The sequence below is a fragment of the Phyllobates terribilis genome, unplaced genomic scaffold, assembly GCF_046119375.1.
Source record: "Phyllobates terribilis strain yellow unplaced genomic scaffold, ASM4611937v1 Scaffold_1__5_contigs__length_1240528914, whole genome shotgun sequence".
Classification (NCBI taxonomy): Eukaryota; Metazoa; Chordata; class Amphibia; order Anura; family Dendrobatidae; genus Phyllobates; species Phyllobates terribilis.
The window spans coordinates 104685782-105839214 of NW_027362761.1; the positions used below are offsets into that span (position 1 = coordinate 104685782).

A 1153433-nucleotide genomic window follows, 5' to 3' on the forward strand; every position below is an offset into this window, starting at 1 on the left:
ATATCAAGGTATAATATTATTAAACTTCCTATGACCTGCAAAGGCTTAGGACAGTTGATCCTACTGACAGATTGCCTTAATAACGCAGTCTCATTTTTCAAATCTGACATGTGTCACTCTGGAATGCTTCAACATATCCCAGTGAATCTCAGACTGTTTCTTCAAAACACAATGTCCCCAATTCATCATTTTCTTTGCGCCTATTTTATGTTTAGTTGTGTGTATTTTGCACAGTTTTTTGTTTGCACCCAATTCATTATTCTTTTTTTGCAGTCTATTTTTTATGTGCTCACTTGTTTTTGTTTTTCACTTTGTTGAGTTTAGTGATTGAAGATGTTTTCAGCTGATTCATCAATTGTGAGTTTTTAAAACATGGCAAAATTTGGGGCAACTCTACTCCAGTCTCCCGAGGTGTAGTTTTAAGCACGTTTTTCAAAAAGTTGTATGTTTTACAGCATTCTGAAAACAATGCAACTTTTTTCTAAAATAGATGCAAAAATGGTTAATGACAGGAAAAAGACCATTTGTTACTTTGCAATAAATTCATGAACTGCATGAGCCATTTTGACGAATTTGGTGCAAAAAAAACATCAGGGAATACCATAAGACAAAAAAAGAAAAAGGACTTAAAAAAAATAATTATGAAGCGGGGCCATTGTATTTTATGTTAGTAGTAAATGCAATATGTTTTGCATTCCCTTGGTTAAAATATCCAAAATTTGATGAAAATCATTAAAAATTTCATTTTTGGATAGCAAATTTGTTTGGAATAGATTCTGGACACCATATAGCATTCTCGGAGCTTCTGAGGTGCCAGAATAGCAGAAATATCACCAAAAGTGACTCCATTTGGAGACTAGACAGCTCAAGTAATTCATCTAGGTTGTGTTTTGATCATTTTGTACCCATAAATGAAAAAATGTCTTTTTTTTATTCCTGTAAAATGTTGATTTAGAACCAAGTTTTTAATTTTCACAAGGATTAAATTATTGGAATACAAATTTGGTTGGAATTGTTGGATTGTGGATGTCATGTCTCATTTGCAAAGCCCCTGAAATGCCAAAACAGCAGAATCCCCAATTAGACCCCATTTTGGAAAGTAGACACCTCAAGGAACTCAATTGGAGATGTGTGGAGTATTTTGTACTTTAACTTTATTTAGATCTAAAAACAAAACATTTTTCCAGTAAAATGTTGTTTTAGCCCCAAGTTTGTAATTTTCAAGAGTGATAATAGGAGATAATGAACCCCATAATTTTTTACGCAATTTATTCCAAGCACGGTGATACCCTACATGTGGTAGAAAATGAATGCTTTTCCAAGGCCTTTGGAATATGGAAACACTCCATATTTCCATTGACAGATGATGAACCTGATGGGGGACCTGTTGGGGTACATAAGATGTTTTGATTGTCAGTATAAGGCATGGATTATATTTATTGTTGGAATCTATGTTGTTTTATTTTTCGGCCATCTTTTTGTGGTTTGCTGGCTTCTAGTCTTTCCTCTGGTGCTGGGTGTCTTGGTCATGTGATCACCTCACTCTGTATTACTCAGCACCTGTCTCCCATTCCTCGCTGGACATCAGTGTTGTTACGCTTGTGCTCTGGCTAAGTTGCCTTGTTAGTTCTTTGTGCTTAGGACAATTGATATCCTGGGACTTCTTGTTCCACCAGTTTTGTTTCCCTTTATCTTCGTTTCTGCAACTAACTTTTCTTTGAGGAGGTCTCCTGTTTTTCTCCCAGTCCTTAGATCTTTTAGGGACACCCTTTCCCCTTCCTTCAGGTCTTCGTTTGAGTTCAGTGCAGGTGTGTCAGTGGGGCTATTCACAAGGAATAGGGCACCCACCCCAGCGTAGGGTTTAAGCTGAGTCTCAGTGCAGGGACAGCTTTTCCCTCCTATTCCTTCGTTCTTAGTTGCAGAACATAACAGTATGTCCAGCCCCATTTAAAAAAAAAAATAATAATAATTTTTTGGGTTTTTTTTCATCTCCTTTTCCTGGGTTTTCTTCAGTATGAGTACCATCCAGGAGCTTGCTCAACGCTCTTGCAAGGGTTGACTCTGGAGGTTGCCGGTCTTCAGCAGTACATGAGTAAATACCCTGCAGAACGCTATGAAGAATCTAAGGTAGGATTACCTGAGTGTTTCTCGGGGAAACAACAGGATTTTCTCCAATAACCCCCAACGACAGCACCAAAGGATGATGTCACCCCACCCTAATAGGGACAGGAAACACAAAGAGGTTAAATAGCCCCTCCCTCATCCTCCCTCTAGTGTTTTTTCCTGTCCCTGTGGGAATAAAGAGGTCATCCTGGGTGCTCTGTGCCGGCGGCAGACACCTAGCATACCTTTAAGCCAGGCAGCTGGGACCAGGCAATTTTTCTTTTCCTTCCCTTATGCTGCTCCCATCTCCTCCGGGACTCGGGACCCCTGTCCCCACCGAGTCCGCGCCTGCGGGTAAGGTCCAGTGGGTGTCGGGCTGGAGGCCTCCTCGAGCTCTCCAGCCCTGCTCCTCCCCCCTCTCAAGGCGGCCTCCAGCAGTCTCCATAGCGGAGAGACACGTGCTGAATCCCGGAAGTGACGCGGACCGCCGATAACGTCACTTCCGGTGTGCGTTCCACCCTGGAACGCAGTAACTTGGAAACGGCCGGAAAGTGACGTGGGACACCGGAAAAGGGTCCCTTAAGTCAGTGGTCCCCAACCTTTTTTGCACCAGGGACCGGCTTGAAGCAAGATCATTTTTCCATGGCCCAGCAAGGAGGGGGTGGGGTGGGCGGGGCTTTGGTCATATGGGGGCGGGGTAATGGAGGGATTTGGAGTTTAGTGCATACTTATCATATAGTGTAGACCAGGTCCCCGCCAGGAGCTATGCCAGGAGCCCCACATAATGTGCTGTGCCAGGAGCCGCATCACTGAGGCCCCATCACGCCCTGCAGCAGGACAGGGCAGCTGTCCTGACAGCTGCTGTTCAGCTGCATTTACTTCATCCCAGGGGCGGACACAGACTGTAGTGGGCCCCTGTGCAAGAAATTTTTGGGGCCCCCCCCCGCCCTTCATAAGGCAACAAAGTTATGTAAACATAACCCCCCCATGTGCATCTCTCACCCCCCCATGTGCAGCTCACCCCCGTGCATCTCTCATCCCCCTCCGTGCATCTCTCATCCCTCTCTGTGCATCTCTCATCCCCCTCCGTGCATCTCTCATCCACCCCCCGTGCATCTCTCATCCCCTCCGTGCATCTCTCATCCCCTCCGTGCATCTCTCATCCCCCCCGTGCATCTCTCACCCCCCCGTGCATCTCTCATCCACCCCCCGTGCATCTCTCATCCCCCCCGTGCATCTCTCACCCCCCCGTGCATCTCTCATCTCTCCCCTCCCTCCCATGTGCATCTCTCATCTCTCCCCTCCCCCCATGTGCATCTCTCATCTCTCCCCTCCCTCCCATGTGCATCTCTCATCTCTCCCCTCCCCCCCATGTGGATCTCTCATCTCTCCCCTCCCCCCCATGTGGATCTCTCATCTCTCCCCTCCCCCATGTGCATCTCTCATCTCTCCCCTCCCCCCATGTGCATCTCCCATTCCCCCCACTCCTAGTTAATTGTATTTAAAAAAAAATAAAACTTGTTATACTTACCCCCATGCGATCCCTGCAGAATCCTGGCGCTCGTCCAAATCGCTGACACCAGGTTCTCCTGACTTCCGGCCATGTGACGGCGCCGTCACATGACCGGAAGTCAGGGGAATCATGAAGGTGCTGCCGCAGCAGCGCAGCGCTAAGATGTCCCGGACCCGGCGCTTAGCATGCGGCCGGGGGCCCCATGAGGAGAGAGACGCACAAGAGGGGGGCTCCGAGGGGGCTCCTACCGGCCAGGCCCCATACTGGAGTCAGGGCAGTCATGCCCTGATGGCGGCCCTGCTGGAGGCTGGAGGGGCCCCCTCTCCCCGCGGACCGGCTGAAAAACCCCAACGGCCCGGTCCTGGTCCGCGGACCGGCGGTTGGGGACCTCTGCCTTAAGTCACTTCTGGTCCGTTTGGGCTCTCAGTAGAGAAAAAAAAAAAAAAAGGCGAATAATAAATAACCCCGCAGGTGTTCCTGCTTCACCAATTGGACCAAGGGGGAGGAGCCATGCCACCCCCTCCCCAGGGAAAGAGGGAGAGCGCTGAGTCCAGTCGCCTATATAAGAGCCCTGGACTGAAGACATCTAAGGTAGGACCTAATCCGTTTTGTATTGTTACATTGGATGGTCAGGAATCTATCTTCTCCATGTCTGCGGAGCCCAGCGCAATTCCAGTCCCAGTAAGTCTGGCACTGGGGGTCCTTTCCTAGGTGCAGGTTAGATTTGATACATTAATTACCCTTCTCCCTCTTTTTTAGGGGGACAACGATCCTGCACCAGGAAATAAATCTAGCCGAAAATGTGCTATATGTTCAAAAAAACTATCTTCTTCAAGCAAAAAATATTTATGCCAAAAATGCACAGAGAAGATTTTGAGGGAAGAACAGCCATCCCTCTTAGACGAGATCAAAGGGATAGTCGGTCAGGAGGTTCAGTCTTCATTGGCCTCCTTTTCCCGCTCCACTTCTGATTCGCCTCCAAAGGCAAAAAAGAGGAAAATTTCCCGGGAAGAAAAAGAAGACTCAGACTCCCAGGACGAGATGTTCCTTCCAGAAGACCCTATAGAGGAAGGTGAACTTAGTCCAGCAGAGGAAGGTCTGGAAGATAAGAAATATTATTTCTCAATGGAATTTATGGAAGACCTCCTCTCAACAGTAAGAAGAACGATGGAAGTGGAAGAAGAGAAGCCCACTAGATCAGTCCAGGAAGAGATGTTCGGTGGTCTCCGCTCAAAGAAAAAGATGGTGTTCCCAATACATAAAAACATTCAGGATCTAATCCTGGAAGAATGGGAAAATCCTGAAAGACGACTGAATACACCAGCGGAATTGAAAGACAGGTTTCCCGTAGATGAAGAAACCTCAAAATGTTGGACCCAGATACCTAAGGTCGATATTCAGGTGGCAAGAGTCGCTAAAAAGACAGTATTGCCATTCGAAGACTCATCACAACTAAATGATCCTCTGGATCGCAAGATGGACAGCCTTCTCAGAAAATCCTGGGAAACATCAGCAGTCCTTCTGAACTCAAACGTAGTCTCCACGTGTGTTGCACGGTCCATGTCAAGATGGCTCAACCAGCTTGAAGAGCACCTAGCTATGGGCACATCCAGAGAGGAGATACAAGCTTCCCTACCTTTACTGCAGAAAGCCACTGACTTCCTGGAGGATGCTTCAGCAGAATCTGTGAGGGTAACTGCCAGGGCAGCAGTCCTATCGAACTCCACAAGGCGAGCACTATGGCTGAAATCGGGGAGCGGTGACGTGGCTTCTAAAATAAAACTTTGTTTCATTCCCTTCAGGGGAGAATATATGTTTGGCCAGGCCCTTGACGACCTCCTGGAGAAGGCGGCTGATAAAAAGAAATCCCTGCCTGAACCCAGACACTACAAGAAGACCCCCTTTCGCCCCCCTCGGGAACAGAATCCCCAGTATAGGGGGAAAGGCAAGTCCGGTCGGTGGAGCTACCCCAAAGCGGGGAAAGATAGGAATATTTTTTTCCCAAAAGGACAGCGACAACAGAAGCGGTGACGCCAGAGCAGTGGGGGGACGAATCATGAAATACCTTCCCCAATGGCAAAAGATCTGCTCCAATCAATGGGTCTTGAAGGTAATTCAAGAAGGGGTAAAGATCGAATTCTCCTCATATCCTCCAAGAAAAGTAAGGATAACTCGTCTAACCTCCCCGAGATTAAGAACCGCACTAATGTCCGGCCTAAAAGACCTACTATCCTTGGGGGCTATTTCACCGGTCCCAAAAACAGAAAGACACACAGGCCACTATTCAAGCCTGTTTATGATAAAGAAACCAAACGGCACCTACAGAATAATAATAAATCTGAAACCCTTAAACCAATACATCATCTACCGAAGATTTAAAATGGAGTCCATCAGATCAGCAGTTCCCTTGATAGGACAAGGATATGTGATGGCAACCATTGACTTACAGGACGCATACTATCACGTCCCTATACATTCAACATACTGGAAACTTCTAAGGTTTGCGGTGGTTCAAGAGGATCAAACGTTGCATTTTCAATTCAACGTATTGCCGTTCGGGATATCCTCAGCACCAAGAATATTCACCAAAATTATGTCAGAGGTAGTGGCTTCAATCAGAAAAGAAAAAATCTGCATCATTCCCTACCTCGATGACTTCTTATTAGTAGGTCCCTCGGTGGAATCACTCCAGGAAGATCTGCAGAGAACAATCCAAATCCTGACCACCCTAGGGTGGTTGATAAATCATCAAAGTCAGACCTGGTCCCTGCCACAGAAAAAACATTTCTGGGTGTTCTACTAGACTCCACCAGACAAACCTCCTTCCTACTGAAAGACAAACAGATACTTTTGAGATCCAAGATATCGAATCTGAAGGCCCTTAACAGAGTGTCCCTAAGGTCTGCCATGTCAACCCTCGGCTCCATGACAGCCTGCATCCAATCCGTAGCCTGGGCTCAGGCTCACACCAGGGTGTTGCAAACCCATATTCTTGCACAGTGGAACAGATTCCCAGACTCCATAAACAGGAAGATCATGATCCCTCATTATGTGAAGACATCCCTATCATGGTGGCTCAGCCCAAAAAACCTAGGAACAGGGGTTCCATGGTCTCAGTTGCCTCTGATAACAGTCACGGTAGACGCCAGCAAGACGGGATGGGGAGCCGTCGTTGCTCAAACCCCCTTCCAAGGGGTCTGGACAGAAGAGACCAGCAGGAGATCCTCCAACTTCCGCGAGTTAAAGGCAGTGGAGGAGGCACTCAAAATGTCGGCTCCAATCATTACGGGCAAACACGTAAAAGTCTATTCAGACAACATGACTACCGTAGCTCACCTGTCCCATCAAGGGAGTACAAGGTACAAGAATCTAAAAGGTATCTCGGCAAGAATATTCTTCTGGGCAGAAGGACATCTTCGTTCCTTATCAGGTCTGCACATAAAAGGCTCAGACAACATCCAGGCCGATTTTCTGAGCAGAAGGAATATCCATCCGGGGGAATGGGAGCAGGACTCAGACATTTTTCACATGCTGACCAGACAATGGGGTCGTCTGGAGGTGGACCTCTTTGCAAGACGCCAGAACATTAAGGCAGGAAAATACTTCTCCCTAGATCCAGACGACGTATGCCTGGGGATAGATGCATTCGCTCACCCTTGGCGTTTCCATCTGGCTTACGCTTTTCCCCCAATTCCATTGCTAGCCAAGACCTTACAGAAAGTAAGGACCGAGGAGATCAAGGTAATTTTGATAGCCCCACTTTGGCCCAAAAGGAGCTGGTTCTGTGCACTAAACAGTTTAAGCATAGAGGGACCCCTCATTCTGCCAGCAATCAAGAACCTTCTCCATCAGGGTCCAATACTCCTTCCAGATCCAGAGAACCTCAATCTAGTGGCCTGGCTTCTGAGTTCACAATCCTGAAGGCCAAAGGACTCTCAGACCGAGTAATTCATACCCTACAAAAAAGTAGGAAACAAATCACAAACTCCATATGCAGCAAGATATGGAAGACCTTCCTAACATGGTATAAACCAAATATACCAGATCTTCGGCATCCTGACATGACCCAGATCTTGGATTTTCTACAAGAAGGGCTGGAGAAGGGCCTTAGACCCAGCACCCTCAAGGTTCAGATCGCGGCGCTGAGTATTTATTTCGACCAGAGCCTAGCCGAACACCGATGGGTAAAAAGGTTCATGACAGCAGCTACTCGCCTGCGTCCCAGAATAATTAACCACGTTCCCACCTGGGATCTTAATATCGTCCTTAAAAGTCTGACACTACTACCGTTTGAACCTTTGGCCTCAATAGAGCTGGATAAATTAGCCTGGAAAACAACATTTCTAGTAGCGATTACCACTGCCAGGAGAGTGGGAGAAATCCAAGCCTTCCCAGTGAATGACCCATATCTGAGAATTCTGGATGATAGGATTATTCTACAATTGGACCCATCTTTCTTGCCAAAGGTAGTCTCAGACTTTCATAGGTCTCAAGAGATAATTCTTCCTTCCTTCTGTCAAGACCCAAAAAATAAAAGGGAAGAAGAATATCATACTTTGGACGTAAGGCGGGTTGTTCTTCACTACCTCCAAAAAACAGAGGCCTGGAGGAAGGATCAGAACCTCTTTATTCAGCCATTTGGTCAGAACAGAGGGAAGAAGGTCTCAAAGGTTACCATCGCCACTTGGATCAAGAAAGCAATTGTGGAATCATATCAGATCCAAAATCTCTGGAGTGGCCGAGGCCTGAAGGTTTGAAGTCCGTACAGAGGTTTTTGGGGTTTGCCAATTATTACAGGAAATTCATAAAGAATTTCTCTGTCATCGCTAAAGCCATTACTGATCTCACCAAGAAGGGTGCTAATACTGTCCAATGGTCCACTGAGGCCATTGAAGCTTTTGAGTATCTTAAGGAGAGGTTCAGCTCTGCTCCTGTTCTTTTCCAGACGGATGAGACCAAGCCATTTTTGGTTGAAGTGGATGCCTCATCTATAGGTGTAGGGGCAGTTCTGTCCCAGGAGGGAGAGGATGGGGTGCATCCATGTGCTTTCTTTTCAAAAAAATTTTCTGAGACAGAGCTCAACTATGATGTTTGGAATCGTGAGTTGTTGGCTATTAAACTCGCGTTCGAGCATTGGCGACATTTTTTGGAGGGGGCTCAACATCCTATACAGGTTTTCACTGTACCATCTTAGACCTCAGTTCACATTGCTTGGTTTTTTGTCTTGTTTGCATTCTGTGCAAATTAAGGGTGTGGCATCCCCTTTGTTGAGCTGATTAGTATATATGTAGCTTACCACGGGCCTAGGTGGTCTGAAGTTGGGACCCGGTCCTATTTGTCTACCCTTTTATATGCATTACTTCAACTTTGATATACAGTAAGGTTTTTAATATAGACAGTGTAGGTACCGTCCCAATTTAGGGTCACCTTGTCGCTGGTCGGACGGCTTGTATACTCTTTTTGATCAAAAATAGTTCACTAAGTACCCTATATTTAATATGCAACTTTGCTTTACATTTATATATAATGATGGTAGGGTATGAGATATATTTTTTGTCTTTTGTAGGTTTTAAATTGGAGAAGTGTCAGTTTGCTGTCCGGAAAATTAGTTTTTTGGGTTACTTTGTCTCTTGTGATGGTTTTGAGATGGACCCGGTGAAAGTTCAGGCTGTGCTGGAGTGGCCGAGGCCTGAAGGTTTGAAGTCCGTACAGAGGTTTTTGGGGTTTGCCAATTATTACAGGAAATTCATAAAGAATTTCTCTGTCATCGCTAAAGCCATTACTGATCTCACCAAGAAGGGTGCTAATACTGTCCAATGGTCCACTGAGGCTATTGAAGCTTTTGAGTATCTTAAGGAGAGGTTCAGCTCTGCTCCTGTTCTTTTCCAGACGGATGAGACCAAGCCATTTTTGGTTGAGGTGGATGCCTCATCTATAGGTGTAGGGGCAGTTCTGTCCCAGGAGGGAGAGGATGGGGTGCATCCCTGTGCTTTCTTTTCAAAAAAATTTTCTGAGACAGAGCTCAACTATGATGTTTGGAATCGTGAGTTGTTGGCTATTAAACTCGCGTTCGAGCATTGGCGACATTTTTTGGAGGGGGCTCAACATCCTATACAGGTTTTCACTGTACCATCTTAGACCTCAGTTCACATTGCTTGGTTTTTTGTCTTGTTTGCATTCTGTGCAAATTAAGGGTGTGGCATCCCCTTTGTTGAGCTGATTAGTATATATGTAGCTTACCACGGGCCTAGGTGGTCTGAAGTTGGGACCCGGTCCTATTTGTCTACCCTTTTATATGCATTACTTCAACTTTGATATACAGTAAGGTTTTTAATATAGACAGTGTAGGTACCGTCCCAATTTAGGGTCACCTTGTCGCTGGTCGGACGGCTTGTATACTCTTTTTGATCAAAAATAGTTCACTAAGTACCCTATATTTAATATGCAACTTTGCTTTACATTTATATATAATGATGGTAGGGTATGAGATATATTTTTTGTCTTTTGTAGGTTTTAAATTGGAGAAGTGTCAGTTTGCTGTCCGGAAAATTAGTTTTTTGGGTTACTTTGTCTCTTGTGATGGTTTTGAGATGGACCCGGTGAAAGTTCAGGCTGTGCTGGAGTGGCCGAGGCCTGAAGATTTGAAGTCCGTACAGAGGTTTTTGGGGTTTGCCAATTATTACAGGAAATTCATAAAGAATTTCTCTGTCATCGCTAAAGCCATTACTGATCTCACCAAGAAGGGTGCTAATACTGTCCAATGTTCCACTGAGGCTATTGAAGCTTTTGAGTATCTTAAGGAGAGGTTCAGCTCTGCTCCTGTTCTTTTCCAGACGGATGAGACCAAGCCATTTTTGGTTGAGGTGGATGCCTCATCTATAGGTGTAGGGGCAGTTCTGTCCCAGGAGGGAGAGGATGGGGTGCATCCCTGTGCTTTCTTTTCAAAAAAATTTTCTGAGACAGAGCTCAACTATGATGTTGGGAATCGTGAGTTGTTGGCTATTAAACTCGCGTTCGAGCATTGGCGACATTTTTTCGACATCCTATACAGGTTTTCACTGATCATAATAATTTGATTTATCTGGACGCAGCTAAACGTTTGAATGCCCATCAGGCTAGGTGAGCACTGTTTTTTGCCTGGTTCAATTTGTCCGTAACCTTTGTCCCGGGGACAAAGAATGTTAAGGCTGACGCTTTGTCTCATAGTTTCTCTCCAGCGGTGAATGCTGAGAGGGAGGAGTGTATTTTGCAGAGAGGGGTGGTGGTGGCCGCATTGGATTCTGAGTTGGAGAATAGCATCCTAGGAGCTCAGAGTGTGGCACCAACTAACACTCTGTGTGGTAAATTGTTTGTGCCTAGAGCCTTGAGGAGAGCGTTGTTTGTTGAATGTCATGAGTCTCGGTTGGCGGGTCACACAGGGATTTCAGAAACTAGGAAGTCTATCGATCGGAGTTTCTGGTGGCCAGGATGGCAAAGGGAAGTCATCAAGTGGATGAGTCAGTGTTCTGTGTGCGCTAGGTCGAAGGCCTCTCACGCTCCGGCGGCAGGGTTGCTGTGCCCCTTGGAAGTTCCTAGTTCGCCATGGATGCACCTTGCCATGGATTTTATCACTGATCTGCCTGTATCGGAGGGTTTTTCTGTCATCTGGGTTGTTGTGGACCGGTTTAGTAAAATGTGTCATCTGGTTCCGTTCAACAAGTTACCGTGCACCAAGACTCTTGCTAAGGCTTTTGTGAAGGAGATTGTCAGGCTCCATGGTGTTCCCACGGACATTGTTTCCGATAGAGGACCACAGTTTGTGGCTCGCTTTTGGCGTGCTTTTTGTGACAGATTGAAAATTCATTTGTCATTCTCGTCGGGGTATCATCCAGAGTCCAATGGACAGACTGAAAGGAAGGACCAGGATGTCGAGCAGTTTTTCAGATGTTTTGTGGCAGACAATCAGGATATGTGGTCAGAATTTCTACCACTTGCAGAGTTTGCCCTTAATAATCATACTTTTCCTCGGCTGGGTGTTCTCCTTTTTTTTGTTGTACTAGCAGGTATCCATCTTTTGGTCCATTTTCCAAAGTTGGGGCTGCTGTACCAGAGGAGGACAATTTTTCTGGTGATTTGGAGAGGGTTGGGACCAGTGTATGCCTGAATCTTAAAGAGGCTAACAGGAGATCAAAAAGGTATTTTGACAAAAAGAGAAAGGAGTTCTTGTTTGCTGTTGGGGACATGGTTTGGTTGTCCTCTAGGAATCTTCGTTTGAAAATTCCTTCTAAAAAGCTGGGGCCTACATTTGTGGACCCTTTCAAAGTGGTTCAGATTGTCAACTCGGCAGTGGTGAGGTTAGGCATTCCATCGTCCTGGAGGATTAATTCTGTGTTTCATGTGTCGTTACTTAAGAAGGCGGACACGCCTCATGACCAGGCGATGTCTACTGTTCCTCCTGTTGATGAGGACGGTGAATTTGAGATTTCTCGCATTTTGGATTCCAGGTGGCATAGAGGGAGATTACAGTATCTTGTGTCCTGGAGAGGTTTCGGCCCCGAGGATAATACCTGGGTGAAGGCCGAGGATGTCTCAGCCTCAAAACTAATTAAGGCTTTTCACAGGAGATTTCCTGGTAAGGCCCGGCCTAGAGGATAAAAGCTTCAAATTTTATTCTATATATTTTTTTGGATGTGCCGATCAACTTTATTTTTCCTGGACATATTTTCTGGCGGTCAGCTGTACTTGATAAAATCTGCCATTTATGGGAGATGGGTGGCTTTTCATTCATTAGAGAGTTGTGGGATTTCTTCCAATTGATGGAGCATTCTATAGTTTGGATGCACGCAACGATTGTGTCAAGATGAGTTGTAAAGACCTCTGCAGAATTGTTACTTGCCAGCCAGTCATCCAAAATAGGGAAACAATTATTTACTCTTCTCTCTCATCAAGATTATTGTTGCACTTTTGGTTGGAGAAATCCCAACACTCTCCCTCCTTCTTAAGAGAAACAGTTTTTGAGGTTCATACTGAACATGACACCAACCTAGTCATTATCAAAAATCTAAGACAATATGTACATATGTACAGTATCCTTCAAATCTTTGCTGGAGAGAATATTCCCTTCCTCTAGGATGAATAGGACAGACTGGATCAACTTCAAATGAAGTTTCTTTCTTGGGATGAATCTGTTCAGGAATCTGAAGTTTATGACCTATATTTATTCTGAGACTTTGGAACTGAAAAGACCGTGGAATTCACTCCTAACCTCACTAATCTTTCAGAACTTCTTGTAAGACATTATGTAAATAAAGTCCAGTATAGATCTTTCTAACAGGAGCTGCTTTGAAGAAGACATTATTGAAGCTGCTCCTATCAGCCTGGAGAATATGCAGATAGTTCTATATGATAACTATGATTTACCATATTGAGCATCCACAGATCTTATATTATGCATTTCTATTGGGGAAAGAAATGTGCCCATTTTCTGTCCAGAGGCTGATCCAAGACATCAGAAGAATTTTTAACTTTGCCTTGTGAACCTGACTTCAGAATAGAATTTGTCAGTTATGTCCTCCATAAAGGAATCTAGCTCAGCTTCAAAGAGCCTATATTCCATAGAACAGAGGGTATATACATATATTTTTCATTTTTGCGTGGACATCTGCCACTCCCATGGTTTGATCAAGAGATACCTTCTGACTGCAGTATTATGCCATTGAACTGTAGTGAATCTAGTATGCGGGACAGCAGAATCACATAGAAACTCAAAAGCTAAAGCCATCTGCATATCTGCAACTTTTACCACCAGAAGGAGTCAAAACCTAACATTTATGGCAAAAGCAGGATATATGACTCTAGTGGATTGCACTGTGATTCATAGGATCAGAAAAATTAGAACTGTTCTCATTGGGAACAGTAGTGGACCTGAAGAGATTAGATCACAGCTACATCAAAATGAGGGGGATCACTCCCATTCATGCTCCTGAACCTGTTCACAATAGACATAATGTAAAATCTTATTAGAATTAGAAATATATTAGGAGATCTCCATTTATAGTCTTTGACCCTCTAGGAAGGAGAAAACTTCATCCTGATTCGTTATATGAGGATCTGAGAGGATTCCTCTGTCATGGTCTTATCCTGGGATGAGCATTTTTTTAGCATCTTTAATGGTATCATGAACTAAATACTTAATCCATAACATCATCTTTCTATAAGAGAGGTTGATCATCCACAGGGAAATTGTTTAATCTGCAACAATAATATTTGCTGCCATCTGGCAGTGAGAATCTTGAGACATCTGTGGAGAGAGAAAAAAATGCTAAGACTATAAGAATATATCTGCACAATATACTGAATTTACCTATACAACTTGGCTGTATACAAAAGTCTATAGCAGACATAAATAATAGACCTTGTATGAAAAGAAAAACAAAAAGTAGCTTGGCAGAATGAGATCTTGACACAAGGACTACAAACAGGGGCGGACATATAATTGGTGCAACCTGTGCAGCTGCAAAGGGGCCCAATAGGTAAGGGGGTCCACTTCTTCCTTCAATGCTAAAAGTAGCTTTTGTCACAGATTCAGGGGGTCCCAAATATGAACAGGGGTCCTCTTTTGTCTGTACCCACCACAGAGCAACAGTGCTAACCGCTGAGGGAAATCACACCCCCTTGTCAGGCCACACCTTTATTCAGACACCACCTAGTTACATGCTCCTCCCTCATCCATAAATTAAAAGTAATGGTAACCAAAATTAAAGGTACATTTTCCTGCAGGTAATGTGGTAGATGTTGCCTGCAGTCCTATGTAATACCACAAATAACACACAGTAATGCCTCTTTGAGTATTGAAAGGTGTTATACAAATATTTTACAGGATTACATAAACTAGCGCCTCTTCACCAATCGCCGCACACGAAACTCACCCTGTCTTTCCCTGGCATTAAGCCCTGGCTAGGGAAGGGAGGGGGATGAGCACTAGTCGATCCCCACTGACAACTAAAGACAACAAGGGGGAGCAAACAAGGGAAGATAACTTAGCTTTTAGTTTACCTCAGAGATATGAACACCCGTCCTCAAAGCTCCAGAGAGGATGAATTAATGCACTTGCTCCGAGCCTTCACAAAGGGTAATAGGTATCGCCGGCACCTCCCTCTAGCAGACAGCAGGTATTTAAACACCCAGGCGAGGGTGTTAATTAGCCAGAGGAAGGTAGCCGCTGGGTCCTAGAGAGACAGCCTCTAAGAAGGTGTCTGTAATGCCAAACGTAGAGATCTCCTGCAACCAACTGCAGGGAGACTGTCTGTCACTTCTGACACACCAGTGACAACCAGGCTCTCCATGTACAAAGTCCATACACAGTGAACTGCTTAGTTGCGGGACTAGTTTAACGCAATGTTAATCTCTTAGTGATAAATCCTTCACAGTTAGTAAACAACAGTACGCACTTAGACAAGTGACACATCCTTGATGACAGATTCCCTTTAAGCTGTCCATGGTATGATTATTCATTTTTCATTTTTAGTTTTTATTACTGTAAAGACAAAGTTTCTCTTTCACACTCTCCTCGCCTTATTCCAGTCTACAGAGTTGTCACCCCGCACCGTCAACTCACTAGCATCTAACTACACCCAAAATCATGATGTCACAAACCCCTGCATTATGGGCAAAGTATTAAAACATCAAACAACAAACACATGCTCCGGGGGAGTACAATAGGTAGGACTAAAGATTTAATTCCAATATGGAGACCAGAAAAAGAAATATCTATGCCTGGAACGGAGGTAAAGAAAGTCATTCAGCCCACCTATACTTGTATAACACTATTATTATTATTTAATATTACTTTTATACTGATTGTGGGGGGGGAAATCCTGTAATGGTACTTTAAAAATAAAAGTTAGAAGACAATTCAGAGCCATATGCCTTTACTATCAGCAGTATAAGTATAGGATGCACAGGTACTTTGTTTTTATTACATTAATAAAGAGAATGTGCCACAGGAGAACAACTGCCTGTTTAAGCGTCCGTTCTCAAGTTTTTCTTTCATACCATTTATTCAGGGCTGAATCAATAATGGTGGAGGTTACTATGTTATTTGTTCTGTCATGATATTGTGATCATGTATGCCACACACATAGTGCTATATGATATCACTGACTAGACTATAGTAGTGATATATAGTGTAGTATACCATAGTACTACACTATACTCAATCACAGTGCAGAAGAAACCTAAAGTAAGGCAAGGTGGTGCTCCTAACAGAGTGACAAAGTTTAGAATATACTCCGCCAGAGCAGTGTATTGTGGCTGCATTATACTGTGAGGTTTTATCATCCAGTCCTGCTTTTACATCCTTTTTTTTTTAGACTTTTTTGTTCCTCATACTATGATCAAGCAAATTACCTTATTTCCTCTGGCGACAACTTGTAAACTCATGGATATATAAACACTGCCATATGCTGGTCCTATTGTTCTATATATACAGGGTGAACCATTTATATGGATACACCTTAATTAAATGGGAATGGTTGGTGATATCAACTTCCTATTTGTGGCACATTAGTATATGGGAGGGGGAAAACTTTTCCAGATGGGTAGTGACCATGGCGGCCATTTTGAAGTCGGCCATTTTGGATCCAACTTTATTTTTTTTCAATGGGAAGAGGGTCATGTGACACATCAAACTTATTGTGAATTTCATAAGAAAAACAATGGTGTGCATGTTTTTAACATAACTTTATTCTTTCATGAGTTTTTTACAAGTTTATGACCACTTATAAAATATGTTCAAAGTGCTGCCCGTTGTGTTGAATTGTCAATGCAACCCTTTACTCCCACTCTTGAAACACTGATAGCAACACCGCAAAAGAAATGCTAGCACAGGCTTCCAGTATCCGTTGTTTCAGATGCTGCAAAACTAGCAGGCTGACCACCACCAGCATGATCAGGCACATGGCAGAAAAGCACCCGACTAAGTGGGCCGAACCCCATGGTCCAGTAACAGTGTCTGCGGGTGACACCACCGCTTGTTCCGCTGTTGTACGTGCACGCCAATCCCCTGTCCATGGCGCATGCCACGATGCCTCCCGCCCTGCACCTGTCGTTGCACACTCTCAACTAGCACCATCAGCAAGCACGTCCATGTCCTTGTCCCAGCACAGCGTTCAGTAGTCCCTACCCCAATCCTTGGAATGCAAGCACAAATACACAGCAAATGCCCCACAGGCCACACTACTAAATTCACACATTTCGCAAATGCTTGCACTCGAAATATTGCCTTTTAGGCTCGTGGAGATGGAAGCTTTCTGCAACCTAGCTGCGGTTGCCGTCCCTCGGTACTCGGTCCCCAGCCGCCACTATTTCTCTCGGTGTGCAGTCCCCGCATTATACGAGCACGTGTCACACAACATTAGCCGTGCCCTCAACAACGCAGTAACTGGGAAAGTCCACCTAACCACAGACACGTGGACAAGTGCTTGTGGGCAGGGACGGTACATCTCGCTGACGGCACACTGGGTTAATATAGTGGAAGCCGGGACCCAGTCGGACCTTGGGACGGAACACATCCTCCCGACGCCGAGGATTGCGGGCCCTGGGTCAATCAGGGTTGCCCCCATATTCTACAGCTCTTGCACCTCCTCCTCTTCAGCCTCCATCTCTGAAATGACCACATGAGTCGCAAGCTGGAAGCACTGCAGCACTGCCTCGGCCAAGCGGCAACAGGCTATGCTGAAGCTAATATGCTTAGGTGACAAACCGCACAACGCTGAAGAGTTGTGGACAGCTCTGAAAGAGCAGGCAGATCTGTGGCTGACACCGCTGACCTTACAGCCATGCATGGTTGTGTGTGGCAATGGCCGGAACCTGGTTGCGGCTCTGAGGTGAGGCGAGCTCACACACATACCATGCCTGGCCCATGTCCTTAACCTCGTGGTTCAGCGGTTTCTCAAAACCTACCCGCATCTGTCGGAAATGCTTGTCAAAGTACGCCACCTGTGTGCCCATTTTAGAAAGTCAGCTACAGCTTCCGCCGCCCTTGCCGTGCTTCAGCAGCGTTTGCAGCTTCCAGCTCACTAACTTATCTGCGATGTCCTCACACGTTGGAACTCTACAGTGCAGATGTTGGGAAGGATTTGTGAGCAGTAGAGGGCAGTTGTTGACTACCAGCATCAACAAGGCCATCGGTATTCAGGTCAGACTCCACACATAAAACCTCAGGAGTTGACATGGATGTAAGACATATGTACCATCCTCCAAAAATTTGAGGACTCCACCAAGATGGTGAGCGACGATGACACCATAATTAGCGTCACCATCCCACTTCTCTGTCTTCTGAAACACTCTCTGCTCACAATTAAAGAGGATGCATCCTCATCTGAAAACGCTGGCGGCAGATGTCACAGTTCGTTGGACAACCAAGGAGTACAGGCAAGAGAGACACAAATGCAATCCAGCAGAGGCAGGGGAACACTGTCAAAGTTCTGGGACAGTCTTCTCAGACCTTCCCATCACACAGGCCCTGAGGAGCGGGGTATTCTCCCAAGGAAGGAAAAGTTCTGGAAGATGGTGAGTGAGAACCTTGCCGACCGTACCAACGTCCTCCGTGATTCCTCTGTGCGTTATAATTATTGGGTATCCAAGCTGGACACGTGGCATGAACTAGCTCTTTATGCCTTGGAGATCCTGGCCTGCCCTGCCGCTAGCGTTTTGTCAGAGCGGGTTTTTAGTGCTGCCGCTGGAATTTTAACTAATAGGCGCATATGCTTGTCAACTGAAAATGCTGACAGGCTGACTCTTATAAAAATGAACAAGGGCTGGATTGGGCCAGACTTCTCAACACCACCGAAAGATAGCAGCGTAACATAAACTCAAATACAGTGTCTTTTTTTGGGAGGTCTAACTCTATTCCCATCCACCTCTGTCTTCACACCCAGACATCGGTATATGCTTCCTGATTTTGTCTATTTGCTCTTGTCCTCCTCTTTCTCCGCATCCTCATTCTCCACCACCATATCACCACCATTTGTACCATATCAACATATCTACGTCTCTAGCAAGGGGCATTGGAGTTCCTCTAAATTTTAGGCAGTCGTTGCTTCACTGCATAGGCAAACAGTATGGGAGACACACTTCCTAATAATGGGAGCATTTTTTGCAGGAGGCCCTCCGACTTCTACGTCTCTTGCAAGGGGCATTGGAGTTTCTTCAAATTTTTAGCAGCCATTGCAGTAACAGTATAACAGTATAGGAGACCCACTCGTTGATAATGGGAACAACAAAGCATAGCCGATTGCTGGCCCTTTAAGAATAGTAAAGGCCGCCTAAAGGCCCTATAAAAATAGTCTTTGAGTCCCTCCATCATAAATGAAACAGGATGTGTCTGATGATGTGTCACACACCACATAGCCAGAAAATGTTGTAAAATGTTAAAATTACATTTTCCGGTGAATGCATTTGTCTTGGTTGAAAGCAATGCAAAAGTGCAAAAATGCATCAAAAAAGCAACTTGTGAACATAGCCCAAGGTGTGGAGGAGCATTTTTGTTTTTGTATACAGTACAGACCAAAAGTTTGGACACCTTCTCATTTAAAGATTTTTCTGCATTTTCATGACTATGAAAATTGTACATTCACACTGAAGGCATCAAAACTATGAATTAACACATGTGGAATTATATACTTAACAAAAAAGTGTGAAACAACTGAAAATATGTCTTATATTCTTGGTTCTTCAAAGTAGCCACCTTTTGCTTTGATGACTGCTTTGCACACTCTTGGCATTCTCTTGATGAGCTTCAAGAGGTAGTCACCGGAAATGGTTTTCACTTCACAGGTGTGCCCTGTCAGGTTTAATAAGTGGGATTTCTTGCCTTATAAATGGGGTTGGGACCATCAGTTGTGTTGTGCAGAAGTCTGGTGAATACACAGCTGATAGTCCTACAGACTGTTAGAATTTGTATTATGGCAAGAAAAAAGCAGCTAAGTAAAGAAAAACGAGTGGCCATCATTACTTTAAGAAATTAAGGTCAGTCAGTCTGAAAAATTGGGAAAACTTTGAAAGTGTCCCCAAGTGCAGTTGCAAAAACCATCAAGCGCTACAAAGAAACTGTCTCACATGAGGACCGCCCCAAGAAAGGAAGACCAAGAGTCACCTCTGTTTCTGAGGATAAGTTTATCCGAGTCACCAGCCTCAGAAATCGCAGGTTAACAGCAGCTCAGATTAGAGACCAGGTCAATGCCACACAGAGTTCTAGCAGAAGACACATCTCTTCAACAACTGTTAAGAGGAGACTTTGTGCAGCAGGCCTTCATGGTAAAATAGCTGCTAGGAAACCACTGCTAAGGACAGGCAACAAGCAGAAGAGACTTGTTTGGGCTAAAGAACACAAGGAATGGACATTAGACCAGTGGAAATCTGTGCTTTGGTCTGATGAGTCCAAATTTGAGATCTTTGGTTCCAACCACCGTGTCTTTGTGCGACGCAGAAAAGGTGAACGGATGGACTCTACATGCCTGGTTCCCACCGTGAAGCATGGAGGAGGAAGTGTGATGGTGTGGGGGTGCTTTGCTGGTGATACTGTTGGGGATTTATTAAAAATTGAAGGCATACTGAACCAGCATGGCTACCACAGCATCTTGCAGCGGCATGCTATTCCATCCGGTTTGCGTTTAGTTGGACCATCATTTATTTTTCAACAGGACAATGACCCCAAACACACCTCCAGGCTGTGTAAGGGCTATCTGACCAAGAAGGAGAGTGATGGGGTGCTACGCCAGATGACCTGGCCTCCACAGTCACCAGACCTGAACCCAATCGAGATGGTTTGGGGTCAGCTGGACCGCAGAGTGAAGGCAAAAGGGCCAACAAGTGCTAAGCATCTCTGGGAACTCCTTCAAGATTGTTGGAAGACCATTTCCGGTGACTACTTCTTGAAGCTCATCAAGAGAATGCCAAGAGTGTGCAAAGCAGTCATCAAAGCAAAAGGTGGCTACTTTGAAGAACCTAGAATATAAGACATATTTTCAGTTGTTTCACACTTTTTTGTTAAGTATATAATTCCACATGTGTTAATTCATAGTTTTGATGCCTTCAGTGTGAATGTACAATTTTCATAGTCATGAAAATACAGAAAAATCTTTAAATGAGAAGGTGTGTCCAAACTTTTGGTCTGTACTGTATTTATTTTGCCTTATATACAAGTCATTACCCTGGAAAGGATGTTCCTTAACATATTTCCCAGGAAAATTCATTTTGATTTCGTTTTTGTGTTTTATTGTGAGTCCGTAAAAGTGGCGTAATACCTCTGACAACATTGTTGACAGCAGTGACCTGGGAGTCAGAAATGCTTCCAGCGGTCTTCCCAATGCTGTTACCATGTTTTTTGAACACTGTTCCCATCGATTTGGCAATTTTTCGGCCCTATGCAGACTGCCGGGGGGACCCGCCGGAAAAATGCTCGAGTTTCCCATAGACTTACATTGGGCTCATTACTCGGTCCGAGCACTCGAGCATTCCAGTTTGCTCGACTCGAATAACGAGTACCCAAGCATTTTAGTGCTCGCTCATCACTAATCATTATCCATTTGTAGAAGCCATCCTCTTTTCAACTTCAGCTTTTTTTACAGATGGTGTTGTTTGCATCAAGAAATGGTTGAAAGTTCATTGAATCCATTCTTCCCTCTACCCGCGAAATGTTCCCCGTGCCATTGGCTGCAACACAACCCCAAAACATGATTGATTCGCCCACATACTTAATGGTTGGCGAGATGTTCTTTTCCTGAGATTCTGAGCCCTTTTTCTACACACATACAGTTGAAACCAGAAGTTTACATGCACTATATAAAAAGACACATATACATGTTTTTCTCAATATCTCACATGAAATCAGAATAAACCTTTCCCATTTTAGGTCGATTAGGATTACCATAATTTTTAATATATGCCAAATGCCAGAATAATGAGAGAGAGAGAATGTTTAAAGGCATTTTTATTACTTATTGCAAAGTCAAAAGTTTACATACATTTCATTAGTATTTGGTACTGACGCGCCCCCTGGGCCGTGGGGTACTCGGTAGCCGGGCCGGTCGGTGCTGGCGGATGTCACGGTGGCAGTGACCCGGTCCGTGACCCAGGGCGGTCAATTAAAAGGAAAGTGAAAGGGGAATAAAGTTTTTAGAGATAATTTTCGTGACGCCACCTGTGGTACGCGGCTATATGGGGTCGCCGCTGCGGTGAAAATCCACTGAAGCTGATGGTGACGCAGCAGAGTTGGTTCAGCTCTCCACAGGCAGGGCTAAGCTCCAGGGCAGTGTATGATGATGTTATGAGGTAGTTGTTGCTGGTGCTGTCTAGTGCATTGCTGGTGATGGCGCAGCAATAATTCCAGGACACAGTGGGGTGCAGTCTTCAGGTTTTACTCACAGTTGTTCAAGACTCCAGGTTACCAGGGCCAGTGTGTAACCTCCCATGTCGTCCTGTGTCCTCCAGGGAAGGGGTTCAGCAACTTTCAAGTCTCTCAGGAGTACTTAAACGGGACTCCATTCTATGTGCCTTTCCCGGTCGTCTTCCCTGCGCTGGCTCTCGCCCTCCTGCCCTGCGCCTCACAATCAGTGTTCCAAGCCAGTAGCCTCGGGTCTTGTCGGGCGATGTGCAGTCCCCTGGACCCTATGCGGCCACCTTTTTTGCGATGTAATTGTGGCTGTTGGCTGCAGCACCTTGAAAATGCAGCAGCCTCCGGTTATCTAGCTGAGCCTGGTTGTTCTCCACTAGTTAGGGACCGGTCCCCTTTCTGCGGCCTGATCCCTCCACGTCAGCGTGAATTCGGGCGCACGGGTGGCCTCTCCACTCACTGTGCCCCTGGGATCCCCTCTGTTCCTCCTGGAGACCTCCTCACTGCTCCTCTCTTCACTCTTTCTCCTGGGCCTCTCTGGGCCCTGCTCCTTTCTCCACACCTCCTGAGCAGAGCTGCTCCTGAGCTCCTGCTCCCAGCTCTCTCTCCTCTGTACTGTCTGCTTCTAGATGGTTCCCCCTTCTTCTTATACTCCTACTCTCTGTGCTCCACTGATCTACTTCCTCCACCCACCTCCTCTACCTAGTTCCACCCTCCAGCTAGGGACCAGGGACTGTGCTCCCCCTTAGGAGCAATCTCGCCCTTCCCTACTGAAGTGGAGTGTATTGGATGTGGGTGTGTGGGTCCCAGGTAGTACTCCCTCCTTACCTGAGAGTGGGGTACCACACCTCTGGGTGAGATGTAGTACCTCTGTGGCGACTAAACCCACAGGGGCACCACAGTACCATTGCCCTTAAACTGAATGACTTGGGTCAAACGTTTGGGATATCCTTCCACAAGCTTCTCACAATAGTTGGTCGGAATTTGCGCCCATTCCTCCTGTCAAAGCTGGTATAACTAATCCAGGTTTGTAGGTCGCCTTTCTCACACCTGTCATTTCTGCTTTGCCCATAAATTTTCAATAAGATTGAGGTCAGGGCTTTGTGATAGCCACTCCAAAACATTGACTTTGTTAACCTTAAGCCATTTTGTTACCATTTTGGCAGTATTCTTTGGGTCATTGTCCATTTGGAAGACCCATTTCTGCCCAAGCTTTAACTTCCTGGCTGATGTCTTGAGATGTTGCTTCAGAATTGCCACATAATCTATTTTGTGAAGTGCACCAGTCCCCTCCTGCAGCAAAACAACCCCAAAAACATGATGCTGCCAAACCCGTGTTTTACAGTTGGGATGGTTTTCTTAGACTTCCAAGCTTCTCCCTTTTTCCTCCAAACGTAACGATGGTCATTATGCCCAAAAAGTTCAATTTTAGATTCATCAGATCACAGGACATGTCTCCAAAAATTAAGGTCTTTGTTCCTGTGTGCATTTGCAAACATTAATCTGGCTTTTTTATGTTTCTTTTGGAGTAATGGCTTCTTCCTGGCAGAGTGGCCTATCAGCCCATGTTGATACAGTACTCTTTTCACTGTGGTTATTGACACAATCTTACCTGCATCTGCCATCATATTCATAAGTTCTTTTGCTTTTGTCCTTGGGTTAGATATGCATATGTCAGACCAAAGCACGTTCATCTCTGGGACACAGAACTCATCTCCTTCCTGAGCGGTATGATGGCTGGACATTCCCATCTTGTTTGTACTTGCGTATAAGGGTGCTTTCACATTGTGTTCTGTGTCCCCATCGGGGCATACATCCCAAATTCCCCGCAAAACGGGGTCTGGACGTATGCTCTGACGGGGGCCATAGACTACAATGGTGATGGCAGAGTGAACGTGAGCTCTGCTGTGTACTTTTTTCGGGAGTGTGCACCCACAGAAGGCGGACACTCAGACGTAGGATGCTGTGTAAGCTGGTAAGACTGTGTTTTGCGGGGAATTTGGGACGTATGCCCCAATGGGGACACAGAACACAATGTGAAAGCACCCTAATTGTTTGTGCAGATGAACGAGGCACCTTCAGGTATCTTGAAATTGTACCCAACGATGAGCCAAACTTGTGCAAGTTCTCTTCCTGATAACTTTGCTGATTTCTTTAGACTTTCCCATGATGCTACACAAAGTAGTAGTGTGTTTCAGGTGGGCATTAAAATACATCCACAAGTGTGTCTCTAATTAACTCAGATGTTGCCAAAAAAAAACAGAAGCTTCCAAATACATGAAATCATCATATGGGCAGTCCAGAATTGTTTAAAGGCATAGTAATCTTAGCGTATGTAAACTTTTGACTGTAGCATCGGCATCTCTGTCCCCTGACAGGCAGAGACGCCGTCCCCCTTACCGCCGCGGTCCTGGTCCGGCGTCTTCCGGCCTCCCTGCTGCTGCTGGTGCACACAGCTTCCCGGGCGCTGTGCTTAGGGCGCGCGCGTTCCCTCCCTCTTAAAGGGGCCGCGTGCGTTGTCCTAAAAGTCCCTGGCCAGTGGCTGGAGGACTTTCCCTATTTAAAGCACCTCCTCCAATATGGAGGTGCCCGTGCAAGGTTGTTGCTCTGTGTTCTTACTGTTGCTTCAGCCCTCAGGTTCCCCTGAAAGTCAGTCCTGTCCGCCAGTCTGTTCTTCAGTCCAGCCCGCCAGTCTGACTACAATCCAGCCCGACAGTCTGTCTATGGGCTCTGCCCGCCTGCTTACCTGGAAGCACCTGCCAGTTACCTGCCGTGTTGGCCAGCCTGCTTACCTGGAAGCACCTGCCAGTTACCTGCCATGCCCGTCAGCCTGCTTACCTGGAAGCACCTGTCTGTTACCTGCCGTGCCTGCCAGCCGGCTTACTTGGAAGCACATGTCAGTTACCCGTTGTGCCCGCCAGCCTGTCTACCCAGAGCACCCGTCTGACTATCTGCCGAATCAGCCTGCTTATCTGCTGTACCGGTCAGTTCCTGCCATCTGACCCGTGGGAGTCACCTGCTCTCATACAAGGTCGGTCCCAGAGTGGCACCTGGTCCCCCTGCTCGGTCCCTCCCTGGTTCACGGAGTTGACTGAGCCGCCGTGCGACCTTGGTCAGGCCGAGTAGGCACTTAGTCACGCCCTTTTGGTCCCTCCTTGCACCGCAGCATAGATGTTCCACCACCCAGATCCGTAACAGTTTGCACGGGCCATGGAACCCGGTGGCCCCCAGGCTCCTTCACTCTCTGACCAGTATGAGGAGGTCTCACGTCAGAAATCCCAACAGGAGACTATCCTGACCTATCTGCGGAATGTCAATACCCGCCTGGACACGCTGTCCACCCCGTCTGTGTCCGTCTCTAGCCGAGCGGCACCAGCTCCGGCGGCACCTCAACCTATTGGTGCTATGGCACCCCGGCTCTCTGCGCCTCCATGTTTTGGTGGTGAGCCCGTCTTATATCGGGGCTTCCTAAATCAGTGCACGCTGCACTTTGAACTTCTGGCACATCAGTTCCCCTCCGACCGGGCCAAGGTGGCATTCATCATGTCTCACCTCACCGGGGAGGAATTGGCATGGCTAAACCCTCTGTGGGAGAGAGGGGATCCCCTGGTGTCCGATCTTCCGGCTTTCCTCACTGCCTTCCGGAAGGTCTTTGATGAGCCCGGACGAAAAACTTCTACTGCCTCGTCCCTTCTCCGTCTCCGCCAAGGGAGTCTCACCGTGGGCCAGTATGCCGTACGTTTTCGAACCCTCGCATCTGAGCTTGCCTGGAACAACGAGGCCCTGGTGTCTACCTTCTGGGAGGGTCTTTCTGGACGGATCAAGGATGAGCTAGCCGGTCGTGACATCCCTACCACCCTGGATGACCTGGTGTCATTAGCTACCCAGATTGACATCCGTTTTCAGGAACGTGCCAAGGAAACTACCCGGGAGAGGAGATTTCCTCATCTCATCATGTATTCCAAAAGCCTGCCTCTCAACCAGCAATTCCCCGGGCATGTTCGCCTGAGCGCATACAAATTGACCAAACCAAGATGGTCAAGTTTCACCAGGAGACGCGCCGAGCAGAGGGGAGTTGCTTCTACTGTGGCAGTAAAGAGCATCTGATCCAATCCTGTCCGGTGAGGCCGGGAAACTCCAGTGTCTAGGACTGCTCAGAGAGGTCGTCCTAGGCAAGAGTAAATGCTCTCCGTCCTTGACCCTATCTGTTTCCATTTCCAGTGGTGAAATCCACTTCTTCGAGACTGCCCACCTGGATTCCGGAGCCACTGGGAATCTCATTTCACAGGCTGTAGTGGAGCGGTATCAGATTCCTACCATACGTCTGGCTAAACCATTGGCAGTCACTTCCGTGGATGGGAGACTTCTTCCGGAGACCATCTTGCTCGTCACAGAGCCTTTAACCCTTCAGGTGGGAAAGCTGCACTCGGAGAGGATCTCCTTTCATGTGCTGTCTGGTCTCTCTCACTCCCTCTTTCTTGGTCTACCCTGGTTACAGAGACATTAACCCGTCCTGAATTGGCGATCTGGTGAGGTGTTCCATTGGGGGCAGGATTGTCATGAGTCCTGTCTGGTTGCAGTTCGTCCAGCTCGACCCTCGTCCACTACGGCTAATCTACCTGGTCTGCCGGCACCCTTCTGGTCCTATGCGGACGTCTTCGACAAGAAGGAGGCTGAGACACTACCACCTCATAGGCCATATGATTGCCCAATCGACCTGGTACCCGGTGCTTCTCCTCCCCGTGGGCGTATCTACCCCTTGTCACTGGCTGAGACTCAGGCCATGTCTGAGTAAATAGAAGAGAATCTTGCTAGGGGATTCATCCAGACATCTACTTCCCCCGCTGGAGCAGGGTTCTTCTTCGTTAAGAAGAAAGACGGCTCACTACGTCCCTGTACCGATTACAGGGGTCTTAACCAGACTACCGTCAAGAATAAGTACTCCCTGCCCCTCATCTCGGAGCTGTTCGACCGCCTAAAAGGCGCGAAGATCTTCTCCAAGCTCGATCTTCGTGGGGCGTACGATTTGGCCCGGATCCGCCAGGGAGACGAATGGAAAACGGCATTCAACACCCGGGACTGTCACTATGAATATCGCGTGATGCCCTTTGGTCTCTGCAATGCCCCAGCCGTCTTCCAGATGCTGGTTAACGACATCTTCCGTGATCTCCTGTATTCTTGCGTGGTGGTGTACCTGGACAATATCTTGGTCTTCTCTCCGGACGTGCCCACACACCGGAGGGATGTTAGTCAGATTCTGCTAAGGCTCCGCCAGAATCGTCTATACGCAAAATTTGAGAAATGCCTCTTCGAGCAGACTTCCCTTCCTGGGATATATTATCTCCAAGACTGGTCTACAGATGGGTCCCGAGAAGGTTTCCGCCGTCTTAAAGTGGCCCCGACCGGAGGGGTTGAAGGCGATTCAGCGATTCCTGGGCTTCGCAAATTATTACCGCCTCTTCATCCCCCATTTCTCCTCCCGGGACGCTCCCATCTCCGCGTTCACCTGTAAGGGAGCAAATCTCAGGGAATGGACTTCCGAAGCAGAGGAGGCTTTCGTCTCCCTTAAACAAACTTTCTCCTCTGCCCTTGTGCTGCACCGTCCGGATTGCAACAAGCAGTTCTTCCTGGAGGCTGATGCTTCCTCCGGAGCGGTGCTCACCCAGAAATCTCCGTCCGAGAAAATGGTAACCTGCGGCTTCTTCTCCAAGCTCTTCTCCTCGTCCGAGCGCAACTACTCCATAGGAGATCGTGAGCTGCTAGCCATCAAATTGGCGCTGGAGGAGTGGCGCTACCTGCTGGAGGGGGCTCTGCACCCGATGGTCATCTACAGTGACCACAAAAACCTGGCCTATTTACAAAACGCCCATAGACTCAATCCGCGTCAGGTCCGGTGGTCTCTGTTCTTTGCCCGATTCTGTTTTACTCTACACTACCGCCCTGCGGACAAGAACATTACAGCCGACTCTCTATCCCGCTCATTCCTGTCTTCCAACCAAGAGGAGGAGCCTCTGCATATCACTAACCCCTCCAAAGTAATGACTGTGGCTCCGTTTGACCTGTCTCGCCTTCCACCCGGTAAGACCTTTATAGCGGTTCCGGATCGTAAGAAGGTTCTTCTCTGGGGCCATTCATCAAAACTAGCTGGCCATGCTGGCCAGAGGAAGACCTTCCTGCTCATCGCCCGGAATTACTGGTGACCTTCCCTACGCAAGGATGTTGCGGATTTTGTCACGGCTTGTTCCTCCTGTGCCCGTAACAAGGTGCCCAGGCATCTTCCAGCCGGCCGTCTCCTTCCTCTTCCCATACCTTCCGCTGCATGGCAACACATTGCTATGGACTTTATTACGGATCTCCCTGTTTCTGCAGTGCCGGTTGTACTGTCATCTGGGTGGTCGCTGACCGCTTTTCTAAAATGGCCCACTTCATCCCGCTGCCTGGTCTCCCGTCTGCATCTGTGCTAGCTAAGGACTTCATCCATTACATCTTTCATCTCCACAGCCTACCCCTCCACATTGTGTCTGATCGCGGGGTCCAGTTCACTTCGCACTTCTGGAGAGCTACGTGCAAGCTGCTGGATGTCTCCTTGGATTTCTCCTCTGCTTATCATCCTCAGTCCAATGGTCAAGTGGAACGTATCAACCAGGTCCTTACCAGTTTCCTTCGGCACTTCGTCAACGCTCACCATAACGATTGGGTTGAGCTCCTACCCTGGGCCGAGTTCTCCTATAACAACCATGAGAGCGAGTCTTCTTCCAAATCCCTGTTCTTTGTGGTCTTCGGTCAACACCCCCGGATTCCGTTTCCAGTCTCTTCTTCAGTGGACAATCCTGCCGCAGAGTCTCTGGTCAGCGAATTTTCTGCTATTTGGGAAGACACTAGATCCGCACTTCTTCAGTCCTCCGAGCGGATGAAAAACATGCTGATAAGAGACGTCTGGATCCGCCTCAATTCCGTACGGGAGACAAGGTCTCCCTCTCCTTCAAATATGTTCATCTCAAAATACCATCATATAAGTTGGGTCCGCGGTTCATCGGCCCGTTCGAGGTTCTGAACCAAATCAATCCCGTGGCTTACATGCTAAAACTCCCGGGCCATCTTACGGATTCCCAACTCCTTCCACGTATCTCTCCTCAAACCAGTTGTTCTTAATTCTTTTTCTGACGATCCAGGTACCACCCCAGCTCCGGTCTCCGCTGAGGAGGTCTATGAGGTAGAGAACATTTTGGCCACCAAAACGGTAAGAAGAAAAAAACTTTTTTCTGGTGTATTGGAAGGGGTTTGACCCAGAAGAGAGGTCTTGGGAGCCCAGGGAGAACATCCATGCCCCTCTTCTTCTTAAAGAATTTCTTGCAAGCCTAAAAAAGAGGGGGCGTAAAGGGGGGGTACTGTAGCAGGCAGAGATGCCGTCCCCCTTACCGCCGCGGTCCTGGTCCGGCATCTTCCAGCCTCCCTGCTGCTGCTGCTGGTGCACGCAGCTTCCTGGGCACTGTGCTTAGGCGGGCACTCCCTCCCTCTTAAAGGGGCCGCGCGCGCTGTCCTAAAAGTCCCCGGCCAATGGCCGGAGGACTTTCCCTATTTAAAGCACCTCCTCCAATAAGGAGGTACCCGTGCAAGGTTGTTGCTCTGTGTTCTTACTGTTGCTTCAGCCCCCAGGTCCCCCTGAAAGTCAGTCCTGTCCGCCAGTCTGTTCTTCAGTCCAGCCCGCCAGTCTGACTACAATCCAGCCCGACAGTCTGTCTACAGTCCAGTCCGCCAGTCTGTCTATGGGCTCTGCCCGCCTGCTTACCTGGAAGCACCTGCCAGTTACCTGCCGTGCCCGCCAGCCGGCTTACCTGGAAGCACCTGTCAGTTACCCGTTGTGCCCGCCAGCCTGTCTACCCGGAGCACCCGTCTGACTCTCTGCCGAATCAGCCTGCTGATCCGCTGTACCGGTCGGTTCCTGACATCTGACCCGTGGGAGTCACCTGCTCTCATACAAGGTCGGTCCCAGAGTGGCACCTGGTCCCCCTGCTCAGTCCCTCCCTGGTTCACGGAGTCGACTGAGCCGCCGTGCGACCTTGGTCAGGCCGAGTAGGCACTTAGTCACGCCCCTCTGGTCCCTCCTTGCACCGCAGCACAGAGGTTCCACCACCCGGATCCGTAACATTGACTTTACAGTAAGTAATAAAAATTCCTTAAAGCACTCTCTCTCATTATTCTGGCATTTGGCAAATATTAAAAATGATGGTAATCCAAATTGACCTAAAATGGGAAAGGTTTACTCTGATTTCATACGGAGCCAAAGCGGCAGGAGCAGCCTGGTCTATTTGGATGTGTGAGGACCTGCGGTTATCCAGCCACCGGGTTAAACTACTGAGGACCTGCGGTGACGTGGTATCTGGTCCGGCAGGATCGTGTGACCACTTGAGGAGCACAAAGTTGCGAGGCAAACACCGACAGGACGGTACTACAAATAGAGGTGACCCGGAGCCTCATTAATCACACGCTTAATCTTGGTTGTGTAGACGTACACAGCCATCACAGGTGAGTGTACTGGCACTTTTTAAATTATTTAAATAGCCCTGTGAGTCTACACATGCGCCCTTTCTTTTCTTTTCGTACTCTGATTTCATGTCAGATATTGAGAAAAACATGCGTATGTGTCTTTTTATAGTGTATGTAAACTTCTGGTTTCAACTGTACCTTTGATTATTGTGGCCAAACAGTTCTATTATAACCTCATTGGTCCACAGGACTTTTCCAAAATGCATCAGGCTTGTTTTGATGTTCTCTTGCATACTTTTGACTCTGGATTTTATGGTGAGGACGCAGAAGAGGTTTTCTTCTGATGACTCTTCCATTAAGGCCATATTTGTGCAGCTGTCTCTGAACAGTAGAACAATGTACCTCAACTCCAGAGTCTGCTAAATCTTTCTGAAGGTCTTTTGCAGTTAAGCAGGGGTTCTGATTTGCCTCTCTAGAAATCCTACAAGCAGCTCTCACTGAAATTTTGCTTGGCCTTCCAGACCTTTTCTTGACTTCCACTGTTCCTGTTAACTGCCATTTCTTAATTACATTTCGAACTGAGGAAAGGGCAACTTGAAAACGCTTTATTATCTTCTTATAGCCTTCTTCTGCTTTGTGTTCCTGCACCATTTCAATTTTCAGAGTGCTAGGCTGCTGCTTAGAAGAACCCATGGCTGCTGTTTTTTGGAACAAGGTTAGAGGAGGCTGGGTTTTTATAAAGCTGAGAAATTTGCATCACTTGGCTTTTCCTAACAATGATAGTGAACAAGCCATAACCCTAACCGGCTAATTAAGGTCTGAAACCTTGGTCAAAGTTATCAGAGCATACAAATCTGTAAGGGTAAAAAACCAAAAGACAGAAATACAATACACAAATACCCTGCAGTAAATAAATAAATCAAATAAATCGCAATAGTGCATGAAAATAATAAAGGGTACTTAGTTAACATAATTTTGATCAAAATAATGCGAAAGCCATCCCGCCTTATCCACATGTATGTCACTTAGCAAACGGTAAGGTTTTAACCCTTTCGCAACCTTGAGATTTGTCGTTTTTGCATTTTCGTTTTTTGCTCCCCTTGTTCCCAGAGCCATAGCGTTTTTATTTTTTGGTCAATATGGCCATGTGGGGGCTTATTTTTTGCGGGACGAGTTGTAATTTTCAACGCCATTACTAGTTTTACCATATCGTGTACGGGAAAATGGGAAAAAAATTCCAAGTGCGGTGAAATTGCAAAAAAAGTGCAATACCACAGTTGTTTTTTATTAATTTTTTTTACCACGTTCACTGAATGCTAAAACTGACCTGCCATTCTTATTCTCCAGGTCATTACGAGTTCGTAGACACCAAACATGTATAGGTTCTTTTTTATTTAAGTGGTGAAAAAAATTCCAAAATTTGGTTAAAAAAAGAAAAAATAGCGCTATTTTCTAAGACCTGTAGCGTCTCCATTTTTTGGGATATGGGGCTGCGTGAGGGCTTATTTTTTGTGCTCCGGGCTGACATTTTTATTGATAACATTTTGGGGTAGATCCAATGTTTTTATCGCCCGTTATTGCATTTTATTGCAATTTTGCGGCGACAAAAAAAAATAATTCTGGAGTTTAGAATTTTTTTCTCGTTACGCCGTTTACCGATCGGATTAATTCTTTTTTTACATTGATAGATCGGGCGATTCTGAACGCGGCGATACCAAATATGTCTATGTAGGGTTTTTTTTTAATTATTTTATTTTGAATGGGGCGAAAGGGGGGTGATTTTAACTTTTATATTTTTTTTTATTTTTTTTAAAAACTTTTTTTTTTCACTTTTTGCATGCTTCTATAGTCTCCATAGGAGACTATAAGCAGCAACTGTCTGATCGCCTCTGCTACATACAGGGGATCAGCAGATCCCCTGTATGCAGCAGAAATGGTCCTGTGCTATGAGCGCCGACCACTAGGTGGCGCTCATAGCGACCAGCTCATGACAACAGAAGTCGTCTGCTGCAGACCCTGGGTTGTCATGCCCACCCATCGGTGACCCGCGATCACGTGACGGGGTCGCCGATGGGCGGGGCTTATGACGCGCAACCCGGAAGCACGCGTTAAATGCCACTGTCGGAGATTGACAGCGGAATTTAACATGTTAACAGCCGCGGGTGGATCGCGATTCCACCAGCGGCTGTTGCGGGCACATGTCAGCTGTAATAATCAGCTGACATGTGCTCGGTTCAGTGCGGGCTCACCGCCGGAGCCCTCACTGAACCGGAGGATTACAGTCTGTGCATACTAATACGGCAGAGTTAGGACTGTCCCATAAGTGTCGCCATGATGAGGCGGGATGGCTTTTGCATTATTTTGTTCAAAATTATGTTAACTAAGTACCCTTTATTATTTTCATGCACTATTGCGATTTATTTATTTACTGCTGGGTATTTGTGTATTGTATTTCTGTCTTTTGTTTTTTTTCTGTTTAGTGGCCGTGTGTGAACATGCTTTTACATGCTGTTTGCACACCAATTTACATTCCAGTTCAGTTCTCTTGGCTTTTTAAATCTGTAAGGATGCCCAAACTTTTACATCGGCCCATTTTCCTTTTTGAAATTTTTAAAATGTAAAGAATGACTATATACAGGTGCTTCCCACAAAATTAGAATATCATCAAAAAGTTAATTTATTTCAGTTCTTCAATACAAAAAGTGAAACATAGAGTCATTACAAACAGAGTGACCTATTTCAAGTGTTTATTTCTGTTAATGTTGATGATTGTGGCTTACAGCCAAAGAAAACATGAAAGTCAGTATCTCAGTAAATTTGAATACTTTATAACAACAGCTTGAAAAATGATTTTAAAATCCGAAATGTTGGCCTACTGAAATGTGTTCAGTAAATGCACTCAATACTTGGTCGGGGCTCCTTTTGCATCAATTACTGCATCAATGCAGCGTGGCATGGAGGCTATCAACCTGTGGCACTGATGAGGCGTTATGGAAGCCCAGGATTAAGAAAAGGCCATTCAAACATTTGGGGGAGATTCACAATGAGTGGACTGCTGCTGGAGTCATTGCTTCAAGAGCTACCACACACAGACGTATCCAGGACATGGGCTACCAGTGTTGCATTCCTAGTGTCAAGCCACTCATGACCAATAGACAACACCAGAAGCGTCTTACCTGGGCCAAGGAGAAAAAGACCTGGACTGTTGCTCAGTGGTCCAAGGTGTTGTTTTCAGATGAAAGTAAATTTTGCATTTCATTTGATATGCAAATTGCCTCTTCAGAGAAAAAGAGGACTTGTATTCTATAGCGCCACCTATTGGAAGTAGCAATCCTACAAGTCATTTCATTTGGAAATCAAGGTCCCAGAGTCTGAAGTAAGAGTGGAGAGGCACACAATCCAAGCTGCTTGAGGTCTAGTGTGAAGTTTTCACAATCAGTGATGGTTTGGGGAGCGATGTCATCTGCTGGTGTAGGTCCACTGTGTTTTATCAACACCAAAGTCAGCGCAGCCGTCTACCAGGAAATTTTAGAGCACATCATGCCGACAAGCACAAGCACAAAAGCACATCTGCCGACAAGCTTTTTGGAGATGGAAATTTCATTCTCCAGCAGGACTTGGCACCTGTCCACACTGCCAAAAGTACCAATACCTTATTTAGAAACAACAGTATCACTGTGTTTGAAGCACCTATATACCGTATTTTTCAGACTATAAGACGCACCGGACCATAAGACACACCCCGAATTTTGGGGTGGAAAATAGGGAAAAAATATTTTTTATAAGATGGGGGTCCATCTTATAGTCTGAATAGGCACAGTATCTTACCTGGGCGGCAGTGGAGCGAGGGTCACAGGAGGCAGGGTCCTTCAGGAAGTCGGTGCTCCAGCAGCGGGGAGTTGCAATGGAGCAGGATCACAGGTTCCCTCCCTCAGGAACCCGGCGGCTACAGCAGAAGAGGTGAGATGCTGTGGGGCCTGTGCCTAGCTGGGACACTTAACCTGGCTGGAGCCTGTGCCATGCCGGGGCCTGGCCAGGTACCTGTGCCAGGTTGGGTTCCTGTGCAGGGCTGGGGGGCCTGTGCTGCCAGGGCTGGAGGGCCTGTGCTGGGCCTGTGCTGGGCCTGTGCAAGGGCCTGTGCAGGGCTGGGGGGCCTGTGCTGCCTGTGCAGGGGCCTGTGCAGGGCTGGGGCTTGTGCCAGGCTGTGAGCGGCGTCGGGCGATGAGGCAGAGCGGCGTGTGCAGGTCTCTGGTGGCTGCCACCATCTTCCTAAAGCTGTGATCTACAGTAAAATGGCCGCCGGAGCTTCTGGTCTGCGTATGCGTCTGCTCTGGCGGCCATTTTCCTGTAGATCGTGGCCTCAGTAAGATGGCCACGCACACCAGAAAGCCGAGCAGGCCGCTCTGCTTCATCGCCCGATGCCGCTGACAGCCCGACACTGGCCCCAGCAGCTATGCCTCACCGCCGCTGCCGCCACCTCGTTCCTGAAGGAGGGAGGGCACCCCCACTCCACCACCACCGCAAGTATCCATAACATTCGGCCCACAAGATGCACCCCCCATTTTCCTCCCAATTTTGGGGAAAAAAAGTGCATCTTATGGTCCGAAAAATACGATTTTTTATATATATATATATATATATATATATATATATATATATATATATAGTCACTCAGTTGTACATGGAGGTAGACAAGAGAACACTTACTCTTTAAGTTCTTCCCAGGTTTATTGTACATGCAACATAAACTGAGGTTAAGTAAAAATAAACACGGCCCTTTGAGCAAAAACAGGAAAACAAACAAAACTCAATGGTAATACCCTGCACAGTCCTTGTGGTAGAGGGGATCCACCAGCTCAGGGTTCAGAGAACACACTGTTTAGGTTTAGCTCAAAACCAAACGTTTGTCTGGAGCTGGCCTGTCCAGATACTGAGCACCACATGACTCAACAGGCTGGCTATTTATATCCCAGACCACATCCCATTGTGGAGATATGGTTAACAGCCTCCCACCCATTCTACAGCTGTTGACATAAAACCCGGCCCATTAAAAATGGCTGATTAACCCTCTCGGCTCATAACATGCTGGAGAAAACTTCCAAGTTTCACATCACTGAAGCCAACAGCCTCAGTGAAACATATCTCCCCTCCAGCACTCTGCCAGTGACTTTGTCACAATATATATATGTCAGGGAAATATTGAGGAATATTGAAAGTCTGTCATAAATATTGACCATTTCTCCCAAGCCTCTCTTCACCCCCTCCCTTATCCCCCTCACCACTTGTCAGTACAAGGACTATCTCTATAAAAATCTCAGCACAAAGCCCCAATTAACACAGTCATGAGTAAAGCTTCGTACACAAATGCTGGCCAGATAGGTGTCACCAGCCTACTTGAAATGCGAGCATCTTGTCCCTGGCAGAGGCAGGGGGTAATTAGTGGCAGGATTGCAGTAATTTGCGTGTAACTGAGAAAGCTTGCTTCCAGAGCTTCAAAAAGAAAATCTCCAGAAACTTCGACTCCGATATGAAATATGGAATAACTAATGTTCTATAATTCTGATAATGGGACCTATATTTTTAGGGGTAGGACCAGCTAGGGATGATAGTGATATTTTTCTGTCGCTTAAAAACGCTACGTAGAGCTGTAGCGCAAAAACACCAGAATAGCAGACTGCAACTATGCAATGTGAGGTCTCTAAATGAAGGTAAAATCTTAACAGAAAATATATCACTTTTGGGCTTCTGGGATCAACGCGCAATGAGTTATCCCAAAAAACATGTTTTTAATACACATTTGAAGGGTGGAGCCAAGCCCCTGTGATATCATCACAGGGGGGTCTCTCACTTCAGCATAAAATAGTTTGTTGAGACTGAAGCCGTGTTCTTTGTCTGGGAGTATATGTCTATCATAGCGGAGGACCCTGTTCGATAATAGTAGGCGGAGCGTCTGCCCTCCACCTATATTGAATCGTTGCAGCGATCTTTATAGCGTAAGTTTCTCCTTTTATCCTGTTTTATTTGTGTAACTGCTTATGTATGTTAATGTCTCCTTTGTAACATACTTGTATATTTTTTTCCTAAACACTGCCTCCCTTTTGGATTAAATATAAAATTTAATAGTTCTGTTTATTTTGTCCTATAATCGTTCCCTTCCCTGAAGCCATATATGCTATCAGAACTCATGCATCCGGCCAAGCCTGTAGTATATTTCAAACTCGGCCGGTGGTGGCAGAGAATAATAATAATTGGGCTATCATGAAGCTGACAGTGACCGTACGAAGGGTATAAACACGTATTCAATGCTTTGGAACCCAGAGGTGAGACGCCATACGCTCACTGGTCGCTTGTCGATACCTAAGGAGTGAGTAGTCCGGATCGTGAGCTCGCAATTCCGGACAAAATATTGACATAGTGACGACACGGTGAGATATCGCGTGATCTCCCCGGTGTCGTCGCTGTGGGAATTCCTGACATATATATATATATATACAGCTCTGGCAAAAATTAAGAGACCACTAAACAGTTTTCTGTTGGAAAGTATGGAAAGACTGGAGGAAAGCATGCCAAGACGCATGAAAGCTGTGATTAAAAATCATGGTTAGTCCACCAAATATTGATTTCTAAACTGTTCCTGAGTTAAAACATGAGTAATTTGAGGTCTGAAAGCACTGTTTCTTTTTTATTATTTTGACGCTTTATCATTTGCTGCAAATAAATACAACATTTTTAGCTTTGAATTTCGGATACATGTTGTCAGTAGTTTATAGACTAAAACAACAATGTACATTTTACTCAAAAATATACCTATAAAGAGAAAGATCTGAGAAACTGAAAATTTTGCAGTGGTCTCTTAATTTTTGCCAGAGCTGTATATGTACTGTGTGCCGAATTATTAGGCAAATGAGTATTTTGATCACATGATACTTTTTATACATGTTGTCCTACTCCAAGCTGCATAGGCTTGAAAGTCAACTACCAATTAAGTAAATCTGGTGATGTGCATCTCTGTAATGAGGAGGGGTGTTGACTAATGACATCAACACCCTATATAAGGTGTGCTTAATTATTAGGCAACTTCCTTTCCTTTGGCAAAATGGGTCAGAAGAGAGATTTGACGGGCTCTGAAAAGTCCAATATTGTGAGATATCTTGCAGAGAGATGCAGCAGTCTTGAAATTTCCAAACTTTTGAAGCGTGATCACCGAACAATCAAGCGTTTCATGGCAAATAGCCAACAGGGTCGCAAGAAGCGTGTTGGCCAAAAAAGGCACAAAATAATTGCCCATGAATTGAGGAAAATCAAGCGTGAAGCTGCCAAGATGCCATTCGCCACCAGTTTTGCCATATTTCAGAGCTGCAACGTTACTGGAGTATCAAAAAGCACAAGGTGTGCGATACTCAGGGACATGGCCAAGGTAAGGAAGGCTGAAAAACGACCACCTTTGAACAAGAAACATAAGATAAAACGTCAAGAATGGGCCAAGAAATATCTTAAGACTGATTTTTCAAAGGTTTTATGGACTGATGAAATGAGAGTGACTATTGATGGGCCAGATGGATGGGCCAGAGGCTGGATCAGTGAAGGGCAGAGAGCTCTACTCCAACTCAGACGCCAGCAAGGTGGAGGTGGGGTACTGGTATGGGCTGGTATCATCAAAGATGAACTTGTGGGACCTTTTCAGGTTGAGGATGGAGTGAAGCTCAACTCCCAAACCTAATGCCAGTTTCTGGAAGACAACTTCTTCAAGCAGTGGTACAGGAAGAAGTCGGTATTGTTCAAGAAAAACATGATTTTCATGCAGGACAATGCTCCATCACATGCATCCAACTACTCCACAGCATGACTGGCCAGTAAAGGTTTAAAAGAAGAAAAAATAATGACATGGCCCCCTTGTTCACCTGATCTGAACCCCATAGAGAACCTGTGGTCCATCATAAAATGTGAGATCTACAGGGAGGGAAAACAGTACACCTCTCCGAACAGTGTCTGGGAGGCTGTGGTGGCTGCTGCACGCAATGTTGATCGAAAACAGATCAAGCAACTGACAGAATCTATGGATGGAAGGCTGTTGAGTGTCATCATAAAGAAAGGTGGCTATATTGATCACTAATTTTTTTGCTTTTTGTTTTTGCATGTCAGAAATGTTTATTTCTAAATTTTGTGCACTGATATTGGTTTACCTGGTGAAAATAAACAAGTGAGATGGGATTATATTTGTTTTTTATTAAGTTGCCTAATAATTCAGCACAGTAATAGTTACCTGCATTAACAGATATCCTCCAAAGATAGCCAAATCAAAAAAAAAACACTCCAACTTCCAAAAATATTAAGCTTGGATATTTATGAGTCTTTTGGGTTGATTGAGAACATAGTTGTTGATCAATAATAAAAATAATCCTCTAAAATACAACTTGCCTAATAATTCTGCACACAGTGTGTATATATATATATATATATATATATATATATATATATTAATATATATATTTGCCTAAAATACAAAGGAAACGTGTCATCTTTAACTTTAGGCCTTTTAGAGATCATTTTATCTTCAACTTGCTTAACTATTCACAATAGCAGTAATTTTGACCAGGGGTGCCAAAACTTTTACATGCCACTGTACCCGTGGTATCTCTTTTAGATGCATACACGCCATTATTGTTTTAATGGATATGTTACCTGTGCCTACATTGTGTTATTATGGGCATGTGCCAGTGTATCGTGTTGCGTTGTTTATATGCTGTCATGGATTTATGGGCGTGTGCTTTATTTCTTTGCAACGCATAAGTGCATGTGTTCCCTTCAGCTGGTGTTCATTGTGCTTGCACTATTATTTGCTGTGAGATATGGGACTGGCCTTATATCTTAGCAGAATTTCACCAATATCCAGCATGCAACTCGCTGTTTTTTGATCGATACTTTGAAGGCAACATCAAACCTGTCAGTGAGCGGCAATGCATGTGCTCGCTAATGCATGTGCGCGCTTAGCACAATCATGATTATACCAACTGTAGTCTCATTCTTGGGTGTAGCCATAACAGCATTTCTCCTTACTTGTAATTCACTTCTCCCCTGAGGAAGCTGCTTTGTTTTGCCGCGATACGCATGGGGTTTCCCTATTGATCCCTCCTTGGAGCCAAGGGTCTTGTAATATGTGTCTTCTATTGATTATTTCCATGTGCTCTGGATAGTAACTCTTATTTGTGTTATCCTTTATGCATATTATGAATACTTTTCCACAATTGCATTCATGCACACTTGCTGACTGATTTCACTATTAGCACTTTTCTGGTGCTCTCTATATATGTTTATATCTATAATCATGATCACTGCTGTTGAAATATCAGACATATTTAACTTTTTACACCATACTGTGGAATATAATGTCATATGGTTTTGGTCTTGACCATTATCTATTTTACTCAAAGACTCATTAGTGCCTCTATGGTCATATTGGTATGTAATTGATTGCTTATATTTCAACTTAGAGGGATCTTACAATATATGTTATATATTTATTATTTTTGTATTTCATTGTTATACAGTAATTTATACATACAGTGGAGTGAAAAACTGTTTGCCCCCTTCTTGGTTTCTTATTCTTTTGCAAGTTAGTCACAATTAAATGTTTAAGATCACAAAATCACAAAAGAAATTTAAATATTAAACAAAGATAACACAAGTAAACACAAAATGCAGTTTTTAAATGAAGGTCTTTATTATTTTTATAGGAAAAAGAAATTCAAACCTACAGGGCCCCTTTGTGAAATAGTGATTGCCCCCCCCCCCCCCCAAATCATAAATTAACTGTGGTTTATCACATCTTTGGGAAGATGAGTTCAAGTTCCCTAGCCACACACAGGCCTGATTACTGCAACACCTGTCCTCAATTAAGGAATCAATTAAATAGGACCTGCCTGACAAAGTGAAGTAGACCAAAAGATACTCAAAAGCTAGACATCATGCTGCGATCCAAAGAAATTCAAGAACAAGTGAGAAACAAAGTAATTGAGATCTATCAGTCTGGAAAAGGCTATAAAGCCATTTCTAAATCTTTGGGACTCTAGCGAACCACAGTGAAAGACATTATCCACAAATGGCGAAAACATGGAACAGTTGTAAACCTTCCCAGCAGTGGCCATGTGACCAAAATTACCCTAAGATCCCAGCAACGACTCATCCAAGAGGTCACAAAAGACCCCACAACAACATTCAAAGAGCTGCAGGCCTCACTTGTCTCAACAAGGTCAGTGTTCATGACTTCACCATAACAAAGAGACTAGGCAAAAATGGCATGCATGGCAGAGTTCCAAGATGAAAACCACTACTGAGCAAAAAGAACATAAAGGCTCATCTTAGTTTTGCCAGAAAACATCTTGATGATTGCCAAGACTTTTGGGAGAATATTCTGTGGACTGACGAGACAAAAGTTGAACTTATTGGAAGGTGTATGTCCCATTACATCTGGCATAGAAGTAACACAGCATTTCAGAAAAGGAACATCATACCAACAGTAAAATATGGTGGTGGTAGTGTGATGGTCTGGGGCGGTTTTGCTGCTTCAGGACCTGGAAAACTTGCTGTGGTAAATGGAACTATGAATTCTACTGTCTACCAAAAAATCCTGAAGGAGAATGTCCGGCTAACTGTTTGTGACCTTAAGTTGAAGCGCAGGACAATGATCCAAAACACACCAGCAAGTCCACCTTTTAATGGCTTAAGAAAAACAAAATTAAGACTTTGGAGTGGCTTAGTCAAAAGCCTGACTGTAATCCGATTGAGATGATATAGCATGACCTTAAAAAGGTGGTTTATGTTCAGAAACTCTCCAATGTGGCTGAATTACAACAATTTTGCAAAGATGAGTGGGCCAAAATTCCTCCAGAACGTTGTAAAAGACTCATTGCCAGTTATCGTAAACGCTTGATTGCAGTTGTTGCTGCTAAGGGTGGCCCAACCAGTTATTAGGTTTAGGGGGCAATCACTTTTTTATACAGGGCCCTGTAGGTTTGGATTTTTTTTCCCTTAATAATAAAGACCTTAATTTAAAACTGCATTTAGTGTTTACTTGTGTTATCTTTGTCTAATATTTAAATTTGCGCTGGTCCTGGTACGGTTAGAGGTACTGATAAAGAAGGCTATGAGAGGGTGAGGTTAAAATTAAGATAATTTATTTAGTGGTTAAAATGCTCAAATAATACTTAGTCTAAAAACACATGTATGATAGAGTCATGAGTTTGTCAGGCTGGAAGTGACTGATCAAATTCAATTTAAAAACACATAATTGATATATTGCTGAGTGGGTCGGGTAGAGATGCTGTTCCAGAACCCCCTATAATAAACCAACCATCGACCCAAGAAGCCTTCGAAATTATTGATGAAGTAGAAGGGAGTCCTGGCCAATCAGAAGATAGATTCTCCTTTCACCCTACCTCTGACCATGAATCTATTTCTAGCCCCCCTCCACCAACCGCCCTTAGACTACCCACTCCCAGCGGTATACCGATACAAAATTCAACCACTCTTGAAACTCCAATTGATATACAAAACAGATTCAACATCCTACATAACCTACCAAGTACACTACCGCCTCCTTTGAGACCCCTATCCGAATCCTATAATCAACAGGCGCATACCAGCAGTCTCCATGCCTCCACATCTTATCAGAGTACCTCCCAACATGTACCTCCCACAGGTACCTCCCAACATGTACGGAAAAGACAAGCCAACTCAAATTTTTCACAAGCCTCACAAAAAAACGCCAGAGGGGCTGCGGGGGGGGGGGGGACTCACCAAAAAGAAAAAGCTACAATTTCAGAAATTGTACCAGGCTAATTCCTCCATCTTTAATCTTAGCCATTACATTCTAAAACCAGACGAGAGCAAACTCCTAAACAAGGGTCTGAAATATGCACCAGCATCCCAATTTGACAAATTCGAGGCCTTTATTGGGGTCAAAAAATTGATGAGACAACTCTCAATTAAAAAACACTTCATGAAAAACAAGACTATGAGTACTCCAACTCTAACTAATACAACCACTCATAATTTTCACCATACCACCCTAAAAAAAAATCCAACTTCCATCCCTTAAATGAATATTCATAATCCATGGAAGCATTCCAGAAAAATGTAATAGACGATATCCATCGAATAAAAGAGAAAAAATGCTCTAAAATTAAACAAAATCTCACTAAGGGCGAACGCAAGGCAATCCAAACGTTATCACAAAACCAAAACTTGGTAATAAGCCCGGCCGACAAAGGCGGGGGCATTGTGATATTAGACTACTTGCAATACCACAATGAATGTCTGAGACTCTTAAACGACACAAAAACTTACGAAATGCTGCCCTCTGATCCTACACCGAAATATGTCCTGGAAATGAAACAACTACTAAACAAAGGCCTAAGGGAAGGTTTCCTTAATAAATGTGAATATGAATACATATTCACTCCGTATCCTAGGCTAGCCATATTCTACCACCTCCCCAAAATCCATAAATCATTGAATAATCCACCTGGCAGACCTATCATATCTGGCATTCAAAGCCTAACATCAAATTTATCCAGATTTATTGATAGCCATCTACAAAATTTGGTCCCTCTCTTGCCAGCCCATCTCAAGGACACTAAACATACCCTACTACTATTAGACAATATTAAATGGGAGAACCATTATATAATAGGGACACTGGACATTACGTCACTTTACACGGTGATTCAACACCAAAAAGGCTGCCAATCAGAAAAAATTTTTTTAAAAAAACACACCACAATGCCAGACGAGCAGATCAATTTTATTGAGGAATGTATGCTTTTTATTCTAAACCACAACTCTTTCAAATATGAAGACAGACATTATAGACAGAGAAGGGGCACTGCGATGGGTACTAGATTTGCGCCCAGTTACGCCAACCTATATGTGGGCATGTGGGAGCATCACACCATATTCCCTGATGGCGAAATGCACCCGAGCCTGGTGCTTTGGCGCCGCTTCATCGATGACGTTCTTTTCATTTGGTCAGGAAGCCAGGACTCGCTTAAACAATACCTGAGTGACATTAATAATAACGATTTGTACCTTAATTTTACATACACAATAAGTACCGACCAGGTGAATTTTCTTGATTTAAACATCTACATTAATGAAGGTCAAATCTGCACTCGCACTTTTTTAAACCTACAGATACCAACAGTTTTATACATATGGACAGCTGTCACCTCCCAAGCTGGCTCCTAAATGTCCCCAATAGCCAATATATGAGATTACACAGGAACTGCTCCAAACTCAGTGACTTTGAGAATGAAGCAAATCTCCTGAAAAACAAATTTCTAAATAAAGGCTATGACCCAATGCTCCTAGACAATGCCAAAACTCAGATAAAAAGGATTCCCCGGGCAAAACTTCTGGACACGAGAGAAACTATTAATTTAGACTCAGATGAAATGACTATTGACATCCCAATTATCACTACATATAACTCCAACACCTATCTTCTAAGGAAAATCGTCAAACGCCACTGGAATATCCTCAGGGAAGATAAAACAATAGGAGATCAGATCCCCTCAGAACCAAAATTCATATTCAGGAAAGCAAGGAATCTTGGCAACATAGTGGCCCCGTCCAAAAAAAATCCCCCACTAATCTCTCTACCTAAAAGTCCATTCTCTAGCCCTACTGGCTTCTACCCATGCAACAAGTGCACGGTTTGCAGGAACCTACACACCAAAAAACAAAATACAATATCTCATGGGGATATCGAATTCCCTATCAAGGACTTTATTACGTGCACTACTAAGGGAGTCATTTATGGACTAAAATGCCCATGTAAAAAACTATATGTGGGACGCACAATACGCCCCTTGAATAGAAGACTAGGAGAACATTTGCGCAAAATACTCAATAAGTATCCAAAACATCCTCTTTCCAAACATTTTTTGGACAAACATGAGGGGTCACTAAAAGGCATACAGATCACAGGCATCCAGATCATCCACAAACATTGGCTGCAAGGTAATTATATTAAGCAAATGTCTAGAACTGAAAGCAGCTGGATATTTAAACTAAACTCACTGAGACCCAAAGGTCTGAACAGTGAGATAGAACTCTTTGCCTTTAACTAAATGACCCAACCAAATAAGAAAGCACTGGCAATTGACATCAATCAAGACAACTCTTTCCATCTATCACCCACCTAAAATCAATTAGCATAATGAGGACCAAGTACTCACGTATAAAAGGAAGCACTCAGCACTGATAGGACCATCCCTGACAAAGGATTCCGTGAAATCCGAAACGCGTAGGAAAGGTCCTCAGTGCTATCCGTACCAACCTTAACTCGAGGCATCACGTGACCTGACGTCACGCAGGTCCTTGCCCGCACGAAAAGGTACCGCTAATTGCCGGGTGCCCGCCTCCACTGGAACCTCCGGCCGGGACTCCGTGTGCAGCGAGACACCGACACTGCAAGAGCATCAGACGCTCCCACTTGCAGGTCAGTAAAGCGACAGGCTCCTGGAACGACTCCGGAAAACCGCCGGCTAATACCGCTTCAAGAAGGTATGTAACCAGTACCACCAACCTGCCGTCTACCACGCGGCACCACCGACCTCAGCCATACAACGTATCACCGACCACTATCAGGACATTAACGGTAGTTAACACTACCTCTCAAGCACAGGCGAACCGCCACTGGCTGCCTATCCTTGTCAGCAACCAGCTGACATACCACCTTGGATTAACAGAACAGAATCACAACCTCATTCGTTCTGCATGCAGCAACCAGCATCCTTCACAGCAATAATCCGCCAATCCAGGACTCTACAGGATCGCATTCCCCAGGAACTAAACCTCTCCTGTCATTGACCCACGGGTTGGACTGCTGAAGATTGGGGAACCTAGGGTACCCACCAACTTCCACCACAAATATGTGCACAGTAATACCGACCGGATAACCGGTTACTCTTGAGAAACCCCACTTACCAACCCAGGGTAACTCACCTTATTACTGTTTAGCTACTATTCTAAATGTACTATATTTACTGAGACTTATAACTCTCTAAACCTTACCCAGATTACAGCGCACAGCCTGGTACCTCAGTGGTTTTGGAATCAACTGCACCTGTGTCATCACTACCTTTCAAAAACCCAGGTAAAATCCTTACAGATCGCCATTATCTATCAACCATTAGTGTGCTTCTTTTGATCCCCCCCCCTTTTTCCCTACAGTCAGTCGACACACAGCATCCACACATGGATCTGAACCACCACAAGAGTTGCCATCTCACACCAAGCAGGTAACAATCTGCATCAACAATACAACCTATGTGTAAGTAGAAAAAAAAGTGATTAGGGTATCCTCTAACCACATTCCCCTTCCTTTCAGGTGACCTTCATCCAACATTAAGCTCCATACCCACCAGTCCCATCTAGCCTGACCCACTCAGGAATATATCAATTATGTGTTTTTAAATTGAATTTGATCAGTCACTTCCAGCCTGACAAACTCATGACTCTATCATACATGTGTTTTTAGACTAAGTATTATTTGAGCATTTTAACCACTAAATAAATTATCTTAATTTTAACCTCACCCTCTCATAGCCTTCTTTGTCAGTACCTCTAACCGTACCAGGACCAGCGCAGATATCCCATATACCTATTATTTAAATCCTTGCAGTCTTTTTGGTTTACTGCCCGTATCCGCAGCAGGTCTCGGTCGTAAGTCTAACAGCGCCCCCTCTATATCTACCTATATCCCTATTTGTAAACCATATAGGAGGCTGCTAAGACTCACCAACCAAGGCACCAACTATTATTATAATCACTTATCTCCCGGAACAACCGAACCATGGGAGACTTATGGACTGACAGGACAAACAGGATCCAAAATATCCAAAAATTCTTTAATACTACCCACCATCGTCCACCAAATAACCCTAATACAGAGAACCTTGACAGGATCAAGGAATCATTAAAAACTCTTGAACAACTCCTACTAAAAGAGATGCGTAACCTATGGGAAGTAGCTACACTGGAAAGGTATCTTGCCTAGAACATCACTCCCACAGGACTTTGTGTAACTAAACCACTATCAGGGGATATAGCTGATCCAATCACGCTATCAGAATGGGACACCATGTTTAAAGGATTCTCAAAACAGGCAGTCTCATTCATAATAGATAAAAGAAAAAAAAACGTAAAGGAAAACAAAAACCATATATCAAAACTATATAAGGAAATAAAACCTTATCATAACCATCCAGAAATTATTAACCTAACAACATCAGAAACAGGATTCATATTAAAGAAAAAGAAATTGTTCTAAAGAAACATAGGAAATTTGGTAGAGATGCTGTTCCAGAACCCCCTATAATAAACCAACCATCGATCCAAGAAGCCTTCGAAATTATTGATGAAGTAGAAGGGAGTCCTGGCCAATCAGAAGATAGAATCTCCATTCACCCTACCTCTGACCATGAATCTATTTCTAGCCCCCCTCCACCAACCGCCCTTAGACCACCCACTCCCAGCGGTATACCAATACAAAATTCAACCACTCCTGAAACTCCAATTGATATACAAAACAGATTCAACATCATACATAACCTACCAAGTACACCACCGCCTCCTTTAAGACCCCTATCCGAATCCCATAATCAAGAGGCGCATACCAGCAGTCTCCATGCCTCCACATCTCATCAGAGTACCTCCCAACATCCACAGGTACGGAAAAGACAAGCCAACTCAAATTTTTTTCACAAGGCCCCACAAAAAAATGCCAGAGGGGCTGCAGGGGGGGGGGGAAACTCACCAAAAAGAAAAAGCTACAATTTCAGGAATTGAACCAGGATAATTCCTCCATCTTTAACCTTAGCCATTACATTCTAAAACCAGACGAGAGCAAACTCCTGAACATGGGTCTGAAATATGCACCAGCATCCCAATTTGACAAATTCGAGGCCTTTATTGGGGTCAAAAAATTCATGAGACAACTCTCAATTAAAAAACACTTCATGAAAAACAAGACTATGGGTACTCCAACTCTAACTAATACAACCACTCATAATTTTCACCATACCACCCTAAAAAAGAAATCCAACTTCCATCCCTTAAATGAATATTCAGAATCCATGGAAGCATTCCAGAAAAATGTAATAGACGATATCCATCGAATAAAAGATAAAAAATGCTTGAAAATTAAACAAAATCTCACTAAGGGCGAACGCAAGGCAATCCAAACGTTATCCCAAAACTTGGTAATACGCCCAGCCGACAAAGGCGGGGGCATTGTGATATTTGTAACGGGTCTGGGAGGCGGAACCTCTGAGCAACTATACAAGGGGGCGGTCCTTGTAAGGAAGCGGGTGGCTCCCAGGGAAGACGGGCAGGTAATCACGGCAAGTGACAGGGACAATCTCTGGGTAGAAGGGCAGGTAGTCACCGCAAGTGACAGGGACAGTCTCTGGGTAGAAGGGCAGGTAGTCACCGCAAGTGACAGGGACAGTCTCTGGGTAGAAGGGCAGGTAGTCACGGCAAGTGACCGGGACAGTCTCTGGGTAGAAGGACGGGTACTCACGGCAAGTGACAGGGACAGTCTCTGGACAGGCAGGTGGTCACGGCTAGTGACGGCAGAGCCTCCAGGTAGGCTAGCAGGCAGGTAGCAGGTGAGCGCTCCCAGGTGAGCAGACAGGAGTCTCTGGACAGGCAGGTGGTCACGGCAAGTGACGGCGGAGCCTCCAGGTAGGCTAGCAGGCAGGTAGCAGATGAGCGCTCCCAGGTGAGCAGACAAGAGTCTCTGGACAGGCAGGTGGTCACGGCAAGTGACGGCGGAGCCTTCAGGTAGGCTAGCAGGCAGGTGGCAGGTGAGCGCTCCCAGGTGAGCAGGCAAGAGTCTCTGGACAGGCAGGTGGTCACGGCAAGTGACGGCGGAGCCTCCAGGTAGGCTAGCAGGCAGGTAGCAGACGAGCGCTCCCAGGTGAGCGGGCAGGCTGGTCCATAGACAGACTGACAGGTGTGGGAAGGCAGACCGTCGGACCGCAGGCTTGCAAGCAGGTAAACGGATATCTGGCAGGTATCAAGCAGGAATCTGGCAGGTGACTGGCAGGTAACAGGCAGGAATCTGTCAGGTGACTGGCAGGTAACAGGCAGGAATCTGGCAGGTGACTGGCAGGTAACTGGAAACAGGACCTGAGGGCTGAAGCAGAGTGAAGGCTTTGCAACAACATTGCTCGGGCACCTCCATTTTGGAGGAGGTGCCTTATATATGGTGAAGTCCTCCGGCCATTGGCCGGGGACTCCTTAGGACGGCGCGCGCGACCCCTTTAATAGAGGGGGAGCGCGCGCGCGCGCCCTAAGCGCGCGCTGCCAGCAGAGCGGAGAGGTGAGGGGAACAGCGTCCCTGCCTAGCAGGAGGCAGGGACGCCGACGCTACAGTACCCCCCCCTTTAGGCCTCCCCTTTTTTAGGCCAGACAGAAATTTATCAAGGATGAGAGGGGTATGGATGTTCTCCCGGGGCTCCCATGTTCTCTCCTCAGGACCAAACCCCTTCCAATCTACCAGAAAAAAGGTTTTTCCTCTTACCCTTTTGGTGGCCAGAATGTTCTCTACCTCAAACTCGTTCTCAGCGGAAACCGGAGCAGGAGGCGTACCTGTAGACTTGGAAAAAGAGTTAAGTACCACGGGTTTGAGGAGAGATACATGGAAGGAGTTAGGGATCCGTAAGTTGGCCGGGAGTTTTAATTTATAGGCCACCGGGTTGATCTGTTTGATAACTTCCAGTGGGCCGATGAACCGAGGCCCTAACTTGTAGGAGGGAATTTTGAGCCGGACATATTTGGACGAGAGCCAGACTTTATCTCCAGGACAGAATTGTGGAGGATCCAGGCGTTTCTTGTCAGCGTGTTTTTTCATCCGTTCGGACGACTGAAGGAGTGCGGATCGGGTGCTCTCCCAAATGGAGGAGAATTCGCGAACGAGAGATTCCGCAGCCGGATTGTCCACCGAGGTGGAGACGGGAAATGGGATCCGAGGATGCTGACCGAAGACTACAAAAAACGGGGATTTGGAGGAAGATTCGCTCTCGTGATTATTGTAAGAGAACTCGGCCCATGGTAGGAGATCCACCCAGTCCGAATGGTGGGCATTAACGAAGTGCCGGAGGTAACTGGTCAGGTTCTGATTGATCCGCTCCACTTGACCATTGGACTGTGGATGGTAAGCGGAGGAGAAGTCCAGAGTGACGTCAAGCAACTTACATGTGGCTCTCCAGAAGCGTGAGGTGAACTGAACCCCACGATCTGACACGATGTGGAGGGGCAGGCCATGGAGACGGAAGATGTGGCGGATAAAGTCTTTAGCCAGTTCGGGTGCAGACAGGAGACCCGGTAGGGGAATGAAGTGCGCCATCTTGGAGAAGCGATCAGCGACCACCCAAATGACCGTACAACCGGCAGAGACAGGAAGATCCGTTATAAAGTCCATAGCAATATGCTGCCACGGGGCAGCAGGTACTGGAAGAGGAAGAAGGCGACCAGCTGGCAGGTGTCTCGGAACTTTGTTGCGGGCGCAGGACACACAGGCAGAAAAAAAGTCTATTACATCCTTGTGCAGGGTAGGCCACCAGTAATGCCGGGTAATGAGCTGGAGGGTCTTTTTCTGACCGGCGTGGCCAGCTAGCTTAGACGAATGACCCCAGTGTAGGACCTTCTTCCGATCAGATACAGTTACAAACGTCTTACCGGGAGGGAGACGATTTAGATTCACGGGAGCCACTTGCATTACTCTGGCGGGATCAATGATGTGCTTAGGTTCCTCCTCTAGATCAGACACCAGGAAGGATCAGGACAAGGCGTCAGCTTTGATGTTTTTGTCTGCCGGGAGAAAATGAAGAACAAAATCAAAGCGGGCAAAAAACAAGGACCACCGGGCTTGGCGCGGGTTAAGTCTCTGGGCGCTCTGAAGGTAAGCCAAGTTCTTGTGGTCCGTGTAAATTATTACCGGGTGAAGGGGCCCCTCGAGCAGGTAACGCCACTCCTCCAGTGCCAGCTTAATGGCTAACAATTCACGGTCTCCAATAGAATAGTTGCGCTCAGAAGAGGAGAAGAGTTTGGAGAAAAAACCGCAGGTTACCATTCTCCCGGAAGATGACTTTTTGGTAAGTACCGCCCCGGCTCCGGAGGAGGAAGCGTCAACTTCTAGGAAGAATTGTTTGTTGCCGTCCGAACGATGCAGCACCGGGGCGGAGGAGAAGGCCTGTTTTAAGGAAAGAAAGACCTCCTCAGCTTCGGGCGGCCATCTTCTGGGATTAGTACCCTTACGGGTGAGCGCAGAGATAGGGGCAGTCCGGGAAGAGAAGTGCGGTATGAAGAGGCGGTAATAGTTGGCGAAGCCCAGGAACCGCTGAATAGCCTTCAACCCCTCTGGTCGGGGCCACTTCTGGATGGCAGACAGTTTCTCAGGATCCATTTGTAGGCCGGTCTGAGAGATTATGTAACCCAGAAATGGAAGAGAGGTCTGCTCAAAGATGCACTTCTCATATTTAGCGTAGAAGTGGTTCTGCCTGAGCCTGAGCAGGACCTGACGAACATCCCTCCGGTGAGTGGGAAGGTCCGGAGAGAAGACCAAGATGTCGTCCAGGTACACCACCACGCTGGAGTAGAGAAGGTCACGGAAGATGTCATTGACCAACTCTTGAAAGACGGCAGGAGCGTTACAGAGACCGAAGGGCATTACAAGGTACTCATAGTGGCCGTCCCGGGTGTTGAATGCCGTCTTCCATTCATCCCCCTGACGGATACGGACCAGGTTATACGCCCCACGGAGATCCAGTTTGGTGAAGATTCTAGCCCCCCTCAGGCGGTCAAATAATTCAGGAATGAGCGGGAGGGGGTATTTATTCTTCACTGTAATCTGGTTAAGGCCTCTATAATCTATACATGGACGGAGTGAGCCGTCCTTCTTTTTGACGAAGAAGAAGCCTGCTCCCGCCGGGGAGGTAGATTTCCGGATAAATCCCCGGGCCAGATTCTCCTCAATATATTCTGACATGGACCGGGTCTCCGCTGCGGACAAAGGGTAGATACGCCCACGGGGAGGAGTAGAGCCGGGAATCAGGTCAATTGGACAATCGTATGGTCTATGAGGGGGTAATGTCTCTGCTTCTTTTTTATTGAAGACATCCGCATAAGACCAATAGGGAACCGGTAGACCGGGTAGACTGACTGGGGTAGGAGAAGGACGAGCAGGATGAACGGGAACTAGACAAGTCCTATGGCAGTCCTGTCCCCAGCGAAGGACTTCTCCGGTCTGCCAGTCAAGCACGGGTGCATGTTTCTGGAGCCAAGGTAGGCCTAACAGGAGTGCGTGAGAGAGTCCAGGCAGAACATGAAAGGAGATGCTCTCAGAATGCAGCATTCCCACCTGCAGAGTTATGGATTCGGTGATGAGCTGGATGGGATGTGGTAAGAGGCCCCCATCCACGGTGGCGACAGATAAAGGTACGGCCAGAGGTTTGGTGGGAATGCGGTATTTCTCTACCAGAGACTGAGAAATGAGATTTCCAGCAGCTCCTGAGTCAAGTTGAGCCAGTTCGAAATAGCGGTTCTCTCTGCAGGTGATAGAGACTGACAGCATCAGAGATGGAGAGGGTTTACTTTTGTCTAGGGCGACCTCTCTGAGCGATCCTAGACACAGGCGTTTCCCGACCTCTCTGGGCAGGAACGGATCCGGTGCTCCTTACTGCCACAGTAGAAGCAGCTCCCCTCGGCACGGCATAAGTGTTGACGGGTTTTGACCATCTTGGTCTGGTCGACCTGCATAGGCTCAGGTGAGTGTGCCTGGGGAGTAACGGAGGGAGTGACGGTGGGGGCTAGACGTGGAAACCTCCTCTCACGGGTAACGTCTTTGGCGCGCTCCTGGAATCGGATGTCAATCCGGGTGGCAAGTGTTATTAAGTCGTCGAGAGTGGTAGGAATGTCCCGACCGGCGAGTTCATCTTTAATACGGCCGGACAGACCCTCCCAGAAGACAGACACCAGAGCGTCGTTATCCCAGGCCAGCTCCGAAGCAAGGGTACGGAACCGTATGGCATATTGGCCCACGGTGAGATCTCCTTGACGGAGGCGTAGCAGAGACGATGCGGATGAGGTCTTCCGTCCGGGTTCGTCGAAGACTTTCCGGAAAGCCGTGAGAAAGGCTGGCAGGTCGGACACCAGGGGATCTCCTCTCTCCCACAGAGGGTTTAGCCAAGCCAGAGCCTCCCCCGTGAGGTGGGACATGATAAAGGCTACTTTGGACCGGTCGGAGATAAACTGGTGGGACAAGAGTTCAAAGTGCAGGGTGCACTGGTTTATGAAGCCCCGAGCTTGAGCGGAGTCACCTCCGAAACGAGGAGGTGCAGAAAACCGGGGTCCGGGACAGGATACCATGGTATTGGTGGGCAGCGGCGCTGCCGGGTTGCGAGTCATGACACTAGCGGTGGTTGCAGGTGGAGCAGACAGAGTGTCCAGGCGAGAGTTGACACTCCGCAGGTGACTCAGAATGGACTCCTGTTGGGACCTCTGACGGGACAGTTCATGACATAGGTCCGAGAGCGAGGGAGCTTGGGTGCCACCGGATTCCATGGCCCGAGCAAACTGTAACGGGTCTGGGAGGCGGAACCTCTGAGCAACTATACAAGGGGGCGGTCCTTCTAAGGAAGCGGGTGGCTCCCAGGGAAGACGGGCAGGTAATCACGGCAAGTGACAGGGACAGTCTCTGGGTAGAAGGGCAGGTAGTCACCGCAAGTGACAGGGACAGTCTCTGGGTAGAAGGGCAGGTAGTCACGGCAAGTGACCGGGACAGTCTCTGGGTAGAAGGACGGGTACTCACGGCAAGTGACAGGGACAGCCTCTGGACAGGCAGGTGGTCACGGCTAGTGACGGCAGAGCCTCCAGGTAGGCTAGCAGGCAGGTAGCTGGTGAGCGCTCCCAGGTGAGCAGACAGGAGTCTCTGGACAGGCAGGTGGTCACGGCAAGTGACGGCGGAGCCTCCAGGTAGGCTAGCAGGCAGGTAGCAAATGAGAGCTCCCAGGTGAGCAGACAAGAGTCTCTGGACAGGCAGGTGGTCACGGCAAGTGACGGCGGAGCCTCCAGGTAGGCTAGCAGGCAGGTAGCAGGAGAGCGCTCCCAGGTGAGCAGGCAAGAGTCTCTGGACAGGCAGGTGGTCACGGCAAGTGACGGCGGAGCCTCCAGGTAGGCTAGCAGGCAGGTAGCAGACGAGCGCTCCCAGGTGAGCGGGCAGGTGGGTCCATAGACAGACTGACAGGTGTCGGAAGGCAGACCGTCGGACCGCAGGCTTGCAAGCAGGTAAACGGATATCTGGCAGGTATCAAGCAGGAATCTGGCAGGTGACTGGCAGGTAACAGGCAGGAATCTGTCAGGTGACTGGCAGGTAACAGGCAGGAATCTGGCAGGTGACTGGCAGGTAACTGGAAACAGGACCTGAGGGCTGAAGCAGAGTGAAGGCTTTGCAACAACATTGCTCGGGCACCTCCATTTTGGAGGAGGTGCCTTATATATGGTGAAGTCCTCCGGCCATTGGCCGGGGACTCCTTAGGATGGCGCGCGCGGCCCCTTTAAGAGAGGGGGAGCGCGCGCGCGCCCTAAGCACAGTGGCCGGGAAGCAGCGCGCGCTGCCAGCAGAGCGGGAGGAAGACGCCGGGCACAGAGCGGAGAGGTGAGGGGAACAGCGTCCCTGCCTAGCAGGAGGCAGGGACGCCGACGCTACAATATTAGACTACTTGCAATACCACAATTAATGTCTGAGACTCTTAAACGATACAAAAACTTACGAAATGCTGCCCTCTGATCCTACACCGAAATATGTCCTGGAAATGAAACAACTACTAAACAAAGGCCTAAGGGAAGGTTTCCTTAATAAATGTGAATATGAATACATATTCACTCCGTATCCTAGGCTAGCCATATTCTACCACCTCCCCAAAATCCATAAATCATTGAATAATCCACCTGGCAGACCTATCATATCTGGCATTCAAAGCCTAACATCAAATTTATCCAGATTTATTGATAGCCATCTACAAAATTTGGTCCCTCTCTTGCCAGCCCATCTCAAGGACACTAAACATACCCTACTACTATTAGACAATATTAAATGGAAGAACCATTATATAATAGGGACACTGGACATTACGTCACTTTACACGGTGATTCAACACCAAAAAGGCTGGCAATCAGCAAATTTAAAAAAAAACAAAACACACCACAATGCCAGACGAGCAGATCAATTTTATTGAGGAATGTAAGCTTTTTATTCTAAACCACAACTCTTTCAAATATGAAGACAGACATTATAGACAGAGATGGAGCACTGCGATGGGTACTAGATTCGCGCCCAGTTACGCCAACCTATATGTGGGCATGTGGGAGCATCACACCATATTCCCTGATGGCGAAATGCACCCGAGCCTGGTGCTTTCGGGCAGCTTCATCGATGACGTTCTTTTCATTTGGTCAGGAAGCCAGGACTCGCTTAAACAATTCCTGACTGACCTTAATAATAACGATTTCTACCTTAATTTTACCTCCACAATAAGTACCGACCAGGTGAATTTACTGGATTTAAACATCTACATTAATGAAGGTCAAATCTGCACTCGCACTTTTTTAAACCTACAGAAACCAACAGTTTTATACATATGGACAGCTGTCACCACCCAAGCTGGCTCCTAAACGTCCCCAATAGCCAATATATGAGATTACAAGCTGTCACCACCCAAGCCGGCTCCTAAACGTCCCCAATAGCCAATATATGAGATTACACAGGAACTGCTCAAAACTCAGTGACTTTGAGAATGAAGCAAATCTCCTGACAAACAAATTTCTAAATAAAGGCTATGACCCAATCATAGAATCATAGAATGGTAGAGTTGGAAGGGACCTCCTGGGTCATCTGGTCCAACAGATGTCTGTCCAGCCTCTGTTTGAAGACGTCCATTGAAGGGGAACTCACCACCTCTCGTGGCAGCCTGTTCCACTCATTAATCACCCTAACTGTCAAAAAGTTTTTTCTAATATCTAATCTGTGTCTCCTCCCATTTAGTTTCATCCCATTGCTTCTAGTCTTTCCTTGTGCAAATGAGAATAAAGATGATCCTTCTACAATGTGACAGCCCTTGACATATTTGTAGACAGCTATTAAGTCTCCTCTCAGTCTTCTTTTTTGCAAGCTAAACATTCCCAAATCCTGCAACCGTTCCTCATAGGACATGGTTTGCAGACCAGTCACCATTCTGGTCGCTCTTCTCTGAACTTGCTCCAGTTTGTCTATGTCTTTTTTAAAATGTGGTGCCGAAAACTGTACACAGTATTCCAGATGAGGTCTGACCAAAGAGGAGTAAAGACCGATAATGACTTCACGTGATCTAGACTGTATGCTTCTGTTAATACATCCCAGAATTGTATTTGCCTTTTTTGCTGCTGCATCACACTGTTGACTCATGTTCAGTCTATGATCTATTAGTATACCTAAGTCTTTTTCACATGTACTGTTGCTTAGCTCTATTCCTCCCATTCTGTATATGCTTTTTTCATTTTTATTGCCCAGATGTAGTACTTTGCATTTTTCCCTGTTAAAAACCATTCTGTTGGTTGCTGCCCACTGCTCCAGTTTATTTAGGTCTTTTTGAATCCTCTCTCTCTTCTCTAGTATTAGCTATCCCTCCTAGCTTTGTGTCATCAGCAAATTTAATCAGTTTACCCTCAATTCCTTCATCTAAATCATTGATAAAGATGTTGAACAATACAGGTCCCAGGACGGAGCCCTGTGGTACCCCACTTGAGACATTCATCCAGCTGGATGTGAAGCCATTTACAACCACCCTTTGAGTCCGATCACTAAGCCAGTTATGAATCCACCTAACAGTTGCCTGGTCCATTGCATACTTGGTCATTTTTTCAATAAGGATGGTGTGAGATACTTGGTCAAATGCTTTGCTGAAGTCAAGATATACTATATCTACAGCATTTCCCTGATCCACCCAGTCAGTGATTCTGTCATAGAAGGAAATTAAGTTAGTCTGACATGACTTGTTAGTTACAAACCCATGCTGACTCTGGTTAATCACTTCATTCTTATCCATGTACTTACATACATGTTGTTTAATAATTTGTTCAAAGATCTTTCCTGGTATAGAAGTCAGACTCACCGGCCTATAGTTCCCTGAGTCCACCTTCTTCCCCTTTTTGAAGATAGGAACAACATTTGCTCTTCTCCAGTCTTCTGGGACTTCTCCTGTTCTCCAAGAATTTTCAAAGATTATGGAGAGTGGTTCTAAAATTTCTTCTATGATCTCCTTCAGTACTCTGGGGTGTAATTCATCTGGACCTGGAGACTTGAACTCATTTATGTTAGCTAAATATTCCCTCACAATCTTTCTGTTTACAGATAACTTGGATTCCTCTGTTCCTTTAAAAGGACAGTGAAGATCAGTTGATGTTACATTTTCTTTCTGAGAGAAACAGATGCAAAATAGGAATTAAAAAGTTCGGCCTTCTCAACATCCTCTCTTACCATTTCTCCATTTTCATCCTGTAAAAATCCTATAGCATCTTTGACTTTTCTTTTACTTTTGACATACCCCCAAAATCCTTTTTTATTGCTTTTGACATCTCTTGCAAGCCTTAATTCATTGTCAGCTTTAGCTAACCTGATACGTGCCCTGCAGGATCTGCAGACTGCATTATAATCTTCTTTAGATATGCCTCCCTCTTTCCATTTAATAAACATTTCTTTCTTTCTTTTTAGCATGTGTTTAAGTTCTGTGTTCATCCATCCTGGTTTCCTTAAATGCTTCCCATTATTCCTACTTTTCGGGATTGTTAACGATTGTGCTTTGAGAATCTCATTTTTAAAAATTTCCCATCCTTCCTGGACATTTTTGTCCTTAAGGACATCCAGCCATTGGATCCCTCCTATTCTCTTTCTGAGTCTCTTAAAATCTGCCTTTCTAAAATCTAACCTTGAAGTTTGAGTCTTCACATGTCTTCCTCCTCTAGTTATCCAAAATTCTATAATAGCATGATCGCTGCCTCCTAGCGTCCCAGCCACCTTTACCTCCTCAACCATTTCCTCCCTGTTTATAAGGATTAGATCCAAAGTAGCAGATCCCCTTGTTTTCTCCCCTACCTTTTGGAAGATAAAGTTGTCAGCAAGAGAGGATAAGAATTTGCTTGACCTGTTAGTTTTACTTGAGAGAGATTCCCAACAAATGTCTGGATAGTTGAAATCTCCCATGACCACTACGTCATATTTTTTGGAGAACTTGGTCATTTGATACATAAAGAGTTCATCCATATCTTCAGCTTGCCCAGGTGGCCTGTAGTAAATGCCTACAATGGTGTCCTTTCCGTTGTTCTCTCCTTGTATTCTTACCCAAACAATTTCCACAGAACTCCCAGTCTCTGAAGCTTCAATCTCTGTGCAGATATACGCTTTTCTAACATACAATGCGACACCTCCTCCTCGTTTATCAAGTCTGTTTCTTGCAAATAAGTTGTATCCTTTTAGCCTTTTATTCCAATCATGTGTATCGTCCCACCAAGTTTCAGTGATTCCAATGACATCATATTCCTTTTCCTGCGTTAGTAGTTCCAATTCTCCTTGTTTGTTGCCCATGCTTTGTGCATTTGTATAAAAACATTTTAGTTTGTGATTGGTTTCTCTTTCTCCCATATTTTTATTATTTAAATTGTTTTGTCTTTGTTCTTCCTTTCCACTTCCAGTAGCAGAGATCTCAATAGTATTTGTCAGCTGTATGGCTTTTTCTGGCCTTTTGCTTCCCTTCCCACATTGTTCTAGTTTAAAGCTCTCCTGATGAGTGTAGCAAGACGACTTCCAAATACATGTTTTCCAGTCTTCGTAAGGTGTACCCCATCTCTAGCAAGTAGTCCATCGTATAGGTAATTCATTCCGTGATCCAGAAATCCAAATCCTTGTTGACGGCACCATCGACGTAGCCAGTTGTTCACCTGTAGAATCTTATTCCACCTCATTGTTCCATAGCCATCCACTGGGAGGATGGATGAGAAGACCACCAGCGCTCCCAATTCTTTCAATTTCTTGCCTAAGTCTTCAAAGTCACTGCAGATGGTTTCCAGGTCCTTTCTTGCGGTGTCATTTGTCCCCACATGTATTAACAGGAATGGGTAGTGATCTGTAGGTCTGAAGAGTCTTGATATCCTGTCAGACACGTCTTTAATTTTTGCTCCTGGAAGACAGCACATTTCTCTTGAGGTTATGTCATCCTAGACAATGTCAAAACTCAGATAAAAAGGATTCCCCGGGCAAAACTTCTGGACGCGAGAGAAACTATTAATTTAGACTCAGATTAAATGACTATTGACATCCAAATTATCACTACATATAACTCCAACACCTATCTTCTAAGGAAAATCGTCAAACGCCACTGGAATATCCTCAGGGACGATAAAACAATAGGAGATCATATCTCCCCAGAACCAAAATTCATATTCAGGAAAGTAAGGAATCTTGGCAACATAGTAGCCCCGTCCATAAAAAATCCCCCACTAATCTCTCTACCTAAAAGTCCATTCTCTAGCCCTACTGGCTTCTACCCATGCAACAAGTGCACGGTTTGCAGGAACCTACACACCAAAAAACAAAATACAATATCTCATGGGGATATCGAATTCCCTATCAAAGACTTTATTATGTGCACTACTAAGGGGGTCATTTATGGACTAAAATGCCCATATAAAAAACTATATGTGGGACGCACAATACGCCCCTTGAATAGAAGACTAGGAGAACATTTGCACAACATACGCAATAAGTATCCGAAACATCCTCTTTCCAAACATTTTTTGGACAAACATGAGGGGTCACTAAAAGGCATACAGATCACAGGCATCCAGATCGTCCACAAACATTGGCGGCAAGGTAATTATATTAATCAAATGTCTAGAACTGAAAGCAGCTGGATATTTAAACTAAACTCACTGAGACCCAAAGGTCTGAACAGTGTGATAGAACTCTTTGCCTTTAACTAAATGACCCAACCAAATAAGAAAGCACTGGCAATTGACATCAATCAAGACAACTCTTTCGATCTATCACCCGCCTAAAATCAATCAGCATAATGAGGACCAAGTACTCACATATAAAAGGAAGCACTCAGCACTGATAGGACAATCCCTGACCGCCACTGGCTGCCTATCCTTGTCAGCAACCAGCTGACATACCACCTTGGATTAACAGAACAGAATCACAACCTGATTCATTCTGCATGCAGCAACCAGCAACCTTCACAGCAATAATCCGCCAATCCAGGACTCTACAGGATCGCGTTCCCCAGGAACTAAACCTCTCCTGTCATTGACCCACGGGTTGGACTGCTGAAGATTGGGGAACCTAGGGTACCCACCAACTTCCACCACAAATAGGTGCACAGTAATACCGACCGGATAACCGGTTACTCTTGAGAAACCCCACTTACCAACCCAGGGTAACTCACCTCATTACTGTTTAGCTACTATTCTAAATGTACTATATTTACTGAGACTTATAACTCTCTAAACCTTACCCAGATTACAGCGCACAGCCTGCAGTACCTCAGTGGTTTTGGAATCAACTGCACCTGTGTCATCACTCCCTTTCAAAAACCCAGGTAAAATCCTTACAGATCGCCATTATCTATCAACCATTAGTGTGCTCCTTTTGATCTCCCCCCCTTTTTCCCTACAGTCAGCCGACACACAGCATCCACACACGGATCTGAACCACCACAAGAGTTGTCATCTCACACCAAGTAGGTAACAATCTGCATCAACAATACAACCTATGTGTAAGTAAAAAAAAGTGATTAGGGCATCCTCTAACCACATTCCCCTTCCTTTCAGGTGACCTTCATCCAACATCAAGCTCCATACCCACCAGTCCCATCTAGCCTGACCCACTCAGGAATATATCAATTATGTGTTATTAAATTGAATTTGATCAGTCACTTCCAGCCTGACAAACTCATGACTCTATCATACATGTGTTTTTAGACTAAGTATTATTTGAGCATTTTAACCACTAAATAAATTATCTTCATTTTAACCTCACCCTCTCATAGCCTTCTTTATCAGTACCTCTAACCGTACCAGGACCAGCGCAGATATCCAATATACCTATTATTTAAACCCTTGCAGTCTTTTTGGTTTACGGCCCGTATCCGCAGCAGGTCTCGGTCGTAAGTCTAACAGCGCCCCCTCTATATCTACTATTATTTAAATTTGCTTTGTGATATGAAACATTTTAGTGTGACAAACATGCAAAAGAATAAGAAATTTTGGAAGGGGGTAAACTCTTTCACACCACTGTATCCATGGGGTTGACATGGTTTTAATTGTTTTCAATCGTGGAGTTATATGGTGTTTAATAAAATTCATTGTGTTGTTTCTCTGGGTGTGCACCTTTTTCTATATGGCTTTTTTTCTTTATCTGATCATTAATGGTCCCCAGCAGGTGTCACCAAATGTCATCTCAGCCAGCCTATGCATCATGGGTCTTGGGGCTGCGAGAGGAATAATTTAGAGGGATATTCACAGAATATCAATCATAGCTCATTGGTTAAACTCTTTAAATGCAATTTCCAAGACGCTCACTGCTCCAGGTTTTATCCCCTGAAAAATTATTATGTCAGAGACTTTTGCAAACCTAGTTGCCGATTGATATGTCCCATAGTTCTATCATGACAGGTCATGAATGTGCATTCGATACCTACTATTTTTCTATGTAGCAAGCGCGTAAGTACCAGTCTCTAAAGCGGCAATAATTTTTATCATTATTATCATGAGTACCTATGTCCATATTTGTTACAATTAACATCCTCTACCTATTAATACAATATAAATTCATTGAACCTCATTTATCTATACTGTTTAAAAGAGAAACTGTCTTTATTGCCCACAGCGACCAATTAGAGCTCAGCTTTTATATTTTAAACAGCACTAGTAAAATGAAAACCGCACTGTGATTGGTTGCTAAGGACAGCAAAAACAATTTATAATGCAAGACGAGAGCAGTGGGGGAACAAGGAAGTGAGGTGAATATTGTGGGTTTTCTTTTTTTAAATCAGTGAGAATATTGTGGTGGCCAGAATACTGTATGGAGGACTATACGGAGGGCATTATACTGTATGGAGGACTATCGAGAATACTTTAAAATGTATGGAGGACTATGGGGGGTGCATTATATTGTATGGAGGAATATGAGGGTTGCATTATTACTACAGTTATATGAAAAAGTTTGGGCACCCCTATTAATCTTAAGCTTAATGTTTTATAAAAATTGGTGTTTTTGCAACAGCAATTTCAGTTTGATATATGTAATAACTGTTGGACCCAGTAATGTTTCTGCCTTGAAATGAGGTTTATTGTACTAACAGAAAATGTGCAATCTGCATTCAAACAAAATTTGACAGGTGCATAAGTATGGGCACCTCACCAGAAAAGTGACATTAATATTTAGTAGATCCTCCTTTTGCAAAAATAACAGCCTCTAGTCGCTTCCTGTAGCTTTTAATGATTTCCTGGATCCTGGATGAAGGTATTTTTGACTATTCCTCTTAACAAAACAATTCCAGTTCAGTTAAGTTTGATGGTCGCCGAGCATGGACAGCCCTCTTCAAATGATCCCACAGATGTTCAATGATATTCAGGTCTGGGGACTGGGATGGCCATTCCAAAACATTGTAATTGTTCCTCTGCATGAATGCCTGAGTAGATTTGGAGCGGTGTTTTGGATCATTGTCTTGCTGAAAGATCCATCCCATGCGTAACTTCAACTTTATCACTGATTCTTGAACATTATTGTCAAGAATCTGCTGATACTGAGTGGAATCCATGCGTCCCTCAACTTTAACAAGATTTCCGGTGTCGGCATTGGCCACACAGCCCCAAAGCATGATGGAACCTCCACCAAATTTTACTGTGGGTAGCAAGTATTTTTCTTGGAATGCTGTGTTCTTTGCCGCCATGCATAACGCCTTTTTGTATGACCAAACAACTCAATCTTGGTTTCATCAGTCCACAGGACCTTCTTCCAAGAAGAAATTGGCTTCTCCAAATGTGCTTTTGCATACCTCATCCGACTCTGTTTGTGGCGCGCTTGCAGAAACGGCTTCTTTCGCATCACTCTCCCATACAGCTTCTCCTTGTGCAAAGTGCGTTGTATAGTTGACCGATGCACAGTGACACCATCTGCAGCAAGTTGATGCTGCAGCTCTCTGGAGGTGGTCTGAGGATTGTCCTTGACTGATCTCACCATTCTTCTTCTCTGCCTTTCTGCTGTTTTTCTTGGCCTGCCACTTCTGGCCTTAACAAGAACTGTCCATGTGTTCTTCCATTTCCTTACTATGTTCCTCACAGTGGAAACTGACAGGTTAAATCTCTAAGACAGCTTTTTGTATCCTTCCCCTGAACAACTATGTTGAATAATCTTTGTTTTCAGATCATTTGACAGTTGTTTTGAGGAGCCGATGATGCCACTCTTCAGAGGAGATTCAAACAGGAGAACAACTTGCAAGTGGCCACTTTAAGTAGCTTTTCTCATGATTGCATACACCTGGCTATGAAGTTCAAAGCTCAATGAGGTTACAAAACCCAAAAAAGTGCTTTAGTAAGTCAGTAAAAAGTAGGTAGGAGTATTTAAAACAAGAAAATGATAAGGGTGCCCATACTTATGCACCTGTCAAATTTTGTTTAAATGCAGATTGCACATTTTCTGTTAGTACAATAAACCTCATTTCAAGGCAGAAACATTACTGTGTCCAACAGTTATTACATATATCAAACTGAAATAGCTGTTGCAAAACCACCAATTTTTATAAAACATTAAGCTTATGATTAATAGGGGTGCCCAAACTTTTTCATATAACTGTATATGGAGGACTATGAGGAGTGCAGTGTACTATATGGAGGACTATGGGGAGTGCGGGATACTATATGGAGGGCTATAGGGAGTGTGGGATACTATATGGAGGGCTATGGGGAGTGTGGGATACTAAGGAGATTACAGTTTACTATATGGAGGACTGCGGTAAACTATATGGAGGGCTATGGGGAGTGCAGTATACTATATGAAGGACTATGTTTTTTTTTATACTATATGGAAGGCTATGGGGTGCATCATACTATTTGGAAGGCTATGTGGGGGGCTTTATACTGTATGCAAGCAAATATACATTGTGAAGGTTTGTGTTGGCATCCATCATACTGTCTGGAGGGCTGTATTGGGGCTATTATACAGTGTGGAGCCATTATACTGTTGCACAGCTCTGGATACCCACAGTTGCAGTAGAAAACTTCACAGAGCAGATTACATGGGATAACAAGCTTTTACTTCTCAGAAAATGAGGTAAAGGAAAAAACGCACAGTCACACAGTACTGCACCAGGAAGTAAGAACAAAACAGAAAGTACAAGAGAGACTTTTTTCTTTTACAATGCAGTAAACAAGGAAACGTTACACAACATCGCCATCTACTGTCAGATCAGCATAAAGTCCTCCTTCACACAAACAAAGAAGTCCACAACTGTTGCATATACCAACACGTATTGTCAACAGTAAGGAATTTTTCAGTCAAACCTAATTTCTTCATTAGTCTCTGATGTTTTTCAGCATTTAATGCCTTTGTGAAAATGTCTGCTGTCATATCTTCAGTTGGACAATATTCTAATTTCAGGATTCCTTGTTCCTGATGGTCCCTCAAGAAATGATACTTTACATCAATGTGCTTGGTTCTTGGGTTAACTCTTTCCATCTGAGCAAGAACAAGACATCTCCGATTGTCCTCATTTATTTTTGTTGGTTCCAACTGTGCTTGTCCTAGGTCTGTTAGCAATTGTCTTAACCATAGAACTTCTTGACTCGCATGTGCTGCTGTAACATATTCTGCTTCTGTTGATGACAGCGTTACTATTGATTGTTTTTTACTAGTCCAACTAATTGGTCCACCTGAGAGAAAGAAAAGATAGCCACTGGTAGATTTTCTGTCAGTTGGATCTCCAGCCCAATCTGCATCAACGTATCCAGTTAAAATGCATTTATCACTTGTAGGCAGTTTCAGTTTAACATTGCCTGTTCCTTTCAAATAACGTATTACTCTCTTCACAGCATTCCAATTCCGCTTTATTTGGCTTGGACACTTTTCTACTCAGAATTCCTACTGCTGCTGCAATGTCTGGCCTTGTAACAGTCGCTAGATACAGTAATTTTCCTATCGCCATTCTGTACTCTTCAGTATTTGGTAACACATTTTTCTCACTACTCATCTCTTTAAGATAATTATTTTCCATTGGAGACTTTGCAGGTTTTGCATCCTTCAATCCAAATATTTTGGTTGTGTCTTGAATCATGTGATTTTGATTAAGTAGGAAACTTCCATCTTCTTCTCTTTCTATCTGTATTCCTAAGTACTGTTTCACATTTCCCAAGTCTTTGATCTTGAAATGTTGATTCAGGATTTTTAGTATGTCCTCTTTATCCCTTTCTTTTTCAAAACAAACTAAAATGTCATCAACATATATGAGTACATAGATCCATCTGTCCATTAGTCTTTTTTGTGTACAGGCAAGGATCAGCTTTTCTTCTTTTAAATTTTTCATTTGTGAGCACCTCCTTGATTTTATCATTCCACGCTTTAGCAGCTTGTTTTAAACCGTATATACTTTTCTGTAATTTGCAAACCATGTTTGGGTTACTTTCATCTTTGAATCCTGGAGGTTGTTCCATGTAAATATCTTCTGTTAAACTTCCATTCAAAAATGCTGTCTTTACATCCAGATGTTTCAGTTCCATTAGTTTCATTGCTGCAACTGCAAACAAAGTTCTTATAGTAGTATGTTTGACAACTGGAGCAAATGTTTCGTCATAGTCCTCTCCAGATTTTTGAGAATAACCTTTAGCTACGAGTCTTGCTCGGTATTGTTCAGCTGTGCCATCTGTTCGGTACTTTACTTTAAAAACCCATTTACATCCTATAGCTTTTCTTTCTTCTGGTAATTCTGTTAGTGTCCATGTTTTTGAGTCATGCATGGATTTTATTTCTATTTCTGTTGCCTCTATCCATTTATTGGCTTCTTCTTCAGGAAGTCGAGATATGTCTTCCCTAGAGGAAGGCTCATAAATTTTACTTGTACTTGCGTTGTATGAAAGGCGTATTGGTGGTTTTCCTTTATTTTCTCTTATTGAACGTCTTGGTTTGGTGTCTGTTTGTAGTTGTTTCTCTTCACTTTCAGTATTCTGTTTTTTATTAATTTCAACTTCTTTTTCATCAGATATTTCTTCAGCTATATCATTGCTGTTTTTCTCATTTTTTGTTTCCAGTGAAATCATAGTGTCTTCATTTAGATCCTCAATGAATGTCACACTGTTACTCACCATAACTCTGTCTGTTTTGGGATCTAGGATTCTATATCCTTTGCAATTTTCACTATATCCAACAAATATTCCTTCCATGGACCTATTTTGAAGTTTGGAATGTTTTTCTGTTGGAATGAATACAAAAACTTTACAACCAAAAACTCTTAAATGATTTACACTTGGTTTCATACCTTGCCACAGTTCATATGTTTTTTTTTTGTTTTCCAGGAAAAAGTCAGTTCTGTAGATATGTAGCTGTCATTGCTGCTTCACCCCAAAATTTCTCTGATAGTTTGGAATCTGTCAGCATACACCTTATCATTTCAGTCAGAGTTCTGTTTTTCCTTTCTGCTACTACATTTTGTTCAGGTGTGTATGGAACAGTCTTTTGATGCTCTATACCATTTTTTCTTAAGCAGTTTTCTATTTGGTGTCCTGTGAATTCACCTCCATTATCACTTCTAATGACAATTGGCTTCCTCTGAAATTTGTTATTCGACTTTGTCACGTAGTCTACTAGTTTATTGAAAACTTCGCTTTTGTTCTTGATCAAATATGTGACTGTGTATCTTGAGTAGTCATCTATAAAAGTAACCATATATCTATCGCCTCCTGATGTAGTCACTTTCATGGGTCCATATACAGTACAGACCAAAAGTTTGGACACACCTTCTCATTTAAAATTTTTTCGTTATTTTCATGACTATGAAAATTGTACATTCACACTGAAGGCATCAAAACTATGAATTAACACATGTGGAATTATATACTTAACAAAAAAGTGTGAAACAACTGAAAATATGTCTTATATTCTAGGTTCTTCAAAGTAGCCACCTTTTGCTTTGATGACTGCTTTGCACACTCTTAGCATTCTCTTGATGAGCTTCAGGAGGTAGTCGCCGGAAATGGTCTTCCAACAATCTTGAAGGAGTTCCCAGAGATGCTTAGCACTTGTTGGCCCTTTTGCCTTCACTCTGCGGTCCAGCTCACCCCAAACCATCTCGATTGGGTTCAGGTCTGGTGACTGTGGAGGCCAGGTCATCTGGCGTAGCACCGCATCACTCTCCTGCTTGGTCAAATAGCCCTTACACAGTCTGGAGGTGTGTTTGGGGTCATTGTCCTGTTGAAAAATAAATGATTGTCCAACTAAACGCAAACCGGATGGAATAGCATGCCGCTGCCAGATGCTGTGGTAGCCATGCTGGTTCAGTATGCCTTCATACAGTGAGGGTGAGGTACAGTAGGGTCATCATACTGTGCATGTGGAGTGTACAGTGGAGAATTCACTGTGGGGGTATCTTACATTGTTTGTGGAGCACATTTGTTGACGTCATACTATACGAGTGCAATGAAAGGGGAATCTAGTTCTCCAGAAGGAAGAAAATTACTTTATAAAGGCTGCAAAGTTGTGAGATATGTTCTTCTGTGACACCACCAAATATTTTTTTTTTTGGGTGGGGTGGGGCAATTAGAACTTCCGCTATGGGGCCCCATGATTTCTATGTACGCCCCTGCTTGCATTACTATTACATTTATTTGCTACTCTAAATACTTCTGTAAAGTATTATTATTTTCCTCTCAGTTAATTGTATAGAATGACCTGAAAATATCAAAATGTAAGTTTAATGAATTTGCTTTACCAACATTTTTACACATCCGTAAAAATCCATCAGAGGGTTGGTGCTCCATAGCAAATACATGGAGCAGCCATTTGCAGTAAAAGAGCACATACAGTAGATAGTGTTCTGTTCACATTTAGTTTCAGCCTTATGTTTGCAGTATATTCCAGAAAAAGTCAGAGGGTATACATCAAATGGATACATGGAGCTTCATCCATGCGACAATGGCCGAAAGTGTGTCCTTTTGTCTTTTGTCAGACTGGCAGTATACAGTGTACCTTATTATTTTACTAACAAAACTGTAGTCATGTAAGCTTTTCTATACAGATATCCCACAAAAATAGTATACTTTGTAATCTATTTTTTAAAAGAATGCTGAGTTATCAAATCCTCTGGAAATGCCCTAAAAGTCTATCATGTTCAGAACTCGCTTGAAGCAAGCAGCGCCTGTAAAGTACTACACATGGAGTATCAGTAGATTTCTCGCTTTTAATTGTTCAGGACAAGTATGCCAGTCACAAACCCTTATGCATACAGATATAACAGATCAATAGGGCTACACATTGGATGTGTCATCTTTATACTAAATGTGCTGCTGGAAAAATATGCACTGTCCATAGGGAAATTACAGAAACCACCTGTTACATTATCCTGCTCTGAAACAAGACAAATGAATACATTATGTATATTTTATCTGCTACTCAATGTTGGTGATATTGACACCCACAGCAAGCTTTGGTTCTACGAGAAATTCAACTGATGTATGACTTAGATGTGCTTTGCATAGTGAAGTAGTAGGCAAATCCTACTATTATGTCAATTTGCAGAATTTATGCAGTATATTAGTTTATAGAAAAACTGGTCTAAAAATGTTTTCATATTTTCATGTCGCTAATATGCACTTATTAACCCCTTCATGACCAAGCCAACTTTTTGGAAATCTGACTAGTGTCACTTCATGTAGTAACAACTCTGCAACGCTTCAACGTTTCCCAATGATTCAGAGATTTTTTTTTTCATGACACATTGTACTTTATATTAGTGGTAAACTTAGATCGACATGGTTTGTGTTTGTAAAAATATGGGAATTTTGTTGAAAATTTTGCAATTTTCAAACTTACAATTTTTATATCCTTAACCCCTTTCCGACATATGAAGTATATATACACGTCATGGATGGAAATTACTTCTCGACCGATGATGTATATATACATATCATGGCGATCGCCTGTGCACAGGAGGCTGTGAGAGGGCGATCGTCGCCAGGTGTTCAGCTGACCCCCAGCACTCACTGCCAGGAGTGGTGCCCACAACGCTCCCAGCAGTTTAACCTACTAAATGCTGCGATCAATATTGATCGTGGCATTTAGAAGGCAGGCAGAGGGAAGGGGCTCCCTCTGCCCACTGATCGGTGCCCCCGCGACATCATCGCGAGGGGCCAATTGTTGCCATGGTGACCCGATGTCGTCATCATGACATCATGACATCTGGGTCACCAGAGCTAGAAAACTTGTTACACCATGCTCATGCATTGCTATGCTTTATAAGTGATTAGTCCCATGTGAAAGTCCCATAGAGGGACTTAGTAAAAAAAAAACAACGCAAAATAATTTAAAAATATATATATTCAGCTCTGGCAAAAATTAAGAGACCACTGCAAAATTTTCAGTTTCTCAGATCTTTCTCTTTATAGGTATATTTTTGAGTAAAATGTACATTGTTGTTTTAGTCTATAAACTACTGACAACATGTCTCCGAAATTCAAAGCTAAAAATCTTGTATTTATTTGCAGCAAATGATAAAGCGTCAAAATACTAAAAAAGAAACAGTGCTTTCATACCTCAAATTACTCATGATTTTTAATCACAGCTTTCATGCGTCTTGGCATGCTTTCCTCCAGTCTTTTCATACTTTCCAATAGAAAACTGTTCAGTGGTCTCTTAATTTTTGCCAGAGCTGCATATATTGTACTCATAAATAAAAAAATTTAGAAAAAATAAATAAATAAAAAAATTGGTATCTCTGCATCCGGAACGACCCGACTTATATAACTGTCCCACTAGTTAACCCCTTTAGTAAACACTGTAAAAAATACAACAACGATTCTTTATCCTCATACCGCCGAAAATAGTAGAATAAAATGCAATCAAAAAGACAAATGTAAATAAAAATGGTATCACTGAAAATGTCATGTTGTCCCAGAAAAAAACAAGCTGTCATACTGCTCCATCAGCAGAAAAATAAAAAAGTTACAGCTCTCAGAATAAAGCGATGCAAAAATATATTTTTTTCTATAAAATAGTTTTTATTGTGTAAAAGCGCCAAAACATAAAAAAAACAATGTCTGGCCTTTGATCTGGTGGTGTCCGTCTTTTTAAGCATGCATAAAAGCGCGGTCGGCCACAGTATTGTGCACTTCTGAAAAGAAGGACAACGCTGAACAGAGGCCAGAAGGAGTCCAGAGTAACTCTTTTGCCTCATTATAGTGAATGGATGCCTCGGTGGTTTCATCTGAATCACGTCACTTGGAGATTTAGATAGAACCACAAAAGTAAGTGCTCAGTGTAGAGAGCAGGATAAATGTGATCTCAAACTTTATGTAAAATGCTACCAATAAAAGCTTCAACTCAATCCAAAGCTTCAACTCAATCCACAAAAAAAGCAAGTTCCCACTCAGGCCCGTCATCTATTAATGGAAATATAGGGGGCTTCCACGTTACTGGTAGTACAAAGGCTCTGGAAAAGTGAAATGGCTCCTCATCCCCCAAAAGAAATTCAGGAAGTTCTGCTCTCCCAAATCCAAATGCCTCCCTCCCTTCTGAGCCCCAGTGTGCCTAAACCACATTTAGCATCCACATGTTTGGAATTTCTGTAGTGATGAGTGCCTGCCTAATTTACGGGTGTGTGTCTGCAGAAGCATGGGCTAGGCACTACCACGTAGTGGGCACTACAACATATTGCAGACTACAACGTACTGGGCACTACAATGGCAGTTTGCAATTTTCACTCAGCAAAATCCACTGATGCATGTTTCTGGAAAACACACATGGAGTCAAAATAGTCACTACACCTGTAGATAAATTCCATAAAGCCACGGCCCTACTATCAGTATTTCGTCAGTATTCGGTCAGTATTTTTTCTCAGTAGTCGGAGCCAAAACCAGGTGAGGAACAATAAGAGAAAATCTATAATAGAAACAAGTGCATCAATTCTGCATTTATCACCCACTCTTGGTTTTGGCTCCCACTCCTGAGAAAAAATACTGACCAAATACTGATAGTGGGGCCGTGGCTTAAGGGGGATAATCTTCAAAATGGGGTCACTAGCTGTGGATTCTACTCTTCGAGCACTTAGATGCTCTGTATATGGAGTCTGCAAACACTATTTTAGGAAAATCTGCGCTCCAGGAAGCAAACAGTGCTCTGTCCCTCCTGGAAACAGTGTTCTGTCTCGCCGTATGGCTAAGCAGTACTGTACAGCCAAATATGGGGTATTTCTACATTCAGCAGAATTTGTGGGACAAATTTTGGTGCCATTTTTACCCATTTTCAAGTGTGAAAATGTAAAATCTGGGGCTAAAACTAAATTTTGGTGGTAAAAATGTAATTTTTTTTTCTTCACTGCCAATGGTCTAAAATTCTGTGACACATCTGTGCTGTCAAGATGATTACTGCACCCCTAGATTAATTCATTGAGAGGTGTAGTTTGTAAAATGGGTTCACTTACGGGGGGTTTTGCTCTTATGGCACCTCAGGGGCTCTGCCAATGTGAGGTGGCACCCTCAAACCAGTCCAGTCCACCAGTCCCATTGCCTTTTGGCTATGTTTCTAATTGAATTATTTGGGGAATTTTTAAAGCTCCTTTGGCTGTTCTGTTTATTTTACTGTAGTACAGGGACTCGCAAGACAGTGAGGACCCTTGACGTGGGTTATAAGCGTGCGTATTTTGGTCAAAATATTAACTAATACCTCCTATTTTATATATATATATATATATATATATATATATATATATATATATATATACACAGTGCCTACAAGTAGTATTCAACCCCCTGCAGATTTAGCTGGTTAACACATGCGGAATTAACTTGGCATTGTGACATTTGTACTGTAGATCAGCCTGGAAGTGGGAAATGCACAGCAGCAAATTTTTTATTTTTTTTTTAAACGTAAAAAGTTAATTCAGAGTGTCATTTATTATTCAACCCCTCAAACCACAAGAATTCTGTTTGGTCCCCCTAAAGTATTAAGAAGTAGTCCAGGCACCAAGAATAATGAGCTTCACATGTGTGGATTAAAGATCTCTTTTGCCAGCCTTTTCAGACTATTTAAGACCCTCCCCAAACTTGTGAACAGCACTCAGACATGGTCAACATGGGAAAGACAAAGGAGCATTCCAAGGCCATCAGAGACAAGATCGTGGAGGGTCACAAGGCTGGAAGGCTTATGGAACTACTGTTAGCCTTCCACGGCCAGGACAGCCTTTGAAAGTGTCCTCCCGTGCCGAGGCCAGGCTTGTCCAAAGAGTCAAGGCTAACCCAAGGACAACAAGGAAGGAGCTCCGGGAAGATCTCATGGCAGTGGGGACATTGGTTTCAGTCAATACCATAAGTAACGTACTCCACCGCAATGGTCTCCGTTCCAGACGAGCCCGTAAGGTACCTTTACTTTCAAAGCGTCATGTCAAGGCTCGTCTACAGTTTGCTCATGATCACTTGGAGGACTCTGAGACAGACTGGTTCAAGGTTCTATGGTCTGATGAGACCAAGATCGAGATCTTTGGTGCCAACCACACACGTGACGTTTGGAGACTGGATGGCACTGCATACGACCCCAAGAATACCATCTCTACAGTCAAGCATGGTGGTGGCAGCATCATGCTGTGGGGCTGTTTCTCTGTCAAGGGGCCTGGCCATCTGGTCTGCATCCATGGGAAGATGGATAGCACGGCCTACCTGGAGATTTTGGCCAAGAACCTCCGCTCCTCTATCAAGGATCTTAAGATGGGTCGTAATTTCATCTTCCAACAAGACAACGACCCAAAGCACACAGCCAAGAAAACCAAGGCCTGGTTCAATAGGGAAAAAGTCAAGGTGTTGGAGTGGCTTAGTCAGTCTCCTGACCTTAACCCAATTGAAAACTTGTGGAAGGAGCTCAAGAATAAAGTCCACATGAGACACCCAAAGAACCTAGATAACTTGGAGAAGATCAGCATGGAGGAGTGGGCCAAGATAACTCAACAGACCTGTGCCGGCCTGATCAGGTCTTATAAAAGACGATTATTAGCTGTAATTGCAAACAAGGGTTATTCCATAAAATATTAAACATAGGGGTTGTATAATAATTGACCCACACTTTTATGTTTAAAATTGAATAAAATTCAACTGAGCAACATAACTTTTTGGTTTGTAAGATTTATGCTTCTGTTCATAAAACCTAATCTCGTTTGCAGTTTGAAGGCTCTAACTTATTTGCATCTTATCAAACCAGCTAAATCTGCAGGGGGTTGAATACTACTTGTAGGCACTGTATATATATATATATATATATATATATATATATATATATATATATATATACATATTTTTCACTTTTTTATCTTTCCAGAGTGCAGCCAGGCCTATCAATGTTGACCTTGTAAATTAGGGGCTTGCACCTCTGATGCACTGATGGGGTGCCGAGCAATCCGCCTAACCGAATAGCAGAGGCGTGTAATAGGCTTCTGGCTAAGCTCTGTGCTACATGTGTGTGACTTGCACCCTATTGCAAGCTTCATCTGTGTGCAGTTATAATGCTAGGCAATCATCCCCTCCATGCATTAGGAGGTTGAGAATGGTTGTTCATCAGTATTCTGCACCTTTGTTACCTTCTTCTAATAAGGGGGTCCGCTGCATCCTGTTTGTGCATTTTTCCTTCAGACCTTGGCTGGTAAATACCATTGCCTTTTTGCAATGTATCTCACCTACCAACCAGCAAGAATTCTGTCTCTCACAGACCTGTTAGTTTTTCTTTAAGAAGCCTTCCTACTCTGCACTCATTACCTATATTAATTGTACCTGTTTAAACTCATTACCTGTATAAAAGACACCTGTCCACACACTCAACCAAAAACACTCAAACCTCTCCACCATGGCAAAGACCAAAGAGCTGTCTAAGGACACCAGGGACAAAATTGTAGACCGGCACAAGACTGGGATGGGCTACAGGACAATAGGCAAGCAGCTTGTTGAGAAGGCAACAACTGTTGGCGCAATTATTAGAAAATTAAGGAAACACAAGATGACTGTCAATCTTCCTCGGTCTGGGGCTCAATGCACGATCTCACCTCGTGGGTGAGAAAGGTCAGGAATCAGCCTAGAACTACACGGGAGGACCTCGTAAATGACCTGAAGAGAGCTGGGTCCACAGTCTCAAACATTACCGTTAGTAACTCACTATGCCGTCATGGATTAAAATCCTGCAGGGTACGCAAGGTCCCCCTGCTCTGTTCTTCTATTGTATCAAATACTTATTTCATGCAATAAAATGGAAATTAATTCTGTAAAAATCATACAATGTGATTTTCTGTTTTTTATTTTTAGATTCTGTCTCTCACAGTTGAAGTGTACCTACGACAAAAATTACAGACCTCTCCATTCTTTGTAGGTGGGAAAACGTGCAAAATCGGCAGTGTATCAAATACTTATTTTCCCCATTGTATGATGTCTTTATTTTAGACGCCTAATAAATCTGCCACCAATCTGCCTGAAGGACAAACTAGGAATACTAGTTTATTATACCTATAGGTAATAATTTATCCTTTACATTATATTACCAATGAGGTTGGAATCGCCCATCTATTACACTAGAACACCAGGAAAGTTGGCAGCAACCCCTTCACTACACTAGACATCACAGTCCAAGGAAATACTTGATTTATCAAACAGTTTGCAACAGAATTCTGTCAAAAAATGGTTTGAAATTTTTGTCCAGTGACTAATTGTTTAAAAAAAAAACTTTCAGACCTTCTGAGTTTTTATGTCAAGAGTGGACAACAAATGAATCATTTACTCAACAAAAATGGTTCATTTCACACAAAACCCCAAAGATGGGCCGGACAAAATTTTGGGCACCCTCAACTTAATATTTGGTTGCATACCCTTTGGAATAAATAACTGAATTCAATCACTTCCTATAACCATCAGCAAGCTTCTTACACCTCTCAACTGGAATTTTGGACCACTCCTCTTTGGCAAACTGCTCCAGGTCTCTCATATTTGAAGGGTGCATTCTCCAATTTTAAGATCTCTCCACAGGTGTTCAATGGGATTTAGATCCGGACTCATTGCTGGCCACTTCAGAACTCTCCAGCGCTTTGTTTCCATCCATTTCTGGGTGCTTCTTGAAGTATGTTTGGGGTCATTGTCCTGCTGGAAGATCCATGAGCTGGGAATCAAACCCAGCTTTCTGACACTGTACATTACATTGCGACCCAAAATCCGTTGGTAATCTTCAGATTTCATGATGCCTTGCACACAGTCAAGGCACCCAGTGCCAGAGGCAGCAAAACAACCCCAATACATCTTTGAACCTCCACCATATTTGACTGTAGGTAGTGTGTTCTTTTCTTTGTAGGCCTCTGTTTTTGGTAATCAGTAGAATGATGTGCTTTATCAAAAAGTTCTATCTTGGTTTCCTCTGTCCACAAGACTCTATGCCCGAAGAATTTTGGCTTGCTCACATTTTGGCAAACTGCAGTCTAGCTTTTTTATGTCTCTGTGTCGGCAATGATGTCCTCATGCGTCTCCTGCCACAGCATTTAATTTTATTCAAATGTTGAAGGATAGATCGGGCTGACACTAATGCACCCTGAGCCTTCAGGATGGCGTGAATTTCTTTGGAACTTGATTGGGGCTGCTTATCCACCATCCAAACTATCCTGCATTGCAACCTTTCATCAGTTTTTCTCTGCCGTCCAAATAGCTACAGTGCCATGGGTTGTAAACTTATAACTTTGAGATTGTTAATATTTTTCAACAATTTTGGCTCTCAAGTCCTCAAACAGTTCTCTTCTCCTCTTTCTGTTCTCCATGTTTAGTATGGCACACATAGACACCCAATGCAAAGATCGAGTCAACTTCTCCCCTTTTTATCTGGTTTCAGGTGTGATTTTCATTTTGCACACACCTGTTACTTGCCACAGGTGAGTTTGAATGAGCATCACATGCTTGAAACAAAATTGTTCACCCACAATTTTGAAAAGGTGCCAGCAATTTTGTCCGGCCCATTTTTAGGGTTGTGTGTGAAATTATTTCCAATTTTCCTTTTTTTCTCTGCTTTTTTTGTGTTGCTCCAATACACACAAAATAAATAAACATGTTTCCTAATAATACATACAAAAAATAACATATCTAAATATAAAACTGTAGTGTATCACTTCTGGGCCCTTTTATAGTGAAGAATTTACAGAATACAGATAAATAAATGAATATAGTCAATGTCACATAGCTTCTATGTGCACTACAGTAGACCCCTCCTGCTGTCATCTGAAAACAGCCACTGCTGATACTCACTGGAGTTCAAAGATAGGCCTCAAAGATTCAGCCAAAATACACTGATCTTTCCTTATGCTCTTCAGCAAGTCCTGCTGTGATGACAGAGATCCTGCCCTGGGCAAGAACTGAACATGACCTAACTATGTACTGTAATGTAGCAGTTATGCGCTGTTTGCTTTTTCTCAAGATCATTTCTGAAATCCTGGTCTGTGCCAGTTCTTGTTACAGAAGTACAGATCACGGTTATCTGCATCTAAAATGTTCTCTCTTTTGTACTACCGCCTTAAAATTGGATGAAAATAGCTAATGCAGTCAGGTATATATTTCTATATATTTGAGGGTTTTAAAGGTAATTTGTATACATTTCCTTTTCATCAGACAGAACCTAAGATGAAAACAAAATGAGCCAATACGATTTACTTACTACAGGGTAATAGTACATATAAATAATATAGGGTACTTAGTCAACATAGTTTTATAAAAAAGTATAAAAGCTTGATCAAAAGTTTTGACTAAGTACCCTATGTTATTTACATGTACTAATACTATTTATTTACTTACTACAGGTAATCAAGTATAATCAACCTATACAGGTAATCAAGTATAATTAACCTATACATTATTATTATTATTTATTATTATAGCACCATTTATTCCATGGCGCTTTACATGTGAAAAAAGGGGTATACATAGCAAAAACAATTACAATAATCTTGAACACAATGTGACAGCGACTGGTACAGGAGGAGCGAGGACCCTGCCCGCGAGGGCTGACAATCTACAAGGGATGGGTGAGGATACAGTAGATGAGGGTAGGGCTGGTCGTGGCGCGGTATGGTGGAGTGATGGTTGATGCAGGTTGTAGGCTTGTCGGAAGAGGTGGGTCTTCAGGCTCCTTTTGAAGGTTTCCACAGTTGACGAGAGTCTGATGTGTTGGGGTAGAGAGTTCCAGAGTAGGGGGGAAACACAGCATAGCACAGCACATTAGTATGCATCACTGTATACTAATGAACCCAGACTAGTCCAGACTAATAAGGTTAGACTAGTCCAGATTCAGTAGCTGTGGTGACGACCCCTGACCATGACTGATAGTCCTTGCACTGCTGGTGCCTTCACAAATTGTGAGTTTTCCTGTCACAGCCATGCTAAAAGCCCACTGCAGAGCAGAGCAGTGATGGGGGAACAAAGGTGTCAGGAGGGGCGCAATCTGTAAACACATTGGCAGAGCTGGGACTTTCAGTGCTGGTCTGGGCTTATGACTTAAAGGGGTTTTCCCACGAAAAAAAGTACATTTTAATCAATAGATCTTGGAATAATAATAACTTTCACAATTGGATGTGTTTAAAAATAATGTTCCTTTGCTGAGATAATCTTATAAATGTGCCCCTGCTGTATACTGTGTAATGGCTGTGTCTGACTGTACAGGTGCATGGTCTGATCATACCACAGCTCCAGGACAGGGGAGGAAGCAAAAGAGTATACAGACATTACAGCAGGGGATCGCTGGATCGAAAATAATAAAGGGTTCTTATTTAACATAATTTTGATCAAAATAATGCGAAAGTCATCCCGCATTGTCACAACGACCCTTATGGGACAGTCCTAACTCTAATATTTAAAACCTTACCGTATGTCAAGTGACATGCATGTGGATAAAGGCTTGGGAGAATGAACCCAACTAGTGGACACAGAGACCTGGGAAGCAAGATGAATAAACTTTCCAGCTCAAGGAAAGGGCGGCCACACCCTTATATGCACTTGTGCACATTAGATTGAAAAAAACCTGAAGAACTGAACTGAAAAAAAAATAAGCAGCATGTGCATGAAATTTAAGAAATCTCATTTATAAGTACTGTAAAGTGCAGCTTTGAAAAATGTGCTGCAAAAAAACGCAGCATGTGAACAAGTCCTTAAGGTGCACTTATACAAATGCAAGTATTCTGCATTGTTCTTTAAATGTATGTTGTGAATGAATAATGCCAGTCTGTACAAATGTAACTTACTTAATTATAATGTAGCACAGGCTTTGCCTCAAGGTGCTTCCATGGTTAGCATTCTGTATTATTTCCCAGGCCCAATTATGACACTATGTCTAACCACAGGAGGGCTTTCTTTAAAGTCAGGGTGATTTTAATATAAACATTGCACTTGAGCCAATTTCTTTAGCAAAAAATATATTATCAATGCTAGAAGTAGCCACGCTGCTTAATAATTTAACTACATTGTATATTCATGTAATCCTCTGAGGTTTGAAAGATATGTAGTGTGACATTGACGTCTCTTATACTGGAGACTCTGTGCAGCATAAATTGTATAGGAAAAGGGAAAATGTGACAACTAAATGTTCTATATTTTATAAACATATTGGAAGAGACGCTAATCGTTAACTGACATACCGGGTACTTCCTTACAAATAAAATGGAATCTGGATTTATATCCTGATAACCACTAATGTTACTAGAGGTGTCATGGAACGTCGGGGTCAAAAGTGTAACGGACGAAAGGAATATCAGTTTCACGTGTATTCGAGAAAAGAGTGTTAACAAAAATGTATAATTTTTTATTTTTTTTTGTTAGGTAAAACCCATGTATACTGAATATAAATTAAAGAAGGCCTCTATCAAGGACACAAAAAGTCACTTGCAAAATAGACCAAAGATACCAATCGTCTAGAAATATCTGGACAGTCCGTGAAAAGAAGCCTTTCTTTCTTGGGTCTGTAAATTTTTTAAAGTTGAATAAGAATTTACAGAATATTGTCTTCAGACATATATAGCTTATTCATCTTAAGGTGTTATTCATGTTACACTATAGTTAAACCCATTTGATAAACACAGTAAAAAAATAATTAAAAATGTGGCAAAAAAACTATGCTTTTCATAATACTGCCAAACAAAAAGTGGAATAAAACGTGATCAAAAAGTCAAATATTTAAAAAAATGGTATCGCTAAAAAGTTATTTTGTCCAGCAAAAAACAAGCCGCCATACAGCTCCATCAGTGGAGAAATAAAAAAAACTATAGCTCTCAGAATATAGTGATGTAAAAACATTTTTTTTTATAAAATTATTTTTATTGTGTAAAAGCAGTAAAACATTAAAAAATTATATAAATGTGGTGTTACGGTAATGTTACTGACCCGAAGAATAAAGCTGTCTTATTAATTTTAGCATAGAAAAAAATTCTTGAATTGCTGACTTTTGTTTATTCTGCCTCCCAAAGATCGGAATAGAAAGAGATCAAAAATATTATGTGCCCAAAAATCATACAAAAAAACCCTTCAACTCATCCCGCAAAAAATAAGCCCGCACATGACTGTCAGAAGAAAGATAGAAAAATCATAGCTCTCAAGATATGGCAATGCAAAAACTTTTTTTTTGCAAAAAAAAGCGTTTTTTTAGTGTGTGATAGCTGCCAAACATAAAAAAATTTATATATAAATCTGGTATCGCTGTAATTGCCCCAACTCGAACAATAAAGTCGTCATATCACTTAAACCGCATGAAAACTGGTGTAACAAATAAAAACAATTCTTGACCTGCTGCTGCTTTGTTTATTCTGCCTCCGAAAGATTGCAATATGGCTCGGCTCACAATTATCCTGCGCTCAGCGCTAACACCAGGGTTTCCATGTAAATCTCTCAAACATGTGATTCAGACGGAACCCCCGGCGAAAGATTCCCTGTAATGAGACAGATGGAGGCACTGTGGACACTGTCTGGCCTGTGATCCAGCAGTGTCCGTCTTTTTAAGCCTACATAAAAGAGAGATCGTCCATAGTTTTGTGCACTTTTGAAAAGAAGTACACTGCTGAACAGAGGCCAGACGAAGTCCAGAGTAACTCTGCTGCATCATTATAATGAATGGATCCCTCGGGGGTTTCATTTGAAACATGTCACTAGCACTTAGGGGCTCTGGATATGGAATCCGCAAACTATTCTAGGAAAATCTGTGCTCTGTAAAATAGCGCTCTGTCCCTCTCGAGTCTCGCCGTATGGCTAAGCAATACTGTACAGACTTATATGGGGTATTGGCACATTAAGCAGAAATTGTGTAATACATTTTGGTGCCATTTTTACCCATTTCAGTGTGAAAATGTAAAATCTGGGGCTAAAGCAACATTATTGTGGTAAAAATTATTTTTTCATCACTGCCCAGTGGTATAAAGATCTGTGACACCTGTCAATATGCTTACTACACCCTTAGGCATCGCTCCCACTTGGGTATAAATACGCTGAGTGCAATGCGATAAAAAAACATTGCAATCGCACCAATGTTATTCAATGAGGCAGTATTCATCATCGGGCTGAGGAAGAATCGCAGCATTTACTTTTGAACGACATCACTGGTTTTACAATTTTGTTTACTGGAAAAAGGGAAAAAAAACTCCAAGTATGGTGAAATTGCAAAAAAAAGGTTTTTTTACCCGTTCACTGAATGCTAAAACTGACCTGCCATTATTATTCTTCATGTCATTACAAGTTCGTAGATAGCAAACATGTCTAGGTTCTTTTTTATTTAAGTGGTGAAAAAAAATCCAAAGTTTGCTAAAAAAAAATGTGTAGCGTCTCAATTTTTCATGATCTGGGGCCGGGTGGGAGCTTATTTTTTGCACACCGAGCTGACGTTTTTATTGATACCATTTTGGGATAGATATGATGTTTTGATCGCCGTTATTGCATTTTATTGCAATGTTGTGGCGACAAAAAAAACGTAATTCTGGTGTTTAGAATTTTTTTCTCGTTACGCCGTTTACGATCGGATTCTTTTATTTACATTGATAGATCGGGCGATTCTGAACGCGGTGATACCAAATATCTGTATGTGTGTTTTTTTTACTGTTTTATTTTGAATGGGGCGAAACTTTTATATTTAACTAGTTAACAGCCGCGGGTGGATCGCGATTCCACCCGTGGGTGTTGCAGGCACATGTCAGCTGTATAGATCAGCTGACATGTGCCCGAGAAGGTGCGGGCTTTGGCGCTGGGGGGTTATGACGTGGGGTGCACTATTACAGGTCTGTGAGAACCAGAATTCTTGCATATGCAGTGACTGCAAGGGCTACCAAAAATTTGGAAGCACTCCAATGCCCCTTGGAAGAGAGGTAGAGGAGGGCCCCATTAAAAAATTTTTCCCATTATAAAGGAGGGGGTCTCCTATACTTTTAAGTGCAAGGGCTGAAAAACATTTACCCCTGGGGACTATACATGAACATACTGTATATCATACAGAATGTTAGAGGTAGGCATCTAAAAAAAATTCCTACGGGCATCAGAATAAAAAAAAATAATGTGGGTATTGCATCACGGTCACCATCTTGATATGGTGGTGGAGGATGAGGCTGAGGAGAAGGACAACAGAAAATAGACAAAATCAGGAAGCGTATACTGATATCTGGGTGTGAAGAAGTGCATGGGAAAAGACCTCCCAAAAAAAAGACACTGGACATGAGTTTATGTTCCGCTGCTATCATTCGTTGGTGTTAAGAAGTCTGGCCCAATCCAGCCTTTGTTCATTTTTGTAAGAGTCAGGCTATCAGCATTTTCAGTTGACAGGCGGATGCCCCTACAGTTATAATTTCCCCGGCGACACTAAAAATCCGCTCTGACAAAATGCTAGTGGCAGGGCAGGCCAGGACCTCCAAGGCGTAGAGAGCCAGTTCATGACACGTGTCCAGCGTGGATACCCAATAATTATAAGGAATCACGGAGGATGTTGGTACGGTTGGCAAGGTACTCCTTCAGCATCTTCGTAAAATTATCCCTCCTTGTGAGAGTACCCCGCGCATCAGGGCCTGTGCGATGGGAGGGTCTGAGAAAACACTCCCAGACCTTTGAGAGTGTTTCCCTGCCTCTGCTGGATTATATTTGTGTCTCTCTCACCTGTACTCCTTGGTTGTCCAACGAACTCTGACCTCTGCCGCCAGTTTTTCAGATGGGAATTGTTTTAATAATGCCGCAACAAGGGCCTTCTGGTACTGCACCATTTTAGTAGACCTGTCCGCCGGGGGAATGAGAATTAGAATGTTCTCCTTGTAGCGTGGGTCTAGAAGTGTCACCAACCAGTAATGACTGTCACCCAAAATTTGGACAACGCGAGGGTCACGGGAAAGGCAGCGTAATATAAACTCAGCCATGCGTGCCAGACTTCTAACAGGCAAGACTTCTGTGTCCTCAACAAGAGGAAGACTGACCATGCTCTCCTCCTCATCATCCTACCTCTCCTCAGACCATCCACGCTGAACAGACGGTATGACAGTTATGTGGGTAGCACCGTCTATAGCCGAGGAAACTAGCTCCATTTCTTACTCCTCCTCTTCCTCATCGTCACCCAATCCACGTTGGAATGAGATAAGGCTGGGCTGTGTGGAATCACCCTGTATGGTTCCTTGCTCCATCTTATCATGTTCCTCCTGCAATGCCTCCTCTTTAATTGTGAGCAGAGATCGTTTCAGAAGACAGAGAAGCAGGATGGTGATGCTAATTATGGCATCATCGACGCTCACCATCTTGGTGGAGTCCTCAAAGTTTTGGAGGATGGCACAGATGTCTGACATCTATGCCCACTCCTGAGCTCTTATGTGCGGAGGCTGACCTGAATACCGACGGGTGTTTTGAAGCTGGAACTTAATAACTGCCCTGTGCTGCTCACAAATCCTTCCTAACATATGTAATGTTGAGCTCCAATGCGTGGGGACATCGCACACCAGTCGGTGAGCTGGAAGCTGCAAACGCTGCTAAAGCACGGCAAGGGCGACGGAAGCTGTAGCTGACTTTCTAAAATGGGCACACATGCAGCGTACTTTGACAAGCAGATCCGGGTAGGTTTTGAGAAACCGCTGAATCACTAGGTTGAGCACATGGGCCAGGCATGGTACGTGAGTGAGCACGCCTTGCTTCAGAGCCGCCACTAGGTTCCGGCCATTGTCACACATCACCATGTGTGGCTGTAGATTCAGCGGTGACAGCCACAGATCTGCCTGCTCTTTCAGAGCTGTCCACAACTCTTCAGCGGTGTGCAGTTTGTCACCAAAGCATATTAGCTTCAGCACAGCCTGTTGCCGCTTGGCTTAGGCAGTGCTTCCAGCTTCTGACTGATGTGGTCATTTCGGAGACGGAGGCTGAAGAGGATGAGGTGCAGGAGCTGTAGAATGTGGGGGCAACCCTGATTGACCCAGGGCCTGCAATCCTCGGCATCGGGCAGACGTGCTCCGTCCCAAGGTCTGACTAGGTCCTGGCTTCCACTATATTAACCCAGTGTGTCGTCAGCGAGATGTACCGTCCCTGCCCACAAGCACTTATCCACATGTCCGGGGTTAGGTGGACCATCCCAGTAACTGCATTGTTGAGGGCATGGTTAATGTTCTGGGACATGTGCTTGTATAATGCGAGGATGGCACACCGGGAGAAATAGTGGCGGCTAGGAACAGAGTACCGAGGGACAGCCGCCACCATCAGGTTGCGGAAAGCTTCCATCTCCACGAGCCTAAAAGGCAACATTTCAAGCACAAGCATTCATGAAATGTGTGTTAGAACCTTGCTCTTAGGTTTTTTCCTTTGCTGGTCACATGACCTTGTTGGCCTATTTAATCCTGCTCCGCCCTTCTGGCTTTGCTGGACTTCATTGTATAACTACTTTCTAGCTAGCCTGTGCTCTGTATCTAACTCTGTTAGTTTGCTTGGTCTACGGACCTCTATGTTCTATATATTTTGTTTGTTCGTCTGTCTGCTACTATTTCTGTTAGGAGGTGTCCCATTTTCCTCCCAGTCCTTAGTACTTGTAGGGATTCCTTCCCCACATCTATAGGTCTCCGTACAGACTAGCTTAGGACTTTAGCAGGTCTGATCGCAGGATCAGGTTCCCTGTTACATCGTAGGGATTCAGCTGAGTTCTATCGTAGGGACAGATCTCCTCTCTTTCCTTAGCTCTGGTAGCAGAACATAACAGTAAGTCCAGCCTGCAAATTCTCTAAGGAAAGATTTTTCTGTTCCACCATGGTGTCGGTTCAGGATTTGGCTCATCGCCTGCAGGGACTCTCTCTGGAGGTGGCCGAGCTCCGTCAGCACGTGAGTAACTGTCCTGGAGCACATTTCTTGGAGCCTAAGGTATGTTTGCCGGATTTATTTTTTGGTGAACACCGAGAATTTTTTTCATTTAAAAATGCTTGCTTATTGTATTTTCGTTTGAGACCCAAGTCCTCTGGGGATGAATCCCAGCGCATAGGGTTCATTATGTCACTTTTGCGCAAAGAGCCTCAGGAGTGGGCCTTTTCTTTGCAACCTAGTGATACATGCTTCAGATCAGTGGATAGTTTTTTTTCTGCTTTGGGACTATTATATGATGATCCTGACCGTGTCGCATCAGCTGAGACTGAGTTGAGACGTTTGAAACAGGGATCAGGTAATGTGGAAAAATATTGTACTCATTTCCGTCGTTGGTCTACTCAAACAGGGTGGAACGATTCTGCTCTGAAAAGTCTATTTCTTGCTGGGCTCAATGAAAGGGTTAAAGACCTGCTAATTGCTTATCCTACACCTGAAGATTTGCAACAGGCTATGCAATTAGCTATACGGGTGGATAGGAGACTGCGTGCAAGGGTTAATGAGAGCAAATCCTCTGCTATGTCAGTTTCTGGTTATGAGAATGTGTGTACTAACAGTGGTGAACCGATGGAGATTGGATCGGTGGCACCTCGCTCTCAAGAAAAAGACCGTAGATTTTCTGAAGGCTTGTGTTTCTATTGCGGAAAATCTGGTCATTTGATTAAAGGCTGTGAGCTTCGTATGAAGAAAGAAAAAAAAATGGTCAGTCATGCCCGTATTGCCTGTTTAAATTCCAAGGGTGTATTTTTAGCTGCTTCCACGATTGCTCAGGAAAAATTAATGGAATTTCGGGTGTTTGTTGTTTGTGGGTCTACTCTGAATGTAATTGATGGGGGATTCTTGGAAAGACTCAATTTAAAACCCGAACCTTTATCATCCCCCATTGCTGTGGTTTCTGTGGATGGTTCCCCTTTGAAGAATATTACTCTCAAGGTCTGTGAATTTCCTCTCACTATTAATGGTGTTCACCATGAGAAATTGGATTTGGTAGTTTTGAATAACTTGCCTTCTCCAGTAATATTGGGATTGCCCTGGTTAAAATTTCACAATCCTGTACTGGATTGGTCTACCAGTGAAATTAAATCCTGGAGCCATAAATGTTATGACAAGTGTTGTAACGGGCGTATTGCAGCTTTGGATAGGGGAGAATTGCCTGTTCCTATTCAGGATTTTTGGAGAGTTTTTTCTGAGAAGGAATCGCAGGTTTTGCCTCCCCATAGAGACTATGATTGTTCTATTGAATTTGTCCCTGGAGCGACTCTTCCTAAAAGTCGTTTATTTAACCTTACTATTCCTGAGAGGAAGGCTTTGGAGGAATACATACAGACAAGTTTGGCCGCCGGTCACATTAGGCCCTCTAAGTCTCCTGTGGCGGTTGGATTTTTTTTTGTAAAAAAAAAGGACGGCGGTTTACGTCCTTGTCTGGATTTTCGTGAGATTAACAAAATTACTGTACGCAATCCTTACCCACTGCCATTGATTCCTGATCTGTTTAACCAGTTAATGGGGGCCAAGTGGTTCTCTAAAATTGACCTTAAGGGGGCATACAATCTGTTGCGCATGAAGGAGGGTGACGAATGGAAGACTGCTTTTAACACTCCTGTGGGTCATTTTGAGAATCTGGTTATGCCTTTTGGTTTTACTAATGCTCCTGCATTTTTCCAGAATCTTATTAATGACATCCTTAGACCTTTGATCGGCAAAAATGTGGTTGTGTATTTGGATGACATTTTGATTTATTCGCCGGATCTGGAGTCTCATTGGCGGAGCGTACGTGAGGTATTACAGTTATTAATGGACAATTCGCTTTTTGCTAAGCTGGAGAAATGTGAGTTCGCTGTACAGAGAATTAGTTTTTTGGGTTACATTATCTCCAGTGAAGGTTTTGAGATGGACCCGGTTAAAGTTCAAGCTGTACAGGAATGGCCTAGGTCTATTGGTTTGAAATCGATACAGAGGTTTTTAGGTTTCGCCAATTATTACAGAAAATTCATAAAAATTTTTTCTAGTATGTCAAACCTCTGACCGATCTCACCAGGAAAGGTGCTGATGCGGTTCAGTGGTCTTCTGAGGCCATTGAAGCTTTTGTGTATCTCAAGGAGAGGTTCACCTCTGCTCCCATCCTTAAGCAGCCTGATGTGACTAAGCCGTTTTTGGTTGAGGTTGATGCTTCCTCTGTGGGGGTTGGCGCAGTATTGTCTCAGGATAACGGGGATGGATTACATCCCTGTGCCTTTTTTTCAAAAAAATTTTCGGAGACTGAACTGAATTACGATATTGATAATCGGGAATTATTGGCTATTAAACTCGCATTTGAACACTGGCGCCACTTCTTGGAAGGTGCGGAATTTCCCGTTCAGGTTCTTACGGATCATAAAAATCTGATATATCTTGATGCTGCCAAGTGCCTGAATGCCCGTCAGGCTAGGTGGGCACTGTTTTTTTCGCGGTTTAATTTCTCCGTTACTTACATCCCTGGTACTAAGAATGTTAAGGCGGATGCCTTGTCTCGCAGTTTTTCTCCCATAGTCGGTGCTGAGAAAGAGGAGAACATTTTACAAGAAGGTGTTGTGATAGCTGCTTTGGACTCCGTTTTGGAAGATGAGATTCTTAAAGCACAGGAGAATGCCCCATCTAACACTCCTCATGGGAGGTTGTTTGTGCCTGGGACCTTTAGGAGAGATTTGTTTGTTGAGTGTCACGAATCTCGGTTGGCAGGTCATCCCGGAATCTCTGAGACCAAGAGACTGGTGGGTCGCAGTTTTTGGTGGCCTGGATGGCAGAAGGAAGTCATTAAGTGGGTGCGTCAATGTACTATATGTGCTAGATCTAAGTCCTCACATACTCCTGCTGCAGGGTTGCTTTGTCCTTTGGAGGTTCCCAGTGCTCCTTGGACACATTTGGCTATGGACTTTATAACTGACCTTCCCCCCTCTGAGGGTTTTACTGTCATCTGGGTGGTCGTGGACTGTTTTAGCAAGATGTGTCACTTGGTTCCCTTCGTCAAACTGCCCTGCGCTAAAACTCTCGCTAAGGCCTTTGTCAAGGAAATTGTCAGACTTCATGGCGTTCCTACTGACATTGTTTCTGATAGGGGTCCTCAGTTCGTGGCTCGTTTTTGGCGTGCCTTTTGTGACAGGTTGGGAGTTCATTTGTCGTTCTCGTCCGGATATCATCCTGAATCTAATGGCCAGACAGAAAGGAAAAACCAGGATGTTGAGCAGTTCTTGCGTTGTTTTGTGGCAGACAATCAAGAGGGGTGGTCTGAGTTTCTGCCACTTGCTGAATTTGCTCTGAACAATCATACAAATTTGCTCTGAACAATCATACATCTTCTTCTGCTGGTTGTTCGCCTTTTTTTTGTTGTTCTGGGAGACATCCGTCGTTTGGGTCGTTCTCCAATTTGGGATCTGCCGTGCCTGAGGAGGAGAATTTTTCCGGTGATTTGGAGAGAGTTTGGACGGATGTGCGTGGTAATCTTCAGGAGACCAACAGAAAATCTAAAGACTACTTTGATAGGAAACGACAGGAGGTTTTGTTCGCTGTTGGTGACATGGTTTGGTTGTCCTCTAGGAATCTGCGGTTGAGGATTCCTTCTAAGAAATTGGGTCCCAAGTTTGTAGGGCCCTTTAAGGTGCTTCAGGTTGTCAACCAATCTGCTGTTAGGTTGGAGGTTCCTACCTCCTGGAGAATTAATCCGGTATTTCATGTCTCTCTGTTAAAAAAAGCTGTTGTGTCGGATGGTGACGCCTCTGCCTCTGTTCCTCCGGTGGTGGAGGACGGGGAATATGAAATTTCTCGCATCCTTAACTCTAGACGGTATAGAGGTAGTTTGCAGTATCTTGTGGCCTGGAAAGGTTTCGGACCCGAGGATAACTCTTGGGTGAGGTCAGATGATGTTTCCGCGTCCAGACTTATCAGAGCGTTTCACAGGAGATTTCCTGATAAGCCTGGTCCTAGGGGATCCAGAGGATCCTCTTAGAAGGGGGGGTACTGTTAGAACCTTGCTCTTAGGTTTTTTCCTTTGCTGGTCACATGACCTTGTTGGCCTATTTAATCCTGCTCCGCCCTTCTGGCTTTGCTGGACTTCATTGTATAACTACTTTCTAGCTAGCCTGTGCTCTGTATCTAACTCTGTTAGTTTGCTTGGTCTACGGACCTCTATGTTCTATATATTTTGTTTGTTCGTCTGTCTGCTACTATTTCTGTTAGGAGGTGTCCCATTTTCCTCCCAGTCCTTAGTACTTGTAGGGATTCCTTCCCCACATCTATAGGTCTCCGTACAGACTAGCTTAGGACTTTAGCAGGTCTGATCGCAGGATCAGGTTCCCTGTTACATCGTAGGGATTCAGCTGAGTTCTATCGTAGGGACAGATCTCCTCTCTTTCCTTAGCTCTGGTAGCAGAACATAACAATGTGTGAGTTTAGTAGTGTGGCCTGTGGGGCGTTGGCTGCGTATTTGCGCTTGCATTCCAAGGACTGGGGTAGGGACAACTGAACGCTGCGCTGGGACAAGGAAGTGGACGGTGATGGTGGTAGTTGCGAGTGTGCAACGACAGGTGCAGGGTGGGAGGAATCTTGGCATGCGCCATGGACAGGGGATTGGCGTCCACGCACATCAACGGAACAAGCAGTGGTGTCACCCGCAGACACTGTTCCTGGACCCTGGCATTTGGCCCACCTAGTCAGGTCTTTTGCTGTCATGTGCCTAAGCATGCTGGTTGGTGGTGGTCAGGCTGCTAGTTTTGCTACCCCTGCTGATGCTGGTGTGGCAGATGTTGCAAATGGCCCTTTAGGGGTTACCTGCAGAGTCTTTAAAAAACAACCAGACTCAGGAAGACCTAACAGTAGTACTGGCAACTTCCGTTGTGTTGGTGTTCCAGGGAACGGTTGCCCGCCTTGTGTCTGTGGCCACCACAAAGCTTGTTCCTGCCTGTTGTGGTGCTACACCTCCCTCTCCTTGTGTGCTGCTTTCCTCGCTCTGCATGTCACCTTGCCAGGTTGGGTCAGTGACTTCATCGTCCACCACCTCGGCTTCCACTTCCGCACCCTGGTGTTCCTCCTGACTTTCTGGCAATTGTATCTCATCATCATCCATCTCTTGTGACACTAATTGCACTTTCCCACTGTCACCTTCGTGTGACCGTGGCTGCTCAAATATTTGGACATCGCTACATGTGATCTCCTCTTGCCCCACTTGAAGCTAGCCGAGCGAGAGGCCCGAATCTATAAATGGAAAAATGAACAGCTCTTCGGAGTGTCCAAGTGTGGGATCACTTGTCTCCAGGCACTCAGCATGGTGGGAAGAAGGAGGATCAGGGTGAGGAATATTCAGTCCAGACTCACGGCTACTGAGACTTGACCATGTGGAAGACAGGGTGGTGGTGGCAAAGTGACTGGAAGCATTATCTGCTATCCAACCAGCAACCTTTTGACACTGTTCTCGGTTCAATAGTGGTGTGCTGCGGTCCTTTAGTAATTGGGACAGGAAGGTCGGGCGACAAGATGTGGGTGTTTGTTGTGGCACAATTTCAGCTTGCCCATGGCCTTAGCCTCTGCATGCACCATCACCATTACGTACACTTCCCTGTCCCTTGCCACGCACCTTGCCCAGTTTAAATGGAGGATAGTATTTTGCACGGTCGCTACAAATCGCCGGATAAGTACCGCGGCTATATGTGATACGTCTAACGCCCACGGTTTTAAATAGCGGCCTTGTAGTTTACTATTATTGGCAGCGACCACGTGTGAAGTTTCACTCATATACTGCTGCCAAACTGTAAACGGAGTACAATATTTTCCACGGTCGCTACAAATGGCTGGATTTTTATCGCTGTAATATTGGATCACGTCTGATAATTGAAAAGATCTGGCTGTATTCTGCAGTGCTAAAAAGCAAATGGAGCAGTAAAATGTTGGACTCTATTACTTTTAAAGAAAATAATTAAGAGATTAAGAGAAAAAAAACCCTGTTATCTAGTCAAATGGCTATTTGTAGTAGGCAGAAGTAGCAGACAGAACGTGCAATGGACACTATTGTGCCGTATAGTGCTCACAATCTCTGCCTGCCTAACTCCTGCTATCACCACTGAATATATGCAGCTGGATTAGTCCTCAGAAGGACTGTTAGTTCAGACTGATATGTTTCCTGGTGTGGAATATCTATGCATAACTATTACACCGCTAATTCTGTCCTTCACACAGCAGCACCTCTCCCTACTCTGCCTGAAGGTTAGACTGTGAAGAGCATAGCGTCACTAGGTCTTATATAGACCCGAAGACGCTATGTGGCCAGCCAATCACTGTAATGTCTCAACCAAGATGGCTACAGCATTACAGTGAGTGGCAGACAATTCTTGCATGTTCATTGGCTCTCTAAAGAGCACCAAACATGCAGAGCTACCACCCGAGACTCCCTGAAATACTCGCCGAGCATCTCCAGCAGTGAGACGCTTGGGCGAGTACAGAGCACACTCGCTCATCACTAATTGTCACTTATAGGTTGTAATTCTATTTTAGGTTCCTATCCACTGGTGTCTCCTATGTGGCACTTCATCTTGAGTTTCTTATTGAGAAATCTACCATCGCAGGCATTGTTCATTCAACTTGTCCAGAAATCTGGTCCGGCTTTCAGAATTCAGTTATGCCCGAGCCTAAACAAGGAGGCTGGCTGCAGATAGCCCTTGACTTTGAGCAAACATGCCAGCTCCTCAACTGCATTGGATCCCTGGATGGCAAGCACATCCGAGTTTGTAAGCTGCCAAACTCAGGGTCCAAATATTTCAATTATAAACTATTTTTCCTATTGTGCTGTTGGCCTTGGTTGACAGCACATACAGGTTTATAATTGTCAATAATGGGGCCTATGGAAGAACTGGAGACTCCAGAGTCTTCAATTCTTCCATAATGGGTTGGTGGCTGTGAACTATTGATTTGTGTATCCCACCCCCAAGGTGTTCTACCGGGTTCACGTTTGGAAGCAGTTCCTTATGTAATGGTTGGTGATGAGGAATTTCAATTGATCATCTATCACGCACAAGGCGATTGGTGCAGTCCGCCTTTGGGATCCTTTGTGCAAAATGGAGGGTCATGATGTCAGCCATCCAATTAAGTGAAGCTAATGTGATTCGTGTGTTTAAGGCCTATGTCATCCTTCACAATTTCACTAGGATCCATGAATGTTCACCAAATGATGATGACGATGGAGAATATCGGAATAATGGCAGACCTACAACACATGTTGCCAATCCACATCGTCAGCCCTCTGGTCTTAAAGTTCAGGACATATTTACAAATTATTTTGAATCACCACAGGGATCTACTCCTTGGCAAGACTATGCTGTGTCTATGTTATAATATTCTGTGTTTCCTTTATTTTGTAAATAAAATGTTCATGTAAAAAGTGTATGATGTCTGTTTATGTTACAAAGTATACCTTCTAGATCTGAAGCATAAAGTATATATTAAAAATTACAACACGGGTTATTTGGATCAAAACAGGCATATTGTAATCATATGCCAAATTTTTTTTATTCAAAAATGTAAACACGAAGAGAACAAAAAAGGATATTAGTCCTGAATACACTATTTATTACAAATTTTGATATGAAAGTGGTGATGATGGCGGAGAGCAAGCATGACTTGTTTGTTGAGTTTGGCTTAGTCGATTATTTGGCCCCTGGGAGGTGGATGAGGCTGGATTACGGGACAAGGGAATGATTATTTGTGGGCCCTGTTTTGGGACATGGTATTGGCCACTTGGGTAAGGGTAGACAGACTCATGCTGAATTTGGTTTGGAATTTGGCTAAACCCCCCAGAATGGCCATATCAACCATACCTATGTTGAGACCACTGTCAGGATCTAGGCCTAGAACCTGTAGTTTTTTTTGCCCCTAGTTAACATGGATCTTTATGTTTCACATCGGCCATCTTGCTTCCTGCCAAAGCTATATTAAAAGTCAGGTCAGCACCTGTTCTGTTTCCTTGCTTGTGTATTATGTTTTGGACCTTGTTCCTCTGCAGTCTCAAGCCTGGACTTACGATCCCTGTTGGTCCTTTCCTAACGGCGGAGTCCTCTACCGACCTGCACGTCTGGATCCCCGCCTGGTGACCGAGTGATTGCTAACACCTGACTTCAGAAATCTCCGACCTGACTACACCTGCGGTTATGTAAGAACTCCCGCCAGCTTGTGTTCCTCTGCTCCGCAAGAGAGTCTGTCAGTGCCGGACATCTTGGTGCTCTTATTGCTCAGTGACTTTGCATGCTATATTGCCGAGTGTAAGCTCTGCCGCTATTGTCTGTTGGATTGGCTAAAGACTCGTATGAACTTCTATGCTGTATTGCATTCAAAACATCAATACAGTATCGCTTGTTTAACCCTTGTGTCTGCAGTCTCTTTGACCTAGCTACTGGCGTCCAGTTGTATCCACTAGTATCGTGACAGGATACACAAGCCAGCTAAAATGGATGCCGCTGGGTCAGAGACTTTGGACTTGCGTGTTAAGAAGCTTAATAATGTCACTGCCGCTGTACACGCTGAGATGCAGACATGGAAGAGCAGAATAGAAGGCCTAGAGGGTCAAACAAATCATGATGTGCAAGTACTTAGTCAGACCATTCAGGAATTGCATGCCCGGGTTGCGGCCCTGGAAGCACAGCCCCAAACTTCAGTCCCTGCCATCCCCAAACTACCGCCATTCAGGTTTGGTGGTGACCGAGATAAGTACCGTGGATTTCTGAACCAGTGTCGTTTATTTTTTGCTGCACATGCCACACAGTTTCCTACGGATCGATCCAAAGTATTGACTATCATCATGTTGCTGACTAACAAGGCTCTTGCCTGGGAAAACCCCTTGATAGAAACGCAGGATGCATGTCTGAATGACTTCAATATGTTTATCACCGCCATGGGGCAGATGTTTGAAGATCCGAACCGTAGCCTTCCAGCGGAGACGGCCCTGCTGAACTTGCGTCAAGGTAAAAGCCCAGTGACTGAGTATGCTATGGATTTTAGAAGGTGGGCCCAGGATACCCCCTGGAATAGTGCAGCAAAATACTCAATATTCAAGAAGGGGTTGTCCAGTTCTATCAAGGATGAGCTTGCACGTTTTGAGGCCCCCACCGCTCTAGGCGACTTCATCAATCATTGTATTCGCCTAGATGCTAGCATCTCCGAATGAAGACTAGAGAGGTGGTCTGAGATGAACCTTAGCAATAAATCGCTTCTACCTTTCCTTCCCAAGGAGATTCTGGATCCAGGTCCACAGGAGTCCGCACCCGAACCGATGCAGGTAAATTCCCTATGAAGTCGAGCAAGTGACGAACGGAAGGAATTTCGTTTAAAGGAGAATTTATGTTTCTACTGCGGAAAGTCAGGACATTTTATTGTCAATTGTCCCAGCCGTTCTCGCAGAATAACCGCAGCCGTAGTAGAAAGCGACTTCTCAGACTCACGCTCCGTGGTTTCCGAACCAGGGCCACCCGGAATTGCAGCAACTGTTCCGGACTATGACTTTTCAGACATGAACTCTATTACATCCGAAACGGTGCTACCTATCAATGCTGTTATTTTGTCTTCTGCAGTTTCAGACCTCTACAGTAAGAAAAAAGACTCACATTGCTATCTCCCTATCAAGATCTGGATTGACTCACATTGGGTGAACAGTTCCGCCATGATAGATTCTGGGGCCAGCGGTAACTTCATGGACACCTCCTTTGCTAATGAATATGGAATCTGATCACAGAAAAGAGCATCTTCTATTCTGATGGAGACTGTGGATGGCTCTCCTTTGGCCTCGGGGCCAGTGGACCTGCAGACTGAGCCCCTGAAGATTCTCATGGGAGAGAAATTGCCCTTCCTTCTGATTTCCTCCCCACACTTCCCTATTATCTTGGGTTTACCCTGGTTGCAGGCTCAGAATCCCATTATTGACTGGGAGACCAAGAGATTGCGCTTCCCAGCTAGGGAGGTAATTTCTGGGGATTTGAGTGGACCATCTTCACGCAACCCATCTTCGGATTTAAGGTTACCGGCAGTTTATAAAGAATTTTCGGATGTGTGCGATAAAAAAAATGCAGACAAGTTGCCACCACATCGCCCTTATGATTGTACAATCGAGCTCCTACCTGCTGCTGCCATTCCCTTTGGAAATATTTATCCTTTGTCCGGAGCTCAAGACCCTCAAAGAATACATTGATGAGAATCTGTCCAAAGGTTTCATACGCCCCTCATCCTCTCCAGCCGGCGCACCCATTTTTTTCGTTAAAAAGAAGGATGGATCCCTCAGACCCTGTGTTGACTACCGGGAAATTAACAAAATGACCATCAAGAACCGCTACCCCCTGCCATTAATTCCGGAGCTTCTCGAGAGAGTCCGTCAGGCCAAGGTCTTTTCAAAATTGGACCTACACGGGGCATATAATCTAGTCCGTATAAGACCTGGAGACGAATGGAAGACCGCATTTAGGTCTCGATATGGACACTGAGTATCTGGTCATGCCATTTGGACTTTGTAATGCCCCAGCGACCTTCCAACATTTAGTAAACGATATCTTTAGAGATATTCTGGACCTTTTTGTCGTAATCTATCTGGATGACATTCTGATTTTTTCTAGCTCCATGGAGGAACATCAGCAACATGTCAAGACTGTCCTGCAGCGTTTGAGGGAACACCATCTATACATCAAGTTGGGGAAATGTGAATTTCACAAGACTGAGGTCCAGTTCTTAGGATATGTAATTTCTCCACGGGGTCTGAGTATGGATAACAGTATGACCAAGGCGATTCAGGAGTGGCCGATCCCCAAGAACGTCAAGGAGGTCCAACGTTTCATCAGGTTTGCTAACTTTTACAGACGCTTTATCAAGAACTTCTCTGACATCATCTCGCCCATCACCCGGCTGACACAGAAGAAGACAGCGTTTATTTGGTCCCCTCAAGCCCAAGAAGCATTCTCTCGGCTCAAGATCAAGCTCACATCGGCACCAGTACTGATCCACCCTGATCCGGAACTCGCCTTCATTATTGAAGTAGATACCTCAAACTGTGCCGTCGGTATCTACTTCAATAATGAAGGCGAGTTCCGGATCAGGGTGGAAAACTTACTTCATCCTTGTGCTTTCCTTTCCAAGCGACTGTCTCCAGCCAAAAGGAACTATGATGTAGGAAATAAAGAATTACTGGCTATCATCACCGCCTTCAAGGAGTGGAGATATCTTCTCCAAGGAGCTTCACAGCCGATCATTGTCCTCACGGATCATCGCAACCTCGAGTTTATCAGGTCAGCAAGATGTCTGACCCCACGACAGGCCCGCTGGAGTCTTTCCCTTAACCAATTCAATTTTGCAATCTCTCCGAGGGAAAGAGTGCGATTTTGGTGGTGGTCGATCGCCTGACCAAGGCTGCCCATTTCATCCCTTGCTCCGGCTTACCCCCTGCGAAGGACACTGCTGACCTAATCATCCAGAACATCTTTCGTTTGCACGGGGTTCCAGATGAAGTTGTTTCTGACTGTGGAGTTCAATTTACTTCAAAGTTCTGGCGAAGCTTTTGTTCGGCATTAGGCATTGAGGTTAATTTATCTTCTGCTTTCCACCCACAGTCCAACAGGCAGACAGAACGTACCAATCAAACATTGGAGCAATACCTTCGCTGTTACGTTGGCCATTTACAAGATGATTGGGTAAGACTACTCCCATTGGCCGAATTTTCGTATAATAATGCCCAGAGTGCTTCCACCAAGCAGTCACCATTTTACGCTAACTTGGGATATCACCCTAGCATTCTTCCCAGATTACCGCTAGATACATCGTTACCAGCAGTTGCCGACAGGATCTCTTCACTTCAGCAGAACCTTGAACTTCTGAAAGAGACTTTGGTTTCCACACAAGATAGGTACAAGAAGGCAGCTGACAGATTTCGCAAACCAACACTAACATTCAAGGTAGGAGATTTAGTCTGGTTGTCTACAAAAAATGTAAAGATAAAGATCCCTTCCCCTAAGTTGGGACAGAAGTACATTGGTCCCTATAGGATCAGTGGGTTGGTAGGTGCTGTTGCATGTCGCTTAAAACTCCCAAGAACTATGAGGATACATCCTGTCTTTCATACTTCCTTACTTAAGGCTGTAGTACCAAATCCTTTTCCAGGACGTTCATCTCCTCCTCCCAATCCCATTCTCGTGGATGGTCAAGAACAGTTTATCGTTGAGAGGATTCTGGACTCGAGAATTTACAGAAATCGATTGCAGTACTTGATTAAATGGCAAGGCTATTCTTCAGAGGAGAATTCCTGGGAACCCGTGGATAATATTAATGCATCCTGATTGATTGAGCAGTTCCATCAAAGGTACACTGGCAAGCCTGGTCTGGGATCGTCTTGAGGCCGTTCTTGAGGTGGGAGTAATGTCAGGATCTAGGCCTGGAACCTGTTGTTTCTTTTGCTCTTAGTTAACATGGATCTTTATGTTTCACATCGGCCATCTTGCTTCCTGCCAAAGCTATATATAAAGTCAGCACCTGTTCTGTTTCCTTGCTTGTGTATTATGTTTTGGACCTTGTTCCTCTGCAGTCTCAAGCCTGGACTTACGATCCCTGTTGGTCCTTTCCTAACGGCGGAGTCCTCTGCCGACCTGCACGTCCTCTGCCGACCTGACTACACCTGCGGTTATGTAAGAACTCCCGCCAGCTTGTGTTCCTCTGCTCCGCAAGAGAGTCTGTCAGTGCCGGACATCTTGGTGCTCTTATTGCTCAGTGACTTTGCATGCTATATTGCCGAGTGTAAGCTCTGCTGCTATTGTCTGTTGGATTGGCTAAAGACTCGTATGAACTTCTATGCTGTATTGCATTCAAATCATCAATACAATATCGCTTGTTTAACCATTGTGTCTGCAGTCTCTTTGACCTAGCTACTGGTGTCCAGTTGTATCCACTAGTATCGTGACAACCACTCTCCTACAGTGGGTATGTTCAAGTGGCCATATTGGGCAGGAGCAGCTGGATTTTGGAAGTAAGGTTGCAGTGGTTGTGGTTGGAGTTGTTGATAACGTCTTTGTTGTGGTTAAAATTATGGGATCCGTGGTGGAGGTGGTTCAGGGAGTACTATGGGCTCTTCATCCCTGCTTCCTGGCATATGTAGGTGTTTGTAAGTAGACATCTGCCATCTCTCAAGGAAGTTGAAAACGAGTCTTGGATTGTTAGGTGCTGTACAGGAATCTACACACATGGTCAAAATTGTTGGTACCCCTCGTTTAATGAAAGAAAAACCAACAATGGTCACAGAAATAACTTGAATCTGATAAAAGTAATAATAAATTAAAAATCTATGAAACTGAACAAATGAAAGTCAGACATTGCTTTTCAACCCTGCTCCACAGAATTATTAAAAAAATTTAACTCATGAAATAGGCCTGGACAGAAATTATGGTACTCTTAACTTAATATTTTGTTGAACAACCTTTTGAGGCAATCACTGCAATCAAATGATCCCTGTAACTGTCAATGAGACTTCTGCACTTCTTGACAGGTATTTTGGCCCACTCCTCATGAGCAAACTGCTCCAGTTGTCTTGTGTTTGAAGGTTGCTTTTTCCAGACAGTACGTTTCAGCTCTTTCCAAAGATGCTCAATAGGATTTAGGTCAGGGCTCATAAAAGGCGACTTCAGAATAGTCCAATGTTTTCCTCTTAGCCATTTTTGGGTATTTGGGTGTTTTTGGGTCATTATCCTGTTGCAAGACCCATGAACTGCGACTGAGACCAAGCTTTCTAACACTGGGAAGCACATTTCTCTCTAGAATCCTTTGATAGTCTTGAGTAGTGTTGAGCATTCCGATACTGAAATATAGGGAATCGACCGATATTCGCGGTATCGGAGTTCTGATACTTTTAGAATATCGAATACCGGAATCAGAAGTTACCATAATGCCTGCGCTCTGCAGTGTCTCTGAAGGATGACAAGCTGGATGGCAGCGCTCAGCTTACTGTACTTGTCATTTAGTGTTAAAGGATTTATTTAAAAAAATAATACTGTTTTCATGCACTGTCTCTTTAAAAAAGCCGGCCGGCAATTCAGCAGCGGCATACACCAGTACCCGACAATTTAGAACAGAAAGAATAGAGCATCACACATAGATTAGATAGATAGAAACATGTCAGTGACATATATAAGAAGTACAGTGACAGTGTTGATTACTGTACTTGTCATTTAGTGTTAAAATAAAGGATTTATTAAAAAAAAAATTGGCGTGCGGTTCCCCGTAATTTTAGTCTCTAGCGGAGGTTAAGCAGACGGCTGGGCCAGGTGTTTGAAGCCTGGGAAGGGGGTAATACCCACGGAGCTTCCCAGGCTACTAATATCAGCCTTTACTAGCTATTAAAATGGGGGACCCCAAAAGAAATGATGTGGGGTCCCCCCTATTTTAATAGCTAGCAAAGGCTAGGCAGACAGCTGGGGGCTGATATTAATAGCCCAGGAAGAGTGCCATGAATATTGGCCCCCTCCCAGGCTAGAAACACCAGACGTCAGCTTTCGGCTGCGATCCAGCCTGTCATGTGAATGTAGCAGAGCTGAAGCTGTCGTGGGAACCATGGAAAGGTAAGGATGATGTTGCTTTATTATTTTACTTTTATTGCAGAAGACATTGGCTTCAGCTGGAATGGGGGTGATGGTAAGTATGGTTTAATTTAGAACAATAAAGAATTGTGTCTTTATTTCAATTAAAGGACTTTATTCTGGGTGTTTGTGTTTTTTTTTTAACTTTGACTATGTGGTTAATAATGGGGGTGTCTTATAGACGCCTCTCCATTACTAACCTGGGCTTGATGTCAGCTGGCATTATAAGCTGACATCAAGCCCAGCCCTATTACCCCACTGCCACCGCTACAGGCCAGTGGGAAGAGCGAGGCTAAGTGCCAGAATTGGCGCATCCTATGGATGCGCCATTTCTGGGGCGGCTGACGGCTGGTGTTTCTAGCCTGGGAGGGGGCCAATATTCATGGCACCCTTCCTGGGCTATTAATATCAGCCCCCAGCTGTCTGCCTAGACTTTGCTAGCTATTAAAATAGGGGGGACCCCACGTCATTGTTTTTGGGGTCCCCCATTTTAATAGCTAGTAAAGGCTAGGTATTCAGCTGGGGGCTGATATTAGTAGCCTGGGAAGCTCCGTGGGTATTACCCCCTTCCCAGGCTTCAAACATGTGCCCCAGCCGTCTGCTTAACCTCTGCTAGAGACTAAAATTACGGGGAACCCCACGCCAATTTTTTTTTTTAATAAATCCTTTATTTTAACACTAAACGACAAGTACAGTAATCAACACTATCACTGTACTTCTTATATATGTGACTGACATGTTTCTATGTATCTAATCTATGTGTGATGCTCTATTCTTTCTGTTATAAATTGTCGGGTACCGATGCTGAATTGCCGGCAGGATTTTTAAAGAGACGGTGCATGAAAACACTATTATTTTTTTTAATAAATCCTTTAACACTAAATGACAAGTACAGTAAGCAATACTGTCACTGTACTTCTTATATATGTGACTGACATGTTTCTATCTATCTAATCTATGTGTGATGCTTTATTCTTTCTGTTCTAAATTGTCGGGTACCGGTGTATGCCGCTGCTGAATTGCCGGCTTTACATGTAATACATTCTACATTATTCTTAGTTGTTTTCCGTCATGTAGAATTAACCTACAAGGAAAGAAAGGGTTTATTTTCATTCCGATATTTGTGTCCCATTGACTTGCATTGGTTTCCAGTATCGGAATCGGCGATATCCGATATTTTTTGGGTATCGGTCCGATCCGATATTTCCCGATATCGGAAGGTATCGCTCAACACTAGTCTTGAGATTTCATTGTACCCTGCACAGATTCAAGACATCCTGTGCCAGATGCAGCAAAGCAGACGGAGAACATAGCAGAGCCTCCTCCATGTTTCACAGTAGGGACAGTGTTCTTTTTTTATATGCTCCATTTTTCCGTCTGTGAACATAGAACTGATGTGCCTTGCCAAAAACTTCCATTTTTGTCTCATCTGTCCATAGGACATTCTCCCAGAAGCTTTGTGGCTTGTCAACATGTAGTTTGGTAAATTCCAGTCTGGGTTTTTTATGACTTTCTTTCAACAATGGTGTTCTCCTTGGTCATCTCCCATGAAGTCCACTTTGAATCAAACAACGACGGATGGTGCGATCTGACACTGATGTTCCTTGAGCTTGAAGTTCACCTTTAATCTCTTTAGAAGTTATCCTGGGCTCTTTTGTTACCATTCGTATTATCCGTCTGTTTGATTTGTCATCAATTTTCCTCCTGCGGCCACGTCCAGGGAGGTTGGCTACAGTCACATGGATCTTAAATTTCTGAATAATATGTGCAACTGTAGTCACAGGAACATCAAGCTGCTTGGAGATGGTCTTATAACCTTTACCTTTAACATGCTTGTCTATAATTTTCTTTCTAATCTCCTGAGACAACTCTTTCCTTTTCTTCCTCTGGTCCATGTTGAGTGCGGTTCTGTGGAAGCAGGGTTGAAAAGCAATGTCTGACTTTCATTTGTTATTTTCATAGATTTTAAATTTATTATTACTTTTGTCAGATTCAAGTTATTTCTGTGACCATTGTGGGTTTTTCTTTCATTAAACGAGGGGTTCCAACAATTTTGACCACGTGTGTATTGCAATCTGCATTGCACACCTGGCACGCAGCCGTCTCTAGGAATTGGGTGCAAATACCGAGCCAGGCTCCGCACATAGGCCTCCTCCCCATCATCGTTAACAGTGCGTGCTAGGTATAGCAAAACACCAATGTCTACTTGGCGCCTGTTACCAGTGGTGGGGAGCTCCCTCCTGCGCCGGGCACGGTGTGGGATGGCTGCAGCCTGTGGTGACATATCCGGGGGGAGCATAGGACTATTGCTACGTCCACGTTCATCCTAATCTGGGTTGGGCTCATGTCCTACCGAAGGTCGTTCTGGCGCTGATGGGCCACAAGAAGCTCCGACCTCCTCTTCGACTTCTCCAACAGGCTCCAAGATCGCCTCAAAATCCGATGCTGTCTCCCTTTCTCGTAGGTTGGATTCAGTTCTGATTTTGTTATAAAAAATTAAAATCTTATTTAAACATTTGAAGTTGGAAAACAAGCATGCACTTACTGTCGGAGTTCCAGAATGGGAGCTAAAAATTCAAGCGGTCAAAATAAATGTACTTCCGATTTTTTGAGGCTGCTGCACCACTCCTGGTACGCTGCTGCCGCTCACAGTGGTATTTATTATGGCAGCTGTGCCACCTTCTTGTCAAATCAGTCACTGCGAAAAAAACCCATAAAAAAGTGTGAACACCTTGCTTGCGTGTTGATTGATAGATTACATTGTCAACGTTCATACAGTTTGCCAAGTGGATTAGCAAATATGACGGATATTGACAATAACATCATGTTCACAAATTAATTTACACATTAAGTAGATCTACAGACACAAATGCAGTATATAAATGTTTTGCACTTACTAATTTCCTGCTGCACCTCTCATCTACTTTCCTAATAATTGGGGTACATCTGGCAGCATATGCGTCTCCAAGCTGCATCCTTTTTACTGCAGTCCACATAGTTGGCATTGCAAGAGTCCCAGATTTGTGGCCTCTCCGGCACCAGGACAATCAGCATTTCGACATTGATATGTCTGGTCATGTTGCTGGTATCCGTGGAGGCGTGTTCAGGGTTTTTTATAGGTTGCCAGGACAATTTGCATAAAAAGCTTCCTGTTCTTGGCTGATGCAATTTCCTGGCTTTAGGGAGATGTGTGCGTATTTGTCGCATGCTATAAGGATGGTCCGTGTGCCGTCTGATTTTTTCTTGCACCTGTAGGCTTGCATTGGCGAGTCTCGCACGATATACGCGTACAATCGCAGCATGCTGCGATTCTGCAAGCACGCCGAATGTACCTGAGAAAATAAACAGTGATCTGAGATGGCCCATAGAATAACACTGGGCTGAGAGCTGTGGAATGTTTTATTGCATAGCACTCAGCCGTGTTATACGATAGTGTGACTCCGGCTTAAAGTAAGAAAAACTCACAATGGTCACTGAAATAACATGAAACTGATAAATGTAAATTTCAATTTAAATTCAAATCAACTAATGAAAATCAGGCATTTGTATTGAACTGTGTATCAACAGAAAAAGTGGAAAAAAAACATGTCCTGAACAAAAATGATAGTACTTATAATTAAAGGGAACCTGTCATGTCAGTTGGCGCATGTAAAATGCCCCCAGGTTGTTGTTAGTGATGCAATATGCATCACTAACATGCTTTTTGCATTAAAATAGGTGCTGTAATCTTTTGTAAAAATAACTTTATATAGTTATATCTTATTTGCTTGTTTAGTCATAGGGGTGTTCCTTTCCATATTCAGTCCGGCTTGTCCTGCCCATTCAATCTGAATTATACCCCCGTTGTGCGCCGACGTCACGTGAATAGGCTTGCTGTGGTCACGCTGATGCTGTGACCCACGCTTGCACAATGTGTATTGAACGGCCGCGCGTTGCCACAATGATCTGCCCACGCGGGAGCCGATCATCACTGCGCACGCGCTGGGGCCGATCATCACTGCGCACGTGCTGCGGCCGGTCAATAAGCATTGCGCAAGTGTGGGTCACAGCATCAGCGTGACCACAGCAAGCCTATTCACATGACGTCAGTGCACACTGGGGGCATAATTCAAATTGAGTGGGCGGGATAAGCCGGACTGAATAAGGAAAGGAACACCCCTATGACTAAACGAGCAAGTAAGACATAAGTACACAAAGTGATTTTTACAAAATATTACAGCACCGATTTTAAAGCAGTTGTACAGTACTCTATATTACCCCCCCCCCAATGTATCTCCCCGGGGCCCCTTAGACTTTCTGTAATCACCTTACGTTGCTGATAATGCCTGTGAGCAGCGCTATCGTTGGCCACTCACAGGCATCATGTGACGCCGCGCTGACGTCACGACAAGTGAGGCGTAACTAAGCACTGGGGTGCCCGCGGTGGCTGCTGGTTTATGGGCGGGGTTACGCCCCGCGTCACACCCAGCATCCACAGCGCGCTTTCCCAATGAATGGGGAGAGGCAGAGTGCACGGTTGATGCCGGGTGTGATGCGGGGGGGACGACCCCGCTCACAGCCTGGCATCCACCTGGAACGCGGAAGACAAAGACCCCCGGCTGCTGCCAGCACTTGTCGTGACATCGGCGGATGTCAGAGCCGGCTGGAGCCGGGGGTCACGTGATGCCTGTGAGCGGCAAGTGATAGCGCCGCTCACAGGCATTATCTGCAACGTAAGGTAATTACAAAAATTCTTAGGGGCCCCGGGGGGATACATTGGGGGATAATATAAAGTACTGGACAACCCCTTTAATGCAAAAAGCATGTTAGTGATGCATATTGCATCACTAGCAACAACCTGGGGGCAGTTTACATGCTCCAACTGACATGACAGGTTCCCTTTAATCACTTAGCCTATTTAACCCCTTCACCCATGGGCAATTTTCCGTTTTTTCCTCCCCTGCTTCTAAGAGCCATATCTCTTTTATTTTTCTGTCCATGTAGAAGTATGAGTGCTTTTGCGGGACGAATTGTACTTTTGAAGGACATCATTCATTTTATTATCTGGTGCACTGAAATTCAGGAAAAAGAGGCAATCAAAACATTATATGTACCCCAAAATGGTATCAGTAAAAAAGTCAGCTCAGCGTGCAAAAAATAAGCCTTCAAATAGCCCCATATACTGAAAAATGAAAACGTTACGCATCCCAGAAAATGGCGACAAAAGCAAATTTATTTATTTTTTTTCAAAATTTCATTTATACCACTTAAATAAAAAAATGGCAAAAACTATACATGTTTGTTATCTGCATACTTGTACTGACCTGGAGAATCATATCGCCAGGTCACTTTTACCATATAGTGAACATGATAAATAAAACCTCCAAAAATAGTTTGTAGAATTGCACTTTTTTTTTGCAATTTCAACTCACTTGGAATTTGTTTGTAGTTTTCCAATGCATTACATGATAAAATGAATGGTGTCATTCAAAAGTACAACTTGTCCCACAAAAAACAAGCCCTCATATAGCTATGGGGACAGAAAAAAAGTTATGGCTCTTGGAAGAAGGTAATATATAGCCCAAAAATCTGTGTTTTACAATACAGATTGAAATCCTCGAGAATATCACATATACAAGTAGCATGGAGGATATCTTTTTAAAACATAACTGGTTAAGGGTCTTAATGTCTGTATGTTCTTGCTGGATTACAGGGGTTTGGAGTGCAGGAGGTTTAAAGGTATTTGAGAATACCCTATACCTTTAAGACAATTTTTCCCTTTTTTAGTAATTGGAATTTACCGTATTTTTCGGAGTATAAGACTCCCTTTTTTCCTCCAAAATTTAGAAAAGTGGGGGGGTGTCTTATAGTCCAAATGTACCTTGTTGCTGTGGCGGTGGATGGGGGGGCAGCAGTGGCGAAGGAGCAGGGCACAGGAGGCAGGAGCCGACTGCTGCAGCCAACGCTGCTAAAGAAAATTTATATTCACTGCTCCCCACACCCATGGGTGTGTAGAGCACTGAATATTCATTCTCCTTAATAGTGCACACCGTGTCAGCCGCAGCCATTGGCTTCCAGCAGCGGCTGGGAGATCACTTGTGCCCGTTTCTAAAGAGCATAAATATTCAATACTCCCCATGCCCATGGAGGATACAAGAATGTACCGCATCTTAATGGAACTAAAGCCACTTCTGAAAAAAATGTGCACAATTGGACAGCGACATTTTTTTTTCTTATCTAAATGCAAAAAGGAGAATCTAATTCCCCAAAAAATTATAAAACCCAATTCCTCATACCTACAATACTCATTATGCACAAAACCTTTGTCACAGGACTTCTGAGAGACTAAGGAACCACCTTTTACATGTCTTCTACAGCATCAAGAGTAAAGCCCAAGGGCAATTTGAAACTCTGAGGAAAACACTTACAAAAAACACAGAGCAAAAGTTACAGCTATACTGCAACAAACTACAGACCCTTCTGATTCATAACAAGGAAAAGACACTACATAGGTAGTGACGCGCCCCCTGGGACATATTCCTTTTTGAGGGGAATACCCGGCACCGGATCAGATGGGGGGTTGTAGTCTCCGAGCGGCTGTGACCCGGTCCCGTGCCCAGGGCGTCAAGCTCAGGGTTATGTGGCAGTCTTTACTGATGTTATTAAAGTTCGTTGTGTCGACTACGCCACCCGTTGTGATGCGGTCACTGTGCCCGCCGCTGCAGCAGGGTCCGCTGAGGCTGATGGTGGATGCGCAGCTTGGTGGGATAACCCCCAACGGGAGGGGTATAGCCTCAGAGGGGACAGGCGCAGAGGATGGGGGTTGTGATGGTGCGGTGCAGCCGGTAATGATGACAGACTCGGGTTGTGCAGTTAAGGGTCTTTACTTACTGCAGATGTTCCTGGTCACTCTAGCTCCAAGTGACCTCCCGAGCCGTGCTGCGTCCACCAGGTCCTGGATCCGGCCAACCCCCAAACAAGTCCGGAGCGTGGCCCTGAGCTCTCCCTCTGTCCTTCCTTCAGCCGTCCCCACCAGTGATTCACCTAAATCCAGCTCCCTCGGGCCTTCTGTTGGGCAACCTTTGGCCTCAGGTTCCCTGACCCTCCATGTGGTGTGCCTTCAGGGTGAATGTAGTGGGTGACCGTGACAGACTCTGCCCACGGTCTCCGGTCTCTGGCTGGGGAATGTCTTTACCCCCACCAGCTTGGGTTCCGGTACCCTTCTGCTGACTCCTCACCCGGTGTTCTTATTTGGGTTCTTGGGTCCCTTCTTTGTCCCCCTCTGGGTCTCCTTCTGCACTCCACTCTCTCTCCAGGGCTGTTGTTTCTTTCTGCAGGCTTGTCCTCTGCATCTGACTTACTCTCTGCGTCTGACCCTGATCCTCGTTGGTGCCCTCCTTATATATCCCTCTATGTGTGAGCTCAGGTGACCAGCACCCAATGAGCTCCTACCACTACCCAGACTGCTCCCCCTATCTGCCCCTACACTACATGGGATGTTCCTCCCCCCTCCCACTCCAGCCAGGAACAGGCTCGGTCGCACCTGCACATTTCTAAGTGGGAGTGCCGTCGGCCTGCTCCTCTGGAATGGGATGTATGTAGTGCATGCAGTCTATCTGAGCTCAGTTCCACACTCCTTCCTTACCCGGGAGTGGAATATCACACCTCTGGGTTGAGGTGCAATACCCCTGTAGCAGCCGAATCCTCAGGGTGCTACATTCCCCCCTGGTAAACCACAGCACGTCCTCGGGCTGCAAAGACAAAAACACCAAAACATACAAATTTTTATAAACATATAAAACATTATATAAAACAGTAGATATATTTATATAAATAACATTCTCGTCGTCTCTTTCTTTCTTCCTCCTCTGGTCACCGTGCAACTCGTGACCAGGTAAAGTGCGACAGTCTTTTGAAAAGCAGTTCCTTATAAAACCAGTAGGGGGCGCCTTAGGAAGCGCAACTATATACAGGGGAATTTGGCCGTTCTCAGTCCCCGGCCAAGTAAAGGGAAAGGGATGGCTGCTCACAGTCCTCAGCCTGGTTTGGGTGAAGGGGTTAACGGGTAAACAGTTCACTGGTCCCAACGGGGACTATTTTAGCAGCAGCAACAGTTCCAGTTCCTTTATACCCTGATTGGGTAACTATTTACAACACCTGCTCTGCCGCACTCAACGGCGTCTTCCTCCTGCTCTTTGCTTATAGCTGGTTGTTACTTCAGACCCGTCCGGCCATGTGAGCTGGCTGAACAAGTCCTCTCCCAGATGTGGCACCCTTGGTATTGCGGGCGCGGGCGCGGTGGTGGTGGCGCCCGGGTTGCCCAGGCCTTGCGGCCAGGCCTGGGGCACCTGGAAGGTGAAGGGCACCGTTAGGACGGCGGCGCCCTGGGCTACCTGGCCTTGCGGCCAGGCCGGAGGCTCCGCGGAGGTAGGGGGCGCTGTTGGTGATGCGGCGCCCGGGGGTACTAGGCCTTGCGACCAGGCTGGTGGTACTTCCTGCTTTGTCACACTCCGGGTCGAGGCGCGTGACGTCACAGGGGTCGCTGCGGCGGCTTCCGGTCGGGGCCTAGTCCATGGCGGTGACCTGGCGGCTACGGGCACAGCAGGGGGACTTTCGGGCTCTGCGACGGGGAGCTGGGGCAGGTGAGCGGTGTCACGGCTTGGGGTATAGGCGTCCCCTTTACCTGCCTCCATGCGTTCGGCTCCCTCCTCGGCGCCGTCTCCGGCCTTGGGTCCTCCCGCGCCATCCTCAGAGGCGGTCTGCTTCCTCTTCCAGGGTAGCGTGCTCCGTTGACTGGTCTCTGGTTGCTGGGCCATCTCCCGGCTCCACTCCGCCAGTATCTCGCGCTGTACCCAGGCCATCCTCCTTGCGAGGCCCTCCAGGGCAGTTTGTGCACACTCCCGGTCTCGGGGGAGCTGCGCTAGGATCTCCGCTAGACCTAGCGGGGTTGTGGACTCTAGCAGGCTCCTGACCATCGGGTCGGTGCTGCTCTGCTCTGCTTCCGGCAGGCTCCTGGCCAGCGGGCCGGTGCTGCTCTGCCCTCCTTCCTCGGTCTCTAGCAGACTCCTGGCCAGCGGGCCGGTGCTGTTCTGCTTTCTCTCCATCTCCGAGTGAGCTCCTCCGCTACTCCTTGTTAGACCTCTTGCCTCCGGGTGCGCTCGCTCCAGACTGCTCCAGGCGGCACCCATCTTCTCTCTTCTCTTTCGTCTCCTCCCACTTCGAGGGCGGTCCCGGGGCAACTCGGTGACTGTCAGCTCCAGGGGTAGTTCTTTCACGCTGACAGACACCTCCAGCATCACAGTCTCTGTTGGTGGGGGCGGTTTCCACTTTTGGCGCCATTTTCTGTCCCGGCCCACGATGGGAGGTGGCCTCTTGCCCTCCTTTGGCACGCCCATAATGGCGTCCGCTGCTCTTCCAAGGCGGGAAATCTGCGGTTTTGGCGGGAATCGCTTCCCAGTGGCGGGAAACTCTGCAGATGGCGGGAACAAGCTGGAAATGGCGGACAATCGGCGGGAAACGACTGGTGATGGAGTCCGATGGCGTGGACCCTCCGGAACCGGCAGGAGTCTTCTTTCTGAGGTAAACTTGCACTTTTCTTCAGGCACGCAGTACCCGGGTGTTGCGGGCACGTAATCCTGCCGACTACGCCAAAGTTGACGCGCCCCCTGGGACATATTCCTTTTTGAGGGGAATACCCGGCACCGGATCAGATGGGGGGTTGTAGTCTCCGAGCGGCTGTGACCCGGTCCCGTGCCCAGGGCGTCAAGCTCAGGGTTATGTGGCAGTCTTTACTGATGTTATTAAAGTTCGTTGTGTCGACTACGCCACCCGTTGTGATGCGGTCACTGTGCCCGCCGCTGCAGCAGGGTCCGCTGAGGCTGATGGTGGATGCGCAGCTTGGTGGGATAACCCCCAACGGGAGGGGTATAGCCTCAGAGGGGACAGGCGCAGAGGATGGGGGTTGTGATGGTGCGGTGCAGCCGGTAATGATGACAGACTCGGGTTGTGCAGTTAAGGGTCTTTACTTACTGCAGATGTTCCTGGTCACTCTAGCTCCAAGTGACCTCCCGAGCCGTGCTGCGTCCACCAGGTCCTGGATCCGGCCAACCCCCAAACAAGTCCGGAGCGTGGCCCTGAGCTCTCCCTCTGTCCTTCCTTCAGCCGTCCCCACCAGTGATTCACCTAAATCCAGCTCCCTCGGGCCTTCTGTTGGGCAACCTTTGGCCTCAGGTTCCCTGACCCTCCATGTGGTGTGCCTTCAGGGTGAATGTAGTGGGTGACCGTGACAGACTCTGCCCACGGTCTCCGGTCTCTGGCTGGGGAATGTCTTTACCCCCACCAGCTTGGGTTCCGGTACCCTTCTGCTGACTCCTCACCCGGTGTTCTTATTTGGGTTCTTGGGTCCCTTCTTTGTCCCCCTCTGGGTCTCCTTCTGCACTCCACTCTCTCTCCAGGGCTGTTGTTTCTTTCTGCAGGCTTGTCCTCTGCATCTGACTTACTCTCTGCGTCTGACCCTGATCCTCGTTGGTGCCCTCCTTATATATCCCTCTATGTGTGAGCTCAGGTGACCAGCACCCAATGAGCTCCTACCACTACCCAGACTGCTCCCCCTATCTGCCCCTACACTACATGGGATGTTCCTCCCCCCTCCCACTCCAGCCAGGAACAGGCTCGGTCGCACCTGCACATTTCTAAGTGGGAGTGCCGTCGGCCTGCTCCTCTGGAATGGGATGTATGTAGTGCATGCAGTCTATCTGAGCTCAGTTCCACACTCCTTCCTTACCCGGGAGTGGAATATCACACCTCTGGGTTGAGGTGCAATACCCCTGTAGCAGCCGAATCCTCAGGGTGCTACAGTAGCGCCTCAATTCAGGACTCTAACAAACAGTTACAAAACAAAGCCGAAACCTGACAACGTGGACAACTTATCCATTCCAGACACAGAAGCATCTAACGGTGCCATCAATCTCTCAGATTATAAACCTAACAAAGTGGAGCTGGCCATGCTTTCTAGAGGACTCTCATTTTGTCCTACTAAGGCCCTAGATAAAACTGAACTCTGCAATGATATGGAAAATTATTTCAGGAGACTGTGCCTGAGGGAATATTTCAATGATAGAAAAAGATTCAGAACCCACACGAACTGAAGGAAAAGGGACATTGACAACCAAGAAGAGGTCAGACTGGACACCTTCACCTGGATGAAACCCTCATTTGGATAAATATATAGACTCCTTCAACATTTGATAAAATCCACCATCAAAGATACAAACAGGAGACAAGCATTCAACATCAGTACCCAGGAGAGCAAGGCCATACAATCTTTGAAAATCAACAAAGAAATAATCATTAAACCTGCTAACAAGGGTGGTGCAATAGTCATGATGAACACATCAGACTACATAAAGGAAGCAAACAGACAACTCATGGACACATGCTACTATAAAAAATTGGAGTCTGACCCTACACAGGACTATTACAAGGAACTAAACAAGTTGGTATCTTGTCTGCCTGACAAATCCATAAGAGCCAATGACCTGATACCAGAAAGTTCAAGAATTGGGACATTCTATATGATTCCCAAGATAAACAAATCTGGAAATCCAGGAAGACCAATTATTTCATGTGTGGGCACTCTTACTGAGCAAGTTTCAGGATGGTTAGAGGGTGTTCTTAAAACCATGGTAAAGAATACAACCAGCTACATTCAGGACACAATGGACCTATTGAATAAACTAGCAGCAATAGGTCCTCTACCAGAAGGAACCATCCTGGCCACCATGGATGTGGAATCTTTGTACTCTAATATCCCACACCAGGATGGATTAAATGCCTGCAAAATCTTCATGGAAAATACAGGAACTGATGCGGATTCTGTGGTAAAACTTACAAAATTCATCCTCACCCACAATTACTTTGAATTTGATAACAACATATATCTACAGGAGACTAATACAGTGATGGAAAGTAAAATGGCTCCACAGTATGCAAATCTTTTTATGGCCAAGCTTGAAAGTGACTTTTTGTCCTCATGTCCCATCAGGCATCTGGCCTACTATCGTTACATTGACGATATTTTAATCATCTGGACGGAGTCTGAGCAACAGCTAAAGACATTCCATGAACAAGTTAATCAATTTCATCCCACCATCAACCTAACACTCAACTACTCCTGTATTTGGATTAAATTTTTGGACACCATCATTAAGCTACAAAACAATGAAATAGAGACATCCCTATACTGGAAGCCAATTGACCGTCCAACATACCTTAAATGGGACAGTTTACATCCAAAACACATAAAAAACTCTATTGTCTACAGCCAAGCCATCAGATACAATCGGATATGTTCCAACTCTATGGACAGAGACAATCACCTTGGTGGCCTCAGAAATAACTTTTTCAATCAGGGCTACCATCCAAGTACAATTGAGAACCAGATTACAAGAGCCACCATAATATCAAGGAATCACCTCCTACATTATAAAACTAAACAAGAAAGCAACCGGGTGCCTCTAGTAGTCATCTAAAATCCAAAGCTGTAGGTACCAAGGAGAGCTGCTCGGAAACTACAACCTTTACTACAAAAAGATGCCCGATTACAATCCATATTTCCAGACCCCCCACTTCTGTGTTTTAGGCAGCCCCCAAGAAGCATCATTGTCAGAAGCTCCCTGTCCTCTCCACCAGCAACAGGAACCTTTCCCTGCAACCAGAAAAAATGTAAAACCTGTCCATTTATAATGACCACAGACAAGATAAAGATTCCCAACTAACATCAGGACTACAAGATCCCAGGTACTTCCAGCTGCATCACATCTAATGTGATGTACTAACTTATATGTATCAAATGTCCAGCTGGGGGTCTGTATGTAGGAGAGACAGGGCAAAAACTTGAAACAAGGATGAATTCTCATCGCCACACAATAAAAGAAAAAAGAATAGATCTACCTGTGGCAAAACATTTTTGTAAAGGTAATTTCAAATCTCACAGAGACAAAAGAGTCTGGGAATATAAACTTATTACAACCTTTGACACACTCAATGCAGGAATGAATGTGTTGCATGGATTTATGTCATTCTACATCAACTAAGGAATGTGCTCCTCAGACCTGTGGGGTCAGCACAAAACTCGACCAGACTCCAATCACAGACCAATAAAGCTTTCACACTTCTTATCTATAAACTGCTCCAATATCTATGGCCACAACTGTTTATCCTTCTCCCATACTCATAGTTCTGATTCACGTCACTTGTCTCATCTATTGTATTATTTCTGTGTCCTATTGTGTATAAATATGTGATTCTTCAGATTTTGTGTTATACTATGCCTGATGAAGAGACCTGAGTAGTCTCGAAAGCTTGCAATTTGTTACCATCTTTTCAGTTAGCCATTAAACGTTATCAACCACTGATGACTCTCAAATCTAAATATTTTACTTTTTGTGGTAATAACTCTGGAACGCTTCAACGTATCCCTGTGAATTTGAGACTGTTTTTCGTGACACATTTTACTTCATGATAGTGGTAAAATTTGTTCAATATGACTTGCACTTATTTGTGAAAAAAAATCGGAAATTTAGCGAATTTGCAAACTTTTAATTTTTATGCCCTTAAACCAGAGAGTTAAGTCACAAAAAATAGTTAATAAATAACATTTCCCATATCTCTACTGTATATCAGCATCACTTTTAAACACATTTTTTTTGTTAGGTAGTTAGGAGGGTTAAAAATGTAATCAGCAATTTTTATTTTTCCAACAAAATTTACAAAACCAATTTTTCTAGGAACCTCATCACATTTGAAGTGAATTTGAAGGGCCCAAGAAGTAACACCATTTTAAAAATTGCACCCCTCAAGGTGCTCAAAACCACATTCAAGAAGTCTATTAACCCTTCAGGTGATTTACAGGAATTAAAGCAATGTGGAAGGAAAAAATGAAAATTTTATTTTTTCTTACAAACATGCTGCTTTAGCCCCAAATTTTGCATTTTCACAAGAGTAACAGGAGAAAATGGACTCCAAAATTTGTTGTGCAATTTCTCCGGAGTACGCCGATGCCCCACATGTGGTATCATTTGTGGTGAAAAACTACTATTTGGGCGCACAGCTTGGAAGGGAAGGAGCACCATTTGACTTTTGGAATGCAAAATTGGTTGGAATCGATAACGGATGCCATGTCGTGTTTGCAGAGCCCTTGATATGCCTAAACAGTAGAAACCCCTCACAAGTGACCCGATTTTGGACACTACCCACCCAAGGATCTTATCTAGATGTGTAGTGAGCACCTTGAACACTCAGGTGCTTCAAAGAATTTTGTAACGTTGATCCATGAAAATAAAAAAAATCACATTTTTCTCACAACAATGTTGCTTTAGCCCCAATTTTTTTGATTTTCACAAGGGTAACAGGAGAAAATGGACAATACAATTTGTTGTACAATTTCTCCTGAGTACGCCGATACCCCATATGTGGTGGAAAACTTTTGTTTGGGCGTACTGCCAAGCTCCAAAAAGAAGGCATTATGTTTTGGAGCCCAGACTTTGAGGGAATTGGTTGGCACCATGATGCATTTTCAGAGCCCTTGAGGTGATAAAACAGTAGAAACCCCCCACAAGTGACCCTATATTGGAATTGATCTAGGGTTTTCCTGGTATGTGAATTTTATAATGTGGTGGCATATGTGAGTTTTGTAGAGTACATCAGGTTGGCATATGAGTTTTGTAAATAAGTAATAAGTAAATCAGAAATGAATTTAGTAATCAATGGATGAGTGGTACACTTTGAAACAGTCTTATGTGCAGGCCAGGTTTGTTGGGGCAGGTGCCACACTGAAAAATGGTGTCCTATCTTATCCCCCTTCTGTAACACACTTTGCTTCTTTTCTGTGGCCTTCCTATCTCTTCAGATTGGGGGACTTCACCGGGAAAGTGTTGCCCTGATACTATACGGGAACTTTCAGTTCAAGAGGTACTTGGACCTTCCCCTCCTTGACTTTCAAATATTAGGACCGTCATCACTACCTCCTGAAACTGAAGGAATGTGCCAGTCATGGCTTGCACTTCATGATAGCACGTAAGCGATATACATTACCATTTGTATGATGTACACGGCCAGCTGTAGGACTTGATCAGAGAGATCAACTCCCCCAATGTTCTTATTGTACCCCAGAACACTCTGGCTTGGGCACCTGTGTAGCTGCATCTCGTACAGTGGTGGGAGTACAGCCATTACCATGTACGGTGGTTAAGAAAAGGACATTCCTCTTGTCCTTTTCTTAATGTAGATATGTGGTCGCTACATTGGGCTCTGCTCTCACCTTTTCTGAGCAGCTACCCAATTAGCGACCTAGGGAGTCCTCTCTGGTTTTGCTTACAGTAAGGCATGTTCTGGTAGCTCTGGCAGAGAAGGATTTGAAGAGTGGGATGCTGGTGTAGAAGTTATTTACGTAGTGGTGATAACTCTGATCCAGAAGTGTGTGCAACAATTCCCACACTAACTTCCAAGACAGGGGGGCATTCAGGGGGTTTAATCTGGGTGTCCCTCCCTTCATAAACTCTAAATCTTTGAGTGGACACTGAGGTACTCTTGCACAGCTTGTAGAGTTTACTTCAGTACCTGTCCCTTTTACTGGGCAGGTATTGCCAGAATCTATGCCTTCCCTTGAAGTGCATTAGGGACTCATCTGCGCAGATGTTCCTTCGGGGAATGTACACCTTATCAAATTTGTTGCTGAAGTGATCAACAACCGGCTGAATTTTGAACAATCGGTCAAAATTGGGGTCATCTTTGGGTGGACACTATGCATTTGTCAAGCATGCAGGTGACGCACCTGGTTCGTGAGCCCACTGTGCCATGGGGCTGAGCCTACCTAGAAAGGGCGTAGCCAAGCAGCTACCTGGTTTTCACTGGAGCTCCTGATGGTGAAGTTAAGCTTGAGTTGCAAGTAGCCGCCAGGTACCACACCTAGGCAATCCCTGGTAGGGATCAGGTACGCTGAAACTGACTAGGCTCGGAGTAACTGGCAGGACAGGATTCAGACTCTGTTCAGACTACATAGGTTCTGGATCCTGGGGTAGAACGGATAATGACACGGAGTAACAGACAGGGCTGGATTCGGATACTGGACCAGGCTCCAACATTACGGACTCTGGAACACTAACCAAGACTGACACAGGTGCAGGTTCTAGTAATGATGGAACGGTTACAGGGTTCAGCTACCACCAGTGTGGCTTCAGGCTACAGGGACCGCCAGGACCAGTTTCAGACTGAAGGGACCCCAGGTTCCCTCCTACTGGGGAGGGTACCTTTTATACAAGATGCCTCCCAAATATTGGCTGGGGGCATTTTCAAAGTGCACGCTTCCCCTTTAAGAACAGAGGGTCATGCCAACGGGAAGCCTGTGCGGCGTGCAAAGGAAGCAGGAGACGTGGAGATCACCACGTGCCGGGGCGATGAGTATGTCTGTGTCCCTGCATGTAGGGGGAAGGGGAACCATGCAGGGGCGCCGGCAATAGTGTTACAGCATTATTGCTGTAATGCAAAAACTTGTGAATGGCCTCAAAGAGTGTCCTCGTTATCGCCATGCAGTAAACTGTGGTGTTATATACTGTATAAAATATCAGCACTCCAATACTGCCAAACTTCTGACTTCTTCACTATCCCTATGTGAATAATAATATAATAATAATAATTTTTATTTTTATAGCGCCAACATATTCCGCAGCACTTTACAAATTTTAGGGGGGACTTATACAGACAATACAGAATAAGCATATCTCATATCGAAATGAGTGAGGGCCTGCTCGCAAGACCCCAAAAAGTCATAATTTTTACTGCGTCTACAGGAGTCCAATTGGCATATGATGAAGTGGTGTTACGGGTTCGGGGGGTGGAACCTCTGTGCTACGGTGCAAGGAGGGACCCAGAGGGGCGTAACTAAGTATCAACCCGGACCGACCCTGGTCGTACGGCGGCTAACGACTCCGTGACCAGGGAGGGACCGAGCCGAGGGACCAGGTGCTACTCTGGGGACGACCTTGTAAGGGAGCAGGTGACTCCCACGGTACAGATGGCAGGGACTGACCGGAATAGCAGGTAGGCACAGCAGGCAGGCTGGCGAGCAGAAGCCTCCAGGTAGGCTGTCAGGTAGACACGGCAAGTGACGGCAGGAGTCTCTAGGTGGGCTGGCAGGTGGTCACGGCAAGTGACGGCAGGAGTCTCTAGGTGGTCACGGCAAGTGACGGCAGGAGTCTCCGGGAAGGCACGGCAGGTAACAAGCAGGTAACAGGCAGGCAACAGGCAAGTGCTCCCAGGTGAGCGGACTGGCAGGCACGGCAGGTAACAGGCAGGCAACAGGCAAGTGCTCCCAGGTGAGCGGACTGGCAGGCACGGCAGGTAACAGGCAGGCAACAGGCAAGTGCTCCCAGGTGAGCGGGCTGGCTGGCACGGCAGGTAACAGGCTGGCGGGCAAGACTGGTAGCCAGGCTAGCAACGGGACCTAAGGGCTGAAGCAGAGGTCAGAAACACTGTGCAACAACTTTTGCTCAGGCACCTCCATTTTGGAGGAGGTGCCTTATATATGGGAGGACCCTCGGCTATTGGCCGGGGACTCCTTAGGACGGCGCGCGCGGCCCCTTTAAGCACAGTGCCCGGGGAGCTGCGCGCGCTGGCAGCAGGAAGAGGAGCGCTGGTGAACGCAGAGCGGGGAGTGCGGTGAGCGAGGAGGTGAGTGGGACGGCGTCTCTGCCTGGCAGGGGGCAGAGACGCCAATGCTACAGTACCCCCCCCTTTACGCCGCCTCTTTTTTAGGCCAGAAAGGAATTTTTCAAGGAGAAGCGAGGCATGAATGTTCTCCCTGGGTTCCCAAGTTCTCTCCTCTGGGCCAAACCCCTTCCAATCCACAAGAAAAAGGGTCTTTCCTCTTACCCTCTTAGTGGCCAGAATGTTCTCTACCTCAAAAACATCCTCAGCGGAAACTGGAGCAGGGGGAGTACCTAGATTGGAAAAAGAGTTAAACACAACTGGTTTGAGGAGAGATACATGGAAGGAGTTGGGAATCTGTAAGGTGGCCGGGAGTTTTAACTTGTAGGCCACTGGGTTGATTTGTTTGAGAACTTCAAATGGACCGATAAACCGAGGACCCAACTTATGGGAGGGTATTTTGAGTCGGACATGTTTGGAAGAGAGCCAGACTTTATCTCCCGGGCGGAATTGAGGCGGATCCAGACGTCTCTTGTCAGCATGTTTCTTCATCCGCTCGGAGGACTGAAGAAGTGCGGACCTAGTATTTTCCCAAATGGTGGAGAATTCGCTGACAAGAGCCTCCGCAGCAGGGTTGTCCACCGAGGCGGAGATGGGAAACGGAATCCGGGGATGTTGACCATGGACCACGAAGAACGGGGATTAAGAAGTAGATTCGCTCTCATGGTTGTTGTAGGAGAATTCGGCCCATGGTAGGAGCTCCACCCAATGGTATGGTGAGCGTTAACAAAGTGCCGGAGGTAGCTGGTAAGGATTTGGTTGATACGCTCCACTTGGCCATTGAACTGTGGATGGTAGGCGGAGGAGAAATCCAGGGTGACAGCCAGTAGCTTACAGGTAGCTCTCCAGAAACGTGAGGTGAGCTGAACCCCTCGATCCGATACAATGTGGAGGGGTAGGCCATGGAGACGGAAAATATGATGGAAAAAAATCCTTGGCCAGCTCCGATGCCGACGGGAGACCAGGCAGAGGAATGAAGTGGGCCATCTTAGAGAAGCAGTCAGCGACCACCCAAATGACTGTACAACCGGTAGAAACAGGGAGATCAGTAATAAAGTCCATGGCAATGTGCTGCCACGGGGCAGCAGGTACGGGAAGAGGCAGGAGGCGACCGGCTGGAAGATGTCTGGGAACTTTGTTACGGGCACAGGACGAACAGGCCGAGACGAAGTCTACCACATCCTTGCGCAGGGTAGGCCACCAGTAATGCCGGGTAATGAGTAGGAAGGTCTTCTTTTGGCCAGTATGGCTGGCTAGTTTTGACGAATGACCCCAGTGAAGAACCTTCTCACGATCTGGTACCGCTACAGACGTCTTACCGGGTGGAAGACGAGTCAGATCCAAGGGGGCCACATTCATCACTTTGGAGGGGGTCGATGATGTGCATAGGCTCCTCCTCTTGATCGGAGGACAGGAAGGATCGGGATAAGGCGTCGGCTTTGACATTCTTGTCCCCCGGGCGGAAATGTAGGACGAAGTCGAAGCGGGCGAAGAACAAAGACCACCGGGCCTGACGCGGATTGAGGGGCGTAACTAAGTATCAACCCGGACCGACCCTGGTCGTACGGCGGCTAATGACTCCGTGACCAGGGAGGGACCGAGCCGAGGGACCAGGTGCTACTCTGGGGACAACCTTGTAAGGGAGCAGGTGACTCCCACGGTACAGATGGCAGGAACTGACTGGAATAGCAGGTAGGCACAGCAGGCAGGCTGGCGAGCAGAAGCCTCCAGGTAGGCTATCAGGTAGACACGGCAAGTGACGGCAGGAGTCTCTAGGTGGGCTGGCAGGTGGTCACGGCAAGTGACGGCAGGAGTCTCTAGGTGGTCACGGCAAGTGACGGCAGGAGCCTCCGAGAAGGCACGGCAGGTAACAAGCAGGTAACAGGCAGGTCACAGGCAAGTACTCCCAGGTGAGCGAGCTGGCAGGCTCGGCAGGTAACAGGCAAGTGCTCCCAGGTGAGCGGACTGGCAGGTACGGCAGGTAACAGGCAGGCAACAGGCAAGTGCTCCCAGGTGAGTGGGCTGGCTGGCACGGCAGGTAACAGTCCCTAAGCACAGTGCCTGGGGAGCTGTGCTCGCCAGCAGCAGGAAGAGGAGCGCTGGTGAAAGCAGAGCGGGGAGCGCGAGGAGGTGAGTGGGACGGCGTCTCTGCCTGGCAGGGGGCAGAGACGCCGATGCTACAACTGGGGTTTTGGGCAAGAAATTGGTGGGCGTAAAAATTTGTCTGGGCCACCATGAGATTCACAAAATCCTCAGAGAAAGTCAATTTCTGTGATGCCGGCAGTGTCAAATTGGATTCGTGATTGGATCACAAAAATCAAGAATCTAAGGCTCACAATTTTAGAGAAGTGAGGTCCATAGGGGGTCACCAACGGTGGGCACTGGCTCATTTGCTGTCCTGGGGCATCTGCATGGGGGTTCATTATCACTGGAGGAAGAAGAGGAAAAATAGAGGAAGGTGGGATCCTCTCCCTCCATATCAGTGTCTGAGGCAAGGAAGGCATTCGCCTCCTCGGCTGAATACCGTGATTTGGACGAGTGGGACATTTTATTTTTCATGTGCGTTGTGTTTTGTGTGTGTGTAAAAAAAGCTAATATTATTCAGGTGTGTGTGTTTGGTGTAAACTTTTTTTAATTTATTAATTTATTAGTATTGAAGAAAGAGACAAAAAAAGAATATAAAAAAAAATCTAGAAAGAAAAAAAAATAAAATGGAGAATATAAAAATTTGGTAAAATAAAAAACAAACTTACTAAACAGATGATAGTAAAAACAATTACTGCGCGACTGCAACTAAATTACACTAACTGTAATTCTATGTAGTAGAAATAACTGTAGTATAATTACTACAATAATTTTCCATTACAATTCTGAAACGACAACTATTAAACGGACGTCAGTAAAAAAAATTACTGAGCGCCTGCAACTATCTGACACTAATCCTGACTATATTTAACTAAAAAAATATTGTAGTATAATTTGATTACTGCAGCATATTTTTACTGCGGATTACACTGTCCCTGATCTAGCTCTATCAACTACGGCAAATTGTTTTATATTTTTTTTACACTTTACTATATGACGCTAATTATGACTATATTTTAACCCCCAAAAAAATGAACTGGAGTATAAGTTGATATGCATGCAAAATAGGAGCATGTTCATGTTGCATGCATACCAACTTATACTTCATTTTTTTTTATAAGCTTCAGGATTCTGTAGTTAGTGTAGATAAGGGTGTGGTCTCCAATTCTTTGAGCTCACCCATTGATGAAGAGTTGGTCCAAAACGTGAGTCAGGGTTTGGCGCCACACCACCAGCAGCTCTCATTTTACTCTGGTATGTTATTCTTATCTTACCATTAGCGGTGTTACTATGCTAGGTTATTATCCCTGCAAAATGTGCTTCATTAGTTGAGTTATATACCTGGATTATGCTGCAGTGTATAATTATTGGATTGAGATCGGTGCTGTTATAGCACTGATCATAGCTGGACATCGATCTTTCATTTGCCGAAACATTGAAATTGCTCTGATTGGCTGTTCAGAATTGAACAGCCAATCACAGTAATCATAGTTGCAAGGGGGGGGCACGAAACTCCGACAAGTCCCGGTGGCCTGCCAGATACAGAAAACATCTTCCTCCGATCACCATATCTGGATAACCGGAAGGTCCCAGGACGTAAATTTATGTCAGTTTGTGGGAACCCCTTCCCGACCATGATGTAAACTTGATGTCAAATGTCGTCAAGGGGTAAACAGCATAATAAAATAAAAGAACATTTGAAAAATTATGCTGACATGAAGCAGACATATTGGAAATATTTTTTTATTAACTAGTTTGTGTGGTATCTGGTTTAAATGGCATATACATTCAAAGTTTGAAAATTGCTAATTTTTCTTAATTAGATTAGATTTCAGATTTAAAATTTTTAATAAAAATAACACAAAACATACTGACATAAATTTACTGGGATTTGTTGAAGAATTATAGAGTTGTTAGCACATAAAGTAACATGTCAAATTTGAAAAATGGGGTTTGGTCATTAAAGATGTTGTCCACTACTCGGACAACCTCTTCTCAATTGCTATATTCCCCCATGTAAAATAGCAACAGCATGTACTCACCTCCGGTATCGGCGCCAGCATTGGATCTCCTGGGTATCGTGTGACGTTGTTATGTCACGTGAGCACTGCAGAAAACTGTGTATGAGAAGCTATAGGGCCATCATACTGTATATAGGGAGCTGTGGGGGCCATCATACTGTATATATGAAGCTATGGGCACCATAATACTGTATATAGAGGGCTCTGTGGCAATCATGATGTTAGCTTAGCAGTCAAAATGACAAACATTAAGGCCCCAAATCATTAAAAATGCCGTTTTTTTCTGCCAGTCTTAATGAGGGGTGTACAGGAATAAGATGCACTGAATTCATTAAGAGGTACAAGATACTTAATGAATTTGGCACATCTTGTCAGTGGCGTGCACCTGGAGTAACATTTCTGGTGTAAAAAAACTCCGCCAGTATTGATGAATTTAACGGGCGAGCGTAGCCATGCCTCGTCCCCTTCGCAGCGCTGTTCATTTTGCGTGTAAACAACTAAAAGTTGCAATATTTTTGCACAACTTCGCATTTAACAGGGACTAAGTTTACAACCTTTGATTTATCATGTAGAGCTAAGGCCCCATTCACACATCAGTGTTTCCAGAACGTGTGGTGTTTTTACATGTATTGGAGACACTTATGTTACGGATCCGGGTGGTGGAATCTCTGTGTTGCGGTGCAAGGAAGGACCAGAGGGGCGTAACTAAGTATCAACTCGGACTGACCAAGGTCGCACGGCGGCTCAATCGACTCTGTGAACCAGGGAAGGACCGAGCAGAGGGACCAGGTGCTACTCTGGACCAGTCCTTGTATGAGAGCAGGTGACTCCCACGGGTCAGAAGGCAGGGACTGACCGGTACAGCAAATGAGCACGGCAGGCAGGCTGACAGGTGATCCGGGAAGACGGACTGGCAGACACCACGGGTAACTGGCAGGAGCCTCCAGGTAGGCTGGCTGGTAGGCACGGCAGGTAACTGGTACGTTCTACGGGTAGGCAGGCAAGCCGGGCCCATAGACAGACTGGCGGGTTTGGACCGTAGGCAGACCATCGGGCAGGAGAGTGTACTTGGCTGGCGGACACAGGTAGACAGGCTGGCGGACTGGACTGGTAGTCAGGCTGGCGGACTGGACTGGTAGTCAGGCTGGCGGACTGGACGTCAGGCTGGCGGACTGGACTGGTAGTCAGGCTAGCAGCGGGACCTGAGGGCTGAAGCAGAGTTTAGAACAAAGAGCTACAACCTTGCACGGGCACCTCCTTGAAGGAGGTGCCTTTTATATGAGAGGTCCTCCGGCCATTGGCCGGGGACTCCTTACGATGGCGCGCGCGGCCCCTTTAAGAGGGAGGGAGCGAGCGCGCGCGCCCTAACCACAGTGCTCGGGAAGCTGCGCGTGCCGGCAGCAGCGGCAGCAGCAGCAGCAGCAGGAGGGACAGAAGACGCCGGGCCAGGAGTGCAGCGGTAAGGGGGACGGCGTCTCTGCCTGTCAGGGGGCAGAGACGCCGATGCTACAACTTACACACGCACACCCATCATAATTTATGGGGCTGTGCACATATCGTGTGCTAACAGTGACCGTGTGTACTACACGTGGACATGTTCATTTTTTCCTGGCAGCACAGAAATCAATACGAGCACACGGATGACAAAGTGTGACATCCGTGCGCACCATCCATGTGACATCTACCGGTTTAGAATGCAGAATAGAAATTACAGATGTTTAGGTGTTAAATATGCAAAGATATAGATAGATAAGTGTCATACATGTGTAGTTTACTGTACTTGTATTTAGCTAATAAATAAATGTATGAGAAAAACGACGTTGGGTCCCTCTATTTTTGATAACCAGCAAAGTTAAAGCAGACAGCTGTGGGCTGATTTTATCAGGCTGGGAAGGTGCGGGCAAGGTCACTGCTCAGGTTGGTGGCAGTGATACACGGCTGAGCTCTAACGGTGCGGGCAAGGACACTGCTCGGGTTGGTGGCGGTGATACACGGCTGAGCTCTGCCAGTGTGGGCAATGCCACTGCTCAGGTTGGTGGCGGTGATACACGGCTGAGCTCTGCCAGTGCGGGGAAGGCCACTGCTCAGGTTGGTGGCAGTGATACACGGCTGATCTCTGCCAGTGTGGGCAATGCCACTGCTCAGGTTGGTGGCGGTGATACACGGCTGAGCTCTGCCAGTGCGGGGAAGGCCACTGCTCAGGTTGGTGGCGGTGATACACGGCTGAGCTCTGACAGTGCGGGCAATGCCACTGCTCAGGTTGGTGGCTGTTAGAAGGGCGGTTGCAAACAACTTTATTATAATGGAACGCAACCAACCCCGGGTTCCGCGATGCAGCCTGGTGGACTGCTGCCTAACACTTTCCGGGTGAAAAGGAAAGCAACCAACTTAATTGATAAACCCTTCCGTGTTACAGCATACTGGAACGGGTATAGGAATTCGCACTATCTCCGTTAGCAGCACGAGAGATATGCGGTGAAAAACTATCTGTAGTCCTGTTACAGCACAGGGACTACACTGGCGGCGCTAGGATGCGTGTGTGACTACGCCGATGGGTACACGTGCCTCCAGCTGGCGTGCTACCGGACTGAAGGGTACTACTCCACGTGGCTGACAGGCGATAGCCGAGGATAGGACATCTGCAGGCTGCTCGGGGTGTTAGGCGACCCCTTTGGCAGAGCCAGACTGCTAGACGAAGCTACCTGCCTATTTCCACTACACCTGCCTATGGAAACTACGTGGAAGACAGTCGTCCACACAACAGCATCACTTGCTCAGTGATCAGAGCGCACCGCCATGTTTGTGGGCGGGCCTTTTAAAGACTAAGCCCTGCCCACCGTCGCACCATTGGTAACGCCACCCGTGGACCAATCAGGCGGTGCCAGGTCACCGGGTCAGGTGGTTTCCAAACCACCAATCACGGTCCGCCAGATCACAGGCATGCTCAGTGCGGCAAATCCTGGACTTAGGCTCCAACAGCCCTGTCTCCCTCCGCAACCTATGCTTAACATTGCTAGGCACAAATACCCAAAAGACAATCTGTACATCTCGTGGACCAGCTAAGCGTTGGGGCTGATGATGATGCTGTGCAGCATCAGCCCTGGCTGGACTGGAATGGGAGACCACAGAAGGTTCTGGACCCATTTTGAATCCAGCAACAGCCTGACACCTCACAGGTGGCAGTGATACATGGCTGAGCTTGGACAGTGTGGGCAAGGCCACTGCTCAGGCTTGTGGTGGTGATACACAGCTGACCTCTCACAGTGTGGGGAAGGCTACTGCTCGGGTTGGTGGTGGTGATACACAATGTCTGTTCTTCACTCTGAGCACACAGAAGCCATGAGTGGCACTTGTTGAACCCTTTGCATGTTGCAGTAAACAGTGGAAAACAATATGGGGGTCACCTTGAGAGAGAGAGAGTGTGTGTGTTTTGAAGGTCTTTTCATATTGTTTAGTATCAGGTTATACATTCAAGTCAATGCATAGAAAACGCAGTTTGTGACTAGGAAGATTCAGGCGATTGTCTCAAGCGAGTGTTTCTTCATGTGGTGTGACTGCACTCAGAGCCCATACAGTTACCAGCTGTGTGTGACGGCATTCCCAACTGCAGCTCCCTCCGCTCTGCACTAAGCCTGTGACAACCGCTGTGTAGCCATAAACAATGCACGCTCCGCCAATCACCGCTGTCGTCGCTCAGTGACTCAAGGAAGAAAGCTGAGACGTGATTGGTCACTATAGCAGAGTCTGGCTTGTGATTGGCCGCACAGAGGCGGGCAGGACGAGCGGGGAACTGTACGCGCTGAGTGCTGGAAATGCCGCTTCCGGCTGGTGCAGGGCTGTCATTACTGCTCTGTCTCCTCCTGTAACGGCGCCGCCGCCGCCGCCGCTGCTGCACGGATCGGTAACGGGACTGCACGGCATTGCTATTCTAGAGCGAGGTATTGTGAGAGCACTATGGAAATAAGGGGGTTCCATGTGTAAACGAGCTGTGTGCTCATGTCACTCAACTTTCCCCTCTATGGGGCATGCGGGAAGGATTTCTCCTGCCCCCAATCTTTTAAAGGGTGTGTTCACACTGTTTGATTAGGATTTTGGAACATTGAGAAAAGCAGGAAAAGAGCTATCATGTGACTGCCAAAATGCTAATCACATGAGAGATCACATGATGACCGCGCCAGCAGAGTCCTGACTGCGTGCGTATTGCAGACTGTTAGTGCATGTTCACACTGCTTCTTTTTCTGCATTTTTTTTGTTGGTGTCCTAAAAAAACAAAAACCACTAACATAATAATCAAAAGAATTATCCTATTAATTTATATGGGAAAGCGACTTGCCGTGCGCATGATCAGGCTGTTCAGCATCTTTTACCTGATTCAGGCTTTCAAAGATGCCGGGCATTTACACATGCACATAAAACTTCATGACTAGTTTTTTTTATATACTTTTCTGGAAAGTTAGAACAAAAATACAGATATTCTGGCAATTTAGTTTTCTTGTTACCACCTTTTCTGCATAATGTGATAATTTGATAGTGTGGATTATTACAGATGTAACAATATTAAAAGGTATTTTCCTGGTATGAGAGCAAAGACTGCAGACTTCTGAGCCGTGAGAGCCTCATGCTGTTGTGGTGGGCTACTGGGAGGCGCCAGATGTTGCAGAAGGGCCAGCTGGGGTATGTAGTCTCACTGGCAGCAGATAATGTCACGGTATCTGGAGTGGGTCGCTGGATCCCTCAACGCTTCCCTTGTGTCCACAACAATTTCAAAGGCGGGAGATGGCACTTGTGGATGGTATAGGACCCCCCCCCCCCCTGGGGGCACTCCTGTAGCGGTGGCGTCTAGGTGCAGGTTTTGGAGTGCCCGTGATGTTTGTGCAATCTCAAGCAGCCAAACACGCAGGTGAACTTGTAAACATAACAATTTTACTGAAAGAGGTAACGGGGTACAGTCTCTCTAAGGCTATGTGCCCACAATGCAGAAATGCTCCGGATTTTTCCTGAGCGTTTCTGCATCTCCCCTGGCAGAAAAAACGCATGCGGATTGTACATGCATTTTTCCTGCCAGGGACAAGCGGAAGTGACGCGTTCTTCACATGCATTTCCGCATGCGGGTTGTCAAGAGCTTTCCAAACGATTTTAGCATCACTTGGAAAGTGCTTGACAACTTGGTCACACTATATAAATCCATGCAAAAGGCATGGATTTATATACTGTGACCCCAAAGAATGATTAAAAATAAAAAAATAAATATATACTTACCTTCTGATGGCCCCCCGGTGTCTTGCTTCCCTCCGTTCTCCCTTGCCGGCAGCGGTACACTGAAGGACCTGCCGACGTCAGTGTCGCGTGACCCGTCACATGACTATGACGTCAGCGCAGGTCCTTCAGTCCATCGCGATCTGCCTGCATGAGAGGAGGAGCGCACCGCGGGCCGCCAGAAGGTAAGTATATATTTATTTTTTATTTTATTCTTTTTTTTTTTTTTTTACAGGTTCTATGGTACCTGGGTCCGGAGGAGAGTCTCCTGTCCTCTAGACCTGGGTACCATCCGCACATTAGAACGCATGGAATGCGCATCTACATATACAATGATGCGGAATCCTAGCAATTCAATGCAAGTCAATGGCGTCGAGAACGCAGCACTTCCACAAAATAATTAGTGCTGTGTTTTTTTCCGCAATGATAATCCGCAGCGGAAATCTCCGCAGCTGTGCAGAGCACATGTGGATTATTATTGGGGAACATTGCGGACCTTCTACCAAGCGTTTTTTAAGCGTTTCTGCATCGTTTTTGCCGCTGCGGAAACGCTTAAAAAACGCATCGTGGGCACACAGCCTAAAAGGCAAAGGTCACAGTATATTGTGCATATGAAAGTAATGGTTCTCTCCTCATGAGACAAGCATTGTTAGTGTCCAGGGCGGCTGGAGTAGAGGAAATGCTATGCACAGTCCAGGAAATATTACACTGATGGAGGGACCTTCACAGATTGGCTCTCTGTGGAAACACACTAAAGTGGGGATGTACCCACAGTTTTTATCCCACCGTTTCCTCTTGCAGGGGGTAGGTTTAAGCAAAGTCGGTAGTGTGGCAGCCACGAGGATCTGGTCCTGGCTAGAAGCGATCAGGATAACCAGTGTGCAGGAGAGCCCATGTGCAGGGTTATCTCTCCTGACTAGAAGACACTTCACTCTTTTTGTGAAGGAGATTGTGAGGAAAAATGTCCCCTCAGCGTAGACTGGCATTGAAAACTCTTCTCGGAGAGCATAGTGTCTCTCCTATCTCTTCCTTAGTCAGCTTGAACTGCCCACAACTGGTTTGTAGCAGTGCTCAGTCAGTGTGTGCCCTGAGCTGGGAGGCTCCTCCCAGCCATTGCTATGGCCACCACTTGTGAGGAGAATAATCACTTATCTTTCATATACACACATTGGCCAGTAGATGGCAGGAAAGTACAGTTTACATTGCAATGTATTATATCACCTAACTCAGTACCCACACTGGAACAAATGTACTACCACTGTCTCATTTAGCAGTAGTGGAACGGGTACCGGGATACCACACTGTCACCATTCAGAAGTCTGCAGTCAAATAGACTTTGCACTCAAACCTGGAAAACCCTTTTAAGTTTGTATAAGTATATTTCTTACTTTATTTTTATTTTAAAGCTTTTTATAAAAAAAAAACAAAAAAAAAAAAAAACAGTGGCAAAGTTGCAGATTTTATCGCACTTGGTACACTCCCCCCCCCCATTCTCCAGTACATTATATGGTAAAATGAATGGTGTTATTAAAAACTACAACTCGTTTTGCAAAAAAAGAAGAACAAGTTTTTATACAGCTAGGTAAATAAAAAAAATAAAGTTGTGGCTCTTCTAAGAAGGGCAAGGAAAATCGAAAGCACAAAAAATGAAATTGGCTGTGGTATTAAGGAGTTAAAGAGTATTTTGGCTTTATTTAAAAACTATTTCTTTATAAAGTAGCAAACTACAAAATTCTGATATAAACAAGCTTAAAGGACATCTGTCAGTAGGAAAAACCCTTCTAAGCCGTCTATATGGCCACGCAGGTCATAGGAAGCTGAATAAGTGATATCTGTGATCTGATGTCTTATTGCAGAGAAATCCAGTAATCCACTTTTTTTTTACAGACATGTAATGACTGACAGTCTGCTCTCTTGATCTACATGTCTCACACTAAAAAAAAAACAAAGAGCAGGAGTATAAGTTGTTTGCATGCAATGTATAGGAGCATATACACACTGGCCATTAAACAGACAAAACCAAAGATAGAAACAAAATGAGCAAAAACCCTGCTGTAAGTAAAAAGTAATAGTGCATATAAATAACAAGGTGTACTCAGATCAGACATTATGTTTATATAGCTTCCCATGACTGGGGGTCCACAGTTGGCATTTGCCCCTGCTCTGCCCTTATTCACACTGAGTTTGTTTGTGACACATGGTAAGGTTTTAATATTGGAGATAGTATATGTAGGACCCTCCCGATTTGGGTACACCTTGTTGCAGTGGGATAGCTTTTATGTTTGTTTGATCAATGTTTACTAATTACCCTATGTTATTTATATGTACTGTTACTTACAGCAGGGTATATGCTCATTTTGTTTCTATCTTAGGTTTTGCATGTCTTATACTAGTAATAGCCCCTTTTCATTTAAAAAAAATCTGTCCCAAACTCCAGTCCTCATGGCCCCCAACAGGTCATGTTTTCAGCATTTCCATAGTGTTGCACAGGTGAGAGATTCCTGATACTTTTGCCATCTGTGCAATACTTAGGAAATCCTGAAAACATGTTGGGGGCTGGGAGGATTGGAGTTTGGGAAGCACTGATTTAAAATAATCTCTGGAGGCAGATTCTCAGGGAGATCTATGTCCGGCCCATAGATCTTAACAGCTCAATTACATATAAGAAAACCATGGATTTCTCTGGAATAAGACATCGGTTTGCAGATATCAAGGTATCATGTTATTCAGCTTCCTATGAACTACATGCCCATATAGATGGCTCAGGAGGGTTGATTTTACTGACAGATTACCTTTAAAATATTGTGTGCTTACCTTACTCATTCAAATCCAGTGGACGCCACCTCTGTCTCTGCAGGCGAGACTGCCATAGCCAATGCTTGTTTATAGGACTGAATATGGCTACATAGCCCCCTTATATTGAGTCTCCTTTATCCAGAAAGAAGGTTATTTGACTTCAGGTGTGTGAACGCTGTGTCTGTATGAATGTGGGGAATGCAGTTGGTATGGGCAGACTTCTTGTGTTTATATATAACATAATAGGAGCTACAGTGCTTTCCACATTTACCCAATACATGTGCCCGGCTTGCACTTACGCCACTAAAGGACTCGAGCTGACTCGCCCAGGGGGAATATAGGGGACTCGGTACCCGGGCCTTGACCTTCTATGGGATGTCACGGCAGTCGGCTCCCGGGCCCGTACCCTGGGGTCACTCTTTAAAAGGGGGTTTGTTAACAGTTTTTGTCTCGTGACGCCACCTGTGGTTCCCGGTAATGAGTACCGGCGCTGCTGCAGACCTCCGGGGGTGATGGGATGGCAGCTGGGATGTTTCTGCTCCCCACAGGCGGAGCGGGCCCCCGGGGCAGGGTTGATGAAAGGGATGCAGGTGAGAGGTGGCCCGGTCGGGTCAGGGGGAATGACGGACACGCACACAGGGAATTAGCTTCAGTACCTTTACTGGTGTAACGGCAGGTATGGTCCAGGGTACCTAGTAGGAAGGGTGCACTTCTGGACTCTCCACAGTGAGCGGGTAATAGGCCTCCTGGTCCGTTTCTTCCTTTCTCTAAAGCTTCTGGCCAGCCTGGAACTAGGCCTAGCTTTTATGCTGTTTCACTCTCCCACCTGTCTGCTTGTAGTAGAACTTTTCTTTGGCTATCACTATCCCTGGACGCTGGGGCCTTCGTGGTTCCTAGTTCTGTAAAATGATGGTAGATTCAGGTTGACCAGGGATCTGGAATCCTCCTGGTATGCCGGTTGTCCCTACTGGGTGTAGAGGACCCTGTAGGCGCGGACCCGGTGTCTGGCTTGTGTCCTGGGGTGAGCTTCAGATGCTCCTCTGTCCCCTTAACTCCTGTCTCCTTGCCTCGGCCACACTCGGGGCCCTCAACACAGCAGCAGACGTGCTCTGACACTCTGACTACCTAACTCCACCCTCCAGTATATATCCCTAACAGTGCTCCCTCTGGTGGTATCAGGTGGAAGGGCGGAGGTGTCTGTTATGTAGTGAGGGCCTCTGGTGGAAAAGTCCGTCCATGCACCCTTTTGGGTTCTGTGGTACCTGGGGGTAGCAGGGTACCACATTCCCCACTAGTACAACTCGGTACTCCTGGACTGAAACATTTTAAACAGGTAACAACAACAATTATGATAACAATAGCACATATTAAAGTTACGGTGAGTCCCATAACTGGTGAAGGTGCAACATGAGCAGCATGAGGGACCCGTCTGAAAACCCTCAACGTAGGCCCTGGACATGGCTACAGGGCATTGGTGATCCAGGTGTTGGACCACGTCTTCGGCCACGCCAAACGGGTTTTTGTTTAGTGGTCTTTTGATATAAAACTAATAGGGAGCACTTTAATAAGTGCAACTATTTACAATGGAAAGTTCTTTGGTTATTCACCGTCCATAACCTACAAGTCTTTATACCTTCACGGCTAACTAAAGGCACACATTATTTTTAGTTCACACACATATAACTGTTTGTACCCTTACGGGTAACTATTTTACACAGTAGGCATTTTGCACCTTATTCCCTATACCTGGTAGGGATTTGGCCTTGTGTGCTGCGTGTGGATCTACGTAGCACTGGGGTGATACTGGTGTCTGCATGCACTATCCGCTAACCTATCAGGTCTACGTGCAGGTAAGTTATAGAACTGCCTCAACAACTCTATAGGACTGGCAAGTGCACTGTTTACTGGACCCTCAGGTTCTGCTTCAACTGGCGACCCTCTTACTGGGGACTCTTCCTGTTCCTGAGCAGGCTCTTCTGGGGTGCTCACAGGCTCTTCTTGTGGTGGAGGTTCTTCTGGTGGCTGACAGAAGTGTATCACTGGTATGACAACTGCTCCATCGAGTTGAGGCCAGTCTCCGGGGAAGTCTCCTAGAACTGTATGAACTACATCTTCCTTGGGTTTTTCTGGTATTATAAGAGGTACTTCTTCCTCCTGCGTCTTCAGTAGACCTGGGCACAATTTCAAGTGGTCTCTTGAGACTGTTGTGGTTGTCCTACCTCTATCCTTGCTGATCAGGCAAGTTTTGGTGTGGTCAAATTTGGAATTTAACACGGTATAGGGCTCTCTTTCCCACTGGTCATCGAGCTTGTGACCTCTTCTTTTCCGCTTTAGCACTATTTCTCCGGGTGCCAAGGGTTCTGCTGGTGCATGCTTGTTATACTGGTCTTCCTGTCTTTCCCTGACTTTGTTTAGGCTGTCTTCAACACAGGCCTGTACTCTCCTGTACTGCTCTTGCCGATTTGTGTCCCAGTCTTCAGTGGACATATCCGCAGCAGGTTCGACCACACCGAGTTCCAAGTCCATGGGCAATTTTCCAGGTCTTGCTCTCATGAGGTATGCTGGGGTACAATTAGTAGAACTCACAGGTATGTGGTTATACAGGTCCACTAGGTCAGGTAGCTTTTCTGGCCACTGGTTCCTCTCCTCCAAAGGTAGGGTTTTTAACAGGTCAATGACGATGTTATTCATTTTCTCGCACATACCATTGGTTTGAGGATAATACTGCATAGTCCGGATCTTCTTGCATCCGTACAGGTGACAGAATTCTTTAAACAGCTCAGCTTCAAAGGCAGGGCCTTGATCTGTTAGCACCCTGTCCGGGTATCCATGGGGCCTGCAGAAGTAGGTTTGGAACGTTCTTGCTGCAGTTTCTGCTGTCAGATCCTTGACCGGGGCCACCACCAGGAACCAGGAATAGTGATCCACCATGGTCAGGGCATAGGAATAGCCTGACCTGCTGAGCGACAGTTTGACGTGATCCAGAGCGACAATCTCCAGGGGTTGGGTTGTTTTGATGGACTGCAGGGGTGCTTTTTGACTCCCGTAGTCTTTCCTTCTGAGGCTACAGGGCCCACAATTCTGGCACCACCTTTCTATGGAACTCTGCATTCCAACCCAATAGAACCGGTCCTTCAGCAGGGTTTCCAGCTTCTTCCAGCCAAAATGACCTGCTTGGTCATGGTAGGCCTCTAGCACCATCTGGATATTCGTCCTGGGTACTACAATCTGCCACACCATTTCATGGGTTCTAGGGTTGACATACCTCCTGCACAGCTTTTAACTGTAGATGAACAGCCGGCTTCTCTCATTCCACAGATGTTTGGCTTGTGGAGGAGCATCCTTCTCCAGGTGAGAACCTTCTTGGGTTATCAGTCCTTTGATGAGGCTGACAACCGGGTCACTGTCCTGGGTCTCCTTCCAACTGTGATGAGGTAAAGGGTTTAGCGTCTTACCATGACGTCTTCTGGAGGTGCTTTGCTCGTGGACCATTCCATTTCTGTGGAAAGCAGGTAATTCAATTTCTTCTAGGTCATCCACTTCATCCTCTGTGTCCAACTGGTGGGGCATCCTTGACAGGGCATCAGCATTGGTGTTCTTGTGACCTGCCCGCTACTTGATTGTGAACTGGTAATTCGACAATCTGGCCACCCAACGCTGTTCCATGGCTCCCAACCTGGCTATCTCCAGGTGTGTCAATGGGTTATTGTCGGTTGAGGCTAGGTAATGTTTGAATCTTTCAGTGATAGCCCAGACCAAGGCCAGGAACTCCAGCTTAAAGGAACTGTAATTCTCCGGGTTCCTCTCAGTAGGCGAAGCTTCCTACTGGCATAGGCAATTACCTTTTCTCTGCCGTTTTGCTTCTGGGACAACACAGCTCCCCAGTCCCTCGTTGCTGGCATCTGTATATAACAGGAAAGGTTGGCTGTAGTCGGGGTAAGCCAGGATCTCCTCACCGGTTAGGGCTTCCTTCATCAATGCAAAGGACTCAGTCTGTTCTTTGCCCCACTGGAATGGGGGACTTTTACCTCTTTTGGACTGTCCTACTAGGAGATCTTGTAAAGGTGCTGCCTTTTTGGTGTAGTCCTTAATGAACCTCCTGTAGTACCCGACCAGTCCCAGAAATTGACGTACTTCTTTGACCTTCCTTGGTTCAGGCCACGTCTGGATGGCAGTGACCTTCTCCTGGTCTGGTGCTACCCCCTCTGAGCTGACTATGTGTCCCAGGTACTGAACCTTCCGTTTAAGCAGGTGGCACTTGGAAGGTTTTCGTTTCATCCCATACCAGGACAATGCCTCAAATACCTCCGCCAGGTGCTTTAGATGGTCTTCATACGTCCTCGAGTACACGATAACGTCATCCAGGTATAGCAGCACTGTCTCAAAGTTCCGGTGTCCCAAGCAACACTCCATCAACCTCTGGAACGTTCCGAGTGCGTTGCAGAGTCCAAACGGCTTGCTGTTGAGTTCGCATAATCCAATCGGGGTGGTGAAGGCTGTCTTCTCCCGGTCTTCCTCAGCAACAGAGACTTGCCAGTACCCGCTAGTGAGATCCAATGTAGAGAAATAATTGCCAGATTTCAGTGTAGCCAGGGATTCCTCTATACGGGGTGAAGGGTATGCATCCTTATGTGTTATTCGATTAATTTGTCTATAATCTACACACATCCTCATGCTACCGTCCTTCTTTCTGACCAGGACCAGGGGAGCTGCCCAGGGGCTACAGCTATCCCTTACTACCACTGCCTTTTTCATGTCATGCAACATTTCTTTTGCTTTTTGGTAATGTGCTGGTGGTATGGGTCTGTAACGCTCCTTAATGGGTGGATGGTTACCTGTGGGTATGTGGTGTTATACTCCTTTGACCCTTCCAAAATCAAGTGGGTGTTTACTAAACACCTGTTCATATTCCTGAACCACTCTGTAAACACCATGTTTTTGATGGACAGGAGTGGCATCGGTTCCAACATGGACCTGTTGACACCATTCCTCCAGCTGGGTTTCGGAGTCATTGTCCTCCACTGTATCTGGTGGGGTCAAAGATTCCACGGTGTGTATGGCATTATTATTCACAGTATACAGTCTGGCAACAGTGGCGTATCTTGGCAATTTCACTTCCTCCTCCCCACAATTTAGGAGGCGTACGGGTACCCTCCCATTGCGCACATCAACTACCCCTCTAGCAGTTAGGAGTGTAGGTCTGTGCTGTGAGTTTATGGGCTCTACTACCGCCTGTTAGTTCTGTCCCTTGAGACCTATTGCTGCCCTACACCAAATCAGCATTTCACTCATTGGGTGAATCACAATGGGTATCGGGTCTGTCACCCGTACATTACCAATCTCATCACCTGTTAGTTTTACCTGTTGCTGGTACAGGAGGGCTCAAATCCCTCTCTGGAGTACCTTCCTCTGCCCTGGTTTGGCAGTGTCAGCAATCTGTTGGAGTAAAAACAACACTTCTCCCAAACAGTTACCAACAATATTTGTGCCAAGTATCATATATGGGTTTGTATCACCAGGGTTAGACTCTATTACAATCAGTCCTTGGTCCTTTAGTTCCACTCTTCCCACCTTCACTGTCACATTCTTAACCCCGACTAGGTTAAGAGGAAGGCCATTGGAGGCATACACAGAAAGGTTTGGGGCTGGCGGGTGGAGTTCATCTATGGACCAGTACCTTTTGTAAAGGACATCAGGTATGATGGTTACCTGTGACCCGGTGTCCACTAGTGCAGGTGTTGCTATGCCGTCCAGCATAATAGACAGGAAAGGTCTTCCTCCTAAAAACCGGTCGTACCAGCTCGATGGGCCTGGTTGATCTACTCCTGGGTGTCGGCCCTTGGCCCCAGGGTTTGCCCATTTAAAGGACAGATCCGTGTGGTGTGGCCTGCCTTGTGGCAACGGTAGCAAATGAGTTCACCTGGAGGGCGAAGTCGGTCCTTGGTCCTCCCACGGGGTGGCGCTGTCCTCCCTCTTCTCATCCAGGGGACATCCTCAAGACTGTCGGCGAGTAGGATCCTTCCTTCCGGCTCGGGCTCCGTGTGTAGCTGCAGGGCGCTCAGGACAGTGGCCAGGGTTTTACTTAGCTGACGCACTTCAGAGCGCAGACTGTCCAGCTCGATAGGGGACGCTGCTTGCACTTTTGCCTCAGCCGCTAATGAAGGGGCAGTGAGTGCCGTGGTCATTGGGGTGGCCACACCCTGGTAACGCTGGATAGCAGTATCTGATGTTTCCAGGGGCTGAAGGCCCTTAATAGCCATGTCCTTCAGGGCGTCAAAGGTGGCACTTGGATGATCTAAGGCCCACCACCGTACAGTTCTGCTCTCCTCCTGGGACCTTAACCCCCGGATGAATTGTTCTATCAGCATTTTGTCTTCATCATGTATGCTGGCTGGACTAACCTGTTTCAGGGCCCGCAGGGCCTCTTGTAAACGCCAGGAATAGTCCCGGATGCTGTCCTCAGGTTTCTGGGTACAGTGGTAGAACCTCATCCGAAGATCTGTCTCAGTGCGGTTTTCAAAGACAGTTTGCAGTCTCTTGAATATAATAGATACTGATTCCTGGTCTGCGGCTGGCCAGGTTTCAATTTCCCGCTCTGCGGCACCAGCCAATTGTCCCAGCACAACAGCGGCTCTCTGCTTACCAGTCATTGAGTACATGTCCAGTACACCGCATATTTTCCTTTTGAACCCAGACAGGGTGTCTGGTGTGCCGTCATACTGAGGAAGCCATTTCGCTCTGGGGACGTACAGCAGGGCCATGGGTATCACTGGAGTCATGACCCCTGCTAGTGGGGCGGCCGCTCCGGCCTGAGCAGCGCCGGGCGCGGGTTGTGCATCGGGAGCATTAACCAGTGCTCTGGCGTTTTGCTGGTCGTCGGCCATGGTTGCGCCCCCCCTAGTAAACTGTAGCCTACCTTCTTTACTTTTATCAGGTAGGCCGCAGCTCCGCAGATCACGGTCTCCTTCCAGGACCTGACGCTTCCTGGTGCTGCGTCAGAGTGCTAGGCGGGGCTTGAGCTTTGCGCGCTACTAACGGTCACACCTCTCTGGTTCCCGCGGTTATGCCCCTCTTCTTTCCGCACGGCGACGCGGTAATGGCGGCGATGTTCACCACAGTTAAAACACAGTTCAAATACGGCACACAGTACCCGGTGGCAACGGGCACGAAATCCTGTTCGTGACGCCAGGAAGAGCTGACTCGCCCAGGGGGAATATAAGGGACTCTGTACCCGGGCCTTGACCTTCTATGGGATGTCACGGCTGTCGGCTCCTGGGCCCGTACCCTGGGGTCACTCTTTAAAAGGGGGTTTGTTAACAGTTTTTGTCTCGTGACGCCACCTGTGGTTCCCGGTAATGAGTACCGGCGCTGCTGCAGACCTCCGGGGGTGATGGGATGGCAGCTGGGATGTTTCTGCTCCCCACAGGCGGAGCGGGCCCTCGGGGCAGGGTTGATGAAAGGGATGCAGGTGAGAGGTGGCCCGGTCGGGTCAGGGGGAATGACGGACACGCACACAGGGGATTCGCTTCAGTACCTTTACTGGTGTAACGGCAGGTATGGTCCAGGGTACCTAGTAGGAAGGGTGCACTTCTGGACTCTCCACAGTGAGCGGGTAATAGGCCTCCTGGTCCGTTTCTTCCTTTCTCTAAAGCTTCTGGCCAGCCTGGAACTAGGCCTAGCTTTTATGCTGTTTCACTCTCCCACCTGTCTGCTTGTAGTAGAACTTTTCTTTGGCTACCATTATCCCTGGACGCTGGGGCCTTCGTGGTTCTTAGTTCTGTAAAATGATGGTAGCTTCAGGTTGACCAGGGATCTGGAATCCTCCTGGTATGTCGGTTGTCCCTACAGGGTGTAGAGGACCCTGTAGGCGCGGACCCGGTGTCCGGCTTGTGTCCTGGGGTGAGCTTCAGATGCTCCTCTGCCCCTTTAACTCCTCTCTCCTTGCCTCGGCCACACTCGGGGCCCTCAACACAGCAGCAGACGTGCTGCTCCTTCACTGATCTAAAGTGTCAGCACACTCTGACTACCTAACTCAACCCTCCAGTATATATATCCCTAACAGGGCTCCCTCTGGTGGTATCAGGTGGAAGGGTGGAGGTGTCTGTTATGTAGTGAGGGCCTCTGGTGGAGAAGTCCGCCCATGCACCCTTTTGGGTTCTGTGGTACCTTTAGGTAGCAGGGTGCCACACAGACACCATAAATGGAGCATGAAACAGTTTTAAGAAGCCGCACACACGTCGTGTGTAAATGCACTTGTTGATTCACTCAAACCATGGCTGTTTTAGACTTTCACACTAAAATAAAAAGAAATGATGTCCAAAGCACATAAATAACAGGGTACTAGATATGGACATTTTTATTGTTAATTTAACTTTTTTTAACCAAAATAATTTTTTTCTTTTTTGAATTACTGCATATATATTAAGTGGAAATTTACTCGGGACTACAGAACAGGAGAAGGACTTGGGTTTTCCGGTTACACTTAAGCTGAGCAGCAGTACTCAATGTCAAGCAGCAGCCGCAAAAGCTAACAAGATTTTAGGGTGTGTGAAAAGAGTGTTAAAATCCTGTATTAATCTTCTATTAATCACTTGTAAGGTCACATCTAGAATATGAGATCCAGTTTTGGGCTCCACATTTTAAAAAGGATATTGGGAAATTAAAGTCAGTTCAAAAATGTGCAACTAGATTATTACAAGGGATGGATGACCTCTCATATGATAAGTTGGAAAACTAGGGTTCATTTAGCGTATAAAAAAGACTTCTCAGAGGAGATCTAATTTATATGCATGAATACACGTGTGGTCAGTACAAAGGACTTGTGTGTCATTTATTCCTTCCAAAGACCATACAAAGGACCAAGGGGCACTCATTACGGGTGGAAGAAAGGTGATTCCGGCAGCTAAACAGGAAAGGGTTCTTTACAGTCAGAGCAGTCAGACTGTGGAATGCCCTAACACAAGAGGTAGTAATGGCAGATACTATATCTGCATTTAAAAAGGGCTGGATGCTTTTCTTGCAACATATGGCATTATAGATTATATATAATCTAGCAATAGAGAATGTGGGGAAAGATTGAACTTGATAGACCCGTCTTTTTTCAAGCTAGATAACTATTGTGGGGTTCCAGCTCTTTGATAGGAGTGTGGATGCGCACAGGCACAGGGTTTTTATATCCAAACAAAATAAAGTTTGTCCTTCATAAACTTTACAGCCCCAAAACAGAAACCGCTTTCTTCAGCACACATGGATAAAAAACAGTCCTTTAATCTGGGTAAGGCCACGACCCCACTATCAGTATTTGATCAGTATTCGGTCAGTATTTTTTCTTAGGAGTGGGAGCCAAAACCAGGCGAGGAACAATCAGAGAAAAGGTATAATAGAAAGAAGTCACCAATTCTGCATTAATCACCCACTCCTGGTTTTGGCTCCCATTCCCGAGAAAAATACTGACCAAATACTGATAGTGTGGCCAAGGCCTAAGGCACAATAAATCATAATGATGTCACAGGTCACAGAAACCTCTCAGGCTGTAACAGACTGAGCTGGTGAATACTCTTTCTCCAGCCTCAGCACACTACACTCTGTTAAGCTAACCCTGCTTCCTGTTATTAGACTTGTAAGACCTGGACAGTTGTATTGGAGCAACCTTTCCCACCTAGGCTCTTTTGGTTGCTCCTATATCCCGAACCCAAAATCCAGTCAAATGAAAACCCTCACAGTAACCTAGTGTTACTGGTAGAGACTTCCTGGGACTTGCATTACCGAGGCCAGCCACCTCGGTGACACATACCTGGCATCCAGGACCTTACCTCCTGCCTTCTTACACTATGAATTCAGATATATCTGCTGAAAGCTTATCTGCTCAGTATGTAGGTATATTTTTCAACTGTTTATTGTAGGCCTTATTCTTTTTTTCAGGTACCTTTTAGGTGGTAGAAAAAATGGCTGCAAAGCAGAATGCTCAGGAACGCATACTGCAACTTGAAGAAGAAGTAAGCAATCTGACTGAAGAACTGTCCCAGTGCCAGGTAATTTGTGCAATTTGTTAACTCATGTTGATATGAGAAGTATTTTCATACCTTTAAAGGGAATCTGTCATTAGGTTTTTGCTACCTCATCTGACAGCAACATAATGTAGAGAAAGCGACCCTGATTCCAGCAGTGTGTCACTTAGTTTACTATGTGCATCAGTTGCAATAGTTATCCTTGGCAGGAGAAGATAGGAGGAAAAAAGAACAGAGAGTGCTGCCTGAGCGTAGTAATTAGTTGTAACACTGTGGAGAGGTGAAGTGTATGGAATGAACTCACCCAAAGTGGTTGTGCTGGACAGGCACAGCAATGGCTGAAAATTTAGAAGACGCGCCATCCCAAGTTCTTTTTTCCTTGTGTGCATCAGTTGTGATGCAATCAGAGTTTTCTCTGCTGTACAGTTAGGTCCATATATATTTGGACAGAGACAACATTTTTCTAATTTTGGTTCTAGACATTACCACAATAAATTTTAAACAAAACAATTCAGATGCAGTTGAAGTTCAGACTTTCATCTTTCATTTGAGGGTATCCACATTAAAATTAGATGAAGGGTTTAGGAGTTTCAGCTCCTTAACATGTGCCACCCTGTTTTTAAAGGGACCAAAAGTAATTGGACAGATTAAATAATTGTAAATAAAATGTTCATTTCTAGTACTTGGTTGAAAACCCTTTGTTGGCAATGACTGCCTGAAGTCTTGAACTCATGGACATCACCAGACGCTGTGTTTCCTCCTTTTTGATGCTCTGCCAGGCCTTCACTGCGGTGGTTTTCAGTTGCTGTTTGTTTGTGGGACTTTCTGTCTGAAGTTTAGTATTTAACAAGTGAAATGCATGCTCTATTGGGTTGAGATCAGGTGACTGACTTGGCCATTCAAGAATATTCTACTTCTTTGCTTTAATAAACTCCTGGGTTGCTTTGGCTTTATGTTTTGGGTCATTGTCCATCTGTAGTATGAAACGACGACCAATCAGTTTGGCTGCTTTTGGCTGGATCTGAGCACACAGTATGGCTCTGAATACATCAGAATTCATTTGGCTGCTTCTGTTCTGTGTCACATCATCAATAAACACTAGTGACCCAGTGCCACTGGCAGCCATGCATGCCCAAGCCATCACACAGCCTCCACCATGTTTTACAGATGATGTGGTATGCTTTGGATCATGAGCTGTACCACGTCTTCACCATTCTTTTGTCTTTCCATCATTCTGGTAGAGGTTGATCTTGGTTTCATCTGTCCAAAGAATGTTCTTCCAGAACTGTGCTGGCTTTTTTAGATGTTTTTTAGCAAAGTCCAGCCTAGCCTTTTTATTCTTGATGCTTATGAGTGGCTTGCACCGTGCAGTGAACCCTCTGTATTTACTTTCATGCAGTCTTCTCTTTATGGTAGATTTGGATATTGATACGCCTACCTACTGGAGAGTGTTGTTCACTTGGTTGGCTGTTGTGAAGGGGTTTCTCTTCACCATGGAGATTATTCTGCGATCATCCACCACTGTTGTCTTCCGTGGGCGCCTAGGTGTTTTTGCATTGATGAGTTCACCAGTGCTTTCTTTCTTTCTCAGGATGTACCAAACTGTAGATTTTGCCACTCCTAATATTGTAGCAATTTCTCAGATGGGTTTTTTCTGTTTTTGCAGCTTAAGGATGGCTTTTTTCACCTACATGGAGCGCTCCTTTGACCGCATGTTTACTTCACAGCAAAACCTTCCAAATGCAAGCACCACACCTCGAATCAACTCCAGGCCTTTTATCTGCTTAATTGAGAATGACATAACGAAGGGATTGCCCACACCTGTCCATGAAATAGCCTTGGAGTCAATTGTCCAATTACTTTTGGTCCCTTTAAAAACAGGGTGGCACATGTTAAGGAGCTGAAACTCCTAAACCCTTCATCCAATTTTAATGTGGATACCCTCAAATGAAAGCTGAAAGTCTGAACTTCAACTGCATCTGAATTGTTTTGTTTAAAATGCATTGTGGTAATGTCTAGAACCAAAATTAGAAAAATGTTGTCTCTATCCAAATATATATGGACCTAACTGTAGATGTAGCAGAGCTCAGAAAGCTGCCCCCGTCCACATTCCTGATCAGTAGCTTTCTGTGTACATTGTATATTGACATTAAGCTGCTTAACAGGGCTGGGGACTTGGTTGGACCAGCCTAATAAATGACAATGCAAATTTTCAACAAGCAGTGCAGCTTGCCGAATTCAAACAGTGTTTAATTTACACACATACTCGCTGGTAGGATTCATTTCTGTTTGCCGATTCGAGTGGTCGTGATGTGGCTGCGAGTATCTGATTTGCAAACTTGCTTTAAACAAGAGTAACTGTTAGGCTGCGTGCCCATGATGCGTTTTTCAAGCGTTTTCGCTGCGAAATTTCCGTAGCGAAAACACTTAAAAAACGCTTGGTAGAAGGTCTGCCATGTTCCCCAATGATAATCCGCATGTGCTGTGCACATGCTGCGGAAATTTCCGCTGTGGATTATCATTGCGGAAAAATACGCAGCACGTCCATTAATTTTGTGGAAACGCGGCGTAATTGCCGCCATTGAATCGCTTAATATCCGCATGACTACATGTGCACATGCAGATATTAAGCGATTCAATGCGCGGATGGTACCCGGGTTTGGAGAAGAGGGGACTCTCATCCAGACCCGGGTACCATAGTACCTGTATAAAAAAGAAATTAAAATAAATAATAAATATTATACTTACCTTCTGATGGCCCCCGGTCTCCTGTACGGTGCGTCCTGGCTCCCCGGCGGCTCGCGGTGGTATATAAGGACCTTCCATGATGTCATTTAGTCATGTGACAGGTCACGCGACCGCTGACATCGGTGGGCCCGTGACCTGTGACATGACTAAATGACGTCATGGAAGGTCCTTTTAAACCACCGCGAGCCGTCGAAGACACTGGAGGAGGAGACCGGGGGCCATCGGAAGGTGAGTATAATATTTAAATTTTTTTAAATTTTTCACCATTCTTTTTTTTTTTTTATTTTTTACTATTGATGCTGCTATATAAATCCATGCCGATTGCATGGATTTATATAGTGTGACCCAGTTGTCAAGCACTTTCCAAGTGATGCTAAAATCGCTTGGAAAGCGCTTGTCAACCCGCATGCAGAAATGCAAGTGAAGAACGCTTCACATCCGCATGTCCCTGGCAGGAAACCGCATGTACAATCCGCATGCGTTTTTCCTGCCAGGGAGAAGCAGAAAAACTCTGGAGCATTTCTGCTTCGTGCGCGCTTAGCCTTTGGGTTCGCTCACACCACCGTATTAATTGGAAGAGTGCTATCCGATATTTTTTTTTTTCTCCCAGATATGCAGTAGGGCAGTGCGCTCAATGTTTTTGTGTCCTACCAATTCGGCATGAGAAAAAAAATCGCACCATTCTGCTATTTGACATGTAAATTGGACTAGACTCACTCATTCTAGTCTATGGATGCGTGGAAATCATCGGGCTACACTTGGATGACATCTGAGTGCAATCCGATTTCTGTGGACTCGGAGTGGAGAAGATGGAGGCATTTTTGTTCTCCACCTTCTCATAGTGTGCTTTTATTCTCACATCCAAGAGAATTGGATCACACTGTACTGACACTCAGGTCAAACTCTAAATAGAGTGTCATTAGCATAATCACCTCCTTTCTCTCCAATAAGAGAATCTGCGGTCATGTGACCCTGGTCTCAGGAGCATTAGTAGTTAAGTTACAAATGTTAAGAAATCCTTAACCCGAATGTGTCATCAAAAAACGTTTGTTTTAAACAATTGCAAAAATCAAAAGTATTAAGGTTTTAATTTTTTTTTTAAATATTTACCATATTTTCAGACTATAAGATGCACATTTTGGCAGAAAACTGGGGTGCATCTTATAGATGCTGGGGGTCCTGCGCTTGGAGGAGGGGGTGTCCGGAGGTACGACTGTGCGGGGCGATACTGCGAGTCCCAGGGTGGTAGGAGGGGGTGTTTGACGGTCTTCGGCAATACTCGTTGCTGCGGGGGCTCAGCTGACATTTTGTGAAATCACTTCCATTTTTCCTATGCGGTGGACTCCGGGAAAATGGCCACCGACGGCGCCTGCGTAGACTGAGACCTCAGCACTGAGCTCCCAAGATCACAGCACTGCCGGAGTATCGCCGAGGACCGTCAAACACCCCTTCCTACCACCCTGGAACTCGCAGCAGCGTACCTCCGGACACCCCCCTCCTCCAAGCGCAGAACCCACAGTATCAACCGACTCTTGCTGCCGAGGACAGCGGAGTAGCCCCTTCTTCCAGCCTGGGATGGGACTCGCAGCATCGCACGTCCTAACACCTCCTGTGTCTCCGCACCACCACCGCGGCCGCCCCCCGCCGGTAATCTGAATTCAGACTGTAAGATGGACCACCATTTTGACGCATTACATTTTTTTTCCCCTATTTTCATCCTGAAAATTTGGGGTGCATTTTATGGTCCGGTGCGTCTTATAGTCCGAAAAATATGATACATTTTTTAATGGTATAAAATAGTAAATATTTAAGAAGTTTTGATATTTTCAACTTTTAAACACTAGGGGGAGCAGCTGCTGACATTTGCCATGAAAACCTAGTGTACTGTTAGCTCACTTTACGACTACAGTAAATGTGGGCAGGATCTGCTGACATGTCTGATGTTACTCCTCCCCTTGGTGTCTGGGCATTTGTAAAAGGAGGGGGTAGGCTAAAGTTTAGGATCACAGTGCAGCGCCATTTTGTTGGTGACTGCAGTGTGACACAGAGTATAACTGAGGACGACTGGCAGCACAGATTCTGGCTTTTCTACTAACTGTAGCGAAAATTGAAGTGGCGTCCCCTCCCTGCCGTGCAATATAAACATGCAGGGAATAAATAAAACTCCTCCGTTTTTTTTTTGGAGGTGGGGGAGACTTATTTATGGCATTCGTTGTATGGTAAAAATGACCTGCTAACCTCATTGTCCAGTATGATTATGGAGATGTCAAACTTGTATTCATTTCTTATTTTTAAAATTTAATGTTGATAAAAAATCTGAAATTTAAAAAATATAAAAATCTGGTTTGTGGCACCATATTTGACATATAACACTTCTATTTTTCTGTCGATGGAGATACACTAAGGCTTGTTTTCTTGCGTGGTCAGCTGACTTTTTTTATTATTACAATTTTAGGGCACATGCAATGTTTTGATTGCTTGTTGTTGCATTTTTTTTTTGTTAGGGAGGTGGGGTAGCAGAAAAACGCAATTTTGCCATTTTGATTATGGCATTTACTAGACCGGTTTGATAGACTGGACTTTTCCAAATGCGGTGATACCAACTATTATTTTTTAATGGTCTAAAAAGAGGAGGTGATTCAAATTTTATTTTTCCTTCTTTTTTTTTTTTTAAATGTTGCACTGGTTACTGCGCTCTGCGGAGTGTTGTAGCCAGTGCCAAAATCATCTTTTGTGATACACTTTGCAGACGCAGCATTAAAGCCTCATTCAGACAAATATATGCATGATATGTCTGAATGAGTCTTTCAAATGACGTAGCAGAGCACAGCAGCGTGATGATTTCATGTACCGTGCTCCAATCACTATCGTTGATAGAGATAGTAAGGACATGTCGGGTAGCCTGACATTGTACTAGTAATGCTAGGCTACTGACCTGTTGGCGGAAGTCACAGCCGCAGCCCTGATCTGAGCAGCGAGAACAGGGCTGCGGTGATGACGTCTTCCAGAGGTAAAGACAGATTGGCAGCCTGACATTAGTAGTATAGTATCAGGCTGGCCAAAATGTGAAAAAGGATCAGCTCACCTGTCCAGGTGCACAGCAAAATACGTGTGAACTTGGCCAAAAGAGGGTATACAGATAGGACAGCATGAGATCGCAGCTGCTCTTTTCTGTGAGGCCACGTTCACACGATCAGTATTTGTAGCCAAAACCAGGAGTGGGTGATTAATACAGAAGTGATGACGTATTTCTATTATACGTCTCCTCTAAGGGCTCGCTCACACTGACTAGTAGCATTTGATGATTCTCTCATGTGAGAGCATCGAATGCTGTATGCAAATGACCCTCGGCTCAAACTCTGCTGCTAGAATCGGATCACAGATGCGGAGAAGACGGAGAACTTAATTTTTCCATCTTCTCCATTGTGTGTGTTGGCGTTATACACACACCCATTGACTTGTATGAGTGTGCGCCTTCCGAAATATGCTGCCAAATGTTTTTAAACATACAGGGAAATGTTTTACCTCACATAAAGAATCAGCTTTGATCCAGTGCTGTCCTGTCTGTATACTCTTTTTCTTCTTCCTCTGCCCAGGAGCTGTGGTATGATCAGACCATGTCCCTGCATGGTCAGACACAGGAATGCTTTTTTTTTTTTTTTTAAACACATCCAATTGTGGAAATTATTATTATTCCAAGATCTATTGATTAAAATGTACTTTATTCGTGGGAAAACCCTTTTAATTATTAAGATAATTTTTTTTATGTATCCATAAAGTTTAGTCAAAGTTGGGCAGCACGGTGGCTCAGTGGTTAGCACTTTGCAGTGCTGGGGTCCTGGGTTCAAATCCCACCAAGGACAACATCTGCAAGGGTTCCCCGGTTTCCTCCCACACTCCAAAGACCTACTGATAGGGAATCTAGATTGTGAGCTCCAATGGGGACAGCGATGATAATGTCTGTAAAGTGCTGTGGAATAAATGGCGCTATAGAAGTGTGTAAAATAAGTAAAAATAAATAAAGCGAAATACCAGGAAGTGTCAAAAACAAAGCAACTTTATTTAAAGCATGCCATAGCAACAGAAGACAAAAACCACAGTGTCAAAAGTATGTAAAATAAATGCAACGAAAAAACCTAATTAGTGCAGAAAATCTGCCACATCAGAAACTCGCCAAATCCTCCTGGTGGGAACTTGGCCCTAGAGGAATGGTAGTGGTCTCGTGCTGCTGATGGACGAGCAGATGACTGTGTCATCTTTGTGTTTTGCCTCATTACACGTTTCCATTGTAGAGCCAATGCTATGTATAGTAAGGGAACAATAGATATATTTAGAGCAGCTCCGGTCCTCTTGTAGTGCGCGCGTGGGTACTGTTTAACCTGCCGTACCATGCAGTGCAACAAAGGAACAATGACTCTTCTTTTGGCAATGTCCTATTTTTTTTTTTTATTGTGCGTATATCTGCTTTCCTAACCCGAACCATTGAGTAAACAGGTAGCTGCCATAAACGATTACAAAGAACGCCCTTTCTTCTTCTATAATCAGAATGTGCACGAAGACGTCTGTGATCTCAATCTTCCAAACTTTCTTTAAACTGCCAGAGCCTGAATAACAATCCAGTCTCAGTGGTACGGCTGCGTGCCTAAGCGTCCCTCTTTTGTCAGTTTCCATTCCACAGTAACTCCTTCTTTAGCTGCATCCATTATTAATGGGAACAACACAAAGGGAAATTCTTTAAATGGAAATGATGAAAGGGAAATGTTCTCTCATTTATTATAATTCAATATGATGATGCGGCTGGTGGATGAACTGCTGCTGCCGCCGGTAGCGGGTGACATTCACAGCTGCCGCTCCACTTTATCTAATAGACGGAGTTTTATCTGCAAACTGTCTTCTGTTTATTTCTGCGCGCTGAGAACATATATTCTTTTGCAAATAATGTCATTCAGGGAAAGACTTGTGAAATGCTTTAGTCTCGTGTATGAGAAAAAAAAAAGTATGAAATTCTTTTAAAAAAAAAAAAAAAATTGAACATTGACTAATCATCATGCAATGATTTTAACAAAAATATATTTCTAATGTATTTTCTTAAAATCCCTGTATGTTGAGTAAAGTATACATTTTGTGGGTAGCATTGACTTTATAGTTGTAGATTTCACAAAATCGTCCCTATACCCAGACATTTTGCTGTGTATTGTCTAATTATAAGGGCGTACTTGTATATACTTCTATTTTATGGACGTGGAAGTACAGTACAGGTTGATCTTTACAATTACAATAAAGCTGATGCAGCGTTAATTGGGCCTGCTATATTTTTAAGGCCCTGTTCACACTGCATTTATGCAGTGCATCTGGCGGCTTAGGCTGAATCCCTGAAAAAATGTGATTCAGACAGAGCCATAGACTACCATGGGGCAAAATTTTTTTGTGCCCATCTGAAAAGCAGGGCTGTGGAGTCGAAGTCGGTATAAAATAGACCAACTCCGACTCCTAAAATATATAATAAATTGCGTACAGTAATTCAATGCAGTTTGTGGGGAATATTTTTTCCTAAGAATTTGGGAAAGTTATGAAATGTCCCATAAATATATGTCCTATTCCTGATCTAAGGGTCTAGACTTTTAGCTGAGATGAATCTGTGCTGCAGTAAATCTATCACTTAATCATGAGCCATGTATGAGGGAGTCGGAGTCATGGAAATTGAGGAGTCGGAGTCAGAGGTTTGGCTTACCAACTCCACAGCCCTGCTTAAAAGACAGACTCGGTCATAAAAGGCCACTTTCAGTATTTGGTCAGTATTTTACATCAGTATTTGTAAACCAAAATCAGGTGAGGAACAGTCAGAGGAAAAGTATAATAGAAACACGTCACCCACTCCTGGTTTTGGCTACAAATACTGCGGTAAAAAATTTAACCAAATACTGTTAGTGTGAACATATAAGCACAAATGAAGTCCGTTTTGACTCCTCTTGTGTAGTCCATGTCGCCCGTGGGAGTTATGTGTGAATCCCAATTTTCTGCTTGCATCATTTATGGCATCATGTCCTACCGAAGAAACAGCACCTTTTGGGCAAAGATAGATGACTGCTGTACTGCCATTTTTTTTGGCAAAGACAGAAAAAATATAACCGCAGTTTACCCATGTGGCAAATATACCATTAGCCAAAAGAAGGTCACCCACCATATGAAGTGCAGTATACAATTTTGTAGCTATATTAAAAAAAATGAATAAATAGTCCATAATTAACCTCTTGGTGACGAGGCCAAATTTTTGTAATCTGAAGTGTCACTTTATGAGGTAATAACTCTGGAATGTTTCAACAGATCCCACTGATTCTGAGAGAGTTTTTTCGTGTTACATTGTATTTTATGATAATGGTAAATTTAAATCGATATTTTTTGTGTTTATTTATAAAAATATCAGAAATTTGACCGAAATCTCAAAATATTTCAAAATTGTAATGATTGTCCCTTTAATCCAGACCGCCATACCACACAGAAACATTAATAAATAAAATTTCCCTCATGTCTGCTTTACATCAGCGCCATCTGGAAAATGTTGTTTTATTTTGTTAGCTTTTTAAAGGGTTTAAAAATGTAGCAGTAGTTTTTTTTCATTTTTTTTTCCAAGAAAATTTTCTAAACTTATTGTTTTAGGGACCTATTCAGTTTTGAAGTGACTTTGGGGGTCCTATATATTGGAAAACCCCCAAAAGTGATATCATTTTAAAAACAGCACCAGTCACCATATTCAAAACTGCTGTCGGGTAGTTTATTAACCCTTCAGGTGTGTTTCAAAAATGAATGCAAACTGACATGACAAGAGTGAAAACATTTATTTTTACCACCTAAATGTTACTACTGAACAGGTCACTATAGCCGGCAGACTCTAAGGCCGTTATTTGGCTGTAGATTGCCATGGCAAACATCAGGACCACACAATCATAATTTCAGAGTGCCGATGGGGTTAAAGAGGGAGACATTTTTTTTTTTTCATTTTCTTTTTTTTATCGTTTCATTCCAGGAGCCATAATATTTTTATTAAAACATAGCGATATGAGGGCTTTTTTTTTCAGGATTTGTCAGTGGCAGCACTTTGGGGTTCTCATCACTTATTACCTAACTTTTATGAATTCTTTATGTGGAGAAATAGAAAAAAGATAGCAATACTGTTATTCATATGCTGAACAAATAGTGTTAACTTTATTCTGTGAGTTGGCATGATTATCTTGATGCCAAATTGTATATAGTTTTATGTTCTTTCTACTTTTGTACAATAATTACGCTGTTTAAAAATTAGTTTTTGTGTCGCTATATTCTGAGAGACCGATGCTATTACAGTTTTATGTCAATGGACCCCTATGAAGGCTTATGTTTACATTATAAAATCTATTTTTCATTGGTCCTGTGATTGCTTCTTGGTCACTTTTAATTACATTTTCTTAGGTGGAATGTACAATAGAAATGGTAATCCTGAATTCTTTTGAACACTGTTCACTATTCAGTTTAATTGAAATATTAACTTTATTCTGCAGGCCGATAAAATAACAATACAGAATTTATATAGTTTTTCTTTTTTCTTAATTTTTTACTACTTTTACACACACACTCACATACACTTGAGTGGTTCGCCATTTTAAATGATCCATAACTTTATTTCTCTAGAGACAAGGCGGAGTTGTATGAGGCCTTATATTTTGAGGGTAGTGTAGTTTTCACTGGTGCCATTTTTGGTTCCAAACAACTTTATTATCACATTTCATTTATTTATTTTTTTTCTGAGGATTGTTGAGGATTTTTGTTTTTAGAGACGCAAAAGCATTTAAGTGAAAAATATACCTATCTGCAATCAAGCAGCCATGCTCAGGTTCATGCTACCTGCGATTTGGGCAGCTTGAATCAGGTGATAAGTCCACTTTTAATGGATAATACTGAATAATGGAAGTGACTTTCCATTTATAAGACTATGGGTATGTGCACACGTTGAGTCCTTGCAGCAGAAAAATCTGCTGTAAATACTGATGTGTTTGTAGGAAAAAGGCTGCTTAAAATATACATGGTTTTGCGAGTGTTTTTGATGCCTTGTTTCCCATTTATTAGAATGACTGAAAAACACAAAAAAAATCACAAGCTGCAGATATGAAACTGCTTCAAATCTGCAAGGAAAAATAAGCAGCGTGTGCATGAGACTGCAGGAATCTCCTTCACTTTGCTGGTACTGTAAAATGCTGCGTTTTTGCAGGAAAAACATGACAAAAATTGGACATACAGTCCTGTGTAAATCTGGTCTTAGGCAGGTTTTTGTGCCTCACAATAGTGTGTTTGTGCCATAAGTCAATGTTCTAGTCTATGTGGCCATTAACATGTCCGTGTATTTTCTTCGGACCAAATCATGGGGACATGACCAATCTTGAACCAATTATGAGATCAATGCAGGTCCATGGATCTGTGGGAAAAAAAAAAAATCTGACCGCACTCGGATGCCATCCATGTACTCTTCGTTTTTCGTAGACTGTTATGAAAAGGTTGAGAAGCTTTAATCAATTTATTTTCATCGTTCGAGAAAAAATAATCAAAGTCTGACACGCTGATCAAAAATACTGATTTAACTTGGACCGCTTTTTGCATGCGAGAAAAATCAATGATGTCTGAATGAGGCATTCTGCTGTGGTTTTTGGCTTTTCTTTCTTACTCTCTTGGGTTATACAACATCTAGCATTGTATGTATGGTACTATAAATTTACATTTCTCTTCACACTTCTCTGTTCTACTCTGCAAATGTGAGTTGAAATAAACCTGACTTTTGACTAATCATTGTGGCTATCATTGGGGACCCCCATCCACCAAAACCTCTGAAGCCTCTATTAGGCCACGTGCACACGTTCAGTATTTGGTCAGTTTTTTACATCAGTATCTGTAAGCCAAAACCCGGAGGGGAACAATCAGAGGAGACGTATAATAGAAACACGTCACCACTTCTGTATTTATCACCCACTCCTGATTATGGCTACAAATACTGAGGTAAAATACTGACCAAATACTGAACTTGTGAACGTGACCTAACATGCCTGAAGGTTTTAGCAATGCACGGACCCTTTCAACATCATTATCTGTTATGGTACATAGCTTGTTATTTCTCACCTGGTGGGGTGGTTTCTAGAAGACCTTGGCCTGGATGAGCAGTTGTTTGGCAGTACAGACCGATCATGTTGGTGCAGCACTGAGATCCAGATGGAATAACAAAAGCTGTTGTGACAGAATGGCAACAGGACGAGCAAATAGCAATAACAGACTGATGAAGAAGAGTTGAGAAAACTGCAACGGGCATAGAAGAGTTGTAGTCTACAGAGAAGCAGAGGAAACTCTGTTTGGCTGAGTTCACACGATGCGTATTTCATGCGTTTCCGCGGCGTTTTTGCAGTTGCGTAAACGCCGCGGAAGCGCATGAAAAACGCATGGTAGAAGGGCAGCAATGTTCCCCAATTGAAATCCGCATGTGCTGTGCCCATGATGCGGATTTTTCCGCAGCGTAAACGCTGCGCTCAAAAATCCGCAGCATGTCATTTAATTTTGCGGAAACGCGGCGTTTTCGCCGCCATTGACTTGCATTAGAACGCGCCAATTCCGCAAGACTGCATCTGTACTTGCGTTATTGGCGCGTTCTAATGTGCGGATGGTACCCGGGTGTGGAGGAGAGGAGAGTCTCATCCACATCCAGGTACCATTAAAAAAGCTGTAAAAACATGAATAAAATAAAAAATATATATATACTTACCATCTGTCGGCCCGCGCATCGCTCCTGCTTGCTTCCCGGCACTTGCAGTGAGTTGTAGGACCTGCGGTGACGTCAGAGTCATGTGACGGGTCACGTGACGCTGACGTCGGCAGGTCTTTCAATTCAAAGTTGCCGGCAGCCGGGAGAACGGAGTGAGCAGGACAGCGCGGGCCATCGGAGGTAAGTATATACACTCTCTCGGGTCACACTATATAAATCCATGCTGTTTGCATGGATTTATATAGTGTGACCTAGTTGTCAAGCACTTTCCAGGTGATGCTAAAATCGCTTGGAAAGCGCTTGTCAATCTGCATGCGGAAACGCATGTGGATCCGCATGTATTCTGCAGGAAAAACGCATGTACAATCTGCATGCGTTTTTTCTGCCAGGGAGATGCAGAAATGATGCAGAAATTTTCTGCTTCATTTCTGCATCGTGTGCACATAGCCTTATGAGAAGTTTGTGGAGTTGAGTTACAGAATGATATAGAAAAGCTGAGATTTGTCACAAGGTCCAATGTGGAGCTGGCAATGGAATGGCAGAATTGCCTCCGTGATCTAGCAGGGCTGAGTCTGTCACATGGCCAAGGCAGAGCTGGCCTACAAATACAGCTGAGTGCCCAGCAGGGCTGTGGAGTCAAAATAAAATGGACCAACTCCTAAAACATATAGGAAATTGGGTACAGTAGTACAATGCACAATGTGCTGTATATGTTTTCATAAGAATTTGGGAAAGCTATGAAATGTCCTATAAATATCTGTTCTGTTCCTGATCTCGGCTTTTGGTTGATATGAATCTGTGCTGCACTTTATGTACACGCTCAGTAGTGAGGCCGTGCTGTGGAGTCTGAGTCTGAGTTGGATTTATGTGTTGGAGTCGGAGGATTGGCTTACTGACTCCACAGCCTGGTGCCCAGCAAAGTAGCAGAGTTGAGTTTGCCAATAGATTCAAGCACTTATTAGTCCTGAGTAGCGTTGAGGATGTCAACTACCTGAATACTCAGTTGGCATGGTGCCACCTGAGCAATCCTACAAGGCTTGGAAGCATGACCTCTGAGGTGTGTGCCGGATTTCCATTGTATTTCTTATTTATTTTGTATATATAGCGCCATCATATTCTGCAGCGCTTAAAAGACATTATCATCACTGTCCCCACTGGGACTCACAATCCAAACAAGGGGAGAACACACAAACTTCTTGGACATGTAGTCCTTAGTGGGACGTGAGCCTAGCACTCCAGTGTTGCAAAGCATCAGTGCTAACCACTGAGCCACCATTGTATCCTGACATGAGGAGGATGCAGCGCCCAGTACTGGATCCAGGAACAATTAGTCACACTTGTAAAGCATTGCAGAATATGTGGCCGCTGTATAAAGATTATATTTGTGCTATAAATGACTATACTAACTGTTCACTACTACAAACGATCCTCCGTATTCCTGTCTTTCCTTATATTACCTGTTCTCATCCATCGGTGATGTTATTTATGCTCTTTGGTCAGCACAGCAGGCACAGCAAATGTTTTCCTTCTAGTATGCCGCTGATAAACTTCTACTATGCAGACCTGTGCTCTGATCAGCAGGCGTGAAGCAAGTATGCTCCACAATCCTTAGGTAGGCTGCAGATTGATTCCTTGCAGGCCTGGACAGCTGGAAAACCTGCTTCCTGTGCCAATTTCAGCCGGGATATAGAGCTTTCTTTCAAAAGATGTTGTTTGGCTCTTGTAACCATTCAGGGAGCAATTTTAGCGTCTCTATTAATTGTGCCAAGATGTTTGAAAAGCTGTTTAATAATTAAGCGAAATAAATACTTGCATGCCAGAGCTCCTAAAGATGCCCATTCACAGCCAGCTTAGTGTATTGACTTGTAAAAAAGCATTTAACTTACTTTTGATTAAGATAGCTAAAATTGCTCATTTACAGTGGGAGCACATACTGGAAGATGTCTGGCTGAAGAAAAAAATATTGTAACAATAGGCTGGAAAGATTTAAGAAGAAAAAACACAAATTCCTCAAGGCCTTAATTAAATATTGTTGTTTTATCAGAAATTTGCATAGATCCTATTTCCATCTAATTATTAGCATATTGTTTTATTTTCTCCTATCAATTTTTTTTTTATTTCTGAACACTGGATTATACGTTTTTTCAGGCTGTGACATTTTTAGTAGCTTCATAGGGTACCATCTGTCATCCAAGTTCTGGTATAACCCATGTAATCAAAACTGCGATGAGCCAATTCTGGTGGGATGAACACATGAAGAAGTAGTATAATGTCACCATTATTTGTCTGTGTCTGGGAGACTGACATTGCTTGCAGAAAAGTTTTGGGAATTTTATTAATAAAACTTCATTTCTGTGTTGTTCAAAAATATTTCCAATTTTGAAAAGATATTTCCAATAAAACCGGTAACGTGTAGCAATAAATTTATGCCAATTTCTCACTAACCTGAAGTATTCTCTCCCTTATTGACCACATATTTACTCTCCTACTGAAAACTAATTATTACTGTTCAGTAATTAATAAATATATATATATATATATATATATCAAAGCATGTGTCACTGAAAATTGCCATACTATATCATACAAGGTACTGTAAAAACAGCAGCCAATTTACAGGTGCAGACAGGCCCTAATTGTATAAGAAGGGGGACATATGGTTGTAAATTGTTGATGATCACCCACTCTCACCCCTATGATATATTAGAGGGTGGATGCACTGTACCCTAAAAGTACTTAAAGGGGTTGTCCACTACTTTATATTCCCTCTCCCTATGTATTCCCCCGGGGCCCCTAAGATTTCTTGTAAATACCTTGTGTTGCAGATAATGCCTGTGAGCGGCGCTATCACTGGCTGCTCACAGGCATCTCATGACCCACGGCTGCAGCCGGGTCTGACATCCACTGATGTCACGACAAGTGCTGGCAGCAGCCAGGGGTCTTTGTCTTCCGCGTTCCAGGTGGATGCCAGGCTGTGGGCGGGGTTACCTCCCCCCGCGTCACACCTGGCGTCCACCGTGCGGTCTGCCTCTCCCCATTCATTGGGAAAGCGCGTGGTGGATGCTGGGTGTGACGCGGGGGTAACCCCGCCCATAAACCAGCAGCCACCACGGGGACCCCAGCGCTGAGTCACGCCTCACTTGTCGTGACGTCAGCGCGGGGTCACGTGATGCCTGTGAGCGGCCACCGATAGCGCCGCTCACAGGCATTATCTGCAACACAAGGCAATCACAATAAGTCTTTGGGGAGGGGGGGAAATAAAGTAGTGGACAACTTCTTTAAGGGGAACCTGTCATGTCAGAAACGCTATTAACTTGCACATATGGGGTTAATCTGCAGGTTAATAGCTTTCTAAAGCTGTGTGACTGACGCACTGAAAGCCTGGCTACTGGGAGTAAATTAACTTTATTCATGCTGGCAGCCTCTGGCTTTCAGTCATAGAGGGACAGCCAGCTCAGCTTCAGTCACCGCTCACTATATAGTGAGCGACGGCCGTAATCACACCTGTGACTGACTGACAGTCGGCTCTGCAGTGCATCAGTACAGAGGCGGCTATCAGTCACAGTCACATTCGGTCTGTGTTAATAAATAAGTAAGTTGGCAGTTTTTTTCCAAAGGGGCATATTGGCCAAACGAACGGTCATGTGAACGTAGCCTCAGAGACACAGACAGAAGAGGGACCATGTGTAAGAACAACATATGAGTTCTTTGCCACCCAATAGCTCATCATAATGCTTTGGAGGTAGAAGTGGGCCCCCTTACCTCTTGGGCACCCGCTGCGGCCTCACAGGTTGCACCAATGATATGCCTTCCCCTGCCTCTGAGGTAACAGCAGGGAGAGTCTTGTACACAGAGCTTAATGGCAGATACAGGTAAAAAAGTATCTCGCAGAGGACTTAGAAAACAGTACACAGAGGAGGAAAGCGCATGAAGAAGAATTAGCAGGACAGAAGCTGCTAATATTTCAGCTAATGAACATCTCGCATCAAGTCTATATTACTAGGGGAGACACTCTCATAAATAAAGAAAACAAAAAAAAAAAAAACCTGACAAATCTTGGATCAGGCTACAAACTGCAAATCAGAGGTCTGCTCATGAATGAAAGAAGATTGCGGACTGAAACTTAGTGGTCACTTTTAGTTAATAAAATTGCACTAACATACGAAAAGGAATTTTGGTGCACTCATCTTTGCAAAAATGTTATAATTCAGCCACATTGGAGAGTTTTTGAGCATGACCCGCCTTTTTAAGGTCATGCCACAGCATATCAATCGGATTAAGGTTAGTACTTTGACTAGGCCACTCCAAAGTCTTAATTTTGTTTTTCTTAAGCCATTCAGAGGTGGGCTTGCTGATGTGTTTTGGATCATTGTCCTACTGCTTAACCCAAATGCGCTTCAGCTTGAGGTCAGATGAGCGGACATTCTCCTTCAGGATTTTTTGGTACACAGCAGAATTCATGGTTTCATTTACCACAGCAAGTCTTCCAGGTCCTGAAGCAGCAAAACAGCCCCAGACCATCACACTGCCACCACCATATTTTTCTGTTGGTTTGATGTTCCTTTTCTGAAATGCTGTGTTACTTCTACGCCAGATGTAATGGGACATACACTGTAACGGGTCTGGGAGGTGGAACCTCTGAGCTACTATACAAAGGGGGCAGTCCTTGTAAGGAAGCGGGTGGCTCCCAGGGAAGGCGGGCAGGTAGTCACGGCAAGTGACAGGAACAGTCTCTGGGTAGAAGGGCAGGAGGTCACGGCAAGTGACGGGAACAGTCTCTTGACAGGCGGGTGGTCACGGCAAGTGACCGCAGGGTAAGAGTCTCTAGACAGGCAGATGGTCACGGCAAGTGACGGCAGAGCCTCCAGGTAGGCTAGCAGGCGGGTAGCAGGTGAGCGCTCCCAGGTGAGCGGGTAAGAGTCTCTCGGCTGGCTGGCAGGTGGTCACGGCAAGTGACGGCAGAGCCTCCAGGTAGGCTAGCTGGCGGGTAGCAGGTAAGCGCTCCCAGGTGAGCGGGTAAGAGTCTCTCGGCTGGCTGGCAGGTGGTATCAGGCAGGTGCTTCCTGATCCGCCGGCGGACTGGTCCATAGACAGACTGGAGGATGCAGGTAGACAGACTGTCGGACCGAAGGAATGCAAGCAGGTAGACAGAGCTGGAAAGCAGACTGGCAACGGGACCTGAGGGCTGAAGCAGAGGTGAAAGGCTTTGCAACAACTTTGCTCGGGCACCTCCATTTTGGAGGAGGTGCCTTACATATGGGAGCTCCACCGGCAATTGGCCGGGGACTCCTTAGGGCGGTGCGCGTGCGGCCCCTTTAAGAGAGAGGGAGCGCGCGCGCCCTAAGCACGGTGCCCGGGAAGCGGCGAGCGCTGCCAGCAGCGCGGGAAGAGGACGCCGAGGACGGAGCAGGGAGGTGAGAGGAACGGCGTCTCTGCCTAGCAGGAGGCAGGGACGCCGACGCTACATACACCTTCCAAAAAGTTCAACTTTAGTCTCGTCAGTCCACTGAGTATTCTCCCAAAAGTCTTGGTGATCATCAAGATGTTTTCTGGCAAAACTGAGACGAGCCATTATGCTCTTTTTGCTCAGCAGTGGTTTTCGTCTTGGAACTCTGCCATGCATGCCTTTTTTGGCTATTCTCATTCTTATGATGGAGTCATGAACACTGACCTTAACTGAAGCAAGTGAGACCTGCAGTTCTTTAGATGTTGTTGTGGGGTCTTTTGTGACCTTTTGGATGAGTTGTTGCTGCGCTCTTGGTCATTTTGGTTAGGCGGCCACTTCTGGGAAGATTCACCACTGTTCCATGTTTTCGTCGTTTGTGATAATGGCTCTCACTGTGGTTCGCTGAAGTCCCAAAGCTTTAGAAATGGCTTTATAACCTTTTCCAGACTGATAGATCTCTATTACTTTGTTTCTCATTTGTTCCTGAATTTCTTTGGATCGCAGCATGATGTCTAGCTTTTGGGCATCTTTTGGTCTACTTCACTTTGCCAGGCAGGTCCTATTTAAGTGATTTCTTGATTGAGAACAGGTGTGGCAGTAACCAGGCCTGTGTGTGTGGCTAGGGAAATTGAACTCAGCTTCCCAAAGATGTGTTAAACCACAGTTAATTTATGCTTTCAAGGGCGGAGCAATCAGTTTTTCAGACAGGGCCCTGTAGGTTTGGATTTCTTTTTCCCTTAATATTAAAGACCGTCATTTAAAAACTGCATTTTGTGTTTATTTGTGTTATCTTTGTGTAATCCTTAAATTTGTTTTGTGATCTAAAACAATTAAGTGTGGCAAACATGCAAAAGAATAAGAAATCAGGAAAGGGGCAAACCCTTTTTCACTCCCCTGTGGTAGACTTTCTCTTTTCTTTTTCTCACCCTGCCTTCCCCAAATATTGAGGTAAAAGTGATCAAAAAGTTATATGTATCTATATATCTATCCATATCTATAGTATGTGTATATACACTGCTCAAAAAAAATAAAGGCAACACTTAAACAACAGAATATAACTCCAAGTAAATCAAACTTCTGTGAAATCAAACTGTCCACTTAGGAAGCAACACTGATTGACAATCAATTTCACATGCTGTTGTGCAAATGGAATAGACAATAGATGAAAATTATTGGCAATTATCAAGACACACTCAATAAAGGAGTGGTTTTGCAGGTGGGGACCACAGACCACATCTCAGTACGAATGTTTTCTGGCTGATGTTTTGGTCACTTTTGAATGTTGGTTGTGCTTTCACACTCGTGGTAGCATGAGACGGACTCTACAACCCACAGAAGGTGCTCAGGTAGTGCAGCTCATCCAGGATGGCACATCAATGCGAGCTGTAGCAAGAAGGTTTGCTGTGTCTGTCAGCGTAGTGTCCAGAGGCTGGAGGCGCTACCAGGAGACAGGCCAGTACACCAGGAGACGCGGAGGGGCCATAGGAGGGCAGCAACCCAGCAGCAGGACCGCTACCTCCGCCTTTGTGCAAGGAGGAACAGGAGGAGCACTTCCAGAGCCCTGCAAAATGACCTCCAGCAGGCCACAAATGTGCATGTGTCTGCCCAAACGGTTAGAAACCGACTCTATGAGGGCCCGACGTCCACAGATGGGGGTTGTGCTCACAGCCCTACACCGTGCAGTACGCTTGGCATTTGCCACAGAATACCAGGATTGGCAAAGTCGCCACTGGCGCCCTATGCTTTTCATAGATGAAAGCAGGTTCACACTGAGCACATGTGACAGACGTAACAGAGTCTGGAGACGCCGTGGAGAGCGATCTGCTGCCTGCAACATCCTTCAGCATGACCAGTTTGGCAGTGGGTCAGTAATGGTGTGGGGTGGCATTTCTTTGGAGGGCCGCACAGCCCTCCATGTGCTCGCCAGAGGTAGCCTGACTGCCATTATGTACCGAGATGAGATCCTCAGACCCCTTGTGAGACCATATACTGCTGCGGTTTGCCCTGGGTTCCTCCTAATGCAGGACAATGCCAGACCTCATGTGGCTGGAGTGTGTTAGCAGTTCCTGCAAGATGAAGGTATTGAAGCTATGGACTGGCCCGCCCATTCCCCAGACTTGAATCCGATTGAGCACATCTGGGACATCATGTCTCGCTCCATCCACCAACGTCACGCTGCACCACAGACTGTCCAGGAGTTGGCGGATGCTTTAGTCCAGGTCTGGGAGGAGATCCCACAGGAGACCACTCATGCTATAGGATGTTGTTGGCAGCAGATCGCTCTCCACGGTGTCTCCAGACTCTGTCACGTCTGTCACATGTGCTCAGTGTGAACCTGCTTTCATCTGTGAAGAGCACAGGGCGCCAGTAGCGACTTTGCCAATCCTGGTCCTCCATCCACCAACGTCACGCTGCACCACACACTGTCCAAGAGTTGGCCTATTCTTTTGTCCAGGTCTGGGAGGAGATCCCACAGGAGACCATCTGCAACCCCATCAGGAGCATGCCCAGGCGTTGTAGGGAGGTCATACAGGCATTTGGAGGCCACACACAATACTGAGCCTCATTTTGACTTGTTTTAAGGACATTACATCAAAGTTGGATCAGCCTGTAGTGTGTTTTTCCACTTTAATTTTGCAGGTGACTCCAAATCCAGGCCTCCATTGGTTAATAAATTTGATTTCCATTGATTTTTGTGTGATTTTGTTGTCAGCACATTCAACTTTGTACAGAACAAAGTATTCAATGAGAATATTTCATTCATTCAGATCTAGGATGTGTTATTTGAGTGTTCCCTTTATTTTTTCAGCAGTGTCTGTGTGTGTGTATATATATATATATACACAGTACAGACCAAAAATTTGGACACACCTTCTCATTGATTTTTCTGTATTTTCATGACTATGAAAATTGTACATTCATACTGAAGGCATCAAAACTATGAATTAACACATGTGGAATTATATACTTAACAAAAAAGTGTGAAACAACTGAAATTCTATATATTCTAATATTGAAATAATTTGATAATATGAAATTCTTATATTCTAGGTTCTTCAAAGTAGCCACCTTTTGCTTTGATGACTGCTTTGCACACTCTTGGCATTCTCTTGATGAGCTTCAAGAGGTAGTCACTGGAAATGGTCTTCCAACAATCTTGAAGGAGGTTCCAGAGATGCTTAGCACTTGTTGGCCCTTTTGCCTTCACTTTGCGGTCCAGCTCACCCCAAACCATCTAAATTGGGTTCAGGTCTGGTGACTGTGGAGGCCAGGTCATCTGGCGTAGCACCCCATCACTCCCCTCCTTTGTCAAATAGCCCTTACACAGCCTGGAGGTGTGTTTGGGGTCATTGTCCTGTTGAAAAATAAATGATGGTCCAACTAAACGCAAACCGGATAGAATAGCATGCCGCTGCAAGATGCTGTGGTAGCCATGCTGGTTCATTATGCCTTAAATTTTGAATAAATCCCCAACAGTGTCACACCTCCTCCTCCATGCTTCACGGTGGGAACCAGGCATGTAGAGCCCATCCGTTCACCATTTCTGCGTCGCACAAAGACACGGTGGTTGGAATCAAAGATCTCAAATTTGGACTAATCAGACCAAAGCACAGATTTCCACTGGTCTAATCTCCATTCCTTGTGTTCTTTAGCCCAAACAAGTCCCTTCTGCTAAGGACAGGCAACAAGCAGTGGTTTCCTAGCAGCTATTTTACCATGAAGGCCAGCTGCACAAAGTCTCCTCTTAACAGTTGTTGTAGAGATGTGTCTGCTGCTAGAACTCTGTGTGGCATTGACCTGGTCTCTAATCTGAGCTGGGGTTAACCTGCGATTTCTGAGGCTGGTGACTCGGATAAACTTATCCTCAGAAGCAGAGATGACTCTTGGTCTTCCTTTCCTGGGGCGGTCCTCATGTGAGCCAGTTTCTTTGTAGCGCTTGATGGTTTTTGCAACTGCACTTGGGGACACTTTCAAAGTTTTCCCAATTTTTCGGACTGACTGACCTTCATTTCTTAAAGTAATGATGGCCACTCGTTTTTCTTTACTTAGCTGCTTTTTTCTTGCCATAATACAAATTCTAACAGTCTATTCAGTAGGACTATCAGCTGTGTATCCACCAGACTTCTGCACAACACAACTGATGGTCCCAACCCCATTTATAAGGCAAGAAATCCCAGTTATTAAACCTGACAGGGCACACCTGTGAAGTGAAAACCATTTCCGGTGACTACCTCTTGAAGCTCATCAAGAGAATGCCAAGAGTGTGCAATGCAGTCATCAAAGCAAAAGGTGGCTACTTTGAAGAACCTAGAATATAAGACATATTTTCAGTTGTTTCACACTTTTTTGTTAAGTATATAATTCCACATGTGTTAATTCATAGTTTTGATGCCTTCAGTGTGAATGTACAATTTTCAAAGTCATGAAAATACAGAAAAATCTTTAAATGAGAAGGTGTGTCCAAACTTTTGGTCTGTACTGTATAATTATATGTATTTGGTATTTTCGTTATCTTACTACCTCAATTGATACGTATCATGTCATTACAGTGGTAAACATTGAAAAATAAAACCCAAAACCCTTAAGGGTTGTCCAGTACTTTTAAAAATATGCCAATGTGTTTTAATGATAAATAGAAGCTTCTTTGTAATTACCTCCTGGTGCTGTTTCTGCCTGTGAGTGGCACTATCGGTGGCCACTCAGACAGCATGTGACCCCCGCTGACGTCACGTCAAGTGAGTCGTGACTAAGCGCTGGGGTCCTCGCGGTGGCTGCTGGGTTGTGGGCGGGGTTATTGCCCGCATCACACCCAGCATTCACTGCGCACTTTCCCAATGAATGGGGTCAGGGAGCGCGCGCGGTGGATGCCGGGTGTGACGCACGGGGTAACCCCGCCCACAACCCAGCATCCACCGGTGGAACGCGGAAGAGGGACCCTCGGCTGCAGCCTGAACTTGTCGTGATGTCAGCGGATGTCAGAGCCTTCTGCAGCCCCCCCGGCTGTCTCCCTGTCCCCACCGATAGCGCCTCTCACAGACAGAAACAGCACCAGGAGGTAATTAGAAAGAATCTTCTATCATTAAAACACATTGGCATATTTTTAAAAGTACTGGACAACCCCTTTAACTTCCAAAAGTTGTAAAACTGTTTTGTTGTTTTCTTTTCTATTCACCCTCCGAAAAATGAATAAAATTTTTTATTGTAACGAGGATAAATAGGCTTCTTCCATTTAAAAGTAACAAACAGCTAATGCTTGAACTGAGGTATGTTCACATGTGTATGTCCATTATTATGTTGTAGATTGAAGCCTTACTTTAGATGCTATAATTTGCTTACTAAAGCAATCTATTATACCCTTAAAGGGAATCTGTCACCCCCCTGGGCGATATCAGACTTCTACTATGGGCATACAGGTGATAGAAAAGTAAATCTATTCTTACTTGTGTGGCCATAGTAGAGGTCTGATAACTCCCAGGGGGTGACAGATTCCCTTTAAGCAAATGTAATTTTCTAATTGTTTTCTTTTCCACTTTATAGGCTGACAAAGAGTTTGTGTGGTCACTATGGAAGCGCCTTCAAGTATCCAATCCAGATGTAACACAAGCCATTGCATTGGTTGTTGACAGGTAAGATTCTGACATTTTGCAAGATGTTTTGAGCCTAAACGGGAATGTAAGGTGAATGCATTTCTCCCATTGTTATTTGTTGAAGAACCAAAAGAGGCACTGAGATGAGGGTGCTGTTGGCAAAAGTATCCGCGCTAAATGACATTTGTGTGACCATCTTCATACAGCATCTTTTGGAACTGCAATTACTTCCTGCTCCCAGCAGATTATTAGTGCCAGTGCAGGACACATTGCTTCTTTTAAGGGAATCTGTCAACAGGTTTCGATATGTGATCTGAGAGCAGTTTGATGTATGGGGCTAAGACCTTGATTCCAGTGATGTGTCACTTACTGGGCTGCTTGTTGTAGCTTTAATAAAATCAGTGTTTTATCAGCAGGAGATTATCTCTAGAGGACTAGGTGTTTCGTGCCTCCTATTCAACTGTTTTGTGTAGCCGTACCCCCATAAATTATTAACTACAGTAATCAGTGGTGTGGGTGGAGTTATATAGGGCTCAGCATTCAGAGACCTGCTAGATCTGCAGTAGAGAAAACAGTGACAGCAAGCAGCTTCGTAAGTGATGCATCCCTGGAATCTGGGTCTCAGCCCCTACATCATGCCGCTCTTGAATTACTGCAAAATAGTGGTGACAGATGCCCTTTATGTCATGAGTCAAATAGCTCTAATCATCATGTGACTATGGTACGTGTGCCTCTGTCATGTAGTACTGGTTTAAATGGATAACAAACCTTCAAGGGGTTGTTCGCCTTTTGGAACATTTTATTTTTTTGTTAAATGCTTGTATTTAGGGATAAAAATAATTTTTGCAACTGGGTTTAATTAATGTTGCACAGTTTTGCTTTTACAGAATCTTTCTTTCTCTGCACATTCAACATTAATGTGGCCTGTAGTCATAAATCAGCTGAGAGGAGCTCTGAAAAAGGCATATAAGAGTCACAAACTCCTCGTCAGGCCATCATAGCAGACTGACTAATGGATTCTCAATAGTGTTGAGCGAGTATGTTCTGTTAACCCTTTCGCCGAGTATGCTCGGGCCGAGCTCCGAGTATTTACAGCTGCTTGGTGATATGTTTGAACGGATCCCGTGTGCATGATTTGCAACTGTTTGACAGTTTTATTACATGTGAGGAATGTCTATTTCTTACACATTCCTCACATGTAATAAAGCTGACAAACAGTCGCAAATCATGCACACGGGATCCATTCAACCATATCACCGAGCAGCTGTAAATACTCGGTGCTCGGCCAGAACATACTCGCTCAACACTAATTCTCAATTAATTCATTCTACAGCCAGAAAAAGACAGTGCAACATTAAACCTATAGAACGCAAACCCTGCAAACATTTGAATGAAACCCAATTGTAAAAATGATTTTTAGCCCAAAATACTTTAAAAAAAAAAAAAGTCCTAAAAAGCAGGGCTGTGGAGTCGGTAAGCCACGGTTGCGACTCCGACTCCGACTCCTGGATTTTATCAGGTTCCGACTCCGGCTCCGGCTCCTTCATAAATAGCCAATTCATAACAATAAATTTACTGTTGTAAAATATTAACATCGTGCTTATTCAGTTTCTCACCATCATATAAGTAATCAGACCACTTAGAGCAAAAACTATATTTATTAGAATACAATTAGAATATAGCAAATAACTTTTATAAACTTTTCTAAACTCTTGTAAGTAAATATGCAATAAACACTGTTATGCAGTTAATAAGAAGAAATCTATAAATTTGTCCTCAGAAAAAGTATTGCCTCTGTCAGATCCTCCTTCATGGATGCCCTCAAATCTGATCTAATTATTTTGAGCAGAGAACAACCTCTCTACACTAACTTGGGTTGGTGGCAAAGCAGTAACTACTCGGGCAACATCTCTGACAATGTCAGGATTCAGAGGAATCGCTTGTTGCACTGTTATTTTTGATGAACGGTCAAATTTCTCAATTTCTTTTAGTGCACATGAAAAATTCTGCTGAAATGTACTGGCTGTGTTCTTTGATGGGGATGACTCTTCTTCTATGCGGGAACGCTTTGCATGGTCCTTGTGATCCAAATATTTTTCGAAATTAAATTCTTCATCAGTTGATGATGAGGGTGAAGATGTGGCAGGACGACCAAATTCTTCTTGTTCCTCCTGACTGTTCTGCAACCCTTTCATCCTTACTGCTATTTCAAACAGAGCTTCTTTTCCTTTAGTTAGTTGTTGATCATCTAGAAGAATCTGATGCATTGGGTCTACATAAACAGCTGCCAAAAGAATGTTATTTTGTAATAGTAGCTCCTCTCTCGTTTCATTGATGTAGCAATGCCACTTGCAATTAACTCTCCTCTTTGGGACAGGCGAAACATCAGGTTCTTCCACTCCTTTAAGAAAATACCTGGAGTTAAGTCCTCTGCTTGTAATTTTTTAGTCACTGTAAATGGGTGCTCTAGCAACTTTTCCAGCTCAGTCACCTGATTCCACTGACTTTCATTTAGCATCAGTTGAGGGTTAGCCATGTCTACAAGAAAGGTTTTCAGTTCAACCAAGCGCTGAATCATTAAGTAAGTACTGCCCCATCGTGTGGCTTGATCAATAATTGCCCCTTTTCCAGCACGTCTCTTCAAAATGGAGTCAACTTTAGGGGTTCTGGCAACAGTAGCCAATTTTCTCACCTTGCCAATCAGTGCAGCAGCATGTCCTTCTTGCAGACTGTCTCTTATAGCCAGCTGTAGCGTATGCACAACACAGCGCATGTGATGAATGAAAGAACGTATTGACACAGTTTCAACAAGATCATCTAAACTATCATGTTGCTGTTCATCTGAAGCCACTTCAGTTTGCTCCTCAGTTACAATACTGTGTTCCTCTATTTCAAACATTTCTGTGTCTGTGGACCCAGAATGTTCTTCTAGCTGCTGGTCACCATCATTACTCTCATTCATTAGCTTAATAGTACTTATCATATTTGAAGCATTGTCAGTTATGACAGAAAGAACTTGCTCTTTTTTAAGTTCATAGTCTTGCAGAACCTTTTCCACCAAGACCTGGAGAAACTCACTGGTGTGATGAGCTTTGGTGTCTTTTACTGCCAATGTCTTGGTAACTATTTAGTTTTTGTCACAAACAAATCGGACATTGATGGCAAAATAGTTCACTCTATGACGTGTGCAGGCATCCATTTTAAGAAACAGAAAGCGTCCCTTGAGAGTTTTTTTAAGTTCTTCCTTTTGTTTAAAAGCTTCTTCGATTACTAATTTTCTAATACTCTCTCTCTCCAGAGAAACACCAAGCTTGCGGGCCATTTCCCCATTCAGACACATAAAAGCTGGTCGTGAAAATAATGAAATAGGTACACTATCCTTTACAACAAGCTCTATGATCTGTTTTTTAAATGTATCTACTGTCATTGTCACAGTAACTTTGTCACTGACAAAATATCTTGCAACTGATGGCTGCAAAGTTCTCTGCTCCTTTGTTTGGCTGGAAGAGCTGGGCACTGGTTCATTGGTTTGGATGCAGTCTTTCTCATCCACTGCTTTCAGTACTTCTGGATGAAAGCGCTGTAAATGTCTCTTTAGATTAGAAGCTCTGGTAGGAGCATTTTTATCTTTGCCTGAATATGCACTGATCTTGGCTTCACAGCATTTGTTTTCGTCTGGATCATTTGTCATACACTGACAGACATAATGTTTTCTATCTTGAGTGATGGTGAAATGTTCAAATACAGCTGATTTAATGTGACGCTTCTTTGACATTCTCCGGTTTTTAATTCTGCATTCACAATCCAAATGACAATTGTTTTTCCTAAAAACAATTGTACAAAATTATTGCCGGGTTGTACAACTGATATAGTGGTCAGTAATACTGTTATTCCTCATGTACTCACAGTTAACTGATGCAAAGTTTGTTGAAAGGATAATACTTAGTCTTCCTCTTCTGATTAGCAGCTGTGAGATGCTTGGAAGACGCACACCTAGTATACATCTAGTCTAGAGGAGGAGCTTTACTACTAAGAATTTGCAACACATTTTCACTTTCAGTTTCATACATTGTAAGTAGGGGGATTGGGGCAGCATGAGGTTAACCAAGTATAAGATTAGATAAGAGCAGTGGAGAACAGTGACACACAAGAAGTAAGAAATGTCTCTATCTCCAGCAGAACTGCTTATCGCTGTTGTTCATAGTTTGATAGAACATATGTATTTGAGTAACATTTATAAAATTCATATGAAAGTTCAATTATGAAATATTAATACATTTTTTTTTAAAGCTGGAGTCGGTACATTTCTACCGACTCCGACTCCACAGCCCTGCTAAAAAGGTGGACAACCTGATTGGCAAAAAGGTTCCCTTTTTTGCCAAAATAGTGCTTTGCTATACTGTTTTTTTATTTTTTATAATCATTTTGAGTGATTTTATTTACTTTTTGGGATTATTCTTGTCTTTGGAAACAGACAGCACTTAAAGTCCACTTCTGGTGCTGGGGCCAAACCGCTTAGCTCCAGGGTTGTGTTTTATTAGGAAGCAAGTTTAACAAGGAAGCAAATTAACCTGTATACATAAATGGAGAAGAAAATAATGATGTAAGGCAATATCAAAATGTTTATTAGGTAGGCAAGGTATTGCTGCTCTGTATGAATTCTCATTTTCACCATTCTACACACAGCCAATATATTCAAATGCCAGTATGACTGCTGTTCCACAGAAAAACTGCTTAGTCTTTGCTAACGTAATGTATAGACCGCAGCATTGTGCGCCCCAAGGGACTGACTCATCAAGACTGTCATTTTATACACCAGTCCTGGTGAACTGTGCACTGGCCCAAGATGCGCCAAATTCATTAAGAGACATGCGCATCATAGTGAATTTGGCACACATTTCATGGACTGGAATACATTGCTATCTTAATTTATGCCACTTTTGTGTCGTAAATTATGATTAATTTGTTGGGCTGTGCTCTTAAATGTCCTCTCTGCTAAGCTACGCCAACTTTTTAAAATGTTGGTGCAATTGGCGTGAGTGGTGCAAAACTTTTGCAACATTTTGAGCTACACTGCTCAAAAAAATAAAGGGAACACTTAAACAACAGAATATAAATCTAAGTAAATCAAACTTCTGTGTAATCAAACTGTCCACTTAGGAAGCAACACTGATTGACTATCAATTTCACATGCTGTTGTGCAAATGGAATAGACAATAGATGGAAATTAATGACAATTATCAAGACCCACTCAATAAAGGAGTGGTTCTACAGGTGGGGACCACAGACCACATCTCAGTACCGATGCTTTTTGGCTGATGTTTTGGTCACTTTTGAATGTTGGTTGTGCTTCCACACTCGTGTTAGCATGAGACGGACTCTACAACCCACAGAAGTTGCTCAGGTAGTGCAGCTCATCCAGGATGGCACATCACTGCGAGCTGTGGCAAGAAGGTTTGCTGTGTCTGTCAGCGTAGTGTCCAGAGTCTGGAGGCGCTACCAGGAGACGTGGAGGGGGCCGTAGGAGGGCAACAACCCAGCAGCAAGACCGCTACATCCGCCTTTGTGCAAGGAGGAACAGGAGGAGCTATGCCAGAGCCCTGCAAAATGGCCATGTGCATGTGTCTGCCCAAACGGTTAGAAACCGACTCCATGAGGGTGGTATGAGGGCCCAAAGTCCACAGATGGGGGTTGTGCTCACAGCCCAACACTGTGTAGGACGCTTGGCTTTTGCCACAGAACACCAGGATTGGCAAAGTCGCCACTGGCATCCTGTGCTCTTCACAGATGAAAGCAGGTTCACACTGAGCACATGTGACAGAGTCTAGGGACGCCGTGGAGAGCGATCTGCTGCCTGGAACATCCCTCAGCATGACCGGTTTGGCAGTGGGTCAGTAATGGTGTGGGGTGGCATTTCTTTGGAGGGCCGCACAGCCCTCCATGTTCTCGCCAGAGGTAGCCTGACTGCCATTATGTACCGAGATGAGATCCTCAGACACCTTGTGAGACCATATGCTGGTGTGGTTTGCCCTGGGTTCCTCCTAATGCAGGACAATGCCAGACCTCATGTGGCTGGAGTCTGTCAGCAGTTCCTGTAAGATGAAAGCATTGAAGCTATGGACTGGTCCGCCCGTTCTGCAGACCTGAATCCGATTGAGCACATCTGGGACATCATGTCTCGCTCCATCCACCAATGTCACGTTGCACCACAGACTGTGCAGGAGTTGGCGGATGCTTTAGTCCAGGTCTGGGAGGAGATCCCACAGGAGTCCATCCGCAACCTCATCAGGAGCATGCCCAGGCATTGTAGGGAGGTCATACAGGCACGTGGAGGCCACACACAATACTGAGCCTCATTTTGACTTGTTTTAAGGACATTACATCAAAGTTGGATCAGCCTGTAGTGTGTTTTTCCACTTTAATTTTGGGGGTGACTCCAAATCCAGGCCTCCATTGGTTAATAAATCTGATTACAATTGATGATTTTTGTGTGATTTTGTTGTCAGCACATTCAACTTTGTACAGAACAAAGTATTCAATGAGAATATTTCATTCATTCAGATCTAGGATGTGTTATTTGAGTGTTCCCTTTATTTTTTTGAGCAGTGTATTTTATACCATATTTCAAACTGATGAACAGTCTAGACTTTCATCCAAGATACATATCGGGAACCTAGAGGCATACAGAAGTATACGTCTTTGTAAAAAATTGATATTGCATGGTTTACATTTTTTAGCGGTGGCTTAAGGTATAGGTAAGTTCTATTTGCTGCTCTTTCCTGTACAAAAGGTATCATGGCAAATTATTTGCCCTTTGGGTATTTGGTGTTTGTTATATGGACACATATCACCCTGACGAAGACCAGTACTCTATTGGGTGGAGCCTTATGGATACTATGAACATGTATACCAGGATTCGTTCCTGGCGTATACTTTAAACATATGACTCAAATGCAGTATGCGCAGATGATGATTTGTCTCTATGGGTTTCACAACAGGTGTTATCTGGGACTTAGCCCAGTAGGAAAAAAAACATAAGAACTTACAGGCCGGTGGTTGCAAACTACCTGCCTGTCCTACCTTGCGAAGATCTCTTCCAACTCGAATGGTGACTCTCCTGCTTCTTTTGACCTCACGTCAACAGAGCATCTCTTCCTCTTCTGCTCTACTCTGTTGATGGGGCGCCACTGCCGACATCATGATGATTGATAGCCTGCTTCCAGCAGTTAGGCAGTGGGAGTCGGCTGCCAATCAAAATGACATCGGCAAAGATGTCCTGTCGACAGAGCAGAGCAGAAGAGAAGCTGCTCCTTCGACATGACTTCACCGGGAGAAGGAAAATCACTGGCAGGAGCAGTCCGTGACTGCTCTGCAATGGAACAGATTGTTTTTGGGCAGAACAGTAGTTGTGGGTAGTTAATAACTACCTGCCTGTAAGTTCGTAGCCCCAAAAGAAAAAAAACAACTGTCCTGGAAAACCTCCTTTAGGTTAAGTGCACAAGTAGCGTTTTTGATGCGTTTTCGCAGCGTTTTTCCCGTGTGGAAACGCCGCAAAAAACGCATGAAAAATGCTCTGCCAGCTATAGCAATGGTAATCCTGATGTGCTGTGCACATGATGCGGAAATTTCCGCTCAGGATTACCATTGCGGAAAAAAACGCAGCTTGTCCATTCTTTGTGCTTTTCCGCCGTGAATTTGCGCCCATTGAATTGAATTGAACCGCAGCAAATCCGCAGGCATAATATTTATACCTGCGGATTTGCTGCTTTTCAATTAAAGCCAATAGGTGCGAATTTGCGGCTGAAACGCGGTGCGGGTGGCACCTGGGTCGGGAGAGGATAACTACTACTCCTCTCATCCGACCGCCGCTGCCGATGATAACAGCGATAGCGGCGCTGCTGGGGGAAGCAGTAGTCTGCTCTGCCGAGCCGGCGTGCCCACGATGGTAAATTTTTTTTTTTAAACAGTAAGAATTAAAAAAAAAAAAAAAAAAAAAAATACTATACTCACATGTCCGGCGCTACCTGTGTCCTCCTGGTTCCTCGGCAATGTTTTCCTCCCAGCGGCCGACAGTACACTGCAGGGAGCGCGCTCGCTCCCAGCAGTGTACTGTGCTGCCAGGACCTGCGGTCACGTGAGCGATCAGCTGATCTTACCTCACCGTGGCAACATTCTGAAGAATGTTCCCATGGTGGTGAGCTCACCGGGCTGATGAGCTGATCTTCAGCTGATGAACCCCAGTGACCTCACTCCTGCAGCAGCAATGTACACTGACTGGAGTGATTTTACACCCCTGTCAGTGTACATTGCTGTCTTCTACAGCAGTGACATCAGTGATTGCTGATGTCACTGCTGTAGAAGTGACCCAGATTGCCGACGGACAATCGTGGCGGAATCGTGGACTGCGTCGTGACGGCGGACAAGTGAGGGATATGGTGGTTTGTTTTTTTACTTTTTTTTCAGAAGATCGAGGGCTTCGCGGACAGAGTACAGTAAAAAATTTTTTTAAAGCCATGTGTTTTTTATTTCATTAAAATGCTTTATTCTGGCTGTGTCTTTTATTGAAAAGGTGGTGATAACTTTACTACGCAGTTAGTAATGAGGGCGTCTTATAGACTCCCTCCATTACTAACCTGGGCTCCACGTCAGCCGCCACTACAAGACTGACTTTAAACCCAACCCCATTACCCCACTTGCCCCTGCTACAGAGCAGTGGAAAGAGTGGAGGCTAAGTGCCAGATTGGCGCATCTTATGGATGCTCCATTTCTGGGCCTGCTGAGGGGTAATATTAATAGCTGCAGAGGGGGCTAGTATCCATGGCCCCTTCCCTGGCTATTAATATCAGCCCGCAGCTGTCTGTTTAGCCGTTTCTGGTTAGATTTTATAGGGGGACGACACATTAATTTTTTTCTGGGGTCCCCTTGTAATCTAGCCAGTAAAGGCTAAACAAACAGCTGTGGGTTGATATTAATAGCCAGGGAACATTTTTGGCTAATGGCCCCTTACCCAGCTACTGATATCAGCCCCCAGCTTTCGGCTTTCCCTCTGCTGGTTATAAAAATGACGCGGGAGCCCAGAGCCATTTTTTTTTTTATTTTTTTTTTTTACATTTTGGGATCTGTGCCCACGATCCAGACGTAGCAGCGTTTTGGATGCATATTTTTTGCTGCGTCCAAAACGTTGCATTCTATTGAACGTGGGTTAATCCGCATGTGTTCACTGAACCATGCGTATTTACCACATTCTAGTGGTCAAATTTATGTTGCGGAGACTAGCGACTCTGCAAGAGAATTTGACATGCTGCGCTCCTGAAAGACGCGCCACATGGCAGAGTCCACGGGTGATCCGCAGCCTCAGATGCACGCATAGTGTACATGGGATTTCTAGAGATCCCATCCTCGATGATGTTCCATCTTGACACTGGGGGTTTAACGCTGTATAAATGCGCAGCGTCAAACCTGCAGCTGCTCCTGATCGTAGCGACATACCCAAACTCACCCGCAGCATGTCAATTTCTGTAGCGGACACGTTAGTCTCTGCTGCAGATTTTGACCGATTAAAGTGGATTCACATATACCGACAACAAAAGTGCGGCATTAGAGCACTGCATTTTGGACGCAGCAAAAATACACTGCTTCCAAAGCGCTGCTGAGTTCTGATCGGGGGGACGTAGCGGCTAACAAAACAGCTGTGAGCTGTTAATAATAACCAGGGACCATGTTTGCAAATTGCACCTTCCTAGGCTAAAAATAGCAGCTCACAGCTGCCACATAAATTACATTAATGGAAATGCTAATGAGATTGGGCGAATGGGATTAGCTGACACCTAGCTCTTTCGTTTGGTGATGACAAGGTGTCAATCAGCCCCTTTCATCACCAAACCTAATTAAAGTAAAGTCAAGAGTTAAATAAACACACAGACAAAGAGTAAACAATTTATTTGAAATACAATAGACACATTCTTTAATCATTTAAATTAACCAATATACTCACCCAAGTTCTTACGGTAATCCAAGGGGTAAAGCAATGCCCCACCAAATAACTTTATTTAGCTCCAAAAAGCATTCATTGATGTACAAAAGCGCTTAAAAAAATGCTTCAAAAACCGCATCCAAAAACGTGACAAAACTGCACAGTTTTTCCGCAGCGGTTTTCCTGCCAAGGAGATGCAGGAAATTTCTGCTTCAAATCCTGAACTTGCACACATAGCCTTAAGTCATAAAGATTGACAGAAGCTTTTTGGCTGTAGAAATGTAATGATAAGCTTATTGGTGTAGCAGAACTAAGTACTGGAGTTTGTAATGCTGTCCGAGCCACTGACCTCAAGAATTGGCTACAGATATCAGACATCGGGAGCAGCGATGGAGCTTCAGAGCTAGACCTGGGGAGGGCAAGTAATGCGAGTTTTTTTTTTTCTTTTAATAAATTGCGCTTGGTAATAGTGGTTTTCTGAAAGGGGACATCCGCTGTAAGTTCTTAAAGGGCAATTAAGTTTGGTCACTTAGGATTAAGCAGCTCTATCCACTTGTAGAGTAGAGTTTAGGCAGTGTACAGTCAGATTCAATGTGCAGCCGTCAAAACTTCTTCCAGTTTTTGACTTACTTCAAATCAGTCTTTCCTACAAGGAGAAACCATGTTCCAGCATATTGTTCCTGTGAGCAGTTAGATTGAATATTCAGAAATAAATAGCAAAACCAGGAACGTCTTTGCTGTGCAAATGAGCAGAAGCCTTGGGGACACTTGAAAACCTCCAGGTACTTCTATCAAGCCATTGTAACAGTCTGTAATGTACTTCCAACTACTTGAAATACTATTGATCTTTGTAATATGCAAACAGGGTCACTTGTTTTCTTTGTTGCTTTGTGATTGTATCATAGAAATAGGTAGAGGGAATAGCTAGTGTAAATCCACCTGGACTGATCATCTGCACAGGAGGCTTTTTTAGAAGTGCTCGGCTCAGCCCTTTTCATTTTTTTATCCTAATTTCAGAAATCTATGACAGTGTGCAATCTGAATTCATTTAACTTGGAAGGAAAACTTCAGTATACTTTTTTTTTTATATTTTTTAAAGCATTTCTTGATATTATATAGATCAAGGAAGAATCCTTACTTTTCTGTTTCTGCTAAAGCTACTAATCTTAACAGCTTTCGACTGAAAGGAGTATTCAGGCCATGGACAAAATTGGGCTTAACCATAGGAAATTCAATAACTGTCTGTCAAATGATAGTCTCACTTCTGGTAACCCCATTTTTTTTAGCTTTTGCAGCAGAGAGCTAGCTTGCATTTCTGTGGCTATGTACTAGAGATGAGAGGATCAATTAGCGGGACTCCGGTCCCACGTCCAGGTCAGTGGTGCCTGGCACCTAGACGGGAAAATCACGATTCTCTTGCTTTCTGGTGTCCCCGGTGAACCTTTTGATTAGTCGGGACTGGCGCATCGTTGGTCATTTGTGCGTCACTGACCTAGACTGTGGACCTGAGTCCCATGAATCGATCTGCTCATCTTGTGCCAAACACTAGCTCAGCTTACGTTTTGTCCTTACAGACCAACATTTTTCATGCATTTAAAGGGAACCTGTCACCAGGTTTGACCGATATGAGATATGGCCACCACCTTTCAGGACTGATGTACAGCATTCTATAATGCTGTATTTATGCCCCCAACCCAACCTGCCAGAAAAGAAAAATAACTTTTATTATACTCACCTGGAGGAGGGGGTTGGTCCAGTCCGAGGGGTGTCGCTGGTCTTCGTCCGGTGCCTCCCTTCTTCTTGTGATGCTGTCCTCCTTCTTGCTTTGCGTGGATGACGCGTCCCATACGTCATCCACACAGTTTCCCCCTGAATCACTTTCCTTCGCAGGCGTACTTCTATGCACTGACTAGGGGCAGAGTAAAGTATTGGAATGTGCATGCGCTGGGGCTCTTTGACCTTTTCCGGTGCACTACAGCACTTTGCTCTGACCTCGTCAGGGCAGAGAAGTATGCCTGCGCAGGAGCGCGATGCCAGGGAGACTGTGTGGATGACGTAGGGACGTGTCATCCGCAAGAAGGAGGATCCTATCTCAAGAAGAAGGGAGGCGCTGGACCAAGACGAGCGACACCCCTCTGACCTGATCGCCCCCCCCCCCCAGGTGAGTATAATAAAAGCTCTAAAAGCTATTTTTCTTGTTTTGCAGGTCGTGTTGGGGGCTTATATGCAGCATTATAGAATGCTGTATTTGAGGCCTGAAAGGTGGTGGCCGTATCTCATATCAGTCAAACCTGGTGACCGGTTCACACAAGGCAACATATTTTGCATAAAATTCTTTATACACCTCTTATTAGGGTAGAACAGGTTAGCCTCTGATGTCCTGTAGATCTGAGTAAAGGCTAATGTAGTTGTCCTATTCCCACCATCCTGCTCCATGACAAAATGATGGACAGACTTTTTTTTTTTTTGCAGTGTTTTTTAATTTTATTTTTTTGTACACACCTTTTTTTTTTCCTGACTGAATTTGAGAACAGCAGCTTTTTTGAAATCTGCAGCATGTCAATTCTTTCAGTGTTTTTGCTGCATTTTTTCAGCCATAGAAGGCTATGAGAAAAACGTTGCAAACAGGTTTTGCTGTGTTTTTAATGCATAAAAGCAACTTTATTAAAGGCAATCTATCACCCCCTGGGACCTATCAGACCTCTACTATGGGCATACAGGGTATAGAAAAGTAAATCTATACATACCTGTATGGCCCATAGTAGATGTTTGATTGCAGAGAAATGTGTTTTTATAAACTCCGTTTTGCACAGGCTTGGCGTCCCCCGGCACCAAGAAATCCCCGCCTATGTGCTGCTTATTCCCTGAAATCCCCGCCTATGTGTGTATTTATCATATCCCCCCCCCTCCCGTGCACGTCACAGGGCCCTGTGACAGACCCTGTGACGTGCACTGTTCTCCCTCACTTGCCGGACTTGCGCAAAGCACCTCTCACATACAGCTCGCTTTGCTTCATCCCTGCCCGTCTCTCTGTGCACTGCGCCGCAGGGTTCTATTGCACAGGTGCCGGATAGTGACAGTGACTCCCCGGCAATAGAACCCTGCAGCGCAGTGCACGGAGAGACGGGGCCGGGATGAAGCAAAGCGTCCTGTATGTGAGAGGTGCTTTGCGCACGCCCGGGAAGTCAGGGAGCACAGTGCACGTCACAGGGCCCTGTGATGTGCAGGGGAGGGGGGGGGATATAGTAACTAAGCATCTAGGCGGGGATTTCAGGGAATAAGCAGCACATAGGCGGGGATTTCTTGGGAGTCCGGGGGACGCCAAGCCTGTGCAGAACGGAGTTTATAAAAACAGATTTCTCTGCAATCAAACCTGTACTATGGGCCATACAGGTATGTATAGCATTACTTTTCTATACCCTGTATGCCCATAGTAGAGGTCTGATATCACCCAGGGAGGTGACACATTCCCTTTTAAACATGTATTGTAGACAAATCACACATGTAATCCGCACCATAAAAAAGTTGCAAAAATTCAGCAAGGCCTGCATTTGAACATAACCTAATATTTTTCAGATGTTTTATATCTCTTATGTATTCTTGTTGCTATGTACAGGTAGTTTTTATTTTTTTTTTGGAGGGGAGGGTTGTAAAGGAACTTTAAACCGATATAAAAAAAATGTGGACTGTGCACAATATAATATAAAGGTAGTAAATAACAGACCATGTCGGATGCACCTTGCATGAGTTTATCAGACTATGGCTTAAAGGGAGTATGTCAGCAGGTTTTTGCTATGTAATCTGAAGACAGCATGCTGTAGGGGTTAAATTACAGATTTCAGTGATGTCTTTTATCAAGCTCCTTTTGTTTACTTGCAATGATTGTTTTAGCACCAGGAGATTATTATTGCTGGGACACAGCAGTGTGTGCATGGTAGTCTGACACGCCCTCTTCTGTGATAGGCACTTTACTGTCTATAGACCATGTATATACAGAGCCTGGTGTGGGTGGGGTTAGTTTTCTCAGCTCTGCTTCATGCTAAATCTAAGAACTCTGTTTCAGAACAGCTGCACCCAGTAAACTGAGTGATACATATCTGGATTCAGTATCTCTTTGCCTACATAATGTTGTTCTCATATGAAGAAGCAAAAACCTGCTCACAATTTCCCTTTAAAGGGGTAGTCCAGTACCTAAAATGTCCTTTCTAAATATTTATCTTTACACCCTTACTACTTTTGTAATTAGCTTTATTATACAATACCCTACAGTTCTCCCTGTCTAGCTAATCCCTACATGTATTTTTTTTTAACTTCTCTTCCTGTGACATTTCATTTGAGAGGTGTCTCAAACAGGACGTCACAGGAGGCTGGAGCTGCACACACTTCCCCGCATAGTCTCACACTTCTCCCCTCCTGGATAAGGACCTCATCATGGGGAGACACTGCAGTTTCTTGCATCATTGCCCTCTGAAGATGTCCTGGATCCATGGTGATAGATTATGTGGGAGAGCACCCTCACTCTGTTTCTATCTCCTTTGCCGCAGCTTCTAACTCTGAAACAAGACATCACAGGTTGGAAATAGAAGTAGTGAGTGACACCAGCACCGCCCCCTAATGACGATTCATTTGAGGGTGGTGCTAGAAGCCGTGGTGTCACTCACTGCTTCTGTCACTGCCTCATGATGACATCTTGTTTCACTGTTAGGAGATGTTGCGGCGATAGAAGCAGAGTGCTGGCACTGCACTCATCTCTCCCACACCATCTATCACCATGGATGCAGGACATCTTCAGAGGGTAATGATGCAAAAAACTGTAGTAAGTTACCTAAGTTCCACCTGCTGACGTCCCCTTTCAGAAGGGGCAATAGGCGCTGCAGGGAAGTGAGTGCAGCCCCAGCCTCCTGTCATGTCCCGTTTTAGACTCCTCTCAAATGAAATGTCAATGGAAGTACAGTAAGAAAAAAAACAAAACTTTTAAGGGTTAGATAGATGTGAAGAAGTGTATATTTTATAATAAAGCTAATTAGAAAAGTTGTTAGGGTGTAAAGATAGATGTTTAGAAAGGACATTTTAGGCGCCGGTCCAACCCTTTAATGAATAAGCTTTTGGTACCCATTACTGCTCTGTTGTTTGTTTATCCTTTGGTCTTTATTAAAGGGGTATTTCCATCTCCAAGATCATATCCCAATATGTACGAGGTGTAATAATAATAATATTAGCAAATACCTCCAATTAGAAATGTATAGTATTTTTGATTTGCTATGCCACTTACCTCATGTGCAGGCATCACAGGACCTTAGGTATCCATGGTTACGACCACTAGCTACTAGCTAACTAACTGTCACTATATTAGTGGTCGTAACCATGGATGCCTAAGGTCCTCCAATGCTTCACATGAGGAAAGAGACATAGCGAATCAGAAAAACTATACTACATTTCTAATTGGAGGGATTTGCTAATATTATTATTACACCTACTACATATCGGGATAGGATCTTGGAGATGGGAATACCCCTTTAATTTACTAAAATGCATTATCTTTACATAGCAAAAGAATGCAGACCAAATATGTTCTTTATATAGGGATTATTACTGGAATATTTTTTTTTTCTTACTAAAAAGGCTTTCTCAGGAAAATGGTAACAAAAGAAGTTCAGTAAAAAGACAGTGTATAGTGGCAATTGTCTATATCCTATGAAATGTTAATATCTCGTTTCATTAAAAATTCCCCTAGCATCAAACCCAAGTGAACATTCCATGTCGGATCGGAGCATTCTGCTGCCCGCATATCTGCATATTGGAGCACAAAATATTGACATGATAATTGCAGTCAAGCCTGAGTGAGCGGTGGCCACTGGGATTTCAGCTGGTGTTGTACCAACTGGATGGCTGCTCAGGACACAGTTTGAAATTCAAGGTGCAAGTTAGCACTTTATTCAGCTCAGGAAGGCATCATTTAGAATTCCTCCGGGGATGCCCTGGTGAAGCGCAGATGTTAGAGCAGTCTGTTCACAAATGCTGAGTTTTTTTTTCTGTTTTTTTATTTTTTTCAAAAACACTTGAAGAGGATTATATTCCTGTATGTAAAAAAAAATGCCCATCACCCGCAATGACAACCTGATATTTCTATTTTATGGGATTCTTGACATTCTGCATTTAAAGCGGATTGTGCAGCTATGTATCATAGCGTTCTAATGCACTCTCAGCATGCTTTTACTGTGGCGTGTACTCTCTATTAACCAGAATAGTAAAGCAGTGCTTGGGGCTGTAGTTACAACATTTGCATCAGCATAGTTTGTATGTAACAACTCTTGACATGTGGATGACAATTCTCCTGTAGTACACTGGTAAAACGAAGTTCAATTGTTGGTATGTCTTTTGGGGTATTTAAATTTAAAGCATAATAGAGATATCATGATCTGGACATCATAACATCGTTATACAGTGTCGTGAAAAAGTATTCATGCCCTTTGAACTTTTCCACATTTGTTCACTTTACATACACAAACGTAAATGTTTTCTATTGATATTTTATGTGATATACCAACACAAAGTAGCAAGTGTTTGTGAAATGTAAAGGAAATAATGCATGGTTTTCAAATTATTTAAAAAATAGAAATCTGACTATTGTGTTGTGTATTTGTATTCAGCCCCCTGAGTCAATACTTTGTAGGACCATCTTTCTCTGCAATTAATGCTGCAAATCTTTTGGAGTATATCTCGATCAGTTTTGCACATTTAGAGGATGAAATTTTTGCTCATTCTTCTTTGCAAACAAGCTCTAGCTCAGTGAGATTGGATGGAGAGCGTCTGTGAACAGCAGTTTTCAAGTCTTGTCACAGATTCTCAATGGGATTTAGGTCTGGACTTTGGGCCATTTAAACACATAAATATGCTTTGATGTAAACCATTCCAGTGTAGCTTTGTTAGTATGTTTAGGGTCTTTGTCCTGCTGGAAGGTTAACCTATGCCCCATTCTCAAGTGTTTTGTAGGCTCTAACAGGTTTTCCTCCAGGATTGCCCTGTATTTAGCTCCATTCATCTTCCCTTCAACTCTGACAAGCTTCTCTGTCCCTGTTGAACAAAAGCATCCACACAGCATGATGTTGCCACCACAATGTTTGACGGTGGGGATGGCATTTTCAGGATGATGTGTAGTGTTAAGTTTTCCGCCACACATAGCATTTTGCTTTTAGCCAAAAAAATTCTACTTTGGTCTGACAAGAGCACCTTTTCCACATGCTAGCTGTGCCCCCTACATGGCTTTTTATAAACTGCAAACAGGACTTCTTATGGCTTGCTTTCAAAAATGGCTTTCTTCTTGCCACTCTTCCATAAAGGCCAGATTTGTGGCGTATACGACTAAGAGAGTGGTCAGACTGCTGTATCACTCACTTGAGGATCGCACTGCAGTCCTCATACTGGCCGTCAGCTCTCCTGACCTGAGCGTGATAGAATGCATTTCTATGCAGCTGTCACGCTCAGGTCAGGAGAGCCGATGGCCAGTCTGATGCAATCCTCGCATAAGTAATATGGCCGTCTTATAGTACTCCTGTGAGCAGATTCTCCCACCTCAGCTGTGGATCTCTGCAGCTCCTCCTGGTATGTTCCGTACACAGTCAGACACAGACCATTTTTTTAAAATGAACTTTTGTTCGTGGGCAAACCCCTTCAAATAAGAACCTCATGTTCAGTTTTGAAAATGTTTGCTTAGCCACAGTAGATCACTCTAATATTTGGATGTGCAGTCCGTGTTGTTTTGTACAGTTATGTTGCATAATATGTTCACTCATTTTTTTGTTTTCCTTGGTATCAGTACTCCTTTTTTTTTTTTTTAAATTAGTCTGAGACTTTAAAAGTGCTCCCACCTTTTTACTTCTCAGCTTTTTGTCTGAGACCACATAGAAGGTGAGTTTTTAAATCTATTCACTTGGTGTTGATTCTTTGTGATAGCAATTGTTGCTATGTCTGTGGGATGGTGTGACCTAGAGCCATGGGTGCTTTGCTTAACAGCATGGGTGCTGTGGGGCACCTAGGTCGCTACCTCTGCTTGCGCGGGTTTTCGGTGTTCAACCATTTTAGGAACCATTGAGGGGTTCGCTGTGACTTGGCAGTTGGCTTAAATATTCTGATCAAATTGTTAACTAAGAACCTTGTTTTCAGGTTTGTAAATTTTTGCTTAGCCCTAGTAGATCAATGTATAAAATTTGGATATGCTGTCCATGCAAATTTCTGTTCCGTTTCCTGTCCTGTTTCCTTCAGTGAGTTTCCTTTGGTGGTTTGTATATTTTTGTTTGAGTTTGTGGCAATATGGACTAAAAGTGCGAGTAAAAATTACGACTATTCGCACAACAAGGTGGTTAGCACAGTAATTCAGTCTTTTTGTCAGTTACTTTTAGTAACCGAAAGGAGAAAAACTGCCAGATCTTAGTGGCCCAGGCCCCAAGTAACTTCTATTTTTTTTAATTTTTTTATTGGTGTTGGGGATCACAAGAAACAATTCACAAATCTGCAAAATGTCTAATATTCTTGGATACTTGTAACTTTGTCCTCTGTTTTGATGTTATAACGTTCATTGTTAATACTTTGTCCTGTTTGTTGATTGTTCATGATTAGAAATAGTTAACTGACAATTAAAAAGTGAACAAACAAAAGCTTTAGAGAGAAGATCTAATTGATTAGTCTTCGATGGTCATATGTTCAACATAGTTATCTTTTTGGAAGTATTTTCAAGCCATAAGCAATATGTTAATTCATTATATCGATATTGTCTGATGGCAGGATTTATTGTCTTCAGGCCAAAAGCTTAATTAGCTTCTCTCCCACTATAGTTGGACTTCTTCAACACGATATGATCCCCGGAGAGAAGAGTGACTGGATAATTTGGGCAGTACATTTGAGATAAAATCAATAATGAAGAAAATCAGAAAATTACAGAAGGATCTTTATTTCCTTACCAATCCTTTATTATTGTGAATACAGTGGAAATTAATGCATCACAAGCAATTGCTACAGTAACCATTGAGGGTGTGAAGCTTATTCTCCAAGATGGGTACTGTTACATAGGAGACGTTGTTGGACCACACTGATTTCCATAGGATTTAGAACTCTCATTACGTTGAGATTTGACCTTCTAATGGGGATGATGTTTGATGACACATGAAAGCACATCGGTCAACTGAATATGCACTCCTGTGTAATTGCAGCATGTTTTAAGGATGGTCTATTCCTCTGTAACCTATAATGCGCCTTTGTCATGGGTGTGTCAGGGTTGACAGACAGTCATACAGTGTCCGGCTGTAGAAGATCACTGCGTTTGGCCTTAAAAACATCTCCCTGATCTTTTTATGATTCCTCTCTTTAGGACCCAGCGGTGATTCTCACGTTGCTTGGGGATTATACCTTTCAGTTTAGGACCCTGAGATATCCTCACCTTTCTGCTGTTAATCAGCACTTCCTTGCTGTGTCCTTAAATACACTCAGATCCTCAGAGTTGCTGGTGATAGCGTGTTTTACCTCTTCAGGCCTGGGATTCTAGTAGTTGGTTAGAATTACCTTGGAGTTCCTTCATGGATTGTTATGCTCTGGGTTCTCTCCATACCTAGAGTGACAGCCTCTCCCTGTTTAGCCACTGCATGCACAGCAGACAGCCATTAAGAGTACATAAGAAATGTGGGGTATGTTTCCATAATGGACAAAGCAAATTTAGAATCCAAAGAATATATATTTATTTTCGGTTGCTTGCACAACACTGACGTATTCGACAACACTGTACATATTGTCACCATCCATATCAATCCCTGTCGCCTTTGGGGCTCATGCACACTAGAAGTGATTTGATTAGCTCTATGTGTATTTGGTGTGATGGAGTCAGAAAAATCTATGTAATTTCTTTTATGCCCAGAAAAGACAAAAGTATTTTATTAGTGATGCCTTTATTGGCTAAGAAAAATTATGTTAGCAAGCTGTAGGAGGAAACTAAACAAATATTGTGCAGACATACACAAACTGTGTAGGTGTAGGTAACATTTCTCCTTGTGGAGAGTGACATACCGGCTCTGGCATGCCAAGGTAAGGAGGCTTATTCGCCATGCAATGCTTCTGTCACGGGTGTGTTGCCACGAAGATCGTCTCGAGTACACAGCCTGACTTCTCGCAGCTGACTTGTTGGTGCTTTGTGTTTTCTCGGCAGTGTAGGAGTTAATTCTCTCTCTCTCTGGGCTAGCTGAGGTCCAGCCTCGCCCAGCTGCAATCAATTCTTCTTTAGTGAGACTCCTTTATATTCCTGCAGGTCTGTTTGGGAGGTGTCGGTGAAAGCTTTTCATTCAGACTTACAGAGCGGATCGTGGTGTTTGGAGTTGCTGAGATAAGTGTATTTGGAAGTGTGTTTTCCCTTTCCTCGCTTTATCATTTATCTCCTTTCCCGTTGGTGTTCCCTCTGTTGTAGTTGTTTAGAAGTTGTATGCAAGGTGGTTTTGGTTTTTCCCTTGTACTGTCTCGTTCGTCTAAATACTGTGTGTGGGCATATTATTTCTGGTTCCCTATTGTTGTGATCGGGGTCCTTCTCAGGACTAGATTACTTAGGTGCAGGGATCCTCAGAAGGTAGGGGTTACGCTGGCGGCCTGGACCTCTGTACCTTTAACAGTACCTCCAGGATGAGGGATTAGTCAGGGCCCCAGCTTAGGGTCAGCTTAGGCCCCCTACCTCCAGTATTCTGTGACAGTGTGACATTTTCACCGACCCACTTAGTTTTTCTCCAGCTACCATGGATCCAGTAGCCGGTCTAGCTCGGCAGTTGCAGAGTTTGTCCATGGGGCTGGCGGACGTTAGGTCCAAGGTTTTGCATCCTCTGGAGCAAGCCGGACCAGAACCTAAAGTAGCTCTCCCTGACAGGTTCACTGGGGGGCGGGATAAGTTTTTTGTTTTCCGGGAGGCATGCAAATTGTACTTTCGGCTGCGGCCTCGGTCATCGGGCAGTGAAGAACAAAGGGTGGGAATTGTCATCTCGCTCCTACAAGGGGACCCACAATCTTGGGCGTTCTCTCTTCCCCCAAGCTCCCCGGTTCTCCAGTCAGTGGATAGGTTTTTCGCTGCTCTGGGACTCGTATATGATGACCCAGATCGGATCTCCCTTGCTGAGTCTAAGTTACGTAGGATTCAGCAGGGAGATCGTCCGGCGGAGGAATTCTGTTCGGAGTTCCGTAGGTGGGCCACGGACACCCAGTGGAATGACCCGGCTCTTAGGAGCCAGTTTTGTCATGGTTTATCCGACAAATTACAGGATGTGTTGGCACAGTATGACTCTCCCGCGTCACTGGAAGCCGCTATGGCCCTTGCTATTCGCGTTGACAGACGGCTTCGGGAGAGGTGCGGGATAACTCTACCCCCTGTAATGTCTCCACCTCCTACAAGGTCCCCTCATATGGTGGTTCCCCTGGTCAGTCCGGAGGAGCCTATGCAATTAGGAGGGACATCATTTCGGGGAAGGGGACCGGTGGTGCGCCATAAGACAGGAAGGTGTTTTCTCTGCGGGAAAAAGGGACATTTTATTGGGGGGTGTCCATCCCGTCCCTTGCAGAGTAAAGAGTCGTCGAAAAAACTGTTGATCCCAGGTTGTGTGGTGGACGGCAATCTGGGAGTAGGTATTTCGTCCCTAGGTTCGTCTCAGTTTCTCGTACCGGCGGAGGTGGTGGTGGGTACGAGAACTGAGAGGATATCTGTTCTTCTGGATAGTGGGGCCGGGGCTAATCTGGTTGATGCTCGGTTTGCCCGGGTTCAAGGTATGCGATTGAGTGAGTTGGCTAAACCCATCCCCATATTCTCGATCGATGCCAGACCTCTCGGTCAGGGAAGTTTTTTGCAAGCTGTGCATGGCGTAAAACTTCAAGTGGGGGCAGTACATAAAGAACTGTTGTCTTGCTACGTGTTGGAGGGTCTTCCCACTCCTATAGTGTTGGGCCTTCCTTGGTTAGCTAAGCATAACCCGGTTATTAATTGGCAAACCAGAGAGATAAGCCAATGGAGTAAATTCTGTAATAAAAACTGCATGAACACGGTCATCGGTGCGGTTACTCCTTGGGTCTTACCTCCATTTCTGGCGGACTTTGAGGATGTATTCTCGGAGAATGGGTGTCAGGAACTACCTCCTCATCGCGTGTATGACTGTTCTGTAAAACTGCTCCCTGAGGCCAAGTTACCTAAAGCTAGGTTGTATAACCTTTCTGGTCCTGAGAGGCAGGCCATGAAGGATTATATTTCTGAAAGTCTGGCTAAGGGGCATATTAGACCTTCATCTTCTCCGGTGGCCGCGGGGTTCTTCTTTGTTAAGAAGAAAGATGGAGGCCTACGCCCTTGCCTGGATTTCCGTGAACTTAATCGGATTACGGTCCGAGATCCGTATCCGCTCCCACTTATTCCCGATCTCTTTAATCAGATCGTGGGCGCCAAATGGTTCTCTAAGTTGGATCTCAGGGGGGCGTACAATCTGATTAGGATGAAGGAGGGGGATGAGTGGAAGACGGCTTTTAACACTCCGGAGGGGCATTATGAGAACCTTGTCATGCCATTCGGTCTGACTAATGCCCCGGCGGTGTTTCAACACTTTGTTAATGATATTTTTCGCCACCTGGTGGGACAGTTTGTTGTCATATATCTGGATGATATCTTAATTTACTCGCCGGATCTGGTGTCTCATCAGGAGCACGTTAGACAGGTGTTACAGATCTTGCGGGATAATAAACTGTATGCCAAGTGGGAAAAGTGTGTGTTCGCCGTACAGGAACTCCAGTTTTTAGGCTTCCTGGTTTCAGCGTCCGGTTTTCGTATGGACCCTGGGAAAGTGCGGGCAGTTCTTGAGTGGGATCGGCCGGAGAATCTTAAGGCACTACAACGTTTCCTGGGGTTTGCTAACTATTACCGGAAGTTCATTCGTAATTTCTCGTCCATGGTTAAGCCTCTCACAGACATGACTAAAAAGGGGACGGATTTTTCTAGGTGGTCTGACAAGGCTTGTCAAGCATTCTCCTCCTTGAAAAAATGTTTTGCCTCGGCACCCATACTCATTCAACCTGATGCGTCTCAGCCATTCTTTGTAGAGGTAGACGCTTCCGAGGTAGGGGTGGGAGCAGTATTGTCACAGGGTTCCTCCCCTGGTAAGTGGCATCCGTGCGCCTTTTTCTCTAAAAAATTGTCGTCCGCTGAGAGGAATTACGATGTCGGCAATAGGGAACTCTTGGCCATTAAGTTAGCTTTTGAGGAGTGGCGCCATTTTTTGGAGGGGGCAGTTCATCCGGTCACCGTCATCACCGATCACAAGAACCTGCTATATCTGGAGTCCGCTAAACGTCTGAATCCCAGACAAGCTAGGTGGTCATTGTTTTTTACCAGGTTTAATTTCGTCGTTACATATCGTCCTGGGTCTAAAAATGTAAAGGCGGATGCCTTATCTCGTAGTTTCCCTGGGGCCGGGAATACGGACGACCCGATTCCTATTCTTCAGGAGGGGGTGGTGGTTTCGGCAGTATGCTCTGAGCTGGAGGAGGAGATATTGGAGGCTCAGGGAGACGCCCCTGTTGGACCTCCAGGGAGACTGTTCGTTCCAGATCAGTTGCGACAAAAGGTGATCGAGGCACACCATAACTCAGTTTTTGCAGGACACCCGGGGAGTAAAGCAACTGTGGATCTCCTCTCGCGTCGGTTTTGGTGGCCTAACTTACATAAAGAGGTGGTAACTTTTGTCGCGTCCTGTGGGGTTTGTGCGCGCTCTAAGACCTCACATACCCGTCCGTCTGGGGCCCTCTTACCTTTGAAGATCCCGGAGCGTCCTTGGACTCATCTGTCTATGGACTTTATTACTGACCTCCCTCCGTCTTCGGGTAAAACGGTCATACTCGTTGTAGTGGACAGGTTCAGCAAGATGGCACATTTTATCGCTCTTCCGGCTCTCCCTAATGCTAAAACTCTTGCGCAGGTGTTCATTGGGGAGATTGTGAGGCTTCACGGGGTACCCTCCGAGGTGGTGTCTGATCGGGGGTCTCAGTTTGTGTCCAAGTTCTGGAAGGCGTTTTGTGCACGGCGGGGGATGCATTTGTCATTCTCGTCGGCTTTTCATCCTCAGACCAATGGTCAGACGGAACGTATGAACCAGAGCTTGGAGACATATCTTCGGTGTTTTGTGTCAGAGAACCAGGAGGATTGGGCTTCTTTCCTACCTCTGGCAGAGTTTGCTCTCAATAATAGGCGGAGCGAGTCCACTGGTAAGTCCCCGTTTTTTGGGGCATATGGTTTTCACCCCCAGTTTTGTACTTTCAGTAGGGGGGGCTCTTCGGGGGTTCCGGAGGAGGAACGATTTTCCTCATCTCTCGCTTCAGTATGGAGAGGGGTGCTGAAGAATTTGAATACTATGGGGAACCGATACAAACGTATGGCTGATAGGAGGAGAGTGTCTGGTCCGGACCTAAGTGTGAACGATCAGGTATGGTTGTCTACCAGGAATATTAAACTTAAGGTTCCCTCCTGGAAACTGGGTCCCAGGTTCATCGGGCCGTACAGAATCAGTTCTGTTATTAATCCGGTGGCATTCCGTCTTGACCTCCCCCCTACGTTTAAAATTCACAACGTGTTTCACAGATCATTGCTTAAGAGGTATGTGGCGCCGGTGGTACCGTCACCTTTACCTCCCCCTCCTGTGGTTGTCAATGGTAACTTGGAGTTCCAGGTATCGAGGGTCATTGATTCACGCTTTAATCGCCGGTCCCTTCAGTACTTGGTTCATTGGAAGGGGTATGGTCCTGAGGAGAGGATGTGGGTTCCTGCGTCGGATATTAACGCAGACCGATTAGTTCGGGCCTTCCACACGACTCACCCGGATAAACCTGGCCCTGAGGGTCCAGAGGCCCCTCGTAGAAGGGGGGGTACTGTCACGGGTGTGTTGCCACGAAGATCGTCTCGAGTACACAGCCTGACTTCTCGCAGCTGACTTGTTGGTGCTTTGTGTTTTCTCGGCAGTGTAGGAGTTAATTCTCTCTCTCTCTGGGCTAGCTGAGGTCCAGCCTCGCCCAGCTGCAATCAATTCTTCTTTAGTGAGACTCCTTTATATTCCTGCAGGTCTGTTTGGGAGGTGTCGGTGAAAGCTTTTCATTCAGACTTACAGAGCGGATCGTGGTGTTTGGAGTTGCTGAGATAAGTGTATTTGGAAGTGTGTTTTCCCTTTCCTCGCTTTATCATTTATCTCCTTTCCCGTTGGTGTTCCCTCTGTTGTAGTTGTTTAGAAGTTGTATGCAAGGTGGTTTTGGTTTTTCCCTTGTACTGTCTCGTTCGTCTAAATACTGTGTGTGGGCATATTATTTCTGGTTCCCTATTGTTGTGATCGGGGTCCTTCTCAGGACTAGATTACTTAGGTGCAGGGATCCTCAGAAGGTAGGGGTTACGCTGGCGGCCTGGACCTCTGTACCTTTAACAGTACCTCCAGGATGAGGGATTAGTCAGGGCCCCAGCTTAGGGTCAGCTTAGGCCCCCTACCTCCAGTATTCTGTGACAGTGTGACAGCTTCTCTGGGAAATTTGATATGCAAATTGCCTCTTCAGAGAGCAAGAGACCGTCACTCTCCGCAAGGAGAAACGTTACCCCTTAGACCTCAGTCCAGAGCCCCTCACCTAGCAGACACCATGTCTGCAAATTGAGATTCTGATTTGGCTATTATCCTAAGTCATATTGCACGACTCGTTAAAGGGTTGATTATGACTTGTAGGATTACTGCTTCCAACAGGTGGCGCTATAGAGTACAAGTCCTCTTTCTCTCTGAAGAGGCAATTTGCATATGTAGATGTAATCGTTGATCCCTGGTCAGTTTCGAACCCTGGGTGTCAGTGCTGCAAGTTAAGACACATAGCCACTGTACTGTTCAGATAGGCTGACTAGAATGCTATGTGCACAGAACGATCGTTAACATGATCGTATCATGATATTGGCTGTACATCACATGTTTACAATGTGCAGGCGACTATGATGTTTTTTTAGCTCCTCAATATGTAGGGTGAACGTAATGGTCTCATAAACAATGTCCACTCCTTACCAAATGCTCATATTTCTGCTTTCTAATAATTTAAATGCCACTGTCAATCACTTACATTGACATTTATATGCAATGATTCCCATTGGCCTGGCCATGATGCAATTGCGGGAAGCTGATTGGTTACTATTGATGCTGGGTTCCTAGTGAAGGCTCCAATTGCTGCCATCTTGGTCCTCATATGAAGCCATTAGTTACACTATACACAGCAATACTGTAGTATTTAAGTATATAGGACATGCTATCAAACAATCACAGGTCCATATGTCCTAAGGGATTAAATACATTTAAAAAATTAAGAAAAAAAGGTTTTAGTTTTATAAAAAAAATATATATATAAAAGTTTTACTTTTTAAAAATACATTTAAAAAAAGTATCATATTTGGTATTTTCTTGTCAAGTCAATACAAGTCCAATTTCTGAAAATATAAAATTTAAACCATATGTTATACATAGAATCATAGAATGGTAGAGTTGGAAGGGACCTATAGGATCATTGTGTCCAACCTCCTGCTCAATGCAGGATTCACTAAATCATCTCAGACAGATGTCTGTCCAGCCTCGGTTTGAAGACTTCCATTGAAGGAGAACTCACCACCTCTCGTGGCTGCCTGTTCCACTCATTAATCACCTTCACTGTCAAAAAGTTTATTCTAAAATCTAATCTGTGTCTCCTCCCATTCAGTTTCATCCCATTGCTTCTAGTCTTTCCTTGTGCAAATGAGAATAAAGATGATCCTTCTACAATGTGACAGCCATTGAGATATTTGTAGACAGCTATTAGGTCTCCTCTGTCTTCTCTTTTGTAAGCTAAACATTCCCAAATCCTGTAACTGTTCCTCATAGGACATAGTTTGCAGACTGGTCACCATTCTGGTCGCTCTTCTCTGAACTTGTTCCAGTTTCTTCATGTCTTTTTTTTAAGATGTGGTGCCCAGAACTGGACCCAGTATTCTAGATGAGGCCTGACCAAAGAGGAGTAGATGGGGATAATGACTTAACGTGATCTAGACTGTATGCTTCTGTTAATGTAACCTAGAATTGTGTTTGCCGTTTTTGCCGCTGCATCACACTGTTGACTCATGTTCAGTCTATGATCTATTAGTATACCCAAGTCCTTTTCATATATGCTGTTGTTTAGCTCTATTCCTCCCATTCTGTATATGCTTTTTTTCATTTTTCTTTGCATTTCTCCCTGTTAAAAAACATTCTATCTTGAAAAGAAACAGAAATCCAAATACCAGAATTGCGGCTTTCCTGTCTTCACATTTTCCCAAAAAATCCAATAAAAGGCGAAGACACGACACTTGTTAAGTACTCCAAAATGGTGTCAACAAAATGTTACAATTCGGTATCCAAAAAGCAAGCCCTCACACAGTGGTTTCTCTTATTTTTCATGTCCATTGACAGAAAAATAGAAAAGTTGAGAGTCTAAGAAAATAGTGTCACAAACCTAACCACTAACATGTAATAAATAACCCTTATTTAAGCATTTTGTACTTATGTTTTTGATAATTTATTGTTACTGGATGTTCCAAAGTTTGCTTTTTATGTTAAAGCCAGGTCACATTGTAGAGTTTATTTAGGCCTCGGAGTTGCCAGTTTTGCTTTATTGTTATGGAAGAGGCACACTTCATTTTAAAAAAAACAAAAAAACACAACAACTTGTGTTCATTGAGTTTTACAAAGTACATAAACAAGGGGTACAGAACAGCCAATAAAGTAAAAATGTGAAGTGTTAGAAGCCAACATGAAATTCAGGCAAGACTTGTGATATTAGTATGGTAACATTATAATACATAGAATAACAATAACCCTACTAAGGTGCTTTACATCAAGATCCCCAAGAGTAGAGTTCACTCGTTGGGAATCCATTAACCAATAATCAAAAAAAAAAAAAGTAAAAGAAAGGGGGCAGTGGAGAGGTGTTTGTCCATGACTCCCTGCATGCTTCTATTTTCCAAAGGCACTTTATGTGGGTTGAATGGGTGTGTCTTCTAGTAGTTCCTTTTTCCAGTAGCAAGTTGTGATCTGGAAGTGTGTTTTGACTTTGTTCTGGATTGTAGATGGTGGGAAGGCTATCAGAGTAAGAGTTTTCTATGCCTCTCTTCACATTTGTTTTTCCTGAGCTCTACCCATTTGACTAGGTCCCTGAACATGTTGAAGGGTTCCAAGGTGGTCAAGCGTGTCAGGATTAAGTGCTTAATTCTTAACCAAAATCTCTAAACCACCTCTTATGACCACTGGCTATATGTAATGTTGACTTGGGGAGAGACACGTTTTGAAATGTGCTTGTCAGAACAATACCCATCTTCTAGCTCCTACTTGGAAAAATGTATGATCAGCGAAAAGATTTTTAAGGTCACCTCCACATACCTAGCACATGGGAATTTTAAAGGAATAAGTCAGCATTGACTAAGTCCGAGATGTCAGGTTCAGGTAACAAGTCTCTAGCCCGAAAGGCCTGTTCTGGTGGTACTGTAGTCAGTGGGTATGAGAAGGTATTTGTAAAGCTCATAAATATAGCCCTTTGTTATGGTGGAAGAGTCCACAGCCCTATGAAAGATGAATTGAATGTCTGAGGGTTTCACCTACATAACTCGCTATCTGTAGGGGGTCAAATAATGGGATGTGTTGCTCGGTGTAATTCTCCCAAAGAATCTGGAGTAAATGTATTTTGATGTGTGGTCCACAAAAAAGACCCTATTGGTAACTTGTGTGAAATTTTGTTTGGGGGTTGTCATTTTGAGAGTCTGCTATTGTCTATTACTGCAGCTTAACTCTATTCACTTGAAGCGATGTGGTCCTTCCATGTACTACTGTATGACAAATGTCCTTCTACAGCCTTAAATGTATTACAAAACATTGATTTCAGCTTTTTTGGAGAAGAATATTGCTATATTGCACATTTTTTGTCTAAATGGCATTGCATAAATAACTTTTTTTTTATTACACCTCCTTTTCGTTAATGTTTTTTTCCTTAATGTTTTTGTCAACATCCCAACCCATCTTCACTCGTCATTCACAAATAATGATCATTCTATGTCTATAATATTTCATCTTTGGGCTTCTCATTAAAAATGGGCCAAGACCCAGGAAAACCTGATGCTTAGAAGTTCACAGACAAGATCGCGTGTGCTAAAGCACTTAGAAAAATAGTCTGTTAATGATGTGGAATAAATTGTCAGATTTGGGGAGATGATGAAAACTAAATATGGATAATTCTTGTGGCTCAGTTAAATGTTTAAAATGTTAGCCTCAGGGGAAAGTGATTTGGTGCTTAAAAGTTTTACAAATTGACAGCATCTCCTTACTCCATTTTTCATCCTAAAGAAGTCTGCAAATATCCGTAGCTCAAGTCATTATGGTACATCAGTGATTCTAATTAGCTAAACAGGAGTTTGTTTCAGTCATTGATCTTCATAAACCTCTTGACAGAGCCTAATTTCTTGGTGTTTTTTCCCCTAATCTCTCCGCCTTTTTTAGTAGGACATGTAGGATTTTACGCGAAAGAACAAAAATTAATAAAGTAGACTATGTAATTTGGGTTTCATACCAATTTATTTTTTATGTATTCTGTAAAAATAGTCATGCTTAGCCAAAAAAAATGAAAAAAAATACAACCCAATGTTTTCTTTTTTTTGCTAAATTATTTTCTATTAACATAGTAACATAGTTTTTAAGGTTGAAGGAAGACTAAGTCCATCTAGTTCAACCCATATCCTAACATGTTGATCCAGAGGAAGGCAAAAAAAAAAAAAGCAAACACTAATCTCCACATTGGTGAAAAAAAGTCTTTCCTGACTCCATACGACAATCAGACTAGTTCCCTGGATCAACGCCCTATCAAGGAATCTAGTGTATATATAACCTGTAATATTATACTTTTCAAGAAAGGCATCCATGCCCTTCTTAAATTTTAGTAGTGAATCACTCATTACAACATCATGCGGCAGAGAGTTCCATAGTCTCACTGCTCTTACAGTAAAGAATCCGCGTCTGTGATTATGATTAAACCTTCTTTCCTCCAGATGTAGAAGATGCCCCCTTGTCCCCGTCTCAGGCCTCAGAGTACAAAGATCAGTAGACAGGTCTTTGTACTGTCCCCTCATATACTTGTACATAGTAATAAGATCACCCCTAAGTCTTCGTTTTTCCAAACTAAATAACCCCAAGTGTAATAACCTGTCTTGGTACTGCAGACCACCCAGTCCTCTAATAACCTTGGTTGCTCTTCTTTACACCAGAGACCACAACTGTACACAGTTTTCGAAGTGTGGTCGCACTAGTGACTTGTATAGAGGTAAAATTATGTTCTCCTCACGAGCATCTATGCCTCTTTTAATGCATCCCATTATTTTATTTGCTTTGCAGCAGCTGCCTGACACTGGCCTCCAAACGTGACCTTGTCTTCCACCAATACACCCAGGTCTTTCAGTGACAGTTTTGCCCAGTGTTTTACAATTAAGCATATAATTATACATTTTATTTCCTCTGCCCAAGTGCATTACCTTACATTTATCCCCATTAAAGCTCATTTGCCATTTATCAGAACAAGCTTCTAGTTTACATAGATCCTTCTGTAATATAAAATTGTCCTCCTCTGTATTGATTACCCTGCAGAGTTTAGTGTCATCTGCAAATATTGAATTACTACTCTGTATGCCCCCTACAAGGTCATTAATAAATATGTTAAAAAGAAGCTGGCCCAATACTGACCCCTGTGGTACCCCACTGTTAACTGAGACCCAGTCTGAGTGTTTTCCATTAATAACCACCCTTTGTTTGCTATCACTGAACCAGTTCTTAACCCACTTACATATATTTTCCCCTATCCCCATTGTTCTCATTTTATGTATCAACCTTTTGTGTGGAACCGTATCAAAAGCTTTTGAAAAGTCCATATACACAACATCCACTGCATTTCCTTGGTCCAGTCCGGAACTTACCTCTTCATAAAAGCTGATCAGATTAGTTTGACAGGAACGGTCCCTCGTAAACCCATGTTGATATTGGGTCATGAGTAGTGTTGAGCGATACCTTCCGATATCAGGAAATATCGTATCGGATTGGATCGGGCCGATACCCAAAAAGTATCGGATATCGCCGATTCCGATACCGGAAACCAATGCAAGTCAATGGGACACTAATATCGGAATGAAAATAAACCCTTTCTTTCCTTGTAGGTTAATTCTACATGAAGTAAAACAACTAAGAATAATGTAGAATGACATGAAAAGCCGGCAATTCATCAGCGGCATACACCGGTACCCGACAATTTACAACAGAAAGAATAGAGCTTCACACATAAATTAGATAGATAGAAACATGTCAGTCACATATATATGAAGTACAGTGACAGTGTTGCTTACTGTACTTGTCATTTAGTGTAAAGGATTTATTAAAAAAAATATTAGTGTTTTCGTGCACCGTCTCTTTAAAAAAGCCGGCCGGCAATTCAGCAGCGGTACCCGACAATTTATAACAGACAGAATAGAGCTTCACACATAGATTAGATAGATAGAAACATGTCAGTCACATATATAAGAAGTACAGTGACAGTGTTGCTTACTGTACTTGTCATTTAGTGTAAAGGATTTATTAAAAAAAATATTAGTGTTTTCGTGCACCGTCTCTTTAAAAAAGCCGGCCGGCAATTCAGCAGCGGTACCCGACAATTTATAACAGAAAGAATAGAGCTTCACACATAGATTAGATAGATAGAAACATGTCAGTCACATGTATATGAAGTACAGTGACAGTGTTGCTTACTGTACTTGTCATTTAGTGTAAAGGATTTATTTAAAAAAATAATAGTGTTTTCATGCACCGTCTCTTTAAGAAAGCCGGCCGGCAATTCAGCATCTGTACCCGACAATTTAGAATAGAAGGAATAGAGAATCACACATAGATTAGATAGATAGAAACATGTCAGTCACATATATATGAAGTACAGTGACAGTGTTGATTACTGTACTTGTCATTTAGTGTTAAAATAAAGGATTTATTTAAAAAAAAATTGGCGTGGGGTTCCCCTTAATTTTAGGCTCTAGCGGAGGTTAAGCAGACAGCTGGGGCAAATGTTTGAAGCCTGGGAAGGGGGTAATACCCACGGAGCTTCCCAGGCTACTAATATCAGCCCCCAGCTGAATACCTAGCCTTTACTAGCTATTAAAATGGGGGAACCCCCCCAAAAAAATAACGTGGGGTCCCCCCTAATTTAATAGCTAGCACAGGCTAGGCAGACAGCTGGGGGCTGATATTAATAGCCCAGGAAGGGTGCCATGAATATTGGCCCCCTCCCAGGCTAGAAACACCAGCCGTCAGCCGCCCCAGAAATGGCGCATCCATAGGATGCGCCAATTCTGGCACTTAGCCTCGCTCTACCACGCTGCCCTGGTGCGGTGGCAGGGGGTAATAGGGTTGGGGTTGATGTCAGCTTATAATGCCAGCTGACATCAAGCCCAGGTTAGTAATGGAGAGGCGTCTATAAGACACCCCCATTACTAACCCCATAGTCAAAGTTAAAAGAAAACACAAACACCCAGAGTAAAGTCCTTTAATTGAAATAAAGACACAATTCTTTATTGTTCTAAATTAAACCATACTTACCATCACGCCCATTCCAGCTGAAGCCAACGATCTCCTGCAATAAAAGAAAAATAATAAAGCAACCTCATCCTTACCTTTCGATGGTTCCCAGGACAGCTCCAGCTCTGCTACATCGAGATGACAGGCTGGACCGCAGCAGAAAGCTGCCATCCAGCCTGTCATCCCGCAGACACTGAGAAGCGCAGGCATGCTTGCGCTCCTCAGTGTCTCTCTGTGACGTCATCCAGATGAGCCGAGTTCATGTCCAATGAACTCAGCTCACCTCATGCACGTCACTGACAGCGTGGGAAAATTCTCCTGCACTCAGCGCTTCAGCGTGAGAATTCTCCCACGCTGTCAGTGACATACATGAGGTGAGGTCATGTCCAATGAACTCAGCTCACCTCATGCACGTCACTGACAGCGTGGGAAAATTCTCACGCTGAAGTGCTGAGTGCAGGAGAATTTTCCCACGCTGTCAGTGACGTACATGAGGTGAGCTGAGTTCATTGGACATGACCTCGGCTCATCTGGATGCCGTCACAGCCAGACACTGAGGAGTGGAAGTATGCCTGCGCTTCTCAGTGTCTGCGGGATGACAGGATGGATGGCAGCGTTCTGCTGCGGTCCAGCCTGTCATCTCGATGTAGCAGAGCTGAAGCTGTCGTGGGAGCCATGGAAAGGTAAGGATGATGTTGCTTTATTATTTTACTTTTATTGCAGGAGATCGTTGGCTTCAGCTGGAATGGGCGTGACGGTAAGTATGGTTTAATTTAGAACAATAAAGAATTGTGTGTTTATTTCAATTAAAGGACTTTTTTCTGGGTGTTGTGTTTTTTTAAATACTTTACTAGAAATTCATGGTGGTCATGTCTAATATTGGCGTGACCCCATGAATTTTGGGCTTAGGGCCAGCTGATAATGCCAAGCTGGCCTTAACCCCTTTATTACCCAGTGAGCCACCGCACCAGGGCCCTGGATGAGTTGGGTACAGCGCCAGAAGATGGCGCTTCTATGAACGCGCCATTTTCTGGGGCGGCTGCGGACTGCAATTTGCAGCGGGGGTGGCCCAGAAAGCTTGGGTCTCCCTGCGCTGCGGATTCCAGCCCCCAGCTGCCTAGTTGTATCTGGCTGGGCACAAAAATAGGGCGAAGCCCCACGCATTTTTTTTTTAAATTATTTCATGAAATTCATGGAATAATTAAGAAAAAAAGGGCTTCCCTATATTGTTGTGTCCAACCAGGTACAAATAGGCAGCTGGTGGTTGGGGGCAGCCCATTCCTGCCTGCTGTACCTGGCTGGACACAAATATAGTGCGAAGCCCCACGTCAATTTTTTTTTAAATAAATCCTTTATTTTAACACTAAATGACATTTGAGGAGTTAATAAAGATGCAGTCCCTAAATTATTATTTATTTTTTAATTAATTTTTCCCAAAACTTTTGACGTGGGCTTCGCCATATTTTTGTATGCCAGCCAGGTACAGCATCCAGCTTCTATGAACGCGCCATTTTCCGGGGTGGCTGCGGACTGCAATTTTCAGCGGGAGGGGGGGGGGGCAGAAAGCTTGGTCCTCCCTGCGCTGCAGATTCCAGCCCCCAGCTGCCTAGTTGTACCTGGCTGGACACAAAAATAGGGAGAAGCTTCACGTATTTTTTTTTTTTAATTATTTCATGAAATTCATGAAATAATTAAGAAAAAAAGGGCTTCCCTATATTGTTGTGTCCAACCAGGTACAAATAGGCAGCTGGTGGTTGGGGGCAGCCCGTTCCTGCCTGCTGTACCTGGCTGGACACAAATATAGGGCGATGCCCCACGTCAATTTTTTTTAAATCATTTCAGGAAATTCATGAAATAATTAAAAAAAATTGATGTGGGGCTTCGCCCTATATTTGTGTCCAGTCAGGTACAGCAGGCAGGAACGGGCTGCCCCCAACCACCAGCTGCCTATTTGTACCTAGCCGGACACAACAATATAGGGAAGCCCTTTTTTTCTTAATTATTCCATGAATTTCATGAATTTAAAAAAAAAATACGTGGGGCTTCGCCCTATTTTTGTGTCCAGCCAGGTACAACTAGGGAGCTGGGGGCTGGAATCTGCAGCGCAGGGAGGCCCAAGCTTTCTGGGCCCCACCCGCTGCAAATTGCAGTCCGCAGCCGCCCCGGAAAATGGCGCGTTCATAGAAGCGCCATCTTCTGGCGCTGTACCCAACTCATCCAGGGCCCTGGTGCGGTGGCTCACTGGGTAATAAAGGGGTTAAGGCCAGCTTGGCATTATCAGCTGGCCCTAAGCCCGAAATTCATGGGGTCATGCCAATATTAGACATGACCACCATGAATTTCTAGTAAAGTATTTAAAAAAAACACAAACACCCAGAAAAAAGTCCTTTAATTGAAATAAACACACAATTCTTTATTGTTCTAAATTAAACCATACTTACCATCACGCCCATTCCAGCTGAAGCCAACGATCTCCTGCAATAAAAGAAAAATAATAAAGCAACCTCATCCTTACCTTTCCATGGCTCCCACGACGGCTCCAGCTCTGCTACATCGAGATGACAGGCTGGACCGCAGCAGAACGCTGCCATCCAGCCTGTCATCCCGCAGACACTGAGAAGCGCAGGCATACTTCCACTCCTCAGTGTCTGGCTGTGACGGCATCCAGATGAGCCGACAATGAACTCTGCTCACCTCATGTACGTCACTGACAGCGTGGGAGAATTCTCCTGCACTCAGCGCTTCAGCGTGAGAATTTTCCCACGCTGTCAGTGACGTGCATGAGGTGAGGTCATGTCCAATGAACTCGGCGCACCTCATGCACGTCACTGACAGCGTGGGAGAATTCTCACGCTGAAGCGCTGAGTGCAGGAGAATTTTCCCACGCTGTCAGTGATGTGCATGAGGTGAGCTGAGTTCATTGGACATGACCTCGGCTCATCTGGATGACGTCACAGAGAGACACTGAGGAGCACAAGCATGCCTGCGCTTCTCAGTGTCCGCGGGATGACAGGCTGGATGGCAGCGTTCTGCTGCGGTCCAGCCTGTCATCTCGATGTAGCAGAGCTGAAGCTGTCCTGGGAACCATGGAAAGGTAAGGATGAGGTTGCTTTATTATTTTACTTTTATTGCAGGAGATCGTTGGCTTCAGCTGGAATGGGCGTGGCGGTAAGTATGGTTTAATTTAGAACAATAAAGAATTGTGTCTTTATTTCAATTAAAGGACTTTTTTCTGGGTGTTTGTGTTTTTTTTAAATACTTTACTAGAAATTCATGGCGGTCATGTCTAATATTGGCGTGACCCCATGAATTTCGGGCTTAGGGCCAGCTGATAATGCCAAGCTGGCCTTAACCCCTTTATTACCCAGTGAGCCACCGCACCAGGGCCCTGGATGAGTTGGGTACAGCGCCAGAAGATGGCGCTTCTATGAACGCGCCATTTTCCGGGGCGGCTGCGGACTGCAATTTGCAGCGGGTGGGGCCCAGAAAGCTTGGGTCTCCCTGCGCTGCAGATTCCAGCCCCCAGCTGCCTAGTTGTACCTGGCTGGACACAAAAATAGGGCGAAGCGCCACACATTTTTTTTTTTTAATTATTTCATGAAATTCATGGAATAATTAAGAAAAAAAGGGCTTCCCTATATTGTTGTGTCCGGCTAGGTACAAATAGGCAGCTGGTGGTTGGGGGCAGCCCGTTCCTGCCTGCTGTACCTGGCTGGACACAAATATAGGGCGAAGCCCCACATAATTTTTTTTTAATTATTTCATGAATTTCCTGAAATAATTAAAAAAAAATTGACGTGGGGCTTCACACTATATTTGTGTCCAGCCAGGTACAGCAGGCAGGAACGGGCTGCCCCCAACCACCAGCTGCCTATTTGTACCTGGCCAGACACAACAATATAGGGAAGCCCTTTTTTTCTTTATTATTTCATGAATTTCATGAAATAATTAAAAAAAAAAAAAACGTGGAGCTTCTCCCTATTTTTGTCTCCAGCCAGGTACAACTAGGCAGCTGGGGGATGGAATCTGCAGCGCAGGGAGGCCCAAGCTTTCTGCCCCCCCCCCCCCGCTGAAAATTGCAGTCCGCGGCCGCCCCGGAAAATGGCGCGTTCATAGAAGCTGGATGCTGTACCTGGCTGGCATACAAAAATATGGCGAAGCCCACGTCAAAAGTTTTGGGAAAAATTTATTAAAAAATAAATAATAATTTAGGGACTGCATCTTTATTAAGTCCTCAAATGTCATTTAGTGTTAAAATAAAGGATTTATTTAAAAAAAAAATGGCGTGGGATCCCCCATAATTTTAGTCTCTAGCGGAGGTTAAGCAGACGGCTGGGGCAGATGTTTGAAGCCTGGGAAGGGGGTAAAACCCACGGAGCTTCCCAGGCTTCTAATATCAGCCCCCAGCTGAATACCTAGCCTTTACTAGCTATTAAAATGGGGGACCCCCCCAAAAAAAATGACGTGGGGTCCCCCCTATTTTAATAGCTAGCAAAGGCTAGGCAGACAGCTGGGGGCTGATATTAATAGCCCAGGAAGGGTGCCATGAATATTGGCCCCCTCCCAGGCTAGAAACACCAGCCGTCAGCCGCCCCAGAAATGGCGCATCCATAGGATGCGCCAATTCTGGCACTTAGCCTCGCTCTTCCACGCTGCCCTGGTGCGGTGGCAGGGGGTAATAGTGGTGGGGTTCATGTCAGCGCCAGCTGCCATGAAGCCCAGGTTAGTAATGATGGCCGTCTATATGACACCCCCATTACTAACCTACAAAGTGTTAAAAAGAAAAAACACACTACACCCAGAAAAAAATAATTTATTTGAAATAAAACACCATTTTATTTAATTCTTAGTTTACTAAAAAAAAATAGTTACCTGTCCACGTTCCTGCGCTGATCTCCCATGCACAGCTGTCACTTCTGGAGATGGTGACAGCTGTGCATGGCTGCTGTAAGCTCACGCTGCCGGGAACACGTCCGCTCCCGGCAGCGGGAGCCACTGACTGAGGTCACCGGAGTGCATTCAGGCAGCGCAGCTCCGGAGACCTCCTTTACGGCAGTGCTGTACCGTGGGAATTTCTCACGATACAGCAGTGCCGTAAAGGAGCTAACCGGAGCAGCGCTGCCTGAACTCCGGTGAACCCTTACGGCCCAGTCATTCTAGCGGCGGCAGCGGTTCAGAGCGGTCACATTCTATGTGGCTGCTCTAAACTGGAGATCTTCGTGGGACACTCGTGGACTGCTACGGAGGGGTAAGGATAAGGTTGTGGTTTATTATTTTATATTTTATTACAGGAGATCGATGGCTTCGGGGAATTAGGTGTCTAGGTGAGTATAGGTGTAGTTTTTTATTTTTTACTTTATTTTAGGTGGCGATCGGCGGGGACAGGTAATGTATGAACTAATTTCTTTTAGGTAACCACTGGCCACCAATGACATGTATTTAAAATTTATTGGGGACACAGTAGGGCAATTTAAATAGCAGGATCAGGCTGATGCGAACTACTGCTCCCATCGAGCTGATCCTGCTGGCAGGAGTGGACAGGGGACAGACATAGGCCGATGGGAGTAGTAGTGTCACATCGGCCTATGTCTGCCTGCACGCACACACACCCCGCACACACACACCCCGCACACACACACCCCGCACACACACACCCCCCGCACACACACACCCCCCGCACACACACACACCCCGCACACACACACACCCCGCACACACACACACACCCCGCACACACACTAATCATGACGGGTCCGGGAGGTGAGGCTGACCTGTGCGGCCGTGGGAAAGTTGATGTGAGTTCATGCAGTCAAGCATGAACTCACATGAACCCTCTGAGGGCACCGCGGCTACTTCAAATGAACAGCTGATCGGCATCACCTGATACCTCAGCTGTTCATTTGAAATAACCGGCGGGAAAGCGCAGCACAGAACGGGAAAGCCGGCGGTGAAGTCTTTTCACTGCCGGCTTCCCCGCCCGGGTCCTTCGCTCCTTGGTGCTGCGCTCCCCGCCCGGTCCTAATTTACGATTGGGATTGGAGGTGGCGAGGGGAGCGGAGGATCGGGGTGGGAGGCTGCGGGGAAGCAGTATGGGGCTGCGTGATTGTTTAAAAGCCGGCGGCTTTTTACCGCGCGCCGGCTTTTAAACAATCAGGAGAATTCTCCCACGCTGGGATGGCATTCTGATGACAAGCTGGATCGCAGCTGAGCGCTGCCATCCAGCTTGTCATCCTTCACAGACACTGCAGAGCGCAGGCATTATGGGAACTTCCGATTCCGGTATTCGATATTATAAAAGTATCGGAATTAAGTATCGGAATTCCGATACAGTGAATATCGGCCGATACCCGATATTTCAGTATCGGAATGCTCAACACTAGTCATGAGGTTATTCTTCGGATACTCTAGTATAGCATCTCTTAGGAAACTCTCCAGGATTTTACCCACAGTAGAGGTTAAGCTTTCTGGCTTATAATTTCCAAGTTCAGTTTTTGTCCCCTTTTTGAATATTGGCACCACATTTGCTATACGCCAGTCTTGTGCAGACCGTGTTATTATGGAATCTTTAAAGATTAAAAATAATGGTCTATCGATGACATTACTTAATTCCTGCAGTACTCGCGGGTGTATCCTATCCGGGCCCGGGGATTTGTCAATTTTAGTGATTTTTAGACGCCACCGTACTTCCTGCTGTGTTAAGCAAGTGACATTTAATGGAGAATTTTTGTTATCACTGATCATGTTTTCTGGCATGCAATTTTCTTGTGTAAATACTGTTGAAAAAAAAATCATTTAGCATATTTGCTTTTTCCTCATCCAACATTTCACCCAGACTATTTTTAAGAGGGCCAACACTATCATTTTTTATTTTTTTACTATTTATGTAGTTAAAGAATATTTTGGGATTATTTTTACTTTCTCTGGCAATGAGTCTCTCTGTCTCATACTTTGCTGCCTTGATTTGGTTTTTACAGAATTTATTTAATTTTCTGTATTTATTTAATGCCTCATCACTACATACTTGCTTTAGTTCTCTAAATGCTTTCTTTTTGTCACTTATTGCGCCCCTTACAGCTCTATTTAGCCATAGTGGTTTCCTCACATTTCTAGCATGTTTATTCCCATAGGGTATATATTGTGCACAGGTCCTATTCAGGATGCTAATAAATGTCTCCCATTTGCTTTGTGTAGTTTTATGTCTCAGGATATCGTCCCAGTTTATTGCACTAAGATCATCTCTCAACCGTTGGAAATTTGCCTTCCTGAAGTTTAGTGTCCTTGTAACCCCCAGGGGTGGATTAAGATGAGCTACCATAATCCTCCTATACACAGCAGGAGGCCTCACTGCGCCATCTATGCACAGCAGGAGGCCGCACTGCGCCATCTATACACAGCGGGAGGCTGCACAGCGCCATCTATACGCAGCGGGAGGCTGCACAGCGCCATCTATACGCAGCGGGAGGCCGCACAGCGCCATCTATGCGCAGCGGGAGGCCGCACAGCGCCATCTATACTCAGCGGGAGGCCGCACAGCGTCATCTATACTCAGCGGGAGGCCGCACAGCGTCATCTATACTCAGCGGGAGGCCGCACAGCGTCATCTATACGCAGCGGGAGGCCGCACAGCGTCATCTATACGCAGCGGGAGGCCGCACAGCGTCATCTATACGCAGCGGGAGGCCGCACAGCGTCATCTATACGCAGCGGGAGGCCGCACAGCGTCATCTATACGCAGCGGGAGGCCGCAAAGCGCCATCTATACGCAGCGGGAGGCCGCACGCAGTCACGCACACACACACAAACATATATACAGACACATAAATACACGCATAAACACATTTGAAACACAAAAATACATATGAACAGACATCACACAATGATATCTGCCTGCACACACACACACACTCAATCACACACTTACCAACTCCCGGCTCGGCTCCAGCCGTCCAGCTCCTCTCCGGTGCAACAGTGCAGGGCGCACACTGCGTGACGTCACACTAGCAGACATGGCCGTGCACAGTGCTGTGTCTCCTAGCTGTGACGCGGCTGGGCCAGCACACAGGGAAGTTAACAAGTGCAGTGCTGGCCCGGCCGAGGAAGAAGCAGCGGCCCTGCGCAGCTGCTGGGGGAGCAGTCCGTGGGCCCCCCGCCTATGCCTGACGGTATGTGCCGCATTGGCGCCGGCGCCACACATATTATGATGAGGGCAATCTGGCCATGGGCCCCGGGCAGTAGCCCAGATTGCCCTCATTCATTATAATCCGCCTATGGTAACCCCTCTACTACACATCTTATTAAAGGATACATGAAAACTTATTATTTTGTGATCACTATTACCCAAGTGACCCCCAACTCATATATTTGATATGTTTCTGGCCTGTTGGTTAATATTCGGTCTAGCAGTGCCCCCTTCTGGTTGGGTCCTGAACCAGTTGTGAAAGGTAATTGTCTCTCATAGTTGTCAAAAACCTATTACCTTTGCTGGAACTACATGTTTCTGTCCCTCAATGTATTACAGGGTACTTGAAGTCTCCCATAATAATGACTTCTCCTTGAGTCGCTGCTTCATCTATTTGCTTTACGAGGATATTCTCCACTGCTTCCATTATTTTTGGAGACTTATAACAAACCCCTATCAGTAATTTATTATTTTTCCCCCTCCCCTTATCTCCACCCACAGGGACTCTACATTTTCATTAGATTCACATATATCCACCCGCAAGACAGGTTTTAAGGATGATTTTACATATAAACACCCCCCCCTCGCTTGTTTGTACGGTCATTTCTGAACAGACTATAGCCCTGTAAATTAACTGCCCAGTCATGGCTCTCGTCCAGCCACGTCTCAGATATCCCTACCATGTCTTAATTATTTTCCAACAAAATTAATTCTAATTCCTCCATTTTGTTGGTGAGGCTTCTGGCATTAGTGTACATGCATTTTATGTATCTCCCTGTACCTCTATTCCTTCTTACCTTATTGACTGTTCTAACCCCACCCCCAATTTCATTATTTGTGCCCAGGTCACTATCTGCACTATCTTCCCCACCTATACAATGAATACCCTCCCCCCCAATCCCTAGTTTAAACATAATAATATAATAATAACAACATAATAATAATGCAAAAAATGACAAGTACTACCCGAGGAACATATTTAAACCCTAGATCTAAAACAGAAGGAAAAAGAAGAAAAAAAAAAATCTTTCAATTTATCTATTCTAACTATGATCATCATATATCTAAAACACTATTGATTTACCCACTTATTAAAAGTAGAGCTACTTTTTTATAACCACTTATAACTTGCTCTAATTATTTTTTCCAGAAACATAGGCTAATCTACAGAGAAATGCAGTCTTCTATTCTGCCATCCTATGATTACAAGATATAGAATATAGAATTTTGGGGGTCATTGAAATAATAATATTACATACGTTAGGCTACATTCAAACAAACATTTCTATTACCGAGTCATTTGCTTTTGTGTCTGCATTTCTGTGCTGCTCCATACTCATTAAGATCATAGACTTGTCAGTGTACTTTCCGTTTGCAGTTTGTTGTGCACATTTACACCACCCATACCAAAAATACATTTGGCTGAATGTAGCATTAAGGGGTGGTCCGAAACTAACATTGATTTTAATTTTAAATGTATGTCTATTTAATGTAATAATCTAATATTTGTTCTAATATAACTTAATTAAAAAGTCCATACTCGGACAGAACATACTCGCTCAACACTAGTTAGAAGGCTACAAAATGGAATCTTCCGCCAAACAAATTTCAAATAACTTCAAGTCAGACTCCAGTTATTCATCAAAAACTTTTGGAAGATCTGAACAAACTGCTTTAACTAGAAGCCATTACTTATTTATTTTACTCACACTTATAGCGCCATTTATTCCACAGGGTTTTACATACATTATCATGGCTGTCCCCATTGGGGCTCACAATCTGCATTCCCTATCAGTATGTCTTTGGAATGTGGGAGGAAACCCACCAAACACGGGGAGAACATACAAGCTCCTTGCAGATTTTGTCCTTGGTTGGATTTGAGCCCAGGACCCCAGCGCTGCAGTGCTAACCACCGAGCCACCTTGCTGCCGTTCAGTTTCCTTTTCGAAAGAATACGAACACCTCTATCCAAAAGTATTCCTCATAAGGAAAAAAAAAACTATAGTTTCTTTCAGAACAATTATAAACCTAAATTTCTTGAAAAAGTGGATAGAATACAAAAGATTCAATCTGGAGACAATCAAAACAGTGATGTATCACAATGCCGTGGTGTGCGTATTATCACATTCCCATTTTCCCTTTACCTGAGAAATACCTCAGATTTACTGATAATGGAGTAACTTAAAATCCCTTTCTATCAGTTTCAGGCCTTTTCCTTCAGCATTTCTTTTGTTCCATGGATTTTCAAGGCGTTTCTAATAACTCATCATAATTCTATGCCTAGCCGTCTTCCTTTTGGTAGCAGATGCAGCACAAATTCTCAAATCCCATGTCTCCGGAACTTCTTTCTTAGGCTATATTGACACATACATGTAAGCTTTACCATAAAGGATCGGACCCCTTTTTCTTTCTCAAGTGATGCTCTAGTTTTATTTGCTTCTTTTTTTTCCCTCATCCAATTTTTTCACTGAAGACTGTTTTTTTTTTTCTCTATGTACTCATAACAATGTGTCGGTTAAGAACCAATGAATTTGAAGATTAACTGTGAAGGACAAAGTAAGTCTTAGTTTCATCTGTGTCTTGCAGATCCCCCATAGATTTTAATAGAAGGTGGTCTACTGAACCGCAAAGCGGATGAGATGACCTGCTCGGAGTCTCCTGGAGACATGGACATGTTTTAAAATTGGTTTGTGTATGGGTCAGTGTGCTGTCCGAGGAAAAAATGGATAGTATTAGGACTTGTCACATGGATGTGTGAATGTGGCCTTATTATATCTAGGCCGAATTATAAACTAGGAAAACCTCAGATTTGTTCCAGAAACAAACAAAAAAATCTTTCCGATAGTCCTTTTAGATTTGGTTCATCATCTTTTCTACCCCTTGCAATACATGAACTGATCATAGGAAAGAAATGTTTTTTTCAGGAAAAGACAAAGGGCCTGATTCAACAAAGCTTTCAATACAGAATTCTGGCATAAAAGTTTTGAAAAGTCTCAAAATTTAGGTACAACTTGAAGCTGCGCCTAAATTTTGCAACGTCTAGTGTCTGTTTGCCAGTTTCTCCCAGCTCTGCCGAAATAGGCAGGGTGTGGCGACCACCGTTCATCAAATTCATGACAAGTGGCTGCGTTAGCTATGCCACAAATCTACGCCACTGTAGGATTTGCGGTGAATGCACACTAAGGTGTACTACAGTCGTCCGGCACTCCTGAATCTTGTAGGGACTCCAGCACGCCCCCTCACCAAGACCAGCAGGAACAATGCTGGTCTTGATAAATCGGACTCAAAGACTTGATGAATGAGAAGTTTTGGTCTTATGAAGTTCCTTATCCAGTGTTTAATACCAGGGATCTTCATAGATGAATTCTTTCTTCATTGGACAAAACTATAAAATCTCTGAATGTAATCTTTTCTTCTGGTTTCTATAAAAAAAACTCTCTGACCTAATGAATATCGTCCTTAAATCTTCAAATTTTGATTCACTGAAATACATACTTCACCATACATCATAATGACTAAAGACACCAGTCTCAGAGGATGGGCAGCAAAAATACAAAAGTCACATATGTTCAGGGAAATATGTTCAAAACTATATCCAGCAAATATCCTTAAAGGAATCCATCACCAGATTTTTGCTACCTCATCTGAGAGCAGTATAAGGTATGCAAAGAGACCCTAGATCTAACAATGTATCACTTAGTTTACTGGGTGCAGCAGTTGTGATGCAATCAGTTTTTAGATTTAGCAATGCAGCAGGACTGAGAAAGCTAGCCCCGCCCACACCAGGCTCTGTATGTGTATAGCCTACAGACAGTGAGCTGCTTATCACAGAAGGGGCGGAGTCGGGCTTGCATGCACATGCTGCTGTAGTGGAGACAGTGATAATCACCAGGAGATAAAACTTTCAGTGTAAGTAAACAGCACACAGCTTGACATGTCACATATTATTGAATTATGTGTTTTAACCTCTGCAGTCCTCAGATTACATAGCAAAAACCTTCTGACAGATTCTCTTTAAATTTCATAGAACGGAGTGCTTTAGTGGACATAAAATGTCTACAAAACTCCTGTTAAAATGGCAGGTTTTTGTCATGTAATATAATCATTCCAAGAAGAATTATTTCAAAACTTTTTAAGCCATTAACCCTTTCACCTATACGTACAAGTTCGTCTCCCTGCATTTGATGCGGGCTCCTGCACATGACAGCTGATCTGATCAGCTAACAGTATCTAACAGCCACGAGTGGAACCGCAATCCACCCGCTGCTGTTAAGGGATTGTCTGGTCCAAATTGATAAGTCTGCAGTCACTCTGTGTGACTACAGACTTATGAATCACCGCAGCGCCCAGTGCATACGCTTGTATGAAGCGAGGTCACACCCACTGGCCGGGAGTATGTATAACACATACATACCCTCCGGTAGCACGTCAGAAACGGGCGAATCCCTACAGAGCACAGTGCGTGCGCTGGGGGATTCATAAGTCTCCAGTCACACAGAGTAACTGCAGACTTATCAATTTGGACTGGACAACCCCTTTAACATGTTAAATGCCGCTATCAATCTTTGACAGCGGCTTTTAAGCCCTTCACCACTTTGGGATTTTGTGTTTTTGTTTTTTGCTCCGCTTCTTCACAGAGCCATAACTTTCTTATTTTTCGGTCAATATGGCCGTGTGAGGGCTTGTTTTTAGTGTGACGAATTTTACTTTTCAGCGACACAATTGATTTTACCATATAGTGTACTGAAAACCGAAAAAAAAATTAAAGTGCGGTAAAATTGCAAAGAAAAGTGCAATTGCACAGTTTTATTTTTACCATGTTCACTAAATGCTAAAACTGACCTGCCATTATGATTCTCTAGGTTATTACTAGTTCGTAGGTACTAAACATGTATAGGTTATTTTCTATTTAAGTGGTTAAAAAAAAAAATCAAATGTTTGTAGAAAAAAAAAAAAGGCGCCATATTCCGAGACGCGTAGCATCTCCATTTTTCGGGAACTGGGGCCGGGTGAGGGTTTTTTTTTTGCGCACCGAGCTGACATTTTTTTTGGTACCATTTTGGGCCAGATACGATGTTTTGATCGCCTGTTATTGCATTTTATTGCAATGTTGCGGCGACCAAAAAAACGTAATTTTGCCATTTTGATTTTTTTTTCTTGTTACGCTGTTTACCGATCGGATTAATTCTTTTCATATTTTGTACGGCTGTTTCTGAACGCACCGATACCAAATATGTGTTGTTTTTTTTTTATTTTGAATGGGGCAAAAGACAATTTGGCGTTTTTTATTCATACCATTTTTGTTTGTTTTTTTACATATGACTTTTTGATTGCTTTTTATTTAATTTTTTGTGTGTCAATATGATGAAAAAGTAACATTTTTGGTGTTTTTCCTAATATATTTTTTTTCATAGAGAAGGGAGAGCTTTTGTCTGTCTTGCTTTTGTCTCCTCCCGTCATGTGACACAAAAATGAATAAAACAAGTATATATTGTACATCATAAAAATATGTACTAATTTGGTACTGCATCAGTTAAACTCATAGTCATGGAAAAAATAAACTGGAAACTAATTTTTACGCGGCACTGTGTATCCGCTAAAAAGACATGATGCCATTTTTTATTTCATAACATCCTTTACTTTTTTTTTTTTTTAAATATAAAGAAAATTTGTAAAATCATAATTGTAAAAATTGCAACTCCTCTTGCAAAATGTGAGCCCACTGTATATCTCCTAATTGTTATGAAGATGAATAATTTTGACTTTCATAAGAGTTATAATTTTTTTTTTTTTTTTTTAAATGTTTTTATTGTATAAAAAGTAATAAAACCATATACACATTTGGTATTTTCTTCATTTTTACCAATCTGTAGACTGTAAACAGTGGTGAGAAAGAAAATCATTTCGCACCGCAATTCCCTCCATCTGTAAACATGGTTCTCCAGGTCAATATGATTGCTGAGATGCTAAACAGATATATATTTTTTCTATTTTATTGGCTTAAATTCAAATTTTTTAAGAAAAAAAAATTGAATTTGTGTCGCCATTTTCTGAAACCTCGAAGTGCTCATTCAGACGTGTGTGCAAATTGGTCCAAGATTGGACTGCAATTCACGGACTGGCCGCGGGTCTACTGACCCGAGTGTGACAGCTTCATATATTTCTATGAGGCTGTCACGCTTGGGTTGGGAGAGCCGGTGCTAGTCTGTGTATTAGCGGTCGGTGCTCGGATCTATTTACACTGACGTCTGTATGAGCCCTAACTTTTTTATATATTGCCAACAATGAAGCTGTATGAGGGCTTATTTTTTTATTCAGCGTGGTGAGTTATTTCTAGTTATACCATTTTCGGGTACATACCATGTTAATTATTGTATTTTTTTTTTTTTTTGCGTTATTTCAGCAACCAAAAACAACCCAATGCTATTCTATTGCTTTAATTTTTTTCCTCTTTACAGTGTTTACCAATCGGGTTAATTAATTTTTTATTTTGGTAGATCGGACTTTTCTGCGCGCCATGATACCAAAAACGTGTATAATTTTTTACATTTTTTTATTGTTAACTGGTAAAAAGGGGCGTGATTGAATTTTTATGTTTTGAAAAACATTTTCTTTTCTATTTTTTACTTTCTTAGTCCCCTTAGGGATAGCTTGATTGACTGTACTATATACAGCAATACAGTAGTATTGCTGTACATAGTAACAATTACAGCCTATTATGTTACCTAGCCACAAGCTGGATGTTATACAAGAGATCACATGACAGGCAGGGGAGATTTGTTGGCCCCCGGCTGTCATGGCAAACCATTGGCTCCCTATGATCACAGGGTGGGGGGCGATGGGCGCCCCAACAAACGTCCGAGATGGATCACTGTGCTTAAATGCCACTGTCAATGATTGACAGCCACATTTATGAGGCTAACAGGATCGATTGGCGGGTGTCACGATTACTGCTGTTAGAAACAAATGTCAGCTTTGTAATATAGCTGGCATCTGCCCCATGTGGAGCAAGCTCAGCTTGCCCCACAGTACCTAACACGCTCCATGTCGTATATATCCAGGCATTAATTTTCGCCTTTTCTAATATCCGTTTCATATACTGTAAGTTTGCTTTTTCAATATTTTCCATTGTAGTAGGCTTTTGGGGTTTACTGATGTTTTTAGCTGATTCATCAATTGCGGCTTTTTAAAAAATTGCAAAAATTTTACACTGATATTCTCCAGTCCCCTTCTGGAGTGATTTTATGTAACTTTGAATTTTTTGCCCAAAAAATGTGTATGGAGATTTCCTGACTGTTCCCAGACAGATGATATCAAAGAAGAGAAGGACTAGGTAGTTAACATCTCAAAGCCCAATTCTTTTGTTTTCGGGTCAGATAAGCTGCTGCTGGTGCTTTTCCCTTCACCCATGACAGCACACCTGAGAGAAGGATCCGCCCACCAAGGACAGGAAACCTTCCGAAACAAAAGGGCGGCACCTGTCCCCTTTTAAGTTGTTTTTTTGTCCTTGATGGAAACCCTGTGCTGAAATGGCAGTGAAGAGAAAAAGACGTTTTTTTTTTCTTACCCAGGCCTGTCACGGTGTCCAGAAGAGCAGGCTGCGTGCCTTTGGCCTGGCCTTCAGGGTGCTTGTTGCACCGTTCTGAGGTCCAGTGGGGGCTCTGATGAACGTCCGGGCGTGGGCAGTAGAGACAGGGATGCACTGCATGTTTCCATCTTCCGCGCCGCCCCCCCCTCTAGCGATTCCCCACTTCCTGCTGTAGCCCCATGTTCTGCGTGCCGGCGGGGCTGCATTTCCGGGGTCGGCGTGCTCCGCTGACGTCACAGGCAAAACACAGTGGGAATGGGCGTGCCTGAGTGACGTCGGTGGGGGCGTGACCGGAATAAAATGGCGGTGCCCTAGGCAAAACGCCGGCTGGGACGCACGTGGATAGTGCTTTCTGGTTTAAGGGCAGGTGGAGGGGGGGGAGTTGGGAGGGAGACACTATAGGACCAGAGGAGGTGGGACTTCCCTTAAAAATGGGATTAATCCACAGTGTCAGCGGTTTTTGCTCTGAGCTCACCTCTATCATGGAGGATGAACAGCTGCAGGAATCACCTCCAGCTCTCCAGCAGCATGCTTGTGGCAAAGGCATCAGCCGTTCGAGTGGCAAGAGCGGCAGCCATCTCAGCCAGAGGAGTGGAAGGTCGCTGGACTCCTCGGTATCCAGAGGGGTTTCCAAATAGATCCCAGAACAGCCTCCGAATCCGGTACCCTTAAAGTGACAGCGGGGTGGTGCGTGATCTTCGTGAATGTCATCATTTTTTTAATAGGGCCCTCTTCTGTGTTTGTCACCAATAAGCTAAAATAGCTAGCACTAAGAGGAGGAATAGAGAGTGTGCCCTATGTAAGAATCTCTGCTCAGATTGCATCTATAGAACAATCAGTGAAGAGACCCCAGACATTACTGCATCTCTTAAATCCACTATCCGGGCTGAGGTAGGAGGCTTCCTAAAAACCCTGTTAAAAAAGGGAATAAAAGACATAGAGAAGTGTCCACTCATTCTGACGATTCCCCACTATCAGAGGGAGAATACTGTAGTGAGTCCTCATCATCCTCGGACAGTGATATGGGGGGACAGACCATGCTTTCTGGCGGCTGAAATAGTCAGGCTGGTGAAAGCCGTAAGGTCGACAATGGGCCTAAAGGATGAAAAAGCATCAGAGTCCCTTGGGGATGTGATGTTCGGAGGGTTGGATGAAAGGAAAAAGCGAACCTTTCCAGTAAACCGTAAAATCCAAGCACTTATTAACCAGGAGTGGAAAAAAACTGAGAAAACTTGTGCCTGGCCCTCATCCTCTAAAAGGAGGTATCCTTTTGAGGAAAAGGACTCTGAAATATGGCATAAGGTCCCTAGAATTGATGGGGCCTTAGCTAAACCATCAAAGATGTCGGCCCTACCCTTGGAGGATTCCGGGGTGTTAAGAAATCTGCTAGACCAGAAAGCGGATGGTTATCTAAAACAGGGTTCCCCAACTCCAGTCCTCAAGGCCCACCAACAGGTCATGTTTTCAGGATTTCCTTAGTATTGCACAGGTGATAATTACATCACCTGCACAGGCAATAATTCCATCACCTGTGCAATACTAAGGAGATCCTGAAAACCTGACCTGTTGGTGGGCCTTGAGGACTGGAGTTGGGGAACACTGATCTAAAACACACCTGGGAAGCAGCAGCAGGGGTTCTGAAACCGGCAGTCGCTGGATCCTGTACCGCCTGCTCTCTTATGATCTGGCTGCAACAAATGGAGGACCAACTCAAGGACAAAACCCCAAGGGACAAAATTTTAGCCAACATGCCCCTGTTTCATGGAGCTGCAGCATTCCTGGCGGACACATCTGCAGACTCAGTGAGGCTAGCGGCCAGGTCTGCAGGGTTATCTAATGCTGCAAGACGAGCCTTATGGCTTAAGGGTTATCCAGGAGATTTGCAGTCAAAAAACAGACTATGTGCTATTCCATGTGATGGCCAATTTTTATTTGGAAAAAAATTGGACGACATCTTGGAAAAAGCCAGTGACAAAAAGAAAGGCTTTCCCGAGTTCACTAGTGACACGAGGAAGTCTTCCTTTCGGAGGAAAAAAATTAATAGGGGACAACCTCCAGGCAAAAGAAGGAAATGGGAGTCCAAAGGTAGAAAGGAGGCAGGGTTTATGTTCGGCAGTCCCTCTTCAACTTTCAAAAAGTCCTCACAATGACGCGGGGCTACCAGTAGGGGGGAGGCTTTCCCTCTTTATCCAAGCATGGGAGAACATCTCCCTCAGTCGCTGGGTTCTGGATTTAGTAAGGGAAGGGCTAAAAATAGAATTTTACAAGCCGCTGCATCAAACTTTCATAGTAACCCCCCACAGAAAGTCGTCATAGGCACAACTAGCCAGAAATCTTGGGCCTGGTAAGAAAGCAGGTCCTGTGCGAGATTCCGGAGGAGGAAAAGGGAAGGGGATTTTATTCCCCCCTTTTTCTGATAAAAAAAACAAACAGTTTCTTTCCGAACCATAATCAGTCTAAAAAACCTCAACCTGTGGGTAAAAAATCGCACCTTCAAGATGGAGTCGGTGAAAACTGCCATAAAACTGCAATACCACAACTGTTTCATGTCAGTCATCGATGTAAAGTATGCTTTTTATCACATCTCAATCCATCCAGACCATCAAAAATACCTGAGAGTAGCCCTGTACGTTCAAGGAAAAATTGAACATTATCAATTTAGAGCCCTTCCATTCAGGTTGCTGATAGCTCCGAGGATCTTCACCAAGGTGATATCAGAAATGACCGCTTATCTTCGCACTCGGAACACCGTTATCATCCCTTACCTGGATGACTTCCACATAGTGGGAAGATCGGAAGAACACTGGGCATCACAACTGACAGATGTGAGAGTCATCCTAGAAGATCTTTGCTGGATGGTGAACACTCAAGTCAAGACTAACACCAGTGAGGATACAGTCTTTCTTAGACCTGGTCCTAAATTCCGAACTTCAAACATGTTTTCTACTCAATGAAAAAATAAACAAAATAGTAAACCTTGCCTCAACAGCAATAAGTCTTCCAAAGATGACCATAAGGAAGGCAATGTCCTTTTAGGAACCCTGGATGCCTGCATCCCAAGCCGTAAGATGGGCCCAGTTCCACATGAGACAACTTCAGTGGGAAATCCTGTCTGCACAGAGATCGCTGAAAGGACATTTAGAAGGGAAGTGTCACGGGTGTGTCAGATGTAACAGACAGTCGCTCTTCATCTGGCTACAGAAGGTCACTGCGTTTGGCATTGCAAACGCCTTTTTAATCCTTCTGACTTTTGGACCCAGTGGCAACTTTCCTCCTGCTCTGATTGACACACTCTGGCCAGGGTGTTTATAAACTCTGTCTGCTTCAGGGAGTCGCCGTTGATATTCACACTTTCCCTTGTGAAGGCTTAGAGCTATAGCAGTTGGCTAGCTTCCTCTCTGGTGCCCTTGGAGGACGTTTGGTACCATCTCTCTGGTGTCTGCTCGAGCTAAGATTTCCCCCTTTGTTTGTCTCCCTTGTTGTCTTTAGTTTATAGTGGGGACTGACCAGTGCTCACCCCCTCCCTTCCTATCAAGGGCCTAGCTCTAGAGATATACAGGGCTTAGGTTTCCTGCTCGGCGATTGGTGTGGAACCAATATAGGGACGGTAGGGTAGGCAGGGTATTATTAGATCAGCCTAGGGGTCTCCACTCCCCTTTTCCCTAGTGTCTGGGCTTCCTTCCCCCATCTCTTCATGTTGCACTTAGCCTTTCCCACACTGTGCATGGCAGGAAGGTGGAACTATGTTTAGATGTCAGAAATTCCCCCTCATGGTGGACAGACAGAGCAAACTTAACTTCAGGGGTCCAATGAGTAAGGCAGGTAAAAGACATACTCACAACCGATGCGAGCAGCACAGGTTGGGGGGCACACCTAAGGAATCATACGATTCAGGGGACATGGTCAGCTATCGAGAGAGATCCGAAAGAACTGTTGGCCGTGGAAAGAGCTCTGAAAGGCTTTCTTCCCTTCCTTCTTGGTCGTCATGTCAGACAACCGGGCTACGGTGGCATATATCAATCACCAGGGGGGAAAAAGGTCCAACTCCCTAATGATAGCAGCAAACAAACTCTTTTAACTGGCAGAACAACACCTTTTGTCACTTACCGCACTGCATATAAAAGGGGTAGAAAATACCTAGGAGGACTTCCTGAGCCGCAACAGACTGAAACAGGGGGAATGGACTCTCAAGACTCAGGTCTTTCAGCAGATAGCTCTTGCATGGGGGTTACCTGAAATAGACCTATTTGCTGACAGGCAGAACAGAAAAGTAAAAAAATTCTGTTCACTGAACCCCAGAAAAAACCTGTATGTAGTAGAAGCCCTTCAGATTCCCTCAAGCTGCAGTATTGTTTACGCCTTTCCTCCGATAGCGATGATTCCAACAGTCGTGAAAAAGATCAGGGAGGATCAGGCGAGGGTGATTCTGATTTGCCACATTCTGGCCAAAAAGACCGTGGTTCTCCCTTTTAAGGATAATGTCAGATCCATGGATCCTGCCAGAGATCCCGGACCTTCTGACTCGGGGCCCAGTATTCCACGCTCAAGTAAAGGGCTTCCATCCTGCAGTGTGGAATTTGAAAGGGAAATACTGAGTCGGAAAGGTTTCGCACAAGGGGTAGTCTCCACCTTGTTAAAAATTAGAAAGCCTATAGCGACAAGGATCTATGGCAGGACATGGAAAAAATTCCTAGAATTTACAGGGCAGCCTCTAGGGGAAAAAGCTCCAATAGGTCCCATTCTAGAAATCCTACAGTCAGGATTTGATCTAGGATTAGCAACCAGTACCCTCAAGGTTAAAGTATCCGCCTTGGGTGCGTTCTACAACTGTAGTCTGGCGGCCAACAAGTGGGTGTCATGATTCATAAAATTCTGTAGTAGGTCCAAATCAGTCTCAATCCCAAGAATTCCCCCATGGGATCTAAATCTGGTTTTAGAAGCTTTAACCAAGGAACCGTTTGAGCCTCTACTGGAGTTGTCAGCTAAGTTCCTTACGCTTAACCCCTTTACCCCCCGTGGGTGGTTTGCGCGTTAATGACCGGGCCAATTTTTAGGCTATGTGCCTACGATGCGCAAATGCTGCATATTTTTTCCGCTTCTCCCTGGCAGGAAAAACGCATGCGGAATTTACATGTGTTTTTCCCGCCAGGTATAAGAGTTTGTCAAGCGTTTTTGCATGCATTTCTGCATGCTTGTTATCAAGCGCTTTTCCAAGCGATTTTAGCATCACTTGGAAAAGTGCTTGACAACTTGGTCACACTATATAAATCCATGCAACCCGCATGGATTTATATAGTGTGACCAAGCAATAGTTAAAAAAAAGAATAAGACTGATAAAAAATAAAGATTACACTTACCTTCCGATGGCCCCCGGTCTCCTTCTCCGATGCGTCCAGTCTCCCCGGTGTCTCGCGGTTGTGTAAAAGGACCTGCCATGACGTCAGCGGTCGCGTGACCTGTCACATGACTAAATGATGTCATGTCAGGTCCTCACACCACCGCGAGCCGCCCAACACACCGGACGCATCGCTGAGGAGGCCGGGGGCCATCAGATGGTACGTATAATCTTTATTTTATTTTTTAAATTCTTTTTTTTTTTTTACAGGTCTCCTCTTCTCCAAACCCGGGTACCATCCGCACATTGAATCGCTTCATATCCACTTGTGCGCATGTAGTGATGCGGATATCAAGCGTTTCAATGCAAGTCAATGGCGGCAATTACACTGTGTGTCCGCAAAATTAATGGACATGCTGCGGATTTTTCCGCAATGATAATCCGCAGCGGAAATTTCCACAGCATGTGCGCAGCACATGCGGATTATCATTGGGGACCATGGGGCACGTATTACCAAGCGTTTTCGCTGCGGAAATTCCACAATTTTGCAATTTTCAAAACTTGAATTTTTATGCCCTTAAATCAGGGTGATATGTCACACAAAATAGTTAATAAATAACATTTCCCACATGTCTACTTTACATCAGCACAATTTTGGAACCAAAATTTTTTTTTATTAGGGAGCTATAAGGGTTAAAAGATGACCAGCGATTTCTCATTTTTCCAACAAAATTTACAAAACCATATTTTTAGGGACCACATCACATTTGAAGTCACTTTGACGGTTCTTTATGACAGAAAATACCCAAAAGTGACACCATTCTAAAAACTTCACCCCTCAAGGTGCTCAAAACCACATTTAAGAAGTTTATTAACCCTTCAGGTGCTTCACAGGAATTTTTGGAATGTGGAAGAAAAAAATTAGCATTTAACTTTTTTCACAAAAATGTTACTTTAGACCCAATTTTTTTTATTTTCGCAGGGGTAACAGGAAAAAATGGACCCCTAACTTTGTTGTGTAATTTCCGCTGAACACAGATACCCCATACGTGGGGAAAAACCACTGTCTGGGCGCATGGCAAGGTTCGGAAGGGAAGGAGCGCCATTTGACTTTTTGAATGTAAAATTTGCTTGAATTTTTAGTGGACGCCATGTTGCGTTTGGGGAGCCCCTGATGTGCCTAAACAGTGGAAAAACAAGTGACACCATTTTGGAAACTAGACCCCTCAGGGAACTTATCTAGATGTGTGGTGAGCACCCTGAACTCCTAAGTGCTTTACAGAAGTTTATAACATGGAGCCGTGAAAATAAAAAAATCAAACTTTTTCCACAAAAATGATGTTTTAGCCCCATTTTTTTTTATTGTCACAAGGGTAAGAGGAGAAAATGGACCCCAAAAACTTTTGTGCAATTTCTCTTGAGTACGCCAATACCCCATATGTGGGGAAAATACAGTGTTTGGGCGCATGGCAGAGTTCAGAAAGGAAGGAGCACTGTATGACTTTAACTCAAAATTGGCTGGAATTGAGAGCGGATGCCATGTCGCATTTGGAGAGCCCCTGATGTGCCTAAATAGTGGAATTAAGGATTTTATCAAGGGGTATAGTGAACGTTTTGAACCCAGAGGTACGACACAGAATTTGATAGCATTAGGTCATCATATTGAATAGGTTATATTAGTCTTGAGCGCAAGTGGTCTCTACTTGAGTTTGCATCAGGTACACGGGTATGCACCATGTATCGCGGGCGCTTGAGTGACATGCTCGAGTCCCAGCTCGCATGTTTCATGGTTATTAGTCACCCAAAAAAAAACATGTGGGGATCGCTCATGCATGGCAGGCAATCCCCGCGAGGTTTTTTTGGCCACTAAGCATATGGGACAGAGACTCGAGCATGTCACTTGAGCACCCGCGATACTCAGTGCATACCCGAGCACCCGATGCAAACTCAAGTAGCGTGCACTTGCGATCAACACTAGTTGCAATATCGTCATCTTTTTTTTTTTACTTTTGAAAAAAATCCCTAGACCAACCCTAACACAACCCTAACCAGGGCCGGCTCCAGGTTTTTGTGAGCCCCGGGCGAAAGAGTCTCAGTGGGCCCCTTTAGCACATACCACGATTCATGATGCACAGATACGGCCGAGAAATATAGGTATACAACACAGGGCCCAGCCTGCCACCTCATCCTTCACATATGCAAACATGCATGCACACACACAGTATGCAGACACGCACGCACACACACAGTACGCAGACATGCACGCACGCACGCACGCACACACACAGTACGCAGACATGCATGCACACACACAGTACGCAGACACGTGTGCACACACACAGTACTGTAATGCAGCGGCTTGCTGCATTGCTAAAATGTCCAGGGGGTGTGTTCTGGCTGACCACTTACCTCCCCCTCAGGTGACTGATCACATGACTGTGACATCACAGGTCCTGTGTGCACAGAAGGATATATAAATACTGGTGGTTTTAAAACAGAGAGAGGGAAGGCAGGAGGCCTGGTCCCTGGGTGGGACTCCACTAGCCGGGAAGGCAGAGGCTAGATCCCTGTGTTTGAGATACCAGTAGCCTTGGAAGGCACGTGGCTTGGAGACTACTTTTGGGAAGCCTTAAAGCCACAGCTGTGGCAGAACCGAGCTGATAGAAGCAGCTGAGACCCGGCAAAGGTAAAATCGGCGCTTTAAGTGAATATTGTTGCTGTACCTTGCAGAAGTCTGTATTTGAAGCCAAGCGGGCATAGCTGCCACTGAAAAGGCTCTAGGATACCTGTGTAACATTCCTGCGAGCCACTGAGATGGACTATGTTTGAGCGGTTTATGATGTGTAATAACATAGTAACATAGTTTGTAAAGCCGAATAAAGACTTGCGTCCATCAAGTTCGACCTGTTAGTTCTGTAATTGCTAAAGTTGATCCAGAGGAGGGCAAAAACCCCAAATGATTTAGCCAATCTTCACCTGAGGAAAAATTCCCTCCCGACTCTGAAACCAGCAGTCAGAATAAATCCCTGTATCAACTTACTATTTTATTTTATTTTTAAGTATACGCTGAAATCTGCCTGGTATCTAGAAATGCAACCAGTCCCCGCTTGAACTGGTGTAGTGAATCTGACATTACCGTCTCCTCACTCAGTGAATTCCATATTCTCACTGCTCTTACCGTAAAGAATCCCTTCCTATGCTGGTGCTGAAACCTTTTCTCTTCCAGTCTTAGTGAATGCCCTCTTGTTACCGTAATGTCCCTCCTTTTGAACAAATCCCGGGCAAGATCTCTATACTGTCCCCTAACATATTTGTACACATTTATTATGTCCCCCCTCAACCTTCTCTTTTCCAGGCTGAATAGTCCTAGTTTTGCCAACCTCTCTGGGTATTGCAGTCCCTCCATTCCCTTTATTAATTTTGTTGCCCTCCTTTGTACCTTTTCAAGCTCATTTATATCCTTTCTATATATTGGGGCCCATAACTGAGCACAGTATTCCAAGTGTGGTCTGACCAGTGCTTTGTACAGTGGAAGAACAATGTTCTCATCCTTTGCAGCTATACCTCTTCTGATACATCCCATTACCCTGTTTGCCCTTACAGCAGCGGCCTGACTTTGGGCACTCCAATTTAGTTTGCTATCAATCAAGATGCCCAAGTCCTTCTCCATCTCTGAATTCCCCAATGATTTCCCATTCAGTGAGTACTGGTGACTTCCATTTTTCCTTCCCATATGTATGACCTCACATTTCTCCTCGTTAAACCTCATTTGCCATTTAATGCTCCACCTACCCAGCTTATCCAAGTCCCTCTGTAGGTCTGCACTATCCTCTTTTGTATTAATTGTTTTACATAACTTTGTGTCATCTGCAAATATTGATATTTTACTATTTAACCCGTTGACTATGTCGTTAATAAAGATATTAAATAACATTGGGCCTAGTACAGACCCCTGTGGTACCCCACTAGTGACGCTTACCCAATCTGAGTATATTCCATTTATAACCCCCCTCTGCCTTCTATCCTTTAGCCAGTTAGCTACCCACTTACAGACATCCCCCAGCCCCATCATTCTCATTTTGTATACCAACCTATTATGTGGCACGCTATCGAATGCTTTTGAGAAGTCGAGATACACGACATCCACTGGTTCCCCCTGATCTACTCGAGAGCTAACCTCCTCGTAGAAGTCAATCAGGTTTGTTTGGAGGAGCGATTCCTCATGAACACATGTTGGTTCGGGGTTAAAAGATTATTAGCATCAAGTTGCTCCGTAATTGCCTCTTTAATGAAGCTTTCAAAAATTTTGCCCACAACGGACGTCAGACTCACCGGCCGATAGTTTCCGGCGTCACTTTTTGCTCCCTTTTTGAATATTGGCACTACATTCGCCTGTCGCCAATCAAGTGGTACAGACCCAGTCTCAACAGAGTCCTTAAATATAAGATATAACGGTCTGTCTATCACATTACTTAGTTCCCTTAGTACCCGTGGGTGTATGCCATCAGGTCCTGGTGATTATTTATTTTAATGTTACTGAGGCGTTTCTGTACCCCAACTTGGGTTAGATTAGTCATACTTAGTGGAGGATTAAGCTTGTCACTTCTCATTTCGCCTGTTAGTTCTATTTCCTTTGTGAAAGTTGTCGAAAAAAAATGATTTAATGGATTAGCTTTATCCTCATCTTTCTCTATGATTTTGCCTTCCTCACTTTTTATCGGTCCAATATTATCCGATTTAATCCTTTTACTATTTATATACGTAAAGAACAGTTTGGGATTTGATCTACTTTCCCTAGCAATACATTTCTCTGTTTCCTCCTTCGCTATTTTTATTTGTTTTTTGCAGGTTCTCGTTTTTTCCTTGTAACACATTAGTGCCTCCTTACTGTTTTCCGGTTTTAATCTCTTGAATGCCTCTTTTTTGCTATTTAACGCCCCTTTTACGTTCTTGTTCAACCATATTGGTTTCCTCTTATTTCTGGCCCTTTTATTCCCATACGGTATATACCTCTTGCACTGAGTATTCAGAATTCTTTTGAAGGTTTCCCATTTACTATTCGTATTCCTTTGATTAAGAACTTTGTCCCAGTCAATAAGTTGAAGGTTTTCTATCAGCTGATCAAACTTCGCCCTCCTAAAGTTTAATGTTTTTGTTGTTCCCTTATTGATAACCCTACTGAAGGGCATTTTGAAGTCGATAATATTATGGTCGCTATTACCTAGGTGCCCCCCTATCTGTACCTCAGTTATTCTATCAGGCCTATTAGTCAATATTAAGTCCAACACTGCCTTCCCTCTCGTTGGTTCCTGCACTAGTTGGGAGAGATAATTATCCTTGATATTTGTCAAGAACCTTTTTCCTTTCTGCGATCTACAGGTTTCTGTTTCCCAGTCAATATCCGGGTAGTTGAAGTCCCCCATTACAATCACCTCATTATGTTTTGCTACTTTGTCTATTTGTCCTAATAGCAGATTCTCATTCTCCTCTGTTATATTTGGTGGCTTATAGCAGACCCCCAGTAATATTTTATTATTATTTTTTGCCCCCTCTATCTCTACCCACATGGACTCGACCCCCTCTTCTCCCTCTCCTATATCTTCCCTTAGTCTGGGTTTTAGACATGACTTTACATACAAGCAGACTCCTCCGCCTTTCCCCTGTTTCCGGTCCCTTCTAAATAAACTATAATCTAATAAATTTACCGCCCAGTCGTAGCTATCGTCTAGCCAAGTCTCTGTTATACCTACGATGTCATACCTCTCCTCCGATATAAGCGCCCGCAGCTCATCCGCCTTATTGGTCAGGCTTCTTGCGTTGGTCAGCATGCAAGATAAAACTTTGGGGTTATTTAGCATCCTATTCTTCTCTAACGATCTAACTGTACTATCCCCACCCCCCTCTCCACCCTCATTATATTCACTTCTCCCCTTCCCCCTTGCTTGCATCACATCCCACCTATTTCCTTGTCCCCCCCCCCCCCCCGTCTCTAGTTTAAATACTCCTCCAACCTATTAGCCATCTTCTTCCCCAGCACCGCTGCACCCTCCCCATTGCTGGTCTTCATATTACCGGAAAACGTTGCATGTGTGCTTTAATGGATTCGGTGAAGCGAGTACCCTGAGCGTGATGAATAGCGCTACCTTACAGTACACACACGCGCACACACACACACACACACACACACACACACACACACACACACACTACGCAGACGCGCGCACGCACACACACACAGTACGCAGACGCTCGCGCGCACACACACACAGTACGCAGACGCGCGCGCGCACACACACAGTACGCAGACGCGCGCGCTCGCACACACACAGTACGCAGACGCGCGCGCTCGCACACACACAGTACGCAGACGCGCGCGCGCGCACACAGTACGCAGACGCGCGCGCACACAGTACGCAGACGCGCGCGCGCGCACACACAGTACGCAGACGCGCGCGCGCGCACACACAGTACGCAGACGCGCGCGCACACACAGTACGCTGACGCGCGCACACGTACACTACGCTGACGCGCACACACGCACATGAACATGGTACGCAGGCATGCACACACATGAACATGGTACACAGATATACACATACATATTTGAACACATTCTTAAAAACACATAAAACAGACATAAATATATATACACAGCATACACACTGACATACACAGACATTCACATCATACATGCACACACACACAAGAAATATTTTTTATATGGGGATTGGGGAAGCTCGCTCACCTGCCCCCTGGCCTGTGTCCCATACAGCTCCTCAGTCATGTGGCAGTGCAGGGCCTCAGGCGTGTCACATGGCCCTGGACCATCAGGGGGCCCCACTTGCCGTCAGGGCCCGGGCCGCTTCCCCGGCATCTGTGCAGGACCGCAGGTTCTGTTCAAACCCTGCTCTGCTTCATGCAGCAGCAGCAGAGTGCGGTCAGTGTGCTGCTGCTCCACCAATCAGGCCCAGTGCTGTCACTTTCCAGACATGGCCGCGCGCTGTTCGGCTGTGTCTGGTAGTAATGACGCGGCAGGTGCGACACACAAGCACAAATAAAGGTGCAGTGTCGCCTCTGCATGTCATTACTACCAGACAGAGCCGGCCCTGACCCTAACACTAGCACAAGCCTAACCCTAGAGTTTATTTTTTACTATGTTCCTCATGCGGTATAAGTGCTTAGACGACTTTATTCTTCGGGACGGTGCGATTACAGCGATACCAGATCATATCGGGTTTTTATGATTGACAGCTGTCACACACTAAAAGATGCATTTTTTTTGTAAAATCTAGTTTTTGCATCGCCATATTTTGAGAGCTATAATTTTTCCATATTTTGGCCGACAGAGTCATGTGACTGCTTGTTTTTTGCGGGATGAATTGACGTTTTTATTGGTACCATTTTCAGGCCCTTGACATTTTTTGATCGCTTTCTATTCCGATTTTTAAGAGGCAGAATAAACAAAAACCAGCAATTCCAGAATTGTTTTTTTTTTTTTCCTTATGCTGCTCCGCGTGTGGTAAAATTGATAAGGTAGCTTTATTCTTCGGGTCAGTACGTTTACAGTGGTACCACATTTATATAGTTTTTCTATGTTTTGGCGCTTTTACACAATAACAAGCTATTTTTTTGCATCGCTTTATTCTGAGAGCTATAACTTTTTTATTTTTCAGCTGATAGAGCTGTATGGCGGCTTGTTTTTTGCAGGACAAGATGATGTTTTCATGGTACCATTTTTATTTATATTCGTCTTTTTGATCGCGTGTTATTCCATTTTTTGTTTGGCTTTATGATGATAAAGCATTGTTTTTTTGCTTCGTTTTTTATTTTTTTTTACAGTATTCACTAAAGGGGTTAACTAGTGGGACAGTTTTATAGGTCAGGTTTTTACGGACGCGGCAATACCAAATATGTGTACTTTTATTGTTTGTTTTTGTTTTTTTTCATAATATGTATTGATGGGTACATTATATTTTTATTTTTGGTGGATTATTTTTTTAAAAAAAATATTTTTACACTTTTTTTTATTTTTATTTTTTCATTTTTTTAACACTTTTTGGACTTTCATTCTGTGTCCCACTATGGGACTTTCCCTTTTTTTTATTCTGATTGCCAGTATAGCACAGGAATGCAGCACCATCCCTGTGCTATACAGGCTGTCAGTGCTGCAGATGCAGAAGATATTTTGGTCATGCACTGCTCATGACCAAAATATCTTCCTGCTGTCTAGTGACCCGGATGTTGTCATGATGACATCGGGTCGTCATGAGAACATCCGGGAAGCAGCGGCAGACGGCGTTGGAGGCCGGGGGAGGAGGTGAGTATTGCGATCACCTCTCCTTGCCCCCGCAATGCTGCGATCAACTGTGATCGCATCTTTGAGGGGGTTAATGTGCCAGGAGTGGTGCTGAACTGCTCCCTGCACATAGCACCGGTGTCAGCTGTGACTATCAGCTGACACCTGGCGGCGATCGCCCCGCATCGCTTGTGTGCGGGCGCGATCGCCATATGACCTAATAATACGTCATTGGTCTAATCGGCCCAGGTCACCATGACTTACTATTAGGTCGTACGTCAGAAAGGGGTTAAAACCATTATATTAGTCGCGCTAACATCAGCTCACAGGGTGAGAGATTTACAGGCCCTGTCCATATGCCCTCCTTATACATCGATATTTGACGATATGGTGATACTGAAGCCTAATCCGGCCTACCTTCTTAAGGTAGCTTTAAAGTTCAATCGAAGTCAAGAAATCATCCTCTAGGGGAGGAAAGATTCCATAGGTTGGATGTTAGAAGAACTCTTCTAGAGTATATGTCTATGACAAGTCAGTGGAGGAAAGACAAGTCCCTATTCGTAGCCTTTCAGGGTAGCAGAAAGGGATACAGGGTGTCTAAAAGTACTAATGCTACGTGGATCAGGGAAGCCATTAGTCTGTCCTACTCTAATGGTGCTCCGGTTCCTGAAGGCATTAAATGCTCACTCCACCAGAGTTGTGGCGACATCCTGGGCAGAGAATGTGGAGGTATCGATTGATCAAATCAGTAACAACGCTACCTGGTCCTCACCATCTACCTTCTTTAGGCACTATATACTGAATCTATCCTCCTCTGCTGACTTAACCTTTGGTAGAAGGGTGCTGCAAGCGGTGGTCCCTCCCTAAGGTGTTTTAATTCTCCAAAAATCTCTCAGGTGTGCTTTCATGGGTGAAGGGAAAGCAGCAAGGTTACTTACTGGTAGCCGGTTTTTCCAGAACCCATGACCGCACCCGCATTCCCCCCTTTCTCACCATATGGGTGTGCACTATACATTGGGTGATATATGTATAACCGACACCAATCACACATATTTTTTTATGGAGGTCCTCTCAATGCTCTGTAACCAATTGAAGCGAGGAAGAGGTGCCGCCTTTTTTTTTATTCAGAAGGTTTCCTGTTCTTGGTGGGCGGATCCCTCTCTCATGTATGCTGTCATGGGTTCTGGAAAAACCGGCTACCGGTAAGTAACCTTGGTGTTTTTCCTCTCTCTCTGTTGAAAACTTCCTCTTTCTGACCGCCACCCCATACACAGTGCTCATGTGTAAAAGGAAGGGGGGGTTATCAAGAGAGATGGCTATTGGCCAACTAACGAACGTTTGGCAGACGGCTATCTTGTGTTTGGTTAGCCTTATGGGTATGTTCACACTAGGCTTTTTTTCAGCTTTTTTTTTTTCTGCAATAAAACCTGATCGCTTGTTAGGATACTCAGGTTTTGATGCATTTTTTGGTGCGGTTTTCAGAATCCCAAAGTTCAGCTTTGCTTCCACAACAGAAGCATGAACACAGGTCACCAATGCAAGACATATGTGAAACCATATTAACCAGAATTTCAAATGTAACAGTGGGGGTAGGTGAATTGTTCAGGATTAGTTTACCAAAGTCATTGGCAGAGCATTGAGTTTGTAGAACACTATTTATTTTCACACTATGGTCTGTCTGGGATTGTTCAATTGCACACCTCCGCCAATGTTTATGACTCGCCCCCTGGGCCGTGGGGTACCCGGAACCAGGTTTCAGTGCGGTGATGGGGGTAGTAGTGGCAACCCGATCCCGTGGCTCAGGGTGGTCAGACCAAATGCTGTGGCAGTCTATTTTTAGAGTTATGGATGTCCGACTACGCCACCCGTGGATTGCTGTCAGAGATAACCGCTGCTGCAGGGCAGACCACTGAGGCTGGTGTTGGTGTGCAGCACTGGGATGGGATAACTCCCCACGGGAAGAATGTAGCCTCAGGGCAGTGTAATAGGATGCTGGGGGTGATGGTGCAGACGCATCAGAAATCACACAGAGTCCAATAATGCAGTCCAGGGTCTTTTACTGCAGATGTTATTACTGACCCAACAGGAGTACCGGGTAGGAATGGGCCTGGGTATCTGAGAGCATTTGGGCAAGCCCCACTGGTCAGGGTGAGTGTGAAGGCCTTCCGTTCTCTCTCTCTGCCCTTGATGACTATCCCACTTATCGTGGTGTGATAGCCCACGTCCCTGAGCTGGCCGTGTACTTCGCCTGTATGGCTTGCCACTCGGGCCTTGGGTACCTTAGCTTCTCCGTGCTGTACTGGTCCCTCTGTGTGGCGGAGCCTCCAGGCTTCTTAGGCCAAGGGACCTAAAATCCCTCGCGGGTTGGTTCTCTGCTGCTGGGCGTGCAACCCTGTCAGCCTCGGACCCCAATGTCCGGTAGTGTAGTTCTCTCAGCCAGGACCGGCTCTCGTCGCCTCTGTCCCTGGCTTGCAGATCCTCCTCTGCCTCACGGACTCCTCAGCTGCAGCTGAACTGTCCCTGCTTCTCTGGGACCAGTCTCAGTCCTGAGCTAGGTCATCCAGTTTTTCTCTAACCCTGCCCCCAGTACCAACTTTTATAGGGGCAGCCAGCTCCCCCTACTGGCCTGGGACAGGAGGTGCTGTATGCTAATTGTCCCTGACCAGGGAACCTCCCTCCTGCTCTCATATACAGCCTTTAATATTTGTGGCATCCAGGCCTGGGTTGACACATTCCCCCCTAGTAAAATTTAGTACTCCGGGACTAAACAGGAAACACAAATACAGGGTATAAATGCATGACCATAAACACAACAGGGAAAGAAATAACAAACAACATCACATATTGAGTTGTTTAGGTCACAGTGTGGTCTGTGACCGGGTGTCCATTTCACCCAATAAGGCGAAGTTTTTGAGTGATGTGGGGACCTGTCCCTATAAACCCCAAGTTCTTGGCCTTGGGCGTGGCGGCAAGGCTGAGCTACCTACTTTGGACCACAAGGAGGCCACGCCGGACAGGTTTTTCTTCTGTGGCCAACTTCTCAAGAGGGCACCAGGTGCAACTATCTACATGGTAGTTCCGGTTATTCTCTGTCCATAACCTGTCGTCAGTCCATTGCATCTAGGAAAACTGGAGAAACATTATTAATAACCAGGGTACAAACATAAAACATTAAATATATACACTGTGCATTTAGATCTTCCAGCGAGCTGGCATTTGACCCTTAGTGCTCCTGGTTGACCTGCGTAACCCACTGTCTGGTGGTGGTCTAACCTGGCTTTCCCCACTAACATTTAGGGTACAGCTACTAGCTGGGTTTACAGGCAGGCAGCCGTCTGCGGGTCCTTTGGCTTACCGCAGGCATGGCAGGCTTACTGTCAGCAGAGGGTTGACTCTCCTGGGCTGCTGGCATGGGTTCTTCTGCCTCCGGGGCTGCTTGTTCTTCTTGATCTTCCTGCTCTCCTGTAGGCTCCTGCTGGGTAGGTTGAAGGAAGTATAGGACGGGTACCACTATGGCATCCTTTATCCAAGTCCAGGACCGGGGGAACTCACCGAGAACGGTGCTGACCATTTCTTCCTTGTCCACTGCGGGCTCAAGGTCATCTTGATCTTCTCCTGCACTCTGTAGTTGCTCGGGGCACCTTTTTAGGTGGTCTCTGGGGACAGTGCTGGTGGTTTCTCCTCCATCCTTGGTAATTACACATACCTTCGGGTTGTTGTGGTTGGACGGCAGTACTGTGTACGGGTCTCTCTCCCACTGGTCATCCAGCTTGTGAAGCCTTCTCTTCCGTTTCAGGACCTGCTCACCAGGTTCCAGGGGACCAGCAGGGGCGTGTTGGTTGAAGAGCCTCTCTTGATTTTCTCTCGCTTGAGCCAGACTCCTCTCCACACTCTCCTGTACCTTCTTGCACTGTAGCCGCCGTTCCGTATCCCAGTCTGCGTCTGGGGAGGTGTCCTCAGGTGTCAGGACTCCCATCTCCAGGTCTATCGGCAGCTTACCTGGTCTTGCTCGCATCAGGTAAGCCGGGGTGCAATTTGTAGCATTCACCGGGATATGGTTGTACAAGTCTATTAGGTCTGGCAGCTTCTCCGGCCACAGGCTGCGTTCTTCCAGGGGTAACGTCTTGAGGAGATCAATGACGATATTGTTCATTTTCTCACACAGCCCGTTGGTTTGCGGGTGGTAAGGCATTGTCCGAATCTTCCTACAGCCGTAGAGGTTGCAGAACTCCTGGAATGCTTCAGCCTCAAACGCTGGACCTTGATCTGTCAAGACCCGTTCCGGATACCCGTGTGGATGGCAGAAGTGTTGCTGGAAGGCTCTGGCCGCTGTTTGGGCTGTCAGGTCTTTAACAGGAACAACCACCAGGAACCGGGAGTAATGGTCCACAATCGTGAGGGCATAGGTGTAGCCGGACCGGCTTGGAGCCAACTTCACATGGTCCAGAGCTACCAACTCAAGAGGCTGCCTGGTGACGATGGGCCTCAAGGGTGTCTTCTGGCTGGTACGGTCCTTCCTTCTGAGGTGGCATGGGCCGCAGTCCCTGCTCCACTTCTCTATGGCCCCTCTCATACCGACCCAGTAGAACCGCTCTCTCAGTAGGAACTCCAGTTTCTTCCACCCGAAGTGTCCCGCTCTGTCATGGTAGGCCTCCAGGACCATTGCTGCATCTCGCCTCGGGACCACTACCTGCCAGGTCAGCTCGTGCGTCCGGTGGTTGACAAGCCTTCTGCACAGCTTACCTTCGTAGAGGAATAGCCTGCTCTTCTCCTTCCATAACTGCTTGGCTTCCTCTGGAGCGTCCGGGCCAGGGCTAGCGTCTGCCTGGGTTAACATGTCTTTCATCAGGCGAATCGCAGGGTCACTATCTTGCATTTCAGCCCAGCCGTGGTGGGGTAAGGGGTTGAACATGATGGTGGTTAGGTCTGTCTCTTTCCCGGTGAGAATACTGAGTGGCCCCATACCGGTGGAACGCAGGGAGCTCTACTTCCTCCTGCTCTTCCGAGTCGTCTTCTCCTTCGGGGAGGTGAGGCATTCTTGATAGGGCGTCTGCGTTGGCGTTGGTTCTGCCTGCCCGGTATTTGATTGTGAAGTCATAATTTGACAGCCGGGCCATCCACCGCTATTCTAGGGCACCTAGTCTTGCATTGTCCAGATGTGTCAACGGGTTGTTGTCCGTGTACACGGTGAACTTTGCGGAGGCCAGGTAATGCTTAAACCGTTCTGTGATGGCCCACACCACTGCCAAGAATTCTAGCTTAAAGGAGCTGTAATTCTCCGGGTTTCTCTCGGTGGGCCTCAGCTTCCGGCTGGCGTACGCGATCACCCTTTCTCTACCCTGTTGGTTTTGTGACAGTATGGCTCCCAGCCCCACATTACTGGCGTCTGTGTGGAGGATAAAAGGCTGGCCATAATCGGGGTAGGCCAGGATCTCATCCCCCGTGAGGGCCATCTTCAACTGGCGGAAGGACTCCTCTTCCGGCTTGTCCCACTTGAAGGGTGGCTTTTGACTTCTGGACTTGACCTATCAGGAGGTCCTGCATTGGAGCCGCCATCTTTGTGAACCCGGGGATGAACCTTCGGTAGTAGCCTACCAACCCGAGGAACTGCCTCACTTCTTTGATGTTTGAGGGGCTTGGCCAGCTCTTGATTACTGTGACCTTGTCGGGGCCCGGGGCTACTCCTTCTGCACTCACCACGTGCCCCAGGTACTGTACCTTCGGCTTTAACAGATGGCACTTGGAGGGTTTCACTTTCATGCCATAGCCTGCCAGGGCTTCGAACACCTCTGCCAGGTGTTTTAGATGGTCCTAGTAGGTCTTCGAATAGACGATCACGTTGTCCAGGTAAAGTAGGACCGTCTCGAAGTTTCGGTGCCCTAGACAGCATTCCATCAGCCTCTGGAAGGTCCCGGGTGCGTTGCAGAGCCCGAATGGCATACAGTTGAATTCGCTTAATCCAATCGGGGTGGTGAAGGAGGTCTTCTCCTTGTCAGCCTCTGCCACAGGAACCTGCCAGTACCCGCTAGTAAGGTCCAAAGTAGAGAAGAAATTAGCTGATTTTAGTGCTGCTAAAGACTCCTCTATCACAGGTAACGGGTACGCATCTTTATGGGTGATACGATTGATTTGTCTATAGTCCACGCACATTCTCATGGTACCGTCTTTCTTTTTTTACCAGAACCAAGGGGGCTGCCCAGGAGCTACAGCTGTCTCTAATGACCCCAGCTTCTTTCATTTCTCTCAGCATGCCCTTTGCGTTCTGATAATGTGCAGGGGGTACAGGTCTGTGTCTCTCTTTTATTGGTGGGTAGCTCCCCGTGGGGATGTGGTGTTCTACTCCCTTTACTCGGCCGAAGTCTAGCGGGTGCTTACTAAAAATTCTCTCGTACTCCTGAACCACCCGGTAGACTCCTTGTTTTTGGTGCAGGGGAGTGGAGTCAGCACCCACATGGAGTTTCTGGCACCAGTCCTCCTTAGGTTTCTGGGAGCCATTACCCTCCACCGGGGGAGATGGAGGCAAGGGTTCCAAGACCGTAGAGCATGGTGTTCGACGGCAAACAATTTGGCTAGTGTAGCGTACCGGGGCAAGTGTACTTCCCTTTCCCCGATGTTTAAGATCCGGACGGGCACCCTTCCATGTCGGACATCAACCACCCCCCGGGCTGTCAAAATGGTGGGCCTGCTGTCTGAGTACACGGGTTCTACCATGGCTTGGTAGTCTCTCCCTCTTAACCCGATTGCAGTCCGACACCAGATCATCATTTCACTTTTGGGAGGCATGGCAATGGGGAACGACTCACTCATCCTCACGCTACCGATCTCACCACCAGACAGTTCTACCTGTTGCCGTCTCATCAGGGCTCTTATCTCTTTCTGGAGGACCCTCTGTTGGCTGGAGCTCGCATTCATCGCCACCTGCTGCAAAATTACAATCACTTCTGAAAGACCATTTTCATTCTCGTTAGTACCGAAGGTTATTTTAGGGTGACTTTCTCGACGGTCAATGTCCACAATGATCACTCCCTGTGCCGGCAGTTCAACTTTACCAATCTTAATGGTCATCTCTCTGAACCCCACCTTCGGCACGGGCTGGCCATTGCTGGCGATGATGCTCAAGTCACTGTCTGGATAGCGGGTTATATCCGCGTCACTCCAGTACCACTTGAAAAGTACGTAGGGGATGGTAGTCACTTGAGACCCGGTGTCCAGCAGTGCACTCATGGGGATACCGTCCAGCACTACGGGTAAGACCGGGCGTCCCCCCACGTACTTATCACGCCAATTAGACGGGCCTGGTGACCTTATGCCTGGGGGTTGGCCCTCTGCCCCAGGTCGGACCCATTTAAAGTACAGTACCTGGCTATGTGTCCTGGCTGGCCGAAACGGCAGCAAATCGGCTGTCCATCCTCAGTGTAACGGTCAGCGGGCCTCCCTCTGAACGACGGGATCCTCCTCTGTCGACGCCACGGGACATCCTCCGGACTGGAAGCCAGCTTGATTGGTCCTGACGGGTCCACCTGTAACGACTGTACAGTCCAGGTCAATGCAGTAACACTCTTTGTCAGTTCTTGGACCTGATGGTGCAGGTTTGTAGGCTGGGATGGATTTAGTGCCTGTGCATCAGCCCCCACAAGGTCTGTGGGATAGGGCGCCGCCCCCTGGTGGTAAGTGATGGCAGGGCGCCGGGAAGCTACAGCGCCACCTGGTGCTGGTTCTCGGAGCACCCGGATGGCCCTATCCTTGAACTGCGCAAAAGTCAAATCGGGGTTCTGTAGGGCCATGAGGCGCAGCTGGGTTCTGTGGGCGCTGGACAGCAGACCTTCTGTGAACTAGTCAGTCAACAGTTTATCGGTGTCCTGCACGCTGCCAGGGTCGGCTTGTTTGATTGCTCCCAGGGCTTCTTGCAGGTTTAAGGCATAGTCTCTGATACTATCTTGGGCTCGCTGCTTACAGCCATAGAACCGCATTTTGATCTCTGCTGAGGTACGGGTGTCAAAGGTACCCCGCAGCCAGGTCAGAATGTCCTTTACAGTCCTTTTCTCCTCATCTGACCATGATTTCACTTCCCGCTGGGCTGCATCGGTTAGCTGCCACGTCAGAATGCTCACTTTCTGTTCTTCTGTGAGGGGATAAACTTTAAATAAACTGTGCAGCCTTTCCTTAAAGTCAGTTAATGTATGGGATTCCCCTGAGTATTGGGGCAGCCAGGCTGCTCCGGGGATGTAGGGCATGGAGAACGGCATCACCGCTGCTGCAGCCACGCTGGAGGTAGAGGGTCCCTCCGCGTCCGTCATCTTCCTCCCCCCTAGTTAACCGTGGCCTACCTTCCGTTGATCTTCTTCCGTAGGCCGCAGCTCCGCTGGTGCTGCTCCTGGCGAGGACCTTGCGTCGCGTCCTGGTGACGTCAGCGTCGCTCTCTCTCCTTCCAGGACCTTGCGCAGCGTCGGTGCGTATGGCGGGGCTTCAGGTCTCGCGCGGTTTGGACGTCCACGCCCCTCTTCTTCCCACACGGCATCCCGAAGATGGCGCCCGATGGCGGGAAAACGGCTGAGGATGGCGGGAAACGGCTGAAGATGGCGGGAGATGGCTCCGGATGGCGGGAAACCTCTTTTTAAGGTACGTATACAGTCTTTTTCAGGCACGCAATACCCGTTTGCGGCGGGTTTGTCACAATCCTGCTGACTACGCCAAAGCTGACTCGCCCCCTGGGCCGTGGGGTACCCGGAACCGGGCTTCATTTAGGTGATGGGGGTAGTAGTGGCAACCCGATCCCGTGGCTCAGGGTGGTCAGACCAAATGCTGTGGCAGTCTATTTTTAGAGTTATGGATGTCCGACTACGCCACCCGTGGATTGCGGTCAGAGATAACCGCTGCTGCAGGGCAGACCGCTGAGGCTGGTGTTGGTGTGCAGCACTGGGATGGGATAACTCCCCACGGGAAGAGTGTAGCCTCAGGGCAGTGTAATAGGATGCTGGGGGTGATGGTGCAGACGCATCAGAAATCACACAGAGTCCAATAATGCAGTCCAGGGTCTTTTACTGCAGATGTTATTACTGACCCAACAGGAGTACCGGGTAGGAATGGGCCTGGGTATCTGAGAGCATTCGGGCAAGCCCCACTGGTCAGGGTGAGTGTGAAGGCCTTCTGTTCTCTCTCTCTGCCCTTGATGACTATCCCCCTTATCGTGGTGTGATAGCCCACGTCCCTGAGCTGGCCGTGTACTTCGCCTGTATGGCTTGCGACTCGGGCCTTGGGTACCTTAGCTTCTCCGTGCTGTACTGGTCCCTCTGTGTGGCGGAGCCTCCAGGCTTCTTAGGCCAAGGGACCTAAAATCCCTCGCGGGTTGGTTCTCTGCTACTTGGCGTGCAACCCTGACAGCCTCGGACCCCAATGTCTGGTAGTGTAGTTCTCTCAGCCAGGACCGGCTCTCGTCGCCTCTGTCCCTGGCTTGCAGATCCTCCTCTGCCTCACAGACTCCTCAGCTGCAGCTGAACTGTCCCTGCTTCTATGGGACCAGTCTCAGTCCTGAGCTAGGTCGTCCAGTTCTCCTCTAACCCTGCCCCCAGTACCAGCTTTTATAGGGACAGCCAGCTCCCCCTACTGGCCTGGGACAGGAGGTGCTGTATGCTAATTGTCCCTGACCAGGGAACCTTCCTCCTGCTCTCAGATACAGCCTTTAATATTTGTGGCATCCAGGCCTGGGGTGACACATTTACATTGTGCACATCACTAATTTAATGAAACTGTCGTAATCCAAACTGCCATCTCAGGTGATCAAGACAAGATGGTAAAATCACAAAAATAAATGAGTTTCACATAATATTCTACTTGCTTTTTTTCCCTAAAACCACAGCAAAACCTGATAGCTATGTTCATGCTAGGCATTTTTCACTACACATTACTTTCAATGGGTGAAAAAACGCTGAAAGAAATGACATGCTCTATTGTGCAAAAAAACATGCAAAGCACAAATTACTGATGACACAAAAAACAGGGTGTGAGCATGAGATTTCTGAAATCTCATAGACTTGACTTTGCTGGTACTGTAAAATGCAGCTGAAAATTTGCATAAAAAAGCTGAAAAAACACCTTGTGTGAACATGGCCTTAGACTTTTCTGAATTCATTGGGATCAGCTATATTTTTGCGTTCCTTGTAGTGTTTTTTATTTATTTTATTTTTATAAATCCCTTATAGTAGGTTACTTTTTTTGTAGTGAACAACTTTTAAGTGTTTTGATTCTTTTAATGCTGAACTTATGGTTTCAGATCCTGCCTATACTGTGAAACAAAACGTCACATCTACCAAAGAAAGTGATTTACTGCTGCTTACCATATGCACGATGATTTGTTTTGTGGAGGCTACTGGTCACAGATCATTTTATTCTTTGCTCTTTAAATTTGTTAAAGATTAAGGAATTTAAATTATTAAGTACAAATTAGAATTAATAATGTGTAACATAAATCTTCTTTGCTTTTCATCAGGGAAAAAAATAAAGCAGAGACCAAAGACAGAAAAGTTCTGGAAATCTTGCAAACCAAGGACAGCAAAATACAAGCACTAGAAGAGGTTTGTATTGCCTACTATAGCTGGATAACTCTATAGATTGGCGCATGTCACTTGCACCATTGTAATGCCGGTACTCTTTTGATGATAAATATGTCTTATTTAGCTTGTTAAAGTAAACCTTTCACCAGGTTTTTTCTATTTAAAGTAGGGCCAGCACTTGTAAGTAGAGATGAGTGGTGTTCGACTAGAACTGTTCGCCAATCTCAAATTCGAGCTGTTTTGGGCGGTGTTCGAGTTGTTCGACGAACCCGAACGATTTGCAAAAAATTCGGCTGTTCGAGGTTATGTTCGATAACTGTTCGTGCACCAAAAGCGTGTCCTGCATGTCTGGCGCTATTTAGAGCACCAATCATGCAGGGATTGTCTGCCACTCACTGTAATGCCACAGCCATGGTGGTTGTGGCATTAGAGTGATTGCCAAAATCGAAGGGAACTGTGCTCACAGTGAAACATGAAAAGCCGGCAATTCAGCAGCGGCGTACACCGGTACCCGACAATTTAGAACCGAAAGAATAGAGCTTCACACATAGATTAGATAGATAGAAACATGTCAGTCACATATATAAGAAGTACAGTGACAGTGTTGATTACTGTACTTGTCATTTAGTGTAAAGGATTTATTAAAAAAAATAATAGTGTTTTCATGCACCGTCTCTTTAAAAAAGCCGGCCGGCAATTCAGCAGCGGTACCCAACAATTTAGAATGGAAGGAATAGAGCATCACACATAGATTAGATAGATAGAAACATGTCAGTCACATATATATGAAGTACAGTGACAGTGTTGATTACTGTACTTGTCATTTAGTGTTAAAATAAAGGATTTATTTAAAAAAAAATTGGCGTGGGGTTCCCCATAATTTTAGGCTCTAGCGGAGGTTAAGCAGACAGCTGGGGCAGATGTTTGAAGCCTGGGAAGGGGTAATACCCACGGAGCTTCCCAGGCTACTAATATCAGCCCCCAGCTGAATGCCTAGCCTTTACTAGCTATTAAAATGGGGGACCCCCCAAAAAATTGACGTGGGGTCCCCCCTATTTTAATAGCTAGCAAAGGCTAGGCAGACAGCTGGGGGCTGATATTAATAGCCCAGGAAGGGTGCCATGAATATTGGCCCCCTCCCAGGCTAGAAACACCAGCCGTCAGCCGCCCCAGAAATGGCACATCCATAGGATGCGCCAATTCTGGCACTTAGCCTCGCTCTTCCCACTGCCCTGTAGCGGTGGCAGTGGGGTAATAGGGTTGGGGTTGATGTCAGCTTATAATGCCAGCTGACATCAAGCCCAGGTTAGTAATGGAGAGGCGTCTATAAGACACCCCCATTACTAACCCCATAGTCAAAATTAAAAATAAAACACAAACACCCAGAATAAAGTCCTTTAATTGAAATAGACACAATTCTTTATTGTTCTAAATTAAACCATACTTACAATCACGCCCATTCCAGCTGAAGCCAATGATCCCCTGCAATAAAAGAAAAATAATAAAGCAACATAATCCTTACCTTTCCATGGTTCCCACGACAGCTTCAGCTCTGCTACATCGAGATGACAGGCTGGACCGCAGCAGAAAGCTGCCATCCAGCCGGTCATCCCGCAGACACTGAGAAGCGCAGGCTTGCTTGCGCTCCTCAGCGTCTCTCTGTGACGGCATCCAGATGAGCCGAGTTCATGTCCAATGAACTCGGCTCACCTCATGCACGTCACTGACAGCGTGGGAAAATTCTCACGCTGAAGCGCTGAGTGCAGGAGAATTCTCCCACGCTGTCAGTGACGTGCATAAGGTGAGCTCATGTCCAATGAACTCAGCTCACCTCATGCACGTCACTGACAGTGTGGGAAAATTCTCCTGCACTCAGCGCTTCAGCGTGAGAATTTTCCCACGCTGTCAGTGACGTGCATGAGGTGAGCCGAGTTCATTGGACATTAACTCGGCTCATCTGGATGCCCTCACAGAGAGACACTGTGGAGCGCAAGCAAGCCTGCGCTTCTCAGTGTCTGCGGGATGACAGGCTGGATGGCAGCATTCTGCTGCGGTCCATCCTGTCATCTCGATGTAGCAGAGCTGAAGCTGTCATGGGAACCATGGAAAGGTAAGGATGATGTTGCTTTATTATTTTTCTTTTATTTCAGGAGATCGTTGGCTTCAGCTGGAATGGGCGTGACGGTAAGTATGGTTTAATTTAGAACAATAAAGAATTGTGTGTTTATTTCAATTAAAGGACTTTTTTCTGGGTGTTGTGTTTTTTTTAAATACTTTACTAGAAATTCATGGTGGTCATGTCTAATATTGGCGTGACCCCATGAATTTGGGGCTTAGGGCCAGCTGATAATGCCAAGCTGGCCCTAACCCCTTTATTACCCAGTGAGCCACCGCATCAGGGCCCTGGATGAGTTGGGTACAGCGCCAGAAGATGGCGCTTCTATGAACGCGCCATTTTCCGGGGTGGCTGCAGACTGCAGTTTGCAGCGGGGGTGGCCCAGAAAGCTTGGGCCTCCCTGCGCTGCGGATTCCAGCCCCCAGCTGCCTAGTTGTACCTGGCTGGACACAAAAACAGGGCGAAGCCCCACGTCAATTATCTTTAAATTATTTCATGAAATAATTAAGAAAAAAAGGGCTTCCCTATATTGTTGTGTCCGGCCAGGTACAAATAGGCAGCTGGTGGTTGGGGGCAGCCCGTTCCTTCCTGCTGCACCTGACTGGACACAAATATAGTGCGGAGCCCCACGTCAATTTTTTTTTAATTATTTCATGAATTTCATGAAATAATTAAAAAAAATTGAAGTGGGGCTTCGCACTATATTTGTGTCCAGGCAGGTACAGCAGGCAGGAACCGGTTGCCCCCAACCACCAGCTGACTATTTGTACCTGGCCGGACACAACAATATAGGGAAGCCCTTTTTTTCTTAATTATTTCATGAATTTCATGAAATAATTAAAAAAAAAAAAATACGTGGGGCTTTGCCCTATTTTTGTGTCCAGCCAGGTATAACTAGGCAGCTGGGGGCTGGAATCTGCAGCGCAGGGAGGCCCAAGCTTTCTGGCCCCCCCCCCCTGCTGCAAATTGCAGTCCGCAGCCACCCCGGAAAATGGCGCGTTCATAGAAGCGCCATCTTCTGGCGCTGTACCCAACTCATCCAGGGCCCTGGTGCGGTGGCTCACTGGGTAATAAAGGGGTTAGGGCCAGCTTGGTATTATCAGCTGGCCCTAAGCCCAAAATTCATGGGGTCACGCCAGTATTAGACATGACCGCCATGAATTTCTAGTAAAGTATTTAAAAAAAACACAACACCCAGAATAAAGTCCTTTAATTGAAATAAACACACAATTCTTTATTGTTCTAAATTAAACCATACTTACCATCACGCCCATTCCAGCTGAAGCCAACGATCTCCTGCAATAAAAGAAAAATAATAAAGCAACATCATCCTTACCTTTCCATGGTTCCCATGACAGCTTCAGCTCTGCTACATCGAGATGATTGGCTGGACCGCAAGAGAACGCTGCCATCCAGCCTGTCATCCCGCAGACACTGAGAAGAACAGGCTTGCTTGCGCTCCTCAGTGTCTTGCTGTGACGGCATCCAGATGAGCCGAGGTCATGTCCAATGAACTCGGCTCACCTCATGCACGTCACTGACAGCGTGGGAAAATTCTCACGCTGAAGTGCTGAGTGCAGGAGAATTCTCCCACTCTGTCAGTGACGTGCATGAGGTGAGCTCATGTCCAATGAACTCAGCTCACCTCATGCACCTCACTGACAGCGTGGGAAAATTCTCCTGCACTCAGCGCTTCAGCGTGAGAATTTTCCCACGCTGTCAGTGACGTGCATGAGGTGAGTTCATGTCCAATGATCTCAGCTCACCTCATGCACGTCACTGACAGCGTGGGAAAATTCTCCTGCACTCAGCGCTTCAGCGTGAGAATTCTCCCACGCTGAAGCGCTGAGTGCAGGAGAATTTTCCCACGCTGTCAGTGACGTGCATGAGGTGCGCCGAGTTCATTGGACATGACCTCGGCTCATCTGGATGCCGTCACAGCGAGACACTGAGGAGCGCAAGCATGCCTGCTCTTCTCAGTGTCTGCGGGTTGACAGGCTGGATGGCAGCGTTCTGCTGCGGTCCAGCCTGTCATCTCGATGTAGCAGAGCTGGAGCTGTCCTGGGAACCATCGAAAGGTAAGGATGATGTTGGTTTATTATTTTATTTCTATTACAGGAGATCGTTGGCTTCAACTGGAATGGGCGTGACGGTAAGTATGGTTTAATTTAGAACAATAAAGAATTGTGTGTTTATTTCAATTAAAGGACTTTATTCTGGGTGTTTGTGTTTTTTTTTTTAACTTTGACTATGGGGTTAGTAATGGGGGTGTCTTATAGACGCCTCTCCATTACTAACCTGGGCTTGATGTCAGCTGGCATTATAAGCTGACATCAACCCCAGCCCTATTACCCCACTGCCACCGCTACAGGGCAGTGGGAAGAGCGAGGCTAAGTGCCAGAATTGGCGCATCCTATGGATGCGCCATTTCTGGGGCGGCTGACGGCTGGTGTTTCTAGCCTGGGAGGGGGCCAATATTCATGGCACCCTTCCTGAGCTATTAATATCAGCCCCCAGCTGTCTGCCTTGCCTTTGCTAGCTATTAAAATAGGGGGGACCCCACGTCATTTTTTTGGGGGGGTCCCCCATTTTACTAGCTAGTAAAGGCTAAGTATTCAGCTGGGGGCTGATATTAGTAGCCTGGGAAGCTCCATGGGTATTACCCCCTTCCCAGGCTTCAAACATCTGCCCCAGCCGTCTGCTTAACCTCCGCTAGAGACTAAAATTATGGGGAACCCCACGCCAATTTTTATTTTAATAAATCCTTTATTTTAACACTAAATGACAAGTACAGTAACCAACACTGTCGCTGTACTTATTATAAATGTGACTGACATGTTTCTATCTATCTAATCTATGTGTGATGCTCTATCTTTCTGTTCTAAATTGTCGGGTACAGATGCTGAATTGCCGGCCGGCTTTTTTAAAGAGACGGTGCATGAAAACACTAATATTTTTTTAAATAAATCCTTTACACTAAATGGCAAGTACAGTAACCAACACTGTCACTGTGCTTCTTATATGTGTGATTGACATGTTTCTATCTATCTAATCTATGTGTGATGCTCTATTCCTTCTTGTCTAAATTGTCGGGTACCGGTGTATGCCGCTGCTGAATTTGCCGGCCGGCTTTTTTAAAGAGAGTGTCTTCTGAGCAGTTTGTCAGCTTTTGGACACCTTTGCAGGTGTTTTCTATGTGTTTCTAGGTGTTTTAGTTTGCCTGCCATTGGTTTTAACGGTGTTCTAAGGTGTTCGACGAACAGTTCGACGAACAGTTCCTCGAACATCCCGGTGTTCGACGAACCCGAACACTACGGGGGTGGCTCAACACTACTTGTAAGCTCTCATATACAGCATTCTCGAATGCTGTACAGTATATAAGTCCCCAGAGCGCTCTCCATAAATAAAAAATAGCTTTTATTATACTCACTCACCGGACTGTCCGGTCCGGTCAAACGGGTTTTGATCCTGCTCCTCCTCTCTTCTAGCGATTGCCGTCCTCCTTTTTGCTTCATGCTTTTGACGTGTCCTATTTCACAGCACAGTGTCCTCGGCATCGCACTCTTTTGTGGGCGCACTTCTCTCTGCCATGCTGAGGGCAGAGCAAAGTATTGTAGTGCGCATGTGACAAGGGGGTCTTTCACCCCAGCCCCCCACATGCGCATTATAGTACTTTGCTCTGCCCTTGGCAAGACAGAGAAGTGCGCCTGCTCAGTAGCGCGAAGCCCAGGACACTGTCCCTATGGTGAACAATTCATCATCCACAGGAAATAAGAAGAGAGGAGGCACCGGACCAAGATCAGCGACACCCAGCGGACCGGACCGTGCCTTAGGTGAGTATAATAAAAGCTATTTTTTGTTTTATAGAGAGCGCATTGGGGACATATATACATCATTCTAGAATGCTGTCACATAGAGCTGACAGGTGCTGGCACTACTTTATATGGAAACAACCAGGTTCCCTATAACATCAAAGATTTAGTAAATGTATCTTTGTTGAAAATGGTTTCCTACAAAGAACATTTATTGCTAGGATGACAAGGATCCATATGACCACTTGTATAAGGAGAGTCTTTCTTGCCTTTTACCAGCACCTCCATGTAAAGAGGAAGTCTTTTGGTGGGGTGGAACAAAGGACTTAGGGATTGGGATGGTCGAACAAGTATAATTTACTATCCATTGTTTAATTATTCATATTTTTTTACCTATTGCATCTCACATCGCTACTGCACCAACTAATTTGAAGTGCAATATAGCCACTTCTTAATATGTAGTTAGGACATGATGGGTAACATCATTTACATTTGACTACTTGGTTCTTTTTGGTTCGCTGAAGACGTTTTTCTGTTATAGTGGTATAATCATTTATAGTATTTTATGCAGGTGGGCTACAATCTACAATGATGATCCTTATCAATTATTAATTAGCAGTCATAAATATATCCAGTGGATCATCCTTAATAGGAGTTGTCGTAGGGGAGGTCTCTGAAATGGATCTGTTTATGCATGGCTATCAATAAATAATTTGTTTTACTGGATGTGGTGTGCACAGACTAATTATACCTGCTTATAATTGCTGTTAGAAGCAGCATGAGTCATTGTAAGCATTTTCTGCAGCATTCGGAATGCCTTAGGAAAAAAATATATTGAAAAATATTCAAGTATATTTAATTTTTAAATGTAGGTATTGCTTAAATTTAGGTAGTTGTTTTTTATGATGGATTTTTAGCTGGATGTTTATAACAGCAATGTAATGCCATGACTTTTTATATAAAGTGCTAGACTTCTAATTTCCTTTTTATAAGCAGAGCGTTAGTTTACAGCTCAGACGATCATATTCTCAAGTGAATAAGATTGGACCTTCCTCATCACTGGCTGCATAACATGAACGACATGACTTGTGTGTCTGTATGTTTTCATCACTAAGGATTGTGCATCTGTTCAAGCTATATTAGATCTGGCTGTGGAGTTTTTTTCCGAAATGAGGGGAGTGTGGGATTGTCATAATTGTCGGAGTGGATTGCAGGTAAATTTTGAGGGCAAAATGGAAGATAGAACATACTCTACATTTAATAATTACTTTCATGTCGTACCACACCCTGGAACTTGGGTGTACTTGCAGTCCCTATAAAATATGGACAGTTCTGGAGTTAACATATATTATACTTTGGTTTATCATTTAAGAGAACAGATATGATAGTTTAGGAGTAATCTTAGTCATTATTAGTCACAAACATTACATAGTTAGATATAGTACAGATGGGTGGATTGTTTGAAATTCAAATTTGTCAGCTTTGCCACATTTTCTAAAAAAGAATTATTTTGTTCACAGCAAATCTTAATACTGCAAAATCTTTAGTTGCCCCAAAAATGCATATTTTCAGAGGTTTTCTCTGACTATATTGAACTCTCTTTGAGCTCTTTAATACAAACATAGCCTTCTTAATGTCCAAGTGACCTCAATATATCTGGCTAGGGTTAAATGGATGGTAACTAGTGATGAGCGGGCATGTTCGTTACTCGAGATTTACGAGCATGCTCGCGTGTTTTCCGAGTATCTTTAGCGTGCTTGGGTTTTATGTTTTAGTCCCTCCATGCACATGATTTGCGTCTTTTTGACATCTTTAATACATGTGAGGAATGCCTGTTGGGGGGATCATGTGACAGATCTCTCAATTCAGGGGCACTGGACATGTCACGAAATAGGGGCATCATCGAACCTAAAACAACTTTGGGTGGTGGAGAAATCCCTGATAGACTTCCTTCCCCAAATTCAGGGTCACCATGTCCAGGTCAGGTCCGACAGTTGGACAACAGTGGCTTACATAAATCAGCAGGGAGGAACAAGATCACGCACCCTGATGGTAGTGGCAAACGGAATCCTGCAACTAGTGGAACAGCATCTCCCATCCCTCAGTGCTCTTTACATCAGGGGGTAGAGAATTCAAAGGCAGTTTTTCTCTGTCGCCGCCCTTTAAGACAAGGAGAGTGGGCCCTAAACCTGATAGTCTTCCAGCAGATTATCCAACTATGGGGGCCACCGGACATAGATTTGTTTGCCCCCAGGGAAAACAGGAAGGTGGAGAGATTCTGTTCACTAGACCCGACAGAGAATCCCTATGCTGTAGACGTTCTCCAGGTTCCATTGAATTCAGAAAGGCCTATGCTTTTCCCCCGATAGTAATGATTCCGGCTATTGGGAGGATGGGGCAAGGATAATTCTAATAGCCCCTTTTTGGCCAAAAAGACCCTGGTTCTCCCTGCTTCGTCTAATGTCTGTTTCAGATCCCTGGGTCCTGTCGGAAAGGCCGGACCTTCTCATCCAGGGGCCGGTATTCCACTTACAAGCCAAAGGATTCCATCTGGCGGCGTGGAATTTGAGAGGATAGTTTCTACCCTATTGAGTAGTAGAAAGCCCATAACAACTAAGATTTATAGCAGAATCTGGGGAAAATTCCTGAATTTTATAAATAACCCTTTATCAGATAAACCTCCAATTAAAGATGTCCTGGAGTTTTTGCAGAAGGGGCGTGACCTGTGGTTGGCTACAGGAACACTCAAAGTTCAGGTGTTCGCTCTTGGGGCGCTCTATAATTGCAACCTGGTGGGGAACAGGTGGGTCTCTAGATTCATTAAATCCTGTTCCAGATCTGGACCAGTTTGGACTCTAAGAGTTCCTCCCTGGGACCTGAATTTGGTCTTAAACGCACTCTCTGGCGAACCATTTGAACCCCTGCAGTTTAATGTCTCCAAGGATCCTCACCCTTAAAACCATTCTCCTAGTGGCCCTAACATCAGCCCGTAGGGTGAGTGACCTGCAGGCCCTTTCCGTTGATCCTCCGTACACCCAAATTCATGATGACAGGATCATCCTACGTCCAGATCCAGCATACCTTCCTAAGGTAGTGTCCAGATTCCACTGTAATTGAGATTGCCCTACCCTCATTCTGCAGCAATCCAAAAAACCCGGGGAGGTTAGATTCCACAATCTGGATGATAGAAGAACCTTGCTACAGTACATAGACATGACTGGTCAGTGGAGGAAGGACCACTCCTTGTTTATGGCCTTTCAGGAGAGTAGGAAAGGTCACAGGGCATCAAAGGGGACTATTTCTAGGTTGCTTAGGGAGGCCATTTTTCTACCTTACATATCTGCAGGAGTTCCGGCACTGGACGATATTAAAGCTCATTCCACCAGAGCTATAGCAACCTCCTGGGCGGAGAGAGCAGACGTCTCAATTGATCAGATATGTAAAGCTGCTATCCTCCTCTGACCTCACCTTTGGGAGAAGGGTACTTCAGGTGGTGGTCCCTCCCTAGGGTGCTGATATTCTCCAAAATTCTCTCAAGGTGTGCTGTCATGGGTGAGAGGAAAACACCAAGGTTACTTACCGGTAGCCTTTTTTTTCCTGAATCCATGACAGCACTTGTAGTTTTCCCACCCTGTTTTTCACACCCTGGTGTGCACTTTATTTTTGGGGTGCTTATTGTATATGTTGGTTATATGTCTAACCTTTTCTGGAGGTCATCTCAATGCTCTGTAATCAACTGAAGCGAGGGAGAGGTACCGCCCTTTTATTTCAGACGGTTTCCTGTTCTTGGTGGGGCGGATCCCTCTCTCAAGGTGTGCTGTCATGGGTTCAGGAAAAACTGGGTACCTGTAAGTAACCTTGGTGGTTTTTGTTTTTAGTTTACAGATTTTTTTTTTTTCGTTGTTCTAAATTCATCCCGCCTTAACAAGAATTCCATAACTCTAAAAACTAAGTCGCTACATAGGTACACTCACAGAGAATAATTTGTGTCAACAGACAGAAGTATTGTTTTGGCTTGTATGGTTGTTAAATTCGACTAGTAAAATAGTTGCAAAGCCTTTTTTTTGTAATTTTTTTTTTGCAAATTTAATTATCCTCACTCTTGAACAAAAATGTAAACCTAAAAAACTACATTGTAAAGTAGCTATATGTAGGTTTGCTTATAGGAATCAACATTCTACAACAATATTTAAGTATGGTTTTTTTTAATTTATATTTAAAACAGTTATTCAGTTAAAATTAATGTGTCCTTTTTTTCAAAGATTAAAAAAACATATGCTTATTAGTTAACATGATATGTGGTAGAAGTTGTCATCATTCCTCTGTGGAAGTGAGTAACATGATTTACAAGAGCGTCGTCCCTACCGGCTCATTTCAAATTTTGCACATGTGCTCAACATTTTGCCTCTTAGGTGATGCATAGTGAAGCCGGGTGTGCACTCCCCGGCTTCATTGGTGAGCTGTGCATGCCCAAGGAGGTGACATCGCTCTTGCAATTCTTGAAAATCATCATAACATTTTTACCCTTATGTGGAATGATCTGTGCTCTCTGACCTCCTATCCTTACGCTGTAAAATCCTAAAATGGTGCTGCTTTGCTTAATCCTCTTCTTTTATAGTGGCTGTGATAACCAATAATCATGGACTGTGTGATGTGTGGCTGGGCCTGACGCCATTAGCCCGCTGTCCGAGTCTTGAGCAGTGTGAAATGATACAAAAAATGTGCAGTATTTTATGATCCCATGGATTCGCAAAGTGTTTGATTTCGCAGGGTCCTGCAAAATTGAGGATATTTCACACAAAGTTGATCCTCTGTGGAACTGCTCTTCAATACTGTATAGGTTGATATACAGTAGTTTTCAAAATAATATTAGTGTGTTCAAAAACATGAGTTAGGCTACTGTAAGTGCCCACAATGCAGAAATGCTCCTTATTTTTCCTGAGCATTTCTGCATCTCCCTGGCAGAAAAAAACTCATGCGGATTGTACATGCGTTTTCCTGCCAGGGACAAGCGGAAGTGAAGCGTTTTTCACATGCATTTCCGCATGCGGGTTGTCAAGCGCTTTCCAAGCGATTTTAGCATCACTTGGAAAGTGTTTGACAACTTGGTCACACTATATAAATCCATGCAACTGGCATGGATTTATATAGTGTGACCAAAAAGATTAAAAATGGTAAAAAAAACAAAAAAACATTATACTTGCCTTCTGATGGCCTGCTTTCTTTTCTCCGCTGCGTCCAGTGTCTTCGGCGTCTCGCGGTGGTGTGAAAGGACCTTCCATGACGTCATTTAGTCATGTGACTGGTCACGTGACCGCCGACGTCAGCGGTCGCGTGACCCATCACATAACTAAATGACGTCATCACATAACTAAATGACGTAATTTTAGACCATCGCGAGCTGCCGGCAAGCCAGGACGGATCGCTATGGAGACTGGGGGCCATCAGAAAGTAAGTATAATGTATTTTTTTATTTTAATTCTTTTTTTTTAACAGTTTCTGTGGTACTCGGGTCTGGAGGAGAGTCTCCTCTTCTCCAAACCCGGGTACCATCCGCACATAGAATCGCATAATATCCGCATGTGCACATATAGTCTTGCGGATATTAAGCGATTCAATGCAAGTCAATGGCGGCAATTACGCAAAATAATTGATAGTGCTGCAGATTTTTCCGCAATGATAATCCGCAGCGGAAATTTCCGCAGCATGTGCACAGCACATGCGGATTGTCATTGGGGAACATGGCAGGCCTTCTACCAAGCGTTTTTTAAGCGTTTCTGCAGCGGAATTGCCACTGCGGAAACGCTTAAAAAACGCATCGTGGGCACACAGCCTAAAGCACAAAATCTTTATACTAGTTTTTATTTCCATGCATTGGTAACATTGCACACTGTTTTCTAATACAAAGCATGAAGAGAAATGTATATCATATTTAACTACTATACAGAAAATAACAAAAAAATGAACATTGGGCTGTTCTAAAAAAAATAGCAGTGTCTGCATTTGTCTTACAAACTCCCAATACAGTGGTGGCCAAAAGTATTGGCACTCCTGCAATTCTGTCAGATAATACTCAGTTTCTTCCTGAAAATGATTGCAATCACAAATTCTTTGGTATTATTATCTTCATTTAATTTGTCTTCAATGAAAAAACACAAAAAGAATTGTCCTAAAGCCTTATTGGATACAATTCCACACCAAACCTAAAAAAGGGGGTGGACAAAAGTATTGGCACTGTTTGAAAAATCATGTGATGCTTCTCTAATTCGTGTAATTAACAGCATCTGTAACTTACCTGTGGCACCTAACAGGTGTTGGCAATAACTAAATCACACTTGCAGCCAGTTAACATGGATTAAAGTTGACTCAACCTCTCTCCTGTGTCCTTATGTGTACCACATTGAGCATAGAGAAAAGAAAGAAGACCAAAGAATTGTCTGAGGACTTGAGAAACCAAATTGTGAGGAAGCATGAGCAATCTCAAGGCTACAAGTCCATCTCCAAAGACCTGAATGTTCCTGTGTCTTCCGTGCGCAGTGTCATCAAGAAGTTTAAAGCCCATGGCACTGTGGCTAACCTCCCTAGATGTGGACGGAAAAGAAAAATTGACGAGAGATTTCAACGCAAGATTGTGCGGATGGTGGATAAAGAACCTCGACTAACATCCAAACAAGTTCAAGCTGCCCTGCAGTCCGAGGGTACAACAGTGTCAACCCGTACTATCCGTCGACGTCTGAATGAAAAGGGACTGTATGGTAGGATACCCAGGAAGACCCCACTTCTTACCCCGAGACATAAAAAAGCCAGGCTGGAGTTTGGCAAAACTTACCTGAGAAAGCCTAACGTTTTGGAAGAATGTTCTCTGGTCAGATGAGACTAAAGTAGAGCTTTTTGGCAAAAAGCATCAACATAGAGTGTACAGGAAAAAAAAGAGGCATTCAAAGAAAAGAACACGGTCCCTACAGTCAAACATGGCGGAGGTTCCCTGATGTTTTGGGGTTGCTTTGCTGCCTCTGGCACTGGACTGCTTGACCTTGTGCATGGCATTATGAAGTCTGAAGACTACCAACAAATTTTGCAGCATAATGTAGGTCCCAGTGTGAGAAAGCTGGGTCTCCCTCAGAGGTCATGGGTCTTCCAGCAGGACAATGACCCAAAACACACTTCCAAAAGCACTATAAAATGGTTTGAGAGAAAGCACTGGAGACTTCTAAGGTGGCCAGCAATGAGTCCAGACCTGAATCCCATAGAACACCTGTGGAGAGATCTCAAAATGGCAGTTTGGAGAAGGCACCCTTCAAATATCAGGGACCTGGAGCAGTTTGCCAAAGAAGAATGGTCTACAATTCCAGCAGAGCATTGTAAGAAACTCATTGATGGTTACCGAAAGCGGTTGTTTGCAGTTATTTGGCTAAAGGTTGTGCAACCAAGTATTAGGCTGAGGGTGCCAATACTTTTGTCTGGCCCATTTTTGGAGTTTTGTGTGAAATGATCAATGATTTGATTTTTGCTTCATTCTCTTTTGTGTTTTTTCCTTGCAAGCAAATTAAATGAAGATAATAATACCAAAGAATTTGTGATTGCAATCATTTTCAGGAAGAAACTGAGTATTATCTGACAGAATTTCAGGGGTGCCAATACTTTTGGCCACCACTGTATGTACTCTTTTTTTTGAGAATTTAGCATTACTGAGAATCACTAACCTTTTTTTAGAACTGCTTCACATCTATGTTGCATAGAGTCAATCAACTTCTGGCACCTGTCAACTGTTATTCCAGCCCAGGATGCTTTGACTACATCCCACAAATTTTTGGCATTTGTTGGCTTTGCCTCAGAAACGACATTTTTGATAACACCCCACAAGTGTTCTATCGGATTAAGGTGAGGGGATTGGGCTGGCCACTCCATAACCTCAATTTTGTTGGACTGGAACCAAGATTTTGCTCGTTTACTGCTGTGTTTAGGGTCGTTGTCTTGTTGAAACACCCATTTCAAGGGCATATCTTCAGCGTAAGGCAACATGACCTCTTCAAATATTTTATTATATGCAAACTTGTCCACGATCCCTGGTATGCTGGTCCGGCACCATAGTAAGAGAAACATGCGCATATCATCATGCTTGCACCACCATGCTTCACTGTCTTCAGAGTGTACTGTGGCTTAAATGCAGTGTTTGTGCGTCTTTTGACGAACTGTCTGCGACCCTTGGACCCAAAAAGAACAGATTTACTTTCATCAGTTCACAAAATGTTTCCCCATTTCTCTTTAGGCCAGTTGATGTGTTCTCTGGCAAATTGTATCTGCTTCAGTACGTTTTTTTTTTATTTTAACTGTGGGACTTTGCTGGGATTTCTTGATAAGAGATTAGCGTCACACAGGCATCTTCTAACTGTCACAGTAGTCACAGGTAACTTGAGACTGTCTTTGATCATCTTGGTGCTGATCATTGGCTGAGCCTTTGCCATTCTGGCTATTCTTCGGTCCATTCGAATGGTAGTCTTCCGTTTTCTTCCACGTCTCTCTGGTTTTGCTTTCCATTTTAAAGCATTGGAGATCATTTTAGCTGAACAGCCTTTCATTGTCTGCACTACTTTATAAGAGTTACCCTTTCCAATCAACTTTTTAATCTAAGTACACTGTTCTCCTGAACATTATCTCGGACGACCCATATTTCTGAGGCTTTCCAAGGAGAAATGCGTGTACAACATGTCCTGGCTTCACCCTTTAATAAGGGCCACCTGGTTCACACCTGTTTATGACCTCGATAATTGAACTCCACACTGCTATCATTTGAACATATCCCCTTTCAATTAATTATTCAAATACACAGACTCAGAAACATGCAGATCATGAATGCTGAGTCTGTTGGTTTTCTTAGAATCTACTACACCAACTGGTAACTTGTTTGACATGTGGTAATATAATTTATACCAACAACAGTGATTAATCTAGTTAGTCATATTGAACTGCTATTATTTTGAACACTATTGTATGTAAGGCTCATCCATAAGACTTTATTACGAATGTGTTTTTTAGCAATAGGTACGTACCTCAAGAAACAAGACTCCATTTATCAGATATTGATGGCATATCCCACGAATATACCAACAAATTTTTGTGTTGAGACAAATCCTTTAATGCATATGCATACATAATGGAATTGTCACAGCTTTTGATTCTTGATTTGTGTGTAGATACAAAAGACTTCCACCTTCCTTTTATACTAACAAATGATCAATATACAGTTGTGCTCAAAAGTTTACATACCCCGGCAGAATTTTTCCTTTCTTGGCCTTGTTTCAGAGAATATGAATGATAACAAAAAAACTTTTTCTCCACTCATGGTTATTGGTTGGGTGAAGCCATTTATTGTCAAACTACTGTGTTTTCTCTCTTTAAATCTTAATGACAACCAAAAACATCCAAATGACCCTGATCATAAGTTCACATACCCCAGTTCTTAATACCGTGTATTGCCCCCTCTAACATCAATGACAGTTTGAAATCTTTTATGGTAGTTGTGGATGATGATCTTTAATTTCTCAGATGGTAAAGCTGCCCATTCTTCTTGGCAAAAAGTCTCCAGTTCCTGTAAATTCATGGGCTGTCTAGCACAAACTGCGCACTTGAGATCTCCTCAGAGTGGCTCAATGATAATGAGGTCAGGAGACTGAGATGGCTACTCCAGAACCTTCACTTTGTTCTGCTGTAGCCAATGACAGGTCGACTTGGCCTTGTGTTTTGGATCATTGTCATGTTGGAACGTACAAGTACATCCCATGTGCAGCTTCCGGACTGATGAGTGCAAGTTTGCCTCCAGTATTTGCTGATAAAGTGCTGCATTCATCTTTCCTTCAACTTTTACCAAATTTCCTGTGCCTTTGTAGCTCACACATCACCAAAACATCAGCGATCCACCTCTGTGCTTTACTGTAAGAATGTTGTTCCTTTCATCATAGGCTTTGTTGACCTCTCTCCAAATGTAACGTTTATGGTTGTGGCCAAAAAGTTAAATTTTGGTCCCATCACTCCAAATTCCCTTGTACCATACGTTTTGAGGCTTGTCTCTGTGTTGTTTGGCGTATTGTAGGCGAGATACTTTGTGGCATTTGCGCAGTAATGACTTTCTTCTGGCGGCTCGACCATGCAGCCCATTTTTCTTCAAGTGCTTCTTTATTGTGCATCTTGAAACAGCCACACCGCTAGTTTTCAGAGAGTCCTGAATTTCAGCTGACGTTATTTGTGGGTTTTTCTTTGCATCCCGAACAATTTTCCTGGCAGTTGTGGCTGAAATGTTTGTTGATTTACCCGACCGTGGTTTGGTTTTTACAGAGCCCCTGATTTTCCATTTGTTAATCATAGTTTGAACGCTGCTGACTGGCATTGTCAATTCCTTGGATATTTTTTTGTATCTCTTTCCTGTGTTATACAGTTCAACTACCTTTTCCTACAGATCCATTGATAATTCTTTTGCTTTCTCCCTGACTCTCAATCCAGAAACGTCAGTGGCTGGATGAAATATGCAAGAGTCTGTCTGGATCCCAGAAACTCACTCAGCTTTTATGCACACACACTGATTACAAGCAAACAGGTCACAGGTGATGTTACCTTTAGTAGCCATTCAACCCCATTTGTGTCAAATTCTGTGCGTGTTATCAGGCCAAAATCACCAGGGTATGTGACCTTTTGAAAAGGGTCATTTGGATGTCTTTGGTTGTCATTAAGATTTAAAAAGAGAAAAGACAGTAGTTTGACAATAAATAGCTTCACCCAACCAATAACCATGAGTGGAGAAAAACTTTTTTTTTGTTATCATTCATATTCTCTGAAACAAGGCCAAGAAAGGAAAAATTCTACCAGGGTATGTAAACTTTTGAGCACTAACTTTATCTATTATCTACCCATGACTTCTGCAAATGAGCTCACGCTACCTTCCAAAGACCATTTCACATACTAAAAGCAGAAATGATATTCATATCTGGCCTTATTTCACTAACTTCTAGTAATGATGTATGCATGTCACAGATTGTCAGTGAGGTGCTGTGGTCATAGTGTCTGTAGTACTTGTATTCCATTTGTTATTGGCCTGTGAAAATTATGTTTTACTTGCCTATTCCCTCCCACCCCCTCCCCCCTTTGGCATTTTTTGTATTTTGCTACTTTGCAACCTGAAATTTCAGTTTTTTGAGGGTTTGCATCAGTTCATGTAAAGAACAACTATGAACGTTTGGTTGTCTTTTTATTGTGAAACATACAAATAAGACACAATAACTGTAAAATTTCAGTGTGCATAACAATTCACCCCCACCCCCAAAGTTGCCATTCCTCAAGGCAAAACTGCACCTCCTTCAAGTTAGATGGTTTCCTTTGGTGAACAGCAATCTTCAAGTCTGACCACAGATTCTCAGTTGGATTAAGGTCTGAGCTTTGACTAGGCCACCCCAAAACATTTACACGTTTCCCCTTAAAGCACTCAAGTGATGCTTTTGTAGTATGCTTTGGGTCATTGTCTTGTTGGAAGGTGAATCTACATCCCAGTCTCAAAACACGGACAGACTGAAGCAGACTGAAGCAGGTTTTGCTCAAGAATATCCCTGTATTTTGCACCATCCATCTTCCCCTCAACTTGGCCCATATTCCCTGTTTCTGCTGACGAAAGACATCCCCACAGCATGATGCTGCCACCACCATGTTGCACTTTGGTCAATGGTGTTCTTGGGGTGATGAGCTTTGTTGGTTTGGCACAAGAAATACCTTTTACCTTGGTGGCCAAAAAGTTCAATTGTTGTCTCATCTGACCACAGCACCTTCCTCCATACATTTGGTGAGTCTCTCACATGTCTTTTGGCAAACCCAAAACGAGCCTTAGAATTTTTGTGCGTAAGTAAAGACTTTTTTCTGTCCATTCTTCCATAAAGGCCACATCTATGGAGTGTACGACTTATTGTGGTCGTATGGACAGATACGCCAGTCTCTGCTTGGGAACTCTGCCTCTCCTTCAGGGTTATCTTTTGGTTTCTGTGCTGCCTCTCTGATTAATGCCCTCCTTGCTGAGCGTTTCGTTGGGCGGCCCTCTCTTGGCAGGTTTGTTTTGTTACCATGTTTTTTCCATTTGAAGATAATGGATTTGATGGCGCTTTGAGGAATCATCAGGAAATGGGATATATATTTTTTTTATAGCCCAACCCTGACTTCTACTTCTCAACAACTTTGTCCCTGATGTGTTTGGAGATCTCCTTGGTCTTCATGGTGTTTGGTTAGTGGTGCCTCTTTCTTAATGGTGTAGCAGCCTTTGTGCCCTTTCAGAAAAATATTTAAATGCAGGTTGTACTGTAACAACAAAACTATATATATATATACAGTATATACAGTTATATGAAAAAGTTTGGGCACCCTTATTTATCTTAAGCTTAATGTTTTATAAAAATTGGTGTTTTTGCAACAGCTATTTCAGATTGATATATGTAATAACTGTTGGACACAGTAATGTTTCTGCCTTGAAATGAGGTTTATTGTACTAACAGAAAATGTGCATTCTGCATTCAAACAAAATTTGACAGGTGCATAAGTATGGGCACCCTTATCATTTTCTTGTTTTAAATACTCCTACCTACTTTTTACTGACTTACTAAAGCACTTTTTTTGTTTTTGTAACCTCATTGAGCTTTGAACTTCATAACCAGGTGTATGCAATCATGAGAAAAGTTGCTTAAAGTGGCCACTTGCAAGTTGTTCTCCTGTTTGAATCTCCTCTGAAGAGTGGCATCATGGGCTCCTCAAAACAACTGTCAAATGATCTGAAAACAAAGATTATTCAACATAGTTGTTCAGGGGAAGGATACAAAAAGCTGTCTCGGAGATTTAACCTGTCAGTTTCCACTGTGAGGAACATAGTAAGGAAATGGAAGAACACAGGGACAGTTCTTGTTAAGGCCAGAAGTGGCAGGCCAAGAAAAACATCAGAAAGGCAGAGAAGAAGAGTGGTGAGATCAGTCAAGGACAATCCTCAGACCACCTCCAGAGAGCTGCAGCATCAATTTGCTGCAAATGGTGTCACTGTGCATCGGTCAACTATACAACGCACTTTGCACAAGGAGAAGCTGTATGGGAGAGTGATGCGAAAGAAGCTGTTTCTGCAAGCACGCCACAAACAGAGTCGGCTGAGGTATGCAAAAGCACATTTGGAGAAGCCAATTTCATTTTGGAAGAAGGTCCTGTGGACTGATGAAACCAAGATTGAGTTGTTGTTTGGTCATACAAAAAGGCGTTATGCATGGCGGCAAAAAAACACAGCATTCCAAGAAAAATACTTGCTACCCACAGTAAAATTTAGTGGAGGTTCCATCATGCTTTGGGGCTGTGTGGCCAATGCCGGCACCGGGAATCTTGTTAAAGTTGAGGGACGCATGGATTGCACTCAGTATCAGCAGATTCTTGACAATAATGTTCAAGAATCAGTGATAAAGTTGAAGTTACGCAGGGGATGGATCTTTCAGCAAGACAATGATCCAAAACACCGCTCCAAATCTACTCAGGCATTCATGCAGAGGAACAATTACAATGTTCTGGAATGGCCATCCCAGTCCCCAGACCTGAATATCATTGAACATCTGTGGGATCATTTGAAGAAGGCTGTCCATGCTCGGCGACCATCAAACTTAACTGAACTGGAATTGTTTTGTAAAGAGGAATGGTCAAAAATACCTTCATCCAGGATCCAGGAACTCATTAAAAGCTGCAGGAAGCGACTAGAGGCTGTTATTTTTGCAAAAGAAGAATCTACTAAATATTAATGTCACTTTTCTGGTGAGGTGCCCATACTTATGCACCTGTCAAATTTTGTTTGAATGCAGATTGCACATTTTCTGTTAGTACAATAAACCTCATTTCAAGGCAGAAACATTACTGTGTCCAACAGTTATTACACATATTACAAACTGAAATAGTTGTAGCAAAAACACCAATTTTTTTAAAACCATTAAGCTTAAGATTAATAGGGGTGCCCAAACTTTTTCATATAACTGTGTATGTATATATATATATGTGTGTGTGTGTATATATTATATATATATATATACAATACAGACCAAAAGTTTGGACACACCTTCTCATTTAAAGATTTTTCTGTATTTTCATGACTATGAAAATTGTACATTCACACTGAAGGCATCAAAACTATGAATTAACACATGTGGAATTATATACTTAACAAAAAAGTGTGAAACAACTGAAAATATGTCTTATATTATAGGTTCTTCAAAGTAGCCACCTTTTGCTTTGATGACTGCTTTGCACACTCTTGGCATTCTCTTGATGAGCTTCAAGAGGTAGTCACCAGAAATGGTCTTCCAACAATCTTGAAGGAGTTCCCAAAGATGCTTAGCACTTGTTGGCCCTTTTGCCTTCACTCTGCGGTCTAGCTCACCCCAAACCATCTCGATTGGGTTCAGGTCTGGTGACTGTGGAGGCCAGGTCATCTGGCGTAGCACCCCATCACTCTTCTTCTTGGTGAAATAGCCCTTACACAGCCTGGAAATGTGTTTGGGGTCATTATCCTGTTGAAAAATAAATGATAGTCCTACTAAACGCAAACCGGATGGAATAGCATGCCGCTGCAAGATGCTGTGGTAGCCATGCTGGTTCAGTATGCCTTCAATTTTGAATAAATCCCCAACAGTGTCACCAGAAAAGCACCCCCACACCATCACACCTCCTCCTCCATGCTTCACGGTGGGAACCAGGCATGTAGAGTCCATCCGTTCACCTTTTCTGTGTCGCACAAAGACACGGTGGTTGGAACCAAAGATCTCAAATTTGGACTCATCAGAGCAAAGCACAGATTTCCACTGGTCTAATTTCCATTCCTTGTGTTCTTTAGCCCAAACTTGTCTCTTCTGTTTGTTGCCTGTCCTTAGCAGTGGTTTCCTAGCAGCTATTTTACCATGAAGGCCTGCTGCACAAAGTCTCCTCTTAGCAGTTGTTGTAGAGATGTGTCTGCTGCTAGAACTCTGTGTGACATTGACCTGGTCTCTAATCTGAGCTGCTGTTAACCTGCGATTTCTGAAACTGGTGACTCGGATAAACTTATCCTCAGAAGCAGAGGTGACTCTTGGTCTTCCTTTCCTGGGGCAGTCCTCATGTGAGACAGTTTCTTTGTAGCGCTTGATGGTTTTTGCAACTGCACTTGGGGACACATTCAAAGTTTTCTCAATTTTTCGCACTGACTGACCTTCATTTCTTAAAGTAATGATGGCCACTCATTTTTCTTTACTTAGTTGCTTTTTTGTTGCCATAATACAAATTTTAACAGTCTATTCAGTAGGACTATCAGCTGTGTATCCACCTGACTTCTGCACAACACAACTGATGGTCCCAACCCCATTTATAAGGCAAGAAATCCCACTTATTAAACCTGACAGGGCACACCTGTGAAGTGAAAACCATTTCCGGTGACTACCTCTTGAAGCTCATCAAGAGAATGCCAAGAGTGTGCAAAGCAGTCATCAAAGCAAAAGGTGGCTACTTTGAAGAACCTAGAATATAAGACATATTTTCAGTTGTTTCACACTTTTTTGTTAAGTATATAATTCCACATGTGTTAATTCATAGTTTTGATGCCTTCAGTGTGAATGTACAATTTTCATAGTCATGAAAATACAGAAAAATCTTTAAATGAGAAGGTGTGTCCAAACTTTTGGTCTGTACTGTATATATACAGTGCATTGTGAAAGTATTTGGCCCCCTTGAACATTTCTACCTTTTTCCACATTTCTGGCTTCAAACATAAAGATATAAAATTCTAATTTTTTTTGGAAGAATCAACAACAAGTGGGACACAATCGTGAAGTGGAACGAAATTTATTGGATATTTTAAACTTTTTTAACAAATTAAAAACTGAAAAGTGGGGTGTGCAATATTATTCGGCCCCCTTGAGTTAATACTTTTGTAGTGCCACCTTTTGTTGTGATTACAGCTGCAAGTCGCTTGGGGTATGTCTCTATCAGTTTTGCTCATCGATAGGCTGAAATTCTTGCACATTCTTCCTTGCAAAACAGCTCAAGCTCAATGAGGTTGGATGGAGGGCGTTTGTGAACAGCAGTTTTCAGCTTTTTCCACAGTTTCTCGATTGGATTCAGGTCTGGACTTTGACTTGGCCATTCTAACACCTGGATACGTTTATTTTTGAACCATTCCATTGTAGATTTTGTTTTATGTTTGGGAACATTGTCTTGTTGGAAGATAAATCTCCATCCCAGTCTCAGGTCTTTTGCAGACTCCAACAGGTTTTCTTTCAGAATGGTCCTGTATTTGGCTCTGTCCATCTTCCCATCAATTTTCACCATCTTCCCTGTCCCTGCTGAAGAAAAGCAGGCCCAAACCATGATGCTGCCACCACTATGTGTGACAGTGGGGATGGTGTTTTGAGGGTGATGAGCTGTGTTGCTTTTACGCCAAACATATCGTTTTGCATTGTGGCCAAAAAGTTCGATTTTGGTTTCATCTGACCCGAGCACCTTATTCCACATGTTTGGTGTGTCTCCCAGGTGGCTTGTGGCAAACTTCAAACGAGACATTTTATGGATATCTTTGAGAAATGGCTTTCTTCTTGCCACTCTTCCATAAAGGCCAAATTTGTGCAGTGTACGACTGATTGTTGTCCTATGGACAGACTCTCCCACCTCAGCTGTAGATCTCTGCAGTTCATCCAGAGTGATCATGGGCCTTTTGGCTGCATCTCTGATCAGTCTTCTCCTTGTTCGAGATGAAAGTTTAGAGGGACGGCCGGGTCTTGGTAGATTTGTAGTGGTCTGATACTCCTTCCATTTCAATATGATTGCTTGCACAGTGCTCCTTGAGATGTTTAAAACTTGGGAAATCTTTTTGTATCCAAATCCTTCTTTAAACTTTGCCACAACAGTGTCTCGGACCTGCCTGGTGTGTTCCTTGGTCTTCATGATGCTCTCTGCACTTGAAACAGAACCCTGAGACTATCACAGAGCAGGTGCATTTATACGGAGACTTGATTACACACAGGTGAATTCTATTTTTCATTACCAGTCATTTAGGATAACATTGGATCATTTAGAGATCCTCAATGAACGTCTGGAATGAGTTTGCTGCACTTAAAGTAAAGGGGCCGAATAATATTGCACGCGACACTATTCAGTTTTTAATTTGTTAAAGTTTAAAATATCCAATAAATTTCGTTCCACTTCACGATTGTGTCCCACTTGTTGATTCTTCCCCCCTAAATTCTAATTTTATATCTTTATGTTTGAAACCAGAAATGTGGCAAAAGGTAGAAAAGTTCAAGGGGGCCAAATATTTTCACAATGCACTGTGTGTGTGTGTCTATGTGTATATATATGACGCGCCCCCTGGGCCGTGGGGTATCCGGAGCCGGGCCAGTAGATGCTGGGGGATTGTAGTCACAGTGGCGGTGACCCGGTCCGTGACCCAGGGCGGTCAATCCACGGGGTTATTTGTATATGTGGGTTTTATAATGTCAGACTACGCCACCTGTGGAGTGCGGCTAATGAGGCCGTTGCTGCGGAACAGTCCTCTGAAGCTGATGGTTTGGCAGCACGGGTGGTATAACTCCCCACAGGAAGAGTGTAGCTTCAGGGCAGTGTGGGTGGATGATGGTGGTTGTAGTGCAGGGAGTCAGTAATAAACACAGAGTCAGTGTAATGCAGTCTCAAGATCTTTACTCACAGTTGTTGCAGTTCTTGTTACAGGGACCCATGTAACGGCCCTCGTCGTTCTGTGCTCACTCAGTGAGGGGTTCAGCCGACCCCCAGGTAACTCCGGAGTATTTAGCAGGACCCCCTTCTGTGTGTCCTTTCTCTGGCCTTCTCCCTGCACCTCACACCCAGTGACACTACTATCCGGTACCCTCGGGCCTTGCCAGGCGACGTGTGTTCTGTCCCCTGAGTCCTATGTGGCTACCTTCTTAGTGAGACTGGTGTGGACTTTTGGCTTACGGTACATAAAGTGCTGCAGCCTCCGGTTTCTAGTTGAGCCTTGCTGTTTCTCCGCTAGTTACGGGACCGGTTCCCCTTATCTGGCCTGACCCCTCTACCTCCTGGTAGCAGCGGGCGTACGGGTGGCCTTCTGCACGGGCCGTACCCCTAGGGTCCCTTCGGTTCCTGGAGCCTTCCTGGTCCCACTCCTCTCTTCTCTCCTTCAGTCCTGGGCCTCACAAGCTAGGCCCGCCTCTGGAGCAGAGATCATACAGAGCCTCTGCTCCTGTCACCTTCCTCCTCTGACTGGACTGACTGAACTCCCTCTCCCACTCTAAGATGGTGTCTCTATTTTATACTGATCCTACTCAAGTGCTCCCAGTATCTACTTCCTCCACCCCATCCACTACATGGTTCCCCCTCTCTAGGTGGTTCCCCCTCTCTAGGTGGTTCCCCCAACTCCAGCCAGGGATCAGGGACTGTGCTCTCCCGTAGGAGCAATCTCGCCCTGTCCCCCGGAAATGTGGTGTAGTGAATGCTGGTGTTAAGACCCTGAGCCATACTCCTTCCTTACCTGAGAGTGAGGTACCACACCTCTGGTTGAGATGCAATACCTCTGTGGCGACCGAACCCTCAGGGGCACCACATATACATATAATATAAGTATTGTGGTAGAGCAGCTTGCTCGGCTGTACACGGAGGTACTGTCTCTTTAAGTTTCGAGTTGGTTTATTAAAAAATGACATATACCAATCTAGAGTTCATGAAGTAAACACAGCCCATCCGGCATAACTGCAAAGCAAAATAAAAAGATACAGCACAGTCCATATGCCGGCCGTGGTTCGGCCACTCAGGATTAACCACACACGGTTCAGATTTAGCACAACAAGTGCAAAATCCTTTCTCTCTGGAGCTAGCTTCTCAAGATGCTAAACACCCCATTGCTCAACAGGCTGTTTATTTCAACCCAAGACCACACCCATGGTTGGTGATATGGTGAACGACCTCCCATCCGCTCTATAGTCATTCACAAAAAACTGGCCCATTGAAATATGGCTGATTAACCCTCTCTGCACCTACCATGCAGTAGAAGACTTCCAGGTTTCACATCACTGAAGCTCCCTCTGCTTCAGCAGACCACGTGTCCATCGCCGTCTTCATCCCTTTAAGCAGGTCTGTCAGGGGTGCAGCTATTATGGTGAAATTCGGGATAAATCGCCGATAGTATCCCACAATTCCCAGAAACGCCCGAACCTGTTTGTTGGAAACTGGTTGCTGACAATTTTGGATTACTTCCATCTTATTTACTTGCAGCTTGATTTCGCCTCTTCCAACAATGTAGCCCAAGTATTTTGTCTCTTTTTTTGCCATGACGCACTTCTTTGGGTTTATTGTGAACCCGGCCTTCCTCAGCGCATCAAGTACCGCCTGCACCTTCTACAGGTGACTTCGAAATCCGGCTGAAGATCACAATGTCGTCCAGGTAAGCTGCGGCGCACTCCTTGTGCGAGGCTAGGACCCGGTCCGTGGCCTTCTGGAAGGTAGCTTGGGCTCTCTGCAGACCGAATGGCATCCTGGTGTACTGAAAGCATCCATCAGGTGTAGAGAAGGCCATCTTCTCCTTGGCCCTTGGTGACAGGAGAATTTGCCAGTACCCTTTTTTCAGGTCCAGGGTAGTGATGTATCTGGCTGGCCCTAGCCTCTCAATAAGTTCATCGACCCGGGGCATGGGATATGCGTCGAACTTGGACACCTCATTTAGCTTCCTGTAGTCGTTACAGAACCGCCACTTTCCGTCCGGCACAAGGACAATGGGGCTGGACCAACCACTCTTTGACTTCTCAATGACACCCATGCTCAACATTCTCCTCCCCTCCTTAGAAATCACCTTGTGGCGGGTTTTGGTAATCCGGTATGGCTTTTGGTTCACCCTCACATGCGGTTCCGTCAGGATTTCATGCTCCACCACCTGCGTGCAACCTGGCAGTTCTGAAAACAGGTCCCGGTTACGCTAGACTGTCACTTAACTTTTCAACCACCTCGTATGGCCCTTGCCACTTGGCCAGGAATTTACTTTCCACCTTGGCATTAACACCAACACCCGGTCCCCCGGGGTTGAACTGTCTCAGTCTCACCGCCTGGTTGTAAACCCTGGATTGGGCCTCTTGGGATTAGAGGAGGCTCTCCCTCACAATCGGCATCACCTTCTCGATCCGGTCCTGCATTTGGGCCACATGCTTGATGACGCTCCTGGGGGGTGTCACCTCGGCTTCGCATATCTCCTTTGCAATATCCAGAAGTCCGCGAGGATGCCGTCCGTATAGCAGTTCGAAGGGGGAGAAATCCCGTAGAGGCCTGGGGAACTTTGCTAACCGAGAACAGCAGGTAGGGGAGTACGCAAACCTAGTCTCAGCCATCCTTTTCTACAACCTTCTTGTACATAGATTTTAGTGTCTTGTTAAACCTCTCCACGAGGCTGTCCGTCTGCGTATGGTACATTGACTTCCTGAGTTGTGTAATTTGGAGAGCGTTGCACAACTCCCTCATCACTTTTGACTTGAAAGGAGTTCCTTGGTCTGACAGAATCTCTTTTGACAGGCCCGCCCTGGAGAAAATATGTACTAGCTCTCGGGCTATACTCCTGGCAGAGGAGTTTCTCAGTGGTACCACCGCCGGGTACCGTGTCACATAGTCCGTCACCACTAAAATGTACTGGTTCCCCCTGGCGGACTTAACCAGGGGACTGACAAGGTCCATGGCAATCTGGTCAAATGGGACCTCTATAATGGGCAGTTGCACTAGGGGACTTCGAAAGTGGGTTACTGGAGCAGTTAGTTGAGAGTTAGGGCAAGACCAACAGCAAATCACAATGTCTTGGTGACATCCAGGCCAGTAGAACCTCTGCAGGACCCGCTGTTGTGTTTTTCCTACTCCCAGATTCCCACCCAAGACATGAGCATGGGCCAGATCTAATACCTTACGCCTATAGGGACCCGGCACCAATAACTACTTTATCACTTCCCCTCTGGGTTCTGTGACCCAAAAAAGCAGCTTGTGTTTGAGTCACTTGGTACACCCGCTTTCCACCATAAATCCCAGAACAGGCTAAAGTCCTGCCCTATTATTACCGGGTGGATCCTTAACCACCCCGACCTCATGGGACTCAGCCCCACAGTCAGTTTGTATAGTCACTCTGGCAACAAGGTAATCTTTGACGACTTTGTGAATGCATCGTATACCCTCTTTTTTCCCGGGGATCAATTGGTGGGGGAGTGTGGCCCTTACCAGAGTCGTCAAACTCACCGAGTCCAAGAGTCCCGCCACCAGCACCCCATTTATGGTCATGGGACATGTTTTGGCCCCTCACCGGTCTGGTACTCCACACTGCACGCAGGGTAGGCATAGTAAGTGCCCTGGTGAGATTCCCAGTATGGAGTGGGCTGCTTTCCCAAGGAACCCTCGACCCCTGATACCTCTCAACCAGTCCAACCAGTTCATCGCCGTTCCAGGGATCACCCTAGGCAACCCAAGTCTGTATTGGCCTTGGCAGGGTATGCACAAACCCGTCCATAACCACTCGCTCTACCATCTGCGCAGGGGTAGAGGACTCTGGCTGCAACCATTTTTGGACCAGGTGCAGTAAGTCAAACATTTTGGGAGCGAGGGGGTTTCTCATGGTGATATGCCCAGCAGTGGACACGCTGCGCCCTGACAGTCCTTGTCACCCCCCCCAAGCGCGCTAAAATTTCAGTTTTTAATTTTCCATATTCCTTGGCATCTTGCAAGGCCAAGTCATAGTAAGCCTTCTGGGGCTCCCCTCTCAAGTATGATGCCACCAACTCTGCCCTTTGCTCTGGTGGAAGTTTCTCCCTCTCAGCGACCCTCTCAAATACCATCAGAAAGGTTTCTACGTCATCACCTGGGGTCATTTTCTGCAGAGCTCAGCTTAACGCCTTCCAGATGGAAAAGTCGTCCACTGACCTTGGAGTTGGAGCTGTTGCTGTGCCATGAATCTCCTCAGTAAGCAAATCAATTTGCTGCTGCTGTTGGTGCTAGTCCTGTTGCTGCTGCTGGAGCTGCTGCGTAAGCTGCTTAGTAGTCTCCTCTTGCGCCATCTGTTGCTGCTGCTCCCTGTGCAGCTGCAGTTGCTGCTGGTGCTCTTGGTGCTGCTGCTGTGCTTGCACCTGATGCTTAATTAGGTCCTCCATTTTGTCTGACATCGCTTGCTGGCTTATGGCAGACTTCACCTAGGACATGCAGCACCTTTTATAGCGGTCACGCGTGTTCGCTGGGAATGCTGCCTGAATTCTCCACAACCTGTGGTAGAGCGGCTTGCTCGGCTATACATGGAGGTAGGCACGGAACACGGTCTCTTTAAGTTTCGGATTGGTTTATTAAAAAACAACATAAACCAATCTGGAGTTCATGAAGTAAACACAGCCCATCCGGCATAACTACAAAGCAAAATAAAAAGATACAGCACAGTCCGTATATCGGCCGGGGTCCGGCCACTCAGGGTTAACCACACACTGTTCAGGTTTAGTACAACAAATGCAAAATCCTCTCTCTCTGGAGCTAGCTTCTCCAGATGCTGAACACCCCATGGCTCAACAGGCTGGCTATTTAAACTCCAAACCACACCCTGGGGTGGAGATATGGTGAATGACCTCCCAGCTCTGTAGTCGTTTACAAAAAAACTGGCCCATTGTAATATGGCTGATTTACCCTCTCTGCACCTACCGTGCAGGAGAAGACTTCCAGGTATATATAATTCAGTACCTTTATTGTGTGACATAGAAATCTCAACAAGCTTGCTTATAACAAATACAACCCAGCAGGGAAATACTATGTGTAGGAACTCTGCATTAATTAAAGAAATAGTGATATGTAGCACCCCGAGGACTCGGCTGCTACAGGGGTATTGCACCTCAAACCAGAGGTGTGGTATTCCACTCCCGGGTAAGGATGGAGTGTGGGACTGAGCTCAGTTAGCTGCATGCACTACACTCACCCCATTTCCGGGGGACAGAACAACGGTACTCCCACTAGGTAGATGTGCAGGTACGACAGCGTCTGTCCCTGGCTGGAGTGGGGAGGGGGGAGGAACATCCCAGTAGTGTAGGAGCAGATAGGGGAGGGACTCTGGGCATTGGTAGGAGCTCATTGGGTGCTAGTCACCTGGGCTCGGGTGTCAGAGGGAGTATAAAGGTGGGCACCATCTTGAGACAGTGAGTTGAGCCTGAGGAGAAGCTGAGGGAGAGTTCAGCCAGAGAGGGCTGACAGGGAGCTGTGGCTCCGGCTGGGCCCAGCTCCAGGGCCAGGCCTGAAGCGCAGAGAAAGAGGAAGAAGAACTAAGACCAAGTGAAAGGCCCAGAGACGCAAGCAGAGGGAACCCTGAGATCCCACAAGTGAACTAAGACGGGTGAAGGGTTGGCAGAAAAGGGTACCGGATCCCAAACTGGCAGAGGCTAATCATCCTTAGCCAGGAACCGGAGGTCGTGGACAAGCTTTGGCGCGACCCCTCACCATATCCACCCGGAAGGCATACCACGCATAGGGTCAGGGAAGCCGAGAAAGGTTTCGCCACCAAAAGGCCCGAGGGAGCCGGACATAGGTGGGTCCCTGGTGAGGACGGCCAGTAGGAAGGAAGAGAGGGGAGCTCAGGACCACGCTCCGGAACTGCCTGGGAGTTGGCCGAGTCCCGCACCTGGTGGACGCAGCACGGCTCGGGTGGTCACTCTTGGCCGAAGTGACCGGAGCAACACCTGTGAGTAAAAGCCTTGAAACTGCACCACACGTCTCTGAGCTTCCTTGCTGCACCATCACTACCACTATCATCGTCATCTGCTGCCCTGAGGCCATACCCCTCCCGTTGGGGGTTATACCATCTACGCTGCACAACCATAGCGGCGGCCTCATAGCTGCAATCAACGGGTGGCGTAGTCGAACATTTCTAACATCTACTGCTAAACGCTGCCACTCAGTTTGACTCCCTGGGCACGGATTGGGTCACCGCCACGAGACTACTACCCCCATCTGATCCGGATCCGGGTAAGCTTCCCCGTGCGCGCGATGCCGCGCGACGCAGCAGGACCAGGGGCGCGTCAGATACATATAAAAAAAAAAAAACATCCACTACTTGGGTAACATTTGCTTATAACTGAGACTATAGTGAAATCTTTTATTCCAGCTGTGGCATGACAGATGACATCTCCGCAGTCACACTACATAACATCTGTGGGTACCCTGCATGTGTTATTTTCCTTTCCATTGTTGATATCTGTTTTTGCAACTGCTAATATTTCTATAAAATAAAAGGGTTTTCTGCAGTTAAGAAAAGCACATGAAATGGAAAGATGACTGAAGTACTGCAGGGGCATTATCTGCATTGCATTGTCTTTCTTTTTTGTTCTAGAGAGCATCCGGACTGCAGCAGGAGATAAACAACCTTGTACAGAGAAAGATTGCTGTTGATGAAGAAAATACTTTACTCAAAAAGGAACTTGATGACCTCCAACAAAAATTAAAAGATAAAAGTCAGGAGCTTAAGGTGCCTTGCCTTGTACACATTTTCCAGTTGTCTTGCTGTGAAGCGCTGTGCTTCATGCTGTGTCATCAAGTGTGACATAGAAAGGGACATATGCTGAAAAAGAATTGCCTGAGGCCTCGCTCTGCTTTGCAGTTATTCCTCCACGCGTAGCACTGCTTTAAAGTCGAAAATCTGAGGCTTATAACTTTCAAATAAATACTTAATGATGGATATGGAGCTAGTGAAAGTAGTGTGAATATGTGGCTTCTTTTTAATTACATTCTGATGGGACTGGTATTATTAATTGATAAAGCCGAGGTCTGGAATGATATGTCTGTGCGGGTCTCAAAAATAGCTGGGGACATCATCAAAGGCATCTTGATCAATTAAAGGATTCCTTGCATATGTGTGCTCATCAGAGCTGTCAAGCAGTTAAAGCAATAAGTCCCTTCCACCTGCACGACTAAAATAAAATGGTAAAAGCCGAATCTTAAGACTTAATCCACAGCTCTGGGTCGCTGTTACTTGATTGTTTGGAGCACATGTAGGTATTTTGTGGCGTAATGACTTTATCCAACAGGACACTAGGAAGAGCTCGCGAAAAGAAGAGGAGCAGAGGGCAGACCTTTTTAAAAATGTGGAACAGGAGAAGGAGAATTTAAGCAAGAAATGTGCCGACCTGCTTGACGACCTGGAGAAAGCGCGGAAGCAGGAGGCACAGTGGAGAGGAGAGAAGTCTGGCATTGATGCCAAAATCAAGGTATGCTGCAGAGCGGCTGGATTCCCCCGCATGATTTTTCAAACTACATTGTGGCGTGCACTTATGCTTCGTGTTATTTGCTGTGATAACAACTTATGTATTCAAACATGCCAGTTGGGACCTGCATTCATTTAAATTCCTACACTTAAAACCCACAGCTCTTTAAAAATTGATGCGGCAAAGCAGGAAGCTGACATCAAATAGCCATTCTAAAGTCTAATCATTAAACAGTACAACAGACTTCATTCTCACATAAAACTTAAAGAATACATATGTTATGAATGCAAATATGAAGAATCCGAAAATATGCTTCACTTTTTTTTTTATTTTACCCTGGCGCCATTCATCAACAGTGTTCAGGCACAGATGGATTATTTTGGTTGAGAAAGGAAAAGAGATGATAGATTTAAGGCTTATGGTGCACTTCTGGAAGGTGTATGAAAAATACTTAATGTAGGAAATGTGGAAACCTATATATTCACACTGACGGCGCTTCTACATCATATGCTTAAACAGTTGTACATTCACCGTAGACCCATATGATACTTAGCAAGTATAAGTTTAATGTGCCCTTGTTCTTTTTTTTTTTTTTCACTGCTGCTTTTATAAAGGCGTTGGAGTTGAATTTAAAAGAAGCTGGTCACCAGATGGAGGCGATGCATAGTAAAATAAATGGCCTGTCATCGCAAGTTGCTGTCAAAAAATCTGAGCTGGCTCAGAAAGAACTAGATGTGGTCCGACTGAGGTGAGTGGATAACATGGCATAATTTTGCAAATTGTATTTATTTTTCAATATATGTTATTATTTTCTGTAAAAGTGCATACAATAGACCACAAAGCTTTAAAGAGAACCTGGCAGCACAATTTTGGAATGTAAAGACATGGCTGTAATCGTGCTGTATCACTAATTAAATTGATACCTTTGGTGAAGAAATTGTGGTTCTTCTTTAAAGGAGTTGTCCACTACTTTAGATTACCCCCCCAATGTATCCACCCGGGGCCCTAAGACTTTTTGTAAATTCCTTGCTTTGCAGATAATGCCTGTGAGCGGCGCTATCACTGGCCGCTCACAGGCATCACATGACCCCTGGCTGCAGCCGGCTCTGACATCCGCTGATGTCACGACAAGTGCTGGTAGAAGCCGGGGGTCTTTGTCTTCCTGGTTCCACGGTGGATTCCAGGCTGTGGGTGGGGTTACCCCCCCCGCGTCACACCCGGCATCCACCGCGCGCTCTGCCTCTCCCCATTCATTGGGAAAGCGCGTGGTGGATGGTGGGTGTGATGAGGGGGATAACCCCGCCCATAAACCAGCAGCCACCGCGGGGACCCCAGAGCTGAGTCACGCCTCACTTGTCGTGACGTCAGCGCGGGGTCACGTGATGCCTGTGAGTGGCCACCGATAGCGCCGCTCACAGGCATTATCTGCAACAGAAGGTATTTACAAAAAGGCTTAGGGCCCCCGGGGGGATACATTGGGGAAATAAAATAAAGTAGTGCACAACTTCTTTAATCACCATTTGAAGTTTTCTGCTAATTAGATGTTGGTGCACTGGGTCGTCTCCTCTCTGTCTGTGATTGCCCGACCCATCCGCCTGCCTCCGGTCTTTGATTGACAGGTCCCTGCGGATATTTCAAACAGAGGAGGCAGGTCATTCACAGATCAGAGGCAGACGGAGGGGCTGGAGAATCACAGACAGGGAGGAAAAGACTCCGACTACAGTCCGTCCCCTGTGCACCGAAATCTAATTAGCAGAAAACTTAAAATGGTGATTGCGGAAAGCAGATTTCTTCACCAAAGGTATCAATTTAATCAGTACTACAGCACCATTACAGCCATATCTTTACTTCGCATTACAATATTGTGCCGACAAGTTCTTATTAAGGGGGTTCCCTGGTCATCTGATATTGATGACTTCTCCTTTGGATAGATCTGATTGGGGATCTGATACCTGGACAAATCAGCTGCTAGCATCTCTGGTGGCAGCGGGATATAAACATTTAAAGCACCACTCCAGCGGGGATTTTTTTTTTCAGCGCTGGAGTGGCTCATTAAATTTAAAGTCCCCAGTCATATACTCACCCCCGGCGTCTTCACCGTTTTTCGGTGCCGCTCCGGTCCCACAACGCCATCTTGTGAGCACAGATCCTGGCTGGCTGGAACTCAAAAGCTACATCACACGATCTCAATATGCGTATATGAGAGCCAGAACTAGGCCAGTACGTGGTTCTCATAGACTTGTATTGAAAAGTGACCTCTGCACAGCTCCATGAAACACTGGAGCAGCCGGCAGGCCACTTTTCACCGGAGACTGACAGGAGCGACGCTGGAAAATGATGACGATGGCGGCAGGTGAGTATGAGGCAGAGGGCAGGGGAATTACATGTAAAGCACCACTACAGAGGTGCAATAAAAAAATACACTGGAGTGGTGCTTTAAAGGTGTTCTACTATGCAGCGCCATTGAGTTTGTATAGGTACTGTTCTACAGTACCTGGCAGCAGCCGTTAAACATTGGATGGTGCTGGGCATTGCAACTCCATTCATTGTTTACATACAGCTGCTGTCCCAGCTAATACCAGTTGATTGGTGGGGGTGTCAGGTGTTGAACCCCTATCAATACTTATCATCCTAAGTATAGGTCATTAATATCAAATGCCCTGGGAACCCCTTTAAAGAGTAACTGTCTGCTTTCATTATTTGTCTATTGTATTAAATACTTGTCTTTATAAAATAATTCTGGAACTACTTTTATGCCATTCCAATGTTATTCCTGCTAGAAATCTGTGAATAAATTGACAGCTGGGAATTACCAATTGAGGGTGTTTCTGACATTGCCCAGTCAAAGCTGACAGTGTAATAACACACCCCTTTGACAATGAGAATGGTATATGTTCATAAATTTCCTGAAGGAATAACCGAAAAGATAAAACAACAAAATGCTGAGTTAAGAGAAAAGACGCTTTACAATAGTCATTTAACCCCTTTACAGCCTGAGACGTATTAGTACGCACCAGGCTGTAACCCCCGGTTCAGTGAGTGCTCCGGCGGTGAGCCCGCACTGAACCGGGCACATGCCAACTGATTCTTACAGCTGACGTGCCCGCAACAGCCGTGGGTGGAATCGCGATCCACCCGCGGCTGTTAACATGTTAAATGCCGCTGTTAATCCCTGACAGCGGCATTTAACATTGCCGCGCCGGAAGCGCGTCACTTACCCCGCCCATCGGTGACCCCGTCACGTGATCGCAGGTCACCGATGCGTGGGCATGACAACCCTGGGTCTGCAGCAGACTCCAGTGGTTGTCATGAGCTGATTGCTATGAGCGCCACCTAGTGGTCAGCGCTTATAGCACAGGAGCATTTCTGCTACATAGAGGTGATCAGCTGATCACCTCTATGTAGCAGAGGCGATCAGACAAGTGCTGCTTCTTCTATGGAGACTATAGAAGCATACAAAAAGTGAAGAATGTTTTTAAAAATATTAAAAAAATATAAAAAGTTTAAATCACCCCCCTTTCTCCCCATTCAAAATAAAATAATAAAACAAAAACTCACATACACATATTTGGTATCGCCGCGTTCAGAATCGCCCGATCTATCAATATATATAAAAAAAATTAATCCGATCGGTAAACGGCGTAACGAGAAAAAATTCTAAACGCCAGAATTACATTTTTTGGTCGCCGCAACATTGCAATAAAATGCATTAACTGGCAATCAAAACATCAAATCTACCCCAAAATGGTATCAATAAAAACTTCAGCTCGGCGCGCAAAAAACAAGCTCTCACCCGGCCCCAGATCCCGAAAAATGGAGACGCTACGGGTCTTGGAAAATGGCGCATTTTTTTATTTTTTTTTTTAATTTACTTTGGAAGTTTTTTTCACCACTTAAATAAAAAAGAACCTATACATGTTTGGTGTCTACGAACTCGTAATAACCTAGAGAATAATAATGGCAGGTCAGTTTTAGCATTCAGTGAACGTGGTAAAAAAAATAAAAAAAAAAACATCTGTGGTATTGCACTTTTTTTGCAATTTCAACGCATTTGGAATTTTTTTCCTGTACACAATATGGTAAAACCAGTACTGTCGTTCAAAAGTACAACTCGTCCCGCAAAAAATAAGCCCTCACACGGCCATATTGACCAAAAAATAAAAACGCTATGGCTCTGAGAACAAGGGGAGCAAAAAACGAAAATGCAAAAACGGAAAATTCCAGGGTTGCGAAGGAGTTAATAGGAAGTAAAATAAAAATGACAGAAACAAAAGTGTTAGGAGTAGTGATGGGTCCATAACCTCCCCAGAACATTTTTCAATATGGAGTCAAATTACTAATTTAAGTTGCCCCAAAGCACCACTCCAGCAGTGTTTTTTTTATTTCTGCGTTGGAGTGGTGTCATTAATCTAAGTTCCCTGAACCTAGTACTAAACTCTCCAGCTGCTGTCTTCAGCTGTTCCCGGCACCGCTCCGGTCCCGACACGCCATCTTGTAGACGCAACTTCTGACTGACTGGAAGTCCTGAGGTAACAGTCACAAGCTCTCAATGTAAGTTGATGAGAGCCTTGTTCTGGCCTTATCATAGAATGTTAACCCCAGAGGTCCCTTCCAACATTATCGTGTTCAACCCCCTGCTCAATGCAGGATTCACTAAACCATCTCAGACAGATGTCTGTCCAGTCTTTGTTTGAAGACTTCCATTGAAGGAGAACTCACCACCTCTCATGGCAGCTGTTCCACTCATTGATCACCCTCACTGTCAAAAAGTTTTTTCTAATATCAAATCTGTATCTTCTCCCATTCTGTTTCATTCCATTGCTTTCTAGTTTTATTTGTGCAAAAGAGAATAAGAATGATCCATCTACAGTGTGGTATCCCTTCACATATTTGTAGACCGCTATTAAGTCTCCTCTCAGTCTTCTCTTTTGCAAGCTAAACATTCTCAGATCCTTTAACCGTTCCTTGTAGGATATTTTTTGTAGACCGGTCACCGTTCTGGTCGCTCTTCTGTGAACTTGCTCTAGTTTTTCGATGTCTTTTTTAAAATGTTGCACCCAGAACTGGACATGGTATTCCAGATGAGGTCTGACCAAAGAGGAGTAAAGTGCGATAATGACTTCATGTGATCTAGATTCTATGCTTCTGTTAATACATCATAGAATTGTGTTTGCCTTTTTTACTGCCGCATCACACTGTTGACTCATGTTCAGTCTGTGATCTATTAGTATACCCAAGTCTTTTTCATATGTGGTGTTGCTTAGGCCTATTCCTCCCATTCTGTACATGCTTTTTTCATTTTTCTTGCCCAGATGTAGTACTTTGCATTTCTCCCTGTTAAAAGCCATTCTGTTAGTTTCTGCCCACAGTTCCAGTTTGTTTACATCTTTTTGAATCCTCTCTCTCTCTTCTCTAGTGTTAGCTATCCCTCCTAGCTTTGTGTCATCAGCAAATTGAATCAGTTTACCCTCAATTCCTTCATTATAATTATTATTTATTATTATAGCACCATTTATTCCATGGCGCTTTACATGTGAAAAAGGGAGTATACATAGCAAAAACAATTACAATAATCTTCAACAAAAACGCGACTGCGACTGGTACAGAAGGAGGGAGAACCCTGCTCGCGAGGGCTCACAAACAATCTACAAGGGATGGGTGAGGATAAAGTAGGTGAGGGTAGATCTGGTCGTGCAGCGGTATGGTGGAGCGAGGGTTACTGCAAGTTGTTCGCTTGTCGGAAGAGGTGGGTCTTCAGGTTCCTTTTGAAGGTTTCCACCCACGGTAGGCGAGAGTCTGATATGTTGGAGTAGAGAGTTCCAGAGTAGGGGGATGCATTGGAGAAATCTTGTATGCGGTTGTGGGAAGAGGAGATAAGACGGGAGTAGAGAAGGAGATCTTGTGAGTATCGGGGGTTGCGTGCTGGTAAGTACCGGGAGACTAGGTACATCTAAATCATTGATAAAGATGTCGAACAACAGAGGGCCCAGGATAGAGCCTTGTGGTACCCCACTTTAGACGTTCTTCCAACTAGATGTGCAACCATTTATTACCACTCTTTGGGTCCGATCACTAAGCCAGTTATGAATCCACCTAACAGATGCCTTGTCCATTCCATAGCTGGTCATTTTTTCAATAAAGACGGGATGAGATACTTTGTCAAATGCTTTGCTGAGATATACTTTATCTACTGCATTTCCCTGATCCACCTAGTCAGTGATTCTGTCATAGAAGGAAATTAAGTTAGTCTGACATGACTTATTAGTTACAAACCCATGCTGGCTCTGGTTAATTACTGTATTCTTATCCATGTACTTACATACATGTTGTTTAAAGATGTTGTCCACTACTTTTACATTGATGCCCTATCCATAGGATAGGTAATCAATGTATGATCGGCCGGGGTCCTGCACGCGGCACCCCCGCAGATCAGCTGTTATCGGTGCTGGTGGTCGCTGGCCGTAAGTACTCCCCTATGGGGCTCTGCTGTCAAGTGGTACGCGTGCGGGACTCCGGCCGATCATACATTTGATGCCCTAGATAGGGCACCAATGTAAAAGTGGTGGACAACCCCTTTCATGATTTGTTCAAAGATCTTTCCTGGTATAGTAGTAAGGCTCCCTAGGTCCACCTTCTTCCCCTTTTTGAAGATAGATACAACATCTGCTCTTCTCCAGTCTTCTGGGACTTCTCCTGTTCTCCAAGAATTTTCAAAGATAATAGAGAGAGGTTCAATAAATTCATCTGGACCTGGAGACTTGAATTCATTTATGTTAGCGAAGTATTCCCTCACTATCTCTCTATAGATAGTGTGGATTCTTCTATTCCTTCAGTAGTGCAGTGAAGATCACTTGATGTTACATTTACTTTCTTAGTGAACACAGAAGAAAAATAGGAATTTAAAAGTTCGGACTTCTAAGCATAATTTTTTACCACTTTACCATTTTTATCCTGTAAAAATCCTATAGCATCTTTGACTTTTCTTTTACTTTTGACATACTCCCAAAATTCTTTCTTATTGCTTTTGACATCTTTTGCAAGCCTTAATTCATTATCCACTTTAGCTAATCTGATGTGTGCCCTGCAGGTTCTGCAGACAGCATTATGTTCTTCTTTAGATATGCCTCCCTCTTTCCATTTGATAAACATTTCTTGCTTCCTTTTAGCATGTGTTTAAGTTTTGTGTTCATCCATCCTGGTTTCCTTAAATGCTTCCTATTCTTCCCTCTTTTAGGGATTGTTAACGATTGTGCTTTCAGAATCTCATTTTTCAAAATTTCCCATCCTTCCTGGATATTTCTGTCCTTAAAGACATCCAGCCATTGTTCTGGTTCTCATAGACTTGCACTGAGTTTAGACTTACAGCTCGCCCAGCAACCACTGGAGTGATCTGGCAGGTCACAAACTGCTGGAGACTGACCAGAGTGGCACTGATAACAGCAGAAGACGGCAGCTGGGGAGTATAATACTGGGGGAAGGGAACTTAGATTAATGGCATCACTCCAGCGTTAAAATAAAAAAAATGCTGAAGTGGTGCTTTAATATTATTAAATTGCTTCAAAATGTAGATATGCAATTTCATTTTTGTATATGTTTGCAAGTGTCACATATTTGACTATGCTAATTAAGGACAAGACATCCCATGTGGTCATGTAATTCTACAGAAAATATACTTATTAATTTCATTGTATTGAGGTCTTCTGGGCTGACCATAATGGGTCCTTAATAGTGTTGAGCGAGTATGTTCTATTAACCCTTTCGCTGAGTATGCTCGGGCCGAGCTCCGAGTATTTATAGCTGCTTCGTGATATGTTTGAATCGCTCCCGTGTGCATGATTTGCGACTGTTTGACAGCTTTATTACATGTGAGGAATGTCTAAGAAATAGTCATTCCTCCCATGTAATAAAACTGTCAAACAGTTGCAAATCATGCACACGGGAGTGATTTAACCTTATCACCGAGCAGCTATAAATACTCGGCCCGAGCATACTCGTACAGAACATACTTGCTCAACCCTAGTCCTTAACGCTAATGCACCAGATTAGGGACTGCTCGAACATCTTGTACTCGTTATTCACTCTTCTTTATAGAGTATAAATTCTGGAACGTTTTCTGAAGTAGCTTCGCACGTTTTTGTGGCATTTAATTTCAGCTTGAATTTATTTCACTATATTAACAAGGGCGTAGAAATAGACTGAAAAATGGAAGCTGGTCTCCATTTAGTAATCCACCTTTTTTTAATTAGAAAAGAGGGTTACAGTACAATAAAGCTGCAGCATTGAGGAAAGTCAATTAAGGGAGTTTTGAACAGAGTCATTAGAAAAAAAAACGTATATATGCCATTTTCTCCGTTTAACGTCGTGTTGCATTTGTAAACCGGTACTGATACATTCGTAAATAAGGGGAAGGTAATGTCTCAATCAGGCACTAAACAGGGTAAGTAATCAAAAAGATTTTTCTTCTTAAGGAAGCCTAGGTCCACATTCAAGAGCAGCGACCCAAATGAGAAATTAAGTCTATATTCCTATACTCGTGACCCTGGCTCATTTTCATATCCAGTCCTAATATCCCAAGCTCATAACTATTACAAAAATATAGAAACTGCATACGAAGCTTAAAGGGATCAGTGTAAAGAGGTCTCTATTCCCAGGATTCTAAAACGGGCAGTGTGAATTTCCTTCAGTTTGATGCAAAGTATGCAGGGAGATGGTGTAAAGAAAGATTATGGGTTCAGGTATATAATCTCTTACCTTTTTATATTCTGTGCAGTTTAATTTTAAGCTCCTTGCTACTTTAACTATTCCCAGCTCATTGAATTCTTATCTCGCTCTTCACGATACTTTGCACTCTCTCACTCTCTATTGGTTCAAAGTTTCTATCATGCAATGAAGTTTAATTTGTGAAATTTATTTTTTTTAATTGTTAAGTGTATACCAAACATAACATTTCATAGGCTACAGTGCCCTTACATTGGCCCATTTACTGTATGAAGTAAGCATTTATCGTGTTACTTCATCAAAGCATAATGCTCCTAACACTAGAGGCCCCAACTGTCAATGCTAGAAAAAACCCTTCCCTATAGGCTAGTAAGCGTTCCTTGTGATTTTCCACATTTCTCTGACAAGTGCTCATGCAGTTACAAAGTCTTGTAATCCTGTTGAACAATGTACATTTTGTGCATAAAATTCAACTTTGCGTTAATAATTTAAGAAAAAAACATATTTCTTTCGACAGTTGCCCAATTGTGTCAAAAAAAGAGAAGCTGCAAAGGTCCAGCAATAAAATAAACTGTACTCACTCACATTAATGCTGTCAACCTCTAAACAGCACTTTATTGAAGGATTTGTCCACCACGGAAAAGCTTTTCTTAAAGGGAATCATTCGGCAATTTTTTGCTATGTAATCTGAGGGCAGCATGAGGTAGCAGCTGAGACACAGATTTCAGGGATGTGTCACTTATTAGACTGTGTGCTGCTGTTTCCTTACAATGATTGTTTTGTCACCAGGAGATTATCACTGCCCAGACTAGCTCCCTCAGCTAAGTGGTCTGACCACGCCCCCTCCTCTGATAAGCAGCTCACTTTCAATAGACAATGTACACAGAAAACTGTGGTGTGGGTGGATTTATCTTTCTGCTACATCTGAAAACTCTTTTTCACTCCTGGTGCACCCAGTAATCTAAATGATAGATCATTGGAATCAGGGTCTCTTTTCCTACACTTTGCTGCTTTCAGATGAGGTATCAAAAACTTGTTACAGATTCCCTTTAAATTCTGTAGTCCAGTTTAAAAGAAAAAGAAACGATACTCTCCTCCGACACCTGCTCCAGGCATTGTTGGAGCATGACCGGTACGGGAGGTGAATTATGTTTTATTTTCTTTGTTTCATTTTAATTGGTGGAACACTGCATTTAAGAAGGGGTTTGCCAAATATTAGACAGCCCCCTTAATGTTTGCATGTTTCCTTTTCCTGTACCAGATTTCTGTTTTAATTGAAATGTTGAAGATTCTCCCATATAACCTCCCCAAGAAGTTAAAACCATGGCATTATATAATGACCAGCTGTAGCTGAATGGTTCCTTAAGACAGGATCAGTAGAGATCAGCCAATCCCCTGGTCCTTAAATAATTAAAAAGGGTTGACTTTCTGATACAACGCCTTTCAAAGAAAATGTTCATTATGGTCTAAAAAAATTGAGCTTCTTTAGTGTTGACCGTTTGGCTTTTTTGCACTGTCCATTTGGCCTCAGTTGTGATCAGCGACGGACTCATAGGTGTATTGTCTCTTCGGAGTCTGAAGTAGTCAGAGAAGACAACCTCATGCCTCATCAAAGTCTCAGACTGTTGCTCTATCCCTTACCAGGTCCTTGCCACACATGCTTTGGCATGTGAGCTTCAATAAGGTGAATCTGGTGCTCCACTTAACAGTATTGCATGAAACTTGGTTTGCAAGACTACACACTGTAGTTAAACCCATACGAGTGAAATATCAAGGCTTATTGCAATATTTTATGAGAAACTGTAGATATTCTTGGTAACAGTTATAACATTGCATAGAAATAGGGATGGTGTTACTGATTACAGTCAAACATTACGTTTTAGGCTGCTTACTGCAATTTGGATACAATCACTGTTTTATCTGCTGCAGATCTAGCAGTTCTCTGAATGCTGAGCTCTTTATAACCCCACCCACACCACTGGTTGCCAGTTTTATGTGTACACTGTGCATAGGCAGAAAGCTGCCAATTAGTCCTCCAGCGACAATCTCCTGCTGATAAAACAATGATTTTAAAAAAAACAACAGCAAGCAGCCCAGTAAATGACACATCGCTGCAATCAAAATCTCTTGTCTCTACATTATGCTGCTCTCAGATTACAGAGCAAAAACATTGTGGCAGATTCCCTTTAATAAAACATGCAAAATCTGTTGCCATTTGGGTTAAATAAAAATCCCTCATGTTGAATTATGCTAATAACTATGGTACATTTTCAGCATGGGTAGTTACTTTCTTGAGCTTTGCCATTTAAACGGAAGCAGACCGCAGAACATTCCATAAGCATCACAATTCTCTGTAATTAAGACTAATTTTGGAACAAATTTGCTCTGGTTATGGTAAACGCTTGCAAGAATAGAGGCACTGTTCATGTCTTTATCTAATCATTCCCAATAGTAATATAAAGTAACCTCACTATTTCAGGTTGAAACTAGATCTAACGTAGTGTAAAGCTTTTTTCTAATGCCTTTTGTACAAAGTTCCATTAAAGCTGCTATGATTTGACAGGTTTCCTCCGATTAGATACAGTGTCCTGCTGTTTGGCCGCTCTTCTGCTTTGTAGAATGTAATGACTGCTCTCTGAGAAAGTTCACCCTATACGGAGAGGCCTTGACTTGAGCAGCAGTACGGATGGCCTGCAGAAGCTCGGCATTATAAAGTGTACATCTGAAAATCTTTTATGGGCACATCTCACCATCGTAAGATCTTTTCATGAGCTGAAATTCTAGGGGAATAAAGATCTTTTTCTTGCTCTAAAGTCTAGGTCTGTTCTACCTTTGCTAAGAGAAAATATCTGCTCCTCACAACAAGTATACCTTGGAAATATATACTGTATATTAGAAATACTTTGAGGCATGTTGTTGTGAATATGTAAGAAACACATACTATTATGTGTATAATTATATATGAGCGCTCTGCTATTCTTCTTCCTTGGTGGGTTCTTGTCAGCTAGACCAGTGTAATGTGTACCATAAATGTAGTCAATGACAGATCTGGTTACAAACCCCTGAAGCCTCTTCCACAGTGCATCCAAATGGTGACCATCAGACTGGTTGCTTGAATCCTTTAACAACCACTGATATGCATTTTTACAGCAGTCCTTGAGGGACCTTAATCCTCCGTATCATAGAAAGTCATCACTGAGGAAATAGTAAATAGCACCCCCTACCCTCAATGGGCAAAATTTAGTGGGTGTATTTTGGCATTGGCCATGTTTGCTGTCAATTGGTTATTAATTCGAAGACCCCAATGTAAATTCTCAGTGTAGAGCACAGGATAACTTTGAAACTTGCACCCTATTCACATTTACTTCAACCTGTACATAGTAGTTGGTCAGTTTTTTGTTTTTTTCAAATCTACAATTCGTCCTATTTATAGGTCTTGGAAGAAAAGGAGGAAAATGGAAAGAAGACATCTCGCTGGACTTTTTAAATTTAGCTGAGTACCTTCTCCAATTGTCAGTGCTTCACTTTGTATGAAACAGTTTTTCTTTAATTTGGAGCCCTTTCTTTCCAAACTTATGCCACCTCATAAAAATAGTGCGAATTTTCTCTAAAACCAACGGGGCGTATACTACAAAATGTCTTTGTGGGTGTAACCACATTCCGATTGGCCAGCATTAGAATAAAGAAAGCAAACGTCCACTTAGAAGTTCTGGGGTAAACGCCAGTTGTTGAAGGGAAAATTTGCACCATTATTACAGGGGGGCATGACTTAAGAACGGAGGGGCACAGAAAAAAAGAAAAACTGTTGCACAGTCAGTGTAGCCGCACCAACTGGAAAAGGTACTCAGTTTAAATAAAAAACAAAAATAATTCAACCATGTGCATATGTTTCGGCTTATTTTCAAGAAGTGAAACATCCACATTCTTCTGGCATTTTCTGCTTGGAAGATGCTTTGTACTTTACAAAACCAGTCAATGGGAAAGCTTGGAGGAGGCCCAGACATATTTTGGAGCCTTTTTTTCATTGCTTTTTTTAAAAATACTAGAGGTCTCTTCATTATTCAATGGAGTGAAAAAATTACCATAAAATATCAGTAAAAAAAAGATATAAGAAAACTATCCCAAAAAAATGTAGTTGGCCAAAACTGTCCAGAAATGACAGAAGAAACCATACAAAAGGCGCTTAAAGAAATTTTCTGAATCTTTTCTGCTTGAAAAACCTCGGCAGGTTCAAATACACATTTATACATTGTTTAATTATTCAGAGCTGAAAAATTATTACATGAGAAGGTTTTCCTTGCTCAAGGGGAAAAGTAGAATTCCAAAGATCCCATCTAGTGTGATATTTTTATAAAGTATAGGCAAATTCAAAAGTTGTGAATCGAAATTCTTTTAATGATATTGTTAAGAGATGGGACTTCAGCCGGTTTCCATTTTGATCCAGAAAGATTTTGTTACTGCAAAGATATGTAACAATCTATTAGTTCCCCTTTCCCTTTTCCCTTTCCTATCCTGTTTCTTTCCCTTCCATTTGTCCCTTTTTTTCTTCTCTTCTCTTCCATTCCCTCCCCCACCCCACCTCTCTTCCTCTACCCTCCCCCACCCCACCCCCCTTCCTCTACCCTCCTTCTCTCCCTTTTGTTTTCCTTTGTTTTTTCCTGTATCTCTTTTAGGGTTGACTTGTAAATCGTTAATTCATATAAGGTTCAATAGTTATTACTTTTCATTTTATTCATGCTTTATACATCTCTTGCCTCCTTCCAACCCCCCTAAGGTCCGTTCCCTTAATCCCTTAATAAAGATTACCTTTGCAATAAAATAAAAAACTCGGTAGGTCTCGGTAGGTTCACCTAAGTTTTAAGACGTCGTGCGCACATACCCAAAGGTTGTCTCACCATAGATACCTTTTAATACACAGGCTGCGGTTTTGATCGGCTACTTGCTGCAGGACACATTCATATTAAAGGGGAGCCCTCAGCGATAGGGTTCCTTAACAGCTTATTTTTACAGATTTGTCTTCATATGTAAAATTTCAATAAACAGCAAAATGGTAAATGCTCACTGGTTAAGCAGTCTCCGCTAATATTTACACTGGCCAGTGAATGTGAACTTTTATTCCAGGGTATTATATTTTACATGATTATCACTTTGTGTAAAAGACCCTTTAATTCTCTGGCAAACCAGATTTGTGTTGACCAAACCATTCTGAGTGTAACATTATCATTGTACTTCAGAGATTTGATGCATATTATGGTTGTATTACTTTAGATTGATAAAGTGCCTCCAAAGTGTACATAATTACCTTTATAAAAAAAAATATTTGAGAGTTCCAGCATGATGTTGGGATTTATATTAGATGTAGCAGTAGCAAACTATGCCTTATCAGTGTGTTAGCCACTCTTAATTACATTCAAATTTATACAGTGAGGATAGTTTTAGCATCTGAGTTGCAAAAAGCTTGATTTTAAGTAGAGAGCCTAAATGCGTCAACGTTTCTTTTTTTATTCAATTTAACAAAACCAATAGTTTTTTATTTTTCCTTCGCTTCTCACTTTAAACCATTTATCAGCTGTTAAGGTACTAGGGCTCAGGACATATCCATTTGTCTCTAATGGTATTTAATGATTTCACGGATACAGTTTCCCCACTGAGTATTGACGTTTGGTGACATTTTTTGCAGGTCAATGGACCTGGAAAAAGAAGAGTGGAAATCAAGCTTTAAATGTAACGTGTCAAATGCCTTACTCTACTAACCTTTATTGAGAGAAGTTGTCTCTTAAGTAAATGCACTTTTGGTGACATCATAGAAAAAGTAGAAGCTCTTGAAAGTACAGCTTAGTATGTATACTAATTGACTTGTGGTCTGTTAAGTAACTCCTGAAAGAAAAGAAGAAAAAAAAGGGATAAAAATATATATGCACATATAAATAAAAAATATATGTAAATTTATAATATAAAATACAATACCATTCAAAAGTTTGAACACCGCTTTTCATGCCGGCTTTATTTTATTCTTATTTGAATGGACACATTATGTATGCAGACTGATTGCAGCAAAACCACATTGATAAACATATAGAAACAAGAAATAAAAGAGAAACACATGAAACATAGCAGAATATGTGTTAATCCGTGGTTTCTCAAGTAGCTTCACCAGGTATGGCAGAATGGCTTCTAATGAATAGGCATGCCTCGTCAAAAGTTCATTTGTGGAATCACCTGCCTTTTGAAAGGGTTTGAGACCATTAGGGGTGTTTTTTTAAAAGCCGGATGGGTGCACATTTTCATACAGTGATGAGCCCTACTCCACAAATGTTCTAAGCCAGAATATGGCAAGAACCCCGCAACTACATAGAAAGAAACGACAGTCCATCATTACTTTTAGACATTGCATGTGTAGGACGGCTGGTTTGGAAGCAGTCGGCTGATTCCACAGACACTGAAAGCCTGTATTACTGTCACGAGTGTGTCAGGGGTTGACAGCCAGCCATACGGTGTCCGGCTGTAGAAGGTCCCTGCGTTTGGCCTTGCAAACATCTCCCTGATCCTGTTAGGATTCCGCTCTCTTTAGGACCCATCGGTGATCGTCACCTTGCTTGGGGATTATACCTTTCCCTTTAGGACCCTGAGGTATCCTCACAATTCTGCTGTTAATAAGCACTTCCTTGCTGTGTCCTTAAATACACTCAGATCCTTAGAGAGTTTGTGGTGATAGCGTGTATACCTATTCAGGCCTGGGATTCTAGTAGCTGGCTAGAATGACCTTGGAGTTCCTTCTTGGATTGTTGCCGTGATTTCTCTGTTGTCATCTTGTAGCTAAGCGTATTCCCCTGTTTGTTTCCCCTGTGTGTACTTTAGTTTGTAGTGGGGCTGACTTAGTGCTCACCCCTTCCACCCTACCTAGGGCCTAGCCTTAGGGTCAGCTGGGGCCAGGTTTCCTGCTTGGCAATAGGTTCAGAACCTATTTAGGGTTTATAGGGGAGTTAGCTCCATTTAATAGTCTCCACTCTCCCTTTTCCCATCGTTATATGCTGGGTTCTCCCCATACGTAGCGTGACATTTACCTATGTGAGTGGCATCTGGGCAACTCACCAAGTTTAAGTCCCACTTAGCTATTGCTATACATTGATCTCCTGGCAGTGGGCTTCAGGAAAATGGCACCGAAGGCAGCGCATGCGCAGAATGAGATCTCATCTCGTTATTGAGCCGAGATCTACATCTTTGAAAGTAGCGCCATTTTCCTGAAACCCACCGCTGGGAGATCAAAGTGCGCAGGAGGGAGTCAGTTCCAGCCTCGCACCGCTAATATTTTCCTGAAGCCCACCGCCAGAAGATCAATGGCTCCTGCCTCGCACCGCTGGGACACCCCCTCCTCGCAACCCAGGGCCCGCAGCATCGCCCCACTCCTGCCGCTGCGACCCTGCCTCCTGTCAGATCGTTCCGTTGCTGCCCCCTCCTCGGTAAGCTACATTTGGACTATGAGACACACCCCCATTTTCCTCCCAAATTTGGGGGGAGGAGGAGTGCGTTTTATAGTAATCTGTGTTTTTCCCACACTTTTTTTTAACTTATTGTTTCCATATGTGTTGATTTGTGATTTTGCTACATTTAGTCTGAAATTACAATGTGCACATTCCAATAAGAACAAAGAAAACCACTGCATGAACAGATGTGTCAAAACTTTTGACTTGTAATATATAATATATGTGTATAAATACATAGTACTGTGCACAAGCTTTAGGAAGGTGTAAAAAAAAATTCTGCAATGTAAGAATGCTTTAAAAAATAGAAGTGTTCAAGGGGTTGTCCACTACTATTGATAATGCCCCAATGTATTTTTAAGGTGGAAATAAGATTTTTTTCTAATTACCTTGTGCTGTTCTTCTTGCCTGTGAGCGGCGCAATCGCTGGCCACTCATAGGCATCACATGACCCCGGCTGCAGCCGGCTCTGACATCCGCTGATGTCTGTCAAGTTCCAGCTGCAGCCGGGCTTGACTCATTTCTGCTCTCCCCGGTGAATGATGGGCTGTAGGTGGGGTTACCCCACGCTTCACACCCAGCATCCACTGCACGCTCTCCCTCTCCTCATTCATTGGGAAAGCGTGCGGTGGGTGCTGGGTGTGACGTGCGGAATAACCCCGCCACAGCCCAGCACCCACCGTGTCACTGATGTCACACCTCACTTGACGTGACATCAGTGGAAGAAAGCCGGCTCCAAGTGATGCCTATGAGCTGCCAGTGATGGCGCCGCTCACAGGCAAGAAAGACTACGAAAGGTAATTACAAAAACACTTATAGTTACAGGGTAAATACATTGGGGCAGTTGTAAAAAGTACTGGACAACTTCTTTAATAAATAGAACTTTTTTAATTGATAAAAATAAAAAAAACCAAAGAGAAATCTAAATCAGATCAATATTTGGTGTGACCACCCTTTGTCTCTAAAACAACATCAAAGCATCAATTCTTGTAGGTTCACCTGCACACAGTTTTTGATGGAACTTGGCAGGGTGGTTGTTCCAATCATCTTAACCACTAACCACAGAGCGTCTGTGGATGTAGGTTTGCGCACATGCTTATGTCTCTTCACACAATCCTATACAGACGCGATTATATTGAGATCAGGGCTCTATGGGCAGCATATCATCAATTCCAGGACTCTTCTTTTTTATGCTGAAGATAGTTCCTAAAGGGGTGTTCTGAAATTGTCTCTTGAGCAGCTCAGAGCTATGCAAACCCCTTACAGTTTCCTCACGTCCTGGTTTCTGGCAGGGCGGGCTCTTCTCCTTGAGTGACACTTCTGTTGATCAGCAGAAGTGTAATATTAGTAGAACTATAAAGCTTAGCACAAGTTCTGCTGTAACACAATCAGTGGTTTGTCCTGGAGTCCTAACTTAACACTGTGTATACATATTGAGATAACAAGGAATTTTAACAAGCACACAGCTCAGACATGATTAGGAGAATTGCTTGGATATTGGAATGTAACTACTGCACATTCTCGGTCTTGGTCTGGCAAGCGCTAGTGGCGGAGATCAGTCTAAAACAGCTGTACACTACAAAAGATAAAAGCTCTCATATCAGAACTACAGCAGATAGAAAAAGTAAGGCAAATGCAAACTTTCTTATTTTCATGCTGAATAACTAGCAAAAGCAATTTAATAACTTGAGAATACCCCTTTAATGATATTTAACTGTGTGTTTGGGGTTATCTCCCTGATGGTACTGCATGATGCATCGGTATCTGCCTGTATTTCTTCGCATTGAGAACATTGAGAAATGGACAACGTTGAGGACAGTAAATGCAGTGTTCAGCCAAGGAATATTTGTACAGCATATGAAAGGCACACCATGCTTCTCTTCAAAATCAGAAGATGTCCAACAGTGTCATCAGATTAGATCTGGCAGTATCCGTTGGGTCCCAGCTACATCCATATACTGTATGGAGAAGCCTGGCCAGACGAAGAATTGGAGCCAAAAAACATATCTTCAATATGGAAACAATACCACGTGCCTTAGCTATGCATGAAAACATAGTAACTGGATTGCAGTGAAATGGCACCAGATGCTCTAGACTTATAAATTTAAATTTGAACTATTTGGCTGTAACTAAAGGCAGTTTGTTTGTTGAAGGGCTGGAGCCTGGTACAGTAATTAGTGTCTGCAAGCAATAGTGAAGCATGGTGGAGGTTACTGAAAAATTTGGGGCTACACTTCAGCAAATGGAATTGGGAATTTGGTCGGAATTACTGGTGTCCTCAATGCTGAGAAATACTGGCAGATTCATAATGCAATACCATAAGGGAGCCATCTGGTTGGCTCCAAATGTATTCTGCAGAAGGAAAATTACTTAAACATATAACCAATACCATTAAGAACTACTGTATGTTCAACCTAGTGAAGAACAAGGAGTCCAGGACATGATGAAATGGCCTCCACAGAGCCCTTAGCGCAACATCATCTAGTCTGTGTAGGACTACATGAAGAGACAGAAGAATTGTTGCAAGCTGTAAGGCAGCGCTAGTCATCATAATGGAGGATACTTGCTTCGCTGTGACAATCAATGCACACGTGCAATGTCTTTACATTTTTCTCACAATGCTGCAGTTTATTACTTCATAAGCCACAGTTCACCGGGTCCAACTCAGTGGCACGCCGACACACATATCTATAATATTCACGAGCCAAGTGGCACACAGGCCCACTTGCTCCAGGTTACAGCCTACAGCAAGGTAATAAATTATCAATGTCCATAACACAGTCCATGTAACAAAGTGTATTACCGTTGCCGGGTTTAGTTGCTGCAGTCCATTTAATCTGCCACCACTGTGGCTTTGTGACTTCCCAGGTAGGGGTCTCCAGCCGTCGTTCCCTCAAAGGCCACTGACATCCACACAGGATCCAGGCTTTGCCTTTCAGGACTCCTCACCAAGCCGGCTCTCCCTCAAAGGCCACTGACATCCACACAGGATCCAGGCTCGACCTTTCAGGTACCAAGCTTCACTCCAAAGCCGCTGCCTTCCAAGGCCACTAGCATCCGCACAGGATCCAGTCTTTGCCTTTCAGGCTGCCAGGCTTCACTCGGCCTCACTAGGCCTCTCACAAACGGTGTCCCACACACACGGAGCACAGGCCTCACACCGAACACACCTGTCTCAAATTACCAGGGTTTATATATCCTGTGCACACACACACAAACTGACAGGACCTTGCTGATGTCACAGTCATGTTATCAGTCAGCTGTGTGTATAGGTCCTGTGTGCTGTCCCAGTCATGTGTACAGACCTTTACTGTGCATACAGGACCTGTGTGATGTCACAGTCATGTGACCAGTCAGTTAAAGGGGAAGGTACATGGTCAGGTAAAACACATCCTGGACCATTTACAGTAATGCTAGCAAGCTGCTGCATTACAAAGCCTACATCCACAGAAGATCTGAAGTTAGTTCTCCCAGATATTTGGAATGGCCTCCATACTGTGTTAATTTAAAACACGTGAAATACGTGTTTCTCTTTTCACTCACTTTACATTGTTATCTGATAAAAAAAACTATTTACACTTCTATTTTAGAAAACATTCTTACTTCACAGCATTTTTTACACACCTATTCAAAACTTTTGCACAATACTCTATACTATAATTCTATATATACAGTATATGTGCACCCCTCCACATTGAAATTGCAACATCCAGAATGTCAAGCTGTAAGGTTATTCAAATTGAAAAAGTTGCTGTAGCGTCGGCGTCCCTGCCTCCTGCTGTGAGGGGACACTGTTCCCCTCACCTCTCCGCTCCGTGCCCGGCGTCCTCCTCCCGCTCTGCTGGCAGTGCGCGCTGCTTCCCAGCCACTGTGCTTAGGGCGCGCGCGCTCCCCCTCTCTTAAAGGGGCCGCGCGCGCCGTCCTAAGGAGTCCCTGGCCAATGGCCGGAGGACCTCACCATATATAAGGCACCTCCTCCAAAATGGAGGTGCCCGAGCAATGTTGTTGCAAAGCCTTCTCTCTGCTTCAGCCCTCAGGTCCCGTTACCAGTTACCTGCCAGTCACCTGCCAGATTCCTGCTTGATACCTGCCTGATATCCGCTTACCTGCTTGCAAGCCTGCGGTCTGACGGTCTGCCTTCCGACACCTGTCAGTCTGTCTATGGACCAGCCTGCCCGCTCACCTGGGAGCGCTCACCTGCTACCTGCCTGCTAGCCTACCTGAAGGCTCTGCCGTCACTTGCCGTGACCACCTGCCAGTCCAGAGACTCTTGTCCGCTCACCTGGGAGCGCTCACCTGCTACCTGCCTGCTAGCCTACCTGGAGGCTCTGCCGTCACTTGCCGTGACCACCTGCCAGTCCAGAGACTCTTGCCCGCTCACCTGGGAGCGCTCACCTGCTACCTGCCTGCTAGCCTACCTGGAGGCTCTGCCGTCACTTGCCGTGACCACCTGCCTGTCCAGAGACTCTTGCCCGCTCACCTGGGAGCGCTCACCTGCTACCTGCCTGCTAGCCTACCTGGAGGCTCTGCCGTCACTTGCTGTGACCACCTGCCCGTCCAGAGACTCTTGCCCGCTCACCTGGGAGCGTCCACCTGCTACCGGTCTGCTAGTCTACCCAGAGACTGTCCCTGTCACTTGCTGTGACTACCTGCCCTTCTACCCAGAGATTGTCCCTGTCACTTGCCGTGATTACCTGCCCGTCTTCCCTGGGAGCCACCCGCTTCCTTACAAGGACCGCCCCCTTGTATAGTTGCTCAGAGGTTCCGCCTCCCAGACCCGTTACAGTTGCAGATGTAACTACGCTCTTCAGATGATCAAATTTACAAGCACCTACCTCCAATCTGTGGAATGTGGGAGAGATATAAAAAAGGCATATCTAAAGCAATTTTTTTCAGGCAAATTACCCCTCAAAAATTGGACCAAGTCTTGTGGGATGATTGTGAGAAACCTCGTGTTTGTTGAGGTGCCAGTTATCGCTACTTGTCGCTAAATGAGAGGGACGGAATCCTTGACTTGAGACACCTTGGTTTATCATTCTGGCATATCACTACGCACATACACCGCGTGCAGAATTATTAGGCAAATGAGTATTTTGATCACATGATACTTTTTATACATGTTGTCCTACTACAAGCTGCATAGGATTGAGAGCCAACTACCAATTAAGTAAATCTGGTGATGTGCATCTCTGTAATGAGGAGGAGTGTTGACTAATGACATCAACACCCTTTATGAGGTGTGCTTAATTATTAGGCAACTTCCTTTCCTTTGGCAAAATTGGTCAGAAGAGAGATTTGACGGGCTCTGAAAAGTCCAAAATTGTGAGATGTCTTGCAGAGGGATGCAGCAGTCTTGAAATTTCCAAACTTTTGAAGCGTGATCACCGAACAATCAAGCGTTTCATGGCAAATAGCCAACAGGGTCGCAAGAAGCGTGTTGGCCAAAAAAGGCGCAAAATAACTGCCCATGAATTGAGGAAAATCAAGCTTGAAGCTGCCAAGATGCCATTCGCCACCAGTTTTGCCATATTTCAGAGCTGCAACGTTACTGGAGTATCAAAAAGCACAAGGTGTGCGATACTCAGGGACATGGCCAAGGTAAGGAAGGCTGAAAAACTACCACCTTTGAACAAGAAACATAAGATAAAATGTCAAGAATGGGCCAAGAAATATCTTAAGACTGATTTTTCAAAGGTTTTATGGACTGATGAAATGAGAGTGACTCTTGATGGGCCAGATGGATGGGCCAGAGGCTGGATCAATAAAGGGCAGAGAGCTCCACTCCGACTCAGATGCCAGCAAGGTGGAGGTGGGGTACTGGTATGGGCTGGTATCATCAAAGATGAACTTGTGGGACCTTTTCGGGTTGAGGATGGAGTGAAGCTCAACTCCCAGACCTACTGCCAGTTTCTGGAAGACAACTTCTTCAAGCTGTGGTACAGGAAGAAGTCGGTATCGTTCAAGAAAAACATGATTTTCATGCAGGACAATGCTCCATCACATGCATCGAACTACTCCACAGCATGGCTGGCCAGTAAAGGTCTAAAATAAGAAAAAATAATGACATGGCCCCCTTGTTCACCTGATCTGAACCCCATAGAGAACCTGTGGTCCATCATAAAATGTGAGATCTACAGGGAGGGAAAACAGTACACCTCTCGGAACAGTGTCTGGGAGGCTGTGGTGGCTGCTGCACGCAATGTTAATCGAAAACAGATCAAGCAACTGACAGAATCTATGGAAGGCTGATGAGTGTCATCATAAAGAAAGGTGGCTATACTGATCACCAATTTTTTTGTTTTTGCATGTCAGAAATGTTTATTTCTAATATTTGTGCACTGATATTGGTTTACCTGGTGAAAATAAACAAGTGAGATGGGATTATATTTGGTTTTTATTAAGTTGCCTAATAATTCTGCACAGTAATAGTTACCTGCACAAACAGATATCCTCTTAAGATAGCCAAATCTAAAAAAAAAACCACTCCAACTTCCAAAAATATTAAGCTTGGATATTTGAGTCTTTTGGGTTGATTGAGAACATAGTTGTTGATCAATAATAAAAATAATCCTCTAAAATACAACTTGCCTAATAATTCTGCACACAGTGTAGGTCGAGATGTCAGGACTATTCATCGTTGCATGTTCCAGTGGTTGGGAGAATAATGACAAACAGCAATAGCATCAGGGGGTGCACAGAGACAAACACCTGGACGGACAGATTGTCAGATTAGAAGGATGGCACATTGCTATCCATTCTGTACTGCAAGTAGAATTGGACATCACTTAACTAGTGTAAGGTGTAAAACCGTGTCTACACAAACCATCAGAAGGTATTTGACATTTTGCAACGATCCAGATGTCCAGCGAGAAATGTGTCCAATGTCCTCACGCCACCGCTCTTAAAGGTTATCATGATACAGAGCAAGATGGTAGTAGAGTCTGTAATGGAGTCTATCCACTTCTATGATGAGTCCCGCTTTTTTCTTGGGCACAATAATAGCCTGAGATTAGTTTGGAGGCCACATGGGCAACACCATGAAGAAGCCTTCACGAAGGCATGTTGCATCAGTGTTACTCCTGGAATAATAATCTGGTGTGACCTAATATATGATAGCAAGAACCCTCTAGTCTTCATTCCAGGTGCACTTACAACTCTGCAGTACATTGATTTGATTGGAGAAATGTCCGTAGCACTGGTTACACTGTGTCCAAGGAGCCGTTTTTTTTAACATGACACATGCCACGCCTAATGCTACTGTGAGTACTAATCTGGCTTAATTATAATAACATGGCCTGCAGCCTCTTTAGACTTGTCTCCCATCGGGCACAGCTGAGGACATCATTGGTCAGCAGTTGTAAAGAGAACTGCCAGCAGTGGATCTTGTTGGTTTTTGTATGCCAGTGCATTTAACATATCAGAACATTCCTCGAACAGCCATTAATAACCTCATTAGAAGCATGCCAAGGCATATAAGTATGTGTATTTCTGCACGTGGTGCTCCTATTTTACATTTATAGATATTGAAAAGTTTTGAAAATCTTGTTTCAATATTTTCATCACTTGCATATTATCATGTCTATTGATCCTGTGATTTCCATAGCTCCACAACTTTTCCTTCTTGGTGTTGCGATTTCAATGTTGTGGAGGGTACATTGAAGCATCAAGTCTCTATTCTCTACTTTTTGGGGGGTAGCAAAAGATTAAGGGTTAGACACTATGATTTGATTGAAGAATTACAATTTTTATTTTATATTTCAATTTTGTCTGAAAACCTGTTTGCGTGGCAAGAAAAAAGTTCTGACCATACAGTGATTGACAGCTTTTCCTGTATACACACTCGTATAAGAAAAACTGTTCATCGATTAGTGTCGGTAGGAAATAGTAAGATGCAAAAGCTCCTCCTGGCAGAATTTACATTGTAGTCAAATCATGGAAATATATCTATATATACTTGAGCTAAGCTTTTCCTCATTGAGTATTTGTTCTCAAGGTCAAGTAGTAGATCTGACTGAGGCACAATAAATTGGTTGTTTGTGATTTTTGTTTTGAGGGCTGGTAATGTGTTAATGAAGGATCACTCACTTAGGTAACCTCCATGCTTGTGAAGGCTTGGAGCTGTTGCAGTTTGCTTGCTTCCTCTCTGGTGCTAAGAGGTCGTGTGTGTAACCTCTCTGAAGTCAGCTCAAGCTAAGTTACTTCCCCTGTGTCTGTCTCCCTTCTTGTCTTTAGTTGTTAGTGGGGACTGACTAGTGCTCATCCCCCCTCCTTCCCTATCCAGGCCCAAGCTCTAGGGAAATACAGTGTTTTAGGTTCCTGTGCGGCGATTGGTGATGAACCAATATAGGAACGATAGGGGAGACAGGGTGATATCAGATCAGCCTAGGAGGTCTCCATTCCCCCTTTCCCTAGTGTCTGGATTACCTTCCCCTCATCCCTTCTTGTTGCACTTAGTCTTTCCCACACCTTGCGTGACATCAAGCTTTTGTTACTCCGGAGATTCCTACAGTTCAATTTATTTTTTTAGTTTTTGGGACCACTTGCCAAACGTCCTCCTCTCTGTTGCCAACCGCTTGCCTTGGCTGTGATGTCTACATGCACAGCACAAGACCTTCGAGTCTAGAGTTATCTTTTACTTACGGTTTTCTGCCAGTTGGGATTGATATGGAAACCTGTATGGAATGTTTCAGGAGAAACTCAAGAGGTCTCACATGTTTGCTAGTTTTGATCAAATCAGGGAGCCGATCAGAGACAAGAGCACACAACCATTGTCAGTGTAGGGGCTTGTCTGCTCTCAGATGCCCAGTCACAGGTCTTTATTACAACCACAGAGAGATGAAAAGGGGGATGGCTTTACATTACCTAACATAGAAACTATGTAAGTTGGGAATAACCATGTCATCAGTCATGGAAACTGTTGAATTACTTGAAAAATGGTTCTACCCAGCTTTTCCTATGTCTTCTATAACAAAGAAAACTCAAGACAAAGACACCTGTATATCAGAGACGACGCGCTGTGTTATTGCTTTTATGAATAACACTTATAAAGCTAATACAAAAATACAAAATTATCCAAGATATATGAATTGTCTAAATAATAATCGAAGCAAAGTATAAATATTTATCATAACAGGATTGAAATAGCCAAAGTATGTCATATGATTATATGGAAAACCTAGAAAAGGCTCACTAGGCAATATATTTTTGTTTTCCAAATTGTACATCTTACTGTACTTTATATCTGTTTCAGCACCACAGTGAACATGTTAGAAGCAGTTATAGGAGCCCGTATTGCTAGATCCCAGGGTGCCTTTCATTTGCCATTTAGGCTATGGTTAATTGCGATTTTCACCATGATGCCATAATGAAAGTGAATGTAGTCATGACTTTTGACCTGCAAATCACAAGAAGGCACTAGAAGCCCAGCAGGTGTTCATGTCTTGAGATATTTGGGTCATAACTCAACTGCATATTATGTGTTCTGTGGCCAGTGTTGCTGTATAGTGTCAGCATAAAGCCTAAGCCTTGTGTACTAATCCAAGCGGGGGGCCCGACTATCGCGCCCCTCTGGGTACATGCTCATGAGCTGATTCACCAAAGGCAGTTGTCTCCAAATGCATGGCAATGGATGCATCCTTCTGCCCCAGACAAGGAAGAGCAGCTGTGGAGCATGATCCTCTGCATTAACCATCAGATAACTGAAGGGAAAGATGTTTTAATGATTATTGTTGATAAATTAATTGGTATTCATTTGATTATAGAGTCTGTATGAATCCCTTAGGAGGCGAGAAGCAAAAGCATATAACATGATAGGGCTATGTACTATGCAAGTCATCCACTATCCATAGCATAGGGGATAACTTACTGATCGCTCGGTGTCTGGCTACTGGGTCCCTCAAAGAATCCAAGAATGGAGGGCTAGCCATTTTCATCAATCCCATAGACCATAACTGAAGCTGAGGTGCAGATTTGTTACTTTAGTCAGACAATGCTTTGGAACCTCTTTCTCGGCGTAGGTGAGGGTCTCAACCATTGGACCTCTAGCAATCAGATAGGGATAGCAAACGTTCGGGGATAACTTACAAACTCGGTAGCTTTGCGGCTTCAATACAGCTTCATTTCGGAAAATACAGGAAAGAAACAATATGATTTTAAAACTGTAACTGTAAGACTTTGTTCACATCTGCATTACTGACTCCATCAAAAAATGCCAGTGCTGTTCTTTTCAAATGGAAACTCGATGGATGTATTACAGTCAATAGTGATGTATCCACCCAGACTTTAATCTAATCTATTTAGATTAATAGAAATCCCAGCTTCTTTGTCAATATAGCCTAGGAGGGGTGGTACTATACTGCATGGTGGTCTTCAACCCAGCTGTTGTGAAACTACAACTCTGAGAATACCTTGTCAGACAAACTTTAAAGACCATTTATTTAACTAGTGAGGTTTTTCAAATTGATTGTCTTGCCAAGTCATATGGACACCAAAGGTTGGAGGTCTTCGGGATACTCTAGAAGACAGAGCAGAGACCTCTTAATTATCAGTAGCCTTATACACTATTGTCTTTACATGTGTGTCCACAATGACTCCAATACACTAATGGAAGGTATTCCCTGATATTTACTGTTAATAATATATTTAATTGTTACAGCTTTTTAAGTCAGATTTTATACATTTGCCTAGACGTTTCATCTTACTGTGCATGTGTTAGGTAGGAGGTAGCTGTCGGTATATGAACAGTGAATCATTTTGGTTGGAGAGGGTATGTACTATAGTTGCATGCCTGAGACTCTTAGCTCTTAATCACCTATGTTTCTGCTTTCCAGATGTAAAAAAAAAAAGTCTGTGACTTCACTTCTTATTTCTGTTTAATTCCATGATTCCTTGTTTCTAACAGGAAGGAGTTGAATGAACTTCAGAATCTTTACAAACAAGGCAACGAACATGCCGCCCAGCAGGCAGGGCTCATACAGCAGCTGAGGCACTCAATATGGACACACAAAAAGTATTGAGGAATCAGGAAGATGCCCACATCACGGAGACCATCTCATATCAAAAAGTATGTAGGTTTTATTTGTATTGTTCTTTTTTTCTATAACTAAAACTAGGTCTGAACAGTCACCACATTGCATACAATGCCAGCCGCAATAGTGTTAGCCGAAATGCCCGTGTGCTAGCCACAGCCACCCAACTGCAGGAGCCAAGCGCTTGCAATGTCAGAGCGCATCTCCTCACCTGTCAGCATCAGCTGCCCGCTGCTGTGCAATCCTGTGTGTAGCAAGCAGCCGCTGCAGACAGAACAGGTGGAACCATGCAATTTCCGTGAGTGCAGAGCTGAGGACTCATCCAAGGGGAGGGCATAGAAAGATAATCGGGAGAACGGTGCACTGAGCTCTTGGCCACACCAAGGGTGCACCGAAGCCCCCTCATTTACATATTCAGTAAAACAGTTGTTACATGAAACAAAATAATTAAAATCTGCACCGCAAGTATAATATTTTATAGGTGCCAAGTCTTACAGTGGGGAAAAAAAGTATTTGGTCAGCCACCAATTGTGCAAGTTCTCCCACTTAAAAAGGTGATAGAAGCCTGTAATCGACATCATAGCTAGACCTCAACTATGAGAGACAAAATGAGAAAACAAATCCTGAAAATCACATTGTCTGATTTGGAAAGAATTTTTTTCAAAATTTTGGTGGAAAATAAGTATTTGGTCACCTACAAAAGTTCATCTCAATACTTTTTTATATATCCTTTGTTGGCAATGACAGAGGTCAAACATTTTCTGTAAGTCTTCACAAGGTTGGCACACTGTTGCTGGTATCTTGGCCCACTCCTCCATGCAGATCTCCTCTAGAGCAGTGATGTTTTGGGGCTGTCGCTGGGCAACACGGACTTTCAACTCCCTCCAAAGGTTTTCTATAGGGTTAAGATCTGGAGACTGGCTAGACCACTCCAGGACCTTGAAATGCTTCTTACGAAGCCATTGCTTCGTTGCCCTGGCTGTCTTCTTGGGATCATTGTCATGCTGAAAGACCCAGCCACGTTTCATCTTCAATGCCCTTGCTGATGGAAGGAGGTTTGCACTCAAAATCTAATGATACATGGCCCCATTCATTCTTTCATGTACACAGAACAGTCGTCCTGGTCCCTTGGCAGAGAAACAGCCCCAAAGCATGATGTTGCCACCCCCATGCTTCACAGTAGGTATGGTGTTCTTTGGATGCAACTCAGCATTCTTTCTCCTCCAAACACGACGAGTTGTGTTTCTACCAAACAGTTCTACTTTGGTTTCATCTGACCATATGACATTCTCCAAATACTCTTCTGGATCATCCAAATGCCCTCTAGCAAACTTCAGACGGGCCCGGACATGTAATGGCTTAAGCAGGGGGACACATCTGGCACTGCAGGATCTGAGTCCCTGTCGGCGTAGTGTGTTACTGATGGTAGCCTGTGTAACGTTGGTCCCAGCTCTCTGCAGGTCATTCACTAGGTTTCCCGTGTGGTTCTGGGATTTTTGCTCACCGTTCTTGAGGTTATTGTGACCCTACGGAGTGAGATCTTGTGTAGAGCCCCAGATCGAGGGAGATTATCAGTGGTCTTGTATGTCTTCCATTTTCTAATTATTGCTCCCACAGTTGATTTCTTCACACCAAGCTGCTTGCCTATTGCAAATTCAGTCTTCCCAGCCTGGTGCAGGGCTACAATTTTGTTTCTGGTGTCCTTCGACAGATCTTTGGTCTTCACCATAGTAGAGTTTGGAGTGTGACTGTTTGAGGTTGCGGACAGGTGTCTTTTATACTGATAACAAGTTCAAACAGGTGCCAGTACTACAGGTAATGAGTGGAGGACAGAGGAGCCTCTTAAAGAAGTTGTTACAGGTCTGTGTGTTTGTAATTGACCAAATAATTATTTTCCACCAAATTTTGAAAAAAATTTCTTTCCAAATCAGACAATGTGATTTTCAGGATTTGTTTTCTCATTTTGTCTCTCATAGTTGAGGTCTACCTATGATGTCAATTACAGGCCTCTCTCATGTTTTTAAGTGGGAGAACTTGCACAATTGGTGGCTGACTAAATACTTTTTTTCCCCACTCTATGTGAATGTATAAATGGTGTAATTTGATGGATGGCAGACTCTAAATAGGTTGGCCCCTAAACAACATTTAAGATGTAAGCATGTGTGACCACTGCTTCATTTACTGTCCCTCGGAGTAGTCCCACTACCCCATAGACAAAATCTGAGCAGTGGTCACTCCATTTGCACAGCTGAACTTGGGACCCGCCATCAATCGTGAGTGTATGTATAGATTATATACATATATTATTTATAAAATCTATAGTCTCTCCTGCTTTTTATAGGACACCACCTTGACAGGAATTTTGGGTGAAAACGGCCATATTTTTTTCCAGTGTTCACTCTAAGCATTTACGTGTAAACCTAATAACTGCTCTATTACAGTGTAACTTGTAAAATGTTCTTTTTTTCTGAAACCCTTTCTACCTATGAGTACTAATCATTGCTGTTTCCCCACTGTCAGCTTTATAATGACTTGAATGCATGTTATGAAACGACAAAGTCCAGCGAGACTCAACTGCGGCAAAGTAATATTGCTCTTACTGAGCAGCTACATCAAAAGGAACAGCATATTAGTCAACTGCAAGTGAACCTGCAAGAGGCCCTCAATGCATTACCCCAGTCACCTCAAGAACCTCAGGTACAGCATTAGGAACTGTAATGTGTTTATATTTTATGAGTGGTTCACCAGACCAGCATTATTACAAGATATGTGTTCAGTCTTTCCAATAGTGAGTATTGACTTTTTCTTTGAACCTCTTGACTGCAAACAGCACACACGTTAAAGAATAGTCTGTACAGTGACTGTAAAGTCCATTAGCTGTTCATTCCTTAATGGCTGTCACATTGTTCTGAGCGGCATTTTATGTTTTACTTTCTCCCTTACTTCACCGTATTTATCTTCCAAGTCCCAATAAGTTCGAACTAAGCGAGGATAAAATAAGACATGTTTAGCATCTCCGAAATAAAAATGAAAGTATCGTCCTCAATACATTTGTTAGCCTTTTTTATTTTTTCTTGCACAAAAATTGTAGAAAAATAGCTTCTTGCTTCAGACAATGCAAAATGAGGCTGAAGGTTTGGGACTGTCCGGCCTCCTGTTACTTTAGGGTACGACACTGTTATAATGTGGGTATGATTGGAGGTGCCTTCTGATCTGTTAGTTGGCCGAGTTCTGATATCTAATGGCCAGAGATGATGATGATGATGATGGACATTTTGGGTAAGCCATGGGTTGTATAGTTCCTCTTTATTCTTCCTGGGTATGTATAGATAAGTTGACAGCTGCTTTTTATCAGTCCCCTTGTTAGTAGGGTTGATCCATACAAGGGGATTGATCACAGCTAGATGTTCCTTTTTTAACAGATATCCAAATGGAAGAACAGAAGAGTAACAATGAATTCCAGTATTTCCTAAACCAGACACGTCAGAAGAGATGACAGGTCCTAATTAATTATGGTGCTCAGGGGGTTTTCAGGCACACAATACCCCCGGAGGCTAAATAGTCTGTGTGGCGCCCTGACTTCCCTCTTAGTCTGTGCTGTCTGTATGCATTACTCTTATTTCATTTCCTGTAACACATAGCAGGGCATGTACCCATGTTGTTCTGCGCAGCCTGTGACTGGTTGCAGCAGTCATGTGTTTTGGATGGGATGTCACTGCTGTAGCCCTGAAGAGTGGCAGAGAGGAGTGTCAGGGGTTTTAGCCGATAACTAATTCTTATTTTAGTGGGAATCTTTTATCAGACTTTTGACACCTAATCCAAGAGTGGCATAATGTAGGGTCATTGAGCCTGATTCCAGTGATGTGTCACATACTGGGCTGCTTGCTGTAGTTTTAATAAAATCCGTGTTTTATCCGCAGGAGATTATCACTAGAGGACCAGTAAACCTGCTGCCTGGTAGTTCTCCATATTCATGAGCTCTGTATATCCCCGTCCCATCCGTGATTGGCAGCTTTCTGCCTATGCACAGTGTACAAAGAAAGTGTCAATCAGTGATATAAAGAGCTCAGTATTCAGAGAACTGGTAGATTTTCTGCAGATAAAATAGCTGTTTTATCAAAACTGCAGCAAGCAGCCCAGTAAGTGATATGTCGCTGTAATCAGGGTCTCTGCCTCTACTTCATGCTGCTCTCAGATGGGGTAGCAAAAACCTGGTGACAGATTCTCTTTAAAGGGTAACTGTCAGTACAGAATGACTGTTCAAACCAAGTGCGGGCGCTCGGAGCACCCTTGGTGTGACCAAACATTTTAGTACACCTTCCCACCTACTTATTTTCACTTTACGTCCACTCCCATCTCCTGTTCTTTGAGTGACCACTCTGGCGTGTTAGAGCGAGAGGGATGGAGATAGATGGGAAAACAAGTAGGTTGGAAGGTGCCCTTAAATATTTGGCTGTGCCATAGTGGCACTGTGCGCCTGTACAAGGTTTGAACAGTCATTCTCTGCTGTCCCTTTAAGTGTATGTCATTCTGTTTGTAAGGTTTGCAGTGCTACCTCTTCAATTTGCTCAATTGCATTGTTGGGCAGTGATCACATCAATAAAATCAGAATAGCCATTTCCTCTCTGGCTTCCTGATATCATTTTGTATAATGGCCACCTGTTAAAATAGAGTTTAGTGTGAAGTCACCGAATGGGAATTGCTGAATCACTTGAGGCTTTATTCTCCGCATTTGTTTTGTCGGTTTTCTTCTGACATTGCCTGTGAAACTCTATTTGGAAATCTTTTACAATGGCAGAGCCAGAGTAAACCGTTGATTTGGGATTAGAGCGAGAACCAGGAGTGAGACTTTCTTCATAATGTACAAATACAGCTGTACTCCAACTTTGCTTCTGCAAATCGCAGAACCCAAGAGCTCTACAAAGAATGTCAGCAAGGATTACCCCTCTGTCTCCAAGTGCTCTGTATTACAAGATGTTATTAGCAGATTTAGCCCTTTATTGCTGTAGACAAACGGCGTGCATATCACCCGCACTTGCTTACACATCTTCAACCCTTGTTTTTTGTTCTAAGGTGTAAGGCTGAGAAAACGAAAAGCATAACATTGAAGAAGCGCGCCCGCTAACTTTCTTATGCAGTAAAGGTGTGAGTGTATTAATGTACTCACCTACCTCCAGTGTACAGCGCCATCACTGCTCTGCAGACCGTCTAGATCAGAGGTCCCCAACCGCCGGTCCGCGGACCAGGACCGGGCCGTTGGGGTTTTTCAGCCGGTCCGCGGGGAGAGGGGGCCCCTCCAGCCTCCAGCAGGGCCTCCAGCAGGGCATGACTGCCCTGACTCCAGTATGGGGCCCGGCCGGTAGGAGCCCCCTCGGAGCCCCCCTCTTGTGCGTCTCTCTCCTCATGGGGCCCCCGGCCGCATGCTAAGCGCCGGGTCCGGGACATCTTAGCGCTGCGCTGCTGCGGCAGCACCTTCATGATTCCCCTGACTTCCGGTCATGTGACGGTGCCGTCACATGGCCGGAAGTCAGGAGAACCTGGTGTCAGCGATTTGGACGAGCGCCAGGATTCTGCAGGGATCGCATGGGGGTAAGTATAACAAGTTTTATTTTTTTTTAAATACAATTAACTAGGAGTGGGGGGAATGGGAGATGCACATGGGGGGAGGGGAGAGATGAGAGATGCACATGGGGGAGGGGAGAGATGAGAGATCCACATGGGGGGGAGGGGAGAGATGAGAGATGCACATGGGGGAGGGGAGAGATGAGAGATCCACATGGGGGGGAGGGGAGAGATGAGAGATGCACATGGGGGGGAGGGGAGAGATGAGAGATGCACATGGGGGGGAGGGGAGAGATGAGAGATGCACATGGGGGGAGGGGAGAGATGAGAGATGCACATGGGGGGAGGGGAGAGATGAGAGATGCACATGGGAGGGAGGGGAGAGATGAGAGATGCACGGGGGGGTGAGAGATGCACGGGGGGGTGAGAGATGCACGGGGGGGTGAGAGATGCACGGGGGGTGAGAGATGCACGGGGGGGATGAGAGATGCACGGGGGGGATGAGAGATGCACGGGGGGGATGAGAGATGCACGGGGGGGATGAGAGATGCACGGGGGGTGGATGAGAGATGCACGGGGTGGATGAGAGATGCACGGGGGGTGGATGAGAGATGCACGGGGGGGATGAGAGATGCACGGGGGGTGGATGAGAGATGCACGGGGGGTGGATGAGAGATGCATGGGGGGGATGAGAGATGCACGGAGGGGATGAGAGATGCACGGGGGGTGGATGAGAGATGCACGGGGGGTGGATGAGAGATGCACGGGGGTGAGCTGCACATGGGGGGGTGAGAGATGCACATGGGGGGGTTATGTTTACATAACTTTGTTGCCTTATGAAGGGCGGGGGGGGGGCCCCCAAAAATTTCTTGCACAGGGGCCCACTACAGTCTGTGTCCGCCCCTGGGATGAAGTAAATGCAGCTGAACAGCAGCTGTCAGGACAGCTGCCCTGTCCTGCTGCAGGGCGTGATGGGGCCTCAGTGATGCAGCTCCTGGCACAGCACATTATGTGGGGCTCCTGGCGGGGACCTGGTCTACACTATATGATAAGTATGCACTAAACTCCAAATCCCTCCATTACCCCGCCCCCATATGACCAAAGCCCCGCCCACCCCACCCCCTCCTTGCTGGGCCATGGAAAAATGATCTTGCTTCAAGCCGGTCCCTGGTGCAAAAAAGGTTGGGGACCACTGGTCTAGATCACTCTGCTCTGCGTGACCCAGAAGTAACTTTTACTATGAAAGCCTATGTAGTGTCAGAACAAGGCTCCATAGGCTTACATGGTAAAAAAATAGAACGAGCCAGCTAGTCTGAAGTGCGCTGACCTCACTAAACAGAGGAGCAGAGCGGCGCTAGACACCTTAGAAAGTGGCTTCAGGTGAGTATATTAATACACTCACACTACATAACATGCATGTACACACATTTAATAAATATGAAAGTTACTGGAAGTTCTTAAATGGCAGTTGTCATTTTTCTTTTATGTGCAATATAAAGTTAGCTAATATTTCTGTGTGATGGCAATTTAGGGTGCAAATCCTCACTTTAAAGGGCTTGGCTGCTTTATCTTTATTTTATCAGATCTGATTTTGTGGCACTTGGGCCTCATTCAGAAGTCCATTTTTCATGTACAAGTTCGATCTATAGTTTATAGTTTATGGGGCTGTTCATATGGCTGTGTATTTTTGCTGACTGCATGTCCACAAACAAATCGTGGGTACAAAAAAACCAACAGCACTCGGACCAATGTTATTCAATGGGGCGCGGTGCAGATGATCAATTTTTTTCATTGACCAATTCTGCGTGTGAAAAAAATCTCTGCATGCACTAGTGTCTTCTGTAAATGAAATGATGCACTCCCTTTTAAGTCTATGAGTAAGTAAAAAAAAAATCGGATACCATTCAGAGTATTTAATGCGTTTCCGCGGCGTTTTTGCAGTTGCGTAAACGCCGCGGAAACGCATGAAAAACGCATGGTAGAAGGGCAGCAATGTTCCCCAATTGAAATCCGCATGTGCTGTGCCCATGATGCGGATTTTTCCGCAGCGTAAACGCTGCGCTCAAAAATCCGCAGCATGTCAATTAATTTTGCGTAAACGCGGCGTTTTCGCCGCCATTCACTTGCATTAGAACGCGCCAATTCCGCAAGACTGCATCTGTACTTGCGTTATTGGCGCGTTCTAATGTGCGGATGGTACCCGAGTGTGGAGAAGAGGAGAGTCTCATCCACACCCAGGTACCATTAAAAAAGCTGTAAAAAAAGAATAAAATAAAAAATATATATATACTTACCATCTGTCGGCCCGCGCAGCGCTCCTGCTTGGTTCCCGGCACTTGCAGTGAGTTGAAGGACCTGCGCTGACATCAGAGTCATGTGACGGGTCACGTGACGCTGACGTCGGCAGGTCTTTCAATTCAAAGTTGCCGGGAGAACAGAGTGTAAAGCAGGACAGCGCGGGCCATCAGAGGTAAGTATATACACTCTCTCGGGTCACACTATATAAATCCATGCTGTTTGCATGGATTTATATAGTGTGACCTAGTTGTCAAGCACTTTCCAGGTGATGCTAAAATCGTTTGGAAAGCGCTTGTCAATCTGCATGCGGAAACGCATGTGTATCCGCATGTGGATCCGCATGTATTCCGCAGGAAAAACGCATGTACAATCTGCATGCGTTTTTTCTGCCAGGGAGATGCAGAAATTTTCTGCTTCATTTCAGCATCGTGTGCACATACCCTTATGGAGACATTGCAATTCTGTAAGATAGGAAACTGTAACTGGTCCTGTAAATGATTAATAGCTGCTTCTGTAAAAAATGGATTGTATACAAACAGCATGAATGACAAGTGAGAAAAAAATTGTCCCAGTTTTCTGGCTGAAACTCTGAACGATTTTTTTACACACTCGTGTGACCTGCCTAAGGCCCCGGCCCCACTATCAGTATTTTTTCTCAGGAGTGGGAGCCAAAACCAGGAGTGGGTGATAAATGCAGAATTGGTGACTTGTTTCTATTATACCTTTTCTCTGATTGTTCCTCACATGGTTTTGGCTTCCACTCCTTGTGGGGCCATGGCCTAAGAGACAGTCATGCCACTCACTTTCCAGATGCGGTTTGTGCTTCATTTAATTGTATCCTTTCAAGTAGTAGGGCTTAGTTTTCTTTTTTTCAGATTCTGTTCCCCTTTAAACATTAAAGTGTCACAAAGGTACTACAAGATTAGCCTCTAAAGTTGTTTATTTTGTTTAGGCTTAATCCGAGGACAATTAGTATCTAAGCATAACATTTTTCCTTACAACCCTACCATGAGAATGTGGCTACCTGCTTCTTTTTGAAAAGTGATAATGCAAAGGACTGAGCAGTTTGTTTCATGAAACTGATGGAGGCATCTCTACTGCTGAATTCAGAGGGGTGTAAAGTTTTTACAGTACGGGTTTGTGGTCATTGAGATTTTCTGCTTCAGGTCTTCCAGCACAACTCTTCACCTGAGCAGTTTTTCTATTCTTTTTTTTTTTTTTTTAGGAATTATTATATTATAGGCAGCGCCTGGTATGGAGGGCACAACTCTGTAATGTAAATTTACTTATTTACTAAATCTGACAAGCCACGAGAGCTGTCTGGTCCTAATAACTCCAGTATACACAGTCAGATTAAGTACCTCCTCCACACAATTAGTGTGTAGACTAATGGGACATTATTCTTTTACCAGTTTCCTGAAATTAACAATTTATTTTCTAAATTTAAAACAAAATTGTTCTCTATGCACAAAAATCCATTAGCTTCAGGTTACCTACATACAGGTGCTTCTCACTAAATTAGAATATCATCAAAAGTTAATTTATTTCAGTTCTTCAATACAAAAAGTGAAACTCATATATTATATAGAGTCATTACAAACAGAGTGATCTATTTCAACTGTTTATTTCTGTTAATGTTGATGATTATGGCTTACAGCCAATGAAAACACAAAAGTCATTATCTCAGTAAATTAGAATACTTTATAACAACAGCTTGAAAAATGTTTTTAAAATCCGAAATGTTATCCTACTGAAATGTATGTTCAGTAAATGCACTCAATACTTGGTCGGGGCTACTTTTGCATCACTTACTGCAACAATGTGGCGTGGCATGGAGGCGATAAGCAGCTCAAGCAGCTTGGATTGTGTGCCTCTCCACTCTTCCTCCAGACTCTGGGACCTTGATTTCCAAATGAAAATTGCAACTCTGGGACCTTGTGGAGTGTGTCAATGACTGCCTTCTGGACATCTGTGAAGTCAGCAGTCTTACCCATGCTTGTGGAGCCTACTGAAACAGACTAAGGGACCTTTTTAAAAGCTTAGGAAGCCTTCACAGGTGTTTTTTGTTAATTATTTTAATTTACTGAGATAATGACTTTTGTGTTTTCATTGGCTGTAATCCATAATCATCAACATTAACAGTAATAAACACTTGAAATAAATCACTCTGTAATGACGCTATATAATATGAGTTTCACTTTTTGGATTGAAGAACTGAAATAAATTAACTTTTTGATGATATTCAAATTTTGTGAGATACACCTGTATTTATGTAAGAGGATTGCTTTGCGCAGCCCAAGTACACGGTCTAGGTAAATACTTTCTGGCCATGGGCAGGAGCTCAAATTTCATAACCTTCCCAGGCTCGGCTTATGATTACTCGGGCTTGTGAGATGTCACCTGTCCACCGTACAGATGACATCACACCAGGCCGACGACTCAAACGCTGTGTCATGGAACCCTGTAAGATCAGGAAATTCACACAGCTCATCAGAGATCACTGCCCTGGGTTTGCGCAAAGCGACACTCTCATCTTTAATATTAAGCTGTACAGTCTATACAAGAAAAAAATTAAATATATATATATATATATATATATATATATATATATATATATATATATATTAAATATTTTACATACAGATGCCATTTTTTTTTTTGCACCTTCATTTGTTATAACGGTTGGCAGCATACTTTCATACTTTGTTATTCTGACCATCAAAGAACAGGGGAAACATGATGGAAAATAATTCAAGCATTCAAGCAAATGTCATTGGAGTCTAAAAAGAAGTTATATTGTGTTTATTTTTCTTTATATACAATTCTCCAATTGCTGCACTTCTTTTTCCCTTCACCCATGACAGCACACCTGCGAGAGGATCCGCCCTTCGAGGACAGGAAACCATCTGAAATAAAAGGGCGGCACCTCTCCCCCGCTTCAGTTGGTTTACAGTCCTTGATAGGAATCCTCATGAAGTAATCAGGCGGCTGTCATGCTGAAGAATCTTACCCAGGCCTGGCCCGGTGCTGGAAGAGCGGGCTTTTGTCCGTGGCGCCGGCCTTCAGGTGCTGGTAGCGCCGTCCGCAGGTTCCCCGGGGACCTGTTGTACGTGCAGGCGCTGGCGGTGCAGAGGTCCTGGGCTTCCGTACACCGCCGCGCCGCCCATGTGACCGGAAATGACCGCAGTCATGTGCCTCTGACGTCATGGCGCGGAGCATGCTGGGTAGGGCGTGCCTCGATGACGTCGGGGGCAGCGCCGGAGAAAAGATGGCGGCACCCTGTATAATGCCAGCCGGCATGACAAAACGCTGGCGGCGTTTGCGCTGGGGAAACGGCCGCCAGGGGGACGGGGTTAATCACCGGAAGGAGACCACAGGGACCTGGGGGTGGCTGACCCCCCCCATCTCCCTATATTAAGGAGCACCTGGGGTCAGAACGCTGCTCAAAGTCCTGACATAATGTCTGACATGGAGCAGCAGCAGCTGACGCCACGGCCACAGTCGCTACCACCTTTATCACCACCTCCGTCTGCTCGCCGGTCTAGAGGGTCCAGCGGAAGGACCAGCAGTCGTTCCAGTCAGAAGGGTAAAGCTTCTCAGGACTCCACGGTCTCCAGGAGGGATGCGTTGCGTATCCTGAAACCGTCTTCAATTCCGGTATCCGCAGTGGCTGGGTGAGTGATCTTCGTTAATGTCACTAGATATATTTGCTAATGGGACTCCTATTGTGTGTTTAAATCACCAGGAGGAACCCAGGAAAGTTACCCCCAAGAAGAGGAACAGGGAATGTGCGATATGAAAATGCCCGCTAGCGATAGACTGGCAGAAGGAGCTCTGCTCAGACTGCATTCAGAAAATCATTTGTGAGGGTACCCGGATTTTGCAGCTAGCCTCAGGTCTGTCATCAGATCGGAGGTAGAGGGTTCCCTTAAAACAATTTTGAGAAAAAGAAAAAAAATCATATCTGATCCTTCTTCTGACTGACTCCTCTGTGTTATTGCATAGACAGTGTCGTAGTGGGGCCTCATCCTCATCCTCTTCAGACAGTGATAGAGGGGAGAGACCATGCTTCCCTATAGAAGACACAGATTGGTAAAGGCTGTCAGAACCACTATGGGGTTAAAGGAAGATATATCTGTTAAGTCCCTAAAAGACCTCATGTTTGCAGGGTTTGGAGAAAAGAAAAAACGCACCTTCCCAGTGAATGATAAGGTCCAGGCACTTATCAACAGAGAATGGAGGAAGCCTGAGAAAGTAGGAGCCTTGCCTTCATCCTCAAAGAGGAAGTATCCCTTTGAACTAAAGGACTCTGAAAACTGGGATAAGGTGCCAAAAATTGACGCTTCAGTGTGTAGATCATCAAAAAGATCAGCACTCCCTCTTGAAGACTCAGGGGTACTTGGAGACCTCTTAGACAAGAAGGCGGATACCTTTTTAAAGCATACTTGGGAATCCGTAGCAGGAGGTCTAAAGCCAGCCATTGCAGGAACATGTACCGCTCGTTCCCTTATGATGTTTACAGCAGTTGGAAGATCAGCTGAAAGATAAAGAGACCTCAAGGGAAAAAATTCTAGCCAACCTCCCCCTGTTACATGGTGCAGCTGCCTTCCTGGCAGATACCTCTGCTGACTCAGTAAAACTGGCAGCTAGGTCGGCTGGTCTATCAAACGCGGCTAGACGAGCTCTGTAGCTCAAGCGATGCCCTGGGGACTTACAATCAAAGTCTATATTGTTTTCTATACCCTGTGACGGCCTATTTTTCTTTGGCAAAAAATTGGCCGATGTCCTTGAGAAAGCAAGCGACAAAAAAGGAAGGTTCCCTGGGTTTTCGGCGGACGCCAGGAAGATCTATTTTCGGAGGGGGAAATTTAGTAGAGGTCGCCCCCTGGGAGAGAAAAGAAAGTAGGATTTTAAGAACAAGAAAGAGTCCTGATATATGTTTGGGGGTCCCTCCGCCGCCTCCAAAAAACCTCCACAATGACGCCAGGCCACAAGTTGGAGGGAGACTTTCTCATTTTGTTCAGGCCTGGGAAAACATTTCCTCCAGTCCTCAACATAGTAAGAGATGGACTAATGATTCAATTCCTTCAGCAACCACGCCGCTCGTTTGTGATCACTCCTGTAAGAAAATCCCCAGACGAACAGCTGGCCTTAGAATCAGAGATCTTGAGCCTGTTGAACAAACGAGTGCTATGCGAAGTTCCGGTCAGTCAAAAAGGAAGGGGATTTTATTCCCCTCTCTTTCTAATAAAAAAAAACGGACGGTTCGTTCAGAACTATTATAAATCTAACAGGCCTCAACCGATTTGTAGACAACCATACATTCAAAATGGAATCGATAAATTCAACAATAAAGCTTCTTTTTCACAATTGCTTTATGGCATTGATAGATCTCAAAGACGCGTATTATCACGTCCCAATTCACCCAGATCATCAAAAGTATCTAAGGGTTGCGCTTTACATCCAAGGAAGTTGCAGACAGTTCCAGTTCCAAGCTCTTCTCTTCGGGTTGTCGATTGCTCCAAGGGTATTCACCAAGCTGATAGCCGAGGTGACAGCCTTTCTTCGCATTCAAAATACAGTTATAATACCATATCTGCACGACTTCCTTATAGTGGGGAATTCAGAGAGCCACAGTATTTCACAACTGAATCAAGTCATGGCTGTTTTTCAGAACTTAGGCTGGATGGTCAATACCCAAAAATCAAGGCTAGAACCCACAAGGGTCCAGGCCTTTCTGGGGTTTACTCTAAACTCCAAGTGTCAGACTTGTCTTCTACCCGAAAGCAAAATAGACAAAGTCAAAAATTTGATCTCAGCAGCCATACACACCCCAGACATGTCCTTAAGGAAGGCTATGCCCCTGCTAGGTACTCCAACATTCTGCATTCCGATGGTCAAGTGGGCCCAATTTCACACAAGAAACCTTCAGTGGGAAATCTTGTCAGCACAAAGATTGTTAAAAGGGTATTTAGAAGGAAAGGTACATCTCTCCTTGCGAACCAGGAACGCCCTCTTGTGGTGGACAGACAGGTCAAATTTATCTTTGGGGGTCCAGTGGTACACACCAGTACAAAACATCATCACGTCCTACACAAGCAACTCAGGGTGGGGCGCACACCTAGAAAATCACATAATTCAAGGCTCTTGGTCATTCCTAAAGAAAAAGGGGTCATCAAATCTAAAAGAGCTATGGGCAGTGAGGAATCCTTTAGAAGGCTTCCTCCCTTTACTCCTGGGTCGTCATGTTCGGGTTATGTCGGACAACAGAACCACTGTGGCCTACATAAACCACCAGGGGAGAACAAAATCTCATTCTCTTCTGGAAGCAGTAGGCAGGCTTTTTCAAATAGTGGAGCAAAATCTTCTATCACTTACGGCGCTACATATACGAGGCATAGAAAACACGAGAGCACATTTCCTAAGCCACAGCAAGTTGAGACAAGGGGAATGGGCCCTGAATCCCAGAATATTCCATCAGATAGTACAGCTGTGGGGTCTACCAGAGATAGATTTGTTCGCCGACAAAAACAACAGGAAAGTGGAGAAGTTCTGCTCACTAGACCCAAGGGGAAACCCATTGGCAATAGATGCTCTCCAGATTCCTTCAAACTTCAAGTTGGCCTATGCCTTCCCTCCAATAACTATGATACCTCTGGTAGTGAGGAAGATCAGAAAGGATCAAGCGAGAGTGATTCTCATAGCTCCCTTCTGGCCAAAGAGACCATGGTTCTCCCTTTTGAGGATGATGTCACAATCAGACCCATAGATCCTACCAGACACACTGGACCTTCTATCTCAGGGACCAATATTCCACTCTCAAGTGAAGGGTTTCCACCTAGCAGCATGGAATTTTAGAGGGCATTATTGAGGGGCAAAGGTTTTTCATCAGGTTTAGTGTCTACTCTATTAAAAAGTAGAAAGCCTATAACCACCAAAATCTATGGTAGAACATGAAGAAAATTTTTAGATTTCCTAGGAAAGCCATTAAGCCAAAAACCTCCAATTAATTCCATCTTGGAGTTCTTACAGAAAGGGTTTGAGTTAGGTCTGGCTACCAGTACACTTAAGGTCCAGGTTTCTGCCTTGGGTGCACTATGTAACCATAACTTCGCAGCCAATAAATGGATTACAAGGTTCATTAAATCTTGTGGTAGATCTAGGCCAGTCTCAATACCCAAAGTTCCTCCATGGAACCTAAATTTAGTACTTGACGCCCTAACTATGTAACCCTTTGAACCAGTTCAGGAGTTGTCTGCAAAATACTTAACTCTCAAAACAATTGTTTTGGTAGCTTTAACATTAGCCCGTAGAGTAAGTGATTTGCAGGCCCTATCCATAAATCCTCCATATACACAAATATTTGAGGATAGAATAGTATTGAGGCCTGATCCAGCCTACCTTCCTAAGGTTGCGCTCAAGTTTCATAGATCTCAGGAAATTGTTCTGCCATCCTTTTGTAACAGCCCAAAGACCCCAGGGGAGCAAAAGTGTCATAAACTTGACGTTAGAAGGGCTCTATTAAAATACATAAACGTAGCCTTCCAGGGGAGTAGGAAGGGTTATGGGGTGACAAAAGCAACTATAGCCAGATGGATTAGGGAGGCCATTTGCTTAGCCTACTCGACTAGGAACACCCCGATCCCTAACTGCATCAAAGCTCACTCCACCAGGGCCGTGGCTACCTCCTGGGCAGAGAAGGCAGAGGTATCGATAGATCAGATCTATAAGGCTGCTACATGGTCATAATCATCTACCTTTTTCAAAACACTACCATTTGGATCTATCCTGCCTATCTGACTTAACCTTTGGTAGAAGGGTGCTGCAAGCCGTGGTCCCTCCCTAAGGTGTTTCTTTCTCCAAAATTCTCTCAGGTGTGCTGTAATGGGTGAAGGGAAAACACCAAGGTTACTTACCGGTAGCCATTTTTTCCAGAACCCATGACAGCACTCGTATATTCCCCCCCTTCTTTCTCACCATATGGGTGTGCACGCTTGTTGGGTGTTATTTGATGTGGTGTTGGATTTTGTATATAACTCTCTTTTTATGGAAGCCCCCTCAATGAATGCTCTGTAACCAACTGAAGTGGGGGAGAGGTGCCGCCCTTTTATTTCAGATGTTTCCTTTCCTCAAAGGGCGGATCCTCTCTCAGGTGTGCTGTCATGGGTTCTGGAAAAACCGGCTACCGGTAAGTTACCTTGGTGTTTTTTTTTTTTTTACTCATGATTTACCTAGTCTAGCAATTAAACTAGGGGCGGATGCAGATAGAAGAGGACTCCTGTACAAGAACAGTATATAGGCCCTTTGCAGTCCAATGGCTCATTATAATGCACCCCTCTTTGTGCTGCTTTGGAGGTAGATGTGGGCCCCTTTATCTCTCGGCTGCACAGGTTGCACCAATGGGCTGTCTGCCCCTGAATTAAACCTCATTATGAAATACCTATTGATTTGATAGCATTTTCAGTGGAGAATATAGCCATTTTCATTGAAGCTCCGGACCTAAAATGATCTTGCAAGTTTTATTTAAATATAGACCTCACAATTATTACCATTTTAAAGGTATAATTAATTTATATAGTCATCATTCATTTGCAAAACTGCATATATCATATTGTGAGACGGAGACGTTAATTTGGAAATGTATTCTCTGGAATATAAATTTTATCTGCGTGATTAATATTTGATAGTGTTTACTGAACAAATGCAGTTGGTGTCTAGCTGTCTTGTATCTTAAGTTTGTACATGTACCTGCTGACATCAAAGACCGATTTAGTAGTCCAGGCATCCACGGAAGCACTGTAATTAACTTGAATTGAATATTTTTATTTGTAATGGAAGATCTGACAGGTGTATGCTTTTTCCTGATATAAAATTCTGTTGCAACTATTAAAACATTCTTTTAAACTCTCTCCGGTTATTCAGGAATTGGCTATTCGTAGGAATTGGCCTTAGTGAGAAATGGCTACTGATATGTTCAAAGGCTCGATCAGTAGGAAGCTCAGCAAGTTGCAACTTGGACCTTAATCAATACTATGCTGTGTGTATAAATATGTTTTTGTCTACGTATACTTATTAGCTATTCTTGTTCTGTAAAGTTTTCTTTTTTTTTAAGTAGCTTTTTTCTGTACATCCTTATCTGGGAAAATTGGGGGCCACCCTACAAAGTCAGTATTCTATGTCTGAGTTTGTACCAATCTTTACCTATGGCATAAATGGCATGTTTTTTATGGACCATGTGACCTTAAAGAAGCACTCCTCCCATCAAAGTTTTTATCCTCTTAATATATTGCAATAACCATATTATATAGCACTGTGTACTTACAATTGCTCATTTTGCCCCTCTACCCTGCTAATACTTTTTTTTCCATTAGGTCTATGACCTCATGTGATTAAACACTGACTAGCTGAATCCTTGTCTATGTTGAAACAGTGGGTCAGTTTTCCCTGTATGAGTCATAAGTCACTGCAAATGTCCCTGGCATGGGGAGGGTGCAGCTGGGTCAGGAGATAAAGAGGGGAATGATTTTTGCAGGGAAAAGAGACTTATTATTTATTATTATTATAGTGCCATTTATTCCATGGCTCTTTACATGTGAAAGAGCTATACAAAGCACAAACAATTATAATAATTTTGAACAATACAAGTCAAAGACTGGTACAGGAGGAGAGAGGACCCTGCCCGCGGGGGCTCACAATCTACAAGGGATGGGTGAGGATACAGTAGGTCGGGGTAGAGCTAGTCGTGCAGCGGTATGGTGGAGCTGTGGTTACTGCAGGTTGTAGGCTTGTCGGAAGAGGTGGGTCTTTAGGTTCCTTTTGAAGATATCCATGGTAGGCGAGAGTCTGATGTGTTGGGGTAGAGCATTCCAGAGTAGGGGGGGGTACACGGGAGAAATCTTGTATGCGATTGTGGGAAGAGGAGATAAGAGGGGAGTAGAGAAGGAGATCTTGTGAGGATAGGAGGCTGCGTGCAGGTAAGTACTGGGAGACTAAGTCACAGATGTATGGAGGAGACAGGTTGTGGATGACTTTGTATGCTATGGTTAGGGTTTTTAACTGCAGTCTCTGGGTAATGGGTAGCCAGTGAAGGAATTGACAGAGAGGAGAGGCCGGGGAATAGCGGGGGGACAGGTGGATTTGTCGGTCAGCAGAGTTCAGGATAGAATGGAGGAATGCGAGCGTGTTAGAAGGGAGGCCACAGAGCAGGAGGTTGCAGTAGTCGAGGTGGGAGATGACGAGTGCGTACACTAGTGTTTTTGCAGATTCGTGGTTGAGGAATATGCGTATCCGGGAGATATTTTTGAGTTGGAGTCGAAAGGCAGTGGAAAGGGCTTGGATATGTGGTTTGAAAAGAGATCAGAGTCCAGTGTTACCCCAAGGCAGCGAGCTTGTTGGACTGGGGAGAGTGAGCAGCCATTGAATATGATGGATAGGTCAGATGGGGGGGATGAGGTGGGATGGGATTGGGTCAAGTTCGCAGACGGTGAGGTGTGAATTGGAGAGTAAAGAGGAAACTTGATCTTCCGTAATGGTGGAGAAGCTGATTTTGGAGGAGGAGGGTTGAGTAGATATGAGGAGGGGCTGTGGAGACTTTAGGCAAAAGCTTTGTCTGATGGTGTCAATCTTCTGCTTGAAGAATGAGGCAAAGTCTTCTGCTGAGATGGGAGGCGCTGGGGGGACGGAGGTGAGAATTGAAAGTGTTGAATTGCTGTTTAGAGTTGTGAGACAAGGAGGATATGAGAGATGAAAAGTATGTTTGTTTTGCTGCAGTGAGTGTGGACTTGAAAATGGTGAGGGACTGTTTGAATGCGATGAAATGCTCGTTGGAGTGGGACCTTTTCCATCTCTGTTCAGCAACCCTGGAGGCCCTTCGCAGTTCTTTAGTCAGGTTGGTGTGCCAGGGTTGCCTTTTGAGTGTGCGAGCTGTGGTATGTGTGAGGGGGCCGACCGATTTGAGAGCTGCTGCTGTTGTGGTGTTATATAAAGTGGCAGCAGCATCTGCATTGTGTAAGGAACTTATGTCTGTAAGAGGGAGAAGGGATTCAGAGAGTGAGTGTAGGTCAAGGTGTTTGAGATTTCTGCGAGGGTGTGCAAGTTTGTGGAGTGGGGATTGTGCATCAGGAGTGGGAAGAGAATGTAAGTAGGTTGTGGTCAGATAAGGGGAGAGGAGAGTTAGAGAAGTTAGATAGGGAACAGAGGCGAGTGAAGATGAGGTCCAGTGTGTGGCCATCTTTGTGAGTGGGGTTAGAAGACCATTGAGCAAGGCCGAAGGAGGAATTGAGGGATAGAAGCCTAGAGGCAGATGAGTGGGAAGTGTCAGTGGGGATTTTGAAGCCATCCATGATAGTGGGGATGTCAGCGGAAAGGAAATAAAGCAGCCAGGTGATGAATTGGTCGTAGAAAGAGGTGGCTGGTCCCGGGGGGTCGGTAAATGATGACAGGTTGGAGGGGGAATAGATGTGCACAGAATGCACCTCAAAAGAGGGGAGGGCAACGAAGGATGGCAGTGGGATATGGGTGAAGGACCAGTTGTCTGACAGGAGAAAACCTACTCCTCCACCATTCTTGCCGTTGGAGCATGGTGTGTGAGAAAGATGGAGTCCATCGTATGAAAGTGCAGCTGGTGAGGCTGTGTCGCAGTGGATGAGGCAGGTTTCAGCGATGGCGAGGTAGGAAAGTTTGTTAGTAATGAAAAGATCATGCATGTAGAAAAGTTGGTTGCAGACGAAGCAAGCATTCCATAGAGCTACTGTTAGTGGGACTGGGAAGCAGGGGCTGGGCGGATGGGTATAAGGTTTGAAAGGCTGTGAGAGTTTGTGACAGATCGTGGATAGAAGGCGGAAGTGACTGAGGATGTGCTGAGAAGGCCTAGGATTTGGAGAGATATTGCCTGCAGTTAGAGCAGGGAAAGTGTTAGTAGGTATCCGCAAGAGAGGGCATGAGGTGGTTGTCTGTGTTTGGAGACACAGGAGTGAATATTGAGAAATAGTTCCGAGGAGGAGGTGAGATGAATGGGGAGGATGGAGGGAGAGATGTAGAGTTCCTTACTAGGTGTAGGGATTAGAGGGGTTAGTAGAAAGTGAATGACTATAGGGGAGAGAGTGAAAGCAAGCAGAAACATTGTTTACTTTGCCTGGGTATCCAGTTTCCTTCGGTTCAATTCACGTCTAATTCTTCAATATGCCACACTTGTATGAATCAGACTTGGCGAATTCACACTGGCCAGACTACGTCAGCAGACTTAGTCTTCACAATATATATGCTAGCAAGTGCATTCAGGTGTTCAGGAGAGGGGATAATTACAAATTGGCCTAGATGCAGGATATAACACAAGCAACTTAAAACAGGCTGGCCATAAAGAAAAGAAAAGTGTTGAACAGGGGTCGTTCTGTGGTCCGCTTACAAACATACCAGGTTAGTGCAAACAGGAATGGCAAGATATATCACACACATGGAAAGCTGGGTGTCGTACCTGGCAAGTTATATTACACACATGGAAAGCTGGGTGTCGTACCAGGTTAGTGCAGACAGGAATAGCAAGATATATCACACATATGGAAACCTGGGTGTCGTACCTGCAAGAAGAATAGACAAATGGACATGCTGATTAGAGTGCGATGATCATAGATGACAACATGCAGACTCTATACATAGTATTAAATTCAGGTCTAATTCTTCAATATGCCACACTTGTATGAATCACACTTGGTGAATTCACACTGGCCAGACTTCCTGTTTCTACAGTGCCTACAAGTAGTCTTCAACCCCCTGCAGATTTAGCTGGTTTGATAAGATGCAAATAAGTTAGAGCCTTCAAACTGCAAACGAGAGTAGGTTTTATGAACAGAAGCATAAATCTTACAAACCAAAAAGTTATGTTGCTCAGTTGAATTTTATTCAATTTTAAACATAAAAGTGTGGGTCAATTATTATACAACCCCTATGTTTAATATTTTGTGGAATAACCCTTGTTTGCAATTACAGCTAATGATCGTCTTTTATAAGACCTGATCAGGCCGGCACAGGTCTGTGGAGTTATCTTGGCCCACTCCTCCATGCAGATCTTCTCCAAGTTATCTAGGTTCTTTGGGTGTCTCATGTGGACTTTATTCTTGAGCTCCTTCCACAAGTTTTCAATTGGGTTAAGGTCAGGAGACTGACTAGGCCACTCCAACACCTTTACTTTTTCCCTATTGAACCAGGCCTTGGTTTTCTTGGCTGTGTGCTTTGGGTCGTTGTCTTGTTGGAAGATGAAATTACGACCCATCTTAAGATCCTTGATGGAGGAGCGGAGGTTCTTGGCCAAAATCTCCAGGTAGGCCGTGCTATCCATCTTCCCATGGATGCATACCAGATGGCCAGGCCCCTTGGCAGAGAAACAGCCCCACAGCATGATGCTGCCACCACCATGCTTGACTGTAGGGATGGTATTCTTGGGGTCATATGCAGTGCCATCCAGTCTCCAAACGTCACGTGTGTGGTTGGCACCAAAGATCTCGATCTTGGTCTCATCAGACCATAGAACCTTGAACCAGTCTGTCTCAGAGTCCTCCAAGTGATCATGAGCAAACTGTAGACGAGCCTTGACATGACGCTTTGAAAGTAAAGGTACCTTACGGGCTCGTCTGGAACGGAGACCATTGCGGTGGAGTACGTTACTTATGGTATTGACTGGAACCAATGTCCCCACTGCCATGAGATCTTCCCGGAGCTCCTTCCTTGTTGTCCTTGGGTTAGCCTTGACTCTTCGGACAAGCCTGGCCTCGGCACGGGAGGACACTTTCAAAGGCTGTCCAGGCCGTGGAAGGCTAACAGTAGTTCCATAAGCCTTCCACTTACGGATGATGCTCCCAACAGTGGAGACAGGTAGGCCCAACTCCTTGGAAAGGGTTTTGTACCCCTTGCCAGCCTTGTGACCCTCCACGATCTTGTCTCTGATGGCCTTGGAATGCTCCTTTGTCTTTCCCATGTTGACCATGTCTGAGTGCTGTTCACAAGTTTGGGGAGGGTCTTAAATAGTCAGAAAAGGCTGGCAAAAGAGATCTTTAATCCACACATGTGAAGCTCATTATTCTTGGTGCCTGAACTACTTCTTAATACTTTAGGGGGACCAAACAGAATTCTTGTGGTTTGAGGGGTTGAATAATAAATGACACTCTGAATTAACTTTTTACGTTTTAAAAAAAACAAAAAAAAAAAATTTGCTGCAGTGCATTTCCCACTTCCAGGCTGATCTACAGTACAAATGTGACAATGCCAAGTTAATTCCGCATGTGTCAACCAGCTAAATCTGCAGGGGGTTGATTACTACTTGTAGGCACTGTACATAGAGCAGAGAAAAGAGAAGAATTAGCTGGGTAGAAAGCCAAAATGAGCAATTGTAATAGCACAGTGCTATATAATATGATGACTGCAATATATTAAGAGGATAAAAAACTTTGATATGAGCGCTTCTTTGAAAAAAACGGAGACATGCCTACTTATGATCAGACTCGATAATGGGCCTGAATTCTTCAAGACTGGCATTTTTCACGCCAGTTTTGATGAGGAGATATGCTGGACTCAAATTCCCACAACTGTAGGTGGGGGCAGTCTGAAACCCCTTTGGGAATCTGTGCTGACTTCAAATATTACGTATCCTCACAAATATGCAATACTATGCAAAAGTTTCAGGCAGGTGCAGAAAAATTGCTTCAAAGTAATAGTGCTTTAAAGCACAACTCGAGCATTTAATTTCAGCGCTGGAGTGGTGCCACTAATGTAAGTTTCCTGTCCCTAGTGCTATACTCACCAGCAGCTGTCTTCATTTGTTATCGGCGCCACTCCCGTCGTCTTCTGCAGGTTTTGACCTGCCGAATTGTTCCAGTGTTTGCTGGGCGAGCCCGAGGTCTCTACTCAGTGTAAAGCCTCATTCAGATGTCTGGTATTTGCGTACGAGTTCTACCTGTGATTTTCCCGGATAGCACTTGTACCTCTGATAATCTATGGGGTCATTCACATGTCCGATTTTTTTTTTTTTCTTCCGACCTAGTGGTCCTTGCAAAATATCAAAGACCTGTCCAATTTTGATCAGAGGGTCTGATCAAAATCTGCAATGCAAGTCAATGAGTCTGTGAAAAAATCGGACTGCACTCGGATTACAAAATGAACAGATCGGTTCACTGACTTGGAGTCCAATTTCTTGAAATTTGCAGGTGCCTTAAATCCCTTTGTCAAGGACCTTCATAAAATCATCATCTTTATTAGTTAAGTATAAAAATATGGCTATTGCACAAAAGTCATAACCCCATTGGGGGATATTCTATAGCAAACGCGTTTCAGACAAAAAGGTTTTTAATCATTGCAATGATTAAAAACCTTTTTGTCTGAAACGCGTTTGCTATAGAATATCCCCCAACGGGGTTGTGACTTTTGTGCAATAGCCATATTTTTATACTTAACTAATGAAGATGATGACGCTGGAATCCTTCCTTTCAGTACACTTCCCTGCGGCACTGCCGGTCTCCATGCCTTGGATTTCTAAGTGGGTGAGCTGACTTTTCCTGTTTGTTTTTTTCTCTTCTTGATTCCTTAAATCCCTTTGACGTCTGTGATCCAGTGGTGATTATGTTCTCTGTAATCAGGTTGTGCTATCTTATTCCATGAGGAGGTGCTCAGCCGATGAGAAAGTGTTCCAAACATTCGTGTCAAGGATGAAGAATTTCCAGCGGCACTCTCCAAATTTGATATGTCTTCTTTATTATATCATGTTAAAAGCGAGGTTACAGGCAAGGCGAAAAACTGTAACACATATGCCTGTAGATTAGATGGCATTTTCATAGTGACAGGTTCCCTTTAAGTCACTTAAAGTCTATACATAAATAATACTATACCAGGCTAATGTTTCTTTCACACAATTATAGCTCATCCCGTGAAGATATTTTTTTTGGCAGTTTTGAAGTAAACTCGTGCTGCTCAGTGATTTTAGCAGTAAGCTATTTCTCTGTACTTAATAAATAAGTCATAATAAAAATAATTAGGTAAAATTGTAATAATAAGTGAGTTATATAAACAATAATGTAACCAGCTGCTGTGCAGCGCGAGGTCTGAATGTGAGCCCTTCACTATTGTGCTTTTCCTTCTATAGGGGCATAATACATTGATTCACTCTGTTTCCTGGGCTATATTGTGAATCTACCCTGTAGTTTTATTTTATGTGCTTTTCTAGAAGCATCATTCGCGTTTAGCTATAGTGGGATCACAGCCTGTGCATACGAGCGGCTGCCACACCACAGGGTAATTATACGGAAGTTTACCTACCTACTTTGTAGAGGTTCGGCTTTGTTTCGCTAATGAAATGCAGAGCCTTTTTTTTTTGTATGTAATTATTCAAAATGTTATTACCCATACTGAACACTCAATGACTTAAGGTGGATTAATTAAACTGTAGCTGGTTTGCCATCTGGGTGCAACATATTTAGCTGCTTTTCTTTAAGGAGGATTTTTCATTGAATAAAGTGTTTTTGAGAAGGTGGTTGCCAGGTTGTGTTCTCTAAAAGATAAATGTTAGACCCAGCTTCAATTAATGCCATAATAACGGCAATAAAATGCGGCTGCTGCTGGATGTTTTTTCACCTGCTCGCAGTTTGCACAAAAGGGGCTAATACATTATTTGGGAGATGATGTTCCGGCTTTTTTTTTGCAGAAGCACAGAAGTCCATTTAAGTTCAGTACGCTCATTTCACACAACAGCAGAGGATGATGAAAAACCACGCCGAGATGACAGGCATAAACCTAATCTGATTTTTATGGCTCAAGCGGATTCATTAAATTAGAGCGCTTGGTGTTCATGTTCATTAATGAACTGGTGCCATATGTTTTAACTACCCTGGTCAATAGCTGATAAAGAAAAGCTCTTGTTTGGGAAAAAAAAAGACTAAAAGGCAAAAACAGCTGGATAAAAAAAATTCCCTGTTTTGGATTTGTATCAGAGGAGTTGCTTTGATTTCAGTAAACTACAACCGAGGCAATATGGCTCACAATTTGTGACCCAAAGGTAGTCATACATTACTGGAATCCAGCCTACTGCGCCTCACATTACACAGATGTGAAGGCCTGATTATAGCTGCTTCATAATTAACAGTGATCCGATTTGTTTTGTGGCATAAATGGTGCATGTGTAGAACATTAGCCATGGCACTCTCATTCAAATTCAACTCGAGGGCTCAGCGGCAGGCGGGTCACGAGCTTCAGGGAGTTGAAGCACAAGCTCCTCCATATGTTCTTGCTGCATCTTACTATGGCTACGAGTGCAAGTTAAGTTCCCTAAAGAACCTAATCGTGTTCTGTAATTACAGCGCGGCTTTCTGCTGGCTAGAAATGAGGGAAAAGCTAAAACACTCCCTCATCAGATAATTTGTAAATTACTTTACATGGCGGATGCCTAACTCAGTTGGTTTTCAACTGCTGAAATTATAAATAATTGTAACAGATGTGGCAATATGGCTGGTCTCCAATAAACGAGGCCCTTGGTAATTTGGCCGACCCTTTGACAGGCCAATTTAATAAAATGTGAACAAAATCTTCTTGCTAATAATTTATCATCCTTTTTCCCCACTGAATAAACTTAATTACCCTAGCAGTTAACAAGGTCACACCCAGATGCCAAACTCTGCTACAGTTTTGATAATGCAATCAGGAATTGAGAGGTGATGACAGTGTTGTTGTTTTTTCATTACCTGGCTCCATATAAACACAGGTGGCGTAGCTTCCTTGTCAGTTTTTAATAATTACAGGCTATTATGGAATGCATAGTTAGCAGATTGAAAACCACACTTTAGAGTATTTGTCTGAGTATGATGGAGATTTTCCTGTATGGGGAGGATGATCCCTGGAATACGCTCCGACAGCTCGCGGGTGACATCGGGAACGTTCTTTAACTATGATCCTGACATTTTCATGACCCAGTGCGATTTAACCTCTGTTTAAAGCTGTTCTATACCATTTAATTGGCTCCTAAAGTGACACGCTTGAAGACGCAGCATGGACACTGCAAGGTTAAAGGTTGATGTCTTCTAACAGGAGGTGACACCATACTGCTTTGTATTATTGCAATGTCTGCAAACTGCAAGATCCCCCTCCACCCACTTGATTTTCTTTCATTTTTTTTCCCGTTTATGAAGATTTTATTATAGGAAACCGGTCATCAGGATATTACAACCCTTATTACTGGTTTGTGAGAAATGGGCCTTTAATCATTATTAAATCCATATCTTGCTTCTAGAATTTTATTTTGACATCTTAGAGAAAGTTTTAGTCGCAAGTGCATGGGTGGTTCCAGTTCTCCTGGCTCTCTCCCTATTTCCGCGCCGACTCCCGGTCTCTGATGGATGGGTCACTCTTGCCTCAGTGACCGGTCTCCATTGCCTGAGAATTTGCGCAGGTGCCATAATTACCCTATGGTCATCTTCTCAGAGGGAGCAATGCATGTGCAAATCAATAAGCCGATTCTCACAATGTCATCAGGCGCATGCGCCAAGGCAATAATAGCACCTGAGCAAAATCATGGGCGGTGGAAGCCGGTTACTAAGAAAAGATTGGTGACCTGTCCGTGAGAGACCAGAGGCCAACTGCAGGCGAGGAAAAGAGAGAGGCATTAGAGCTGGAAATGCAATGCCCCCCCTGCAATTGCAACTAAAACTTCAATGCTGGATTATTTCTTGTAGACCTCAAAATATAACTCTTTACACAAGGTATATACTTAACAAAAAAGACTTTTTAAAAAAAGACTGCAAAATTTGTCACAAATGTACCCCAGTCTTCTTCAATAAGTGATTTTATGTATGCCAGAAAGTTTTTGCACAATCTGTGATATTTAGCGAAACATGCAGTTCTCTGCTGAAAATTTGCAAAAAGGCTTAAAGATAATTTTTGACTTTGCGTAACATTCATGAACTGCATGCGTCATTTTGATGAATTTGGCACAAAAATACAGCAGTGAATACCCAAGCCCAAAAAAATGAAAAAGTGACTTAAAAAAACGCACATTATGAATTATCATGGCCTTTGCGTTTGTTTTTATGGACTGCTTTCACTAACTGGGTTTTCCACTTTAAGCAAATTGAACGCCAAACATTTTCAGGAGTGTAAAATGAAAAAAGATATTTGCCTTCCACCTTACCAGCATCGGCTGTTTGCTGCTGCTCTGTGCTTTGGCTGCAGCTGTGAAATTGTGCATCACCGCTGCAGCCAACCATTGATATGAATATGGCACAAACTGCTCAGCCATTGACTGCAGCAGTGATGCACAATGTTAACATGATGTAAGTGGAGCAGCTGCGGAGAGCTTGAGCTATGGATGTTAACTATCGTCTGGCTTTCTTATTTTACAGGCCTGCAAGCATTTGGGATCCACTATGTTTAAAGTGGAACACCCCTTTTAAGTTTAGATACAGGTATCAAGTCCTTACATGCTACCAGCAATACTTTGCACTCTTCCTATTTTAGTTTTGTTTTGAAGGCATGTATGTATGTAGATGTGTGGTATGTTTGAAGTTGAATACTTGGGTCAGTCTTTAGATTTTCATGCGCTTTCACAAACTAATCATTGTCCCAAAGTTGCATTAAAGGGAATTTCAGTTGGATCAACCCTCCAAAGAAGTGTATATGACCATGTAGGGCATAGAAAGTTGAATAAAATGTTACCTTGATGTCTTATTACAGAGAAATCCACATTTTTTCTTATATGTAAATGAGCTGTTAAGATCTATGGGTGGGCCATAGATCTCCCTGAGAATCTGCCTCTAGAGCTTATTTTAAATGAAAGGGGGTGTTATCCGTTTGAGACATGTAATGACTGACGGTCTGCTTTCCTGACCTACATGTCTCACACTGGTAACAGTCTTTCATTTAAAATAAGCTTTAGAGACAAGTTTCTCAGGGAGATCCATGTTCTGGCCATAGATCTTAACCGCTAATCTACATAATAAGAAAAGCAGGGATTGCTCTGGAATAAGACAACGGATTGCAGATATCAAGGTATCATTTTATTCAGCGTCCTATGACCTACATGCCAATATAGACTGCTTCGGAGGGTTCGCCCTACTGACAGATTCCCTTTAAGGATATTTATGGCTGTAAATTGCTAGGTATTACTTTCTTATCTACTTTATTGAAATAGATGTTTAATTATCTATCAGGTTTACCTTAGGTTTGTATCCTAAAAGCACACATTAGTCTCGTTAATTCCGACAATTTCTGAACATCACTTCATGTAATGTGGACATAAGCAGCAGGGAGGAGTAGTATATTGAATGCTCAAGGGGATGTAAAATTCAAAATTTCAATTTGGCTGTCAACAAACATTTACAAAATACAGCTACTGTGTAAGGGGTGATTTTTATATTTCTGCTTACATTTATTTGATTTTTTTGTTTTAAAATTTTCACATATCCAACACAATGTTTACAACAGAGGTGCAAAAAGCACAGCAAGCTCTAAGATCTAAAGGGTTAAATATCTAGGCTACTAAGTATTTAATAATGTTATTCCTGAAAATCTTGTAGAGTTTAATTGTGCTCAGGCATTTTGTTCATTTGCAGAGAGTAAATACTTTAAAGTGTAAGGTCAAATTCTCGTGCATAGTGGGCAGCACTTCTGGAAATATAGTTCATCATTTTTAGGCTGAGCAAACATCTATAGAGCTTATACTTCTAGCGAATAGTAGTTGGGAAATAATGGCCTTTTCCTGAAATGCGTGTGTTCTATTAATCATGCCATATAATTTCCTTTTTAATTATGATTTTAATTACTGCAGGACTTGGAACATCCATCCCTTGTGGAACTGGAACTCATAATAGCTTCACAGAAATCAGAAATAAAATTTCTACAGGACAAACTTAAAGCAGCGGATCTCGAGTTAACACAAGTAAATAATTGTAGAAGGGATGCACTTGAGAGCAGCATCCTGAGGGCTGGGAGAACACATGAGGTAAGAAGTCTTTTATTGTCTGGTGCATTTGTGTCAATTCGAGGTTATTCGAATCAAAAAGCTTTTCCCACTAGGATTTCAGGAACTAACTTTTTTTAATAAGTCTACCTTATAATTTTTGCAACTGCTTGGAAGAATGATTAAACCATTTGCCAAAGGCTTGTTATGTTTTGTTACATGGGATGATTATAACATTTACAATGAACATTCTCTGAAGCTGCTGCACTCTCTGCCATCAATGTTTTCCCTTTCATTCTATATTCGTTTCTTCACTGCACTGAACTTTTTTCAGCGATTTGTATACTTATAGGTGACCACTCAAGTGGTACTTATACAAGTTTATTCTGAAACCCAAATTACATGTAGGAACATTGAGGAAATGCACAAATTATTGAGTGCATTCATCCTCGAGAACAGCTGTCAGCTGCTATGTCACGAAGTCCACAAGTCTCCTGAAGATGTCCTGTGGCTTCTGAGACCAGCAGGTGCTTTAAGTCCCCTTCATGGATAGGACTTGTTTTTCCAGTACATCCCACAGATGAGCTATCAGATTGAGATCTGGGGATTGAGACTTTTTGTTTGTCTTACCAAAGTAAATAACTTACACAATTGTTGGCATTTTGGTTGTAGACATAGGTCATCATGGGCACTGTGACTGATCTGCAACATAGCAGCACTATATGTTGAGCGCTAAGGTACAGAAACCACAACATTCTAATCACTGTCAGAGAAAATGATGGATAATCACATACAAGGCATTTCTCATGGTTAATGTAAAAGTTTCGATCCATCGGGACCTTGATCATGGAATGGTGCGATGTAGAATAGTGTGCAAGATGATAGCACAGTCCTGTTAGCCATTGACTTGAATACTATTCTACATCACACCAGGCTATGACCTAGGTCTATATGGACAAAAAACTTTCCCTTGGCCACCTCTTTGATAGGGCAGAGTATGACATTCAAATTATTCTACTATCAATAAAGCTATAATCTTCACTGCAATCTACTTGAGTGCCATGATTCTCTGTACTCTGATTAGGATCTACACCTTACCACTGCTCACCACCAAACCTAAAGACTTCCTACTATCTTCCTAATACCATATTTTCCATTTTACCATACCTTTTCAATTAAAAACAAAAGAAAAAAGAAAAATAAAGAACAAAAATAATGTGGTTGCATAAATGTGCACACCATTAAACTAATACTTTGTTGATGTACCCTTTGAATTTGACAACATTCAGTCTTTTTGGGTAGCAGTCTATCAGCATGGCACATCTAGAATTGGCAATCTTGGCCCACTTTTCTTTGCAGTAGCGCTTCACATTTGTCATATGAGGGCAGCTCTCTTCAGATCAACCCACAGATTTTCAAATGAATTCAGGTCTCAGCTTTGGCCAGGCCATTCTTTTCTTGATTTTGAGCTATGCTTGGGGTCGTTGTCGTGCTGATAGGTAAAATTCATCTTCAGCTTTTTAGTAGAGGCCTGAAGGTTTTGTTGCAAAATTGACTGATATTAGGAACTTTTCATAATTCCCTCCACTTTGACTACAGCCCCAGTTCCAGGTGGCGAAAAGCATAATGCTGCCTCTACCACTCTTCCCTGTAGGTATTGTGTTCTTTTGGTGATCCGCAGTGTTGGGTTTGCGCCAAACATATCTTTTGGAATTATGAGTAAATAGTTCAACCCTTTGTCATCAGACCATAACACGTTTTCCCACATGCTTTTGTCAGACTTGATGTAGGTTTTGGCAAAACATATATACAGTACAGACCAAAAGTTTGGACACACCTTCTCATTTAAAGATTTTTCTGTATTTTCATGACTATAAAAATTGTACATTCACACTGAAGGCATCAAAACTATGAATTAACACATGTGGAGTTATATACTTAGCAAAAAAGTGTGGAACAACTGAAAATATGTCTTATATTCTAGGTTCTTCAAAGTAGCCACCTTTTGCTTTGATGACTGCTTTGCACACTCTTGGCATTCTCTTGATGAGCTTCAAGAGGTAGTCACCGGAAATGGTCTTCCAACAATCTTGAAGGAGTTCCCAGAGATGCTTAGCACTTGTTGGCCCTTTTGCCTTCACTCTGCGGTCCAGCTCACCCCAAACCATCTCTATTGGGTTCAGGTCTGGTGACTGTGGAGGCCAGGTAATCTGGCGTAGCCCCCCCATCACTCTCCTTCTTGGTCAAATAGCCCTTACACAGCCTGGAGGTGTGTTTGGGGTCATTGTCCTGTTGAAAAATAAATGATGGTCCAACTAAACGCAAACCGGATGGAATAGCATGCCGCTGCAAGTTGCTGTGGTAGCCATGCTGGTTCAGTATGCCTTAAATTTTGAATAAATCCCCAACAGAGTCACCAGCAAAGCACCCCCACACCATCACACCTCCTCCTCCATGCTTCACGGTGGGAACCAGGCATGTAGAGTCCATCCGTTCACCTTTTCTGCGTCGCACAAAGACACGGTGGTTGGAACCAAAGATCTCAAATTTGGACTCATCAGACCAAAGAACAGATTTCCACTGGTCTAATGTCCATTCCTTGTGTTCTTTAGCCCAAACAAGTCTCTTCTGCTTGTTGCCAGTCCTTAGCAGTGGTTTCCAAGCAGCTATTTTACCATGAAGGCCCGCTGCACAAAGTCTCCGCTTAACAGTTGTTGTAGAGATGTGTCTGCTGCTAGAACTCTGTGTGGCATTGACCTGGTCTCTAATCTGAGCTGCTGTTAACCTGCAATTTCTGAGGCTGGTGACTCGGATAAACTTATCCTCAGAAGCAGAGGTGACTCTTGGTCTTCCTTTCCTGGGGCGGTCCTCATGTGAGCCAGTTTCTTTGTAGCGCATGATGGTTTTTGCAACTGCACTTGGGGACACTTTCAAAGTTTTCCCAATTTTTCGCACTCACTGACCTTCATTTCTTAAAGTAATGATGGCCACTCGTTTTTCTTTACTTAGCTGCTTTTTTGTTGCCATAATACAAATTCTAACAGTCTATTCAGTAGGACTATTAGCTGTGTGTCCACCAGACTTCTGCACAACACAACTGATGGTCCCAACCCCATTTATAAAGCAAGAAATCCCACTTATTAAACCTGACAGGGCACACCAGTGAAGTGAAAACCATTTCCGGTGACTACTTCTTGAAGCTCATCAAGAGAATGCCAAGAGTGTGCAAAGCAGTCATCAAAGCAAAAGGTTGCTACTTTGAAGAACCTAGAATATAAGACATATTTTCAGTTGTTTCACACTTTTTTGTTAAGTATATAATTCCACATGTGTTAATTCATAGTTTTGATGCCTTCAGTGTGAATGTACAATTTTCATAGTCATGAAAATACAGAAAAATCTTTAAATGAGGAGGTGTGTCCAAACTTTTGGTCTGTACTGTAGGTGGCTTGGATATTTTTCTTTGTAAGGACAGGCTTGTGTCTTGCCATCTTAACCCACAAGCCAGACATATGAAGAATGCAGGTCAATGTTGTCACATGTAGAACACAAGCAGTACTTGCCAGAAATTCCTGCAGATCCTTTAATGTTTCAGTAGGCTCCTTGGCAGCCCCCCGGACCAATTTTCTTCTTGTCTTTTCAGTTTTTGAGGGTCTTCAGGTTCTGAGTTATGTCACTGTTGTGCCAAATTTAGACCAAATCTTCATTACAGTCTTCACAGTGTCCCATTGTATATCTAATGAATACAAAGAGAGAGAGAGCGCAAAGACCAATAGAGTTTCACCTGTAGACATAGGAATGAATAATAAAAAGGTGGTGCTCACCTGGTTTGGTTGTGTAAGGACACAACCACCATAACGTATAAAAAGCAGATGCAGCGGATCTCCAATGGGTGTCCCACAGGACCAGAATAAATCCAAAGGCGGTGAAAGTAGAGATATACGTCCGCGCCGCTGAAAGATCCTCAAGTCAGGAACATGTAATAATATCCTTGTTTATTGGTAAATGCCTACGCGTTTCTGGGTTTTCCACACCCCTTCATCAGGGCACCAACAGATATATATCTGTTGGTGCCCTGATGAAGGGGTGTGGAATACCCAGAAATGCGTAGGCATTTACCAATAAACAAGGATATTATTACATGTTCCTGACTTGAGGATCTTTCAGCGGCGCGGACGTATATCTCTACTTTCACCGCCTTTGGATTTATTGTATATCTAATGACTTATAAATTCATTGGTACTCTTTTCCTGACTGATAACTTTCAACGTTGAGATCCCTCTGCTGTGTTGTAAGCTGTTTACAGTCCATGGTGTTTGCTTTAAAATTCAACTATGAAAATGTCAGGAAAATCCTACTAGAACAGTTAAACTTTATATGGAGTTGATCACAATCACTATAAATGATGACAGTTGTGTACTGACTACCAGGCAACGTGTTTAAATGTGTTTGGTTAATTCTGAACATAACCACATCCCTAATTATAAGAGGGTGTTGACACTTTAACAACCACATTATTTTATTATTGGTTTTGTTATTTCCCTCTCAAAATTATTTCAGTTTTTTTTGTCATTGGATATGTACAGATATTGGTGACATTAAAGGTGAAAAAAGTTCTGAAATGATTCTTCTTGGTATGATTTTTTTACATGAGAAAACCCAGCATTCTACAGGTGTATGTGGATTTTTTATATCCACTGTATATGGTGGGATATCTTCCTTCACTACTGGTTTTTACCTTATGATTATTTCTCTTGTTAACAATCTCCTTGGACTGTTTTTTTGTGAAAACAAGTCTCAGCATAGCAATTGCTAACATTTTAAAAAAATATATAAAAATTGAATGCTTTTAATAATATATTTCCATTATATGCCACTATGTAGTAGAACCACTTTTGGAAGCAATTGCAGCTTTTTTCTTTTCTTTAAACCATCACCTCACTGATAATATAGAAGTATGAAAACTATCTTGCGACCTAAAATGAAGGACTTTGGAATTCATTTCCAAGCCATAAATATGGTCCATCATAATAGAACCCAAACACACACTTTTTAACCAAAATTTCATTGTATTATTTTTTGCAAAATGGTTAAAGGGCATTGCCTTTATTTACCTTTTTCCTTTTTAATTCTATGGGCTTGAGGAGGTTAAAAAAAATACATCTGCCACTGTCCCCAATCTTTTCTGCAGCTGTGGCTTCAGCAGTGACTTCATGATCAAACAGCTGAGCCCAGTGATGTAGAGATCATGTGTGGTATGGTCAGGATGTCAGCTGTAGCTTGTCAATAAAGACTCGGTGCAGTGTCAGAGAGGCATAGTAGCAATGATTGATTGTAGAAGTGTGTTATTTTTGACTCCACAAAGCCCTACAATAAAAAATAGAATCATAAAAAACCCGCTTAAGTTTCTGACCATTTACATGGAACCATTAGGATGTTGTCCAAAGTTCCTCAACATGATCATCCAGCTACTGTACATGCAGGTGAGCCTGGTCAAGTCACATACATCAATGACTACTCAGAACCCAAGAAATAATGGTGTAAAACAAGGCTTTGTTGCCTGCATCAACTTTCTTCACAAATTTCTTTACCTTGTTACTTCAAAGGGCCATAGCAGACCTCGAAAATGACAGTCTGCTCAACCTCAATTGACTAAAGGCCCACACTAACACCATGATACAACTTGTCTGAGAGCTTCTATTTTCCGGTGATGCTTCCCTTGTCTCCCGTACAGAAGCAGCCCTACTTTGTGTAACATTTTGTTTTGCAAGAGCTGCCAAATTAGAAGTCAGGCTGAAGAAGACAGAGGTCCTTTTATCAGTTTCCACCCCTGGAAGCTTCCCCCTCTCCACACATCACTGTTGGTGAACTAGAGCTAAAGACAGTCCAGCAGAGTAGCAAAAGTATACATTGCATTTGGTAGACTATATAACAAGTCTGGAAAACAAGCTTCTGAAGAAAAGCAAAAAAATGTCAAGGTTTACAACGCTGTCATATTATCCATCCTGTATGGATCTGAGATATGAATTATCTACCGACACCACCTACGACCTTTCGAGTGCTTCCATCAGCGATACCTCCTTACTATCTTGAAAATTGACTGCAAGGATTTCACCACCAAACACTGCTGTTCTTCACAGGCAGGCAGAACATCAAGATCATAATGCTGAAGGAGCGGTTGTGCTGGGCAGGACATATCTCTACTCAAGATTTCATTATATGGTGAACTCACCACATGACAGCTGAGTACTGAAGAAGAAATGTAAGGACACCCTGAAGTAATCCCTTGATGCCTGCCATATTGACCATAGCCTGTGGCCTGCTCTAGCTGCTATCTGCAGGCGTTGGATACATAACACCCACAAGGCTGTCTCCTCCTTTGACAACACATGACAGGCTACCATCAAAGACAAGACAATGGTGCAAGAACCAAGGCAACACCATGCCCAAATGGTGTAAAGGTACCGTCACACTTAGCGACGCTACAGCGATCCCGACAACGATACGACCTGGCAGGGATCATTGCTGCGTCGCTATGTGGTCGCTGGTGAGATGTCAGTCAGATCTTCCCAATGACGCAGCAACGATACGGCGACCTGTAGAACGATGTCGACGGTTGTTGGGACCCTGTCACATAGCAGCTACTCTGACGATTCAGACCTCAATGAGGGACGATTTCTCAGTTCTGAGTCGCCAACGAGGTCGTTGGTAAGTTGTCAAAGACACCGATGCATGCTACCCAGCGGGACCTCAACGATCGAAAAATAGTCCTGTCCATTTCGACACAACCAGCGATCTCACAGCAGGGGCCTGGTCGCTGCTTCGTGTCAAACGTAGCGAGATTGCTGCTGAGGTCGCTGTTGCGTCACAAAACTTGTGACTCAGCAGCGATCTCGCTAGCGATCTCGCTTAGTGTGACGGGGGCTTAACACCATGGCCAAATCAGATGTTTACTGCACCACCATGGCCAAATCAGATGTTTACTGCACCACCATGGCCAAATCAGATGTTTACTGCACCACCATGGCCAAATCAGATGTTTACTGCACTACCATGGCCAAATCGGATCTTTACTGCACTACCATGGCCAAATCAGATCTTTACTGCAACACCATGGCCAAATCAGATCTTTACTACAACACCATGGCCAAATCAGATCTTTACTGCAACACCATGGCCAAATCAGATCTTTACTGCAACACCATGGCCAAATCAGATCTTTACTTCAACACCATGGCCAAATCAGATCTTTACTTCAACACCATGGCCAAATCAGATCTTTACTGCAACACCATGGCCAAATCAGATCTTTACTGCAACACCATGGCCAAATCAGACCTCTCCCTGTAGCCAGTGTTGCCAGAACTGCTTATCCCACATTGTCCTTATCAGCAATGAACGAGCGTGCAGTCAACATGGACATTGCCCTCCCTTCACAAAAAAAATCTTTGTTCGCAAAGCTAAGCAATGATGGCTATCTTTTGATCAGTACTAGCACTAACAACATTCTCTCCTATCTCGGCTAGGAGAATCTTGTAACTCCTTCACTATTGGCATATTTTTTTGGTGACCTCTTTAATTAGAGTACTCCTCTGCCTGGTTCATACATGGCAGAATGTTGCATTAGTGATCCACTTCATGTCTGTACTTTGGCTAAATTGTAAAAACCAAATACAGAAACATAATACGCAAATACCATGCAATAAATAAATACATTTATTCATTCATTTATTGCAGGGTATTTGCGTATTATGTTTCTGTCTTTGTTTTTTTCTGTTAAGTGGCCAGTGTGAACATGCTCTTACATGCTGCATGCACACCAATTTATATCCCAGTTTATTTCTTTAAGTTTTGGGCTAAACCGTGTATAAATATACTCTTCAAGTTTTACAAAAAAACTGTTTGAAATGTCACTAACTATGTGCGACTTTTGATTTTTTTTATGCTTGCTTTGCAACTTTTACCAAAGTAGAGGAAGCTTGTTGGAGTCAGCTATGACGAGCACAGTCTGACAAATTCATCCTAATTTACTCCACAAATGTGGCGTATACTATGACAAAAGTACTCCAGTCAGTGATTGGAGTATATTCAATGGATTTGACACGTCTTACCCTAGTGAGCCCTGGATCAAGACTGGTGTGCATAACGCCAGTCTTGATGAATCAGCACCATTGAGTTTTCTTCTGTGGTTTTACACAGGTGCTGCTAAGGTTCTCCCAAACCATATAAAAAATGCACTAGGCATGGGTGGTGAAAAAATCTTTTTATTTGGCAGTGTGTGTACATTGCATTGATTGCAGCTAACTCATCAATACCTAAAGCTGGATTTCATGATATCCACTTCCTACATTAGTTGTTTTAGGAAAGTGTGGGCACATCATGTGCTTAGAAATTAGCTTTATATCTATAATAACTTAACAATCTTCCATTCTATCAAAATGTTCTGTGTTAAAATATAAGTATATTGTAGAAAACATGTTACTGGGGTTTGTCTCCTTGTCGGAAAGTGATGGTTCTATACTGAAGTTCCCTGCACAGTTCTTGGCCAGGATTGTCCCTTTTCGGTGGGGGGAAAACCAAGACTATTTTGCAGGTTAATTCTTATTTATTCCCAACAGTCAAATTCCCACTGATGAGAAAGTGATTACCTATCTTAGTCATCAATTTCTAAGATAAGAAAACCCCTTAGAGTCTAAAAAAAAAATCCAAAAAATCCTCATTGCATATAGAGAACAATGCCACCTTTCTTAAGGAGGAGAGACTGAAATAGTGACAGTAAAATCATTTTATTGACTCACGTGGAATTAGTGTGTAAATTAGAGTCTTGTGTGATGTCATTAATTAATGGATATCCAGATCTGTTCCCATCACAATGTGAAATGGCATGGCCTTGTGTATATAACGTCTCATATAGTAGTGAATTGTCGTATTTCCTAGTTATTTGTTCTGCTATTAGAATCCTGCTTCAGTGAACAAGTTATCAGGCTGAGAACCATAGCTGGTCTTACACCCAGCAGTTATACTATGCGGAGGCCAAATATTTCTAGTCAAGCACCTAATCTTTGCCCATTGCTAAAATGAATTGTAAGCCAAAGGTGACCAACGTTTGGCTTGGCATACCATTAGCAGGCCAGGTTTCAGCGGTTCATCTGCATGCATTTTTCTGTAATGAGTTTAGCTGTAATGAGTGCAATTTGCATTTGTAAATCCCAATCTGTTTGTGACACTGCTGTTCCAAGACCATTCACTATTACTGTAAACTGAAGCTTTTGTTTTTCTTTATTTTATTTGACTTTTAATCCATTTTAAAAATAGTAATAAGTTATTAGTATGTTACAAATTTAAAATGTTTCACATTTCTGAATATTTTTTTGCAGCTTTTGCTTCCATACCAATAAACATTTCAGTTGTATACTTTTTGTCTTATTCGTAGGGTATTATTTTTGCTTCATTATAAAACGTCTTGTCCCACTGAATAGATTTATCACCTTTTTACAGGATGGATAAATATATGATTCCTGGGACACCACTGATTTTGAGGGCGAGGGTCCAAAAGTCCCGTGTATATAGAGTGGTAGTCCTTCATTCCATTTACTTATATGGAACTGGAGTAGCTAGCCATTCCATTTTAGGTGTAGTCACTAGAAATGTACACACTCAGATTCCAGCTTTAACCCCTTCATGACCGGAGCATTTTCCGTTTTTGCATTTTCGTTTTTTGCTCCCCTTGTTCCCAGAGCCATAGCGTTTTTATTTTTTGGGCAATATGGCCGTGTGAGGGCTTATTTTTTGCGGGACGAGTTGTACTTTTAAACGCCATTACTAGTTTTACCATATCGTGTACTGGAAAACGGGAAAAAAATTCCAAGTGCTGTTAAATTGCAAAAAAAAATGCAATACCACAGATGTTTTTTTTTTTTTTTACCACGTTCACTGAATGCTAAAACTGACCTGCCATTATTATTCCCCAGGTCATTACAAGTTCGTAGATGCCAAACATGTATAGGTTCTTTTTTATTTAAGTGGTGAAAAAAAAATCCAAAGTTTACTAAAAAAAATAAAAAAATAAAGGCGCCATTTTCCAAGACCCGTAGTGTCTCCATTTTTCTGGATCTGGGGTCGGGTGAGGGCTTATTTTTTGCGCACCGAGCTGAAGTTTTTATTGATACCGTTTTGGGGTAGATCCGATGTTTTGATCGCCCGTTGTTGCATTTTATTACAATGTTGCGGCGACCAAAAAAACGTAATTCTGGCGTTTAGAATTTTTTTCTCGTTTCGCCGTTTACCGATCGGATTAATTCTTTTTTAATATTGATAGATCGGGCGATTCTGAACGCGGCGATAACAAATATGTGTATGTGGGATTTATTTTTTATTATTTTATTTTGAATGGGGTGAAATGGGGGTGATTTAAACTTTTACATTTTTTTAATATTTTTAAAAACATTTTTTTAAAACTTTTTGCATGCTTCTATAGTCTCCATAGGAGACTAGAAGCAGCACTTGTCAGATCACCTGTATGTAGCAGAAATGGTCCTGTGCTATGAGCACCGACCACTAGGTGGCGCTTATAGCGACCAGCTCATGACAACCACTGGGGTCTGCTGCAGACCCCGGGTTCTCATGCCGACCCATCGGTGACCCGCAATCACCTGACTGGGTCACCGAAGGGCGGGGCAAGTGACGCGCTTGCTGCGCTGTTAAATGCCGCTGTCAGAGATTGACAGCAGCATTTAACTAGTTTACAGCTGCAGGTGGATCGCGATTCCATCCGTGGCTGTTGCGGGCACATGTCAGCTGTAATAATCAGCTGACATGTGCCCGGTTCAGTGCGGGCTCACCGCCGGAGCCCTCACTGAGCCAGGTGTCATGATACAGGACGTATTAATTCGTCCTGTGTCATTTAAGGTTAATACAGCGGGTGAAATAAATATTTTAACATGTCACCAATTTTCCAAGTAAATATGTTTCTAAAGGCACTATTGAAATTAACCAGATGTCTGTAACAACACATCCAGTCCACACAGGCAAAGAAATCAAACCATGGATGTCCATAAATTATGTGTAATAATGTGAAAGGACACAGGGAAAAAGTATTGAACACGCTTACTGAAATTTATTTAATACTTCATACAAAAGCCTTTGTTGGTGATGACAACTTCAAGATGCCTTCTGTATGGAGAAACTAGTCGCATGCATTGCTCAGGTGTGATTTTGGCTCATTCTTCCACATAAGCACTGTTCAAATCCTTAAAGTTTATTGGGCGCCTTCTATGAGCTCTGAGCTTTAGTTCCTTCCATAAATTTTCTATTGGATTCCAGTCAGGTGATTGGCTGGGCCATTCTAGCGGCTTTATTTTCTTTCTCTGAAACTAATTGAGAATTTCCTTGGATGTGTGTTTGGGATCATTGGCTTGCTGAGATGTCCACCCTTGTTTCATCTTCATCATCTTGGTAGATGACTGCAGATTTTCATCAAGAATGTCTTGGTACACTTGTCCATTCATGATTCCTTCAATTATATGAATTTTGTGTGGCGCCCTGCTGTGCATTGGTGCCACAGATCCCAGAGGAGTGCATGGACGGACTTCTCCACAAGAGGCCCTCATAGCATTCACACACCTCCACCCTACCTCCTCAGACCACCAGAGGGAGCCCGGATAGGGATATGTATACTGGAGGGTGGAGTTAGGCAGTCAGTCTGGTCTCCAGTCTGTGAGAAGTTCAGTCTGTGAGAAGTTCAATCTGTTGAGTGGAGCTCCTGCAGAAGCTCCTCTTGAAGCTCATCAAGAGAATGCCAAGAGTGTGCAAAGCAGTCATCAAAGGAAAAGGTGGCTACTTTGAAGAACCTAGAATATAAGACATATTTTCAGTTGTTTCACACTTTTTTGTTAAGTATATAATTCCACATGTGTTAATTCATAGTTTTGATGCCTTCAGTGTGAATGTACAATTTTCATAGTCATGAAAATACAGAAAAAAAATCTTTAAATGAGAAGGTGTGACCAAACTTTTGGTCTGTACTGTGAATGACGGGCTGTTGGCGGGGTTATCCCCTATCGTGTCACACCCAGCATCCACCGCGCGCTCTGTCATTGAATGAATTTCCCGGCCGCAAGTGTGAAGGGAGGACCGGGGAGCGAGGCCGCCGGTCGGGGTACTTCTGCTGCGAGCAGCCGGGAGAGGACCGGCTAGCACCGGTCATCGCCCGGCTGCATCGCCGCTGATCTCCGGACTGTGGCCTGCGTGTTTCAAATCCGGCGCCAATTCGCAGTGTTTTAAATTTCGCTCCAATATCGCCACGACCAATCAGCGAACCGTGTTAGTGAGGACCGGGGAGCGGCGCTGCCTGTGCGGGTACTTCCGCTGCGAGCGCCGGTCATCTCCCGGCTGCATCGCCGCTGACCTCCATGCGGCTACCGTCGGGAGATCAGTGGCTAGGGCTGCTGATCTCCCGACGGCAAGTGTGAAGGGAGGACCGGGGAGCGGCGCCGCCTAGGCCGCTGGTCGGGGTACTTCTGCTGCGAGCAGCCGGGAGATGACCGGCTGGCGCCGGTCATCTCCCAGCTGCGAGCAGCTGACCTCCGTGCGGCAGATGAGCGGCTAACGGTCGCCATCTTGTTCTGAAATCCCGCATCGCTGATTGGCCGTGGCCGGACCAATCAGCAACGTGGGATTTCCTGGACGGACAGACAGACGGGATAAGCCGATCATATAGTGTGTATGTGTATATATATATAATATATTATATATATATATATATATATATATATATATATATATATATATATATATACATACATACAGTGGTGGCCAAAAGTATTGGCACCCCTGCAATTCTGTCAGATAATACTGTTTCTTCCTGAAAATGATTGCAATCACAAATTCTTTGGTATTATTATCTTCATTTAATTTGTCTTCAATGAAAAAACACAAAAAGAATTGTCCTAAAGCCAAATTGGATACAATTCCACACCAAACCTAAAAAAGGGGGTGGACAAAAGTATTGGCACGGTTTGAAAAATCATGTGATGCTTCTTTAATTCGTGTAATTAACAGCACCTGTAACTTACCTGTGGCACCTAACAGGTGTTGGCAATAACTAAATCACACTTGCAGCCAGTTAAAATGGATTAAAGTTGACTCAACCTCTGTCCTGTGTCCTTGTGTGTACCACATTGAGCATGGAGAAAAGAAAGAAGACCAAAGAACTGTCTGAGGACTTGAGAAACCAAATTGTGAGGAAGCATGAGCAATCTCAAGGCTACAAGTCCATCTCCAAAGACCTGAATGTTCCTGTGTCTTCCGTGCGCAGTGTCATCAAGAAGTTTAAAGCCCATGGCACTGTGGCTAACCTCCCTAGATGTGGACGAAAAAGAAAAATTGACGAGAGATTTCAACGCAAGATTGTGCGGATGGTGGATAAAGAACCTCGACTAACATCCAAATAAGTTCAAGCTGCCCTGCAGTTCGAGGGTACAACAGTGTCAACCCGTACTATCCGTCGGCATCTGAATGAAAAGGGACTGTATGTTAGGATACCCAGGAAGACCCCACTTCTTACCCCGAGACATAAAAAAGCCAGGCTGGAGTTTGCCAAAACTTGCCTGAGAAAGCCTAAAACGTTTTGGAAGAATGTTCTCTGGTCAGATGAGACAAAAGTAGAGCTTTTTGGGAAAAAGCATCAACATAGAGTGTACAGGAAAAAAAAAAGAGGCATTCAAAGAAAAGAACACGGTCCCTACAGTCAAACATGGCAGAGGTTCCCTGATGTTTTGGGGTTGCTTTGCTGCCTCTGGCACTGGACTGCTTGACCGTGGTCATGGCATTATGAAGTCTGAAGACTACCAACAAATTTTGCAGCATAATGTAGGGCCCAATGTGAGAAAGCTGGGTCTCCCTCAGAGGTCATGGGTCTTCCAGCAGGACAATGACCCAAAACACACTTCCAAAAGCACTATAAAATGGTTTGAGAGAAAGCACTGGAGACTTCTAAGGTGGCCAGCAATGAGTCCAGACCTGAATCCCATAGAACACCTGTGGAGAGATCTCAAAATGGCAGTTTGGAGAAGGCACCCTTCAAATATCAGGGACCTGGAGCAGTTTGCCAAAGAAGAATGGTCTACAATTCCAGCAGAGCATTGTAAGAAACTCATTGATGGTTACCGGAAGCGGTTGTTCGCAGTTATTTTGGCTAAAGGTTGTGCAACCAAGTATTAGGCTGAGGGTGCCAATACTTTTGTCTGGCCCATTTTTGGAGTTTTGTGTGAAATGATCAATGATTTGATTTTTGCTTCATTCTCTTTTGTGTTTTTTCCTTGCAAGCAAATTAAATGAAGATAATACCAAAGAATTTGTGATTGCAATCATTTTCAGGAAGAAACGGAGTATTATCTGACAGAATTGCAGGGGTGCCAATACTTTTGGCCACCACTGTATATATATGTGTGTGTGTGTGTGTATGTGTATATATATATATATGTGTGTGTATATATATGTGTGTGTGTGTGTGTATGTATAATAATAATCACTCGTTAATACTGTACAAATCAGTTTTATAGGAATTTAGTAAAGTTTATAATATAAATATATTTAGTGGTCTTCAGTTGAAGGCACCTATTTATAAAAAAAAATGGTTAACCAGGATGTTCTAGCGGTAATAGAAAATCAATTATCACAGCTAATGTGTGTGGTGTTCTATCTAAGAAACCTCATTATTTACCTAATGGTGAGAAAAAGCCTGATGTTAACATTTTATTACAGTAAGTTTGTATTAATCTATTATTGGCAATTTATGAAGGCGTCAGAGCCTGGAGAATTAGAGGGGAAGGAGTCCAAAATTTGGTTTAAATAATATTTGTACCAAAATCCACATGAAAATTGCTTCTATTGAACATCCACTAAAACTTTTTTCTCAGTGAACATTTCTCTGAACATTTTTTCCTCTGTGATTCGTCCAAAAAAGAACGATACTGTCAAACCTTGTCTGCATGATTTTCTAACAAAGTTTTTCAGTACAAAACACCAAAAGAAATAATTTGGCGTTTTGAAATAAAAATACTTCTAGGATTGACAAGTGCATTTTCTATGTTTTTAGGTCTTTATGTTTATCGCGCTAATTAATCTAGAACCAAGTAGTGTGTGAATTTTACTTTTTTCCATTGGATGCTTGTTTTTATAAGTTCAGTTAGTGTTACTTAATATTCTGATTGACATATATTTATGACATATCTGTTTTATTAACTGTTATAACATTTGTATTTGTGTCCACATCCCCATAGATGTATTGACCTATTAACACTTATGTCTTGAAAAATCTGCTATGTGTATCCGGTATGTATTGCCATACAGTTGCATAAGTCTTAGCTTGACCTTCCCCAGTAGTTGCTTCTTTCTTTTTCTATGCCCTTGTTTCACTAAGCATAGTCAAGTACTCTTTCCAAAAATTACATAAAAGTTGTACTGACACATACCAGCTAGAAGCATGGCAAAAGAGGACTCTCTGGATTACATCTGGTCCATAGAAGTTTATAGGTATATTAGAACATATGTGAATGAAAATTTCCCATTGTGGTGTAGACAGACCTACATGCTACAAGTCTTGTTTGGAGGTTACCCTGCCTTTCAAGGGTTTAGACCTTGGATTCTGTCCTGTAACCATTAGAAGACATGATGTACAAATGCATAGTTTCACTCAGAATAGATGAAGCATTAATTTCCATTTTTACTCCGTTATGCCAGGACCTCCCAAAAGAAAAAATAACTTAAATCCCTAATTTTACCATGCAAACTGCATACATTATTAAATAAATCTTAGACCCGATGAGACTGGAGTGCTTATTTTGAAAGTGCACTGTGAATGGCTGTTTAATCCTATTTGAAAGTTTTACCTCCTGATATTAAAAGGAACAGTTTGAATCCAGCTAGAGCTTATTTTTTTTAAAAACACAGCCATTCTGACAAGGATTTTCAAAGTAAGTACATCCTAATCAGGTGTCGGAGATCTATTTAATAATATATGGAGTTTATATTGTGACGACTGGTCACAGATTATCTTTAAAATATTATCTGGACCATTGCCTATTACATGAGGGATTCCCTGCTGTCCTTTGTGTCAAATAATTATTTGCTACTTTCAAACTATGCAAGTTTTTATACAGCAAAGCTCCTGATCCATTTCCTTGGTACTTTCTTAAGAACAACATAGTCTAAGTATTGTAATCTCCCAATTGGCCTGGCAAGACTTTATATATTATGCTGCCCATGGAGCTGTCTGCTTCTGCCCAGAATCTATGGCTTCTTATGACCTCCACAACTACACTTTATGGATTATCACTTACCTACCCATTATATTTCATATTGTGCATGTATAAGTCTTTCTATGAATTACTTCCTATGGTTTGAGTTTTAACAACTGCTGTCTAATAAAGCATATCTTAAAAAAACATATCTTTCCCCCTACTCCCATGACAGCACCACCTGACAGGGTATCTGCCCATCAAGGACAGGAAACCTGCTGAATAAAAGGGCAGTAACTCTCCTCAGCATCAGTTTGTTTTCCTGTCCTTAAGGGAACCTAAAGTATAGGACGGTACTGAAGATTAACTCACAAAGCCCTGTCTGGTGTCCGCCGAGTCTGGAACTCTGTAAGGTCTGGAGGTGCCACTGCCAGCCAGGAAGTTGGTGGTGTGCGATTACGTGCAGGCGGAGACCTCTTTGCCGAAAATTCTCCTGAGACATGGCTGTAAAATGCTGGGTCTGCGCATGTTCAGGGCTTGCCTGACTGCTCCCTGCACACAGCGCGCCGGAGGAAGAAGTCTGACCCTAAAATAAAGGGATATTTCCGGGGGAGGTCCAGCACTGGAGGTGTGGCTATGGTGGTTCTTTTAGGTATATAATATAGGTATGAACACCAGAATGCGGATTGCTCTTGCTTTCCTCTTGGTGCTAAGCATGGAGATGCTGGAAGAGTAGTTGCAGCAGCAGCGTCATCGTCAAGGACGCAGCAGAGGCAGCCGTAGGAGTGGCTGCATGACCTGCCAGAGGAACAGGGCAGGTCGTGAGTCCAACACCTCCAGGGAAGAATGGTCGTGTGAACTGATCCAGCCTCCAGCTCCGGTACCCTAGACTGAATGGCAGAGTGGTGAGTGATCTTCGTGAAAGTTCACCATGTTAAATAGGTCCTTTCTCTCTGTATTCTTTACTAGGAAAGGCCTAAGAAGTGTAATGCCAAGCTAAAAAAAATAAGGAATGTACTCTGTGCTTATCCAGCAAGTATATGAAGAGACTCTTTCCAGATTGTATTCAGAAGACTATCTCTGAATAATCCCCCAACTTTGCCATGGATTTAAAATCCGTAATTAGGGAAGAAGTTAAGGAGTCCATTAAATCACTGATTCAACAGGAAAGGGATAAAAGGGAGAAAAGATCCAAACGGCAGACAGCTGATTCAGACGATTCTGTAATATCTGCGGATAAAGACGAATCGGACTCCTCTTCTTCCTACTCGTCCTCCTCTGATAGTGGTACAAGGGATCGGCTGTGTTTTTCTGTGGAAGACACGGATAAGTTGGTGTAAGTTACTATTGGCATATCAGATACTAGAGCCCCCAGAACAGTCCAGGACATTATGTTCTGGGGGTTTGGAGCAAAAGAAAAGATGCACATTTCCTGGTAATGAAAAAATAAAAATGCTCATTAATAGTGAATGGAAGAAGCCAGAGAAGAAGGGTCTGATGCCCTCATCATCCAAGAGGAGGTATCCATTTGATGAGGATGAAGCTTCTATGTGGGGCAAGACCCCTAAGATAGATGTGGCAGTGGCCAAATCGTCCGAGAGATCTACCTTGCCCTTTGAAGATCTGGGCTCTCGAAAGGATCCTCTTGATATGAAAAGCAGATGTATATCTGAAATAGTCATGGGAGTATTCGGTGGGGGCATTTAAACCAAGAGTTTCTGTAACCTGTACTGCCAGATCAATGATGATTTGGTTGCAGCAGTTAGAGGATCATATTAAGAACAATGTCCCTAGGGATAAGATCCTGTCTAATCTCCCGTTAATGCAGGTAGCAGCTGCTTTTCCCTCATCAGCAGACTGTGAGGTTGGCAGCCAGTTCAGCAGGCCTATCAACTGCCACCCGTAGAGCACTGTGGCTCAAGAGCTGTCTGGGGTATATTCAGTCCAAGGCCAAACTATGCTCGATTCCATGTGAAGGACAGTTTCTCTTTGGATGAGCGCTGGATGATATACTAGACAAAGCGGGAGACAAGAAGTGTATCTATGCCACAATGTAGGAAGTCCTTTTGTAAAATAAAATGCAATCGGAGCCAGTCCCATGGAGATCAGGGGAAGGGTAATGATAGGAAACTAAAAAGTGGAGGTTTCATGTTTGGGGGTCTTTCCTCGGAGCCAAGGAAGTCTTCCAAGTGACCGGTTTCCCCAGGTAGGAGGAAGGTTGTCCCATTTCCCTCCTGCCTGGGAAAAGATATCGTCCAGTGCCTTGGAATAGTACGGTCAGGGTTAAGGCTGGAATTAAAGTCTTTTTACCGGCACACCTTCAGAATATCATCTCCCAGGGGTTCCAGGCAACAATTCGCTCTAGAAATGGAAGTTTTGAACCTGGTGCAGAAGCAAGACCTGACAGAGGTACCTGTGCAGGAGCAAGGGAAGGGATTTTATTCCCCCTATTCCTAATATAAAAAAAAAAACACAGATGCTACCTTCAGGACCATAGTGAACCTAAAGGGGTAGAAAACATTTCTAGTCTACAGGCGCTTCAAAATGGAGTCTCTAAAATCAGCCATAAAGATGCTATTCCCAGAGTGTTGCATGAGCGTGATAGACCTGAAGGACACCTATTACCAAGTCCTGATCCATGTGAAAGATCAGAAGTGCATCTCCGGGAGCAGCATACCCTAATAATCCCATACTTGGACGATTTTCTAGTGGTCGGCACGAAAATAGAGCACTGCAGTTGTCAACTGATGCAAGTCAGGACGAGCCTGACCAGGCTGGGGTGGCTGTTAAACCTAGAAAAATCGAAACTGGAACCACGGAGGGTTCAGTCTTTCTTAGGGCTTATCATGAACTCAAGACATCAGACCTGTCTACTGCTGGAAAAAAAGAAGATCAAGGTCATGGCCTTAGTCTCAGTGGCAGTCACAAAACCTACCATGACTCTAAGAAGGGTAATGTCACTACTAGGGGAAATGACTTCTTGTATTCCAGCAGTCCAGTGGGCCCAGATACACTCCAGGGCATTCTAAGGGGCAAAAAAAAGACTCAAAGGCTGTTTTTAGGGAAAGAGAACACTTTTCTCTGTGACTATCGATTCCATGACATGGTGGTTGGAAATAGAAAATCTGTCACAAGGAGTCCCTTGGTCATATCTAATCGAGTATATAACAACGACAGGCGCAAGCTCACATTGATGGAGAGCTCATCTAAGGGATTGTGTGATCCAGGGAATCTGGTCGAAAACCGAAAGAGGTTATTTGTCAAACATGAAAGAGTTGCTGGCAGTAAAAAAGCAGTTTCCTTCCTGCAAGGGCATCGTGTTCCTATCTTGTCAGACAATCGGACAACAGTTGCCTACAGTAGCCATTAAGGGAGCACGAGATCACACTCTCTGATGAAGGTGGCGGAAGAGATCCTTCAGATTCCGGAACAGCATCGTTTGATACTGACAGCACTTCACATAAAGGGGAAGGAAAAGAAAGGAGCAGATTTCCTGAGTTGGAACCGAATAAGACAAGGCGAATGGGAACTAAATCAGGCAGTATTCCAAAAGATTGTAGATCATTGTGGCCAGCCAAACATATACCTGTTTGCGAACAAACAAAACATGAAAATAGGAAAGTTCGGCATTCTGGATCCAAGAGGGAAAACCCTACGCAGTTGATGCTCTGCAGATTCCTTGGGACTTCGACCTGGCCTGTGCCCCATTGATGTTGATTCCCGCAGTGTTGAAGAAAGTTAGGGAGGAGCAAGTGAGGATCATTCAGATTGCTCTGTTTGGGCCCAAGAGACCATGGTTCTCATGGATAAGGATGATGTCCGTATCGGATGCATGGGTCCTCCCAGATGTTCCGGATCTCCTCAGTTGGGGTCCAGGTTTCAAAATACAGAAGTTGGACCTTCACTTGACAGCCTGCAGTTTGAGAGGGCATTATTGATTTGGAAAGGGTTCTCCCTGAACTTAGTCTCTACTCTTCTTAAAAGCATAATGTAACATCCCTGGCGGTGTGCTTGCATGGTGCACCACCTCCCACCATGCAAGACCGCAATCTTACCTGTCAGTCCATGCTGCACTCTTTGTTTCAGTACCTGCTGTGTCCATGTCTCTTGTCTGATTGCTTAGGGCGTCGGCGCGGCTTTCTGCTTGTTTCTTATAGCTACTGTGTGCACAGTCCTAATGCGTCCCCAGCCTATTGCTGTGAGTCACTGGATACTTAAACCCCCTCCACCCAGTAGGAGGTGCCTGAGCAACACTTTCACTCAGTTTGTCTTTTGCAACTGAGTTTCCAGGTCCTGTCCTGTATCTAGTCTGTTCTGCCACCCTGGGGGCTGAGTACCCAGGGCCGCTACCTGTATCTCTGACTTCTTGTCTGTTTCCGCCACCCTGGGGGCTGAGTACCCAGGGCCGCTACCTGTATCTCTGACTTCTAGTCTGTTTCCGCCACCCTGGGTGAGGAGTTCCCAGGCTCGTTCCTGTATCTTGTTCCCGGTTCAGTTCCTGTCTGAACAGTGTCCTAGCCCGTTACTTGTTTCTCTCTATGTCCGTACCTTCCCTTTTCCTGCAGTGTCTGAACCTGCACCTAACTCCAACTCGTTGTCTCTGTACTTCTGTTTGTGAGTTTTGTGTCCACTCGCTACTTCATTGTAAGTACCTTGTGTGTATCTGGTTCTGCTTGTCCCCTTTCCCTGCCTCCATATCTAACTACTGTGTTCTTACCATCCTCCGGTATTTTCTAGTCTGTTCCATGTGAACTGAGCCCTGTCCTGTCTGCCTTCACTTTCTACTCCGTTCTGCTCTGCTTGTTCACCGCTCCGGCGGTTCCGCTCTGCTCCACTTGTTTAACGCACCTGCGGTTCTGTTCTGCTCTGCTTGTTCACCGCTCCGGCAGTTCCGCTTGTTTACCGCACCTGCGGTTCTGTTCTGCTCTGCTTGTTCACCGCTCCGGCGGTTCTGCTCTGCTCCGCTTGTTTACCGCACCTGCGGTTTTGCTCCGCTCTGCTTGTTCACCGCTCCTGCGGTTTTGCTCCGCTCTGCTTGTTCACCGCTCCTGCGGTTTTGCTGTGCTAGTCCACCGCACCTGCGGCTCTGTTCCTGTATCCCAGTCTGTACTGGTCCCTATCCAGCCTGCGTTCATACCTGCCAGTATCTGCCTGTCTGCATTCCAGCCGTGCCTGTCAGCACCCGCCTGTCTGCATACCAGCCGTGCCTGCCACTACCCACCTGCCTTCTTACCAGCCGTGCCTGCTAAGTACCCACCTGCTGTCATACCAGCTGTGCCTGCCAGTACCCACCTGTCTGCATACCAGCTAACCTGCCTGTTCCTGCATTCCCCGGTGTGGGTCAACAGCTGTGACCGGGGTCTGACCTGGAGTAGCACCTGGCCCCTCTGCTCGGTTCCTCCCTGGTTCACGGAGTCGACTGAGCCGCCGTACGACCTTGGTCGGATCGGGTTGATACTTAGTTACGCTCCTGCAGGCACTCTTTGGTTCATGGTACAGTGGGATCACTAATCACGCTCACGCCAGTCAGTCTGGGTGCGAGCGTAACACATAAAACCAGTAACAACTAAGATATGTGGTAGAACCTGGGCAAAGTTCTTGGCTAGTTTGGTGAAAACCTCGGAAGGTAACATACCAATAAATGCCATATTAGAATTCCTTCAGAAAGGTATGGGAATGGACTTAACTACTAGCACTCTTAAGGCGCAGGTATCGGCCCTAGGGGCCTTATATAACTATAATTTGGCTTCTGATAGGTGGATTGTTAGATTTATCTTTAACTTCGGCCCGTAGAGTCAGCGACATACAGACGTTGTCGATTAACCACCCATTTACGCAGGTTGCTGAGGATAGGATTGTCTTAAGACCAGACCCAGCCTATCTCTGGAAAGTGGCCACCAAGTTCCATAGAAGACAGGAAATGGTTTTGCACTCCTTTTTTAATAGCCCTAAAAATGCAGAGGAGCAGAGACTTTACACCCTAGACGTTAGACGAGTTCTGGTAAAGTACTTGGCTGTGACGAAACAGTGGAGAAAGAGTGAAGCTTTGTTTGTTTCCTTCCAGTGGGTTAGGAAAGGCCTCAAGGTAACAAGAGTTACCCTAGCTAGATGGATCTGGGAGGCCATTAGATTAGCCTACTCATCTAGTAATGTGTCAGTTCCAGAGAACTTGAAGGCTTACTCTACCAGGGCCATGGCGACCTCCTGGGCAGAGAAGGCGGAAGTGTCTATTGACCGGATATGAAAGGTGGCAACATGGTCCTCTCCTTCCACCTTCTATAAATATTACCGATTTAATCTGTCTTCCTCTGATCATCTATCCTTTGGGAGAAAGGTGTTACAAGTAGTGATCCCTCCCTAAGGTGTTTGTTCTATATAAATCTCTCAGGTGGTGCTGTCATGGGAGAAAGGGAAAAATCTTAATTACTTACCGGTAACGGGATTTTACAGAGCCCATGACCGCACCCTTATATTCTCCTCCTTTTAACTCTGGTTGGTGTGCACTACTTTATTGGGTGTATAGTTAGGAATTGTGATGTTTGATTGGTGATGATTGTACAAATAACTGTCTGGAGGTCCTCTCCTGCTCTGAAACCGAACTGATGCGGAGGAGAGGTACCACCCTTTTATTCAGTAGGTTTCCTGTCCTTGATGGGCAGTGTCCTTCTCAGGTGGTGCTGTCATGGGCTCTGTAAAATCCTGTTACCGATCAGTAACTTTTTTATTTTCTGATTATTTTTTTCTGTATTACTAAATCTAATCTCAGTGTCGCTTTAGTATGTGGACACTTCATAACGTGAAAGTAAAATAAGTTTAAATGGATTGTAGTTCAGAGTCCCATGACTGCACGTGGAGTACAAATGATCTGGCTAACTAGGCGACGATTTAGGGTCATGTGACTTACTGTAAGATCCAGTTTCCCGCTGCCATAATCAAAAGAAATGATAGTAAATGGTGTCATGCAGAAATCCAGCAGGTGCCTGCCACTTGGGGGTCACTATGCTGAATGTCTTTACTTACAATGTGACCAAGCAATCTTATGCACCTTGCTTGATCCTCTGATTTTAAAGGGGTTGTCCCATGAACAATGTACATTTTAATCAATAGATCGTAGAATAAAAGATGTTCCTGCCCTGAGATAATCTTATAAATGTGCCCCTGTTATGTACTGTGTAATATATGTTTCTGATCGTACCGGAATATTGCTGGCACATACCACAGCTCCTGGGCAGGGAAGGAATCAAAAGAGAGTATACAGACATGGCAGCACAGGATCGCAGCTGCTGCCTTCTGTGAGGTATTGTACCCCGGCTTGTTTTATCAGATTAACAAGTGTTTCTGCCCCTTCTACAGTCTCATCAGCTCATTCTAAATCCAGTCATTGAGGTAGGAGCTCCGGCTGCTGCGACCCTCTGCTGTCCTGTCTGTATACTCAATTTTGCTTCCTCCCCTGACCAGGATCTGTATTATGTGCCCCCCATATTCTGGCACGGTGAGGCACAGCTATTATATAGTACATAGTAGGGGCCCATGTATAAGATTATCTCAGCACAGGAATATATATATATTTTTTTTTATTGATTCTATTTTCGATGAACATGTTCACAACTTGTACAACACTTAAATTCGTATTGTGTTGAATTATTTTCGATGAACATGTATAATGAATTAAAAAAAAAAAATTGTAAAGTACTATACAAGTCTGTTAAATAGTTGCCCGTTTTATAAAACTTCTTTAAGGTACATACCTGGAAACTGAACATATGTTGGGCATCTATATTAGTGTTGAGCCACCCCCGTAGTGTTCGAGTTCGGTTCGGTTCGTCGAACACCTTCGAACACCGTTAAAACCAATGGCAGGCAAACAAAAACACATAGAAACACATAGAAAACACCTTCAAAGGTGTCCAAAAGCTGACAAACTGCTCAGAAGACACAACTAACACATCGAAAAGTGACAAGTACATATAGTCATGCGAAAAGAAAAGAGGTGGAGGAGTAAAAGGAGGGGGAGACACAGATATAGGCATGTCATGCCCTTCTAAAATCCAAAAAGTGAGAAGCCGACACGGCCAGTCCGCTCCTGCCCGTGCCACCTCCGTGTCGCCGGGTTTGTGCCAGAGCCGCGGTGAACCCTGACGGCCAGCCCCCCTCTCCCAATACTGGTGCCTGTCCGCTGGTGGGTCGAGCGAGCCCCCCTGTGGTGGAGGCAGCTCTAAGCTTTTTAATTTAAATTGTCTCTCTAATTTGAATGAATACACTTTAAATCCATTTACAAGGATCTATTGGAGGGCAAGTCTCATGCCAGCAGCCGCGTAATTCCAGCTCCAGTAGCGTCCACTAAAGCTGCTGCAGTTAAAAAGCTTTTATAAGGATCGAGCTCGGCTGTCCACCGCAAGGCATCCTACTGCCAGTCCCAGCCCCTATGCCTTGGGGTGCCTCCTGATGCTCTTCACTGAGTATCCCGTGATCCCGAAGCATTTCCTTTGAAAAAATTAAGTGTCCAAACTACAGGTGGTGTAGCTTGCTTAACAGCCGGGATAATCCGCTGACTAGCAGACACTGCTACTAGGCACAAAGTATTTCCTGGGCTAGATGCAGTTAAAAATTTGTAATTAGATACTCTCGTTGGATGCTGAGAAAGCATTCCATAGAGTCTCCTGGCACGCCATATATGATTCTCTTAAAAAGCTTGGGGTAGGGGTCTAGGGGACCCTTTTATAGCCAAAATCACGGCCCTGTATCGCAATACGTCACCTAGGCTGAAGATAAATGGAACTGTAGCACCCTGAGGGCTCGGTTGCTACAGAGGTATTGCACCTCACCCAGAGGTGTGATATCTCACTCTCAGGTAAGGATGGAGTGTGGATCAGGACCCGACACCTGCATGCATTACACCACATTGCCGTGGGGCAGGGCGACCAATATGCCCCTGAGATGGGCACGACAGTCCCTGTCCCTGGCTGGAGTGGGGGGAGGGAACACTGAGGAAGGGGAACCCTGTAGTGCAGGAGCAGGGAGGAAGCAGTTCCTGGGTGCATTGAGAAGGGAGTATAAAAGGTGGGCACCATCTTAGTTCAGTGCAGAGAAGTCTGAGCAGAAGTGACAGAGAGCAGGGGCTCTGCATGAGCTCTGCTCCGGAGGTGGGCCTAGTAACAGAGGCCCAAGCCTGGAAGAGGGAGAAGGAAAGAAGAGGAGCGGAGAAGGCTCCAGGAACGAGGAACGAAGGGATCCCAGGGGTGCGGACGGGTGAGTCGCCACCGCACGCCCGAATCCACCTGCGTGGAGGGGTCAGGCCAAAGGGGGAGACCGGTCCCCGAAACTAGTGGAGGCAGGAAACGACCCTCAGCTAGAAACCGGAGGCTGTGACATTTTATGTGGCGCAGCCCCTCGCTACACCCGCTAGGAAGGCACCACATAGGGTCAGGGAAACTGGCGCCAAGTTTACCAAGAGGAGGCCCGAGGCAGCCGGACAGAAGGGTTGGTAAGAAAGGCCAGACAAAGGACACACAAAGGGGGTCCTGTGAAGCGCTCCAAAGTTATCTGGGAGTTGTCTGAGCCCCTCACCTGGTGAGCACAGTACGACGTGGGCAGCCGTTACCTGCAGACGTGGTCTGGATAATAAGAACTGTGAGTAAAGGCCCTGGACTGCATCACTGACTCCGTGTCGTTACTGCTGCTGCCCTGCACCATCACCCCCATCCTCCGCATACACTGCCCTGAGGCTATACTCCTCCCGTGGGGAGTTATGCTACGCTCTGCTGCACCCACAACACCAGCCTCAGCGGTCTGCCGTGCAGCGGCGGTTCACTCCCGCAATCCACGGGTGGCGTAGTCGGACATTTAAACATCAAAACCACATAAATAGTTCCGCCACTGATTTGACCGCCCTGAGCCACGGAACCGGGTCGCCGCCACGGAGACTACAACCACCAGCATCCACCAAAAAGGGTCCGGCTCCGGGTGTCCCAAGGCCCAGGGGGTGCATCAGAACATTTTCATCACCTTTCACAATCACCAATGGGACAAGGCAGGGATGTCCTCTGTCCCCTCTCTTATACATCCTAGTGACGGAGCACCTGCTCTCATCAATTCGCCGTAACCCCAATATTAGGTGGATTGAGGTGGGAGGCAACGAGTACAAGTGCTCTGCATTTGCTGATGATGTCCTAGTATATATCACTCAATCACATATATCCATCCATGCTGTTATGGCTGAAATAGATCACTTTGTTACATGGTCAAATTTTAAAATCAATGCAGCGAAGTCTGAGGCCCTCGATGTCTCCCTCCCCAAATCCATACAGGATTCCATCCAGTCCAACTTTCCCTTTGCCTGGCCCTCACAGGGTATCAAATACTTAGGAATTCCTATTCATAGAGACCTCTCCCATCTATGTTATCTTAATTTTGGGCCCTTTATTGAACAACTCCATACAGACCACGGTTGGCAAGTTAGAACTGTAAGATTCACTACGTGAACCACTGGTGTTTTGTGGAAAAGCACATGTACACTGTGTTCCAAATTATTATGCAAAAAGTGTTTAGGAGTGATAAGGGAAGAATTTGTTTGTTTGTCAGTTAAACTCATTGATGGTGATGTGTGTCAGGGCTGTTTATATCACTGTAAGCAATTGCAGACACCTGTGCTAATTAGTTTGGCAGGTGTGTCCAATGAAAGGCAAGACTACTTAAGAAGGCTGTCCCACATTATTAAGCAGCCTACATTTTCTGCCAAAATGGGAAAGAAAAAGGATGTGTCGGCTGCTGAGAAGCAACAAATTGTGGAGTGTTTAGGTCAAGGCATGACTACAAACAACATTGTGCGATGATCAGGATGAAGTGTCTGGGCAATCAAGAAGTATGTAGCTGATTCACAGTATACACGTGTGCGTGCTGATAAGGGCAAATTGAGGACTCTTTCCTACAGGCAATTACGTCAGGTTAAAAGAGCAGCGGCAAAAAAGCCTCGTCATAGCAGCAGACAAGTTTTTGAAGTTGCTGGTGCCTCCAACGTCCCCCGAACAACAAGATGCAGGGTCCTTCAGAGGTTTGCAGCTGTGCATACACCATCCTGTCGACCTCCTCTATCCACTTCACACAAGCAGAAACGGCTCCAGTGGGCCAAACATTACATGAAGACTGATTTCCAAACTGTTTTGTTCACGGATGAGTGCCGTGCAACGCTCGATGGTCTAGATGGATGGAGTGGAGGATGGCTGGTTGATGGACACCCCACGCAAACACGGCTACAGCGCCAACAAGGAGGAGGTGGAGTAATGTTTTGGGCTGGAATCATGGGGAGAGAGATTGTCGGCCCCTTTAGGATCCCTGAAGGGGTAAAGATGAACTCCATAATGTATGTGGAGTTTCTCAAACAGCACTTCCTGCCATGGTTCAAGAAGAAGAACCGTGTATTCCACAGCAAGATCATTTTTATGCATGATAATGCACCATCTCATGCTGCACATAAAACATCTGCATCTCTGGCTGATATGGGCATAAAAGGGGACAAACTTATGGTGTGACCCCCATGCTCCCCTGACCTCTACCCCCATTCAGAACCTCTGGAGCATCATCAAAAGGAGTGTCTATGATGGCGGGAGGCAGTTCACATCTAAGCAACAGCTCTGGGAGGGTATTCTGTCCTCATGCAAAACAATTGAAGCAGAAACCATCCAAAACCTGACAAATTCAATGGACGAGAGAGTTCAGAAGCTCCTTTCGAACAAGGGGTCCTATGTGAAAATGTAACATCACCTAGAATAAAGTTTTGAGTTGAAAACTGTTTGATTTCAGTTTCTAATAACCTGCTAATGCTTATAATTTCAAAAATGACCATGTTTTTGGTCTTTATTAAAATGAAAAGGTTGATCGAAAAGTTTGGGGGATCTAAGAGTGTGGCAACCCAGTAGTCAGGATTACTTCGAATTCTGACAATATGAGGGTCATGTTGCAGGTAGTGCAGCAAGAAGGCACTTATGTGTCTTGCGCATCTCGGAGCCCCAAAATTATTTTCCGGGCTAGATTCAGCTAAAAATTATTATTAATTTTAAATCTGGTGGAGCTTAGTATAGATGGCCTAATAGAATCAGTGCTGCACACTGCTACAAAGCCCAAATTATTTTCCAGCCAAGGTACAGATAAACATGATTAGTAATTTTAAATCTGGTGGAGCTTAGTATAGATGGCCTAATAGAATCAGTGCTGCACACTGCTACAAAGCCCAAATTATTTTCCAGCCAAGATACAGATAAACATGATTAGTAATTTGAAAGCTTAAAACGGTTGTGAGGTGATTTTAACCAATCATCAAGCTTTTACTCTCCCCAGGATGACACAGGGGTAGAAAAGTCGTTTCGGATCCATGATTTGTTCATCTTTATGAGCGTGAGTCTGTCTACATTATCAGTGGAGAGCCGCGTGCGCTTATCTGTCAGCACACCACCAGCAGTGCTGAACACACGTTCAGACAGAACGCTGGCTGCGGGGCATGACAAGATCTCCAAGGCGTAAGTGGCTAGCTCCGGCCATTTATCCAGATTGGAAGCCCAAAAAGAGCAAGGGTCCAGTGACACAGTCATGGCTTCAATGTTTACTTGGAGATACTCCTGTACCATCGTCTCTAGGCGTTGACTATGTGTCAGACTTCTTGTCTCCTGTGGCCTTGCAAAGGATGGGCTAAAAAAGTGGTGAAATGATTCCGCAAAATTGATGTTACCAGCAGATACTGTGGTTCTGTTACGGTTTGAGTGCTGAACACTCGACGGTCCCACGGTTGGCAAGTTGGAACTGTGAGATTCACTACGTGCACCACTGGTGTTTTGTGGAAAAGCACATGTAAGATTCTGCAACAGTCTCTGCTGATACTCCTGCATGCGTGCATCCCTTACTATGGCAGGAATAATTTCTGCAAATTTACTTTTGTACCGGGGATCTAACAGTGTGGCAACCCAGTAGTCAGGATTATTTCTAATTCTCACAATTCGAGGGTCATGTTGCAGGTAGTGCAGCAAGAAGGCACTCATGTGTGTTGCGAATCCAGGAGCACCAAGTCCCTGTTGTGTTGGTGGCGAGGTAACAATCATGCTTCCTTCCTCTGTCCTCTCCCCCCAACCTCGCACAACAGAAATGTGATCAAGGTCTCCCTCATCTGATGAGTCTTCCATCAGTTCGTCCTCCACTTCTTCCTGGGCTCCTGCACCTTCCTCACTAGTTTGGCTGCTACCATGCGCCCTGGTAAAACCATCTCCCCCACCCTCACATGCCTGCCGCCTTGGTGCTGCCGACCGTCTGGACCTTGCAGATGTTAGCCCTTCCGCATACAACTCCTCCTCCTCTACTTCCTCCACCTCCTCTTGTGCCACCGCCTGACTCCGAATTCTGTTTAACATGTGCTCCAGCATGTAAATCACCGGAATAGTCATGCTGATAATGGCATCGTCATCACTAAACATCTTCGTCGCCATTTCAAAACTGTGCAGAAGGGTGCATAGGTCCCTGATCTGAGACCACTCCTCCAGCGTGATTTGCCCCACCTCTGGATCTCGTTGGCCCAGGCTATACATCAGAACGTATTGCACCAGGGCTTGTCGGTGCTGCCACAGTCGCTGCAACATGTGCAGAGTTGAATTCCACCGGGTAGGCACATCGCATTTTAGCCGGTGAAGTGGCAGGCCCAACGACTTCTGTAGAGATGTAAGTCGCTGAGCTGCGGGATGCGAATGGCGGAAGTGAGCACACAGCGACTGTGCCCTCTGCAGAAGGCCATCTAGTCCGGGATAGTGGGCTAAAAATTGCTGGACAACCAGGTTCAACACGTGAGCCATTCAAGGCACGTTTGTGACATTGCCCCGGCGAAGGGCCGCACCCAGGTTTGCAGCATTGTCGCACACGGCCTTCCCTGGTTTCAGGTCCAGTGGAGACAACCATTCATGAAATTGGTTCTCCAGAGCTGACCACAACTCCTCAGCTGTGTGACTCACATTTCCCAGACATTTCAAAGTAAAAACCGCCTGATGACGTTGAGCCCTACTGCCAGCATAGTAAGGAGGTGTGCAGGATCCCTTCTGCGCAGTTAGAAAGCTTGTGGCATGACCAGACAGGCTTTGGGTGCAGGTGGAGGACTGAGAGGAGGTTGAGGAGGCAGAAGCAGTGGAGGAACTTTGAGATAGAGGATTGACGCACAACTCGTGGGGACGAGCTTGTCCTGCTGTCACCATAGTTACCCAGTGCCCAGTCAGCGACATGTAACGCCCCTGTCCATGCCTACTCGTCCAAGTGTCTGTGGTGAAATGCACCCTGTCACACACAGAGTTTCTCAAAGAAGCGGTGATGTTGTGTGCGACATGCTGGTGGAGCGCAGGCACACCTTTCTTTGAGAAGTAGTGCCGACTGGGCATCTGACACTGGGGCACTGCGACGGACATAAGGTCTCGAAAATCCTCTGTGTCCACCAGGCGGAAAGGCAGCATTTCTGTAGCCAAGAGCTTGCAGATGGTGAAATTCAACCTCTTAGCTTTCTCATGGCTAGGAGGAAATGGTCTTTTACTTGTCCACATCTGAGGGACCGAGGGCTGGCTATTGTGCTTAGACGGGGTTGATAAGGGTGTCCCCGGCAAACTGCCGGTCTGTGAGGAAGATGCAGGTGGACATGTTAGGTTGCCTTGATCCAAAGGTGGTGCTATCGATGTCGGACAGCGCTCAACACCAGCTGGTGTTACCACCTCCAAAGAAAATGATGACCTGCCAATCACGCTGGCTGTGGCAGGTCTGCGCCCCAAAACAGGTGTGACTGCTGTCCCCCCAGTCACAGAGGATGAAGAGGCCGCGGATGCACAAGATATGGCAGACGGTGGTTGGCCCGGCCGGCTAGGCCGCATTGTAGCACAGTGAGCTTCCCACTGCAACTTATGCTTCATGTCCATGTGCCGGTTCATGCATGAAGTACTCAAACTATGTATTTTTTGGCCTCTACTTAGCTTTTGCTGACAAATGTTACAGATAACACGAGTTGGGTCATCTTTATCGATCTGAAAAAATGCCCAGGCTATGCAAGGCTTAGCACCCATGCGACCTGAAGAGCCACCACGACTTGCGGTGAGAGGCAGAGTTGTGTTTGAGGATGCAGTTGTTGACGTGCTTCCAGTACTACGTCTCTGTCCAGCAAGGCGCAACCTGACCTCGTCGTCACTAGCATCCTCCTCCACCTCCTCTGCTGACCTCATCTCTTGGCTGACTGTGGGTTGACAGTAAGTGGGATCTCCAACCTCATCATCATCACCCTGTGCGTTATCACACCCGTCGTCCTCAGAGCCAACCTGTTCCTGCCCTGACAAAAAACTAAAGTTGTCGCTCCAATCAGGTATTTGAGTCTCATCATCGTCTTCCTCATTGTCTCCACCAACAGGAGTTACAGTTTGGGAATGAGGGTCTACATTATGGTCAGAACCTTCTGCGTCTGGTCCTGGATCCGACTCATAAAGATTTTGGGCATCAGTGCAGATCATTTCCTCGTCTGGATTCACAGAAGCGCTGCAGTCGACCTCTGATTCCCAGGCTATAGTATGAGTAAACAGCTCTGCAGACTCAACCATCTGTTCTACCTCATACTCAGACGGGCAGCTGGAGATTTGGGAGCTGTGAGGAAGCAAGTGCGATTGGGGTGACACCTTTGAGGACTGGAGTATTTGTGATGTTGAAGTTGATGTGGAGGAGAGCCCACTTAAAGGAACACTTGATATCCGTTGAAGCACCTGCTGTTTTTGTGCCTCATCTGGAATTTGTAGCGATTGGTGTGGCCGTAAGAAAGGGATCTTGTCACATTGTCCGCTAAAAGAAGTAGACATTTTAGTTTGGCTGGAAGATGGTCTTTCTTCTGCAGATGTTACTGTTGCTTTAACACCTACCCCACGGACACAACCTTTTTTCCCCTTCCCAACACGCCTATTCCCCTTTCCACCAGCAGCAGGCCTTTTTCCACTCATTTTGGTGGTTAACTAATTCACAACTCTGGAGTTGTTTGCACAAAAAAACAATGGATGGGAACCGAGCAGAGCTGAGTGGCCAAACTGTGGTATTAGGCCAAAACTATTGGCTGGGTTAGATGCAGAAAAAAATTATATTCAATTTGCAACCTGATGGAGGTCAGTATAGATGGACTAATAGAACAAGTCCCACACACAGCTAGAAGCCCAAATATTTTTTCAGAGGTAGATGCAGAAAAAAATTGTATTCAGTTTGCAACCTGATGGAGGTCAGTATAGATGGACTAATAGAACAAGTGCCACACACAGCTAGAAGCCCAAATATTTTTTCAGAGGTAGATGCAGAAAAAAATTATATTCAGTTTGCAACCTGATGGAGGTCAGTATAGATGGACTAATAGAGAAAGTCCTACACACTGCTAGATGGCCAAATATTTTTTCAGAGCTAGATGCAGACAAAATATTATTTTTAATTTGCAACCTGATGGAGGTCAGTATAGATGGACTAATAGAGAAAGTCCCACACACTGCTAGAAGGCCAAATATTTTTTCAGAGCTAGATGCAGACAAAAAATTATTTTGAATTTGCAACCTGATGGAGGTCAGTATAGATGGACTAATAGAACAAGTCCCACACACAGCTAGAAGCCCAAATATTTTTTCAGAGCTAGATGCAGAAAAAAAATATATTCAGTTTGCAACCTGATGGAGGTCAGTATAGATGGACTAATAGAACAAGTCCCACACACTGCTAGAAGCCCAAATATTTTTTCAGAGGTAGATGCAGAAAAAAAATATATTAAGTTTGCAACCTGATGGAGGTCAGTATAGATTGACTAATAGAGAAAGTCCCACACTCTGCTAGAAGGCCAAATATTTTTTCAGAGCTAGATGTAGAAAAAAATTATATTCAATTTGCAACCTGATGGAGGTTAGTATAGATGGACTAATAGAATGATGCTATGCCCAAAAGATTTTACTTCACTAAGTGCAGTAAAAAAATTGGTATTCTATACACAGGTGGTGTAGCTTGCAACACAGATAGGCTACTCCACTGACTAACACACTCTGCAATAGGCCAAAAAGGATTAGCTTTGCTAGATTCAGCCAAATGCTGTGAAAAAAACTTGCACGGCACTGGCACAGACCTGCCTGGCAAAAACTGATAGGAACTGATGTAACCTAGTCCTGAAAAGGACTGCAATTACAATTAGTCTTTACTCCCACAACCTATCTATTTAAGAGCACAGACCTCCCTGATAAAAGTCATAGGAAATGCTGTAACCTAGTCCTTAAAAGGACTGCAATCACAACTATTCCCTACTCCCAAGCTATCTGTATATTTGTGCGAAAATTGGCTTGAAATTAACAAGGTATAGCGCACACAGCAACAGCGGTGCCGTCTAACACGCAGCTGCAGCAGTGAGAAAATGGTGGCGACGGGGAAAATGGCTTGGTCTTATAGGGCAAGGACATGTGACATACACTGCCAATGACACATGCCCTTGCTTGTGTGAAAAAAAGCACTTCGCTCCGTGTGTGCGCTGCTGATAGGCTGACAGATTGCACCTCCCCACTGCAAATGCGGGAAAGAGAAAAAAAAATGGAGATCTTCATTGTTCCTGCCGAGATCCATCCCCTGCCCCTCCCCCCACCCCGCTGTACACTCAAACTGCGTATTAACATTAATTTTCATCATTACTGAGAAAAAATCCAGTTATGATTTTGGTGCACGAACAGTTATCGAACATAACCTCGAACAGCCGGATTTTTCTCAAATCGTTCGTGTTCGCCGAACGGCTCGAACACCGCCCAAAACAGCTCGAATTTGAGATTGGCGAACAGTTCGAGTCGAACAACGCTCATTTCTAATCTATATGATTATTTGTATATGGTCTCCTTTTGTTTTGTAGCCATTATGTCAGCAAATAGGATTGTACTTCTGTCTAATGGATTCTGTAGAAGGAAAGTGTGTAAGGCACAAAAAGTCATATATAGTACAAAAATAAATCGTAGATTAATCACCTTACTTTTTATATATCTGTTACCAGATTGTTATACAAAGCTGTATATAATGGATACACACTTTCATGTCTCTAGTTAGCTCCATTATACTTAATGACCATATGGTCATTACAGTATAAGATGCACTGTCTGTTGTATTTATATTCCTCAAGCATATTGTTCCTTCTTCTTCACAGTGTGTTAAACTATTTCAAAGGGAAAAAAAATCCTTTCCCTCTTGTTTCCGGTTGTCCTATCAAGTGTAACCTTGGACCCTTATAGAGCAATTAGACCATCCTCTATCCCCTCCTTTGTAATGAGGTTTCTTACATTCCTGAGTCTATAACCCTTTAGTCTTCCCTAATGGGACATCATTATTCTGAAAGAAACAATGTAAATGTAAATGAATATTCTCATTAACGAGTCACAGAGAAACCTTTAGCGGTAGCACTGTGGTAATTCTGCTTGTTATTTCTCCAGTATTCCAGGCAGGATTTTTTTATAATTCATTATTAGTATTCTCAATTACTTGTTCTTTAATTTTGCATGTCTTTCATAATCCAATGTTCAACTCCTTCAACCATGTCCTTGTTTTATTCTCCAGGTGCAACCTGTGAAACGTTCAAGGTCTTTGTCCCCAAAGGGCTTTTCCAGAGAACCAGAAGAGTTAAAGAAGCTTAAGATAGCAGAAAAGCGGATAGAGCATTTAGAGAAGACATTGCAGCTTAAGGTGAATGCTATAAAGCCATATAAACCTCGGCCTACCTGCCTAAAACCTAGTTCTGCAGTTAGTCAAAAATAGTTCTCTAATTGAGCTTTGGGCATTACATTAGAATAAATGGTAGACTTAGACCTTAGGCTTTAACTGCACTTTTTAATGTAGCTCCAAATACATACGTATATGTGTGTGTATGTATATATGTGTACGTACAGTACAGACCAAAAGTTTGGACACACCTTCTCATTTAAAGATTTTTCTGTATTTTCATGACTATGAAAATTGTACATTCACACTGAAGGCATCAAAACTATGAATTAACACATGTGGAATTATATACTTAACAAAAAAGTGTGAAACAACGGAAAATATGTCTTATATTCTAAGTTCTTCTTATATATGTGTGTGTATTTGTATATGTACACGGTACTGTGCAAAAGCTTTGGGCAGGTGAGGAAAAATGCTTCAAAGTAAGAGTGCTTTCAAAAATAGAAAAGTTAATAGTTCATTTTTATCAATCCACAAGATAAGAAGTGAATGAACGAAATAGAAATCTAACTGAAATTAATATTTGTGTGACCACCCTTTGCCTTCAAAACAGCAACAAAGCATCAATTCTTCTATGCTCACTTGCATAAAGTCAGGGACTTGGTAAGATTATAGTCAGGTGTATGAGTAACCATTGATACCAAAAAGTTGTTAATTAATCATCATTTTTATATATTGGTTGAATCAGAGTCATTAACTGAAACAGAAACAACTGTGTAGGAGGCTGAAGACCGGCTGAAGAACAGCCAGACTCTGATACAAATGTTAAACTGTAAAAGCCAGTTCATGTTCCTGTGGTCATGCCGCCTTTCCACCAGCACTTCCCTATCTTACACACCTCTCCAAAATGCAATCTATGCATCTGCAGAAGGCCTAAGTTATTGATCGAAACGTTGTATGTATAATTAACATGCATATTGGACTGCTAATAAATTTCACCTCAATTTAACTAGAGTGCCTAGTTCTTTAGATCTACCATAAGGGGTAAGGACCGTACTAGTGCACCACTTAATTGGAGTGCTGTGATCCGCACACAGTTGCATGTAGAGGGGGTCTCAGGAGCTGAGCTCCCTCTACACTCTGCTGACGCTGGTTATATCAGCCAATGTCAGAGCGTAGTTCCAGCTTTGGCTCTTAACCATTAAGATGTCCCTGTTAATCTCTGACATCAGTATTGAAATAACATGTGCCCCGGCTTCAATTGCAACTTTCCGCGATGTGATTGTGTTGGACCTATAAATTACTATGACAGCCAAGGGCTTGCTGAAGACCCACATTGCCATTTTGGTTTTCCTCTGAAGCTCAACCAAGATATACACTATTTACTACTATACCATGGTATTGCAGTGTATAGTACCAGAGATCAGATTATTGAAGGTTCAAGTTGCTAAAGGAGACTAGAATATAAAATTAAAAAGTGAAAAAATACAAAATATAAGCATGTGAATCACTGCTTTTTTCCCACCCTTTAAAAATGAAGAAATTAAAAAATATAAAAATATATATTCATGTTTGGTATCGCTGCATTCATAATTCTGATCTATCAAAATCTAAAATTAATTAGACCGATCGGTAAATGCAGTAATGACAAAAAATATTAAAAATGTCAGAATTACATTTTTTTTGTCACCACACCTTCCTAAAAAATAAATTAAAAAACAATTTAAGTATGGTATGTACCCTAAAATTCATTCACCCTTTTCATTGTTCATTCCGGTTCTTGTCTGACCATCTATGAGACTAGACTAACATCAGTTACTATTTAATTATAGGATTCAACCAGACAGCCTAACACAAGAAAACAAATCCCCCCTAATAAAATATAAATACTTTATTGAATATACATTAAAAACATGCGTAAAGAAAAATTAAATATCACCATGTCCAAAAAGGAAGAAAACCCCACATAAAGCTCATGTCCCAATAAGTCACAAGATGCCAGCCTAATATGAAATGCAAACGATACTATAAGATATACAAAAACATGGCAAGTGGCCCATGAGATTGCAAGATTAAATAAATTTCCAAGAAAGCGGCAAACTCATTTTAAATGGATAAAAAATAGATAAATTTTCCTGAAAAAACATCCATAATGGCCGCAACGCAATTCCCCTCCAGATTGCAGTTCATCAGGAAGCCCAGAAAAAGGGGACTGGCAAAGAGGGACTTCATAATTTATTTAATCTTGGAAATGGTGATGCTTATTTTTTATTTACGTATGTTTTCTATGCATTTTCATTAAAGTATTTATAATTTATTAGGGTTTTTCCCTTGTTAGACCACCAATGAGACTAGCTGGATCACACAATGTCTTCTGTTAGGTTTGAAAGTCGCTTACATCTAGGCTGTGCTTGCTATTGCTAATCTTTACGTGCCAATGCAAAGTTTTGATCATTAGAGGGGTATGGAGCTCAGTAATTGCTACAGTGGACGGACACAAATGCTCAGATGAGTTCCATGCCCCTTAGAACTGGTTAGCAGCGTACATACTATATACTCTTTATAGCCTGTACTAGCATTCAAGATGAGATCCATAGGGACACTGGACTTAGCCAGATACTAAAACCTTTTCATTATAGTGATATTTGGGTACATATCAGAACCGCTGACAGTCACGTCTGAACTATTTTACTAATAAATAAAGTTACAATCTGTAGTGCTATAGCATGCAAACCTGAAATATATGAAATTTTAGTTGCATTACTGCTCTAGAAAATAGAAAAAAGGAGAGTACTTAGCACATAAATTGGCCAATTCATGTGTACCCAGCAGCCGCGATAAGGTGATTCTCTTTGCTGGGTCCTAACCTAATGTGAGTCCTCTCCTGGGCTGATAGCCTACATTTATATGGGTAGGTAGGATCCTGCTGTGCTTAAAACTGCCATAAGCTGATGGAGGAGTGCTCAGTCAGAGGGCTTGTGTATACAAATATCAAAAGACTGACCGTCACTTCTGAAACAGAAAACAGGTGTGTACAGGTGCTTACTTAGAGTACCCATCAACATATATATCTAACAAATAAAGTTGCACTCTGTAGCGCTATAACATGCAAATATGAAATTTGAATTGCATTACTGCTCTTGAAAATAGTAAAAAAAAAGAGAATACTTAGCGCATAAATTGGCCAATTCATGTGTACCCAGCAGCCGTTTTACTGCTGGATGAACTGTTTTACTAATATATTAAAGTGCTTTTATAAGATATAAACATATTTTATACTCTTCAGATTAGTTCAGATAATACCTGTTTTACGTGACTTATAGTTATTTAATTTCTCCTTCCCGTACTTGAAATTCTTGTAATTTATCCATGTGTTTAGTGTAATAATCTGCATATCATTCTGTTAAGGCAAAGGAGAATGCAGAGCTACGAACTGCACATGCGCAGCGTAAGCAGAGGTTGGTGACATTACAGACTGCTTACAGGACACTGAAGGAGCAAATGGAACAGATGGAAGATGGAGGAGCCAGGTGAGTGATTTATGTTTTTAAATCTTTAAAATGAGTATTTGTTCAATAAGACCCCTCAATGTTTCAAATAAATCTTTTTATTGGTTATGGACATAGCTTTCATTTTTTATGGGGTTTTCCATCCATAGCTAGTTTTTAACATAGTGCCAGTAAAGGGAAACCTTAATTCTTGAGTATACCAAGACATTATGGACAATAGTATGCTTCAAATGTTATGGAGCAGTGCACCAGTGCACAAAACAAGGTCCATTAAGGCATGGTTGGGTGAGTGAGGCATGGAAGAACTTGACTGGACCACACAGAACCCCGATCTCAATAATGAATTTTTGAAGACACATTCCAAAATCTTCAAGAAAGCCTTCTCAGAAGAATGAAGCTGTTACTGCTCTAAAGGGGGACCAACCTATTTTAATCCATATGAATTTAGAATGGGATGTCACAAAATCGAATACACAAACATTCTGTGGTTAAGACGTATTCTCTATGGCTAGACAAGGGAATCTGTCAGTGGGATCAACCCTCCTAAGCCGTTTATATGGCCATGTAGGCCATAGGAAGCTGACTAAAATGATAACTTGATATCTGTTGTCCGATCTCTTATTACAAAGAAATTCATGTTTTTCTTAATGTGTAAATCAGTAGTTAAGATTTACGGCTCGGTTACAGATCTCCTTGAGATATCTCCAGATGTGTTTGTAATAAGACATAGCTTAGCTCCGCTGTTCTGTGTTAGTTGTAATAAAACACAGCACTGCAGTGAGAGCATTAGAGCAGCCATAACATGTCTCATATTGGTAACTCCCCTTTTTGCATAAAATAATCTCTGGAGGCAGATTCTCATGCAGATCAGTGTCCGGCCCATAGATCTGAACAGCTCATTTACATATAATAAAACGTGGATTTCTCTGGAATAAGACATCAGATTGCTGATATCAAGGTATCATTTTATTCAACTTCTGATGACCTGAATGGCCTTATTGACAACTTAGGAGGGTAACTGGTTAATTCAAGTATTATTCCCATGTTTTTAATTAGAAGCGCATTGGTCCCAGCAAGCTGACTTTCTGATTGCTGGTGCATGGACTCTCCTTAACAGTTCATCTTTACGCCGCTGGTCCAAACGTTACACTCCTGATGCTGCTGGTACCTTTCCAGTGATTACAGCCATCTTCAGAGCATTGCTTATATGTTTTATTGGAAAAAGCTTGTAAGCACAGCGTTGTGCATGTTCAGCCACCTTTGCTAGATTGCATTGGTGTCTGATTCCTAGGCAACAAGCTATAAAAAAAAGAAGAGGAAATTTGCAGAATTTTAATATATAGTAAATTAGTGTTATAAGTATAAAAAGTGTTTGTATTTATAACCACTATCCAAAAAATACCCATCAATGCAGATGTGATTAACCTTTTTATATTTTAAAGTGCAGTGCTTGTGCACCATTGCACGAAGGATCTATAACATTTTTCACCCCTTTGGCTAATACTCAGAAATTGCATTATCTCTATTACTCAGTGTACAGCTGTCAATTCACATTGATGGAGCTCCAATAAACACATCCCTGTACAGAACATGCTTGTCTTTAAAAAGATATTTAATCAAACTTGGAAAAAAAAAATGTTTTTGATTGGTCCATATCAACATTTTATAGAGACTTTTCTTGAATCACCTCTCTCATATAATCATTTGAATGAATTTATGTTGGATTTGATTTATACAAACCATATAGGAAGAAGTTTTATAAAAATCGGCCTACACGTGCAGATCCTTCTCAGCTTAGACAAGAAGACTCAGATGCGGTTTGGAATGAACTTGCCCACTTTAAAAGGGAAAACAAAAAGCTACTGGTTGAAAAGTAGGTGCTGCTTTTTTATCATATTTTATGAACACATACATTTGCATAATATTGTATCTTAACAGGTTCTTATTTATTCGTTTCTATTCATGCCACCTCCTCTTTGAAGTTTGTCACATCTGGTTTTGATTACGGAGGGTTCACATCATGTCTGGCCCTACATTCAGTGGCTACGTCTGGACCCCTACAAAACTGGATAGTCACAGTCACAGTCACAGTGCTCTGTCATGCATCATTTTCGACCGTATACAACTATTGGAGGCCGGCAGCAAGATACAGCTGACTTTGTCTTAATGTCCACCTCAGCTAGGCGTATATAGCCGAAAATGATGTGTAACATTTCTTTTTCTTGGATGAGTAAGGCTGTGTGCCTACTATGCGTTTTTTAAGCATTTCCGCAGCGGAAATTCTGCTGCAGAAATGCCTAAAAAATGCTTGGTATAAGGTCTGCTATGTTCCCCAATGATAATCCGCATGTGCTGTGCACATGCTGCAGAAATTTCCGCTGCAAATTATCATTGCGGAAAAATCCGCAGCACTACCAATTATTTTGCGTAATCGTGGCGTTTCCGCCGCCATTGACTTACATTGAATCGCTTAATATCCGCATGACTACATGTGCACATGCGGATATTAAGCGATTCAATGTGCGGATGGTACCCGGGTCTGGAGAAGTGGAGACTCTCCTCTCGACCCGGGTACCATAGTACCTGTAAAAAAAAATAAAAAAAATTGAAAATAAAAAAATACATTATACTCACCTTCTGATGGCCCCCGGTCTCCATAGTGATGCGTCCTGGCTTCCCGGCAGCTCGCGATGGTGTAAAAGGACCTTCCATGATGTCATTTAGTCATGTGACGGGTCACGCGACCGCTGACGTCTGCGGTCTCGTGACCTGTCACAAGACTAAATGACGTCATGGAAGGTCCTTTTAGACCACTGCGAGCCGACCAACACACCGGACGCATCGGATAAGGAGACCGGGGGCCATCGAAAGGTGAGTATAATGTTTATTTTTTACCATTCTTTTACTATAACTTGGTTACACTATATAAATCCTTGCTGTTTGCATGGATTTATATAGTGTGACCAAGTTGTCAAGCACTTTTCCAAGTGATGCTAAAATCTCTTGGAAAGCGCTTGACAACCCGCATGCAAAATCGCATGTGAAAAACGCTTCACATCCGCATGTCCCTGGCAGGAAAACAGGGAGATGCAGAAACGCTCAAGAAAAATCCGGAGCATTTCTGCATCGTGGGCACATAGCCTTAATCTTAACAAAAATATATAAATTGTGAATTGTCATTATCGTTTCAACTTTCAGAATAAAGTCAATTAGACTGAATAGTGAACAATGTTTAAAAAAAAAAAAAAACAACATAATTCTTGTTTCTTTTGTTCATTACACCTCCAAAAAGTGTAATAAAAACTTGTATTTACCAGAGAATGGCACCACTAAAAACTATTACTTATCAGGCAAAAAGTAAGCCCTCATACAGCTTTTGTCTGTCCATATTGTAACAGTGTATTTATTGTAGAAAAGTAGTAATGCATAAATAAAGCTATATAAATTCAGTGATATGCGGAATAGCGACAGAAATTTCCTGTGCAGAGATCTATCAGCAGTTGTCCAGGCCAAACCTGGTTGGATCATGCATTTTATGAAGGGTTAATCTAAGATGGACTTTGATGCTGACCAACCTTTCAAGTGTCACTGACAGCCCTATCAATTCTTTTCCCCCTTCGGGTAAGGTAGTGATTAAAAAATGGTGCTGGGACATGGCTGGTCCCTCAACTTCTACCTAACTCTTTCCCCTTAAGTGACAGTTCTCATCCTAATGAAGTCACACTATGAATAATCTGTAAGGTTACCTTCTAAATATGTTTATGATGGTAGAAATATGTACATCTTATGAATGGTACTTAGAGCACAAAAAATGAAAATAGGATCAGGGTTTTAGTTTTAAAGTATTTTATTGAGGTTGTAGGAAATCTAAACTGTGGCAAATTGATGAACATATAGGATTTGTGGCTATTTTCAGTTCTTCTTTTCTTGGTTGCCTTTTTCAATTGAAAACTTCTGTATGAAACTGCAGGTGTAAGGATGTACAGGCTACCTTGAGTACTGTATTACTGCTGCTTACAACCTGCAGCTTATATAAAGCCATGATATCACCATAGACAAGAAGTAAATGAAGATTATTGAATGAGTGCTGAGGTGCGCATCTAAAGTCTGGTCACTGCCATATGACACCTCCAAAGATGTGCAGTGGTTTATATGATACTTGTGGCCTAACGCAGTGGTCCCCAACCTTTTTTGCACCAGGGACCGGCTTGAAGCAAGATCATTTTTCCATGGCCCAGCAAGGAGGGGGTGGGGTGGGCGGGGCTTTGGTCATATGGGGGCGGGGTAATGGAGGGATTTGGAGTTTAGTGCATACTTATCATATAGTGTAGACCAGGTCCCCGCCAGGAGCTATGCCAGGAGCCCCACATAATGTGCTGTGCCAGGAGCCGCATCACTGAGGCCCCATCACGCCCTGCAGCAGGACAGGGCAGCTGTCCTGACAGCTGCTGTTCAGCTGCATTTACTTCATCCCAGGGGCGGACACAGACTGTAGTGGGCCCCTGTGCAAGAAATTTTTGGGGGCCCCCCCCCCGCCCTTCATAAGGCAACAAAGTTATGTAAACATAACCCCCCCATGTGCATCTCTCACCCCCCCATGTGCAGCTCACCCCCGTGCATCTCTCATCCCCCTCCGTGCATCTCTCATCCCCCCCCGTGCATCTCTCACCCCCCCGTGCATCTCTCATCTCTCCCCTCCCTCCCATGTGCATCTCTCATCTCTCCCCTCCCCCCATGTGCATCTCTCATCTCTCCCCTCCCCCCCATGTGCATCTCTCATCTCTCCCCTCCCCCCATGTGCATCTCTCATCTCTCCCCTCCCCCCATGTGCATCTCTCATCTCTCCCCTCCCCCATGTGCATCTCTCATCTCTCCCCTCCCCCCCATGTGGATCTCTCATCTCTCCCCTCCCCCATGTGCATCTCTCATCTCTCCCCTCCCCCCATGTGCATCTCCCATTCCCCCCACTCCTAGTTAATTGTATTTAAAAAAAAATAAAACTTGTTATACTTACCCCCATGCGATCCCTGCAGAATCCTGGCGCTCGTCCAAATCGCTGACACCAGGTTCTCCTGACTTCCGGCCATGTGACGGCGCCGTCACATGACCGGAAGTCAGGGGAATCATGAAGGTGCTGCCGCAGCAGCGCAGCGCTAAGATGTCCCGGACCCGGCGCTTAGCATGGGGCCGGGGGCCCCATGAGGAGAGAGACGCACAAGAGGGGGGCTCCGAGGGGGCTCCTACCGGCCGGGCCCCATACTGGAGTCAGGGCAGTCATGCCCTGATGGCGGCCCTGCTGGAGGCTGGAGGGGCCCCCTCTCCCCGCGGACCGGCTGAAAAACCCCAACGGCCCGGTCCTGGTCCGCGGACCGGCGGTTGGGGACCTCTGGCCTAACGTGCGCACAATTCAATTTATATATAGTGTAATATACGTTACTGTAATATACTCACCGATCTCAGTCTTTCCTGGTTTCCAGTACCGCTCTGGTCCTCTTCTGGGTCACGTGACTTCTATTCCAGCTTTCCAGATCACACTGGGGTCTATGTGTGAGCCGGAGATCTCTTTTACAATGTAAGGCTATGGTGTGTCAGAACGAGGCTAGTAAAAAAGTTTCATGGGTGTGCTTCTAACAGTTGTTTTTACCAGAAACTTAATGTGGAACTTAGGTGGAATGAAAGATGCACGCTATAATTTGTTCCTCTTTACACAGACAACTGAAACTATACAGGCCGGGTTTAAATGACTGACCAACTATATAAATCAGTTTTTTTTTATTTTTCTCACCCTGTCTCACCTCTGTTTACACACAAATTTAATTGTTCTGCACCTACTTGGCTCAACAAGTTGTGTTGTCGGAACACAAAATGGGCACATTTTTAGTTCAGCTCCTCCAGTGTGCAAAGATGACAATTGATAATAAAGTTTTCTTTTTTCCTCCTTTTTAATCCTTGTATTTTTCTCAATTCAGTGACACATATGGCAAATCAGTAGCTGAAATAATACTGTACTATTCAGGGATTGTGTTAATTAATGTGGCTCTCATCTGTTGGAGGTGTCGCTCTTCATTAGTCTGTATTTTACACACTGCCTTGCTTCATTTCGGGAACGAGGTGGTGAGGGGATAACCTAGGCAGCCATGCTCGTTTGATCTCCCTGATACATACGCAATGCAGAATGCCTCAGCTCTCTTGGTTCCCTGCCCTGTCCTGCTAATCCCAGCTGAGCTCATTATGATGTTGCCTCGCTGCTACTCTCCGAGCCAGATCTGTCCAAGCTAATTACTGCTACCAGCAGAGCTGCCTGTTAAGGGTCTGGTGTGGATCTGCTAACATGGTCCTTGGTAGTGACCTGCAAAAAGCACGAGGGAGTTTGCTCTCTTTCTTGCTTCGCACCGCCTGTCCTTTGGGCTTAGTGCTTATCCCCATCACACAGATATCTTAGCTGCAGTCAGAGGAAAAGTTGAGGAAGAAAACTCATGCTTGTGAAAACATGACACTCACTGCTTTGATCTTTCCTAAATCGGACAGTTTTAAGCACATCCTGGAAAGACAGAACTTCTTTTTGTTATTTTAAAGGACGTCAACAGAAAACCGTTTCGTCCTAGCTGTTGATTTACCTTCTTAACATCTTTTATAATTTATACTGTGTACATAAAATAGTTTTTTTTTCCTTTGACCATGCAGTATTATAGCTTAATGAGCACTCAGTAAATTAACCATACATGCAATACTGATTTGACAGAGTACAGTATTTGTCGCTGACAACCTGTTATATTAAATCAGCCTTCTTCCCATTGCTTATTTTTTCTTCTTTTTACCTCATATTATTGGTACATGCTGTTGTTTTGCTGACTGTCCGAGAATTTATAGAAAAGCTCCTTTGGCATGCTCTTAAATACACATCTCAGGCTATATTAATCATTGGCTTGTACACTTTCTCTTTGATGACATTCCCACCATCATCATGGTTGACTTCAACATCCCCACTGATACCCACCAGTCGGCAGCTTACTGTTGCTTGCATCATCCTTTGTTCTTACTCAAAGGTCCTCTACAGCCACCCACACGGGCATTAGACCTGGTCTTCACCCCTCTCTGCTCCCTGTCTAGCCTCACAACCTCACCTCTCCCCTTATCTAACCACCATGTACTCACTTTCTCATCCCTATCCTCCTCACATGCCCCCCCATGTCCAGCTACTTACACATCCCTGCAGAAACCTCACACGCCTAGACATTCACACACTTACTGACTCTCTTCTACCGCTGTCTTCCATATCTTCACTCCACGACACAGACCGTGCCATCGTTTTCTGCAATGCCAAATACACATCAGCTATTGACTCGGTCGCCCCTCACATGAATGGCACAACATCCTCACTGAAAAGCTTCAGTAAGTGTCCAGGGTTGCGGAGCGACGTTGGAAGAAAACACACTCACACGAAGATTTCACCACAATCTGACAAGAAACTTTCAATTTAAAGTTGACCCTCCCCTATGCTAAACAGGACTACTTCACAACCCTCATCTTCTTTATCCCACAACCAAAAATATGATTGACCAAGCAAAGCAAATCTTTAATACTCAACCACCATAAACCCCTATGTATAACAGACCACTGCCCTTCCTCCTCAACATTATTGAAGGCAAGCTTACTCATCTTCTCTCCAAATTGCACCTCACTACCTGTGCACTTAACCCAATCCCATCCCACCTCCTCCCCAACCTCACCACCATGCTTATCCCAGTCTTTAAAGCGAAGCTGTAACCAAGTTTGAACAATATGAGATACGGCTACCACCTTTCAGCCCTCATATACAGCATTTTATAATGTTGTATATAAGCCCTAGATCCGACCTGCAGGACAAGAAAGAGAGTTTTTATTATATTCACATGAGGAACGGTCTGGTCCAAGGGGTGCCGTTCGTCTTGATCCAGCGCCTCCCTTCTTCTTGCATGCCACCGTCCTTCTTGATTCATGTGGGTGATGCGTCCCTACGTCATCCACACAGTCTCCCTGGCATTGTGCTGTTGTGCAGGTGTACTTCTCTGCCCTCACGAGGGCGGAGTAAAGTACTTCAGTGCACATGCGCCAGGGTTCTTTGACCTTTTCTGGCGCCTGCGCACTGCAGTACTTTACTCTGCCCCTCGTCAGGCCAGGGAGACTGCGTGGATGACGTAGGGACACGTCATCCACATGAAGCAAGGTGGAGGATGACAACACAAGAAGAAGGGAAGCGCTGGACCAAGACTAGCAACACCCCTCGGACCGGATCGCTCCCTAGGTGAGTATAATAAAAACTCTTTTTCTTGTCTTGCAGGACAGATCAGGGGCTTATGTACAGCATTATAGAATGCTGTATTTGAAGGCTGAAAGGTGGTGGCCATATCTCATATCGGTCAAACCTGGTGACAGGTTCCCTTTAACCCATCTCCTCAACATATTGTTAACTACTGAAACTTTCCCTTAAGCTTTCAAACATGCCACAATCACACCTATCCTGAAGAAACCATCCCTCGACCCGACCTCTATGTCCAGGTATCATCCCATATTGCTGCTCTCGTTCGCTTACAAACTCCTCGAACAGCATGTCCATGCTGAACTTTCCTCCCGCCATTTATCTAACTCATTCTTTGACAACCTACAATCCTACTTCCGCCACCACCACTCCACCGTAACTGCCCTAAACCAAAATTACAAACGACTGACTTTTCTCTATACTCCTCCTTCTAGACCTGTCCTCTGTGATTGACACAGTTGTTCACTCCCTCCTACTACAGATCCTCTTTTCCCTTGGTGTCACAACTTTGCTCTCTTCTCGATTGGGAGCATCTGACTCTAGCACGCCCCTCGTCAATACTAGCGTGAACAACGCCAGCCTTAGTCAATTTGGCCCTTAGTCCTTTTGTCCTCTCCAGAGATAAGCCGATGGAGCTCTCTGCCAGCAGCTTTCTCCCCTTTCCCTATTAAAAACCCAAAGATGCTCGGCTAAACAGAACATTTATGTATATGGGAGAATTTGAAGAAAGAGCTGTCAGCTGAATGAGCGTTCAGTAGACCGCAATCTAAAGTGTCTAGCCAGTTTTATTTTACTCCTTTTTTTAATCATTTTTTATTTATATGTATTAGGGGTGCAATATCATAATTTTTTTTCCTATAATCCTGTTCATCTCTAGGTGCTTCTAAACTACATTCTCATACACAGAGCATGGTATATGCTTTCCAAGCATTCCGTAGTTTTTTAATTAACTTGTACATATCCCTGATGCCTCAAAACATACATTTTTAATTCTGACATTCTGTGCTGTCAGTTCTAGTATTGCAATGATTGTCTCCTAAGCAGTGAATGCAATGTATATATAAGTTTGTATTGATTTGATAGGTAGAAAGAATGATGGCTAACAGGATAGATCACTAGTTGATATGTATAGTTGTGAAACCTTTGATAATAATAATGTGCTGTGCTTTAACAGAACCAAGATAGCTAACCTATAGGATGGAGTGAGACTACTCTGCCTGCTAAGATTACATTTTATTTTGTGCTCCACCTACTACATCAGCTCCTGCCCTGCTCATCATCATTTCTGCCCTGCTTATTTACCAGTTAAACAGTTGAAAAAGAGGATGGCTAAAACTAAATCTTTAGGTATTGAGCTTCTGTATTGTAGCCCAATTTTGTGTTCAATTTTCATTTTTTTCTCTACATGAGACAAATCCATTGTAGACCAGGTGAGCTCTTTAAAGGGAATTTGTCAGCAGAATTTCACCCCCTAAACTATTTACATGTGCGTGTATCTATTTCAAAGACAAGTCCAGTAATACCTTTACATGGCAAGTCTGTGCCTACATTACTGAGAAATCAATTTGAATTAATACGCAAATAAGACTGTTGATCTGAAACCTATGTCACTCCAGCTCTATTCCTCGCCCAGCAGCAGCTCCTCCTGCTTAACTAGCAGCCGCTATGCTCTAGGCTAAGGAGCCATTAGTCAAGCAAGAGGTGGTGGTGCTAGGCGAAGTGACAGAGGTTTCACACCTACATATAGTTCTCCGGCTTCATTAGCATATCAACTCAAAGGAGGATTTCTCAGTAACAGAGGCATGAAGTGGTCATGTAAGTGTACTGCTGGACTTGTCTATGAAAGTGCCATATCTGCATATAAATAGTTTGAAGTATAAAAATCCTGCTGACAGATTCCCTTTAAAATAGGTAGGACAGTAATCTTTAACTACATGGTATTACTGAATAGCACCCAATGTAAACATTAACTTTCTCAAAGTTCAAATTGCTCAAAAAATATTTTTGCACCTCTATAACCTAAAATAATTTTCTTTGTTTGTTGACCAAGTTAAAAAAATATATATAGAAAATTATCCCATGTAAAATTATGTATAGCTTCAGAGCCTCTCACATTTACTCTGTTATTATTATTATTATTTATTATTATTGCGCCATTTATTCCATGGCGCTTTATATGTGAAAAAGGGGTATACATAGCAAAAACAATTACAATATACTTGAGCAAAACATGACTGCAACTGGTACAAGAGGAGCGAGGACCCTGTCCTCAAGGGTTCACAATCTACAAGGGATGGGTGAGGATACAGGTGGGGTAGGGCTGGTCGTGCAGCTGTATGGTGGAGCGATGGTTACTGCAGGTTGAAGGCTTGTCGAGTTCTTTTTGAAGGTTTTCACGGTAGACGAGAGTCTGATATGTTGGCAGAGAGAGTTCAAGAGTAGGGGGGATGCACGGGAGAAATCTTGTATGCGATTGTAGGAGATAAGAGGGGAGTAGAGAAGGAGATCTTGTGAGGGTTGGAGGTTGCGTGCAGGTAAGTATCGGGAGACTAGGTCACAGATACAGGTGCATCTCACTAAATTAGAATATCATCAAAAAGTTAATTTATTTCAGTTCTTCAATACAAAAAGTGAAACTTGTATATTATATAGAGTCATTACAAACAGAGTGATCTATTTCAATTGTTTATTTCTGTTAATGTTGATGATTATGGCTTACAGCCAATGAAAGCACAAAAGTCATTATCTCAGTAAATTAGAATACTTTATAACAACAGCTTGAATAATGTTTTTAAAATCTGAAATGTTGGGCTACTGAAATGTATGTTCAGTAAATGCACTCAATACTTGGTCGGGGCTCCTTTTGCATCAGTTACTGCATCCAAGTGGTGTGGCATGGAGGTGATCAGCCTGTGGCACTGCTGAGGTGTTATGGAAGCCCAGGTTGCTTTGATAGCAGCCTTCAGCTCGTCTGCATTGTTGGTTCTGGTGTCTCTCATCTTCCTCTTGACAATACCCCATAGATTCTCTATGGGGTTAAGGTCAGGCGAGTTTGCTGGCCAATCAAGCACAGTGATACTGTTGTTTTTAAACCAGGTATTGGTACTTTTGGCAGTGTGGACAGGTGCCAAGTCCTGCTGGAGAATGAAATTTCCATCTCCAAAAAGCTTGTCGGCAGAGAGAAGCATGAAGTGCTCTAAAATTTCCTGGTAGACGGCTGTGCTAACTTTGATCTTGATAAAACACAGTGCACCTACACTAGCAGATGACATGGCTCCCCAAACCATCACTGATTGTGGAAACTTCACACAAGACCTCAAGCAGCTTGGATTGTGTGTCTCTCCACTCTTCATCCAAACTCTGGGACCATGGTTTCCAAATTAAAATTGGAACTCTGGGACCTTGTGGAGTGTGTCAATGACTGCCTTCTGGACATCTGTCAAGTCAGCAGTCTTCCCCATGCTTGTGGAGCCTACTGAAACAGACTAAGGGACCTTTTTAAACGCAGGTGTTTTTTGTTAATTATTGTAATTTACTGAGATAATGACTTTTGTGTTTTCATTGGCTGTAAGCCATAATCATCAACATTAACAGAAATAAACACTTGAAATAGATCACTCTGTTTGTAATGACTATATAATATATGATGAGTTTCACTTTTTGTATTGAAGAACTGAAATAAATTAACTTTTTGATGATATTCTAATTTAGTGAGATGCATCTGTATATGGAGGAGACAGGTTGTGGATGGCTTTGTATGCCATGGTTAGGGTTTTGAACTGGAGTCTCTGAGCAATTGGGAGCCAGTGAAGGGATTGACAGAGGAGAGGTCGGGGAATAGCGGGGGGACAGGTGGATTAGTCGGGCAGCAGTGTTTAGGATAAATTGGAGGGATGCCAGAGTGTTGGAAGGGAGGCCACAGAGCAGGAGGTTGCAGTAGTCGAGGTGGGAGATGATGAGTGAGGGCGTGCACTAGTGTATTTGCAGATTCTTGGTTGAGGAATGTGTGGATACGGGAGATATTTTTGAGTTTGAGTCGGCAGGAAGTGGAAAGGCTTGGATATGTGGTTTGAAGGAGAGTTCAGAGTCCAGTGTTACCCCAAGGCAGCGAGCTTGCGGGACTGGGGAGTGTGAACAACCATTGACGTTGATAGATATGTCAGATGGGGGGGTTGTATGAGATGGTGAAAAGATGATGAATTCTGGTTTATCCATGTTAAGTTTTAGAAATCTAGCATAGAAGAAAGATGAAATAGCAGACAGACATTGTGGGATTTTGGTTAGTACGGAGTAGATATCGGGTTCAGAGAGGTAGATCTGTGTGTCATCAGGACAGAGGTGATATTGAAAGCCGTGAGACTCTGAGCTGTCCCAGGCCGAATGTGTAAATGGAGAAGAGCAAGAGTCCTAGAACTGAACCTTGGGGGACACCGAAAGATAGGGGGTGAGATGAGGAGGTGGTGTGTGAGTGGGAGACACTGAATGTCCTGTCAGTTAGGTATGAGGAGATCCAAGATAGGGCCAAGTTTTTGATGCCGAGAGATGAGTCTGTAGTAAGAGGGAATGGTCCACTGTGTCGAAGGCAGATGACAGGTCCAGGAGGAGGAGGACAGAGTAGTGCCGCTTGGATTTGGCGGTTAGTAGGTCGTTGGTGACTTTAATCAGGGCAGTTTAAGTAGAATGGTGCAGTCGGAAGAGAGATAGTAGGTGGTCAAAGAGGCAGCAGGAGGAGAGGTGGGAGGACAGTTAAAAATGGACATGTTGTTGTTGGGAGTAAAGAGGAAAGTTAATCTTCCGTAATGGTGGCGCAGCTGGTTTTGGAGGAGGAGGATTGAGTAGATGTGAGGAGAGGAGGGGCTGTGGGGACTTTAGGCAAAAGCCTTGTGTGGTGTCGATCTTCTGCTTGAAGAATGAGACAAAGTGTAGCGCCGGCGTCCCTGCCCTCTGCTAGGCAGGGACGCTGTTCCCCTCACCTCTCTGCTCCGTGCCCGGCGTCCTCCTCCCGCTCTGCTGGCAGCGCGCGCTCCTTCCCGGCCACTGTGCTTAGGGCGCGCGCGCGCGCTCTCCCTCCCTCTTAAAGGGGCCGCGCGCGCCGTCCTAAGGAGTCCCCGGCCAATGGCCGGAGGACTTCACCATATATAAGGCACCTCCTCCAAAATGGAGGTGCCCGAGCAATGTTGTTGCACTGTTCACTACTCTGCTTCAGCCCTCAGGTCCCGTTGCCAGTTACCTGCCAGTTACCTGCCAGATACCTGCCAGATTCCTGCCAGCTTGCTGTCTTATTCCTGCCTGATTATCTGCTACCTGCCTGCTAGTCTGAGGTCCGACGGTCTGCCTTACTACTCCTGTCAGTCTGTCTAAGGACCAGCCTGTCCGCTCACCTGGGAGCGCACTTCAGCCACCTGCCTGCTTGCCTGAGGTCCGACGGTCTGCCTTCCAACTCCTGTCAGTCTGTCTATGGACCAGCTTGCCTGCTCACCTGGGAGCACACATCTGCTACCTGCCTGCTAGCCTACCTGGAGGCTCCGCCGTCACGTGCTGTGACCACCTGCCTGTCCAGTGACTCCTGCCCGCTCACCTGGGAGCGCTCATCTGCTGCCTGTCTGCTAGCCTACCTGGAGGCTCTGCCGTCACGTGCTGTGACCACCCGCCTGTCCAGAGACTTCTGCCCGCTCACCTGGGAGCGCTCATCTGCCGCCTGTCTGTTGGTCTTCCTGGAGGCTCCGCCGTCACATGCTGTGACCACCCGTTCATCCAGAGACTCTCGCCTGCTCACCTGGGAGCTCACGTCTATCATCAGCCTCCACAGGTCGTACCAACCCTTTACCCAGAGACTGCCCCGGTCACTTGCTGTGACCATCTGCCCGTTCATCCAGAGACTGCCCCGGTCACTTGCCGTGACCATCTGCCCGTTCATTCAGAGACTGCCCCGGTCACTTGCCGTAACCATCTGCCCGTTCATTCAGAGACTGCCCCGGTCACTTGCCGTGACCATCTGCCCGTTCATCCAGAGACTGCCCCGGTCACTTGCCGTGACCTCCAGCCCGTTCACTCAGAGACTGTCCCGGTTACCTGCTGTGACTTCCTGCCCGTCTTCCCTGGTCGCCACCCGCTCCCTTACAAGGACCGCCCCCTTGTATAGTAGCTCAGAGGTTCCGCCTCCCAGACCCGTTACACAAAGTCTTCGGCTGAGAGGAGAGGGAGGAGGCGCTGGGGGATGGATGAGAGAATTGAAGGTATTGAATAACTGTTTAGGGTTGTGAGACAGGGAGGATATGAGAGATGAGAAGTATGTTTGTTTTGCAGCCGTGAGTGTGGACTTGAATGCGATGAGGTGCTCGTTGGAGTGGGACCTTTTCCATCTACGCTCTGCAACCTTGGAGACCCGTCACAGTACTTTAGTTAGGCTGGTGTGCCAGGGTTGGCTGTTGATTGTGCGGGCTCTGTTAAATAGGACATCATATACAACCTTTCATTAATTGTATTTTTTTTTTTTTATATACAAGAAAATTTTGAGCACTGTATCATAAAAACACACCAAAAAAATAAAGATATACGAAGATTTATCAGCACAGAATGGGGCCTACAATGGACATGATGACCAGGTTGATTTACTTTAAAGTGGATCTGTTACCAAATTTAACAGTACATTCTGCATACATTATTAAATAGACTCCTGAGGCCATCTGCACACGATGTCCATTTCATGCGGATTCCGCCTGAAAAAGCGCCACAAAAAAACCTATGAACTGAATATAATGCATAGCAATGTCAAAACAACATTGCTGTGTATATGTTTCGCCTTATGTCACTACTTTGGAAACCCTGAAGCAGTTACAAGTGATGACATGTTCATTCTTTGGACGACATCCACCCAGAAGCCGCCCACTCTCTGTCCTTCACAGTATAGAGTAAAAGACGGTGGTGGTGGACTCAAGATTGACGGCAAAACCAACAGCGGTTCCCTGAAGCGGTATTGCCTGAGAAATTCTGCAGCTGTACCGGCGTCTAAAAGACGCCATATGTACAAAGCCTTAGACCTGATGAGGGAAGTGTAGGAAAGGCCGTGCTAAAAGCTACATGCTATCAGCACTGCTACCCGCCATTGCCAGCCAAACACCGCCACCGGAGATATACCGGCTTCCACTTGCAAGCTTATTCAAGCCAGCACCATTTGGATTAAGAGTTTACCTTCAAAGGGGTCCTACCTGCTTGAATACGCAGCTTAAATCCCACACATACATACCATCCAGTAGAAATAGCGACTGAATTGAATAAGGCTGGTTCGGGCCGAAACGTCTCGCTATTCGCTATATTGTCGCCACCCACCTCTGGTTTGGTTTAATTATCTTAATTTATGCTGTATAAATAAATTACACCTTTCTTAACTATGAGAGTGCGATGAAATAACTTTATTGTAGTCGCCAATACAAGACTGACATGAAACCCAACCCTATCACCCCACTTGCCACCACTACACGGCAGTCGGAAGAGCGGAGGCTAAGCGCCAGAATTGACACATCTTAAGGATGTTCCTTTTCTGGGGCAGCTGAGAGCTGATGTTTTTAGTCTGGGAAGGGGCCAATATCCATGGCCCCTTCACTGGCTATTAATGTCATCCTGCAGCAGTCTGCCTAGCCTTTGCTGGTTATTGATTATAATAACCCAACGGCCCAATGTCAATTTATTTTTTGGGGGTCCCCCATTTTAATAACGAGTAAAGGCTAAGTATACAGTGCATAAATTGGCCAATTCATGTGTGCCCATCAACCGCGGCAATGTGACCTCCCGTCTGATGGGTACTGCTCTACCCTAAATGCCACTTTTGGGCTACAAGCCTACAATTAAATGGACAAACATGTCTCTCCTTGGCTAAAACACCTATTTAAATGGGCAAGTAGAACTGATTACACATCACCTGCTGGTCAATGGGAGGAGTGCAGAGTCAGGCAAGAGGTAGTTACAACCTCCATAGTAATATACAATATAAAATTGACCAGCACCCCCTAAGTGTGAACTGGTGCCAGCTGCCGTAACTGCACTCCTTCTATTATCTATCTATCCAAATATCTATTTATCTATTATCTACCTATCTAATTATCTATCTGTGTATCTATCTATCTATCTATCTATCTATCTATCTATCCATTTATCTATGTAATTATCTATCAATTTATCTATCGATCTGTGTAAATAAGAAATAGAGGTGCAGCACTAGCAAAGGTAATTTCTAAATTTGGGTGCAAAAAAATGCCTTTCAGGCAAAACCAAACCTCGCAATATCCAAAAATGAAAAAGGCAGCAGTCCATAGCCCAATAGGTGAAAATGTATTGACCCATCATGTCAGGGTGACGTTTCGTTCCACACTGAGGAACTCTTTCAAGTTTTGAATCATTGTACAAAAACCATATAAATAGGTGTTCCGATCATTTAGTGATTAATATATAAATACAATTCCACAGAGTTAATACATATACAAGGTGCATAGTGCAATAGATTTGTGCCATATTTTATATACCTCAAATAAATTTTGTATTTCATATCACATTCCTCACATATCCATATTTTAGCTTAATACTAATCGTCACACCGGTGCATAGCTTATAATAATCAATATCACTCACCCCACCGTTAGCAACCCATACACTTGCCAACATGAACCCACGCTGTTCCCGGCATCCCGGAAGTCGTAATGCGCATGTCTGAAATCAATGTGAGTAAACACCTCTCCCCTGCTATTGCGCATGTGTGGCAACATGATGTAGCACATGGGCACTGTTTTTCGGTGGATAATTTCTAATGTATATGCCTACATTGGCGCCGCATGTATAGGAAACATACCACGCATTAACGCATGTGCACTAGACAACCGACAACCACAGCGCCATATTTACTAAGGGGCCACCCAATCCATATTATTCAACTCACAATTGTAAGATTATCGTAGATATAATGCTTAAATATATTGATATATCTATCTGTGTATCTATCACTCTATCTATATATCTATTATCTATCCATATATCTATTTGTCTATTATCTATCTAATCCTTGCTCATTAAAAGGTATTTTTATGTCTAGAGGATCTAATTGTTTGTTAGAATTTGCTGAATACCCTGACATTTGACTGTTTTTTTCTGATCTGACTATCTATCTAGCTAATTATTTATCTATCCATATATCTATCTATTATCTATCTGTATATCTATCAATCTATCGATATATCTATTATCTATTTTTCTATTCATCTATCTATCCATACATTTATCTATCTATCTGTCTATCCAATTATCTAATATTTATCTATCCATCCATATACAGTGGGGAAAAAAAGTATTTAGTCAGCCACCAGTTGTGCAAGTTCTCCCACTTAAAAAGATGAGAGAGGCCTGTAATTGATATCATAGGTAGACTTCAACTATGAGAGACAAAATGAGAAAACAAATCCTGAAAATCACATTGTATGATTTGGAAAGAAATTTTTTCCCAATTTTGGTGGAAAATGAGTATCTGGTCACCTACAAAAGTTCATCTCAATCCTTTGTTGGCAATGACAGAGGTCAAACGTTTTCTGTAAGTCTTCACAAGGTTGGCACACACTGTTGCTGGTATGTTGGCCCATTCCTACATGCAGATCTCTTCTAGAGCAGTGATGTTTTGGAGCTGTCGCTGGTCAACATGGACTTTCAACTCCAGGACCTTGAAATGCTTCTTACGAAGCCACTCCTTCGTTGCCCTGGCGGTGTGCTTGGGATCATTGTCATGCTGAAAGACCCAGCCACGTTTCATCTTCAATGCCCTTGCTGATGGAAGGAGGTTTGCACTCAAAATCTCACGATACATGGCCCCATTCATTCTTTCATGTACACGGATCAGTCAACTTGGTCCCTTGGCAGAGAAACAGCCCCAAAGCATGATGTTGCCACCCCCATGCTTCACAGTAGGTATGGTGTTCTTTGGATGCAACTCAGCATTCTTTCTCCTCCAAACACGACGAGTTGTGTTTCTACCAAACAGTTCTACTTTGGTTTCATATGACCATAAGACATTCTCCCAATACTCTTCTGGTTCATCCAAATGCTCTCTAGCAAACTTCAGACGGGCCCGGACATGTAATGGCTTAAGGAGGGGGACACGTCTGGCACTGCAGGATCTGAGTCCCTGGCGGCGTAGTGTGTCACTAATGGTAGCCTGTGTAACGTTTGTCCCAGCTCTCTGCAGGTCATTCACTACGTCCCCCCATGTGGTTCTGGGATTTTTGCTCACCGTTCTTGAGGTTATTGTGACCCTACGAGGTGAGATCTTGTGTGGAGCCCCAGATCAAGGGAGATTATCAGTGGTCTTGTATGTCTTCCATTTTCAAATTATTGCTTCCTCAGTTGATTTCTTCACACCAAGCTGCTTGCCTATTGCAGATTCAATCTTCCCAGCCTGGTGCAGGGCTACAATTTTGTTTTCTCATTTTGTCTCTCCTAGTTGAGGTCTACCTATGATGTCAATTACAGGCCTCTCTCATCTTTTTAAGTGGGAGAACTTGCACAATTGGTGGCTGACTAAATACTTTTTTTCCCCACTATATCTATCTATCGATCGATTCATCCATATATCTATCTATCCATCCATCCATCTATCCATATACCTATCTATTATCTATCTAGCATATATATATATATCCATATATCTATGTATCCAAATATCTATTATCTATCAATCAATCAATCCTATCTGTATATCTATCAATTTATCATCTATCTATTATCTATCCAAATATCCATTTATCTATTATCTATCCATCCATATATCCATAAATCTATCTATTATATATCTATCCATATATACAGTACAGACCAAAAGTTTGGACACACCTTCTCATTTAAAGATTTTTCTGTATTTTCATGACTATGAAAATTGAACATTCACACTGAAGGCATCAAAACTATGAATTAACACATGTGGAATTATATACTTAACAAAAAAGTCTGAAAAGACTGAAAATATGTCTTATATTCTAGGAGTTCCCAGAGATGCTTAGCACTTGTTGGCCCTTTTGCCTTCACTCTGCGGTCCAGCTCACCCCAAACCATCTCGATTGGGTTCAGGTCTGGTGACTGTGGAGGCCAGGTCATCTGGCGTAGCACCCCATCACTCTCCTTCTTGGTCAAATAGCCCTTACACAGCCTGGAGGTGTGTTTGTGGTCATTGTCCTGTTGAAAAATAAATGATGGTCCAACTGAACGCAAACCGGATGGAATAGCATGCCGCTGCAAGATGCTGTGGTAGCCTTGCTGGTTCAGTATGCCTTCAATTTTGAATAAATCCCCAAACAAGTCTCTTCTGCTTGTTGCCTGTCCTTAGCAATTGTTTCCTAGCAGCTATTTTACCATGAATGCCTGCTGCACAAAGTCTCCTCTTAACAGTTGTGTCTGCTGCTAGAACTCTGTGTGACATTGACCTGGTCTCTAATCTGAGCTGCTGATACCCTGCTATTTCTGAGGCTGGTGACTCCGATAAACTTATCCTCAGAAGCAGAGGTGACTCTTGGTCTTCCTTTCCTGGGGCGGTCCTCATGTGAGCCAGTTTCTTAGTCCGCAAAAGGTGCTGCTTCCCTGCATTTTTAATGGAAATGGAATAAAAGAAGATTTTATTACATCAGTGTGCCACCTCGCTTTCTTCATGTATGAATTGTGACTTACTTTGTTTCTGGAGGGAGTTGCACCCGATGGTAAGATTGATTGCTCCAGCTGATGAGGTCGAGCTTCTGGAGTCTCTGCACAAGGACTGAGTCGCTGCAGTGCTGGTTGCCTGTGCATTTGTATTCAGTAGGACTATCAGCTGTGTATCCACCAGACTTCTGCACAACACAACTGATGGTCTCAACCCCATTTATACTGCAAGAAATCCCACTTATTAAACCTGACAGGGCACATCTGTGAAGTGAAAACCATTTCCGGTGACTACCTCTTGAAGCTCATCAAGAGAATGCCAAGAGTGTGCAAAGCCGTCATCAAAGCAAAAGGTGGCTACTTTGAAGAACCTAGAATATAAGACATATTTTCAGTTGTTTCACACTTTTTTGTTAAGTATATAATTCCACGTGTGTTAATTCATAGTTTTGATGCCTTCAGTGTGAATGTACAATTTTCATAGTCATGAAAATATAGAAAAATCTTTAAATGAGAAGGTGTGTCCAAACTTTTGGTCTGTACTGTATATACAGATAGATAATTGAGATATGGATAGATAGATAGCTAGGGCGGCACGGTGGCGCAGTGGTTAGCACTGCAGCCTTGCAGCGCTGGGGTCCTGGGTTCAAATCCCACCAAGGACAACATCTGCAAGGAGTTTGTATGTTCTCCCTGTGTTTGCGTGGGTTTCCTCCGGTTTCTTCCCACACTCCAAAGACATACTGATAGGGAATCTAGATTGTGAGCCCCGATGGGGACAGCGACGATAATGTATGTAAAGCGCTGCAGAATATGTTAGCGCTATATAAAAATTTATTATTAATATAGATAGATAGATTTATGGATAAATAGATTTATCTATTATCTATTTATTACCTATTTATCTATCTATCTATCCATATTTCTATTATTTATCTAACCATATACAGTGGGTATTTAGACCCCTTTAACTTTTTCACTCTTTGTTTCATTGCAGCCATTTGGTAAAATCTAAAAAGTACATGTTTTTTTCTCATTAAAGTACACTCTGCACTCCATCTTGACTGAAAAAAAACAGAAATGTAGAAATTTTTGCTAATTTATTAAAAAAGAAAAACTGAAATATCACATGGTCATAAGTATTCAGACCCTTTGCTCAGACACTCATATTTAAGTCACATGCATGCTGTCCATTTCCTTTTGATCCTCCTTGATATGGTTCTACTCCTTCATTGGAGTCCAGCTGTGTTTAATTAAACTGATAGGACTTGATTTGGAAAGGCACACACCTGTATATATAGGACCTCACAGCTCACAGTGCATGTCACACCAAATGAGAATCATGAGCTCAAAGGAACTGCCCAAGGAGCTCAGAGACAGTATTGTGGCAAGGCACAGATCTGGCCAAGGTTACAAAAGAATTTCTGCATTGCTCAAGGTTCCTAAGAGCACAGTGGCCTCCATAATCCTTAAATCGAAGAAGTTTGAGACCACCAGAAGTCTTCTTAGACCTGGCTGTCCAGCCAAACTGAGCGATCGTGGGAGAAGAGCCTTGGTGAGAGAGGTAAAGAAGAACCCCAAGATCACTGTGGCTGAGCTTCAGAGATGCAGTTGGGAGATGGGAGAAAGTTCCACAAAGTCAACTATCACTGCAGCCCTCCACCAGTCTGGCCTTTATGGCAGAGTGGCCCGACTGAAGCCTCTCCTCAGTGCAAGACATATGAAAGCCCGCATAGAGTTTGATCAAAAACACATGGAGGACTCCCAGACTGAGAAATTAGATTCTCTGGTCTGATGAAACGAAGATGGAACTTTTTGGTGATAATTCTAAGCGGTATGTGTGGAGAAAACCAGGCACTGCTCATCACCTGCCCAATACAATCCCAACAGTGAAACATGGTGGTGGCAGCATCATGCTATGGTGGTGTTTTTCAGCTGCAGGGACAGGACGACTGGTTGCAATTGAAGGAAACATGAATGCGGCCAAGTACAGAGATATCCTGGGTGAAAATCTCTTCCAGAGTGCTCTGAACCTCAAACTTGGCCGAAGGTTCATCTTCCCACAAGACAATGACCCTAAGCACACAGCTAAAATAACAATGGAGTGGATTCAGAACAATTCTGTGACCATTCTTGACTGACACAGCCTGACCTAAACCCAATTGAGCATCTCTGGAGAGACCTTGTAAATGGCTGTCCACCAACGTTCACCATCCAACCTGACAGAACTGGAGAGGATCTGCAAGGAAGAATGGCAGAGGATCCCCAAACCATGTGTGAAAAACTTGTTGCATCATTCCCAAGAAGACTCATGGCTGTACTAGCTCAAAAGGATGCTTCTACTCAATACTGAGCAAAGGGTCTGAATACTTATGACCATGTGATATTTCAGTTTTTCTTTTTTAATAAATTAGCAAAAATTTCTACATTTCTGTTTTTTTTTGTCAGTCAAGATGTGGTGCAGAGTGTACTTTTAATGAGAAAAAACATGAACTTTTTAGAATTTACCAAATGGCTGCAATGAAACAAAGAGTGAAAAATTTAAAGGGATCTGAATACTTTCCGTACCCACTGTATGTATAGTCATCAATTGTTACTGCATGTATTCATACAGTACGGAGGACTATGTGGGGTTCATTATACTGTATGAAGGACTATGTTGGGCCTATTATACTGTATAGAAAGATATCTGTGGCCCATTATGCTGTATGGAGGACTATGTGGGACCCATAATACTGTACGGAAGACTATGTGGGACCCATTATACAGCATGGAGGACTATACTGTATGTACATAATACTGTATGGAGGACCATGTGGGGCCCATTATACTGTATGGAAGGCTATGTAAGGACCATTTTACTTTATGGAAGGCTATGTAGGGCCCAGTATATTATATGGAAGGCTACGTGGCTGCCTATTATATTATATGGAAGGCTAAGTGACTGCCTATTATATTATATGGAAGGCTATGTGGGGGGCCCATTATGCTATATGGACAAGTATGTGGGAGGCCATTATACAGTGTGAAGGTTTGTGTGGGGTTCATCATACTGTATGGGGGCCACTGTACTGTATGGAGGCCATCATATTGTGGGTATAGGGCTGTGTTAGAGTTACAGTTTGGCATCATACTGTGGTGGGGTCACCATAATTTGCCAGTTGGTACAGTAGGGTCATCATACTGTGTGTCTGAAAGGTACTATGTAGGAATTCACTGTGTAGGTATCATTCATAGACTGTAAGCTTGCGAGCAGGGCCCTCACTCCTTTCGATATGAGTTATGTTTATTCTGTATTGTCTGTATAAGTCCCCCCTAAAATTTGTAAAGTGCTGTGGAATATGTTGGCGCTATAAAAATAAAAATGATTATTATTATTTATTATTATTATTATTATCATACTGTGTTTGGGGGGCACTTTTGTTGGCATCATACTTTAAGGGCAATGAAAGGGAAATTTAGGGCTTCAATGGGAGAAAAAATGCTTTGTAAGCTGTAAAGTTGTGAGATATGCTCTTTTGTGTCCCACCGCATATAATTTTAGTTTTTTGGCTACGCGTGTGTGTGGGAAAAGCCACAAGTTTTTTTATGGACGCCCTTACTTAAATACCATCATAAAGTCCTAATTACTGCCTCACTTATTCAACACATTAACCAATTAATAAAAAAAAAAGAAAAAAGCCAAAGGGGAGAAAATGGTTTTACCACTGTAAACGAGAGATTCTTTTGCTGTCCTGTATGGTATTTGTCCTCAGGCTTTTTTCTGTTGATCATATAAAGCTTACGTGTGTTAAAAACTTTAGGCCTTGTCTTCTCTTTCTGCTCCAAGATCTATTGCAGCCTGAAATCAAAATACACATTAATCCACTATCAATAAGAAAAATCATTGCTCAACTTGAAAAACGGTACCCCGCCGAGTGTGACCACTACAGACATGATTTTCAGACTTTGAATTTAATGAAGTGTAATACATTTTTATATGCTCATTTCCAATTCATCTAGACTGCTAATAGGTATTAGGAGTAATAAATCTCTGTTGCTAAAGTCCATGGTGAATATTTTGACTTTGCATAATTCTTGATACCATACTGTTAACGTCAGTCACTTTAGGGTTTCATGAAGATGAAGTTGAAAGAAATGAAAGACCTTTATGTACTCTGTGTCGTACATTTTAAACTATATGTTAAGGTCTATACAGACATAACATTTTAGGCTTCAAATAACGCTGTAGGTTTACTTGTAGTTGCATAAAATATAACATTTACAACAAAGGCAAAAAAAAAGAAAAATGCTACACATAAAAATATTTCTAAGAACAGCTTCTTTTGAAAGACCAAATTTGATCAAGGCAAACTGCAGTTTTGGAAGAATCCGCACACTCCATCCGTATCACTGCAGCTAGGTATGATCCCAGCCTTTTGCTTCTCTGTAGCAATTCTGTTTTAGGTCTGTCCAAATCTGGAAAGACTTTGTAAGTGATGAAAAAGGTATTTCTATCCTTTTCAAAAATAAAAAACTGCTTCATTGTAGCTGCTCACACATCTATTGATAACCATATGCTTTTCTGATGCTGCAGAGAAAACCAGTTGTATATGGCCTTATAGTGCCAATTTATTTTACTGTAATGTACAGATTGTCACTACTTAGATTACCTCTTGTCCCCCACTGCAGTTCACAATTTAATTTCCCAGATTTTTTTCCCCGGAGGAAATCCATGCACATGCTAAGAGAACATATAACTGTTAAAGGGATTGTCCCATGAATAAAATACATTTTAATCAATAGATCTTGGATTAATAATAATAAGTTCCACAATTGGATGTGTTAAAAAATGTTCCTGTGCAGAGATATTCTTATAAATGTGCCCCTGCTATGTACTGTGCGTTAGCTGTGTCCAACCATGCAGAACTGCTCCAGTTCATGGTCAGTATATACCACAGGATCTGGCCAGGGGGGAAATCCTAAGTCACTTTTGATAAGTGAAAACACAGACAAAAGGGCAGTGGCTCACAGCTTCTGATTTCTGAGGTAGCACAATTCCCTACCTGTTTTATCACAGGAGTTAATGTTTATGCTGCATCACCAGTCCTGTGAAAGCATCATAAATCAAGACCTATAGGCTCAGCGGGAATAGAGCTGAAGATTGTGCTGACCATGAACTGGAGCAGCTCTGCATCGTCAGACACAGGAAATAACAGTGTATAGCAGTGGCTTATTTAAAAAATAATCACAGCACAGGAACATTTTTTTTACGACATTGTGGAACTAATTATTATTGCAAGATTATTGATTAAAATGCACTTTATTCATGGGAAAACCCCTCTAAGGCCCCCACACTCACAACGGCTGAATGAACTTTGAGCAGGGGGTTGGACCAGATGACCCAGGAGGTCCCCTCCAACTCTACCATTCTATGATTCTATGAACTCCCAACAGCTATCTCGCCCTACATCCCTATATCCATGAGACAAGAGGGGATTATAGGGAGAGAAAATAGGAAGCGCAGGCTTCTAAGTGTAGTAGTTAGATTCCAAGGATATATACTCAGTATAAATCCACTCACCTATTTGGTGTCTTAAGGTTCTGCATGTAAATCCAATCAGTGGATCACTCCATTCCTCTTTCCATTCAGTTTGCTGCAAAAATCTGGGAGCTGATGAGAGCACTGGACAGAGCTTTCATAGGCGATACCACTTAGTAAATGTTTTTCCCAGCAATATGCGCTCCTAAAGGATGATGATGGAACTTTGATATTCGGATTCAAAGATAGCTTTTATTTCAAACTAAAATACAACCGGTTTTGACTTCTTTGAGCCTTCCTCAGGTATAATATCATACATATAAACAGATCTATCTAAACACATTTTATAGCAGATATCCCTGCTTGTCATTTTGGGTGGGGACCTGAGGAAGGCTCAAAGAAGTCGAAACCGGTTGTATTTTAGTTTTTATTTCAAACTATCTTTGAATCCGAATATCTAGTTCCATCATCATCCTTCAGAATCCCTATATCCAGGAATGCTACGCCTAGCGTTTCTTTGTTTGTTTTGAGAGACCTGCTACAAGATGACTGTGGCAGCGGCTGATCTCCCACAAAACAAAAGGATCAGCTGATAAAATTCAACAGTCCAGATCCTTCTCTATCCAACATTATCTTTCGGGGGAGACTCGAGAATCCTTTAGGGCTCATTCAGACGTCCCTTTTCGCGTACGAGTGCTGTCCATGTTTTTCACAGATAGCACTCTTAACTACAATAGTGAAGGGGTAATTCACATATATTGAGGAGACATGTCCGATTTTGATCTGAGCGTCAAATCAAAATCCGCAGTGCAAGTCTAAGGGTCCGTGAAAAAATTCTGATGCCATCTGAGTGCAGTTTGATTTTCACAGACTGTTAGATGGTGTATGGAAGACGATGGAGAAATCCCCCCCCTCCCCCCCATATGATAGAAACTGATCAAACTCTGACCGAAATCACTGATGAAGCTCCTTCCATTTTCTTGTACTTGAAGAAAATGAATGTCTGAATGAGGTGTAACACATTAAATGGTCATTTTTTTCTGCCGATTTCAGGAGGGTTGGATGACTTTAGTCTGATGCATATGGAGGTCTTTATTCTTAGCGGGAGTCAAATGAAATACCCCAGCACCACAAGTGCTAACTAGTGCCTACCATGCTAACATTTTAACACGGTTACCTCATACACCCAGCAGCAAGACCCCAAGTATTCAATTACTGGGAAAAGATTGCACATGCAGAAGATAATAAATTGCAAACAATGTTGCATAGAACCTTGGATGAACAATATAAAAAACAATTGAAATGGATGTTGTCAGTATGGATAAAAGCTCCTATCAGGGTACAACCAGGATGGTGACAGGCGAATATTTGTGTCATTCATGTTTGACTTTTTTTTTTTTTTGTAAGTAGCAAACAATTCCATCTTATAGCCATATAAAGCACGAGTGGTGAACAGTAAATCCTATCAATGATAGTTAAGGATACAATATTTTTTGAGAAACTTAACCTGTTTGTCAAAACATTCAATTACATTGGAAGCTTTGGAATTCTATCATACAGATAACCTTTTTTATCTTAAAGATTTAAAGAAAAAAAAAAAAAGTCTTTTATCATGTGAAATAATCTGCAATATATCTTCCACTAAGTAAAGAACATAACGCTTTCATATTCTACATGTTCTGCGCTTAAAATTTTATTGCCACTTTGCAGTGATTTAATGACCATTATGTGAAACTCTTACAGATTGAACTTGGAAGAAGAAATAGATCAGCTTAAAGTGCAGGCTTCAGTAGACAAAGCCACGATACAAGAATTAAATGTTTGTCTTCAGCAAGAACGAGAAGGTACAGTTTTTATGTTTGTACACAATAATCTTCTTGCTCATGTAGTTCTGCGATACGAGCCGGACAGCTGATTTGCAGTGAGGTCACATTACAGGCCAGCTGTCAGTCACACAAGGAGGCAAAACACAATATTCAGAGCTAAAAGTATGCAAAATTACAGAGAGAGACCTTTTAATTATTGCCTTTATGGTTATATGGCTGTTTATTTAAAGGGATTATCCAGCATCTCTCACCTTGACATTGGTTGGTGAGAGCTGCTTATAAGGTTGTATCATACGGATAGGACGTGTGCATGATGCATGCCGGCTGTGCACATGAACTGGTAGATACCTGTTGATGCAACATCATCAGCGTCCCTTACCTCCCAATGCGGAGCATGATGTGCTGGAGATCCCCTTTAAAGGGATCCTGTCATGTCAAAAAACGCTGTTCATCTGCAGGTTAATAGTATTCTGAAGTTGTACAGCCGCCACACTGTAAGCCCAGCTACTGGGAAGAAATTAATTTTATACTTCCTTGCAGCCTTGGGCTTTGAGTCATAGAGGCGTGGCAGGCTCGGCTTCAAGTCATCACTCAGTGTACAGTGAGTGGCCACTGTAGCCACACCCCCGACACTGACTGACAGCCATCTCTGTACTGAGGCATTGCTGAGCCGGCTGTCAGTCAGTACCATGGCATGATTACAGCCGCTGACTATGCAGTCACTATACTGATCGGTGACTGAAGCCACTATGACTGAATGATGATCACACAGGACACGTCACTCTGCTTGATTTGAAAAAGGCTTCATGGATAGGAGATCATTCCACACTTAAAAAATACCAAATCACAGCACTCCTTAGAGGAAATTAATTGATGAAGTAGATAGTAATAAGTGGTCCAAAGCATCAATTTCATTTAATGTTTCAGTCAGACAAGACCTTCTTCAGAATAATGCAGACCAGTGTTATTATTCTGAAGAAGGTTTTCTATGACTGAAAGGGTGAGATTGCTAGGAGGAATAAAGTTTATTTTCTCCAGGCAGCAGGGGCCCTCATTGCGGCGGCCACGCTGCGTCAGAGCGCTATTAACCTGCAAATTAACCCCATATCTACGGGTTAACAGCGTTTTTTTTTTTACATAACATGTTCCCTTTAACGATCGTGCTATTCTCTCATATATAATAATTACATCTGAAAACATTAAAAATAACAGAAGTTTTGTCTCATCACTCATGTCTTCTTACAGAAGAGTGTACATATTACAGTTTTTGCCTGGGGTGTGTAATGCTTATTAGCTCGTTGTTTCCACTGCACATTAAAGAAGGAAGTTAAGTCTCAAAATCTAATAAAATATAAGAAATGAAAGGAAGTAATTGTTACATTAGATTTTGGTAGGTAAAAAAGTATTATTTTGTATTTTGTTCCCTTTGGTGACATTTTGCTTATATATTTAGAAATCTGTAGCAATTGCTGGCTTTCAATCTATAGCTAAAATCTTTTTTTAACCCCTTGGCATTGCAGCCAGTTGGACTTTCATTATGCAAATGGGTTTTATTTTTCTCAATTTTTTTTTTTTTTTTTTTTTTTTTAAAAAAAAAAAAAAAATTATCCTTCATGCATTTATTTTTCTGTCAATATGAGTACTTTTTTTTCTGGGAAAAAGTGGTATTTTTTCTGTCACCCATGACAGTACCAACAAGAGAGGGGATCCACCCTTCAATAACAGGAAACCTTCAGGATAAAAAGGGCGGCGCCTCTATCCGCTTCATTTGGTTTCCTGTCCTTGACGGGGAAGCCTTCTTGGACGGCGGCAGAAGAAAAGAAGACAGAAGAAAAGTTCCCAGACCTGGGCCGTTTGTTATCTGGCAGGGCACAGTATCGGCCGGCGCTGGGGGGCTGGAAGAGCCGCTGGGCTTCCAAAGGGGTCTTGTCCATCGGACGAGCGTGTGTATGTGGCACCATCACCACTTTGGTGACCGGCAGCCGCTCGTCCCAGAAGCGCAGTCACAGGATGCGGACCAGAAGTCGTGCCTTGATGACCTTTCTCCCAGGATAGTACTTCCAGGGGAGATAACGGAAGCTGCAGGAGCGCGCAGGCCGGCGGATCACCCTTGTTGTCATTACTGTTTAAGGGTAGGATCACCGGCCAGGCAGGGCTCGTGTGTACCACCATGGATACACAGCAGCCCTCGCAGCAGCAGCATTCAGAGCCGGAGCATCAGCCACAGTGTCTCCAGCCACTTCGTCAAAAGCAGCTACAGGAAAAGGTACGGCAGCATCAGTGGCGGTCACTCAGGCTGAGTACGCAAGACCAAGGATCCCGGGTCGGCGCAGCTCTAGCAGAATAGAAGATTCTGCTGTCTCCAGGGGAGATTTATCAGACGAGATTCTCCCTCATGTTCTGGTACTCTCAATATCCTCTGAATAGTGAGTGATCTACATGAAAGTTCAGCCTGTTAATGAGGTTTTTCTTTCTCTTTTTCTCTCTTCCCGTTCTAATGGTCCCAGGTGGCCCCTAAAAAATGTTCTTCTAAATCCAACCACACAGTCTGTGCTCTCTGCGGTCAGGGGTTAGCTAGGACGTGGGCTAAAAAATTATGCTAGTCCTGTATGGACGAGACTGCTTTTGAAGAGACCCTGAATCTCACCTCTGGTTTGAGATCCCTCATTAAAACGGAGGTAGAAAACTCTGAGATCCTTATCCCACTCAGCAAAAGCAACACATAAAAGCAGATCTACAAAATCTTCCCTATTGTCGGACAAAACCACTGAGTCATAAGAGGGGGTTCAGTATGATTCTTCTTCAGATAATACTTCATCGGAAAGTGACATGGGGAGTGGTCATTGTTTACCACTAGTAGAGGTGGACAATTTAGTAAAGGCGGTAAGGTCCACAATGGGATTGGTGGACCACAAAACTAAAAAATCTGTACAGGATATAATGTTTGGGACTCTGGATCAGAGAAAATGTGAGACCTTTCCCATTAATGAAAGAGTGTAGGGGCTCATTGACATCAAATGTGGAAAACCAGACAAAAAGGCTTCCTTCCTTCTTCCTTCAAGAGGAAATATCCCTTTGAGGAAGAGGCTACAACGTCCTGGAACAAAGCCCTTAAACTGGACGTTGCTATTTCAAAGGCCTCAAAGAAATCTTCAGTTCCCTTTGAGGATATAGTTTCCTTAAAAGTACATGGGAATCTTCAGCAGGGGCGTTAAAACCAGCCATAGCAGTGACATGCACAGCTAGGTCGCTTACAGTCTGTTTGAATAATTTGGAGGATCAGCTGAAGAGTAACGTGCCCCAAGATTCCATCTTGGCCACATTCCCAGTAATGAAAGAAGCAGCTGCCTTCTTGTCAGACGCTTCAGCAGACTCAGCGCGGTTAGCAGCCAGGTCCGCAGCATTGTCTTACGCAGGAAGCAGACCCGTCTTGTTAAAGGACTGGCCAGTAGATATCAAAGCAAAGGTGAAGTTGTGCTCTCTCCCATGCGAGGGAGAATACTTGTTCTTACAACCCTGAGTGACATCCTAGAGAAGGCTGGGGATAATAAAAAAAAAAAAAAAAAAAAAAAAGAAGTTCCCAAAATCTCCCTTTTCATCCTTTAAACGGCCCCTTCGGAGGAAGAGGTTCAGCCAAGAGAAGACATTCAGGGAACAGGGTAGGTGGGATGATGGCTCCAAAAGAAATAAAGGATTCCTTTTCGGCGGTCCCTCTCAGGAGGGCAGAAAACCATCCCAATGACTTAATTTCCCAGGTAGTAGGGGAGACTCTCTCTTCCTTCCAGCCAGGGAAAAAATTTCCTCCAGTGTCCGCATCTTCAATCTAATAAGATCAGGCTTGAGGCTGGAGTTTTAATGGCATCCACCAGAGAGATTTATCACGTCATCTTCACGAAAATCTCCACTAGAACAACTGGCGTTAGAGATGGAAGTCCTAAATCTAGTAGAAAATAACTTCTTACTAGAAGTCCCACTGAGAGAGGTGGAAGGGATTCTTCTCCCCTCTATTTCTCATAAAAAACGGACAATACTTACAGGATGATAATCAATCTAAAAACTTAAACAAGTTCCTAAAAATTCCCACATTCAAGATGGAATCAATATAATCAGCTTAAAGCTGCTCTTTCCTGGATGTTATATGGCAGTACTAAATTTAAAGGATGCCTATTGCATTCCAATACATGTGGAATTTCAGAGATTTATCAGGGTGGCAGCAACAATGGGGGGAGAGGTGTGGCATTTTTAATACAAAGCCTTTCCCTGTGGCCTAGCAGTAGCACCATGAGTTTTTACAAAGTTCATATCGGAAGTTACGGCCCACCTCAGAGAAAAAAATCAAAATGATTATTCCTTATCTGGACGATTTCCTGATAGTAGGAAGCTCATTCGATCATTGTCAGGGACAAGTGGAAGAAGTATGGAACACCTTAATGAGCTTAGGATGGTGTTTAAATCTAGAGAAATCAAGTTTAGAGCCACAAAAAGCACAAATCTTTCTGGGTTTCATGTTGGACTCCAACCTTCAGGAGTGTCATCTTCCAGAACAAAAAAGGGAAAAAATAGTCACTCTGATCGCTATGGCAATAGAAAATACCGTAATGACCCTCAGGAAAGCAATGTCCCTTCTAGGTTCCCTCACCTCCTGTATCCCAGCAGTGAAATGGGCCCAAATCCCCACAAATGGAACATTCTAGAAAAAGAGATGGCTTTACAAGGACATTTGGAAAGCAATCTAACACTTCCCCAGGCGGTAGTCCACTATCTTCTTTGATGGCTAAGGATGGTTTCAGTCCTAGTGTGAGTGCCTTGGGTTCCCAACATCACCAGGGTAGTCACCACAGATGCCAGTCCCAGGGGGTGGGGGGCTTATCTGGACAACCATCTAATCCAAGGAACATGGTCAGAGAAAGAGAAGGTGGGATCCTCAAACATGTGGCAACTTTCGGAATATGCACTAAGCAGATTACTATCCCTCCTGCAGGGCCACCACGTGAGATGGCTGTCGGACAACCAGGTCACTGTCCCATATGTAAACCACCAGGGAGGTACTTGCTCCAGAATCCTAATGTTGATCACAAAGCTAATAGCAGAAGCGAACTTCCTGTGATTATTAGCCCTACATATCAGAGGGAAAGACCATGTCAAAGCAGATTTCCTGAGCCGAAAATCAGTGTTCGACCAGTTTGTGGCCATGAGGGGTTATCTAGAAATGGATCTCTTCTCAACCAAGCTAAACAGCAAACTAGAAAGGTTCTGTTCACTGAATCTGAGGTAGAACCCTCAGATGGTAGACGCCTTTCTGATCAAATGGGACTTCAGCCTTGCGTATGCTGTTCCTCCTATATGTCTGAATCCATCTGTTCTAAGGAAGAACAGAGAGGACAGGGAGAGGGTGATTCATATAGCCCCCTTCTGGCCCATGAGACCTTGGTTTTTCTGGCTAAAGAGGAGGTTGATCACAGACAACTGGATTCCTCTGGAAGATCCGGACCCTCTCTCTCAAGGGCCAATATACCATCCTGAAGTGACTGGGCTACATTTAACAGCCTGGAACTTGAGAGGTCGATACTTGAAGGTAAAGGGTTCTCTTCTAATTTAATCTCCACCTTACTCGGTAGTAGAAATCCAATCACCACTAAGATATTCGGTAGACCATGGAAAAAATTCCTATCTTCTACAGGGGCTACTTTAAGGGGAAAGTGCCTCTCAAGGATATCCTAGAGTTTCTTCAGAAGGGGCTAGAACGAGTCCTTTCAGTTGGCACCCTAAAGGTTCAAGTATTGGCCCTAGGGGCGCTGTACAATTGCAACCTTGCAGGCAACAAGTGGGTGTCTAGATTTTTTAAAGCATGTACTAGGTCCAAACCTATCCCTATATCAAAGCCCCTCCTTGGGATTATTTGGTATTAAATGCATTAACTGAATCACCCGTTGAACCTCTAAGTTCAGGTTCTATAAAAATAGTCACCCTTAAAACTATACAGTACTACTGGTAGCCTTAATATTAGCCTGTAGGGTGTGTGACATACGGGCTCTATCAGCTGATTCTTGATTTACCCAAGAGGGTAATTTTGAAACCAGACCCGGATTTTATACCTAAAGTTGTTTCTAAATTTCATAGATTACAAGAGATAGTTTTTAACATCCTTCTCTACTGATCCTAAAACTCATAAAGCAGGAAAGTTACATTCCTTAGATGTTAGGAGGTGCCTATTGTTGTATTTGGCAGTCATAGAGTCGTGGAGGAAGAGTAGGGCTCTATTCATCTCCTTTCAGGGCCCTAGAAAGGGATCATGGGTTTCGAAAGGTACCTTATCGACATGGATAAGAGAAGCCATCAAGATGGCCCATTCTACAAGAGCGATGCCAACGTCCTGGGCAGAAAAGTCAGACATCTCCATCGAACAGATCTGTAAGGCGACAACATGATCTTCCCCCTTCTACCTCTTAGAAGCCCTATAGGCTGGATCTGGCTTCCTCCTGTGACCTCACGTTTAGGAGAAGAGTTCTACATGCTGTGGTCCCTCCCTTCATAATTGTCTGTAATCTCTCGTTGGTGCTGTCATAGGTGACATAAAAACACATAAATTACTTACCGGTAGTCTCCCCATTGAGAATTAAGTTTCGTAAATACTTGCCCACATCCCTATTTTTGACAGCAATAACACATAGACATAGCAGCAAGTCCCAGATTCCCCTCTTCTCTACTGATGAACATTTAACTCCTTAACGTTGACTGTAGATGTAGAGTAGTGTGCTATCACTGTATGGAGTAGGCTTAGGAGCTCAGCTTGCACCTTGCAGCATGGGTATTGTCTGTGTTACATAGCCAGCACGTGACAGCAAGTGTAGCGATTGCATAAGTTCAATCACAGTGGCTCAATGGTTAGCACCATAGCATTGCATCGCGGAAGTCCTGGGTTCAAATCCCACTAAGGACAACATCAGCAAGAATGTTCTCCCTGTAAGCAGCCTGTGGTCTTCACAATACAATACTATATGTTCTCCCTGTGATCAGCCTGCTGTGGTCTTCACCATGCAATACTATTTTAGTTTATTTTATAGGCAATAAAGAAGTTTCAGGTTCAAGTCCTCTGAGGAGACAAATTAACAATGAAAAAAGATTTGTATATACAGTACAGACCAAAAGTTTGGACACACCTTCTCATTTAAAGATTTTTCTGTATTTTCATAACTTTGAAAATTGTACATTCACACTGAAGGCATCAAAACTATGAATTAACACATGTGGAATTATATACTTAACAAAAAAGTGTGAAACAACTGAAAATATCTTATATTCTAGGTTCTTCAAAGTAGCCACCTTTTGCTTTGATGACTGCTTTGCACACTTTTTCCATTCTCTTGATGAGCTTCAAGAAGTAGTCACCGGAAATGGTCTTCCAACAATCTTGAAGGAGTTCCCAGAGATGCTTTGCACTTGTTGGCCCTTTTGCCTTCACTCTGCGGTCCAGCTCACCCCAAACCATCTCGATTGGGTTCAGGTCTGGTGACTGTGGAGGCCAGGTCATCTGGCGTAGCACCCCATCACTCTCCGTCTTGGTCAAATAGCCCTTACTCAGCCTGGAGGTGTGTTTGGGGTCATTGTCCTGTTGAAAAATAAATGATGGTCCAACTAAACGCAAACCGGATGGAATAGCAAGCTGCAAGATGCTGTGGTAACCATGCTGGTTCAGTATGCCTTCAATTTTGACTAAATCCCCAACAGTGTCACCAGCAAAGCACCCCCACACCATCACACCTCCTACTCCATGCTTCACGGTGGGAACCAGATATGTAGAGTCCATCCGTTCATCTTTTCTGCATCGCACAAAGACATGGTGGTTGGAACCAAAGATCTCAAATTTGGACTCATCAGACCAAAGCACAGATTTCCACTGGTCTAATTTCCATTCCTTGTGTTCTTTAGCCCAAACAAGTCTCTTCTGCTTGTTGCCTATCCTTAGCAATGGTTTCCTAGCAGCTATATTACCATGAAGGCCTGCTGCACAAAGTCTCCTCTTAACAGTTGTTGAAGAGATGTGTCTGCTGCTAGAACTCTGTGTGGCATTGACCAGGTCTCTAATCTGAGCTGCTGTTAACCTGTGATTTCTGAGGCTGGTGACTCGGATAAACTTATCCTCAGAAGCAGAGGTGACTCTTGGTCTTCCTTTCCTGGGACGGTCCTCATGTGAGCCAGTTTCTTTGTAGCGCTTGATGGTTTTTGCAACTGCACTTGGGGACACTTTCAAAGTTTTCCCAATTTTTCGCACTGACTGACCTTCATTTCTTAAAGTAATGATGGCCACTCGTTTTTCTTTACTTAGCTGCTTTTTTCTTGCCATAATACAAATTCTAACAGTCTATTCAGTAGGACAATCAGCTGTATATCCGCCAGACTTCTGCACAACACAACTGATGGTCCCTACCCCATTTATAAGGCAAGAAATCCCACTTATTGAACCTGACAGGGCACACCTGTGAAGTGAAAACCATTTCCGGTTACTACCTCTTGAAGCTCATCAAGAGAATGCTAAGAGTGTGCAAAGCAGTCATCAAAGCAAAAGGTGGCTACTTTGAAGAACCTAGAATATAAGACATATTTTCAGTTGTTTCACACTTTTTTGTTAAGTATATAATTCCACATGTGTTAATTCATAGTTTTAATGCATTCAGTGTGAATGTACAAATTTCAAAGTCATGAAAATACAGAAAAATCTTTAAATGAGAAGGTGTGTCCAAACTTTTGGTCTGTACTATATATATATATATATATATATATATATATATATAGATAGATAGATAGATATATAATAGATAGATTTATGGATATATGGATAGATAGATAATAGATAAATGGATATTTGGATAGATAATAAATAGATGATAGATTGATAGATATACAGATAGGATTGGTAGATATACGCATAGATAATAGATATTTGGATACATAGATATATGGATATATATAATAGATAGGTATATGGATAGATGGATGGATAGATAGATACAGTGGGGAAAGAAAGTATTTAGTCAGCCACCAATTGGAAATACAGAAAAATCTTTAAATGGAAGGTGTGTCCAAACTTTAGGTCTGTACTAATATATATATATATATATATATATATATATATATACACACACACACAGTGCTATGCAAATTAATTGGGGCAAAGGAAAAAAATACATTTTTTTTAATAATGAAATGTTATAATGCACTGTTACATACTAATTTTAGTAAGAAATATGTCCTCCTTTAGCAGATATGAGATTTTCAGTGCGTTTTGGCATTGATACTACCAAGTTTTTGCATAAATTCTTCAATTCTTCATCATGGAACCACACTTGTATGGCACTGTTTATCATGCGTTCTTTGGTTGTACAGTCCATTTTGCCAAGACGCCACTTCACAATGCTCCACAAATTTTCTTTAGGATTTAAGTTTGGTGAATTGCCAGGCCAGTCCAGCACTTTTACTTTATTTTCTTCCTGGAATTTCTTCACACACTTGGAATTGTGGCATGGAGCCAAATCTTGTTGGAATGTCCCTTCAACTTTACGCATGAATGGCACAATAAAACATTTTAAAACGACTATGTATTTGGATGAATTCATCATACCATCAACAGGAAATAAGATCCCTATACCATCAGCTGTAAAAATGCCCCAAAACATCTGTTTTTGAGGGTGTTTTACAGTTTGTTGAATATGATCTGCTCGCAATGGTTCATTTTTGCTTCTTCTAACAACACTTGCTCTGTACCCTTCAACAAAAAGATGGGTTTCATCACTGAAAATTACCTTTTTCCACTGGCTAGTTGTCGAAGATTTATATTTTTTTGCCATGCGAGTCGTTTTGCCTTCATTGGAGATGTCAGAAGTTGTTTCTTTACTGGCTTTGTTGCCCTCCGACCAATTTCCAGAAGCTTGCCCCGTACAGTCGAATCGCTAATATCAATACCTGCAGCAAATGAGTCTCTTTGGAGGTCTTTACTTGTTTTTCTTGCATTAATTTTACTATTTTTGATAAGTGTTTTATCAGTTCTTGGTGTCGTTTTCCATTTTCTTCCACATTTCCCTTTTCATTTTGGAGAAAACGGTCCAATTTCATTGTGTCCGCAAATTAAAATTATTCTTGAAACGGTAGATTTTCCAATACCAACGGTGGAAGCGATGTCTCTTACAGTCAGACTTGTATGTTCATTTAGAGTAATAATTCTAGACCTCTTCCGTGGAGTAACATCCATTTTTACAGGCACGAATCACACTGAGAGAAAAAGTACACTAAACCACTCCTCACAGAAACAAGCTCTCAACTGAAGCTGAGGGGGCAGCTAGCTGTTATTTTCTGACTAAAACCAGTCAAACCACATTTTGTTACTCAAGGTTGTACACTCACACCTGTTCAAAGCAGTTAAAACTGGTTTGAATGACTGACTGGTAACCAACTTACGATTTTACTTAAAAAATGCTTTATATATACAGGTTTGTCCAAAAGTAGGTGGACAGAAAGAGTAATAAGGTTATGAAGGGTGATATTTATCAAACATGGTGTAAAGTGAAACTGGCTCAGTTGCCCTTAGCAACCAATCAGATTCCACTTTTCATTCCTCACGGACTCTTTGGAAAATGAAAGGTGGAATCTGATTGGTTGCTAAGGGAAATGAGCCAGTTTCACAGATCTAGTTTTCACAGATAGATCTCCCCCAAATCTTGTTTTCTTTTCAGATAATTCAGATAACACGATAGCAAATAATTTAAATACAGATCAAAGAAAATGGATTTTAACAGAGTAGTGGAAATCTCAAAATGCTGAAACCGTTAGAGCAAATTGGGTTGAAACATTTGGTACTCAAGCCCCAAAGAGACAAACCATTTATCGCATTTGTGACAAATTCAATGCCACTGGCTCAATCCTTAATGCTCCAAAAACTGGTCGACCGAAAACAGTCTGTACAGAAGATAATAAACAACTTGTTGCTGAAACATTTGTTCAGAGTCCAAAAAAAGTCCACCAGAAGAGCTTCTTTGGAATTGGGAATTTCACGAGCTCCTATCATGCGAATCCTGAAATCTATTGGGTGGAAAGCTTATCGTCCACGTCTAATTCATGGTTTATTGGAGGATGATCCAGACAGGCGGCTGCAATTTAGTGAGATTATGCTTAACGAAATTGAAGAAAATCCAGTAATTTTAGATAACATTATATGGAGTGATGAAGCTTCTTTCAAATTATCCGGCCATATTAACAGACATAATTGTATTTACTGATATAATGAGAACATGCATTTAACATTAGAGCAACAACTAAATGAGCCTGGTGTCAATGTTTGGGGTGGTATTTCAAGTTTTGGTGTTTTAGGACCAATATTTTTTGATGGAACAGTCACAGGAGATAAGTATCTCGAAATTCTAATGAATCAAGTTGTTCCCCAGTTACAGCAACAGCCTAATTCAAATGACCTTTATTTCCAACAAGATGGGGCCCCTCCACATAATTCAAGAGTAGTCCGAGAGTATCTTGATGAAACATTTCCTAATAAATGGATTGGCCGAAGAGGCCCACTTGATTGGCTGGCACGTTCACCAGACTTGACCCCAATGGATTTTTTCTTTTGGGGATTTCTCAAGAACAAAGTTTATAGTCGAAAACCAAAAAGTGTGAGTGATTTGAAAAATTACATAAGAGATGCATTTCAAGAAATTAATACCCAAAGAGACTTGTGCAAAAAAATTTGTCGAAGCGTAACAGGCAGACTTCAAAGCTGTGCAAATTGTAATGGAAAACAGTTTGAGCACATTGACAATGTTATGCTTGCGTTAGTAAATATAATTGTATATATAAATAAATGTTATTATTTTCTGGCCTCCTACAGTGTGAAACAACTGAAAATATGTCTTATATTCTAGGTTCTTCAAAGTAGCCACCTTTTGCTTTGATGACTGCTTTGCACACTCTTAGCATTCTCTTGATGAGCTTCGAGGTAGTAACCGGAAATGGTTTTCACTTCACAGGTGAGCCCTGTCAGGTTTAATAAGTTGGATTTCTTGCCTTATAAATGGGGTTAGACTGTTAGAATTTGTATTATGGCAAGAAAAAAGCTAAGTAAAGAAAAACGAGTTGCCATCATTAACTTTAAGAAATGAAGGTCAGTCAGTGCGAAAAATTGGGAAAACTTTGAATGTGTCCCCAAGTGCAGTTGCAAAAACCAGCAAGCGCTACAAAGAAACTGGCTCACATGAGGACCGCCCCAGGAAAGGAAGACCAAGAGTCTCCTCTGCTTCTGAGGATAAGTTTATCCGAGTCACCAGCCTCAGAAATCGCAGGTTAACAGCTGCTCAGATTTGAGACCAGGTCAATACCACACAGAGTTCTATCAGCAGACACATCTCTACAACAACTGTTAAGAGGAGACTTTGTGCAGCAGGCCTTCATGGTAAAATAGCTGCTAGGAAACCACTGCTAAGGACAGGCAACAAGCAGAAGAGACTTGTTTGGGCTAAAGAACACAAGGAATGGACATTAGACCAGTGGAAATCTGTGCTTTGGTCTGATGAGTCCAAATTTGAGATCTTTGGTTCCAACCACCGTGTCTTTGTGGTACGCAGAAAAGGTGAACGGATGGACTCTACATGCCTGGTTCCCACCGTGAAGCATGGAGGAGGAGGTGTGATGGTGTGGGGGTGCTTTGCTGGTGACACTGTTGGGGATTTATTCAAAATTGAAGGCATACTGAACCAGCATGGCTACCACAGCATCTTGCAGCGGCATGCTATTCACCCGGTTTGCGTTTAGTTGGACCATCATTTATTTTTCAACAGGACAATGACCCCAAACACACCTCCAGGCTGTGTAAGGGCTATTTGACCAAGAAGGAGAGTGATGGGGTGCTACGCCAGATGACCTGGCCTCCACAGTCACCAGACCTGAACCCAATCGAGATGGTTTGGGGTGAGCTGGACCGCAGAGTGAAGGCAAAAGGGCCAACAAGTGCTAAGCATCTCTGGGACCTCCTTGAAGATTGTTGGAAGACCATTTCCGGTGACTACCTCTTGAAGCTCATCAAGAGTGTGCAAAGCAGTCATCAAAGCAAAAGGTGGCTACTTTGAAGAACCTATAATATAAGATATATTTTCAGTTGTTTCACACTTTTTTGTTAAGTATATAATTCCACATGTGTTAATTCATAGTTTTGATGCCTTCAGTGTGAATGTACAATTTTCATAGTCATGAAAATACAGAAAAATCTTTAAATGAGAAGGTGTGTCCAAACTTTTGGTCTGTACTATATATATATATATATAATATAATATATATACACACACACACACACACACACACACACACACACACACACACACACACACACACACACACACAGGGTGGGCCATTTATATGGATACACCTAAATTAAATGGGAATGATTGGTGATATCAACTTCCTGTTTGTTGCACATTAGTATATGGGTGGGGGTAAAGTTTTCCAGATGAGTGATGACCAAGGTGGCCATTTTGAAGTCGGCCATTTTGGATCCAACTTTATTTTTTTCAATGGGAAGGGGGTCATGTGACACATCAAACTTATTGAGAATTTCATAAGAAAAACAATTGTGTGCTTGGTTTTAACATAACTTTATTCTTTCATTAGTTTTTTACAAGTATATGACCACTTATAAAATGTGTGCAAAGTGCTGCCCATTGTGTTGGAGTGTCAATGCAACCCTCTTATCCCACTCTTGACACACTGATGGCAACACCGCAGAAGAAATGCTAGCACAGGCTTCCAGTATCCGTTGTTTCAGATGCTGTACATCTCGTTTCTTGATGGTATGGTGTGGTATATGGGGTACAAAGATAGTGGGGCGATTTTTCATCAATGGAAACCTCAATGCCACTGGATATCTAAAATTGCTAAATGATGAGGTATTGCCCTCTTTATGCACTGAATATGGCACGTTCCCTGAGTTTTTCCAACAAGATGGTGCACCACCATATTATGGGTGTCAGGTCCGAGCGTTCCTACATGAACAGTTTCCTGGAAAGTGGATTGGTCGTCGTGGGCCAGTTGAATGGCCACCAAGGTCTCCCGATCTGACCCCCTTAGACTTTCATCTGTGGAGTCATCTGAAGGCAGATGTCTATGCTGTGAAGATACGAGATGTGCAGCATCTGAAACAACGGATACTGAGGTAGCCACACTTTGGTATCACCATAATCAAACTTACCTGGAAATTCATGTTGTTGGTAATTTTTAACGCATATTGAATGCTGTAAAAAGAACAATATTCTAAAAACAGTCATGGAATTGCGTTATTATCACCATTTTACCCCACTTGGAATTCAGTTCCCGGTTTTTTTTTTATGGTTTTTTTTTTAGTACATTATATGTAAAAAAAAACAAAAAAAACTTATAACTTGTCCCACAAAAAACAAGCGCTCTCGTACGTTTATATTGACGGAAGAATAAAAAAGTTATAGCTCTTGGAAGAAGGGGAGGAAAAAACTTAAAGCAGCAGAAAGTCCATAAGGGGCTAAAAAATCACGAGTGCTGGTTTTCCAACTTTACCACCATCTACAAACTGCATTGGTCTCCACAAGGATTTGAGCATGCAACATCTCTTAAACCCAGCCAAACCCATCAAGTCTTTTGAGTGGAACTCTGTTGAGGATTTAAAATAGACACTAGATGTCTTCCATCTGTCTTTTTGGGCTCCCTATAGACTTCTTTATTTAGTTTGCGTCTTCCAAGCAGAAGAATGATCAGGTCACTTCTTTTAACCGCTTTGTGTTTTTCGAAACCTGCAGCTGTTAAAATACGATCAAAAGATAGAACATATGAAGCAAGATGTTTTCACATAGGAATGCTCATGTTCACTCTTTTGAGCATTTATAGGGTGCTATTTCTGGGCAAATCCGCCTGAAAAAGACACTGTGGGCTATTCATCAAGACTCTCGAATGAGAGGGTGTTTTTTAGCGGTCTCTCCTGATTTCTTAAGAGGCGCGTGTCTCTTAATGAATCAGGTGAGGTGAGTAGTGGCGTGTGACTCGCCACAAATCTGCTTTAGTAACATTTATGGCATAGCGAACGCTGCAGCTAGTCATATGATGAGAGGGTGTTGCCACTCATCACTTTCACCCACTTTGTTGGAGCTGGGGCAAGAATGGTGTGAAACCGACAGAAGTCGCATTTTTTTGTGCAACCTCCCATTGCGCAAAAAATTGCAACTTTTCAAAGCGTTTTAGGCAAAAAAGATTTGATGAATCGCCCTCATAGAGTGCACACACCCTAACCCACTCACCCTACAGTGATAAATGTGTCCTCTGGAATTGCTCTAAAAGCTGATCTCCAAGAAGAAAGTGACGATTTGCTTTATAAGGGTGGCAGATAGCGCCCTCTTTGCTTTCTGTATATTGTATCACTTGCTGATTGTTGGAAGTCTTCAAACAGTAAAGTTAAATGCCAGAACTTGAAAAGTAACAGGTATCATGAATTAGCATTGACTGCGTGTTGTAGCGAGTGAGATGTAATGTATTCAGCTGTGTTTAGCTGTGGGACTAGACTGAGAAATACAGTCCCATAGAGATAAACAAAGGATATTAATGTAATGGTACCTATTGTAGCCTGCTGTGTGTTTCATGTTTTACCTGTGTTCCTTGGTAACATCTTTTGAATAATGCTTAATTTAGTTTACACACATATTTTGTAATTGGCCCTGACACAATCCTGAGACAAAAGAAATCTCTAATTCAGTCTAACAGAGTCACTGTTTCTACCCAGAGGACAACGAATCTGTGGAGCAAAGTGATACTTTCTTCTGCTTTTGTCTCGGAAACCTCATGGAGATAGACTGCATGAATGTGGGAATTTTAATTCAAATTATTCTTTCAAATTAAATTCATCCAGGATCAAGGTTCTTATTTGTAACAAAGTAAATGACATAACTCGACTTATCAACTTTAACAATTCGAGGCGTCCATGGGTTACAATGATTTCATTTTTTCTTTTAAACGTTCTAAGCTGGTGTATATGGTGCTGGAATTCTACAGCAGGCTATAATGTAGGTAGTACCGTATATACTCGAGTATAAGCCGAGGCACCTAATTTTACCACAAAAAAATGAGAAAACTTATTGACTCGAGTATGAGCCTAGGGTGGAAAATTCAGCAGCTACTGGTAAATTTTCCCATCCTGGTAAGCATAGCCCCCTCATCCCCAATCCTGGTAGGCATGGCCCCCTCATCCCCGAGCCTGGTATGCATGGGCCCCTCATCCCCAATCCTGGTATGCATGGGCCCCTCATCCCCAATCCTGGTATGCCTGGGCCCCTCATCCCCTATCCTGGTATGCATGGGCCCCTCATCCCCGATCCTGGTATGAATGGCCCCCTCATCACCAATCCTGGTATGCATGGTCCCCTCATCCCCAATCCTGGTTTGCATGGCCCCCTCATCCCCAATCCTGGTATGCATGGCCCCCCATCACTGCACACATGAAAAAAAATAAACACGGGGGCGTGGCCTGGCTATGGAAGAGTGAAGTCGCATGGTTAGCTGCTCCCTTCCCTAGACCAGCTTCAGGGCATGCCTACCACTTCAAATCGGGCCAAAACAATGCCAATGCCGGCAAAAAAGAAAAAGAATACAATGCAGACCAGTGTGAGTACTCAGTTGGCCCCTCCAACAAATATTACCCGCTACTTGAGAAGTACGTCGTCTGCCTCTCCTGTGCGAATGGAATCAAAGATGGCGTCGGCTGTCCTTGCCCAGCGCTCCTCAGTTTCTGCATCGGAGGACCAAAGCTCCCAGAGTAATTGCTCCCCCACATCAACGTTAGCAGAGCGGACAATACCTTCATCGGCGGAGGATGCGGGCCTGACTCCTCTGACTTGGGGAGCCGTGGGAGGCCTTATTGCTGATGCGGGGGATCTCCCTCAATCCAAGATGTCGGATCCCGGCTTCGCACCTTCAGCGCTCAGGTGCGTGGTAGAGGATCACCTGGGGCCCCTGGACACACCAGATCGGGCAGTACTTACCTCTGCTTCGGGCCCTGACCTGGAGAGGTTCCAGTCGCATACTGATGCCCGGAGTTCTTCTGAGAGAGGCTCCTTGCCTGCATTATTGCGTTCTTCCCCTGGCTGCTCAGAGGAGAGCCAACAGGATAACTCATTACAATGTGAGGCAGTGTGGAGGGACCTCAGAGCCCGAATACGAGCCATTCCAACCAGGGAGGACATGGAGAACTATATGTCTGGACTGCAGTCCTCTTACAGGGCTGAAGCAGCTTCCATTAGAGGGGACATGCAAGTGTTAACAGAAAAAGTGTCTGCTGCTGAATCACATGCAGCATCCATTGCTCAACAAGTAAATACGAACAAACTTTGTCTTCTCACTCATCCCAACTCATACCTAACAGATTTGATAGATGATATTGAAAACAGAGAAAGGCGCAATAATATTAGGATCAGAGGACTTCCAGAGACAATTGAACACCATAAATTGGATGAGAGACTACTTCATTAACTCAATTTTGCGTCTGCCCTTAGAGAATGAGTTGGAGCTAGATAGGGCCCATAGATCCTTGGGCCCCAGATCCTCTGATGTGACAAAACCTCGTGATGTGATCTGCCGGGTTCACAAATATAAAACAAAAGAAAGCATCTTAGTCAAAGCCAGAAAAATGGACTCCATTTTATATCAAGAATATCCTGTTCAACTCATGTCTGACTTATCGCGTCACACACTGCAGAAGAGGAAGGCATTAAAGCCGCTATTAGAGGTTCTGAGACAGCAGAACATTTTATACTTTTGGGGATTCCTTTTCCGTCTACAGGTCCCCCATTCAGGGGCTATACATGTGGTATGTTGCCCTGGAGACATTCCGGCTTTTATTACAGGTTTGGGGATTCCTCATGTATCAATATCTCCAGAGGATTGGCCGAGTCTCCCGGGAGGCCCCAAGTCGGATCTCAATCCACAACCACAAGGAGCAACAAGAAACAAACCCAGAGAAAAATATAGGGGAGGGAACAATGGAAAACACATCCCTCACTCCCCAGATTGAATCGTCTCTTACAAATGATCCTGTGGTCAATACGCTAACCTTCAGCGCTAGTCAATCTTGTGAAGGATATTAGAGTGTTATATTCCTCCTCTTCAGCAATGAGTCTAGTTGATATTACGAATAATTCATTTATATGGTTGGTTCTCAGTAATGAGATCTGATTATATTATGTCAATAATATTCCTTTCTTGGACTTTATTGATATTACTTCATAAGGATATGTGATATACTGATTTAACATGAAATATAATGATAAGTAGATGCTAATCTTTGACAGCTTTTGGCTGCTTATCTCTCATAGGTTTTAAGGCAAAAAGGTATGGCCTGATTGGTTTTGGGAGGGCTCCCCGGCAGAAAGCCCGTCCTTCCAGGGGGTTTACACTGTGCTGCGCAGGTGTAAAATATATCTATTTCCCCTCATCAGATTGCTCTTCTTTCATTTTGTTGTACAATTTTGTTTTTCTTTTTCTTTATATCCCGTTCTTTCTTCTTAGTTTTCTGTGTTTTTCAGTTTCCCATCTTGCCCCGCTCCTTACCTTCCCCTTGGTAATCGTGTCCTCTGTCAAAGTAGGCTCACTGAATGTAAGAGGCTTTAATATCCCACAGAAAAGTTCACAAATTTTGTACTCTATGCACAAAGAGTCCTGGTTCTTATGTTACAGGAAACGCAGTTTAAAACTGGGCATATGCCTGTTTAGGGAGATGGGTATTACTCTTGGTGTTTTCACAGCACTAATCCGGATTCACGCTCTAAGGCTATGTGCCCACGTTGCGGAAATGAAGCATATTTTTTACGCTTCTCCCTGGCAGGAAAAACGCATGCAGATTTTACATGCGGTTTTCCTGCCAGGTAGAAGCGTTTGTCAAGCGTTCTTCACATGCATTTCCGCATGCGGGTTATCAAGTGCTTTCCAAGCGATTTTAGCATCACTTGGAAAAGTGCTTGACAACTTGTTCACACTATATAAATCCATGCTACCGGCATGGATTTATAGTAGTGTGACCAAGTTAGTTAAAAAAAAGAATAAGAATGGTAAAAAATAAAAATTTATACTCGCCTACCGATGTCTTCCCGGTGTTTTGTCTGCTCCGTCCGGTGTCTTGCACTGCTTGCGGTACTGTGAAGGACCTGCAGTGACGTCATTGAGCCATGTGATGGGTCACATGACTCAGTGACGTCATGGCAGGTCCTTCACATCAACGCAAACATTGCAAGACACCATCCTGGAGCAGACAAAACACCCGGAAGACATCGGTAGGTGAGTATAAACTTTATTTTTTATCTTAAATTCTTTTTTTACAGTTTTCTATGGTACCCAGGTCTGGATGAGAGTCTTCTCTCCTACAGACTTGGGTACCATCCGCACATTGAACCGTGTGATATCCGCATGTGCAGATGCAGTGATGCGGATGTCACGCGGTCCAGTGCAAGTCAATGGCGGTGATTACGCTGCGTGTCTGCAAAATTAATGGACATGCTGCGGATTTTTGAGCGCAGCATAAACGCTGCGGAAAAATCCGCAACATGGGCATTGAAAGTGCAGCTTGTCATTGGGGACCATGGGGGGCGGATTGCCAAGCGTTTCCCAGGCGTTTATGCTGCGGAAATTCCGCAGCATAAACGCTTGTAAAACGCTACGTGGGCACACAGCCTAAGGGTGTATCCATAGCCATACACAAGTCGTTGGCCTATACTCTCATAGATTCTCTCATTGATGATCAAGGCAGATATGTCTTTCTCAAACTCACAATAGCAAAATCCACATGTACAATAGCAAACTGGTACCTCCCTAACAAGGATCAGATCTCCACGTGTAGGTCCTTTCTAACGTCCCTCTCCGATTTTGCAGAAGGAGTTTTGATTGCAGGTGGAGACTTCAACTTCACATGGAATCCCGCGTTAGACTCCTCTTCTGGAAGGGGTGCCGTCCCACTGATACAGCTCCATTCATTGAAATGGGTCATCCATGCCCTCAGGTTGCCAGATGTTTGGTGCATTTTAAATCTTCAGGGTAAGAGTTATACATATTTTCCTCTACCCATGGCTCATATAGTTGCATAGATTTCTTCCTGTTGAGTCATCACGCCCTCTCATGGAACCCATTTGCTACAGTAGGTGACATATTGTGGTCTGACCATGCCCCAATTTTCCTATCCATATCCATTCCCTCTCTTGTCCAGTGTTCATGGACATGGAAAATGAATGATCACCTTCTAAAAGACAACCTTTGTATGGCAGAATTAAAGGATTCTATTGATTCTCTCTTGCAGATTCATAAAGCAGATCAGATTTCAATACCTTTGCAATGGAAAACTTTAGGCCATGTGCCCACGTAGCGTTTTTGTAGTGTTTTTACGGCTGCGAAAACGCTTGTAAAACAGTCTGCCATGCAAAGCATTGTGAATTCGGATGTGCTGTGCACATGATGCACTAATTTGCGTGCCGAATTCACATTGCGTTGCAAAACGCAGCATGACCATTTCTACTGCGATTACGCTGCAAATTCGTGGCCATTGAGGAACATTGAAACGCAGCAAACCCGCTGATATATGTGGATTTGCTGCGTTTCAATTACATTCAATGGCCGCGAATTTGCAGCGTAATCGCGGTGCGTGTGGTACCCAGGATGAAGAGGAGACTACAACTCCTCTTCATCCCGGCTACCACGCGGTGAAAAAGAAATAAAAAAGTTAAAAATAAACAAAACCTGTATATTCACCTTTTCGGCGGCCCCCGGTGTGCTCCCGGCCACTTCCTCTCTCCTCGGCGTCCCGCGGTGTACTTTCAGGACCTGCGGTGACGTCATTTAGTCACCTGATGGTCACGCGACCTCTGACGTCGGCGGTCAGGTGATGGTCGCGTGACCATCAGCTGACTAAATGACGTCACCGCAGGTCCTGACAGTACACTGCGGGACACTGATGAGAGAGGATCGCAGGATCGCCGCCGGGAGGAGACTGGAGTAGACCGGAGAGGTGAGTATACAGGTTTTTTTTTATTTTTAACTTTTTAATTCTCTTTTTTTTTACTATAGATGCTGCATTTAAAGCATCAGTTGTTCACACATTATAAATCCATGCCGGTTGCATGGATTTATATTGTGTGACCAACTTGTCAAGCACTTTTCCAAGTGATGCTCAAAATATCTTGGAAAACTGCTTGAAAAAACGCATGCGAAAACGCATGTAAAAACGCTGAAAAAATGCTTCTCTCACTGGCAGAAAAAACTCATGTAAATCTGCATGCGTTTTTTTCTGCCAGAGAGAGGCAAAAACGCTCTGCATCAAATCTGCTACGTGGGCACATAGCCTTAAAATGTGTCATGAGGGGCGTGTTGATTAAGCATGGTTCAAGACTCATAAAGGAGAGAACTTTAAGGGTAAATGACCTATTGAGGCAGATTACACACACTTGAGGTTTCGCATAAAAAAATGTTATCGCCTAACACTCTTGCGGAATTCTCAAAAAAAAGGAATGATCTCAAGGTCTTGCTAGACCAGAAATATCTAAGGCACAGGGAGAAAATTAAAAACTTTTTTATGAATCGTCAGATAAATGTGGACAGGCACTCTCAAGGTTGCTTCACCCTCGTTCTGTGGTGGCATACATTCCATATGTCAAAAAACAAAATGGGGAGTATGCTCGTAATCCTAAAGAAATCATTCACATATTCCACTCATACTATGAGAAGTTGTACAATATTAAAGGGCAATACTCTGATCTCTCTCCTTCTGACCTATCTGTCTGAATTAAGGAGTACATACAAGACACTTCTTTACCCTTTTTAGATAGTCAGGTCTCTGAGGCACTGGAAAAGGACATTACAGAGGAGAGTTCAATCTTGCAATTCAATCTACACCATCTGGTAAAATTCCAGGCCGAGACTTATTTACTCCAGCATTCTATAAGTCCCTTAAAACTCAGCTGTTCCCTTTTATGAACAAAACCTTTAATTCATTAAATGATAAGAAAGGTTTTGTCCCCCAATCATTGGAAGCTCATATTAGCGTTCTCCCTAAACCAGGTAAGGATCTTACAATCACCGCTAATTATAGACCCATATCATTAATAAATGTTGACATTAAAATACTCTCAAAAATACTAGCAGAAAGACTTGCCCCATTGTTGCCCTCTCTCATAAATAATGATCAAGTAGGATTTATTCAGGGCTGAGAGGCTAGAGATAACACTATTAAGACCATGTTGCTAATCTCTAAAGCTAAAGGCCCCGTCACACTTAGCGACGCTGCAACGATCCCGACAACGATATGACCTGTCAGGGATCGTTGCTGCGTCGCTATGTGATCGCTGGTGAGCTGTCAAACAGGCAGGCTCACCAACGATTGGGGGAGCAGCGACATCGTGGAAAGAATCTTTCCACAATGTCCTGCTCCTGGTTAGCAGCCTGCTGAAGTAGGAGCAGGCTGGTAACTATGGTAAACATGGGGTTACTAGGGGCACACGTGCTCCTAGTAACCCGTTGTTTATCATGGTTACCACTCTGCTACAGTGAGCGGGAGGTTACCGCTCACTTTAGCAGGCTCGTAACCATGATAAACAACGGGTTACTAGGTGTGCGTGTGCCCCTAGTAACCCGATGTTTACCATAGTTACCAGCCTGATCGCTGCTCCCGCTGGTCACACACAGAGAGCAACGACCAAAAAATGGTCCAGGACACTTTCCAGCGATCAGCGACCTCACAGCAGGGGCCTGATCGTTGCAAAGTTTCACACATAGCGACATCGCTGATGAGGTCGCTGTTGCGTCACCAAAACCGTGACACAGCAGTGATCTCGCTAGCGATCTCGCTATGTGAGACGGGGGCTTAAGAGTAGCTCCGTATCTATGGGCCTTTTATCTGTTGATGCAGAGAAGGCCTTCGACAGGGTTCATTGGGGGTTTATGAAGGAGGCATTGCGTCAAATAGGCATTGGACCATGATTTTTACAGTTAATATTTTCCCTGTACTCTGGCCCTACTGCTAGAGTCAGGGTCAATGGAACCTTGTCCTCACTTTTTGTGATACAAAACGGGACTAGACAAGGGTGCCGCTGTCCCCCCTTCTGTACGTGATAGTGATGGAACTCTTGGCTAATGCAATAAAGAAAAACAGCAATATTCACAGGGTTACAATAGGTTCCAGGACATATAAGACAGCATTATATGCAGATGACCTTCTCTGTCTCTCGGTCTCAGACATCACTGCCTTCTTTAATGAAGGAGTTTGATAGATTTGGGTTCCTGAGTAATTTTAAAGTTAATTATCCAAAATCTGAGGCATTAAATGTATTGTTGTCACAAAGAGAGGTTGAACATGTAATGGTTTACTTCCCTTTTACATGGAAGTCGGAAGTGATAAAATATCTGGGCGTGCTCATTTCTCCTGACTTTTCTAAACTTTTTACACTAAATTACCAGTCGCTTTTGGATCGTACTTATAAAGACCTACTGAATTACAGTGAACTGAGATTATCTTGGTTTGGGAAAATGAACGCGGTAAAAATGAATATATTGCCCCGCTTTTTATATATTTTTCAAACTGTTCCCATTTCTCCCCCATGCAGCTTCTTCAGCAAATTACGTAGAGCATTAACCAGGTTTGTGTGGGGTAAATATAGACCCAGGATAAGTATGCAGCCATTAAACTGTTCTGAAATTGCCGGCGGAGCTGGATTTCCGAAATTTAAAGTATACTTCTAAGCTTCTGTTTTAGGTCACTTTATAGACTGGCATTTCCACTCACTGTCAAAGCAATGGGTCACTATTGAGCAGGAAGGGGTGGGTGTTCCTCTGAAGCATCTTCCTTGGCTTTTTTCCTCTGATGTTTTCTCAGTAGGGGGCTAGACAGAACTGACTAGGGGAACAATTAACGTTTGGCATGCAATTAGGAAAAAACACCATCCCTCTAGAACATTCTGCCCTCTTACACCACTGTTCTCTAATCCTTCCTTTCCTCCTGGATATTTGCGAGACTCTTTCTTAGGATGGAGAGCTATGGAGGACACCCGCCTTCTACAGATATTGGGAAAAGGTAAAATGCCGTTATTCAATACATTACAGGATAGGTCTCCGTCTAGAAAGTTGCTGTGGATGGAATACTTACAGTTGCAATCATTCTTGTCTTCTCAGAGGATGGCACTCCCATTCCAGTGTACACCCTCTTCTTTTGAGAGGTCGTTCTTACAGGAGTCTACCCCCCCCCCCAATCATACAATATCCCTGCTTTATTATTACTTGATTAGGGAGGGTATCTCAGGAAAGTTACAATTTCAACACATGTGGTAACAATAATTAGGGGTTGTCATATCTTCAATAGATTGGGAAAAATGATTCTTATTTACACACAAAATGTCGGTCACATGTTATGCACAGGAGAAAAATTTTAAAATCATGGCAAGATGGTATCAGTATCCTGTAAAACTTCACTCCATATTTCCGGCAGCCTCATGTTGGCTTTGTAAAATGGAAAAGGGATCTATGCTTCACATATGGTGGGAGTGTAGTAAGATCAAACCTTTGTGGGAAAAAATATTTTCCAATTATAATCTAATCACCGGAAGTAGGGTCGAAAATCGTCCTGAGATAGCTCTACTCTCCATCCTGCCCTCATCAATCGGGTCTCAAAAAAGATATCTTACGCTTCTGTTTAACAGCAGCTTGTACGGTGATCCCATGTTACTGGAAATCACCTCAAATTCCCCAAATTTCACAATGATATAATGAAATGGTTAATATCTGCAGAATGGAGGAACTCTCTGCTGACTATAATGGATGTGCTAATAAATTCAGGAAGATCTGGATTCTGTTTCAGGACTCATCGGAGTTTTATAGGCTGTTTGAGTGAGAGGCCGATGAATTGGTGCGCTGAATCCGGGTTGGTGCTGGGAACTAATTAGAGAGTCTAAATGAGCTTTAGTATATGTCTCCCTTTTCCCCTTCCATCCCCCAATCCCTCCCTCCTTTCTTATCATTCTTTCTCTTCTTCCTCTCTTTATGTAGTGGTCTGCACTGTTGGATATGTTAAAATGTAATGTTTTCATTATTAGATAAGAGGTGTAGGAGTCTTTTCAGAGAAGTGATAGAGAATGTGTTATTTTGATCATCATGACTAAACACCAGCATTTATTAATGTATGTTATATGTGTTAATGTCTATTTCTAACTCAATAAAAAGAGATTATACTAAAAAATAAACAGTTCTACTCACCTTTCTTCCCTCTGCACCAGCTCTGTGTCCTGTTCTCAGCCGATCTCCGCTTCTGAGCTGCACATGACATCACTGCCATTCGCCCTCAGACGCCGAGGTGAGCTGCCGGGATATTCACTCCTCTCCGTGCCAGGACCACTGGAGTGGAGAGGAGTGAATATCCATGTTCGTTAATAGCGGGCGCACACTGTCAGCAGCACCGCAGCTCCCGCTGCGGCTCAGCGATCCTCCGTGCCCGCTACTAAAGAGAATGAATATTCACTCTTCTCCACTCCCATGGGAGTGGGCAGGAGTGAATATTCATACTCTCTAATAGCGGGCACGGAGGATCGCTGAGCCCACTGCGGCTCTGCTGACACTGTGCGCTATTAAAGAAAATAATATTCACTCCTCTCCACTCCCATAGTTAGCAGCGGGCACACGTGGTAGCTGCTGCAGCCGGCTACTGCCTGTGCCACCGCTCCTAGGCCGCCGCAACCCACCACTATCCACCACCGGAATGTATATACTATATAAAGTATAAGCCGAGGGGGACTTTTTCAGCCTAAAAAATGTGCTGAAAAAGTCGGCTTATACTTGAGTATATACGGTGCTTAGTGTAGGTGTACCTATAAGTAGTCCTATTTACAGTTATATTGTGAATTGTTCTGTTTGACCTGTGTAGTCATGTGGATACAAGTTGGCTCTGAATTGTATAAATTACATAAACTTTAGAGTATTGTGCCTGTAGTTTAGTTTTGTTTTTGTTTTTTTAGTAGACTCAAAACCTTTTCCTGCGGTTTACCGGATATCAGGGCGGAATTCTCTGCAGCAATGTTACCAACATGACATTACTTACTTATTTATAGCTATACTAGGAGTTTCTGGACACTAATAACAAATACCCAATTGGGATATTCGGTTAGTAATCGGTGTGTCTGATAAACACCTCTCCATTACCAGGGCTTGATGACAGCTGTGATTTTTGACAAATTACACCTGACATCAACCCCAAGCCTCAATAGCCCGATTACCAGTGCAATCGGGAAGAACGAAGGCAAAGCGTCAGAATTGGCGCATCTAATGTGATGCGCCACTTCTGGGGCAACTGATGGCTGGTATTTTTAGGCTGGGAAGGGCCCAATAACCATAGACCTTCCCAGCGTGATAATATCAGCCAACAGCTGTCTAGTTTGCCTTTGCTGGTATCATAAAATGTCGTTTTTTTCATTATTTATTAGGTTAAACAAGGATAAACAACACCCTTTAGTGCCACATGATAGGCACTAAAGGGTGCAAGTTTATTATATGTAGGAGGCTTGTGAAATTATATATTTGCTGGATATCTTTCCATTCTATTTATGCATCTATCATCTATTCTGAGGTTTCTGGCTGTGAACTTCCTGTGCTTTGCTGATGAAATGTCATGGTTCCTTTTGAGATGTATGCGTAAAAATCGGATGGCATATGGATTGTCCATGCACCGTCCGATTTTTTTTCTCACACCCATTGACTTACATTGGTGAGTCTCCGCCGATATACGCGCCATAAGCAGCATGCTACTTTTTTTCTTTTCCTTAGCCCTATCCTAGCTGAGGAAAAACTCGCAGATGAACACTGTCTCATTACATAACACTGGTGCGAGTACAATGCGATTTTTTTTTTTTTTTTATCACATTGCACTCGGGGTATTTATGCGCAGATGTACGCTAACCCAAAGTCATAGAAAATTGAATAACATGAAACTTTGGTATCTGCAATCAGATATCTTATTCCCAAGAAATCTACTTTTTTATATGTTAATGAACTCAAGATCTATGGGCTGGACACTGATCTTCATTAAAATCTGTTTCCAGAGATTATTTTAAATAAAAGAGGACACTACAAATGTGAAACATTTAGTGACTAAAACTTTGCTCTCATAATTACACACTGTTCTGTAGTGAGTTGAGAACTAACACAGTACAGCAGAAGTGAACTTTGTCTCATTACAAATACATTTGCATCTACAGTTGTACTCTCATAGTGCTAGCAGTTATACTTCAGAATTGTGCCTGATTATAACCAACACAGTACATCAGAGCTGAACCTTATCTCATTACTAACACAACAATCACATTTGCAGTTGTCTTCTCACAGAGCGGTCAGCTCTGCTGTACTGCCCTTCCCCCACACAGGCTGCCTGTGAGATGAAAGCTGAAGCACCGAGTAGACAATTGCAAATGTTTTTGTAATGAGAGAAACTTCACTTCTGCTGTAGTGTTTTAGCTCTTCTGTACTGTGTTATCTCTCAAGTACTGTTAGCTCTGCTGTGCTTTATTTTTTATCTCTGTAACACCCCTTTAAGCTGGCTCCGTGGGCAGGGTGTCCGGTAGTTCTCACCTCAATATGCCGCAGTACCTCCACCCGAATCTTGCTGGAGGATCTAGGGGGATACAGGAGGGTCTTGCTCTTCTGCCAGGGATCAACTCGGGAAAACCCTGTCCATGCTCCATACACACTCACAAGAGATGAGATTAAAACAACCCAACAAGTTTATTTTACAAAGGTTAAAAGGTGTTAAAGGCCAGGTGTGTATAAAGGAACAGTGGACAAAGGATATCACACAAACATAGCAGATATGCGACCCTCTTAAAGGTAAAGCATGTGCTAGGTGTTGAGATAGCATAGGGTAATCCCTGGGGAAGTTCAACAGTACAGCAATCACACACAACTTGTCCATTTCTACCCACGCTGGTTGCTGCAAGCAATTGACTCCGGGAGCTACAGCGTTGACAAAAAAGAAATTCCGTTCATTACATTTAAACATTAGAACCAGTGAACCAGTCAATATCGACAGGGCCATCTGAAAATCTTTCCTGATGTTGGAGGAGAGAAGAATTTAGCCTCTTCACTTTCCAACAGCCAGTCCTTTTGTTTTCCACCAGAGATGAGCCATGGTCATAGGGGTCTGGCAGTGGCTCTGTCATACAGAACACAGAAATGCTTAGAGCATTTCTGTATATGGAGATGGAAGAGATAGGCGTTGGGCAAACGATTATTTGACTGACACCTGCCTAATATGTATAAGAGCCTCTAAAGTTTAGTAAACAGTATGTTGTGCATTTTTAGTAGCTGTTCACACTTGCTCATTTAAAAGGGTTGTTTTAGGAAGGCAACCCTGGTCCTTATGTCCTAATGGCATATGAACATCACAGAGTGGGGTCTGCCTCTCATGACCTCCCTCCATGAGTCCAAATGGAGATCAGATCCTGTTCTTGCAGCGTTTTGCGGCGATGTAATGGTATATTCCTCCTGCTGCAACGAAAATGTCTCCATTTACAGTAAATCGCCCCTTTAAATATAGTTACAGCTTACACCAACTCTCCTGCCATAATTTGCTCTAATGGGAAGATTGGAGCACCCATTTTCTTCCTTTTGCCTAGTATATTAAAGAGCAGAGAAGAATCCCGCTGTTCTTGGCATGTGCAGCTTTTTTGACAATCACATGGTAGTACAGTCATGGCCAAAAGTATTAAGAATGAGCCAAATAGTAATTTTTCCAAAGTTTACTGCTTCATTTTTTGTAATGGCAATTTGCATATACTCCTGAATGTCAAAGCATGATCAACTTAACAGCAATTACTGTACTTGCAAAGTCAATATTTGCCCAGAAAATGAACTTTAACCCCCAAAACACATTTCAACATCATTGCAGTCCTGCCTTAAAAGCAGCAGCTAACATCGTTTTAGTGATTGATCCATTAACACAGGTGTGGGTGTTGATGAGGACAGGGCTGGCGATCAATCAGTCATGATTAAGTAAGAATGACATCACTGGACACTTTAAAAGGAGGCTGGTTCTTGGTATCATTGTTTCTCTTCAGTTAACCATGGTTATCTCTAAAGAAACACGTGCAGCCATCATTGCAGTGCACAAAAATGGCCTAACAGGGAAGAGTATCGCACCTATCTATCGCATCATCAAGAACTTCAAGGAGAGAGCTTCCATTGTTGTCAAAAAGGCTCCAGGGCGCCCAAGAAAGACCAGCAAGCGCCAGGACCGTATCTTAAAACTGTTTCAGCTGCGGGATCGGACTACCAGCAGTGCCGAGCTTGCTCAGGAATGGCAGCAGGCTGGTGTGAGTGCTTCTGCACGCACTGTGAGGCGGAGACTCTTTGAGCAAGGGCTGGTTTCAAGGAGGGCAGCAAAGAAGCCACTTCTCTCCAGAAAAAACATCAGGGACCGACTGATATTCTGCAAAAGGTACAGGGAGTGGACTGCTGAGGACTGGGGCAAAGTCATTTTCTCTGATGAATCCCCTTTTCGATTGTTTGGGACATCTGGAAAACAGCTTATTCGGAGAAGAAGAGGTGAGCGCTACCACCAGTCTTGTCTCATGCCAACTGTAAAGCATCCTGAAACCATTCATGTGTGGGGTTGCTTCTCAGCCAAGGGAATCGGCTCACTCACAGTCTTGCCTAAAAACACAGCCATGAATAAAGAATGGTACCAGAATGTCCTCCAAGAGCAACTTCTCCCAACCGTCCAAGAGCAGTTTGGCGCCCAACAATGCCTTTTCCAGCATGATGGAGCACCTTGCCATAAAGCAAAGGTGATAACTAAATGGCTCATGGAACAAAACATAGAGATTTTGGGTCCATGGCCTGGAAACTCCCCAGATCTTAATCCCATTGAGAACTTGTGGTCAATCATCAAGAGACGGGTGGACAAACAAAAACCAACAAATTCTGGCAAAATGCAAGCATTGATTATGCAAGAATGGACTGCTACCAGTCAGGATTTGGTCAAAAAGTTGATTAAGAGCATGCCAGGGAGAATTGCAGAGGTCTTGAAGAAGAAGGGGCAACACTGCAAATATTGACTTGCTGCATTAACTCATTCTAACTGTCAATATAACCTATTGGTACTCATAATATGATTGCAATTATATTTCTGTATGTGATATAAACATCAGACAAACACTAATAAAAACCAGAGGCCAGCAGATCATGTGAAAATATAATTTTGGTGTCATTCTCAAAACTTTTGGCCATGACTGTAGGCAAGCTTGTTTTTCAGCAGCAGAAGGGAAGGAAGGGAGACACAGATTCTCTACTTCGTGGGTAGGCGGAGCCCCATAGGATAGTCACCTCAGATTGGAAAATGACGACCGGCCCCTCCAGTATATAGGCTCCTCCTACTCCCATGTTCATCAGTCTTTTTATCTGAGGTCTCAGAGGATAGTCGCTGCTTCGGCAGCTCCTCAGAAGAGTTTGTTATTTTATATCCAGCGAGTCCTGGACCCCCCGTGGTCTAGAGGTCTCTAGGGGTCTCAGCGCTGCTGAGACCCCTGACCCTCCCCTGGCAGCTCTGTGTACCCCTTGAGGAGGTTCCCACTTATGCCTGCCGACCCCGGGGGATACAGGGCGCTCCCTGGCGGAGGCGCACACCACACATCTGAGAGGGTCCCTGCGTGCTCCGCCATAGGGGGGAGCAAAGGGCCATGGCGCCACACATCCCTGAGGATCCTTGTGGCGTTCAGCCGGGTAAGTGCTCTTTGGTCTAAAGAGTATCTTTGACGGCTACGGCAAGTGTACTGCCTGTGTGTTTCTTGTCTATTTCAGACGCTGCCTTGACTGGGGAGCAGAGACGGAGGGCAGTAATTTTTATTTTTTATTTGCGCATGCTTTTTCGTTTTTGCTTCCTGCCTTCATTGAGGCAGGAAGCTCCCTGTATTTGCGCGCGTTTCCTTGCTTTTATTGACTTGCTTCCTGCCTTCATAGAGGTAGTAAGTTTTCTGCCCTCGTTTTTTGAATAAGCGCGGGCTTTGGCGGGGGCGTGGCCTAGCGGGCGTGGCCTAGTGGGGGCATGGCTTAGCGTCTCCTGGCTTCCTGCCGTCATTACTTAGACAGGAAGTGCTTGGTTGAGCACGCGCTGGCAGTCCCTGCTTCTCCCTCCGGCGTCCAGCGGCATCTCCTGCTCTCTGCTCCCCGTCCGTCCATCCACACACTCAGGAGGAGCGGTCGCCGCAGTACCGGTGAGTCCCCTCTGCCTCTGGCAGAGGTTCGTTGTCAGTGCTGTCACTTCGGCTACCTATTAGGCGTCCTCGTGAGCACTGCCGCTTTCCCTCCTAAAGCTATTTACTCCACTGACCTTTTTAGGCAGCGTAGTATTATAGTTGCTGTGATGTTAACCCCTTCTGAACAAGTGGAGCTTTAGGGGAAACACATGGTGTTTAAGGGAATTTCTCCCTTTGATTTTTTGCTCGGCATTTCTGGGGTAGCTCTTTTCTAAGAGTGAGCTTTAACCCTTCAGAGCCTGACGCATATATATAAAAAAAAAAAAAAAAGTGAAGCGACACACTCAGGAGGAGCGGTCGCCGCAGTACCCCCTCTGCCTCTGGCAGGGGTTCTTTGTCAGTGCTGTCACTTCGGCTACCTATTAGGAGTCCTCGTGAGCACTGCCGCTTTCTCTCCTAAAGCTATTTACTTCACTGACCTTTTAGGCAGCGTAGTATTATAGTTGCTGTGATGTTAACCCCTTCTGAAAAAGTGGAACTTTAGGGGAAACACATGGTGTTTAAGGGAGTTTCCCCCTATTGATTTTTGCTCGGCTTTCTGGGGTAGCTCTTTTCTAAGGGTGAGCTTTAACCCCTCAGAGCCTGACGCATATATAAAAAAAAAAAAAAAGAGTGAGTTTTGAAAACAGGCTGTGCAGCTTTTACACTTTTTTTGCCATCCTTGTTGTACATCCTGGCATCTGGTGTGGGTGGCATGTCGGATCAGGGGCCTGGGAGTGCGGATCGGTCTCCTGATCCGTTTCAGGTTCAGTCGCACGCCTCTGATACACTCAGGCCTTCTACTACATCAAGTTCAACGCTCAGTGATGTTAAAGTGGAGGCGCTCACTCGCTCCATTGATAGTCTCTCTAGTCTCCTGGGACAGTGGGTGTCAGCTAGATCACACCCAATGCCACGAGGTAAAAACGCCACAAGACTATGGTGGCGTTGTCTCCCTCTCAGAGCGCATCAGAGGCTTCGGATTCACCAACAGATTCGGTTGATGAAATTTCTGAGTCCGAAGAGGAGGATCAACAGGATCGCTCTGTTTCTCTTTCAGGTCGTGTAGATGGGCTTATTAAGGACATGCGGGAAGTATTAGAGCTGTCTGAAGAGCCGACAAGACCGTCTAGGTCGGCCCGTCTGTATCAGAAGACGCACCGTGTTCGTTCTACATTACCTGCGCATGAGGAACTTAACGAAGCGGTGGAGAAGGAGCGTCAGTGTCCGGATAAACGCTTCCGAGGAACGCGTTTTTTTGATGCCCTATATCCCTGTGCCAAGGAGATGGTTATTAATTGGGTTCCCTCTCCTGAGGTGGATATATCTCTGTCTCAGCTGACCAAGTCTTCCCTGCTTCCTGTTAAAGGGAGAGCCAATCTTCAGGATCCTTTGGACAGAAGATCGGAGTCAGCGGCGAAATCCATCTATGAAGCCGCAGGTCATGGTTTCCAAGCGGCCTTGGGGGCCATGTGGGCCGGTGAGGCTTCTCTGCGGTGGTTGGATCAGCTGCGTGCGGCGTGGCAGGATGGGACTTCGCGTTCAGAAGTGGAAAAGCTTTTTCAGCGAATGGAAGAAGCTATGTGTTATGGCAGAGATGCAGTACTGGACACTGCTTCAATTCTATCCAGGGCTCAGGCTTCGGCAGTCACGATTAGAAGAGCTCTGTGGCTTAAACAGTGGACCGGAGATGCGGTATCTAAACAGGGATTGCTTAGTCTGGCATATAAGGGCGGTCAGCTCTTTGGTTCAGATCTTTCTGAACTAATTGCCAAAGCTAAAGCTAAGGATGTTACTCTGCCTGGGAAAAAGGCAGTGGCATCCACAGCCAGCAGGACAGGGTCCGGCAGAGGTCTTCGGTCCTTTCGGGCCAGGGGACGATTCAGTCAGCCTTCTTGGAGATTAGGTCGTCCCTCATCCTCCGGCAGATCCGCCCAGAAATCTCGTACTCCCTGGAAGCAACGGTCCCGTCAGGACAGACGGGAGGTTGATAAAAAGTCCGCTAAGGCTGACTGACGCCAGGGATCCCCCCGAGGGCTCTCGGGTGGGAGGTCGTCTGCTACAATTCGGGTCGATCTGGGCATCCCACATAGCAGATGCCTGGGTGACACGGGTTATGTCGGCAGGCTATTTCATAGAGTTTCATTCTCTACCTCCAGACAGGTTTCGTCTGACGGGCATTCCGTCCGTGCCAAGACTGGCTGCCGCACTGTTTCAGGAGGTCGACTCTCTCCTACAGCAGGGTGTGGTGGTTCAGGTTCCTCCGGAAGACCAGGGAAAGGGTTTTTATTCCAACCTTTTTGTGGTCCCCAAAAAGTTTCGTCCGGTGCTGGATCTCAGGGATTTGAATATTTACGTCCAGACACGGAAGTTCCGCATGGAGTCTCTCCGATCGGTGATAGCGACCCTGTCGCAGTACGATTTCTTGGTGTCGATAGACATCCGCGACGCCTATTTGCATATCCCTATCGGCAGGGCTCACCAGCGTTTCTTGCGTTTCGCTATAGGTCAAGCCCATTACCAGTTTGTGGCCCTACCCTTCGGGTTGGCCTCAGCTCCCAGGGTTTTTACAAAAATTCTGGCTCCTCTCATGGCGCTTCTTCGAAGACAGGGGGTTACGATCCTCCCCTACCTGGACGACCTGTTCATAGTGTCACCCACAGCAGAGGAGGCAATAACGGTTCGCGATCTCTCCCTTCAGTACCTGATGGACTTCGGGTGGCTGATCAATTGAAAGAAATCGTCATTGGAGCCAGCACAGTCCATTCTTTTCCTGGGGATGCAGTTCGATACAGTTCGGGCAGTTGTGTCCCTGCCTCCTGTCAAACAGACGAACCTTCGTCTTCTGGTCCAGGCTATGAGGTCGGCGATGTCAATGTCCCTTCGGGAATGCATGCGCCTTCTGGGTCAAATGGTGGCAACTATGGAAGCAGTACCGTTTGCACAATTTCATTCCCGGGATCTCCAAAACCTTATTCTGACCCATTGGGATCGATCGCTAACTTCTCTGGATCGCTCGGTCATTATCTCCCGCAGGGTGCGAGAGTCTCTTGGATGGTGGTTACGTCCGGAGACTCTATCCGTGGGGAAATCCTTCCTTCCCCCGAGATGGTCGGTGGTGACAACCGATGCCAGCCGGACAGGCTGGGGGGGAGTTTGGAACGACCTCTGGATTCAGGGGGTCTGGTCGCCAAAGGAGTCGTCTCTCCCGATCAACATTTTGGAGTTGAGAGCAATATTTCTCTGCCTCCAACATTGGACGGTCTTATTAAGCGGTCTACTGGTCCGGATCCAGTCGGACAACGCTACGGCTGTCGCGTACATCAACCACCAAGGCGGGACGAGGAGTTCCAGTCTCATGTCGGAGGTCTCTCGAATCCTGGTCTGAGCCGAGTCCAAAGTTCCAGCAATTTCTGCAATTCACATTCCAGGGGTGTTGAATATCTCGGCGGACTTCCTCAGTCGCGAGCAAGTGGACCCTGGGGAATGGAGTCTCCATCCAGAAGTGTTTTCTCTGCTGTGTTCCCGTTGGGGGACTCCTCAGGTGGACTTAATGGCATCCAGGCTGAACGCCAGGGTTCCGACGTTCATGTCCAGGTACAGGGACCCGGTGGCGGTGGATGCTTTAGTGGCCCCGTGGGGTCAGTTCAAGCTGATCTATGCGTTTCCGCCGATATCCTTACTGCCTCTGGTGATCCGACGGATCAAACTCGAAGGGGTATCAATAATTCTGATAGCACCAGACTGGCCGCGGAGGACATGGTATTCGACGCTGGTGTCTCTTCAGGCGGCACCTCCGTTTCCGCTGCCCCTTCGCCCGGACTTGCTCACTCAGGGGCCCATTCGTCATCCGGACCTGAGGTCCCTTCGTTTGACGGCGTGGCTCTTGAGACCGAGGTCTTGACCCGTCGCGGTTTTTCGCCCAAGGTCATTGCTACCTTGCGGGCGGCCCAGAGTCCAGCTACGTCCAGGATTTATCACAGAACTTGGGAGTCTTTCTATTCATGGTGTTCTGGATCCTCAAGAAACCCGAGGGTTTTTTCCATCCCCAACTTCTTGGCCTTTCTGCAATCTAGTCTGGCCAGGGGTTTGGCAGTAAGTACGGTGCGGGGACAGGCTTCTGCTCTTTCCGCACTTTTTAGGAAGGCTATTGCCTCTCGCAGGGATGTTCGTTCTTTTTTTCGCGGAGTCACACGTCAGTTTCCGCCACGGAGGGCAGTTGTGGCTCCATGGCGGCTTAATCTACTCCTGGAAGCCCTTCAGCATAGGCCTTTTGAGCCTATGGATTCTGCTAAACTTTTACTACTTTCTTGGAAGGTGGCCTTCTTGGTGGCAGTCACCTCTTTGAGAAGGGTATCGGAATTGGCAGCACTTTCTTGCTTACCTCCTTTTCTGGAATTTTTTCCGGATCGCGTGGTGCTTCGTACTCGTGAAGATTTTTTGCCTAAGGTAGTGTCACAATTCCACATTAATCAGGACATTGTGTTGCCTTCGCTTTGTCCAGGACCTAAGAATCCAAGGGAGCGGGCCTTGCACTCGTTGGACTTAGTGCGGGCATTGAAGTTCTATCTTACGATCACTCAAGGTTTTCGGAAGTCGGACTCTCTTTTTGTAATTCCGGCAGGTCATCGGCGTGGTCAACGTGCTTCCAAAGACACGATAGCTCGGTGGATCCGTTCAGCTATCCTGGAAGCGTACCGGCTCAAGGGCGAGCCTTGTCCGGTTAAAGTTAAAGCTCATTCCACGAGAGCCATTGGCTCATCGTGGGCTTTTCGTCAGGGGGCCTCGGCAGCGCAGCTCTGCCGGGCGGCCACCTGGCGCTCCGTTCACACCTTTACTAAGTTTTATAAGGTGGACGTAAGTGCTTCAGCCGATGCGGCCCTGGGACGCAGGGTCCTGCAGGCGGCGGTAATTTAAGTTATCCCTTTATTTAGTTTTCCATTATTTAGCGCGGTTTGCGCTCTTGCCTAAGTTTTGGGGTATGGAAGCTTCTGCCTCTATTTCCCACCCTTAAGTAGGTACTGCTTTAGGACGTCCCACGAAGTAGAGAATCTGTGTCTCCCTTCCTTCCCTTCTGCTGCTGAAAGATGGATTTTGGTAAGAACTTACCTGTAAAATCCTTTTCAGCGAAGGAAGGAAGGGAGACACAGCACCCTCCCAGGGCAGAAGTGTGTTGTTGTGTTTCTAGATGCAGCGCGTCTCCTTCCTGATGTCTATCTTCTGGACTGGGTTTAGCGCTCTACGGCTCTCCTTCCAGTTTCGCCAGCTCTACACAGTTGTCAGGTCCAATGGGGTATGCCTAAGACTGTGTGTTTCTATTACATAACCTGTTTTCTCTCATTTCTGAAATTTCAGAAGGGGATATGTTGTTCTGCTGGTTGGTCTGCTCTTCCTTAGCTTGTGTACGGACTGATGAACATGGGAGTAGGAGGAGCCTATATACTGGAGGGGCCGGTCGTCATTTTCCAATCTGAGGTGACTATCCTATGGGGCTCTGCCTACCCACGAAGTAGAGAATCTGTGTCTCCCTTCCTTCCTTCGCTGAAAAGGATTTTACAGGTAAGTTCTTACCAAAATCCGTCTTTCATGCGATTGTTTATAGAGCTGCACATGGTAGTATAGTTTTAGTCTATGTGCCCACGATGCGGAAATGGTCCGGATTTTTTCCTGAGCGCTTCTGCATCTCCCTGGCAGAAAAAACGCATGCGAATTGTACATGTGTTTTTTCTGCCAGGGACAAGCGGAAGTGAAGCGTTCTTCACATGCATTTCCGCATGCTGGTTGTCAAGCGCTTTCCAAGCGATTTTAGCATCACTTGGAAAGTACTTGACAACTTGGTCACACTATATAAATCCATGCAAAGAATGGTAAAAAAAATAATATTAAACTCACCTTCTGATGGCCCCCGGTGTCTTTAGTCGATGCGTCTCGGCTTGCCGGCAGCTCGCTGTACACTAAAGGACCTGCTGACGTCAGCGGTCGCGTGACCCGTCACATGACTAAATGACGTCGTCATGGCAGGTCCTTGAGTCCACCGCAATCTGCCGGCAAGCCGAGACACATCGAATAAAGACACCGGGGGCCATCAGAAGGTAAGTATAATGTTTATTTTTTATTTTATTCTTTTTTTTACAGGTTCTATGGTACCCGGGTCCGGAGGAGAGTCTCCTCTTCTCCATCCGCACATTGAAAGGCATGGATTCCGCATGTACAGATGCAGTGATGCGGATTCCATATGTTCCAATGCAAGTCAATGGCGGCAAAAAACGCAGCGCTTCTGCAAAATAATTGGTAGTGCTGCGGATTTTTCCGCAATGATAATCCGCAGCGGAAATTTCCGCAGCTGTGCACAGCACATGCAGATTATCATTGGGGAACATTGCAGACCTTCTACCAAGTGTTTTTTAAGTGTTTCTACAGCGGAATTGCCGCTGCGGAAATGCTTAAAAAACGCATAGTGGGCACACAGCCTGAGTCCGTTTTACTTCTCTCTATAATTTGCAATAGCTGCACTAATTAGTTAGGGCTTGTTCGTGTTTTTCAAGGGTAAGAAACTCTACAATTTACTGTAACAGCAAAGTGAATGAGTTTTCTGAAACCTCACGCACATGCTGCTAATCTTTTCCTTGCGGCTATGATCCATTAAAGTGTATGATTTTTTTTTTCATATCTGCAGCATGTTTTTTTTTTTTTGGGGGGAGCGTTTTTCATTTGTTCAAATGAATAGGTAAAAAAAAACACAAGTTAACCCCTTAAGCCCCGCGGGTGGTTTGCACGTTAATGACCGGGCCAATTTTTACAATTCTGACCACTGTCACTTTATGAGGTAATTACTCTGGAACGCTTCAATGGATCCCCCTGATTCTGAGATTGTTTTTTCGTGACATATTGTACTTCATGATTGTGGAAAAATTTCTTCGATATCACTTGCGTTTATTTGTGAAAAAAACGGAAATTTGGCGAAAATTTTGAAAATTTTGCAATTTTCAAAATTTGAATTTTTAAGCCCTGAAATCAGAGCGATATGTCACACAAAAGAGTTAATAAATAACATTTCCCACATGTCTACTTTACATCAGCACAATTTTGGAACCAAAATTTTCTTTTGTTAGGGAGCTATAAGGGTTAAAAGTTGACCAGCGATTTCTCATTTTTCCAACAAAATTTACAAAAACATTTTTTTAGGGACCACATCACATTTGAAGTCACTTTGAGAGGTCTTTATGACAGAAAATACCCAAAAGTGACACCATTCTAAAAACTGCACCCCTCAAGGTGCTCAAAACCACATTCAAGAACTTTATTAACCCTTCAGGTGCTTCACAGGAATTTTTGGAATGTGGAAGAAAAAAATGAACATTTAACTTTTTTCACAAAAATGTTACTTTAGACCCAATTTTTTTTATTTTCACAGGGGTAACAAGAAAAAATGGACCCCAAAATTTGTTGTGCAATTTCCCCTGGGCACGCAGATACCCAATATTTGGGGAAAAAACACTGTTTGGGCGCACGGCAGGGCTCGGAAGGGAAGGAGCGCCATTTGACTTTTTGATTGTAAAATTTGCTTGAATAATTAGCGGACGCCATGTTGTGTTTGGAGAGCCCATGTGTGCCCAAACTTTGGAGCTCCCCCACAAGTGACCCCATTTTGGAAACTAGACACCCCAAGGCACCTTTCTAGATGCATAGTGAGCACTTGGAACCCCCAGGTGCTTCACAAATTGATTCGTAACAATGAAAAAGTGAAAAAAAAAACACTTTTTCATTTTTATGAATCAATTTGTGAAGCACCTGAGGGTTCCAAGTGCTCACTATGCATCTAGATAGGTGCCTTGGGTGGTCTAGTTTCCAAAATGGGGTCACTTGTGGGGGAGCTCCAATATTTGGGCACACAGCGGCTCTCTAAATGCAACATGGTGTCCGCTAACAAATTTAACGCAAAATTGGCTCAAATTGTTAGCGACACCATGTTGCGTTTGGAGAGCCGCTGTGTGCCCAAACATTGGAGCTCCCCCACAAGTGACCCCATTTTGGAAACTAGACCCCCCAAGGCACCTATCTAGATGCATAGTGAGCACTTGGAACCCCCAGGTGCTTCACAAATTGATTCGTAACAATGAAAAAGTGAAAAAAAAAACACTTTTTAATTTTTATAAATCAATTTGTGAAGCACCTGAGGGTTCCAAGTGCTCACAATGCATCTAGATAGGTGCCTTGGGGGGTCTAGTTTCCAAAATGGGGTCACTTGTGGGGGAGCTCCAATGTTTGGGCACACAGCGGCTCTCCAAACGCAACATGGTGTCGCTAACAATTTGAGCCGATTTTCCGTTAAATTTGTTAGAGGACACCATGTTGCATTTAGAGAGTCCCTGTGTGCCCAAACATTGGAGCTCCCCCACAAGTGACCCCATTTTGGAAACTAGACCCCACAAGGCACCTATCTAGATGCATAGTGAGCACTTGGAACCCCCAGGTGCTTCACAAATTGATTCGTAACAATGAAAAAGTGAAAAAATAAACACTTTTTCATTTTTATGAATCAATTTGTGAAGCACCTGAGGGTTCCAAGTGCTCACTATGCATCTAGATAGGTGCCTTGGGTGGTCTAGTTTCCAAAATGGGGTCACTTGTGGGGGAGCTCCAATATTTGGGCACACAGCGGCTCTCTAAATGCAACATGGTGTCCGCTAACAAATTTAACGCAAAATTGGCTCAAATTGTTAGCGACACCATGTTGCGTTTGGAGAGCCGCTGTGTGCCCAAACATTGGAGCTCCCCCACAAGTGACCCCATTTTGGAAACTAGACCCCCCAAGGCACCTATCTAGATGCATAGTGAGCACTTGGAACCCTCAGGTGCTTCACAAATTGATTCGTAACAATGAAAAAGTGAAAAAAAAAACACTTTTTCATTTTTATAAATCAATTTGTGAAGCACCTGAGGGTTCCAAGTGCTCACAATGCATCTAGATAGGTGCCTTGGGGGGTCTAGTTTCCAAAATGGGGTCACTTGTGGAGGAGTTCCAATGTTTGGGCACACAGGGACTCTCTAAATGCAACATGGTGTCCTCTAACAAATTTAACGGAAAATCGGCTCAAATTGTTAGCGACACCATGTTGCGTTTGGAGAGCCGCTGTGTGCCCAAACATTGGAGCTCCCCCACAAGTGACCCCATTTTGGAAACTAGACCCCCCCAAGGCACCTATCTAGATGCATAGTGAGCACTTTGAACCCCCAGGTGCTTCACAAATTGATTCGTAACAATGAAAAAGTGAAAAAAAAAACACTTTTTCATTTTTATGAATCAATTTGTGAAGCATCTGAGGGTTCCAAGTGCTCACAATGCATCTAGATAGGTGCCTTGGGGGGTCTAGTTTCCAAAATGGGGTCACTTGTGGGGGAGCTCCAATGTTTGGGCACACAGCGGCTCTCCAAACGCAACATGGTGTCGCTAACAATTTGAGCCGATTTTCCGTTAAATTTGTTAGAGGACACCATGTTGCATTTAGAGAGTCCCTGTGTGCCCAAACATTGGAACTCCCCCACAAGTGACCCCATTTTGGAAACTAGACCCCCCAAGGCACCTATCTAGATGCATTGTGAGCACTTGGAACCCTCAGGTGCTTCACAAATTGATTTATAAAAATGAAAAAGTGTTTTTTTTTTCACTTTTTCATTGTTACGAATCAATTTGTGAAGCACCTGGGGGTTCCAAGTGCTCACTATGCATCTAGATAGGTGCCTTGGGTGGTCTAGTTTCCAAAATGGGGTCACTTGTGGGGGAGCTCCAATATTTGGGCACACAGCGGCTCTCTAAATGCAACATGGTGTCCGCTAACAAATTTAACGCAAAATTGGCTCAAATTGTTAGCAACACCATGTTGCGTTTGGAGAGCCGCTGTGTGCCCAAACATTGGAGCTCCCCCACAAGTGACCCCATTTTGGAAACTAGACCCCCCAAGGCACCTATCTAGATGCATAGTGAGCACTTGGAACCCCCAGGTGCTTCACAAATTGATTCGTAACAATGAAAAAGTGAAAAAAAAAACACTTTTTCATTTTTATAAATCAATTTGTGAAGCACCTGAGGGTTCCAAGTGCTCACAATGCATCTAGATAGGTGCCTTGGGGGGTCTAGTTTCCAAAATGGGGTCACTTGTGGGGGAGCTCCAATGTTTGGGCACACAGCAGCTCTCCAAACGCAACATGGTGTCGCTAACAATTTGAGCCGATTTTCCGTTAAATTTGTTAGAGGACACCATGTTGCATTTAGAGAGTCCCTGTGTGCCCAAACATTGGAGCTCCCCCACAAGTGACCCCATTTTGGAAACTAGACCCCCCAAGGCACCTATCTAGATGCATAGTGAGCACTTGGAACCCCCAGGTGCTTCACAAATTGATTCGTAACAATGAAAAAGTGAAAAAAAAAACACTTTTTCATTTTTATGAATCAATTTGTGAAGCATCTGAGGGTTCCAAGTGCTCACAATGCATCTAGATAGGTGCCTTGGGGGGTCTAGTTTCCAAAATGGGGTCACTTGTGGGGGAGCTCCAATGTTTGGGCACACAGCGGCTCTCCAAACGCAACATGGTGTCGCTAACAATTTGAGCCGATTTTCCGTTAAATTTGTTAGAGGACACCATGTTGCATTTAGAGAGTCCCTGTGTGCCCAAAAATTGGAGCTCCCCCACAAGTGACCCCATTTTGGAAACTAGACCCCCCAAGGCACCTTTCTAGATGCATAGTGAGCACTTGGAACCCCCAGGTGCTTCACAAATTGATCCATAACAATGAAAAAGTGTTTTTTTTTCACTTATTCAATTTTACGAATCAAATTGTGAAGCACCTGGGGGTTCCAAGTGCTCATTATGCATCTAGATAGGTGCCTTGGGGGGTCTAGTTTCCAAAATGGGGTCACTTGTGGGGGAGCTCCAATGTTTGGGCACACAGGGACTCTTCAAATGCAACATGGTATCCGCTAACAATTTGAGCCGACAATTTGTTAGCGAATACCATGTTGCATTTGAAGAGTCCCTGTGTGCCCAAACATTGGAGCTCCCCCACAAGTGACCCCATTTTGGAAACTAGACCCCCCAAGGCACCTATCTAGATGCATAATGAGCACTTGGAACCCCCAGGTGCTTCACAAATTGATTCGTAAAATTGAATAAGTGAAAAAAAAACACTTTTTCATTGTTATGGATCAATTTGTGAAGCACCTGGGGGTTCCAAGTGCTCACTATGCATCTAGAAAGGTGCCTTGGGGGGTCTAGTTTCCAAAATGGGGTCACTTGTGGGGGAGCTCCAATGTTTAGACACACAGGATCTCTCCAAACGCGACATGGTTCCAATTTGTTAGCGGACACCATGTTGCGTTTCGAGAGCCCCTGTGTGTCTAAACATTGGAGCTCCCCCACAAGTGACCCCATTTTGGAAACTAGACCCCCCAGGGAACTTATATAGATGTGTGGTGAGCCCATTGAACCCCCAGGTGCCTCTCAGAAAATCATAATGTTGACTTGTGAAAATAAAAAAAAAACATTTTTTCCACAAAAATGCAAAAAAAAATATTTTCACAAGGGTACTAGGAGAAATTGCACCCCATAAGTTGTTGTGCAATTTCTCCTGAGTACTCATATACCCCATGTGTTGGAAAAAAACTACTGTTTGGGCGCATGTAAGGGCTCGGAAGGGAAGGAGTGACGCTTTTGAACGCAGACTTTGATGGAATGGTCTGCGGGCGTCATGTCATGTTCTCAGAGCCCTTGATGTGCCTAAACAGTGAAATGCCTAACAAGTGCCCCCTTTTTGGTAGTGTTAGTTGATTTTTGAATTTTGTAATGTAGTGTTATACATCAGTTGTGTAGGACAATCTGACGAACACTACACAACTGATGTATGACAACCTGACGAACACTACGTCAGCTGTGCAGTGTTCGTCAGGTTGTTATACTTCAGAAATTACTTCAATAGTCCATCGAAGTATGGTACCTTTTGAAGCAGTCTTTCATACACAGGCCAGGTTTGTCAGGGCAGGTGTCACATTGATAAATGGTGTCCTTGCGTATTCCACTTTTATAACACACTCGGCACCTCTTTTGTGACTTTCCTTTTTTTCCGCTGTGAGGGATCTGCCCTGGGAAATGCTGGCCTGGTACAATCCTTGGTCCTTCAATTCCAGAAGTACTGGGGCCCTCTCTGTCACCGCTGCCAAATATCAGGGCCTTGATAACTGTTTCCTGAAACTGAAGGTACGACGCAGAAGTCTGGCCTGCACATTGTGACAGAAGGAAAGCATTGTGCATTGCCATCTGTACAATGTGCACGGCCAGCTTCTTGTACCACACTCTGGACTTTCTCAAAGCACTGTATGGCTGGAGGACTTGATCAGAGAGATCAACTCCCCCCATGTACTTGTTGTACCCCACTACACAGTCTGGTTTGACGACCTGTGTAGTGGAACCTCGTACAGTGCTGAGTGTGCTGCCATCACCATGTATGGTGGTCAAGAAAAGGACATCCCTTTTGTCCTTGTACTTGACCATCAACAGGTGGTCGCTACATTGGGCTCTGCTCTCACCCCTCTTGAGCAGCTGCCCAATTAGCGTCTTTGGGAGGCCTTTCTGAATTTTGCGGACAGTACCGCAGGCTGCGGTACGTCGCGCAGAGAGGGACTGGAAGAGCGGGATACTTGTATAAAAGTTATCCACGTAGAGGTGATAACCTTTATCAAGCAGTGGGTGCACCAAGTCCCACACAATTTTCCCACTCACTCCCAGAACAGGGGGGCATTCAGGGGGTTCAATCCGGGAGTCCTTCCCTTCATAAACTCTAAACTTGTGAGTGTATCCTGAGGTACTCTCACAAAGTTTATACAGCTTGATCCCGTACCTTGCCCTCTTACTGGGCAGGTACTGCCGGAATCCAAGCCGCCCCTTAAAAGAAATTAAGGACTCATCCACACAAATGTCCCTTTGGGGCACGTACACTTCACCAAACTTGTTGTTGAAGTGTTCGATGACCGGCCGAACTTTGAAAAGACGATCAAAGTTCGGGTCATCGCGTGCAGGACACCTTGCATTATCTTGGTAATGCAAGAACTTGTAGATGGCCTGAAAACGTGTCCGGGGCATGACCATTCGGAACACTGGAGTGTTATACAAAACGTCAACACTCCAGTATTGCCGAAGCTCGGGCTTCTTCAAGATCCCCATAAGAAGGACCAGGCCCCAAAACTTCATCATTTCTACTGCGTCTACAGGAGACCAGTTAGAAAATGATGAAGAGGGGTTTTGTTCTAAAAATTGATGAGCGTATAAATTAGTTTGGCCCACCATGAGGTTTATAAAATCCTCAGAGAAAAAGACTTTGAAAAAGTCTATTTCTGTGAGGCCGGTGGTGTCAAACTTGATTCCTGATTCCGCTACGAAATCAGGAATCAGCGGCTCATAATTTTCAGGGGGCGAAGTCCATATAGGCTCAGTAGTGGGGGGCGCTGGAACATCTCTCCTGCGACGACGGCGGGGCGGGCCAGCAGAACCTGAGGAAGAGGAGGAAGAAGAGAAGGAGGAAGACGACGAGGAGTCGGAAAAACAAAGAAATGTGGGATCCTCACCCTCACTGTCAGTGTCGGAGGCAAGAATAGCGTATGCCTCCTCCGCTGAATAATGAGTTTGGGATGAGCTGGACATTGTTTGTTATGTATGTGCTGCGTGTGTGTCAATTCTTTGAGAGTGAGTGTGTGGAAAAAGGAAATACTGTATGTGGTGCAAACAGCGAGCACGAGTGTGGATTGGTGAACTATGCCACCGATCAATACTCGGCGGCTGCTGGATGTGCGCACAAATGTGTGGGGAGTGGGAAGAGGGGAATTGGGTTGGATGAGGGGAGATCAGATTACTTACCAAAGTCCTCTCTGTTCTTTCAGGACCGGGAGCCCGTAGCAGGAGCCCGGCGCTGGTGACCGGGAGCCCGGAGCAGGAGCCCGGAGCAGGAGCCCGGGAGCCCGGAGCAGGAGCCCGGCGCTGGTGACCGGGAGCCCGGCGCTGGTGACCGGGAGCCCGGAGCAGGAGACCGGGAGCCCGGAGCAGGAGACCGGGAGCCCGGAGCAGGAGACCGGGAGCCCGGAGCAGGAGACCGGGGGTCCGGAGCAGGAGACCGGGGGCCCGGAGCAGGAGACCGGGGGCCCGGAGCAGGAGACCGGGAGCCCGGAGCAGGAGACAGGCGCTGGTGACCGGGAGCCCGGAGCAGGAGACCGGGAGCCCGGAGCAGGAGACCGGGGGCCCGGAGCAGGAGACCGGGAGCCCGGAGCAGGAGACCGGCGCTGGTGACCGGGAGCCCGGAGCAGGAGACCGGGAGCCCGGAGCAGGAGACCGGGGGCCCGGAGCAGGAGACCGGGGGCCCGGAGCAGGAGACCGGGGGCCCGGAGCAGGAGACCGGGAGCCCGGAGCAGGAGACCGGCGCTGGTGACCGGGAGCCCGGAGCAGGAGACCAGGAGCCCGGTGCAGGAGACCAGGAGCACGGAGCAGGAGACTGGTACTGGAGCTGGAGATCAGAAGCAAAAGAATTAACAGGGACACTGGGGTGAGGCGGATTGGGATGGGAAGGGGGGTAAAAAGACAGGGGAGTGGGAAGAGGGGTAAAAAGACAGGAGAGTGGGAAGAGGGGGATTGGGGTGGATGAGGGGAGATCAGAGATGGACTTACCAAAGGGTCAGCAGGACTGGAACAGAAGACCCAGAGCAGGAGCCCGGAGCAGGAGACCAGGAACCCGGAGCAGGAGACCAGGAGCCCGGTGCAGGAGACCAGGAGCCCGGTGCAGGAGACCAGGAGCCCGGTGCAGGAGACCAGGAGCCCGGTGCAGGAGACCAGGAGCCCGGTGCAGGAGACCAGGAGCCCGGTGCAGGAGACCAGGAGCCTGGTGCAGGAGACCAGGAGCCCGGTGCAGGAGACCAGGAGCCCGGTGCTGGAGCTGGAGATCAGAAGCAAAAGAATTAACAGGGACACTGGGGTGGGAAGGGGGGTTAAAAGACAGGGGAGTGGGAAGAGGGGTAAAAAGACAGGGGAGTGGGAAGAGGGGGAAGAGGGGGATTGGGGTGGATGAGGGGAGATCAGAGATGGACTTACCAAAGGGTCAGCAGGACTGGAACAGAAGACCCAGAGCAGGAGACCAGGAGCCCGGAGCAGGAGCCCGGAGCAGGAGACCAGGAGCCCGGAGCAGGAGACCAGGAGCCCGGAGCAGGAGACCAGGAGCCCGGAGCAGGAGACCAGGAGCCCGGTGCAGGAGACCAGGAGCCCGGTGCAGGAGACCAGGAGCCCGGTGCAGGAGACCAGGAGCCCGGTGCAGGAGACCAGGAGCCCGGTGCAGGAGACCAGGAGCACGGAGCAGGAGACTGGTACTGGAGCTGGAGATCAGAAGCAAAAGAATTAACAGGGACACTGGGGTGAGGTGGATTGGGATGGGAAGGGGGGTAAAAAGACAGGGGAGTGGGAAGAGGGGTAAAAAGACAGGAGAGTGGGAAGAGGGGGATTGGGGTGGATGAGGGGAGATCAGAGATGGACTTACCAAAGGGTCAGCAGGACTGGAACAGAAGACCCAGAGCAGGAGCCCGGGAGCCCGGAGCAGGAGACCAGGAACCCGGAGCAGGAGACCAGGAGCCCGGTGCAGGAGACCACGAGCCCGGTGCAGGAGACCAGGAGCCCGGTGCAGGAGACCAGGAGCCCGGAGCAGGAGACCAGGAGCCCGGAGCAGGAGACCAGGAGCCCGGTGCAGGAGACCAGGAGCCCGGAGCAGGAGACCAGGAGCCCGGAGCAGGAGACCAGGAGCCCGGTGCAGGAGACCAGGAGCCCGGCGCTGGTGACCAGGAGCCCGGCGCTGGTGACCAGGAGCCCGGCGCTGGTGACCGGGAGTGGAGCTGGAGACTCGGACCAGAGCTGGAGACCGCTGCAGGACGCAGAAAAAAAAGGTAAGGGGGGGTAAAAAGAGGGGGGAGGGGGGATTGGGGTGGATGAGGGGAGAACAGACTTACCAAAGTCTTCTCTGCAGGATCAGCAGCAGGCTCTGGAGCAGGAACTACAGCAGGTCAGGAGCAGAAGATCCAGGACGCAGGAACAGAAGATCCAGGACGCAGGAACAGAAGATCCAGGACGCAGGAACAGAAGATCCAGGAGCAGCGGCAGCAGCAGCAGCGACTGGAACAGTGAGAATATTCTGTGGCACTACAAGGCCCAGAACAGACACATCAGATGTGATCGCTCTGTAGAAATCCTCACCAAATGTGAGGGTCTGCAGGGCGGTCACAGGGTGATGATGGGCTGGTGACAGGTGGAGGTAATCTGATTGGAGCAATCATTGATGACATCGATCGCTCCAATCAGAGTACCTGAATACAGGTGACCAGGCGGTCACAGGGAGGTGTCACCCCTCTGTGACCCCCTGTGGTGCATGTTGTGCCCCAGCCATCTGATTGGTGACACTGATTGCACCAATCAGACATGGCTGGAGCAGAGCACGCACCACAGGGGGTCACAGAGGGGTGACACCTCCCTGTGACCGCCTGGTCACCTGTATTCAGGTACTCTGATTGGAGCGATCGATTTCATCATTGATCGCTCCAATCAGAGCAGTCTGGGGGCTTGAGTCACATTACAGGGGGTCATGGGGCGGTGACAGGCAGGTCACAAGCCGGTCACCGCCCCATGACCGCCCTGTCACCGCGCGGTCGCGCTACGATCGGTGCGATCGATGTGATCGGCGATCGCACCGATCATAGCAGTCCGGGGCCAGGGCTGGGGTGTCCTAGCAACAGTCTAGGATCGGTGCTCATAGGAGCACCGATCCTAGGCTGCAGATCACTGTTTCTGGCAATCACATTGCCGGAAACAGTGAGAAATGCTGTGATTGGCTATTCAGATTTGAACAGCCAATCACAGCGATCGCTGGTGCGGGGGGGCGGCGACAGCCCCCGGGATGATGACGCCATCTACCAGGAAGTAGGATGGCACCGTAACTTTAATGCTGTCACCGCGACTTAAGTCGCGGTGCCGCATTAAAGATATGACGTACTAATACGGGTCTGGCTCTTAAGTCCCAGGGCACAGACGCGTATTAGTACGTCAGATGTTATTAAGGGGTTAAAACGCTTCAAAAACTTGTTTATTTTATGCTGCTTTTTTCTGGCAACACTAAGTTTTTTGGTACAGAAAAATCTGCTGCTAATAATCAATGTGTGCACATACTCTAAGTGGTTCTGTTCTCCCCAGTTTAGCAATTAAACAAATGAAATCCCCAGCATTGACTAGAGGACATGCATCCTCAACTACGTTCATTTATAGGGTAGTGGTACAAGGCCTTGCAAGTTCTAATCATAGTATAGAAGCAATATTTATGTGAGATTTGCCATCATTTTCCATTTAAAGGGAACCTGGCACCAGGTTTTTCCCATATACCCTATTTAGTATTCTAAAATGCTGTATATATGACTCCAATTCGTCGTGTCAGGCCAAAAGATTACCTTTTATTATACTTTACTACCCGCCGGTCCAGACCGATGGATGTCGCTGGTCTTCATCTTGCGCCTCCTCTTTTCTTGCAATGCCATCCTCCTTCTCTGTTTCATGTGGATGACACGTCCTAGTTCATCCACATTGTTACCCTTCGCACTCCTGGTCAGGCATACTTCTCTCTACCCTGCAGAGCGCAGAGCAAACTACTGTAATGTGCATGCGTTGTTGCCCTTTGGCCTTACTCTGCGCTTGCACAGAACAGTACTTTGCTCTGCCCTCGGCAGGAGAAATGCACCTGCGCAGAAGTGCAAAGGGGAACATTGTGGATGACGTAGGACGCGCCATCCACAAGAAGCAGAGAAGGAGGACGGCACAGGATGAAGACCAGTGATGTCCGGACCAGACCTGCTTGTTGGGGAGTATAATAAAAGGGCTTTTTTGCCTTACAGGGTGAATTGGAGTCATATATAGGGAACTTAGATTGGGAGCCCCAATTTGGATGGTGGTGATAATGTCTGTAAAGCGCTGTGGAATTAATGGCACTATGTAAGTGGGTAAAATAAATATATACAGCATTTTAGAATGCTGTCACATGGAACTGAAAGGTGGTAGGTCATATCGGAAAATCCTGGTGACAGGTGCCCTTTAAGTGTTTAAAGAGGTTGTCCACTATAATGTGAGGTGGGCGATTGATTTAAACCTTGGAAATAAGGCTTTCTTCAAATACCTTGCATTTCCAAATGTGCCTGTGAGCGGCGCTATCGCTGTCCACTCATCCCCATGACGTGACCCCCGGCTGCAGCTGCCTCTGATGTCCGGTGATGTCATGTCAAGGTCCGGAATTGGAAGCTGACCTCGCATCACCGAGGCGGGACAGTCTCCCTGAGTGACTGAGCTGTGGTCGGAGTTTCACCTCACATCACAGCCCAGCATCGCACGGCCTTGTGGCGCTTTCTTAATGTAAGCAGTGCAGGAGAGCGCCGCTAACAGGTACATTTGGAAATGCAAGGTATTTGAAGAAAGCCTTATTTCCAAGGTTTAAATTAATCTGCCCAATACACATTATAGTGGACAACCTCTTTTAAGTGTTTTTTTTTCTTTTCTTTTCTTTTTATAAGCAAATATTTTTTTTCAGATTTGCAGGAAGGCTAGGGGACATATATTAAAATCCTAAAGAACTAATATAGAAATGTACTCATCCGATACTCTAGAAAGGTCTGCAACATTTTTATTTTAGAAGTTAACCCCATATGATGGAATGATATAGAAATACAGTTTTATTCAGCTGATTTTCCACTGGCTGTGCGGTTAGGGGTATCGGATAGGTGTTATGTCAGGTCTTACTATACCGGATTTCATTTTGCCATTTTAGCTTTAATAGTTTTTTTCTCTCTAAGTGTGCTCTGTTATGATAAAATAGGATCAAATGAATTTTGCAGGAATTCCTCGATGTTATACCAGTAACTACACATCCATTAATGGAATAGGACGGACGCCAGTTGGTAATATATTTTATCATTAACAAATAGGGTTCCCAGACATTGTTGTTTCTAAATCACTGCGCACTTTCACCATTTCTTATAGATTTACCTCTTTGGTATTTGCATCCTCCATTATAGAAATCTGTGATTGTCTGAGTAGTATTTAATATTGGTCTAGTCTTCCAAGTGAGGATCCCTACTTAGCATCACTTTAGGTAGAATCTTTGAAAGGTAAGAACACTTTGCTCGATACATTGTTCTTCTATTTTATTGACAACCTGTACACATCATAATAATGCAGCAAGAAAGCATGAAATGGTATAATATTAGCACATATCTGAACCAAAGTGGTAGAGATTGAGAAGTATTTTTTTATGCAAGATTATTTTACTAAACCTATAAAAAAAAAAAAGACTACACATACCATAAATAATTCATATACAGTCATGGCCAAAAGTTTTGCGAATGACACCAAAATTATATTTTCACATGATCTGCTGGCCTCTGTTTTTTATTAGTGTTTGTCTGATGTTTATATCACATACAGAAATATAATTGCAATCATATTATGAGTACCAATAGGTTATATTGACAGTTAGAATGAGTTAATGCAGCAAGTCAATATTTGCAGTGTTGCCCCTTCTTCTTCAAGACCTCTGTAATTCTCCCTGGCATGCTCTCAATCAACTTTTGGACCAAATCCTGACTGATAGCAGTCCATTCTTGCATAATCAATGCTTGCATTTTGCCAGAATTTGTTGGTTTTTGTTTGTCCACCCGTCTCTTGATGATTGACCACAAGTTCTCAATGGGATTAAGATCTGGGGAGTTTCCAGGCCATGGACCCAAAATCTCTATGTTTTGTTCCATGAGCCATTTAGTTATCACCTTTGCTTTATGGCAAGGTGCTCCATCATGCTGGAAAAGGCATTGTTGGGCGCCAAACTGCTCTTGGACGGTTGGGAGAAGTTGCTCTTGGAGGACATTCTGGTACCATTCTTTATTCATGGCTGTGTTTTTAGGCAAGACTGTGAGTGAGCCGATTCCCTTGGCTGAGAAGCAACCCCACATATGAATGGTTTCAGGATGCTTTACAGTTGGCATGAGACAAGACTGGTGGTAGCGCTCACCTCTTCTTCTCCAAATAAGCTGTTTTCCAGATGTCCCAAACAATCGAAAAGGGGATTCATCAGAGAAAATGACTTTGCCCCAGTCCTCAGCAGTCCACTCCCTGTACCTTTTGCAGAATATCAGTCGGTCCCTGATGTTTTTTCTGGAGAGAAGTGGCTTCTTTGCTGCCCTCCTTGAAACCAGCCCTTGCTCAAAGAGTCTCCGCCTCACAGTGCGTGCAGAAGCACTCACACCAGCCTGCTGCCATTCCTGAGCAAGCTCTGCACTGCTGGTAGTCTGATCCCGCAGCTGAAACAGTTTTAAGATACGGTCCTGGCGCTTGCTGGTCTTTCTTGGGCGCCCTGGAGCCTTTTTGACAACAATGGAAGCTCTGTCCTTGAAGTTCTTGATGATGCGATAGATTGTTGACTGAGGTGCAATCTTTGTAGCTGCGATACTCTTCCCTGTTAGGCCATTTTTGTGCAGTGCAATGATGGCTGCACGTGTTTCTTTAGAGATAACCATGGTTAACTGAAGAGAAACAATGATACCAAGAACCAGCCTCCTTTTAAAGTGTCCACTGATGTCATTCTTACTTAATCATGACTGATTGATCGCCAGCCCTGTCCTCATCAACACCCACACCTGTGTTAATGGATCAATCACTAAAACGATGTTAGCTGCTCCTTTTAAGGCAGGACTGCAATGATGTTGAAATGTGTTTTGGGGGTTAAAGTTCATTTTCTGGGCAAATATTGACTTTGCAAGTACAGCAATTGCTGTTAAGCTGATCACTCTTTGACATTCAGGAGTATATGCAAATTGCCATTACAAAAAATGAAGCAGTAAACTTTGGAAAAATTACTATTTGTCTCATTCTCAATACTTTTGGCCATGACTGCACATATAGCTTTATTATTGACATATAAAAACATTTAAAACGTGCATGCAGACACAGTCTGACGAATATCAACTAAGAAATGAGTGGTTATGTTTACATTAATCTAATGAACAAAATATATTTAAAAAATGGCTACAAAATACAGAAATTGATGGTGTTACAGCAAAAAAATAAATAAATGATAGTAAATTATTGGAAGGATGAATTCACTAAACATGGTAAACTTTCCTAATGTATAGATTCCAATCTATAATAGTACAATGTCACCACTACCAGCGGTAGATATGTAGGGGAAAAAAAGTGCTTTGTGTAATAGTATTTCATAGAAAATTAATTGTATTAATAAATATATATACACATACATATTATACAGTATATTACACAAACATCCAATAAAGTGCAATAATAAGTATGCAAAAAGTGCCTGCAAAGTGCAAAACGAGTGCTACATATAATGTGTTGCATACTATGGCATAAATGACTATGTCTCCATCATAGGCATATAATAGGTGAGCCCATCCAGATGTGTCCATATAAGACCAAACTGGGACAAAAGAAAAGAAACCAATGGTAAGACTGGATCAAAAAAGAAGGAAGGAAACCCTCTGCCTCAAATAACTATTTAGATGCCGCTGTTGCTACTGACAGCGGCATCTAAGGGGTTAAACTGATGTGATCAGTACTAAATCCATTACTAGATATAAAGGCTGAACTTTGGCAACCGTCTCACAGTTTTTCAGTGAATAGTTGAAATTTAGTATAAGAGAAATTTTGGACTAAACCAAACTGGACAGATATTATATTACTGTAATAAAAATTTGTAAATCTAGTACTCTTAGCTACTTGATTGCTCAGCATGTAATATGAGTTTTACAAAGTATATAAGCTCCAGTCAGATAAAGATGTTTTATTCCTTAGAGCCATGAATGACTAATATGTACAGTACAGACCAAAAGTTTGGACACACCTTCTCATTTAAAGATTTTTCTGTATTTTCATGACTTTGAAAATTGTACATTCACACTGAAGACATCAAAACTATGAATAAACACATATGGAATTATATACTTAACAAAAAAGTTTGAAACAACTGAAAATATGTCTTATATTCTAGGTTCTTCAAAGTAGCCACCTTTTGCTTTGATGACTGCTTTGCACACTCTTGGCATTCTCTTGATGAGCTTCAAGAGGTAGTCACCGGAACTGGTTTTCACTTCACAGGTGTACCCTGTCAGGTTTAATAAGTGGGATTTCTTGCCTTATAAATGAGGTTGGGACCATCAGTTGTGTTGTGCAGAAGTCAGGTGGATACACAGCTGATAGTCCTACTGAATAGACTGTTAGAATTTGTATTATGGCAAGAAAAAAGCAGCTAAGTAAAGAAAAAAGAGTGGCCATCATTGCTTTCAAAAATGAAGGTCAGTCTTTCTGAAAAATTGGGCAAACTTTGAAAGTGTCCCCAAGTGCAGTTGCAAAAACCATCAAGCGCTACAAAGAAACTGGCTCACATGAAGACCCCCCCAGGAAAGGAAGACCAAGAGTCTCCTCTGCTTCTGAGGATAAGTTTATCCGAGTCACCAGCCTCAGAAATTGCAGGTTAACAGTAGCGCAGATTAGAGACCAGGTCAATGCCACACAGAGTTCTAGCAGCAGACACATTTCTACAACAACTGTTAAGAGGAGACTTTGTGCAGCAGGCCTTCATGGTAAAATAGCTGCTAGGAAACCATTACTAAGGACAGGCAACAGGCAGAAGTGACTTGTTTGGGCTAAAGAACACAAGGAATGGACATTAGACCAGTGGAAATCTGTGCTTTGGTCTGATGAGTCCCAATTTGAGATCTTTTGTTCCAACCACCGTGTCTTTGTGCGATGCAGAAAAGGTGAACGGATGGACTCTACATGCCTGGTTCCCACCGTGATGCATGGAGGAGGAGGTGTGATGGTGTGGGGGTGCTTTGCTGGTGACACTGTTGGGGATTTATTCAAAATTGAAGGCATACTGAACCAGCATGGCTACCACAGCATCTTGTAGCGGCATGCTATTCCATCCGGTTTGCGTTTAGTTGGACCATCATTTATTTTTCAACAGGACAATGACCCCAAACACACCTCCAGGCTGTGTAAGGGCTATTTGACCAAGAAGGAGAGTGATGGGGTGCTACACCAGATGACCTGGCCTCCACAGTCACCAGACCTGAACCCAATCGAGATGGTTTGGGGTGAACTGGACCGCAGAGTGAAGGCAAAAGGGCCAACAAGTGCTAAGCATCTCTGGGAACTCCTTCAAGATTGTTGGAAGACCATTTCCGGTGACTACCTCTTGAAGCTCATCAAGAGAATGTCAAAAGTGTGCAAAGTAGTCATCAATGCAAAAGGTGGCTACTTTAAAGAACCTAGAATATAAGACATATTTTCAGTTGTTTCACACTTTTTTGTTAAGTATATAATTCCACATGTGTTAATTCATAGTTTTGATGCCTTCAGTGTGAATGTACAATTTTCATAGTCATGAAAATACAGAAAAATCTTTAAATGAGCAGGTGTGTCCAAACTTTTGGTCTGTACTGTATGTATAAACTATGAGATTACTAGAAGAACATGAATAATATAACATAAGGATTGGAAAAGTAACTTAAATAATTATGCATGAATGTCCAAAAAGATATACAGGCCAAACATACCTAATTCTGTAAAGTGTAAATTTCTCTTCACTTAGTTCACTGTGCATAACTTTGTTATTTCAAACTCATCCAAAAATGATAGTGTACTTTAGCATGTAATATGTAGCTCAACAATAAGCAACAGGACGCTCTAAGAGGCAGTGTTTAGTCTTAAAAAAAACAAACACAAAAAGCAATTTTTAAAAGATTTAAATGGGCAACATGAAGTTCATGTCCTTTTGTTGCAAGTTCAACCTTTTTGGTCTAGTGCTGAGCAAGCACTTCAGCTCTCCTCATTAAACCCCTTCTCAATACTTCCCCCATTGCCTTTATTGACGGCTCCACCGCTCCAACAGGCCCTAACTCTTGTGCATATACTCTCCCTGCTGTGGACAACAGCCTCGCTGACATGGACAGCACATCATTGAGGCAGTTGTCCACAGCGGAGGCAATGCAACGCTTTATAATTCAGCAACCAACATATAGTTTTACCCAAAAAAGAGAGCCCCTTTTACATTAACTATGTATTCTGGCATATTGATCGTAGAGGTTAAGTTTTATAGCCCATGGCTGTCCTGAAAAACTGCAAATCTGGTCCAATAGCCTTTTTCCTACTCCTTATTAAATACACATATTCTGTATTGATATCTATTCATATATCTGTATATAAACATCTCGATTCCATATTGAGAATGAGCGCCGCATGCAGAAATACACGTAATTACACGCCTTGTCATGCTATCAGTAAGGTTATTAATGATTGTGTGAAGAATGTCCTGCCACACTGACTGCACGTTGCATGAATTTGGTGATGTAACCAGTAGTACTGCCCTTTCTCCAGGGTTCCCACTAGAGGCATTGTTCAACACAGGAATTCCAATTTTTAAATTAATTTTTTCAATAAAATTCCTATGCGTTTTAAAGCTACACCTTTGTTTCTCCTGTTTGACATAAAGTACGGTATATGTAATGTGCTACCTGGACAATTCTTATGTGGGTTTTTTCGTTACATACAGTATAGGGTTATCTGATCTTTTATTACAGTAACAGTCTCTAACATTATAAGAGATAAAGCAAACAAATATTTTTGTTAAGATTGTATCCAGGCATTATTATGTTCATAAAATCTGATCTTAAAGGTGTTATCCACTTTTTGAGATTTTTTTTAAATGCTTGTAATCGGGGCTAAAAATCACTTTTGCAATTGGGTTTCATTCAAAATTTTGCACCATTTGCCACCTATAGCTGCTGTGTTGTACTATGTATTCCTTGCTGAAGAATGAGTTAATGGAGCATCTATCAATTAAAAACTAATGAAACACACACATACATATATTTTTATAATCTCTAGAGTGGATTACAAATCCATGTACACTTGTCAGATGTCTGCAAGGGTGAGCCCGAGCACAATAATCTAAATCTTTAGGCTCTGATCTAATGTTATTCATGATATGATACTTGTCATAACTTTGATTCCTTCATTTCTTTGTTTTTTGCTATTTTATGATTGTTGATTAGAGTCGTAAAATCTGACGCCTCACGAGCCGAGATTAGTATCTAGCAGATCAAAAATCCTAGTGATCGTATTAGCTCTTGTGTATATGTTGTATCATATTGAGATACTTACAGATTACAATCACAACTGTGACCTTTTTGATGATTGAAATTTGGCCTATGCTTTGGTGTTACACATTCCTTAATCGATGTGCTTTCCTACAAAGCAATGATTTATCCTACAAAGAGAGAAATATTTTAACTGAACATGAGAGAAAAAAAAATAAGTTTAAAGTTTCACTCCGTCTAATTCTGTTACTATTTGCTTTGTTCGACAATCACTCTGATCCTCCTAGCAGGGGGACAAGACCTATAGAATAAAACTGGCCAAGACTATAGATAAAAAGGCAATGAATTTTGCTTTCAAGGCAAAAGATGGTACAGTCTATAAAAGAATGAAAACAGGAATAAAAGTACAGTATCTTTAACCTGCAAACGCATTGTACCTTTGTAAAGTTCGTACTGTATAACAAAAAAAGGAAATCACTGTGATGTTCCAAAGGCTTTGTAATTGTATGGCACTAGACTTTAAAAAAAGGTCAGTGCTTAAAGACTGTCCAAAAACTTGACAAGAAAATAGATCAATTTATTCAGAATAGGTAAAGTGTGCGCTGTTTGTTCATGACATGACAAATCTGTCATTGCTGGGTCATTGTAAGGTGTCTTTTTATGTGTGTTTTGTGTTTGTTTTTTTCATGATTATTATTACTTTTTACAGAGTTGCTGTTCAGGCTTTGCAAGGAGGAAGATGTCAGGAGCAGTACTCCAAAGAAATTTGTAGGAGAGAATTCACGGCATACTTTAAAGATGGTACTTCCTACTTTATTTACAGTCCAACTTCTTAATTACAGCTTACACAAAATATCATTTTTTCTCTTCTTGGGCTGTCCTAAGTGTAATCTTTTAATTGTATGATTGTTCAGTGTAAATGATTAAACATGAACATACTGGTTATGTTCTACTGCACTGTATTGCTAGCTTGATCTAATAGTCAAGAAAAATTATTTGTGTTGTGTATTATGTGATTATGATGACCCCTTTTCGACATTAGCTGTACATGTGTGGTGGTTGTCATGTGTGGTCATATTGAGCAGGCTCAAGAGTTGAGCCTGCTCCAATCACAGCAGGTGGTAGCTGTATTATACAGGTGACCCTTCCCTCTAGCTGAGCTAGATGAGAGCTGGCTCTAATCTTGGCAGTTTACCCTTTGTATGTTACGATAAGTAGCAACTCGATCATGGAATGCTGAAGGGTTGTCATGGCGGGTGGGAGTCTACTGAAGGTCTGGCAAGCTTTAAAGTTGATCAACACATTGCAGTATATTGTAATAGTGAACAAGTGATCACATTTTAGTCACCTAGGGAAACCTTTTTTTTAAAAAAAAAAACTAGTTAAAGCACCACTCCAGCGTTTTTGTTATTGCAGCGCTGGAGTGATGCTACTAATCTAGGTTCCCTGCACCTGGTCTCACTCTTTGCAGCCGCCATCTTCATCTTTTCTTGGTGCCGCTCCAGTCAGTGTACTGCAGCTTGTGATCTGCCAGATTGCTCCACTGCTTTCTGGGCAATACAGAAGTTACAACTCATTGTAAGTCTTTGAGAGCCAGAACAAGGCTCTCATAGACTAACTAACATTAGGAGCTTGTGACTGTCACCTCTGACTTCGGTCAGTCACAGGTTGCCATCACGAGATGGCGACGTAGGACTGAACCTGCACCCGAAACAGCTGAAGACGGCAGCTGGTAAGTATAATAATAGGGTCAGGGAATTTAGATTAGTGGCACCACTCCAGCTCTGAAATAAAGAAAGAAAACGCTGGAGTATGTATGTATGTATACATATATGTATGAATGTATAGATGTGTGTGTTTGTGTGTGTGTGTATATATAATATATACACTGCTCAAGAAAATAAAGGGAACACTTAAACAACATAATGTAACTCCAAGTCAATAACACTTCTGTGAAAAATCTACCTGTCCAGTTATGAAGCAACACTGATTGTGAATCAATTTCTCCTGCTGTTGTGCAAATGGAACAGACAACTGGTAGAAATGATAGGCAATTAGCAAGATACCCCCTATAAAGGAGTGGTTCTGCAGGTGGTGACCACAGACCATTTCTCTGTAATCATCCTTTTTGGCTCTTGTTTTGGTCACTTTTTCATTTTGCCTTTGCTCTCACCCCTAGAGGTACAGTAGCATGAGGCGGTGTCTACAGTACAACCCACAGAAGTTGCTCAGGTAGTGCAGTTCATCCAGGATGGCACATCAGTGGGAGCTGTGGCAAGAAGGGTAGCTGTGTCTGTCAGCACAGTGTCCAGAGCATGGAGTAGGAGATGTGGAGGGAGCCATAGCAGGGCAACAACCCAGCAGCCAGGACCGTTACCTCCTCCATTGTGCAAGGAGGAACAGGAGGAGCACTGCCAGAGCCCTGCAAAATGACCTCCAGCAGGCCACAAATGTGCATGTGTCTGCACAAACAATTAGAAACCGACTCCATGAGGGTGGTATGAGGGCCCGACGTCCACAGGTGTGCTCACAGCCCAACACCATGCATGACGCTTGGCATTTGCCACTGAACACCAGGTTTGGCAAAGTCACCACTGGCGCCCTGTGCTCTTCACAGATGAAAGCAGGTTCACAATGAGCACATGTGACAGACGTGACAGAGTCTGGAGACACCGTGGAGAGCGATCTGCTGCCTGCAACATCCTTTAGCATGACCGGTCTCCTGTGGGATCTCCTCCGAGACCTGGAATAAAGCATCCGCCAACTCCTGGACAGTCTGTGGTGCAACGTGACGGTGTATGGAGCGAGACATGATGTCCCAGATTTGCTCAATCGGATTCAGGTCTGGGGAATGGGCGGGCCAGTCCATAGCTTAAATGCCTTCATCTTGCAGGAACTGCTCACACACTCCAGCCACATGAGGTCTTGCATTGTCCTGCATTAGGAGGAACCCAGGGCCAACCGCACCAGCATATGGTCTCACAAGGGGTCTGAGGATCTCATCTCGGTACCTAATGGCAGTCAGGCTACCTCTGGCGAGCGCATGGAGGCCTGTGCGGCCCTCCAAAGAAATGCCACCCCACACTATTACTGACCCACTGCCAAACCAGTCATGCTGAAGGATGTTGCAGGCAGCAGATCGCTCTCCACGGCGTCTCCAGACTGTCACGTGCTCAGTGTGAACCTGCTTTCATCTGTGAAGAGCACAGGGCGCCAGTGGCGACTTTGCCAATCCTGGTATTCTGTGGCAAATGCCAAGCATCCTGCACAGTTTTGGGCTGTGAGTACAACCCCCATCTGTGGACGTCGGGCCCTCATACCACCCTCATGGAGTTGGTTTCTAACCGTTTGTGCAGAAACATGCACATCTGTGGCCTGCTGGAGGTCATTTTGCAGGGCTCTGGCAGAGCTCCTCCTGTTCCTCCTTGCACAAAGGCGGAGGTATTGGCTCTGCTGCTGGGTTGTTGCCCTTCTACGGCCCCCTCCACGTCTCCTGGTGTACTGGCCTTTCTCCTGGTAGCGCCTCCAGCCTCTGGACACTACGCTGACAGACACAGCAAACAGTCTTGCCACAGCTCGCATTGATGTACCATCCTGAATGAACTGCACTACCTGAGCAACTTCTGTGGGTTGTACAGTGCGTCTCATGCTACCACGAGTGTGAAAGCACAACCAACATTCAAAAGTATCCAAAACATTAGCCAGAAAGCAATGGTACTGAGATGTGGTCTTTGGTCCCCACCTGCAGAACCACTCCTTTATTGAGTGTGTCTTGATAATTGCCAATAATTTCCATCTATTGTCTATTCCATTTGCACAACAGCATGTGAAATTGATTGTCAATCAGTGTTGCTTCCTAAGTGGACAGTTTGATTTCACAGAAGTTTGATTTACTTGGAGTTATATTCTGTTGTTTAAGTGTTCCCTTTAATCCTTTAATTTTTTGAGCTGTATGTGTATGTATATATATATATATATATATATATATATATATATATATATATATATATATATATATACACACTGTGTTCCAAATTATTATGCAAATAATATTTTCTCAGATTTTCCCAAATTACCTATATGAATTGCAGTCATTGTAATTTTCCAGTCAAATAACTATTAGAGTACAATTGAAAGGTTTTTGTACAAACTGCCTATGATAACAGTATATTTTTAAAAAAATAAAAAGCTCAAACTGCACTCAAAATGCATGTTCCAAATTATTATGCACAACAGAGTTTTCAACCTTTTCATTTTAATAAAGAACAAAAAAATGGTCATTTTTGAAATTATAAGCATTAGCAGGTTATTACAAACTGAAATCAAACCGTTTTCAACTCAAAACTTTATTCTAGGTGATGTTACATTTGCACATAGGACCCCTTGTTCGAAAGGAGCTTCTGAACTATCTCGTCCATTGAATTTGTCAGGTTTTGGATGGTTTCTGCTTCAATTGTTTTGCATGAGGACAGAATACCCTCCCAGAGCTGTTGCTTAGATGTGAGCTGCCTCCCGCCATCATAGACACTCCTTTTGGTGATGCTCCAGAGGTTCTCAATGGGGTTGAGGTCAGGGGAGCATGAGTGCCACACCATAAGTTTGTCCCCTTTTATGCCCATAGCAGCCAGAGATGCACATGTGTTATGTGCAGCATGAGACGGGGCATTATCATGCATGAAAATGATCTTGCTGCGGAATGCACGGTTCTTCTTCTTGAACCATGGAAGGAAGTGCTGTTTGAGAAACTCAACATACATTATGGAGTTCATCTTTACCCCTTCAGAGATCCTAAAAGGGCCGACAATCTCTCTCCCCATGATTCCAGCCCAAAACATTACTCCACCTCCTCCTTGTTAGCGCCGTAGCCGTGTTTGCATGGGGTGTCCATCAACGAGCCATCCTCCACTCCATCCATCTGGACCATCGAGATCATTTCATGCATGATAATGCCCCGTCTCATGCTGCACATAACACATCTGCATCTCTGGCTGCTATGGGCATAAAAGGGGACAAACTTATGGTGTGGCACCCATGCTCCCCTGACCTCAGCCCCATTGAGAACCTCTGGAGCATCATCAAAAGGAGTGTCTATGATGGCGGGAGGCAGTTCACATCTAAGCAACAGCTCTGGGAGGGTATTCTGTCCTCATGCAAAACAATTGAAGCAGAAACCATCCAAAACCTGACAAATTCAATGGACGAGAGAGTTCAGAAGCTCCTTTCGAACAAGGGGTCCTATGTGCAAATGTAACATCACCTAGAATAAAGTTTTGAGTTGAAAACTGTTTGATTTCAGTTTGTAATAACCTGCTAATGCTTATAATTTCAAAAATGACCATTTTTTTTGTTCTTTTTTAAAATGAAAAGGTTGAAAACTCTGCTGTGCATAATAATTTGGAACATGCATTTTGAGTGCAGTTTGAGTTTTTTATTTTTTTAAAAATATACTGTTATCATAGGCAGTTTGTACAAAAACCTTTCAATTGTACTCTAATAGTTATTTGACTGGAAAATTACAATGACTGCAATTCATATAGGTAATTTGGGAAAATCTGAGAAAATATTATTTGCATAATAATTTGGAACACAGTGTATATATATATATATACACACACACACAGGGTTGGCCATTTATATGGATACACCTGAATTAAATGGGAATAGTTGGTGAGATCAACTTCCTGTTTGTGGCACATTAGTATATGAGAGGGGGAAAACTTTTCCAGATGGGTGGTGACCATAGCGGCCATTTTGAAGTCGGCCATTTTGGGTCCAACTTTATTTTTTTCAATGGGAAGAGGGTCATGTGACACATCAAACTTAATGAGAATTTCATAAGAAAAACAATGGTGTGCTTGGTTTTAACGTAACTTTATTATTTCATGAGGTTTTTTACAAGTTTATGAGCACTTATAAAATGTGTTCAAAGTGCTGCCCATTGTGTTGGATTGTCAATGCAACCCTCTTCTCCCTCTCTTGACATACTGATGGCAACACCGTAGAAGAAATGCTGGCACAGGCTTCCAGTATCCGTTGTTTCAGATGCTGCACATCTCGTATCTTCACAGCATAGACAATTGCCTTCAAATGACCCCAAAGATAAAAGTCTAAGGGGGTCAGATCGGGAGAGCTTGGTGGCCATTCAACTGGCCCACGATGACCAATCCACTTTCCAGGAAACTGTCCTTGTAGGAATGCACGGACCTGACACCCATAATGTGGTGGTGCCCCATCTTGTTGGAAAAACTCAGGGAACGTGCCATCTTCAGTGCATAAAGAGGGCAACACATCATCATGTAGCAATTTCAGATATCCAGTGGCATTGAGGTTTCCATTGATGAAGAATGGTCCCACTATCTATAGATGGTACGATACACAGTTTAGTTATTAAAACATTTTAAAAGTTCCGGGTCTCATTTAAATTTTTTATTTTTTACAAGCAGTAAACCAAAAGAAAAATATATGAATTTGTTTCCATATTGGCCTAACGAATTAAGTTAAAGGGGTTGTCCAATACTCTAACAATCTCCATTGTTATGCCATGTGAGCTGTGCACCCTATCATCTCTCGCTTGCTTCAGTTGAACTTTGGATATTCGAAGGAAGTGCGAGCTTTGGAGTCCATTAGCGACCGCTGATTGGTTGCAGGGTTCACATGATATAACAATGTCATGCAAGACACTGCACTGATATTGCTGGAACAGCACTAAGATGGGAGAGGAGTATAAGGTGTTTTTATTTTACATTCGGGATTGTTGTATTTAAAGGGTTTGTCCGGTCAAAACCGATAAGTCTGCAGTCACACTGTGTGACTGCAGACTTATGAATCCCCCCCATTACCTCCCCAGCTCACGCACTGTGTACTGCGGGGATTCAGCGGTTTCAGACCCGGGACCAGAGGGTTATACATACCCCTGGCCAGTGGGTGTGGCCTCGCTCGCCATACACTTGCATGGAGCTCAGCCACGCCCTCTAGTAGACCACACCCTCTAGTCAGCCATGACCCCTGGTCGGCCGCGTCACTAGACGGGGTGCAGCCTTGGCTCAATACACGTGTATGGAGCGTGGCCAGGGGGAGTGTGTAACTCATACATTTTCTCGGTTACAGGGTCTGAGACCGGCAAATCCCCGCAGCGCACAATGGGAATTCATAAGTCTGCAGTCACACAGAGTGACTGCAGACTTATCGCTATTGACCCAACAACCCCTTTGAGTAGTGGACAACCCCTTTAACATTTCCTTTTTACTGCTATGAGAACTGCATAAAAATTAAGCTCAAGCAACAATGGACTAAATCCATTTTTCTCCATTCCACTTCCCAAGATTTTTTTTGTTTTGTTTTTTTGAGTACTTGATGGCATTCAAAGCTACAACTTGTCTTGCAAAAAACGACCCCTCACAAAAAAATAAGAAATGAGCACTATTAGAAGAAGGAAGATAAAAAAAAGAAAATTGGTTGCATGGGAATTTATAGTCTGCTATTGTTAAATTTTTTGCTGTGAGAAGATTTATTTCCCTTTAAGTGCACCATCAATGTGAAGAATTGGGAAGTAATGTGTAAAACAATGGCAGATATGTCATTAAATTTTTTTTAATTTTTTTATTTTTTCAAAGATGCTTCTGAATCAAGTGAAAAATTGTACGGTCTCTCATGAAATCTGGAAATAGTTTACACTTATAGGTAAAAGAATACATAGCTGGTGAAGGGACACTATGACATGAACGCATTTTAATTTGAAACCAAGAAATACAGCTTTTTTTTTCCCAAAAATACTTCATGGATATATTCTATGTTGTTTGGCACAAGAACTTTTTCGCCAGTCCTGCATTTTTCTCCATATATTGCTTGCTGCTCAGATCCACTGATGACCCAGCTAGGGCGGTTGCAGCCAGATTGACTTTGTGAGAACATTTATTGGTGGCTGTTTCCATACACAACTAAAATAGGTGAGCAAAATTCCATCTGATCGTCTTTTCCTAATTATTCTACATGTCGCAACACTCAGCTCCATGAGACTTTTTAGCCTGAAATTTGTCTGTTCTATCTACTGCACATAGAGCAGTATGGTTCCGAGGTACTAATAAGAAGATGGAGGTTGTATGCTTGACTACTATACACAGAGCAGTATGGATCTGAGGCACTAATAAGAAGATGGAGGTTGTATGCTTGACTACTATGCACAGAGCAGTATGGTTCCGAGGTACTAATAAGAAGATGGAGGTTGCATGCTTGACTACTATACACAGAGCAGTATGGTTCCGAGGTACTAATAAGAAGATGGAGGTTGCATGCTTGATTACTATACACAGAGCAGTATGGTTCCGAGGCACTAATAAGATGGCGATTGCATGCTTGATAGTCTTATGGCTTCATATGGTTGCCTTTATACACCTATTGTTCCATAATAGAGTCCATAAAAATGCTGTAGTCTGCACATTAAGGAATATCCAAACTGTCAATAGCCACAAGACGTTTTTTCCATCCTCTAATACAATTTACAAATCATTAAGACATTATCTTAGTATTGTTAGCCATGTCCTTTTTATACATATTTTTGAAGGTTTCCAATTAACAGATTTTATTTCTATTAATCATTTATTAGCAGGAAGTTATTAATGTGATTGTCCAGTTGAGGACCTCAGCTGATCTCATATTGATAACCTATCCATTGGATAGATCATCAAAATGGTGTCACTGGACCATTTTAAATTTCTCATTTAATTTCTAAGACTATTTTAAGAAAATGATGCCCTCAGAAGGTAAATCCACCTGATAATGCTTACCACAGACTGAAAAAGGTTGCACATCCTTAATTAATCTCTCTGATCATTCTGACCCACAAAATCAAGTTATGACTTTATTTTTGCTGCACAATGAATAACATTTAAAATGTAAAACATAAATATTGGTGGCAAATATGTACCCCAAAATGATGTCACTGACCAATACAGCTCATCTTGCACAGAACATGCTTACCTACAACTATGTTAAAATATAAAATATGGCTCTTGAAATGTGACAATAAAAAAAAACATGCTTTGTCCTAAAGGTGCAAAACACCAAGGTTACTTACCGGTAGCCGTTTTTTCCTGAACCCATGACAGCACACCTTGAGAGGGATCCGCCCCATCAAGGACAGGAAACCGTCTGAAATAAAAGGGCGGTACCTCTCCCTCGCTTCAGTTGTTTACAGAGCATTGAGAGGACCTCCCAAAAAGGTTAGACATATAACCAACACCTACAATATATATAACACCCCAAACCGTGCACACCAGGGTGTGAGAAACAGAAAAATAGGGGGGAACAACTACGGGTACTATCATAGGTTCAGGAAAAAATGGCTACTGGTAAGTGTTGGTGTTTTCTGTTAAGGGGACGGTTGCAAACAACTTTATTGAATAATGGAAAGCAACCGAACCCTGGGTCCGCGATGCAGCCTGGTGGACTGCGGCCGAACACCTTCCTGGTGAGAAGGTAAAACAACCAACTTAAATAACAATCCCCTCCGTGTTACTGCACACCGGAGCGGGAATAGGGAGTCGCACTTTCTCCATTAACTGCACGAGAGATGTGCGATAAATAATGCAGGCAGTAGGATGCGCGTGGGTGCTACACGCCGGCGTATAAGTGCTCCCAGCCGGCGTGCTACCGGACTGAGGAGTATCTCTCGACGTGGCTTACAGGTGGTGCCGGGAATACGGCATCTGCAGACTGCTCGGGGTGTATGGCGACCCCTTTGTCGGAGCCAGACTGTCAGACGAAGCTACCTGCCTCTCTCCATCTAAGGCTGCCTATCCCCCGCTAAACCTGCCTGAATCAAGCTAAAGCACACGTGGAGCTCAAACGACCAAGCGTCCACACAACACCATCACTGCTCAATGATCAGAGCCACAGCCATGTTTGTGGGCGGGCTTTTTAAAGATTAAGCCCTGCCCACCGTCGCACTATTGGTGACGTCACCCGCGACCAATCCGGGGGTGCCAGGTCACCGGATCAGCTGACTCCCAAACCACCAATCACGGTCCGCCATGTCACGGGCATGCTCAGTGCAGAGAATCCTGGACTTAGGCTGCAGCAGCCCTGTTTCCCTCCGCAACCTATCCTTCACGTTGCTAGACAACCTGTACATCTCGTGCACCAGCTAGGCATTGGGACTGACGACGATGCTGAGCAGCATCTGCCCTGGCTGGACTGGAATGGGAGACCACAGAATCCACTGATGGTTCTGAACCCATTTCGAATCCAGCAAACGCCCGACGCCTAACATTTTCCCCTCACCCATGACAGCACACCTTGAGAGAATTTTGGAGAATTATGAGCACCCTAGGGAGGGACCACCACCTGAAGTACCCTTCTCCCAAAGGTAAGGTCAGAGGAGGACAGATCCAACCGATAGTGTTTATAGAAGGTGGATGGCGTAGACCAAGTAGCAGCTCTACATATCTGATCGATTGAGACATCTGCCCTCTCCGCCCAGGAGGTTGCGACGACTCTGGTAGAATGAGCCTTGACATTGTCCGGGGCCGGAACTCCTGTGGACATATATGCTAAACAAATGGCCTCCTTAAGCCACCTAGAAATAGTACCCTTGGACACCCCGTGACCTTTCCTACTCCCCTGAAAGGCCAGGAGCAAGGAATGGTCCTTCCTCAATACACTAGTCATGTTAATGTACTGTAGAAGGGATCTTCTAACATCTAGGTTATGGAATCTAACTTCCCCTGGGTTTTTTGGATTGCTGCAAAACGAGGGTAGTACAATCTCCTGGTTACAGTGGAATCTAGATACCACTTTGGGAAGATATGCTGGATCTGGTCGCAAGGTGACCCTATCATCATAAATTTGCGTGTACAGAGGATCAGCCGAAAGGTCACCCACCCTACGAGCTGACATTAAGGCCACTAAGAGGGTTGTCTTAAGGGTGAGGATCTTTGGAGAGACGTCCTGTAGGGCCTCGAACGGGTCACTGGTAAGTGCGTTCAAGACCAAATTCAGGTCCCAGGAAGGAACTCTAAGGGACCGAACCAGTCTGGCTCTGGCACAGTATTTGATAAATCTAGAGACCCACCTGTTTCCAGCCAAGTTACAATTATAGAGCGCCCCCAAGGCCGACACCTGAACCTTAAGAGTCCCCATGGCTAGACCCAGGTCACGCCCCTTTTGCAGAAACTCCAGGATTCCCCTGATTAGAGGCTTGTCTGATAACGGAGCATCTATAAAAACTAGGAATTTCCCCCACACTCAGTTATAAATCTTAGTCGTTATTGGTTTCCTACTACCCAGCAAGGTAGAGACTAACCCTGGTGAAAACCCCTTGTTACTTAGTAGTGTCCTCTCAAATTCCACGCCGCAAGATGGAATCCTCTGGCTTGGGCATGGAATACTGGTCCCTGAATGAGAAGGTCCGGCCTCTCTGGTAGAACCCAGGGATCTGAAGCCGACACTAGTCGAAGCAGGGAGAACCAAGGCCTCTTGGGCCAAAAAGGGGCTATAAGAATTATCCTTGAGCCATCCTCCCGAATCTTCCTCACCACTGCTGGAACCATTACTAACGGGAGAAAGGCATAGGCCTTCCTGAACTTCCAAGGAATCTGGAGGGCATCTACAGCATGGGGATTTTCTGCTGGGTTTAAGGAACAGAATCTGTCTACCTTCCTGTTTGCTCTTGTGGCAAACAGATCTATGTCTGGCTGTCCCCATAACTGGACAATCTATTGGAAGACCCCCGGGTTTAAGCTCCACACCCCCTGTCTTAGGGTGTGGCGGCTGAGAAAATCTGCCCTTACGTTTTCCACCCCCCTTATGTGAAGGGCACTGAGAGATGGGAGGTGTTGCTCTGCCAGGTGTAGGATTCTGTCTGCCACAGCAATCAGGGAGCGTGACTTTGTTCCTCCCTGGTGATTTAAATAGGCCACTGTTGTCTGGTTGCCGGACCTGACCTGGACGTTGTGTCCCTGAATGTGAGGAAGGAAGCCTATCAGGGATTTCTCCACTGCCCAAAGTTCTTTTAAGTTTGAGGATGCCCCCATCTCGTGGTATGCCCAGTGACCCTGTACTGAGAGCTCTGCTAGATGACCCCCCCCCCCCCATCCAGAGCCGCTCGCATCGGTTGTAATCACCCGGTCTACTGGTCTGGACCACTGCACGCCTGATGTCAGATTTTTCCTGTCTGTCACCATGAAAGGGAATCTACAGCTTCTAGGGAGAGAGAAAACTTGCTTTCTAAACGCCCGTTGAAGGACCTCTGCGCTGACAGGACCTCAGACAGGCCGTCATAGAGCCCAGGAATGACATTGCTTCTCTTAGGGACATCACGGAGACCTCATGGCTTTCAAGACTAAATTGATTATTTTGCGGACCTTGTCTTCTGGGAGGAAGCAGGCTTGGAGACGAGAATCCAGGATTAGACCTAGGAAGACCTGAGTCCTTGAGGGGGTTAATTTTGACTTTTGGGTATTTACCAACCACATATAGTAAAAGGAAAGTCAGCTCACCCAGTACTTATAATCCAGCTTGCATGGAACCAGGTGGATCCACACCAGAATATGCTAAAAAAAAAAAAAAAAAAAAAAAAAAAGGATAGTTGTTCCAGGGTATGGTAAAATAATTATTTTATTTTTCGTCCAATAAAAAATTGCAAAAATTACAAAGGTTGCATAGACAGGGTAGGGGAGCAAGACGCGTTTCGAATGCTCGCTTGCGTTCTTTAACACTGCAATGCAGTGATAAAGAACGCAAGCGAACGTTCGAAACGCATCTTGCTCCCCTACCCTGTCTATGCAACCTTTGTAATTTTTGCAAGTTTTTAATGGACGAAAAATAAAGAGAGAATTTTTTTACCAGACTCTGGAACAACTATCCTTTTTATTTACCAACCACCCTAGCTGTTGCAACACCGCCGTGACTTCTAGAAGTTGTCTGGAGCAGTGGACTTCTGATTTTCCTATTACCAAAAAGTCGTCTAAATAGGGAACGATCACTACCTTTTTGTTTCGTAGAAAGGCTGTTACTTCCGCTATTAACTTCGTGAATATTCTCGGGGCTATGGAGAGGCCGAATGGTAGGGCAGTAAACTGAAAATGCCTCAGCTCTTTCTGAATGAACAGGGCTACTCTCAGATATTTCTGGTAGTCTGGATGAATTGGGACGTGATAATATGCGTCCATTGTTTTTTTTTATCATGAACAGAGGGAAATAGAATCCCTTCCTCCTTTATGATATCGAAACTTCGAGAAGGACCCGTTTCTCCACTAGCCCTAATATTTCTGACTCCAGGGCGATCTGTTCTTCCTGGACCTTCCTCTTGGGGGTAATCATAAAGGTCCGGCGAGGAATCTGGCTGAACCGTATCTTCAGGCCACCGCTCACAACATTCAGAATCCAGGGGTTTGATGTAATGGCTTCCCAAGCTGGAATAAAATGGGAAAGCCTCCCCCCTACCTCCGGCCTGGCGTCATTGGGAAGACTTTTTTGTATTGGAGGACGGTCTTCCAAACATATAGCCTGACTCCTTCTTGGATTTGGACTCCCATCTTCTCCCATCTCCCGGAGGGCGACCCCGATATAAATTTTCTCCTCCGAAAACTAAACCTTTTTGAGTCCCCTGAAAATCCTGGGAACCCTTTGTTCCTATCGCCAGCCTTCTCTAAGAGGTCATCCAGCTTCTGGCCAAACAGGAGTCTGCCATCACACGGGAGGGAACATAACTTATGTTTGGATTGTAGGTCGCCTGGACAACCCTTGAGCCACAAGGCCCGTCTGGCAGCATTAGATAGACTTGCTGATCTAGCCGAGAGTCTAACAGAGTCCGCTGAAGAGTCTGCCAGGAAGGCCGACGCTGCTTGCATCAGGGGCAGATTTGAAAGGATTCTATCCCTAGTGATCTTTTTATCCCTAAGTTGGTCTTCCAATTGTTGGAGCCACACAGGTGCCAGCTACCGCAGGCTTCAGGCCTCCTGCTTCAGCTTCCCAAGTGTGACGTAGTAAAGAGTCAGCCTTTTTATCAAGGGCATCCTTTAGGACGCCTGAATCCTCCAAGGGTAGGGAAGATTTTTTGGATGACCTGGCTACAGTCCCGTCAACTTTGGGGATTTTATCCCAAGGCTCAGAGTCCTTCTACTCAAAGGGGTACCTTCTTTTAGAGAAGGAGGGTAAGGCCTCTGATATCTCTGGTTTCTTCTTTCTTCCACTCTCGGTCAATGAGGCCCTGAATTTTAGTGTTTACTGGGAAGGAGCGTCTCTTTTTTTCTCCAAGGCCCGCAAACATTACGTCTTCCCGGGTTTGGATGCTTTCTCCTCCCCCAGACCCATGGTTGATCTGACTGCTCTGACCAGTTTGTCCGTACCCTCAATGGGGAAGCAGGGTCTACCGTTATCCGATGAGGAAGAGGATGATGAATCACTCAGCCATAAATCCTCGGACTGGGGGGAATCAGAGCTGGAGGAGACATCTCTATGGGATCTTTTCTTTCCTCTAAACAACCCCTTCAGGGACCCCTGAACCTCTGCGTGGACTATGGATTTCAGATTGGATGCGAAATCCTGAGAATTTCCTGCTATTGTTTTATTAATGCAGTTCAGGCAAAGCGGCTTTTGCCAATCTATGGGCAGGGAAGTTTGGCATAGGGCACAAATCCTGTGCTTTTGCTTGGCGCTACTCTTCTTAGGCTCCTACAGAAGGAAGCACATAAGAGACTTCCCATTACTAAAAGGTGACATTCACGAAGATCACTCACCCCTGAAGTCACAAACGGGTACCGGATTCGGAGGCTGTAGCGGAACACGCGATGATTCCTTTCTGGATGGTCCAGAGGTGTTTGAAACCTTGCTCCTGCGGCTGCCACTGCGATTGCTTGAGCGGCTGTTCGTGTGAGAGGCGTCCGTCTGCCTCTTCCGTTGCTGAGGTGGGGGGGTTAGCTGCTGCTCTTGACTATTCTGGTCAGCCATCTAGCAGAAGCGTGCCACGCTCCTAGGATAACCCCCCCCTATAATATAGGGCCATCCAGAACCTCCTCCGGTTCAAGGGCCCTCCCCCTCCTTCCCAGGCCGAGGCTCCACAGAAAAACCGGCCCAGGAGCGCTTTACAGGGCACCGCCATCTTGGATTGGGTGCCTCCCCCTGACGTCACCCGGCACGCCTCTCCCAGCAAGCCCTGCGCCGTGACGTTAGGCACGTCATACCCGGAAGTTGCCGCTCCGGAACGCGGCAGGGGGAGGGCGGCGCAGCGGTCTACGGGAAGCCGGAGCCTGCCTCACTGCGTGCGCCTGCTCGGACGCAGGACCCAAATGAGCTGCGGACGGCGCTTCTGGAGGCTGGAACCCGGTGCACAGGCCAGTGCCCGCTCTTCCACACCGGAACAGACCCAGGTAAGTGTTCTTTTCCAGACAGGTTCCCATCAAGGACAGAAAACCAACTGAAGCGAGGGAGAGGTACCGCCCTTTTATTTCAGACGGTTTCCTGTCCTTGATGGGGCGGATCCCTCTCAAGGTGTGCTGTCATGGGTGAGGGGAAAATAAGTCTTTCCTGAATATATGACAAGGACAGTAGAGAGAATCATGCCGAGGGTGCTTAATTATAGGCCCTGGGGCCAGATTAGTTTGGGGGAATAGACACCCTGCAGGACTAGTCCTTACTAATTTGCATATAACGAGCAGCATAATAAAAGTGATTATAGCACACAGATTGTTTTGGGATATCAAGGACTTCAATAAAATACAGAAATAGGGCTTTGACGCATAATGATGGCAGTTTGGCGGACCCGACAGGTTCTCCTTAAGCACAATTAATATTGATTCTTAGGGGGAAGAATATTTGTGAAAATGTATGCCATCTCGTAGGAGAGATTATTATTTTTCATGTCCTCAACAGCTGCTTAACATGTCACCTTATTTTTTGGGGCTCAAAGGGAACCTGTCATGTCGCTAAACATTATTATCCTGTAGTTATAGGGTTAATCTGCAGATTAATAGCATTACAATGCTCTCTTGCCGCTTTACTGAAAGCACGGCTCCCAGGAGGAGGAGCCACCAGTACTTTGCACACCCTGGCTCTCTGACAGCTCACTGCACAGATGTGCTGCAGAGCAAGCTGTCAATCAAAGTGCCAGGGTGTGCTTATAGTCTCCACTTACTTTGTAATGAACGGTGACTGTAGCCACTCTGCACTTTCAGTAAGGTGGCCGTACAGCATTGTAACACTATTAACCTGCAGTTTTATCCTATATCTGGAGGTTAATAGTGTTTGGGGGCATGACAGGTTCCCTTTAAAGGGAAGGCTCAACATAGACTCTGATTCATCCATATAAGTTACTGGGCTACTTGCTGTCATTTTGATAAAATCACTGTTTTATCTGCTTGCTATCTCCCAGGTTATCTAAATTTTGTGCTTTGTATAACCTCACACACAACACTGATTGGTACCCTTTACTCAGGTACAGAGTACAGAGAAAGCTGCCAATCAGTGGTTGGGGCATGGTTGGATTACCTGGCAGCAGCTTTACTAGTCCTCTAGTGATAATCTCCTGCTGATAAAACACTGATTTTATCACAACTGAAGCAAGCAGCCCAGTAAGTGACACATCGCTGGAATCAAGGTCTCTGCCCATACATAACCAGGTGATAGATTCCCTTTAAATTTACAAAGTGAAAATTTTTTTGTAAAGTGGTATTGTACAATATTGCAGAGACAGGGTTTATTTGATAACATTGTAGAAAATGCCACAAGTTTTTAAGTGTTCACTAGAAAGAAATGATTGATACGGAGATATTTGAGCATTTTATACTAGTAGTAAATGTGCAAAAAAAACAATTTCCAGTTTCTGCTGTATGCATACAGTAATTTCAGTGAAAAAATGCACACTTAGTTACACAGACCATAATTACAGAGCCAAATATCCGTGCATTTCTGTATGAGTTACGAAAAAAATACAGTAATTTGGAGCAAATGAGTTCATTGCTTGTAGTGGTAACAAATGCCATATGGTCAGGTAATGAATGCTGTCATCTTGTTATTATGGCATGACAAACATCATGTTAAAGTAATAACTCAGCAAACAGGAAGCGCTCACATTCATTTACGTGAAGGCGCACGGAGTAATTGGAATCATTTGAGTGCTGCAGTTTGGAATGTCACCCAGTTTGTTGGAAGTTATCATCTTTATATCCCATCTCTAATTTTATTAGCCAGGTATAAATTTTCATCTCTGCAGATGCAAAGTGCTACATTGCTCCGAAAGGGTCTAAGCCCAGAGGGCATTTTCTGTGTTCTTTTAATCATCTTGACTGACTTGCGGTGTATAACATTATGCAGATAGGAAAAAAAAGAAAACATTGAAACGAATTGAAAATACCAATAGCTTAAGGGGACGGCATTGTGTGTTAACGATCCTCGGCGTTCTGAAGGATGCGCTGCCCCAATTCCAAGTGCTGGAATGTTCCAGGTTTGCTTTCAGGAGTGCCGTTCTTCTTTTTAAATATCGTAATTTTTATTCTTGGTCAATATTACTAATAAATCCTAGACAGAGAAAGACCGGAAGGTGTCTTGAATGAACGATTCACATTTTCATAAAGAAGTGGCTGATTTAATTAGCTTTGCTGTCTGACTTTGCTCTAATACAGTTCCACAAAAACAAAAAATGACTGAAAAATTAATTAAAAAACAAAACCACTTTTAAGCCAATCATAACTAGTTGTGTTATGCGTAAAGTGTAACTTTTACATTTGTTATTTGTAACATTTTTCTTGAACTGCAGTACATTAAATTACATATTTTTAGAGGGGCATCCCAGGGAATATTTTTTTTTTTAAATGCGTAAGACAACTTAAAGGGAATCTGTCACCAGGTTTTTCCTACCTCATCTGAGAGCAGCAAAATGTAGGCAAAGAGAAGCTGAATCCAATGATGTATAACTTAGTTTACTGGGTGCAGCCGTTCTCACACAATCAGAGCTTTTAGATTTAGCATGAAGCAGAGCTGAGAAAGCTAGCCCCGCCCACACTAGACTCTTTATATACAATATCCATAGAGAGGTGCTTAGTTGCAGGACTAGTCCTGCAATGTTAATCTCTTAGTGATAAATCCTTCACATTAGTAAACAACAGTACGCACTTTGACAAGTGACACGTCCCTGAATTCTATGTTTCAGCCTCTATCTCCTGCTGTTTTCAGATTACATAGAAAAAACCTGCTGACAGATTCCTTTTAAAATATACATATATAAAATAAATTCCGCTCCCTCTCCTCGATCCCCTGTTCTAGATCTCACCAGGTTTCTGCTTTCTGGTCCTACCCTCCACATAATGTCAATTAACAGAAATGCCTGCTCAATCAATTGCTGGCTGAGGCAGATCACAATTGCTGGCAGCTAATGGGTGGGTAGGCATTTTTTTATTTTACTTGCTTGTATTCCACAGCTCTTTACAGACATTATCATCACTGTCCCCATTGGGGCTCACAATCTACATTCCCCATCAGTATGTCTTTGGAATGTGGTTAAGAAAACTGAGTACCCAAAGGAATCCCACACAAATATAGAGAGACCATACAAACTCCTTGCAGATGTTGTCTTTGGTGGGATTTGAACCCAGGACACCAGGGCTGCAATGAAACTGAAGTTCCTAGAGGAAACCCAGACCAAACCCAAGGAGAACATACAAACTCCTTGCACGTGTTGTTCTTGGTGGGATTTAAACCCAGAACAGCAACGCTACAAGGCAAGAATGCTGACCCACCGTGCTGCTTATTTGTGACCATTTCTGTTATGTTTACGGTGGACCCATGAAGTAGACACCAGGCAAATCTGGAGAGGGTCCTACGGGGGATTGAGAAGGATGGGTATAATTTTTTTGATTATTTTAACACAATCTGACACATTTAAAAATATATATTGCCTGGAGAACCCCTTTAAAATAGCTTTTAGTTCAATTATTTACTTGTGCGTCTGATATGAAATAAGGATCTAAAACTGTGCCGAATGTTATTTTATCAGTCTTCTACAGATGTACCCAACATGCTGACAGTGAAGCATAATATAATTGGGACAAGCAATAAAGTTCAGATCAGAACTTAACATTGAATCCTTGTGATTTGTCGTAGGTAAGCTGTTTGGAGAGGAGACTGATTGACTTAGAGGATGTGGCTAAGAAACTAAAGGAGGCCAATGAAGAGTTAATGGAACAGAATGTCTTCCTAAAGACTTCTATTAATGGTCTACAAAAAGATGCAGATTTAAGAGAGCGAAAGATGCAGGAAATGAATAGGAAAGTTCTGGAAGTAAACCAAGCCAGAGAGGCTCTGGAGTGGAGGAAGGATGACCTGAGCAGGGAAGTCACATCCCTGAAGAAACTATTGGCAGGCAACAACAAGCTGAGAAGTACAAATCGGGAACTGGTGATGCAAGTTCAGTTCCTACAGGACACGCTAGACAAGGCCATAGCATCAGCCCCTACTGTCCCTAAAGAAGTGAACAGGCAAGGCCGAAGGAAAGAATTGGGAACCAAGGTTAAACAAAATGAAGCCAGGAAGATCTCCCGGAGACGTCACCAAGCTTTTCTTAATCAGTCTATCAAGGTTATGAGCAGCGTGTTTGAGAACTTTAGCAAAGACGGCTGGGAGGATGTGAGTGAAGACAGGTACGGCTCTCATTAACTCTGCTCTGTGGAGGGGACATTGTGCATATGCAAAGTACAGGCAAATGGAGATTGAATTTCAACTACTGTCGATTTGGTATTCAGAAAAAAATGCTGTCAGATCCTTTGAAATATCTTGGGAGGTCTTGTTCTGAGCTTATTGACTGAAATTTGCATGCAAAATTAGCCACGACTGTATGAGCAGTTGAATAGGTGCCAGGAAGCCCAAAAGAAGGCGATGCTTGATTTCTTCCAGTGATGCTATTTTCATGCAGTCATGAGGCTTGAAATTGACAGTTTGGCAGGTTGATTTAATTTGCTGGCCCTTTGCATATTCACCACTGACAGCTAAGGATTCCCAGGCAAGCCTAGTAAGTCCATTTAGTTATCTTGTGACATGTCGATCCTGGAGGAAATGCCGCCTCCCCCCTTAATTTAGTTAGATAAATTTTAAATGACCCATTTCAGCTTGCTACCAGATGTCTACAAGCTGTTTAACATCTCTTAAATTAAGACCCATCCACACTAATTATTTCATGTATGTTTTATGCACAGTCATTGTGCTAACTTTAATTGAACGTTTCATAAAAAAAAAAAAAAACTTTTATCTAGTTAGGGCTCTTGCTTCTCAGTGCTCTGTAGTAAATACATGGAAGGGTTTTTTTCTGTACTGTAGTTAATTATTTTAGTATTACTTTAGTTGTTTTTATGTGATAATAGCATAAAGGTCATACTAACTGTCTGAGAAATTCAGCATCAGCCAACTATTAATCACCATACGCTGTGGATGCTACGCTCAAATACTTGTCAACTCCGCTACTAATTCCTCACCCTAATATAAATAAGCGGTGTATTTTATACACCATTCACATGATCCAGAAAAAAAATCTGCATATTCAATATTTTCTTAGATTCAACACACAAAAAAAAAAACCACGGATTGAATAACAGTGGCATGTGTCGTCTTGTAAAATACATGTTGAATTTGCCATAAAGCATTCCCATTAGCATTCCCATTAGCATTCCCATTTTGTCTGAGCTGTAGACATCATTTTTCTTCCGAAATGAGAACAATGGAACCAAAATAGCAGCTGCTGATTGGCTGCAGCGCTCACATGATGCCCTTGCTGGATGTTGATCCTGCCAAGAGTTGCAGCTTGGAGTATGGAGAAGCAGCACTGGTCCAAGAGGGTAGCATCAGTTTTTTACTTTCTGAGCCCATTAATAAGAGGTTGTCCATAAGTGGACAACTCCTTTAATAAGTAAGTAGTATTTTCTACATAGTTCATAATTGTGGAGAATTATATTTATACTCATGCAATCATAATTTTTAAATGACCATTAAGGTGTTTTTAAGTGCCACAATGGATCGGTACTCCTCGCAAATATAATCATTAGGGCTGGAATGCTTTAGAAAACTTCAGTCGTCCTTTCTACTATTCCCCATGCATATTCCTTGGCCTGATTCATCACAGCCATATTTGCCAGAATTCGATTGTAAATTGCTTTGAAAAGTTGCAAAATCCGTCTGTTTCTACCAGCTCTGTCAACATTCTGAGCTGTGGCGTTACTTACAACAGAAGTCTTACTTCAGTTAGAGACTGGAGTAAGATTTCTGGCGTGGTCCATGGGGACAGACGCCACTCCCCATTCCTAATGAATCAGGAGGGTCTGACTCAGAATCATTGTTCGTGGTGAATCGTTGCCATAGTCTTTAGATCTTGCAGTATAATCTATACTTTACTGCTGTCAGATTACATAAAACACATCTGACTGATTCTCTTTAACCAGAAATATTGGGTTTCTAGTCCATTTTTTGCATATTACATGGTAAATTAAATGATGGCATTCAAAAGTGCAACTTGCCCCACATAAAAAGTATTTTGGCAAAAAAAATAAAAAAAATTCTGGGACCGATTCAACAAGACTGGCTTTAGCGTAAGCTCATGCTACACCAGTCTTGACAGTACTCCTCTCCCAATTCATTAAAAGGCACACGCCACTTAATGAATTTGGCGCCTCTAGTAAGTGGTTTGCACTGCCCCAGAAATGCTATTCCAATCAAGAACTGGAATAGCATTTCTGACGTGGAAATCGCCGGCAGATTTGATGAATTCACCGGGGAGGGAGGTGGGGGGCTCATCCACTGGTTTGCCCAGTTCGGGTGATATGAATCCTCCAAAATGCATCATTTTTTGTGCAAACATTTTTGTGAATTTTCAAAGCTTTTGTGCCTTTTTTTGCGGCATAAAAGCTGTGATGAATCAGTCCCCATGTCTCTTAGAAGTTGTGGATTAAAGAGACTAGGCTCATTAGGCAGCCAACTCTTTGGACTGTCGTGGATTGAGTGGAGCCCTGTCTTTCCACTCCACCAATACCCACGACAATATCACATTATAGACATAACATGCTGTATTCTTGTACCTGCCTCAATACATACTGTATATTACTGACACTTTTGTTATCGCATATATCTTATATGATAATATGGTAAATAATGCCATACTAATACCTCTCTGATTTGTTACTTAGTGATGTCGAGAGTGAATCATCTGAAAGTATGGGAGAAATTATTGTAAAAACGGCACTTCAAACTACAAGTTCGTCTGCAGAGGAAAGCAGTGCCGTGGAGGAAAGAAGTAGTGCTTGGAGAATGAAGGTAAGAAATGGAAATATTTATGTATGTATATTTCTTACTGCAATGTTCTCATGAAGGAATAATAGAACCCTACATGTAATGATTTGAGCTAATTAATTCACAGATTTGCTTAACCTAGAAGTCCCAAGGAATTCCAAAGCTTTTTGCCTAAGGTTTTACAATCAGTGTTGTGTTTTTATTTATGAACATCTTAGTAAACTTTGTTTACAGCGACCTACCCATAAAGCTGGGTTCACAAGTGGCAGAATATGGTCTGCGATCATCCCATTCATTAGAATCAGACTGGCAGAAATTCCATGCCCAACCTATTTAGATGAATGGAGCTGATGGTCACAGAAGTTACTGAAACAAAAACTTCTCTAAAGGTGAAGGTCAATGGAAAAATACAGAGACAGCATAGGGTAGTACTTGTAAGAACTCTTAAATTAATTCAAAAGTGAAGATGCTACCCTTTCTGTTGTTTCATACCCACTATAAGAACGTGGGTGTATGAAATGTCACAGCAGCTGGTGTATCCCGGAGAGGCCGCCTCTAGGTCGAAGACCGATGCCAGACATTTGAACAGTATGTGAAGAGTAGAATGGAAACTTGTGCAAAGACAGGTTAAAAGCCATACTTCAGCACTTCTTAAGACCATAAAATCTATTGTTTTTACAAGAAGCAGAGCATGGATACTTTTTTATGCTTGCTTGTATATTCCATATTTGCAAACATATTCCATATTCGATACATCAAGGCCAGCGTTGTTCATCCTGGTCTTTATGAGGCGATGGTCCGGAGTCTGACCTTTTCATGAATCAAGAGTGTCAGATGAATGGCTTCTCAACAACATATTACTCAGGGGGTAAATGGACGCAATATAAGGAATGCGCTAAAAACTGACTTTTATTAATTTTCGTTAAAAAGTGGTCTATACTTAAAATTACTATCGTGGACATGTATTGTTCCAATATATAAGAGGGTTTCCTAATGTTGGAACACCTCTTCAATCAGCTACAGATACTCAACCTTTTTATATATGCATATATTTAACTATCTAGATCATGGCTACAGCCCATGGATCTATGTAGCGCTTTATGGACAATATATCTATTCATTTCTTACAGGTGCCACATAAGATGCTAAAAAAAACACACATGTATAACTCCCCCAACCAGTTTCACCTATACAGGCTTCCTCAGGGGGCTAGTGTGGCACCCCAGGGGTCCGGTTGCCACAGTGGCATTGCCTCCGTCACAAGGGGTGATGCCATGCCTGGAAGCAAGCAGGGGTCCCCTAGTCAGGTATACTAGCATGCAACACTTTCCTGCCTCCATACCAGTAAGGGGAGCTCCTCTCCTTAGAAACTAGTAACTGGAATCTGGAGGTGGGGTTAGTTAGAGTTAGTGAGAGGAGTTGAAGACAGTACTGTAAAGAGGAAAGGCCTTGGGAGTGGAGCTACACGGCAGCTCACCCCAGAGAGGAGCGTAGAAGAACTGGACACCGGAGTCCGAGGTTGTGGGGCACTGAAGGCCCAGCAGCAGAAACCGGAGGGCAGGAGACTGCAGGTCTCCTGGCCCAATCAGACGCCTGGAGGCTCAGCAGCAGATAGGGCCCAGCACCGCCACGTGGGAGCGACACTCCAGGAAGGCCCGAGGTGCCTGCCATACGAGTGAGCACAAAGACATTTTACTCAGGGACGAGGGCCACAGCATAGCTACCAGCAGCAGGGCCAAAGAGATTAGCGCAAAGGGAAGGCCTCCAACTTCACCTGGCGAGGTGGATTCCCAACTTGCTTCCAAGCCGCCCGGAACCTCTACTACCAGCTAGTACCCGGGCCCCGGTCTGCCTAACCACCGCAAGTAAAGATAAGAGGAAACCGCCATTAAGTTGTGGACTGGTTATTATCTGCGCCACCCCCTGCACTACACTGCACAGCAACATCTATAACATCACCATTTCCTGCTCTGGAGCTAAGCTCTGCCTGTGGAGAGCTGTCCCAGCTCTGCTGTGTCACCATCGGCTCCAGAAGATCTGCACCGCAGCGGCGGCTCCATATAGCCGCATACCACAGGTGGCGTCACGAACATTAACCCCTTCCCGACCCGTGTCACACCGTTTGTGACATGGAAAACAGTTCGTTCCCGACCCATGTCACAGCGTCTGTGACATGGAGGGAAAGACCCCCTGCAGCGCCTGCGAGCGGGGTCGCTCAGGTGTCACAGTTGCTACTGCAACTGGACATCCTGAAGTCGACCCCCCGGGGGGTGGATTAACCCCCCCGTGCCTGGGACCCCTCCGATTGGCTGTTTCATTTTCACTTTTAATGAAACTGCCAATCGGTATGAATTAAATATTTCACCAATGAAAATTGGTGTAATATTTAAATCTGGGCATGGCCTGATGCTTACAGCATCAGCCATTGGCTGGGGGGAGTGTCACCTCTGTCCCCCCCTCCCCCCAGATCTGATTGGGGGGCTAGCGTCACATGGATACTAGCCCCAATCAGATGTGGAGGGAGTTTTTAATGATGGCCGCAACTGCCCGTCCATGGATCGGGTGCCGGCCGTTGTGGACCCTCTGCTGCTGCCTCCTGTGGACCCTCTGCTGCTGCCCCCCCGTGGACCCTCTGCAGCTGCCCCCCCGTGGATCGCCTGCTGCCGCCGCTGATCGCCTGCTGCCGCCGCTGATCGCCTGCTGCCGCCGCTGATCTGCATCAGGTAGTATTGCCCCCGCTCCCCCCCGACCCCCCCCTCCACTCCACCCTGCCCCCCCCTCCACCCCCGACCCCCCCTCCACTTTCATACCTGCACCCCGACCTCCGCTCCCTCTGCTCCCTCTCCCACGTCTTCATCCACCGGCTGCTGCTCTCCTTCTGACAGCCGGTGGACTGTGATCACAGCAGCAGCAGGCTCAGTGTAAATGCCCTGCTCCTGTGATCAAACCCACCATCCCCCAGTCCCAGTGATATCACCCCCCACCTCCCAATAATCACCCCTCCCCCAGTGTTCACCCCCCCTGTCCCCAGTGTTCACCCCCCCTGTCCCCAGTGTTCACCCCCCCTGACCCCAGTGTTCACCCCCCCAGTGTTCACCCCCCCTGTCCCCAGTGTTCACCCCCCCTGTCTCCAGTGTTCACTCCCCATCCCCAGTGTGCACCCCCCCATCCCAGTGATCATCCCCCCCCCCGCAAACCCAGTGATCACCCCCCTTGCTGCTGCCGGCTCCTGCCCCAGTGATCACCCCCCTTGCTGCTGCCGGCTCCTGCCCCAGTGATCACCCCCCTTGCTACTGCCGGCTCCTGCCCCAGTGATCACCCCCCTTGCTGCAGCTGCTGGCTCCTCCATCTCTTCAGCCCCCCCCCTACGCCTGACAGCCCCCCTACGCCTGACAGCCCCCCTACGCCTGACAGCCCCCCTACGCCTGACAGCCCCCTACGCCTGACAGCCCCCACACGTGACTGCAGAAGGTTACACCAAGCACACACACACACACACGTACACTCACACTATAATAAAGTTTCGATTTTTTTTTTTTTTTTTTTTTTTTTTTTTTTACACACGCACACAACACACAAAATGTCCCGCCCGTCCCACTCATCCCAGTCTAGGGCGTACTCAGCTTAGTAGGCTATGTCAGGTTGGTGTGTGTGTTGTAGTGTGTGTGTGTGTGTGTGTGGTGTATCCACTACAATATACCACACCGCACACCAACCTGACATACACTACACAATGGTGTCCACTAACAAATTGGAACCATGTTGCGTTTGGAGAGTCCCTGTGTGCCCAAACATTGGAGCTCCCCAACAAGTGACCCCATTTTGGAAACTAGACCCCCCAAGGCACCTATCTAGATGCATAGTGAGCACTTGAAACCCCCAGGTGCTTCACAAATTGATTCATAAAAATGAAAAAGTGGAAAAAAAAACACTTTTTTATTTTTACGGATTAATTTGTGAAGGACCTGGGGGTTCCAAGTGCTCACTATGCATCTAGATAGGTGCCTTGGGGGGTCTAGTTTCCAAAATGGGGTCACTTGTGGGGGAGCTCCAATGTTTGGCCACACAGCGGCTCTCCAAACGCAACATGGTGTCTTCTAACAATTTGAGCCGACAATTTGTTAGCGGACACCATGTTGCTTTTGGAGAGCCGCTGTGTGCCCAAACATTGGAGCTCCCCCACAAGTGACCCCATTTTGGAAACTAGACCCCCCAAGGCACCTATCTAGATGCATAGTGAGCACTTGGAACCCCCAGGTGCTTCACAAATTGATTCATAAAAATGAAAAAGTGGAAAAAAAAACACTTTTTTATTTTTACGGATTAATTTGTGAAGGACCTGGGGGTTCCAAGTGCTCACTATGCATCTAGATAGGTGCCTTGGGGGGTCTAGTTTCCAAAATGGGGTCACTTGTGGGGGAGCTCCAATGTTTGGGCACACAGCGGCTCTCCAAACGCAACATGGTGTCTTCTAACAATTTGAGCCGACAATTTGTTAGCGGACACCATGTTGCTTTTGGAGAGCCGCTGTGTGCCCAAACATTGGAGCTCCCCAACAAGTGACCCCATTTTGGAAACTAGACCCCCCAAGGCACCTATCTAGATGCATAGTGAGCACTTGGAACCCCCAGGTGCTTCACAAATTGATTCATAAAAATGAAAAAGTGGAAAAAAAAACACTTTTTTATTTTTACGGATTAATTTGTGAAGGACCTGGGGGTTCCAAGTGCTCACTATGCATCTAGATAGGTGCCTTGGGGGGTCTAGTTTCCAAAATGGGGTCACTTGTGGGGGAGCTCCAATGTTTGGCCACACAGCGGCTCTCCAAACGCAACATGGTGTCTTCTAACAATTTGAGCCGACAATTTGTTAGCGGACACCATGTTGCTTTTGGAGAGCCGCTGTGTGCCCAAACATTGGAGCTCCCCCACAAGTGACCCCATTTTGGAAACTAGACCCCCCAAGGCACCTATCTAGATGCATAGTGAGCACTTGGAACCCCCAGGTGCTTCACAAATTGATTCATAAAAATGAAAAAGTGGAAAAAAAACACTTTTTTATTTTTACGGATTAATTTGTGAATGACCTGGGGGTTCCAAGTGCTCACTGTGCATCTAGATAGGTGCCTTGGGGGGTCTAGTTTCCAAAATGGGGTTACTTGTGGGGGAGCTCCAATGTTTGGCCACACAGCGGCTCTCCAAACGCGACATGGTGTCCGCTAACAAATTGAATGGAAAATCGGCTCAAATTGTTAGCGGACACCATGTTGCGTTTGGAGAGCCCCTAATGTGCCTAAACAGTGGAGCTCCCCCACAAGTGACCCCACTTTGGAAACTAGACCCCCCAAGGCACCTATCTAGATGCATAGTGAGCACTTGGAACCCCCAGGTGCTTCACAAAATGATCTGTGAAAACAAAAAAGTACTTTTTTTTTCACAAAAATTTTCTTTTAGCCTAAATTTTTTAATTTTCACATGGGTAACAGGATAAAATGCATCCTAAAATGTATTGGTCAATTTCTCCTGAGTACACTGATACCTCATATGTGGTCGTAAACCACTGTTTGGGCACATGACAGGGCTCAGAAGAGAAGGAGCGCAATTTGACTTTTGGAGCTAATTTTCCATTCAAAAAGTAAAATGGCGCTCCTTCCCTTCTGAGCCCTGCCGTGTGCCCAAACAGTGGTTTATGACCACATATGAGGTATCAGTGTACTAAGGAGAAATTGACCAACAAATTTTAGGATGCATTTTATCCTGTTACCCATGTGAAAATTAAAAAATTTAGGCTAAAAGAAAATTTTTGTTAGAAAAATAAAAATGTTCATTTTTTTCTTCCATGTGGCTTTAGTTCCTGTGATGCACCTGAAGGGTTAATAATCTTCTTGAATGTAGTTTTGAGTAGCTTGAGGGGTGCAGTTTTTGGAATGGTGTCACTTTTGGGTGTTTTCTGTCATGTACACCCCTCAAAGGGACTTCAAATGTGATGTGGTCACTAAAAAAATGGCTTTGCAAATTTTGCTGGAAAAAAGAAAATTTGCTGATGAACTTTGAACCCTTCTAACTTCCTACCAAAAATTTTTTTTTTTTCAAAAATTGTGCTGATGTAAAGTAGACATGTGGGAAATGTTATTTATTAACTATTTTGTGTCACATCACTCTCTAGTTTAGCAGAATAAAAATTCAAAATTTGAAAATTGCAAAATTTTCAAAATTTTTCCCATATTTTTGATTTTTTCACAAATAAACGCAAATATTATCGACCTAAATTTAATACTAACATGAAGCCCAATATGTCACGAAAAAACAGTCTCAGAATCGCTAGGATCCGTTGAAGTGTTCCAGAGTTTTTACTTCGTAAAGGGACACTGGTCAGAATTGACAAAAATGCCAAGGTCTTTAGGGTCAAAATAGGCTGGGTCCTGAAGGGGTTAAACTATAAAAACTATAATCCCCTTTTATTGACCGCCCTGGGTCACGGACTGGGTCACTGCCACTGTGACATCCCCTGCACCGACCGGCCCAGCACAGAGTACCCCATGGCCCAGGGGGCGCATCATACTTGGCGTCACAAACAGGATTCACGAAGCCCGGTGTAACCGGGTACTGTGCACCATAGTCTTTACTGAACGGTGTGATCATGTCACGTGCGATCCGGAACCGCCGGGTAAGCGATCCCTCCCGCCTGCAGAGCAGCATTCTGGTACGTCGGCAGAAACCCCGGACCTGGCTTAGGTTCACTAGTGGGGAGGAAAATGCCCAACCTGGGAGAGGATTCAGCCGCAGGCGCGGACGCCGCCACTGTAAAGCCGTATATACCAGGGGCGGCGTGGTTGCCCCAGTACTCAGGGGAGTCGCACACCCTGAGCGACTTTGAGGAGAGACTGCGCAGTTTGTTTAAAGTGTACCCCCTGTCTGAGGAGCAAAAAGTCAGTATCCTCATAGGCCAGCTAATCGGTGCAGCCAAGAGAGAGGTGAAGTCCTGGCCGGGCAGGGACAAAGGCACTGTTAAGGAAATACTGGCCCGGTTGAAGGATACCTTTGACACCCGCACAGCAGCAGAGATTAAAATGAAGTTCTACAGGTGCAAACAAAGGGTGCAGGACAGTGTACGGGACTATGCTCTAAACCTGCAGGAGGCGCTGCGGGCAATTAAACAGGTAGACCCCGACGGTGTGCGAGACAAGGACTGATTGCTAACTGAGCAGTTTATTGAGGGGCTCCTGTCTAACACCCACCGGACACAGCTGCGCATTATGGCTCTGCAAAACCCTGATCTGGACTTTGCGCAATTTAAAGACCGAGCCATCCGGGTGCTACGAGAACCAATCCCTCCGGCTCCTATCACATACTACCAGGAGGTGGCGTCCTTTTCCCCAGCACCTGTGGAGGCTGATGCGCAGACCCTAGATAATGACCCCTCTGCAGACCTACGCCTTCAGGTCCAGTAGCTGACCAAAAGTGTGGCTACGCTAACCAAAACCGTGCAGGCCATGCAAATGTCTCCAAAGGAAAGAATCCAGCTGGCTTCCAGTCCAGATGACGTCCCGTGGCGACGGCAGAGAAGAATTCCACCGACCAGAGGGAGGAACAGCGATCGCTATAACCAGGACGGAGAACCCATCTGCCGTCGCTGTAAAAAGGTGGGGCACTTCGCAAGATTCTGCAATTTAAAACGAGTAACCCCTGGGGCAGAGGGCCAACCCCCAGGAGTAAGACGACCAGGCCCACAAAGCTGGCGAGACAAGTACGTGGGAGGACGACCGTTCCTACCTGTCGTGCTTCATGGCATCCCGATGAACGCACTGCTGGACACTGGGTCCCAGGTGAAAACGATGCCATATATCCTTTATAAGCGATACTGGACTGATTCAGACATTACCCGCCTTCCAGATGAACATCTTAGCATCTATGCCAGCAATGGTCAGCCCTTGCCTCAGGTGGGGTATAAAGAGGTGACCATAAAAGTTGGCCGAGTAGAATTGCCATCACAAGGAATGATTATTGTTGATATTGATCGCCGATAAAGTCATCCTATGACAACTATAGGCACCAATGTGAGAATTGTCTTGGGGAAATTATTCTTTTGTTGCAACAGGTCGCAGAGACTGCCAGTTCCAGTCAGCAGCGAGTTCTGCAGAAGGAAATCAGAGCCCTGATGAAAAGACAACAAGTAGAGCTGTCTGAAGGAGAAGTTGGCAGTGTCAGAATGAGTGATTCATTCCCCATTGCAATGCCCCCTAGGAGTGAAATGTTAATATGGTGTCGGGCAGCAATACGTCTCAGGGGTCAAGATTATCAGGCCCTGGTAGAACCCGTGTACTCTGATAGTAGGCCCGCCATCTTGACAGCCAGGGGGGTAGTCGATGTCCGCAAGGGGAGAGTGCCGATCCGCATCCTGAATTGTGGGGAGAAAGAGGTCCATTTACCCCGGTATGCTACCCTTGCTAAGCTATTCACTGTCAGTAACAACGCAATAAAGACAGTGGAACCCTTGCCTCCATCCAAACCGGCGGAGGATAATGGCTCCAAGGGGCTGATGGAGGATTGGTGTCAGAAGCTAAAAGTGGGCACTGACTCCACCCCTTTGCACCAAAAGCATGGAGTATACCGGGTGGTCCAAGAATGTGAGTTAGTCTTCAGCAAACATCCACTAGATTTTGGGCAGGTAAAAGGGGTCCAACATCATATCCCCACGGGAGATCATCCGCCTATTAAAGAGAGGTACCGGCCTGTACCCCCAGCTCACTATCAATGTGCCAGAGGAATGTTACGGGAGATGAAGGAGGCTGGGGTGATCAGAGATAGTTGTAGCCCCTGGGCAGCTCCATTAGTTCTCGTTAGAAAGAAAGATGGTAAAATGAGGATGTTTGTTGATTATAGGCAGATTAACCGCATTACACATAAGGACGCCTACCCATTACCCAGAATTGAGGAATCATTAGCAGCTTTGAGATCAGCTAACTATTTCTCCACTTTGGATCTCACCAGTGGGTACTGAGAGGTTCCTGTGGCAGAGGTGGACTGAGAAAAGACCGCTTTTACAACACCAATTGTCCTCAGTGAGTTCAACTACATGCCATTCGGGCTCTGCAACGCCCCAGGAACCTTCAAGCGGTTAATGTAGTGTTGCCTAGGACTCAAAAACTTTGAAACCGTTCTGCTGTACCTAGATGACGTAATCGTCTACTCAAAGACATATGAGGACCACCTGGAGCACCTGGCCGAGGTGTTCGAAGCCCTATCTGGTTATGGCCTGAAAGTAAAGCCATCCAAGTGCCATCTGTTAAAGCCCAAGGTGCAGTACCTAGGTCATGTGGTAAGCGCCGAAGGTGTAGCACCAGACCCTGAAAAAGTCACTGTGATCAAGGACTGGCCAAGACCCTCCACTATCAAGGAAGTGCGGCAGTTCCTCAGGCTGGTAGGCTACTACAGGAGATTCATCAAGGGTTTCACCAAGATAGCGGCACCCATGCAGGACCTCTTAGTGGGCCAGTCCAAGAAGGCCAAGAACCCGAAACCTCCGTTCAAATGGGGTAAACCAGAAGACGAATCTTTCACTCAACTGAAAATGGCTCTTACTGGAGACGAAGTCCTGGCCTACCCCGACTTTGGCCAACCCTTTATACTCCATATGGATGCCAGCAACGTGGGATTGGGAGCGGTGCTGTCCCAGGTACAGCAGGGCAGAGAGAGAATGATTGCCTACGCCAGCAGGAAGCTCCTTCCTACGGAAAGGAACCCCGACAACTATAGTTCCTTTAAGTTGGAGTTTTTAGCCATAGTCAGGGCTGTAACAGAGCGCTTCAAACACTACCTCACCTCCTCTAGATTTACAGTCTTCACAGACAACAACCCGCTGACTGGAGACTGCAAAGCTTGGTGCCCTAGAACAATAGTGGATGGCCCGACTGTCTAACTACTAGTTTACCATCAAGTATCGGGCGGGGCATAAAAACACAAATGCTGATGCGCTGTCCAGGATGCCCAACTTGCCAGATGGGGGAGAAGATCTGGAGGAGATAGAGCTACCCTCTTTCCATTGCACGAGGTGACCCAGTGCTCCCACTCTGTGAGGGACAAGCGCTCCGCCAACAGAGAGGCCACGTTCAACCCATTGCCCCACCATGGATGGGCAGAGACGTAGGATAGCGACCCGGCTGTCCGCCTGGTAAAGGAGTTGCTGACTCTCACCCTGATCCAGATGCTCCACAGGAGGTCCAACAGTTGTGGAAGGAGAAGGGCAAACTGTTCATCTACAATGGAAAGCTGTGTCGAAGAAGTATCAACTCCCGGACACACGAACTGGTCTGGCAGGTGGTGGTCCCGAGGCGGGATGCGCCAATGGTCTTAGAAGAGTACCACGATGGAGCAGGACACTTCGGGTGGAAGAAGTTGGAAGTCCTGCTACGTGAGCGATTCTACTGGGTTGGCATGAGGAAAGCAATCGAGAGATGGTGTCGAGAATGTGTTCCATGCAACCTGAGAAGGAAAGACCGTGACAGCAGAGGGCTCCCCTGCAGCCAATAATCACCAAACAACCACTTGAACTGGTAGCCTTGGACCATGTGAAGCTAGCCCCAAGCAGGTCAGGCTATGTCTACGCTCTCACCATAATAGAGCACTACTCCCGGTTCCTGGTAGTAGTGGCAGTGAAAGATCAGACGTCAGCCAAATCGTTTCAACAACACTTTTGTCGCCCGCACGGTTACCCTGAACGAGTGCTTACCAACCAAGGTCCAGCCTTTGAAGCAGAAGTGTTTCAAGAATTCTGTAACTTGTATGGCTGCAAGTAAATAAGGACGACGCCGTATCATCCCCAGACCAACGGGTTGTGCAAGAAGATGAACCAGGTGGTGATAGACCTGTTGAAGACGTTGCCCCTTGAAGAACATAGCCTGTGGCCAGAGAGGTTACCAGATTTGGTGGACCTATATAACCACATCCCGGTGAACTCCACCAACTATACACCCGCTTACCTGATGAGAGCAAGACCTGGCAAGTTACCCATTGACTTAGACATGGGAGTCTTAACACCAGAGACATCACCAGATGCAGATTGGGATACAGAGCGGCAGCAACAATACCAAAAGGTGCAAGAATGTGTGGAGAGAAGTTTGTCCCAGGCAAGACAGAAGCAGGAGAAAACTTACAATCAGCACGCACCTGCAGTACCCTTATCACCTGGAGAACAGGTACTCAAGAGGAAGAGACGAGTCCATAAATTAGATGACCAGTGGGAGGTTGAGCCATACACCGTCCTACCCTCGAATTACGGTAACACTAAAGTGTGCCTCATCTGTAAAGATGGAGGGGAAACTTCAGCGGCAGTCTCAAGAGACCACCTGAAGATATTCCCTGAACAGTTGAAACACAAAGAAGAAGACCAAGACAGCCCTCAGCCCATAGAAAAAGTGGAGGAAATGGTCCAGACAGTCCTTGGAGCATTTCCCTGGTCTTGGACGCAGGTGAACAAGAGCAATTGTGGTATCGGTCCTGACCTTTCTCACCGGAAGCTGCAGAGGCTTCAGAACAGCAGGGAGACCAATCGGCCCCAGAGACAGATGCTTCATCAGCAGCAGATCAGGAGAATCTACCCTCTGCTGGCAGTGAACCTGTCGTACCCAGGATGAGCCAAAGAATTCGTAGGAGATTACCCAGCCTACCGGTGTTACCTCAGACTACACGTAGTGTAGTTCACACTGAACCCACCACACCAGCTATAGACACTAGAGACCAGGGTAGGTCAGTGGCAACAAGTGTACTGCGTAGATCAACCCATAGTACTAAAGGTCAGCTCCCTGCCCGCTGGAGGAACTAAAGTGTAAGAGAATAAAAATGTATGTTATATAGTTGTAACCGTTAAATAATCCTGGATATATATAGTTGTAAATGTATGGACATTTGGACCACAGGACTAGGTGTGGTCAGGACAATGTTGAATATAGTTAATAAGTGGCCTTGAAAATAAACCGCAGGCGTGGCTGAAGACCAGGCCCAAGGACAGAGTGCCCTGAAGCCACGCCCAGGGACGATATACAAAGTGGGTTGATGCAGTTCCCACCAGCCAAATTTCAATTATCCGGAAAAAGACAATCCCCGGATTGTGGCTTAAATACTAAGCGCCACAATGACTGCTATAAATTTTTGGTTGGGTTGTTTTGTATTTTTTGACTTTGTAAACTATTTGTAATGTGAATTGTTATTATTGTTGATTGTTAATTCAAAAAGGTATCCTCAGTCCGGGAGTACTGAATTTAACCAGGGGGGAATGTGGCACCCCAGGGGTCCGGTTGCCACAGTGGCATTGCCTCCCTCACAAGAGGTGATGCCATGCCTGGAAGCAAGCAGAGGTCCCCTAGTCAGGTATACTAGCATGCAACACTTTCCTGGCTCCAGACAAGCTAGGGGAGCTCCTCCTCTTAGCAACTGGAATCTGGGGGCGGAGTTAGTTAGAGTTAGTGAGAGGAGTTGAAGACAGGACAGCGAAGAGGAAAGACCTTGGGAGTGGAGCTGCATGGCAGCTCACCCCAGAGAGGAGCGTAGAAGAACTGGACACCGGAGTCCGAGGTTGTGGGGCACTGAAGGCCCAGCAGCAGAAACCGGAGGGCAGGAGACTGCAGGTCTCCTGGCCCAATCAGACGCCCAGAGGCTCAGCAGCAGATAGGGCCCAGCACCGCCACGTGGGAGTGACACTCCTGGAAGACCCGAGCTGCCTGCCATACGGGTGAGCACAAAGACGTTTTACTCAGGGACGAGGGCCGCAGCAGGGCCAAAGAGATTAGCGCAAATGGAAGGCCTCCAGCTTCACCTGGCGAGGTGGATTCCCAACTTGCTTCTAGGCCGCTCAGACCTCTACTACCAGCTAGTACCCGTGCCCCGGTCTGCCCAACCACCGCAAGTAAAGATAAGAGGAAACCGCCATTAAGTTGTGGACTGGTTATTATCTGTGCCCTGGAGCTAAGCTCTGCATGTGGAGATCTGTCCCAACTCTGCTGCGTCACCATCATCTCCAGAGGATCTGCACCGCAGCGGCAGCTCCATATAGCCGCATACCACAGGTGGCGTCACGAACATTAAACTATAAAAACTATAATCCCCTTTTATTGACCTCTCTGGGTCACGGACCGGGTCACTGCCACTGTGACATCCCCTGCACCGACCGGCCCGGCACCATCACTAGGGCTATATAAATGTTCATGCCGGTCTTCATGAGGCGATGGTACAGAGTCTGACTTGTACACCTCTTCATGAATCAAGAGCGCCAGATGAATGGCGTGCACCTCGCCACAAATCCTACTCCAGTTCCTGTTGGCGTAGTGAATGCCACTGCTCGTCATGCCACGGTACGCCCACCTTGTCGGAGCTGGGCGAAAATGGTGTCAGAATGCCAAAAGTCAAATAATCTTAGCGCAGCCGCCAGTTGCGCCAAAGTTATGCAATTTTTCAAAGCTTTTTATGCCTGAATACGAGCATTAATGCTTAGATGAATGGGACCCATAGTCATCACTGTTCACAATCTAAATTCCCTATCAGTATGTGCTTGGAGTGTGGGAGCAAACAGGAGTTTCAGGAAACCCACACAAATGTGGGGAGAACACACAAACTCCTTGCAGATGTTGTTCTTGGTGGGATTTGAACCCAGGACCCCAGCACTGCAAAGCACCTGTCTTTGCACAATTCGACTCTTCACCAAATCTGCTATGTATAAATCTACCTAATACAAAATAAATAAACTCACACAAAAAGCAAAAAAAAAATAGTCAATCATTTTAAATTTTCATTAGAATTATTAAAATATACGGCCTCTTGATATTTTTGTGTTTGTCAACCTGAAGACAACCCACAGGGCACAGTACATTAATTTATAATACTCTTATGTAAAAGCCTGCGGATGCCACTTAAAATTTTTGTTTGCTCCTGAGGTCACATGCAGTCATACTTATCAGTGTGCCATTGACACAATAGGTCATAAATGCAATGAGATGGCCTTGTGATGATAAATTCAATAGTTACATTCATGGTTCACTATGGTTAGTTTATTTCTAACTTGATTTACATTACTGTTTTGTATTACCATATCAAATTTATGTAATTGATTATGGGAAATATGTTTAATTCAAATTTAATTGCTTTCCTCAACCACATTTTTGGCTAGTGGCAAACTAATTAGGAGTTAAAATATTTCATTTTGAAACCATGTTGTTCTGTCATGGAGACAGTGTCTTTAGTTCTGGGAAAAATAAGTGAAGAATATGGTTCTGTTGTGTTTTACAGGATTAACTTCAAATTCGGAAATATGCTGATCTAACTTATCTGTGTCTCATGTTCAAATATTCAAATAAATAAGAGGTGGATGTGCAGTACCCGGCCACGGCCACTATTCTGTCGACGAAGCTGTGCAACTCCGCAACTGAGCAGTTCCGGCTGACACAAAGATCAGATGATCTTTGGGGGTGCCTGGTGTTGCACTCCCACCGATCAGACTTTGATGACCCATCCTAAGGATAGGCCATCAATGTTAGTCTTGGACAACCGCTTTAATATTTCAACACTTCTGTGCTGTGTAATATATCTTCAGTGTTTATTTAGGCTGCACACGCCGGCTGACAGGACCTGTGGATTCAGGTGATGTGACCCTGATGAGATCATCACAGGTCGTTATGCACTTCTGTGTTGATGCCTGTTTATGATTGGTCAACATCATGCAGGAGGCAGAAGTACACTCCCCCAGTGAAAACTATCTAATAACACCCGCTTGGAATTAAGTTAACTCATTAAGTACCAAATATTTGATTGCTAATATCTCTGCAACGGAGACGCGGAATAAATAAGGATTTGTTTATTATTCCGCTCTGCAGCTACTATTACATCGTGTGTGTAGTTCAACATGAAAAATTTGGTGAAAGGTCCTGTCATGCCAGATGTGGGGAAGACATAGTGCAACACAAAGGGAAAGGGAGCCCAGACACTAGGGAAAGGAGGGAAGTGGAGACCTCCTAGTCTGGTCTAGCGTCACCCTGTCTCAACTATTGTCCCTATATTGCCTCCTCAGCAATCGCCGCACACGTCCCTCGCTCTACTCTCCCTGGGGTAAGGCTACAGCTAGGGATGGAAGGAGATGAGCACTAGTCAACCTCCACTAAATTCTAGACAACAAGGGTGGACAAAACAGGGGAAATGGCTTAGCTTTAGATGAACTCCAAATAAGCACACGGCCTCAAGCTCCAGAGAGGACGAAGTACTGCTTCTGCTAAGCTTCACAAGTAGAAATGGATATAGCCGGCGACTCCCTCTCAGACACACCAGGTATATATGTAGCGCCCCGAGGGTTCGGTCGCTACCGAGGTATTGCATCTGAACCAGATGTGCGATATCTCACTTCCAGGTAAGGATGGAGTGTGGATCAGGACCCTGACACCTGCATGCATTACACCACATATCCGGGGGGCAGGGCGACTGATATGCTCCAAGTGGAGCACGACAGTCCCTGTCCCTGGCTGGAGTGGGGGGGAGGGAACACCGAGGAAGGGGGACCCTGTAGTGCATAGGAGGGAGAGGGCAGTTCCTGGGTGCACTGAGAAGGAGGTATAAAAGGTGGGCACCATCTTAGTTCTGTGTTCAGTCAGAGGAGAAGACAGGGAGCAGAGACTCAGACCGAGCTCTGCTCCGCAGGCAGGCCTGAGAGAGCGGCCGGAGCCTGGAGGAAGGAGAAGGAAGGAAGAGGAGCGGAGGAGGCTCCAGGAACAAGGAACGAAGGGACCCCAGGGGTGTGGACCGGCGAGTCGCCACCGCACGCCCGAATCTACCTGCATAGGGGGGTCAGGCCAAAGGGGGAGACCGGTCCCCGAAACTAGTGGAGGCGGGGAACTACCCTCAGCTAGAAACCGGAGGCTGTGACATTTTATGTGGCGCAGCCCCTCTCTACACCCGCTAGGAAGGCACCACATAGGGTCAGGGAAACGGCACCAATGTTTACCCGAGAAGGCCCGAGGCAGCCGGACAGAAACGAGGTCACTGGTGGTGTATGACAGGCCAGAGAAAGGACACACAAAGGGGGTCCTGTGAAACGCTCCAAAGTTATCTGGGAGTAGGCCGAGCCCCTCACCTGGTGAGCACAGTGCGACGTGGGACGTTATGACCAGCTGGAGTAACGTGGATAAAGAACTGTGAGTAAATACCCTGGACTGCATTACAGGACTCTGTGTCGTCACTGCTGCTCCCGCACACTATCACCCCCAACATCCGCACTCGCTGCCCTGAGGCTATACTCCTCCCGTGGGGAGTTGTACTATCCTCTGCTGCACCCACAACACCAGCCTCAGCGGTCTGCCCTGCAGCGGCGGTTCACTCTGACTGCAATCCACAGGTGGCGTAGTTGGACATTTAATCACAAAACCCTATAAATAGACCGCCATTTGGGTTGACCACCCTGAGCCACGGGACCGGGTCCCCGCCACGCAAGGACTACAACCCCAAGCATCCACAAAAGGTCCGGTTCCGGGTATCCCCACACACACACGGCCCAGGGGGCGCGTCATATATACACCCAGGCCAGAGAGCTAATTAGCAAGAGAGAGGTAGCCGCTCTGTCCTAAAGACAGCCTCTTATCTAAGAAACTGTCTGCAATGCAAAATGTAGAGATCTACTGCAACACACTGCAGGGCAACTGTCTGTCACCTCTGACCCATGACAGGTCCTCTTTAAAGGGGTATTTCCATCTCCAAGATGCTATGCCAATATGTAGTAGGTGTAATAATAATAATAATATTAGCAAATACCTCCAGTTAGAAATGTAGTATAGTTTTTCTGATTCGCTATGTCTCTTTCCTCATGTGCAGGTATTGCAGGACCTTAGGTATCCATAGTTATGACCACTGATATAGGGACAGTTAGTTAGCTAGTTGCTAGTGTTCGTAACCATAGATACCTAAGGTCCTGCAATGCCTGCACATGAGGAAAGAGACATAGCGAATCAGAAAAGCTATACTACATTTCTAATGGGAGGTATTTGCTAATATTATTATTGCCTACTACACATTGGGAATAGGATCTTGGAGATGGGAATACCTCTTTAAATCTTTTCCATGTGTAGCCCTTGCCTGATGAATGTCTTAGGCCACAGCCCCACTATCAGTATTCGGTCAGTATTTTTTCTCAGGAGTGGGAGCCAAAACCAGGTGAGGAACAATCCGAGAAAAGGTATAATAGAAACAAGTCACCAATTCTGCATTTATCACCCACTCCTGAGAAAAAATACTGACCGAATACTGATAGTGAGGCCGTGGCCTTAAGGTATTATTTATGTTTTCTGCTAATACCCAAGTTAACCCATTTAATTTTTTTTTTAATCCTTTACTTTTTTATTGTTTCTGTTATTTCATTATAAAGCTGTGGATTTTTCAGATGTGTTTTGGCAGGTTCTAAAGTACCCATGTTTAATCAGCAGCTGAGTTACTTTGGATGCCCATACACCATAGATAACTGTCTGGCCAAATGGTTGTTAATCCCACAGATATCACCCGATTCCCCCATACATATGAATTTTTGCTTTGTTTAACCATTCATTTGTCTCACAAAGTGTGACGTTGGGAAACCGCTTGAGATGAAGTTATTGTTATCTGGCATTCATGGGGATGCTCAAACATTGCTTGTAAAAAAATAAATAAAAACCTGCTCTCTAGTAATGTGGCTATTGCTCTTATTGGGGTTAGTCTAAACATCCCTGGAGAGCTAGATGAGGTAGACTTTATTATAAGCTTTTACTTAATTTCAGCAAAAAAGTTGTAAAACAAGGCGTTCGTGAAGTTACCATAAATTTTATGTTCATACGATTACTCAATTCTGTTTATTGAGGCTGTATAGTAACAAAGTCAGACATTTTGGGAGTAAATGGAAAAGTTCTGTTATTCTGTTCCTAATGTTTTGAAAGATGTATATTTGTTTCTTCTTCTAAAGGATGGCCTACCCTTCAAACGATCCAAGAAGGCCAGCGGAAAAAGATGCAATTTGAAATTGAAGTGTAATCCATCAGCAGTCAGAGGCATGTATCCACTTGTCATTGAGTTTGAGTTTATTAATGTCACAAATAAAGGAACATTAATGGGAACCTGACGGACCCTTAGAGGGTAGTCATGTCAATCAGGATTTTTTAAAACCTGTTTGAAAAATGGCTTCATATTTGTCTTTGCTCGATTATATATTGAATCCATGACACTTATGTGAACAGAGTTTGATATTGTGAAACGAGAAGAAGGTCGGATTCTCTCCAGTCTAACCTGTCAAAAAAAAAAAAATCTTACTTGTATGTACAAACTCCATGTAGGTATTTTTTTAGTTGGGTCCAACTTTAGAGCACAGTTCTGCAATACTTATAAAGTATGTATGCAGAATTCTTATTTTGTGATCTTGTGTTTAGCACGGAAAGAAATAAAGCCAAAAAGTCACTCTGGCATTTCTCCGACATCATTGCTGGGAAGAGTTGCATCCTTACAACACCAAGTATCAGCGTTACACAAAGGGAAGCAGGCAGCGATTGCTTCTATGAATGAATTGAAGAAAGATAAAATAAAACTAGCGTCTGAACTGCAGCTGGCACACCAAAGACTTCAAATCAGCAAGCAGATGGCAAAGGTAAGGAATGTACTTTGCTTAGCAAGTAACAGGAAGATTATTACTGAAATAATTACTGTGCTTAAATAAGACACCAAGCACATCAATATTGTGCTTTTTATGTTGGGCTCTGTATTTCTCGGCCTCTAGCAGGCAAAAGAATATTAATGTAACATGCACTTTATTCCCGTCAAACAAACGAGTAGATAATTGACCCCGGTGCTTTAATGTACTGCTATATGCTGTTCTAGCACCTTATGTAATACCATAAACATCCTTATTTAAGAATCTTTCTGCAAGTTTCCATCTGGTCACAGACCCTTGTCTCCCCTGTTGTAGTCAGTAGAATGGATTTTCTCTTGAGGCACATGCTATTTGGTGGGCAGCTGTTGTTTCTGTTGATGGTGCGCTGAGTCTGCACTTTGATAAGTAACGGTAGCACCGCCGATTACTCACTATGGTGCAATGTCTTCTATTACTATAGATGCCACATCAGCATATATTACTGTGGCAAGAAGTAAATGCTACATAAAAATGCTAACATGAAAATACATCTGGGGAATGGGGGGTGTCAGTTATTGCACCAAAATGCTGCCATTTTCTTCTGGAGTTTAATATTTCTGCACTTTTATTTTATTTTAATATATTTATTTTTCATGGACTCCTGAGCTTTCCTTAGACTATTTTATATGGCACCATTCTCAAAATTGTATAAAATCGTATGTTTATTAGGCCCTCTTTTCTGTTCACATTGACATCATTTTTGAAGAGAAGACTAGCGTACCTTGCTGCCCTGTTCTACTCAGTGGGAAAGTTTGTGAGATCCATAAAAATCTCATGTAAAACAGAACCGTTAAGATTTATTACATTCTACGGGGGGGGGGGGGTTCTGCTTACTGACCTGACATGGACAAAAATATTGGGACACACCTCTTAATCATTGAATTCAGGTTTTCCATTCAGTCTCATTGCCAGAAGTATGTAAAGTCAAATACCTAGCCACACAGTCTGCGTCTACAAACATTTCTTGCTGAATTCATACGTGGTACTATAATACGATGCCACTGAAATATGTCCGTTTGTGAAATTTCTTCCTCCTTTAATATTGACTGTGAGTTGTAATATTAAAAAGTGGAGGTGTTTAGGAACCATAGCAACTCATCCACTAAGTGGCAGACCACAAAAACTTAGAGAGTAGAGTTGCCGAGTTCCAAAACTTATGTAGCATAAAACTTCTCTAGCATTCCGACTTCCATGTAAGGCTAAGTGCCCACGATGCGGAAATGCTCCGGATTTTTTCCTGAGCGTTTCTGCATCTCCCTGGCAGTAAAAACGCATGCGGATTGTACATGCGTTTTCCTGCCAGGGACAAGCGAAAGTGAAGCGTTTTTCACATGCATTTCCACATGTGGGTTGACAAGCGCTTTCCAAGTGCTTGTCAACTTCACACTATATAAATCCATGCAACCGGCATGGATTTATATAGTGTGACAGAAAGAATGGTAAAAAATAAATATATACTTACCTTCTGATGGCCCCCGGAGTCCTTGTCTCAGCTTGCCGGCAGCTCGCGGTAGATTTTTAAGGACCTGCTGATGTCAGCGGTCGCGTGACCCGTCACATGACTAAATGACGTCACCCCAGGTCCTTTAATCTACCACGAGCTGCCGGCAAGCCGAGACAAGGGCTCCGGGGGCCATCAGAAGGTGAGTATAATATTTTGTTTTTTATTTTATTCTTTTTTTTACAGGTTCTATGGTACCCGGGTCTGGAGGAGAGTCTCCTCTTCTCCAAACCCGGGTACCATCCGCACATTGAAACGCATGATATCCGCATGTACAGATCCAGTGATGCGGATTACATGCGTTCCAATGCAAGTCAATGGCGGCGAAAACGCCGCTTTTACGCAAAATAATTGGTAGTGCTGCGGATTTTTCCGCAATGATAACCCGCAGCGGAAATTTCCGCAGCATGTGCACAGCACATGCGGATTATCATTGGGGAACATGGCAGACCTTCTACCAAGCGTTTTTTAAGTGTTTCTGCACCGAAATTGCCGCTGCGGAAACGCTTAAACATGCATAGTGGGCACACAGCCCAAATTGGTCTGAGATCGAACCCCAATTCATGGATGCCACGGATCTCCTGACCCAAGCGTAACAGCGTCATATAATTCTATGAAGCTGTCACACTCAGGTCGGGACACTGAGATTAGCACGGACGTCTGAATGCACCCTTGACATCAGCAATCAAACTATGTGTCAGAGTTACATGCAAGCATTACATCACCAAGCACAATGCTGTCGGATAGAGTGGTATAAAGTATTCCGCAAATGGGAATGTATAGAAAGACAAATTATGCTTCTTTTAAGTCATAAGTAAAACTAAGTACACGTTCATTAAATTTTATGGTTTATATATCAGGACATAATATTTAAAAAACAAAACTGGTTCTTGGAAGGTCTTAAAATCGGGAAAATACGACCTCAGATGAATAACACATAAATTATATACTCTCATATATTTAGGCCAAATGGAGAAACGTACACCTCATGAATCAATAGTTTTTTAGGCTACCTTTTAGAAGCAATAACTTGAAAATAGTCTTTTTGTGTATGAATTTTGGCTTACTCTTTACAATATTGGTTAAGACCATTGAAGTTTGAGGGCATCTGTTTATGCACACATCTCTTTAAGGGTTTGTCCACTACTAGGACAATCCCTTCCTGATCTAAATATTTGCCCCCGATAAAAAAAAAAAAAAAAGAGTAATACTCACCTCCCGTGCCAGCGCTGTTCTTAGCATTGTCGGCACTCGCGGTCCTGGGGCCTCCATGCTGTTATTGTGACACGTGAGCAAGGCACCCAATCAGCGCAGGCGTCACTGTCCCCGTTTTCTGTCGAATTGAACATGAAGGGGAAGTCCGGGCTGCAGCTGCTCTTTGACTTCCTCATCATGTTCAATTTGTTCAAAGACGGGGATAGTGACGCCAGTGCTGATTGGGCGCCTGACTCATATGTCCCAACAACCGCACGGAAGCCCCGAGAACGCGAGTGCCGACACCGCGGGAACGGAACTGGCACTGGAAGTGGGGGGGGGAGTATAAGCTTTTTTATTTCATCAGGGCCAAGCGTGGGGTATGAGGATGAGTTGTCCAAATAGTGGACAACTTCTTTAAGGTCCCGCAACAGCATTTCAATTGGGTTGAGGTCTGGCGATTACTTTCCATTTTCAGCCATTGTGATGTAGATTTGCTGCTGTACTTGGGATAATTGTCCTGTTGCATGATTCCATTTCGGCCATAATTTAACTTTTGGATAGATGGCCTAACATTAAACTCTAAAATACTCTGCCGTCTTTGAGTCAACCATCAACTCCTTCTGTATAGCAAAGTACCCAGGTCCTGAAACAAGCCCAATCATCACTCCTCCACCACCATGCTTGACAGTCAGTATGAGGTGTTTATGCTTATATGCTCTGCTTGGTTTTTCACTAATTATGGCGCAAGGCATTATTGCCAAACATCTCCACTTTGATCTCCTCTATTCAAAGAACGTTGTTCCAGAAGTTTTGTGGTTTGTGCAGATCCAATTTAGCAAGCTTCAGTCGTCCTAACATGATATTTTTAGAAAGAAAAGGCTTTCTCCTGGCAACCCTTTCGCTCCTGGGAAGATTGTCAGTTGTCTTGAATGTTTTCCACTTGTGAAAAATCTTTCTTGCTGTAGAATCATGGACTCCAATGTCTTTGGAAATAGCTTTATAACACTTTCCAGATTAATAGGCAGCAACAATCTCTGTAAGATCATTGATCATGTCTTTTTTTCTTGGCATTGTCTTAACAGGCTTCTGATTGCTCCAGACTAGAAAGCTGCCAGATCATCTTCTTTTAGGGATTGCTGTCGCTGGTATATAATACGAATGAGTGCAATGCAAGAAAACATCGCATTGCACTCTGACCAATGTTATTAAATAAGTCAGTGCTCATCTGCAAGTTTTTTATCAGCTTGGATAGGACAGAGAAAAAAAATCTCAGCATGCTGCGATTGTCTGAAAGAATAGGATCGCACTCACCAATGCAAGTTAATGGGTGCGAGAAAAAAATTGCACCCATCACGGAACATGCGTGTGCCGTCCGATTTTTACACACACATCTCAAAGGAAGCCCGAAATTTCATCATCCAAGTACAGTAAATTCACAAGCTGAACCATCAGGATAGAATGGATACATACATGTATGTAGACTAGATAGATGTAATGTTGCAATTTAATGTCACATGCCCACTACATATAATAAACTAACACCCTTTAATACCTTTCATGTGGCACTAAGGGGTATTTAGCCTTACTTCACCTATTAAATAAATAATTTTTAAAAAAAAATGACGTTGGGTCCCTCTTATTTTTCATAACCAGCTAATGGAAAGCAAACAGCTGCGGGTTTATATTATCAGACTGGGAAGGGCCAGATAACCATGAACCTTCCCAGCCTATTAATATCAGCCCACAGTGATATGCGTTGCCTTTGCTGGTTATCAAAAATGGAGGGGACCCTAAAAAAAATGACATGGGGTCAGCCCCATTTTTAGTAACCAACTAAGGCAAATCAGATAGCTGTGGGCTGATATTAATAGGCTGGGAAGGTCCACGGATATGTGGCCCTTCCCAGTCTAAAAATACCAGCCCACAGGTGCCCCAGCATTGGAGCATCCATTAGATGCTTTGCCTCAGCTCTTCTTGATTGCCCTGGGAGCGCAGCAGAGAAACCGGCGGAGCACAACGTGAGAACCGGCATTGGCTGCTGCTCCAGTCCATGGAGCTTCGTTCTCTGAATGGGGCTCCATACAAGAAGAAGAAGGGAATCGTCGTGGGACCTCCATTTTTTGGATTACGGCGGACCAGAGTGGATTATTTTTTTTAAATAAATGGGTGAAAGAGGGAAATTGTCAGAGAATGATTTTTTACAAATAAAGGACTTTTCTGTGTGTGTGTTTATTTCTTATTTTTGCCAACACACCAGGGCAATCAGGAAAAGCCAAGTCTAAGCTCCACATTTGGCTCATCTAATGGGTGTGCCATTTCTGGGGCGGCTGAGGTCTGGTCTTATTATGCTGGTTAAGGGGCCAATATCCATGGACTTTCCCAGCCTATTAATATAATCCTACAGCTCTCTGCTTAGCCTTTGCTGGTCAGAAAAAATAGGGGTGACCCCACTTCATTTTCTTTAGGGTCCCCCCTTTTTAATAACCAGTAAAGGCTAAGCAGACCACTGTGAGCTGATATTAATAGTCTAGGAAGCTCCATGGTTATTGGGCCCTTTCCAGCATAATAAGACCAGCTCACAGCTGTCTGCACACACACGGCACTAATTATGTATCTCACGGACATCTTTCTATCTATCTATTTATTGTATTTATCTATTCTAGCTATATCTGTATATAAGATTGCGTTATTAGTTGGATAACTAGCTTTAAATTACAGAGAATTACAGTATGTAAAAGATGATGTTAAAAACGCATTTCATACGGATTGCATATGCATGTCATTCGGATGCTAGGTGACAAAAATCGCATTATAAGCACATGACACTCGTCCTACTTTTCTGGATCATCATCGGACCGATTTATTTTTATACACTAGTGTGACTCCAGCCTTATAGAGGTAATCACACTTGCTGATGAACAGTTAATTATGGATGTTTGCTTAGCAGCACTTGGCTGCTACTGAGAGTCCATTTACACTGACAAACAGTCAGCACTAAGCAACCACCAATCAGTAATCCTTTACTGATCGGCAGTCGTTTAATAGGCTGTTTACACAGGCAGGCCAAAGCAAACGATGTGCACTGACCCATTTGTAGTAGATCGCCCAGTATGCATAGGCTGCCATGGTTGTTGGCAGTGCGAGTCCTGTTTATACAGAAAAATGCACCACTGTGCATCGAACGATGATCTTTTGCAGTGTGCAAAACATCATTTCACTCAATGAATGAATTGCTTGTTCATCTGGTGATCGGCAGCCTGTTTACGCTGAAAAATTATCATGAAACAAGCACTATTAAAAACAGTTCTTCACGATCATCTTTCAGTGAAAATGCACCCTTACACTCTTAATTTCAATGGATACTGTAAGGCTGTACTTGACAAAAATGCAGAAGCAGTGTGTGCAATATTAATTTTTTCCATTATAATGACATTGTAATTTGTCATTTGTTGTTGTTCAACTGAGGTTACATTTAACCAATTTTAAGACCTTTTAAAGATATATATATATATATATACTGTATATATACCGCGTGCAGAATTATTAGGCAAATGAGTATCTTGATCACATGACACTTTTTATACATGTTGTCCTACTCCAAGCTGCATAGGCTTGAGAGCCAACTACCAATTAAGTAAATCTGGTGATGTGCATCTCTGTAATGAGGAGAGGTGTTGACTAATGACATCAACACCCTATATAAGGTGTGCTTAATTATTAGGCCTTTCCTTTGGCAAAATGGGTCAGAAGAGAGATTTGACGGGCTCTGAAAAGTACAAAACTTTGAGATGTCTTGCAGAGGGATGCAGCAGTCTTGAAATTTCCAAACTTTTGAAGCGTGATCACCGAACAATCAAACCACTTCTTCAAGCAGTGGTAAGTAAGAAGTCGGTATCGTTCAAGAAAAACATGATTTTCATGCAGGACAATGCTCCATCACACGCATCCAACTACTTCACAGCGTGGATGGCCAGTAAAGGTCTAAAAGAAGAAAAAATAATGACATGGCTGCCTTGTTCACCTGATCTGAACCCCATAGAGAACCTGTGGTCCATCATAAAATGTGAGATCTACAGGGAGGGAAAACAGTACACCTCTCGGAACAGTGTCTGGGAGGCTGTAGTGACTGCTGCACGCAATGTTGATCGAAAACAGATCAAGCAACTGATAGAATCTATGAATGGAAGGCTGTTGAGTGTCATCATAAAGAAAGGTTGCTATATTGATCACTAATTTTTTTGTTTTTGCATGTCAGGAATGTTTATTTCTAAATTGTGTGCACTGATATTGGTTTACCTGGTGAAAATAAACAAGTGAGATGGGATTATATTTGGTTTTTATTAAATTCCTAATAATTCTGCACAGTAATAGTTACCTGCATAAACAGATATCCTCCTAAGATAGCCAAATCTAAAAAAAAACACTCCAACTTCCAAAAATATTAAGCTTGGATATTTATGAGTCTTTTCGGTTGATTGAGAACATAGTTGTTGATCAATAATAAAAATAATCCTCTAAAATACAACTTGCCTAATAATTCTGCACACAGTGTGTGTGTGTGTGTATATATGTATATATATATCACCTGGCCTCCACAGTCACCAGACCTGAACCCAATCGAGATGGTTTGGGGTGAGCTGGACCGCAGAGTGAAGGCAAAAGGGCCAACAAGTGCTAAGCATGTCTAGGAACTCCTTCAAGATTGTTGGAAGACCATTTCCGGTGACTACCTCTTGAAGCTCATCAAGAGAATGCCAAGAGTGTGCTAAGCAGTCATCAAAGCAAAAGGTGGCTACTTTGAAGAACCTAGAATATAAGACATATTTTCAGTTGTTTCACACTTTTTTGTTAAGTATATAATTCCACATGTGTTAATTCATAGTTTTGATGCCTTCAGTGTGAATGTACAATTTTCATAGTCTTGAAAATACAGAAAAATCTTTAAATGAGAAGGTTTCTCCAAACTTTTGGTCTGTACTGTAAAACCATAGTATTCACTCATTCAGAACTTCGATTTTCTCATAACCTGGCAGGCTGATGGACAAGTCTGGGTTTGGCAAATAGGAGGACAACTCTACCTGCCTGACAGCGTGGTGCCACATGTAAATTATGCTGGAGAAGGAATAATGCTATTGGGGTTTTTTTTTCAACGGTTTACCTAGGTTACTTTTTAACACTAAAGGGAAATCGTTATGCTACAGCATACCAAGACAATTTGGACAATTCTATGTTGGATTATGGTGTGAAAGAACTTGACTGGACCCCACTTTGAGAGACCTGACCTCAATTCCATCAAACACCTTTATGACGAACTAGAATGAAGTCAAGTCCTCTCATCCAACATAAGTGTTTGTCCGCACAAATTCCCACAGACACTCCGCAAATTGTCTCTTCAGAGAGGAAGAGAACTAGAACTCTAGTGCCACCTATTGGAAGTAGCAATCCTAAAAGTCAATATCGACCCTTTAACGAGCCTTGTCACATGACTTAGGATAAATGCCAAGACCAGAAACTCAATTTGCAGACACTGTTTTTCGGGGTACTTCCCCTCGTCAGTGCAATGTGTGAGCGGCGTCAGACCGGTATCTAAGAAGTAACGTTTCTCCTTGCGGAAAGCGACATGCTAAGCACGTCAAGGTGAGGAGACTTTTCAAGCCGCACTGCTCCTCTGGGAAATATGCAAATAGTCTCTTCAGAGAGGAAGGCACTCCACAGACACTCCAAAATTTTGTAGAAAGTCTTCCCAGACGAGTAGAAGCTGTTCTAGCTACACAGTGTTGCCTATTTCCATATTGATGCCTATGGATTTAGAATGGGATGTCATGAAAGCTTTTTTAGGTGCCCAATCCATTTGTCCATATAATGTTGAATGGGTTTGTCAGATTTTTTTTTTACGCGAACATAATAGTCTTAACAACTTTCTTCTCTGAACATCAAAAAGTCTGTTTAAGGGTACACTCACACTAGCGTGTAAAAAAACGGTCCCATTCTCCTCCATCGGTTTATAATCTGCAGCTATTAATCTTTTACAGGACCATTTACAGTTTCATATGCTACAGAATAGTGATGTATCCTTAAAAATCAGATGCCATACTGATGGTCCGCATGGCATGTGATTTTTTTCTCTCGTACTGTACGGATTGCGGAGTGAAATTGCAGCATGCTGTGACTTTTTTCTCATGCTAAATACAGCTGAGAAAAAATATGCAAATCTGCATTGTCTCAGTGAATAACTTTGGTCCGAGTGCAATCCGATTTTTTTTTTATCCTATTGGGATAAACACTGTGTGCCATGGGCCTGCCTTCTCTGTGCCATGGGCCTGCCTTCTCTGTGCCGTGGGCCTGCCTTCTCTGTGCCGTGGGCCTGCCTTCTCTGTGCCGTGGGCCTGCCTTCTCTGTGCCATGGGCCTGCCTTCTCTGTGCCATGGGCCTGCCTTCTCTGTGCCGTGGGCCTGCCTTCTCTGTGACATGGGCCTGCCTTCTCTGTGACATGGGCATGTCTTCATATATTGCCCTTATGAGACAATGCCTTGTAAAAAGTTGAATAGTGGAAGCCTCCAGAAATTTGCTGCTGGCACCAATGTATTTTATCTACTTTTTATTACCCACCTATTAATCATATTGCTAAATTGACTCCTAGCTTAGACTTGTTCCTAAAGGTATGCTATAGATTTTCTAGAGGAAACCAGGTTGATCAGGTTAGGAACGCTGTTTAGAGTAACCTTTCAGCACATTTTACATATGGAAGTAGTGGTATAGCTGTATGGGCAATAGAAATGATAGTTTTTGTAGAAATCTGATTTGCCAGTCATTAGAAATCGAGCATACAAGCCATATGTAAATCAGAATGGAAGCGCACTGGGGTCGTGTCACTGTACTCGGACTTCTCTTACCACGCCCACAGTGCACTTTCTGCTGGATTTTCATACGGACTGTACTATAGATTTCTTATGACTGACATTTCTGTTCTCTACGAAAAAAATAGTATAATTTGTATTGAGTGACAAGCGTCGGTAAAGGCATACAACTACCTCTATATGTAAAATCGTGCTGACGAGTGCCCTATAAAGGAAATCTGTCACCAGACAGGCCCCCTTTTAATAAATAGTTTATCTGCTCATAGTATGACTCTTGAGTCAGTACTATTGCACCTGCTGCAGTGTGCTGCTCCCACCCATCTTGCCACTCCAGGGTGTCCGCTGCATGCTAATTATATTGCCTTCAGGCTTGATTGGAAAAGATGCACTACATGACTAAAACCGCATGGTGCCTTTCCAGTCATGAGACACCGTAACTAGCATTCTTCAATGGCGCCCTGAACTCTATAGCACAATACTAGGAGCATCTTATAGATTCACTTTGTAAAACCATGACAGATTTACTTTACATCTTGCACTTAAAGTATCATTTGTTAGAAATGGTCTGGTGCCTGTCATTGATTAGCGCTCATAACCCGATATGAAGTCCATGTACCCAATAGGCACTGCTTTCTACTAACTTTAGCCAGTCTTTGCTGTCAATGTGAGTGAATCTATACAGGGCTGTGGAGTCAGAGTTGGTATAAAATAGACCGACTCCTAAAATATATAATCCATTGGGTACAGTAGTACAATGCAGTATGTGCTGTAAATTTGCTCATAAGAATTTGGGAAAGTTATGAAATGTCCTATAAATGTCTGTTCTATTCCTGATCTGTGCTGCACTTTATGTACATGCTCAGTAGTGAGGCCGTGTTGTGGAGTCGGGAGTCAGGGAAATTGAGGAGTCAGTCGGTGATTTGGCTTACCAACTCCACAGCCCTGGATCTATAGATTCCTAACCACTTGCTACTAGGTTTGAATAAGTCCTATATACTTTTTACTATTGCAATTAAATAACCAATGTATTTACTATCAGGATAGCTTTTAGCTTTTTATGTACCCATTCTTATAGTGAACCACTTAAATCACTAAAACCTTTCAAAAGCGGAGGCTGTAAATATATTTGTTGGATCTACCTTCGCACTTCCAGAACAATGGGGTGTATCGGCCTCTAGCCTGCCCATATACAAAATTTGATTGTCCTCCATGTGATATTACAGTCTATATCTGCTGAACCCCCCTCCCCCCAGATATAAGAGCTAATCTCACCAGGAAATTTCATGGCCAGTGTATTGTATATTTTACAGAGGGATCAAAATGTAGTATTCTGTATTTTTATGTCCAATTGTTAATTTGGGGTGTCACTAATATCTGCGGATACTAGATGGTAGTTTTTTGTGTTGGTTATAATTCTTTTTCTATGCAAGAATAGAAAAGTTAATTCTTCAAGTGAATTAGTGTTCACATTGTTAGCTGTGTCCTTGACCATCCCTTTTTTTATATATAACATAATTTGTATCCTTCTTATTTATATTCAGATTATTGGTTTGCCCGAAGGTTAGAAGGTTAAGGTCTTTTCCTTTAAAATGGTTAAACTGAGCTGAGAGCGTGGGCTGTTCTGTGGAACGTGGCGCTCTTTATCAGGTTTATTTGTAACAACATATGCGTCTTTCATATCCAAATCGCTCAGTGATCCCCAAAAGATGGTTTTGTTGGCAAAGGCTAGAATACTATAGACCGAGACAGATGTTTTTCCAGTCAGTAGTTTTCAATCCACTAAAAGTCCCTCAAGGCAATATCACATGTAGATGGTAGATTTATAAATGTTCCACAAGTTTTAACACAGATTTTGTAGTTCACTTAAGCTGACTGATGACCAATATATTGTACGATATTCATCAATAAATTCAGTTTTTTTGTCTTACATTATATCCTTTTATGTACAAGTCCATTGGAAAAAAAACTAGTTTGTAATGGAGACACAACACGTGTATAGAATGCAGACATACCTGGAGCTTCTCACAGATGCCCTTATGTCCATTATTTTTTAATCATGGTTAAACAATTTGTCATTCCCTTTTGAACTCCTTCCAACCCACATATACAGTGGCATGTAAAAGTTTGGGCACCCCTGGTCAAAGTTAGTGTTATTGTGAACAGTTAAGCAAGTTGAAGATGAAATGATCTCTAAAAGGCCTGAAGTTAAAGATAACAGATTTCCTTTGTATTTTAGGCTAAAAAATATATATTTTTTAATGTTTTACATTTTAAAAATGACGAAAAAGGAAAATGGACCAATGCAAAAGTTTGGGCATCCTGCATGGTTAGTACCTAGTAGCACCCCCTTTTGAAAGTATCACAGCTTGTAAAAGCTTTTTGTAGCAAGACAAGAGTCTTTCAATTCTTATTTGAGGGATTTTCATCCATTCTTCCTTGGAAAATCCTTCCAGTTCTGTGAGATTCCTTGGTCATCTTGCATGCACTGCTATTTTGAGGTCTAGCCACAGATTTTCATTGATGTTCAGAAGAGGGGACTGTGAGGGCCATTGTAAAACCTTCAGCTTGCACCTTTTTAGGTAGCCTATTGTGGATTTTGATGTTTGTTTAGGATCATTAACCATTTGTAGAAGCCATCCTCTTTTCAACTTCAACTTTTTTACAGATGGTGTTATGTTTGCATCAAGAATTTGTTGAAATTTCATTGAATCCATTGTTCCCTCTAACCGTGAAATGTTCCCTGCACCATCGGCTGCAACACAACCCCAAAGCATGACTGATCCACCCCCATGCTTAATAGTTGGCGAGATGTTATTTTCCTGAAATTTGGTGGCCTTTTTTCTCCACACATACCTTTGATCATTGTGGCCAAAGACTGTTATTTTAACCTTTTTGGTCGACAGAACTTGTTTCCAAAATGTATCAGGCTTGTTTAGATGTTCTTTTGCATACTTCTGATGCTGAATTTTATGGTGAGGCTGCAGGAGAGGTTTTCTTCTGATGACTCTTCCATGAAGGTCATATTTGTGCAGGTGTCTCTGAACAGTAGAACAATGAACCACAAAGCTAGAGTCTGCTAAATCTTTCTGTAGGTCTTTTGAGGTTAAGCGGGGGTTCTGATTTGCCTCTCTAGCAATCGTACGAACAGCTCTCACTGAAATTTTGCTTGGTCTTCTAGACCTTATCTTGACCTTCACTGTTCCTGGTAACTGCCATTTCTTAATTACATTTCAAACTCAGGAAAGGGCAACTTGAAAACACTTTGCTATCTTCTTTTAGCCTTCTCCTGCTTTATGGGCCTCCACCATTTTCATTTTCAGAGTGCTAGGCAGCTGCTTAGAATAACCCATGGCTGCTGATTTTTTGGCATAAAGTTAGAGGAGGCTTGGTTTTTATAAAGCTGGGAAATTTTCATCACCTGGCATTTCCTAACGATGGTAGTGAACAAGCCATAACCCTAACAGGCTAATTAAGGTCAGAAACCTTGGTCAAAATTATCAAAGCACACAAATCTCCAAGCGTGCCCAAACTTTTGCATAGGCCCATTTCCCTTATTGTAATTTTTTAAAATGAAAAAAAAAGACAATATATATATTTCAGCAGCAGAAGGGAAGGAAGGGAGACACAGAATCATTACTAGTGGGTAGGCGGAGCCCCACAGGATAGTTCACCTCAGATTTATAAAAAGTGACGACCGGCCCCTCCAGCCTAGGCTCCTCCTACTCCCATGATTCTCCAGTCTAAAATTTGAGGTCGCAGAGGATAGTCGCTGCCTTTGCAGCTCCTCAGAAGATTTTTTTTTATTTTTGTCCCGGAGACCTGGACCCCCCGTGGTCTAGAGGTCTCAGGGGGTCTCAGCGCTGCTGAGACCCCCACCCCTCCCCTGGCGGATCTGCGTACCCCCTAAGGCGGTCCCCGCAGAACCCTGCCGGCCCCGGGGGATACAGGGCGCTTCCTGGCGGAGACGCAAACCGCGCCTGTGGGGTCCCTGCGTGCTCCGCCGTGAGGGAAGCTAAGGGCCACGGCGCCACACATCCCTGGGGGTCCCTGTGGCGCTCAGCTGGGTAAGTGCTCAGTATGTATGAGTCCTTCAGCGGCTGCTGCGGCAGCCGCTGTTACTTTAATCAATGCGGTGGCTGCTGTTTTTTTTATCCGCAGGTGGAACCCCTGCAGTGATGTGTCAGACGAGCGGGAGCGGAGGACGGAGAAGCCGCGCGCTTTTTTGAACGGCGGCGGGGGGCGTGGCCTCGCGTCCCCTCGGCTGCCTGTCTTTCGCGGGCAGGAAGAGCTCTAAGCGCGCGCCGGAGCGGTTCCCGCCCCTTCCTCTTCCGGCTTCTTCATGCGCGGTGGCCATACAACGCGGCGTCCTCCTGCTCCTAGCTCGTCTCTCATCTCTCATCATTCCGGACGGTCCACTTCAAAAAAAGACCGGGAAGAGCAGTCACCGCGGCCAGCTGGGTGAGTCGCTTCTGTCTTTAAGGCAGAAGGTTCCTCTCTCACCTCCGCAGCGCGGGGCACCTCTCTGCAACCCAGTTAAGGTAGTCAGACTGTGCTGTACCTGCCGCTGTTACCTCTCAGCTGAGGTATTTCTCGGGCTCGCACACCTCTTTTAAAAAAAAAAAAAGCAGAGGTTGTCCGCAGTCTGCAGCATTAACCCCTCGAAGGCAGTTAACCCTTAAATCCTGCTCTGTCAGGCAGCTGGGGTAGCTTTCTCTCCTAGAGGAGCTGTAACCCTTCAGAGCTTGTTTTCCCCTGGGAAGAACAGGCTGTGGTACGGGATCACTCTGTCCTAGTTACTGACCACACCTTTAAGGGGTTATTCAGCCTTACAAAATTCTGTGTGAGGGCATGTCGGATCAGGGTCCAGAAGGTGCGGACCGCCTCCCAGGTCCGCTTCAGGATCTGTCTCGCGTATCTGAAACGCAGGAGTCCTCAACGGCGTCAAGTTTAACGCTGGTCGGGGGGCTCAGTGATGTTAAAGTGGAGGCGCTCACTCGCTCCATTGATAGCCTGTCTGGCCTTCTAGGTCATTGGCTATCAGCTAAATCCCATCAGACTTCTCGTGGCAAGAAGCGCCACAGGCCGGTACTGTCCCCTCCGCACAGCGAGACGGAGGCCTCAGAAACTCCGACAAGCTCTGCTGGGTAGATCTCCGATTCTGACGAAGATGATCGGCAGGGTCGCTCTGCTTCGCTTGTGGGCCGCGTGGATGCCTTTATTGTGGCTATGAGAGAGGCGTTACAGTTGCCTGATGAGGTATCGAGACGCCCTGGTAAGTCGGCCCGGCTGTTTCAAGAGTCGTGTCGGACTCGGTCGACTCTGCCATCGCTCGATGAGCTTAGCGAGGCGGTGGAGAAAGAACAACTGTGTCCGGATAAGCGTTTTCAGGGGACACGGATTTTTGATGCTCTGTACCCCTGTTCCACGGAGACGGTCGCTAATTGGGTTCCCTCTCCTGAAGTGGACATTCCTTTATCTCAGCTGAGCAAATCTTCTCTGCTTCCTGTTAAAGGGAAGGCGAGTCTGCAGGATCCGCTAGACAGAAAGACAGAGTTAGCGGCGAAATCCATCTACGAGCCCGCGGGTCATGGATTCCGAGCGTCCTTAGGAGCCATGTGTGCTGGTGAGGCGTCTCTACGGTGGTTGGATCAGCTACGGACGGCGTGGCAAGATGGGACCCCGTTATCTGAGGTAGAAAGGCTCATCCAGTTGTTGGAAGAGGCGGCCCGATATGGCAGAGACGCAGTTCTGGATACTACTTCGGTTCTGTCCAGAGCGCAATCCTCGGCCTTCACAGTCAGAAGAGCGCTGTGGCTTAAGCAGTGGACTGGAGACGCTGTATCCAAGCAAGATTTGCTGAGTCTGGCGTACAAGGGCGGTCAGCTTTTTGGTTCTGACCTCACGGAGCTGATTGCTAAGGCCAAAGCAAAGGATACGGCTTTGCTGCAGCGGAGAGCAGCGGCGTCTACGTCTGGCAAGTCTAGTGTCGGTGGTGGTCGTCGGTCCTTTCGGCCCAGGGGACGGTTCGGTCAGCCCTCTTGGGGGTCGGGTCGTCCCTCGTCTTCTGGGAAGAAGACCTCTCAATAATCAAGTACTCCCTGGAAACAGAATTTCCGTCAAGACAAACGGGAAGCTGACAAAAAGCCCGCTAAGGCAGACTGACGCCAGGTGCTCACCCGAGGGTTCCCGGGTGGGGGTTCGTCTGCTCCAATTCGAGTCAACTTGGGCATCCCACGTATCGGACGCCTGGGTGACGCGGGTTATGTCGGCAGGCTATTTCATAGAGTTTCACTCTCGACCCCCAGACAGGTTTTGCCAGTCTCGCATCCCGTCCGAGCCCAAGCTGGCAGCTGCTCTGCTGCGGGAGGTCGATTCTCTTCTGCAGAACGGCGTAGTGGTTACGGTTCCACCAGAGGACCGGGGAAGGGGTTTTTACTCCAACCTCTTTGTGGTTCCCAAAAAGGAGGACTAGTTTCGCCCCATTCTGGATCTCAAAGAGTTGAATCTTCATGTCCGGACCCGGAAGTTCCGCATGGAATCTCTTCGCTCTGTTGTGGCGGCCCTGTCACAGTACGATTTTTTGGTGTCAATCGACATCCGCGACGCCTATTTGCATGTCCCCATTGGAAGGGCCCACCAGCGCTTCCTGCGTTTTGCCATAGGTCAGGCCCATTATCAGTTTGTCGCCCTGCTGTTCGGGTTGGCCTCGGCGCCCAGGGTTTTTACAAAAATTCTGGCGCCACTTATGGATATTCTCCGAAGACAAGGGGTTACGATTCTTCCCTACCTGGACGACCTGTTGATAGTGTCATCCACAGCGGAGGAGGCGGTGACAGCTCGCGATCTATCCCTTCAGCACCTGGAAGACTTCGGGTGGCTGGTCAATTGGAAGAAGTCATCTCTGGAGCCGTCACAGTCAATCCTGTTCCTGGGAATGCATTTCGACACGGTACGGGCAGTGGTGTCCCTGCCTCCGGACAAACAAGCGAACCTTCGTCACCAGGTTCAAGCCATGAGGTCGACGACGGCAATGTCCCTTCGAAGGTGTATGGCCTTCTGGGTCTGATGGTGGCGACAATGGAGGTGGTACCGTTTGCTCAATTTCATTCCAGGGGTCTCCAAGATCTCATTCTGACCCGTTGGGATCGATCGCCGGCTTCGCTGGATCGCAGTGTCATTATCTCCCGCAGGGTGCGAGAGTCTCTCGGATGGTGGTTACGTCCGGAGGTGTTATCCCTGGGGAAATCTTTCCTCCTTCCACGGTGGTCGGTCATAACCACCGATGCCAGCCTGACGGGCTGGGGGGGAGTTTGGAACGATCTCTGGATTCAGGGAGTCTGGTCGTCAGAAGAGTCTTCTCTGCCGATCAATATCCTGGAGTTGAGGGTGATTTTTCTCTGCCTTCGCCATTGGACGGTCCCTTTGAGCGGTCTGCCAGTCCGAGTTCAGACGGACAATGCGACAGCGGTCGCATATATCAACCATCAAGGCGGGACGAGGAGTTCCAGACTCATGATGGAGGTCTCTCGGATCATGTTATGGGCCGAGTCCAGGGTTCCAGTCATCTCCGCGATTCACATTCCAGGAGTGCGGAATATCACAGCGGATTTTCTCAGTAGCGAGCAAGTGGATCCGGGAGAATGGAGTCTTCATCCGGAAGTGTTTGCACTGCTGTGCTCCCGTTGGGGAACTCCCCAAGTGGATTTGATGGCATCCAGGATGAACGCCAGGATTCCGACGTTCATGTCCAGGTACAAGGACCCGGAGGCCGTGGCGGTGGATGCTCTAGTAGCCCCGTGGGACCAGTTCGAGCTGATCTACGTATTTCCACCAGTATCTTTACTACCTCTGGTGATCAGATGGATCAAACTCGAGCGAATCTCGGCAATTTTGGTGGCGCCAGATTGGCCGAGGAGGGCGTGGTTTTCAACGCTGGTGTCGCTTCTGGCAGCACCTCCGTTTCCACTACCTCTTCACCCGGACTTGTTAGCTCAAGGACCCATTCGTCATCCGGACCTGAAGTCTCTTCGTTTGACGGCGTGGCTCTTGAGACCGAAATCTTGACCCGACTAGGGTTTATCACAAAACTTGGGAGGCCTTCTTTTCGTGGTGTTCTGGATCTTCAAGAAACCCGAGGGTTTTTTCCATTCCCAACTTATTGGCTTTCCTGCAATATGGATTGGACAAGGGTCTGGCAGTCAGTACCTTGCGGGGTCAGGTATCTGCTCTATCCTTGCTTTTTCGGAAAGCTATTGCCTCGCGCAGGGATGCGCGTTCCTTTTTTCGCGGGGTAACACGTCAGTTTCCGCCTCGGAAGAAATTTGTGCCTCCTTGGCGGCTTAATCTGGTCTTGGAGGCTCTTCAACACAGACCTTTTGAGCCTAAGGATTCTGCTACGCTTTTTTTGCTTTCTTGGAAGGTGGCCTTTCTGGTGGCGCTCACCTCTTTGAGAAGGGTTTCTGAATTGGCGGCACTTTCTTGCTCGCCCCCTTTTCTGGAATTCCACTTGGATCGTGTGGTGCTTCGCACCCGTTGTGACTTTCTGCCTAAAGTGGTGTCACGTTTCCATGTTAATCAGGACATCGTGTTGCCCTCACTCTGTCCAGAACCGAGGAATTCAAAGGAGCGGGCCTTGCACTCGTTGGATTTAGTGCGGGCTTTGAAGTTTTATCTTTCAATCACGCAAGGGTTTCGGAAGTCGGACTCTCTTTTTGTGATTCCTGCTGGTCGTCGACGTGGTCAGCGGGCGTCCAAAGACACTATAGCTCGGTGGATACGGTCGGCTATCCTAGAGGCGTACCGGCTCAGAGGCGAGCCTTGCCCTATTAAGGTTCGGGCTCACTCCACTAGAGCTGTGGGGTCGTCGTGGGCCTTTCACCAAGGGGCCTCGGCAGCTCAACTCTGCCGGGCAGCTACCTGGAGTTCCTTTCACACTTTTGCAAAATTTTATAAGGTGGACGTCAGTGCTTCCGCTGATGCAGCCCTAGGACGTAGGGTCCTGCAGGCTGCGGTGGTTTAGGTTATCTCTTTAACTTGAGTTTAGCGCTGGTTGCGCGTTTATCTAAGTTGTTGGGGTGTTGGCGATTCTGCCACTGTTTCCCACCCTTAAATTCTGGACTGCTTTGGGACGTTCCACTAGTAATGATTCTGTGTCTCCCTTCCTTCCCTTCTGCTGCTGAAAGACGGATTTTGGTAAGTCCTTACCTGTAAAATCCTTTTCAGCGAAGGAAGGAAGGGAGACACAGCACCCTCCCATGGCAGAAGTTTATTATTGTTTTCAGATGCGGCGCGACCCCTCTCTGATGGCGGTTATCTGGGTTGGGTTTGGCACGCAAAGGCTCTGTTCCAGCATTGCCAGCTCATCGCAGTTGTCAGGTCCAGTGAGTAGTACCTGGGACTGTGTGGTTTCTTCTGTTATATGCATAACCTGTTCTCTCATTTTTTCTGAGTTTTCAGAAGAGGTTATGTTGCTCCGCTGGTGTTATCTGCTCTTCCTTAGCTTGTGTACGGACTGAAGGACATGGGAGTAGGAGGAGCCTAGGCTGGAGGGGCCGGTCGTCACTTTTTATAAATCTGAGGTGAACTATCCTGTGGGGCTCCGCCTACCCACTAGTAATGATTCTGTGTCTCCCTTCCTTCCTTCGCTGAAAAGGATTTTACAGGTAAGGACCAAAATCCGTCTTTATTTGCCCTAAAATTCAACTGAAATATGTCATCTTTAACAATATACCTTTTAGAGATCATTTCATCTTCAACTTGCTTAACTGTTCACAATAACAGTGATTTTGACCAAGGGTGCCCAAACTTTTACATGCCACTGTATGGCCATGTAGGTCTAGAATGCCTCTATAGGCCCAAAGTGCTGCTCCATTGCTTAGAATTCCTGTTCTGAACAATAGTCTGGAAGTGCATGGGGTGGCCCAATGCACATTGAGTATGTCGGTTTTCTTCATTGCTCCCTGCCCAGCATCACCTTCCTCTCCTTGGTTACCAGGTCCGTTCTTCACTGACTAAACATCTAACCCAACACAGGGTGGAGCTGTAAATCAAGAAGTGGAAAGGGTCATCAGGTAGGAAGTAAAAAGACTAACGCTTCAATTTGCCCTCCAGTACACTGCCAGCCTCATTGGCATTTTTGTCTAGAATGGGATTTTTCAGCACTGGATCAGGCCTTTGGGGCCATACTGCTATCCATTTACCTCTTTTCAAGATGTGTATGGCCATGAATTCTGTTGCATGGGGTTATTGAGGACAAATTCTCTTTATTGTATTAGCTACTAGATTTGTCAGAATTCATGAGTAATTTCAGGTTACTAAAAGATTCTTGGCCAGGATGTGGGTCAAGCAATCAACAAATCTTGGCCAAACATGGTACAAATGGAATGCTTTGCCTGTCATGGTTCCTCCTAGTGAAAAAGGGATTCTCCCATGTAAAAATATAACTCAGATGATAGAGTTCAATGAAAAGATTTGCATGACTTTGGACCGGCGTCCACGTTGGCAGGTCGTTGCCGCTGGACCAATGAACCCTGTACACTTTGAACCTCCTACCTCCGCCGCCAGGCCTTTTGTTAAAAAGAGGTCCAGGGATGCCAGCAAATAGGAGCCAATTTGCATAGCTCAGGTTTAGCAGACATGGACTACCGATATGACCTCCGGACCAGAGTCCTTTTAAATCTTTGCTCAGCTTTATATGATAGGACTCTGAAAAGAGTACTGAGGAGAACACATAGTAACATAGTTTGTAAAGCCGAATAAAGACTTGCGTCCATCAAGTTCGACCTGTTAGTTCTGTAATTGCTAAAGTTGATCCAGAGGAGGGCAAAAACCCCAAATGATTTGGCCAATCTTCACCTGAGGAAAAATTCCCTCCCGACTCTGAAACCAGCAGTCAGAATAAATCCCTGTATCAACCTACTATTTTATTTTATTTTTAAGTATATGCTGAAATCTGCCTGGTATCTACAAATGCATCCAGTCCCCGCTTGAACTGGTGTAGTGAATCCGACATTACCGTCTCCTCACTCAGTGAATTCCATATTCTCACTGCTCTTACCGTAAAGAACCCCTTCCTATGCTGGTGCTGAAACCTTTTCTCTTCCAGTCTTAGTGAATGCCCTCTTGTTACCGTAATATCCCTCCTTTTGAACAAATCCCGGGCAAGATCTCTATACTGTCCCCTAACATATTTGTACACATTTATTATGTCCCCCCTCAACCTTCTCTTTTCCAGGCTGAATAGTCCTAGTTTTGACAACCTCTCTGGGTATTGCAATCCCTCCATTCCCTTTATTAATTTTGTTGCCCTCCTTTGTACCTTTTCAAGCTCATTTACATCCTTTCTATATATTGGGGCCCATAACTGAGCACAGTATTCCAAGTGTGGTCTGACCAGTGCTTTGTACAGTGGAAGAACAATGTTCTCATCCTTTGCAGCTATACCTCTTCTGATACATCCCATTACCCTGTTTGCCCTTACAGCAGCGGCCTGACTTTGGGCACTCCAATTTAGTTTGCTATCAATCAAGATGCCCAAGTCCTTCTCCATCTCTGAATTCCCCAATGATTTCCCATTCAGTGAGTACTGGTGACTTCCATTTTTCCTTCCCATATGTATGACCTTACATTTCTCCTCGTTAAACCTCATTTGCCATTTAATGCTCCACCTACCCAGCTTATCCAAATCCCTCTGTAGGTCTGCACTGTCCTCTTTTGTATTGTTTTACATAACTTTGTGTCATCTGCAAATATTGATATTTTACTATTTATCCCGTTGACTATGTCGTTAATAAAGATATTAAATAACATTGGGCCTAGTACAGACCCCTGTGGTACCCCACTAGTGACGCTTACCCAATCTGAGTATATTCCATTTATAACCACCCTCTGCCTTCTATCCTTTAGCCAGTTAGCTACCCACTTGCAGACATTTTCCCCCAGCCCCATCATTCTCATTTTGTATACCAACCTATTATGTGGCACGCTATCGAACGCTTTTGAGAAGTCGAGATACACGACATCCACTGGTTCCCCCTGATCTACTCGAGAGCTAACCTCCTCGTAGAAGTCAATCAGGTTTGTTTGGCAGGAGCGATTCCTCATGAATCCATGTTGGTTCGGGATTAAAAGATTATTAGCATCAAGATGCTCCGTAATTGCCTCTTTAATGAAGCTTTCAAAAATTTTGCCCACAACGGACGTCAGACTCACCGGCCGATAGTTTCCGGCGTCACTTTTCGCTCCCTTTTTGAATATTGGCACTACATTCGCCTGTCGCCAATCAAGTGGCACAGACCCAGTCTCAACAGAGTCCTTAAATATAAGATATAACGGTCTGTCTATCACATTACTTAGTTCCCTTAGTACCCGTGGGTGTATGCCATCAGGTCCTGGTGATTTGTTTATTTTAATGTTACTGAGGCGTTTCTGTACCCCAGCTTGGGTTAGATTTGTCATACTTAGTGGAGGATTAAGCTTGTCACTTCTCATTTCTCCTGTTAGTTCTATTTCCTTTGTGAAAGTTGTCGAAAAAAAATTATTTAATAGATTAGCTTTATCCTCATCTTTCTCTATGATTTTGCCTTCCTCACTTTTTATCGGTCCAATATTATCCGATTTAATCCTTTTACTATTTATATACGTAAAGAACAGTTTGGGATTTGATCTACTTTCCCTAGCAATACGTCTCTCTGTTTCCTCCTTCGCTATTTTTATTTGTTTTTTACAGGTTCTCGTTTTTTCCTTGTAACACATTAGTGCCTCCTTACTGTTTTCCTGTTTTAATCTCTTGAATGCCTCTTTTTTGCTATTTAACGCCCCTTTTACGTTCTTGTTCAACCATATTGGTTTCCTCTTATTTCTGGCCCTTTTATTCCCATACGGTATATACCTCTCGCACTGAGTATTCAGAATTCTTTTGAAGGTTTCCCATTTACTATTCGTATTCCTTTGATTAAGAACTTTGTCCCAGTCAATAAGTTGAAGGTTTTCTATCAGCTGATCAAACTTCGCCCTCCTAAAGTTTAATGTCTTTGTTGTTCCCTTATTGATAACCCTACTGAAGGGCATTTTGAAATCGATAATATTATGATCGCTATTACCTAGGTGCCCCCCTATCTGTACCTCAGTTATTCTATCAGGCCTATTAGTCAATATTAAGTCCAACACTGCCTTCCCTCTCGTTGGTTCCTGCACTAGTTGGGAGAGATAATTATCCTTAATATTTGTCAAGAACCTTTTTCCTTTCTGAGATCTACAGGTTTCTGTTTCCCAGTCAATATCCGGGTAGTTGAAATCCCCCATTACAATCACTTCATTATGTTTTGCTACTTTGTCTATTTGTCCTAATAGCAGATTCTCATTCTCCTCTGTTATATTTGGTGGCTTATAGCAGACCCCCAGTAATATTTTATTATTATTTTTAGTTCCCTCTATCTCTACCCACATGGACTCGACCCCCTCTTCTCCCTCTCCAATATCTTCCCTTAGTCTGGGTTTTAGACATGACTTTACATATAAGCAGACTCCTCCGCCTTTCCCCTGTTTCCGGTCCCTTCTAAATAAACTATAATCTAATAAATTTACCGCCCAGTCGTAGCTATCGTCTAGCCAAGTCTCTGTTATACCTACGATGTCATACCTCTCCTCCGATATAAGCGCCTGCAGCTCATCCGCCTTATTGGTCAGGCTTCTTGCGTTGGTCAGCATGCAAGATAAAACTTTGGGGTTATTTAGCATCCTATTCTTCTCTAACGATCTAACTGTACTATCCTCACCCCCCTCTCCACCCTCATTATATTCACTTCTCCCCTTCCCCCTTGCTTGCCTCACATCCCACCTATTTCCTTGGTTCCCCCCCCCCGTCTCTAGTTTAAAAACTCCTCCAACCTATTAGCCATCTTCTTCCCCAGCACCGCTGCACCCTTCCCATTGAGGTGCAGACCGTCCCTACGGTAGAGCCTGTAGCCGACCGCGAAGTCGGCCCAGTTCTCCATGAACCCAAACCCTTCTGCCTTGCACCAACTCTTTAGCCACTTATTCACCTCCCTAACTTCCCGTTGGCGCTCCTGTGTGGCTCGCGGGATTGGTAGTATTTCTGAGAAAACTACCTTGGAGGTCCTTGCCCTAAGCTTCCTACCTAGGTCCCTGAAATCATTTTTAAGGACCCTCCATCTACCACTCACTTTGTCATTGGTGCCGATGTGGACCATGACCGCTGGGTCTTCGCCAGCCCCACCCAGTAACCTGTCAACCCGATCCGCGATGTGCTGGACTCGAGCGCCAAGGAGGCAGCACACCTGTTCAAAAGGCCTGCTGGCTCTCACAAAGATAGAAGCTGGTAGCTGGAGGACAGAAAATGTTAAAACTGTACAATATACCATAATACCAGTGGTACTGGGACAGAAATAACTCAGAGGGATATCAGACAACCCCTTTCTGAAGGACATATATACAGGTGAATCTCACAAAATTAGAATATCATCAAAAAGTTAATTTATTTCAGTTCTTCAATGCAAAAAGTGGAACTCATATATTATATAGAGTCATTACAAACAGAGTGATCTATTTCAAGTGTTTATTTCTGTTAATGTTGATGATTATGGCTTACAGCCATTGAAAACACAAAAGTCATTATCTCAGTAAATTAAAATAATTAACAAAAAACACCTGCAAAGACTTCCTAAGAGTTTAAAAAGGTCCCTTAGTCTGTTTCACTAGGCTCCACAATGATGGGGAAGACTGCTGACTTGACAGATGTCCAGAAGGCAGTCATTGACACACTCCACAAGAGTTCCAATTTTCATTTGGAAATCAAGGTCCCAGAGTCTGGAGGAAGAGTGGAGAGGCACACAATCCAAGCTGCTTGAGGTCTAGTGTGAAGTTTCCACAATCCGTGATGGTTTGGGGAGCCATGGCATCTGCTGATATAGGTCCACTGTGTTTTATGAAGACCAAAGTCAGCGCAGCCGTGTACCAGGAAATTTTAGAGCACTTCATGCTTCTCTCTGCCGACAAGCTTTTTGGAGATAGAAATTTCATTCTCCAGCAGGACTTGGCACCTGTCCACACTGCCAAAAGTACCAATACCTGGTTTACAAACAACAGTATCACTGTGCTTGATTGGCCAGCAAACTCGTCTGACCTTTACCCCATAGAGAATCTATGAGGTATTCTCAAGAGGAAGATAAGAAACACCAGATCCAACAATGTAGATGAGCTAAAGGCTGCTATCAAAGCAACCTGGGCTTCCATAACACCTCAGCAGTGCCACAGGCTGATCACCTCCATGCCACGCCGCATTGATGCAGTAATTGATGCAAAAAGAGCCTCCACCAAGTATTGAGTGCATTTACTGAACACACATTTCAGTAGCCCAACATTTCGGATTTTAAAAACATTTTTCAAGCTGTTGTTATAAAGTATTCTAATTTACTGAGATAGTGACTTTTGTGTTTTCATTGGCTGTAAGCCATAATCAACATTAACAGAAATAAACACTTGAAATAGATCACTCGGTTCGATGATGTCCTGGAACCGGTACATTGATCACGCAGCATCAGCAGGAGCTCACTGCACAGGTGCCCTCCCTTCTTCCTTCTTTACATCCAGTGGATGAAGATCTTTTCTGGTGACATGGATACAGGGGCACGGATTGTTACATACCTGTACTATAATGAGTCATATCTGTGTGTCCATCACATCACCAGGGCAGCCATTTCTGACAGAATAAAAGTAAGTTTGTTTTTAACTTTCCCGTTTTCATTCAGTTATGTGCATGACTTTTGTAATTATTAAAAAAAAGATGTATATGTGAGTGTGAGGGTATTTAGGATGTATGGATTATCCAGCATATATTTGTAAAATCATCCCATGGTTACTCTCTCACGTATGCAATGTACTCTGTATTTGTCTTGGTACCTGGTAACTTGATGGATGTATTAATAGTCCTGTTGTTACCAGTAATGGTTAACTGCTATCTGGAAAAAAACTTTTCATTGAATATCTTTAAATCAACCTAATGATGCTTTCGGTAAAATGTAAGAATTCTGAGCAGGCTTGACTTGATCAGCTCTACCCCCTTGCTTGCTTTCCTGCTTAATCTTTTGCTTTACTCTGCCTGCCACACTTTGTCTTGGATTTCTGTTGGTGTAATTGGTCTACTTAAGAATGTTGAACCATATGACTTTGAGAGGAGCCAAAAGATTTAACATGCAAAGCACTGAATTTAAGTAGAATGAAAATAGTCTCACCTTTGTAGATATTATATCACATTCAATCTGTACAAAGTTCTTGAAATACCTTTTCCCCCCCAAGTTATAAAAAATATATAATTATTTAAATATAATTTATTGTCCTTTGTTACATATGTATATTTTATTTTTTTTATCATTTAAGAATAGGTGTTTGGATACCCAGTTGGCAGAGATTATTGAGCATGTCTGACGTTATTTACGGATTTGTAGCCTACTTAGACATTTATGGCCTTGCCTTAGGTTAGGTAATCAATATCAAATTGGTGGGAGTCTCACCCAGCACCCCCACCAGGACACCGTTCCATACACTGTGTAGTGCCTGTTCATGGGTACTGCAGCTCAGCTCCTGGTGAAGTGAATAGGAGCTTAGCTGCAGTACCTGACAATGGTCACTATTCAGTATGCTTAGCCATGCTGTTTTAGTCACCTTGCGACTTCTGAAAAAAAGCGTATGTTGGGGAGCAAATTTAAATGATGAAGATGATACCGGTCTATTATTGCTCTAAATTGTCTTGGACAAATGTTGGAAAAGTAGAAGCAGTGAGAGCACAGCAGCTAAATAGTGGCTACTGATTTGGCTGCAGGGCTCAAGTGGCATAATAATGTCACACAAGCCCCAGGAGACACAGCTCTGACAAAGCTGGAATGGCACCGGTCCGGTAGGTAAGTACATGTTATTTTTTATTTGCAAGGGGGACTACTTCATTTAAAAAGGATTTGTCCAGTTAATGGATGACCACTTTAAACAGGGGATATTTGGTAAGTGAAGAATAATTTAAATTAATTTATTCAAAAGGCTTACATTAATCTTATAAGTTAGGAGAAATTATTTTAGGCACCAGACTATTAAACACTTGTTGAGATCATATACCTTCATTCTGAATGACGTCAGCCTGGTTGGATTCATGGTGGTGCTCAGACCAGATCCAGTATAATTGCATGCAGTGTACAGAGAAAAGCTTCACTCGCCAAAGCCTTTTTCATAAAAGTCCTTTTTTCCATTGGTTGGAACATTCACATGGTACGCAAGGGGACCTGTGTATGCGGGAGAATGAGAGGACGACAGCCATTTTGCGTCTCCTTGACTTTTCTACAGATCCATGATGTATGGATGTAGGATTTAGAAAAAAAATAAAAATAATGGAAAAAATAAAACAATTAAAAAAAAATAGAAAAAAATATTTTTAAAATTTTTCCACTTGGTTTAATTTTTTTTTCTAAATCCTATTTTTTTCCTTTCATTTTTTCTTCATCTTTTATGCTTTTCATCTATTTCCTTTATGTGGCTGTTATATATCTACTTTGTATGAGTTTTTCCTTCACTTGCGTTTTTATGTATGCATTATCATATATTCAGATTTATTTGCATTTTTCTAAATTATGTTTTTTTTCCTTATATTCCTTGTAGTCTGTATTTTTATTTTTGTGCAATTATGTGACTGTACTTATTTAAGCGTTTTTAATAAGTACATTGTGTTTATGTAATTGTATATATTATTTTTAGGCCGTGATCAAGGTCTATGGACTGAAAAGTAGGCCTTTCTACCTGTACAAAATTTTTGCTGCACCTTTTGCAATTAAATCTCACATCAATTCATTTGAGTGCTCTGGTATTCTATGATGTATAATACCAGTATATGAATGGTTGGAAGTAAGAAGTGCAGTCACATTTTGGGAAATAAAAGTAGTACACAGGATGCATTTGCATTAAAAATGGTTTTCCCACAAAGTACATTTTAATCAATAGATCTTGGAATCATAATAATAACTTCCACAAATGGATGTGTTAAAAAATGTCCCTGTTCTGAGATGATCTTATAAATGTGCCCCTGCTGTATACTGTGTAATGGCTGTGTCTGACCGTGCAGGAACATGGTCTCATCATACCACATCTCCTGGGCAGGGGAGGACGCAAAAGACTATACAGACATTACAGCAGAGGATCACAGCTGATTTTTTCTGTGAGGTAAAACATGTTTAACCCCTTAAGCCCCGCGGGTGGTTTGCACGTTAATGACCGGGCCAATTTTTACAATTCTGACCACTGTCACTTTATGAGGTAATTACTCTCGAACGCTTCAACGGATCCCCCTGATTCTGAGATTGTTTTTTCGTGACATATTGTACTTCATGATTGTGGAAAAATTTCTTCGATATCACTTGCGTTTATTTGTGAAAAAAACGGAAATTTGGCGAAAATTTTGAAAATTTTGCAATTTTCAAAATTTGAATTTTTAAGCCCTGAAATCAGAGCGATATGTCACACAAAAGAGTTAATAAATAACATTTCCCACATGTCTACTTTACATCAGCACAATTTTGGAACCAAAATTTTTTTTTGTTAGGGAGCTATAAGGGTTAAAAGTTGACCAGCGATTTCTCATTTTTCCAACAAAATTTACAAAACCATTTTTTTAGGGACCACATCACATTTGAAGTCACTTTGAGAGGTCTTTATGACAGAAAATACCCAAAAGTGACACCATTCTAAAAACTGCACCCCTCAAGGTGCTCAAAACCACATTCAAGAACTTTATTAACCCTTCAGGTGCTTCACAGGAATTTTTTGAATGTGGAAGAAAAAAATTAACATTTAACTTTTTTCACAAAAATGTTAATTTAGACCCAATTTTTTTTATTTTCACAGGGGTAACAAGAAAAAATGGACCCCAAAATTTGTTGTGCAATTTCCCCTGGGCACGCAGATACCCAATATTTGGGGAAAAAATACTGTTTGGGCGCACGGCAGGGCTCGGAAGGGAAGGAGCGCTATTTGACTTTTTGATTGTAAAATTTGCTTGAATAATTAGCGGACGCCATGTTGTGTTTGGAGAGCCCATGTGTGCCCAAACTTTGGAGCTCCCCCACAAGTGACCCCATTTTGGAAACTAGACCCCCCAAGGCACCTTTCTAGATGCATAGTGAGCACTTGGAACCCCCAGGTGCTTCACAAATTGATTCGTAACAATGAAAAAGTGAAAAAAAAAAAACACTTTTTCATTTTTATGAATCAATTTGTGAAGCACCTGAGTGTTCCAAGTGCTCACAATGCATCTAGATAGGTGCCTTGGGGGGTCTAGTTTCCAAAATGGGGTCACTTGTGGGGGAGCTCCAATGTTTGGGCACACAGCGGCTCTCCAAACGCAACATGGTGTCGCTAACAATTTGAGCCGATTTTCCGTTAAATTTGTTAGAGGACACCATGTTGCATTTAGAGAGTCCCTGTGTGCCCAAACATTGGAGCTCCCCCACAAGTGACCCCATTTTGGAAACTAGACCCCCCAAGGCACCTATCTAGATGCATAGTGAGCACTTGGAACCCCCAGGTGCTTCACAAATTGATTCGTAACAATGAAAAAGTGAAAAAAAAAACACTTTTTCATTTGTATGAATCAATTTGTGAAGCACCTGAGGGTTCCAAGTGCTCACTATGCATCTAGATAGGTGCCTTGGGTGGTCTAGTTTCCAAAATGGGGTCACTTGTGGGGGAGCTCCAATATTTGGGCACACAGCGGCTCTCTAAATGCAACATGGTGTCCGCTAACAAATTTAACGCAAAATTGGCTCAAATTGTTAGCGACACCATGTTGCGTTTGGAGAGCTGCTGTGTGCCCAAACATTGGAGCTCCCCCACAAGTGACCCCATTTTGGAAACTAGACCCCCCAAGGCACCTATCTAGATGCATAGTGAGCACTTGGAACCCCCAGGTGCTTCACAAATTGATTCGTAACAATGAAAAAGTGAAAAAAAAAAACACTTTTTCATTTTTATGAATCAATTTGTGAAGCACCTGAGTGTTCCAAGTGCTCACAATGCATCTAGATAGGTGCCTTGGGGGGTCTAGTTTCCAAAATGGGGTCACTTGTGGGGGAGCTCCAATGTTTGGGCACACAGCGGCTCTCCAAACGCAACATGGTGTCGCTAACAATTTGAGCCGATTTTCCGTTAAATTTGTTAGAGGACACCATGTTGCATTTAGAGAGTCCCTGTGTGCCCAAACATTGGAGCTCCCCCACAAGTGACCCCATTTTGGAAACTAGACCCCCCAAGGCACCTATCTAGATGCATAGTGAGCACTTGTAACCCCCAGGTGCTTCACAAATTGATTCGTAACAATGAAAAAGTGAAAAAAAAAACACTTTTTCATTTGTATGAATCAATTTGTGAAGCACCTGAGGGTTCCAAGTGCTCACTATGCATCTAGATAGGTGCCTTGGGTGGTCTAGTTTCCAAAATGGGGTCACTTGTGGGGGAGCTCCAATATTTGGGCACACAGAGGCTCTCTAAATGCAACATGGTGTCCGCTAACAAATTTAACGCAAAATTGGCTCAAATTGTTAGCGACACCATGTTGCGTTTGGAGAGCTGCTGTGTGCCCAAACATTGGAGCTCCCCCACAAGTGACCCCATTTTGGAAACTAGACCCCCCAAGGCACCTATCTAGATGCATAGTGAGCACTTGGAACCCCCAGGTGCTTCACAAATTGATTCGTAACAATGAAAAAGTGAAAAAAAAAACACTTTTTCATTTTTATGAATCAATTTGTGAAGCACCTGGGGGTTCCAACTGCTCACTATGCATCTAGATAGGTGCCTTGGGGGGTCTAGTTTCCAAAATGGGGTCACTTGTGGGAGAGCTCCAATGTTTGGGCACACAGGGACTCTCTAAATGCAACATGGTATCCGCTAACAAATTGAATGGAAAATCGGCTCAAATTGTTAGCGGACACCACATTGCGTTTGGAGAGCTTCTCTGTGCCCAAACTTTGGAGCTCCCCCACAAGTGACCCCATTTTGGAAACTAGACCCCCCAAGGCACCTTTCTAGATGCATAGTGAGCACTTGGAACCCCCAGGTGCTTCACAAATTGATTCGTAATAATGAAAAAGTGAAAAAAAAAACACTTTTTCATTTTTACGAATTAATTTGTGAAGCACCTAGGGGTTCCAAGTGCTCACTATGCATCTAGATAGGTGCCTTGGGGGGTCTAGTTTCCAAAATGGGGTCACTTGTGGAGGAGCTCCAATGTTTGGGCACACAGGGACTCTCCAAATGCAACATGATATCCGCTAACAATTTGAGCCGACAATTTGTTAGCGGATATCATGTTGCATTTGGAGAGTCCCTGTGTGCTCAAACATTGGAGCTCCCCCACAAGTGACCCCATTTTGGAAACTAGACCCCCCAAGGCACCTATCTAGATTCATAGTGAGCACTTGGAACCCCAGGTGCTTCACAAATTGATTCATAAAAATGAAAAAGTGTTTTTTTTTTCACTTTTTCATTTTTACGAATCAATTTGTGAAGCACCTGGGGGTTCCAAGTGCTCACTATGCATCTAGAAAGGTGCCTTGGGGGGTCTAGTTTCCAAAATGGGGTCACTTGTGGGGGAGCTCCAAAGTTTGGGCACAGAGGGGCTCTCCAAACGCAATGTGGTGTCCGCTAACAATTTGAGCCGATTTTTCCATTCAATTTGTTAGCGGATACCATGTTGCATTTAGAGAGTCCCTGTGTGCCCAAACATTGGAGCTCCCCCACAAGTGACCCCATTTTGGAAACTAGACCCCCCAAGGCACCTATCTAGATTCATAGTGAGCACTTGGAACCCCAGGTGCTTCACAAATTGATTCATAAAAATGAAAAAGTGTTTTATTTTCACTTTTTCATTTTTACGAATCAATTTGTGAAGCACCTGGGGGTTCTAAGTGCTCACTATGCATCTAGATAGGTGCCTTGGGGGGTCTAGTTTCCAAAATGGGGTCACTTGTGGGGGAGCTCCAATGTTTGGACACACAGGGGCTCTCCAAACGCAACATGGCGTCCGCTAACAATTTGAGCCGATTTTCCATTCAATTTGTTAGCGGACACCATGTCGCGTTTGGAGAGCCCGTGATGTGCCTAAACAGTGGAGCTCCCCCACAAGTGTCCCCATTTTGGAAACTATACCCCTCAAAGATTTTATTAAGGTGTATAGTGAACATTTTGAACCCAGAGGTACGGCACATTATTTGTTTACATTAGGTCATCATATTGAATAAGTTTTCATTATTCTTGAGCGCAAGTGCTCGCTACTTGAGTTTGCATCGGGTACTCAGGTATGCACCATGTACAGCGTGTGCTCGAGTGACATGCTCGAGTCCCTGCTCCGCATGTTTCACGGTTATTAGACATCCAAAAAAAAAACATGCGGGGATCGCTCGTGCATGGCAGGCAATCCCCGTAAAGTTTTTTGGCCGCGAAGCATATGGGGCAGAGACTCGAGCATGTCACTCAAATACCCACGATACTAAATGCATACCAGAGCACCCGATGCAAACTCAAGTAGCGAGCACTTGCTCTCAACACTAGTCGCCATATCGTCATCTTTTTTTCTTACTTTTGAAAAAAATCCCAACCCCAGCCCTAACCCTAGCACAACCCTAGCCCCAGCACAACCCTAGCCCCAGCACAACCCTAGCCCCAGCACAACCCTAGCCCCAGCACAACCCTAGCCCCAAACCCAGCCCTAACCCTAGCCCAATCCTAACTCAAGAGTTTATTTTTGACGCCGTTCCTTGTGCGGTATAAGTGATTAGACGACTTTATTCTTCGGGTCGGTGTGATTACAGCAATGCCAGAATCATATGGGGTTTTTATGACTGACAGCTGTCACACACTAAAAGACGCATTTTTTGTAAAATCTAGTTTTTGCATCGCCATATTTTGAGAGCTATAATTTTTCCAAATTTTGGCAGACAGTCATGTGACGGCTCGTTTTTTGCGGGATGACTTGACGTTGTTATTGGTGCCATTTTCAGGCACGTGACATTTTTTGATCGCTTTCTATTCCGATTTTTGGGAGGCAGAATAAACAAAAACCAACAATTCAGGAATTGTTTTTTTTTTTTTTTTTTATTCTGTTCCGCGTGTGGTAAAATTGATGAGGCAGCTTTACTCTTCGGGTCAGTACGTTTACAGCGGTACCACATTTGTATAATTTTTCTATGTTTTGGCGCTTATACACAATAAAAGCTATTTTATAGAAAAAAATATTTTTTAGTATCGCTTTATTCTGAGAGCTATAACTTTTTTATTTTTCGGCTGATGGAGCTATATGGCGGCTTGTTTTTTGCGGGACGAGATGACGTTTTCAGCGGTATCATTTTTATTTATACGCGTCTTTTTGATCGCGTGTTATTCCACTTTTTGTTTGGCGGTATGGTGATAAAGCATTGTTTTTTGCTTGGTTTTTTTTTTTTTTTTTTTACCGTGTTCACTGAAGGGGTTAACTAGTGGGACAGTTTTATAGGTCAGGTTGTTCCGGACGCGGCGATACCAAATATGTGTACTTTTATTGGTTTTTTTTTATTTTTTTTATAATAATATTTATTGATGGGTACATTATATTTTTATTTTTGGTGTATTATTTTTTTTATTTTTTTATAATATTTTTGCACATTTTTTTTTTTTTTTTTTTTCCACTTTCACACAGTTTATACACTTTATTACTTTGTCCCACTCTGGGACTTTCACTTTTTTTTTTCTGATCGCCTGCATGGCACAGGAATGGAGCACCATCCCTATGCCATGAAGGCTGTCAGAAGTGCACAGTGTGAAGATTGCTTGGAGATGCACTGCGCATGTCCAAGCAATCTTCCTGCTCTCTGGTGACCCGGATGTTGTCATGACGACATCGGGTCGTCATGGCAACACCCGGGAAGCCTTTGCAGACTGCGCTGGAAGCCGGAAGAGGAGGTGAGTATCGGCGATCACCTCCCCTTGCCCCCGCAATGCCGCGATCGACTTCGATCGACTTCGATCGCAGCATCGCGGGGGTTAATGTGCTGGGAGCGGTGCGTGACCGCTCCCTGCACATAGTACCGGGTGTCAGCTGTGACAATCAGCTGACACCCGGCGGCGATCGCGCCCGCACAGCCTGTGTGCGCGCGCGATCGCCATGACGTACTAATACGGGTCTGGCTCTTAAGTCCCAGGGCACAGACGCGTATTAGTACGTCAGATGTTATTAAGGGGTTAAAAACAGACAGGGAAATGTTTGCCTTACGGAAATAATCAGCTGCGATCCCATGTTGTCCTGTCTGTATACTCTCTTTTACTTGCTCCCCTGCCCAGTAGATGTGGTAAGATCAGACAATGTTCCTGCATGGTAAGACACAGCCATTACACAGTACATAGCAGGAGCATATTAATAAGGAGGAAACAAAAGTATGTACAGAAAAGACAGCATTGGATTGCACTTAATTATTTCTGTGAGGTAAAACATTTCCTTACCTGTTTTATCACATCAGAGAGTGTTTCTCCTAAGTCTCCAGCCCTCTGAGTTCATCATAAATCATGTCAGCAACGTAAGCTCGGTGGAGCATGAGCTCCTGCCTCACCTGCTTGATTTAGGCAGAGCTTGACGAGATGAGACGCGTTGAAAACAGTCACTCGTGATAAAACAGGTAGGGACTTGTTACCTCACAAAAAGAATCTTTTTCGATCCTATGCTGTCTTATCTGTATACTCTCCTTTCCGTCCTCCCCTGCCCAGGAGTTGTGGTATGTACAGACCAAGATTTAATTTTTTGTAGTAGTAAGTGTTCTATCCAATATTAACCCCTTTCCGGCCCAAGGTGTACTAAAACGTATCTGTGCCCTGGGCCTTATGGGCCAGATACGTATTAGTACGCCTTGGCGATTTCGCCCGCACACAAGCGGTGCAGGCGAGATCGCTATGTGCTATGTGTAGGGAGCAGTCCCTAGTCGATCGCAGAATTTCCGTGGTAAGAGGAGGTAAGCGCGATACTTACCTTCTCTGCCGGCATCCCGCGACGTCTGAGTCCGGTCCTGACAACATCTGGGTCACCAGGAGGCAGGAAGTCACTTTGGTCATGCACAGTGCGCGACCAAAGTGACTTCTCCCTGTGCAGCGCTGACAGGCCGCATAGCACAGGGATGGTGCTGCACTCCTGTGCTATACAGCCGATCAGGATGAAAAAAGTGAAAGTCCCAGAGTGGGACAATGTGTAAAAGATCAAAAAGTTAAAAAAAAAAAAAAAATTTGTAAAAATATTTAAAAAAATATAAATATATATATATACAGTAAAGACCAAAAGTTTGGACACACCTTCTCATTTAAAGATTTTTCTGTATTTTCATGACTATGAAAATTGTATATTCACACTGAAGGCATCAAAACTATGAATTAACACATGTGGAATTATATACTTAACAAAAAAGTGTGAAACAACTGAAAATATGTCTTATACTCTAGGTTCTTCAAAGTAGCCACCTTTTGCTTTGATGACTGCTTTGCACACTCTTGGCATTCTCTTGATGAGCTTCAATAGGTAGTCACCGGAAATGGTCTTCCAACAATCTTGAAGGAGTTCCCAGAGATGCTTAGCACTTGTTGGCCCTTTTGCCTTCACTCTGCGGTCCAGCTCACCCCAAACCATCTCGATTGGGTTCAGGTCTGGTGACTGTGGAGGCCAGGTCATCTGGCGTAGCACCCCATCACTCTCCTTCTTGGTCAAATAGCCCTTACACAGCCTGGAGGTGTGTTTGGGGTAATTGTCCTGTTGAAAAATAAATGATGGTCCAACTAAACGCAAACCGGATGGAATAACATGCCGCTGCAAGATGCTGTGGTAGCCATGCTGGTTCAGTATGTCTTCAATTTTGAATAAATCCCCAACAGTGTCACCAGCAAAGCACCCCCACACCATCACACCTCCTCCTCCATGCTTCACGGTGGGAACCAGGCATGTAGAGTCCATCCGTTCACCTTTTCTGCGTCGCACAAAGACACGGTGGTTGGAACCAAAGATCTCAAATTTGGACGACTCATCAGACCAAAGCACAGATTTCCACTGGTCTAATGTCCATTCCTTGTGTTCTTTAGCCCAAACAAGTCTCTTCTGCTTGTTGCCTGTCCTTAGCAGTGGTTTCCTAGCAGCTATTTTACCATGAAGGCCTGCTGCACAAAGTCTCCTCTTAACAGTTGTTGAAGAGATGTGTCTGCTGCTAGAACTCTGTGTGGCATTGACCTGGTCTCTAATCTGAGCTGCTGTTAACCTGCGATTTCTGAGGCTGGTAACTCGGATAAACTTATCCTCAGAAGCAGAGGTGACTCTTGGTCTTCCTTTCCTGGGGCGGTCCTCATGTGAGCCAGTTTCTTTGTAGCGCTTGATGGTTTTTGCAACTGCACAGGGGGATACTTTCAAAGTTTTCCCAATTTTTCGGACTGACTGATCTTCATTTCTTAAAGTAATGATGGCCACTTGTTTTTTTTTATGTTATCTGCGTGACAGCTTGGCAAATCAGGGATGTTCATGGACGGAGCCTTTTTTTTGCGCGAACAAGCCGGAACACCGAACTCGAATTTGAAATGCCGAACAAATTCGCTCAACACTAATCATCATACCACCAAGCAAAAAATGGATTAAAACGCGATCAAAAAGACGAATGTAAATAAAAATGGTACCACTGAAAACGTCATCTTGTCCCGCAAAAAAAAAGCCGCCATACAGCTCCAACGGCCAAAAAATAAAAAAGTTATAGCTCTCAGAACAAAGCGATGCAAAAACCATTCTTTTTTCTATAAAATAGTTTGTGTAAAAGCGCCAAAACATAAAAAAAATATATAAATGTTGTACCGCTGTAAACTTACTAACCCAAAGAATAAAGCTGCCTTATCAATTTTACCACACGCAGAATGGCATAAAAAATAAGAAACAATTCTTGAATTGTTGGTTTTTGTTTATTCTGCCTCCCAAAAATCGGAATAGAAAGTGATCAAAAAATGTCACGTGCCCGAATATGGTACCAATAAAAAGTGTCAACTTGTCCCACAAAAATCAAGCAATCACATGACTCTGTCGGCCGAAATATGGAAAAATTATAGCTCTCAAAATATGGCGATGCAAAAACTATTCTTTGCAAAAAAAAAAAAAGGGAGTTTTAGTGTGTGACAGCTGTCAATCATAAAAACCCAATATGAATCTAGTATCGCTGTAATTGCACCGACCCGAAGAATAAAGTCGTCTAATCACTTATACCGCACGAGGAACGGCGTAAAAAATAAACTCTAGGGTTAGGGTTGTGCTAGGGTTAGGGTTGTGCTAGGGTTAGGGTTGGGGTTGGGCTAGAGTTGCATTAGGTTTGTGGTTGTATTAGGGTTGGGGTTGGAATTTTTTCAGAAATAAAGAAAAAAAAATGACGACGATATGGCGACTAATGATGAGCGCAAGTGCTCGCTATTTGAGTTTGCATCGGGTGTGCACCGAGTATAGCGGGAGCTTGAGTGACATGCTCGGGTCTCCGCCCCATTGGTTTTGCAGCTGTTATACAGCCAAAAACAACTTGTGGGGATTGCCTGCCATGCACGAGCGATCCCCGCATGTGTTTTTTTTGGGGTGTCTAATAACCTTGAAACATGCGGGTTGTAATGCACACGCCCGGGCTGAGCGGCGTGTGCGTGTGATTGTAGTGATTCCACTGGACCGTGCCGGAGAGTGAATGCCTGGAGGGGCGTAACTAGGTATTCACCCGATCCGACCAGGGTCGCACGACGGCATACGACGCCAGTGCACCAAGGAGGAACCGAGCAGAGGGACCAGGTGCTACTCCAGGACAGACCCCGGACACGGCTGTTGACCCACACAGGGGAATACAGGAACAGACTGGTAGGCTGGCACACAGACTGGTGGGTATAGGCAGGCACGACTGGTATGCAGGCAGGCGGGTATGCAGGCAGGGGGGTACAGGCAAGCACAGCTAGAGTGCAGACAGGGAGGCACTAGCAGGTAGGAACACAGGCGGGATAGGACCCAGTACACACTGGGACTCAGGAACAATACAGGCAGAGGGGTACAGGCAAGCACAGCTAGAGTGCAGACAGGGAGGCACTAGCAGGTAGGGACACTGGCGGGATAGGACCCAGTACACACTGGGACTCAGGAACAGAACCACAGATGTGGCGGACAAACACAGCAGAGTGAGGCCGCCCAGAGAGGTGAGCAAGAACAGGGCAGGACAAGGCCGCCTGGAGCGGTGAGCAAAGGGTCAGAGCTGAGCGAGACTGCCGGAGCAGTGAGCAAGAGTAAAGCAGGACGAGGCCGCCTGGAGCGGTGAGCAAGAGTGGAGCAAGACTGCCGGAGCAGTGAGCAACAGGATAAGAGCGGAGCGAGACTGCCGGAGCAGCGAGCAAAAGGATAAGAGCGGAGCAAGGCTGCCGGAGCAGCGAGCAAAGGAGTCAGAGCAGGCTAGAACCGCCGGAGCGGTGAGCAAAGGAGTCAGAGCAGGCTAGAACCGCCGTAGCGGTGAGCAAAGGAGTCAGAGCAGGCTAGAACCGCCGGAGCGGTGAGCAAAAGGAGTCAGAGCAGGCTAGAACCGCCGGAGCGGTGAGCAAAGGAGTCAGAGCAGGCTAGAACCGCCGGAGCGGTGAGCAAAGGAGTCAGAGCAGGCTAGAACCGCCGGAGTGGTAAGCAAGGCAGAGCAGGGGGGACAGGGCTCTGTTCACACGGAACAGACAGGAAGAGAAAGGCAGAGCCAGATACCCACAGGATACTTGCAGTGAAGTAGCGAGTGGACCACAAACTCACAAACGGGAGTACAGAGACAACAAGCAGGAGTTAGGTACGAGTTCAGACTCTGCAGAAAAAGGAAGGGAACGGACATAGAGGCAAAACAGGTAAAGGATAGGAGAGAGTTCAGACTGGAACTGAGTGTACGGAGGAGACCGACACTGCAGCGGGATACAGGAGCGGGTCTGGGAATACGGCCCCCAGAGAGGCGGGACGAACAGGCAAGGAGCGTGTTCAGACAGGACAGACAAGATACAGGAACAGGTCTAGGTAATCGGCCCCTAGAAGGCGGGAGGAACAGGCTAGGAGCGAGTTCAGACAGGCCTGGAAATACAGCCTCCAGGATAGGCAGACAAGAGAACACAGAAAGGACTCAGTTCAGACACGGGAACTGATACCGCAAGGCAGGAGACATAGACAGGACTCAGTTCAGACACGGGAACTGATACCGCAAGGCAGGAGACATAGACAGGACTCAGTTCAGACACGGGAACTGATACCGCAAGGCAGGAGACATAGACAGGACTCAGCTCAGACACGGGAACTGATACCGCAAGGCAGGAGACATAGACAGGACTCAGTTCAGACACGGGAACTGATACCGCAAAGCAGGAGAAATAGACAGGACTCAGTTCAGACACGGGAACTGATACCGCAAAGCAGGAGACAAAGAACGGGACCTGGCACCTTCAGAGTGCAAGCACACACTGAAAGAAACACTATGCTCAGGCAGGGATAGATGGGAGCAGCTGAGCTATATACCAGGTGACAGACAGCGATAGGCTGAGGACGCACAAGGGGTGTGACCCACAGCAGGTACAAAAAGCAGGAAGTGATCGGGCGCCGCCCTTAAGCAGCAGAAACAGACACAAACAGACAGCATGGAGGGAAGCCAGAGAGACATTCTGGACTGGAGATCAAGTGCGCGCTCTTGCACAGTGGGAGATGGACCACCATGCAAGAACGCCGCCAGGTATGTTACACGGGTGAGGACTCGAGCATGTCACTTGAGCACCCGCGATACTTGGTGCATACCCGAGTATCCAATTTAAACTCAAGTAGCGAGCACTGCACTCAAGACTAATGACAACTTATTCAATATGATGACCTAATGTTATCAAATTCTGTGTCATACCTCTGGGTTCAAAATGTTCACTATACCCCTTGATAAAATCCTTGAGGGGTGTAGTTTCCAAAATGGAGTCACTTGTGGGGGGTTTAGTATTCAAGCAAATTTTACATTCTAAACGTCAAATGGCGCTCCTTCCCTTCCGAACCCTGCCGTGCACCCAAACAGTGGTTTTCCCCCACATATGGGGTATCGGCTTACTCAGGAGAAATTGCGCAACAAGTTGCATGGTGCAATTTCTCCTGTTACCCTTATGAAAATGCAAAATTGGGGACTGAAAAACATTTTTGTTGGAAAAATGTGAAAATTTTATTTTTATGGCTCAATGTTATAAACTTCTGTGAAGCACCTGGGGGTTCAGGGTGCTCACCACACATCTAGATAAGTTCCCTGGGGGGGGTCTAGTTTCCAAAATGGGGTCACTTGTGGGGGGTTTCCACTGTTTAGGCACATAAGGGGCTCCCCAAATGCAACATGGCGTCCGCTAATTATTCAAGCAAATTTTACATTCAAAAAGTCAAATGGCGCTCCTTCCCTTCCAAACCCTGCCATGCTCCCAAACAGTGGTTTTCCCCCCACATATGGGGTATCAGTGTACTCAGGAGGAATTGCACAACAAATTTTTGAGTTAATTTTTTTAATGATACTCTTGCGAAAATAAAAAAATTGGGGTCTAAAGTAATATTTTTGTGAAAAAAAAAATAAATGTTCATTTTTTCTTCCACATTCCAAAAATTCCTGTGAAGCACCTGAAGGGTTAACCCTCCGTCACATACAATATCGGTTCTAACGAGTTCACATACAATGTAACTGTCAGGCACAGGCTAGAAAAATACCTATAATATCTAATGTTTGCAATTTCAGTGCTCTAAAAGTGATCAGTGACCTTCATAGGGATGTAATAAAAGAGACTACACATAATCAGGTGCAAAAAAAAAACATTTACTTAACATAAAACTAATAACTCTGAAATACAAACATTTCAAAACTCCCGCCAAATAGTCCCCAGTTCGACTGTCAAAAAACTCTACAAAGAAAATTTATGGAAACAAACTTAATTTTAAGGTACCTTAAGTACTATTAAACACATATTCAATCAGAATTAGATCCTGAAGTTTCCCCAGAAAAATTACACTTGCAGAGCAAAGAGCAAGAATTACACATCATTTTTGCATGTGTCAGGCAGATTGCATTATGACATTTGTGACATTCATAATTAGAAAGCCTTCTGATTCCGCTTTCCGTGGTGCAGGTGGTGCATCTCCTTCTTTTGGGAGGTGGTGCAGGTGGTGAATTTTCACTATCATCTTCTGGGCGGAATCTTTTGAGCTGAACTTGAAGGCGAGAGGGGATACCGATTGTTTTTATACTTCTTCTGCGTAGCTCTCCAAGCACTAGTTCATGGGCCAATTTTTTCAGATAGAATCGTCTACGGAGTGGTTCAAGCTTGTTTTCAAGGTAAATGACTTGTGAATTTATACCACCCAAATTCAACATAGCAAAAAATATGACCATTGGCCAGCGTTTGGTGTTTCTGCTGACGTTGAAAGTTGAGCACATCTGATCAGCTGTATCAACACCCCCTTTGGTTGCATTATAAAATGTAATTATCTCCGGGTTTTTTTGTGCCTCAGTCCCAGGATCGATGGCATCATCATCATGAAGTCTTGATAGAAGAAGTACAATTTTTTTTGCTTGTGGTACATAGGAAACCAAAACCTTTCCATTATGGAATGCAAACATACTGCTGTACTGTTGTCTCCCTTTCTCACTTACAAACTGTGTAGGCAATTCTTTTTTATTTTTTCTTACAGTTCCGACATATGAAAGCTTCTGCATTTTCAGATAATCAGATCACAATTTGAAAACCAATTGTCAGCTGTTATATTGCGACCCGATCCAAATAAGGGCTCAGCCAGTCTTTTTACAACATCACTGGGTTTGTTGCTGACACAGTAATGGTTGTTTTCCTGCATAAACTTCCAGGTTGTAAATGTAGGTCTTACTGGCATCAACAAGGGCATACATTTTTATTCCATATTTGTTAGGCTTTGATGGAATATATTGACGAAAGGCACATTTACCACGAAAACCAGGGAGCATTTTGTCAATAGTGAGATTCTCCCCAGGGCAATAGCTTTTTTTTACAGTTTTCAACAAATTTTGGGAATATATCACGAATTGGAGCAAGTCGGTCATGTGTTTTACTTTCGGTTCGGGTAGTTCTGTCGTCAAACCGAAGGCAACGAATTAGAAGCTTGAATCTGTTTATGGACATAACAAGGCCAAATTTTTCAGCTCCATCCCCATCTTTACTCCAAAGTTCCTCCAAACTTTGTCTATTTGCCCTATAAGCTCCTGCAAGGTATAATAATCCAAAAAAAGAACGCAGTTCTATTTCATCTGTGGCCTTGATGGTTCTGTTGCAGATGAACTTGTCTTTTATAATGTCTTTATATTGGTTGGTATATGTGACAATAGAGTCCAGAATGTCATCTGTGAATAAACTATTCCAGCATTCAACTGCAGTTTTTGCATTACTTGCAGTTCCTATAACTGCAGGAAGATGAGTAATAATGTTTTGAGGTTCCCTACGTTTTTTCTGGAGTGGCTTCTTGTTCCATTGTTTTTTTTATCTTTTCCCATATAATAAGATTCTACATCTTCATCCTCATCACTGTCACCATCTTGCTCTGTTTCAGAATCCACTTCACATACTTCCACCTCATCATGAGAATCGATCTCACTTTCCTCTCCTAAATCCTCATTCAGTGTGGGGTCTGCATCATCTAACAGCATTTTTGTTACTTCCTCAACATCAAGGTTTTTTGATAAATTGTACATTTTCCTCTCCATTTCAGCAGATAATCTGAAGTAAGAGAAGGAATATGTGTTAGGGAACTACTGTATATGCCTGAGCAGCACACTTTCTTTTTTAATCTGCCTTATTTCTATGAAATATCCTCACACTTTGTGCTATACATTCATAAAACAAGCTAAATAGACAATTGTGATGAATAAAAACATAAAATACCAACCTTATTGAGTGTGACGTGTTCACATACAATGAGCCTGAGAGATTAGCGCAGTTATATCTGTCCTCCTGAAGCTCTGCAATACAACTGTGGTATGAGATTTCACAGAGCTGCTAGAGACAGGAGACTACCTGGAGGGAGGGGATTTCCTCACAATCTGGTGAGGAAGGAGAAATGAAAGTAAAAGAGATGTGCCTGTCAGGCCTATTGTATGTGACGGAGGGATAATAAACTTTGTAGATGTGGTTTTGAGCACCTTGAGGGGTGCAGTTTTTAGAATTGTGTCACTTTTGGGTATTTTCTGTCATAAAGACCTCTCAAAGTGACTTCAAATGTGACGTGGTCCCTTAAAAAATGGTTTTGTAAATTTTGTTGTAAAAATGAGAAATCGCTGGTCAATTTTTAACCCTTATGGCTCCCTAGCAAATAAAAAAAATGTTGGTTCCAAAATTGTGCTGATGTAAACTAGACATGTGGGAAATGTTATTTATTAACTATTTTGTGTGATATATCTCTCTGATTTAAGGGCATGGAAATTCAAAGTTGAAAATTGCGAAATTTTCAAAATTTTTGCCAAATTTCTGTTTTTTTCACAAATAAACGCAAGTGATGTCGAAGAAATGTTACCATTATCATGAAGTACAATATGTCACGAAAAAAACTGTCTCAGAATCAGGGGGATCCGTTGAAGCATTCCAGAGTAATTACCTCATAAAGTGACAGTGGTCAGAATTGTAAAAATTGGCCTGGTGCAAACCACCCTCGGGGGTAAAGGGGTTTTCCTACGAAAGAAAGTTCACTTTAATTAACAGATCTTGGAATAATAATAACTTCCACAATTAGATGTGTTTAAATAAAACTTTCCTGTGCTGAGATAATCTTATAAATGTGCCCCTGCTGTGTACTGTGCAATGGCTGTGTCTTACCGTGTACAGAACAAGGTCTGATCATACCACATCTCCTGGGCAGGGGGGGAAACAAAAGAGAGTATACAGACATTACAGCAGGGGATCACAGTTGATTCTTTCTGTGAGGTAAAACATTTCACTGCCTGTTTTTAAACAATGTTTTACTTCAAATAAAGAATCAGCTGCGATCCCCTGCAGTAATGTCTGTATACTCATTTGTGTCCTCCCCTGCCCAGCATATGTGGTATGATCAGACCATGTTCCTACACTCTCAGACATAACTGTGCCCCTTCTGTGTACTGTGTAATGGTTGTAAGATTATCTCTGATTAGGAAAATTTTATTTAAACACATCCAATTGTGGAAATTATTGTTCCAATATCTATTGATTAAAATGACCATATATTTCGGACTATAAGACTCACTTTTTTTCGCCAAAATTTTGGAGGAAAGTGGGGGTGCGACTTATAGTCCGAATATATATACCATATATACTGTGGCTGTGTTGGGGGAGTGACAGCGGCGGAGGAGCGGGGCACAGGAGGCAGTGGCCGGCTGCTGCATCTTACACTGTGCCCGCTGCTAAAGAAAATGAATATTCACTTCATGGGCATGGTAGCAGTGAATATTCATTTTCCTTAATAGCGCGCTCACTGTATCCGCAGCGCGGCTCCTACTACAGCTCTGCGGTCATGTGTGGCCACTATTAAAGACAATGAATATTCACTACAACCCACTCCCGTGGGCGTGGGGAGTAGTGAATATTCATGCTCTTTAATAGCTGGCACATGAGACCACAGAGCAGGAGCCGCACTGCGGGTACAGTGTGCGCACTATTAAGGGGAGTGAATGGTCACTGCTCCCCACGTCCATGGTCCCGGCATGGGGAGCAGTGATTATTCCGGCACAGCATCTCACAGTGTGAGCCGGGCATGGCAGTGACGCCATGCGCGGCTCTCACAGTGAGATCAGTGTCAGCAGCAGAGCAGGACACAGCCCTGGTGCAGAGAGGAGGTGAGTATAATTGTTTATTTATTTTTTGTGTGCAGCGTGTTGGGCATTAGGGGGTGCCAAGCACACAAGGAAGAGAGATGAGGGGTGCCATACATACCAGGAAGAGGGATGAGGGGCCATTCATACCAGGAAGAGGGATGAGGGTGCCATGCATACCAGGAAGAGGGCTGAAGGGGGCCATGCATACCAGGAAGAGGGATGAAGGGTGTCATACATACCAGGAAGAGGGATGAAGGGTGCCATGCATACCAGGAAGAGGAACGAGGGGGGGGCATACATACCAGGAAGAGGGATGAAGGGTGCAATACATGTAGTGAAGGAAATAATTATTTGATCCCTTCTGTGTTTGTAAGTTTGCCCACTGGCATGGACATGAACAGTTTATACTTTAAGGGTAAGTTAATTATAACATTGACAGTTAGAATATCCAAAAAAATCAAGAAAATCACATTGTATAAATTAGATATATTTTTTTTGCATTTTGCAGTGAGAAATAAGTATGTGATTCCTCTGGCAAACAACACTTAATACTTGGTGGCAAAACCCTTGTTGGCAAGCACAGCAGTCAGACGTTGTTTGTAGTTGATAATGAGCTTTGCACACATATCAGGAGGAATTTTGGTCCACTCCTCTTTGCAGATTATCTCTAAATCATTAAGATTTTGAGGCTGTCGCTTGGCAACTCGGAGCTTGTACTCCCTCCATAAGTTTTCTATGGGATTGAGGTCTGGAGACTGGCTAGGCCACTCCATGATCTTACTGTGCTTCTTTTTGAGCCACTCCTTTGTTGCCTTGGCTATATGTTTTGGGTCATTGTCTTGCTGGAAGACCCAGCCACGACCCATCTTCAATGCTCTTACTGAGGGAAGGAGGTTGTTGGCCAAAATCTTGCGATACATGACTCCATCCATCTTCCTTTCGGTACGGAGCAGTCATCATGTCCCCTTTATATAAAAGCACCCCCAAAGTATAAGGTTTCCCCACCATGCTTCACGGTTTGGACGATGTTCTTAGGGTTGTACTCATCCTTCTTCTTCCTCCAAACACGGCGAGTTGAGTTAATGCCAAAGAGCTCAATTTTGTCTCATCTGAACACAGCACCTCCTTCCAATAACTCACAGAATCATCCAGGTGTTCATTGGCAAACTTCAGGCGAGCCTGCACATGTGCCTTCTTGAGTAGGGGGACCTTGCGGGCGCTGCAGGATTTTAAACCTTTAAGGCTTAATGTGTTACCAATGGTTTTCTTGGTGACTGTGGTCCCAGCTGCCTTAAGATCATCAACAAGTTCCCCCCGTGTAGTTTTAGGCTGATCTCTCATGATCTAGGATACCCCACAAGGTGAGATTTTGGATGGTGCCGCATATCGATGTCGATTGACAGTCATTTTGTATTTCTTCCATTTTCTTATTATTGCACCAACAGTTGTCTCCTTCTCACCCAGCACCCAGAACAACTTGCAAGTGGCCACTTTAAGTAGATTTTCTCATGATTGCATACACCTGGCTATGAAGTTCAAAGCTCAATGAGGTTACAAAAGCAAAAAAAAGTGCTTTAGTAAGTCAGTAAAAAGTAGGTAGGAGCATTTAAAACAAGAAAATGATAAGGGTGCCCATACTTATGCACCTGTCAAATTTTGTTTGAATGCAGATTGCACATTTTCTGTTAGTATAATAAACCTCATTTCAAGGCAGAAACATTACTGTGTCCAACAGTTATTACATATATCAAACTGAAATAGCTGTTGCAAAAACACCAATTTTTATAAAACATTAAGCTTAAGATTAATAGGGGTGCCCAAACTTTTTCATATAACTGTATATGATACACAAGCAAATACAGAAACAAAAATCTGCTATAGAAACCGAAGTCAAAAGTATTAGAACACACATGGAAACTAATCCGAACTATCCCAGGAAATATTCTGTATAAAGCAATGGCACAAAGTAACTCCGTATAGACTTTCTTTTTACAGATGTTATTGAAGTTAGCTTTGTTCATTTTTAAGGGCTAGTATTATGATTTTTGTATAAACCGTGTAAATATTGGTAAGTCTCTTAAGCTACCATCCTGTAGCTTATGATATTCCAGCACAGCACTGTGCGCGAGACATATTTTATAGGTCATTTCATTTCTATATGTCAGATTCTCTAGGGTCATGGCTTTTGCCAGACAGTGTACTTCTTGTATATTGAAGCTGATAAAACACAGTGCTATTATTGATCTGTACATGACACAGCCTGTCTTTGCCGGCTGAGTGTAGCAACATTTATCCAGGAATTTGTGAAATGTCACTCGGATCATGTTCACAGGGTAAACTGTGCACGAAACAGGTTGTGAGCGGTGTATCCACGTGGAGTAGGACGTGACTGCCCTAATCCAGCATCCTATCAACTTACCAAGACAAGGTTATTTGTTAATGGAATGTCAATGCTTTCTGCTGGATCCTGAGAGAAAAGCATCATAAGCACTCAGACTGTCATGTTATGTCAGGGCTCTCGATTCCCATCCATAACCTGATTCTGTATAGCTACAATGAGACAATTTTAGTTCTTCCTAATACATACGTTTTTATGGTGCAACAAAATCAATGTTCTCAGCTTTCAAACTTATTTCTTTGTAGTCGAAGGAAATTAAAAATGTTTATTTTTTTATTCTCAAATGATATCTAATTGTTCTGCAGTTAAAATGTAAATGCCATTTCTTGAATTGATACGATAGGCACATTAATAATAAGTGTCATTGGGATGCGTTTTCTATAGTTAGCAAAGATGCATAACGGCTTTTGGCACAAGTTCTACTTGGTGAGGCTTGGTCACTAAATCGAAGATTTATCCGACATATTGCTGGCAGATCAGAGTTAGAAAATATTCTACATTATGCAAGAGACATCAGACAAAAAAAGAAAGTTTATTTACACATTACAAATAGGCCGCAAAGCCACGTCCCATTTCAATCTCCAGATTTTTTTCTTTCTAGCAAGAGCATTGTGTGAAATGGCAATAATATTAGTATTAATATATTAAATATTAATAAGAAATATGTTCACACAGTTTTACACTTCAATTTGCATGAGAAGATTGGTAACAAATCAGAATTTGCAGTCTTTATCAGGCCGGCATTAGATGATGGAATGTCTCCTCTAGCTGGAACATCTTCTGGTCTTTCAACCTGTTCAGTACAGGTGTAATGTATAGGTAAAAAATACTGAGCACAAGCACATTTCTGGTTTAAAACCTCCTTCAAATTGCCAGGACATATATACAACACATACAGACATGTCAGAGTAAATAACAGTTACCCAGAATTAGGAAAGGGGGTCACAAAGTGCTTATAGCAAAACATAAAAGTATACATTAATATACACCAGTCTTTAAGAATCAAGGTAATTTGTACTATCTAAAAGGTAGACAGTTTTAGTAAATCTGAAATAATGAGTTTCGGTCAATATGAACTTACTGAATATAAACTAATGAAAATAAGACATTAAAGGGAACCTGACATGCCCCCTAAATCACCAGCATTTGTACATTCCTTTATAAATTCCCTGCCGAACAGTCCTTTTATACTGTTTGACACTTTAACAGATCTTTAGAAAAAGCATTTCTAAAGTCCATTTTTAATATGCATATTAACCTTTTAAATAGTCCATGGGGCGTTTGTTTCCCCAGACTAGTCATCCCACTGAGCATGTTATCACGCCCTTGTGGATATAACATGATTTGCAAGAGCCAGCGTCATCGCTTGCTTTCTGCAAAACTCACGCATGCGCATGAGTTTTCTCTAATAACCCCCCACAACAGCACACACAGGAGTATGTAACCCCACCCTAATAGGGACAGGAAATACGAAGAGGTTTAAATAGCCCCTCCCACATCCTCCCTCCAGTGTTATTACAAAGGACCACAAGTGTTATTTCCTGTCCCTATCAGGGATGAAGAGGTCATCCCCGGTGTGCTGGGCCGGCGACAGGCACTGGGGGAAAGCTACTAGCCGGGCAGCGGAGGATCGAGCGGTCTTTACCTCTCCTCCTCAAGGCGCTGCTCCCGTCTCCTCCGGATTCGGGACCCCCTCCTGCAGTCCGCGCTCTCGGGCAAGGTCTGCAGGATCTTCTGACCAGAGGCCTCTTTGAGCTCTCCGGTCCATCTCCTCCTCCTCTCCCCCGCTGGATGCGCGGGCGATGCCGGCTCCAGGATGTGGAGCGTACGCCGCAACGTCAGAAGTGACGCTGGGCGGTGGGTGATGACGTCACTTCCGGCAGTTTGCGTTCCACTGTGGACCGCATCAAAAAGCTATGGGGGAAAAAGAGCGGAATGCGCCCGGTGATCAGAAATCTTCACCTGGACACCGGGGGAGGAGCCCTCTAAACAGAGGGAGGCGCTGGTCCGGTCGCCCATAAAAGGAGCCCTGGACAGGAAGACATCTACAGGTAGGACAAAACCATGTCTGTTGAAGCTTCTCGCTCTGCATCTGTGGAGCCCAGTGCCGGTCCGGTAAGTATGGCACTGGTAGTCCATCTCCCAGATGCAGGAAATAGTGATTATAGCTCCCCTCCCCTTCTCCCCTCTCTTGTAGGGGGACAAGGTACTTGCATCTGGAGAAAAAGTTAAACCGTCACGCAGATGTCCCATCTGTACAAAAAAACTAGCGTCCTCCCATAGAAAGCCCCTATGCAAGGACTATACGGAGAAGATTATCAGGCAGGAACAACCTTCCTTAATGGAGGAGATGAAGGGGATTGTACGTCAGGAGATCAAATCCTCCTTAGCCTTGGTCACTCTCCCTACGCCCTCACCTAGTCAGGGTTCTACATCTACTCCCTCAGCAGCCAAAAAGAGGAAAATTAGCCCGCCAGAGAGAGGGGAGGAAGACTCTCAAGAGGAGATATATATCTCGGAAGATCTTCCAGAGGAAGGTGAACTAAGTCCAACCCCTGATAACTCCCAACGAGAGAGATATTACTTTCCATCAGGTAGCTTGGAGGAACTCCTCATGGCAGTAAGGAGAACTATGGAGGTCGAGGAAGAAAAAGTGCCCCAAACAGTACAGGATCAGATGTTTGGGGGTCTACGTTCCAGGAAAAAATTAGTGTTCCCTATACACCAGAGTATTAGGGACTTAGTCTTAGAGGAGTGGGAATCTCCAGAAAAGAGATTAAATACCCCTACAGAGTTAAGGGATAGATTTCCTGTAGACAATGAGATGGCAGAATGCTGGTCTGAAGTCCCAAGAGTGGATATCCAAATTGCACGAGTAGCAAAGAAAACCACACTGCCCTTTGAAGATTCCTCTCAATTAAAAGACCCCTTGGAACGCAAAATGGAGGGACTACTCAGAAAATCCTGGGAGACCTCGGAAACACTATTAAGCACCAACGCAGTCTCTACGGGCGTAGCTCAATCAATGGCTTGTTGGCTAGATCAACTGGAGGAACACCTAGTTTCAGGCACCCCCAGAGAAGACATCTTGGCATCCCTACCGCTTCTACAGAAAGCTACGGGGTTTTTAGCAGACGCCTCTGCAGAATCCGTGAGAGTGGCGGCAAGAGCATCTGGGCTATCAAACTCTGTAAGAAGAGCCCTATGGTTGAAATCCTGGAATGGCAACGTGGCATCAAAAATGAAGTTGTGTTCCATCCCCTTTAAGGGGAAATACATGTTCGGGCCAGCCCTAGATGATCTTCTAGAGAATGCCTCAGACAAGAAGGCCCTCCCGGAACCTAGGAATGTGAGGAAGAGGCCTATTTGTCCCTCCCAAGAGCAGACCCCTCAATATAGGGGTAAATGCAAAACAGGACGATGGAGCTACCCAAAAGGTAGAGAAGGCAAAAATCTTTTTCTCTCCCAAAATCAACGTCAGAACAGACCATGACGTTAGGACAGTCGGGGGCCGCATCTCGAGTTTTCTCCCTCAGTGGAAAGAAATCTGCTCAGACCCATGGGTCCTGAGGGTTGTCGAGTTCGGAGTAAAAATAAATTTCTCCTCCTATCCTCCAGAGAGGATAAGGTTAACACTGCTCTCCTCTCAGTCGTCAGGCCACCCTGATATCCGGTCTTACAGACCTATTGTCCTTAGGGGTGATATCCCTGGTTCCTACAAGAGAGATAGGCACAGGACATTATTCCAGACTCTTCCTAATAAAAAAAAAAAATGGATCACATCGAGTTATAATCAATCTAAGGCCACTGAATCAGTATATCCACTACCAACGATTCAAGATGGAATCCATCAGGTCAACGGTCCCCCTGATAGGACAGGACCATGTCATGGCCACAATCGACCTCCAGGATGCATATTACCACATCTCCATACATCCACTTCACAGGAGGTTCCTAAGATTTGCAGTGGCTCAGGTGGATCAAATAGTCCACTATCAATTCAATGTTCTCCCATTTGGAATTTTATCAGCCCCGCGAATATTTACAAAAGTCATGGCAGAAGTCATGGCTTATATCAGGGGTCAGAACATTTCAATAGTACCATACCTCGACGACCTGTTATTAATCTGGCCCTCAGTACCAGTACTCCGAGAACATCTACAGTTGACCACTCAGATCCTATAGTCTCTGGGCTGGTTAGTGAACCAGAAAAAAATCAGATATGGTTCCCTCCATGACAAAAACATTGCTAGGAGTACTATTGGATTCCCACAGCCAGATGTCATTCCTGCCCAAACAAAAACAGGTCATGATAAAAACAAAAATCAATGTCCTAAGGAGCAGAAGATTAGTATCATTTAGAGACGCCATGTCGGTCCTCGGGTCTATGATATCCTGTATTCACATGGTGGCCTGGGCTCAGGCGCATACCCGAACATTACAGACCCACATTCTTACGACTTGGGACGGATCCCCATGGTCTCTGAACAGGAAAATCCCTATACCACCATGAGTAAGGACCTCTCTATTCTGGTGGCTGATCGGAAAAAATCTGAACAGAGGAGTACCATGGATCCAGAATCCGCTGGTAACCATAAAGGTGGATGCCAGCGAAAAGGGATGAGGAGCCATGGTCTCCCAAGAGCTATTCAAGGGTATATGGACCAAAGAGGTGAGCCAACACTCATCAAATTTCAGAAAACTAAAAGCCATAGAGGAAGTCCTCAGAGCAGCAGAGCCTCTGGTCCAGAAATCTCACATTCAGATATTTTCAGACAATATCACCACGGTAGCCCACCTTTGTCATCAAGGGGGCACAAGATACGAAAACTTAAAAGCAATCTCAGCAAGAGTATTCTCCTGGGCCGAAGCACATCTTCTATCCTTGTCGGCTCTTCATATCAAAGGTTCAGTCAATATCCAGGCCGACTTCTTAAGCAGAACAAAGATTCATCCAGGAGAGTGGAGCCTAAACCCAGACGTCTTCCAGATGTTAGTCAAGAGATGGGGCTATCCAGAGGTAGATCTCTTCGCCAGACACCAGAACACGAAAGTACCTCAATATTTCTCCCTGGATCCAAGCGGCCCTTGCCTGGGCGTGGACGCATTCGCTTACAAATGGGAATTCAAACTAGCGTATGCCTTTCCCCCACTACCTATCCTTTCAAAAACCTTACAGAAGATAAGGACCGAAGGGACCAGAGTAATCCTAGTGGCCCCTCGCTGGCCAAAAAGAAGTTGGTTCGGAACGTTAACCAGTCTGAGTATGTAGAGCACTCTAATCCTTCCTCCCATCAAGGATCTCCTTCTCCAGGGACCGATTCACCATCCGGATTCCGAGAGACTACACCTATCTGCCTGGCTTCTGAATTCCTGATATTAAAAACAAGAGGCCTGTCAGAGAAAGTCATCAAAACTCTCCAGAAGAGCAGGAAACCTGTAACAAACACCATTTACCATAAGATCTGGAAAACCTTCTTAAGGTGGTCGCCCAGACCCTCATAGAGCTGATGTGGCACAGATTCTAGACTTTTTACAAGAAGGTCTGGATAAAGGTCTCAGACCTAGTACTCTTAAGGTCCAGGTAGCGGCGTTAAGTTCATACTTCGATCAAAGACTAGCGGAACATCAGTGGGTGAGAAGATTTATGACAGCAGCCACCCGCATCCACCCTAGAGTAACAGACCTGGTTCCCCCTTGGGACCTTATCATTGTTCTGAAAGGGTTAACCCTTCCACCCTTTCAGCCCTTATCAACCATAAGACTGGACAGGCTTACCTGGAAAACGGCTTTTCTGGTGGCAATAACTACAGCCAGAAGAGTGTGTGAACTACAGGCCCTTTCGGTCAATGAACCCTACCTGAGAATCCTGGAAGATCGTCTAATTTTCCAACTTGACCCTTCATTTCTACCTAAGGTGGTCTCAAATTTCCACAGATCTCAGGAGATAATCCTTCCATCTTTTTGTGACAACCCAAAAGACAAAAAAGAGATGGAATTCCACACTCTGGACGTTCGGAGAATAGTACTGCACTATCTTCAGGAAACAGAAGAAGGAAGGAAAGACAAGAACCTATTTGTCCATACACAAGGTCCAAACAGAGGAAAGAAAGCAGCAAAATCCACAATAGCCAACTGGATTAAGAGGGCGATTACGGAGGCTTACCAGATCCAGGATCTACCTCCTCCAGCAAAGCTCAAGGCCTTATTCTACAAAGGCGATATCTGTCTCCTGGGCTGAAAAAGCCAGTGCATCCATCGAACAGATTTGCAGAGCTGCCACATGGTCCTCAATTCATACTTTCTCCAAACACTACAGACTAGACCTAATGTCTGTTGGAGATTTAGCCTTCGGAAGGAAGGTCCTTCAGGCTATTGTCCCTCCCTAGTATATCTTTGGTATACCTCCTGTGTGCTGTCGTGGGGGGTTATTAGAGAAAATAGAATTAGACTTACCGGTAATTCGGTTTCTAATAACCCACCACAACAGCACGGGTAATTCCCTCCCCCTCGCTTATTGTTTCTACGACAGCTTGATCAGTAGAAATAAAAATTTATTTGAAGCATCTATACTCTTGTGGTCCTTTGTAATAACACTGGAGGGAGGATGTGGGAGGGGCTATTTAAACCTCTTCGTATTTCCTGTCCCTATTAGGGTGGGGTTACATCCTCCTGTGTGTGCTGTCTTGGTGGGTTATTAGAAACCGAATTACCAGTAAGTCTAATTCTATTTTTCATACAAGTCATTACACCTCTGAAGCTGGGTGTATGCTTCCTGGCTTCAGAGGCACACTGCACGTGTCCAGAAGCAGAGAAAATGCCTGATGTCAACATAAAAGCCGAAGATCAAGCTTCTTTGCTTCTGGAGATGCGCAGTGCGCCTCAGAAGTGCACACCTGACTTCAGAGACGTGTGCTGTAAGGTGTGGCCTGTAATTAGTATCATAGATGTCTACAAACTTCTAATCAGTCAGGCTGCCTATTTAGAGGGTGAAAAGTAGTCACTGTGCTGTTTGATATCATGGTGTCTATCACACTGAACATGGACCAAAGAAAACTAAAGAGTTGTCTAAGGAGATTAGAAAGAAAGTGATTAGACAAACATGTTAAGGGTAAATTATTATTCTGAAGTTTTAAGATCTATAAAACTGTAGCCAAGCTCCCTCGATGTGACCTCAAGTAGAAAATTGATGACTTATTCAAGAGACGGATAATACAAAAGGTAACCAAGGAGCCCAGAACAACTTCCAAAGCAATTAGAAGTGAACTCCGAAGTCAAGGTACATCAGTGTCAGTTTGCACCATCAGTCACTGTCTTGGCCACAGTGGATTTTATGGAAGATGACCGAGGAGGAAACTACTGTTCAAACCATAATATAAAAAAAAACAAGCCTGGAATTTGGCAAAATTCATACTGCTGAGTCACAAAGCTTCTGTGAGAATGTCCTTTGGATAGAGGAGATAAAACTGTAGCTTTCGCGGAAGTCACATCAGCTCTATGTTCACAGACGCAAAAATGAAGCATACAAAGAAAAGAACATTGTACCCATTATGAAACATGAGAAGGCTTTGTTATGTTTTGGGGGCTCCTTTGCTGCATCTGTCACAGGGTATCTTGAATCTGTGCAGGGTAGAATGAAATCACAAGACTATCAAGACATTCTGAAGCCAAATGTGCTGCCCAGTGTCAGAAAGCTTCATCTGAGTGACAGGTCATTGGCCGTCCCACAGGATAATGACCCAAAACACACAGCTAAAAACATCCAAGAATGGCTAAGAGCAAAGCAGTAAGCTATTCTGAAGTGGCCTTCTATGAGCCCTGATCTAAACCCTGTTCAACATCTGTGTAAGGATCTGAATCATGCAGTCTGGAGAAGGCAGCCTTCAAACATGAGACCGATTGAGCAGTTTGCTCACAAGTAATGGGGCAAAATACCTGTGCACAGGTGCAAAGTCTCAGTGATTGCCTCAAAAGGTTGTGCAACAAAATATTAAGTTAAGGGCGCCATCATTTTTGTCCATCCCTTTTTTATTAGTTTTTTTTTTAATGTTTCTATTGAACCACAGTTCAAAAGCAATGTCTGATTTTCATTAGTTGATATTCAATAAATTTAAATTGGAAATTACTTTTGTCAATTTCAAGTTATTTCAGTGACCATTGTGGGTTTTTCTTACTTTAACAGAAGGTTACCAACAAATTTGTCCACATGTATAAAAAAAGCAGTCTGTTGCCTTGTAGACTGAACGGTTCCCACAGATTAGAATGGAAAAATTGCTGTATGCCCATTTTCAGAACTAGTTTCCTATTAATTAATTTTAGATGGTCTTCTACATTTTCCATTCGAAACTCTGATCTAAGTGCCGTAAGACAGACTGGTATTGTTATCATTTTGAACATATTTGAAAGAGCCTATGTTAATTGCATCTCATATTTAAGGTGACCTCTTAATAGTGCTGCCCATTTCAATTGTCATGTCCATCATGAGCAAAACATCAGAGGCGCTCATCTATACTAGACAACTGCATTTAAAATGTTAAAATCTATGTATTTGATAGGTGATTAGCAGTAATTAGGAAGGATCACATCAATAAGTTGTCAACGTCAGATTGTTTAAGATAAATGTTCAATGCCAGTGGTTAAGGATTTTTTTTCTAGTTTGACACTTAAGTATGACATGAGATGCTAATTTAACTTTTTATTTCTCCTTATTATGCATGCTCTGTATTACTGTGTCATTCATATGCTGCACTGACAGAGTGCAAAGGGTGGTTAAATAGTGCTGTTAAGTCAGAGAATTATCTACCAATGTCTGATTAGTCAAAGGGTTTTTATTTTTACAGGTCTATACAGTGTGCTTAACTCTTAACTTGTCGTTATCTTGTTGGTTGGAAAGTTTTCATACCATCATAATTTGCTTAAAGTGGTTACTCAGAACAAAGCCTATATGACTGCTGAATCGTGACAGTGTGTAATGTGCACACTTTCACTATTTTCTAATACTCCCAGTGCCGAATGTAAGTGATTTATATACTTGTGATCACGTGCTGACTAGTTTCATCCAGCTTCTCTCAATGAGGAGTGGTATAGACCACAATGTTAAAATGTCATTTTTTCCTTTAAAGGAGATGTCTTTAAAAATCACAATTCTATTTTTCTATTTACTCTCCCAAAATAGTCCAGGGTATGGTCCCACTTTATTTTCCATCGGATTTTCAGTCCAAACAATAGAATGTATTGTTTCAAACAAGTATCTGTATCATTCTATCCATTCCATTGATGGATATAGGGGAAAATTAAGTATTCCTAATGGAGCAAAAGTTGGGGCTTCAATTTTCCAATTTTAAAAAATGGAAGCTGAAACTGCATATTAATCCAAGTATTTCTTTGGATTGCAGATTGTTAAAATTGGGCAGATAGATTAAAAAAAGTTTTCCTACCCTTTCCTTCCACTTTGGTTTCAAAAATTACATGTCTGATTCTGGCTGAAGTAAAAATAAAATGATTACTGTTTTCATCAATGACTCAAACTGTCAATAATGTACACCAATAATAAAGTTGTGTGTTTTATTTTTTATTTTATCTCTTGTTTAGAAGTGACACTGGACTTACCCAGAATTTACACTACAGAATGAACTATGTTAAAAGGGATTCCCACCTTTTGGAGACTTTTTTTTTTTTAAATGCATGTATTATTGGTTAAAAATAATTTTTTTGTAGTTGGGTTTCCAGTAGTGATGAGCGCAAGTGCTCATTATTCGAGTTCGGGTATGCACTGAGTATCACGGGTGCTTAAGTGAGATGTTCGAGTCCCCACGGCCTCATGTTTAGCGGATATCTAACAGCCACAAAACATGCGATGATTGCCCATGTTTGTCAGGGAATTAGACAGCCACAAAACATGCGGCCTCGGGGACTCGAACATGTCACTTGAGCACCCGCGATACTTTGTACATACCCGAGCACCCTAAGCAAACTCGAGTAACGAGCACTAGCGCTCATTACTAGTTTCCAGAAACATTTTGCTCCTGTTTGTCTTCTGTAGTTTATTGCTGGTTGCAGAATGGGTTATCTGAGAATCTGTCAGCGAGCTCGTTCTGACTGTCCAATAGTTTGTGCCACTTTCACAGATTTTTTTTTTAGCTCCTTTCAACTGATTTATGACCATATACCCCAAACCAATGTTGAATGTGCAAGATAAACAAGAGCCTGTAAAAGCTAAATGGTGTAATATTTTTAATATACAGTACAGACCAAAAGTTTGGACACACCTTCTCATTTAAAGATTTTTCTGTATTTTCATGGCTATGAAAATTGTACATTCACACTGAAGGCATCAAAACTATGAATTAACACGTGGAATTATATACTTAACAAAAAAGTGTGAAACAACTGAAAATATGTCTTATATTCTAGGTTCTTCAAAGTAGCCACCTTTTGCTTTGATGACTGCTTTGCACACTCTTGGCATTCTCTTGATGAGCTTCAAGAGGTAGTCACCGGAAATGGTTTTCTAACAATCTTGAAGGAGTTCCCAGAGATGCTTAGCACTTGTTGGCCCTTTTGCCTTCACTCTGCGGTCCAGCTCACCCCAAACCATCTTTATTGGGTTCAGGTCTGGTGACTGTGGAGGCCAGGTCATCTGGCGTAGCACCCCCATCACTCTCGTTCTTGGTCAAATAGCCCTTACTCAGCCTGGAGGTGTGTTTGGGGTCATTGTCCTGTTGAAAAATAAATGATGGTCCAACTAAACGCAAACCGGATGGAATAGCATGCCGCTGCAAGATGCTGTGGTAGCCATGCTGGTTCAGTATGCCTTCAATTTTGAATAAATCCCCAACAGTGTCACCAGCAAAGCACCCCCACAACATCACACCTCCTCTTCCATGCTTCACAGTGGGAACCAGGCATGTAGAGTCCATCCGTTCACCTTTTCTGCGTCGCACAAAGACACGGTGGTTGAAAGCTCTGTCTGTATGCAATTAACACATGCCTGAGAAGTGCCCTGTAAACAAATGCCAGCCAAGAAGTGCTGCAACCTAATTAAAATGCGAGGGTCCTTCTCCCTGGCAGAAGCAGGGGATGATTAGACACAAGCTTGAGATAATTTACAGTGAGATGAGGAAAATGTACTCCCGAGCTTCAAATGGAAATCTATAGTCAGGCCGGCTCCAATACGGAATATGGTATATTGTAAGTTCCATAATTCCGATAATAACGGGACCTATATTTTTAGTGGCTGGATCAGCCAAGGAGCAATATGCTTATTTTTCCATAGCCGTAAGCCCCTCCAGGGGGCTGTAGCGCAAAAGTAACAAAATAGCAGGTCGCAAATACGCCATGAGTGGTCTCTAAATGAAGGTAAAATCATAATAGAAAATATGGTATTACTTTTGAGATTCTGCGAGCAACCAGGGATAAGTTATTGCGGAAGTTAATTATTTTAATAAAAACATGAAGGGTGGAGCACGAGGCCACATGACTTCACCACAGGGGTGTGTGGGCAGATCTCCCCTTAGGCATAAAAGAGCCAACTGAAGACTGATCCAGATTCATTGCGGGAGATATATTTACTATATGCAACGGATCCTGTTCGAGAACAGTCTAATCTAGCGGAGTGTCTCCTCTCCACCTATATTAAATCGTCTCAGTGATCGTATAGTAAGTTTTTGCTTTGATCCTTATTTTGTGTAACTACTTATGTATTGTAATGTCTCCTTTGTAAAATCCTTGTATATATTTTTCCTAAACACTGCCTCTCTTTTGGATTAAATATAAAGTGTAATAGTTCTGTTTCTTTTGTCCTGTAATCGTTCCCTCCCCCGAAGCCATATACGCTACCAGAACGCAGACGTCCGGCCAGGCCTGTATTATATTTCAAACTCGGCTGGTGGTGGCAGCAAATAATAATAATTGAGCTACCGTGAAGCTGACTGTGACCTTACGGGGGCGTATACACATATTCCATGCTTTGGAGTCCGGAGGTGTGACGCCATATGCTCACTGGTCGCTTGCCGATACCTAAGTAGTGAGTAGTGGGGGCCATGTGCTCGTGGATCCCCGACGAAATCCTGACAGAGTGACGGCTACGGCGAAATATTGCGTGATCTCCCCGGTATCGTCTCTGGGGAATCCCTGACTGGGGGGGGCTATGTCGGGGCTCTTACTGTATATAGGGGGTTATGTGGGGGCTCATACTGTATATAGGGAGCTATGTGGGAGCTCATACTGTATATAGGGGGGCTATTTGGGGGCTCATACTGTATATAGGAGAATATGTGGAGGCTCATACTGTATGTAGGAGACTGGGGGGCTCATACTGTTTAAAGGGGGCTATGTGTGTTCTCATAGTATATAGAGGGCTGTATATGGGCTCATGCAGTATATAGGGGTGTTGTGTGTGAGCTCATGGTATATACTGTAGTGTGATATCAGCATATTTAATTCTTCTCAATATTAAGTGATACAATTAATATAAAATAATTCTAATTAATATAATAATCTTTTTATTTATATAGCGCCAACATATTCCGCAGTGCCTTGCAATTCAGACAATTTACAGACATTATGGGCACTGTGTCCCTATTGGGGCTCTTAATCTACATTCCCTATCAGTATGTCTTTGGAGTGTGGGAGGAAACTGAAAAACCCGGAGGAAACCCACACAAACACGGGGAGAACATACAACTCCTTGGAGATGTAATATGTTAATATTGAGCAGAATTAATTTGAACCTATTGGTTTGGTCTCCACAACAGTCACGGTCTCTCATGTGTCCCCTCAAGAAAATTAATCTCCCACCCCTGCTTTATTATGTATAGCACTGTGTTATGTATAGCAATGTACATAAGGGAAAAAATTGCTCGTACCACGGTCTTTGTCATTTTGCATCTGCAAATGTGCACCAAAGCACCGGAGTGTTAATCACATGACCGATCACATGATCTTTCAAGGATAACACATGACATGTCACATGATCCATCGGGGGCTGGGGTAAGGAGTAGCCTGTACATAGAAATATATACCCTAAATATTACGATTAATTGAACTGTATTTCTCAAATTGAAAATAACAAGTGTCTCTCTTAGTAATTGATGTGGTGACATTTAGTCTGAGACCATGGAGAATGGCTGCTGCTTTACATCACCCAGTTTAGCCACATTTATGGTGGAGAACACAGGCTCCAATTCATGAAAACTGGCTCCGGTCTTGATCAGTGGGCATATAGGAGTCAGATGCTCCTGACTCATTCAGAGGCTCATGCCTGTTAATGAATATAGCGCATATGACGAATGGCGTGCTCCACTGTACTTCACTCTAGAAATCTTACTCCATTCTTTGAGACATTGTCAGATTCCTGGCCTAAGTAATGCCACAGCATGACATAAGCTAGATGCCCATTTTGGCAGAGCTGGGAGAAACTGGCATGAAAACACCAAAAGTTGCAATATTTGTGCACAAAAATGTTGTGACTTTTCAAAGCAATTTATGCCAGCAATCTGGCAAAATTTCTTTGATCAATCAGGGCACAATGTATATAATACAATATTTCGAACTAACCACAATGCCCCCATAATGGAGACACTTAATGTGCACCAATTACAGTGTCATCTACAATACGATTGTGGTGTCTCAAAAACATTACCTGCAGAATGGTGGCCCTTTTGATCCTTGTAACAAGAACACAACAGCACTGGAAGAGGATGGAACAGATAGCTGACATAAGAATGGCAGATAGCACACCACCTCCTGTAGAGAAGAAACTCGTCGTCTTAATAAAGAGTAGACGATGAGACATTCTGCTTATTATCTAACAGCAATTTCATATTTCCACTTTAATAACAAGTGCATTTTCCTCTAATGTACAGTCATATGAAAAAGTTTGGGCACCCCTATTAATCTTAAGCTTAATGTTTTATAAAAATTGGTGTTTTTGCAACAGCTATTTCAGTTTGATATATGTAATAACTGTTGGACACAGTAATGTTTCTGCCTTGAAATGAGGTTTATTGTACTAACAGAAAATGTGCAATCTGCATTCAAACAAAATTTGACAGGTGCATAAGTATGGGCACCTCACCAGAAAAGTGACATTAATATTTAGTAGATCCTCCTTTTGCAAAAATAACAGCCTCTAGTCGCTTCCTGTAGCTTTTAATGAGTTCCTGGATCCTGGATGAAGGTATTTTTGACCATTCCTCTTTACAAAACAATTCCAGTTCAGTTAAGTTTGATGGTCGCCGAGCATGGACAGCCCTCTTCAAATGATCCCACAGATGTTCAATGATATTCAGGTCTGGGGACTGGGATGGCCATTCCAGAACATTGTAATTGTTCCTCTGCATGAATGCCTGAGTAGATTTGGAGCGGTGTTTTGGATCATTGTCTTACTGAAAGATCCATCCCCTGCGTAACTTCAACTTTATCATTGATTCTTGAACATTATTGTCAAGAATCTGCTGATACTGAGTGGAATCCATGCGTCCCTCAACTTTAACAAGATTCCCAGTGCCGGCATTGGCCACACAGCCCCAAAGCATGATGGAACCTCCACCAAATTTTACTGTGGGTAGCAAGTGTTTTTCTTGGAATGCTGTGTTTTTTTGCCACCATGCATAACGCCTTTTTGTATGACCAAACAACTCAATCTTGATTTCATCAGTCCACAGGACCTTCTTCCAAAAAGAAATTGGCTTCTCCAAATGTGCTTTTGCATACCTCAGCCGATTCTTTTTGTGGCGTGCTTGCAGAAACGGCTACTTTCGCATCACTCTCCCATACAGCTTCTCCTTGTGCAAAGTGCGTTGTATAGTTGACCGATGCACAGTGACGCCATCTGCAGCAAGTTGATGCTGCAGCTCTCTGGAGGTGGTCTGAGGATTGTCCTTGACTGATCTCACCATTCTTCTTCTCTGCCTTTCTGATGTTTTTCTTGGCCTGCCACTTCTAGCCTTAACAAGAACTGTCCCTGTGTTCTTCCATTTCCTTACTATGTTCCTCACAGTTGAAACTGACAGGTTAAATCTCTGAGACAGCTTTTTGTATCCTTCCCCTGAACAACTATGTTGAATAATCTTTGTTTTCAGATAATTTGACAGTTGTTTTGAGGAGCCCATGATGCCACTCTTCAGAGGAGATTCAAACAGGAGAACAACTTGCAAGTGGCCACTTTAAGTAGCTTTTCTCATGATTGCATACACCTGGCTATGAAGTTCAAAGCTCAATGAGTTTGCAAAACCAAAAAAAGTGCTTTAGTAAGTCAGTAAAAAGTAGGTAGGAGTATTTAAAACAAGAAAATGATAAGGGTGCCCATACTTATGCACCTGTCAAATTTTGTTTGAATGCAGATTGCACATTTTCTGTTAGTACAATAAACCTCATTTCAAGGCAGAAACATTACTGTGTCCAACAGTTATTACATATATCAAACGGAAATAGCTGTTGCCAAAACACAAATTTTTATAAAACATTAAGCTTAAGATTAATAGGGGTGCCCAAACTTTTACATATGACTGTATATAGAGCCTTCTGCATAATTGTATGGTGACAGATCCCTTCCAGCAGTCAATGGAGCCATGTCAATTGAGCCTGACTTAACAGTAATTAGCAGTTTGTAGCCATTTTCATTACATTTTTAATAAAAGTAGTCCCTAAACACCACATTTGTACAAATGAATCTGAAGCACTTTGGCTGCTACATAAGTTGGTAAGTCCTACTCAGTGGAGACAAACAAGCAGCATCTGTTATTGGATCCCTTTCCAGCTTGGCTTTTACCTTTTAAGTACATCAATCCCCAGTCAAGGTTATATAGAATGAGGTTCACCGGCCATGATGTGTGCACAGGAGATGAAACACAAAACACAACCAAAGATCAGCCAACAAAATATTACCCACAACAGCTGCTGCTTTGTATTCCTCCTTTATAAGACCTACAAAATAGAGCTTTAAGCAATATTTCTATATAAAAGACCCCAGAAATATTTATTTGGTAGTGCTAGAAGATGGTATGTAAAGTATATGGAAAATATGTAATTATGAATATTATTGTTTTATTCTTTTCGAATATTTCATCCTTAAATATTTATTCTCTGGTAACTGGACAGAAGATACTTGCCAATAAGTAGGGGAAGGTTGACTACGAAGGTCCCCAGCCGCAAACTTGTGAGGTCTGGTGATCAAGAAGGCCTCAAAATTAAGTGAATATATGATAAATTCTTCAGCCGGGAATACTCCTTTTATGAGAATATAATACCTAACTTTGGTATCCTACCTACCTGTTGCTTCTTACTTTACAGACTGCATAATGTTTCCAAGATTATAAATGTGTAATAATTGTGTTATTTTGCTTGGGTAAGGCCTTTTACATAAAATTGTACAATCTATATCCAAAATATATGATTCTCGATTCTGGCAAATATACTGGCCTACTACAACAGATAGGGGGCCAACAGGAAGCCTTTTGCTGAGATCTATCAAGGAGCTCCTGTGTTATTGGTACCTATAAGAGGCTGCTGAGCTTCCTTTATGGGGCCACAATGTCTCCATTCTTCTGTCATAACGTTCTACCTGGAATAGAAAATCATATTCGGTTCCCGCGTCCCTGACGTCATGTCCTACTCTCTTTCTCAGACCCCTGGGGGATTGTGAGTGATGTCACCTTGGGAAGTTCCTAAGATACCTGCCCATATATGGACAATGAAATTACCAAAGCTTCCTAATGTGTACATGCAGTGCGCAGGGAACTCAATACATCAGGTGTGGGTCAGATCACTGGTGTCATCGGTGGCATGCTGACGCAGTGGTGGACACATGGTTGCGAATGTGCGGGGGTGACACCAGCATTACTGTTCCCTCATGGCTGGATGGTCGGTGGCGTACCCCGTGATGGTGATTGTAAGGAGGAAACAGGAGAGAGAAGCCGCAGTGGTGTTGAAAAGCAGAAGTAAATTTTACTTATGAGAGTAGTAAGTTGATAAAGGCAGAATGGCGGTACATAGACTTGATGGTTACACATCTGATCAGAGGCACATTTCTTGACAGATTCCAGTGACTGCAGTTAACAGCAGAAGAATCGGGCAAACTCGGAATAAATTGGAATGCAGAAAATTTATATTCCAGGACAGTCCATAGGAGCTGCTGGTTAACCTGGAAGACTGAACTAAACGCTTATTATTCCCCACATCCTCCACTCTATAGAGGGTTGCTACGCCCTAGGGCGCCTCCAGATCCCAGTACCTTCTATTCATAATTACATGTAGGTTGGTGATCAGTTTCATCATCTGCTTCCTTGGCTTCACCTCTGGGTCCTCCCTGAGTCTTTGTACACTTTGATGCCTCTGTGGATCAAGGGATTTCTCCTATTAAGAGATGAAACTGGCATATTGCGCTACATTTTCTTCAGATAGTCCTCTTGTGTTGACATTCTGGAACAGGTTGAGAGCTGCTCTCCTGCTTTATTGCTATTCTGCTACATCTGAGTGTCTGCCTCGAGTAGGCGTACGCGCGTGAAAATAACGCACGTTCGCTCTGTCAGAACCATTATAGTCTATGGGGCCATCAGCGCATATGTCAGAATCCCGTTTTGTGAGGGGTCCAGACGTAAACCCCAACGGGGTCACCGAACGGGTGCCGGAATGCAGTGTGAAATCACCCTTGGTGTGTGCTGCATACTACACATTAAATAAATATAAAGGTATATTCCAAGTATAAATAACATTATAAAAACATTAATGTAAGCCCCAACTTTGGGGTATTACATACATACAAATGCATCCCGCACTCATGGGCTTAAAACAGATGCATCTTTTTTTTTTAAACGGGACTCCATTGGATAGAATGATGTTCTCTTCGGCACTATGCAATACATTTCTATTATTTTGGAGTATTTATTAGCACTTAATAGCTGGATAGTATTTAGCAAGCACATTGACAGCTTTCCCAGCGTATATGCTAAATGTAGCAAAAAAACATGATAATCGTATTATGTATATGCGAAGTAATGTCTGTTATGTTAGTGTTTAATTTATTGCTTTTTTATATGGTTTGGGACAAAAATTGCATTAGCAAAGAAGTATGACGATAACTAAAATGATAGTAGACTGGGGGTATAGTGATTTTAGAATACTTTTTTCCATTGAAACGAATATATAACAGGAATTACAAAGTGAGCGTCCATGTCTGTATAGTACTAGTTACTCCAGTCTACCGGGAAATCACGTTGCTGTGGTAGGAGCATCAGAGGTTAATGTGTTTTGCAGGAAGCTTTGAACTGTATTTGTAAGCTGCACAGAATGACCCATAGGTGGCAGATACTTATCTGCATATGCCAGAAGTGCCGCCTGTCGGTCTATAGCCTCCAATGGCTAATATGGATCTCAGAGACGCATTGAAAGGTTGGGCTTGGTTTTTCTGTAGGACTGGAGGTATAACAACATTGTGCTGCTGGTGAAAACTTATATTATTTCCATGTTTTAGCTGGCATGTAAACGAGCACTATCACTGTCTTTAGAGAACTACCAGGAAAAAATGTGATAACAGGTTTGGGTTTTTTCTATATATACTCTACAGAGAAATTTTAAGGTTGCAGGTACAAATCTTGGGTTTGTATTGCAGAGAAGTTCTGATGACATAGCTTACTCTTGATTCCTAGAAGTTGCAGGATTATTTTTTTTTACTATGGGCTTAAAAGTGATCAGGCAGGTAGTTGCTAACTACCTGCCTGTTCTACCCGGCGCTGGCACAGAGTGGTCACTGACCTTTCCTGCCGGCAATTCAGGTATTTAACGTCAACAGAGCAGCTCTTCCTCTTCCTGCTCTGTCGATGGGCCGTGACTGCCGACCTCATGCTGATTGACAGCTGGCTTCCTGCAGTTAGGCAGTGGGGAGTCGGCTGTCAATCAGCATGACATCGGCAGTCACGCCCAGTCAACAGAGCAGAGCTGAGGAGAAACCACTGCTCTATCAACATGACATCAGCGGAAGCCGCTGAATCACGGGCAGTTGTGGTCTGTGACTGCTCTGTGCCGACAGAGATCGATGCTGGGCATAATAGGCGGGTAAGTAGCCACTACCTGCCTGTTAGTTTTTAGGCCCATAGTAAGAAAAAAAATAGTCCTGGATAAACTATTTAAGTGGTGTAATGTATTTCAGAATGTCACTGTGAATGGAGAATAAAGCAACATAAAATTAAAGAGAACCTGTCAGGACAATTTTGTAATATATAGTAAAGACATGGCTGTAATGGTGCTGCAGTACAGATTACATTAATACCTTTGGTGATGAAATCCGCTTTGTGGCTCTTTAATCACCATTTGACATTTTCTGCTAATTAGATTTCAGTGCACAGGGGCTGGGTTGTGTGCTGAGTCTACCCCTGCCTGTTTATGATTCACCAGCCCCTCCGTCCGCCTCCGGTCATTGAATGACCTGCCTCCTCTGTTTGAAATCTCAGCAATCAAAGACCAGAGGAAGGCTGAGGGCAATCTCAGACAGAGAGGAGAAGACCCAGTCAGCACAGTGTCCAGAGCATTGAGCAGGTACCAGGAGACAGGCCAGTACACCAGGAGATGTGGAGGGGGCCATAGGAGGGAAACAACCCAGCAGCAGGACCGCTACCTCTGCCTTTGTTCAAGGAGGAACAGGAGGAGCATTGTCAGAGCTCAAACTGTCATAAACAGACTCCATGAGGGTAGTACGAGGGCCCGACGTCCACAAGTGGGCATTGAGCTTACAGCCTAACACTGTGCAGGGTGATTGGCATTTCCAAGAGATCACCAAGATTGGCAGATTAGACATTGGGGCCCTGTGCTCTACATGGATGAGAGCAGGTCCACCCTGGGCACATGTGACAGAGTCTGGAGACGCCGTGGAGAACGCTCTGCTGCCTGCAACATCCTCCAGCATGACCGGTTTGGCAATGGGTCAGTAATGATGTGGGAAGACATTTCTTTGGAGGGCCGCACAGCCCTCCATGTGCTAGCCAGAGGTTCCCTGACTGCCAATTAGGTACCAGGATGCGATCCTCTAACCCATTGTGAGACCATACGCAGGTGCAGTGGGTTCCTACTGATGCAGGACAATGCTAGGCCTCATATGGCTTAAGTGTGTCAGCAGTTCCTTTATGATGAAGGCATTGATGCTTTGGACTGGTCTGCCCGCTCCCCAGACCTGAATCCGATTGAGCACATCTGGGACATCATGTCTCGTTTCATCCACCAACAACACGTTGCACCACAGACTGTCCAGGAATTGACTGATACTGTAATCCAGGTCTAGGAGGAGATCCTACAGGAGAACATACACTGCCTCATCAGGAGCATGCCCAGGCGTTGTAAGGAGGTCATACAGGCACGTGGAGGCCACAAACAATACTGAGCCTCATTTCCTTGTCTTGAGGCATTTCCACTGAAGTTCTGAAGTTGGATCAGCCTGTAATTTGATTTTCCACTTAGATTTTGAGTATCATTCCAAATACAGACCTCCATGGGATATTAATTTTGATTTACATTTGATTTACATTGATCATTTTTATGTTTTTTTGTTCTCAGCGCATTCAACTAAGTAATGAATAAATATTTGCAACTGGAATATTTCATTCAGTGAATTCTAGGATGTGGTATTTGTGTTCCCTTTATTTTTTTGAGCAGTGCAGTTATATCCACCTTCTGTATTGTCTGTGTCATTTATAACATAATAGGATGTAAAAATTGAAATTTCTTATAACCTAACACTTTTTGCGAGGAATGTACTAATTTTTAAAGATTCACAATGTTTTGTTTCCTTTGATTCAATAGAAGTTATGTTCAGATGTATCAAACGCTCAGCGGGAGAAAGAACATTTGGAGCAAACTGTAGAGCAGATGACCCAACAGCTGGCTCAAGCCAAGAGGTCACTGGAATTGGTGAGCCCTGTGTCCTTGGATCAACCTGGAGTAATTCCATTAACACCCTCTAAGACCGCAGATGTGGAAATAAAGCAACTTCAGAGCAAACTAAAGGTAAAAGTGAGGATTATGTTACAAAATAGCCCATACCCTTGTCCTAACATTGTATTTCTTATTGAAAGCACTGTTGAGTGTAAAGTTCCCCAATATTGCTGCTTTGTGTTCTCACTTGTTTTGGTATCTCAGTCCATAATGGCTTCAGTCTACTCATTAACTCGCTTTGCTTTGTACAAGCCCATTACTTTTTTCACAAGATTGTCTTCTGAAAAAAAAATCATATTTGTAGATGAAGTTCGGGGGGAGGGTGGGTGGGGTCAAGGAGGATACTTTCCAAAACACTGAATGAACTCCCACCTTTAAGAAGCAGTTCATGATCAGAGGGCCCGAGACCATAGTAACAAGAAGGGAAATTAGGCTCAGGAGAGCGGATTTTCTGGTTGCAGAACTCATGGAGCTCTGGCTACCATGTGATCTATGATCTCGAGTCATACCAGTTTCTTAAAGAGCTCCTTACTGACACTACTAACCAGGAGTACAGGCTTTGCAGGACAGATGAGAACAATGGAATAGAAAGCTGATGTGAAGGGAGAAATTGGACAGAAGCTCATACATGTGTTGGGGTCATTAGTAAGGGTGAAGTTTTGATCTAGTATTTTCTTCTCCTTTTCTTTCTGCAAAGGCTTTCAGGTTTCAGATTCTTTCATGTCTAGTTTTGATCTTGAGTTAGCTCATTGATTGTTCCAACACACATGATCCCTGTTACTTTTGTCCCTTTAAACATCTGTTCTCGTTCTTATTAAAGCATCTGCAGTCTTTTACTTCTTGTCTATGAATAGTGCCAGAATGCCCCAACAGTATAGTCAGAGTACATGTCAGACTGCTGAAGATCATTTATTCATGTAATTACCATAGATGTTTGAACAAGCCATGGTCAGATGGCAACCTTATTGTCACTGCTGCGGCACAATGCTGCATGGCACATTCATGTTATAAAATGAATATTCCTGAGAGCTTCGTATAAATGAAATGATTATACTGTGGGACTTGAAACATTTAAAAACGGACTGACACAAAAATGATGCAATATAACCTGAGACTGCCTCTATAGAATGATTTCTCACAATCATTTATTTCACATTCCTTAGTATTGCATACTAAGTATATTAGTATTACTTTTATGATGGAAAGAAAAATGCCACAATTATGAAAATATATATTTATTGGCTAATCCAAGAGGAATGCAAGAGTCTACATTGTCCTTTCTCTGCGAGAATATTTTACCTGTATTATAATATTTTTTTGTCCTCTATTCAGGGTTGCATAGAGGAGAGTTGCTCCCTAAGCAAAAATCAAATTGGGGCACCCTAATTGTGCTGGTTGATACTGCCACTATAAAATCACCAACCCTCACCCTGTAAGCACTGTACCCCCCAATCTACATGGCAGCAGAAAAACACCCACAAAGAATTCTCAAGCTTGTATAAGTCTGATGGCACTTTAAAGTGAATTTATTTATGGGTTTACACCAGTTTTCTGTTGGAAAAAAGCCACAAATTATGATTCTATTCACTTTTAACCACCAGCTTACTCATTTTTGAGATGGGGGCTGTGTTGCTGGTAACCCTAGTTTGGATGCACCTTCCATCCGTGCCCACCTCTGCTGATCCTGAAGTATTGCTTAATATGAAACCTACTTCAATAGTACCTTCTGGGGCAATGGGCATTATTATTCCGATCAGTCACTCCAGGCTTTGAGTCTTTATTAGTGATGAGCGAGCATACTCGCCCGAGCATCCAGGCAGTCAAGATGCTCGGAGCTCGCCGAGTACTTGCGAGATGCTCTGGCAGATGCTCGGGTCTCCTCCCTGCATGTTTGGCGCTTTTTACAAAGCCAATGAACATGCAGGGATTGCCTGCCACTCACTGTAATGCCGCAGCCATGTTGGTTGTGGCATTACAGTGATTGGCTGGCCGCACAGCTTCATCAGGTTTATATCAGACCTGGCGCCGCCATGCTCGTCACAGTCTACCCCGGAATCAGACAGTGTAGGGAGAGGTGCTGCTGAGCTGGGGAGAGATTCGCTTGTTTATTAGGTAGTGTAGGTAGAACAGAAGTATATTACACATATCCATCTTAACAAACAGTCCTTCTGAGGACGTATATAGGCAGACAGGGTATATAGCAGACTGCAGTGCATATAGCACAAGAGGCTCCATTCCAGTTTTGTCTGCTGCTGCTGTTAGATATTTCTATACAAAGGCCCAGGTCTCAGGGGCCAGGAATCTTTTTTTTTTATCCTCATTATTTGCTTAAAAAGCAATCCAGAGAACACCGTTTTTCTGCATCATTTGCTTGTTGGCACTGCAGAATACAGCCAGGTACTTTCAATATTACAGCGCTAGAAATCCAGCTATTCAACACTGTGGTTTCTCCGTCACACAGATCACATATACGTTTTCAGAAAATACTGCCATTTCTGGCCTCCATTAAAAATGTTAATGTTTGTTACGCTGCCTTTCCCATGACCCTCACGTTCTCAAAATTCTGGGTGACAGTCATTACTGGTTTGTGACGCTTCTAGACCCTCGCTACAAGGAGAACTTTCTATCTCTTATTCCTGAGGCAGACAGGTCTACAAAAATTGGGCAGTACCAGAAGGCCCTTGTTGCGGAACTATTAAAAAAAAAATCCTATCTGAAAACGCTGGCGGCAGAGGTCACAGTTCGTTGGACAACCAAGGACTACAGGCGAAAGAGACACAACTCCAATCCAGCAGAGGCAGGGGAACACTGTAAAAGTTCTGGGAGAATTTTCTCAGCCCCTCCCATCGCACAGGCACTGAGGCGCGGGGTACTCTCACAAGGAGTGCAAAGTTTGGGAAGATGCTGAGGGAGTACCTTGCCCACCGTACCAACGTCCTCTGTGCCTTATAATTATTGGGTATCCAAGCTAGATACGTGGAATGAACTGGCTCTATACGCCTTGGAGGTCCTGGCCTACTCGGCTAGCGTTTTATCAGAGCGGGTTTTTAGTGCCGCTGGTGGAATTATAACTGATCAGCGCATCCGCCTGTAAACTGAAAATGCTGACAGGCTGACTCTTATAAAAATGAACAAGGGCTGGATTGGGCCAGACTTATCAACACCACCGAATGATAGCAGCGTAACATAAACTCAAATCCAGTGTCTTTTTTTGGGACGTGTATTCCCAGGCACCTTTTTACACCCACACATGGGTATACGCTTTCTGATTTTGGCTATTTGCTCTTGTCCTCCTCCTTCTCCTCATCCTCATCCTTCACCACCATATCACCAGGGTGACCGTGGTCCGTGATGCAACACCCACATAATTTTTTTAAAGGGTGTTTATGATGCCCATAAAAGAAAATGTTTATACAATATGTTCATGTATACCCCCCAGGGGTAAATGTTTGTCAGCTCATACACTTAGTGCATGGGCATTACAAGTATAGGAGACCCGCTCCTTTCTAATGGGAACATTTTTTTATGAGGCCCTCCTCCACGTCTCTTCCAAGGGGCATTGGAGTGCCTCACAATTTTTTGCAGCCCTTGCATTCACTGCATATGCCAACACTATGGGAGACCCACTTCCTAATAATGGGAACATTTTTTCATGAGGCCCTCTACGTCTCTTCCAAGGGGCAAGGGAGTGCCTCCCAATTTTTGCCAGCCCTTGCATTCACTGCATAGGCCAACACTATGGGAGACCCACTTCCTAATAATGGGATCATTTTTTCATTAAGCCCTCTACGTCTCTTCCAAGGGGCATTGGAGTGCCTCCCAATTTTTAGCAACCCTTGCATTCACTGCAAACACAATGAGAGACCCACTTCCTAATAATGGGAATATTGTTTCCAGGAGGCCCTCTGACCTCCACGTCCCTTTCGAGGGGCATTGGAGTGCCTCCAAATTTTTGGCAACCCTTGCATTCACTGCATAGGCTAACAGTATGGGAGACCCACTTCCTAATAATGGGAACATTGTTTTCAGGATGCCCTCCTCGAAGTCTCTTCAAAGGGGTATTGGGGTGCGTCCACATTTTCAAAGGGGTATTGGGGTGCGTCCAAATTTTGGGCAGGCCTGTCACTCACTGCATACGCAATAACAGTATAGGAGACCCACTCTTTAGTAATGGGAACAACAATGCATAGCCAGCTGATGGCTCTCTAAGAATAGTGAGGGCCGACTGCTGGCCCTTTAATAATAGTAAAGGCCGCCTGACGGCCCTATAAAAATAGGCTTTGTGACTTTCAGAATCCCTCCTTCATAAATGAAACAGGATGTGTCTGAGCATGTCTCATACACCACATGGCCAGATAAGGTTGTAAAATGTTAAACTGACATTTCCCGGTGAATGCATTTGTCACGGTTGAAAGCAATACAAAAGTGCAAAAAAGCTACGTGTGAACATAGCCTATGGTGTGGAGGAGTATTTTTGTTTTTGGTTATTTATTTTACCTTTTGTATGTTTTATTGTGAGTCCGTAAAAGTGGCTTAATACTTCCTGACAACGTTGTTGACAGCAGTGACCAGGGAGTCAGAAATGCTTCCAGGGGTCTTACCCATGCTGATTCCATGCCATTTGATCTCCTTTTGCATCAATTACTGCATAAATGTGGCGAGGCATGGGAGGCGATCAGCCTGTGGCACTGCTGAGGTGTTATGGAAGCCCAGGTTGCTTTGATAGCAGCCTTCAGCTCATCTGCGTTGTTGGGTCTGGTGTCTCTCATCTTCCTCTTGACAATACTTGACAATAAGGTTAGGCGAGTTTGCTGGCCAATCAAGCACAGTGATTATTTTTAAACCAGGTATTGGTACTTTTGGCAGTGTGGACAGGTGCCAAGTCCTGCTGGAGAATGAAATTTCCATCTCCAAAAAGCTTGTTGGCAGAGGGAAGCATGAAGTGCTCTAAAATTTCCTGGTAGATGGCTGCGCTGACTTTGGTCTTGATAAAACACAGTGGATCTAAACCAGCAGATGACATGACTCCCCAAACCATCACTGACTGTGGAAACTTCACACTAGACCTCAAGCAGCTTGGATTGTGGGCCTCTCCACTCTTCCTCCAAACTCTGGGACCTTGATTTCCAAATGAAAATTGGAACTCTGTGACCTTGTGGAGTGTCAATGACTGCCTTTTGGACATCTGTCAAGTCAGCAGTCTTCCCCATGATTATGGAGCCTACTGAAGCAGACTAAAGGACCTTTTTAAATGCTTAGGAAGCCTCTGCAGGTGTTTTTGTTAATTATTTTAATTTACTGAGATAATGACTTTTGTCTGTAAGCCATAATCATCAACATTAAAGGGAATCGGTCACCACTTTGGAGTTATCAGACCTCTACTATGGGCATACAGGGTATACTGTTGAAAAGTAAATCTAAACATACCTGTATGCCCCATAGTAGAGGTTTGATTGCAGAGAAATCTGTTTTTATAAACTCCGTTTTTTACAGGCTTGGCATCCTGGGGACGCCAAGAAATCCCCGCCTATGTGCTTATTATTCCCCCAAATCCCCGCCTATATGCTTAATTATCATGTTCCCCCTCTCCCTTGCATGTCACAGGGCCCTGTAACGTGCACTGTGCTCCCTCTTGTGCCGGGCATGCGCAAAGCGCCACTCACATAGAGCGCGCTTTGCTTCTTCCCGGCCCGTCTCTCCGTTCACTGCGCTGCAGGTTTCTATTGCGCAGGCGCCGAGGATTCACTGTCACTTCCCGGCGCCTATGCAATAGAACCCTGCGACGCAGTGCACAGGTGCTGGAGTCGGCGGTCGCATGACCTGTCACATGACTAAATTACATCACGGAAGGTCCTTTTACACCACCGCGAGCCATTGAAGACACCAGAGAAGGAGACCAGGGGCCATCAGAAGGTGAGTATAATGTTTTTTTTTATTTTTCACCATTTTATTCTTTCTTTTACTACACTGTGTGCAGAATTATTAGGCAAATGAGTAGTTTGATCACATGATACTTTTTATACATGTTGTCCTACTCCAAGCTGCATAGGCTTGAGAGCCAACTACCAATTAAGTAAATCTGGTGATGTGCATCTCTGTAATTAGGAGGGGTGTTGACTAATGACATCAACACCCTATATAAGGTGTGCTTAATTATTAGGCAACTTCCTTTCCTTTGGCAAAATGGGTCAGAAGAGAGATTTGACGGGCTCTGAAAAGTCCAAAATTGTGAGATGCCTTGCAGAGGGATGCAGCAGTCTTGAAATTTCCAAACTTTTGAAGCATGATCACCGAACAATCAAGCGTTTCATGGCAAATAGCCAACAGGGTCGCAAGAAGCTTGTTGGCCAAAAAAGGCGCAAAATAACTGCCCATGAATTGAGGAAAATTAAGCGTGAAGCTGCCAAGATGCCATTCGCCACCAGTTTTGCCATATTTCAGAGCTGCAACGTTACTGGAGTATCAAAAAGCACAAAGTGTGCGATACTCAAGGACATGGCCAAGGTAAGGAAGGCTGAAAAACGACCACCTTTGAACAAGAAACATAAGATAAAACGCCAAGAATGGGCCAATAAATATCTTAAGACTGATTTTTCAAAGGTTTTATGGACTGATGAAATGAGAGTGACTCTTGATGGGCCAGATGGATGGGCCAGAGAGTAAAGGGCAGAGAGCTCCACTCCGACTCAGATGCCAGCAAGGTGGAGGTGGGGTACTGGTATGGGCTGGTATCATCAAAGATGAACTTGTGGGACCTTTTCAGGTTGAGGATGGAGTGAAGCTCAACTCCCAGACCTACTGCCAGTTTATGGAAGACAACTTCTTAAAGCAGTGGTACAGGAAGAAGTTGGTATCGTTCAAGAAAAACATGATTTTCATGCAGGTCAATGCTCTATCACATGCATCCAACTTCTCCACAGTGTGGCTGGCCAGTAAAGGTCTAAAAGAAGAAAAAATAATGACATGGCCCCCTTGTTCACCTGATCTGAACCCCATCGAGAATCTGTGGTACATCATAAAATGTGAGATCTACAGGGAGGTAAAACAGTACACCTCTCGGAACAGTGTCTGGGAGGCTGTGGTGGCTGCTGCACGCAATGTTGATCGAAAACAGATCAAGCAACTGACAGAATCTATGGATGGAAGGCTGTTGAGTGTCATCATAAAGAAAGGTGGCTATATTGATCACTACTTTTTGGGGTTTTTGTTTTTGCATGTCAGAAATGATTTTCTAAATTTTGTGCACTGATATTGGTTTACCTGGTGAAAATAAACAAGTGAGAGGGATTATATTTGTTTTTTTTATTAAGTTACCTAATAATTCGGCACAGTAATAGTTACCTGCACAAACAGATATCCTCCTAAGATAGCCAAATCTAAAAAAAAAACACTCCAACTTCCAAAAATATTAAGCTTGGATATTTATGAGTCTTTTGGGTTGATTGAGAACATAGTTGTTGATCAATAATAAAAATAATCCTCTAAAATACAACTTGCCTAATAATTCTGCACACAGTGTATTGATGCTGCAGCATCTTAACTTGGTCACACTATATATGCCGGTTGCATGGATTTATATAGTGTGACCAAGTTGTCAAGCACTTTTCCAAGTGATGCTAAAATCGCTTGGAAAAGCGCTTGATAACCCGCATGCAGAAATGCATGCAAAAACGCTTGACAAACGCTTCTACCTGGCGGGAAAAACCCATGTAAAATCCGCATGCGTTTTTCCTGCCAGGGAGATGCAGAAAAAAAATGGAGCATTTCTGCTTCGTGGGCACTTAGCCTAAAAGTGAGAATCCACTGTGCTTCTGGAAGTTGTCATTTCCTGTTCCGGTCACCGCCTCTATATGGTTTATCTACACGTTCAATTCTATAGAAGGGGAAGCATAAAAACGTCTGAAGTGTGTGTCTATGAAATTTCTAGCTTTTCCTGATACTCCCTTTTTTTAAAATTTTGTATGTCGTATATGTGTTCAGCAATTTTTTTTTTTTAAAGTTTCCTTTTCATCTGACATATTTTAGATTACATAAGGAGCACTCTATAATAACAACCATATGAGTGGCATCATAATTCATAAACAAAATAAAATCATTTTTTACCCTTGTGATCAGAAATCCAGTTAGTGTTTTCTTTTTTTGGAGTCTGTGCATTGCATATATGGCCAGCATAATTAAAGGGGTTGTCCACTACTGTGACAACCCCTTTTTAAAATAAGTACTAAAATAAAAATAACATACTGAACCCCGGCACCTTTCCTTCATTGTCAGTGCCTTGTCTGGGGTCTTGTTACACCAGGTGATCTCTGCAGCCAATCAGCAGCTGCTATTGGGCTGCCCCGCATTCACTTCCCTCTGATGAACCTCAGGCAATCGGAAATAGTCAGACCGCAGCAGCCCAATTGCGAACACTGATTGGCTTGCAGGACTCAAATGGTATAACAATGTCACTCCACAGGGTGTCAGAAGCCAAAGGGTTACTTATACAAGCTTTATACTACATTTCATCCTAAATGTTAATACATAAACGTCAGCTTAAGCTCAATTCTAGAATATTAATACATTTGTAAATATTACACTAACCTCACAAACATGTAATTGTTTATCTTAGTGAAAAATAAGGGTGTACTCTTTAAAATATCCCATTATGCCGGTCATTGGTATACCTGGGGAATTCTATAATTACTCTGCACCAGTTAGTTACACAAGTGCTCTGGAAATTTTGAGACTTTTACTATAATCTTGCATACAATATGTGAGTTATATTATTTTCATCTGGTGTATTTTTTTTCAACATGTTATTATTTTTCTGGATTTGAAACTAATGATCACTTCTCAGCCGTGTTACAGTTGCATTTAATAATAATTTATGCTCGTGTCTCCGGGAGCACATTAACATTATAACATGAAGAATGACTGTAAAACAGATAATAACAAGATCTACACTTAGGGTAACACTAGTTAAAAATAAAAAAAAAAAACAAGAAATTAAAAAACAACCACTAAGGCTGTGTTCACACCGGGTATTTAATGCTACGTATTTTGTCCGAGTTAAAAATGTATTGTCTTCCATTTCCAGCAAAGTGGATGGGATTTATAGAAATCTCATGCCTTTTGTGCTTGTTTTTTACTCCGTGTAAATTGACTTGCGATACTTGTTTCAAGTCTGCAACATGTCAGTTTTTTCTCAGTTTTCTGTGATTTTCCCCATAAACTTGCATTTGATGTGGAAAATCCGCAGATGAAAAACGCATGTAATCCGCACATGACTGTATCAAGTTTTGTCAAAACCAAATACCAGGAAGAATCAAAAACAAAGCAGCTTTATTCAAAGCGTGACATACCAAAAAGAGACAAAAAACGCAATAAAAAAAAAAAAAAGCCACAAGTAAAATCAAAAACGTACTAAATACTCATCATGGGAATGTAGCCTAAGGCTTTATTCACACATCAGTATTTTTGATCAGTATTGCATCAGTATTTCTATGCCAAAGCCAGGAGTGTCTCCAAAACACACTGATGCAAAATGCTGATGTCTGAAGCCCTAAAAGTTACTTGGGTTGGGAACTATGACTTTTATTTGCCTGTTCTCGTGTTTCAATAAGTATATACCAGGAATTGGATAATACTTCTGGACCCTCTACAAGATGAAACCTTACAAAATCACCAGGTAGAATTTGTAATAAAGTGTGCAGAATTTAGTGTGAAATCTGTTCTTTAAATGGCTTGTCCATTTAAAGAATGTTTAGAAAGGGTTAAAGACTATAAAAGGAGCCATACTCACCTCACTGCTTCCATTTCAACACTGCCTGGCCCCCCGCCAGTCTTTCTGCTGTATGGATGATGTCCGGACACATAGATGTGTGACCCCTGTATCCGGTTACTGGATGAGACCCTCATTCTGAGCCTTTTGTAAAAAAATAAATACATCTCGATCCACTTTTCCTTTACTTTACTATGTTGTTCACACCACGGTATATGAAGGCGCTACTGCATGTTTATTTCTCTGCAAGTAATGATTGGAAACCTCCTGGAAAGTTTGGGAAGTAGGAAATCTCCAATTTCACCCTTAGTAATGATTTATCCCCTTTTACTGTTCTGCAGACTGTATTCTGCAGTTGTGAATGGAGCTCTTTTTCTCTCCCCAGCTCCACGCGAAGCCTTCGTGTTATTGTATGTAACGTTATACCTTCTTTCCATGTATTTCTACTTCTCTTTTATGAAGTGATTGTATATTTAAACCTTCTAGCACAGGGAGGCAACTACTGTATGGAAAGACCTCCCAGATAGATTAAACCCAGCTCATAAGTGTTCATGCTTTATTTTTTTTTTATATATATATATATATATATATATATATATATATATATATATATATTTTTTTTTTTTATCTCTGCCTTAGAATACGACTGTCGAAATGGCAAAACAGTCCACGACAATTAAAGCCATGAGAAATGAAGTCCAGGAAAAGGAAGAGAGAATTCGGGAACTGCAGGAAAGGTACTGTATCATTTCCAAATTTTTCTCTCCGCGATCCATTCATTGAGTTTGTCGCCATCTTGTGGCATTAGTCGACCTTTTTCTTTTTTTTCTTTCTTTTTTTTCTCTTTAATTTCTCTTGAACGTTCTCACAGATTTTAACGCTTACGGAATTTTGGGTCAGGGGAGGTAGAGAGTTTGAGGTGTTAATTCTCGACATTTGTTTTTCGTTTCTCCGTTTTAAGTTTTAATATCACAGATGGATTTTCTGCTTTCACAAGAAAGCTGGGAAGTGCAGCTGAAGGTCACAAATTGTGTGAACTCATAAATGATTTGATGGAGTAACCAAAGTTAGATTGAGACCCCAGAGTGGACTTAATCACCCTTGATGTAAATTCAAATCAGTGCCGAGAGCAGAGGAATCTTTCAGATACAGTAATTCTTTGCCTGGGGGCTGAGAGACGTGTCAAGGTTTAGCTGCTTAAACTGGATTAAGCACCAAAGCTTATATGTATAACAAGTGCAAAAGGACAGTTTTGTTTGTTTAGATATGGATTGATTTGGGTCTTTTAAAAGAGAAGAATTGTAGAGTACTGTAATAGTTTACAAATCATAGCTACTTCTTTTTTTCTTTTTTTTTTTTCCTCCTTTTGGGTTATGGGACTTTGATGTAAATTAGTCTTGCTGTATCTTTCTTCTATATATAATAGTTCTTTGCCCTAATTAGATATTACTAATTAAATTTTTTATCCGGTGTATGGTTATGGCAAATTAATCCTGGATGAGGTCACCGGTAAAAATGGCCACAGATTTCAACTCCTTTCCCTTCATTTATGTTTCGTTCTTCGGTTTCTTGCGTTTTATTTCTGCTTGTAGATTTAGAAATGGAGCTCCAAGATTGTTGTATTTCTAAAGCCGAGTAATATTTCTATTGATCCGTACACCTTCTGTTACTTTATATTATTAATACGGGCAAACTGTTTTTTTGTTTTGTTTTTTTGCACATGGTTGTGTTGTAAACCAATGTCACGCTTTGCTTCACTCAGTAGAGGGAAACTGTTATCGGAATACTTAGTAGTTATAGTAAGTGGGAGTGTGAAAAAAGAAAAAACGTAATGACTCTGTAGACCTATAATAGCTAAATATATGCTTAGAATGATTAATTGTCAACGCGGGAAGACCTCTGCAGTCTCAAAAGGTTACGCAGAAAAGTGTCTGGAAATGTCGGAAAAGAAAAGGCGACCTGCAGTTGCTGTAGAAGAACATTACATGTTTCCAATAATAATAATAATAATCTTAATGTATATAGCGGCAACATATTCTGCTGCTCTTTACAATTCAGAGATCGAGGAAAAGAAATGACAAAAAGCAATATGTGTCAATGTCATGTGTGATTTTTAACAGGATCAGCCCACAATACAGCTCATTTTCCCAATGTAGAACAGATTTGTTACGTATAATTTCAGGTTAAATATATAGTTTTTGTTTTGTAGATCATTGTTACATTTCCGTCCTATTAATATTGATGTGAAATATATAAATTTAGTTCTGTATTGTTTTCCGATTGTATCCACTTTGAGCACAGCTTTTATGTTGTGATCGCTAGTATGCTCGTAATTCTGTTCTTACCAATTGAAGAGGAACATAAAGGTGTAGCTTTTCTGCCCTTCCCTATTCCCATATCCTATTAGAAACTATTAAGGATTCTGCACCCTTTTAACCATTTCTATAGTGTGCTGTGCTTTTATGGGTAAAAGTAGTTATAGGGGAACAAAGTATATTTAGAACAGATAGATTTGTAGCAACATAAATTAGTAGTAATGTTTGTTTGTTTTTTTAGTTTTAACACCTCGTTTCTATGTTCACCATATGATATTAGCTGATTTTTCTTTCACTTTTGGACGCATAAGTCTGGCCCAAAAAAAATTGCATCTGTGCACACATCGCGTTTTTTCTGCGCAGTTTTGTCACAAAACCCTGAAGGATTTCCTAGTACCAGCAAAGTGAATGGGAATCCTGAAGTCTCTTACACAAGATGCTTATTTTTTCCTTGCAGCATGTCAATTTTTTCCTCGTTTTTGCTGCAGATTTCACCCATACTTATAAGAGGGGAAAACGCATCAAAAATGCTTTAAAAAAAAAAAACACTCTGAAAACACATGTATTTTATGATCCATTTTTCCTGCCAAAACATCAGTATTTGCAACAGATTGTTGTCCTGCAAATACTGAACATGTGCACATACCCTTCTACTGATTTTCCAATATTCTATGTAAGGGTATTTTTGATTTTAAAAATATAGAATGCAGTTTCCTCAAGTGCAAATATTTTAATCATCACAATACAATATATTTAGATTTAATTACTATAAGCTGATTGTCACTTGGGTTGCCCTACATTTTTGGGAAGACATGTTGCCTGAGTTAATATAGTATCCTGACCCCTGCATCATTATATCCACATGTCCCTATAGAAGTACTTCTACCCTATGGCTTCTTTGTGTGTGCTTTTTCTTACTAGTTGTCTCTTTGCATGTTTCTTCTCGGGGTATTTCTAGGCACTAGGTAAATAAGGGTCCTTATTAGAGATGATGCTTCTGAATTCTTCATTGAGCCCCACTTACCCTATTGTTGGATTGCAGTGTTGTTCTTGCTGGATCCCTAGAGATGTCATGTTTATTCGTTGAAATCTTGTTAAAATAAATGTTTACGTTTGGAAGTCAGTGGGTTGATTTCTTTCTTTTATTGGCTAAATTAAAAAAAAAAAGTGATGACAAACTGCAAGCTCTCGAGAATACTTAGGTCTCTTCATCAGAAAGGGTTTAACACATTGCCCCCGATACATAAGACTTGCTTGTAGTATGCCAGTCTCGATGAAGTGTGCACTGGAGTAAGATGCCGCGCACCACCATAAGAAATGTTCTCCATCGTATATTTGTAGTAATATATATGCCACATCTGTGTTGTAAATTCTGATGAATTTATAGGCCCTGCTCAGCTACTTTCTCTCCGTCTGAGCTCTGCCTTCTTCAAAAAGTTGGGGTGTGGGCTGGATCTGGCGTAAAATCGCTAAAAGTTGCAACATTTTTGCAAAACTACAAAGTGTGCAAAAATTTTGTGACATTTTCAAGCAGTTTTTACACCAGAAATCTGCTGTAAACTACTTGAGGAATTGGCCCCAATATCTGAAGAGTCATATATAGATACATAACAGGACACAGGAATAGCGCAGTAAATAAGACAAGTGACGTGAAGCAGAACTATCAGTATGGGAAGGAGAAAAAACAGTTGGAGCAGTAAATATTGGAGCAGTTCATAGATAAGGCATTCTATGGTCATCTGATTGGTGTCTGGTTCGGGGCTGTGATGCCCCCATGAGGTGTGACGGCACATTCCTAAATGGATGTAGAATGGCATAAATCTGTGCGACATAGATGGTTGTCATGAGTTATTCCTCTGTCTCTAGGATTTAAAGTTACCTTTACTACTAATACTTTCATGTCTGTGATGTTGAGCTCTGGATAGCAAGCCCTGGACATTTGTTAAGACTGATCTTTCATTTATTTTGGTAGTCAGTTTTTTTTTTCTGGTGATTACTAAGGGTTTTGTTTTTTATGTATGGCACAGATCTGAGACCAAAAAATCAGATTTTTTGCCACAAATGTGCATGTGATCACACTTCTATTGACCCTATTGCAATTCAGTAGGGCTAATCTATGGCTTATTTGTGTAGTATCGAAAGGAATAAGGAATATGCTTATGGAGTTTAAAATCTATATCGAATCAAAAGTGAAAAAAAAATGTCACTCACATATCCATAATTTAGTATACAATGAAAAATATTTAGATTTGAGAATCCTCAGTGGTTGATACCTTTTAATGGCTAACTGAAAAGATGGTAACAAACTGCAAGCTTTCCAGACTACTCAGGTCTCTTCATCAGGCATAGAATACCACAAAATCTGAAGAGTCACATATTTATACACAATAAGACACACAAAAAATGCAATAGGTAAGCAGTTCTGGCTATAAATATTTTAGCAGTTAATAGATAAGGAGTGTGAAGGTTTTATTGTCCTGTGACTAGGTCCAGTGTTATGATGGCCTCACAAGTCTGAGGAGCACATTCCTTAGTTGATGTAGAATGACATATATCCATGCGACACATTCATTCCTACTCTGAAAGTGTTAAAGGTCACCATCAGTTTATATTCTGAGATTCTTCTTTCTCTTTGAGATTTGAAGTTACCTTTTAATACCAGTAATTTCGTGTCTTTTATGCTGTGATCAGGGGAACAAAAATGCTTGGCTACAGGTAGATCTATTCGTTTTTCTTTTATTGTGTGGCGATGATGATTCATCTCCCCTACATAAAGACCCCCAGCTGGACATTTGGTACATATAATTAAGTACACTACATCAGATGTGATACAGCTGAACGTACCTGGGATCTTATAGTCCTGATGTGAATTGGGGATCTTTATCTTGTCCATGGTCATTATAAATGGACAGGTTTTACATTTTTTTTGGTTGCAAGGAAAGGTACCTGTAGCTGGTGGAGATGCCAGGGACCTTCTGACAATGATGCTTCTTAGATTTGGGGGCTGCCTGAAACACAGAAGTGGGGGGTCTGGAAATATGGATTGTAATCGGGCATCTTTTTGTAGTAAGGGTTGTAGTTTCCGTGCAGTTCTTCTTAGCGCCTCCAGATTTGGATTGTAGGTGACTACTAGAGGCACCCGGTTGTTTTCTTGTTTGGTTTTGTAGTGTAGGAGATGATTCCTTGATATTCTGGTGGCTCTTGTAATCTGGTTCTCAATTGTTCTTGGATGGTAGCCCTGTCTCAAAAAGGTCTTTCTGGGGTCATCAAGGTGTTTGTCTCTATCCATCTGGTTGGAACATATCCGATTGTATCTGATGGCTTGGCTGTAAACAATAGAGTTTTTTATGTGTTTTGGATGGAAACTGTCCCATTTAAGGTATGTAGGATGGTCGATTGGTTTCCGGTACAAGGATGTCTCTATTTCATTGTTCTGTAGCTTGATGATGGTATCCAAAAAGTTAATTTCAGTACAGGAGTAGTTGAGTGTTAGGTTGATGATTGAAAGATTTAATCGATTTCATCCCACCATCAACCTAACACTCAACTACTCCTGTACTGAAACTAACTTTTTGGACACCATCATTTATTTATTCAATCCAGTGGTGAAGGACAAACTTGCCACATTCATCTTCAATAATTCTAACTGCCTAGCTTTTGATTATTACAGGATCACTTCCACATCAAGTATAGCTGTGTACAATACTTGATATGCTTCTTATTGAGTGATCCAAAAAACTAATACAAGTATTTCTATTAGCTTACATAGTGCATAATGTTCTGACCAGTATTATAGCCAAAACACATCCAAGCTTAATAAAACAGCAATATAGACAAACCCTTCAATACATGCCTAATAAACTGTTGTATGCTCAATTAATAATTGTGTAATTACCCTAGAACTACCGTATATGTTTTATTTAGGGACTCTATAGTAACTATTTATTTGTTTGTTTTATTGGTTGATCTCATTAGATCTTTCTTCTTTAAATCCCTGTGGAGATCAGTAAATCGCTTGGATTGGTCTATACATTACCTATAATTTTATTTATTTTTATTACATGATACATTTACATTTTTTACCAAATTTACCCATCTTGTAAGTATCTCAACCAATTAATGTATTATATACTAATTATGGATATGCAGGTGCCAATTGCTATATTTCCCCATTGTAAAATAAAAAACCGTCTGTGATCACCTCCGGTCCTGGCGCTGTGCCGGCAATGTCAGCATCGGGGCTCATGTGGCGCTATGTCACGTGAACCCTGCAGCCAATCAGCTAATGGGTCTCTTCACTCTCCCTTCTTTCAGGAGGAAGTGATCGAGCAGCAGCCATTCTGTCTTCCTACAAATTTCAGTTTCATCAAAAGGAAGTGAGAATGAAGCGGCCCATTAGCAGCTGCTGATTGGCTGCCAGATTCATGTGACATAACAATGTAGCGTGAACCCCGCCTCCAACATTGGATTAGTGCCTGCTCCAGAAGTGATTACAGGTTGTTTTTATTTTACATGGGGGAAATACGTATAGTATTTGAGAAGGGGTTGTGCCAGTAGTGGACCACCTCTTTAATTCTTTGTGGATGCGAGTTTGGCTGAGCACTATATTCCATATAATTAATTGCGATCTCTTTTAAGTGACACCCAAAATGTGTTATTGGGTTTTTAAAATCTGCAGAGCTTTTATTATTAGAATCATAAAATCATAGAATGGTAGAGTTGGAGGGGACCTCCTGGGTCATCTGGTCCAACCCCCTGCTCAAAGCAGGAACCCCCTGCTCAAATTTTTCCGCTTCATGTGAATGTTTTCCGCTTCATGTGAATGTGGTCTTAAATACCCCAGTAACTAGCATTATAATGGCAGGATTTACATGCAGCTCTAAATACAGACAGAATCCTAAATGAATAAACCTCTACAAAGTATTTGTATTAGAACCATAGTGTACATACTGTTAAGGAGTAAATGCTTTGTGCCATCTAAATGCTACAAAGAATATTAACCTGCATAGCTACATGCATAAGTAAAATTGGACGAATTCATGCAGGAATTTACCCACAAGGGAGGATGCAATTCTTACTAGTATATTACAGGTAACTCTATTGTCCAGGCCGATATTTGATTGACCACATATATCATATACTTTTCTTATTACATGAGGGTTATATAAAATGCTTAGTGCTGTATTATGATCTGGAGACAACATTGCCCAGGTGAAATACTTCAGAGGTTCCAATAAATCGTGCTTTCCAAGGTATAAGCAGCAATTCCCTATGATGCAGACCTGTCTACCTTGGCACGGATGCTTTTATAATTGTAAGTCGATACTACATACTCCACAATATAACTAACATAGTTAGTGAATAATCAAATTCTTCTACCTCCCACTTGGCGCATAATCGTGCTTAGTCTACCTCCATCTGGGGCGGGCTGTTATTTTTGCTGTGTATTTTTATGTGGTTAATTGTGTTGTATATTTTTTTTTTCCAACATGTGACCTGTCTAGTATCTTAACACCGACCCTGCCTCAAAAATTAAGCCTCAACAACAGCATGCTGTAGACCCAGTACCATACGATCCAGTGCTTCACATAAAAAGAAAGACTTCCCCATGACTCTCCAAGAAACAATGTCTTAATGAGGTCTTTTAACTTTATTTTTTAATTTAAACAAAGAACCTCTAATTATTGCCACTGTTCCACTGATTCTAGAACAGATAGTTTAACTTTTTTTATTTGTGTGTGTGTGCCCATCCAATCCAAAGTTATGTTCCTGGTAATAAAGATGCAAATTTTCCTTTCAAACATCTGGGCTGGAACTTCTCTGTGGACGTTTGCTTTTTCTCTTTCACTGGCCAATCAAAACACTCCTGTGTCATAGAGGGGAAAAAGAAAACACCCACAGAAAAGGTTACAGCTACAGCATGGCTCAGCGAGTTGTAATGAGAGCATCGCAGTTGGCACGTCCATTCCTACTACTGGAGGACAGGAGGGCAGCAGCGCTGGTGAGCCAGACCCGACTGTGTTACAGGCGATGCCCTGTGTTGCTTTTCTCTTGTGCCCCAGCACTGCGCTCTACTATGCTCTGGCATTCCAATAGTAGGAAGGGGTACTGCAACTGTGGAGTCATCGTGCTCATGTGAGACCAATTTTGTCTCAGGAGAACACGCTAAACCAGGCTGCAGCTGTGACTTTCTCTGTGGGCATTTTCCCCTCTATGACGTGGCTGTGTTTTGATTGCCCAGCATCATAGAGGTAAAGAAGAAAATGCCTACAGGTATGCCCAGTTCTTTAAAGGGAAACTTTGCATCTTAATTTCCAGGGAGCATAACTTTTTAATGTAAGAGTACAAAAAAGAAAAATTATTCCAGAACCAGTGTACAAGGGAAAAATGGAAGAGGTACTAAGTTTATATTAAAAAATCTACTGAAAGGTCCTCTTTAAAGTGTAGATTGAAATATTTTGACAATTTTTTTTAATTTAGTAATACCTTGTGGATGATTTAAAAATCAGGAAACATAGGGACTCGTTAACAACTACATGCTCCAATAAGTGGAACTTGTTAGTGCTGCGGTTAAAATGTCAAATTCTATTAGAAAATTGGTAATTCTCCTACATTAAAGTATGCATTTCCTGGTAAGTGAGGCTCATGTGAATGGAAGCCTGCTGGTAATGTCACCTACTGTCTCACTACGGTACAGTCTTAGCCATTCATATAGTAGAATGTACCCAGTTTTGATGTCTTAAATGTGTAAAACAACTTGCCGCATCTGCTTCTTTGGGAGAAAGTATAAATCTGAATTGTATAGTAGTAATGTGGGCCTTCACTCTCTAGGGTGGCTCGGATGGAAAGGGATGTCAACATGAAAAGGCATTTGATAGAGGATCTGAAAACACGGCTGAAAACCTACCAGGAAAACGAAAGACCGGGCAAAGAAATGTTGGAAAGTCTTGAAAGGAAGGTAATTCACTCTGTATATTTATTCCCCGAGCCTATTATTCACAAAATCACCTTGGAATGTGGTGCAGCGCATCGCATCTGCAGCATAATAATACCCTGGAGACCGACTAACCTGTTCCCCCGACAGCCATTAACTTGATAGAAAAATAACATGTAATAAGGATCACAAAGCGACGCTGCTTTTAGTACCGTCGGCTCAGACACGGAAGGGTAAAGTGTGTTTGTTGTGGCACCTCGATACGCTGCGCGGAGTTTACCGACACGTGTAACAAACACTAATGGATGAGCTTTACTCTAAATTTCATGTTCATCTCCTGTATTTCACTAAACGGTTAACTCTCATCACACGCTATCAGGCAGCTGCACGGACTTAGCAGAGTTGAATGCGTCATTTTAACTCTTTCTGTTGTGTGCCGAGTCAGGCTCAGCGTGATTCAGAATTATTTTGTACCCAAATAGTGATTACAAATCCGAGCCTGGCAAAGGGTGCGGTGACCCTAATTACTATCATCATAGATCTCCATCATGCTGTTAGCCCAGGGTTTGTGACAGTAATGTAAGTGCAGATATGCTCCTGTTATACTGGCCCTAAGGTAATGTCCTTGGTATACCTTCATTCCGATGGGAAAGCTCTGACAACACATCACGTACGCCCAGTGAATTAAAAACAAATTTACCGCACACCAATAAACTCCCTTTCTACCGCTTAATTGCTATAATAAATGTTGTCCAACGTACTGTATAACCCTTGGGTGACATTTGATCATCCGGAGCTTGTATGTTCCCCTTTGCTCTGGGCCTATGATCCGATTTATATTTTTATTATTAACATTTGGTCTTTAACATGTTGTTGAACATTAATAAAACATTAGGATCCTATAATTTGCCAAGGGAGCAGGCCTAAGGTGATTTATGAGTGATGTCAGGAGCCTCTGCCCAGTCTGCACATTTATAATATAGCACCTGTAATTAGAGAATAGATCTTTGTAAATGGAAGTGCATAAAGAAATGATTAAAATATGTCCAGCAATGCATTGGATTCTTGGTGTAATTGCTGGTATTGTGCTCCATACGTGGGGAAGTTTGATCCATCGCTACAGTGCCGTCCTACAAGTCTTTTACTTGTTTATGATGGTTCCGATCAGCTGCACCCCTCTTTTTCACCCTCTTCTCCCCCACTCCTGCTTACTCCTGCCTTATCATTATTTTACAGCTAAAGACCATGACGGAGGAGTGTTTGCACAAGAAGACGTCAATGGACTCACTAAAGCAGAGGCTCAATGTCATCAGCAAGGAAAAGACACAGTATGAGCAAATGTACTACAAAATAAAAGATGACCTGGAGAAAAAGGTATGTAGCATACTTCCATCCTTATTTGTATAGTTAAGGGTGCAGCCAAAAATGTCTTTCTCCGAAGACATTGGCACATCGCTGGGGGGGTCGGAGTTTTTTTTCAGAGTCAGCCATGTAATGGGCTAATTGTGCTGACTTCAAAAACGCCAGCACTTTCCTACAGGCGCTGGCACTTTGTCGTACCAAACGGCAGGTGTCAACGTTGAGCCTTCACCGATTGGGCATTCTTGGCATATCCAAACCATATTCTGTCATGACATTTAGAGAAGCAACACCTTTAAGCGAATATTTAATGTTGCTAAATTTTATAAATCTATACCGAAATAAAAAAGGAAATTGAATATATAGCACATTTTTGGTGGCCCTTATAATGAGAATTAATCCTGTTTCCTACATACTATATGTGGATTATGGCAGGCGGAGTCTGCCCATGGAGCAATGGGCACAAGTTTGCTGATGTAGAGCTTGTTTTTTTTATTTGTTGTTTTTTTAAATCTGTCTTCTGAAAATGATTGTATTAATGGAATACAGAGTAAATTGATGGAGCTTTAGGCTCACTAAGGGTTAACAAGAACAAGACCGCAAGTCTTATTGCTGGCATGATCACCCCTTCCTTTAATATAGCACAGTCTTTACCTGGGTCCCATATGTGCCACATTCATACATAATAACCTACCAGCCGTACATCAGATTATGCAGATTTATATAAAATCTAGACACCCTGATACAATATTTGTAGTAGAAGATGCTACTCTGCTGTGAGCAACACAAAGCACATACTGTGAAAGCAATAATATGATAATGTATTGATAATATATATTGGTTTTTGTCATTGTTAAAGATTGCTGTCCACGCGCTTTACATTGACTTCAGTGTACACTTATGCCATCGTTCACATGAATCATAGCGTGCAGTGTTCTTCTGCATTTTTCATGTATTTGTAGTCTCAATCACAGAAAAGTAGCACATACTATGTAATTTAATATATAATAGGGAGCGTGGATTCAACTTTTCAGCTTCAGTGTTTGACTTTTTCCATACTTATGACACTGATAATCCAACCCTAAGGATAGGTCATTAATATGGTATCAGTGGGGGTCTAGCAGCCTCCCCCCCCCCCCCCACACACATACAAACACACTGTATACGCCATACGCACCACATATACACACACACACACACACTGTATATGCCGTACGCGCCACACACACTGATCAGCTGCTTTGGGGCTGGCTGGATGCACACTTTGTACTGAGTTGGAACAGCATGGTACCGTTCGTTACCTGTAATAGCTGTGTTCATGGTACTAAAGCTCAGATTCTATTCACTTCAGTATGATCTGTGGGGGTGACTAGTGTCGAACACCCACTTATCTGATGTTTGATGACCTATCCCAAGGATCAGTATTGTAAGACTGGAAAATCCCTTTAAGCTAATGTAGCACTAGCTGTCACTGTTTAAAAGAAAAGTACCGGAAGTCTCCCTTTTTGAGAGTTGGCTAGATCCAGTCCAGGACTATTGGAGATGCTATCACAAGTAATGTCCACTGCTGGAAAAAAAAAATGAAGGAAACACTTAATTCATACATCGAACTACGCTAAACAAAATATTCAAGTTGAATATCTTTACAGATATTCATATAATTCGTTGAGAACAACATAACTTATCAGTTAATACGAACCACTGGTGGATGGGACTACAAAGTACCCTGATATTCAAAGTAAAAAAAATCACAGGTGAATCCAATTTGCAAGAATTTTATCACTGCAGCTTATAATGTGGCTCAGTAGTGTGTATGGACCCCACGTGCCTGAATGCTCAACAATGTCTGAGAGGTGGTGTCTTGAGATCTCCTCCAAGACCTGGATCAGAGCATTAGTCAGATCCTGGACAGCCGGTGTCGCGAATTGGCAGTGTTGAATGCACTGATACATGCTATCCTAGACGTTCTCAACTGGATTCTAGTCTAGGGAATGTGATGGTTAATCAATGACATCCATATCTTGGTTATCCAGGAACTATCTACACAGTCTGAGGCTGGGCTTTGTCGTGCACCAAGAGGAACGGAGGTCCAACTGCACCAGAGTATGGTCTGACCATGACTCTAGGGATTTTATCAGCTTAGGTCCTGCTATCTGTTCCATGCTCTTGAGACTGTGCTGGGAGATGCTGCAAGCCATTTTGCTATGACTCTTATGGGTGTACCATTCCGGTGGAGCAGGACTACCTGTTCAATACGAGTGGGCTGCACATACTGCCTCATGCTACTTGTAATGGCAAGAACACCAATAAAACACAAATCTAGAGAAGAATCGGTAAGAAAGGATAGGTAGAGAGTAATTGTCTGTGTTCATCACCTGAAAATCTATTCCTTTTTTTGGGGGGTTGTCTTGCAAATGCCTCTCTAGTGTGCCTTTTATTACTCTAATTTTCCCCAAAGCAGGTCACAATGATTCATGACCACTTATGGTACCTAGCTGGACAGATTGTATCATTAAAGTTCAATTGACTTGTGTTTCTGTGATGTTCAAGTTTCCCCTTTAATTTTTAGTTTTCCTTCTGGCCACAGCATCTTATAATATGGTAATACTTACTATTAAGCCTTATTCAGACGTCCGTGTAACATGGTCCATGTATTGACTATGATGCACGGACTGGCCACAGGTCTCCTAACCCAAACTTGAAAGCCTCATATATTCTTATGACCTTGTCAAGTTCGGATGAGGGGACCCTCCGCCAGAAGGCACATCATTGTCCATACATCTACTGTGTTTCACGGAGGTCTGATTGAGGCTAGAATGAATGAATGAGGTTAGAAACAGATTATTTTAAGTAGTTATCTCCTTATCATCCTAATAAAACTGGTCATAGATCACCTCCTTCACTGTCTGGACAATAACCTTTGCACAAGCCACAGGGCATGCTTAGAAAATTCCCCCATAGAACTCTATGAACATCTCCAGTCTATATTTCTGAATGTTGGTAACAAATCTCAGGCAGGATGACCATCCCCACCATCATCTACAGATAATAAATAAAAAAAATCTACAATCATGAAATGAAAACCAGATTAGAAAAAGAGTAAATTTTACTCTGGGTTAATTTAAACAATAAATCTATAATTATTTTCATCTGAATATTTTGATGAGAAGTTGGAGCTCTGTATAAGAAAACTGTGAATAAAAATTAAATAATGTTAAAAGGTAGATATTCTCTTTAACACCAACATTTTCTGCTCATTTTGTATTATTAACATAAGGTTGTTACTTGCAGAGCGGAAAAGTCAGTGACTTGGAAAGTAAAGTGACTGAAGCCGAACGTACAATGTCTGAGCTGGAAAAAGCGGCTACACAACAAATGCAGAACTTAGCAATGAAGAGCGAGCAAGCCTTAGAGGGGCTACAGAGCAAACTCCTGCATGGCAATAAGAGGATTGAGGAGTTTGTCGCATTTGTAGTGGTATGTTGTTTATGTGCCTTCCGTGCATCACTTTTACTGCTGTTTCTGTGTTATCCCATAATTATTCTGATATAGGTTTTGTTTTGGTGAGTAAAATAATAGAAATATATATAGTTCATTTCTTATGCAGATCTTTAAGAGACTGGTCTCCTTCCCTGATAAATTTACAGTGTATTTTTCACCTGCTATTTCCATCCTTGCCAAGAATACATTAGTGTATGGTACGTGAAAGATCATAAAGAGGAGAAAAGACACCTGACAGTAGAATAGAAAGTGGCAATAAATAGATCTTACATTTCTATTTGTAAAATTATTTTTTACTTACAATATGTAGGCATATTAATTTCTTCCACTATATTGTGCCAGAAAGAAACAATACATGGGACCTATTAATATGGTGATGACAACCCCAAAAATCATGTCACCAGGGTCTATATTATCCAATACAAAAGTGGTCTCCTCCTTATACAGTGCTGCAATCAATCTATATATACGGACAAAACTAGATATTGGCTCAGTGCCCACGATGCAGAAATGCTCCGGATTTTTTCCTGAGCGTTTCTGTATCTGCCTGGCAGAAAAAACGCATGCGGATTGTACATGCGTATTTCCTGCCAGGGACAAGCGGAAGTGATGAGTTCTTCACTTGCATTTCCGCATGCGGGTTGACTAGCGCTTTCCAAGCGATTTTAGCATCACTTGGAAAGTGCTTGTCAACTTGGTCACACTATATAAATCCATGCAACCGGCATGGATTTACACTGTGTTCTGAATTATTAGGCAACTGAGTATTTTGATCACATGATACTTTTTATACATGTTGTCCTACTCCAAGCTGCATAGGCTTGAGAGCCAACTACCAATTAAGTAAATCTGGTGATGTGCATCTCTGTAATGAGGAGGGGTGTTGACTAATGACATCAACGCCCTATATAAGGTGTGCTTAATTATTAGGCAACTTCCTTTCCTTTGGCAAAATGGGTCAGAAGAGAGTTTTGACGGGCTCTGAAAAGTCCAAAATTGTGAGATGCCTTGCAGAGGGATGCAGCAGTTTTGAAATTTCCAAACTTTTGAAGCGTGATCACCGAACAATCAAGCGTTTCATGGAAAATAGCCAACAGGGTCGCAAGAAGCGTGTTGGCCAAAAAAGGCACAAAATAACTGCCCATGAATTGAGGAAAATCAAGCGTGAAGCTGCCAAGATGCCATTCGCCACCAGTTTTGCCATATTTCAGAGCTGCAACGTTACTGGAGTATCAAAAAGCACAAGGTGTGCAATACTCATGGACATGGCCAAGGTAAGGAAGGCTGAAAAACGACCACCTTTGAACAAGAAACATAAGATAAAACTTCAAGAATGGTTCAAGAAATATCTTAAGACTGATTTTTCAAAGGTTTTATGGACTGATGAAATGAGAGTGACTCTTGATGGGCCAGATGGATGGGCCAGAGGCTGGATCAATAAAGGGTAGAGAGCTCCACTCCGACTCAGATGCCAGCAAGGTGGAGGTGGGGTACTGGTATGGGCTGGTATCATCAAAGATGAACTTGTGGGACCTTTTCGGGTTGAGGATGGAGTGAAGCTCAACTCCCAGACCTACTGCCAGTTTCTGGAAGACAACTTCTTCAAGCAGTGGTACAGGAAGAAGTCGGTATCGTTCAAGAAAAATATGATTTTCATGCAGGACAATGCGCCATCACATGCATCCAACTACTCCACAGCGTGGCTGGCCAGTAAAGGTCTAAAAGAAGAAAAAATAATGACATGGCCCCCTTGTTCACCTGATCTGAACCCCATAGAGAACCTGTGGTCCATCATAAAATGTGAGATCTACAGGGAGGGAAATCAAAAAACCAGGCAATGTGAACTGAGGTCTAAGATGGTAGACATGCAAGAAATAGGAGCATGTTCACACTAGCAAAAAAGAAACAAAACCTACAAAAGACAAAAATATATCTCATACCCTACCATCATTATATATAAATGTAAAGCAAAGTTGCATAATAAATATAGGGTACTTAGTGAACTATTTTTGATCAAAGAAAGTATACAAGCCGTCCCACCAGCGGCAAGGTGACCCTAAATTGGGACGGTACCTATACTGCCTATATAAAAACCTTACTGTATATCAAAGTTGAAGCAATGCATATAAAAGGGTAGACAAATAGGACCGGGTCCCAACTCCAGACCACCCAGGCCCGTGGTAAGCTACATATATACCAGTCAGCTCAACAAAGGGGATGCCACACCTTTAAATTGCACAGAATGCAAACAAGACAAAAAACCAGGCAATGTGAACTGAGGTCTAAGATGGTAGACATGCAAGAAATAGGAGCATGTTCACACTAGCAAAAAAGAAACAAAACCTACAAAAGACAAAAATATATCTCATACCCTACCATCATTATATATAAATGTAAAGCAAAGTTGCATAATAAATATAGGGTACTTAGTGAACTATTTTTGATCAAAAAAAGTATACAAGCCGTCCCACCAGCGGCAAGGTGACCCTAAATTGGGACGGTACCTATACTGCCTATATAAAAATCTTACTGTATATCAAAGTTGAAGCAATGCATATAAAAGGGTAGACAAATAGGACCGGGTCCCAACTCCAGACCACCCAGGCCCGTGGTAAGCTATATATATACCAGTCAGCTCAACAAAGGGGATGCCACACCCTTAAATTGCACAGAATGCAAACAAGACAAAAAACCAGGCAATGTGAACTGAGGTCTAAGATGGTAGACATGCAAGAATTAGGAGCATGTTCACACTAGCAAAAAAGAAACAAAACCTACAAAAGACAAAAATATATCTCATACCCTACCAGCATGTCTACCATCTTAGACCTCAGTTCACATTGCCTGGTTTTTTGTCTTGTTTGCATTCTGTGCAATTTAAGGGTGTGGCATCCCCTTTGTTGAGCTGACTGGTATATATGTAGCTTACCACGGGCCTAGGTGGTCTGGAGTTGGGACCCTGTCCTATTTGTCTACCCTTTTATATGCATTGCTTCAACTTTGATATACAGTAAGGCTTGTATACTTTTTTTGATCAAAAATAGTTCACTAAGTACCCTATATTTATTATGCAACTTTGCTTTACATTTATATATAATGATGGTAGGGTATGAGATATATTTTTGTCTTTTGTAGGGAGGGAAATCAGTACACCTCTCGGAACAGTGTCTGGGAGGCTATGGTGGCTGCTGCATGCAATGTTGATTGAAAACAGATCAAGCAACTGACAGAATCTATGAATGGAAGGCTGTTGAGTGTCATCATAAATTTTGTGCACTGATATTGGTTTACCTGGTGAAAATAAACAAGTGAGATGGGATTATATTTGCTTTTTATTAAGTTGCCTAATAATTCGGGACAGTAATAGTTACCTGCACAAACAGATATCCTCCTAAGATAGCCAAATCTAAAAAAAAAAACACTCCAACTTCCAAAAATATTAAGCTTGGATATTTATGAGTCTTTTGGGTTGATTGAGAACATAGTTGTTGATCAATAATAAAAATAATCCTCTAAAATACAACTTGCCTAATAATTCGGCACACAGTGTATATAGTGTGACCGAAAGAATGTTAAAAAATAAAAAATAAATATATACTTACCTTCTGATGGCCCCCGGAGTCTTTATTCGATGCGTCTCGGCTTGCCGGCAGCTCGCAGTACACTGAAGGACCTGCCGACGTCAGCGGTCGTGTGACCAGTCACATGACTAAATGACGTCATGGCCGGTCCTTGAGTCCACCGCGATTTGCCGGCAAGCCAGGACAAAGACACCGGGGGCCATCAGAAGGTAAATATAATGTTTATTTTTTTCTTTTTTTTACAGGTTCTATGGTACCCGGGTCCGGAGGAGTCTCCTCTTCTCCAGACCCGGGTACCATCCGCACATTGAAACGCATGTAATCTGCATGTACAGATCCAGTGATGCGGATTACATGCGTTCCAATGCAAGTGAATGGCGGTGAAAATGCCGCGTTTACGCAAAATAATTGGTAGTGCTGCGTTTTTTCCGCAATGATAATCCGCAGCGGAAATTTCCGCAGCATGTGCACAGCACATGCGGATTATCATTGGGGAACATGGCAGGCCTTCTACCAAGCGTTTTTTAAGCGTTTCTGCAGCGGAATTGCCGCTGCGGAAACGCTTAAAAAACGCATCGTGAGCACACAGCCATTCACTGGTCCAGTGCCCTCAAGGTTACATTCACAAGGCTGGATTTTGAGTCCGACTGATTTTACTCTTGCAAAAATCGCTGCATGACCTAGTTTCTTTCAGAAATCAGATGAGACTTGTCAGTTCAAGTCTATGGGTGCGCAGAAAAAAACAGATCCTATACTTATCATCTGTGTAGCATCCATTTTTTTAACAGATCCATTGCAATTCTCAACAACAGAAACTGTATTTGGTCTTGTAAATGTTTAAAAAAAACTAATGCCATACAAATTGCATACTGGCCACCATACAACATACAGATAAAAATTGTCTGTTTTTTTTCTGGATGAAAATCAGATGATTTTTTTTATAAGCTTGTGTGAATGGACCCTAACAGATCAGTTAGACAGTTGTGTTCACGGAGGTACGGGAACACGGTCTCTTTAAATTCTTCCCAGGTTTATTAGACAGGCAGCATAAACCATGGTGAATTAAAATAAACACGTCCCTTTGGGCAAAACAGGAAAACAAACAAAACTAAGTGGTAATACCCATCACAGTCCTTTTGGTAGCGGAGATCCACCCACTCAGGGGTCAGCAAACGCACTATTCAGGTTTCGCTCAAACAAAACGTCTCCTGTCTGGAGCTAGCCTCTCCAGATCTACTCAACATTGAATGACTCAGCAGGCCATGTATTTAAACCCCAGACCACTCCCTGGGGTGGAGATATGGTGAACGACCTCCCACCCGCTCTATGGTTGTTAACAAAAACCCAGCCCTTTTAATAGTGCTGCTTTACCCCTTGCACCACTTAGTGGGCTGGAGCAAAACTTCTGGGTTTCAAATCACTGAAGCTAATGGCCTCAGTGAAACATACCTCCCCTCCAATACTTTGTCACACAGGGTACCAGAGTGTCATCTATCTCTCTGTGTCTCAGCCTGTCTTGTGAGTAGAGTCCTGAGGATTAGGGGATAATGTGCTGCTGTGTCGGAGATTAGAATGTGCTGTAGTGAGGACGGTAGAGGATGTGCCAACGTTGTGGAGGGAAATATATGCTGATATCAGGAGAATGAGCTGCCGTGGAGTGATAGTGAAGTGTTGTGCTGCTTTCCGGACATATATTCTACTTTTTTGAGAAAAGTTCATGACCATCTTAACGATAGGGAAAGAAACTAGGAAACAAAATGTATCGGATGAAAGATATGTGTCAGTAATGTATGTAGGTCACAGTCGCATGATCAGATATTAGTGCAGCTAATGGAACATAAGAAATAAAATTCCATTTGTTACATAGTTCCAGGACAACCTTGTCATTTTAATCCTCTCTATCATTTCTTGCAATGTTGATTGCTTGTAATGAATGATCTCTCCAGCAGTGCTGTATGTAGGAGGCTCTCTCTGGGAATGATTGACTGGTTCACTCCCTGCCTCTATCTACTTCTTGTCTGCCCACTCTTTAGTTAGGTGCTGCCTAGGTCCTTCATCTTTATTACTGGCAGTGTTTTATTTGGATAGGTCACTGACATATTGCAACAAGGTTAATCGAGAGCGGTAGACAGGATTATTAGCATAGAAAATATTAGATGCATAAATGCAAACTGGCTCAGTACTTGGTATGTGCCCTTCAGTGTTTAGCGTTGGAAGAAGAAATATTGCACTTCTGGAAACTCGATGCTGTGACATACGCTCTCTAACTTTTTTGGTTGTTGGCCTTAATGGAGGGAGGTTATTTGCAAATAGCTCTGTGGGCCACAATGGAATTTAGATATCTGCGATCAGTCCACTGTGCTTTCATGAATTTTCGACACTTTCTCTGTAATAAAAAGAACATTTGTGTAATTTATAGGAGATAAGGGGATGTCTCCTTCTGTCATATAAAATATTTTATCTTGCTTTGTTAGACATGACAGAGCCACTCATCTATGCTGTATTATCACCAACATTATTCAACATGACATCTCTTGGGCCCCGGAGACGGCTCACATTTTACTTGATCAGTAAGCTGTGACTATCCACCTCGGTGCCCTGAAACAAGCAAACTCGTGAGTGCTCAGCTTTGAATTATACTCAGAAGACTCTGTTTGCATTTCACATGCATCTGGTTCATTGATATTATAGGCTGCGACGCACAAACGCGCTTACATGGCTTTGATACTGCTCTACAGTTGTTTGGTTATTACCAAGTCAATCCAATAAGAACCTTTACAAAATGCGACCTTTTATTTATTTTTTGTTTAACTACATGAAACGCTGTTAAGTGTCGTAGATATTCTAGTTTTTTAACTTTTCTTTGTATAACGGTTAAACTGACTATAATAATAATAATGGTTATATTAAAAAGGATCTATCCTAAATGTGATGGTAGCAATGCATTTTATTGTTATCAAATTGTTTTTATTGCGTAAAAGTGGCAAAACATAAAAATAAGACCTAAATGTGACATCGCTGTAATCATACTGATCTAAAGAATAAAGCTGCCTTATCAGTTTTACCACATGGTGAACGGCATAAAAAAAGAAATTCCTAAATTGCTGTTTTTTTTTAATATTGCCTCCCAAAAATCTGAATAGAAAGAGATTAAAAAATGTTATGTGCCCGAAAATGATACCAATAAAAAGTCTGACTCATCCCGCAAAGAACAAGCCTTCACATCAGTCTAGAAATATTATAGCTCTCAAAACTTGGCAATGCAAAAACTTGTTTATGCAACAACAAAAACGTGTCTTTAAGTGTGTGATACCGGCTAAACATAAAAATCCGATATAAATGTGGTATTGCTGTGATTGCATCTACCTGAAGTTGTCTAATCACTTATACTGCACGAGGAATGGGGTAAATAATAAATAAATCCAATTCTTCACCTGCTGCTGATTTGTTTATTCTGCCTACGAAAAATCGCAATAAGGCTCAGCTCACATTTATGCTTGCTGAGCACTTACACTGTGTTCTCTATGTACGTCTCTGAAATACGCGATTAAGACGGAACCCCGGCGGAAGATTCCCTATAATGCGGCAGATGGAGGCACTGTACATGCTGTCTGGCCTATGGCTCAGCGGTGTCCGTCTTTTTAAGCGTGCATAAAAGTGCGGTCAGCCACAGTTTTGTGCACCTCTGAAAAGAAGGACACCACTGAACAGAGGCCAGATGGAGTCCAGAGTAACTCTGCTGCCACATTATAATGAATGGTTCCCTCGGGGGTTTTATCTGAATCATGTCATTCGAAGATTTAAATGGAAACCCTGATGTAAGTGCTCAACATAGAGCGCCGCATAAATGTGATCCCTAACGTTATGTGAAATGTTCCCAACAAAATCTTCAAATCAATCCATAAAAAAAGTCTCCATTCAAGTCCATCATCTGTTAACGGAAATATATGGGACTTCCATGTTACCGGTAACACAAAGGCTCTGATAAAGCGAAATGGCTCACCCCAAAAAAATCCAGCGAAATCTGCGCTGCCAAATGCCCCACTACCTTCTGAGCCCCAGTGTGACTAAACCATATTTAGCATCCACATATTTGTCAGTACTGTAGCGATGAGAGCCCACTTAACATTCTGGGTGCATATCTTCAGAAGCACGAGCTTGGCACAATGTATGGGCACTGCAATGGCAGATATGCAATTTTTACTCAACAATATCTATTGTTGTTTGTTTCTGGAAAACACCCATGAAGTCAAAATAGTCAGTACACCTGTAGATAAATTCCCAGAGGGGTGTAATTTCTAAAATGGTGTCACTTGAGTGGTGATTCTGCTGGAATTTAGGGGCTCTGTAGATGGAGTCCACAAACTATTCTAGGAAAATCTGTGCTCCAGGAGTCAAATAACGCTGCTTCCCTCCCAAATCTCGCCGTGTGACTAAGCAGTACTGTACAGACACATATGGGGAATTGCCACATTCAGCAGAAATTGTGTAACAAATTTTGGTGCTATTTTTACCCATTTTCCTGTGTGAAAATGTAAAATCTGGGGCTAAAACAATTTTTTTTTGTGTGTAATGTCATTATTTTTTCTTCACCACTCAATGGTATAAAGTTCTGTGACACACCTCTGGTGTCAATATGATCACGTCACCCTTAGATGAATTAATTGAGGGGTGTAGTTTTTCCCATAAATGGGTCAATTATGGGAAGGGTCTGTTGTTCCGGCACCTCAGGGGCTCTGCCAATGTGATATGGCACCCACAAACCATAACAGAAAAATCTAAACTACATTATTGCGCTTCTTACCTTCTGAGCTTTGTACTGTGCCACAAAAGTAGTTTTTGGCCACATACCACATTGGCGTAGACAGGAGAAATTGTGGAACGAATTGTACCATTTGTTTTCTCTTGTTTATCCTTGTGAAAGTGAAAAATTTGGAGCTAAAGCAACATTTTTTGGGGGAAAATGGTAATTTATTTATTTTCACAGCTCAACATTATAAAATACTGTGAAGCACCTGCTGCAGGTTCTCATTACACCTCTAGATAAATTCATTGAGGGGTGTAGTTTCCAAAATGGAGTCACTTGTGGGGGGCTTCCACTGTTTAGGTACATCAGGGGCTTTACAAATGTGGCATGGCGTCCGCCATGTATTCCAGCCAATTTTGTGCTCCATAAGTCAAATGGTGCTCCTTCCCTTTCGAGCCCTGCTGTGTGCCCACATATTGGGGTATTGGTGTATTCGGTAGAAATTGCACAACAAATTTTAAGGTCCATTTTCGCCTCTCACCCTTGTGAAAATGAAAAATTGGGGGCTAAAGCTACATTTTTGAAGTAAAGTTAATATTTTTATTTTTTCCTTCCATGTTGCTTTAATTTCTGTGAAGCACCTAAAGGGTTAATAAACTTCTTGAATGAGAACTTTGAGGGGTGCAGTTTTTAGAATGGTGTCACTTTTGCACATTTTCTGTCACATAAGCCCCTCAAAGTCACTTCAAATGTGAAGTGGTCCCTATAAAAAAAAAAGTTTGTAAAATTTGTTGGAAAAATTAGAAATTGCTGATAAACTGTTAACCATTCTAACTTCCTAACAAAAAAAAAAAAATGTTTAAAAAATTATGCTGATGTAAAGTAGACATATGGAAAATGTTATTTATTATCTATTTTGTGTGACACAACTCTCGGGTTTAAGGGCTATTAAAAGTTTGAAAATTGCAAAATTTTGAAAATTTTTGCCAAATTTCCAATATTTGCACAAACGTAAAAAAATTTACCTAAATTTACAACTAACATGAAGTACAACGTGTCACGAAAAAGCTCTCAGAATCACTGGGATGTGTTGAAACGTTCCAGAGTTATTACCACATACAGTAACACTGGTCAGAATTTATAAAATTTTGCCTTGTTAGGAAGGTGAAAACAGGCTGGATGGTGAAGGGGTTAAAGTCAGTCTGTCATCCCAAATATTTTGTTTAGAATAATCAGGCTTTGGGTGAAGGGGTTCATTTCAGAATGACTCAGTTTATGCTTATTCACAGACCTTATCGTTTCCCCTTTATACTGATTCCCCTGTTGGTCAAAAATATGAGTTACTGGAGGCAGACCTCCTACACATGTATTGGTCTTTTTCTTCTGTATGTAGTTTATTGAAGAGCGTGTTATCCCTACTTTAATTCAATTTGGACTTCTCTCCTCTGTGTGTCTTTCTGGGAGTTTTCTCGGTTTAAAGAGGTTGTCACCTACTCGGAAAATGCACTTCAATTACTATATTTCCCCCTTGTAAAATAATAGCAGCTATACTCACCTCGGGTGCGGTTGCTGTTCCAGATATCTCGGTTCATGGTCTCCTGGGACTTATGCGACATTATGGCACTTAAGCCCTGCAGTTAATCAGCGGCCGCTTCATTCACACATCCTTCAGATGAGACTGTTGCCCAGAAGCAGTGAGGGCTGCTGCTGCTCTCTGATTTTCTACGGATGTCCGTTTTGTCAGAAGGAGTTGACAATGAAGCGGCCGCTGATTGGCTGCAGGGCTCCCTTGACATTGTCTTGAGACCCAGGAGATCAGGTGCCGACATTGCTGGAACAGCATCCAAACCAGAGGTAAGTATAGCGATTTATTTTGCATGGGGAATATTGTCACGGGTGTGTCAAAGGTGACAGTCGACCTGCAGTGGTCTGCAGGAGATCTCCACGTTTGGCAATGCAGACAGCTGCCTAGATAGGAGGCTGTGTTTATGACCCAGCAACTACCTCCCTTTTAGTCTGGGTGTATATGTACCTGGTGTGTCTAGGTGGGCATCCCTGGTTATATTCATTCCTACTTGGAACTTGGCTGAAGCAGCATCACGTCCTCTTTGGAGTCTTGAGGCCGTGTGCCCTGTTGGAGTTTCTTCTAAAGCTAAGTTGTAATTCCCCTGTGTTGTTTTCCCCTTTTGTCTTTAGAGTGCTAGTGGAGGTTGACTAGTGCTCATCTCCTTCCACTCCCAGTTGTAGCCTTACACCAGGGATAGTAGGGCAAGGTTGATGATCGCGACAGCTGCGGAGGCTGTATAGGGACGGTAGGGGAAGACAGGTTGACACTAGTCCAGTTTAGGAGGTCACCACTTCCTCTTTCCTTAGTGTCTGGGCTTCTTTTACCTTTCCCCCTTGTATTGCACCCGCTCCTGGCGTGACAAATATATAATTGAAAAGGGATTGTCTCGTCGGATGTCCCGACGGCTGATCGTTTTTGTTTCTCTGGGAGATAAGCCGCTACCGGAAGAGTCTGGCAGCAGCTCTATCATAAAGGACACTGTAGCACTCGGCCAAGTACTCCTATGTATGGGGAACTCGGTCAAGCTAAATGATCGATGGGACAACAGCTATCTGTTGGGTATGGGAGACTTCTTAAGACTAAACAGTCTAAATATCACAGTGTTTCATGCTGTTTGATGAATCTGGCGTATTTTTAGACTGTTTAGTATAAGTTGGCTTACTTTGTGCCAATAATGTACACCGCAATTTGGACTCGTGGTGTCTCACATAACCCCATGCCCCTTTGTCAATCAGTCAGGCCCACTTAAACAAGGTCACAGCCCTTCCTTGTCTGACAAAAACCTAGAAAATGTCTCAAACACTTAATAAATATAGTGCAAGTCATGAAAGACTTTTATTCAGTACAAATTGTTTCCAAATTCTGGCTCATTTAGCTTGATAAGTCTCCATTATAATGTAAAATGTATCAAAGATGAATATTTTATAATTGGGGTGCAAATTGTCTCTTCAGAGAGGAAGGGGACTTGAACTCTAGTGCCACCTATTGGAAGTAGCAATCCTACAAGTCAATATCGACCCTTTAACAAGCCTTGCAATATGATTTAGGATAAAATCCAAACCAGAACCTCAATTTGCAGACATGGTGTTTCGGGGTATTGTCCCTCGTCAGTGCAAAGTATGAGATCTGATTTGGCTGGGGTAAGAGGTTAAGGGTGGCAATACTAGACATAACTAGACAAAATGATAGAGATCTGAAAATGTATTTGCATGAAAGGCTGCTGGGCACGGGAACATTAAAGGGCAGAAAGATGCAAAAAACAATGGATATGATTTCTTAGTCAACGTGGATTTGTAACTTTTTAACCTCTAGTAAAGCATTAAAAAAAAAACGTTGTCCAAGCGGTTCTTTTCCTGATCTAGCGGCATCCGTTCAGTGCTTGTTTATAATCTGCAGGCCCTAATGGGAATTTACAGCTAGAACATTATCATGCCTTTATACTGTCACCTTTGTGAGGCAGAGACAACACTTATTACAGATGATACTCCACGATAGATATTGGTGATAAATTAACTTAATCTCCATCAGGATTACTCTGCAGCTGGGATTTAGGCAAATTGAATCAGAATCCTGAACAATGACAGTGAATATCTATTAGACTGTAAACAGAATAACACACTCTGTGGATTTTAATGAATGAAGCCAGTAGCTGAACGCTCACTGCTCGCGTTTGGCATATGGTTACTGAAGCGTGCAGGAACAGGACATAATATACAGTGAATGTCTTAATGGGTGGAAGCTTCATTATTAAAACTCACCAGTCAAGGTAGTCTGGTGCCTGTGACACACCACTGCTGATTTACCTAAAACATTTGATTTAGAAGAATTGGAGGTTAAAAGTGTATTATTAGGATTGGAGTACTCAGAATATAGATGACCTTGCCTTACTTTGAGGACAATACAGTCATGGCCAAAAGTATTGAGAATGAGACAAATAGTAATTTTTCCAAAGTTTACTGCTTCATTTTTTGTAATGGCAATTTGCATATACTCCTGAATGTCAAAGAGTGATCAGCTTAACAGCAATTACTGTACTTGCAAAGTCAATATTTGCCCAGAAAATGAACTTTAACCCCCAAAACACATTTCAACATCATTGCAGTCCTGCCTTAAAAGGAGCAGCTAACATCGTTTTAGTGATTGATCCATTAACACAGGTGTGGGTGTTGATGAGGACGGGGCTGGCGATCAATCAGTCATGATTAAGTAAGAATGACATCACTGGACACTTTAAAAGGAGGCTGGTTCTTGGTATCATTGTTTCTCTTCAGTTAACCGTGGTTATCTCTAAAGAAACACGTGCAGCCATCATTGCACTGCACAAAAATGGCCTAACAGGGAAGAGTATCGCAGCTACAAAGATTGCACCTCAGTCAACAATCTATCGCATCATCAAGAACTTCAAGGAGAGAGCTTCCATTGTTGTCAAAAAGGCTCCAGGGCGCCCAAGAAAGACCAGCAAGCGCCAGGACCGTATCTTAAAACTGTTTCAGCTGCGGGATCGGACTACCAGCAGTGCCGAGCTTGCTCAGGAATGGCAGCAGGCTGGTGTGAGTGCTTCTGCACGCACTGTGAGGCAGAGACTCTTTGAGCAAGGGCTGGTTTCAAGGAGGGCAGCAAAGAAGCCACTTCTCTCCAGAAAAAACATCAGGGACCGACTGATATTCTGCAAAAGGTACAGGGAGTGGACTGCTGAGGACTGGGGCAAAGTAATTTTCTCTGATGAATCCCCTTTTCGATTGTTTGGGACATCTGGAAAACAGCTTATTCGGAGAAGAAGAGGTGAGCGCTACCACCAGTCTTGTCTCATGCCAACTGTAAAGCATCCTGAAACCATTCATGTGTGGGGTTGCTTCTCAGCCAAGGGAATCGGCTCACTCACAGTCTTGCCTAAAAACACAGCCATGAATAAAGAATGGTACCAGAATGTCCTCCAAGAGCAACTTCTCCCAACCGTCCAAGAGCAGTTTGGCGCCCAACAATGCCTTTTCCAGCATGATGGAGCACCTTGCCATAAAGCAAAGGTGATAACTAAATGGCTCATGGAACAAAACATAGAGATTTTGGGTCCATGGCCTGGAAACTCCCCAGATCTTAATCCCATTGAGAACTTGTAGTCAATCATCAAGAGACGGGTGGACAAACAAAAAACAACAAATTCTGGCAAAATGCAAGCATTGATTATGCAAGAATGGACTGCTATCAGTCAGGATTTGGTCCAAAAGTTGATTGAGAGCATGCCAGGGAGAATTACAGAGGTCTTGAAGAAGAAGGGGAAATACTGCAAATATTGACTTGCTGCATTAACTCATTCTAACTGTCAATATAACCTATTGGTACTCATAATATGATTGCAATTATATTTCTGTATGTGATATAAACATCAGACAAACACTAATAAAAACCAGAGGCCAGCAGATCATGTGAAAATAGAATTTTGGTGTCATTCTCAAAACTTTTGGCCATGACTGTACTTCTCTAGCTTTGTGTGTTGGTCTACTAGTACCATTTCTCCTCATGAGTAATGTGACTACTACTTTCTCTACTATTAATATAGTTGCAAATATAAAGTCATCAATAATGCTTTATTAAAACTACAAACCACTCCCCATTTTCACGTTGCCAGGTTTTCCCAATATAAACTAAAGTCATCTCCTTTAATGCCTCTTTTACAGCAGTCTAGCAACCTGTGTATAAGTCCCCAACCCCTTATGCATATCACAAGAAATACCTTTTATAATCACCCCAATAACGCGCAGTCTGGTCCGATGGCCGTCTCTTGTCTCGATCTGACGCCTCCTCTATCCTCACAATCACCATCTTCCTGCTTGCTTAATATGAATGTTGAGTTCTACGTCATCCACACCGCTCCCCCAATCTCACTCCTCCGTAGATGAACTTTGCTCTTCTCTGTTGAGCAGGGCTGTGGAGCTGGTAAACCAAACTTCCGACTCAGACTCCTCAATTTCCATGACTCCAACTCCCTCATACATGGCTCATGTTTAAGTGATAAATTTACTGCAGCACAGATTCATCTCAGCTAAAAGTCTAGATCCTTAGATCAGGAATAGGACAGACATTTATAGGACATTTCATAACTTTCCCAAATTCTTATGAAAAAATATTCCCCACAAACTGCATTGAACTACTGTACCCAATTTATTATATATTTTAGGAGTCGGAGTTGGTCCATTTTATACCGATTCCACCAAAATGGACACCGACTCCACAGTCCTGCTGCTGAGTGCAGGGCAAAGTACTGTAATGCGCATTCGCTGGCTTTTCTTCCGGGTAATAGGCACTATTTGACCTCTCCCAGTGCACACCCATTGCAGCACTTTGTTCTGCCCTGATGGGATGGGATTTTGATGCCGTAGAATGTTTCAGTCCCATAAATCAGTGCTAGGGCATGGCAATTGCGGGAGAGAGGAGGCGCCCATTGAACTCAACCACATAAGTGGGGGTTATAAAAGGTACTTTTTGGGATATGCAGAAGGTGTTGGGGACTTGTGGATAGGTTGCTAGACTGCTGTAAAAGAGGCATTAAGGGTGGTGGCTTCAGGTTATATTGGGAAAACCTGGTGACAGGTTCCCTTTTAAAATGGTTTCTTCCATTAAAAAAAAAAATTCAGAGGCTAAGCATTCTCAAAATAGCAAATAAAAAATACTTAGCTTATTGAATTACTGTAATTCCTTTTCCATTGCTGTCTGTGTACATCCTTTAATTTTGCAGACTACAATAAACACATGAATACTGCAGTGATTACAGTGCAGTATAGCACCATGGAATCAATGGTGCTATATAAATCAATAATAATAAATAGAAATCAGAATTTATATGATTGTTGTTGGTCCAGACTTTTCTTATAAAAGGGGTTATGTCAAGCAGAGTCCACATGGGCTGGCAAAGCATTTATCCAGATGCAGTGGGGGGATATAGAATATGTTGGTGGACCAAACCACCTCTCCGCATTGGCCACAATAGTTTGAAACAGGGCTAGAGCAACAAACAGTATGTATTAATGTCCTGCTGCAAAGTATGGTGTATAGAAAGCACTGTCTATATAGCACTTCAAGAGATACTCTAGGAAAGAGGGCTTTGACTAAAACTTCCAATCTAATGAGTGTGGATGGGGAATAGGTTAAACTCTTAATTATATATACACTGCTCAAAAAAATAAAGGGAACACTTAAACAACAGAATATAACTCCAAGTAAATCAAATGTCTGTGAAATCAAACTGTCCACTTAGGAAGCAACACTCATTGACAATCAATTTCACATGCTGTTGTGCAAATGGAATAGACAATAGATGGAAATTATTGGCAATTATCAAGACACCCTCAATAAAGGAGTGGTTCTGCAGGTGGGGACCACAGACCACATCTCAGTACCAATGCTTTCTGACTGATGTTTTGGTCACTTTTGAATGTTGGTTGTGCTTTCACACTCGTGGTAGCATGAGACGGACTCTACAACTCACAGAAGTTGCTCAGGTAGTGCAGCTCATCCAGGATGGCACATCAATGTGAGCTGTGGCAAGAAGGTTTGCTGTGTCTGTCAGCGTAGTGTCCAGAGGCTGGAGGCGCTACCAGGAGACAGGCCAATACACCAGGAGACGTGGAGGGGGCTGTAGGAGGGCAACAACCCAGCAGCAGGACCTCTACCTCCGCCTTTGTGCAAGGAGGAATAGGAGGAGCACTGCCAGAGCCCTGCAAAATGACCTCCAGCAGGCCACAAATGTGCATGTGTCTGCAAAAACGGTTAGAAACCGACTCCATGAGGGTGGTATGAGAGCTTAACGTCCACAGATGGGGGTTTTGCTCACAGCCCAACACCGTGCAGGACGCTTGGCATTTGCCACCGAACACCAGGATTGGCAAAGTCACTACTGGCACATTGTGCTCTTCACAGATGAAAGCAGGTTCACACTGAGCTCATGTGACAGACGTGACAGAGTCTGGAGACGCCGTGGAGCGCCATCTGCTGCCTTCAACATCCTTCAGCATGACCGGTTTGGCAGTGTGTCAGTAATGGTGTGGGGTGGCATTTCTTTGGAGGGCCGCACAGCCCTCCATGTCCTCGCCAGAGGTAGTCTGACTGCCATTAGGTACAGAGATGAGATCCTCAGACCCCTTGTGAGACCACGTGCTGGTGCAGTTGACCCTGGGTTCCTCCTAATGCAGGACAATGCCAGACCTCATGTGGCTGGAGTGTGTCAGCAGTTCCTGCAAGATGAAGGCGTTGAAGCTATGGACTGGCCCGCCCGTTCCCCAGACCTGAATCCGATTGAGCACATCTGGGACATCGTGTCTCGCTCCATCCACGAACGTCACGTTGCACCACAGACTGTCCAGGAGTTGGCGGATGCTTTAGTCCAGGTCTGGGAGGAGATCCCACAGGAGACCATCCGCAACCTCATCAGGAGCATGCCCAGGCGTTGTAGGGAGGTCATACAGGCACATGGAGGCCACACACAATACTGTGCCTCATTTTGACTTGTTTTAAGGACTTTCCATCAAAGTTGGATCAGCCTGTAGTGTGTTTTCCCACTTTAATTTTGGGGGTGACTCCAAATTCAGGCCTCCATTGGTTAATAAATTTGATTTCCATTGATGATTTTTGTGTGATTTTGTTGTCAGCACATTCAACTTTGTACAGAACAAAGTATTCAATGAGAATATTTCATTCATTCAGATCTAGGATGTGTTATTTGAGTGTTCCCTTTATTTTTTGAGCAGTGTATATATGTACATATCCAACAAAGCACGTCAATTAGAGCTCCAGCTTCTGTACTGATGCAATCAGCTGCAGGAGCCAGAGTGATTTACTCCGCCAGACCCCTGCTGTAACTCTTAGGATCAGTGTTTTCTACAATCCTAGTAGTTTAATTCCTCATATGCCCGTGTCAATACTGACAGTGGGAAAAAAAATGGCCGACCCTTCCAAAAAAAAAGAAATAGGTGTGAACAGGTGTTTACTAGGAGTAGCTATCTCCATATACTCCATATCCATATACTGACAGCGAGACAGGAGCAGTTTGACAGAGGGAGAGCACTCCCTCTGTCAGCTCGACACTCCCCGCTACCACTGACAAATACAACTTATTCTGCAAAATACTTGCCCCATTTCAAATACATTGATGAACAAATAAAAATGCTATGGCTTCTGGAGCAAAATGGGATAAAAATACTTTGTCATAAAGGCCCAAACTGAGCAAGTCCTTAAAGGGGTTTACAAAGGTGAAGAAATAGCTTGGTGGCAGGAGACTTTAGTTACATTTAGGTTTAAGAACAATTGTGATAAAGGAGTGGATATGAAAGGCATTTGAGGAACAATGTACTCACCAGCTAACACCACTTTTTTCTCTTCTCATTTGAAAAGATCTTGGCAAATGAACTCCAAGTGGATGTGTGTGAAATGAGAAGTAACGTTAGACAAGCCAGAATATTACAAGAGTCCGTAGGTGGCCCGTCCCAACAGTCTGTACACCGGGCCCAGTCACTGGCTGCCAGCATCCTCAACATGTCACACTCTGACCTCAGCGATATACTAGAAGTCCCAGATGAGGAGGTACGTAAATGAGCTCAGTTTTTTATTCAGAAATATGTTGTTTTACGGGGAGAAAGAGGTGACTTTCCACCTTTTTTTTTTTGTATGGTCTGTCAACGAGATTACTATATTTTTATATTCTGTTTTCAGTATGCCATATTGTCTTTTTATAGTGTAATTGCAGAGTTTTGCAAAAAGAAAAGAGCCTAAAAAAGTATTACAAATTTATACATTCCAACAAACTATTCTCACCTTATTCTCAAAGACCTGATACGTATTATTTATTTATTGCACTCACTTATATAGCGCCATTAATTCCACAGTACTTTACAGATATTATCATCGCTGTCCCCATTGGGGCTCACAATCTAAATTCTCTATCAGTATGTCTTTGGACTGTGGGAGGAAACCCACGCAAACACGGGGAGAACATACAAACTCCTTGCAGATGTTGTGCTTGGTGGGATTTGAACCCATGACCCCAGAGCTGCAAGGCTGCAGTGCTAACCACTGAGCCACCGTGCTGCCCTATTACCCCCTGTTTGTCATCCACAAACACTTCATAACAAGAGGTCTGTTACATGGAGCTCTGCTGTCCGTATTTGCACATAAGCCAGGTTTACTATTTTTTACTGTATACCTGTAACACGACCAAGCAAAGTTGAGCATATATATATATTAAATGTAGCGCAGGAAACCAAGAATTTATGATGATATTCTTATTGAAATCCATCACTATATGTAAATTTGCAGTGTTTGGTGGATAGGATATATTTATAATTATGTAAAATGCTTGTTCATGTGGTCAAAACTGCTCCTTTGGAGAGCGCAGGAGGACCACTGATCTAATGTATGATGCTGTGTTGGGGTATTGGCATTCAAATTCTAATTAGTTTAGATTTACAGTGGGTGCGGAAAGTATTCAGACCCCTTTACATTTTTCACTCTTTGTTTCATTGCAGCCATTGGTAAATTCTAAAAAGTTCATTTTTTTCTCATTAAAGTACACTCTGCACCCCATCTTGACTGAAAAAAAACAGAAATGTAGAAATTTTTTCAAATTTATTAAAAAAGAAAAACTGAAATATCACATGGTCATAAGTAATCAGACCCTTTGCTCAGTATTGAGTAGAAGCACCCTTTTGAGCTAGTACAGCCATGAGTCTTCTCGGGAATGATGCAACAAGTTTTTCATACCTGGATTTGGCTATGACCATGTTGAGCATAGCTCCATGTAATCACTGGCTGCATAATGAGTCATACTACACAGCTCAGTTAGGGCCCATTCAGACAGGCCGATAATTTGGAACGAGCATTCCTGATTAACAGGCCAGCAATCACCCGATGAATAAAATGGTCCACTATCAGACAACTGCCTATCAGCTGGTATGCAGCCGGTAGGTGGTCCTTTAAATGCGGCAGTCAGCTCTTTTAAATAGGCCCTTACTTTCAATGTTGTGTCATTGTATACCATTAAACAAATCAATTTGTGAACTCTATTTGTTAGAATATCTGAAATATAATATATAGGAGCAGCAAAGACTCATCTTTAAACCAGTTGGCCACAGCAGTTCACTGTGTGGTAAAATCTTTTCTCAAGACCTGATAGTCTGGCAGGTGAATTTTCGGTACATGCAAAAGATCACTTTCTTTCTGAATGTGTAAAGCTTTAGGAGATGAAGGATAGAGGTCTCCATAGCATTAGATGGCTGTCGGGCGAACAATACTTTTACCCAGGGGTGGTTTAAGAGTAGCAAGGGCCCCGGGCAGTTTAGAAGGCGCGGGCCCCCCACACACACACCTGATGTATCACGTGACATGTCACATGATCCCCTGTGATAGATCATGTGATAGTTCACGTGAAATTAATTTGGCACAATATTAATTATAATAATTTTTTTTAGGCTGTGTGCCCACTATGCGTTTTTTAAGCGTTTCCACAGCGGCAATTCTGCTGCAGAAACGCTTAAAAAACGCATGGTAGAAGGTCTGCCATGTTCCCCAATGATAATCTGCATGTGCTGTGCACATGCTGCGGAAATTTCCGCTGCGGATTATCATTGCGGAAAAATCTGCAGCACAACCAATTATTTTGCGGAAGCGCGGCGCTTTCGCCGCCATTGACTTGCATTGGAATGCATGGCATCCTCATCACTGCATCTGCAGATGCGGAATCCATGCGTTTCAATGTGCGGATGGTACCCGTGTTTGGAGAAGAGGAGACTCTCCTCCAGACGCAGGTACCATAGTACCTGTAAAAAAAGAATAAAATAAAAAATAAATATACTTACCTTCTGATGGCCCCCGGTGTCTTTATCCAATGCGTCCTGGCTTGCCGTCAGCTCGCGATGGTCTGAAAAGGACCTGCCATGACGTCATTTAGTCATGTGGCGGGTCACGCGACCGCTGACGTCGGCAGGCCATCAGAAGGTAAGTATATATTTATTTTTTACCATTCTTTTACGGTCACACTATATATGCCTTTTGCATGGATTTATATAGTGTGACCAAGTTGTCAAGCACTTTCCAAGTGATGCTAAAATCCCTTGTCAACCCGCATGCAGAAATGCATGTGAAGAACGCTTCACATCCGCATGTCCCTGGCAGGAAAAACGCATGTACTATCCGCATGTACAATCCGCATGTACAATCCGCATGTACAATCCACATGTACAATCCACATGCATTTTTTCTGCCAGGGAGATGCAGAAACGCTCAAAAAAAATCCGGAGCATTTCTGCATCGTGGGCACATAGCCTTACATTAATTGTATGACTCAATATTGAGCACACGTAGCCATCTATACACAGCAGGAGGCCGAACGTAGCCATCTATACACAGCAGGAGGCCGAACGTAGCCATCTATACACAGCAGGAGGCCGCACGGCGCCACCTATACACATCAGGAGGCCGCACGGCGCCATCTATACACAGCAGGAGGCCGCACGGCGCCATCTATACACAGCAGGAGGCCGCACGACGCCATCTATACACAGCAGGAGGCCGCACGGCGCCATCTATACACAGCAGGAGGCCACACGGCGCCATCTATACACAGCGGGAGGCCGCACGGCGCCATCTATACACAGCGGGAGGCCGCATGTAGCCATCTATACACAGCGGGAGGCCGTAAGTAGCCATCTATACACAGCGGGAGGCCGCACGTAGTCATCTATACACAGCATGAGGCCGCACGTAGCCATCTATACACAGCGGGAGGCCGCACGTAGCCATCTATACACAGCGGGAGGCCGTACGGCGCCATCTATACACAGCGGGAGGCCGTACGGCGCCATCTATACACAGCAGGGGGTCGCACATACCCATCTATACACAGCGGGAGGCCGCACGGCGCCATCTATACACAGCGGGAGGCCGCACGGCGCCATCTATGCACAGGGGAGGCCACAAGGTGCCCCCCCCCAGAGACAGCAGGAGGCCGCACAGCGCCATCTATACTCAGCAGGAGGCCGCACGCAGTCACGCACACACACAAACATATACAGACATATACATACACGCATAAACACTTTTGAAACACAAAAATACATATAAACAGACATCACACAATGATATCTGCCTGCACACACACACACATGCATACACACAGCTAGGAGACACGGCCGCGCACAGGGCCGTGTCTCCTAGCAGTGACGCGGCCGGGCCAGCACAGGGAAGTTAACTGCTGCCGTGCTGGCCCGGCCGAAGAAGAAGCAGCGGCCGTGCGCTGCTGCTGGGGGAGCGGTCCGAGGGCCCCCCCCTCCACTGTCTGCCGGTATGTGCCGCGGCGCCGCACGTATAATGAGGGCAATCTGGCCATAGACACCCCGGCGCCCAGGGCCCTCTGGAGGTTCGGGGCCCCGGGCAGTAGCCCGGATTGCCCTCATTATAATCCACCTATGCTTTTACCGATCATTTGGTTGAGAGCTATCTCTCCCATACACAGGAGCAGTTGGACGGCTGAGCACTCCTGTGTTCTCTATGAGAAAGCCACTGAGAAACCTCTTGTTGACAGCTTCTCTCCGGAAACCAAAGCAATCGGTAGTCCAAAATTGGACATGCCCGATCGTCATCTTCCCTGACGATCAATTGGCTGGCACCCCCATAAACATTAGAGTATCTGCCACACCCATTGATACTGGAGGTTTCAGATGACATTAGTCTAATGTGTATGGGGACCTTAAGGATTCTGTGTGTTTCAAACTGACAAAGGCTGGTCCGAAACGCGCATCAGGGCGGACACGCTGCTAGGTGGAGCCCCTCTCCATTTCCATACATACCAAAAGGTATTGTACCGTTTACTATGTTGCCAACATGCCGGATTCTTATAACTTGTTACAACTCTGCCATCTAGGGATTATATTGCTAATCTCTGTGCACCCTATGCCCATGTACATATATATTTGGACTTTGGATCGTTTTCTTGTTTTTCATTATGTGTTTTAAACAGGATAAGATAGTCCTATTGAGGAGTGTATACTACATTTTCAGTGACATTCTAGTGAACGGTCTTCTTCCATCTTTGTAATACTGCAAAGTGGGAATACCTCTATAGTTCTGCATATTGTTTTGGAACGAGAGTGAAAGTAAATAGGGATGTACTGTAATAATCTTTTGACCATGAAGTGCAAAGTAAGTTAATAAGTGTCTCCCAATTTCTAATCCACCACAACAAACACATTCCGCCATATTCCATAAATTCTCGCACAGAATCATACTGCAGCACAATGTTTTCACTGCTGGTGTGTAGTTAATGTAATGGAAAGCTAGATGGCTCAGCAATTTAAGGAACATGCCTCATAATCTTTATGCAGCCAGGTAAAACTGGACCTGGTCCATGTAGCCATTTCACGCTTTTATAGAAGATACAGGGCTATTGATTGTTCCTTGTTATTAGCAAAATAAGGATGTGTAATGTATCCATGGAGCACTCTGGTCACTTTTGATGCAAGGTGTTTTAAACGCTATGTGTTTTTTTTTATTCTATGTCCATAATGCTTTCATAAACCTGTCATAAATTATTGTGTCTCCTTTGCTCCCATTAGGAAATAGAAAATGTGAAGCGGTCAGTAGAATATGATAAAGAATGGATGAACCACGTAATGAAGCTTCTAGAAGGACAGGTATTGGAAATATATCTTAGTGGATTTCTTTTTTGTTTCCAAGCCATTTACATAATGAACATTTCATGCTAAATACTGTTTACCCTTTTCTTTGTATTATTTTAAATGTAGTTATAAATGATCAGTGAAATCATGCATCCAATAATCCAAGATGTGTGATTATTCCACACATTTCCAACATTATACTGTACCAATGTAGAATTTCACAAGAGTAGAAGCAAAAGACTGAGCATATCTCCAAATGGCAGTTGGAAAGGCTTAAAGGGGTTGACCACCTCTTTTTTTATCATACTAACAGCCTAGTTTGCGCAAAAAATTAAACTAGCCATGTGGCATCTACCAGTGTCCTGCAGCCTGGGTTCCCCATGGTCTACTATCTTCTCCCAGGGTCCGCATATCATTGCTGACGAGCTTGATTTACAAAGCATACTTGGCCCATTAGTAACATAACAAAGAAAGGAATGGGCAACCCTTTTAATATTATAAATTGAATGGTTACTTTATTAGGGGCATCTGCCTTTTCAGAATTAAGCCTTACTTGTAGGGAAGTTGGACTTTTGACCTAGAAAATTTTCCGTTGATCAATTTTAGTGTGGATCCACATTAGAACATGAAAACTGAGCGATCTGAACGACTTGCAACAAGAGTCGTAGTCGCTGTTACTAGTATTTAAAAAATTGATAACTTTGTGGGGTTTTCTTCTGCCATGGAGTTGAGAGGGTACCGAGAATGGTGTGGCCGAGTTAAAACTTCTAGTGAACAGGGATCCTGTGGACGAATTGTTCTGACAAACAGGACGTGCACTGTCACGCAAACTGCAGCCGATGCTCAACTAACTTGGCCAGATGCACAAATCATCATTCTATACCTTAGGTGGGCTACAATGGCGGATAACCAATTTGAGTGCCATTGCTATCTAAAGCAAACAGACTGCAGTAGGCAAATGTCTGCAGTAATTGGATCATTTCTGCTGCACCATGCTGACGGGAGGGTCAGAATTTAGTGAAAGTAGTTTGAGTCAATTAACCCTCTCTATCTGGTGTTACCAATTCAGTCTGATGGAGGGGGAATTATTGTGTTGGGAATGTTTGCTTGGCAAATCCTAGATCCTCTGATACTTGTGGGTGGACCTTTGAACAGTAGTGCCTACATAAGAACTGTGGCCAACCAGGTTAATCCCTTCATTGCAACTGTTTACCCAATGGCAGAAGGACACCTTTAAGGGGTTGTCCAGTCAAAACTGATAAGTCTGCAGTCACTCTGTGTGACTGCAGACTTATGAGTCCCCCCAGAGCGGGCACTGTGCGCTGCAGGGATTCGCCGGTTTCAGACTCGGGACCGGAGGCTATGTATACGTTATACACTGCTCAAAAAAAATAAAGGGAACACTCAAATAACACATCCTAGATCTGAATGAATGAAATATTCTCATTGAATACTTTGTTCTGTTCTGTACAAAGTTGAATGTGCTGACAACAAAATCACACAAAAATCATCAATGGAAATCAAATTTCTTAACCAATGGAGGCCTAGATTTGGAGTCACCTGCAAAATTAAAGTGGAAAAACACACTACAGGCTGAACCAACTTTGATATAATGTCCTTAAAGCAAGTCAAAATGAGGCTCAGTATTGTGTGTGGCCTCCACGAGCCTGTATGACCTCCCTACAATGCCTGGGCATGCTCCTGATGAGGTTGTGGATGGTCTCCTGTGGGATCTCCTCCCAGACCTGGACTAAAGCATCCGCCAACTCCTGGACAGTCTGTGGTGCAACGTGACGTTCGTGGATGGAGCGAGACACGATGTCCCAGATGTGCTCAATCGGATTCAGGTCTGGGGAATGGGCGGGCCAGTCCATAGCTTCAATGCCTTCATCTTGCAGGAACTGCTGACACACTCCAGCCACATGAGGTCTGGCATTGTCCTGCATTAGGAGGAACCCAGGGCCAACCGCACCAGCATATGGTCTCACAAGGGGTCTGAGGATCTCATCTCTGTACCTAATGGCAGTCAGGCTACCTCTGGCGAGCACATGGAAGGCTGTGCAGCCCTCCAAAGAAATGCCACCCCACACCATTACTGACCCACTGCCAAACCGGTCATGCTGAAGGATGTTGCAGGCAGCAGATCGCTCTCCACGGCGTCTCCAGACTCTGTCACGTCTGTCACATGTGCTCAGTGTAAACCTGCTTTCATCTGTGAAGAGCACAGGGCACCAGTGGCGACTTTGCCAATCCTGGTGTTCTGTGGCAAATGCCAAGCGTCCTGCACGTTGTTAGGCTGTGAGCACAACCCCCATCTGTGGATGTCAAGCCCTCCTAGCACCCTCATGGAGTCGGTTTCTAACCGTTTTTGCAGACACATGCACATTTGTGGTCTGCTGGAGGTCATTTTGCAGGGCTCTGGCAGTGCTCCTCCTGTTCCTCCTTGCACAAAGGCGGAGGTAGCGGTCCTGTTGCTGGGTTGTTGCCCTCCTATTGCCCCCTTCACGTCTCCTGGTGTACTGGCCTGTCTCCTGGTAGCGCCTCCAGCCTCTGGACACTACGCTGACAGACACAGCAAACTTTCTTGCGACAGCTCGCATTGATGTGCCATCCTGGATGAGCTGCACTACCTGAGCAACTTCTGTGGATTGTAGAGTCCGTCTCATGCTACCACGAGTGTGAAAGCACAACCAACATTCAAAAGTGACCAAAACATCAGCCAGAAAGCATTGGTACTGAGATGTGGTCTGTGGTCCCCACCTGCAGAACCACTCCTTTATTGAGGGTGTCTTGATAATTGCCAATAATTTCCATCTATTGTCTATTCCATTTGCACAACAGCATGTGAAATTGATTGTCAATCAGTGTTGCTTCCTAAGTGGACAGTTTGATTTCACAGAAGTTTGATTTACTTGGAGTTATATTCTGTTGTTTAAGTGTTCCCTTTATTTTTTTGAGCAGTGTATATACCCCCGGCGATTCAGCCCTGCCTCACTCCGTACACTTGTATGTAGCGAGGCCACACCCCATCTAGTGATGTGGGCGCGGCCTCGTTCAATACAAGTGTATGGCGATCGAGGCCACACCCACTGGCCGGGAGTATGTATAATTCATACATACCCTCCGTTCCTGGATCTCATAACGGCGAATCCCTGCAGCGCACAGTGCGTGCACTGGGGGGATTCACAAGTCTACAGACTTATCACTTTTGACCGGACAATGGACTATGCCATAGTCATGGTATGGTTCCAGGAACTGAACAGTAAGTTTTCCTTGCTTCCCTTGCCTTCCCTGTCTTCAGATCTCAACCTGACAGAGCATCTCTTGGATGAGGTAGACAAGGCTGTTCAGAACATGTCAGTACTTCTATCTAATTTGCAGCAAATGCACTAAGCTATCCACATACCTAGTATTCTTACAGAATGATTTCAGTACCTAGTGAAATATATGCTACATGATTGGCAGAAGATCACGGGTAGCCGAATGTGCTACTAGATGGCTGTCTCAGATAAAAGGATCAGTTAAGTGTAGTTTTGGATATATGTATTGCATCAATATTAGCTTACTGTACCTCACCTTGTCTATAAAAACACTATAGCACATCCCTTATCTGAGACTTACCTCCTCAGCTTCTGTTCCATGATATTAGAAATGGGGTCACTTTCCAGTGGTCACTTCCAACATTAAGGAGCACACCTTCTATAAAAGCCTTTGATTCAGTGATATGTAAAGGAAATGATTGTTCCTGTTATAGTGATTACATACATTATGGCTGTCACTGCTTGTGACCAATGAAGAAGCTTTATTAGGCTCTGAAGTTCATAGCCAAGTTGTGATAAAGCAACACTTTTATCTCTATCCTCAAGCTCAGGATTGGCTTACAATTCACTATGTGTGTTAAAAACTCCCTGTGGTATTACTTGATGTGACTATGGCAATTGGTACAGTAGGGTGTCGTTGGTGTGCATTGATATATCTTCTGAGAATTAGGCAGTGTATGCAGGATGCTTTGTAGGTCATCATTGCTAACTTTCCTACAAAGTACCACTGTTGCTTTTTCTAAAACTATTAATTGCCAGTTCTGTTGAAGGAATTTGACCTGACTGGTCCCCGCCCCACTCCAGTTGAATTGACAGGTCTCTCGCATGTATGTATACATAGGGAGAGACTTGTCAATCAACTGGACCGAAGTATTTTTACTGTGAACCGTGGTAGCATTTGAGATTAAATCATACCTGGGGGCCTGGCTCTGATTCATGAGCCCAGTGGTTTGACAAGCATCAATATCATGAAAGGTTCCCTTTAATAAAATTGCACTAAGGCCTCTATCAGACATCTGTAAGTCGTGTACGTGTACTATCTGTGTTTTTCATGGGTAGAACAAGTACCCATTAGGCTAGGGCAATGTTTCCCAAACTCGAGGCCTTGTGGCCCCCAACATATCTTATCTTCAGGATTTCCTTAGTGTTGTACACGTGAGAGAACCTGTGGCAGTTTCTGCTGCCTTGATAATAATTGCATCACCTGTTCAATACTAAGGAAATCCTGATGTGTTGGGGGCCGCGAGGACTGGAGTTTGAGAAACACTGGGCTAGGGCTATACGGTGACATGTGTCACATTGTGACATCGCCTCTAATGATTTCCTATCATCCCATTGCAACCTACTGCCATACAGTCACAAATGTTTCTAAATGAGTTAGATTTTCTGTCGCAGGTTTCAAGTCGCATGTGTCTCACTTGTCATAAACTGCGACATGCGACTTGCCTGCAACTTGGCTGTTTATTTACTGCACTATCTGAGCTTTAAAATAATCACGCAACAGCAGTTCGCTGACAATTTGCACAGATGTCGCGCGACCATTCAGAGAACTGCTTTCATGTGACACATACATGACACCAGTAAGCCCAAGCCATATAGTCTATGGGGCTATTCACATGTACATGTTTTTCCAAAAATCATGGAAATTTGACTGTTTTTGATCTGAGTGAAGGATCAAAACTATCTATGCAAGTCTATGGGTCCTTGAAAATCATTTGTGTGCAATCTATTATCCGTGTGATGTCCATGATTAAATTTGTAATAGAGAGGAGAAGCTTTGCATTTTTTTATTTTATTTATTTTTTTAAATCCGTGAAAAATCACCGCTGAAACACTGTAAAAACTGACCATACACTGATGAAAATCAGATGCAAAACACTAAGACATAAAAGCTGCATTACAACTGGCAAAACCACCTGTTAAATAATAGCTTTACTGCCTTTTTTTTATTAAATAATTGCAGGAGAAATAACTTTATTGTGATACTTTAATTAAAACACTTGATTTCCAGTTTTTAAATGTGCTTGTATATATTTTCTGGTTAGTTTTCTTTTTTTAACCACACAAGTTGATGGGAAGACCATGGTATTGTTAAAAAAAATAAATAAAATCAAAGGCTTGCCTAAATTAATTTTTGTGGTCCACTTGGCGTGAATTTTTCCGAAGCCTATCCACTACAATGTAACATCTGCTTGCTGTAATAAAACTATGTGAGGCCAGTACAGAAACAAGTCTGACTGTGCCTCTGCTAAGGCCAGCCAGGCTATGAAGGTTCAGTGCAATAGCAATGGCATTTCTCGGCCCTTAGTCCCATCCGATCAGCAGCCAGCCACTCCAGCATTCAGGTCCATATCTATATTTTCTATATTTGATTACGGAGTTAACCTTGTCTGTGTATTGCTGCTGACAACTGTCTGCAGTGCAGAGGGGAAATGTGTGTGTTTTAGTCAAGGCAAGCTGTATAAAAGCAAAGCTATGTGGAGTACAGCATGCTTCTCGGGAGTATGTGGAGACCGTCATACCTCGGGCTAAAGTAATAGCAATAGCTTTTATTTTCTAGAATAAGAAAAGTCTGCTGAATTAGACATGCCTTGTTAAAAAAAAAAAAAGTTACTTGCAAAGTTTTTTTGTTTCCTTTTTTTTTTCCCACTTATTGCTTTATAGAACTTTATAGCTACTTTCACACAGATTTTTTTTTGTAGTGTTAATTTTTCTGGTTTGTGGAAAGCATCAAGACTTAAAATCATGAAAACACATACTAGATTTTGAAAAAAGGATACCAGCAATAGTGAAATTTAAGCACAATTAAAACATATATATATATATATGGATGTAGCAGTCATGTAGTGGTGTTCATGCACCAGAATAGCATTTGTAGTAGCTATACTTGCAGTCCTATGTAAAATTATAGAAGCACATAAACTAACCATGCATAAAATGCATGTTATTGTATAGAGGTAAACTGATCTTGGCTGAGTCTTTACAGTAATGATATACCCAGAGGAGGTAGGTACTTTAATGTGCTTTTTTTTTGCAGTTTCCACCCTTTACATTGCAGGACGTTCTTAAATCTTAGTGGACATTTTCTCCCACATGTCAATGAAATTTTGTACTGTAAATTTTGGCATAAGTTAATTGAATTTGCCATTCAATGAGACGCGGCGGTTTTCTTATTTAGTTATTTATTTAATTTAACCACTTACTGTATATAGCACCATTAATTCCACAGCTCTTTACAGACATCATCATCACTGTCCCCATTGGGGCTCACAATCTAGATCCCCTATCAGTTTGTCTTTGGAGTGTGGGAGGAAACCGGAGTACCTGGAGGAAACCCACACAAACAAAGGGAAATATACAAACTCCTTGCAGATGTTGTCCTTTTGGGGATTTGAACCCAGGACCCCAGCACTGAGCAGCAGTGCTAACCACTGAGCCACCTTGCTCAGCGGTTACTAGTGCTGTTTTCCATAGGATGGAATAGGGTAATATCCACTCTATTGTCATAATTAGGCCCAGTACTTGGCTTCTGGTTGTACCTCTTTGAACGCATTAATGACTTCAGTGTAATCCTTATGTCCAGCAATATATGTAGAGATGGAAGTCTATAAATAAAAAGCATAATATATTCATTTCATTATCTAAATAGTCACTGCACAATAGCCAATGATTTATCATGTGATTTTCCTTAGGCATCATGGATTTCTGTTCCTCTCCATAAAACCAGATTCACACATCCAAGTGTCGCGCTGCGAGTACAGTGAGCGAAGCACGGACTGGTTGCAGGTCTCTTGACCCAAGCTTGACATCCTCACATATACCTATGAGACTGTTGATTTTGGATCGGGAGACCCATGTCCGATCTGTGACTTATGGACCATGACACACAGATGTGTGAATACATCTTAAGTAACATTTAGAGGCTTGAAAACTGATTCTGATTATCACTGCAAGGGCGCAGTCAGACGGCCATATAATGTGGACGATGATTGCATTGCATTGCACGGACTGCCCGGTGGCTCTCCTGACCCAAGCGTAGAAATACAAGCTGTCATGCTCAGGTCAGGACATCCACCGGCCAGTCCGAGCATTGCGATGTGGTCGTCGTCCGTCCTTCTGAATGCGCCTTTAATGAACAACCCACAATTCTAGGCACCCACCTCCTCCTTCATTCCTTTCTTTTTATTTTTTCTTATGGATGCAGCTCATACAATGCATTTTCTGAATAAACATATTAAGACCAATGACAGAGCCAATGTGGCTGCTAGTGCCAACTTGTCCAAAAGAAATATAAACCAAAGAGAAAATGTGATTAATGTGATCACAGGAAAATTTCCATTGCTTAGTGGACATATTCTCTACATCCTATTGTGATTACAGATGTGTGATTGTGTTTTAGTGGTGCGGACCTGCAAAGGGTTAACAAAATAGAACGGAGGGGAAAGGCAAGAAGCATCCTAGCAAATTGACTAATTAAATTATCTGACTGCGCACATGCTAAGAACAAGGATCTGTGCCCCCCCCTCTTCTCCGGAGCAGGTTTCTCTTTAAAGTCAGTAGTTGATAGGGACACCTGAAGAGTTCATGGGTTTCGGTGACCTTTTACTATGGACCTGCTTCCAGTCAATTCATGTTTTCCTCACAGTCAGACAGCTGTTTATTACTGTGTCTTCCCGCACTCTCTGCAATATTTTCTACTGAGACCTCAAGCAGCTTGTTAGTGGGAACTAAATATTGATTTGGCATCCTGTCGATGCAGAAAGAATGAAAAAATTTCCACCAGAGGCCCCTCAAACATTTTCCTATCGACATTTTCTGGGCAGAGTGGAAAGCTGCATAGAGGATGACAAGGCCGAGACTAGCTGAGGTCCCGGAGGGATGAGCGGAGACTGCTGCTGTGACCTGTGTGATACTTTTTCTTCCCTTTCAAGTATCTTTTTCTCCACACATCTAGTCAGCTGGGAGGATCCCCTCTTGCAAGTGATCAAGGGCAGTTTATTGGCAGGTGAGAGCCCTGCTTCTCAAGACATAGATTTGCTTTTGTTTTTTGACGTCGTTTACAAGAATTCTCCAAACTTTTCTTCTGTTTCATGTAAGTTTTCTCTGTCTGTGAAATAATCCCACATAGTGTGAAATATTTGATATGTATCCGTGATACATGCGTTTGTTTAGAGGGGAATATTAGGCAGCTGATGTCATGAAGCTGATTGTAAATCATTAGAGCTACATGGTGCGGAGGAGCAGCACTCTCTAATCCTAGCACATTGCCTGCCGCGGCTTACTCTACATTTTCCCTGTTTTGTCTACAATTGAATTTTCCATTATTGGATCCTGTGATTGTGCGCTTTGCAATTAAATGTAACTATTGAGCCCAACAGAACTATCATCTTACAGTATCCGCCTGGCACAGGGCACCATTTCACCCCCATGTCCATCTTCTCTACATATGCTGTATAATTCACCTACGTGTATTGGTAGACTGTCTTCAAAACACTGATTCGAGTCATCATTAAAAAACAAATAATAAACCATATTAATATGATCAAACCAATCAATGAACCACTGTCATGTACTGTAACAAATGTCTGATATATTTTATGGAACTAATTAAACTAATATTAGTTTGAAACCAGAAATGTGAAAATGTAAATATGAATATAAAATCCTCCTATTTTAGTGCCTCTCCTTTTCGTTTTTGTTTCCTGTTATTGCTTTAAATTGCACTGGTGATGTTAGCTGTTATTTTCCTCTTGGCGTTGAATATACGTTCTCTATAGATGGGAGGTTACGTCGGATTTCTATACCTCTGCTAATGAGAAGCGTGAGAATGTTGGTTGTTTCTCTAGACCATTTAATGCAGCTACGTAAAATATAGCATCTTTCTGAATGAGGTCTACAGAACGTAATTGTCCAGTAGTATTGATTTAATTGCCTGCGTTTATTTGTGGACTCCTAATTATTGACTGGAGGTAAATTTAATAGAGCAGTCTTTATGAACACTAGGAAACCACTGCCGTTGCTGTTTAACATAATGAACTGCATCATATCCCTTTAGATCATTTTCAAGCTCATTTTATTCCTTGGTGACAGAACAATAATGTTTTAAAGACTTTTTTTTTTTTACATCCCTGTCTTATGGTTTAGGGTGAAATAAAAAATGGGGAGTGGGACGTTACCATTTACTAATTAGTAATTGCTCTTTACAGTTTAACTGCAGGGAGTCTGTAACCTTCAGTGAACCATTAGTTCATTTATTGTTACCTTCCATTAAGATTTATTTTGGGGGGATCACATAGTACTTGAAATGTGAACTCTTTAATTGAAGAGGTTTATTTCTCCTTTAATTAGAATTTTTTTCTGCATTTGTTTTATGTGCTGAACTGAGCTGTCCGTATCCAACGATTAATATTCCAAATGTGCACTCCAAAATGCGGCTGGATGGAAACACTAGCGAGCAGTTATCAGACAGCGGTGCAGCAGGGAAAGCCTCTCCTCCTCCTATACTCTTAAGTTTCTGGGAGATACTGTGCAGTCTACCCTGCCGCCTATATTCCAGCATCTGGGGGACAGATCGTACACACATGTATGAATGTCATCCTCTAACATTACACTGAAATAAATAGTGTGTACGTATATATATGCCAAGAGTATGCAAAGCAGTCATCAAAGCAAAAGGTGGCTACTTTGAAGAACCTAGAATATAAGACATATTTTCAGTTATTTCACACTTTTTTATTAACTATATAATTCCACATGTGTTAATTCATAGTTTTGATGCCTTCAGTGTGAATGTACAATTTTCATAGTCATGAAAATACAGAAAAATCTTTAAATGAGAAGGTGTGTCCAAACTTTTGGTCTGTACTGTACACACACGTGTGTGTGTGTGTGTGTGTGTGTGTGTGTGTGTGTGTGTGTGTGTGTGTGTGTGTGTGTGTTAGATAGATGATAGATAGATAGATGGGTGTGTGTATATGTAAATCATCACACCCATTTATCCAACGTTACAGTAGAATCCACAATCCTACTGGTTCAAAAAGTTGGGAATTTTCAGAATTTAAAGCACCACTCCAGCAGGTATTTTTTTCTACAGTGCTGGAGTGGTGCTTTAAGCCCACAGCCCCACTATCAGTATTTGGTCAGTCTTCAGTCAGTATTTGTTTCTCAGGAGTGGGAGCCAAAACCAGGAGTGGGTGATAAATGCAGAATTGGTGACTTGTTTCTATTATACCTTTTCTCTGATTGTTCCTCACCTGGTTTTGGCTCCCACTCCTGAGAAAAAAATACTGACCGAATACTGACCAAATACTGATAGTGGGGCCGTGGCCTCAATGTAAGCCCTCTGCCCCCGATCATATAATCACGCTCCAGCGTCTTCATAGTTTTTCGGCACCACTCTGGTCCCATGGCGCCATCTTGTGACAGTAGCTTCTGACTGGCTGGAAGTCACACACTCTCAATACAAGTCTATGAGAGCCAGAATGAGGCCAGAACGGGGCTCTCATAGACTTGTATTGTAAAGTGACCTTCGCACAGCTCCATGAAACACTGGAGCTGCAGGCAGGTCACTTTTCTCCGGAGATCAACGAGCATGGCAGCGAAAATATTTTACATTCGAAGCACCACTCCAGCAGTGCAATAAAATAAAAACGCTGGATTGGTGCTTTGAGGGTATGTTCACATGCAGCATTTTTTTCTGCAGAAAAGAAGCTGCGTTTTACACAACCAGCGAAAGCTATGAGAAATCTCATGCACACGCTTGCTATATTTTTTCCTAACCGAATCTGAGAACTCCGGCGTTTTTTAAAGCTGCAGCATGTCAATTCTTTCAGCATTTTTGCAGCATTTCCTCACCCATAGGAAACAATGAGGAAAGTGCAAAAAGATGCAGCAATCAGGTTTTGCTACGTTTATTTGCTGCATTTTTGGTGAATAAAATTTTATTAAGCATGTACTGAAGATAAATTCCACATGCAATCCGCCAAAAAATGCTGTAAAAATGCGGCAAAACCTGCATTTTAAATGCTGCAATTTTCATACGAAAAGACCAAGTTTTGGCTGCAGAAAAAAAGGCTGCATGTGAACATAGCCTAAGATCCCAGATATACAAAACTCACAGCATTTTCTACTGAATGAAATAAAAACTTAATAAATCCAGGCACCAAATGTAATTTTATAATTTGATTTACATTTCTACTAATAAGTAAAAAGTTTGATTGTTAGTCATTGTACAGTCTGAAAGCTATACACACCCTGTAGTTACTAATTCGGAGTATACACATTGCTATATTAAAATCTTGTGGGTCTGCCTAATATACCAGTGCTGATGCCCAGTTTGCTTAAAAAAAAAGTTCATTATTTTTAATTACGCTTTGCAGAAACAGCAATTTCCCAATATTATCATCATCATCAGAATTACTTCCATTGTAAGAAACAAAAATAGAATAGGACTATTGGGGGCATTTCAAATTCCCAGAAGCTTTTCAGCCAGCCTATCAGTCTGCCCTTCATCTCATGAACAGCAGTCTATAATCTGCAAATGGGAAGCGGGCGGCCTGGCAGGGATTTCTTCTGATCTCCTGTGTGCCCTGCTCCACTTTTTTAGGCACGGCAGTCAATAGTATTAATATTCTATATGAAAACTGCTGCTAATGCAAGTCAAGCCCTTATATTTTCATTAAAATACCGCCAAACCAGAGGCTCTCTTTGTGTGCGCCACTTCTTATTCTCTTATTTTTGATTTTCGGAGATCTCTCCTGCAAATATCTGTGTGTGCATATATATCTCTATCTATCTATCTATATCTATCTATATCTCTATCTGTTGTACTTGTGTCAACGAGTAAGTAACAAAAAAAGTAAGCTGTAAGTAATACAACTTGGCAAGGGTTACAGAACATTCTTTTTGCCACATTAGCATTGAGGTTGATCACCTGCGATCTACATCTCTCGGCTCCACTACTGAAACAGAATCGATAGGTAAAAGATAATTAACTTAATAATAAAGGTAAATAGAGAATGATCTAAAGTGAACCTGTTAGCAGATCGATCCTCCTCTCACCATGGGCAGCAGGAAATTCTGAAATTCTCCCTCATTACAAAGAACTATGCTTTACTCAGAAATGCTGCAGCATTCAGGGTAACAAATAGGGAGAGACCTGTCAATCATTTCCTAACTGGGAGGAGAGTAGCCGGACAGACCAGAGCTATAATTCTTTCCTAATTTCATGCAGCCTATAGGTTGGACTTTATGTATCTTATGATAGGTCACCTTTATTTTTGATAGTAGCCTTTTAAACAAGTCGGAGCATCATGAAAGAAACAATGAAACTCAGTGGGACATATTAAAATGTTAGTGTAGCAAGAGCTATAGTGATGCTTGAAAGTTTGTGAACCCTTCAGAATTTTCAATATTTCTGCATAAATTTGACTTAAAACTACATCAGATTTTCACACAGCTTCTAAAACTAAAGAGAACAAAAAAAAACCAAACAAACGAGTCAAAAATATTAACTTTGATTTTGTTTTTTTATTGTGGAAAATGATCCTATATCATGTATGTGAGTGACAAAAAGTATGTGAACCTTTGCTTACAGTTTTTGGTATGATGCCCCCACCACCCCCCCATGCAGCAATAACTGCATCTAAACATTGACGTTAATTGTTCATTAGTCATGTACATTGGCTTGGAGGGACTTTAGCCCATTCCTCCCGACAAAACAGCTTCAACCCTGTTATGTTTGTGGAATTTCTTCAATAAACTTCTCACTTCAGGTCCTTACACAACATTTCTGTCGGATTGAGGCCAGGACTACTTTATTCTTTAATCATTCTTTTGTAGAATGACTTGTGTGCTTTGTGTCATTGTCTTGCTGTATGGAGTCAAAACTGTATGGAGGTGCCAACTGTGCTATACAGACAGCATCTGCCTCTAACACCAATGATCAGAACTTGCCTCGATCACTGCTGTTCACCCATTTAAATGCCATTGTCAGTCACTGACCGCAGTATTTTAATAATGTAATTGCCAGTGTGCTAATGACCCAGCTCCCATTGACCACCCCCTGCAATGAGACCATTGGGAGCCACATAATCGGTGGGACCCTGATGAAGTCCCACTTCGTGGTGGATTTAACAATATATGGCAATACTGCATTATTGTGGTGATTTTAGTATTATAAGTGATCACATTCAAGTACTACAAAAGAAGTGTTAGAAAAAACTAAATAAAAAAGGTCTTAAAAAATATATATATATATATATATATATATAAATGTAAAGATTAACAGGTTAAATGCACGCCTTTTTCCCAGTTTATATATAAAAAATAAACGCATTTAATATCAATGTGTCTGTAAAAGTCTGGTCTAGCAAAATGTGAATCCTTTAAACCATGCGATAAATACCAAACACAAAAAAAGCCAAATTTATGTTTTTTCAGTGGCCACATTTCTCCCAATAAAAAGAAATCAATATGTCGTATATACACCAAAATGCTTTCAATGAAAACATCTCTCAAAAAATAAAGTCCTCATACAGTTCCATGGACAGAGAAATAAGAATTACCGATCTCAGTTAATAGTGACAAAAACTAAATATATATTTTTTTTAAACAAAGTTCAGAATTTGTACTAGTAACATCTAAATAAAACTACACAAGACCGGAGGAATCACGTCTCCAGGCCATTTTTATCACGCAATGAATGTTGTAAATGCAAAAGTTGAAAATCAATGGCAGATTTGTTTTTTATGTTTATTTCACTTTTCCACCCAGGTGTAATTTTTTTCACGTTTTACAGTATATTATATGGTAAAATGAATCAAATAACACAAAAAATCAACGTGAAAAAAAAATCATGGAAAAAGGGGAGAGAAAAAGTAAACTGCAGACAGAAAACCATCCTGTCGAAAACGGATATTGTAACTATTCCGTATTAACTGATTCCTTATCATTAGGTTAATTTCTTTAATTAGTTTAAAAGACCTGGATATTTTAAAATAGTCATTCTGCTGTGAATATCAGACATAGCTGAAATTTTTGGTGTTTAAATTATCCACTACTACCACCTTCTGGTAAGCCGACATTATAGCACGCAAATTAATATTTTGTTAAATGTTGTAGATTGGAATCCTTTATTCTTGCATCCGACTGCAGAAATTCTGACCGTGAGCCACTTGATTCCAACAAGGCACAGCAAGATAATCTGGTATCCCAGAAAAGTAAAAATTTAAAGAGGAAACATTTTCTAAAAAAAAAATTAATAAAATAAAAATTGTGCATATACTGTACATATATATGTTTAAATCACCCCCTTTATCCCTTTCAAGCGTAAAATTAAAAAATAATGTAAAAAATAAACATTTGGTGTCGTTTATGAAAATATAACATTTAAATCGTTTGTTAAACACCATAAAGTAATAAAAATCGTAACTCCAGAATTATTCGTTTTCAGTCGCTGCACTTCTTTCCCCTCAAAAAATACATTGAAAACTATTCAAAATGTCGTCATATGTGCCCCCAAATTATAGCAATAAAAACATTAGCTCAATACGCAAAAAACAAGCTCGGTGGACTGTAAAATACAAAAACTAACAAATTATAGAAAATTTTGAACATTTTTCATTTCATTCTCTACACAAGGTTTTGACTTTTTTAATCAATAAAACATAAAAAATAGTATTATTAGTTATTTAAAGTGTTCACTATATGGTAAAAATTACCCAGCAATATTCCTCCAGGTCAGTACAATTATGTCGATACCAGACATGCATAGTTGTTGTTTGTTTTTTAAAGTGGTGGAAAAAAAAATCGTAAATTTAACAAAAAAAAATTTCACTTGTGTCACCATTTTGTGAGACGCGTAACATGTTCTATTTTCTGTATGAGGGCTTGTATTTTGTGCCGTGAGCCAAAGTTTTTATTGATACCATTTTGAGGGTGTGATGTTTTATTTGTCTCTTATTGTTTTTTTGCTCTTTTTTTGCAGTGTTGCGGCAGCCATAAAACCGTAATTCTGTCCTTTTTAGATTTTTTTTTACTCATTATGCCATTTACCGTTCGTGTTAATTAGTTTCATATTTTGATATATCGGACCTTTATGGACATAACAATACCACGTGTACTTTTATATTTTGTTTTTTTATTTCTTTATATTTAATGGGAAAAAAAGGTGTAATTTGAATTTATGTTTTTTCTATTTCTTATTTTTATGAATATCTTTTCACTGTATTTGTTAGTACCCTTAAAGGACTTGAACCTGCAGTCATCCAATCGCTTGTGCTATATACAGCAATACCACAGTATTACTGTATATAGCCAAAATCGCGGTCTCCTATGAACCCCAGACAGAAGCTGGCATTCACACAAGTACTGTCATGACAGGCATGGAGGTCTTCAGCAGACTCCTGGCCGTGATGGCAACCCATCGGCGCCCTGCAATCGTGTCGCGGGGTAATTTATGAGTGCATAGAATGTGTGCGCAGTTCATGAGCATGCATCAAAGTCAGGTAGCTGGCATATGACGTAACTGTACATCATGTGTCGGTAAGGGGTTAAATGCTGCTAATCCACGTTCTGCATAGATATTTTCAGTTGCACGTGAATGGGATTGTGGAAATCTGATTAACAGTAACATAGCCTTAGGCCAGTTTCACACGTCCGTATATATCCGGTACCGGAGATATCCGTGCTCCGTGTGTGTCAATAGTGTGCCGCAACAGGAACACACGTACTGGCGCTGTAGTGCGGCGGTGTTCACACTGCAGTAATGAGGCAGTGACCCAGGGAAAGTCCAACTTAAACGTCTTTATTCAGCACAAACTCACAAAGTAAAGGTAAACGATATCCTCCGGATCGCAGCCGGGCCATAACACAGTCCTCTTCCAACCCGTTACCGAGGGCGACGGCACGTGTCGCGCTGAGGTGCGCCAGGAGTTTTGCTTCCCTTGGCTCTGTGTTCAGCTTCACACAGGCCAGTGTTGCAGAGCCACCTACTCTGCAGCTTGTAGACAAAACACTGACACACCCAAACCTTTGCTGCAGGTTTTAAACAGGAATCTGTGGCCATGAGCCACCTGTAAGACCCGGGCTGTAGGGAGTGGACCGCCCCATTGCTATCCTGTTGTCCACTCCAAGAATAAAAGCCCATGCCGGGTTTTACCAAATGTGCCTTGGACAACTAGTTTGTCCAAGTCCAAACTTACTTTTATTCTGCACTGCAATCACAGCTATCTCTGTGACTGCAATGCACTCCAGCGGGTTTAATATACCTCTATGCACATTCTAGGAGAAACATACCGTCCGTCGCATATGATTCCTGTCACTGCCTCACAGCGCCTGGGAATCAGTGTACAGTTAGCGCTGTTCCCAAGCGCCAGGTGCTGAACGCTGCCCTCATCATAGCCCCCTGCCGGCTTCGATCAGCACCATCAGAGACAATGATGAGAGTTGTAGTGTCTGCTCCCGGTGTCTCCACCTGTAAAAATAAGACTAAAAAAAAAATCCCCCGCTGTAATCCATGTGACCGATCAGCAGATTTGCCGGGGAGAATGACTCCTGCAGCGAGCGGGACCCCGATCCTCTGCTGAGCTCAGGAGCGGTGTCCTGCCACTCACTGAGCGCAGCTCCGGGGCCCACTAACTGTACCGCTGCTTCCCAAGCGCCTGTACGTGTCACACGGATGGCATCCGTGTGCGGTATATGTTTACACGGACCCATTGACTTGAATGGGTCCATGTGATCCGTGCTGTCGTCCAAAAATGGACATGTCAGCGTGTGGAACACACACACGCGGTCCGTGGAAACACACTGACATGTGCGCAGACCCATAGATTTGAATGGGTCTATGTGTGTCAGTGTCTCCAGTACGTGTGGAAACTGTCACCACACGGACGTGTGAAAGAGCCCTTATGCTGTGGGCGAACATGCAGGCAGTGCCTGTATTTTGTGTAATTTGAGTCTGCTTGCATCCACAGACCCTGGGCTTGGGGATCTGCACATTAGCTGGGATGAATTAACAAATCTTTTTGTCTTTCCGGCCATTGATGCAAGGGAAATCTTTGGCCATTGTATCAGTTTTACTCTGTATTTTCCCTGGAGGATGGGTTATGCTTTCCATTAGTTCTCCTCTGAGGGTGCAGCTGTATATAGCACAGTATACCTTTTTTTACTTGATATTGGTGTAATAGCGGAGACTGTGCTATTCCGTAGAACAGAAGAGAAGATATATTGACATATACCAGCCTCACTGAATCCAAAAGGACTCTTTATCGGCCTTTGTTGGATGAATTGGACTTAATACTTTTGACTTATGCACCAAGATTTTTCAGCATATATTGGAAACGTACGATACACTGTAATATGGAGATGTACCAGGATGTAGAAGAGTGCTGACTACCAGGGGGTTTTAGGGCCAGTAGCTCTTATAACATTGATGGTCTCACCTGACATGGCCTTCTGGGCTTGCTCTCTCATTGCCACTTCTCACGTCCAGGTTGCTTGAAGCTTCTTGTTCTTTACTCTTTTGATCACTGTTTTTTCCTTGCTCCTGTTATTCCTTTCTCTGTGCTTCAGTTTGACCCCACGTCTCCTTTAATCCTGCCCCCTGCTCCTTTCTTCTCACATCCTTACAATGCTCCACAAAGGTGACAGCTGAGACACTGTCAGAGGGAGGCAAGTAGCTGTTCAGCATCCTTTCTCTGCTGCCGACTGCAGCTTACATAAGTATCATCAGCCATTATCTATTGGATAAATCCATTAGATAACTGGTAATTAAGAAAAAAGTGTTGCCCTTAAATCCACCCATGGCAACAGCCCACTTTCTGTCCCGATCTAAATGTCCTACGACACTCCTGAGCCGTGTTTTCTTTATCGCCATACACATTGAGAGCATCAACTTATTACTACTACAAAATAATCATTTTTATGTAATAATGTGGAGCCCCTGCGGGTTCAGTCGCCCCAGAGGTACTGCATCTCACCCAGAGGTGTGGTATCCCACTCTCAGGTAAGGATGGAGTACTGCCCGGGACCCACACACTTGCATCCATTACACTCCACTTCAGAGGGAAGGGTGAGATTGCTTCTAAGGGAGAGCACAGTCCCTAGTCCCTGGCTGGAGGGTGGAACCATGTAGTGGGTGTGGGAGGAGGAAGTAGTTTAGGGGAGCACTTCAGTAGGAGTATAAAAAGGGGAACCATCTTGTAGGAGAGAAGTCAGTCTGAGGAGAGAGTGTTGGGAGCAGGAGCTCTGCTCAGAGGAGCGGGCCTAGAGTGAGAGGCCCAGGAGGACTGGCAGGATGAGGAAGGGAGCAGAGGAAGGCTCCAGAGAGGAACAGAAGGGATCCTAGGGGCATGGGAAGTGCGGATGCCACCCGTGCGTCCGAATCTGCAGGAATGTGGAGGGATCAGGCCGCAAAGAGGACCGGCCCCTAACTAGTGGAGAACTACAAGGCTCAGCTAGAAACCGGAGGCTTCTGTACTTTCAGGGTACAGTTGCTCACATCCGCAACTATTTTGCTGAAAAGGTGGCCACGTAGGATTCAGGGGACTGCAGGTTGCCCGTCAAAATCTGAGGCTACCGGCTTGGGACACTGGTTGCGAGGCGCAGGGCAGGAGGGTGAGAGCCAGCGCAGGAAGACGACCGAGGAAGGCACACAGAATGGGGTCCCGTGAAGTACTCTTGAATTACCTGAGGGATTGCTGAACCCCTTCCTTGGTGAACACAGGACGACGTGGGAGGTCACCCTGGTACTGGTGACCTGGAGTCTGACAACTGTGAGTAAACCTTGAAGACTGCACCCCACTGTGTCCTAGAGTTATTATCTGCGCCATCCCCTGCACTACACTGCACAGCAACATCTACCTCATTAATCATCACTGCACCGCCCTGGAGCTTAGCTCTACCTTTGGAGAGCTGAACCAACTCTGCTGCGTCACCATCAGCTCCAGAGGATCTGCAGCGCAGCGGCGGCTCCATATAGCCGCATACCACAGGTGGCGTCACGAACATTAAACTATAAAAACTATAATCCCCTTTTATTGACCGCCCTGGGTCACGGACCGGGTCACTGCCACTGTGACATCCCCTGCACCGACCGGCCCAGCACAGAGTACCCCACAGCCCAGGGGGCGCCTCAAACACGCACTAATGCATATTACATATGTCACTTTATTAACGCTAACTAGAAGAAAAGGAGCAGGAATACAAAAGCTTGTGGTTTGAAAAAATATTGATGCAAAATGCTGGATAGAACAAATATATTGTATATAAGCTTAGAATAGTTTAGACCCGTGATTCCAACCTTTCTTACCTTGAGAGCTACATTCAGCTTTGATAAAGGCTCGCAAGCCACGTCCAGAGGCCACCGAGTAGTGACATGCAGCTCCTGCTCTCCCCTTCCCCACATTAACGACACCCTGAGCCCCAATTACTGGTATAATGACAGCCAAAGCTTTCCTATAGAAATCACACTGAGGCAGTGTACCTAGATCCAGGGGTTCCTACCTTACCTACCTCCAGTAAGCTTGCATCATGCACTCCAACCACACTATCACATCCAGCTTTAAGTACCTCCTCTGGCAGTATCATTGTCCAGCTTAGCACTTCATTTATCTCTCATACCTCAAGGTAAGTATATGCACATCCAGATGTGAGGACTAATCACAACGGTCATCATCTGGAGACCTGCTCTTCATACCTGTTTGTTAGACCTGATACTAATCCAACCAAGCTAACCGAGCCATGTGCCACACATCAAGGGTCCACGAGCCACCTGTGGCTCCTTAGCCACAGGTTGGGTACCCCTGGTTAAGACTTTAGCTGTTGTCCAAAGTTTGGGGATTTTTTGACTATGACTATGTAGCCAAAGATGAGATGTATTTGTAATTAAATTAAGTTAATCATACTTTCTTTGCATATTTTTGTCTCCTTAATATTAGTATCCACTGGAACGTCCCATTAATTTTTATGCATTAAGGAGACCAGAATTTGACATTTTAGTTAATTATTAATTGTGTCATTACCATTATAAACATGAATGACTCTGTTTACACTAATTAATTTGATACTGTTTTGTGATGGGGTTTTCAGCCCTGCTTATTTTCTAAGATAGTTTAATACAACCCCTGATATCAACATAGTAAGGTGGAGATCTAATGCTGTAACGTCGCAGGATCTTGATTGGTACAAATGTTATTGCAGGTTGCAGGAAAGCCTACTGAGCTAAATAACTATTCTTAAACTTCCTTATTACAGAACATTTTGTTTTTTTTTTTTTTTTAAATGTTTTGTTTTGTTTTTTTTTTTGTTTTGTTTTTTTTAAGTTATAATATAGAAGCTAAAAAAATGGATTTTTTGAAATGTGCAATATGTTATGTACCGTGTTTCGCCAAAAATAAGACAGGGTCTTATATTATTTTTTGCTCCAAAAGATGGGTTAGGGCTTATTTTCAGAGGATGTCTTATTTTTTTCGATGAACAACAATCCACTTTTATTCTAATATAATCATGTCATCACATTCTGGAACATCAACATACCTCCCCAAACACTGAATTCCTTCATAAATTTCTTGAGATCCTATTTCATTTTTCCATGTACAACAATCTACACTTTACATGTTCTGACGATGAGCGATGGGGTTAGAACGATTACTAATAGATCATTTTGTACCCGTACATATCATGTTATCGCAGCAAAGCTCCTGTTTACATCGGGTGATGTGCTAAGGAGAACAATAGACCTGATTCATTAAGACTGGTGTTGTGCAGGCCAGTCCTAATGAATGGGGCTGCTGGAGTAAGATGCCCTTTAAAAGGGGCACACCACTGAATAAATTAGGAATTTTACAAGTGCCATGTGCCTCTGGCCGAAATGTACATACACATGTGTATACACACACAATATGCATATATATACACATGTACAGTACAGACCAAACGTTTGGACACATCTTCTCATTTAAAGATTTTTCTCTATTTTCATGACTATGAAAATTGTACATTCACACTGAAGGCATCAAAAATATGAATTAACACATGTGGAATTATATACTTAACAAAAAAGTGTGAAACAACTGAAAATATGTCTTATATTCTAGGTTCTTCAAAGTAGCCACCTTTTGCTTTGATGACTGCTTTGCACACTCTTGGCATTCTCTTGATGAGCTTCAAGAGGTAGTCACCGGAAATAGTTTTCACTTCACAGGTGTGCCCTGTCATGTTTAATAAGTGGGATTTCTTGCCTTATAAATGGGGTCGGGACCATCAGTTGTGTTGTGCAGAAGTCTGGTGGATACACAGCTGATAGTCCTACTGAATAGACTGTTAGAATTTGTATTATGGCAAGAAAAAAGCAGCTAAGTAAAGAAAATCGAGTGGCCATCATTACTTTAAGAAATGAAGGTCAGTCAGTCCGAAAAATTGGGAAAGCTTTGAAAGTGTCCCCAAGTGCAGTTGCAAAAACCATCAAGCGCTACAAAGAAACTGGCTCACATGAGGACCGCCCCAGGAAAGGAAGACCAAGAGTCACCTCTGCTTCTGAGGATAAGTTTATCCGAGTCACCAGCCTCAGAAATCGCAGGTTAACAGCAGCTCAGATTAGAGACCAGGTCAATGCCACACAGAGTTCTAGCAGCAGACACATCTCTTCAACTACTGTTAAGAGGAGACTTTGTGCAGCAGGCCTTCATGATAAAATAGCTGCTAGGAAACCACTGCTAAGGACAGGCAACCGGCAGAAGAGACTTGTTTGGGCTAAAGAGCACAAGGAATGGACATTAGACCAGTGGAAATTTGTGCTTTGGTCTGATGAGTCCAAATTTGAGATCTTTGGTTCCAACCACCTTGTCTTTGTGCAACGCAGAAAAGGTGAACGGATAGACTCTACATGCCTGGTTCCCACCGTGAAGCATGGAGGAGGAGGTGTGATGGTGTGAGGGTGCTTTGCTGGTGACACTGTTGGGGATTTATTCAAAATTTAAGGCATACTGAACCAGCATGGCTACCACAGCATCTTGCAGCGGCATGCTATTCCATCCGGTTTGCGTTTAGTTGGATCATCATTTATTTTTCAACAGGACAATGACCCCAAACACACCTCCAGGCTGTGTAAGGGCTATTTGACCAAGAAGGAGAGTGATGGGGTGCTACTCCAGATGGCCTGGCCTCCACAGTCACCAGACCTGAACCCAATCGAGATGGTTTGGGGTGAGCTGGACCGCAGAGTGAAGGCAAAAGGGCCAACAAGTGCTAAGCGTCTCTGGGAACTCCTTCAAGATTGTTGGAAGACCATTTCCGGTGACTACCTCTTGAAGCTCATCAAGAGAATGCCAAGAGTATGCAAAGCAGTCATCAAAGCAAAAGGTGGCTACTTTGAAGAACCTAGAATATAAGACATATTTTCAGTTGTTTCACACTTTTTTGTTAAGTATATAATTCCACATGTGTTAATTCATAGTTTCGATGTCTTCAGTGTGAATGTACAATTTTCATAGTCATGAAAATACAGAAAAATCTTTAAATGAGAAGGTGTGTCCAAACTTTTGGTCTGTACTGTATATAAACATATACACTGCATTATATATATATATATATATATATATATATAGTGTGTGTGTGTAATTAATATATATATATTACACATTACACATATATACACACACAGTGGGTGAAATACGTATTGAACACCAATTTTTTAAGTATATTTCTAAAGGTGCTATTGACATTAAATTCTCACCAGATGTCAGTAACATCAAATCACCAGGGAGAAAAATCAATCCATAGATGTCCATAATTTAAGTTATGTGTAATATTGAAAAATAACACCGGGAAAAGGTATTGAACACATGAAGAAAGAGGTGCAAAAAGCCATGGAAAGTTATGACACCAGCTGAAATCTATCAGTAATTAGAAAACAGTCCTGTCACTTAGTGAAAAATAATATCGCAATTGGTTTCAGAGAAAGAAAATAAAGTTGCTAGAATGGCCCAGCCAATCACCTGAGCAGAATCCAATAGAAAATGTATGGAAGGAATTAAAGCTCAGAATTCATGGAAGGATTGGGTTGTTACTGACATCTGATGAGAATTTCATGTCAATAGCACCTTTAGAAAAATATTTACGTAGAAAATTGGTAACATGTTCAATTCTTATTTCACCTGCTGTAAACATACCAGCCTGTCTCCTCTTCAGCTCCTCTAGACTCCTGCAGTTAAGAGGCCTTTGGTTACATGACCGTGATGTCAACAAAGGTCCTTAAGGGTTGCCACACACAGCTGATAGGTACTGTTGAGTGGTTAGTCAGGGTCCGGGCATAACAGTCAAAAATTTGTGCCAAAATAAAATTACAGAATGCATCAGTATCACATAGAAGTAGGGTTTTTTTGGGAGTAGACTTTTTTCATTCTGGAATCCCCTCTTGTCATAGTTGGAGATGGAGGATATTTACGTTTTGGTCATAAAATGCTGGAATGGGAATAACAATCTAGGTGTAGTAGCATCACTATTATATAGCTGGCTGGGTAATGCTATGATGCAGCCCTTTACATAAAGACGATAAAGGTTGCATTTCCATAATTTACTAGATATGTATTGTTAACATGCTATTAGAAACGTCTCTTTGCTGTGACTGACTTGCCAATGACCGTAACCTCATATTGATAATCTAAGTGAAGATGCATGTTTTCTGCGCTTTGACTGTAAATTGCATCTTTAAAATAATTACTTAACCATGACGTTTAGTGTGTTTGCCCTCATTTATTATACCCCTGTACTTTTTTTTAAAGAAGCACTCCTCCTCCCATCAAAGTTTGTATCCTCTTAATATATTGTAATCATATATATAGAACTGTATACTTACAATTGCTCATTTTGCCCTTCTACCCAGCTAATTCTTCTCTTTTCTCTGCTCTATATAGAAACAGGAAGTCTCTTTTCCCTGCATAGATCATTTCCCTCTTCAACTCCTGACCCATCTGCTTCCCATCCCTCCTGACAAGGACTTTTGCAGTGATGACTCATGCAGGGAAAAAAGATTTCCTGTTTCTACATAGAGCTTAGAAGGATTCAGTTAGTCAGTTTTTAATCACTTGATGTCATAGTCCTAATGGAAAAGGGAAGAACTAACTGGGCAAAATGAGCAATTGTAAGTACACAGGTTTATATAATATGATGATTGCAATATATTGAGTATAAAAACGTTGATGGGAGGTGTGGAGAAACGGCCCCAGGGGGGCCCCGCAGAATCCCACTGTCGCCGCTTCTTCCGGTGGATCCACACCCCGCCACCCGCCTGACGTCTCACTGCGCCAGACGGAGCACGTGATACGGATCTACCCTTTGCACCAACGTTACGTTCCGCACCCCCTCAAGGATGCGTAGGGTCAGATCAGCACAGTTCTACACCGTCACCTCCTGTCCACACGGGTACAGAGAGGCACCAGGGACAAGGTGGTCCACTCAGATGCTGACATGGCCCCACACTTTTGACAGGCTGAGAGGCTCTTTCACTACTCCAGTGAAGCGGAGCCTTGTCGGCCTGGATAGAGCTGCCACCAGTTTCTATTTGATATAACAGACTTATATTGGGCTAGAAACCAGCCCGGTAGCACGTTCGTTGGACCGAACAACAGACGTAGGGTTCGTGGATCGAGATACCAGAACAGCCCAAGATTAAATTATATATTTAATCGCCGTAAGGGCTCACTAAACAATCTACTATATACACAAGGTTATACATGTACAGTGGTCAGAGTTACAAATACAAAAGCATGACACATCAAGCATAACAGTTGTTAAAGTCAGTTACCAGTAGATGGAAAGCATGGCTCGGGGGATGGACGGCCACATGGGGAAGGTATGTGGGCCCTGCTTGGTTTCTGGACTTCTCCCACACGTCTTGATGTCACCAGCTTCCCCAGGAAAAGACAATAGGCTTTAGCTACAGAGACCTTCAAACTCTCTGGGAACTCCCACTACCCTTCCCCGGCTCAAGCCCAAGTCTCCACCCCTGCTCCTTCTTAGCTAAGAGACTCCAAGAACTAAAGTGAGCCATACCTTCTTACTGGAAGGTCCCAGGGAACCGGTTCTGGTGTCAACGGACCCTGCCGTGCCCCTGCTACGTGTGGATACCAAACACACTTGTCCCAGGATGTTCCAAAAGGCTGGGACGTGTATCTCCCCATCCCTACGCGCTAGATTGGGCTAGGATGCAGTCTCGAATTCGCTATCTCCCCCTGAGCTAGAAAATCCATTTTGTGAAGAGCTGGGACATATAGTTCTTTCACAACTCTGTATTAAAATATAGTATCTTAACAAAACAACACATGTTAGTGAAAAAGGAAAGGATCACTGCAGGGGGCCTGCCTGTCAGGTCAGCTCACAGCTGCAGAGGGACACTAGCACTGAAGCCCCCCTCCCTTCTCTCTTACAGCTGGGAGTCGGGTTACGCTGTGCCTGGAAACCTGACAACCAGGGCACATGTGATTATTCTAGAATATTTTTCACAGGAGGAGTGCTTCTTTAAGATAATTTTTAAGATACAGTGCAATATTCTTTGCTGGAAATAAAGTAAGGCTGAGTTCACACGATGCGTATTTCATGCGTTTCCGCGGCGTTTTTGCAGTTGCGTAAACGCCGCGGAAACGCATGAAAAACGCATGGTAGAAGGGAAGCAATGTTCCCCAATGGAAATCCGCATGTGCTGTGCCCATGATGCGGATTTTTCCGCAGCGTGAACGCTGCGGTCAAAAATCCGCAGCATGTCAATTAATTTTGCGGAAACGCAGCGATTTCACCGCCATTGACTTGCATTAGAACGCGCCAATTCCGCAAGACAGCATTTGTACTTGCGTTATTGGCGCGTTCTAATATGCGGATGGTACCCGAGTGTGGAGGAGAGGAGAGTCTCATCCACACCCAGGTACCATTAAAAAAGCTGTAAAAAAAAAAGAATAAAATAAAAAATAAATGTATTCTTACCATCTGTCGGCCCGCGCAGCGCTCCCACTTGGTTCCCGGCACTTGCAGTGAGTTGTAGGACCTGCGGTGACGTCAGAGTCATGTGACGGGTCACGTGACGCTGACGTCGGCAGGTCTTTCAATTCAAAGTTGCCGGCAGCCGGGAACTTTGTAAAGCAGGACAGCGCGGGCCATCAGAGGTAAGTATATACACTCTCTCGGGTCACACTATATAAATCCATGCTGTTTGCATGGATTTATATAGTGTGACCTAGTTGTCAAGCACTTTCCAAGTGATGCTAAAATCGCTTGGAAAGCGCTTGTCAATCTGCATGCGGAAACGCATGTGAATCTGCATGTGGATCCGCATGTATTCTGCAGGAAAAACGCATGCACAATCTGCATGCGTTTTTTCTGCCAGGGAGATGCAGAAATGATGCAGAAATTTTCTGCTTCATTTCTGCATCGTGTGCACATACCCTAAGGGTATGTGCACACAATCGAGAGCTGCTGCGGGTTTGAAGCTGCGTGTTTATGCAGTGTCAAACCCGCAGCGTCCAGATGTTACAGCATAGTGGATGGGTTTTCTAGAAATCCCATGTCCACTATGCGTCTCTGGGCACCTGGGGCTCACCCGTGGAATCTGACATGTGGCGCGTCTTTCAGACACTAGCATGTCAATTCCTCTTGCGGGTCCGCATGTGGACTTTCCCCATAGACTAAATCTCTATGAGGAAAGTCCACATGTGGAAAAAAAATAAATAAGTGGAAGCCGAGCGCTATCCCGCAGTGTCGGGGCCGCAGGCGGCTCCTGACCGTATGCACTTACCCTGATAGGTGCAGAAGGAATGAGAGGAGACTGTTCTTCAAACTAATAGACATAAACAGGGCGTTTAGTAATAATTAGTTATTAAAGTGTAACTGTTATTTTTATTTCATAAATCAATAGTACGCATAAAAATAAGAAACTTTGTAATTTACCATATGAGAAAAATCTGCTTTTTTCTCCTTCTAGATTGTTCTTTAACTCTCAATTTGTGGTAAAATTTTTAAAGTCTGTCAGCCAAAATAGATTTTTCCATTACTGAAGATGATAGCTGGTGCTTTAAATTTCTATGGAGAGGGTAGGATGAAGAGGAACTAGAGGGTGACAGACATATTGCTGCAAGTTCTCCCAAAACCACAGTTCTAGTTCTCCATAGAACGTTATGAGCACCAACTGTTATATCCTATCTCAGTAGTGGAAAACTTTGTAATCACTGAACATAGATTTTATCCATGAATTGAGAATTTTGAGACCGAATGATCAATCCAGGAGGAGAAAGAAGCAGATTTTTCTGATAAGATATATTACAAACTTTATTATATTAATATGTACTATTGATTTATAAAAGAAAAATAATAATAAAATGACTGTTACTTTTTGGCTGTGTGTGAGCTGAAGCACAGGCGGACTAATAACTTTTCTTGTTTTTCCTGTTACAGGTTCCCTTTGCCTCTTTCCTAATGGACTCTGTCAGAACTAAACTCAGTGAGAAAAAGAGACTGATAGAAGAATATACGGCACTAAAAGTGAAGGAATCCAGGTGAATATTGATAAAATGAAGTGATGGACGCACAAGAACATTCATCCCAGAATAAGAGAGGACTGCACTGATAATGCGGTGTGTGCTGCCATTAGTTAAGGCATCTCTGTCCTGGACACCTGTGATTCATGCTGCATAAAGTCCAATATATTCAACCTGTATCTGTATATATTCCATCTTTCATGTACATTAAATGTCTATTTTATTAGCTATTTATATTAGTGTTTATTTTTACATTTTTTTTATCTTATGTGCAATGAAAAAATAAAGTGTGTTGTTGCTTGTCTATGTGTTTCTTATAATTCACGTCCGTACAGTACACGGCCAGTAGAGAACAATGTGAACCCTTTGCTTTCTAGCAGCAGATTTGATGAAAGCTAGTTGCTTATCTGGACTTTTATTCCAGACGGACGGGAAAATTGCTACTAAATCGACTGTATATTAGGCTGGAATTGCATGTAATTATTATTTCTACCATCCTGATGAGAATATTGGGTGATGGCAAGTATATTATTACCCATAGGATTGCATCGTTATCTGACCTGCATCACATTTTCTCCAATATGATCACTGTTCTCACTACAATCATAGAAATAAAAGCTGTGATTAAACGGGAAAGCCATTTATGTGGAATAGCAAGGCTTTGTTGTGCCATGATTAAACCATTTTCCTTTTTACCAGTGTTTTCATCTGCCTTCCATATGCAATAAGTATGTGAACCTTATATATTCTGCACCTCTATATCTGTAAACTCGGGGTTAATGTACTTCACTGCTCCAGAGCCCAGTCACTGAAACCTTTAGGGCGCCATTAACCAGTGCTTGACTGTTAAGGGGTGTCACTCTAAAGTAGCGTCAAGTATTTTTTTTTCTGATCGGACTATCCTTACAATAGACAATAAATGTGGAATTGTTGGAGGTCAAACCCCAAAAAACAGAATGAAGCTACTTCACGGTTCCTTCAATTTTGATCCAGATACATTGGAATATCCATACACGCAGATACTTGGTACAAGAAGCAGCTGCAAGTACAGAAAACTTTGAAGAACCACAGTGCTCCAACAAGTATCACCGCGGCTTTATTTGATCAGGAGGTCCCAGGGATCTGCTGCCTACTCCATATAAGTGTGGAAAATTATTTAAATGGAACCAAAACGCTATTCGTCTGCTGCAGATATTGGGTTAATCTTCAGGTTTATAGTGTTCTAAAGCTGTGTGGCCACCTCACTGCAAGCCCATCCCCCTGGAGGAAATTATCTTTATTCCTGTTAGCAGCCTCCGGCTTTCAGTTAAGAGGCTTCAGTCACCACTCAGTACATAGTGAGTGGCAGCTGTTAGCACACCCCGCCACCGACTGAGAGCAGGCTCTGTACTGATGCATGGCTAAGTTAGTGCCGGAGTGTGGTTACCGCTGCCACTCACTATGTACTGAGCTGTGACTGAAGCCATGCCAGCCGCTCCCTACAAGACCTTTCTCCTGCCTGCTCCAGTCGCTGCTGCCGCTCTCCAGGGTCCTGGATCTCTTGCTTCGGCATCCTGCTGAGCTCTTCAGGCTGCTGGATCTTCAGCTTCGGCGTCCGGCTGCTGACCAGGGTCCTGGATCTCCTGTCTCCTGGGTCGTCTTTCTCCAGCTCCTTGTCCTGCGGATCCTGCTCCTGAGCCTCTTCCAGAACCTGCTGCTGATCCTGCTGAAAGAAGAACAGAGAAGACTTTGGTAAGTGCATCTCTGTTCTCCCCTCATCCACCCCTCCCCCCCTCTCCCTCCTCTCCCCTCCCCCTCCCCCCTCCTTTTACCAATTTTTTTTTTTCATGCGTCCTGCAGCGGCCGAGCGCTGAGCAGTGTCTACGTCACTGATCAACGTCCGTGCTCGCTGCTTTTCACGACTTTTCTTTTTTTCTTTTCTGTGTTCGCTGTTTTCACGACTTTTCTTTTTTTCTTTTCTGTGTTCGCTGTTTTCACGACTTTTCTTTTTTTCTTTTCTGTGTTCGCTGTTTTCACGACTTTTCTTTTTTTCTTTTTTTTTTCTCTTTCTTTCTCTTCTTTCTCTTGTCCCTGTCAATTCTCCCCCCCCCCACCTTTGCACCACATCCGCGCACACACCCAGCAGCTGCCGAGAGTTGATTGGTGACATAGTTCACCGATCCGCACTCGTGCTCGCTGTTTGAACCACCTATGGTAGTTCTTTTTTTTCTCTTTTTTTTTTTCAGGAAAAAAAAGTTCACACCAAGCACACTGACACACACACACTCTAAATAAAGAACTGACACACACGCACCACATACACGGGGAAAAAAAAATGGCCGGCTCATCCCAAACTCGCTATTCAGCGGAGGAGGCATACTCTTTTGTTGCCTCCGACACGGAGACCGACAGCGAAGACGAGGATCCCACATTTCTTTGCTTTTCTGACGCCTCATCGTCCTCCTCTTCCTACTCTTCTTCCTCAGGTTCTCCTGGACCGCCCCGCAGTCGTCGCAGGAGAGAAGATGTTCCAGCGCCCCCCAATACTGACCCCATATGGACCTCGCCCCCCGAAAATTTTGAGCCATTGATTCCTGATTTCGTGGCGGAATCAGGAATCAAGTTTGACACCACCGGCCTCATAGAAATAGACTTTTTCAAAGTCTTTTTCTCTGAGGATTTTATAAACCTCATGGTGGGCCAAACTAATTTATATGCTCATCAATTTTTGGAACAAAACCCCTCTTCATCATTTTCTAACTGGTCTCCTGTAGACGCAGAAGAAATGATGAAGTTTTGGGGCCTGGTCCTTCATATGGGGATCCTGAAAAAACTTGGTTCCAAGTGCTCACTATGCATCTAGATAGGTGCCTTGGGGGGTCTAGTTTCCAATCTAGATGCATAGTGAGCACTTGGAACCCCCAGGTGCTTCACAAATTGATTCATAAAAATTAAAAAGTGTTTTTTTTTCTACTTTTTAATTTTTAAGGATTCATTTGTGAAGCACCTGGGGGTTCCAAGTGCTCACTATGCATCTAGATAGGTGCCTTGGGGGGTCAAGTTTCCAAAATGGGGTCACTTGTGGGGGAGCTCCAATGTTTAGGCACACAGAGGCTCTCCAAATGCAACATGGCGTCCGCTAATTATTCAAGCAAATTTTACAAACAAAAAGTCAAATGGCGCTCCTTCCCTTCTGAGCCCTGCCGTGCGCCCAAACAGTGGGTTTTCCCCACATATGGGGTATCTGCGTGCCCAGGGGAAATTGCACAACAAATTTTTGGATCCATTTTTACTTGTTACCCCTGCGAAAATAAAAAAATTGGGTCTAAAGTAACATTTTTGTGAAAAAAGTTAAATGTTCATTTTTTTCTTCCACATTCCAAAAATTCCTGTGAAGCACCTGAAGGGTTAATAAAGTTCTTGAATGTGGTTTTGAGCACCTTGAGGGGTGCAGTTTTTAGAATGGTGTCACTTTTGGGTACTTTCTGTCATAAAGACCTCTCAAAGTGACTTCAAATGTGATGTGGTCCCTAAAAAAATGGTTTTGTAAATTTTGTTGGAAAAATGAGAAATCGCTGGTCAACTTTTAACCCTTATAGCTCCCTAATAAAAGAAAAATTTGGTTCCAAAATTGTGCTGATGTAAAGTAAACATATGGGAAATGTTATTTATTAACTCTTTTGTGTGACATATCTCTCTGATTTAAGGGCAAAAAAATTCAAATTTTGAAAATTGCTAAATTTTCGCCAAATTTCCATTTTTTTCACAAATAAACGCAAGTGATATCGAACAAATTTTACCACAATCATGAAGTACAATATGTCACAAAAAACAATCTCAGAATCAGGGGGATCCATTGAAGCGTTCCAGAGTAATTACCTCATAAAGTGACAGTGGTCAGAATTGTAAAAATTGGCCTGGTCATTAACGTGCAAACCACCCTCGGGGGTAAAGGGGTTAAAAAGAGAAAACACAGTAGTTTGACAATAAATGGCTTCACCCAACCAATAACCATGAGTGGAGAAAAAGTTTTTTGTTATCATTTATATTCTCTGAAACAAGGCCAAGAAAGGAAAAATTCTGCCGGGGTATGTAAACTTTTGAGCACAACTGTATATACAGCAGGCGAATCTTATACGATACTTTGAAGAGACTAATGTGTGTTGTGATTTTATTCAAGCGAACACTCAGTCCATATGAGAAATAAACTGTCATATAAACAGCCCAAGTGAATTACATTGGTCAGCGTGCTGTCTGATTTTTACTGGGACAGCACACGTCTGTATAATACCCTCGTCTGAATGAGCCCTAAATGTGAACTTAAAATGCGTACTGTATCGGCATTTAAAAAAGGGCTGGATGCTTTTCTCACAACAATTGGCATTATGGGTTATACATAATCTAGTGATAAAGAATATCTCCTGGTGGAGAAAGAATGAGCTTGATGGACCTGTGTCTGTTTTTGAATCTATGTACTTAGAATTGTTTCTACATACCCAAGTGATTCTGAGGTCATGTTTCCATGTAGCTTAAATACTGATTATTTTCCGTATGTGTCCCCCCGCTTTAATCCATGCGATCGCTCATGCAGAGGGGCCGGGGAGAATGACATGCTGCAGCGAGCGGGCCCCTGGTCTGTGCTGAGCTCAGTGAGTGACAGGACACCGCTCGCTGCAGGAGTCCTTCACCCCGGCTCCTCTGCGTGAGCGGTCAGGTGGATTACAGCGGGGGACACTTAGGACAGGTGAGTATATGGATTTTTTTTATATTATTCTTATTTCTACAGTTGGACACTGCAGGAGCAGACTACTTCTCTCATCATTATCCCCTGCTGGTACTGATTTCAGCGCCGGTTGGGAACCATGATGAGGGCAGCGTTCAGCACCCGGGGCTTGGGAACAGCGCTAACTGTACCGCTGATTCCCAAGCGCCGGTACGTGTCACACGGATTTCATCCATGTGCGGTACACGTTTACACGAACCCATTGACTTGAATGAGTCCGTGTGATCCATGCTGCCGGCCAAAAACTGACATGTCTACGTGTAGAGCACACGGACACACGGTCCGTGGAAACACCCTGACTTGCACAGACCCATAGATTTGAATGGGTCTGCGTGTGTCAGTGTCTCTCGTACGTGTGGAAACTCGCCACACGTACTGGAAAGACACGGATGTACGAAAAAGCCCTTATGGGGACACTATAAACTCCTACTTCCTAGTTTTTGAGAAGATCCACATGTTTATTAGCAGTAATAGACTGACTCATACCCTATCTTTTGTGTAGAAGCATCAAATGAGCTTGTGCAAAGGTTATTGTGAATAGAGGGGAAAAGATGGCAGCTGCAACATCACCTATTTGGATCCTGTGTTATGAGCTGTAGAACGCCTAACTTTCATCAAGATGAACAAGTCATGGATCTCCAAGGACTTTTTCACCCCAATTGCAGACTATACAGACTAGGTGATGGTGTAGTTTTTAGTGTGCTGCATTGATCTCGCATAATTGCAGTCTGTGAGATCTTTGTCGTGGCTTCTGTGCCTGCTGTTGCTGCAGATATTAACAATAATTTTTGGAAATGTGGAGACTCCTGATTGGGTCTCCATCTGCTGGGTTGGCTGTAGTGGAAGAGGCGTCGGTCCTCATTATAATACAAGTACTTCTCACTAAATTAGAACATCATCAAAAAGTTAATTTATTTCAGTTAAATACAAAAGGTGAAACTCATATTATATAGAGTCATTACAGAGTGATCTATTTCAAGTGTTTATTTCTGTTACTGTTGATGATTATGGCTTACAGCCAATGAAAACACAAAAGTCATTATCTCAGTAAATTAGAATAATAAACAAAAAACACCTGCAAAGGCTTCCGATGCGTTTAAAGCAGGTTCCTTAGTCTGTTTCAGTAGGTTCCACAATCATGGGGAAGACTGCTGACTTGACAGATGTCCAGAAGGCAGTCATTGACACACTCCTTAAAAGGTCATTGCTAAAGAAGCTTGCTGTTCACAAAGTGCTGTAACCAAGCATATTAATAGAAAGTTAAGTGGAAGCAAAAAGTGTGGTAGAAAAAGGTGCACAAGCAACCAGGATAACTGCAGCCTTGAAAGGATTGTTAAGAAAAAGCCATTCAAAAATTTGGGGGAGATTCACAAGGAGTTGGACTGCTGCTGGAGTCATTGCTGCAAGAGCCACCACACACAGACGTATCCAGGACATGGGCTACAAGTGTCGCATTCCTTGTGTCAAGCCACTCATGACCAATAGACAATGCCAGAAGCTACTTACCTGGGCCAAGGAAAAAAAGACCTGGACTGTTGCTCAGTGGTCCAAGGTGTTGTTTTCAGATGAAAGTAAATTTTGCATTTTATTTGGAAATCAAGGTCCCAGAGTCTGGAGGAAGAGTGGAGAGGCACACAATCCAAGCTGCTTGAGGTCTAGTGTGAAGTTTCCACAATCAGTGATGGTTTGGGGAGCCATGGCATCTGCTGGTGTAGGTCTACTGTGTTTTATGAAGACCAAAGTCAGCGCAGCCGTCTACCAGGAAATTTTAGAGCACTTCATGCTTCCCTCTGCCGACAAGCTTTTTGGAGATGGAAATTTCATTCTCCAGCAGGACTTGGCACCTGTCCACACTGCCAAAAGTACCAATACCTGGTTTAAAAACAACAGTATCACTGTGGTTGATTGGCCAGCAAATTCGCCTGACCTTAACCCCATAGAGAATCTATGGGGTATTGTCAAGAGGAAGATGAGAGACACCAAACCCAACAATGCAGATGAGCTGAAGGCTGCTATCAAAGCAACCTGGGCTTCCATAACACCTCAGCAGTGCCACAGGCTGAACGCCTCCATGCCACACCACATTGATGCACTAATTGATGCAAAAGGAGCCTCGACCAAGTATTGAGTGCATTTACTGAACATACATTTCAGTAGGCCAACATTTCGGATTTTAAAAACATTTTTCAAGCTGTTGTTATAAAGTATTCTAATTTACTGAGATAATGACTTTTGTGTTTTCATTGGCTGTAAGCCATAATCATCAACATTAACAGAAATAAACACTTGAAATAGATCACTCTGTGAAATATGAGTTTCACTTTTCGTATATTGAAGAACTAAAATAAATTAATTTTTTGATATTCTAATTTAGTGAGAAGCACTTGTATTTCTACTCTAGAAATTGCTGCCACTTCGTTGGTGTCTGCCCCTAATTTAGGGAAATTGGAACACTCCTGATTGTGTTTCCATCGGCTGGGTTGGCTATAGTGGAAGAGGTGTCGTTGTACAATTTCTACTGTAGTGAAATTGATGCCACTTTGGTGGTGTCTGCCCCTAAATGTGTAGACTCGCAAAGAGAGAGAGTAAAGTGGACACAGCATACAATATATCAAAGGGGTGCTACAAGTGCCCCGCGCTGAAGATATGTGGAATATGAAGAAGAGAATGCCGCAGGCGGAAAAGTAGTGCACTCCCAATATTTAGAACAATTAATAAATTTTATTGAACATGATTAGAAAAAGCAAAACAGCTACAAACAAATGTTAAAAACATTTAAAATAGACCTTAGAACAAAGTGCATGGTACCGGTAGAGATATAGTAACTAATTATATAATGCAAATGTATGCTAAGATTGCTATGGGCAGTCACAAAAAATATTATGGTACATATATGATCAGTGCAGCAAGCACTAGGCAATCAGAACAATAACCATAGTACATTATAATACATCTAATATATAATTGTCAATCAGCCTTGTCACAGCTTCCGGCGATTGTGTCGCTATCCCACAATCCACCGCGGCAGCTTCCAGCGATTGTGTCGCTATCCCACAATCCACCGCGGTGGATGAACTGAGCCTCCACAAGTGACCAAAACTGCACCGCTATTCCGTTGGGAGATCAGTGGCACTAGCACGGTAGCTGCAGCTCATCTCCCGCTGTAGGGAGGTCAGCGGCGACGCAGCCGGGAGATGAGCGGCGCCAGCCGCTCATCTCCCGGCTGCTCGCATCGGAACTACGCCGGCCGCCATATTGGAACACCCAAGTTATGCGTATTCCGATATGGCGGCCGGGATTCATATCCCCTGCCAAGCCGCGCGGCACCGCTCATTGGCGGAGCACCACTGGCGCTCCGCCAATGAGCAGCGCAGGATTCAAATCCCCCGCCGGCTGAGCCAATAAGCGGTGCTGCGCGGGATTTGAATTCCCCGCCAAGCCTCAGCCAGTGGGCGGCTCAGCCAATGAGCAGTGCGGGGGGGATTTGAATCCCGCGCCGCTTATTGGCTCAGCCGGCGGCGGCTCAGCCAATGAGTGGTGCCGCGCGGCTTTGGCGGGGGATTTGAATCCCACGCCGCTCATTGATTCAAGTCCCCTGCCAAAGCTGCGCGGCACCGCTAATTGGCTGAGCCGCCCCTGGCCGCGCGGCTTTGGCGGGGGATTCAAATCCCGCGCGGCACTCCTCATTGGCTCAGCCGGCAGGCAGGGGATTTGAATCCCGCTCCGCTCATTGGCTGAGCGCCGTGGGCTTGGGCGGTGCCGCGCGGCTTTGACTGGGGATTTGAATCCCGCGCCGCTCAGAGCCGTGCGGCACCACTCATTGGCTGAGCTGCCGCCGGATGAACCAATGAGCTGCCCGGGATTCAAATCCCCCGCCCTGCCGGCTAAGCCAATGAGTGGTGGGATTCAAATCCTCTGCCAACGCGCACAGCACCACTCATTGGCTGAGCGGTGCCGCGCGGCTTTGGCGGGGAATTTGAATCCCGCGCCGCTCATTGGCTCAGCAGTCGGCAGCTCAGTCAATGAGCGGTGCAGCACGGCTTTGGCGGGGGATTTCAATCCCGTGCGGCACCGCTCATTGGCTGAGCCGCCAGCCGATTTGAATCTCCCGCCAAGGCTGTTGACCAATCAGCTGCTAGCGGTATTGGTGCCAGATTTGAATACTGCTAGCAGCTGATGTGATCAGCGGCGGGCGCCGATCTATCAGCTGTTAGCGGTATTGCCGATCTCCTGGCGGTGTCGGCGCTTCAGATTTAAACACGGCTGAGTTTACATCTCCTGCGGCTACACCGTCGGGAGATCAGCGGCGCCTGCCGGACACGGCTGCCATGGTGACAAGCGGTGACGTCACCACAACAGCAATAGAGGCGACGTCACAGCAATAAACACTTTCGCATTACCTCACGGTGACGCAGTTTGAGGCACCTGTATACCTGTATACTCTGAGGTACACAGTACTTTCTTGAGAGAGGACTGTAGTATTCAGTGGCTATTTCTACGGCACCTGTATACTCTCTTAGGTACACAAGTACTTTCTGGAGAGAGGACTCTACTATTCAGCGGCTATTTCTATGGCACCTGTATACTCTCTGAGGTACACAGTACTTTCTGGAGAGAGAACTCTACTATTCAGCGGCTATTTCTATGGCACCTGTATACTCTCTGAGGTACACAGTACTTTCTAGAGAGAGGACTCTACTATTCAGCGACTATTTCTACGGCACCTGTATAACTGTATACTCTCTGAGGTACACAAGCACTTTCTGGAGAGAGGACTCTACAATTCAGCAGCTATTTCTACGGCACCTGTATAACTGTCTACTCTCTGAGGTACACAAGTACTTTCTGGAGAAAGGACTCTACTATTCAGCGGCTATTTCTACGGCACCTGTATACTCTCTGAGGTACAGAGTACTTTCTGGAGAGAGGACTCTACTATTCAGTGGATATTTCTACGGCACCTGTATACCTGTATACTCTCAACATATCAGTGCTCCTGGACTTCCGCATCACTGCCAACATGGCTGCTCCAAAAATATGCAAAAATGAACTCGAAAAAAATAAGGCTCGGGTTCTACGTCAACAACAATGCCGCACTAATGAGACTCCTGATCAAAAACGCCATCGTCTGGACAAAAACAATGCATGTAAACGTAGACGTCTGGCTCAGGAGTCACCTCGCTCTAAAGCTATTAGATTGGCAATTTCCAAACAAAAACAATGCCACAATACACATTCTGTCCCAACATTTCTACCACAATCACAAGGTGACGCATCACAATCTGAACACCACACCACAGATTGTACTACTTCAAGGTGTATGACCTCTCCGCAACTATCTCCACTAGCCACAACAATGCCACTGTTACACAATCCTGAACCATACTCTGTGCAGCCAGAAGCTGAAACACAAACCCTCACACTACTCCAACTACCAAACATGGCTTCTCATAAAAAATACAAAAATCAAGATGAAATAAAAAAGGCCCAGGCACTACGTCAACAACAACACCGTGCTAATGAGACTCCTGAACAAAAACGCCATCGTATTTACAGAGACAATGCATATCAACGTAGCCGTCTCGCTCAGGAGTCGCCTCACTCTAAAGCTAATAGATTGGCTATTTGCCCAAAAAAATGCTGCAAAAATACACATTTTGTCTCTACATTTCTACCACTATCACAAGATGATGCATCACAATCTGAACACCACACCACAGATTCTACCACTGTAAGGTCTATGACCTCTCGGCAACTATCTCCACTAGCCATATCAATGTCAGTGTTACACAATACAGCACCATACTCTGTGCAGCCACAAGCTGAAACACAAACGCTTACAGTACTGCAACTACAAAACAAACGACTAATCAACATTTGGCGACAAAGAAGATCCATTGACTCTTTAAGTACTCCACTACTACTACAACAACAACAATATTTTATAGTATTAAAGAACACAGCAGCGGTGACATGACCCATGTATGTGAAAATTGCCAAGCTTTGCATTTTGCAAATGAGATGCCTCTGGATAAAAAGTTTACCCAGTGCTGTCAGAAGGGTAAAGTACATTTACCCATAATACAGTATCCCCATGTGTTGACAATGCTGATGACAGGAGAACATGAATACAGAAACAATTTTATGGACAATATTCGCTCTATCAACAGTTCTGTTGCTTTTGTGTCCATGGGAGCAAGTGTTTCACCACCTCCTGGATATGGCCCATACTGTTTTCGAATTCATGGACAGATCTATCATCCAACAGGCACACTGCATCCAGCAGACGAAGAACCCCCTAAATTTGCACAACTTTACATACTAGATACCACCCACGCTAATGAACAACGATGGAATGTAAAGAGAATGAAAAATGTCATCCTACTTTAATGACCATTATTGCTGAGCTAATGCAAACACAACATCCTTTCACTGCTGCCTATAGAATGCTACACGATGTGGAAGAGACGATCAAAGCTCTACAAAATGGAACTGTCATGCCAAACATCATAATGGCTATTAAACAAGATCGGACTCAAGATCCCAGACGATACAATAAACCAACTGTGAGTGAAGTGGCAGTCGTCTTTCAGAATGATGATGGTGAGCCTCCCTTCCATAGAGACATCTTAATTCATTTAAAACCTGATCCACAAAACCCTCTGGCTCCAAAAACACAAAGAATCAGTATTCTGCATAGTAATTTAGATGCTCTGATGTATCCTATCTTTTTCCCTTATGGAGAACAAGGCTGGCAAGACTCTCTAAAACACCAAGGAGATAGTAAACGAAGGATTACCCAACTACAGTTTTACAACTATGTTTTATCAGTAAGAAATGATTTTAATCCACTACTAAATGGAGATAAACTAACACAACAATATTTGGTTGATGCATATGTCAAAATCGAAGCTAATAGACTACATTACATTCGAATGCATCAAAAAGATGTAAAAGTAGAAGATTATTGCTTGCTACAAGAACATTTACTCAACAAATCTATTGAAAAGGGCATCCCCATTGGAAAAACTGTCATTTTACCATCATCCTTCGAAGGCAGTGCACGAAATGTGCAGCAGCGGTATCAGGATGCTATGGCTATCGTTACCAAGTATGCTCGCCCTGATCTCTTTGTCACCATGACGTGTAATCCAAAGTGGAGGGAAATTACTGAAAATTTACAACAGTGGCAACGTGTTGAACATTGCCCAGCCTTAGTTGCACGGGTCTTTAAAATTATACTTGAATCCCTGTTATCTGACATCAACAATGGATTATTTGGACACGTCTGTGCTATTGTGCATGTCATTGAGTTTCAAAATCGTGGCCTGCCACGTGCACATATTTTAATCATACTTGACAAAAATTTGAAAATCAGAAGTGAAGAAAACATAGACAATATTGTGTGGGCTGAAATTCCTGACAAGACAACATACCCTCAGCTCCACAATATTGTTCTGACAAGCATGATTCACGGTCCCTGTGGTGAAGCTAATCCTAACTGTCCATGTATGGACACTGCACCAAAGGATTTCCAAAAAAATTTCAACAAAATTCCTCTAAAGAAATGGATGGCTATCCAGTTTACCGCAGAAACATTGGCACTACATATCAACATAATTCTAAAACAAATGACAATTCATGGGTTATCCCATATAACCCATATTTGCTAAAAAAAATACAACTGCCATATTAATGTGGAAATTTGTGCCAGCATCCAAAGGGTCAAGTATTTGTTTAAATATGTATATAAAGGACATGACAAGGCTAATATTGAAATAGCTCAAACACAACTCCAACATGATGAAACAAATCAATTCGTTGATTCACGATACGTCAGTGCACCCGAAGCTGCATAGAGATTCTTTGCTTTTCCTATGCATAGACAATCTCAGTATATCTACCTAACTCTCAGGCACTATATTTTCATCAAGATGAGCCTATTGACAAATACAATAAAAACTACTTCAAAATTCAACACTCGTGGCGTACTTTAACCTTAATAAGATATACCCTAATGCACATCAATATTATTACAGAGACATTCCAGAACACTACATTTGGAAACATGGCATATGGGAACACAGAAAGAAAAGAGGCCACACTATAATAGGAAGAATGTATACAGTTAGTGTGAAAGACCAAGAACACTATTATTTACGTTTGTTGTTATTACATGTAAAAGGAGCAACAAGTTTTCAGGACCTTAAATCTCAATGGTATTACACATGAAACCTTTCGAGATGTTGCCTTAGCACTTGGATTATTAATAGATGATAGTGTCTGGAGAAATACAGTTATATGAAAAAGTTTGGGCACCCCTATTAATCTTAAGCTTAATGTTTTATAAAAATTGGTGTTTTTGCAACAGCTATTTCAGTTTGATATATGTAATAACTGTTGGACACAGTAATGTTTCTGCCTTGAAATGAGGTTTATTGTACTAAGAGAAAATGTGCAATCTGCATTCAAACAAAATTTGACTGCCGCTCATCTCAGAGCTGTTTGACCGCCTTAAAGGTGCGAAGATCTTCACCAAGCTCGATCTTCGTGGGGCGTATAACTTGGTCCGGATCCGCCAAGGAGACGAGTGGAAGACGGCATTCAATACCCGGGACGGCCACTATGAATACCGTGTGATGCCCTTCGGCCTCTGTAATGCTCCAGCCGTCTTCCAAGAACTAGTTAACGACATCTTCCGTGACCTCTTATATTCATGCTTGGTGGTGTACCTGGACGACATCTTGGTCTTCTCTCCGGATCTACCCACACACCGGAGGGATGTTCGTCAGGTCCTGCTTAGGCTCAGGCAGAATCACCTATACGCAAAATTTGAGAAATGCCTCTTCGAGCAGACCTCTCTTCCGTTCCTGGGCTATATTATCTCTAAGACTGGTCTACGGATGCACCCCGAGACGGTCTCTGCCGTCTTAAAGTGGCCCCGACCGGAGGGGTTGAAGGCGATTCAGCGATTCCTGGGCTTCGCTAACTATTACCGCCTCTTCATCCCACATTTCTCTTCCCGGACTGCACCCATCTCTGCGCTCACCCGTAAGGGAGCAAATCCTAAGGAATGGACGTCCGAAGTGGAGGAGGCCTTCCTCTCCTTAAAACAAGCCTTCTCTTCTGCCCCGATGCTGCACCGTCCGGATTGCAACAAACAGTTCTTTCTGGAGGTTGATGCTTCCTCTTCCGGAGCCGGAGCGGTGCTCACCCAGAAATCTCCGTCCGGGAGAATGGTAACCTGCGGCTTCTTCTCCAAGCTCTTCTCCTCGTCCGAGTGCAACTACTCCATAGGAGCCCGAGAACTGCTAGCCATCAAATTGGCGCTGGAGGAGAGGCGTTACCTGCTAGAGGGGGCTCGGCACCCGGTGGTCATCTACACTGACCACAAAAACCTGGCTTATCTACAAAATGCCCAAAGACTCAATCCGAGTCAGGCCCGGTGGTCTTTGTTCTTCGCCCGTTTCAACTTTACCCTACATTACCGCCCTGCGGACAAGAACGTTAAAGCCGAAACTTTATCCCAATCCTTCCTGTCTTCCGATCAAGTGGAGGAGCCTATACATATCATTGATCCCTCCAAAGTGATGAATGTGGCTCCCTTGGACCTGTCTCATCTCCCACCCGGTAAGACATTTGTAGTGGTTCCGGATCGTAAGAAGGTTCTTCACTGGGGTCATTCATCTAAACTAGCCGGCCATGCTGGCCAGAGGAAGACCTTCCTGCTCATTACCCGGCATTACTGGTGGCCTTCCCTGCGCAAGGATGTTGTAGACTTCGTCACGGCCTGTTCATCCTGTGCCCGCAACAAGGTTCCCAGACATCTTCCAGCCGGCCGTCTCCTGCCTCTTCCCGTACCTGCTGCCCCGTGGCAACACATTGCTATGGACTCTGTTTCTGCCGGTTGTACTGTCATTTGGGTGGTCGCTGACCACTTTTCTAAAATGGCCCACTTTATCCCTCTGCCTGGTCTCCCATCTGCATCTGTGCTGGCTAAGGATTTCATCCATCACATCTTTCGTCTCCACGGGCTACCCCTCCACATTGTGTCTGATCGAGGGGTCCAGTTCACTTCGCGCTTCTGGAGAGCTACGTGTAAGCTGCTGGATGTCACCCTGGATTTCTCCTCTGCTTATCATCCTCAGTCCAATGGCCAATTGGAACGTATGAACCAGATGCTTACCAGCTTCCTCCTGCACTTCGTCAACGCTCACCATACTGAATGGGTAGAGCTCCTACCATGGGCCGAGTTCTCCTATAACAACCATGAGAGCGAATCTTCTTCCAAGTCCCCGTTCTTTGTGGTCTACGGTCAACACCCCCGGATTCCGTTTCCCGTCTCCGCTTCAGTGGACAATCCCGCCGCGAAGTCTCTCGTCAGCGAATTTTCCACCATTTGGGAGGACACTAGATCCGCACTTCTTCAATCCTCTGAGCGGATGAAGAGACATGCCGACAAGAGACGTCTGGACCCACCTCAATTCCGTCCGGGAGACAAGGTTTGGCTCTCCTCCAAACATGTTCGTCTCAAAATACCCTCCTATAAGTTGGGTCCACGGTTCATTTGAAGTCCTCAAGCAAATCAATTCAGTGGCCTACAAGTTAAAACTCCCGGCCACCTTAAGGATTCCCAACTCCTTCCACGTATCTCTCCTCAAACCGGTTGTTCTTAATTCTTTTTCCGACGATCCAGGTACCTCCCCTGCTCCTGTCTCCGCTGAGGACGTCTATGAGGTAGAGAACATTCTGGCCACCAAGAGGGTAAGAGGAAAAAACCTTTTTTTCTGGTGGATTGGAAGGTGTTTGGCCCAGAGGAGAGAACTTGGGAACCCAGGGAGAACATCCATGCCCCGCTTCTTCTTAAATTTTTTTTCAGGCCTAAAAAAGAGGGGGCGTAAAGGGCGGGGGTACTGTAGTATCGGTGTCTCTGCCCCCTTACCGCCACGCTCCTGGCCCGGCGTCTTCCGGCTCTCCTGCTGCTGGTGCTGCCAGCGCGCGCAGCTTCCTGGGCACTGTGCTTAGGGCGCGCGCGCGCTCCCTCCCTCTTAAAGGGGCAGCGCACGCCGTCCTGATTTGTCCACGGCCAATGGCCGAAGGACTTCCCTTATAAAAGGCACTTCCTCCAAAATGGAAGTGCCCGTGCAAGGTTGTAGCTCTGTGTACTAACTCTGCTTCAGCCCTCAGGTCCCGCTGCTAGTCTGACTACCAGTCCAGTCTGCCAGCCTGACTACCAGTCCAGTCCGCCAGCCTGACTACCAGTCCAGTCCGCCAGCTTGACAACCAGTCCAGTCCGCCAGTCTGTCTATGGGCTTGGCCAGTCCGCTTATCCGGAGCCTTTACCTGCTACCTGTCTCTGCCAGCCAAGTACACTCTCCAGCCCGACAGTCTGCCTACGGTCCAAACCTGCCAGTCTGTCTATAGGCCAGGCTTGCCTGCCTACCCGGAGAATGTACCAGTTACCTGCCGTGCCTACCAGCTAGCCTACCTGGAGGCTCCTGCCAGTTACCCGTGTTGTCTGCTAGTAAGTCTACCCGGATCACCCATCAGCCTGCCTGCCGTGCTCATCTGCTGTACCGGTCAGTCCCTGCCTTCTGAGCCATGGGAGTCACCTGCTCTCATACAAGGACTGGTCCAGAGTAACACCTGGTCCCTCTGCTCAGTCCTTCCCTGGTTCACGGAGTCGATTGAGCCGCCGTGCGACCTTGGTCAGTCCGAGTTGATACCTAGTTACGCCCCTCTGGTCCCTCCTTGCACCGCAGCACAGAGGTTCCACCACCCAGATCTGTAACACCTACAGTCAAATATGGTGGAGGTTCAAAGATGTTTTGGGGTTGTTTTGCTGCCTCTGGCACTGGGTGCCTTGACTGTGTACAAGGCATCATGAAATCTGAAGATTACCAAAGGATTTTGGGTTGCAATGTAGTGCCCAATGTCAGAAAACTGGGTTTGCGTCCTAGGTCATGGGTCTTCCAGCAGGACATTGACCCTAAACATACTTTAAGAAGCACCCAGAAATGGATGGAAAAAAAGCACTGGAGAGTTTTGAACTGGCCAGCAATGCGTCTGGATCTAAATCCCATTGAACACTTGTGGAGAGATCTTAAAATTGCTGTTGGGAGAAGACACCCTTCAAATATGAGCGACCTGGAGCAGTTTGCAAATGAAGAGTGGTCCAAAATTCCAGTTGAGAGATGTAAGAAGCTTGTTGATTGTTATAGGAAGTGATAGATTGCACTTCTTAATTCCAAAGGATGTGGAACCAAGTATTAAGTTAAGGGTGCCAACAATTTTGTCTGGCCCATTTTGAGGGTTTTGTGTCAAATTATGTCCAATCTGCCTTTTTTCTCTTTTTTTTTGTGTTGTTCCAATACACACAATGGAAATAAACATGTGTATAATAAAACATGTGTAATTGCAATAATTTTCTGGGAGAAATATTTCATTTTCTGGAACAATTTCAAGGGTGCCAACACTTTCGGCCATGAGTGTACATGAGCAACATTTAACAGGAAGAGGTCAAGTACCAGCTGCAACAAAAGTCCCATATAAAAATTTTAACCCCCTACTGACATATGACTTACGGGTATTTTATTTGCCGGAACTTACAGCTCTGCTGCGTCTACTCCCACCATCTGTTTCTTGTCAGATATAGACAATCACTCTTCTTTCAGTGACCTGCCTTTCCCACCCAAGATTTAGTACAAGTGCCGTCATTTCCCAGTGCGTTGCATGCACAGAAAGGTCCTGATGAAGAAGACTGTCAGTATCTGGTGCGATCTGCATAGTTTGCTAGACACTCACCGTCTTCTGCACTAGGATGACGAGCAGGAGTGAAGAAGATAATTTGTGTCTTGCGCGATCGATCTGCAAACTATGTACTAGATCTTGGCTGGGAAAGAGGGGTCACTGAAAGAAGAGTAACTTGTCAATCACCTACAAGAGTCAGGCGGCAAGTGGGGGAGTAGAGGCAGCATGATGGTGCTTCCAATAGATCTCAAGCTGGAGAGGCAGATCACTGAAGGAAGAATGACCTGTCAGTCACTGGTTGGAGACTGGTGTGGGGCGGAAGTAGGGAAAAAAGTCAGCAGAGCTGTAACTGCGGTCCCCGCTTACGGCACTTGCAGCTCATTTGCATACTAATTCAACAATAAATTTCTCTAAAACGCCCAGATTTCTAACATAAAGGTATGGATATAATCCGCATTACAGCGCCTTTACATAAGTGGCATTAGCTTGGGGTATAAAAACCTGATAACAGCTTCCCTTTAATTGAACTTTTATCCAAAATTTTTCTTTTATCTCACTCTTTCCAAACATTTTTTTTCTTTTTGCTTTATTCACAGGACAATTTTCTGGCTTGGATACCTGGTACCACTGATCTCTCAAAACCATTACACATATTTATTTATATGATAGAAGATCAGGTGAAAGACAACATACTGTAAGATCAGTGAGACTATGGAGCTCTGTGCCACATTATGTTGTCATGGTTGATTCACTATAAGGCTATGTTCACACATGTTGTATTTTTCAGTGTTTTTGCTGCAGTTTTTTATGCAAATTTTCAGCTGCGTTTTGAAGTACCAGGAAAGTCTATGAGAAACCAGAATTCTCTGTTCACACATCATGTTTTTTTTTGCTGCGCATTTTGTGCCTTGGTTGGGTTTTTGTAAAATAGAGCATGTCACTTCTTTCAGTGTTTTTTCAGCGTTTTTTCACCCATAGCAAGTAATGGGTAGTGTAAAAAAAGCTGAAAAAATGCACCAAAATTTGCATCAGCGTTTTTTTCAGCGTTTTTGATGGCAAAATAGAATGGGGGTTCTTTTTTTCACAGAGCTTTATGCAGATGCATAGAGACAGAAGGACGCTGAAAAAACGCAGCAAAACCTGAATTTTGACGCAGCTGATTTCCTGCCAGAGATCAGTTTTGCTGCAGATTTGTGACGTAAAAAAACCCCAACATGTGTGAACATAGCCTAAAAGTACAAGAAGGGCCTGGATGCCTCTCTTGTAAAATATAATATTACAGGTTAAGGGCACTAGATTCTGTGATGTGACCTTGTTCCAGTGAACTAGTCTGATTGTCGTATGTAGAGTCGGGAAGGGATTTTTCCCCTAATATGGAGCAATTAGCATATAATTCATGGGGTTTTTGCCATCCTCTGAATCAACATATTATATGATAATTTATGACTACTTTCGACATTTAAATCTTTGAAAGTGAAACATAAGATAAAATAAAATTTTATACATATTCACCTTTAAAAAAGAGACATAAAGTTACCAAAGAAGACCAATACAAAAGGAGAAAGAGCAGCAATACCGATAATACAAGGGACAGATAATACTAACAGACATTAACCACATATTACAATTTTACTGATAACCAAGAAAAACCTTGGAAACAATCTAACATTAGACCCATAGAGCGACCATATAATGGCTCTGCCAACAACAGAAGTGAGCCCAGACCACAGACCGTCTACTCTGGAAGTCTCCTGGGATACTTATTTCTAACACAGGAGTGGTGCGCTGACATTGACACTTTTTCTATTTTTTTATAAATGGAATAATAGTGAGTTGAAAGCTTGAAAATCAAGGAATTCATTAGAGTTGATGCCGATAGACTCACAGGACCAGGTCTATCGGCCATGTCAGTAATCTGTGCCTGCTAGATAGCAGCCCTGGGAACTGCCTTTTATCTTATTACTTCCGCCAGCCTGGTATGACGCCATCATTGCTTTGTGATGCATATGTGATGTCGCGTCAGGCTGGCTAATCAAAAAGAAGAGCCGCGGATGGTGGCAGGTAGAAGGCAGTTCTCATGTCCCGTGGCCACTGATTACTTACGTGGCTAATAAACCGGTTCCTACAAATCAGTTCACACCAACTCTAGAATTAACACAAAAGATGTATTGAAAAATGTTATAACATTTCACCAACAGTTATATTCTCTAAAATCTGTTCGGCATGTCACTGTTTAAAACATTGGTGTCCAATAGAGTAATTATTCTAAAAAGCCAATTCTGGAAAAATGATTTCAGAGTTGCTGACACTGAGCTCCTTTATCTAAGGCTGTGTGCCCACGATGCGTTTTTTCAAGCGTTTACGCTGCGTAATTTGTGCAGCGTAAACGCTTGTAAAACACTTGGTAATCCGTCCCCCATGGTCCCCAATGAGAATCCGCAATTTCAATGCCCATGCTGCGGATTTTTCCGCAGCGTTTTTGATGCGCTGAAAAATCCGCAGCATGTCCATTATTTTTGCGTTTACGCATGCGGAATTGCCTTCTCTATGCATTAAAAAACGCATGGCAATTCCGCATGTGCAAAACGCTTAAAAAACGCGCGAAAAACGCGTGTCAAATTCCGCACGTGTTTTTCCGTGAAAGGACATGCAGAAATGAAGCAGAAATTTTCTGCTTCATTTCTGCATCGTGGGCACATAGCCTAAGGCAGTCATTCGCAACCAATGGGGAATACGTAAAAATCGACAACATTCTCACTCTTCTGTATAAGCAAGGGACTGATAAACAAGTATATTGTAAAAATGTACATTGCCACTAGATGGCAGAACTCACCAACAGATATTAGAACTAATCTTCCCAATTGCAAATCTATAACACTCCAGCTATTTTTTCTGTATCAGATTTTTTCTTAGTGATGAAATTCTACTAGAAATATCTCTCCAACAATTTAAATAGTCTGTAAGTAAAGATTTTTACTTTAGATACGTTTCAGTGTATACTTTCTTGGGACATACAGATTGGCAGGCCACATTTATCTCACGTCAAATGATGGTGACAATGTTTCATCCTCTGCTAAAAGTAATTTCACCTTCTCTTTGGCATACAGTAATCTGCCTAGTATGTGACTATGTGAATTAGTCCCCAAAGGGGCTCTCCAATTGTACAGTAGAATACAGATGGAAGATATTACATGATTCAGATCCATTTGAAATTCATTGCCTATTTGCATCTTCTCAGAAAGCCAACGTTCACCCATTTAACACGTAACTAATAAGAACTTGCCCTTCTTGTACCCAACTAGTCGCTCCATGAACAGACCAGATGTTTTGTTCAGCTGCCCACCTAAGAATATTGGAAAAGACCCATTATTCCTATGTGTGCTGCTGAACAAAACATCCACTCTGTTCACAGAAGATGAAGCTCCGTGCCACACTACTAAAAAGTCTTAAAGGGGTTATCTGGGAATTCTACAATGATGGTCTATCCTCAGATTAAGTCTTCAATATCTGATTGGTGAGGGTGCGACTCCTGGCAGCCCTGACAACTAGTTGTTCCCAGTGTTGGCAGCTGAAAGTACTCAATTGTGGTGCTACACAGCTTAGTCAACTGAATAGTGGCCACGATCTGGCACTAAAGATCCACCCTTAATCAATAGTAGACATGTCATGAAGTATTAAATGATTCGTGGCGGCCCTGTCTTCTTTGCTGTTTTTTCCCTTTGGGCTGTCAGGTGTTAATGTCAGTTTTCCTTGTCTAGCTTGATGTGTTGATTGTTCTGCTGATGTGGGTGTGGGCCTCTTGCTCCACCTTATAAATAGTCTCATGCCCCTTCAGCTGATGTTGGTGTTCAGTTCATTCAGCCTACCTGGTGTGAGGAGTAGGAGTCTGTCGTCTGGAGAAGTTGGAGGTTTTCCTTGTGTTTTCTGCTGGCTGCTTGGCTGAGTGTTTTCCTATCCTTGGTCCCATTTAGTTTACCTACCTTCTCTTTACCGGTGTTTACCTTTGTGGCTGCGTGTGTACTTTTGGGGAGCTTGCTTTTCTGTTATCCCTGTGTGTGTTCCCCTGTTCTGTCGGTTCTGTTCCCTTCTTCCCGGGAGTTGAGGGGGTCACTGACAGGGCTTTGGTAGGAGTCGGGGATACGCTGGAGGCTCGAACCTCAGCACCATTAGCCGTACCTTCGGGATAAGGGAAAGCCAGGGTTCCCCACCAGTTGCAGGGTCAGGTGAGTCCCTGTTCGTAGCCACATCCCCCGATCGCCGTATCTGGCGTGATAGGATGCATGTGCAGTACCCAGCCATGGCCACTTTACAGCTGCTGGAGCTGTTCTGTGCAGCTCTGCAACTAAGCTGCTGTTGGCACTGGAAACCGCTGTTTGGTGGAGGTGCCTGATGTCACATCCCCACCGATCAGATATTGATGACCCCTGCTAAGGCTAAGCCATCAATAAAAAAGACCTGGAAACCTTTCAGATTGTTTCCCTGCCAAATGGACCAACATTCCACAGGTCAAGGTAAGGGAACTCATTGATTTCATGCCCGGTTAAGGCTTTGAAGAAAGTAAGCAGTAGGACAACTAGGTTTTAATATGCAAAGTCTGAAAATAAATGTGTATACCTATGGGTTGTCACTGTACATCAACATTTTGACAATAATATCAAATCTATTTTGCTCTACCAATGGATTTTCCAATGTCATTGGAAAATCTTCATTCATTCATATGTTCAGCAGAGAATGTCATTTTATACCGATTGCAATAGCTGCAATGGAGCAATACCAGAATAAGATATATAGCTATAAAAATATACTGAAAGAACATTACAGTTGCAAACTTATTGTACAAATGTCTAAAGTGTCAATAACGATTGTTCCAATAACATAAAAAATAGCATTTTGGTGTCAGACATTCTCTACTATCCTGATTCATCACCTGTAAAGAAGACATGATTGTTCTGTTTTATTTTTTTTACAAACATTGCAAACCGCATGGATAACCAACTTCGGATTATAATTATTGGTAACTATTACTAATCTTGTAAAGTAGTTCTTTCATGTCATCCATTTCTGAATCAAGACCTAACAAGAGCTGCAAAAATAAAGACACGTTTTGAAAAAAAAAATCATTTATAAGTCTAAAATTCCAATGTAAATCATTCATCCCCATTGCAAATTAAGCTTATTAGCAAAACGTACTAACTTTCTGTAGTTTTCAATAAAACAAGCAAACAAAAAAAATGTAACCCCTTTAACACAAAGTGGAAGGAGAAAAATGAAAAATTACATTTGTTCAGCTAAACTGTTGCTTTTATAACATCTGTGCCGGCTCTTGTCCCTTTTGTTCCAGCTTCAGCCACTAGGCGGCACTGCGTCTTTGTTGCTTGTGATACATGCAGGGTCGCCATCAGGGCATTACTGCCCTTACTGGCGTATGGGGTCCGGTGAGCAGAGGGGCCCGGTTGGGCCCCCGTTCTTCCGCTCACCGGGCCCCAGTGGCAGGATTCTGCTGGTTCAGTGAACGTGCATCCTCAGATGCGCGTTCACTTTAAATCTATTGCCATGTTGGAAGCTTCCCGCACGACAATAGTTAACAGCCACCAGCCAATCACAGGCCAGCAGCTGACGTCAGGGTGCAGATCGCTGGTGTATGATGTCACTTCATGTGCCAGCAACCGTGCTTCGGATGATGGGAGAGTCCAGCGCCGCTGGAGCTCTGTAATGTAAGGAGAAACCATTTTTTCTTTTAACCTTTTTTTTTGCAAACCTGTACTATGGGGGTAGAATGGGAGACATTGGGGGCAGAATGGGAGACATTGGGGGCAGAATGGAGACGGCACTATGTCACTTTTTTTTCTTCATCTGGTGTAGTGTAGAAGTTGGGAAAAAATTGGGGAATGTGCTCTGGAAACTGTGCTCTAGATCAGGGTTCCCCAACTCCAGTCCTCAAGGCCCACCAACAGGTCATGTTTTCAGGATTTCCTTAGTATTGCACAGGTGATAATTACATCACCTGCACAGGCAATAATTACATCACCTGTGCAATACTAAGGAAATCCTGAAAACATGACCTGTTGGTGGGCCTTGAGGACTGGAGTTGGGGAACCCTGCTCTAGATGACTGTATTATTTTATGCAGAGACGAGTCCTGGCTGGAAGAAGTGATGGCAGTCTTTGCTGGGTGAACAAGAAAAGCGAAGATGAAGGACTTCAACTAGAGATGTCACCGGTGAGTCAGTGTGTTACCTCTGTACACTGATACTATACACTGTATATTATGTATAGAGCTCATGTGTATAATGGCACTTATGGTAATATTAGTATTGTGTTTTTTTATTAATGATCAGTATTGTAGTATTCAGTCACTATGTGATGGTAATATGTGATCTGATCATGATGTGACAGTATTTGTACCTTGTATGTGGTATTATTCGGTCACTATGTGGTGGTAATATGTGGTCTGGTCATGGTGTGGTGGTATTTGTTTCTTGTATGTGGTATTATTCGGTCACTATGTGATCGAATAATACCACATTTTGGAGAGCAAATATGGTAGGAATAGATTGCGGATCCCATTTCATATTTGCAGCGCCAATGAGGTGCTAAAACAGAAGACCTCTCCCAAATTACCCCATTTTGGAAACTTCACCTCTCAAGAAATTCATCTACTGGTGAATTGACCAGTTTAGACTATCAGATGCTTCACAAAAGTTTAAAATATTGGATCACAAAACTTAAAAATGTATCTTTTTCCACTAAAATGTTTCTATAGGCCCAAATTTTTCATTTTCACAAAGAATAGCAGGAGAAAATGGACCACAGAATTTGATTCCAAATACCTCCTAAATGTGGCAATACCCCATATGTGATTGGAAACTATTGTTGAAGAACACCAGCCACTCGCATTCCTTCTAAGCGCCGTCCCACTCACCACGTGTTTTGCTCGGCTCCACCCAGTACCTCACCATTTTTCTGAGCTGCCTTGTGCCATCTTCCAGCTCTGCTGGTTGAAAGTTATATTTGTGTCCACCCTGTCCTGCAGAGATTTGCTTCCCAGGCCTATCACCTGTCAACAGGTGATATATCAGGTGACTCCACCCTCTATTCCTCGCCTGAACTTAGGTTCTTAGTAGCTGTCTAGTTTCTGTATTGGCGTATTCCTGTTATTGATTTGACTTGCCTTATTGTTCATCCTGATCTCTCAGCTCATGACCTCAGCTACGATTTCTGGACCTATGCTGACTGCCCCATCTCAGACCATCTGACTCCGGTCTTATTTTTCCGGCTACACCCTGGAATAAAAAAGTGCAAAAATGCATACATACAATATATGAGGTATTATTCGTTATTTTGGCCAAAATATGCAAGCTCGTAACCCGCGTCAAGGGTCCTCATGCTTACGAGTCCCTACGCTAAACACAAAAAACAAAGCCACACTAAGAAGAATTAAAATTCCCTCAAGATTCAAGAAAAAACACAGCAAAAAATAGGGCAGCAGTAATGCACTACTAGGGTGCAGCAAACCCACATAAAGATGGCAGCTACACAGATGCAAAATACTGATGAGATATCTTGGGGGAATTTTAATTCTTCTTAGTGTGGCTTTGCTTTTTGTGCTTGTGAGATTAACCATAAAAATAGTCTGGGTATTTAAAAGTCATTGTTATTCTGATTCTGATGTGTGACGAAAGTCAGATATCAAACTCGCACATCAAAATCACACATCATTTGAATTTGTCTTGCTCGAAGTCTGTGCATAAGTCCCAATGAGTTTCAGACAGGTTTGCACTGAAAATCACATAACCAAATAGATAGCATAAGTTTCTTCAGCTGAGTGTATATCTCAATGGTAAGTGCACTGGCTTCTAGCAGTAGAGTTTTGGGTTCAAGCCCCAGCAGCGAACAGTGACTTTTTTTTTTATTATTATCCTTTCAAACCAAAACTGTGTGACACAGATGCCTTACCATTAAACTATAGGTTCATTATTTATTATTTATTGATTATTTAGGTAGTAATATATAATAAGCAAACAATAAGTTAGGTGTCAGAGTAAGTTGTCAAACTTGCATATCATCGTCAAACTCGCATATCATCGTCAAACTCGCATATCATCATCAAACTCACATATCATCATCAAACTCGCATATCTTTGATAAGTGACTTTGATAAGTGACTTTTACAGCATAATTTACAAAAAAAAAATTCTTCTGCTCCAGGGATTTGAACCTGAAAGCTCCACGCTGTGGAGCTGTTCTTGTCTTATGAGATCAACCATGCTAAGGGTGACTAAAAGTCATTCTGATTCTGATGTTTGAAGAAAGTCACATATCAGACTCTCATATCAAAATCGTACATCATTTGAATTTGGCTTGGAGTATTTCTGAAAGTCCCAATGAGTTTGACAGGTTTGCACTGAAAATCTTATAACCAAATAGAACGCCTAGCTTTCTACAACTGAGTTTATAGCTCAGTGGTTAGTGCACTGGCTTTTAGACATAAAGTCACTTGTCAAAATCCGTTCTCAGACAGGGTATTTAGCCTCAAACTGACATCATTCTGATGTTTGACTTTGATATTTGATCATGTCCTAAAATGGACACTGTACAAGTGTTCATATAAATTTGTCTTGAACTACCATAAGATTTATAAAATCCTTAGTGAAGAAGATTTTGAAAAAGACCATTTCATTGAGGCCAGCAGCACCAATTTTGATTCCTGAGCAAGCCTTGAAAGCAGGGATCTGACGCTCATAATTTTCATGGTGTGGAGTCCATACAAGATCAAATGTTGCAGGGCATGCATCAGCTGCCATCCTGAGGCTCCTCGTTGGATAAAAATGATGTTGATGAGGAGGAAAAAAGTGAAATGTTGCATCTTCCTCACAGTTCAAATCAGTGTCACAGGAACGGAACGCACCTTTTTACCACTAAAATGTTGTTTTAGCCCCAGAGTTTACATTTTCACAGGGTAAACTAGGTAAAAATGGCCCCTTAATTTGTTACAAAATTTCTTCTGGCAACAATTTATATGTGGTTGTACAGTACAGTTTGTCCACATGGCAGGGAGGAAAGACATGCTATTTGACTTTTGGAGAGCAGATTTTTAATAGAATAGTTTGTAGACTCCATATGCAAAGCCCCTAAGTGCCATAACAGCATAACCCCCCCCCCCTTAAGAGATTCCATTTTGGAAATTACATCCCTTTGGGAATTCCTTTATAGGTGTTTGTGACGATTTTGACTCCATGGGTGTTTTCCAGAAATAAGCATGACATGGATGTTGCAGAGTGACAATTGCAAATATGCCATTGTAGTGCCCAGTACATTGTAGCACCTATACATTGTGCCCAGCTTGTGCTTCTGGAGAAATGTACCCCATAAATTGTTAATGGCAATCTAACACCAGGTCTTTGCCACCAAATCTGAGAGCAGCATAACGTAGAGGCAGAGACCCTGATTCAAGTGATGTGTCACTTACTGGGCTGCTAAGTGCAATTTTGATAAAATCACTGTTATCAGCAGGAGATTGTAAGTAGAGGATTAGTAAACCTGCTGCCAGGTAGTCCTCCATATTCATGAGGTCATGAATACCTATGTACAAAGGCAGAAAGCTGTCAATCAGTGGTGTGGGCGGGGTTACACAGAGCTCAACATTCAGAGCACTTGTACATCTGCAGCAAATAAACGTGATTTTAGCAAAATAACAGCAAGTAGCTGAGAAAGTGATACATATCTGGAATCAGGGTATCTTCCCCCTATGTTATGCAGCTCTCAGATGGGGGAGCAAAAACCTGGTGACAAATTTCCTTTGAATGGGCTCTCTTCACTACAATAATGCCAAAAATATGGACACTAACTGCAGTTTAGGCACACAATGGGGCTCAGAAATGGAGGGGGCATTTGGATTTGGGAGAGTAGATTTCACTGGATTTCATTTTCGGGGGAGAAATGAAAGACCTGAGTGGGGGCTGGGTTGTTTTTTTTTTTTTATTAAGTTGAAGGTGTTAATTCGTAGCATTTTGGTGTACATGACATTTTGGATCACTTTTAAGGCTCTGTTCACATTCATCCTGTGCTCTAGGCTGGGAAGTTACATTGGGGTTTCCATCTACAGTATATCTTAAAAATAAGTGATTCACATAGATCCCCCAATGGATCTATTCACTAATGCGGCCACAGAGTTACTTTGGACTCTGTCTGACCTCTTTTCAGCAGTGTATGTCTTTTCAGTAGTGCACAAAATTGTGGTCGACTGCACTTTTGTGCATGCCTATAAAGACAAAACTGCCTGATTATAGGCCAGATGGAGCCCAAAGTGACTCCATCTACCTCATTATAGTGATTATTCCATCCGAGGTTTAGTCTGTATCCTATTTTTCAAAGACACAGCCGGAAATCCGCATGTAAACTCTCAGTTTAGAAAGCAGGATAAATGCCAAACGAGAATTATTGCGATCTTTGGGAGGCAGAATAAACACAATTTTTGCATTGCCATAATCCACCAAAAGAGGATTTTTTTTGCAGACAAAGTAATATGAGGGTTTGTTTTTTGCAGGATGATTGAAGATCTTTATGGGTACTATTTTGAACATAACATTTTTTTTAATTGCTATGTATTCCAATTTTGGGGAGGCAGAATGAACAAAAACACCAATTCCGAAATTGCTTTTTTTTCTTCTTTTTTTTATGCCGTTCACCGAGTTGCAAAAGTGATAAGACAGCTTTATATTTCAGGTCAGGATGATTTCAGTAAAAACAGATTTATATAGGTTTTACTGATTTTGCAGACTAAAAACAATTTAATAGAACAAAAAATGTTTACATTGCCAAAATTCTGAGAACTAATGCTCCTTTTATTTTTCTACTGATAGAGCTAAATAGGAGCTTATGTTTTTTGCAGGATGAGATGACGATTTCAGGGATACTAAAGAACTGAGAAGGGCTTCCGTGGTTGCTGAGCGGAGATGGAAAAGGTATATCCCACTCCAACGAGTACGTCATCGCATTCAAACAGTCCCTCACTATTTTCAAGTCCACACTTACTGCAGCAAAACAAACCTACTTCTCATCTCTCATATCCTCTCTGTCTCACAACCCTAAACAGCTATTCAACACCTTCAATTCTCTCCTCCGTCCGACAGCACCTCCTCCCTCTCCTCTCATCTCAGCTGAAGAATTTGCCTCATTCTTCAAGCAGAAGTTTGACACCATCAGACAAAGCTGTTGCCTAAAGTCCCCACAGCCCCTCCTCATATCTACTCAACCTTCCTCCTCCAAAACCAACTTCTCCACCATTACAGAAGATCAAGTTTCCTCTTTACTCTCCAAATCACACCTCACTACCGGTGAACTTGACCCAATCCTGTCCCATCTCATCCCTAACCTTCCCACAGTCTTCAACCCTAACCCACCTCTTCAACCTGTTACTAACAACTGGTGTCTTCCCCTCACGTTTTAAACATGCCTCAATAACACCCATCCTCAAATAGCCCTCCCTTGACCCATCCTCTGTGTCCAGCTATCATTCCATATCACTTCTACCCTATGCCTCAAAACTACTGGAACAACACGTCCATTTTGAACTGTCCTCCCACCTCTCCTCCTGCTCCCTCTTTGACCGCTTACAATTTAGCTTCCAACTGCATCAGTCCACTGAAACTGCCCTGACTAAAGTCACCAACAACCTACTAACTGCCAAATCCAAGCGACACTGCTCTGTCCTCCACCTCCTGGACCTGTTATCTGCCTTCGACACAGTGGACCATTCCCTCTTACTACAGACTCTCTCATCTCTTGAAATCACAGACTTAGCTCAATCTTGGATTTCCCCATACCTAACAGACTGGACATTCAGCGTCTCCGACTCTTACACCACCTCCTCATCTCGCCCCCTATCTGTCGGTGTCCCCCAAGGTTCAGTTCTCGGACCCTTGCTCTTCTCCATCTACACCTTTGGCCTGGGACAGTTCATAGAGTCTCATGGCTTTCAGTATCACCTCTATACTGATGACAGACAGATCTATATCTCTGGATCTGATATCACCTCCTTACTAAACAGAATCCCACAATGTCTGTCCACTATTTTATCCTTTTTCACTGCTAGATTTGTAAAACTTATCATGGACAAAACAGAATTCATCATCTTTCCCCCATCTCACTCAACCACCCAATCTGACCTATCCATCAAAGTCAATGGCTGCCGACTCTCTCCAGTTCCACAAGCTCGCTGCCTCGGGGTAACCCTGGACTCTGATCTCTCCTTCAAACCACATATCCAAGCCCTTGCACTTCCTGCCGACTCCAACTCAAAAATATCTCCTGGATACGCACATTCCTCAACCCAGAATCTGCAAAAACACTAGTGCACGCCATCATCATCTCCCGCCTCGACTACTGCAACCTCCTGCTCTGTGGCCTCCTCTCTAACACTCTCGCACCCCTCCAATCTATCCTAAACTCTGCTGCCTGACTAATCCACCTGCCCCCCCCCACTATTCCCTTGTCTCTCCTCTCTGTCAATCCCTTCACTGGCTCCCCATCACCCAGAGACTCCAGTTCAAAACCCTAACCTTGACATACAAAGCCATCCACAACCTGTCTCCTCCATACATCTGTGACCTAGTCTCCCGGTACTTACCTGCATGCAACCTCCGATCCTCACAAGATCTCCTTCTCTACTTCCCTCTCATCTTCTCTTCACACAATCGCATGCAAGATTTCTCCCGTGCATCCCCCCTACTCTGGAACTCTCTACCCCAGCATATCAGCCTCTCGCCTACCGTGGAAACCTTCAAAAGGAACCTAAAGACCTACCTCTCCCAACAAGCCTACAACCTGCAGTATCCCTCGCTCCACCATACCGCTGCACGATCAGCTCTACCCTCACCTACTGTATCCTCAACCATCCCTTATAGATTGTGAGCCCTCACGGGCAGGGTCCTCTCTCCTCCTGTACCAGTCGCTGACTTGTTTTGTTCAAGATTATTGTAATTGTTTTTGCTATGTATACCCCCTTTTTCACATCTAAAGCACCATGGAATAACTGGTACTATAATAATACATAATAATAATACCATTCTTATTTACATACGACTATTTGATTGCATTTTAGTCTATTCTTTCTTTGGTGGTATGATAAAAAAAAATGTTGCCATGTTTTTTATTTGTTTTTTATTACAGTGTTTACTGTAGGGGTTTATTAGTGTGGCAATTTTATAGATGGGGTCGTTCTATATGTGGCAATACTAAATGTGTTAACTCTTTTTTGTTTTTACATAAAAATGTGTATTTACTGGCTTAATATTTTTAAGGATTTTTTCATTCTTTATTCTGTGTTTTTTTTTTACTTTTTTTATTTGTCTTTTTTAGTCCTTCTATGGGATTTCAACTTTTGTCTGATCACTGGTTTAACACATTGCAATACATCTGCCCCATCGTCCCTCCCCCAATCATGTCGACTGAGAGCCGATGGGTTCCTTTTAATTTCCGTATGTCTTTTTTTTCAGGCACTATTTCGCCCCTCTAGCAATTTCTTTTGGCATTTAATGAGAATTTAGACACAGGAGTTCCAGATATTTTTATAATATAAAGTCTTAAAAATAAAAAATTATACAGAATAAAAATAGCTTTTTAGCTGTTTTTTTATTTTTATATAATAGGAGCAAAGAAGACCCAAAAGATGTTATACAATTACCCCAGAGTATGGCAATACACTATATATTGTTGTATACTACTGTTTGGGCATATGACAGAGCTCAGAAGGGAAGGAGAGCCATTTTGCTGTTGAAGCACACATTTTGCTAGAATAGTTTTTAGTTGCTATACAGCTTTTCCAGAGCATCTGAGGTAGCAGTACAGTATAAATCCTCCAGAAGTGACCACATTTAGGAAACTATGTCCCTCAAGGCTTCGATTTACGACTGAAGTGAGAATTTTGACTGCACATGTGTGTTCCAGAAATGAATGCACAATGAATGTTGCAGAGTGAAAATTGAAAAATTTCCATAGATATACCATTCAGCGCCCAATATTTTGTGCCCAGTTTGTTCCAATGTGAAAGGGAAGTTTTTCTAGTTATTATGTTTTCTTTCCAGGTTTAAGAAACACCCTTTGTGTGGCCTTTTCTTTTGGGTGCTCATATAATAGGGCTCAGGAGTGAAAGAGCACCGTGAACATTTAAGGCCTAATTTGGTGATATCCACAACACAGGTCACAGTTTCAGTGATTCTAGGGTGAAAAATAAAAGAAATACTAGTAAAGTGACCCTATTTTGAAAACTACACCCCTCAAGGCAGTGATCAAGGCGTGTAGTGACCATTTTGACTCCACAAGTGTCTTTCAAAAACTAGAACGGAATGGATATTGCAGTGTGAAAATTGCAATTTTTCCATAGTCAAGCATTTCAGCACCACCCTACATGTGGTCCTCATTTTTTGGCTGGAAATTCAACAGAGCTTGGGAGTGAAGGAGTACTGAACACATTTGAGGTCTACTTTGATACCATTGATAGACAACTGCTGGTTAAAAAAAACTTGCTGGATAAAAACAAAAGAAACAACTTGAGATGTATTTTTGAAGTTGCAATAGCGAGGGGTAGTTCCCTCCCTTTGTCAACTATGTTGACTGTGGAATATAGAGGGTTAAACAGAAGGAATCAGTGCTAGCAACAAACCTAGCACTTGCAGCAAGGCATAAGTTGTATGTTACAGCTGTCACTTACTCCTTCAAGTGTGGACTGCGCTCCTGAGCCTGTACATTGTAGGGGGGTTAGCCCTTACTGGACATTGAATGACACTGTGGCTTTAAGAGATCATGCTCCCCTATGAGTTTGCTTTTGGACTAGTTGCCTACCCCCCCTGTTGTTTTTTGGTGAGTGCTGAGAGAGGGAGATGAACCAGGAAGCAGAGAGACCTCATATGTGTCTGAGGTAACATGGAGACTTCTGTCAGTTTCCTGATAAAGAGAGACTAAAAGAGGAACTGATTATTCCCTGGAAAGATAAAAGTACGGACTATAGCAAGATTTGTTGACAGGACTGTGTCCACTTCATCCCTTCAGTAGAAGAGCTTCCCTGAGGATTGGTGACCTGAGGTACAGACAACACAGAGTGGCAGCCATTTCTCAACATTGAAAGTGAAACAAGGTTTGCATACCTGCAGAGGGAAGAGATCCAATACACAGGAGGACTCAAATGTGAGTGATTCGGCACAGTTACATCTGGAACAAGCAGCAGCTATTTTTCTGTCACTGACCTGCACAATCATGAGTGACTCACCGGTGGAGAACTGTGGTAGGGGTTAAGCGTAGTTTTCTTTGGTTAGGACTCTATAGCAGCGTGGCCCAATTAGCGGAAAGCCAGATAGCGCATTAGCCTAGAGTAGTTTGTGAAACTTGATTTGTAATGTTTGTATTGAGCTTTCATTGCCATAGCTGAAGTATAGTTCTGTCACTCGCTTCAGCTATTTCTTCCTATGTTCATGTTATTAATATTGTCATTGTAAATACTGTTATTCTCATCTCCCAGCATATAATTCCTTTGTACAAAATAAAGCCGGAGTTTTGTTTCTGCCTTCTTGTCTGCTGTGCCGTACTTGAATCCTGCCTTGCGGTGTCCGAATACACTGCTACAACATCACGATTGTGTTAATGATACGCTAATTCACGTTAATGCAAATCAACCCATAACATAGTACTAAGTCATGGGAAAGGGTTAACAAATTTTCTATTATGAGAAAAATTCTCTTATATCCTCTTATCATTGAATAATATTGGTTATCACATTTGTTCAAAAAAGGAATTCATTACAAGGTTGCACATTTTAAAATTCTTTTTTTTACAATGTACATATTAGTTTTAATGGATGAAATCAAATAATATTTAAAAAATATAAATTTGTATATCTGTTGGCCAACCAGCAAATTTGTAAAGAAATTACACCTGCTATTGATGTGTGGAGCACATAATGACAGAGACATACTGCCATATTGTAAATGCAGATCACAAAGTCCCTCGTTACAAACCCTGAGCTGCAGTCACCAATTTTGGGGTACAAACCAGCATAGCTCCCAACCATCTCGGCACATCAGGGCTTAGTCCCGGACTTCAAATACTCACCTCTCACCGACGTCTTCATTGCTCTGTAGCTACTCCTCCTGGAGGAATGGCCACATCTATCTGCATAAATTAAATTAAACTATTCTATTCTATTTCCTTCTTGTCCTATGATCTCCCCAAGACTTGGTCATGCTTGCAGGCAGCAGCTCTAACGATGAGCCACAGTCCACAATTAAGTAGTTGGGAGAATTTGGTAATCTTGAGATGTATTGCAGTCAGTGAACCCAGAAGCAAATTATACATAGAGATACATTGTATATAACAGTGTATTCCAATGTATTTGTATTCTGCAGGTGAAGAAAAAGTCAGATTTTTTTGTTCCTATAAAACTACTACTAGACCTGAAAAGGTGATTCTTATCAGTAACTTGAATCAAAATTCGTAATGTCTTTTTTTTCACAAATACACAGTATGCAAAGAAACATGGACACGTGAATAGCACCATAGACTACAATGGGTAAGTGTTCTATTCTGGAAAAATAAGGATAGAAAACATACATGAAAAATGTCTGAAGCTTAAAAAGACTAAAGCTGCAGGGAGGGCTCTTAGCAATCAGATTTAGTGTAGCTCAGCTCAGAGTTTGTAAAGTCACAATCAAACAGTCAACTACTAAGTATTGTATAACAAGAGCAAAGCACATTATAAATGTTCCTTAGCAATCATTTTGCTACATAGAAAAAAAATCAGAACAGTTGCAGTGTAAATTAGAAGAAAATAAAAAATTATCATATGATCAGACCTGAAATATAGAAAAGCAATATATTGGTCTAGATATTCTTTAACACTAACATCATTTTAGGGTTAATCATACCATACCAATAAAAGTGAATTATAACTGCTTCTTCATATTGCACTTACGATATCTAAGTACAGAGATTTTGTTATTCACTTTTATCAGTATGATTATCAATAAGAGATGTTCCTTCAAACCCTGAGTACATCACTGTAAGAAATGTTATAACTCTGTACATAATAAGCACATTAGGATAAACCCCTTCACGACCTTTGACGTAAGTTTATATCATGGTCAGATAGGGGTTCACAACCTATGATGTAAATTTACGTTATGGCGATCATGCGGGCACAGGAGCTGTCCCCATGCAATCGCCACCGGGAGCTTGGCGTAAGTTATAGCTAAGCTCCTGCTGACATGGCCAGGAGTGGTGCTCGCACGTCTCAGGCCATTTAACTCCCTAAATGTTGCGATCAATATCTGGGTGAGGGAGGGAGCTCCCTCTCTTTAGATCAGCGCCCTTGTGACGTCATCGCAAGGGCCCGATTATTGCCATGGCAACCCGTGTTCGTCATGACGACATCTCGGTCTCCCAGCTATGGAAAGCTTATTAGACCATGCTCATGTAAACCATGTACCGGGTGGTCTCTCCCGGAAATACAGCGGGCCGAGGACAAAGAACACAACTAGGAAACGAAATTGTTAAGGAATTACTTTTTACTTACAACAAAAGCTGAGTTACTCCAACAACATACAAAAGAAACACAGTTAAATTTCACACAAACCTAGCCCAGGTCTGCTAGGACCCCTGCACTGCACAACCAATAGGTCCAATACGTTCTATAGGATCCACTATAATTTGCCTGACCTGTGGTTCCGCCTAATGCAGTAACTGGGAGTTACCCAGATCAAAGGTGTAATTAGATGGGTGCAAGAAGCGCCCCCTGCAGTGGTATAGCACAGAGATTCACAACCTTAACAATTCTCTAAGATTACAATTCTGTTATGCTAACTGTACACAAGTTCACCCACTGAGGTCAGTATCTAGCTAAGGTTCACACAGCCCTATTAGCAAACAATGTCTCTAACTGAGAATCTTTGTTTGGCGCCAAACTCTCTCTAAAGTCTGCGTGCATGCTCCCACCGGGATACTTGTGGTGGAGCCTGTGCTCAGGACTTACCGGCCATAACCTGTTCACTGAAGAGGCTGCCTGATCGGCGGTTTGGCTGGGAGGCCGAGGAGTGGAACCTGGACATGTCACCTGGAGGGTAGTTTTTGCCTCACAGGCTAGCAGAAGGCCATTCAGGTCACAGCAGGTGCCATGGGGGGAATCCAACTCTGCATCCAACCGTAGTCGTTCCCCAAAGTAATTCTTCCTCTCTCACAGGAGTCACAGGAACAGTTACACCTTTCCTCAGAAATCTGATCAGCTCCTAGCACACTGCACACAGTGATCTTCCAGGATGTCACAAGATTTTCCTGCTCAGTCAGCTTCCTCTTCCAACTGACTAAAACACTATGAGGTCTGCCATAGAGTCTATTCCAGAGGCAACAGTGACCTCTTGTGACTGGAGTCCGATACTGCAACAATGTCCAATCATTCCCATCTCATACTCAAAGCACAGTCTAAGAGGCTTCGACCAAAGCTATAAAACTGTCACACTAGTTAACCCCTTCAGTGAACTCCGTAATTTTTTTTATAAAAAAATATAATAAAAAACTATGCTTTTTCATCATACCGGCAAACAAAAATTGGAATAAAACATAACACAGTAACATAGTAACATAGTTTTTAAGGTTGAAGGAAGGCTAAGTCCATCTAGTTCAACCCATAGCCTAACATGTTGATCCAGAGGAAGGCAAAAAAAACATGTGGCAAACACTAAGCTCCACATTGGGGAAAAAATTCCTTCCTGACTCCATACGACAATCAGACTTGTTCCCTGGATCAATGCCCTATCAAGGAATCTAGTATATAAAACCTGTAATATTATACTTTTCAAGAAAGGCATCCATGCCCTTCTTAAATTTTAGTAGTGAATCACTCATTACAACATCATGCGGCAGAGAGTTCCATAGTCTCACTGCTCTTACAGTAAAGAATCCACGTCTGTGATTATGATTAAACCTTCTTTCCTCCAGACGTAGAAGATGCCCCCTTGTCCCCGTCTCAGGCCTCAGAGTAAAAAGATCAGTAGAAAGGTCTTTGTACTGTCCCCTCATATATTTGTACATGGTAATAAGATCACCCCTAAGCCTTTGTTTTTCCAAACTAAATAACCTTAAGTATAATAACCTGTCTTGGTATTGCAGACCCCCCAGTCCTCTAATAACCTTGGTCGCTCTTCTCTGTACCCGCTCTAGTTCAGCTATGTCTTTCTTATACACCGGAGATCAGAACTGTACACAGTATTCTAAGTGTGGTCGCACTAGTGACTTGTATAGAGGTAAAATTATGTTCTCCTCATGAGCATCTATGCCTCTTTTAATGCATCCCATTATTTTATTTGCCTTTGCAGCAGCTGCCTGACACTGGCCACCAAACGTGAGCTTGTCGTCCACCAATACACCCAGGTCTTTTTCAGTGACAGTTTTGCCCAGTGTTTTACAATTAAGAATATAATTATACATTTTATTTCCTCTTCCCAAGTGCATTACCTTACATTTATCCCCATTAAAGCTCATTTGCCATTTATTAGCCCAAGCTTCTAGTTTACATAGATCCTCCTGTAATATAAACTTGTCCTCCTCTGTATTGATTACCCTGCAGAGTTTAGTGTCATCTGCAAATATTGAAATACTACTCTGTATGCCCCCTACAAGGTCATTAATAAATATGTTAAAAAGAAGCAGGCCCAATACTGACCCCTGTGGTACCCCACTGTTAACTGAGACCCAGTCTGAGTGTGTTCCATTAATAACCACCCTTTGTTTCCTATCACTGAGCCAGTTCTTAACCCACATACATATATTTTCCCCTATCCCCATTGTTCTCATTTTATGTATCAACCTTTTGTGTGGAACCGTATCAAAAGCTTTTGAAAAGTCCATATACACGACATCCACTGCATTTCTTTGGTCCAGTCCGGAACTTGCCTCCTCATAAAAGTTGATCAGATTAGTTTGACAGGAACGGTCCCTCGTAAACCCATGTTGATATTGGGTCATGAGGTTATTCTTCTTCAGATACTCTAGTATAGCATCTCTTAGGAAACCTTCCAGGATTTTACCCACAGTAGAGGTTAAGCTTACTGGTCTATAATTTCCAAGTTCGGTTTTTGTCCCCTTTTTGAATATTGGCACCACATTTGCTATACGCCAGTCCTGTGGTACAGACCCTGTTATTATTGAATCGTTAAAGATTAAAAACAATGGTCTATCTATGACGTTACTTAATTCCTGCAGTACTCGAGGGTGTATCCCAACTGGGCCCGGGGATTTGTCAACTTTAGTGATTTTTAGACGCCGCCGTACTTCCTGCTGGGTTAAGCAAGTGACATTTAATGGAGAATTTTTGTCATCACTAATCATGTTTTCTGTCATGCGATTTTCTTGTGTAAATACTGTTGAAAAAAAAATCATTTAGCATATTGGCTTTTTCCTCATCCTCATCCACCATTTCACCCAGACTATTTTTAAGGGGGCCAACACTATCATTTTTTAGTTTTTTACTATTTATGTAGTTAAAGAATATTTTGGGATTATTTTTACTTTCTCTGGCAATGAGTCTCTCTGTCTCAATCTTTTCTGCCTTGATTTGGTTTTTACAGAATTTATTTAATTTTCTGTATTTATTTAATGCCTCATCACTACCTACTTGCTTTAGTTCTCTAAATGCTTTCTTTTTGTCACTTATTGCGCCCCTTACAGCTCTATTTAGCCATAGTGGTTTCCTCCTATTTCTAGCATGTTTATTCCCATAGGGTATATATTGTGCACAGGTCCTATTCAGGATGCTAATAAATGTCTCCCATTTGCTTTGTGTAGTTTTATGTCTCAGGATATCGTCCCAGTTTATTGCACTAAGATCATCTCTCAACCACCGTTGGAAATTTGCCTTCCTGAAGTTTAGTGTCCTTGTAACCCCTCTACTACACATCTTATTAAAGGATACATAAAAAAACGTATCATTTTGTGATCACTATTACCCAAGTGATCCCCTACTCGTATATTTGATATGCGGTCTGGCCTGCTGGTTAATATTAGGTCTAGCAGTGCCCCCCTTCTTGTTGGGTCCTGAACCAGTTGTGAAAGGTAATTGTCTCTCATAGTTGTCAAAAATCTATTACCTTTGCTCGAACTACAGGTTTCTGTTCCCCAATGTATTTCAGGGTAGTTGAAGTCCCCCATAATAATGACTTATCCTTGAGTCGCTGCTTCATCTATTTGCGTGATCAAAAAGTTGAATGTAAATAAAAATGATTTCACTAAAACGTTATCTTGTACCGCAAAAAAAAAAGCCACGATACAGCTCTGTCAGTGGAGAAATAAAAAGTTACAGCTCTTAGAATATAGCGATGCAAAAACAATTATTTTTTCTAAAAAATTATTTTTATTGGGTAAAAGCATTAAAAAATTATATAAATGTGGTATCGCTGTAATCATACAGACTCGAAGAATAAAGCTGCCTTATCAATTTTACCACACGTTATGTGCCAGAAAATACCAATAAAAATGTCAACTTGTCCCACAAAAAACAAGCCCTCAAATGACTCTGTCAGCAGAAATATCGAAAAAATTATAGCTCTCAAAATATGGCGATGCAAAAACTTAGTTTTGTAAAAAAAAACTTCATCTTTTAGTGTGTGATAGCACCCAAACATAAAAAAACAATATAAATCTAGTATCGCTGTTATTGCACCGACCCAAAGAATAAATTTGTCTAATCACTTAGACCGTACGTTGAATGATGTAAAAATGAATAAAACCAATTGACCTGCTGTTGATTTGTTCATTCTATCTCACAAAGATCGCAGTAAGACTCGGCTCACACTTACCCTGTGCTCTTCACTGAGCGCTTACATGGGGTTTCCATGTAAATCTCTGAAATACGTGATTCAGATGGAACCCCTATGATGAGACAGATGGAGACATTGTGGACGCCGTCTGGCCTGTGATTGTGTCCGTCATTGTTGACGCCGCTGAACAAAGACCAGACAGAGTCCAGAGTAACTCTGCTGCCTCAGTCTAGTGAATGGATCTGTTGGGGGTTTTATCTGAATTATGTCATTTGGAGATTTAGATGGAAACCCTGATGTAAATGCTCAGCATAAAGCACAGGATAAATGTGATCCAAATAAATGCTATGTAAAATGTTCCCAATAAAAGCTTTAACTCAATCCACTAAAAAAGGCCCCACTCAAGTCTATCATCTGTTAACGGAAATATAGGGGTTTTTCACGTTACAAGTAGCATAAAGGCTTTGGAAAAGCACTATGGCTCCTCAGCCCCCAAAAGAAATCCAGCGAATTCTGCAATCCCAAATTTAAATTCCCCCTCCCTTTAGAGCCCCACAGTGTACCTAAACCGCAGTTTTGTATCGATGTTTGGCATTTCTGCAGGGATGAGATCCTGCTTAATTTATAGGGTCCATGTCTCCAGAAGCACGAGCTGGGCACAACATACTGGGCAATACAACGTACAGGCACTACAATGTATAGGCATTACAACGTACTGGGCACTACAATGCACGGGCACTACAATGGCAGATTTGCAATTTTCACTTGCCAAGAATCACTGCTGCTTGCTTCTGTAAAATACTCATGGAGTCAAAATTCTCACTACACCTGTAGATAAATTGGGGTGTCATTTCCAAAATGGGGTCACTTGAGGGGGATTCTGGTCTTGTTGCACTTAGGGGCTCTATATATGGAGTCTGCAAACTATTCTGCGATAATTTGTTCTCCAAGAGTCATATAGCGCTCCTTCCCTTCCGAGTCTCGCCATGTGGCTAGAAAGTACTGTACAGATATGGGTTATTGCCACGTTCAGCTGAAATTGTGTGACAAATTTTGGTGCCATTTTTACCCATTTCCCAAAGTTAAAATGTAAAATCTGAGGCTAAAACAAAATTTTTGTGGTAAAAATGTAATTTTTTTTCTCCACCACCCAATGGTATAAAGTTCTGTGACACATATGTGGTGTCAATATGATCGCTACACCCTTAGCTGAATTCATTGAGAGGTGTAGTTTGTAAAATGGGGTCACTTATGGGGGTTTCTGCTGTTCTGGCACCTCAGGGATTCTGCTAATGTGACCTTGCACCCACAAACTATAACAACAAAATCTGCACTATAATATAGGGCTCCTTCCTTCTGAGCTTTGCATTGTGCCTGAAAAGTAGTTCCCGGTTACATGTAGGGTATTAGCGCACTCAGGAAAAATTGCATAATAAACTGTGGGGTCCATTTTTTTCTATTAGCCCTTATTGGGTGGCAAAAATGTAATTATTCTTTCTTCATCACTCAAAGGTATAAATGGTATAAAATTCTGTGAAGCACATCAAAATGCTAACTGCACCCCTAGATGAATTAATTGAGAGGTGTAGTTTGTAAAATGGGGTCACTTATGGGGGATTCTGATGTTCTGGCACATCATGGGCTCTGCCAATGTGACATTGCACCCTCAAACCGTTTCAGCAAAATCTGAACTTCAATATGGCGCTCCTACTCTTCTGTACCTCAAAAATCTTTTCAACCACATATGGTGTACTCAGAAGAATTTGCAAAACAAATTTTTGGGTCTATTTTCTCCTGTTACCCTTGTGAAAATAAAAAATGTGGGGCTAAAACAACATTTTTATTGTGAAAAATATGATTTTTTATTTTCATGTCTCAGCGTCATTAAATTTTGTGACGCATCTGGGTGTCACGACTGTTGTCAGGTAACCTGGGACCAGGGTCTCCTTCCCTTTCCCTAATGCTAGGGGTGCCCTAGCTATCCCTGTTCCCCTGAATACTTCTGAAGGTGAAGACGCCGGGGCCACATACCTCGTCTGAGCTCCTGAATCTGCCCTCAGTCTGTTCCATCCCCCCACCCAGGGAAAAGGGGGGGGTAGAGGTGTATGGCAATACACTAACCAGACTAACAAGGTAATACAAACAGGGATAAAGGAAAATATCGACCATACAAATATGCACACACAAACAACAGAGGAAAACACCAGGGAATGGAGGATGGGGGAAAAACCATTGGAGAAAGAGAGAATTTTCACACAACCAAAACCATGCAACAGTCTCAGGTACATCCACCAAACGCCTTCTCAAACAATAACTCTCCACCAACTTCTGAAACCATACAGCAATGAAGCTAGCTGTGGCAATGACTACTAGCCAGAGTCCAAAATATATAGGAGCGAGGAGTGGTCAGCAGTGAACAGCTGAGAGCCTTAATGCAGGTAAGCTTCCAGGAGCTCACAACTGAGCAGATTAACCCCTGTACTGCTAGAAGAAACCTGCATCGTTTTATATGAAGGAGAAGTGCTTCTAGTCAGTGCATGAGTTGGAGAAATCAGACGGTGCAGACTTTTGGATCCTCTCTGTCACGGTAAACCTGTGACACTAGGGGTTCAAAGTGCTCACCACACATCTATATAAATTCCTTGAGGGGACTCGTTTCCAAAATGGGGTCACTTGTGGAGGGTTTCCACTGGCGTCCACTATTGATTCCAGCCAATTTTGAGTTCCAAATGTCAAACGGTACTCCTTTCCTTGTGAGCCATGCCGTGCAACTAAGCAGTAGTTTTCCACCAATATGGGTTATCTGCGTACTCTTATCTGCATACTTATAAAAATTACAAATTTGGAGCTAAAGCAACATTTTTGAAAGAAAAAAGTAAAATGTTTATTTTTTCCTTCCACATTGCTTTAATTTCTTAATTCCTGTGAAGCACCCAAAGGGTTAATAAACTTTTTGAATGTGGTTTTGTGCACTTTGAGGGGTGCAGTTTTTAAAATAGTGTCACTTTTGGGTATTTTCTGTCATATACAGTACAGACCAAAAGTTTGGACACACCTTCTCATTTAAAGATTTTTCTGTATTTTCATGACTTTGAAAATTGTACATTCACACTGAAGGCATCAAAACTATGAATTAACACATGTGGAATTATATACTTAACAAAAAAGTGTGAAACAACTGAAAATATGTCTTATATTCTAGGTTCTTCAAAGTAGCCACCTTTTGCTTTGATGACTGCTTTGCACACTCTTGATATTCTCTTGATGAGCTTCAAGAGGTAGTCACCGGAAATGGTTTTCATTTCACAGGTGTGCCCTGTCAGGTTTAATAAGTGGGATTTCTTGCCTTATAAATGGGGTTGGGACCATCAGTTGTGTTGTGCAGAAGTCAGGTTAATACACAGCTGATAGTCCTACTGAATAGACTGTTAGAATTTGTATTATGGCAAGAAAAAAGCAGCTAAGTAAAGAAAAACGAGTGGCCATCATTACTTGAAGAAATGAAGGTCAGTCAGTCTGAAAAATTGGGCAAACTTTGAAAGTGTCCACAAGTGCAGTTGCAAAAAATCATCAAGCGCTACAAAGAAACTGGCTCACATGAGGACTGCCCCAGGAAAGGAAGACCAAGAGTCACCTCTGCTTCTGAGGATAAGTTTATCCGAATCACCAGCCTCAGAAATCGCAGGTTAACAGCAGCTCAGATTAGAGACCAGGTCAATGCCACACAGAGTTCTAGCAGCAGACACATCTCTTCAACAACTGTTAAGAGGAGACTTTGTGCAGCAGGCCTTCATGGTAAAATAGCTGCTAGGAAACCATTGCTAAGGACAGGCAACAAGCAGAAGAGACTTTTTTGGGCTAAAGAACACAAGGAATGGACATTAGACCAGTGGAAATCTGTGCTTTGGTCTGATGAGTCCAAATTTGAGATCTTTGGTTCCAACCACCGTGTCTTTGTGCGACGCAGAAAAGGTGAACGGATGGACTCTACATGCCTGGTTCCCACCGTGAAGCATGGAGGAGGAGGTGTGTTGGTGGGGGCTGCTTTACTGGTGACACTGTTGGGGATTTATTCAAAATTGAAGGCATACTGAACCAGCATGGCTACCACATCATCTTGCAGCGGCATGCTATTCCATCCGGTTTGCGTTTAGTTGGACCATCATTTATTTTTCAACAGGACAATGACCCCAAACACACCTCCAGGCTGTGTAAGGGCTATTTGACCAAGAAGGAGAGTGATGGGGTGCTACGCCAGATGACCTGGCCTCCACAGTCACCAGACCTGAACCCAATCAAGATGGTTTGGGGTGAGCTGGACCGCAGAGTATCTCTGGGAACTCCTTCAAGATTGTTGGAAGACCATTTCCGGTGACTACCTCTTGGAGCTCATCAAGAGAATGCCAAGAGTGTGCAAAGCAGTCATCAAAGCAAAAGGTGGCTACTTTGAAGAACCTAGAATATAAGATATATTTTCAGTTGTTTCACACTTTTTTGTTAAGTATATAATTCCACATGTGTTAATTCATAGTTTTGATGCCTTCAGTGTGAATGTACAATTTTCATAGTCTCCCATTGTGTTAGCCTATGCAGTGAATGCAAGGGGTGCCAAAAATTGGGAGGCACTCCAATGCCCCTTGGAAGAGACATAGAGGGCCTCATGAAAAAATGTTCCCATTATTAGGAAGTGGGTTTCCTATAGTGTTGGCCTATGCAGTGAATGCAAGGTCTGCCAAAAATTGTGAGGCACTCCAATGCCCCTTGGAAAAGACGTGGAGGAGGGCCTCATAAAAAAATGTTCCCAACAGAAAGGAGCGGGTCTCCTATACTTGTAATGACAATGCGCTATCTGTATGGGCTGACAAACATTTACCCCTGGGTGGTATACATGAACAGACTGTATAAAAAATTTTTTACACGAGCATCATAAACACCCTTTAAAAAAATTATGTGGGTGTTGCATCACGGACCACGGTCACCCAGGTGATATGGTGGTGGAGGATGAGGAGAAAGAGGAGGACAAGAGCAAATGGCCAAAATCAGGAAGCGTATACCCATGTGTGGGTGTGAAGAGGTGCATGGGAATACACCTCCCATAAAAAGACACTGGATTTGAGTTAATGTTACGCTGCTATCATTCGGTGGTGTTGAAAAGTCTGGCCAAATCCAGCCCTTGTTCATTTTTATAAGAGTCAGCCTGTCAGCATTTTCAGTTGACAGGCGGATGCGTTTATCAGTTATAATTCCACCAGCGGCACTAAAAACCCGCTCTGATAAAACGCTGGCGGCAGGGCAGGCCAGGACCTTCAAGGCGTAGAGAACCAGTTCATTCCACGTGTCCAGCTTGGATACCCAATAATTATAAGGCACAGAGGAATCACGGAGGACGTTGGTACGGTCAGCAAGGTACTCCCTCAGCATCTTCCCAAACTTTGCAATCCTTGTTAGAGTACCCCGCACCTCAGGGCCTGTGCAATGGGACTGGCTGAGAAAACTCTCCCAGAACTTTTACAGTGTTCCCCTGCCTCTGCTGGATTGGAGTTGTGTCTCTTTCGCCTGTACTCCTTGGTTGTACAACGAACTGTGACCTCTGCTGCCAGCGTTTTCGGGTGGAAATTTTTTTATAGTTCCGCAACAAGGGCCTTCTGGTACTGCCCCATTTTTGTAGACCTGTCCGCCTCAGGAATAAGAGATAGAAAGTTCTCCTTATAGCCTTGTAGCCTCCTTTGGTCTAGAAGTGTCACCAACCAGTAATGACTGTCACCCAAAATTTTGAGAATGCGAGGGTCACGGGAAAGGCAGCGTAACATAAACTCAGCCATGCGTGCCAGACTGCTAACAGGCAAAACTTCCATGTCCTCACCAAGATGACGACTGACCATGCTCTCCTCCTCCTCCTCTCTATCCTCAGGCCATCCACGCTGAACAGACAGTATGACAGTTGTGCAGGTAGTATCGTCTATAGAGCAAGAAACTAGTTCCTGTTCTTGCTCCTCCTCTTCCTCACTGTCACCCAATCCACGTTGGGATGAGATGAGGCTGGGCTGTGTGTAATCAAACTGTATGGTTCCTTGCTCCATCTCATCGTGCTCCGCTTGCAATAGATCCTCTTTGATTTGTGAGCAGAGAGCATTTCAGAAGACAAAGAATCGGGATGGTGACGTTAATTATGGCGTCATCGCCGCTCACCATCTTGGTAGAGTCCTTAAAGTTTTGGAGGATTGTACATATGTCTGGCATCCATGTCCACTCCTGACGTCGTATGTGTGGAGTATGAACTGAATACCGACGGCCTTGTTGATGCTGGTAGTCAACAACTGCCCTCTTCTGCTCACAAATCCTTCCCAACATCTGCAGTGTAGAGTTTCAACACGTGGGGACATCACACACAAGTCGGTGAGCCGGAAGCTGCAAACGCTGCTGAAGCACGGCAAGGGCGACGGAAGCTGTAGCTGACTTTCTAAAATGGGCACACATGCGGCGTATTTTGACAAGCAGATCCGGCAGCTCCGGGTAGATTTTGAGAAACCGCTGAAACACGAGGTTTAGCACATGGGCCAGGCATGGTATATGTGTGAGCTCGTCTCGCCTCAGAGCTGCCACCAGGTTCCAGCCATTGTCACACACGACCAGCCTGGCTGTAGGTTCTATGATGTCAGCAACAGATCTGCCTGCTCTTTCAGAGCTGTCCACAACTCTTCAGCATTGTGCAGTTTGTCACCTAAGCATATTAGCTTCAGCGCAGCCTGTTGCCGCTTGGCTGAGGCAGTGCTGCAGTGCTTCCAGCTTGTGACTTATGTGGTCATTTTGGAGATGGAGGCTGAAGAAGAGGAGGATTTTATGAGCTAAGATTTCTCATATATTTCTATTTTCTAGAGCAGTAATGTTATTCATATTTCATACTTCATGTTTCCATACTTAGCGTTGCAGAGTGCTACTTTATTTGTTAATTGTATATGGAGGTAGCTTCTCCTAGTAAGCACCTGTTCATACCTATTTCTTGTATTGGAAGTACCATCAGTTTTTTCTGTTTCTATGTTTAAGCTTTGACTGAGCACTCCACCTCTATGCCGCAGGTGGTTTTAATTGCTGTAGGATCTTACTTTCCCATACATAAGCAGACGGATGTCCCTAAGAGAGGTATTCACACTGGTAGGGTCCTGGCTTTGAGAAAAGCCTTATCGCGGCTGCCAATGTACACATGAATTGGCCAATTTATGCAATAAGATTTCTCATTTATTTCTATTTTCTACAGCAGTAATTCTATTCATATTTCATACTTCATGTTTACGTACTTAGCATTCCAGAGTGCTACTCTATTTGTTAATTGAAGAGGAGGAGGAGGCTGAGGTGCAGGAACTGTAGACCGTGGAGGCAACCCTGATTGACCTAGAGCAGGCAATCCTTGGCATCGGGAGGACATGTTCCGTCTCAAGGTCCGACTGGGTCCCAGCTTCCACTATGTTAACCCAGTGTGCCGTCAGCGAGATGTACCGTCCCTGCCCACAAGCACTTGACCACGTGTCCGTGGTTAGGTGGACTTTCCCAGTAACTGCATTGTTGAGGGCACGGCTAAAGTTGTTGGACACTTGCTTGCGTAATGCGGGGACAGCACACCAGGAGAAATAGTGGCGGCTGGGGCCCGAGTACCGAGGGATGGCCGCCACCATCAGGTTGCGGAAAGCTTCCGTCTCCATGAGCCTAAAAGGCAACATTTTGAGCACAAGCAGTCATGAAATGTGGGAATTTAGTAGTATGGCTTGTGGGGCGTTGGTTGCGTATTTGCGCTTGCGTTCCAAGTACTGGGGTATGGACAACTGAACGCTGCGCTGGGACAAGGACGTGCTTGCTGATGGTGCTAGTTAAGAGTGTGCAACGACAGGTGCAGGGCGGGAGGCATCTTTGCATGCACTATGGACAGGGGATTGGCTTGCACGCACAACAGTGGAAGAAGCAGTGGTGTCACCCGCAGACACTGTTCCTGGACCCTGGGGTTGGGCCCACAAAGTCGGGTGCTTTGCTGCCATGTGCCTGATCATGCTGGTGGTGGTCAGGCTGGTAGTTTTGCCACCCCTGCTGATGCTGGCCTGGCAGGTGGTGCAAATGGCCTTTTTGGGGTTATCGGCAGAGTCTTTAAAAAACAACCAGACTCGGGAAGACCTAACAGTCGTCCCCCTGTGTGCTGCTCTCCTCGCTCTGCATGTCCTCCTGCCAGGTTGGGTCAGTTACTATATCATCCACCACCTCGTCTTCCACGTCCGCACCTTGATCCTTCTCCTGATTTTCTGGCAATTGTGTCTCATCATCGTCCACCTCTTGTGACACTTTCCCACCGTCGCCTTCGTATGACCATGGCTGCTCAAATATTTGGGCATCGCTACATGCAATCTCCTCTTGCCCGACTTCAAGTGGACAAGGCGAGACCCCGAATCTATAAATGGAAAAGTGAACAGCTCTTCGGAGTGTCCAAGTGTGGGATCAGTTGTCTCCGGGCACTACGCATGGTGGGAGGAAGGAGGATCAGGGTGAGGAATATGCGGTCCACACTCACAGCTACTGAGACTTGACAGTGTGGAAGACAGGGTCGTGGTGGTGGTGGCAAAGTGACTGGAAGCATTATCCGCTATCCAACCAACAACCTTTTGACACTGCTCTGGGTTCAATAGTGGTGTGCTGCGTTCCCTAGTAATTGGGACAGGAAGGTCAGGCAAGAAGATTTGGGTGTTTGTTGTGGCACAATTTCAGCTTGCCCTCGGCCTCTGCATGCACCATCACAATCACCATCCCGTCCAGTTTCCCGTCCTTGCCCATTTTAAATGGAGGTCAATATCTTCAACGCTCACTACAAATGGCTGAATTTGGAGCGAACTTATATGTGATCCGTGTGACGGACAAACCACAGTTTTAAATAGCTGGCTTATAGGTAACTATTTTTAACAGCAAACTGGTGTCAATAACTTCACAGACACACTGCAACAAAATTTCAAAGGAGGCCAGAAATGGCAGAATTTTCAGCCCAATTATATGTGATCCGTGTGACGGACAAACCAGTTTTAAATAGCTGTCCTGTAGATAACTATTTTTAACAGCGACCTCGTGTCAATAGCTTCGCTGACACACTGCAACAAAATTTTAATGGAGGCCAGAAACGGCAGAATTTTCAGCGCAATTATATGTGATCCGTATGACGGACAAATCACAGTTTTAAATAGCTGGATTTTTAGCGCTGTAATATGGAAAGAACATGGATGTATTCTGCAGTGCCAACAAGCAAATGGCGCAGAAAAACTGTGTTCTCTGGATGGCTTTTTAAGCAAATAATCAGGATTAAGATAAAAAATAATTATTCCTGGCCCCTGATACCTGGGGCTATTTCTAAAAATATCGGTAAAAGCACCAGCAGACAGAACTGGAATGGACCCTCTTGCTATATGCACTGCAGTCTGCTATATACCCTGCCTGCCTGCCTAGCACTGATATCTCTGAACCTGGATTAGTCCTCAGAAGGACTGTTAGTTGAGATGGATATGTAGAGAATCTCGTGGAATACCTACACTAACTAATAAACAACCAAGCTCCTTAGCTCTGCAGCACCTCTCCCTACACTGCCTGATTGCGGAGTAGACTGTGACGAGCACGGCGGCGCCAGGTCTGATATAGACCTGATGACGCTGTGCGGCCAGCCAATCACTGTAATGGCACAACTAACATGGCTGCGGCATTACAGTGTGTGGCAGACAATCCCTGCATGTTGATTAGCGCTCTAAAGAGCGCCAAACATGCAGGGAGGGGACCCGAGCATCCGCCCGAGCATCTCGGAAGTACTCGGCGAGCTCCAAGCAACTCAAGTACTGAGATGCTCGGGCGAGTACCGAGTACTTGCAAGTATGCTCGCTCATCACTAATGCTGATTAGTGATGAGCGAGTATGTTCTGTTAACCCTTTTGCCGAGTATGCTCGGGCGAGCACCAAGTGGTTACAGCTGCTCGGTGTTATGATTGAATCACTCCCGTGTGCATGATTTGCGACTATTTGACAGATTTAATACACGTGAGGAATGTCTATTTCTTACACATTCCTCACATGTATTAAAGCTGTCAAACAGTCACAAATCATGCACACGGGAGTGATTCAAACATAACACCGAGCAGCTGTAAATACTCGGTGCTCGCCCGAGTATACTCGGCGAAAGGGATAAAAAAACATACTCGCTCATCACTATTGCTGATGTAAAGTAGACATACGGAAATGTTATTTATAAATTATTTTGTACAGTATGACTAACTGGTTTAAGGATATAAAAATTGAAAGTTTGAAAATTGCTAAATTTTTGTCAAATTTTCTATATTATCACAAATAAATGTAAAATATTTCGACCTATATTTACTACTATCAAATAAAACAATATGTCACGAAAAAAGTCTCATAATCACTGGGGTTCGTTGAAGTGTTCCAGAGTTATTACCACATAAAGTAACACTGGTCAGAATTATACAATTTTGCCTGGTTAGGAAGGTGAAAACAGGCCGGATGGTGAAGGGGTTAAAGTCAGTCTGTCATCCCAAATATTTTGTTTAGAATAATCAGATAGTCAAGACTTAAACTTCAAGGTTAGATTTCAGAAAGGCTGATTTTAAGCGACTCAGAATGAGAATAGGAGGCATCCAATGGCTGGATGTCCTTAAGGACAAAAATGTCCAGGAAGGATGGGAAATTTTAAAAAATGAGATTCTCAAAGCACAATCGTTAACAATCCCAAAAAGTAGGAAGAATGGGAAGCATTTAAGGAAACCAGGATGGATGAACAGAGAACTTAAACACATGCTAAAAAGAAAGAAAGAAATGTTTATCAAATAGAAAGAGGGAGGCATATATAAAGAAGATTATAATGCAGTCTGCAGATCCTGTAGGGCACGTATCAGGTTAGCTAAAGCTGACAATGAATTAAGGCTTGCAAGAGATGTCAAAAGCAATAAAAAAGGATTTTGGGGGTATGTCAAAAGTAAAAGAAAAGTCAAAGATGCTATAGGATGTTTACAGGATGAAAATGGTGAAACGGTAAGAAAGGATGTTGAGAAGGCCGAACTTTTTAATTCCTATTTTGCATCTGTTTTCTCTCAGAAAGAAAATGTAACATCAACTGATCTTCACTGTCCTATTAAAGGAATAGAAGAATCCAAGTTATCTGTAAACAGAGAGATTGTGAGGGAATATTTAGCTAACATAAATGAGTTCAAGTCTCCAGGTCCAGATGAATTACACCCCAGAGTACTGAAGGAGATCGTAGAAGAAATTTTAGTACCACTCTCCATAATCTTTGAAAAATTCTTGGAGAACAGGAGAAGTCCCAGAAGACTGGAGAAGAGCAAATGTTGTTCCTATCTTCAAAAAGGTGAAGAAGGTGGACCCAGGGAACTATAGGCCGGTGAGTCTGACTTCTATACCAGGAAAGATCTTTGAACAAATTATTAAACAACATGTATGTAAGTACCTGGATAAGAATGAAGTGATTAACCAGAGCCAGCATGGGTTTGTAACTAACAAGTCATGTCAGACTAACTTAATTTCCTTCTATGACAGAATCACTGACTGGGTGGATCAGGGAAATGCTGTAGATATAGTATATCTTGACTTTAACAAAGCATTTGACAAAGCATCTCACACCATCCTTATTGAAAAAATGACCAAGTATGGAATGGACAAGGCAACTGTTAGGTGGATTCATAACTGGCTTAGTGATCAGACTCAAAGAGTGGTCGTAAATGGCTTCACATCCAGTTGGATGAATGTCTCAAGTGGGGTACCACAGGGCTCTGTCCTGGGACCTGTATTGTTCAACATCTTTATCAATGATTTAGATGAAGGAATTGAGGGTAAACTGATTAAATTTGCTGATAACACAAAGCTAGGAGGGATAGCTAACACTAGAGAAGAGAGAGAGAGGATTCAAAAAGACCTAAATAAATTGGAGCAGTGGGCAGTAACTAACAGAATGGTTTTTAACAGGGAAAATGCAAAGTACTACATCTGGGCAATAAAAATGAAAAAAGCATATACAAAATGGGAGGAATAGAGCTAAGCAACATTACATGTGAAAAAGACTTAGGTATACTAATAGATCATAGACTGAACATGAGTCAACAGTGTGATGCAGCAGCAAAAAAGGCAAATACAATTCTGGGATGTATTAACAGAAGCATACAGTCTAGATCACGTGAAGTCATTATCGGACTTTACTCCTCTTTGGTCAGACCTCATCTGGAATACTGCGTCCAATTTTGGGCACCACATTTTAAAAAAGACATCGACAAACTGGAGCAAGTTCAGAGAAGAGCGACCAGAATGGTGACCGGTCTGCAAACCATGTCCTATGAGGAACGGTTACAGGATTTGGGAATGTTTAGCTTGCAAAAAAGAAGACTGAGAGGAGACTTAATAGCTGTCTACAAATATCTCAAGGGCTGTCACATTGAAGAAGGATCATCTTTATTCTCATTTGCACAAGGAAAGACTATAAGCAATGGGATGAAACTGAATGGGAGGAGACACAGATTAGATATTAGAAAAAACTTTTTGACAGTTAGGGTGATCAATGAGTGGAACAGGCTGCCACGAGAGGTGGTGAGTTCCCCTTCAATGGACGTCTTCAAACAGAGGCTGGACAGACATCTGTCTGAGATGATTTAGTGAAATCCTGCTTTGAGCAGGGGGTTGGACCAGATGACCCAGGAGGTCCCCTCCAACTCTACCATTCTATGATTCTATGATATAGGCTACATATATTAACCCCTTAATAACATCTGACGTACTAATACGCGTCTGTGCCCTGGGACTTAAGAGCCAGACCCGTATTAGTACGTCATATCTTTAATGCGGCACCGCGACTTAAGTCGCGGTGACAGCATTAAAGTTACGGTGCCATCTTACCTCCTGGTAGATGGCGTCATCATCCCGGGGGCTGTCGCCGCCCCCCCGCACCAGCGATCGCTGTGATTGGCTGTTCAAATCTGAACAGCCAATCACAGCATTTCTCACTGTTTCCGGCAATGTGATTGCCGGAAACAGTGATCTGCAACCTAGGATCGGTGCTCCTATGAGCACCGATCCTAGACTGTTGCTAGGACACCTCAGCCCTGGCCCCGGACTGCTATGATCGGTGCGATCGCCGATCACATCGATCGCACCGATCGTAGCGCGACCGCGCGGTGACAGGGCGGTCATGGGGCGGTGACCGGCTTGTGACCTGCCTGTCACCGCCCCATGACCCCCTGTAATGTGATTCAAGCCCCCAGACTGCTGTGACACCTCCCTGTGACCGCCTGGTCACCTGTATTCAGGTACTCTGATTGGAGCGATCGATGTCATCAATGATTGCTCCAATCAGATTACCTCCACCTGTCACCACCCCATCATCACCCTGTGACCGCCCTGCAGACCCTCACATTTGGTGAGGATTTCTACAGAGCGATCACATCTGATGTGTCTGTGCTGGGCCTTGTAGTGCCACAGAATATTCTGTGACACCACAAGACCATCTTCTCACTGTTCCAGTCGCTGCTGCTGCCGCTGCTCATGGATCTTCTGTTCCAGCGTCCTGGATCTTCTGCTCCAGCTCCTGGATATTCTGCTCCTGACCTGCTGTGGTTCCTGCTCCAGAGCCTGCTGCTGATCCTGCAGAGAAGACTTTGGTAAGTCTGTTCTCCCCTCATCCACCCCAATCCCCCCTCCCCCTCTTTTTTCCCCCCCTTACCTTTTTTTTCTGCGTCCTGCAGCGGTCTCCAGCTCTGGTCCGAGTCTCCAGCTCCACTCCCGGTCACCAGCGCCGGGCTCCTGGTCACCAGCGCCGGGCTCCCGGTCTCCTGCTCTGTTCTGTTCCAGTCCTGCTGACCCTTTGGTAAGTCCATCTCTGATCTCCCCTCATTCACCCCAATCCCCCTCTTCCCACTCCCCTGTCTTTTTACCCCTCTTCCCACTCCCCTGTCTTTTAACCCCCCTTCCCACCCCAGTGTCCCTGTTAATTCTTTTGCTTCTGATCTCCAGCTCCAGTACCGGTCTCCTGCTCCGGGCTCCTGGTCTCCTGCACCGGGCTCCTGGTCTCCTGCACCGGGCTCCTGGTCTCCGGCACCGGGCTCCTGGTCTCCTGCACCGGGCTCCTGGTCTCCTGCACCGGGGTCCTGGTCTCCTGCTCCGGGCTCCTGGTCTCCTGCTCCGGGTTCCTGGTCTCCTGCTCTGGGTCTTCTGTTCCAGTCCTGCTGACCCTTTGGTAAGTCCATCTCTGATCTCCCCTCATCCACCCCAATCCCCCTCTTCCCCCTCTTCCCACTCCCCTGTCTTTTTACCCCTCTTCCCACTCCCCTGTCTTTTAATCCCCCTTCCCACCCCAGTGTCCCTGTTAATTCTTTTGCTTCTGATCTCCAGCTCCAGTGCCGGTCTCCTGCACCGGGATCCTGGTCTCCTGCACCGGGCTCCTGGTCTCCTGCACCGGGCTCCTGGTCTCCTGCTCTGGGTCTTCTGTTCCAGTCCTGCTGACCCTTTGGTAAGTCCATCTCTGATCTCCCCTCATTCACCCCAATCCCCCTCTTCCCACTCCCCTGTCTTTTTACCCCTCTTCCCACTCCCCTGTCTTTTAACCCCCCTTCCCACCCCAGTGTCCCTGTTAATTCTTTTGCTTCTGATCTCCAGCTCCAGTACTGGTCTCCTGCTCCGGGCTCCTGGTCTCCTGCACCGGGCTCCTGGTCTCCTGCACCGGGCTCCTGGTCTCCTGCACCGGGCTCCTGGTTTCCGGCACCGGGCTCCTGGTCTCCTGCACCGGGCTCCTGGTCTCCTGCTCCGGGCTCCTGCTCCGGGTTCCTGGTCTCCTGCTCTGGGTCTTCTGTTCCAGTCCTGCTGACCCTTTGGTAAGTCCATCTCTGATCTCCCCTCATCCACCCCAATCCCCCTCTTCCCCCTCTTCCCACTCCCCTGTCTTTTTACCCCTCTTCCCACTCCCCTGTCTTTTAACCCCCCTTCCCACCCCAGTGTCCCTGTTAATTCTTTTGCTTCTGATCTCCAGCTCCAGTACTGGTCTCCTGCACCGGGCTCCTGGTCTCCTGCACCGGGCTCCCGGTCTCCTGCTCCGGGCCCCCGGTCTCCTGCTCCGGGCTCCCGGTCTCCTGCTCCGGGCTCCCGGACTCCTGCTCCGGGCCCCCGGGCTCCTGCTCCGGGCTCCCGGTCTCCTGCTCCGGGCTCCCGGTCACCAGCGCCGGGCTCCTGCTACGGGCTGCCGGTCCTGAAAGAACAGAGAGGACTTTGGTAAGTAATCTGATCTCCCCTCATCCAACCCAATTCCCCTCTTCCCACTCCCCACACATTTGTGCGCACATCCAGCAGCCGCCGAGTATTGATCGGTGGCATAGTTCACCAATCCACACTCGTGCTCGCTGTTTGCACCACATGCAGTATTTCCTTTTTCCACACACTCTAAATAAAGTACTGACACACACACACTCTCAAAGAATTGACACACACGCACCACATACATAACAAACAATGTCCTGCTCATCCTAAACTCATTATTCAGCGGAGGAGGCTTGCGCTGTTCTTGCCTCCGACACTGACAGTGAGGGTGAGGATCCCACATTTCTTTGTTTTTCCGACTCCTCGTCGTCTTCCTCCTTCTCTTCTTCCTCCTCTTCCTCAGGTTCTGCTGGCCCGCCCCGCCGTCGTCGCAGGAGAGATGTTCCAGCGCCCCCCACTACTGAGCCTATATGGACTTCGCCCCCCGAAAATTATGAGCCGCTGATTCCTGATTTCGTAGCGGAATCAGGAATCAAGTTTGACACCACCGGCCTCACAGAAATAGACTTTTTCAAAGTCTTTTTCTCTGAGGATTTTATAAACCTCATGGTGGGCCAAACTAATTTATACGCTCATCAATTTTTAGAACAAAACCCCTCTTCATCATTTTCTAACTGGTCTCCTGTAGACGCAGTAGAAATGATGAAGTTTTGGGGCCTGGTCCTTCTTATGGGGATCTTGAAGAAGCCCGAGCTTCGGCAATACTGGAGTGTTGACGTTTTGTATAACACTCCAGTGTTCCGAATGGTCATGCCCCGGACACGTTTTCAGGCCATCTACAAGTTCTTGCATTACCAAGATAATGCAAGGTGTCCTGCACGCGATGACCCGAACTTTGATCGTCTTTTCAAAGTTCGGCCGGTCATCGAACACTTCAACAACAAGTTTGGTGAAGTGTACGTGCCCCAAAGGGACATTTGTGGGGATGAGTCCTTAATTTATTTTAAGGGGCGGCTTGGATTCCGGCAGTACCTGCCCAGTAAGAGGGCAAGGTATGGGATCAAGCTGTATAAACTTTGTGAGAGTACCTCAGGATACACTCACAAGTTTAGAGTTTATGAAGGGAAGGACTCCCGGATTGAACCCCCTGAATGCCCCCCTGTTCTGGGAGTGAGTGGGAAAATTGTGTGGGACTTGGTGCACCCACTGCTTGATAAAGGTTATCACCTCTACGTGGATAACTTTTATACAAGTATCCCGCTCTTCCAGTCCCTCTCTGCGCGACGTACCGCAGCCTGCGGTACTGTCCGCAAAATTCAGAAAGGCCTCCCAAAGACGCTAATTGGGCAGCTGCTCAAAAGGGGTGAGAGCAGAGCCCAATGTAGCGACCACCTGTTGATGGTCAAGTACAAGGACAAAAGGGATGTCCTTTTCTTGACCACCATACATGGTGATGGCAGCACACTCAGCACTGTAAGAGGTTCCACTACACAGGTCGTCAAACCAGACTGTGTAGTGGGGTACAACAAGTACATGGGGGGAGTTGATCTCTCTGATCAAGTCCTCCAGCCATACAGTGCTTTGAGAAAGTCCAGAGTGTGGTACAAGAAGCTGGCCGTGCACATTGTACAGATGGCAATGCACAATGCTTTCCTTCTGTCACAATGTGCAGGCCAGACTTCTGCGTCGTACCTTCAGTTTCAGGAAACAGTTATCAAGGCCCTGATATTTGGCAGCGGTGACAGAGAGGGCCCCAGTACTTCTGGAATTGAAGGACCAAGAATTGTACCAGGCCAGCATTTCCCAGGGCAGATCCCTCACAGCGGAAAAAAAGGAAAGTCACAAAAGTGGTGCCGAGTGTGTTATAAAAGTGGAATACGCAAGGACACCATTTATCAATGTGACACCTGCCCTGACAAACCTGGCCTGTGTATGAAAGACTGCTTCAAAAGGTACCATACTTCGATGGACTATTGAATTAATTTCTGAAGTATGACAACCTGACGAACACTGCACAGCTGACGTAGTGTTCGTCAGGTTGTCATACATCAGTTGTGTAGTGTTCGTCAGATTGTCCTACACAACTGATGTATAACACTACATTCCAAAATTCAAAAATCAACTAACACTACCAAAAAGGGGGCACTTGTTAGGCATTTCACTGTTTAGGCACATCAAGGGCTCTGAGAACATGACATGACGCCCGCAGACCATTCCATCAAAGTCTGCGTTCAAAAGCGTCACTCCTTCCCTTCCGAGCCCTTACATGCGCCCAAACAGTAGTTTTTTTCCAACACATGGGGTATATGAGTACTCAGGAGAAATTGCACAACAACTTATGGGGTGCAATTTCTCCTAGTACCCTTGTGAAAATATTTTTTTTTGCATTTTTGAGGAAAAAATGTTTTTTTTTTATTTTCACAAGTCAACATTATGATTTTCTGAGAGGCACCTGGGGGTTCAATGGGCTCACCACACATCTATATAAGTTCCCTGGGGGGTCTAGTTTCCAAAATGGGGTCACTTGTGGGGGAGCTCCAATGTTTAGACACACAGGGGCTCTCGAAACGCAACATGGTGTCCGCTAACAAATTGGAACCATGTCGCGTTTGGAGAGATCCTGTGTGTCTAAACATTGGAGCTCCCCCACAAGTGACCCCATTTTGGAAACTAGACCCCCCAAGGCACCTATCTAGATGCATAGTGAGCACTTGGAACCCCCAGGTGCTTCACAAATTGATCCATAAAAATGAAAAAGTGTTTTTTTTTCACTTATTCAATTTTAAGAATCAATTTGTGAAGCACCTGGGGGTTCCAAGTGCTCATTATGCATCTAGATAGGTGCCTTGGGGGGGTCTAGTTTCCAAAATGGGGTCACTTGTGGGGGAGCTCCAATGTTTGGGCACACAGGGACTCTTCAAATGCAACATGGTATCCGCTAACAAATTGTCGGCTCAAATTGTTAGCGGATACCATGTTGCATTTGAAGAGTCCCTGTGTGCCCAAACATTGGAGCTCCCCCACAAGTGACCCCATTTTGGAAACTAGACCCCCCAAGGCACCTATCTAGATGCATAATGAGCACTTGAAACCCCCAGGTGCTTCACAAATTGATTCGTAAAATTGAATAAGTGAAATAAAACCACTTTTTCATTTTTATGGATCAATTTGTGAAGCACCTGGGGGTTCCAAGTGCTCACCATGCATCTCAATAGGTGCCTTGGGTGGTCTAGTTTCCAAAATGGGGTCACTTGTGGGGGAGCTCCAATATTTGGGCACACAGCGGCTCTCCAAATGCAACATGGTGTCCGATAACAAATTTAACAGAAAATCGTCTCAAATTGTTAGCGACACCATGTTGCGTTTGGAGAGCCGCTGTGTGCCCAAACATTGGAGCTCCCCCACAAGTGACCCCATTTTGGAAACTAGATCCCCCAAGGCACCTATTTAGATGCATAGTGAGCACTTGGAACCCCCAGGTGCTTCACAAATTGATTCGTAACAATGAAAAAGTGAAAAAAAAAACACTTTTTCATTTTTATGAATCAATTTGTGAAGCACCTGAGGGTTCCAAGTGCTCACTTTGCATCTAGATAGGTGCCTTCGGTGGTCTAGTTTCCGAAATGGGGTCACTTGTGGGGGAGCTCCAATATTTGGGCACACAGCGGCTCTCTAAATGCAACATGGTGTCCGCTAACAAATTTAACGGAAAATCGGCTCAAATTGTTAGCGACACCATGTTGCGTTTGGAGAGCCGCTGTGTGCCCAAACATTGGAGCTCCCCCACAAGTGACCCCATTTTGGAAACTAGACCCCACAAGTCACCTATCTAGATGCATAGTGAGCACTTGGAACCCCCAGGTGCTTCACAAATTGATTCGTAACAATGAAAAAGTGAAAAAAAAAACACTTTTTCATTATTATGAATCAATTTGTGAAGCACCTGAGGGTTCCAAGTGCTCACAATGCATCTCGATAGGTGCCTTGGGGGGTCTAGTTTCCAAAATGGGGTCACTTGTGGGGGAGCTCCAATGTTTGGGCACACAGCGGCTCTCCAAACGCAACATGGTGTCGCTAACAATTTGAGCCGATTTTCCGTTAAATTTGTTAGAGGACACCATGTTGCATTTAGAGAGTCCCTGTGTGCCCAAACATTGGAGCTCCCCCACAAGTGACCCAATTTTGGAAACTAGACCCCCCAAGGCACCTATCTAGATGCATAGTGAGCACTTGGAACCCCCAGGTGCTTCACAAATTGATTTGTAACAATGAAAAAGTGAAAAAAAAAACACTTTTTCATTTTTATGAATCAATTTGTGAAGCACCTGAGGGTTCCAAGTGCTCACTATGCATCTAGATAGGTGCCTTGGGGGGTCTAGTTTCCAAAATGGGGTCACTTGTGGGGGAGCTCCAATGTTTGGGCACACAGCGGCTCTCCAAACGCAACATGGTGTCGCTAACAATTTGAGCCGATTTTCCGTTAAATTTGTTAGCGACACCATGTTGCATTTAGAGAGCCGCTGTGTGCCCAAATATTGGAGCTCCCCCACAAGTGACCCCATTTTGGAAACTAGACCACCCAAGGCACCTATCTAGATGCATAGTGAGCACTTGGAACCCTCAGGTGCTTCACAAATTGATTCATAAAAATGAAAAAGTGTTTTTTTTTTCACTTTTTCATTGTTACGAATCAATTTGTGAAGCACCTGGGGGTTCCAAGTGCTCACTATGCATCTAGATAGGTGCCTTGGGGGGTCTAGTTTCCAAAATGGGGTCACTTGTGGGGGAGCTCCAATGTTTGGGCACACAGGGACTCTCTAAATGCAACATGGTGTCCTCTAACAAATTTAACAGAAAATCGGCTCAAATTGTTAGCGACACCATGTTGCGTTTGGAGAGCCGCTGTGTGCCCAAACATTGGAGCTCCCCCACAAGTGACCCCATTTTGGAAACTAGACCCCCCAAGGCACCTATCTAGATGCATTGTGAGCACTTGGAACCCTCAGGTGCTTCACAAATTGATTCATAAAAATTAAAAAGTGTTTTTTTTTTTCACTTTTTCATTGTTACAAATCAATTTGTGAAGCACCTGGGGGTTCCAAGTGCTCACTATGCATCTAGATAGGTGCCCTGGGGGGTCTAGTTTCCAAAATGGGGTCACTTGTGGGGGAGCTCCAATGTTTGGGCACACAGCGGCTCTCCAAACGCAACATGGTGTCGCTAACAATTTGAGCCAATTTTGCGTTAAATTTGCTAGCGGACACCATGTTGCATTTAGAGAGCCGCTGTGTGCCCAAATATTGGAGCTCCCCCACAAGTGACCCCATTTTGGAAACTAGACCACCCAACGCACCTATCTAGATGCATAGTGAGCACTTGGAACCCTCAGGTGCTTCACAAATTGATTCATAAAAATGAAAAAGTGTTTTTTTTTTCACTTTTTCATTGTTACGAATCAATTTGTGAAGCACCTGTGGGTTCCAAGTGCTCACTGTGCATCTAGATAGGTGCCTTGGGGGGTCTAGTTTCCAAAATGGGGTTACTTGTGGGGGAGCTCCAATGTTTGGGCACACAGGGACTCTCTAAATGCAGCATGGTGTCCTCTAACAAATTTAACGGAAAATCGGCTCAAATTGTTAGCTACACCATGTTGCGTTTGGAGAGCCGCTGTGTGCCCAAACATTGGAGCTCCCCCACAAGTGACCCCATTTTGGAAACTAGACCCCCCAAGGCACCTATCTAGATGCATTGTGAGCACTTGGAACCCTCAGGTGCTTCACAAATTGATTCATAAAATGAAAAAGTGTTTTTTTTTTCACTTTTTCATTGTTACGAATCAATTTGTGAAGCACCTGGGGGTTCCAAGTGCTCACTATGCATCTAGATAGGTGCCTTGGGGGGTCTAGTTTCCAAAGTGGGGTCACTTGTGGGGGAGCTCCAATGTTTGGGCACACAGCGGCTCTCCAAACGCAACATGGTGTCGCTAACAATTTGAGCCGATTTTCCGTTAAATTTGTTAGCGGACACCATGTTGCATTTAGAGAGCCGCTGTGTGCCCAAATATTGGAGCTCCCCCACAAGTGACCCCATTTTGGAAACTAGACCACCCAAGGCACCTATCTAGATGCATAGTGAGCACTTGGAACCCTCAGGTGCTTCACAAATTGATTCATAAAAATGAAAAAGTGTTTTTTTTTTCACTTTTTCATTGTTACGAATCAATTTGTGAAGCACCTGGGGGTTCCAAGTGCTCACTATGCATCTAGATAGGTGCCTTGGGGGGTCTAGTTTCCAAAATGGGGTCACTTGTGGGGGAGCTCCAATGTTTGGGCACACAGGGACTCTCTAAATGCAACATGGTGTCCTCTAACAAATTTAACAGAAAATCGGCTCAAATTGTTAGCGACACCATGTTGCGTTTGGAGAGCCGCTGTGTGCCCAAACATTGGAGCTCCCCCACAAGTGACCCCATTTTGGAAACTAGACCCCCCAAGGCACCTATCTAGATGCATTGTGAGCACTTGGAACCCTCAGGTGCTTCACAAATTGATTCATAAAAATTAAAAAGTGTTTTTTTTTTTCACTTTTTCATTGTTACAAATCAATTTGTGAAGCACCTGGGGGTTCCAAGTGCTCACTATGCATCTAGATAGGTGCCCTGGGGGGTCTAGTTTCCAAAATGGGGTCACTTGTGGGGGAGCTCCAATGTTTGGGCACACAGCGGCTCTCCAAACGCAACATGGTGTCGCTAACAATTTGAGCCAATTTTGCGTTAAATTTGCTAGCGGACACCATGTTGCATTTAGAGAGCCGCTGTGTGCCCAAATATTGGAGCTCCCCCACAAGTGACCCCATTTTGGAAACTAGACCACCCAACGCACCTATCTAGATGCATAATGAGCACTTGGAACCCTCAGGTGCTTCACAAATTGATTCATAAAAATGAAAAAGTGTTTTTTTTTTCACTTTTTCATTGTTACGAATCAATTTGTGAAGCACCTGTGGGTTCCAAGTGCTCACTGTGCATCTAGATAGGTGCCTTGGGGGGTCTAGTTTCCAAAATGGGGTTACTTGTGGGGGAGCTCCAATGTTTGGGCACACAGGGACTCTCTAAATGCAGCATGGTGTCCTCTAACAAATTTAACGGAAAATCGGCTCAAATTGTTAGCTACACCATGTTGCGTTTGGAGAGCCGCTGTGTGCCCAAACATTGGAGCTCCCCCACAAGTGACCCCATTTTGGAAACTAGACCCCGCAAGGCACCTATCTAGATGCATTGTGAGCACTTGGAACCCTCAGGTGCTTCACAAATTGATTCATAAAATGAAAAAGTGTTTTTTTTTTCACTTTTTCATTGTTACGAATCAATTTGTGAAGCACCTGGGGGTTCCAAGTGCTCACTATGCATCTAGATAGGTGCCTTGGGGGGTCTAGTTTCCAAAGTGGGGTCACTTGTGGGGGAGCTCCAATGTTTGGGCACACAGGGACTCTCTAAATGCAACATGGTGTCCTCTAACAAATTTAACGGAAAATCGGCTCAAATTGTTAGCGACACCATGTTGCGTTTGGAGAGCCGCTGTGTGCCCAAACATTGGAGCTCCCCCACAAGTGACCCCATTTTGGAAACTAGACCCCCCAAGGCACCTATCTAGATGCATTGTGAGCACTTGGAACCCTCAGGTGCTTCACAAATTGATTCATAAAAATGAAAAAGTGTTTTTTTTTCACTTTTTCATTGTTACGAATCAATTTGTGAAGCACCTGGGGGTTCCAAGTGCTCACTATGCATCTAGAAAGGTGCCTTGGGGGGTCTAATTTCCAAAATGGGGTCACTTGTGGGGGAGCTCTAAAGTTTGGGCACACATGGGCTCTCCAAACACAACATGGCGTCCGCTAATTATTCAAGCAAATTTTACAATCAAAAAGTTAAATGGCGCTCCTTCGCTTCCGAGCCCTGCCGTGCGCCCAAACAGTGTTTTTTCCCCAAATTTTGGGTATCTGCGTGCCCAGGGGAAATTGCACAACAAATTTTGGGGTCCATTTTTTCTTGTTACCCCTGTGAAAATAAAAAAAATTGGGTCTAAAGTAACATTTTTGTGAAAAAAGTGAAATGTTCATTTTTTTCTTCCACATTCAAAAAATTCCTGTGAAGCACCTGAAGGGTTAATAAAGTTCTTGAATGTGGTTTTGAGCACCTTGAGGGGTGCAGTTTTTAGAATGGTGTCACTTTTGGGTATTTTCTGTCATAAAGACCTCTCAAAGTGACTTCAAATGTGATGTGGTCCCTAAAAAAATGGTTTTGTAAATTTTGTTGGAAAAATGAGAAATCGCTGGTCAACTTTTAACCCTTATAGCTCCCTAACAAAAAAAAATTTTGGTTCCAAAATTGTAAAGTAGACATGTGGGAAATGTTATTTATTCACTCTTTTGTGTGACATATCGCTCTGATTTCAGGGCTTAAAAATTCAAATTTTGAAAATTGCAAAATTTTCAAAATTTTCGCCAAATTTCCATTTTTTTCACAAATAAACGCAAGTGATATCGAAGAAATTTTTCCACAATCATGAAGTACAATATGTCACGAAAAAACAATCTCAGAATCAGGGGGATCCGTTGAAGCGTTCCAGAGTAATTACCTCATAAAGTGACAGTGGTCAGAATTGTAAAAATTGGCCCGGTCATTAACGTGCAAACCACCCGCGGGGCTTAAGGGGTTAAAATCCTGCCTGTTGTTTAGTTTTCATAGTTTTGATTATTAGAAAACGATCTTTCGTTCATACACAAATGTGGGTGCTTGGAGCAACCATGTCATGGCCAAAACTCTCAGTGCACCATTCTGCCCCTCTGCCTTTGTTGATTGACAGTGTTCGCTGTCTGCACAACCTGCAGTAGCAGAGCACACACATTGTCAGTGCTGGAGCCAAGCAAGAGTGCATACATTCATCTTTGCTGTCTGCGTTAAGCATCAAAGCAGACAGGAGATATAGATATTTGTGCAACTGCACGGTTCCTGCATTCAAAATTTGTGCGCTCCTCTCCTAAAGAGTCAGTGTGTGCACACACAGTTGACATATTCTCACGGGTGTGTCAGAGGTGACAGACAGTCGCCCTGCAGTTGGTTGCATATCTCTACGTTTGGCATTACAGACATCTTCTTAGAGGCTGTCTCTAGGACCCAGCATCTACCTCCCTCTAGCTAATTAACTCCCTGGCCTGGGTGTATAAATACCTGGTGTGTTCTAGAGCGAGGTGCTGGCGATATTCATTATTCCTTGTGAAGGCTTAGCAAGAGCAATATCTTTTCCTCTCTGGAGCTTGAGGACGTGTTTGTGCATTTGTCTGCAGTCATCTAAAGCTAAGCACTTTTCCCCTGTTTGTGCTTCCTTGTTGTCTATAGTGTTTAGTGGAAATCGACTAGTGCTCTTCTCCTCCCTTCCCTAGCTTGAGCCAAACTCCAGGGAAAAAAAGGGTGAGGTACGCGTGCTGCATTTGGTTAAGAGCCAATACAGGGAAGTTAGGGGAGACAGGGTGACGCTAGATCAACCTAGGAGGTCTCGACTTTCCCCCTTTCCCTAGAGTCTGAGCTCCCTTTCCCTCTTCCCTTTGTGTTGCACTAAGTCTTTCCCACACCTTGTATGACACATACAGTGTACAGTGCCTTGAAAAAGTATTCACACCCCAAGAACTTTTCCTCATTTTTTCAATTTTCACTCACAAACTTAAATGTATTTTATTGGGATTTTCTGTGATACACCAACACAAAGTAGCAAAGTATTTGTGAATTGTAAAAAAAACAATACATGGTTTTCTAAATATTTTAAAAATATAAGCCTGAAAATTGTGACATGCATTTGTATTCAGACCCCTTGAGTCAATACTTTGTAAGACCACCTTTCGCTGTAATCACTCCTGCAAGTCTTTTCGAGTATGTTTCTAACCTCTTTGCACATCTAGAGGCTGGATGGAGAGTGTCTGTGAACAGCAATTCTCAAGTCTTGCCATAGACTCTCAATGGGATTTAGGTTTGACCTGTGACTGGGCCATTCAAACACATGAACATGTTTTGAGTTAAAATATTCCATTATAGCTCTGGCAGTATGTTTAGGGTTGTTGTCCACCTGGAAGGTAAATTTAAGCCCCAGTCTTAATTATTTTTCTGCCTCTAACAGGTTTTCATCCAGGATTGCCCTATATTTAGCACCATCCATCTTCCCATCAACTGTGACCAGCTTCCCTGTCTCTGCTGAGGAAAAGCATCCCATACCATGATACTGACACCACCATGTTTGACGGTGGGGATGGTGTTTTAGGGTAATGTGAAGGGTTAGATTTTCACCACACATAGCATTTTGCATGAAGCTAAAAAAGTTCTACTTTCGTCTTATCTGACCAGAGCACCATGCCATGTAGGAGACACAGCTAGCATATGGAAGAAAGTGCTCTGATCAGATGATACAAAGTAAATTTTTTTGGGCTAAATTCAAAATGCTATGTGTGGTGGAAAACTAACACTGCACATCAGCCTGAAAACACTACTCCCACCGCCAAACATGCTGTTGGCAACATCATGCTGTGGGGATGCTTTTCTTCAGTAGGAACAGGGAAGCTGGTTAGAATTGATGGGAAGATGGATAGGGCTAAATACAGGGCACTACTGAAGGAAAACCTCTAAGGCTATGTTCACACATCATGGTTTTTCAGCGTTTTTTTATGTGTTTTTTTATGCAAATTTTCAGCTGTGTTTTGCAGTACCAGCAAAGTCTATGAGATTCCAGAATTCTTAGTTCACACATCATAGGTTTTTTTGTTCAGGATTTTGTGCCTTGCATGTTTTTTTGCAAAATAGAGCATGTCACTTCTTTCAGCATTTATTTTAGCCTTTTTCACCCACTGGAAGTAATGGGTAGTGAAAATAAGAAAGTACAGCAGTATGTGAAACTCATTTATTTTTTGTGATTTTACCATCTTGTCTTGGTCACTGAGATGGTAGTTTGTATTAATACAGTGTAATTAAATTAGTGATGTGTGCAGCGTAAACATTGGCTGAGCTACATGTGAGATTGAACAATACCTGTGGCGCAGGCAAGTGTGACATTGAACAATGCCCTATTACAACTCTATACAGAATTTAGCTATTATGCTATAAGAGTTTAAAGTGGCAAAATTTCCTTAACCAACAATAGCACCAGTCTATATTTGGTGTGTCACTAGCTACTGACATTAAATCACTGCAAAGACAAATTTTGGCTACAATATAACCATGTTAGTGGGTTATTTGAATGAAAATTTAAATTGTTCAAAATCTGGATATCCAGCATTTAAAGTAAATTGTAATGGAAAGTTAGATCTACTCACACTTCTAATTCCACTCTTCTCACTTGATGACAAAGAGTTGCCATTCATCTGTCTGCATTCGTAAGAAAGTAAGTAGTTTTTTCATCCAAGCATATCAGCAAAAATATTCCTTTATTTATCTGTGAAAATAACCTAAGACATGAAAGATCAATAGTGCATTTCCTATCGTAGAAATCCTTTGAAGATTACAAAAATGTGAAATGTTGAAAAGGTATTTATAATTTCAAATATGAGGAAATGAGAAGGAGCATTTCTTTATAAGAGAAAGAAAAACATTAGATATGAGACCTACTTCACACTTTGCAGTTGTGATACAAATTTACATTCTCCTCTGCAGACACAGTGATAGTATATATTATGTGGTTGCGCATTAACAGGTCATTTCCATGTATACAGTGCTGCTCCATTATTGGCACCCCTTCATTTTTTTCATAAACTGTACAATATCTTCAGAAATAAATGGAAATGTACCAAAGTTATATCTTCAGGATTTTTTAATTAGTGGTAAAGTAATAGAACAATAAAACATTGTTTTTCAACTTCCATGTTGCAATTTCAAAGAAAAAACAGAATAAACAGCATGTGCAGCAATAAAGGAGCCCCTAATTAATACTTGGTTGCACACCCTTTGGCATTGATGACAGCCTCCAAATGTTCCTTGTAGCCATCTATAAGCTTATTGCACTTCTCAGCTGGAATTGCAGTTTGTTCAAACTCGTGAATGTTTGCAGGATTACTATTCCCAATGGCAGATCTCAGCTCACCCCAAATATTTTCAATGGGATTGAGGCCTCATTGCTGACCATTTTAAAACAGTCCATTTTTTCTTTTTCAACCATTCCTGTGCACTTTTGGATGAGTGCTTTGGGTCACTGTCTTGCTGGAGGACCCATGATCTTTGAGTCAAACCCAAGTTTTCTTAGAACTGGGTAGGACATTTCACTCTAAAATCTCTTGATAATTCTCAGATTTCATGATTCCTGTGATACGGTCAAGGCCTCCAGTACCGGATGCAGCAAAGCAACCCCATAGCATTATGGATCCTCCACCATGCTTAACTGTTGGTAAGGTGTTCTTTTCCTTATAAGCTTCATTGCGCCATCTGTAAACAAACTGTTGCTTTGCATTGCCAAAAAGCTCTATTTTTGTTTCATCTGTCCACAGAACATTTTCCCAGAAGGATTGCGGTTTGTCGAGGTACTCTTTGGCAAAAATCAGTCGTTCCTTTTTTATGTCTTTTCTTCGTAATGGTTTCTTCCTTGGCCTTTGCCTATAAAGCTCTGCTTGGTTTAGTGTGTGGCGTATGGTACTTGTTGAAACCATGAACCCAGACTGTTCCAGGTTGGTCTTCAGGTCTTTGGATGTTTGACGTGGTGTTTTTTCCACCATTCGCACCATCCTTCGAAGACATCTCTTGTCTATTTTCCTCTTTCCCCCACGTCCAGGGGTGGTCTTGGAAAACTTCTTAATAACATTGCGAACTGTTGAAACTGGGATATCAAGGTCTTTGGAGATGGCCTTATATCCTTTGGAAGTCTGGTTTTTGCTAATAATAGCAGTTCTGATGTCCTCAGACAGTTCCTTTGTCTTCACCATTGTGACAAAGGATCGGGGCCTACCATGTGGCTTTTTAAAACAGTGAAGTCATCCTTCATGGGCTAATTCATGTCACATGGGCACCGACAATTAATCACAGGTGAATCTCTCTTGCGATTTACCACAGGCGAGTCAAAATGTGTTTCCATACTAAATTAATGTAAAGGGTGTTAATACCAGTAACACAGCAAGCTTTAGGTTTTTCTATTTTTCCCTCCCATTGTTTTTCGTTTTAAATTATTGTTCATCATTTGCTCTTTTGTATTTAACACGAGGGCTCTATACAAAACAACTGTTTCACTTGATTCATTTTTTTTCAGGAGATATTCCACACTATATACTTAAAGAAGTTGTCTGATCACAAAATCCACATTTTTTAAAGCTAATCTGTGCTGTATTGTAATATACAACACCCCTATAAATTGTAGGTTTTTTTTCTACCATTCGTTCCTCCTGAATTTCACTTCATTCTCTGCACCCACTTTGTTTACCTGCGGGTCTACCAAACTTGACAGCTCCCTGCGCTTTATTATCTAACCTAACAGCCAGAGCTGGCACCGCCGGCCTAAGTGTCCAGCACTGTCTTCTGCCTGCCCACTGCACAGTACTCCAGTATTGGAAATAACAGAGCAGTGTCCTCATCTGTGCAACCAGCACAATCACTGCACTCCACATATATACATATATACCACATAATACACTTCAGCTGCTGCAGAACCTCAGTCTATGGTGCTGTATATATATATATACCCCATAATACACTTCAGCTGCGGCAGAACCTCAGTCTATAGTGATATGTATACATATATACCACAAAATACACGTCAGCTTCTGCAGATCCTTAGTCTATAGTGATGTGTATACATATATATGCAAGAGGAGAAGAAGGGATGAATGTCGGCACTCCAAACCAGATAAAATCCAAGTTTATTAGATTAGATTAAAACCATTAAAACAATCTAACGCATTTCTGGCTCACGCATTTAGTTTCTCACGTGCTATGACTAAGGGCGCACTCCTTGCGCCAGAAACGCATTAGACTGGTTAATGGTTTTAATCTATTCTAATAAACTTGGCTTTTACCTCGTTTGGAGTGCCGACATTCATCCCTACTTCTCCTCTTGCGATTTGGCTGTTCTCACAAGCAGGACCGGCACCCTCCAGAGACGAATATTCCTCAGTGTGGATCCAGCGCTGCAGCTCCCTAATCCTCCCTCCTGTTTTCTATACATACAGTACAGACCAAAAGTTTGGACACACCTTCTCATTTAAAGATTTTTCTGTATTTTCATGACTATGAAAATTGTACATTCACACTGAAGGCATCAAAACTGTGAATTAACACATGTGGAATTATATACTTAACAAAAAAGTGTGAAACAACTGAAAATATGTCTTATATTCTAGGTTCTTCAAAGTAGCCACCTTTTGCTTTGATGACTGCTTTGCACACTCTTGGCATTCTCTTGATGAGTTTCAAGTGGTAGTCACCGGAAATGGTTTTCACTTCACAGGTGTGCCCTGTCAGGTTTAATAAGTGGGGTTTCTTGCCTTATAAATGGGGTTGGGACCATCAGTTGTGTTGTGCAGAAGTCAGGTGGATACACAGCTGATAGTCCTACTGAATAGACTGTTAGAATTTGTATTATGGCAAGAAAAAAGCAGCTAAGTAAAGAAAAACGAGTGGCCATCATTACTTTAAGAAATGAAGGTCAGTCACTCCGAAAAATTGGGCAAACTTTGAAAGTGTCCCCAAGCGCAGTTGCAAAAATCATCAAGCGCTACAAAGAAACTGTCTCACATGAGGACCGCCCCAGGAAAGGAAGACCAAGAGTCACCTCTGCTTCTGAGGATAAGTTTATCCGAGTCACCAGCCTCAGAAATCGCAGGTTAACAGAAGCTCAGATTAGAGACCAGGTCAATGCCACACAGAGTTCTAGCAGCAGACACATCTCTTCAACAACAAGAGGAGACTTTGTGCAGCAGGCCTTCATGGTAAAATAGCTGCTAGGAAACCACTGCTAAGGACAGGCAACAAGCAGAAGAGACTTGTTTTGGCTAAAGAACACAAGGAATGGACATTAGACCAGTGGAAATCTGTGCTTTGGTCTGATGAGTCCAAATTTGAGATCTTTGGTTCCAACCACTGTGTCTTTGTGCGCCGTAGAAAAGGTAAACGGATGAACTCTACATGCCTGGTTCCCACCGTGAAGCATGGAGGAGGAGGTGTGATGGTGTGGGGGTGCTTTGCTGGTGACACTGTTGGGGATTTATTCAAAATTGAAGGCATACTGAACCAGCATGGCTACCACAACATCTTGCAGCGGCATGCTATTCCATCCGGTTTGCGTTTAGTTGAACCATCATTTATTTTTCAACAGGACAATGACCCTAAACACACCTACAGGCTGTGTAAGGGCTATTTGACCAAGATTGAGAGTGATGGGGTGCTACGCCAGATGACGTCGTCTCCACAGTCACCAGACCTGAACCCAACCGAGATGGTTTGGGGTGAGCTGGACCGCAGAGTGAAGGCAAAAGGGCCAACAAGTGCTAAGCATCTCTGGAAACTCCTTCAAGATTGTTGGAAGACCATTTCCAGTGACTACCTCTTGAAGCTCATCAAGAGAATGCCAAGAGTGTGCAAAGCAGTCATCAAAGCAAAAGGTGGCTACTTTGAAGAACCTAGAATATAAGACATATTTTCAGTTGTTTCACACTTTTTTGTTAAGTATATAATTCCACATGTGTTAATTCATAGTTTTGATGCCTTCAGTGTGAATGTACAATTTTCATAGTCATGAAAATACAGAAAAATCTTTAAATGAGGTGTGTCCAAACTTTTGGTCTGTACTGTATATACCACATAATACATTTCAGCTGCTGTAAAACTTCAGTCTATAGTGATATGTATACTTATATACCACACAATCCACTTCAGCTGCTGCAGAACCACAGTCTATGGTGATGTGTATACATATATACCACATAATACACCTCACCTGCTGCAGAACCTCAGTCTATGGTGATGTAAATACATATATACCACATAATACACCTCAGCAGCTGTAGAACCTCAGTCTATACTGATGTGTATACATATATACCACATAATACGCTTCAGCTGCTGCAGAAACTCATTATATAGTGATGTGTATACATATATATCACATAATACACCTCAGCTGCTGCAGAACTTCAGTCTATGATGATGTGTGTATGCATGGATGGATAGATGAGGGAGGGAGGAATGGATGGATGAGGGAGGGAGGGAGTAATGGATGAGGGATGGATGGATGAAAGAGGGATGAATGAAGGATGGATGAGAGAGGGATGGATGGATGGATGAAGGAGAGATGGATGGATGAGGGAGGCATGGATGGATGGAGAGTGATGTGTCGGTTGCGAATGATCCAACACAAAGAGCAGGCTCCCTTCTGTGACTGATGGGAGCCGGCACCCCAGTGAGAGCCACTAACTTCTCTAAATGGCTCTCACTGGGTGTAAAATCGCGATGTTCAGGGGTCATAACTCCGCCCGCCCAATCCAAACTCCGCCCACTCTTCGATTTAATTGGCTAATTGCGATTGGGCAGAGTTTTGGATGTGGGTGGGCGGAGTTTTGGCTGCATTAACGTCCTCTTAAATATGTGTTCACCAATGGTGAACACATATTTAATAGGGATCCATTTAGGATCCAAAAGAGCCGGCTCTTTTTCGTGAGCAGAGCCAGAAGAGCCAGATCACCCAAAAGAGCCGGACTGCCCATCACTATCACCTATGTAGAAGCCTTTTCCTTCCTGGTTCCTCCAATCAGCTGAGTCATTCCCCTGCTGCATAGCACTGTGAGGCAGGGGAAGAGTCTGGCAGAGACTGGGGGTGGTGTCTGTTGTGACATCGCCAACCAGTCTCTGCCAGACAGGAAAACTCTAGTGGGGAGTGAACAGCTCCTCCAGAATCAGGAGAGAGCTGCTCACATGCCTAGGACACCATGCAGAATGCTGACAGCGACTATATTACAAACTGTCAGCATTCTGCAGCCTAGGTACACACACAAATTAAACAGAAAGCCCGGACAACCCCTTTAACCTTCATGGGATCTAATAATGCTGAGCAGGACTGTATGTAATTTAATGGGCATAGTCAAACAGTACAAAAATAAGCAAGTTTACATTTTACTTGCTTTTCCCACTAGTCTCCATTCTCCTGATATGTCTTCTTTTGTGTTTTATGGTTTATTGTTCATTGTGAAAGGGACCAGCCATCGCTGGCATCTTGGAAGGGTGGCCGAACATGCGCTGTAAGTAGTGTTGAGCATTCCGATACTGAAATATATCGGGTATCGGCCGATATTCGCGGTATCGGAATTCCGATACTTAATTCCGATATTTTTACAATATCGAATACCGGAATGGGAAGTTCCCATAATGCCTGCGCTCTGCAGTGTCTCTGAAGGATGACAAGCTGGATGGCAGCGCTCAGCTGCGATCCAGCCTGTCATCAGAACGCCATCCCAGCGTGAGAGAATTCTCCTGATTGTTTAAAAGCCGGCGGGTGGTAAAAAGCCGCCGGCTTTTAAACAATCACACAGCCCCATACTGCTTCCCCGCAGCCTCCCACCCTAATCCTCCGCTCCCTTCGCCACCTCCCATCCCGATCGTAAGTTAGGACGGGGCGGGGAGCGCAGCACCAAGGAGCGGGGAGCGAAGGACCCGGGCGGGGAAGCCGGCAGTGAAAAGACTTCACCGCCGGCTTTCCCGTTCTGTGCTGCGCTTTCCCGCCGGTTATTTCAAATGAACAGCTGAGGTATCAGGTGATGCCGATCAGCTGTTCATTTGAAGTAGCCGCGGTGCCCTCAGAGGGTTCATGTGAGTTCATGCTTGACTGCATGAACTCACATGAACTTTCCCACGGCCGCACAGGTCAGCCACACCTCCCAGACCATCAGCCCGTCATGATTAGTGTGTGTGCGATGTCTGCGGGTGTGTGCGGTGTCTGTGCGATGTCTGCGAGTGTGTGCGGTGTCTGTGCGATGTCTGCGAGTGTGTGCGGTGTCTATGCGATGTCTGCGGGTGTGTGCGCGGTGTCTGTGCGATGTCTGGGGGGGGTGTGCGTGCAGGCAGACATAGGCCGATGTGACACTACTACTCCCATCGGCCTATGTCTGTCCCCCGTCCACTCGTGCCAGCAGGATCAGCTCGATGGGAGCAGTAGTTCCCATCAGCCTGATCCTGCTATTTAAATTGCTCTACTGTGTCCCCAATAAATTTTAAATACATGTCATTGGTGGCCAGTGGTTACCTACAATAAATTAGTTCATACATTACCTGTCCCCGCCGATCGCCACCTAAAATAAAGTAAAAAATAAAAAAATACACCTATACTCACCTAGACACCTAATTCCCCGATGCCATCGATCTCCTGTAATAAAATATAAAATAATAAACCACAACCTTATCCTTACCCCTCCGTAGTAGTCCACGAGCGTCCCACGATGATCTCCAGTTTAGAGCAGCCACATAGAATGTGACCGCTCTGAACCGCTGCCGCCGCTAGAATGACGGGGCCGTAAAGCAGCCCCGTCACTGCATAAGCGGGTTCGCCGGAGTTCAGGCAGCGCTGCTCCGGTTAGCTCCTTTACGGCCCTGCTGTATCGTGAGAAATTCCCACGGTACAGCAGTGCCGTAAAGGAGGTCTCCGGAGCTGCGCTGACTGAATGCACTCCGGTAACCTCAGTCAGGGGCTCCCGCTGCCGGGAGCGGACGTGTTCCCGGCAGCGTGAGCTTACAGCAGCCATGCACAGCTGTCACCATCTCCAGATGTGACAGCTGTGCATGGGAGATCAGCGCAGGAACGTGGACAGGTAACTATTTTTTTTTTAGTAAACTAAAAATTAAATAAAATGGTGTGTTTTATTTCAAATAAATTATTTTTTTCTGGGTGTAGTGTGTTTTTTTCTTTTTAACACTTTGTAGATTAGTAATGGGGGTGTCTTATAGACGCCCATCATTACTAACCTGGGCTTCATGGCAGCTGGCGCTGACATGAACCCCAACCCTATTACCCCCTGCCACCGCACCAGGGCAGCGTGGAAGAGCGAGGCTAAGTGCCAGAATTGGCGCATCCTATGGATGCGCCATTTCTGGGGCGGCTGACGGCTGGTGTTTCTAGCCTGGGAGGGGGCCAATATTCATGGCACCCTTCCTGGGCTATTAATATCAGCCCCCAGCTGTCTGCCTAGCCTTTGCCAGCTATTAAAATAGTGGGGACCCCACGTCATTTTTTGGGGGAGGTCCTCCATTTTAATAGCTAGTAAAGGCTAGGTATTCAGCTGGGGGCTGATATTAGTAGCCTGGGAAGCTCCGTGGGTATTACCCCCTTCCCAGGCTTCAAACATCTGCCCCAGCCGTCTGCTTAACCTCCGCTAGAGACTAAAATTATGGGGGATCCCACGGCAATTTTTTTTAAAATAAATCCTTTATTTTAACACTAAATGACATTTGAGGAGTTAATAAAGATGCAGTCCCTAAATTATTATTTATTTTTTAATTAATTTTTCCCAAAAATTTTGACGTGGGCTTTGCCATATTTTTGTATGCCAGCCAGGTACAGCATCCAGCTTCTATGAACGCGCCATTTTCCGAGGTGGCTGCGGACTGCAATTTGCAGCGGGGGGGGGGGGGCAGAAAGCTTGGGCCTCCCTGCGCTGCAGATTCCATCCCCCAGCTGCCTAGTTGTACCTGGCTGGACACAAAAATAGGGAGAAGCCCCACGTATTTTTTTTTTTAATTATTTCATGAAATTCATGAAATAATAAAGAAAAAAAGGGCTTCCCTATATTGTTGTGTCCGGCCAGGTACAAATAGGCAGCTGGTGGTTGGGGGCAGCCCGTTTCTGCCTGCTGTACCTGGCTGGACACAAATATAGGGCGAAGCCCCACGTCAATTTTTTTAAATTATTTCAGGAAATTCATGAAATAATTAAAAAAAAATTGATGTGGGGCTTCGTCCTATATTTGTGTCCAGCCAGGTACAGCAGGCAGGAACGGGCTGCCCCCAACCACCAGCTGCCTATTTGTACATGGCCGGACACAACAATATAGGGAAGCCCTTTTTTTTTTAATTATTTCATGAAATAATTTAAAAAAAATTGACGTGGGGCTTCCCACTATATTTGTGTCCTGCCAGGTACAGCAGGCAGGAACGGGCTGCCCCCAACCACCAGCTGCCTATTTGTACCTGGCCGGACACAACAATAAAGGGAAGCCCTTTTTTTCTTAATTATTTCATGAATTTCATGAAATAATTTAAAAAAAAAATACGTGGGGCTTCGCCCTATTTTTGTGTCCAGCCAGGTACAACTAGGCAGCTGGGGGCTGGAATCTGCAGCGCAGGGAGGCCCAAGCTTTCTGGGTCCCCCCCGCTGCAAATTGCAGTCCGCAGCCACCCCGGAAAATGGCGCGTTCATAGAAGCGCCATCTTCTGGCGCTGTACCCAACTCATCCAGGGCCCTGGTGCTGTGGCTCACTGGGTAATAAAGGGGTTAGGGCCAGCTTGGCATTATCAGCTGGCCCTAAGCCCGAAATTCATGGGGTCACGCCAATATTAGACATGACCGCCATGAATTTCTAGTAAAGTATTTAAAAAAAACACAACACCGAGAATAAAGTCCTTTAATTGAAATAAACACACAATTCTTTATTGTTCTAAATTAAACCATACTTACCATCACGCCCATTCCAGCTGAAGCCAACGATCTCCTGCAATAAAAGAAAAATAATAAAGCAACATCATCCTTACCTTTCCATGGTTCCCAGGACAGCTTCAGCTCTGCTACATCGAGATGACAGGCTGGATCTGCAGAACGCTGCCATCCAGCCTTTCATCCCGCGGACACTGAGAAGCGCAGGCATGCTTGCGCTCCTCAGTGTCAGGCTGTGACGGCATCCCGATGAGCCGAGCCTCTCACGCTCACCGCATGCGCAGGAGAACTCTCCCACGCTGTCAGTGACGTGCATGAGGTGAGCTGAGTTCATTGTCGGCTCATCTGGATGCCGTCACAGCCAGACACTGAGGAGCGCAATCAAGCCTGCGCTTCTCAGTGTCTGCGGGATGACAGGCTGGATGGCAGCGTTCTGCTGTGGTCCAGCCTGTCATCTCGATGTAGCAGAGCTGAAGCTGTCCTGGGAACCATGGAAAGGTAAGGATGATGTTGCTTTATTATTTTTCTTTTATTGCAGGAGATCGTTGGCTTCAGCTGGAATGGGCGTGATGGTAAGTATGGTTTAATTTAGAACAATAAAGAATTGTGTGTTATTTCAATTAAAGGATTTTATTCTGGGTGTTTGTGTTTTTTTAACTTTGACTATGGGGTTAGTAATGGGGGTGTCTTATAGACGCCTCTCCATTACTAACCTGGGCTTGATGTCAGCTGGCATTATAAGCTGACATCAACCCCAGCCCTATTACCCCACTGCCACCGCTACAGGGCAGTGGGAAGAGCGAGGCTAAGTGCCAGAATTGGCGCATCCTATGAATGCGCCATTTCTGGGGCGGCTGACGGCTGGTGTTTCTAGCCTGGGAGGGGGCCAATATTCATGGCTCCCTTCCTGGGCTATTAATATCAGCCCCCAGCTGTCTGCCTAGCCTTTGCTAGCTATTAAAATAGGGGGGACCCCACGTCATTTTTTTGGGGGGGTCCCCCATTTTAATAGCTAGTAAAGGCTAGGTATTCAGCTGGGGGCTGATATTAGTAGCCTGGGAAGCTCCGTGGGTATTACCCCCTTCCCAGGCTTCAAACATCTGCCCCAGCCGTCTGCTTAACCTCCGCTAGAGACTAAAATTACGGGGAACCCCACGCCAATTTTTTTTTTAATAAATCCTTTATTTTAACACTAAATGACAAGTACAGTAATCAACACTATCACTGTACTTCTTAAATATGTGACTGACATGTTTCTATCTATCTAATCTATGTGTGATTCTCTATTCTTTCTATTATAAATTGTCGGGTACCGCTGCTGAATTGCCGGCCGGCTTTTTTAAAGAGATGGTGCATGAAAACACTAATATTTTTTTTAATAAATCCTTTACACTAAATGACAAGTACAGTAAGCAACACTGTCACTGTACTTCATATATATGTGACTGACATGTTTCTATCTATCTAATCTATGTGTGAAGCTCTATTCTTTCTGTTATAAATTGTCGGGTACCGGTGTATGCCACTGCTGAATTGCCGGCTTTTCATGTTTCACTGTGAGCACTGTTCCCATCGATTTGGGCAACCACCTCCCCCAATACATTCTACATTATTGTTAGTTGTTTTCCTTCATGTAGAATTAACCTACAAGGAAAGAAAGGGTTTATTTTCATTCCGATATTTGTGTCCCATTGACTTGCATTGGTTTCCGGTATCGGAATCGGCGATATCCGATACTTTTTGGGTATCGGCCCGATCCAATATTTCCTGATATCGGAAGGTATCGCTCAACACTAGCTGTAAGGCTATGTGCACACGATGCGGAAATTCCCGTCAAAATCAGTATGCGTTTTTTCCTCTCCCTGGCAGAAAAAACGCATGCGGAATTGACATGTGTTTTTTCTGCCAGGGAGAAGCGTTTTAGCTTTTTCACAGGTGTCTTAAGCATGCATATTTTCAAGCACTTTTCCAAGTGATTTTGAGCATTACTTGGAAAAGGGCTTGACAAGTTGGTCACACAATATAAATCCATGCAACTGGCATGGATTTATATTGTGTGACCATAAAATAGCTTAAAAAAAGGAATTACAAAGTAAAAAATATTCATACTCACCTTCCGCCAGCCCCCGGTGTCCTTCTGGCGACAGCCTTCGGTGACATAATTTAGTCAGCTGATGGTCACGCGACCATCACCTGACCGCTGACGTCAGTGGTCGCGTGACCATCAGCTGACTAAATGACGTCACCAAAGGTCCTTGCAGATCACCGCTGGGAGCCGAGGAGAGCGCATCGTCACCGGGAGGACACCAGGGGCGCCGGAGAGGTGAGTATGATTATTTTTTTTATTTTTAACTTTATAATTCTTTTTGAACTTGTAGGTACGATGGTGACTGGGTCGGATGAGAGTCTCCTCTTCTCCAGACCTGGGTACCATCCGCGCATTAGATTGCATAAGATCCACATGACTACATGTAGTTATGCGGATCTTATGTGGTCTAATGCAAGTCAATGGCGGCGATTTTGCAGCGGAATCGCACTAGAATTGGTCTGGCTGCGTTTTTTGCATTGCAGTACATGGCAGACCTATTACAAGCAATTTTAATGGCTTTTCGCGGCGAAAATCTACCGCAAAAACGCATTAAATCCGCATCGTGTGCACATAGCCTAAGGCCACATTCACACATTTAGCATTTGGTCAATATTACATCAATATTTGAAAGCCAAAACCAGGAGTGGAATAATCAGAGGAAAAGTATAATAGAAACACATCACCACTTCTGTATTTATCACTCACTCCTGGTTTTGTCTAACAAATACTAATGTAAAATATAGACAAAATACTGATAATGTGAATGTGGCCTCGCACTGAGGCTGGATGGGACCTGGATCATGCACGCCAGCTTCTGATCCCGGCCACCTTTCTCTAGCCCTATATATTTATTTAGAACGGCTCCTAGGTGTTCACAGTAACCCAGAAGCAGTTCTTCAGTGCTGCAGACCTCTTTGTAAGCTCCAGATATGTTAATGTTTAATGTTATTATTAAAGATTTTTAAAGATTTTTAAAATATATAGATATCATTGATACAGGATATAACACAGAACACATTGTGAAACAAACCATATACATTCTTATGTAAACAAACAACACAACTGATATAGGTCTTAGACTTATAGGTCTGATATTACATACTCTATTATTTCAGATTTGGTTTCATTCAAAATCTCTGCTCCAAATATAAGAAGAAAGGAAGGATGTGATCTGTATTTTAAGATATTAGGAAAACAGGGGAGATAGAAACGTGATGAGAAGAAAAAAAAGGTGGAGGGAAAAAATAAGGTGGAGGATAAACACAGAACAAAGATCATTATCCCTTATGTAACAGTAAATAACTAATGCAAAAATTTATCAGTGGTACCGTTGAATTTGGTGGTTAGGTCTTCCATTTTTCAAAGACTGGTCATCTCCTGAAACCAGTCGGCTAAAGTTAGAGATTGAGGCAATTTCCAATACCGGGGATAAGTAGACGGGCGGCTGTTAAACAGAATCTCAATAGCCCCATTTTTTGAGCTTTGACAGACCCTGGTAGAATGGCCAACAAAGCTACCTGGTGAGAATTGTCAACTCTATTTCCACTTAAACTGAAAAAACAGATTCCCAAAATGGCTTAAGGCTGTCACAACCCCACCTTATATACAGCATGGTATCCCTTTCCCTATCACAGCACCAGTACCTGTCAGAAACAGGGAGAAATGGAACGCTGAGTTGTTGGACAACGATACCACTGGGTAAGTATCTTGTAGTTTTTCTCTTGTGCTGCACAAGCTATAGAGAATTTGTGTGAAAATAAATATACCTTTTTCCAATCAGTTTCTGAGATGTCGACTCCCAATTCCTCCATCCATTTCTCAGTATATTTTGGTCTATTAGTTTCACCACTTTAGCTCAAGACAGCATATATAAGGAACACAGTATGTGCAGGCCATTAATGAATCCATCAGAAAAAGCTTTTTAAATTATGTGGGAGTGGAAGAATAAATCTTTGATCTGCCCGAGGTGGAGAGGAAGTATTTTAATTGACAATACTCTAACCATGAATGGTGCCTTTAAGGACATGAAAAAATGTGGATCTTCAACCCCTTTCCAGCAAAGAAAGTGTTCTACATCCAAACCTGGTGGAAACTACGGATTGGAAAAGAGAGGCATGATTGGTCCACTGCCCAGACAGAGAGAGAGCCTGTTAGTCACAAGTTCACAAGACCTAAATGCAGCCTTAAACAGGTCAGCTTCAGAGCTAATTTGACCTCTATTTTTTGGACTGATCCATGGGAGGTTATGAAGTGGTATGCTAACCAATAGTTTAGAGGATCTTTAGAGGATCTTTGATACTGCCAATCAGTCAGACAAGACAAAAGAGCTGCTCTGTGATAAAGTTTAAAGTTAGGGAGACCAGCCCCCCCCCCGAGATTTTATGTATGAGTAAAGCACGAGGAACTATTTGGGGTCTACATTCCTCCCATACAAACTCCAAAAGAGTTGATTGTAATTTAGAGAAGAAAACAGAGGGGGTATTATGGGGACAGTCTGAAATAATTGCAAAATCTTGGTTCCAGTCCAACAACATTGAGGTTATGGAGAGCCAAGCCCAATCCCTGGACCCCAATCCGATAGAACACTTGTGGGGTGACATCAAAAATGCCGTTTCTGAGGCAAAGCCAACAAATGCCAAAAAATTGTGGGATGTAGTCAAAATATCCTGGAATCCTGGGCTGGAATAACAGTTGACAGGTGCAGAAGTTGGTTGACTCAATGCAACATAGATGTGAAGCAGCTTTAAAAAACTGTGGGTACAGTATATAACTAAATATTAGATTAGCGATTCACATGAGTGCTAAATCCTCAAAAAAGAGTAGATATTGTGAATTTGTAAAGACAAATGCAGACACTGTTATTTTTTAGAACAGCCCAGTGTTTATTTTTTGTTGTTTTCTGTAAAGAAGTTAAAGATTATATACATTTCTCTTCATGTTTTGAATTAGAAAACAGTGGGCAATGTTTGCAATGCATGGAAATAAAAACTACTATAAAGATTTTGTGCTTAACTCATGTGTTTGAACACACTGCTATTATTTTGAACACTATTGTAATACTGTAAGTGGTGAAATGAGACTTGGAAATTAGGACAGAATGTTGCTCAGATAAAGAATTGAAGTCTGTAAGAGATCATGTCAGAGAAAAGGTCTAAGGCCTCAGCCCCACTATCAGTATTTGGTCAGTATTCGGTCAGTATTTTTTCTCAGGAGTGGGAGCCAAAACCAGGTGAGGAACAATCAGAGAAAAGGTGTAATAGAAACAAGTCACCAATTCTGCATTTATCACCCACTCCTGGTTTTGGCTCCCACTCCTGAGAAAAAATACTGATTGAATACTGACCAAATACTGATAGTGGGACTGTGGCCTAAGAAGATAACCATGGTTGTTGTAGGGTAAAATAGAACTTTTCAGTATTGTGAAAATATAAGTGAGGATGTGCCATAAAGCAGGTTGGCAGGTAACAAAGCATTTCTATGATCCGCTACAGCCTGTTTACCTGTGACAAAGATATTTTCTGGGTTTTATTTTGTCCACTATTTACAGCAAACCCAGAATACTTCATCAATCACATACAGGTGCCATTATTTAATGATAAATGTGGAAAAAAATACATGAGGCGAACAAAAAATGACTCAATCTATGCCACGAGTGCAGGTAAAAGTGGCACAAGGTTTGAATATAGACTGCCACCTGAATGGCAATGGCAATGTATCACAGCAAACTAGTACATCTGCCATATTAATTTTGGATTGCTTCTAGGGGCTTTTACACACGCAGTGGGGTTATCTGGGGAACAGCTAAGTAGCGTCTTGTGAACTGCCGTGATAAGGGCTCATTCAGACAAGCGTATTATACAGACGTGTGCTGTCCGAGTAAAAATCAGACAAACTAACCAGTGTAATTCAATAAGGTTAAGATGACATTTTTTTCTCACAGACCAAGTGTCCATGTAAAAAAGATCACAGCCTGCAGTATTATCTTCTGCATTTCGGATGAGGCCTGCCTATTCAGGTCTATGGGTGTGCAAAAAATTTGGACCCCATTCAGACCATCCTTATTGCATTGGATTTTTAAAGATACAGAGAACCTTTCACCGAGATTTTCATGTTACACTGGACACTCGATGTAATAGTGGCTGCAGAGCGGAATAAAACACGTTGTTTTTTTTATTTCAGCCCTCCATTAGCAAACAGTATGTGGCACTTAATGAGATAACTTGTGTTAAGTCCAAGTGGGTGCTATTAGATACTTCTTACTGGGGTGTGTACTTCTTCTGCTGGTATGAGTTGCTTTCTGATAATACTCACTTGGGCATGACAAAAATTAACTGACTAGGTGCCACAATCGTTAATTGCAAATATCTCCACAACAGAGAGGCGAAATTAAATAAAAAGAAATAATCAAAAACGTATTATTCGATTCTACAGCCACTATTACAGCATGTGTCCAGCTCAACATGAAAAATTTGGTGAAAGGTCTTCAAGAAACTGTATTTCATTGTGTACATTTTAAACATTTGACATACAAATAAATGCCACATGGACGTAAAATACGGACACAGGGATGGCATACAGATGATGTTACTGATTAAATTTGTCTGAGTTTTCTGGATGAAAATCAGACGATTTTTCATACACTTGTCTGACCCTGGCCTAAGATGGTGGGTTACAGCTCAGTAGTCTACTGTAGGTGGCAGTGATCATAGGGCTTCAAAGCATAGCAAATAGGCCTTTCTGCATTATACTATTATAATGGAATGCACCTCAGCTTTCTATCATATACAGGGAGGGCTCTAAGGTGCCGTAAGGTGCATTTTTAGTGCATCTTCGTCGCATTTTTTCTGCACGGAAATGGGCCAAAAACACTCGGGAAGCCTTCCGCCAGCTAATGCAATGACCATCCTGAAGTGCTGTGCACATGGGCAGGAATTTTCCTGTCAGGATTATCAGTGCGTTTAAATCTGCAGCAGGTCAATTCTTTTGCCGCGTTTTTCACCCATTGACTTCAATTGAGTCAGTCAAATCCGCAGCAAAAATGCAGGTATAAAAATATTTGTGGATTTGCTGCAGATTCTTGTTGCGTATTTGCCTGACTCAATTGAAGTCAAAGGGTCGAAAACGTGGCAAAAACGCACAAAGAATTGACCGCACGTGACAGGCGCAGCTGATGAGAGACTACTCCTCCCATCAGCCTCTGGCTGCTGCTGCTGTTGACAATAGTGAGAGAAGGCGCCGCTGATGGGAGCTGTCATCAGCCAGCGTCTGTGCTCGCAGTGAAAAAAACAACTTAAATTAAATGGATGTTAAAATAAAAACACCTTATACCCATCTATCCGCCGTAATCCCTAGTGTCCCAAGGCGATCTGATCACCTGGCAGCACTCTATACACTGACAGGAGCGCGATCGCTCCCTGCAGAGTATAGCGCTGAGCTGCCGGGAGACAGGTCACGTGAGTTCATCAGCTGATGATTAGCTGATGAGCTCCGGTGACCTCACTTACTGCACCGATGCTGCGTGAGAATTTTCAGCTGACAAACTCATGTGAACTCTGTCCCGCCAGTTCAGCGCTATACACTGACAGGAGCGATTACACTCCAATTGCAGCCAATCAACGACAGAAGATTGGCTGCAGTGGTCATGTGACATCATCATAGTTAACCATAAGAAAGAAAAATGAGCTGCACTCACCAGTCCTTAAAAGCAGTATCTTTATTCCATAAGGATAAAAAGTCCGGCAAGCAGGGAGAGCGGGGAAGAAAAAATCAGACAACAGCTGTTTCGCGTGAAGACGCTTCTACAGGTCTGTGTTACACACAAAACATGACATCACATCCTTTATATGCAAATTAAGCAAGGACACATGATCACAAAAAAAAAACACAAATCAGAACAGAATCATAAAAACATAGAAAAATCCAGACGATCATTTAGGCCCAATGGACCATTAGCATTCAAGCGAATGATCCATTTAGTTTCGATTTGAAGCAGCAGCTTATTCAAATTGCCGCCTCTACTGGGAAAATGAAGCTGTTCTAAGCCAGCAAATCTCAATGATTTAGGGTCAGCATTATGAAATTCAGTAACATGCTTAATAAATCTTTTAGAGCCCTTTTGGGTTTCTAGGGAATGTAAATGCTCCCTGATCCTAATAAATAAAGAACGTATAGTCTTCCCTATGTAAAAAAAATTACAAGGACAAAAAATTAAATAAACAATATTTTTGGACCTACAGGTAATGAAATCCTTAACAAAATGTGTAATCGGGCCAATACGCAAGGGATTAGTCGTGAGGTGCTGATTACAAAAAGAACAAGAACCGCATCTAAAATTCCTGGAGGGAATGTTTGTCTGCAACCAATTTTTAGATTCCACTGGAAGTCTGTGTTTACTTACATCTTGGAAGGATGTTGTTGTACGTAAAGCAGATAAAGGTGGTAAAATAGTATTACTTAATAGAGATTTTTATGTGGCAGAGTCATTGTCGCAATTGTCAGATTCCAATACTTATACACCTTTACCTAGTGACCCCATATTTAAAAATAAAAATCTATTGAGATCTTTATTAAGAAAATACGTAGAGAAAGGAGAGAAAGGCTGTCAGTCATAAAAACCCAATATAAATCTGGTATTTCTGTAATCGCACGGCGTAAAAAATAAATAAAACCAATTCTTCACCTGCTACTGATTAGTTTATTATGTCTCCCAAAGATCGCAGTAAGGCTCTGCTCACATTTATCCTGCGCTCTGCGCTGAGCACTTATACCAGAGTTTCCGTGTAAATCTCTGAAATACGTGATTCAGACGGAACCCATGACGGAAGATTCCCTGTAATGAGGCAGATATAGGCCACTGTGGATGCCGTCTGGCCTGTGATCCCACGGTGTCAGGTTTTTTAGGAGTGCATAAAAGTGCGGTTGGCCACAGTTTTATGCACTTCTGAAAAAAAGGACACCGCTAAACAGAGGCCAGACGGAGTCCAGAGTAACTCTGCTGCCTCATTATAGTGAATGGATCCTGCAGGGGTTTCATCTGAATTACATCACTTGGAAATTTAGATGGAAACCCCGATGTAAGTGCTCAGCCTAGAGCGCCGGATAAATGTTACGTAAAATGTTCCCAATAAAAGCTTCAACTCAGTCCTCAAAAAAAGCTAGTCCCCACTCAGGTCCGTCATCTGTTAAAAATATAAGGGACTTCCAAGTTACTGGTAGCACAAAGGCTCTGGAAAAGCGAAATGGCCTTTGCCCCCCAAAAGAAATTCAGAAAATGTTGTGCTCCCAAATCTAAATGCCTATTCTACAATAATTTGTTCTCCAATTGTCAAATAGCGCTCTGTCCCTCACGGATCTCGCCGTATGGCTAAGCGGTACGATACAGCCACATATGGGGTATTGCCACTTTTAGAAGAAATTGTGTGACACATTTCGGCACCATTTTTACCCATTGCCCTGTGTGAAAATGTAAAATCTGAGGGTAAAACATTTTTTTTAGTTAAAATATAATTATGTTTTCTTCACTGCCCAATGGTATAAATTTAAAAATTAAAAAATACTCACTACTTCCCTAGATGAATTCCTTGAGAGGTGTAGTTTACAAAATGGGGTCACTTGTGGGGGTTTCTGCTGTTTCGGCATGTCAGCGACTCTTCAAATGTGACATGGTGCCTGCAACCTATCCCAGCCAACATAGCGCTCCTTTCTCTTCTGAACCCTGCCGTACACCAAAACAGTGGTTTTCCCCCACATATGGGGTATCGGCGTACTCAGGAGAAATTGTACAACAAATTTCATGGTGAAATTTCTCCTGTTATCCTTATGATAATGCAAAATTAGGGAATGAAAAACATGTTTTGTGGGAAAAATTTGAAAATTTTATTTTTACGGCTCAATATTATAAACTTCTGTGAAGCACCTGGGGGTGCAAGGTACTCACCACACATCTAGATAAGTTCCCTAAGGGGTCTAGTTTCCAAAATGTTGTCACTTGTGGGGGGTTTCCACTGTTTAGGCACATTAGGAGTTCCCCAAATGCGACATGGCGTCCGCTAATTATTCAAACAAATTTTACATTCAAAAAGTCAAATGGCGCTCCTTCCCTTCTGAACCCTGCAGTGTACCCAAATAGTGGTTTTCCCCCACATATGGGGTATCGGCATACTCAGGAGAAATTGCACAGCAAATTTCATGGTGCAATTTCTCCTGTTACCCTTATGATAATGCAAAATTAGGGGATGAAAAACATTTTTTGTGGGAAAAATGTGAAAATTTTATTTTTACGGCTCAATATTATAAACTTCTGTGAAGCACCTGGGTGTGCAAGGTGCTCACGACACATCTAGATAAGTTACTTAAGGGGTCTAGTTTCCAAAATGGTGTCACTTGTGGGGGGTTTCCACTGTTTAGGCCAGGGGTCTCAAACATGCGGCCCCTGAGGCTGCTTTATGCGGCCCACAGGCACAGACACCTTGATGATCCTGACCAGGTCCAGGAGGAGCCGCCGACAGCAGCGTTGAATTGCCACACAGAGACCAGCTCTCTGCACAGCATTTCCAATGCCAGCCGCCAGCCAATCAGAGGCCAGCAGCTGATATCTGCTTGTCGGCGCAGCGAGTATGACGTCATTGCCATACGCAGATGTCAGCTGCTGGCCTCTGATTGGCCGGCGGCTGGCATTGGAAATGCTGTGCTGGGAGACGGTCTCTGTGCGGCAATGCAGCGCTGCTGTCGGCGGCTCCCCTTGGACCAGGTCGGGATCGTCAAGGGGTCTGACTCTGTGGTGCCTGCGGGCCACATCTGCAGGAAGGACGCCGAGGGAAAGGAGGACAGGTGAGAATCATCTTTTTTTTATATTTTATGAGTGTGAAGAACAGCACAAGGGGCACATAGCCACAAGATGGGGACCTGGATGGGGCACATAGCCACAAGATGGGGTCCTGGAGGGGGCACATAGCCACAAGATGGGGACCTGGATGGGGCACATAGCCACAAGATGGAGACCTGGATGGGGCACATAGCCCCAAGATGGGGACCTGGATGGGGCACATAGCCACAAGATGGGGACATGGATGGGGAACATTGCCACAGGATGGGGACCTGGATGGGGCACATAGCCACAAGATGGGGACCTGGATGGGGCCCATAGCCACAAGATGGTGACTTGGATGGGGCACATAGCCACAAGATGGGGACCTGGATGGGGATTATAGCCACAAGATGGGGACCTGGATGGGGCCCAGAGCCACAAGATGGGAACCTGGATGGGGCACATAGCCACAAGATGGGGACCTGGATGGGGCAAAGAGCCACAAGATGGGGACCTGGATGGGGCACATAGCCACAAGATGGGGACCTGGATGGGGCACATAGCCACAAGATGGGGACCTGGATGGGGCACATAGCCACAAGATGGGGACCTGGATGGGGCACATAGCCACAAGATGGGTACCTGGATGGGGAACATTGGCACAGGATGGGGACCTGGATGGGGCACATAGCCACAAGATGGGGACCTGGATGGGGCACATAGCCACAAGATGGGGACTTGGATGGGGCACACAGCCACAAGATGGGGACTTGGATGGGGCACATAGCCACAAGATGGGGACCTGGATGGGGCCCAGAGCCACAAGATGGGGACCTGGATGGGGCACATAGCCACAGGATGGGGACCTGGATGGGCTACATAGCCACAAGATGGGGACCTGGATGGGGCACAGTCACAAGATGGGGACCTGGATCGGGAACATTGCCACAGGATGGGGACCTGGATGGGGCACAGAGCCACAAGATGGGGACCTGGATGGGGCACATAGCCACAGGATGGGGACCTGGATGGGCTACATATCCACAAGATGGGGACCTGGATGGGGCACATAGCCACAAGATGGGGACCTGAATGAGGCACATTAGTACAAGATGGGGGCCAGGATGGGGAAAATTGCCACAAGATGGGGACCTGGATGTGGCACATAGCCACAAGATGGGGACCTGGATCGGGAACATTGCTACAGGATGAGGGCCTGGATGGGGCACATAGCCACAAGATGGGGATCTGGATGGGCAAATAGCCACAGGATGGGGACCTGGATGGGGTACATAGCCACAAGATGGGGACCTGGATGGGGCACATAGCCACAGGATGGGGACCTGGAAGGGGCACATATCCACAGGATGGGGACCTGGATGGGGTACATAGCCACAAGATGTAGACCTTGATGGGGCACATAGCCACAAGATGGGGACCTGGATGGGGCACATTAGTACAAGATGGGGACTTGGATGGGGAACATTACTACAAGATGTTTGCCATTATTACTATATGATGCTAATTGTAAGACAATATTACTGTATGTGGCCAATTGGGGGAAACAATATTGTAAAAATCAAAAAAATAAAAATAAAGCATGAAAAAATATTGGGCACTAAAAATGCTGTTTTATATGTAAACTAAAGTAAACACAAAAAAGTGCACGTTTATTATCGCCACATCCATAACGACCCAAGCTATAAAAAAATAAACACAGCAAAAATGTTCAAAAGGTGTATACAAAAAAAATGGTATCACTAAAAATGTCACATTGAACAAAGAATGCGGCCCCCCAAATTCAAATTTTTTCCATGTGCGCCCCATATACCCAGCCGAGTTTGAGACCCCTGGTTTAGGCACATCAGGGGCTACCCAAATGCAACATGGCATCCGCTAATTATTCAAGCAAATTTTACATTCAAAAAGTCAAATGGCGCTCCTTCCCTTCCAAACCCTGCCGTGCGCCCAAACAGTGATTTTCCTCCACATATGGTGTATCAGCGTGTTCAGGAGAAATTGCATAACAAATTTCATGGTGCAATTTCTCCTATTACCTTTATGATAATGCAAAATTAAGGGATGAAAAACGTTTTTGTGGGAAAAATGTGAACATTTTATTTTTACAGCTCAATATTATAAACTTCTGTGAAGCACCTGGGGGATCAAGGTGCTCACCACACATCTAGATTAGTCCCCTAAGGGGTCTAGTTTCCAAGATGGTGTCACTTGTGGGGGGTTTCCACAGTTTAGGCACATCAGGAGCTCTGCAAACGCAACATGGCGTCCGCTAATTATTCAAACAAATTTTACATTCAAAAAGTCTAATGGCGCTCCTTCCCTTCTGAACCCTGCAAAGCGCCCAAACAGTGGTTTTCCCTCACATATGGGGTATCAGCGCGCTCATGAGAAATTGCACTACAAATTGTGTAGTCCATTTTTTCCTGTTACCCTTGTGAAAATAAAAAAATTGGGTCTAAAGTAACATTTTTGTGAAAAAAAGTTAAATGTTCATTGTTTTCTTCCACATTCCAAAAATTCCCGTGAAACACCTGAAGGGTTAATAAACTTCTTGAATGTGGTTTTGAGCACCTTGAGGGGTTCAGTTTTTAGAATGGTGTCACTTTTGGGTTTTTTCTGTCATAAAGGCCCCTCAAAGTCACTTCAAATAAGATGTGGTCCCTAAAAAAATGTTTTTGTAAATTTTGTTGGAAAAATGAGAAATCGCTGGTCAACTTTTAACCCTTATAGCTCCTAACAAAAAAAAATTTGGGTTGTGCTGATGTAAAGTAGACATGTGGGAAATCTTATTTATTAACTATTTTGTGTGACATATCTCTCTGATTTAAGGGCATGAAAATTCAAAGTTTGAAAATTGCAAAATTTTCAAAATTTTCACCAAATTTTCCGATATTTTCACAAATAAACGCAAGTGATATCGAAGAAATTTTACCACTATCATGAAGTACAATATGTCACGAAAAAACAATCTCAGAATCAGGGGAATCCGTTGAAGCGTTCCAGAGTAATTACCTCGTAAAGTGACAGTGGTCAGAATTGAAAAAATTGGCCTGGTCACGAAGGCAAAAACAGGCTCTGGCGCGAAGTGGTTAAACAACACAATGTAACTCCAAGTCAATAACACTTCTGTGAAATCTGCCTGTTCAGTTATGAAGCAACACTGATTGTGAATCAATTTCTCCTGCTGTTGTGCAAATGGAACAGACAACTGGTAGAAATGATAGGCAATTAGCAAGATACTCCTTATAAAGGAGTGGTCCCTGTAACAATGAGTGTTAATGAACCCCAATACTAGCCAAAGTGGCCATGTGTCCAGAAAAGCACAGTGGCGTATAAAGTCAGTAGGCTCACCCATAAAGTGCTGCAGTGCCAAGTTGGTCAGAAACAGGAGCCCCTACGCGCGTTTCGCGTAGGCTTCGTCATTGTTACAGGAATCTTATAACTATCTCTATATATATACCCTGACCATCCCCCATACATGGAAGATGTCTTATTTGATCTTCCTAGGTGTCTAGACACCCTATGTGCAATACTATACTTTGTTATATATAAGTGCCTAATTTGTCACACATTTGTGTCTTTTATCATTCACTTTTCACCATTATGATAACAATTAGTTTTGTTTTTTAACTGTTTTATATGCATTACTGTTGTATTGACTCCTTTTTGGGTTACAACTCCCTGGTGTTTCATACTGTTATTCATATCTAGTTTGGGAGGACCCTTTTGGTTACTATGGTCTACTTATTTAAATAGTTCCATTCTATTCTTTATTAAAGATGAAGGCATTTAAGCTATGTAATGGCCCGCCCGTTCCCCAGACCTGAATCCGATTGAGCACATCTGGGACATCATGTTTCGCTCCATCCACCGTCACGTTGCTCCACAGACTGTCTAGGAGTTGGCTGATGCTTTAGTCCACGTCTGGGAGGAGATCCCACAGGAGACGATCCGCAACCTCATCAGGAGCATGCCCAGGCATTGTAGGGAGGTCATACAGGCACATGGAGGCCACACACAATACTGAGACTCATTTTGACTTGTTTTAAGGACATTACATCAAAATTGGATCAGCCTGTAGTGTGTTTTTCCACTTTAATTTTGGGGGTGACTCCAAGTCCAGGCCTTCATTGGTTAATAAATTTGATTTCCATTGATTATTTTTGTGTGGTTTTGTTGTCAGCACATTCAACTTTGTACAGAACAAAGTATTCAATGAGAATATTTCATTCATTCAGATCTAGGATGTGTTATTTGAATGTTCCCTTTATTTTTTTGAGCAGTGTATGCAGGGCCGGCGTCAGCACCCGGCGTCCTGCACAGATGCCGGGGAAGCGGCCCGGGCCCAGATAACGAGTGGGCCCCCCTGATGGTCCAGGGCCATGTGACACGCCTGAGGCCCTGCACTGCCACATGACTGAGGAGCTGGACGGGACGCAGGCCAGGGGGCAGGTGAGAGAGCTTCCCCAATCCCCATATAAAAAATATTTCTTACGTGTGTGTGCATGTATGATGTGAATGTCTGTGTATGTCAGTGTGTATGACTGTGTATATATATATTTATGTCTGTTTTATATGTGTTTTTAAGAATGTGTTCAAATATGTATGTGTATGTATCTGTGCGTGTCTGCGTATTGTGTGTGTATATCTGTGTACCATGTTCATGTGTGTACAGTACAGACCAAAAGTTTAGACACACCTTCTCATTTATAGATTTTTCTGTATTTTCATGACTATGAAAATTGTACATTCACACTGAAGGCATAAAAACTATGAATTAACACATGTGGAATTATATACTTAACAAAAAAGTGTGAAACAACTGAAAATATGTCTTATATTCTAGGTTCTTGAAAGTAGCCACCTTTTGCTTTGATGACTGCTTTGCACACTCTTGGCATTCTCTTGATGAGCTTCAAGAGGTAGTCACCGGAAATGGTCTTCCAACAATCTTGAAGGAGTTCCCAGAGATGCTTAGCACTTGTTGGCCCTTTTGCCTTCACTCTGCGGTCCAGCTCACCCCAAACCATCTCGATTGGGTTCAGGTCTGGTGACTGTGCAGGCCAGGTCATCTGGCGTAGCACCCCATCACTCCCCTTCTTGGTCAAATAGCCCTTACACAGCCTGGAGGTGTGTTTGGGGTCATTGTCCTGTTGAAAAATAAATGATGGTCCAACTAAACGCAAACCGGATGGAATAGCATGCTGCTGCAAGATGCTGTGGTAGCCATGCTGGTTCAGTATGCCTTCAATTTTGAATAAATCCCCAACAGTGTCACCAGCAAAGCACCCCCACACCATCACACCTCCTCCTCCATGCTTCACGGTGGGAACCAGGCATGTAGAGTCCATCCGTTCACCTTTTCTGCGTCGCACAAAGACACGGTGGTTGGAACCAAAGATCTCAAATTTGGACTCATCAGACCAAAGCTCAGATTTCCACTGGTCTACTGTCCATTCCTTGTGTTCTTCAGCCCAAACAAGTCTCTTCTGCTTGTTGCCTGTCCTTAGCAGTGGTTTCCTAGCAGCTATTTTACCATGAAGGCCTGCTGCACAAAGTCTCCTCTTAACAGTTGTTGTAGAGATGTGTCTGCTGCTTGAACTCTGTGTGGCATTGACCTGGTCTCTAATCTGAGCTGCTGTTAACCTGCGATTTCTGAGGCTGGTGACTCGGATAAACTTATCCTCAGAAGCAGAGGTGACTCTTGGTCTTCCTTTCCTGGGGCGGTCCTCATGTGAGACAGTTTCTTTGTAGCGCTTGATGGTTTTTGCAACTGCACTTGGGGACACTTTCAAAGTTTTCCCAATTTTTTCGGACTGACTGACCTTCATTTCTTAAAGTAATGATGGCCACTCGTTTTTCTTTACTTAGCTGCTTTTTTCTTGCCATAATACAAATTCTAACAGTCTATTCAGTAGGACTATCAGCTGTGTATCCACCAGACTTCTGCACAACACAACTGATGGTCCCAACCCCATTTATAAGGCAAGAAATCCCACTTATTAAACCTGACAGGGCACACCTGTGAAGTGAAAACCATTTCCGGTGACTACCTCTTGAAGCTCATCAAGAGAATGCCAAGAGTGTGCAAAGCAGTCATCAAAGCAAAAGGTGGCTACTTTGAAGAACCTAGAATATAAGACATATTTTCAGTTGTTTCACACTTTTTTGTTAACTATATAATTCCACATGTGTTAATTCATAGTTTTGATGCCTTCAGTGTGAATGTACAATTTTCATAGTTATGAAAATTCAGCAAAATCTTTAAATGAGAAGGTGTGTCCAAACTTTTGGTCTGTACTGTATGTGTGTGCATGCCTTCGTACCGTGTGCATGCGCATGTCTGTGCACTGTGTGTGCGTGTCTGCGTATTGTGTGTGAGTGCGTGCTGTGTGTGTGTGCGCGCGTGCGTACTGTGTGTGCGTGCATGTCTACGTACTGTGTGTGTGCATGTTTGCATATGTGAAGGATGAGGTGGCAGGCTGGGCCCTGTGTTGTTTACCTATATTTCTGCACCATATCTGTACATCATGAATCGTGGTATGTGCTAAAGGGGCCCACTGAGACTCTTTCGCCCGGGGCCCACAAAAACCTGGAGCCGGCCCTGAGTGTATGTGTTTTTATTCTAGAGGGACATATTTGGTGTCCCTGTAATCGTAACGACCCGCACAACACAGCGATTAGATTATTTACGGTGATCGGTAAATGACATAAAAAAAATGTCGTGATTGATATTTTTCCCTATTAAACCCATAAAAAATGTAATAAAACTGTAATGCTGAGGCTGTATTCACACATAGGGTAAATGCTGCGTTCTTTCTGTTGCTTTTTTTTGCGGGTGTCCGCACCACACAACTTAATAACAATCTTCTTTGATTATTGTGTGTTTGCTGCGTTTCTTTTATGCATTTTCCCTCTTATTTGATGCGATTTTGGGGCAGATGTGAAGCAGAGTTTTTAACGCTTTTTAATAGTACAGAAAAGCTTCGATTCTGCACTTAAAAATCCAGCGGAGTTCTTTTCTTCATGCGTTTTTTTCAGAAGAAGCCTATAGAGAAAAAATGCACCCAAACCACGGAGTTCAGCAATCTTCAGACCACAGAGGGCAGAAATTTCCTGGAATCACATCCACTTTGCTTGGACATTTAGACCGTGTTCACATTTAGCGTAAATGCTGCGTATTTTCTGCTGTTTTTTTGCACGAAAATTCTGCTGTGTTTAACTGTCCAAGCAAAGTGGATGTGATTTCATGAGAACTGCGCCCGCTATTAGAATTCAGCAAACAGTATTTTACATTATTTAGAAGTTAGTATTTCTCTATATGCTTGTCTCTCCACATGTTTTCACAAGTGCTCTTCCTTTCTTTGCCTTTCTCATTCCTTTTCTTCCCCTCCATCTCTTAAATGTTTTATATATAAGGTATCGTATATGTGTATCCTAACCCGTTTCCCTTGCCTATCCTGTACATACCAACCTTTTTCATTTTCCGTCTATCCCTTTAATTTTTTATTTTACCTTTTTTTCCCATTTTCCTTAATAAACCATATTTTTCCTTCCCCCTTCTCGTTCTTAAAGGAGTTGTCCACTACTATGGATAAGGTCCCCAATGTATTGAAATGGTGTAACTAAATTTATTTATAAATACCTTTTACTGTCCTTCTTGCCTGTGAGCGGCGCTATAGCTGGCCACTCATAGGCATCACGTGACCCCCGGCTGCAGCCGGCTCCTACATCCGCTGATGTCATGTCAATTTCCGACTGCAGCCGGGCGTGACTCAGTGCTGCGCTCCCCGGTGAGTGATGGGCTGTGGGCGGGATTTCCCCGCGCATCACAGCCCAGCATCCACCATGCGCTTTCCCTCTCCTCATTCATTGGGAGTGGGGCGCGGTGGATGCTGGGCTGTGTTGCACGGAGAAATCCCGCCCACAGCCCATCACTCACGGGGGAGCGCAGCACTGAGTCACGCCCGGCTGCAGCCGGAAATTGACATGACATCAGCGGATGTAGGAGCCGGCTGCAGCCGGGGGTCACGTGATGCCTGTGAGCGGCCAGCTATAGCGCCGCTCACAGGCAAGAAGGACAGTACAAGGTATTTATAAATAAACTTATTTACACCATTTCAATACAATATGGGAATTATTCATAGTAGTGGACAACCCCTTCAACCCTTTCCACCCATTATTTTGCTTATATATTTTTCATCCCTATAAAATTTTGCTTTTTTGCTTTTAATTTGTTCTTGTTTGCTTCTATATTACTGTGTATTTATAATATGTCTCCCCCTTTTTCTATATTACTGTGTATTTATAATGTCTCCCCCCTTTTTCTATATTACTGTGTAGTTATGTCTCCCCCTTTTTCTATATTACAGTGTATTTATATGTCTCCCCCTTTTTCTATATTACTGTGTATTTATAATAAACAGAAATCTTGCATTCCCATACACATGCAGACTTTTTTCCCTTAGAGAGGAGTTCACATTGGTAGGTTCCTGGTATAACAAGAAACGCCTTATCGTGGCTACCAGGTACACATGAATTGGCCAATTTATGCGCTAAGATTTCTCCAGTTATTTCTATTTTCTAGAGCAGTAATGTTATTCAAATTTCATATATTTCTTGTTGGCATACTTAGCATTGCAGAGTGCTACTTTATTTTTTATTTTTATGCGTAATTATAATATGTCTCCCCCCTTTTTCTTTAACCCATTTATGTAAAAAATCCTTAAAGGAAATCTGTCACCCCCCTGGCACTTATCTGACTTCTAATATGGGCATACAGGTGATAGAAATGTGAATCTATACCTACCTGTATGCCTCATATTAGCGGTCTTATTGCTATGAAATGTCTTTTTATTCAGTCCGTTTTCTCATTCTTGCGGGCCGGGGGATGGGAAGAAATCCCCGCCTGCTTTGCTAATTACAATGTTCTACCCCTCCCCTGCACGTCACAATGCCCTGTGACGTGCAGTCTCATCTTCCAGATCCAGCGCGTGCGCAAATCACCTATAACGAAAGGCACACTTTTTTTTTCTCCCGGCTATAGTTTTTCCAGCAGTGATCTTGTGCTCAGGCGCCGGGAAGTTACTGTGACATGCAGGGGACGGGGGAAACATTGTAATTAGCAAAGTAGGCAGGGATTTCTTCCCATCCCCCGACCCACAAGAATGAGAAAACGGACTGAATAAAAAGACATTTCACAGCAATAAGACCTCTAATATGGGCCATACAGGTAGGTATAGATTTACATTTCTATCACCTGTATGCCCATATTAGAGGTCAGATAAGTGCCAGGGGATGACAGATTCCCTTTAAGGATTTTTTACATAAACCAAGGGGTGACAGATTCCCTTTAATTAAACTACTTTAACAAAAAAGTGCCCGCTGTGTGCCCAAGGACGCTGCTGAACTGTGCGGTTTTGGTGCTTTTTTTCCTCCAGATGCTTCTATGTGGAGCCTAAAAAAACTGCAGATACTTTATTAAGTGCAGAATCAAAGCTTTTCTGTACTATAAAAAGCATATTAATTACGCGGCTTCACATTTGCACCACAAAACGCATCAAATAAGGGGGAGAAGATTGTTATTGTGCAGTTTGGTGCAGATATCTTCAGAAAACAAAAAAAAACAGTATTTATGCAATGTGTGAACACGGCCTTACAGACACCAGAAGCCAGATGTCATATAGTGACGCTACATAAGGCCGGTATCACACGTCCGGATATTTCCTGTACTGGAAAAACCTGTACCGGAGATATCCGTGTCCGTGTACACTTGTGTGGCACACGTGCAGCACATGATTGCCGCCCGTCTGCCGCATCAGGATCACACGTACCGGCGCTTGGGAATCAGCGGTACAGTTAGCGTTGTTCCCAAGCCCCGGGTGCTGAACGCTGCCCTCATCATGGTTCCCTGCCGATGCTGCGATCAGCACCAGCAGGGACAATGATGAGAGTAGTATTCTGCTCCCGCAGTGTCCACCTGTAAAAATAAGAATAAAATAAAAAATCCATATATTCACCTGTCCTAAGTGTCCCCCGCTGTAATCCACAAATACACAGATACCTAAGCTACTGCAATGACCTGCACATGGGGAAAATGACAGGTTATCAGGAGAACTATACTACATTTCTAATTGGAGGTATTTGCGAATATTATTATTACAACTACTACATATTGGGATAGGATCTTGGAGATGGGAATACCTGTTTAATGCAGTGTCAGCTGGGCAGCAAACATTGTCCCCAGGACACAAGTACCACAGGTGTCACCACACAAGCTTTGTACATGTCATATTGCCGTGTGCACGATTTAGTGGTCACTCCATACACAGCACTCACATTGCCGTGTGCACGATTTAGTGGTCACTCTATATACACAGCCCTCACATTGCTGTGTGCAAGATTTAGTGGTCACTCCATATATACAGCTCTCACATTGCTGTGTGCATGATTTAGTGGTCACTCCATATACAGCCCTCACATTGCCATGTGCACGATTTCGTGGTCACTCCATATACACAGCCCTCATATTGCCGTGTACACGATTTAGTGGTCACTCCATATACAGCCCTCACATTGCTGTGTGCACGATTTAGTGGTCACTCCATATACAGCCCTCACATTGCTGTGTGCACGATTTAGTGGTCACTCCATATACAGCCCTCACATTGCTGTGTGCACGATTTAGTGGTCACTCCATATACAGCCCTCACATTGCTGTGTGCACGATTTAGTGGTCACTCCATATACAGCCCTCACATTGCTGTGTGCACGATTTAGTGGTCACTCCATATACACAGCACTCACATTGCCGTGTGCACGATTTAGTGGTCTCTCCATATACAGCCCTCACATTGCTGTGTGCACGATTTAGTGGTCACTCCATATACAGCCCTCACATTGCCGTGTGCACGATTTAGTGGTCACTCCATATACACAGCCCTCACATTGCAGTGTGCACGATTTAGTGGTCACTCCATATACAGCCCTTACATTGCTGTGTGCACAATTTAGTGGTCACTCCATATACAGCCCTCACATTGCTGTGTGCACAATTTAGTGGTCACTCCATATACAGCCCTCACATTGCCGTGTACACGATTTAGTGGTCACTTCATATACAGCCCTCACATTGCTGTGTGCACGATTTAGTGGTCACTCTATATACACAGCCCTCACACTGCCGTGTGCACGATTTAGTGGTCACTCCATATACATCCCTCACATTGCTGTGTGCACGATTTAGTGGTCACTTCATATACAGCCCTCACATTGCTGTGTGCACAATTTAGTGGTCACTCCATATACAGCCCTCGCATTGCCGTGTACACGATTTAGTGGTCACTTCATATACAGCCCTCACATTGCCGTGTGCACGATTTAGTGGTCACTCCATGTACAGCCCTCACATTGCTGTGTGCACGATTTAGTGGTCACTCCATATACAGCCCTCACATTGCTGTGTGCACGATTTAGTGGTCACTCAATACACAGCCCTCACATTGCCGTGTGCACAATTTAGTGGTCACTCCATATACAGCCCTCACATTGCAGTGTGCACGATTTAGTGGTCACTCCATATACAGCCCTCACATTGCTGTGAGCACGATTTAGTGCTCACTCCATATACAGCCCTCACATTGCTGTGTGCACAATTTAGTGGTCACTCCATATACAGCCCTCACATTGCCGTGTACACGATTTAGTGGTCACTTCATATACAGCCCTCACATTGCTGTGTGCACGATTTAGTGGTCACTCTATATACACAGCCCTCACATTGCTGTGTGCACGATTTAGTGGTCACTCCATATACATCCCTCACATTGCTGTGTGCACGATTTAGTGGTCACTCCATATACAGCCCTCACATTGCTGTGTGCACAATTTAGTGGTCACTCCATATACAGCCCTCACATTGCTGTGTACACGATTTAGTGGTCACTTCATATACAGCCCTCACATTGCCGTGTGCACGATTTAGTGGTCACTCCATATACAGTCCTCACATTGCTGTGTGTACGATTTAGTGGTCACTCCATATACAACCCTCACATTGCTGTGTGCACGATTTAGTGGTCACTCGATACACAGCCCTCACATTGCCGTGTGCACGATTTAGTGGTCACTCCATATACAGCCCTCACATTGCTGTGTGCACAATTTAGTGGTCACTCCATATACAGCGCTCACATTGCTGTGTGCACGATTTAGTGGTCACTCCATATACAGCCCTCACATTGCTGTGTGCACGATTTAGTGGTCACTCCATATACAGCCCTCACATTGCCGTGTACACGATTTAGTGGTCACTTCATATACAGCCCTCACATTGCTGTGTGCACGATTTAGTGGTCACTCTATATACACAGCCCTCACACTGCCGTGTGCACGATTTAGTGGTCACTCCATATACATCCCTCACATTGCTGTGTGCACGATTTAGTGGTCACTCCATATACATCCCTCACATTGCTGTGTGCACGATTTAGTGGTCACTCCATATACAGCCCTCACATTGCTGTGTGTACAATTTAGTGGTCACTCCATATACAGCCCTCACATTGCTGTGTACACGATTTAGTGGTCACTTCATATACAGCCCTCACATTGCCGTGTGCACGATTTAGGGGTCACTCCATATACAGCCCTCACATTGCTGTGTGCACGATTTAGTGGTCACTCCATATACAGCCCTCACATTGCTGTGTGCACGATTTAGTGGTCACTCCATACACAGCCCTCACATTGCTGTGTGCACGATTTAGTGGTCACTCGATACACAGCCCTCACATTGCCATGTGCACGATTTAGTGGTCACTCCATATACAGCCCTCACATTGCTGTGTGCACAATTTAGTGGTCACTCCATATACAGCCCTCACATTGCTGTGTGCACGATTTAGTGGTCACTCCATATACAGCCCTCACATTGCTGTGTGCACGATTTAGTGGTCACTCCATATACAGCCCTCACATTGCTGTGTGCACGATTTAGTGGTCACTCCATATACAGCCCTCACATTGCCGTGTGCACGATTTAGTGGTCACTCTATACACAGCCCTGACATTGCTGTGTGCACGATTTAGTGGTCACTCCATACACAGCCCTCACATTGCTGTGTGCACGATGTAGTGGTCTCTCTATACACAGCCCTCACATTGCTGTGTGCACGATGTAGTGGTCACTCCATATACACAGCCCTCACATTGCTGAGTGCACAATTTAGTGGTCACTCCATATACAGCCCTCACATTGCTGTGTGCACGATTTACTGGTCACTCCATATACAGCCCTCACATTGCCGTGTACACGATTTAGTGGTCACTCCATATACAGCCCTCACATTGCCATGTACACGATTTAGTGGTCACTCGATACACAGTCCTCACATTGCCGTGTGCACGATTTAGTGGTCACTCCATATACAGCCCTCACATTGCCGTGTGCACGATTTAGTGGTCACTCCATATACAGCCCTCACATTGCTGTGTGCACGATGTAGTGGTCACTCCATATACACAGCCCTCACATTGCTGTGTGCACGATTTAGTGGTCACTCCATATACAACCCTCACATTGCTGTGTGCACGATTTAGTGGTCACTCCATATACAGCCCTCACATTGCCATGTGCACGATTTACTGGTCACTCCATATACAGCCCTCACATTGCTGTGTGCACGATTTAGTGGTCACTCCATACACAGCCCTCACATTGCTGTGTGCACGATTTAGTGGTCACTCCATACACAGCCCTCACATTGCTGTGTGCACGATTTAGTGGTCACTCCATACACAGCCCTCACATTGCTGTGTGCACGATTTAGTGGTCACTCCATACACAGCCCTCACATTGCTGTGTGCACGATTTAGTGGTCACTCTATACACAGCCCTCACATTGCTGTGTGCACGATGTAGTGGTCACTCCATATACAGCCCTCACATTGCTGTGTGCACAATTTAGTGGTCACTCCATATACAGCCCTCACATTGCTGTGTGCACGATGTAGTGGTCACTCCATATACAGCCCTCACATTGCTGTGTGCATGATGTAGTGGTCACTCCATATACAGCCCTCACATTGCTGTGTGCACGATGTAGTGGTCACTCCATATACAGCCCTCACATTGCTGTGTGCACGATGTAGTGGTCACTCCATATACAGCCCTCACATTGCTGTGCTGTGTGCACAATGTAGTGGTCACTCCATATACAGCCCTCACATTGCTGTGTGCACGATGTAGTGGTCACTCTATACACAGCCCTCACATTGCTGTGTGCACGATGTAGTGGTCTCTCCATATACAGCCCTCACATTGCTGTGCACACGATGTAGTGGTCACTCTATACACAGCCCTCACATTGCTGTGTGCACGATGTAGTGGTCACTCTATACACAGCCCTCACATTGCTGTGCGCACGATGTAGTGGTCTCTCCATATACAGCCCTCACATTGCTGTGCGCACGATGTAGTGGTCTCTCCATATACAGCCCTCACATTGCTGTGTGCACGATGTAGTGGTCTCTCCATATACAGCCCTCACATTGCTGTGCGCACGATGTAGTGGTCTGTCCATATACAGCCCTCACATTGCTGTGCGCACGATGTAGTGGTCTCTCCATATACAGCCCTCACATTGCTGTGCGCACGATGTAGTGGTCTCTCCATATACAGCCCTCACATTGCTGTGTGCACGATTTAGTGGTCACTCCATATACAGCCCTCACATTGCTGTGTGCACGATTTAGTGGTCACTCCATATACAGCCCTCACATTGCTGTGTGCACGATTTAGTGGTCACTCCATACACAGCCCTCACATTGCTGTGTGCACGATTTAGTGGTCACTCGATACACAGCCCTCACATTGCCATGTGCACGATTTAGTGGTCACTCCATATACAGCCCTCACATTGCTGTGTGCACAATTTAGTGGTCACTCCATATACAGCCCTCACATTGCTGTGTGCACGATTTAGTGGTCACTCCATATACAGCCCTCACATTGCTGTGTGCACGATTTAGTGGTCACTCCATATACAGCCCTCACATTGCTGTGTGCACGATTTAGTGGTCACTCCATATACAGCCCTCACATTGCCGTGTGCATGATTTAGTGGTCACTCTATACACAGCCCTCACATTGCTGTGTGCACGATTTAGTGGTCACTCCATACACAGCCCTCACATTGCTGTGTGCACGATGTAGTGGTCTCTCTATACACAGCCCTCACATTGCTGTGTGCACGATGTAGTGGTCACTCCATATACACAGCCCTCACATTGCTGAGTGCACAATTTAGTGGTCACTCCATATACAGCCCTCACATTGCTGTGTGCACGATTTAGTGGTCACTCCATATACAGCCCTCACATTGCCGTGTACACGATTTAGTGGTCACTCCATATACAGCCCTCACATTGCCGTGTACACGATTTAGTGGTCACTCGATACACAGTCCTCACATTGCCGTGTGCACGATTTAGTGGTCACTCCATATACAGCCCTCACATTGCCGTGTGCACGATTTAGTGGTCACTCCATATACAGCCCTCACATTGCTGTGTGCACGATGTAGTGGTCACTCCATATACACAGCCCTCACATTGCTGTGTGCACGATTTAGTGGTCACTCCATATACAACCCTCACATTGCTGTGTGCACGATTTAGTGGTCACTCCATATACAGCCCTCACATTGCCATGTGCACGATTTACTGGTCACTCCATATACAGCCCTCACATTGCTGTGTGCACGATTTAGTGGTCACTCCATACACAGCCCTCACATTGCTGTGTGCACGATTTAGTGGTCACTCCATACACAGCCCTCACATTGCTGTGTGCACGATTTAGTGGTCACTCCATACACAGCCCTCACATTGCTGTGTGCACGATTTAGTGGTCACTCTATGCACAGCCCTCACATTGCTGTGTGCACGATGTAGTGGTCACTCCATATACAGCCCTCACATTGCTGTGTGCACAATTTAGTGGTCACTCCATACACAGCCCTCACATTGCTGTGTGCACAATTTAGTGGTCACTCCATATACAGCCCTCACATTGCTGTGTGCACGATGTAGTGGTCACTCCATATACAGCCCTCACATTGCTGTGTGCATGATGTAGTGGTCACTCCATATACAGCCCTCACATTGCTGTGTGCACGATGTAGTGGTCACTCCATATACAGCCCTCACATTGCTGTGTGCACGATGTAGTGGTCACTCCATATACAGCCCTCACATTGCTGTGCTGTGTGCACGATGTAGTGGTCACTCCATATACAGCCCTCACATTGCTGTGTGCACGATGTAGTGGTCACTCTATACACAGCCCTCACATTGCTGTGTGCACGATGTAGTGGTCACTCTATACACAGCCCTCACATTGCTGTGTGCACGATGTAGTGGTCTCTCCATATACAGCCCTCACATTGCTGTGCACACGATGTAGTGGTCACTCTATACACAGCCCTCACATTGCTGTGTGCACGATGTAGTGGTCACTCTATACACAGCCCTCACATTGCTGTGTGCACGATGTAGTGGTCTCTCCATATACAGCCCTCACACTGCTGTGCGCACGATGTAGTGGTCTCTCCATACACAGCCCTCACATTGCTGTGCGCATGATGTAGTGGTCTCTCCATATACAGCCCTCACATTGCTGTGCGCACAATGTAGTGGTCTCTCCATATACAGCCCTCACATTGCTGTGTGCACGATATAGTGGTTTCTCCATATACAGCCCTCACATTGCTGTGCGCACGATGTAGTGGTCTCTCCATATACAGCCCTCACATTGCTGTGCGCACGATGTAGTGGTCTCTCCATATACAGCCCTCACATTGCTGTGCGCACGATGTAGTGGTCTCTCCATATACAGCCCTCACATTGCTGTGCGCACGATGTAGTGGTCTCTCCATATACAGCCCTCACATTGCTGTGTGCACGATGTAGTGGTCTCTCCATATACAGCCCTCACATTGCTGTGCGCACGATGTAGTGGTCTCTCCATATACAGCCCTCACATTGCTGTGCGCACGATGTAGTGGTCTCTCCATATACACAGCCCTCACATTGCTGTGTGCACGATGTAGTGGTCTCTCCATATACAGCCCTCACATTGCTGTGCGCACGATGTAGTGGTCACTCTATACACAGCCCTCCCATTGCTGTGTGCACGATGTAGTGGTCACTCCATACACAGCCCTCACATTGCTGTGTGCACGATGTAGTGGTCACTCCATACACAGCCCTCACATTGCTGTGTGCACGATGTAGTGGTCTCTCCATATACAGCCCTCACATTGCTGTGCGCACGATGTAGTGGTCTCTCCATATACAGCCCTCACATTGCTGTGTGCACAATGTAGTGGTCACTCTATACACAGGCCTCACATTGCTGTGTGCACGATGTAGTGGTCTCTCCATATACAGCCCTCACATTGCTGTGCGCACGATGTAGTGGTCTCTCCATATACAGCCCTCACATTGCTGTGTGCACAATGTAGTGGTCACTCTATACACAGCCCTCACATTGCTGTGTGCACGATGTAGTGGTCTCTCCATATACAGCCCTCACATTGCTGTGCGCACGATGTAGTGGTCTCTCCATATACAGCCCTCACATTGCTGTGCGCACGATGTAGTGGTCTCTCCATATACAGCCCTCACATTGCTGTGCGCACGATGTAGTGGTCTCTCCATATACACAGCCCTCACATTGCTGTGTGCACGATGTAGTGGTCTCTCCATATACAGCCCTCACATTGCTGTGCACGATTTAGTGGTCACTCCATATACAGCCCTCACATTGCTGTGTGCACGATTTAGTGGTCACTCGATACACAGCCCTCACATTGCCATGTGCACAATTTAGTGGTCACTCCATATACAGCCCTCACATTGCAGTGTGCACGATTTAGTGGTCACTCCATATACAGCCCTCACATTGCTGTGTGCACGATTTAGTGGTCTCTCCATATACAGCCCTCACATTGCTGTGCACGATTTAGTGGTCACTCCATATACAGCCCTCACATTGCTGTGTGCACGATTTAGTGGTCACTCGATGCACAGCCCTCACATTGCCGTGTGCACAATTTAGTGGTCACTCCATATACAGCCCTCACATTGCAGTGTGCACGATTTAGTGGTCACTCCATATACAGCCCTCACATTGCTGTGTGCACAATGTAGTGGTCACTCTATACACAGCCCTCACATTGCTGTGCGCACGATGTAGTGGTCTCTCCATATACAGCCCTCACATTGCTGTGCGCACGATGTAGTGGTCTCTCCATATACAGCCCTCACATTGCTGTGTGCACAATGTAGTGGTCACTCTATACACAGCCCTCACATTGCTGTGTGCACGATGTAGTGGTCACTCCATACACAGCCATGAGGCGAGCACATCTATCTGACTCTAGCGCCATTGCACTGCCCATCCCCGGGCTGCATGCTATGCTGGCACTGACAGGCCCACATTGTCCTGAGTGAAGCCCACGTCACACCTCCCGCTAGCACAGGACGGACAGACAACCAGCTGGGAGTGCAGGAAATGAGCGCTTGCCCCTTAATAGGGCGGGGCTAGTGACCGTGACGTCAGGGTGTCCCTGCATTAAGGCATGCATCTGATAACAGCATCACAGGATTACAGGGAAGCGGCGGCTGGAGACTAGAATTCCCCCGCAGTCCTGCAGAGCAGCCGCGGCCGTCCTCGGTGACCATACCGCTGCTCCCCTCATTCTGTGCGCCGTCTGCTTATCCGCCACCATGTCTGTAGCGGGGCTGAAGAAGCAGTTCCACAAAGCCACTCAGGTAAGAGAAGGCTCCATCAGCAGATCTGTGCCGGGCTGGGGGTGGTGCTGCTTGTCATTCAGTACGCTGCTGAATGTCATCTGATCGCACTGTGCCCTCCACCTATGGCACCCCGCATTATGTAATGTGGCCGGCTGCAGGGAGGATGGGGTTAACCCGATCGGAAACCACAAGTCTATTTATATCATGGGATCAGCTCTGGCCGTGATCTATTCTGTGTACTGGCCTTTCCAGTAGGACATCAATGGGCACATCAGTATTTCCCAGGAGGGAATCCCCGGGTGTATAGTGTCTGCCCTAGCAGCCATCATCCGTACAGGGCGAGCACTGGGGCCAGCTACCATGATGGGCATCCCAGATGATGGGCAACCCAGATGATGAGCATAGGATGTGGATAGATGCCAAATGTAGGGGTTGTGTAATCTACCAAATTATTCACTTTAATATGCGGATATGGTAGTCCAGGGATCGTGTAGATTTTTCTAATTTGGTGGCAAAAATTGCTCTTTAATATGAGCAATGGCTGAGGTGTTCCAGACTGTGACTGCATGCTCTGAAGGGAATGGTGTAATATGATGCAACACTGGAGATTGGTCCGTGATATTAATGGAATATATATATATATGTGTGTGTGTATGTATATATTGTGTACTTGTGCCCCCGGGCTGGTAGCATGCAGATTAAGGCATGGTAAGTAGCCCTGCAGGAGGATTACTGGAGGCTGGAGAGCCATGATGTTGCTGGGGAGACTTGGATCTGGTACCGGGGGCTGGAGAGCCATGATGTTGCTGGGGTGACTTGGATCTGGTAGGGGGGGCTGGAGAGCCATGATGTTGCTGCTGGGGAGACTTGGATCTGGTACTGGGGGCTGGAGAGCCATGATGTTGCTGGGGAGACTTGGATCTGGTACTGGGGGCTGGAGAGCCATGATGCTGCTGGGGAGACTTGGATCTGGTACTGGAGGCTGGAGAGCCATGATGCTGCTGGGGAGACTTGGATCTGGTACTGGAGGCTGGAGAGCCATGATGTTGCTGGGGAGACTTGGATCTGGTACTGGAGGCTGGAGAGCCATGATGCTGCTGGGGAGACTTGGATCTGGTACTGGAGGCTGGAGAGCCATGATGTTGCTGGGGAGACTTGGATCTGGTACTGGGGGCTGGAGAGCCATGATGCTGCTGGGGAGACTTGGATCTGGTACTGGAGGCTGGAGAGCCATGATGCTGCTGGGGAGACTTGGATCTGGTACTGGGGGCTGGAGAGCCATGATGTTGCTGGGGAGACTTGGATCTGGTACCGGGGGCTGGAGAGCCATGATGTTGCTGGGGTGACTTGGATCTGGTACGGGGGGCTGGAGAGCCATGATGTTGCTGCTGGGGAGACTTGGATCTGGTACGGGGGGCTGGAGAGCCATGATGTTGCTGCTGGGGAGACTTGGATCTGGTACTAGGGGCTGGAGAGCCATGATGTTGCTGGGGAGACTTGGATCTGGTACTGGGGGCTGGAGAGCCATGATGCTGCTGGGGAGACTTGGATCTGGTACTGGAGGCTGGAGAGCCATGATGCTGCTGGGGAGACTTGGATCTGGTACTGGAGGCTGGAGAGCCATGATGCTGCTGGGGAGACTTGGATCTGGTACTGGAGGCTGGAGAGCCATGATGTTGCTGGGGAGACTTGGATCTGGTACTGGAGGCTGGAGAGCCATGATGCTGCTGGGGAGACTTGGATCTGGTACTGGAGGCTGGAGAGCCATGATGCTACTGCCGGGGAGACTTGGATCTGGTACTGGGGGCTGCAGTCCTCATTGCTCGCCTATGGGATGCACCTACAGAGGTGACCTCAGCTCCTTCCCGAATGCCAAGACTTCATGCAGAGCTATCTGATAACAACTGCATTATTAACCAGCGTGCTGGATTGGGTAGCTGGGTGCTCTTCTGTAGGAAAGGACGCCGTCTTGTTGCTGTGCCTTGTTTTTTCCATCCAGATATGAATAATAAAGCCCAGCATATGCATTTTACACCCTGGCAGAAGGGAGATTTCCTTTTCAGCTTGTGGTGCTGAAACTGAGCTGGAAACCTTTCCCCCTCCATTGTATTTAACACATTAATTATATTTGACATTACCAAGCCTCTCTGTGTGGATGACTCTTTTTTTTTTTTTTTGTGACAAAAATAGAAGATTGTCTCCCCTAGCAACCCGGGGAAGTGACAAAACCTGCTAAAATATACCATATGGTGTTAATATAGCGAGCGCCAGCTATTGGCTGCACTGTATGTGACTGATGCTTGCGTGTTTCATAATACATTTTTACTACATTTTTTAATGTATTAACCATTGACACACTTGGGTAGCTGCATCACTACTTTTAAGGTTCTGTTTACATGTCCAGTAGCTATTTACATCTTGGGATCCTAAAAAACATAAGAAAAATTCTCCATTACCGGATCTGTTCATTTAAATGGGGATGGAATAAGATGTCTTCTGTTTACCTCCTTTCCAGCTGCTATGTTTTTTAGCTAAAAGAAATGTAGGCTGCAGAATTTATTTTGGGTCTACCCCCCAAAAAAATAAAATAAAATAAATAAAAATAAAAAAATATATACAGGATGGGCCATTTACAGTTATATGAAAAAGTTTGGGCACCCCTATTAATCTTAAGCTTAATGTTTTATAAAAATTGGTGTTTTTGCAACAGCTATTTCAGTTTGATATATGTAATAACTGTTGGACACAGTAATGTTTCTGCCTTGAAATGAGGTTTATTATACTAACAGAAAATGTGCAATCTGCATTCAAACAAAATTTGACAGGTGCATAAGTATGGGCACCTCACCAGAAAAGTGACATTAATATTTAGTAGATCCTCCTTTTGCAAAAATAACAGCCTCTAGACGCTTCCTGTAGCTTTTAATGATTTCCTGGATCCTGGATGAAGGTATTTTTGACCATTCCTCTTTACAAAACAATTCCAGTTCAGTTAAGTTTGATGGTCGCCGAGCATGGACAGCCCTCTTCAAATGATCCCACAGATGTTCAATGATATTCAGGTCTGGGGACTGGGATGGCCATTCCAGAACATTGTAATTGTTCATCTGCATGGATGCCTGAGTAGATTTGGAGCGGTGTTTTGGATCATTGTCTTGCTGAAAGATCCATCCCCTGCGTAACTTCAACTTTATCACTGATTCTTGAACATTATTGTCAAGAATCTGCTGATACTGAGTGGAATCCATGCGTCCCTCAACTTTAACAAGATTTCCGATGCCGGCATTGGCCACACAGCCCCAAAGCATGATGGAACCTCCACCAAATTTTACTGTGGGTAGCAAGTGTTTTTCTTGTTTTTCTTGGAATGCTGTGTTTTTTTGCCACCATGCATAACGCCTTTTTGTATGACCAAACAACTCAATCTTGGTTTCATCAGTCCACAGGACCTTCTTCCAAAAAGAAATTGGCTTCTCCAAATGTGCTTTTGCATACCTCAGCCGACTCTGTGGCGTGCTTGCAGAAACGGCTTCTTTTGCATCACTCTCCCATACAGCTTCTCCTTGTGCAAAGTGCGTTGTATAGTTGACCGATGCACAATGACACCATCTGCAGCAAGTTGATGCTGCAGCTCTCTGAAGGAGGTCTGAGGATTGTCCTTGACTGTTCTCACCATTCTTCTTCTCTGCCTTTCTGATGTTTTTCTTGGCCTGCCACTTCTGGCCTTAACAAGAACTGTCCCTGTGTTCTTCCATTTCCTTACTATGTTCCTCACAGTTGAAACTGACAGGTTAAATCTCTGAGACAGCTTTTTGTATCCTTCCCCTGAACAACTATGTTGAATAATCTTTGTTTTCAGATCATTTGACAGTTGTTTTGAGGAGCACATGATGCCACTCTTCAGAGGAGATTCAAACAGGAGAACAACTTGCAAGTGGCCACTTTAAGTAGCTTTTCTCATGATTGCATACACCTGGCTATGAAGTTCAAAGCTCAATGAGGTTACAAAACCAAAAAAAGTGCTTTAGTAAGCCAGTAAAAAGTAGGTAGGAGTATTTAAAATAAGAAAATGATAAGGGTGCCCATACTTATGCACCTGTCAAATTTTGTTTGAATGCAGATTGCACATTTTCTGTTAGTACAATAAACCTCATTTCAAGGCAGAAACATTACTGTGTCAACAGTTATTACATATATCAAACTGAAATAGCTGTTGCAAAAACACCAATTTTTATAAAACATTAAGCTTAAGATTAATAGGGGTGCCCAAACTTTTTCATATAACTGTATATGGATACACCTGAATTAAATGAAATGGGAATGGTTGGTGAATAGTACAAAGTAATGTCTGGAAGAGCCAGCCTTGCCTAGCACCAGCTGTAAGTACTGTAGTAGGAATAAGATGACATCTCACTTTCCAAATTTTAAATTAATAAAAGAGTGAATGGTATAGGAGAACCCAACAGGTACTTTGATGGGCAAAGTCTCGAATAAGTAAAAAAATATGGTTAATATAGAAATTTTCAATGCGGATATACAGTACAGACCAAAAGTTTGTACACACCTTCTCATTTAAAGATTTTTCTGTATTTTCATGACCATGAAAATTGTACATTCACACTGAAGGCATCAAAACTATGAATTAACACATGTGGAATTATATACTTAACAAAAAAAGTGTGAAACAACTGAAAATATGTCTTATATTCCAGGTTCTTCAAAGTAGCCACCTTTTGCTTTGATGACTGCTTTGCACACTCTTGGCATTCTCTTGATGAGCTTCAAGAGGTAGTCACCGGAAATGGTTTTCACTTCACAGGTGTGCCCTGTCAGGTTTAATGGTGGGATTTCTTGCCTTTATAAATGGGGTTGGGAGCATCAGTTGTGTTGTGCAGAAGTCTGGTGGATACACAGCTGATAGTCCTACTGAATAGACTGTTAGAATTTGTATTATGGCAAGAAAAAAGCTGCTAAGTAAAGAAAAACGAGTGGCCATCATTACTTTAAGAAATGAAGGTCAGTCAGTCCGAAAAATTGGGCAAACTTTGAAAGTGTCCCCAATTGCAGTTGCATAAACCATCAAGCGCTACAAAGAAACTGGCTCACATGAGGACCGCCCCAGGAAAGGAAGACCAAGAGTCACCTCTGCTTCTGAGGATAAGTTTATCCGAGTCACCAGCCTCAGAAATCGCAGGTTAACAGCAGCTCAGATTAGAGACCAGGTCAATGCCACACAGAGTTCTAGCAGCAGACACATCTCTACAACAACTGTTAAGAGGAGACTTTGTGCAGCAAGCCTTCCTGGTAAAATAGCTGCTAGGAAACCACTGCTAAGGACAGGCAACAAGCAGAAGAGACTTGTTTGGGCTAAAGAACACAAGGAATGGACATTAGACCAGTGGAAATCTGTGCTTTGGTCTGATGAGTCCAAATTTGAGATCTTTAGTTCCAACCACTGTGTCTTTGTGTGACGCAGAAAAGGTGAACGGATGGACTCTACATGCCTGGTTCCCACCATGAAGCATGGAGGAGGAGGTGTGATGGTGTGGGGGTGCTTTGCTGGTGACACTGTTGGGGATTTATTCAAAATTGAAGGCATACTGAACCAGCATGGCTACCACAGCATCTTGCAGCGGCATGCTATTCCATCCGGTTTGCGTTTAGTTGGACCATCATTTATTTTTCAACAGGACAATGACCCCAAACACACCTCCAGGCTGTGTAAGAGCTATTTGACCAAGAAGAAGAGTGATGGGGTGTTACGCCAGATGACCTGGCCTCCACAGTCACCAGACCTGAACCCAGTCGAGATGGTTTGGGGTGAGCTGGACCGCAGAGTGAAGGCAAAAGGGCCAACAAGTGCTAAGCATCTCTGGGAACTCCTTCAAGATTGTTGGAAGACCATTTCCGGTGACTACCTCTTGAAGCTCATCAAGAGAATGCCAAGAGTGTGCAAAGCAGTCATCAAAGCAAAAGGTGGCTACTTTGAAGAACCTAGAATATAAGACATATTTTCAGTTGTTTCACACTTTTTTGTTAAGTATATAATTCCACATGTGTTAATTCATAGTTTTGATGCCTTCAGTGTGAATGTACAATTTTCATAGTTATGAAAATACAGAAAAATCTTTAAATGAGAAGGTACATCCAAACTTTTGGTCTGTACTGTGTGTGTATATATATATATATATATATATATATATATATATATATATATATATATATATATATATATATATATCTTTTTTTTTCTATGATTTTATCTGTTAAAAGGGTTATCCAGGATTTTGCTTATTTTTTGCTATGGGTCTAAGAAAGTGCAGACAGGTGGTTGCAAACTACCTGCCTATTCTGCCCGGTGCCAATATCTACCAGTGCACAGCAATCACAGACCACTCCTGCCAGCGATTCTGTAGCTTCCCATTACATCACTTTGACATGGCAGCGTCTTCTCTTCCCCTCTATTCTGTTGACAGAATGTCTCTGCTGATGTCATCCTGATTAACAACCAGCTCCCCACTGCCTAACTGCAGGGAGCCGGCTGTCAGTCAGCATGATGTCGGCACTGAGGCCTCATCATCAGAGCAGAAGAGAAAGAGCTGTTCTGTTCATGTAAGGTCAAATGATGCGGCAAAATCGCCAGCAGGAGCGGTCCTTGACTGCGGTCCTTGATTGCTGTTTGCTGGCAGAGATCTGCACTGGGCAGAACAGGCAGGTAGTTAGAAACTTAGCCCTATAGCAAAAAAAAAAAAAAAGCAAAGCCCAGGATAACCCCTTTAACAGATCTGTACTTTTAGCACACTGTGCATGCCTAGAACTCTAGAGACATCTCAAGAAAGAAATGATCCTTTACAAACGGAACAAAAACAGATGCAAAATGAACACCAAAGTTTTAAACTGTATGTGTTAGAAATGGATGACAACGGGACATGTGAACAGAGCCTTGCAGAAAAAAGTAACTAGTAGCTAAATAGCTAAGGCTTTATTTACATCATATTCCACTTGTTTGTCCAGGAATAAAGGAATAAATGACCTGTTACAGCCGTTATGCAAACAGAGGCTGAGGGGACCCATTGAAAATTACGGGGTCCAATTGGCATCCTTTTACATGCAAAACTTTTTCCAATCTGAAAAGAGAACATTCAGACCCAATAATAGGGCCTCTTCGCTTCCATTTGTATAACTGATGCATTGAATAACTTATTCTGTCTGATCCTAAGATGCACCTGTCAAACGGCCTGTCCGAACAGACATATGAGCAGAGCCTAAGACGCTCCACATTTACCAGTGAATATTCTAGGAAGAGAGCATCTGCCAGTGCCACACACGTGTGTGATGTTATGCCTTGTATACTACAAAAGCTCCATAAAACTCATCTAATATTGCACCTGCACCCTTGTCGTGCCGCTATGTTCTATATGACAGCCCTCCCTTGGGAGTACGGACCTAGATGCATCTGTATCCTCTGTATCCCTCCTGCTTAGACCACTGGTCACCTACAGAATGTTTCTCTTGCTTTCAATAATGATGTAAGTGACACCTTGATGTAGGTGCCCTAACAGACTATCCATGTACAAACAGCTTCTAAAATGATCTGAAGGTCCAAAATCTGAACCATGGTCAGTATGACTGTAAGGGTGTGTTTACAAGTGACATTTTAACAGCGTTTTTTTTTCTGCATCAAAAACCAATAGATGTGTATGATGAGTTTTTTGCACGGTTTTCACTTGCATTTGAATAGGGTGAAAGAGCTGAAAGAATTGACATGCTTCATTTGGCAAAAAGCGCAGAGAAGAGAACGCAGCATGTGCATAAGATTTCAGAAATGTCATTGATTATGCTGGTACTTTCAGCACTCTGTATTTTACACACCAAATACACTGCGTAAAATACGCAGCAAAAACGCTACGTGTGAACATACCCTAAAGCGAAACCTGCCTTTGTAAAGTGCTAACTTGACACTCAAAGAATGACCATTTGCATTTTAATGTAAAGACAACTTGCTTTTCATATGTTCAGTCTTTTGAATGTCTTTTAACTGTTTCAAGTTTCCAAAAACGTCAAGCGGTTAAAAGAAGGGAGCCGACCATTCTTCAGGCGGCTTCTGCTCTGAAAACCACGCAATGCTGTCCAAGCGAAGGCTAAAAAGACGCCTTTAAGACGCCTCAGTGTTTTGCCACTGTTTTAACTTGAAGAAATGCTAGCAGTGTCTTCATTGTTGAAAGGAGGTAAAAAAAAAAAATCCAGAAAATGCCAATAAAAAAGATGATCCAAAAACACAAAAAAAAAACAATGGCCAAAAAACATTGGAAAAACGCTCTGGAAGCAAACAAAAAAATCTAAAAAAAGATTCTTCAGAAAAAAACAAAACGTTGGTGTTTCCTGAAGCATCTTCCTCTTGAAAAAGTTGTTCCTATACCTCCCAATGTAACAGAAATAATAGATAGAATTTTGATACAATTTTGCAACGAGGGATTAACAAACTAAGAGATTTTTGTTAAAAATGGAATTTATGGATTGATAGATTTACTCCTAAACTAAGTATAAATGAGTCCATTGATTAAAACTGGTTTAATGTTGATTGTATGATCAGATTGTTTCTTATGCTGATTGATCCAACTTATGTGTACTGCTTCCTGTATTATTTCCCCATATATTCATTCTACCCTAACTTTCCAATTTATTTTCTCCTATGTTACCCTATTCTTACCTTATCTTTCCTTATTATAATATAAATCAATAAAAATATTTGAAAACAGAAAAAGTCGTCGGGTTCCCACACATTAAAGAAAGTGTCCGCTACTTTTACAGTGATGCCCTAGGGCATCAATGTATGATCGGCCGGGGTCCCGCACGCGACACCCCCACTGATCAGCTGTCATCAGCGGCGGCCGCCGGCCGGAAGTGCTCCCCTGCGGGGCTCCGCCGTCAAGTGGTACTGGCCGCCATTGTGTACTGCACATTCGCCTCCCATTCAATTGAATATGAGAATAGAATCATAGAATCATAGAATCATAGAATGGTAGAGTTGGAAGGGACCTCCTGGGTCATCTGGTCCAACCCCCTGCTCAAAGCAGGATTCACTAGATCATCTCAGACAGATGTCTGTCCAGCCTCTGTTTGAAGACGTCCATTGAAGGGGAACTCACCACCTCTCGTGGCAGCCTGTTCCACTCATTGATCACCCTCACTGTCAAAAAGTTTTTTCTAATATCTAATCTGTGTCTCTGTAGCGTCGGCGTCCCTGCCCTCTGCTAGGCAGGGACGCTCTTCCCCTCACCTCTCTGCTCCGAGCCCGGCGTCCCCCTCCCGCTCTGCTGGCAGCGCGCGCTCCTTCCCGGCCACTGTGCTTAGGGCGCGCGCGCGCTCCCTCCCTCTTAAAGGGGCCGCGCGCGCCGTCCTAAGGAGTCCCCAGCCAATGGCCGGAGGACTTCACCATATATAAGGCACCTCCTCCAAAATGGAGGTGCCCGAGCAATGTTGTTGCACTGTTCACTACTCTGCTTCAGCCCTCAGGTCCCGTTGCCAGTTACCTGCCAGTTACCTGCCAGTTACCTGCCAGTTACCTGCCTGATTCCTGCCTGATTCCTGCCAGAGTCCTGCCAGTTTGCTGTCTGTTTCCTGCCTGATATTCCTGCTACCTGCTTGCTAGCCTGAGGTCCGACGGTCTGCCTTCCTACTCCTGTCAGTCTGTCTATGGACCAGCCTGCCCGCTCACCTGGGAGCGCTCCTCTGCTACCTGCCTGCTAGCCTGCCTGGAGGCTCCGCCGTCACATGCTGTGACCACCTGCTATTCCAGAGACTCTTGCCCGCTCACCTGGGAGCGCTCCTCCGCTACCTGCCTGCTTGCCTACCTGGAGGCTCCGCCGTCACGTGCTGTGACCACCTGCTATTCCAGAGACTCTTGCCCGCTCACCTGGGAGCGCTCCTCCGCTACCTGCCTGCCTGCCTACCTGGAGGCTCTGCCGTCACGTGCTGTGACCACCTGCTTTTCCAGAGACTCTCGCCTGCTCACCTGGGAGCACTCATCTGTCATCCGCCTGCTAGCCTACCTGGAGGCTCAGCCGTCACAGGTCGTACCTACCCTATACTCAGAGACTGTCCCGGTCACTTGCTGTGACCTCCTGCCCGTTTACCCAGAGACTGCCCCAGTCACTTGCTGTGACCTCCTGCCCGTTTACCCAGAGACTGTCCCGGTCACTTGCCGTGACCTCCTGCCCGTTCACCCAGAGACTGACCCGGTCACCTGCTGTGACTGCCTACCCGTCTTCCCTGGTCGCCACCCGCTCCCTTACAAGGACCGCCCCCTTGTATAGTAGCTCAGAGGTTCCGCCTACCAGACCCGTTACAGTTTGCTCGGGCCATGGAACCCGGTGGCACCCAAGCTCCCTCGCTCTCGGACCTGTGTCATGAACTGTCCCGTCAGAGGTCCCAACAGGAGTCCATCCTGGGTCACCTGCGGAATGTCAATTCTCGCCTGGACACTCTGACTGCTCCGCCAGCAACCTCCGCCAGTGCCATGACTCGCAATCCGGCAGCTCCACTGCCCACTAATACCATGGTATCCTACCCCGGACCCCGGCTTTCTGCACCTCCTCGCTTCGGAGGCGACTCCGCCCAGGCTCGGGGCTTCATAAATCAGTGCACCCTGCACTTTGAACTATTGTCCCACCAGTTTAACTCCGACCGGGCCAAAATTGCTTTCATCATGTCCCATCTCACCGGGGAGGCCCTGGCCTGGCTAAATCCTCTATGGGAGAGAGGAGACCCCCTGGTGTCCGACTTGCCTGCCTTTCTCACGGCTTTCCGGAAAGTCTTCGACGAACCCGGACGGAAGACCTCATCCGCATCATCTCTGCTACGCCTCCGTCAGGGAAGTCTCACCGTGGCCCAATATGCCATACGGTTCCGTACCCTTGCCTCGGAGCTGGCCTGGGATAACGACGCTCTGGTATCCGTCTTCTGGGAGGGTCTGTCCAGCCGTATTAAAGATGAACTTGCCGGTCGGGACATTCCTACCACTCTCGATGACCTAATAACTCTTGCCACCCGGATTGACCTACGGTTCCAGGAGCGTGCCAAAGAGGTCACCCGTGAGAGGAGGTTTCCACGTCTAGCTCCTACCTTTCAGAAATCCGTCACTCCCTCCGTTTCTCCCCAGGTACACTCTCCTGAGCCTATGCAGGTCGACCAGACCAAGATGGTCAAAACCCGTCAGGACTTACGCCGTGCCGAGGGGAGCTGCTTCTACTGTGGCAGTAAGGAGCACCGGATCCGTACCTGCCCGGAGAGGTCGGGAAACGCCTGTGTCTAGGTTCGCTGAGAGAGGTCGACCTAGACAAGAATAAATCCTCTCCATCTCTGCTACTGTCAGTCTCTATTATCTGCGGGGAGAATCGTTATTTCGAACTAGCCCAACTTGACTCTGGAGCGGCCGGGAATCTTATTTCACAGTCCCTGGTAGAAAAATACCGCATTCCCACCAAACCTCTGGCTGTACCATTATCTGTCTCTGCGGTGGATGGGGGCCTCTTACCACGTCCCATCCAACTCCTCACCGAATCCATAACTCTGCAGGTGGGAATGCTGCATTCTGAGAGCATCTCTTTTCATGTTCTGCCTGGACTCTCTCACGCCCTCTTACTAGGTCTACCTTGGCTCCAGAGACATGCACCCGTGCTTGACTGGCAGACCGGAGAAGTCCTTCGCTGGGGACAGGACTGTCATAAGACTTGTCTGGTTCCTGTTCATCCCGTCCGTCCTTCTCCTACCCCAACTAATCTACCTGGACTTCCGATTCCCTATTGGTCATTTGCTGATGTCTTTAATAAAAAGGAGGCAGAGACATTACCCCCTCATAGACCATACGACTGTCCTATCGACCTGCTACCCGGTACTACTCCTCCCCGTGGGCGTATTTACCCATTGTCCGCTGCTGAGACCCGGTCGATGTCCGAATATATTGAGGAGAATTTGGCCAGGGGATTTATCTGGAAATCTACCTCCCCGGCGGGAGCAGGCTTCTTCTTCGTAAAAAAGAAGGACGGCTCTCTCCGTCCCTGTATAGACTATAGAGGCCTTAACCAGATCACGGTGAAGAATAAGTACCCCCTTCCGCTCATTCCAGAATTATTTGATCGCCTGAGGGGGGCTAGAATCTTCACCAAACTGGACCTCCGTGGGGCGTACAACCTGGTTCGTATCCGTCAAGGGGATGAATGGAAGACGGCATTCAACACCCGGGACGGCCACTATGAATATCTGGTAATGCCCTTTGGTCTCTGTAACGCTCCTGCCGTCTTTCAAGAGTTGGTCAATGACATCTTCCGGGACCTTCTCTACTCCTGCGTTGTGGTGTACCTGGACGACATCTTGGTCTTCTCTCTGGATCTCCAGACTCACCGGAGGGACGTTCGTCAGGTCCTGCTCAGGCTCAGGCAGAACCACCTCTTCGCTAAATATGAGAAGTGCCTCTTTGAGCAGACCTCGCTTCCGTTTTTGGGCTACATTATTTCTCAGACCGGCCTACGAATGGATCCAGAGAAACTGTCTGCCATCGAGAAATGGCCCCGACCGGAGGGGTTGAAGGCCATTCAGCGGTTCCTGGGCTTCGCCAACTATTACCGCCTCTTCATACCGCACTTCTCTTCCCGGACTGCCCCAATTTCCGCGCTCACCCGTAAGGGTACTAATCCCAAAGAGTGGCCGCCCGAAGCAGAGGAGGCTTTTCTTTCCTTAAAACAGGCCTTCTCTTCCGCCCCGGTGCTGCATCGTCCGGACGGCAACAAGCAGTTCTTTCTGGAGGTTGACGCCTCCTCCTCTGGAGCCGGAGCTGTACTTACTCAAAAATCTTCTTCCGGGAGGATGGTAACTTGCGGCTTCTTCTCCAAACTCTTCTCCTCTTCTGAACGCAATTATTCCATAGGAGACCGAGAGTTATTGGCCATCAAGCTGGCATTGGAGGAGTGGCGTTACCTACTCGAGGGGGCTCTTCATCCGGTAATAATTTACACTGACCACAAGAACTTGGCTTATCTCCAGCATGCCCAGAGACTTAATCCGCGCCAAGCCCGGTGGTCCTTGTTTTTTGCTCGCTTTGATTTTGTTCTACATTTTCGCCCGGCTGACAAGAACATCAAAGCAGACGCCTTGTCCCGATCCTTTCTGGTATCTGATCTCGAGGAGGAACCTAAACACATCATCGATCCCGCCAGAGTAATGCAGGTGGCTCCCGTGAGTCTAAATCGTCTCCCTCCCGGTAAGACGTTCGTATCGGTACCTGATCGGGAGAAGATCCTACACTGGGGTCATTCGTCTAAACTAGCTGGCCACGCCGGTCAGCAAAAGACCCTCCAGCTTATTTCCCGGCACTACTGGTGGCCTAACCTGCGCAAGGATGTAATAGACTTTGTTTCTGCCTGTGTGTCCTGTGCCCGCAACAAAGTTCCGAGACACCTGCCAGCCGGTCGCCTCCTTCCTCTGCCAGTACCTGCTGCCCCCTGGCAGCATATAGCGATGGACTTCATAACTGATCTTCCCGTCTCAGCCGGTTGTACGGTCATTTGGGTGGTCGCTGACCGCTTTTCCAAGATGGCTCACTTCATTCCCCTGCCAGGCCTCCCGTCTGCACCCGAGCTGGCTAAAGACTTTATCCGCCACATCTTCCGTCTTCATGGCCTGCCCCGTCACATCGTGTCGGATCGTGGGGTACAGTTCACTTCTCGTTTCTGGAGAGCCACTTGTAAATTGCTAGACGTCACCCTGGACTTCTCCTCCGCTTACCACCCACAGTCTAATGGTCAAGTGGAGCGGATCAATCAGATCCTGACCAGTTACCTCCGGCACTTCGTTAATGCCCACCATTCTGACTGGGTGGATCTCCTGCCATGGGCCGAATTCTCGTACAACAATCACGAGAGCGAATCTTCCTCCAAATCCCCGTTTTTTGTAGTCTTCGGTCAGCATCCTCGGATCCCGTTTCCCGTCTCCACCTCGGTGGACAATCCGGCTGCGGAATCTCTTGTTAACAAATTTTCCTCCACATGGGAGAGTACCCGGTCCGCACTCCTTCTGTCATCCGAGCGTATGAAAAGACATGCTGACAAAAAACGTCTGGATCCTCCTCAATTCCGTCCAGGGGATAAGGTCTGGCTCTCGTCCAAGTATGTCCGGCTCAAGATTCCTTCCTATAAGTTAGGGCCTCGGTTCATCGGTCCTCTGGAGGTCATCAGTCAGATCAACCCGGTGGCCTATAAATTGAAACTCCCGGCCAACTTGCGGATCCCTAACTCCTTCCATGTATCTCTCCTCAAACCCGTGGTACTTAACTCTTTTTCCAAGTCTACAGGTACGCCTCCTGCTCCGGTTTCCGCTGAAAACGAATTTGAGGTAGAGAACATTCTGGCCACCAAAAGGGTAAGAGGGAAGACCTTTTTTCTAGTAGATTGGAAGGGGTTTGGTCCTGAAGAGAGAACGTGGGAGCCCCGGGAGAACATCCATGCCCCTCTCATCCTTGCTAAATTTCTGTCTGGCCTAAAAAAGGGGGGGCCTAAAGAGGGGGGTACTGTAGCGTCGGCGTCCCTGCCCTCTGCTAGGCAGGGACGCTGTTCCCCTCACCTCTCTGCTCCGAGCCCGGCGTCCCCCTCCCGCTCTGCTGGCAGCGCGCGCTCCTTCCCGGCCACTGTGCTTAGGGCGCGCGCGCGCTCCCTCCCTCTTAAAGGGGCCGCGCGCGCCGTCCTAAGGAGTCCCCGGCCAGTGGCCGGAGGACTTCACCATATATAAGGCACCTCCTCCAAAATGGAGGTGCCCGAGCAATGTTGTTGCACTGTTCACTACTCTGCTTCAGCCCTCAGGTCCCGTTGCCAGTTACCTGCCAGTTACCTGCCTGATTCGTGCCAGAGTCCTGCCAGTTTGCTGTCTGTTTCCTGCCTGATATTCCTGCTACCTGTTTGCTAGCCTGAGGTCCGACGGTCTGCCTTCCTACTCCTGTCAGTCTGTCTATGGACCAGCCTGCCCGCTCACCTGGGAGCGCTCCTCTGCTACCTGCCTGCTAGCCTGCCTGGAGGCTCCGCCGTCACGTGCTGTGACCACCTGCTATTCCAGAGACTCTTGCCCGCTCACCTGGGAGCGCTCCTCGGCTACCTGCCTGCTTGCCTACGTGGAGGCTCCGCCGTCACGTGCTGTGACCACCTGCTATTCCAGAGACTCTTGCCCGCTCACCTGGGAGCGCTCCTCCGCTACCTGCCTGCCTGCCTACCTGGAGGCTCTGCCGTCACGTGCTGTGACCACCTGCTTTTCCAGAGACTCTCGCCTGCTCACCTGGGAGCACTCATCTGTCATCCGCCTGCTAGCCTACCTGGAGGCTCAGCCGTCACAGGTCGTACCTACCCTATACTCAGAGACTGTCCCGGTCACTTGCTGTGACCTCCTGCCCATTCACCCAGAGACTGCCCCAGTCACTTGCTGTGACCTCCTGCCCGTTTACCCAGAGACTGTCCCGGTCACTTGCCGTGACCTCCTGCCCGTTCACCCAGAGACTGACCCGGTCACCTGCTGTGACTGCCTACCCGTCTTCCCTGGTCGCCACCCGCTCCCTTACAAGGACCGCCCCCTTGTATAGTAGCTCAGAGGTTCCGCCTACCAGACCCGTTACAGTCTCCTCCCATTTAATTTCATCCCATTGCTTCTAGTCTTTCCTTGTGCAAATGAGAATAAAGATGATCCTTCTACAATGTGACAGCCCTTGACAAATTTGTAGACAGCTATTAAGTCTCCTCTCAGTCTTCTTTTTTGCAAGCTAAACATTCCCAAATCCTGCAACCGTTCCTCATAGGCAGGGCCGGCGTCAGCACCCGGCGTACCCGGGCAAGTGCCGGGGCCCTGGAAAATCAGAGGGGCCCAGCCGCCCACTCACTGTCGGGGCCCGGGTCCACACACCCACCCGCCCACTCACTGTCGGGGCCGGGCCCACACACCCACCCGCCCACTCACTGTCGGGGCCCTGGCCGCTTCCTCGGCACCTGTTCAGGGACGCAGGCGCTGCTTGATTGCCGGCACTCCCCCAGACATGGCCGCGCGCTGTCTGGCTGTGTCTGCTAGTAATGACACGGCAGGGTCGACGGCACTGCACCTTTAATTGTGCTTGTGTGTCGCTCCTGCCGCGTCATTACTAGCAGACACAGCCGCACAGCGAGCGGCCATGTCTGGGGGAGTGCCGGCAATCAAACACCGTCGGAGCGGAGGTCCTGCACAGATGGGCGGGAGGGGCCCGGACCCAACCGCAAGTGGGCCCCTCTGATGTTCCAGGGCCATGAAGTCTGTGACACGCCGGGGGCCCTGCACTGCCCCATACCCGAGGAGCTGCTGGACAGGACACTGGACCGGGGACAGGTGAGTGAGGCTTCCCCAATCCCCATATTAAAAATATTAGTAATGGGTCTGTGTGAGTGCATGTATGTGAATGTCAGTGTATATGACTGTGTATATATATATTTGTCTGTTTTATCTATGTGTATGTCTGTATGTGTACATATGTCTGCGTACCGTGTGTGCGCGCGCATATGTCTGCGTACCGTGTGTGCGCGCGCATGTCTGCGTACTGTGTGTGCGCACGGATATGTCTGCGTACCGTGTGTGCGTGTGCATATGTCTGCGTACCGTGTGTGCGCGCGCATATGTCTGCGTATGTGAAGGATGAGGGGGCAGGCTGGGCCATGTGTAATAAATAAATAAATATATATATATATATATATATATATATATATATATATATATATACAGTACAGACCAAAAGTTTGGACACACCTTCTCATTTAAAGATTTTTCTGTATTTTCATGACTATGAAAATTGTACATTCACACTGAAGGCATCAAAACTATGAATTAACACATGTGGAATTATATACTTAACAAAAAAGTGTGAAACAACTGAAAATATGTCTTATATTCTAGGTTCTTCAAAGTAGCCACCTTTTGCTTTGATGACTGCTTTGCACACTTTTGGCATTCTCTTGATGAGCTTCAAGTGGTAGTCACCGGAAATGGTTTTCACTTCACAGGTGTGCCCTGTCAGGTTTAGTAAGTGGGATTTCTTGCCTTATAAATGGGGTTGGGACCATCAGTTGTGTTGTGCAGAAGTCTGGTGGATACACAGCTGATAGTCCTACTGAATAGACTGTTAGCTGCTTTTTTCTTGCCATAATACAAATTCTAAGTAAAGAAAAACGAGTGGCCATCATTACTTTAAGAAATGAAGGTCAGTCAGTCCGAAAAATTGGGCAAACTTTGAAAGTGTCCCCAAGTGCAGTTGTAAAAACCATCAAGTGCTACAAAGAAACTGGCTCACATGAGGACCGCCCCAGGAAAGGGAGACCAAGAGTCACCTCTGCTTCTGAGGATAAGTTTATCCGAGTCACCAGCCTCAGAAATCGCAGGTTAACAGCAGCTCAGATTAGAGACCAGGTCAATGCCACACAGAGTTCTAGTAGCAGACACATTTCTTCAACAACTGTTAAGAGGAGACTTTGTGAAGCAGGCCTTCATGGTAAAATAGCTGCTAGGAAACCACTGCTAAGGACAGGCAACAAGCAGAAGAGACTTGTTTGGGCTAAAGAACACAAGGAATGGACATTAGACCAGTGGAAATCTGTGCTTTCGTCTGATAAGTCCAAATTTTAGATCTTTGGTTCCAACCACCGTGTCTTTGTGCGACGCAGAAAAGGTGAACGCATGGACTCTACATGCCTGGTTCCCACCGTGAAGCATGGAGGAGGAGGTGTGATGGTGTGGGGGTGCTTTGCTGGTGACACTGTTGGGGATTTATTCAAAATTGAAGGCATACTGATCCAGCATGGCTACCACAGCATCTTGCAGCGGCATGCTATTTCATCCGGTTTGCGTTTAGTTGGACCATCATTTATTTTTCTACAGGACAATGACCCAAAACACACCTCCAGGCTGTGTAAGGTCTAGCTGACCAAGAAGGAGAGTGATGGGGTGCTACGCCAGATGACCTGGCCTCCACAGTCACCAGACCTGAACCCAATCGAGATGGTTTGGGGTGAGCTGGACCGCAGAGTGAAGGCAAAAGGGCCAACAAGTGCTAAGCATCTCTGGGAACCCCTTCAAGATTGTTGGAAGACCATTTCCGGTGACTACCTCTTGAAGCTCATCAACAGAATGCCAAGAGTGTGCAAAGCAGTCATCAAAGCAAAAGGTGGCTACTTTGAAGAACCTAAAATATAAGACATATTTTCAGCTGTTTCACACTTTTTTGTTAAGTATATATTTCCACATGTGTTAATTCATAGTTTTGATGCCTTCAGTGTGAATGTACAATTTTCATAGTCATGAAAATACAGAAAAATCTTTAAATGAGAAGGTGTGTCCAAACTTTTGGTCTGTACTGTATATATATATATTTATTTATTTCTCCGCCGTATCTGTGCATCATGAATCGTGTATGTGTTAAAAGGGCCCACTGAGACTCTTTCGCCCAGGGCCCAGAAAAACCTGGAGTCGGCCCTGCTCATAGGACATGGTTTGCAGACCAGTCACCATTCTGGTCGCTCTTCTCTGAACTTGCTCCAGTTTGTCTATGTCTTTTTTAAAATGTGGTGCCCAAAACTGTACACAGTATTCCAGATGAGGTCTGACCAAAGAGGAGTAAAGACCGATAATGACTTCACGTGATCTAGACTGTATGCTTCTGTTAATACATCCCAGAATTGTATTTGCCTTTTTTGCTGCTGCATCACACTGTTGACTCATGTTCAGTCTATGATCTATTAGTATACCTAAGTCTTTTTCACATGTAATGTTGCTTAGCTCTATTCCTCCCATTCTGTATATGCTTTTTTCATTTTTATTGCCCAGATGTAGTACTTTGCATTTTTCATTGTTAAAAACCATTCTGTTGGTTGCTGCCCACTGCTCCAGTTTATTTAGGTCTTTTTGAATCCTCTCTCTCTCTTCTCTAGTATTAGCTATCCCTCCTAGCTTTGTGTCATCAGCAAATTTAATCAGTTTACCCTCAATTCCTTCATCTAAATCATTGATAAAGATGTTGAACAATACAGGTCCCAGGACAGAGCCCTGTGGTACCCCACTTGAGACATTCATCCAGCTGGATGTGAAGCCATTTACAACCACCCTTTGAGTCCGATCACTAAGCCAGTTATGAATCCACCTAACAGTTGCCTGGTCCATTGCATACTTGGTCATTTTTTCAATAAGGATGGTGTGAGATACTTTGTCAAATGCTTTGCTGAAGTCAAGATATACTATATCTACAGCATTTCCCTGATCCACCCAGTCAGTGATTCTGTCATAGAAGGAAATTAAGTTAGTCTGACATGACTTGTTAGTTACAAACCCATGCTGACTCTGGTTAATCACTTCATTCTTATTCATGTACTTACATACATGTTGTTTAATAATTTGTTCAAAGATCTTTCCTGGTATAGAAGTCAGACTCACCGGCCTATAGTTCCCTGGGTCCACCTTCTTCACCTTTTTGAAGATAGGAACAACATTTGCTCTTCTCCAGTCTTCTGGGACTTCTCCTGTTCTCCAAGAATTTTCAAAGATTATGGAGAGTGGTTCTAAAATTTCTTCTACGATCTCCTTCAGTACTCTGGGGTGTAATTCATCTGGACCTGGAGACTTGAACTCATTTATGTTAGCTAAATATTCCCTCACAATCTTTCTGTTTACAGATAACTTGGATTCCTCTATTCCTTTAAAAGGACAGTGAAGATCAGTTGATGTTACATTTTCTTTCTGAGAGAAAACAGATGCAAAATAAGAATTAAAAAGTTCGGCCTTCTCAACATCCTCTCTTACCATTTCTCCATTTTCATCCTGTAAAAATCCTATAGCATCTTTGACTTTTCTTTTACTTTTGACATACCCCCAAAATCCTTTTTTATTGCTTTTGACATCTCTTGCAAGCCTTAATTCATTGTCAGCTTTAGCTAACCTGATACGTGCCCTGCAGGATCTGCAGACTGCATTATAATCTGCTTTAGATATGCCTCCCTCTTTCCATTTAATAAACATTTCTTTCTTTCTTTTTAGCATGTGTTTAACACTAGGACTACTGGACTCGTGACCCCGCCTAGAACTACTGAAAGGAGTCATTTTGACTCCTTGCTTGTTTTCGTTTATTTTTAGAGTTTCATTTGTGGTTATTTATTAATAATTATATTTTTTGTAATGTATTATTATTGTGAGATCCAACAGTAATGCTTTTGATTGTTTTTTTTCTGCTTTTCTTATTTTTCTACAGAAAATAACAATAATTATAATAGACGTTTTTCAAACATTTTTTTTTATTCAAGTGCACACATATAAACAACAACTGAAGACCAAAAAGCAGAGAAAATGTAGGTGGAGGAGCATAAAAATGAAAATATGGCGCAGAATTAACCTTCTAAACATTTGGTGTTTCGCATTTTAGGCATTGCCTTTGATTTATGGCAGTACATTGCCCACACAAAGACTTACCACAAGTCTTACAATTTCCGACAGATCTATTTTTCTTGCACTTTTCTTTGATCTGGCAAAATTTTGTTTGAACCATCGCTTCTGAGCATGTAGAAACTTGGGACGTGGAACCCTTTTCCCTATCTGTGACATAAGGACCACTCAACTCTCTCACAAGCGTGTGCAAAAATGCCTTGCGTGACATTTTTTGGTGGGTAATCTCCTTGAATATTATCCATGCATTTATACCCGCAAAGTCTAAGGCATTTTCAAATGCATGAACAGGCCATCTCCTTGTGCATGTTCGTGTGGTATATTTTCGTGCCATCTGATCCACTACATCTACTCCATATTTTGTTTCATTGTAAAACTTTACCGTTTCTGGAGTTTTTTTAGCGGAATCAGACGCAACAACAACATCTGGATGGACGGAACTCAAAATGACAACATTTTTGTTGGGCTTTCCTTGATATACTGTAAGTGTAAAATTGTCTTCATTTCTAAACACTTTAGTGTTGTACAATTCCTCTTTCATGGATTTTATTTCTTTAGGCACTTCTCGCCTTATCTTGTTCAGTGTTCCCACGATGGTTGTTCCTTTGCTTTTTAGCTGTTTAGCTAATTTTACTGAAGTAAAATAATTATCGGTTGTAACATTGCGACCTTTTTTCAAAAACGGGTCCAATAACTTCATTACCACATGGTCAGCTAAACGGTCCTCAGCACGGCGTGTGTCATCTTTGCCTAGATAAGGGAAGCCATTTGCCAGATATTTGCTCCTCTTATCAACAGCTAGCCAATATTTGTGGCCATATTTATCTGGTTTGGAAGGCATGTACTGCGTGAATGGACACCTAGTTTTGCTTGGGAAAAGTTGCTCATCCACCGTTATGTATGGGCCAGGTTTGTAACACGCAATACAATTTTCAATAAACCTGTCCCACACAGTAGAAAATAGAGCAAACTTGTCCGTTTGCAGTCTCTCCGATCGAGTAGATTTCTCATCAAATCTGAGAAACCTCATAATTTCAACAAAGCGGTCCCTAGACATTGTCGCTTTGCAAAACGGTATTCCCCAGTCATTACACCAAATACTGCTAATCGAGTGACGGTTCGTGCCAGATATTCCACGAGCATAGAATATCGCAATGAATGCATCTAGCTCCTTATCAGATAGAGTAAACTGTAAATTATTGTTCCTGCATGCTTCTGCAAGCGTACAGTTCTTTATATGTGTCAATATATATGAATCAAAAAATAAACGCCATGCGCTCAAAGGACTATCGATAATGATATTTCTTCTGGCGTATCCTGTAGGGCCAGGTGCTTCTCGAAGAATATTTTGGCTGTCACGCCTACCAGGCAAGTGTTCTCCAATTTCAACAGGTTTCCATTGAATACCATCCGCTGAAACTAGTATTCCTTCAGATTCGCCTTCTCTGGTGTTTGTTGTTGCATTACCTTCGCCGCCATCGTTATCTGTTGTTCTTTCATTTCTGGGACGTTTTGCTGATTTTTTCTGTCCACGACCAGGAGGATGGTCACGAGGCAACATAACTGCATGAGCCCGATCCCCAGTTGATGTGCTTGGAATATCTGTAAAAAAGTTGATGAATATTTAGAATTTTTGTTTTGTAAGGGTCCGTGCACACTGACTGGATTAGCGGCTGAATATCCGACCGGATATTCTCACCACAATCCGGCCCGTACCTGCCCGCTCAGGTACAGAGCGGAGTTTCATACCTGAAGCTCCGCTCCGAACCCCGGGCTGGAGCCGCTGTCTGGGACGGAGCCGTGCTTGCGCGTAAGCAAGCGCTGCTCTGTCCCTGACAGCGGCTCCAGCCCGGGGTTCGGAGCGGAGCTTCAGGCATGAGCGGGCAGGTAGGGCCTGTATTGCGGCAAGAATATCCAGATGGCTATTCAGCCAGAATTCTGCTAGTGTGCACAGGCCCTAACTCAGTGTGTGGAAGAACAAATAAATACACATAACTACTTACCTTCTGGATTTGTTCCTTCTGAGTCTTCAGATTCACTTGATATGTTCTGAGGAATGAAATCTTCATCACTGTCAGAATCAAATACATGTTCCTGCAATTCGGATTCCGATTCATCCTCCGGTATGGATTGCAAAGTAGCCAGAATATCCTGAGGCTTTATCAAACGTCTTCTCTCCATATTCCTCACAAATTCCATAATTCTATATAGTTCCCTGCTGAAAAATAGAAATGAAATGAAAACTAAAAGAAATAATAACTGTTCTGCCACCTTCAAAAGTAGGTGGGCTGAATCAGTTGACAGACAGCTAAACTATTTCATAACAGTTCATACCTGTATGAGTCTTCAGAGCTCGTATGTCTGCGTCTGTTCTCTTTGTCTCTTCAGCTGAACTGAAAGTAAAGTTACTATCCAGAATACTGTCTCCTGCTAGGACCTTAGAAAAACACCACCCTTCATTAGCATAAGATAAGAGCCTAGAGTAAACAAGCTATTTTGTTCAGCATTACACAGTAATACAAGCAGGTAAAGCACAAGGAAAATGTGAAAAGTTGACATGTAAATTGAACTACATCTATATGAACATCAGGGTAAATAAGACAGAGTGAAAAAATTATGCACAAAACTTTATAGCAACATTTAGTGACAAAAGGACCTCAAAATATAGTAGGGAGTCAAAATGACTCCCTTCAGTAGTTCTTGGTAAATTTTGAAAAAAACGCGCAAATTTTTCACCAAAATTATTTATTCTCACAAAATCTTTTTTCACATCATATTTGAGGAAAAGTCACCGAGTTTCAAGCCGGAATTCTGAAAAATGTAGTCACAGAAGAGAAATAAAAAACGAAAGGAGTCAAAATGACTCCATCAGTAGTTCTAGTGTTAAGTTCTGTGTTCATCCATCCTGGTTTCCTTAAATGCTTCCCATTCTTCCTACTTTTTGGGATTGTTAATGATTGTGCTTTGAGAATCTCCTTTTTAAAAATTTCCCATCCTTCCTGGACATTTTTGTCCTTAAGGACATCCAGCCATTGGATCCCTCCTATTCTCTTTCTGAGTCTCTTAAAATCTGCCTTTCTAAAATCTAACCTTGAAGTTTGAGTCTTCACATGTCTTCCTCCTCTAGTTATCCAAAATTCTATAATAGCATGATCGCTGCCTTCTAGGGTCCCAGCCACCTTTACCTCCTCAACCATTTCCTCCCTGTTTATAAGGATTAGATCCAAAGTAGCAGATCCCCTTGTTTTCTCCCCTACCTTTTGGAAGATAAAGTTGTCAGCAAGAGAGGATAAGAATTTGCTTGACCTGTTAGTTTTACTTGAGAGAGATTCCCAACAAATGTCTGGATAGTTGAAATCTCCCATGACCACTACGTCATATTTTTTGGAGAACTTGTTCATTTGATACATAAAGAGTTCATCCATATCTTCAGCTTGCCCAGGTGGCCTGTAGTAAATGCCTACAATGGTGTCCTTTCCGTTGTTCTCTCCTTGTATTCTTACCCAAACAGTTTCCACAGAACTCCCAGTCTCTGAAGCTTCAATCTCTGTGCAGATATACGCTTTTCTAACATACAATGCGACACCTCCTCCTCGTTTATCAAGTCTGTTTCTTGCAAATAAGTTGTATCCTTTTAGCCTTTTATTCCAATCATGTGTATCGTCCCACCAAGTTTCACTGATTCCAATGACATCATATTCCTTTTCCTGCATTAGTAGTTCCAATTCTCCTTGTTTGTTGCCCATGCTTTGTGCATTTGTATAAAAACATTTTAGTTTGTGATTTGTTTCTCTTCCTCCCATATTTTTATTATTTAAATTGTTTTGTCTTTGTTCTTCCTTTCCACTTCCAGTAGCAGAGATCTCAATAGTATTTGTCAGCTGTATGGCTTTTTCTGGCCTTTTGCTTCCCTTCCCACATTGTTCTAGTTTAAAGCTCTTCTGATGAGTGTAGCAAGGCGACTTCCAAATACACGTTTTCCAGTCTTCGTAAGGTGTACCCCATCTCTAGCAAGTAGTCCATCGTATAGGTAATTCATTCCGTGATCCAGAAATCCAAATCCTTGTTGACGGCACCATCGACGTAGCCAGTTGTTCACCTGTAGAATCTTATTCCACCTCATTGTTCCATGGCCATCCACTGAGAGGATGGATGAGAAGACCACCTGCGCTCCCAATTCTTTCACTTTCTTGCCTAAGTCTTCAAAGTCACTGCAGATGGTTTCCAGGTGGTTTCCAGGTGAGGCGGATGTGCAGTACACCGTGGCGGCCAGTACCACTTGACGGCGGAGCCCCGCAGGTGAGCACTTCCGGCCGGCGGCCACCGATAACAGCTGATCGGCGGGAGTGCCGCATGCGGGACCCTGGCCGATCATACATGGATAGGGTATCAATGTAAAAGTAGTGGACAACCCCTTTAACAAGACGTTGTGTGAACATCCCCTTAGGAGCAATAACCTGTGAGTCACGGGCTGATTCGTGAGCTTGTGCGCCAGTGACAGATTCTTTTACTGTTGCATTTTCCCCAGAAGCATGAAACGTGCAGGATAAACATTGGCAATTATATGTACATTGCAGGTCATATTTACAAGCACTTTAGTTTGCTTCCTGGAAAGACATAATTGATCTCCTCAAATGATCCAGAAAGTGTATTTACAACTGAAAGCATATTTGTAGAATATACTACTGACATAAATATATGTGAAAACTCCCACGCCTCCCAATGTGACCCTTTGCCTCTGAGCTGTCCATCGATTATTTTACTATTGCACTTGCCAGCGACACATTTATGTATTGATGTTTGTTTGGGGTTATAAAGGTCATTTTATAAGTTCTGTAAGATATATGCTCATGTTTTATGGCCTATTATTTATTCATTCCATCACAACTGTAACCCACTACCTTCATTCCTGTGACATTCAGCCATAGACCCACTATGGTATTATGTGTGTGTGTGTGGCCTCATAGTCACCAAGTTTTGTTGAAAATAATACACTTTACATTTTAGGGGATTAAAAGGATGTATTGTAGCAGAGAGTGGCCAAAATATGAGCACAAGGGTACAAGAGTGGTCGTGTGTATGCTTGAGCACCGCTCCGTTCACTTCTACGGGAATGGTAGAGATAGTTGAGCTGTCAGTCTCATAGAAGTAAATGGAGCGGTGATATAAAATGCACACTCAGGCTCCATTCACACGGGACTTTGGGAACCCCATTCTCATTATCAGAAGAAGTACCATACATGTATCACCTATTGCATGAGTAGGTGATAGATCCTGTAGTAATTCTTTTTTTCTCCTCTAAGCAGTGACATATTCTTTGCTTAGCAACAGAAGCCATGGAAGGCAATACCCTTATTTTTTATTATGCTTTGCTTATATAGCGCCATCATATTCCGTAGCGCTTTACAGACATTAACATCACTGACCCCATTGGGGCTCTAAATTCCCTATCATTTTTTGGAAACCTGAAGCGATTTAAAAACACTTAAACATACGAACATCAATTAGTTTTTGAGTAGAAAAGCATATGTTTTCTTTCAGCGTGAGGATGTCATGCTGAAAGAAGTGACATACTCTATTTTCCAAAAACACAACCAACCCTAAAGGCTTTGTTCACACACCTTGAGTTTTGCAGCATATTTTGCTGCAGATTTTTCTGCAAATTTTCCGCTGCGTTTTGCAGTACCAGCAAAATCTATGAGAAACCAGAATTCTCTATTCACACATCATGTTTTTCTTTGCTGCATATTTTGTGACTTGGTTGTGTTTTTGGAAAATAGAGCATGTCACTTCTTTCAGCGTTTTTGCTGCAGAAAACGCACCTGTGTTTTTGCTGCGTATTTGCATCGTTTTTTCACCCATAAGAAGTAATAGGTGGTCAAAAAAACGCAGCAAAAAAACGCACCAAAGCCTGCGTTTAACGCAGCTGTTTTCCTGCCAGAGAAAAGTTAGCAGCAGATTTGCAGCAGAAAAAAACATGTGTGTGTGAACATAGCCTTAGAGTGCTGGGGATGAAGCATTACATGGTGCCCATTAAAACTATTGGATCAATCCAAAAGCGACTATGCTATCGCTACATGCCAATTCCTCTACCCTAATTATTTAAAATTGCACATGCCAAGGCTGTCCCCTATCTTTCCTTTGGTATGTCCTTCGTATTGAGCCCTTGGCCTCCCAAATTACAGCAAATCCCAACATATAGAGTTTCTTAATATGGGAAAAAACATTTACAACCCCTGGCAAAAATTATGGAATCACCGGGCTCGGAGGATGTTCATTCAGTTGTTTAATGTTGATGAAAAAAAGCAGATCACAGGCATGGCACAAAACTAAAGTCATTTCAAATGGCAACTTTAGGGCTTTAAGAAACACTAAAAGAAATCAAAATTAAAAATGTGGTAACTCAGTAAGGCTAATTTTTTTTCAGACCAAGCAGAAGGAAAATATTATGGAATCACTCAATTCTAAGGAAAAAATTCTGGAATCATGAAAAACAAACACGTAAAAGAACACTCCAACATATCACTAGTATTTTGTTGCACCACCTCTGGCTTTAATAACAGCTTGCTGTCTCTGAGGCATGGACTTAATGAGTGACTAACAGTACTCTTCATCAATCTGGCTCCAACTTTCTCTGATTGCTGTAGCCAGATCAGCTTTGCAGGTTGGAGCCTTGTCATGGACCATTTTCTTCAACTTCCACCAAAGATTTTCAATTGGATTGAGATCCGGACTATTTGCAGGCCATGACATTGACCTTATGTGTCTTCTTTCAAGGAATGTTTTCACAATTTTTGCTCTATGGCAGGATGCATTATTATCTTGAAAAATTATGTCATCATCCCCAAACATACTTTCAATTGATAGGATAAGAAAACTGTCCAAAATATCAATGTAAACTTGGGCATTTATTGAAGATGTAATGACAGCCATCTCCCCAGTGCCTTTACCTGACATGCAGCCCCATATCATCAATGACTGTGGAAATTTGCATGTTCTCTTCATGCTGTCATCTTTATAAATCTCATTGGAACTGCACCAAACAAAAGTTCCAGCATCATCACCTTGCCCAATGCAGATTCGCGATTCATCACTGAATATGACTTTCATCCAGTCATCCAGTCATCCACGATTGTTTTTCCTTAGCCCATTGTAACCTTGTTTTTGTCTGTTTAGGTGTTAATGATGGCTTATGTTTAGCTTTTCTGTATGTGACTCCAGTTTCCTCCCATTTGTTCCTCATTTGTTTTGTTGTGCATTTAATGTTTTGAAGACATATTGTTTTAAGTTTCTGGTCTTGACGCTTTGATGTCTTCCTTGGTCTACCAGTATGTTTGCCTTTAACAACCTTCCCATGTTGTTTGTATTTGGTCCAGATTTTAGACACAGCTGACTGTGAACAACCAACATCTTTTGCAACATTGCGTGATGATTTACCTTCTTTTAAGAGTTTGATAATCCTCTCCTTTGTTTCAATTGTTGGAGCCATGATTCATGTCAGTCCACTTGGTGCAATAGCTCTCCAAGGTGTGATCACTCCTTTTTAGATGCAGACTAACGAGCAGATCTAATTTGATGCAGGTGTTAGTTTTGGAAATGAAAATTTACAGGTTGATTGCATATTTTTTTCCGCAGAATTGAGTGATTCCATAATTTTTTCCCTCTGCTTGCTCTGAAAAAAAAATTACCCTTACTGAGTACCACATTTTTAATCGTGATTTCTTTTAGTGTTTCTTAAAGCCCTAAAGTTGCCATTTGAAATTACTTTAGTTTTGTGCCATGTCTGTGATCTGCTTTTTTTCAACAACATTAAACAACTGAATGAACATCCTCCGAGCCCAGTGATTCCATAATTTTTGCCAGGGGTTGTACAATCTCATTATTCACTGATGATGTCCTGTTAGCCCTTACACAAACCCCATAACCTCACTCCCTAATTTCCTATCAGCTCTGACTATCGTCATATATCCGGATACAAAATTAACACTTCATAAACTGGAGCTTAACCCATTGATATTTCTCTGCCTGTGTTAGCAAACTTAAAATCATCTTTCAACTACACATGGAGGGAGAAAACCCTGTGAAATTTGGGGAACAACATTACTCCCTCATGTATCTCCCTCTTCTCGACTAAGTACCCATCTTAAATTAAAGGGAACCTGTCACCTGATTCATCCTGTGCAAACTGCTGGCACAATGAATGGGTGCCTGGGTGCACATTTGCTGCCAGGTAGATAATTTTCTAAACCACTCTGGCGTTACAATGGCAAAATAGTTAGAAGATCTAGAGACAAGTGACAGAGACGATACTAGTTTGGTTCCCCCTGTCGATTTCTCCCAGTGCTGCTGCAAGTGATAGGCCTTTCACTATGGAAGAGACCAGTCAATCACTCAACTCTAGCAGCACTGGGAAGAGCCGTCTTTGGGCGGTTCTGGGCTAGTCTCTTCTTTGTCTATGAATTTTCTCTGACACGCCAGGGCGCAGCATGAATCAGGTGACAGGTTCCTGTTAAAGTTGTAATTGAATAGAAATTGTTAAATATATTACTACTAGTACGTACAGTACAGACCAAAAGTTTGGACACACCATCTCATTTAAAGATTTTTCTGTATTTTCATGACTATAAAAATTGTACATTCACACTGAAGGCATCAAAACTACGAATTAACACATGTGGAATTATATACTTAACAAAAAAGTGTGAAACAACTGAAAATATGTCTTATATTCTAGGTTCTTCAAAGTAGCCACCTTTTGCTTTGATGACTGCTTTACACACTCTTGGCATTCTCTTGATGAGCTTCAAGAGGTAGTCACCGGAAATGGTCTTCCAACAATCTTGAAGGAGTTCCCAGAGATGCTTAGCACTTGTTGGCCCTTTTGCCTTCACTCTGCGGTCCAGCTCACCCCAAACCATCTCGATTGGGTTCAGGTCTGGTGACTGTGGAGTCCAGGTCATCTGGCATAGCACCCCTTCACTCTCCTTCTTGGTCAAATAGCCCTTACACAGCCTGGAGGTGTGTTTGGGGTCATTGTCCTGTTGAAAAATAAATGATGGTCCAACTAAACGCAAACCGGATGGAATAGCATGCCGCTGCAAGATGCTGTGGTAGCCATGCTGGTTCAGTATGCCTTCAATTTTGAATAAATCCCCAACAGTGTCACCAGCAAAGCACCCCCACACCATCACACCTCCTCCTCCATGCTTCACGGTGGGAACCAGGCATGTAGAGTCCATCCGTTTACCTTTTCTGCGTTGCACAAAGACACGGTGGATGGAACCAAAGATCTCAAATTTGGACTCATCAGACCAAAGCACAGATTTCCACTGGTTTAATGTCCATTCCTTGTGTTCTTTAGCCCAAACAAGTCTCTTATGCTTGTTGCCTGTCCTTAGCAGTGGTTTCCTAGCTGCTATTTTACCATGAAGGCCTGCTGCACAAAGTCTCCTCTTAACAGTTGTTGAAGAGATGTGTCTTCTGCTAGAACTCTGTGTGGCATTGACCTGGTCTCTAATCTGAGCTGCTGCTAACCTGCAATTTCTGAGGCTGGTGACTCGGATAAACTTATCCTCAGAAGCAGAGGTGACTCTTGGTCTTCCTTTCCTGGGGCGGTCCTCATGTGAGCCAGTTTCTTTGTAGCGCTTGATGGTTTTTGCAACTGCACTTGGGGACACCTTCAAAGTTTTCCCAATTTTTCGCACTGACTGACGTTCATTTCTTAAAGTAATGATGGCCACTTGTTTTTCTTTACTTAGCTGCTTTTTTCTTGCCATAATACAAATTCTAACAGTCTATTCAGTAGGACTATCGGCTGTGTATCCACCAGACTTCTGCACAACACAACTGATGGTCCCAACCCCATTTATAAGGCAAGAAATCCCACTTATTAAACCTGACAGGGCACCCCTGTGAAGTGAAAACCATTTCTGGTGACTACCTCTTGAAGCTCATCAAGAGAATGCAAAGAGTGTGCAAAGCAGTCATCAAAGCAAAAGGTGGCTACTTTGAAGAACCTAGAATATAAGACATTGATTGACATTTGATGCCTTCAGTGTGAATGTACAATTTTCATAGTCATGAAAATACAGAAAAATCTTTAAATGAGAAGGTGTGTCCAAACTTTTGGTCTGTACTGTATATCCGCATTGAAAATTTCTATATTAACCATATTTTTTTACTTATTCGAGACTTTGCCCATCAAAGTACCTGTTGGGTTCTCCTATACCATTCACTCTTTTATTAATTTAAAATTTGGAAAGTGAGATGTCATCTTATTCCTACTACAGTACTTACAGCTGGTGCTAGGCAAGGCTGGCTCTTCCAGACATTACTTTGTACTATTATGCCAAACACCTGAGACACCTGCCTTCTTGGACTACTCTTGATGCATAAAATCTTTGGCCTGAGGTAGACAAGTTATGGCTATCCTCAGTCCACCAGATCTCCTTAATTTGGGTAGTTCCACCTAGTGCTTCTTCCCGTAAACTCTTAGGCCCAATCCTTTTTGTAATAAATGTAGGATTTGTTTTCAGTTTGCCACTCACAGGTTTCCTCTGACCCCATTTTTATTTACCTCGAAACTCCATGATAATACAACCTCAGGTTTGATGCACACCTATTTCACCTTAAAGATTTGATAGAACTGACTTAGTGAAAGGATCAATCTTTTAGTGATCTTCAATATAAACATGGTCTCACATCTTCCACATTTTTTAAATGCCAAAAGATAACACATTTTTATGAATGTAATTTAGGACCCACACCAATTCCTAACATTATTTCATTTGAGAGGATGTGTCTTTTAGGCCCTTCTTCCACAGGACACCTCTCCAAACATTTATTCAGTTTTGAATGGTGCCGACCCTTTCACTTTCCTCCTCTGCTGCACTCCTATATGCGGCTTTGAGAGAACTGCATGGGTAGGGAATTTCTTTGGAAATTGTGTGTGTGTGTGTGTGTGTGTGTGGGGGGGGGGGGGGGAATCTGGTCTTGGGCTTTTAGGAAATCACTTTGGACTTTGTATAAGAAGAATCAAATGAAACTACTAATGACGTGATATCCCTCACGAAAACTCTTACATAAACTCACCCTATCCATCCAAAATACAGGTGCATCTCACTAAATTAGGATATCATCAAAAAGTTCATTTATTTCAGTTCTTCAATACAAAAAGTGAAACTCATATAATATAGAGTCATTACAGAATGATCTTTTCTATAAATTCTCTATGGGGTTAAGGTCAGACGAGTTTGCTGGCCAATCAACCACAGTGATACTGTTGGTTTTTAAACCAGGTATTGGTACTTTTGGCAGTGTGGACAGGTGCCAAGTCCTGCTGGAGAATGAAATTTCCATCTCCAAAAAGCTTGTCGGCAGAGGGAAGCATGAAGTGCTCTAAAATTTCCTGGACGCCGGCTGCGCTGACTTTGGTCTTGATAAAACACAGTGGACCTGCACCAGCAGATGATATGGCTCCCAAACCATCACTGATTGTGGAAACTTCACACTAGACCTCAATCAGCTTGGATTGTGTGCCTCTCCACTCTTCCTCCAGACTCTGGGACCTTGATTTCCAAATGAAAATCGGGACTCTGGGACATCGTGGAGTGTGTCAATGACTGCCTTCTGGACATCAGTCAAGTCAGCAGTCTTCCCCATGATTGTGGAGCCAACAGAAACAGACTAAGGGACTTTTTTAAATGCTTAGGAAGCCTTTGCAGGTGTTTTTTGTTAATTATTTTAATTTACTTCTGTAATTCTGTATGGAGCACTATGTGGGGCCCGTAATTCTGTATGGAGCACTATGTGGGGCCCGTAATTCTGTATGGAGGACTATGTGGGGCCCGTAATTCTGTATGGAGGACTATGTGGGGCCCGTAACTCTGTATTGAGGACTATGTGGGGCCCGTAACTCTGTATGGAGGACTATGTGGGGCCCGTAACTCTGTATGGAGGACTATGTGGGGCCCGTAATTCTGTATGGAGGACTATGTGGGGCCCGTAATTCTGTATGGAGGACTATGTGGGGCCCGTAATTCTGTATGGAGGACTATGTGGGGCCCGTAATTCTGTATGGAGGACTATGTGGGGCCCGTAACTCTGTATGGAGGACTATGTGGGGCCCGTAATTCTGTATGGAGGACTATGTGGGGCCCGTAATTCTGTATGGAGGACTATGTGGGGCCCGTAATTCTGTATGGAGGACTATGTGGGGCCCGTAATTCTGTATGGAGGACTATGTGGGGCCCGTAATTCTGTATGGAGGACTATGTGGGGCCCGTAATTATGTATACTGCTTGGCCCACGACTTTGTCCAAGGTTTTAATTTTGGCCCTCTGTGTGTTTGAGTTTGACATCCCTGCTTTAGAGAGATAATAATTGTAAAACACTTGATGATAATGTATGTTCTCCCAAAATGTGTGATTGTCCCCTATGTTCTTCCTTTTCTTTATTTTACGTTTCTTTTCAGGAGAAAAGTAAAAAAAACTATGAATAAAGATATAGTTGAAAAAAAAAATGAGGTCATGCATTAGAAAAGTCATCCTAATTACCAAATTGGACAACTACATTGGACAACCCCTCTTTTCATAAAATGTATTTAGAGATTAATCTTTTCGCCCGGTCTTTTTTTGTCTCTTTAATTTTAGATGCTTTTATTACAATGTAGAATTGCTGATTTCAGTATTTGGCGCATCAATGTAGAATGCAGTGCCAAAAGCAAGGTTTCTGACCTGTTAAAACAAATAAATTACCAGCTGGAGAAACCTTTTTTTTTTTAAGATGCATAGTAATACAGTTGTAGCACTTCCAGTCATGCAAATGTAGATACTGTGAAAATAGCATTTATCTGAGCCTCTTTGAAATAAGCAGAAATGCCAACAATGACCTGCAATTAGCCTCAAGTGCCACCTGGTTGACTAGTGCATACTTTTGCTGTTAGTGCAATGGAAATTGAACCTCTCCCATCAGCTCTTAATTGTATTTGTCATTTTTCAGTAAGGATATACATTGTACTCTAGCTTTATTTATTTTATTCAGCACCCCTTCTTTATAGATGTACTGAAATAGCAATTATTACTGAGTGCTGGTGATCTCTATTATTTTGAATAAATCAATTAGACATTTTTTCTTGTGGAAATGCACATTGATTTTGTAACACAGATAGAGGGCCCAATTCATCAAGACCTGACGCCTCTTCATGAATCAGGAGTATGTGGTGTGCGCCTCCTTGTGCCATGCCAGAAATCTTACTCCAGTTAGTGACTGAAGTAAGATTCGTCATGAATTATGCTGTGGAGTCATACCCCCGTCCCAGACCAATTCCATCCATTTTGGCAGAGCACTGGCATGAAAACGTCTTTTCAAAGGTTTTACGTGAAACTTTTTTGGCATTAAAGCTTTGATGAATCGGGCCCATATTCTTTATAACATGATATAACTGCATATTTTAGAGCTTAAATTTCAGTCTTAAGTTTTGCAAGAGGTTTAATTTATATAAAAGGTATGAAAATTGTGTGATTTTTCTATGATAAAAGTAAAATGCTTTAATCACTGATGTTATCCCAATCTCTTTATTAATTCATGGTTTAAAAAAACTCTATATAATAAAAGAAACACAAAAAAGAAGGGCCAGTATTGAAGAACTCGGTGATGTTCAATGTGTTGCCACCGCTCCAACCAGTTATCGCCTTGCTACAATTAAATTGGTCATCTTTACACGCTGGAAACACATACTAATTCCAGGAATCTTGCTTTGAAAAGTCCCAAAGGAATTGAACTGGGGCAAACACCACATTCATTCTCTATGGGCCTTGCAGAGATACTCGTGTGCAGCGCTCAGCTTTCTCTGGCAAACCCATGAACCGTGAATGGAGCAGTGGTGCCCATGCATGGCCACCGCTTCATTCCATCCATTCCAACAGGTCTTTTTAGACCCTCATTCTCTGGATTAGACTCAGCTCCACTTATCAGAAAGTTTTTACTTATCCTATGAATTGGTGATAACTTTCAGTCTTGGGACAACTCACACATATGTCAGGTTGTGCACACCCTTGCTGTAGGGCAAGGATGTGAAACTCAAACACACAGCGGGCCAAAATGAAAAACTTGGGCAAAGTCACGGGCCAACCAGTATAATAGGCCCCACACAGTCCTCCATTCAGTATAATGGGCCCCACATAGTCCTCCATACAGTATAATGGGCCCCACGTAGTCCTCCATACGGTATAATGGGCCCCACGTAGTCCTCTATACGGTATAATGGGCCCCACGTAGTCCTCCATACGGTATAATGGGCCCCACGTAGTCCTCCATAGAGTATAATGGGCCCCACGTAGTCCTCCATAGAGTATAATGGGCCCCACGTAGTCCTCCATAGAGTATAATGGGCCATGCAAAGTGCTCCATACAGTATAATGGGCCATGCAAAGTGCTCCATAAAGTTTAATGGGCCCCACAAAGTCCTACATGCAGAATAATGGGCCCACATAGGGGTGGTGGTTCTGGTGTCGAGGGACAAATTGAATGACCCTGCAGGCCAAATTTAGCCCACGGACCGGAGTATGCTGTAGGGTATTGAAAATTTGGCCTGTGCAAACTGTTTTGGTGCACTTTTTCTGTGTATTATGAGACTAATGGCATAGGTTTCCATAACCAAGCAACCTTAAACAGCCCTAAATATGAAAAGTTGTAAATGATGTAAAGGACACATTCTTTGTACCCCTGAGCTGTGAAATGTGTTCTCTGCATTAAATGATGACTAAAAGTGCTGATGCATTGGGTGTTGACTGAAGGTACTCCTAAACCTTAAATATCTGCCTCATCCGACAGCTATTGCTTCCTACTTCCTCATACACATGAACATTTGGCGTTCATTTATTTTCAATAGGAATAGGAGAATATGGAGAGGAGACACCTCCAACAATGGCTTATCTTCCAGGAGAACGACCGGATCGGCTTTTGAATTCAGATTGCCCAACCATTATCTCCCATTTGTCACCAGTCAGGAGGACCCCGTCCATATTAGAAGACCGGCCAGTCCTGTCAAAATCATGTTTAGCTGACACTAATCTAGTGTGTATGGTGGGGCCTTAATAGTCACCCATCAGTGACCGACCTCACTAATATGGCTGAATGAAGACCAATCTTGCTGCCATGTACCCAAATCTAAGTATAATGGAGATCGCCTATCATTGAGTGCTCGGAGATTCTCTGCATGGATATGATATCTGGGTATTTGCATACTGGAGGCAGTTATAACATACCTTGTTAATGTAGTCATAGACTTGTCATTTCCCTGTCTAAAATTATACCCGTGACTTAGTGTTTTATTCTAATATTCAAAACAAACAGTTGGCATTCATGTAAAATGCCTTAGGAACATAAAATAATTTTTCATAAAGTCATCTTTCTTTTATATATCTTTTCAATATATACAGTACAGTTTATCAGCCAAGATTCACAAATAGAAGACCATGCAGTGTATGAAATGATGATGCTTGCAAGTAAACCTGCTGATTATTACCTTTTTGGCTTAAACGTTATCAAAAATACATTCAAAATTTGTATTTTCAGCATATGTGGTTTACTGGTTATAGATATAATGCCAAAACCACTCACTATGTGAAACCACCTGGATATTTTTAGAATTGTCTTAATAAGGGTTATCCTTCATCTTCCTGAACACTCTGTTTCCATGTTTTCCTATCTATATGAAATAGTGTTTTCTGTCTGTAGTGACATGAGGGTTAAAGGGGTATTCCCATCTCCAGGGTCCTATCCCAACGTGTAGTAATAATATTAGCAAATACCTCCAATTAGAAATGTAGTATAGGTTTTCTGATTCGCTATGTCTTTTTCATCATGTGCAGGAATTGCAGGACCACTGATACATTGACAGTGACTTAGCTAGTTGCTAGTGATCGTAACCATGGAAACCTAAGGTCCTGCAATGCCTGCACATGAGGATAGAGACATAGTGAATCAGAAAAAGCGATACTGCATTTCTAATTGGAGGCATTTGTTAATATTAATATTATTACACCTAAAAACATAATAAACTTAAGGAATTGGAAAATTGCAGAGAATAATATGAATCTAAAGTTAAGAGTTTGTAATTTAGCTTTCCTATAGTTTTGAATGCTAGCTTAGTTTCTTACTCATTTATTTGAGAAAGCTGAATAACGCCAGTTGCACATTTCTGATATTCACGGTCCGAGTACGCACCACAGTGTTTGGACTGGACCGCAATGTCAGGAATGGATGCGCATTTTAGAAAAATTTTTGGTAGAAAAAGGTGCACAAGCAACTGGGATAACCGCAGCCTTGAAAGGATTAAGAAAAGACCATTCAAAAATTTGGGGGAGATTCACAAGGAGTGGACTGCTGCTGGAGTCATTGCTTCAAGAGGCACCGCACACAGATGTATCCAGGACATGGGCTACAAGTGTCACATTCCTTGTGTCAAGCCACTCATGACCAATAGACAACACCAGAAGCATCTTACCTGGGCCAAGGAGAAAAAGACCTGGGCTGTTGCTCAGTGGTCCAATTTTGCATTTCATTTGGAAATCTAGTTCCCAGAGTCTGGATGAAGAGTGGAGAGGCACACAATCCAAGCTGCTTGAGGTCTAGTGTGAAGTTTCCACAATCAGTGATGGTTTGGGGAGCCATGTCATCTGCTGGTGTAGGTCCACTGTGTTTTATCAAGACCAAAGTCAGTGCAGCCGTCTACCAGGAAATTTTAGAGCACTTCATGCTTCCCTTTGCCGACAAGCTTTTTGGAGATGGAAATTTCATTCTCCAGCAGGACTTGGCACCTGTCCACACTGCCAAAAGTACCAATACCTGGTTTACACACAACAGTATCACTGTACTTGATTGGCCAGTAAACTCGCCTGACCTTAACTCCATGGAGAATCTATGGGGTATTGTCAAGAGGAAGATGAGGGACATCAGACCCAACAGTGTAGACGAGCTGAAGGCTGTTATCAAAGCAACCTGGGCTTCCATAACACCTCAGCAGTGCCACAGGCTGATCACCTCCATGCCACGCCGCATTGATGCAGTAATTGATGCAAAAGGAGCCCCGACCAAGTATTGAGTGCATTTACTGAACATACATTTCAGTAGGCCAACATTTCAGATTTTAAAAACATTTTTCAAGCTGTTGTTATAAAGTATTCTAATTTACTGAGATAATGGCTTTTGTGTTTTCATTGGCTGTAAGCCATAATCATCAACATTAACAGAAATAAACGCTTGAAATAGATCACTCTGTCTGTAATGACTCTATCTAATATGAGTTTCACTTTTTGTATTGAAGAACTGAAATAAATTAACTTTTTGATGATATTCTAATTTGGTGAGAAGCACCTGTATGTGACATTACACTTCGAGCAGTCTAAAGGCGGACTGCTGGCGTCCAGCGGGCCAAAGCCACTTCCATGGAAGGGAATTTTCAAAGTGGATTTACCGTTTGTATTTTTTGTAAGCATGAAATTCAAACATGAGGTGTTAATGGACAAAACACATAATAGGTGCCAGTTACACCAGATTTTTGGAGCACGTTGGCTATAACAGGTTGTTAGCTTTATTGTAAAAGCTATATTCTAGCCCAAATAATTGAATCTCACAGCATAAAAACAATAATCTTTATTCTTTACACGAAATTAAAAATGAAAAAACAAGAAAAAACTTCGAATACAGGTCCATTATGACAAAGACAAACTTTAAAAAATTCCTGCGCACTGATGTATACCTTGCTCAAAAAAGAATTTTTTAAGCGAACAATGTAACTTTGGCTTTACTATTGATACGACAAATATATAATTGAGCATCTCCCACGTATGGGTCTGCTGTGGTGCCCTCTTGCTTGTGTGTTGTTTTTACTCCAATTCTCGTTCACGTACTACATTGTGTCAATCGTGTTATTTTGAACAAATAAAGTTTGTCTTTGTCATAATGGACCTGTATTCGAAGTTTTTTCTTGTTTTTTCAATATTATTTTTCGATGGTCCGCTTTTTATACAAGTCCATATACTGGTTATCATTATTATAGGACACATATATGGGTGTCTTTAATGTTATTTATTTACCTTGTTTTTCTCTTGTTCGTATAGTTTTTTCTAACGAAATTAAAAAGCATACAAATGTCCTACTCTAACATAATGTACAGAAAAAACTTAAAAATCTGCTCAGAACGCTAGCATTGATTTATCAAGTGATCGGTACAAAGCTGGGACTGTGCACTTAGAGTATGTGCACATGTTAAGTATTTTCTGGAGACATTTCTGCACAAAAAAAACGTGTCTCTTGGAAGGAGAAACGATGCATAAAATATGTGTGTTTTTTGTTGCGGTTTTTTTACTTGCGGTTTTTATTTGCATTTTTTCCCCATGCATTGGAATGGGTGAAAACGCAGAAAAGATTGACATGCTGCAGATATGAAACTGCTTCAAATCAGCTAGGAAAAAATAAGCAACGTGTGCACGAGACTTCAGGAGTCTCATTTACTTTGCTGGTACTAGGAAATCCTTCAGTGGCACAGAAAAAACGCAGCAAATACTTAACGTGTGCACATATCCTAAGGCGACAGGATACTTCAGGAGCTTTTCCCAAGATATACTATAACATCACAAAAAGCTCCAATTCACCAGACTGAGGCCGAAAATGTCTTCTTTCAGACTCCGTGTGGCTGGCATGCAACTGCATCCAGTATATACTTCTTTACAATGGTTCACTATAGTGGACAGATGCCTTGGCATCCATCTTGACTGTTGGCACATACCAGCTGACAGGGCATAGACAGTGTTGGCCGAGCCAAGCAGGTATGACATTTATGTAAGAGTCACTCTGTAAATGTCATATGTGGTCTATTGGTATTAAAACCCACCAATCAATAGAAAAATAACCTGCTGCGTAGTAATAATACCTGTAGTCATCCCAGACAATAGAGGGGTCTTCTCCATAACACGCTTCACAATTTCCGTCAGGACCTGTTAAATCTTGTAGATGTCAGGGTAAGAAAGTAACTTAATAATGACAATTCTATGATAAACTTCCAGTATCTAAAGCATAAAACACTTTTTTTAGTTAAAGGGGTATTCCCATCTCCAGGATCCTATCCCAATATGTAGTAGGTATAATAATATTAGCAAATCCCTCCAATTAGAAATGTAGTATAGTTTTTCTGATTCGCTATGTCTCTTACCTCATGTGCAGGGCATTGCAGTAGCTTAGGTATCCATGGTTACAACCTCTCATATAGTGACAGTTGTTAGTGGTCATAACCATGGAGATCTAAGCTACTACAATGCCCTGCACATGGGGTAAGCAACACAGCAAATCAGAAGAATGATACTACATTTCTAATTGGAGGTATTTTTTAATATTATTATTATTATACCTACTACATATTGGTATAGGATCTTGGAGATAGGAACACTCCTTTAACTTTATCACATATATTTCTTTCCATTTTTTTTATTTAATATGCTCTTTAAATGTGTCATATTTGCTTTACTGTATTTTGTTGTAGTATAAGAGGAGGCCTTCTCAGCTTAATATATAACAGAGCATTTATAAAGAATCTGTAAGATCCAAATATCAATTAGGAAAGTATACTATGGATTGCCATGTCCAATTAATAGAAATCATCCTAAGGCTTAATGCTACATGGCTTTGCTCTATCGTAAAGCCATTTGGTAATCAGAAATATGCTGCCAGTTGTTGCAATACCCCAGAGACATCACAGATATTTTTACTTTTGTTTTAAGATACATAGTGTATATATAATTAATATACAAAATTATTTTTACTGCATTTCATGCGCATATAGAGCATGATCTATGATTTAGTAGACCTGTGTAAGAAGGTTGGATATTGTGAATGTGTGAGTACGGTAGATATAAAGAAAACCTTCCTTATTTTATACAATATATTACTGGAACATTACTGCTTGTAAAGAGAGTGAGGATGGAAGGCAACAAATGGAAGCCTGACATGGCATATCAGCATATAGTGATTGATGCTGCCGAGAACACATTGGAGATTTACTAACAAAGCAAATGTTTTACAATTCTGTTAATACCTTTGCTGCACACAATGTACTCCACTTTTCCAGTTTGTGTTTTTATATGGCTTTTACACCTACGTCGTCTGTGTCTAGAAAAAACGAAGTCGCAAAATGCTGCAAATTTATGCGACTTATGTTAAACATGACTGATACGCATATCACATTTATTCTCTGACATGTACAGTGCTGTGCAAAGGTTTTAGGTGTGGGAAAAAAATACTGCGAAGTAAGAGTACGTACACACGATCAGTATTCGCTGCGGATTGGACGCAGCGCAAGTGTGCTGCGTGCAATCCATATCGGCCAGATGTTACAGCATAGTGGATGGGATTTATACACTATGCGTCTGCGGCACACCCGCGGACACAGACATGCGGCGCGTCTTTCCAGACCACAGCATGTCTATTTCCTCCTGTGGGTCCGCATGCGGGCTTTCCCCATAGACCTAACCTCTATGGGGAAAGCCCGCCTGTGAGAAATAAAAAAAAGAGGCCGGCGCTCATTTACATAATGAGCGGAAGCCGGAGGCGGCTTCTCCGCAGCCTTGGGGCCGCAGCCGGCTCCGGATGGTCTGCACATACCCTTAGAGTGGTTTAAAAAATAGAAGCGTTAATTGTTTATTTTTATCAAGTAACAAAATACAACTAAAAGGGAATCTATCGTGTCCCCAAACGCTATTAACCTGCAAACATAGGGTTAACCTGCAGTTTAAAAAGCGTTCTAAAGCTGCCCGGCTAGAGGGAGGAATTGAACTTTATTCCTCCCAGCAGCCGCCGGCTTTCAGTCATAGAGGCATACCGCCTGCACTGATACGTTGCAGAGCCGGTTGTCATTACGCGCCGGGGCATGCTTACACCCGCCGCTTACTATGCACTGAACTGTGTCTGAAGCCACGCCGGCACCCCTCTGTGACAGAAAGTGGGAGGAATAAAGTTAATTTCTTCTTGGTAGCCAGGCTTTCAGTTCAGTGGCTGGGCAGCTTTAGAGCGCTATTAATATGCAGATTAATCCTATATCTGCAACCTAATTGTGTTTGTTTGTAGACATGACAGGTTCTCTTTAAGTAAATGAACAAAAAAGAAGTTTAAATCCATTCAATATTTGGTGTGACCACTCTGACTTCAAATCAGAATAAAACATCAATTATTCTTGTTTTTGATGGATCTTTGCAGGAAAGTTGTTCCAAACATCTTGGAGAACCAACCACATATTTCCTGTGGATGTAGACTTATGCTAATATTCTAGCTCTATTTGTAATCCCCGACAGACCTGATGATGATGAGATCAGTGCTCTGTAGGGGTCATATCTTTTCCAGGACTCTTTGTTCTTCTGTACGCTGCAGATAGTTCTTAATGACATTGACTATATGTTTGGGATCATTGTCTTGCTGCAGCAAATTAGACGCCTCCCTGATGGTATTGCATGATAGATAGATAGATAGTTATCTGCCTGTATAGCTCAGCATTGAGGACACCAAAAAATGGGCAACTTTGAGAACCATAGATGGACTGGTCAACCAAGGAAAGTTAAAGCACCACTCCAGTGTTTTTCTTTTTTTCAGCACTGGAGTGGTGCTTCTAATGTAAGGCCCCCCTCCGGTCTTATACCCATGGTGCCATCTTGTGACCGCAACTTCTGACTGGCTGAAAGTTACAAGTTACGTCATAAGCCAGAACGAGGCTTTCATAGATTTGCATTAATGAGTGACCCCCATCTCGCTCCATGAAACACTGGAGCGATCCGGTAGGTCATAAAGTGGTGGAGACCGATGGGAGCGGCGGTGATAGAAGGCAAAGATGGTTGCAGGTGAGTATAAGAGTAGGGTCAGGGAACTTAGATTAGAAGCACCACTCCAGCGGTAAAATTAAAAAAAAAAGCCACTGGAGTGGTGCTGTACTGCAGCAGGTGAAAGACACATTATGCTTACTTTTCCTTACTTTGCTTGTGGTAGGTTTTTATTTCCCTACAATAATATTTCTACGCTACTAATTAAACTGCAGGAACCTAGTCATTGATTGTGTCTATCTATAAAACTATAGTTTCAAATGGTTACTTTGTGATGCCATAACGTCCTCAATAAGAAGAATATTAGTGGTCTATTGACCCCTGTTTTGCAGAGTACATGTCAGTTTCTTACTACAGGCATTACCCATGTAATGACAGATCTGAAATTCTACTAGGTCTTCATGGTTCATTATTGCATTTAGCACTACAAACAGCAGGTAAGCAACCAGTATGAGTAAATGTTTGCTTCCATTTACCAGGATGGCATCGTGTTCACACACCTATTTATAGAAGACTGTTGCATGTGAAGTGTACATATTGAGTTGAAATAATAATTTGCCTTAGGAGTAGAAATTACAGTCATCCCTTGTCTTACTTTGATAATTCCCTTTTGTAGAGATGCACAGGCTTTTTAACTCTACCTTTTGTATCCGTATGACAACCCTGGTGCCATTCTTAGTTAACAGTATGTGCAGCTGCTCTCACCTGGTGGAGGTCTTGGAAGACGTTCGGTTCGAGATAATCAGGCAGAAAAAAAAAATAAGAATGAAATGTAGCTATTTAACATAATCATTCATTGCAGATGCTTTGAAATATTACTCACCCTGCAAGCTGAATTAGTTAAAGATGAAGGTGAATGTTGTAGTCTGGCGTGCCTTTTCTGTCTGCAGCCAAAGATGCAGTTACAGGTGCATCTCACTAAATTAGAATATCCTCAAAAAGTTAATTTATTTCAGTTCTTCAATACAAAAAAGTGAAACTCATATATTATATAGAGTCATTACAGAGTGATCTATTTCAAGTGTTTATTTCTGTTAATGCTGATGATTATGGCTTACAGCCAATGAAAACATAAAAGTCATTATCTCAGTAAATTAGAATACTTTATAACAACAGCTTGAAAAATTATTTTAAAATCTGAAATGTTATCCTACTGAAATGTATGTTCAGTAAATGCACTCAATACTTGGTCGCGGCTCCTTTTGCATCAATTACTGCATCAATGTGGCGTGGCATGGAGGCGATCAGCCTGTGGCACTGCTGAGGTGTTATGGAAGCCCAGGTTGCTTTGATAGCCGCCTTCAGCTCTTCTGCATTGTTGGGTCTGGTGTCTCTCATCTTCTTCTTGACAATACCCCATAGATTCTCTATGGGGTTAAGATCAGGCGAGTTTGCTGGCCAATCAAGCACAGTGATACTGTTGTGTGTAAACCACGTATTGGTACTTTTGGCAGTGTGGACAGGTGCCAAGTCCTGCTAGAGAATGAAATTTCCATCTTCATAAAGCTTGTCAGCAGAGGGAAGCATGAAGTGCTCTAAAATTTCCTGGTAGACGGCTGCGCTGACTTTGGTCTTGATAAAACACAGTGGACCTACACCAGCAGATGACATGGCTCCCCAAACCATCACTGATTGTGGAAACTTCACACTAGACCTCAAGCAGCTTGGATTGTGTGCCTCTCCACTCTTCCTCCAGAGTCTGGGACCTTGATTTCCAAATGAAAATTGGAACACTGGGACCTTGTGGAGTGTGTCAATGACTGCCTTCTGGACATCTGTCAAGTCAGCAGTCTTCCCCATCATTGTGGAGCCTACTGAAACAGACTAAGGGACCTTTTTAAACGCTTAGGAAGCCTTTGCAGGTGTTTTTTGTTAATTATTCTAATTTACTGAGATAATGACTTTTGTGTTTTCATTGGCTGTAAGCCATAATCATCAACATTAACAGAAATAAACACTTGAAATAGATCACTCTGTTTGTAATGACTCTATATAATATATGAGTTTCACTTTTTGTATTGAAGAACTGAAATAAATTAACTTTTTGATGGTATTCTAATTTTGTGATATGCACCTGTACTTGCTGCTGCAGTGTAGAAACTATACTGTTACACCGAGTAAAGGGAGTACAGAACTTTACAATGACTAATGAATGCATAAACTATTATATAAAAGCTGATGTTTCTGTTTCACATTTTTTAAAAGGGATTGTCCAGTACTATTATCTAATCAGTGGGGGTGCGACTCCCGGCAGCTCCACCAATCAGCTTTTTCCGGCAGCTCCATGTGTTGAGTTGAGGAGCTACGCAGCACAGCTCTGTCAACTGCATAGGGGCCGCGGCCAGATACTACATGCCAACTCCCTATTTATTTGAATAGGGGTTGGATGTGCAGTACCCAGCCACATCCACTATTCTGTTGACGGTGGTGTATCGCAACTCAGCACATCTGACTGCCATTGGCACTGGCAGTGTGCTGGGTGTGCCACCCCAACTGATCAGATCTGAGGCGTCCTCTTTGTTGTTTTGACGGTCCAAGGAAAAAAATCACAGCATACATGAGTGTTGGAAACAGATGCTTCTGATTTATTAAGAGGTTCACACCACTCAATGAATTAGGAGCGTTTGACAAAGTGCGTACACACCAGTGTGCGCATCGTCACTAATTTTACTCCTGTTTACTCCTGTTGGGGACTGGAGTAAGATTTGTGGCTTAAGGAATGCCACCGCTTGTCATGAGTTTGACGAGTGGGGGTTGCTACCCCCTTTTCGCTCTGTTCACTTTGTCAGAGCTGGGTGAAACTGGTGTGAGAACTCCATAAATTGCAAAATTTTAACACAGCGTTGTGCCAAAATGTTGCGACAAAGCTTTTATGCTAGATTTTTGGCATAAAAGCTCTGATGAATCGAGTGCCTACTTCCTTTTTCAGGAAACATGGAGATTAGCCACATTGGTTAGACCCTGAAGCTATCTTTTTTTTTTTTTATTGAAGCATATGCAAAGATCAGGAGCCTTGCTAAAAAAAATTTTTTTTTTTTAAATTGTGATATAAAAAAAGGAACAAAATTAAAAATAAATACATACAGCACATAAACTTGATATAAACAATGTCATTTTCTCCTGATAGCTTCCCTTTAATATTGGAATTCATTTTAAAATGTGCGTGTCATATCATTGATTTTGACATTTTTGTGTTCTTTGAAATGGTCAGTGTTAAATGTTCAGCATGTATGTTGTGAATCACCGTCTCTTTAAGGATCGCCATGACAACTGAACTGTAGTGCTTGGAATTATGGTGCCGGTGATGTGTGCACATGTTGTGTGGGAGAGATTGAACCAGGAATAGAACATGAAGAATAATACTATTGCTTCTGTGTATGTTTCTGTTTGTTTCAACCTTTCAAACAGATCCTGAATTGTCTACAAGCAAATGCGCCATCCAATTATTGAGATGTCATGTAAAGCATGCTGTGCTGTATGCAGCGATGTAAAGCTCTCTGGGATCCTGGTTCATTTACATGGTTTAAAGGGAACACATTCATGCTGCCAGAACCCGAACCATGGGCAGCATCAATCAGTAACTTGCTCCTGCATTCCAGAAGCAGGAGAACATTTGCCTCCTAAGGCTATGTTCACACACGTTGTGTTTTTTTTCTGCTGCTAACTTTTCTCTGGCAGGAAAACAACTGCGTAAAAAAACCGCGCGTATTTTGCTGCGTATTTGCTACATATTTTTGACCACCCATTACTTCCTATGGGTGAAAAATACGCAACAAAGACGCAGGTGCATATTCTGCTGCAGAAACGCTGAAAGAAGTGACCTGCTCTATTTTCCAAATACGCAATCAAGGCAGAAAATACACAGCAAAGAAAAACAACATGTGTGAACAGAGAATTCTGGTTTCTCATACACTTTTCAGGTACTGCAAAACGCAGCGGAAAATTTGCACAAAAATCTGCACCAAAGCACAACGTGTGTGAACATAGCGTAAGGGAGTTGTCCACTCTCGGACAATCTATTCTCAATCTCTGTTTCCCCCCAATAAGATAACACTTATACTTGCATCCGGTGCCGGCGCCATTTCAGCGATTGTCAGTACCGTCTCTTCTGGGGTTTGTGTGACATTATGTCATGCGATCCCTGCAGCTGATCAGTGCTGGCTTTTCTCTCCTCCCCTTCAGAAAAATTAAGACATCCGAAGGACGCGAGAGAACATCGACAGCTCTCACCTTCTCAGATGTCAATTACGCCTGTAGGAGAGTGAAGCCAATGCTGATCGACCACAGGGATCACGTGACATAACAATGTCACATGAGCCCCAGAAGCGACAATACTGACACTTCTGGAATGGCATCAGCATCAGTGGTGAGTATAGGTATTATTATATTACTGGGTGGGGGGAGATATAGAGATTCAGAAGGGGTTGTCCGAGTACTGGACAACCCCATTAAGGTGCATTTACTCTGGCATATTATCGTGCACAAACTTTCTTAAGAACTCTTTTATGATGATCTTGCTGTATAAACAGGCTGCTGATAAACTGATGGGCGAGCAAAATGCTCGTTCATCAAGTGGAATGAAATTTTGTGTAACACAAAAGATCGTTCTCGGCGGTGCATCATCATGTGTAAACAGGACTCTCACTGACGAGAAAAATGGCAGCTGATGCAACGATCTATTATAGATCATTCAATGTGCATCGCTTACTTTGGTCTCCCAGTTTGAACAGGCCATTAAATGAGCACTGATCAGTAAAAGTTTAATGCTGCTTGTCGATCAGTGTAAACAGACCCTTAGAGTAGTCACTTTGTCGTAAGCTTAGACACCCTATAGGATCCGATTTTTATGGATACATTGGAATTCATTAAAGCACCACTCCAGCGTTTTTTTTATTGCACTGCTGGAGTGGTTCCTTTAATGTAATTCCCCTACCCCCGGTCTCATACTCCCCTTCCGCTGCCCTCATTGGTTTCCCGGCCACTCCGCTCCGGTGATAAGTAACCTGTCGGCATGTTCCAGTGTAAGCTGGAACTGCGCGGAAGTCACTTTTCAATACAAGTCTATGAGAGCCTCGTTCTGGAGAGCTTGTGAGCGGCGCTTCTGACTTTTGGCTCACAAGATGGTGCAGGGGGACCAGAGCGGTGCTGAAACCGAGGAAGATGCCGGAAGGTGAGTATATGACCGGGGGCAGGGGACTTGCACTTAAAGGGCCACTCCAGTGCTGAAAAACAAACAAAAATGCTGGAGTGGTGCTTTAACAAGGAAACTATATTTTGTTTTGTAGATTTTTAATAACTGTTCATTTTTAAAAACTGATTGCATATGGATGACAAATGAGAAAAAAATCACCCGAGTTTTGGATGCAACTCAAAATATTTTTTTTTCTTACACGCTCATATGAACTTAGACTTAAGATGTATTGAAACGTGCAAAAAGCACAGCTTAAATGACTGGGGCACTAACAGAAATGTTTGCAACAAATCTGTCAAGTATGAAAGTACCCTTATAGTTTATATACTAGATTTATAATAGCAGGTCAGACTTTTTGCAAACCTATATACAAATTTGGGCTCCTGTCAGTAAATATTTAAAGCCTATGTACTCTTGCTTTTAACTTTTTTTCCAACTTTTCCATGCAGAATGCCATATTATTCACTTTCATTATTTTTCACTTTACATTTGACTATTTTCTTCAGTCTGTGGCAATTTCCTTTAATTTATGGATTGGTGATTATAAGCGTCGATTCTGGCAAATTATTTTAAAGAAAATACCTATAGTTTTAATTAGTTTTTTTTGGAGGGGTAATGTATTGTTTTTCTATATCCGTTATTTAAAAATATAAAATCTTTAAAAAATCTTACAGTTTTCACACTGGCCACTGGGGCTTTTTTAGGCTCTTAACTTCCTGTTTTAAGAAAATCACTTGTACATTAGCAGCACTGGACAGATTCTAAGCCAAGAAAACCACTTGTACATTAGCAGCAATGGACAGTTTCTAAGCCAAGAAAACCACTTGTACATTAGCAGCAATGGACAGAGTCTAAGCCAAGAAAACCACTTGTAAATTAGCAGCAATGGACAGAGTCTAAGCCAAGAAAACCACTTGTACATTAGCAGCAATGGACAGAGTCTAAGCCAAGAAAACCACTTGTAAATTAGCAGCAATGGACAGATTCTAAGCCAAGAAAACCACTTGTACATTAGCAGCACTGGACAGAGTCTAAGCCAAGAAAACCACTTGTACATTAGCAGCAATGGACAGATTCTAAGCCAAGAAAACCACTTGTACATTAGCAGCACTGGACAGAGTCTAAGCCAAGAAAACTACTTGTACATTAGCAGCACTGGACAGAGTCTAAGCCAAGAAAACAACTTGTACATTAGCAGCACTGGACAGAGTCTAAGCCAAGAAAACAACTTGTACATTAGCAGCACTGGACAGAGTCTAAGCCAAGAAAACCACTTGTACATTAGCAGCACTGAACAGAGTCTAAGCCAAGAAAATCACTTGTACATTAGCAGCACTGAACAGAGTCTAAGCCAAGAAAACCACTTGTACATTAGCAACACTGGACAGAGTCTAAGCCAAGAAAACCACTTGTACATTAGCAGCAATGGACAGAGTCTAAGCCAAGAAAACCACTTGTACATTAGCAACACTGGACAGAGTCTAAGCCAAGAAAACCACTTGTACATTAGCAGCACTGGACAGAGTCTAAGCCAAGAAAACAACTTGTACATTAGCAGCACTGGACAGAGTCTAAGCCAAGAAAACCACTTGTACATTAGCAGCAATGGACAGAGTCTAAGCCAAGAAAACCACTTGTACATTAGCAGCAATGGACAGAGTCTAAGCCAAGAAAACCACTTGTACATTAGCAGCACTGAACAGAGTCTAACCCAAGAAAACCACTTGTACATTAGCAGCAATGGACAGAGTCTAACCCAAGAAAACCACTTGTACATTAGCAGCACTGAACAGAGTCTAAGCCAAGAAAACCACTTGTACATTAGTAGCACTGGACAGAGTCTAAGCCAAGAAAACCACTTGTACATTAGCAGCAATGGACAGAGTCTAAGCCAAGAAAACAACTTGTACATTAGCAGCACTGGACAGAGTCTAAGCCAAGAAAACCACTTGTACATTAGCAGCAATGGACAGAGTCTAAGCCAATAAAACCACTTGTACATTAGCAGCAATGGACAGAGTCTAAGCCAAGAAAACCACTTGTACATTAGCAGCACTGAACAGAGTCTAACCCAAGAAAACCACTTGTACATTAGCAGCAATGGACAGAGTCTAAGCCAAGAAAACCACTTGTACATTAGGTAGCAATAATAATCTTTAATAAAGATTGTGAAAGGAAAGAGAAAAAAATAGGTAAAGTAAAAAAACAAATACACTTAACACAAAAACCTGATTTAAAGGGATCATTTTTAGATGACACATTCTCTTAAAGCTTTATATGCTAATAACTGGAAAGCATCTTTTTATAGATGACAGCATAAGATAAATCTAAAATCCGTGAAGAATGCACGCTGGCCTTCACAATCATATTGATCTAGGCTTTGTCTTTATGTGGTCTCAAAAAATTCTCCCACTAAAGAACCCAAGAATGAATGAGCCTGCTCTGTTAAATGGTGATGTTAACACTTTAGGCACTTTCTGTTGGATGCAAGATACTAATTTACTTACAAAAGTGAAGGGGGGGGGGCTGACATTTCTACTGTAGTTATTCATGCTCTATGCTTTCTATATTTATAGACTTTTAATTAGGCTACATTAAGCCCTGATTCATCTACACTGATGCTTTGTATGCCAGTCTTGATGAAGAGTGCACTGGAGTAAGATACAAGTAAATTAATTAAGTGCCGTGCGCCTCTTAATTATTTTCTCTTTCAGCTGCCATGCGTCACCATAAGAAATGTAGGCTGGTAAGGGACTGTAGTCCATTTTTTTTATGGCACTTTTGTGGCATAAATCATGTTTAATTTGTTGGCTGCACTCGGCCAGGCTCCTCCTGGCTAATATCTACCCAATTTTTCCAAACATTGGCCGATCTATCGAGGCTGGTGCAAAAACTCTAAGGGCCTGTGCTCACTTTGCAGATTTGTCACATTTTTTTTAATCAGTGACAGTGAGACACTAAATACCATCACTGAACAGATGATCTCTGGTCTGGCATTTATCTGGTATTTATCGATCTACAGTATCTATGTCTTATGTAAGGGTTGTTAACTACTGCAAAACACCTTCTTAAACACTCCCAAAAATAAACAGATCAGCAATATTCCAGCAATGTCGGTGCTGTGTCTCCCAATGGCCATGTGACTTTGTTAGGCTGCAAGTGACATATTAGCAGCTGCTGATGGGCTGCAGCCTTCACAGTTCTGTCAGATGGAACAGTTACATCTGATTGAGTTGTGAAGTCTGCAGCCGATCAGCCGCTAATAAGCTGCAGCACTCACGTAATATAGGGGACATTGCTGGAATGGCAGCGGTATGGGAGGTGCATATAAGCTGTTTTTATTTTATCTGGGTCTCTTTTAACATTTAAAAAAAATTGCTTTTAAGAAGAGCCATTAAATAGAACAAAGGACATTTTTGCAGCGTGTATACAGACTCCATTGCAGAATTTCACAAATACAAATATATTGTATTTATATTTTCAAACCCGAGGCAAAAGCTACTGTCTGTATGCTGCTCATGTACTGTACCGCTGTCTGATGACTGATATGTTAAAGCTCTGTTTATGAGAAATCCATCATATCAAGAATAAAGATTTCTTTCATTCAGCGTACAGCATTTTATGTTGGGTAAGCAGTTCTGGTGGAGATACTTACTATACAGGATGTATTTGCACGACTTTTAAACAGATTTTTCTCCCATTAAACATTAGCAGATGTGGAACAGCTCAGCAAAAGGGGATTTAGCATCCATTGTTTGTACATGCCTCTTAAAGGGAACCGGTCAGCTGCCGTAGTCCCCTTTTTTGTGACTTGGCAATTGGTGAATAATTATAAAATTAATTTTAGCCTACGCTATGACTAGTGGGGGGCGATGATTTCTTTGGCCTGATCCTCCCTCTCATCATGTAAGCATGCCCCTATGGGCGTCAGTGACATGATTTGTAAGAGTGACGTTACCGCCGACCCTCTGCAGATCTGACGCATGCGCCCAATGTTTTGCCTCCCTGGGCACGCGCAGTGTACTGGTGAAGCCGAGGAGCAAATACCCGTCTTCATAGAGCATTCTCAGATAGGCAGAACTTCATGCGCAGGATTTGCAAGGAGCCAGCATTGACGTCGCTCTTACAGATCATGTCTCAGGAGCATGCTTACATGATGAGAGGATTAGTCCAGGGAAATCACCGTCCCCCCTCATTAGTCACCCACTGATTTACATAACGTGAGCATAGGTTTAAGGCTACGGCCACACTCAGTATTTGCTCAGTATTTTACCTCAGTATTTGTAGCCAAAACCAGGAGCGGGTGATAAATACAGAAGTGGTGACTTGTTTCTATTATACGTCTCCTCTGATTCTCCCACTCCTGGTTTACATATACTGATGTAAAATACTGACCAAATACTGATAGTGAGGCCGTAGCCTATAGTTGATTCTATAGTTATTCACCAATTGAAAAGCCATAAAAAGGGGCTTATTAGAATATAGGAAAAGGTTGATATACAGCACGATCAGGATTTGAAGCAGAAATTTCCTGAGCGTTTCTGCATCTCCTTGGCAGGAAAAACGCTGCGGAAATTCCGTGCGGTTTTGGCGCGTTTTTTTTAAGCGTTTTTGTACATCAATGAATGCTTTTTGGAGCTAAATAAAGTTATTTGGTGGGACATTGCTTAAATCTTTGGATTACCGTCAGAACTGGGGTGAGTATATTGGTTTATTTAAATGATTAAAGTATGTGTCTGTTGTATTTCAAATAAAGTGTTTGCTCTGTGTCTGTGTGTTTACACTGTGTTCCAAATTATTATGCAAATAATATTTTCTCAGATTTTCCCAAATTACGTATATGAATTGCAGTCATTGTAATTTTCCAGTCAAATAACTATTAGAGTACAATTGAAAGTTTTTTTTGTACAAACTGCCTATGATAACAGTATATTTTTAAAAAAATAAAAAACTCAAACTGCACTCAAAATGCATGTTCCAAATTATTATGCACAGCAGAGTTTTCAACCTTTTCATTTTAATAAAGAACAAAAAATGGTCATTTTTGAAATTATAAGCATTAGCAGGTTATTACAAACTGAAATCAAACAGTTTTCATCTCAAAACTTTATTCTAGGTGATGTTACATTTGCACTTAGGACCCCTTGTTCGAAAGGAGCTTCTGAACTCTCTCGTCCATTGAATTTGTCAGGTTTTGGATGGTTTCTGCTTTAATTGTTTTGCATGAGGACAGAATACCCTCCCAGAGCTGTTGCTTAGATGTGAACTGCCTCCCGCCATCATAGACATTCTTTTTGATGATGCTCCAGAGGTTCTCAATGGGGTTGAGGTCAGGGGAGCATGGGTGCCACACCATAAGTTTGTCCCCTTTTATGCCCATAGCAGCCAGAGATGCAGTTGTGTTATGTGCAGCATGAGACGGGGCATTATCATGCATGAAATGCCCCGTCTCATGCTGCACATAACACATCTGCATCTCTGGCTGCTATGGGCATAAAAGGGGACAAACTTATGGTGTGGCACCCATGCTCCCCTGACCTCAACCCCATTGAGAACCTCTGGAGCATCATCAAAAAGAATGTCTATGATGGCGGGAGGCAGTTCACATCTAAGCAACAGCTCTGGGAGGGTATTCTGTCCTCATGCAAAACAATTGAAGCAGAAACCATCCAAAACCTGACAAATTCAATGGACGAGAGAGTTCAGAAGCTCCTTTCGAACAAGGGGTCCTATGTGCAAATGTAACATCACCTAGAATAAAGTTTTGAGTTGAAAACTGTTTGATTTCAGTTTGTAATAACCTGCTAATGCTTATAATTTCAATAATGACCATTTTTTTGTTCTTTATTAAAATGAAAAGGTTGAAAACTCTGCTGTGCATAATAATTTGGAACATGCATTTTGAGTGCAGTTTGAGTTTTTTATTTTTTTAAAAATATACTGTTATCATAGGCAGTTTGTAGCATCTTAGAGCATTTACCATGTTTTGATCGCTTTTAAATCTAGGTTCAACATGTATCCTGTGCAGGGTGGATGTGACAAATAAAGCCAGGGAGTGACTTCAGTGGTCTCATGCCATATTTACTGGCATTATGGCTGTCATTGCTGAGGGATGATGCCAGTAGAGGAGCGCATGACCGCTGCCCAGTTGGATTTGTGTGCATTAGTTACTTGGTAAATGTAACTCAGTAGTGGTACCAGGGCTGTAGAGTCGGAGTCGTGGAGTCGGAGTCGGTGCCCATTTTGGTGGAGTCTGAGTTGGAGTCGGTATGAAATGGACCGACTCCGACTACTAAAATATATAATAAATTGGGTATAGTAGTTCAAAGCAGTTTGTGTGGAATCATTTTTCATAACAATTTGGGAAATTTATGAAATGGCCTATAAATGTCTGTCCTATTCCTGATCTAAGGGTCTAGACTTTTAGCTGAGAAAAATGTGTCCTACCGTAAATTTATCACTTAAACATGAGCCATGTATGAGGGAGTTTAAGTCATGGAGTCGGAGTTGGAGTCGGAGTTGGTGTCATGGAAATTGAGGAGTCTGAGTCGAAGGTTTGGCTTACTGACTCCACAGCCCTGAATGCTACAGTTGATAGTACATTGAGCTACACTAAATGATAGTCATACATTGGCTAACTTCACTTCATCTTCATATTTCCATTAATGCATATAGTACACAAAGCCTTTTTAACCCTTAATCGCTAGGAGCCTAATTAAGTGGGTACCCACATATGGCAGATGTACCCAAAAAATATAACTCTGCAATAAAGGTATATACTTTATTCAAAAATATACTTGGTTACTTTCCAAGCGTTTTACTTTGTGTCACCATGGATCCCTATTTTTCAAGTAAGTTTGTTTTTTTATATTTTTTAACCTTTCAGTAAAAACCTTAGAAACATTAATAGTGACTGTGTATTACCAAGGAGTGAGTGATTCACTGACCTAGTTCTTGCTGGCTAGGCTGTTCCCTGCTCCAGAGGGGATAAACAGTGATGATTAAATTCTCTAAATAACCTTGCATGTTAACCCCATTGATTCCAATGGGGTTCTACAGTGATTTCAAAATTGCCGCAATTTAAAAGTGGAATATGTTTGTATAAAACGTGTAGTGCAATACATGTCACAAATATACACCAGGTATGAAAATAAGGAATCGTGTGAGGTCTATCCAGAGCTCTTATCAAGGTGTGGTTTTTGATGAGGAACTAGGTAGCATGCACAACCTTTGAGCATTGTACTATTCATTTAAAATTTACATAGGTAACATTTATATCTGTGCATAAAAATTCGATTTGTAATTCTAGTATGGATGGGAATATGATAAAAATAAAGGCACCAGACTGAGATCCAGATAATTCATAATCATTTTTCTGATCATATACTTAGAATAGCTGTCGAACTGCCCCATAAACATGTCTGTCTATTCAACTTGGCAAAATGTGCACGTTCTTTTGACATTGAGAAATAAGATAAGCAATTGACAGATACTTCAAGTACTGCGTATCTTCTGGAGAAACAAAGCATTCGATACATTAAAATCCAACTTGTCAGATATGTCGTTTTAGTGTCTCCAGTCAGTCAGGCCGTCCCCAGAAAGATTACATTGTTGGCAGATTTCATCCAAATCAATGAGATCCACTGACAAACATTGCTTTGTTCACATACGTCTGCATAAAAAGCCTGAATGCAATGTGGACAGAGCCTTAGGCTATGTGCCCTCGTTGCAGAAATGAAGCAGAAAATTTCTGCTTCATTTCCGCATGTCCTCTCCCGGATAAACGCATGCAGAATTCCGCACGCGTTTATCGTCCGTTTTTCGCGCGTTTTCGACATGCAGAATTGCCTTGCGTTTTTTTTTTGCATTGACAAGGTAATTCCGCTTGCGGAAACGCAAAATTAATTGACATGCTGCGGATTTTTGTGCGCATCAAAAACACTGTGGAAAAATCCGCAGCATGGGCATTGAACTTGCGGATTCCCCTTGGGGACCATGGGGGGCGGATTACCAAGCGTTTCACAAGCGTTTACGCTGCGGAAATTCCGCAGCATATACGCTTGTAAAACGCTACGTGGGCACATACCCTAACTGGTGTATATGACAGGTGTTACATCAATGACTGTGCTTGCTCCTTCTGCTTCTGTCCAGGGGTGGTGCGGTGACTTTGTTGTGTGTAATGTGGGACGGCGGTGCAGGAGCTTTGTTTGATATTGAGGTGGGGTTAATTCCTGAACATGGTCATTTCCTTAACTCCCTTCTATGAACCTTTGGCGGGACTCTCTGTATAAATCCCTAGTCCTTGTCTCCAGATGCCAGTTATTGGTTGGTTATACCTGACCCTTGTTCTGTCCCCATAGCTCTGCTGTCTGATCCACTTTGTTCAGTTGCTGACATTGAATTGTTTTGACCTTTGCCTGACGATTCTGACTTTGTTTTCTGACTTCTGACCTGACTTTATAGGTCCCTTCAATGCCAGCCCACTACAAGGGCCAGCAGCCACACGGTAGACCCAACCCAGGGGGCTATGTGTATGTCCCGATCCCTATACCTGTTACTGGCACAGTGCTGGAGAAAATAGCTTTTAATCCTTTGCAACTTTGTTGCACCCTTGGTGTGACCAAGAGTTTGGTGCAGCATTACGCCTCCTCATTTGCATATTGGGGCCCTTTCTCAGCCTCTACTTCCCACAGCAAGCCCTGTCTGATTTCTTCCTGCGTGGCCATACACATTCTCCTCCCAGTCTCCTTTCTTCTGATGCTGCTCGCTGCACTCCTGGGTGTATTAGTGTAGCGAGCAGTGTGAGAAGAAATTAGGAAAGAGAGATTGTGCGTGGCTACACACACACCGACAGCAATCAGACAGTGCTTGCTCTGGGTAGCACTGTCAATCAGAACAAGGGGAGGGCGCAAATATGCAAATGAGGAGGCGTAATGATGCATTAATCTCTTGGCTACACCAAGGGTGCACCAAAGCCTCTTCATTTGCATGTGAATTAAAAATAATTTTCTCTAGCGTTGTACCAGTAACAGGTACAGTGCTAGTATATTTGAAATAGAAGCTAAGTCCCTAAAACCACTTTATAGCCCATTTAAAATGCCTTTTTCGGGTTGATAGACTCCCTTTATAGATTGAAGGCCAAGGTTTCTCTGGGACCTTCTAGTTGGAGTGGCTTGTGCAAAGCCTGTCCTTGGAAGCCCTATTAATAGCTGCTAGCCTGCCATGAACAACAGAATTTTAGAGCAGGATTATAACAATGAAACAAATAACTGGTTGCTATCTACATGCAAGTTTTGAAAAAATGCAAAGTGTTATGCACAACCAAAATAGCAGCTATGTTTGGAAACATTTATTCCTTATTCAAGCAATATAAAGTACTGCCCCTTTAAACCAGAAGGTTAAAAACCACATTAGTAACAGATGGTCAGTGTGTGTATGAGAGCTCCCTTACTCTACACATGAAACCTGCTGAGCTTGCTGTGGTAAGATTCTGTGGATTTCTGGACTTTTATGTGCACCGTAAACTTGCTGACCCAAATAAAACATTAAAAAAAATAAAGATATCCTGAGTTTATATATCGCCAGTATTCTTTAGTACTTTTTAGTGTTACAGCTTAACTAGGTAAAATTTGAATTGCTTTAATAATATATACCCATTTCATAGGAGGCATCCACTTTATATTATGCCATTGGGCTCATCTTTTTAGTGCTGTCCGCTAGAGATGAATGAATTAATTTACAAGACCTTGGTCTATTGGTGACATAAGTAATTCGAAGCCCTGACTCCTCTTGATTTTTAGTCCTGATGCGACTACTTGCATGTGTCACGCTACAGCAATTACGTCATGCCAGGACTACAAATCAAGAGAACACTGGAATGCTGCATATAGGAGGAGGTTCACAGTGTCCAAGGACTTCTGATGTGGCCTCTGGACCAGGGTTCTGCCATTCAATTCACTCATCTCTGTTGTTTGCATTTAATATGACTCTGCTAGTTAGGGGCACAACACCTTAAGGGTTCCCATATACACTACTCCCAAAAAGTTAGGGATTTTTTGCTTTCGGGTTAAATTTCTGGAAAACTTAAAGTTAACACTGCGGAAATTTTATCATCAAAGTAGGGCATTTAAGAAGACGCATGCAATAGTGATTTCCTCATCTCAAACTATTTGTTGAAACAAAAGCCAACAAAAGTGGTGGATATACTCCTCCCAAAAAATGTCAATGTCTCAATAACTTGTCATGTGGCCTCGAGCATCAATTTCAGCTTGGCAACGACGTCTCATGCTGTTCACAAGCCAAGTTATTGTCTGCTGAGGCATGGCATCCCACTCTTCTTGAAGGGCGGCCCTCAGGTCATTGAGGTTCTGGGGTACAGAATTACGGGTCTCTACAGTGCGACTAAGCTGATTCCATAGGTTTTCTCTGGGATTCAGGTCTGGAGAAAGTGCAGACCACTCCATTTGAGGTATCCCAGTCTTCAGCAGCCGTCCCCTAATGATTTGACCTCGATGAGCTGGAGCATTGTCGTCCATGAAGATGAAAGTAGGCCTGTGTTGTTCATGCAGAGGCACAATGACTGGATTATGATGTTATTGAAGTAGTAGGGCCTTGTCACTGTACCAACCACAAACTTTAGAGCAGTTCTCTATTGACTAGAGACATCTACCAGCACTGTAACTCCACCACTACCAAAGGCTCGTCTGATGACAACATAGCGCTCAGCTTGACGTCTCCAACATCGTTGGTGGCCATCTTTTTGCTCAGCGTGAATCAACTTTCATCAGTGAACAGCATTGTAGCCCACTGCTACCTCGTCTAGCATAGATGCTCCCTGGTCCATGCAAGATGATGGTGGTGTGGTCAGGTACCCTTGCAGGTCGTCTAGCACGCAGACCACGTCGATGTGTTGAATGGTCTGACGTGACACTTTCCTCCCTTAAATGTTCCTGGATTTGTGTGCCATTCATCATCCGGTTTCGAAGGGCATTGTTCACAATGAAGCGGTCATCAGTGTGGGATGTGGCCAAAAAAAACAACTTCTACATCTTTCTGTGACGCTTCCAGTCTCTCTGTATCTCTGTTGCAACCTGCTGATGACTCTGTGACACGCTAAGCTCAGTGGCCCCTTCCGTCTGAGAACATCCTGCTTGAAGCCTCGCAGTGGCGAGGTAATGTTGATCAATTGTTAGGTGTCGTCTTGGTCTCATAACGTCAAAATGTGAACAGCATGAAGTGGAGGACTGTTTAATACCAACTCTAATTGAACAGTGAAATGTATTGGGTGTTTCATGGATCAAGCACCTGTTGTGAATTTTGCCACTAAGCGCCTTGTTGGAGAACAGCAAATTGTGCAAAAAATACTGAAACATTGAACAGTTGGATGTGTGCATTCAAAAGCTTAGAGAAGGTCATATTAAGTTCATCTGAAAAGGTTAGAGTGCATTTTAGGTTCATCCTGAAATTTCACCTGAAAGTCAAATATCCCTAAATTTTTGTGATTAGTGTATCTTCAGTACTTTTAAGCCTGTTTTTTTGGCTGGCAGTCAGTCATTCCTTTCAAGCTCCTATAAACATGCATGCTCAGTAAGTAAGAAGGCCCATATCTTTGGAACCAGAAAAAATAATAATCAGATTACATGGGAAAGTAGCAAGAACAAAATAAGAATAAAAACTAGTCCATTTTGAACTGGTGGCAGGTTCTCTTTAAATTCGGAATGTAATTTATTGTTCATGTTATGGTCACAAGACTGGTCAAACCTGCTGTTTTAAGAAAGCTTGATCTTTTTTGCCATAGAACTTTTGTGTTCAGTTCGCTTCAACCGCAGGAGCTTCAGGCCTTGGTGCCATCTCCCCAGAAGTCATTTTGGTTCAATGTGTAGCAGCCACTGCTGAGAACTGCAGAGCAGCTCAAAGTTTTCTTGGCCTCAGATAATCATAATATGCCTGGACAACCTTTTAATACTAAAGACATCAGGCATATTATTATTTGAGCTAATTATGGACTATAAATAACTGTCCAGGCTTGATGGGGTTGTCCACAACTGGACAACCCCTGCTTAATCAATACAAGACCCCAATTAAAATAAAAGCAATTGAGTTTCCTCCCATTGCAGCGCTGTTCCTGAAATGTCGGTGCCACTATTCCAGGTGGGTGGCATAACATTGTTGTGTCGTTGCAGTTAATTAGTAGCCACTGTGTAGCTGCAGCATATACTGGACGTCCATCCTGATGAAATATTGCTGAGTTGCAGCCAAACAGCAATCACTGATTGGCTGCAGTGACACAACAATGTCACGTCAACTGCCGGGAATAGTAGCAGCGCTGACATTGCAGGAACGCACCACTATGGGAGGTGTGTATACACTGTTTTTATTTTAATTGGGGTCTCTGAATTAATTAAGCAGGGGTCGTCTTGTAGTGGATAACACCTTTTAACATTTTAAAGCTGCACTTCTCCCCCACCTTTTCCAGAGAATTGAGTCATTTCACCACCTGTACACTGATTTTTTTTTTGTCTTGCTCATGTGGAAAATGCATAAAGACAAATTCTCTTTATGTATTTTACACATGACTGGGACAAATAAAATTTAGCATGCTAATCTGGCTGCACATTGTGTGTGAGTGTAGCGTACTTTACAGAGACTCACACTGGGATTCAAATACTGTACATTTCCTAGCATGTCAGAGGTTCCCCTTTACTATGAGGCTGGTTGCAGCATGTAACAGGATTATTTAAATCTGAATGGAGGCTGAAGAAAATATTCTTTGCGCCATATTTCATAATACTGGTACTCAAATAATGTTTTGTAATCCTCCTGATAACCCTAGTTTAGAAAAAGGAAATGTTGCCATTTAGACAAAACTGTTACCATCTGGATATTTAATTTAAATCAATCAAGTCATGGTCATTGGATAGTTGTTCACCACGTTAATTATTTTGTTTTGATTTGTTTTTCACGCTTGATATGGCTATTATATTGTGTTTGGAATATGCATGGACAGAAATAAAGACGTATCAAATTAGATTAAAAAGATCCAGTTCTTTAGAGTATGTCTGTGTTAAATACTTTGTGAAAAATGATGTTGGAGATACCACACAATGCATGCTTATTTAAAAACAAGAAACAAACACAAAAACATATCACTATTATAGCAATAATAAAAAAAAGTCTTGCAGTTTTCACACCGGCCACAATGCTTCACTTTTCACCTGTTATATCATTATTGGTGATGAGTGGACCCATGGAAATTTGGGTTACATAGTTACGTAGATTGAATAAAGACTGAGGTCCATCAAGTTCAACCTTCCTCCCCCAAATCTGACCTGAACTTTAGTCCAAAGTTAGGTTTGGGTACCAGAATTGTTCCTGATCTTGAACCAGAACTTGAACCCCATTGAAAATAATGGAGACCCGAACGTCGGATCTGGAAAAAATCTCTCTGTAACACCAGTATAACCTCCTTCTCTCCCCAGCAGGGACGCCAACATGCTCACCATCCCGACCGTGCTCCTGTTGCTGGAATCTGCTGTAGCTCCCAGGTCTTCATGCCTGCGCAATCCTCGCAGGTCTCTGGGCAATGCGCACTTCCTGATTCTTAAAGCAGTAGCGCGCACTTCTGAAATGTCCCCAGCCAATAGCTGGAAGGCATCTGGTATTTAAGGCACTCTCCTCTATAGGGAGGTGCCTGTTCAACAATTAGGACTTTAGTTTCTAGCTTGTCTTTGAGCTGCTAAGTCCGTTGTCAGGTCCTGTCTGTACCCGAACCCTTCCAGGAGCCTGTGTGGCTTGGGCCTGTTTCCTGAAGCTGTTTGTGTCTGAACCTAGACTTATTCCTGAACCTGTTATGTCTGAATTTGGATCAGTCTCTGAATCTATCCTACCTTTATCCAAACCTGCTGTGTCTGAATCAGTCTCTACCTCTAAACCTGCTGTGTCTGAATTAGTACCCATCGCTAAACCTGTTGTGCCTGAGCAGCCTTAGTGATCAGTGTGTACACTTGCTACTTAATTGTAAGATCCCTGTCCCTGACCCTGCAAGTCACTGACCCTGTCTGTCCTTACTTGCAGTTCTCGGTCTGTCCGCGCCAGCGGTCCTGTAACCCTCCTGCCAGTGACCTAGTTCTCCCTTGGGACAGAGAACTTAGATTAGTAGCCCCACTCCAGCGCTATAATAATAAAAAAATACTAAATTGGTGCTTTAATATTGCACAAGCCAATAACCTGATGTCAAATGTCAATATTCCAGTACTGTGTTATCCGAGATTTAACATTGACAAAAGGTGATGATAGTCACAATTCACGTTCTCCCGTTACCTGTACAACGACCCCTGCACAGGTCATAGAACATACCTAGAAAATTCTCCTAAAAAAGCCAACGAGAGGAGGAAGATTTAATACTGACTTGATATCACAATACTGATGGAAAGAAAAAAGTGGCAAATTTTGGAACACACCTATTTTATGAAAATGTGCTAGCTTTTATAGTGTTCCCCATAATGATGTCTCCTAGAAAATGGAGTCAAATATAGTTGAAATTTAAAGCTTAAAGTAAGCATAGTGACAAAATAACATGCATTTTTCTCTAGTTTTTTTTCTTTTAAGGGGTTGGCCAGGCCACTTAATCTTTATTTTAACAAATGTGTTGAAGACATGGTCTTGTGCCACTTACTGATATACAATATTATAGTTTCTTCTGTACTTGGTCGTGCAGCTGTAAGGACGTGGGCTGCTGCTGTCTCATTCTTTTCTCTAAAGACATCAATTGTGCTATTGTGATGTAATGTGAACTGTGTTGTGTAATGTGAATAGGGTAATGCGTTAATGAAATGTTTAGTTTGAGTGTAGGAACAGTTAGAGTTAATGTCTAGGACTAGCGCAGAGTGGGAGGGTCAAAGCTGCAGGGAAAGTGATGCGTTCCTGTCAGATGGGGCCTGGAGTGCATAGTGAATGGACCAAAAGATCCAAGGTGAGCAGTGTCGCATTCTGGGGTGGCCTTAAGTGAGAGGAGACCGAAGAGAAGGGATAGCGAGATCCGGATTACAAGTGACTAAGACACAGTGACCTTCCAAAAAATGGGTCCTAGGAGAGGACGCCTAGGCACGAAACCCTGAGCTTATAACGCTAGAAGGTAATGAGCATCAAGCAGGAATGAGTACGTGGGACGAATAGTGTGTCCCGGGCAGGAGTTCCGTATTTTCAGATTTACTGGCAAGCTGAAGGGGAACGAGGACACTGAACCACAGAACAAGTAGATGACACTTGTTGATCACAACTGTTGTGTTAAAGCTGGGTTGTGGTGAAGTAGGAAGAAACAGTGGACATAGAGAAAAATAGAGAAACGAAGGAAACTGTGTGGAAAATTCTTTGAGTTGTAAAGGAAACGTCCATAAGACTGTGTACCTGCTATCTCTTGTCTATAACCCTTATCAAGTTACTGTTCAGTAAAGAGTTTATTTTTGAATGGTGGTCTCCCTCATTGAACTGTGAAACATCTGGTCCTGGCAAACCATCAACATCGGTTACAGGCAGCCTGCAGAGGCATAGTGCCCTCACAGCACAAGCCCACACACCCAGCCAGAACCTCCACTTTCATGTAACATGTAGGGGCGCAACAGATGAGTACCTCGTCCTTGGCTACCGCACCACGCTACATTACACAGCCTTCCTCACGGACTGTATAGTTCTCCTGTTCTCAAAATGGCTGCCGATGGAGAGACATTTGACCTGACCTGTCTATCAGCCTCCTACAGTTGAAAAACAATTGCCATGGGAACACTGTCCTTTAGCTGGAGGAGACTGATGGACAGGTCTGGTCACAGGCTCCTCCACCTGCAGCTATTTTGTGGAAAGGAGAGCTGTGCAGTCTGTGAGGAAAGCTGCACTAACAAGAATAGGAGGAGGAGAATCTGTGATACTTACAGTACAGACCAAAAGTTTGGACACACCTTCTCATTTAAAGATTTTTCTATATTTTCATGACTTCGAAAATTGTACATTCACACTGAAGGCATCAAAACTATGAATTAACACATGTGGAATTATATACTTAACAAAAAAGTGTGAAACAACTGAAAATATGTCTTATATTCTAGGTTCTTCAAAGTAGCCACCTTTTGCTTTGATGGCTGCTTTGCACACTCTTAGCATTCTCTTGATGAGCTTCAAGAGGTAGTCACCGGAAATGTTTTTCACTTCACAGGTGTGCCCTGTCAGGTTTAATAAGTGGGATTTCTTGCCTTTTAAATGGGGCTGAGACCATCAGTTGTGTTGTGCAGAAGTCTGGTGGATACACAGCTGAATGTCCTACTGAATAGACTGTTATAATTTGTATTATGGCCAGAAAAAAGCAGCTAAGTAAAGAAAAACGAGTGGCCATCATTACTTTAAGAAATGAAGGTCTGTCAGTCCGAAAAATTGGGCAAACTTTGAATGTGTCCCCAAGTGCAGTTGCAAAAACCATCAAGCGCTACAAAGAAACTGGCTCACATGAGGACCGCCCCAGGAAAGGAAGACCAAGAGTCACCTCTGCTTCTGAGGATAACTTTATCCGAGTCACCAGCCTCAGAAATCGCAGGTTAACAGCAGCTCAGATTAGAGACCAGGTAAATGCCACACAGAGTTCTAGCAGCAGACACATCTCTACAACAACTGTCAAGAGGAGACTTTGTGCAGCAGGCCTTCATGGTAAAATAGCTGCTAGGAAACCACTGCTAAGGACAGGCAACAAGCAGAAGAGACTTGTTTGGGCTAAAGAACACAAGGAATGGACATTAGACCAGTGGAAATCTGTGCTTTGGTCTAATAAGTCCAAATTTGAGATCTTTGGTTCCAACCACCGTGTCTTTGTGCAACGCAGAAAGGGTGAACGGATGCACTCTACATGCCTGGTTCCCACCGTGAAGCATGGAGGAGGAGGTGTGATGGTGTGGGGGTGCTTTGCTGGTGACACTGTTGGGGATTTATTCAAAATTGAAGGCATACTGAAACAGCATGGCTACCACAGCATCTTGCAGCGGCTTGCTATTCCATCCGGTTTGCATTTAGTTGGACCATCATTTATTTTTCAACAGGACAATGACACCAAACACACCTCCAGGCTGTGTAAGGGCTATTTGACCAAGTAGGAGAGGGATGGGGTGCTACGCCAGATGACCTGGCCTCCACAGTCCCCAGACCTGAACCCAGTCGAGATGGTTTGGGGTGAGCTGGACCGCAGAGTGAAGGCAAAAGGGCCAACAAGTGCTAAGCATCTCTGGGAACTCCTTCAAGATTGTTGGAAGACCATTTCTGATGACTACCTCTTGAAGCTCATGAAGAGAATCCCAAGAGTGTGCAAAGCAGTCATCAAAGCAAAAGGTGGCTACTTTGAAGAACCTAGAATATAAGACATATTTTCAGTTGTTTCACACTTTTTTGTTAAGTATATAATTCCACATGTGTTAATTCATAGTTTTGATGCCTTCAGTGTGAATGTACAATTTTCATAGTCATAAAAATACAGAAAAATCTTTAAATGAGAAGGTGTGTCCAAACTTTTGGTCTGTACTGTATATATTAGTAAGTGCCATAAAATCATGTTCTCAAAATGTTTGTTGTAATAAAGGTAAAATAGCCAACCCTTTAAGTAAATGTTCCCAAATGTGTCCGATTCTTTGTATGGCTGTCTACGATCCACGTGGCTGCTCTAAAGTACACTGCTCAAAAAAATAAAGGGAACACTCAAATAACACATCCTAGATCTGAATGAATGAAATATTCTCATTGAATACTTTGTTCTGTACAAAGCTGAATGTGCTGACAAGAAAATCACACAAAAATCATCAATGGAAATCAAATTTATTAACTAATGGAGGCCTGGATTTGGAGTCACCCCCAAAATTAAAGTGGAAAAACACACTATAGGCTGATCCAACTTTGATGTAATGTCCTTAAAATAAGTCAAAATGAGGCTCAGTATTGTGTGTGGCCTCCACGTGCCTGTATGACCTCCCTACAATGCCTGGGCATGCTCCTGATGAGGTTGCGGATGGTCTCCTGTGGGATCTCTTCCCAGACCTGGACTAAAGCATCTGCCAACTCCTGGACAGTCTGTGGTGCAACGTGACATTGGTGGATGGAGTGAGACATGATGTCCCAGATGTGCTCAATCGGATTCAGGTCTGGGGAACGGGCGAGTGGGGGTGTGGAGAGGGTATGGGATGGCAGGATTGCTTCTGCAGGGTCCAAAAGGCCCCATACACGGTGATCTTACGGCATCAGCCAAGCTGTTTGCTGCAGCTTTCTTCACTCTCCTAAAGGGGTAAGGCTATATGCCCACGATGCAGATTTGAAGCAGAAATTTCCTGAGCATTTCTGCATCTCCTTGGCAGAAAAAATGCATGCGGATTTTACATGTGTTTTTTCATGCGTTTATGTATGCTTTTTTTTTTTCAAGCGTTTTTCCAAGCGAATATTGAGCATCACTTGGAAAAGGGCTTGACAAGTTGGTCACACAATATAAATCCATGCAAATGGCATGGATTTTATATTGTGTGACCAACTTAGAGGAAATTTCTACTTCAAATGCTGCATCTAAAGTAAAAAAAAAAAGAATTAAGAAGTAAAAAGAATTAAAAAACCTTATATTCACCTCTCCGACGGCCCCCGGTCTCCTCCCGGCAGCGTCCTCTCTCCTCGGCGTCCCGCGATGTACTTACAGGACCTGCGGTGACGTCATTTAGTCAGCTGATAGTCACGCGTCCATCACCTCACCGCTGACATGAGCGGTCTTGTGACCATCAGCTGACTAAATGACATCACCGCAGGTCCTGCAAGTACAAGTGAATATTTTATTTTTTACTTGCAGGTACCATAGTACCCGGGTTGGAGGAGAGTCCATATTATGCGGTGCAATGCAAGTCAATGGGCGCAATTTAGCCGCAAAATCGTGCCCAAATTGGTTGTGCTGCGGATTTTTTTTTTTTTTTGGGATCACCAAAATATGAAACAATATACTTTTATTAAAGCAAAACTAATGAACTGTGACAAATAAATAATTAAAAATATTTAAAAGAGCAAACAATGCTACAAGATATTCCACCAGGTGTGTCCATAGTGGGACTAACCCCTTTCCTCCTGCGTCCACTAAGGTTAAAGCTCCTGAATGGTAAAGATATAAACCAATAATATTAGATATAGGAATAGTTGCTAAATATTTGATAAATGGCTATATACACAGATATATAAGTAGTAAGGCTCAATGATAGGAAATGAGTGAGAAGAATATACTATATACATGAAGCATCTCTAGATGCAAGAAAGATTCAAATCTATTGGTGTATCAAGAACATGCAAAGTGGCATGAAATGAGGTAGTTCAATGAGCTTATGGCTGTGCAAAAGTACAATGAAGCAAATATCACGTCAACGTTGGGTCACAAAAACATGGACACACAAATGGAGAAAACCTCAAAGTAGGGTGGACCAATGATCAAAAAGGGGTTGGAGAGTAGTGTCTTTTCTTCTGCTCTACTCTGTTGAAGGGGTGTGACTGCAGACATCATTGCTGGAAGAAGAAGAGCTACTCTGTTGACGTAAAGCAGCTGAATTGCTTGCAGGAGAGGTCTATGACCGCTCTGTGCTGGGTAGAATAAGTACGGTAGTTAGTTGCGACTGTTAACAACTACCTACCTGTTAGTTTTTAGGTCCATAGTAAAAAAAAAAAACAGTCCTGGACAACCCCTTTAATTGAAAACAGGAAGACTCAACCAAACAGAATGTTCGTTTATATGGGGCAGTTGGAAGAGATAGCTGTTCAATTAATGCGCATTTTGTCATTATTTTATTGTTCTCCTGCGGATCGGCAGCCTGTTTAGACTGCCCTATTATCATGAAATGAGGGTTCTTAGGAACGCTCATTCACAATAATCATGCAGTGTAAATGCACCTTAGGCCACGGCCCCACTATCAGTATTTGTTCAGTATTCGGTCAGTATTTTTTCGCAGGAGTGGGTGATAAATGCAGAATTGGTGACTTGTTTCTATTATACCTTTTCTCTGATTGTTCCTCACCTGGTTTTGGCTTCCACTCCTGAGAAAATATACTGACCAAATACTGATAGTGGGGCCATGGCCTTAAAGGGTTGATCTGCTTAAGAAGAACTCTGCTGCCAGCAAAGGGCTAATGTGTGCCTCTCATAACATTCCGTACATAGTCAGCTACAGGAAGTTATGACAGGATTTACTTTGGTTGTTGTTTGTTGCCTCTTTCTTTTCCTCCTCCTGCTGCTTCATAATACACAGGAATCCATCTTATATTACTTCAATATTATAACATGAAGTGAGAGACAAATGTAAAATAGCAGCACACATAGAAAGCTATCTTCCAGTATAGAAGCAGGAAGCCTCATACTACTGTCAGATTTGTGAGACCACACAAAGACCACTTCAGTCTCCCTTTCTTAAAGGGCCAGAGCTTTCATCACTAAACTAGACAGATTTTTTTTTTCAAGTTTTCCTAAGTCTACTTATATATTCAATAAAATTCTTACCTTTTGGTCTCCTTTTGCTTAATGAAGTTTTCCAGGAAGTGATATCCCTTTTTTTCAAAATGATCAGGATAAAACTGAAATGGGGTTAACACGCCATAAATGTCCATTTACCAGAGATGCTGTAGTAGATTGCTAAAAAATATTCAATCAGTTCCTAAAGCTTTATCACATCTTAAAATATTGACTAGAAATTGCTGGATGACTCCCACGCTGACGAGCACTCTCCTTTTTTCGCAGGGGTGCACTGCCCATAGGTACTAGCTTCTTGTAACAATGAGAAAAAGATCCTGCTCACATTATAAGATTCCCATGTAGTTCGGAGTACTGAGATTGTCTATGCCAGGATGCAATCAGTAGCAGGAAAAGGGAGAAAATGCAGCTTCATGAACTTTTTTTTAAAAGATATATATATTTTCTTTATTAGTGATCAATAGTAATCCAAGGAAAAAAAAATGTTGTTAATTTCAAATTCATAGTATGGCTACAGGATCCATGGAGAAGGCATAGTAAAGATCTACATGTTTCAGGTGTATAACACACTTAGTCATGATAATAACTTACTATTGCATAATGCATACATCACCGCAGTTCCCATCTCAGAAACCAACGATTCCTCGCAGCGCACAATCCGTGCTGTGGAGGGATTCATAAGTCTGCAGTCACACAGAGTGACTGACTGTAGTCTTATCATTTAGACCGGCCAACCCCTTTAAACTTGATTCTTGTTCCACCACTTGGACCACTCTTCTCTTGCAAACTGCTCCAGGTCCCTGATATTTGAAGGGTGCCTTCTCCTAACAGCAATTTTAAGATCTCTCCACAGGTGTTCAATAGGATTTAGATCCGGACTCATTGCTGGCCACTTTTGAACTCTCCAGCGCTTTGTTTCCATCCATTTTTGGGTGCTTCTTGAAGTATGTTTGGGGTTATTGTCATGCTAGAAGACCCGTGACCTAAAACGCAAACCCAGCTTTCTTACACTGGGCATTACATTGTGACCCAAAATCCTTTGGTAATCTTCAGATTTCATGATGCCTTGCACACAGTCAAGGCACCCAGTGCCAGAGGCAACAAAACTACACAAATCAATACTGTTTAAAGGTCAGCGTAATGCTATATTAACATATTGCCAAAGGCAAATAAAGGTCCTATAACTAAATACCCCAATAAAACATAACTTTTAATCCATATTATTAATAACGGAAAAGATCCTATATGTTACAAACACGTATTGCCATGATAGGGAGCCAGAGACTGTCAGGTGTATTTTGATTTTAGCTGGTAGCTGACTAATTTTAGATAGCATATGCTAGGTAGGGAGGATAGTAATAGAATTGTGGGATAGATTGAATACAAACTACTTAATCTCTCGCTCCCTATCAGGGCAATATGTGTTTTTAACATATAGGGTCTTTTCCGTTATTAATAATATGGAATAAAAGTTACGTTTTATTTGGGTCTTTAGTTAGGGGACCTTTATTTACCTATGACAATACGTTAATATAGCATTATTATAGCATTGCCTATGGCAACATATTAATAGAGGCAGCGAAACAACCCCAAAACATCTTTGAACCTTCATCTTATTTGACTGTAGGTACTGTGTTCTTTTCTTTGTAGGCCTCATTCCGATTTCGGTATACAGTAGAATGATGTGCTTTACCAAAATGCTCTATCTTGGTATCATCTGTCCACAAGACACTTTTCCAGAAGGATTTTGGCTTACATACATTTTGGCAAACTGTAGTCTATCTTTTTTATGTCTGTGTCAGCAGTGGGGTCCTCCTGGGTCTCCTGACGTAGCGTTTCATTTCATTTAAATGTTGAAGGATAGTTCACACTGATGCACCCTGAGCCTGCGGAACAGCTTGAATTTCTTTGGAACCTGATTGGGGCTGCTCATCTACCATCCAAACTATCCTGCGTTGCAGACTTTCATCAATCTTTCTCTACCTTCCACGTCCAGAGAGATTAGCTACAGTGCCATGGGTTGTAAACTTCTTGATTATGTTGCACACCGAGTACAAAGGCACACTAAGATCTTTGGAGATGGACTTGTAACCTTGAGATTGTTGATAATGGTCAACAATTTTGGTTCTCAAGTCCTCTTCTCCTCTTTCTGTTCTCCATGCTTAGTGTGGCACCCATAGACACACAATACAAAGATTGAGTCAACTTCTCCCCTTTTTATCTGGTTTCAGATGTGGTTTTCATATTGTCCACACGTGTTACTTGCCACAGGTGAGTTTGAACGAGCATCACATGCTTGAAACAAAGTTGTTTACCCACAAATTTGGAGTGGCGTCTCGACCATTTTTGAGGTTTTGTGTGAAATTATGTCTAATTTGCCTTTTTTGTCTGTTTTTGTGTTGTTCCAATACACACAAAGGAAATAAACATGTGTATAACAAAACATGTGTAATTGCAATAAGTTTCTGGGAGAAATACGTCGTTTTCTGGAACAATTTCAATGGTGTCAACACTTTCAGCCATGACTGTATAATATTATCAGAAGAAACAGCATACCAGTATGATGAGTATATGATATAATTTCTATAAGAAAGGTATGCGATGTTATAAACAAAACAGAGAGGGGTGAGAAAGAGAAACAATTTGATTCGAAAAAAAGGCATGGCATGGTTAAACTAGATTTGTGTTCACACATAATCGTTGTCCTGTGGGAGAATGTTAGGAGGGCTATAATACAATTTTGTAATGATATATTGTACCAGAATGCAATTTGCAAATGAGGGTACGTCAAAATAGCAAAATGACAGTACCAGCGATAAAATGCCTGTTCATATTGCAAAAAAAAAGGAAAACTTTGCGAAAGAGGCACCAAAGAAAGCATTATAGAGGAAGCAGCATGCCACTATAATGAATGTGGCATGTAGTACCTATAAGGAATGCATGCCATGTTATAGGCAAACTGGGGAGGGGTAAAGAGGAATATTTTTTCTAATAGTGTAACATTGTGCAAATTAAGACCTATGGTTATACCCTGGTGTTTAATTTAAATTTCTACCACACTTCCCGTTTTTAAGAATGGCTTCCTTCTTACTTCTTTTGTTATCATTTTTTATTTGTTCAATGGCATATACTTTTAAGAATGAAGTATTTCCTTTATGATAATTGATAAAATGTTTAGAGGCTTGCGACATGCTTATATTATTGCTTTTGTTTTCAATGTCCTATATATGTTCTCTTACAGTATGTGGGTTCTAAATTGCTGTATAGTGCAATCTACATATTTAAATTTGCAGGCAATGCATTCTATAAAGTAAATTGCATAATTAGAATTGCAATTTATAAAAGATTTTATTTTAAAGTGATCACTATAATGTAACGTGGCGCAGGGCGATAGCCGTGGGCGAGGTACTCATCTGTTGCGCCCTGGCATGTTACATGAAGGTCAGGGTCCTGGTTAGGTGTGTGGACTTGTGCTGTGAGGGCGCTACACCTGTGCAAGCCACATGTAACCGATGTTGCTGCTTTGCCAGGACCAGATGTTTCACAGTTCAATGAGGGAGATCACCATTTTAAAATAAACCTTTTACTAATCGGGAACTTGGTAGGGAATATATCCAAGAGATAGCGGGTACACAGTGTTATGAATGTTTCCTTTACAACTCAAAGCATTTTCCACATGGTTTCCTTCCTTCGTTTCTCTTTGTTCTCCTTTCCTCTTTACTCTCTCTACTTGTCCTCTGTTTCCACCGTTTCTCACTACTGCACCACAACCCAGCTCGACTCTACAGTCCTATTCAGCAAGAGTCCTTTACTCGACCTGCGGTTCTGCGTCTTCTCTCCCCTTAACCCCTTCCCGACCCGTGTCACACCGTTTGTGACATGGAAAACAGTTCGTTCCCGACCCATGTCACAGCGTCTGTGACATGGAGGGAAAGACCCCCTGCAGCGCCTGCGAGCGGGGTCGCTCAGGTGTCACAGTTGCTACTGCAACTGGACATCCTGAAGTCGACCCCCCGGGGGGTGGATTAACCCCCCCGTGCCTGGGACCCCTCCGATTGGCTGTTTCATTTTCACTTTTAATGAAACTGCCAATCGGTATGAATTAAATATTTCACCAATGAAAATTGGTGTAATATTTAAATCTGGGCATGGCCTGATGCTTACAGCATCAGCCATTGGCTGGGGGGAGTGTCACCTCTGTCCCCCCCTCCCCCCAGATCTGATTGGGGGGCTAGCGTCACATGGATACTAGCCCCAATCAGATGTGGAGGGAGTTTTTAATGATGGCCGCAACTGCCCGTCCATGGATCGGGTGCCGGCCGTTGTGGACCCTCTGCTGCTGCCTCCTGTGGACCCTCTGCTGCTGCCCCCCCGTGGACCCTCTGCAGCTGCCCCCCCGTGGATCGCCTGCTGCCGCCGCTGATCGCCTGCTGCCGCCGCTGATCTGCATCAGGTAGTATTGCCCCCGCTCCCCCCCGACCCCCCCTCCACTCCACCCTGCCCCCCCCTCCACCCCCGACCCCCCCTCCACTTTCATACCTGCACCCCGACCTCCGCTCCCTCTGCTCCCTCTCCCACGTCTTCATCCACCGGCTGCTGCTCTCCTTCTGACAGCCGGTGGACTGTGATCACAGCAGCAGCAGGCTCAGTGTAAATGCCCTGCTCCTGTGATCAAACCCACCATCCCCCAGTCCCAGTGATATCACCCCCCACCTCCCAATAATCACCCCTCCCCCAGTGTTCACCCCCCCTGTCCCCAGTGTTCACCCCCCCTGTCCCCAGTGTTCACCCCCCCTGTCCCCAGTGTTCACCCCCCCTGTCCCCAGTGTTCACCCCCCTGTCCCCAGTGTTCACCCCCCCTGACCCCAGTGTTCACCCCCCCAGTGTTCACCCCCCCTGTCCCCAGTGTTCACTCCCCATCCCCAGTGTGCACCCCCCCATCCCAGTGATCATCCCCCCCCCCCGCAAACCCAGTGATCACCCCCCTTGCTGCTGCCGGCTCCTGCCCCAGTGATCACCCCCCTTGCTGCTGCCGGCTCCTGCCCCAGTGATCACCCCCCTTGCTACTGCCGGCTCCTGCCCCAGTGATCACCCCCCTTGCTGCAGCTGCTGGCTCCTCCATCTCTTCAGCCCCCCCCCTACGCCTGACAGCCCCCGTACACCTGACAGCCCCCGTACGCCTGACAGCCCCCCTACGCCTGACAGCCCCCCTACGCCTGACAGCCCCCCTACGCCTGACAGCCCCCTACGCCTGACAGCCCCCTACGCCTGACAGCCCCCTACGCCTGACAGCCCCCACACGTGACTGCAGAAGGTTACACCAAGCACACACACACGTACACTCACACTATAATAGTTTCGATTTTTTTTTTTTTTTTTTTACACACGCACACAGCACACAAAATGTCCCGCCCGTCCCACTCATCCCAGTCTAGGGCGTACTCAGCTTAGTAGGCTATGTCAGGTTGGTGTGTGTGTTGTAGTGTGTGTGTGTGTGTGTGTGGTGTATACACTACAATATACCACACCGCACACCAACCTGACATACACTACACAATGGTGTCCACTAACAAATTGGAACCATGTTGCGTTTGGAGAGTCCCTGTGTGCCCAAACATTGGAGCTCCCCAACAAGTGACCCCATTTTGGAAACTAGACCCCCCAAGGCACCTATCTAGATGCATAGTGAGCACTTGAAACCCCCAGGTGCTTCACAAATTGATTCATAAAAATGAAAAAGTGGAAAAAAAAACACTTTTTTATTTTTACGGATTAATTTGTGAAGGACCTGGGGGTTCCAAGTGCTCACTATGCATCTAGATAGGTGCCTTGGGGGGTCTAGTTTCCAAAATGGGGTCACTTGTGGGGGAGCTCCAATGTTTGGCCACACAGCGGCTCTCCAAACGCAACATGGTGTCTTCTAACAATTTGAGCCGACAATTTGTTAGCGGACACCATGTTGCTTTTGGAGAGCCGCTGTGTGCCCAAACATTGGAGCTCCCCCACAAGTGACCCCATTTTGGAAACTAGACCCCCCAAGGCACCTATCTAGATGCATAGTGAGCACTTGGAACCCCCAGGTGCTTCACAAATTGATTCATAAAAATGAAAAAGTGGAAAAAAAAACACTTTTTTATTTTTACGGATTAATTTGTGAATGACCTGGGGGTTCCAAGTGCTCACTGTGCATCTAGATAGGTGCCTTGGGGGGTCTAGTTTCCAAAATGGGGTCACTTGTGGGGGAGCTCCAATGTTTGGCCACACAGCGGCTCTCCAAACGCGACATGGTGTCCGCTAACAAATTGAATGGAAAATCGGCTCAAATTGTTAGCGGACACCATGTTGCGTTTGGAGAGCCCCTAATGTGCCTAAACAGTGGAGCTCCCCCACAAGTGACCCCACTTTGGAAACTAGACCCCCCAAGGCACCTATCTAGATGCATAGTGAGCACTTGGAACCCCCAGGTGCTTCACAAAATGATCTGTAAAAACAAAAAAGTACTTTTTTTTTCACAAAAATTTTCTTTTAGCCTAAATTTTTTAATTTTCACATGGGTAACAGGATAAAATGCATCCTAAAATGTATTGGTCAATTTCTCCTGAGTACACTGATACCTCATATGTGGTCGTAAACCACTGTTTGGGCACATGACAGGGCTCAGAAGAGAAGGAGCGCAATTTGACTTTTGGAGCTAATTTTCCATTCAAAAAGTAAAATGGCGCTCCTTCCCTTCTGAGCCCTGCCGTGTGCCCAAACAGTGGTTTATGACCACATATGAGGTATCAGTGTACTAAGGAGAAATTGACCAACAAATTTTAGGATGCATTTTATCCTGTTACCCATGTGAAAATTAAAAAATTTAGGCTAAAAGAAAATTTTTGTTAGAAAAATAAAAATGTTCATTTTTTTCTTCCATGTGGCTTTAGTTCCTGTGATGCACCTGAAGGGTTAATAATCTTCTTGAATGTAGTTTTGAGTAGCTTGAGGGGTGCAGTTTTTGGAATGGTGTCACTTTTGGGTGTTTTCTGTCATGTACACCCCTCAAAGGGACTTCAAATGTGATGTGGTCACTAAAAAAAATGGCTTTGCAAATTTTGCTGGAAAAAAGAAAATTTGCTGATGAACTTTGAACCCTTCTAACTTCCTACCAAAAATTTTTTTTTTTTCAAAAATTGTGCTGATGTAAAGTAGACATGTGGGAAATGTTATTTATTAACTATTTTGTGTCACATCACTCTCTAGTTTAGCAGAATAAAAATTCAAAATTTGAAAATTGCAAAATTTTCAAAATTTTTCCCATATTTTTGATTTTTTCACAAATAAACGCAAATATTATCGACCTAAATTTAATACTAACATGAAGCCCAATATGTCACGAAAAAACAATCTCAGAATCGCTAGGATCCGTTGAAGTGTTCCAGAGTTTTTACTTCGTAAAGGGACACTGGTCAGAATTGACAAAAATGCCAAGGTCTTTAGGGTCAAAATAGGCTGGGTCCTGAAGGGGTTAATGGAGCTATGGTGCAAGTATGGCATGAACTTATCTTCTCTGATGCGGACGTTCTGGAACTCCCAGGACTTTCTACTCGTCTCATGTACTCAGTCCTGTCTTGGCCCGTTACTGTCAAGAGTTATAAACTCTGGGCCTTTCTGCTAAGCGTCCTCTCCCAGGACCCGTCTCCGGTAGATCACTCGGTCTCCTAGTCACTTCTGCTCCCGATCTCGCTATCTCTTTCCTCTAATCTCCTGTCACTTTAGGGACACCCCAGAATGTGACATTGCACAATGGACCTTAGGGCCTGGAGTGCATAGAAAGAGGACCTATCTGCCTCTCTGATAGGAAATTGTTACTTTCCCTTCAGCTTAGCACCTCCCACTTTGGCTAGCCCCAAATATTAAGTCTCACTATCCCTGCTGTCAATCTACACACGTCATCAATATTACTAACCTCTTTAGCACACATCACAATTCACATTATACATCACAGTTCACATTACAACAAATTACATATTCTTCAAGGGTGAACGTTGGCAGTATGTCCATCTCCTTACAATAAGATGAACAACAAAAGGTTTTACATTTATTAGTATAGGGGCAGATTTTACATAAAGGCACACCACATCTGTAAAAACCCTGAAGTGACAACCAATTAGGAATTTTTATAGAACTAGGTGATAACTTTTGACCTAATGAGGGTGCATGTCTGGGAACTACTCGACAACCTTTGCCAACCACATTACCTGTGCATTCATCTGTTCTCAAAATAGATAAGTTCTTGAAAAATATATTTTTTTATAGCAGAAAACTGGTTGCTGTATTGTAATACTAAAGTTGTGGGTGCGGGGTTTAGATCTTTTTGGTTTTTAGAGCTAGAAGGTTTGAATCTAGGTTTGTCCTGGACAATTTTATCCACTCTGTCTAGCATCCATTTTGTATACCCTCTTTTTTCCAGTCTAGATCGAATATGTTTGGTTTCCTCTTGATATGCCTGGTTTGTACTACAGTTACGTTTAGCTCTAGTTAATTCTCCCACTGGTGTATAGCTTTTATTGTGTGTCCTGGATGGTGGTGTATAGAATCATATTTCCTGCTGTTCTCTTTCTGTAGATGTTCATATAAAAGTGTTATTTTCACTTGGTAATTTGAAATCCAACAATTCACTGGTATGTTTTTGATGGTTATATTTGAGAGGGTTGTAATTAATGTAATCAATGAAAACTGTATGCAAGATGCATCAGACTCACAAATGATGAGCAGATGAGCACGTCATCTATGTATCTTCCGTACCATTTAATAAAATTAATGAATGGGTTATCTACACCATAAATGTACATCTCTTCCCACCAACTTATTACTAGGTTGGCCAGCGATGGGTAGTATTTAGCTCCCATGGACACGCCTGTAACCTGCAAATAAATTTGATCATTAAAGCTGAAATAGTTGTTAGTAATCAAGAAGGAGACAATCTCAATAATATATTCTTGGAAGATACCTTATATACCCGAATATAAGTCGAATATACCCCTCATCCCCAATCCTGGTATGCATGGCCCTCTCATCCCCAATCCTGGTATGCATGGCCCCCTCATCCCCAATTCTGGTATGCATGGCCCCCTCATCTCCAATCCTGGTATGCATGGCCCCCTCATCCCCAATCCTGGTATGCATGGCCCCCTCATCCCCAATCCTGGTATGCATGGCCCCCCTATCCTTTTATACATGGCCCCCAATCACTGCACGCATGAAAAAGATAAACACTTCTACTCCCCTTCCTCCCCTCTGTTCCAGTGCTGCGTCCTGTTCTGCCAGCAGCAGTTGATCTCAGCATCTGAGCAGCACATGACATCACTGCCATGCGCCCTCAGACGCTTAGGTGAGCTGCGGGGATATTCACTCCTCTCCACGCCGGGACTATGGGTGTGGAGAGGAGTGAATATTCATTCTCTTTAATAGTGCGCAGTGTCAGCAGCAACCACAGCTCCTGCTGTGACTCAGCGATCCTGTGTGCCCGCTACTAAAGAGAATGAATATTCACTCTTATCCACACCCATGGAAGTGGGGAGGAGTGAATATTCATACTCTCTAATTCTGGCACACAGGATCGCTGAGCCACTGCAGGAAGCCGGCGGCTGTGACTGATACTGTGCGCGCTATTAAAGAAAATGAATATTCACTTCTCTCCACTCCCATGGGCATGGAGAAGAGTGAATATTCATTTTCTTTAGCAGCGGGCACACATGGTAGCTGCAGCAGCTGGCTACTGCCTGTGTACCACCCCTCCGCTGCCACAACCCCCACCCCCCCACCACCTTTCACAGCCGGAATGTAAGTATATAAGCCGAGGGGGGGCTTTTTCAGCATAAAAAATGTGCTGAAAAAGTCGGCTTATACACAAGTATGTACGGTAACTGTATTTTTTCAATTGAAAATCCAGAACAACCAGGCAATGCGATGAGGGATGGATATGTAGAGAGACACAACATCACAATTCCAACCAACTATTCCAACCAGATAAAGTCCTTGATAATAACCAGGACATCTCCTGTATCTTTGAAGAAACTAGGTGCCTTCTGGACGAGGACCTGGAGAAGATGGTCAAGCCACTCCCCCAGCCTCTCGCCCAGGAAGCCGATACCCGACACAATGGGTCGGATGAGGGGTGGAAAGCAATTTTTATTCATTTTAGGTAATGAATATAAAAGAGGTAAGTTAGGTTTGGAGACTTTAAAATAATCAGCCTCTCTTTTTATTGAAATCATTGAGTGTCAGTCCCTCATCTATTAACTTATAGAATTTAGTTTGGAATTCTTTTAATTCATAAACCCCTTGGAATAACTTGTTTCTCTGCATAGTTTTTTAGTGAGGTTAAATCCAACCAGATGCAGTTTCCATTCATCATCATTAGTCGCAGTTTGTTGGTTAGAGACATTTGGTCTGTATTCAGATTCTGAATAAGTTCAGAGTGGTGAAAAAGCTTCGCTGCTGGATCTTGGATTGCCATTCCTATTTTTTCCAATGGATTACTAATATTGACTAATAAAGAAAATATATATTTAAAAAAAAAAATTGGTGAAGCTGGATTTTCTACCTTTTCCTGCTACTAGCTTCTTGTGCCTACTGTAACATGAAATGATGAACAATACTAAAAACATCCAGTAAAACATATCTATTAAAACACAACGGAATTTATCAGTTTATTGGTTTAACATCTATCATTTAATCATGTATAGGTATTACATATTGCAGGTACAGTAGGATATCACATTAAGCTGCATATACATAAGACTGGACAACTGTTTTATATTAGCACCCCTTGAGAATTAATATGCGAAATGCACGTCAGAGCTACGTGGAGAGTGTATTCATCTGATGGGTAAGCACTGCACTCTTAGTTACCACCATTGCTGATGCCACTTCTATGTAATTACATTCAAGGTTGAGCTGCATTTTGCACTTATGATTTTTGGAATGTATCTTTTCAAATAGTGGTTCGAATATATATTAATGTTTTGCTCATTTCACTTGAGATCTAAAATGGTGATTGATTGCTGCTATTTCGTTTCCCTCCTTCACTTGATTCTTCCTGAAAATTCATCTGATATGTTTAAATATATTGTAATAAAATTACACATTTAAAGGAGTTGTCCTGGTGGAAGTCTTGTGGATCCTCACAGTGCGAGCTGTCAGGATTCTCCCGTGATGGCGACGGTAGCAAGTGGTCATGTGACCCCAAGTATGTGTTTTGCATACTCCCGGCTACATTCCAACTTGATGTGCGTGGGCTCGCTCAATATAAGTGAATTGAGTGAGGGCAGGCACGTCTTGTCAGAATGTGGCCGGAAGTATGCAAACCACATACAAACCGCCCGATCTCTCTGCTGGCAAACTGGAGAATCCTAACACCATGCAGTGTGAGGATTCACAATTCTACTGTCTCATACAGTGAATGCAAACTTTTGTGCCAAACCTAGACAACCCCTTTAAGTATAGATTAAAAATTGCATAACGATTAAAGATTACCACAAAGGTAATTTTATTAAAATAAATATTTGAAGATGAATTTATACAGTGGTGAAAAAAAGTATTTAGTCAGCCACCAATTGTGCAAGTTCTCCCACTTAAAAAGATGAGTGAGGCCTGTAATTGACATCATAGGTAGACCTCAACTATGAGAGACAAAATGAGAAAACAAATCCTGAAAATCACATTGTCTGATTTGGAAAGAAATTTTTTTCAAATTTTGGTGGAAAATAAGTATTTGGTCAATTACAAAAGTTCATCTCAATACTTTGTTATATATCCTTTGTTAGCAATGACAGAGGTCAAGCGTTTTCTGTAAGTCTTCACAAGGTTGGCACACACTGTTGCTGGTATGTTGGCCCATTCCTCTGTGCAGATCTCCTCCAGAGCAGTGATATTTTGGGGCTGTCGCTGGGCAACATGGACTTTCAACTCCCTCCAAAGGTATTCTATAGGGTTTAGATCTGGAGACTGGCTAGGCCACTACAGGACCTTGAAATGCTTCTTACGAAGCCACTCCTTCATTGCCCTGGCAGTGTGCTTGGGATCATTGTCATGCTGAAAGACCCAGCCACTTTTCATCTTTAATGCCCTTGCTGATGGAAGGAGGTTTGCACTCAAAATCTCACGATACATGACCCCATTCATTCTTTCATGTACACGGATCAGTCGTCCTGGTCCCTTGGCAGAGAAACAGCCCCAAAGCATGATGTTGCCTCCCCCATGCTTCACAGTAGGTATGGTGTTCTTTGGATGCAACTCAGCATTCTTTCTCCTCCAAACACGACGAGTTGTGTTTCTACCAAACAGTTCTACTTTGGTTTCATATGACCATAAGACATTCTCCCAATACTCTTCTGGATCATCCAAATGCTCTATTGCAAACTTCAGACGGGCCTGGACATGTAATGGCTTAAGCAGGGGGACACGTCTGGCACTGCAAGATCTGAGTCCCTAGCGGCGTAGTATGGTAGCTTGTGTAACGTTGGTCCCAGCTTTCTGCAGGTAATTCACTAGGTCGCCCTATTTGGTTCTGGGATTTTTGCTCACCATTCTTGAGATCATTTTGACCCCACGGAGTCAGATCTTGTGTGGAGCCCCAGATCGAGAGAGGTTATCAGTGGTCTTATATGTCTTCCATTTTCTAATTATTGCTCCCACAGTTGATTTCTTCACACCAAGCTGCTTGCCTATTGCAGATTCAGTCTTCGCAGCCTGGTGCAGGGCTACAATTTTGTTTCTGGTGTCCTTCGACAGCTCTTGGGTCTTCACCATAATGGAGTTTGGAGTGTGACTGTTTGAGGTTGCGGACAGGTGTCTTTTATACTGATAACAAGTTCAAACAGGTGCCAGTACTACAGGTAATGAATGGAGGACAGAGGAGCCTCTTAAAGAAGAAGTTACAGGTCTGTGAGAGCCAGAAATGTTGCTTGTTTGTAATTGACCAAATACTTATTTTCCACCAAAATTTGAAGAAAAACCTATTTCTAAATCAGACAATGGAATTTTCAGGATTTGTTTTCTCATTTTGTCTCTCATAGTTGAGGTTTTTTTTAAGTGGGAGAACTTGCACAATTGGTGGCTGACTAAATACTTTTTTCCCCACTGTAGGTGCCGGTAATTTATTTTATTATCACTTCATATATCAAATTATAACCATTGTGGATGTCAGATTTAACCAGTGCACGATAATCCACTTACATTCTGCTTCATATAGGGATAGTGACAACCTTATTCATTTAAAAAAAAGAAAACCCACAATTCACAAAAGTGACTGAGCGGCGCAATTTATCTGTAGTCTCCTGAGACTGTATATGTCCGCTTCTGCCACATGCTGTCACCTTTCTACCTATATGAAAACCACATTACATGGTTCAGTATATTGTCAGTCACCAGCTTTTCACATGTCACTTGAGGATGTTATGAGACATGAACAGAACAAGCTGCCCTTTCGCTGACTGCAGAGAATATTAATTTTGCAGGATTGGATCTCTATAGCAAGTATTAACTTGACCAACTGGAGCTGTCATTGTCCCTCCTATCCTATATAATGGTTCATAAAACAGGACATTTAAACACAACCATCATATCATCAAAGCCATTTACCTAATATTATTGTGTAGATCTGCCTTGTGGCTCTAAAACAGCCCTGACCTATCAAGGCATTGACTCTTCAAGACTAATGAAGGAATCTTGTGGTTTCTTCGCATCAAGACTTTAATAGCAGCTCTTTAAGTTGTGATATGGCATATCTATGGATCAGTATTGTTTTCCCAGCACAGCTCAAATGCTGAATCAAACAGATCTAGTGAATTTGGAAGGTCGGTGTAGGTAGTTAGGATGTGTCAAAATAACATCAACATGAGTGCCTAAACCCAAGGTTCCCTAGCACAATATTGACCAGAGCATCACCCAGCCTCCACTTACTTGCCTCCTCTTCCACAGGTAAGTGAGTGTCCACTGAATGAAAATAAAAGAAGACATGATTTAGGTCACCTTCTTTTCTTGTCTCATGGCCCATTTTTGTTGACCTATGTCCATTTGTTGGTAAATGGGGATTGAAATGGGTACTCTGACTAGTTTTCTGCGAGACAGTCGTATATGTAACAATCCCTGATATGCTGTGTTTTTTCACTCTCCTCTTTAATAACCAGCATTACTTTTTCAGCGTTTTGCCTGTCAGTATTTCTTCTATGTAATCAGAGCAGATGGATGAGATGTTGGTCTCTATGCTCATCAGTGAGTGCACATGCTCCTGTACATACTTCTTTTTTTTCACTTGTGTCTTTTGTACCACTTTTGGAAAGTACCAACCACTACATACTGGGAGCACGCCCAAAAACATGTTATTTGGGAGATACTGTCACACTGTAATCTAGCAACCAAAATTTATACCTCATCAAGTTACACTTACATTTTTCCTGCTTCCAACACATCAAGAACTGCCTGTTTTCTTGCTATCTAATATATCCCACTCCTTTTCAGATGCCATTATTTTTACTTTAAATGTTGGTGATCTTAGATGCATCAGTTCCTCCCATACAGCAAAAAAAGCAAAACCTAGGCCCCAACATATCAAAGCTATTACACCAGAATTCTGGCATAAAATGTTTTGAAAAGTCTTACAATATTTTAGCATAACAAGGAGTTGGGCAAAAATTTAACGACTTTTGGTGTTTTCACACCAGTTTTGCCCAGCTCTGCCAAAAAGAGCAAACCTAGGGTGAGATGGGGGCTTGACTCTACAGTTTGTCTCTGACTGAAGTAAGATTTGTGGTAAGGTGCACAGAGGCTAACATCTGACAAGAAAAACCCTTTTAAGTAAAAGATAGTCTTTAATAATCACAACATGACACATACAACACAAATAAAGTCCCCATAAAAAAGTGACTTAGTGCAGGTAGGTACACAGATATTGGCCCTATATGGTCACCTCCCCCCACACACACCAGAGGTGATAGAAGAAATTTTTGCCACTGGATATACAATATGTTAGTATGGGGTTAATCAAAAAACACCTTGTAAGCACTCAGTTACTTATTCTTAAAAACAGCAGGAAAACGTAGCTAGAGGGTACATACTCATATCTGATGTTGGTGGATCATACAGATCCAGCCCCCCAAACTACATTCAATGAATAAATGGCACAAAAATATCAAGGCTACAACCCGCAAGATAAGCTAAAGCGATATCAACACTTTTCCACCCTATATAAATGCTGCACTATTGTGGTCCTTAATACTCATAGACCCACAGCTATTCCTTTGGGGTGGCAGACAGATACTTCTGCCACACCTGCCGTTACACGATAATGACATAACATGTAGGGAAAAAGTAAAACTTATCTTGCAAAAATGTTAGGGTGCCCCAAGTGCTCCTCGACGCGTTTCCCCGTTGGTATTTAGTTCATCAGGAGAAGATCCAGTCATCGTGCAGAGAGCTACACTCCTTCATCACATCCCCTTCCATATAAAGGCTCACCACGCCATATCCAGATAGTATTACTTCCCTAATTCAGGCTAAATTCTTATTCCTGGGCCAGTATGGTCTCCTGTCCCTCAATCGAACTGCGCCTACGTTAACTGAGATCTAACCACTAGAGGTATCCTCGTGTGTACTGCGCATGTTTGCTCCTCCCACCGGAGCCCCGGAGTTTTCACTGCCCATAGATTACAGGGCTAGTGTGGTCTCCTGTCCCCGATCCGAGCTGCGCTTGCGCTGCCTGCGATCTCACCACTAGAGGTGTTGTCGCATGTCCGCCCCTCCTGCCAGGGCCTGGGATCTGCTACCCGTAGTAGTGCTCACGCCGCTATTGCGCATGCGCGAGGAGGCTGCTCAGACGTCACACAGGTCCAGCGCTCAACATGAAACAAAGCGCAGCCCCTCCATATAACTGCGCACGCGCCGCTTTGTACATTCCTAGCGGTCTGGTCATAGCACTCACTATACATGGTTTTCCATTAGCTCACCAATCAGAGGGTCCCCTCTCCTCGGTATACATGGGTCATCCCTCTAACTATGCCAGAGGCTACATAACCATGTAGACACCTTCCTCAACAATGCCTATATTAAAGGATTCGCTGTTATCAACATCTGACATATTCCCTTCTTACTCACAGATGGATCAGCTTGGCAACATAAAAGCACCTACCATAAAGGTGCACGGAGGCGCCTCTTAATGAATCAGGAGTATCTTACTCCAATACCCCCCCTCCTCAAGACCGGCATGAACATTGACGGTCTTCATGAATCAAGGCGATGGGGCTTGTTCACCTTCTGCTTTTTTTTCCGCGTGTTTTTCAACGGTATTAAAGCGCATTCTAAAATCTCATGCATAAGTTGCTTATTTTTTTTCCCTGCGGATTTCAACCATCAAGATGTTTTTTCAAAACTGTAACATGTCAATCTTTTCCACCGTTTAGCAGCGTTTTTCACTCATTCAAACAAATGCGAAAAAACGCAAGTCAAAATTTGCGTATTTTCCACAGCATTTTTCCTGCCAACACTATAGTTGTTGGTGCAAAAAAATCTGCTCTAAACGCTCAACGTGTGAACATGTCCAGAAAGCTGTATCTCTTACTCTGTTGCTGAATAGATGGGATCAACCTTACCCGAAGCATTCCTCATGATCAACCTATTCTTGCAGGTCTTCATTATCCTCACATCACTGATCCACGTGTGACATACTTGGACACATGGGTTCTACCAAAGGGCGAGTTTATCTTAGCTAATGTGTTAATAGCATTAGAGCATCAAAGCTCTAAAGTATTTTCGTACTAGTAGTTAGTTAGTAGTCTGCATCGGTAAAGATAAATTGGTAGCATATCACTAGACAACAGAAGCAAAGTGTCTCTTCCGGATTTGTTTCAGAAAAAAAAAAATCATAATATAATCAACATTTCTTATTTCTTGAAGATTTTAAGTAAATACTGCTAGAATCAGTGTCAAATGTTGGAGATGGAACATGTTCCCACCTGTTTTACCATGTGCTACTTGAACAAACTTGGAACATTAAACCGTTTGCACATAATTGTACTGACTAGTGAATGCCGTAATCTTATTTTGTCAAGGAGACATATTCCTTATTGTATACTTCCCTGCAGCCACAAATTACTATAACAATGAATGTTATTCATTTCCTATAAACTGTTTTCTCCTTTTAATTATAGATCTTTTGAAGTGAAATAAAATGTATGCCAGCTTTTCACTTCCCACTCATTACTTGTGAAACTTATTAAGGCAAATGTTAATTAACACAATATGCTCCACGCTGCTTTATATGACAATGTTGTGTGTGATGGTTAGGTCACTTAATACTAATTCTGTAAATCCCTTTTTATTTAACATATTGCTAGACTCCATATATTTATACCTATTTAATTCGTTGGCTTTAATGTAAAGCCCCATTCACACACTGGTGTTTCATGTAAATGGTGTATCCATGTTTTTCACAGCTCGATCACATACCCATTATATTCTATGGGCGCATTCATTAAAAAGGAGTCTAGGCATGTCTTATATTGTGAGTTTGGCCCGCGAATGATCACACGTCTATGAATAGGCCCATGATGTAACAGACGGCACACGGATGCCATCCCTATTACATCTGTGTGCTATCCGATAAAATACACAGACATGTGAATAGGACCTCATGTGGCCTACTTTAGACTATGGGATTGGGCTCCTGTATTGCAATGGATAGGCAAAGCAGATTGTGAAGAGATGCCGTTGATTTTTTTAGTTGGCAGTAATTGACGGTGCGTGAAGGCTGGGGCATGAGGGGACTTGTGATCTGTAAGGTGTTATCAGGCAGTCTTATTTTTGTTAAGGCAAAGTTTGCTGCCACCTGCTCTGAACTATTGGTAGACCCACCGTATAGAACAATCGTTAACGATCTGGGTCAGGAATTCAAGCTAGGTCATGAACGGATAATGAAAATTTCAGAAGTATGCTTTAACATATTCATGAACATTAGGAATCTTTTGCTTAGGAAGGGACCAATGAGGGAGGGATATTTAGGAACCTTCAGTTAAAAGGAGATTGGGGAAAATGGAGTAGGGTGCCATTGCCATTGACCCTTTAAAGGGTCTAGAGTCAGTGTGCGACCTAAGATCTTAGCAGAAACAGCAGTCAGGTTTTTAATTTGCTCATGGACTGTGATCACTGATGAGGCCCTGCATCATTATGTGCTGGCCAAAAGGCAGGATGATTGTCTGAAAGGTTTGAGAAGTCATGTAATTGGCTAAGCATGCATCTGATTTCAGTGATAAATAAGGCATAGGCCGCTGACAGACAACCTTTAACAGCAACTTATCTTCCATAAGAACAAATGTTGAATTCCAACCCAGGCGAGCTCAGCCTACTTCTGAAACACACATACAGCACAAAGAGGGCATTCATGTGCCATTCGTGTGTTGTGCGTGTTTAACATGGCAAAGGATAGGAGAAGCTTTGTCATTTCTTTCTTTATCCATCCGGCATATACACTGATGATATTGTAATGCAGGCGTGAGAATGCAACGCGCAGAGTCACAAAATGAGGGCAGTCAAATAGCTATAAATTTTATATATATATATATATATATTTTTTTTTTTATTTATTTAAACAAGCTGACAGGGATTGCAACAGGGGTTAGTAATGAGAACACTATCATAATAGCAATAACACGCAATACATCTCAATAGCAATAACAATAGCAATAAAATCCTTCTCTAAAATACTGTACCTAGCCCAAATATGGGATTAGCACTGAAGTCTATTGGTTCTGCAAATGGCCCTAGCGGGGGTCTCCGGTTGTTCCCGCTAGGCCTTTAAGTCTTTTTCTGACGAAGTCAATTAGATTCCGTTTGGCTTGTTCCACCTCACCCGTCCCCCTCCCAACCTGATACCCTAAACCTGATTATTCCCGGTACCGTGAGCGAGCGGTTGAAGTGATAGCCCTGTTCAGTGATGACACTCGTTGGCTTCTGCTGATGAGATCTCTCTGGCACTACTTGTTTCTATCCTCTCTTTGTCCTGTCAATCGGGGTGGTTTACCACGTCGTGGGTAGGAGGGTCTTGTACATTTCCTTAATGTCGTATCCAAGTCCCGGTCCTCTTCCTTAGCCGTGACACCCGAGGGACCGCTGCGCTGAATCCCGCATTCGTTCACCGGCAGCCACCCGTCTTGCCTTATGGGTCTCTCACCCCGGTCTCTCTCGCTGGTTCCTTCAGGCCTGCGTCACGTCTCTCTCTGTATCTGGTGCCGAAATCACCTCATTCACTGCCTCTGCTGGAGGTCACCTGACCAGGTCCAGCGTGCAAACTTGAAATGCTCACAAGATGGGCTCTTTCTCCTTATTACATACATCTCGCATTGATTCTCTGAAAGACTTTTCTCCTTCTATTACAATATTCTGATGCAAAACACTGACACTGGTACCAGTTTTTTCACGTATGTGTTGTAGGGTGGCTGCCGGACACATAATGGATGGAATATATGTATCATGGAGGTGGTTGTCCTCTGTGATGTAAACCTGGAGTAATGCTCTAGTACATGTAGTACTAAGAGGGGTTAATCAGCCATGACTGAGCCTGGTTTCTAGTGAGCAACTGAAGAGTTAGGGCTGGACGGCTGTTTACCATATCTCCACCCACTGGGTCTGGTTCACATTGTAAAATGGGGCCTGTTTGTCTCTCACATGGTCTGTGTGTAGAGGCGTGCAGATCTCAAGGAGTGTGTGTCTTTGCTAAAGGTCTAAAAAGCTGGACTCTTAACTCAAGCAGGCGTACCCGTACTCCTTTTGAATGTACATTTTAGTTTATGTTTCACTTTGTGCCGGGAACAGGCTGTATTTAAAGGGGTATTCTCATTTCCAAGATCCTATCCCAATATGTAGTAGGTGTAATAATAATAATATTAGGAAATGCCTCCAATTAGATATATTGTGCAGTTTTTTTGATTGGCTATGTCTCTTTCCTCACGTGCAGGCATTGCAGGACCTTGGGTATCCATGGTTACGTCCACTGATAAAGTGACAGTTAGTTAGCTAGCTGCTAGTGGTCGTAACCATGAATACCTAAGGTCCTGCAATGCCTGCTCATGAGGTAAGTGGCATAGCAAATCAAAAATACTATACTACTTTTCTAATTGGAGGTATTTCCTAATATTATTATTATTACACCTACTACATATTGGGATAAGATCTTGAAGATGGGAATATCCCTTTAAGTTTTCCTGTGATGCGGTTTATGTGGAGTGAAATAGTTCCTGTGATACCTCAGATCGCTCCCAAGTGAGAAGCATTACTACAGTGTTTAAACATGGACATGTGAATAAGGCCTAATGTGTATGACCAAGACAAAAAATTATATTGACCTTTTTTCTCACCTGTAAATAGAAAACTGTGCTCAAGTACTGATGAAAACACAGATATGGTCTCCTTTCTTGCTAAAGTTTATTTAATTGTAGATTGTTCCAATACCTTGCCATTAAGAAGAGTTACTAAATAGCCTTTGTATTTCAGAATAGTGCTCTAGGCTAAAATTTAGTGTTTTAAACTGAACATACAATGCACCTTTAGAAGAGAACTGGGCAAGTGTTCTCTATTACACGGTTTGCTTCATACCGTATTGTTTAATTTATAATTTGCTCATTTATAATAATTAAAGCTTTGTTCCTTTGTGCTAGTGCAGTAGATTTTAAAAGGAGTCTATCAGCTCTGAAATTCGTAGCAATGTAAGTACAGGTCCGTAGAGGGGACCTTGAGCTAAGAGGAGTCATGCCTTTAATTTAACAAACCGCTGGATAAAGCATTCTTTATGTTATAGTCATATACAAATGAAATGCCTACTGTATCCTGAGTATCATTCCTTAGATAGTTAGTTTCACCAGCTTGTTTCATCCCTATGGCAAAATGTGAGAGAAATGGTGCTCTGAACCATAAAGCCTCATCCACAATGCACTGAGCAGCTCATTTCCATATCTTTAACAAGATCTGATTTGGAAAGCTGATTAATTGGTCCTGACTTTATTTTTGTTGCCCAGTTCATTTATTGGACCCCAATTCACATAATATCTGTAGATGATTAATAGTGACGTAACTAGAGTCCGATGGGCCCTGATGTAAAATTTGAACCTGCCCCCCCTCATTGGTCCGTTGTCTGTGCCCTTGTAGCATTCGAAATCCTATAAGAACATACGTGTTGCCGCCCAACCCCATTGTATAGTAATGTCCCCCATCCTGGTATATACACACGTGGTCAAAATTGTTGGTACCCTTCGTTTAATGAAAGAAAAACCCACAATGGTCACAGAAATAACTTGAATCTGACAAAAGTAATACTAAATTAAAAATCTATGAAAATGAACAAATGAAAGTCAGACATTGCTTTTCAACCCTGCTTCCACAGAATTAAAAAAAAAAAATAACTCATGAAATAGGCCTGGACAGAAATGACGGTACCCCTGAAAATAATGTGATAAAAGGGACATGTTAAATCAAGTTGTGTCCACTAATGGGCATCACAGGTGTCTACAATCTTGTAATCAGTCAGTGGGCCTGTATATAGGGTGTAAGATGGCCACCGGACATGTCCTTGAGGGGAGATATGTATCGCTGAGTTTGGCAACTTCAGTGATGTACAACCAGAAAAGCATGCTCCAGCGCAAGGAGTGCTGAGAGGGTTAATTATGTGTATCAGGGCTGTTTTTTTAGAGCAGTCATAAGAGATGGGGGGGTGGGGGATTGGCCGCTCACATATCCCCACCCGCAGGGCATGTGTATAAAATGGAGACTAAGTGTCTCATTCAGTGTCTGTGGCTGGAGGTGTGGAGACCTCCAGAGTATTTTTGCCAAAAGGACCGTGACCGTGAACAGGTGAACCTGCCATATTGTACAGACTGTTTATTTCTGTTTTTGTTACACTTTGCCGGACAAGGCTTTCTTTTGTTTACTTCTGAAAGTGCGGTTTATGCAGCATAATAAACCTACCTTGGACATTTTAAAGAGACAGTGTCCTGTGCCTACCTCTAACTCGGCTGAAGTGAGTAGAAAACCCTACAAGGGCTACAGATACTCACTGTGCTGTTTGGTGACATGGTGTGTACCACACTCAACATGGACCAGAGGAAGCAAAGGAAAGAGTTGTCTCAGGAGATTTGAAAGAAAATTATAGACAAGCATGTTAAAGGTAAAAGTTATAAGACCATCTCCAAGCAGCTTGATGTTCCTGTGACTACAGTTGCACATATTATTCAGAAATTTAAGATCCATGGGACTGTAGCCAACCTCCCTGGATGTGGCCGTAGGAGGAAAATTGATGACAAATCAAAGAGACGGATAATACAAATGGTAACAAAAGAGCCCAGGAAAAATTCTAAAGAGATTAAAGGTGAACTTCAAGCTCATGGACCATCAGTGTCAGATCGCACCATCGTCGTTGTTTGATCCAAAGTTGACTGCATGGGAGACGACCAAGGAGAACACTATTGTTGAAAAAAAATCATAAAAAAGACAAGACTGGAATTTGCCAAACTACATGTTAACAAGCCACAAAGCTTCTGGGAGAATGTCCTACTGACAGATGAGACAAAAATGGAAGTTTTTGGCAAGGCACATCAGCTCTATTTTCACAGACGGAAAAATGAAGCATATTAAGAAAAGAACACTGTCCCTACTGTGAAACATGGAGGAGGCTCTGTTATGTTCTGGGGCTGCTTTGCTGCAACTGGCACACAGTGTCTTGAATCTGTGTAGGGTACAATGAAATCTCAAGAGTATCAAGGGATTCTAGAGGGAAATATGCTGCCCAGTGTCAGAAAGCTTGGTCTCAGTCGCAGGTCATGGGTCTTGCAACAGGATAATGACCCAAAACACACAGCTAAAAGCACCCAAGAATGGCTAAGAGGAAAACATTGGACTATTCTGAAGTGGCCTTCTATGAGCCCTGACCTAAATCCTATTGAGCAACTTTGGAAAGAGCTGAAACATGCCGTCTGGAAAAGCAACCTTCAAACACGAGACAACTGGAGCAGTTTGCTCATGAGGAGTGGGCCAAAATACCTGTCGAGAGGTGCAGAAGTCTCATTGACAGTTACAGGAATCGTTTGATTGCAGTGATTGCCTCAAAAGGTTGTTCAACAAAATATTAAGTTAAGAAGAGTACCATCATTTCTGTCCAAGCCTATTTCATGAGTTTCATTTTTTTAAAAAATTCTGTGGAAGCAAGGTTGAAAAGCAATGTCTGACTTTCATTTGTTCATTTTCATAGATTTTTAATTTATTATTGCTTTTGTCTAATTCAAGTTATTTCTGTGACCTTTGTGGGTTTTTCTTTCATTAAATGAGGGGTACCAACAATTTTGACCACGTGTGTATGTCTCCATTCCTGGTATATATGTTCCTCATCCTAGTATATACCATATGTTCCCCATCCTGGGCCCATCCTAGTATATATGCCCCCCATACTGGGCCCTTCCTGGTATATATTCTCCCCATCCTTGTGTGTGTGTGTGTGTGTGTGTGTGTGTGTATATATATATATATATATATATATATATATATATATATATATATATATATATATATATAACACAATGTAACTCCAAGTCAATAACACTTCTGTGAAATCTACCTGTCCAGTTATGAAGCAACACTGATTGTGAATCAATTTCTCCTGCTGTTGTGCAAATGGAACAGACAACTGGTAGAAATGATAGGCAATTAGCAAGATACCCCTTATAAAGGAGTGGTTCTGCAGGTGGTGACCACAGACCATTTCTCTGATCTCATCCTTTTTGGCTCTTGTTTTGGTCACTTTTTCATTTTGCCATTGCTCTCACCCCTAGAGGTACAGTAGCATGAGGCGGTGTCTACAGTACAACCCACAGAAGTTGCTCAGGTAGTGCAGTTCATCCAGGATGGCACATCAATGCGAGCTGTGGCAAGAAGGGTAGCTGTGTCTGTCAGCACAGTGTCCAGAGCATGGAGCAGGAGATGTGGAGGGAGCCATAGGAGGGCAACAACCCAGCAGCAGGACCGTTGCCTCCTCCTTTGTGCAAGGAGGAACAGGAGGAGCACTGCCAGAGCCCTGCAAAATGACCTCCAGCAGGCCACAATTTGCATGTGTCTGCACAAACGCTTAGAAACCGACTCCATGAGGGTGGTATGAGGACCCGACGTCCACAGATGGGGGTTGTGCTCACAGCCCAACACCGTGCAGGACGCTTGGCATTTGCCACAGAACACCAGGATTGGCAAAGTTGCCACTGGCGCCCTGTGCTCTTCATAGATGAAAGCAGGTTCACACTGAGCACATGTGACAGACATGACAGAGTCGGGAGATACCGATGAGAGCGATCTGCCTGCAACATCCTTCAGCATGACCGGTTTGGCAGTGGGTCAGTAATGGTGTGGGGTGGCATTTCTTTCGAGGGCTGCACAGCCCTCCATGTGCTCGCCAGAGGTAGCCTGATTGCCATTAGGTACTGAGATGAGATCCTCAGACCCCTTGTGAGACCATTTGCTGGTGCAGTTGGCCCTGGGTTCCTCCTAATGCAGGACGATGCCAGACCTCATGTGGCTGGAGTGTATCAGCAGTCCCTGCAGTCCCTGCAAGATGAAGGCATAGAAGCTATGGACTGGCCCGCCCGGTCCCCAGACCTGAATCCGATTGAGCACATCTGGGACATCATGTCTCGCTCCATCCACCAACGTCACATTGCACCACAGACTGTCTAGGAGTTGGCTGATGCTTTAGTCCAGGTCTGGGAGGAGATCCCACAGACCATCTGCAACCTCATCAGGAGCATGCTCAGGCGTTGTAGGGAGGTCGTACAGGCACGTGGAGGCTGCACACAATACTGAGCCTCATTTTGACTTGCTTTAAGGACATTACATCAAAGTTGGATCAGCCTGTAGTGTGTTTTTCCACTTTAATTTTGGAGGTGACTCCAAATCCAGGCCTCCATTGGTTAATAAATTTGATTTCCATTGATGATTTTTGTGTGATTTTGTTGTCAGCACATTCAACTTTGTACAGAACAAAGTATTCAATGAGATTATGTCATTCATTCAGATCTAGGATGTGTTATTTGAGTGTTCCCTTTATTTTTTTGAGCAGTGTATATATACAGGGTGGGCTATTTATATGGATACACCTAAATTAAATGGGAATGGTTGGTGAGATCAACTTCCTGTTTGTGGCACATTAGTATATGGGAGGGGGAAAACTTTTCCAGATGGGTGGTGACCATGGCGGCCATTTTGAAGTTGGCTATTTTGGGTCCAACTTTATTTTTTTCAATGGGAAGAGGGTCATGTGACACATCAAACCTATTGAGAATTTCATAAAAAAAACAATGATGTGCTTGGTTTTAACGTAACTTATCCTTTCATGAGTTTTTTACAAGTTTATGACCACTTATTAAATGTGTTCAAAGTGCTGCCCATTGTGTTGGATTTTCAATGCAACCCTCTTCTCCCACTCTTGACACACTGATAGCAACACCGCAGAAGAAATGCTAACCACAGCCGCCATGGTCACCACCCATCTGGAAAAGTTTTCCCCTCCCATATACTAATGTGCCACAAACAGGAAGTTGATATCACCAACCATTCCCATATACAGTGGTGGCCAAAAGTATTGGCACCCCTGCAATTCTGTCAGATAATACTCAGTTTCTTCCTGAAAATGATTGCAATCACACATTTTTTGGTATTATTATCTTCATTTAATTTGTCTTCAATGAAAAAACACAAAAAGAATTGTCCTAAAGCCAAATTGGATACAATTCCACACCAAACCTAAAAAAGGGGGTGGACAAAAGTATTGGCACTGTTTGAAAAATCAGGTGATGCTTCTCTAATTCGTGTAACTAACAGCACCTGTAACTTACCTGTGGCACCTAACAGGTGTTGACAATAACTAAATCACACTTGCAGCCAGTTAACATGGATTAAAGTTGACTCAACCTCTGTCCTGTGTCCTTGTGTGTACCACATTGAGCATGGAGAAAAGAAAGAAGTCCAAAGAACTGTCTGAGGACTTGAGAAACCAAATTGTGAGGAAGCATGAGCAATTTCAAGGCTACAAGTCCATCTCCAAAGACCTGAATGTTCCTGTGTCTTCCGTGCGCAGTGTCATCAAGAAGTTTAAAGCCCATGGCACTGTGGCTAACCTCCCTAGATGTGGACGGAAAAGAAAAATTGACGAGAGATTTCAACGCAAGATTGTGCGGATGGTGGATAAAGAACCTCGACTAACATCCAAACAAGTTCAAGCTACCCTGCAGTCCGAGGGTACAACAGTGTCAACCAGTACTATCCGTCGGCGTCTGAATGAAAAGGGACTGTATGGTAGGATACCCAGGAAGACCCCACTTCTTACCTCGAGACATAAAAAAGCCAGGCTGGAGTTTGCCAAAACTTACCTGAGAAAGCCTAAAACGTTTTGGAAGAATGTTCTCTGGTCAGATGAGACAAAAGTAGAGCTTTTTGGGAAAAAGCATCAACATAGAGTGTACAGGAAATAAAAAGAGGTATTCAAAGAAATGAACACGGTCCCTACAGTCAAACATGGCAGAGGTTCCCTGATGTTTTGGGGTTGCTTTGCTGCCTCTGGCACTGGACTGCTTGACCGTGTGCATGGCATTATGAAGTCTGAAGACTACCAACAAATTTTGCAGCATAATGTAGGGCCCAGTGTGAGAAAGCTGGGTCTCCCTCAGAGGTCATGGGTCTTCCAGCAGGACAATGACCCAAAACACACTTCCAAAAGCACTATAAAATGGTTTGAGAGAAAGCACTGGAGACTTCTAAGGTGGCCAGCAATGAGTCCAGACCTGAATCCCATAGAACACCTGTGGAGAGATCTCAAAATGGCAGTTTGGAGAAGGCACCCTTCAAATATCAGGGACCTGGAGCAGTTTGCCAAAGAAGAATGGTCTACAATTCCAGCAGAGCATTGTAAGAAACTCATTGATGGTTACCGGAAGCGGTTGTTCGCAGTTATTTTGGCTAAAGGTTGTGCAACCAAGTATTAGGCTGAGGGTGCCAATACTTTTGTCTGGCCCATTTTTGGAGTTTTGTGTGAAATGATAAATGATTTTTGCTTCATTCTCTTTTGTGTTTTTTCCTTATAAGCAAATTAAATGAAGATAATAATACCAAAGAATTTGTGATTGCAATCATTTTCAGGAAGAAACTGAGTATTATCTGACAGAATTGCAGGGGTGCCAATACTTTTGGCCACCACTGTATATATCTATAATCTGCTCACCTTTTCGGCCCCAACGCATGTGGCATCCTCTTGTGTAGCCGACGCCAAAGCCGACAGCTGACTTCAACGTTCAAGCATCGGGCAACGCATGGTGGCACTGTCGTACATTGTCAGTGACTTGCACGCCTACATCAGCTTTTGGCCTCTCATTGGCCGGTGACATGTATTGCGGTTCTGGCAACGGCGGGTCTGATGACTGTCATATGCACTGTAGTGTTTAACGAGTTTTGACTAAATCATTAAAAAGAACTGTCTATAAAACAAAAACCTGGGTTTTGCTCTTCCTCTGGTGTATGGTTGATGTATTTTGGGCTGCCAGTTTCTATTTGATGTGGGGTTGTATTTTACATAGAACAGAGTCAGTAGTGGTAGGGAATGGAGTCGCAGAGAAACCAAAACATTTTGAAAAGGTTTACATGTTGTTGGTGAATCAAGCATAGGCCATTTTTGTTTCCTGTATAGAAGCTTGCCTGCATATACTATCTGCTGCCACTTCTTTGCAGTGAACAGGGACAATAAATGTAATGTGCAGCCCTGGGATTGAATTACTGTATTCAGAGGTTTTCATGATGTGGTTTTTTGACTTCCACAGTTCTAGGCTATAGTTCGCTAACGTTATTACAATAAGTAAATCTGTAGACAATTGTATTTAATATTGAAGTCTGAAGGTCATGGTTAAAAGGGAATCTGTCATTAGGTTTATGTTTCCCGATAGCATAAAATAGGGGCAGAGACCCTGATGGAATTGCTAGATGGACTGTCAGCATAGAATGACTGTTTAAACCAAGTCCAGGCGCTCAGTGCTTCACGGCGGGGCCAATCATTTAAATACACCTTCCCACCTGCTTAGTTTCCATATATCTCTGACTTTCTCTGGCTTTATGAAGCCAGAGCTGTCAATTGAAGAAGAGGGGGTGGATATTGAGGGAAAACAAGCAGGAGCGAAGAGGTATTTAAATAATTGGCCTGGCCGTGAAGCACCAAGTGATGGGACTTATTTTCAACATTCATTCTCTGCTGACACAGTCCCTGTAAAGGGACTTTAATCTATCAATAGGATCAAGCCTCCTAAGCCGTCTATATGGGCACGCAGGTCCTAGCAAGCTAAATAAAATGATACCTTGATATCTGTGATCTGATGTTTTATTCCAGAGAAATACATGTTTATCTGCATGAGAATCTGCCTTAGGCCTCTTTCACACATCCGTGTTTCCGATACGTATGGCATCTGTTTTTGTCACGGATATCACATGTACCCGTTATAATCTATGATGCTACACACATGTCTCCATGTGGTTTGCAAACACATAGACATGGACATGTCCATTTTTTACCAGCAGCACGGATGACAAAGGCCAATACAAGTCTATGGGTCCGTGTAAAACACATGAACAAGCAGGCTGGCACGGCAGATTGACGAGCAGGCTGGCAAAGCTAACGTACAGGCAAGCAGGCACGGCTAACGGACAGGCACGTATACAGTATACAAGCACTGGGACCTGAGAACTAGCAAGTGTGTTTTAGAAAACATGCAAACAACATTGCCTTAAATAGAAGGTCTCACCCAGCTATTGGCTGGGGACACCCTAGGATGGTGCGTGCGCCCCCTTTTAAGGAGGTGGGAGTGCTCGTGCCCTAAACATAGTGCCCGCGGACCTGTTCGCAGCGCGTTCACCCCAGGCAGCAGCGGACGCTGAGGAAGGAGGAAGTGTGGGACGGGGGCCGCGGCGGTGAGCAAGCTGGCGTTCCTGCTGGGGGAGAGGGGCAGCGTGCAGGGACGCCGGCGCTATCCTTGGCTAGATAATAATGGTTGATAGCTACTGCATATATTTAATGTTCTAGTGATCGTGGTGGGGGTTTCTTTCTTTCCCATATTTTTTCTTTAGATGTACTCCTACATGCACACACTGATTGTTCCCATCAATGAGAGTTTAATGGGATGTTATAGTGGGAACTAGTCAGAAATTAGATTTTTGTCCTTCAGTAATTTTTCATGTACACAATCTTTTTTTTTTTTCCTCACTAATTTAATCGACCATTCCACCAAAGTTGTTGGGTTTGGTCTACTTTCATCTACTTCTTCTGTATGGCCACTAATTGTCCATTCATTGTGAGTAATAAAGCGTCATGAATGAAAGGCTAAGTCCGTTTTTCTTAGGGATAAAATGATCTGAATCATCGTGTCTTTAAAGAGAGAAACAGATCATGCTCCCAACCTCCACATAACTTATGCAAAGGCTTATATCTTATAAACAATAACATACATGTATAAATATCCAATTATTGTTGTCAAGATCAAGTTTAATTAAGAAAACACATTGAGGCAATCTAAAGGTATTGTTTATTGCTGTAATTAGCTGTATTTTTTTCTTACATAGACAATTACAATTACAAGTATGTTGTTTTTCATCTCATCTCATTGGTTATTGTTTCCAGTACTTGAAACTATTACAAAAATACAAAAAAAAAAAGTGATTTCTTAATAGTTGTAATAAAATAAAAAATAATGTATTTTTACCACATTGGTCGATTCATCTTGTATCTTGTGGCTTTGTGTCCAAGAAGGATGAAAATGTTAAACACCATCAATATTTCTTGAACCCCCAGTGTCTCCTGTTACCATAGCAACCCGAGCACGAGGCGCTGGGCTTAAGGGAGCGATTCCTTTTAACCTTTCAAAGCTCTTACGCTATATCTCAGCTGCAGAGCCACAAGCTATATACTCCAATATAAACATTACAGATCAGGGTGTATTTGTAATCCTAAGTCCCAACACATAAATATCATAGTATGTTACAATGATGGCGTCATAATAAACACATCAAATATTGTATAGATTCAATAATAAGACATAAATAAAAAATGATAGAATGCTACAGTAAAACTTTACTATTTTATTTCTTCATCCTACATTGAAGAGTAAGTTTTCCCTTGAACTCCTTTTAAAACTCAGTTTAAACAGGTTGTCCACTACTTTAATGTCTGATTGGCCGGGGTCCGACACGCGGCACCCCTGCCGATCAGCTGTTACCGGAGGTACGCACTTGTGGAGCTGGCCGTCTTCTGATAGTGGCCGCCGCAGGGTACTGCACATCTGCCTCCTATTGATTTGAATTGGATTTGTGTGACTGCAGACTTATGAATCCCCACTGTGAGCTGCGGGGCTTCGCTGATTTCTGACCTGGGACCAGAGGGTATGTATGTTTCATACATACTCCCGGCCAGGGCCCGTCTAGTGGGCATGGCCTCTCTCCATACAATTGTATAGAGAGCGAGGCCGTGCCCACTGGCCAGGGATGTGTATGAATCAAACATACCCTCCGGTCCCGAGTCAGAAACCAGCGAAGCCCCGCAGTGCACAGTGCGTGCGCTGGGGGGATTCATAAGTCTACAGTCACACAGAGTGACTGCAGACTTACGAATTTTTGGATCGGACATTGAAATTGCAACACCAAAGAAAGAAATGTGTCACCAGGACTCGCCAGTGTCGTTTTTCTTGAAGCTTCTTTTTTTGCGTCTTTTCTGATGTTTACCAAGCGCTTTTTGCAACATCTTTGTCCAACAGCTTTTCTTTCTTTCTTCAATCGTATAAACTAGTGAGCGGCTTCCAAACGGAATCATCTGAAGAATGGTCCGCTCACTTCTTTTATTTTTCGGACTATAAGATGCACTTTTTTCCTCCAAAATTTTGGAGGAAAGTGGGGGGTGCGTCTTATAGCCCGATACACATAAACTACTGTGGCTGTGGGTGGTGGGGGATATGGGGCAAGGGACAGTGGCGGAGCACAGGAGGCAGCAGCCGCCTGCTGCAGCCTACACTGTGCCCACTACTAAAGAAAATGAACGGGCGTGGGGAGCAGTGAATATTAATTTTCCTTAATAACCGGCACACTGTAGCTGCAACGGGGCTCCTGGTAAGTATGGCACCCTGTATGTATGCCCCCCTCATCCTGGTATGCATGGCCCCTTTCATCCATGTATGTATGGCCCCCTCATCCAGATATGCTTGGCACCCCCCCTCACGCTGCACAGAAAAAAAAATAAACTTTCATACTCACCTCCTTTCTGCTCCAGCGCTGTGTCACGTTCTGTGCCGGAATAGTCACTGCTTCCCATTCTGGGACTCTGTGTGTGGGGAGCAGTGACCATTCATTCTCCCCAATAGCGCGCACACTGTAGCCGCAGCGCGGCTCCAGCTGCGCTCGGCTGTCAGCGTGCCCGCTATTAAAGGCCATGAATATTCACCACTCCCATGGGTGTGGTGAATATTCATGGCCTTTAATAGCGGGCACACTGACAGCCGAGCGCAGCAGGAGCCACGCTGTGGCTAAAGTGTGTGCGCTATTAGGGAGAATGAATGGTCACTGCTCCCCACTCACGCAGTCCCGGCGTGGGGAGCAGTGACTATTCCGGCACAGAGCGTGACACAGCGCTGGAGGAGAAAGGAGGTGAGTATGAGTGTTTATTTTTTTTCTGTGCGGCGTGGCGGGGATCAGGGGGTGCCAAGCATACCAAGGTGAGGGGGCCATACATACAGTGATGAAGGGGGCCATGCATACCAGGATGAGGGGGCCATGCTTGCAAGGATAAAGGGGGCCATACTTACAGGGATGAGGCATGAGGGGGGCCATACATAAAGGGATGAAGGGGGCCATACATACCAGGATGAGAGGGGCCATACCTACAGGGATGAAGGGGGCCATACATACAGGGAAGAGGGATAAAGGTGCCTAACATACCAGGATGGGTGTGAGGGGGGCCATACATAACAGGATGAAGGGTGCCATACATACCAGGAAGAGGGATGAGGGGGCCATGCATACCAGGATGGGGGATTTGGGTGCCATGTATATCAAGATGGGGATGAGGTCCACGTATAACAGGAAGGAGGGGGCCATATATACCAGGATGGGGGATATTAACAGAATTAGGGGACATTACCCCTATAACAGTGTCAGCAGCAGACCCCTTTCCCCCTTAACAGGGCATCATGACCACATTTTTTGCTTACATTTTTTTTCTATTTTCCTCCTCTAAGACCTAGGTGCGTCTTATGGTCCGGTGCGTCTTATAGTCCGAAAAATACGGTACTTTGCGTCTTTGGATACCTGGAGCTGTTAAAGGAAAATCAAAAGACTGAACAAATGCAAGACATTTTTAAATGCAGTTGCATATGTTCCTTCTTTTTGTGCCTTTTCAGGCGTGTTCTGCACATACTCTAAAGTTTAAGTTCATTTGAACGTATAAAAACATTTTTTTGGATTTTCATCCATAAAAAAAAGACAATTTTTCATCTGTATTGTCATCAATATGTAATCCGTATGGCATCTGTTCGACATTTTGTTTTTAAAAATCAGCAGTTATTAACATTTACAGGTACAAATACAGTTTCCTATGTTAGGAATTGCAATATACAGTGGTGGCCAAAAGTATTGGCACCCCTGCAATTCTGTCAGATAATACTCAGTTTCTTCCTGAAAATGATTGCAATCACAAATTCTTTGGTATTATTATCTTCATTTAACCCCTTTACCCCCGAGGGTGGTTTGCACGTTAATGACCAGGCCAATTTTTACAATTCTGACCACTGTCACTTTATGAGGTAATTACTCTGGAACGCTTCAACGGATCCCCCTGATTCTGAGACTGTTTTTTCGTGACATATTGTACTTCATGATTGTGGTAAAATTTCTTCTATATCACTTGCGTTTATTTGTGAAAAAAACGGAAATTTGGCAAAAATTTTGAAAATTTTGCAATTTTCAAAATTTGAATTTTTATGCCCTTAAATCAGAGAGATATGTCACACAAAAGAGTTAATAAATAAGATTTCCCACATGTCTACTTTACATCAGCACAATTTTGGAACCAACATTTTTTTTTTTGTTAGGGAGCTATAAGGGTTAAAAGTTGACCAGCGATTTCTCATTTTTCCAACAAAATTTACAAAACCATTTTTTTAGGGACCACATCACATTTGAAGTCACTTTGAGAGGTCTTTATGACAGAAAATACCCAAAAGTGACACCATTCTAAAAACTGCACCCCTCAAGGTGCTCAAAACCACATTCAAGAACTTTATTAACCCTTCAGGTGCTTCACATGAATTTTTGGAATGTGGAAGAAAAAAATGAACATTTAACTTTTTTCACAAAAATGTTACTTTAGACCCAATTTTTTTTTATTTTTGCAAGGGTAACAAGTAACAATGGACCCCAAAATTTGTTGTGCAATTTCCCCTGGGCACGCAGATACCCCATATGTGGGGAAAAAACACTGTTTGGGCGCACGGTAGGACTCGGAAGGGAAGGAGCGCCATTTGACTTTTTGATTGTAAAATTTGCTTGAATAATTAGCGGATGCCATGTTGCGTTTGGAGAGCCCCTGTGTGCCTAAACATTGGAGCTCCCCCACAAGTGACCCCATTTTGGAAACTAGACCCCCCAAGGCACCTATCTAGATGCATAGTGAGCACTTGGAACCCCCAGGTGCTTCACAAATTGATTCCTAAAAATGAAAAAGTGGAAAAAAAAACACTTTTTCGGGTCGGTGCGATTACAGCGATACCAGAATCATATCGGGTTTTTAGGATTGACAGCTGTCACACACTAAAAGACACATATTTTGTAAAATCTAGTTTTTGCATCGCCATATTTTGGCCGACAGAGTCATGTGACGGCTTGTTTTTTGCGGGATGAGTTGACGTTTTTATTGGTGCCATTTTCAGGCACGTGACATTTTTTGATCGCTTTCTATTCCAGCTTTTGGGAGGCAGAATAAACAAAAACCAACAATTCAGGAATTTTGTTTTTTTACATTTTTTTATTCTGCTCCGGGTGTGGTAAAATTGATAAGGTAGCTTTATTCTTCGGATCAGTACGTTTACAGCGGTACCACATTTATATTGTTTTTTATGTTTTGGCGCTTTTACACAATAAAAGCTATTTTATAGAAAAAAATTTTTTTTTTGCATCGCTTTATTCTGAGAGCTGTAACTTTTTGATTTTTCGGATGATGGAGCTGTATGGTGGCTTGTTTTTTGCGGGACGAGATGACGTTTTCAGCGATACCATTTTTATTTATATTCGTCTTTTTGATCGCGTGTTATTCCATTTTTTGTTTGGCGGTATGATGATAAGCATTGTTCTTTGCTTTGTTTTTTATTTTTTTTTTTTTACCGTGTTCACTGAAGGGGATAACTAGTGGAAAAGTTTTATAGGCCAGGTCGTTACGGACGCGGCGATATCAAATATGTGTACTTTTATTGTTTGTTTGTTTTTTTTTCTTAATAATATTTATTGATGGGTACATTATATTTTTATTTTTTAGTGGATTATTTTTTTTAAAATATTTTTACAATTTTTTTTTTTTTTTTTTTCACTTTCTGGGAGTTTTTTTTACTTTTTTACTTTGTCCCACTATGGGACTTTCACTTTTTTTATTCTGATCGCCTGCATGGCACAGCAATGCAGCACCATCCCTGTGCCATGCAGGCAGTCAGCGCTGGACAGGGAGAAGATAGTTTGGAGATGCACTGCGCATGTCCAAACAATCTTACTGCTGTCTGGTGACCCGGATGTTGTCATGACGACATCGGGTCGTCATGGCAACACCCGGGAAGCCACGGCAGACAGCGCTGGAGCCCGGAAGAGGAGGTGAGTATACGGATCACCTCCCCTTGCCACCAGAATGCTGCGATCGCTCCCTGCACATAGTACCGGGTGTCAGCTGTGTGCGCGCGCGATCGCGATGACGTACTAATACGGGTCAGGCTCTTAAAGCCCAGGGCACTGACGCGTATTAATACGTCATGGGCTGTAAAGGGGTTAATTTTGATATAATTCCACACCAAACCTAAAAAAGGGGGTGGACAAAAGTATTGGCGCTGTTTGAAAAATCATGTGATGCTTCTCTAATTCGTGTAATTAACAGCACCTGTAACTTACCTGTGGCACCTAACAGGTGTTGGCAATAACTAAATCACACTTGCAGCCAGTTAACATGGATTAAAGTTGACTCAACCTCTGTCATGTGTTCTTGTGTGTACCACATTGAGCATGGAGAAAAGAAAGAAGACCAAAGAATTGTCTGAGGACTTGAGAAACCAAATTGTGAGGAAGCATGAGCAATCTCAAGGCTACAAGTCCATCTCCAAAGACCTGAATGTTCCTGTGTCTTCCGTGCGCAGTGTCATCAAGAAGTTTAAAGCCCATGGCACTGTGGCTAACCTCCCTAGATGTGGACGGAAAAGAAAAATTGACGAGAGATTTCAACGCAAGATTTTGCGGATGGTGGATAAAGAACCTCGACTAACATCCAAACAAGTTCAAGCTGCCCTGCAGTCCGAGGGTACAACAGTGTCAACCCGTAGTATCCGTCGGCGTCTGAATAAAAAGGGACTGTATGGTAGGATACCCAGGAAGACCCCACTTCTTACCCCGAGACATAAAAAAGGCAGGCTGAAGTTTGCCAAAACTTACCTGAGAAAGCCTAAAACATTTTGGAAGAATGTTCTCTGGTCAGATGAGACAAAAGTAGAGCTTTTTGGGAAAAAACATCAACATAGATTGTAGAGGAAAAAAAAAGAGGCATTCAAAGAAAAGAACACGGTCCCTACAGTCAAACATGGTGGAGGTTCCCTGATGTTTTGGGGTTGCTTTGCTGCCTCTGGCACTGGACTGCTTGACCGTGTGCATGGCATTATGAAGTCTGAAGACTACCAACAAATTTTGCAGCATAATGTAGGGCCCGTGTGGGAAAGCTGGGTCTCCCTCAGAGGTCATGAGTCTTCCAGCAGGACAATGACCCAAAATACACTTCCAAAAGCACTATAAAATGGTTTTAGAGAAAGCACTGGAGACTTCTAAGGTGGCCAGCAATGAGTCCAGACCTGAATCCCATAGAACACATGTGGAGAGATCTCAAAATGGCAGTTTGGAGAAGGCACCCTTCAAATATCAGGGACCTGGAGCAGTTTGCCAAAGAAGAATGGTCTACAATTCCAGCAGAGCATTGTAAGAAACTCATTGATGGTTACCAGAAGCGGTTGTTCGCAGTTATTTTGGCTAAAGGTTGTGCAACCAAGTATTAGGCTGAGGGTGCCAATACTTTTGTCTGGCCCATTTTTGGAGTTTTGTGTGAAATGATCAATGATTTGATTTTTGCTTCATTATCTTTTGTGTTTTTTCATTGCAAGCAAAATAAATGAAGATAATAATACCAAAGAATTTATGATTGCAATCATTTTCAGGAAGAAACTGAGTATTATCTGACAGAATTGCAGGGGTGCCAATACTTTTGGCCACCACTGTATATGTTAAAATCAGATACTAAAACGTTGATCTGTATGGAATTTGAATTTTTTTCATGTGCACCCGTAGACTTCAATAGCAAGTCTCATCCGAAATGCAAAGTAGACTAGTGCATGATGCAATTTTTTATTTTTTTTCCACGAAGAGTTTAGGTTCGTGAAAAAAAAATACACAGCGGTCATCTGAACAGTCCTATTGAGTAATATTGGTCTGAGTACTGTCAATATTTTTCATAGACAGCACTCAGACTGAAAATACGGTTGTGCAAAAGTAACCGGTAGTGATTTCTGTGTAACTCATGTGTTTTAGGGCAGGTGCAGACGACCGTGTTGTCTCTCATCCAAGAGAATTGCCCTGATTATGCTAATCACACTTATCAAACTCTGAACAGAGTGCAAGCATAGTGTGATCTGATTCTCCCAGATGCAAATGAGAAGATGGAAAAAAAAATGTCTCCATCTTTTCCATTGTGTCAGTTTGTGGAAATCTACATGGAAATCTGTCATCTGAGTGCAATTTGATGGTTTCCACAGACTCCTTGACTTGCCCGGCTGAGTGCGATCCGAATATCGGATCATACTCAGACATGCAGCGATTTTTTTTTTTTTTTCCCTACAGGTAGACTCTATATGAGGAAAAAATCTATTGTGCATGACCCCATTGACTAACATTGTTCCGAGTGCGATTTAATGTTCAGTTGGATCGCACTGGGACCGAAAATACGATCGTGTGCACGAACCCTTAGGCTTCATTCACACACCAATATTTTGATCAGTATTTCTATGCCAAAACCAGGAGTGTCTTCAAAACACAGAACATGTGTCAATCTTTCAATTTTAGTTTTTCTCTGTCTGTTGTGCTGGTTTAGGCTGTGTTCCCACGATGAGCTTTTGATGAGTTTTTAATGTTAGATTTCTGCACCCATTAAGTAAGGGTATGTGCACACTAGGCATTTTTTCAGCGTTTTTTTATGCAAATTTTCAGCTGCGTTTTACAGTACCAGCAAAGTCTATGAGGTTTCAGAAATCTCATGCACACAGCCTGGCCAAAACCAGGTGAGGAACAGTCAGAGGAAAAGCTTAATAAAAACACATCACCACTTCTGTATTTCTCACCCACTCCTGGTTTTGGCTTACAAATACTGGTGTAAAATACTGACCAAACACTGAACGTGTGAACTTAGCTTAAGGGACGTAGGAGAAGAGTAATTGAAACAATTCAAATTAAAAAAAAAAAACAACTACATGTGAACATACCATTATTGTTTTTTGTTCTAATTTTAAAGTAAGAGTCCTCCTGGAAACAAAAAGCAATAATTTTCAGAACTCCTTATATACACACCATACTTCAGCCACGCACTGAGTTTTGAAACTTCAAGAAGAAAAAATGAATATTATTACATATCTGTAAATCTTGACTCCAGTGCAGAGAGAGACAACCTCCTTCATCTTTCATATGGTAGAAAATATAAGTGCTGGTGCTTTGTATCAGTGCTCATAAACAGTAACCGCGCCAAAATATACACTGTCTTATCTATTCATTAGGTTGTGGTTCTTCTCAAAGCATCAAGTAATCCTTAGGGCACTTTCACACGTCAGTTTTTTTGGTATGAGTGCTATTGGGTATTTTTACAGATAAACCTGGGACCAATTACAATCAATGCAGATTTTCACGTGTCTTTTTTTTTTTTGAGGACTGATTAGGTAAAAAATAAGTGGGGACCTACTTTGGCCTGCATTGCTGAATTTGATCCAAAACACGGATCAAAATGGCCTTGTCTTTTTGCTACTTTCCTTTTTTCACTAAACTCAGTGAGTCAATTGATAGGCAGCTCTTTTAATTAGCATGCACCCCATAGGCAGCGTTTACACGTTGTGACCATAGTGTGTTTTGTTTTTTTTTGCCTCAGCTGCTGCGGTTTTGATTCAAGTTATTTCGGTGACCATTATGGGTTTTCTTACTTTAAAGGGGTTGGCAACAACTTTACATATCTGTTTCATGTTGTCTAATTGCCATAAATAAGCACCCCACTAAATACCTTGCTGTGCTACATCCTGCTGTTATCTGTAGAGATGAGCGGTGTTCGACTAGAACTGTTCGCCAATCTCAAATTCGAGCTGTTTTGGGCGGTGTTCGAGTTGTTCGACGAACGCGAACGATTTACAAAAAATTTGGCTGTTCGAGGTTATGTTCGATAACTGTTCGTGCACCAAAAGCGTGTCCTGCATGTCTGGCGCTATTTAGAGCACCAATCATGCAGGGATTGTCTGCCACTCACTGTAATGTCACAGCCATGGTGGTCGTGGCATTACAGTGATTGCCCAAATCGATGGGAACAGTGCTCACAGTGAAACATGAAAAGCCGGCAATTCAGCAGCGGCATACACCGGTACCCGACAATTTAGAACAGAATGAATAGAGCATCACACATAGATTAGATAGATACACTGTGTTCCAAATTATTATGCAAATAATATTTTCTCAGATTTTCCCAAATTACCTATATGAATTGCAGTCATTGTAATTTTCCAGACAAATAACTATTAGAGTACAATTGAAAGGTTTTTGTACAAACTGCCTATGATAACAGTATATTTTTTAAAAAATAAAACACTCAAACTGCACTCAAAATGCATGTTCCAAATTATTATGCACAGCAGAGTTTTCAACCTTTTCATTTTAATAAAGAACAAACAAAATGGTCATTTTTGAAATTATAAGCATTAGCAGGTTATTGCAAACTGAAATCAAACAGTTTTCAACTCAAAACTTTATTCTAGGTGATGTTACATTTGCACATAGGACCCCTTGTTCGAAAGGAGCTTCTGAACTCTCTCGTCCATTGAATTTGTCAGGTTTTGGATGGTTTCTGCTTCAATTGTTTTGCATGAGGACAGAATACCCTCCCAGAGCTGTTGCTTAGATGTGAACTGCCTCCCGCCATCATAGACACTCCTTTTGATGATGCTCCAGAGGTTCTCAATGGGGTTGAGGTCAGGAGAGCATGGGGGCCACACCATAAGTTTGTCCCCTTTTATGCCCATAGCAGCCAGAGATGCAGATGTGTTATGTGCAGCATGAGACGGTGCATTATCATGCATGAAAATGATCTTGCTGCGAAATGCACGGTTCTTCTTCTTGAACCATGGCAGGAAGTGTTGTTTGAGAAACTCAATATACATTATGAAGTTCATCTTTACCCCTTCAGGGATCCTAAAGGGGCCGACAATCTCTCTCCCCATGATTCCAGCACAAAACATTACTCCACCTCCTCCTTGTTGGCGCCGTAGCCGTGTTTGCATGGGGTGTCCATCAACCAGCCATCCTCCACTCCATCCATCTGGACCATCGAGCGTTGCACGGCACTCATCGGTGAACTAAACAGTTTTGAAGTCAGTCTTCATGTATTGTTTGGCCCACTGGAGCCGTTTCTGCTTGTGTGCAGTGGATAGAGGAGGTCGACAGGATGGCTTACGCACACCTGCAAACCTCTGAAGGACCCTGCATCTTGTTGTTCGGGGGACGTTGGAGGCACCAGCAGCTTCAAAAACTTGTCTGCTGCTATGACAAGGCTTTTTTGCCGCTGCTCTTTTAACCTGACGTAATTGCCTGTAGGAAAGAGTCCTCAATTTTCCCTTATCAGCACGCACACGTGTGTACTGTGAATCAGCTACATACTTCTTGATTGTGCGATGATCACGATGAAGTGTCTTGGCAATGTTGATTGTAGTCATGCCTTGACTTAAACACTCCACAATTTGTTGCTTCTCATCAGCCGACACATCCTTTTTCTTTCCCATTTTGGCAGAAAATGTAGGCTGCTTAATAATGTGGGACAGCCTTCTTAAGTAGTCTTGCCTTTCATTGGACACACCTGCCAAACTAATTAGCACAGGTGTCTGCAATTGCTTACAGTGATATAAAGAGCCCTGACACACATCACCATCAATGAGTTTACCTGACAAACAAAAAAATTACCTAAACACTATTTGCATAATAATTTGGAACACCGTGTAGAAACATGTCAGTCACATATATAATAAGTACAGTGATAGTGTTGATTACTGTACTTGTCATTTAGGTTAAGCAGACGGCTGGGGCAGATGTTTGAAGTCTGGGAAGGGGGTAATACACACTGAGCTTCCCAGGCTACTAATATCAGCCCCCAGCTGAATACCTAGCCTTTATTAGCTATTAAAATGGGGGACCCCCAAAAAAAATTACGTGGGGTCCCCCCTATTTTAATAGCTAGCGAAGTCTAGGCAGACAGCTGGGGGCTGATATTAATAGCCCAGGAAGGGTGCCATGAATATTGGCCCCCTCCCAGGCTAGAAACACCAGCCGTCAGCAGCCCCGGAAATGGTGCATCCATAGGATGCGCCAATTCTGGCACTTAGCCTCGCTCTTCCCACTGCCCTGTAGCGGTGGCAGTGGGGTAATAGGGCTGGGGTTGATGTCAGCTTATGATGCCAGCTGACATCAAGCCCAGGTAAGTAATGGAGAGGCGTCTATAAGACACCCCCATTCCCCCATTACTAACCCCATAGTCAAAGTTAAAAAAAACCCACAAACACCCAGAATAAAGTCCTTTAATTGAAATAAACACACAATTCTTTATTGTTCTAAATTAAACCATACTTACCATCACGCCCATTCTAGCTGAAGGCAGCTGGTGGTTGGGGGCAGCGCGTTCCTGCCTGCTGTACCTGGCTGGACACAAAAATAGGGCGAAGCCCCATGTATTTTTTTTTTTATTATTTCATGAAATTCATGAAATAATAATAAAAAAAAAAGGGTTACCTATATTGTTGTGTCCAGCCAGGTACAAATAGGCATCTGGTGGTTGGGGGCAACCTGTTCCTGGATTCTGTACCTGGCTGGCATACAAAAATATGGCGAAGCCCACGTCAAAATTTTTGGGAAAAATTAATTAAAAAATAATAAAAAAAAATAATAATTTAGGGACTGCATCTTTATTAACCTCTCACGTGGAGGGGTTAATAAAGATGCAGTCCCTAAATGTGTTTTTTTTTTTTAAATTTTATTGAATTTTCACCAAAAATTTGACGTGGCCTTCGCCATATTTTTGTGTCCAGCCAGGTACAGCAGGCAGGAACGGGCTGCCCCCAACCCCCAGATGCCTATTTGTACCTGGCTGGAAACAAAAATACAGGGAAGCCCTTTTTTTAATTATTTCATCAATTTCATGAAATAATTAAAAAAAATAATACGTGGGGCTTCGCTCTATTTTGGTCTCCAGCCAGGTACATCTAGGCAGCAGGGGGATGGAATCTGCAGCGCAGGGAGGCCCAAGCTTTCTGGGCCCCCCGCTGCAAATTGCAGTCCGCAGCCACCCCAGAAAATGGCGCGTTCATAGAAGCACCATCTTCTGGCGCTGTACCCAACTCATCCAGGGCCCTGGTGCGGTGGCTCACTGGGTAATAAAGGGGTTAGAGCCAGCTTGGCATTATCAGCTGGCCCTAAGCCCGAAATTCATGGGATCACGCCAATATTAGACATGACCGCCTTGAATTTCTAGTAAAGTATTTAAAAAAACACAACACCCAGAATAAAGTCCTTTAATTGAAATTAACACACAATTTTTTAATGTTCTAAATTAAACCATACTTACCATCACGCCCATTCCAGCTGAAGCCAACGATCTCCTGCAATAAAAGTAAAATAATAAACCAACATCATCCTTACCTTTCCATGGTTCCCACGACGGCTCCAGCTCTGCTACATTGACATGACAGGCTGGATCGCAGCCGAAAGCTGCCATCCAGCTAGCCATGCCGCAGACACTGAGAAGCGCAGGCATGCTTGCGCTCTGCAGTGTCTGGCTGTGACGGCATCCAGATGAGCCGAGGTCATGTCCAATGAACTCAGCTCACCTCATGCACGTCACTGACAGCGTGGGAAAATTCTCCTGCGCTCAGCGCTTCAGAAGGAGAATTCTCCCACGCTGGGATGGCATTGAGATGGCAGGCTGGATCGCAGCTGAACGCTGCCATCCAGCTTGTCATCCTTCAGAGACACTGCAGAGCGCCAGCATGCCTTGGACATGAGCTCACCTCATGCACGTCACTGACAGCGTGGGAAAATTCTCCCGCACTCAGCGCTTCAGCAGGAGAATTCTCTCACGCTCACTGCAAGCGCAGGAGAATTTTCCCACGCTGTCAGTGACATGCATGAGGTGAGCGGAGTTCATTGGACATGACCTCGGCTCATCTTTATGCCGTCACAGCCAGACACTGAGGAGCACAAGCATGCCTGCGCTTCTCAGTGTCTGCGGCATGGCAAGCTGGATGGCAGCTTTCGGCTGCGATCCAGCCTGTCATGTCAATGTAGCAGAGCTGGAGCCGTCGTGGGAACCATGGAAAGGTAAGGATGATATTGGTTTATTATTTTACTTTTATTACAGGAGATCGTTGGCTTCAGCTGGAATGGGCGTGATGGTAAGTATGGTTTAATTTAGAACAATAAAGAATTGTGTGTTATTTCAATTAAAGGACTTTATTCTGGGTGTTTTTTTTTTTTTTTTTAACTTTGACTATGGGGTTTCTAATGGGGGTGTCTTGTAGACGCCTCTCCATTACTAACCTGGGCTTGATGTCAGCTGGCATTATAAGCTGACATCAACCCCAGCCCTATTACCCCACTGCTACCACTACAGGGCAGTGGGAAGAGCGAGGCTAAGTGCCAGAATTGGCGCATCCTATGCATGCGCCATTTCTGGGGTGGTTGATGGCTGGTGTTTCTAGCCTGGGAGGGGGCCAATATTCATGGCACCCTTCCTGGGCTATTAATATCAGCCCCCAGCAGTCTGCCTAGCCTTTGCTAGCTATTAAAATAGGTGGGACCCCACGTCATTTTTTTTTTGGGTCCCCCATTTTAATAGCTAGTAAAGGCTAGGTATTCAGGTGGGGGCTGATATTAGTAGCCCGGGAAGCTCCATGGGTATTACCCCCTTCCCAGGCTTCAAACATCTGCCCCAGCCGTCTGCTTAACCTCCGCTAGAGACTAAAATTACGGGGAACCCCACGCCAATTTTTTTTTTTAATAAATCCTTTATTTTAACACTAAATGACAAGTACAGTAATCAACACTATCACTGTACTTATTATATATGTGACTGACATGTTTCTATCTATCTAATCTATGTGTGATGCTCTATTCTTTCTATTCTAAATTGTTGGGTACCGATGCTGAATTGCCGGCCGGCTTTTTTAAAGAGATGGTGCATGAAAATACTATTATTTTTTTTAATAAATCCTTTAACACTAAATGACAAGTACAGTAAGCAACACTGTCACTGTACTTCTTATATATGTGACTGACCTGTTTCTATCTATCTAATCTATGTGTGATGCTCTATTCTTTCTGTTCTAAATTGTCGGGTACCGGTGTATGCCGCTGCTGAATTGCCGGCCGGCTTTTTTAAAGAGAGTGTCTTCTGAGCAGTTTTCTATGTGTTTTTGTTTGCCTGCCATTGGTTTTAACGGTGTTCGACGGTGTTCGACGAACAGTTCCACGAACATCCCGGTGTTCGACGAACCGAACCGAACCCGAACACTACAGGGGTGGCTAAACACTGGTTATCTGATCTGTTCTTCTGGTTACATGACCTCGGGCAGAGGATCTCCTGCTTCCTGTGATGTCGCATCAGATCCTCCCTCACTTCCGGGCTCTGGAAACTGATGAGAGAGCGGGGCTCCTGCCTTCCATACGCTAGGGGGCGGAGCTGCATTCAGCAGAGCTAAATGTTTCTGTGAATGCTGCCAGCTCTCACTGCTGCCTCATCTCTCTCCTATTCTGAATGTATACAGCAGGGTGTATATTCATATACACACACTTCTAGACCCGTAATGAATACAGTGCTGCTTACCATTATTGGCACCCCTTCATTTTTTTCATAGACTGGTACATTTCCATTTATTTCTGAAGATATTGTACAAAGTTATATCCTCAGGATTTTTTAACTAGTGGTCCAAAGTAATACAACAATAAAACTTTGGTTTTCAACTTCCATGTTGCAATTTCAAAGAAGAAACAGAATAAACACAGAATACTTGGTTGTACACTCTTTGGCATTGATGACAACCTCCAAACATATCTTGTAGTCATCTATAAGCTTCTTGCACTTCTCAGCTGAAATTTTCTCCCACTCTTCCTCTGCAGTTTGTTCAATCTCGTGAATGTTTGCAGGGTTCTTTTTCCCTGAGAAGAGAAGCCCAATTTTAAGCAACAGGTCATTTTCTGATGATAGCTCCAGTTTTAAGAGCAATTCAAATAATACAGATGAACAGAAACCAAGCCTTAAGTTGAATAACTCCGATATTCTCAGACTAGATTCAGTTGACTGCTTGTAGTTTCATGATAGTATGGAGTAGTACGGATAGTACGGAGTAGTCTCCGGTAGTAGTACAGAGTAGTCTCTGGTAGTAGTACGGATAGTACGGAGTAGTCTCCGGTAGTAGTACGGATAGTACGGAGTAGTCTCCGGTAGTAGTACGGAGTAGTCTCCGGTCAGCTATTTCTTCGACCGCTGCATTTTTATAAGTTATAAAAGGTGTTTAGCAACGATGGATATGACACTATATACGATCTATATAATCTTTATTTTTTATATAGCTCTAACATATTCCGTAGCGCTTTACATACATTATCGTCGCTGTCCCCATCGGGGCTCACAATCTAGATTCCCTATCAGTATGTCTTTGGAGTGTGGGAGGAAACCGGAGAACCCGGTGGAAACCCACGCAAACACGGGGAGAACATACAAACTCCTTGCAGATGTTGTCCTTGGTGGGATTTGAACCCAGGACCCCAGCGCTGCAAGGCTGCAGTGCTAACCACTGCGCCACCGTGCCGCCCATATACCTTTTATTTTTCACACTTTAGGATTTCTGGATATTGTAAAAGTGATGTGGTCACAGACTAGGCATAACCTACAAGCTTAACCCCTCACAGACTGGATCAGTCATTAATTGTCAGGTTGATGGCTAAAGATATCAGATAATTTATGATTTTATGACTTTTCTGCAGGATTCACTGCCAATCTCAACTTTATGGGTTCAGCCAAGTGGTTTGATTTTTTTATGTATCCAACTCTTTCTTTTATATATTTATTTCCGGATGTGTATAACAGATGCTCAATTGTATATGATCAAATGGTGCTGGACAGATCGCAGAGTATGACTGCAGGGTCAGACTACACAATGTTTTTTTTTGTAGTCTGTAACCATGTCTGTAGTGGTTTAGCCACAAAAAGCCTCTGATCATTTGTTAGGTTAACAAGCCCATTCATTATAATTAGTTCATGATTAATTCCAAAATTATAATTTCTTTATGTTGCATTTCACACCGCACAAATTTAGTTTTGAGTATTTTGCCTCCATTGCAAGTCAAAATGAAGAATAAATTTAAAAAAAATGGTATACTATAAGTGTTTTCATTCTACCTTTTCAATATTTGGCTTTAACTCCTGATTTTGGCTATAAAAATAGATGCTAAATACTGACCAAATCTGCACTATGGGAATGCGTCTAAAGCTGCAGATTGTGACCTGTCAGTGCCGTAAATGCTCATTCTTATAATGCGGATGACATTCCAACAGGCTACAAGTTAAATAATTTAGCGTGCATTTCACTTGTTTAAGAATTAATAAGCATCAGCCACTCTTGGTTAATCCATCAAGTGCGTTCTTTCTGATTTTATTAATCAGTATTTTGACTATATTGCCTTCAGGACAGGATTTTATGTGCCTTTCTTCCTTTAGATAACTGTATTTTATGTTAAAATGACATAATTATGGCCTATTTTGTATATACAACGGACTTGTCGGTAGCAAGTCACGGGTCTGTAAGCTCATTTCTCAGCATGGTGTGCACAGTGTGTATGCATAGGATATTAGCCTTGATGATGTGTTTAGTAAAATGTCTTAAAGAGGACCTTTCACCAATTTGAGCATGTTAAACTCATCATGGTTTTGTGGCTTCAGAGCAGAATATAACATGGCTTTTGTTTTTTCATTCTTCATACTGTTGTGGAGATATTAGCTAGTAAAGTTTAGGATATAATTTATGATAAAACCAACGTGGCGTTCCCAGGAATTCTTCTCTGGGGGAGTGTACTTTTTCCCCTGCATGAGGTGGACCTATCATAAACAGGAGGTGTCATGGAGAGAGAAAAATAGAACATATCACCAGAAGATCAGAAGAAAAATGCTGCCTCCTGTGAGATGTAATGACAGGCAGCCCTGTTCTGTGCACCCATTGTGTACTGTAGAGTAGTGTTGAGCAAATTTGTTCGGCATCTCAAATTCGTGTTCGGGGTTCCGACTTGTTCGCGCCAAAAAATCTGCTCCGCCCATGAACATCCCTGATTTGCCACACTGTCACGCAGATGACATCTGCGTGACAGCGTGGCAAATCAGGGATGTTCGTGGGCGGAGGCGATTTTTTGGCGCGAACAAGTTGGAACCCCGAACACGAATTTGAGATGCCGAACAAATTCACTCAACACTACTGTAGAGCAGAACGGAGTGTGATTACACTTTCAAACAAATTACAGGCACTCAGCGCACCCTTGGTGTGGCCAAACAGTTCAGTGCACATTCCCTCCTTTTTGTTTTTCTTTTATCTCTGACTTCCTCTTCATTGATTGACATCTCTTTTAAGAAAGCTGGAGAAGGGCGGGGAATGATGGAAAGCAAAAAGGTGAGAAGGTGCACTGAAATGTTTAGCCAAGCCAAGGGTGCACTGAGCTCCTGTGCTCGGATTTAAGTCATTTTGTGCTGACATATTCTTCTAAACAAGCTTCGAGTGAGTTGTTGACCAGCCACTTATTATTTGGTCCGTTTCAGAACTCCATTGTGACAATTATAATCTACCATGCACTAGTTAAACATGTATTCTTAAAATAGTAGTACAGAGCAGATTTTCAACATTTTTAAGCTAAGAAGCCTCTAGCCAAAGAAATTTCAATAAAGTAACCCCCAAGGCTACAATCTCTCACAATCAGTCACATTTGTGAGAACATATACATGTTTAACTAACTGCATGTTCAGTTGTGCTGCACTTATTAATATTATACTTTTCTTTAAGTAAAATAGTCATGATTCATATTTTAACCCTTTTGCAAACCTCTAGTTGGCATCATTTTCTAAGTTAATGTTGTGGCCCCGGTTCTGTTTTATTAGATTGCTAATTTATGTGCCCAGGGTGATGGCATTGCACCCACTTGACATCGGCAGGATGTCTGACCGTCTGACCCTGTGCTGTGACAGGGACGTGAAAGAATAACTTCCCTGTTACTTGAAAAAAAAATCCTGAACACATAATGGGGTGTTGTCTTCCAGAGTGCAGCTTCTACATTTGAGCAATCATTAACTATGTCAAAGAGGCGCAGAGGGGATAGGGGGCACTCTAAATGACACCGGGCAATTCATTAAGGCCGGCGTTTCCTGCTCCAGCCTTAAAGGTGTTTTCCCACTTACAAAAGTACATTTTAATCAATAGATCTTGGAATGATAATAAGTTCCACAATTGGATGTGTTTAAATAAAATGTTCCTGTGCTGAGATAATCTTATAAATGTTCCCCCTTTAATGATGTCAGCACAACTCACTCCAGGGTGCCCTTTATTAAGAGGTGCACGCCACTTAATGAATTTGGTGCATCTTCTCAGTGGCATGCACCTCTGTTTTGTCTCGCCAGAAATGCTGCTCCAGTCAGGGACTAAGGTAGCATTTCTGGCGTAAGTAACTATTGCTATTTTGCAGAATTTGACGCTGGGCGTACCCATGACCTGTCCCATCTCAGCCCCTCAGCATCTCCGGCAATTTTGGCAGAGCTGCTTCAAACTGGAGATAATGCTAAAAGTTACAAAATGTTTGCACAGCTCTGCATTGCACAAAATGCTGCAACTTTTCAAAGCCAATTTTCTGATGAATTGCCCCCTATAACCTTTTGTTTTTTCGCTCCTTGTCCTTTTTATGTGAACACTGGTAGCTATAATTTAAAAAGCCATATGTATTATATCACTATTATTTCAAATAGGGAAATGTTTAGAACACACAGTTCATGTATTTTTTCCACATTGAACTCCAATGATGTAAAATAAATAAACCAATAAATATGACATACAAAATAACAAAAAAAAAAATCCCTCACTAGAGACTCCATAAGTGGTGTGTATTTTACATGGCTGTAACTGTAGCTAGCACTCAGATTGAATGCTTAAGAAAACAGAGAGGGAATATGGAGTGAAGGAATAGTCAGATCACCAAATATTGATTAGCATTCTTCATCTGTTAGGCAGCGCACGGAGCCTTCCCAGTCTCGGACGTAGAGACAAATAGCAGAAAAACAAGAAAATCCTCCAGCGGTAGCCAAAAATATAAAAAAGTGAAGTTTATTGACCACATTAAAAACTGTAGTAGCAGGTCACCAAATAGGATCCAAAAGACAAAGGAGAAACAGACCAACTAGTTTCACCATGGTTAAGGTGTTAAGCTGAAACTAGTTGGTCTGTTTCTCCTTTGTCTGTTGGATCCTATTTGCTGACCTGCTACTACAGTTTTTAATGTGATCAATTAACTTCATTTTTTTATATTTTTGGCTACTGCTGGAGGATTTTCTTGCTTTCTGCAGATTGAATGTTATCCTAAATATTCAAAATGTACCCATGGTCACAAAATTTTTCTTTGTCTGTCTGGTCTTGCACATAATCTGCATGTGCCAAGAGTCTGGATAGGGGGGAAATAATTCTAAAATGAAAAGATGTTTGTTTTGGGCAACATCATAAATTAGACATACATTGGCCCCATGACTTGTACAATGTACACATTTTTTAAATATTCACAAAAATTCACCATTCCTAGAAGTAAAGAGAGCCAACTTACCACTGGCCATGGGCTGCAGGTTTCTAGATGCATCATGGGTTTCAGGCTTCTAGATGGCTCATGGGTTTCAGGCTTCTAGATGGCTCATGGGTTTCAGGCTTCTAGATGGCTCATGGGTTGCAGGCTTCTAGATGGCTCATGGGTTGCAGGCTTCTAGATGGCTCATGGGTTTCAGGCTTCTAGATGGCTCATGGGTTGCAGGCTTCTAGATGGCTCATGGGTTTCAGGCTTCTAGATGGCTCATGGGTTGCAGGCTTCTAGATGGCTCATGGGTTGCTGGCTTCTAGATGGCTCATGGGTTGCAGGCTTCTAGATGGCTCATGGGTTGCAGGCTTCTAGATGGCTCATGGGTTGCAGACTTCTAGATGGCTCATGGGTTGCAGACTTCTAGATGGATCATGGGTTGCAGGCTTCTAGATGGCTCATGGGTTGCAGGCTTCTAGATGGCTCATGGGTTGCTGGCTTCTAGATGGCTCATGGGTTGCAGGCTTCTAGATGGCTCATGGGTTGCAGGCTTCTAGATGGCTCATGGGTTGCAGACTTCTAGATGGCTCATGGGTTGCAGACTTCTAGATGGCTCATGGGTTGCAGGCTTCTAGATGGCTCATGGGTTGCAGGCTTCTAGATGGCTCATGGGTTGCAGACTTCTAGATGGCTCATGGGTTGCAGACTTCTAGATGGCTCATGGGTTGCAGACTTCTAGATGGCTCATGGGTTGCAGGCTTCTAGATGGCTCATGGGTTGCAGGCCTCTAGATGGCTCATGGGTTGCAGGCCTCTAGATGGCTCATGGGTTGCAGGCCTCTAGATGGCTCATGGGTTGCAGGCTTCTAGATGGCTCATGGGTTCCAGGCTTCTAGATGGCTCATGGGTTCCAGGCCTCTAGATGGCTCATGGGTTGCAGGCTTCTAGATGGCTCATGGGTTGCAGGCTTCTAGATGGCTCATGGGTTCCAGGCCTCTAGATGGCTCATGGGTTCCAGGCTTCTAGATGGCTCATGGGTTCCAGGCCTCTAGATGGCTCATGGGTTGCTGGCTTCTAGATGGATCATGGGTTGCAGGCTTCTAGCTGGCTCATGGGTTTCAGGCTTCTAGATGGCTCATGAGTTGCAGACTTCTAGATGGCTCATGAGTTGCAGACTTCTAGATGGCTCATGAGTTGCAGACTTCTAGATGGCTCATGGGTTCCAGGCCTCTAGATGGCTCATGGGTTGCAGACTTCTAGATGAATCATAGGTTGCAGGTTCTAGTTCCTTCTCCCATTATCAAGAGACAAAACTTTCCGTGTTCACGCATCATTATATCAGAGCAATTAACAGTGGTCCAAAATAAGTGACAGAGCTCTGCTAGAACATTCCCTCCTACAGTACTTTGGCAAAATTGCTATTTGAAAATCTCATGTAAAAAGACTTTTTTTTTTTTTTAGATTCTCCAAAAAATGGAAATTTGCAATTCTTTAAATTACTGTTTTCATTCCCTGTGTGTATATACAAAGAAGCCATTGCTCCTCCACCCTTCTATCTCCTGGTGCTTCCTCAGAAAACACTGTATAAAACTGTCAGTAAAATGTGTGGAGTTGTGACTGTGGAGATCCATTATGTGCATTATGCCGAAGATGCTTTATTTTCTATTCTGGCTGTCATAAATCTAATCTCTAGCCATAGAGCTGCTCAGTTTCATTCCCCACTCCTCCTTCGGTGGGGAAAATATTTTTAAGCCTTTATTTATACAAGAACTTTATTCTTTTGGGATTGTGAAGTGCTTGCTTTATTGACATACTGCGCCACCATGCCTGGCTGGTGCCTTTGTTAGGTAAAAAGCCTGGATAAAACTCCACATTTCTGTGTCTTTCATCCGCTGGAATTTTTTATAATGATACCATCTCCAGTCTTGGCCTATGCATTCTTGCTTTGATTTTGAAATCAGGTTCAAGAATAGTGTGTTTTGCTGTAAGCAGATAGACAGAGGTATGTGCTTACGGTAAATCATGAAAATCTGAATTTTAGATGATTTGTGTATATATAATTCATACAGTCTAGCTGCAAGCTGCCTGGTTCAGGTAAAATCTGCTAAATATCAGGTATAGTTAGGCTATCAACATGATGCAAATAAGCTTATGGTACGAAACAGCCATTCACATTATTACCACTAAAGCCCCTGTCGCACTAAGCGAGATCGCTAGCGAGATCGCTGCTGAGTCACAAGTTTTGTGACACAACAGCGACCTCAGCAGCGATCTCGCTACGTTTGACACTTAGCAGCGACCAGGCCCCTGCTGTGAGATCGCTGGTCGTGTCGAAATGGCCTGGACCATTTTTTGATCGTTGAGGTCCCGCTGGGTAGCATGCATCAGTGTGTTTGACACCTTACCAACGACCTTGTTGGCGACTCAGAACTGAGACACATAGGCGTGCATCGTTATACAGGTAGCTACGGGTCGCCGCATCGTTGCTGCGTCGTTGGGAAGATCTGACTGTTTGACATCTCACCAGCGACCACATAGCGACGCAGCAACGATCCCTGACAGGTCGTATCGTTGTCGGGATCGCTGTAGCGTCGCTAAGTGTGACGGTACCTTAGGGATATGTGGCATTTTGGAAGAATATTTAACCCCTTCCCGGCAGTGCGATTTTTAATTTTTTCCACTTTTGTTTTCTCCTCCCCTTCTTCCAAGAGTCATAACTTTTTTTTTTATTTCCCCAACTACATTACAGTAGGAGGACTTGTTTTAGGTGGACGAGTTGTTACTTTGAAGGACACCACTAACTTTACCGTATAATGTACTGGAAAACAGGAAAATAAAATACAAATGCGGTCAAATGTTAAAAAAATTACAGATCTGCCATTGGTTTTGGAGTTTTGTCTTTACGGTGTTCATTTTGCTTTAAAAATTGCCTACCAACATCTTTTTTTTCCGTGCTCTGCGCCACAGGTTTCTATTGCGCAGGCGCCGGAAAGTCACAGTGACCCCCCCGGCGCCTGCGCAATAGAAACCTGCGGCACAGAGCACAGGTAGACTGGGCCGGGATGAAGCACAGCGCTCTATGTGAGCGGCGCTTTGCGCACGCCCGGGAAGTCAGGGAGCGCAGTGCACGTCACAGGGCCCTGTGACGTGCAGAGGAGGGGGGGGATATGATAATTAAGCTGAGAGGCGGGGATTTAGGGGAATAATAAGCACATAGGTCGGAAATGCTTGGCGTTCCCCGGACGCCAAGCCTGTAGAGAAAAGAATTGAATAAAATGCTTTTCTCTGCAATCAGACTTCTGCTATGGGCCATACAGGTATGTATAGATTTACTTTTCTATACCCTGTATGGTCATAGTAGAGGTCTGATATCGCTCAGGGGGGTGACAGGTTCCCTCTAAATGGTGGGAAAAAAATACCAGACCTTTCCTACAAAAATAAATAAAATTGGTTTGCGTTGCCATTTTCTGAGACCAATAACATTTTTCTTTTTTTTCCCCATCAATGGAACTATGTGAGGGCTTTTTTTGTTGCATGGCAAGCTGATGTTTTTAACCCCTTTACCTCCGAGGGTGGTTTGCACTTTAATGACTAGGCCAATTTTAACAATTCTGACCAGAATAACTCTGGAACGCTTAATTGAATCCCACTGATTCTGAGATTGTCTTTTCGTGACATATTGTCCTTCATGATATTCGTAAAATTTCTTCGATATCACTTGCAATTTTCAAACTTTGAATTTTCATGCCCTTAAATCAGAGAGATATGTCACACAAAATAGTTAATAATTAACATTTCCCACATGTCTACTTTACATCAGCACAATTTTGCAACCCAAATTTTTTTTTGTTAGGAAGTTATAAGGGCTAAAATTTGACCAGCGATTTCTCATTTTTCCAACAAAATTTACAAAACCATTTTTTTAGGGACCACATCACATTTGAAATGACTTTGAGGGGCCTTTATGACAGAAAATACCCAAAAGTGACACCATTCTAAAAACTGCACCCCTCAAGGTGCTCAAAACCGCATTCAAGAAGTTTATTAACCCTTCAGGTGCTTCACAGGAATTTTTGGAATGTGTAAGAAAAAAAAAGATTTATTTTTTTTCTTACTTTAGACCCCAATTTTTTTATTTTTGCAAGAGTATCAGGAAAAAATGGACCCCACAATTTGTTGTGCAATTCCTCCTGAGCACGCTGATACCACATATTTGGGGGAAAACCACTGTTTGAGCACATGGCAGGGTTCGGATGGAAGGAGTACAGTTTGACTTTTTGAATGTAAAATTTGTTTGAATAATTATCGGATGCCATTTCGCGTTTGGAAAGCCCCTGATGTGCCTAAACAGTGGAAACTGACCACAAGTGACACCATTTTGGAAACTAGACCCCTCAGGGAACTTATCCAGGTGTGTGGTGAGCACCTTGAACCCCCAGGTGCTTCACAGAAGTTTATAACGTAGAGCCGTGAAAATATAAAAAAATCTTACTTTTTCCACAAAAATGATCTTTTAGCCCCATTTTTTTTATTTTCACAAGGGTAAGAGAAGAAAATGGACCCCAAAAAACTGTTGTGCAATTTCTCCTGAGTACGCCAATACCCCATATGTAGGGAAAATACACTGTTTTGGCACTCAGCAGGGTTCAGAAGGGAAGGAGCATGGTGTGACTTTTTGAATGCAAAATTGGCTGGGATCAAGAGCCGACACCATGGCGCGTTTGGAGAGCCCCTCAATTTTTACCATTTTCACTAAAGGGGTTAACTAATGGGACAGTTTTATAGATCAGGTCGTTACGGACATGGCAATAGCAAATATGTGTACTTTTTTTTTTGCTTTGTTTTCTCATTATAATATTTACTTATGGGTACAGTATATTTTTATTTTTTTGGATTATTTTTTTTTTTTTTTAATAATTTTTACAATTTTTTTAATTATTTTTTTTCACTTTGAGACGTTTTTTTAACTTTTACACTTTGTCCCACTATGGGACTTTCATTTTTTGCAGTCTGATTTCTTACACAGCATAAGGATGAAGCATCATCCCCTATGCTGTGCAGACTGTCAGCCCCTGCACACACAAGCTAGGTAGATTGTGCACTGAGCACGATCTACCTATCTTGCTGATGCTTGGTGACCCGGATGTCGTCATGACGACATCGGGTCACCATGGCGACTATCCAGACCCGACACAGACAGCGCAGGACGCTGGATAGGAGGTAAGATGGGGCACTCTCACCGCTGCTTTCCCCAGAAATGCTGCGATCGATTTCGATCGCAGCATTTCGGGGGTTAATGTGCTGGGAGCAGTGTGGGACCGCTCTTAGCACATAGCACTGGGTGTCGGCTGTGTCAATCAGCTGACACCCGGCAGCGATCGCGCTAGCACAGCCTCTGTGTGTGCGCGATCACCAGGGCATATTAATACGTATCTGGTCAATAGGCCCAGGGCGCAGATACGTATTAATATGCCCCACGTCAGAAAAGGGTTCATGATAATAATTTCAATTATCCCATTTTAATTGTTGTTTTGTTGTTTTTTTTGCATTTTTTGGGGGGAGGTGGGATAACTGAAAAAAAAAACAAAAACACAATTTTGGTGTTTTCATTTTTATTTCACTTTAAGCAATTTGTTGTATCGCTTAATTAATATTTTTTATTGCTTTTTTTGTGGATGCTCCTATGTCAGATATGTTATTAAATGCATTGTGTTTTTAAAGCCAAATTTTTAAGAGAGTCTTAAAGGTGTATTCTCAAGTTGTGTCTTGAGCAGCTCAGAGCAATGCTGTCTCCTTACAATCTCTCTACTTCCTGGTTTCTGGTAGGGCAGGTTCTGATGAGCAGAGCTGTAATATTAGTAGAATTAAAAAGCACAGTGCAAAATCTGCCAAAACCCATTCAGCTATCAGTGGTTTGTTTTGAGTCTACACTGGTATCACAATATTTACTTTTAGAGACAACAGGGCATTTAACCAAGCACATGACTCTGCAGGGAGAGTTAAGGCCCCGTCACACATAGCGAGATCGCTAGCGAGATCGTTAGTGCGTCACGGTTTTGGGATCGCTGGAGAGTCGTTTCGTGATCGCTGGGGAGCTGTCAAACATGCAGAACTTCCCAACGATTTCGGCCGCCCCAGCGATCTAACTAACGATCTCGGCGGTCGTTGGAACGCTTTCACACAGCAGCTATTTCAACGATCCACACCTTGATAGGGACTGTACTATGTCACAAAGGCGTGCATAAAATCACTTTTCCGCGCCCCCTCATCTCCTATTGGTGGACGCTACTGCGTTCTGATTGGGCGGCCTTGGTTTAACATCGCTACTGCGTCTCCGGTCAGATGGAATCACTACTGCGTCTCCGGTCAGACGGGAACACTGGTGTGTGCATTGTTCCTGTACAGATGTATGGATGTCCATATATTTATATGAATATATATATAGAGATGTAAATGGCCATTTATGTGTATGCATATCTGTATGTTTGAGAGTATGTATGTGTATATATAGTTATCTGTATACGTATGTGTATATGAGTGTGTGTATATATTTATGTACTTAAAAATATGTATGAGTACATGGATGAATCTGTTTACATACGAGTACACTAATGATAGTAGAACACACAGTTTATTAGACACATCAGTACAGAAATGTCAGTAGTGTAGAAACATGAGTAGTTGCCCACTATAGGTTCTAATGCTGCCAAGGAACAGCACCAGGACCGTTAAAATACTGGCAGTAGTTGTCGCGGCAGGTCTTCGCATCATGGGTGTTTCTGCCATGTCCCACTGGTTGAAGGCCTGCAATTGCTGGATCGTTTGCATGCCATTCACCGAGCTCCACTTCCCCATTGGCTAGGTCCACAGAGTCCACGAAGCCAGGCGGACAGTACGTAATTGCATCATGTCGACGAAGAAAGTTGTGAAGCGTGCAACAGGCCAAAACAACAGAGTCTATTGATTTAAGCTTCATGTTAATTGAAAAACTCTGAAGCGGTTGGCCAGGACAGCGTGTCAGAAAACGTGCTGTGTGGGTGTGTGTGCACGAGACCCCTAAAATATCTGCCCATGCAAAAGCATATATATACAGATAGAAGCCAAGCCCTCCCTCCCTGAAGAGCAATGATAGCAGATAATTGGTAGATGTCCTATAAATGAATTAAAAATGGAGACTCATTTGAGACCCCAAACAATACCTACCTCGCTAAAGATGTCTGATTTCTTCAAAGTGGAGTCACAGCCGGAGAACGGTGGTGGGATCCGGAAAACAAGGACGCAGTAGCGACCACCAATCGGGGACGAGGGGCGCGGAAAAGTCCAATTTATGCTCGCCTACGTGTCTCAGTTCTGAATCGCTAACGAGGTTGTTAAGGTGTCAAATACAGCGATGCACACTGCCCAGCGGGAGCGCAACGACCCAGGAATGGTCCAGGAAGCTTTGTAACGATCAGCGATCTCACAGCAGGGACCTGATCATTGCTACCTGTCAGACATAACGAGATCGCTAGCGAGATCGCTATTGCGTCACGAACACCGTGACGCATCAACGATCTCGCTAGCGATCTCGTTATGTGTGACGGGGCCTTTAGAGCCATGATACTTTGTGCTGGGGATTATGATTCTACAGGATTGATAAAAGCAAGAATTATAACAGCAGTTTTTCAGAAGCTGAGAGGAAGGAGAAGCAAGGTGGGTAGATAACTCCTGTATAAAAATCAATACACCAGAGAGATGTGACTGGTATGTTAGAAGTTAATTTCTTCTTCTGGAATGTAACTAATGCACATTGTTGCCAGGGTCCGGGTAGGCTCTAGTGGCTGAGTTCTATGCTAACGAGCTGTACACTATGAAAGATAAAAGCTCTCATTGCAGGAGAATGACAGCAAAAGACAAAAAAGCAATTGCAAACTTGCTTTTTTTCATGCTAACTAATTAAAGCAATTTAATAACTTGATAACACGTTTCTTATGGGTAAAGGCCTCTATGTAGGTAGAAACATGGTGTCTGTATATTGGTAATAAAGATAAATTATTACATCGTGTCAAAAATGTTTTTATCTGGATGATCGTTGTTGGAGAGACTAGATCATGTTACATGATGATAAGTCACATGGGATTATAAATCACATGACACTGATAAATTACCTATAAATTATTTACCTATAGCTAAAAATTCAGATGCATGAAAACAAGTGAGGTAAAAAAACTTTATAATGGCTGAAATATTAAGAATAAAGATAAACATTAAAATAAGTAATAGCGGGTAAATATAAGCTCTGCCAAAACAATTCAATCAAATAAAGAATTCATATAAACTTTCTTTTATAACTAATGCGTAAATGTCAATAAACACACCAACACTGACAGATTCACCATTCAACTCGTCCACTTACCTACTGGATGAGCGACTTACCCCTTCTAATAAAGATGATAAGAAAATATGCAAAAGAAGAAATATGAGTGCGTGGGCGGTTGAGGAGCAGAACTCTAACAGTAGGGTATTACTTCAGGTGGACAAAAGCCAGAGAACCTCTCTTAAATATCTAAGTACAATGTATGTCTTCATATAATACAGAATTAAATGGCCGAGTCTGATCCTCAAAACTGCTAAGAATAGGACGTGGTCTGAATCTTACGGACTGGAGACACAGATCCGTTTTTAAAATGGATCAATGAAACGCTATGGGTCAGCGTTCTGTCTGAGATAAATACGGTTAGCACACAGATGTAGACTCGGATTCATGAATGTAGCCTTATTGATCAGAATCCACAGGGCCTATATCAGACTTCTCCCATGACAATAATACTTTATTATTTTTCCACTGTCATGAGCTCCAATGAATAAATGATAATTAGTAAATTGGTGTGGGTTCCACTAATAAGACTCCTAATGATTGCTAGAACTCCTTATGGTTGCGATCCCTGAGATCCAGAACTTACACCCCCGCCCCGGTACGCTCATGGTTGGTAGACCACGGCCAGAAAGAGTTGAATGGAGTGACTTTCGAACATGTGCCCTACCATTCTATTCTTAGTATATGACACTGAAGATATGAAGATAGGTCAGTGCTGCTCTTCCCTCCCCGATCTTCATCACTGTCATAGACTTCGTTCTGCGCAGTCTTGCTGCTAAGGAAGTCCCAGGGGGAAATTTACACTAATCTTACAATTATCCCCTATGTTAGTGGATAGGTGATAATTTATGTAGACTCTTTTATACCCTTGTAACCTCTGGCAATGCTTAACCTGAGAGCGGTCATAAAATACTGTATGAAAGCTAACCAGATTGATAGGTCTTTAAAATATTTTCTTCTTCTTTTCTACATTTATATTGTTTTGTGATTTTCTTTTTATATTCTTGTATTCCTCTGCTCAATAAGTCCATAGCAGCAGCGCTTTGGTTGTCATTTTGATGTTAATGGCTGGTTTCTAACACATCCCGGCCCTGCTAGATTAGGACATGTCACGTTATATAACCTCTCTGCTGCTGAAAGGGTTGGCTATTCTTTTATCCTTCCTTTATCACTAATGCATTTCTCTTTCTTGCTGCTTTCTTTCTTTGTAGCTCGATTCTAACATTCACTGATAATGCAAGTCAGACGTCTTTAGTAGAATTCTTTCTAAAAATGATGTGCAATCGCAGTAAAAAATGTTTTATAGTAGAAGGGTTTTATTACATAATATTAATACACATAAGCTTTCTGAAGTTATAAAGAAGCTAGATTTTACTACATCAACAATCATCTATATAGTGCAAAAAGAATTATCATATTAACCTGTCAAGTGCACCCCTCTGTGTTATACTGTATACACACTCCTCAGAGAAGAAAACGTTGTGGAGTTATGGAAATCACAGGATCGATTAACATGTTAATTATATGCAAATGATGAAAAAATGTAAACAACATTTTCTAAACATATCTATGCAGTATCAAGTATGAGTACCACATACAGAAATACATGCACTTACATGCCTTGGCATGATATCATTAACCACTTTACAGCCTGGGGCGTATTAGTACGCACCAGGCTGTCACCCTCTGTTCAGCGCGGGCTCCGGCGCTGAGCCCACACTGATCCGGGCACACGTCAGCTGATTTATACAGCTGACATGTGCCGCAACAGCCGCGGGTGGAATCGCGATCCACCTGCAGCTGTTAACATGTTAAATGCCGCTGTCAATCTCTGACAGCGGCATTTAACATCGCCGCGCCAGTAGCGTGTCACTCACCCCGCCCCATCGGTGACCCCGTCACGTGATCGCGGGTCACTGATGGGTGGGCATGACAACCCTGGGTCTGCAGCAGACCCCAGTGGTTGTCATGTGCTGATCGCTATGAGTGCCACCTAGTGGTTGGCACTCATAACACAGGAGCATTTCTGCTACATACAGGTGATTTGCTCATCACCTCTATGTAGCAGAGGAGATCAGACAAGTGCTGCTTCTAGTCTCCTATGGAGACTATAAAAGCAAGCAAAAAGTGAAAAAAAAATGTTTTTAAAAATATTTAAAAAATTTAAAAAATATAAAAGTTTAAATCACCCCCCTTTTGCCCCATTCAAAATAAAATAATTAAAAAAAACGCACATACACATGTTTGGTATCGCCGCGTTCAGAATCGCCCGATCTATCAATATAAAAAAAGAATTAATCCAATCGGTAAATGGCGTAACGAGAAAAAAGTTCTAAACGCCAGAATTATGTTTTTTGGTCGCCGCAATATTGCAATAAAATGCAATAACGGGTGATCAAAACATCAGATCTACCCCAAAATGGTATCAATAAAAACTTCAGCTCGGCGCACAAAAAATAAGCCCTCACCCGGCCCCAGATCCAGAAAAATGGAGACACCTATGGGTCTTGGAAAATTGCGCCATTTTTTTTTTTTTTTTGGCAAAATTTTTTTTCACCACTTAAATAAAAAAGAACCTATACATGTTTGGTGTCTACGATCTCACAATGACCTGGAGAATAAGAATGGCAGGTCAGTTTTAGCATTCAGTGAACGTGGTAAAAAAAAACAGAAAAAAAAAACCATCTGTGGTATTGCACTTTTTTTGCAATTTCACTGGACTTGGAATTTTTTTCCTGTTTTCCAGTACGCAATATGGTAAAACTAGTAATGGTGTTCAAAAGTACAACTCGTCCCGCAAAAAATAAGCCCTCACACGGCCATATTGACCAAAAAATAAAAACGCTATGGCTCTGGGAACAAAGGGAGCAAAAAACGAAAATGCAAAAACGGAAAATTCCAGGGTCCTTAAGGGCTTAAGGTAATTAATGTTTGTCTGGGGAATGTTCTGCCACACTGAATGTACTTGGGTACGCAAACCATCAAGATCCGCTGCTGACAGCTTTCTTTGCAATTGTCAGCCAGTGACTTCCCAGATGTGCTTAGTAGGAGACAAGTCTGGAGACTCTGCAAGACTTGGTAGGATGTTTAGGTCATGCAGGCTGCTCACAGTAGCAAGAGAAACATGAGGCCTGGCTTTGTCATCTTGAAAATCAGCCCCTGGGACACTTTGGAGGAATGGCAGCATCATTGGCTCTATTGAATAACATTGGTCTGAATACTGTCAGTTTTTTTTCACGTTCAGCATTTGGACCGAAAATACAGTTGTGTAGACATTGTCTTAAAATGGCAGAATTTGGACTGTGTGAACAAAAATTTATGGTTTTACGATGCACAAAACCCTTAAACTTCTATAAGCGTCTGGCAGCAAGATGGGAAGTTTGGAAGAGAAAAAAAATTTGCTGGGACAAATAAATGCACTCTGGGGCCAGTTATATAAGATTCCAATTAAGCTATCAGTTTGTGTAATGAAACACACGCAACCGTTGGGAAAACATACAAAATCCATGTGGATGGAGAACCAAAAACTCTAGCCATGCAATGCAACAATGCTAACCATTGTGCATTCTGTTATGTGGATCCTCAAAAAGGTAGCATAGAAAACAATTACGATAGTGCACAGTTCCTTGGGGTAGGGGCTAATCTGAAAATATCTCTATAAAAAATAAAACGAAATCCCTGTTTACATAATGCTTTTGATATTAACCAATGTGCAAGGTATTAAAATATACAGCAGAACATATTGGAAAACTGAGGTCTGAGCAGAGCCGCATAAATATTGAAATATTCCCCATGACGTATACCTGTTGTGTGCGCATATAAGCTAATAAATTCCCTTTCACTAGCAAGAATCCTCAGCAAAATCCATAAGAGTTATGTACAGATTTATCACGGATTTTCTAGTGATCTGAACTTCACCCTATTCCATTGGATGACCATTTCATTGACTTTGCTGGTTCTGTAATAGGCTGCAGATTTTCCATACAGATTTCTCGAACTGTTTGCATGTTCAGGTTTATGCAATTTTTGAAGCCAAAATAGAGTATATTTAAAAAAGAAGTATCTATCCCCAATTCACCAAGACAGTGAAAACTCACAAAGAAACTACCAATAGAACAAAAATGTTGCAACATTTCAAGCAGTTTCCGCCAGCATTTTGCAATATGCAAATTGCCTCTTCAGAGAAGAAGAGAACTTGACCTGTAATCTCAATTTGCAGACAGTGTTTCTTGGTGTCTGCAAATTGAGACTCCCCGAAACACATTGTCTGCAAATTGAGACACCCCGAAACACAGTGTCTGCAAATTGAGATTCTGGTTTGGCTTTTATCCTAATTTATATGGAAAGACTCGTTAAAGGGTGGATATTGACTTTTAGGATTACTACTTCCAATAAGTGGCACTAGAGTTCTAGTCCTCTTCCTCTCTGAAGAGACAATTTGGATATTTAATTTCCCAGAGGAGCATGCATGGCCTATAAGTCTCCTCACTATGATATGACAGGCCTGGCATGTCACACTCCACAAGGAGAAATGTTACCCATTAGATCCCAGAATTCTGGAAAAAACTAATGAATCTCGGCATCAGTCTTTTCTTTACAGTTGTCTTCCGTGTATGATCCAGTATTGGCTTTAGATTCGAAAACTGCAAAAAAACCCTTAGACATGAAAATAAATACTATAAGAATGTCTTGTGTGAACCCGGCCATAATATTAGAGGAGTAGCATATAATAATCAGAAACATTTCAAAATAGATACTTCTTTACCAAGGGGGCATCTTCTACATCTGGAGGAAAGAAGGTTTAATCATAATCACAGACGCGGATTCTTTACTGTAAGAGCAGTGAGACTATGGAACTCTCTGCCGCATGATGTTGTAATGAGTGATTCACTGTTAAAATTTAAGAAGGGCATGGATGCCTTTCTTGAAAAGTATAATATTACAGGTTATATATACTAGATTCCTTGATAGGACGTTGATCCAGGGAACTAGTCTGATTGTCGTATGGAGTCAGGAAGGAATTTTTTTCCCCAATGTGGAGCTTAGTGTTTGCCACATGGGTTTTTTTTTGCCTTCCTCTGGATCAACAAGTTAGGCTATGGGTTGAACTAGATGGACTTAGTCTTCCTTCAACCTTAAAAACTATGTTACGATGTTGCTATTTTAGAAAGTAGTCCCAGACAGAGAAGCTATACATAAGAAAACAAACAAAAAGTAAAAATAAGAAATAGTCTAGTGTAAAGAAGAACAAAAAAGGTCTAGCTTGAATAATAGCAAATCATGTGTTTAAAAAAGGCCATAATAAGTTTCACTGTATCAGCCAGACTGTGCTCCATTATTTTTCACAGGAATTAGTCTAGCAAAGCCGGTGACAGCTATTCATTCCTTATTAATAGAGACGACAGGCACAGTTCTGTTTCTTATAAATGAGCTAAACTAACCTTATTATGTCTTCTGTTTCACTTCATTTGCGCTTGTTAACTGGGGCTTGTGTGAATATGTGCATAATACATATGTAGATAACCAGATCTGTTGTGTTTGGTCATAGAAAACAAATGATCTGTGCATTAGATCAATGTCAGCTAAACCTGTGGATTTTGGCAGACCTGTTGCACATTCGAATGCTTATGAGGCTTGGAGGGAAGAAGGATTGGGCTACCATAACAACTTATGACTTATCTACCAAATGTATGGCCATCCTAAGACACTGTTCACACTTACATTCTTTCAGTGGTATGTTGCGTTGATTGTGATGTGTTATTCTACCCAATAAAGAAAAAAGAAAGGAGCCTTATATTGTATAAAAGCTTACACCATTTCATTTGGATTCTTTCAAAAATCGGATTAAAATGGATCTGTCCAAGTTAAAATAAAGGTTTTTATGAAAGATTCACTAAAAGGTTTACTTATTGTTTGAGCTCTTGACTGAGAATGTGATGTCTGGTGTTCTTTAATTGACTCATTTTGTTATCTTGAAAGAAATGTGATTTTAATGGGAATATTCCATCGAAAAATGACCTATTGTTTAAATTTGTGTTTTGTTTTTTTTTGTTAAATTTATTTTTTATTATAGTTTTTTTTTTATTTGTTAATGCGATTTATATATATAATTTTTCACACAGGCCGCTAAGCTGAATACTAGATTAGTTGTCCCTGTTCTGCAAAGGATGCTACATGGCCATATGTTGGTTACAACTCATTGGCTTGAATATCTTGATCTCTACAAAGGTCAGGGAGGGGGGCGAGCTGTGACCGTCAGATGGTCCTGTGTTATCTGCTGCATACAGACTTTACCTGTCGTTGTAATTTCATGCATCATGATAATGTGACTGCTGAAATGTCATCATTACAGTACAGGAAGTATGAGCTTCGTGTTATGCTTAGTGGCCAGTGTGAAAAAGATTTTTTTTTATTAATACAGAAATTTGACAAATGAAAAAATGAAAAACATGTCTACAACTGTGAACTTTTGGTTTTCTTTTCATTGTGAAGCAAACAACAAATAAGACAAAATAACTGAAAACTTCAGTGTGCATAACTATTCAACCCTGCATAAATATTCACCCCCCCCTAAAGTCAGTACTTTGTAGAGCCTCTTTTTGTGGCAATTACAGCTGCAAGTCGCTTTGGAGAAGTCTCTATGAGCTTTCCACATCTTGCCACTGGGATTTTTTCCCATTCTTCAAGGCAAAACTGCTCCAGCTCCTTCAAGTTAGATGGTTCCCTTTGGTGAACAGCAATCTTCAAGTCTGACCATAGATTCTCAATTGGATTAAGGTCTGAGCTTTGACTAGTCCACTCCAAAACATTTACAGATTTACCCTTAAACCACTCGAGTGTTGCTTTACCAAAATGCTTTGGGTTATTGTCATGTTGGAAGGTAAACCTCCGTCCCAATCTCAAATCACTGACAGACTGAAACAAGTTTTGCTCAAGAATATCCCTGTATTTTGTACCATCCACGCTCGACTTGAACCATTTTCCCTGTCTCTGCTGCTGAAAAAGATCCCCACAGCATGATGCTGCCACCGCCATGTTTCACTATGGGGATGGTATTCTTGGGGTGTTGAGCTGTGTTGGTGTGGCGCCAGACATAGCGTTTACATTAGTTGCCAAAAAGTTCAAAGTTAGACTTATCTGATCACAGCACCTTCCTCCACACATTTGGGGAGTCTCCCACCTGTCTTTTGGCAAACTCAAAATGAGCCTTACAATTTTTGTTTTTAAGTAAAGGCTTTTTTTAAGCCCACTCTTCTATTAAGCCAACTCCATGGAGCTTATTGTGGTCGTATCGACAAATACTCCAGTCTTTGCATGGGAACTCTGCAGCTCCCTCAGGGTTACCTTTGGTCCCTGTGCTGCCTTTTTGATTAATGCCCTCCTTGCTCTGGCTGAGAGTTTTGGTGGGGCGCCCTCTCTTGGCAGGTTTGTTGTGGTACCATGTTCTTTTCTTTTGATGATAATGGATTTGATGGTGCTCCTTGGGATCATCAGAAATTGAGATTTTTTTTATAACCCAACCCTGACTTGGACTTTTTCAACAACTTTGTCCCGGACATGTTCGGAGATCTCCTTGGTCTTCATGGTGTTTGTTTGGTTAGTGGTGCCTCTTGCATAATGGTGTTGCAGCCTCTGTGGCCTTTTAGAAAAGATGTGTATATACTGACAGACCATGTGACACTTAGATTATTATTATTATTATTATTTATTATTATAGCGCCATTCATTCTATGGCTCTTTACACGTGAAAGGGATATACATAGCACAAACAAATACAATACATTTTGAACAATACAAGTCGGCGACTGGTACAGGAGGAGCGAGGACCCTGCCCGCGAGGGCTCACAATCTACAGGGGATGGGTGAGGATACAGTAGGCGAGTGTAAAGCTGGTCGTGCAGCGAATGGTGGAGCGAGGGTTACTGCAGGTTGTAAGCTTGTCGGAAGAGGTGGGCCTTCAGGATCCTTTTGAAGGTTTCCATGGTAGGCAAGAGTCTGATGTGTTGGGGTAGAGAGTTCCAGAGTAGGGGGGGATGCACCGGAGAAATCTTGTATGCGATTGTGGAAAGAGGAGATAAGAGGGGAGTAGAAAAGGAGATCTTGTGAGGATCGGAGGTTGCATGTAGGTAAGTACCGGGAGACTAGGTCACAGATGTATGGAGGAGACAGGTTGTGGATGGTATTGTATGCCATGGTTAGGGTTTTGAACTGGAGTCTCTGGGCAATGGGGAGCCAGTGAAGGGATTGACAGAGGGGAGAGGCTGGGGAATAGCGGGGGAACAGGTGAATTAGTCGGGCAGCAGAGTTTAGGATAGATTGGAGGGGTGCAAGAGTGGTAGAAGGGAGGCCACAGAGCAGGAGGTTGCAGTAGTCGAGGCGGGAGATGATAAACGCGTGCACTAGTGTTTTTGCAGATTCTGGGTTGAGGAATGTGCAGATCCACAAGATATTTTTAAGTTGGAGTCGGCAGAAAGTGGAAAGGGCTTGGATATGTGGTTTAAAGGAGAAGTTAGAGTCCAGGGTTATCCCGAGGCAGCGGGCTTGCAGGACTGGGGAGAGTGGGCAAACATTGACATTGATGGATAAGTCAGATTGCACACAGGTGGACTTCCTTTCACTAAGCATGTGACTTATGAAGGTAATTGCTTGCACCAGAAAATTTAAGGGGGCATCATAGCAAAAGGGATGAATACATATGCACATGTCAATTTTTAGTTATTTGATCCCATCAATTTAATTTATGCCTATATTTTTCTCACTTCACCAACTTAGATTATTTAGTGCTGATGCATCACACACAAATCAGATTGCAAAAATATTTAAACACAGGTTGTAATGTAACAAAATAGATAAAAAAAACAGGGGGGTGAATACTTTCGCAAGCCACTGTAATATAAAAAAAATATTTAACAAAAAAAAATATTTAACCAAAATGTTATTTTCTGATAACATGTTCCATTAACATTTATGAAGTTTTTATACTACATAAACCTATAAGGTAGGGCTTGTGGATTTGTTGATTCATCAAAAATGGTATTTTGTATAATAGTCTTGATGCAAATTATGCTGGAGTAAGATGCACCAGATTCATTAAAGGGAATTTGTCATCATGATTTTTCTACCTAATCTGAGAGCATCATACTGTAAAGGCATAGCCCTTGATTCTAGTGATGAGTTGCTTACTGGGCTGCTTGCTGTACTTTTTAATAAAATCCATTTTATCAGCAGGGTTTATTGCTAGAGGACTATTAAACCTGCTACCATATAGTCATCCATATTCATGAAATCTGTATAACTCTGCCTCCACCTCCAATTGACAGTTTTCTGCCTATGCACAGTGTGCAAAGAAAGCTGCCAATCAGTGGTGTGAATGGGGTTATAAAGAGCTCAGAGGACTGTTCTTCAGCAGGTGAAACTGTGATTTTATCAAAACTGCAGCAATCAACCCAGTAACTGATACACCTGCTGGAATCAGGGTCTCTGCCCCTACATCATGCAGCTCTCATATGGGGTAGTAAAAAGTTGGTTATAGATTCCTTTAAAGTGTGTACCTGTTAATGAATTTGGCACATCTTTTAGCTGCTACTGGTTTCCTGACAGTCTCGTAGGCATATGAGATGGTCAAGTTCAGGTCAGGAGACCCGCGGCTGGTCCGTGCATCCCGGCTCGTGTATGGGTCGTAAGATATGGATGTGTGAAACTAGCCTTTAATGCGGGAACCACCTTATTCCAATAACATTCATTTCAACGGGGATGTGTTACAGTTCTTTGCATAAGTAATTAGCAGCGCTGATGTGCTGAAAGGGGTCTAAGGCTTTTTACTGTAGTGAGCTGCAGGGGTTTCAGTTTTAATAGTGTTCAAGAGAATATGAGTCTAAAAAAATAGCCAGAAGAGTGCAAACTGTATTTATTATATAATTCTGGCCAAGTAGAATCAGCATGAACCATTCATGGTATATACAGCAGCTCATTTTCTAGCTTTCCATGGTGTTAATCATGTTCCTGCTGGGACATTGTCACTTAAATATACAAATCTGTACATTTTATTAAAGGAAAGAGTAAAGAGTGTCAAAATTAATTTCCTGCAATTTCATGTTCTAATGTATAATGCATGTATAACACTGCACAACCATTAAGTAGTCTTAGTGCGTCTACAATTTTGCTTGGTGGCTCTATTATAAATATGAGTCATGTACATATATAGATGAGGATCCTGGAATGAAAAGCTAAGGAACCTCTGGACCCCATTCATGTTGGTGGGACTCGTCAATGCAGTTATCACAACAATTAGAAAATGAAAATGGTGTTTCCCTATAAATGATAAAAATATATAATATTCTGGTTTTAAGGCCTAGAGCACTTTCTAGTCCTATTAAGTTTCAATAATTTGTTTTAATTTTCTTACAGAAAGTGAGTGAGAAAGTTGGGGGAGCTGAAGGCACCAAGCTAGATGAGGACTTTAAAGAAATGGAGAGGGTAAGTGTATAGTTTTAAGTTGGGTACTGATCTATGTCTATGCATTGCAAAGGGTGAAATCCGCCACAGCATAAATTGACATTCCGCAGATTTTAGGTGACATTTTGTGAATTCTCATCAACAATGCTGATACTGTAATACACAGCTTTTCCATACATTGTTTCAGTATAATGTCCACCAGCAGCATTGGACAGTTATGTCTTCTGAGACTGTCTACCTGCTGTATTGTATAATGTGCTTTTTATTTGAAAAGCAGCCCACGGGACACAGGACGAAAATCGTGTCTGCTGTATATCTTATATCTGCATCATAGCATTCATTATTCCATCATATGATATTCTATATAGTAGGTACTTATATATATATATATATATATATATATATATATATATATATATATATATACAGTACAGACCAAAAGTTTGCACACACCTTCTCATTTGAAGATTTTTCTGTATTTTCAGGACTATGAAAATTGTACATTCACACTGAAGGCATCAAAACTATGAATTAACACATGTGGAATTATATACTTAACAAAAAAGTGTGAAACAACTGAAAATATGTCTTATATTCTAGGTTCTTCAAAGTAGCCACCTTTTGCTTTGATGACTGCTTTGCACACTCTTGGCATTCTCTTGATGAGCTTCAAGAGGTCGTCACCGGAAATGGTTTTCACTTCACAGGTGTGCCCTGTCAGGTTTAATAAGTGGGATTTCTTGCCTTATAAATGGGGTTGGGACCATCAGTTGTGTTGTGCAGAAGTCTGGTGGATACTCAGCTGATAGTCCTACTGAATAGACTGTTAGGTTATGTGCCCATGATGCAGAAATGCTCAGGATTTTTTCCTGAACGTTTCTGCATCTCCCTGGCAGAAAAAAACGCATGCGGATTGTACATGCGGATTGTATATGCGTTTTTCCTGCCAGGGACATGCGGATGTGAAGCGTTTTTGCATGCATTTCCGCATGCGGGTTGACAAGCGCTTTCCAAGCGATTTTAGCATCACTTGGAAAGTGCTTGACAACTCGGTCACACTATATAAATCCATGCAACCGGCATGGATTTATATAGTGTGACCCGAGAGAATGGTTAAAAATAAAAAAATAAACCTATACTTACCCTCCGATGACCCGCGCTGTCTTGCTGCGCTCCTGTGCTGGCCGGCAGATCGCAGTACGCTGTACTGAAAAGACCTGCCGTCACATGACTGTGACGTCACCGCAGGTCCTTCAGTCCTGCGCGATCTGTCGGCAAGCGAAGACAAGGAGACCGGGGGCCGTCGGAAGGTGAATATAATCTTTATTTTTTATTTTATTCTTTTTTTTACAGCTTTTAATGGTACCTGGGTGTGGAGGAGAGTCTCCTGTCCTCCACACCCGGGTACCATCCGCACATTAGAACGCGCCAATTACGCAAGTACAGATGCAGTCTTGCGGAATTGGCGCGTTCTAATGCAAGTCAATGGCGGCGAAAACGCAGCACTTCCGCAAAATTATTGGACATGCTGCGGATTTTTGAGCGCAGCATAAACGCTGCGGAAAAATACGCAGCATGGGCATTGAAAGTGCGGAATTGCATTGGAGACCATGGGGGAAGGTTTACCATGCGTTTCCCAAGCGTTTACGCTGCGGAAATTCCGCAGCATAAATGCTTGGAAAACGCATCGTGGGCACACAGCCTTAGAATTTGTATTATGGCAAGAAAAAAGCAACTAAGTAAAGAGTAAAGTGGCCATCATTACTTTAAGAAATGAAGGTCAGTCAGTCCGAAAAATTGGGCAAACTTTGAAAGTGTCCCCAAGTGCAGTTGCAAAAACAATCAAGCACTACAAAGAAACTGGCTCACATGAGGACTGCCCCAGGAAAGGAAGACCAAGAGTCACCTCTGCTTCTGAGGATAAGTTTATCCGAGTCACCAGCCTCAGAAATCGCGGGTTAACAGCAGCTCAGATTACAGACCAGGTCAATGCCACACAGAGTTCTAGCAGCAGACACATCTCTACAACAACTGTTAAGAGGAGACTTTGTGCAGCAGGCATTCACGGTAAAATAACTGCTAGGAAACCACTGCTAAGGACAGGCACCAAGCTGAAGAGACTTGTTTGGGCTAAAGAACACAAAGAATGGACATTAGACCAGTGGAAATCTGTGCTTTGGTCTGATGAGTCCAAATTTGAGATCTTTGGTTCCAACCGCCATTTCTTTGTGCGACGCAGAAAAGTTGAACGGATGGACTCTACATGCCTGGTTCCCACCGTGAAGCATGGAGGAGGAGGTGTGATGGTTTGGGAATTCTTTGCTGGTGACACTGTTGGGGATTTATTCAAAATAGAAGGCATACTGAACCAGCATGGCTACCACAGCATCTTGCAGCGGCATGCTATTCCATCCGGTTTGCGTTTAGTTGGACCATCATTTATTTTTCAACAGGACAATGACCCCAAACACACCTCCAGGCTGTGTAAGGGCTATTTGGCCAAGAGGGAGAGTGATGGGGTGCTACGCCAGATGACCTGGCCTCCACAGTCACCAGACCTGAACCCAATCGAGATGGTTTGGGGTGAGCTGGACCGCAGAGTGAAGGCAAAAGGGCCAACAAGTGCTAAGCATCTCTGGGAATTCCTTCAAGATTGTTGGAAGACCATTTCCGGTGACTACCTCTTGAAGCTCATCAAGAGAATGCCAAGAGTGTGCAAAGCAGTCATCAAAGCAAAAAAGTGGCTACTTTGAAGAACCTAGAATATAAGACATATTTTCAGTTGTTTCACACTATTTTGTTAAGTATATAATTCCACATGTGTTAATTTATAGCTTTGATGCCTTCAGTGTGAATGTACCCAACTACGGAGGTAGTTTTGTCCACGCCATGTGGAGATATAAAACATGTGGTGGGGGTGGTAAAAACTCTTCCCTATGGGACTGTGTTGGGAAGAGACTTGCCCCTGTTCTGGACTCTGTGGAAAAACAAATTCCACTCTCCCCTGGTAAAATGTATTACAGGCGCTGTACCCGACGAATCCGAGTCAGGGGAACCTGCCGTAGGGGTGTCTAACATAGGGACAGAGTGTGACCCCGATAGGTTTCCCTTAGAGGTGCTGGCAGGAGAGGTCGAGGAGACCCCATCGATCCCCGAGCTGGAAGTGTCCCGGGACACCTTTGGGACAGCTCAGCTACAGGATCCCACCCTGACTCAGGTGCGGGAAAGGGTGGTAGAGGTAAATGGCGTAGCCCAACAGCCCGGTGCAGATACTGTATTTCCACGCATGGTAGTCAATGGTGAGTTGCTTTATAGGATAGACAAGATCAGGGACGAGGTCGTGGAACAGTTAGTGGTACCTCAGTCGTACCGTGGGGTGGTTCTAGATTTGGCACACACACACTTGCTGGGTGGACACTTAGGAGTTAAAAAGACGCAAGAACGTATCTTGCAGCGGTTCTTTTGGCCTGGGGTTTACGCGGAGGTCGAAAGGTACTGCGAATCCTGCCCCGAATGTCAATTGACCACACCCACCGCAAGTTTCCGTAGCCCATTGGTACCCCTGCCAGTGATAGAGGTACCTTTTTAACGGATTTCAATGGACTTGGTAGGGCCCATTGTAAAATCCGCCCGTGGCCACCAACATATACTGGTGGTCGTCGACTATGCCACCCGGTACCCGGAGGCTATACCGGTACGCCACACCTCGGCAAAACTGATTGCACCGGAGCTGTTTGCCCTGTTCTGTCGCCTTGGACTACCTAAGGAGATCCTAACGGATCAGGGGACCCCTTTTATGTCCAAAGTGACAAGGGAACTGTGCAAATTGCTAAAAATTAAACAATTGCGCATCTCGGTGTACCACCCTCAAACCGACGGGCTAGTAGAATGGTTCTATAAAACCCTCAAATCCATGTTAAAAAAGGTGGTTTCTAAGGATGGAAGGGATTGGGACATGTTGCTACCCTATTTGATGTTCGCCGTCCATGAGGTACCCCAGGCTTCCACAGGATTCTCTCCCTTTGAGTTATTGTACGGCAGACACCCTAGGGGTCTGTTGGATGTAGCCAAAGAGACATGCGAACAAGAGCCGACTCCACATAAAAGTATAATTAAACACGTGGCTAGTATGCAGGACCGGATCGCGGCGGTCATGCCCATCGTGAAAGAACATCTGTTAGATGCCCAGGCAGCCCAGAGGCGCACATATAATAAAAGAGCCAGAGTCAGGTCTTTTAACAAGGGCGATCGGGTGTTAGTACTGGTACCCACAGCCGAGAGTAAGCTCATGGCCAAGTGGCAAGGGCCATATGAGGTTCGAGAAAAAGTGGGAGAGGTAAATTACCGGGTGTATCAGCTCGGAAGGAGGAAACCTGAGCAGCTTTATCATGTAAACCTGCTAAAGCCTTTGAAAGATCGGGAGTGTTTAGTTACAGACGTCACTCCGAGCATATCGACGGAGAGTGCTCTACCTTCAGCCAGGGAAGCATCTGGGGGAGAGGTCGGGTTAAGTGATGCTCTCACTAAACAGCAGCGACATGAGGCTCGCTCGCTGGTGCAGCACAATACCGACGTGTTCTCAGAGCTACCGGGTAGGACTACAGTTCTCCAACATGACATTGTCACCGAACCTGGGGTAAGGGTGCGAATGAGACCGTACTCGGTACCTGAAGCCCGGAGGCAAGCCATCACGGCTGAGGTAAAACAAATGCTTAAGTTAGGCGACATAGAGGAATCACTGAGTGAGTGGGCTAGCCCCATCGTACTGATTCCAAAACCAGACGGATTGTTACGCTTCTGTGACGATTTCCGGAAATTGAATGAAGTGTCAAAGTTTGACCTCTATCCAATGCCCAGGGTGGATGAGCTGATTGAGAGACTGGGGCAGGCCCAGTACTTTACCACGCTTGATCTCACCAAGGGTTACTGGCAGGTACCTCTCACAGATTCGGTGAAGGAAAAGACCATCTTCATAACTCTGGAGGGTCTATGCCACTATGTGGTCTTACCTTTTGGGTTACATAGGGCCCCAGCTACATTCCAGAGGTTGATGGACATAGTGCTCAAGCCTCATCAGGAGTATGCGTCCGCGTATCTAGATGATATTATCATCTTTAGCACTGACTGGCATACGCCCCTTTCACAGGTACAAGCGGTCCTGGATTCTCTCAGAGCCGTGGGGTTAACGGCAAACTCAAAAAAATGTGCGATAGGGCTAGAGGCCGCCCATTTTTTGGGGTATGTGATAGGCCGAGGAGTTATCAAGCCCCAAATCAATAAAGTTGAGGCCATGAAAAACTGGCCTAAACCGTCAAGTACAAAGCAGGTGAGGGAGTTCCTTGGCATCCTTGGGTATTACCACCGGTTTATACCTAATTTTGCTGTGCGAACGGCGGCCCTAAACGATCTCTTGAAAAGAAAAAAATGGTAATGGTTCGGTGGAACCCTCAGGCAGAAGAAGCCTTTCAGTCCATGAAGGTGGCCCTGTGTGAACAGCCGGTCGTCATCAGCCTCAACTTCAAGGAAACCTTCATTGTACAGACAGATGCCTCAGAGGTAGGCCTAGGGGCGATATTGTCACAAAAAGTGAATGGTGAAGAGCACCCGGTCACCTACTTGAGTAGAAAACTTGTCCCGGCAGAGAAAAACTATAGCGTGGTAGAGAAGGAGTGTTTGGCTATTAAGTGGGCCTTGGAATCGCTATGTTATTATTTACTCGGGCGTCAGTTCCGCTTGGTGACGGACCACTCACCCTTTATATGGATGAGAAATGCCAAGGAGAGGAATGTGCGAGTCACCAGGTGGTTCCTGTCACTGCAAAATTTCAGTTTCTCTGTAGAACATCGCCCTGGGAAGTCGCAGGGAAACGCAGATGCCCTGTCCCGGGCACCCTGTATGATGGCAAATGTTCAACCCCACAAGTTTGAACAGAGGGGGGGGATATGTGAGGCAGTGACCGGGATCGTATACGAAGGATGTTATATCTTCCCCCGAATGTGTACAGAGACCTATTAAAACCATTGGAGTGCATTGCAGTCACAGACACACCTGCGGCTGCAATGCAGGAATGAAGGTGAGCATTGACCTTGTCAGGCTATCTGGCTAAGGCAGATTAGTAAAACCCGGCAGGGCCTTCATTTCTTGGAGGAGGTCACAGGAGGCAGTGGGGCAGCCTCCTCCCCCAACCCGGGTTTTTCCAGTGGCTCTTACCACAGGTCCTTTAAAATCCCTGCACTAAGGATTAATGTTGTTCTATGTTGCAACCTGCTAGGAGCACAGCAGGGAAGCTCAGCAGGATTGAGGGGGGCTGAACCCACGCCTGGGAAGCCTCTGCACCTGTCAGGCTGTGAGCGCCCCCGTTGCCCACGGCAACCGTTGTTTAAAGACTCATGTTAACCCGGCTGCGAACCGGAGGACTTTCTGTTTACCCGTGAGTTGCTGAATAAAGCTGTTTATGTTGGACTTGCTTGGGTCACTGCCTCAGTTACTGCACAGTGTGAACACCGCCGCCTTACAGTTGTTATAAAGACAACTTCTTATATAACTTTTTGTACATATGTAGTGGATGCAAATTACTGGACATGTCCCTTAAATTATATTTCTTATTTGCAAAATTGGTGAATTGGTGAATTAAATGCGATTATGATGACTTACAACCAATGTGTAACCTTTGATGTTCCTTTTTATATGTGGCCATTTTCTATACTGTGCGTATATTACCTGATTTGCAAATGACATCTCATCTGGCAATTTCTACAATATTTAGGATAATTTCTATGACAAATTTTATTTTTTTTTTATTTTACTCACTTATACAGACATCAGTGTCCCCATTAGGGCTCACAATCTGCATTCCCTATCATTAAGTCTTTGGAGTGTGGGAGGAAACCGGAAAACCCGGAGGAAACCCACGCAAACACGGGGAGAACATACAAACTCCTTGCAGATGTTGTCCTTGGTGGGATTTGAACCCAGGACACCAGCGCTGCAAAGCTGCAGTTCTAACCACTAAGCCATCGTGCTGCCCGACAAATGTACAGTTTGTTGGTAATTTAAGTAATACTGTGCTCAAATGCAGTAGATACAGTGGGGAAAATGAGTATTTGATACATTGCCAATTTTGCAGGTTTTTCCATCTACAAAGAATGGAGAGGTCTGTAATTTTTATCGTAGGTAAACTTCACCTATGAGAGACAGAATCTAAAAATAAAAAACAGAAAATCACATTGTATGATTTATAAATAATTAAATTACATTTTACTGTATGAAATAAGTATTTGATCACCTACCAACCAGCAAGAATTCTGGCTCTCACAGACCTGTTAGTTTTTCTTTAAGAAGCTCTCTTACTCTTTACTCATTACCTATATTGATTGCACATTTGAACTCATTGGTTGAGTGAGATGGTAGAAAGATGATGAATTCAGTTTTATCCATATTAAGTTTTAAGAATCTAGCAGAGAAGAAAGATGAAATACCGGACAGACATTGTGGGATTCTGGTTAGTAAGGAGGTGATATCAGGTCCAGAGAGGTAGATCTGTGTGTCATCAGCATAGAGGTGATACTGAAAGCCATGAGACTATGAGTTGTCCCAGGCAGAAGGTGTAGATAGAGAAGAGCAGGGGTCCTAGGACTGAACCTTGATGGACACCGACAGGTAGGGGGCGAGAAGAGGAGGTGGTGTGTGAGTGGGAGACGCCGAATGTCCGGTCTGTTAGGTATGAGGAGATCCAAGATGGGGCCAAGTTTTTGATGCTGAGAGAAGAGAGAGTCTGTAGTAAGAGGGAATAGTCCACTGTGTCAAAAGCAGAAGACAGGTCCAGGAGGAGGAGGACAGAGTAGTGTTGCTTGGATTTGGCAGTCAGTAGGTCGTTGGTGACTTTAGTCAGGGCAGTTTCAGTGAAGTGGTCAGAAGCCAGATTGTAAGCGGTCAATGAGGGAGCAGGAGGAGAGGTGGGAGGACAGTTCAAAATAGACGTGTTGTTCCAGTAGTTTTGAGGCATAGGGGAGAAGTGAGATGGGATGATAGCTAAACAGAGAGGATGGGTCAAGGGAGGGCTTTTTGAGGATGGGTGTGATTGAGGCATGTTTGAAACATGAGGGGAAGACGCTAGTTGTTAGTGACAGGTTGAAGAGGTGAGTTAGAGTTGGGATGAAGACTGCGGTGACATTTGGAATGAGGTGGGATGGGATTGGGTCAAGTTCACAGGTGGTGAGATGTGACTTGGAGAGTAAAGAGGAAAGTTGATCTTCCGTGATGGCGGAGAATCTGGTTTTGGAGGAGAAGAGTTGAGTAGTTATAAGAAAGGGCTGTGGGGTCTTATGGCCAAAGCTTTGCCTTATGTTGTCAATCTTCTGCTTGAAGAATGAGGCAAAGTCTTCAGCTGAGATGAGTGGGGAGGGAGAGGAAGCTGGGGGAAATTTAAATTTCTGAATAGCTGTTTAGGGTTGTGAGACAGGGAGGATATGAGCGATGAGAAGTAGGTTTGTTTTGCTGCAGTGAGTGTGGACCTTTTCCATCTCCGTTTAGCAACTCTGGAAGCCCGTCTCAGTTCTTTAGTCAGGGTGGTGTGCCAGGGTTGCCTGTTGATTGTGCGAGCTTTATAATTAGCTCTTTGCCATTAGAATTTAATACTATGTATAGCCAACTCTGTTGATCCTACGCAATGACATTTGTGTGTTTTTTTAGCATAATTATTAAATTAAGGATGATGATTTACCTTGTTCATACTTATTCTTTGATATAGCAGGCGCTTTCTACGTCCCACTTATTTTATACATGGACATTTAATGCCATAGATAACCTCTTTAAACCTACATAAAATTATTTCATTTACTTTGGATATTTTATTCCATAGTTATTCCAAAATTCTCTAGTGGCATTTTTAATTTTATGTGTCCAGCACATCATGCATTGGCGGCACGGAAACAAAAATGCCCATTCTTGTTCCTGTGCAATTCTGAACAGTGGCTGTGATAAAGTTACCGATATTGAAGGCTTTTCTAAATCAAATTTTTTTTTAGGGTAAATTTTCCCTTTGTTATTTGTAATCCTGCAAAATATCAGTGTTTATATGTAATTATTTTTTAAAACCCCTTAGTGACCACCAATACGACTTAAAAATTACTTGAGATATAAGTGAATGGCATCTCCCGACGGGTGAAAATGCAGCAGCAGTCAGCTGTACACTATAACTGACACCCTACTGCATCAGTCATCATGGCCATTTAACCCCTTAGATGCTGCTGTCAATAGTGACTACAGCATCTAGATGGTTAACAGAATGTGGGGACTCCCTCTTTAACCCCATCAGCATCATGATTATGTGGTCCTAATGCTTACCAAGGCAATCCATGGCTAAATAACAGCCTTGGGGTCTACCAGCTATAGTGACCTGTTCAGAAGTTAGCAATATTTAGATGGTAAAAATAACATTTTTCTTTCCTGTCATGCCATTTTGCATTAATTCCCGAAAAGCACATGAAGGGTTAATAAAATACCTGGCAGAAGTTTTGAATATGTTGAGGGGTGCTGTTTTTAAAATTGTATCACTTTTCAGGTTTTCCAGTTTTTACAGTCATGGCCAGAAGCGTTGGCACCTTTGAAATTGTTCCAGAAAATGAATTATTTCTCTAAGAAAATTATTGCAAACACATATGTTTTGTTATACACTTTTATTTCCTTTGTGTGTATTGGAACTACACAAAAAAAGGAAAATTAGACATAATTTCACACCAAACCCCAAAAATGGGCCGAACAAAATTGTTGGCACCCTCAACATAATATTTGGTTGCATACTCTTTGGAATAAATAATTGCAATCAATCACTTCCTATAACCATCAACAAGCTTCTTATACCTCTCAATTGGAATTTTGGAACACTCTTCTGCAAACTGCTCCAGTTCCTCATTTGAAGGGTGCCTTCTCCCAACAGCAATTTTAAGATCTCACACAGATCACACAGGTGTTCAATGGGATTTAGATCCGGACACATTGCTGACCACTTCAGAACTCTCCAACGCTTTGTTTCCATCCATTTCTGGGTGCTTCTTGAAGTATGTTTGGGGTCATTGTCCTACTGGAAGACCCATGACCTAGGACGCAAACCCAGCTTTCTGACACTGGGCACTACATTGCCACCCAAAATCCTTTGGTAACCTTCAAATTTCATGATGACTTGTACACAGTCAAGGCACCCAGCACAAGAGATAGCAAAACAACCCCAAAACATCTTTGAACCTCCACCATATTTGACTGTAGGTACTGTGTTCTTTTCTTTCTAGGCCTCATTCCTTTTTCGGTAAATAGTAGAATGATATGCTTTATCAAAAAGCTCTATCTTGGTCTCATCTGTCCACAGGATGCTTTCCCAGAAAGATTTTGGCTTTCTCACGTACATTTTGACAATCTGCAGTCTATTTTTTTATGTCTCTGTGTCAGCAGTCCTCCTGAGTCTCCTACAATAGGGTTTCATTTCAATCAAATGTCGACGGATAGTTCACACTGACGCTGATGCACCCCGAGCCTACAGGACAGGGCAGCTTGAATTTCTTTGGAACTTGATTGGGGCTGCCTATCCACCATCTGGATTATCCTTCAACCTTTCATAAATTTTTCTCTGTCTTCCACATCCAGGGAGATTAGGTACAGTGCCGTGGGTTGTAAAATTCTTGATTATGTTGCACACTGTGGATAAAGGAACATCAAGATCTCTGGAGATGAACTTGTAACCTTGAGATTGTTGAAAATTTTCAAAAATTTTGGTTCTCTAGTCCTCAGACAGCTCTCTTCTTTTCTTTCTGTTCTCTATGCTTAGTGTGGCACACATAGACACACAATGCAAACATTGAGTCATCTTCTCCCCTTTTTATCTGTTTTCAGGTGTGATTTTCATATTGCCCACAACTGTTACTTGGCACAGGTGAGTTTGAACGAGCATCAAATGCTTGAAACAAAATTGTTTAACCACAATTTTGGAAAGGTGCCAACAATTTTGTTCTGGAAATTTTTGATTTTTTGCGTGAAATTATGTCCAATTTTGTCCTTTTTTTTCTGTTTTTTTTTTGTGTTGTTCCAATACACACAAAGGAAATAAACGTGTATAGCAAAACGTGTACTTGCAATAATTTTCTGGAAGAAATACTTCATTTTCTGGAACAATTTCGAGGGTGCCAACATTTTTGACTGTGGGTCCCCTAAAATCACTTCAAAACTGAATAGGTTCATTACTTCAACTCAAACCAACATTTATTTCCATCTTAGTTTTTTTCTAACGGAATGAGGTTTATATTCTTTTTTTTCTGCAAATTTATAAGTTAATACATCTGCCTTATTTTCATAATCTTCACGATTACTCAAATATCGTTGTTAATAAAAATGATTTTATTTACAATTTATACCATCAGTAAGCACAATGGAAATTGATGTTCCAATTTAATAATTTATAAAGAAAATGTGGAGTTCTTTAGTAGGACATGCAATAAGCCTAAAGCAGCAACATTTTAATTGCCATAGCTGTAATTGTTCAAAACTTGTTGCTCAATGTCCCGTAAAGTCATTTTACCAGAATATGTCTAAATTGTAGTACACTTTATTATGAAATTGAACCAGATGTATTCATTTCTAATTTTATAAAAAAGGGATATACAGTAAGTCCATTTAACTGAAGAAACTAAGGCGGGGATAAAAAGATACAGTATATTGAGGGAAGCATTTCTTCAACTTAAACCAACATTTAAATCTGGAGGTATGAATATAGTCCAACTTGAGATCCCACTTGTTACACAATTTAATCCCCACATGTGTGTTTCTAAAAAATTATGCAACTTATTAAAACTGAAATGGTTCTACTACGTCGTTGAAAAGCAAATAACTTATAAAATGAAATTGAATTAAGTTGCTAAAAACGTTGATACTGGTACACCAGATAATTCTGCAGATAGCAGCGTCCCTGTGGATATAACATATATAAAGTGATGTACCAAGAACAAGCATCATCCATGAGGAATGGGAGCATGCATCTGAGAAACGCGTTAGTTAAATGTAGATCTAACATCACCCCGTTACGACATCACAGAGTGCATACTCAAAACCTAAGTCCAAAATGGTAAGATGTAACGTGGGAGCTGCACTCTCCACAGAACAACTCCTGTTTGGAAGTTACAGAAATCGGTGCAATAGAAATTACAACTAGAACCGTATACCAGGACAGCAACTGGGAATAGCTTGTCAGCAACTTGTCAGTTCTGGAGCAGGAAAACGTTAGAATACTTAAAAGGATACCGATGGATTTCGTTAATAGTCTCTTGGTTGCCATTTGTATTCCATGGACGATGGACTAGTCACAGCATCATGACTACAATAACGTCAGTATTAACCTTAGTCCAAGATCCATAGGCTTATCTGTTATAATAATTTTTTTTACAAGCAAGCCAAATGCAAAAAGTGTGAGCTATCCTTCTTCCAACCACTATGTTACCTAAATTGGGTGATGGCTGGATGGTAAACACTATCATCAGCCGATGAGGCCTCCATAGAATTTGTGTTGGAATTTTGACTTATCTCTACTTTAAATCTCTGTTTCTCTAAAATCCATGATTAAATGACTTCCCCAAGCACCACAGCTAAAATACTTTATTGTGAGTCTTTAGCGCACAGTACAAAGTAGACTTCCACGCACATCATCTCTCAAGTGAATGAAGGCTTTTGTTCCTGAAGAAAGGTCCAGTATTTTACTAGGCATAGCTCAGAACTTGTAAGGCAGCATTCCAACACAAAAAAATTGAAGCTTTTTTTAAGGTGGACATTTTTATCAGTCAGTGCCAGTATGATGTCCAGTGTTCCCATTATTTTTCACATTGCTCTAATAACAGTGTAATTTTATTGTTAACATGCCTAATGCTTTCTTATGAGAAAGATCCTGCTGCAATCATTTTCTCCATTTTGTGTGTGCATACTCGTAAAACATGACTGACTGAAAGAAAGCTAGGGAGGAAAATTACAGCTATTACGGCTTTAAATGTAATAATGACACAACAAAGGTTTTCTACAGAGTTAGCGATATCATTTGTGACTTAATTATGGAGCGAAATTACTCCATAACAGCCAGCAGAGAGGAAATGTGGGAAACTGTGTGTTAACAGTGTGATGTGAGGTTTCCTTAGATGTGTAATTCTTTATTTTATAACCCAGGAATATAATTATCTACACAACAATGTGGGTTCTGCAGTCACCCATTGCACCTATTCACACTGCTGTGACATACACAATGCAGGTGCTTCACAATGGCGCCTTTCTTACTGCTATACGCTCCGTATTTAGAAGCTAGGATCCACTAATTCTGCCTTGTACTGGGTCATTAAAACTCTCGCTAACTTTTCCGTACATCTTTCATGTACAACCCTACAGGAGACACACAATGTGGTGAGGGCACAATAACAGAATTTCTTTTTATCTTTATAATAATGCAGAGCTTCACATGTAGCATCTGAATGGATAATATAGATATAAGAAAGTATTTATCTGGCTGCACTGAGGATCTCTATCTGTATATACATTGCAGTAATCTTTAATTTCCACCTTATAGGCTGGGGCTAGAAGGCAACTCTGTCATGGCCATAGTGCGCTGTATGCCGCTGCTGCACTACAGTATAGTGCACGTGAATGGGATCACATTGCAACCCCCAACCACAACAAGAAAGTCACAAAATCCAAATGATTCAGGCTTTTTGCGGTCATGGTACCTAGCGGAATCAATTCAACTTCATTGCATTATGATGCCATGTAGTAGCGGCATTCAGAGTTCTTTGTGACCGGTATCACAGGCAAAGTCGCCATGTAGCGCCAGGGCTGTGGAGTTAGTAAGCCAAACCTCCGACTCCTCAATTTCCATGACACCTACTCCGACTCCACGACTCCGACTCCCTCATACATGGCTCATGTTTAAGTGATAAATTTACTGTAGCACAGATTCATCTCAGCTAAAAGTCTAGACCCTTAGATCAGGAATAGGACAGACATTTATAGGACATTTCATAACTTTCCCAAATTCGTGTGAAAAAATATTCCCCACGAACTGCATTGAACTACTGTACCCAATTTATTATATATTTTAGGAGTCGGAGTCGGTCCATTTTATACCGACTTCGCCTCCAACAAAATGGGCTCCGACTCCACATCCCTGTGTAGCGCCAGCCTTAGTTAGGCCCTTATGTAAGGAGATAGCATGTGGTTTGTTTCATACTGCCAAAAGTTTTCCATGCAGCCACACTTTTTGAGGCCACATCTTCTCACCTCTTTCACACCCCCTTCACAGAAGAAACCTTACTTAAGAGCTGCTTTCTTGGAGGTTTCAGAAGGATTCTGCCAGCACTTCTGGAAATCTGGAAGGTCTCCCCTTTCTCTAAGAACCTCCCAGACATTACAGGACAGTTGGCACCTACAGTACTCAGCATAAATGCAGTCCCAGATAAGGACACTGCCAGCACGTTTCACTGTAGGCCGCATGCATTTTTAAATAATGCACATCTACCAAAGGCACAGAGTGATGGTAGCATCTTCCCTTTCAATATAGAGCAGTACATCTGTGAATTCATGATACCATCAATGAACTGTAGCTCCCGGATGCCAGCAGCAGCATGCGGATCACTGCCTCCCCAAGTTTCACTGTAGCTTTAACTTCTCCACATTTTCACTTCAGTTTTTGGGAGGGTATTTTGGAGCAATATGAAAAAGTTTTGGTTTCGAAGACTTGTATATTTATAATGCTTATTTTAAAAAATGGTCATAACATACCATAGACTATAAGCAATTTGCTTTTTTGAAGAAAAAAAAAGCTTCTGCAATGACAGAGTTTTTTAAGTAATACCCTTTCCTATTTAGGGGGTGTAGCTGGACCAAGAGTCACTAGCAAAGTTGTCCTGTAGTCATAATCTTGTACTGATGAATCACTGATTTATATTGAAATAACAAAACACAGCCCATTAAGTGACATATCACTGTAATCATGATCTATGCTTCTACATTATGGTCCACTCAGATTACATAGCAAAACCACCTATTGAGAGATTCCTTTTAATTAGATAAATCTCATATGCTTCTGATCTTGTGAAATCCCACATTTTATCATAGGTCGCCACTATAAACAAGTACCAAATGATCAGATTTTCTGGCTTACTAGATCAGGGAAAGAATATTAATGTGTGCTGGTTCGGAGTAATCAATATTTATGTTCACTCATCATAGGGTTATAAAAGCTAGCTTGGCAGTCTGTTTCTGCATTTGTGAAAAAAATGTATACAAAAAAAAATTCAGGCTTTTGATTAAAAGTAAAAATTCTCTTCTTTCTTATTTTATTCTAGAAAGTTGACGTGACCAGTAGAGCAGTCCTAGAAATAATGACCAAGTCAGTTGAGTATCTTCAGCCCAATCCAGGTAGTCCTCCTTTGTCTATAACATTTTATGTCTAATGTTCACAAATGTATGGGAAAGATGAATACGGATCTACAATTTACTAATATACCTTTGTTGAAGTTTACTGGTATTTTCATTATCTGAATTATTCGGTAAGCCTTCCTTTCTGTCTGTTTAGCTGTCCCATCTATGAGATTGCTGCAGATGGAAGAACATGTGATTATCCGCATCTTCTAGTCTCCTCCATTACAATGCTTTGTACTTGCGCCAACTTCGCACCATCCATGACTTGTGCAAGTGCCTATAGCAGGTGTTATGTTTTTTAATGGAAGGAGATGGATGGTGTGTATCATCACATGCCCTCAATCTGCAACCATCCCATGGACCAGAGTGGCATGTAGGCAGGACAGTGGGTCTTATGGCGCAGAACTTCATAAACTTTTCATTATTAAGTTGAAAATGATGATACATATGTGATGCATTTTTCAATATACAGTATAATATGTTTACATTCTTATATAATTTTTAGTTTCTGCACATACAGTGGCTCAAAGTTTCTCCATATCATATGTTGATCACACAAATGAAGGGCTTATTACATTGGTTATCGGAACTCCCAACAAGACATGAACCAGTGTAACCATAGATGGGTGCCCAATCAATAAATACAAGAAGAGATTTAGAGAACAGTGGGGGGGAAGAAGCACAAAGTATATTTAAATAAAGTATCAAAAAGTGAAAAATATTGTGGAAACTGGACTACCACTGTTTTTGATGGTCACTTTTTCATGTACAGCTTCTCGAGCTAAGCTCAATATGATTAACACAATGTCAAAGATTCGGGGTCAAGAAAAGGGACCTGGCTACCCTCAAGCTGAAGCCTTGCTAGCGGAAGCAATGATGAAGTATGGGAGAGAAATTGGAGATGAGTCAAATTTTGGTAAGTTGTATTTTGTTTTAATGTTACATTTTACTGTCACTTGATTATATTGTGTCTCTTTTATAATTTATTAAATTATCTTCATTAAAAATGAAATTGTAATTAAAAAGATTTCCAAGCCATTTCTTTTTAAATAAGAAAAAATAACATACTGGCATCACTGTAGCAGAGAGTATTTAATTGCAACATTACTGACTATTCAAAAAACTACATATGATATTAAAAAGATAAAAAACAAAATATTACTCATCTTCTTTATTCCTCAGCTCCTATGCAGCGTCTTTGTACCTTTTTATTGTTAAAAATAAAAGTGTGAATTTTTTTCAAGCCAAGTATAGGTTTAAAAAATCCGCTGTTCGGAAGATATATGAATAAAGTTTATTGGAAACAAAAAAACGCTGACAGATGATTAAAAACATTTAAAAAAGGACAAAAATGTACAGACAAAAATATAGGGGTATGGATACAATAAACCAAAGAGTGAACCCCATACCCGATAAGCAAAAGATGAAATTCAATCATAAATATTGAAATAAATGCATACAATATTCAAAGAGAGAAAAACAATGGTGGAGAAGATGGAAAACTCCATATGGAGATGATAAAGACCAATAAGACAATCAAAAAGATACAAGATAAATACCTACCAAATTAGAGAAAACAACAGCCGCACAGGTTAATCAAATGGGTAGCTGGTGTGAGCATACCCTTGCAGGAAATCTGTCACCCCAAATTTTACCCTGCAAACTAACCACATCACATTGTAGGAGATGGAGCAAAAATGCAAATTGTTATTTTAGGTTTTTAAATCTGTTCCTCCGTTGCCGACAAAACTAACTTTATTGTTATATATAAATGAAGGCGCTCAGTATGCCCTTGGCATGGCTAAATGCCTCGGTGCACAGTTCCACCCACTTATTTATATGACTGCCACTACCTCTATGTTGATTAACATGGCTCACTTGCCCAGATAAACCTCTGTTATGTCTGCACTAAATCACTCTCTCCTTGCTGCTGACATTGCTTATCTTTTCTACTATCACTTCAGTGCAGGAGAGAGAACACAAATCGCTCTCTCCACGTTAATGACATCACTCGAGAATAGCTATGTAATGATGTCAGCTGCTCAGAGAGAATGATTTACAGTCTGTGCTATCTTTTACACAGGGTCAGTTATCACTTAATTTAGGTTTATTTTAAGAAAGTGCTGGTTATATGCAAACCAGTGCTGTCAACCAACATACAGTTGTGCTCAAAAGTTTACATACCCTGGCAGAATTTTTGCTTTCTTGGCCTTGTTTCAGAGAATATGAATGATAGCAAAAAAACTTTTTCTCCACTCATGGTTATTGGTTGGGTGAAGCCATTTATTGTCAAACTACTGTGTTTTCTCTTTCTAAATCTTAACGACAACCAAAAACATCCAAATGACCCTGATCAAAAGTTCTTAATACTGTGTATTGCCCCCTATAACATCAATGACAGCTTGAGGTCTTTTGTGGTAGTTGTGGATGAGGTTCTTTATTTTCTCAGATGGTAAAGCTGCCCATTCTTCTTGGCAAAAAGCCTCGAGTTCCTGTAAATTCCTGGGCTGTCTATCATGAACTGCGCGCTTGGGCTGCATGGTTGAGTCGCCAGAAGAAAGCCATTACTGCGCAAATGCCACAAAGTATCTCGCCTGCAATACGGCAAACAGCACAGAGACAAACCTCAAAACTTCTGGAACAAGGTACTTTGGAGTGATGAGACCAAAATTGAACTTTTTGCCCACAACCATAATCGTTACATTTAGAGAGAGGCCAACAACGCCTATGATGAAAGGAACACCATTCCTACTGTAAAGAACGGAGGTGGATCGCTGATGTTTTGGGGATGTGTGAGCTACAAAGGCACAGGAAGCTTGGTGAAAGTTGAAGGAAAGATGAATGCAGCACGTTATCAGCAAATACTGGAGGCAAATTTGCACTCATCAGCCCGGAAGCTGCGCATAGGACATACTTGGACGTTCCAACATGACAACAATCCAAAACACAAGGCCAAGTTTACCTGCCATTGGCTACAGCAGAACAAAGTGTAGGTTCTGGAGTGGCCATCTCAGTCTCCTGACCTTAATATCATTGAGCCACTCTGGGGAGATCTCAAGCGCACAGTTCATGCTAGACAGCCCAGGAATTTACAGGAGCTGGAGACTTTTTGCCACGAAGAATGGGCAGCTTTACCATCTGCGAAAATAAATAACCTCATCCACAACTACCACAAAAGACTTCAAGCTATCATTGATGTTAGAGGGGGCAATACACGGTATTAAGAACTGGGGTATGTGAACTTTTGATCAGGGTCGTTTGGATGTTTTTGGTTGTCATTAAGATTTAAAAAGAGAAAATACAGTAGTTTGACAATAAATGGCTTCACCCAACCAATAACCATGAGTGGAGAAAAAGTATTTTTGTCATCATTCATATTCTCTGAAACAAGGCCAAGAAAGCAAAAATTCTGCCGGGGTTTGTAAACTTTTGAGCACAACAGTAGAAGGAGTGACCGTAATCTAAATAAGTGGGTGGGACAGTGCACCAAGTCATACACCACACCAACCAATGGTCCACTGAGCACCTTTATTTGCATATTACAATTGATTACAAGGTGATTTAGGGAGCAACGGAGGAATAGATTTAAAAATAAAAAGATTTATTGTTGCTCCATCTTCTACAAAGCAATCTGGTTAGTTTGAGGTATAAATTTAGGGTGGCAGACTCCCTTTAAAAACATTTCAAAGTTGCTCTTTGTTAAATTGTTCTTCTATGATAAATCTTAGCGATGTTCACACCTTGCGTTTATGCTGTGTTTTTTTATTCATTTTTTATGCAAATTTTCACATGCCTTTTACAGTCCAGCAAAGTCTATGAGATTACAGAAATCTCATGCACACAGCTTGGTTTTGTTGTCCTCAGTATTTTGTGCAAAACCTTGGGTTTTGCAGAGTGCAACATGTCACTTCTTTCAGCGTTTTTTTCAGCGTTTTTCACCCATTAAAAGCAATGGGTGTTGCAAAAGACGCTGAAAAAAACGCAGGTATCAGGTTTAGCTGCGTTGTTAGTGAAAAAAAGCAAGTACAGCAGTATGTGAAACACATTAATTTTTTTGGATTTTTCCCAAGTTTACCATCTTGTCTTGATCACCTGAGATGGCAGTTTGGATTAGTACAGTTTAATTAAATTAGTGATGCGTACAAAGTAAACCTTGGCTGACCAAGATGTGAGATTGAACAATGCCTGAGCAACTCAATGGCCAATCAAGGTGTGAAAGTATACAGTGTACTACAAACTCAATCTATTGCCATTGGTGACCTGTGTTCATGCTTCTGTGACGGAAGCAAAGCTGAACTTTGGGATCGTGAAAAACACAGCAAAAAACGCACCAAAACCTGCGTTTTTGACTCTGCTTCCTTTCTGCCAAGAGAGCAGGTTTTCCTGCAGAAAAAAACCCCAGCAATAACACAATGTGTGAACATAGCCTTATAGTTCACTAGTGGAGCAAAATCACTGCACATTTACTGGTCTGCGCTAGTGGCTCTATGTATCGGCATGAGTAGAGACCTCTAGACAAAGAAATTACATAGGTATAGATCGTGACTAGTAGACCTATGAGAAGTCATGAACAAGAGGTGTTTACAGGAAATCCAGCCAACCCCTTTAAGTGAAAATGTCTCCTATTGATTTCTCCTCCTCCAGCTTTATTTGATGTTGGCTGCCAGGGCTGTATTAATCATAAGGCTGACTAAGCTGAAGCTTAGACTAGGGGCCCATCATTTTTTTGTTATTGTTGTTGCTGAGGCACTGTTACCTGCACCCAATGGCTCCAGTGGTTAAAAGCATTTTGCACGTCAACCAGAGGCACATATATTCATCCCTTCGGACTAATAGCGCACTAGGATCATGTTTGTGATGACTTCCTCACTTATTACACCTCCATGAGCAATAAATTCTAGTTGTGACCTTGATCGCTTGTACTCAACTGTTCCCACGGGCTGTTGGGACCAAGCAGTTATTACTTATTAAATTTTTAAAAGAACAAATAGCAGCCAACATCTAAAAGCACAAGTTAGGATGTGAAAAGAAAAGGAACAAAAACTGCAATGTGAGAAAAGAGGTCAACAGACTTTATTTCAATGGGTATGGGTGTCCATGTGAATACAGAAAGTATAAATGATGGCATAAACTCTACTTCATTAATGTCTGCCTGTGATTTACAGGGGTGTAACTACAGTAGGTGCAAGGGTTGCAGTTGCACCCAAGCCCTTCAGTCTATGGGGCCCAAACGGTTCCTTTGGCCCATATAAGAAGACCAATACTATTACAGAACCATGATAGTTAGTGGTCGTGTTGGAGACTATGCATTGGAGCCCATGAGCTTCAGGATACACTCCTGGTCAGAGATGTACACTGACCTGACAAATATTGTTTGCTCTACGTATATAGACAAAGTAGTATTGGGGTGAAAGATGCAAGTGCTGGAGGGGGCCCGAAATAGGGGCCAGGACATGGGTTAATACAGGTTTGCTGGCTGCATGACCATATTAATTGGGTATAATTGTAACATTGTAGTAGTGATGGGTCAGATGCTATTAATTGCGACATTCACTTTGACTAATTGTAAGGAAAATATTCATGAAATCTTGGGTCACAGTGTTAGTTGTATAAATCATCTAAACATGATAGGATCCACTTGATTACATGAATGAATCATTTTCTGATGTATTTATCACCAGGTCCGGCACTTGTTGATGTAGGAGAAGCTGTAAGGGAACTTTCTGACATTAAAGACTCGCTAGACATTGAGGTGAAGCAAAACTTCATAGATCCTCTACAAAATCTGCACGACAAAGATTTAAAGGAAATCCAGGTACAGCAAAGTGTAAATGCAAGATAGAAAATAGAGGTCCTAAAAGACTTAAAAGTCAACATAGCTGTGCTGTAAGGTATTATATGATGCATTGTATTTTCTGCGGTAGCTGTACATTTTTTCTGCTATGTGGAATTGAACCATTGACAAAGTAAAGGAATGTGACACATGCAGTTACTTATCCACAATAGCCAGCCGCACACTAGCTGCTAATAGATGCTCGCATTTCATATTGTATATAGGATGACAGAATTAGGGATAGAAAATGACTAGTCATCACTCTGTTGTGTGCGGCTTAGAATATATAAATAGGAGGATGTGTTAAACCAACAGTATATTTCATGTGTTATTGGGGGACAGGGGAAATCGTGTGTCATCAAATGATTGTTCTCCACTGTATCTCCTTTTTGTAGAATCTCAAACTAACTCATTTAAGAAACCCCGATAGACTATTAAAATTTAGAGCCGATGAATTCACTAAATCAAAACCGAGCAAAGTACGGCCACATCCCGCTCTTTGGCTTTCAAGACCAGAAATCAAATGTAGGTATCAGCGTTACTGTGATGGTGCTAGGACTGCTGCAGCCATTGCTGGGTTCATCGGCTCTGTCATCTCTGTAGTATTCTAACTTGTATTTGTACCAGTAACAGCTAATCAAAACCATATAATTTATTGATCTTTATTAAAAAGGACCTTTCATGTGCTCAACAAAAATTAAGTTTAATCCATTGTAAATATCTCTGATCTCCGCTAATTCTGACGCTTTTTATCCGTTTTGAATGGCGTTGCTCAATTGCAGAGACAACATGTATTGTTTTAAGCATCATTCAAACATTTACTTTCAAGTTAGTGATAAACGGACCAAATTTTATCAGTGTTTTTGATCCTAGTTTCAGCAGAGTGTCCAAGTTTCATCAGTTTTTTAGATTTTTTTCACGGATCCATAGCCTTGCAAAATCAATATTAGGCATGTCTCGTCTTTTTTGTGCAGATCACTTAGTGTGACAAGAAAGTCAGATATGTGAACAACATTGACTATCATATGTCCAAGTTCTATCAGTGAAAATAACGGTTAGAACTCATATGTGAAAATTATACGTCTGAATGAACATTTAGGAGCAAAATTTGTGAAATCTCTGCTTGTAGTGAAACTTGGTGTTTCTTGAGAGCCTTCTATGGTGGCACTTTCATCACTTCCTCCCAGATGTGGCTGATTTAGCAGTTTAGCAATCTCAGATGTTAATGAACTGTGATAGGGTGGGATGGGTTAAAGTGCACACCCACTCCCCAGAGAAGACTTTGAGACTGCTGAGCTGCAATTGGCAGCATCCAGAAGGGAGTGGTGAAAGTGACGCGCCCCCTGAGCTGTGGGGTACCTGGAGCCGGGCCGGTAGATGCTGGGGGTTTTAGTCACAGTGGCGGTGACCCGGTCCGTGACCCAGGGCGGTCAATCCAAGGGTAATTTATGTATAGGTGATATAATGTCCGACTGCGCCACCTGTGGAGTGCGGCTAATGAGGCCGCCGCTGCGGAACAGTCCTCTGAAGCTGATGGTTTGGCAGCGAGGGTGGTATAACTCCCCACAGTAAGAGTGTAGCTTCAGGGCAGTGTAGGTGGATGATGATGGTTGTAGTGCAAGGAGTCAGTAAAGAACACAGAGTCCATGTGATGAAGTCCCAAGATCTTTACTCACAGTTGTTGCAGTCCAGATTACAGGTACCAGAGCAATCTCCCCCCGTCGTGCTGTGCGTACTCAGTGAGGGGCTCAGTCCACCCCCAGATAGCTCCGGAGTACTTAGCAGGACCCCCTTCTGTGTGTCCTTTCTCTGGCCTTCTCCCTGCACCTCACACCCAATGACACTTCTATCCGGTATCCTTGGGCCTTGGCGGGCGACGTGTGTTCCGTCCCCTGGGTCCTATGTGGCTACCTTCTTAGTGAGACTGGTGTGGACTTTGGCCTGCAGTACATGAAATGCTGCAGCCTCCAGTTTCTAGTTGAGCCTTGCTGTTTCTCTGCTAGTTGAGGGACCGGTTCCCCTTATCTGGCCTGACCCCTCTACCTCCTGGTAGCAGCGGGCGTACGGGTGGCCTTCTGCACAGCCCGTACCCCTAGGGTCCCTTCGGTTCCTGGAGCCTTCCTGCTCCCACTCCTCTCTTCTCTCCTTCAGTCCTGGGCCTCACAGGCTAGGCCCGCCTCCGGAGCAGAGCTCATGCAGAGCCTCTGCTCCTGTCACTTCTCCTCCTCTGACTGGCTTAACTGAACTATGATGGCTTCCCATTTATACAGCTACTGAAGTGCTCCCCTGATCTACGTTCTCCACCCACACCCACTACATGGTTCCCCCTTACTGTGGTTCCACCCACTCCAGCCAGGGACCAGGGACTGTGCTCTCCCGTAGGAGCAATCTCGCCCTGTCCCCCGGAAATGTGGTGTAGTGAATGCAGGTGTTAGGGTCCTGAGCTGTACTCCTTCCTTACCTGAGGGTGAGATACCACACCTCTGGGTGAGATGCAGTACCTCTGTGACGACCGAACCCTCAGGGGCGCCACAAAAGCACACAACCCTAAAGACTCTGCTGAAACGTATAGTTGCACTACAATTAGAGATTTCACATAGTACACTCCAGAAAAAACAAATGTGAATATCTCTGCACTGAAATAACACATCACAAAATGTAAAAAATTGGCAAAATCAGAAGAGCTCAGAAAAACTTACATAGTTTTTGTACTCAAATTTTTTAGGTCCCTAAAACAGGTTTTGTTGTGAAAGGGTTAATCTATAAAATTAAAGAGGCTCTGTCGCTTGCTCAAAAAAATTTAGTTAAATACCTTGTGAAACCCCCTGAGCTTTCCTGATTCTGCCTTTCTTTTCCATTTTGCACTGCATCACTCCATTGCAAAAATATTCACATTTCTTTTTTCTTGTGCACATTATGTGAAATTTCTGCTTTGCAGTCCAACTGGTCGTTTCTTACTTCAGTCTTTTCTGGGAGCGTGCACAACTCGGCAGCTGATCTAGCAATATTGCAGTCTGAGGCGGCCGAGCTGTGCTTGGCATCACCTGGGAGGGGTGAAAGTGCCTGCCCCTAGAGAAGACGGTGAAGAAATGCCCAGTTGGACTGCAAGCAAAGATTTAACATGGTGTGCTCCAGAAGAAACAAATGTGAATATCTCTCCAATGGAGTGATGCAGTGCAAAATAGAAAATAGCAACAGATTTGGGGAGCTCAGAGGTTTTTAATAGGTGAACAGGTGTGAAACTCAATTTCTTTTGAGTAAGCTTGATTGGTTCGGCCCTCAAAAAAAATCCCGAGTTTTGCATGTGTTAGACGTGTCATAAGTCAGTTGTGTCAAGCTTTTTGAACATCTTTATTAAGCATATACATACAGTACAGACCAAAAGTTTGGACACACCTTCTCATTTAAAGATTTTTCTGTATTTTCATGACTATGAAAATTGTACATTCACACTGAAGGCATCAAAACTATGAATTAACACATGTGGAATTATATACTTAACAAAAAAGTGTGAAACAACTGAAAATATGTCTTATATTCTAGGTTCTTCAAAGTAGCCACCTTTTGCTTTGATGACTGCTTTGCACACTCTTGGCATTCTCTTGATGAGCTTCAAGAGGTAGTCACCGGAAATGGTCTTCACTTCACAGGTGTGCCCTGTCAGGTTTAATAAGTGGGATTTCTTGCCTTATAAATGGGGTTGGGACCATCAGTTGTGTTGTGCAGAAGTCAGGTGGATACACAGCTGATAGTCCTACTGAATAGACTGCTAGAATTTGTATTATGGCAAGAAAAAAGCAGCTAAGTAAAGAAAAATGAGTGGCCATCATTACTTTAAGAAATGAAGGTCAGTCAGTGCGAAAAATTGGGAAAACTTTGAAAGTGTCCCCAAGTGCAGTTGATAAATCCATCAAGCGCTACAAAAAAACTGGCTTACATGAGGACCGCCCCAGGAAAGGAAGACCAAGAGTCACCTCTGCTTCTGAGGATAAGTTTATCCGAGTCACCAGCCTCAGAAATCGCAGGTTAACAGCAGCTCAGATTAGAGACCAGGTCAATGCCACACAGAGTTCTAGCAGCAGACACATCTCTTCAACAACTGTTAAGAGGAGACTTTGTGCAGCAGGCCTTCATGGTAAAATAGCTGCTAGAAAACCACTGCTAAGGACAGGCAACAAGCAGAAGCGACTTGTTTGGGCTAAAGAACACAAGGAATGGACATTAGACCAGTGGAAATCTGTGCTTTGGTCTGATGAGTCCAAATTTGAGCTCTTTGGTTCCAACCACCGTGTCTTTGTGCGACGCAGAAAAGGTGAACGGATGGACTCTACATGCCGGGTTCCCACCGTGAAGCATGGAGGAGGAGGTGTGATGGTGTGGAGGTGCTTTGCTGGTGACACTGTTGGGGATTTATTCAAAATTGAAGGCATACTGAACCAGCATGGCTACCACAGCATCTTGCAGCGGCATGATATTCCATCCAGTTTGCGTTTAGTTGGACCATCATTTACTTTTCAACCTCCAGGCTGTGTAAGGGCTATTTGACCAAGAAGGAGACTGATGGGGTTTTACCCCAGATGACCTGGCCTCCACAGTCACCAGACCTGAACCCAATCGAGATGGTTTGGGGTGAGCTGGACCGCAGAGTGAAGGCAAAATGGCCAACAAGTGCTAAGCATCTCTGGGAACTCCTTCAAGATTGTTGGAAGACCATTTCCGGTGACTACCTCTTGAAGCTCATCAAGAGAATGCCAAGAGTGTGCAAAGCAGTCATCAAAGCAAAAGGCGGCTACTTTGAAGAACCTAGAATATAAGACATATTTTCAGTTGTTTCACACTTTTTTGTTAAGTATATAATTCCACATGTGTTAATTCATAGTTTTGATGCCTTCAGTGTGAATGTACAATTTTCATAGTCATGAAAATACAGAAAAATCTTTAAATGAGAAGGTGTGTCCAAACTTTTGGTCTGTACTGTAGATAAATAACAAAAATCTGATTTCCAGAAGGTTATTGTTTGTGTTGTTAGTGTAAATGTAGTAGATTACCCCAAATTGTACTTGTTTCCTCTATGCTTGCTGCATTATTTTAATGGTGCATTGTAGGTGGACCTTCAGCGGTCATAAAGTTACCACAATTTAATTTACCCCTGTAGCTCTTTATTTGTTAAAACTGGAATTTTATAGTCTCTAGAACACCAGATATTTCTTTTTATAATGCCCAGTACACCACACAAAGCCTTGAATCTATTGTAAAACTCAGAACCTGCTTTATGGAATTTGATAATCTACTGTGAAATTCATGATGGTTTAAAGCAAGTAGTAAGATATTCCATTTGTCTCACTATAAATGCATATTCTCAAAGTTGATCAAGTCAACTTTTTCTAGAAGTTTATCGAGACCTCAGAAGGTCATTATGTAATATAAAGAAGTTCTAAGGGGCTTGGGCAGAAACAACCACTACTTAGATACCATAGAAGCAGACCACACATCTGCTGTTAGGTTCTTGGAGAGAGACACCTAGACTTTGAGGGTAACCATCCACATTGGCTGTTGGGTGGCAACCTCTTATGAATAGTCCCTTTTGATCTGTGCTATATAAGCTTATTAGTGTAGGTTTTTAGCTGCTAATAAGGTGTGTTACTGGAATCGGTCTTCTAGAATATCCTAAAATCCAAACATGAATAAAGTTCAGTGATGTTATCTGAATACTGAAAAAATAACAAAAAAAAACCTTTTCATGATTTTCTTTCACAGCACCACTTAAAAAAGCTGGAGGGCCGACGCCTGGACTTTGATTACAAGAAGAAAAGACAAGGCAAAATCACAGATGACGAGATTCGCCAGGCTCTTGAGAAGTTTGATGAGTCTAAAGAAATTGCAGAATCCAGCATGTTTAACCTTTTGGAGATGGATGTAAGGAATATCTGTTTACACGCCACTTATTTTAAGGGGAATTGATACCGCTGTCCATATTGCAATTTCTACTCTGAAGAATTGATATCTTGTGTTGTGCATGAGACAAGTTATCTACATATTCCTGATAAAGAAGCCCTCCAATGAATGTATTTTTTCATTAAATCTGCTTATAAGTGCATGCTCTATAGTGTGAGTGTATTAATATACTCATCTACCGCCACTTTCTCCGGTGTCCAGCTCCGGTCTTCTCTTTTCAGTGACGTCACCGCGCTTCAGACTAGCTGGCTCACTTTATGCTCTGTGTGAGCCAGAAGTCTCTTTTATAATGAAAGCCTATGGAGCTTCGTTCTGACCCTCTGTAGGCTTGCATTGTAAAAGTCACTTCCTGGTCACACAGAGCACAGTGTTACTTGGAGAGTCTGCAGAGCTGTGATGTCACTGAGAAGAGGACCAGAATGGCTCTGGATATTGGAGAAGGCGGCAGTAGGTGAGTATATTAACCCACACACAATACACACCATACACATATACACAGATTTAATGGAAAAAATATTAATGGGAGTGCTTTTTTAAACAGGTTAAAAGGACCTTATCTCTGCACTTATGTTACTTGCAGTAAATTAACACCCTTATTGAGGTTTTACATACTTACATATGTTTCTACAGACCAAGGCTACTGCCAATCAGGGGGAAATCCAATGTGAATCCAATGTGAACTTCATATATCCATATTTGTAATATAAACTTTTACAGATGGTAAGAAAATGTTATTAGTATCTGGAAGTGTATTTGGAGGATGAAAGTATACAAAGACTGTTATTAAAGGGATTAGCCATATTATTTTGTGGAACTTACTAATATATAAGAAATACATGTTCTCCTCCTTCCTCACAGACTGCACAGTTCTCCTGTCAACAAAATGACTGATGATGGAGGTGCAGGTAACCAAATCTGTCCACTACCCTCCTCCAATTGAAAAACAGCTTTCCCATGTGAAGTGTTTTTCAGTTGGAGGAGGCTGATGATCAGGTCTGGTCACTTGTTCCTAAATCAGCAGCCATTTTGTGGACAGAAGAACTGTGCAGTCTGCGAGGAAAACATATAATACTTTTAAATTCGTAAGTGACACAAAATCTTGTCCCCAACTTATTTGTTCTAATAAAGATAAAGTGGCCAACCTCTTTAACTGTATATATCAAGATTTGGCCAACTGTACCTATAGGTAAATCTAGCCCTGCTTACATAATCTTTAGAACTTCATACAGTTATATGAAAAAGTTTGGGCACCCCTATTAATCTTAATCTTAATGTTTTATAAAAATTGGTATTTTTGCAACAGCTATTTCAGTTTGATATATGTAATAACTGTTGGACACAGTAATGTTTCTGCCTTGAAATGAGGTTTATTGTACTAACAGAAAATGTGCAATCTGCATTCAAACAAAATTTGACAGGTGCATAAGTATGGGCACCTCACCAGAAAAGTGACATTAATATTTAGTAGATCCTCCTTTTACAAAAATAACAGCCTCTAGTCGCTTCCTGTAGCTTTTAATGATTTCCTGGGTCCTGGATGAAGGTATTTTTGACCATTCCTCTTTACAAAATAATTCAAGTTCAGTTAAGTTTGATGGTCGCCGAGCATGGACAGCCCTCTTCAAATGATCCCACAGATGTTCAATGATATTCAGGTCTGGGGACTGGGATGGCCATTCCAGAACATTGTAATTGTTCCTCTGCATGAATGCCTGAGTAGATTTGGAGTGGTGTTTTGGATCATTGTCTTGCTGAAAGATCCATCCCCTGCGTAACTTCAACTTTATCACTGATTCTTGAACATTATTGTCAAGAATCTGCTGATACTGAGTGGAATCCATGCGTCCCTCAACTTTAACAAGATTCCCCGTGCCGGCATTGGCCACACAGCCCCAAAGCATGATGGAACCTTCACCAAATTTTACTGTGGGTAGCAAGTGTTTTTCTTGGAATGCTGTGTTTTTTTGCCGCCATGCATAACGCCTTTTTGTATGACCAAACAACTCAATCTTGGTTTCATCAGTCCACAGGACCTTCTTCCAAATAGAAATTGGCTTCTCCAAATGTGCTTTTGCATACCTCAGCCGACTGTTTGTGGCGTGCTTGCAGAAACGGCTTCTTTCGCATCACTCTCCCATACAGCTTCTCCTTGTGCAAAGTGCGTTGTATAGTTGACCGATGCACAGTGACACCATGTGCAGCAAGTTGATGCTGCAGCTCTCTGGAGGTGATCTGAGGATTGTCCTTGACGGATCTCACCATTCTTCTTCTCTGCCTTTCTGATGTTTTTCTTGGCCTGCCACTTCTGGCCTTAACAAGAACTGTCTCTGTGTTCTTCCATTTCCTTACTATGTTCCTCACAGTGGAAACTGACAGGTTAAATCTCTGAGACAGCTTTTTGTATCCTTCCCCTGAACAACTATGTTGAATAATCTTTGTTTTCAGATCATTTGACAGTTGTTTTGAGGAGCCCATGATGCCACTCTTCAGAGGAGATTCAAACAGGAGAACAACTTGCAAGTGGCCACTTTAAGTAGCTTTTCTCATGATTGCATACACCTGGCTATGAAGTTCAAAGCTCAATGAGGTTACAAAACCAAAAAAAGTGCTTTAGTAAGTCAGTAAAAAGTAGGTAGGAGTATTTAAAACAAGAAAATGATAAGGGTGCCCATACTTATGCACCTGACAAATTTTGTTTGAATGCAGATTGCACATTTTCTGTTAGTACAATAAACCTCATTTCAAGGCAGAAACAGTACTGTGTCCAGCAGTTATTACATATATCAAACTGAAATAGCTGTTGCAAAAACACCAATTTTTATAAAACATTAAGCTTAAGATTAATCGGGGTGCCCAAACATTTTCATATAACTGTATATAAAAACTCCTCCTTTGTTTTTTTTTTAAAGCTGAAAAATATATGTTTAGAGCAAATTATTCTAATTATATTCTAATGGAAACGTCTTTATAAAACTTGTGGTCAATGCATTTAGTTTAATTTAAAATGTCATTAATGAACTCTTGCATTTTCATGGTTTTTAGTAAATCTCCGTTTTAATTTAGAAGCTTTTTTTTTTTCTGAGCTCACTACATTGCTGTTAAGACTATGATCAATCACAGGTAAAATCTCTATAGGAAAAACCCAAGTGCTGTTGTTTATCATAGTCTGAGGTTTGCAAAATCGAACTCTAAATCTATTAATACCGTAAAATCCATTTCTCAGGTTGGAAATGGGTTTGACTTTCCAGAAAATGTGTAATGTGCTCAAATTTAGTCAAGAAGACTATGGGGGTTGCATTGTTCTAAATCATGCTGCATATGTATTGGGTATACAGGCTTGGACTGGCCCACAGGAGAACAGGGAAATCCTCCGGTGGGCCCCTGTGCAAGAGTGGGTCACCACCCTCTTATGTAATCAGTACTTGGCACTATATACATGAATCATTACGTACAGACAAAGGCAGCATCTTATTCATTTGACAATGTACCCAGTTCATTGTTATATAAATTTTGTGATTGACATTTTTGTGATTCACATTTGCATGTAGCTGAAAAGTGGGGCCCTGGAGTTGGTTACTGGTGGGTCCTTGGCACCCCAGTCCAACAATGGGTGTAGATACTAGGTAGCATGAGAAACAGACCTCTATATAAAAGAGGAAAAAGTGTTCTAATAGTTTTTGCTCCGTTCACATGTCCAGTTGTCATCTGTTTGTAATGAACCCATTATTTAAAAAAAAACTTGGATCCATTATAAATGGAGTAAAAACGGGTTCACGCTTTTATTTTCATTTTTTCCATTTTTGTAACAGGTCCGTTTTTACTAGAGATGTCTCTGAACACAAATAGTGTTCTGGACATGTGCTGTGCTTAATGACTGATCTAGTAACAAATAACATAAGAAATGACTGTCTGTTCTCATCTGTTTCCCATACACTTCAGTATTAAAAAACACAGATAAAGAGTTTTTCGTTTGGCAGGACGAAAAAAATGTAATTACTGTAAAACTGAAAATATTTTAGGATATTTCCGTTAGCATTCAAATGAATGGATCCTGTGCATTTTAGAACTGCCAAGCATGTGAACACAGCTAACTCAGAGTGGTTCTATGTAGAATAGAATGTTCATGTTTGGAGCCATATTTTTCCTTGTGAAACAGCATAGCAATAGAAATTCTGGGATGCTGAATTATAGGAATAATCTTGCAGGAGGTAACGTCCTGGATGGCAGGTATGTGTCAACGAGTTGGTTGGCCTCAGTGATGTAAGTCCTGGGAGAAAGTGCTCTAGTAACAATAGATTACTGAGATGGTCTTATTTTGACTGGATTATGGGTCCGGAATTTACAAGCAACCAAAAGACTTTGGGTGGGAAAGGTTGCTCCCAGACTCCAGTCCTGATCTTACAGGTCTAATAACAGGCAGCTGGGTTAGCTCAGCAGTGTGTGTTCTGTTGGAGCTGGAGAAATACAGTGCATGATGGACAGTCTATGCTACGGACTGAGAAGTGCCTGTAATGCCAAGTTGATGAGACCATTTAGATTTACTTTGTCTTACCCCGAGAAAGGACTGGTTTGTTATTCATTTGTGCTGAAGAAAGGATTGTTCTGTTATTCATTTGTGGTGAAAAAAGGCTGTTTTCATTTTGGAGCTGTAAAGTTTATTAAGGACAATAAACTTTACTCTGTTTTGATATAACAACCCTGTGCCTGTGCGTATCCATGCGGCTACCAGGGAGCTGAAACCCCCACACCCTTTAGTATCTGTCATACTGGGGAGATGTAATATGTGGAAATAATTAAAAACCCGGAAGTACAGTATAATTGAAATCCGTTTTCATAGGGCTGAATGCAATGATGTGTTGTTCAGACACAACGGGTCAAGTTTATTAAAACAGTCCAAAAGAATATTTGTATTTTTGTCAATAACAACCAATTTATTTTTTTACCACTGTAGTAAAGTGAAAGCTGTGTTGTGGTTGGTTGCTATGGGCAACAAAGTCCGATTTTCTTTTAGACACTTTTGTTGAATCTTGATCAACTTAAATATTGGAAATGTATTTTTGCAAAGTTACCATACAGCCATGAAAATAGATGTGCTATGAAACTTATACTGTCAGCACATATTAACAATTTTCATGATAAAATAGAAGTGGCCTCTTGTGTGACAGGGCAGGAGGTGATCGAGTCAGCTATGCCAAGGGATCATTTATTGGAAGAGATAGATTGCTTCAGTCAACAAATCCAATTAGTATTTCTGCTTTACTTCTGGACATAAATTTTAGAAGATGTTCTCTACAGGAAATTAGATTGTATTTGCATTTCATACCTTCAGAGATCAATATTGAAGTGATCTGTTTTTCCTAGATTGAACAAGTGAGTCAACTCTCAGCTCTCGTACAAGCACAGCTGGAGTACCACAAGCAAGCCGTGCAGATTTTACAACAAGTGTCCGTAAAACTGGAACAGAGGTAAGTTCTGTATTGTATGTATGGTATATAGTTTATAGAGTATGTAGGGTTACATTTTTTCTCTCAAAAATGTCTAAACGGAACCGTCACATTGTGCATTCTGTCCTACAGTATTAGTTGCAAATTTGGACACATCTATTCATGCAACGGTTTTCCTTGTTTCTATTGGAATGTGCACATTGTAGATTCAGACTGAAAGAGGCAAAACCTTGAAGGAACACACATGAAAGCAGGGATTAAAGAAACATTTGTGAAACAAACCAGAATATCTGATAACTATTTCTCAAACTATCCTGCTTTTACTCTGACAGCTTTACACCCCGTTGGTATTCTCTCAAGCAGCTTCATCAGGTAATCAACTGGAATACTTGTTTCAGTCCTCTCTGTACAGTTGTTGATGTAGAAATCTGTCTGGTACTTGATGTCTGTGCATCATTTATAAGGGACATTTACTGAGGTGCTATTAATTTGCGTTTTCTGAGGCTTGTAACTCTGATGCACTTATCCTCTGCAGCAGAGGTCATTCTTAGTCTTTCTTTCTTGGGATGGTCCTCATGGGAGATAATTTCATCATAGAGATTGATAGTTTTCATAATGGCACTGGTGGATACCTTCATGTCTTAACCCCTTTACCCCCGAGGTTGGTTTGCACGTTAATGACTAGGCCAATTTTTACAATTCTGACCACTGTCACTTTATGAGGTAATAACTCTGGAACGCTTCAACGGATCCCACTGATTCTGAGATTGTTTTTTCGTGACATATTGTACTTCATGATACGAGTAAAATTTCTTCAATATGACTTGGGTTTATTTGTGAAAAAAATCAATTTTCAAAATGTTTATTTTCATGCTCTTAAATTAGAGAGATATGTCACACAAAATAGTTAATAAATAACATTTCCCACATGTCTACTTTACATCAGCACAATTTTGGAACCAACATTTTTTTGGGTTAGGAAGTTATAAGGGTTAACAGTTGACCGGCGATTTCTCATTTTTCCAACTTAATTTACAAAACCATTTTTTTAGGGACAACATCACATTTTAAGTGACTTTGAGGGGCCTTTTATGACAGTAAATACCCAAAAGTGACACCATTCTAAAAACTGCACCCCTGAAAACCAAAAATGTGCTGAGAACCACATTCAAGAACTTTATTAACCCTTCAGGTGCTTCACAGGAATTTTTGGAATGTGGAAGAAAAAAAATTAACATTTAACTTTTTTCACAAAAATGTTACTTTAAACCCCAATTTTTTTTATTTTCACAAGGGTAACAGAAAAGAATGGACCCCAAAATTTGTTGTGCAAGTTCTGCTGAGCATGCTGATACCCCATATGTGGGGGAAAACCACTGTTTGGGCACACGGCAGGGTTCGGAATGGAAGGAGCGCCATTTGACTTTTTGAATGTAAAATTTGCTTGAATAATTAGCGGACACCATGTTGGGTTTGGGGAGCCCCTGATGTGCCTAAACAGTAGAAACCCCCCACAAGTGACACCATTTTGGAAACTAGACCCCTCAGGGAACTTACCTAGATGTGTGGTGAGCACCTTGAACCCCCAGGTGCTTCACAGAAATTTATAACATTGAGTCGTAAAAATAAAATTTTCACATTTTTCCCACAAAAATATTTTTCAGCCTCCAATTTTGCATTTTTATAAGGGTAACAGGAGAAATTGCACCATACCATTTGTTGTGCAATTTCTCCTGAGTAAGCCGATACCCCATATGTGGGGAAAAACCACTGTTTGGGCACATGGCAGGGGTCGGAAGGGAATGAGCGCCATTTGACTCTTTGAATGTAAAATTTGCTTGAATAATTAGCGGACTCCATGTTGCGTTTGGAGAGCCCCTGATGTGCCTAAACAGTGGAAACCCCCCACAAGTGACACCATTTTGGAAACTATACCCCTCGGGGAACTTATCTAGGTGTGTGGTGAGCACCCTGAACCCCCAGGTGCTTTACAGAAGTTTATAAAATTGAGCCGTGAAAATTAAAAAATTAAACTTTTTCCACAAAAATGATTTTTAGCCCCAAATTTTTTATTTTCACAAGGGTAAGAGGAGAAAATGGACCCCAAAAACTGTTGTGCGATTTCTCCTGAGTATGCCGCTACCCCATATGTGGAGAAAATACACTGTTTGGGCACGGCAGAGTTCAGAAGGGATGGACCACTGTGTGACTTTTTGAGCGCAAAATTGTCTGGAATCGAGAGCGGACGCCATGTCGCGTTTGGAGAGCCCCAGGTGCGCCTAAATAGTGGAAACCCCACACAAGTGACCCCATTTTGGAAACTAAACCCCTCAAGAATTTTATCAAGGGGTATAGTGAACATTTTGAACCCAGAGGTACGACACAGAATTTGATAACATTAGGTCATCGTATTGAATAAGTTGTCATTAGTCTTGAGTGCAAGTGCTCGCTACTTGAGTTTGCATCGGGTGCTTGAGTGACATGCTCGAGTCCCTGCTCCGCATGTTTCATGGTTCTTAGACACCCAAAAAAAAACATTCTGGGATCGCTCGTGCATTGCAGGCAATCCCCGCGAGGTTTTTTTTGTCCGTGAAGCATATGGGGCGGAAACTCGAGCATGTCACTCGAGTACCCGCGATACTCGGTGCATACCCAAGCACCCGATGCAAACTCAAGTAGCGAGCACTTGCGCTTAACACTAGTCGCCATATTGTCATAATTTTTTTCCCAACACAACCCTAGCCCCAACTCTAACCTTAGCACATCCCTAACCGTAGCACATCCCTAACCGTAGCACATCCCTAACCGTAGCACATCCCTAACCGTAGCACATCCCTAACCGTAGCACATCCCTAACCGTAGCACATCCCTAGCCCTAGCACAGCCCTATCCCTAACACAGCCCTATCCCTAACACAGCCCTATCCCTAACACAGCCCTATCCCTAACACAGCCCTATCCCTAACACAGCCCTATCCCTAACACAGCCCTAACCCTAGCACAGCCCTAACCCTAGAGTTTATTTTTTATGCCGTTCCTCGTGCAGTATAAGTGATTAGATGACTTTATTCTTCGGGATGGTGCAATTACAGCGATGCCAGATTCATATCGGGTTTTTATGTTTGTCAGCTGTCACACACTAAAAGACGCTTTTTTTGCAAAGACTAGTTTTTGCAATCATTTTTTTTTATTTCTATGCTATGGAGCCTGTCAGCCCCTGCACACACAAGTTACTTAGAATGTGCAATGAATATGATCTGACTAATTTGCTGATGCCTGGTGACCCGGATGTCGTCATGACATCCGGGTCACCATGGCAACTACCGGGACCCAGCAGAGACAGTGCGGGACGCCGGATAGAAAGTAAGAGGCTCGCGCTTATTTCCCCTTGCTCCTGGAATGCTGCGATCGACTAAGATCGCAGCATTTTAGGGGTTAATGTGACGGGAGCGGTGCGGGACAACTCCTGGCACATAGCACCGGGTGTCAGCTGTGAGAATCAGCCGACACCCGGTGGCGATCGCCCCGCACAGCTTGTGTGTGTGGGCGTGATCACATTGTACGTAATAGTACGTACCTGGTCTAACAGGCCCAGGGCACAGAGACATACTATTACTGACAATGTCAAAAAGGGGTTAAAGTCATAATAGACTTTTGTTTCTCTTTACTTAGTTGAGTGGTTCCTGTCATATTTTGGCTTACAACATTTGTGGAATAGTTCTCATCACTGTGCCAACACTGCCTCTGCAAAATACACCTGTTCATTTGAAGCCATTCCACATGACTACCTGATGAAGCTGCTTGAGAGAATGCCGAGTGGGTGGAAAACTGTCATCAGAGTATAGAAAGGGGGGTAATTTGAGCAATCTAAAGTTTAACACATCTTCTAGGTTGTTTCAAATGTGTTTCTTTACTCCCTATTTTCATATGTGTCCCTTCGTGTTTTTGCTGCCTTCAATGGAAAACTAGTGCATGAAAAGGTGTGTCCAAACTTTTGACCAGTACTGTATGTGTAGACAGCATTGTATAGCGCTGGAGGAGCAGAGTAGATTGATATATAGGTTTGTTGCATAGGGTTTAGTATAACTTTTTTTTTATTCATTGAAATTCCAGCTCATGCTACGCTTAGCAGTCAGTTTGGTGGTCCTAATCATAGATTGACAGCTATCTCTATACGCCTACTCAAACAAGGAATGCTTTTAATCACTGAGTAGAAAAGCCCACTTGACTCCTTAGCATAAAAAGAGCAGGGATACAAGTTATACTGATTTGTTCCTCAAAAATCTATGCATCAATCTGCCCCCTTCTCCTTTTATGTAACACAACAGACTGCCAGCAGATCAGACAGCATGATCAACTTGTCAGGTTTCTTTTAAGGTACCTTAGAAGAAGTATAAGTACGCATTTAAAAAAAAAATACTGTAAGAGGCAGCACAGTGGCTCAGTGGCTTTTGTTGGGTATTCTATCACTAGAGTTCAGTTTGGAAGTAAGCGCTCTTTACCAATAGGCTAGGCTTGCTGACGAAACAGCTAGTGTGGGTAGAACATTATGTGCACACTGAGGGTTTTTTTTTGTAACGTTGCATTTTCAAGCAAAAACCACATAAGGAAACTCTCCTTCTATATCTCACTTTCTGCATGTTTTTTTGACCTCAAGCATTTTATGTTGGCATTTCATTAACTTTTTCCTGAAACGTTTCCTGTTAACAGTTTGGCAAAACTTTTGGCATTTTTTATAGACGTTTTATGGACTATTTTCTATCGTTTTTGAGAATCAATTAAGTAGTGAATAAGATATTTGTGTTTTTTGAGGTGAAAACCCTCAAAATGTTTACAAAACACTCAAACAGATTCACAGGCTTCGTTGTGGGAGGTGGGGGGGTGGTTAACTTTCCCATTGACCTCTGTTGTAAAGCAAAGAAAAAAGAATTAAAAAAGGCAACATTTTTGTAATAAAATACTAGAACATTAAGAAAGTGTAAAACAAAAAAAAAACACATTTCAGTAAAATGTTAACAAAACACTTCAGTAAACATTAACAAAAAAATGCTGCAATGACAAAAAACACCTAGAAAACATAGTGCTTCCTGACGCGCTTGAAAAAGTCATTATTTTTAACTGCTTCAAAAAAAAACTTTGTGTGCACATAGCCTTAGTATGTAGCAAAGTAAATACATTCAAAATGTGGTGTTCTCTAACCCCATAATAAAAACAGCTTACAGAAGTGTAAAATGACAAAAGGAGTAATACTCCCCTTAGCAGTCCAGTGCTGCATATCTGATGACTAGTCCCTGTTCATTTAGTTAACTATAACAATATTTACAAGGTACAACTTATATGTCTTAGCTAGGAATGGTTCAAAAATAGATAATTTTCACTCAAAGGGATTGGCCAGTTAAAACAAGTTATCACCCAAATTGTTAATCAGTTGGGTCTGACTGATTTTTACCGATCGGGCAGAAATGATCCCCACTAGAATGGAGTGGCAATGAGCATGCTCGATCTGTGCTTCATTCATTCTCTGTAGGGCTGGCGAGTGTAGAAGTCAGCTTTCCCTGATAGCCCCATAGAAAATTATTTTGTAATGGGGATAAAAGTGCCCCATCCAGGATAAAATTTCCCTAATCTACGATTTGGTGCTGGTACCGGTGGTGGTACATCAACCAATCAGCAAGTCCTATGACTAAGGGCAAGTGTGTGCCCTAGAAACGCGACAGATTTTAAACATGTATCTTGGATCCTTTTGTTTTTAATGGTTCCCAAATAAATTTTGCTTTTATCATTGGATGGTTGTGCCGGATCTCCTCCTTGTTTTCCCAGTCTGCAAGTTAGCACTTATCCTGCTGATAGGTGATAACTTGTTTTAACTGGACAACCCTTTTAATCTTACAAATGTCAAACCATGGAAACTCTGTATCAAATAACATGGAGTCATAGACCACCAAGAAATGATAAAAAATATCACGCTTTTATTAAAATGTACAATTGATTAAAAATCCAGTTCAGAGGAAGGTAGCTGGAGGAGTACAAGGATGTGATTCATTAATTTGCTGGTAATATTCGACTGACAATGAAATGCAGTCAACAGTCAATTATGAAGTGATAATGTACAATACCAAGACCAAAAATGTATATTTACAAAGTCCATAGAAATGCAGAGTGCAAATGCACATGTCTTTAATGCAAAAATATGAGAATAGCTATGTATATAAATATAATGTACAATCTGCTGCAACCATAATATTAAATCTTAACAATCACTCATAAATGGGGGCAATAAAGTGCATATATGTTATCTGCAATCAAATAAGCTGTACAGTAATAAGTCAACCAGGAGATGCAAATGTAATTACCAGATGACATTATTTAGCTTTATCCATATTGCATATAAATCTAATCAGCGGGCGTTAATGGTAATGTATACGTAACCTTGCTCACAGGGTAGATGAATAGATTAATAATTCACTAAAGATGCTTACCCATAATAGTGATACACCTCTGTACTCCTCACAGCCACTGTTCATCTGGTTGCAGCTATGATGCACTAAAGCACATGTGATCGCTGCAGCCAGTCACTGGACACAACTAAAGGTCTCCATACACAATATGAACCTGTCAGCCAAGTGACGGTTTGGCCAATCAATCGGTCAGCAACAAACTCTCCTCACTTCTCCACTTACAGGAGCGATCGCTTTGCCGAGTGCTCCTGTGTTCTCTATGGGAGAGCCGCTGACAGACATCTCTCCCAGCGCCTAATCTCGCCAAGAATGAAGTGATTGGCACTCTAAAATCCGCAATGCCAAATCTCTATATTGTCAAAATAGCATTCCCTACCCTACTAATCGATTAACAAACTAGAGATAACCCCCTTTGATGCTTGTGGTGGGCCTGTATTTTAAACCACTTGATAGCTTTGATAAAGGATGATTTTAAGAATATCTAAACCTAAAAGTTACTCAAACAGGGTTGGACTGGGACTAAAAAGCAGCCCTGGGACAAAACCTCACCAGCCCACATACAATAACCCATTCCATTAAGGAAAAATAGCAGCTTGCAATGCCAGATTCAGTGAATTTTGCTTTATTTTGTCGTCACCCTCTCCACTCACTTAAACATGTAACACATATATGTATTATCGCTGTATATGGTTATACATCAACACAAGAAGGAAAATGCAAGTAGAACACAGAAATTCCTAATTAAACAGTCAAGGACAAATATTCATTACCATGATGTGACCAACAATATAACCAATAATACTGCCATACATACAGTTGTAGGCAGGAGCTCTACAGAGTATTTCCATGCTGCAGATGAAATAAGTCAATTCAGTAATGATCAGACAAAAAAGCGAAGTACATAACAATTAAGGAGCTTCTGTCATCACATTTGACCTGTCAGTTTTAGTATGTACTTGTATTGACAATAGAATAGCCATTCTGAAGCATCTTCAAACTCTGCATTACGCTGCAAAAATGCATAACCATGACCATAAAAGTCCACCAAAACACCACAAACAAAAACACATTAAAGGGATTGTACACTACCTGGACAACCCCTTTTTAAAATGAAGTAGTCCTCATTGTAAAATAAAAATAACAGATACTAGCCATCTCCACCGGCGTCGGAGGTCGCGTGACATTGTTATGCCACATGAGTCCTGTAACCAATCAGCAGGAAGAAGGGAGAGTGCAGCAGCCATTAGCGGCCGCTGGTTGGCTGCAGGTGCCGCGTGGCATAACAATGTCACGCGACCTTGGAAAACCCGATGCCAAAATTGTTGGAACAGTGCTGGACGTGAGTATACTACATTACTTAAAAATAAGTTGTCCAGGAATTGCCCCAAAATTGTGACTTTTGCTATTTTCATGCTAGTTTCACCTAGTTCCACCAAAATTGCCAAAGCTGGGGCAGAACGTGGGCGTGACGTCAAAGCTCATCTAATTCATGACGCGCTGTGGCATACCTTACGCCAGAAATCTTGCTCCAGTCCCTGCCTGAAGTAGGATTTGTGGCGAGGCACACAGAGGTGTGCACTAGTGATGAGCGAATGTGCTCCGTTAAGGGGTTAACCGAGCATGCTTGGGTGCTTACAGAGTATCTTTGGCGTGCTCGAAAACTATGTTCGAGTCGCACGCTGAAGATACTCGGTAAGCACCCAAACGCACTCGGTTAACCACATAACGGAGCACATTCGCTCATCACTAGTGTGCACCTTTTAATGAATCAGGCACATTTGACACCAACATGCCACCCTCTACCCCTTACCCCCCTGTGCCACATCCTTTTTTTATTCTGTGGGTAGAATTTCTTGTTAATATCTTTCTAACATTCACTTTAAATTCTATACTATAATTACTATATCATCATCCATTTTGCATACTGGCCATCTTTTTTTGGACCATCACTCTAGAAGACCAGTTTTTCAATGCAATTTTAGGTGTTTGTCTCGATGTTTCACTGAATCTCCAAATGTGATGTACAAGACTTAGTCCTTCTCTTTGTGGCATCATATTGTTTTGAGTTTGGGCCATCTTTTCTCTGAGCGGCAAGAGTCCATATGTGTGTGGGAGTGTAGGGGTGGAAAGACAGCTGTTCTCGTAATACGACAGTAGTGGAAAAGTGTCTCAATCTGTGTAATATCAAATGCTAAGCTATAACCGAGTAAAAGAACTTCTATGAATTCATTTCTCATGTGGTTTTGCTATGAAACGGGATGATTAGAATCATTCCTTGAAGCGGCTTACTCTACTTACATGACCTCAATATAATTCTCTAATAGAGCAGACTAGTGAATGTTTCTGTAGCACGGCTAAAAAAAAATATTACAAGCAATCTGATGTAATGTAATGATAACTGAGCTTAACAGAATTGCCTGGCTCATAGTACAGCCTGATAAAATGCTTTGATAACATAGCTCGATAAAATGACGCAGCGATAGAGCTCCGATTGAATAAAACTTGTTAAAACAACGTGGTGGAATGTTAACATGGAATCAGACAGTCATGAGCTGATAGATGGCCAGATAGCATGCACTTGGTGAAATAAAACTTAATAGAGCTTTGTTATAGTAACTCCTGATAAAATGCTTTGACAAATTAAGCCGGTGAGGTTTTATCATGCTGGGTTGTCATGTCATGTTACATATTAATAATATCTTAATATATACAATGACCCTTGGCATAACTTCATATTTCACTAGATGTGCAGATCACTAGCAGAGATGTCATTAAAAAGACGTCAGACACCGGGTGGTATATTCACTTGGCATTTGACCCAAGGCGCATACTATTTTGTATATTTCAAATAAAAATGTTTTTGTAGTTTTAAATTACCAGTAAGGATATGGTTTTCCAGCATTTTTAGCAGAGGTCACACAACAACCTTAAAGTGGTTGCCCACTACTTTAAAACCCTAGAACGCATGACCATAAAAATCTACTTTTTCACATACCTGTGGCCTTTTAGGCCCGTGTGCAAATAACACGGAATAACTCAAACAAAAATGACAAACAACTATATACCTGAGGAATACCTACAGTTTCAAAATTCTAACTAAAGTAATCTTGCAGAAAATAGAAAACAATTAACAGGGTGGGCCTGCGAGGCCCCAGGTATGCGTTCTAGGGTTAAGTTAACCATAGTGAGCCCATTCTTGCATTCACTTACTATAATGGCACCACTCCTCCATACTTGGTACTTTGGATGGAATGTGAAGGCTGCAGTGGTCACATGATGCCCCCCGACACATGTTGATGCCAAAAGACTGGCGGGAGACAGCGTCCCAAGGGAGAAGGAATGCGGTTGATCTGGTAGGGGATTATAGATGTTTTGTTCTCTTCTTGCAGTTGCTTCCTGCATGCCTTCACCCGGTGTGGGTGGTGGTATGCTCCTGATTGATTGACAGTTTGGACTAGCAGCATGGTTGCGTCTCTGGTGTGAACTGTGCATTCTTCAATTGCGACTTTTTAAAAAGTGTCAAAATTTGGAGCAACCTCCTCCCCGGTGATGATTTTTTGATTATGTCAAAGTTTCGGTGCAATTTGTTTGACTTTTGGCACCAACATGCAACTTTTGCCAATAAAAGTTGCAAAAAGTTCCAGACAGGAAGAAAGCTCATTTCTTACTTTGTGCCAAATTCATGAATCGTGTACACAATTTTGATGAATTTGGTGACAAAAATGGTAACTAATACCACTAGACAAAAAAGGAAGGTGACTTAAAAAAAAAGGGTGCCAATATCTTCTCTCCTGTTCTCTCTGCCCAGCACCGGCCTCCACTAGTTGATTGACAGCAGATCAAGCTCTGGTGTGTGATAATAAGTGTACAGGACTTTTCATAGCCGCACAGTGCAATGTGAATACAGTATATAAAGAGCACTGTCCAGGTATGGACAGTCCTGTACACTGAAATTTGCTGTTTTACATCTGTCTTATACAAATAGTTTACAGAGCTGAATGCAGAAGAAATGTGTTAGCCAGATGTAGCAGAATGATGTCGCGCACTAAAGCCTGTCTCCACTGTCAGTCAACCAGCTGAGGGCAGCACCGTGCAGAGAAAACGCACATGAGACATGGACTGCAAGTGCACGGATATGCCCACTCATGCACTTGCAGCTGAATTTACATAGAGATAAAACAGATTTCTTGACTGTGGAGCAACATATCTGGATAAAAGAGGTATCATAATGCCAGCTGATATTATTTTCAGTAGAACCAAATTTGTAAAAAAATATTGAAAGGGGAAAACCTCTTTAAGCTGTTGGTGCATCCAGTACACAGCCCTAACTGCTCTCCACTTCTGTCAGCTCAAATATGTGGCCAGTTTGAAAGCGCAGTATGAGGATTGAGTATTGAATAATATATAATGCACTTCCTAATAAAACAAGTTGCAGTACAGCAGAATAATCACATAAAATACCTTTCATTTTACAGAATCAGAGATGCTGCATTACAGCCACGGCGAGAATACCAGCCCAAACCTCGTATGAGCTTGGAACTTACATTACCCAGTGAAAACAATCAACATAATGGAGGGATTTCTCTTGCTACAACCCCGAAACCATCAGGTATGACAAAGGATATTGTTACATCTATGATTTTTTTTTGCTACAAGTGGTTTTATAGAGGACCATAGAGAATTTGTTTGGCATCTATGGCCCACTACACATTATTATTTGCCAGTTTTAATACGTTATTACTTACCTGTTTTAGTAAAAAAAAAGTGGAGTGAAGTGGAGCCTAAAGGGTAAAGAATAGTGATGAGCGAGCACTAAAATGCTCGGGTGCTTGTTGCTCGGGTCGAGCACATTGGAATACTCGGGTGCTCGACCCAAGCAACGAGCCCAATGTAAGTCTATGGAAAACTCGAGCATTTTTCTGGTGGTCCCCCCCGGCGGTCTGCAGAAGGTCAAAAATTGCCCAAATCGATGGGAACGGTGCTCAATTAAATGTCAGGCAGGCAGAATATATAGGCAGACAGGGTATATAGGAGGGTGCATGAAAAACATAGCAGGGCACTTGGAACACACTAGTGCCCTCCGATTTTCATGCACCCGTCTCTTTAAAAAAGCTGGCCGGCAATTCATCAGCGGCATACACCGGTACCCGACAATTTAGAACAGAAAGAATAGAGCATCACACATAGATTAGATAGATAGAAACATGTCAGTCACATATATAATAAGTACAGTGATAGTGTTGATTACTGTACTTGTCATTTAGTGTTAAAATAAAGGATTTATTTAAAAAAAAATTGGCGTGGGGTTCCCTGTAATTTTAGTCTCTAGTGGAGGTTAAGCAGACGGCTGGGGCAGATGTTTGAAGCCTGGGAAGGAGGTAATACCCACGGAGCTTCCCAGGCTACTAATATCAGCCCCCAGCTGAATACCTAGCCTTTACTAGCTATTAAAATGGGGGACCCTCCAAAAAAATGACGTGGGGTCCCCCCTATTTTAATAGCTAGCAAAGGCTAGGCAGACAGCTGGCGGCTGATGTTAATAGCCCAGGAAGGGTGCCATGAATATTGGCCCCCTCCCAGGCTAGAAACACCAGCCGTCAGCCGCCCCAGAAATGGCGCATCTGTAGGAAATTCATGAAATAATTAAAAAAAAATTGACGTGGGGCTTCGCCCTATTTTTGTGTCCGGCCAGGTACAGCAGGCAGGAACGGGCTGCCCCCAACCACCAGCTGCCTATTTGTACCTGGCCGGACACAACAATATAGGGAAGCCCTTTTTTTATTATTATTTCATGAATTTCATGAAATAATTTAAAAAAAAAAATACGTGTGGCTTCGCCCTATATTTGTGTCCAACCAGGTACAACTAGGCAGCTGGGGGATGGAATCCACAGCGCAGGGAGGCCCAAGCTTTCTGGGCCCCCCCCACCGCTGCAAATTGCAGTCCGCAGCCACCCCAGAAAATGGCGCGTTCATAGAAGCGCCATCTTCTGGCGCTGTACCCAACTCATCCAGGGCCCTGGTGCGGTGGCTCACTGGGTAATAAAGGGGTTATGGCCAGCTTGGTATTATCAGCTGGTCCTAAGCCTGAAATTCATGGGGTCACGCAAATATTAGACATGACCACCATGAATTTCTAGTAAAGTATTTAAAAAAAACACAACACCCAGAATAAAGTCCTTTAATTGAAATAAACAAACAATTCTTTAATGTTCTAAATTAAACCATACTTACCATCACGCCCATTCCAGCTGAAGCCAATGTCTTCTGCAATAAAAGTAAAATAATAAACGAACCTCATCCTTACCTTTCCATGGTTCCCAGGACAGCTTCAGCTCTGCTACATTCATATGACAGGCTGGATCGCAGCCGAAAGCTGCCATCCAGCTTGCCATGCCGCAGACACTGAGAAGCGCAGGCATGCTTGCGCTCCTCAGTGTCTGGCTGTGACGGCATCCAGATGAGCCGAGTTCATGTCCAATGAACTCAGCTCACCTCATGCACGTCGCTGACAGCGTGGGAGAATTCTCCTGCGCTTGCGGTGAGCGTGAGAGAATTCTCCTGCGCTCAATGCAAGCACAGGAGAATTTTCCCACGCTGTCAGTGACGTCCTAACTCTAATATTAAAACCTTACCATTTGTCAAGTGACATACATATGGATAAGGGCAGAGAGACTGAACCTTTGTCTGAGCTGAAAGGTTCATTCTGCCTCTCGGGTCTATGCTTCTACTAGGGGGTCAGTCTCTCTGCCCTTATCCATATGTATGTCACTTGACAAATGGTAAGGTTTTAATATTAGAGTTAGGACTGTCCCATAAGGGTTACCGTGACGTGGTGGGATGGCTTTTACATTATTTTGATCAAAATTATGTTAACTAAATACCCTTTATTATTTATCATTATTTTTGCACTGTGCGATTTATCCATTTACTTCCAGTTATTTGGGTATTTTGCTTGCACATCAATTTACGTTTCAGTTCAGACTCCCAGGTTTTTACTATTACAACCCTGTCTGCCTGTGAGGTGGAAGCTGAAGCTGAGAGGAACCTGCAGATGTGTCAGTTATAATCACACACAGCTCTGCAGTGAGATCAGGAGAGCAGATAGCGGCCATTACACATCACACTGGTATTTTCCCATTTTATGTGTTATCAGCGGCATATAAAGGTGTTATCTGTCATTGTAATTCTGCCTTTAAAGAGCCTTGCTGTAAACTATTCCTGAAAGAATAGGAAGTATGAATCTAAAAAATAAAAAAAAGTGACACAGTGACCAATGTAAAAACTTCAGGATTACTAATTTTGGTATTTTTTTAAATACATTCAACACAAAAACCTGATTTAAACAAAGGGTAATTTTCTGATGATACACTCCCTTTAATATAACAGGCTCTTAAACCAAAAAAATCCCTTATTTGGTTTTTAAAAATATTTTTCTAAACTAAACAATCGCTTGAGTATCTAAAATGTCTTTTTATGTTTATCTGAGCTGTCTTGAATTTACAGATTTACTAACTTGATAAACATTGGTTCAGTAAATGCAATGTTCTCTTGTCAGAACCAATATCACATAATATTTTATTACTCAGACATAAATATATTTTTCATGCTTCTTATTTTTTTTAATGAGTAGAGAAAGTAACATCTGTATAAAGGCATTGGTGCTAGGCAAAGGTTGGAATTTCAGAATCAAGGTAGAAAAATATTTAGATTTGAGAGTCCTCAGTGGTTGATGCCTTTTAATGACTAACTGAAAAGATGGTAACAAATAACAAGCTTTCCAGACTACTCAGGTTTCTTCATCAGCCATGGAATAAGGCTATGTGCCCACGATGCAGAAATGCTGCATATTTTTTACGCTTCTCCCTGCCAGGAAAAACGCATGCAGTTTTTACATGCGGTTTTCCCGCCAGGAAGAAGCGTTTGTGAAGCGTCTTTGCATGCATTTCCGCATGCAGGTTATCAAGCGCTTTTCCAAGCGATTTTAGCATCACTTGGAAAGTGCTTGACAACTTGTTCACACTATATAAATCCATGCAACCGGCATGGATTTATAGTAGTGTGACCAAGTTAGTTAAAAAAAAGAATAAGAATGGTGAAAAATAAAAAAAATAAAGTTTATACTCACCTTCCCATGTCTTCAAGGTGTTTTGTCTGCTCTGTCCAGTGTCTTGCACTGCTCGCGGTGGTGTGAAGGACCTGCGGTGACGTCATTGAGCCATGTGATGGGTCACATGACTCAGTGATGTCATGGCAGGTCCTTCACAACAACGCGAACATTGCAAGACACTGGATGGAACAGAGAAAACACCGGGAAGACATCGGAAGGTGAGTATAAACTTTATTTTTTATTTTAAATTCTTTTTTTTCCAGTTTCTATGGTACCCAGGTCTGGATGAGAGTCTCCTCTCCTCCAGACTTGGGTACCATCCACACATTGAAACGCATATAATCCGTGAGTACAAATGTACTGACACGGATTATATGCGTCTCAGTGCAAGTCAATGGCGGCGATTACGCCGCGCTTACGCAAAATTAATGGACATGCTGCGGATTTTTGAGCGCAGCATAAACGCTGCGGAAAAAAACGCAGCATGGGCATTGAAAGTGCGGCTTGTCATTGGGGACCATGGGGGGCGGATTACCAAGCGTTTTTGAAGCGTTTATGCTGCGGAAATTCCGCAGCATAAACGCTTGAAAAACGCATCGTGGGCACACAGCCTAACACAAAATCTGAAGAGTCACATATTTCTGCACAACCGGGCACAGAAATAATGCAATAAATGAGACAAGTGACGTGAAGCAGAACTACCATTATGGGAGAGGGATAAACAGTTGTGGCCATAAATATTGGAGCAGTTCAGAGATAAGGAGTGTGAAAGTTTTAGTGTCCTGTGATTGAGGTCTGGTTAACCCCTTTATTTGTGTTCCAAATTATTATGCAAATAATATTTTCTCAGATTTTCCCAAATTACCTATATGAATTGCAGTCATTGTAATTTTCCAGTCAAATAACTATTAGAGTACAATTGAAAGGTTTTTGTGCAAACTGCCTATGATAACAGTATATTTTTAAAAAAATAAAAAACTCAAACTGCACTCAAAATGCATGTTCCAAATTATTATGCACAGCAGAGTTTTCAACCTTTTCATTTTAATAAAGAACAAAAAATGGTCATTTTTGAAATTATAAGCATTAGCAGGTTATTACAAACTGAAATCAAACCGTTTTCAACTCAAAACTTTATTCTAGGTGATGTTACATTTGCACATAGGACCGCTTGTTCGAAAGAAGCTTCTGAACTCTCTCGTCCATTGAATTTGTCAGATTTTGGATGGTTTCTGCTTCAATTGTTTTGCATGAGGACAGAATACCCTCCCAGAGCTGTTGCTTAGATGTGAACTGCCTCCCGCCATCATTGACACTCCTTTTGATGATGCTCCAGAGGTTCTCAATGGGGTTGAAGTCAGGGGAGCATGGGTGCCACACCATAAGTTTGTCCCCTTTTATGCCCATAGCAGCCAGAGCTGCTGATGTGTTATGTGCAGCATGAGACGGGGCATTATCATGCATGAAAATGATCTTGCTGCGGAATGCCCGGTTCTTCTTCTTGAACCATAGAAGGAAGTGCTGTTTGAGAAACTCAACATATATTATGGAGTTCATCTTTACCCCTTCAGGGATCCTAAAAGGGCCGACAATCTCTCTCCCCATGATTCCGGCCCAAAACATTACTCCACTTCCTCCTTGTTAGCGCCGTAGCCGTGTTTGCATGGGGTGTCCGTCAACCAGCCATCCTCCACTCCATCCATCTGGACCATCGAGATCATTTCATGCATGATAATGCCCCTTCTCATGTTGCACATAGCACATCTGCATCTCTGGCTGCTATGGGCATAAAAGGGGACAAACTTATGGTGTGGCACCCATGCTCCCCTGACCTCAACCCCATTGAGAACCTCTGGAGCATCATCAAAAGGAGTGTCTATGATGGCGGGAGGCAGTTCACATCTAAGCAACAGCTCTGGGAGGGTATTCTGTCCTCATGCAAAACAATTAAAGCAGAAACCATCCAAAACCTGACAAATTCAATGGACGAGAGAGTTCAGAAGCTCCTTTCCAACAAGGGGTCCTATGTGCAAATGTAACATCACCTAGAATAAAGTTTTGAGTTGAAAACTGTTTGATTTCAGTTTGTAATAACCTGCTAATGCTTATAATTTCAAAAATGACCATTTTTTTTGATCTTTATTAAAATGAAAAGGTTGAAAACTCTGCTGTGCATAATAATCTGGAACATGCATTTTGAGTGCAGTTTGAGTTTTTTATTTTTTTAAAAATATACTGTTATCATAGGCAGTTTGTACAAAAACCTTTCAATTGTACTCTAATAGTTATTTGACTGGAAAATTACAATGACTGCAATTCATATAGGTAATTTGGGAAAATCTGAGAAAATATTATTTGCATAATAATTTGGAACACAGTGTAAAGCCCATGACGTACTAATACGCGTCTGTGCCCTGGGACTTAAGGGCCTGACCCGTATTAGTACGTCATTGCGATCGCGCACGCACACAGGCTGTGCGGGCGCGATCGCCACCGGGTATCAGCTGATTGTCACAACTGACACCCGGTACTATGTGCAGGGAGCGGTGCCGCACCGCTCCCGGCAAATTAACCCCCGCAATTCTGCGATCGAAGTCGATCGCAGCATTGCGGTGGCTAAGGGGAGGTGATCGGTATACTCACCTCCTCTTCCGGCCTCCAGTGCTGTCTGCCGCGGCTTCCCGGGTGTTGCCATGACGACCCGATGTCGTCATGACAACATCTGGGTCACCAGACAGCAGGAAGATTGTTTGGTCATGCGCAGTGCATGACCAAGCAATCTTCTCACTGTGCAGCGCTGACTTCCTGCATGGCACAGGGATGGTGCTCCATCCCTATGCTATGCAGGCGATCAGAATAAAAAAAGTGAAAGTCCCACAGTGGGACAAAGTAAAAAAGTAAAAAGACTCTCAGAAAGTGAAAAAAAACTAAAAAAAAAATTGTAAAAATATAAAAAAAAAAATAAAAAAAATAATCCACCAAAAATAAAAATATAATGTACCCATCAATAAATATTATTATGAAAAAACAAAAACAATAAAAGTACACATATTTGTTATCGCCGCGTCCGTAACGACCTGACCTATAAAACTGTCCCACTAGTTAAACCCTTCAGTGAACACGGTAAAAAAATAAAATAAAAAACAAAGCAAAAAACAATGCTTTATCATCATACCGCCAAACAAAAAATGGAATAACACGCGATCAAAAAGACGAATATAAATAAAAATGGTACCGCTGAAAACGTCATCTTGTCCCGCAAAAAACAAGCCGCCATACCGCTCCATCATCCTAAAAATCAAAAAGTTATAGCTCTCAGAATAAAGCGATGCAAAAAAATAATTTTTTCTATAAAATAGCTTTTATTGTGTAAAAGCGCCAAAACATAGAAAAACAATATAAATGTGGTACCGCTGTAAATGTACTGACCCGAAGAATAAAGCTACCTTATCAATTTTACCACACGCGGAATAGAATAAAAAAAAATAAAAAAAAACACAATTCCTGAATTGTTGGTTTTTGTTTATTTTGCCTCCCAAAAGCTGTAATAGAAAGCGATCAAAAAATGGCACGTGCCGGAAAATGGCACCAATAAAAACGTCAACTCATTCTGCAAAAAATCAAGCCATCACATGACTCTGTCGGACAAAATATGGAAAAATTATAGCTCTCAAAATATGGCGATGCAAAAACTAGATTTTACAAAATATGTGTCTTTTGGTGTGTGACAGCTGTCAATCATAAAAACCCGATATGATTCTGGTATCTCTGTAGTCGCACTGACCCGAAGAATAAGGTCGTCTAATCACTTATACCGCACGAGGAACGGCGTAAAAAATAAACGCTAGGGCTGGGGTTGGGGTTTGGGTTGTGCTAATGTTAGGGTTGGGGTCAGGGTTGGGCTAGGGTAGGGTTAGGGTTGGGGTTAGGCTTTTTTTTTTTTTTCAAAAGTAAAAAAAAAAAAAAGATGACGATATGGCAACTAGTGTTGAACGCAAGTGCTCGCTACTTCAGTTTGCATCGGGTGCTCGGGTATGCATTGAGTATCGCGGGTGCTCGAGTCTCCGCCCCATATGCTTCGCGGCCAAAAAAACCTCGCGGGGATTGCCTACCATGCACGAGCGATCCCCGCATGTTTTTTTTGGGGTGTCTAATAACAGTGAAACATGCGGGCGGGGACTCGAGCATTTCACTTGAGCACCCGTGATACATGGTGCATACCTGAGTACCCGATGCAAACTCAAGTAGCGAGCACTTGCGCTCGAGACTAATGACAACTTATTCAATATGATGACCTAATGTCATCAAATTCTGTGTCGTACCTCTGGGTTCAAAATGTTCACTATACCCCTTGATAAAATCATTGAGGGGTGTAGTTTCCAAAATGGCGTCACGTGTGGGGGGTTTCAACTATTTAGGCACATCAGGGGCTCTCCTAACGCGACATGGCGTCCGCTCTCGATTCCAGCCGATTTTGCGTTCAAAAAGTCACACAGTGCTCCTTCCCTTCTGAACTCTGCCGTGCGCCCAAACACTGTATTTTCCCCACATATGGGGTATTGGCATACTCAGGAGAAATTGCACAAAAGTTTTTGGGGTCCATTTTCTCCTCTTACCCTTGTGAAAATAAAAAAATTGGGGCTAAAACATCATTTTTGTGGAAAAAGTTTGATTTTTTAATTTTCACGGCTCCATGTTATAAACTTCTGTAAAGGTCTTGGGGGTTCAAGGTGCTCACCACACATCTAGATAAGTTCCCTGAGGGGTCTAGTTTCCAAAATGGTGTCACTTGTGGGGGGTTTCCACTGTTTAGGCACATCAGGGGCTCCCCAAATGCAACATGGCGTCCTCTAATTATTCAAGCAAATTTTACATTCAAAAAGTCAAATGGCACTCCTTCCCTTCCGAACCCTGCCCTGCGCCCAAACAGTGGTTTTCCCCCACATATGGGGTATCTGCTTACTCAGGAGAAATTGCACAACAAACTGCATGGTGCAATTTCTCATGTTACCCTTATGAAAATGCAAAAGTGGGGGCTGAAAAACATTTTTGTGGGAAAAAAGGGGAAAATTTTATTTTTACGGCTCAATGTTATAAACTTCTGTGAAGCACATGGGGGTTCAAGGCGCTCACCACACATCTAGATAAGTTCCCTGAGGGGTCTAGTTTCCAAAATGGTGTCACTTGTGGGGGGTTTCCACTGTTTAGGCACATCAGGGGCTCCCCAAATGCAACATGGCATCCGCTAATTATTCAAGCAAATTTTACATTCAAAAAGTCAAATTGCGCTCCTTCCCTTCCGAACCCTGCCGTGCGCCCAAACAGTGGTTTTCCCCCATATATGGGGTATCTGCTTACTCTGGAGAAATTGCACAACAAATTTTGTGGTCCATTTTTTCCTGTTACCCCTGCGAAAAAAAAAAAAATTGGGTCTAAACTAACATTTTTGTGAAAAAACTTAAATGTTATTTTTTTTCTTCCACATTCCAAAACTTCTTGTGAAGCACCTGAAGGGTTAATAAAGTTCTTGAATGTGGTTTTGAGCACCTTGAAGGGTGCAGTTTTTAGAATGGTGTCACTTTTGGGTATTTTCTGTCATAAAGACCCCTCAAAGTGACTTTAAATGTGATGTGGTCCCTAAAAAAATGGTTTTGTAAATTTTGTTGGAAAAATGAGAAATCGCTGGTCAACTTTTAATCCTTATAGCTCCCCAATAAAAAAAAAATTTGGTTCCAAAATTGTGCTGATGTAAAGTAGACATGTGGGAAATGTTATTTATTAACTATTTTGTGTGACATATCTCTCTGATTTAAGGGCATAAAAATTCAAATTTTCGCCAAATTTCCTTTTTTTTCACAAATAAACGCAAGTGATATCGAAGAAATTTTACCACTATCATGAAGTACAATATGTCATGAAAAAACAATCTCAGAATCAGGGGGATCCGTTGAAGCATTCCAGAGTAATTACCTCATAAAGTGACAGTGGTCAGAATTATAAAAATTGGCCTGGTCATTAACGTGCAAACCACCTTGGGTTGTAAAGGGGTTAATGGAGTCAAAGTATTCAGAATTGCAGTTTGTAATTTAAACTAAAACCCTTAAGTTGTCAATTCTTCAAGGCTGGCATGTCTTTTATATAATTTGGCACATTTTTGACAATCATAGCTAAATTATAGTGAATGTGTTTGAGCATCAGTGACCTCTTCCCTTTTGCTAAGCCCATTTTACTTTTTTCAAAGTCTGGTTCACTGCAAAAGGGTGAAAAGACACAAAATGTTTGAACAGACTTTGAGTGTGCATACCTTTTGTGAATTTTCAAGACAAAAAAGTGGAGTAAACTGTTGGATGAATTTGCTTCTTAGAACTCCATGACGCATTAGCAAAAAGCTCCATGACGTAGAAGTACATCAGGAGGCTCTCACAGGCACAGAAGCTGAGACTATGTGATAAACAGCAGGATCCTGATGGTGATTGATGGACAGGATCTGATCTCTTCACTAATCCTAGCTATATAACTGGAATCATTAGCGACTGTGGCATCTAAAGCCCATCAGTGGCCCATTACATTACAAAGTCATTTACTGGTTTTTTTATCACCACATTTTAAATAAATAAATAAGTTTAAGCTTTTTTATATATATAAAATACAACAACACACCCTGGCAAGCCTATCTGTGAGGTTATTAACCCCTTCATGCCATGGCCATTTTCCATTTTTTTCATATTTGTTTTTTTCTCCCCTTCTTCCCAGAGGCATAACTTTTTTATTTTTCCGTCAGTATAGCGGTGTGATGGCTTGTTTTTTGCAGGACGAGCTGTACTGGAAAACGAGAAAAAAATTCCAAGTGCGGTGAAATTGCAAAAAAAGTGCAATTCCACAATTATTATTATTTTTTTTTTTATTTATCATGTTCACAATATGGTAAAAGTGACCTGACAATATGATTTTTCAGGTCAATACGAGAATGCAGATACCAAACATGTATAGTTTATTTTTTATTTAAGTGGTGAAAAAAAATTCCAATATGTGTATGAAAGAAGGATTTTGCGTTTGTTGCCATTTTCCGAGACTCGTAGCATTTTAATTTTTTGTGATCTGGGGCTGGGTGATGGCTAATTTTTTGTGCCCTGATCTAACGTTTTTTTTATACCATTTTCCGATAGATACAATGTTTTGATCCTAAATATGCATCAGATGTCATATAGGTGTTAATGATTTTCTGAGGAATGTTCTGTCACGCTGAATTCACTTGGGCTTGGAAATCATAAAGATCTTTGTAGTTGTTGATCAATGACATCTTTGATGTGTTCGATGGGAGACAGGTCTGGAGACGCTGCAGATCATGGAGCATGTTTAGGCTACGTAGGCTGCTTACTGTAGAATAATCAGCGTGTGGCCTAACATTATCGTGTTGAAAAACTGCTCCCGGGACACTGATTTCATGGTGGAACTAGTGGTACGGCCATTTCTTTATTGTAACACTGAGCTGTTCATGTACCTGCCATGAAGACTACAAGGATCCGACTACTGTATATTTTATTACCCCAGACCATTTAGCGTGGCAAAACATTCCTCAGACAACCATTAATACAACAAAAATTATGGAATCACCGGGCTCGGAGGATGTTCATTCAGTTGTTTAATGTTTTTTTAAAAAAAAAGCAGATCGCTGACATGGCACAAAACTTAAGTCATTTCAAATGGCAACTTTATGGCTTTAAGAAACACTAAAAGAAATCAAGATAAAAAAATGTGGTACTCAGTAAGGGTAATTTTTTTCAGAGCAAGCAGAGGGAAAAAAATATGGAATCACTCAATTCTGAGGAAAAAATTATGGAATCACCCTGTAAATTTTAATTTCCAAAACTAACACCTGCATCAAATTAGATCTGCTCTTTAGTCTGAATCTAGAAAGGAATGATCACACCTTGGAGAGCTGTTGCACCAAGTGAACTGACATGAATATGGCTCCAACACGAGAGATGTCAATTGAAACAAATGAGAGGATTATCAAACTCTTAAAAGAAGGTAAATCATCATGCAATGTTGCAAAAGATATTGGTTGTTCACAGTCAGCTGTGTCTAAAATCTGGACCAAATACAAACAACATGGGAAGGTTGTTAAAGGCAAACATACTGGTAGACCAAGGAAGACATCAAAGCGTCAAGACAGGAAACTAAAAGCAGTATGTCTCCAAAACAGGAAATGCACAACAAAACAAATGAGGAACGAATGGGAAGAAACTGGAGTCAATGTCTGTGACCGAACTGTAAGAAACCGCCTAAAGGAAATGGGATTTACATACAGAACAGCTAAACAAAATCCATCATTAACACCTATACAGAAAAAAAACAAGGTTACAATGGGTTAAGGAAAAGCAATTGTGGACTGTGGATGACTGGATGAAAGTCATATTCAGTGATGAATCGCGAATCTGCATTGGGCAAGGTGATGATGCTGGAACTTTTGTTTGGTGCCGTTCCAAAGAGATTTGTAAAGATGACTGCATGAAGAGAACATGCAAATTTCCACAGTCATTGATGATATGGGGCTGCATGTCAGGTAAAGGCACTGCGGAGATGGCTGTCCTTACATCTTCAATAATTGCCCAAGTTTACATTGATATTTTGGACAGTTTTCTTATCCCATCAATTGAAAGGATGTTTGGGGATGATGACATCATTTTTCAAGATTATAATGCATCCTGCCATAGAGCAAAAACCGTGAAAACATTCCTTGAAAGAAGACACATAAGGTCAATGTCATGGCCTGCAAATTGTCCGGATCTCAATCCAATTGAAAATCTTTGGTGGAAGTTGAAGAAAATGGTCCATAACAAGGCTCCAACCTGCAAAGCTGATCTGGCAACAGCAATCAGAGAAAGTTGGAGCCAGATTGATGAAGAGTACTGTTTGTCACTCATTAAGTCCATGCCTCAGAGACTGCAAGCTGTTATTAAAGCCAGAGGTGGTGCAACAAAATACTAGTGATGTATTGGAGTGTTCTTTTGTGTGTTTGTTTTTCATGATTCCATATTTTTTTTCCTCAGAATTGAGTGATTCCATAATTTTTTCCCTTTTTTTTTGCTTGGTCTGAAAAAAATTACCCTTACTGAGTACCACATTTTTAATCTTGATTTCTTTTAGTGTTTCTTAAAGCCCTAAAGTTGCCATTTTGAAATGACTTTAGTTTTGTGCCATGTCTGTGATCTGCTTTTTTTCAACAACATTAAACAACTGAATGAACATCCTCTGAGTCCGGTGATTCCATAATTTTTGCCAGGGGTTGTAGCCTCATTGATAGCATGTCAAGATGTGTAAGTACTTGTATTTCTGCATGTGGCGCTCATACTCAATACTGATAATAAGATGTTTAGAAAATTTTGTTTCAATTTTTTCATCATTTCCAAATCATTATAATTCTATGGTTTCCATAACTCCATGACTTTCCAATTTTAAAGTTGAGGAGTTGTATATGTATATTATTCATATATATTTAATATATATGTATATTATTGGTATACATATGTATATGTGTGTAAATATATTTTTTATTTTCCATTTTCTGGACACTAAAATGCTAGTAATTCCACATTCTTCTAATTTGTGTAAAGTAACAAATACAATGAAGTCCGTAAAAAAAAAATAGGTTTTATTTTAAAATTAATGAAAAATCTGGTTATTTTCTTTGATATAGGAGCTCCCATGGATCAGCCATGCTGTCGGGCCCTCTATGACTTTGATCCAGAAAATGAAGGCGAACTTGGCTTCAAAGAGGGTGATATTATTACTCTCACCAACCAGATTGATGAAAATTGGTATGAAGGGATGCTGCATGGTCAATCAGGCTTCTTCCCGATCAATTATGTTGATATTCTGGTCCCACTGCCACACTAAGATGTCTGACATTAAACAATAATTCAGTTTGTACCACTGCTTTTAATTGCTGCTTTCTCCAGATGACAAGTACAAATGCAGTGGTCCTAAATCTGTTACATTCCATGGTCATTTCAATTTAATTTGTCTTTCTTTTATTTGTTTATATGTGTTCTTCTATTATGGTATCCTATTATTGTATTATTTTATCAGTCTTAGTGTCCTTTATAATGAATGCATCCTTCCTTCCACAATACAGTGCACAATAGTCTTAACATGCCCAAGCGATATAGTGTTATTTTTATGCCAACTATGCGTACTGTATGTTTCCAGAAATATATGTTTACAGGGATCAAACTGTGTGGGAATTGTAACCAAAACGACTTGGATATAGCAAATTGTATTCTCGTGTATTTTTTTTAAAAAATCTGGGTACAGTTGAAATCAAAACTGTTCAGCCTCCATTGCAAATTAAAGTGGTTTCTCCAAATTCAGCACAAAATCACAATTGTTTTGATTACTGCATTCTCAGAGTTTTTGAACCCCCTTCATGACAAACGTGTGTAGTACTTGATATGTGCACCTTCTGGCTGTTATGACCCGACAACAGTGTTCTTAAAGGGAATCTGTCACGCCTTGGGAGATATCAGACCTCTACTATGGGCATACAGGTTATAGAAAAGTAAATCTATACATATCTGTACGGCCCATAGTAGAGGTCTGATTGCAGAGAAAAGAGTTTTTATAAACTCTTTTCCACAGGCGGACGCCAAGAAATCCCCACCCATCTGTTTATTATTCCCTAAATCCCCGCCTATATGATTAATTACCATGCTCCCTCCTCCCCTGCACATCACAGGGCCCTGTGACGTGCACTGTGCTCCCTGACTTCCTGGACATGCGCAAAGCACCACTCACATAGACCGCGCTTTGCTTCATCCTGGCCTGTCTCTCCGTTCTCTGCGCAACTGGATTCTATTGCGCAGGCGCCGGGAAGTGACAGTGACTCCCCGGCAATAGAACCCTGCGGCGCAGTGCACGGAGTGACGGGGCCGGACGAAGCAAAGCACGCTCTATGGAAATGTCGCTTTGCGCATGCTCGGGAAGTCAGGGGGGGGGGATATGGTAATTAATCATATAGACTGGTGTTTAGGGGAATAATAAACAGATGGGCGGGGATTTCTTGGCGTCCGGTGGATGCCAAGCCTGTGCAAAACAAAGTTTATAAAAACACTTTTCTCTGCAATCAGACCTCTACTGTGGTCCATACAAGTATGTATAGATTTACTTTTCTATAACCTGTATGCCCATAGTAGAGGTCTGATGGGCAGATTCCCTTTAAGGAATCTTAACCCATTCCTCATGGTAAATAGCCTCCAGTTCACTAATATACTTGATTTGTCAAAAGAGTGGTTTGAAAAGTTTGAGATAATTGCCTTGCAAAAACAAGGAAAACAAACAAAAAGGTTTCAGTTTGCACAGTAAGGCGCATACTAAATGCTGAAGGTCTCCATGACCAAACTCCAAGATATTTGCTTCTACTGACCCAATACCATGTGAATTAACCACAAAAGTTTGTAGATTATGTCTTGTGGAAATTTTCAGGCCTAGTTCAGGAGTATGTCTGGAATAGGAAGAATGCACTGAAAAGAACACCCGCCCTACAATGAAGAATGGTGGTAGTTCGGTGATGATGTAAGGTTGCTCTGGCACTGGAAACCTGAAGTGTGTGGAGAGCAAGATGCATTTAATCAAGTGTCAGTAAATCCTAGAAAAAAAATGTGTTCCGTGAGGAAGCTAAAGCTTGGATGTTATTGCACTTTACAATAGGACAATGATCCCAGGCTTATCATAATATCCACTAAGGAATGGTTTCAGAAGAAGTCCTGGAAGATTCTGGAATGGCCATCAGAGTCACTTGAAAATTTTTGATTGGATTTAAAAAAGGCTGTTGCTGCGCAGAAACTGAACAATATTAGTGAACTGTAGGCCATTGTCCATGAGAAATGGGCTAAGATTTCTCAGGAATGCTGCAAGGAGCTGGTGTTTGGTTATGTATCATGTTTGCAGCTGGTCATGACAGCCGAAGGTGCTACTAAAGATGCTTGTCATGCAGGGGTTGAATATTTCTGAGATTGCAGTTTTCAGTAAAAAATATAATTTTGCATAGAACTTGGAGGAGCTGTTCTTATTTGATTGGAAGAAGGTTTGTAAATTTTGCTAACGACCTAATTTGCAATGGAGCTTGAATAATTTTGATAACAACTGTATAAGGAAGACATCTTTTATTAGTCTCAATCAGGACATAAGCCACATGGAACCTAAGTGTTTTTTGTAAGTGTTATAGATTATGTCAATGTAAAATGTGATTTATTTTTTTTATTGTTCAAATTGGAAAGGATCTACCCTTTAACTTCACATTTTTACATTTTCTCAATCCATTATATACAGTATACTATATATGTTATATACTTAAATAAAAAATACAACAATGTAATTGTTATTTTTTTAGCAGATTCATTGCAAATTATGTCAAATAAAAAGCCTTTACCCATAAAAATAATGGAGGCAACTTCATAAGGCTGGAGTCTCATAGGCCAGTCTTTAAGCAATAGCATGCGGAGTAAGGTGCACCAAATTTATTAAGAGGCCCATGCCATTTGTCTCCATTTTTGTGCTGTCTTTGCACCAAAAAGGAAACATTCAACAGCCATGAGCTAGCATAGATTTCAGCTACACTGTGCACCCACTTTTGATCATTTCAGACCACTTTTTTTGAAAAATGTTGTGGTCAGTGTAAAAGGGCAAAAAGTTGCCACTTACAAGAATTGACACTTTTTGATGGGAGAACTGGCATAAAGAGGATGATACACTCCCCCAATATTTAGAAATTGTAATTCCCTGAGTTGTCCTTCTGTACAACATATTTTAGTATTCTATGCTGCTTCTAGTTAGAAAAGATTTTGGATTTCCAAAGATGATAACCCAGTGATGGCAGCCGTTAAAGTATCTACCCTTAAGAATTGTCACTCAGCTTTAGATGACAAATAGCTGCAATTTCATTCCCATTATTTCCTATTATCCTGGCATTCGTTCTGAACCAGGATAGTCAGCAAGAACGGTGGTGTAGATAGAGTTTGAGGCTTACAGCAGATTGAGGCTTTATGTATGTTGAGGCTGTTGGGCTACTGGTGCATCGGTTGTGACCTATATTTTTAATGTGTTTCTTGGTACTGCCAAGGTGGTTCTATTTCTACAGATTTACATTAGTTATTTTTTTTTAATATGTTATACAATTTATAGCCTCTATGAAATGTTGCAGAAGTGTTTCTATTGGTTCCTAGTTTACGTATTTGTCTTCCTTGTATTTGATGTGACAGTATGGTTTTTACATTGTATCAGCTTGCAGCTATTATCTCCACAAAACCGTTTCCCACACCAGCAAATTTCTGTCAGCCTTCACATTTTCATTATCTCTTGTCATATACGTATGAGTAACCGTGCAAAATAGTGTCTCCCTGGGTAACAAAGATGGCGTTTGGAACAAATATTAATGAGATTAAAGTATAGATGGGGAAAAAAATTAGGGATTCATACATTTCCATTCTACATTTTAAAGTGTGGCCATCATTGGTACGCTGCTAAGATGATATCCGTGCATCATTATGGGATGGAGTGGAGCATCTTTAAGCATTTTTTTAGCAAAACAACGAGATAATTTAAGACTGAAGACACCCTCCATCTTTCTTAATTGTACTTATATTAAATGTGTTTGCTTTTAAAGATGTTTAGAGACAGAATGCTGCATTAGTGGTTAGCAGTGTGGCTTTGAAACGTTGGGCTCCTAGGTTTGAATCCAACCAAGAGCAACATCTGCATGGACTGTGTATGTTTTCCCTGTGCTAGTGTTGGTTTTTGCCGGGTACTCCGAGTTCCTCCCTTACTCTTAAATGAAACTAGTGGTATGGGTTTGCTTGAATGTAGATTGTGAGCCCCATTTTGGGACATGAAGTGATGTGTAGTGGAACAGTGCTAAGAAATAAGTTGACACTATATAAAATAATGCTGTGTTATTATTTTCTATGTAAGTCATACAAATTTTACTTCTTTTACATAAGTCCTAAAATATTTACCCAATGGCTTCTAAATGTAATTTCAGAAACCCCTAATATATGTACTAATTGCCTGCTCTTTGTCTAATTCTGTAGTGACCGTTTGGCTGATTTTTACTTCGTTTCAATTAAGATTACTGACAGTTTAGCTCCAGTACTCCAATGTATTATGGTGGAGTCACAATTCCACTTTCTGCCTAATTTATGATGAGGTCAGTGGCAATCCTCCCTGATGTTTCTCCAATGCTGTGATTCTTCAGATTGGGTACTGCGTTTGAACACAAGCCCTTTATTGCTTGTTTGTCCAAAATATTCCCACATTCCCAGCTATTATAATCATCCACATTCTCAAACTTCATTGCTCTACAGTATTTATTGAGGTGAGCTTAGAAACAATGATTATTGTCATTACACCGCGTTCCAAATTATTATGCAAATTGGATTTAATTGTCACAAAGATGTAATTTTATGTTTTTCAAATAAACTCATGGATGGTATTGTGTCTCAGGACTCTTTGGATCACTGAAATCAATCTCAAACACCTGTGATAGCTAATTTGCCAGGTGAGCCCAATGAAAAGAAAACTACTTAAGAAGGATGTTCCACATTATTAAGCAGGCAACAGGCAACAAGCAATATGGGAAAGAAAAAGAATCTCTCTGCTGCCGAAAAGCGTCTTAAAGTGCAATGCCTTGGACAAAGTAGAAATACATTAGATATTTAGCGAAACCTTAAGCGTGATCATTGTAAAGAGATTTGTGGCTGATGCAGAGCACAGATGGATTTGTGTAGATAAAGGCATGATAAGGAAGGTTTCTGCCAGACAAATTGATCACATTAAGAAAGCAGCTTCTAAAATACCTTTACAAAGCAGCAAACAGGTATTTGAATCAGCTGGTATCTGGAGTTCTGCGAACCTCAAGGTGTAGGATCCTCCAGAGGCTTGCAGTTGTGCATAATCCTACTATTCATCCACCTGTAAACAGTGCTCAAAAGCAGAAACAGTTGCAGTGGACCCAGACATACCTGAAGACAAATTTTAAAACAGTCTTGTTTATTTATGAGTTCCACGCAAACCTGGAGGCTCCAAATGGATGGAGTAGTGGATGGTTAGTGGATGACCACCTTGTCCCAACAAGGCTGCAATGTCAGCAAGGAGGTGGCAGAGTCATGTTTTGACCCGGAATCATGAGGCGAATACTGCTAGGCACCCTTTAGGGTCTCTGATGGTATGAAAATGACCTAGACAAAGTACATCTAGTTTCTAACTGACCATTTTCTTCCATGGTGTAAAAAGACGAACTGTACCATCCAAAGCAAACTCATCTCCATGAATGACAATGCACCGGTGATCTCATGCTGCAAAGAATACTTCTGAGCCATTGGCTTCTATGGGCATAAAAGGAGAGAAGCTCATGATGTGGCCACCATCCTCTCCTGATTTCAACCCTATTGAGAATCTTTGGAGTATGTATCCACAAGCATACAATCTATGAGGGTGGGAGACTGTTCACATCAAAACAGCAGCTCTGGGAGGCTGTTCTGAAATTCAAGCAGAAACTATTCAAAAACTCACAAGTTCAATGGATGCAAGAATTCTGATGGTGAAATAAAAGAAGGGGTCCTATGGTAACATGGAGCTTAGCCTGTTAAGATGTTTTTGATTGAAAAAGCTTTTGATTTCAGTAAATGTGACCTCTTACTGCTGCAAATTCATCAAATGATAATTTTCAATTCTTCACAACCTATAACATGTTTGGAAACTCTCTTGTGCATAATAATCTGTGGCAATGCATTGAGTTCTTTTAGTTTTGAAAAAATCTTGTTTTCATTGGGAGAGTTTAAATCAAATTTTATTGAACAAACCTAACAGTTGATGATTTGAACATTATACTGACTTATTTGTATCAAACATATAGGAAAATCAGAGAAAAATGGCAGTTGCATAATAATTTGGAACGCGGTGTAAAGGAGCACTAACATGAATATTTTTTTTATTAAATGTGTGTATATGTGTTTGGTGTGTAGTATGAGTTTATTAATATACTCACCTTCTGCCGCTTTCTCCAAGATGCAGCACAGCTCTGCTACTCTTCTCATTGACATCATCGCACGTCAAACTAGCCGATTCACTCTATGTGAGCCGTAAGTCTCTTTTACAGTGTAAAATATGGAGCCTCAATGTTCCATAGGCTTACATTACACGCATAGTGCAGCGTGACCCAGACTGTCTGCAGAGCGGTGACATAACTGAGAAGCCGAGCAGAACGGCGCTTGATCCCGGAGAGATCGGTAGTAGGCGAGTATATTAATAAACTCACGCTACACACCATACAGATATACACATATTTAATAAAACTATTCGTGGGAGTCCTTCTTTAACAAAAATTTTTTCTGGAAATTCTGAATTGAATTTCCACATTATTTGGTTTCCGTTTAGTCCTCTTTTAAACTATTATATGAAACACTGCTCAAGAGCTCTGTAAAGAATTTACCTAGTGTATAATTATAGAAGGTATTTCTCATTTTTCCCTGCTCTGTCATGAGTAGTGAATTACTTAATTCTGCTTATATCAGTTTCTCACATGTTGCAATAATTTGCGTTATTCAGGCTATAAATAGCAGTAAAAGTTTTTGTTTTTTTTTACATTTTGTAGCATCGTTAAGTTCTATATAATGAGAGTTCTGGAAAGTAAACAGATATTTTAGGGGCTAATAGTTAATTAAATTGAATTACAGACCTCCTGTCCTTTCACAGACAGAACCAAAAAATGATACAGAGTACAGGCTTCATCAAAAATTCAACATAACCTACCAGCCTGCAGAGAAGTAATGTCTCCACATGTGATGCTTATGGAAGGGATGTGAGAGCAATAAAACTTATTTATTAGATCCTAATGAAACTCTTTAAATCCTAACTCTACTTGAAAACTCATCCAGATGTGACAGAAACTAATTCTAATATCCTATTCCCCCTTCCATTGTCCTTCTAGAGATCCATGGAAACAAGAGAAAAAATGTAAAAAAAATATCAATGGGAGGGGGTCAAATAGTTGTCCACTACTTTGATATTGATGATTTATCCGGTGGCGGTGAGATGTAAACAGTGCACAGAGCTCGAAGAATACAACTCTGTATTTCAGCGAGGTACTTCAGCTTTGCTCCTTGAATAGAGTGGTCACTAAACACTTTACAGAGCTGAGCTGTACTCTTTGGCCTCGATTCATCAAGACAGGTGATGTTCACACTGGTCTTTATGAAGGAGCGTGTTCGGGTCAGACGTTCCTGATTCATTAAGAAGCTCGAGCCTCTTAATGAATCAGGAGTGTCTGACAAGTGGTGTGTGCCTCACCTCAAATCTTACTCCAGTCGGTGGGCAACTAGATTATCACAAGGGATGGAAGGCCTCTCATATGATGAGAGGTTGAAAAAGTTGAGCTTGTTTAGCTTAGAAAAAAGACGCTTCAGAGGGGATCTCATTTACATGTATATATGTGTGGTCAGTACAACGGACTGGCACACGACATATTCCTTCCAAAGACCATACTAAGGACCAGGGGGCACTCATTACGGGTGGAAGTATGACGATTCTGGCACCTAAACAGGAAAGGAATTTTTACAGCCAGAGCAGTCAGACTGTGGAATGCCCTACCACAAGAAGTAGTGATGACACTATAACAGCTTTCAAAAAAGGGCTGGATGATTTCCTCGATTCACATAATGTTATAGGTTACAGTTAAATTAGACAAAATGTACAATTGGGGGAGGAAGGTTGAACTTGATGGACCTAGGTCTTTATTCAACCTACGTTACTATGATGCTATGAATTAGAGGAGCTGTGGCGTCATGCCCCAATCGCGCCCTCATCTTGACCCAGCTCCACTCATTTTGATGGAACTGAGCTTACCTGGCATGAAAACACACAGTCACCACATTTTTGCCCAAGTCCACATTGCGGAAAAATCTGGCGACTTTTTAAAGCTATTTACGCCAAAATTCTAGCATAATTTCTTTTTTTATTGAATCGAGGCCTTTAAATCTGGACAGCCTTGTAGCTTTTAATAGCTGATTGGTGGGGGTGCTGAGTGTTGGACCTCGACCACTCTGATATTGATGTCCTATCCTAAAGAAATGGACAACTCTTTTACTGGCAAATAAAAATTGATTATAGTTGCAGTTATACCTGAATTTTCAGTTAATAAGTTAAGGTATGTTTACATTGAATGACTTGTCACCATTAAACGACCTCCAAACGGTTAACTGTGAGGCGACCGGTATTTGAATTACATGTTTATACAGGAAGACCGGTAATAGATTTTTCTGTGGACATAGACAGTCATTAGGTTTACACAGGATGATTTGTTGCCGAGAACAATAATTTTTAAAAAAGCAAAAATAATTGTTCATCAGGTGATTGGCAGCCTGTTCACAACAATCGGCCAGTGTAAATGCACCATTAGGCTTTGCGGCCCCTTATCACAATTTGGAGATCAGATCTCCTGTCTCTCGGCACAAGCAAGATGAAACATTTCATAGCGAATGTTTCCGGTCTTGGATCCCTCAAACAAGATGTGTAAACGGTCTCTTTAGATGTAGTTAGTTATTCAGATAGCTACACCAGCATATTGTTCAGATTTTAGCCCTATACAAGTAAAGGCATATTTTATACAGTAAGAAAATAAATCCCACTCCAATGTCAAATTATATTTTTTGTATTATTATTGTAGACCATAAGAGCTCACCTGTAACTCAGTAATTGCGTACTCCAAATAACCAGACAAGAAGCCCAAACGTTGCATATATTGAACATATATTTTGCTGCATGCTTTTTGCCCTCAGTGAGGACTACAATTATATTTGATATGTAAGCTGGGCAAGTAAGATTTGTGACTGTATATAAACCCCCTTTGTTTTGGTTGCTTTCTCCACCTTCATTCTGTGTGTAAAGTGCTGTGCCTAGCATTATGATTTTGTAACAAATGCCACAGTCTTTAGTTGAGTTATTCAGAGGTCTATTTATCTAAAGTGTACAGATTGTTCTTTTTTGGAAATTTTTTGTGCTGCTTCGGATGTGCCACTTACAGTACAGGATTGAATAACAGGAAGGCAAAGCTTACTGCTTCATGTGTACAATAAAGTATATCATAGAAAGCGTTAATATTGATCAATAAACTGTGCTAAAATGTAAATCTGTATGTGTTATTTATGTTGGGTACAGCTATCGACTAGAGGCATGGTGTGTATGTGTGTATGCCAGTGTGAAAGACCATAGGTAAAGATGCTGATCAGTGGTCGTTCCATGCTCCCATGCTTTGTTTTGGGAGTTATTGCCCACAGACATATTAGTCTATATTGTCTTCAGTTTCAGTCAGTCATGTCTAATATATAGATACATATAAGGTCTCATGACAAAAGTGTGTGAAAAGTTTGAAAAGAGACTGTTTTAGACAGATATTGTATGGGTCCAAAGATTTACCATATATGGGTGCTATATTACATTCCCATTGTAACAGGGATTTTTAATATAGTTACAGTGCCTTGAAAAAGTATTCATACCCCATGAGCTTTTCCACATTGTTTCATGTTACATCCACAAACTTATATGTATTTATTGGTATTTTTTATGGGATATACCAACGCACAATAGCAAGTATTTGTGAAGTGTAAAGGAAACAATACATGGTTTTCCAAATATTTAAAATATATAAATCTGAAAATTGTGACGTGCATTTGTATTCAGCCCCCTGAGCCAATACCTTGTAGGACCACCTTTCGCTGCAATTACTGCTGCAAGTCTTTTGGGGCATGTGTCTACCAGCTTTGCACATCTAGAGGCTGACATTTTTTTCCTATTCTATTCTAGCTCTAGCTCAGTAAGATTGGATGGAGAGCGTCTGGGAACAGCAATTTTCAAGTCTTGCCAAAGATTCTCAATCGGATTTAGGTCCGAACTTTGGATTATTCAAACACATGAATATGCTTTGATGTAAACCATTCCATTGTAGCTCTGGCAGTATGTTTAGGGTCATTGCCCTGTTGGAAGGTGAACCTACACCCAAATTTCAAGTCTTACAGTTTTTCCTCCAGAATTGCCCTGTATTTAGCTCCATACATCTTCCCATCAACTCTGACCAGCTTCCCTGTCCCTACTGAAGAAAAGCATCTCCACAGCATGATGCTGATACCACCATGTTTGACAATGGGGATGGTGTTTTCAGGTGATGTGCAGTGTTAGTTTTCCACCACACATAGTTTTTTGAATTTAGCCCCAAAAATTCTGCTTTGGTCTCACCTGACCAGAGCACCTTCTTTCACATGCTAGCTGTGTCCCCTACATGGCTTTTTACAAACTGAAAACGGAACTTCTTATGGCTTGCTTTCAAAAATGTCTCTCTTCTATAAAGGCCAGATTTGTGGCGTATGCAACTAATGTTTAGAAAACCATGCATCATTTCCATTATACTTCACAAACACTTGCTACTTTGTGTTGGTATATCATGTAACTCCCAATAAAAATACATTTAAGTTTTTGGGTGCAACGTGAAAAAATGTGGAAAAGTTCATGGTGAATACTTTTTCAAGGCACTAAAAGTTCACGAGCCCAGTGGAGTTTACAAATTTTCTAGCTAGGCTTTGATAGCCAAACTGAGGTGAACTTCGATGACAAAATTAAAAATGCTTAATATTCATATAAGTACAAAATTAGCATTAGACTTAGAGAGACACACTCTATTGACAAGAGAAATATGGAACCCAACTATCAGCTGATCTATACTGGGGTAATACCTGGAATATGGCTCATTCCAGAGTTATAACAAAGGCAGAAAAAAAATGATACTCTTTTCTCCCTGGCATCATGAAACGACCACCGATCAATAAACTTTTACAGATTGGCAGTCGTTTAGTCTACCTGTGTTAACAGGCATTTAAAGTAAACGATGCACAACTTGGCAATCTTAGCGATCTATACTAGAGTCCTGTTTACACAAAATGGCGCACCTCCGAGAACGATTATTTTTTTGTGCTGCACAAAAGATCATTTCACCTGACGTTCATCAGATGATCGACAGACTGTTTACACAGCAAGATAATAGCAAAGCAAGCATTATTAAAAACACTAATTTCATGATTATCTTGCACTGTAAATGCCACTTTACCCATCTTCAGGAATAGTTTCAGAGGTAGACGTCCACTTTAAAAAATGTATGTTCTGTGTGTGTACTGGTGTGACAACATTTTCACTTTGAAGATCGGAAAGTTTCTGCTCCATATCAGCTGCCACAGTGTCTTTCTACAGTCTCTTACTGTTTGCACTGCTCTGTTCTTGGATGACAAGATACTATTGAATAACTTTGTGTTAGATGACAATGCAGAGATGTCTGCAGAAGAAAAGAGCAATTAGTCAGTCTAGTCTTTACACTTATATGTTCACACATTGAAAAATTTTTAGCATGAAAGTTGAAAAGTATCTATTCAGTGTCAACACCCACACAGTCTTTTAGCTGTCTCCTGCTGTTTGCACTGCTTTGCACCTGGTAAAAGCTGGCATAGTATCAGCCTCAGTGTCTAGTAAGTTTTGTAATGGAGACATATCCCTAATAAACTTTTTTATTGTAAAAGTGTTTGCGTGTGTTTAAAAACATTTTTACCTACTTTTATTCACATACATGATCACTTGTAATAGAGAGAAATTAGAGATCCAAAATCGGCTAAGAAAACCCGGACTTCCAGACACAATTTTATGGCTTTGCAGTCCTTAATTTATTAACGTCATAATTAATATAACTCGCCGCACCACAAGTATATTTTAACTGTATTTTAAAATGTATATGACACTAAAGGGTGATGATGAACAATCAGAATATTATAAGGTCCTCCCCCCCCATACACCTCAGGTCACTGCTATTTTCAAGAAGTTGGCTGAGTAAAAATTGTGAACCTATACAGAGGATAGAAATATTGGGTTAAGAGCAGCTGGTGTCAAACCATCCATTTTCATTTTAAATGCTATTAAACTCATTATTTCCTACCCCACTTCCGTAAGTTTTTTTTATTTTTACATCAACATAGCTGTATGAGGGCTTTTTTTTTTCTGCAAAATGGTGTAGTCTTGAATGACCCAATTTGTTACCATATACAGTTATATGAAAAAGTTTGGGCACCCCTATTAATCTTAAGCTTAAAAATTGGTGTTTTTGCAACAGCTATTTCAGTTTGATATATGTAATAACTGTTGGACACAGTAATGTTTCTGCCTTGAAATGAGGTTTATTGTACTAACAGAAAATGTGCAATCTGCATTCAAATAAAATTTGACAGAAAAGTGACATTAATATTTAGTAGATCCTCCTTTTGCAAAAATACCAGCCTCTAGTCGCTTCCTATAGCTTTTAATGAGTTCCTGGATCCTGGATGAAGGTATTTTTGACCATTCCTCTTTACAAAACAATTCCAGTTCAGTTAAGTTTGATGGTCGCCGAGCATGGACAGCCCTCTTCAAATGATCCCACAGATGTTCAATGACATTCAGGTCTGGGGACTGGGATGGCCATTCCAGAACATTGTAAATGTTCCTCTGCATGAATGCCTGAGTAGATTTGGAGCGGTGTTTTGGATCATTGTCTTGCTGTAAGATCCATCCCCTGCGTAACTTCAACTTTATCACTGATTCTTGAACATTATTGTCAAGAATCTGCTGATACTGAGTAGAATCCATGCGTCCCTCAACTTTAACAAGATTCCCGGTGCCGGCATTGGCCACACAGCCCCAAAGCATGATGGAACCTCCACCAAATTTTACTGTGGGTAGCAAGTGTTTTTCTTGGAATGCTGTGTTTTTTTGCCGCCATGCATAACGCCTTTTTGTATGACCAAACAACTCAATCTTGGTTTCATCAGTCCACAGGACCTTCTTCCAAAAAGAAATTGGCTTCTCCAAATGTGCTTTTGCATACCTCAGCCGACTCTGTTTGTGGCGTGCTTGCAGAAACGGCTTCTTTCGCATCACTCTCCCATACAGCTTCTCCTTGTGCAAAGTGCGTTGTATAGTTGACCGATGCACAGTGACACCATCTGCAGCAAGTTGATGCTGCAGCTCTCTGGAGGTCTGAGGATTGTCCTTGACTGATCTCACCATTCTTCTTCTCTGCCTTTCTGATGTTTTTCTTGGCCTGCCACTTCTGGCCTTAACAAGAACTGTCCCTGTGTTCTTCCATTTCCTTACTATGTTCCTCACAGTGGAAACTGACAGGTTAAATCTCTGAGACAGCTTTTTGTATCCTTCCCCTGAACAACTATGTTGAATAATCTTTGTTTTCAGATCATTTGACAGTTGTTTTGAGGAGCCCATGATGCCACTCTTCAGAGGAGATTCAAACAGGAGAACAACTTGCAAGTGGCCACTTTAAGTAGCTTTTCTCATGATTGCATACACCTGGCTATGAAGTTCAAAGCTCAATGAGGTTACAAAACCAAAAAAAGTGCTTTAGTAAGTCAGTAAAAAGTAGGTAGGAGCATTTAAAACAAGAAAATGATAAGGGTGCCCATACTTATGCACCTGTCAAATTTGGTTTGAATGCAGATTGCACATTTTCTGTTAGTACAATAAACCTCATTTCAAGGCAGAAACATTACTGTGTCCAACAGTTATTACATATATCAAACTGAAATAGCTGTTGCAAAAACACCAATTTTAAGAAAACATTAAGCTTAAGATTAATAGGGGTGCCCAAACTTTTTCATATAACTGTATTATACTGGAATGAACTGGATACTACGAACAAAAATTCCAAGTATGCCGTGGTTTTGTTTTTATGACGTGTTTATATATATTTTTTGCTTTATTGCGTTTACATTATTGACTACATTTTGTTTTGATAGATTGAACTTTTACAGACACTGCAATACCAAACATGGTTATTATTTTCAATTTATTTTATTTTTTTTAATCTCTTCTTTTTAAAATACTAAAAGGGCAATTGGATTTTATTTTTTCTTTTTTTATATATATTTTGAAAGACATTTTTATTACTGTATTTTTTTCGTCCCCTTAGGGTATTTGATCTACAGTTTTGCAGAATATAGTGTAAATTATGGTCTCCTAAAAAACCCACCTTTGGGAGGGGCTTCATGCAAGAAACCGCACACAAGGGAGCACTGAGCTCACCAGAGTGACTCCCAGATTGTGCACCTTAATGCTGCTGTCAGAGATTGACAGCAGTTTTTAAGAAGTGAAACAGCAGTGATCAGAGCTAGCTCCGGTCGCTGCCGTTAGGGTTGTATGCTGCTGTGTAATACGGCCAGCATTTGTAGAGCAGGCTTGGCTCCTAAATCTGCTGCATTGTTGGCACTCAGCTTTTGACTGCAGTACCTGTCAAAAGTATGGACACACCTGTTCATGGATTGATTTTCCTTCTATTGGAATGTGAATACTGAAGATTCAGATGGAATGCTGTAAAACCACAAAGGCACACATATGGATATAAGAAGTAAAGAAACATGTGAAACAAACCAGAATATGTATTAAACCTTAGATTCCTCAAAATACCTACCTATTATTCTGATGACTTCTTTACACAGCTTTGACATTCTCTCAAGCAGCTTCATCAGGTAGTCACCTCCAATTGCTTTCCAACAGTCTTGAAAAAGTTTCCAGAGGTGTTGAACACTTGTTGGCTGCTTTACCTTCACTCTGCAGTCCAAGTCATCTGAATTTGGTTGAGGTTGGATGACTGTTGAGGCCATGTCATCTGACAAAGCACTCTACTCCTCTCCATCTTGGTCATGTACACCTTACTTATCCTCATTGTTCTGTTGCAACACATATGATGATCCCACTAAGTGCAGACCAGATGGGATGACATATCATTGCAGAATGCTGTGGTATTCATACTGGGTTAGTGTACTTTGAATTTGGAACAAATCACCAACAATTTCTTCAGCTAAGCACTCTCATACAATCACACCACTCCCTACTGGCTTCACGGTGGGGATAACACAGGTAGTAGCCATCTGCTCACCCTTTCTGCACAAAGAAAAGGTGAGCAGACAAGGCGGTTGGTACTAAAAAACTTTATCAGACCACAGTAAAGATTTCCACTGATATAATGTCTAGTTCTTGTGTTGCTTCTCCTTTTTTGATCTTTAGTAGTGGCTTCTGTGCAGCAATTTGCTTCTCACCGTCTCCTCTGGACAGTTGACGTTGAACTATTTCTACTACTTGATGTCCGCATCATTTATGAGGGTTGTTATGTGAGGTGATGCCAATTTGTGGTTTCTAAGGCTGGTAATGCTGATTAACTTATCCTCTGCAGCAGAGATACTCCCAGTTTCATCATAGCAATTAATGGTTTTCATTACTGCATGGGAGGATATTGTTAAGGTTCTAAGTATTTTCCCTTTTGCCTGACCTCCATATCTTAAAGTAATGATTGACTTTGAATTCTCTTTAGTTAATTGAGTGGTTCGTGCCATATTATGGCTCGGAACATTTGTGGAACAGGGCACAGCACTGTATAGAACAGTGTAGCAATGCTGCCTGTGCAAAACACCCCTGGTGGTTGTAAACACTTTCTGAAGGTTAGAGATTTCACAAATGAACTCTTGACAAGGCATGCCTGTTCATTGGAAGCCATTCCTGGTGATTACCTTATGAAGCTGCTTGAGAAAATGCCAATGGTGTGAGGAATCTAAAGTTTAACGCACATTCCGGTTTGTTTCTTTACTCCTTCTTTCCATATGTGTTCTTTCATGGTTTTGCGGCCTTTAGTATGAATCTATAATGTCCACATTCCAAGGAAAGTAAAGAAAAACATTCTATGAACCGGTGTGTCCTGACTTTTCAATGGTACTGTACATGTACGTCAGATGTTGGCGAGATGTTAAATGTATTAACTGCTAAGACATTTCACCAGTTTTAGCATGTTAAACTGACCACATCATGGAATAGTACCTTTAGCGCTGAATAAAATGTTTTATTTTTTATTTCTTATCTTGGTTGCAGAAATATTACCTTGCTTTTGGTTATAATTTATTTGTCCAATGGTGCATTGCCAGTGATTTGCCACTAGGGGGGCATGTACTTTTTACCATGCATGATGGCCAGTCATAAACAGGAAGTGTCATGCAGGGGGAGAAAAAAACAACCCCCCCCAGAAGGTCAGAAGATTTCTTCTGTGACATGCAATTATAGACACCCCTGCTCTCAGTCCTGGTTTATATAGCTACTGTGTAGAATACAGCAGAACTAAGTGTGATTACAAGCACCTACTGTAGCTTTCATCTCACAACAGTCAATGTAGGGGAAGGAGAAATACTGCAGAGCTGAGTGTAAGTACAAACACCTCTAGATTTTTTCTCATGGCAGTCAGTGTGGAGGTAGAGGGAGTATAGCCAAGCTGAGTGATTGCAAACACCTCTGCAGCTCTCCCCTCTGAATCCTGTCAGTTTTGCCTCCCACCAAACTGACTGCTGTGAGATGAAAGCTGGCGGTGTTTGTAATTACACTCAGCTCTGATACTCTCTATACACTAGCTGTGGAGATCAGAGCTGAGAACATGGCCGTTTGTCATTTCATCTCACAGGAGAAATCATGTTCTTCTGACCTTATAGAGGCCTGTTCTTTTTTTTCCCCTGCATGACACATGCTTATGTTTGGTCAACGTCATGGAGAGGAAAAAGTGCATGACGTCAAGAGGAGAATCTCTGGTAACACCCACTTTTACTTATCATAAATTAAAACATAAACTCTTTAAGGTAATATCTGTGCAAAGTAGAAGAGAAATCTAAAAATAATAATTAAATTTTTTTAAGATCTGCAGTCACAAATGACGCGCCCCCTGGGACATATTCCTTTTTGAGGGGAATACCCGGCACCGGATCAGATGGGGGGGTTGTAGTCTCCGAGCGGCTGTGACCCGGCCCGTGCCCAGGGCGTCAAACTCAGTGTTATGTGGCAGTCCTACAGATGTTATTAAGAGTTCTTTTGTGTCGACTACGCCACCCGTTGTGATGCGGTCACTGTGGCCGCCGCTGCAGCAGGGTCCGCCGAGGCTGATGGTGGGTGCGCAGCTTGGTGAGATAACCCCCAACGGGAGGGGTATAGCCTCAGGGGGGACAGGTGCAGAGGATGGGGGTTGTGGTGGTGCAGTGCAGACGGCAATGAAGACAGAGTCGGGTTGTGCAGTTAAGGGTGTTTACTTACTGCAGATGTTGTACTGGTCACTCCAGCTTCGAGTGACCACCCGAGCCGTGCTGCGTCCACCAGGTCCTGGATCCAGCCAACCCCCAAACAAGTCCGGAGCGTGGCCCTGAGCTCTCCTTCTGTCCCGTTCTCTGGCCGTCCCCACCAGTGATCCACCTAGGTCCAGCTCCCTCGGGCCTTCTGTTGGGACACCCTTGGCCTTGGGTTCCCTGACCCTTCATGTGGTGTGCCTTCGGGGTGGATGTGATGGGTGGCCGTGGCAGACGCTGCCCACGGCCTCCGGTCTCTGGCTGGGGTGTGTTTTTGCCCCCCACCAGCTTGGGTTCCGGTACCCTGATGCCGACTCTTCACCCGGGGATTTAAGTTGGGATCTTGGAGTCCTTTTCTGCTGTTTCCCCCTCTGGGTCTCTCTCTCTCTTCTCCTCTCTCACTCTGGGTCTCTCTTCTCCTCTGCTTGCTGACTTGTTCTCTGCATCTGACCCTGTTCTTAGTTGGTGCCCACCTTATATATCCCTCTATGTGTGAGCTCAGGTGACCAGCACCCAATGAGCTCCTATCACTACCCAGACTGCTCCCCCTATCTGCCCCTACACTACATGGGATGTTCCACCCCCCTCCCACTCCAGCCAGGAACAGACTCGGTCGTACCTGCACATTTCTACGTGGGAGTACCGTCGGTCTGTTCCTCGGAAATGGGATGTATGTAGTGCATGCAGCCTACCGAGCTCAGTCCCACACTCCATCCTTACCCGGGAGTGGAATATCACACCTCTGGGTTGAGGTGCAATACCCCTGTAGCAGCCGAATCCTCAGGGTGCTACATTCCCCCCTGGTAAATCACAGCACGTCCTCGGGCTGTAAAGACAAAAACACCAAAAACATACAAAATTTTCATATAAACATAATAAACATTTAAAACACTATATAAATAACATATCTTAGCAGATAAAACTTTCTCGTCGTCTCAGGCTCCTGGTTCCTCCTCCTCCGGACACTGTGCAACGTGTGTCCGGGAAAAGTGCGACAGTCTCTTTGAAAAACTAATTTTCTATAAAACCGGTAGGGGGCGCTTTAGGACGCGCAACTATATACAGGGGATGTTGGCCGCTCTCAGTCCTCGGCCAGGTAGAGGGAAGGGAATGGCTGCTCACAGTCCTCAGCCTGTAGGATTAAGGGGTTAACGGGTAAACAGTTCACTGGTCCCAACGGGGACTATTTTAGCAGCAACGGTTCACTGTGCCCCGACGGGCAACTATATACAGTCTCTACTCCCGTCCTCAACGACGGCTCCCTCCTGCTTTTTCTTGGTGATATGGTGTTGCTTCAGACCCGTCCGGGTCCTCTGGCTCCTCCTCCCCGTACCGCAACTCCTCCTCCGTCAGGCGGTGTACGTGGAAGGCGTAAGGTCCTTTGGCACACTTGTGCCGGGTGAAGGTGACCTCGTCTCCGATGTAGAGGTCACGACCTCTGTGCCCCTCCGGCAGATGGGACTCCACGTCTCTGCGCGTGACAAAGACGTCGCCGGGGGTGTTGTTGTCTCGAATGAAGCCCCACCCATGCTGCTGGTTGAACTTGATCACTGTCCCGATGGTGCGGGGACAATGTGCTGCACGGGGGTCCCTCCTGGTCCGGCTCTTCTGCTCGGCGCTCCTTATTTGGGCCTGTTGTTCCCGGACCCGCCTCTCTCTCCGCTCCCTCGCAAACTCTTCGAGCTGCTGTCGGCAACACTCAGCACGCTCCGCTGCAGCTGCCCTGGTTTCCTGAGTGAACCCCATTAGGTCTTCTCCGGTGGGGTCCCACTCAAATTGGGCCTCTTCAAGCGGGGGCGAGATCCGTGCCACGGGCGTCGGAGCCGGAATCAGGGGCTCACACAAGGGCCCTAGTCTCTGCTGCCGTTCCAGCTCATGGAATTCTTCGGGCCAGATGAAGGGCCGCCCGTCCGGCCATGTGAGCTGGCTGAACAAGTCCTCCCCCAGGTGTGGCACCCTTGGTTTTACGGGCGCGGGCGCGGTGGTGGTGGCGCCCGGGTTGCCCAGGCCTTGCGGCCAGGCCTGGGGCACCTGGAAGGTGAAGGGCACCGTTAGGACGGCGGCGCCCTGGGCTACCTGGCCTTGCGGCCAGGCCGGAGGCTCCGCGGAGGTAGGGGGCGCTGTTGGTGATGCGGCGCCCAGGGGTACTAGGCCTTGCGACCAGGCTGGTGGTATTTCCTGCTTTGTCACGCTCCGGGTCGAGGCGCGTGACGTCACAGGGGTCGCTGCGGCGGCTTCCGGTCGGGGCCTAGTCCATAGCGGTGACATGGCGGCTACGGGCACAGCAGGGGAACTCTCGGGCTCTGCGACGGGGAGCTGGGGCAGGTGGGCGGTTTCCCGGCTTGGGGTATAGGCGTCCCCTTTACCTGCCTCCATGCATTCGGCTCCCTTCTCGGCGTCGTCTCCGGCCTTTGGTCCTCCCGCGCCATCCTCAGAGGCGGTCTGTTTCCTCTTCCAGGGTAGCGTGCTCCGTTGACTGGTCTCAGCTTGCTGGGCCATCTCCCGGCTCCATTCCGCCAATGTCTCTCGCTGCACCCGGGCCATCCTCCGTGCGAGGCCCTCCAGGGCAGTCTGTGCACACTCCCGGTCTCGGGGGAGCTGTGCAAGGACCTCCACTAGGCCTAGTGGGGTCGTGGTTTCTAGCAGGCTCCTGACCAACGGGTCGGTGCTGCTCTGCTCTCCTTCCTCGGTCTCTAGCAGACTCCTGGCCAGCGGGCCGGTGCTGTTCTGCTTTCTCTCCATCTCCGGGCAAGCTCCTCCGCCACTCCTCTCCAGGCTTCTTGCCTCCGGGTGCGCTCGCTCCAGACTCCTCGTTAGACTTCTTGTCTCCGGGTGCGCTCGCTCCAGACTGCTCCAGGCGGCACCCATCTTCGTTCTTTTCTTTCGTCTCCTCCCACTTCGAGGGCGGTCCCGGGGCAACTCGGTGACTGTCAGCTCCAGGGGTAGTTCTTTCACGCTGACAGACACCTCCAGCATCACAGTCTCTGTTGGTGGGGGCGGTTTCCACTTTTGGCGCCATTTTCTGTCCTGGCCCACGATGGGAGGTGGCCTCTTGCCCTCCTTTGGCACGCCCATAATGGCGTCCGCTGCTCTTCCAAGGCGGGAAATCTGCGGATTTGGCGGGAAGCGTCGCCCAGTGGCGGGAAACTCTGCAGATGGCGGGAACAAGCTGGAAATGGCGGACAATCGGCGGGAAACGACTGGTGATGGGGTCCGATGGCGGGGACCCTCCGGAACCGGCAGGAGACTTCTTTCTGAGGTAAACTTGCGCTTTTCTTCAGGCACGCAGTACCCGGGTGTTGCGGGCACGTAATCCTGCCGACTACGCCAAAGTTGACGCGCCCCCTGGGACATATTCCTTTTTGAGGGGAATACCCGGCACCGGATCAGATGGGGGGGTTGTAGTCTCCGAGCGGCTGTGACCCGGCCCGTGCCCAGGGCGTCAAACTCAGTGTTATGTGGCAGTCCTACAGATGTTATTAAGAGTTCTTTTGTGTCGACTACGCCACCCGTTGTGATGCGGTCACTGTGGCCGCCGCTGCAGCAGGGTCCGCTGAGGCTGATGGTGGGTGCGCAGCTTGGTGAGATAACCCCCAACGGGAGGGGTATAGCCTCAGGGGGGACAGGTGCAGAGGATGGGGGTTGTGGTGGTGCAGTGCAGACGGCAATGAAGACAGAGTCGGGTTGTGCAGTTAAGGGTGTTTACTTACTGCAGATGTTGTACTGGTCACTCCAGCTTCGAGTGACCACCCGAGCCGTGCTGCGTCCACCAGGTCCTGGATCCAGCCAACCCCCAAACAAGTCCGGAGCGTGGCCCTGAGCTCTCCTTCTGTCCCGTTCTCTGGCCGTCCCCACCAGTGATCCACCTAGGTCCAGCTCCCTCGGGCCTTCTGTTGGGACACCCTTGGCCTTGGGTTCCCTGACCCTTCATGTGGTGTGCCTTCGGGGTGGATGTGATGGGTGGCCGTGGCAGACGCTGCCCACGGCCTCCGGTCTCTGGCTGGGGTGTGTTTTTGCCCCCCACCAGCTTGGGTTCCGGTACCCTGATGCCGACTCTTCACCCGGGGATTTAAGTTGGGATCTTGGAGTCCTTTTCTGCTGTTTCCCCCTCTGGGTCTCTCTCTCTCTTCTCCTCTCTCACTCTGGGTCTCTCTTCTCCTCTGCTTGCTGACTTGTTCTCTGCATCTGACCCTGTTCTTAGTTGGTGCCCACCTTATATATCCCTCTATGTGTGAGCTCAGGTGACCAGCACCCAATGAGCTCCTATCACTACCCAGACTGCTCCCCCTATCTGCCCCTACACTACATGGGATGTTCCACCCCCCTCCCACTCCAGCCAGGAACAGACTCGGTCGTACCTGCACATTTCTAAGTGGGAGTACCGTCGGTCTGTTCCTCGGAAATGGGATGTATGTAGTGCATGCAGCCTACCGAGCTCAGTCCCACACTCCATCCTTACCCGGGAGTGGAATATCACACCTCTGGGTTGAGGTGCAATACCCCTGTAGCAGCCGAATCCTCAGGGTGCTACACAAACAATTACATCATGTGGCTACTTTAACATGCTAAAACTAGTGGAAAATCCTCTATAAAAACCTTATGCTTTGTTAAAACAGCCTCCTGACATTTTTAGAACTCTCAGCATTCAACTGTAATTTGTAAGAGAAATATGGTTGTAGCATGTTTTTTTTTATTTTGAAATGAATCTGTCACTGGTTTCCATCTGAATTCATTGATAAATAGCTCTCACAGAACTGATAAAGTTGTATCATCCTGAAATAAAAATATTCAGACGGAAGCTTTCGAAAAGGTTCATACAGCCTTTCTGACATGGAGTTCCAAAGTAAGTACACCAGGTCTAAGAGATCTATTTAATAATGTATTCAACTTGTATCACATCTATTGACAGATTCACTTTAATGCAGTGCCACTTCGGAGAAAATTGAGGATTACACAGTGCCCATCAAGATCAATATGTCTTTTTCTGTATTAAAAGCTGCCCATGAAAAGCATTGAGGTTTTGGGTTCTCCAGACTGAGAAAAACCTGTTTGTAGCAACTCTCTGTTCTGGCTAATAGATGAGGGGCTCGAGCACAGGTTACTTGTCTATAAACTCAGAATTTTCTAATTATTAAATTTTATTTATTTTTTTTAAACCAGTTCACTCTAGCCTAGAATAAATTGTGGAGATTTGGTTAATTGGAAATCAGACTATCAAGATGTAAAGTGCATTGTGGAAATCTGCTATGACTCACAATCAGAGTGATCTATAGAAAAATCTCAGAACGTGGATGAGAAAAATGTGAATGCCACAAGATGGAGCTCTAGTATTTTAAATAACTTACTAGTAAAACGATTTAAAACCTGTTAAACATTACATACAGATGTGAGTCTAATACTTGACTATGAGAAAATATTTTCACGTAGTGGGTCTTGGGCACCTACTGTCAAAAAGTTAAAATGAAAATTATTATTTGATTATCATTAATTATGAAACATTTCAACGATTTTAAACATTTTTCCAACTACAATACATACAACATAAAAATTAAAGTCAAAGTTTAGTTTGTATTTTGCTGCTTGCCTGAAATCTGAATTTAAGAAAAATGTTAAAGAATTAGTATTCAATTCTCAGCACTATTGGATTTTTTTTTTAGCACTCAGTGACATTTGTCATTTTTTACATAAGCAGTTATGCTTTTTGCAAAAAATTACAAATGATTATTCTTGATTGTACTCCAATGTAGACTAATCCATTTTAGTAGATAGCTGAACTGTAGAATTACAGGCACAAATTTAATATTCTTAAGCAAAATAATTTCCACGCCAGGTTGATTCTTTCATTTCGTAAGTCACACAGTGTTGCCAATATTGGCTGAATTATAACGCTGTATTTAAATCCAGCCTAAGACTCTGTTCACACTACATTTCTGCATTGCGTCCGGTGGTCCCATCTAAATCCCCCTTAAACGACATTCAGATAAACCTCCGGGCCATAGAGTACAATGACACCAAAGGAGTTAAAATGAACTCCTTTTGTGTTTTTTCTCTGAATGGGTCCTTTAGTTCAGATGGGCACAGAAACGTATTTTGAACTCTGTTCATGTCATTGTAGTTTTTGGCCCTGTCGGTCGTTCATTTGAATCCTTTTTTAGGGGGATTCAGATGGAACCCCTGTGCGCACCGCAGAAGCGCAGTGTGAACATGGCCTAAGGTCTCAATCTCACCTCTGTATTTAGTAAACATTATTCCTTTTTTGAGCTAGGATCAGAAGCATTTCCAATATGTTTTTCTTTTCTGTGTGAACAATTTAATCCTAGTTTGGGTTTAAAAAACAGGTAAAAAAGTACTGAATTATGAAAAGTTGGTACAAGAGAACAAATACAACAAAAGTATAATGCCTATTTTAAAACAATATAAAGTTTATCCATCACCTTCATGTGGCTGCCCTTTTTATTTAAGAAAACAATGGACAGCTACCCCCTAATTATTTGTCAAAGTATGAGTGATTAGTTGTTGTTGTTTTTTTTTGTACGGTCACTAAGCAGTTTATAAGACATTAAGCTGGCCATACAGATTAGATAGCTGTCGTCTGAATGATTGTTCAGCCAACAATTATTTCCTCTAATTCACCTATGTGCATGAACACTCAGCTTGATGTTATGGGGCACTGCAAGTTCAGAAAACTATGGCTGGATATAGTAGGGTTTAGAAGGAACATGGTGGTGTGGTAGGAAAAATGCAACGAAAATGTCATGCACTGAAAGACTTTTTAAAGGGGCTGTCCTGTCCAAATCGATAAGTCTGCAGTCAGTCTGTGTGGGGATTCGCCAGTTTCTGAGCTGGGACCGGAGGGTATGTATGAGTTATACATACTCCCAACCAGGGCCCGTCACTAGACTGGGTGTGGCCTCGCTCTATACAAGTGTATGGCCCTGGCTGGGAGTATGTATATCTCATACATACTTTCTGGTCCTGGCTCAGAAAGCGGCGAATACCCGCAGCGCACAATGCGTGCGCTGGGGGGATTCAAAAGTTTACACAGAGCGGCTGCAGTCTTATCGATTTGGACCTGACAACCACTTTAAGCACAATATCGCTTTCTCAAATATGTTCTTATTTGTGACTTTGTAAAGCCAAAGATCATACATAGTACCAGGCGCTGGTGGGCGGGTGCCTAGGGCGACAGGTTTGCGGGGCAGCGCCATCATGAAAGATTTTTTTTTTTTAACTCCCTACCCCTTTGCTGGGCCAAGTAGCAAAACTGGCGTTTTTTTAAGGAGCAGGGGGAATTCGATAACTGAGCACGCAGTAGGGCAGAGAAGCACTATTTAGCTTCCTGCCCAAACTGAAAAAAATACATCTGAGAGGCTTAGGACCTATGATGACGTTATAATCATGTGACTCGAGGGGGAGAAGCCACAGTGTTTTGCCAGCTAGAAGCAGCAGTATGTTAAAGGATAAGAGATGGGGGCACTTGTGAGAGGTAATGAGGGAACAGGGGTACATGGGGAGTGCAGGGTGTATGTGACAGAGAGGTGCAGGCTGGGTGGGCTATGGGGGTGCAGAGTGACAGAGGGGTGTGTGGGGGTACAGGCTGTGTGAAATAGAGGGGTGCAGACTATAACCAAGGCATGCATAGTGTGTGATATAGAGGGGTGCATGAGAAAGAGGAGTGTGAGGGTGTGCAGGATGCATGAGATAGAGGGGTGCAAGGGGGTGCAGGTTGTGTAAGATAAAGGGCTGCAGGGTGCATAAGATAGGGGGTGCAGGGAGCGTGAGATGAAGGGGTGCAGGGTGCATGAGAGAGGGATGTGAGGGGGCGCAGGTTGCATTAGATAAAAAGATGTGAGGCGGTGAAGGTTGCTTGAGTTACTGAGATAGAGGGGTGCGTAAGGGTACTGGCTATGAGACAGAGGGGTGCAGACTATGTGGGACATGGGATGCAGGGTGTGTGGGATAGAGGGGTTCAGGGTGTGTGGGATAGAAGGGTGTGAGGGAGTGTAGGGTGCGTGAGATAGAGGGATGCAAGGCTGTGCAGGGTGCGTGAGAGGGATGTGAGGGGGTGCAGGGTGCGTGAATTAGAGGCGTGCGAGGGAGTGCAGGTATGCGTGGAATAGAGAGGTGCAAGGGGGTTCAAAGTGCGTGAGATAGAGGGGTGTGAGGAGGTGCAGGATGCGTGAGATAGAGGAGTGCGAGGGGATGCAGGGTGCGTGACATAGAGGGATGCGAGGGGATGCAGGGTGCGTGACATAGAGGGATGCGAGGGGGTGCAGGGTGCTTGAGTTAGTGAGATAGAGGGGTGCATTGGGGTACCGGCTGTGAAACAGAGGTGGGCAGGCTATGTGGGATAGAGGGGTGCAGGGTGTGTGGGATAGAAGGGTGCCCGAGGTGAAGAGTGTGTGGGATATGGGAGTGCAGGGTGAGTGAGATAGACGGATGCGAGGGGATGAAGGGTGCATGAGATAAAGGGGGTGCAGGGTGCGTGAGATAAAGGGGTGCGAGGGAGTGCAGGTTGTATGAGAGAGGGGTGCGTAGGGGTGCATGGTGCGTGAGAGAGGTGGGCGTGCGTGAGATAGTGGGGTGCAAGGTGGTGCAGGGTCCATTAAAGGTGTGTGAGGGGGTGCAGGGTGCTTGAGTTAGTGAGATAAAGGGGTGCAGCCTGAGGGGGGGGTGTATTGTGTGTGGGATAGAGGGGTGCATGGGGTTGCAGGATCTGTGGGATAGAGGGGTGTGGGATATGGGGGTGCAGGGTGTGTGAGTTAGTGAGATAGAGGGTTGTAGCCTGTTAGAGGGATGTGTGGGGTACAGGCTGTGAGAGGGGTACAGGCTATGTGGGATGTGGGGGTGCAGTGTGTGTGGAATAGAGGGATGCAGGGTGTGTGGGATAGAGGGGTGCATGGTGTGTGAGAGGGGTTTATTGGGGGTGCAAGCTGCGTGGGATATGGGGGTCGGGTGTGGGATAAAGGGGTGCAAGATATGTGGCTAGAGGGGTGTGTGGGGGTGCAGGGTGTGTGAGATAGAGGGAAGTGAGGGGGTGCATGGTGCTTGAGTTAGTGAGATAGAGCGGTGCAGACTGTGAGAGGGGTACGTGGGGCTACATGCTGTGAGACAGAGGGGTGCATGGTGTGTGAGATATGGAGGTGCAGGGTGTGTGAGTTAGTGAGACACAGGGGTGCAGTCTGTGAGGAGTGCGTGGGGGTGCAGGCTGTGTGGGATATGGGGGTCCAGGTCTGAGTGATAGAGGGGTTCAAGGGGGTGCAGGATGTGTGGGATAGAGGGGTGCGCGGGAGTGCAAGGTGTGTGAGTTAGTTAGATACAGGGGTGCAGACTGTGAGAGGGGTGCATGGAGGTACAGACTGTGAGATAGAGGGGTGCAGGCTATATGGGAGTGCAGGGTGTTTGAGATAGAGGGATGCAGACTGTGAGAGAGGGGTGCATGGGGGTGCAGGCTATGTGAGATAGAGCACCACAAAGGAGGTGAAGACGAGAGAGAAGGTGCTCCATAGTGGACATAGAGCTGAAGATGCAAGGAACTTTTACTGTGAACTGTAGGAGGGGGAATAAGGGTGTTCAGTCAGTGTACAAAGTGAGGGCAAAGTATGAGAGGCAGTGTACAAAAATAAGGACAGTTAGAAGACTCAGTATGGGGGGAGCAGTATATGAGGGACAGGGTGAGTGCACATTATGGAGGCTGTACGGTGTGAAAAGGGGGCAAAGTATGGAGAGGGGGCAGTGGGGAGGGGCAATGGAGATGTGAACAGTTTGGAGGCCATAGTTCACATCGCAGGTACCATTGTATAGTTTAGACAGCGAATAAACCATAGTTGTTAAGGGGAGATGGTTTACTGTATATCGTTCAAAAGGAAAGTCAGTGTGGCGGCCATAGTTAATGCGCCATGGATAGTGGTTACATTATATAAAGGGGACAGTGTGGAGGCCATGTACCATAAGAGGGACAGTGTGGGGGTCACTTTTTGGACAGGGAGCATATTTATTCAGATGCACAGCATAAGACTTATTTAGTGCACAGCATGTCCGGATATTTTTTTATTTAGGCGTAATTGTAATGACACTGTTATTTTTAAGGGCAATGTGTTGGGATGTGCTGTAGGAGACCAGAGAAGAAGGAAGTCTGTACAGATGAGCTGTGGATGTCCAAAGTTATCATGGCGTCTGGACTAGAGATGAGCGTTGTTCTACTCGAACTGTTCGCCAATCTCAAATTCGAGCTGTTTTGGGCGGTGTTCGAGCCGTTCGGCGAACACGAACAATTTGAGAAAAATTCGGCTGTTCGAGGTTATGTTCGATAACTGTTCGTGCACCAAAATCATAACTGGATTTTTTCTCAGTAATGATGAAAATTAATGTTAATACGCAGTTTGAGTGTACAGCGGGGTGGGGGGAGGGGCAGGGGATGGATCTCTGCAGGAACAATGAAGATCTCCATTTTTTTTTCTCTTTCCCGCATTTACAGTGGGGAGGTGCAATCTGTCAGCCTATCAGCAGCGCACACACGGAGCGAAGTGCTTTTTTTCACACAAGCAAGGGCATGTGTCATTGGCAGTGTATGTCACATGTCCTTGCCCTATAAGACCAAGCCATTTTCCCCGTCGCCACCATTTTCTCACTGCTGCAGCTGCGTGTTAGACGGCACCGCTGTTGCTGTGTGCGCTATACCTTGTTAATTTCAAGCCAATTTTCGCACAAATATACAGATAGCTTGGGAGTAGGGAATAGTTGTGATTGCAGTCCTTTTAAGGACTAGGTTACAGCATTTCCTACGACTTTTATCAGGCAGGTCTGTGCTCTTAAATAGATAGGTTGTGGGAGTAAAGACTAATTGTAATTGGAGTCCTTTTCAGGACTAGGTTACATCAGTTCCTATCAGTTTTTGCCAGGCAGGTCTGTGCCAGTGCTGTGCAAGTTTTTTTCACAGCATTTGGCTGAATCTAGCAAAGCTAATCCTTTTTGGCCTATTGCAGAGTGTGTTAGTCAGTGGAGTATCCTATCTGTGTTGCAAGATATACCACCTGTGTATAGAATACCAATTTTTTTACTGCACCTAGTGAAGTAAAATCTTTTGGGCATAGCATCATTCTATTAGTCCATCTATACTGACCTCCATCAGGTTGCAAACTGAATCTAATTTTTTTCTGCATCTAGCTCTGAAAAAATATTGGGCTTCTAGCTGTGTGTGGGTCTTGTTCTATTAATCCATCTATACTGACCTCCATCAGGTTGCAAATTGAATATAATTTTTTTCTGCATCTAGCTCTGAAAAAATATTGGGCTTCTAGCTGTGTGTGGGTCTTGTTCTATTAATCCATCTATACTGACCTCCATCAGGTTGCAAACTGAATATAATTTTTTTCTGCATCTAGCTCTGAAAAAATATTTGGCCTTCTAGCAGTGTGTGGGACTTGTTCTATTAGTCCACCTATACTGACCTCCATCAGGTTGCAAACTGAATATATTTTTTTCTGCATCTACCTCTGAAAAAATATTGGGCTTCTAGCTGTGTGTGGGACTTGTTGTATTAGTCCATCTATACTGACCTCCATCAGGTTGCAAACTGAATATATTTTTTTCTGCATCTACCTCTGAAAAAATATTGGGCTTCTAGCTGTGTGTGGGTCTTGTTCTATTAATCCATCTATACTGACCTCCATCAGGTTGCAAACTGAATCTAATTTTTTTCTGCATCTAGCTCTGAAAAAATATTGGGCTTCTAGCTGTGTGTGGGTCTTGTTCTATTAATCCATCTATACTGACCTCCATCAGGTTGCAAACTGAATATAATTTTTTTCTGCATCTAGCTCTGAAAAAATATTGGGCTTCTAGCTGTGTGTGGGTCTTGTTCTATTAATCCATCTATACTGACCTCCATCAGGTTGCAAACTGAATATAATTTTTTTCTGCATCTAGCTCTGAAAAAATATTGGGCTTCTAGCTGTGTGTGGGTCTTGTTCTATTAATCCATCTATACTGACCTCCATCAGGTTGCAAACTGAATATAATTTTTTTCTGCATCTAGCTCTGGAAAAATATTTGGCCTTCTAGCAGTGTGTGGGACTTGTTCTATTAGTCCACCTATACTGACCTCCATCAGGTTGCAAACTGAATATATTTTTTTCTGCATCTACCTCTGAAAAAATATTGGGCTTCTAGCTGTGTGTGGGACTTGTTGTATTAGTCCATCTATACTGACCTCCATCAGGTTGCAAACTGAATATATTTTTTTCTGCATCTACCTCTGAAAAAATATTGGGCTTCTAGCTGTGTGTGGGTCTTGTTCTATTAATCCATCTATACTGACCTCCATCAGGTTGCAAACTGAATATAATTTTTTTCTGCATCTAGCTCTGAAAAAATATTGGGCTTCTAGCTGTGTGTGGGTCTTGTTCTATTAATCCATCTATACTGACCTCCATCAGGTTGCAAACTGAATATAATTTTTTTCTGCATCTAGCTCTGAAAAAATATTTGGCCTTCTAGCAGTGTGTGGGACTTGTTCTATTAGTCCACCTATACTGACCTCCATCAGGTTGCAAACTGAATATATTTTTTTCTGCATCTACCTCTGAAAAAATATTGGGCTTCTAGCTGTGTGTGGGACTTGTTGTATTAGTCCATCTATACTGACCTCCATCAGGTTGCAAATTGAATATAATTTTTTTCTGCATCTAACCCAGCCAATAGTTTTGGCCTAATACCACAGTTTGGCCACTCAGCTCTGCTCGGTTACCATCCATTGTTTTTTTGTGCAAACAACTCCAGAGTTGTGAATTAGTTAACCACCAAAATGAGTGGAAAAAGGCCTGCTGCTGGTGGAAAGGGGAATAGGCGTATTGGGAAGGGGAAAAAAGGTTGTGTCCGTGGGGTAGGTGTTAAAGCAACAGTAACATCTGCAGAAGAAAGACCATCTTCCAGCCAAACTAAAATGTCTACTTCTTTTAGCGGACAATGTGATAAGATCCCTTTCTTACGGCCACGCCAATCGCTACAAATTCCAGATGAGGCACAAAAACAGCAGGTGCTTCAACGGATATCAAGTGCTCCTTTAAGTGGGCTCTCCTCCACATCAACTTCAACATCACAAATACTCCAGTCCTCAAAGGTGTCACCCAAATCGCACTTGCTTCCTCACAGCTCCCAAATCTCCAGCTGCCCGTCTGAGTATGAGGTAGAACAGATGGTTGAGTCTGCAGAGCTGTTTACTCATACTATAGCCTGGGAATCAGAGGTCGACTCCAGCGCTTCTGTGAATCCAGACGAGGAAATGATCTGCACTGATGCCCAGAATCTTTATGAGTCGGATCCAGGACCAGACGCAGAAGGTTCTGACCATAATGTAGACCCTCATTCCCAAACTGTAACTCCTGTTGGTGGAGACAATGAAGAAGACGATGATAAGACTCAAATACCTGATTGGAGCGACAACTTTAGTTTTTTGTCAGGGCAGGAACAGGTTGGCTCTGAGGACGACGGGTGTGATAACACACAGGGTGATGATGATGAGGTTGGAGATCCCACTTACTGTCAACCCACAGTCAGCCAAGAGATGAGGTCAGCAGAGGAGGTGGAGGAAGATGCTAGTGACGACGAGGTCAGGTTGCGCCTTCCTGGACAGAGACGTAGTACTGGAAGCACGTCAACAACTGCATCCTCAAACACAACTCTGCCTCTCACCACAAGTCGTGGTGGCTCTTCAGGTCGCATGGGTGCTAAGCCTTGCATAGCCTGGGCATTTTTTCAGATCCATAAAGATGACCCAACTCGTGTTATCTGTAACATTTGTCAGCAAAAGCTAAGTAGAGGCCAAAAAATACATAGTTTGAGTACTTCATGCATGAACCGGCACATGGACATGAAGCATAAGTTGCAGTGGGAAGCTCAGTGTGCTACAATGCGGCCTAGCCGGCCGGGCCAACCACCGTCTGCCATATCTTGTGCATCCGCGGCCTCTTCATCCTCTGTGACTGGGGGGACAGCAGTCACACCTGTTTTGGGGCGCAGACCTGCCACCTCTTTACCCGCAACAGCCAGCGTGATTGGCAGGTCACCATTTTCTTTGGAGGTGGGAACACCAGCTGGTGTTGAGCGCTGTCCGACATCGATAGCACCACCTTTGGATCAAGGCAACCTAACATGTCCGCCTGCATCTTCCTCACAGACCGGCAGTTTGCCGGGGACACCCTTATCAACCCCGTCTAAGCACAATAGCCAGCCCTCGGTCCCTCAGATGTGGACAAGTAAAAGACCATTTCCTCCTAGCCATGAGAAAGCTAAGAGGTTGAATTTCACCATCTGCAAGCTCTTGGCTACAGAAATGCTGCCTTTCCGCCTGGTGGACACAGAGGATTTTCGAGACCTTATGTCCGTCGCAGTGCCCCAGTACCAGATGCCCAGTCGGCACTACTTCTCAAAGAAAGGTGTGCCTGCGCTCCACCAGCATGTCGCACACAACATCACCGCTTCTTTGAGAAACTCTGTGTGTGACAGGGTGCATTTCACCACAGACACTTGGACGAGTAGGCATGGACAGGGGCGTTACATGTCGCTGACTGGGCACTGGGTAACTATGGTGACAGCAGGACAAGGGGCTGCTGTCCAAGTCTTGCCGTCCCCACGAGTTGTGCGTCAATCCTCTTTATGTCAAAGTTCCTCCACTGCTTCTGCCTCCTCAACCTCCTCTCGGTCTTCCACCTGCACCCAAAGCCTGTCTGGTCATGCCACAAGCTTTCTAACTGCGCAGAAGGGATCCTGCACACCTCCTTACTATGCTGGCAGTAGGGCTCAACGTCATCAGGCGGTTTTTACATTGAAATGTCTGGGAAATGTGAGTCACACAGCTGAGGAGTTGTGGTCAGCTCTGGAGAACCAATTTCATGAATGCTTGTCTCCACTGGACCTGAAACCAGGGAAGGCCGTGTGCGACAATGCTGCAAACCTGGGTGCGGCCCTTCGCCGGGGCAATGTCACACACGTGCCTTGTATGGCTCACGTGTTGAACCTGGTTGTCCAGCAATTTTTAGCCCACTATCCCAGACTAGATGGCCTTCTGCAGAGGGCACGGTCGCTGTGTGCTCACTTCTGCCGTTCGCATCCCGCAGCTCAGCGACTTACATCTCTACAGAAGTCGTTGGGCCTGCCACTTCACCGGCTAAAATGCGATGTGCCTACCCGGTGGAATTCAACTCTGCACATGTTGCAGCGACTGTGGCAGCACCGACAAGCCCTGGTGCAATACGTTCTGACGTATAGCCTGGGCCAACGAGATTCAGAGGTGGGGCAAATCACGCTGGAGGAGTGGTCTCAGATCAGGGACCTATGCACCCTTCTGCACAGTTTTGAAATGGCGACGAAGATGTTTAGTGCTGACGATGCCATTATCAGCATGACTATTCCGGTGATTTACATGCTGGAGCACATGTTAAACAGAATTCGGAGTCAGGTGGTGGCACAAGAGGAGGTGGAGGAAGTAGAGGAGGAGGAGTTGTATGCGGAAGGGCTAACATCTGCAAGGTCCAGACGGTCGGCAGCACCAAGGCGGCAGGCATGTGAGGGTGGGGGAGATGGTTTTACCAGGGCGCATGGTAGCAGCCAAACTAGTGAGGAAGGTGCAGGAGCCCAGGAAGAAGTGGAGGACGAACTGATGGAAGACTCATCAGATGAGGGAGACCTTGATCACATTTCTGTTGTGCGAGGTTGGGGGGAGAGGACAGAGGAAGGAAGCATGATTGTTACCTCGCCACCAACACAACAGGGACTTGGTGCTCCTGGATGCGCAACACACATGAGTGCCTTCTTGCTGCACTACCTGCAACATGACCCTCGAATTGTGAGAATTAGAAATAATCCTGACTACTGGGTTGCCACACTGTTAGATCCCCGGTACAAAAGTAAATTTGCAGAAATTATTCCTGCCATAGAAAGGGATGCACGCATGCAGGAGTATCAGCAGAGACTGTTGCAGAATCTTACATGTGCTTTTCCACAAAATACCAGTGGTGCACGTAGTGAATCTCACAGTTCCAACTTGCCAACCGTGGGACCGTCAAGTGTTCAGCACTCAAACCGTAACAGAACCACAGTATCTGCTGGTAACATCAATTTTGCGGAATCATTTCACCACTTTTTTAGCCCATCCTTTGCAAGGCCACAGGAGACAAGTAGTCTGACACATAGTCAACGCCTAGAGACGATGGTACAGGAGTATCTCCAAGTAAACATTGAAGCCACGACTGTGTCACTGGACCCTTGCTCTTTTTGGGCTTCCAATCTGGATAAATGGCCGGAGCTAGCCACTTACGCCTTGGAGATCTTGTCATGCCCCGCAGCCAGCGTTCTGTCTGAACGTGTGTTCAGCGCTGCTGGTGGTGTGCTGACAGATAAGCGCACGCGGCTCTCCACTGATAATGTAGACAGACTCACGTTCATAAAGATGAACAAATCATGGATCCGAAACGACTTTTCTACCCCTGTGTCATCCTGGGGAGAGTAAAAGCTTGATGATTGGTTAAAATCACCCTACCAACCATTTTAAGCTTTCAAATTACTAATCATGTTTATCTGTATCTTGACTGGAAAATAATTTGGGCTTTGTAGCAGTGTGCAGCACTGATCCTATTAGGCCATCTATACTAAAGCTTCACCAGATTTAAAATTAAAAATAATTTTTAGCTGCATCTAGCCCGGAAAATAATTTTGGGGCTCCGAGATGCGCAAGACACATAAGTGCCTTCTTGCTGCACTACCTGCAGCATGACCCTCATATTGTCAGAATTCGAAGTAATCATGACTACTGGGTTGCCACACTCTTAGATCCCCCAAACTTTTCGATCAACCTTTTCATTTTAATAAAGACCAAAAAAATGGTCATTTTTGAAATTATAACCATTAGCAGGTTGTTAGAAACTGAAATCAAACAGTTTTCAACTCAAAACTTTATTCTAGGTGATGTTACATTTTCACATAGGACCCCTTGTTCGAAAGGAGCTTCTGAACTCTCTCGTCCATTGAATTTGTCAGGTTTTGGATGGTTTCTGCTTCAATTGTTTTGCATGAGGACAGAATACCCTCCCAGAGCTGTTGCTTAGATGTGAACTGCCTCCCGCCATCATAGACACTCCTTTTAATGATGCTCCAAAGGTTCTGAATGGGGTAGAGGTCAGGGGAGCATGGGGGTCACACCATAAGTTTGTCCCCTTTTATGCCCATATCAGCCAGAGATGCAGATGTTTTATGTGCAGCATGAGATGGTGCATTATCATGCAGAAAAATGATCTTGCTGTGAAATACACGGTTCTTCTTCTTGAACCATGGCAGGAAGTGCTGTTTGAGAAAATCCACATACATTATGGAGTTCATCTTTAGCGCCTTCAGGGATCCTAAAGGGGCCGACAATCTCTCTCCCCATGATTCCAGCCCAAAACATTACTCCACCTCCTCCTTGTTGGCGCTGTAGCCGTGTTTGCGTGGGGTGTCCATCAACCAGCCATCCTCCACTCCATCCATCTGGACCATCGAGCGCTGCACAGCACTCATCCGTGAACAAAACTGTTTTGAAATCAGTCTTCATGTAATGTTTGGCCCACTGGAGCCGTTTCTGCTTGTGTGAAGTGGATGGAGGAGGTCGACAGGATGGCGTATGCACAGCTGCAAACCTCTGAAGGACCCTGCATCTTGTTGTTCGGGGGACGTTGGAGGCACAAGCAGCTTCAAAAACTTGTCTGCTGCTATGACAAGGCTTTTTGGCCGCTGCTCTTTCAACCTGACGTAATTGCCTGTAGGAAAGAGTCCTCAATTTGCCCTTATCAGCACGCACACGTGTGTACTCTGAATCAGCTACATACTTCTTGATTGCCAAGACACTTCATCCTGATCATCGCACAATGTTGATTGTAGTCATGCCTTGACCTAAACACTCCACAATTTGTTGCTTCTCAGCAGCCGACACATCCTTTTTCTTTCCCATTTTGGCAGAAAATGTAGGCTGCTTAATAATGTGAGAGAGCCTTCTTAAGTAGTCTTGCCTTTCATTGGACACACCTGCCAAACTAATTAGCACAGGTGTCTGCAATTGCTTACAGTGATATAAAGAGCCCTGACACACATCACCATCAATGAGTTTAACTGACAAACAAACAAATTCTTCCCTTATCACTCCTAAACACTTTTTGCATAATAATTTGGAACGCAGTGTACATGTGCTTTTCCACAAAACACCAGCGGTTCACGTAGTGAATCTTACAGTTCTAACTTGCCAACCGTGGTCTGTATGGAGTTGTTCAATAAAGGGCCCAAAATTAAGATAACATAGATGGGAGAGGTCTCTATGAATAGGAATTCCTAAGTATTTGATACCCTGTGAGGGACAGGCAAAGGGAAAGTTGGACTGGATGGAATCCTATATGGATTTGGGGAGGGAGACATCGAGGGCCTCAGACTTCGCTGCATTGATTTTAAAATTTGACCATGTAACAAAGTGATCTATTTCAGCCAGCATGGATGGATATATGTGATTGAGTGATATATACTAGGACATCATCAGCAAATAGAGAGCACTTGTACTCGGTGCCTCCCACCTCAATCCACCTAATATTGGGGTTATGGCGAATTGATGAGAGCAGGTGCTCCGTCACTAGGATGTATAAGAGAGGGGACAGAGAACATCCCTGCCTTGTCCCATTGGTGATTGTGAAAGGTGATGAAAATGTTCTGACGCGCCCCCTGGGCCTTGGGACACCCGGAGCCGGACCCTTTTTGGTGGATGCTGGTGGTTGTAGTCTCCGTGGCGGCAACCCGGTTCCGTGGCTCAGGGCGGTCAAACCAGTGGCGGAACTATTTATGTGGTTTTGATGTTTAAATGTCCGACTACGCCACCCGTGGATTGCGGTCAGAGTGAACCGCCGCTCCAGGGCAGACCGCTGAGGCTGGTGTTGTGGGTGCAGCAGAGCGTAGCATAACTCCCCACGGGAGGAGTATAGCCTCAGGGCAGTGTATGCGGAGGATGGGGGTGATGGTGCAGGGCAGCAGCAGTAACGACACGGAGTCAGTGATGCAGTCCAGGGCCTTTACTCACAGTTCTTATTATCCAGACCACGTCTGCAGGTAACGGCTGCCCACGTCGTACTGTGCTCACCAGGTGAGGGGCTCAGACAACTCCCAGATAACTTTGGAGCACTTCACAGGACCCCCTTTGTGTGTCCTTTGTCTGGCCTTTCTTACCAACACTTCTGTCCGGCTGCCTCGGGCCTCCTCTTGGTAAACTTGGCGCCAGTTTCCCTGACCCTATGTGGTGCCTTCCTAGCGGGTGTAGCGAGGGGCTGCGCCACATAAAATGTGAGAGCCTCCGGTTTCTAGCTGAGGGTCGTTTCCTGCCTCCACTAGTTCGGGGACCGGTCTCCCCCTTTGGCCTGACCCCTCCACGCAGGTGGATTCGGGCGTGCGGTGGCGACTTGCCCGTCCGCACCCCTGGGATCCCTTCATTCCTCGTTCCTGGAGCCTTCTCCGCTCCTCTTCCTTCCTTCTCCCTCTTCCAGGCCTGGGCCTCTGTTACTAGGCCCGCCTCCGGAGCAGAGCTCATGCAGAGCCCCTGCTCCCTGCCACTTCTGCTCAGACTTCTCTGCACTGAACTAAGATGGTGCCCACCTTTTATACTCCCTTCTCAATGCACCCAGGAACTGCTTCCTCCCTGCTCCTGCACTACAGGGTTCCCCTTCCTCAGTGTTCCCTCCCCCCACTCCAGCCAGGGACAGGGACTGTCGTGCCCATCTCAGGGGCATATTGGTCGCCCTGCCCCACGGCAATGTGGTGTAATGCATGCAGGTGTCGGGTCCTGATCCACACTCCATCCTTACCTGAGAGTGAGATATCACACCTCTGGGTGAGGTGCAATACGTCTGTAGCAACCGAGCCCTCAGGGTGCTACAGTTCCATTTATCTTCAGCCTAGGTGACGTATTGCGATACAGGGCCGTGATTTTGGCTATAAAAGGGTCCCCTAGACCCCTACCCCAAGCTTTTTAAGAGAATCATATATGGCGTGCCAGGAGACTCTATGGAATGCTTTCTCAGCATCCAACGAGAGTATCTAATTACAAATTTTTAACTGCATCTAGCCCAGGAAATACTTTGTGCCTAGTAGCAGTGTCTGCTAGTCAGCGGATTATCCCGGCTGTTAAGCAAGCTACACCACCTGTAGTTTAGACACTTAATTTTTTCAAAGGAAATGATTCGGGACCATGGGATACTTAGTGAAGAGCATCAGGAGGCACCCCAAGGCATAGGGGCTGGGACTGGCAGTAGGATGCCTTGCGGTGGACAGCCGAGCTCGATCCTTATAAAAGCTTTTTAACTGCAGCAGCTTTAGTGGACGCTACTGGAGCTGGAATTACGCGGCTGCTGGCATGAGACTTGCCCTCCAATAGATCCTTGTAAATGGATTTAAAGTGTATTCATTCAAATTAGAGAGACAATTTAAATTAAAAAGCTTAGAGCTGCCTCCACCACAGGGGGGCTCGCTCGACCCACCAGCGGACAGGCACCAGTATTGGGAGAGGGGGGCTGGCCGTCAGGGTTCACCGCGGCTCTGGCACAAACCCGGCGACACGGAGGTGGCACGGGCAGGAGCGGACTGGCCGTGTCGGCTTCTCACTTTTTGGATTTTAGAAGGGCATGACATGCCTATATCTGTGTCTCCCCCTCCTTTTACTCCTCCACCTCTTTTATTTTCGCATGACTATATGTACTTGTCACTTTTCCATGTGTTAGTTATGTCTTCTGAGCAGTTTGTCAGCTTTTGGACACCTTTGAAGGTGTTTTCTATGTGTTTCTATGTGTTTTTGTTTGCCTGCCATTGTTTTTAACGGTGTTCGAAGGTGTTCGACGAACAGTTCGACGAACAGTTCGGCGAACACACGGGTGTTCGACGAACCGAACCGAACTCGAACACTACGGGGGTGGCTCAACACTAGTCTGGACCAGATGAAGAATAGGATGAGAACATTTCCGTATAGGTATGTCCAAGGGCGTGTCCCTGTCTTTGATGCAGGCTCCGACGCTGAGCCCCCATCTTTCCCTGCACATGACAGCAGATGTAAAGGTGATACAGAGATCACAGGTGACATTATACACAGGATCTCTGTATATAGTATATAGTGTATAGTGTCAGTGTACAGGTAACACACTGACTTACAAGTGACATCTCCAGTTGAAGATATTCATCTTCAATTTGCTTTATCATCCGGCGCAGACCGCCATCAATTCTTACAGCCAAGACTCGTCTCTGCGGAAAATAAGACAGTTATTTGGAGCACATTCCCCAATTTATCCCCAACTTCTGCACTATGCTAGATGAAGAAAAAAAGCAGCATAGTGTCGCCCTGCACATTAACAGGCCCCAATGTGTCTCATTCCTGCTGCCATATGTCCTCCCATCCTGGCACCATATATTTTCCCATTCTGGCCCCATATATCTCCATCCTGGTCCCGTCCCCCCACATGTCATCCATCCTGCCTCTCCATATGTCTCCATCCTGCCCCCATATGTCCTCTCATCCTGCCCCCTATATGTCTCCATCCTGCCCCCCATATGTCTCCATCCTGCACCCCCATATGTCTCCATCCTGCACCCCCATATGTCTCCATCCTGCCACCCCATATGTCTCAATCCTGCCCCCCATATGTCCTCCCATTCTGCCCCCATATGTCTCCATTCTGTCTCCACCCTGGCTCCATGTGTCCCCATATTGCGGATTTCAATACAAAAAGAAAAAATAAGTTTCTCCTTACCTGTCCGTGGTCCAGCGGCGTCCTCTTCCTCAACCATTTGAGGCGTGGATGCGCTGTTGCATGACAGTGACGTCATACACCGGCGACGTGCATGCCAACGTCAGCTGCCGGCCTCTGATTGACTAGCAGCTCCTATTGCATGACAATAGATATCAACTGAACGTGCATCCTCGGACGCACGTTCAGTTACTGAACTGGCAGAATCGTGCCCCTGGGATCCGGTGAGCAGAACCAAAAAGAAGGGGTCCCAGTCTGAGCCCCCTCCTTGCTTCTTTTTACTGGGCCCCATACGCCAGTAAGGGCAGTAATGCCCTGATGGCTGTCCTGGGTATAACTGTCTGATTTAAAGGCATAAAAATTCAAATTTTGAAAATTGCAACATTTTCAAATTTTTTATATTTTTATAAATAAACACAAATCATATACTGTAGACTAAAATTTACCACTAACAAAAAGTACAATGTGTCATGAAAAAAACAGTTCAGAAACACTGGGAAATGTTGAAGCGTTCCAGAATTATTACCTCATAAACTGACGCATGTCAAATTTTAAAAATGAGGCCCAGTCATTAGCATACAAAGTGGCTCAGTCAGGGTTGTCCAGATTTGGAACAAGAGTCTGCATTCACTGTATTTGACTGCCGAATCGTGACAGCTTGTGGTGATTCCCTGATGCAAGAAAGCGGTCACGTGACCTGATGCATGCGATTTGCATGCTTGTGGTCACGTGACAACTAGATGTATTCATCTTCTCTCAAAAAAAAAGTGAATTGAGAGAAGCCAGCTGAATCTAGTAAGGTACGTGAATGCAAGTATGCAAATTGCATTGGAAATACCAGAGAATCATGATAGCGTACAATTCAGGAGTCTGCAGTCACATAAATGTTACACGCCGCCTAAGTTCAGATAGGGGCGAGACCGGTTACATGAATTCGTTGAAATCCTGGGGGAACTGTTACTCAGGGCGACCATAGGCTGCAGCTTCTCTCAGGCACACGATAGATTCAGTTGCTGACCAGACACATCTGACAAGAGTCTTCATAAACGGTAGAACAGTTACATTTAATGAGGCACGGCAGGTGCAATGCAAATGTCTCTTTGAGCAACAGGCTCCAGTAATAACAGTACAGTCTCCTTTGCAGCACAGCAGTACACAGTCTATTATCCGGGAGCACAGTACAGCACCGTTTTAATGCATACACAATCACAGGTTTTTCCTTCACAAGGACTCAATAGTACACAGCATTCATTATCCTGCATGGAGATGGAGGGGGGAAGGGTGTGATGAGGGAGATGATCTCTATGACAGGATTCCTTCCAGTCCTTATCTTCCTGGCCGATAATACTCCACACTGTTAGCTCAGGGAGTCTAACTGACCTTTGTTTAGCTTCCCTCCTGACCTGAATTCTGTTCCCTTGACTTCTGTGAGATACAGATCATAAGCCACCTTTTGCTTCGGCTCCGGCCCGACAGTAAACAACTCCCCCACAATCCCCCTGGGGCTCTGCTAAAACACTCCCCTTCTCCTGTGACTGTGTTAACCCCTCTAGTTGCTGAATGCTTATGGAGCACAACACTTCCTGTCTCCTGTGCTTGTGTTACTTCTAATAGTTCTTCTTAGTTCTTCTGCATGTCACAGCCTTCCCTCCTTTTTGAATGTTGTCCTCGACATTCATTTTAATTGGTCAATCTGAACAGTTCAGAGACAGTGGTGAAAGTTGGCTAACTTTATATACTGTACAAATTGGCATTGTGAAATTGGTATAATGTTGATAAACATTGATAACAACCTAATCTTACAACCTTTTTCTTGTAGGATGCCTGTAAGAAATAAACAATTAACACAATTAAAACAGTCAGCATCTCTTCAGCTGGAGCTTTTCGTACGTCTTCTTTCTCTATGCTTTAACAGTTCTTTGTTTCTACAAAGTCTTTTAAGGCAAATCAAAGCAGGAAAACAATTTTTTTCCACCAGGCAACATCTTCCTTACTGCCTCTCGGTAGCGAATACCACTCAAGTGGGCTTACTTGGTCCGCAGGCAGAGATACCTGTTTCCAGTTGACAGTCCTTGACACTTGACTCGGTTCACCAAGTGTCTCATATGTCAGCATCACAGGTCTCCTCACTTCTCGAGTCGACATCCTCCTGGTGGGTTGTTCCTCAGAGACCACGGGTTCTTCGGTCACAAAAGTTTCTTCCGCCGCACTCATTTCCCATGCTTCCTCAGATGCTCTTGGAGCTGCCTCTGTAAGTTCCTGTACTTCTCCTGAGTCGCTTGTTTCCGCATGGTCTGGTAATTCCGCTCCTCCTGATTGTCAATCGGTCTCTTCAGGGGCCGGTGTTCGATTGGACTTCATCTGTACTGCTTGGTACCAACTCTGGAACCTCAGGACTTAGTTCACTCGCCTGAGGATGGTACATCCCTCTCCTTGCTGGTCTGAGAAATACAACGGTGTGTTCTTCTCCATTGAAACTTTCAAGGTCACTATCCACCTCCGGAGCTCCAGTCTGTGGTGGTCCCTTAGTCGATCTCGGACGATGTCGGTCTACTTCTGGGAAGTCTTGTTGTTGTCTGGTTTTCTTGTCTCCCGTTTTCAATCGGATTTCTTACACTGGGCTGTCATCAGCTTTCCTCCTTATGACCACATACACCTTGTCTTCCCAGTACGAACAAAGTTTTCCTGGACCAACTTTCTCACGTACGTTCTTGACTAGCACCCGCCTTCCCGATGCCAATTCTGCTCCATAACATTTTCGATCATAGTACTCCTTACTCTTGCTCTGTCCTTGCGTAATCTCTTTGGACGCTATGTTGTATGCCTCTGCCATCCGTTTCTTCCATTTCCGAACGTACTCTGGATACATTCTGTAAGTCTCTGACATTGGAGTATCGAAAATGATGTCGATTGTCAGTCTTGGCGATCGTCCATACAATAGGAAAAAGTGTGAGTAACCCGTTGCATCGTTCTTTGTACAGTTATAGGCATGTACTACTTTTGACAGAGAACTCTTCCAGTCTTTCTTCTCGTCAGCTGTTAAAGTGCGCAACATCGTCAATAATGTTCGGTTAAAACGTTTCACTTGTCCATTACCCTCTGGGTGATAGGGCGTTGTGTGGGATCTCTTAATTTTACAGTATTTTCCTAGCTTGGCAAAGAGCTGGTTCTCAAATTCTCTTCCTTGGTCGTGGTGTAGCCTCGTAGGGAATCCAAACCTCAAAGCAAAATCATTGAAGATCTTCTCTGCCGCTGTTCTACCCGATTTATTGGTGGTGGCATATGCTTGAGCAAATCGAGTGAAATGGTCCATCACCACCAAGATGTATTTGTAACCACCCTTGCACGTCTCGAGATGTAGAAAGTCTATTGAGACCATCTCAAACGGATACGTTGTTTGGATGTTGCCCATAGGTGCCCGGGTTGATGTGTTGGGACGTTTATCTTTCAGACACCCACACTCCCTGGTCACGCACCTCTCAATATCTCTCTGCATGTATGGCCAGAAGAAACATTCACGGATCAAATTTGTTGTCCTTTCCACTTCCAGGTGTCCCATGTTTTCATGGAGTTCTTTGAAGACCAACCTATGGAATATTCTGAGTAGTACCAACTGCCGGTTTTGTCCTCCTTTACGATACAGGATACCGTCTTCACTGAGGTAGAGCTTCGTCCATTCTTTAACTAAAACAGATACTGCTGGTGACTCATTGTCTCTCTCCCGTTTACTTGGAAACTGATTTTGGTCTACATAAAGTAGTATAGAAAGAGGAATAGACAATGCTCAGTTAGTTTTGCTAACCAAGAATCTTCCTCTTCATTTTTGCATCGTCCCTAGGAGCTTCTGCTAGCTCAACTCCTGTACATATGGAAAGTACCTCTGTTAGACCCCCACCAAAAAACGGAGAAGGGGGGTCGGAAACATCGACGGAATCAGGTACAATCTGAGAACAAAGATTTAGACTTACCTGTATGGAATTTCTCTAGTTATATATTGTCTAATACTCATATCTCTCTTTTGTCTAAAGGACTTGGTTTTTCTCCCAGGAACAAGTTTGATGTTTTCTCAACTATTCTTGATGTGAACAAATTTTGTCGTAATTTAACCTTGAAATGTCATTTTTTTAATGATGTACACATATCGTCAGATGACAATTTGGTTCCAACAACTGATTTTGTGAATAATATTATACCTAGTTTTGTGGAATTAAATACACTTGTAGCATTGAGAGATTTGTCCTCTGATCTTCCTACTGAAAATAGTATTAACATCTCGACTAGTAATCCCTACTTTTACCCTGTTGCATCTAGATGTGATGTTCTGGATGTTTTCCAGGAATTAGTGGAGAAAGATCTCACTAAATTGGGTTTTGAACAACCCCCTATACCAGATAATCTTAGTAGTATAGAAAGGCTGTCATTAAAGGAACTGAGGGATAATAAGGATCTTACTGTGAGAATGTTTGATAAGGGGGGCAGTGGTCCTTCTTAACTCAGGTCTTTATAACAAACTGGCCTTGGAGGATTTGAACAATACTGAGGTATATATTAGATTATCGGACGATCCTACAGCTCGATTTCAAAAGTAACTTATCTCTCTCTTACATGAAGGTTTATATATGGGGGTTATTGATAAAAAAAACAGAGGAATTTTTAATGGTAGACCATCCGATCATCCCTATATACCATTCACTACCGAAAACACACAAAAAATATTTTTCCTCCTCCGTGTCGCCCTATAATAGCCAGTATAGGATCTTTGGGTGAAAGACTTGGATCATGGGTTGACCAGCAACTTCAACCTTTAGTACGCAATCTCCCTGGTTTTATCAGGGACTCGAAGACTGTTGTGGCTACTTTTTCTAATTTCAAATGGAAATCTGATTATACTTGATGTACATGTGATGTGATTGGCCTTTATCCATCAATACCCCATAATGTTGCCTTACGGTGTCTGACTATCAGAAATATAGTTGCTACTCCCAACCTGTACAGGATTTTATGGCAGTAGATTTTTTGTTAAAACATAACTATTTTTCATTTGACAGAATATTTTATCTACAGAACCGGGGTGTCAGTATGGGGGCGAAATTTTCCCCAACCCTTGCGAATTTGGTTATGGGAATATGGGAGGAGTTGTATATCTTTAATGATAAAAATCCCTTTAAGGCCTATCTGACATGGTATGTGAGATATCTTGATGATATCCTAATAGTGTGGAAAGGTATACCTGAAGAATTAAAGGATTTTGTAGAATATATTAATATTAATGGCTTCAATCTAAAATTTACACACTTTACTAATAATAGAAGCATTATTTTTTTGGATATCTGCTTGACAGGGAATTATCTTACAGAATGTGTTGAAGTGACTCCATTTAGAAAACCTACTGCTACTAATTCAACCCTAAACGCCAAATCTTGTCATCCCCAGTATGTGATAAAAAATATCCCTGTTGGGGAATTGATCCGCACCAAGAGGAATTGTAGTGATCAACGAGCGTATGGGGTTGAATCGGCTGCAGCTTTACAGAGATTAGAGCATCGTGGTTTCTCTAGAATCTGTCTGATTTTAAGGTCAGATATAGTGCTAAAAAAGCTCCAACACTAGGTTCTATATTATCTCCTAGTCTTTTTCTCAGTCCTCTGTCCAATACTAATTCATCATGGATACCCCTGAAGGGGTTTTATAGATGTGGACATACACGCTGTATCGCTTGCACTCATGTACTGAGAGGTGATAGCTTTACATCCTACTCTAATGGCAGTATTATTGGAATTAAAACTTATATCAACTGCTGCACGAATAATGTGATTTATCTAGTGGGATGTATGACCTGCAAAATCCAGTACGTGGGTTGCACTACAGGTGAATTAAAGAGGAGAATTTGTAGACATATATCTGATAGTAGTAACCGCTCAGCTTTGAATATCTCAGCGGTTTCTAGACATTTTCAGATTAAGCATGGGGGTAACACTCAGGCACTAAAATTCCAAGGTATTGAAAAAATATCTACCCCTTTTAGAGGTGGAGATACTAGGAGCCGTTTGTTACAGAAAGAGTTTTATTGGATTTATAACCTTGGAACTAGAGTCCCCCGTTGTCTGAATATTAGACAGGATGTAATTTTACAGTATTGACTCTGACTTATTATATTATTTTGTTATTCTATTGTATTATTTTCTGTATATTTGTTTTTCATTTAAAAAAAATGTTTTTCTTCTTTTTTACTACTTTGTATTTCACTGATTCTGCATTTTATTCAGCTGTTGGGTTAATGAGGGCATGTGTATATAATTATCTCCCTTCCTATGTGTCAGCTATTTCCATGACTAAGACCATCTGTCGAAACATGTTGGCTTAAGCACTGTGTAACCCCCTGTTTGGATTGAAGATTTTATCTTTTGCACAATAAATTTTGGAAATTGGATACCACTTCGCTGGAAAACTTTTTCTTCTATGTTGATTACTGGTCACAGGACGGTGTCCGTGCGAGTGAGTATCTAACGGGACAGATTTATACTACTGGTTGGGGAGCTGCTTCACCTCTTTTTACTACATAAAGTAGTATTCTACCAATTATCTGATCTTCCCATTGTGCTCTACAGATTTTCCCTTTTGGTAGTTGTTGAATAGACTGGGCGTGATCTTGTTCTCTTGCTTTGATGGTGGTTTCCACCGTCAATGGACACCACAATGGTGTGTCTTCCTCCTGATAAGCTTGTACTGCTTGGGTAGTGCTCTCAATTGCTTCCAGACTGACTTCCTCTGAGCATTCTTGCATGAACTCCTCAGGCTCTAGTGGCATTCTTGACAATCCATCAGCATCCGCATTGCATTTTCCTGGCCTGTACTTGATGCTGAAATTGAAGTCAGCTAGTTCAGCGACCCATTTTCTGACCCGTTGCATTCAGTTTGGCTGTAGTAAGGACATAGGTCAAAGGGTTGTTGTCAGTGTATACCTCAAACTCTTTGCTGTAGTATAGATAATCTCTAAATCATTCACAGATAGCCCATTTCAATGCCAGGAACCACAATTTTCCAGAATGTAGATGGTAATTCTTCTCGGCGTCTGTCAACGTTCTAGAACCGTAACCGATGACTCTCATTTTTCCATCTTGATGCTGATAGAGGGCAGCTCCCAGTCGAACTTGAGAAGTGTCACAATGAAGAACAAATGGTAAATTGAAATCAGGATATCCCAAGATGGGTGGTTTTACCAGATAGTCTACTAGTTCTTCCAATACCTCCTGGTGGTCTGCTGTCCAGAGAATGGGCTGTTGGGACGAAACGGCGTTGTTTCTTTTAAGCCCCGTCCTACTCGCGTTAAGTACGATAGTAGGAGAGGAATCCTAATATCTGCCTCAACTCCCCGACGGTAGAGGACTGCTTGTCTTTTAAGGCCAGTACCGGAGCGATTTCTGCTGGGTACATGGTATATCCTTCTCTGGACACAATTTTCCCTAGAAATCGGACTTGTCTTTTGAACAGTTCACACTTCTTTGGGGTCAACTTAACTCCGTGTAGTTGATACCTTTGTAATACAGTACTCACGTGTTCAACATACTCCCGGAAGGTTTTGCTGTGTACCACATTGTCATCCAAGTATGGCTGGCTGATATCGTCCCTCAATCCTTCTAAACATGTCTCCATGCTCCTCTGAAATTCTGCTGGAGCTGAACTGAGCCCAAACGGTATGCGGATCCACTCATATAATCCCCACGGTGTGATGAATGCTGTCAACGGTCTACTGGACTCTTCGACAAACCCTTGGTGGTATGCCTTACCCTGATCGCGTACAGAGAACCAGGTGCTTCCTGATAGGCTATCCAGCATATCTTGGATCTTTGGTATCAGGTGTTGATCAGGTACTGACTTTCGGTTTAGTTCCCGGTAATCACAACCAAGTCGCAATGTACCGTCTTTCTTCCTAACACAGACAATATGAGAGGAATAAGACGACTTCGACTTTTGGACCCAACCTCTGTTGATGAGATCTTGTAAATATTCTTTCACTTCACGATGTAATGGTTTTAGCAAAGACATGTAACTTCTGGTTACTGGGGTCGTGTCTTTCAAATTGATTTTCAAATGCAACGACGGGATACAGCCTATATCAGAGTCATCTTTGGAGAACGCATGACACTCTTCTCTCAGCATCTGTTTTGTTACCGCTTAATCTTCAGCACACAAGTGTTCCAGGGGTACTGGGGGATCCCAGGACCCCGAGGTAGGTTGCGCAATTTCCTCCCCTGGGCAACTCCTGTTCTTTGGTGGGGAAACTGAATTCACTGTAGAACCCTGGGCTGGTCTCACACTGGCTGGATATACCGTTTTAACGGTTTTGATGTGATCTAACACAGTCTTTGGATCCAGTCTAATTTTGTGTTTCGCAGTTTTCATCACCGGTACTGTCACTCGAGCAAACCCACCAGTAGGAATCGTAAGCACAGTCTCACCTTGAACTTGGCCTTCCGGAAGTTCTGAGGAGTCTTTTGGCACAAACAGTCTTTTCTGGACTTTTCTTCCCAGTTCTACCCGGACTCCACACCTCACCCCTACCATTTGGTTTGCAGGGATGATGGTTTGGCGCAAGCCTACCTTCACTTCTTTTACGTCCATTGTATTTTGTGCTTTCTTTACTCTATGAATCACGTTTTCCACCACGGCGTTGGGTATGGCGAGGGATGTGGCAATTGCATCTACCACCAGCGCCCCTGCCTTGTGTTTCGTGATGACCTCACTGTTTACATTATAACCCAGGATAGGATCCTCTGCCACGTTCTGATCACTGGTCACGAGAAAATGTACCAAAAGCTCGATGATGTTGTTGTTCTTCATGGCCCTGAGTTGGAAAGTCACTTCTACCCAGCCTATAAAAGGGATTTCGGTCTGGTTGACGGCTTTGCCGTGGAGTTCCACTGGTCCCAAGAGTTCTTTTAGTGAAGGCAAGTGTGTGTCAGGTAGCGCCTTCTCCATTCTTCATTTAAAGGCTCGCTTGGGCTCCTGTGTCCCACAGTGCTTTTACTAGGAGTCCATCTAGCTGGCACTGTATAAAGCACCTTTCACTGATTAGGCTGATGAGGCTATTTTAATGACTGAGGAATCCTCCTCCCAGGAGGATTTGCTTCTGGGGCCTCCTCTGTGTCGTGGTTACCAGTCACCCCACACTGGTAACCTCCTGTCTTTTAACCCAAACGACCGTGACCATTGGCATTCCTTGGCATAATGTGCTTCTTCACCACATCTTAGGCAGTGGACACACACCGTACTCTGATTTGAAGAACGGCACGCTTCACAAGCCGGGCATCTTCTGTTTTAGAACCCACTCCTGGGTCTGAGGGATACAGGTTCTGGCCTGGAACGAATCAACTTTTTCACCTCAATTAACTCAGCTTGCAGTTCTCCTATTACTTCCTCCCAGTCAGCGCTGGTGGTCCTCTGTTTTGTTGATGATTTAAGGTTCCATCTCGGAGGTGGCACTGGAGGGTCTCTATGATGATCTTCGGACTGGCCACCGAGGGTCTCCAACTTCAGCTGACTCATTTTGGTGATTTTAGGAGCCTTTCTTTAACTTCTGTTCGCTCTCTGACTCTAAACTAGCGGCCTCATTAATTTTTTCAATTAGGACTTCATCCAAAATGCCGGGATCTTCTAGATTAACCCCATTCCCAATGATCTCAAGAACTTGTTCTGGACTAGCCAAGCATGAAACTTCTCTTCCACTTCTACATCTCTGGATGCAAACAACAGTCTATTCTTCAGTTCAAATGCTCTGAACAAGAAACTTTGGGGTGATTCATTATTTTCTGTGAGAAGTTAATGAGTCAGTGGAGCAATTCTGAAGTACTCTCTTCTTTATAGTGCCCTTTTAAAATCATCTTCAGCTGTTGCAAGGTCTATTGACTCTTCATTTCTAGCATACTATAGAGGTTCAGTCCCGGGCTGATCGCATTCACCATCCCCTCAACGATCTCATCTAGCTTGTAGCCTTTCTGTAAGCTTGCATCGATCTGGTGCAACAAGTTCATATAAGATAGTTTCTCTTTCTGTTCACACTCTCCAGTCTGTCCCAGGATCTTGAATTCTTTCCTTATGGTGATTTGTGGTGTTAGAGAGGACTGTCTCCTTAATTTATCTAACACAAGCAGGTTAAAGGTCCTGTCTGAGTCTATCGCCCATTCAGAGATTTTGGTTGATTCCTGCAGGGCTGTTACGGCTTTGAATTGTTCTTTAAATTCCTGTAGTTCTGTCTGTGGATGGAGATTCCCGCTTTTGGTAATTGGTGCCGCCCCTCCATCTTCCAACTTCAACCTGGCTAGAAACTGTTAGTTCCTGGAAGAATGTCCCCATGACGTCTTCAGCTTCTTTCTCCCCCAGCTCATCCATTTTTGCATTAATGGCAGCTAACAGTTTCTTGCGGTTGTGTGCTTTTGAAATATGTTCTACTGACATCTTTATATGTTCTGCTACTGTTCACAATTCTTCACAGGTTAACTGAAGAAGCAGCTCAGTAATTCTGTCCATTTGTATTTCCACATCCATTTCTGCTAGTGAGTTTTTCTTTAGGGCTGGTCCCCTTTAACTTGTGTAGCAGAGTTGAGTTGAGGTGCTGTGCTACTGTGTTTTTCCAGACACTTTTCCTCTTCTCCCTCTAAACGCTAATTCCGTCTCAGGATTCCCCTTATGGGCCACCAATGTTACACGCACGCATCCTAAGTTCAGATAGGGGCGAGACCGGTTACATGAATTCGTTGGAATCCTAGGGGAACCATTACCCAGGGCGACCATAGGCTGCAGCTTCTCTCAGGCACACGATAGATTCAGTTGCTGACCAGACACATCAGACAAGAGTCTTCATAAACGGTAGAACAGTAACATTTAATGAGGCACGGCAGGTGCAATGCAAATGTCTCTTTGAGCAACAGGCTCCAGTAATAACAGTACAGTCTCCTTTGCAGCACAGCAGTACACAGTCTATTATCTGGGAGCACAGTACAGCACTGTTTTAATGCATACACAACCACAGGTGTTTCTTTCACAAAGACTCAATAGTACACAGCATTCTTTAACCTGCATGGAGATGGAGGGGGGGAAGGGTGTGATGAGGGAGATGATCTCTATGACAGGATTCTTTCCAGTCCTTATCTTCCTGGCCGATAATACTCCACACTGTTAGCTCAGGGAGTCTAACTGACCTTTGTTTAGCTTCCCTCCTGTCCTGAATTCTGTTCCATTGACTTCTGTGAGATACAGATCATAAGCCACCTTTCTCTTCGGCTCTGGCCAGACAGTAAACAACTTCCTCACAATCCCCCTGCGGCTCTGATAAAACACTCCCCTTCTCCTGTGACTGTGTTAACCCCTCTAGTTGCTGGATGCTTCTGGAGCACAACACTTCCTGTCTCCTGTGCTTGTGTTACTTCTAATAGTTGCTGAATGCTTTTAAAGCCACAGCACTACTTCTGCATGTCACATAAAGTCTATGTCTTGCTGCCCGCCTCAACAAGATATACTGTATAAAGTATGGCCGAAAAAAATTATGTCCAACAGAGCACACTGTGACTCCATCTGCATCAGTACTGTGAACGGGCCGTCAGTACATTTTCCCGAATCCTGTTTTGCTTCGGACATAAGCCCTGACAGAGCCACTCAGCATAGGCTCAAATGCTATGTGAAAATAGCCTTACTAAACTTTTGGGAGAATTTTTTATTTGTTTTAGGCCCCTTCATCCTGAGGAGATTGGTGGAGATCCAGGTCCTGAGACACCTACCAATCTGCTAAGAATAAAAGATCCAAAAACATATAAAAAAATCTACCAAAATGTAATTTACATGTACTCTTTTAATGTTTAACCACTCTATCTTTCTTTACAATTTACAAGGTCAAAAATATAGTCGTTTAATAAACGAGGCCATATATATACAGTACAGACCAAAAGTTTGGACACACCTTCTCATTTAAAGAATTTTCTGTATTTTCTTGACTATGAAAATTGTACATTCACACTGAAGGCATCAAAACTATGAATTAACACATGTGGAATTATATACTTAACAAAAAAGTGTGAAACAGCTGAAAATATATCTTATATTCTAGGTTCTTCAAAGTAGCCACCTTTTGCTTTGATGACTGCTTTGCACACTCTTGGCATTCTCTTGATGAGCTTCAAGAGGTAGTCACCGGAAATGGTTTTCACTTCACAGGTGTGCCCTGTCAGGTTTAATAAGTGGGATTTCTTGCCTTATAAATGGGGTTGGGACCATCAGCTGTGTTGTGCAGAAGTCAGGTGGATACACAGCTGATAGTCCTACTGAATAGACTATTAGAATTTGTATTATGGCAAGAAAATAGTAGCTAAGTAAAGAAAAACGAGTGGCCATCATTACTTTAAGAAATGAAGGTCAGTCAGTCTGAAAAATTGGGAAAACTTTGAAAGTGTCCCCAAGTGCAGTTGCAAAAACCATCAAGCGCTACAAAGAAACTGGCTCACATGAGAACCGCCCCAGGAAAGGAAGACCAAGAGTCACCTCTGCTTCTGAGGATAAGTTTATCCGAGTCACCAGCCTCAGAAATCGCAGGTTAACAGCAGCTCAGATTAGAGACCAGGTCAATGCCACACAGAGTTCTAGCAGCAGACACATCTCTTCAACAACTGTTAAGAGAAGACTTTGTGCAGCAGGCCTTCATGGTAAAATAGCTGCTAGGAAAACACTGCTAAGGACAGGCAACAAGCAGAAGAGACTTGTTTGGGCTAAAGAACACAAGGAATGGACATTAGACCAGTGTAAATCTGTGCTTTGGTCTGATGAGTCCAAATTTGAGATCTTTGGTTCCCACAACCGTGTCTTTGTGCGACACAGAAAATATAAACGGATGGATTCTACATGCCTGGTTCCCACCTGAAGTATGGAGGAGGAGGTGTGATGGTGTGGGGGTGCTTTGCTGGTGACACTGTTGGGGAATTATTCAAAATTTAAGGCATACTGAACCAGCATGGCTACCACAGCATCTTGCAGAGGCATGCTATTCTATCTGGTTTGTGTTTAGTTGGACCGCGATCAGGAATAGTTTACAGCAAGGCTCCTTAAAGGCAGAATTACAATGACAGATAACACCTTTATACGCCGCTGATAACACATAAAATGGGAAGATACCAGTGTGATGTGTAATGGCTGCTCTCTGCTCTCCTGATCTCACTGCAGAGCTGTGTGTGATTATATCTGACACATCTGCAGATTCCTCTCAGCTTCAGCTTCCACCTCACAGGCAGACAGGGTTGTAATAGTAAAAACCATCCCACCACGTCACTGTAACCCTTATGGGACAGTCCTAACTCTAATATTAAAACCTTACCATTTGTCAAGTGACATACATATGGATAAGGGCAGAGAGACTGAACCCCTAGTAGAAACATATACCTGAGAGGCAGAATGAACCTTTCAGCTCAGACAAAGGTTCAGTCTCTCTGCCCTTATCCATATGTACAGTACAGACCAAACGTTTGGACACACCTTCTCATTTAAAGATTTTTCTCTATTTTCATGACTCTGAAAATTGCACATGCTATTCCATCCGGTTTGCATTTAGTTGGACCATCATTTATTTTTCAACAGGACAATGACCCCAAACACACCTCCAGGCTGTGTAAGGGCTATTTGACCAAGAAGGAGAGTGATGGGGTGCTACGCCAGATGACCTGGCCTCCACAGTCACCAGACCTGAACCCAATCGAGATGGTTTGGGGTGAGCTAGACCGCAGAGTGAAGGCAAAAGGGCCAACAAGTGCTAAGAATCTCTGGGAAATCCTTCAAGATTGTTGGAAGACCATTTCCGGTGACTACCACTTGAAGCTCATGAACAGAATGCCAAGAGTGTGCAAAGCAGTCATCAAAGCAAAAGGTGGCTACTTTGAAGAACCTAGAATATAAGACATATTTTCAGTTGTTGCACACTTTTTTGTTAAGTATATAATTCCACATGTGTTAATTCATAGTTTTGATGCCTTCAGTGTGAATGTACAATTTTCATAGTCATGAAAATACAGAAAAATCTTTAAATGAGAAGGTGTGTCCAAAATTTTAGTCTGTACTGTATATACTAGCTATTGAGCCCGTTCTACGCCCGGGTGGCGAGCATTTTTATTGGTATATGGTCTCCCATCCTGGTATTTGTGCTGCCCCCATCCTGGTAGTTGTGCTGCCCCCATCCTGGTATTTGTGCTCCCCAATCCTGTTCCTCCATCCTGTTATGTGTTGCCCTCATCCCCAATCCTGGTATGCATGGCACCCCTCATCCCAAATCCTGTTATGCATGGCACCCATCATCCCCAATCCTGGTATGCATGGCACCCCTCACCCCCAATCTTGGTATGCATGGCACCCCTCATCCCCAATCCTGGTATGCATGGCACCCCTCATCCCCAATCCTGGTATGCATGGCACCCCTCACCCCCAATCCTGGTATGCATGGCACCCCTCACCCCCAATCCTGGTATGCATGGCACCCCTCACCCCCAATCCTGGTATGCATGGCACCCCTCACCCCCAATCCTGGTATGCATGGCACCCCTCACCCCCAATCCTGGTATGCATGGCACCCCTCATCCCCAATCCTGGCATGCATGGCTCCCCTCATCTTGGTATGCATGGTACCCCTAATCCCTATCCTGGTATACATGACTCCTCATCCAAATCCTGGTATGCATGGCCCCCCCAGATCCCTATCCTGGTATGCATGGTACCCCTCATCCCTATCCTGGTATGCATGGCACCCCTCATCGCAAATCCTGGTATGCATGGCACCCCTCATCTCCAATCCTGGTATGCCTGGCACCCCTCATCCCTAATCCTGGTATGCATGCCCCCCCCAGATCCCTATCCTGGTATGCATGGCACCCCTCATCCCCAATCCTGGCATGCATGGCGTCCCTCACCCTGGTATGCATGGTACCCCTCATCCCTATCCTGGTATGCATGACCCCTCATCCAAATCCTGGTATACATGGCCCCCCCAGATCCCTATCCTGGTATGCATTGTACCCCTCATCCCTATCCTGGTATGCATGGCACCCCTCATCGCAAATCCTGGTATGCTTGGCACCCCTCATCCCCAATCCTAGTATGCATTACACCCCTCATCCCCAATCCTGGTATGCATGGCACCCCTCATCCCAATCCTGGTATGTATGGCACCCCTCATCCCCCAATCCTGGTATGTATGGCACCCCTCATCCCCCAATCCTGGTATGTATGGCACCCCTCATCCCCCAATCCTGGTATGTATGGCACCCCTCATCCCCCAATCCTGGTATGTATGGTACCCAATCCCTCATCCTGGTATACATGGCTTACTCATCCCCAATCCTGGTATGCATGGTACCCCTCATCCCCAATCCTAATATGCTTGGCACTCCTCATCCCTATCCTGGTATGTATGGTACCCCTCATCCTGGTATGCATGGCACCCTGCATTCCTATCCTGGCATTCATGGTACCTCTCATCCCTATTCTGGTATGCATGGTACCCCTCATCCTGGTATGCATGGCACCCCATCCCTCATCCTGGTATGCATGGTACCCCACATCCCTATTCTGGTATGTATGGTATCCCTCATCTTGGTATACATGGCACCCCTCATCCCAATTCTGGTTTGTATGGCACCCCTCATTCTCCAATCCTGGTATGTATGGCCTCCTCATCACCCAATCCTGATATGCATGGCACCCAACCCCTCATCCTGGTATGCATGGCTCCCTCATCCCCAATCCTGGTATGTATGGCGCCCCTCATCCCTATCCTGGTATGCATGGTACTCCTCATCCCTATTCTGGTATGCATGGTAACCCTCATCCTGGTATGCATGGCACCACATCCATCATCCTGTTATGCATGGTACCCCGCATTCCTATCTTGGTATGCATGGTACTCCTCATCCCCAATGCTGGTATGCATGGCACCCCTCACCCCCCAAACCTGGTATGCATGGCACCCCTCATCCCCAATCCTGGTATGCATGGTCCCCTCACCCCCAATCCTGGTATGCATAGTCCCCTCACCCCCAATCCTGGCATTCATAGTCCCCTCACCCCCAATCCTGGTATGCATGGTCCCCTCACCCCCCCAATCCAGGTATACATGGTCCCCCTCATCCCCCAATCCTGGTATGCATGGTACCCCTCATCCTGGTATGCATGGAACCCCACATTCCTATCCTGGTATGCATGGTATTCCTCATCCCCAATGCTGGTATGCATGGTACCCTTCACCCCCAATCTTGGCATGCATGGCCCCCCTCATCCCCCAATCTTGGTATGCATGGTCCCCTCACCCCCAATCCTGGTATGCATGGTCCCCTCACCCCCCAATCCTGGTATGAATGGTCCCCTCACCGCCCAATTCTGGTATGCATGGTACCCCTCATCCCTATTCTGGTATGCATGGTACCCCTCATACTGGTATGCATGGCACCCCTCATCCCCCAATCCTGGTATGCATGGTACCCCTCATCCCCCAATCCTAGCATGCATGGTACCCCTCATCCCCTAATTCTGGTATGCATGGTCCCCTCATCCCCCAATCCTGGTATGAATGGTCCCCTCACCCCCAATCCTGGTATGCATGGTCCCCTCACCCCCCAATCCTGGTATGAATGGTCCCCTCACCCCTCAATCCTGGTATGCATGGTCCCCTCACTCCCCAATACTGGTATGTATGGTACCCCTCATCCCCCAATCCTGGTATGTATGGTACCCATCATCCCTCAATCCTGGTATTTGTGGCCCCCTCATCCCCCAATCCTGGTATGTGTGGCCCCCTCATCCCTCAATCCTGGTATGTGTGGCCCCCTCATCCCCCAATCCGTTTAAACCCCTCCCGACATCGGAGGTATTGGTACATACAATGTCTTTGATGTAGCTGAATCCACATCATTGCCGGAAGATGATGGCTAGGTTATTCAGCCATCATCTCTATAACTGCAGCAAGTGGAGCTGAGCTCCAACTGCTGTTGCAAATTTCTTAAATTCCTCTCATTCCAGAGCCTCTCATGCGGCCAAATCAGTCCTCTTTTTCTCTGAAGAGGCAATTTCAGGGGCGGAACTACCACCCGTGCAGCCGGTTCATTGAACGGGGGCCCCGAGGGAGAGGGGGCCCCTCCAGCCTCCAGCAGGGCCGCCATCAGGGCATGACTGCCCTGACTCCAGTATGGGGCCCGGTAGGGGCCCCCTCGGAGCCCCGTTGGGGGCCCCCCTCTTGTGCGTCTCTCTCCTCATGGGGCCCCCGGCCCCATGCTAAGCGCCGGGTGTGGGACATCTCAGCGCTGCGCTGCGCTACTGCAGCAGCGCCTTCATGATTCCCCTGACTTCCGGTCATGTGACGGCGCCGTCACATGGCCGGAAGTCAGGAGAACCTGGTGTCAGCGATTTGGACGAGCGCCAGGATTCTGCAGGGATCGCATGGGGGTAAGTATAACAAGTTTTATTTTTTTTAAATACAATTAACTAGGAGTGGGGGGAATGGGAGATGCACATGTGGGGGGGGTGAGAGAGGTGCACATGTGGTGGAGGGGGATGAGAGAGGTGCACATGTGGTGGAGGGGATGAGAGAGGTGCACATGTGGGGGGGGATGAGAGAGGTGCACATGTGGGGGGGGTGAGAGAGGTGCACATGTGGGGGAGGGGGATGAGAGAGGTGCACATGTGGGGGAGGGGGATGAGAGATATGCACATGGGGGGGTGAGAGATGTGCACATGGGGGGTGGTGAGAGCTGCACATGTGGAGGGATGAGAGATGCACATGTGGGGGAGAGGGATGAGAGGTGCACATGTGGGGGAGGGGGATGAGAGATGCACATGGGGGGTGAGAGATGCACATGTGGGGAGATGAGAGGTGCACATGTGGGGGAGGGGGATGAGAGATGCACATGGGGGGGTGAGAGATGCACATGTGGGGAGATGAGAGATGCACATGTGGGGGGGATGAGAGATGCACATGTGGGGGGGGGATGAGAGAGGTGCACATGTGGTGGAGGGGGATGAGAGAGGTGCACATGTGGTGGAGGGGATGAGAGAGGTGCACATGTGGGGGGGATGAGAGAGGTGCACATGTGGGGGAGGGGGATGAGAGAGGTGCACATGTGGGGGAGGGGGATGAGAGATATGCACATGGGGGGGTGAGAGATGTGCACATGGGGGGTGGTGAGAGCTGCACATGTGGAGGGATGAGAGATGCACATGTGGGGGAGAGGGATGAGAGGTGCACATGTGGGGGAGGGGGATGAGAGATGCACATGGGGGGGTGAGAGATGCACATGTGGGGAGATGAGAGATGCACATGTGGGGGGGATGAGAGATGCACATGTGGGGGGGTTGAGAGAGGTGCACATGTGGGGGAGGGGGGTGAGAGAGGTGGACATGTGGTGGAGGGGGATGAGAGAGGTGCACATGTGGGGGAGGGGGATGAGAGAGGTGCACATGTGGGGGAGGGGGATGAGAGAGGGGCACATGTGGGGGAGGGGGATGAGAGAGGGGCACATGTGGGGGAAGGGGATGAGAGATGTGCACATGGGGGGTGGTGAGAGATGTGCACATGGGGGGGTGGTGAGAGATGTGCACATGGGGGGTGGTGAGAGCTGCACATGGGGGGGATGAGAGCTGCACATGGGGGGGTGAGAGCTGCACATGGGGGAATTGGGAGAAAATGAGCTGCACATGGGGGAATTGGGAGTAGGGGGATAATGAGCTGCACATAATGAATGTGGGGTGGGGGAGAGTAAATGATAAATGATGATGGGGTGGGTAGAGCACGGACATGATATAATGAATTGGGGCAGGGGGTGCATGTAAATAATGAATGCAGGGAGCAGGAAGTATAGAGTAGGGGGTGTTGCGGATGCAGGAGTGTAACTGGTAACAAATTGGCGGAAAGAGTAGAGGTTCTAATTAAATTATATATTAAGTGCCTATTTACAGTTAATGGGGGCACCGTGGTGGATTACAATTTATATTTGGAATGGTAGGTTGCATAATAACTAACCATATATTGATGGTGGATGCACGTCTGTATTCAGCTGCGTAATGTAGAAGTTGGGGAATGTGCTCTAGATAACTGTGTTATTTTATGCAGAGACGAGTCCTGGCTGGAAGACGTGATGGCGGTCTGTGCTGGATGAAGGAGAAAAGCGTAGCTGAAGGACTTCACCTAGAGATGTCACCAGTGAGTCAGTGTATTACATGTACACTTACACTATATACTATGTACCGGGCTCCTGTGTATAATGTCACTGGTGATCACTGTATTACCTGTACACTATATACAGAGCTCCTGTGTATAATGTCACTGGTGATCACTGTATTACCTATACACTGACACTATATACAGAGCTCCTGTGTATAATGTCACTGGTGATCACTAGATTACCTGGACACTTACATTATACATACCATGTATAGAGCTCCCGTGTATAATGACACTTATGGTAATATTAGTAATGTGGTGGTAATATGTGGTCTGGTCATGGTGTGGCAGTTTTTCTCCCTTCTGTGTGGTATTATTCGGTCACTATGTTGTGGTAATATGTGGTCTGGTCATGGTGTGGCGGTATTCCCTGTATGTGGTATTATTGGTCATTTAAAAAAAAAAATGTATATGACACATTCCCTTAAAGAAAACTAAATAAAAATATATCTAAAAAGAGTATTGGATATTTTAAGAAAATTTTAATAGGTTAGAGTAGGGCCCGGCCAGAAGAGTCTACCTTATCGTGGTGGCGGCTTTAAAAATCTTTTGGCCAAAACAAAAGCTGATGGCTATGTATGTGGCGCCGTCACATGGCCGAACGTCAGGAGAACCTGGTGGCAGCGACGTGGACGAGCGCCAGGATTCTGCAGGGATCGCATGGGGGTAAGTATAACAAGTTTTATTTTTTTTAAATACAATTAATTAACTAGGAGTGGGGGGGATCAGAGATGCACGGGGGGGATGAGAGATGCACAGGGGGATGAGGGATGCTCATGGGGGGGTGAGAGATGCACATGGGGGGATGAGAGATGCACATGGGGGGGTGAGAGATGCACATGGGGGGGATGAGAGATGCACATGGGGGGGTGAGAGATGCACATGGGGGGATGAGAGATGCACATGGGGGGGTGAGAGATGCACATGGGGGGGATGAGAGATGCACATGGGGGGGTGAGAGATGCACATGGGGGGATGAGAGATGCACATGGGGGGGATGAGAGATGCACATGGGGGGGATGAGAGATGCACATGGGGGGGATGAGAGATGCACGGGGGGGTGAGAGATGCACACGGGGGGATGAGAGATGCACACGGGGGGATGAGAGATGCACACGGGGGGGATGAGAGATGCACACGGGGGGGATGAGAGATGCACACGGGGGGGATGAGAGATGCACGGGGGGGATGAGAGATGCACAGGGGGGGATGAGAGATGCACAGGGGGGGGATGAGAGATGCACGGGGGGGGGATGAGAGATGCACGGGGGGGATGAGAGCTGCACATGGGGGGGTGAGAGATGCACATGGGGGGTTATGTTTACATAACTTTGCTGCCTTATGATGGGCAGGGCGGGCCCCCAAAAATTTCTTGCACAGGGGCCCACTACAGTCTGTGTCCGCCCCTGGGCAATTTGCATATTAAATTTCCCAGAGGAGCATTGCACGGCGAATAAGCCTCCTTACCTTGACATGCCAGAGCCGGTATGTCACTCTCCACAAGCCTAAGGCTTGACATGCAGATGTCAAGCGTTCTTCACATGCATTTCCGCATGCGGGTTGTCAAGTGCTTTCCAAGCAATTTTAGCATCACTTGGAAAGTGCTTGACAACTTGGTCACACTATATAAATCCATGCAAACGGCATGGGGGCCATCAGAAGGTAAGTATAATGTATGTTTTTTATTTTATTCTTTTTTTTACAGGTACTATGGTACCCGGGTCCGGAGGAGAATCTCCTCTTCTCCAAACCCGGTTACCATCCGCACAGTGAAATGCATGGATTCCGCATCTGCAGATGCAGTGATGCGGATTCCATGCGTTCCAATGCAAGTCAATGGCGGCGAAAACGCCATGCTTCCACAAAATAATTGGTAGTGCTGCGGATTTTTCTACAATGATAATCCGCAGCGGAAATTTCCGCAGCATGTGCACAGCACATGCGGATTATCATTGGGGAACATGGCAGATTTTCCACCAAGCGTTTTTTAAGCGTTTCTGCAGCGGAATTGCAAAACGCATAGTGGGCACACAGCATAACAGTGGCATCTGTAGTGTGTCGTCTGGTAGGCATGCCATTCCACGCGCCCCCTGACTCTTCCCCCCTGCCACTCCGCAATGCAATCATGGGGTGCTTATGGGTTACTATGTGGCCCCTATTACGGTGCTCCGTTGAAGTCCAGCCTGTGTCTGGGCTTCATTGGAGACTATGTTTTCTGCTATATACCGCAATACTATGGTATTGTAATATATAACATAAATAATCAGATGATCATAGGTTGAAGTCCCCTAAAAAGACTAAGAAATACAGTAAAAAAAGAAAAAAATGTTTTTAAGAATAAAAAAATATATATATATTAATATTTGAATAACTACTCTTTTCCCCCATTAAAAATAAAGAAAAAAAAATTGAAGTGCAAGTTGCAGTTTTCTGCTGCCACAACACTGCAATAAAATGCAACTGAAAGCGATTAAAATGTCGTATCTACCCCAAACTGGCATCAATAAAAATGTCTGCTCGTCATGCAAAAATGAGCCATCTCACAGCCTCATCGACCAAAAAATGAAAACTTTTCAAGTCTTGGAAAATGGCGACACATACAATATTTTTTTTTTCACCACTTGTCTAAAAAAATGCTAAAAAAATCTATACCGTACTAGTTTGGAATTGCCGTAATTGTAATGGTATGGAGAATCATACTACCAGGTCATTTTGACTATACAATGAATGCCATAAAAAATTAAATCCAAAAATCAGTTATGGAATTACAGAATTTTTTTTTCACAATTTCACTGCATTTACAATTTTTTTTTGTTTTCTAGTTTATTGCATGGTAAAATGGATGATGTTAGTCAAAAGGACAATTCTTCCTGCAAAGAACAAGCTCTTCTTATACAGCTAAGCTGATGGAAGAATAAAAAAAACAAAAGCACAAATGGAAAATCGACAGGTTGGGAATCAAAAAATGTAACTATGTGACTGCATCACAAACTACGCATGTTGTGATGCAAAGGGTCTGAATACTTATGACCATGTGATATTTCAGTTTTTCTTTTTTAATAAATTTCTACATTTCTGTTTTTTTCAGTCAAGATGGGGTGCAGAGTGTACTTTAATGAGAAATAAATGAACTTTTTAGAATTTACCAAATGGCTGCAATGAATCAAAGAGTGAAACATTTAAAGGGGTCTGAATACTTTCCGTACCCACTGTAAATATCTCGCTACTAAGCTTCACAATATACTCTCATCTTTTAATGCATGCATATACATATATGTTTATTTAATATAAAGTATATTAAAAATTAAAAAGGATTTCAATAATTATCCTCATAGAATGACACCGCTTTCTCCAGTGATATATTTAACCCTTTAGGTACCAAAAAAAAATCTAAACAGAAAATCCAAACTGTCTCCCTCCTACACAGATCTTTAAACCTGGAGGTGGAGTAGGGGACTTGTTCTATTGGCATTATTTTGAGAGTATTAAAATCACTGCTGTGTACTAAAGAAAAATGACTAGAAACATTATTGTTTTTTACATTGTGTAAATACAATACAGTAGCAATAATGTCAATGCTTACATACCATATACTGTATGGAGTGAAACCCATCAAGGATTAAGGACGCCGGGAATCCAATGCACCTTTCACCTTGGCTTTCTCAAGTGTTCCTTGAGAAAGGCAAGGCGAAACATGAGTGGAAATTATTTTCTATGCTACCGAAGGATCTATTGTCCATTGCAGTATGCAGGCTCTGCATCCACAAAATAGGCAGAGCAAATTGTCAGCAAAACAATATAGTGCGCGCATGAATATAATAATGGCAGAAAAAAATTATATAAAGTGGCACTAAAAGGCAAAGTGTATCAAATGAGGCTATAATGTAAACAACATAAGCCTATTCACAAAAATGTATAGCCAAACAAAATGTTGAATCTTTCTTAGCGCCTTTCCAACAGGAGGAGATGAATGCAGGTAAACCTATGTATAGATTTTTCTAACCTGGTTACCATCAGTATTTATTATTACATGAGTCTGCAGTCCCATAATACTTTACAGGATTTTCATCATATATGCTCTATTCATTATATTTACCGCATCACCACCTGTTGTTATGTGTTGCCCCTAATGTTTGCTCACTGTGCCTTAATTTTTAAATAATGTCTATCTGTATGTTTCTAATAAAGATTTAACATTTTTGAGATCTTCTTGCTTGGCTATGTATTTTTGTGAATAGGCTTATATCCACAAAATAGGCCATACAGGTCCGGGCACAAGTTGGGCTAAGAACTACAGCTCTCCATCAGCACATGAGGAAGCAGCATTTGCTCATGACATCCTCCTCGTGATTACCTTCCTGGTAGCCAAGCGGCACTATCAAACAGTGCCTGGTCGTCATCACCAACAACCACGGCTTTCTTTGCTCTTCTTCCTCTTCTGCCATTGACTAGTCAGCTATCCATATGTCTGTTGAGTAAAATTAATATGTGTCTATTTGTCCTTTTGTGTTGAAACTCCAAGTCCAAATTGAACACAGTTATTGCCATATCACGTGGATTCTACTGCCTTTTGTATATAGTTTACAGTGAAAGGCCATGTTCACACATTCAGTATTTGCTCAGTATTTTACATCAGTATTTATAAGTAGTGTTGAGCAAGCACTAAAATGCTCGGGTGCTCGAAGCTCGGGCCGAGCTCGCCGTGATACTCGGGTGCTCGACCCAAGCAACGAGCCCAATGTTAGTCTATGGGAGACTCGAGCATTTTTGCGGTGGCACCCCCGGCAGTCTTTTAAAAGCCTAACAAGTGCCCAAAACGATAGTGACAGTGCTCAAATGACATGGGGACAGCATGGGGATCGCCCCAGGAAGCATTTCTGACCCCCAGGTCACTGCTGTCAACAACGTGGTCAGAGGTATTAAGCCACTTTTACAGGCTCACAATAAATCGAAAGTGAAACTTTTTTCCTGTGAAATATGTTAAGGAACATCCTTTCCAGGGTAAAGACTTGTGTATAAGTTAAAATAAATGACCAAAAACAAAAATACTCCTCCACACCTTCGGATATGTTCACAAGTAGCATTTTTTATGCGTTTTTGCACTTTTGTATTGCTTTCAACTATGACAAATGCATTCACCGGGAAATGTCATTTTAACATTTTACAACCTTATCTGGCCATGTGCTGTGTGACACATGCATAAAGTGCTGAAAAGACATGGGAACAGCATGGGGAAGACCCCTGGAAGCATCTCTGACTCCCAGGTCACTGTCTAAAAGTGTGCCCATCATAAGTGATCCTTGCCGCATCAGAAGATGCAGACTTGCAACTATCCCCATGCAAGTTCTAGTCCCAGGGCAGTGTTCAATTGTACCTCCCCCATTCCTTGCAATACAAGCGCAAGTATGCAGCCTGCCACCCACCCACCCCCAGGCTGCAATACCATACTGCTTGGTTGCTTGAACTTGAAATTGGGCCTTTTAGGCATGTGGAGGCGGAATCTGGCCACCACGTCATGGCTGTGTTGGCGGCCTGGAATCCATACTCAGTCCCCAGCTGCCCGGCGGCCGGGTGTCCATACTCAGTCCCCAGCCGCCCCGCGGCCGAGTGTCCACACGGTCCCCAGCCGCCTGGGGGCAGTCGGGTGTCCATAAACGGTCCCCAGCCGCCCCCATTTCTCCTTGGAACATCCCCCCACACACTTTTCTTAGCCCGGCCTGCTTTAGGCAGCATTGGACGAGCCCACCAGAGAACCAGACTCCTCCGGTGGGCCCTGACTTCTCCATCGGTGGAGTTGAGAGTGCCAAGGTGAGGAGCATGATGATGATGACAGAAGTTAGCATCTGCTATGTTTTCTTTTAATGCAAGTGTAAGTGTGCAGCCTGCCACCCACCCACCCCCAGACTGCAATTCCATACTGCTAGCTTGCACTTGAAATGGGGCCTTTTAGTTTAGAGGAGGCCGAAGCTGGCCACTACCTCATGGCTGCTTCGGCAGCGAGGTATCCATACTCAGTCCCCAGCCGCCCCTATTTGTCCTGGTGTGCCTTATACATAAGATTAAGCGCGTATACCAAAACATTACCTGTGCCCTCCCCAGTGCATTTAGTGGGAAGGAGAGCCTATTCCGCTGTAGTGTGTGCATGCCAAACCCCTGTTCATGGTACATGCGAAGATGCCTCCCACCTTGCACCTGTCGTTGCAGACTTGCAACTATCCCCATTCAAGTCCTTGTCCCAGGGCAGTGTTCAATTGTACCTCTCCCATTCCTTGCAATGCATGCGCAAGTATGCAGCCTGCCACCCACCCACCCACCCCCAGGCTGCAATACCATACTGCTTGCTTGCTTGCACTTTAAATTGGGCCTTTTAGGCATGTGGAGGCGGAATCTGGCCACCACGCCATGGCTGTGTCGGCGGCCTGGTATCCATACTCAGTCCCCAGCCGCCTGGTGGCCGGGTGTCCCCGCTTGCTCCCCAGCCTCCAGGGGGTGGCCGGGTGTCCATACTCGGTCCCCAGCCACCCCTATTTGTACCGGTAACCTTTCCCACACTTTTCTTAGCCTGGCCTGCTTTAGGGCAGCATTGGCCGAGCCCACTGGACTATCAGACTCCTCCGGTGGGCCCTGGCTTCTCCATCAGGGGAGTTGAGAGTGCCAAGGTGAGGAGCATGATGAGGATGATAGAAGTTAGCATCTGCTTTGTTTTGTTGTAATGCAAGCGCATGTATGTAGTAGCGGCTAGGCCTGAGGAGGTCAGCGTTTTGGCGCATATCCTACCTCCTCCGAGGATTGCTGGATGTTTTCCTGCTACTATCCAAGTTCTATGACTCCCGTTAAAACAAAGCTTCAGGTGATAAATGATGGATGAGGTAGTGGCAAAGGAGAAAGAGCAGGAGGAACAGGGACCATTCACATCAATATCAGGCCAGTCAACCAGATATGTCTTGTAGGATATGTTTCTGTAACAAAAGGAGCGGTTCGGCTACACAGTTATAGGGCATACAGTGAGTGCAATGCCTACCAAAAATTTCGAGGCACTCTAATGCCCCTTGGAAATGACATGGAGGTCAGAGGGCGTTAACTAAACCTTTTTTTCCATTTATAGCAACTGGGTCTCCTGTGCACTGTTGGCCTAAGCAGTGAATGGAAGGCTTTCCAAAAATTATGAGGTACTGCAATGCCCCTTACAAGAGCCATGTGTGGCACCCCAGGGGTCTGGTCACCACAGTAATAGAGATTACGTCGGAGAGCAAGTGGGAGGTTTCCTGGTCAGGATCCCTTAAACATGCAACATCCTCCTGCCCCAGTCCTGGGAGGGGAGAATTCTGCCCTTATAAACTGGATCTGGGGTGGGGTTGAGTGAGTCAGAGAACAGAGAACAGTCAGAGTCAGATTGAGAGCAAGGGAAAGTAACAGCAAGGAGCTCTGTAGGAGCTAGGAGCTAAAGACGAGGGGCTGGAAGCTGAGCAGAGCTCGCCCTGGCAGAAGACAATAGGAACCGGACACAGGAGTCCGAAGCTGTGAGGACTTATATATCCAGCAGCAGAAACCAGCCAGCAGGGGATTTCAGGTCCTCTGGCCATAGAAGCCCGGAGGCTCAGACACAAGCAAGGGACCAGCACCGCCGTCGTGGAGCGGAGGCTAACAGAAGGCCCCAAGTCACCAGTCATACGGGTGAGCACTACACGGTACACTCAGGGACGTGGGCTACTTCTACCCGCTTACAGCAAGGTAGCCAGGAAGAGTGCAGACAGACGGGGAGGCCTACAACTCCACCTGGCCAGGGGAACTCCTGCTTGCTCACAGACTGACCAGGCCTCTTATGCTAGCCAGTACTCCCGGGAGGGTCTACCTTATAATCATTAGTAAAGACCCTGAGCTGCACTGCAAAGACTCTGAGTCATTCCTGCTGCGCTCGTGCACCATCACCCCCATCATCCATACTCACTGCCCTGAGGCTATACTCCTCCCGAGGGGAGTTATCCCATTTTATGCTGCGCACACAACACCAGCCTCAGCGGTCTGCCTCGCAGCGGTGGTACTCCCTGACCGCAATCCACGGGTGGCGCAGTCGGACAATTAACCTCAAAACCTAAGAAAGATTGCCACTGGTTTGACCAGCCTGAGCCACGGGACCGGGTCACCGCCACGGAGACTACAGACCCCAGAGACCCGGCACCGGGTATCCCACACACGTGTACACATGGCCCAGGGGGCGCGTCACATGCAGTACAGCATATTACAAACATAAGTCCCATTATTGGGGAGTGGGTGTCCCATAGTATTTGCTTATGCTTTCCCAGCAAAAGCTGCCAAAAATTAGGACGGAGCAACTTGCAATGCCCCTTACAAGAGCCATGCAGTACAGCATATTACAAACATAAGTCCCATTATTGGGGAGTGGGTCTCCCATAGTATTTGCTTATGCTTTCCCAGCAAAAGCTGCCAAAAATTAGGACGGAGCAACTTGCAATGCCCCTTACAAGAGCCATGCAGTACAGCATATTACAAACATAAGTCCCATTATTGGGGAGTGGGTCTCCCATAGTATTTGCTTATGCTTTCCCAGCAAAAGCTGCCAAAAATTAGGACGGAGCAACTTGCAATGCCCCTTACAAGAGCCATGCAGCACAGCATATTACAAACATAAGTCCCATTATTGGGGAGTGGGTCTCCCATAGTATTTGCTTATGCTTTCCCAGCAAAAGCTGCCAAAAATTAGGATGGAGGAACTTGCAATGCTGGCATCCTGGTGGTATAGTGGTGGTGGAGGCTGAGGATAAGGAGAAGAAGATTAAACAGCCGAAACGAGGAAGCGTATACCCATGTGTGGGTGTGAAGCGGTGCATGTGAATACACCTCCCGAAATAACACAGTGGATTTGACTTTATGTTACTTTGCTGTCATTTGGTGGTGATGAGAAGTCTGGCCCAATCCAGCCCTTGTTCATTTTGATAAGGGTCAGCTTGTCAGCATTGTCAGTTGACAGGCGAGTGTGCTTATCAGTTATAATTCCCCCAGCAGCACTAGAAACACGCTCCGATAACACGCTAGCGGCAGGGCAGGCCAGGACCTCCAAGGCGTACAGAGCGAGTTCATTCCAAGTGTCCAGCTTGGATACCCAATAATTAAAAGGCACAGAGGAATCACGGAGGACGCTGGTACGATCGGCAAGGTACTCCCTCACCATCTTTTGAAACTTTCCGCTCCTTGTGAGAGTACCCCGCGCCTCAGGGCCTGTAAGCTGGGCGGGTGTCAGAAAACTGTCCCAGAACGTTGACAGTGTTCCCCTGCCTCTGCTGGATTGGAGTTGCATCTCTCTCACCTGTACGCCTTGGTTGGGCAACGAACTGTGACCTCTGCCGCTAGCGTGTTCAGATGGGAATTTTTTTAAGAGTTCTGCAGCAAGGGCCTTCTGGTATTGCCTCATTTTTGTAGACCTCTCCACCTCAGGAATAAGAGAGTGAAAGTTCTCCTTGTAGCGGGGGTCTACAAGTGTCACCAACCAGTAATGACTGTCACCCAACATTTTGACAACGCAAGGGTCACGGTTAAGGCAGCGTAACATAAAGTCAGCCATGCGTGCCAGACTGGTAACGGGCAAGATTTCCGTGTCCTCACCAAGATGACGACTGACCATGCTCTCCTCCTCTTCCTCCTCCCCCCTGTCCTCAGGCCACCCACGCTGAACCGACGGTATGACACTTGTACAGGTACTACCGTCTACAACGCATGATAGCAGCTCCTGTTCTTCCTCCTCCTCCTCCTCCTCCTCTCCCTCATTGTCCCCCAATGCACGTTGGGATGAGATGAGGCTGGGGTGTGTGTAATCGCCCGCTACGGCTTCTTGATCCATCTCATCATACTCTGGCTGCAATGCCTCCTCTTTAATTCTCTGCAGAGAGCGTTGCAAAAGACAGACAAGTGGGATGCTGACACTAATGATGGCGTCATCGCCACTCACCATCTTGGTGGCCTCCTCAAAGTTTGTCAGGATGGTACATATGTCAGACATCCAGGTCCACTCCTGAGGTCTTATGTGTGGAGTCTGACCTGAATATCAACGGCCTTGTTGCAGCTGGTACTCCACAACTGCTCTCTTCTGCTCACAAATCCTTTGCAACATGTGGAGGGTAGAGTTCCAACGTGTGAGGACATCACACACCAGTCGGTGTGCCGGAAGCTGCAAACGCTGCTGCAACACAGCAAGGGCGGCGGAAGCTGTAGCCGACTTGCGAAAATGAGCTGACAGGCGGCGTACTTTCACGAGCACATCTGGCAACTCGGGGTACGATTTAAGAAACCGCTGAACCACAAGGTTAAGCACATGAGCCAGGCATGGTACGTGTGTGATCTCACCTCGCCTCAGAGCCGCCACCAGGTTACGGCCATTGTCACACACGACCATGCCGGGATGTAGGTTCAGCAGTCTCAGCCACAGATCTGCCTGCTCTTTCACAGCTGTCCACAACTCACAAGCAGTGTGAGGTTTATCACCTAAGCTTATGAGTTTCAGCACAGCCTGTTGCCGCTTGGCGGAGGCAGTACTGCAATGCTTCCAGCTTGTAACTGATGTGGTGATATCTGAGATGGAGGCTGAACATGAGGAGGAGGAGGAGGAGGAGGATGCATAGGAGCTGTACACTGTGGGGGCAACTCTGACTGACATAGGGCCCACAATCCTCGGTGTGGGGAGGATGTGTTCCGTCCCAAGGTCCGACTGGGTCCCGGCTTCCACTATGTTTACCCAGTGTGCCGTCAGAGAGATGTACCGTCCCAGTAACTGCGTTGTTGAGGGCACGGCAGATGCTTTGGGACACGTGCTTGTGTAGTGCGGGGATGGCACACCGGGCAAAATAGTGTCGGCTGGGGACCGAGTACCGAGGGACGGCCACCGCCATAAGATTGCGGAAGGATTCCATCTCCACCAGCCTAAAAGGCAGCATTTCCAATGCAAGCAGTCGTGAAATGTGCGAATTTAGGACTGTGGCCTGTGGGGCGTTAGCTGCGAATTTCCGCTTTCGTTCAAAGGTCTGGGATATGGACAATTGAACGCTGCGGTGGGACGTGGACGTGGACGTTGATGCTGTTTCTTGAGAAACTGCCATAACAAGTGAAGACTGAGAGGAGGGGGCATCTTTACATGCAGTATGGACAGGGGATTGCCTTGCACACACAACAGGGGGTTCTATCGCACGCACAACAGTGGAAGAAGCAGTGGTGACACCTGCTGACACTGGTCGTGAACCCTGGGTTTCGCCCCACAAAGTCGGGTGCTTTGCTTCCATGTGCCTGATCATGCTGGTGGTGGTCAGGCTGGTAGTTTTGTCACCCCTGCTGATGCTGGCATGGCAGGTGGAACATATGGCCTTTTTGGGGTTATCAGCAGAGTCTTTAAAAAAATTCCAGACTCTGGAAGACCTACCGCTTGTACTGGCAACGTCCCTCGTGTTGGTGTTACGGGGAACGGTTGCCTGCCTTCTGTCTGCGGCCACCACACTGCTTCTTCCTGCCTGTTGGGGTGCTCTGCCTCCCTCCCCCTGTGTGCTGCTGGCCTCACTCTGCATGTCCTCCTTCCACGTTGGGTCAGTTACTAGATCATCCACCACCTTCTCCTCTTCCATTTGCGCACCACGATCCTCCTCCTCACTTCCTGGCAATTGTGTCTCGTCATCGTCCACCTCTTGTGACAGATTGCCAACGTCGACTTCCTGTGGCCGTGGCTGTTCAAATATTTGGGCATCGCAACATGGGATCTCCTCTTCCACCACTTCAAGCGTATCAGGCGAGGGGCCCAAATATGGAAATGGACCAGTGAACAGCTCTTCAGAGTGTCCAAGTGTGGGATCACTTGCTGTCTGACGACACTCGGCATGGTGGGAGGAAGGAGCATCAGGGTGAGGAGGAGTATGCGGTCGAGACTCACGGCTACTAAGAGTTGACCATGTGGAAGACAGACCGGAGGTGGTGGTGCCCAGGTAACTGGAAGTATTGTCTGCTATCCAATTAATAACCTGTTCACACTGATCAGTTCTCAATACTGGTGTTGTTCTGTGCTTCCCTAGTAATTCGGTCAAGAAGTGGGAGCGAGAAGATGTGGCTGTTGGTTGTGGCACATTTTCACCTTGGCCACGGCCCCGTCCTCTGCACGAACCATCACCAGAACGTCCACTTCCACGTCCCTTGCCATGCGCCTTGCCCATTGTAAATGAAGTAAAATAGCTTACACTTGCACTATCAATGGAAAAAGGGTAATAAAGAGTAGATTAGAACCGTGGAAGAGGAAAACAACAGTTATTGTTTACTGGGGTATACCACACTTTTTTAAATAGAGATATTTGCGGCTGAACAGTGAGCGACACACTCAAACTGCTTTTTTTTTAGATACCAAAGGCCCAAAACTGGATAGTACAGCGATTTGACCCGTGGAACTGCGAAACCACACTGGGATGTCGGGCCTACACATGACTATTTTCAACAGATATATTTTTGTGTCACAACAGTCAGGAGACACTACTGTTTTTCTTTACGGAAAAAACTACCAAAACCTGAATAATAGAGATTTTTTACCGTGGAACAGCAAAACCACAGTTATAATTTACTGGTGTATACCAGGCTTTTTAAAATATATATATATTTGCGGCTGAACAGTGAGCGACACACTCAAACTGTTTTTTTTAGATACAAATGGCCCAAAAGTGGATAATACAGAGGTTTGTACCGTGGAACTGCAAAACCACACTTGTATTTCTCAGGCCTACACCAGACTATTTTCAACAGATATATTTGTGTCTGAAAAATCAGGGAGGCACTATTTTTTTTTTTTTTACAGCAAAAAATGCAAAAAGCAGGATAATAGCGATTTTTTACCGTGGAACAGCAAAAGCACACTTCTGTCTCTCTGGCCTACACCAGACTATTTTCAACAGATATATTTGTGTCTGAAAAATCAGGGAGACACTATTATTATTTTTATACAGCAAAAAATGGCAAAAACAGGATAATAGAGATGTTTTACCGTGGAACATCAAAACCACAGTAATAATTTACTGGTGTATACCAGGCTTTTTAAAATATATATATATTTGCGGCTGAACAGTGAGCGACACACTCAAACTGTTTTTTTAGATACAAATGGCCCATAGAACTGCAAAACCACACTTCTATTTCTCTGGCCTACACCAGACTATTTTCAACAGATATATTTGTGTCTGAAAAATTAGAGGCACACTTTTTTTTTTGGGTGGGGGGGCGGACACGAAAAGGTTAATAAGATGGGTATTTGTACATTGTGAAGGAGGAAAAAAAAAGAGGATTTAGATAAAAAAAAAGGATTTTTCCTGGCCCCCGGGACCTGGAGCTAAGTCCAGCAATTTCAGCAACAGGAGCAGCACACAGGACTGTAATGCAGTGTTTGCTGGTATAACCACTGCGTCTCCTATACAGCCTGCCTGCCTGCCTGATATACCTGGGTTGGATATTAGTCCTGAGAAGGACTGTTTGTTTGTTCTGGCTGCCTTTACAGACCCTACACTAACTATTTTGCAGGATATATCTCTCCCTAAATCAGCAGCGCTGTCCCTACACTGTCTGATCCGGAGCGACTGTGTCCAAGATGGCGGCGCCCGGTTTTAAATACTCGAGGTGACGCTGTGCGGCCAGCCAATCACTGTAATGCCCACAAACAACATGGCTGCGGCATTACAGTGACTGGCTGGCAATCCCTGCATGTTCATTGGCTCTGTAAAGAGCGCCAAACATGCAGGGCGGAGACCCGAGCTCCCGCCCGAGTAACCCGGAAATGCTCGGTGCTCGCCGAACATCCCGAGTAGCGTGATGCTTGGGCGAGTACCGAGCAGTGTTGAGCATGTTCGCTCAACACTATTTATAAGCCAAAACCAGGAGTGGAACAATCAGAGGAGACGTATAATAGAAACACGTCACCACTTCTGTATTTATCACGCACTCCTGGTTTTGGCTACAAATACTGAGATAAAATACTGACCAAATACTGAACATGTGAACGTGAGCTAAGTGTACAGGTAATATAGTTATCACCTTTGACAGATATACACAGGAGCTGTTCAGATACTGTAGTATATGGTGTATAGTTTAAATGTACAGGACTCACCGGTGACGTCTCCAATTGAATTAATTCATTTTTGCTTTTCGTTTTCATCCGGCACAGACCGCTATGACTTCTTCAAGCCATAATTTGTTTCTGCAGAGTGAAATAAACAGACAGATATGACTGATCGCTTATATAGCACCCACCTCACTTTTCACCTCACTTCTATACTGCGCCAGATGAGGAAAAAAGTGCAATAATGCCACCCTGGTTCCCTGCACAGTAAAAGTACCTCCCTTCTGTTTACTCCACAGTAAAAGTATCCCCCCCAAATAAAATATTTTACAGTAGTGATGTCTCACTTTGAGACCATGTCACGGTAGGTATGTCCTCCCAGTGGTCTCCATACAGTATAATGCCCCTCTATGGACACTATATAGTATAATATTCCCTTCTGGCCACATATAGCATAATGTTTCCCCTTTCTGGCCCCCATATAGGATAATATCCCTCTCTATGGCCCCCATGTAATACAATATCCCTCTTTATGGCCTCCATGTAATACAATATCCCTCTCTTTGGCTCCCATATGGTATAATGTCTCCTCTTTTGCCCCATATAGTATAATGTCCCCCTCTTTGACCTCTATATAGTACAAAGTCCCCAACTCTGGCTCTCATATAATATAATATAATATCCTTCATGCAAAACCATGAAGAGACCTTCATGAGGGAACCACTCACTGGTTCTACTCAGGGATATGATGTGAAGTGGCATAATATACGGTAGCTGGACACCTCTTGTCTTCCTTCCAAGTACAATAACAGTGCAGCATTAAATTGAATTGGTGGTGTGACCAGTGGTGTGGCCATTTTTTTAAATTGTCCCAGGAGCAGTTTATCAACACAACAACACTAGACCACATATTGCTTATGCTACTGTGAGCAGCCTGAGTGGCCTAAATGTGCTAGTATGGCCTATGGTGTCTCTGAACTTCTCTCCCATCGGGTATATCTGGAACATTATTGGCCAGCAATTGCAAAGAGAGCTGATAGCAACGGATCTTGATGATTTCGTTCTCAAATGGATTCAGTGTAGCACGACATTCTTCAGACAATCATTAATAACCTCACTGATAGCATGCCAAGGTGTATACGTGTGTGTATTTCATACTCAATACCGAAGAAATCCAGATGTTTTGAACATTTTGTTTCAGCTTTTTCATCATTTGCAAATCATTAACATGTCTAGCAATCCTGTCACTTCCAAGTACTGTATATATGCCTTAGCATGTTCTGTGTTGGTTTGAAACCGAAATACTGCCACCATGTGGTTGGCTGACAAACTGACACACTGAGGCTTTTATATATATACTAGATGGAGGCCCGATGCTATTGCATCGGGAGGGCGGTAATGTCACGATGGGGGCAGGCTTTGCAGCGGTGAGAATCCCCCCCCCCCCATGCGCTCACCCACCTATCCACTCTCTTTTTCCCCCATGTGCTGACTTCTCCCATCTGTGCTCTCTTCTTTGACCTGTTTACCCCATGTGCTATCCCCTTGTCTGCTGTCTCTCTCCTTCCTGTGCTGTGTTCTCCCCTCATGAGCTGTCCCATTTGAGCTGTCTCCCCCCTGTGCTCTGTCTCCCCCCCCGTGCGCTTTCTGTCTCCCCTGCCTGCTGTCTTCTCCTCTCATGTGATCTCTTCTTTGACCTGTCTACCCCATGTGCTATCCCCCTTGTCTGCTCTCTCTCTCCACCCCTGTGCTGTCTTCTTCCCTCATGTGTTCTCTCATTTGAGCTGTCTCCCCGCGCAGTAAATCAGACCGCCGCCATCTTTGTGCAGGCAGATAGCGGCGGTCACATTAAAACCGTGCATGCGCTCCTTCTGTACAAAGATGGCAGCGGTCAGTGAATCATTCGGCTGATCTCGGCGGCGGCGTGTACGGCATGTTCGCGATGGTGTTCCGCTGGTGGTACCGCTCAAGAGGCTGCGTACGGCGTTTACAGTGTGTGTGTGTGTGTTGCGTACGACGTATACAGAGTGTGTGTGTGTGTGGTGGAGTGTTCGGCGTATACAGTGTGCGTGTGGTGTGTACGGCATATATGACGCACCCCCTGGCCAGTGGGAGTACTCGGCAGCCGGGCCTCTGAATGCCGGTCTGGGGGATATCACGGTGGCTGGCCCGCTCCGTGACCCAGGGTGGTCAGTAAAAAGGGGAATTTATAGGGGATTTGGAAAGTTCATGACGCCACCTGTGGAATGCGGCAAAAGGGTGCCGTCGCTGCGGAGCAGTCCTCTGGAGCTGGTGTTACGGCAGCAGGGATAGTGTGGCTCTCCACAGGTAGAGCTAGCTCCAGGGCAGTGTAGGAGTAGATGGTGGATGCTAGGGAGAGGTGGCAGGACTGTCTCGGAGGAAAGACGGACACTCACATGGGGGTAAGCTTCAGTACCTTTACTGGTGATAATGCAGGCACGGTCCAGGGTACTCCGGGCGAAGGGTGCATTATTGGACTCTCCCCAGTGAGTGGGTATAGGGCTTCCTAATCCGTGGCTTTACTCGTTAAGCTTCTGGCCTGCCTGGAACTAGGCCTAGCTTGGTTACTGTCTCTCTCTCTCTCTTGCACCTGCTGACCTGGTGGTAGGGCCTGCTCTTGGAGATCACTCTCCCTGGACGTTGGGTCCTCTGTGACTCCTAGCCCTGGTACTGTAGTCCAGTCCTCCAGGGGTTCCGGTGGTCCCTACTGGGTGTAAAGAGTCCCTGTAGGCGCGGACCCGGTGTCCGGTATATATCTCGGGGTGAGCCTGGTATGCTCCTCTGCCCCCTTGCTACTTCTTCCTTCTCCTCTCGCCTTTGGCCACTCTCAAGGCCCTCACTAGGCTTTCACTTGAGCTGTAGGCCAGCGTGCTGCCTCTTCGCTGCTCTCTGAGCGTCAGCACGCTCTCAGACTCTCTCTCAGTCTGTCTGAACTCACTTCTGACAAACAACTCACTGACTAAACTGAGCTGCCTGGCTCCACCCTCCCTATATATATCCCTAACGGGCTCCCTCTGGTGGTCTGTGGTGGTAGGGTGGAGGTGTGTGAATGTGTGAGGGCCTCTTGTGGAGAAGTCCATCCATGCACCCTTCTGGGTTCTGTGGCACCAATGCGCAGCAGGGCGCCACATTCCCCCCTAGTAAAACTCAGTACTCCTGGACTGAAGCATTTTTTTTCAAAACAGGTTAAACAATAACATATCTTCCCTATATGGGAGGCACTTTTCTTGAACGTTGCAGGTAACATTATAATACAATAATAACAATTATAAATAACATTAATTAAGTCACAGTAAGTCCCGTAACCTGGTGTCCATTTCACCGATGAAAGAACATGAGGGACCCGCCTGAAAACCCTCAACATAGGCCCTAGGCGTGGCTACAGGGCATAAGTGATCCAGGTGCTGGACCACGTCTTCGGCCACGCCAAATGGGTTTTTGTTCCGTGGTCACTTAAGGGGCACTCCAGGGAGTGCAACTATGTACATGAACAGTTTTTGGGCTGCTCACAGTCCTCAGCCACCCTTATATATACCCTTACGGGTTGCTAAATAAACACATATATTTCAGTTTATACAATAAACATTATGCAATACCCTACTGGGTAACTATTTATACTGCAGGTATTTTTTCACTTACTCCTTATACCTGACAGGGGTCTGGCCTTTCGTGCTACGCGATGACCTACGTAGTACGGGGATGTGTGTAGTGTGGATGCTTGCGCTTTTTTCCACTCTATCAGCTCTATGTGTTGGTGGACTGCAAGACTGCCTTAACCTCTCTACAGGACTGGCAAGTATACTGGTTACTGTGCCTACTGGCTCTGCTTCTACCGGTGATCCTTCTTCCGGGGATTCTTCCTGAGCAGGCTCTTCCGGGGCACTTACAGGTCTTACTTGCAGTGGAGGGTCTTCTGGCTGTTGGTAGAAGTGAATCACAGGTATTATTACCGCTCCATCCAGTTGAGGCCAATCTGCCGGGAAATCTCCTAAGACAGTATGGAGTACTTCTTCTTTAGGCTCCTCCGGTATGGTGAGAGGCACTTCCTCCTGGGGCTTCAACAGACTTGGGCACAACTTCAGATGGTCTCTTGATACCGTTGCAGTCGTTATTCCTCTGTCTTTGCTAATTAGACAGGTTTTCCTATTATCGAATCTGGAATTCAACACAGTGTAAGGTCCTCTTTCCCACTGGTCGTCAAGCTTGTGGCTTCTTCTCTTTCGTTTCAGCACAACTTCTCCAGGTGTCAAGGGTTCGGCTGGTGCACTCTTGTTGTACTGTGCTTCCTGTTTATCTCTCACCCTATTTAGACTGTCTTCGACACAGGCCTGTACTCTCTTGTACTGCTCCTGTCGAGTCGTATCCCAGTCTTCAGTGGACATATCTGCTTCAGGTTCTACTACACCAAGCTCCAGGTCCATGGGCAACTTTCCGGGTCTTGCTCTCATGAGGTGCGCTGGAGTACAATTGGTGGAACTCACAGGTATGTGATTGTACAGATCTACCAGGTCAGGTAGCTTGTCTGGCCACTGGTTTCTTTCTTCTAGAGGTAAGGTCTTCAACAGGTCGATGACTATGTTATTCATCTTTTCACATAACCCATTGGTTTGGGGGTGGTACGGTGTAGTCCGGATCTTCTTACACCTGTACAGATGGTAAAACTCTTTGAACAGCTCGGCTTCAAAGGCAGGGCCTTGATCCGTCAGCACCTTATCCGGGTATCCATGGGGCCTGCAGAAGTATGCTTGAAATGTCCTTGCTGCAGTTTCTGCCTTCAGATCCTTGACGGGAGCTACCACCAGGAACCGGGAGTAGTGATCCACCATGGTCAGGGCATACGAGTAGCCTGACCTGCTGGGTTACAGCTTGACGTGATCCAGAGCTACGATCTCCAGGGGCTGGGTTGTCTTGATGGACTGCAGGGGTGCCTTCTGGCTGCTGTAGTCTTTTCTTCTGAGGCTACAGGGTCCACAATCCCGGCACCACCTCTCTATGGAACTCCGCATTCCAACCCAATAAAACCGACTCTTCAGGAGGGTTTCCAGCTTCTTCCAGCCAAAGTGCCCTGCTTCATCGTGGTAGGCCTCCAATATCATCTGGATGTCTGTCCTAGGCACTACGATCTTCCATACCATCTCATGGGTCCTAGGGTTGGCATACCTTCGGCACAGCTTCTCTCTATAGATGAACAGCCGGCTTCTCTCATTCCACAGTTGCTTGGCTTGCGGAGGAGCGTCCTTCCCCAGGGAGGAACCTTCCTGGGTTATCAGTTCTTTGATACGGCTGACAACTGGGTCACTGTCCTGGGTCTCCTTCCAACTGTGATGAGGTAAAGGGTTTAGTGTCTTACCACGATACCTCCTGGAGGTGCGCTGCTCATGGACCATCCCATTTCTGTGGAAGGCAGGTAGCTCAATCTCCTCCAGGTCATCTGTGGCACCCCAGGGGGTCTGGTTGCCACAGTGGTAGAAATACCATGTCTGAGAGCGAGCATGGGTTTTCCTGGTCAGGAGCACTGTTGCGTGCAACGCCTCCTGCCCCAGTCCAGGGAGGGGAGGAACCTACCCTTTATAAACTGGATCTGGGGTGGGGTTAGGGGAGTCAAGTCAAGTCGAGTAGAGTCGAGTCAAGTCTAGTCAGAGCAAGGAGCTCTGGAGGCAACACAGGAGCAGAGAGCCAGGGATTGGAGCTGATAGAGCTCATCCTGGCAGAAGACGCAGAGAACCAGACACCGGAGTCCGAGGCTGTGAGGATATCCACATCCAGCAGCAGAAACACCTGGCAGGGGATTTCAGGTCCTCTGGCCATAGAAAGCCCAGAGGCTCAGTCACACGCAAGGGACCGGCACCGCCATCGAGAAGCGGAAGGTACCAACGGCCCCAAGTCACCAGCCATACGGGTGAGCACCACACGGTACACTTAGGGACGTGGGCTACTACACGACTACAGCAAGGTAGCCAGGAAGAGTGCAGTCAGACGGGAAGGCCTACACCTCCACCTGGCCAGGGGGACTCTTGTTCGCTCACAGACTGACCAGGCCTCTAATGTTAGCCAGTACTCCCGGCAGGGCCTTCTTCATTACCAACAGTAAAGACCCTGAACTGCACTGCACCGACTCTGAGTCATTTCTGCTGCGCCCATGCACCACAACCCTCACCATCTACACATGCTGCCCTGAGGCTATACTCCTCCCGTGGGGAGTTATACTACCCTCTGCTGCGCACCCAACATCAGCCTCAGCGGTCTGCCCTGCAGCGGCGGTTCTCAGTGACCGCAATCCACGGGTGGCGTAGTCGGACATTTAAACATTAAAAAACCAAATAAACAGATCCGCCACTGGTTTGACCACCCTGAGCCACGGGACCGGGTCGCCGCCACGGAGACTTCAACCCCCAGCATTACACTGAGACCCGGCTCCAGGTATTCCCCCACACACGGCCCAGGGGCGCGTAAACTTTGGTGTAGTCGGCAGGATTTCGTGCCCGCAACCACCGGGTACTGCGTGCCTGAAGAAAGACTGTGATACTTACCGTGGTGAAGTTTCCCGCCACCCGCAGCCGTTTTCCCGCCATCCGCAGCCATTTTCCCGCCATTGGGTGCCATTTTTGGGACGCCGCGCGGGAAGAAGAGGGACGCGGACCCCAAAAGCGCGCGAGAGCTGAAGCCCCGCCTTACGTACTGACGCTGCGCAAGGTCCTGGAAGGAGCCCAGTGGACGCCGACGTCACTAACGCGCGACGCAAGGTCCTCGACCCCGACGATCGCCTGCGGAGCCGCGGCCTACAGATAAGAAGCAACGGAAGGTAGGCCACGGTTAACTAGGGGGGAGGAAGACACCAGGAATTTAGGGAGCTCCCACCGCCAGCGAGGCTGCTACCGCAGTGATGCCGTTCACGATGCCGTACATCCCCGGAGCGGCATGGTTACCCCAGTACTCAGGGGAGTCGCATACCCTGAACGACTTTAAAGAAAGACTGAATAGCCTATTCAAAGTATACCCCCTGTCCGTGGAACAAAAAGTGAGCATCCTGATAGGCCAGTTAATCGGAGCAGCCCAAAGAGAAGTGAAGTCCTGGTCAGCCAGGAAAAGGGGACTGTAAAGGAAATACTGGCCCGTCTAAAGGACACTTTTGATACCCGCACCTCAGCAGAGATCAAGCTAAAATTTTCTGGGTGAAAACAGCTGGCACAAGACAGCATACGGGACTATGCTTTGAATTTGCAGGAGGCCCTGAGAGCCATTAAGCAGGAAGACCCTGACAGCGTGCGGAATGAGGATAAGCTGTTGACTGAACAGTTCATTGAGGGTCTACAGTCCAGCGCCCACCGAACCCAGTTGCGTGTAATGGCCTTGCAGAACCATGATTTGGACTCTGCGCAGTTTAAAGACAGAGCCATCTGGGTGCTCCGAGAACCGACACCAGGTGGCGCTGTAACCCACAGGCGCCCTGCTATTACCTATCACCAGGAGGCGGCGCCCTTGTCTGCAGAGCCTGTGGGAGCTGATGCACAGGCTTTGGACAAAGCCCCGGCTGCAGACCTGCACCATCAGGTCCAAGAGCTGACCAAAAGCGTTGCCGCGCTAACCAGAACTGTGCAGTCTTTACAGGTGTCCCCTCCAGGAAAGATCCAGCTGGCTTCCAGTCCGGAGGACGTCCCTTGGCGCCGACAGAGGAGGATCCCATCGTCCAGAGGAAGGCCCAGCGACCGCTACGACCAGGACGGACAACCCATCTGCCGCCGCTGCCACCAACCAGGACATATGGCAAGGTACTATCATTTAAACGGGTCCAACCTGGGGCAGAGGCATAAGACCATCAGGCCCATCGAGCTGGCGTGATAAGTACGTAGGGGGACGACCGGTCTTGCCTGTGGTGCTGGATGGCATTTGTATGAGTGCACTACTGGACACCGGGTCACAGGTAACCACCATCACCTATGTGCTTTTTAAGCGGTACTGGAATGACTCAGATATTACCCGCTACCCAGATAACGATTTGAGCATCATCGCCAGCAATTGTCAGCCCGTGCCGCAGGTGGGATTCAAGGAGGTGACCATCAAAATTGGTAAACTTGAACAGCCAGCGCAAGGACTGATTATTGTGGACATTGACCATCGTGAAAGCCACCCTAAGATAACCTTGGGTACTAATGTTATTGAAAATTGTCTTGCAGAGATAATTGTCATATTACAGCAGGTTGCGATGAACGCCAGCTCCAGCCAGCAGCGTGTCCTACAAAAAGAGATCAGAGCCCTGATGAAAAGGCAACAGGTAGAACTGTCTGGTGGTGAGATTGGTAGTGTTAGGATGAGTGACCCGTTCCCTATTGCCATGACCCCAAAAAGTGAGATGATGATCTGGTGCCGGACTGCAATCGGGTTAAGAGGAATGGACTACCAAGCCATGGTAGAACCCGTCTACTCAGACAGTAGGCCCACCATTTTGACAGCGCGGGGGGTGGTCGATGTACGCCATGGGAGGGTACCCGTCCGCATCCTAAACATTGGGGAAAGAGAAGTATACTTGCCCCGGTATGCCACTCTAGCCAAATTGTTCACCGTTAACCAAAACTCTGTAAAGGCCGTGGAACCCTTGCCTCCATCTCAACCAGAGGAGGGTAACGGCTCCAAGAAACAAATGGAGGACTGGTGTCAGAAGCTGCATGTGGGCACCGACTCCACTCCCTCACACCAAAAACAGGGAGTCTACCGGGTGGTTCAGGAGTACAAAAGAGTCTTTAGCAAACACCCGCTAGACTTTGGGCAAGTAAAGGGGGTAGAACACCACATCCCCACGGGAGACCATCCATCCATAAAGGAAAGATACCGACCTGTACCCCCTGCACACTATCAGAATGCCAAGGGAATGTTGCGAGAAATGATGGAGGCTGGGGTAATCAGGGACAGCTGTAGCCCCTGGGCAGCTCCACTAGTTCTTGTGAAAAAGAAAGATGGCACCATGAGAATGTGTGTAGATTACAGAAAGGTCAACCGTATCACACACAAAGATGCGTACCCGTTACCTAGGATAGAGGAATCTTTAGCTGCATTAAAGTCTGCTAACTTCTTCTCCACTTTGGATCTTACTAGCGGGTACTGGCACGTTCCTGTAGCAGAGGCAGACAAGGAGAAGACCGCGTTCACCACCCCGATGGGTCTCAGCGAATTCAACTGTATGCCGTTCGGGCTCTGCAACGCACCAGGAACCGTCCAGTGGTTGATGGAGTGCTGTCTGGGGCATAGGAATTTCAAGACGGTCCTGCTATACCTGGACGATGTCATCGTGTATTCCAAAACACATGAGGACCATCTGAAACACCTGGCAGAGGTGTTTGACGCCCTGGCAGGATACGGCCTAAAGGTGAAACCCTCCAAGTGTCATCTACTGAAACCGAAGGTACAGTACCTGGGACACGTGGTGAGTGCTGACGGAGTAGCTCCAGACCCTGATAAGATCACAGTGATTAAGGACTGGCCAAGACCCTCCAGCATAAAGGAAGTGCGTCAGTTCCTTGGGTTGGTAGGCTACTACCGAAGATTCATCCCCGGGTTCACCAAAATGGGAGCCCCTATGCAAGACCTCCTGTTAGGTCAGTCAAAGACCAAGAATCAGAAGCCGCCCTTCAGGTGGGACAAGCTGGAAGAGGGGTAGTGTTGAGCCACCCCCGTAGTGTTCGAGTTCGGTTCGGTTCGTCGAACACCCGTGTGTTCGCCGAACTGTTCGTCGAACTGTTCGTCGAACACCTTCGAACACCGTTAAAACCAATGGCAGGCAAACAAAAACACATAGAAACACATAGAAAACACCTTCAAAGGTGTCCAAAAGCTGACAAACTGCTCAGAAGACACAACTAACACATGGAAAAGAGACAAGCACATATAGTCATGCGAAAAGAAAAGAGGTGGAGGAGTAAAAGGAGGGGGAGACACAGATATAGGCATGTCATGCCCTTCTAAAATCCAAAAAGTGATAAGCCGACACGTTCAGTCCGCTCCTGCCCGTGCCACCTCCGGGTCACCGGGTTTGTGCCAGAGCCGCGGTGAACCCTGACGGCCAGCCCCCCTCTCCCAATACTGGTGCCTGTCCGCTGGTGGGTCGAGCGAGCCCCCCTGTGGTGGAGGCAGCTCTAAGCTTTTTAATTTAAATTGTCTCTCTAATTTGAATGAATACACTTTAAATCCATTTACAAGGATCTATTGGAGGACAAGTCTCATGCCAGCAGCCGCGTAATTCCAGCTCCAGTAGCGTCCACTAAAGCTGCTGCAGTTAAAAAGCTTTTATAAGGATCGAGCTCGGCTGTCCACCGCAAGGCATCCTACTGCCAGTCCCAGTCCCTATGCCTTGGGGTGCCTCCTGATGCTCTTCACTGAGTATCCCGTGGTCCCGAAGCATTTCCTTTGAAAAAATTAAGTGTCCAAACTACAGGTGGTGTAGCTTGCTTAACAGCCGGGATAATCCGCTGACTAGCAGACACTGCTACTAGGCACAAAGTATTTCCTGGGCTAGATGCAGTTAAAAATTTGTAATTAGATACTCTCGTTGGATGCTGAGAAAGCATTCCATAGAGCCTCCTGGCACGCCATATATGATTCTCTTAAAAAGCTTGGGGTAGGGGTCTAGGGGACCCTTTTATAGCCAAAATCACGGCCCTGTATCACAATACGTCACCTAGGCTGAAGATAAATGGAACTGTAGCACCCTGAGGGCTTGGTTGCTACAGAGGTATTGCACCTCACCCAGAGGTGTGATATCTCACTCTCAGGTAAGGATGGAGTGTGGATCAGGACCTGACACCTGCATGCATTACACCACATTGCCGTGGGGCAGGGCGACCAATATGCCTCTGAGATGGGCACGACAGTCCCTGTCCCTGGCTGGAGTGGGGGGAGGGAACACTGAGGAAGGGGAACCCTGTAGGGCAGGAGCAGGGAGGAAGCAGTTCCTGGGTGCATTGAGAAGGGAGTAAAAAAGGTGGGCACCATCTTAGTTCAGTGCAGAGAAGTCTGAGCAGAAGTGGCAGGGAGCAGGGGCTCTGCATGAGCTCTGCTCCGGAGGCGGGCCTAGGAACAGAGGCCCAGGCCTGGAAGAGGGAGAAGGAAGGAAGAGGAGCGGAGAAGGCTCCAGGAACGAGGAATGAAGGGATCCCAGGGGTGCGGACGGGCGAGTCACCACCGCACGCCCGAATCCACCTGCGTGGAGGGGTCAGGCCAAAGGGGGAGACCGGTCCCCGAAACTAGTGGAGGCAGGAAACGACCCTCAGCTAGAAACCGGAGGCTGTGACATTTTATGTGGCGCAGCCCCTCGCTACACCCGCTAGGAAGGCACCACATAGGGTCAGGGAAACTGGCGCCAAGTTTACCAAGAGGAGGCCCGAGGCAGCCAGACAGAAGGGTTGGTAAGAAAGGCCAGACAAAGGACACACAAAGGGGGTCCTGTGAAGCGCTCCAAAGTTATCTGGGAGTTGTCTGAGCCCCTCACCTGGTGAGCACAGTACGACGTGGGCAGCCGTTACCTGCAGACGTGGTCTGGATAATAAGAACTGTGAGTAAAGGCCCTGGACTGCATCACTGACTCTGTGTCGTTACTGCTGCTGCCCTGCACCATCACCCCCATCCTCCGCATACACTGCCCTGAGGCTATACTCCTCCCGTGGGGAGTTATGCTACGCTCTGCTGCACCCACAACACCAGCCTCAGCGGTCTGCCCTGCAGCGGCGGTTCACTCTGACCGCAATCCACGGGTGGCGTAGTCGGACATTTAAACATCAAAACCACATAAATAGTTCCGCCACTGGTTTGACCACCCTGAGCCACGGAACCGGGTCGCCGCCACGAAGACTACAACCACCAGCATCCACCAAAAAGGGTCCGGCTCCGGGTGTCCCAAGGCCCAGGGGGTGCATCAGAACATTTTCATCACCTTTCACAATCACCAATGGGATAAGGCAGGGATGTCCTCTGTCCCCTCTCTTATACATCCTAGTGACGGAGCACCTGCTCTCATCAATTCGCCATAACCCCAATATTAGGTGGATTGAGGTGGGAGGCACCGAGTACAAGTGCTCTCTATTTGCTGATGATGTCCTAGTATATATCACTCAATCACATATATCCATCCATGCTGTTATGGCTGAAATAGATCACTTTGTTACTTGGTCAAATTTTAAAATCAATGCAGCGAAGTCTGAGGCCCTCGATGTCTCCCTCCCCAAATCCATATAGGATTCCATCCAGTCCAACTTTCCCTTTGCCTGGCCCTCACAGGGTATCAAATACTTAGGAATTCCTATTCATAGAGACCTCTCCCATCTATGTTATCTTAATTTTGGGCCCTTTATTGAACAACTCCATACAGACCACGGTTGGCAAGTTAGAACTGTAAGATTCACTACGTGAACCACTGGTGTTTTGTGGAAAAGCACATGTACACTGTGTTCCAAATTATTATGCAAAAAGTGTTTAGGAGTGATAAGGGAAGAATTTGTTTGTTTGCCAGTTAAACTCATTGATGGTGATGTGTGTCAGGGCTCTTTATATCACTGTAAGCAATTGCAGACACCTGTGCTAATTAGTTTGGCAGGTGTGTCCAATGAAAGGCAAGACTACTTAAGAAGGTTGTCTCACATTATTAAGCAGCCTACATTTTCTGCCAAAATGGGAAAGAAAAAGGATGCTCAAATGCCAACGCAGACGCCCTGTCCAGGATGCCAAACTTGCCAGACAGAGGGGAAGATCCAGAAGAACTGGAAGAGATTGAACTCCCTGCGTTCCACCGTCATGGGATTACCCAGTGTTCCCACTGTGTAAGGGACAAGCACTCTGCCACGTTCAATCCCTTACCCCACTACAGCTGGTCGGAGACGCAAGACAGTGACCCAGCCGTCCGCCTGGTAAAAGAGATGCTGACACAGGCTGATGCCCGCCTTGACCCAGACGCTCCGGAAGAGACCAAACAGCTGTGGAAGGAGAAGAGTAAACTGTTTCTCTACAAGGGGAAGCTGTGCCAGAGAATTGTCAACTCCCGGACATATGAGCTGACCTGGCAGGTAGTGGTCCTGAGACGAGACGCGGCTATGGTCCTGGAGGCATACCACGACGGAGCAGGGCACTTTGGATGGAAGAAGTTGGAGTTCCTGTTGCGTGAACGGTTCTTCTGGGTAGGCATGAGAGGGGCCATTGAGAGATGGTGCAGAGACTGCGGCCCGTGCAACCTGAGAAGAAAGGACCGTGCCAGCCAGAAGACTCCCCTGCAGCCCATCATCACCAAGCAGCCACTAGAACTGGTAGCCCTGGACCATGTGAAGCTGGCTCCAAGTAGGTCCGGGTACGTCTACGCCCTTACCATCGTAGACCACTACTCCCGGTTCCTGGTGGTGGTCCCTGTCAAAGACTTAACGGCTCAGACGGCAGCTAGAGCCTTCTAGCAGCACTTCTGCCGTCCACACGGGTATCCGGAGCAAGTGTTGACTGACCAAGGTCCAGCCTTCAAAGCGGAGGTCTTCCAGGAGTCCTGCAACCTGTATGGCTGCAAGAAGATAAGGACAACGCCCTATCACCCCCAAACCAACGGATTGTGCAAGAATATGAACCAGGTGGTGATAGACTTGCTGAAAACGTTGCCCCTGGAAGAACGCAGTCTGTGGCCTAAAAAACTACCTGATCTGGTGGACTTGTATAACCACATCCCAGTAAATTCCACCAACAGCACCCCGGCTTACCTAATGAGAGCAAGACCTGGTAAGCTGCCTATTGACCTGGATATGGGAGTCCTGACACCCGAGGACACCTCGCCAGAGGCAGACTGGGATACAGAACGGCAGCTGCAGTACCGGAAAGTGCAGGAGAGTGTTGAGAGAAGTCTGTCTCAAGCAAGAGAAAGGCAAGAGAGGACTTACAACCAGCATGCTCCAGTTGTTCCCCTGGCACCCGGAGAGCAGGTCTTGAAGAGGAAGAGGCGGCTCCATAAGTTGGATGACCAGTGGGAGAAAGACCCGTACACAGTACTGCCCTCAAGCCGTGAAAATCCGAAAGTATGCATTATCAGTAAGGATGGAGGAGAGACCACAGCCACTGTCTCCAGAGACCACCTGAAGAAGTGTCCCGAGCAGCTACAAAGCACTGATGAAGACCAAGATAGCCCTCAACCCGCAGAGGAAAGGGAAGAAATGGTCAGTACAGTACTCGGAGAATTTCCCAGGTCCTGGACACAAATTAACAACGCTATTGTGGTACCAGTCCTTACCTTTCTCCAGCCAGCCCCTCAAGGGCCTACAGAAGAGCAAGTAGTGTTGGAAGAGCAACCGGCCCCGGAGGCAGAAGATTTCATACCAGCAGCCCAGAAGAATCAACCCTCTGCTAGTAGTGAGCCTGCCGTGCCCGTGGTAAGTCAAAGAGTACGCAGAAAGCTGCCCAACCTACTCGTAACATCTCCAAACACCTGTAGTGCAGACACTAGCGAGCCCACTACACAAGGGGGGGGAAAGGGGACCCAGAAAGAACACCACCAGATAGTGTGTTACGTAGGTCCACCAGGAGCACTAGAGGTCAGATGCCCGCTCGCTGGAGAATCTAAAAAAAATGATATATACCTGTATATTGCAAATGTTGAAATGTTTTATGTTTGTTGCATGAATAATAATTATGTTTCTCAAGTTACCCGACAGGGTCATGGCCTGACAGGTTATGGATAATGAATAACCGGAACTGTACCTTGTAAATAGTTGCACCTGTTACGTGCCCCTTTTGTCCGGACCACAGAATAAAAACCCGTGGAGGTGGCTGAAGACGTGGTCCAACGCCGGATCATCGATGCCCTGTAGCCACCCCAGGGCCTACATGGAGGGTTTGGGACGGGTCCCTCAAAATACATCTTGGGTGACATGGACACCTGGTTACGGAAGCGCCGTGACCTATAAAGACTGAACTCCTTGTACATATGTTGATGTGTTATTGCTTATACCCTGTTATGTATGTTTTCATAAAATGTGTTTAGTCCCGGAGTACTAAAATTTACCAGGGGGGAATGTGGCACCCCAGGGGGTCTGGTTGCCAGAGTGGTAGAAATACCATGTCTGAGAGCGAGCATGGGTTTTCCTGGTCAGGAGCACTGTTGCATGCAATGCCTCCTGCCCCAGTCTAGGGAGGGGAGGAACCTGCCCTTTATAAACTGGATCTGGGGTGGGGTTAGGGGAGTCAAGTCAAGTCGAGTAGAGTCGAGTCAAGTCTAGTCAGAGCAAGGAGCTCTGGAGGCAACACAGGAGCAGAGAGCCAGGGATTGGAGCTGATAGAGCTCATCCTGGCAGAAGACGCAGAGAACCGGACACCGGAGTCCGAGGCTGTGAGGATATCCACATCCAGCAGCAGAAACCACCTGGCAGGGGATTTCAGGTCCTCTGGCCATAGAAAGCCCAGAGGCTCAGTCACACGCAAGGGACCGGCACCGCCATCGAGGAGCGGAAGGTACCAAAGGCCCCAAGTCACCAGCCATACGGGTGAGCACCACACGGTACACTCAGGGACGTGGGCTACTACACGACTACAGCAAGGTAGCCAGGAAAAGTGCAGTCAGACGGGAAGGCCTACACCTCCACCTGGCCAGGGGGACTCTTGTTCACTCACAGACTGACCAGGCCTCTAATGTTAGCCAGTACTCCCGGCAGGGCCTTCTTCATTACCAACAGTAAAGACCCTGAACTGCACTGCACCGACTCTGAGTCATTTCTGCAGCGCCCATGCACCACAACCCTCACCATCTACACACGCTGCCCTGAGGCTATACTCCTCCCGTGGGGAGTTATACTACCCTCTGCTGCGCACCCAACATCAGCCTCAGCGGTCTGCCCCGCAGCGGCGGTTCTCAGTGACCGCAATCCACGGGTAGCGTAGTCGGACATTTAAACATTAAAAAACCAAATAAACAGATCCGCCACTGGTTTGACCACCCTGAGCCACGGGACCGGGTCGCCGCCACGGAGACTACAACCCCCAGCATTACACAGAGGCCCTGCTCTGGGTATTCCCCCACACACGGCCCAGGGGGCGTGTCACATCCACTTCTTCTTCAGTATCCGACTGGTGCGGCATTCTGGATAGGGCATCGGCATTGGCGTTCTTGTGGCCTGCCCGGTACTTGATGGTGAACGGATAGTTTGACAGCCGGGCCATCCAACGCTGTTCCATGGCTTCCAACTTGGCAGTCTCTAGATGTGTCAAGGGGTTGTTGTCAGTATAGGCCGTGAACTTACTGGAGGCCAGGTAGTGCTTGAATCATTCAGTGATGGCCCAGACCAAGGCCAGGAACTCCAACGTGAAGGAGCTATAGTTTTCTGGATTCCTCTCGGTAGGGCAAAGCTTCCTGCTGGCATAGGCAATCACCTTTTCTTTGCCATTCTGCTTCTGGCACAACACAGCTCCTAGTCCCTCGTTGCTGGCATCAGTGTACAGCAGGAAAGGTTGGCTGTAGTCAGGGTAGGCCAGGATTTCTTCGCCAGTCAGGATCTCTTTCATCACTGCAAAAGACTCAGCCTGTTCTTTACCCCACTGGAAGGGGGGGTTTTGCCTCTGTTGGACTGTCCTACCAGGAGATCTTGCAAAGGCGCTGCCTTCTTGGTGTAGTCCTTTACAAATCTCCAGTAATACCCGACCAGTCCCAGGAACTGACGTACCTCCTTGAGATTCTTCAGTTCTGGCCATTTCTGGATGGCAGTGACCTTCTCCAGGTCTGGTGCTACTCCTTCTGGACTGACGATGTGCCCCATTTACTGAACCTTCTTTTTGAGCAGGTGGCACTTGGAAGGCTTCAATTTCATCCCATACTGGGACAATGACTCAAATACTTCCGCCAGGTGCTTCAAATGGTCCTCATACGTCTTGGAGTACACTATCACGTCATCCAGGTATAGCAGCACGGTCTCGAAGTTACGGTGCCCCAAACAGCACTCCATCAATCTCTGGAATGTTCCAGGGGAGTTGCAGAGTCCGAACGGCATACTGTTGAACTCGCAGAGTCCCATCGGGGTAGTGAAGGCCGTCTTCTCCCGGTCCTCCTCAGCAACTGCTACTTGCCAGTACCCACTAGTGAGGTCAAGGGTAGAGAAGTAATTTGCAGACTTTAGTGCAGCCAGGGATTCCTCTGTACGGGGCAAAGGGTATGCATCTTTATGTGTTATGCGATTAATCTGTCTGTAATCTACGCACATCCTCATGCTTCCATCCTTTTTCCTGACTAGGACCAGGGGAGCTGTACAGGGGCTACAGCTATCTCTTATTACCCCTGCCTTCTTCATGTCATGCAACATTTCCTTCGCTTTCTGGTAGTGTGCTGGTGTTATGGGCCTGTAACGTTCTTTGATGGGTGGATGGTCACCTGTGGGTATATGGTGTTGTACCCCTTTAATCCTCCCAAAATCAAGTGGGTGTTTGTTGAATACTCCCTCGTATTCCTGAACCACCCTGTGTACACCCTGTTTCTGATGGACAGGAGTGGCGTCAGTCCCAGCATGGAGCTGTTGACACCAATCCCACACCTGGGTTTCCGAGTCGTTATCCTCCACTCTGTCTAGTGAGGTTAAGGACTCCACTGTGTGGATAGCGTTGTTATTTACAGTGTACAATCTGGCAACAGTGGCATATCGTGGTAATTTGACTTCATCCTCCCCATAGTTTAGGAGGCGTACAGGCACCCTCCCATTGCGCACATCCACTACCCCTCTGGCAGTTAAGAGTGTAGGTCTGTGCTCTGAGCTAATGGGCTCCACTACCGCCTGGTAGTTCTGTCCCTTGAGACCTATTGCTACCCTACACCAAATCAGCATTTCACTCATCGGGGGAATCACAATGGGTATCGGGTCTGTCACCCGTACATTACCAATTTCACCACCTGTTAGCTTTACCTGTTGCTGGTACCTAAGGGCTCGGATCTCTTTCTGGAGCACCCTCCTCTGCCCTGGTTTGGCGGTGTCAGCAATCTGTTGGAGCAAAAACAACACTTCTCCCAAACAGTTACCGACAATATTTGTACCAAGTTTCATATACAGGTCTGTATCACCAGGATTAGACTCCACTACAATCAGTCCTTGGTCCTTTAGTTCCGCTCTCCCCACCTTCACTGTCACATTCTTAACCCCTACTAGGTTAAGAGGAAGGCCGTTAGAGGCATACACGGAGAGGTTCGGGGCTGGCGACTGGAGTTCATCTACGGACCAGTACCTTTTGTAGAGGACATCAGGTATGATGGTTACCTGAGATCCAGTGTCCAGCAGGGCAGGTGTCGCGATGCCATCCAGCACAATGGACAGGAAAGGTCTTCCTCCCACGAACCGATGGTACCAGCCTGATGGGCCTGCTTGATCTACTCCTGGGTGTCGGCCCTCGGCCCCAGGGTTTGCTCGTTTAAAGGACAGTTCCACGCTGTGTGGCCTGCCTTCTGGCAGCGGTAGCAGATGAATTCTCCTGGAGGGTGACGTTGGTCGTTGGTCCTCCCACGGGGTGGCGTTGTCCTCCTCCGGGGCGGCGTTGTTCTCCTACGGGGTGGTGTTGTCCTCCTTTTTCTCCTCATCCAGGGGACGTCCTCAGGGCTGTCGGACAGTAGGATCCTTCCTTCCGGCTCAGGCTCAGTCTGTAGCTGCAGGGTGCTCAGGACAGTGGCCAGGGTTTTACTTAACTGACGCACTTCAGAGCGTAGGCTGTCCAGCTCGCTAGGAGGCACTGTTTGCATCTTTGTTTCAGCCGTTAATGAAGGAGCAGTGGGTGCTGCGGGCACTGGGGTGGCCCCACCCTGGTAACACTGGATAGCAGTATCTGTTGTTTCCAGAGGCTGCAGCCCCTTTATAGCCATGTCCTTAAGGGTGTCGAAGGTGGCATCTGGATGATCTAAGGCCCACCACCGTACAGTTCTGCTCTCCTAGTGGGACCTCAACCCCCGGATGAACTGTTCTGTCAGCATTTTATTTTCATTTTGTATGCTGGCTGGACTAACCTGTTTCAGGGCCCGCAGGGCTTCCTGTAAGTGCCAGGCATAGTCCCGGACACTGTCCTCAGGTTTCTGAGAGCAATTGTAGAACCTCATCTGGAGGTCTGTCTCAGTGCGATTCTCAAAAACAGTTTGCAACTTTTTAAATATTGTGGATACTGACTCTTGGTCTGCGGCTGACCAGGTTTCAACTTACCGCTCTGCAGCACCAGTCAATTGTCCAAGTACAACAGCGGCTCTCTGTTTGCCTGTCATTGAGTACATGTCCAGCACACTGAATATTCTCCTTTTAAATCCGGACAGCGTATCTGGTCTGCCGCTGTACTGGGGGAGCCACTTCGCTCCAGGGATGTACGGTAGGGCCATGGGTATGACAGGGATTACAGGCCCTGCTGGTGGAGCGGCTGCTTCAGCCTGCTCAGCTCCGAGCGCAAGTGGAACATCGGGGCCGTTAACCGGTACTCCGGCGTTCTGCTGGGCTTCAGACATCGTTGCGCCCCCCCTAGCGAACCGTAGCCTACCTTCTTCACTTCTCATCTGGTAGGCTGCAGCTCCGCGACGGTCTTTTTTCAGGACCTTGCGTCCCTCGCGCCTGACGTCAGAGCATCCTCTGGGCTCCTTCCAGGACCTGACGTTTCCTGGTTCGACGTCAGGGGCGGGGCATGTCCTGGGCTTCGCGCGCTTCCAGGGGTTACGCCTCTCTGATTCCCACGGTTACGCCCCTCTTCTTCCCGCGCGGCGACAGGAAGATGGCGGACAGTGGTGGGAAATCTCGGGAATGGCGGGAAACCGTCACCACAGTGAGTATTACAGTCTTTTTAAGGCGCACAGTACCCGGTGGCAGCGGGCAGCAATCCTGTTCATGACGCCAGAGCTGACGCGCCCCCTGGGCCGTGGGAGTACTCGGCAGCCGGGCCTCTGAATGCCGGTCTGGGGGATATCACGGTGGCTGGCCCGCTCCGTGACCCAGGGCGGTCAGTAAAAAGGGGAATTTATAGGGGATTTGGAAAGTCTGTGACGCCACCTGTGGAATGCGGTAAAAGGGTGCAGCCGCTGCGGAGCAGTCCTCCGGAGCTGGTGTTACGGCAGCAGGGATAGTGTGGCTCTCCACAGGTAGAGCTAGCTCCAGGGCAGTGTAGGGGTAGATGGTGGATGCTAGGGAGAGGCGGCAGGACTGTCTCGGAGGAAAGACGGACACTCACACGGGGGTAAGCTTCAGTACCTTTACTGGTGATAATGCAGGCACGGTCCCGGGTACTCCGGGCGAAGGGTGCACTTTTGGACTCTCCCCAGTGAGCGGGTATAGGGCCTCCTGATCTGTGGCTTTACTCGTTAAGCTTCTGGCCTGCCTGGAACTAGGCCTAGCTTGGTTACTGTCTCTCTCTCTCTTGCACCTGCTGACCTGGTGGTAGGGCCTTCTCTTGAAGATCACTCTCCCTGGACGTTGGGGCCTCCGTGACTCCTAGCCCTGGTACTGTAGTCAGCATTTGGCAAACCTGGGACCTGTAGCCCTCCAGGGGTTCCGGTGGTCCCTACTGGGTGTAAAGAGTCCCTGTAGGCGCGGACCCGGTGTCCGGTATATATCTAGGGGTGAGCCTGGTATGCTCCTCTGCCCCCTTGCTACTTCTTCCTTCTCCTCTCGCCTTCGGCCACACTCAAGGCCCTCACTAGGCTTTCACTTGTGCTGTAGGCCTTGGCTCGCCTAAGCACGGCAGCCAGTGTGCTGCCTCTTCGCTGCTCTCTGAGCGTCAGCACGCTCTCAGACTCTCTCTCAGTCTGTCTGAACTCACTTCTGACTAACAACTCACTGACTAAACTGAGCTGCCTGGCTCCACCCTCCCTATATACAGTATAGACCAAAAGTTTGGACACACCTTCTCATTTAAAGATTTTTCTGTATTTTCATGACTATGAAAATTGTACATTCACACTGAAGGCATCAAAACTATGAATTAACACATGTGGAATTATATACTTAACAAAAAAGTGTGAAACAACTGAAAATATGTCTTATATTCTAGGTTCTCCAAAGTAGCCACCTTTTGCTTTGATGACTGCTTTGCACACTCTTGGCATTCTCTTGATGACCTTCAAGAGGTAGTCACCGGAAATGGTCTGTGTAAGGGCTATTTGACCAAGAAGGAGAGTGTTGGGGTGCTACGCCAGATGACCTGGCCTCCACAGTCACCAGACCTGAACCCAATCGAGATGGTTTGGGGTGAGCTGGACCGCAGAGTGAAGGCAAAAGGGCCAACAAGTGCTAAGCATCTCTAGGAACTCCTTCAAGATTGTTGGAAGACCATTTCCAGTGACTACCTCTTGAAGCTAATCAAGAGAATGCCAAGAGTGTGCAAAGCAGTCATCAAAGCAAAAGGTGGCTACATTGAAGAACCTAGAATATAAGACATTTTCAGTTGTTTCACACTTTTTTGTTAAGTATATAATGCCACATGTGTTTGACGCGCCCCCTGGGCCATGTTCAGGGGATACCCGGAGCCGGATCTGACAGGGGTAGTAGTCCTCGTGGCGGTGACCCGGTCCGTGCCCAGGGTGTCAAACTAAGTGTGTGGCAGTCTTTGTAGATGTTGTTAAGTGTCGACTACGCCACCCGTTGATTTGCGGTCACAAGGCCGCCGCTGCAGAACAGTCCGCTGAGGCCGGTAGTATGGGTGCAGCGATGGTGGTATAACCCCCAACGGGAGGGGTATGGCCTCAGGGCAGCTGGTGCGGATGATGGGGGTAGTGATAGTGCAGAAAGGAGAGTCAGAGACGTGAGATGCAGTTTCAGGGTTTTTACTCACTGGTGTTCCTTCAGTCACTCTGGCCTTGAGTGACCACCCGAGCCGTGCTGCATTCACCAGGTGTGGGACTCGGCTAACCCCCAGGCAGTTCCGGAGCGTGGTCCTGAGCTCCCTTCTCTTTCTCTCCCTGCTGGCCGTCCCCACCAGGGATCCACCTTTGTCCGGTTCCCTTGGGCCTCCTGGTGGCAAAACCTTCTCTGGCTTTCCTGACCCTACTCTTGGTGTACCTTCCTGGTGGATGTGGTGAGGGTCGTGGCAAAGCTTGACCACGACCTCCGGTTCCTGGCTAAGGGTTACTTTTGCCTCCGCCAGCTTGGGATCCGGTGCCCTCTTCTGCCAACCCTTCACCCTTTTGGCTTAATTCTGGGATCTCAGGGTTCCCTCTGGCTCTGCGTCTCTGGGCCTTTCTTCTTCCTCCTCCACTACAAGCTTGGCCCTGGAGCTGGGCCCAGCAGGAGCCACAGCTCCCTGTCAGCCCTCCTGGCTGAGCTCCTCTGCTCGGCTTCTCCTCAGGCTGAACTGACTGACTGACTGACCCTGATCTAAGATGGTGCCCACCATATATACTCCCTCTATGTGTGAGCCCAGGTGACTAGCACCCAATGGGCTCCTACCTCTATGCCCAGAGCCCCTCCCCTCTCTGCCCCTACACTACTGGGATGTTCCACCCCCCTCCCACTCCAGCCAGGGACAGACGCTGTCGTACCTGCACATTTATCTGGTGGGAGTACCGTAGTTCTGTCCCCCGGAAATGGGATGTATGTAGTGCATGCAGCCTACTGAGCTCAGTCCCACACTCCATCCTTACCCGGGAGTGGAATACCACACCTCTGGGTCGAGGTGCAGTACCCCTGTAGCAGCCAAGTCCTCGGGGTGCTACATGTTAATTCATAGTTTTGATGCTTTCAGTGTGAATGTACAATTTTCATAGTCATGAAAATACAGAAAAATCTTTAAATGAGAAGGTGTGTCCAATCTTTTGGTCTGTACTGTATATATATACATGATGACTGCTTTGCACACTCTTGGCATTCTCTTGATGAGCTTCAAGAGGTAGTCACCGGAAATGGTTTTCACTTCACAGGTGTGCCCTGTCAGGTTTAATAAGTGGGATTTCTTGCCTTATAAATGGGGTTGGGACCATCAGTTGTGTTGTGTAGAAGTCTGGTGAATACACAGCTGATAGTTCTACTGAATAGACTGTTAGAATTTGTATTATGGCAAGAAAAAAGCAGCTAAGTAAAGAAAAACGAGTGGCCATCATTACTTTAAGAAATGAAGGTCAGTCAGTCCGAAAAATTGGGCAAACTTTGAAAGTGTCCCCAAGTGCAGTTGCACAAACCATCAAGCGCTACAAAGAAACTAGCTCACATGAGGACCGCCCCAGGAAAGGAAGACCAAGAGTCACCTCTGCTTCTGAGGATAAGTTTATTCGAGTCACCAGCCTCAGAAATCGCGGGTTTCAGGAGCTCAGATTAGAGACCAGGTCAATGCCACACAGAGTTCTAGCAGCAGACACATCTCTTCAACAACTGTTAAGAGGAGACTTTGTGCAGCAGGCCTTCATGGTAAAATAGCTGCTAGGAAACCACTGCTAAGGACAGGCAACAAGCAGAAGAGACTTGTTTGGGCTAAAGAACACAAAGAATGGACATTAGACCAGTGGAAATCTGTGCTTTGGTCTGATGAGTCCAAATTTGAGATCTTTGGTTCCAACCACCGTGTCTTTGTGCGACGCAGAAAAGGTGAACGGATGGACTCTACATGCCTGGTTCCAACCGTGAAGCATGGAGGAGGTGTGATGGTGTGGGGGTGCTTTGCTGATGACACTGTTGGGGATTTATTCAAAATTGAAGGCATACTGAACCAGCATGGCTACCACAGCATCTTTCAGCAGCATGCTATTCCATCCAGTTTGCGTTTAGTTGGACCATCATTTATTTTTCAACAGGACAATGACCCCAAACACACCTCCAGGCTGTGTAAGGTCTATTTAACCAAGAAGGAGAGTGATGGGGTGCTACGCCAGATGACCTGGCCTCCACAGTCACCAGACCTGAGCTCAATCGAGATGGTTTGGGGTGAACTGAACCGCAGAGTGAAGGCAAAAGGGGCCAACAAGTGCTAAGCATCTCTGGGAACTCCTTCAAGATTGTTGGAAGACCATTTCCGGTGACAACCTCTTGAAGCTCATCAAGAGAATGCCAAGAGTGTGCAAAGCAGTCATCAAAGCAAAAGGTGGCTACTTTGAAGAACCTAGAATATAAGACATATTTTCAGTTGTTTCACACTTTTTTTGTTAAGTATATAATTCCACATGTGTTAATTCATAGTTTTGATACCTTCAGTGTGAATGTACAATTTTCATAGTCATGAAAATACAGAAAAATCCTTAAATGAGGTGTGTCCAAACTTTTGGTCTGTACTGTATATATATATATATATATACACTGCTCAAAAAAATAAAGGGAACATTCAAATAACACATCCTAGATCTGAATGAACGAAATATTCTTATTGAATACTTTGTTCTGTACAAAGATGAATGTGCTGACAACAAAATCACACAAAAAACATCAATGGAAATCAAATTTATTAACCAATGGAGGCCTGGATTTGGAGTCACCCCCAAAACTAAAGTGGAAAAACACACTACAGGCTGATCCAACTTTGATGTAATGTCCTTAAAACAAGTCAAAATGAGGCTCAGTATTGTTTGTGGCCTCCACATGCCTGTATGACCTCCCTACAACGCCTGGGCATGCTCCTGATGAGGTTGCGTATGGTCTCCTGTGGGATCTCCTCCCAGACCTGGACTAAAGCATCCGCCAACTCCTGGACAGTCTGTGGTGAAACTTGACATTGGTGGATGGAGCGAGACATGATGTCCCAGATGTGCTCAATCAGATTCAGGTCTGGGGAACGGGCGGGCCAGTCCATAGCTTCAATGCCTTCATCTTGCAGGAACTGCTGACACACTCCAGCCACATCAAGTCTGGCATTGTCCTGCATTATGAGGAACGCAGGGCCAACCACACCAGCATATGGTCTCACAAGGGGTCTGAGGATCTCATCTCGGTACCTAATGGCAGTCAGGCTACCTCTAGCGAGCACATGGAGGGCTGTGCAGCCCTCCAAAGAAATGCCACCCCACACCATTACTGTCCCACTGCCAAACCAGTGATGCTGAAGGATGTTGCAGGCAGCAGATCGCTCTCCACGCCGTCTCCAGACTCTGTCACGTCTGTCACATGTGCTCAGTGTGAACCTGCTTTCATCTGTGAAGAGCACAGGCAGCCAGTGGCGACTTTGCCAATCCTGGTGTTCGGTGGCAAACGCCAAGCGTCCTGCACGGTGTTGGGCTGTGAGCGCAACCCCCATCTGTGAACGTTGGGCCCTCATACCACCCTCATGGAGTTGGTTTCTAACCGTTTGTGCAGACACATGAACATTTGTGGCCTGCTGGAGGTCATTTTGCAGGGCTCTGGCAGTGCTACTCCTGTTCCTCCTTGCACAAAGGTGGAGGTAGCGGTCTTGCTGCTGGGTTGTTGACCTCCTCCGGCCCCCTCCACGTCTCCTGGTGTACTGGCCTGTCTCCTGCTATCGCCTCCAGCCCCTGGACACTACGCTGACAGACACAGCAAACCTTCTTGCCACAGCTCGCATTAATGTGCCATCCTGGATGAGCTGCACTACCTGAGCAACTTCTGTGGGTTGTAGAGTCCGTCTCATGCTACCACGAGTGTGAAAGCACAACCAACATTCAAAAGTGACCAAAACATCAGCCAGAAAGCATTGGTACTGAGATGTGGTCTGTGGTCCCCACCTGCAGAACCACTCCTTTATTGAGGGCGTCTTGCTAATTGCCAATAATTCAATAATTTCCATCTATTGTCTATTCCATTTGCACAACAGCATGTGAAATTGATTGTCAATCAGTGTTGCTTCCTAAGTGAGCAGTTTGATTTCACAGAAGTTTGATTTACTTGGAGTTATATTCTGTTGTTTAAGTGTTCTCTTCATTTTTTGAGCAGTATATATATATATATATATATATATATATATATATATATATATATATATACATACAGGTGCATCTCACTAATTTAGAATATCATCAAAAAGTTAATTTATTTCAGTTCTTCAATACAAAAAGTCTTTACAAACAGAGTGGTTTATTTCAAGTGTTTATTTCTGTTAATGTTGATGATTATGGCTTACAGCCAATGAAAACACAAAAGTCATTATCTCAGTAAATTTGAATACTTTATAACAACAGCTTGAAAAAATGTTTTTAAAATCCGAAATGTTGGCCTACTAAAAATGTATGTTCGGTAGATGCACTCAATACTTGGTCGTGGCTCTTTTTGCATCAATTACTGCATCACGTTGGCGTGGCATGGAGGCGATCAGCCTGTGGCTCTGCTGAGGTGTTTTGGAAGCCCAGGTTGCTTTGATAGCAGCCTTCAGCTTGTCTGCATTGTTGGGTCTGGTGTCTCTCATCTTCCTCTTGACAATACTCCATAGATTCTCTATGGGGTTAAGGTCAGGCGAGTTTGCTGGCCAATCAACCACAGTGATACTGTTGTTTTTAAACTAGGTATTGGTACTTTTGACAGTGTGGACAGGTGCCAATACCTGCTGGAAAATGAAATTTCCATCTCCAAAAATCTTGTCGGCAGAGGGAAGCATGAAGTGCTCTAAAATTTCCTGGTAGATGGCTGCACTGACTTTTGTCTTGATAAAACACAGTGGACCTACACCAGCAGATGACATGGCTCCCAAAATCATCATTGATTGTGGAAATTTCACACTAGACCTCAAGCAGCTTGGATTGTGTGCCTCTCCACTCTGGGACCTTGATTTCCAAATGAAAATTGGAACTCTGGGACCTTGTGGAGTGTGTCAATGACTGCCTTCTGGACATCTGTCAAGTCAGCAGTCTGATTGTGGAGCCTACTGAAACAGACTAAGGGACCTTTTTAAATGCTTAGGAAGCCTTTTCAGGTGTTTAATTATTTTAATTATAATGACTTTTGTGTTTTCATTGGCTGTAAGCCATACTCATCAACATTAACAGAAATATACACTTGAAATAGATCACTCTGTTTGCAATGACTATCTATAATATAACTGGGGATGCATGTCTCTGTCTGAAGCCTTTATAGACTGCGCAAGCGTGACACGCCTGCGCAGTCTGGCTCCAGACAGAAGCACGCATGGAGCTGTTATACAGGTAAGAGGAGTGTATGGCGCCGGAGATCCCGGTATGGGGAGACCGGGGCAGGAGTGAGGCGTCGGAATCGGCGCATGCGCATAGGATTGGTGGGTGAGGGGACCATGCATACCAGGATGGAGGAGTACCATGCATACCAGGATTGGGGGGTGAGGGGACCATGTATACCAGGATTGGGGGGTGAGGGGACCATGCATACCAGGATTGGGGGGTGAGGGGACCATGCATAACAGACAGGATTGAAGGGGTGAGGGGACCATACCTACCAGGATGAGGGGTACCACACATACCAGGATTGGGGGTTGAGGGGACCATGCATACCAGGATTGGGGGTTGAGGGGACCATGCATACCAGGATTGGGGGGTGAGGGGACCATGCATACCAGGATTGGGGTGTGAGGGGTGCCATGCATACCAGAATAGGGATGAGGGGTACCATGCATACCAGGATGAGGGATGGGGTGCCATGCATACCAGGATAAGGGATGGAATGCCATGCATACCAGGATAGGGATGAGGGGTTCCATGCATACTAGGATGAGGGATTGGGTGCCATGCATACCAGGATTGGGGGATGAGGAGGCCATACATACCAGGATTGGGGGATGATAGGTGCCATACATACCAGAATAGGGATGAGGGGTACCATGCATACCAGGATGAGGGGTACCATACATACCAGGATACCGATGAGGGGTACCATACATACCAGGATGAGGGATGGGGTGCCATGCCAGGATTGGGGGGTGAGGGGACCATGCATGCCAGGATCGGAGGGTGAGGGGACCATGCATACCAGGATTTGGAGGGTGAGGAAACCATGCATACCAGGATGAGGGGTACCACACATATCAGGATTGGGGGGGGTGATGGGACCATGCATACCAGGATTGGGGGGTGAAGGGACCATGCATACCAGGATTGGGGTGTGAGGGCTGCCATGCATACCAGAATATGGATGAGGGGTACCATGCATACCAGGAAGAGGGATGGGGTGCCATGCATACCAGAATAGGGATGAGGGGTACCACGCATACCAGGATAAGGGATGGAGTGCCATGCATACCCGGATAGGGATGAGGGGTGCCATGCATACTAGGATGAGGGATTGGGTGCCATGCATACCAGAATTGGGGGATGAGGAGGCCATACATACCAGGATTGGGGGATGAGGGGTGCCATACATACCAGGATGAGGGATGGGGTTCCATGCATACCAGGATGAGGGGTGCCATACATACCAGGACGAAGGATGGGGTGCCATGCATACCAGGATTGGGGGATGAGGGGTGCCATGCATACCAGGATTGGGGATGAGGGGTGCCATGCATACCAGGATTGGGGATGAGGGGTGCCATGCATATCAGGATTGGGGATGTTGGGTGCCATGCATACCAGGATTGGGGATGAGGGGTGCCATGCATACCAGGATTGGGGATGAGGGGTGCCATGCATACCAGGATTGGGGATGAGGGGTGCCATGCATACCAGGATTGGGGATGAGTGGTGCCATGCATACCAGGATTGGGAAGAGGGGTGCCATGCATACCAGGATGAGGGATGAGGTGCCATGCATACCAGGATTGGAGATGAAGGAGCCATGCATACCAGGATTGGGGATGAGGGGCCATGCATACTGGGATAGGGATGAAGGGTACCATGTATACCAGGACAGGGATGAGGGGTACCATGTATACCAGGACAGGGATGAGGGGTACCATGTATACCAGGATTGGGGATGAGGGGCCCATGCATACCAGGATAGGGATGAGGGGTACTATGTATACCAGGATACGGATGAGGGGTACCATGTATACCAGGATTGGGGATGAGGGGTACCATGTTTACCAGGATTGGGGATGAGGGAACATGCATACCAGGATAGGGATGAGGAGTGCCATGCATACCAGGATAGGGATAAGGAGTGCCATGCATACCAGGATGGGGGTGAGGGAGCCATGCATACCAGGATTGGGTTGAGGGAGCCATGCATACCAGGATTGGGGATGAGGGAGTCATGCATACCAGGATTGGGGATGAGGGAGTCATGCATACCAGGATTGGGGATGGGGGAGCAATGCATACCAGAATTGGGGATGAGGGGTGCCATGCGTACCAGGATTGGGGATGAGGGAGCCATGCATACCAGGATTGGGGATGAGGGAGCCATGCATACAAGGATTGAGGATAAGGGGTGCCATGCATAACAGGATTGGGGATGAGAGTTGCCATGCATACCAGGATTCGGATGAGGGGCCATGCATACCAGGATGGGGGTGAGGGGTGCCATGCATACCAGGATAAGGGATACCATAAATACCAGGATAGGGATGAGGGATGGGGTATCATGCATACCAGGATAGGGATGAGGAGTACCACGCATACCAGGATTGGGGGTGAGGGGTGCCATGCATACTAGGATTGGTGGTGAGGGGTGCCATGCATTCCAGGATTGGGAGTGAAGGGTGCCATGCATTACACGATAGGGATGAGGGGTGCCATGCATACCAGGATAGGGATGACGGGTGCCATGCATACCAGGATAGGGATGAGGGGCGCCATGCATATCAGGATGGGGATGAGGGGTGCCATGAATACCAGGATAGGATGGTGGGGACAGGATGGGGGCAGCATAAATACCAGGAGGGGGGCAGCACATACCAGCATGGGAGACCATATACCAATAAAAATGCTCGTCACCCAGGCGTAGAACGGATTCAATAGCAAGTATAATATATGAGTTTAACTTTTTATATTAAAGAACTGAAATAAATTAACTTTTTGATAATATTCTAATTTAGTGAGATGCACCTGTATATATAAAGTATATATATATTTGCCTTCTGAATAAAAATATCCCCTACACTGCGTTCCTGAATACCAATATGTACCACATTATTAATGTTCAATTAGCCATGCACTATTCAACATATAAGTTGTTATATATATATATACAGTACAGACCAAAAGTTTGGACACACCTTTTCATTTAAAGATTTTTCTGTATTTTCTTGAATATGAAAATTGTACATTCACACTGAAGGTATCAAAACTATGAATTAACACATGTGGAATTATATACTTAACAAAAAAGTGTGAAACAACTGAAAATATGTCTTATATTCTAGGTTCTTCAAAGTAGCCACTTTTTGCTTTGATGACTGCTTTGCACACTCTTGGCATTCTCTTTGATGAGCTTCAAGAGGTAGTCACTGGAAATGGTCTTCCAACAATCTTGAAGGAGTTCCCAGAGATGCTTAGCACTTGTTGGCCCTTTTGCCTTCACTCTGCAGTCCAGCTCACCTCAAACCATCTCGATTGGGTTCAGGTCTGGTAACTGTGGAGGCCAGGTCATCTGGCGTAGCACCCCATCACTCTCCTTCTTGGTCAAATAGCCCTTACACAGCCTGGAGGTGTGTTTGGGGTCATTGTCCTGTTGAAAAACAAATGATGGTCCAACTAAATGCTAACCGGATGGAATAGCATGCCGCTGCAAGATGCTGTGGTAGCCATGCTGGTTCAGTATGCCTTCAAATTTGAATAAATCCCCAACAGTGTCACCAGCAAAGCACCCCCACACCATCACACCTCCTCCTCCATGCATCACGGTGGAAACCAGGCATGTAGAGTCCATCAGTTAACCTTTTCTGCGTCGCACAAAGACACGGTGGTTGAAACCAAAGAGCTCAAATTTGGACTCATCAGACCAAAGCACAGATTTCCACTGGTTTAATGTCCATTCCTTGTGTTCTTTAGCCCAAACAAGTCTCTCCTGCTTGTTGCCTGTCCTTAGCAGTGGTTTCCTAGCAGCTATTTTACCATGAAGGCCTGCTGCACAAAGTCTCCTCTTAACAGTTGTTGAAGAGATGTGTCGGCTGCTAGAACTCTGTGTGGCATTGACCTGGTCTCTAATCTGAGCTGCTGTTAACCTGCGATTTCTGAGGCTGGTGACTCGAATAAACTTATCCTCAGAAGCAGAGGTGACTCTTGGTCTTCCTTTCCTGGGGCGGTCCTCATGTGAGCCAGTTTCTTTGTAGCGCTTGATGGTTTTTGCAACTTCACTTGGGGACACTTTCAAAGTTTTCCCAATTTTTCGGACTGACTGACCTTCATTTCTTAAAGTAATGATGGCCACTCGTTTTTCTTTACTTAGCTGCTTTTTTCTTGCCATAATACAAATTCTAACAGTCTATTCAGTAGGACTATCAGCTGTGTATCCACCAGACTTCTGCACAACACAACTGATGGTCCCAACCCCATTTATAAGGCAAGAAATCCCACTTATTAAACCTGACAGGGCACACTTGTGAAGTGAAAACCATTTCCTGTGACTACCTCTTGAAGCTCATCAAGAGAATGCCAAGAGTGTGCAAAGCAGTCATCAAAAGCAAAAGGTGGCTACTTTGAAGAACCTAGAATATAAGACATATTTTCAGTTGTTTCACACTTTTTTGTTAAGTATATAATTCCACATGTGTTAATTCATAGTTTTGATGCCTTCAGTGTGAATGTACAATTTTCATAGTCAAGAAAATACAGAAAAATCTTTAAATGAGAAGGTGTGTCCAAACTTTTGGTCTGTACTGTATATATGTTGTACTCACTGTTCTTTTCCCCCTGTATTGTCCTGTTTTCCTCCTCCCCAAATCATTATAAGACCCTGTATTATCCTCTCTCTCCTCCAGTTCATTATAAGACCTTGCATTTCTTTCCCACACCCAAATCATTATAAGACTCTGTATTGTCCTCTCTCCCATCCCCAATTGTTTATAGGACCCTGTGTTGTCCTTTCTGTCCCCCTAATTCATTATAAGACCCTGTTTTTTCCTCTGTATCCCCATAATTCATATTAAGACCCTATACTGTATTATAATTTCTTGCCCACCTTCAGTTCATTATAAGACCCTGTATTGTTCTCTTTCCCCCCAATTCATTAGAGCCTGTATTGTCCTCTCTATCTCCCCAATTTCTTTATAAGGCCATGTATTGTTCTCCCTTCCCCTAATTCATTATGAGACACTGTAGTGTCCTCTGTTTCCCTTATTTCACCCCCATCCGTATTGTGTTAAAAAAAAGGAATCATTCACCTCTCCAGAAGATCCACTGCTTCCATCCTCTTCTGGCCGGACACCTGGTAGGTGCCAAAAATAGATGGCGTGGTGACACTGTCACGCATTCTGTATCATAAAAAAAGCATCAGGCAGGAAACTCAATACAGCTTTCTACAGCTCAGCTGTTGCAACCCCTGGTAAAAATTATGGAATCACCGGGCTCGGAGGATGTTCATTCACTTGTTTAATGTTGTTGAAAAAAAACAGATCACAGACATGGCACAAAACTAAAGTAATTTCAAATGGCAACTTTATGGCTTTAAGAAACACTAAAAGAAACCAAGATAAAAAATGTGGTACTTAGTAAGGGTAATTTTTTTCAGACCAAGCAGAGGGAAAAAATTATGGAATCACTCAATTCTGAGGAAAAAATTATGGAATCACCCTGTAAATTTTCATTTCCAAAACTAACACCTGCATCAAATTAGATCTGCTCGTTAGTATGCATCTAAAAAGGAGTGATCACACCTTGGAGAGCTGTTGCACCAAGTGGACTTACATGAATCATGGCTCAAACACGAGAGATGTCAATTGAAACAAAGGAGAGGATTATCAAACTCTTAAAAGAAGGTAAATCATCACGCAATGTTGCAAAAGATGTTGGTTGTTCACAGTCAGCTGTGTCTAAAATCTGGACCAAATACAAACAACATGGGAAGGTTGTTAAACGCAAACATACTGGTAGACCAAGGAAGACATCAAAGCGTCAAGACAGGAAACTTAAAGCAATATGTCTCCAAAACAGGAAATGCACAACAAAACAAGGAAACTGGAGTCAATGTCTGTGACCGAACTGTAAGAAACCGCCTAAAGGAAATGGGATTTATATACAGAAAAACTAAACAAAAACCATCATTAACACCTAAACAGAAAAAAACAAGGTTGCAATGGGCTAAGGAAAAGCAATCGTGGACTGTGGATGACTGGATGAAAGTCAAATTCAGTGATGAATCGCGAATCTGCATTGGGCAAGGTGATGATGCTGGAACTTTTGTTTGGTGCAGTTCCAATGAGATTTATAAAGATGACTGCATGAAGAGAACATGCAAATTTCCACAGTCATTGATGATATGGGGCTGCATGTCAGGTAAAGGCACTCGGGAGATGGCTGTCATTACATCTTCAATAAATTCCCAAGTTTGCATTGATATTTTGGACAGTTTTCTTATCCCATCAATTGAAAGGATGTTTGGGGATGATGACATCATTTTTCAAGATAATAATGCATCCTGCCATAAAGCAAAAACTGTGAAAACATTCCTTGAAAGAAGACACATAAGGACAATGTCATGGCCTGCAAATAGTCCGGATCTCAATCCAATTGAAAATCTTTGGTGAAAGTTGAAGAAAATGGTCCATGACAAGGCTCCAACCTGCAAAGCTGATCTGGCAACAGCAATCAGAGAAAGTTGGAGCCAGATTGATGAAGAGTACTGTTTGTCACTCATTAAGTCCATGCCTCAGAGACTGCAAGCTGTTATTAAAGCCAGAGGTGGTGCAAGAAAATACTAGTGATGTATTGGAGTGTTCTTTTGTGTGTTTGTTTTTCATGATTCCACAATTTTTTCCTCAGAATTGAGTGATTCCATAATTTTTTCCCTCTGCTTGGTCTGAAAAAAATTACCCTTACTGAGTACCACATTTTTTATCTCGATTTCTTTTAGTGTTTCTTAAAGTCTTAAAGTTGCCATTTGAAATGACTTTAGTTTTGTGCCATGTCTGTTATCTGCTTTTTTTCAACAACATTAAACAACTGAATGAACATCCTCTGAGCCCGGTGATTCCATAATTTTTGCCAGGGGTTGTATATTCTATTAATGGCACACTCCCTACCTTCCCATTTGCTAATTTCGAAAGGGACAATGATAGCTGCATAACTGGCGTGGGGTCACTTCCCCTCTGGACCCATGTGCAGTTGAACTGGATGCACAGACAGTATAGTGCATGCATTTTCTATTACAGTCACTATCTTGGAACGGGCTACCCACTAGTATATAATAAGTATAGATGTACCTTGATCAACATCTCCCTGAAGACAGTATGATGTTCTTAAAGCCCAACTCACAGTATGATGCTCCCCACACACAATATGATGCCCCAAGTTACCCCTACACAGTATGATGCCCCCACAGACCCACCACAGCTCCCCACACACAGTGTGATATCACCCATAGCTCCCTACACAATATGATGGACCCCACAACCCCCACACATAGTTTAATGTACCCCACAGCCCCCATATATAGTATAATGCACTCCACAGTATAATATACTGCGCAACCTCCCACGATTCCCCTGGAGCCCCCCATACAGTTTGAAGGACCCCACAACCCCCCACAGTATGATGGCCCCAACACACTATGATTCTCCCATACACAGTATGATGGCCCCACTGCTCCCCCACACACAGTTTGATAGCACCAACAGTTGTCCACACACATGATGATGGCTCCCACATCACTCCTCAATGCGATTGACCCCAGTGCTCCAGGACACACAATATAATGGACCCCACAGCCCCCTCACATAATATAATGGACCCCATTACTCCCCACACACAGGACTCCACAGCTATGTACACAGTATGGTAGGCCCTACATCACCCCCTACACAGTACAATGGCCCCCAAAGCGCGATGCCCACTCAACGCCTCACATAGTATGATGTACCCCACAAACTCCCCACACAGTATGATGCTTCCCAAACACAGAATTATAGCACCTTTTATACACAGTATGAATGACCCCCCAAACACACATTATGATGGACCCCTTATCACCCCCCACACAGTATAATGGCCCACACAGCTCTCTGACACCATGTATGATGGCCCCTACAGCTCCCTATTGTCATGGGTGGTTTGACAGACAGTCGTTCTGGATCCGACTGTAGAAAGCTGCTGCGCTTGGCTTTGCAGACACCTTCTTTATCCTTTCATCTCTGTAGTGTAGTGATATCCTTCTCTCGCTAGGACCCAGCAGTGATCTCCACCTTCTGCTGCTAATTGACACACCCTTGCTTGATATTTAAATACCCTCAGTGTCTCCAGAGAGTTGCCGGTGATAGAACTATGATACTGTGATGCCAAAGGTCAGCACACAGTATGCTGTATCCCACAACCCTTGAAACAGTATAAAGGACCCATCATACACAAGTATGATGTCCCTAGAGTTCTCCAGTGCGATTTGTCACTATTTCCAGCCATTTGGCTTTACAGACTCGCGAGCTGGTCAGAAACAGCCAAAGGGTAAGATGTGGCCAGCAGGCCCATTATGCCTATATCTGATATAATATATTCCATATGTATAACATAAATAAATGTTCAAGAAATCAAACCTTCCAAATAGAGGAAAAGCACATTAGATTATTTTTGGATTAGTAGAATTTTCTGCAGGTATGTAATTCAGTAATATGTAGACACAAACATGGAATTTTTTGAATAGTCACGATTGGAATGGCAGAATTATAAGTGTGAACTTCAGTGTTCTTGTTTTGGATTTGTTCTCCATGAAAAGCTACATTCTCATTCACACCGAATTAGCACACCTTTCGAATTCCTGACATACTTCTATTCATAATACAAATATTATTGTTCAAATGCTTTCTTGGTTCTCATAGAAAAGGAAAAAATACACTTGGCTTCTCTTCTGGTTACATAAAGAGAGGAGGTGTGGGAGAATGGCATTTGAGACAAAAACTCAACCACAGTACGAATATGGAAATACGGAACCACTGGAGAATCTCTGGAGGTTGGGAGGAAAGTGCAGGGAGAATATTCGTAACCTAAGAACTTGGAGAATAATGAGAAAATTAGATTTGTTTTTAATCAGTGCTCTCACAGGCTCTTTCTCATACACAACTAGGCAGCCTTTGTCTTGCTCCCGGCTGCTTGACAGCTTTGAGAAGTAGGCAATGAGCCAAGCCAGAAAGAAATGAATACCTGCAAATACCAGACCTTTAGAGCAGTGAGAAAGGCTTGCATGTCATAATGTCACAACTGTCTCAGAAGAATCTTAGTAATGAAGAAAGGGAAACAGATCTGCAAATAAAAGTACGCTGAGCTGGCTCCCATTTGTACGTATTAACCAGCATTTTATTGATGACTTCTTACTTAAATTCTTGGTCTTGCAATATGTTTTTAATAGATGGCAAAAACAAATGGGTCAAAAATTTGTATTATGTTACTTTACCGTACACAGAAGTGTCATTAATTGCAGGCATTGAAAGACGACATAAGATAAAACTGTCATTTCTTAGACTTAAAGAGAAACATTTCTCCTACTTAGAGGGCAAGAAAAAAATAGAAAACTAGGGTCCTGAGAATTGATCACAGCCATACAAATTAAATGCTTTCATGAAGTGCTGCATTCAAAAAGGTTTAGTTATCAAATTGAAAAGTAACTGTACTAGAACATTTGACATGTTTTTTCTAATAGGCGGTGTTTGCAGACAGAAGGCCGAGCTCTATTTTTATGATAAAGAGCTCAAAATCCCCAAAATAGGCATACAAGTATAATATAAAATTCTCGCTGCCTACAATCACTAGATAGTGTTTAAAAATTGCTGCATACTATATGTACATTGAATGTAATAATGACATAGTATGCAGCATGCTCCTAAGCTCCCTCTAGTGGCAACTTTAGAAAAACAGAACTTTCAAGGGAGTTTGTCATCAACTTTACGGTGACAAAAACAAGTGCAACGTCAGTTAAAGTAGTGAAACAAAAGTTGAACTTACCTTTCTAGGCACATATACACTTTTCATTACAGAGAAAACGAACATGCTTTATGCAAATAATCTTATGAGGGCTATCCTAATTCAACAAGTGCTTTGGCTCCACAAAAGCAGAAAGTACTTTTTTTTAAAACCCAACTATTTGCCCTTTAGACAGCTTAAAGGCTTAAAGTGGTTGTCCCATTAAAAGCAAGTATTGCCTACCCACACAATAGTGAATAAATGTAAAATAGCTGGAGGCCTTGCTGCTGAGACCCCAATTGATCTTGATTATGGGAGACCCACAATTAAAGAGGAGGTAGTGACTATGTGAAACCATCACTTCTATAGATAGTTAATGGAGCAGTGCTCACACATGCTCACTACTGTTCTATTCACCCAGAGGACTTTGGGACTCTTGTTATTATAATCAGTAGAAATCCAAGCAGTCAAACCACCACTGATCATACATTTATCATCTATTCTGTGTATAGGTGATATATAATGTTTAGGAGACATACATCCCCTTTTAGGGAGGGTTGCTTAGTGGAAGTAGTAACACTCACTATTATATACTATCAGGGCATTACTGGCCTTACTGGCGTATAGGGGCCCGGTGAGCAGAGGGGCCCGGTCGGGCCCCCGTATTCCCGCTCACCGTGCCCCAGTGGCAGGATTCAGCCGGTTCTGCCGTCCTCAGATGCACGTTCACTTTAAATCTATTGCCATGTGGGAAGCTTCCTGCACGACAATAGTTAGTAGCCACCAGCCAATCACAGTATAGCACAAGAAGGTGGTCGGCACTCCGTATCCTCGTGTAGTGCTCGTGGAGGAAGTAGTATATCCAAGAAAAGCAAGAAATCCCGGCACTCATGTGTGGTAAATTAAACCTCTTTACTCCACACCCAACAAAATGTTTCAGCTCACCCACAATTGACAAAGGCTCTGGGTGAGCTGAAACGCTTTGTCGGGTGTGGAATAAAGAGGTTTAATTTACCACACGTGAGTGCCAGGATTTCTTGCCAGCCAATCACAGGCCGGCAGCTGATGTCAGACCGCACATCACTGGTGTATGATATCACTTCATGCGCCAGCGACTGTGCTTCGGATGACGGGAGAGCCCAGCACTGCTGGAGCACTGCAAGGTAAGGAGAAACCTTTTTTTTTATTTTTTTTTTTAAAACTGCACTATGGGGGCAGAATGGGAGACATTGGGGGCAGAATGGGAGACATAAGGGGCAGAATGGAGAAACATGGAGGCAGAATGGAAATATGGGAGCAGAGTGGAGAAACATTGGGAGCAGAATGGAAAAATGAGGGCAGAAAGGAAACATGGGGGCAGAATGGAGACATAGGGTAGGATGGAGACAAGGGGACAGAATGGAAACATGGGGGGCAGGATGGAAACATGGGTCAGGATAGAAACATGGGGCAGGATGGAAACATGGGGGCAGGATGGAGACATAGGGTAGGATGGAGACAAGGGGGCAGAATGGAAACATGGGGGGCAGAATATGGAGACATGGTGGCAGAATATGGAGACATTGGGGGCAGAATGGAGAGACATGGGGCCAGGATTGAGACATGGGGGACAGGATGGAGACATTGGGGGCAGAATGGAGAAATATGGGGCAGAATGGAAACATGGGGGCAGGATGGAAACATGGGGGCAGGATGGAGACATGGGGCAGAATGGAAACATGGGGGGCAGGATGGAGACATGGGGCAGGATGGAAACATGGTGCAGGATGGAGATGTTGGAGGCAGGATGGAGACATTGGGGGCAGAATGGGAGACATTGGGGTAGAGTGGAAACATGGGGGGCTGGATGGAGAGATAGGGGGCTGGATGGAAACATGGGGGGCAGGATGGAGAGACATGGGGGACAGGATGGAGACATTGGGGGCAGGATGGAGGCGTTGGAGGTAGGATGGAGACATTGGGGCAGAATGGGAGACATTGGGGCAGAGTGGAAACATGGGACAGAATGGGAGACATGGGACAGAATGGAAACATGGGGGCAGGATGGAAACATGGGGACAGGATGGAGACATGGGGCAGGATGGAGACATGAGGGCAGAATGGAAACATGGAGGGCACAATGAAGACATGGGGGCAGGATGAAAACATGGGGCAGAATGGAGAGACATGGGGGGCAGGATGGAGACATGGGGCAGAATGGAGAGACATGGGGGCAGGATGGAGACATGGGGCAGGATGGAGGCAAGGGGCAGAATGGAAACATGGGGGGCAGGATGGAGACATGAGGCAGGATGGAAACATGGGGGCAGGATGGAGACATGGGGCAGGATGGAGACATGGGGCAGAATGGAAACATTGGGGGCAGGATGGAGACATGGGGCAGGATGTAGGCAAGGGGGAAGAATGGAAACATGGGGGGCAGGATGGAGACATGAGGCAGGATGGAAACATGGAGGCAAGATGGAAACATGGGAGCAGGATGGAGTCATGGGGCAGGATGGAGACATGGGGCAGAATGGAAACATGGGGGCAGGATGGAGACATTGGGGGTAGGATGGAGACATTGGGGGCAGAATGGAAACATGGAGGGCAGAATGGATGCATGGGGCAGGATGGAGACATGGGGGCAGGATGGAGACATGGGGGCAGGATGGAGACATGGGGGCAGAATGGAAACATGGGGGCAGGATGGAGACATGGGGGCAGCATGGGAGACATTGGTGACAGAATGGAGAGACATGGGAGCCAGGATTGAGACATGGGGGACAGGATGGAGACATTGGGGGCAGAATGGAGAAATATGGGGCAGAATGGAAACATGGGGGCAGAGTGAAGAGACATTGGGTGCAGAATGGAAACATGAGGGCAGAATGGAAACATGAGGACAGAATGGAAACATGGGGGCAGGATGGAAACATGGGGGCAGGATGGAGACATGGGGCAGTATGGAAACATGGGGGGCAAGATGGAGACATGGGGCAGGATGGAAACATGGGGCAGGATGGAGATGTTGGAGGCAGGATGGAGACATTGGGGCAGAGTGGAAACATGGGGGGCAGGATGGAGAGACATGGGGGACAGGATTGAGACATAGAGGGCTGGATGGAGACATGGGGAGCAGAATGGAAACATGGGGGGCAGGATGGAGAGACATGGGGGGCAGGATGGAGAGACATGGGGGACAGGATGGAGACATTGGGGGCAGGATGGAGATGTTGGAGGCAGGATGGAGACATTGGGGGCAGAATGGGAGACATTGGGGCAGAGTGGAAACATGGGACAGAATGGGAGATATGGGACAGAATGGAAACATGGGGGCAGGATGGAAACATGGGGGCAGGATGGAGACATGGGGGCAGAATGGAAACATGGGGCAGAATGGAGAGACATGGGGGCAGGATGGAGACATGGGACAGAATGGAGAGACATGGGGGCAGGATGGAGACATGGGGCAGAATGGAGAGACAAGGGGGCAGAATGGAAACATGGGGGGCAGGATGGAGACATGAGGCAGGATGGAAACATGGGGGGTAGGATGGAGACATGAGGCAGGATGGAAAAATGGGGGTAGGATGGAGACATGGGGCAGAATGGAAACATGGGGGGCAGGATGGAGTCATGGGGCAGGATGGAGACATGGGGCAGAATGGAAACATGGGGGGCAGGATGGAGACATAGGGCAGGATGGAAACATGGGGGCAGGATGGAGACATTGGGGGCAGGATGGAGACATGGAGGGCAGAATGGATGCATGGGGCAGGATGGAGACAATGGGGCAGGATGGAGACATGGGGGCAGAATGGAGAGACATGGGGCAGAATGGAAACATGGGGGCAGCATGGGAGACATTGGTGACAGAATGGAGAGACATGGGGGCCAGGATTGAGACTAGGGTTGCAGGATGGAGACATGGGGAGCAGAATGGAAACATGGGGGCAGAATGGAGAGACATTGGGGGCAGCATGGAGACATTGGGGGCAGGATGGAGACATTGAGGGCAGGATGGAGACGTTGAGGGCAGGATGGAGACGTTGGGGGCAGAATGGGAGACATTGGGGCTGAATGGAAACATGGGGCAAAATGGGAGACATGGGGGCAGGATGGAGACATGGGGGCAGGATGAGAGACATTGAGGGCAGAATGGAGAGACACGGGGGCCAGGATTGAGACATGGAGGGCAGGATGGAGACATAGGGCAGGATGGAGACATGGGGGCAGAATGGAAACATGGTGGGAAGAATGGAAACATGGAGGCAGGATGAAGACATGGGGCAGGATGGAGACATGGGGCAGGATGGAGACATGGGGCAGGATGGAGACAGTGGGGCAGAATGAAGACATGGGGGCAGGATGGAAACATGGGGCAGAATGGAGACATGGGCGCAGAATGTTTTTATACAAATGCACAAAGCATGGGCAACACACAAGGAGAATTGGAACTACTAACGCAGGAAAAGAAACATGATGTCATTGGAATCACTGAAAATTGGTGGGACGATACACATGATTGGAATACAAGGCTAAAAGGGTACAACTTATTTGCAAGAAACAGACTTGATAAACGAGGAGGAGGTGTCGCATTGTATGTTAGAAAAGAGTATATCTGCACAGAGATTGAAGCTTCAGAGACTGGGAGATCTGTGGAAACTGTTTGGGTAAGAATACAAGGAGAGAACAACGGAAAGGACACCATTGTAGGCATTTAATACAGGCCACCTGGGCAAGCTGAAGATATGGATGAACTCTTTATGTATCAAATGACCAAGTTCTCCAAAAAATATGACGTAGTGGTCATGGGAGATTTCAACTATCCAGACATTTGTTGGGAATCTCTCTCAAGTAAAACTAACAGGTCAAGCAAATTCTTATCCTCTCTTGCTGACAACTTTATCTTCCAAAAGGTAGGGGAGAAAACAAGGGGATCTGCTACTTTGGATCTAATCCTTATAAACAGCGAGGAAATGGTTGAGGAGGTAAAAGTGGCTGGGACCCTAGGAGGAAGCGATCATGCTATTATAGAATTTTGGATAACTAGAGGAGGAAGACACGTGAAGACTCAAACTTCAAGGTTAGATTTCAGAAAGGCAAATTTTAAGCGACTCAGAAAGAGAATAGGAGGGATCCAATGGCTGGATGTCCTTAAGGACAAAAATGTCCAGGAAGGATAGGAAATTTTTAAAAATGAGATTCTCAAAGCACAATCATTAACAATCTCGAAAAGTAGGAAGAATGGGAAGCATTTAAGGAAACCAGGATGGATGAACACAGAACTTAAACACATGCTAAAAAGAAAGAAAGAAATGTTTATCAAATGGAAAGAGGGAGGCATATCTAAAGAAGATTATAATGCAGTCTGCAGAACCTGCAGAGCACGTATCAGGTTAGCTAAAGCTGACAATGAATTAAGGCTTGCAAGAGATGTCAAAAGCAATAAAAAAGGATTTTGGGGGTATGTCAAAAGTAAAAGAAAAGTCAAAGATGCTATAGGATTTTTACAGGATGAAAATGGTGAAATGGTAAGAAAGGATGTTGAGAATGCCGAACTTTTTAATTCCTATTTTGCATCTGTTTCCTCTCAGAAAGAAAATACAACATCAACTGATCTTCACTGTCCTATTAAAGGAATAGAAGAATCCAGGTTATCTGTAAACAGAAAGATTGTGAGGGAATATTTAGCTAACGTAAATGAATTCAAGTCTCCAGGTCCAGATGAATTACACCCCAGAGTACTGAAGGAGTTCGTAGAAGAAATTTTAGAACCACTCTCCATAATCTTTGAAAATTCTTGGAGAACAGGAGAAGTCCCAGAAGATTGGAGAAGAGAAAACGTTGTTCCTATCTTCAAAAAGGGGAAGAAGGTGGACCCAGGCAACTATAGGCCGGTGAGTCTGACTTCTATACCAGGAAAGATCTTTGAACAAATTATTAAATAACACATATGTAAGTACCTGGATAAGAATCAAGTGATTAACCAGAGTCAGCATGGGTTTGTAACTAACAAGTCATGTCAGACTAACTTAATTTCCTTCTATGACAGAATCACTGACTGGGTGGATCAGGGAAATGCTGTAGATATAGTATATCTTGACTTCAGCAAAGCATTTGACAAAGTATCTCACACCATCCTTATTGAAAAAATGAACAAGTATGCAATGGACAAGGCAACTGTTAGGTGGATTCATAACTGGCTTAGTGATCGGACTCAAAGAGTGGTCGTAAATAGCTTCACATCCAGTTGGATGAATGTCTCAAGTGGGGTACCACAGGGCTCTGTCCTGGGACCTGTATTGTTCAACATCTTTATTAATGATTTAAACGGATTAAATTTGCTGATGACACAAAGCTAGGAGGGATAGTTAATACTAGAGAAGAGAGAGAGAGGATTCAAAAAGACCTAAATAAACTGGAGCAGTGGGCAGCAACTAACAGAATGGTTTTGAACAGGGAAAAATGCAAAGTACTACATCTGGGCAATAAAAATGGAAAAAGCATATACAGAATGGGAGGAATAGAGCTAAGCAACAGTACATGTGAAAAAAACTTAGGTATACTAATAGATCATAGACTGAACATGAGTCAACAGTGTGATGCAGCAGCAAAAAAGGCAAATACAATTCTGGGATGTATTAACAGAAGCATACAGTCTAGATCACGTGAAGTCATTATCGCACTTTACTCCTCTTTGGTCAGACCTTATCTGGAATACTGTGTCGAATTTTGGGCACCACATTTAAAAAAAAACATCGACAAACTGGAGCAAGTTCAGAGAAGAGCGACCAGAATGGTGACTGGTCTGCAAACCATGTCCAATGAGGAACGTTTACAGGATTTGGGAATGTTTAGCTTGCAAAAAAGAAGACTGAGAGGAGACTTAATAGCTGTCTACAAATATCTCAAGGGCTGTCACATTGTAGAAGGATCATCTTTATTCTCATTTGCACAAGGAAAGACTAGAAGCAATGGGATGAAACTGAATGGGAGGAGACACAGATTAGATATTAAAAAAAACTTTTTGACAGTTAGGGTGATCAATGAGTGGAACAGGCTGCCATGAGAGGTGGTGAGTTCCCCTTCAATGGACGTCTTCAAATAGAGGCTGGACAGATATCTGTCTGGGATGATTTAGTGAATCCTGCTTTGAGCAGGGGGTTGGACCAGATGACCCAGTAGGTCCCTTCCAACTCTATCATTCTATGATTGTATGATTCTATGATTCTATGAATGGAGAGACATGGGGGCAGGATGAAGACATGGGCGCAGATTGGAGAGACATGGGGGCAGGATGGAGACATGAGGGCAGGATGGAGACATAAGGGCAGAATGAGAGACATTGGGGACAGAATGAAGAGACATGGGGGACAGGATTGAAACATGGGGGGCAGGATGGAGACAAGGAGAGCAGAATGGAGAGACATGGGGGGCAGGATGGAGAGACATGTGCAGGATGGAGATGTTGGGGGCAGGATGGAGACATTGGGGGCAGAATGGGAGAAATTGGGGCAGAATGGAGAGACATTGGGGGCAGAATGAGAGACATTGGGGGCAGAATGGAAACATGGACGGCAGAATGGAAACATGGACGGCAGAATGGAGAGACATGGGGCAGGATGGAGAGACATGGGGGCAAAATGGAAAGAAATGGGGGCAGGATAGAAGCATGGGGCAGAATGGAGAGACATTGGGGGCAGGATGGAGAGAGATTGGGGGCAGAATGGAAACATGGACGGCAGAATGGAAACATGGACGGCAGAAAGGAGAGACATGGGGGCAGGATGGAGAGACATGGGGGGCAAAATGGAAAGAAATGGGGGCAGGATAGAAGCATGGGGCAGAATGGAGAGACATTGGGGGCAGGATGGAGAGAGATTGGGGGCAGAATGGAAACATGGGACAGAATGGAGACATTGGGGGCAGAATGGAGACATCGGAGCAGGATGGAGACAAATGGGGCAGAATGGAGCCATAGGGGCAGAATGGAGCCATGGGGGCAGGATGGAGACATGGGAGCAGGATGGAGACAATGGGGTCAGGATGGAGATAATGGTGGCAGAAAGGAGACAAATTGAGACATGGGGGCCGAATGGAGACAAATGGGGGCAGAATGGAAACAAATTAAGACATGGGGGCAGGATGAAGACATGGAGGCAGAATGGAGTGATTGGGAGCAGAATGGAGACATTGGGGACATGATGGAGACATTAGGGGCAGGGTGGAGACATTGGGGGCAGGATGGAGACAAATGGGGACAGGATGGAGACAAATGGGGCAGGATGGAGACAAATGGGAGCAGGATGGAGACAAATGGGAGCAGGATGGAGACAAAGAGGCAGAATGGAGACATTGTGGGTAGAATGGAGACATTGGGGGCAGAGTGGAGACATTGGGGGCAGAGTGGAGACATTGGAGGCAGGATGGAAGCAAATGGGGGCAGGATGGAGACATTGGGGGCAGGATGGAGACATTGGGGCAGGATGTGGAACATTATTACTGTGGGGGCTAATTATGGATATTATTACTGCTGTGATGTATTTTATTTTGAGGATACTGTTTTCAGTGAGGGGGAATCCTGTTACTGTGCAGGGCGGCACTATGTCGCTTTTTTTTCTTCATCTGTTGTAGTGTAGAAGTTGGGGAAAAATTGGGGAATGTGCTCTGGATATGGTGCTCTAGATAACTGTGTTATTTTATGCAGAGGCAAGTCCTGACTGGAAGAAGTGATGGTGGTCTGTGCTGGGTGAACAAGAAAAGCAAAGATGAAGGACTTCAACTAGAGACGTCACCGGTGAGTCAGTGTGTTACCTGTACACTGACACTATACACTGTATATTATGTACATGTAAGGGGGAAGACCGGGGTGTAAGTGCTTTCAGAGCAAGGGATCCGGAACTGCCGGGGCCGTACCTCTTGTTGCAGGGGGAAGACAGACTGCAAGCAGAGGAGTCATGTGACAGGGAAGCAGGGGGTGTGTCGAGAGAGAGAGCAGGGAGGTCAGGTGACAGAAGGACTCTTTGTGTGACGAGAGAGAGGGAGAGACAAGGACTTTTACGCGAGAAAGCGGAGCTGAGTCCTGCGGAGCAGAGCAGCGTGAGAGGGTCCAGGCTCCTGGCTACAGGACTTGGAGCAAGGGATCCGAGTGCAGTGGACCGGAGGAGTCAAGCTGACTGTAGGGAAAAGAGACGCAGGGTCTGTGGAGCTGAGCACGTGAGGTGCCGTGTTATGGACTAGGGGCTCAGCGGGTAAAACCGGAGACCGCCCGCTGCCACCAGAAGACGGAGCATTGTTTGGGCGGGGAAGCCTGAAGAAAACATCACCAGCATCAGCTGGCAACTGCCTTGTGGAGGATACAAGTCAGCTAAGTGTAAAAACTGTCGTTTGTTACCGGTTTGACTCTGCTACATCTAGTTAAACTGTAAACTGTCAGTTACAGACTAATATCTGCTATTTCCCCATATTTTCCCCTGTTACTCCCTGCGTGGAGATTCATCTTGTTATCATAAACTTTCCCTGTTTATTAACCCTGTATTGGCTGGTCTGTGCTTCTGTGTCACTGCATCTAAAGTACCTGTGTTACATACAGAGCTCCTGTGTATAATGGCACTTATGGTAATATTAGTATTGTGTTTTTTTTATTAATGATCAGTATTGTAGTATTCAGTCACTATGTGATGGTAATATGTGATCTGATCATGATGTGACAGTATTTGTACCTTGCATGTGGTATTATTCGGTCATTTTGTGGGCGAGTGGGCGGTGGGACTGTGGAAGGTTTGAGGGGTGGAGGCGGAGCTTTGGTGGAGCCTGGGCGGAGTCTCAAGGGGGCTCGAAACCTTTGCTAGTATGGGGCCCCGAAATTCCTGGTGGCAGCCCTGTATACTATATCTATTAAGCCATAATAATTTTCTAAGTTTAATGGGTTTCATTAAAAACTTGGCACCACTTAGTGTTACAGTCAGTTTGCTTCCCTGCACATTGCAAGCTGCAGAATGAGTTAACTGAAAATGTCAGGGAGTTTGTTCTGATAATGAGTTTATAACTTTTTTATCTTTTTTTTTTCTGAACTTTCCAGTGTTGATTTATCAGGACTGACCATGAATATGCTGAGAGGAGCTCAGAAAAAAATAAAAGAAGGAGCTCACTGACTCATTCTGCAGCCAGAAATGAGAAGGTAAACAAAGAACCTGTAAAAGCCAAATGGTGCCAAAATGTTAATAAAACCCAAGTGCAAAATATATATTTAGCCCATAATACACGCATTTAAGTAAAATAATAAGCCCTAAAAAGTACCGTAGTTGCAAACATGAAGGATTCTAGCATTATCCAACTAAGAATTTCAAATTCTGTCATACAGAATAACACGGTTGCAGAATATTTCACTAGATCAAGAATTAATGAGCACATTATATATTATTGATCTAAAAGGAGTGTAAACTGAAAATATCATTGTGCTATCGCCTAGCTAAATTGTCCACTGATTGTCAACATTATGTACTGCTAAATCATTATTATTAGTTGCAACATACAGACTTGATAAATACCAATAAGTTTAGAGCAGAATGACCAAGGTTTGTGCTAGAAGATCAAAACTGACTGAACACTTCATGTATCCAAATATTCATAGGAACTGAGCACAGTATATTTAGCTTGGCCACTATAAGTCCATATCATATGCTACTGCACCATGAACAAACCACTCTTGTAGTAAGTGGATACAGTACTTGGCTGTGGAGTACATAGATATCACAAGGGCCCATAGCAAAAGTCCCCACACACCCAAAAAATATTTGCTGAGTAGGCGGGGTCATACCCCCCAACTTTTAAACACAGTGAGGAGGACATGTATTGTGGGACATACACTGTAATTATGCCAATACTAAAGGGCAGTAGTGTTCTCAACCATTATGATACCCCCTTTTATGGCCCTTATAGAGTATGATGCCCTCAAAACTGCTCCCCACACACAGCATGATACTCCCACACTGAATTTTTACTACCAAAAGTTTCACCCTACAGTCCCCCCCACACACACAATATGACATGCCCACAGTGCCTTCTGCAAACTATGATGCTGCCACAGTCCCCCCACACATTAACATGCTGTAAAAGTTCCTCCAACATAATGTCCCCATAGTGACCTCCAACACAGTATAATGCCTTCCACAACCTCCACTCACAGTAAAATACTTCACACAGCATGATGCCCCTAAAGTGCCCCCACACAGTATGATGTTCCCATAGTTTCCCTACACACAGCATCATGGTCTCCTATAATGCACCCTACAGAAAGATTGATGGCCTCCACATACAGTATGATGACCTCCACAGATTAATGATGCCTACAGTCCCCACACAGTTTAATGGCCTCCACAGCTCCCAACACACATTATGGTGGCCCTCACACAGTCTTATGGCACACAACCCCCACACAGTATAATGGTCCCTCCCCCCACAGCCCCTTATATAGTTTAATGGCCCTAACAGCTCCCTTACACAGTATGATGGTCCCCATAGCACCCTACACAGTTTGATGACCTCATAGCCGCCACATAGTTTGATGGTCCCCAAAAGTTTGCCATTCACCTTGGCACCCTTTGCTATCTCAGAAACTGGAGATGAGTGACGTCACTAGATCACTTAGGCACAGTAAATTTTTCTGATAAAAGTGTTGTCTCACGAAGACAACGCTTTTTTAAATGCCCTACAACCTAGGCAAGCTATAAGAATCAGTCTATCAGGGCACACAGTTCAACGAAACAATTTCAGACAACCATTTTACATTTATATACGGAGTTTACAAAGTTACACTGTTCATTGTTATAGGTCCTCCAATCTTTACCTCATTTATTACCTAATATTATGATTATGTGTCTTATTTCTTTTGTGTCATCAAACAAGAATGTGTCAATTTGAATAGAAAAAAAAACAATGCAGCAGAGACCACGTGTTCATTTAGAATCATTTATCTTCTTTTTTTGTTCACATCTCTTCAACTCCTTATGTAATACTGTATAAAACACACAGAAGACTGCAGACTGTCACATATTATTAGTATTCAATAGTTCTACTGCATTGCCTGCTGCAATTGTAGATGGGCAGAAATCTTCACGTCGGACCTGCATATTTTGTACAATGACAGTGACAACAGCATAAGGGTAGTGGCCTCCAAAACTGGAAAGAAAAGAAATCATTTGAGAAGATGGCAAAAGGAACAATAAAACAGTCCTTAAGTAAGTCCCAATGCAGATAACAGACAGAAGAAATAATCTATCTTAAAAACCAAGCCTTTGAGGATAAGTTTGACCAGCTTGGTAATAGCTTTTAGCTCTCTTTCCCAGGAGCATATTTTTTTTAGCAATTTAAACACCATATTTTACTACTGTGACAAAAAGGCAATATCAATCTATGGGTTTATTCACATTGGTGTCTAAAATATGCGCTTACTTGAAAAATTCTGTAAGAACTACTTTTATCCACTTTTTGAATGAAAAATACAAATTGAAGTTTAAGGAGTGCGTTCAAAATACAGATGTATCCATTTAACATAGCTTATCTGTCTTGTAGTCATAATTCAATGGGAGCTATATTCTATTTCTCCCTAGAAGATGGTGGAGTTATATCACTGGTGGGCAGACACAGAAGAGGGCCCCTGTGCAAGAACAGTATGTGGCACTGGCAGACACAGACAGAAGAGGCCCCTGTGCAAGAACAATATATTGGCCTTCACAGTCCAATAGCACATCATAATACACAATTCTACCTGCTTTGGAGGTGGAAGTGGGCCTTGCTACCTCTTGGACCCCTGTGCGTCTGCACAGGTTGCCCCAATGATACAGTGGATACGGAAAGTATTCAGACCCCTTTAAATTTTTGACTCTTTGTTTCATTGCAGCCATTTGGTAAATTCTAAAAAGTTCATTTTTTTTCTCATTAAAGTACACTGATGCACCCCATCTTGACTCAAAAAAACAGAAATGTAGAATTTTTTGCAAATTTATTAAAAAAGAAAAACTGAAATATCACATGGTCATAAGTGTTCAGACCCTTTGCCCAGACACTCATATTTAAGTCACATGCTGTCCATTTCATTGTGATCCTCCTTGAGATGGTTCTACTACTTCATTGGAGTTCAGCTGTGTTTAATTAAACTGATAGGACTTGATTTGGAAAGGCACACACCTGTCTATAAAAGACCTCACAGCTCATAGTGCATGTCAGACCAAATGAGAATCATGAGCTCAAAGGAACTGCCCAAGGAGCTCAGAGACAGAATTGCGGCAAGGCACAGATCTGGCCAAGGTTACAAAAGAATTTCTGCAGTATTCAAGTTTTCTAAGAGCACAGTGGCCTCCATAATCCTTAACTGGAAGAAGTTTGGGACCACCAGAAGTCTTCTTAGACCTGGTCGTCCAGCCACAGTGAGCAATTGTGGGAGAAGAGCCTTGGTGAGAGAAGTAAAGAAGAACCCCAAGATTACTGTGGCTGTGCTCCAGAGATGCAGTAGGGAGATGGGAGAAAGTTCTGTGGCACCCTGCTGCGCACAGGTACCACAGGACCCAGGGTGCATGGATGGATTTCTCCACAAGAGGCCCTCATTACATACAAACACCTCCACCCTTACACCTCATAACACCAGAGGGAGCCCAGATAGGGATATATATATGGAGGGTGGAGCCAGGCAGTCAGTGAGTTGTGAGTCAGACTGAGAGAGAGTCTGAGAGCGTGCTGATGCTGAAGCAGCGAAGACGCAGCGCGTCTGCTGCTGCCGTATTGAGGGCCCTGAGTGTGGCCGAAGGCAAGAGGAGAAAGGAGAGAGGAGTTGAGGGGGCAGAGGAGCACCATAGGCTCACCCCGATATACAAACCGGACACCGGGTCCGCGCCTACAGGGTCCCTTAATACCCAGTAGGGATCACCGGCATTCCAGGAGGTCTACAAGTCCCTGGATGACCTGAAGCTAGACCCATTACAGGGCCAGGAACCACAAGGCCCCGGCATCCAGGGAGAGTGGTTACCAACAGAAGGTCCGACTACTGAGCGACAGGTGAAGGAACAGCACGACACATAAGATAGGCCCAGTTGCAGGCTGGCCAGGAGCATACAGAGAGGCAGACACGGACCAGGAGGCCTTATACCTACTTACTGGGGAGAAGTCCTGAAGTGCACCCACCCTACTGAGTACCCTGGACCGTACCTGACATCTGCACCAGTAAAGGTATTGAAGCAAATCCCCTGTCTCTGTCAGTTACTCTTGCTGCACCATCCCGCCTGCACTACAAGCCCCAGCATCACCACCATCAAACTCCACACTGCCCCGGGGGCCCGCTCCACCTGTGGGGAGCAGAATCACCTCAGCTGCCATCCCATCACCCCCTGGAGGCCTGCAGCAGCGCTGGTAAACCTTACCAGGTACCACAGGTGGCGTCACGAACTTTATAAACCCCCCTATAAATAAACCCCCCCCTTTTTATTGACTGCCCTGGGTCACGGACCGGGCCAACCACAGTGATATCCCCCACCAGCATCCATAGGCCCGGCTGCCGAGTAACCCCCACGGCCCAGGGGGCGCGTCAGTTCCATAAAGTCAACTATCACTGCAGCCCTCCACCAGTCGGGCCTTTATGGCAGAGTGGCCCGACAGAAGCCTCTCCTCAGTGCAAGACATATGAAAGCCCGCATAGAGATTGCTCAAAGACACATGAAGGACTCCCAGACTATGAGAAATAAGATTCTCTGGTCTTATGAGATGAAGATAGAACTTTTTGGTGATAATTCTAAGCGGTATGTGTGGAGAAAACCAGGCACTGTTCATCACTTGCCCAATACAATCCCAACAGTGAAACATGGTGGTGGCAGCATCATGCTATGGGGGTGTTTTTCAGCTACAGGGACAGGACAACTGGTTGTAATTGAAGGAAACATGAATGCGGCCAAGTACAGAGATATCCTGGATGAAAACCTCTTCCAGAGTGCTCTGGACCTCAGACTTGGCCGAAGGTTCACCTTCCAAAAAGACAATGACCCTAAGCACACAGCTAAAATAACAAAGGAGTGGCTTCAGAACAACTCTGTGACCATTCTTGACTGGCTCAGCCAGAGCCCTGACGTAAACCCAATTGACTATCTCTGGAGAGACCTGAAAATGGCTATCCCCCAACGTTCACCATCCAACCTGACGGAACTGGAGAGGATCTGCAAGGAAGAATGGCAGAGGATCCCCAAATCCAGGTGTGAAAAACTTATTGCATCATTCCCAAGAAGACTCATGGCTGTACTAGCTCAAAAGGGTGCTTCTACTCAATACTGTGTCTGAATACTTATGACCATGTGATATTTCAGTTTTTCTTTTTTAATAAATTTGCAAAAATTTCTACATTTCTGTTTTTTTTTCAGTCAAGATGGGGTGCAAAGTGTACATTAATGAGAAAAAAATGTACTTTTTAGAATTTACCAAATGGCTGCAATGAAACAAAGAGTGAAAAATTTAAAGGGGTCTGAATACTTTCCGTACCCGCTGTATGTCTGCCCTTTGTATGTGGACCCTTTGGAATCCAACAGTTTGTCAAAATGTTCCCCCATATGTGCTGCTTTGGAGGTAGAAGTGGCTCCTTGTCTCTTGGGCCCCCGTGGGACTGCACAGGTTGAGTTAATGGTATGTTCATTAGTGATGAGCGAGCATGCTCGTTACTGCTCTGTGCTCGCCGAGTATTTCCAGGGTTGCTTAGCGGGAGCTTCGGTCCGCTCCCTACATGTTTGGTGCTCTTTAGAGCTCCACTCTACATGCAGGGATTGTCTGCCACACACTGCAATGCCGCAGCTATGTTGGTTGTGGCATTACAGTGATTGGCTGGCCCCACAGCATCATCAGGTCTATATCAGACCTGGTGCCGCCATGCTCGTCACAGTCTACTCTGGAATCAGGCAGTGTAGGGATAGGTGCTGCTGAGCTAAGGAGAGATTTGCTTGTTTCTTTGTGTAGGTATACCACAACATATTCTACACATATCCATCTCAACTAACAGTCCTTCTGAGGACTAATCCAGCTGCATAGATATCAGTGCTAGGCAGGCAGGCAGTGTATGTGGCAGACGGCAGTGCATATAGCAAGAGGGTCCATTCCAGTTCTGTCTGCTGGTGCTTTTACAGATATTTCTAGAAATAGCCCAAGGTATCAGGGGCCAGGAATAATTTTTTTTGGATCTTAATCCTGATTATTTGCTTTAAAAGCAATCCAGAGAACACCGTTTTTCTGCTCCATTTGCTTGTTGGCACTGCAGAATACAGCCAGGTCCTCTACATATTACAGTGCTAAAAATACATTTATTTAAAACTGTGGTTTGTCCATCACACGGATCACATATAATTGCGCTGAAAATTCTGCCATTTCTGGGCTCCATTGAAATTTTGTTGCAGTGTGTCAGGGAAGTTATTGACATGAGGTCGCTGTTAAAAATAGTTACCTACAGGCCAGCTATTTAAAACTGGTTTGTCCGTCACACGGATCACATATAATTGCGCTGAAAATTCTGCCACGTCTGGCCTCCATTGAAATTTTGTTGCAGTGTGTCAGTAAAGTTATTGACACGAGGTCACTGTTAAAAATAGTTACCTACAGGCCAGCTATTTAAAACTGTGGTTTTCCGTCACACGTATCACATACCACTGCGGTTCAAATCCAGCCGTTTGTACTGAATGTGGAAAATATTGTCCTCCATTTAAAATGGGCAAGGCGCGTGACGTGGACGTGATAGTGATGATGGTGCATGCAGAGGACAAGGCCGAGGCCGTGGGCTAGCTGAAATTGTGCCACAACAAACACCCACATCTTCTCACTCGACCTTCCTGTCCCAATTAATAGGGGACCGCAGAACACCACTATTGAACATAGAGCAGTGTGAAAAGGTTATTGGTTGGATAGAAGATAATGCTTTCAGTCACTTAGCCACCACCATCACCCTGTCTTTCACACGGTAAAGTCTCAGTAGCCGTAAGTCTGGACCGCATATTCCTCACCCTGATACTCCTTCCTCCCACCATGCCGAGTGCCCAGAGACAACTGATCCCACGCTTGGACACTCCGAAGAGCTGTTCACTTTTCCATTTATAGATTCGGGCCTCTCACCCGGTCCACTTGAAGGGGGGCAAGAGCAGATCACATATAGCGATGCCCAAATATTTGAGTAGCCACAGTCACACGAAGGCGACGGTGGGAAACTGTCACAAGAGGTGGACGATGATGAGACACAATTACCAGAAAGTCAGGAGGAGGACCAGGGTGCGAAAGTGGAAGACGAGGTGGTGGATGATATAGTAACTGACCCAACCTGGCAGGGGGACATACAGAGCGAGGACAGCAGCACACAGCGGGAGGGAGGCGTAGTACCACAACAGGCAGGAAGAAGCAGTGTGGTGGCCACAGACAGAAGGCGTGCAACCATTCCCCGTAACATCAACACGACAGAAGTTGCCAGTACAACTGTTAGGTCTTCCCGAGTCTGGTTGTTTTTTAAAGAGTTTGCCAATAACCCCAAAAAGGCCCTTTGCACCACCTGCCAGGCCAGCATCAGCAGGGGTAGCAAAACAACCAGCCTGACCACCACTAGCATGATCAGGCACATGGTAGCAAAGCACCCGACTAAGTGGGCTGAACCCCAGGGTCCAGGAACAGTGTCTGCGGGTGACACCACTGCTTCTTCGGCTGTTGTGCGTGCAAGCCAATCCTCTGTCCATGAGCATGCAAAGATGCCTCCTGCCCTGCACCTGTCGTTGCACACTCTCAAGTAGCACCATCAGCAAGCACGTTCATGTCCTTGTCCCAGTGCATTGTTCAGTTGTCCCTACCCCAGTCCTTGTAACACAAGCGCAAATACGCAGCCAATGCCCCACAAGCCTCATTACTAAATTCACACATTTCGCGACTGATTGCGCTCGGAATGTTGCCTTTTAGGCTTGTGGAGACAGAAGCTTTCCGCAACCTGATGGCGGCAGCCATCCCTCGGTACTCAGTCCCCAGCCGCCACTATTTCTCCTGGTGTGCCGTCCCCGCATTACACAAGCATGTGTCCAACAACATTAGCCGTGCCCTCAACAACGCAGTTACTGGGAAAGTCCACCTAACCACGGACACGTGGACAAGTGCTTGTGGGCAGGGACGTTACATCTCGCTGACGGCACACTGGGTTAACATAGTGGAAGCCGGGACCCAGTCGGACCCTGGGACAGAACACATCCTCCTGACGCCAAGGGTTGCAGGCCCTGGGTCAATCAGGGTTGCCCCCACATTCTACAGCTCCTGCATCTCCTCCTCCTCTTCAGCATCCATCTCTGAAATGACCACATCAGTGGCAAGCTGGAAGCACTGCCTCGGCCAAGCGGCAACAGGCTGTGCTGAAGCTAATATGCTTAGGTGACAAACCACACAATGCTGAAGAATTGTGGACAGCTCTGAAAGATCAGGCAGATCTGTGGCTAACACCGCTGAACCTACAGCCAGGCATGGTTGTGTGTGACAATGGCCGGTACCTGGTGGCGGCTTTGAGGTGAGGCGAGCTTACACAAGTACCATACCTGGCCCATGTGCTTAATCTCCTGGTTCAGCGACTTCTCAAAACCTACCCGGATCTGCAGGATCTGCTTGTCAAAGTACGCCTCCTGTGTGCCCATTTTAGAAAGTCACCTACAGCTTCCATCGCTCTTGCCGTGTTTCAGCAGCTTCCAGCTCACCGACTGGTGTGTGATGTCCCCACACATTGGAACTCTATATTGCAGATGTTGGGAAGGATTTGTGAGCAGAAGAGGGCTGTTGTTGAGTACCAGCATCAACAAGGCCGTCGGTATTCAGTTTAGACTCCACACATAAGACCTCAGGAGTGGACATGGATGTCAGACATATGTACCATCCTCCAAAACTTTGAGGACTCCACCAAGATGGTGAGCGGTGATGACGACATAATTAGCGTCACCATCCCGCTTCTCTGTCTTCTGAAACGCTCTCTGCTCACAATCAAAGAGGATGCATTGCAGGCGGAGCACGATGAGATGGATCAAGGAGCCATACAGGGTGATTACACACAGCCCAGCCTCATCTCATCCCAACATGGATTGGGTGACAATAAGGAAGAGAAGGAGGAGGAGCTAGTTTCATACGCTATAGACGGTACTACCTGCACAACTGTCATACCGTCTGTTCAGCCTGGATGGCCTGAGGACAGGGAGGAGGAGAGCATGGTCAGTCATCCTCTGGGTGAGGACACAGAAGTCTTGCCTGTTAGCAGTCTGTCACGCATGGCTGAGTTTATGTTACGCTGCCTTTCCCATGACCCTCGCGTTCTCCAAATTTTGGGTGACAGTCATTACTGGTTGGTGACACTTCTAGACCCATGCTACAAGGAGAACTTTCTATCTCTTATTAAAAAAATTCCCATCTGAAAACGCTGGCGGCAGAAGTCACAGTTTGTTGGACAACCAAGGAGTACACAACTCCAATCCAAAAGAGGCAGGGGAACACTGTCAAAGTTCTTGGACAGTTTTCTCAGACCCTCCCATCTTACAGGCCCTGAGGCGTGGGGTACTCCCACAAGGAGTGCAAAGTTTGGGAAGATGGTGAGGGAGTACCTTGCCGACCGTACCAACGTCCTCCGTGATTCCTCTGTGCCTTATAATTATTGGGTATCCAAGCTGGACACGTGGAATGAACTGGCTCTCTACGCCTTGGAGGTCCTGGCCTGCCCTGCCGCTAGTGTTCTGTCAGAGCGGGTTTTTAGTGCCGCTGGTGGAATTATAACTGATAAGCACATCCGCCTGTCAACTGAAAATTCTGACAGGCTGACTCTTATAAAAATAAACAAGGGCTTGATTGGGCCAGACTTCTCAACACCACCGAATGATAGACCTCATCTACGTGTCTTGAAAGGGGCATTGGAGTTCCTCCAAATTTTTGGCAGCTTTTGCATTTACTGCATAGGCAAACACTATGAGAGACCCACTTCCTAATAATGGGAACATTGTTTTTAGGAGGCTCTCCGACTTCTACGTCTCTTCCAAGGGGAATTGGAGTGCCTCCAAATTTTTGGCAGCTTTTGCATTCACTGCATAGGCAAACACTATGGGAGACCCACTTCCTAATAATGGGAACAATGTTTTTAGGAGGCTCTCTGACCTATACGTCTCTTGTAAGGGGCATTGGAGTTCCTCCAAATTTTTGGCAGCTTTTGCTTCACTGCATAGGCAAACAGTATGGGAAACCCTCTCCTTTCTAATGGGAACATGTTGTTACTGTAGCCCTCCTCTATGTGTCTTTAAATTGTTAGTGCGGTTTTTCCCAAATTTTGGCAGCCCTTGCAATCACAGCATGGGCATTACCACTATAGGAGACCCGCTCCTTTATAATGGGAACATTTTTTTTACTTATATCCTCCTCTATGTCTCTTCAAAGGGGTATTGGGTTGCGTCTGAATTTTTGGCAGCCCTTGCAGTCACTGCATACGCAATAACAGTATAGGAGACCCACTCCTTAATAATGGGAACCACAAAGCATAGCCGGCTGATGGCTCTCTAATAATAGCTAGGGCCAACTGCTGGCACTTTAAGAATAGTAAGGGCCGCCTGATGGCCCTATAAAAATAGGCTTTGTGACTTTCAGAGTCCTTCCATCATAATTGAAACAGGATGTGTCTGATGATGTGTCACACACCACATGGCCAGATAAGGTAAAATGTTAAAATGACATTTCCCGGTGAATGAATTTGTCTTAAAAATTAATGTAAAAGACCCCCCAAAAAACAGTAGGATCTTTCTTTAGCATAACTACCAGAGTCGCCAATGTAACCTCAATGTAATCACATTGTTCAGCTCCTGAGCCTCCTCCTCCTGTTCGGCCTCCATCTCCGAAATGACCACATCAGTCACAAGCTGAAAGCACTGCAGCACTGCCTTGGCCAAGTGGCAACAGGCTGTGCTGAAGATAACATACTTAATGCTTAATTGACAAACCACCCAGCGCTGCAGAGTTGTTGAAAGCTGTAACACAGCAGCCTGATCTGAACATACAGCCAGGCATGGTCGTGTGTGACAATGAGCGGAACCTGGTGACGGAGAAATGACAGCCTGAGTAGATACGGTTTCCCTCTATGTCAGTCCTTTCACCGAGCTAAAGAATATGGCTGTGGTGAAATACAACTCCCACTGAGAAGCAGTTTCAAACTGAAAAACATTGGGCCCACCAGAAGATTTGATTCTGAGGGCTCACCTTTCTCCCCCACTCAAGAGCCCCATAGCTGCCGCAAAGTTTGCACTATCATGACTCTCCTTCTCTGGTGGGACTGTCCAACCCTGCCGAGAAGCAGTCCTGGCTAAGAAAAGTGTGTGATAAGGTTCCCGGACACTCTATCGCCCTTTTTTTTTTACTGAGGTTGAAACCCACGCAAACACGGGGAGAACATACAAAATCCTTGCAGATGTTGTTCTTGCTGGAATTTGAACCCAGGATCCCAGCACTGGAAGGCTTCAGTGCTAACCACTGAGCCAATGTGCTGCCATTCACCCTCTGATATCTAACAGGCTGGAGAAACTTGCACCTACTGCCACTCTATCTTCAGCTCCTTTGTGAGAAACAAATGTATTTGGGCAGCCACTCAGTTTACCAAATAGAATTAATGAGAAGGAAATTAGGGATGGCTTTGCTACTGGTACTGGGGGCAGTATTAATACCATGGCATCGTCCCATAGTTCACATGAAATATTACAGGCTGGTAGGGGGCAAGCAGATTCTCACAGAAAAGTACCAGCAGTAATGTTCAGGGACCCTTGCTTGTAGAACGCGGAGACGATACCGGGAGAAATAGTGGCTGCGGGGGACCGAGTATGGACATCCGGCCACCACCGGCTTGAGGTTGTGAAAAGCTTCCACCTCCACGAGACTAAAAGGCCACATTTCAAGTGCAAGCATCTTTACAGGACTTCCTAGGAGAAATGACAGCTGGAGTAGATAAGGTTTCCCAAAAGTCAGTCCTTTCACTGAGCTAAAAAATCTGGCTGTGGTGAAATACAACTCACCGACAAGCTGTGGACTGGCTCCGTACAGTCCCTGGCCACATTCACTTGACCATGTGTCTGTGGTTAGGCGGTCCTTCCCAGTAAATGCACTGGGGAGGTCAGAGGTAATGTTGTGGGACCCGTGCTTGTGGAAGGCGGAGACGACACCGGGAGAAATAGTGGCGGCTGGGGACCGAGTATGGACACTCGGCCGCTGCCGGCATGAGGTTGTGAAAAGCTTCCGCCTCCACGAGCCTAAAAGGCCCCCATTTCAAGTGCAAGCAGCTTTAGAGGACTTCCTGAGAGAAATGACAGCTGTAGTAGATACGGTTTCGCAAAAGTCAGTCCTTTCACTGAGCTAAAAAATATGGCTGTGGTGAAAAACAACTCACCGACAAGCTGTGGACTGGCTCCGTACCGTCCCTGGCCACATTCACTTGACCACGTGCTTATGGTTAGGTGGTCCTCCCTAGTAAGCAAAGTGGGGAGGTCACGGGTAATGTTGTAGGACCCGTGCTTGTGGAAGGCGGAGACGACACTGGGACAAATAGTGGCGGCTGGGGACCGAGTATGGACACCCGGTCGCCGCCGCCATAAGGTTGTGGACAGCTTCTGCCTCCACAAGCCTAAAAGGCCACATTTCAAGTGCAAGCAGCTGTCAAAAATTTGGCAGTATAGTATTGCAGCCTGTGGGTGGGTGGGTGGCTGGCTGCATACTTGCGCTTGCATTCCAAGGAATGGGGTAGGGACAACTGAACGCTGCACTGGGATAAGGACGTGGATGGTGATTGTTGCAAGTCTGCAATGACAGGTGCAAGGTGGGAGGCATCTTCGCATGCGCCAAGGATCACTTATGATGGGCACACTTTTAGGCAGTGACCTGGGAGTCAGAGATGCTTCCAGGGGTCTTCCCCATGTTGTTCCCATGTCTTTTCAGCACTGTATGCATGTGTTTGCTGATGTTTCACACACCACATGGCCAGATAAGGTTGTAAAATGTTAAAATGACATTTCCCAGTGAATGCATTTGTCTTGGTTGAAAGCAATGCAAAAGTGCAAAAACGCATCAAAAACGCTACGTGTGAACATAGCCCAAGGTGTGGGGGAGCATTTTTGTTTTTGTATATTTATTTTGCTTTATATACAAGTCATTACCCTGGAAAGGATGTTCCTTAACATATTTCCCAGGAAAATGTTGGTTTTGTTTTTGTATGTTTTATTGTGAGTGGCGTAATACCTATGACAACGTTGATGACAGCAGTGACCTGGGAGTCAGAAATACTTCCAGGGGTCGATTTGGGCAATTTTTAGGCCCTCTGCAGACCGCCGGGGTGAGCCGCCTGAAAAATGCTCAAGTTTCCCATAGATTTACAGTACAGACCAAAAGTTTAGACACACCTTCTCATTTAAAGATTTTTCTGTATTTTCATGACTTTGAAAATTGTACATTCACACTGAAGGCAACAAAACTATGAATTACCACATGTGGAATTATATACTTAACAAAAAAGTGTGAAACAACTGAAAATATGTCTTATATTCCAGGTTCTTCAAAGTAGCCACCTTTTGCTTTGATGACTGCTTTGCACTCTCTTGGCATTCTCTTGATGAGCTTTAAGAGGTAGTCACTGGGAATGGTTTTCAATTCACAGGTGTGCCCTGTCAGGTTTTATAAGTGGGATTTCTTGCCTTATAAATGGGGTTGGGACCATCAGTTGTGTTGTGCAGAAGTCAGGTGGATACACAGCTGATAGTCCTACTGAATAGACTGTTAGAATTTGCATTATGGCAAGAAAATAGCAGCGAAGTAAAGAAAAATGAGTGGCCATCATTACTTTAAGAAATGAAGGTCAGTCAGTCCAAAAAATTGGGCAAACTTTGAAAGTGTCCCCAAGTGCAGTTGCAAAAACCATCAAGCGCTACAAAGAAACTGGCTCACATGAGGACCACCCCAGGAAAGGAAGACCAAGAGTCACCTCTGCTTCTGAGGATAAGTTTATCCGAGTCACCAGCCTCAGAAATTGCAAGTTAACAGCAGCTCAGATTAAAGACCAGGTCAATGTCACACAGAGTTCTTGCAGCAGACACATCTCTACAACAACTGTTAAGAGGAGACTTTGTGCAGCAGGCCTTCATAGTAAAATAGCTGCTAGGAAATCACTGCTAAGGACAGGCAACAAGCAGAAGAGACTTGTTTGGGCTAAAGAACACAAGGAATGGACATTAGACCAGTGGAAATCTGTGCTTTGGTCTGATGAGTCCAAATTTGAGATCTTTGGTTCCAACCACCGTGTCTTTGTGCGACGCAGAAAAGGTGAACGGATGGACTCTACATGCCTGGTTCCCACCGTGAAGCATAGAGGAGGAGGTGTGATGGTGTGGGGGTGCTTTGCTGGTGACACTGTTGGGTATTTATTCAAAATTGAAGGCATACTGAACCAGCATGTGAACCAGCATGGCTACCATAGCATCTTGCAGCGGCATGCTATTCCATCCGGTTTGCGTTTAGTTGGACCATCATTTATTTTTCAACAGGACAATGACCCCAAACACACCTCCAGGCTGTGTAAGGGCTATTTGACCAACAAGGAGAGTGATGGGGTGCTACGCCAGATGACCTGGCCTCCACAGTCACCAGACGTGAACCCAATCGAGATGGTTTGGGGTGAGCTGGACCGCAGAGTGAAGGCAAAAGGGCCAACAAGTGCTAAGCATCTCTGGGAACTCCTTCAAGATTGTTGGAAGACCATTTCCAGTGACTACCCTCTTGAAGCTCATCAAGAGAATGCCAAGAGTGTGCAAAGCAGTCATCAAAGCAAAAGGTGGCTACTTTGAAGAACCTAGAATATAAGACATATTTTCAGTTGTTTCACACTTTTTTTGTTAAGTATATAATTCCACATGTGTTAATTCACAGTTTTGATGCCTTCAGTGTGAATGTACAATTTTCAAAGTCATGAAAATACAGAAAAATCTTTAAATGAGAAGGTGTGTCCAAACTTTTGGTCTGTACTGTACATTGGGCTCGTTGCTCGGGTCGAGCACCCAAGTATTTCAATTTGCTCGACCCGAGCATCGAGCACCCGAGCATTTTAGTGCTCGCCCATCACTAATGTTCATCCCTGGCTATCCCATTGCATTATGATCCGTAACATGACTTTAATGAGGATCCAAGTTTCGTATGTCTACAAACTTGCTTTGTTTATTGTTTTCTTGGTTTCTTCAATTAGAAAAAAAGAAACACTCATTTATAGCACTTTGATTTAGAGAATGCTATAAGGTCTCATTCAGACGTCTGTGATTGTTCACGTATGGAAAAAAATATCAACAGTGATTTGGGCAGTGCATCAGATTTTACCGTCAGTGAAAAAAAAATGACAGCTTCTCCCATTTTTTGCAGTGCTAATCATGGACAGCACACTGATGTCATCCATGTGCTGTGTGCGATTTTCTCGGACCCATAGACTTGAATTGAGACTTTTCATCTATGATGCTGGTAAAAATCAGACAGGTCTCTGTGATTTTTGCATGGACACACAGTCTGCAAAAAATCACGGACATGTGCACGGCCCTATAGACTATAATGGATATGTGTGCTATCTGAGAAAAAAACAGAAATAGAATATAGAATACTATACATAGGTGAAAACCGGACGTCTGAATGAGGTCTAACAAAAAGATGTGTATGTATTGTGTATGATCATTTTTGCACTGCAACTTCAATTAATGCCTATGAGAATAAAATAGACCAATAAAGTGATCATAACTGACAATTCTATAGCAAGGCATGTCTCCTACATAAATCGTGAATGAAAAAGAGTTTGTTTAAAAAGACTAGAATTTCTATGCTGCATTATGCTATGATTTATAATATACTCTCTGGAAAGGGAGATAATAAACGTCAGAAACCGACAAAATATAGGGTGCTAAAGCCAAATTGATGGTATTATTACCATTGTTTCAGTGTAGCAAATGACCATACCCAGTTGCAATTAAAAATATATTTTTAAGGATTCAGTCCTGCCTAAATGCTCAATGAGAGTATATGGATATCATAAATGGCCCCACATCTCTCAGCCAGAGCAAAGGGCTACTAATTAATGACAATCTGAAAGCCCCCCACCCAAAGTGATAGCAGTCAAACCCTTAAAAAAGCATTGTTTTGCTCAGACAACCCCTTTAAGCTTCCTTTCAGCTCTATATATTCAACAATCCATCATATTTAGGAGCAGTCATTCAATCCATTGAAAATCCCATAGTTAATATTTTCTTTCTTTACTTTGTTTCTATAGCAAGTGACCAAACTTGCTGAATATGCAGACATACAGCTTCTAATTAAAACTAACACAGGAGAAAGGCAGATGTGAAATGGTATTAAATTGTTAACTCAGTGAAATAAAGCTTGTTGTCTTGGCTGAATAAAGACTTGCTGTAAATGAAGATTTGCCCATGGTATCTGCGATAACTGCGATCAAGCAGAGGAGCTCCTGGACAACTTCCAAGAGGCATGTCACCGCCGACATAGCACAGTATTCACTACTTGAGATACACAGCTGGCAAGATTATGAGAAAAGAATGATACACCTATTCTGCTTCTGTGGAATGGAAGGATGTAAGAAATGAAGCGGCCTAATAAGGGTTTCAGATGAACGACGCTAGGACGGAAATCCTGAATATTGGATCCAATATAAAGAGTCTTTACAACATGGTTTTTAGTTACTGATAGATCAAAATGCTCTTTGGAGCATTTCTTTGCTTAGAAAGTAATGCTGATGCCATCTGTTTAAGAATGGAATGAAAAATAAAATGCCAAGGATAAGTTACTAAATGTATTCATTTGCAAATATAATTCTGCTGCTGCTTATATTATGTTATATAGTATTGTTAAATTACAAATACTAAGATACTTCCACGTGTAAAAGCAATACACATATTTTAACACAAGACAATACTGAGCTCATTGAAGTTGATGAACGATGATATACCTTCATTTGGGCAGAAAGAATCACATTCAGCGCCATTGAAAAAATCAGATGTTGAACTGAGTAACGCATAACACTTTTGAGATTTTTAATAGACTAATGTTCAGTGTTTTATTACTGGCATTTTAATTCTAATATTATTTTTTGGATGGACAGTACATAAATTGTGATGCATTTTATCTATTTTTTTGTCTCCTCCTTTGTGATGCTTTGTCAGACCTTTTCTGCAGATGACTTTAGTTCTTGCTTGTTTGTGGGTCTTTCTGCCTTAGGTTTTGTCTTAGGCATGTGAAATGTATGCTTGATAGGGTTGAGATCTGATGACTGACCATTGCAGAATATTCTTAAGATCTTTGCCTTAAAAACTCCTGGGTTGATTTTGCATGTTTTCAGTGATTGTCTCTCTGTACTGTGAAGCGTCGTCCAATCAACCTTTCTTAGTTTCTTATGTCCAAAGAATGCTTTTCGAGATCTGGGCTGGCTTCTTTAGATGTTTTTTGGCAAAGTCTAATTTGGCCCTTCTATTTTTAAGGTTGTTTAATGGTTAGCACCTTTTGGTGAACCTCTTTAATGGGCTGTGAGGCCTCTGTATTTGCTTTCATGAAGTCTTCTATTTATGGTCGACTTAAATGAAAAACACTCTCCAGATAGTAGGTGTTTCAGTATCTGAGTGAATGTTATGAAGAGGTTTTTCTTCACTATGGAAAGGATTCTGCAATCATCCATCACTAGGAGAAGTTGCAAGGGACAAGAATCTATATGCACTTAACCATGTGAGGTTATAAAAGTAGGTAATATGTCAATAAAAAGTAATATGTGCATATATGTTGGATTGTAATGCCAAAATAGACTAATCGGTAACATTTAATATATGCGAGACATCAGAGAAAACCAAGAAAATATAAATTGGACAAATCATAATGATGTAAAAAATTCCTTTTTTTTACATCGTTATGATTTGTCTTATTTACTTTTTTATCGTTTTTTTCTGGTGTCTGTCATAGATCATCCAGCACTGTTGTCTTCCATGGACGTCCAGGCATTTTTGAGGTCCCAAACTCACCAGTGCGCTCTTTTATTGCAGAATGTACCAAACAGTTGATTTGGCCACTCCTAAAATTTCTGCTGTCTCTAATGTATTTCTTCTTTTTTCAGCCTATCAATGATCTGTTTCTCTTCTATTGAGAGCTCCTGGGACCATATTTTGTGGGTTCACAGCAACAGCTTCCAAATGCAAATGCTACACCTGTAATCAGCTCCAGACCTTTTACCTGCTTAGTTGATGATGGATTAACAAGGGGATAGCCCATGCAGCCCATTAAAGAGCTTTTGCGACAATTGTCCAATTACTTATGGTCCCTTAAAAAAGAGGCAGCTACATATTAAAGAGCTGTAATTCTTGAACTCTTACTTTAATTATGATATGAATAACCTAACTGTATATGGAAAATTTAAGGCATTACTTTCTGATAAATATTTAAGCTCTTAAAGAGGATAACCTTTTATATTTAACCTTTTTGAATACTATCTTGGAACTCAAGAATGGGCGAATTTTTATTGTTTTTTTCCCATCAACAACATTTCATACTTAGAAATATTTACTAAATTAAACTTCTCGAATATTTTAGCCAGACTTGTGACTTCAATGATCAAGCCTAACTTCAGTGATTATCATCATGGAAAACTTTGCAATTTAAAAGAAGGAAAAATAATAATAATTTGGACTTCTAGATTCTATAAAAACGGGATATTTTCTATATAGTAAATAACTACATTTATTTTAAATTTAGAATTAGGCTGTGTGCCCACTATGCGTTTTTTAAGCGTTTTCGCAGGTAATTCCGCTGAAGAAACACTTAAAAAACGCATGGTAGAAGGTCTGCTATGTTCCCCAATGATAATTCGCATGTGCTCTGCACATGCTTCGGAAATTTCCGCTGTGGATTATCATTGCGCAAAAAATCCGCAGGACTACCAATTATTTTGCGTAATTGCGGTGTTTTTGCCGCTATTGACTTGCATTGAATCGCTTAATATCCGCATGACTACATGTGCACATGCGGATATTAAGTGACTCAATGTGCGGATGGTACCCGGGTCTGGAAAAGAGGAGACTCTCCTCCAGACCCAGGTACCATAGTACATTATACTTACCTTCTGATGGCCCCCGGTCTCCATAGCGATGCGTCCTGGCTTCCCGGCAGCTGGCGATGGTCTAAAAGGACCTGCGGTGACGTCATTTAGTCATGTGATGAGTCACACGACCGCTGACTTCGGCGGTCACGTGACCTGTCACAAGACTAAATGACGTCATGGAAGGTCCTTTTAGACCGCCGCGAGCCGCCCAACACACCGGACGCATCGGAGGAGACCAGGGGCCATTGGAAGGTGAATATAATGTTTATTTTTTTACCATTCTTTTACTATAACTTGGTCACACTATATAAATCCATGCCGGTTGCATGGATTTATATAGTGTGACCAAGTTTTCAAGCACTTTCCAAGTAATACTGAAATCGCTTGGAAAGCGCTTGACATGCGGAAATGCATGTGAAAAACGCTTCACTTACACTTGTCCCTGGCAGAAAAAAGCATGTCAAATCCGCATGTACAATCCGCATGTACGATCCGCATGTACAATCCGCATGCGTTTTTTCTGCCAGGGAGATGCAGAAACGCTCAGGAAAAATCCGGACCATTTCTACATCGTGGGCACATAGCCTTAGAGATCAACTCCTGCCATTCTTGGAATTAAGTGCAGTAAAAACAGTATGTTCAAGTAAGAAATCTTGAAGATTTTGTGCTGACAGCTAAGTTAAATATTAGGCTAATACTTCCTGTTATTTTCAGATACCACATAGACATAAGCAAGAATAGTGAGTGAGCGGAGCAATCTTTAGATGTTTGTTTTTGCTTTAAAGAAAGCGTCTATAGTTTAATGAATTTTTAAAAATTCTGTAAACACCAGTAAAAAGACACCCCAACAAAAATCCTGAAAAAATGCTGGTGGACAAAAACGTTGAAAAAGAGCTCAAGAAATGACCAAAAAACACTAAAAACACTTCAGGTCTGAAAAACACAAGAGAATCGGAATGAATCCTATAACGTCTTCTGCTTGAAAAACAGACATTTTTGACTGCCTGAGAAGTGAAGTTATGTGCATATATTCTAAATGATATGCAAATGATGTAATAAAGGAAACAATATTTTTAAAACATTTTAATTTTCTCAGTATCGAGTATAAGCATCATGAGGAAAAATCCACGTACTTACATGCCTTGGCTTGCTATCAATGAAGTTATTAATGGTTGTCTGATGACAATGCCAGTTCAAATATTACTCATGCTACTCTGAGCAGCTTGCATGGCCTACAATTATTACCATGATCAGCAATGTCTCCAGACTTGTCTCCCATCAAACACATCTGGGAACTCATTGGTCGGCAACTGCAAAGGAAGCTGCCAGCAGCAGATCCTGATGATTTGCCCTAGTACATTTAGCATGGCAAAACATTCCTCATACAGCCATTAATAAACTCATTGACAGTATGCCAAGGTGTGTAATTGTGTGTATTTCCACACGTGGTGCTCATACTCAATAGTGAATGAATCAGGATGTTTTGAAAATTTTGTTTCCATCTTTCCATTATTTTCATATCATTATCATGTAACTTTCATAATTCCATAACTTTCCATGTTTGGTGTTGCAATTTCAACATTGAGTAATGTAGATAGAAATATAGAAACTTGAGAAAAAAAGCATCAAAAATGAAAGAAAAAAACCCTGCTATATATTTAACATAAAAAACTTATTTAAACTGATGAATTTCTGATTACACATTTTTCTTTAAATCCGCACCCCGGCATTTTTTGTCTATATAGTACAGCATTGTATAATTCTGCTTATCTGCTAACTGTATGAGCTTATCTGCTACTTGTTCGTTATTGCTCTTTTCGTCCCTTTTGTAAGGCAAAAACTACATCTAAACCTGCATGAGGGACATAAATAGGAAAAAGGATGACACTCAGGAGTATGAGAGGAGAAGCCTGAGTCCTGCCTGAGGGATTAGATAAGTGACGTCATCCTGTAGTTCACATGAAGATGGAGACCGACCTAATATCCACATAAGAGAGCATGTGCAGGACTGATGGTCAGAATAGAGATAACATTACATCTGCCTATGATATAAGATTTCAAAATGTATGGATGCAACTGAGCTGACAAATTACACAGGCAGCATATTTCTGCTAAATTATCTATTTTTTTCCTTAAAGGGGTATTCCCATCTCCAAGATCCTATCCCAATATGTAGTAGGTGTAATAATAATAATATTAGCAAATACCTCCAATTAGAAATGTAGTATAGTATTTTTGATTCGCTATGCCTCATTCCTCATGTGCAGGCATTGCAGGACCTTAGGTATCCACAGTTACGACAACTAGCAGCTAGCTAACTGTCACTTTATCAGTGAACGTAACCATGGATACCTAAGGTCCTGCAATACCTGCACATGAAGAAAGACATAGCAAATAAAAAATACTATACTACCTTTCTCATAGTAGGTATTTGCTAATATTATTATTATTACACCTACTACATATTGGGATAAGATCTTGGAGATGGGAATACCCCTTTAAGTTGCGGGAGTCTTACTTTAATGCAATAGTCCCCAAGTGTTTTTGCTTCATGTTTCTCATAGACTTCTTTGCATAATTGACTATCATATGGTTAGGCATGGCTATAAGTTGTCTTGGACTAAAAACTGCTCTGCAAAAACAGTGCCATGTCTGTCTATGGGTTGTCTTTGGTACTGCAGTTTAGGCCTGTCCACTTGGATGAGGATGAGCAAAAATATCAGAGAGAAGCCATGGACAGACATGGTGATTTCTGAAAGAATATTAAGATCCTGGATAGACATCTTGATAGAGATAATAATAATAATTCTGGAATTCTGTGCCTCAACACGTCCGATTATCCGCCACATTCAGATGGAACCTGAAAACCCATCTCTTCAAGAAAGCTTACAACCTACAATGACCACACTGCCGCATCACCACCACCAGAGCTGCTGCAACCCCACACCTACTGTCTCCTTCCCCATCATCCTGTAGAGTGTAAGCTCACAACGGCAGGGTCCTCTTCCCTCCGTAAAAGTCTATCATTGGTAGTTTGCTTACTGTATGTGATATCTGTATATTGTATGTAACCCCTTCTCATGTACAGCACCATGGAATCAATGGTGCTATATAAATAAATAATAATAATAAGTATTCTTTTTGCACAACTTTAATTTTGCAATGCCTAGATATAAATCTTACCATAACATTTTCACATTTTCACATTTTGCTTATTAACTGTGCCATAGGCTTACTGTAAAAGTGTTACATATATCTAGGTCTTATTGTAAGTCATAACATTTGACCTAGGTGTGTAATGCTCATTAAATAATAACCTCAAGTCACGGATCAGTATTTCATATCATGTTTTTGCTGAAATGACCTTTGCATTGCACGATAACTGCCACTTTAAAAATGCATGTGAAATAATACAGAATTCCTGAAATATGTGACATATTTGGTAGATTATGAAACTGAATATTTTTGCATCTTTTTATGTCAATGTATTGATGAATGTAATGTCCTTATTTTCCAGTAACCGAAACAAACAAACCCCTTAAAATTTAACTTTTATTGAATATAGCTAAAAGTATTCTAATCAATATTACTAAAGACACAACCCATTAAAAATAGGTATATATGTATTGGGGTAAGGTTATCGGGGTAAATACAGAGAAAATATGCATACAAGCCAGCCCTAGACTTCCCTAATATGCTGGTAGCCTACCTGACAGCGGAGGTTTAACACTTTAGTGATACGGTTTGGTGCCCCCGTTCCACGTCGGCTTTCCCTCTATGATCCTATTATCCCCTAAACAGACATACATATTCATAAAAAGTCATCAAAAAATATTTGATCCAGAAAGTGGTACAATTTCAACCATGCTGAGTTTATTGAAAAAAGTGGTATATTAACAATCTCTCAGTCTGGTAGGTTTGCAGGCATTGTTGAAAAGATGGATAACAGAAACTATGATATACCATCCATACGGGTATTTAGAGTATACCGCAATTAACATGAATCAAGCCGCCCTACGTCTATATTAGCGATAGATATCATGCAGTCGTGCTGATGTAATGCAGGTACCGGAATGCAACGCACAGAGACACAAGGCGAGAACAGTCAGAGATATTTGTAAACAGTTTTATACAACAGGTATACTGAAACAAGGGATTAGCAACAAGGGTAATGAACAGTGGTTTGAAATATCAGAAAAATACGAAATTTCTCAAAGTAAGGCGCAGTCTCTTAAAATAAGGCACAGTCTCTTAAAGTAAGGTGATGCCCTCAAGCATGAGAAGCACCACACAAGTTCTTTAACCGTGAATTTGGCCCTAGCGGGGGTCACCGGTTATTCCCGCTAGGCCGTGAGTCTCTTTCCGGATGAATTCAATTAAATCATGTTGTGCTACTTTAGCCCCAACCGTCCCCCTCCCAACCTGAGTACTTAAACCCAATTGTCCCCGGTACCGTGGGTGAGCAGTGGAAGTGACGGCCCTGCTCACGTATGCAGCTCCTCTCTGCTTGGCTGTTGGGGGCAGTCTCTCGAGCCTTGGATAGGGGGGTCCAGGCCTCGTCTGTCGGCGGCCGACGTCGGGTTCCGCGAACTCACTCAGCACCGCGATCAGGTTCCTAGTATCCTCAGCAGGCACAGCACTCGAGTCACAACTGTGAGGGATCCGGAGCTCTTTTACCGGTGCCCGGCTGGAGCACCTCTCAGGCCTCTGGATTTGGCCTGTCACGCGGGGTTTCTCAGGACGCAGGGAGCACGTCTGCTCCTCTCTGCTGCTTGGCGCCAAAGACCCCTCAGGTTTGGCGTGCTGGCCTCTTATCTCTCTGAACTCCTTCCTGGAAGTCACCTGATCGGGTCCAGCCTCTGAATCTGCCCTCCCTGCAACTTCCTTTGTATATTTTGGTTCCGCTTGACTGTCTCTGGCCAGTAGATGGCAGTCTCGCTCCATCCTTGAAACGTCATGTTGAAGTTCTTTTACAAGCTTTTTTGCTCGTTCTACATTCCTCCTTCCTTTTTGCTCGCCAGTCCTCGGGCGAGTGGACTCCTCGCAGAATTGATGTCTCCTTCGAGGCAGTGCAAGTTCAGACAGGAGTTGGGCACACTCCTGCGTTTTCTGTTGGATTCGAGACCAGATAAACTCTTTCTGAGCATACCGGTTAGGAGGAATTCCGGCATTAGCCCGCTCAGTTCTGCGGGGCTCTTCTTGCGGAGGAGACTCTGGGAGATCCGAGGAATCAACTACTGGGGATTGCAAATCATTTCCTGACTCATTCTGACTTCCACTCGGGAGTGGCACCAACGGTTCTGATGGGCCCAACTGCATTGTGACCCACCCTTCTTCATCCCCCAAGGTTCCTGTATATGGCACTTCAGCCAACAAGTCTGAGGGCCCAGCCCTGTTACAGACTTCTGCTTCAGAGGAGCAAGGTCGCAACATATTACGGTGCAACACCCTGGATGTCGCGGCGTCATCCCCTTCGGGCCTAACCTCGCAGACGGGGTTGTCTGGGTGAACCTTCTTCACCACCCGATATGGTATTGCCTCCCAACGATGGTCCAGCTTACTCCCAAATCGTTTAGCCCTCACCAGCACTCGGTCTCCTGGCTGAAGCGATCCACCTGTGGTCGGGGGCCGAACTGCATGCTCTACTTCCTGAAACTTCTGAGCAACCAGTCTTCTCACGGTATGGAGTCGACGCTGGTGTTCTCGAATCCAGGTACTTGGGCTACTGCCCGGACCGGGGTCTTCTGAGTCTAGCTCCAGTTCGGTGATTTCTCGGCCACTTCTTCCAAACAGCAACATGTAGGGGGTGTAGCCGGTGGTTGCATGAACTCGATTATTATACACCCACACCAGCTCGGACACGAATTCGGGCCACTTCATCTTTTTGTCCGCTTCCAGTGTTCGCAACATTTGCAACAGGGTTCGGTTAAAGCGCTCGCATGCACCGTTCCCTTGCGGGTGGTAGGGCGTTGTCCGGGAACGGTCGATCCCATAGATGCGGTATAGCTCATCCATCACTCGTCCTTGGAAGCAGGCCCCCTGGTCAGAATGTATTCGCTTCGAGCACCCATAAATCCGGATGAAATCTTGACAGATGGCCTTGGCTGCGGCTTCTGCCGTCTGATCTTTAGTGGGCGTCACTACTGCAAACTTGGTGAAGTGATCAGTCATGACTAAACAGTGTCCATAACCGTTGTATGAAGTTCCTACCATCAAGTAGTCAATCATCAAGACTTCCAAGGGGGCAGAAGTTCGGATGGTCTGAATGGGAGCTCTTTGCTCCGGGGGCTTGTTCAACTCACACTGGCGACATGTTCGGCAGACCCCCTCGACTTCTTGTCGCAGTTGAGGCCAATACACCAGTCGTTGCAACCACCGGAAGGTCTTTTCTACTCCGAAGTGAGCACCTCTTCTATGAGCTTCTTGGGCTAGCTGTGTTACTAGCGCTCCTGGAACTACCACTTGCCAGGTAACATCAAACTCTCGAGGCAGCTGGATTCTTCGGCATAGCAAGCCGTCCTTCTGGAGGAGCCTCTCCCACTGGCCTAGGATTTGTAGGGTAGTTGGAAGTGAAGCAGCTCTGGTTTCCTGGTCGGGTCTCTGATTAAGGGCGACCCATTTTCTCAACTTTTCTAGCTCCGGGTCGGATTGCTGCAGATGTATCCATTCGTCTCTTGAACGGCCCAGAATCTGAGTGGGCCTCGGTCTCTTGGGCGTCGACCACAGCAGCGGCGAACTGGCTGAAATCCGGGATCTCGTCGCCTTCGAGCTCTTCATCTCTGTCCTTCTTCGGCCCCGCCTGAGTGACCCGGGACAGGGCATCTGCATGTGTGTTCAGGGCCTTGGACCGATAGGCGATTTTATACTGGAATTTGGACATTCTTGCGACCCACCGCTGTTCTAACGCGCCCAGTTTGGAGTTCTCCAAGTGGGCCAAAGGGTTGTTATCTGTCCGCACTTGCACTTCTGACCCTGACAGGTACTCAGCAAACTTCTCGGTCATGGCCCACACCAGTGCCAGTAGCTCCAGCTTAAACAAACTGTAGTTGTCCGGATTCTTCTCCGTATCTCGGAGTGACCTGCTGGCATACGCGATCACTCGCTCTTTCCCTCCTTGTACTTGAGCCAGCACTGCTCCCAGCCCTTGCAAGCTTCCATCAGTGTACAACATGAACGGCTGCGAAAAGTCAGCGTAGGCCAGAATCGGGGCATCTGTTAGCGCCATTTTCAATGCTCGGAATGCCTCTTCTTGTCGTGGGCCCCACTGAATGGGCTGCCGCTTGGCTCCCCCGGCTGTTCCTCTCAGCAATTCATTGAGCGGGTTCGCAATCTTAGTGAAGTCTTTAATGAATCTGCGGTAGTATCCAGCGAGCCCCAGGAATGCCCTTAGTTCCCTTAGATTGGCGGGCGTGGGCCACTTATGCACGGCAGCTACTTTCTCCGCAGTGGGGTGCACCCCTGCACTGGACACAGTGTGCCCCAGATATTCAATTTCTCGTTTGAAGAGACGACACTTACAAGGCTTAATTTTCAGGCCGTGCCTTTGTAGCCGTTCTAACACTTGTTCCAATCGGCGGAGATGATCCTCAAATGTTGCGGAATAGATAATTATATCGTCCAGATATATTAAAGTGGCTTCAAAGTTGAGGTCCCCCAAGCATCTCTCCATCAGCCGTTGGAAGGTTCCTGGCGCATTTGTTAGTCCAAACGGCATTCGATTGAACTCAAACAGGCCCATAGGGAGAACAAAAGCTGTCTTCGGACGATCCTTCTCAGCTACTGGGACCTGCCAATAGCCACTGGCCAGGTCGAGGGAGGAGAAGAATTTGGCGCTCCCTAGTGCAGATAGAGACTCTTCGATTCGGGGGAGTGGATAGGAGTCCCGTACTGTACAGGCATTCAGCTTCCGATAGTCTATGCAGAATCTCAGGGTACCGTCCTTCTTTTGGACCAGCACGATCGGAGCCGCCCAGGGGCTCTGGCTTTCACGGATAACACCGTTTCGCAACATGTGGGCCAACAGCTCTTTCACCTCCTGGTACATTTGAGGCAGGATCTGCCGATATCTCTCTCGGATGGGAGCAGTATTTCCGGTGGGTATTTCGTGCTGAATGTCCCGAGTGCACCCGAAATCATGTTCATGCTGTGCAAACACTCCCTGATATCGCTATAGAAGTTGTTCGATCTGCCTTACTTGTCCAGCAGAAAACTCAGTCAGGTTAGCTTCCATTTCTTCCAGGAGGTGGCGTCCAGCCAACGGTTCTCTTCCATGTTCCTGGCTATTGAGGGACACCTCTAGGGTCCATGGTTTTCCTTCCACAGGTGCCAGCCCTATAGCGTCAGCTCTAGTAAGGGCCTCCGGCATTACGCACACTCGCGCCACCTCTTGTCGGGGCAACAACTGTAAACTGGTGCCACTTAAATTGATGCAGCACACGGGTACTCGACCGTGCCGCATGGTGGCCAGAGTTCGAGCAATCAGGAGTCCAGAGGGCGCTTCTTCTCCCTCCATTGGTTCAACTTGAATGTCCACGCCCTCTAAGGACACATGTGCCAGCACCGGCAAAGTGAGTACAGTCTGTCCCACCAGCAGTGTCATTGTGGCTTCGGGCGGTATCGATACCTTACCAAGGTACTGGGAGGTAGTGGGCAACTTTTGAATGTGACTGACCCGCACGAGGTGCTGGAACACTCTCTTGTTAGCTGGGTCTCGAGTGGCGTGGGTCCAGTTGTTTTTGCTACAGCCCTCAGCCAGGAACTGTCCGACTTCTTTCAGCACATTCATGCCCAGGGTTACAATGGGCCCATCGCCTCTGGGCCCGGTGGTCAGTACAATCCCTTTTCGACCGAGGTCCTTTCCACATGCCCGCACGGACATCCATACTACTCCCGCTACTGGGATAGGTAGTTGATTAGCCGCCACCAGTTTGACAGTGGGTTCCCGGCAGGAACGAGCGACTTCAGGAAAGTGACTTTGGAAGTACGTCTCAGGCATAGTGGTCACTTGAGACCCGGTGTCCATCAAACAGCGGATCCGCTGCCCATTGAATTCAGCCCAGATAATGGGCCTCTTGGAGACAATGTCTTCAGAGCTCCCTCTTCTACTCTCTGAAGCTCGAGACCCCACGGTATGCTCCACAACCGTGGGGCATTTTAGTTTAACGGCTGTCCCCTCCTCCTTTCTCGGTTGGGACAGTCTTTGGAGATATGCCCCCTACCTCCGCAGGTCCAGCACTCCGGTCCTCGTTCTGCCGATAGGTCGGGTACATGTCGTGCTGGGGCCGGTTAGGAACGTCTTTCTCGTTCTGGTCTCCGTCCGCGTTGAGCAGTACAGTCCGTCGGCAAGGGGGCAGTAGGAGTCTTCCTAATAGAATTCAGCTCACCCCGAATGTCTTGAATTTCCTGACGTATTTCCCGTACCCAATCAGGCTCTTGGTTGGTGAATCCAGGAGCAATTGCCTCATGACTTCTAACTGTGGCTTTGAGAACAGGAACTTCTCTCTCCAGGACTCTAGCTTCAGCCCCTACCTCCAGGAAGCCCATATCAGGGCTCAATCGCAGCCGCTCCTTCAGGATCTGCCTCAGGGAAGGGTCTTTCAAGCCAGCAATCAGTTGGTCACGCAACACCTCATCCAATGGTCCCAGTCCTCGGTTCCCATCTCGAGTTTTCTTAGTGATATGGGCCGTCACTTCCTGTAATGCATTAACATACTGATTTACTGTCTCATTTTCCCCTTGGACCCGCTGAAACAACCGTAAGCGCAAGTGTCCCAAATCTGTAGTGTCGCCGTGCATGTCCTCTAGAATTTTTATCACTTTATCCACGGTGTCACGGGTGGGCGGTACATCACAGTCTGTCGGGCCTCTCCATCAAGGGTTAGGAGGGCCAGCTCCGCCTGGGCTAGAGGGTCAAGGGGATACATACGTAGCATACTTCTCAGTCTTTCTGCCCAGTCCCAAAGTGACATGCCATCCCCTGTAAACTTGAGAAGATGGCTGAGCATAGCCCCCAGGGGTATATGACTCCGGCCGGATCCAGCCACAGACTGATCCGCCATCTCTGCGTCTGAATTTTGCATCCTGCCGACTACGCCAAATGTAATGCAGGTACCGGAATGCAACGCACAGAGACACAAGGCGAGAACAGTCAGAGATGTTTGTAAACAGTTTTATACAACAGGTATACTGAAACAAGGGATTAGCAACAAGGGTAATGAACAGTGGTTTGAAATATCAGAAAAATACGAAATTTCTCAAAGTAAGGCGCAGTCTCTTAAAATAAGGCGCAGTCTCTTAAAGTAAGGTGATGCCCTCAAGCATGAGAAGCACCACACAAGTTCTTTAACCGTGAATTTGGCCCTAGCGGGGGTCACCGGTTATTCCCGCTAGGCCATGAGTCTCTTTCCGGATGAATTCAATTAAATCATGTTGTGCTACTTTAGCCCCAACCGTCCCCCTCCCAACCTGAGTACTTAAACCCAATTGTCCCCGGTACCGTGGGTGAGCAGTGGAAGTGACGGCCCTGCTCACGTATGCAGCTCCTCTCTGCTTGGCTGTTGGGGGCAGTCTCTCGAACCTTGGATAGGGGGGTCCAGGCCTCGTCTGTCGGCGGCCGACGTCGGGTTCCGCGAACTCACTCAGCACCGCGATCAGGTTCCTAGTATCCTCAGCAGGCACAGCACTCGAGTCACAACTGTGAGGGATCCGGAGCTCTTTTACCGGTGCCCGGCTGGAGCACCTCTCAGGCCTCTGGATTTGGCCTGTCACGCGGGGTTTCTCAGGACGCAGGGAGCACGTCTGCTCCTCTCTGCTGCTTGGCGCCAAAGACCCCTCAGGTTTGGCGCGCTGGCCTCTTATCTCTCTGAACTCCTTCCTGGAAGTCACCTGATCGGGTCCAGCCTCTGAATCTGCCCTCCCTGCAACTTCCTTTGTATATTTTGGTTCCGCTTGACTGTCTCTGGCCAGTAGATGGCAGTCTCGCTCCATCCTTGAAACGTCATGTTGAAGTTCTTTTACAAGCTTTTTTGCTCATTCTACACTGATATTATAAGGTATCAGTGGGACAGCACAGATACAAATAAGAGTCAGGCTGTCCACAATAAAGTACAGTGGTACCATCAAAAAGGAGAGCACCCCTTTGCTCCCACCACCGTAGGCAGGCTAATACAATAGAAAATAGGGACAGCAATAAAGTGCAACAGTGCTAATAAATATAGAGCATGGAGAGGACAACAATATGCCCTCACCACCATAAATAGGCTCATACAATCAGAAAAGGAACAACAATAAGTGATACACCAAAAAAAAGGTAATATCACAGGTTTACATTCAGTAGAGTTTCAATATATAGAAACCAAACAAAGGACTGTCTGCATGATTCATAGTTTCTCTATGGATATAGACAACTGAGGTATTGACCGCATAGTTATTTTAAACAACATGCAAGGCGTTTTAATGTGGTGCCAAGCAATAGACTTTTCTGTGGCTGATAACACAACATTTTCAAATGCCCCAAATGATGACACAAGCAGTGACAAGCTGTCCCAACGCATTTCTCCCCCTCCTAGTTTGGGGTTCATCAGGTGACCGTGTTAGGAGAAATCCACAATGGGTAAGTGGGCACATGTGAAAAAAAGATACGACCAGACCGGAAGAAATGTCCATGCCAATGTGCATTGCATACACTTCATTTAAATATCTTCTACCTGTGCGCCAACGAGACGAGAAGCATGAGGCCAGGACAGGTCATGGGGGGAAGTGTCACCTTCATTGTGCCAGTCTGTGCTGATCGTCACGATCCGCCGCGCCGGATAAGGTGGAATGCAAAATGCGTTCAACCGACATACCCATCATTTCCGCCATGCCAAATGAAATGGAACGCTGAATGCGTTCCAACGGCGTAGCGGACACTTACGTCTGATGGTTAAATTCAATGAGAGATGATTCCAGATGCGTCCCAACGGTGGAGCGCAAACTAATTATACCCAAAAAAAGATAGAGGTCAGAGAATGTAAATATGCTATAGATTAATTAATTCAGCAATGTAGAATGATCACTAACAATAGGTGAAATATTGCTACATTAGTAAAGAAAACACTCACTACCCATGGGTGTATATATATGACCCGGTCATATACACCGGGTCATATATATGAAACACCTCTGGAAGAGGATAATTCCAGGGGGTAGAGGAAATTAAATCAAATGGTCAAAACTGACCAAAACATAATGCCAATAGTGATTTCCTATCATATGGACTTCCACGGTCCGAAATGAGATAGACTTTAGGTTACCTTCATGATAGGAATTAATGTGTTTTGCCAGCGGTGTGTCTCTCTTATTCCTAATGTCGCCCAAACGTTCCCCAATACAGACGCGCAGCGGCCTTTTCGTTTTACCGACATAATCCTTGGGGCATGTACATGTGCACATATAGATTACCCCGGCGGTTTTGCAGTTTGCAAACGTTCGGTGCTTATAGGTCCTCTTGGTGACTGCACTTGCAAAGGTATCAGATGGTGAGACATATTGACAGAAGCTACAGTGTCCACACCTAAATATGCCCACAGATGTCCTGTCTAGCCACATACCCTCCTCAGGGGGCGGAAGATAGTGACTATGCACTAGGTGGTCTTTGACCAATGTGCCTCTGCAATAGGTGACCGATGGATATGGGGAGATCCATATATTGATGTCCACGTCAGTTCTTAGGATCCCCCAGTGTTTCCTCAGGATTCCTATGGCCTGCTGGTCATCATATGTGCCGATTAATCTGGTTATTGAATCCGAGTCAGATTTAACACGTTATATCAAAAGTTTGGACCTATCTTATCCTAGTGCATTCTTATACTCCCTGTCAACCACAACAGCTGGATAGCATTGATCAAGAATCCTTCTTTTTAAGTTGGTAGCTTGTTTGAGGAAATCAGAGACAGAGGAGCAATTCCTCCTTAGTCTTAAAAATTGACCCTTGGGGATACCTTGTCTGAGTGGGGCGGGATGATAACTCTCCCATCTCAGAAGGTTGTTTGCCACTGTAGGTTTCTGGAAAAGTAATGACCTCAATGAGCCATTTTTGTCAATGGCAATCATGATATCCAGGAAAGCTATTTTGTCATCTCCTATTTCATAGGTGAATTTTAGACCTAACTCATTAGCATTCAGGTGTATGAATGCAATGAAGGAGGTGGCGTCACCAGCCCAGAGGACGAGGATGTCATCGATGTATCGGCCCCAATACTGGATATGGTTGCCCCAGATGACATCCCTGTCCCCAAAGATAACAGTGTCCTCATACCAGCCCCGGAGCAAGCAGTGTTCTTATTTTGTCATCCTCTTTTAGAACTATTTTTCTTTTGCTGCACTGTATAAGTAACATAAAGGGGAACTTTATAAATTATCTTTGAAATGATAAAATACTTTGTGTAAGTCAATGCACTCTATTAATATTTTACCAATTATCTATTCTAATTTTATCTGAATAATTGTTCTCTGTTATTGAGGTGCTCAGTATTCCTTTAACAGATTACCACAGTGCTCTATCAGCCATAGCCCTCAAAACAATGTGAAAAGCACCCAATTGCATGACATCAGAGCTAACTAAAGTGATCTTATGAAATGCAACCATAGAGTATCCATAAGGCCACGACCCCACTATCAGTATTTGGTCAGTATTCGGTCAGTTTTTTCTCAGGAGTGGGAGCCAAAACCAGGAGTGGGTGATAAATGCAGAATTGATGCACTTATTTCTATTATACCTTTTCTCTGATTGTTCCTCACCTGGTTTTGGCTCCCACTCCTGAGAAAAAATATTGACTGAATACTGACCAAATACTGATAGTGGGGCTGAGGCCTAACAATGCTATACAATGATCCCATAACAATCATTATGCTTTCAAAAAATATTACTTCTTTCTCCATTATTTTTCATTGTTCATGTGTCCTCTTCTTGTGGAGCACTGCTTGCTCAGTCAGGTCCAGTGCTGTTGTGCTCACTATGCTCTAGGTTAATTCATCGCACACTCCAGTAGTAGTGATGCATAATTAATTTATTTACAATAGTTTTTGAAAAATCAAACCATAAGACGATGAAGGGTGACATTAATACAAGACATTTCGGCCCCTATCCTTGGCCTTTATCATTAAAGTCGCTGTTGTTGTCTGTTTTGAATGCGGGTTAGATTTAGAGGGGAGGCATAAAGTAAGAATTCCAAAACCATGCTTATGGAGGTCACATTTAAGTGATGGCTGTAAAATTCTTTTTGTGTAATCAAAGCCGCGCTCCTGTGCCTTGCTGCACCTGCAATGAATTAATCTAGAGCATTGATTGGGCAATATATGCCCCTTATATCAGCACCTCCATTTTGAGAGAGTGCACGCCAATTACAGTGGGGAAAAAAAGTATTTGCTCAGCCACCAATTGTGCAAGTTCTCCCACTTAAAAAGATGAGAGAGGCCTGTAATTGACATCATAGGTAGACCTCAACTATGAGAGACAAGATGAGAAAACAAATCCTGAAAATCACATTGTCTGATTTGGAAAGAAATTTTTTTTCAAATTTTGGTGGAAAATAAGTATTTGGTCAATTAAAAACAAGCAAGCTTTCTGGCTCTCACAGACCTGTAACTTCTTATTTAAGAGGCTCCTCTGTCCTCCACTCATTACCTGTAGTACTGGCACCTGTTTGTACTTGTTATCAGTACAAAAGACACCTGTCCGCAACCTCAAACAGTCACACTCCAAACTCCACTATGGTGAAGACCAAAGAGCTGTCGAAGGACACCAGAAACAAAATTGTAGCCCTGCACCAGGCTGGGAAGACTGAATCTGCAATAGGCAATCAGCTTGGTGTGAAGAAATCAACTATGAGAGCAATAATTAGAAAATGGAAGACATACAAGACCACTGATAATCTCCCTCGATCTAGGGCTCCACACAAGATCTCACCCCGTGGGGTCAAAATGATCTCAAGAACGGTGAGCAAAAATCCCAGAACCACACAGGGGGACCTAGTGAATGACCTGCAGAGAGCTGGGACCAACATTACACAGGCTACCATCAGATCCTGCAGTGCCAGACGTGTCCCCCTGCTTAAGCCATTACATGTCTGGGCCCGTCTGAAGTTTGCCAGAGAGCATTTGGATGATCCAGAAGAGTATTGGGAGAATGTCAAATGGTCAGATGAAACCAAAGTAGAACTGTTTGGTAGAAACACAACTCATCGTGTTTGGAGGAGAAAGAATGCTGCGTTGCATCCAAAGAACACCATACCTACTGTGAAGCATGGGGGTGGCAACATCATGCTTTGGGGCTGTTTCTTTGCCAAGCAACCAGGATGACTGATCCGTGTACATGAAAGAATGAATGGGGCCATGTATCGTGATATTTTGCGTGCTAACCTCCTTCCATTAGCAAGGGTATTGAAGATGAAACGTGGCTGGGTCTTTCAGCATGACAATGATCCCAAGCACACTGCCAGGGCAACAAATGAGTGCCTTCGTAAGAAGTATTTCAAGGTCCTGGAGTGGCCTAGCCAGTCTCCAGATCTAAACCCTATAGAATACCTTTGGAGGGAGTTGAAAGTCCGTGTTGCCCAGCGACAGCCCCAAAACATCACTGCTCAAGAGGAGATCTGCATGGAGGAATGCGCCAACATACCAGCAACAGTGTGTGCCAACCTTGTGAAGACTTACAGAAAACGTTTTACCTATGTCATTGCCAACAAAGGATATATAACAAAGTAATGAGATGAACGATTGTAATTGACCAAATACTTATTTTCCACCAAAATTTAAAAAAAAATTCAGACAATGTAATTTTCAGGAATTGTTGTTCTAATTTTGTCTGTCATAGTTGAGGTCTACTTATGAAGTCAATTGCAGGCCTCTCTCATCTTTTTAAATGGGAGAACTTGCACAATTGGAGGCTGACTAAATACTTTTTTCCCCACTATATCTCCTGATTGTTGTGCTCACTATCACAAGTGGGTCTCTGCTTCTTGGTAGCAACGGTGCATAGAAGAGCATATCCCACAGCTTTGCAGTCCTTGCAAAATAATTGTCCTCCTACTGAATCCCTAGATTGCCCTTTCATTGCACCCATAAAGTATGATGCCAACAAAAGTGCCTCACAAACACTGTATGATACCCCCACAGTGAATTCCTCCACAGTACCATCCATAAGCCAGTATGATGACCCTACTGTACCCCACCTCAACTCCTCTGGGAAAGTATAGTGACCCCAACACAGTATGATCCCACCACTGTGACCCCTACACAGCCCTCCATGCAGTATAATAGGCCTACATACAGTATAATGGCCCCACACCTCACCACATTATATATTGGCCCCCAGTAGCCCTCCAAACAGTATAATGGCCCCCACACAGCCCTTCACACAGTATGATGGACCCCACACAAACCTTCACACTGTATAATTACTTGAATACAGTATAATGGCAGCCACATAGCCCTCTATAAAGTATAAAGGCTCCCACATTGCCCTCCAAATATTATAATGGCACTCACATAGCTTTCCATATAGTATAATGGGCCCCATAGTCCTCCATATAGTATACTGAGCCCCGTAGTCCTCCATATAGTATACTGCACCCTATAGTCCTCAATTTAGTATAATGCACTCCCCATAGTCCTCCTTATAGTATAATGCACTCCCCATAGTCCTCCATAAAATATAATGCACTCCCCATAGTCCTCCATATAGTATAATGCACTCCCCATAGTCCTCCATACAGTATAATGCATCCCATAGTCTTCCATACAATATACTGCACCCAATAGTCCTCTATATACTATAATGCACTCCCCATAGTCCTCTACAGAGTATAATGCACCCCATAGTCCTCCATAAAGTGTAATGTACTTCCCATAGTCCTCCATACAGTATTTTGCACCTCATAGCCCTCCATACAATATAATGCACTCCATAGTCCTCCATAAAGTATAATGCACCCCATAGTCCTCCATATAGTATAATGCTCTCCCCATAGTCCTCCATACAGTATAATGCACTGTGCATAGTCCTCCATATAGCATGATGCACTCTCCATAGTCCCCATACAGTATTATGCACCCCATAGTCCTCCATACGATATAATACACCCTAAAGTCCTCCATAAAGTATAATGTACTCCATATGGTATAATGCACCCCATAGTTTTCCATATAGTATTATGGCCACCACAGTGTATTCACTGATTTAAAAAAATAAACAAATAAAATACTCACCTCTCCTCCTCATTCCCCCCTCTGGTGACGTCATCACACACGCTGCGCTGAGACGTCAGATGTCAAGACTGAATGATGGAGTAGGGAGTGTCAGTTGACGCTCTCTAATATTTGCTTTCAACTGTATCAGCATCCTGGATCCAGGAGGCCCGTTGGCACTGGGCCCCCCACCCCCGGCTCACAGGCCCCATAGCAGCCACGTGGCCTGCTGTCATTGGTAATACGCAACTGCCAGTTACTATCATTCCATGCAAAAAAATAAAAAGGAACCACCTACATTTATTTAATCATACTGTAACATCGGTGCCGATTCGTGTCTCCTTTCTTTCCTGGGCTGCGGTACACCTTTGTTGCTGGCGATGTGCGACAGCGACAGTCCTGTTTTTTCCTGGGACTTTTGGTGCCGCTTAATCAGGGATCAATAGGCTAATTTTGGTTTATGTTTGATCACCATTTCCTGAGAGTCCTGGACTGTAAGCTGTTTAACCCCTTCATGAGATCTGCTGTATATGTATGGCGTAAGTCGGAAGCAGGTTATGCAAGCAGAAGCAATCAGACGATCGCAGCTTTAAGTCCCCTAATGTGACTAATAAGAACAGTGAAAAGTTAAAAAAATAGTTTTAACAAATATGAAAATTTTTTAAAAAACATAAACGTTCAAATTACCCTATTTTTCCTCCATTAAAAATAAAGATAATAAAAAAATACACATGTGATATTTCTGTGTTCTGAAAAGTCCGATCTATCAAAATATAAAATTAATTAACTTGATTGCTAGACACTGTAAATGAAAGAAATTCAAGAACGCCCAAATTTTTTTTTTTTGGATTATGCAATACCATAACAAGAGATCAAAAGGTCATTGCCAATGGTATCAATAAAAATGTTGTCTCATTCTGCAAAAAAATAAGCCCTTACACAGCTCCATAGACTACAAAATGAAAACGTTAGAGGTTTCAGAAAATGGAGACACAGCTCTCAATTTTTCTTTCCAAACTTCTGTTTTTTTCACCACTAAAATAGTAAAAAATACTGGACATGTTTGGTATCACCATAATCATATTGATGTGCAGAATCATAGTGCGAAATCATTTTTACCACAAAATGTACACAGTGAAAGCAATTCCCAAAAACAATGCGTTTTTTTCACAATTTCTCCCCACTTGGTATTTTCCTATTTTCCAGTAAACTATGTGGCGTCATTCAAAAGTACAACTCAGCCCACAAAAAATAACCCTCATGTCTATTTGGACAGAAAAATAAAAAAGTTATGGCTCTGTGAAGGTGAGGTAAAAACAAAAGTGCAAAAACAGAAATAGGCCGTGTCGTAAAGGGGTTAAACCCAGTAACCTCTGACTTTTACTTTTTCAGTCAATACTGATTTTCTACTGTGTACCTCTGTTCTGTTCTCCTGTTGATTCATCCTGATTTATCCCATTCTCTGACCTCAGCTTGTATTTTGACAACCCGCTTACTTTCTGATTTTGTCTGTCATGAGACCTTTTGGTATCGACCCCGCATGACAACCCTTCTTGCCTCCTGCTTGCTCTGTGGCCCTGACCTATGGTCGCAGCGTATGTCCAAATCCCTGTACAGGAGTTAAAGGGTGAAGGCCAGGGTAATCCCCTGGGATCTGGTGAATGGAGTGGCTTGCGTGAAGCCTGTCCATAGAAGCTCTATTTACAGCTGCTAGGATCCCACAAACAGTGCTATTGTGAAAAGTAAAGTCCAGCTCCCCATGATATGCATCTTGAAGGTGTTTGGAGCACGGAACCGCCTTGTCAGGCTGGGAGAAGTACAAGAACGAGGAAAATCCAGCTCCACAAACTGTGATTCTTTTATTCACACAAAATGTTTGGAGGACATACAGAGTCAGCAATACAACTTTAGATGACATGCAGCATCAACGCGTTTCAGGTGTCTGTGCACCGTTAATCATGATGTGTTGCTGACTCTGTATGTCCTCCAAACATTTCATGTGAATTAAAGAATCACAGTTTGTGGAGCTGGATTTTCCTCACTCTAGTGCTATTGTGACCCATACAAACAGGATGCTACATACTGTATGTGTTTAAATTATACTCACTAAATGTATAGTAAGTAGCAACACATGAAAGATATACACACTGATAATACTAAATATATCCAATAGTTTTAATATATCACACAAAAAATAATATAACATTTTAAATAATAAAAAACAAACATCCAGATTTGGACAAACACAAGTAAAGTTGTCCTGCTGCTGCTGAACAAACTCCAAATAAACCATAGGTGAGCCAATGTGGCAGTAATAATCAATATGTAAATGTAATAATACACCATTTTATCAAATGAAAATGTATTTGACATATTTTTCACAAGATGTCAAATAGATCATCAATATAAAAACACCAGTGGCCCGATTCATTAAGACTAGTGCTTTGCTCGTCAGTGGTAATGATCAGGATAGATAAAGTAAGGTGCATTTATTTCATTAAAAATCATACACCACATAATAAATTAGGCACACCCTAAAAGTGGCCAAAAATGTTACTCCAATCAGGGTCTGGTGTACATTTCTGGAGCAATTCATGCCACTAAACTGGCCTAAATGTTGATGAATTAAATGAGTGAGCTTTGCCATGACCTATCCCTCCCCAGCTCCACCCTTTTTAGCAAAGCTGGCTGGAAATGGCATATAAATGGCAAAAATCCCAAATAAATTTTTGCGCACAACTTCAAATTGTGCAAACAGTTTTTCACATTTCAGGGTGTTTTATGCTGAAAAACTGGCATAAAGAACTTGATGAGTCGGGCCCCGAGTGCTTAATATGACTAAGTAAAAATGAGCAAAAGTCCAAAAGAAATCAGCACCATAAATTGCAACAACAGGGTACCAATCATAAAATTCCAACTCAGTGTCCCCTTGGAATACACAAAAAAAAGATTGGCAGAACTCCAGCAATGCAGTGAAATATAAGTTTATTTTAGGTCATGTTCCCAAGTAGTGTAAATGCTGCGTTATTTATGGTGCTTTTACAACCCCTGGCAAAAATTATGGAATCACCGGGCTCGGAGGATTTTCATTCAGTTGTTTAAAAAAAGTTGTTTGAAAAAAAGCAGATCACAGACATGGCACAAAACTAAAGTAATTTCAAATGGCAACTTTAGGGCTTTAAGAAACACTAAAAGAAATCAAGATTAAAAATGTGGTACTCAGTAAGGGTAATTTTTTTCAGGCCAAGCAGAGGGAAAAAATTATGGAATCACTCAATTCTGAGGAAAAAATTATGGAATCACCCTGTAAATTTTCATTTCCAAAACTAACACCTGCATCAAATTAAATCTGCTCGTTAGTCTGCGTCTAAAATGGAGTGATCACACCTTGGAGAGCTGTTGCACCAAGTGGACTGACATGAATCATGCCACCAACACTAGAGATGTCAATTGAAACAAAGGAGAGGATTATCAAACTCTTAAAAGAAGGTAAATGATCACGCAATGTTGCAAAAGATGTTGGTTGTTCACAGTCAGCTGTGTCTCAAATCTGGACCAAATACAAACAACATGGGAAGGTTGTTAAAGGCAAACATACTGGTAGACCAAGGAAGACATCAAAGCGTCAAGACCGGAAACTTAAAGCAATATGTCTCCAAAACAGGAAATGCACAACAAAACAACTGAGGAACGAATGGGAGGAAACTGGAGTCAATGTCTGTGACCGAACTGTAAGAAACCGCCTAAAGGAAATGGGATTTACATACAGAAAAGCTAAACATAAGCCATCATTAACACCTAAACAGAAAAAAACAAGTTTATAATGGGCTAAGGAAAAGCAATCGTGGACTGTGGATGACTGGATGAAAGTCATATTCAGTGATGAATCGCCAATCTGCATTGGGCAAGGTGATGATGCTGGAACTTTTGTTTGGTGCCGTTCCAATGAGATTTATAAAGATGACTGCATGAAGAAAACATGCAAATTTCCACAGTCATTGATGATATGGGGCTGCATGTCAGATAAAGGCACTGGGGAGATGGCTGTCATTACATTTTCAATAAATGCCCAAGTTTACATTGATATTTTGGACAATTTTCTTATCCCATCAATTGAAAAGATGTTTGGGGATGATGACATCATTTTTCAAGATGATAATGCATCCTGCCATAGAGCAAAAAGCGTGAAAACATTCCTTGAAAGAAGACACATAAGGTCAATGTCATGGCCTGCAAATTGTCCGGATCTCAATCCAATTGAAAATCTTTGGTGGAAGTTGAAGAAAATGGTCCATAACAAGGCTCCAACCTGCAAAGCTGATCTGGCAACAGCAATCAGAGAAAGTTGGAGCCAGATTGATGAAGAGTACTGTTTGTCACTCATTAAGTCCATGCCTCAGAGACTGCAAGCTGTTATTAAAGCCAGAGGTGGTGCAACAAAATACTAGTGATGTATTGGAGTGTTCTTTTGTGTGTTTGTTTTTCATGATTCCATAATTTTTTCCTCAGAATTGAGTGATTCCATATTTTTTTTCCCTCTGCTTGGTCTGAAAAAAATTACGCTTACTGAGTACCACATTTTTAATCTTGATTTCTTTTAGTGTTTCTTAAAGCCCTAAAGTTGCCATTTGAAATGACTTTAGTTTTGTGTCATGTATGTGATCTGCTTTTTTTCAACAACATTAAACAACTGAATGAACATCCTCCGAGCCCGGTGACTCCATAATTTTTGCCAGGGGTTGTATTAGTTCAAGCAAAGTGGATGTGACTTTATGAAAGCTCATATCTACTATGAGGTTTTTTTTAATGTTTTTTTTTCTTTCTGAGTAAACGTGTTTTTAAATGCACATTCTTATCATTGCTGTACTAAAAAATGCATTAAAAAATGAGCTTAAAATCTGCATGAAAATTGTATACAAAAAGGTGAATGTAGCAAAAACTCAACTATAAATAAATGCAGAGCAGATTGCAATTGCATATTTTAGTGCATGCTCCAGTAGAAAAAAAAGATGCGTATTGCTGATTACATCCTTACCTTTCTTGTAGAAATCTATTTTGCTGTTTTAGATAAATCAATTTGAAATTTAGATTTTATGCTAATGAGTTGTAAGTGCAGTGGGACGGATACTGCATTTAACCCATTCACGACCTTAAACGTATCCATACGTATCCAAACATAAGACCCCTCTGCCTTTGGATCGGCGACCCCACGACATCCGAATCACCAAAGCTAGCAAACTTGCTAGATCATGCTCAGAGCATGATGTAGCAAATTTGTCTATCAGTGCAGCGCTGACAAGCGATCAGCCTGCAAAAAGTGAAAGTCCCATAGTGGGATAAAGTATAAAAGTAAAAAAAGTTACAAATATTTTAAAAAAATAATCTAAAAAAAAAATAAAATATATATATATATATATATATATATATATATACACAGTTATATGAAAAAGTTTGGGCACCCCTATTAATCTTAAGCTTAATGTTTTATAAAAATTGGTGTTTTTGCAACAGCTATTTCAGTTTGATATATGTAATAACTGTTGGACACAGTAATGTTTCTGCCTTGAAATGAGGTTTATTGTACTAACAGAAAATGTGCAATCTGCATTCAAACAAAATTTGACAGGTGCATAAGTATGGGCACCTCACCAGAAAAGTGACATTAATATTTAGTAGATCCTCCTTTTGCAAAAATAACAGCCTCTAGTCGCTTCCTGTAGCTTTTAATGAGTTCCTGGATCCTGGATGAAGGTATTTTTGACCATTCCTCTTTACAAAACAATTCCAGTTCAGTTAAGTTTGATGGTTGCCGAGCATGGACAGCCCTCTTCAAATGATCCTACAGATGTTCAATGAAACTCCGGTCTGGGGACTGGGATGGCCATTCCAGAACATTGTAATTGTTCCTCTGCATGAATGCCTGAGTAGATTTGGAGCGTTGTTTTGGATCATTGTTTGCGGAAAGATCCATCTCCTGTGTAACTTCAACTTTGTCACTGATTCTTGAACATTATTGTCAAGAATCTGCTGATACTGAGTGGAATCCATGCGTCCTTCAACTTTAACAAGATTCCCGGTGCCGACATTGGCCACACAGCCACAAAGCATGATGGAACCTTCACCAAATTTTACTGTGGGTAGCAAGTGTTTTTCTTGGAATGCTGTGTTTTTTTGCCGCCATGCATAACGCCTTTTTGTATGACCAAACAACTCAATCTTGGTTTCATCAGTCCACAGGACCTTCTTCCAAAAAGAAATTGGCTTCTCCAAATGTGCTTTTGCATACCTCAGCCGACTCTGTTTTTGGCGTGCTTGCAGAAACGGCTTCTTTCGCATCACTCTCCCATACAGCTTCTCCTTGTGCAAAGTGCGTTGTATAGTTGACCGATGCACAGTGACACCATCTGCAGCAAGTTGATGCTGCAGCTCTCTGGAGGTCGTCTGAGGATTGTCCTTTACTGATCTCACCATTCTTCTTCTCTGCCATTCTGATGTTTTTCTTGGCCTGCCACTTCTGGCCTTAACAAGAACTGTCCCTGTGTTCTTCCATTTCCTTACTATGTTCCTCACAGTGGAAACTGACAGGTTAAATCTCTGAGACAGCTTTTTGTATCCTTCCCCTGAACAACTATGTTGAATAATCTTTGTTTTCAGATCATTTGACACTTGTTTTGAGGAGCCCATGATGCCACTCTTCAGAGGAGATTCAAACAGGAGAACAACTTGCAAGTGGCCACTTTAAGTAGCTTTTCTCATGATTGCATACACCTGGCTATGAAGTTCAAAGCTCAATGAGGTTACAAAACTAAAAAAGTGCTTTAGTAAGTCAGTAAAAAGTAGGTAGGAGTTTTTAAAACAAGAAAATGATAAGGGTGCCCATACTTATGCACCTGTCAAATTTTGTTTGAATGCAGATTGCACATTTTCTGTTAGTACAATAAACCTCATTTCAAGGCAGAAACATTACTGTGTCCAACAGTTATTACATATATCAAACTGAAATAGCTATTGCAAAAACACCAATTTTTATAAAACATTAAGCTTAAGATTAATAGGGGTGCCCAAACTTTTTCATATAACTGTATATATATATATATATATACCCATAAGTAAATATTTTTATGAAAAAAATATAAACAAAAAAGTACACATATTTGGTATTGCCGCTTCCGGAACAACCTGATCTATAAAACTATCCCACTAGTTAACCCATTTAGTGAACACAGTAAAAAAACCAAAACAAAACAAAAAAACCGATGCTATATCATCATACAGCCAAACAAAAAGTGGAATAAAACGCTAACAAGAAGTAATCAAGTAATGTAAATAAAAATTGTACCACTGAAAACGCCATCTTGTTCCACAAAAAGCAAGCCATCACACAGCTCCATTAACAGAAAAATAAAAAAGTTATAGCTCTCAGAATAGACCGATGCAAAAATAATTATTTATCCTATAAAATAGTTTTTATTGTGTAAAAGCGTCAAAAAAAACCCCAACAATATAAATGTGGTATTCGTACTGACCCGAAGAATAAAGCTGGCTTATCAATTTTACCATGCGCAAAACAACATAAAAAAAAATCCTAAAATGCTGGTTTTTGTTCATTCTGCCTCCCAGAAATCAGAATAGAAAGTGATCAAAAACTGTTATGTGCCCAAAAAATGGTAGAAATAAAAACATCAACTAGTCCCGCAAAAGACAAACCCTCACATGGCTCTGTCGGCCAAAATATGGAAAAATTATAGCTCTCAAAATATGGCGATGCAAAAACTACTTTTTGCAAAAAAAAAGCATCTTTTAGTGTGTTACAGCAGCCAAAAAAAAGACAAATATAAATCTTGTATCGCTGTAATCGCACCGACCCAAAGAATAAAGTCATCTAATCACTACATATCACAGGAGGAACTGCATAAAAAAATAAATAAAACCAATTCTTCACCTGCTGTTGATTTGTTCATTCTGCCTCCCAAAGATCGCAGTATGGCTCGGCACACAATTAACCTGCACTGCATGCTGAGCACTTACACTGGGGTTTTCGTGTAAATCTCTGAAATACGTGATTTGAACGGAACCCCCGGCGTAAGATTCCCTATAGTGAGGCAGATGGAGGCACTGTGGACACGTCTGGCTTTTGATCAGGCTGTGTCCGTCTTTTTAGGCATACAAAAAAGCACCATTAGCCACAGTTTTGTGCACCTCTGAAAAAAAAGAACACCACTGAACAGAGGCCAGATGGAGTCCAGAGTAACTCTGCTCACTATAGTGAATGAATCCCTCGGGGGCTTTATCTGAATCACGTCACTCACAGATTTAGATGGAAACCCCGGTGTAAGTGCTCAGTGTAGAGCACAGGTTAAACATGATCCAAAATGTTATGTAAAATGTTCCCAATAAAAGCTTCAACTCAATCCACAAAAAAAGCACCCACTCTGGTCCGTCATCTGTTATCGGAAATATAGGGGGCTTCCACGTTGCTGGTAGCACATAGGCTCTGGAAAATTGAAATGGCTCCTTGCCCTCCAAAAGAAATTCAGCAAATTCTGCGCTCCCAAATCCAAATGCCCCCTCCCTTCTGAGCCCCAGTGTGCCTAAACCGCAGTTAGCGTCCACATTTTTGGCATTTCTGTAGCGATCAGAGCCAGCCTAATTTATGGATGCATGTCTCCAGCAGCATGAGCTGGGCATAATGTACTGGTCACTACAAGGTACTGGTCACTACAACGGCAGTTTGCAATTTTCACTCAGCAACATCCGCTGCTGCTTGTTTTTGGAAAACACCCATGGAGTCAAAATCGTCACTACACCTATATATAAATTCCCAATGGGGTATAATTTCCAAAATAGGGTCACTGGAGGTGGGATTCTGATCTTCTAGCACTTAGGGGCTCTGAATGTGAAGTCCGCAAGCTATTGTAGAAAAATCTGCCCTCCAGGAGGCAAATAGCACACAGTCCCTCCTGAGTCACACCATGTGGTTAAACAGTACTGTGCAGCCACATATGGGGTATTTCTGCATTCAGCAGAAATTGTGGGACAAATTTGGTACCATTTTTAACGATTTTGCAGTGTGAAAATGTAAACTCTGGGGCTAAAACAAAATTTTGGTAGTAAAAATATAATTATTTTTTTCTTCACTGCCCAATGGTATCAAATTCTGTGACCCACCTGTGGTGTCAATATGATCACTGCACTCCTAGATGAATTTATTGAAAGGTGTAATTTGTAAAATGGGGTATCTTATGGGGGGTTCTGCTGTCCTGGCACCTCTGGGGCTCTTCCAATGTGACATGGCACCCTCAAACCAGTCCAGCAAAATCTGAACTCCAATATGGCGCCTCTTCCCTTCTGAGCTTTGCACTGTGCCTCAAAAGTAGTTTTCCACCATATATGGGGTATCAGCGTACTCAGGAGAAATTGCACAACAAATTTTGGGGTCCATTTTCTCTTGCTATCCTCATGAAAATGAAAAAATTTTGGGCTAAAACAACATCTTTGTAAAGGGGCTCTTTAAACGCGACATGACTCCCGCAGGCCATTCCATCAAAGTCTGCATTCTAAAACATCACTTAGGAGAAATTGCACAACACATTGTAGTGTGAAATTTTTCCTATTACCCTTATGAAAATGCAAAATTTGTGGCTAAAAAAAAATTTGGTGGGAAAAATGTGATTTTTTTATTTTCACGGCTCAACATTATAAATGTTAGAACCCTCCTGTTTGTTTTTTTTCCATCTTGTGTTTTGCGGTCACGTGACCATCTGCCTTTATATTCCAGCTCCGCCTTTTTGGCTGTGCTGGACTTCAGTGTTGTTTGACTGTTTTGCTAGCCAGGTGCTTCTGTGCCTATCTCTCAGTTTGCTTAGTCCTTTGGGACCTTTTTGTCAGTTTATCTTTTGTTTTCTGCAACAACTTTCTCTGTTCAGGAGGTGTCCCTTTTTTGTTCCAGTCCTTAGTTCTTTTAGGGACCCCTTCCCTTTATTCTATAGGTCTTCGTTCAGATTAGTTTAGGACTAAGGAGGGTCTGTTTGCTAGGAACAGGAAGCCCGCTACATCGTAGGGATTCAGCTTAGTCTTACTGTAGGGAAAGCTTTCCCCTCCTTTCTTTAGTACTTGTTGCAGATCATAACAGTAAGTCCAGCCCAAAAAAAAATTAAAAATTAAGGAAATATTAATACTGGGATCAGTATGGCTTCTGTCCAGGATTTGGCTCAACACTTGCAGGGGTTGACTCTGAAGGTGGCCGAGCTCCAGCAACACGTGAGTAGCTGTTCCGGAGCGCATTTTGTGGAACCCAAGGTAGGACTGCCGGATGTTTTTTATGGTAAACAGCAAGATTTTTTTTCCTTTAAAAATGCTTGTTTGTTATATTTCCATTTGAGATCAAGGTCCTCTGGGAATGAATCACAGTGCATTGGTTTTATTATGTCACTTTTGCGCAATGAACCACAAGGGTGGGCCTTTTCTCTTCAACCTAATGATTCATGTTTGAGGTCAGTAGAAGAGTTTTTTTTCTGCTATGGGTCTATTATATGACGATCCTGATCGAATCTCATCTGCTAAGGCAGAACTCAGGCGTTTGAATCAATGGTCAAATGATGCTGAGATTTATTGCACACACTTTAGAAGGTGGGTTTCTGAAGTTAGATGGAATGATCCTGCTCTGAAATGTCTATTTCTTGCTGGTCTGAGTGAAAGGGTTAAGGATTTGCTAATTGCATTTCCTGCACCTGAGACTCTGCAGGATGCCATGCAATTAGCTGTTCGTGTGGATAGGAGGCTGAGATCTAGGCAGAATGAGGTTAAATACTCCTGTAATGCCAGGTCCTAGTGCCCAGAAAATCTGCTCAGACGGCGGAGAACCGATGGAGGTTGGGGCGATGTCGCTCCGCTCTCAGGAAAGAGATCGGAGGTTCGCCGAGAGATTGTGTCTTTATTGTGGTAAAGCTGACCATTTGATTAAGTATTGTGAGCTTCGTTTAAGTAAAGAAAATAAAAGGTCAGGTAAGCCCGTATAGCTTGTTTATGCTCTGCAGGAGTATTTCTTTCAGGGAGTACTACTTTGCAGGATAATTTGATTGAATTTCAGGTATTTGTGGATTGTGGTTCAACACTTAATGTGATTGATAAAGAGTTTTTGGAAAAACTTAAATTGAAATCCAAACCTTTGTCATCACCTATTTCTGTGATTGCAATTGATAACACTCCCTTGAAATATATTACTCACAAGGTTGCTGCATTTCCCCTCATTATCAATGGTCTTCACCAAGAAATTTTGGACTTGGTTGTATTAGATAATTTACCCTCTCCGGTCGTTCTAGGATTGCCTTGGTTAAAACTGCACAATCCTTTGCTGGACTGGTCTACTAATATGATTAAGTCTTGGAGTCCGAAATACTATGATAAATGTTGTAATGGTCACATTGCGGCTGTGGGAAAACTGGAATCACCAGTACCTATTCAAGATTTTTGGAGGGTTTTTTCGGAGGAGTCGCAAGTTTTACCTCCTCATAGAGATTATGATTGCATCATTGAGTTTATTCCGGGAGCTACTTTTCCCAAGAGTCGCTTGTTTAATCTAACTATCCCTGAAAGAAAGGCCTTGGAGGAGTACATACAGACTAGCCTGGCTGCTGGTCACATTAGACCAGTGTTTCCCAAACCCCATCCTCACGGACCCCCACAGGTCATGTTTTCAGGATCTCCTTAGTATTACACATGTGATTGAAGTATCATCAAGGCATCAGGAATTCTCTCACCTGTGCAATACTAAGGAGATCTGAAAACATGACCTGTGGGGGTCCGTGAGGATGGGGTTTGGGAAACACTGCATTAGACATCCTAAGTCGCCTGTGGCAGTTGGATTTTTCTTTATTAAGAAAAGGACGGGGGTTTGCGTCCGTGTTTGGATTTTCGTGAAATTAATAAGATTACCATATGCAATTCCTACCCATTGACGTTAATTCCTGACTTGTTTAACCAGTTAGTGGGGGCCAAGTGGTTCTCTAAGTTTGATCTCCGGGGGGAATTTTATTTGTTACGAGTGAAGGAGGGTGATGAGTGAAAAACTGCTTTTAACACTCCGGTAGGTCATTTTGAGAATCTGGTGATGTCTTTCGGTCTTACCAATGCACATGAATTTTTTCAGAACCTTATTAATGACATCTTGAGACCTTTGATTGGTAAGAATGTGGTTGTGTATTTGGATGACATTTTGATTTATTCGCCAGATCTGGAGTCCCATTGGCAGAGTGTACATGAAGTTTTGCAGTTATTGAGTGATAATGCACTCTTTGCTAAACTGGAGAAATGTGAGTTCGCTGTGCAGAAAATTAGTTTTTTGGGCTACGTTGTCTCCAGCGAGGGCTTTGAGATGGACCCTGTGAAGGTTCAGGCTGTGCAGGAATGGCCTAGGCCTATTGGTTTGAAATCTATACAGAGATTTTTGGGTTTTGCCAATTATTACAGGAAATTCATTAAGAATTTTTCTGTAATTGTTAAGCCTCTAACCGATCTCACCAGGAAAGGTACGAATATGGTCCAATGGACTACTGAGGCCATTGAAGCGTTTAAGTATCTCAAAGAGAGGTTCAGTTCAGCCTCTATCCTTATGCAGCCTAATGAGACCAAGTGTAACATACCTGGTGGTGTTCTTGCATAGTGCTCCATCCCCCACTATGCAAGATCGCAAACTTGATCACCAGTCCAGTCTGCTTGCCTGGCTTCTTTCCATGCTGTCTGCTTGCCTCTGTTCTGGCTACTTAAGGGCGGCGCCCGATCTCTTCCTGCTTCTTGTAGCTGCTGTGGGCACACCCCTAATGCGTCCTCAGCCTATTGCTGTCCGTCACTGGATATTTAAACCAGCTTCACCTGGAAGCTGGTGCCTGAGCAACGTGTTAGTTCAGTGTGCTCTTTCACTCTGAATGGGCCAGGTCCTATTCTGTGTTTTCTTGCCTGCCTGTCTGCCTTCCTGGAGGCTGTATTTCCAGGCCTGTTTGAACACGCTCCTAGCCTGTTCGTCCCGCCCTCTGGGGGCCGCATACCCAGACTCACTCCTGTATCTCGCTGCAGTAACAGTTCCTGTCTGAACTGTCTCCTAACCTGCTTCCTGTTTTTTTCTATGTCCGTACCTTCCCTTTCTCCTGCATTGTCTGAACCAGCACTTGGCTTTACCTTGGCTCGTTCCTGTATTTGTTGCAGTAACAGTTCCTGTCTGAACTGTCTCCTAACCTGCTTCCTGTTTTTCTCTATGTCCGTACCTTCCCTTTCTCCTGCATTGTCTGAACTAGCATTTGGCTTTACCTTGGCTAGTTCCTGTATTTTGTTGCAGTAACAGTTCCTGTCTGAACTGTCTCCTTACCTGCTTCCTGTTACTCTCTATGTCCGTACCTTCCCTTTCTCCTGCATTGTCTGAACCAGCACTTGGCTTTACCTTGGCTCATTCCTGTATTTTGTTGCAGTAACAGTTCCTGTCTGAACTGTCTCCTTACCTGCTTCCTGTTTCCCTCTATGTCCGTACCTTCCCTTTCTCCTGCATTGTCTGAACCAGCACTTGGCTTTACCTTGGCTCGTTCCTGTATTTGTTGCAGTAACAGTTCCTGTCTGAACTGTCTCCTAACCTTTTTCCTATTTTTCTCTATGTCCGTACCTTCCCTTTTCCTGCAGAGTCTGAACCTGCTTCTAACTCCTACTCGTTGTCGCTGTACTTCCGTTTGTGAGTTTAGAGTCCACTCGCTACTTCATTGCAAGTATCTTGTGTGTATCTGGTTCTGCCTTTCCCTTCCAGTCTGTTCCATGTGAACTGAGCCCTGTCCCCTCTGCTCAGCCTTGCTCACCGCTCCGGAGGTTTCTGCCTGCTCTGCCTTGTTCGCCGCTCCGGCGGTTTCTGTCCGCTCTGCCTTGTTCGCGCTCCGGCGGCTTCTGCCCGCTCTGCCTTGTTTGCCGCTCCGGCGGTTTCTGCCTGCTCTGCCTTGCTCACCGCTCCAGGCGGCCTCGCTCTGCTCTGCCTTTGCTCACCACTCCAGGCGGCCTCGCTCTGCTCTGCCTTTGCTCACCGCTCCAGGAGGTCTTGCTCTGCTCTTGCTCACCGCTCCGGCGGTCTCGCCCTGCTTTGCTCTTGCTCACCACTCCGGCGGTCTCGCCCCGCTCTGCTCTTGCTCACCGCTCCGGCAGCCTCGCTCTGCTCTGTTTGTCTACCATATCTGCGGTTCTGTTCCTGAGTCCCAGTCTGTATTGGACCTTATCCCGTCTGTGCTCCAACCTGCTAGTGCCTCCCTGTCTGCACTCTAGCCGTGCTTGCCTGTACCCCCTGCCTGCATACCCGCCTGCCTGCATACCAGTCGTGCCTGCCTATACCCACCAGTCAGTGTGCCAGCCGAACCTGCCTGTTTCTGTATTCCCCGGTGTGGGTCAACAGCCGTGTCCGGGGTCTGACCTGGAGTAGCTCCTGGTCCCTCTGCTCGGTTCCTCCCTGGTGCACTGGCGTCGTATGCCGTCGTGCGGCCTTGGTCGGATCGGGCAGATACTTAGTTACGCCCCTCCAGGCACTCTCCGGTTCATGGTCCAGTGGGATCACTAAACACGCACACGCCAGTCAGTCCGGGCGTGTGCATAACACCAAGCCTTTTTTGTTCGAGGTCGATGCTTCATTGGTGGGGGTCAGAGCAGTTTTGTCTCAGGAGAACAGGGATGGAGTACATCTGCCTTCTTTTCGAAAAAAAATTCGGAAACCGAATCGAATTATGATGTTGGTAATCAGGAGTTGCTGGCTATTAAACTCGCGTTTGAACATTGGCAGCATTTTTTGGAGGGCGCTAGATTTCCTATTCAGGTTTTCACAGATCATAAGAATTTGATCTATCTAGATGCTGCCAAGTGCTTGAATGCCCGTCAAGCTAGGTGGGCACTTTTTTTTTCTCGGTTTCATTTTTCTGTTACTTATATCCCTGGTACTAAGAATGTTAAAGCCGATGCTTTATCTCGCAGCTTCTCTCCAGTTGGTGTCGAGGAGGAGGAGAACATTTTACAGAAAGGAGTTTTGGTGGCGGCATTGGACTCCGTTTTAGAGAATGGGATTTTAAAAGCTCAAGATGATGCTCCATCTAACACTCCCCATGTGAGGTTGTTCGTGCCTAGAACCTTTAGGAGAGATTTGTTTGTGGAGTGTCATGAGTCTTGGTTGGCAGGTCATCCAGGAATTTCTGAGACTAAGAGACTTATCAGTCGCAGTTTTTGGTGGCCTGGGTGGCAGAAAGAAGTGTTCAGGAGGTGTCCCTTTTTTGTTCCAGTCCTTAGTTCTTTTAGGGACCCCTTCCCTTAATTCTATAGGTCTTCATTCAGACTAGCTTAGGACTAAGGCGGGTCTGTTCGCTAGGAACAGGCAGCCCGCTACATCATAGGGATTCAGCTTAGTCTTACTGTAGGGAAAGCTTTCCCCTTCTTTCCTTAGTTCTTGTTTGCAGATCATAAAAATAAACTTCTGTGAAGCACCTGGACGTTCAAGTTGCTTACCACACATATAGATAAGTTCACTGAGGGGTCTAGTTTCCAGAATGGTGTCATTTGTGGGGGGTTTCCACTGTTTAGGCACATCAGGGGCTGTCACGGGTGTGTCGCCACGAAGATCGTCACGATTACACAGCCTGACTTCTCGCAGCTGACTTTTTGGTGCTTTGTGTTTTCGGCAGTGAGGGAGTTAATTCTCTTTCTCTCTGTGCTAGACGAGGTCCAGCCTCGCCCAGCTGCAATCAATGCTGCTGTAGTGAGTCTCCTTCAAATGCCTGCTGGTCTGTTTGGGAAGTGTCGGTGAAAGCTTTTCATACAGACTTACAGAGCGGATCGTGGTATTTGGAGTTTCTGAGATAAGTGTTTTTGGAGTGTATTTTCCCTTCCTCGCTTTATCATTTATCTCCTTTCCCGTTCGTGTTCCCTCTGTTGTAGTAGTGTAGTCTTTGTATGCAAGGTGGTTTTGGTTTTTCCCTTGTACTGTCTCGTTCGTCTAAGTACTGTGTGTGGACATATTATTACTTGTCCTCTTTTGTTGTGATCGGGGTCCTTCTCAGGACTAGATTACTTAGGTGCAGGGATCCTCAGGAGGTAGGGGTTACGCTGGCGGCCTGGACCTCTGTACTTTTAACAGTACCTCCAGGTTGAGGGATTAGTCAGGGCCCCAGCTTAGGGTCAGCTTAGGCCCCTACCTCCAGTATACAGAGACAGTGTGACATTTTCACCGACCCACTTAGTTTTTCTCCAGCTACCATGGATCCAGTAGCCGGTCTAGCTCGGCAGTTGCAGAGTTTGTCCATGGAGCTGGCGGACGTTAGGTCCAAGGTTTTGCATCCTCTGGAGCAAGCCGGACCAGAACCTAAAGTAGCTCTCCCTGACAGGTTCACTGGGGGGCGGGACAAGTTTTTTGTTTTCCGGGAGGCATGCAAATTGTACTTTCGGCTGCGGCCTCGGTCATCGGGGAGTGAAGAACAAAGGGTGGGAATTGTCATCTCGCTCCTACAAGGGGACTCACAATCTTGGGCGTTCTCTCTTCCCCCGGGCTCCCCGGCTCTCCAGTCAGTGGATAGGTTTTTCGCTGCTCTGGGACTCGTATATGATGACCCAGATCGGATCTCCCTTGCTGAGTCTAAGTTACGTAGGATCCAGCAGGGAGATCGTCCGGCGGAGGAATTCTGTTCGGAGTTCCGTAGGTGGGCCACGGACACCCAGTGGAATGACCCGGCTCTTAGGAGCCAGTTTTGTCAAGGTTTATCCGACAAATTACAGGATGTGTTGGCACAGTATGACTCTCCCGCGTCACTGGAAGCCGCTATGGCCCTGGCTATTCGCGTTGACAGACGGCTTCGGGAGAGGTGCGGGATAACTCGACCCCCTGTGATGACTCCACCTCCTACAAGGTCCCCTCATATGGTGGTTCCCCTGGTCAGTCCAGAGGAGCCTATGCAATTAGGAGGGACATCATTTCGGGGGAGGGGACCGGTGGTGCGCCATAAGACAGGAAGGTGTTTCTTCTGCGGGAGAAAGGGACATTTTATTGGGGGGTGTCCATCCCGTCCCTTGCAGAGTGAAGAGTCGTCGGAAAACTGTTGATCCCAGGTTGTGTGGTGGACGGCAATCTGAGAGTAGGTATTTCGTCCCTAGGTTCGTCTCAGTTTCTCGTACCGGCGGAGGTGGTGGTGGGTACGAGAACTGAGAGGATATCTGTTCTTCTGGATAGTGGGGCCGGGGCTAATCTGGTTGATGCTCGGTTTGCCCGGGTTCAAGGTATGCGATTGAGTGAGTTGGCTAAACCCATCCCCATATTCTCGATCGATGCCAGGCCTCTCGGTCAGGGAAGTTTTTTGCAAGCTGTGCATGACGTAAAACTTCAAGTGGGGGCGATACATAAAGAACTGTTGTCTTGCTACGTGTTGGAGGGTCTTCCCACTCCTATAGTGTTGGGCCTTCCTTGGTTAACTAAGCATAACCCGGTTATTAATTGGCAAACCAGAGAGATAAGCCAATGGAGTAAATTCTGTAATAAAAACTGCATGAACACGGTCATCGGTGCGGTTACTCCTTGGGTCTTACCTCCATTTCTGGCGGACTTTGAGGATGTATTCTCGGAGAAAGGGTGTCAGGAACTACCTCCTCATCGCGAGTATGACTGTTCTGTAAAACTGCTCCCTGAGGCCAAGTTACCTAAAGCTAGGTTGTATAACCTTTCTGGTCCTGAGAGGCAGGCCATGAAGGATTATATTTCAGAAAGTCTGGCTAAGGGGCATATTAGACCTTCATCTTCACCGGTGGCTGCGGGGTTCTTCTTTGTTAAGAAGAAAGATGGAGGCCTACGCCCTTGCCTGGATTTCCGTGAACTTAATCGGATTACGGTCCGAGATCCGTATCCACTCCCACTTATTCCCGATCTCTTTAATCAGATCGTGGGCGCCAAATGGTTCTCTAAGTTGGATCTCAGGGGGGCGTACAATCTGATTAGGATGAAGGAGGGGGATGAGTGGAAGACGGCGTTTAACACTCCGGTGGGGCATTATGAGAACCTTGTCATGCCATTCGGTCTGACTAATGCCCCGGCGGTGTTCCAACACTTTGTTAATGACATTTTTCGCCGCCTGGTGGGACAGTTTGTTGTCATATATCTGGATGATATCTTAATTTACTCGCCGGATCTGGTGTCTCATCAGGAGCACGTTAGGCAGGTGTTACAGATCTTGCGGGATAATAAACTGTATGCCAAATGGGAAAAGTGTGTGTTCGCCGTACAGGAACTCCAGTTTTTAGGCTTCCTGGTTTCAGCGTCCGGTTTTCGTATGGACCCTGGGAAAGTGCGGGCAGTTCTTGAGTGGGATCGGCCAGAGAATCTTAAGGCACTACAATGTTTCCTGGGGTTTGCTAATTATTACCGGAAGTTCATTCGTAATTTCTCGTCCATGGTTAAGCCTCTCACAGACATGACTAAAAAGGGGACGGATTTTTCTAGGTGGTCTGACAAGGCTTGTCAAGCATTCTCCTGCTTGAAAAAATGTTTTGCCTCGGCACCCATACTCATTCAACCTGATGCGTCACAGCCATTCATTGTAGAGGTAGACGCTTCCGAGGTAGGGGTGGGAGCAGTATTGTCACAAGGTTCGTCCCCTGGTAAGTGGCATCCGTGCGCCTTTTTCTCTAAAAAATTGTCGTCCGCTGAGAGGAATTACGATGTCGGCAATAGGGAACTCTTAGCCATTAAGTTAGCTTTTGAGGAGTGGCGCCATTTTTTGGAGGGGGCAGTCCATCCGGTCACCGTCATCACCGATCACAAGAACCTGCTATATCTGGAGTCCGCGAAACGTCTGAATCCCAGACAAGCTAGGTGGTCATTGTTTTTTACCAGGTTTAATTTTGTCGTTACATATCGTCCTGGGTCAAAAAATGTAAAGGCGGATGCCTTATCTCGTAGTTTCCCTGGGGCCGGGAATACGGACGACCCGATTCCTATCCTTCAGGAGGGGGTGGTGGTTTCGGCAGTATGCTCTGAGCTGGAGGAGGAGGTATTGGAGGCTCAGGGGGACGCCCCTGTTGGACCTCCGGGGAGACTGTTTGTTCCAGATCAGTTGCGACAAAAGGTGATCGAGGCACACCATAACTCAGTTTTGGCAGGACACCCGGGGAGTAAAGCAACTGTGGATCTTCTCTCGCGTCGGTTTTGGTGGCCTAACTTACATAAGGAGGTGATAACTTTTGTCGCGTCCTGTGGGGTTTGTGCGCGCTCTAAGACCTCACATACCCGTCCGTCTGGGGCCCTCTTACCTTTGAAGATCCCGGAGCGTCCTTGGACTCATCTGTCTATGGACTTTATTACGGACCTCCCTCCGTCTTCGGGTAAAACGGTCATACTCGTTGTAGTGGACAGGTTCAGCAAGATGGCACATTTTATCGCTCTTCCGGCTCTCCCTAATGCTAAAACTCTTGCGCAGGTGTTCATTGGGGAGATTGTGAGGCTTCACGGGGTACCCTCCGATGTGGTGTCTGATCGGGGGTCTCAGTTTGTGTCCAAGTTCTGGAAGGCGTTTTGTGCACGGCGGGGGATGCATTTGTCATTCTCATCGGCTTTTCACCCTCAGACCAACGTATGAACCAGAGCTTGGAGACATATCTCCGGTGTTTTGTGTCAGAGAACCAGGAGGACTGGGCTTCTTTCTTACCTCTGGCAGAGTTTGCTCTCAATAATAGGCGGAGCGAGTCCACTGGTAAGTCCCCGTTTTTTGGGGCATATGGTTTTCACCCCCAGTTTTGTACTTTCAGTAGGGGGGGCTCTTCGGGGGTTCCTGAGGAGGAACGATTTTCCTCATCACTCGCTTCAGTATGGAGAGGGGTGCTGAAGAATCTGAATACTATGGGGAACCGATACAAACGTATGGCTGATAGGAGGAGAGTGTCTGGTCCGGACCTAAGTGTGAACGATCGGGTATGGTTGTCTACCAGGAATATTAAACTTAAGGTTCCCTCCTGGAAACTGGGTCCCAGGTTCATCGGGCCGTACAGAATCAGTTCTATTATTAATCCGGTGGCATTCCGTCTTGACCTCCCCCCTACGTTTAAAATTCACAACGTGTTCCACAGATCGTTGCTTAAGAGGTATGTGGCGCCGGTGGTACCGTCACCTTTACCTCCCCCTCCAGTGGTGGTCAATGGTAACTTGGAGTTCCAGGTATCAAGGGTCATCGATTCACGTTTTAATCGCCGGTCCCTTCAGTACCTGGTTCATTGGAAAGGGTATGGTCCTGAGGAGAGGATGTGGGTTCCTGCGTCGGATATTAACGCAGACCGATTAGTTCGGGCCTTCCACACGACTCACCCGGATAAACCTGGCCCTGAGGGTCCGGAGGCCCCTCGTAGAAGGGGGGGTACTGTCACGGGTGTGTCGCCACGAAGATCGTCACGATTACACAGCCTGACTTCTCGCAGCTGACTTTTTGGTGCTTTGTGTTTTCGGCAGTGAGGGAGTTAATTCTCTTTCTCTCTGTGCTAGACGAGGTCCAGCCTCGCCCAGCTGCAATCAATGCTGCTGTAGTGAGTCTCCTTCAAATGCCTGCTGGTCTGTTTGGGAAGTGTCGGTGAAAGCTTTTCATACAGACTTACAGAGCGGATCGTGGTATTTGGAGTTTCTGAGATAAGTGTTTTTGGAGTGTATTTTCCCTTCCTCGCTTTATCATTTATCTCCTTTCCCGTTCGTGTTCCCTCTGTTGTAGTAGTGTAGTCTTTGTATGCAAGGTGGTTTTGGTTTTTCCCTTGTACTGTCTCGTTCGTCTAAGTACTGTGTGTGGGCATATTATTACTTGTCCTCTTTTGTTGTGATCGGGGTCCTTCTCAGGACTAGATTACTTAGGTGCAGGGATCCTCAGGAGGTAGGGGTTACGCTGGCGGCCTGGACCTCTGTACCTTTAACAGTACCTCCAGGTTGAGGGATTAGTCAGGGCCCCAGCTTAGGGTCAGCTTAGGCCCCTACCTCCAGTATACAGAGACAGTGTGACAGGGGCTCTTCAAACGCAACATGGCGTCCTGCTAATTATTCCAGCAAATTTTGCATTCAAAACATCAAATGGAGCTCCTTCCCTTCCAAGCCCTGCTGTGTGCCTAAACAATAGTTTTCCTCTACATATTGGGTATCAGAGTACTCAGGAGAAATTGTACAACAAATTGTATCATGCAATTTCTCCTGTTACTCTTGTGAAATTGCAATATTTGGGGCTAAAAAACATTTTTGTGGGAAAAATGTGATTTTTATATTTTCACGGCTCCACATTATAAACTTCTGTGAAGCACCTGGGGGTTCAAGGTGCTCACTGCACATCTAGATAAGTTCCCGGAGGGTTTTAGTTTTCAGAATGGTGTCACTTGTGAGGGTTTCCACTGTTTAGTAGTGTTGAGCCACCCCCGTAGTGTTCGGGTTCGGTTCGGTTCGTCGAACACCAGGATGTTCGAGGAACTGTTCGTCGAACACCTTAGAACACCGTCGAACACCGTTAAAACCAATGGCAGGCAAACAAAAACACATAGAAACACATAGAAAACACCTGCAAAGGTGTCCAAAAGCTGACAAACTGCTCAGAAGACACTCTCTTTAAAAAAGCCGGCCGGCAAATTCAGCAGCGGCATACACCGGTACCCGACAATTTAGACAAGAAGGAATAGAGCATCACACATAGATTAGATAGATAGAAACATGTCAGTCACACATATAAGAAGCACAGTGACAGTGTTGGTTACTGCACTTGTCATTTAGTGTAAAGGATTTATTAAAAAAAATATTAGTGTTTTCATGCACCGTCTCTTTAAAAAAGCCGGCCGGCAATTCAGCAGCGGTACCCGACAATTTAGAACAGAAAGAATAGAGCTTCACACATAGATTAGATAGATAGAAACATGTCAGTCACATATATAATAAGTACAGTGATAGTGTTGCTTACTGTACTTGTCATTTAGTGTAAAGGATTTATTTAAAAAAATAATAGTGTTTTCATGCACTGTCTCTTTAAAAAAGCCGGCCGGCAATACAGCAGCGGTACCCGACAATTTAGAACAGAAAGATAGAGCATCACACATAGATTAGATAGATAGAAACATGTCAGTCACATATATATGAAGTACAGTGATAGTGTTGGTTACTGTACTTGTCATTTAGTATTAAAATAAAGGATTTATTATTAAAAAAATTGGCGTGGGGTTCCCCTTAATTTTAGGCTCTAGCGGAGGTTAAGCAGACGGCTGGGGCAGAAGTTTGAAGCCTGGGAAGGGGGTAATACCCACGGAGCTTCCCAGGCTACTAATATCAGCCCCCAGCTGAATACATAGCCTTTACTAGCTATTAAAATGGGGGACCCCCCCAAAAAAATGACGTGGGGTCCCCCTTAATTTAATAGCTAGCAAAGGCTAGGCAGACAGCTGGGGGCTGATATTAATAGCCCAGGAAGGGAGCCATGAATATTGGCCCCCTCCCAGGCTAGAAACACCAGCCGTCAGCCGCCCCAGAAATGGCGCATTCATAGGATGCGCCAATTCTGGCACTTAGCCTCGCTCTTCCACGCTGCCCTGGTGCGGTGGCAGGGGGTAATAGGGTTGGGGTTGATGTCAGCTTATAATGTCAGCTGACATCAAGCCCAGGTTAGTAATGGAGAGGCGTCTATAAGACACCCCCATTACTAACCCCATAGTCAAAGTTAAAAAAAACACAAACACCCAGAATAAAGTCCTTTAATTGAAATAAAGACACAATCCTTTATTGTTCTAAATTAAACCATACTTACCATCACGCCCATTCCAGCTGAAGCCAACGATCTCCTGCAATAAAAGAAAAATAATAAAGCAACCTCATCCTTACCTTTCCATGGTTCCCACGACAGCTTCAGCTCTGCTACATCGAGATGACAGGCTGGACCGCAGCAGAACGCTGCCATCCAGCCTGTCATCCCGCAGACACTGAGAAGCGCAGGCTTGCTTGCGCTGCTCAGCGTCTCTCTGTGACGACATCCAGATGAGCCGAGTTCATGTCCAATGAACTCGGCTCACCTCATGCACGTCACTGACAGCGTGGGAAAATTCTCACGCTGAAGCGCTGATTGCAGGAGAATTTTCCCACGCTGTCAGTGACGTGCAGGAGGTGAGCTGAGTTCATTGGACATGAGCTCACCTCATGCACATCACTGACAGCGTGGGAGAATTCTCCTGCACTCAGCACTTCAGCGTGAGAATTTTCCCACGCTGTCAGTGACGTGCATGAGGTGAGCCGAGTTCATTGGACATGACCTCGGCTCATCTGGATGCCGTCACAGCGAGACAGTGAGGAGCGCAAGCATGCCTGCGCTTCTCAGTGTCTGCGGGATGACAGACTGGATGGCAGCGTTCTGCTGCGGTCCAGCCAGTCATCTCGATGTAGCAGAGCTGAAGCTGTCGTGGGAACCATGGAAAGGTAAGGATGAGGTTGGTTTATTATTTTTCTTTTATTGCAGGAGATCGTTGGCTTCAGCTGGAATGGGTGTGATGGTAAGTATGGTTTAATTTAGAACAATAAAGAATTGTGTCTTTATTTCAATTAAAGGACTTTATTCTGGGTGTTGTGTTTTTTTTAAATACTTTACTAGAAATTCATGGCGGTCATGTCTAATACTGGCGTGACCCCATGAATTTTGGGCTTGGGGCCAGCTGATAATACCAAGCTGGCCCTAACCCCTTTATTACCCAGTGAGCCACAGCACCAGGGCCCTGGATGAGTTGGGTACAGCGCCAGAAGATGGCGCTTCTATGAACGCGCCATTTTCCGGGGTGGCTGCGGACTGCAATTTGTAGCGGGGGGGGCCCAGAAAGCTTGGGCCTCCCTGCGCTGCAGATTCCAGCCCCCAGCTGCCTAGTTGTACCTGGCTGGACACAAAAATAGGGCGAAGCCCCACGTACTTTTTTTTTAATTATTTCATGAAATTCATGAAATAAGAAAAAAAGGCCTTCCCTATATTGTTGTGTCCGGCCAGGTACAAATAGGCAGCTGGTGGTTGGGGGCAGCCCGTTCCTGCCTGCTGTACCTGGCTGGACACAAATATAGTGCGAAGCCCCACTTCAATTTTTTTTAATTATTTCATGAAATTCATGAAATAATTAAGAAAAAAAGGGCTTCCCTATATTGTTGTGTCCGGCCAGGTACAAATAGGCAGCTGGTGGATGGGGGCAGCCCGTTCCTGCCTGCTGTACCTGGCTGGACACAAATATAGTGCGAAGCCCCACTTCAATTTTTTTAAATTATTTCAGGAAATTCATGAAATAATTTAAAAAAAGTTGACGTGGGGCTTCGCACTATATTTGTGTCCAGCCAGGTACAGCAGGCAGGAACGGGCTGCCCCCAACCACCAGCTGCCTATTTGTACCTGGCCGGACACAACAATATAGGGAAGCCCTTTTTTTCTTAATTATTTCATGAAATAATTTAAAGAAAATTGACGTGGGGCTTCGCCCTGTTTTTGTGTCCAGCCAGGTACAACTAGGCAGCTGGGGGCTGGAATCCGCAGCGCAGGGAGGCCCAAGCTTTCTGGGCCACCCCCGCTGCAAATTGCAGTCCGCAGCCACCCCGGAAAATGGCGCGTTCATAGAAGCGCCATCTTCTGGCGCTGTACCCAACTCATCCAGGGCCCTGATGCGGTGGCTCACTGGGTAATAAAGGGGTTAGGGCCAGCTTGGCATTATCAGCTGGCCCTAAGCCCGAAATTCATGGGGTCACGCCAATATTAGACATGACCACCATGAATTTCTAGTAAAGTATTTAAAAAAAACACAACACCCAGAAAAAAGTCCTTTAATTGAAATAAACACACAATTCTTTATTGTTCTAAATTAAACCATACTTACCATCACGCCCATTCCAGCTGAAGCCAACGATCTCCTGAAATAAAAGAAAAATAATAAAGCAACATCATCCTTACCTTTCCATGGTTCCCATGACAGCTTCAGCTCTGCTACATCGAGATGACAGGCTGGACCGCAGCAGAACGCTGCCATCCAGCCTGTCATCCCGCAGACACTGAGAAGCGCAGGCTTGCTTGCGCTCCACAGTGTCTCTCTGTGAGGGCATCCAGATGAGCCGAGTTAATGTCCAATGAACTCGGCTCACCTCATGCACGTCACTGACAGCGTGGGAAAATTCTCCTGCACTCAGCGCTTCAGCGTGGGAGAATTCTCACACTGAAGCGCTGAGTGCAGGAGAATTCTCCCACGCTGTCAGTGACGTGCAGAAGGTGAGCTGAGTTCATTGGACATGAGCTCACCTTATGCACGTCACTGACAGCGTGGGAAAATTCTCCTGCACTCAGCGCTTCAGCGTGGGAGAATTCTCACGCTGAAGCGCTGAGTGCAGGAGAATTCTCCCACGCTGTCAGTGACGTGCAGGAGGTGAGCTGAGTTCATTGGACATGAGCTCACCTTATGCACGTCACTGACAGCGTGGGAGAATTCTCCTGCACTCACCGCTTCAGCGTGAGAATTTTCCCACGCTGTCAGTGACGTGCATGAGGTGAGCCGAGTTCATTGGACATGAACTCGGCTCATCTGGATGTCGTCACAGAGAGACGCTGAGCAGCGCAAGCAAGCCTGCGCTTCTCAGTGTCTGCGGGATGAGAGGCTGGATGGCAGCGTTCTGCTGCGGTCCAGCCTGTCATCTCGATGTAGCAGAGCTGAAGCTGTCATGGGAACCATGGAAAGGTAAGGATGATGTTGCTTTATTATTTTTCTTTTATTGCAGGAGATCGTTGGCTTCAGCTGGAATGGGCGTGACGGTAAGTATGGTTTAATTTAGAACAATAAAGGATTGTGTCTTTATTTCAATTAAAGGACTTTATTCTGGGTGTTTGTGTTTTTTTTAACTTTGACTATGGGGTTAGTAATGGGGGTGTCTTATAGACGCCTCTCCATTACTAACCTGGGCTTGATGTCAGCTGGCATTATAAGCTGACATCAACCCCAACCCTATTACCCCCTGCCACCGCACCAGGGCAGCGTGGAAGAGCGAGGCTAAGTGCCAGAATTGGCGCATCCTATGAATGCGCCATTTCTGGGGCGGCTGACGGCTGGTGTTTCTAGCCTGGGAGGGGGCCAATATTCATGGCTCCCTTGCTGGGCTATTAATATCAGCCCCCAGCTGTCTGCCTAGCCTTTGCTAGCTATTAAATTAGGGGGGACCCCACGTCATTTTTTTGGGGGGGTCCCCCATTTTAATAGCTAGTAAAGGCTATGTATTCAGCTGGGGGCTGATATTAGTAGCCTGGGAAGCTCCGTGGGTATTACCCCCTTCCCAGGCTTCAAACATCTGCCCCAGCCGTCTGCTTAACCTCCGCTAGAGCCTAAAATTAAGGGGAACCCCACGCCAATTTTTTTAATAATAAATCCTTTATTTTAATACTAAATGACAAGTACAGTAACCAACACTATCACTGTACTTCATATATATGTGACTGACATGTTTCTATCTATCTAATCTATGTGTGAAGCTCTATTCTGTCTGTTATAAATTGTGGGGTACCGCTGCTGAATTGCCGGCCGGCTTTTTTAAAGAGACGGTGCATGAAAACACTATTATTTTTTTTGATAAATCCTTTACGCTAAATGACAAGTACAGTAAGCAACACTGTCACTGTACTTCGTATATATGTGGCTGACATGTTTCTATCTAATCTATGTGTGAAGCTCTATTCTGTCTGTTATAAATTGTCGGGTACCGCTGCTGAATTGCCGGCCGGCTTTTTTAAAGAGACGGTGCATGAAAACACTATTATTTTTTTTGATAAATCCTTTACGCTAAATGACAAGTACAGTAAGCAGCACTTTCACTGTACTTCGTATATATGTGGCTGACATGTTTATATCTATCTAATCTATGTGTGAAGCTCTATTCTTTCGGTTCTAAATTGTCGGGTACAGGTGTATGCCGCTGCTGAATTGCCGGCTTTTCATGTTTCACTGTTGGCACTGTTCCCATCGATTTGGGCAATCACTGTAATGCCACAACCACCATGGCTGTGGCATTACAGTGAGTGGCAGACAATCCCTGCATGATTGGTGCTCTAAATAGCGCCAGACATGCAGGACACGCTTTTGGTGCACGAACAGTTATCGAACATAACCTCGAACAGCCGAATTTTTTGCAAATCGTTCGGGTTCGTCGAACAACTCGAACACCGCCCAAAACAGCTCGAATTTGAGATTGGCGAACAGTTCTAGTCGAACACCGCTCATCTCTACTGTTTAGGCACATCAGGGGTTATTCAAATGCGACATGGCGTCCGCTAATTATTCCAGCAAATTTAACAGTCAAAAAGTCAAATGGTGCTCCTTCCCTTTGGAGCCCTGCCGTGCATCCAAATAGCGGTTTACCTCCCCATATGGGGTATCAGCGTCCTCAGGAGAAATTGCACAACAAATTTTCGTGTCCATTTTCTCCTGTTTCCCTTGTGTAAGTAAAAAAAATGGGTCTAAACTAACATTTTTGTGAAAAAAGTTAAATGATGGTGAAGTCTTTTCAAAACAGTTTACTACAGCTTCTACAGACCCATCGGACCTTCAGGGGGCCATCTATTAACCCCTCATCATCTCTAAATTTGCTGTCACTCAGAAAAGAGATTCACTGTGGGAATCTCTTTTCTGAACCGCTGAATCAGATGCCGGTGTCTTACAGTAGCCTGCGTACATCACCCATCTAGACACCTGAAAAACTTTACATCGCCTCAAAGAAGTTTCACAGAGGCTCTATGGAAACCCCAAGACCAGGAGTAGAAGATCCTTCATCCTCCTACTGGACCGCCAATAGCGGTCATCAAGAAGATAGAATTACTGCAGCAGCTACAGCTGATCCATTCACCAAGTCTCCATAGCAACGCAAGATCCATCTCCTCTTTAGCGTTGATGACACCCTTCGGCCCTCCAGGACACAGAAGAAAAGACCCCCCTTCTTCTTACTGGATAAATCCCAGTTGTCAGGAAGAAGAAGCCTCAACAGAAGAACAGAATGGAGACGCTGGCTTCTGGAGCAGCGGAAACGGTAAGTATGATACCGTTGCCTCAGCGCAGTAACCTGCAATCCCGTTCCTTAACAGAGGGTTGTGCCCCCCCAAAAAGCCATAATATTGACACCACTCTACTAGGGGATATCCCCTTGGTCTCAAAGCTTCCTCACAAGCCTGGACTACATCGGTAGGGAAATAGCTAATAGCGTGCCTCAGCCAATAAATATACCAAATAAAGGAGAGACTTCAAATAGTTCAAAGATACCTCATTTATGGGGAAACCTATAAAGGGAAAAAACTTTAATATAAATAAATGAATGTTAAAACAACCTAAGGAGCTGTCATTCTCCACAATACCCTTCAATTAACAAGAGCTTTCACTTAAAAATAATATTCACAAGGAGGGTGTTATGCACACGCCCGGACTGACTGGCGTGTGCGTGTTTAGTGATCCCACTGGACCATGAACCGGAGAGTGCCTGGAGGGGCGTAACTAAGTATCTACCCGATCCGACTAAGGTCGCACGACGGCTAACGACGCCAGTGCACCAGGGAGGAACCGAGCAGAGGGACCAGATGTGACTCCAGGTCAGACCCCGGACACGGCTGTTGACCCACACCGGGGAATACAGGAACAGGCAGGTTAGAGCACAGGCTGGGTAGGGTTAAGTACAGACTAGGAGACGGATTCAGAGCCGCAGATGCGGTAATCAAGCAGAGCAAAGCGAAACCGCAGGTGCGGTGGACAAGGCCGAGCAGAGCGAAACCGCAAGTGCGGTGGACAGGGCTGAGCAGAGTGAAACCGCAAGTGCGGTGGACAGGGCTGAGCAGAGCGAAACCGCAAGTGCGGTGGACAGGGCTGAGCAGAGCGAAACCGCAAGTGCGGTGGACAGGGCTGAGCAGAGCGAAACCGCAAGTGCGGTGGACAGGGCTAAGCAGAGCGAAACCGCAAGTGCGGTGGACAGGGCTGAGCAGAGCGAAACCGCAAGTGTGGTGGACAGGGCTGGGCAGAGCGAAACCGCAGATGCGGTGGACAAGGTACTCACAAACAGAAGTACAGCGACAACGAGTAGGAGTTAGGTGCAGGTTCAGACTCTGCAGAAAAAGAGAGGAAACGGACAAAGAGACAAAACAGGTAACAGGTTAGGAGACAGTTCAGACAGGAACTGTACTGCAACGAAATACAGGAACGAGCCTAGGTATAGCCAAGTGCTGGTTCAGACACTGCAGCAAAAGGAAGGAAACGGACATAGGGACAAAACAGGTAACAGGTTAGGAGACAGTTCAGACAGGAACTGTACTGCAGCGAAATACAGGAACAAGCCTAGGTATAGCCAAGAGCTGGTTCAGACACTGCAGCAAAAGGAAGGAGACGGACATAGAGACAAAACAAGTAACAGGTTAGGAGACAGTTCAGACAGGAACTGTTACTGCCAGAAACGAATAGGCTAGGAGTGTGTTCAGACAGGCCTGGAAATACAGCCTCCAGGAAGGCGGACAGGCAGGCAAGAAAACAGAACAGGACCTGGCACATTCAGAGTCAAAGAGCACACTGAATGATAAAGTTGCTCAGTCATCAGCTTCCAAGTGAAGCTGGTTTAAATATCCAGTGACAGACAGCAATAGGCTGAGGACGCATCAGGGGTGTGCCCACAGAAGCTACAAGAATCAGGAAGTAACCGGGCCGCCGCCCTAAGCAGTCAGAACAGAGACAAACAGACAGCACGGAAAGAAGCCAGGCTAGCAGACTAGACTGATGATCAAGTTTGCGATCTTGCATAGTGAGAGATGGTGCACTATGCAAGCCCGCCACCAGGTATGTCACAGAGGGTAATGTTGAGGGAAAAATACCTTATCCGGATATAAATAAATCGTTCTTCTCAGAAGACAGAAACCTGGGTCAAAAAGGGAAAGAATGGGTGGAGAATAACAAAAATGATAAATGTGCATCCTCACTTTTTACCAACACTGTAGAGGAAATAGAAGACTCCTCACCAAACTTAACGCCATACAAACATAAACATAGGATGTATACACAAAGCCCTCCCATTACTCCATTTACAGATTTACCAGACCAAAATACTAATATGGACTATCAGAGTGCTTATACAGATGATCCCCACTTTATTCTCTCACCTTCTGAAAAATATATTTGTAATTGTTTCAAATCTATGATATCCCAAATGGATATGAACCTAAATAAAAGATTTGACACCCTACAAAATTCCTTGACAGAAATTAAACAAAAAGTGGACGCCACAGTAAAAAGGTAGGACGACGTCTCTTCCAGACAGACAAATCTGGAGGAATCAATCTCTCTCCTTAAATCTGAAATGATAATATTAAAAAGTAAAATTATCGATCAGGAGGACAGAAATAGGAGGAACAATCTAAAATTCAGGGAGATCCCTGAATGCATACTGCCCTCTGACTTATCCTCCTACATCAAAAACATTTTTCAAAAAACTCTTCGATCTGTCTCTAATATCGAACTAACGCTTGACAGAACCCATAGACTCCAAAAACCCAAATCCCTCCCTAAAAAAATCCAAAGAGACACCATTACTAGGTTTCACTTTTATGATACAAAAGAACGATTCTTAAAATACCTAAGAAACCACAAAACTCTCACAGCTCCCTATGAAGCTATAAAGATTTTCCCGGACTTCTCTAAGGAAACCCTTAATCTCAGAAAATCCTTTGCTCAGGTAATTTCAATATAAGGAGAAATAGTATGCCATACAAATGGGTTTTTCCAGTCAAGCTACTGATCTTCTTCAATGGGAAAACACACATAATTACTGATCCCAAGGATGGCTGGAACTTCCTGAAGAACTTTAACTTGATCGGAGAAGAAGATCCTGGTTGATTCACAAATTACGTGTATTTAGGTAATTTCCAGGAAGGTTACCATTTACCATTCATATATTATGGCAAAGAAAAAAGGGGAAAATCAGCTCACCCACCTAGAAGATCTACAGCACGGAACCAGTAGTGCTACCAGACGATCAATGAGGAACCAGGAAGATCCAGCTGAACAATCTTCTAAAATCCATAGTTTATTGGGTCATGAAAAAATACATAAAAAGTCCACCTTGGAGAAGGAACAGCAAACGCGTTTCGAACTATAAGTTCTTAGTCAGGGTGTGGCTGAGCAACGTTTAAATGTTCAGTCCTGTTTTTTTTTTCTCTGTGTTGTGTTTGGAGAGGCAAGGTCTCCAGACTGGACAGCCATAGCTCAGGAGGGAGCTGAAGGCTGGACACAACCTGTGTGGGCGAACCGCACACACATATATGGATTCTGCTACAGTTTATCTTTTGTTTTATTGTTTTGCCAAGTAAGGCTGTGTTTATTTTGCTGGAGTGCGGAGCTTTATGCTGTTAATAAAGCCTGCAAAGAAAACTCGGGTTCCTGAGTCTACTTCCGGAAGTTGCCGAGCGAGTCGTCCTACCACAGTTGGTGTGAGAGTGCTGGCAAGATTCCTAGAACACACGTACCTGCCACAGAGACCGGTGGATGTCCTGGGTGAAGGCTGCCAGCCAGCTAGAGAAGTCCAGCACCATGGAGGAGCTCATTAAGCACCTGGTGCAGAGCCAACAACAGATGCACCAGCAGCTCTTGCAGAGACAGCAGAGCATGCAGCAGAGGCAGCAGCATCAGGAGATGACCAAACTGTTGATGCAACAGATCCAGTTGCAGCAAAAGTCGCAGCAGCAGCACCAGCAGGAGCAACAAAAGCACCAGCAGGAGCAGCAACAGCAGATACAGCTTCTGGCAGACGCCATCCAGGGCAGAGCAACCACCCCACCCCCAGGGCCGACTGATGACTCCCACGTCAGGAAGGCGGTAAGACAGGCCATGCAGAAGATGACCCCTGGGGATGATGAAGAAGCCTTTCTGACAGTATTTGAGAGGGTGGCTGATCGGGAGAGACTTCCACTAGAACAGCGGGCAGAGGTTCTGGCTCCATATTTGTCAGGTGAACCCCAAAAGGCATATTATGACTTGGCACTGCAGGATGCCAAGGAATACGCCAAGCTAAAGACAGATCTTGGCACGCCAGGGAGTGAATATGGCGGTGAGAGCCCAACGAGTCAACCACTGGGTGTATGCCAGCGACAAACCCCCTTGCTCACAGATGTTTGACCTACTGCATCTCGTTCAGAAGTGGTTGCAGCCAGACTCCTCCACTCCGGCCCAGATGGTTGAGCGGGTGGTGATTGATAGATTCGTGCACTCCCTTCCCAAGTCGGTACAGACTTGGGTTGCCCAGGGTGATCCCCAGAACGCAGATGACTTCATCGGCCTGGTAGAGAGGTATCAGGTGGTTGAGAAATCCCTCGGGAAACCGGATATAATCACTTCTCCACACTGGGATACCCAAAAGGGGGAGGGTTCACCACGGAAGAGGTCTAGAGCCACCACTGGGGGGCGTCCCACTCCCACTGAAGGTGCCACAAGGACTGTTGTTAAAGATATAGTCTGTTGGTGGTGACACGTAGCCGCCCGATGTCATATGTCCCCTGAGTCCATGGACTACAGCCTAGGAAAACCGGGTTCCTATTATGCTTATCCAGCCTGCAGTGCGGACTGTCGAGCTGGCGAGGGGCTGCAGGCATGTGCCGCATCCATTATTGGAGTAAAGGTGCTTGGACTGTTGGACTCTGGGAGTCTGATGACTTTAATCAGAGCTACCCTTCCCCACCAGTTGATCCCTTCCAAAACTGTGGGCATTTGGTGCATCCATGGCTACTCCAAGGACTATCCCGTGGCCACAGTGGCAGTGGGAATAGACTGTGGCGCCCAGTCCCACGAGGTCGGGGTGGTTAAGGTCATACTGGGCCGTGATTTTTCTTTATTTTGGGACTTGTGGGGGATGGGAACCAGACTAAATAGCGTGGGAAAAAGCCAGGTCCCTGGAGAAGAACCCCCAACGAAGTCTCAAGTGGATGAGTTCTCACTGTGCGTCCTTGAGGGCGAGACGGTGACCGAGGAGGCCGACCTCCCTGAGTTAGATGTGTCTGGATCAAACTTTGGGACTGCTCAAGTTCAGGACCTGACCTTAAAGGGGGCGTTTGACCAGGTTACTGTATTTAATGGGGTTGCACCCACTTTGCAGTTCAGGGGGAGTTGCTGTATTGGGTGGCTAAACTAAGGGGCGGTGAGACAGTAGAGCAGCTGTTAGTGCCAGGACCAAACCGACGGAGGGTACTGGATATGGCACACTCACGTATCCTGGGGGGACACCTAGGGGTGGAAAAAACAGGAGAGAATAGTGAGGAGGTTTTATTGGCCAGGATGTTACAGGGAGATCTTAAACTATTGCAGGTCCTGCCCCACCTGCCAGATAACTGCGCCCACCTCCCACTTCCGTAGGCCCTTAGTTCCACTACCTGTGATAGAAGTTCCCTTTGAGATGGTTGCCATGGACCTCGTGGGCCCCTTAGTTAAATCGGCCCAGGGCCACCAATATATCTTGGTCATCATGGACTATGCGACCCGGTACCCCAAAGCGGTACCCTTAAGGAACTCGTCCAGTAGGAGCATAGCTCAGGAACTTGTCCACATCTTTGCCAGGACCGGCCTGCCGAAGGAAATCCTGATGGACCAAAGAACCCCATTCATGAGCAAGGTGATGAAGGAGCTGTGTAAAGTGCTTCAAATTATCCAGCTGCAAACCTCCGTTTACCATCCGCAGACCGATGGCCTGGTAGAACGCTTTAATAAGACTCTGAAAGCAATGCTCAAAAAAGTTGTCGAGAAGGATTGTCGAGACTGGAACAACCTGCTTCCATTTCTACTGTTTTCCATCAGGGAAGTTCCCCAAGCCTCCACAGGCTTCTCTCCGTTTGAGCTTTTATATGGCCGGCATACAGGGGGTCTCCTAGATATCGCCAAGGAAACGTGGGAGGCTGAGGTCACCCCCCACCGGAGCATCATCTAACATGTCGCCCAGTTACAGGAGACAATGGCGAAAGTGATGCCCATCATGAAGGAACATCTCCTCCGGGCGCAGGAAGCCCAGGCGAGGGTGTATAACCAGTCGGCAAGGCTGAGACAGTTCCAGCCTGGGGATTGCGTTCTGGTTATTATTCCCACTGTCAAAAGTAAATTCCTGGCCAAGTGGCAAGGCCCGTATGAGGTGGTAGAGAAACTCAGTGAAGTGAACTACTGGGTCCACCAGCCTGGCCAAAGAAAGCCACACCAAGTATACCATGTGAACTTGCTCAAGCCATGGCAGGACCGGCAACCAGTGGAAACTCCTTGCCTGGGAGCCACTCCTGAAGGCAAGGTGGAAGAGGTCACTATAGCAGAGACTCTATCACTGGCCCAGAAGCAACAATATCGAGAACTACTACAGCAAAATTGGGAGTTGTTCTCAGTGTTGCTGGGGCATACTCAGGTGGTAGAGCATGACGTACTGACAGAGCCACATGTAAGAGTGAATCTGAAGCTGTACCGTATTCCGGAAGCACGTCGGAAGGTGATCTCTGATGAGGTAAAGAGGGTGCCAAAACCCAATGGAGAGTGGAGGTTTTGTAATGACTACCGCCAGCTGAATGAGGTGTCTAAGTGTGATGCGTACCCGATGCCCAGCGTCGACGAACTCATCAGGAGGCTTGGACCGGCAAGGTACATCACCACTCTTGACCTGACAAAGGGCTACTGGCAAATCCCCATGTTCCAGATGGCCAAGGAGAAGACGGCTTTCTCAACAGCTGATTGGTGCTTTCAATATACTCGGATGCCGTTCGGACTACAGGGGGCCCCAGCCACCTTCCAGAGGGCTATGGATCGGATCCTAGCCCCACATAAGCAGTATGCCGCAGCCTATCTTGACAACATTGTAGTCTTTAGCCCAGACTGGGCTAGTCATCTACCTAAGCTACAGACTGTTCTGGATGCTCTAAGGAAGGTGGGATTTACTATAAATCATAAAAAATATGCCGTCGGAAAAGAGGAGGCCAAGTACTTGGGCTATGTCGTTGGAAGAGACGAAATAAAGCCGCAAGTAAATAAAGTGGAGGCAATCCAGACCTGGCCGAAACCGCTCTCCAAGAAGCAAGTGAGAGCGTTCCTGGGAATAGTGGGATATTACCAGTGGTTCATCCCAAATTTTGCCATGATGGCCGCGCCATTGACGGATCTCCTAAAAGGCACCAGATCAACAGTGGTGAAGTGGACAGAGGAAACAGAGACTGCGTTTCAACTGTTGAAGTCAGCACTGTGTAAATAGCCGGTCCTGGTCGCACCAGACTTCAAGAAAGAGTTGAAGACAGATGCTTCAGAGGTTGGTCTAGGAGCCATACTCTCTCAAGAGATAAATGGGGAAGAGCATCCCATTCTCTATCTGAGCCGGAAGCTTTCATCCTGTGAGAAAAACTATGCAATAGTAGAAAAAGAGTGTTTAGGCATAAAGTGGACCGTAGATACACTAACATATTACCTACTAGGCTGGAAGTTTAAGTTGGTGTCAGACCGTGCCCCGTTGAGATGGTTGAGGGAAAAGAGGGGTAAAAATGCCAGGGTAACTAGATGGTTCCTAGCTCTCCAGGACTTCAACTTTCATGTAGAGCATAGGCCCGATAAGTTACACGGGAACGCTGATGCACTTTCTAGAATTCCCTGTCTGGTATCAGAAGGTGCCCAAACCCCCAGCTTTGGGCAGAGGGGGGGGATATGTGACAGGGTCACTGGTATGATTCATGAGGGGAGGGATGTGTCGCACAGGTTGCTAGCGTGTGTGAACTGAAACCAATAACTTTCTGCCAGCTTGTTATATGCTGGTGGGTTAACTCACTTAAAGGGCGTGGTTTTAGGGGAATGACATTGGGATGGGAGGGATGTAATTCCCCATACCTCCACCTCTGGGTGTGGTTGAGCAACGTTTAAATGTTCAGTTCTGTTTTTTTTTCTCTGTGTTGTGTTTGGAGAGGCAAGGTCTCCAGATTGGACAGCCATAGCTCAGGAGGGAGCTGAAGACTGGACATAACGTCTGTGGGCAAACCGCACACACATATATGGACTCTGCTACAGTTTATCTTTTGTTTTGTTGTTTTGCCAAGTAAGACTGTGTTTATTTTGCTGGAGTGCAGAGCTTTATGCTGTTAATAAAGCCTGCAAAGAAAACCCAGGTTCCTGAGTCTACTTCCAGAAGTGACCAAGCGAGTCGTCCTACCACAGTATGTACAGATTTATGTGTTTCTTTAACCTACCTTGGTATAACATGGTTTGTATTTAAAATTTCTTAAAAACATTTTTTTCTAGGATTTTGCCGGCAATAACCCCAAAAGAGTTTAATAGCTTTTATGCCTCGAAAGTTTTGCTCAATAAATGCCAAAGGACTGAACATTCCTTTTAAAAGATTCTCCGCCTGGAGAGAAGCTGTATTGTCCAAGGCAGACATTATTGCCTTTCAGGAAACATCATTTAAGGAAAATAAAGAGCCAAATTTTAAACATAAATCCTTTCCCCATATTTTTAAATCATCTCCCATTAAAAAGGGTTGAGTTCTTCCTGCTATTGGGGATTCTATATCCTTTCAATTTATAAACTAAGTCACAGACCCCTATGGAAGATTCCATGTATTAATATGTGAATTAGAATCATCCACATACACAGTGGTTAATATCTATGTCCCAAACACGGAACAAATTACATTCCTTAACAAATTAATGAATAAAGTCAACAAAGTCCAGAAGGGAACTCTTATTATCCTAGGGGATTTTAACATCATACCTGATAAGTGCATGGACACTACGGCTTCTTCCAGAGGAAACATGACAACTCTTAACAATTGGCTAATGAGGGAACAACTGTATGATGTTTTTCGCTGTCTAAAATCCTCATAAAGGGAATTCACTTTTTTATTCAAATTATCATAAATCTTCCTCTAGGCTAGATTTGATCCTCACGGATATCTCTTCCATTCAAACATTTACAGAAGCCTTGATAATCAACATAACCTGGTCTGATCACGCCCCAATCTCCTGTAAAATTAGAACAACATCATTAAAAAATAACTTTTGGGAATGAAAAGGTAATTCTTTTATCCTAAATCATCCAACATATAAGAAAAAAATCGACAAGGCCATAGAGCATTATTTTAGAGAAAACTCTACCCCAGATATTTCTTCCTCAACTCTTTGGAATGCGCATAAAGCTGTTATATGCAGCATATTAATCCAAATTAATGCCACACATCAAATAATTACTATTGATATCTCAAAAAAAATTTATATTGAAGAGAAAATTCATCAAAACAACCCTTCACCCAAAACTCACTCTACCCTTTTAAAACTCAGATCGGAATTTAAATCTCTTCTTCTTAAAGACTATGACAAAATGATTAAAATCTTCAGAACAAAATTCTAACACTCTTTTAATAAAATGTCAAAATTGATGGCAAATAGGATAAAAGAACAGCGTCCCAAAACAAGAGCTAAACACATTACTACAGAAAACTCTTCTTCATCACTTTCCCAAGATATTGCAAACACATTTGGAAAATTTTACTCTTTACTATACAATTTAAGAGATGACTTTAATATTCCTCAACCAAAAGCAGTTGACATAAATAATTTCCTCTCAAATATTAATCTTCCTCATTTTAACACTGACCAATTAGATCTTTTAATCAAGAAGAGATTGACTCAGCAATTTCTAGTTTGAAAGATAATAAAGCCCCTGGTCCAGATGGATACCCTAATGAGTATTATAAAAGTTTCAAACATCACTTAATTCCACCTTTGCTCTCTTGCTTTTAACTCTGCAGCTAATTCTAGTCTTTTTCCCACGGAATCCCTACACGCCAATATAATTGTCATCCCTAAGAATGGAAATGGAAACCAGAATTTATGAAAAATTATCTTCCTATTTCACTCTTAAATGCTGACGTCAAAATTTACGCCAAAGTTATAGCTGAAAGATTAAAGGAAATTATCCCCATGTTAATTCATTCAGACCAAATTGGTTTCGTTAAGAAAAGACAGGTGTCCGATGGAACAAGGAGGATTATAAATTTACTATTGATCATTGAAAAAAAGAAATTACCATCTATTCTTTTATCACTTGATGCTGAAAAAGCATTTGATCGAATAAATTGGAAATTCATGATAGCGACCCTTAATAGGTTTTGCTTTACAGGACATATACTAAATTCCATCTTTGCCCTTTACTCCACTCCCACTGCAAAAGTAAACGTTAACAACCATTACTCTAATATTTTCCCACTAACCAAGGAACTTGACAAGGATGCCCTCTTTCCCCTCTACTAATCATTTTAACAATTGAACCATTTGTGGAATTAATAAGATCAAACCAAATTATTAAAGGCATTCCTTCAGGATTGAGACAACACAAAGTGGGTCTCTTTGCAGATAATGTTCTTATTATGGTAACAGATCCTATAAACTCTTTGAGAGAGATATCCACGATAGTCAAACATTTTGCCTCAATATCATTTTATAAAAATAATGAGACCAAATGTAGAATCTTGAGTTATTACCTGGATATAAATCTAAAAAATTCTATGAAAAGCGAGTTCCTTTACACCTGGGAAGATTCAAATATACCCTTTTTGGGTATAATAATCACGAATCCCCTAAACCGTATTGTGGAAGTGAATTCTATGAAAATTCTTAAAGAGATACAATCCACCCTAGACAAATGTGATAAAATAAACTCTACATGGTTGAGGAGAATAATAACTTATAAAATTATGATTTTTCCAAAACACTTGTATATCTTTAGAGCCATACCTCTTCAGTTCCCAGATGTTTGGAGTCAGAAATTTCATAAACAAATTTCCAACTATATCTGGCAAAATAAACCCCCTCAAACGGCAAAATCTCTTCTTTTTAAAAGTAGGAATAAGGGAGGTGTAGCATTACCAAATAAAAGCGTATTATGAAGCAAATATAATTCTCCAGAGCAGAAAATGGCTTCTAAAAAGCAAAACAAATTGGGCCTCATTGGAGGAAGAATTAAATAATAAGAATTCATTAGCCTCTCTTATCGTAACTTATCTATTTGTCCCCTCTCTTCCATTACCTATATACCCTACTTTAAAATCGACAATAATTCAATGGAAAAACTTATTCAAGGTGTCATGTGATGATAAAATATTTTAACCACCAGAGAAAATTCCAATAACTGTTTTTCAAACAGTTTTTCCTAAGTTCCCTTTTGGGAAATGGATTAAACTGGGGATAAGAGACTGCTCTTCTTTATTATTCGGACGCAATAAAGAGTCTATTATAAACTTTCAGGCTTTAAAAATCTCTTTTGGACTTCCAGATGAAGAACTCCTTAATCTGATTTCATTAAGGAAATTTATTAGAGGGAAATTTACCCTACCTTTAGTTTTACGAAGAGCCTTATCTGTTTTACTAGATAATCCCCTTTCCGTTTTAATATGGAATCTGAAAAATATCTATAGTTATTTTAATTCATACCAGGAATTTGAGAAAACAAAACCCGTTATAAAGTGGGAATTAGAGTTAAATAATAAATTCTCCCCATAAAACTTGAAAAGTGCATTTAAAACTACATATAAATTTAATATCAACGCTAATATACATGAAATTTTTTAAAAAATCTATTCATGTTGGTTTAAAAAAGCCTTTCCAGGACATTCGGATCTCTGCTGCAGGAACTGTGGGCAAAGCAGCAATATTTTACATATTTTCTGGTCTTGCCCAAAAATTAGACCATTATGGAAAGAAATCTATAGCTTAATAAATAAATTGGGGCAAGATGAGATTCAAATGTCCCCACAAGTCTCCCTCCTTTCTCTAGATACAGACTCTATTCCCAAGGAAATTAAATACTGTATAATGCAATGACAGCTCTGCAATGACTATGTAATAGTAGAGAGTGCTGTGACTGACAAAAATAACAAGAATACACTATGTAAGGGACAGCACCGTGCATAACAGCAGAGGCAGCAATATAATAAGAGACGGAACCATATATAACTAGAGAGGATGGTATGTAATAAGGGATGGTGTTATACATAATAAAAGATAAAACTATGTAACTAAGGATGGCGCTATACATAATAAGTGCGTAAACTATATACTAAGGGACCATGCTATACATAATAAGGCTACATTCCTGTATCCGTGTGTAGTGTTGGTGTGCCGCCCACTTTTACAGATGAATTGAGCATGTCCTATTCTGATTCTCAAAATCGGATCAGAACAGGACATTCTCTGACCCTCACGGATCTCATTCTCAGATCCGTGATTTTCACAGATGTGTGAATGGATCCAGAAAACTCTATGTGTCTGTGTGCCATCCAATAAGAAAATCTGGCAGCTCATGGACATTTCAAACAAATGTGAGAATGTAGCCTAAGGGATTTTACAGATAACATTATCACTCCAAGTCACACAGTGCAGATATAGAATAAAATTTACATCCAGGCACTTACCACTGACATCTCATCTGATTAGAGTCGGTTTCTGCTGCTTCTTCTCCATCTGGTCAGACCTTCATGTCAACATCTTTCAGCCACGACTCGTCTTTTCACGATAATCACCGCAGCCCTAAAAATAACAAGGTCACATATATTGTATACATATGTGTGTCTCCCCCGTACTGCGCCCCTGAATACAGATACAGTGGTGGCCAAAAGTATTGGCACCCCTGCAATTCTGTCAGATAATACTCAGTTTCTTCCTGAAAATGATTGCAATCACAAATTCTTTGGTATTATTATCTTCATTTAATTTGCTTGCAAGGAAAAAACACAAAAGAGAATGAAGCAAAAATCAAATCATTGATTATTTCACACAAAACTCCAAAAATGGGCCAGACAAAAGTATTGGCACCCTCAGCCTAATACTTGGTTGCTCAACCTTTAGCTAAATAAACTGCGAACAACCGCTTCCGGTAACCATCAATGAGTTTCTTACAATGCTCTGCTGGAATTGTAGACCATTCTTCTTTGGCAAACTGCTCCAGGTCCCTGATATTTGAAGGGTGCCTTCTCCAAACTGCCATTTTGAGATCTCTCCACAGGTGTTCTATGGGATTCAGGTCTGGACTCACTGCTGGCCACCTTAGAAGTCTCCAGTGCTTTCTCTCAAACAATTTTATAGTGCTTTTGGAAGTGTGTCATTGTTCTGCTGGAAGACCCATGACCTCTGAGGGAGACCCAGCTTTCTCACACTGGGCCCTACATTATGCTGCAAAATTTGTTGGTAGTCTTCATAATGCCATGCACACGGTCAAACAGTCCAGTGCCGGAGGCAGCAAAGCAACCCCAAAACATCAGGGAACCTCCGCCATGTTTGACTGTGGGGACCGTGTTATTTCTTTGAATGCCTCTTTTTTTTTCCTGTACACTCTATGTTGATGCTTTTTGCCAAAAAGCTCTACTTTAGTCTCATCTGACCAGAGAACATTCTTCCAAAACGTTTTAGGCTCTCACAGGTAAGTTTTGGCAAACTCCAGCCTGGCTTTTTTATGTCTCGGGGTAAGAAGTGGGGTCTTCCTGGGTATCCTACCATACTGTCCCTTTTCATTCAGACGCCGAAGGATAGTACGGGTTGACACTGTTGTACCCTCGGACTGCAGGGCAGCTTGAACTTGCTTGGATGTTAGTCGAGGTTCTTTATCCACCGTCTGCACAATCTTGCGTTGAAATCTCTCGTCAATTTTTCTTTTCCGTCCACATCTAGAGAGGTTAGCCACAGTGCCATGGGCTTTAAACTTCTTGATGACACTGCGCACAGAAGACACAGGAACATTCAGGTCTTTGGAGATGGACTTGTAGCCTTGAGATTGCTCATGCTTCCTCACAATTTGGTTTCTCAAGTCCGCAGACAGTTCTTTGGTCTTCTTTCTTTTCTCCATGCTCAATGTGGTACACACAAGGACACAGGACAGAGGTTGAATCAACTTTAATCCATGTTAATTGGCTGCAAGTGTGATTTAGTTATTGCCAACACCTGTTAGGTGCCACAGGTAAGTTACAGGTGCTGTTAATTACATGAATTAGAGAAGCATCACATGATTTTTCAAACAGTGCCAATACTTTTGTCCACCCCCTTTTTTAGGCTTGGTGTGGAATTGTATCCAATTTGGCTTTAGGACAATTCTTTTTGTGTTTTTTCACTGAAGACAAATTAAATGAAGATAATAATACCAAAGAATTTGTGATTGCAATCATTTTCAGGAAGAAACTGAGTATTATCTGACAGAATTGCAGGGGTGCCAATACTTTTGGCCACCACTGTATGTAACCCACCATTAATGTACTATTAGCCATGCACCAATCAAAATATATCCATCATTGTCCTATCTCTCCCCACCTCCATCATTGTCATCTCCCCCACCTCCATCATTGATCTTCCCCATCCCCATCATTGCTCTCCCCACCTCCATCATTGCTCTTCTCACCACCATCATTGTTCTCCCCCACCTCCATCATTGTTCTCCCCCACCCCATCATTTTTCTCCCCATCATTGCTCTCCCCCACTCCATTATTGCTCTCCCCATCATTGCTCTCCCCACTCCATCATTGCTCTCCCCACCTCCATCATTTTTCTCCATCATCCCCATCATTGTCCTCTCCCCACCTTCATTACTTTCCCCATCCCCATCATTGCTCTCCCCCACCTCTATCATTGTTCTCCCTCATCCCCATCATTGTCCTCTCCCCCACCTTCATCACTGCTCTCCCTACCTCCATCATTGCTCTCTCCACCTCCATCATTGTTCTACCTCATCTCCATCATTGTCCTCTCCCCCACCTTCATTATTGCTCTCCCCCACCTCCTTCACTGCTCTCCCCATCCCCATCATTGCTCTCTTCATCCACATCATTGCTTTCTCCGCCTCCATCATTGCTCTTCCCACCTCCATCATTGTTTTCCCCATCATTGTTCTCCCCATCCTCATCATTGCTCTCTCCATCCCCGTCATTGCTCTCCCCACATCCATCATTACTCTTCCCACCTCCATCATTGTTCTCACCATTATTTTTCTCCTCATCCCCATCATTGCTCTCCCCCACCTTTATCATTGTTTCCCCCTTCATCATTGTTCTCCCTCATCCCCATCATTGTTATCTCCCCCATTCCCATCATTGTTATCTCCTTCATACCCATCATTGTCTCCCCTACCTCCATCATCCTTGTTCTCCCTCATTCCCATCATTATCATCTCCTCCATCCCCATTATTGTCTCCCCCACCACCCCTCATTGTCCTGGACCTCTCCCCAGTGTATTAGTAAAAAAAACAAACTAAAAAAAACAACAACACACCTCTCAGCCTGTTCCCCCACAGCATTGTCGTTGTTGGCAACTTTCTCTCTGACACCGGCCCGGACGGCATGATGATATCATCAAGCCGTGCGAGCCTGTGTCAGGAAGAAAGCACCAAGCAGGAAGCAGGGGTTGGATTCCTCAGCTCCGCTCCACTGCTATTTTCCTCCTGTCAGCAGCGGAGCTGCAGGGATCGCTCCCTGACCGCCGCACACGATGAGGGCAATCTGGCCATGGCCCCCCCCCTGGAGCCTCAGGCGCCGAAAAGCAGGCCAGATTGCCCTCATGAAAACCTATCAACCGACTATACGATATGAAGTCCGTAATCCCTATAACAATAGCATAACCAACAAAAGAGACATATTGGAGTGAAAGAAACCATTTAATGAATACCTCAATGTACCTATAGGTAATCTCCAAAATAGCACAGAAGGCATTTTAATCATAAAAATATAAACTTTATTGAAAAAAATTCATATAATACACAAAATTAGTCAGATATAAATAGTAAAGGGGGGTATGGGGTGAGAGGAGACAGCTAAAGAGAGGAGCAGGGTGAGGTAGAAAAACCCTGCAAAGAGACTTACATCCCTTATACAGCATTCAATAAATAACAGATGTTAATATATGCTGCCAACCCGATAGCAGATAAAGTAGACGTCCTGGCATAGACCAAACCAAAAAGTATTTAATCAAAGACCCCACAGAGAAAGCCTGTCGATGAAATAGGGTAGTATAGCATACGACAGCTCTCCCTGTATAAAATGTGTAGTCAGGTATTGGAAATTTGAGTGCATAATAGTGGGCTATAGGTTCTATTACTGCGCTATAGGCTATAGGCTCTATTACTGCACTCTGTAAATGAATTAATTCAACAAAAGTTATCTGCGCAATAAGAGCACCTGCATCATTAGTTCAAGGTTAATAACATCAAATTCCTGTTACCTTGTGTCATACTAGTAAGGTCTAAGGCAGCATGAAGAGGATTGCTGGGGATGTGTGGCAGCCTCGACGTGCGTTTTGCCAGGAAGTGGCTTCGTCAGGAGGCGTGGCTGTCTTGGGAAAGGGGGACACCTTATGTGCTAGGGTATGCCAATCAGAATCCTCAACGTCATAGTGCTCCGCAGACACACACACGCTGCACGTGGCAGGAAGAGAGATATGGTATCTCCTCCGTCCCCGTGGCAACGCGGCGCGTCCAGGACGCCGCCGGAGCGGAGACACACATGCATCAGAGTAAGTAATGGTAGGTCACATGTTGCGTGGGGAAGCCTGGATAAGACAGACATGGAGCTGTAAAGGACATAGTACTATGCGAACACACGGAATGGCCACTTCACTGTTCCGCAACATACTGTTCATTTACCAGCACTATAGAAACGGTATAAGAGTGTTGTAAATGACTAATTGGACATGCTATTCTCAGCTCTATAAAGAGATATAACCCTATATAGAATATCCCGGCCATATACAGTACAGACCAAAAGTTTGGACACACCTTCTCATTTAAAGATTTTTCTGTATTTTCTGTATTTTCTTGACTATGAAAATTGTACATTCATACTGAAGGCATCAAAACTATGAATTAACACATGTGGAATTATATACTAAACAAAAAAGTGTGAAACAACTGAAAATATGTCTTATATTCTAGGTTCTTCAAAGTAGCCACCTTTTGCTTTGGTGACTGCTTTGCACACTCTTGATGAGCTTCAAGAGGTAGTCACCAGAAATGGTCTTCCAACAATCTTGAAGGAGTTCCCAGAGATGCTTAGCACTTGTTGGCCCTTTTTCCTTCACTCTGCGGTCCAGCTCACCCCAAACCATCTCGATTGGGTTCAGGTCTGGTGACTGTGGAGGCCAGGTCATCTGGCGTAGCACCCCATCACTCTCCTTCTTGGTCAAATAGCCCTTACACAGCCTGGAGGTGTGTTTGGGGTCATTGTCCTGTTGAAAAATAAATGATGGTCCAACTAAACGCAAACCGGATGGAATAGCATGCCGCTGCAAGATGCTATGGTAGCCATGCTGGTTCACATGCTGGTTCAGTATGCCTTCACTTTTGAATAAATACCCAACAGTGTCACCAGCAAAGCACCCCCACACCATCACACCTCCTCCTCCATGCTTCTCGGTGGGAACCAGGCATGTAGAGTCCATCCGTTCACCTTTTCTGAGTCGCACAAAGACACGGTGGTTGGAACCAAAGATCTCAAATTTGGACTCATCAGACCAAAGCACAGATTTCCACTGGTCTAATGTCCATTCCTTGTGTTCTTTATCCCAAACAAGTCTCTTCTGCTTGTTGCCTGTCCTTAGCAGTAGTTTCCTAGCAGCTATTTTACCATGAAGGCCTGCTGCACAAAGTCTCCACTTAAAAGTTGCTGAAGAGATGTGTCTGCTGCTAGAACTCTGTGTGGCAATGACCTGGTCTCTAATCTGAGCTGCTGTAAACCTGCGATTTCTGAGGCTGGTGACTCGGATAAACTTATCCTCAGAAGCAGAGGTGACTCTTGGTCTTCCTTCCCTGGGGCGGTCCTTATGTGAGCCAGTTTCTTTGTAGCGCTTGATGGTTTTTGCAACTGCACTTGGGGACACTTTCAAAGTTTGCCCAATTTTTCGGACTGACTGACCTTCATTTCTTAAAGTAATGATGGCCACTCGTTTTTCTTTACTTAGCTGCTTTTTTCTTGCCATAATACAAATTTTAACAGTCTATTCAGTAGGACTATCAGCTGTGTATTCACCAGACTTCTGCATAACACAACTGATGGTCCCAACCCCATTTATAAGGCAAGAAATCCCACTTATTAAACCTGACAGGGCACACCTGTGAAGTGAAAACCATTTCCGGTGACTACCTCTTGAAGCTCATCAAGAGAATGCCAAGAGTGTGCAAAGCAGTCATCAAAGCAAAAGGTGGCTACTTTGAAGAACCTAGAATATAAGACATATTTTCAGTTGTTTCACACTTTTTTGTTAAGTATATAATTCCACATGTGTTAATTCATAGTTTTGATGCCTTCAGTGTGAATATACAATTTTCATAGTCAGGAAAATACAGAAAAATCTTTAAATGAGAAGGTGTGTCCAAACTTTTGGTCTGTACTGTAGATATCAAAATATATTAATCAAGATGAATATCATAATTATTAATCAATAGAGAAACATGTAGGGGTCAGCAGGCTATATAAATCACAATAAAAGATTGCTCCCTGCCCGCCGCACACGATGAGGGCAATCTGGCCATGGCCCCCCCTGGAGTCTCAGGCGCCGAAAAGCAGGCCAGATTGCCCTCATTATTAGCCGCCCTGCAAGGGCCACTCTCCACCTCCGGGCCCCGATGCAGCAGCACTGGCTGCAATGGCAGTATGTCAGCCCTTGGTGTTCTTATTGGCTGTAGTACCTTTACTGAGCACATTGTAATTTATATATATTGCATTTAATGTAGTTACTTTTGTGCTTTTAAAAACATTTTTGGATTTTGCAAAGCTGTAAGTCTGACATGAGTAGGCTGTCAGCTTTGCATTCAGGGTCAAAGTGTAGTAGATGAGTAGAGGTTTCAGAGATATTTTGAAATAATACATTCACATGTTGGAGTAAAAGCCAGAGACTGATTTAAAGTGATGTTAAGTTTGCAGTCAGGGTCAAAAATTAGAAGATGATTCTAGTCTGATGGGATAGTTTATCACACATTGTAACTGTGGGATTTACAATTAAGAAAAAAGCACAAGCATGGGTCAAATAACTGTAGCTCTACTTGATGTGTGCCACACTAGAAAAGTCCATTGACATAAAATATATAATCTAATAATGTAATAATGTGTAATGGTGCAACTTCCTCCAAGGTTAACTGAAAATATATCATGTCTCAATGGAGTTCACATTATCGCTAGGGCTACATGGCCACATGTGCCACGTGACATTGAGATCGAGGTGTCACATTGTGACATTGCACCTAATGATTTTCTTTGATGCTGCATTGCGACCTATTGTGACAAACAGTTCCAAATGTTTAGAAACGTGGTGGATTTCACATGAGACTAACATGCCAAAGACATCAATGCTATTGGCATGCGACTAGGACCTATCTGTGATTTGGTCATTTTTTCACAGCAAAATTATAGCATTAAAATAGTCATGCTATTGCACAGATATTTTTGGTTGTGTGAGAATTGCTGTACTTGGCATTTTATGCCTTTTTATTTGCCTTACACAATTATATTTATTCATTCATGATTTATTACTGATACAACTAATTTACAATAGTTCATCAGGAAATGCTGTACTTATTTTTCACACGTGGTTACCTAGTAGTTTTAATGTGGGATGCAAACTCTCAAGGGTTTTGCTAGCATTTTGTGATAATAATGCATTGTGAACTTACAACAATTCAAACAATGTATTATGCGGCAAAAATGATTTTGCAGCACTTACTGCACTGTTAACTAGTGATGGGCGGCACTAAAATGCTCGGGTGCTCGATGCTTGGGTCGAGCACATTGGAATACTCGGGTGCTCGACCCGAGCAACGAGCCCAATGTAAGTCTATGGGAAACTCGAGAATTTTTAGGTGCTCCCCGGTCTGCAGAGGGCCTAAAAATTGCCCAAATCGATGGGAACAGTGCTTAAATGACATAGGGACAGCATGGGGAAAACCCCTGGAAGCATTTCTGACTCCCAGGTCACTTCTGTCAACAACGTTGTCATAGGTATTACGCCACTTTTACGGACTCACAATAAAACATACCAAAACTAAACCAAAATAGATTTCCTGGGAAATATGTTCAGGAACATCCTTTAAAGGGTAATGACTTTTATATAAAGCAAAATAAATAACCAAAAACAAAAATGCTCCTCCACACCTTGGGCTATGTTCACACGTAGCGTTTTTGATGCGTTTTTTCACTTTTGCATTGCTTTCAACCGTGACAAATGCATTCACCAGGAAATGCAATTTTAACATTTTACAACCTTATCTGGCCATGTGGTGTGTAAGATATCATCAGACACATCATGTTTCATTTATGAAGGAGGGACTCTGAAAGTCACAAAGTCTATTTTTATAGGGCCATCAGGCGGCCTTTACTATTCTTAAAGGACCAGCAGTCGGCCCTCACTATTCTTAGAGAGCCATCAGCTGGCTATGTTTTATTGTTCCCATTACTAAAGAGTGGGTCTCCTATACTGCTATTGCGTATGCAGTGAGTGCCAGGGCTGCCCAAAATTTGCACACACCCCAATACCACTTTGAAAATTTGGATGCACCCCAATACCCCTTTGAAGAGACTTAGAGGAGGGACTCCTGAAAACAATGTTCCCATTATTAGGAAGTAGGTCTCCCATTGTGTTTGCCTATGCAGTGAATGCAAGGGTTGCCAAAAATTTGGAGGCACTTCAATGCCCCTTGGAAGAGACATGGAGGTCAGAGGGCCTCCTCAAAACAATGTTCCCATTATTAGAAAGTGGGTCTCCCATAGTGTTAACCTATTGTTAGAACCCTCCTGTTAGTTTTTTCTATCTTGTGTTTTGCGGTCACTTGACCATCTGCCTATATATTCCAGCTCCGCCCTTCTGGCTTTGCTGGACTTCAGTGTTGTTTGACTGTTTTGCTAGCCTGGTGCTTCGGTGCCTATCTCTGTCAGTTTGCTTGGTCCTATGGGACCTCTAGTACTTTTTGTCAGTTTGTCTTTTGTGTTCTACAACAATTTCTGTTTAGGAGGTGTCCCATTTTTGTCCCAGTCCTTAGTTCTTTTAGGGACCCCTCCCTTAATTCTATAGGTCTTCGTTCAGACTAGCCGAGGACGAAGGCGGGTCTGTTCACTAGGAACAGGCAGCGCGCTACATTGTAGGGATTCAGGTTAGTCTTACTGTAGGGACAGCTTTCCCCTATCTTTCCTTAGTTCTTGTTGCAGATCATAACAGTAAGTCCAGCCCAAAAAAACTAAAAGGAAAGAAATTCGGGGATCAGTATGGTTTCCGTCCAGGAGTTGGCTCAACGCCTGCAGGGATTGTCTCTGGAGGTGGCCGAGCTTCAGCAACACGTGAGTAGCTGTCCTGGAGCGCATTTTGTCGAACCCAAGGTAGGACTGCCTGATGTTTTGTATGGTAACATAGTAACATAGTAACATAGTTTGTAAAGCCGAATAAAGACTTGCGTCCATCTAGTTCGACCTGTTAATTCTGTAATTGCTAAAGTTGATCCAGAGGAGGGCAAAAACCCCAAATGATTTAGCCAATCTTCACCTGAGGAAAAATTCCCTCCCGACTCTGAAACCAGCAGTCAGAATAAATCCCTGTATGAACCTACTATTTTATTTTATTTTTAAGTATACGCTGAAATCTGCCTGGTATCTAGAAATGCATCCAGTCCCCGCTTGAACTGGTGTAGTGAATCCGACATTACCGTCTCCTCACTCAGTGAATTCCATATTCTCACTGCTCTTACCGTAAAGAACCCCTTCCTATGCTGGTGCTGAAACCTTTTCTCTTCCAGTCTTAGTGAATGCCCTCTTGTTACCGTAATATCCCTCCTTTTGAACAAATCCCGGGCAAGATCTCTATACTGTCCCCTAACATATTTGTACACATTTATTATGTCCCCCCTCAACCTTCTTTTTTCCAGGCTGAATAGTCCTAGTTTTGCCAACCTCTCTGGGTATTGCAGTCCCTCCATTCCCTTTATTAATTTTGTTGCCCTCCTTTGTACCTTTTCAAGCTCATTTATATCCTTTCTATATATTGGGGCCCATAACTGAGCACAGTATTCCAAGTGTGGTCTGACCAGTGCTTTGTACAGTGGAAGAACAATGTTCTCATCCTTTGCAGCTATACCTCTTCTGATACATCCCATTACCCTGTTTGCCCTTACAGCAGCGGCCTGACTTTGGGCACTCCAATTTAGTTTGCTATCAATCAAGATGCCCAAGTCCTTCTCCATCTCTGAATTCCCCAATGATTTCCCATTCAGTGAGTACTGGTGACTTCCATTTTTCCTTCCCATATGTATGACCTTACATTTCTCCTCGTTAAACCTCATTTGCCATTTAATGCTCCACCTACCCAGCTTATCCAAATCCCTCTGTAGGTCTGCACTGTCCTCTTTTGTATTAATTGTTTTACATAACTTTGTGTCATCTGCAAATATTGATATTTTACTATTTATCCCGTTGACTATGTCGTTAATAAAGATATTAAATAACATTGGGCCTAGTACAGACCCCTGTGGTACCCCACTAGTGAGGCTTACCCAATCTGAGTATATTCCATTTATAACCACCCTCTGCCTTCTATCCCTTAGCCAGTTTGCTACCCACTTGCAAACATTTTCCCCCAGCCCCATCATTCTCATTTTGTATACCAACCTATTATGTGGCACGCTATCGAACGCTTTTGAGAAGTCGAGATACACGACATCCACTGGTTCCCCCTGATCTACTCGAGAGCTAACCTCCTCGTAGAAGTCAATCAAGTTTGTTTGGCAGGAGCGATTCCTCATGAATCCATGTTGGTTCGGGATTAAAAGATTATTAGCATCAAGGTGCTCCGTAATTGCCTCTTTAATGAAGCTTTCAAAAATTTTGCCCACAACGGACGTCAGACTCACCGGCCGATAGTTTCCGGCGTCACTTTTTGCTCCCTTTTTGAATATTGGCACTACATTCGCCTGTCGCCAATCAAGTGGTACAGACCCAGTCTCAACAGAGTCCTTAAATATAAGATATAACGGTCTGTCTATCACATTACTTAGTTCCCTTAGTACCCGTGGGTGTATGCCATCAGGTCCTGGTGATTTGTTTATTTTAATGTTACTGAGGCGTTTCTGTACCTCAACTTGGGTTAGATTAGTCATACTTAGTGGAGGATTAAGCTTGTCACTTCTCATTTCTCCTGTTAGTTCTATTTCCTTTGTGAAAGTTGTCGAAAAAAAATTATTTAATAGATTAGCTTTATCCTCATCTTTCTCTATGATTTTGCCTTCCTCACTTTTTATCGGTCCAATATTATCCGATTTAATCCTTTTACTATTTATATACGTAAAGAACAGTTTGGGATTTGATTTACTTTCCCTAGCAATACGTTTCTCTGTTTCCTCCTTCGCTATTTTTATTTGTTTTTTACAGGTTCTCGTTTTTCCCTTGTAACACATTAGTGCCTCCTTACTGTTTTCCTGTTTTAATCTCTTGAATGCCTCTTTTTTGCTATTTAACGCCCCTTTTACATTCTTGTTCAACCATATTGGTTTCCTCTTATTTCTGGCCCTTTTATTCCCATACGGTATATACCTCTCGCCCTGAGTATTCAGAATTCTTTTGAAGGTTTCCCATTTACTATTCGTATTCCTTTGATTAAGTACTTTGTCCCAGTCAATAAGTTGAAGGTTTTCTATCAGCTGATCAAACTTCGCCCTCCTAAAGTTTAATGTTTTTGTTGTTCCCTTATTGATAACCCTACTGAAGGGCATTTTGAAGTCGATAATATTATGATCGCTATTACCTAGGTGCCCCCCTATCTGTACCTCAGTTATTCTATCAGGCCTATTAGTCAATATTAAGTCCAACACGGCCTTCCCTCTCGTTGGTTCCTGCACTAGTTGGGAGAGATAATTATCCTTAATATTTGTCAAGAACCTTTTTCCTTTCTGAGATCTACAGGTTTCTGTTTCCCAGTCAATATCCGGGTAGTTGAAATCCCCCATTACAATCACTTCATTATGTTTTGCTACTTTGTCTATTTGTCCTAATAGCAGATTCTCATTCTCCTCTGTTATATTTGGTGGCTTATAGCAGACCCCCAGTAATATTTTATTATTATTTTTTGCCCCCTCTATCTCTACCCACATGGACTTGACCCCCTCTTCTCCCTCTCCTATATCTTCCCTTAGTCTGGGCTTTAGACATCACTTTACATATAAGCAGACTCCTCCGCCTTTCCCCTGTTTCTGGTCCCTTCTAAATAAACTATAATCTAATAAATTTACCGCCCAGTCGTAGCTATCGTCTAGCCAAGTCTCTGTTATACCTACGATGTCATACCTCTCCTCCGATATAAGCGCCCGCAGCTCATCCGCCTTATTGGTCAGGCTTCTTGCGTTGGTCAGCATGCAAGATAAAACTTTGGGGTTATTTAGCATCCTATTCTTCTCTAACGATCTAACTGTACTATCCCCACCCCCCTCTCCACCCTCATTATATTCACTTCTCCCCTTCCCCCTTGCTTGCCTCACATCCCACCTATTTCCTTGGTTTCCCCCCCCGTCTCTAGTTTAAAAACTCCTCCAACCTATTAGCCATCTTCTTCCCCAGCACCGCTGCACCCTCCCCATTGAGGTGCAGCCCGTCCCTACGGTAGAGCCTGTAGCCGACCGCGAAGTCGGCCCAGTTCTCCATGAACCCAAACCCTTCTGCCTTGCACCAACTCTTTAGCCACTTATTCACCTCCCTAACTTCCCGTTGGCGCTCCTGTGTGGCTCGCGGGATTGGTAGTATTTCTGAGAAAACTACCTTGGAGGTCCTTGCCCTAAGCTTCCTACCTAGGTCCCTGAAATCATTTTTAAGGACCCTCCATCTACCACTCACTTTGTCATTGGTGCCGATGTGGACCATGACCGCTGGGTCTTCGCCAGCCCCACCCAGTAACCTGTCAACCCGATCCGCAATGTGCCGGACTCGAGCGCCAGGGAGGCAGCACACCGTTCGGCGATCCCGGTCTTTGTGACAGATTGCCCCCTAATAATAGAGTCACCCACTACCAGGACCTGTCTTGCCTGCCCTACACTTCCCCCCTCCCCCTCATTACTGGAGCATACACTCCCCCGGCGGTCAGAGGATCTGTCGTGCTCCAATAATGCCGGTTCTGAACCAGCCTTCCTATACTTCTTCCCTCTATCCCTCCTAACTGTTATCCAGCTCCCTGCCTGTTCAGCCTGCACTTCCCCTCTATGCTCCACCCCCAGTATTGACCCATTGAGTGTCTGCTCGGTGAGCAGCAAACTCCGTTCCATGTTGTCGATGCTCCTCAGTATCGCTATCTGAGCACTTAGATCCAGAATTTGGGCTTCCAAGTGCATGATATGCTCACATCTCTCGCAGCAGTATGGATCCTCGAGCGGTTGCTCACGGAATGCATACATTGCGCAAGATGTACACTGCACGGCTCCGGCCAACATGGACGTCATTCTAAATATGGGGATACAGTCAGTATATATATACAAGTACAAAACACAATTATTTATATATAGGTGTATGGACGGGGATCAATTAGGGATGTGCAAGTGTATCAATTAGATATCGGCGGGGGATCAGTTAAGTATGGACGGGGGATCAATTAAGTATCAAGTATGGACGGGGGAATCAGCTAAGTAGGTCAGGTGGATTAATTAAGTATGGACGGTGTGTCAATTAACTATGGACTGGGGATCAATAAATATGGACTGGGGAAATAATTAATTGTGGACTGGGGAATCAATCAATTAATTATGGACAGGGGGTTAATTAAATATGGATGGGGATAAGGCAAATAAATAGGGACTGGGGATCAGTAAAAGTGGACAGGGGGAATCTATTAAATATGGACAAGGGGGATCAATTGATTATGGGCTGGGGGGGTCGATCAGTTAAATGTGGTCGGGGGGATCAATTTAATATGGACGGGGGTGGTTGGGGGATCAATTAAGTGAGGACGGGGGGTAAATTTAAATGTGGTCAGGGGGATCAGTTAAATATGGACGGGGGGTGATCAGGGGCTCAATTTAAATATGGACGGGGGGTGATCAATTAAATATGGACTGGGGGATCACTAAAGATGGCCGGGGGAGTTGTATTAAATATGGATAGGGGGGAGATCGATCAAGTATGGACAGGGGATTAATTTAAATAAGGCCGGGGGGGATCACTTAAATATAATACAATTACAATACAAATACAAATACAATACAGTACAGTACAGTACACACTCGGGTTCAGTAGGGCCGCTTATCGCGGCCTCCTCCCCCTCACTCACCTCCTCTAGGGACGCTGCATGCTATCACAGCGCGCTCGCCCCTCCGGTCGCCTCTTATCGGTCCTCCTGGTCACCTCCTGGTCACCACCACCTGGCGCCCTCCGCCGGCCGGCGCTGCACGCTATCACAGCGCTCTCTTGCTCTCGTCCCTCCGGTCGCCTCCTACCGGTCCACTCGGTCACCTCCGCCTGGCTCCCTCGCCGGAGGGCCGCGAGCCGAGTCGGACCTCGCCGCCCGCCGCTCACCACAGCCACACCACAGCCCACGTGCTCACACCCCGCGCGAGCACTCACTTCCGGTCACGTGCTCTCTCTGTAGCTGGGAAGGGGTCAGATGAAAAAGTCCTGGAGATGTTTTTCCCTCCTTCCCAGCTCCTACAGCAGCACAAACTCCCAGCACCAACAGGCTCCTTCCCCTTCCTTGGTAAACAGCAAGATTTTTTTTTCTTTAAAAATGCTTGTTTGTTATATTTTCGTTTGAGACCATGATCCTCTGGGAATGAATCACAGCGCATTGGTTTTATTATGTCACTTTTGCGCAAAGAACCACAGGGTTGGGCCTTTTCTCTCCAGCCTAGTGATCCGTGTCTAAGTTCTGTTGAAGAATTTTTTTCTGCTATGGGGCTATTATATGACGATCCTGATTGAATCTCATCTGCTGAATCAGAACTTAGACATTTGAATCAGGGGTCTGATGATGTTGAAAATTATTGGACACACTTCAGGAGATGGGCTTCAGAAGTTAAGTGGAATGATTCGGTGCTGAGATGTTTATTTCTTGCTGGTCTGAGTGAAAGGGTTAAGGATTTGCTAATTGCATTCCCTGCAACTGAGACTCTTCAGGAAGCTATGCAGTTAGCTGTTTGTATAGACAGGAGACTGAGGTGCAGGCTCAATGAGGTAAAGACTCCTGTAATGTCAGGTCCTAGTCCCCAGAAAATCTGCTCTGACAGTGTGGAACCGATGGAGGTTGGGGGGATGTCACTCCGCTCTCAGGAAAAAGACCGGAGATTCGCCGATGGATTGTGTCTTTATTGTGGTAAAGGTGACCATTTGATTAAGTATTGTGAGCATCGTTTAAGTAAAGAAAAAAAAAAGGTCAGTTACGCCCGTATAGCTTGTTTATGCTCTGCAGGAGTATTTCTTTCTGGGAGTACTACTCTGCAGGGAGATTTGATTGAATTTCAGGTATTTGTGGATTGTGGTTCAACACTTAATGTGATTGATAAAGGGTTTTTGAAAAACCTTAAATTGAAATCCAATCCTTTGTCATCACCTATTTCTGTGGTTGCAATTGATAACACTCCTTTGAAATGTATTACTCACAAGACTGCTGCATTTCCTCTCACTATCAATGGAGTTCACCAAGAAATTTTGGACTTGGTTGTTTTGGATAATTTACCCTCTCCAGTTGTTCTAGGATTGCCTTGGTTAAAACTGCACAATCCTTTATTGGACTGGTCTACTAATGTGATTAAGTCTTGGAGTCCGAAGTGCTATGATAAATGTTGTAATGGTCGCATTGCGGCTGTGGAAAAAGTGGAATTACCTGCACCTATTCAAGTTTTACCTCCTCATAGGGATTATGATTGCGCCATTGAGTTTGTTCCAGGTGCTACGCTTCCCAAAAGTCGCTTGTTTAATCTGACTATCTCTTAAAGAAAGGCCTTGGAGGAGTACATACAGACTAGCCTGGCTGCTGGTCACATTAGACCTTCTAAGTCGCCTGTGGCAGTTGGATTCTTCTTTGTTAAAAAAAAGGACGGCGGTTTACGTCCATGTCTGGATTTTCGTGAAATTAATAAGATTACCATATGCAATTCCTACCCATTACCGTTAATTCCTGACTTGTTTAACCAGCTAGTGGGAGCCAAGTGGTTCTCCAAAATTCATCTCCGGGGGGTATACAATTTGTTACGTGTGAAGGAGGGTGATGAATGGAAAACTGCTTTTAACACTCCGGTAGGTCATTTTGAGAATCTGGTGATGCCTTTTGGTCTTACCAATGCACCTGCATTTTTTCAGAACCTTATTAATGACATCCTGAGACCTCTGATTGGTAAGAATGTGGTTGTGTATTTGGATGACATTTTGATTTATTCACCAGATCTGGAGTCCCATTGGCAGAGTGTACATGAAGTTTTGCAGTTATTGGGTGATAATTCACTCTTTGCTAAGCTGGAGAAATGTGAGTTTGCTGTGCAGAAAATTAGTTTTTTGGGCTACATTGTCTCCAGCGAGGGCTTTGAGATGGACCCATGAAGGTTCAGGCTGTGCAGGAATGGCCTAGGCCTATTGGTTTGAAATCTATACAGAGATTTTGGGGTTTTGCCAATTATTACAGGAAATTCATTAAGAATTTTTCTGTAATTGTTAAACCTCTAACCTATCTCACCAGGAAAGGTGCGAATACGGCCCAGTGGACTACTGAGGCCATTGAAGCGTTTGAGTATCTCAAAGAGAGGTTCAGTTCTGCCCCTATCCTTATGCAGCCTGATGAGACCAAGCCTTTTTTGGTCGAGGTCGATGCTTCATCAGTGGGGGTCGGAGCAGTTTTGTCTCAGGAGAACAAGGGTGGAGTACATCCTTGTGCCTTCTTTTCGAAAAAATTTTCAGAAACCGAACTGAATTATGATGTTGGAAATCGGGAGTTGCTGGCTATTAAACTCGCGTTTGAACATTGACGTCATTTTTTGGAAGGCGCTAGATTTCCTATTCAGGTTTTACAGATCATAAGAATTTAATCTATCTGGATGTTGGCAAGCGCTTGAATGCCCGTCAAGCTAGGTGGGCACTTTTTTTTTCTCGGTTTCATTTTTCTTTTACCTATATCCCTGGTACTAAGAATGTTGAAGCCGATGCTTTATCTCGCAGTTTCTCTCCTACGGTCGGTGCCGTGGAGGAGGAGAGCATTTTACAGAAAATGGGAATCTGAAAGCTCAAGATGATGCTCCATCTAACACTCCCCATGGGAGGTTGTTTGTGCCTAGAGCCTTTGGGAGATATTTGTTTGTGGAGTGTCATGAGTCTCTGTTGGCAGGTCATCCAGGAATTTCGGAGACTAAGAGACTGATCAGTCGCAGTTTTTGGTGGCCTGGATGGCAGAAGGAAGTCATCAAGTGGGTGCATCAGTGTATTGTGTGCACTAGGTCAAAGGCTTCACATACTCCTGCTGCGGGGTTGCTTTGCCCTCTGGAGGTTCCTAGTGCGCCTTGGATGCATCTCACTATGGATTTTATTACTGATCTTCCTGTGTCCGAGGGTTTTACTGTCATCTGGGTGGTCGTAGACCCTTTTAGTAAGATGTGTCATTTGGTTCCATTCATTAAGTTGCCCCGCCAAGACACTCGCTAAGGCGTTTGTTAAGGAGATTGTCAAGCTCCATGGCGTTCCCACAGATATTGTTTCTGATAGAGGACCTCAATTTGTGGCTCGCTTTTGGCGTGCTTTTTGTGACAGGTTCGGAGTCCATTTGTCATTTTCGTCTGGTTATCATCCTGAGTCTAATGGACAGACTGAAAGAAAGAACCAGGATGTAGAACTGTTTTTGCGTTTTTTTTGTGGCGGACAATCAAGAGGTGTCGTCTGAGTTTCTGCCTCTCGCAGAATTTGCTCTTAACAATCATAGATCCTCCTCTGCTAGGTGTTCTCCTTTTTTTTGTTTTACTGTGAGACATCCGTTTTTTGATTCGTTCTCCAAATTGGGGTCGGCGGTGCCGGAGGAGGAGAATTTTTCCGGTGATTTGGAGAGAGTTTGGACTAATGTACGTTGTAACCTTCAAGAGGCTAACAAAAAGTCCAAGAAGTATTTTGACAGGAAACGTAAAGAGGTTTTGTTTACTGTGGGTGACATGGTTTGGTTGTCCTCGAAGAATCTGCGGTTGAGGATTCCCTCTAAAAAACTGGGTCCTAAGTTTGTGGGTCCATTTAAAGTGCTTCAGGTTGTTAACCAGTCTGCTGTTAGGTTGGATGTCCCTACTTCCTGGAAGATTAATCCTGTGTTTAATGTTTCCTTGTTGAAAAAGGCTGACATATCTGATAGGGACGTCACTGTCACAGTTCCTCCTGTGGTGGAAGACGGCGAATATGAAATTTCGCGTATCTTGAATTCTAGATGGCATAGAGGGAGATTACAGTATCTTGTCTCCTGGAAGGATTTCGGTCCCGAAGACAACTCCTGGGTGAGGACGGATGATGTCTCTGCTCCTAGGCTTGTTAAAGCTTTCCACAGGAGGTTTCCAGATAGGCCTGGGCCTGGAGGATCCGGAGGATCCTCATAAAAGAGGGGGTACTGTTAGAACCCTCCTGTTAGTTTTTTTATCTTGTGTTTTGCGGTCACGTGACCATCTGCCTATATATTCCAGCTCCGCCCTTCTGGCTTTGCTGGACTTCAGTGTTGTTTGACTGTTTTGCTAGCCTGTTGCTTCGGTGCCTATCTCTGTCAGTTAGCTTGGTCCTCTGGGACCTCTAGTACTTTTTGTCAGTTTGTCTTTTGTGTTCTACAACTATTTCTGTTTAGGAGGTGTCCCATTTTTGTCCCATTTTTGTCCCAGTCCTTAGTTCTTTTAGGGACCCCTCCCTTAATTCTATAGGTCTTCGTTCAGACTAGCCGAGGACGAAGGCGGGTCTGTTCACTAGGAACAGGCAGCCCGCTACATCGTAGGGATTCTGGTTAGTCTTACTGTAGGGACAGCTTTCCCCTATCTTTCCTTAGTTCTTGTTGCAGATCATAACACCTATGCAGTGAATGCAAGGGTTGCCAAAAATTTGGAGGCACTCCAATGCCCCTTGGAAGAGATGTGGAGGAGGGCCTCATAAAAAAATGTTCCCATTAGAAAGGAGCATGCCTCCTATACTTGTAATGCCCATGCACTAAGTGTATGAGCTGACAAACATTTACCCCTGGGGGTATACATGAACATACTATATAAAAAATTTTTTTTATGGGCATCATAAACACCCTTTAAAAAAATTATGTGGGTGTTGCATCACGGACCACGGTAAACCAGGTAATATGGTGGTGGAGGATGAGGAGAAGGAGGAGGACAAGAGCAAATAGCCAAAATCAGGAAGTGTATACCCATGTCTGGGTGTGAAAAGGTGCATGGGAATACACCTCCCAAGAAAAGACACTGGATTTGAGTTTATGTTACGCTGCTATCATTCGGTGGTGTTGAGAAGTCTGGCCCAATCCAGCCCTTGTTCATTTTTATGAGTCAGCCTGTCAGCATTTTCAGGTGACAGGCGAATGCGCTTATCAGTTATAATTCCACCAGTGGCACTAAAAACCCGCTCTGATAAAACGCTGGCGGCAGGGCAGGCCAGGCCCTCCAAGGCATAGAGAGCCAGTTCATTCCACGCATCCAGCTTGGATACCCAATAATTATAAGGCACAGAGGAATCACGGAGGACGTTGGTACGGTCAGCAAGGTACTCCCTCAGCATCTTCCCAAACTTTGCAATCCTTGTGAGAGTACCCTGCGCCTCAGGGCCTGTGCTATGGGAGGGCCTGAGAAAACTCTCTCAGAACTTTGACAGTGTTCCCCTGCCTCTGCTGGATTGAAGTTGTGTCTCTCTTGCCTGTACTCCTTGGTTGTCCAACGAAGTGTGCCCTCTGCCGCCAGCGTTTTCAGATGGGAATTTTTTTAATAGTTCCGCAACAAGGGCCTTCTGGTACAGCCCCATTTTTGTAGACCTGTGCGCCTCAGGAATAAGAGATATAAAGTTCTCCTTGTAGCGTGGGTCTAGAATTGTCACCAACCAGTAATGACTGTCACCCAAAATTTTGAGAACGCGCGGGTCATATAACAAACTCAGCTATGCGTGCCAGACTACTTACAGGCAAGACTTCCGTGTCCTCACCAAGAGGATGACTGACCATGCTCTCCTCCTCCTCTCTGTCCTCTGGCCATCCACGCTGAACAGACAGTATGACAGCAGTGCAGGTAGTACCGTCTATAGCGCATGAAACTAGCTCCTGTCCTTCCTCCTCCTCATCGTCACCCAATCCATGTTGGGATGAGATGAGGCTGGGCTGTGTGTAATCACCTTTTATGGTTCCTTGCTCCATCTCATCATGCTCCGCCTGCAATGCATCCTCTTTGATTGTGAGCAGAGAGCATTTCAGAAGACAGAGGAGCGGGATGGTGACGCTAATTATGGCGTCATTGCCGCTCACCATCTTGGTGGAGTCCTCAAAGTTTTGGAGAATGGTACATATGTCTGACATCCATGTCCACTCCTGAGGTCTTATGTGTGGAGTCTGAACTGAATACCGACGGCCTTGTTGATGCTGGTACTCAACAACTGCCCTCTTCTGCTCACAAATCCTTCCCAATATCTGCAGTGTAGATTTCCAAAGCGTAGGGACATTACACACCAGTCTGTGAGCCGGAAGCTGCAAACGCTGCTGAAACACGGCAAGGGCGGCGGAAGCTGTAGGTGACTTTCTAAAATGGGCACACAGGCGGCGTACTTTAACAAGCAGAACCGGCTGCTCCGGGTAGGATTTGAGAAACCACTGAACCACGAGGTTAAGCACATGGGCTAGGCATGGTACGTGTGTGAGCTTGCCTCGCCTCAGAGCCGCCAACAGGTTCCGGCCATTGCCACACACGACCATGCCTGGCTGTAGGTTCAGCAGTGTGAGCCACAGATCTGCCTGCTCTTTCAGAGCTGTCCACAACTCTTCAGCATTGTGCGGTTTGTCACCTAAGCATATTAGCTTCAGCACAGCCTGTTGCTGCTTGGCCGAGGCAGTGCTGCAGTGCTTCCAGCTTGTGACTGACATGGTCATTTTGGAGATGGAGGCTGAAGAGGAGGAGGAGGAGGCTGAGGAGGATGAGGTGCAGGAGCTGTAGACCATGGGGGCAACCCTGATTGACCTAGGGCCCGCAATCCTTGGCATCGGGAAGACGTGTTTCATCCCAAGGTCTTCCACTATGTTAACCCAGTGTGCCGTCAGCGAGATGTACCATCCCTGCCCACAAGCACTTGTCCACGTGTCCGTGGTTAGGTGGACTTTCCCGGTAACTGCGTTGTTGAGGGCATGGCTAATGTTGTGGGACACGTGCTTGTATAATGCGGGGATGGCACACCGGGAGAAATAGTGGCGGCTGGAGACCGAGTACCGAGGGATGGCCGCCGCCATCAGGTTGCGGAATGCTTCTGTCTCCACGAGCCTAAAAGGCAAAATTTCGAGCTCAAGCAGTCGTGAAATGTGAGAATTTAGTAGTGTGGCCTTTGGGGCATTGGCTGCATATTTGCGCTTGGTTCCAAGGACTGGGGTATGGACAACTAAACGTTGCACTGGGACAAGGACATGGACGTGCTTTCTGATGCTGCTACTTGAGAGTGTGCAGCGACAGATGCAGGGCAGGAGGCATCTTCGCATGCACCATGGACAGGGGATTGGCTTGCATGCACAACAGCGGAAGAAGCAATGGTGCCACCGGCAGACACTGTTCCTTGACCCTGGGGTTCGGCCCACAAAGTCAGGTTCTTTGCTGCCATGTGCCTGATCATGCTAGTGGTGGTCAGGCTGGTCATTTTGCCACCAGTGCAGATGCTGGCCTGGCAGGTGGTGCAAATGGCCTTTTTGGCGTTATCGGCAGAGTCTTTAAAAACAACCAGACTCGAGAAGACCTAACAGTTGTACTGGCAACTTCCTTTGTGCTGGTGTTACGGGGAACAGTTGCCTGCCTTCTATCTGTGGCCACCACACTGCTTCTTCCTGCCTGTTGGGATGCTCTGCCTCACTCCCCCTGTGTTCTGCTGTCCTCGCTCTGCATGTCCTCCTGCCAGGTTGGGTCAGTTACTATATCATCCACCACCTCGCCTTCCACTTCCGCACCCTGGTCTTCCTCCTGACTTTCTGGCAATTGTGTCTCATCATCGTCCACCTCTTGTGACACTTTCCCACCGTCACCTTCGTGTGACCGTGGCTGCTCAAATATTTGGGCATCGCTACATGCGATCTCCTCTTGCCCCACTTCAAGTGGATCGGGCGAGAGGCCCGAATCTATAAATGGAAAAGTGAACAGCTCTTCAGAGTGTCCAAGTGTTGGATCAGTTGTCTCCGGGCACTCGGCATTGTGGGAGGAAGGAGGATCAGGGTGAGGAATATGCGGTCTAGACCCACGGCTACTGAGACTTGACCGTGTGGAAGACAGGGTGTCAACCTTTTGACACTGCTCTGGGTTCAATAGTGGTGTGCTGCGGTCCCCTATGAATTGGGACAGGAAGGTCGGGCGAGAAGATGTGGATGTTTGTTTGTGGCACAATTTCAGCTTGCCCACGGCCTTGTCCTTGGCCTCTGCATGCACCATCACCATCACCATCAGTTCCCCGTCCCTTGCCACGTACCTTGCCCATTTTAAATGGAGGACAGTATCTTTCACGCTCTCTACATATGACTGAGTTTGGAGCGAACTTATATGTGATCCGTGGAGGTCAGAAAAGGCAGCATTTTCTGACAACGTATATGTGATCCGTGTGACGGAGAATACAGAGTTTTAAATACCTGGCCTGTAGGTAACTAGTTTGAACAGCAAACCGGTGTCAAAAACTTCGCTGACACAGTGGAAAAAAATTGGAATAGAGGCCAAAAATGGGAGTATTTTCTGAAAACGTATATGTGGTCCGTGTGACGGAGAAAAAACAGGTTTAAATAGCTGGATTTCTAGCGCTGTAATATGGAAAGGACCTGGCTGTATTCTGCAGTGCCAACAAGCAAATGGCGCAGAAAAACTGTGTTCTCTGGATTGGTTTTTAAGCAAATATTGAGGATTGAGATCCAAACAAAAGTATTCCTGGTCCCTGAGACCTGGGCCTTTGTATAGAAATATCTAAAAGCAGCAGAAGGCAGAACTGGAATGGAGCCTCTTGTGCTATATGCACTGCAGTCTGCTATATACACTGCCTGCCTATATACCCTGCCTGCCTGATATCTCAGCAGATGGATTAGTTAGTCCTCAAAAGGACTGTTTGTTAAGATGGATATGTTAACACACATGCAAATCTCTCCCTGACGCAGCAGCACCTCTCCCTACTCTGCCTGATTCCGGAGTGACTGTGACGAGCATGGCGGCGCCAGGTCTGATATAAACCTTATGACACTGTGCGGCCAGCCAATCACTGTAATGCCACAACCTCCATGGCTGAATTACAATGAGTAGCAGGCAATCCCAGCATGTTGATTGGCGCTGTAAAGAGTACCAAACATGCAGGGAGGGGACCTGAGCATCCGCCCGAGCATCTCGCAAGTACTTGGCGAGCTCCGAGCATCTCGAGTACTGAGTACTTGCGAGTATGCTCGCTCATCACTACTGTTAACTAAACAAAATACCACATCTGAAAATTTGTTTACTGCAATAACCAAACATTTCAGCCTGCTCTCTCATACATGTTAGACTGTCAGTGGATTTTGACTTTATTGGATGGATAAGTCACCATTTATATAATATTTATGACCACTATACATATGACTTGTTGACCCTCACCACATTCTCTGACTAGCGGTCTCCTGCAAACTTGATGGAACCCTGCTTGACCCCTATAGTCTCTTCTTGTTTTGCTAGATGTTATAATGCCAGTAATATGCCACAAGTTTTAGTTGTAAAATGAAAAAATTATTTTCCTATTTTGAGTCTTGCCAACATTGTATTGGCTTGTTTTATCATCCCTTTCTGTAGAGACTAAACAAGGAGTTATCTCATGTTCCTACCTTCACCAACGTAATGCTCCCCTGGCTCCTGCCTTCCTGTTTGCAGGGGGCAGTGTGCTCCTGAAGATTGACAGTTTGGGCTGGCAGCATTGCTGAGTCTTCACCCATGCTGCAAGCAAAGGCAGCTGGATCCAACGAGCTGTTTATTACAGAATTAAAAATCCCTTTTCTCTTGAGTACGGAGAGTATTTATAATAAAATGTAAATTGCAAAGCTGCTTGTTTATCCAATATTAGCCATTTAATAAGATGAGAAAGCTCTTTTAATGAAAGTGTATTGGCAGAATAGCCGTCCATAATTCATGTGATTTTTCAGCTCATTAAGTGTATAAATGATCTCATTTGTGTCACGGCTTATCTTTGTCTGTTTTTTATTAACCATGTAAACATAGATATTTGATTTAATTGACACAAACCTGACACATTAAGCTTAATATCGCATCAACTTGTTCTCTATAATATTTAGTGTAGAAATAAAAGTAAAGCAAATTTCTCAGCCTCTATAGATTTATCTAATCTCGTACACTGTTACTACCACAGGTTGCTTTTTCCGTTGTTATACCGACAATAGAGCAACAGAAATAAGTAAAGATTAACAAACATATTCAGCATATTCAGTATTGTTTTGTGAGAATATGGCAAGCTATTTATAGAGGATAAGACACTCTTTGTAGTACCTGTATGGAGCCTTGAGCTCAGAATGTTGCAGGAATTCTATTTGGCAGGTATGTGTAATGGTTGTCTGTCACCACCCAAATGCCTTTTAGACTATTTAGCTTTATAACAGACTTCACCCCTATAAAAATCATTAACATTGTACCTATTACAGTACTTGTGAAAATAACTTTTATTCAATATGCGAGTAAGGGGACTTCGGCACAGCCATGATGTGCCCGTGAGCTGGGTGCAATGTTACTCCCCCTCAATTTGTGTCTTAGGGACTTCCCTAGCTTGTGATGGACAGCACTCACCTAGAGTAAACACTACTCATGTGCAATGATACTGGCTGTGCCAGCTGCGGGAACACCCAGTGGCTGGGCACATTCTCCTTCCGGGTTCCTCTCTTCTGATGCCACTCATACATCAGGAAGTATAGTGAGCGGCATCTGCAGAGAGCCAGGTAGGAGAACACATTTATCCACTGTGTGTGCAGACGGCACAGCCAGTATCATTGTGCATGCGCACATACGTGGGGCAGAGCTTGCTCTAGGAGTGAGCGCTATCCATCTCAAGCTATGACAGTCCCCAAAACACAAATTGAGGGGCGTAACTGTTCACCCAGGTGCCATGTGTGCACCAAAACCCCCTCACTTGCATATGAATTAAAATTTCTTTTCACAAGCCCTCAACCAGTAACAACTACAATGCTAGTATGATTTTTATAGAGGTGAAATCCCCTATACCACTATATAGTTAAAGTGCATCTGTCAGCAGAATTGTGCTCAGTAAACTACATACACTGTCACTGGCGACATTACATTGATTAAAATGATACCTTGGTTGATGAAATTCGTGCTGTGGTTCTTGTGTAATCTTTACTTTCAGTTTGGAGATAATGATATGCTCGTGCTTTGGGGCGGCCTGTGGGGTGGGCTGTATCTGGTGCACTACTTACATATTCATCTGTATGCTCTTATGACAGCTCACTGTGCCTTCACTGACCTGCCTTCTATTTTACATAATGCATTTAGTAGTGTGGGGCTAGGTAAAATAGGAGGCAGGTCAATGAAGGATCGGTGAGCTGTCATAAGAGCATACAGATTAATATGTAAGCAGAACACCAGATAGAGCCCACCCCACAGGCTGCCCTGGAGCACTAGCATATCATTATCAAACTGAAAGTAAAAATTACGCAAGAACCACAGGATGGATTTCATCAACCAAGGTATCATTTTAATCAGTGTAATGTCGCCCACCTGACAGTGTATGTAATTTACTGAACACAATCCTGCTGACAGGCACACTTTAATCTAAAAGACATTTTGGAAGTGATATGCTAACTTTAATTTTATCGGAATGTGCAGCAGACTGTACTCTCCTATACAGTGGACCACAGCATAGAAACAGTATACAGTATACATTTCTTTACAAAGGGTCCATATGATGGATGGATGCTTCGGCATCCATCCTAACTGTGGCCAATGTTGGGCACATATCTCCTGAGCATGTTCGCGCAACAATGGCCACAAAAATAGTGTGGACCTAGCTTAAACACATGAGATTTTATTCAACGTATGTTAAAAAATTAGAAAAATAGCCCAAGTATTAGAACCATGATGACTCTGTTTTTCTCTTGGTAAAAAAAAGTATGTTAAAAAATGCCCGTCACCTGTATGACATCGGTCAACCCCCTCACTGATGCTCGCTGGTGCCGTCCTCTTCCGTTGTTATAGTCTCTGCAGGAACGTCCTGCAAATTGGCCGTTTCCAGCAGTGGACGGCGGGTAACAGAAAAACACGGGGGTTTGATCAATAGAATACAGGTGACGGGCATCCAAATTATTTATAAACAATGGGGTCATGGAGATTATTTATATCAAACAAATGTCCCGCGCCAAAAGTAGCTGGATTTTCAAACTGGATACCCTAAGAGAAAGAGGTTTAAACAGCGAAGTAGAGCTGTTTGCATTTAATGACTAATAGTGTATGATACCACGTATGTATAAAAAGGATCACACACCTACAAGACCAACCCTGATGAAGGAAACCGATTAATTTCCGAAACGCATTGGATTTTGGTCCTTTCTGCTTTCCGTACCGGTACCTATAACGTGTCACTACGTGATCTGATGTCACACAGGTCCTGCCTGCACTCACACCTCACACCAGCGCGTCATCATTCAGAGGAGCTGCGGGGAACACCAGTCTCTGTCCGGGATTACATTCTTTACCTCCCCCGGAGCCACCAGGAGCATCAACCAGTGGAAAACCTAACTGCCAGCAGGAGCAAGCTGGCTCCCTTGCCGCGGATCCGGATAATCTCAGGAGCTAAGCAGCAGGACAGGATTCCACTCCACCAGGTAAAACCTACACTGGAATTTTCCAACTGATGCTCATCTTGTGTAGACTTTAACTGCTATTCATTTACCAGTCCAACCACAGTGTTGCTGAATTACGCCTTGATCTACTGCTACTCCGAAACCTGAACTACACAGGTACCCTTCATACTGCACCACATTATGTGCCATCATTCATTCTCTCTTATTATTAGACATATCCCTTTCTGTTTCCAAAAGGGGATTAACAACTATATGACACAGCCAACAGACTACATAAGTGTTTATTTCCATGCTTTGATCATTTAGATTCAGGACTATTCCAGTTTATCTGTCTATACAGATTATGAGTACTACCACTCTTTCTCCATTTATGTGAATAAAACCTTTAATCATTTTACTCTATCTTTCCTGTGTCTTATATCTTAGTCTATTAGCCCAGTGCGAATATCTAATACACAATTTAGACATTGCCTCCTGACAACTTGTGGTAGTTGTCTTATTTGCTGCAGGCCTAATAGCCACACCTACCAGCGCCTCTATTCTATTGTTTATAAAAAAAACCTCGCCTCCTTAACCCCTTAATAGCTGTGCTATCTCTCACAGTATTTCCCCGTCACCTATGACTACAGTAGATGACATAGTAGAGGGGAAATAAAACTACACCCACCAGTAGTCACCGGAAAATATAATTTTAACATTTTAATACCTTATCTGGGCAAGTGGTGTGTGACATGGTCAGACACATCCTGTTTAATTTATGAAGGAGGGACTATGAAATTCACAAAGCCTATGCGGACGATGCAAGAACTGAACTTCAAAAAATTAGAAGGAAGAGGGACTCAGATACACCCTGTATTAGACATAAAGGAGGGCTTCATACACATTCTGTTAAAATTGTTAGGTAGTTGGACTCCTAGACTCATTAAGCCTATGCACTAAGTGCAAGGGCAGCCCAAAATTAGGAGGGGCTGCAATACACCCTGGAAGACACGTAGAGGAGGGCCTCAGGAAACATTTTTTTTACATTTTTAAGGAATGGAACTCCTAGACTGATAAAGCCTGTAACAATTTTAAGTGAGGACCACATGATGACTGTGTAAAATTTTGAGCGAGGGCCGCATGATGACCATGTAAAAATTTTGAGCGAGGTCCACATGATAACCGTGTTGATCAGATCTGTCTGGTCTGTTATAACTTTCCACAACTCTGAGGCGGTGTGCTGTTTGTCACCTAAAAAAATTTGTTTCAGCAGAGCCTGTTGTTGATTCACCCAGGCAGTGCTGCAGTGTTTCCAGCTTGCTACTCATATAGACAACATTCTCTGAGATGACAATTCAAAGATGGAGGATGAGGTGGAGGAACATTAATTGCCGATCCCCACTGTCGTCTTCTTTTGACCGTGGTTGGTCAATTTTTTGGGCATCACTACACATGATCTCCTCATGTCCCTCTTGAAACGTGCAGGGCAAGAGGCCATAATCAATGGAAATGTAAAGAGCTCCTCGGAGTGTCTGAGTGTGGGATCACTTGGCTCCAGGTACTCGCCATGGTGGGAGAAAGAAGGATCAGGGTGAGGATTATGTGGTCCAGACTCCTGGCTTGTGAGACTGGATTGTGTGGAAGACAGGGTGGTGCTTGGAAACATACTGGAAGCATTATCTGCCATCCAGCCGACAAACTGTTCACATTATTTTGGCTTCAAAAGGGTGTCCTGCACCCCGTGCAAAGTGGGACAGGAAACTAGATCTCCTTTACCGCACGTCTTGTGTATTTTAAATTAGGTATATAATACAGTTATATGAAAAAGTTTGGGCACCCCTATTAATCTTAAGCTTATAAAAATTGGTGTTTTTGCAACAGCTATTTCAGTTTGATATATGTAATAACTGTTGGACACAGTAATGTTTGTGCCTTGAAATGAGGTTTATTGTACTAACAGAAAATGTGCAATCTGCATTCAAACAAAATTTGACAGGTGCATAAGTATGGGCACCCTTATCATTTTCTTGTTTTAAAAACTCCTACCTACTTTTTACTGACTTACTAAAGCACTTTTTTAGTTTTGCAACCTCATTGAGCTTTGAACTTCATAGCCAGGTGTATGCAATCATGAGAAAAGCTACTTAAAGTGGCCACTTGCAAGTTGTTCTCCTGTTTGAATCTCCTCTGAAGAGTGGCATTATGGGCTCCTCAAAACAAGTGTCAAATGATCTGAAAACAAAGATTATTCAACATAGTTGTTCAGGGGAAGGATACAAAAAGCTGTCTCAGAGATTTAACCTGTCAGTTTCCACTGTGAGGAACATAGTAAGGAAATGGAAGAACACAGGGACAGTTCTTGTTAAGGCCAGAAGTGGCAGGCCAAGAAAAACATCAGAAAGGCAGAGAAGAAGAATGGTGAGATCAGTCAAGGACAATCCTCAGACCACCTCCAGAGAGCTGCAGCATCAACTTGCTGCAGATGGTGTCACTGTGCATCGGTCAACTATACAACGCACTTTGCAAAAGGAGAAGCTGTATGGGAGAGTGATGCGAAAGAAGCCGTTTCTGCAAGCACACCACAAACAAGAGTCGGCTGAGGTATGCAAAAGCACATTTGGAGAAGCCAATTTCTTTTTGGAAGAAGGTCCTGTGGACTGATGAAACCAAGATTGAGTTGTTTGGTCATACAAAAAGGCGCTATGCATGGCGGCAAAAAAACACAGCATTCCAAGAAAAACACCCACAGTAAAATTTGGTGGAGGTTCCATCATGCTTTGTGGCTGTGTGGCCAATGTCGGCACCGGGAATCTTGTTAAAGTTGAGGGACGCATGGATTCCACTCAGTATCAGCAGATTCTTGACAATAATGTTCAAGAATCAGTGACAAAGTTGAAGTTATGCAGGAATCAGCAAACAATGATCCAAAACACCACTCCAAATCTACTCAGGCATTCATGCAGAGGAACAATTACAATGTTCTGGAATGGCCATCCCAGTCCCCAGACCGGAATATCATTGAACATCTGTGGGATCATTTGAAGAGGGCTGTCCATGCTCGGCGACCATCAAACTTAACTGAACTGGAATTGTTTTGTAAAGAGGAATGGTCAAAAATACCTTCATCCAGGATCCAGGAACTCATTAAAAGCTACAGGAAGCAAATAGAGGCTGTTATTTTTGCAAAAGGAGGATCTACTAAATATTAATGTCACTTTTCTGGTGAGGTGCCCATACTTATGCACCTGTCAAATTTTGTTTGAATGCAGATTGCACATTTTCTGTTAGTACAATAAACCTCATTTCAAGGCAGAAACATTACTGTGTCCAACAGTTATTACATATATCAAACTGAAATAGCTGTTGCAAAAACACCAATTTTTATAAAACATTAAGCTTAAGATTAATAGGGGTGCCCAAACTTTTTCATGTAACTGTATATGCCTGGCAACTTAATATTAAACCCTGCCTATATGCCTCTAATCCAAAACTATCCCTCTTCCACCAGCTATCACTACACTGAATGCACAGATAACAGCAGTTTTACTAGAGAAAGGACAGTATGTAGCATTGAAAAGTACTTTCCTTTTAATGGTGCAGCAGCGGGAAACAAGAACTGTAATAGCAATATTAAACACAACCTATATGCCTCTAATCCAAAACTATCCCCCCTCCACCACCTATCCCTACACTGAATGCATGTAACAGTGGTTTTACTACAGAAAGGACAGTATGCATCACTGAAAAGTACTTTTCTTTTAGTGGTCCAGCAGCGGCATATAAGTACAGCAATAGTAATATTAAACCTTTTATATATGACTGCTCTAAAATAAGCTCTCACTCCTATAACAACTCTCCCTGAACTGCTTCCAGGTGAGAGTGCGCCGAGCATCACGTCACCAGATCTTATATAAGACCTGATAATGTGATGTGGCCGGCAAATCACAGTAATGCCAGTAGCCCACATGGCTACAGCATTACCCTGTATGGCGGGCAATCTCCGCATGTTCATTGGCTGTCTAACAGATGCAAAACATGCTGAGCGGGGACTTGAGTATGGTGCTCAAGCACCCGCTGTGTCAACCTGACGTATAAAACTATCCCATTAGTTAACCCCCTCAGTGAACACCGTAAAAAAAAAAAAGTGGCAAAAAACTATGCTTTTTCAACATACTTTTTCAAAATGTCGAATATAAATAAATATGTTATCGCTGAAAACATCAGATTGTCCTGCACAAAAAAAGCCACTATACAGTCCCATCAGTGGAAAAATAATAACGATATAGCTCTCAGAATAGAGCGATGCAAAAACAATTATTTTTTCTATAAAATAGTTTTTATTGTGTAAAAGCAGCAAAACATATAAAAAGGAGATAAATGTGGTATCACTGTAATCATACTAACCTGACGAATAAAGCTGCCTCAAAGAGAAAGCAGCCACATGAAACGTGCGTCAGGGACTGCAAGGAGAGGATTGTTTGCGGTCCTGGCACACTATGCATAAACACATGTTATTTGAACTGTGTGTTCTATGTTTTCTAACAGATGTGACTATGGTCTAGGGGACTTATTTTGATTATATGACTGTGCTAGTGATTTATTCTACATAAACTCTGATGCTCCTTTTCTGTAGTCTCTTCC

General features: G+C 43.9%; 2 protein-coding genes and 1 pseudogene across 2 annotated transcripts; all 3 read left to right on the plus strand.

Moving 5' to 3' along the window:
* The first annotated feature begins 124381 nt into the window (after positions 1-124381).
* Positions 124382-627933, plus strand: CNTLN (centlein). The gene is given in 28 exon segments (XM_073665439.1): positions 124382-124562; positions 138598-138707; positions 162191-162279; positions 234759-234843; positions 265130-265264; positions 265824-266003; positions 266615-266748; positions 293100-293179; positions 293182-293261; positions 295747-295923; positions 321881-322054; positions 356845-356970; positions 360355-360476; positions 362203-362328; positions 387683-387783; positions 444987-445078; positions 463370-463905; positions 466435-466561; positions 484496-484580; positions 484956-485170; positions 552842-553045; positions 563376-563473; positions 571883-572009; positions 573222-573359; positions 576636-576821; positions 594625-594813; positions 599838-599915; positions 627659-627933. Coding segments are annotated over 27 exon segments (3876 nt in total). The 5' UTR covers positions 124382-124562; positions 138598-138620; the 3' UTR covers positions 627764-627933.
* A 10920-nt stretch (positions 627934-638853) lies between these two features.
* On the plus strand, positions 638854-640362 carry LOC141153833 (uncharacterized; annotated as a pseudogene).
* A 92108-nt stretch (positions 640363-732470) lies between these two features.
* SH3GL2 (SH3 domain containing GRB2 like 2, endophilin A1) lies at positions 732471-935433 on the plus strand. Its single transcript, XM_073665453.1, has 9 exons — positions 732471-732729; positions 868970-869038; positions 884380-884452; positions 885228-885371; positions 890137-890270; positions 896046-896204; positions 901605-901708; positions 912620-912753; positions 925954-935433. The coding sequence occupies exons 1-9, from the start codon at positions 732685-732687 to the stop codon at positions 926151-926153; spliced, it is 1062 nt and encodes a 353-aa protein (XP_073521554.1). The 5' UTR covers positions 732471-732684; the 3' UTR covers positions 926154-935433.
* Positions 935434-1153433: the final 218000 nt, after the last annotated feature.

Bases quoted from the DNA above. Each gene is read 5' to 3' on its own strand.
- SH3GL2 (XM_073665453.1), top strand. From the start codon at position 732,685: ATGTCTGTAGCGGGGCTGAAGAAGCAGTTCCACAAAGCCACTCAG. The intron at 732,730-868,969 runs GTAAGAGAAGGC...ATTTTCTTACAG, and splicing joins AGTTCCACAAAGCCACTCAG to AAAGTGAGTGAGAAAGTTGG. The intron at 896,205-901,604 runs GTAAGGAATATC...TGTTTTTCCTAG, and splicing joins TTAACCTTTTGGAGATGGAT to ATTGAACAAGTGAGTCAACT.